Source organism: Penicillium samsonianum (genome assembly GCF_028829775.1).
Source record: "Penicillium samsonianum strain IBT 33392 chromosome Unknown utg000005l_segment0_segment0, whole genome shotgun sequence".
In the NCBI taxonomy this organism is placed as follows: Eukaryota; Fungi; Ascomycota; class Eurotiomycetes; order Eurotiales; family Aspergillaceae; genus Penicillium; species Penicillium samsonianum.
Window position 1 is genome coordinate 1,163,033 of NW_026643263.1, and position 1,058,191 is coordinate 2,221,223.

General features: G+C 47.1%; 382 protein-coding genes across 382 annotated transcripts in view; 194 read left to right on the plus strand and 188 right to left on the minus strand.

The window, feature by feature from the left end:
• Nucleotides 1-10,717: 10,717 nt before the first annotated feature.
• Nucleotides 10,718-12,514, minus strand: N7471_009358 (beta-N-acetylhexosaminidase; the record flags this gene model as incomplete). The annotated part of the gene is made up of 1 exon (XM_057282077.1): nucleotides 10,718-12,514. The coding sequence occupies one exon, from the start codon at nucleotides 12,512-12,514 to the stop codon at nucleotides 10,718-10,720; it is 1,797 nt and encodes a 598-aa protein (XP_057132960.1).
• A 440-nt stretch (nucleotides 12,515-12,954) lies between these two features.
• N7471_009359 (dihydrodipicolinate synthase family protein) lies at nucleotides 12,955-13,893 on the minus strand (the record flags this gene model as incomplete). Its single annotated transcript, XM_057282078.1, has 1 exon — nucleotides 12,955-13,893. The coding sequence occupies one exon, from the start codon at nucleotides 13,891-13,893 to the stop codon at nucleotides 12,955-12,957; it is 939 nt and encodes a 312-aa protein (XP_057132961.1).
• A 1,018-nt stretch (nucleotides 13,894-14,911) lies between these two features.
• On the plus strand, nucleotides 14,912-16,887 carry N7471_009360 (acetyltransferase SAS4-like domain-containing protein; the record flags this gene model as incomplete). The annotated part of the gene is made up of 2 exons (XM_057282079.1): nucleotides 14,912-15,641; nucleotides 15,701-16,887. 2 exons carry the CDS (start codon nucleotides 14,912-14,914, stop codon nucleotides 16,885-16,887), a joined length of 1,917 nt encoding a protein of 638 aa, XP_057132962.1.
• Nucleotides 16,888-19,227: 2,340 nt separating this feature from the next.
• Nucleotides 19,228-19,557, plus strand: N7471_009361 (uncharacterized protein; the record flags this gene model as incomplete). The annotated part of the gene is made up of 1 exon (XM_057282080.1): nucleotides 19,228-19,557. One exon carries the CDS (start codon nucleotides 19,228-19,230, stop codon nucleotides 19,555-19,557), a length of 330 nt encoding a protein of 109 aa, XP_057132963.1.
• A 1,759-nt stretch (nucleotides 19,558-21,316) lies between these two features.
• N7471_009362 (neutral amino acid permease) lies at nucleotides 21,317-22,909 on the plus strand (the record flags this gene model as incomplete). Its single annotated transcript, XM_057282081.1, has 5 exons — nucleotides 21,317-21,489; nucleotides 21,549-21,562; nucleotides 21,616-21,688; nucleotides 21,743-22,074; nucleotides 22,128-22,909. The coding sequence occupies 5 exons, from the start codon at nucleotides 21,317-21,319 to the stop codon at nucleotides 22,907-22,909; spliced, it is 1,374 nt and encodes a 457-aa protein (XP_057132964.1).
• An 870-nt stretch (nucleotides 22,910-23,779) lies between these two features.
• On the plus strand, nucleotides 23,780-24,214 carry N7471_009363 (uncharacterized protein; the record flags this gene model as incomplete). The annotated part of the gene is made up of 1 exon (XM_057282082.1): nucleotides 23,780-24,214. One exon carries the CDS (start codon nucleotides 23,780-23,782, stop codon nucleotides 24,212-24,214), a length of 435 nt encoding a protein of 144 aa, XP_057132965.1.
• A 49-nt stretch (nucleotides 24,215-24,263) lies between these two features.
• N7471_009364 (uncharacterized protein) lies at nucleotides 24,264-25,337 on the minus strand (the record flags this gene model as incomplete). Its single annotated transcript, XM_057282083.1, has 1 exon — nucleotides 24,264-25,337. One exon carries the CDS (start codon nucleotides 25,335-25,337, stop codon nucleotides 24,264-24,266), a length of 1,074 nt encoding a protein of 357 aa, XP_057132966.1.
• A 1,415-nt stretch (nucleotides 25,338-26,752) lies between these two features.
• On the minus strand, nucleotides 26,753-27,316 carry N7471_009365 (DUF3807 domain-containing protein; the record flags this gene model as incomplete). Its single annotated transcript, XM_057282084.1, has 2 exons — nucleotides 26,753-27,235; nucleotides 27,293-27,316. The coding sequence occupies 2 exons, from the start codon at nucleotides 27,314-27,316 to the stop codon at nucleotides 26,753-26,755; spliced, it is 507 nt and encodes a 168-aa protein (XP_057132967.1).
• A 503-nt stretch (nucleotides 27,317-27,819) lies between these two features.
• Nucleotides 27,820-28,834, minus strand: N7471_009366 (HVSL domain-containing protein; the record flags this gene model as incomplete). The annotated part of the gene is made up of 2 exons (XM_057282085.1): nucleotides 28,566-28,834; nucleotides 27,820-28,511 (listed from the first exon to the last, which is right to left on the minus strand). The coding sequence occupies exons 1-2, from the start codon at nucleotides 28,810-28,812 to the stop codon at nucleotides 27,820-27,822; spliced, it is 939 nt and encodes a 312-aa protein (XP_057132968.1). The 5' UTR covers nucleotides 28,813-28,834.
• A 2,148-nt stretch (nucleotides 28,835-30,982) lies between these two features.
• Nucleotides 30,983-31,781, plus strand: N7471_009367 (uncharacterized protein; the record flags this gene model as incomplete). Its single annotated transcript, XM_057282086.1, has 2 exons — nucleotides 30,983-31,609; nucleotides 31,662-31,781. The coding sequence occupies 2 exons, from the start codon at nucleotides 30,983-30,985 to the stop codon at nucleotides 31,779-31,781; spliced, it is 747 nt and encodes a 248-aa protein (XP_057132969.1).
• Nucleotides 31,782-34,246: 2,465 nt separating this feature from the next.
• cpdS (uncharacterized protein) lies at nucleotides 34,247-36,100 on the plus strand (the record flags this gene model as incomplete). Its single annotated transcript, XM_057282087.1, has 4 exons — nucleotides 34,247-34,409; nucleotides 34,473-34,642; nucleotides 34,693-35,113; nucleotides 35,167-36,100. The coding sequence occupies 4 exons, from the start codon at nucleotides 34,247-34,249 to the stop codon at nucleotides 35,988-35,990; spliced, it is 1,578 nt and encodes a 525-aa protein (XP_057132970.1). The 3' UTR covers nucleotides 35,991-36,100.
• A 598-nt stretch (nucleotides 36,101-36,698) lies between these two features.
• Nucleotides 36,699-37,827, minus strand: N7471_009369 (uncharacterized protein; the record flags this gene model as incomplete). Its single annotated transcript, XM_057282088.1, has 2 exons — nucleotides 36,699-37,675; nucleotides 37,728-37,827. 2 exons carry the CDS (start codon nucleotides 37,825-37,827, stop codon nucleotides 36,699-36,701), a joined length of 1,077 nt encoding a protein of 358 aa, XP_057132971.1.
• Nucleotides 37,828-38,362: 535 nt separating this feature from the next.
• N7471_009370 (uncharacterized protein) lies at nucleotides 38,363-39,094 on the minus strand (the record flags this gene model as incomplete). Its single annotated transcript, XM_057282089.1, has 1 exon — nucleotides 38,363-39,094. The coding sequence occupies one exon, from the start codon at nucleotides 39,092-39,094 to the stop codon at nucleotides 38,363-38,365; it is 732 nt and encodes a 243-aa protein (XP_057132972.1).
• An 842-nt stretch (nucleotides 39,095-39,936) lies between these two features.
• On the minus strand, nucleotides 39,937-41,372 carry N7471_009371 (uncharacterized protein; the record flags this gene model as incomplete). The annotated part of the gene is made up of 3 exons (XM_057282090.1): nucleotides 39,937-40,989; nucleotides 41,041-41,138; nucleotides 41,189-41,372. 3 exons carry the CDS (start codon nucleotides 41,370-41,372, stop codon nucleotides 39,937-39,939), a joined length of 1,335 nt encoding a protein of 444 aa, XP_057132973.1.
• A 1,252-nt stretch (nucleotides 41,373-42,624) lies between these two features.
• Nucleotides 42,625-43,601, minus strand: N7471_009372 (uncharacterized protein; the record flags this gene model as incomplete). The annotated part of the gene is made up of 2 exons (XM_057282091.1): nucleotides 42,625-43,332; nucleotides 43,389-43,601. The coding sequence occupies 2 exons, from the start codon at nucleotides 43,599-43,601 to the stop codon at nucleotides 42,625-42,627; spliced, it is 921 nt and encodes a 306-aa protein (XP_057132974.1).
• Nucleotides 43,602-44,661: 1,060 nt separating this feature from the next.
• N7471_009373 (uncharacterized protein) lies at nucleotides 44,662-44,861 on the minus strand (the record flags this gene model as incomplete). Its single annotated transcript, XM_057282092.1, has 2 exons — nucleotides 44,662-44,694; nucleotides 44,724-44,861. 2 exons carry the CDS (start codon nucleotides 44,859-44,861, stop codon nucleotides 44,662-44,664), a joined length of 171 nt encoding a protein of 56 aa, XP_057132975.1.
• Nucleotides 44,862-45,330: 469 nt separating this feature from the next.
• On the minus strand, nucleotides 45,331-47,662 carry N7471_009374 (beta-glucosidase; the record flags this gene model as incomplete). The annotated part of the gene is made up of 4 exons (XM_057282093.1): nucleotides 45,331-46,150; nucleotides 46,207-46,361; nucleotides 46,423-47,393; nucleotides 47,488-47,662. The coding sequence occupies 4 exons, from the start codon at nucleotides 47,660-47,662 to the stop codon at nucleotides 45,331-45,333; spliced, it is 2,121 nt and encodes a 706-aa protein (XP_057132976.1).
• Nucleotides 47,663-48,698: 1,036 nt separating this feature from the next.
• Nucleotides 48,699-50,875, plus strand: N7471_009375 (uncharacterized protein; the record flags this gene model as incomplete). Its single annotated transcript, XM_057282094.1, has 6 exons — nucleotides 48,699-48,745; nucleotides 48,827-48,916; nucleotides 48,970-49,824; nucleotides 49,874-49,945; nucleotides 49,994-50,290; nucleotides 50,683-50,875. 6 exons carry the CDS (start codon nucleotides 48,699-48,701, stop codon nucleotides 50,873-50,875), a joined length of 1,554 nt encoding a protein of 517 aa, XP_057132977.1.
• Nucleotides 50,876-51,397: 522 nt separating this feature from the next.
• On the minus strand, nucleotides 51,398-52,768 carry N7471_009376 (transaldolase; the record flags this gene model as incomplete). The annotated part of the gene is made up of 6 exons (XM_057282095.1): nucleotides 51,398-51,806; nucleotides 51,861-51,955; nucleotides 52,009-52,067; nucleotides 52,123-52,432; nucleotides 52,488-52,606; nucleotides 52,663-52,768. 6 exons carry the CDS (start codon nucleotides 52,766-52,768, stop codon nucleotides 51,398-51,400), a joined length of 1,098 nt encoding a protein of 365 aa, XP_057132978.1.
• Nucleotides 52,769-53,380: 612 nt separating this feature from the next.
• Nucleotides 53,381-54,485, plus strand: N7471_009377 (uncharacterized protein; the record flags this gene model as incomplete). The annotated part of the gene is made up of 4 exons (XM_057282096.1): nucleotides 53,381-53,477; nucleotides 53,613-53,723; nucleotides 53,789-54,114; nucleotides 54,165-54,485. 4 exons carry the CDS (start codon nucleotides 53,381-53,383, stop codon nucleotides 54,483-54,485), a joined length of 855 nt encoding a protein of 284 aa, XP_057132979.1.
• Nucleotides 54,486-55,454: 969 nt separating this feature from the next.
• Nucleotides 55,455-56,119, plus strand: N7471_009378 (translationally-controlled tumor protein; the record flags this gene model as incomplete). Its single annotated transcript, XM_057282097.1, has 3 exons — nucleotides 55,455-55,469; nucleotides 55,531-55,690; nucleotides 55,947-56,119. 3 exons carry the CDS (start codon nucleotides 55,455-55,457, stop codon nucleotides 56,117-56,119), a joined length of 348 nt encoding a protein of 115 aa, XP_057132980.1.
• A 1,265-nt stretch (nucleotides 56,120-57,384) lies between these two features.
• Nucleotides 57,385-58,505, plus strand: N7471_009379 (alpha/beta fold hydrolase; the record flags this gene model as incomplete). Its single annotated transcript, XM_057282098.1, has 2 exons — nucleotides 57,385-57,561; nucleotides 57,669-58,505. The coding sequence occupies 2 exons, from the start codon at nucleotides 57,385-57,387 to the stop codon at nucleotides 58,503-58,505; spliced, it is 1,014 nt and encodes a 337-aa protein (XP_057132981.1).
• A 2,033-nt stretch (nucleotides 58,506-60,538) lies between these two features.
• On the plus strand, nucleotides 60,539-61,696 carry N7471_009380 (hydroxymethylglutaryl-coenzyme A reductase family protein; the record flags this gene model as incomplete). The annotated part of the gene is made up of 1 exon (XM_057282099.1): nucleotides 60,539-61,696. The coding sequence occupies one exon, from the start codon at nucleotides 60,539-60,541 to the stop codon at nucleotides 61,694-61,696; it is 1,158 nt and encodes a 385-aa protein (XP_057132982.1).
• A 2,437-nt stretch (nucleotides 61,697-64,133) lies between these two features.
• On the minus strand, nucleotides 64,134-64,601 carry N7471_009381 (uncharacterized protein; the record flags this gene model as incomplete). Its single annotated transcript, XM_057282100.1, has 1 exon — nucleotides 64,134-64,601. The coding sequence occupies one exon, from the start codon at nucleotides 64,599-64,601 to the stop codon at nucleotides 64,134-64,136; it is 468 nt and encodes a 155-aa protein (XP_057132983.1).
• Nucleotides 64,602-65,029: 428 nt separating this feature from the next.
• On the plus strand, nucleotides 65,030-65,806 carry N7471_009382 (uncharacterized protein; the record flags this gene model as incomplete). Its single annotated transcript, XM_057282101.1, has 1 exon — nucleotides 65,030-65,806. One exon carries the CDS (start codon nucleotides 65,030-65,032, stop codon nucleotides 65,804-65,806), a length of 777 nt encoding a protein of 258 aa, XP_057132984.1.
• A 2,304-nt stretch (nucleotides 65,807-68,110) lies between these two features.
• On the plus strand, nucleotides 68,111-68,606 carry N7471_009383 (RNA recognition motif domain-containing protein; the record flags this gene model as incomplete). The annotated part of the gene is made up of 4 exons (XM_057282102.1): nucleotides 68,111-68,130; nucleotides 68,193-68,265; nucleotides 68,336-68,442; nucleotides 68,501-68,606. The coding sequence occupies 4 exons, from the start codon at nucleotides 68,111-68,113 to the stop codon at nucleotides 68,604-68,606; spliced, it is 306 nt and encodes a 101-aa protein (XP_057132985.1).
• A 928-nt stretch (nucleotides 68,607-69,534) lies between these two features.
• On the plus strand, nucleotides 69,535-70,713 carry N7471_009384 (gelsolin/scinderin family protein; the record flags this gene model as incomplete). Its single annotated transcript, XM_057282103.1, has 1 exon — nucleotides 69,535-70,713. The coding sequence occupies one exon, from the start codon at nucleotides 69,535-69,537 to the stop codon at nucleotides 70,711-70,713; it is 1,179 nt and encodes a 392-aa protein (XP_057132986.1).
• Nucleotides 70,714-70,837: 124 nt separating this feature from the next.
• Nucleotides 70,838-71,516, minus strand: N7471_009385 (uncharacterized protein; the record flags this gene model as incomplete). Its single annotated transcript, XM_057282104.1, has 3 exons — nucleotides 70,838-70,995; nucleotides 71,092-71,169; nucleotides 71,240-71,516. 3 exons carry the CDS (start codon nucleotides 71,514-71,516, stop codon nucleotides 70,838-70,840), a joined length of 513 nt encoding a protein of 170 aa, XP_057132987.1.
• A 605-nt stretch (nucleotides 71,517-72,121) lies between these two features.
• On the plus strand, nucleotides 72,122-72,448 carry N7471_009386 (uncharacterized protein; the record flags this gene model as incomplete). The annotated part of the gene is made up of 1 exon (XM_057282105.1): nucleotides 72,122-72,448. The coding sequence occupies one exon, from the start codon at nucleotides 72,122-72,124 to the stop codon at nucleotides 72,446-72,448; it is 327 nt and encodes a 108-aa protein (XP_057132988.1).
• A 588-nt stretch (nucleotides 72,449-73,036) lies between these two features.
• On the minus strand, nucleotides 73,037-74,178 carry N7471_009387 (SGNH/GDSL hydrolase family protein; the record flags this gene model as incomplete). The annotated part of the gene is made up of 4 exons (XM_057282106.1): nucleotides 73,037-73,062; nucleotides 73,116-73,654; nucleotides 73,715-73,806; nucleotides 73,873-74,178. 4 exons carry the CDS (start codon nucleotides 74,176-74,178, stop codon nucleotides 73,037-73,039), a joined length of 963 nt encoding a protein of 320 aa, XP_057132989.1.
• A 2,602-nt stretch (nucleotides 74,179-76,780) lies between these two features.
• On the minus strand, nucleotides 76,781-80,911 carry N7471_009388 (NACHT nucleoside triphosphatase; the record flags this gene model as incomplete). The annotated part of the gene is made up of 3 exons (XM_057282107.1): nucleotides 76,781-78,799; nucleotides 79,254-80,439; nucleotides 80,493-80,911. The coding sequence occupies 3 exons, from the start codon at nucleotides 80,909-80,911 to the stop codon at nucleotides 76,781-76,783; spliced, it is 3,624 nt and encodes a 1,207-aa protein (XP_057132990.1).
• A 3,478-nt stretch (nucleotides 80,912-84,389) lies between these two features.
• N7471_009389 (class I SAM-dependent methyltransferase) lies at nucleotides 84,390-85,976 on the plus strand (the record flags this gene model as incomplete). Its single annotated transcript, XM_057282108.1, has 11 exons — nucleotides 84,390-84,410; nucleotides 84,458-84,510; nucleotides 84,560-84,616; nucleotides 84,673-84,702; nucleotides 84,755-84,796; nucleotides 84,862-84,937; nucleotides 84,993-85,033; nucleotides 85,085-85,110; nucleotides 85,164-85,350; nucleotides 85,419-85,847; nucleotides 85,901-85,976. 11 exons carry the CDS (start codon nucleotides 84,390-84,392, stop codon nucleotides 85,974-85,976), a joined length of 1,038 nt encoding a protein of 345 aa, XP_057132991.1.
• Nucleotides 85,977-86,168: 192 nt separating this feature from the next.
• N7471_009390 (succinate--CoA ligase subunit beta) lies at nucleotides 86,169-87,753 on the minus strand (the record flags this gene model as incomplete). Its single annotated transcript, XM_057282109.1, has 7 exons — nucleotides 86,169-86,264; nucleotides 86,314-86,435; nucleotides 86,486-87,240; nucleotides 87,313-87,412; nucleotides 87,469-87,541; nucleotides 87,590-87,664; nucleotides 87,715-87,753. 7 exons carry the CDS (start codon nucleotides 87,751-87,753, stop codon nucleotides 86,169-86,171), a joined length of 1,260 nt encoding a protein of 419 aa, XP_057132992.1.
• Nucleotides 87,754-88,127: 374 nt separating this feature from the next.
• N7471_009391 (PAS-associated C-terminal) lies at nucleotides 88,128-90,707 on the minus strand. The gene is made up of 5 exons (XM_057282110.1): nucleotides 90,012-90,707; nucleotides 89,276-89,964; nucleotides 89,069-89,219; nucleotides 88,586-89,018; nucleotides 88,128-88,523 (listed from the first exon to the last, which is right to left on the minus strand). Exons 1-5 carry the CDS (start codon nucleotides 90,518-90,520, stop codon nucleotides 88,191-88,193), a joined length of 2,115 nt encoding a protein of 704 aa, XP_057132993.1. The 5' UTR covers nucleotides 90,521-90,707; the 3' UTR covers nucleotides 88,128-88,190.
• Nucleotides 90,708-91,389: 682 nt separating this feature from the next.
• Nucleotides 91,390-91,752, minus strand: N7471_009392 (uncharacterized protein; the record flags this gene model as incomplete). The annotated part of the gene is made up of 1 exon (XM_057282111.1): nucleotides 91,390-91,752. The coding sequence occupies one exon, from the start codon at nucleotides 91,750-91,752 to the stop codon at nucleotides 91,390-91,392; it is 363 nt and encodes a 120-aa protein (XP_057132994.1).
• A 941-nt stretch (nucleotides 91,753-92,693) lies between these two features.
• Nucleotides 92,694-92,981, plus strand: N7471_009393 (uncharacterized protein; the record flags this gene model as incomplete). The annotated part of the gene is made up of 1 exon (XM_057282112.1): nucleotides 92,694-92,981. One exon carries the CDS (start codon nucleotides 92,694-92,696, stop codon nucleotides 92,979-92,981), a length of 288 nt encoding a protein of 95 aa, XP_057132995.1.
• Nucleotides 92,982-93,042: 61 nt separating this feature from the next.
• N7471_009394 (uncharacterized protein) lies at nucleotides 93,043-95,308 on the plus strand (the record flags this gene model as incomplete). Its single annotated transcript, XM_057282113.1, has 12 exons — nucleotides 93,043-93,209; nucleotides 93,262-93,342; nucleotides 93,392-93,442; nucleotides 93,498-93,674; nucleotides 93,726-93,914; nucleotides 93,963-94,150; nucleotides 94,209-94,232; nucleotides 94,294-94,321; nucleotides 94,381-94,593; nucleotides 94,647-94,836; nucleotides 94,896-95,080; nucleotides 95,145-95,308. Exons 1-12 carry the CDS (start codon nucleotides 93,095-93,097, stop codon nucleotides 95,306-95,308), a joined length of 1,605 nt encoding a protein of 534 aa, XP_057132996.1. The 5' UTR covers nucleotides 93,043-93,094.
• Nucleotides 95,309-95,473: 165 nt separating this feature from the next.
• On the plus strand, nucleotides 95,474-96,160 carry N7471_009395 (Amino acid/polyamine transporter I; the record flags this gene model as incomplete). The annotated part of the gene is made up of 1 exon (XM_057282114.1): nucleotides 95,474-96,160. The coding sequence occupies one exon, from the start codon at nucleotides 95,474-95,476 to the stop codon at nucleotides 96,158-96,160; it is 687 nt and encodes a 228-aa protein (XP_057132997.1).
• Nucleotides 96,161-96,467: 307 nt separating this feature from the next.
• On the minus strand, nucleotides 96,468-97,168 carry N7471_009396 (GNAT family N-acetyltransferase; the record flags this gene model as incomplete). The annotated part of the gene is made up of 2 exons (XM_057282115.1): nucleotides 96,468-96,522; nucleotides 96,582-97,168. 2 exons carry the CDS (start codon nucleotides 97,166-97,168, stop codon nucleotides 96,468-96,470), a joined length of 642 nt encoding a protein of 213 aa, XP_057132998.1.
• Nucleotides 97,169-97,602: 434 nt separating this feature from the next.
• On the plus strand, nucleotides 97,603-98,365 carry N7471_009397 (uncharacterized protein; the record flags this gene model as incomplete). Its single annotated transcript, XM_057282116.1, has 2 exons — nucleotides 97,603-98,028; nucleotides 98,084-98,365. The coding sequence occupies 2 exons, from the start codon at nucleotides 97,603-97,605 to the stop codon at nucleotides 98,363-98,365; spliced, it is 708 nt and encodes a 235-aa protein (XP_057132999.1).
• A 1,556-nt stretch (nucleotides 98,366-99,921) lies between these two features.
• Nucleotides 99,922-101,559, plus strand: ergS (the record flags this gene model as incomplete). Its single annotated transcript, XM_057282117.1, has 1 exon — nucleotides 99,922-101,559. One exon carries the CDS (start codon nucleotides 99,922-99,924, stop codon nucleotides 101,557-101,559), a length of 1,638 nt encoding a protein of 545 aa, XP_057133000.1.
• Nucleotides 101,560-102,025: 466 nt separating this feature from the next.
• N7471_009399 (PX domain-containing protein YPT35) lies at nucleotides 102,026-103,064 on the minus strand (the record flags this gene model as incomplete). Its single annotated transcript, XM_057282118.1, has 5 exons — nucleotides 102,026-102,098; nucleotides 102,170-102,227; nucleotides 102,297-102,391; nucleotides 102,518-102,543; nucleotides 102,615-103,064. The coding sequence occupies 5 exons, from the start codon at nucleotides 103,062-103,064 to the stop codon at nucleotides 102,026-102,028; spliced, it is 702 nt and encodes a 233-aa protein (XP_057133001.1).
• A 1,109-nt stretch (nucleotides 103,065-104,173) lies between these two features.
• On the plus strand, nucleotides 104,174-105,433 carry N7471_009400 (uncharacterized protein). Its single transcript, XM_057282119.1, has 4 exons — nucleotides 104,174-104,320; nucleotides 104,476-104,623; nucleotides 104,693-104,787; nucleotides 104,856-105,433. The coding sequence occupies exons 2-4, from the start codon at nucleotides 104,533-104,535 to the stop codon at nucleotides 105,222-105,224; spliced, it is 555 nt and encodes a 184-aa protein (XP_057133002.1). The 5' UTR covers nucleotides 104,174-104,320; nucleotides 104,476-104,532; the 3' UTR covers nucleotides 105,225-105,433.
• A 220-nt stretch (nucleotides 105,434-105,653) lies between these two features.
• N7471_009401 (Short-chain dehydrogenase/reductase SDR) lies at nucleotides 105,654-106,885 on the minus strand (the record flags this gene model as incomplete). Its single annotated transcript, XM_057282120.1, has 5 exons — nucleotides 105,654-105,899; nucleotides 105,971-106,042; nucleotides 106,115-106,212; nucleotides 106,301-106,729; nucleotides 106,792-106,885. 5 exons carry the CDS (start codon nucleotides 106,883-106,885, stop codon nucleotides 105,654-105,656), a joined length of 939 nt encoding a protein of 312 aa, XP_057133003.1.
• An 871-nt stretch (nucleotides 106,886-107,756) lies between these two features.
• Nucleotides 107,757-109,385, plus strand: N7471_009402 (COP9 signalosome complex subunit 1; the record flags this gene model as incomplete). Its single annotated transcript, XM_057282121.1, has 4 exons — nucleotides 107,757-107,874; nucleotides 107,954-107,998; nucleotides 108,052-108,332; nucleotides 108,384-109,385. The coding sequence occupies 4 exons, from the start codon at nucleotides 107,757-107,759 to the stop codon at nucleotides 109,383-109,385; spliced, it is 1,446 nt and encodes a 481-aa protein (XP_057133004.1).
• A 1,636-nt stretch (nucleotides 109,386-111,021) lies between these two features.
• Nucleotides 111,022-112,816, plus strand: N7471_009403 (class I SAM-dependent methyltransferase; the record flags this gene model as incomplete). Its single annotated transcript, XM_057282122.1, has 2 exons — nucleotides 111,022-112,461; nucleotides 112,556-112,816. 2 exons carry the CDS (start codon nucleotides 111,022-111,024, stop codon nucleotides 112,814-112,816), a joined length of 1,701 nt encoding a protein of 566 aa, XP_057133005.1.
• Nucleotides 112,817-113,183: 367 nt separating this feature from the next.
• Nucleotides 113,184-115,184, plus strand: N7471_009404 (cytochrome P450; the record flags this gene model as incomplete). The annotated part of the gene is made up of 5 exons (XM_057282123.1): nucleotides 113,184-113,237; nucleotides 113,431-114,290; nucleotides 114,393-114,669; nucleotides 114,732-114,901; nucleotides 114,977-115,184. 5 exons carry the CDS (start codon nucleotides 113,184-113,186, stop codon nucleotides 115,182-115,184), a joined length of 1,569 nt encoding a protein of 522 aa, XP_057133006.1.
• A 1,349-nt stretch (nucleotides 115,185-116,533) lies between these two features.
• On the minus strand, nucleotides 116,534-117,382 carry N7471_009405 (MgtC/SapB family protein; the record flags this gene model as incomplete). The annotated part of the gene is made up of 1 exon (XM_057282124.1): nucleotides 116,534-117,382. The coding sequence occupies one exon, from the start codon at nucleotides 117,380-117,382 to the stop codon at nucleotides 116,534-116,536; it is 849 nt and encodes a 282-aa protein (XP_057133007.1).
• A 559-nt stretch (nucleotides 117,383-117,941) lies between these two features.
• Nucleotides 117,942-119,021, minus strand: N7471_009406 (uncharacterized protein). Its single transcript, XM_057282125.1, has 3 exons — nucleotides 118,824-119,021; nucleotides 118,234-118,771; nucleotides 117,942-118,172 (listed from the first exon to the last, which is right to left on the minus strand). The coding sequence occupies exons 1-3, from the start codon at nucleotides 118,855-118,857 to the stop codon at nucleotides 118,001-118,003; spliced, it is 744 nt and encodes a 247-aa protein (XP_057133008.1). The 5' UTR covers nucleotides 118,858-119,021; the 3' UTR covers nucleotides 117,942-118,000.
• Nucleotides 119,022-119,708: 687 nt separating this feature from the next.
• Nucleotides 119,709-120,972, minus strand: N7471_009407 (uncharacterized protein; the record flags this gene model as incomplete). Its single annotated transcript, XM_057282126.1, has 3 exons — nucleotides 119,709-119,941; nucleotides 119,992-120,300; nucleotides 120,367-120,972. The coding sequence occupies 3 exons, from the start codon at nucleotides 120,970-120,972 to the stop codon at nucleotides 119,771-119,773; spliced, it is 1,086 nt and encodes a 361-aa protein (XP_057133009.1). The 3' UTR covers nucleotides 119,709-119,770.
• Nucleotides 120,973-120,975: 3 nt separating this feature from the next.
• N7471_009408 (uncharacterized protein) lies at nucleotides 120,976-125,192 on the minus strand (the record flags this gene model as incomplete). The annotated part of the gene is made up of 7 exons (XM_057282127.1): nucleotides 120,976-121,243; nucleotides 121,304-121,431; nucleotides 121,458-121,920; nucleotides 121,977-122,324; nucleotides 122,377-124,037; nucleotides 124,095-124,959; nucleotides 125,023-125,192. The coding sequence occupies 7 exons, from the start codon at nucleotides 125,190-125,192 to the stop codon at nucleotides 120,976-120,978; spliced, it is 3,903 nt and encodes a 1,300-aa protein (XP_057133010.1).
• A 1,656-nt stretch (nucleotides 125,193-126,848) lies between these two features.
• N7471_009409 (alpha/beta hydrolase) lies at nucleotides 126,849-127,694 on the minus strand (the record flags this gene model as incomplete). Its single annotated transcript, XM_057282128.1, has 1 exon — nucleotides 126,849-127,694. The coding sequence occupies one exon, from the start codon at nucleotides 127,692-127,694 to the stop codon at nucleotides 126,849-126,851; it is 846 nt and encodes a 281-aa protein (XP_057133011.1).
• Nucleotides 127,695-128,954: 1,260 nt separating this feature from the next.
• N7471_009410 (tyrosinase family protein) lies at nucleotides 128,955-130,584 on the plus strand (the record flags this gene model as incomplete). Its single annotated transcript, XM_057282129.1, has 2 exons — nucleotides 128,955-130,127; nucleotides 130,186-130,584. 2 exons carry the CDS (start codon nucleotides 128,955-128,957, stop codon nucleotides 130,582-130,584), a joined length of 1,572 nt encoding a protein of 523 aa, XP_057133012.1.
• Nucleotides 130,585-131,251: 667 nt separating this feature from the next.
• On the minus strand, nucleotides 131,252-132,085 carry N7471_009411 (putative GPI anchored glycoprotein; the record flags this gene model as incomplete). Its single annotated transcript, XM_057282130.1, has 3 exons — nucleotides 131,252-131,711; nucleotides 131,768-131,895; nucleotides 131,966-132,085. 3 exons carry the CDS (start codon nucleotides 132,083-132,085, stop codon nucleotides 131,252-131,254), a joined length of 708 nt encoding a protein of 235 aa, XP_057133013.1.
• Nucleotides 132,086-133,008: 923 nt separating this feature from the next.
• On the minus strand, nucleotides 133,009-135,049 carry N7471_009412 (putative MFS transporter). The gene is made up of 2 exons (XM_057282131.1): nucleotides 134,691-135,049; nucleotides 133,009-134,631 (listed from the first exon to the last, which is right to left on the minus strand). The coding sequence occupies exons 1-2, from the start codon at nucleotides 134,940-134,942 to the stop codon at nucleotides 133,192-133,194; spliced, it is 1,692 nt and encodes a 563-aa protein (XP_057133014.1). The 5' UTR covers nucleotides 134,943-135,049; the 3' UTR covers nucleotides 133,009-133,191.
• A 427-nt stretch (nucleotides 135,050-135,476) lies between these two features.
• On the plus strand, nucleotides 135,477-137,982 carry hrdA (E3 ubiquitin-protein ligase HRD1; the record flags this gene model as incomplete). The annotated part of the gene is made up of 4 exons (XM_057282132.1): nucleotides 135,477-135,500; nucleotides 135,562-135,666; nucleotides 135,734-137,149; nucleotides 137,209-137,982. The coding sequence occupies 4 exons, from the start codon at nucleotides 135,477-135,479 to the stop codon at nucleotides 137,980-137,982; spliced, it is 2,319 nt and encodes a 772-aa protein (XP_057133015.1).
• Nucleotides 137,983-138,845: 863 nt separating this feature from the next.
• N7471_009414 (DUF3431 domain-containing protein) lies at nucleotides 138,846-140,072 on the plus strand (the record flags this gene model as incomplete). The annotated part of the gene is made up of 1 exon (XM_057282133.1): nucleotides 138,846-140,072. One exon carries the CDS (start codon nucleotides 138,846-138,848, stop codon nucleotides 140,070-140,072), a length of 1,227 nt encoding a protein of 408 aa, XP_057133016.1.
• Nucleotides 140,073-141,001: 929 nt separating this feature from the next.
• N7471_009415 (uncharacterized protein) lies at nucleotides 141,002-143,066 on the plus strand (the record flags this gene model as incomplete). The annotated part of the gene is made up of 2 exons (XM_057282134.1): nucleotides 141,002-142,485; nucleotides 142,547-143,066. The coding sequence occupies 2 exons, from the start codon at nucleotides 141,002-141,004 to the stop codon at nucleotides 143,064-143,066; spliced, it is 2,004 nt and encodes a 667-aa protein (XP_057133017.1).
• Nucleotides 143,067-144,654: 1,588 nt separating this feature from the next.
• N7471_009416 (Tim17/Tim22/Tim23/Pmp24 family protein) lies at nucleotides 144,655-145,688 on the minus strand (the record flags this gene model as incomplete). The annotated part of the gene is made up of 6 exons (XM_057282135.1): nucleotides 144,655-144,712; nucleotides 144,811-145,034; nucleotides 145,130-145,340; nucleotides 145,406-145,432; nucleotides 145,502-145,617; nucleotides 145,674-145,688. 6 exons carry the CDS (start codon nucleotides 145,686-145,688, stop codon nucleotides 144,655-144,657), a joined length of 651 nt encoding a protein of 216 aa, XP_057133018.1.
• Nucleotides 145,689-146,106: 418 nt separating this feature from the next.
• On the minus strand, nucleotides 146,107-147,444 carry N7471_009417 (rRNA-binding ribosome biosynthesis protein RPF2; the record flags this gene model as incomplete). The annotated part of the gene is made up of 2 exons (XM_057282136.1): nucleotides 146,107-147,203; nucleotides 147,260-147,444. Coding segments are annotated over 2 exons (1,194 nt in total), but the record flags the coding sequence as incomplete, so codon positions are not given.
• A 528-nt stretch (nucleotides 147,445-147,972) lies between these two features.
• Nucleotides 147,973-150,212, plus strand: N7471_009418 (uncharacterized protein; the record flags this gene model as incomplete). The annotated part of the gene is made up of 2 exons (XM_057282137.1): nucleotides 147,973-148,329; nucleotides 148,389-150,212. The coding sequence occupies 2 exons, from the start codon at nucleotides 147,973-147,975 to the stop codon at nucleotides 150,210-150,212; spliced, it is 2,181 nt and encodes a 726-aa protein (XP_057133020.1).
• Nucleotides 150,213-150,440: 228 nt separating this feature from the next.
• N7471_009419 (MDR family MFS transporter) lies at nucleotides 150,441-152,332 on the minus strand (the record flags this gene model as incomplete). The annotated part of the gene is made up of 3 exons (XM_057282138.1): nucleotides 150,441-150,820; nucleotides 150,939-151,312; nucleotides 151,371-152,332. 3 exons carry the CDS (start codon nucleotides 152,330-152,332, stop codon nucleotides 150,441-150,443), a joined length of 1,716 nt encoding a protein of 571 aa, XP_057133021.1.
• Nucleotides 152,333-153,006: 674 nt separating this feature from the next.
• On the minus strand, nucleotides 153,007-157,355 carry N7471_009420 (ABC transporter ATP-binding protein; the record flags this gene model as incomplete). Its single annotated transcript, XM_057282139.1, has 9 exons — nucleotides 153,007-153,033; nucleotides 153,085-154,590; nucleotides 154,644-154,816; nucleotides 154,876-155,449; nucleotides 155,514-156,114; nucleotides 156,171-156,752; nucleotides 156,930-157,045; nucleotides 157,099-157,179; nucleotides 157,239-157,355. 9 exons carry the CDS (start codon nucleotides 157,353-157,355, stop codon nucleotides 153,007-153,009), a joined length of 3,777 nt encoding a protein of 1,258 aa, XP_057133022.1.
• An 826-nt stretch (nucleotides 157,356-158,181) lies between these two features.
• On the plus strand, nucleotides 158,182-160,399 carry N7471_009421 (Transcription factor). Its single transcript, XM_057282140.1, has 3 exons — nucleotides 158,182-159,077; nucleotides 159,132-159,424; nucleotides 159,480-160,399. Exons 1-3 carry the CDS (start codon nucleotides 158,220-158,222, stop codon nucleotides 160,009-160,011), a joined length of 1,683 nt encoding a protein of 560 aa, XP_057133023.1. The 5' UTR covers nucleotides 158,182-158,219; the 3' UTR covers nucleotides 160,012-160,399.
• Nucleotides 160,400-160,916: 517 nt separating this feature from the next.
• N7471_009422 (MFS transporter) lies at nucleotides 160,917-162,915 on the plus strand (the record flags this gene model as incomplete). Its single annotated transcript, XM_057282141.1, has 8 exons — nucleotides 160,917-161,083; nucleotides 161,148-161,222; nucleotides 161,279-161,332; nucleotides 161,391-161,461; nucleotides 161,530-161,741; nucleotides 161,792-161,898; nucleotides 161,952-162,216; nucleotides 162,307-162,915. The coding sequence occupies 8 exons, from the start codon at nucleotides 160,917-160,919 to the stop codon at nucleotides 162,913-162,915; spliced, it is 1,560 nt and encodes a 519-aa protein (XP_057133024.1).
• A 5,589-nt stretch (nucleotides 162,916-168,504) lies between these two features.
• On the plus strand, nucleotides 168,505-168,987 carry N7471_009423 (uncharacterized protein; the record flags this gene model as incomplete). The annotated part of the gene is made up of 1 exon (XM_057282142.1): nucleotides 168,505-168,987. The coding sequence occupies one exon, from the start codon at nucleotides 168,505-168,507 to the stop codon at nucleotides 168,985-168,987; it is 483 nt and encodes a 160-aa protein (XP_057133025.1).
• A 2,226-nt stretch (nucleotides 168,988-171,213) lies between these two features.
• Nucleotides 171,214-174,153, plus strand: N7471_009424 (glutamine-hydrolyzing GMP synthase; the record flags this gene model as incomplete). The annotated part of the gene is made up of 22 exons (XM_057282143.1): nucleotides 171,214-171,258; nucleotides 171,410-171,433; nucleotides 171,503-171,626; nucleotides 171,683-171,715; nucleotides 171,772-171,811; nucleotides 171,871-171,879; nucleotides 171,933-171,997; nucleotides 172,057-172,181; nucleotides 172,232-172,304; nucleotides 172,369-172,397; nucleotides 172,454-172,841; nucleotides 172,897-172,928; nucleotides 172,982-173,058; nucleotides 173,109-173,152; nucleotides 173,201-173,229; nucleotides 173,280-173,294; nucleotides 173,354-173,365; nucleotides 173,423-173,464; nucleotides 173,524-173,697; nucleotides 173,760-173,912; nucleotides 173,999-174,057; nucleotides 174,117-174,153. 22 exons carry the CDS (start codon nucleotides 171,214-171,216, stop codon nucleotides 174,151-174,153), a joined length of 1,629 nt encoding a protein of 542 aa, XP_057133026.1.
• A 924-nt stretch (nucleotides 174,154-175,077) lies between these two features.
• On the plus strand, nucleotides 175,078-176,967 carry N7471_009425 (ankyrin repeat domain-containing protein; the record flags this gene model as incomplete). Its single annotated transcript, XM_057282144.1, is given in 4 exon segments — nucleotides 175,078-175,831; nucleotides 175,869-175,909; nucleotides 175,927-176,181; nucleotides 176,215-176,967. 4 exon segments carry the CDS (start codon nucleotides 175,078-175,080, stop codon nucleotides 176,965-176,967), a joined length of 1,803 nt encoding a protein of 600 aa, XP_057133027.1.
• Nucleotides 176,968-178,313: 1,346 nt separating this feature from the next.
• N7471_009426 (uncharacterized protein) lies at nucleotides 178,314-178,634 on the plus strand (the record flags this gene model as incomplete). The annotated part of the gene is made up of 1 exon (XM_057282145.1): nucleotides 178,314-178,634. The coding sequence occupies one exon, from the start codon at nucleotides 178,314-178,316 to the stop codon at nucleotides 178,632-178,634; it is 321 nt and encodes a 106-aa protein (XP_057133028.1).
• Nucleotides 178,635-178,937: 303 nt separating this feature from the next.
• On the plus strand, nucleotides 178,938-179,276 carry N7471_009427 (uncharacterized protein; the record flags this gene model as incomplete). Its single annotated transcript, XM_057282146.1, has 1 exon — nucleotides 178,938-179,276. The coding sequence occupies one exon, from the start codon at nucleotides 178,938-178,940 to the stop codon at nucleotides 179,274-179,276; it is 339 nt and encodes a 112-aa protein (XP_057133029.1).
• Nucleotides 179,277-182,385: 3,109 nt separating this feature from the next.
• Nucleotides 182,386-183,047, plus strand: N7471_009428 (uncharacterized protein; the record flags this gene model as incomplete). Its single annotated transcript, XM_057282147.1, has 2 exons — nucleotides 182,386-182,846; nucleotides 182,912-183,047. The coding sequence occupies 2 exons, from the start codon at nucleotides 182,386-182,388 to the stop codon at nucleotides 183,045-183,047; spliced, it is 597 nt and encodes a 198-aa protein (XP_057133030.1).
• A 2,124-nt stretch (nucleotides 183,048-185,171) lies between these two features.
• On the minus strand, nucleotides 185,172-186,470 carry N7471_009429 (S1/P1 nuclease). The gene is made up of 2 exons (XM_057282148.1): nucleotides 186,212-186,470; nucleotides 185,172-186,156 (listed from the first exon to the last, which is right to left on the minus strand). The coding sequence occupies exons 1-2, from the start codon at nucleotides 186,340-186,342 to the stop codon at nucleotides 185,253-185,255; spliced, it is 1,035 nt and encodes a 344-aa protein (XP_057133031.1). The 5' UTR covers nucleotides 186,343-186,470; the 3' UTR covers nucleotides 185,172-185,252.
• A 939-nt stretch (nucleotides 186,471-187,409) lies between these two features.
• On the minus strand, nucleotides 187,410-188,126 carry N7471_009430 (hemolysin III family protein; the record flags this gene model as incomplete). Its single annotated transcript, XM_057282149.1, has 1 exon — nucleotides 187,410-188,126. One exon carries the CDS (start codon nucleotides 188,124-188,126, stop codon nucleotides 187,410-187,412), a length of 717 nt encoding a protein of 238 aa, XP_057133032.1.
• A 2,961-nt stretch (nucleotides 188,127-191,087) lies between these two features.
• Nucleotides 191,088-191,738, minus strand: N7471_009431 (glutathione S-transferase family protein; the record flags this gene model as incomplete). The annotated part of the gene is made up of 1 exon (XM_057282150.1): nucleotides 191,088-191,738. The coding sequence occupies one exon, from the start codon at nucleotides 191,736-191,738 to the stop codon at nucleotides 191,088-191,090; it is 651 nt and encodes a 216-aa protein (XP_057133033.1).
• Nucleotides 191,739-194,210: 2,472 nt separating this feature from the next.
• On the plus strand, nucleotides 194,211-194,444 carry N7471_009432 (uncharacterized protein; the record flags this gene model as incomplete). The annotated part of the gene is made up of 1 exon (XM_057282151.1): nucleotides 194,211-194,444. The coding sequence occupies one exon, from the start codon at nucleotides 194,211-194,213 to the stop codon at nucleotides 194,442-194,444; it is 234 nt and encodes a 77-aa protein (XP_057133034.1).
• Nucleotides 194,445-195,037: 593 nt separating this feature from the next.
• N7471_009433 (putative sister chromatid cohesion factor (Chl12)) lies at nucleotides 195,038-198,308 on the minus strand (the record flags this gene model as incomplete). Its single annotated transcript, XM_057282152.1, has 3 exons — nucleotides 195,038-195,452; nucleotides 195,510-196,446; nucleotides 196,529-198,308. The coding sequence occupies 3 exons, from the start codon at nucleotides 198,306-198,308 to the stop codon at nucleotides 195,038-195,040; spliced, it is 3,132 nt and encodes a 1,043-aa protein (XP_057133035.1).
• Nucleotides 198,309-198,547: 239 nt separating this feature from the next.
• On the minus strand, nucleotides 198,548-199,987 carry N7471_009434 (electron transfer flavoprotein subunit alpha/FixB family protein). Its single transcript, XM_057282153.1, has 3 exons — nucleotides 199,592-199,987; nucleotides 199,346-199,514; nucleotides 198,548-199,286 (listed from the first exon to the last, which is right to left on the minus strand). Exons 1-3 carry the CDS (start codon nucleotides 199,895-199,897, stop codon nucleotides 198,709-198,711), a joined length of 1,053 nt encoding a protein of 350 aa, XP_057133036.1. The 5' UTR covers nucleotides 199,898-199,987; the 3' UTR covers nucleotides 198,548-198,708.
• A 280-nt stretch (nucleotides 199,988-200,267) lies between these two features.
• Nucleotides 200,268-201,520, minus strand: N7471_009435 (uncharacterized protein; the record flags this gene model as incomplete). The annotated part of the gene is made up of 2 exons (XM_057282154.1): nucleotides 200,268-201,389; nucleotides 201,449-201,520. The coding sequence occupies 2 exons, from the start codon at nucleotides 201,518-201,520 to the stop codon at nucleotides 200,268-200,270; spliced, it is 1,194 nt and encodes a 397-aa protein (XP_057133037.1).
• A 3,930-nt stretch (nucleotides 201,521-205,450) lies between these two features.
• Nucleotides 205,451-206,815, plus strand: sun1 (SUN family protein UTH1; the record flags this gene model as incomplete). Its single annotated transcript, XM_057282155.1, has 2 exons — nucleotides 205,451-206,707; nucleotides 206,771-206,815. 2 exons carry the CDS (start codon nucleotides 205,451-205,453, stop codon nucleotides 206,813-206,815), a joined length of 1,302 nt encoding a protein of 433 aa, XP_057133038.1.
• Nucleotides 206,816-210,654: 3,839 nt separating this feature from the next.
• Nucleotides 210,655-212,267, plus strand: fhdA (putative transcription factor Tos4; the record flags this gene model as incomplete). Its single annotated transcript, XM_057282156.1, has 2 exons — nucleotides 210,655-212,175; nucleotides 212,241-212,267. The coding sequence occupies 2 exons, from the start codon at nucleotides 210,655-210,657 to the stop codon at nucleotides 212,265-212,267; spliced, it is 1,548 nt and encodes a 515-aa protein (XP_057133039.1).
• Nucleotides 212,268-213,546: 1,279 nt separating this feature from the next.
• Nucleotides 213,547-213,831, plus strand: N7471_009438 (uncharacterized protein; the record flags this gene model as incomplete). Its single annotated transcript, XM_057282157.1, has 1 exon — nucleotides 213,547-213,831. One exon carries the CDS (start codon nucleotides 213,547-213,549, stop codon nucleotides 213,829-213,831), a length of 285 nt encoding a protein of 94 aa, XP_057133040.1.
• Nucleotides 213,832-214,340: 509 nt separating this feature from the next.
• On the plus strand, nucleotides 214,341-218,111 carry N7471_009439 (regulator of nonsense transcripts 2; the record flags this gene model as incomplete). The annotated part of the gene is made up of 6 exons (XM_057282158.1): nucleotides 214,341-214,359; nucleotides 214,421-214,465; nucleotides 214,546-217,373; nucleotides 217,434-217,751; nucleotides 217,806-217,947; nucleotides 218,002-218,111. 6 exons carry the CDS (start codon nucleotides 214,341-214,343, stop codon nucleotides 218,109-218,111), a joined length of 3,462 nt encoding a protein of 1,153 aa, XP_057133041.1.
• A 619-nt stretch (nucleotides 218,112-218,730) lies between these two features.
• On the minus strand, nucleotides 218,731-221,129 carry N7471_009440 (uncharacterized protein; the record flags this gene model as incomplete). Its single annotated transcript, XM_057282159.1, has 10 exons — nucleotides 218,731-218,909; nucleotides 218,974-219,064; nucleotides 219,151-219,370; nucleotides 219,451-220,136; nucleotides 220,189-220,409; nucleotides 220,478-220,576; nucleotides 220,637-220,691; nucleotides 220,747-220,784; nucleotides 220,837-220,950; nucleotides 221,001-221,129. The coding sequence occupies 10 exons, from the start codon at nucleotides 221,127-221,129 to the stop codon at nucleotides 218,856-218,858; spliced, it is 1,707 nt and encodes a 568-aa protein (XP_057133042.1). The 3' UTR covers nucleotides 218,731-218,855.
• Nucleotides 221,130-221,406: 277 nt separating this feature from the next.
• N7471_009441 (SDR family oxidoreductase) lies at nucleotides 221,407-222,403 on the plus strand (the record flags this gene model as incomplete). The annotated part of the gene is made up of 3 exons (XM_057282160.1): nucleotides 221,407-221,454; nucleotides 221,519-222,120; nucleotides 222,181-222,403. The coding sequence occupies 3 exons, from the start codon at nucleotides 221,407-221,409 to the stop codon at nucleotides 222,401-222,403; spliced, it is 873 nt and encodes a 290-aa protein (XP_057133043.1).
• A 955-nt stretch (nucleotides 222,404-223,358) lies between these two features.
• On the minus strand, nucleotides 223,359-224,504 carry N7471_009442 (uncharacterized protein; the record flags this gene model as incomplete). The annotated part of the gene is made up of 3 exons (XM_057282161.1): nucleotides 223,359-223,744; nucleotides 223,936-224,406; nucleotides 224,474-224,504. 3 exons carry the CDS (start codon nucleotides 224,502-224,504, stop codon nucleotides 223,359-223,361), a joined length of 888 nt encoding a protein of 295 aa, XP_057133044.1.
• A 1,005-nt stretch (nucleotides 224,505-225,509) lies between these two features.
• On the plus strand, nucleotides 225,510-226,914 carry N7471_009443 (uncharacterized protein; the record flags this gene model as incomplete). Its single annotated transcript, XM_057282162.1, has 6 exons — nucleotides 225,510-225,653; nucleotides 225,709-225,748; nucleotides 225,803-225,974; nucleotides 226,038-226,084; nucleotides 226,227-226,281; nucleotides 226,338-226,914. 6 exons carry the CDS (start codon nucleotides 225,510-225,512, stop codon nucleotides 226,912-226,914), a joined length of 1,035 nt encoding a protein of 344 aa, XP_057133045.1.
• A 727-nt stretch (nucleotides 226,915-227,641) lies between these two features.
• On the minus strand, nucleotides 227,642-228,437 carry N7471_009444 (uncharacterized protein; the record flags this gene model as incomplete). Its single annotated transcript, XM_057282163.1, has 3 exons — nucleotides 227,642-227,863; nucleotides 227,912-228,390; nucleotides 228,434-228,437. 3 exons carry the CDS (start codon nucleotides 228,435-228,437, stop codon nucleotides 227,642-227,644), a joined length of 705 nt encoding a protein of 234 aa, XP_057133046.1.
• Nucleotides 228,438-229,910: 1,473 nt separating this feature from the next.
• N7471_009445 (chitin binding peritrophin-A domain-containing protein) lies at nucleotides 229,911-230,171 on the minus strand (the record flags this gene model as incomplete). Its single annotated transcript, XM_057282164.1, has 1 exon — nucleotides 229,911-230,171. One exon carries the CDS (start codon nucleotides 230,169-230,171, stop codon nucleotides 229,911-229,913), a length of 261 nt encoding a protein of 86 aa, XP_057133047.1.
• Nucleotides 230,172-231,400: 1,229 nt separating this feature from the next.
• N7471_009446 (TNT domain-containing protein) lies at nucleotides 231,401-232,187 on the plus strand (the record flags this gene model as incomplete). The annotated part of the gene is made up of 2 exons (XM_057282165.1): nucleotides 231,401-231,496; nucleotides 231,567-232,187. The coding sequence occupies 2 exons, from the start codon at nucleotides 231,401-231,403 to the stop codon at nucleotides 232,185-232,187; spliced, it is 717 nt and encodes a 238-aa protein (XP_057133048.1).
• Nucleotides 232,188-234,578: 2,391 nt separating this feature from the next.
• Nucleotides 234,579-235,549, minus strand: N7471_009447 (alpha/beta hydrolase; the record flags this gene model as incomplete). Its single annotated transcript, XM_057282166.1, has 2 exons — nucleotides 234,579-235,373; nucleotides 235,439-235,549. The coding sequence occupies 2 exons, from the start codon at nucleotides 235,547-235,549 to the stop codon at nucleotides 234,579-234,581; spliced, it is 906 nt and encodes a 301-aa protein (XP_057133049.1).
• Nucleotides 235,550-236,352: 803 nt separating this feature from the next.
• N7471_009448 (uncharacterized protein) lies at nucleotides 236,353-237,654 on the plus strand (the record flags this gene model as incomplete). The annotated part of the gene is made up of 4 exons (XM_057282167.1): nucleotides 236,353-236,712; nucleotides 236,746-237,215; nucleotides 237,284-237,501; nucleotides 237,605-237,654. The coding sequence occupies 4 exons, from the start codon at nucleotides 236,353-236,355 to the stop codon at nucleotides 237,652-237,654; spliced, it is 1,098 nt and encodes a 365-aa protein (XP_057133050.1).
• An 859-nt stretch (nucleotides 237,655-238,513) lies between these two features.
• Nucleotides 238,514-239,332, minus strand: N7471_009449 (alpha/beta fold hydrolase; the record flags this gene model as incomplete). The annotated part of the gene is made up of 1 exon (XM_057282168.1): nucleotides 238,514-239,332. The coding sequence occupies one exon, from the start codon at nucleotides 239,330-239,332 to the stop codon at nucleotides 238,514-238,516; it is 819 nt and encodes a 272-aa protein (XP_057133051.1).
• Nucleotides 239,333-241,491: 2,159 nt separating this feature from the next.
• Nucleotides 241,492-243,755, minus strand: N7471_009450 (uncharacterized protein; the record flags this gene model as incomplete). The annotated part of the gene is made up of 2 exons (XM_057282169.1): nucleotides 241,492-243,357; nucleotides 243,408-243,755. The coding sequence occupies 2 exons, from the start codon at nucleotides 243,753-243,755 to the stop codon at nucleotides 241,492-241,494; spliced, it is 2,214 nt and encodes a 737-aa protein (XP_057133052.1).
• An 897-nt stretch (nucleotides 243,756-244,652) lies between these two features.
• N7471_009451 (MDR family MFS transporter) lies at nucleotides 244,653-246,663 on the plus strand (the record flags this gene model as incomplete). The annotated part of the gene is made up of 6 exons (XM_057282170.1): nucleotides 244,653-244,868; nucleotides 244,921-245,020; nucleotides 245,135-245,451; nucleotides 245,502-245,813; nucleotides 245,874-246,291; nucleotides 246,347-246,663. 6 exons carry the CDS (start codon nucleotides 244,653-244,655, stop codon nucleotides 246,661-246,663), a joined length of 1,680 nt encoding a protein of 559 aa, XP_057133053.1.
• An 895-nt stretch (nucleotides 246,664-247,558) lies between these two features.
• N7471_009452 (uncharacterized protein) lies at nucleotides 247,559-249,081 on the plus strand (the record flags this gene model as incomplete). The annotated part of the gene is made up of 2 exons (XM_057282171.1): nucleotides 247,559-248,303; nucleotides 248,357-249,081. 2 exons carry the CDS (start codon nucleotides 247,559-247,561, stop codon nucleotides 249,079-249,081), a joined length of 1,470 nt encoding a protein of 489 aa, XP_057133054.1.
• Nucleotides 249,082-249,641: 560 nt separating this feature from the next.
• N7471_009453 (uncharacterized protein) lies at nucleotides 249,642-253,989 on the minus strand (the record flags this gene model as incomplete). The annotated part of the gene is made up of 2 exons (XM_057282172.1): nucleotides 249,642-249,797; nucleotides 249,919-253,989. The coding sequence occupies 2 exons, from the start codon at nucleotides 253,987-253,989 to the stop codon at nucleotides 249,642-249,644; spliced, it is 4,227 nt and encodes a 1,408-aa protein (XP_057133055.1).
• Nucleotides 253,990-255,848: 1,859 nt separating this feature from the next.
• On the minus strand, nucleotides 255,849-257,249 carry N7471_009454 (uncharacterized protein; the record flags this gene model as incomplete). The annotated part of the gene is made up of 6 exons (XM_057282173.1): nucleotides 255,849-256,152; nucleotides 256,206-256,236; nucleotides 256,303-256,370; nucleotides 256,435-256,552; nucleotides 256,619-257,003; nucleotides 257,076-257,249. The coding sequence occupies 6 exons, from the start codon at nucleotides 257,247-257,249 to the stop codon at nucleotides 255,849-255,851; spliced, it is 1,080 nt and encodes a 359-aa protein (XP_057133056.1).
• Nucleotides 257,250-257,969: 720 nt separating this feature from the next.
• N7471_009455 (O-methyltransferase family 2) lies at nucleotides 257,970-259,494 on the plus strand (the record flags this gene model as incomplete). Its single annotated transcript, XM_057282174.1, has 5 exons — nucleotides 257,970-258,221; nucleotides 258,291-258,417; nucleotides 258,468-258,591; nucleotides 258,657-259,123; nucleotides 259,181-259,494. The coding sequence occupies 5 exons, from the start codon at nucleotides 257,970-257,972 to the stop codon at nucleotides 259,492-259,494; spliced, it is 1,284 nt and encodes a 427-aa protein (XP_057133057.1).
• A 2,603-nt stretch (nucleotides 259,495-262,097) lies between these two features.
• On the minus strand, nucleotides 262,098-263,144 carry N7471_009456 (coiled-coil-helix-coiled-coil-helix domain-containing protein; the record flags this gene model as incomplete). The annotated part of the gene is made up of 3 exons (XM_057282175.1): nucleotides 262,098-262,422; nucleotides 262,478-262,814; nucleotides 262,952-263,144. 3 exons carry the CDS (start codon nucleotides 263,142-263,144, stop codon nucleotides 262,098-262,100), a joined length of 855 nt encoding a protein of 284 aa, XP_057133058.1.
• Nucleotides 263,145-263,413: 269 nt separating this feature from the next.
• On the plus strand, nucleotides 263,414-264,567 carry N7471_009457 (thiamine diphosphokinase; the record flags this gene model as incomplete). The annotated part of the gene is made up of 3 exons (XM_057282176.1): nucleotides 263,414-263,528; nucleotides 263,595-263,665; nucleotides 263,773-264,567. 3 exons carry the CDS (start codon nucleotides 263,414-263,416, stop codon nucleotides 264,565-264,567), a joined length of 981 nt encoding a protein of 326 aa, XP_057133059.1.
• Nucleotides 264,568-265,020: 453 nt separating this feature from the next.
• N7471_009458 (uncharacterized protein) lies at nucleotides 265,021-266,205 on the minus strand (the record flags this gene model as incomplete). The annotated part of the gene is made up of 3 exons (XM_057282177.1): nucleotides 265,021-265,804; nucleotides 265,861-266,082; nucleotides 266,132-266,205. 3 exons carry the CDS (start codon nucleotides 266,203-266,205, stop codon nucleotides 265,021-265,023), a joined length of 1,080 nt encoding a protein of 359 aa, XP_057133060.1.
• Nucleotides 266,206-266,789: 584 nt separating this feature from the next.
• N7471_009459 (putative mitochondrial carrier protein) lies at nucleotides 266,790-268,103 on the minus strand (the record flags this gene model as incomplete). Its single annotated transcript, XM_057282178.1, has 2 exons — nucleotides 266,790-267,842; nucleotides 267,906-268,103. 2 exons carry the CDS (start codon nucleotides 268,101-268,103, stop codon nucleotides 266,790-266,792), a joined length of 1,251 nt encoding a protein of 416 aa, XP_057133061.1.
• A 563-nt stretch (nucleotides 268,104-268,666) lies between these two features.
• N7471_009460 (uncharacterized protein) lies at nucleotides 268,667-270,305 on the minus strand. The gene is made up of 4 exons (XM_057282179.1): nucleotides 270,003-270,305; nucleotides 269,911-269,928; nucleotides 269,623-269,843; nucleotides 268,667-269,570 (listed from the first exon to the last, which is right to left on the minus strand). Exons 1-4 carry the CDS (start codon nucleotides 270,074-270,076, stop codon nucleotides 269,017-269,019), a joined length of 867 nt encoding a protein of 288 aa, XP_057133062.1. The 5' UTR covers nucleotides 270,077-270,305; the 3' UTR covers nucleotides 268,667-269,016.
• A 1,581-nt stretch (nucleotides 270,306-271,886) lies between these two features.
• Nucleotides 271,887-272,710, plus strand: N7471_009461 (uncharacterized protein; the record flags this gene model as incomplete). Its single annotated transcript, XM_057282180.1, has 2 exons — nucleotides 271,887-272,327; nucleotides 272,402-272,710. 2 exons carry the CDS (start codon nucleotides 271,887-271,889, stop codon nucleotides 272,708-272,710), a joined length of 750 nt encoding a protein of 249 aa, XP_057133063.1.
• Nucleotides 272,711-276,023: 3,313 nt separating this feature from the next.
• gprM lies at nucleotides 276,024-277,729 on the minus strand (the record flags this gene model as incomplete). The annotated part of the gene is made up of 3 exons (XM_057282181.1): nucleotides 276,024-277,301; nucleotides 277,355-277,509; nucleotides 277,561-277,729. 3 exons carry the CDS (start codon nucleotides 277,727-277,729, stop codon nucleotides 276,024-276,026), a joined length of 1,602 nt encoding a protein of 533 aa, XP_057133064.1.
• A 3,174-nt stretch (nucleotides 277,730-280,903) lies between these two features.
• On the minus strand, nucleotides 280,904-283,450 carry N7471_009463 (uncharacterized protein; the record flags this gene model as incomplete). The annotated part of the gene is made up of 6 exons (XM_057282182.1): nucleotides 280,904-281,727; nucleotides 281,783-282,438; nucleotides 282,494-283,028; nucleotides 283,099-283,299; nucleotides 283,354-283,382; nucleotides 283,431-283,450. 6 exons carry the CDS (start codon nucleotides 283,448-283,450, stop codon nucleotides 280,904-280,906), a joined length of 2,265 nt encoding a protein of 754 aa, XP_057133065.1.
• Nucleotides 283,451-284,076: 626 nt separating this feature from the next.
• Nucleotides 284,077-287,730, minus strand: N7471_009464 (uncharacterized protein; the record flags this gene model as incomplete). Its single annotated transcript, XM_057282183.1, has 2 exons — nucleotides 284,077-284,312; nucleotides 284,367-287,730. The coding sequence occupies 2 exons, from the start codon at nucleotides 287,728-287,730 to the stop codon at nucleotides 284,077-284,079; spliced, it is 3,600 nt and encodes a 1,199-aa protein (XP_057133066.1).
• Nucleotides 287,731-289,362: 1,632 nt separating this feature from the next.
• On the plus strand, nucleotides 289,363-291,673 carry N7471_009465 (FACT complex subunit POB3; the record flags this gene model as incomplete). Its single annotated transcript, XM_057282184.1, has 9 exons — nucleotides 289,363-289,424; nucleotides 289,477-289,590; nucleotides 289,640-289,862; nucleotides 289,918-290,586; nucleotides 290,616-290,692; nucleotides 290,742-290,873; nucleotides 290,930-291,163; nucleotides 291,223-291,295; nucleotides 291,355-291,673. 9 exons carry the CDS (start codon nucleotides 289,363-289,365, stop codon nucleotides 291,622-291,624), a joined length of 1,854 nt encoding a protein of 617 aa, XP_057133067.1. The 3' UTR covers nucleotides 291,625-291,673.
• An 803-nt stretch (nucleotides 291,674-292,476) lies between these two features.
• On the plus strand, nucleotides 292,477-294,063 carry aspB (septin AspB; the record flags this gene model as incomplete). The annotated part of the gene is made up of 4 exons (XM_057282185.1): nucleotides 292,477-292,480; nucleotides 292,562-292,852; nucleotides 292,903-293,369; nucleotides 293,428-294,063. 4 exons carry the CDS (start codon nucleotides 292,477-292,479, stop codon nucleotides 294,061-294,063), a joined length of 1,398 nt encoding a protein of 465 aa, XP_057133068.1.
• Nucleotides 294,064-296,251: 2,188 nt separating this feature from the next.
• N7471_009467 (splicing factor u2af large subunit) lies at nucleotides 296,252-298,564 on the minus strand (the record flags this gene model as incomplete). The annotated part of the gene is made up of 4 exons (XM_057282186.1): nucleotides 296,252-297,109; nucleotides 297,162-298,409; nucleotides 298,463-298,488; nucleotides 298,537-298,564. The coding sequence occupies 4 exons, from the start codon at nucleotides 298,562-298,564 to the stop codon at nucleotides 296,627-296,629; spliced, it is 1,785 nt and encodes a 594-aa protein (XP_057133069.1). The 3' UTR covers nucleotides 296,252-296,626.
• A 173-nt stretch (nucleotides 298,565-298,737) lies between these two features.
• On the plus strand, nucleotides 298,738-300,102 carry N7471_009468 (8-oxoguanine glycosylase OGG1; the record flags this gene model as incomplete). The annotated part of the gene is made up of 3 exons (XM_057282187.1): nucleotides 298,738-298,832; nucleotides 298,885-299,627; nucleotides 299,678-300,102. 3 exons carry the CDS (start codon nucleotides 298,738-298,740, stop codon nucleotides 300,100-300,102), a joined length of 1,263 nt encoding a protein of 420 aa, XP_057133070.1.
• A 717-nt stretch (nucleotides 300,103-300,819) lies between these two features.
• N7471_009469 (40S ribosomal protein uS15) lies at nucleotides 300,820-301,636 on the plus strand (the record flags this gene model as incomplete). The annotated part of the gene is made up of 4 exons (XM_057282188.1): nucleotides 300,820-301,021; nucleotides 301,093-301,125; nucleotides 301,340-301,386; nucleotides 301,463-301,636. The coding sequence occupies 4 exons, from the start codon at nucleotides 300,820-300,822 to the stop codon at nucleotides 301,634-301,636; spliced, it is 456 nt and encodes a 151-aa protein (XP_057133071.1).
• A 383-nt stretch (nucleotides 301,637-302,019) lies between these two features.
• N7471_009470 (fanconi-associated nuclease 1) lies at nucleotides 302,020-304,441 on the minus strand (the record flags this gene model as incomplete). Its single annotated transcript, XM_057282189.1, has 3 exons — nucleotides 302,020-302,538; nucleotides 302,611-303,946; nucleotides 304,005-304,441. The coding sequence occupies 3 exons, from the start codon at nucleotides 304,439-304,441 to the stop codon at nucleotides 302,020-302,022; spliced, it is 2,292 nt and encodes a 763-aa protein (XP_057133072.1).
• Nucleotides 304,442-304,717: 276 nt separating this feature from the next.
• On the plus strand, nucleotides 304,718-305,296 carry N7471_009471 (DPY30/SDC1 family protein; the record flags this gene model as incomplete). Its single annotated transcript, XM_057282190.1, has 3 exons — nucleotides 304,718-304,729; nucleotides 304,874-305,118; nucleotides 305,209-305,296. 3 exons carry the CDS (start codon nucleotides 304,718-304,720, stop codon nucleotides 305,294-305,296), a joined length of 345 nt encoding a protein of 114 aa, XP_057133073.1.
• A 1,260-nt stretch (nucleotides 305,297-306,556) lies between these two features.
• Nucleotides 306,557-307,807, minus strand: N7471_009472 (RNA recognition motif domain-containing protein; the record flags this gene model as incomplete). Its single annotated transcript, XM_057282191.1, has 4 exons — nucleotides 306,557-307,146; nucleotides 307,210-307,556; nucleotides 307,609-307,714; nucleotides 307,771-307,807. The coding sequence occupies 4 exons, from the start codon at nucleotides 307,805-307,807 to the stop codon at nucleotides 306,557-306,559; spliced, it is 1,080 nt and encodes a 359-aa protein (XP_057133074.1).
• A 374-nt stretch (nucleotides 307,808-308,181) lies between these two features.
• N7471_009473 (putative PHD finger domain protein) lies at nucleotides 308,182-311,486 on the minus strand (the record flags this gene model as incomplete). The annotated part of the gene is made up of 3 exons (XM_057282192.1): nucleotides 308,182-308,888; nucleotides 308,918-309,021; nucleotides 309,073-311,486. The coding sequence occupies 3 exons, from the start codon at nucleotides 311,484-311,486 to the stop codon at nucleotides 308,182-308,184; spliced, it is 3,225 nt and encodes a 1,074-aa protein (XP_057133075.1).
• A 412-nt stretch (nucleotides 311,487-311,898) lies between these two features.
• Nucleotides 311,899-312,519, plus strand: N7471_009474 (uncharacterized protein; the record flags this gene model as incomplete). The annotated part of the gene is made up of 5 exons (XM_057282193.1): nucleotides 311,899-311,921; nucleotides 311,986-312,164; nucleotides 312,222-312,233; nucleotides 312,293-312,370; nucleotides 312,428-312,519. The coding sequence occupies 5 exons, from the start codon at nucleotides 311,899-311,901 to the stop codon at nucleotides 312,517-312,519; spliced, it is 384 nt and encodes a 127-aa protein (XP_057133076.1).
• A 350-nt stretch (nucleotides 312,520-312,869) lies between these two features.
• Nucleotides 312,870-314,287, minus strand: N7471_009475 (N(6)-L-threonylcarbamoyladenine synthase family protein; the record flags this gene model as incomplete). Its single annotated transcript, XM_057282194.1, has 2 exons — nucleotides 312,870-314,115; nucleotides 314,178-314,287. The coding sequence occupies 2 exons, from the start codon at nucleotides 314,285-314,287 to the stop codon at nucleotides 312,870-312,872; spliced, it is 1,356 nt and encodes a 451-aa protein (XP_057133077.1).
• Nucleotides 314,288-314,988: 701 nt separating this feature from the next.
• Nucleotides 314,989-315,372, minus strand: N7471_009476 (uncharacterized protein; the record flags this gene model as incomplete). The annotated part of the gene is made up of 1 exon (XM_057282195.1): nucleotides 314,989-315,372. One exon carries the CDS (start codon nucleotides 315,370-315,372, stop codon nucleotides 314,989-314,991), a length of 384 nt encoding a protein of 127 aa, XP_057133078.1.
• Nucleotides 315,373-319,081: 3,709 nt separating this feature from the next.
• Nucleotides 319,082-321,231, plus strand: N7471_009477 (citrin; the record flags this gene model as incomplete). The annotated part of the gene is made up of 2 exons (XM_057282196.1): nucleotides 319,082-319,258; nucleotides 319,330-321,231. The coding sequence occupies 2 exons, from the start codon at nucleotides 319,082-319,084 to the stop codon at nucleotides 321,229-321,231; spliced, it is 2,079 nt and encodes a 692-aa protein (XP_057133079.1).
• A 541-nt stretch (nucleotides 321,232-321,772) lies between these two features.
• Nucleotides 321,773-322,784, minus strand: N7471_009478 (DUF5321 domain-containing protein; the record flags this gene model as incomplete). The annotated part of the gene is made up of 2 exons (XM_057282197.1): nucleotides 321,773-322,263; nucleotides 322,325-322,784. Coding segments are annotated over 2 exons (639 nt in total), but the record flags the coding sequence as incomplete, so codon positions are not given.
• A 207-nt stretch (nucleotides 322,785-322,991) lies between these two features.
• N7471_009479 (C50 family peptidase) lies at nucleotides 322,992-329,242 on the plus strand (the record flags this gene model as incomplete). Its single annotated transcript, XM_057282198.1, has 2 exons — nucleotides 322,992-327,609; nucleotides 327,663-329,242. The coding sequence occupies 2 exons, from the start codon at nucleotides 322,992-322,994 to the stop codon at nucleotides 329,240-329,242; spliced, it is 6,198 nt and encodes a 2,065-aa protein (XP_057133081.1).
• Nucleotides 329,243-329,652: 410 nt separating this feature from the next.
• N7471_009480 (S-formylglutathione hydrolase) lies at nucleotides 329,653-330,874 on the plus strand (the record flags this gene model as incomplete). The annotated part of the gene is made up of 4 exons (XM_057282199.1): nucleotides 329,653-329,908; nucleotides 330,044-330,264; nucleotides 330,386-330,580; nucleotides 330,689-330,874. 4 exons carry the CDS (start codon nucleotides 329,653-329,655, stop codon nucleotides 330,872-330,874), a joined length of 858 nt encoding a protein of 285 aa, XP_057133082.1.
• Nucleotides 330,875-331,789: 915 nt separating this feature from the next.
• N7471_009481 (uncharacterized protein) lies at nucleotides 331,790-332,169 on the minus strand (the record flags this gene model as incomplete). The annotated part of the gene is made up of 2 exons (XM_057282200.1): nucleotides 331,790-331,902; nucleotides 331,980-332,169. 2 exons carry the CDS (start codon nucleotides 332,167-332,169, stop codon nucleotides 331,790-331,792), a joined length of 303 nt encoding a protein of 100 aa, XP_057133083.1.
• Nucleotides 332,170-334,244: 2,075 nt separating this feature from the next.
• On the plus strand, nucleotides 334,245-335,383 carry N7471_009482 (uncharacterized protein; the record flags this gene model as incomplete). The annotated part of the gene is made up of 5 exons (XM_057282201.1): nucleotides 334,245-334,428; nucleotides 334,480-334,499; nucleotides 334,566-334,602; nucleotides 334,658-334,725; nucleotides 334,784-335,383. 5 exons carry the CDS (start codon nucleotides 334,245-334,247, stop codon nucleotides 335,381-335,383), a joined length of 909 nt encoding a protein of 302 aa, XP_057133084.1.
• A 387-nt stretch (nucleotides 335,384-335,770) lies between these two features.
• On the minus strand, nucleotides 335,771-337,628 carry N7471_009483 (sugar porter family MFS transporter). The gene is made up of 4 exons (XM_057282202.1): nucleotides 337,488-337,628; nucleotides 337,104-337,429; nucleotides 336,266-337,049; nucleotides 335,771-336,215 (listed from the first exon to the last, which is right to left on the minus strand). Exons 1-4 carry the CDS (start codon nucleotides 337,583-337,585, stop codon nucleotides 335,828-335,830), a joined length of 1,596 nt encoding a protein of 531 aa, XP_057133085.1. The 5' UTR covers nucleotides 337,586-337,628; the 3' UTR covers nucleotides 335,771-335,827.
• A 1,477-nt stretch (nucleotides 337,629-339,105) lies between these two features.
• N7471_009484 (glycoside hydrolase family 32 protein) lies at nucleotides 339,106-341,093 on the plus strand. The gene is made up of 2 exons (XM_057282203.1): nucleotides 339,106-339,688; nucleotides 339,754-341,093. Exons 1-2 carry the CDS (start codon nucleotides 339,167-339,169, stop codon nucleotides 340,972-340,974), a joined length of 1,743 nt encoding a protein of 580 aa, XP_057133086.1. The 5' UTR covers nucleotides 339,106-339,166; the 3' UTR covers nucleotides 340,975-341,093.
• Nucleotides 341,094-341,443: 350 nt separating this feature from the next.
• N7471_009485 (uncharacterized protein) lies at nucleotides 341,444-342,013 on the minus strand (the record flags this gene model as incomplete). The annotated part of the gene is made up of 1 exon (XM_057282204.1): nucleotides 341,444-342,013. The coding sequence occupies one exon, from the start codon at nucleotides 342,011-342,013 to the stop codon at nucleotides 341,444-341,446; it is 570 nt and encodes a 189-aa protein (XP_057133087.1).
• Nucleotides 342,014-344,906: 2,893 nt separating this feature from the next.
• Nucleotides 344,907-346,107, plus strand: N7471_009486 (F-box domain protein; the record flags this gene model as incomplete). The annotated part of the gene is made up of 2 exons (XM_057282205.1): nucleotides 344,907-345,929; nucleotides 346,075-346,107. The coding sequence occupies 2 exons, from the start codon at nucleotides 344,907-344,909 to the stop codon at nucleotides 346,105-346,107; spliced, it is 1,056 nt and encodes a 351-aa protein (XP_057133088.1).
• Nucleotides 346,108-346,615: 508 nt separating this feature from the next.
• N7471_009487 (GFA family protein) lies at nucleotides 346,616-347,128 on the minus strand (the record flags this gene model as incomplete). Its single annotated transcript, XM_057282206.1, has 2 exons — nucleotides 346,616-346,975; nucleotides 347,042-347,128. The coding sequence occupies 2 exons, from the start codon at nucleotides 347,126-347,128 to the stop codon at nucleotides 346,616-346,618; spliced, it is 447 nt and encodes a 148-aa protein (XP_057133089.1).
• A 2,956-nt stretch (nucleotides 347,129-350,084) lies between these two features.
• On the plus strand, nucleotides 350,085-350,843 carry N7471_009488 (uncharacterized protein; the record flags this gene model as incomplete). Its single annotated transcript, XM_057282207.1, has 1 exon — nucleotides 350,085-350,843. The coding sequence occupies one exon, from the start codon at nucleotides 350,085-350,087 to the stop codon at nucleotides 350,841-350,843; it is 759 nt and encodes a 252-aa protein (XP_057133090.1).
• An 832-nt stretch (nucleotides 350,844-351,675) lies between these two features.
• Nucleotides 351,676-352,284, minus strand: N7471_009489 (uncharacterized protein; the record flags this gene model as incomplete). The annotated part of the gene is made up of 1 exon (XM_057282208.1): nucleotides 351,676-352,284. The coding sequence occupies one exon, from the start codon at nucleotides 352,282-352,284 to the stop codon at nucleotides 351,676-351,678; it is 609 nt and encodes a 202-aa protein (XP_057133091.1).
• Nucleotides 352,285-354,524: 2,240 nt separating this feature from the next.
• N7471_009490 (Ran GTPase-binding protein LOS1) lies at nucleotides 354,525-357,843 on the minus strand (the record flags this gene model as incomplete). Its single annotated transcript, XM_057282209.1, has 3 exons — nucleotides 354,525-354,551; nucleotides 354,646-357,687; nucleotides 357,832-357,843. The coding sequence occupies 3 exons, from the start codon at nucleotides 357,841-357,843 to the stop codon at nucleotides 354,525-354,527; spliced, it is 3,081 nt and encodes a 1,026-aa protein (XP_057133092.1).
• A 378-nt stretch (nucleotides 357,844-358,221) lies between these two features.
• N7471_009491 (xylulokinase) lies at nucleotides 358,222-360,242 on the minus strand. Its single transcript, XM_057282210.1, has 2 exons — nucleotides 359,563-360,242; nucleotides 358,222-359,503 (listed from the first exon to the last, which is right to left on the minus strand). The coding sequence occupies exons 1-2, from the start codon at nucleotides 360,061-360,063 to the stop codon at nucleotides 358,268-358,270; spliced, it is 1,737 nt and encodes a 578-aa protein (XP_057133093.1). The 5' UTR covers nucleotides 360,064-360,242; the 3' UTR covers nucleotides 358,222-358,267.
• Nucleotides 360,243-360,512: 270 nt separating this feature from the next.
• N7471_009492 (cation diffusion facilitator family transporter) lies at nucleotides 360,513-362,054 on the minus strand. Its single transcript, XM_057282211.1, has 2 exons — nucleotides 361,255-362,054; nucleotides 360,513-361,190 (listed from the first exon to the last, which is right to left on the minus strand). The coding sequence occupies exons 1-2, from the start codon at nucleotides 361,970-361,972 to the stop codon at nucleotides 360,613-360,615; spliced, it is 1,296 nt and encodes a 431-aa protein (XP_057133094.1). The 5' UTR covers nucleotides 361,973-362,054; the 3' UTR covers nucleotides 360,513-360,612.
• Nucleotides 362,055-362,406: 352 nt separating this feature from the next.
• Nucleotides 362,407-363,546, plus strand: N7471_009493 (putative SIR2 family histone deacetylase; the record flags this gene model as incomplete). The annotated part of the gene is made up of 1 exon (XM_057282212.1): nucleotides 362,407-363,546. The coding sequence occupies one exon, from the start codon at nucleotides 362,407-362,409 to the stop codon at nucleotides 363,544-363,546; it is 1,140 nt and encodes a 379-aa protein (XP_057133095.1).
• A 173-nt stretch (nucleotides 363,547-363,719) lies between these two features.
• On the plus strand, nucleotides 363,720-365,297 carry N7471_009494 (cyclin-dependent serine/threonine-protein kinase phoA). The gene is made up of 3 exons (XM_057282213.1): nucleotides 363,720-363,901; nucleotides 363,963-363,986; nucleotides 364,085-365,297. The coding sequence occupies exons 1-3, from the start codon at nucleotides 363,731-363,733 to the stop codon at nucleotides 364,988-364,990; spliced, it is 1,101 nt and encodes a 366-aa protein (XP_057133096.1). The 5' UTR covers nucleotides 363,720-363,730; the 3' UTR covers nucleotides 364,991-365,297.
• Nucleotides 365,298-366,473: 1,176 nt separating this feature from the next.
• Nucleotides 366,474-367,664, plus strand: N7471_009495 (putative cAMP receptor-like protein; the record flags this gene model as incomplete). Its single annotated transcript, XM_057282214.1, has 3 exons — nucleotides 366,474-366,730; nucleotides 366,791-366,992; nucleotides 367,056-367,664. The coding sequence occupies 3 exons, from the start codon at nucleotides 366,474-366,476 to the stop codon at nucleotides 367,662-367,664; spliced, it is 1,068 nt and encodes a 355-aa protein (XP_057133097.1).
• A 634-nt stretch (nucleotides 367,665-368,298) lies between these two features.
• Nucleotides 368,299-369,068, plus strand: N7471_009496 (PMF1/NNF1 family protein; the record flags this gene model as incomplete). The annotated part of the gene is made up of 2 exons (XM_057282215.1): nucleotides 368,299-368,687; nucleotides 368,774-369,068. The coding sequence occupies 2 exons, from the start codon at nucleotides 368,299-368,301 to the stop codon at nucleotides 369,066-369,068; spliced, it is 684 nt and encodes a 227-aa protein (XP_057133098.1).
• A 31-nt stretch (nucleotides 369,069-369,099) lies between these two features.
• N7471_009497 (uncharacterized protein) lies at nucleotides 369,100-370,838 on the minus strand (the record flags this gene model as incomplete). The annotated part of the gene is made up of 4 exons (XM_057282216.1): nucleotides 369,100-370,363; nucleotides 370,477-370,618; nucleotides 370,681-370,711; nucleotides 370,776-370,838. The coding sequence occupies 4 exons, from the start codon at nucleotides 370,836-370,838 to the stop codon at nucleotides 369,100-369,102; spliced, it is 1,500 nt and encodes a 499-aa protein (XP_057133099.1).
• An 868-nt stretch (nucleotides 370,839-371,706) lies between these two features.
• Nucleotides 371,707-372,822, plus strand: N7471_009498 (uncharacterized protein). The gene is made up of 3 exons (XM_057282217.1): nucleotides 371,707-371,821; nucleotides 371,896-372,044; nucleotides 372,147-372,822. The coding sequence occupies exons 2-3, from the start codon at nucleotides 371,994-371,996 to the stop codon at nucleotides 372,456-372,458; spliced, it is 363 nt and encodes a 120-aa protein (XP_057133100.1). The 5' UTR covers nucleotides 371,707-371,821; nucleotides 371,896-371,993; the 3' UTR covers nucleotides 372,459-372,822.
• Nucleotides 372,823-373,501: 679 nt separating this feature from the next.
• Nucleotides 373,502-375,130, plus strand: N7471_009499 (NTF2 and RRM domain protein; the record flags this gene model as incomplete). Its single annotated transcript, XM_057282218.1, has 2 exons — nucleotides 373,502-373,822; nucleotides 373,883-375,130. The coding sequence occupies 2 exons, from the start codon at nucleotides 373,502-373,504 to the stop codon at nucleotides 375,128-375,130; spliced, it is 1,569 nt and encodes a 522-aa protein (XP_057133101.1).
• Nucleotides 375,131-376,377: 1,247 nt separating this feature from the next.
• Nucleotides 376,378-378,561, plus strand: hsp90 (chaperone Hsp90; the record flags this gene model as incomplete). Its single annotated transcript, XM_057282219.1, has 2 exons — nucleotides 376,378-376,635; nucleotides 376,726-378,561. 2 exons carry the CDS (start codon nucleotides 376,378-376,380, stop codon nucleotides 378,559-378,561), a joined length of 2,094 nt encoding a protein of 697 aa, XP_057133102.1.
• Nucleotides 378,562-380,904: 2,343 nt separating this feature from the next.
• Nucleotides 380,905-381,336, minus strand: N7471_009501 (uncharacterized protein; the record flags this gene model as incomplete). The annotated part of the gene is made up of 1 exon (XM_057282220.1): nucleotides 380,905-381,336. One exon carries the CDS (start codon nucleotides 381,334-381,336, stop codon nucleotides 380,905-380,907), a length of 432 nt encoding a protein of 143 aa, XP_057133103.1.
• A 775-nt stretch (nucleotides 381,337-382,111) lies between these two features.
• Nucleotides 382,112-383,328, plus strand: N7471_009502 (uncharacterized protein; the record flags this gene model as incomplete). Its single annotated transcript, XM_057282221.1, has 4 exons — nucleotides 382,112-382,194; nucleotides 382,239-382,698; nucleotides 382,774-382,968; nucleotides 383,035-383,328. The coding sequence occupies 4 exons, from the start codon at nucleotides 382,112-382,114 to the stop codon at nucleotides 383,326-383,328; spliced, it is 1,032 nt and encodes a 343-aa protein (XP_057133104.1).
• A 1,122-nt stretch (nucleotides 383,329-384,450) lies between these two features.
• Nucleotides 384,451-385,235, plus strand: N7471_009503 (uncharacterized protein; the record flags this gene model as incomplete). Its single annotated transcript, XM_057282222.1, has 3 exons — nucleotides 384,451-384,588; nucleotides 384,638-384,882; nucleotides 384,941-385,235. The coding sequence occupies 3 exons, from the start codon at nucleotides 384,451-384,453 to the stop codon at nucleotides 385,233-385,235; spliced, it is 678 nt and encodes a 225-aa protein (XP_057133105.1).
• Nucleotides 385,236-386,652: 1,417 nt separating this feature from the next.
• On the plus strand, nucleotides 386,653-387,970 carry N7471_009504 (SDR family oxidoreductase; the record flags this gene model as incomplete). Its single annotated transcript, XM_057282223.1, has 2 exons — nucleotides 386,653-386,683; nucleotides 386,736-387,970. The coding sequence occupies 2 exons, from the start codon at nucleotides 386,653-386,655 to the stop codon at nucleotides 387,968-387,970; spliced, it is 1,266 nt and encodes a 421-aa protein (XP_057133106.1).
• Nucleotides 387,971-388,779: 809 nt separating this feature from the next.
• On the plus strand, nucleotides 388,780-389,756 carry N7471_009505 (NAD dependent epimerase/dehydratase; the record flags this gene model as incomplete). Its single annotated transcript, XM_057282224.1, has 3 exons — nucleotides 388,780-388,802; nucleotides 388,856-389,333; nucleotides 389,427-389,756. The coding sequence occupies 3 exons, from the start codon at nucleotides 388,780-388,782 to the stop codon at nucleotides 389,754-389,756; spliced, it is 831 nt and encodes a 276-aa protein (XP_057133107.1).
• A 1,215-nt stretch (nucleotides 389,757-390,971) lies between these two features.
• Nucleotides 390,972-392,560, minus strand: N7471_009506 (bZIP transcription factor; the record flags this gene model as incomplete). Its single annotated transcript, XM_057282225.1, has 3 exons — nucleotides 390,972-391,686; nucleotides 391,739-392,449; nucleotides 392,508-392,560. The coding sequence occupies 3 exons, from the start codon at nucleotides 392,558-392,560 to the stop codon at nucleotides 390,972-390,974; spliced, it is 1,479 nt and encodes a 492-aa protein (XP_057133108.1).
• Nucleotides 392,561-392,965: 405 nt separating this feature from the next.
• Nucleotides 392,966-394,309, minus strand: N7471_009507 (putative aminotransferase; the record flags this gene model as incomplete). Its single annotated transcript, XM_057282226.1, has 3 exons — nucleotides 392,966-393,689; nucleotides 393,752-394,218; nucleotides 394,277-394,309. The coding sequence occupies 3 exons, from the start codon at nucleotides 394,307-394,309 to the stop codon at nucleotides 392,966-392,968; spliced, it is 1,224 nt and encodes a 407-aa protein (XP_057133109.1).
• A 494-nt stretch (nucleotides 394,310-394,803) lies between these two features.
• On the plus strand, nucleotides 394,804-396,434 carry N7471_009508 (uncharacterized protein; the record flags this gene model as incomplete). Its single annotated transcript, XM_057282227.1, has 2 exons — nucleotides 394,804-395,080; nucleotides 395,134-396,434. 2 exons carry the CDS (start codon nucleotides 394,804-394,806, stop codon nucleotides 396,432-396,434), a joined length of 1,578 nt encoding a protein of 525 aa, XP_057133110.1.
• A 2,623-nt stretch (nucleotides 396,435-399,057) lies between these two features.
• On the minus strand, nucleotides 399,058-400,174 carry N7471_009509 (lovastatin nonaketide synthase; the record flags this gene model as incomplete). The annotated part of the gene is made up of 2 exons (XM_057282228.1): nucleotides 399,058-399,506; nucleotides 399,553-400,174. 2 exons carry the CDS (start codon nucleotides 400,172-400,174, stop codon nucleotides 399,058-399,060), a joined length of 1,071 nt encoding a protein of 356 aa, XP_057133111.1.
• Nucleotides 400,175-400,466: 292 nt separating this feature from the next.
• Nucleotides 400,467-401,827, minus strand: N7471_009510 (lovastatin nonaketide synthase; the record flags this gene model as incomplete). The annotated part of the gene is made up of 2 exons (XM_057282229.1): nucleotides 401,168-401,827; nucleotides 400,467-400,927 (listed from the first exon to the last, which is right to left on the minus strand). Exons 1-2 carry the CDS (start codon nucleotides 401,238-401,240, stop codon nucleotides 400,467-400,469), a joined length of 534 nt encoding a protein of 177 aa, XP_057133112.1. The 5' UTR covers nucleotides 401,241-401,827.
• Nucleotides 401,828-406,929: 5,102 nt separating this feature from the next.
• On the minus strand, nucleotides 406,930-407,634 carry N7471_009511 (uncharacterized protein; the record flags this gene model as incomplete). The annotated part of the gene is made up of 1 exon (XM_057282230.1): nucleotides 406,930-407,634. The coding sequence occupies one exon, from the start codon at nucleotides 407,632-407,634 to the stop codon at nucleotides 406,930-406,932; it is 705 nt and encodes a 234-aa protein (XP_057133113.1).
• On the minus strand, nucleotides 407,577-408,473 carry N7471_009512 (uncharacterized protein; the record flags this gene model as incomplete). The annotated part of the gene is made up of 1 exon (XM_057282231.1): nucleotides 407,577-408,473. The coding sequence occupies one exon, from the start codon at nucleotides 408,471-408,473 to the stop codon at nucleotides 407,577-407,579; it is 897 nt and encodes a 298-aa protein (XP_057133114.1).
• Nucleotides 408,474-408,834: 361 nt separating this feature from the next.
• Nucleotides 408,835-409,798, plus strand: N7471_009513 (uncharacterized protein; the record flags this gene model as incomplete). Its single annotated transcript, XM_057282232.1, has 2 exons — nucleotides 408,835-409,089; nucleotides 409,139-409,798. 2 exons carry the CDS (start codon nucleotides 408,835-408,837, stop codon nucleotides 409,796-409,798), a joined length of 915 nt encoding a protein of 304 aa, XP_057133115.1.
• A 505-nt stretch (nucleotides 409,799-410,303) lies between these two features.
• On the plus strand, nucleotides 410,304-410,875 carry N7471_009514 (uncharacterized protein; the record flags this gene model as incomplete). Its single annotated transcript, XM_057282233.1, has 3 exons — nucleotides 410,304-410,322; nucleotides 410,411-410,677; nucleotides 410,724-410,875. 3 exons carry the CDS (start codon nucleotides 410,304-410,306, stop codon nucleotides 410,873-410,875), a joined length of 438 nt encoding a protein of 145 aa, XP_057133116.1.
• A 479-nt stretch (nucleotides 410,876-411,354) lies between these two features.
• N7471_009515 (LURP-one-related/scramblase family protein) lies at nucleotides 411,355-412,344 on the plus strand. Its single transcript, XM_057282234.1, has 2 exons — nucleotides 411,355-411,754; nucleotides 411,833-412,344. Exons 1-2 carry the CDS (start codon nucleotides 411,424-411,426, stop codon nucleotides 412,108-412,110), a joined length of 609 nt encoding a protein of 202 aa, XP_057133117.1. The 5' UTR covers nucleotides 411,355-411,423; the 3' UTR covers nucleotides 412,111-412,344.
• Nucleotides 412,345-413,392: 1,048 nt separating this feature from the next.
• Nucleotides 413,393-414,142, plus strand: N7471_009516 (uncharacterized protein; the record flags this gene model as incomplete). Its single annotated transcript, XM_057282235.1, has 1 exon — nucleotides 413,393-414,142. The coding sequence occupies one exon, from the start codon at nucleotides 413,393-413,395 to the stop codon at nucleotides 414,140-414,142; it is 750 nt and encodes a 249-aa protein (XP_057133118.1).
• Nucleotides 414,143-414,715: 573 nt separating this feature from the next.
• Nucleotides 414,716-415,858, minus strand: N7471_009517 (uncharacterized protein; the record flags this gene model as incomplete). The annotated part of the gene is made up of 2 exons (XM_057282236.1): nucleotides 414,716-415,698; nucleotides 415,774-415,858. 2 exons carry the CDS (start codon nucleotides 415,856-415,858, stop codon nucleotides 414,716-414,718), a joined length of 1,068 nt encoding a protein of 355 aa, XP_057133119.1.
• Nucleotides 415,859-416,776: 918 nt separating this feature from the next.
• N7471_009518 (putative sensor histidine kinase/response regulator) lies at nucleotides 416,777-421,137 on the minus strand. Its single transcript, XM_057282237.1, has 3 exons — nucleotides 421,027-421,137; nucleotides 417,305-420,960; nucleotides 416,777-417,256 (listed from the first exon to the last, which is right to left on the minus strand). Exons 1-3 carry the CDS (start codon nucleotides 421,095-421,097, stop codon nucleotides 416,985-416,987), a joined length of 3,999 nt encoding a protein of 1,332 aa, XP_057133120.1. The 5' UTR covers nucleotides 421,098-421,137; the 3' UTR covers nucleotides 416,777-416,984.
• Nucleotides 421,138-421,275: 138 nt separating this feature from the next.
• On the plus strand, nucleotides 421,276-421,719 carry N7471_009519 (uncharacterized protein; the record flags this gene model as incomplete). Its single annotated transcript, XM_057282238.1, has 3 exons — nucleotides 421,276-421,383; nucleotides 421,534-421,647; nucleotides 421,699-421,719. The coding sequence occupies 3 exons, from the start codon at nucleotides 421,276-421,278 to the stop codon at nucleotides 421,717-421,719; spliced, it is 243 nt and encodes an 80-aa protein (XP_057133121.1).
• A 401-nt stretch (nucleotides 421,720-422,120) lies between these two features.
• N7471_009520 (putative amino acid permease) lies at nucleotides 422,121-424,111 on the minus strand (the record flags this gene model as incomplete). The annotated part of the gene is made up of 7 exons (XM_057282239.1): nucleotides 422,121-422,558; nucleotides 422,614-422,939; nucleotides 422,998-423,021; nucleotides 423,081-423,544; nucleotides 423,607-423,720; nucleotides 423,809-423,879; nucleotides 423,971-424,111. 7 exons carry the CDS (start codon nucleotides 424,109-424,111, stop codon nucleotides 422,121-422,123), a joined length of 1,578 nt encoding a protein of 525 aa, XP_057133122.1.
• A 1,287-nt stretch (nucleotides 424,112-425,398) lies between these two features.
• Nucleotides 425,399-426,895, plus strand: N7471_009521 (uncharacterized protein; the record flags this gene model as incomplete). Its single annotated transcript, XM_057282240.1, has 5 exons — nucleotides 425,399-425,656; nucleotides 425,775-425,879; nucleotides 425,982-426,203; nucleotides 426,254-426,396; nucleotides 426,475-426,895. Exons 1-5 carry the CDS (start codon nucleotides 425,483-425,485, stop codon nucleotides 426,893-426,895), a joined length of 1,065 nt encoding a protein of 354 aa, XP_057133123.1. The 5' UTR covers nucleotides 425,399-425,482.
• Nucleotides 426,896-427,050: 155 nt separating this feature from the next.
• N7471_009522 (ABC transporter integral membrane type 1) lies at nucleotides 427,051-427,305 on the minus strand (the record flags this gene model as incomplete). The annotated part of the gene is made up of 1 exon (XM_057282241.1): nucleotides 427,051-427,305. One exon carries the CDS (start codon nucleotides 427,303-427,305, stop codon nucleotides 427,051-427,053), a length of 255 nt encoding a protein of 84 aa, XP_057133124.1.
• A 298-nt stretch (nucleotides 427,306-427,603) lies between these two features.
• N7471_009523 (uncharacterized protein) lies at nucleotides 427,604-427,922 on the minus strand (the record flags this gene model as incomplete). Its single annotated transcript, XM_057282242.1, has 2 exons — nucleotides 427,604-427,878; nucleotides 427,901-427,922. 2 exons carry the CDS (start codon nucleotides 427,920-427,922, stop codon nucleotides 427,604-427,606), a joined length of 297 nt encoding a protein of 98 aa, XP_057133125.1.
• A 1,075-nt stretch (nucleotides 427,923-428,997) lies between these two features.
• On the minus strand, nucleotides 428,998-431,325 carry N7471_009524 (uncharacterized protein; the record flags this gene model as incomplete). The annotated part of the gene is made up of 4 exons (XM_057282243.1): nucleotides 428,998-429,390; nucleotides 429,457-429,748; nucleotides 429,813-430,236; nucleotides 430,296-431,325. 4 exons carry the CDS (start codon nucleotides 431,323-431,325, stop codon nucleotides 428,998-429,000), a joined length of 2,139 nt encoding a protein of 712 aa, XP_057133126.1.
• Nucleotides 431,326-435,635: 4,310 nt separating this feature from the next.
• On the plus strand, nucleotides 435,636-436,017 carry N7471_009525 (uncharacterized protein; the record flags this gene model as incomplete). Its single annotated transcript, XM_057282244.1, has 3 exons — nucleotides 435,636-435,692; nucleotides 435,717-435,805; nucleotides 435,939-436,017. 3 exons carry the CDS (start codon nucleotides 435,636-435,638, stop codon nucleotides 436,015-436,017), a joined length of 225 nt encoding a protein of 74 aa, XP_057133127.1.
• A 3-nt stretch (nucleotides 436,018-436,020) lies between these two features.
• On the plus strand, nucleotides 436,021-436,449 carry N7471_009526 (uncharacterized protein; the record flags this gene model as incomplete). Its single annotated transcript, XM_057282245.1, has 2 exons — nucleotides 436,021-436,218; nucleotides 436,267-436,449. 2 exons carry the CDS (start codon nucleotides 436,021-436,023, stop codon nucleotides 436,447-436,449), a joined length of 381 nt encoding a protein of 126 aa, XP_057133128.1.
• Nucleotides 436,450-437,975: 1,526 nt separating this feature from the next.
• Nucleotides 437,976-440,275, minus strand: N7471_009527 (putative AMP-binding enzyme; the record flags this gene model as incomplete). The annotated part of the gene is made up of 4 exons (XM_057282246.1): nucleotides 437,976-438,081; nucleotides 438,142-439,732; nucleotides 439,796-440,051; nucleotides 440,105-440,275. 4 exons carry the CDS (start codon nucleotides 440,273-440,275, stop codon nucleotides 437,976-437,978), a joined length of 2,124 nt encoding a protein of 707 aa, XP_057133129.1.
• A 402-nt stretch (nucleotides 440,276-440,677) lies between these two features.
• N7471_009528 (putative arginine transporter) lies at nucleotides 440,678-442,681 on the minus strand. The gene is made up of 2 exons (XM_057282247.1): nucleotides 442,354-442,681; nucleotides 440,678-442,290 (listed from the first exon to the last, which is right to left on the minus strand). Exons 1-2 carry the CDS (start codon nucleotides 442,526-442,528, stop codon nucleotides 440,795-440,797), a joined length of 1,671 nt encoding a protein of 556 aa, XP_057133130.1. The 5' UTR covers nucleotides 442,529-442,681; the 3' UTR covers nucleotides 440,678-440,794.
• A 601-nt stretch (nucleotides 442,682-443,282) lies between these two features.
• N7471_009529 (MARVEL domain-containing protein) lies at nucleotides 443,283-444,272 on the minus strand. Its single transcript, XM_057282248.1, has 3 exons — nucleotides 444,009-444,272; nucleotides 443,667-443,952; nucleotides 443,283-443,582 (listed from the first exon to the last, which is right to left on the minus strand). The coding sequence occupies exons 1-3, from the start codon at nucleotides 444,085-444,087 to the stop codon at nucleotides 443,480-443,482; spliced, it is 468 nt and encodes a 155-aa protein (XP_057133131.1). The 5' UTR covers nucleotides 444,088-444,272; the 3' UTR covers nucleotides 443,283-443,479.
• Nucleotides 444,273-445,192: 920 nt separating this feature from the next.
• On the minus strand, nucleotides 445,193-447,315 carry N7471_009530 (uncharacterized protein; the record flags this gene model as incomplete). Its single annotated transcript, XM_057282249.1, has 4 exons — nucleotides 445,193-446,203; nucleotides 446,264-447,106; nucleotides 447,194-447,250; nucleotides 447,304-447,315. The coding sequence occupies 4 exons, from the start codon at nucleotides 447,313-447,315 to the stop codon at nucleotides 445,193-445,195; spliced, it is 1,923 nt and encodes a 640-aa protein (XP_057133132.1).
• Nucleotides 447,316-447,910: 595 nt separating this feature from the next.
• On the plus strand, nucleotides 447,911-449,497 carry N7471_009531 (ubiquinol--cytochrome-c reductase subunit 2; the record flags this gene model as incomplete). The annotated part of the gene is made up of 4 exons (XM_057282250.1): nucleotides 447,911-448,150; nucleotides 448,222-448,396; nucleotides 448,486-449,345; nucleotides 449,402-449,497. 4 exons carry the CDS (start codon nucleotides 447,911-447,913, stop codon nucleotides 449,495-449,497), a joined length of 1,371 nt encoding a protein of 456 aa, XP_057133133.1.
• Nucleotides 449,498-450,695: 1,198 nt separating this feature from the next.
• N7471_009532 (uncharacterized protein) lies at nucleotides 450,696-453,369 on the minus strand. Its single transcript, XM_057282251.1, has 3 exons — nucleotides 452,560-453,369; nucleotides 452,061-452,501; nucleotides 450,696-451,986 (listed from the first exon to the last, which is right to left on the minus strand). The coding sequence occupies exons 1-3, from the start codon at nucleotides 453,251-453,253 to the stop codon at nucleotides 450,971-450,973; spliced, it is 2,151 nt and encodes a 716-aa protein (XP_057133134.1). The 5' UTR covers nucleotides 453,254-453,369; the 3' UTR covers nucleotides 450,696-450,970.
• Nucleotides 453,370-454,017: 648 nt separating this feature from the next.
• On the plus strand, nucleotides 454,018-455,140 carry N7471_009533 (uncharacterized protein; the record flags this gene model as incomplete). The annotated part of the gene is made up of 2 exons (XM_057282252.1): nucleotides 454,018-454,527; nucleotides 454,577-455,140. The coding sequence occupies 2 exons, from the start codon at nucleotides 454,018-454,020 to the stop codon at nucleotides 455,138-455,140; spliced, it is 1,074 nt and encodes a 357-aa protein (XP_057133135.1).
• Nucleotides 455,141-455,180: 40 nt separating this feature from the next.
• Nucleotides 455,181-456,178, plus strand: N7471_009534 (basic helix-loop-helix domain-containing protein; the record flags this gene model as incomplete). The annotated part of the gene is made up of 2 exons (XM_057282253.1): nucleotides 455,181-455,610; nucleotides 455,664-456,178. The coding sequence occupies 2 exons, from the start codon at nucleotides 455,181-455,183 to the stop codon at nucleotides 456,176-456,178; spliced, it is 945 nt and encodes a 314-aa protein (XP_057133136.1).
• An 808-nt stretch (nucleotides 456,179-456,986) lies between these two features.
• Nucleotides 456,987-459,053, minus strand: N7471_009535 (putative MFS maltose transporter). Its single transcript, XM_057282254.1, has 5 exons — nucleotides 458,824-459,053; nucleotides 458,456-458,713; nucleotides 458,157-458,405; nucleotides 457,798-458,104; nucleotides 456,987-457,727 (listed from the first exon to the last, which is right to left on the minus strand). The coding sequence occupies exons 1-5, from the start codon at nucleotides 459,016-459,018 to the stop codon at nucleotides 457,147-457,149; spliced, it is 1,590 nt and encodes a 529-aa protein (XP_057133137.1). The 5' UTR covers nucleotides 459,019-459,053; the 3' UTR covers nucleotides 456,987-457,146.
• A 5,123-nt stretch (nucleotides 459,054-464,176) lies between these two features.
• Nucleotides 464,177-465,017, minus strand: N7471_009536 (uncharacterized protein; the record flags this gene model as incomplete). The annotated part of the gene is made up of 2 exons (XM_057282255.1): nucleotides 464,177-464,762; nucleotides 465,001-465,017. 2 exons carry the CDS (start codon nucleotides 465,015-465,017, stop codon nucleotides 464,177-464,179), a joined length of 603 nt encoding a protein of 200 aa, XP_057133138.1.
• A 1,911-nt stretch (nucleotides 465,018-466,928) lies between these two features.
• Nucleotides 466,929-467,658, plus strand: N7471_009537 (uncharacterized protein; the record flags this gene model as incomplete). The annotated part of the gene is made up of 2 exons (XM_057282256.1): nucleotides 466,929-467,291; nucleotides 467,383-467,658. 2 exons carry the CDS (start codon nucleotides 466,929-466,931, stop codon nucleotides 467,656-467,658), a joined length of 639 nt encoding a protein of 212 aa, XP_057133139.1.
• Nucleotides 467,659-467,851: 193 nt separating this feature from the next.
• N7471_009538 (uncharacterized protein) lies at nucleotides 467,852-471,208 on the plus strand (the record flags this gene model as incomplete). The annotated part of the gene is made up of 1 exon (XM_057282257.1): nucleotides 467,852-471,208. One exon carries the CDS (start codon nucleotides 467,852-467,854, stop codon nucleotides 471,206-471,208), a length of 3,357 nt encoding a protein of 1,118 aa, XP_057133140.1.
• A 1,914-nt stretch (nucleotides 471,209-473,122) lies between these two features.
• On the plus strand, nucleotides 473,123-474,709 carry N7471_009539 (HNH endonuclease signature motif containing protein; the record flags this gene model as incomplete). The annotated part of the gene is made up of 3 exons (XM_057282258.1): nucleotides 473,123-473,441; nucleotides 473,504-473,616; nucleotides 473,675-474,709. The coding sequence occupies 3 exons, from the start codon at nucleotides 473,123-473,125 to the stop codon at nucleotides 474,707-474,709; spliced, it is 1,467 nt and encodes a 488-aa protein (XP_057133141.1).
• Nucleotides 474,710-478,149: 3,440 nt separating this feature from the next.
• N7471_009540 (putative mitochondrial DNA replication protein (Yhm2)) lies at nucleotides 478,150-479,398 on the minus strand (the record flags this gene model as incomplete). Its single annotated transcript, XM_057282259.1, has 4 exons — nucleotides 478,150-478,204; nucleotides 478,326-478,998; nucleotides 479,130-479,226; nucleotides 479,282-479,398. The coding sequence occupies 4 exons, from the start codon at nucleotides 479,396-479,398 to the stop codon at nucleotides 478,150-478,152; spliced, it is 942 nt and encodes a 313-aa protein (XP_057133142.1).
• A 641-nt stretch (nucleotides 479,399-480,039) lies between these two features.
• On the minus strand, nucleotides 480,040-481,994 carry cit1 (citrate (Si)-synthase CIT1). Its single transcript, XM_057282260.1, has 5 exons — nucleotides 481,809-481,994; nucleotides 481,678-481,742; nucleotides 481,529-481,613; nucleotides 481,417-481,464; nucleotides 480,040-481,362 (listed from the first exon to the last, which is right to left on the minus strand). Exons 1-5 carry the CDS (start codon nucleotides 481,917-481,919, stop codon nucleotides 480,256-480,258), a joined length of 1,416 nt encoding a protein of 471 aa, XP_057133143.1. The 5' UTR covers nucleotides 481,920-481,994; the 3' UTR covers nucleotides 480,040-480,255.
• Nucleotides 481,995-483,173: 1,179 nt separating this feature from the next.
• N7471_009542 (Nrd1 complex RNA-binding subunit) lies at nucleotides 483,174-486,537 on the plus strand. The gene is made up of 5 exons (XM_057282261.1): nucleotides 483,174-483,846; nucleotides 483,925-484,170; nucleotides 484,348-484,444; nucleotides 484,496-485,688; nucleotides 485,781-486,537. The coding sequence occupies exons 1-5, from the start codon at nucleotides 483,727-483,729 to the stop codon at nucleotides 486,288-486,290; spliced, it is 2,166 nt and encodes a 721-aa protein (XP_057133144.1). The 5' UTR covers nucleotides 483,174-483,726; the 3' UTR covers nucleotides 486,291-486,537.
• Nucleotides 486,538-487,051: 514 nt separating this feature from the next.
• On the minus strand, nucleotides 487,052-488,525 carry N7471_009543 (O-acetylhomoserine aminocarboxypropyltransferase/cysteine synthase family protein; the record flags this gene model as incomplete). Its single annotated transcript, XM_057282262.1, has 4 exons — nucleotides 487,052-487,250; nucleotides 487,306-487,874; nucleotides 487,932-488,430; nucleotides 488,482-488,525. The coding sequence occupies 4 exons, from the start codon at nucleotides 488,523-488,525 to the stop codon at nucleotides 487,052-487,054; spliced, it is 1,311 nt and encodes a 436-aa protein (XP_057133145.1).
• A 1,486-nt stretch (nucleotides 488,526-490,011) lies between these two features.
• N7471_009544 (uncharacterized protein) lies at nucleotides 490,012-490,376 on the minus strand (the record flags this gene model as incomplete). Its single annotated transcript, XM_057282263.1, has 2 exons — nucleotides 490,012-490,196; nucleotides 490,244-490,376. 2 exons carry the CDS (start codon nucleotides 490,374-490,376, stop codon nucleotides 490,012-490,014), a joined length of 318 nt encoding a protein of 105 aa, XP_057133146.1.
• A 3,009-nt stretch (nucleotides 490,377-493,385) lies between these two features.
• hem13 (coproporphyrinogen oxidase) lies at nucleotides 493,386-494,755 on the minus strand (the record flags this gene model as incomplete). Its single annotated transcript, XM_057282264.1, has 2 exons — nucleotides 493,386-494,492; nucleotides 494,546-494,755. The coding sequence occupies 2 exons, from the start codon at nucleotides 494,753-494,755 to the stop codon at nucleotides 493,386-493,388; spliced, it is 1,317 nt and encodes a 438-aa protein (XP_057133147.1).
• A 677-nt stretch (nucleotides 494,756-495,432) lies between these two features.
• Nucleotides 495,433-495,955, plus strand: N7471_009546 (autophagy-related protein 8; the record flags this gene model as incomplete). Its single annotated transcript, XM_057282265.1, has 3 exons — nucleotides 495,433-495,522; nucleotides 495,631-495,863; nucleotides 495,922-495,955. The coding sequence occupies 3 exons, from the start codon at nucleotides 495,433-495,435 to the stop codon at nucleotides 495,953-495,955; spliced, it is 357 nt and encodes a 118-aa protein (XP_057133148.1).
• A 1,008-nt stretch (nucleotides 495,956-496,963) lies between these two features.
• Nucleotides 496,964-498,440, plus strand: N7471_009547 (putative mitochondrial GTP/GDP transporter Ggc1). Its single transcript, XM_057282266.1, has 7 exons — nucleotides 496,964-497,093; nucleotides 497,150-497,187; nucleotides 497,244-497,285; nucleotides 497,345-497,458; nucleotides 497,520-497,653; nucleotides 497,709-497,886; nucleotides 497,941-498,440. The coding sequence occupies exons 1-7, from the start codon at nucleotides 497,009-497,011 to the stop codon at nucleotides 498,274-498,276; spliced, it is 927 nt and encodes a 308-aa protein (XP_057133149.1). The 5' UTR covers nucleotides 496,964-497,008; the 3' UTR covers nucleotides 498,277-498,440.
• Nucleotides 498,441-498,838: 398 nt separating this feature from the next.
• N7471_009548 (putative microtubule binding protein HOOK3) lies at nucleotides 498,839-501,507 on the minus strand (the record flags this gene model as incomplete). Its single annotated transcript, XM_057282267.1, has 7 exons — nucleotides 498,839-499,030; nucleotides 499,109-499,204; nucleotides 499,279-499,661; nucleotides 499,725-499,837; nucleotides 499,893-499,969; nucleotides 500,023-500,080; nucleotides 500,132-501,507. 7 exons carry the CDS (start codon nucleotides 501,505-501,507, stop codon nucleotides 498,839-498,841), a joined length of 2,295 nt encoding a protein of 764 aa, XP_057133150.1.
• A 536-nt stretch (nucleotides 501,508-502,043) lies between these two features.
• N7471_009549 (uncharacterized protein) lies at nucleotides 502,044-502,509 on the minus strand (the record flags this gene model as incomplete). The annotated part of the gene is made up of 4 exons (XM_057282268.1): nucleotides 502,044-502,170; nucleotides 502,226-502,235; nucleotides 502,292-502,316; nucleotides 502,375-502,509. 4 exons carry the CDS (start codon nucleotides 502,507-502,509, stop codon nucleotides 502,044-502,046), a joined length of 297 nt encoding a protein of 98 aa, XP_057133151.1.
• Nucleotides 502,510-502,686: 177 nt separating this feature from the next.
• On the plus strand, nucleotides 502,687-505,526 carry N7471_009550 (putative mRNA cleavage factor complex component Pcf11). Its single transcript, XM_057282269.1, has 5 exons — nucleotides 502,687-503,500; nucleotides 503,561-503,989; nucleotides 504,043-504,936; nucleotides 504,986-505,336; nucleotides 505,391-505,526. The coding sequence occupies exons 1-5, from the start codon at nucleotides 503,336-503,338 to the stop codon at nucleotides 505,436-505,438; spliced, it is 1,887 nt and encodes a 628-aa protein (XP_057133152.1). The 5' UTR covers nucleotides 502,687-503,335; the 3' UTR covers nucleotides 505,439-505,526.
• Nucleotides 505,527-505,639: 113 nt separating this feature from the next.
• N7471_009551 (Gfo/Idh/MocA family protein) lies at nucleotides 505,640-507,225 on the plus strand. Its single transcript, XM_057282270.1, has 4 exons — nucleotides 505,640-505,741; nucleotides 505,813-505,833; nucleotides 505,905-506,435; nucleotides 506,520-507,225. The coding sequence occupies exons 1-4, from the start codon at nucleotides 505,708-505,710 to the stop codon at nucleotides 507,089-507,091; spliced, it is 1,158 nt and encodes a 385-aa protein (XP_057133153.1). The 5' UTR covers nucleotides 505,640-505,707; the 3' UTR covers nucleotides 507,092-507,225.
• Nucleotides 507,226-507,482: 257 nt separating this feature from the next.
• On the minus strand, nucleotides 507,483-508,451 carry adk1 (adenylate kinase ADK1; the record flags this gene model as incomplete). The annotated part of the gene is made up of 4 exons (XM_057282271.1): nucleotides 507,483-507,888; nucleotides 507,966-508,120; nucleotides 508,182-508,234; nucleotides 508,292-508,451. 4 exons carry the CDS (start codon nucleotides 508,449-508,451, stop codon nucleotides 507,483-507,485), a joined length of 774 nt encoding a protein of 257 aa, XP_057133154.1.
• A 523-nt stretch (nucleotides 508,452-508,974) lies between these two features.
• rpn8 (proteasome regulatory particle lid subunit RPN8) lies at nucleotides 508,975-510,182 on the plus strand (the record flags this gene model as incomplete). The annotated part of the gene is made up of 3 exons (XM_057282272.1): nucleotides 508,975-509,158; nucleotides 509,229-509,500; nucleotides 509,580-510,182. The coding sequence occupies 3 exons, from the start codon at nucleotides 508,975-508,977 to the stop codon at nucleotides 510,180-510,182; spliced, it is 1,059 nt and encodes a 352-aa protein (XP_057133155.1).
• Nucleotides 510,183-510,677: 495 nt separating this feature from the next.
• N7471_009554 (uncharacterized protein) lies at nucleotides 510,678-511,265 on the minus strand (the record flags this gene model as incomplete). The annotated part of the gene is made up of 1 exon (XM_057282273.1): nucleotides 510,678-511,265. One exon carries the CDS (start codon nucleotides 511,263-511,265, stop codon nucleotides 510,678-510,680), a length of 588 nt encoding a protein of 195 aa, XP_057133156.1.
• Nucleotides 511,266-511,363: 98 nt separating this feature from the next.
• N7471_009555 (ubiquitin carboxyl-terminal hydrolase) lies at nucleotides 511,364-513,293 on the minus strand (the record flags this gene model as incomplete). The annotated part of the gene is made up of 3 exons (XM_057282274.1): nucleotides 511,364-512,612; nucleotides 512,645-513,051; nucleotides 513,102-513,293. The coding sequence occupies 3 exons, from the start codon at nucleotides 513,291-513,293 to the stop codon at nucleotides 511,364-511,366; spliced, it is 1,848 nt and encodes a 615-aa protein (XP_057133157.1).
• A 3,797-nt stretch (nucleotides 513,294-517,090) lies between these two features.
• N7471_009556 (MYB DNA-binding domain protein) lies at nucleotides 517,091-518,040 on the plus strand (the record flags this gene model as incomplete). The annotated part of the gene is made up of 2 exons (XM_057282275.1): nucleotides 517,091-517,551; nucleotides 517,626-518,040. 2 exons carry the CDS (start codon nucleotides 517,091-517,093, stop codon nucleotides 518,038-518,040), a joined length of 876 nt encoding a protein of 291 aa, XP_057133158.1.
• A 280-nt stretch (nucleotides 518,041-518,320) lies between these two features.
• Nucleotides 518,321-519,189, minus strand: N7471_009557 (tRNA (carboxymethyluridine(34)-5-O)-methyltransferase; the record flags this gene model as incomplete). Its single annotated transcript, XM_057282276.1, has 3 exons — nucleotides 518,321-518,786; nucleotides 518,916-519,040; nucleotides 519,094-519,189. The coding sequence occupies 3 exons, from the start codon at nucleotides 519,187-519,189 to the stop codon at nucleotides 518,321-518,323; spliced, it is 687 nt and encodes a 228-aa protein (XP_057133159.1).
• A 1,206-nt stretch (nucleotides 519,190-520,395) lies between these two features.
• N7471_009558 (TBCB family protein) lies at nucleotides 520,396-521,458 on the plus strand (the record flags this gene model as incomplete). The annotated part of the gene is made up of 3 exons (XM_057282277.1): nucleotides 520,396-520,671; nucleotides 520,827-521,046; nucleotides 521,118-521,458. The coding sequence occupies 3 exons, from the start codon at nucleotides 520,396-520,398 to the stop codon at nucleotides 521,456-521,458; spliced, it is 837 nt and encodes a 278-aa protein (XP_057133160.1).
• Nucleotides 521,459-521,516: 58 nt separating this feature from the next.
• N7471_009559 (Cupin domain protein) lies at nucleotides 521,517-523,910 on the minus strand (the record flags this gene model as incomplete). The annotated part of the gene is made up of 5 exons (XM_057282278.1): nucleotides 521,517-522,014; nucleotides 522,078-522,326; nucleotides 522,384-523,561; nucleotides 523,650-523,787; nucleotides 523,849-523,910. 5 exons carry the CDS (start codon nucleotides 523,908-523,910, stop codon nucleotides 521,788-521,790), a joined length of 1,854 nt encoding a protein of 617 aa, XP_057133161.1. The 3' UTR covers nucleotides 521,517-521,787.
• A 253-nt stretch (nucleotides 523,911-524,163) lies between these two features.
• N7471_009560 (ribonuclease H2 catalytic subunit RNH201) lies at nucleotides 524,164-525,204 on the plus strand (the record flags this gene model as incomplete). The annotated part of the gene is made up of 1 exon (XM_057282279.1): nucleotides 524,164-525,204. The coding sequence occupies one exon, from the start codon at nucleotides 524,164-524,166 to the stop codon at nucleotides 525,202-525,204; it is 1,041 nt and encodes a 346-aa protein (XP_057133162.1).
• A 186-nt stretch (nucleotides 525,205-525,390) lies between these two features.
• Nucleotides 525,391-526,722, minus strand: N7471_009561 (peroxisomal membrane protein PEX16; the record flags this gene model as incomplete). Its single annotated transcript, XM_057282280.1, has 4 exons — nucleotides 525,391-525,514; nucleotides 525,577-526,417; nucleotides 526,471-526,506; nucleotides 526,569-526,722. The coding sequence occupies 4 exons, from the start codon at nucleotides 526,720-526,722 to the stop codon at nucleotides 525,391-525,393; spliced, it is 1,155 nt and encodes a 384-aa protein (XP_057133163.1).
• Nucleotides 526,723-526,996: 274 nt separating this feature from the next.
• N7471_009562 (SAE2 C-terminal domain-containing protein) lies at nucleotides 526,997-529,045 on the minus strand (the record flags this gene model as incomplete). Its single annotated transcript, XM_057282281.1, has 1 exon — nucleotides 526,997-529,045. The coding sequence occupies one exon, from the start codon at nucleotides 529,043-529,045 to the stop codon at nucleotides 526,997-526,999; it is 2,049 nt and encodes a 682-aa protein (XP_057133164.1).
• A 296-nt stretch (nucleotides 529,046-529,341) lies between these two features.
• N7471_009563 (WD domain protein) lies at nucleotides 529,342-531,033 on the plus strand (the record flags this gene model as incomplete). Its single annotated transcript, XM_057282282.1, has 2 exons — nucleotides 529,342-529,502; nucleotides 529,569-531,033. The coding sequence occupies 2 exons, from the start codon at nucleotides 529,342-529,344 to the stop codon at nucleotides 531,031-531,033; spliced, it is 1,626 nt and encodes a 541-aa protein (XP_057133165.1).
• A 582-nt stretch (nucleotides 531,034-531,615) lies between these two features.
• Nucleotides 531,616-532,729, plus strand: N7471_009564 (uncharacterized protein; the record flags this gene model as incomplete). The annotated part of the gene is made up of 7 exons (XM_057282283.1): nucleotides 531,616-531,655; nucleotides 531,864-531,883; nucleotides 531,968-532,002; nucleotides 532,067-532,080; nucleotides 532,163-532,177; nucleotides 532,235-532,561; nucleotides 532,620-532,729. The coding sequence occupies 7 exons, from the start codon at nucleotides 531,616-531,618 to the stop codon at nucleotides 532,727-532,729; spliced, it is 561 nt and encodes a 186-aa protein (XP_057133166.1).
• A 426-nt stretch (nucleotides 532,730-533,155) lies between these two features.
• On the minus strand, nucleotides 533,156-535,375 carry N7471_009565 (uncharacterized protein; the record flags this gene model as incomplete). Its single annotated transcript, XM_057282284.1, has 6 exons — nucleotides 533,156-533,356; nucleotides 533,411-534,516; nucleotides 534,578-534,728; nucleotides 534,790-534,820; nucleotides 534,873-534,882; nucleotides 534,937-535,375. 6 exons carry the CDS (start codon nucleotides 535,373-535,375, stop codon nucleotides 533,156-533,158), a joined length of 1,938 nt encoding a protein of 645 aa, XP_057133167.1.
• Nucleotides 535,376-535,605: 230 nt separating this feature from the next.
• On the plus strand, nucleotides 535,606-536,641 carry N7471_009566 (aldo/keto reductase; the record flags this gene model as incomplete). Its single annotated transcript, XM_057282285.1, has 3 exons — nucleotides 535,606-535,668; nucleotides 535,747-536,027; nucleotides 536,095-536,641. 3 exons carry the CDS (start codon nucleotides 535,606-535,608, stop codon nucleotides 536,639-536,641), a joined length of 891 nt encoding a protein of 296 aa, XP_057133168.1.
• A 973-nt stretch (nucleotides 536,642-537,614) lies between these two features.
• Nucleotides 537,615-539,528, plus strand: N7471_009567 (uncharacterized protein; the record flags this gene model as incomplete). Its single annotated transcript, XM_057282286.1, has 1 exon — nucleotides 537,615-539,528. The coding sequence occupies one exon, from the start codon at nucleotides 537,615-537,617 to the stop codon at nucleotides 539,526-539,528; it is 1,914 nt and encodes a 637-aa protein (XP_057133169.1).
• A 422-nt stretch (nucleotides 539,529-539,950) lies between these two features.
• N7471_009568 (uncharacterized protein) lies at nucleotides 539,951-542,259 on the minus strand (the record flags this gene model as incomplete). The annotated part of the gene is made up of 2 exons (XM_057282287.1): nucleotides 539,951-542,187; nucleotides 542,247-542,259. The coding sequence occupies 2 exons, from the start codon at nucleotides 542,257-542,259 to the stop codon at nucleotides 539,951-539,953; spliced, it is 2,250 nt and encodes a 749-aa protein (XP_057133170.1).
• A 365-nt stretch (nucleotides 542,260-542,624) lies between these two features.
• On the plus strand, nucleotides 542,625-543,495 carry N7471_009569 (Rab family GTPase; the record flags this gene model as incomplete). The annotated part of the gene is made up of 2 exons (XM_057282288.1): nucleotides 542,625-542,693; nucleotides 542,743-543,495. 2 exons carry the CDS (start codon nucleotides 542,625-542,627, stop codon nucleotides 543,493-543,495), a joined length of 822 nt encoding a protein of 273 aa, XP_057133171.1.
• Nucleotides 543,496-543,775: 280 nt separating this feature from the next.
• pmt2 (uncharacterized protein) lies at nucleotides 543,776-546,211 on the minus strand (the record flags this gene model as incomplete). The annotated part of the gene is made up of 4 exons (XM_057282289.1): nucleotides 543,776-544,425; nucleotides 544,494-545,253; nucleotides 545,331-546,014; nucleotides 546,071-546,211. The coding sequence occupies 4 exons, from the start codon at nucleotides 546,209-546,211 to the stop codon at nucleotides 543,776-543,778; spliced, it is 2,235 nt and encodes a 744-aa protein (XP_057133172.1).
• Nucleotides 546,212-547,030: 819 nt separating this feature from the next.
• Nucleotides 547,031-549,184, minus strand: N7471_009571 (putative MFS monosaccharide transporter; the record flags this gene model as incomplete). The annotated part of the gene is made up of 7 exons (XM_057282290.1): nucleotides 547,031-547,425; nucleotides 547,484-547,925; nucleotides 548,029-548,299; nucleotides 548,355-548,548; nucleotides 548,637-548,925; nucleotides 548,990-549,067; nucleotides 549,126-549,184. The coding sequence occupies 7 exons, from the start codon at nucleotides 549,182-549,184 to the stop codon at nucleotides 547,031-547,033; spliced, it is 1,728 nt and encodes a 575-aa protein (XP_057133173.1).
• Nucleotides 549,185-550,667: 1,483 nt separating this feature from the next.
• On the minus strand, nucleotides 550,668-552,060 carry N7471_009572 (putative mitochondrial carrier protein; the record flags this gene model as incomplete). The annotated part of the gene is made up of 4 exons (XM_057282291.1): nucleotides 550,668-551,526; nucleotides 551,587-551,735; nucleotides 551,813-551,819; nucleotides 551,873-552,060. 4 exons carry the CDS (start codon nucleotides 552,058-552,060, stop codon nucleotides 550,668-550,670), a joined length of 1,203 nt encoding a protein of 400 aa, XP_057133174.1.
• Nucleotides 552,061-552,668: 608 nt separating this feature from the next.
• Nucleotides 552,669-556,058, plus strand: spt16 (chromatin-remodeling protein SPT16; the record flags this gene model as incomplete). Its single annotated transcript, XM_057282292.1, has 6 exons — nucleotides 552,669-552,848; nucleotides 552,937-553,021; nucleotides 553,080-553,201; nucleotides 553,266-553,418; nucleotides 553,477-555,507; nucleotides 555,564-556,058. The coding sequence occupies 6 exons, from the start codon at nucleotides 552,669-552,671 to the stop codon at nucleotides 556,056-556,058; spliced, it is 3,066 nt and encodes a 1,021-aa protein (XP_057133175.1).
• Nucleotides 556,059-556,421: 363 nt separating this feature from the next.
• N7471_009574 (zinc metalloprotease) lies at nucleotides 556,422-557,472 on the minus strand (the record flags this gene model as incomplete). The annotated part of the gene is made up of 3 exons (XM_057282293.1): nucleotides 556,422-556,451; nucleotides 556,516-557,145; nucleotides 557,200-557,472. 3 exons carry the CDS (start codon nucleotides 557,470-557,472, stop codon nucleotides 556,422-556,424), a joined length of 933 nt encoding a protein of 310 aa, XP_057133176.1.
• A 240-nt stretch (nucleotides 557,473-557,712) lies between these two features.
• N7471_009575 (CDC50/LEM3 family protein) lies at nucleotides 557,713-559,372 on the minus strand. The gene is made up of 6 exons (XM_057282294.1): nucleotides 559,197-559,372; nucleotides 559,106-559,142; nucleotides 558,954-559,050; nucleotides 558,167-558,890; nucleotides 557,957-558,119; nucleotides 557,713-557,900 (listed from the first exon to the last, which is right to left on the minus strand). The coding sequence occupies exons 1-6, from the start codon at nucleotides 559,288-559,290 to the stop codon at nucleotides 557,816-557,818; spliced, it is 1,200 nt and encodes a 399-aa protein (XP_057133177.1). The 5' UTR covers nucleotides 559,291-559,372; the 3' UTR covers nucleotides 557,713-557,815.
• Nucleotides 559,373-560,110: 738 nt separating this feature from the next.
• N7471_009576 (SWIRM domain-containing protein) lies at nucleotides 560,111-561,356 on the minus strand (the record flags this gene model as incomplete). Its single annotated transcript, XM_057282295.1, has 3 exons — nucleotides 560,111-560,191; nucleotides 560,245-561,024; nucleotides 561,126-561,356. The coding sequence occupies 3 exons, from the start codon at nucleotides 561,354-561,356 to the stop codon at nucleotides 560,111-560,113; spliced, it is 1,092 nt and encodes a 363-aa protein (XP_057133178.1).
• Nucleotides 561,357-641,762: 80,406 nt separating this feature from the next.
• On the minus strand, nucleotides 641,763-643,193 carry N7471_009577 (ribonuclease III). Its single transcript, XM_057282296.1, has 2 exons — nucleotides 643,035-643,193; nucleotides 641,763-642,958 (listed from the first exon to the last, which is right to left on the minus strand). Exons 1-2 carry the CDS (start codon nucleotides 643,152-643,154, stop codon nucleotides 641,951-641,953), a joined length of 1,128 nt encoding a protein of 375 aa, XP_057133179.1. The 5' UTR covers nucleotides 643,155-643,193; the 3' UTR covers nucleotides 641,763-641,950.
• A 188-nt stretch (nucleotides 643,194-643,381) lies between these two features.
• N7471_009578 (mitochondrial 37S ribosomal protein mS33) lies at nucleotides 643,382-643,873 on the plus strand (the record flags this gene model as incomplete). The annotated part of the gene is made up of 4 exons (XM_057282297.1): nucleotides 643,382-643,414; nucleotides 643,473-643,681; nucleotides 643,736-643,785; nucleotides 643,845-643,873. The coding sequence occupies 4 exons, from the start codon at nucleotides 643,382-643,384 to the stop codon at nucleotides 643,871-643,873; spliced, it is 321 nt and encodes a 106-aa protein (XP_057133180.1).
• A 540-nt stretch (nucleotides 643,874-644,413) lies between these two features.
• N7471_009579 (U2 snRNP complex subunit CUS1) lies at nucleotides 644,414-646,460 on the plus strand. The gene is made up of 2 exons (XM_057282298.1): nucleotides 644,414-644,625; nucleotides 644,690-646,460. The coding sequence occupies exons 1-2, from the start codon at nucleotides 644,569-644,571 to the stop codon at nucleotides 646,310-646,312; spliced, it is 1,680 nt and encodes a 559-aa protein (XP_057133181.1). The 5' UTR covers nucleotides 644,414-644,568; the 3' UTR covers nucleotides 646,313-646,460.
• A 2,405-nt stretch (nucleotides 646,461-648,865) lies between these two features.
• N7471_009580 (uncharacterized protein) lies at nucleotides 648,866-650,376 on the plus strand (the record flags this gene model as incomplete). The annotated part of the gene is made up of 2 exons (XM_057282299.1): nucleotides 648,866-649,311; nucleotides 649,338-650,376. 2 exons carry the CDS (start codon nucleotides 648,866-648,868, stop codon nucleotides 650,374-650,376), a joined length of 1,485 nt encoding a protein of 494 aa, XP_057133182.1.
• A 785-nt stretch (nucleotides 650,377-651,161) lies between these two features.
• N7471_009581 (uncharacterized protein) lies at nucleotides 651,162-652,106 on the plus strand (the record flags this gene model as incomplete). Its single annotated transcript, XM_057282300.1, has 6 exons — nucleotides 651,162-651,183; nucleotides 651,234-651,292; nucleotides 651,349-651,415; nucleotides 651,475-651,680; nucleotides 651,733-651,995; nucleotides 652,070-652,106. The coding sequence occupies 6 exons, from the start codon at nucleotides 651,162-651,164 to the stop codon at nucleotides 652,104-652,106; spliced, it is 654 nt and encodes a 217-aa protein (XP_057133183.1).
• A 734-nt stretch (nucleotides 652,107-652,840) lies between these two features.
• Nucleotides 652,841-654,331, minus strand: N7471_009582 (integrase zinc binding domain-containing protein; the record flags this gene model as incomplete). Its single annotated transcript, XM_057282301.1, has 5 exons — nucleotides 652,841-653,288; nucleotides 653,361-653,500; nucleotides 653,570-653,615; nucleotides 653,667-653,789; nucleotides 653,844-654,331. 5 exons carry the CDS (start codon nucleotides 654,329-654,331, stop codon nucleotides 652,841-652,843), a joined length of 1,245 nt encoding a protein of 414 aa, XP_057133184.1.
• Nucleotides 654,332-656,352: 2,021 nt separating this feature from the next.
• Nucleotides 656,353-659,320, minus strand: N7471_009583 (putative cytokinesis regulator (Byr4); the record flags this gene model as incomplete). Its single annotated transcript, XM_057282302.1, has 2 exons — nucleotides 656,353-656,873; nucleotides 656,935-659,320. The coding sequence occupies 2 exons, from the start codon at nucleotides 659,318-659,320 to the stop codon at nucleotides 656,353-656,355; spliced, it is 2,907 nt and encodes a 968-aa protein (XP_057133185.1).
• Nucleotides 659,321-660,407: 1,087 nt separating this feature from the next.
• On the plus strand, nucleotides 660,408-661,670 carry N7471_009584 (uncharacterized protein; the record flags this gene model as incomplete). Its single annotated transcript, XM_057282303.1, has 4 exons — nucleotides 660,408-660,564; nucleotides 660,615-660,832; nucleotides 660,891-661,197; nucleotides 661,252-661,670. The coding sequence occupies 4 exons, from the start codon at nucleotides 660,408-660,410 to the stop codon at nucleotides 661,668-661,670; spliced, it is 1,101 nt and encodes a 366-aa protein (XP_057133186.1).
• A 313-nt stretch (nucleotides 661,671-661,983) lies between these two features.
• Nucleotides 661,984-664,897, minus strand: N7471_009585 (putative NADH-ubiquinone oxidoreductase, subunit G). Its single transcript, XM_057282304.1, has 7 exons — nucleotides 664,699-664,897; nucleotides 664,613-664,636; nucleotides 664,505-664,556; nucleotides 664,438-664,452; nucleotides 664,359-664,381; nucleotides 662,414-664,295; nucleotides 661,984-662,354 (listed from the first exon to the last, which is right to left on the minus strand). The coding sequence occupies exons 1-7, from the start codon at nucleotides 664,811-664,813 to the stop codon at nucleotides 662,252-662,254; spliced, it is 2,214 nt and encodes a 737-aa protein (XP_057133187.1). The 5' UTR covers nucleotides 664,814-664,897; the 3' UTR covers nucleotides 661,984-662,251.
• A 640-nt stretch (nucleotides 664,898-665,537) lies between these two features.
• On the minus strand, nucleotides 665,538-667,280 carry N7471_009586 (putative ER to Golgi transport protein (Sly41); the record flags this gene model as incomplete). Its single annotated transcript, XM_057282305.1, has 2 exons — nucleotides 665,538-666,806; nucleotides 666,888-667,280. 2 exons carry the CDS (start codon nucleotides 667,278-667,280, stop codon nucleotides 665,538-665,540), a joined length of 1,662 nt encoding a protein of 553 aa, XP_057133188.1.
• Nucleotides 667,281-668,756: 1,476 nt separating this feature from the next.
• Nucleotides 668,757-671,618, plus strand: N7471_009587 (Pumilio-family RNA binding repeat-containing protein; the record flags this gene model as incomplete). The annotated part of the gene is made up of 7 exons (XM_057282306.1): nucleotides 668,757-668,867; nucleotides 668,933-669,043; nucleotides 669,100-670,128; nucleotides 670,177-670,803; nucleotides 670,917-671,196; nucleotides 671,247-671,337; nucleotides 671,402-671,618. 7 exons carry the CDS (start codon nucleotides 668,757-668,759, stop codon nucleotides 671,616-671,618), a joined length of 2,466 nt encoding a protein of 821 aa, XP_057133189.1.
• A 445-nt stretch (nucleotides 671,619-672,063) lies between these two features.
• Nucleotides 672,064-672,648, minus strand: N7471_009588 (DUF5572 domain-containing protein; the record flags this gene model as incomplete). Its single annotated transcript, XM_057282307.1, has 2 exons — nucleotides 672,064-672,415; nucleotides 672,467-672,648. 2 exons carry the CDS (start codon nucleotides 672,646-672,648, stop codon nucleotides 672,064-672,066), a joined length of 534 nt encoding a protein of 177 aa, XP_057133190.1.
• A 310-nt stretch (nucleotides 672,649-672,958) lies between these two features.
• On the minus strand, nucleotides 672,959-674,428 carry N7471_009589 (TFIIH/NER complex subunit SSL1; the record flags this gene model as incomplete). Its single annotated transcript, XM_057282308.1, has 3 exons — nucleotides 672,959-673,754; nucleotides 673,821-674,156; nucleotides 674,217-674,428. 3 exons carry the CDS (start codon nucleotides 674,426-674,428, stop codon nucleotides 672,959-672,961), a joined length of 1,344 nt encoding a protein of 447 aa, XP_057133191.1.
• A 216-nt stretch (nucleotides 674,429-674,644) lies between these two features.
• Nucleotides 674,645-678,177, plus strand: N7471_009590 (M1 family metallopeptidase; the record flags this gene model as incomplete). Its single annotated transcript, XM_057282309.1, has 11 exons — nucleotides 674,645-674,886; nucleotides 675,003-675,172; nucleotides 675,243-675,889; nucleotides 675,954-676,071; nucleotides 676,146-676,262; nucleotides 676,322-676,347; nucleotides 676,406-676,616; nucleotides 676,668-676,738; nucleotides 676,804-677,246; nucleotides 677,303-677,515; nucleotides 677,583-678,177. The coding sequence occupies 11 exons, from the start codon at nucleotides 674,645-674,647 to the stop codon at nucleotides 678,175-678,177; spliced, it is 2,853 nt and encodes a 950-aa protein (XP_057133192.1).
• Nucleotides 678,178-678,686: 509 nt separating this feature from the next.
• On the plus strand, nucleotides 678,687-679,687 carry N7471_009591 (Rab family GTPase YPT1; the record flags this gene model as incomplete). The annotated part of the gene is made up of 5 exons (XM_057282310.1): nucleotides 678,687-678,697; nucleotides 678,905-679,028; nucleotides 679,094-679,141; nucleotides 679,196-679,423; nucleotides 679,493-679,687. The coding sequence occupies 5 exons, from the start codon at nucleotides 678,687-678,689 to the stop codon at nucleotides 679,685-679,687; spliced, it is 606 nt and encodes a 201-aa protein (XP_057133193.1).
• A 132-nt stretch (nucleotides 679,688-679,819) lies between these two features.
• N7471_009592 (uncharacterized protein) lies at nucleotides 679,820-680,152 on the plus strand (the record flags this gene model as incomplete). Its single annotated transcript, XM_057282311.1, has 2 exons — nucleotides 679,820-680,087; nucleotides 680,124-680,152. 2 exons carry the CDS (start codon nucleotides 679,820-679,822, stop codon nucleotides 680,150-680,152), a joined length of 297 nt encoding a protein of 98 aa, XP_057133194.1.
• A 584-nt stretch (nucleotides 680,153-680,736) lies between these two features.
• On the plus strand, nucleotides 680,737-681,805 carry pmp47 (putative peroxisomal membrane protein Pmp47; the record flags this gene model as incomplete). The annotated part of the gene is made up of 3 exons (XM_057282312.1): nucleotides 680,737-680,852; nucleotides 680,907-681,631; nucleotides 681,690-681,805. 3 exons carry the CDS (start codon nucleotides 680,737-680,739, stop codon nucleotides 681,803-681,805), a joined length of 957 nt encoding a protein of 318 aa, XP_057133195.1.
• A 1,038-nt stretch (nucleotides 681,806-682,843) lies between these two features.
• Nucleotides 682,844-685,720, plus strand: N7471_009594 (WD repeat protein; the record flags this gene model as incomplete). Its single annotated transcript, XM_057282313.1, has 1 exon — nucleotides 682,844-685,720. One exon carries the CDS (start codon nucleotides 682,844-682,846, stop codon nucleotides 685,718-685,720), a length of 2,877 nt encoding a protein of 958 aa, XP_057133196.1.
• Nucleotides 685,721-686,195: 475 nt separating this feature from the next.
• Nucleotides 686,196-687,201, plus strand: N7471_009595 (WW domain-containing protein; the record flags this gene model as incomplete). The annotated part of the gene is made up of 2 exons (XM_057282314.1): nucleotides 686,196-686,281; nucleotides 686,331-687,201. 2 exons carry the CDS (start codon nucleotides 686,196-686,198, stop codon nucleotides 687,199-687,201), a joined length of 957 nt encoding a protein of 318 aa, XP_057133197.1.
• A 296-nt stretch (nucleotides 687,202-687,497) lies between these two features.
• N7471_009596 (uncharacterized protein) lies at nucleotides 687,498-688,457 on the minus strand (the record flags this gene model as incomplete). Its single annotated transcript, XM_057282315.1, has 3 exons — nucleotides 687,498-687,709; nucleotides 687,768-687,860; nucleotides 687,941-688,457. 3 exons carry the CDS (start codon nucleotides 688,455-688,457, stop codon nucleotides 687,498-687,500), a joined length of 822 nt encoding a protein of 273 aa, XP_057133198.1.
• Nucleotides 688,458-688,541: 84 nt separating this feature from the next.
• Nucleotides 688,542-689,008, plus strand: N7471_009597 (Non-classical export protein 1). The gene is made up of 2 exons (XM_057282316.1): nucleotides 688,542-688,611; nucleotides 688,682-689,008. The coding sequence occupies exons 1-2, from the start codon at nucleotides 688,589-688,591 to the stop codon at nucleotides 688,857-688,859; spliced, it is 201 nt and encodes a 66-aa protein (XP_057133199.1). The 5' UTR covers nucleotides 688,542-688,588; the 3' UTR covers nucleotides 688,860-689,008.
• A 348-nt stretch (nucleotides 689,009-689,356) lies between these two features.
• On the minus strand, nucleotides 689,357-691,267 carry hsp70 (molecular chaperone Hsp70; the record flags this gene model as incomplete). Its single annotated transcript, XM_057282317.1, has 1 exon — nucleotides 689,357-691,267. The coding sequence occupies one exon, from the start codon at nucleotides 691,265-691,267 to the stop codon at nucleotides 689,357-689,359; it is 1,911 nt and encodes a 636-aa protein (XP_057133200.1).
• A 1,418-nt stretch (nucleotides 691,268-692,685) lies between these two features.
• On the plus strand, nucleotides 692,686-695,058 carry N7471_009599 (OPT family oligopeptide transporter; the record flags this gene model as incomplete). The annotated part of the gene is made up of 1 exon (XM_057282318.1): nucleotides 692,686-695,058. The coding sequence occupies one exon, from the start codon at nucleotides 692,686-692,688 to the stop codon at nucleotides 695,056-695,058; it is 2,373 nt and encodes a 790-aa protein (XP_057133201.1).
• A 435-nt stretch (nucleotides 695,059-695,493) lies between these two features.
• Nucleotides 695,494-695,993, plus strand: N7471_009600 (histone H2A.Z-specific chaperone CHZ1; the record flags this gene model as incomplete). The annotated part of the gene is made up of 3 exons (XM_057282319.1): nucleotides 695,494-695,619; nucleotides 695,682-695,691; nucleotides 695,791-695,993. The coding sequence occupies 3 exons, from the start codon at nucleotides 695,494-695,496 to the stop codon at nucleotides 695,991-695,993; spliced, it is 339 nt and encodes a 112-aa protein (XP_057133202.1).
• Nucleotides 695,994-696,459: 466 nt separating this feature from the next.
• On the plus strand, nucleotides 696,460-697,778 carry N7471_009601 (SNARE domain- containing protein). The gene is made up of 4 exons (XM_057282320.1): nucleotides 696,460-696,599; nucleotides 696,676-696,873; nucleotides 696,961-697,054; nucleotides 697,141-697,778. The coding sequence occupies exons 1-4, from the start codon at nucleotides 696,589-696,591 to the stop codon at nucleotides 697,342-697,344; spliced, it is 507 nt and encodes a 168-aa protein (XP_057133203.1). The 5' UTR covers nucleotides 696,460-696,588; the 3' UTR covers nucleotides 697,345-697,778.
• Nucleotides 697,779-698,031: 253 nt separating this feature from the next.
• Nucleotides 698,032-699,213, minus strand: N7471_009602 (uncharacterized protein; the record flags this gene model as incomplete). Its single annotated transcript, XM_057282321.1, has 2 exons — nucleotides 698,032-699,114; nucleotides 699,181-699,213. 2 exons carry the CDS (start codon nucleotides 699,211-699,213, stop codon nucleotides 698,032-698,034), a joined length of 1,116 nt encoding a protein of 371 aa, XP_057133204.1.
• Nucleotides 699,214-702,280: 3,067 nt separating this feature from the next.
• On the plus strand, nucleotides 702,281-709,379 carry N7471_009603 (glutamate synthase (NADH)). Its single transcript, XM_057282322.1, is given in 6 exon segments — nucleotides 702,281-702,521; nucleotides 702,596-702,636; nucleotides 702,704-706,050; nucleotides 706,113-707,786; nucleotides 707,804-708,774; nucleotides 708,828-709,379. 6 exon segments carry the CDS (start codon nucleotides 702,346-702,348, stop codon nucleotides 708,967-708,969), a joined length of 6,351 nt encoding a protein of 2,116 aa, XP_057133205.1. The 5' UTR covers nucleotides 702,281-702,345; the 3' UTR covers nucleotides 708,970-709,379.
• Nucleotides 709,380-709,557: 178 nt separating this feature from the next.
• Nucleotides 709,558-710,109, plus strand: N7471_009604 (uncharacterized protein; the record flags this gene model as incomplete). Its single annotated transcript, XM_057282323.1, has 1 exon — nucleotides 709,558-710,109. The coding sequence occupies one exon, from the start codon at nucleotides 709,558-709,560 to the stop codon at nucleotides 710,107-710,109; it is 552 nt and encodes a 183-aa protein (XP_057133206.1).
• A 660-nt stretch (nucleotides 710,110-710,769) lies between these two features.
• On the minus strand, nucleotides 710,770-711,402 carry N7471_009605 (EMI1 family protein; the record flags this gene model as incomplete). The annotated part of the gene is made up of 1 exon (XM_057282324.1): nucleotides 710,770-711,402. One exon carries the CDS (start codon nucleotides 711,400-711,402, stop codon nucleotides 710,770-710,772), a length of 633 nt encoding a protein of 210 aa, XP_057133207.1.
• Nucleotides 711,403-711,608: 206 nt separating this feature from the next.
• Nucleotides 711,609-714,200, plus strand: yme2 (uncharacterized protein; the record flags this gene model as incomplete). The annotated part of the gene is made up of 3 exons (XM_057282325.1): nucleotides 711,609-711,795; nucleotides 711,848-713,593; nucleotides 713,644-714,200. The coding sequence occupies 3 exons, from the start codon at nucleotides 711,609-711,611 to the stop codon at nucleotides 714,198-714,200; spliced, it is 2,490 nt and encodes an 829-aa protein (XP_057133208.1).
• Nucleotides 714,201-715,013: 813 nt separating this feature from the next.
• Nucleotides 715,014-716,474, plus strand: N7471_009607 (uncharacterized protein; the record flags this gene model as incomplete). Its single annotated transcript, XM_057282326.1, has 1 exon — nucleotides 715,014-716,474. The coding sequence occupies one exon, from the start codon at nucleotides 715,014-715,016 to the stop codon at nucleotides 716,472-716,474; it is 1,461 nt and encodes a 486-aa protein (XP_057133209.1).
• A 229-nt stretch (nucleotides 716,475-716,703) lies between these two features.
• ilv3C (putative dihydroxy-acid dehydratase) lies at nucleotides 716,704-718,636 on the plus strand (the record flags this gene model as incomplete). Its single annotated transcript, XM_057282327.1, has 3 exons — nucleotides 716,704-717,112; nucleotides 717,182-717,393; nucleotides 717,464-718,636. The coding sequence occupies 3 exons, from the start codon at nucleotides 716,704-716,706 to the stop codon at nucleotides 718,634-718,636; spliced, it is 1,794 nt and encodes a 597-aa protein (XP_057133210.1).
• Nucleotides 718,637-718,912: 276 nt separating this feature from the next.
• Nucleotides 718,913-721,819, plus strand: N7471_009609 (Mcl1 family WD40 repeat domain-containing protein; the record flags this gene model as incomplete). Its single annotated transcript, XM_057282328.1, has 8 exons — nucleotides 718,913-718,952; nucleotides 719,015-719,172; nucleotides 719,227-719,378; nucleotides 719,437-720,389; nucleotides 720,439-720,573; nucleotides 720,631-720,762; nucleotides 720,819-721,114; nucleotides 721,166-721,819. 8 exons carry the CDS (start codon nucleotides 718,913-718,915, stop codon nucleotides 721,817-721,819), a joined length of 2,520 nt encoding a protein of 839 aa, XP_057133211.1.
• Nucleotides 721,820-722,017: 198 nt separating this feature from the next.
• On the plus strand, nucleotides 722,018-723,118 carry N7471_009610 (uncharacterized protein; the record flags this gene model as incomplete). Its single annotated transcript, XM_057282329.1, has 2 exons — nucleotides 722,018-722,325; nucleotides 722,385-723,118. The coding sequence occupies exons 1-2, from the start codon at nucleotides 722,061-722,063 to the stop codon at nucleotides 723,116-723,118; spliced, it is 999 nt and encodes a 332-aa protein (XP_057133212.1). The 5' UTR covers nucleotides 722,018-722,060.
• A 657-nt stretch (nucleotides 723,119-723,775) lies between these two features.
• On the minus strand, nucleotides 723,776-725,200 carry N7471_009611 (putative tetracycline transporter; the record flags this gene model as incomplete). Its single annotated transcript, XM_057282330.1, has 2 exons — nucleotides 723,776-725,068; nucleotides 725,132-725,200. 2 exons carry the CDS (start codon nucleotides 725,198-725,200, stop codon nucleotides 723,776-723,778), a joined length of 1,362 nt encoding a protein of 453 aa, XP_057133213.1.
• A 554-nt stretch (nucleotides 725,201-725,754) lies between these two features.
• Nucleotides 725,755-727,847, minus strand: N7471_009612 (uncharacterized protein). Its single transcript, XM_057282331.1, has 4 exons — nucleotides 727,592-727,847; nucleotides 727,481-727,508; nucleotides 726,890-727,403; nucleotides 725,755-726,803 (listed from the first exon to the last, which is right to left on the minus strand). Exons 1-4 carry the CDS (start codon nucleotides 727,723-727,725, stop codon nucleotides 726,160-726,162), a joined length of 1,320 nt encoding a protein of 439 aa, XP_057133214.1. The 5' UTR covers nucleotides 727,726-727,847; the 3' UTR covers nucleotides 725,755-726,159.
• A 317-nt stretch (nucleotides 727,848-728,164) lies between these two features.
• On the minus strand, nucleotides 728,165-728,647 carry N7471_009613 (uncharacterized protein; the record flags this gene model as incomplete). The annotated part of the gene is made up of 4 exons (XM_057282332.1): nucleotides 728,165-728,191; nucleotides 728,272-728,353; nucleotides 728,459-728,490; nucleotides 728,552-728,647. 4 exons carry the CDS (start codon nucleotides 728,645-728,647, stop codon nucleotides 728,165-728,167), a joined length of 237 nt encoding a protein of 78 aa, XP_057133215.1.
• A 225-nt stretch (nucleotides 728,648-728,872) lies between these two features.
• On the minus strand, nucleotides 728,873-730,248 carry N7471_009614 (NUDIX hydrolase; the record flags this gene model as incomplete). Its single annotated transcript, XM_057282333.1, has 2 exons — nucleotides 728,873-729,716; nucleotides 729,773-730,248. 2 exons carry the CDS (start codon nucleotides 730,246-730,248, stop codon nucleotides 728,873-728,875), a joined length of 1,320 nt encoding a protein of 439 aa, XP_057133216.1.
• A 509-nt stretch (nucleotides 730,249-730,757) lies between these two features.
• On the plus strand, nucleotides 730,758-733,195 carry N7471_009615 (SPX domain protein; the record flags this gene model as incomplete). Its single annotated transcript, XM_057282334.1, has 2 exons — nucleotides 730,758-733,004; nucleotides 733,061-733,195. The coding sequence occupies 2 exons, from the start codon at nucleotides 730,758-730,760 to the stop codon at nucleotides 733,193-733,195; spliced, it is 2,382 nt and encodes a 793-aa protein (XP_057133217.1).
• A 423-nt stretch (nucleotides 733,196-733,618) lies between these two features.
• On the plus strand, nucleotides 733,619-734,408 carry N7471_009616 (DsbA family oxidoreductase; the record flags this gene model as incomplete). The annotated part of the gene is made up of 2 exons (XM_057282335.1): nucleotides 733,619-733,663; nucleotides 733,746-734,408. The coding sequence occupies 2 exons, from the start codon at nucleotides 733,619-733,621 to the stop codon at nucleotides 734,406-734,408; spliced, it is 708 nt and encodes a 235-aa protein (XP_057133218.1).
• Nucleotides 734,409-734,985: 577 nt separating this feature from the next.
• N7471_009617 (6-phosphofructo-2-kinase PFK26) lies at nucleotides 734,986-737,304 on the minus strand (the record flags this gene model as incomplete). Its single annotated transcript, XM_057282336.1, has 2 exons — nucleotides 734,986-736,819; nucleotides 737,063-737,304. The coding sequence occupies 2 exons, from the start codon at nucleotides 737,302-737,304 to the stop codon at nucleotides 734,986-734,988; spliced, it is 2,076 nt and encodes a 691-aa protein (XP_057133219.1).
• An 862-nt stretch (nucleotides 737,305-738,166) lies between these two features.
• Nucleotides 738,167-739,250, minus strand: N7471_009618 (uncharacterized protein). The gene is made up of 2 exons (XM_057282337.1): nucleotides 739,071-739,250; nucleotides 738,167-738,968 (listed from the first exon to the last, which is right to left on the minus strand). The coding sequence occupies exons 1-2, from the start codon at nucleotides 739,077-739,079 to the stop codon at nucleotides 738,567-738,569; spliced, it is 411 nt and encodes a 136-aa protein (XP_057133220.1). The 5' UTR covers nucleotides 739,080-739,250; the 3' UTR covers nucleotides 738,167-738,566.
• Nucleotides 739,251-739,585: 335 nt separating this feature from the next.
• Nucleotides 739,586-741,314, plus strand: N7471_009619 (FMN-dependent alpha-hydroxy acid dehydrogenase; the record flags this gene model as incomplete). The annotated part of the gene is made up of 5 exons (XM_057282338.1): nucleotides 739,586-739,613; nucleotides 739,682-739,740; nucleotides 739,811-741,053; nucleotides 741,103-741,176; nucleotides 741,228-741,314. The coding sequence occupies 5 exons, from the start codon at nucleotides 739,586-739,588 to the stop codon at nucleotides 741,312-741,314; spliced, it is 1,491 nt and encodes a 496-aa protein (XP_057133221.1).
• Nucleotides 741,315-742,425: 1,111 nt separating this feature from the next.
• On the plus strand, nucleotides 742,426-743,683 carry N7471_009620 (nitronate monooxygenase; the record flags this gene model as incomplete). The annotated part of the gene is made up of 5 exons (XM_057282339.1): nucleotides 742,426-742,546; nucleotides 742,596-743,126; nucleotides 743,173-743,201; nucleotides 743,249-743,511; nucleotides 743,575-743,683. 5 exons carry the CDS (start codon nucleotides 742,426-742,428, stop codon nucleotides 743,681-743,683), a joined length of 1,053 nt encoding a protein of 350 aa, XP_057133222.1.
• Nucleotides 743,684-744,281: 598 nt separating this feature from the next.
• N7471_009621 (RNA-DNA hybrid ribonuclease) lies at nucleotides 744,282-745,620 on the plus strand (the record flags this gene model as incomplete). The annotated part of the gene is made up of 3 exons (XM_057282340.1): nucleotides 744,282-744,483; nucleotides 744,559-745,126; nucleotides 745,191-745,620. The coding sequence occupies 3 exons, from the start codon at nucleotides 744,282-744,284 to the stop codon at nucleotides 745,618-745,620; spliced, it is 1,200 nt and encodes a 399-aa protein (XP_057133223.1).
• A 453-nt stretch (nucleotides 745,621-746,073) lies between these two features.
• On the plus strand, nucleotides 746,074-747,933 carry N7471_009622 (putative Na/H antiporter; the record flags this gene model as incomplete). Its single annotated transcript, XM_057282341.1, has 5 exons — nucleotides 746,074-746,191; nucleotides 746,242-746,915; nucleotides 746,969-747,051; nucleotides 747,102-747,510; nucleotides 747,580-747,933. 5 exons carry the CDS (start codon nucleotides 746,074-746,076, stop codon nucleotides 747,931-747,933), a joined length of 1,638 nt encoding a protein of 545 aa, XP_057133224.1.
• Nucleotides 747,934-749,367: 1,434 nt separating this feature from the next.
• Nucleotides 749,368-753,998, minus strand: N7471_009623 (uncharacterized protein; the record flags this gene model as incomplete). Its single annotated transcript, XM_057282342.1, has 3 exons — nucleotides 749,368-749,532; nucleotides 749,593-749,781; nucleotides 749,838-753,998. 3 exons carry the CDS (start codon nucleotides 753,996-753,998, stop codon nucleotides 749,368-749,370), a joined length of 4,515 nt encoding a protein of 1,504 aa, XP_057133225.1.
• A 476-nt stretch (nucleotides 753,999-754,474) lies between these two features.
• On the plus strand, nucleotides 754,475-755,043 carry N7471_009624 (uncharacterized protein; the record flags this gene model as incomplete). The annotated part of the gene is made up of 3 exons (XM_057282343.1): nucleotides 754,475-754,491; nucleotides 754,574-754,663; nucleotides 754,782-755,043. 3 exons carry the CDS (start codon nucleotides 754,475-754,477, stop codon nucleotides 755,041-755,043), a joined length of 369 nt encoding a protein of 122 aa, XP_057133226.1.
• A 1,850-nt stretch (nucleotides 755,044-756,893) lies between these two features.
• Nucleotides 756,894-758,173, minus strand: N7471_009625 (chitin synthase export chaperone; the record flags this gene model as incomplete). Its single annotated transcript, XM_057282344.1, has 7 exons — nucleotides 756,894-757,108; nucleotides 757,162-757,495; nucleotides 757,547-757,640; nucleotides 757,697-757,784; nucleotides 757,868-757,958; nucleotides 758,034-758,069; nucleotides 758,144-758,173. 7 exons carry the CDS (start codon nucleotides 758,171-758,173, stop codon nucleotides 756,894-756,896), a joined length of 888 nt encoding a protein of 295 aa, XP_057133227.1.
• Nucleotides 758,174-759,153: 980 nt separating this feature from the next.
• On the minus strand, nucleotides 759,154-760,365 carry N7471_009626 (dienelactone hydrolase family protein; the record flags this gene model as incomplete). The annotated part of the gene is made up of 6 exons (XM_057282345.1): nucleotides 759,154-759,308; nucleotides 759,372-759,483; nucleotides 759,549-759,800; nucleotides 759,913-760,064; nucleotides 760,121-760,204; nucleotides 760,305-760,365. 6 exons carry the CDS (start codon nucleotides 760,363-760,365, stop codon nucleotides 759,154-759,156), a joined length of 816 nt encoding a protein of 271 aa, XP_057133228.1.
• Nucleotides 760,366-760,893: 528 nt separating this feature from the next.
• Nucleotides 760,894-762,838, minus strand: erg4 (c-24(28) sterol reductase; the record flags this gene model as incomplete). Its single annotated transcript, XM_057282346.1, has 5 exons — nucleotides 760,894-760,905; nucleotides 760,965-761,182; nucleotides 761,239-761,570; nucleotides 761,621-762,658; nucleotides 762,801-762,838. 5 exons carry the CDS (start codon nucleotides 762,836-762,838, stop codon nucleotides 760,894-760,896), a joined length of 1,638 nt encoding a protein of 545 aa, XP_057133229.1.
• Nucleotides 762,839-764,627: 1,789 nt separating this feature from the next.
• Nucleotides 764,628-767,208, minus strand: N7471_009628 (mRNA-binding ubiquitin-specific protease UBP3; the record flags this gene model as incomplete). Its single annotated transcript, XM_057282347.1, has 2 exons — nucleotides 764,628-766,637; nucleotides 766,696-767,208. 2 exons carry the CDS (start codon nucleotides 767,206-767,208, stop codon nucleotides 764,628-764,630), a joined length of 2,523 nt encoding a protein of 840 aa, XP_057133230.1.
• Nucleotides 767,209-768,298: 1,090 nt separating this feature from the next.
• On the plus strand, nucleotides 768,299-770,146 carry N7471_009629 (RING-type E3 ubiquitin transferase MAG2; the record flags this gene model as incomplete). The annotated part of the gene is made up of 1 exon (XM_057282348.1): nucleotides 768,299-770,146. One exon carries the CDS (start codon nucleotides 768,299-768,301, stop codon nucleotides 770,144-770,146), a length of 1,848 nt encoding a protein of 615 aa, XP_057133231.1.
• Nucleotides 770,147-770,939: 793 nt separating this feature from the next.
• On the plus strand, nucleotides 770,940-772,093 carry N7471_009630 (sodium:calcium antiporter; the record flags this gene model as incomplete). Its single annotated transcript, XM_057282349.1, has 2 exons — nucleotides 770,940-771,107; nucleotides 771,161-772,093. 2 exons carry the CDS (start codon nucleotides 770,940-770,942, stop codon nucleotides 772,091-772,093), a joined length of 1,101 nt encoding a protein of 366 aa, XP_057133232.1.
• Nucleotides 772,094-772,279: 186 nt separating this feature from the next.
• Nucleotides 772,280-774,215, minus strand: N7471_009631 (putative tRNA-specific adenosine-34 deaminase subunit Tad3; the record flags this gene model as incomplete). Its single annotated transcript, XM_057282350.1, has 3 exons — nucleotides 773,965-774,215; nucleotides 773,858-773,909; nucleotides 772,280-773,795 (listed from the first exon to the last, which is right to left on the minus strand). Exons 1-3 carry the CDS (start codon nucleotides 774,059-774,061, stop codon nucleotides 772,280-772,282), a joined length of 1,665 nt encoding a protein of 554 aa, XP_057133233.1. The 5' UTR covers nucleotides 774,062-774,215.
• Nucleotides 774,216-775,022: 807 nt separating this feature from the next.
• phoB (regulatory cyclin phoB) lies at nucleotides 775,023-776,120 on the minus strand (the record flags this gene model as incomplete). The annotated part of the gene is made up of 1 exon (XM_057282351.1): nucleotides 775,023-776,120. The coding sequence occupies one exon, from the start codon at nucleotides 776,118-776,120 to the stop codon at nucleotides 775,023-775,025; it is 1,098 nt and encodes a 365-aa protein (XP_057133234.1).
• Nucleotides 776,121-777,360: 1,240 nt separating this feature from the next.
• Nucleotides 777,361-780,464, plus strand: N7471_009633 (armadillo repeat protein; the record flags this gene model as incomplete). Its single annotated transcript, XM_057282352.1, has 3 exons — nucleotides 777,361-777,664; nucleotides 777,719-779,418; nucleotides 779,475-780,464. The coding sequence occupies 3 exons, from the start codon at nucleotides 777,361-777,363 to the stop codon at nucleotides 780,462-780,464; spliced, it is 2,994 nt and encodes a 997-aa protein (XP_057133235.1).
• A 337-nt stretch (nucleotides 780,465-780,801) lies between these two features.
• Nucleotides 780,802-781,909, plus strand: N7471_009634 (putative fructosamine-3-kinase; the record flags this gene model as incomplete). The annotated part of the gene is made up of 2 exons (XM_057282353.1): nucleotides 780,802-781,742; nucleotides 781,810-781,909. 2 exons carry the CDS (start codon nucleotides 780,802-780,804, stop codon nucleotides 781,907-781,909), a joined length of 1,041 nt encoding a protein of 346 aa, XP_057133236.1.
• Nucleotides 781,910-782,116: 207 nt separating this feature from the next.
• Nucleotides 782,117-783,069, plus strand: N7471_009635 (uncharacterized protein; the record flags this gene model as incomplete). The annotated part of the gene is made up of 3 exons (XM_057282354.1): nucleotides 782,117-782,232; nucleotides 782,288-782,292; nucleotides 782,342-783,069. The coding sequence occupies 3 exons, from the start codon at nucleotides 782,117-782,119 to the stop codon at nucleotides 783,067-783,069; spliced, it is 849 nt and encodes a 282-aa protein (XP_057133237.1).
• A 285-nt stretch (nucleotides 783,070-783,354) lies between these two features.
• Nucleotides 783,355-784,719, plus strand: N7471_009636 (putative cyclin; the record flags this gene model as incomplete). The annotated part of the gene is made up of 5 exons (XM_057282355.1): nucleotides 783,355-783,581; nucleotides 783,634-783,715; nucleotides 783,767-783,895; nucleotides 783,948-784,275; nucleotides 784,337-784,719. The coding sequence occupies 5 exons, from the start codon at nucleotides 783,355-783,357 to the stop codon at nucleotides 784,717-784,719; spliced, it is 1,149 nt and encodes a 382-aa protein (XP_057133238.1).
• A 1,272-nt stretch (nucleotides 784,720-785,991) lies between these two features.
• Nucleotides 785,992-787,503, minus strand: cds1 (phosphatidate cytidylyltransferase; the record flags this gene model as incomplete). Its single annotated transcript, XM_057282356.1, has 4 exons — nucleotides 785,992-786,030; nucleotides 786,081-786,871; nucleotides 786,921-787,284; nucleotides 787,351-787,503. The coding sequence occupies 4 exons, from the start codon at nucleotides 787,501-787,503 to the stop codon at nucleotides 785,992-785,994; spliced, it is 1,347 nt and encodes a 448-aa protein (XP_057133239.1).
• A 429-nt stretch (nucleotides 787,504-787,932) lies between these two features.
• Nucleotides 787,933-790,191, plus strand: N7471_009638 (uncharacterized protein; the record flags this gene model as incomplete). The annotated part of the gene is made up of 2 exons (XM_057282357.1): nucleotides 787,933-788,364; nucleotides 788,413-790,191. The coding sequence occupies 2 exons, from the start codon at nucleotides 787,933-787,935 to the stop codon at nucleotides 790,189-790,191; spliced, it is 2,211 nt and encodes a 736-aa protein (XP_057133240.1).
• A 1,047-nt stretch (nucleotides 790,192-791,238) lies between these two features.
• On the plus strand, nucleotides 791,239-793,039 carry N7471_009639 (mitochondrial 37S ribosomal protein uS4m). Its single transcript, XM_057282358.1, has 3 exons — nucleotides 791,239-791,301; nucleotides 791,364-791,795; nucleotides 791,857-793,039. The coding sequence occupies exons 1-3, from the start codon at nucleotides 791,266-791,268 to the stop codon at nucleotides 792,760-792,762; spliced, it is 1,374 nt and encodes a 457-aa protein (XP_057133241.1). The 5' UTR covers nucleotides 791,239-791,265; the 3' UTR covers nucleotides 792,763-793,039.
• A 613-nt stretch (nucleotides 793,040-793,652) lies between these two features.
• N7471_009640 (uncharacterized protein) lies at nucleotides 793,653-795,146 on the plus strand (the record flags this gene model as incomplete). Its single annotated transcript, XM_057282359.1, has 1 exon — nucleotides 793,653-795,146. The coding sequence occupies one exon, from the start codon at nucleotides 793,653-793,655 to the stop codon at nucleotides 795,144-795,146; it is 1,494 nt and encodes a 497-aa protein (XP_057133242.1).
• A 422-nt stretch (nucleotides 795,147-795,568) lies between these two features.
• On the minus strand, nucleotides 795,569-797,011 carry N7471_009641 (pyruvate dehydrogenase (acetyl-transferring) subunit E1 alpha; the record flags this gene model as incomplete). Its single annotated transcript, XM_057282360.1, has 4 exons — nucleotides 795,569-796,074; nucleotides 796,146-796,600; nucleotides 796,664-796,797; nucleotides 796,889-797,011. The coding sequence occupies 4 exons, from the start codon at nucleotides 797,009-797,011 to the stop codon at nucleotides 795,569-795,571; spliced, it is 1,218 nt and encodes a 405-aa protein (XP_057133243.1).
• Nucleotides 797,012-798,053: 1,042 nt separating this feature from the next.
• Nucleotides 798,054-798,731, plus strand: N7471_009642 (uncharacterized protein; the record flags this gene model as incomplete). The annotated part of the gene is made up of 1 exon (XM_057282361.1): nucleotides 798,054-798,731. One exon carries the CDS (start codon nucleotides 798,054-798,056, stop codon nucleotides 798,729-798,731), a length of 678 nt encoding a protein of 225 aa, XP_057133244.1.
• Nucleotides 798,732-803,037: 4,306 nt separating this feature from the next.
• On the plus strand, nucleotides 803,038-806,838 carry N7471_009643 (VWA and PH domain-containing RING finger protein; the record flags this gene model as incomplete). Its single annotated transcript, XM_057282362.1, has 3 exons — nucleotides 803,038-803,184; nucleotides 803,435-803,923; nucleotides 803,981-806,838. Exons 1-3 carry the CDS (start codon nucleotides 803,082-803,084, stop codon nucleotides 806,836-806,838), a joined length of 3,450 nt encoding a protein of 1,149 aa, XP_057133245.1. The 5' UTR covers nucleotides 803,038-803,081.
• An 813-nt stretch (nucleotides 806,839-807,651) lies between these two features.
• On the plus strand, nucleotides 807,652-809,234 carry N7471_009644 (M48 family metallopeptidase; the record flags this gene model as incomplete). The annotated part of the gene is made up of 8 exons (XM_057282363.1): nucleotides 807,652-808,319; nucleotides 808,398-808,638; nucleotides 808,695-808,719; nucleotides 808,779-808,824; nucleotides 808,880-808,943; nucleotides 808,992-809,023; nucleotides 809,076-809,134; nucleotides 809,185-809,234. 8 exons carry the CDS (start codon nucleotides 807,652-807,654, stop codon nucleotides 809,232-809,234), a joined length of 1,185 nt encoding a protein of 394 aa, XP_057133246.1.
• Nucleotides 809,235-809,562: 328 nt separating this feature from the next.
• On the plus strand, nucleotides 809,563-811,462 carry N7471_009645 (chaperonin-containing T-complex subunit CCT8; the record flags this gene model as incomplete). Its single annotated transcript, XM_057282364.1, has 3 exons — nucleotides 809,563-809,621; nucleotides 809,738-810,108; nucleotides 810,177-811,462. 3 exons carry the CDS (start codon nucleotides 809,563-809,565, stop codon nucleotides 811,460-811,462), a joined length of 1,716 nt encoding a protein of 571 aa, XP_057133247.1.
• Nucleotides 811,463-811,867: 405 nt separating this feature from the next.
• On the plus strand, nucleotides 811,868-812,587 carry N7471_009646 (mitochondrial 54S ribosomal protein bL12m; the record flags this gene model as incomplete). Its single annotated transcript, XM_057282365.1, has 2 exons — nucleotides 811,868-812,116; nucleotides 812,258-812,587. The coding sequence occupies 2 exons, from the start codon at nucleotides 811,868-811,870 to the stop codon at nucleotides 812,585-812,587; spliced, it is 579 nt and encodes a 192-aa protein (XP_057133248.1).
• A 428-nt stretch (nucleotides 812,588-813,015) lies between these two features.
• N7471_009647 (uncharacterized protein) lies at nucleotides 813,016-814,595 on the plus strand (the record flags this gene model as incomplete). The annotated part of the gene is made up of 2 exons (XM_057282366.1): nucleotides 813,016-813,505; nucleotides 813,586-814,595. 2 exons carry the CDS (start codon nucleotides 813,016-813,018, stop codon nucleotides 814,593-814,595), a joined length of 1,500 nt encoding a protein of 499 aa, XP_057133249.1.
• A 395-nt stretch (nucleotides 814,596-814,990) lies between these two features.
• Nucleotides 814,991-816,636, minus strand: N7471_009648 (velvet factor family protein; the record flags this gene model as incomplete). Its single annotated transcript, XM_057282367.1, has 2 exons — nucleotides 814,991-816,011; nucleotides 816,209-816,636. The coding sequence occupies 2 exons, from the start codon at nucleotides 816,634-816,636 to the stop codon at nucleotides 814,991-814,993; spliced, it is 1,449 nt and encodes a 482-aa protein (XP_057133250.1).
• Nucleotides 816,637-819,341: 2,705 nt separating this feature from the next.
• Nucleotides 819,342-820,688, minus strand: N7471_009649 (uncharacterized protein; the record flags this gene model as incomplete). The annotated part of the gene is made up of 1 exon (XM_057282368.1): nucleotides 819,342-820,688. The coding sequence occupies one exon, from the start codon at nucleotides 820,686-820,688 to the stop codon at nucleotides 819,342-819,344; it is 1,347 nt and encodes a 448-aa protein (XP_057133251.1).
• An 856-nt stretch (nucleotides 820,689-821,544) lies between these two features.
• N7471_009650 (pre-mRNA-splicing factor SYF2) lies at nucleotides 821,545-822,574 on the plus strand (the record flags this gene model as incomplete). The annotated part of the gene is made up of 3 exons (XM_057282369.1): nucleotides 821,545-821,751; nucleotides 821,834-822,472; nucleotides 822,527-822,574. The coding sequence occupies 3 exons, from the start codon at nucleotides 821,545-821,547 to the stop codon at nucleotides 822,572-822,574; spliced, it is 894 nt and encodes a 297-aa protein (XP_057133252.1).
• A 166-nt stretch (nucleotides 822,575-822,740) lies between these two features.
• Nucleotides 822,741-823,775, minus strand: horA (ubiquinone biosynthesis protein COQ11; the record flags this gene model as incomplete). Its single annotated transcript, XM_057282370.1, has 4 exons — nucleotides 822,741-823,162; nucleotides 823,217-823,557; nucleotides 823,616-823,670; nucleotides 823,730-823,775. 4 exons carry the CDS (start codon nucleotides 823,773-823,775, stop codon nucleotides 822,741-822,743), a joined length of 864 nt encoding a protein of 287 aa, XP_057133253.1.
• A 298-nt stretch (nucleotides 823,776-824,073) lies between these two features.
• yaf9 (YEATS domain-containing protein YAF9) lies at nucleotides 824,074-824,920 on the plus strand (the record flags this gene model as incomplete). Its single annotated transcript, XM_057282371.1, has 3 exons — nucleotides 824,074-824,106; nucleotides 824,157-824,181; nucleotides 824,235-824,920. 3 exons carry the CDS (start codon nucleotides 824,074-824,076, stop codon nucleotides 824,918-824,920), a joined length of 744 nt encoding a protein of 247 aa, XP_057133254.1.
• Nucleotides 824,921-825,590: 670 nt separating this feature from the next.
• On the minus strand, nucleotides 825,591-827,008 carry N7471_009653 (indoleamine 2,3-dioxygenase; the record flags this gene model as incomplete). The annotated part of the gene is made up of 2 exons (XM_057282372.1): nucleotides 825,591-825,953; nucleotides 826,034-827,008. 2 exons carry the CDS (start codon nucleotides 827,006-827,008, stop codon nucleotides 825,591-825,593), a joined length of 1,338 nt encoding a protein of 445 aa, XP_057133255.1.
• Nucleotides 827,009-828,002: 994 nt separating this feature from the next.
• N7471_009654 (uncharacterized protein) lies at nucleotides 828,003-829,614 on the plus strand (the record flags this gene model as incomplete). The annotated part of the gene is made up of 4 exons (XM_057282373.1): nucleotides 828,003-828,162; nucleotides 828,230-828,567; nucleotides 828,657-829,134; nucleotides 829,196-829,614. 4 exons carry the CDS (start codon nucleotides 828,003-828,005, stop codon nucleotides 829,612-829,614), a joined length of 1,395 nt encoding a protein of 464 aa, XP_057133256.1.
• Nucleotides 829,615-829,774: 160 nt separating this feature from the next.
• N7471_009655 (uncharacterized protein) lies at nucleotides 829,775-832,473 on the minus strand (the record flags this gene model as incomplete). The annotated part of the gene is made up of 7 exons (XM_057282374.1): nucleotides 829,775-830,227; nucleotides 830,299-831,191; nucleotides 831,244-831,635; nucleotides 831,694-831,749; nucleotides 831,819-831,972; nucleotides 832,025-832,182; nucleotides 832,321-832,473. The coding sequence occupies 7 exons, from the start codon at nucleotides 832,471-832,473 to the stop codon at nucleotides 829,775-829,777; spliced, it is 2,259 nt and encodes a 752-aa protein (XP_057133257.1).
• Nucleotides 832,474-833,398: 925 nt separating this feature from the next.
• N7471_009656 (cytochrome c oxidase subunit 7) lies at nucleotides 833,399-834,037 on the minus strand (the record flags this gene model as incomplete). Its single annotated transcript, XM_057282375.1, has 5 exons — nucleotides 833,399-833,419; nucleotides 833,513-833,544; nucleotides 833,606-833,666; nucleotides 833,750-833,828; nucleotides 834,006-834,037. 5 exons carry the CDS (start codon nucleotides 834,035-834,037, stop codon nucleotides 833,399-833,401), a joined length of 225 nt encoding a protein of 74 aa, XP_057133258.1.
• Nucleotides 834,038-834,333: 296 nt separating this feature from the next.
• On the plus strand, nucleotides 834,334-836,841 carry N7471_009657 (uncharacterized protein; the record flags this gene model as incomplete). The annotated part of the gene is made up of 1 exon (XM_057282376.1): nucleotides 834,334-836,841. The coding sequence occupies one exon, from the start codon at nucleotides 834,334-834,336 to the stop codon at nucleotides 836,839-836,841; it is 2,508 nt and encodes an 835-aa protein (XP_057133259.1).
• Nucleotides 836,842-837,240: 399 nt separating this feature from the next.
• Nucleotides 837,241-838,436, plus strand: N7471_009658 (uncharacterized protein; the record flags this gene model as incomplete). The annotated part of the gene is made up of 2 exons (XM_057282377.1): nucleotides 837,241-837,610; nucleotides 837,667-838,436. The coding sequence occupies 2 exons, from the start codon at nucleotides 837,241-837,243 to the stop codon at nucleotides 838,434-838,436; spliced, it is 1,140 nt and encodes a 379-aa protein (XP_057133260.1).
• Nucleotides 838,437-838,745: 309 nt separating this feature from the next.
• Nucleotides 838,746-839,471, minus strand: N7471_009659 (thiamine-binding protein; the record flags this gene model as incomplete). The annotated part of the gene is made up of 4 exons (XM_057282378.1): nucleotides 838,746-838,809; nucleotides 838,888-838,990; nucleotides 839,248-839,353; nucleotides 839,418-839,471. The coding sequence occupies 4 exons, from the start codon at nucleotides 839,469-839,471 to the stop codon at nucleotides 838,746-838,748; spliced, it is 327 nt and encodes a 108-aa protein (XP_057133261.1).
• Nucleotides 839,472-839,659: 188 nt separating this feature from the next.
• On the plus strand, nucleotides 839,660-841,723 carry N7471_009660 (inositol-pentakisphosphate 2-kinase). Its single transcript, XM_057282379.1, has 2 exons — nucleotides 839,660-841,254; nucleotides 841,353-841,723. The coding sequence occupies exons 1-2, from the start codon at nucleotides 840,412-840,414 to the stop codon at nucleotides 841,557-841,559; spliced, it is 1,050 nt and encodes a 349-aa protein (XP_057133262.1). The 5' UTR covers nucleotides 839,660-840,411; the 3' UTR covers nucleotides 841,560-841,723.
• Nucleotides 841,724-842,395: 672 nt separating this feature from the next.
• Nucleotides 842,396-843,304, minus strand: N7471_009661 (uncharacterized protein; the record flags this gene model as incomplete). Its single annotated transcript, XM_057282380.1, has 1 exon — nucleotides 842,396-843,304. One exon carries the CDS (start codon nucleotides 843,302-843,304, stop codon nucleotides 842,396-842,398), a length of 909 nt encoding a protein of 302 aa, XP_057133263.1.
• A 512-nt stretch (nucleotides 843,305-843,816) lies between these two features.
• On the plus strand, nucleotides 843,817-844,494 carry N7471_009662 (uncharacterized protein; the record flags this gene model as incomplete). Its single annotated transcript, XM_057282381.1, has 1 exon — nucleotides 843,817-844,494. One exon carries the CDS (start codon nucleotides 843,817-843,819, stop codon nucleotides 844,492-844,494), a length of 678 nt encoding a protein of 225 aa, XP_057133264.1.
• Nucleotides 844,495-844,990: 496 nt separating this feature from the next.
• N7471_009663 (uncharacterized protein) lies at nucleotides 844,991-845,311 on the minus strand (the record flags this gene model as incomplete). Its single annotated transcript, XM_057282382.1, has 1 exon — nucleotides 844,991-845,311. One exon carries the CDS (start codon nucleotides 845,309-845,311, stop codon nucleotides 844,991-844,993), a length of 321 nt encoding a protein of 106 aa, XP_057133265.1.
• Nucleotides 845,312-846,081: 770 nt separating this feature from the next.
• N7471_009664 (nucleotide triphosphate diphosphatase NUDT15) lies at nucleotides 846,082-846,770 on the plus strand (the record flags this gene model as incomplete). Its single annotated transcript, XM_057282383.1, has 3 exons — nucleotides 846,082-846,169; nucleotides 846,254-846,456; nucleotides 846,609-846,770. 3 exons carry the CDS (start codon nucleotides 846,082-846,084, stop codon nucleotides 846,768-846,770), a joined length of 453 nt encoding a protein of 150 aa, XP_057133266.1.
• A 426-nt stretch (nucleotides 846,771-847,196) lies between these two features.
• On the minus strand, nucleotides 847,197-848,210 carry N7471_009665 (uncharacterized protein; the record flags this gene model as incomplete). The annotated part of the gene is made up of 2 exons (XM_057282384.1): nucleotides 847,197-847,491; nucleotides 847,555-848,210. 2 exons carry the CDS (start codon nucleotides 848,208-848,210, stop codon nucleotides 847,197-847,199), a joined length of 951 nt encoding a protein of 316 aa, XP_057133267.1.
• Nucleotides 848,211-849,944: 1,734 nt separating this feature from the next.
• Nucleotides 849,945-851,375, minus strand: N7471_009666 (uncharacterized protein). The gene is made up of 2 exons (XM_057282385.1): nucleotides 850,267-851,375; nucleotides 849,945-850,209 (listed from the first exon to the last, which is right to left on the minus strand). The coding sequence occupies exons 1-2, from the start codon at nucleotides 850,912-850,914 to the stop codon at nucleotides 850,159-850,161; spliced, it is 699 nt and encodes a 232-aa protein (XP_057133268.1). The 5' UTR covers nucleotides 850,915-851,375; the 3' UTR covers nucleotides 849,945-850,158.
• Nucleotides 851,376-851,458: 83 nt separating this feature from the next.
• N7471_009667 (VOC family protein) lies at nucleotides 851,459-852,051 on the plus strand (the record flags this gene model as incomplete). The annotated part of the gene is made up of 4 exons (XM_057282386.1): nucleotides 851,459-851,601; nucleotides 851,668-851,830; nucleotides 851,888-851,979; nucleotides 852,033-852,051. The coding sequence occupies 4 exons, from the start codon at nucleotides 851,459-851,461 to the stop codon at nucleotides 852,049-852,051; spliced, it is 417 nt and encodes a 138-aa protein (XP_057133269.1).
• An 813-nt stretch (nucleotides 852,052-852,864) lies between these two features.
• N7471_009668 (Major facilitator superfamily domain general substrate transporter) lies at nucleotides 852,865-854,121 on the minus strand (the record flags this gene model as incomplete). The annotated part of the gene is made up of 1 exon (XM_057282387.1): nucleotides 852,865-854,121. The coding sequence occupies one exon, from the start codon at nucleotides 854,119-854,121 to the stop codon at nucleotides 852,865-852,867; it is 1,257 nt and encodes a 418-aa protein (XP_057133270.1).
• A 2,238-nt stretch (nucleotides 854,122-856,359) lies between these two features.
• Nucleotides 856,360-857,404, plus strand: N7471_009669 (nitroreductase family protein). The gene is made up of 3 exons (XM_057282388.1): nucleotides 856,360-856,850; nucleotides 856,946-857,060; nucleotides 857,123-857,404. Exons 1-3 carry the CDS (start codon nucleotides 856,374-856,376, stop codon nucleotides 857,326-857,328), a joined length of 798 nt encoding a protein of 265 aa, XP_057133271.1. The 5' UTR covers nucleotides 856,360-856,373; the 3' UTR covers nucleotides 857,329-857,404.
• A 126-nt stretch (nucleotides 857,405-857,530) lies between these two features.
• On the minus strand, nucleotides 857,531-858,944 carry N7471_009670 (SNF2-like protein; the record flags this gene model as incomplete). The annotated part of the gene is made up of 2 exons (XM_057282389.1): nucleotides 857,531-858,808; nucleotides 858,867-858,944. 2 exons carry the CDS (start codon nucleotides 858,942-858,944, stop codon nucleotides 857,531-857,533), a joined length of 1,356 nt encoding a protein of 451 aa, XP_057133272.1.
• A 2,033-nt stretch (nucleotides 858,945-860,977) lies between these two features.
• On the minus strand, nucleotides 860,978-861,604 carry N7471_009671 (uncharacterized protein; the record flags this gene model as incomplete). The annotated part of the gene is made up of 1 exon (XM_057282390.1): nucleotides 860,978-861,604. One exon carries the CDS (start codon nucleotides 861,602-861,604, stop codon nucleotides 860,978-860,980), a length of 627 nt encoding a protein of 208 aa, XP_057133273.1.
• A 144-nt stretch (nucleotides 861,605-861,748) lies between these two features.
• Nucleotides 861,749-861,949, minus strand: N7471_009672 (uncharacterized protein; the record flags this gene model as incomplete). The annotated part of the gene is made up of 1 exon (XM_057282391.1): nucleotides 861,749-861,949. One exon carries the CDS (start codon nucleotides 861,947-861,949, stop codon nucleotides 861,749-861,751), a length of 201 nt encoding a protein of 66 aa, XP_057133274.1.
• A 1,739-nt stretch (nucleotides 861,950-863,688) lies between these two features.
• On the minus strand, nucleotides 863,689-863,958 carry N7471_009673 (SNF2-like protein; the record flags this gene model as incomplete). Its single annotated transcript, XM_057282392.1, has 1 exon — nucleotides 863,689-863,958. One exon carries the CDS (start codon nucleotides 863,956-863,958, stop codon nucleotides 863,689-863,691), a length of 270 nt encoding a protein of 89 aa, XP_057133275.1.
• Nucleotides 863,959-864,909: 951 nt separating this feature from the next.
• N7471_009674 (uncharacterized protein) lies at nucleotides 864,910-865,228 on the plus strand (the record flags this gene model as incomplete). The annotated part of the gene is made up of 2 exons (XM_057282393.1): nucleotides 864,910-865,087; nucleotides 865,137-865,228. The coding sequence occupies 2 exons, from the start codon at nucleotides 864,910-864,912 to the stop codon at nucleotides 865,226-865,228; spliced, it is 270 nt and encodes an 89-aa protein (XP_057133276.1).
• A 77-nt stretch (nucleotides 865,229-865,305) lies between these two features.
• Nucleotides 865,306-865,983, minus strand: N7471_009675 (uncharacterized protein; the record flags this gene model as incomplete). Its single annotated transcript, XM_057282394.1, has 2 exons — nucleotides 865,306-865,567; nucleotides 865,601-865,983. 2 exons carry the CDS (start codon nucleotides 865,981-865,983, stop codon nucleotides 865,306-865,308), a joined length of 645 nt encoding a protein of 214 aa, XP_057133277.1.
• Nucleotides 865,984-866,521: 538 nt separating this feature from the next.
• N7471_009676 (uncharacterized protein) lies at nucleotides 866,522-868,327 on the minus strand (the record flags this gene model as incomplete). Its single annotated transcript, XM_057282395.1, has 1 exon — nucleotides 866,522-868,327. One exon carries the CDS (start codon nucleotides 868,325-868,327, stop codon nucleotides 866,522-866,524), a length of 1,806 nt encoding a protein of 601 aa, XP_057133278.1.
• A 1,253-nt stretch (nucleotides 868,328-869,580) lies between these two features.
• Nucleotides 869,581-870,788, plus strand: N7471_009677 (nucleotide-diphospho-sugar transferase; the record flags this gene model as incomplete). Its single annotated transcript, XM_057282396.1, has 4 exons — nucleotides 869,581-869,965; nucleotides 870,057-870,151; nucleotides 870,202-870,567; nucleotides 870,636-870,788. 4 exons carry the CDS (start codon nucleotides 869,581-869,583, stop codon nucleotides 870,786-870,788), a joined length of 999 nt encoding a protein of 332 aa, XP_057133279.1.
• Nucleotides 870,789-875,494: 4,706 nt separating this feature from the next.
• On the plus strand, nucleotides 875,495-876,907 carry N7471_009678 (DUF2252 domain-containing protein; the record flags this gene model as incomplete). Its single annotated transcript, XM_057282397.1, has 1 exon — nucleotides 875,495-876,907. One exon carries the CDS (start codon nucleotides 875,495-875,497, stop codon nucleotides 876,905-876,907), a length of 1,413 nt encoding a protein of 470 aa, XP_057133280.1.
• Nucleotides 876,908-879,259: 2,352 nt separating this feature from the next.
• Nucleotides 879,260-880,288, plus strand: N7471_009679 (DUF3632 domain-containing protein; the record flags this gene model as incomplete). The annotated part of the gene is made up of 1 exon (XM_057282398.1): nucleotides 879,260-880,288. One exon carries the CDS (start codon nucleotides 879,260-879,262, stop codon nucleotides 880,286-880,288), a length of 1,029 nt encoding a protein of 342 aa, XP_057133281.1.
• Nucleotides 880,289-880,516: 228 nt separating this feature from the next.
• N7471_009680 (uncharacterized protein) lies at nucleotides 880,517-881,426 on the plus strand (the record flags this gene model as incomplete). Its single annotated transcript, XM_057282399.1, has 2 exons — nucleotides 880,517-880,846; nucleotides 880,896-881,426. 2 exons carry the CDS (start codon nucleotides 880,517-880,519, stop codon nucleotides 881,424-881,426), a joined length of 861 nt encoding a protein of 286 aa, XP_057133282.1.
• An 860-nt stretch (nucleotides 881,427-882,286) lies between these two features.
• N7471_009681 (uncharacterized protein) lies at nucleotides 882,287-884,777 on the plus strand (the record flags this gene model as incomplete). The annotated part of the gene is made up of 3 exons (XM_057282400.1): nucleotides 882,287-882,461; nucleotides 883,387-883,828; nucleotides 883,880-884,777. 3 exons carry the CDS (start codon nucleotides 882,287-882,289, stop codon nucleotides 884,775-884,777), a joined length of 1,515 nt encoding a protein of 504 aa, XP_057133283.1.
• Nucleotides 884,778-885,365: 588 nt separating this feature from the next.
• Nucleotides 885,366-887,185, minus strand: N7471_009682 (MDM34 family protein; the record flags this gene model as incomplete). The annotated part of the gene is given in 3 exon segments (XM_057282401.1): nucleotides 885,366-885,793; nucleotides 885,810-886,714; nucleotides 886,792-887,185. The coding sequence occupies 3 exon segments, from the start codon at nucleotides 887,124-887,126 to the stop codon at nucleotides 885,366-885,368; spliced, it is 1,668 nt and encodes a 555-aa protein (XP_057133284.1). The 5' UTR covers nucleotides 887,127-887,185.
• A 1,025-nt stretch (nucleotides 887,186-888,210) lies between these two features.
• On the plus strand, nucleotides 888,211-890,251 carry N7471_009683 (uncharacterized protein; the record flags this gene model as incomplete). The annotated part of the gene is made up of 2 exons (XM_057282402.1): nucleotides 888,211-889,742; nucleotides 889,804-890,251. 2 exons carry the CDS (start codon nucleotides 888,211-888,213, stop codon nucleotides 890,249-890,251), a joined length of 1,980 nt encoding a protein of 659 aa, XP_057133285.1.
• A 631-nt stretch (nucleotides 890,252-890,882) lies between these two features.
• N7471_009684 (cytochrome P450) lies at nucleotides 890,883-892,769 on the minus strand (the record flags this gene model as incomplete). Its single annotated transcript, XM_057282403.1, has 4 exons — nucleotides 890,883-891,051; nucleotides 891,142-891,311; nucleotides 891,499-892,614; nucleotides 892,680-892,769. 4 exons carry the CDS (start codon nucleotides 892,767-892,769, stop codon nucleotides 890,883-890,885), a joined length of 1,545 nt encoding a protein of 514 aa, XP_057133286.1.
• A 506-nt stretch (nucleotides 892,770-893,275) lies between these two features.
• Nucleotides 893,276-894,728, minus strand: N7471_009685 (nucleoside transmembrane transporter FUN26; the record flags this gene model as incomplete). The annotated part of the gene is made up of 2 exons (XM_057282404.1): nucleotides 893,276-894,470; nucleotides 894,556-894,728. The coding sequence occupies 2 exons, from the start codon at nucleotides 894,726-894,728 to the stop codon at nucleotides 893,276-893,278; spliced, it is 1,368 nt and encodes a 455-aa protein (XP_057133287.1).
• A 606-nt stretch (nucleotides 894,729-895,334) lies between these two features.
• Nucleotides 895,335-897,793, minus strand: mdr2 (ATP-binding cassette permease mdr2; the record flags this gene model as incomplete). Its single annotated transcript, XM_057282405.1, has 3 exons — nucleotides 895,335-895,829; nucleotides 895,882-896,517; nucleotides 896,579-897,793. 3 exons carry the CDS (start codon nucleotides 897,791-897,793, stop codon nucleotides 895,335-895,337), a joined length of 2,346 nt encoding a protein of 781 aa, XP_057133288.1.
• A 482-nt stretch (nucleotides 897,794-898,275) lies between these two features.
• On the plus strand, nucleotides 898,276-899,786 carry N7471_009687 (Hsp90 co-chaperone CDC37; the record flags this gene model as incomplete). Its single annotated transcript, XM_057282406.1, has 2 exons — nucleotides 898,276-899,234; nucleotides 899,297-899,786. The coding sequence occupies 2 exons, from the start codon at nucleotides 898,276-898,278 to the stop codon at nucleotides 899,784-899,786; spliced, it is 1,449 nt and encodes a 482-aa protein (XP_057133289.1).
• Nucleotides 899,787-900,211: 425 nt separating this feature from the next.
• Nucleotides 900,212-901,363, minus strand: N7471_009688 (clathrin light chain CLC1; the record flags this gene model as incomplete). Its single annotated transcript, XM_057282407.1, has 4 exons — nucleotides 900,212-900,563; nucleotides 900,672-900,772; nucleotides 900,842-901,074; nucleotides 901,135-901,363. The coding sequence occupies 4 exons, from the start codon at nucleotides 901,361-901,363 to the stop codon at nucleotides 900,212-900,214; spliced, it is 915 nt and encodes a 304-aa protein (XP_057133290.1).
• A 50-nt stretch (nucleotides 901,364-901,413) lies between these two features.
• N7471_009689 (CTD-interacting domain-containing protein) lies at nucleotides 901,414-903,276 on the plus strand. The gene is made up of 5 exons (XM_057282408.1): nucleotides 901,414-901,734; nucleotides 901,794-901,885; nucleotides 901,941-901,999; nucleotides 902,051-902,192; nucleotides 902,247-903,276. The coding sequence occupies exons 1-5, from the start codon at nucleotides 901,637-901,639 to the stop codon at nucleotides 903,113-903,115; spliced, it is 1,260 nt and encodes a 419-aa protein (XP_057133291.1). The 5' UTR covers nucleotides 901,414-901,636; the 3' UTR covers nucleotides 903,116-903,276.
• Nucleotides 903,277-903,804: 528 nt separating this feature from the next.
• On the minus strand, nucleotides 903,805-905,258 carry N7471_009690 (t-SNARE syntaxin TLG2; the record flags this gene model as incomplete). Its single annotated transcript, XM_057282409.1, has 4 exons — nucleotides 903,805-904,047; nucleotides 904,121-904,464; nucleotides 904,585-905,090; nucleotides 905,236-905,258. The coding sequence occupies 4 exons, from the start codon at nucleotides 905,256-905,258 to the stop codon at nucleotides 903,805-903,807; spliced, it is 1,116 nt and encodes a 371-aa protein (XP_057133292.1).
• A 1,021-nt stretch (nucleotides 905,259-906,279) lies between these two features.
• N7471_009691 (calmodulin) lies at nucleotides 906,280-907,144 on the plus strand (the record flags this gene model as incomplete). The annotated part of the gene is made up of 6 exons (XM_057282410.1): nucleotides 906,280-906,282; nucleotides 906,390-906,446; nucleotides 906,524-906,539; nucleotides 906,642-906,767; nucleotides 906,823-907,035; nucleotides 907,110-907,144. 6 exons carry the CDS (start codon nucleotides 906,280-906,282, stop codon nucleotides 907,142-907,144), a joined length of 450 nt encoding a protein of 149 aa, XP_057133293.1.
• Nucleotides 907,145-907,509: 365 nt separating this feature from the next.
• N7471_009692 (uncharacterized protein) lies at nucleotides 907,510-908,541 on the minus strand (the record flags this gene model as incomplete). Its single annotated transcript, XM_057282411.1, has 2 exons — nucleotides 907,510-908,476; nucleotides 908,528-908,541. 2 exons carry the CDS (start codon nucleotides 908,539-908,541, stop codon nucleotides 907,510-907,512), a joined length of 981 nt encoding a protein of 326 aa, XP_057133294.1.
• An 847-nt stretch (nucleotides 908,542-909,388) lies between these two features.
• Nucleotides 909,389-911,601, minus strand: N7471_009693 (Major facilitator superfamily domain general substrate transporter; the record flags this gene model as incomplete). Its single annotated transcript, XM_057282412.1, has 9 exons — nucleotides 909,389-909,430; nucleotides 909,486-909,543; nucleotides 909,601-909,811; nucleotides 909,863-909,971; nucleotides 910,187-910,835; nucleotides 910,895-911,152; nucleotides 911,218-911,270; nucleotides 911,350-911,430; nucleotides 911,488-911,601. 9 exons carry the CDS (start codon nucleotides 911,599-911,601, stop codon nucleotides 909,389-909,391), a joined length of 1,575 nt encoding a protein of 524 aa, XP_057133295.1.
• A 1,056-nt stretch (nucleotides 911,602-912,657) lies between these two features.
• Nucleotides 912,658-913,182, plus strand: N7471_009694 (uncharacterized protein; the record flags this gene model as incomplete). The annotated part of the gene is made up of 1 exon (XM_057282413.1): nucleotides 912,658-913,182. One exon carries the CDS (start codon nucleotides 912,658-912,660, stop codon nucleotides 913,180-913,182), a length of 525 nt encoding a protein of 174 aa, XP_057133296.1.
• Nucleotides 913,183-914,266: 1,084 nt separating this feature from the next.
• N7471_009695 (glycoside hydrolase family 47 protein) lies at nucleotides 914,267-916,220 on the plus strand (the record flags this gene model as incomplete). Its single annotated transcript, XM_057282414.1, has 4 exons — nucleotides 914,267-914,967; nucleotides 915,023-915,808; nucleotides 915,864-916,121; nucleotides 916,181-916,220. 4 exons carry the CDS (start codon nucleotides 914,267-914,269, stop codon nucleotides 916,218-916,220), a joined length of 1,785 nt encoding a protein of 594 aa, XP_057133297.1.
• Nucleotides 916,221-916,422: 202 nt separating this feature from the next.
• On the minus strand, nucleotides 916,423-918,229 carry N7471_009696 (uncharacterized protein; the record flags this gene model as incomplete). Its single annotated transcript, XM_057282415.1, has 6 exons — nucleotides 916,423-916,964; nucleotides 917,045-917,271; nucleotides 917,331-917,473; nucleotides 917,542-917,766; nucleotides 917,831-917,935; nucleotides 918,035-918,229. 6 exons carry the CDS (start codon nucleotides 918,227-918,229, stop codon nucleotides 916,423-916,425), a joined length of 1,437 nt encoding a protein of 478 aa, XP_057133298.1.
• A 1,663-nt stretch (nucleotides 918,230-919,892) lies between these two features.
• Nucleotides 919,893-921,857, plus strand: N7471_009697 (putative GABA permease; the record flags this gene model as incomplete). The annotated part of the gene is made up of 7 exons (XM_057282416.1): nucleotides 919,893-920,051; nucleotides 920,108-920,178; nucleotides 920,234-920,347; nucleotides 920,407-920,489; nucleotides 920,541-920,942; nucleotides 921,002-921,327; nucleotides 921,417-921,857. The coding sequence occupies 7 exons, from the start codon at nucleotides 919,893-919,895 to the stop codon at nucleotides 921,855-921,857; spliced, it is 1,596 nt and encodes a 531-aa protein (XP_057133299.1).
• A 1,875-nt stretch (nucleotides 921,858-923,732) lies between these two features.
• Nucleotides 923,733-925,787, plus strand: N7471_009698 (FAD binding domain protein; the record flags this gene model as incomplete). Its single annotated transcript, XM_057282417.1, has 3 exons — nucleotides 923,733-923,736; nucleotides 923,798-925,722; nucleotides 925,776-925,787. The coding sequence occupies 3 exons, from the start codon at nucleotides 923,733-923,735 to the stop codon at nucleotides 925,785-925,787; spliced, it is 1,941 nt and encodes a 646-aa protein (XP_057133300.1).
• A 2,335-nt stretch (nucleotides 925,788-928,122) lies between these two features.
• Nucleotides 928,123-928,722, minus strand: N7471_009699 (uncharacterized protein; the record flags this gene model as incomplete). The annotated part of the gene is made up of 1 exon (XM_057282418.1): nucleotides 928,123-928,722. One exon carries the CDS (start codon nucleotides 928,720-928,722, stop codon nucleotides 928,123-928,125), a length of 600 nt encoding a protein of 199 aa, XP_057133301.1.
• Nucleotides 928,723-930,478: 1,756 nt separating this feature from the next.
• Nucleotides 930,479-930,769, plus strand: N7471_009700 (uncharacterized protein; the record flags this gene model as incomplete). The annotated part of the gene is made up of 1 exon (XM_057282419.1): nucleotides 930,479-930,769. One exon carries the CDS (start codon nucleotides 930,479-930,481, stop codon nucleotides 930,767-930,769), a length of 291 nt encoding a protein of 96 aa, XP_057133302.1.
• Nucleotides 930,770-936,169: 5,400 nt separating this feature from the next.
• Nucleotides 936,170-937,273, plus strand: N7471_009701 (homeobox domain-containing protein; the record flags this gene model as incomplete). Its single annotated transcript, XM_057282420.1, has 3 exons — nucleotides 936,170-936,274; nucleotides 936,339-937,049; nucleotides 937,127-937,273. The coding sequence occupies 3 exons, from the start codon at nucleotides 936,170-936,172 to the stop codon at nucleotides 937,271-937,273; spliced, it is 963 nt and encodes a 320-aa protein (XP_057133303.1).
• Nucleotides 937,274-943,915: 6,642 nt separating this feature from the next.
• On the minus strand, nucleotides 943,916-944,107 carry N7471_009702 (uncharacterized protein; the record flags this gene model as incomplete). The annotated part of the gene is made up of 1 exon (XM_057282421.1): nucleotides 943,916-944,107. The coding sequence occupies one exon, from the start codon at nucleotides 944,105-944,107 to the stop codon at nucleotides 943,916-943,918; it is 192 nt and encodes a 63-aa protein (XP_057133304.1).
• Nucleotides 944,108-944,331: 224 nt separating this feature from the next.
• Nucleotides 944,332-949,876, plus strand: N7471_009703 (Urea carboxylase; the record flags this gene model as incomplete). Its single annotated transcript, XM_057282422.1, has 2 exons — nucleotides 944,332-949,695; nucleotides 949,751-949,876. 2 exons carry the CDS (start codon nucleotides 944,332-944,334, stop codon nucleotides 949,874-949,876), a joined length of 5,490 nt encoding a protein of 1,829 aa, XP_057133305.1.
• A 160-nt stretch (nucleotides 949,877-950,036) lies between these two features.
• N7471_009704 (uncharacterized protein) lies at nucleotides 950,037-951,863 on the minus strand (the record flags this gene model as incomplete). The annotated part of the gene is made up of 2 exons (XM_057282423.1): nucleotides 950,037-951,618; nucleotides 951,667-951,863. The coding sequence occupies 2 exons, from the start codon at nucleotides 951,861-951,863 to the stop codon at nucleotides 950,037-950,039; spliced, it is 1,779 nt and encodes a 592-aa protein (XP_057133306.1).
• A 3,459-nt stretch (nucleotides 951,864-955,322) lies between these two features.
• On the plus strand, nucleotides 955,323-957,515 carry N7471_009705 (transcriptional regulator family TF; the record flags this gene model as incomplete). Its single annotated transcript, XM_057282424.1, has 5 exons — nucleotides 955,323-955,540; nucleotides 955,641-956,033; nucleotides 956,087-956,500; nucleotides 956,555-956,784; nucleotides 956,857-957,515. The coding sequence occupies 5 exons, from the start codon at nucleotides 955,323-955,325 to the stop codon at nucleotides 957,513-957,515; spliced, it is 1,914 nt and encodes a 637-aa protein (XP_057133307.1).
• A 1,972-nt stretch (nucleotides 957,516-959,487) lies between these two features.
• On the minus strand, nucleotides 959,488-960,200 carry N7471_009706 (uncharacterized protein). Its single transcript, XM_057282425.1, has 2 exons — nucleotides 959,958-960,200; nucleotides 959,488-959,883 (listed from the first exon to the last, which is right to left on the minus strand). Exons 1-2 carry the CDS (start codon nucleotides 960,145-960,147, stop codon nucleotides 959,726-959,728), a joined length of 348 nt encoding a protein of 115 aa, XP_057133308.1. The 5' UTR covers nucleotides 960,148-960,200; the 3' UTR covers nucleotides 959,488-959,725.
• Nucleotides 960,201-961,678: 1,478 nt separating this feature from the next.
• On the plus strand, nucleotides 961,679-962,002 carry N7471_009707 (thioredoxin family protein; the record flags this gene model as incomplete). The annotated part of the gene is made up of 1 exon (XM_057282426.1): nucleotides 961,679-962,002. The coding sequence occupies one exon, from the start codon at nucleotides 961,679-961,681 to the stop codon at nucleotides 962,000-962,002; it is 324 nt and encodes a 107-aa protein (XP_057133309.1).
• A 232-nt stretch (nucleotides 962,003-962,234) lies between these two features.
• Nucleotides 962,235-964,263, minus strand: N7471_009708 (alpha-amylase; the record flags this gene model as incomplete). Its single annotated transcript, XM_057282427.1, has 9 exons — nucleotides 962,235-962,519; nucleotides 962,597-962,837; nucleotides 962,920-963,066; nucleotides 963,133-963,295; nucleotides 963,370-963,598; nucleotides 963,662-963,770; nucleotides 963,834-963,949; nucleotides 964,001-964,039; nucleotides 964,105-964,263. The coding sequence occupies 9 exons, from the start codon at nucleotides 964,261-964,263 to the stop codon at nucleotides 962,235-962,237; spliced, it is 1,488 nt and encodes a 495-aa protein (XP_057133310.1).
• A 948-nt stretch (nucleotides 964,264-965,211) lies between these two features.
• Nucleotides 965,212-968,814, minus strand: N7471_009709 (glycoside hydrolase family 31 protein). Its single transcript, XM_057282428.1, has 4 exons — nucleotides 967,931-968,814; nucleotides 967,447-967,854; nucleotides 967,222-967,392; nucleotides 965,212-967,171 (listed from the first exon to the last, which is right to left on the minus strand). Exons 1-4 carry the CDS (start codon nucleotides 968,659-968,661, stop codon nucleotides 965,488-965,490), a joined length of 2,994 nt encoding a protein of 997 aa, XP_057133311.1. The 5' UTR covers nucleotides 968,662-968,814; the 3' UTR covers nucleotides 965,212-965,487.
• Nucleotides 968,815-970,457: 1,643 nt separating this feature from the next.
• Nucleotides 970,458-972,392, plus strand: N7471_009710 (putative C6 transcription factor (AmyR); the record flags this gene model as incomplete). The annotated part of the gene is made up of 3 exons (XM_057282429.1): nucleotides 970,458-971,419; nucleotides 971,480-971,930; nucleotides 971,985-972,392. 3 exons carry the CDS (start codon nucleotides 970,458-970,460, stop codon nucleotides 972,390-972,392), a joined length of 1,821 nt encoding a protein of 606 aa, XP_057133312.1.
• A 475-nt stretch (nucleotides 972,393-972,867) lies between these two features.
• On the plus strand, nucleotides 972,868-973,929 carry N7471_009711 (3-demethylubiquinone-9 3-methyltransferase; the record flags this gene model as incomplete). Its single annotated transcript, XM_057282430.1, has 1 exon — nucleotides 972,868-973,929. The coding sequence occupies one exon, from the start codon at nucleotides 972,868-972,870 to the stop codon at nucleotides 973,927-973,929; it is 1,062 nt and encodes a 353-aa protein (XP_057133313.1).
• A 312-nt stretch (nucleotides 973,930-974,241) lies between these two features.
• Nucleotides 974,242-976,434, minus strand: N7471_009712 (putative RING and UBP finger domain protein; the record flags this gene model as incomplete). The annotated part of the gene is made up of 1 exon (XM_057282431.1): nucleotides 974,242-976,434. The coding sequence occupies one exon, from the start codon at nucleotides 976,432-976,434 to the stop codon at nucleotides 974,242-974,244; it is 2,193 nt and encodes a 730-aa protein (XP_057133314.1).
• A 3,075-nt stretch (nucleotides 976,435-979,509) lies between these two features.
• On the minus strand, nucleotides 979,510-981,952 carry N7471_009713 (Zn(II)2Cys6 transcription factor domain-containing protein; the record flags this gene model as incomplete). The annotated part of the gene is made up of 2 exons (XM_057282432.1): nucleotides 979,510-979,610; nucleotides 979,672-981,952. The coding sequence occupies 2 exons, from the start codon at nucleotides 981,950-981,952 to the stop codon at nucleotides 979,510-979,512; spliced, it is 2,382 nt and encodes a 793-aa protein (XP_057133315.1).
• A 1,520-nt stretch (nucleotides 981,953-983,472) lies between these two features.
• Nucleotides 983,473-985,425, plus strand: N7471_009714 (CAAX farnesyltransferase subunit beta RAM1; the record flags this gene model as incomplete). Its single annotated transcript, XM_057282433.1, has 7 exons — nucleotides 983,473-983,828; nucleotides 984,070-984,225; nucleotides 984,304-984,378; nucleotides 984,469-984,596; nucleotides 984,658-984,775; nucleotides 984,839-985,108; nucleotides 985,167-985,425. 7 exons carry the CDS (start codon nucleotides 983,473-983,475, stop codon nucleotides 985,423-985,425), a joined length of 1,362 nt encoding a protein of 453 aa, XP_057133316.1.
• Nucleotides 985,426-987,070: 1,645 nt separating this feature from the next.
• N7471_009715 (uncharacterized protein) lies at nucleotides 987,071-988,303 on the plus strand (the record flags this gene model as incomplete). The annotated part of the gene is made up of 2 exons (XM_057282434.1): nucleotides 987,071-987,668; nucleotides 987,888-988,303. Exons 1-2 carry the CDS (start codon nucleotides 987,644-987,646, stop codon nucleotides 988,301-988,303), a joined length of 441 nt encoding a protein of 146 aa, XP_057133317.1. The 5' UTR covers nucleotides 987,071-987,643.
• Nucleotides 988,304-992,607: 4,304 nt separating this feature from the next.
• N7471_009716 (uncharacterized protein) lies at nucleotides 992,608-993,467 on the minus strand. The gene is made up of 3 exons (XM_057282435.1): nucleotides 993,241-993,467; nucleotides 992,988-993,161; nucleotides 992,608-992,916 (listed from the first exon to the last, which is right to left on the minus strand). The coding sequence occupies exons 1-2, from the start codon at nucleotides 993,364-993,366 to the stop codon at nucleotides 992,994-992,996; spliced, it is 294 nt and encodes a 97-aa protein (XP_057133318.1). The 5' UTR covers nucleotides 993,367-993,467; the 3' UTR covers nucleotides 992,608-992,916; nucleotides 992,988-992,993.
• Nucleotides 993,468-995,012: 1,545 nt separating this feature from the next.
• Nucleotides 995,013-995,347, plus strand: N7471_009717 (Glucose-repressible protein Grg1; the record flags this gene model as incomplete). The annotated part of the gene is made up of 3 exons (XM_057282436.1): nucleotides 995,013-995,027; nucleotides 995,089-995,272; nucleotides 995,331-995,347. The coding sequence occupies 3 exons, from the start codon at nucleotides 995,013-995,015 to the stop codon at nucleotides 995,345-995,347; spliced, it is 216 nt and encodes a 71-aa protein (XP_057133319.1).
• An 836-nt stretch (nucleotides 995,348-996,183) lies between these two features.
• Nucleotides 996,184-996,551, plus strand: N7471_009718 (uncharacterized protein; the record flags this gene model as incomplete). Its single annotated transcript, XM_057282437.1, has 2 exons — nucleotides 996,184-996,385; nucleotides 996,445-996,551. The coding sequence occupies 2 exons, from the start codon at nucleotides 996,184-996,186 to the stop codon at nucleotides 996,549-996,551; spliced, it is 309 nt and encodes a 102-aa protein (XP_057133320.1).
• A 265-nt stretch (nucleotides 996,552-996,816) lies between these two features.
• Nucleotides 996,817-997,725, plus strand: N7471_009719 (uncharacterized protein; the record flags this gene model as incomplete). The annotated part of the gene is made up of 4 exons (XM_057282438.1): nucleotides 996,817-997,056; nucleotides 997,131-997,330; nucleotides 997,388-997,465; nucleotides 997,524-997,725. 4 exons carry the CDS (start codon nucleotides 996,817-996,819, stop codon nucleotides 997,723-997,725), a joined length of 720 nt encoding a protein of 239 aa, XP_057133321.1.
• Nucleotides 997,726-998,256: 531 nt separating this feature from the next.
• On the minus strand, nucleotides 998,257-999,489 carry N7471_009720 (protein tyrosine phosphatase-like domain-containing protein; the record flags this gene model as incomplete). Its single annotated transcript, XM_057282439.1, has 4 exons — nucleotides 998,257-998,584; nucleotides 998,640-998,779; nucleotides 998,855-999,409; nucleotides 999,482-999,489. 4 exons carry the CDS (start codon nucleotides 999,487-999,489, stop codon nucleotides 998,511-998,513), a joined length of 777 nt encoding a protein of 258 aa, XP_057133322.1. The 3' UTR covers nucleotides 998,257-998,510.
• Nucleotides 999,490-1,003,228: 3,739 nt separating this feature from the next.
• On the plus strand, nucleotides 1,003,229-1,003,952 carry N7471_009721 (Hpt domain-containing protein; the record flags this gene model as incomplete). Its single annotated transcript, XM_057282440.1, has 3 exons — nucleotides 1,003,229-1,003,261; nucleotides 1,003,317-1,003,489; nucleotides 1,003,559-1,003,952. 3 exons carry the CDS (start codon nucleotides 1,003,229-1,003,231, stop codon nucleotides 1,003,950-1,003,952), a joined length of 600 nt encoding a protein of 199 aa, XP_057133323.1.
• Nucleotides 1,003,953-1,007,459: 3,507 nt separating this feature from the next.
• On the plus strand, nucleotides 1,007,460-1,008,175 carry N7471_009722 (uncharacterized protein; the record flags this gene model as incomplete). Its single annotated transcript, XM_057282441.1, has 4 exons — nucleotides 1,007,460-1,007,558; nucleotides 1,007,686-1,007,945; nucleotides 1,007,966-1,008,006; nucleotides 1,008,102-1,008,175. The coding sequence occupies 4 exons, from the start codon at nucleotides 1,007,460-1,007,462 to the stop codon at nucleotides 1,008,173-1,008,175; spliced, it is 474 nt and encodes a 157-aa protein (XP_057133324.1).
• A 170-nt stretch (nucleotides 1,008,176-1,008,345) lies between these two features.
• On the minus strand, nucleotides 1,008,346-1,010,083 carry N7471_009723 (uncharacterized protein; the record flags this gene model as incomplete). The annotated part of the gene is made up of 3 exons (XM_057282442.1): nucleotides 1,008,346-1,009,409; nucleotides 1,009,473-1,009,553; nucleotides 1,009,609-1,010,083. The coding sequence occupies 3 exons, from the start codon at nucleotides 1,010,081-1,010,083 to the stop codon at nucleotides 1,008,346-1,008,348; spliced, it is 1,620 nt and encodes a 539-aa protein (XP_057133325.1).
• A 450-nt stretch (nucleotides 1,010,084-1,010,533) lies between these two features.
• N7471_009724 (adaptin-binding domain-containing protein) lies at nucleotides 1,010,534-1,011,960 on the minus strand (the record flags this gene model as incomplete). Its single annotated transcript, XM_057282443.1, has 3 exons — nucleotides 1,010,534-1,010,622; nucleotides 1,010,682-1,011,008; nucleotides 1,011,090-1,011,960. 3 exons carry the CDS (start codon nucleotides 1,011,958-1,011,960, stop codon nucleotides 1,010,543-1,010,545), a joined length of 1,278 nt encoding a protein of 425 aa, XP_057133326.1. The 3' UTR covers nucleotides 1,010,534-1,010,542.
• A 2,554-nt stretch (nucleotides 1,011,961-1,014,514) lies between these two features.
• On the plus strand, nucleotides 1,014,515-1,016,056 carry N7471_009725 (glycoside hydrolase family 18 protein; the record flags this gene model as incomplete). The annotated part of the gene is made up of 7 exons (XM_057282444.1): nucleotides 1,014,515-1,014,658; nucleotides 1,014,751-1,015,092; nucleotides 1,015,140-1,015,199; nucleotides 1,015,252-1,015,321; nucleotides 1,015,371-1,015,567; nucleotides 1,015,709-1,015,906; nucleotides 1,015,958-1,016,056. The coding sequence occupies 7 exons, from the start codon at nucleotides 1,014,515-1,014,517 to the stop codon at nucleotides 1,016,054-1,016,056; spliced, it is 1,110 nt and encodes a 369-aa protein (XP_057133327.1).
• A 7,260-nt stretch (nucleotides 1,016,057-1,023,316) lies between these two features.
• On the plus strand, nucleotides 1,023,317-1,025,400 carry N7471_009726 (uncharacterized protein; the record flags this gene model as incomplete). The annotated part of the gene is made up of 7 exons (XM_057282445.1): nucleotides 1,023,317-1,023,364; nucleotides 1,023,419-1,023,518; nucleotides 1,023,868-1,023,968; nucleotides 1,024,082-1,024,176; nucleotides 1,024,585-1,024,660; nucleotides 1,024,703-1,024,741; nucleotides 1,024,789-1,025,400. The coding sequence occupies 7 exons, from the start codon at nucleotides 1,023,317-1,023,319 to the stop codon at nucleotides 1,025,398-1,025,400; spliced, it is 1,071 nt and encodes a 356-aa protein (XP_057133328.1).
• A 5,146-nt stretch (nucleotides 1,025,401-1,030,546) lies between these two features.
• On the minus strand, nucleotides 1,030,547-1,031,539 carry N7471_009727 (uncharacterized protein; the record flags this gene model as incomplete). The annotated part of the gene is made up of 1 exon (XM_057282446.1): nucleotides 1,030,547-1,031,539. One exon carries the CDS (start codon nucleotides 1,031,537-1,031,539, stop codon nucleotides 1,030,547-1,030,549), a length of 993 nt encoding a protein of 330 aa, XP_057133329.1.
• A 2,277-nt stretch (nucleotides 1,031,540-1,033,816) lies between these two features.
• N7471_009728 (zinc finger protein) lies at nucleotides 1,033,817-1,034,527 on the minus strand (the record flags this gene model as incomplete). Its single annotated transcript, XM_057282447.1, has 1 exon — nucleotides 1,033,817-1,034,527. The coding sequence occupies one exon, from the start codon at nucleotides 1,034,525-1,034,527 to the stop codon at nucleotides 1,033,817-1,033,819; it is 711 nt and encodes a 236-aa protein (XP_057133330.1).
• A 587-nt stretch (nucleotides 1,034,528-1,035,114) lies between these two features.
• N7471_009729 (uncharacterized protein) lies at nucleotides 1,035,115-1,035,504 on the minus strand (the record flags this gene model as incomplete). Its single annotated transcript, XM_057282448.1, has 1 exon — nucleotides 1,035,115-1,035,504. One exon carries the CDS (start codon nucleotides 1,035,502-1,035,504, stop codon nucleotides 1,035,115-1,035,117), a length of 390 nt encoding a protein of 129 aa, XP_057133331.1.
• A 1,528-nt stretch (nucleotides 1,035,505-1,037,032) lies between these two features.
• Nucleotides 1,037,033-1,037,779, minus strand: N7471_009730 (DJ-1/PfpI family protein; the record flags this gene model as incomplete). The annotated part of the gene is made up of 1 exon (XM_057282449.1): nucleotides 1,037,033-1,037,779. One exon carries the CDS (start codon nucleotides 1,037,777-1,037,779, stop codon nucleotides 1,037,033-1,037,035), a length of 747 nt encoding a protein of 248 aa, XP_057133332.1.
• A 3,354-nt stretch (nucleotides 1,037,780-1,041,133) lies between these two features.
• Nucleotides 1,041,134-1,042,903, minus strand: N7471_009731 (uncharacterized protein; the record flags this gene model as incomplete). The annotated part of the gene is made up of 2 exons (XM_057282450.1): nucleotides 1,041,134-1,042,844; nucleotides 1,042,899-1,042,903. The coding sequence occupies 2 exons, from the start codon at nucleotides 1,042,901-1,042,903 to the stop codon at nucleotides 1,041,134-1,041,136; spliced, it is 1,716 nt and encodes a 571-aa protein (XP_057133333.1).
• A 723-nt stretch (nucleotides 1,042,904-1,043,626) lies between these two features.
• N7471_009732 (uncharacterized protein) lies at nucleotides 1,043,627-1,044,649 on the plus strand (the record flags this gene model as incomplete). The annotated part of the gene is made up of 1 exon (XM_057282451.1): nucleotides 1,043,627-1,044,649. The coding sequence occupies one exon, from the start codon at nucleotides 1,043,627-1,043,629 to the stop codon at nucleotides 1,044,647-1,044,649; it is 1,023 nt and encodes a 340-aa protein (XP_057133334.1).
• A 749-nt stretch (nucleotides 1,044,650-1,045,398) lies between these two features.
• On the minus strand, nucleotides 1,045,399-1,046,253 carry N7471_009733 (MBL fold metallo-hydrolase; the record flags this gene model as incomplete). The annotated part of the gene is made up of 1 exon (XM_057282452.1): nucleotides 1,045,399-1,046,253. One exon carries the CDS (start codon nucleotides 1,046,251-1,046,253, stop codon nucleotides 1,045,399-1,045,401), a length of 855 nt encoding a protein of 284 aa, XP_057133335.1.
• Nucleotides 1,046,254-1,046,955: 702 nt separating this feature from the next.
• N7471_009734 (MFS transporter) lies at nucleotides 1,046,956-1,048,550 on the minus strand (the record flags this gene model as incomplete). Its single annotated transcript, XM_057282453.1, has 2 exons — nucleotides 1,046,956-1,047,601; nucleotides 1,047,652-1,048,550. 2 exons carry the CDS (start codon nucleotides 1,048,548-1,048,550, stop codon nucleotides 1,046,956-1,046,958), a joined length of 1,545 nt encoding a protein of 514 aa, XP_057133336.1.
• Nucleotides 1,048,551-1,049,790: 1,240 nt separating this feature from the next.
• Nucleotides 1,049,791-1,050,237, plus strand: N7471_009735 (uncharacterized protein; the record flags this gene model as incomplete). The annotated part of the gene is made up of 1 exon (XM_057282454.1): nucleotides 1,049,791-1,050,237. One exon carries the CDS (start codon nucleotides 1,049,791-1,049,793, stop codon nucleotides 1,050,235-1,050,237), a length of 447 nt encoding a protein of 148 aa, XP_057133337.1.
• A 621-nt stretch (nucleotides 1,050,238-1,050,858) lies between these two features.
• Nucleotides 1,050,859-1,051,458, plus strand: N7471_009736 (cysteine hydrolase family protein; the record flags this gene model as incomplete). Its single annotated transcript, XM_057282455.1, has 1 exon — nucleotides 1,050,859-1,051,458. The coding sequence occupies one exon, from the start codon at nucleotides 1,050,859-1,050,861 to the stop codon at nucleotides 1,051,456-1,051,458; it is 600 nt and encodes a 199-aa protein (XP_057133338.1).
• Nucleotides 1,051,459-1,054,095: 2,637 nt separating this feature from the next.
• On the minus strand, nucleotides 1,054,096-1,054,769 carry N7471_009737 (uncharacterized protein; the record flags this gene model as incomplete). The annotated part of the gene is made up of 2 exons (XM_057282456.1): nucleotides 1,054,096-1,054,469; nucleotides 1,054,508-1,054,769. The coding sequence occupies 2 exons, from the start codon at nucleotides 1,054,767-1,054,769 to the stop codon at nucleotides 1,054,096-1,054,098; spliced, it is 636 nt and encodes a 211-aa protein (XP_057133339.1).
• A 767-nt stretch (nucleotides 1,054,770-1,055,536) lies between these two features.
• Nucleotides 1,055,537-1,056,192, minus strand: N7471_009738 (uncharacterized protein; the record flags this gene model as incomplete). The annotated part of the gene is made up of 2 exons (XM_057282457.1): nucleotides 1,055,537-1,055,561; nucleotides 1,055,648-1,056,192. The coding sequence occupies 2 exons, from the start codon at nucleotides 1,056,190-1,056,192 to the stop codon at nucleotides 1,055,537-1,055,539; spliced, it is 570 nt and encodes a 189-aa protein (XP_057133340.1).
• Nucleotides 1,056,193-1,057,086: 894 nt separating this feature from the next.
• N7471_009739 (ankyrin repeat domain-containing protein) overlaps nucleotides 1,057,087-1,058,191 on the minus strand; it is a gene marked incomplete at both ends in the record, with an annotated part of 1,281 nt that continues 176 nt past the window's right edge. Inside the window, one exon of the mRNA XM_057282458.1 lies at nucleotides 1,057,087-1,058,191. This exon is cut by the window's right edge and continues 101 nt beyond it. Within this exon, the coding sequence (XP_057133341.1) occupies nucleotides 1,057,087-1,058,191 (1,105 nt within the window).

Sequence of the window (1,058,191 nt, forward strand, 5' to 3'; positions counted from 1 at the left end):
GCATATTCAGATGAAAAGCAATTATAGTGCAAAGTTGCTATGTTGTAGTCCTTTTGCTTCGAACCCCCTGCAACACAAATTAAATTTTTGACGGGGATCAGGAGAAGCCTCCTGTCAGAATGTCGACCGTTGCACGAGAATGAATTCCATATATATGATTAATTGCTATTTTTCCTTGTCGTCATCGGCACCTCCGTTCTGCATGGTAGGGGATCTCTCCCGTGGGCTTGGCGCCATGGCCCCTTTTCCCCCAGAAAGACTTTTTTAGCCTCGTCTCCTCGGCATGCATATACACATATACGCATATACTTGTGAACTGGCCCAGCAAGGTATACAACAATGGAACTCAACATCTCAGGCGAAGATGTCTATCTTATACTCTTCAAAAATGGTCTATCCCGCCAGTCCGGATCAGACTATTCCGTATCCGTCTAACTCTCTTTGTACCAAACTATGGTGAGAGGATGAGCGGACTACGGAATAGTATGCAGGCATAAAGTAAGACAGGGAGAAAGTAATAGACCCAGATCAGAGGATGTGCCCTTTTCCTGGGACAACTAGGAAGCCAGAAAAGGAAAGGGGCAAGTACCAACAAGGAATGAAGACAAAAAAGGACACAGTACGCAGTACAGATTACTCCGTACATATAAACACACAAATACAAATCGAAATTCCATGAGTTCGGTCGATCCGTGACGGGACCCCATCCATTTAGCATCCCCTCCATAATTCGGCAGGCCAACCGCGTGCCCGGAAGGACGATTGGCCCATGTGTCACAGCCAAATGAGAAATGAAATGAGGGACTACTAGCTCTCTCCAATCAGGGCCTGAAAGCCCTTCCGAGGGCTCGGTGGGCATTCCTTAGGGCGGTCGGTTGGGTGGGTTCGTGTCTGTTTCGCCCGCTATTCCTTCTTGGTACCTATGACAGACGATCATTACAGCATGTTGTATCAAGATGTTTTTCTGATGTCCTCCTCAGATTTCCTCGGCTGCCGTGCAGGAGCCGCATTCTTTTCGGTGATCGTGATTTTGCCTACTTCTCTTGGTTGCCTTTTGCGCCATTTCCTAACTGGGAAATCAGAGAAGCAGTTCTCCCCTTGTTGAATTTATAATCCACGAGGTACTGTTCCTCCATCCACGACATATGTTGTATGTCATGAAATAAATGATACACCCCTTGATCACTGGGGGTTGCTTATCCGAAGAAAACCCATGGTGGGTCTACCCAAAATGGATAGATTGATGTCAATCTATTTTTTCCCGGATGCACGGTGATAAAGTGACATTTCTCATTTTTAAGTCAGAGATTCGATTGCAGATTACTCCGTAATATAGTTTGAATATTACGATCTCATCCGTTAATGTCTTTTATATTCCATAAACAAAACAGGACCTTGGTGATTAAATATCAGGAAAATAAACAAGAACCAGTCTCGGCCCCCTGGACCCTCCGCATTTCCCATTGACCACATTCATTTAGATCATCTAGATTATTATATGCACTAATTACGCCATATAGCCCTAGCCGGTACAGGGGGATAGCAGTGCGAGCTGTCACTCGGAGTGTCCGTGTTTGGGGGCCGATGCACCAAAATACAACCAGCGCCACATATGCCTAAGCCACAACAGACCCACGTCGGTCTGTCCCAATCATAAGCGAAAGAAGGCGTTCTTGGAATTCGTCACATAGCCCAAATAACATACAACATAGGGAATGGTTGGTCCACATCCCTGAAATCTTGGCGCAGCTGGATAAATTACACCGCTGACTGGGGAGTTCGTATTCATCGGCGATCCCGGTGGTAAAACCTCATTGAATGATGGGTCTATCCCAATACTAGTTCACAGTCATGTATGCACATGCACAGTCTATATTTTAGATTGTGCTAAACTGGGGGAATGAGGTCATATCCGGCCCGTGTGTTGGGTTTGACCGATTCTTTTGCCCTGGTTTTGCGGGTCTGATGGCCTTGGCCTAGTTAAACTAGCGGTCGGCATGCGGGCATTTTCTTTTCGCCCAGGTTTGACATATGTACCTACCCGGGCAATGGGTTAAAAATTGCAGCCGACGCTTACCTCCGTTAGCCACAACTACCCTGATGGTGAATGGCTACAAAGATATGCATATGTAACATATAACTGTTGGACTGGTGATTTCTAACGTCCACGTCAAGCATACGCTCAGAACGTCCTCAAGCGCATTAGCCAGTCAGCACCGAGAAGTGGTCGTTGATTGAGACTACCGGTCCTTCACACGTGTGATAGAGGCATCCTACTTGACCCAATCGCTCGCTGAGTTTCTGTCCTGCTTTTGGCCCCCAACTTGTTGAATATTTCCTCTAAAACGCTGAAACACACGTAAAGCATTTGAATCTGACATTCCAGGCTCTTCTTTTATTTTGAGGATGATTAGGGTAGCCAAGAGCTCTCCACTCCAGCCGTCACCACGGCATCGGGACGGCCGTATACCCGCCCGCGTAAAGATTTTGGATGGACATTGGCCCTACGATGGAGATAACATCTACGCTAAATGGAAGGCTGGCCCGGCGACGCCGAAGTCTTTCCCTTTAGGCCCACCATAAAATTAAAAATATGGCGATCAAAGAGGCTCTTAATAAGCCTTGATGCTACCCCTCCAAGATTGGTGGAAAGAGATACCCGATGCTGGCTTTTCGGAAATGAGGTGGGTGAAGCAAAACAATAATATCTAGTCTGGGTACAGCCGGTCCATGGTTCATTTGAACCGAACCATGGAAATCCCAACTTTTATCTACAACTTTATACTGGACTTCCAACTTCAATATTTACTTTGATGTCGTTCGTGCTCGGATCACCCTGGGACCAGAGATGGTCTCCAGAGTGGCAAATATTATCCCCAGACCTTGGTAATCCCCCTGTTTTGCAGTTTATTACCAAAAACCAAAACAAGTCCAAGAATAAACCAACCTTAAGAGGAAGCCGCAAGACATCCCACGTGCAGTAAAAGCCCGAAAAATCCCCATCCAGGTTCTGACTCAAGTCATCGCTGACGCTGCACCTACTCGAATAACTGCCGATCCCAACAGTTGAGCCCCTTGTGCTATTCGTAGCAGGACATACCAACTGCGGCCCTAAGCCCTACAGGAGTAGCGGGCAAAATGGGGGTGGGGGGAGGGGAAGGTTTAATCCCTGTCCACCCGCGTGGTGTTTCTAAAAACAGAAGTGAAACAACCCAGTATGAAACAGCCGAAGGAGGAGAAGATCACCCGATTGTATATGCATAGACAACCCAGTCTGGTCTGGGGATTCCGGATAGGGCAGGTGTGTTTTTTTTGGAACACATGCAAGTGCATGGCATGAAAAACTAAACTAATTAGATGCATGTTTATTATTCTTATCCATGCGGTTACATCTCTGGAGTTGGTAACGTGATCGGTGAAGGCATGGTTCATGCTTCCTTTAGTCCCCGCTGATGGAGAGTCGTACAAACTTTGAACTTGCCATACCACATGCACGCTTATTCCCATCCAGTCCTTCCTCGGTTGGTTTAGAATGTTTTATTGTTTTGATGTAAACGTTTCAGACCCCAAATCTTGGTCATGTGTGTGGACAGGGTTGGCGGCCCCCATGGACGCCGGTGGTATTCTCTTTAGGGATTGTAATTAGCGCTTCACAGGGATTCTTATTGTTGTGTCTTCTTCCAACAACCGTCTCCCAACTTACACAAAGAGCCCAATCTAGCATTTAGCGCTGTTGTTTTACGGCGATTCAAGACAGAAATCCCTGCAGATCGTCCAGTGCACGGTTAACATTTGCAATTTCCAACAAATACCAACTTGTTGAAATTTCCAAGCATTGACTTAGTATCAGTCTGGTCGGCTCGGGCCTTATTTGGCCGGAGCTTAAGGGGTGTTTCAAGAAGCGATATTTGTGTTTCTCAACCACGTGCCACAAAATGACCAGAATTATTATATACAGGGTTATTCCCTGTCAAAACAACAAAAGCCTTCTAGAATAGCACCAGGAATCCCTTCTAAGTTGCACAACGGGATGGCCTCGACTGCGCCCTGTCAGATCATAACGATATCTCACAACACGCTTGATTTCTCAACATTTTCAAATCTAATACCCATGGATATTCCCCACGATTATTCATCCATTCTATCCGCCCTAGATCCTACAGTTCGAAAGATCCTCATCCTAAATAAGAATTCTCTTTAAAAAAAAAAAACCACAACAATGTAAGCAGTAGATGTAGCTACCAACAGCGACTCCGACGATCCTATGATCTAGACCTGCGTGCACGCATCTTCTTCGGATCCTTCGACCCAACAGTGGGCTCAAAATCTGTCATCTCCACATCCTCGTTCACCCGGTGCTCAAATTGCAGCCACAACAACACCAACATCCTCCAATATGCAAACTAACGGCCTCCCCGGGCCCGAATCGCTATAATGCCAACACTAACATCACCCCGGCTTTGTCCCTAAGCTGAGTGGAGATATCTAAGTGGAGGCCCAAGGCACAGTGAGCCTCATTTTCCCTGGCATTGTCCCGCGTTCTTCGGTCCTCTTGTCAAATAAGGAAGCGGGGCCGCTCCCAAGCCTCGTATAGTTACATACATAGCCCAGTCTAGCCGACTTTGGTGCTTGACGGGCTGTGACTGGCTAGAGCCCCACACTTGACAACAATGTGCTACGACGGGTACAAAGTACTATAATGCACGATTGAAGTGCTCGGCAGTTAATTCCCTGGGATTTGACTTGACTTTCCCAAGCGGAAACGGACCGGAGGGTGGAGCGTGTCCACGCTCTCCACCGGGGCGGATACATACATGTATCGTTCACGTGGCAAGGCGAGGATATGAGGATATCTGTGCTATCGCTAGTTTTGTATTTAGTTTGAACTATACAATATAGGGAAATTAATCATTAGACTGCAGTCTCCACAGAGTAAGATATTATGCCGAGATGTTATTCAGAAAGGGTGTACCTACCAAGTACGGGTTTGGTGTGTAGACTAGTTACACTATTGATCATTGCGAGATTACAGGTCATACCGATGCTAGTGTGTTTGCCAGGGCGAACGGAACCTAAGCTTATATACTCCGTACTCGAGCACCATTTACTCCGGCGATCATAATTTTGGTTTAGCCAATGTCATCGTGGTACCTGCCCAGGTGGTCTGCGTAGTAGATCTCTGTCAGGGGCTTCAGAATGAAGAAATGGCACATTAGCATACCAACCTCATATAAGCCCTACTAATACTGTATGTAAATCCTAACTCTCCCTGACGCAAGAACTTGCTTGTCAATTTCCTATCTGATGATAATCTACCTATCAGCGCCCCTGCAAATAGGGGCGTCAGGGGTCACACGGGCGACATCCCTGCATAGGGACTTGGGAACTAGTGACATTGGTGACATTCGCATTCAGCGTATCTACTCCGTACACCCGCAGACTAAAACCACTCCGTAACACAGTATGTACATATCTTATCTTCTATTGACCAGGGATCTCCCTGCCTGTCTCACCACCGCAGGACGCACCTGAAATCCCGATATTCAGACTATGCTATTGGTCCCATCGACAGGCAAGGTGAGCTGCCGTGCTGTGGGCACGGTCCGATCCTCTCGCTCCACGGTTCCATATGGTTGGGACAGGATTGTCAGTCTATGTGGGACTGCAGCATTAGGTTTTAGGAAGCGAAGGACAAATACCTACATAGACTTGAGCATGTACTCCGTAGGTAGTTTACCCAAGGTATATATGTTCTCGATCAAGATATTTGGTTAAATTTATTGCAAAACAAGGTTAAATGCGGGTAGGATAAGGATGTTGATCCTCTTAATCTCAATAACTGCATCGCGAGGTGAGTTCCTTGATCCAAGACAGTTCCCTACGTAATAGTTCGGCTCTTGCTCTTTGCGTTGGAGTTCATTCGTCCTACGTCTGTCCTATTCCTAATTCCTTGCTCCTCGTTTCCAGACGCCACCACCTTAGTGGTAGAGTCACCCGTGTTTTGATCTACGTGTTCGTGGGTTTGGGGGTGTTCGCCCGAGAGGGGTAAAACACATCCAATCACCCGCCTCGTGACGTCCACTGACGACACAATCTATGCAAGATTAACTTTGAGAAAGGGGGCCAAGCTATTAATCCCAGTAGAATGTAAAGTCAGTCACCCACCGGCCAAACATGGCCCTGATTCTCTGCCTGGGAGCTAGTTTCTGGTATTTCTTAACGTAGATCAAACAATCTAGCCTTTCGCTATTTTTGCATTTGGAATTGTGTGTACGGAATTGTGTGTACGGAGTACATCATACGGAGTAGCCTAATCACTTCTCGGTGGTCATACGGTATCCGTCACGCCCCTCGGTTTCAATTTCCCCCAGTTCACAGGACGATATAATGTACCCACAGACTCAAATATGGGGTCGTTCTTTAGATTAGAGCTAGGATCTAATCATCTGATCTCTAATATCTGAGAAGTGTATCACAGCCGACAAAAGAGGGAAATGCCGTGGATACCCTCCAACCCCATGATAAGCTCGAGGGAAGGCGTCACACTGTGCCACCTGTGGCCGAGGCAGATGCGTTTTGAGAAGTGTAGGCAGGTTCGAGGGTAGGTAGATTGATAGCACATCCCGCGTATCGTGTCCTAAAGCTTACGAGGGAGGTCCCCGAGGTGATATTTCCTGCAGGTCGGACATGTGCTGTTCATTGCCTGTACCTAGTATCACTCCATACTCCTGTTTTGAGCATCGCGGGTAGATAAACAATATATTGTATACAAAGTATGATGAAAGCAAAACCTGAAATGACTAGTCAAGCCATAGTACGCCAATCAAGTCCCCGCTGTCAAATTTGACATGGACACAACAGGAAAGAGGGTCTTGCTGCACATGCAGGATCGAGATCGAGTATACCTGTGCATTTTCGAATCATTTCTGATATTTCCCTATACGTCCATAAGGATCGACAGCACCGCACGGGATCTCGGGAACTAGATTGTGACAATTCCGGATACACATGCCAAATCCTTGATCCGGGTGATAATATCTTGATTGGATATATCACACATCCACCCATTTCGATCTGTCACCTTGGATCTGACTTGGCATGCCGATCCCGAACAAAGGCGAAGCGAACTGCGATTTGACGTAAAATTCATGCAGAACCTTCACTAGCGACAATTGTGCGGATCACATCTCCACTACGGAGTACTCCATACAAAGATACAGGTTTATCCCACTTATCCCTTTACATATCTTTACATGTCTTTACATTACAGAACTTGACTGTGCCACAGCGAAAGAAGCAAAAAGAAGCCAAAAGAAGAGAAACAGCAATCCACATCTGGCACTAACCTTCCCCACCTCACCAGCCACTCTTCTTAGCCTATGGGGGAGCGCTTTCGCTCTCCCCGAGATGACGCAACGATCCTGAACTCCACTCATTGAGGCGGTGTTACGATCCATTTTCTCACGGAGCCATGAGTTGGGTAACACGGCATAAGGATGCCACCCGCAGTCCACGATTAATTTCTGATTTGATGTGGATATGGAAGTCGGGCGCTCCGATGCAACTGGCAGGAAAATTATCTTGAGCCTTTGCATTTGTCTTTTCGCATCCCCGCGTGTGGATCTGCATCTGCATCTGCATTGCCAGCAAAAAGAAAGAAGAAAAAAAAACAGGGCGCGACAGACAGAAACCCGGGTTCAATTGGTCTGAGCGCACAGGACAGAGCACGCGGAAGGTGTGGGTGTGGTAGGACTGATTTTCTCTAGTGGGCGATCTGGTAAGGTTAGACCTACCACCCGGGTATACATAGTGCATTGTATACTGTCGATCAGGTTTTTGGTTGTGATTAGGTTCTATAGTTTGGCGATCAGATAGCTAGGCAGATAACAGATGCACCTGGGTTGATGGTGCGGTGCTGCGGGTTCTGGCGCTTTACTTTTGCCCGATAGACTGGCTAAGTAAGAGCGCCGCAAGGGAGTATGTGTACGCGGTCAGACACCTACCTGGGATTGAGACTTGTGGCGTACATCGAGCAGGTACGTCTACTCTGGGCATAAGGCGTGGGATGGTTTGTGGGGGATCTTCACTGTCTGAGCTCGGTCCGCTGCTTATGTTTGGTTTTGTACGATGTATACCCGGGCATCCCACAGGCATCGCCCATGCTCCTCGGGCTCATGATAAGCAGGTTGGATATTGAGGATCAACGGGATTTGGTGCGTAGTGGTGAAACAGGTCTCTACCTTCCCTTTGGGCTTGTGCCTTGTCTCGAGCCGGGGACCCGATTTGGTATCTCGAACACATCTGCGATATATGCAGACTCGAAGTCGCGAGATGTCATTCGACAAGACTCGATATAGACATGCCTAGAACACATGTACGTCCACCGATAAGGTTGACTTCTAGAAGGACTTCCATGCAATGTTGACATAGCCCCTGCGAGCCTTACCAGTAATACATACGAACGCACGTCAGAATCGACCGGGATATATCATGAAACACCACCCACACATACCAGGGGATGACCATGTAGACACACACAAAATGCCGCAAATTCTCCGCAGTCCCGTCGAAAAGACAGCTCCAGATTTGTCGCCCTAACCAACACGAGACCTTCTATTTGGTCGTGGCCCACAGTCTGCGATCAGATACCTGGGTCTTGGGGTTAACGCTGTGTAACGAGTAATCAAGGCGAGATGAGATAGGAGTGAGAGTAAGAATAAGACCTATTGACAATTTGTAATGGCTGTCAACGAATGAATTTCTAGTTTGACTATATCGATATATATTTTCAGCCATTTCGGTTTGATATATGTTGCAAAGGAGTAACCTCAAACCAAGCCCCATCTCAACGCCCGAGCCACTCACACTATATTATATGCCAGAAATGCATTATACGAACCCGCACAACCGCATGAAACATAAGCCAAGGGGATATAGCAGGAAAAGGACCCCGATCCACGTTGAAACACGACTGTGATACAGAAACCTATTTCACCTCAATCCACGCCAGGTAAGACGTAAACCATAACCAAAGACAAAGGCAGGAAATATATTTACCAAATACTCCTATTTTCAAAATATCACGCAGCCTAGAAAATAAGTACATACTAGACCAAACCAAACCAAGCACCCATTCCCAGGATAGAAGGTTACTTCCCCAAACCGTCTATATTAGCCGAACACTAACACAGTACTAAAACCCAAACTAATAATATAAACACGCTATTACGCAGAATGACCGTGTGCTTGTACTCCACTCCATATACAAATATGCGAGATCAGTTCCCGATCTACTCGCCTATGGGAACCAGAAATGGAAGCGTTGGTACTTATTTGTATGGACACATGATATGTGGAAGCTAGGATTGGGTTGTACCCGAATACCTCCGAGGGAAAGGAAGGTGTAAATCAGAAGTGAGTGTATTCCATTCATCTTTGAATACCCCATTTACCATCCCCTCTTAAACCTGAATATTAAATCAAACATGGACCTCACCAGTGAGGAATTCCACAAATCTCACAAATTTCCACGTGTACAACGAACCCAGCCAGAATAAAGATAAAACACACCTAAGAGAATTAACATCCAACCACTCGCCTGTTTCTCCTCAATCCGTCAATTTGTCATTGCCCAGCGCCCATCCTGTGCAACATATGTCCTTATGCATGTACGTGTACACGTGAGCAACACCCCAAACCCCACCCCACTCAGCCCGGTCTGAATCCATATGCTAGGTTTCGAGTTTGGATTTCGAACATGGATGTCTGATTGGGCTGGTTTGCTCCGAGGGGGCGGGATTGGTCTTGTATATTTGCATTCACAGATTTAGTAACTATACATTTACCTTATATCTATATGTACATGTCAATACAACGCATGTCTAAATTCATTCTATGTACTATGTACTACTATGTACTATGCACCGAATACACCGCAGGTACTCCGTACATATCAATGCTAATGGCATGATGCAATATCCATCCGACCTGCATGGAACACTATGTACAGCGTTGCGTACTCGAACATGTGTACATAGTACATAAGTAGTACATACTTCTACTTATACTTACATACATATATCTCCTAACATGTATACGGAGTACCCCGTACTGCATGCATACTACATACAGCAAGCCCGTCCCGAAGCCCATGTAAAGTCCGGGACGGGGCCGAAGGGTGAGTTCCAAGACGGAGGGTTGCACGGCAGTTTTGATTTTGGGGGTTTGGTTTGTTGTGGAGGTTGCCTGGGTGGGTTGGGAAGAAGGGAGGGTCTGTGGGGGTTTGGGTGTGGATTGTCTTGTTATCTTTTGGTTGGATTGAGATAATTTGGGATTATGGTTTGTCTGACTTAAGGTGGATTTTGTATTGGGGCGACGGTTATGTGTGGATGGATATATGGAGAGGGAGAGCGACAGGGGAGAGGTCGGGTTTGAATTTTGATTTGGGCTGGGGGACGGGGTTTGGTGCCTGATTGAGATTGGGTATGGGTATGGAGTAGATATATGTACATGGAAGTGTTGGTGGCTGGCTGGTGTAGGCAGATAATTATATTGGATTAACTACTGTTGTAGATTGAATGTGGACATGAAGTAGTATACTGATTAGGACAGGTAAGCCGGAAGAAATTCCAATGGTATTGGGTATCGAAGGTAGACTAAATATATACAGACGAGTAGAAAATCAAGAGGTTCACTGAAAGGCCAGCTTAAACCACAATCAAGAGATTATGGTCTGGTTTTTGTAGAAGTCGCAAGCATGAGGGTGCTGCAGACAATACTTGGGCACAAGAACAGTAGCCATCACACCATTGGCAACGAGGTATTCACGGAAGTTCAGAATACGCTGAGTGAGGTTGGTGGTACGCTTTCTGCCCGCCGCGTCACGGTTACCAGACCAGACGAGCTCACCCAGCGCAGCAGCGCGAGGCCAGAACGCGCTGGAGATGGTTATATCATCGATCTGCTCCGACCACAAGGGAGCCTCGGCGCCGATGACGTGTTTCGCCTCGGAGGCAGTGAGGTTCGTGAGGAAGTCGTAGTCATAAATACGCTGCCAGGTCTTGTAGGGGCCGCACCAGGAGCCACCGTTGCCGCCGTAGTTGAAGGTCACGCCGCCGGCGGTGTTGCTTTGCTCGTTGTAGCGGGGGTCGTTGGTGATAGCACCCCCGTGGCCGCAGTCGAGGTAGAGGAAATCAGAGGTCGAAACGACGACGTCGTAGCCGGCCGAGGTGAGCTTCTTGATGTTACCATCGCCGGCGTTCCAGGTCTGCATGATAATGTCTTTGGAAACATTGTGGGCACTTTCGGTCGCGATTGTCACGTCCTCCCACATCATGAGGCGGCGGTGGTCGCCGACACTACGGAAGATAGGCATGGCGTGGTCAACCCAGTACTGAGTGAGGTCCCTGTAGGTGCGCGAGGGATCCTCGGCAAACCACTTAGTGACATGGGTGCTGAAGTTGTAGCAGTTGATCTGGATCTCGTCGCCACCGACGTGGAAGACGTTGTCGCTGAAGATGCGAGACAGTTCTTGGTAGACATTCTTAACCACTTCGTAGGTCTTGGGGTAGATGATATCGAGCTGGCCAGGGTTCGGCTCGACCGCGGTGTGCTCCGCCCACACGTCGTTCGACCACCAGGTATTGGCACAAGCCACAATCTCCGGGTCGACCTGCTGCCAGCCCGAGGCAGAGTGGCCGGGCATGTCGACCTCGGGGATGACGCGAACACCTCGCGCGCGGGCGTAGGCAATCACACTGCGCATGTCCTTCTCGGTGTAGATTTCGCGAGGCGAGTAGGCATCTTTAGTCATCTCGGGGTAGGAACTCATTTGCATGGGCCACGACTGAGCATCGTCCAAGTGCCAGTGGAGAACATTGAGCTTGGACAGGGCCATACCATCGATCTGCTCGAAGATCTTGCGAACGGTGATGAAGTTGCGACCAGTGTCCATCATGATCCCACGGTAGGGGTACAGCGGGGCATCCTTAATCTTGACGGGCTGTTCAATAATCAAGCCGCTCTTGCCATCCGAGATGATAATCTGCTGCAGGGTGGTGAAGGCGTGCAACACACCCCAGACCGTCTGAGCATTGATCCGGATGCCGCCATTGGCCACCACCAGTGTATAGGATTCATCCACGCCATGTTGGAGATCTGCATCGTTGTCCACCACATGGACATCGACGTTGTGGATTGCCGAGGGCGCGCGCTTGGCCTTGGAGGCAGGGGTCGAGGAGGGCGATACAGGAGTCGCGGTGGGGAAGGCTGGGTAAGAGGCGATAGGGGCTTCAACAGCAGCAGGAACCCATTGCAGGGTGGTGATAGTTTTCCATGCTCGCTCCCAAGCTTGAGTGACGACCGCAGAGTTACGACCGTTCAATCTCAAGTGGCTGACTTGGATTGGACCGGAGGATCCCCAGGTGATGTTACGGGGGGCGGGAAGTGGATTCACCTGGACGGCGGATACAGCCGTCAGGGCCCCGACCACACTGAGGACTGAGGCGAACTTCATGTTGATGAGTTGAGTGATGATGAGAAAGAGAAGAACCGAGGCCAGGAGATAGCCAGAACTATTTATGTTCAGCTGCATTGCCGATCTCAAGGAATGCCGAGTGTTTTGGATGCAACCTGGGGGAAGTTCGAGATCGGAAAAACAAACAGCTCTCCCTTGTTACATTGCATCTGCCACTTAACTAATAAAGTCAATCTGTTTCCAATGATTAAGAGAAATTAAGGAAGAAGAGAAAGTGCAACCTCTACATGCAACTTCAACTTCCCCAGATAACACGAGGACATATTAAAAGAGGGGGGGAGCAGGAAAATGACACAGTCACACTGTGGTCACGTCGATCTATCAACAAAGCAACCTTGAAAACACTTGGAAAACACTTCGAAAGGAACAGAGACCTCCACATGAGATCTCAGGTATCATTTAATCTACTTCAATATCCATTAGACTGTCTCCAACGACTTTTCCAACTCCATCCCCTCCCGGAACTCCTCCTGGATGGCTGCCGCAGCCTTCGCAGAGGGCACGACACAAGGCCGCCGAGGAAGACCACCGTATCCACGGTAGGATTGCAAGCCAGTCTTAACAGCGATAAAGCCACCATGGATAGCAGCCCAGTCGGCGCGCGCAACAACAGCCTGCACCTTTTGCGCCTCCTGAACCTTGCCCGCACGATACAACTCCATAACACGCACACACGAGCGAGGAATCATATTGGCAACGCCACCAATAATGCCCGCCCCTCCAACAATAAGCGTCTGCAGCGTGAAATCGGCCGAGCCACCAAAAGTCAAGAAATCAGGCTTCGCCGCCGCAACACGGGCAAGCTTACCCGTGTTACCGCACGTGAGCTTGCACCCGATGATATTGGGGTGTTCTGCAAGAGTCAAGATATCTTCTGAGCTGAGATCGAGACCGGACTGCACGCCGGGGAAGTTGTAGATGAGAACGGGGACGGGCGAGGCATCGGCCACGGCCCGGAAGTGGGCGTGCATGGACTCGGCGCTCACGAGCGCCTTGTAGTAGCTGGGTGGGAGCACGAGGACTGCGTCGGCGCCTGCTGCGCCGGAGTCCTGGCAGAGCTGGATGGTCTCACGAGTTGAGGCGGCACCGGTGCCGGCGATCACTGGCATGCTGGTGTAGCCGGCTGCGTCGACGGCGCGACGTGTGGCGGCTGTGATTGCCTTGCGCTCTTCGCGATCTAGGTGCACGGCTTCGCCATTGCTGCCCTGAGTTACTAGGCCGGTTACCCCGCTGCGGGCGAGATAGACGGCGTGCTTCTCGACTGTTGCGAGATCGACTTCTTCGTCGGGCTTGAAGAATGCTACGGTGGGGACGTAAACACCGTGGGGGAGGGGATTTCGCTTGGTTCCGTTGGTCATTTTGGAGGAGAGGAGGTCAATCTATTGGTCTGTTAGTATCTGCTGTGAGTTGCTTGGACTCATTCTCTTCATACCAAATATCACTGGAGGGGAAATGAGGGGGATCAATATTGGCGGACCTACAGCTATTTAGCTAGGCATTTCCCCCACGTCCACCCCACTGATTTCTGATTTAACCGAATGATTTTGCCAAACTTGGCGAATCTGCCCGGAGGCGATGCTTTTGGTCTCGGACATCATTTTCCCCCTCCCCCACGCTTTATGCGGGGTTGACTCGGGTATGATGCCTGGTATACTATGTATACTATGTATACTGTTGCTATACTTATTTACTTGGGAGTATTCTAGTATTCTCTTTCTCTTGGGAGCACAAAATCGGAGAGATCTTCCTGTGTTAGGTCTTGTGCTACGATCTGGATATACTCTTGAATCTGCTCAGGGCTATATGGCTGTCTATTACTGCGCAGCCGTTACCGTCTATTACCCGATATACCCTGTCGAATATCCAATGAAGCTCTTAGAGTCCTCAGCCCCCTCATATGTGGGAATTTATTGGAATTTATTAGAATTCCGACCTGGCAATGGTTGAATTGCCGTCCCCCACACTGCCGTGGGGGTATGTCCTTTCCCGAGATATTGGGGAGATATTGGGGATATTAGGGATATTTAGTATAATGTTTTCTTTTATATTGGAGCATGTTTAATGAAAGGAATCCTTTATCAGAATTGAAATGTGTAGATTCAAGAGTGAAGGTTTTTGCCTGTATTATACTAGGTAGGCCGTTGCCTATATGTCTCAACAGGAATTCATATATTAATTCTGAATAGAACAAAACAAAGCATTGTGTATGAATAATATCATAAAACCAATAGATACTTGATGCCTTCCAGGGAATATAAACCACCTTAACCTCCATCGGCATCCGCCAAGAACTTCTCGCATGCCCATATCTCATCCCTAAGTCCCTGTAAAACCTTGGAAAGGGAATCCCCCACAATGAACTGATCTCCTTCAACGATGGCCATCCTGTCGCGGTCCTCACTCCGCTCTGTGCGACGGGCGCCCGAAGAACCTGCCGACGGTCTGGCACCGCCGAAGAAACCGCGCATCGATGCCTCCGACCGCAAGAGCTCCCCCGATTGTCTCGATGATCCTACCGCAAAATCTCGTACCAACCCCTTGAAACCCTCGCGACCGCGCACCTCAAATCGCACTCGTCGCGACTCCCTTTCATCCGTTGACACAGTCGCCTCCGTCGGGCGATTGGCGACTCCGGCGACACGTACAAATGGAAATGGGACCTTAAAGACCCCACGCGCCCGCCGTGACCAAGGTACTCCCTCCGGCGCGGATTTGCTGCGCGGCGTCCATGAGTCGCCAGACCCATTAGACACGATCTCTCCAGCGCCGTCGGTCGCGAAGCAGCGCACCGTTACCCCGGCGAATGCGGACTCGAAAGTCAAGCCGCCCACTTCGCCTGTGACCCGCTCGACTCGTCGCAATGACAATCGATCGCTGGCCGACGCCGACGAGAACGCGATCAAGGAAGAGGGTGCTTTGGAGGGCGCGACTCCGACGCGACATAGCAAGATCGAGGCGCCTGACAACGAGCAGCCTGCATCGACTGACACACGGTCGGGGAGACGGTCGTTGCGGTCGACCGATACCGGGTCGCGTTGCAAGAGCGAGCTTGCGCAGTATTTCCACAACTATGAACAGATTATCAGCTTGGAGGTCCCCGAACCTGGTATGTCACTCGACCCTGGGAGTGCATTGAGCTCATGGCTGACATTGGATGCTATATAGAATTCCTCGCCGCCAAAACAACCATCACTCTCGTGGACGACCTACCGCGACCACTACCTTTCTGCTCCAACCCCGAGCCTACACCCTTCGGTAACCCGCTACTCAAGCTCTACGACTGTGAGAAGATCACCCTCCACAAACCCGCATCAAACACCCCCGCAATCGACCCACTGAGCGAAGAGACCTATTTCCGTGCGCACCGCAAGTTCGAACGACAAGAGAAACAACTCCGCAACATTGAACGCAACCGCGCCCAACATGAACAGCAAGTCATAGAGCGTCTCCTGGACGAGCTACGCGGCCATGACTGGCTACGCATGATGGGCCTGACGGGAGTCCACGAAAGCGACAAGAAGCTCTACGAGCCGAAGCGCGATATCCTAATCCAAGAGCTAGTCACTCTGGTCAACAAGTTCCAAGCATGGAAAGATGAAGAGCGTCGACGCAAGCTGGAAAAGGAAAAAGCTCTCCCGGTGCCAGGTACCGAGGCAGCACCCAATGTCCAGTCCCGACAGCACTCGCGCAAACGATCCCGTCCCGCTGAAGACGTGGACAGCTCCCCGGCACCGAGGACTGATCTACACAGCACGCCAGACGTAGACGCAGAGCCAGACCCGGACCCAAGCGACGTAGACGCCTTGGCTGCGCGTCAGCTTCATCAAGAAGCTCGCTCAGCAAGCGCTGCTAAACCGCGTAAGACAGCACCTGCTGCTCGGAAGTCGATCTCCAAACCCGCTCCCAACACCAACACTGCCACCACCAACACTAACATGACCAATACCACCATCACCAAAACCAACGACACTGAACCAAAACCCAGCCCCAAACGCAAAAAACCCAACCCAACACCCACCAAACCTCACCCACAACCCCCAGTCCCAACCAAAACTCAAAAACCCGCCCCACGACCCCTGCAACAAGCCTCCCTCTCCCACTTCTGGAACCCGGCCCCACGACCCGGCCCATTCACATCCTTCTTCCGCCAACGACATGTCCGTGAAGCAGCCATCGCCGCAACGAAAGGTATGCGCCGCGGCGGGTCCCGCTCAACCCTCGCATTCGGATACCCGGTCCCTGACCTGACAGAGCAGGACTTTGAGCTGCCGCCGGAGATTCTGAACGAGGATTCTATTCAGCAGTCGCAGAGGAAGAGGCGGAGACTTAAGAGGCGGAGTTTGGGGGGATGATTAGGTGTAGTTGGGGGTATTCTACAATGGTGCATGAAAGATGAATGGTTGGTTGGTTGGTGGGGTTTTTTTTTGTATGATAGCATTTTCACTAGCATGGTGTTCTGCGTTTTGCTTTTTATGTTGAAATTTTCGGACTGGAAAGTCCGCTGGCGTTGGTGTTGGTGTTGATGGGATTTATTCCTGGCTGAGGCCCACATTTTTTTATTTTTGTACAAATACTTTAGTTAGTTCATGGTCGATCTTAGCGATTGAATAGATACTATTATCTTGACATCGTATTACCAGTGGAAGTACTTATGTTGTATGCAGGTAGGGATATCACTACCGCCGTTGGTGTCAAGGATGCATGAACTCGCATACGACTATACGAAGATGGTGCATCTGCAGAACCGCCGAGATGATCCTTCGCTGCACTAGCAGTGACAGCATCTGTACGATGTGCATATGTATTCCAAACGCAAGTCGAGACTGTATTGGTTTGGTCTGGGTATGGCAAGTTACGAGCTTGTTTTGGTTGGTGAGTTTGCGCCAATCCCGCTATATCGGGTCATCTCTGCTTTGAGACTAGGACGGCCTAGTTTCCTGTCAGCGGCAGGAGAACTTCTCCGAAGATAGGTGTGTGTGTGTCTTAGGATTGATATCTTGCTCCAGTAAAATAGGTCTTGAGTTTGCAGCTTGGCTAGACGATGAGGTTTATGAGGAAGGAGGCTTGATAGAAGATACAAGCTTAGATGGCGAAACAATTGGGTTTACTCCACTATGACTTAAAGATCGAGGTATATACAATATGTAACAACCATGGGGAGTTTCATTCTGTACTGCATTGAAAATTCCCTCCAAGTGGATGGTTTGCCTGAGTCGGAAAGTATTCGTATTCGGCCCGGATATCGCCCTACGGGGTGACTGCAGTGAATGAGGTGATTGAGATGTTGCTGAGGTGAATTGTGTATCACTAAGCGTTGGACATCGCTATAAAGTGACTAGTGTAACCGCGGTGTATGAAACAAGCTGTGGAAGTGTTGCGGAGGTGAAGTCGCTGAGGTGGCCAAGGGGACTTCCGGGGAAACCGTATTGGGGACTAAGAGTACGAGACATAGATAGCTCTCTGTATGAGGTATCCGTAGCTCGCAATTTGTCGTGTTCACCCATGGTCTTGCGAATGTGATCAAGCTGGGAGAAGACGGAAAACCCCCTCCCATCATCTAGATATCGCACAACCTTCTATGGCAGCCATTTCGAAGGACGGCTTTTCTCGCTACAGCCAGTGTAGAAGAATTGCAGTTTCGACCGTCGTTTCCTGCGTGCCGAAATCGTCTAAGGATTTCGTATGAAGACGGTTTGGTGTGGAAAACCTTTGTAGCCATCCATGCTAGCAAAGACTTCGTTGGGATGCGCGAATTGTTAAATTGGTGATCGTCATCCTAGTCTTCGTTGGGGGTATCGAAACATCACCACCGTGTTCCTCGCAACGAAGTGGACCATCCATGTAGTCCAAATAGGAGATAAAGAATGTTGGGCGGTATGACCTCTTGTTCTAGCTGGTCTTTGAGACTCCAGGTAGGAGGGTGATCCTTGCTCCTCAGCACGTTTGGTAGTGATTTCCTCTCGCTTTAACTGCCCTTTCTAGGGCAGATTTAAGGGTAGGGGCTTTGGATGGCAAGGTCGGTGAGGTGGGTGAGATAAGAGTTCGACACGTAGCAGATGGCATAGGGTTTGGATGCCATAGTGTTGGAACTCAATTTGATGCCGTAGAAACGGCCTGTTGAAAGCAATCTGAGTGGGATAGCAGAAAAGAAAAAAATGACAAGTTGGTTGCCTGAGAGATGTTAACGGGCAAGGAAGGAGAGCCCGAGAGATATGAGGGACTCTGAAATACTGTGGTTTCCTAGGATACCGCCAGATGTCAGTCCTTTGATATAGTTCGGATTCTTGGTTGTTCCTACCCCGTACTACATGTATCATCTTTGACAAAGAACTTCCCACTATATAAGGAGACAACTCCCTACCAGAATCATCCATCACTTACTCTTCCTTATATCTCGGTTCTCCTTATATCTTACTTTCCCTCATCCCACTATTCCTTATATCGCTCTTTTCTTATATATCACTTTTCTTATCTCCCACTTGCCCGTCCTAGACCACGTCCGTGATGTGGATAATTGGGTAGACCCGGCCAGAGGCAATGTGAGAATCGCACTGGCCATGAAAATCAATCGCAGAATACCCATGTTGAAGCTGGAAAAATACGGATGAAATCCGCCAACGCCAGGATCATTGCGTGCCAGGTGTTACCCTCAGCTACTGCGACTATATCGTGACCATGAACAAACAGGCTCAATGGGTGCTCGCGAATACGAGACCCTAACTAACTTGCTGTACTATGACACGATCAGCTACAACGACCAAGGTGAATTCGTCCCGTTGCCGGCAGACGTCCGACTGTCCGATCCACTCATTTTGATCATCGCGCATAACGTCACCCCCGAGAAGAAACGAAACACCAGGTGGCCGTACGATTTCAACACCGACGGGAACATCTATCCTGAGAGTTGGCCGATGGGCGATCCTGTCGTATCGTCACGAAGAAAAGTGAACCCGATCAAGTCACAATTTCCGACTCCCCCCAAATCATCCCGTTCGATATTCTTTTTCAGAAGAGCAACCTGACTGGTTGAAACCGACATCAGAATCGATGAAGCTCCATGGGAATTTGCAGACAAATCGTACGCTCAGGAGTTACGCTCAGGAGTTTGAGTAAAGATGGCTTTCGCTTGTCCTTTACCATTTCTTTCCCCTCACCCCTAATATGGGTCGAGACATGGGAAATCGGGCCGAACAATGCCCGCAACAGAAACCTAGAGGGTAAGCGCTGAGTGGCCGATGCACAACGATAAGAAGCAGTAAGTTCTACAATATACTGAGATAGAGCGTGACACTAATGAAAATAAAAAAAGGCCGGCATTGCTCAACGTCGTCGTGAGACCCAAGCCGAGGTTGCCAGCATGAGGGTTTTGACCCTGAGATTCTGGGCCATGGTTCCTATGACCTTCACATCTTGCACTTCATTGTTCCACCCTCAGGACTCTCCTTTGTCTTCCATTTGGCAGGTTGTTTATTACACCGTGCTACATCCTGGAACTCATCGCAATCTCATGCAAAAGTGCCGTCTCGTGCTAGTAGGACCCTTGCATCCGACCTGCTTTATAACGCCCGAATATCGCGTAAGCCGCACCCCTATACGTATTAGCGAGGCACTTACAGAACTATTATAGAAGCGGTGGGCGTTACCAAAGTCGAGCTTCGCCGTGTTAGACTATAGGAGAACTGATACCTACGCCCTCGTGAACGTGGTGCTACTATTCGCCTAGCATAAGTGTGTCCCTTCCGATGGCAATTGAGGATATAGACAAGGCACGCGCGAGTGTCGCTCACAATCTGTGGAGGAAACGGTCTTTTCAGATGGCGTCCCGCAAGCTCAAAGAGTAGAATCGGCAACACGCCGCTCCATGAATATGCCTCTCGGGGTAGAACGGTCAACTTATCCTGGGGTCTGCGCGAGACCGGATTTAAGGGAACTTGTTACAAACAAAATCCCACCTCCATGGGATGACCAAAGATACCTGCTTCGATGGAGGGGATATCGTATCGTTGAGAGAATGGGGTTATACTATGTAGTTGACGAAAAGGGGAAAGAGGTCATATGACAAGCTCACTTGAAAGGCCTATAGCTATATCCAATGAGAAATCAAAGCAGAGTTAAAGCTATCCATATGAGATCATATAATTCATTAACAGAAACCGGACCTAGCGACCCAACTCCGAACTGATTGATCTACATCCGAACGCCTCGTACAACTTAGGGCAAAAATGCAAGCACGACATCCTGCAAGGCCATTTAATAGGCTAGACTGAAAGAAATAAGCTCATGAGTTAAAGTTCCCGTAAATCTGCACGCGGGCCGAAATATTCGCCTCCGATCTTTTAAATCTCTTATGAAAATTTTCATCATCCCGGACTTGAACTCCTCTAGAACAGTCAGGTTCCAGCCTCTATATAAGGGGCCGGCATCGGAGCGAAGTTTTCCTTTTCCCCAGTTTTGACCAGCAGAATTGCCCATTTGGATACAGCGGACCAAGTCCCTTTCGGCCTTTCTATTACGTCCCGACGAGGTGATTCGTCGATTCGGTCCGCTGGTCGGCGATCCACATCTGTTTCGGGTGGCGGACTCTTTATTCTTCAATTTACTGAGTTGGTGGGTGCTTTTTTTTTGTGAATTCGAGTTTTTAATACTATTTTCCTTTAAGATCTCTGTCTCTCTTTCAATTTGTTGTATCAAGCGATTCGCTTTTGTTCTCCGCTTTTTCGTTCGATTCCCGACGTGATATCTACTTCCCGGGTATACGCCGCTGGTGTTGATATCTTCGCGATGAGCTCCTCACCTGCTGGTTTGGATTTTAATTCCAACGAGAAGAGCACCTATATCAATCCCGCCGACCTGCAGTCTGATCCGGAGAAGTTTGTTGACGTTCCGAAAGTCAGACAGGATGCATTTGGTGACGAGGAGTTCGCTGAAGTCAAGTACAAAGTACTTAAGTGGTGGTATGTTTACATAGCTCGAAAAATGCAATAGCTCTGTGACTAACATATATCTTGTTTAGGCAATGTGGTCTTCGTATGTGATAACATGCTATATCAAAACCAACCTCCGATCTAACATTCTATTAGTGATGGTCGCCGAAACAGTATCACTGGGTGTGCTATCACTGCCCGCCGCCGTGGCAGGTCTTGGACTGGTCCCGTAAGCTTACCTTCTGACCCATAGTGCCGGAATTGGAGCTAATCATATCCTCAGCGCTATCCTCGTCTTGATCTTCCTAGGCTCACTGGCCACATACACCGGCTACGTGATCGGACAGATGAAATGGAGGTATCCACACATCTCCACGATGGCAGATGCCGGTGAAGTGATCGCAGGGAAATGGGGACGGGAATTCCTCGGCGCTGCACAGATCGTCTTCTTCATCTTCATCATGGCCAGCCACCTGTTGACCTTCACCGTTGCCATGAACACCATCACAAACCACGGCACCTGTTCCATCGTCTTCGGCATCGTCGGCATGATCATCTCCTTCATCTGCTCATTACCTCGGACTCTAGAAAAGATGTCATGGCTATCTATAGTTTGTACGTTTCCATCCACACCCAATCCCGAGCAACCACCCACTAACCAACCCCAGCATTCGGAAGCATCATGACATCAGTCATAATCGTCATGATCGGCGTCGGCATCACAAAACCCGGACTAGACGTTGTCGCAGTCGTCAACACAGACCTGTTCCACGGCTTCTCGGCGGTCTGCAACATCGTCTTCGCCTTCTGCGGCCACGCCGCCTTCTTCGGCCTAATGGCCGAACTCAAGAACCCAAAGGACTTCACAAAATCCCTCCTTCTCCTGCAGGGCATCGATATGGGCCTATACATCACCGCCGCGCTAGTGATCTACCGGTACGCCGGCAGCGGCGTGACATCTCCAGCGCTGGGCTCCGCCTCGCCGATGGTCGCGAAAGTCGCATACGGCATCTCCCTGCCGACTATCATCATCGCCGGTGTGATCAACGGCCATGTCGCGTTCAAGTACGTCTACTTGCGTATTTTCCAGGGTACAGACCGCCTGCACAAGCGCGACTGGATCGCCACGGGATCGTGGATCGGTATTGCGCTCGCGCTGTGGATCATGGCGTGGATTATTTCCGCTGCGATTCCGGTGTTCAGTAACCTGCTCAGCTTGATTACCGCGCTCTTTGCTAGTTGGTTCACCTACGGCTTGAGTGGGATCTTTTGGTTGTTTATGAATAAGGGTCTGTGGTTCTCGTCGCCGAGGAAGATTGCGCTCACTTTGCTGAACTTCCTTGTTATCTCTGTTGGTGCTGCGCTGTGCGGTCTTGGTCTTTGGGTCTCGGGAAAAGCTCTTCATGATAACCCCAGCAGTGCGAGCTTTTCTTGTGCGAATAATGCTTAGCTGCATCTGCGTTTTTGCATTTCTGTTGCTGGGTTAGCCTGGCTTGTATAAAACTGTATCTGGGAAAGGGTTTCTGGCGTTCTGGTTTCGCATTTGGGGCATTTGTTTTGATATTTTGGATACCTCTTTCGATCTCGAGTTGCTGCTTGAGTTGGCTTTGCGTTGCATACTTGCCTCTTGCATATACACCGGATTTTAGGCCGGGCAAGTTGGATTTCCCTTTCCGTTTTAGTCCTCACCCCTTGCCGCCGTTTGCTCACTGAGTAAAACTGAGCACGCCCCTGAGTATTACGTAATCATTAGACCCGCTCAATGAGCATCACATGATTATTACATAAGCTAGATAACTCTCTCACTGAGCGTCACCTGAGCAGCCTAATCCCACTCACTGAGCGTGACCTGACCTGATTATTACATAAGCTTAAGGACTTGCTCTGGGCGTCACCTGAGCAGCCTGAGCAAAGTGGGAGAGCAGCTAAGTCAGCAGGTCACCTCAATAAAATGTACCACGCTAGCCCTATCCAAATGCAGTCGTTTACCCGGCACTCTTGACCGTTGTCCCCTTAACGAAAGGCTAGTGTTATCAATTTAGCGGTCGATCCTAGTTGTTACGCCTCTACCTAGAAGGCAAATATATAGTAGGGCTACATTATTAGCTTTACTATTCTACGCCTATACTACTATTCAACCTAGACCTCATTAAAAACATTTAGAGGGCCCGATTGGGATAAGGTCAACTGGGCACTCATCGGCGAGGGTGAGGACCTCCACGTCTTCAGCACCGAGATTGACAAGTCTGGCTTCAAGGGCGATGTAAACAACCCAAAAATCTTCAAGGGTTGGGGACCACCAGACACTTTCGCACATGTCATGACCGAGGCGGAGACTATTGGCACGAGCGCCATAGACAAGCTCAACGCTAAAGCCAAGGAGGAGGGGAAGCCTCTGGATAAATACCGCGTCGATAGAATGTTAGCCGCGCTCAAGACCCATGCCGACGCCCGGCGCTACGATCAAGCAGAGAAGATCGCTACCGATTTCAAGAAGGAGTTGGCGACGAAGGGGTACACTGCCGCGTACACGGATCCCATAGAGAGGCCGCCAGTGCCGGGTTACAGGAAAATTGACGCGGACCAGACCATCAGCGATAACAAGGACGCAGCGGGGTTTAACGAGGGGATAGAGCAGTGGGTGAGGAAATATGTCGCCGTGTCCAATGCCGCGAGACAATCACCAAGCCATATCCAGGCTATTTACAAGGCAGACGATGTACATAAACATATTGCTGAGGCTTGCAGCGCGTGACGCACTGTTGTGTTATTTTTCAAAAAAGAATCTGCATTGGTATTTACTATTATTTATCAAACGCAAAGCCTTTGGGAAGTCGCTCCTTTATGTAACACTGATTGGTACAATATCGCACCATGATCCGCAGTCGCAGCTTGGGTGCAGTCTGCCTAGCATGTTTCACCCACGGGTGCTGCTTATTGGGCAAATACTGGTCCATATAGATGTACTCTTGCTCCGACAGTTGAGGCAGCCAAGCGGAGCCCGGGTTGGTCCCAAGAATGTTGAGATTTCTGTCTCGAGCCGACTGCCACATGTATGCGAGGATAGTCCATTCAGCTTTTCTTTTCCATATTTCCACGGCCGTTTTGAATAGAGAACTGGTAAATGTTTCGAAAAGCGTTTGCACGACCGGTTCCTTTTCCAATGCGTGTTCCCGGTATAGTGCTTGGAATTCCCTCAACCGAGCCTCATCGTCAACATCGACCATCTGAACAGGCGCATCGCCCAGCGGCCCGAATAGACCAGACCTCAGAGCAACTTCCCTGGTGATGTGCAGAGAAACCCCCGCCATGGCTATGTCTAGCCTGCTGCGTTGACCTTTCGCCCAAGGTGGGATATCGACCATTTGGCGCACGTCATCAGCTCCTTCTCCTCTGCAGTGATAAAGAATTTTCGCGATGTCCGATATGCCGAAATGAAAAGGGTTATGGGTGCCAAGCGCATCGGCATCGCCAGCGCAATCCAACACTGCCTTCAAGCTAAAAACGTGAATAAGATCTGCCGCGACAGAAGGCCGCATCCCAAGTTCCTTCGCTTGCAATAGAAACTCGTCGACCCAGCCTGGAGCGTCGGAATCAACTCCCCAGGAAGCATAGGTCAATCGCGTCCAGTTAAGATGCAGCAAATCTCGATGCGGCTGCACCCATAGCGACTCCATGGTTCTCACATCAGCCGGCTCCAATAGGCGTCCTTGCCCCAATGCAACTTGCCGAGACTCGCTGTTGATGTATGCAATGGCCGGCAGCTGCGCGTTTTGGAGTGTCATGCGTCGGTTCCAGCAGACGTGTTTGGATTGGTAGCCGTCGAAAAAGCTGTCAGGGGTATCTTCTTCTGCTATTCGATGCGGTAGACAGTGCATCCAGATCATACAGCGTAGCTCTAGAGGCAGCTTGGAAAAGTAGTGGAATGCGTCGTTGCTCATCTTGTGCGCTCCGAACGCTTTGTAATTTCTGTCGTTGTGGGGTGGGAGCTGAGCCACACTGCGGTTGTTGAAGGGGTAAATTATGGGAGGGTGTATGTGTTGTAGGAGCCTGGGATGGACTTTGGTTTTCGGGTTGTTTGTGATACTTCGGGATGCCGGCTCAGATTGGGGGCAAGTTGGATAAAGAGAGGATTACAGATGTGGGATATGCTCTGTTCGTCTTCTCTGCTGGGGGTTCAGTGGGCGTGCCTGGTCTCTGATCGGGGGTATCTCTACACCAGTCCAATTGTCAAGGGTCGGAAGGTTCAGCATGGGATCTTGTCAGGTGCGAGGTTCGTCTGGCTGGAGGCGAGAAACGCGATTAGTGACGAGATGGTGGCTTTGGCGAACCTACTTTGTAGTTTGATCCCTGGGGTGGAGCCATGGCCGCGAGCGTGCTCGGCCAACAATACTACATTGGGAAATTTGCTTAAAAGATGGTATCTCAATCAAAATTGTATTTAATGAACCTGGTCTTGAAAATCGGATAAGCCGAAGACCGGGGGTTGTGCTCATTGCTAACAGTCTGCCAATTCAAGGCACCGTGAGCACATACGCTCAAGTCTGCTCATTGGGACGACACCAACGGTTTTGATATCGAGCTTCAACGATTATGAAAGAGAGCCCGCGAGGCCCGATGATCGGATCTCGGATGTCAGGTATTCCACTTTGTCAACTTTGTCGACCTTCGCGACCGGCGAACTTTGGATGTGGGTTAGCTGTACCGGTGAATTCATCAACTGACGAGGATGGCCAGTCGCTCTTCTTTTGGATAGAATCGTGGAGACCAAACAAGTGCTTTCGTCAAACGATCTAATAGCTCCAGGGCCAGCAGAATCCAGCTCATCGTTATGTCGCTCGGGACATCCAGGGATAGGAGGGGATTATTGAGAGCTTTTGTGGGAGTGGTGGGCTGGCGGTTCTTTGCACGGATGCGAAAAGTGACATGCTTTCGTCAAAAGAAGCGGACGTAAAGTAACGAAATCTGATAAGCTGTTAGAATCGCTACTTAACATGTGTGAATGTGATTGAAATGTATGAAGAAGCCCTCAGAGAGAAGATTAAGGTCGTCAATGCCTCACACATCCGCAGATGGTATGGCTTTCCGGCTAAGGATGATACGATGTATTCATCATAAACGGGCAAGGGTACAGTGGGATAGAATGTGGATGACTTACCGCTTTGTCAATTTGGCGATGAGTGTAGGCCATGCTGTTGTCCATTGGATGAAATATAGGGGCTTCTGACCAGATACTCAACCTGGAGGTGGGGAAACTGACTCGAACATCGCCACATAGTTCAGGTAGATTAGATCAGTCATCGTAGGAAATAATCCTGCGCCCTTGGTAGGGCATTTGGGACACAGGTGGCCTTGCCATTTTTGTTTGATCAGAGTCGTCCCCGTAGTCCAGGAGCTTTGAAGACTTCTCCTCCGGAGTGTGTTTCTTAGACACCTTCCGTGACTGCAACCGCTTCTGATCCCCGCCTTGCATCTGAGACTCAGAGTCTAGCGGTCGCTTCTCCGGCGCAGCGTCTGGTTTACCCCCGGATCCATCGTCTAGAGATGTTTGCATCCGAGCTTGGTATTGCTCCTCATCAGCCTGGAGCTGCCTCTCTCGTAGCAGGGCATGGATTTCGCTATGTCTGAAGATCCGAATCTGCTCATCTGTGAGTGTGCGCTTCACTCCGTCTGGGTAATATCCGAGATCCTCGTCTGTGGGCTGGTCATTTTCTTGGGGAAACACAGCCAGCTGTTGGCCAGGGAAATGCTGAGATTGGAAGGCTTGGAGGTCATTCTGGATTAGATAGACAGGTTAGAAAATATCATGATTACTGATAATGGAGAGACTCACCAGAGTTACCTTTGGGACCTGCATGGTGGCCCGGTGTTGATGGAGAAAGATGGGAGTGGTCGCGGGAAGACGCGATCATGCGGGTAATATTACCGTAATTACCGATACCAAGTTGAAGGAGGCAAAGGTCTATTGCCTGGGCGGGGGCAGCACTACGACTTTGCTTCGCTTTCAACGACTTATGAGAGGACAAGTAGTCCCGAAGCACCGCAAGTGAGGTGGATGAGAAGAGTACGGATATATTAGCCAGTTAACTACGATATATAGTGAACATTGTGCTATAAGCATTTAACGCCGCACTCCACACGGCGGCAGGTGGGCGCTCGTTTGTTTTTTTGGGGGGGGCGAAAAAGCCTATAGGGGGGGGCGTAAGAAGCTAGGAGTTAGGAGGTAAATAGAAGTTTATATGGTTGAATGTGAATATAACGACGGCGAGGTGTATCAACACCAAAATTTGTACGATTATCAACCTATAATTATGAATAACCTCTGAAAAGAAGCACCCAGAAAATAGTAAAGATGCAATCTCATGAGCTTTTTCCTAATGGTATACTACCGACAATATTTCCAATCTTTGCTTTGACACTATGGAATCCAACCTGGATTTCCCGCAAAGCTCGCAGATCTACCCCAGCAATCCGTTCACGCTCCTTTAGGCTGGGCTCTGACAGACTCCAAGCGAGTGAGATATGGAAGCACCCCGAGAAATCCTCGCCGCTCAGACTGCTGCTCCTATCACGGAGGGATACACTGGTCTGCTGTCCTTGAGTCGAAGAGGCTGCATAAAGTGGTGGCTGGCCAAATCGAGCAAGAGTGTCATTTGACAGCTTCAAGAGGCGGTTCAGACCATCATGGCTCGGTCTCTGCACGCCCAAGACGAGAAACCACCGTGTCTTTTCATAGTTAGATGACCAATATAACGTATTTGGTTGGACAGAAAATCTAGTTCGAGCATTAGACGATGGTGAAGAGATTCGTAAATTTGCCACATACGATAGAACATGTGAGTCGTGGATAGCTTTTTGCAGCGCCTCAGTGAACAAGGCACGCTGCTCGGTGCGAAGAATCACTGACCGAGACAGGCTGATATGGAGTGGTAGCTGGGCACCGAGATCGCTATGTAGAAGACTGTGCACTACGGGCGCTTTTTCATCTGGCACATTCCCAGACTGAGATATGACATCTGCAAGGAGTGAGAGCTCGTCTTTCCCCGGGTACCCTGTCAAAGTTAGCTCCCTGTACGAGTAAAATGACACCAGGGCCCGGCACTCACATTCAAGGTAAAGATGTGTTGGCCAGTTTCCTTCCACGTGAGGAATTACGCGTGTTCGGCCACCATGGAGGCTCGGGTTATCTTGCACGCTCACACGTGTGCTCGAGGCATAGAGGTTGTGGAATGATGCAGGTAAGGGCGGCAGCGATGGCCCTGGAATGATGCTGTGGCGAGGTTTCTTGGCTGGGTGGAGGGAAGATCTAGATTCTGAGTCGGATTCCGAATCAGAATATTGTACTAGGGGCATCTCATCCGATGTGACAGGGGAGTTGTTGTGTTGATGGAGGTTTGGTTTCTCAGATGTGGAGCAAGGTAAAGTCAGGAACCAATCATCGTTTTCAATTTCATCTATAAATTTATCTAGGTAGGTTTTGATATTGGTACTTCTCCCATGTCGACAATGTCTCCAGTTCCCTTGTACAGTCATACGTTCTTTCTTGTCTACTCTTACATTGCGTCACAGGCCCTAGGCTATTGACACGGCAAGTCAAGAGGAGAATGCACAATCTTTAGAGAAGCCAAGAATCCGATATACGATAAACGCTTCATCCTAAATTTGAAATACCTTTAAAGCCAATCTACTGCTAGTCAACTAGGTTACACATACGGTAAGACTCACCCTCCACAAGTCTTATATATAGACTGACTCACACAGAATTGTGATTATTTTGCAAGCAAAGATGAAAATCAAAACCCCTCTCACAGTGTTGAGCACCGCTCTTACCACAGTACCTGCTCCTGACCCACAAAGTGAGCGTGACTTCAACCCATGGATCTCTAATTTAGTGGGAAATATTGAACATTGGCCTAATACTATACTCACGACAGAGTTTTGTTGTGTGAGAATCTCGCCTGGTCTGGCGGATGAGCTGTATAAGACGGCCCCGCTGTGTGAGAATGTTGATCGTTCATATAAACATGAGGTTGAACCGATCAATATCCCAGATATTGTTATTGTATTCCACCTTCGCTGCAGATCCAACTTGGAGTGGTGGCAATCCTACGGCGGACCGTATTCCTCCTCTTCTCTGTGGCGTTGTATAGCCCCTTCACATGCAATTTTGAATTCATCAATTACATATCGCAAACTGTTCTAGTTCCGTATAACTGCGATGAATTATTTTGTGCACCGCTCTATAGCTCCATAGGGACAAAAATAATTATCCGTGGTTGATCGGGAGAGTTACCCTACTATCAGCATCAACCACGCCGATTTTGTTGTGAGATGAGAAATGGTATTGATTTATTGCTCCACAGAAAAACGAATGTGAAGCACACCAAAAGTTTCAATTAGCTATATTGTATACATGTGTAGCTATGCTGAGACATCTGTTGCAGATTATATGTGTGTAGGATGAGAGAAAATATACGTAAATAGGAACAAGGAGCAAAAAGCGGTGAAAAGATAATACATAAAGAATTTGAGAATTTCCAAGGGAATTTAGGTAGAGTCGAGATCTAGACCAGGCCAGGGGTAGCATAGCTTGCCAAGGGCAATGAGACCGCTATTCCCCCTAGCGATAAGCTTAATCCATGAACGAGTCATCGCCCGGAAACTCCGGGAATAGATATCCGGCGTTTTTTTAGCTTATTAAGTAAACTTTTCTTTCAGGTGTACCTAGGTATGGGTTGCTGGGAGGATGACGATTGAAAATAGCAAAGAACCAGAAAAAAAAACTGTATATGTGGAGGCACTTCAGGTAGGGATATCGTCATAGGAGTCGATCAGTGCGCGGACTGCGTGGAAGTCTCGGATGTTGGATGCAACATGGGCCTTGCATAGATTTAGTCTTCATGAATGGTGAATCATGGGACTTATTTTCAAGCAAAATAACTATAGAATTCTAGTCCAGTCCAATTCTTTTGTCTGTAATCGGGAAAGTAGAGGAAGTTATTGAGTGGTACCTGTGTACCTACCATATCCCATGATATCACCAACTCCATTCTTCGTCGACGTTCCGGGAGTCGGCAGCCTCAAGTACTAAGCCCAACATATTGACCCACATGATCGTTTATTCTAAACGATAATTGGTACATGCAGTTACTGAAAATGCTAATGCAGTACTAAACCCACCTTAGAAGCTACTAATCCATGTATAGCCACGAGGATCATTAAGCGTGGGCTACATCGCAAGTCATCACGTCACGTCCGCGGCTTCCCTCTGATATAAGCTCCTGGGCTCTCCTTGAGTCACTCGTAATTCTCCCATCTACATCTACCCATCTTCATCTATTTGTTTCTTCTTCTCTTACAGGCAACATCCTCAGCTGCTGTACGAGCTACCCTGCATCACTGCTCAGCCTCACTTGTTCTAAATAAAGTACTCATACTTATAATACCCGGGTAATCTTCGCGCCTTGCGCCTTTCACCCTGGATATCTTATCATTGTACAAGAACACTTCAAACGACATCGAAATGGCAGTCGACTGCATCCCCATGGCCTCTGGCCACCATCCCCACCATCCCTTCAACCAACTCAGTCAAGATCGACACCAAAACGTGGGGACACGCATGGGCGGCAACAACCCATATGCGTGCTATATTTCACCAGCACCCTCAGCCTACTCTCTACGGTCGCGTTCTGAGTCTGTGAACTCCGCGCCTTCCATTTGGTATTCCGGCACACCCGAACATTATCCGGTAGAGCCGAGACGCAAACGCGAGTACTCTACTTCCCATCGCCGCCGCACCAACAAGTACCCCCGACACTCACAGCTTGTGCAACCCGATATCATCGACAGGCTGGATGATGTCACCGATTTCACCTATCACCACGAGGGCCCGTACGACGCGGTCCGCCCTGAACGAAACCGCTTTAGTCAGTCCAGCCCGCTGGAAGCTGTCAAGGAGTCAAATGCCGAGGCCCTACGGGCTACTCCCCACCACAAGATCGCCGACGCCCTAAACAGTCACCGCCCACTGGATGGCGTTGCCTTTTATCCTCCTGGAACCACGGATCGCAACGGCCAGGAGTACTCTTACGAAGAGGGTTCGAATATGATGAACGACTTTTCTGGTAACTTTATGCGCCTTCCTGGCACGGTATATCTTTCTTTCCATCCTATTTGTGTCACGATTACTAACTCTGTTCCAGAAATTCACCGACGAGGACTTCAAAAACGATCCATTCTACAACCGTCCCCTGGTGAACCCGTTCTCTGAACTACGAAAGAAAATCAGTCTTCGACTCAAGAAACGACGCAACACTCATTAAACGGGTATCCCAACTTCGACAACTTCACGACCCTGACGAAAGGCTACTTGATGATTACTATGGAATGATACCTGGATGGACTGTTTGGGATTCGGGGTTTGGGCTTTGGTTGGGTTTCAATTTTGGGATATGGAAACGGTCATGTGTTATCCTTTTTGTATTCGGGAGTTTATGGTTATATGTTTCGAGAGGCTTTCGACTTTTGGTTTGTTTGTTTAATGGGTATATGGATAATTGTCCTGTATATCGATAAATTATGTACGTACTTCAACAAATGAAAGGCCGAAGGCCCATTTCAAATTTCAAATTCTTCCCTCGTGTTCGTGTTGGTCAACGTGACCAGTAGCCAACCAAGCTCCTCCTCTACCTTGGTATTTCAATATTTCAATAGAATGATTCCACCTGCCGCACTAGATAGTAGTTGTTGTATGTGCTCTAGCTCTATGAACTACGATTTTGTGACCCCGATCTCACAGCGAGCGTGCAACATAGATTTATCTACTCCGTAAAAATCACCAAGATACCTAACCCCACTGTCGATCGAGGAATGTCAGCTGTTGCGCAGTGCTGATCGCGCACACGCCGTATCCGCCCCTCGCAGATGCCGCTAGATGCAGATCACGAATTCCCCATTCCATCCCCAGACACCGACAATAATGACAGCTTAGGTTTCCGATCTCAAAAATAGCTGCGGAATGGGTTCGCTACCTCATCATAGCATCAGCATGAGCTTAATACGTAATAATATTCCCGACCCCGAATTGTTTTTCAAACAGGTAATCACCTCTCTCTACTCCGTACATGTACTACGAAAAAGCAACTCTGATCCCACTGCCGTTACCCCGCAATAATATGCAATAGAACATGCATCTACAAAATATTAAAACTGCCTTTTCGACATGTAAATCCTTGGCAACGCGATGCTGAAACATGTAGTAGGTGAGCGCTGTTCACACGAGATTCAATTCACTTTCGAAATCAAAATACATGTTTGTATTTTAAAGGCTGCCCAAAAGCCGCGGAAAAAATATACCGCATTGGCTATAGGATAGATCGGGCGCCGAGAACACTTTGGGCATGAAGATGCGTTGACTATGCATATATTACGAGCGATGTTTATGCAGCGTGATATAGATGCGGGGTTAGATCTTGTTAGGCAATGAAAGTTAGTCTTTCTCAGAGGGGTGAGAGGAGATAGATCTAGAAGAGGACTAAATAGCACGATCTGGAAATATATCGAGTGTATTAAGCAGAGAAAAACTATCTGTCGTGGAACTGGAACAAATAGCAGAGGTCACATGATTTCTCAACAAGGGGCAAGATAATTATCTTTAGTAAAATCACCTTGTGCATTTTATTTTCAGCTCAATGTTAGATTATATCTCTGTCTTTTGTGATTGAGCGCTGATCTTGTTCACTTTGGGGACATCCAAGGGTCTTTGTATCAGCGTTATCGCACCAGATACACAGGGAGCCAGATAAGTATATGCGGCGTATGCGTATGCTATCACACGGTTCGATATAGGATGGCGAAATGCAGCTGATCTAGAAAAGGGGTATATATCATGGGCTATATTGAAAAAAAGAGCAGCGTGTGTTGTACATGCACAACTTGGAGAAGCCACACATTTGATGTGTTGGATGCATCGCTGCCTGAGGCCTATTAATCACCAAATCCTTTCAGCCTTGGAACCTTCGAAAAGTCTCTATACATCTAGCTACCCTTGCGCGATATTTTCTCCCCAGCATCGGCATGTCGATTTAATTCCACATATTCATGTTCAATTCTCCCCTGACCGAGATCCTTGAAGATCACCAGATATCCAACAGGGTTATCCATGCGATGGGAACACAGATGGGAACACACGTCGATGGTATCTACCTAGGTAGACCTCTTCAGGATGTGTCATGATCCACATTTCTCGGGTGGTATCAAATTGATTTGATCCGATTTGGGATCCTGCAGGTACATGGTACAGGCAGCAGGATAAATACCGCACATTCTGACCCTACAAAGTGCATTCACTAAGATCAACACCTCGACATCAAGGTCTTGCCCCACCGCGACCGTACCTGTTCAATAAATATGGAATTCATATGCATCGATATCTCTTCAAATGGACAGATGACCGACGCTACGACTGCATCATGTGCTCGGTACCGGACTCCGTCGGAGTAAAAGGACGGGTAATCAAATCGCCATGCCGGCTGTTCCTGACGACGTTGCAACCACTGCAGATCCCGCTTGCTAGCAGCCAATGTCTACCACATAGCGGGTCTCGCCCCAACTAGCAACGATCTCTATTGGCAAAGCTTAGTAGTGTGTTAATATCCACGCCTGCAAAACGCGAATCGCTCCGATTATCGCGCCTCGCTGAGAGAAAGACAATGGGATTATAAAAGCGGACCTCCGTGCTCCTCGGCCCCAACTCGGGTTCTCCAAGCTCGCGGAGGATTATCACACAATGTTGGTTTTGGCACCGTTTACTTTCTTGGTGGCCGCGGTTGCGGCGGTACAAAATCCCCATCGCAAGGCTGCATCTTTCAAACAGCCTGCAAGTGGTCTGCGTAAAAGAGAGGTATCCGCTGCTCCGACTGAGCATCAGTATCTGAACAAGAAGACCCAAAGTAAGTGTGGAACTTTGTCTTGGGGGAATATAAGACTTTTTACTTACAAATAACTTCTGCTAGAATTCCAAGTGAACGGAACCCACTTCCCACAAGTTCCTTTTGACATCGGCGAGAGCTATGCCGGTCTTCTGTCGAATAAGCCTCATGGAAAATCGTCGGGTAAGCACCAGGGAGAATCGAGCTTGTTCTTCTGGTTCTTCCCATCTACCAACCCAGCTGCGGAAAAAGAGGTACGTCGATTTCAATTTGTGCGCAGAGTTCCATCTAATTTCCTCTAAAGATTACCATCTGGCTGAATGGAGGCCCCGGATGCAGTTCGCTTGACGGTCTGCTGCAAGAGAACGGCCCCTTCTTGTGGCAATCTGGAGTGTACGAGCCTGTGCGCAACCCCTACTCATGGACCCACTTGACAAACCTGGTCTACATCGACCAGCCTGCCAGCACTGGCTTTTCTCCGGGACCATCCACTGTTGAAAATGAGATCGATATCTCAAATCAATTCAATGATTTCTGGGTGCGCTTCATTGAGACCTTCAGTATGCAGGGCTACAAGATTTATCTCACCGGAGAGAGTTATGCTGGCCAATACATTCCGTATCTGGCAGACGGGATGTTAAACCGCAACGACACCACGCATTTCAACGTCAAGGGCATCCAGATTAACGACCCGTCCATTAACGAGGATGATGTTATGATCTATGGTCAGTTGTCGCTCTACCCGATGAAAATCCCTCATACTAACGGAATTCGATAGCCCCGGCCGTGGCAGCGCTGAACCACTACTCCTCCGTTTTCGCCCTGAACGACACCTTCATGACAGAAATCAACCAGCGTGACGCCAAATGCGGCTACACCAAATTCCTTAACGAAGCCTTAACTTACCCCCCACCAAAGAATTTCCCGAGAGCACCAGACCCCAACCAGCCCGGATGCGACGTCTGGGACGAAATCGTCAAGGCAGCAACCTACGTCAACCCCTGTTTCAACATGTATCACCTAACAGACTTCTGCCCCTTCCTCTGGGACGAAATGGGCTTCCCCTCACTAGCCGGCGGACCCAACGACTACTTCAACAGCTCCGCCGTCCAAAAAGCCCTCAACGTCCCGCCAACGCACTACGAAGTCTGCGGCGGCGACATCTTCACCCACGGCGATGGTTCCGTGCCCAGCGCGCTCGGCCCGCTCCCCAGCGTCATCGAGCGCACAAACAACGTCCTGATCGGCCATGGTTGGTACGATTACCTCCTCTTCGCCAATGGAACCCTCGCTACGATCCAGAATATGACTTGGAATGGAGCGCAGGGTTTCCAGAAGCCACCTACCGAACCCCTGTTTGTGCCGTATACGACTGCTCTCGATGCTCTTGCTAATGGGAAGACCTCTACTCCTTGGAATGCTGATTCTGGCGGCGGTATCCTTGGAACTGCGCATACTGAGCGTGGTCTTACTTTCAGCTCGGTCTATACTGCTGGTCATGAGATTCCGCAGTATACTCCCGGTGCGGGTTATAGGCACTTGGAGTTCTTGCTTGGAAGGATCAAGAACCTTCAGCAGACGGGGTCTTTCACGACTGCGTAAATATCATCCCGGGGCTTTCTTTCCTGTAACTGTATATGAACCACTAGTTCTTCATGTAGAAACCAGGTACCTTTTGTATGGATGTGCAGTACAAAAGGTACCTGGTTTCTATTCAATATAAAATCGTACATATGTACATACTAAGATTACTGATCTTTCGGGCAATAAGCCGTATTTTCGTGAGCTGGGGATATAAAGACAACTCAACTGTATAATCGCAACATCAGAAAGGCTACTATACTTGACTAAAAACAACCAGAAAGTCACATTCGTCAACCAGGAAGTGTGGCAGCGCAAACTACAAGCAGTAACGCTCTCTGGAACACAAACGGAAATCACCCACCCCTCCCAACCCTCTAAGATAAACAGGTAGAGCATTCTGGGTTGTATTTTGTATCACTCCGTCTGTCGCTCAGGGATGAGTGTGTTCAGCGGTGAACAATGGGGTTACAAGAGACAAGATTCCCCTCACGCAGAATTGACAAAACAATGAGTTGCACCTTCCTTGCTTTTCCTTTGCACCTTCCCTGTTTTACCGGTTTTTATATTGGAAATACTACTATGGCCTTGGCCAATTATCGGCAGTTGAGATGGAGATAAAATGATCTATCTATCCCATGGTATCAAATCTTTAATATGATCTACAATATAGAGCAGGGTCCTTAGTATATTTCCAACCTAATTTACCGACCTTGGGCTATATAGAATTCAGCACTCAAGTCTCAACGTCTCCTTTCCCCTATCTCTCCTAGCACAATTACTATTTGCCACAACAATACTCTCAAAGGCCCACCACCACCTCTCGAACAACAACTGTCCTATCTCCCATTCCTGCGGTTCGAATGGATCCTGTCCATTCACCTTCAGTCCCTCGCCGCTCGAATCCTCCATATCATACACCAGCCGCACAACGCCCATAGGATCCCGCGCGGTTTGCGGGCGTAGATTGACAGGGAGGTTGAACACTTGAATGAGTTTGTCCCGCGTACTTGGCCAAGGAAGCAGATCTAGAACGGGATGGTGTGGGATCAAACGCTGAGTAGGAGTTGGCTGGAGATGGGAAGGCAGTTTGTCGAAGACAGTCATATAGGATGGAGATCTTGTTGATGAAGGCCCTGACACTGATGCCGACGAAGAATTCAAAGAAGGCGGGTCTGTCATCAATGTCTGCGATGAATCGCCTTGGAAGAAGGGGCTGACTGCTGACATGTCCCATATTAGATCTGTAATGTTTAATCGTTGGGCGATTTTCATGGCGGCGTTCAGGAGTGTTAGGGATGGAACTTCGAGGATGCGATCGTCTGGGAAGCTGAAAGCGGAGGTGTCATAATTTTGCAGTTCTGCAGTAATATTGCTGGGGAAATCCAAAATGTCTGGTGATTGGTTCGCAACCAGATCTTCATGCTCGTTGAAATCGAATGACGGGGTATTCACCTCGGGCCATTCTCCTGTTGGGGACCACGGGAAGCTCCATGCTAATAGGGATAAGCCATGTGGTAATGACTGTGTGGGTTCAGATCTCAATACTGAGAATGGTTCTCTCGGAGAAATTGTATGAGTGGCTAATGATTCATGCGCGGTGGGTAGCGTGCAAGGTGCCTGGTTGGGGGGAGGGATTGCATCTGACGACTCGTTTCCTTCGGCTCGAGCTAGTAACGCTTGAATTCTGTCTTTGTTTCTTTTGCCTGGTAATTGGTATCAGCACGATGCTTCTTCGTTGGAAAGGGGAAGACTCGCGGTATCTTCGTTGGGCTAGAACGTTGAGTACGCGCTTCCGCTCCAGCGCATCCTCGTCCAACGTGGGGGGCACCACGTCCTTTTTCGTAGCTCTCGGCATATGCAATCAAGGATGTTGAGGAATGTGAAAGAGCGGTGATATCTTAGCAATAATTTGCAACAATATCCAAGGAGCAAAAGACGATGTTACAGATCAGGAAGATAGAAGCCACGCAGTCTCCCGACCTCGTATTCGGAGTCATAATCACATATAGCGGGGTTCTGAATGCATTAGTGACCAAATCAGAGATTTTGACTATAATACCAATGGGGAAATCCGAAATTTGTAGCCGTAGTCCTTTTTATGGTCGTTAGCATCGAATATTTGACGGTCTATTTCGAGAACAAATGAGCCTTGCATGACTCCAACACTATCCCGAGCTCTCTCTATTAATTTAATTAAAATTAGATCTAAAATAATGCAGTATCATCGACACATTCCCAATTAATTCATTAATTATCTCATATATTCCAGTCCTGCTCTATTTAACAGCGATATTCCTCCTCTTAAATTGACCAAAATTATTACACAATCGTATACTTTGAAGCATCCCTCAAGTTAGACGCTTATATGTCATCATTCGGAAATTGACCTCTTAGTGCTTCTTGAAAGCAGCAGAGCTGCTCGCGGCACCGGAAGAGGGGGAGGGAGTAGCATCCAAGGGGCCGATTCTCAGCGGGCCACAAGGGCTAGTGGGGGCAGTGAGACAGCCACCAAGGAACTGGCCGAGGCTACCAGTCTGGTTGCGAGTGGACAATACCTGAACGGGGCCGTAAGCTGCCACAAGTGAAGTATGGTTCTGGGCAAAGAAGGTCGAGTTCACGCGGCTACCAATAAAGGCAGCGTGGGCGCTGTGCTCGGCAGCCAAACGAGCCATGAGGAAGGAGACCTCGGGGGACTCGGTAAAGCCGGCGAGACCGATGAAGGCACCAGTGGCGGTATCCTCGAAGCGGGAGGCCCACTGGGCCCAGGCCTGGGTGCTGTTGACCTCGGGGAACTTGTAGTCGCACTTGGGCGCGGAGAAGCCGGGGGCTTGGGCGCCAACTTTCTCGATGGCCTCGCTTGATAGAGTGTTGTCATTTTCGAGGCCGAAGAGGATCTTCTGGTACGCTTGGATGGTGGCGTTGGTGGAGCTTCCGAAGGTACTGTTCACGGTGGAGTTGTAGAAGCCGCCAACGAAGTTGGAGACACCCAGGGCGAATTCGAGGACCTTTGCATCAGCAGATGAGGGCAAACAGGTTGAGGCTGAGCCTGCGGGGGTGGTGGTGGTGGCTGCGGAGGTGGCAGTAACTCCGGCCAGGAGGAGGCTGACGATGTTGAAACGCATAGCTCTTGGAGTGATCTCTAAAGAGTTATCGTATAGGAAAATTGAGTGAGATTGTGTAAAGATACAGAGGAATTGCTACGCCCACAGGTATTTGGATACCTTTTAAACCCATAAAACCGCATAATCATCCAAGTCATCTCGAGTGATCATCACTCTAGCGATGCATGCGGTAGTCTTCGAGTACGTTATACTAAGTAGACTTTCTAAATAACCGGTAGTCTCCTGTACATTGGCGTCATGGACCACAATATAAACCTTTGAGCGTAGAGTGTCGTGGAATCAATATTGCCATGTTCTCTTGGAATGACGTCGACCACTTGTCCACTCCAAGCTGGAGGCACGTAGATTTGATATAAAAATCTGTCGAAATTTAAGCTTCGAAAAGATCCAAGATTAAGTGGGTTCGGGATCGTCGGGAGAGCCGGTGACTTGGATCATCGCGTCGTGGATGTGAAAATTCTACTTAAATGTTGCATAGAAAATAAATCTTAACATTATTGGTTTTAAAGGGCTTCTGGATTTGCGACGTACTGCTACTCAATCTCTGAATATTTGAAGTAAAATGTGGAAGTGGTGATGGTAGCGAGTAGGATAATATATTTCCGTGCACTCGGATGCTGACGGATCGCCGACAAAAACTAATACTAGTCTCTAAAGGATTTTCTACTAAATCAAATCTCCCAAAAATAATTGGGGACTTAAATATAGAGTATGCTCGAAGGGACGGAAATAATTGGTAGACTGGGAAGTATGAGCCCATCAATTTGAAAAAGGTATCAACCCTCTTTATCCCACAAAAAAGCAGACGTTCATGCTCAGCATAAATGTGCAACGAGACTCGCCTATATACATTTCATATAATGCGCGACTATACATACTCCGCTCAACAAGCAACTAATCCCCGTACACAAGATGATAACCCCATATCCACTGCCATAGCCCGCTGCAGCAGAGTCCTTCCACGGGTCTACATCAAGTATAGCCTCACTTAATGGACCGCTAACGACATTTCCAATTCCTCGCCCAAAGGCAATAACCGCGAAGATGATAGTTGCGTCGGCAGACGGATCGACTCGTCGGACCTCGTGAGTTATCCCCGACCACGTCGCCGAGTAACACCCTGCAAATAATCCGTATGCGACAGAAAAAACAAGTAATGTGGGCAATGTTGATGCAAACCCCCAGAGGAAAAACACAGACAGAGTACTCCCGACAGTCGAGATGGTAATGCAGGTGATAGCATGATATCGATCTGCCAGATGTCCCATAGTGACGCTCCCAAAAACCGACGCCAGATTCAAAAGCGTGATGGTCAACGAGGAGAGAAAATCCGTAGCGCCAATGCTGCGGGCATAAGTCGGTAGATAAATACCGGGCAAGAAGAACCCCAGTGCTTCTATAATGTTGCCGAGTTGATAGACGCAAAATATCCTGGTTGTAAGGAAGCGGAAGTTCAGACGTTGATAGTCGACTGTTTTCCTGACTGGAAGCCGGGGTTTGTGGAAGTAGATGAAAGGCGCAGCGAGAACGAACACCACCACGGATATGACCCTGAGAGTAGTTTCGAATCCGAAGCGATTCAATAGCTTCTCTAGGCCAATCGGGAATATTATGCCGGATACACCTGATCCAGCCCAGGTTATGCCGAACGCGAGACCTCGTCTGTGGACGAACCACTCGTCCATATACAGGATGGATGGACTGTATGCTATACAGCCGCCGATTCCGAAGCCGACTCCTTGGGAGAGGACGAGATGAGTGACATTGGAAGAAAATGAGCCCAATGCCAGGGAAAGACACATTATAATCACCCCTACAGATGAGAACCAGCGTCCCCATTGAGGAAGGAGGATCATAGCAACAATGACCAGTGGACAGCTCAAATAGGATATTCCCTGTCGATGGTGTTAGCAATAGACCGTTGTAAGTGAAGCTGGTGGTCTCACTGTAGCACATGTTCCAATAACAGCTACCATATTAGAGTCCTGGAAGGCTTCATGGGCGTGGTAGTATTTTTGGAAGACTCCGAATGCAAAAGCAAATCCTGCTCATAGTTAGCCTCGGGGTTGCCATCTCTTTGGAGTCTCGACTTACCCCATATCAAAGCCTCGAGCATTACACAAGCTGCCAGAAACATCCATGCCTGGAACCCTCCGTCAACGGGTGGTAACTTCTGTCCATCATCGGTGGACGATTCATCGAACTTTTCAGGGCACAATCGTATCTGAGCTTCACTGCTAGGTAGTGAGTTGCTGCAAGAAGGGCGTCTTCTATCCATATTGGTGATGTTGAATTCTGTGGGTCTGAGTAGACAGGGACATTAGAGACCAAAAGCAAGTTCTAACGGTGAATGTGCCCATTTTAACGGCATCTATATTAAGCAATAAGAAATTTTGGTCACATTGTTTGATCATGTCAAGGAGGTCTAGCGTTCGAAGGGATGGCAAGAACCCTTGGTAAAGATCAGCCAGGTGACGGAAGGAATTTCTGTACGTAGACCATTAAGGCTGGCATGCAACTTCAACGGCCGAGCGGGATATTATACACTTGCGTATCTACCCCAAACACGAGTGGTAGCGCAATATCGCTGATTTCGCAATCAGGGTGGGAATCTGATGATTCCGATGTGGATATATGTAAATTGGCGAGACCACTTTGATGAATGTGTTGTGCTGGGGTATGATATTGAGCCCCTGCTTTGAAGCTTCGAAGAAAACAACGTTTTTAAAAGGCTGAAACTGACGTGATTTGCGTGGGGAATAGAGAGCTACCTCGGTCTACGACGGAGGATTGTAAGCTGGGGCAGCATAAAACACGGTTAGGGACGGACGTGCGAAGGGATTGGAATGTAGAGTATGATCATCGCCAAATGAGGTTAAAGAAGTCGGAGACTTGTGCCGGTGTATGCCCTATGATATCACCCATAAAGCTCCGAGCTGCAGATCACTAAACAGCCCCTTGCTCGGTACAACTCCGCCTAGTGCCACGTTAGACTGAGGATCAACTAGCAGGCTTGGACCTTATAATCAAGGGGCTATAAAAGCGCCAATCATCTCGTGTTTGGTGTGACATAGCACCCAAGATGGCGTAGATAACGGCATGCCAATATATGATGCCTGTGAGCCCTTCATATGGTCCATGGCAATATTGCATCGTTTTAAGTTCGCTGTGGTCACACTCCTAGCAGATCGTGAGACTATGTTTGGCTGGCGCAGGATTCTAAATGACATGTGGTATTCACAGCATGGAGCTGAATACAAGTTTCCGAAAACTCTGAGTTGAATTTTCATGTGACAGAGGAGCAAGTTGTGCTGAAGGCCAGCAGAATGGTTTTTAAGGGAGTTGTTGATTCACCATCCTGAGTCTGTGGGCACGATTTTCAATTGTTCCCACCTACATGTCCCAGCAGGCGAAAGAGCTAGTTATCGTGCACTCAATACATTGCGGATATGGGCCCGTATATTTAACTCCAAAGATTATGCATAAAAATATGAGTGGAAGATCAGTTCCTTACCCCAGGTGATGCCCCTTCAGTTGGCGAGCCAAATATTCTGATCTGTGCCATATCCAAACGGAATCCAAGAGTCATTGAAGTACCTCTGTAACACAGTTTGCATGTAGTCCATATCATCAACACAGTATCCACCACCACCAGGACCGATATGCGAACAATGCACGTCGGGCCGGTACTGCACCATATGCTCGTGAACCTCGCGACACAGCAGTGTGTTACGACCCAACTCGTGTGCTTTTCCAAATCGTAGAGTCTTAGTCAAAAAGTCATAACAACTTGCGGTGTCTGTATATTGCTGGTTCGAACCCGTACAATACTGTTCGTGTGTATCACAGATCGTCGTGGCCAGCAAATCAGCAACATAGGCGACAGCCTGGTCGGGCGAAGTAGCGTTTATTTTTGTTGCGACTCCTTGGACAAGGAAGTCCAGCAAATATTCGAACCAGCGGAATGTCGCGTCGTACTGTGCGATCTTGCCGTCTGCGTTGAACTCGATCCATGTGTCGATCGTCACTGGGATGAGGACGCCGAAACTAGTTGCATTAAAGGTGACCACCGTTGTCGCAGAAGCGATGTTGTCGTTGGCAGTAAATTGAGTGATGTTATATGCGATCGGGATACCGACGAGACTGACGTGATCTGGATCTGCGAATAGGCCGAATATGTATTCGCGGTTTAGCTCGTCGCCATCGAAGGTGCGGGTGATGTCGACACGGCCTTGCACCTGTATTGTGTTAGACTATTGAAACCAGAACACCGCAAAGACTGGGATAAACTGACATCTGATGCGAAAATAGTCGATGCATTGCCTTGCGTTTGTTGAAGATTTGCAGGGTAGAGAAAGGAATCCCAAAAGCCCTTTTCGAGTTTCCAGAGCTGGTCAAATGTGAAGGTTGATTTTGGATGCTCCGGATCCTTAGATTCGGCAGAAGCAAACAAACTTGCTAATATAATTGCAAGCAAGAAGCTCCATTGTCCAGATTGGAAACGCATGTCAATCCTTTCAGGGTAGCCTGTGATGATTCTGAGTTGGCTTGGACTCACACAGGGACGGCTTGGTCCTTGTATGTGAAGGACATCGTTGTTATGAGGAATTTCACTAATTACATTCCACTTTTGATGAGAGGCATTTCAAATTGGATATGAGTGGGAACATCGCGCCGAATATCGGCTGGCTAGACTGAGAAAAAAATAACCGTCCATGACATTGCTGAGAGCCTTAGGTATTGGCAGGTAAGTTTTGACTGACGACACGTTCGAAATCACTATATCGCGGTATAGTAAAATTGTATCAAACTTTTGAAGTCAAATCTAAATTATGTAGCTTCAGGCGTTTCGCTGTCGCATATTTGTAGTGGGCTGGTTGATAACCCAGCCACTCCCAGCCTCCTTGCACATAGTTTAGGCGAACAACCTCTCATTCCAAGCTTTAAATGAGGACGAAAATAAAACTCGAAAAAGACAAGCCAAATTGTTTAAGCACGCCGTAAGTATCGTTTAGTATGTAGTCACAAGAAACGCAACCTGGAAATAATTAAATAGTGATATGGAACTCTTTTCCGACCGGAAAAAGGTCGAGGTAAGCTGAAATTACAGACCATTATATATATGAGGCTAGTAAAAATCTCAATAGCAAGCAGATATGAAGTCATCCATGCTGGGTCGTGTGGAAAAATGGTGAGGTCGTCTCCGATATTCAGCTGACGGCACGAACCAATTCTTACTCTGCTTTAATTCTACTGGTATCATTTTAAATATTTCTTTACTTGTTAGGTATAGATAAGTAGTCCAAAATGACCAAAACCAAGCGTACTGCAGATACATCTTTTGAATGGCATGAGAACGAACCAATAAATACTAGAACTATAGAGAATCCAGTATATCCTGAAGCTGCCATGCAACAGAAACCTCACTCTGCGGATCATGTATTAGAGTTCTACTCAGCTCAATCAAAGTCCTCTCGATAAAATCACAAAGTCTCGGGAAAGTAGTCCGGAAGAAACCAGGGCGTTTACGAGTGACGAATGGATTATCCGGAAAATATACGGAGATATCATTCGCCAGCATTGTGACTTTCCGCAAGGATCTAGCAGTCATGGTCAGTCTCTGGCTCACTATGTGTTGATGGCCCGGGTGGTTGGCCAGTATCTCAATCTCACCCTCGAGTTCTAGTCGGAACCTGTAGATCTCTTGTTCGTAGGTTGGCATGAGATTGTAGACCCAGCCGGGTGTAGAGCTGTCCCACCAAGCCATTGTTCTTGAGAAATGAATGAATGAGTAGTTGGGATAAAGTGGGAGAGGTGGATCTGTATATGTTAGTCGCTGAAGATAGATCGAGAACTAGGTATAGTTTGCTACTTGGAGAAGGAAACGGACTGGCTTATGATATTTATACTTGTGAGCTACTATATACATTTGAATAAGATAGTTAATACTATGCCCATTGGCAATAAAAGGAACAGTAGTTACAAAGCCCATTTTTTGTGTTCTTTATTGCTTTACCGCCTCTTCTCTTGGGTGCAAATAATCCGAGGGCACCGTGTCTTAGGGATAAGGTCCTTTGTGGATAAAGACACGAATCTTAACAAAGGAAGTCTGGACCTAGAAACTGTCGGTAAATTGAGTCGTGAATTTAGTTGCCATATTTTCAAACCCAAAAATCCATCATGAGACAAGTCGTTTCCAAACAACAGATATGTACAAGTCAAAATATAAAAATATACTACTGAGTGACAGTGAACGTTCCATCCTCGCGAATATCCCGACTGGAACTTCCAACATAGACAGTGAAGGTACCACTAGGCACAACCCACTTCTGTGACTGCACGTCCCAGTAGCTCAAGTCACGCCGGGTGAGCTCGAAAGTAGCCGTCCCTGGGGCGCCCGGTTGGAGATTCAACTTCTGGAATCCTCGCAGCTGCTTGGGTGGGGTACTTGGAGCAGAATCCGGAAGACCAAGATACAGCTGAGCAATCTCAGCACCAGCTACCTCGCCAGTGTTCTGGACAATGACCGAGATAGTGCCGACCGATTTGAAAAGGTCCTCCGGCCCGCCAGGGATAATTTGTCCATTTGATGCTCCAGCTGTGGCAGAAATGCTAACCGCAAGTCCACTGTAGTTGAAGGTCGTATACGACAAGCCATAACCAAACTCGTAGCGCGGGGCGATGCCATTCTTGTCGAAGTGGCGGTAGTCAATAAACAAACCTTCAACGAAATTGTCGTCTAGCGCACTGTTCCAGCTGGCCCCGTAGTCTGAGGGCTGCTTGGCGATGGTGTATGGGAGCTTGCCGCTTGGAGAGGTGCCGCCATATAGCACGTCAACCAGGGCGTTTCCGCTTTCCTGGCCCGGTAGTCCGGCCCAGACAATTGCCTTCACTGAGGGCTGTGCTAGGATAGTCTCTAGGGTAATGGCCCCAACACTGTGCACGACTACGATGACATTTTTGTTCACTGCTGCCACGGACTTGACAAGCTCGTTTCCATTGTGCCAGGGATCGAGATTATTTCTGTCGCCAACGTTGCCCTCCACTGTAATATAACTAGGCACTGTGTTAGTGGTTGCAAATACATCCTAACTGACACAAGTCCAACTCACCCTTCGCCACCGTCTGCGTTAATGAAGACTACGGCAGTTTCCGCCGCTGCGGCAGCGGAGGCAGCAGCCGTAGTGCTGTCGGTCGTACTCTGGATAATTTCGGTACCGTCCTTTTTGGCCTGGACTTGGATTGCATCAAGAGGAGCAACGAGGTACTAGAGCGGTATTGTCAGCTTATCGGATTTGCGGTTGATGTGCTGGCACTGGCTTGCTTACAGGGAACTCGGATGTGCCACTGCCCCACCCCATAGCGAGCGTGCCGGTGTTGCAGCCGCGGTCCGCACATGAATTGGGACCATTGGGGTTGACGATAGCATCCTGTCCAATAATGGCCAGGCTCTTAGGTTGCCGAAGAGGCAGAGCATGTTTCTCATTCTTCAATAGGACAATGGAATCGCGGGCAACGGTGCGGACGACAGTCGCATGGTCTGCTGTGACGTCGACACTCGCTTTGCCGCCATTCCAAGAGCTGAAAGTCACCTCAGGGTAGCCTTTATCCTGATCAAGAAGATACCAAGCTGCCAGGATACGCGTTGCCATGTCATCCAGACGCGCTTGTGGCACAGAGCCATTAGCAACAGCCTGCACGAGATTTGGTCCCCAGAATTTGCTACCGGGGGGTTTATTGAAGTCACTACCAGGCATCGTCATGTCAAGTCCAGCCAGGGCACTGTTGACACCAGTGTGCTGCGCGTTCCAGTCGGTCACAATGTAGCCAGGGAAGCCTAGCTCCTCCTTCATCAGATCGTTCAAGAGAGCGTCACTCTCACAGGCCCAAGTCTCGTTCAATTTGTTATAGGAGCACATGACAGATGCGACATTGGCCCTGACGGCGTTCATGAACGGCCATACATACAACTCATGCGTCGCACGGTCGCCGATGTTAGAGCTCATGGTTTCACGATTGTGCTCTTGCTCGTTCCCGAGCCAGTGCTTGGCGCAGGCCTGAACGCCCGAATCTTGCATACCCTGGATAGTTTCTTCCATAGCAACTCCACTGAGATACGGGTCGACCGAGAATCCTTCCCAGTTTCTACCACCATCGGGATTCTTTCCTAGAGGTCCAGCGACTGGTCCTAGCTGGACGTGGACACCTAGCCCTTTGGCTTCCTTTCCCATTGCAGCGCCACGCGCATGCAAGAGACTACGATCCCAAGTGGCTCCGGCATTGATACCCGCCGGGAAAGCTGTGACAGGATTGGCAAAACGGATCCCCAAGGGCGAGTCCTGTAGGCATAAGGAGGGATATCCAATTGAGCTGGCAGCATAGGTGTTGCCCACGCAGGGGCCCTCCTTCCCAACCGAGGCCAGTGGCAAGGCCGACTTTTTCGGTCTGGTTTAGCTTGAGAAGGGCTGCTTGGGCCTTTGAGTAAGCCGCATTCCAGCCGGCAGCCCCTGAGCCATATGCATCAGCCGCGACACTAAATGCCAAAGCAGAGAGAAGAAGGTTCTGCATAATACCGTTTGCCGGGGATGGTCATTTAATAAATTTCCCCCTGGTCTGGCGGCGCAGGTGTACTCTTTATAAACCCCTGCGCATGGGATAATTGGACTTAAATTCCCATAGCCTGGAATTCCCCCCTCGTCCCAGACGCCGGCCTAGGTGCAGATTTGAAACCCATGACCAGAATGAAGGGATTTTCCCTGGCCAAGAAATCATAATGTGAGCTCCGCATGTACGGCGACACACGAGTGGTTGTACTGTTACAGTGAAACCTGCAAGTGAATAGGGTTAGTCCACCGATGGCCTCGGACCTCCGGGGAACCTCCCTTTGATTGGCGAGTGAGACACGGAATGCGGAAGGACAGGCAGACTAGGCACATAATTTGGAAGCCTTCCCCCGCAGATCTGTGCTGTCTGGGGGAATTTCCGATAATACTCCGTTACTGCGGGTTGCCGGACGCTTCCCCGTGTATGTACTCGTACGGGGTAGGCAGTAGCCCCGTGGATCCTACCATCTTTTGGAGCGAGATCACGGTAGCTTAGAAATCGAGCCAGAAGAGTCAATCATTATTTTGTATTAAACTCGATAGGAATGAGAAGGATAAGACAAGCTTGGGAGAGCCAAGATACCTTCCGACCCCTGGAAATGTAAACAGAACTCATTGTATCGGTGGGAAGCAAAAACAAAAAAGGGGATGAGATAAGCATTATGAATAGGACTCGTGGGTTGACTTGGATCTAGATGAATTCGACAAAAGGGAATCAATCCTTCACCTCGCTCACCTCTTGGTATTTCCGACATTATTTTTTTGGAATGAATTCTGCGATTTTGGTGTGGTGATCAGCTCGTTTCCAACTTCCAAGGTTGGTCTGGCTTGCTGATTACGTTATCTTCGACTTTAATGGCCCTGGCCCTGGATGTACCATTTACCGCAGGCTACCCCACCACACATGAACTGGCTGTCATTCAGTTCGAAATATATCCATATTGAGCTGGATATTCTGACGCAACAACTATTCGCACTTTGCTATTCCAGTCGTGGTCGAAATGCCTCGTAAACGGGCGGCCATTGCGTGCAAGTTCTGTCGGACCAGGTATGTGTAGCTTAAGCAATATTAGCTATAGTTCCGGCCAATTGCGCCCGAGGCACTTTAGATCTAATAATATACTCATAGGAAGCGAAAGTGTGATGGTAAACTACCAAGATGTACCAACTGTGAAAATATGCTGGTCGAATGCACCTATCAAGAGCAAGCTCAACCAAGGTATGCTTTGCCACAAGCTTTATACAGATACCCTCGGCTTAACAATGCGATAGGGTTGATCAAACAAAACGACTGGAAAGAATTGAGGCATTACTTCAAGCACATTCTGACGCCATTGCAGACCTGTCCAAAAACCGGCAACTTGAAGGAGCTGATATCATGTCTGATAGGGTAGATTCCAGCGAGCATGGAAGTTTGCCATCATCAAAGCACGATACGAACTCTGATGAGCAACCTACTCCTGCACTCTCAGAATTCTTGTTGCATAGGGAAGCAGAGCCTAGACCCACTCTCGACGACAGTCTCACTCTTCCTCTATTCACTATTCCTTTCGGTCACCAAACAACCACGAGCAGCCTTCTTGTCCTCCCACAGGTGCGTGAACTAGCAGGAAACTTTCCGCATGATATTTTCTTCCAAATCGAGGCTGGTCGGTCATTTCTGGGAGATATGCTGTTCTCGATGGGGTCATCAACCCGATATGAATTACCATTTCTTGATCACGCAATCACAGACAGACTTCTGGAACAATATTTTAAATTGGTCCATACATACCACCCGCTTTTTGAGCGAGATGTGCTTATCGATCAATATCATAATGCTTTAGACCGAGGTCTTCAACTAAATGAAGAGTCTGCGTTGTGTCTAGTTGCATTGGCGCTTGGGGCCATCGCCTCAGAGCCTAGGCAACAGGATGGAGAGGTCGAACGTGAAACGCCAGGTTTTATATACTTTCAACCCGCTCTTAACATCTTCTTCGCAACATGGGCGAACTCCTTCGGCAATAATATTGTGTTGGCCCAGGGGCTGGTGCTGTCTGCTTTGTACCTTCTTTATTTGATGAGACCGCTACAAGGATGGCGTCTCATCCACATGGCTTCAACGAACATCCAGCAGACTTTAATTCGGTATATCTTACAATCTAACATTAACTTCAGCGCTGACCAAATGATATAGATCAGAACAGCTAAGTAAATCCCAGCGGGAAAGCATCATTCGAATTTGTTGGTCCTGCTTTCTTGTCGAATGGTGTGATTGCCCAATCATCCATATTTATCAAAACTAATCGAGTACTAGTGACAACTTGGCAGAGTTTGATCACCCAAGGAGCGGAATTGAGCCACTGGTAGACAACATGCCATTCCCCAGCTGTGGCAACCCACCGGACCAAAATGTGCAGCACTACCTGGCAAACCTCTCAGCACGATGTCTGCTGAATCGCATTCATCATTCGATCTACTTCACTAGTGATGTACCGACTAAGCATCCCAATCATTCATCAATGGCGCTCGACGCTGCCTTCTCGTTACCACGACTACCGAGCAGCTCTCTTATTAGAGTATGCACTGAACTTGACCATCAGTTACAAACGTGGTACGATATGTTACCAGGTAATATCAGACCACAATTGGATCTGAGTGCAAAGAGTGATCCACCTACATGTTTGCTCCGACTTCGATATTGGTCGGCAAGACATATCATTTACCGGCCCTTCGTGATATATGCAATTACGATGACTGCCGATCAAGACCAATCACCAGTAATTCTTGATAATTGCCAAGCATGTCTCTCGAGTTGTCGCGCCTATTTACATGCCATGGCTGATCTTCTGTCAACGCCTTCACCATATGCGTATCTCGCTAGCCAATGGTCAGTCATTTATTTCCTGGTTTTGCAGCTTCTTCATAGCTACTATGGAGGCGGAAATTGGTTTACTTTGCCTACCGTTAAACTCGTTCATCTTACTAACTTTACCTCCTATACAGCTGCCTCGCCTCTATTTTAGTCCTCACTTTAGCGCGACACTCCTCTTTGTTGGAACATTTAGTTCCAGACATCGATAATCTTCAGAATATTGCCATCGAAACACTGAAGTTATGGAGCAACTCTGGATCTAGCATTGAGCGTGCGCATGAGATTGCCATTTCCATCCGCGCGAAGCAGCTATTTAATGCTTAATGCTCCGGAGTTGATAGATAGGACCATATAACGGGATTGTACTTAGCATGAAAATCAATAGACTTCCAATTTCAAACGGTGCCGCATATTCCACTTCGCGAGTATGATGAAAGTTGCCACTACGCCTCATGATGGATTGAGTCGTAGTTGCCATCGAAAATGGATGTGTTTGTGTATTGACGACAAGGACCGGGGCTGGAGTTATCCGACTCTTGCGAAAAAGGGATGGGCATACAAGATCTGAAGGGACTTTGTAAGTGGATTTGTATCCACGTTGCTAGGCCAGCACTAAGCCTTAGCTTGGAGACCTAGCTGACGACCGCATTTATGACAGCACAAAATTAACATGTCCAAGGTCTCTGTGATATTTACCGATTTATAAACTTTACGCAATCCATCGCTTAGCAACTCGCTGCTTAGCGTCAATCTCTCTTAAGCAAGCAAGAAATAAATAAATATCGTAACATTCATTACGATGCTAGCGAACAGCTCGATCTAGCTACAAAGAGATCAAAGATGCTCTTACTGTGCACTGGCAGACTCCTTCCTCATGGAAATCTCCCTTTCGATCGCATGCTTTGCCTTTTCTTCAGCTTCAATGAACCAATCCATCGCATCCTTAATTCCCTTCGCTACAAACCCATCTGCTTGTATAGCTTCGTCTAGGGCACACCCATTGTTTGTGAGATAATCGGTTGATCCCGACGCCAATATGTCACTCCAGCCCGCTGGTGAAAGTGAGTCGACGTGCGACAAACACTTCAATCTCGCGGGTGTGATGAGATGCGCATATGGATGGGTAGGTTTTGGGACGGTAACCGGCGAGAGGTTGTCAGGAGTCTGTAGAAGGGCTTTCATATTCCCCCCTGTGACCGTGACATGCTGACAGCCAAGCTCAGCCATGGCCATGACCTCAGTAGCGTTCAGGTGGCTGTGAAAGAAAGGTTATCAGCGAGGTCCTTCCGGATGGCTCTTTGGAACCTACCTTGCAATCACCATTATTGGCTGCTCGTTGCCTGTTTCACTGTAGGATTTGGCGTACGCCTCAAGAATGTGAATCACCCGAGCCGACATGGGATGCTTATATTCTGGTAAGTTCCTTGACGTTGATTTCTTCTTTCATTTTAACTTACCTCCAGCGCTGGATCGGGGGTGTTTGTCCACAATGACAAGTTTGAGTATGCAGCAATTTCTGAAGTGCAGCGAGTCGTTAGATAGACCTTCTTACTTTGATGACTACGACTTACCGTTATAGTACGGGCTGATGAACAGACAGCCCGACTGGCTCGCAGCGATGGCTTGCTCCAGCCCAAAAACCGAGGTTGCAAGAGTGCGTATGCCCTCACTGTTCAGTTCCGCAGCAGCGCACGCAGCAGCACCTGTGAATGGAAGCTTGATGGCAAATCGAGCTTTTGGAATATTTGCATCATCGAAATACTTTGCGAGTCGGCGGCAGTGCTGAATTATGGCAGGTTTGTTATTAATATGCCGAGGAGAAATCTGTAGCAGAACGCGGCCCGTTATGTACTCGAGGTTATTTTTGACGAGTTGTACTGCCTGAAACAAAACGGTCAGACTTCCTGAAACTGATTACTGGAGTTTAAGACCGAACCATTCTGTCAAATACAACCTCCCAGCCCTGGCTGCCGTACATGTCAACCATATTCGTAAGCAACTCGCGGTTTGAGTCGGCAAGCATCGTGTTGCAGATCACTTGTTGATTTGAGGTGACTGGTGGCAAAAAGTTAGCTTGACAGTTAGCTAGAAAACCCCCAAAACGGACTGACGGTTGTGAGGTTTGAAGGGCAAAGAAGCGATAAGCCCGGTGTCAACATCGTCGACATCGACATTGCAAAGCTTCTCGAGTCTCTCGAGCAAGTTACGCTCGGACATATTTGGATGTTGGCGGGTTTTCGGACTATTGGACTTTTGCTTTCAAACTTGCAGTGCTTGTCAAAAGAAAAATAGGGGAAAGGCGGTTGCATGTCAGCTTTATAAATCTATTCTTCAAGTACGTAATCCGATAGCGGCGACATATGTTGGGGTTCAGGTTGGTAGATTTTCGACACCAAGTATTTGCGGGCCGCACATCCCGCTGGGAGTGGGGAATTGTGCTTGTGTAGAAACGCCAAGTAACAAATGAGGCGGGCAGCTCGTCCCGAAGTAGAGAAAAGTGCATCCTCATGTAGACACATCCACTAGTTGATAATGCGGGCCGCCGGTCCCGCTAGGAATGAATTGGAAACGCGTCAGTCGGCAAAGACCAGGCAGGGTTAAGTTCTTTACCAAGCCATCCAACAGGATATAAGTTCCTATCTTGCCAACCTCATTTCGACAGTCAATCAACAGTGTGATTCTCATTTCATAAATGCGCCATTGTTGAACTTTTCGCTTTTATCAGTTATTCCCACACCTTCTTACTTCTTTTTCCTTCAAGGCCTTTTTTGATACTCATTCGAAGCCTTGTCCTTCCCTACGTTACGATTACCGAGATCGAATCCCAGAATGGGCGAATACCTCGAGAACCGAGAAGTCGGCCTTCGACCGTCGCCGAAGTCGCACACGCGTGATTTATTTAGTCTAGAGAAGCGAACATACATCGGTACGTTTACACTAGTTCATTAGTTTTGATTCATTTCACACCAAAGAAGATCCCTCGTCTTGTCAACGGCATCTGCCTATTTCACTCCGCTTCTTCCTCTAACCTCTAGAACCTTGAATAACCTTTAGAGTATAGTTACCGGTGGTATCGGTAGTTTGGGACAAGAAATCGCAACTGGTATCATGCAATCTGGTGGAGATGTCATCTGCATCGACTCTGTGGAGATCCCGCCTATGGAACAATGGGGTAAGTACCGAGAATAATGAAATTTCCAGCAATAATTCTAACAAGACCACAATTTTCTATCACAGAAGATCTGCAAATCTTAGCGAAAGCATGTAGTGCAAAACTGTGGTACTATAAGTGCGACATCACAAACATTGACACTACTCGATCACTGTTTCGGGAGGCCGTTACAGCGGCTCGCTTCCCCCTAAGAGGCCTTGTGACCTGCGCCGGAATATCCAGCATTGGCCGATCCATTGACTTCTCGATTGACGAAATGAGACGTATAATCGATGTCAACCTGACGGGCACCTTTATTTGCGCGCAGTCTGCAGCACGGGAGATTTTCGAGCAAGGCTTCCCTGCCAGCATTGTATTTATTGCCAGTATGAGTGGTCATGTGGTGAACAAGGTGAGGATGTTCTTGGACAAAATGATTGGCCGAAACTGATATAGCTATAGGGATTTGACACTGCAGCTTATAGTTGTTCCAAGTCAGGAGTCCATCAGCTCACGCGGAACCTAGCTTCTGAATGGGGTAGTCCGAAAACTTGTCCTCTCATTCGCGTTAATTCGCTGAGCCCTGGATATATCCGCACACGCATGACCGAAGATTTGCTAAAGGATCCGATCCAAGAGGGCTTGATGTCTAAAGGTAGTATGCTTAACCGTATCTCTACACCGGATGAGTATAGGGGACCGGTTGTATTTTTGTTATCAGATGCAAGTAGCTATGTGACTGGTGCGGATTTGTTGGTGGATGGAGGCCACACGGGATGGTAATTTGCCCTAGAAGATGGTAGTTGAATCTCAGATAGATAAACAATCAATAACCGTCACTGCACCATCACAGACTAAAATTATACTAATTTTGAGCAAGTTGTTAAGACCGTAGTAACGTGACCATGTTTGCTAGCCTGGGACTATAGAGGCTCCCTCTCGGGTGGGACCGGTATAAACCGATCTCTACACTAATTATTTCCCCTTCTATGCTTGCAATTATGTATTGAACGTGTTTGAATAAGTGCCTAGTAGATATCACGAGCCTATTACACTGTGGGGTCATCACTCTTTTCCGAGAGAATCTGGCTAGTAACAATAATTAAGTGATGGAGGCACACTACGAAGCAGGAGAGGAAGATCCAAGAACTGCTGGATCTACCTACTGCCATAAAGCCATTTATATACTTCATGGAGACAAATGGAAGTCTGACTATCGAAGATTTAGATTATTGACAATTTATTCCTAGTGACATTATTTCATTTGGCGAGCCGTCTAGCACAGAGCCTGGAAAGCGGCTTCTTCGACGCCCCGTGTCCACATTAGAAGCAACGGACGCACTTGCAACCGATTAAGTTTCTTGGTAGACTCCATAATGACGTGCTTTCAGCTCGTGAGCATAGTAGCCGTCTCTATGTTGTACATTACACTAAATTATAGACCCACTTTATCTTTTCTCTAATCGAATTATGAGTGACGAGAATGCACACCGCTATTGATCGTCAAATCGTGGAATATCCACAATTATAACTTCTAGCTGAAGCTCGCTAAAAATTATGTGGAAATAGTGCGTTGACTTATGCATCATGCGTAAGTATGCGATTATAGTGCGGAAAAATCAAAGGATACTGGGAGGATGTAGGCTCTTACGTGGGGATAAGTCAGTCTCCCCCTCCATGTTCTCTTTTCTTTCTAATAGGCTCCGCCTCTATTTTCCCTTAAGTGTTCTTTCGTGTTACCAAGCCATCAACATGGTTGTTTACAAGGTATGACTTTTTATATAATCGATTCTTCCACCCATATGCAGCGCTTGCTATGAGCACACAGCCCCGTGATCGCTATATGTATTCAGAGACTTACTCCATGGGTACTATAATTACCAACGACAAGTTGCTCTCAGACTCATACAACCTTATAGAGGTCAGTGGGGTCGCCTACGAAGTCGACTGCACTATTATAGGTTTAACCGAGGGCGGTGTTGAAATTGGTTTGTAATTTCTATCTTCTGATATATACCAGTAAGATGACTGAAAAGCTGGTTCTAGAAATCTCCGCGGCTCAAAATACGGACATTAATGTTGTGCATGCCTTCCGTCACCAGCTTAATAACAATTGGTGAAAAAAAGGCTACTTTCGCTACCTTTCAAGTATGCGCTCGTACCTAACCCTTTTTTCCTTACTACTTAGTTGTGGCTGCCACTATTGTGCTAGAACTTATAATATTCTATTTTTATTTTGAATAGGCTATTTCAAGGTTCTTACTGGCAAACTCAAGGAGACGGGCTGGTCTGAAGAGGGGATACAACAGTTTGTCAGCGGAGCCGCCAGCTACTCGAAGGACAAGGTCTATCCTGGTTTCAAGAATTATCAGTCCTACACTGGCGAGAGTGGGGATATGAACGGCATGCGCGTATAATATTAATATCCCTGAACATGCGGTGGCATTGGTTGCGTGGTGTTGCAGCACTAACAAACTAGCAGGGTTGTCTTGCACGACGTCCGTGAGGACGGAGACACCCAATATCTTACTTTCTAGAAACACGGTCTTGATGAGATGGAGGAATAGGTCGAAGCCGGTTTTCGTTTCCGAAGGTAGTCGAGGATATATCCGCAGGTAGTCGGGCAATGGATGTTCAGCGTTAGCATACACGGAACCTATTCAAGATAAGTTAGGGCCAAATACGCTTGACCCCGTTGCCCACGAAGGATTCCAGGGTTTGATCTTGTGTATGTGCCTAAGGTCAAAACCATAAAAGGGTGTCACATCGCGCTTGTCGGAATCCAGCTTTAAGAGTATCATCCGATACGGTGAATGCGAACCACTCACCATATTCTTTTAACGGCTATGTCTCTGAACCCGGGAATTTTCAATGGACACATTTCTTTTGGGCCGTATGAGCCAGTAGCCATATTGGAAGCCGTCACATCCAGTCCAGAAGTGTGAGACGGGAGAACATTGATGTTGGTAAGTGGATATGGTGTGCTGAATTCATACAGAAATAATTAAAACATATTGTCAACTTTCATAGTCTAGCTTCTTGGTTTTCTCAACTATTCAGTCATCTTTTCACATTCCACCATGCACCTAGCTGTCTCTGTAGACCTCTCTCCTAACACATATACCCGGGTACATTACTATTTTCTGCTAGGCAAAAAGCCGGTTGACCCAATGGTCCCTAACAACCCTCGTAAACATGGAATGAATTGAACGTAATATATAGATGCCCCGTCGGATCAACGGAGTGGCAGAGATAATGTACAAAAATACCGTTTTAGGCTGATTCACGATACCCAGTGAAAAGTTTTCATTTGAAGATACGAGGACATAGAATTGGTAGTGGAAGGTACTCAAGACAAGGTATCGACAGTAAAGTCAATAAAATACAATAAAACTTCGTGAGTGGTCTATTGGCTGTCGTATTCACTGGGGATGGTTGCCCATGGACAAGGCGCGAGGTCTGATTATGCTTTTAGGCTTTTAAATCTCGGACTTTCGCGCTTCAAAATCCCGAGTTTTTCGGATTATGAAGCCGGACTTCACAATTGCCCGAACGCAAAATTAACGTCATGGGCTAAATGACATAAAAGTAAATGTAACCAACGATTAGGAAATATTAAATCCGTTTTTCGTCTGCTACTGTATCACTAAAATCTTCATTTTGAACAGTGTTCAGGGAGAAAATGCGTTTTCTTGTTCTTTCAATCGTCCAGCTTATCAGCGTCTGCGTCGCCGACGTTCCTTCCTGGGACTCTTGGCCTCATCAACGCATCAGAGTAAATAAAGACGTTAGCATTCACCTGCGCTATTACGGCACTGGACCCCCCGTCCTCCTAATCCATGGAAACCCTCAACATAGTGTGAGTTACGACCCTATGGTATCCCAACTTTGGTGTTGCCGGCACCATGGCTTTAACACATCCTTCTGGACAATGCTTGTGCATGCTAACTTTCCGCTCTCTTCCAGCTCTCCTACTCTACCATCGCCCCCATTCTTGCACAGAATTACACCGTAATTACCACCGACAATCGTGGCGCCGGCGACTCTTCAATTCCAGCGGACGACGACTATACTGCCTCCACCCATGCAGATGACTTCAAAGCGATACTGGACTTCTTGCACATCAACGAAACCTACGTTTTCTCGCACGATAAGGGCTCTGGAATTGCAGCGGCGCTAGCGGCAAAGTATCCATCCTACGTGAAGAGAATTGGATTCTCCGAGTATGCCTTTCCTGGCTTCGGATATGAGAATTTCTGGACCCCCAGCTCCGGCGGTGGCACTGGCTGGGACTTGTACAAGAATTGGCAGCTCGGCTTTTTTAGTGTCCCGGACGCAGCACAATATTTTATCCAAGGCCGCGAGAAGGAGATGCTGGCTTGGTACTTCTGGCACAGCTCGTATTCCGGCAACGAAGCCATTAGTGAGGACCACTTGACTCGCTACGCAACATCAATATCGAAACCGGGATTTCTGCGGAGCATGCTGAACATATTTTCGGTTTCGACCGTGACCGAAGACGCTTCGTTCTTCAACGCATCATTTAGTGGCAATCCGTTGCCAATGCCGGTGTTGGCTCTTGGAGGCGAGGCTAGCTTTGCGCCGGGGTCTGTGTTGCAACAAATCTTTGGGCCGGTGAGCAGTGACCTTCAAGTTGATGTGGTCCCAAAGGCTGGCCATTGGGTGTTGGATGAAAGTCCTGTATGGGTTGCCGATCGGCTGTTGAGGTTCTTTGGAGAGGATCCCGATGGTATATCGAGCGTGGATTTGTCGTATTTGACGAACCAGGTAACATTGGTTTGAATATTTTCGGGGTTCTTACCATTGGGAGGTGTCGAGCTGAGAATTCTAAATATCTTAAAGCTTGATGTATCTATTTTTCTAAGGCTCGAATGTTATTTAGAACGCCATTCTAGGTCATGTGCTCAGGATTTTAGAATTATAAAATGATGTCAAAATTGTAGCATAAACTCAGTTTGTCTTTTTCAGGAAGCCTTCATTCCCGCTATTCAATTACTACCTTGCCCTTAAGACCGAGCCACGATTGCGATGGCCGATATCACTGAACTTGTTTGCATGCCTTAAGATAGCCTGGTTCGCACTTTGACCATCATAAGTTTCCAGTAGCAACAACCATTTTAATGGGCCAATAGAGGCTAGATGTTCCACGCATAGCGATGGGATTCTCATTAAAATTGTCTACAGAAATCACCATTTAACGACCAAGTAGCCATGCCTGATCTGAATTTTGCTTTCTGGTACTTTCTGAAGTCTGCCTCAATAAAGAGAAGAATATGGGACATTGATGAAAAGCGAGAGTCCGGATTGTAAAGCATATTTAGACCTCATAGCTCGTCCATGGGTAGTCATTTATTCCCGTCGGAAAATAGTCGAAGAAACGGTATAATCTGTACGCATGCAAATCCTTAGAAGATCGGATTCTAAGAATCACTTGGGACATCCGAAAAGCAATTCCCCCTACTATTCCTTGTTAGTTAGCCTGTTCTGTAAGATTGCTAATTTTCCATAGATATTTAACGAATTTGATGTCACCAATCTGGTTCCCATACAATGCTAGTCAGTTACTTTTATCAAAAGCTCTGGATATCGAAAAAGTCTTAAATTTAATAAAACCGGCGTAGAGAGGTGGTTCGCGGACTATATCCGGGTTGTCACTAACAATCGATTTTGCCACGAAGATAGCTATAGTTTTGATGATACCGGATCTCAAAATTAGCCTCCGACGAGATCAATATATCATAACTTGAAAATCAAAGAAGAAAGTATTGAATAGTTATGTTATAAACCGCGAATCTACAACAGTTGTCGAAGCAGTTTCCGCCGGTTGTTTTATTTACCACTCATTATTTTAAGTGTAAAACAAGTGTTATTACGTCTGTTCGAACCTATAAAAAAGGATAAATATATTGCCGTTACCGAGACCTGTTTTGGCTTTGGATGTTGCTTTAATGTACAGAGGGACTACAGTGTATCTTTTCGGGAGTTTTGTTGTAATCGGAGATGCATTACGCGATGTTAGTATGCTATTATTTATTTGTGCGGAACGCTAATCGGATCGTCGTTACCACAGACGTCACAGTGGGTGTCAAGATCAGCGGTGAGCACGTGTATGCGCCATTCGGATGGGGTGTATGGCCAGGAGCCTTGATGTGAACGGGAATTAAGTTTTGACGCCATGTGAAGATCGGCAGGTTCATAACCTTATCTGCTGCAGAACGCCCTAGCATTTTTATTTCCGAAGTCCTCAGGTATAAAAGAGCAGGTGGACAATCCAGAGAATTGCCATATGCTGTCATGAAATAATCCTTATTGTTTCAACCCAAATCTTCATTGAGTTCTCTACTCATTCACAAACTCTAGGACAGATATAAAGTTAAAAAATCATGTATAGAGTTCCATCGTCCAGGGGGTGTAAAGATAATATTTCAAACGAGTGGGTCAAATTACTCGATTCTGTGGATACGTTTATGGATATAACTTCCTCTGGAATCCACATATAGTACCTGAATGTGGATTAGTTCGTGAACGCCAAAACTGGTAAATGCTATGTTGCGCTGCAGATCACATTGCAAACCAATGAAAGGCTATGCTTGTGCTCGAAATACAAAGTTTACTCAGTAAAACCAAACTTGGAAGTCAAATGTTCCGTTATTTCCTCGCTAAATCTGAGCTAGCTAGCTACCATTCATGTGGGTCATTCCCGCGTTTTGGAAACATACTTAAAGTCTTGCCTTCTTCACTCTTCGAACCTCGTCTCCAGTCAATTCGGGGTCTATCCAAATCTTCATCACCATCATTCGTGATCAAACGTTATTATGCCTACATCATCTAGTCTGAACATCGGTGGACTGAGCGCCATCAAGTCAAGTCTCAAATACATGACCGAGGATGAAAACACGGCTAAAAATGCAAAGATTGAAAATTGCATCGGCTCTGTCAAAGTCCCTGTCGGTATCGCCGGTCCTCTGGCCGTCAAGGGCTCCGATGGAACGGATGGTATTTATCATGCCCCATTGGCAACAGTCGAACCCACATTAGTGGCAAGTTGCGCCCGCGGATGCAAGGTCTTCAACTCCAGCGGTGGAGTTCAGTTTAAACTCCTCCGAGACAATATGACACGAGCTCCTGTCTTTTGGTTTTCCTGTCCAGAAGACGCCGCAGCATTTTACGACGTCGTTCCTGGTCTCTTGTCTGAATTTCGAGAAATTGCAGAGTCTACCAGCAACTATGCCCGGCTTGTGAGAATCGACCCTCAAATTATTGGAAGCACTGTGCACATTCTGTTTGAATACTACACAGGAAATGCTGCCGGGCAGAATATGGTCACATTTGCGACGCAGAAGGTGTGTGATCTCTTTGCAGAGTCAAATACGGCCCTGGTGATGAAAGTCAAAAACATCACTGTTGAGGGACAGAGAGTCGCAGAGAAAAGCCTATCTTGGGGAAATATACTACACTCGCGCGGTGTTGGTGTCATGGCGTGGGGAACCGTCACCCAGCACGCTTGCCAAAGCATTCTTGGCTGTTCTACTTGGGATGCGTACCAAGTTATACAGAATACCAAAGAGGGAGGGACAAGAAATGGGCAGATTGGCTACAGCGCCAACCAAGCCAACGTTGTGGCAGCAATGTTCATTGCCTGCGGGCAAGATGCTGCGAGTGTGTCTGAATCATCCTGGAGCCACCTGACTGCTGAATTCGATCGTGAAACCGAGGAAATCACTCTCTCTACATATCTGCCGAGTCTCCCAGTTGGAACCGTTGTGGGTGGTTCTGCTTTGGAAACACAACGAGAAGCGTTGGAACTTCTGGGATGTACCGGTCCAGGGTCCAAAGGTCGCCTGGCTGGCTTGATTGCATCCTTTGCCCTTGCTCTGGATGTGAGTACAGTTGCAGCGATAACTAACAAGACTTTTGCGGCTAGTCATCGCAAATTCGCAAGATCTACTGGTGGCACACAAGCGAAGCTTTGATAACAATGTTTTAATTAGCTGAGGTTCAGTCTCATCGGCCAGGAAGGCATTGGATGTTTATTGTAAATATCTGTACCAAGCTGAATACATCATGTCTCGACTTTCCTAGGGTTGAGTTATCGTTACATTTGACATCTGATTTGAAGCATGCGTCGAATATTGTCCAAATCTGGACGGCTAGTTCACCTGAACCACGGGGAAAGTAAGCATTTATCCACTCCGCGCCACTTCAAGATTAGTAAAAACCTTCATTAAACTAGAATGATATTTGATAAAAACAAATCTCTTCCTCTCGCCAAGTTCAAGGTATCAACTGATATCGAGCACGCGTGCAGACTGTGATCAGCTGCTGCCGTCCTCGCCCCACTCTCTCGACCTACTTAGTAACAGGGCACCAGTCATAGTTTCCATCCGCGTTATTGCCCCATCATGTTGGGAAAGGGTGTAGGGGTCCACCAACTCCGAGAATAGCAAATGAAAGGATGAACATGACAGTCAGAGCAGCGCCATCAAAGGCCACCGTGACCAGGCAGGAATAATATTTGAAAATCCGCGGCTTGTAGTTCCGAAGATGGTACTGAACGTAGAACCCGGCGATGATTTGGCTGGCATTAACCTGTAAGGTATAAGAGACCCATCAGCAGCCCGAGGTACATGTCTCACCAGGGAGTGCATAGGAAAACCCCTTCCTAGTTGCCACATCTGTTATAGGACACTCTAGCATCAGAAATGATTTGATTGTTTCGTCCACCCCAATAGATTCGACTTGTAGAATGAGGGCGTGAATTGTTTGTCGAAAACCTATGCGCTGTTCATTTTCTTCGGGTTGACCTCTTTGAATGATCACTGCTTCGTCGTACTCATCGATGTTTTGTCCAGTAGATCCCTCCACGACGACGTGGATATAATATTGGGGCTGATTGTACAAGTTGACGATGTAACGAACTTTATCGACAATATGATAGTCCGATAGTCAACGCTCCTTCCCATACACGTACCTTCCCAAGTTAGGATCAGCTGCCCCTGCCTTCGTATACTTTTTCGCCCTCTTTTTCATTTCCTCTTCTTTTTCTTTTTCTTCTCTTCGAGTTTTCAGACAACACGAAGATAGTGGCCCCTTTCTTCTTTTTCTTTCTCAACCATGCAGACTGAAACTGTTATTTACATTATCTGTGCTTTCACCTTCGGACTGAACGTTGGCACATGCCTCCCCTCTGTCAAGGAGTGGCTACGCAACCCTACCCCTGGCTGTGTCCGCCGTCAGCCAGGAATGACGAGTCTGCTCTAGCCAATTCTGAGCCAACCAGGAGCGACGGTGCTGAGAACACCGTTGACACTCACTCACACTGAGTTGGAGCAGTTGATCAAGGCACACGCCCCTTCGATCTATATTGAATGGCAGGTAAGGCAGCTCGCGGGAGAAATCTCTATCGAGAGAATCGAAACCCCCGATCCTGTGCTACTATCTAGTCATTAGATAGTAGTAGGGCTGCCTTATTGACCGTTCAAAATGGGGTTGGCGATGAAGAATTGGCGCAAGGCTTGCTAGCCGGCTGAATCACTGTCTGCGGACAGTCGATATCAGTCAGTTGGCTTTTGGTTCAGTTCGATGCCCCACCCCTACACCCGGGAGGTTGGCCGAGGGAATGGTGTACGAGCTCTCCGTCTTTCGAGGCGGCTCGGGTGGTGGGGCCACCAGCAAAGGGCTCGCACTTCTTAGCAGTGCTGGTGACTAGTAACCTTCGGGTGAAGCTAAGACGAGCCCATATGTAAATAGTTCGATGTTCGTTCTATTTGTATTAATGGATAATGCATCCTGTTTCATGATGATTGGGTACATCTCTAAAATATGAAACTTCCAAAACGAGAAAAAAAGTGTCAGGAGGTCTGCCGTGAAGTAAGTAGATGAATCACGATGTATGTAGGAATAAAAACACATGGGGGATGCTCGAGCCACACAGACTCAACATATCTCACGAGTACTGCTCTACATTGGGAGAATGGGCCCGTAATCTCCTGAAGGGATACAGCGTTGAATACTCTAAAAAATGAAGAATTCCCAACGAAGATGACCCCCTGTATCGAGGAAGCTGCTATACTTGCAAATCGGGTTTCCAGCAAAGACTGTATCGGTGCATTGCTTTAGGGCTTGCAGCTGAGTTGAGCGTGTCACTCGGCCGATGAGTGACCATCTTGACGGTTGTGGAACTGGCAAGAGAGAGATAAACGGAGACCTTTTACCCTGTTTATTAGTCGTACTGGGACTAAAACCAAGGGACTTATCAACAGTATCCATGTGCTACTCCTCGGAGATTAAGTGGGAGAACGAATTGAGGGGAACGGACTTCGAGGACTCTCAATAGAAAGTCCCTCGGCCGCCGAGCCGGTGATGAGTAGCGAGATTATTGACACTAACGACGGCAAGGAAATGGTAGTACTAGGAGAAGCTCCAAATAGCAGGGGTGACACCTGCGTCGGTGAAACCGGAAGTAAGCGTCATGCCACTTTTGAACGAGCCTTCGATTGTATCTAGTGCGAAGCAATTGGGGAACTGTGCGTAGCCCTTGTTGAAAGAGTTGTTTGTGAAAGTGTTATGGAGGCTTTGGTCCGCGGCATAAGCGCTGGCTGCGACGTCAATGTATGACTTGAGTGGGCCGTCGACGGCGAGGTTGCGGGATAGAGTATCTGCGCGAGACTGGCCCCCTTTTTGAGGAAGTATCGACTGCGTGTGGCTTAACAGTTGTTGGCTGGATGTACTCGCCGGTGAGTAGCTCGAGAGGCTGAGCGTCACCCATGCCGACGGTTCACTTGAGCCTGGCGCACCACGAGAGAAGATCAGCCTTGTGGATGTGGTAGGGACGAGCTTTGAAAGGGCTGGCGAGGCGAGGCCGGAAGTGGAGGGCATCCTAGAAATGGAATGGTAAGAAAACGAGGAAGGCAAATGACTGAAAATTGTTCAGCGGGATGTCCATGACTCGGCGAGTGTAGGACGTTGCTACTCTAAGGTTGATCTCTGTTCCTCTCGCTCTTTCTCCAGCTTATTTCAGTCCATGGTCTCATTTCCATTCATTTTCTCTATATACATTCTAGTTTACCTGGGCAGGTTAGTGCGGTCGCATCCTACTCACACTATCTATAATTCTCCCATCACCCAATCGCGTACAGTCCATGTTCCTCTCCCAGACCGATGTAAACCGACGGGATATTACGACACAGTACAGTCATAATGAGGTAGCTTTCTTGTTAATGCCTTAAAAGATGATTTCTTGCCAGTTCTATAAACCACATTATCCTCAAGCTTTATATCAGCCGAGCTCTTCTCTAAAAACAAAGATGTTCGAGTTTAATGATAGCGCCCTCGAACATGGCCGGCAGGATATCGAAGGATTATCTCCTTCGGTCAAAGCATATCGCTACAGTGGTATGGACGATTTCTGCAGGATCATCTCACTTGAGCATGATCGTCTCTATCGTTCTTTCCGCATTGGACGAAAGGCAAAAGCGCGGGCAAGTGGTGCAAGTTGGGAAGGGCGGAAAGACCATTCGATCACGCTGCCACAGGCGGAAGACACCCTTCAATTCGGCTCGGCGCAAAAGCCAATGCCCATTCGCACTTTCCACGGCAGTAGCCTTGTAGATGACTGTAATCGTCAGAATATCCCTGGTGAGAGAGACAACACTAAGGATACGCCAGACGAAGATTATAGCCTCGAGAAAGAAGACCACAGCGAACACCTTATCTTCTATATTGAACCTACGACTTTCGAGCACGACTTCATCAACTCGGATCCTCCTGTTCGTACCAATACATTCTTCAATCCGAAAACAAAGATCCTTATCGTCAAAATGCTCGGCCCGGCGCACGAACAAGCCGCGATGGCTTTCAACGACATGCTTATACTGGCCCTTGAGCCAATGGGCCTGCATAAAGCAATTCACTCATGGGGAAAAACAGTGATGCTTGCCATAGATGGCACAAGGAAGCAGGCAGATGGGGGTGGGGTCCACGAAGACCCCTCCCCAACGCTCCTAAGAGACCCACGGCTATTTTGGAGGTCGCCAATTCGGAGACTTACGCCAAGCTCCGCCGTGATGCTCAGTACTGGATAGATCCAGAAACACAGGATGCCAATGTGGGTATCGGAGTTAATCTCCATACAAAAAGGCCCGAAATCACGATCGACCAGTGGGAATGGAGCTCCCAAACCTCCCACCCTATCAACAGGGCTCACTTAACCATCGGTAGGAAATCCGATGGTGCACTCTACTTTGATCCCCATCATCCTCTACCTCAGCTCGTGATCCCTTTTGAATCTCTTTTTCGACGCCCCGCACAAATCAACAGAGAACGTGATATAGTCATTGGGACACAAGAACTCGTCGAGTTCGCATCCATGGTGTGGGAGGTGCAATTCGAACAAGATCAAAAATGAAACACTTCTTGTTTCACTGTATAGCGGGTGGTTTTTTTTCTTCTTTTCCTGTCAATTTCAATTTCGTATTGCTATTCATCGGTACTAGTTAGGGTACGGCAGTATATGCTGTTTATGGATAACAATCCACCTTTTTTCACCGACAGAAATGAGTTGAAAGGGCTTATTCCACTATATTAAAATCACCATAATTAGCTCTGAGAAGATTCGTAGAGGCACAGTGGAAATAAGTTCAGACTGAGCGGCTCATTCATCCTTACGTAGGCCCATGCTCATGCTTAATGTTCTCTAACCTTTAAAAAAGCTGGTTGTTGGCCTCGATTAGGCCTTGGGCTATGTATGTAGCACCCTAACCGAGAAATATATAATAGATGTAAACCTCGCCCCAATTTCCAGAGACTTTCCCTCGCTACAAGCCTTAATTGGCTACGTTTACCCATGACACCAATTGCACTAACAAATTCCACTTGAACAACTACCTACATATTTCGACATCTATGTTGTTTATTTCACTATTCGTTCCTCCATTGTTAGCCTTCCCTTCGCCTAACCGCTTTTGTGTAAGAGTACGGTTGGAAGACTTTAGTGGTAAGCAATCATCACGCAGCCCTGGAGTATAGTTATGTTCTCTGTCGAGGCTATCACCATCGATCCTACCTGATGCCCTCAAATTAACCAAGGTGGTGTAATGATAGCACGCCTGCGTTGCCGATCCTCGTATGGGGAGCCCTTCCGGGCCCAGCAGTGATCCAGGTTCGTCCTGGCCTTGGCCGTTGTCCTTTCTTTCTCTCTCTCGCTTTTTATAACTATCTCAGCCCCTCTAGACCCATACAACCTCGTTTCTAAGGATAGTTTATAATGACAATTATATCTACGATCTATATATATTTCATTAGATATTTTCACCTATAATGCCTAGTGATGGACACCACGGCATATTCCATTTTTCGGTCACCGTGCTCTAGCTAGGAATAGAGATAGGTAATTAAGCACCTCTAGAAATAGAGACAGTGCGGTAATCAAGGGCCATCAAAAAGTAGATAGATCAATAATCAGTGTTATGGGGAACATATACTACCCAGGGGTAGACTAGAAGCCTACATATGTAGGTGATCAATATTAGGTACAACAGTAGAGTGATTCTCACCCTATCTATAGCCCGCTCACCCTCCCATCCCATCCCATCACTCAGTCACTCACTACCACCCAGCCTCTTGTATCCTATAATCCTTTTCCAAACATAACCTGATACATACGACCATAGGGTGTGGAAAACAGGGCTTCCCGTCCGCTCAGCCGTACTTAAGCCACACGCCGGTGAGTTAGTAGTTGGGTGGGTGACCACCAGCGAATCCTCACTGTTGTATGTTTTTTTTTGCTGTTTTTATCTAGATATAGATAAACGCTCTAGAATTGCTGGGTTATTTTTATGCATGCAGGTGTATCTTCAAATGGAAGTCGTATGCAATATTGACTTGGACCATATCCACTACTGCCACTCTGTACCTCTCCATATCCCACCTTAGCCTATGCAGTGGCGCTGTGGCTCCATTACTGCTCATATGCATGATCCGCCTGGAGACCTATAGATCATGGTAGTCTGTTGGACCATACAGCAGCCAAGGCCATAGTTCTGTTGGGTTCCAGATACAGTCAGGCCATCGTTTGTCGCTACAGAATATTCTGCCGTTGCGTCAGAGAAGACCAGATCCCCTGTGGCCACCTATGTGGCGGAAATTTCATTGACGAATAGTAATTTGAAAGAATCCTTAGAATCCTTACAATCTAGAAAATGGGATTGAATAAACGTGGTCCATCACGGTAGAGTTTGCTCTTTCGCCTCCTTCAAATACGTGCTCGGATTTTATGCGGGGCGAATGAATTTTGCCTCTCACCGCCACGAAGGCCCTATATCTCCTCAGATGCCCCGCATCTTTTAATTCTCTTCATCAACACCTCGTGACTCCCACTTTCTTTCAAAATGTCTAAGATCTACGTCGGGTATGTCAAAAACCATCCAATTTAGACGATGAATGAACGCTTTATACTGACAATCTTCCTAGAAACCTTTCATGGCACACCACCACTGAGTCGCTCAGCGCGGCTTTCAGCCAGTACGGCAACATTGTCGACTCTGTACGTGAAAATTCCAAAAATGTCACATTTTCGCTTGGAACAAAGACACTAATCTTTTCATCTCTTCTAGATCGTCATGACTGACCGTGAGACTGGTCGCTCCCGTGGATTCGGCTTCGTCACCTTCTCTTCCGAGGAGGAGGCCAACGCCGCCATCGATGCTCTTAACGAGCAGGAGTATGTTTTCACCCCTCCCTACCGAATACCACAAACACAATTGCTGACCCTAATCTAGCCTTGATGGTCGTCGCATCCGCGTCAACCTCGCCAACGCCCGCCCCAGCGGTGGCGGTGGCTTCGGTGGTGGTGCTGGCGGCGGTGCCGGCGGTGGCCGCTGGTAAACGTGATCAGTGACATGGAAAAGTGCGCGATGGTTATGCAGAACGAGAAAAACGTGAGATATTGACGCTTAGCGTTGGTGACGGTGCTTTGTGCGCCCCTGAGAAATCAGTCACAAGGCAGTTACTAGAGTTACTCAAGAAGTAGATAGTATTTCCCTCGGTGTTTCATATACCACAAGGACATTTGGAATTTCATTTCGGAGCCGATCGATTCGTGCACTGATTTACACACCATTTTGGTTTTTATTTTTTTTTCTGCTGTAAATTTTTTAAAATTTTGTGTGCCCAACTTGACGCAAAGCTGCCATGAGGCTGGATTTGTATTAAATTATTGGTCGCAATGTAGCATCTTGTACATATATCACAAGTGGTGTCACCCAACCTAGCAATTGTAAATAGAATATTGGTGGTGGGAATGCACATTGTTGTGTGTCCTCTTGCGCACAAAAATCTCTGCTCCGCTCTGAAAATTTCGTCAGGGCATGACATGTTAATATCGTTGACTTCCTTGAAGCTTGTCCACTCAACTAAACCTTCGCTGTTTGATATATGAGGTCTTCTTCATATCCAGTCCATAGCCAGTGCTTTCTATCGTAAAATGAGGCTCAAATGAAGCCACAATATGAGAAAAATATGTATTTTTGACATGCCACCATGGTCCTTCGAAGGCCTATTGCGCGAACCCTTTCTCCTGATCCTCTCCCACAACTTTCAGCCTCATATAAACATAGAATAAAGCCCTGTTGCACTGACTAAAAATAGTATCTTGAACATTACCGACGTCATTGGCCAATTGCTCCCAAAAAAGGATGCCCCGCGGCTCAGCCACATGGACCCACCGCCACATTGTCCTTCACTTTATCAACATCAACACCTTCTACTTTGTATTATACGCAGCACACACCTCACAACATACCAATCCGCAAACATGGCACCCCACGAAGGCCTCGTCCACCCAAAAGAATACGACATCAAAGACAGCAACGTGGAGCTAATCGGCAGCGACCTCGACCACCGCGTGAAGTACAACTCGGCCCTCACCGAGCCCGCCTGGCAAAACATCGGCCAAGAGCCCGGCCTCACGATCTGGCGCATCGAAAACTTCCAAGTAATCCCCTGGCCGAAAGAAAAGACCGGCCAATTCTACGACGGCGACAGCTTCATCGTGCTACACACCTACAAAGTCGGCGACGACAAGCTCGGCCACGACATCTTCTTCTGGCTCGGCAGCAAAACAACCCAGGACGAAGCCGGCGTCGCAGCTTACAAGACCGTCGAGCTGGACGAGTTTCTGCACGGCGCCGCAACACAACACCGCGAGGTCCAGCAACACCCCTCGGACGAGTTCCTTGCGTTGTTCCGAAACTACGCGATCCGGTCTGGGGGTGTGCGCTCGGGCTTCACGCATGTTGAGCCCGAGGCGCGGGAGGAGGTGCTTACACTACTGCGTGTTTTCAAACATCCCGGTATTGCGCGTCTTGACTCGCTGATCGTGCATGAGGTCGAGCCTACGTGGAAGAGTCTTGATGAGAATGATGTCTTTGTTTTGGATAAGGGGAATAAGATTTGGGTTTGGCAGGGGAAGAAGTGTAGCCCGATGGAGAAGGCTAAGGCGGCGCAGGTGGTTAATGATATGACACAGGCGAAGCATGTTGATGTTGAGGTTCTGTCACAACTTGAGTCCAGGTCGAAGATCTTCGTTGACTTGCTAGGTGGGAGGGATGCCGCCCCGTCTACCCTGGAAGCGCCTAGACCTGGGCGGTTTGCGAAGAAGGGTGTTGATGAGAGTGCTCGCTCGCGCAAGCTTTTCAGACTCAGCGATGCGTCTGGAAACTTGTCCTTTGATCTTGTTAAGGATGGAGGCCCGGTTGATCGGTCCGACTTGGATGGTAACGATGTCTTCCTTTATGATTCTGGGAACAGACTCTGGGTTTGGCAGGGGTCTGGAGCTAGTGCGAGTGAGAAGGCGATGTGGCTCAAGGTTGCCCAATTCTATGTTCGGAAGATTCAGGAGAGCCAAGAATCTTCTGAGGCGTATCTCACGCCGATTTCGAAGGTTGCGCAAGGCCATGAGAGCCCTGCATTCTTGAAGGCTTTGGAGGTCTAAACTTGTATAAATAACATTACTGCGACATATAAATGAAATAAATGAAATAAATGAAATAATTGACATCATCATCTTACAAGTAGTCCATTTTGCACCTAAGGATCTAATAGCTATGTTTATTATCTCAGATCAAACCGGTATCATTGCTCCCCTTATCCAAAGCATCGGCTTGTTTCCGCAGCACATGAGCCCGGAATCTCCTAAAAGCAGTTTCAATTCTCTTCTTGCTCTCCGGATCCGCATTGATACTGCTTGTCCCTCTCGCCATACCACCAGCAAAGCCTACACAACGAAAAGGTTAGCACAGTTGTCCCATCACCCAACAATCACAACGTAAAATATAATCTTACCAAGCTCTCCCCCCCAAAAACAACCCACCGGCCGTCGCAAAGAAATAAGTCGCAACATCACCCAAAGTAGTGGGCTTCAACAGCGGCGTAAGGTCCGGAATAGACTCTAAACACACAAATTAACCACACCATTCTTTTTCCCTAAATACCTCTAGGGTCACAAAGAAATAACATACCAGTCCTCCCATCTTCAAAAATAACCTTCGTAGGCCTCTCCTGCGCGCGAATGGCAGAGAAGAACGCCTTGCGCGTACTGCGCAGTCGGATTGCGGCTAGAAGACCAAGACTCACACCGACCGCAGAGCCAACTGTTGTCCACAGGGAGATTGAAGATGCGGCTGCATTGAGCTTGTCACGGTCTCCGGAGTTGAGGTCATGTTGGAGGTGCTCGTCGGCGAGCTTGGCTAGCTCGTCGGAGCGGCGTTGGCGGAGGATGGCGAAGGATTCGGACATTTTGGATTGTGATGGTTCAAAGAAGATTGAGGGTTTTAGAGACCTATAACAAGGAGGTTGTCAAGAAGTAAACAGGTGTAGCAGAGCTTGGAATACCCAGGTCTTGGAGCTTCCAGGTAGCTCATGTGGTGACGTCATGGTGTGTCCCAGCTCGGAAACCAGCTTGGAACTTCAATTTATTTGGAGAAAGGAGAGAACTTTTATTGGAATTCAACTCCGCCGCTCCAGTAGTACTCAGCGCCACAACCCTCCATCAAAGGGTTAACCCACATTTGGATGCCCCGGGGTTGACCCATTGTTGTCACTCACATCTCGGCCTCTGGAAGTCAGAATATATACAAGTGCGTTGGCACACGCATTTTATGTAAAAAAATCCGACTTGAGCTAGACATGAAGTTCATGTGCGATTAACGCGACTAGATACATATTCATGCAAGAACAGTTACACACCTAACCAACCAGGACCCTTTCCCCAGCTGACGTCAGATTCGGCCACAACCTTCGATATATCTAGAAGCCCTGCACATCCATCCCCCTAAACCAAGAAGCCAACCATCCCACGAACCGCAAATTATCCACCCCCACAGAAACCAGAAACCCCCAAGATGGTCCGCTTCCTCAGCGACAAGCGCGTAGCCCCAACCCCAAACTCCAACCCCGAATCCAAACAAAAGCTCCTCGTAATCGGCGCCGGTCTTCCCCGCACAGCAACATCCTCTCTCCAAGCTGCGCTAGAAGAACTAAACCTAACACCATGCCTCCACATGGCACAAATAATCCCACACACCTCCCGACAAGAACTCCTCATCGCAGCCACACACTCCAAAGACACGGCCACGCGGCAAAAACAAATCCACACGCTAATCTCCGGCTACGCCGCAGTATGCGATATGCCAGCTATATTCTTCCTCTCTGATTTGATGGACATGTAACCCGACGCACGGGTGATCCTGACGACACGGCCTAGCGCGGAGACGTGGGCAGAGAGTTCTCGTGAGAGTCTGGGGTTCTTTTTCACGAGGTGGTTTGCGGTTCTTGGGTTTCTTTGGGGGACGGAGAGGTTGTGGTTTAGGCTTAATATGAGGATTCTAGAGTGGTGTGGGGAGAGGTTTGGGGAGGAGGATATCTTTTCTGCGGATATTTATGATAGGTATAATGATTTTGTGAGGGGTGTTGTTAGAGAGCGTGGGAGGGAGGTTTTGGAGTTTAAGGCTGAGGATGGGTGGGGGCCGCTTTGTGCTTTTCTTGGGAGGGATGTTCCTGCGGTTGCTTTTCCGAGGGTTAATGAGAGGAAGACTTTTGCTTTTATTAAATGGGTTTTGGTTGTGAAGGGCGTGGTTAGTTGGATGGCGCTTGGGGGGTTGGTTTGGTTGGGGTTGAGGTATGGCATGGCCTTGTTTGTATACCTAGGTACCTACCTAGGTGGCATTTAGTATGACTGTTGGGGTTTGGGATAAGATGGTTTAGTAAGTTTTGAATTGTTTTTGATTATTTTTGATGTTTTGTTCTTAAGGTTCCCGTCATATACAAGAGAAACCAATGCACACTGGATAGAGTTAGTCTTGCCCAAGACGTACAAGGGAGAAACAGGGAACGTACTCATAATCATCTGGAATGCAACAGCCCAGATATGCCACTGCCGGGACCGAGACGACCCGTTACTAATTTTCGTAGGCTGGGGCGGGGCCGTGTATGCAGGCAGACTCGGATCACCAGTGCTATCATCGAGTTCCTTTTCCCGCGCCTTGCTGATAGTACCACTACTTATAGAGGTGGACTCTGGCGCGCTGAGGAAGCCTTCTTTCTCGGCTTGTTGAATGGCCGCCCACCACACCGATGCCATTTCCTCGTAGCCAGCGTCTGTCGGATGAATCTTATCCACGAGTTGCTTCCACTTAATGAAGGTGCTCATATCAGCTACGACGAGCCTTTCCTTTCGCGCTCGGCGTTTCGCTGCAAGTTCCAGGTATTGCGTGCTGATGTCTGTGGCCAATTGGGGTTTCTTTCCATTGTATGTGAGGGTTGATAGGATGATGGTTGTGTTGGGGATGTTGTCGAAGAGGTATGTTAGGAGAGAGTCCATCCGCTTTCCTGCGGTCTTTATTTTGTAATCTTGAAGAGCATCGTTTGTACCAGCACTGTGGCGGATATGTTAGCATGCGAAGAGGAGATGTTTGTACCAGCACTTGGAGACCCACTTGAGAAGGATTAGATTAGGTTGTTGTGGGATGATCTGCTTGGCATGAGATGCTATTTGATCAATTCTCCAGCCTATGTGCCCATCGTGGTCCTAGGAAGAGTCAAAATATATTCTTTTAAAAACAAGACAAAGCATAATAACAGCCGGGTAACTTACATTATCATGCATGGTACCATTCTTCATGGTGCCAATCATGTCAACCTCCCACCCAGCATAGCGCAATTGCTGTCGAAGCCATTTCCGATATCCATTTCCATCTTTCGATTTATACCCCATGGTAATAGAAGCACCGAGCGGCAGAATTCGAAGCGGAAACGGTTTTGTGTCACGGGCCTGAAGCGCAGAGACATCGGAGTCCGAAGACACAAGATTATCAGGAGAAATGGCAGGTGATGCCGATACCAATGTCAGCCATATTAGGCAAGCCTGGACAACCCAGAGAATGGGCGTCGACTGCCTCATGGTGACTGGTAACTGTGTAGAGGGAGTTTTGCAGGAACATCAACCGGGAATCCCCATTTTCTTATATTTACCCGACCAAATTTTAACGTCAGATCCGAGCTATTAGATGTGCTTTCTAAGCGTCTTGATTTGCCAGTAGGTTTTGCCTGAGCTAATTTAGGTCCACTGGGGGGTGGCTGGGCACATTCAGGGGGCGATCTCACTATCTAAGCCTCACACTGATAAGCCAAAACCTACTAACCTTGGAAGTACCCCTGGCGATCTCTGAGACGAGTCAATTGTTCGACGTTCAGTCGCTAGCGCTGACTTGTAATTAACTTCATTAAAAGGCTTGAATTAGGCAGATATGTTGTAGGCAGATGTTATTGGAGGCTGATGACACATAAATACTAATCCCGTTTGGGCATAGCCTAGGAAACCATCAACGTTTTCCCTCTGAAACCTTTTTCAGGGTCCTCCCAAGGTTTTTTCCCACATGTTTCCACGTTGCGATTGCCATAATTTCCACATTTGCCGCGCATGCCAATCCAATCCCCCGACACGCCAACGTGGTTAAACCTTATCAACCACCCCCTACATATATGTATCCTTCGATTGCATCCATGGATGTCTACTCCGTAGAAGCCAAGGCTTTATGTCCTTAAGGGCTCGTATAGTCCTTCCTCTCGCGAATCAACACTAACGGCTCATTCCGGTTATCCGCTTGGGCGCCCGTGGAAATTGCACCTGCTGCACCAGGGCCTCGACCCATGACACAAATTGATCCAAGCGAAGCCGGATATAGCCCATTCTCCGGTGGCTCAGGCGTACTTCGTGCATGTCGTCGGGTATTATTGCTGCACAAATCTGTAGCGCGAGGGTATTCAACGCATGTCTCATACCATGGGGGATAAGATGCGCCCCATGCGCCCCATGCGACCCATCGCTTAGGGGAGTTGAAGGGCTTGTCATAAGAGTCTTCGCCTACCTAGGAGGCACGGAGGCTCAAACAAAGGAAGCGGGGGCTAATTTCTCCGAAAAGAATCATAGAGTAGTGCCCGTGAAATACTACCCAAACGATCTTGGCAGTGTTTTTGGATGCTTCAGTCAGATGATCCATTTACACGGACTGACTAGCTTGACTAATTTGACAGTTGAGATGATGTATGCCTGTTGCTCGGTCGAGGTTACATTTGGGTTCATATGGTGAGGTATTAGAGCCTGCAGCCACCCGGAGGTAATGGACACCGCCATGATGGACTATCTTTCGATAGATACAGTATTTGCGGGCCTACCAAAAAAAAAAAAACCACTGTAAGAAAATAATCAATTTATCTAACGACTTCTCGTTGCCCTGTCTGAGAAGCATATCCCTATTGGCCCCGCCACGATGCATTGGGCACCTGCGGCCAGAACAGATGCGACAGCTCTACCAAGCATGTGTCACACCCATCGTAGACTATGCATCGACGGTCTGGCATGACCCGCTCCGGGACAAAGTTCACCTCCGCCACTTGAACACAGTTCAGAGAACCGTGTTGATCAGGATCCTATCAGCGTTCAGAACGGTAGCAACCACAACACTGGAGGTCGAAGCCCACATACTCCCCACGCATCTCCGTCTTCGCTACCGAGCGCAGCGCACCATAGCGAGACTACACACCCTACCTCGTGACCATCCCATTTGGAGTGCCCTATCAAGAGCCCAGAATCGTAGAAACAATGTGGGATCATACGCCCGCTTTCCCCCTAGCGGAAGCCTTGAAGACCATGGACGCCGACAGGCTCAACGAACTGGAAACGATTGACCCACGCCCGTTGCCTTTGTGGCGTACAGACGCCTTTACGGTGATCGAGCTTGAGCGTGACCGAGAAACAGCGAGAGAATGAGCAAAGTCTGCGAGGGACACATCGGATATTGTCGTCTACTCGGACGCCTCCGGGAGCGAGGGTCATCTGGGGACTACCATTGTCGCACTTAACGCTGACGATGAGGTGACGGAGTCTCAGCAGATCCAGGTGGGGCCGATGGACCGTTGGTCGGTTTATGTAGCGGAACTCATTGGCGTCTTCTACGCGGTCAACATAGTGTTCAAGTTAGCTCACCAACGCTCAATCGTGGGAAACAGTAGGCACACAACCGCAACAATACTCTGTGATAGCAGATCGGCTCTGCAAGCAATTCAAAACGCAAGAAATAAATCGGGCCAGCGAATCGTCCTTGCAACCCTCCATGCAGCCACCGAGGTCCAGGCAGCACACATAACGCTCCGCCTCCAGTGGATGCCGGGACACTGTGAAAACACCGGAAACGATGCAGCGGATCGACGCGCTAAGGAAGCTGCGCAACCGGGCAAGACCCATCCCTCTGGCCGCTGCTGTCGAGGGAGAACGCATTTATCCGCGATAGGATCCAAGCTCAATGGGGGCAAGAATGGAAGTCGACTACCAAAGGCTGGTACCTACGAAAAATTGACGACACCCTACCGGCGCGGTACACCAGAAAGCTATACGGGAACTTACCCAGGAACCGGGCGTATCTGCTGACAAAACTACGCACATGTCACAACTGGCTATCCAGCTATTTAAAAAAAAGAAGAAAAAAAAATCCCATTGATGCATACTATAAATTGAATTCTATTATTGAAATCCGCCCTGATTCATGTCCGAGGACAAGCGTTTTGTCTTTGACCATCGAACAGGTGGGCCGAAAGTCAGGAGGAAGCCAGAGTGCCTTTATGCCTCGGAGTGTTATCCACTGAAGTCCCTGTATAAATATCTGGGCATTTGTGGGAAGCGGCTTGGAGATGTGATCCACACATCTAGACTGGACACTGATACATCCGAGATTGGTTATCAGGTATGTTCCATCATCTGAAAATTGTAGCTCAACAACTGTTCCCTCAACATTCACAGTCTCACGCAGGGCGCCTGTGGCGATATCCCAGAGCCGGATTGTCTTATCATCTGAGCCGGACGCGAGGATATAACTGTTGGCGGAGAAAGCAACAGACCGAACCCAGCCTGAATGACCCTCAAGAGTCTGCCGTAGGGCTCCGGTAGCAGCATTCCAGAGCCGAACTGTCTTATCATCCGAGCCGGACGCTATTATATGACCGTTGGCGGAGAAGGCAACAGCCCACACCCAACCAGAATGACCCCCGATAGTCCGTGTCAGACCGCCCGATGCAACATCCCAAATTCGGACCATCTTGTCACAGGAACCAGATGCCAGGAGTCGGCCGTCGGCAGAGAACGCAATGCTCCGAAAGTCGCCTAATTCGCTCTTGAGAGTCTGATGTAGATCGCCTGTTGCTACATCCCAGACCCTAATTGTCTCGTTCGAGCAGGATGCGAGAAGACGGCCATCTGGCGAGAATACCACCGACAAAATCCAATGTAAATGGCCCCGAAGAGTTTGTATTGTGGTCTCTGTGGATATATCCCGAAGCCTGACTATCGTATCGTCTGAGCCGAGTGCCAGAAGACGGCCATCAGGGGAGAGTGTCATAGACCGAATCCGATCTGAAGGACTTTGAAGTGCCTCGTGTGGAGTCTCCGTGGCTGTATCCCAAAGCCTGACTGTCCCATCTTGGGAACCAGATGCTAAGAGATGGCTGTCGGGTGAGAATGCCACAGAACGAACCACCACTGTATCGCCCGTTAGAGTACGTTGCAAGCCGCCTGTGGTGGTATCCCAAAGCTGAATTTTCTTATCCAGGGAGCCAGATACCAATGTACGGTCGTCGGATGAAAAAGCCACAGACTGAAACCCATCTTGGCCATTCAGGACTTGCTGTATAATTCCTGTGGTGGTATCCCAGAGTTTGATTGTCTTATCCCAGGAGCCGGAAGCCAACAGACGACCATTGGTGGAGAATGCCAGAGAACATACCCAACCTGAATGACCCTCTAGAGTCTGCTGCAGGACGCCTGTAGTAGGCTCCCAGATCTTTATTGTCTCATCCTCGGAGCCAGACGCCAGAAGATGGCCGTCAGGCGAGAATTTCACCGAGTAGACCGCACCACGATGACCATGAAGGCTCATCTGTAAGGCTGCTGTGGTTGAATTCCAGAGCCTAACTGTTTTATCCTCGGATCCAGATACTAGGAGCCGGCCATCAGGCGAGAATGCCACAGACTTACATGCATCCGAGTGTCCTTCGAAAATCTGCCTTAAAGCACCAGTGGCGGTATCCCACAGTCTAATTGTCTTATCACAGGACCCGGATGCCAGCTGACGGCCGTCAGGCGAGAAAACGACTGACCTGCATGAGTCTGAGTGGCCCTCGAGAGTCTGCTGTAAAGAGCCAGTGGTAGTATCCCATAGTTTGATTGTCTTATCCAAGGAGCCGGAAGCCAACAGACGACTGTCGAGTGAAAATGCCACCGTGTAAACCGCACCCATATGGCCCTCGAGAGTCTGCAATTCTGCACTCCAGGTTTTTGCGACGTCTGGAAACTTACAGATCCAACTAGGGAGCGCTTTGTCGAAATTTTGCCGAATTATTGCACTTTTTGGTGCAAACACAAGTCCAGCGCAATACAACTGGAGAGGCATCTCATCAGCTATTTGCCAATTTTTCAGAAAAAAACGCTTTGCATCGTGCAAAAAGTCCAATATTTCATGAGACTTTGCCCCCTATATCAATTAGCATAGGCAGTATTTTATGAAGTTCGGAGTAGCGCACATATACGGCTGACTGCAGCAAATTAATTGTTCCCAAAACTTCGGAAATTAGACCTAGTATGCTCATTGCTTCCATCCAGTGCAAAAGGTGGCGCTGGAGAAAGGCGTAAGCTTCGTCGAAAACAGCACCTAGGTCTTTACTTTTCACTAGGTGATGTGCCCAATAGCGACAGGAATATTGCAACTCTGGAGAGAGGTAATGGTTGACTGTCTGAAGATCGATATCTGCACGCAGAATTCCGTCATTTTGCAATCCACATATGTTCCTTCTCAGACCGTAACATAGAAAGAGGCATCTTGTGGCCAATAAGTGTTGTATGTCTTTCCTATTTACCCAGAAAGGGATCTTTTTGCTGGTTTCGGGATCTAGAAGAAAATCTCGAAATGATAAGTGAAAGAGCCGTACCGGTAATGCCTCATCTTCTGGTACACTCAAAACCGATTGTAATGGGCTCAGCCGTAGATAAACCAGCCTCTCGGGGAGACCAATAAGCCTTGAAAGTGTGTTGACTGAGAGTGGGGTCTCGAGCATCATGATTGTTCCAACTACCTCTCGGAACTCTTGAACCAGCTGCTTTTCCTGCTTCTTACTTTGTTTCTGCAGAAGCCGATTGAGGATAGGCACGTACATCCCTTCTAGCTTAGATCCCTCATTTCGATATCCAAGGATGTCAGCCAGGCTGTTCACTGGATCCCAATGAGGGTCCTGAAATAAACGGCAGGCAGTAGCGGCGAAAATGAACAATGGGACCGATAAAGTCACCAGATTATGAAAATCGGTACTTGTCGGCCAGTCGACAGGCATAGAGCGCTCCGCCTTAATCTCTGCAAGCCGGTGCTGTAAAAATAAAGATATGTCGCTCTTTATCTCACTGTCAGGAACCTCATGGAGAACCAGAACTTCATAATTATAGTTCGCAATCCTTGAAAACCCCTGACGTATTGGTAGATCAGGCCTACTAGTTATAAAAAGCCGCAAACATATAGTGCTCGATTTCTGTAGAAGCGGAAGCAGTTGAAGAATAAGCGTCATGTCGTTTTCCACTTCACACTCGTCTAGTGCATCAATCACTATCACCGCAGTTAGGATTGGGAGGATGGATACGTTCAAGCTGAGTAGTGGCTTAAGGAGTAATTTATCAAATTGCTCCTTTAATCCTTTTGTTGAGATTTCAGAGTCGTCATGAATTGCCTTTTGGATACCGGGTATCAGTTGAGGAATGTTCCTCGCCAACTGTCTTGCAATTGTTGGAAAAAGCTTCGCCGCATGACCTCGGTCCGCTTCACCCCTTTTAAAGAAGAAGCTTGCACCAAGTAAATTCGATTTGCTGAAAGCCTTTGTTACCGTTCGTGCGATAGTCGACTTTCCGGTCCCAGCTCTACCGTTCAACCAAAAAATGCATTTTCCTTGCGGCGATGTAGCCCATTCCTCAACTTGGCGGAGCATGTGTCCTCTTGTGCCTGGAAGACAATCATCTTCATACTGGTTCGCGTTCGAGTCGAATACAGCATTGTGTGCAACTGACAACTGCTTTAGGTCCATGTTGCAATGTAGGCGGTCGGTGGTTTGGTTTATATCAGCGAGGAGGGCTCTAAGTAGAAATGAGCTAGCCGCCAATAACTAAACACATCTTGGAAGACGAACGTTTGATCAATCGCCAAGGACAAGGTGAAAGACGACTTATATCTTTCAAGATCCTCGATAATTTCTTTCACCTCTATGCGATCAAGTGGCCACTTCCATGCTCGAAACCCCAATTTCTTCATCACTCTCTTACCCTTACCTGGATCTACCGTCGCTTCCAAGGATGTGAGGGTTAAATGGCATTTAGTAAAAGGATCATTCAGGGTGTGAGAGCTGGAGAGCTTCGCGCCATTAGGACCTTGAAGGAGTACTTTCAGTTCCTGGAGAACTCCTGCAAGGTCTGTAACAGTCCGCTGTAGCTCGAAAATTTCATCTCGAGCATCCTTTACCTCCTGAATGTAGCCCCCGCAGAACTTCACAATACTGCCCGCGAGTTGAATGATCGCAATCACGCTAGCTGCAGACGACAATCCATCCATTTAGCGAGAAGATGAGGAGGTTCCGTGAAGCTCTTTTCAGTTGTAGTGATTTCGTTGCAACGGTGGACAGTGGTGCAAGGTCGAACTCCCTTTAAAGGCCCACTCGAGAGGGGAAGGCGCGAGGGGTGTGATACGGACGCAGGTTTAGCGGCGCTAATAGGACCAATCATTCATCGCCCTCGTCATGCACCGCGAAGATCGGAATCAAGACACGCTCGTCTCAAAATTCAAGAAGCAATTTAGAACTCAAATCAACTTCCAAAAAATTTCGGCTCGGGGACACTTATGTCAGGCCAGAGCAAGCACACGAGGGTTGAAAGCCTGGGAAGAAGAAGGGGCAATGAGGTAGCTCGTGTCTAGTACATTCTTTGACATTATTGGATTGGCCATTAAACTGCATAGACATACAAGCTGAGAGCCAAGAAAGGCCCAAAATCCGCCGAGAAAATATGTACCTGGCCCGTCTCACGGGGACGTATGCCCAGATATCTATCTGCATCGCACATTTTACTGTATTCGTATGACTTTGTCATCAGAGTTGATTTATGACGACAACACTGTTTCTGGCGCTTTTGGTTTCTTGCTCGGACCAAGTCGACTCGATCGGTTGTGTGGTGAAGCAATCATTTCTAAGCAGCCACTTCCGAACAAGTGAAGCCGAGAAGAAATAAAACAAGGGGACTCACTTGCTAAGTATTCTCAATCTTGCTGTGCATTAGGAATTGCTTGTGCTTGCATCAGGCCACGGCTTCACTAACCGTGCTCCAAGGCGAGAGTAGAATACTGCTATGTTGGAAACTCTCATCCTCTTTGGGCCAGAATTATTGAAAATAAAGTGCGGTTTCAACGCCCGCCGTTCTCTTCCGTTGCCCGCATTGCAGCCATATGTCAACGGTCATTTAGGTCTTGACCTGCAACTAAGGGCAGGGAAAAGGACTGTGATCAACTAACGGTCAATTCCGCGTCAAATACGGTACTCTGTGTAACGATACCGTTATGTAATGAACTATCTTATTCTTAGAAGAGAGCGATCTACCCTAAGCCAATTGCAGAATTCTAGAATCATGGCACGGGCCTTAGCGGGATCTTTTCCCTAAAAATTTCAGACAGTTTCATGCATATGATTGAGGCTCTTAAAAATTCTGTGCTGGCAGCGCCATGGCCCCAATGCGGGCAATCGCACGCATTATACGCCGGACCCCGTGGGCTCGTGCAACTTGGTCGCGTGATGATCATGTACCTTTGCAAAGACCAAAAGTCGGGGTTGCCCGAGAAGTAGCCGAGCAAACGGCACAATCTAAAACCACTAGTTTTACCAAGGCAGTACTTTGAGCGACTAAAAATATAGTGATGCTGGTTGGAAAGGAAGCTATGTCCCACGAAAGTTAGACATGTAGCACAAGTTTAGTAAGATGGTAAGGCTGTGCTGAAAATGCTGAAACAGAAACCATTTATCATGAAGCAACATTCTGCGCTGAGCAGAATAAAATATCTCACTCTCGCTTTGTCGGAACTTGTGATGAAAACACAATCGATGCGCTAGGGTGTTATCAGTGTTATCACCAACAATGTGATGTGTGCGGCAGTTAGCCCGTGCAATCACAAGAGGAATCCTAGAGTTCACTTGAACAATCTTGCCGCATTCTTGAAATCCATATGGGCACTTTATCAAGTGGAATTCAAGGAAGTGTGCTCTTCGAACTATGGGCCCCTACCGTGATGGGGAACCATGATGCCTCCGCACAGGATTACAGTTGCTACACTTCGATGAACATAATAAAAACAAACCTGCATTTTGTTCATAAAAGATCGCCAATCTTGCTGGTTCCTATGTTCTTTTAGCCTCTTGTCCTAATGTCGCTTGAAAGATAGTACAGGCACTGGAACCAAAAGAATAACAGCAATGATACCAAGGGCGGGTATAGCTGGGCCGCGCTTCCTAGATGTTTGAATCACATCTAAATCCCATATTGTCCAAGAGCGTGATGAACATAGTTGGACTCCATCAATCTTGAGATACAATAGCGACACGCCCGCCCTCGCGACCAATCACAGTCAACTGTTAGCAACAAGACTTATGCGGCCGAACAGGGTGAGCTTGGGGCTAGGCTACTGCGGCGGCTCACGATGCTCTGCCATCCCACAAAGATCCTGTTCTCGCTCGTACCTGCAAATTTCCATTTACTTGGGATATCATTAAAACAAAAACGACAAAGTTGAGAGATAGCACTACTCAAACGGTTGTCGCCTGCCGAGCGGACGCTGATGATGAAGTTCCTCCGTGGTATAGCCATAACCAGTACATTCTGACCCGTCATAGGCCAGTGACACCATCAACCTCTCTGTGTCTGAAGAGCCTACTGTACCTTCACAACGAAACTGAATGTTTATCCCTATCTAGTCCCGGCCGTTATAGCATTGTTGGACAATGGAGTCCTCTATCTTTATTTCTCGATATCTTTCCCGGAGGCTACCTGGGCTGATCAGCTTGTTTTTCATATCTACTTGACAACTTCGGTGATTTATTTCGGTATTTCGTCTGCATATCATACTTTCCATTGTCATTCCGCCCATTTCACCGATCTATGGGGTCGCTTGGACTATGTTACTATTGTATTTCACATTCTTAGTTCGTTCATTTCAGAGATATATATTGGATTATACTGTGAACCACTGCTACAAAAGCTTTATTGGTCGATGGTTCGCTACAATTCTTTCACTATTCCATCGCGTCATCAAACTAACATTATTAGATTGGCACTCTGGGCTTCATGAGTGGATTTGTCGTGGTGCATTCCCGCCTTCAAAGCCAAAAGTGGAGACTATTGCGATTAGCAACGTTTTTGACGACAGGGTTTTCGGCATTTGCTCCTATCATCCAGGCTGCGAGCATCCTCCCTTATAAGCAGCTAGATCAACAAGCAGGATTGCGATATTACTATCTTGAAGGATTCGTCATCGTGATTGGAGTCTTATTTTACGCGGTGCGTTATTTTCCCAGAACGAGCTGACACTGGATCATACTGATTGGTGGCAGACACATTTCCCGGAGTCGTGTAGACCCGGAAGCTTTGACGTTTGGGGTCATCTTGCCAGATATTCCACATCTCAGTGGTAATTGGTGCGACGGTCCATTTGTACGGAATCTCGGTTGCTTTTCAGTGGAATTATGAGAATCAACGATGCAATCGATATCTCTTTACCAGGTACAGTACATAACTTGCACCTTCAACCTTCCAAGGTTGATAGGGGATCATCCGACACCTGACACGGCCCTCGGCCCACACCCAGCTACCAAATATAGAAGGAGATGCGCTATAATATACATGAAATGTACATAATATCCATAACCCTAACATAAGTACACCGTTGAAACTATATGTCTTATGTAGCTTGGCCGGATGCACCCGACATCCCCCCGCCCCTTGTCATTTCCACTTGCCACGTTTTTTCTCTTTCTAGTCCAAAACCCAAAAAGATGGCGGAAAAGATTGTTGTTGTGAGTTATTAAGTTATAGTTGCTAATATCATAGCTAACATTGCCAGGATTCCAATTACTACACTCTGACCCAAGAGTGGGAGCCCGAAGACTTCCAGTCGTGAGTACCAAAACGATTTCCACGGCGTTTTGCCTTTTAACCGTCTCAGGGAAACTACATCTATCGCCTCGTCTATTGCGAAGGGTCGGTTAGAAAATGGCAGACGGTGATTGAACCAACAGAAGCAGTGCAGGCATGCGCCCTTGCTAATAGTACGAGCAGATATCAGGCTATGAAGGAAGATGACTATTGGTCGGTCGCAATGCTTCAATGTGGGAGACTCAAGGCTAATCATATCATACAGGAGTCCTTCCGATGAACAGCAATTCGAGGCTTTCGAAATTGGGTAAATACTCGTTTTCTTCTTGTCTTTCCGTCTGGTCCAAGCAACAGCTTATGGGTGATATTCAGTCATATGATGTTTCTGGTGTTAGACCATGAACGAGAAAACCCTCTTCACCACGCTCCCATCGGCAAATCTCCTCAGGTGAGAGAGCCATCTAGACTTTGGATACGCACCCCTTGCTGAGAATAAATTCCAGCATATTCTGGATATTGGGACTGGTAAAGGAACATGGGCTGTGTAAGTTCCCGACCCATTGTCCTCGGTGGAATCTCGCTTACATTCACCCAGTGATATGGCAGATATGTATTCATCTGGTACATACCCTTTCTTTCCGTTTCTCCTATTGTGACAGTCTAACAAGTGTCAGCAACTGTCCGTGGCGTCGACATATTTCCCCCTCCCGTGACATGGATGCCACCCAACTGCCTACTCGAAGTAGACGATGTCCTCCGTGAGTGGACCTGGAGAGAGCCATTCGATTTTATCCACATGCGTCTAATGCTGGGAGCATTCACACCCGAGGGATGGGATCAATTATACAAGCAGTGCTATGAGTGGGTCCCTTATCCACACTTTTCCCTTTACCTACCGAACACCTGTATCTAACCACTATGATATCCAGCGCTCTGACCCCAGGCGGCTGGATCGAACAGATCGAATTAGATGTGCGAGTATACAGCGATGACGGCACCCTGCAAGAAGGCGGTACTCTAGCCACATGGGGAGATAATTTCATTGGCTGCTCCGAGAGAGCCGGCCGCTCCCTCCTAACGCAGGAGACAATGCGAGGCGCAATGGAAAAGGCTGGTTTTGTCGATGTACACGAAAAGCTATACAAGGTTCCTTTGGGGCCGTGGCCGAAAGATAAGATTCTCAAGGAGGTTGGTCAGCTTCAATACGCCCACTGGGTTGCTGCGTTGGAGGGCTGGGCTATGTGGCTGCTCACCAAGTTCGGTGCACCCACTCCTTGGACTAAAGAGGAGGTCCAGGTGTATTTGGCCAAGGTTCGGGCTGAGTTGAGGAATCCTCGTACACATGCTTATGAATATGCGTGAGTTGATCATATGAGTACCCTGGGAGGTTATATTTGCTGATCGTGTTTAGTCGCCGAGTCTGGGCTAGGAAGCCTACGGTGGAGGAAGAAATGGCCAAGTTGGCAATTAAGACCCCTGAGATTTAAACCAGCCATGCTGCCTTGCATTGGAATACTGCTAATTTCTGCTTTGATGGGTCCTTTTTTCCGATAGCGAGTTTCCACTTTGGATGATGATTTATTTGCATTTATTTGTTTTTAGTCCTGTTAATACGACATGATTTCACACGTATATAGTAACAGAATCTGTGGCTATTTTGCGATTTATGAATCAATTTGTTACGATTCAACCCCGGGTGTTAGCTTCACAATCATCTGAGCAGCTTCCTCAAACTCGGGTTCTACAACCACGTTATCCAACCCAGACTCTTCGATCTATAATGGGAATTAGCGAATACTACAACAACTCGACAGCTTTACTGACCAGCTTCAACCCCTTTTCGGAATTAGTACCCTGTAACCGAACCACAACAGGACATTTAAAACCACCCATCTCAGCAGCAGCGGCAATAATCGCCTCGGCAATCATATCACATCGCACAATTCCTATCACCGATCAGCTATTCCATTTTCCCACCGTTTACATGAATACTCACCACCATAGATATTGATCAAAATCCCCTTAACCCTGGGATCATTCTTCAAAACCCCAAAAGCCTTTGACAAAGCCTCCTTCGTCGCCGCACCGCCAACATCCAAAAAGTTAGCACATTTTCCACCTAACAAACCAATAAGATCATTAGTCGCCATCGCCAACCCAGCCCCATTAACAATATTCCCAATATTCCCATCAAGCCGCACATAATTAAGCCCCAATTTTGCCAACTGATGTTCCTCCTCCTGTTCTGGCGACCTCTCCTCCAACGCAAAAATCCCCTGCTGTCTATACCGCGCCGCATTATCAAACCCAAACTTAGCATCCAGACAAACAAATTCCCCTTCCTCCGTGCGCACCAGCGGATTCAACTCAAGCAGCGTGGCATCTTTCTGCTTGAACAACTTAACCATCTGCACCAGGATCCGGTGTATATCCTTCATCTCGACATCCGAGAATCCAAGCTCGGCTTGGATATACGCGTGGATCTCGTCGGTGATGCCGGTCGACAGTCCGAACCAGATTTTGTGCAGGCTGTCTACGTTCGACTCGATGTTGGTTCCACCCGATGAGGAGACTAGTAGCACGGGTGAGCTGCGTTGTCGGTCGAATGTCATTGCGAAATAGAATTCCTGTGCGATGGATACGGCTTTGTAGATGTAGAGCGAGTCGACGCGGAGTCCATCTTTAGGGGTTTGTGCTGTGGTTAGGTAGTATCCGAGCATGTTGGTGGCGCTTTGGAAGGCTTCGCTTGGCCTGGGTGAGTTAGATTTGGGCTCGGTGATCATTTGGGATTGGGATGGGACTTGGTTTGGCGGGAGGACTCACGAGTCGACTAGTCGGACGCCGCTTTTCCCGTCGCTGTTGAATTTGCCTTTACCACGCCCGCCTGCGAGGACTTGGGCTTTTATCATTGAGGGTCCATATGCTGGGATGTTAGGTTTCGGTAGAACAGAGAACTTGGAGGGGATGGTTTTGACTTACTCATCTCGGAGACAACATCCTTGGCTTGCTCTGGGGTTGTAACTAGGAATCCCAGTGGAACTGGTAGTTTGAACTGGGCTGTATAAGCTTTGAAGCTGCCTTGCATGAAGGGATATCTTACTTCTTTGAGTAGTTTGTGGGAATGATGTTCAAGCAGACTCAGCTGCCGTACTTGGGCTCTGAGCGGCGCATGGTGCTGCAATATGGTTAATATGTTTCAGATCAACTCTGGGGGATTGTACAAACCCTTTGGAACGTGCGGGCGATCGAACGCCAGGTAATCATCGTGAGTTATATATTTTTCATGCTAGGATGTCAACCCCGAAGGAGAGTGTGAGGTTAGATACATATTTGTTGGATTGTTTGGGCGATGACATCAACATATCTGGGGTTGGGTTTCCGAAAGTTTATTTGATATGAGCATCACTTGACCTCGTCCGTTTTCGGTGGAAGCAGGACCTAGGAACTTCAAATGCAATGAACCAAATCACTATGATATGCGCCAAGTCAATTGGTCCAGCTTTAGAAAGTGCATCTCGAGCCTAGAGACACCTTCCGCCCAATTGGGAAACCAACCAGGCCATTTAAGCTACGCACTAATCCATATAAAGGCTAGCGCATTCCAAACCCAGGTGGAACTCAAATAAATTGGCATCGCCACGAAATCCAGATTTATGCAGATAAAATATAGAATACATATACAAATGCTTTGACAGGACCATCTAATAAGTAGTCGGCCAATTACCCTGCCATCTAACCGAATGTTCCTCATCATCATCAATAACAATAACCATCCACACACCGATCTGCCCGTTATTCGCCAGCAAGGGCGTACAGTGGATCCAGCGATGACGGCCCTGGTCGTTGAACTTTGTCATCCACTTGATGCGCGCCGTGACGCTTCGCCCGGCCATCATGGCGTTGATGATATTATCGCGTTTCGTGCCGGTCTCGCCTATGCGGTTTAGGAATGAGGATTGGAGCATGCCTGGGATTTGGAGGGAGGGGGAGGTGAAGAGGATGCGGAGGGAAGGGTACGGGCGGACGAGGAGGTACTAGTAGGACTTCTGTTAGTTTTCTGGAACATATCCAGGTATGGGAGAAATGAGGAACATACGTGTCTGTAGACACCAGTCAAGGACGGACTAGGAGCCGGGCCCGGTGTGGGGTTGGGGTTCGGTGGTCCTTGGGATGGGGTGTGTATCTCGCTCTCGGTGTCGGAGTCTTGTAGGAATAGACGGTGGTTGGCATCTTCGTTGACGATCGGCTGGAAAAGGTTTCCGCCGTGCTCGCGCACGTTCTGCAGCTCGCGGGGACTGAGCAGTTCGCCAAGTTCTTGGAACTCGCTCTTTGATTCTTTAGTTATTTGGCCGCCTGTCTCTGGGTTTTCCTTCTGCGCTTTGATATTTTGGAGGGATTCCATTTGTGCACCTTCCATTGCGAGTCCGGAGACGTCGATCTGAGCGCCTATAAAGTAGCGGATGTTGCCGCGGCTGTCGCATAGCGGAGCCATTTGAAGAAGGTTCATAAACGGTGAGCCATCGCGGCGACTGTTTTTCCGGATTAGCTTTGCAGAGTCAAAAAGGTTAAAGGCACTTACTAGTTTAGGAAAAGCTCGGAGTGGTGTCGCCCAGCTTTGAGCGCTTCGCGGATTCGTCGAACACTGTTGGGATTCGTCTTTGGTCCTTGCAAGAATCGACAGTTTCGCCCTAGGACGTAGTCCATGCCATATTGTGTGGTGCGGTGGAATTCTAGATACCGCATTAGCCAATTTTGTATGCACAGTGTGGAGTAACCACAGACATACCCCCAGAAGCAAAGATAATAGGATTGTCTGGCCTCGATGGATCAGTCAGACAGAATACCTCAGCCAGTGCATCTGCCGTTCCCTGGAACTTATCGGGCAAGGTTCCGCGCACGCGCTCCTCGACTACCTTGCCGGTAATGTTGATACAGGTCGAGGTAATGAAAGCAGGTAATTCCTCGGCCGTCAAAGCATTCAGGGCTGCCTGCACGCGCTGTTCAAGGGCGATATTTACAGTCGGGCCAATGGGGTGCTCTGCAGTTTCAATACCGGATGTAGGCACATCGACAGACAAACGCACGAGCGCATTAGCATACTGAATTGCTTTGAGAGATTTAGAAGCATTCAGATAATAAGTCAGGGTCGAAAATGACCGTGGACGCTCCTGGGCGAGAAACTCGCGGAAGCGCGCGAGGTAGCGCGGATTGCTCAGAATCGCTAGCATATGGTCCGAGCAGAACATGAGGTCCGCTTGTCGCTCCAGAGTATGTAGTGGGGCTGCATCGTCCTCGTATGGAGCGACCAGATCAAAAGATGCTTCCTCATTTTCTTCAATGATGGGGTTGAATTGCTCAGAGCCCTCATTGGGATTCGTCTGCTGAAGAACCGGGAGTTCGTTGGCAATAAAGTTGCGTTGTAGGGACCTGTTTGAGGCAGACGAGTGGACATCGCGAGTGGGGGAAGTCGGTGATCTGCATCATTAGCAAAGAATTTGGGGATTGGAACTCTTTGGTCTTACGAGAGATAGCCACCCGGTGGCCCACCTATAGAATGGTGGCCTAGCGATTGGTTTCCGACAGACTGTTGATCCAAAGAGAGGGCGCTGAGAGATCGCTGGTCAAAGCTTTGATTGCCTGTTGAGGTTGAGGAGTGTTTCTCGTTCCGTCGTGGTGGCTGGCCGATAGCGTGATAGCCCAGATCTAGGGTCGCAACTGAATCTGCGACTGATTCCTGGTCGATGGAGGGTTTGCGTGAAGGTTTCTCGCCATTATAATTGCCATTAGAGCAACCATTGGTATTGAATCCAGGCATCGATCTCTCTTGCGATCCCACGGGCGGTCTCCCGATGGCCGGCTGGCCAAACGCTAGCGGTTCATATGCTTGTGCTGGGGAATGCGAGCGTGAGTAATTATGGGCCGAGGTTTTGAAATGCGCGTTAAAGTCGCCCGGCTCAACAATAGTGGGCGTAGAAGACATGGCGGAATGTCTCTTGTGAGGACGATTATCTGGGATTGATGGCGGTTCCATGGCCTGACGTGACTATTTGAAGCGAGGGATCGAAATCGAGATCGGGTTTGTGCTCAGGCCTCAGGTCTTTTAAAAAGAACAATGAGATCATTCATGATTAGATCGCGAGCCCACGAGGCTGATCGGCAGTTTTCTATTTTTTCGGTAGTCGCCCATAATTCTGGTGAAACGAGGACGAATGAATCCCATCTTTTAAGCGCAAATTGCCCTGGATGCCCCAAGCTGTTGGGAAATGATCGGCAACCTTACAATTTCCAGGCTCGATCTGATCGATCGGTCGATCTTCAGGTCCCGAAATACGTTCTGCATCACAAAGTCAAACAGCTCAATGATGTAACAGCTCCAATAATCCATGGATGGTCTTGGCATTTGAGTTCCATTCTTGGAGATCTGCACATTCATAGTTTATCGTTTAAGGGGCTCGTCTTTGACTTTTTTTTTTGGAGGGGCTCTGAAGAATTATGGGGCAATGTATTTCATCTTGATCTCGCCAATCAGCACATTGTAATTGGTTTTATCTCCGAGGAATCACCAGAAACAACCACAGGGAAGTATAATTCTTGAAATAGTATAAGACAACCCTTCACGGAACTGTCATGTGTCTCCTTTTTGCTTTTCTTTCTAGAGGTTGCACTACCCTTAAGTTATTTGTCGGTCTCGCAGCCGATTAGGGCACATCCAATTCTAGATGCGCTTTTAATATCTTCTGAGATGTTGTAATGTCGGAGGAACTGGTGCTTCCATTGGGTAGCGCGGTGAGGATCAACCAAGTCCACATCGGTAATAGCGGTAATATCATGTCAAGGATAATATTTCCGCCGTGCACGGCTATATTGCGTTCCGATCGGTCGTATAGGATGTGGGCCCACTCATCTAGGATAGCCCCACGGGTGAGTGTTGTGATGGTGACTGGCTCGGACGAAGTTCTTTTGCTGATTTAGATGTGTCTGGATTTCTGCTACTTGACGATCTTGTCGCAGAGTCAGATCCTTAAGTGCCCGTAGTTCCCTAACCATTTCGAGGCCGCCATCGTTGCCGACAACGTCAATGCCGACGGGAACCGGCGTGAGAAGCTCGGACCGCATATTATGGATGGAAGATGTTTTCGTAAGTTCCTTAGTCACGACGCCCTGGAAACAGACTTGTGGGGCAATACGATGGTTTGCGGAGGGCGTGGTAAGAAGAGATTGTACGATGGCCGACAGTGGCGTCACTCTGACCGTGATATCCATCGTTGTGTACTCTTGGGGACCTGAGTCGAAGTGCTTATTTAATCAATCATTACACTAACCATGGATGATAAGTTAGAACTTCAAGTTGATGGGCGATTTTCTGCTGGCAATAAAGGCGAATAGGACCAACGACCCTAGAGGTCGCTATGCAGTCCGACAGAGAGGGGACAAGGGGAGAATCCATGCTGAGAGAACCAGAGGTCGTCCTGAGGCATAAACAAGCCTCAAAAGCTACATGTACGTGTAAAATGGTAGTTATCTTTCATGTCCTCGGTACTCAGGGATTGTGTTCTAAATACGTCATACATCATTTATTGTTGTATAGGTGTGCTATATTTATCAGGTCATAGACAAAATTTGTCGTTTACTTTCTTCTTCTGCAAAATATGGGGATTAATTTTGCATGGCATTTCGTGCTACCAGACCTTCCCATATACTCTCAATACATGGGATTCTTATCACGTATTCGCATGATACAATTGTAGTTCCTATAGTTGTGGTGTCCGAGTGCAGTGCAAGCAAATCAGCCCTAGGCTAGTAAATTCTATCTGAACCATGGATGGAACATTCGCATACCATGGAATCACATATACATATGTCCCTAGGTACCTTTAGGGTTTTTGGGCTGGTGACTCTGGAACAAACTACGCCCTTACTTATATGAGGTACTCGTCTTTCAGGTGATAGGGTCGCTAAAAGGAGATAACGTGGTTCATCCACCTGCAGGAAAAACTGCGCGCTTAGTCGTCGCCAAGGGCCTCCAGGGCTAGAGTTGGGACCACATGATCATGGTCGCTTATGTCGTTAAGGTCGTAAACCGCACAATTAGTCGTCGGTAATGCTTTGATTATGTCGTCGCAACCTTCCTTGTGCAATCCTTCCGGAAGTCCAAGCCGGGCACAATCTCCAAACATGAATTAGACAACCCATCCAACACAAGCATGTCACCTCAAAGCCTTAGCGCAAGCTTATACTTTGCCAAGGCTAAATGGGGTTACAACGACATGTGCATAAAGCAGACACGAGAGCGGATTCCCGCCATCCCCACGTTTTGCACCGGCGAAGAGCTCGGGATCGCCGGCGGGGCGCACCGCGTCTTGGCGCAATTCCTCGCGCTGATACGTCGCCTTCTCCCCGGCTATCCTGTCGGGTCACTGTCGGTGAACCCGGTGATTCCTTTCAGGTTTCCCGGACACGATAAGAGCTGTAGGATCATCACGCGGAGGTAACATGATCGTACTTAAGTCGTCGCGCAGAATTTGTTCTTCACGTTCACCCCTTTTTTCTTGTTTTTGTTGACACCCACCTCCTACCGTGAGCGACATACGATTCTGCGTCCATTATGAGCGGCCCTGAGATTATATCTGCCTCTGCGCCGGTCGGAAGCCTTGGAGATCGAAAAGGGACCGAGGTTATGAGGGTGCAGAATGAGGACGAGCTGCGGTTGGCCCAAATGGGTAGGTTTCCAATTCCGTGCGATTGAGAGGTATGATATTGACCGCAATGCAGGGCATAAACAGGAGTTGGAGCGACATTTCTCACTTTGGAGTTTGATTGGACTGGCGGCGAATTGTACAATTTCATGGACAGGTTAGTTGGGTTCATGCAATCGCTCAACATTTCACTCACATGATAATAGGCCTCGGCTTGGGTTTAATGACTGCGATCAATGCAGGTGGTCCTGGCGCCCGTGAGTCTCCATTCCATATCGATCGCAAGGAAGCCAGTAATTGACCGGGCTCTAGTGATATATGGTTTCATCCTCGTTTTTATCCTCCAATCATTCGTCGGGGCTTCACTGGCAGAATTTGTATCAGCGTACCCCACGGAAGGAGGAATGTACCATTGGATCGCCGCGATTGCTCCCAAACGATATAATAGCTTGCTCAGCTTTGCCACTGGGTGGTGCACTGTATTTGGGTGTGAGTTGGCCCCAAAATCAAAAGTCTTGGCATGCAGCTGATGACTCCTAGGGATCTTTACAACTGCATCGACCAATTTGATTTATGCCACAACGGCCATGGCACTGATTGCGCTTTACCATGATGGCCTGGTGGTTCAACCGTGGATGACTTTTGTCGCCTACCAAATCCTCAATATCCTGACTGCCGGAGTGGTCATGTTCGGGAATCGGTTTATTCCGACAATCAACAAGTTTTCATGTAAGTCGGCTCTTCTTCCTGCATGGTTCAATCACTAATGAGTGTCAGTGGTCTACCTGCAATTGGCCTGGTTTATTACCATGGTTGTCGTGGCCGCCAAAGCGCCACTTCATAATGACAGCAAGTTCGTGTTTCGCACCTGGATCAACGAAACCGGCTGGGACAACAATGTTATCTGCTTCATCACCGGACTAGTCAATCCAATGTACTCACTTGGAGGTCTGGATGGGATCTCGGTAAGTTGTACCTATTCTCAAGGTGCCCAGTTGAACGCAGCTGCTGACGGTACCATAGCACATCACAGAAGAAATGCCCAATGTAAGTTGGTGTAGATCAGACACACAAAATCTTGTGTATTGTACTAACCAGTGTTTTATAGCCCGGGAGGAATGCCCCTTTGGGTCTAGGTTAGTTCTGTGATACGGTTGCTTGCATCGAAAGTCTGGCTAACTGTATGCATCGATAGCCATCACCCTAACAATTGCATTCGTGACTGGACTATCATATCTGCTCAGCTTAATGTTTTCAGTTCAAAATTATGGCAGCTTGGCTGACACACATACTGGACTTCCTCTTGCCGAGCTCTTTTGGCAGGCAACCTCTACAAGAGGTGGAGCATTCGGGCTTGTGTTCATGGTGTGGATTGCTCTCGGACCCTGTGTCATCGGTTCGCAGTTGAGTGAGTAGTGCTTGTTCATTCATCAAAGACTACCCCCCTTCTGACTTTGATAGGTACTGGGCGAGTATTCTGGGCCTTTGCCCGCGACGAGGGTTTGCCTTTGTCGAATATATGGGCCCGCGTCAACAACAAGCTAGGCGCGCCATTCAATGCGCAGCTCTGCGTTACCGTGATTGTTGCCCTTCTTGGCTGCATATATCTGGGATCAACCACGGCGTTCAACTCAATGATGAGCTCTGCGGTGTAGGTTTTCCGCGTACTACAAAGCAGTTAGCAAGGGCTTGGTACTAACATGGATATAGGACAATCAACAATCTGGCCTACCTTGTGCCTATCCTGACGAATGTTCTCCTATTCCGCCGGACTATGCACCGTGGGCCATTCTTCATGGGCCAGACGGTAGGAATGACCGTGAACATCATCTCTGTGGCGTGGCTAGTGTTTGCCATTGTCTTTTTCTCGTTCCCGTACCAGATGCCGGTAACTGGTATGTGCTGCAATTTTCCATCTACCTAGTATTTTGCCCAAGCTATGTGCTAACAACCACGCAGTATCAAACATGAACTATACCTGCGTTGTTGTAGGCGGCTTCTTGAGCATTGAGCTTGCTTGGTGGTTCATTGCCGGAAAGAGGTATTCTGCGACGGTACAGCGAGCCAGAGAGGAAGGAACGAGTGAGACAGTGGTTATTGCAAATGGGAAATCTGATGAGTGAAGCTTGGAGGTCCCAAGCGAGTATAGCTTCGTCTTCTAATACATCACGTTACTGACAACCACAATCACCCTCTCCCTCTCCCATCATTATTCTCCTTTCTCGTACCTTTCCTTTCATCTGCATCAACCTCCTTTCATCCACATTCCATCATTTTTCTCTCTCATCATGTCTTCCACTCAAGCCATCAGTCCGATGGAACGTTCCACCCCTAACCGAACCCAAGCAGACGACCTGCCACCATTCGAAGAAATCACCATCCCAAACATCAAGAAGCTGTCCAAGATCTGGGACTTCAAGTACTGGCAAACCGATGTCCAGCTCGCCCTTGGAAGCCTCAACCTTTTGGCTGTCATTAGCCAATATCTTCCCAAACCCACCGTCGGCCACATCTACTATGCGAACTGGCTGAAATGGTCCCGGCTCGTCACTAAGTGGCTGGTACTTAATGTGGAAGAGGAGTATGCTGCTATCATCCAATCTATCCGCCCTCGCCTTGAGCTGGCTGACGAAACCTACCTCGCTATCACCAAATCGCAGTCGACTGACGAAAACAACATGTGGTCCAAGGAATTCACCAAGCTGTGGTCCCTGCGACGCCACCAGTTCCACTCGATTGGTACCTATGTTACCGCCTGGCATGCTCAAGTTCTTATCTGCGATCAACTGAACCCCGGTGTCAGCTGGTATGCTGCTACTAAGTTGATGCTTGACGACCTTAAGGAAGAGATGCCTGACCTGTACCACTACATCAACGGCCAGATTGACTCTGGCAGTATGGCCTACAAGGAGTTCCACATTATTGTCGACGGTATCCTTGATGCTTTCAACAAGGGCCACCAATCATCCTTCTAGGAAGTAGATGGGTACGTTCTTCTCTGTTCTCAGCCTCTGGGTGCTTACTAATTGATCACTTTAAGTTCTACAGTGTTGGACCTACGAGATTTGGTGCCGTTTGAGTGCTCTCGCGGGTTCCGAGCTGGGTGTGGTTCATGAGGGTGACATGGAAGTAATATGGGGGAACTACGCCGGCCATTTTCCATCCATTGGTGATATCTGAGCAATCTGACTAGCCTAGTTTTTGAATGTGAATGTTCACTCCCGTCTCTGCCTAAGCCGTTTTGTTTGTCCATTGAGTCAGATAATGTTCGCTGACTCCAAGTCAATCACTATCCGTTTGCTCTGGCATTGTCCATTGAAGATAGACAGTATCAATCCTAGAAAACGCTATCAGCTGGTCAAATCCATCAGTCCAACGATGTAATAAACGACTCACCAATGACCCATCTTTCGTCCAACGTTCTCCAATTGCCCTTTCTCGATAAATCCCCATTTCATGTACCATTTCCTCAGCCTCTCCCCATCAATTGGATCCTCAGTGTCATACGGTACGATGGCAATGATATTCTGAACAAGAGAAGTCTTCATGACACCCATAGAGGTACCAAACCCAATTCGTGGAATATCGCCCACTCTTTCCTCGCAGCGGTGCTCAACTTCACCCTCCTGCACCAATCGCAATAGCTTTCTAAGAATAATTGTTCCATAGCCATATTGCTGCTGATCATAGCGCATGAAGATGGACATCTCAACGGTCGGTGCATAGGACAGCAAATGACCACGGAAAGGAGACAAGTAAGCGTAGCCAAGAATTAAATCTGCTCCGTCTGGTGTCTTCCGCGTGTCAGATACGACGACATAAAATGGCAGGTTTCTTCTCATCAGATCCCGAAGGATGTCCTCATAGTGGGATATCGGTGGTGGGGTAGTCGCAAAAGTGGAACAGCTGTTAACAATGTACCAGTGGTTGATATCGCGAACTTGGGGGATATCAGCCAGAGTAGCGGGGCGATTTGTGATCATTTTGTGTTTTAGTGTAAAAATACAAGAATATAAACAGTGAAGGTGAATGTTCGAAAGAAGGGACGTCTGACAAGAGTGAGTGGGCAGACATGATGTCGAAACCAATGCGGGATGTCAACTTCCTAATTGGGATTAGTGTAAACGCTGCTACGCTAACCGTTCCAGGACTGGCGTGCATATTAGCCAGCCAACCAGGAGTATAGAAACAAAGAGAGGGAAACATGGTCTTGCGACAGCGATAGCGACACGTTTTAGTCTTATAAATAACGGAGAAAGGGTAGACTGCGATCAAAATGCGACCCTTCGGTCTCGGCGCCCAACGGTGCTTGCCTCATTTGATCGGGTCCCCGTATTTTCACGTTATTCTTTACTTGCCAATTCTTATTCCTCACTCACTTTCAACCAGTGATTTCCTCCTGTTGCTGCATATCATCATGGCTGCTAGACCTGCCACGACCGCGCCTGGCAGCAATGGCCACGATGGTGACAAAGAAACTCAAGATCAAAGCCCTCACTTCACTCCTCTGGAGACCCTGGCTGCCGCTGCCGCGGCTTCCGCGGGTCCCGCTACCGCACCCGCCGTGACCACCGAGCCCCCCGCCGACCCGCCCACTAGGGAGACCGAACAACCCACTGTGGAGACTATTGAGGATATAGGTAACAACACAGGCAACAACGCCCGTGAGACCTCCCGGCCTACCCGTCCCCACGCCTCGGCTTCACGAAATGACCAAGGATGCAGCTCGGCATCTGCCTACCACCGTCGTGACTGTATTGTGCACCGTACCGTGAATCGCTACCCGCCGTACCTGCCGGAGACTCCAGACCCCGTTCTTGGACAATTGTGGATTGACCACATTGTCAGTACTGAACGTTTGTTTTTTTGGATACTGATATACTAATTGAGATATTTAGGATTCCCTGCTGGGCGTGCGAACTGAGAGTCAGAGAGAAGAGATGCGGTATTGCATTGAGCAGACTGACAGGGTCCTTCATTTGGCCAACAACATCTTGAGGCAGCAGAGGGAACTTTTGGCAGATCTGAGACAGATTTCTACTGAAGAATATCACAGTGGTGATTCTTCTAGCGAGCTCAGTGAGGTTATTGAGTTCGGCGATGAGGTTGAGGGTAACGGTGAGGGTGACGGTGATGGTTACGAGCCTCCGGCCAATGGATGCGGTACTGCGGATGAGTAGTCATCTTCTTTGCCCCCTGCTGTCTTTCTCTGGCAGGTTTTCTCATTCTCGTGATTTGGACATTGAATGCGTGTGCTGATCAAGACATACGTTGCGCTTTTATGTACGGCCCATTTCAAGCGGTCTTGAACTTGACGATACCCCGTCTCTTGCATTTGTCTATGAATTTATTTCTTAATTCCCATCTTTCTTATGACGCAGCAACCAACCTAGGCACGCTTAGCTAACTTCCATTGTTTGTATATTGGCTAGACCGCTAAACTTGTTTAGGTCGATATATTGATATTCAAAACTAGGGTAGTCAACCTGCTCAGACATTACAAATGAATTGCCCATAGTTGGCATAGTTCCCCTACATCACCTTCATATCACTTTAGTTCCCCTATATCCCTCTGCCTAGCTCGGAACAAATGATGTAAGGCAAATACAATGGAGATAGGGACTACACCTAGATGAAAGAACTGGGTCTATAGCATCAAGTACGTGCGAAATCAGACCAATGTACATATGTAGGTATGGATTAGAGTAAGAAGAACTCAAGATGCCGGGCTCGGGACGAAGGGTACTCCGGGTACCAACCCGTACAGGCCACAAAGGTAGTGCCGGGAAAAGATTGCACATGTGAGGACTCAGGTGCCCGGGTGCCGGGGTGCGAGGGTCCCGGGGGTGGATTTTACCTATCTAGGCCCACGGGTCACCGGTCGTTATTTTTACGAAAGAAATAAGACTGGGCCCACAGAGCGGAGGATGATGAAATTGCTTGACTAGATAAGGGATGCTTACAGAAGAAGAATATTGACTGGGTGCTCTTTATAGATAACCCTCAGACCGCCTTTAATTATGCCACATTATTCATGGATGGAGTGATGAATCCGTACCTCCAGCGGTCCACGGGTAGCAGACCTCAGACACGTAATCGTCCCTTAGTAAGCCCACGGGACCCGACGGGCCCGTCAGGCCCGTTGAGCCTGTGATGCTGACAGGGCTGTTCTTTCGCATGGCAAGGTTGAAGGTCCAACACAAATAAGATGAAGGGCACATAAGATGTGAGAGGCAGGTACGCTTGTCACGTAAGGGCGGAGACAGAACAATATTAGAGTATCATACTTTTATATGTAGCTCTTCTCTTTGGATACGTTAATTTTGCGCTTTATCCAAGCTTTTCCTCGTATTATTATGATAGGACGAACCAAAGACCCACAAGGCTGGTACCAGTCGATCCCCCCATTGGTGAATAATGATTGGTGAAGTTGAGCAATACCCCTAATTAAGTGTCTTCGAAGATGGTAACACTGGAGCCTATCCGTGAAAATGCCTCTGCCTAGTGAAAATCAGGGTCTAAGGGTCTACTGTATCCATTGGATGTCCCGACTGACGTCTAGGCAAGTGCGGTCCATGCCATACTTAGTTCTCGCCGCTTTGACTTCCCCGAAGCCTCTGACCTCATTTTTGATTTTTCTTATTCTGTGTTTTCATTTTGATTCTTGTTTCTCATCTATCCTACTCTTCCATTCTCAGCCTAAGTCTCCGACGCTGAAAGCGTCCTAGTCATCATAATGGCCGCACCTGCGGAATCCCACGAGACAACCACAACCAAGAAGAAGCGATCACGTCGCGAACGCAAAGGGAACACTCCGGGTCCTGTCACAATGAAACCGAAAAAGACCTTGTTTGCGGATGAGATCGGAGATTTCTTGGCTGATCAGCTCTACGAGACACCCGAACGCAACGATGATCATGATAATATTGGTGACTCGTCGATTTCCCTCATGGATCACTTGCGCAGCAACATCGCAGCACCTTCCGCAGTCTCTTCCTATTCCAGTTCTGCAAGCTTCCACACGATAACCGATTCCAGCCCGGCGACGAGTGTGAACAGTCATGAACCCGCAATCACTCGCTCACAACTATCAACCAAGGTCGATGTCCTGCACTCAACTACTGATTCCTTTCACGCGAAAACAGAAGACCGAGACCAAGATGCCGTATTCGGGCTCGACGATTTCGAAACCATGACAGCCATCCAACGGATAGCTGCACTACATGGCAGAGTGGCACACATGGGAATCCTCGATCGCAGCTACCGATTCTTCGTCAACAAATCAAGAACAGCAGCATTGTCATTTAAGATCCAGAACGGGGTGGCAGTCATCGGCGGAGATCCATTATGCAACAAAGACGAAGTCCCCGAGCTCCTTTCCGAATTTGCAGCCTACCGACAGCGACATCACTGGAGCATAGCATTTATGGGCGCCAGCGAGACATTCCTGACAGACCACGCCAAACCAAACGGCTGGACAACGATCCGCTTCGCCACAGAGCGCGTACTCAACCCCCAGACAAACGAAGTGATTCTCGAGACTAGCGGAAAACGCATCTTGACCAAGAGCCGTCAGCTCACGAACAAGAGCAAAGGCGGCATCACCATGGGCGTGTACGCCCCTGCCGTTCACGGCATAAACCAGGAACTACAAACCAAACTAATTACCATCTACGATGCTTGGCGCGCCGAGCGCAACACCTCTACCAGCCCGCAAGCCTTCATAACCGTCTACGACCCATTTGCTGTCCCCTCCCTAATGACATTCATCTACATCCGCACCCCTGACGGAACAATCAACGGGTTCGCCGCTCTTCGACGCCTCGGCTCCGGCGGCTACCATGTCGACCCTTGCATCGCAGCCCCAGGCAGCGTAAATGGAATCAGCGACCTTCTCCTCATCATGGCAATGGCACTCCTCCGACGCGCCGGCGTCACATACCTCGGGCTCGGCGTCGAACCACTCCAATCACTCACCAGCGAAGATGTCAGCGGCATGCCGTGGCCCTGTAAGAAGTTTACACGCGGCTTGTACGGTCATGCATTCCACCGTCTGCCCATCGGCGGCAAGAAGGCATACCATGACAAATTCCGCCCGGATCCCACTCAGGACGCGGATATTTATCTTGTTTTCCCATCTGGCATGCCTAGACCCCGACATGTGCTCGCTATGACTCACATGGCTAATATAAGTTTGCGGAAGATATTCCGGGCGGATGTTGCCGCTTTTCCGTTGACTCGCAAGTTGAAGGCTGGTGGTGAGGTTGTGATGTCGCTTGGTGGTAAAAAGGACGATTCTGCCGAACAGCCCGATAAGGGTAAGGATTTTGAGGAGGATGAGGTTCTTGTATTCTATTCGCCCTGTGTGCGTTAAACTTAATCTTTTTCTTTTGTGGCTATGTCAGCGATCCTGGACACTACATCATACTCAAGGCGTTCTGTTCTAATTGCTTGGCCGGGTGTTCTTGCTGGGATCTTTGTACCTTAGTGGCGTCATTGTGCGGTTTTCTTGAAAAGTTTCTTGACCGATTATATATGTACCTTTCTACTTTCTGTCTATGTATTAAACCGCTCCCTCCTATCTGGCGTTTACTTGGTGGGCTGCCATGGTTATGTAGATTTTGTTCTTTTCTGTATAGCAAAGTGTCACATCGTGAATTGGATTTGTCGAATGAGACATATTAATGAGATATTTGAGCAATTCATACTCGAGCTTGTTTTCGATGCCAGTATCAGCTCGAAGTGTGAATTATGATGTACAATACAATGCAAAATGCGATTCCTAAACGCCCAGCCACGTAACCTATCCCGCATCACCCAGTGAAGACAAGATGATTCAATTAACAGATACGACCGAAGAGGAAGTCCTTGACAATAGGGGAGCCCGAGAACTCCGGGTTCAAAAGGATACAGCTAGAAGGGTGTGAGAAATAGGTCTAGACAATGAATGCATGGTAATCATGGGGATGCGACGAGATACTGACTTGAGAAAATACTCCAGGCCCACGCGCCTTGATTCCAGGAATTGGGGTCGGAATTTATCTTTCATAATAATGGATATTAGCTAATTCGATGGAAATATAAAAGGGAACGGGGAGCACGGATACATACAGATAACGCTCTTCGGCGGCAATGCAGGCAATGCACTCCTTGCATGCGGGAAAGAATCAACCAGCCTCTGGCGCAGGTCATCGAACTCGGAGTATCTGTAGCAAATCCAAGTATCAGCTGAACATCCTCTCAACCCGGACAGAAACGGAAAAAGACGGAGGGGGATAAGCAACAAGACGGAGGGGGATAAGCAACAAGACGGAGGGGGATAAGCAACACACCTCATCCGAACAACAATCGGACCACCCTATACCAGGAAGCATCAAAATTAGAAAACCATTCCAACAGCATTCCCTTTCCACAAGATCCAAAACTCACATCAAGTGTCTGAATTGTACAATTCCACACAACATACGACCCAACCCCAGTCATACCGCGCACGACAACATGATCATCAATAGCAACGCTACTGGCCCAGAGCCCACGACTCGTCTCCGAGTTCGGGTCGGCAGTATGATCTTCGAGGGTGATGTGAGCCGCGCCACTCAGCGACGACTGCGAGACTTGCGAGATATTACGCTCATGTCGGCACCAGTAGGGTGGTACTACGGCTGAGAGGGGACGGGATGTTGCGGAGGCTGAGGATGCGGAGCTCTGGGGCGGGCCATTTTGGCTGTGGCTGTTTGTCGCGGTGGGATTGTCATGGGGGGTATCGGTATCGGTATCGGTCTCAGGTCGGAGTGCGGGGGCGGGCTGGATATCTGGGTGTGGGGAGGAGGGGTGGTGCGGCTTAGATGCCGGTCCGGTCTCCTCGGTTGCTGGCTCCATCCATTAGATGCTGCAAGGGATAGGATGGTGTTAGCCTGTTTGGTGGAAATGATGTTTGTTAGCTTTGCTTGAGGTTCAATGCATGTGCATTTGGAGTGGGTGTGGGCTCGGTTCGGGGATGGTTCCGACCTCGGGAGGAGGTGGTCTTGGTCTTCCCCCCATCATGCGGGGTGGCAAGTATAAAGTGCTGGGGGGGAACGGGCTAATTTTGGACATTGGGGTTGATGCAAGGATGGGCTGGACTTGGGCGGAGTTGTACAAGCGATCCGAGGTGAGACAGACTAACCTTCGCGAACTGTGGTGGCAAGAGAGTAAGAGTGTAAAGTGTGTAGACAAGTGTTAAGACTTGATTGGGAAATTCAATTGGAGTCGATTTGAGACAACGGCGGTCACGGGCCATGGCTGGTTCGGGGTTAGTGGCTTAGCTAAGGCTATCTGGGCAGATATGGATATGCCGGGGAAATGCCCAATTGCCTTTTGATTGACATTTTTGATTGTATCTCCTCTCTGAAGATCTCAGATACGACGATGATTTCAAACCTGTCTGCTTTTGAACTTTTAACTTAACACTCTCAGGAATTTCATCAGACTACTTAAAGCCAAGCTGCATACTAATCCCAATCTGGTAAGCGTTGATTGATCGCCGTCCTCTAATCTTTAATTCTGGCAAGTCAGACTGAGACATGCCACTTTCCTATCTTTGAAAGGCACAGTGATGTCTCTGTAGTGGAGAGCGGGGACCGGATGACAGATGTGACACACAGTGAGCTGTCCACCTGGGACAAACGTCGCTGCAATCCGAGATCATCGAGATATCCCCGGATTGACACATCTCAAGGGCAAACCCCTATAGCGGACCCTTCGTCAATAAATCCACACCTCACTTCCAAAGCAATGGGTCTCACTACTGAATTCACTTGGCAGGGAACACCTTGGCCGTGCCCAAAAAAAAAGAATAAAAAAACATTCGATGCGGTAAAACCGCGAGGGTGGCACTAGTGCGTGCCACCATGCAAACTAACTAGTACATTCTATACATAGTCACTTATAGTCCTGTGATTGCTTTTTTTTCCTTTATGAGCTCCCCACTCCTCCCTTGCTGGCTACTTTTTTTTTCTCCTCGAGCTACTTGCATCCCTTCACGTTTACATCTTTGAAAAACAGCCTCTTGCTATTGGCTTTAGATCACCATCTAACATCTCCATCCCTCCTCATTCCTCGCCTTGTTCTGGAAAGAGTCTAGGAATTCAAAATCAGTAGGTTCCAAGACATCTCCTACTTCCATTACACCTTCTCCCCTTCATTCCATCTACCCTTGGTAGCTATCGCTAGGTCTATATCTGGGCTCTATGGCGTGTCAGACTGTCACGGCATTGTTGAAGACAAAAAGGCTAACACTAAAATTCAATAGCTGCCCAGTGCCAAATTATAATCTCTTCCTGAATTATCACCAAGCTCAACCGACATTATGCTGTCCAAGACCTTGTTCATCCTCGCCTCGGCTGCCACTCTAGTCAACAGCCAATTCGACCCGACATCAGTTCCCTATGCTACAAGAGGTCAGTTGATGCTCTATATACCTCCCCCTATATATAAACTATCATACTAACTTGTCTTCCTTCCCTCAGAGGCCTGGTGTAACTCCCAAACATCCGCCTGTCCCCTCCTCTGTCTACAACTACCAGGAGCCTCGGGCTCACCAACATCAAACACCTGCTCACCCGTAAGTCATTCACATACCAAGCATTCCTTTAGGGAAAAACAAAGTTCCAACTAACCCCAAATCCCCAGGACACACTACTCTACTACTGCCTATGCAGCAACAATGTCACCCCCAATGCCACCGAATATTCCCAGACAATCCCCTACTACACCTGCACGGAAACCAACAACCAATGTGTCCTCAAATGCAATGGGGACTCCACTTGCCAAAATGACTGCAGAGTAAAGAACCCCTGTGGAGCCCAGGATCCAAAGCGTGTTAATGTGACTACTACCGCCAAAGCCGCTACCCCCACTGCATCCGAGACCCCTGTCAATACCCTTATTAATGGAGCTACTGGCGCTGCTCCCCGCATGGCCTCTGTTGATATGAGTCATGTCTATGGGCTTTGTGTCTTGGTTGGTGGGTTTTTTGCCGGCTTTGCTACTCTCTTGTAGAGTGTAAGGGTCTAGGTCTTGATTAGCTCCCCCTGGGGGGGTATGATTCAAGAGTCCAGTTGGTTATTTGGATAATGAAACTTGGAGTTGTGGTTGTGCTTGCTCGAGACTTTACTAATATTGGCTAGTGTTTTGTTGCTTTTTGGGTTTGCATTTTCCGGCTGCATTAGCATTGAGCGTCTGTTTTTTTTTTTTTTTTTTTCTTTCTTGCTTGTGAATTTATGGAGTAATCTATTGCTGGCCGTTCGTTCATTACATCTTGTTTTAACATTGCCTACATTGGTAGTGTATCTTGTTATAGAACACCATTCAGCCTATTTAATGCATACATGGGTTATTGACATTCTCGAGTTTCCAAGTACTATATCAAACCGTATATCTGGGTTTGACTGAGCGACAAGCTCAATTGACCTCTGATCCTCATCAAACCTATATCTTCGCCCGCACCTTGGTGCTATCCATTCGCTGTCCTTCATCATCTTGCTCTGCGACCTCCAGGACTGGGAACTTGTCCGGCATAATCCGCCGCGGTGTTGATCCTGGGATAACAGAATATTTGGAAAAGTCAGAGACTCCACATTTCTCCCGGAGGAAGTCCTCATCTGTGTCCAGGAGCCCGTTCACTATTTTATGTGGGGCACGGAGCATAGCCAGAACAGCATCTGAGAATATTGTCTGTTGCAGCGTGTCAGTATTGAAAAAACCAGAAAAGGTGTATAGTATAACATGTTCAGAAATGGACATACGGGCTTTCTCAAATCCTTTTTGTAGGATGTGTCGGATCCCTTATTATGCTCTGTAGCTGCTGATTCAATCGACTGGAAAGTAATGCAGTCAGCGATCCCCTCACATATACCGGCTCAGGATAAAATCAAGATCAAGACACATACCGATGCAGGCCAGATACTCGTCACCGCCATTTCATTTCGGCCTTGACGCACAAAGTCCATGGCCAGACCTTTGACCAAGACACTCATTCCGACTTTGCCTACATCCAACACATCACATATCAGCACATCGTCAAGCACACTTGTCGATTCCGGCCTCCAAAAGCCACGGATAAAAGGCAAACTCACCCATCGCATAAGCAGTCTTCCCTCTAAAGAACCTCGAATAAATAGGCGGCGAAACAACAACAATGCGCCCTTTCCAGCCTCCCTTCTCAAAGAAAGGCAAAGCAGCCTGAACAGTCGCATACAGCCCCTCGGGGTTCACCTGCTGCATAAGCTTAAACCGCTTGAGAGGCGTATTCTCCACAGCCGACCACCAGATTGCGCCGGAGTTGTACACAAGTACATCGAGTTTCCCAAAGACGCGCACGGTCTCCTCGACAGCATGCTGGATCTGCGTGGCGTCGCGCACGTCAACGGCGACCGTTGCCGCGTGTCCGCCCGCTTCGCGGATCTCGCGCTCTACTGTGTTGATGGTGGACAGCGATGAGTTCGGGTCTGGTGGGAATGGGGTCACTGCTGATGCGTCGGAGGTTGTTTTCGCGCATAGCATTACTAGGTTTCGGGGTTAGTTTAGATGATTTTGATGGTCTATTTGGGATTGCATGTGGCTGTACCGGCGTAGCCGTTCTTTGCTAGATCGATGGCGATCTGGCGCCCGATGCCGCGTGATGCGCCTATGATCAGAGCGACTTGCTGTGTTTGGGACATTTCGAGGGCTTTGGCGAGTTTGTGGTTCGGTTATGGTGCTAGATGTCGAGTGGGGGTTCGATTGACGTCGTGGAGTAGGCTCGTTATATATATACTTCGGTCGCTGTGATTTCTGATTGCCGAGCTTAGTCGATTATATATCTGTTTATGCTGTCGGCAAACACAAGGATTATAATCAATATATTCGGGTCCCGAGCCGCTTTTATACTGGCGAATGATTGACTTGATGCTTAATTTCCTGATTACTCAAGTTCCGAGGTACATACCTGGTGCAGATCCACTCCACGGGGTTCAAGGATCTTTGGTGCCTCAGGCACGGTAATTAATTTCTACGCCCGAAGACCTATATGTAGTCGTCAATGGCTCGGTACTTCCATTACATGCTTCCTGATGATCAAAAGCCTCTTCTGGTATCATGTCCATGCAACCAACCTGCCCTATGGACATATACTGTTACGATTTGTGCGGCAGCTCCAGTTTTCCAGATTGTCCTTTGGCCTCTTGGTTCTTTTTATACTATGCGACAAGATACTGCAGACAAAAGTCTTAGTTTCTCTCAGATAATCACGGGTTCTTTGCCCTATCTCTATGTAGGTAGATCTTCATCTACGTCCACCGTTCATCAAAGGACCTCTGGATGGCGGTGTATTAGGCGGTCAAATTCTGCCATATAATCAAACACCCATCACAATGATCGACCGGATGACTTGTCACCCACCTCTCTTATTCTCTGCTCTAAACAGCGTATTGTTCTTAGCGTTCAAATTAGTTGCTATCGTCCTTTGCAAAAAAACTAGCTTGTCAATCAAGCTCCAGTTCCTCAGGATTATTTGCCAGTGCTACTTCAGCCCGCAACGCATAGACCGGCAAGATGGACACCACGCTTCCAGATGCCTCTGGTCCGTCTCGGGCAGATATGGATGCTGCCGCTTTGGAGGCTACCACAGCTACTACTACCCCCCGAGCAAAGGTACTAGTGAAAGTGGAAGGTATGTTAACCCCCGCGCGGGGCCATCTCCGCGATGATGTTGCTGTGCCCAGATAACACTGACATGCATAATTTGGCAGAGGCCCCCAAATTCGATCTTGATACTTACATTGCAAACTACACTGGTGAGTAACCCTTCTTGTTCCTAGGCGGACTTCCCATTCTAATGCATCGCCAGGCCGCACCCGCTACGACCGTCTTTACCTCATCGGCACATGCTCCACATTGCTCTCGACCGACGCCCTCAAGGCAGCCATCACCGAAGCTAGAACCAGCAAAGACGTTTCCAGATACGAGAGGGCGGTCCGCGCGCTTGCGGAAGTAGCTCCGAACGATCCTGACGCTTCTCTTGACGCCGCCTGGGTCCAGGAAACCAATCGATACGTACAGACACAGACAGAGCGATTGGAACACGAGCTGCGGGGATACAAGAACAATTTGATTAAAGAGAGCATCCGGGTAAGAAGTGGAAATATTGTGTTGGGAGATGCGTGACACTAACCTCTGTAGATGGGTCATGAGGATTTGGGCAACCATCATTACGAGACTGGTGACCTGCCTGCTGCCTCCAAGGCTTACTCTCGCATGAGAGATTACTGCACCACCCCGAACCACATCACTTCTATGCTCTTCAAGATGGTCAACGTCGCTACTGAACGCGGTGACTGGATGTCTGTGCAGTCAAACGTGCACCGACTGCGCAACTCTCAGTCAAAGCCCGATGACGCAGCCAAAAACCTATCTAAAATCACGGCCGCTTCCGCTCTGTCACAGATGCACCAAGGCTCATACCTCGAAGCAGCAAACTCTTTCTTGTCCATCCCGCCCGACCTGGGCGACACCTACAATGAAATCATCACCCCCAACGATGTCGCCGTCTACGGTGGTCTGTGTGCTCTCGCCTCTATGAACCGCGACGATCTGCAGAAAAACGTGCTCGACAGTCAGACTTTCCGCAACTTCCTCGAACTCGAGCCTCATATCCGCCGCGCCATCACTTTCTTCTGCAACTTTAAGTTCCGCCAATGCCTTGACATTCTCGAAGCTTATCGCCCTGACTACCTACTCGACATTCACCTTCAGCGTCACATTCCCCAATTGTACAAACGCATCCGCACCAAATCCATCGAGCAGTACATGATTCCTTTCAGCCGAGTCACACTCGACTCGATGGCGAAGATCTTTGCCCCTACGGTCGTTGGCAGCGAAGCGCGTCCCACGGACATCTCCTCGCCGTTTGTGCAAGAACTGGTCGGACTCATTCAGGATGGTGTGCTGAACGCTCGCATCGACCTTGAGAAGGGGTTGCTGGTGTCGAACCAGATCGACCTGCGAGCAGAGGTGCAGCGTACCACGCTGGAGAGCCTACGTGAATTCAACGAGGAGGCCCATTGGCGGATTCTACATGCCGCTGTTCTCCAAGCAGGACTAGAGGTCAAGCCTGAAAAGGGAGAGGTATCTGCACCAGGAAAGGGTTCCCGGTTTCCTTCTCGAGGCCCAGGTAGGGATTAATTGATGGAGACAGGACCGACCCCTCGACTCCAGGTGACCCGGGCGCATGAATGATGACGAATGAGATAATACCCCGATGCTCCAGCTGCGATTGCAACGCAATGCAGACACTGTATGGCTTACAGAAATCAATTCAACTCTCAGTGAGGTATTCCTGCACGTAGATGATGTCTACTTTTAAACAACCAATAATAGTAAACCTCATAAGCAACATGAAACATCGCACGAACTGTGCTCTTTGGAAGGGTCACCAGGTAGCTGAAAACATCTTATTCTCACCTTGTCCGACCCTCGACAGGATATCAATCCCACCGATCCAATCCGATTATTAGTCCTCCGTGCAACACGATGACCCGCAAGTGTCACGCTTCGATGGGAAATAGACAGAGCAGTTATACTAAGAAGCCATCTAAAATACTACAGAATTTCCATAGAGGCAAACGCATTCCGAAAAATATTTAAAGATCAACTAGGGTTCGGCCTTCTGCATAGATAATCTCCCTAATGGGAAATAATATTACCGCCTTTTCTACCGCCTTGCGATATAGAATGGGCTCTTTGTTTGTCTTTGTCTCTTTCGCCTACAAATAGTCATTTTCCATACGATATCAACCATATTCTCTCCATCTCTCAGTTCATCATCATTGGGCCATCGAGCTGCCCTATATATATTCGTTATCGACGACTGACGTTGCCTAAGGAGTTGCCCAACCTTAGACAAAGCAGCCAGCATTCCGGCTTGGACAATAGCACCTTCCAAGCGAGTTCGCTGGAATGTTCCAACGGCATTGTCTTGTAACCTACCGTTCGGGTTAGCTATGAGCATCCTGTTGTCCTCATCGCTACCATCAATTTCCCCGTTGGAATCATGGGAACATGAGCTCCAATACTGCTGGGACAATGGAAAAACTGTCCGGCGATGTATCCCCTCATGAGGAGGGAAGCAGGTACCATCACCAGAGTGTTTGCATGATTTTACTGCTCAAAGATGCGAACCAATATCTAACATTCAGCTAGGCCTAGCTCGGTTGTTGGATGGATGTATACCACATTGTATACAGTGCCGATTCCCGAGCCACCGGAGTTATAACTGTTGCACGGCTCCTCCATGCCCAGTCACCACACGTTCCTTAGCATTGACTGTTGGGGAAATACGCGCTCTGTCCCATGACTGCAGTTGCATCCACATACAAATCTCAAGGCCATGCGTGGGTGGGTATGTGCTTCTTCCTTTCCGGTAGGGTATCAGACTGTAACAAGCTCTTGAATCAGTTAAATAAATGCCTTTGCTTTTTTCTCCTTCTGACAAGCAAAAGTGTGGATTACTTCAAGATTTACAAATTTACATATTAGCCTTAATTTTCTGCTGGCAAAAAGCCCGATTGTCGTAATATGTCGCAAACCCCTGTAGATATTGAAATTGGCCATATACTCCGGCACTTTTCCTTTTTTGATATTCCTTGTGATACATTGGGAAAAGGGACAATTCCATGAGAACTTGACTTCTTTTGCTTAAATCAGCTTGCTCACTATTTAGTCTTTTCGTTCCCAGTACCATCCTAAGTAGTCCATTGCTTACTGTGGTCAAATATCGTTTACTGTATAGGTTGGCTCCCTAGGGCTACCTCTTCCCGATATGATTGACTTCCTTTGTATTTACCCCGTGTGCTTGGACGACCGCCGACGCAACACGAGAATTAAACTGGGTACCGATCTATTATCCTCTCACACATACCCAGCCTTGACAGGGAATCCTGATTCTTCGCAAGCCTTGTCGAAGTCGGACGACGTGCCAAATTCCACCAAAATGACGCCAGATATTCCAGGTCCGGAGGCTTGGCCAGTGCCTGTCCCTTGCATTCCGTTGAAACGGACTTTCGACCAAATGGAGTCGGCAATGGAAGAAGCTTCCGAGTTTACTAGGCGATTGTCGCCCACTTCTTCAATTTCAGCGCCAACAATCCGTGCATCTGGCTTGCCGGATATACCTGAACTCCCATTGCTGGACTCTGCGGTTGAATCTGATATCGACCATCGCAAAGAGAGCATTCTCCCATCGCCTGGACTGGCCCCAATTCCGGAGGAAAGCTCCGAGGACAGTGACGGCGAGGGCCTAAACCCGTTGGTACCTGTATCAATCTCCTCGTCCACTGAGATTGAATCATCGACTTTAACGTGGGACCTGTCAACACCACATTCTTTACCGGCTCCAATGAACCCAACAACAATGTCCGTTCCTGAAGTGGGTCACGATGGTTCTGACCTCGCTCCATCACCCACGCCATCTCTACCTGTAAACTCTTTATCACCAGACAACAACGATGATAATGGAGACACATCATCTGCAGCATCAACAGCTGGTGATTCAGACTCAGTTTTCGATGATGGACAATCAGACAACACATCCAGCTACACAGCGTCATTGCTATCCGATGTGAAAAACTACGCTTACGAAAATGGAAGACGTTATCACTCATACCGAGAAGGCCACTACGTCCTTCCCAACGACGAACCAGAACAAGATCGACAAGATCTACTCCATCACGTCCGGAACCTCGTGCTAAACGGCCGGCTCTTCCGAGCCCCACTGGACAGTAACATCCAACGCGCTCTCGACATTGGCACCGGAACCGGAATTTGGGCAATCGACTTCGCAGACAGCTTCCCCAGTGCCGAGGTAACAGGAACCGATCTAAGTCCCATCCAACCATCATGGGTCCCACCAAACCTTCGCTTTGTGGTGGACGACGCCGAATCGCAATGGCTGTATAGCCCAAGCCGGCCCTTTGATTTCATCCATGCCCGTGATCTGGGCGGTGCTATCGCCGACTGGCCGCGGTTGATGCGCCAGAGCTACGAGCATCTGCGTCCCGGTGGATGGGTTGAGTTACAGGAGTTTGAGGTTATGCTCAAGTCGGACGATGATTCGATCCGTCTTGCGCCGGCGTTGTGCGAGTTTCTTGATCGACTGACTCAGGCGAGTGAGGCATTTCACCGACCTATGAATATCGCTGAAGGTCACCGGCAGCGGCTGGTTGAGGCTGGTTTTGAAGATGTTCGAGATGAGGTGTACAAGGTGCGACTCTCCCCTTCCCCCGGTCTTCTTTCTGATTGGGCTTTTCTTTTTGTTTGCCTCCTTCGTCATGACTGACCTGTGTTCCTTTCTCTAGGTTCCATCGAGTGTATGGGCTAGGGATCCCGTGCAAAAGGAGATTGGTCGGTACAACCAATGCTCCCTTCTCATGGCGGTTGAATCCTACTCGCTAGCTCTTTTCACTCGTGTGCTGGGATGGTCGAATAATGATACTCAGGTTTTCCTGGCGGGGGTGCGGAAAGATCTCAAGAATCCCGCGGTGCATACGTACTGCAAGCTGCATGTTGTTTACGGTCGGAAGCCGTCTCAGTCCCAGTCGAATCGGCAATTTGACTAGGGATTCTCCCGAGGATGTTCGGAGTCAAAAGGATATTGTAGATAGATTTGATACGGCTCTATGTCTCTGGATGCGGGAGTAATGACCTATCCTGTTCGTACTCCCTCACTACTCCTTCCGCCTGGCCCCGATTTACCTGCACGTCTGCCACTAACCGCATTCGATTGGTACAACTCAGCCTTTCTGTGCTCTTTTCTCATTTTTTGGTCTCAGTTCAGTGTCCAATCACTTTTTGAAATCTGAAGCCTGGAAAAAAGAGAAACATTTACCATATCACATTCCTATCCAGAGAAAAAACCAGCCAAATGACCCCGAACTAAATATGGCTTCAGGGCAGTGGATGACCTCTTTTACTTCAAATTTCACAATGTTTTGGGCTACCTCAGGTCCTGGCTTCTGGGGCGCGGCTGCAGGATGCCTGGTAAGTTGTATTACCCGTACTCCCAACCCTCGTTTGTTTCATGCAGGAAAAAAAACCCTACAGTAGAGCTAGTCCCCTCCAAGATATCTCCCTGGGGAAACACAGCAGCTCTGAGCAATGCAATCGAACTAGTCCTTTCCCTCTGACAGGTCTTTGCAGAGAGCCCCGCGCTAATCAGCATTCAATCAAACAGTTCTTACTCTGGGTCACCTACAGCATCATCTACGCGTTTTGCTGGTCTCCTCTGCGCCACTTCCCCGGTCCAAAGCTATGGGCAATATCTCGCATCCCGTCTAATCTTTCCGTCCTCCGTGGCCATAACCACTTGGACATTCTGGCGCTGCACAAGCAGTACGGTCCCATCTTGCGCCTTGGACCCAATGAGCTGGCCTTCAACACACCACAGGCCTTTCGCGATATCTACGGTGCCAGATCTGGCGGTTGCTTCCCAAAAGATCGGAGCCAATATGTAGCCCCAGCGAATGGGGTTGATCATTTGGTCTGTGCGGTTGATAATGCGACCCACGCAAGACAGAGACGGCTGCTATCCCATGCTTTCTCTGAGAAGGCTTTAAGAGATCAAGAAGGCCTTATCACAGCTTACGTTGATACCTTGATTACCAAACTACGGTCTCAAGTTCGGCAGGGGACGTCCATCGTCGATATAATAAGTTGGATGAACTTTACCACCTTTGATATCACCGGCGATCTGATGTTCGGCGAGTCCTTCGACTGCCTGAAGGACAGCCAGCTTCACCCGTGGATTAAGTTGATCTTCAGCTCCATGAAGGCCATTGCCTTTATTGGAGCTGCGAATCAGTTCCCTATGCTCAAGGGCCTCCTAGACTTATTCATCCCACGAGAAGTCAAGCGCGTCGGCCAGGAACACTTTGAGCTGAGTGCACAGAAGGTCGATCGACGCTTGGAGTGGAATATGACTCGTCCGGACTTTATGTCTGCTATTCTCCAGCATGGACTTAGCGAGGAGAAGGGCCAGTATCGCGAAAGCGAGCGTATTATGACACGGGCTGAGATTCATTCTAATGGTTTTATGTGTGTGGTTTTCGTTGCTTTCAAATACTTCCCCCTTTTCCTTTTCTCTTGTTTTGCTCTTCCAAGCAGTTGATATACCATGCTAATGCCAATCAATAACAGTCTAATCGTGGCAGGTAGCGAAACATCCGCAACGCTACTATCCGGCTGTATCTTCTATTTGTGTACAGCCCCACATGTCATGAGCCGCCTCGTCGCCGAGATCCGCTCGACTTTCAAACAGGACAGTGACATGACCTTCCGCGCCGTAGAGGAACTCAAGTACATGAATGCTGTCATCGAGGAGTCGTTGCGTATCTACCCGCCCTTCGTGACGAGTCTGTCGCGCATTGTACCGCAAGGCGGAGCAGTTGTGAACGGCCATTTTCTCCCTGAGGATGTACGAATATACGTTTCACTTCAATATGTCATAATTGTAATCTGCGTACTAATCCTAACCAGACAGCTGTGGCATGTCACCACTACGCCTCCTATCACTCCGAGTCCAACTTCGCCTTCCCGGATGAGTTCATGCCAGAGCGCTGGCTGGGCTCCGACCCGGTCTTTGAGAATGATAAGAAAGATGTCCTGCAGCCATTCAGTCTCGGTCCACGCGTCTGCCTTGGAAAACAGTGCGTTCTTTACCATTCCTCTCTTTATCTACATTGCACCACAACCAATACTAACATATTCTCTCCCCCTAATAGCCTAGCAAATTGCGAAATCCGCCTCATCCTCTGCAAACTCCTCTACCACTTTGACGTAGCTCTACGCCCAGAGAGCACCAACTGGGCCGACCAGAAAGCCTATTTCCTTTGGGAGAAGCCGGCTCTTATGGTCACCCTGAAAGACCGATTTCCAGACACCGGTGTATCGGGATCTCAGGAGGCCATGACTATGTTCTCAAAATCATAGGGATGCGGTAGGATTTGAGGTTCGCAAATGACTTGCCTCCGCGTTCCGGTCGTACAATAGGTACAGACAAGGTTTTTCGGGGTGGGACTTATGAAAACTCTTTCGTCGGGTCATTCCTCTCCGCGCTTCCTCTGCGGCAGATTAATTTCCGCTATATTGCTCCTGGAATTCGGGTACAGTCTGTTGATGAATTGAAAGCCCAACCCTTTGGAGCTCAAAGTGGGTCTGGGCCGGAAGATGATGAAGATGATAGTGATGACGAAGAAATGCCATTCCTCCTATTCCGAGCTGATGGGTCCAATCTATCACCTTGGGGCCGCCCTTTCGGTAATATTGATATCCGTGCTGGTTTATACATGGAAGAAACCAACAAAAGCAGAGTATAAGACTTTGGAAATATGTCTAGGTTGCTTCTTCCCTTTGGTGTCGGGTCTAAAGAATACGCTCGAGATAGTACTGGGAGGTAGATTGGATTGTATGCCAGTCCGACACCTATAAATTATCCTCATGAACTTTATCAAGTCTGTGGTTGGAATGGAATTTTGGAAACCCATGGTGTCCAGCTTCACAAGGTGCTATTGAATTGGGCGGACAGGGTTGAAATGGGCGATTGGGAAGTGGATGAGAATGGGGTTGCTGGTGGAATTGAGAAGTTCAAGGACGCTGGTACGCCTGGTAATTGGGAGAAGTATCAGATCCCGCTGTCTTGGTGAGACGATTTATTACACCTATATCAACTCAAGTACTAAGGATTCAAGTACAGTGCTTCCGGAAATCGGAGTCACCACCTACACTCTTTCATTGTTTTTCAAACCCTAGTGCCAATGAACCCCAGGCTACTTTCAGAATAGGTTTAGAACACCCCCAGTTTCTTTCCTACCTCGGTGCCCCACGTCCAACATTCCCATCCCCGTGTTCCTTGAGAACTGACCACACTGGTGGCACAATGAACCATTACATTATCGAATAACCTAGCACCCCTATAATCTCAAGAAGGAAACTTCAACCTGCTCACTAGTAATGGGGTGAGTAGGGATGAGCACGGTGCGGCCCTGATGTCATAATCTGTTTGGTAGCCAAGTTGCCTAAGGCTTCACTCCATGATGTCTTCGTCTCTCTTTTCCTTCCCCACTGAGCGATGGAGTGGTTACTGTATTGATCCGTATATAAAATTTAAGTTTTAGTTGTTTTGCAGCTCAGAATTACTGACAATTTATTCCTCAGGGGACAAAAACTGTTGCAGGCACAGCAGTTCTCCAGCTATCAGGAACAAGCAGGTGAACACCGTCCCTGACAGCCCTCCGTAGCCCCCTTCTTCCTATGGATGGTTGAAAACCGTATCCCTGGATTCAGACTGCCACATGCTCTTCTTGTACTGCATACATCTGATCATCGGCAATAGATATAGAAATGACACAGTCCAATTGGGAAAGAGCATGCATTAAGTCATTCGCTGTCCTGAGGCCATTTACTGTGAGGTGGACATCAAAGATTCGGCTTTGCTTTCCAACATCTATTTGTAGTCCCATTTGTGATCTTCTCAGACTCGACACAGATTGTGATTGATCCTTTGCGGCTGATGAGGGACTCCCCGCCTGATCCGTCGCCACCTCTTCTAGCCGTGTCACCGATCGCAAGTAGAAGCCAGTTCCCATCAGAGTTTGCAGAATAGCTTGTAGGCCATCGTCTCTGGCGCGGTAGCGGACCACAGCAGAAACTTCCATGGCAGTTTGCAGATGGAAGCGTCGTTGCAGAAAATGCCAGAATGTCGGATAGATATAAACCGTGATAAAATATAGCAGAGTAGAGACGGATGCTAGCCTGAGGAGTCCGGCACCACATGCGGCTCCCACTGCTGCGCTTAGCCAGACTGCGGCTGCTGTGGTGAGGCCCCGGACCTCGTTCCGATGCTTGAAGATGAGCCCACCACCGATGAACCCAATTCCAGACACAATCTGGGCTGCAATCCGCGATGGGTCTAGTACAACCAAATCACTTAGAACATCAAGGGTGCCAAATTTCGATATCAACATAAAAAGAGCGGCGCCTATCCCAACAAGGGTGTTAGTACGCAACCCAGCGCTCTTATGCTGCAATTCTCGTTCGATGCCGATTGCGGCGGAGAGCCCGGCAGCTACCAGCAACTGACCGAACTGCGCCCAAGATTGCCCTTGGCTCTGATCAAATTGGTTAGACATTTTTAATATTATTGCTGCGGGGGAATGAGATGAAGAGGGCGAGGGCAGGGCTGCGCTGCGCGACCTATATAGTCGATCTGACGGATTTGCTGGGATGCTATTTTTAATGACATCACTGTTTTCCTGCAGGACCTAACAGACATAAGTGGACCGGAAGATTAGATAATCCGATTGTGTAATGATGTGTACTGCATAAACCTCGCAACAAATGCACCCAGATCACCTTCACGGAACCTGAGCGTTTCACAAAGCATGTCTAAGCCCTGGGTGGAGAAAGACGGGCCATTATGTCGGATATCTTAACTATGTAGTGGATTTGCATCTTTATCTACCATAGGCGATTGCAATTTGTGATGTATACATATTCTAGACAGGGAAATTATTTGACACCTCAATCAATGTATTCAAAGTCTGTTCCATCATCCCTTGACGATATGAGCGCCAGAGTAACTAGCTTTAGAATAAGTTTAATTGGCACCAGAACTTCATGGTGGTCATACTGACTGTAGTAATCGGAAAGGATGAAATAGGGAGTGCTTCCACTTTCTAGTCGTGCGTTGTGTATTCTATACTATGTGGATGTTTCTATATCACTTTGCCCACCTCCGACTTGTATACCTACCAGCTGGGGGTGGTGCCGTCAGAGCTCCAGAACTCTCCCGCACCGTTTTCTTTGGTCAAACCATCGATTTTGGTGACAATTGCATTCACGCTAACCTCAATCTCTAGCAAAGCACCGGGGAATCCCATCGATTGGGCAGCGTTGTCTCCAGCATCTGTCTTGACCGAACTACAGGAAAATATTAGTCAACACCTCAAGCAAGACAAAGAGTCAAAAGATAGCTCCATACCCAGGATCGATAGCCAAGGTAGCAATATCATCATGTTCATAGTTAATTTTCCGGACAAAGAAGTTCGCCGCAGCCTTGCTAGCGCCGTATGGCGCAATCTTGAGCGGAATATCTTGCATCCCTCCAATCGTTGACAAAAGAGTGCTAATGAGGACGAAGCGAGCAGATGACGACTTCTGAAGGAGAGGGAGAGTAGCTTGGAAGAGACGGACAGGTCCAAAAGTGTTCACATCTATATGGGCTTGAATCTGGGCAATGCTAGACTCAGCAACGGTGGTGAAAGCGGTTGTGTCGAAGACTCCCGCATTGGCGATGACGATGTCCAAAGCCGATACGCCATGGCTAGACAATGACTCCACTGCTGTTTTGGCGTCGGTGTCGGAGCTGGCGTCGATCTTAACAAGAATTATCCGACTGCTCTCCCCCTTGGGAAGGTCGGAGAGAGATGTTGCCTCCGATGAGCTTGGGTTGCGAACAGCTGCGATTACGGTCACATTATCGCGAGCCAGATACTTGCTAACCAGAGCACGGCCAATTCCTGGAATTGTTAAATTTAAACGAAAGGGGCTAAAAGTTCAAATATGGCTTACCTTTGTTGGCACCGGAAATCAAGATGGTAGACATGATGTTACGCGTTACGTTTTTGGCCTTTGGTATATTTCGTGTGCTTATGTTGAGACCACGTTGGGATCAAAGGTAGGAGGAAGAGAGTATTGGGAAAAAAGCAAACTTGGGGGCCGCCCCCAACTTTCTTGCTATCTAATTTAGCCTGAAGCACGCCACCTTCTAAGGCTAGACGTCCGTCAACCCAGGTCTCACAGAATCATACTACTGTAGCCTAGTTTTGCAGGAAATTACCATTTGCTAAACTCGTAAAGATCAGTCTTTTTTTACGGTTGAACCGCAGCTATAAGCGTTTCGACCGCGACCTCGGCTGCCCCCTTACCCGTCGCCCCACATGAACCATGCCCCGAACTGTTTGTTTGACCTGTTTAAGCCAAAAATTGCCTGGACGAACCTTCTTATACCGTACTAGTAGTAGTAGTAGTAGTAGATTTCATTTACCCCGACCCCTCGCAGAGTTGATTTCCCAACTAGACTGAAATACGAATCCGTACCCAGCCTAGTGGGTTGTGGTTTATAATCCAACTCGCGAGCGGTCAGGGTAAATGAATTTACTTCTACTACTACTACTACTACTGCTGCTGCTGCTACTACTACTACTGCTGCTACTACTACTACTGCTGCTGCTGCTGCTGCTGCTGCTGTGATTTTGAGGCTAGCAGCGACTCTCCAGCGACTCTCCCTAACCGAATTTTTGTTTCATACTCTGGTTGTCGATCTCATTGAAGATACGATGGCCGCCGCTATGGTCGTTTAATTTGTTACCGCTCATGCCGAACATTCAACAAACTGGAAAAGGCGGTACTTCACAAGGCTTAGTAGCCTACGGTGAAGAGCTTTTACAGAATAAGGGGTTGAGGTTCGTAACCCACACACGAAAGAGACGAAAAGAAATCCTCTAAAGTTGGCCCCACTAGCCAGGAACGACTGACCAAGTTTCGCCAGTAAAAACCAGTCCCCCATCTAGCTTTAGCTGTTCCGGGTCGAGATACACACTCATTCCAACATTATTCCCCCGAATATCAAACACACGGAAAACCAAATACACCTCTGAATAGTCATCCTTGTTGTGGATAACTCTCATCTAGATTCGGTCAACATTTATGTTCTGTTGGTGATGATCAATGCACTCACTCTCTCATACTGATTCTTGCTCATAAAGAAGGGGTGACCCATAGGCCCTGTCGTTGCCTTGACTTCAATGAAATATTTCGGACGCTTGTCGGCCCATTCCTCGACATCAAGGTACCCACGATCAATAAGCAAGGCTGTAAATTCACCCGCTCTATCTTCATAAGTAATGTCGGCCGTCTCCCTCCCGTACCAGGGCCCCATGTCGGCATAGTCTGGATGAACCGTGACATATCGGCGAATTGTGCTTTGCCAGTTTCGCTCACTCCAGTCCGTTAATGGTGGGTTCAGTCTAGCGAGAAGCTCAAATACCTGCACGAAAATTAGTCTGATTTTGGGCATGAAATGGAATGAGAAGCTAAAAAAAATGCAGCATACATAAAGCTCTCCCGCAGCCCCAATCTTCCGGTCTCTTTCAATCTGGCTATCTGAGCGGAATGCACCCCTCACTCCAATACCATCGAAGCCCTCGAATTGATGGCGGCCTTCCTCTGCTGGTAGAGCTTCATTTAGCTCGCTCATATTGAATGTCCCACTTGAGGGAAACATGGCTCTTCGTGCAGCCACTAGCACGTTATCGATAAGTCTCCGATACTGCATACTGTCTTCGGAAATATTGGGTGAGTACATGGGTGTTGGCCGACTGTGACTAGGGGTGGGCGAATGGGGCGTCATTTCAGTTTGGTGAATGGTTACTTGCTCTGGAGTATTCCTCCGGGATATGGAATCCTGAATGTAGGAAGGCGTGACAAAATCCCTTGACTGTGTGAGATCTTCACCGGTTGTTGTACGAGGACTCTGTGGGCTTTCGAGAGGTATTTCGGCGTCGAAGTTGGAATCTTCGTTCGGTATGTCAACTTCGATGATACCCTGACGTTCCAGAACCAGATCGGTAGCAGATGGATGGATGCTCAGGATCATGGACATCACATTTATTGCATCACTTTCGACCTTGTCAAGTATTTGTGTTATGGGATCCCGCATGAGTCAGTCGACAAGCTGCCTGGGTAGAAGGTCGCAAAAGCAAAGCTCCTGCGCTTTCCTATCCCTGGGGACGTAGATAGAGAGACGAGACGCTTCTTCGCTGATGTGTAGTTTCCCAATCAACTCTTCCACGTCGGCCACTTTGCCATCTTGAGAGATGCGCAGGATCGAGACAATGCCATCTGTTGTTTCGACACTAGCTGTCTGAAGTAACTTATAAAGCTCTAGGGGGCCGGCTTGATACCTCGGGCTATTAAATGTACCTGCGATACTGAGCAAGAATGCCAACACATAAGCAATATTCGCCATGTCAGTAGATAAATGCACTCACCGGAGAATAGAATGTGCCTTTCGTTTCAAATCTCGATTGGGCCATGGGTTGAGCCGTGTTGTCTCGCCCGAGAAGGATGTCAATTCCTTGACGGCAACAGAAAGGTAGCGGTGGGAGAGACTGGCCCACTCAAAAAGGTCTTCAGTTGGCGAACTTCTTCTTGGCTAAAGTCAAGAATCTTGATTTTTCCTCGAAATCGTGATGCCAAGTGCTCTCGATCCGTAATGGCGAACTGGGTATCCTCTGACCTAAGAGCCTTTGTGCCGTCAGAGTAGACAACGGGGAAAATCGGTCTTTTCAACAATGGCTTCGGATCAAGATTAACATAATCCTCCTCTGCGTCAAGAAGTGCATTAAGAGACCATATCTTGGATTTTGTATCGTTCAGTGTTGCGTGCGCACTTGTCTCCAGCAGGTCGTCATAGACCATCTGAAGGGTTAGCGTTTTGACCCCCAAAGTGTCAATGAAGAAATCTTTGAGGTCCTCATAATGGTCATTGAGCGTGACCTTTCCACGTATCTCTGTAGTGCTTGACCACAAGCATTCACTTGCCCGGTACCAACCAGACTGGGCTTCCCTAGTCACAAAAATCAAGGGTTCGACTTCAAATGCGTGCCTGGCGCCAGCTGATTAGTCTTCAGCATCTATGGAGTGTAAAAATGACCAACTTACCGTATATCATCAACAAAGACAAGATCTTTCATGTCAGTGAGATAGTTGTAAAAATCAAAAATTGGAGTGAATTGCTGGAAACCTTCATCCCTTCGAGCTGCCAATTCAGCCGTCACATCAGACCAAGAAGCCGCCGTGATGCCTAAAGCTTGCTTGAAAAAGGTTGAAAGCTGAAGTAGCTGATCTCTAGGAACAAATTGTCCATAGAGATGCTGAAGTGGAAATTTGGTAATCATGTTTAACGGCCCCTCCCATAAACATCGCTCGGGACTAGCCCAGACGGCGAAATCGTCATCGTCCTCATCAAGCTTGGGAACGTAAATGTATTTTCCGTCCTCAAAAGTGGTCCTAGATTTGATTCTTAATATCAATAATGTATCGGACTGTCATAGGCGCTCACTTTATGTAGTTCCTCATGACCAGCTGACTTTCGCTACCAAGATATTTGGCATTGATTGCACCGTAAAGTCTGCAGATGCGTTCATAGTCTTCAATGGAAGTGGCATAAGGGTTCGTTTCTTTGAGCCATCTCAGGATGTCGAGTAAAAATTCGACATTATCATCTTGTTTGACACAAAGCTCTGTATGAAGAAAAATCCATTTTGAACTTAGCTGCTCCACAGACAACGTTCCCTCGAGCTCCAAGAATGGAAACCTCTCATTTGATTTTAAGAACCGCGAACGCTGCTCAAGAAGGTTGGGTAATGGGAGGTATGTCTGATCAAGCTGGCATTGTCCTGGAAGTTTCATGCCACAGAGCCGCTTTGCGTCCGTTTCTCGAATAAGCTGTTTCAAGTCATCATTTTTGCGTAAGGTTCCTCCTTCAGAGCTCCAAAGGTGTTGCAGGAGCCCGAGGAGCTTCTCTGGTCGGAATTTAGCCACATAGTCCCAGGCAAGGGAGAGACTTTTTCCGTCTCTGGCGATGAGTCTCAGTTTGTTCCTTATCCCGAGATTGTCTTGTAGCCATTTATTCCATGAGAGATGACCTGAGTTTGGCGCTTCCGGGACTTCCTGGAGTGAGGTCGGGTGGATGAAAGATACGCTGAGGCCTGGCAAGTTATCCGTCGCCTCTAGGAGGGCTTCTGGTCCGTAGGGATGGTCTGATGATAGATAACAGTCCACTTGGTGTGGTCTTATCGGAGAGCCAGAATGCGAGTAGATGCAAATATGTCTCAGCTCATCTTTATTCTGCTTGAACTGGTGGGTCAGGTACAAGAAGTGCAAGTGCGCCCTTGATTCGTCCATGCTTGGATACGCAGCAGCGGAGCAACTCTTCCTCAGAATTGAATTCCGCACTTGTATGACCGATGGCTCGGTAACCCCCAAAAGAATAAAAAGGGATCGGCGGTTTTCATTCGCTGCCGCATTTGGATCCAAAACACGAAGATCTAAGCCTGGAGGAATGGAAATGCCGTCTATTGTTGGAAAAAAAACAGAGCCGGAATCGGCCGTAACCCAGGGACCGCTTCGTAGAGGAAGGAGTTCCAATGATACTAGACTGTCCTTGTGCGTTTCCGCAACTACAGATAGGAGCTTTGCGACGCGGCTGTGGCTATCCTCACTCGTGGACATTGATTGAATCCGGGACGCAGCGCTTTCAAGATCTTTGTACAGCATGCAGAAAAGTAAATCATAACTCATGGTTTCCAGACCATAATGACGAAGGGCTTTCTGAGATGCATACGGGTAATGACTGGAGAGAAAAGGGTCGATATCTGAGTCGTCCAGCAGGGGATTTCCATCGCTATCCATGAAATCTGTTGCCAGAACCTTCACATCTTTTATCTTCCGAGGGGAGCCATGTCGAGACCTGACACCAGGCTGTATATCTAGTCTCTCCGCAATTGTTGAATGAAGATGCGCCCAAAAAGTACCAACTGCGTCGTCTGGCGACGGAAGATACATTGGCCACGTATAGCCTAGGTCAGGGTCATACCAGAACCCCCGGATCGCCTGCACAAATGCTAAGGCAATGTGGTTCACAAGTTCGATGTTTCGTCTCGATGTTGCGGAGATATCTTGCCGACTGGCAGTTGTGTCAAAGTCTGATTGTATCAAAAACTACATATGAATTAGCAAAAGCATGAAATTGCCCCGTGATCTAGTTTTGCTGCTCACCTTGAAGTTGGTTTCTCTGACAGGTAAAAAAGCAAAAACTGATTGTTGTTCAAGAAGTGGCTTTCTATCATCCGTCAGGGGGAATGCGAGCACGATTTCGGCCTTGGAAGAGCTTCGCCTCGCTTCAGGGGTGTCCGAGAGTTCACGATTGTCGCTTCTCGGGAGACCAGTTGCCATGTAACGAGTGACAAAATAGCCCTTTTTCTCAATAAAACTGTTGCCATTCATATCAATTGACTCAGTCTTGAGAAAAACATCACGCTGAGAATTGTTCTCCAAGTAGAACTTTTTGGAGTTCTGCAATTCATCAACTCCATCGTAGAAGGACACCCGTATCTCCTTCAAATTCCTCAGAAAGAGAAGACATGTCTGCTCCAAGTCATTGAGCTGTTTGAATATGGTTCTATGAAGATGTTCGATATCTTCTGTCTCCCCGTTCTGGTGAAGGTGAAGGGTTATGCGAGTCAACGGATCTGGCAATATCTCATCGGAATCTTGCCACACTGGTAAGACCATTCCAAGACCAGGATCACCCTTCTCATGCTTGAAATAAAAAGTATAATTGCCAGATTGAATATCAACTTTCCAAGCCGCGATGAACACTGATTTGAATCCGATGCCCTTCGCTCCAATGTAGCCGTGCGATGCCGCTTTGGTGCTCTCACCAACCGAGCAAATAGCTGACAGATTCTCCTTTGTAAACCCATCTTCATTGCACTCAAGGACAATTCTGTCGGGATACACGTTGAAAGCAATGAAAGGTAGTTCATTTCTCCCAGCCGCTCTTGTGAATCGATTATCATCCGCGTTCTGAAGGAGTTCGAAGACGAAACGAGCGTTGCTGCTGTAGATATTTTTGGCGAGTCTAGAGATCTCAAATTAGTGAGATTTCTTCTTGAAAGTTGCTGGTCTGTTCAAAAAGGCATACGTTTGAATGGAATGCCCAATTTTCTTGTCCTTAGCTAACATGCTCTCTTCGATCTCGCGCCGAAGCTCTGGTTTTATTCGTCCAATCTCGTCAAGGGAGCTAGGTTGGATGAATCCGTATTCCTTCGCAATCCCGATAACCGCATTTTTCGCTGCATGTCTGCTGGTCATGATTTTTATTTATGATGTTTTTGTTTTCTTTTGAATGATGCGCGATGGGGAAATTATGGAAGAAAAGCGAGCCCCTCAATATGAGGAAATGATGGTCTTCGGTTTTCGGCCCCCAAGGCTAGGGCGCTTAGAGAACGTGTCATGCAGATTTGTTGGATCGATCCCTATAGGCTGCCCGAGTGCAATTTGCCTTGGTTTCAGGTTACAGTATGTTGGCGCAGTTTTGCGGGGGTGACCTTTGATTCAACAAGGCCACGCGTGGAGGATTGTTTGGTGGCCTTGGAAGCCCTTGAGAGATTGATAAACTTTGACTTGCACTGCTAACTTTATTTGTCGCTGTAAGTATTTATCTTTGAAATCTGCCTTCAAGAGAGAAAAGATTGGGCTCAAATCCGAGGCTGCTCCCACAAACACCCCTGGTTCTACTCGCGCATTGGGGATGTGATTGCCTCGCGCTAGTATCATATGGTCACAAATGGCGCGTCATCTTGCAGCGAATGATACTTCTTGTATGTCTGGACAGCCCCGCCTTATGTGCTAATGAATATGAGCGTGCCTGGTACCTTCTCCAAGGATCCCGGATTCGTTGATCACAGAAATATTCTCTCACCCGCGAACATCAAGGCATTGGCGGATAGTTTTCATTAGAAGCAACTATATCTGCCCAGCCATAAAGCTTATTTCGAGAGCCGCAAAATATTGGAAATGTTATTTTCCGGAAAATACTTGGGCCGGGTCGCTTGATCAGCTGATGCTAGCCAATTGGATCCAACGCTGATCGTGCTTCCGATCTGTTTGTTTGGCGTTGTTTAAGCCAAAGTTGCCCGGTTGAACGTTTTTATAATTTTGAGTCTAGCAGCAATTCTCGCCAGTCTATCATTTTGGTCCATACTCTAGTTGGCGGTGTCGATGATTCAGCCAGCCCCGATGTTGAAATAGTACACTGAGGAACTATACAGCATGTAAAATGAAGGGAGTATCTCTTGCAAAGTAATACTTGGAAGTATCAAAAATAATTGTAAAACTGTCTGATTTCTTCATACATAGAAAGAAGCCCATATTTATAGGCTTCTCCTTCTCTCCCCCTGGAATCTCTCAATTGATCAATTTGTAATGGAAACAGAGTGGTAAATCAGAAAGAAAGAGCTGAATGAGCGGTGATAGCACTGAGTGCTGGATTGTCCCAGGTTCCATTGACTGAATGCAGCCTGAATTGAAATGGCTTCCTGTGCTACAACAAACTGGCGGTTGTATACAGGAATTGGTGGTGTAGACGGCAAACTGCATCGACGGCGCTAATCTCGATTCCGTAGGACTTCGAAGCTCTTGGCATGCGAGAAAGGCATGGTGATTCGTAATGCATAAAGCATGCCGAATCAGGGTTAGCGTTGAAAGCTCCATGTTAATTACTGAGAATTAAGCTGGATTCTCAACACCCGATGCTCATTCATATTCAAGTCATATTCAAGAAACCTCAGCAACAACGCGGTGAATGTTCTAGGGTCTTGTAGAAATCTGATAAGGACGTAAGCATGTAAGCCATTCTGGCATACGAAAAGTACTTACGCGAAGTGGCTGACGCTGGGTAAAAGGGCCAAACCCGAACCAGGGATCTGAGACCAAGATCTGATCAGCACGATGACATCTCCAAGGCCCCTACGTTTTATGATTTCTTACCCAGTCACGAAGGACGGCAGGTACGGTCCGATTCACCACTTCTTCGTTGTCTCCATCCACGATCCATACCAGAGGAGCCGACTGGTCTGCATATAGCGTCGGTATCTGGCCAAACGATTCTTGATCCCAGACCGGCAGGGTAGACCACATTTCGTTTATCTGGTCGGACAGTTTCGGCCAGCGTTTCGGATTTGGATTGAGACGCTTATACTCCCGCTCCGTGCGCCGGAGATAGTCGTTGAAAATTGGGTTAGTGTTGAGCGTCGTGTTTCCGTTTGAGAAATCATAGCTTCCGGCAAAGGAGAATAATCGATCCAGACGGGAGGAGTGGTTCATGGCGATATCAAAGCCAATGATCGAGCCGTCCGACCAGCCAACCAAGGCGACTTTGGGGATCTGAAAATGATCCAGTACCGCGAGGACATCGTCCGCCATCCGATCGTATGTGATCGGCCCCGGTCCGTCCGTGGACCGCCCCTGGCCTCGAGAATCGATCGCCATCAGGGTGAAGGGCAAGTCGATGAGTGCCTTGATCTGATGGCCAAAATAATCGGAGTTGGCGAAACCGCCGTGCAGGAACAACACCGGTATCTGCCTGCAATCCAGTGTGTGGGAGAGCTGTTGCCCGTAGAAACCGTACCAGATGGCCGTCTCATTGCTGACGTTAACGTGGCCGCTCTCTATCGCCGTTGGCAGGGTGGGAGTATCCGGCAGGGTCGCCCATGGGGGGACATACGGTTTCGTGAGAAGTTTAGGGTCTTTAAACTGATCTCCCACGCAAATGCCGAGCAAAAAGGCAAGGACGCCGATCCGAAAAATCCGCATTTTCGGGGTCAGATACTTGCCACAATATCGTAGATTAAAAACGATTAAGCCAAAGGATGCTGTTAGGCTTTTGCAGTGGCTACCTAACCTAACCCTTACATTATCAGTATTGGAGACGTGCGCTTCGTGGCCTGAAACAAAATCGAGTGGAAAATGATGCAGAGTTGAGAGATAAATAGGAAAATTCGAGCGCTTGGTTTGGATCTCGCTGTTTTGGCAACTTTGTCGCTCACAGACAAGGCAAAATAACCGCTAGACCAAAAATGCACCATGGGCAACATTCTTAGTTTATACCATCATTTTCCAACTCGACAATCTTTTTACTGAGAGGTTCGATCATAATTACATAACTTACCGAATCTTGCTAAACTGAGTTTGAAAGGGAAACAATCCAATCAAATAACTACTCTGAGCTTCACCACAAACAGAGTTTTTTTTTATCTCTCGAGATGAATAGCTTGTGGTCTAACACAAGGCGAGGGTTCCCAGATCACTCATGGAAATTACATCTATAAACTTAAAAAGAAGTCTGAGGATGGGAGAATTGATGTACTTCGGGTACCGCGCTGATCATCCTCCCGGAGGTCTATCTGGAACCATGGTACTGTCACAATTAGAGTTACTATCCCCGAGAAGCATCACTGCTGCGGTCAATTTGTCATTTCTAGATGTGCTGAGATGGCTGCCACTTCATATAGAAAATGAAACCCACTGCATTGACCATGTCACCCGCTCTCCCCCCCCCATGCATATCGTCGCACAGCGAGGATTTCCCTATTAGTATATCGATATTCTAGACGACGTTCTATGACATCATCTGTGAGATGATATCACTGTTGTTCTAGCCGATGTTCTATGAACGTCAACATCGGCTAGAACATCAATGTCATACTCTGTATGATGGGTTTGTCTGATCTCAGCATGGACAGCCCATAGGAATGAAGCCTTTTCATGGCTGTTTCCGGTGCAGCAAGGTTATGGCTTCCGCTTGCATCAGTCCAGCTGGAGGTTCAGCTTACAAATCGGCCACATGAGTATCTCAGTCGTGTGATCTTTCTCGCAATTACCTTGGGGCCTAGACTCAGGAAATGGGATGCTGGGTGAAATACGAGAAGAATGGGTATAAGAAGGACCCGTTTGTACGGCTAATACATATCATGTCCAGCTTCCACAAACATAAACTCAATCAAGCCAGAGTGGAACCCCAACAGGCTTAAGTCAATCAATTTGTCAGCATTATCTCCATTGCCTCGAAGAACAATGGCTGGTCCTCGTGTTCGTCGCAATTTTCGGGACCTCCAAGATGAATATGACAAAGGTAACAAGAAGCCCTTGGAGACCCTGATCCGCGCCTTTAAAGGGATCCAAGAGCTCCCTCCCCATGATCAAAATTCCTTCTTCTACCTTGCTGGCTTGCACGGGGAGCCCTTCCGCGGTGCCGGCTGGGGAAACGCCAGCTGGTGGGGAGGATACTGCAATCATGGTAATGTCTTGTTTCCTACGTGGCATCGGGCCTATTGTTTCGCCCTTGAATCGGCTCTTCAAAGCATCCCTGGCTGCGAGGATGTCACTTTGCCCTACTGGAACGAGATCGAAGAAAATACCCTGGAACGCGGGATTCCTGAGACCTTCCTTAAAAAGAAATGGACACTTGAGGATGGTGGCGTGATCGATAACCCACTGTACTCCTACAAGTTCCAACAGAAAATTACGGATAATCTGAATCCGTTCCCTGATGCGGATTATAGCAAAGGCTATGGGTATAAGACCTGCCGCTACCCTTACTCTGGTCTCGTTGGGCCTGCAGATATAAAGAAAACCGAGGAACACAACGCAAAGATTAACGCGTTGGGGCATGATAAGGTTGATAAAATTCTCAACGAGAACGTACAATCCTGGCTCCTTCACACAGATGTTGACGGTGTGAAGGGGAGAGGTGGTGTTCTTCAGAAATACTTCAATTGCTTGAAGGCTCCAAACTATACAGTTTTCTCAAACACGACTTCCGCCACTCAGTGGAACGAGGACCACTTTAATGAAGGCTTACCTGCGCCGGCTACTGTTTCTCCGCATGTGGTTCCCCTCGAGAGTCCTCATAACGATATCCATCTCGCCGTCGGCGGATATGAGATCGGCGACGCCAATTTTGACGGGGAATACCCCGGTGCCAATGGCGACATGGGTGAGAATGACACGGCGGGATTTGATCCCATCTTTTATTTCCATCACTGCTTTATCGATGCCATGTTTTGGGAGTGGCAGAAGAAGCATGGGAAAGGAAAGCAGCTCAATATCATCCCTCAGTATCCCGGGACCAACAGCGTTGACAATCAAGGTCCCACGCCGGGAACACCTGGGGGTGCGTGGTTGACCTTGGATACGCCGTTAGACCCATTCAAGCTTCCTGGCACAAACAAGTCCATGACATCGAAGGTAAGATAATAAAGACCAGCCGAAAACGGGGCACGCTGATTCTCAAACCTTTTTTCAGGATGTGATCGACACCGAGACCCAACTTGGCTACACTTACTCACCTATTAAAGGTATTTCCCACAAGCTTGCCGATGCACCGCCTACAGCCTATGTAGCGCGTATCTCAGGTGTCAACCGCGGAATTATTCCCGGCTCATTCATACTGTCAACCTGGACGACTGAAAACGGTAAAGAAAGACTGATTGGTTTCCATTCTACGCTCAGTAGATGGCATGTGCAGGGCTGCGCGAATTGCCAGAGTCATCTGCTTGTCACAGCGTTTGTGCCGCTGTATGGACTGAGCAAGGACCAAGCAAGTAAGGTAAAGGTCAAATTGCACACGAGAGATAATCGCAAGGGAAGCACAGGTCTGAAGGGACAGAAACCGATTCACCATGTTGTGGGCCATCTTTTATGAAAGGATTGAGCGAGTTTTAGTTGTTTAATGGGTTATTTCCATTTACCAAGCTCTGTGGCCAGATTGTGAGATAAGTCAAATTGAATATAATTAGGGTTGGTAAAATTTTTAGGGCTACTAAGCTTTGTCATGGAGGTATTATATTACTATAATATTTTTTTACATGTTCTCTTCTGGAAAATGTACATGTGCTCTACGTTATGATAAATATATAGTGGATATATGGGGGTGAGATTCCTGTATTCACCTGGTAAAGGGGCATGGACTGTGGTCGGTGGAGCACACCAATGCATATCCAAAAATGAGACAGATTGAGGCGCATGTGGATATCTTTCATGAGTGGATACAATCTACAGGGCTGCTGTCAAGTCCGGGGTGTAAAACAAACAACAAAAAAAATATCAAAACGTCAAGGGGCGGGAAAAGGTATATTCAATAGCTGAAGATACAAGTGTATAAAATAGACGCTAGATCGTAGTCTGTCGTGGAGAAAGGTATCAAAACATTAAAGAATAATAGATGGACACATGTGGAGTTATACATGAATACATCCGTAAGAAGCAACGTCAGAAACCCCGGAATTATTAAATCGACAAGCACGAAGCTCATCCCTTCCACAACTAAACAGCCGCGCAAGACAGATACGTATATAGATCACTCGTCAAGCTTACGCGAAAGCGCAGGCCAGAGCCAGGAAGGCTCCACCAACAGTCCACACGCTGCCTGTCATCTGGCCGGCGGCGTTGAACGCAGTCGAGGAAGCGGCAGGCGCACCGGTTGAGATGATAGCAGAGCTGGTGGGCGCCGCCACAAGAGGGGTGGAGGAGGCCACAGCGGTGGACGAGATGAAAGCCGAGGAGGACTTCTTGGGGGTCGAGATGACGAGGGTCGACGAGGAAGTAATCTTCGGGGTGGAGGTGGAGGTCACCTCGGTCGTGCTGGTGCTGGTGCTGGTGGGGGTCTGGGTTGGGGTAGGGGTCGACGTCGGGGTCGGGGTGGCGGAGATAGTCACGGGCATCCAGTTCAGATCACCTTGGGCCAGGGTGCCCGACGGGGTCACGGTGCCAGCAGAGGCCTGGCAGGAGGCGTAAGTGGTGCCGGCAATGTTGCAGGAAACAGTTCCAGTGCTGGTGTTTGATATCAGAATGTGGTTCGTATGAGGAAAGTCTGCGCTGGTACTTACGTTCCCTGGAGGTTGATGTTCTGCAGCTGCATGGAGGTCGGGGCAGCAATTGCGGTCATGCCCTCGCCGGCAATACCGCAAGCATTAGCGGTCTTGCAGGTGACCTTGTAGGTAGTCGCATCTCCATTCTGTGGATTGTTAGTCAAACGTGCTCGGACGAAAGAGCGCGTTGATCGCGCAACTGAATCTAGTACGTACGGTTTCGATAACGCTAGCCTGGAGATCCTGGCCCTTAAAGCCGGGCAGGAGGAGGGTTGCGGTGTTACCGGCAGCGGCGGCGGTAGCGCCAGTCAACAGAGCGACGGTGTAGAAACGCATGTTGGAAATAGATTGGTGGTTGAGCGGTATTTATATCGAAAAATTGGTGATAATCAAGATGTTGGAATGGCACAAAGAATGAGAGTACACAGTACTTGAAGTAGAATCAACAATTGCTCAAAACGAAGGACTGGATTTAACGAAAGACTGTCGAACGACGAAAGAGTGAATGACGGACTGCTTGAGCCTGAAGGTGTGAAGAAGAAGAAGTATCAGAGAGAGACATTCTGGGGGTTAGGCGCATAATATTGACTTGGCATAGTGTTGTCCCGTGGGTAGTCGCCAAGACGAGTTTGGCAAAGTGGGATTGGCCCATATTGGGGTCCAAGCGGATCTGTCTAGGGCCGACACGATAATCCAGGAACAGGGCCCCAGGGGTTCGAGGGGTGGTTCGTGATTTGAAAAGGGGGCATTTACCGTATCCAAATCCGAGTGCCTTGGCGGGGGAACAATATTAGGGGCGCTTTAGTGGAAGTTTCCAGTGGAACTAGGCTGATCCGGGCCTAGGGGCCGAACCGACCCCTGGGTCAGCTTCCTGTTTTGGAAGGTTGTTTGATGCTCCTCATATTACCTGGGAGACTAGCGAGATGAGATCAACAGAGTGAGTTGGGAGATATCAAGGTCTAGAATATAAACAAAAAAACTCAATTACTTTGGAGTACAGAATAGTACACATGTTTACTGTTCAAAATGTATATATACTTGTCGCCATTATCATCTTTTTGTTGCCGTAATTTCCCCAGGTCAGCCACCGACCCCTGCCGAGAGGACTAGCGTCCACGAGCTCGTGCACGATTCAAATTACGCCCGGTGAAAAAGCCCGTGCCTGATTTCATGAGAGCGCAACGCCGTGGATGCCAAATTACCTAATTAATCTTATGAACCATTTTTTCATTCAAATAGTTTAATTTGCTTTTACCCACTTTCACCTGCAAACCGCGTGTACTTAGATTGCAATGGACCTACCAGCCGAGCAATGCCGATAATTCAACTTTGGGCCGTTTTCCATGCTGAGGATGAAATTATATTTGCAGCCACTCCAACAAGATCCTGCACCATCATGACAATTCTTTATGAAATTAAACCCAGATTAAAACCGAAATTCATCACCAAGTTCTTCCGGGGGAGGATCCGAAGTGGTTGATGCACCCACACACTATCCCTATGACAAGTAGCACGCCATTAAAGCCCGCCATGATATAGAATGGTGTGCCCGCTGACAGGACGTCAAATAGCAGTCCACCCACTTTAGTTAACAACAGGATGCCTGCTCCGCCATATAATGAATAGACTCCTGCGATGGAGCCTTTGAGATGGGACAAATGCTCCAATCTCTGGTTGACCGATCCAGCAAGAAGAGACTGGCCCTCGTCAGGCTCTGTGTCATTCTCGTCCCCACGGACGCGGCGCTCCTCGTATATCTTTCTTAATGTTTCATTGTCGATGCTGACCCGCAAGATACCGTTGCTCAGCACAGCCAAGCTACAGACAATTGCCCCGATCTGGCTGATTCCAAGCAGAGCCATCACAACAAACACCCCCGGATTGCCGTCGGGTCTTTCGAATAATGGGTTTGGGAGCATGGCAAAGATAATATAGCCGATGATCCCCACCAATGCGGCGAAAAGAAGTGGGAAATTGTATCGTCGTGATTTGTCTGTCAGGTACCCAAATGCTGGAGCTGCAATCAATGCCACCAATTGGGATACCCCGGTCAGTATGGATGCGACGATGTATGCACGTGGGCATGCTTTCTTAATATCCCCTAATCCCGACCCAGGAACCGGTTCATGTTCCTCATTGCAGAGGCCCGATGCGCGGTAGTAGTGATTGACGGCGAGGGGAATGAACAATGAGATTCCCACAGAAGAGGCTCGGGCCACAAAGCCTCCAACATAGCCTAGTCCAATGCTACGGTTTCGGAATCCCAGTGTAAGGGCAGTTGTCAACTGCTTCCAGTATGGCAATCTTGGGCCATGGATATATAGATCATCGTCGTCGTCGTCATCTTCGTCATCACACAAATGATGAGACGTTTTCCACAGTGCGCTCCAACTTTTGCCCTTTTCTCCTGGGAGATCACGGAGACCAATAAAGCATACAAGGCAGATAACAAGGGATACGAGAGCAACCAGATAATAACTGCGTTGAATCGCCTGTGATGGCGACAATCCCATCTTCTCAAACCGGGCTGCAAGCGGCAGGAAAACAACCAGTGCCACGAGCGCGCCACACCCAGCGCACATGCCAACAAAACCGGAGAGTCGCGCAGACGGCGATGCCCTGGAAGCACCAATGTCAATGGAATGACCATTCCTGGCACGCTCCGGTGTGATGGTCAACTCTGAAGACACAGATGCGCGATATGCCTGGGCATTAAAGGCTGTACCGGTAACAGTTGGCAAAACTGCAGTGACCATGGTCGATACCGCTGAACCACCGATGCTGAAAAGCAACCTTCCCAAGAGAAGATGGGGGTAGACATTCGTGGCTTGCACAAAAACGACTAGCGCGAGTGCTACAATAGCATAGCCTGCAGTACATACCTATTTAACGTCAATATCATTGAATTCGTTACTCAAATATGGGCCAGTAGCAAGCTTACATGGCGGACTCCGATTCGGTCCGAGAGAACACCCCAAAGTGGACAGGCAACTAGGGCAAGGAGTTCGTCCGCGAATCCCAGAGTGCCCACTGCATCTCCCACTCCATCTTGGAGGCCAATCAAGTCCGTTACGACGAAGGAGATGGATGAATTGATGTAGACTAGGAAGGCGATGGAGAAGGGGCACACCGCCAAGAGGTAAGTTAGTGTCTGGCTGCGCGAGGCAGTAAACAATGCCGGTGATGAAGCCATCACCGGAGATGATTCATTGCTTTTGAATTGCAAGTATGAGTGCAGAATTCAGAGGTGATGATATCCCTCAGATCGATGCAAATTGGTGAGGAAATGATCTCTGGACGGTGTCACAATGGTTGCTTCTTCCAAGGCGGGCAATGTGGGACGTCACATGACGGAGATGATCAGATAAACACCGAAGATCGACGGGCATGTCCTGACGTTAAGTTGGTCTAAGGGGTTGAATCAAAAAAAAATTATACTAGATTATACACGATTCACAAATATTATGCTTTACTACAGTGAAATTAAAACTCTCCATGTATTAAGTAGGCTGGTATAGATCTGGGTGGCGGCACGTGCCGGTAGCTGACGTAAGATGCGGAGAGGCGCCTACGGGTTATTCTGGAAAGCTGTCCAGATCAAGCTACTTACTCCTCCCAAGTAAACGGCATTCACTTTATTTCTCCGCCAAATGCGACCTTGAGACGCCCGCCTTTTTGTCCTTCCTTCGGTCTATGACCTTCGGCTTGTCCGATTCAGCCGATAGCCATGAGACTGGCCGCGTATACTGGGGTAAGTAGTACCGCAGCCGATGGGGGGAGACAACCCGCTAACCTTGGAACCCCGTTTGCAGGCCTCAGTGGTCCTAGCCACTGGTGTTTTTCTAAAAGCTCTTCATCAGAGGTCCAATTTCTATTCGGCATGCGTCTATCTCTCTCAGAGTAGTGCGAATCTTATGGTGAGTTGTCCAGTTTGGGTTATCGCGCTTGGTCATCATAGTCCCTAACTCATTACTCCATCTCCAGATCCTCACGAATTTATGCCTTCTCGTCACCGGCTTTGTACTATTCTGGCTCCAACGACTTCTTTATGGACCCTTGCGACCAATCGAGACCGAGCAACTATACGAGCGGGCCTGGTTCGCCGTCACGGAGACATGTTTGGCCATGACCATCTTCCGAGGCGAACTTGGAGGCTGGTTTCTGGTCATGTTCATTTCGCTACTAGTCGGCAAAGTCTGGGGCTGGATTGGCGAAGGTCGCGTTGAGTTCTTAGAGCAACAGCCGCCGGCTAATCCCCGGTTATTCCATACTCGACTGGCGATATCTCTCGTGCTGACGGTGGCATTTGACTCATTCATGCTGCGGTACTGTGTGCACACCGTAATTACGCTGGCACGGCCGGATATGATGGTGATGTTTGGATTCGAATTCGCCATCTTGACGATCCTCTCGACCTCCACCCTCCTGCGATACGTTATCGCGTTGACCGAGATCTCCATAACCCGCCAGCAGATAAAGGCCAAGATGCAGGAACGTCGGGATGAGATCCGTGTTGCACGTGTCGAGGCGATTCGAGAACATGCCCTCGCGGGAGCTACCTCACCTCCTGACAATCTCCCTGACGAAAACGATGTCAATGAGATGGACATTGACGTGCCCGGGTGGGAGGAGAAGGGTCGTTGGGTCTTCTACTTGGATCTTTTGACCGATTTGTTGAAACTGGTGATTTACTTGAGCTTCTTTGGTATTCTGCTCACTTTCTATGGCCTCCCCATCCACATTCTGCGGGACGTTGTTGTGACCATCCGCTCATTTGCCCGTCGCATTATGGACTTCATGCGCTACCGAAATGCGACAAGGGATATGAACCAGAGGTATCCGGATGCAACGGCAGAGGAAGTCTCCCGGGAAGATGTCTGTATCATCTGCCGTGAGGAAATGATTCCAGTTCAACCGGCGCAGCCACAACCAGCGGCTAATGCTGCTGGAGAGCCTGCACCACAGCCGGCCGCTGGAACACAGCGTGTTCCTGACCGTCTGCGTCCAAAGAAGCTCCCATGTGGTCATATCTTGCACTTTTCGTGCCTCCGAAGCTGGCTTGAGAGGCAACAAAACTGCCCGACATGCCGACGTCCTGTCATCATGCCCCAGCGAACTCGTGGAGCTGCCGGGGTTGGAGACAACGCTCGCGGAGGTCAGAATGGTGGTATCCAACCGGGCCAACAAGGTGCAGATGCACAGCCACGTGCTCGGGTCTATCAGTTTGGGCCCTTCCGTATCGGCTTTGGAGCTGTGCGTGGAGATTTATTCAACAATCTTCACCCACAAGGTCACCAAGGTAACGTGCCACAGCCTGGGGCAAACCCGCCTGCGAATGCGCCTGGAGGACAAATTGGGTTTGGCTTTGGGTTCGGGCGCCGTCCCCAAGCCCCCACCCCTGCTCCCCCCCACAAGCTGCGGCTCCCGGGGGATCTATCACTGCTGAAATCAATAATCAGTTGCTGCAGATTGAGCAACGACTCAATCAAGAGATTGCTACTCTTCGAGCTGCCACGGAGCATCTAAATCACGTGCGCCAGCTTCGGGTGGAACTAGAGCGATTGCTTGCTCAAGCGAGGGCTGTTAACCAACAGGCTGCCGGTCAACCAGGCCCGCTTCCCAACGTGACCCTAGGATCTTCGGTCTTCACAACGGTCGACCAATATGGCGCAAACCCGGGCACTGATGTTCTAAACGCTGGAGACCCTCGTCTACCGGAAGGGCTTACTCTTCCCCCTGGTTGGACCCTCCTCCCTCTGCAACGCGTGGATAATAGCACCAGCGGTGTTGAACAGACAGTACAGCCTACGTCTACCACTACAGAGACAACCCCAGCTGCGCCAGCTGTGGCCAGTGCTGTAACTTCTCATGCCCCCACATTCCCCGTGCCTGTTCAGGATCAAACAAGCGGGAACGTCGGGCTAAATGCACGCGGCACCACCAATGCTGAAACCACTCCCATAAATGGGGCGCCTAGTCTACCGGTATTGCAACCCACGCCCACCGTCCCTTCTGCGGATCATCGTGCAGAATCGCCGTCTCAAGAATGGACCGACGTTGGCCCTAGAGGGTCCTTCGAGGCCAGGCCAGCTTCCTCCATTCCTACTACATGGGGTAGCAATGGGGAATCTTCAAATGGTGCTTCTGGTCAAGCTGAGACTCATCCCGAGTCTGCATCCAACGGCAAAAGCCGGACCGCATCAGTTGAAGAAACGCCCGATGAAGAAGCCTGATCCCAGACTCCTCTTTTGGTAACCTCCTCCCTGTGTATTTTTTTTTTCTTCTCCGGTGTCTGCTCAGCCCATTCCGTTCCCCAGTTATTTACACCAGCGTTTCTGCATGGCGTTGTTCGCGAGCAAAAGATCATACCCAAATTTCTTTTCACGATTTGTATACCACGGTTGAATCTCATGGTATTTGCTCTACCTTGGTCAAATGAAAATGTGTATATGCAATTGATGAGTGTAAAATTTCGATTAGGAGAGTATAACGTAGAGAGGTACCTACATGTATGTTGTACGTAGACCTCGGGATCTACCTATGGGGGTGTGGCCCATGGCATGGCTGAGACATGCCGCGTGGCTGAATTCTTGGGGGGATCTACATACAGCCTCCCGTGTTAGTTAGATGATTTAATACGAATAATATTTTATGATATTTGTATTGCTTCATTTTGGACTAATATTTACTGTATTAGTTGATCAATGATCTCTTATGCAGCCTATATAAAGTTCTTTCTGCAGCGCAGAGTGATACCGTCGCATTTAAAGAAGCTTCGTCATGACGGCACAGCCCCGACTCCACTTGCATCTGATTTGTTCTGGGCAAGGTTCACCCTGCCCAGGTGGTCCCTTGAATCTAGATCGGGTTTATTTTCCTTCACCCCCTTACACTCTCGGGGCAATGTTATCCTAAGCTATGTAAGACATTGTGTCCCCTCCATTGCTCAATTCCAAGCTTGCTGCACTCCGGACCTTGCGATCTCCGTACTTTCACCTGTGCACGCGACACTGTGGCATACAGTGTGACATTGCAGCTAACCAGCATATCGTGTGACAGATAATAATCCCGTGTACGATTCTCCAACCCTCCGTCCATGCTTCTCCCACGTCGAGCGGTCATCTTCCTCGGCGTCTGCTTCTTCCTCGTCTTCCTCTTCACATCCCGGAGCCTCTCACGACCATGGCGTGACGTACCCCAAGTCATCGGCCTGGGCGACCTGGTCTCCTCGTCATCCAACACAACGGGAGTCTGGAATACGACCCGCGGCCACACAAACAACGACCTCTATGCCCCGCCCCCGGACTTCGTCCCCGGCACCCCCAAACCCCCGGGCTACAAATACTCCAAGGTGATGGTCGTGACCCGAACCAAGGAGGAAGACACCAGCTGGATCGCCGAGGAATTGCCAGATTGGGACCATGCTATCTACGTCGCAGACGACCCCACAGCGCCGCTCCACCCACCGAAGAACAAAGGCCACGAGGTCATGATCTACCTCACCTACATCGTTGACCACTACGACCAGCTTCCGGACGTGGCGGTGTTCATGCACTCGCACCAATTCGCCTGGCACAACGATAACCTCTTCGCCGGAGACGCGGCGCAGCTGCTCCGCCGCCTCAATTTGAACCGTGTCATCCGCGAGGGCTACATGAATACTCGCTGCGGGTTCGGCCCGGGCTGTCCAGCCTGGATGCATCCCGGTGCTCTCGAGGAAGACGAGTCGAAGCAGGAGGAGATCATGCTGGCTCGCGCGTGGGGGGAGCTATTCCCCGACCGGGAGATCCCGTCTGTCCTGTCGCAGCCGTGCTGTGCGCAATTCGCCCTGTCTCGTGATCGCATTCGTTCCATTCCGCGGACCCGGTTTGTCTTTTATCGGGATTGGCTGCTGTCGACGGATCTCAGTGATTATATCACTGGTCGCATCTGGGAGTATCTGTGGCAGTATATCTTCACCGGGGAGGCTGTTCTCTGCGTTGATGAGAATGTATGTCTGTGTGACGGGTACGGGTTTTGTTTTGGCGGAAACGAGGAATATGATAATTACCGGGAAGCTGAAACGAAGAAGAATGAGATCCAGCAGGAATTAGATAATTGGATGTGGTTGTCCGACCTTGGGTTTGGTGACCCTGCTGAATCGGATAACCCGGATGAATCGGATGACCCTGAGGGTGACAAGGGCAATGACCTTATCAACCGACTTCAGGAGAAGCAGCAGGAGCTCGTTGAGACTCTGCAGGCTGCTATGGAGCGTGGCAAGAACCCCCAGTACCGTGCCCAGGAGGCCGGTCGTCCTTGGAAAGAGGGTGATGGGTTCTGAGCTGCCTTGGCTGGATCAAGTGCTGCTTTCTCGGATTCATCTTCTTTTTATCCTGCCACTGCAAAAGTTTATGTGGGCCAATAATCTATATGCCATCTATTTACCATTTCCTCGTGACGTAGGGGGCCTGCTTTTGGACACATGTTTCGCCATCTGTCAATACTCTCACACTTTTAATTGACAGGGCCATGTATTTTGGGATGGTTACTTCCACCGTTTCTAATGTCTGTCTTCTTTGGTGACTGATTTCTTGATTTGGATGTACTAGTGGGGTTTGCTTTTGCGACTCGGGCTTCTTACAATAGGATTATATCGAAAATAGAAATGGATAGAAATGATCATTAAACATTCAAATTTGCGCTCATGAGATTCGATAATCAAATGCAAGTCAGACATGTAATATAAATTCTGTATAAAAAGATACTAACTATCCATGGATGCTATGCTATTACACATGTGAAAGTCAAGATCACGTGACACCCTCGAAGTTTTCAGTTTGCACTGTCTGCTGTTCCTTCAAACTGCACAAACATCATTCCAACCGTCGCGCCTCTTATCAGCCAAGTCCAACTAAAGCTGTCGAAGCTTTTTTTTTTTATTCTTTTACCTTGGCCTTATTTCCGCTGTGACACGCTTCTCACCCTATTGGGTGTGGCGCGCTGGGACAACTGTGCTCTGATCAAGCTACATTGCCAATGGGTGAAGCTATTCATTAGGCTCTCTACAACAGCTGGATAAGAGCTTCAACTTGGAAGACATACCCTTCTGAAGATAAATTGAGTTCTTGAACGCGGTTTGATTCTTCTCTCATATTTGCTCTTGTCGAGAAAAATCTTCTGTCACTCCTTTTTATCTCAATCTCACAACTTTGCGACACTATCAGCTTATCGAACTGAGTGTCTCGAAGCACCTAGCCCTCAATCGACACCATGAGCTCCTCCACCAACCAACATCTCCCCACAACCTCCTCAGATCTACCCTCCCAGCAAACAGCGACTGCCCCCCACCTTGACCCGAATGCGCAACTGGCCAACAACGGATATGCACCCAATGACAACCAGCTCGCGGGATTAGTCGAGGCAGCCACAGCCGCCGCAGACCAAGATGTCTCGCAATGGGCTGCTGCTGCCGCAGTCGCTGCAGCAGCCGGTGCAGCCGGCCATCACCACCAGCTGGATTCATACACAGACATGGATCTCTCCGAGAACGGGTTCGGCGACGCGAACTTCGGAACTGGCATGAGCAGTGGAAGACACATGAGAGTACCTAGTCACACCGACCATTCCCAATCCTCGGGGCTCACACGAACGGCGACGAAAAAGCGCAAGCGAAATGACGATAATCTCGACCCAGCCTTGGCTGGCGCGGGTCTCTCTGCCGCGCAGCATCAGTCGCATTCCGCACAGCAAACGCCCCATGGCTATACCGGAGACGGTATGGACATTCGCCCCGAGCAGCAGCAGTCCCTGTCAGATGCTCGTGCGGTGGGTATTCATTCTGCGGCGGCGCTGTTCCGCCAGCCTTCTGGCAATAAGAAGTACACCCGGCCTCCCATCTCAAAGATGTTTTCGTCCCTTGAGATCTCCCCGGAGAACTTTTTGCATCTCCAGGCTGCTGCCAAGAATTACATGCTGAACGATGAACACCCTGAAAGGCGGGATTGTGTTGGTCAGCGTGGAAAGGGAGATACGGAAATGGTCAAGCTTCGCCTTTGGAACTGTGTTCGTCAATTCCTCGAAGCCGAGGGAAATGGTGAACGGTTTTTCGGGGAGAATGTCGTTAATGAGGGCATGGGCCCGAGAGCCTACATCTGGCCGCGTGACCAACACAAGATCATCTCATTGGTCATTCCTTTGCTCAGACGGATGGTCACCAACGAAAGGCAACGCCAATACGCAATTGAGACCCGCAAAGGAGGTGGTGCTGAAGAACGCCGCCGCCGTAAAACGGAAGATTTCTCGAATCTGAATAGCCCGCGCTTCTCTCCAGAACAGCATCTCCAAATTCAAAATCAGACGTCCCATCGCGATGATCTGTCACAGTCAATGCCCCCTCCTCCACAGCCGATGCAGCAATCAGCAATGGATCCGTCCCAGCCTGTGGACATCGGTCTGACCGACCTCCTCCTAGATGGATACACAGTCGACTGGGAAGAGATCGGCCGATGCTATGATACGTACAATGAGAACTTCGAGCTCGATAACCTATGGTCCCTCTCCGGTCTCCAGCAACCCGATTGGCGTGGACTCGTCGCCGCAGTCGACAGCCATTACCAAGTCGTCCACAACGGAAACTCCGACTGCCCACCGGGCTGTGAAGACCACAATATCAACCGCATCATCCATGCGGACACCGCCTCAGGTCTCCAATGGCGCATTGGCGGAGGCCGCAACCTCCCAGCCCGAGACGAATTGTAAGCCACCCATCCTTCCCAAACGTGTGGAATACTGGAATACCAACTAACAAACCCATAGCGCAAGCAGCATCACCCGCGACGTGTCTCGCATTATCCGCGAGAACATCGCCTCCCGACAAGGCCATCCTGCCCAAGCACCCGACCCCCACTTCCACCAACCCTTCACTCCTCTCCCAGAATCTACGCCAACGGCCAACACAACCACCCCCTGTCAGAGCCAAGGCCAAACCTCCCTCCGCGTCAATATCCTGCAAAACGGAAAGCGCATCCTCCCCAGATTCGACCTGCCGGCGGGCCAGTGCCCCAACATCGACACGGTCAAGCAGGCAATTCTCCGTCGATACCCGGGCCAAATCCCCGGTTTGCAGACATTCCCGGGCGCCAACGCTACTGCGCATGAAGCTCGCGAGTCTGCTGTTGTGGATGGGTGGAAGGTCAAGGTCTGGTTGCCGGATGGACTGCTACCTGTGCAGAGCCAGAAGGATTGGACTATTGCTGTGCTTTCGGCTGATGCTGTTGATTGGATGGATGGGGAGTTGAAGATTCTTGTTGAGGTTGATGAAGGGGATGGGCAGTAGAGTTGTTCAGTGTGATTTTTTGCCTTTTTTTTCCTGCTCTTATATCCCTGTTGCTTCTATGTTGGATAATTTGTATCGTTATACCCTCAATTTTAAAAATTGATTACAATTTATCTACAATAAATATGTACAATGTATACCTACACTGTCGATCTATCAAGCCCAGACGCGTATCGTCAACGCCTTTGTTTCCTTCCGATATTGTATACTCCGATTTATGTTGGGCGCTAAGCACCACGTGCGCTATATATCAGTACCCGGATACCGGATTTTTAACAATACTGTTCCTCCAAAAACTACTGTAATAAGTGAGAAGCAAGTAGCTACCTGATACTGTAATATAATGATAGTACGACCGTATTTTGGTTTTATGTCTTTCCTGCATGGGTATCCCCGGTCAACACCTGGGCATAACCTTCGTTACCGTTCCAAGGTTGCACATATGAATCGTAAAAAGTGGAGCCAGAATTAAAAGTGGGACCGCACTAGTCCTAATTGGGAACAATATATTCCTATAAATTTAAGAATCCGGGAACGTATATCAAACCTCGCCCAGGTAGCCTAGCGGGAACCGCATAAGACCTTGTGCCTGTAATCGACCGTTTCGGCGGGACTATTACCGTGCAGGGAACCGGAGGCCTGTGGTTCAACCCTCGCTTTTGAACTTGATCCACTTAATTGCGAGACACGATCATGGCTTCGGCCGTGGTCAGGGCTGATTGTAAGTCATTGGCCGATTGGACCGCCCATCATACCCCGTCGGCAGCAGATCCCCCAGGTTGTAGAGGTGCCCCTCTTTGGAGCCTTTTTTTTGGTTTCTTTTGATCTTTATACATGTCACTTGTTGATGGTTATCTGGCGGTTTGGCGTGGGGTCACATGCACTACCATGTTACCTAACACCTTCTCTGTTACCACTTTTAGATAAGTTATTCTTCTAAGATCTTCATCTTTTATCTCTTTGAGGCATGATGAAGCTCTTTCTGGGCCACGGTGACCATTTGCCTGCCACACTTCTGCTGCCTCCTCCCCTGAAATGAGATAGCAACCCTCCAACGTTCACCACAATAGCCTAAGCAAGATACCAAATTCTTAGTAAATACCACCATACTCAGCAAGAGCCAAACGAGCTGAGAGCCTCACTCATGGGAGGACCGAGTTGGTATACATACTCTAGCTTCCCACAGATTCAATACTATATTTAACCTGATAGGTCACATCATTGCAACAGGATGCTGAATAGCCCATTAAAAGTGAAACATATGCTTCAAGAAGGATAGTGTAAATTCCAAAAGACTCTATGCCCAATCATCCATTCAAGCAAGTTCAGTCATGTTTGAGTTGTCAAGTCTATCATATTGCCAAGTACGAAAGTCTCCACAAAGTAAAGTCTGTAAAAGTTTACATTGTAATCCAAAATATGCAATAAGAAATCCCATGCCTCATAATACAGGATGGAAAGGTAATGATGAGCAGGGCCTGGAATGATGCACATCTTGAATGCGTCTTACAAAAACACCAACAAAATAACAACCGCTCTATACGCCGTAACGCACCCCAAAGCTAAAAGAACCGGTCCCACCGAGAGCTCATTTGTTGTGTAAAAGCAGAGTGCGGAGGGAATCCCAATGGTCTGAGTCGCCATAACTGTGGTTGAGATGAAGATTAGCATTGGAAAAGCAACACCGAGCTTCCGAATTACAGGAAGCGAGGCGGGAGTCATATATGGTGGAAACAAAACATACATATACACCATGCTACTCCGCAGGCTCGACGCCAGCGTCTCCGGGTGCCACCGGAAAATGTACATGACCATCGCCCAGGTCATACCGGCAAAAACAGGGTAGGCATTATCCGTGATCTTAGTGCGTGCATCGGAGGTGATGAGGGAGGAGAGGGGGTGCATGTTGGGTTGGACGGAGAGCTTGGCGAGAGCAAGCATCACACGCGCGAAGACATAAATAACGATCTAGATTCGAGTTAGCTCTGCAGAAAAGACGGAGTATATCCAGGAGTCGAAGACTGAATTGTTTCCACAATCAGGGAAAAGTTCAAATCACGTACCTGCTGGCTAATACTGCCTGGCTGTCGTCCGAAAACTGCATACCCGCCCAGCAGGCCTGCAAAGAAAGTATCAAATCGGCCCTCTTTTCCAGCACCACCTGGTATATTCCGGAGAACGATCATCGAGGCCTTATAGATGATTGCGAATGTGGCGAGGTTCCGCGCATGCTGGCGGGTTGCTTTCAAAACGAGCTTCGTCTTTTCGCGTATTCTAGATAATGAAACGGTCAGTTTCGTGCTGCGGAGAGGTAACGTCGGGCGTGGGGAGTGACATACGTTCCAGATCTGAACAAAAATATCATTCTAGAAGCAGTCAGTATCGGTCAGCTATGCCTTGTAGCGGGGTTTCTGGCTGTCCGAGGTCCAACATACACCAGCGCATGCGGAAAGCGGACTTTCGATCCGTAGACGATTCCATTCCGTGCACCCTTCACTAATGACAGTAGCGGCGCGAGTTCGGGTTTTAGGACGAGCGCGTCAAGTTGGGACTGCGGAAAGAAGTGTCAATACTGTTATGTATGGTCGGAGGCGCTGCGGAACTCACGAGCAGCGTATCCATGGCGTCTATGGGCCTCGGCAAGAGGTCAGACTCGTTTCGGGGTGGTTTATAGAGGCGATGGACAACGAGAAGAGACCAGGAGACCGTCACGTATCATGAGGAGGAAATAGAGTAAAAATAATGGTTCCTTGCGGCGGGAGATGTTGGGGGAGGGGGACGGCACTTTAATCGGTTCCCGCATCGAGAAGGGCCTCGGCATGTGAGAATACAGCAGACGTCATGGTCACGTGGCAGTATAAAAGACCTTCGCTACGATTTCGCAAGTGATGATATTGAGGCCCGCATGTCGACGCTGCACACGCTGATGCGCACTGTTATTACGAGCATACTGGCGAATTTTGTTGAGTCTAGTGCAAAGTAATGGATGGAGGAAATGTCTCTATTAGATGTAGAGGTTTTTAAAAATAACTTTTCATATGCCGTAAGACTGCTCATACAGGCGCAGAAAACGAAATCCCGTCCGGCCCAAACTCCTTAGCAAAAGAAATCATGCAAATCGATCGATCTTAGTTTTTCCGTGCCTTCTTGTGGGTCTCCTGCTCCTCCACCTCCTCATCAGAAGAGACCTCATCCACCTCCATCATCTCCGCAGATGGCTCCTCCTCCTCGTCGGATGATTCCATACCCGCCCGACGCTTGAGACCCTTCATCTTACGGGTCTGCATGTCAGACAGATCCTGCTTGCCGAGGTGAACACGACCAATCTTATCACCCATGGAGTCCATGATGATGTTCTTCTTGGTGCGGGCTTCTTCATTGGGACGCTTGCCCTGCTTCATGGACTCCTTCTGCACCTCAGGGGCAGCCTGGCGTGTGCGACCGACCTTGAAGTCGAACTTAGGGCCGACCTCCTGCAACTCAACGCGGGGCAGCTTGTGACCGCTGCGCTTGGTGACAACTCTGTACCAGCGCATGTGGATGACGGGCGAGAGACCATCCTGGGGCTCCTCTGCACCAACCATCATCACGTACTGCAGACCCTCGACGTCGACCTGGGTCGTCTCCTCGCCCTTGAACATGTCGAGGAGAGTGCTCTTGAGGATGGTGTGCGAAATAGATGTGGGATCGTCCCAGGGGGAACCAGAGAACAGCATCATAGGTCGCAGGCCGAGACCGACGTCCATGACAAGTTCGTTGATGGGCGGGATGATCTCGCCATCTCTCGGGGGGAGCAGCATCAGCTCGACGAGATCGAGCAACTCTGAGTTGTAGACCCGAGCCAGTGTAACACAGTTGGGTCGCTTCTTGTTGTGGCTTCCGAATGCTACGAGTCCACACTCGTTCTTGTTCGCCAAGAATTCCAGACTCTCCGAGTTCTCATATGGATGCAAGTTCTCGTTCTTCTTGTGGAAAAGAATGTTGTGAGGCTTCGTCAAAGCGTGGAAGGTCTTCAGCACGGTGTCCAGTGTTTGAGGGCATTTTGCGCCGTGGAAAATCAGGGTCTTCTTGGGGGGTTCGACGAGTTGCGGCTCCCGCGCTTTCAGGATACGCGCAGTGCGCGGGTTCTTGGCTTTCCTGTAGGGAAGAGAATTAGATTTGGATGACAATCTCGATGAATATCCATAACTTACACTTCTCTCAACATTTTGTAGTGAATGATCGGCAGAATGGCTTGGGGTAAAAATATCAAATGAGCGGAAAAGTTTTGGGTTGCTGATGGCTTGGCACTCTTATCGATAAGCCAGGTACGGATGTGGTCACGTGCTTTAGTTGTCAAATCTCGTCTGATTGGCCACTTGATACTACATCCACCTGCCTACCTACCTAGGTATGTATGTAACTAGGTAGTATATATGTCTCACAGTCAAAGTTGTCTAAAAGTATCGTTCGTTCAAAAGTCAAATTCAAAGGCTGAGGGGTCTATCTTAAGCGATTCGATTTCTGTTCTAAATATATTCTACAATATATATATCACCTTTCATCCAACACATCATTGTGGACACCGTACACTACCTTGATTCTTAAATTTAATTTTTGGAAGGCTTAAAAATTACAGCCACATAGACTTCATTATATGTACGTAGGACGTTGAAGCAAAACAAAAACATACAACAGTGAGGATTCGCTGGTATAGTCGTAGCCCTCTACTGTGCCAAAAGTACCTTCTTTCTTTTATTAGTTATTGCTTACGGCAGTTGCGCTATCTCTGGCTGTGATTGGGATGAATAATGCTAGAGTAATCTCATCCCCTCTTCACCCACCATGCAACGTTAGTAGTTAGTTATCCTTTCCCACCGCTTCCACGACATGACACATTCCCATCTCCATCTCCGTCTCATCTACCATGTCTGTTCCGCATGTTGCACCGTCGCATGACGCCTACGGGCAAACCAAACGGAGAAAGGTGCGCAAAGGCACCCACAGTTGCTGGGAATGCAAGCGCCGGAAGATGAAATGTAGATTCGATCCGCGCATTGCGAGTACCTCCTGCAACGGCTGTCGACGGCGCGGCTCCCCCTGTATCAGCCAGGAATTTCCCGAGGACCTCGAACATGTCCTCATGAGCATTGAAACCACCAGTGGTGATGGCACTTCCTTTGACGGCAGAACTCGCCTTGCCATACCCAGTGCAAGGACAGACCGTATTCTCACACCGATGTCAACGATCATGGAGACTTCACCATACCATAAATTTCCTGAGGTCTGCCTCTTCCCGCTCTTCTTTCCAATATTCTATGATTGTTACTGACGCCTTTCCAGCAATATCTCCCGACCACCAGGAATGATACCTCACAACGTAAATATGAGAGGCTCTCTCAGTTCCTATATGAATTACTCCCGTCGGGCGCAGATACCGAGAATATCTGCAAATTCAGTCGCCACTCTTCCATCCTCTCCCACGAATTGTTGACGACGCCATACACCACCCTCTACCAGAACGGCCTCCAAACGCCTGAGAGTTTACTGATGACCCCGCAACCAAATATGCATCCTGTTTTGATCGCGAGATACATGTTCCAGCTCGCCCTTTTCCTACAGCATCTTTCCCCGGATCTTCACAAGGAGATTAAAGGCCTGTCGAAACCACCCCGCGTCATCATGGAACGCTTAGCAGATGCCGCCAACTACCACGTCACGACAAATGAGGCACTGATCGGCAGCATCGAGAGCCTCGAGTGCATCATGCTCGAGAGCCTATACCAGGTGAACATTGGGAACCTTCGACGAAGTTGGGTCGCGGGCCGCAGAGCAATGAGTCTCGCCCAGTTGATGGGGTTTCATCGACCAGATAACCAGACCCTATACCAGGCGCTCGACCCTAAAATGAAATACGATACACGGATCATGTGGCTCCGCATCATCACCCTGGACCGCCAGCTCTGCCTCCTCCTCGGTCTGCCCGAAGGCTGCATCGACCATAGCATGGCCTCGAAGACCTACATCGCCAACGACTGCCCCATGGGCCGTCTCGAGCAGCTGCACTGTGTCGCCATGTCCCGAATTCTCGAACGGAACGCGTCCAAGCCGAGCGGCCGAGACCTCGTCGCCACGCGCGCCATCGACCTGGAGCTGCAGAAAGCCGCGGGCAGCCTCCCGAGCAAGTGGTGGCTAACCCCCAAACTCGACAGTGCCTCCACCGACCTGCAAGCCGTGTTCTGGGATATGCGCCGCCTGGTCCTGCAGATTTGTCACTACAACCTTCTCAACCAGCTGCATCTGCCGTACATGCTGCGCCCCTCGTCCGCGGAGAACAAAAACGAGTATTCGCGGATCACCTGCGTCACCGCGTCGCGGGAGGTTCTCTCGCGCTACAACTCGCTCCGCAGCTTCAACCGCATCGCCTACAGCTGTCGCACGGTCGACTTCCTCGCTCTCATGGCGGCCATGGCCCTCCTTCTCGCACACTTGGATGGCCATTGCGACGGGGCGGAAAATCTACTCGCGAACCAGTATTTGAGCGATCGCGGGATGATCGAACAGATGCAGGAACACATGATCGAGATCAACCGGCTGAATTCGGACGAATTGAGCGCGCAAAGTGCAGATTTGCTAAAGGCGTTGTTGGCGATTGACCTGGAGAAAGGGCACGGGCGGGTGAGTGTTCGGGAGGCGGGGAGTGAGGGTATCTTGCCGCAGGATGGGATGGGCTCGGAGGAAGAGAGCGTGGTGCGGGTGCATATTCCGTATTTTGGAATTATCCGGATTGCACGCGAGAAACAGCAAGCTGCGACGACGGGAACCAGCAGCAGTAGCAGCTCCGAAGCCCAACTCCGCCTCTCCTCCTTGACACACCCCAGTGCTCCCCTCTCCACTGGTTCCCTCTCTACTAACAACACTCCCAACCCACTCTCCTTCCCCTTCACCGACACAGCTGCTCCCCTTGAATTTACCGCCACTTTCGCGCACCAACAGCAGCAACAATATCAGACCACGTTCTCCGACCCCGGTCTTTATCTAACGCCATCCCCGCTAACGCAGGGCGGACATCCCGGACTCGCTGCTGGCGGCGAAGACTGGGCGTTTCAGGGGGTGGATATATCGTTTTTCGAGAGCGTAATGAGGAATTTTGGGGGCGATGTTTGACCCCTGCCTGCGCTTGGGGCGGTTGGATACACTCCCGACCAATCGATCAACAAAGACCAGAAATCCAGTATATTAAATAATGTATGTATGTAATAAGATATCCTAAATCTGACATTTCATTTTAGAAATGAACATGTTGGTTTTTTCCCCCACCCCGCCGAAGCTCACTCGCCTGTAAGGTAGTCCGCCGTCTGCCATATCAGGTAGCAGCGCTAACCTAACCAACCTCTAAGATTGATTCTCTTTCTGCCCATCGACAGTCCCCTCCGCCTTCTTATTCTCCTCCGCTGCAGCCTCCTCTGTCGCTGGCTTGTCCTTCTTCCCATGATCTGGCAGCCTCTTAAATGGAATAATCAGTGACAGGAGGACCGCAAACGCCGCACACGCCAGCGAAAAAGCAAACACATCCTTGATACCGACCATATACGCGGCGATCACCTCCTTAAGATCATCCCCGCTGAACACGTCCTGGAGTTCGGAGGCGCCGGTGCCCAGGACCAGGGTGGCATCGAGGTGAGCTGCACTGGAGAGAACTGTCTGGAGCATCCGGTTGGCGAAGAGGGATTGCGCGATGGCGACAAAGTAGGCGCCGCTGAGGGTTTGGCACACTGGTTGGTGGGGTTCGGTGTTAGTGCCCATATATACAAGCATACATGAGTAGTTACCCGAGTAGGTGCTCGGATGCGCATTACTTATATTGCGTAGGGAGTGGGAGGAAATACTTACTAACCATGATTCCAGTCGCACTGGAAACGTCTTCAGGCTTCGAGAAGCCCTGCACGGCCGTCATGGGAATCTGGTTGCAGATCCCAACGCCAAATCCAAAAAGCACCTCGGCACCGACGTACATAGCCTTAGAGGAGTCAACGTCCAGGATATAGATCAGGGACACGCCGGCGGTCATGATGAGGGCACCGAGGAGCTCGTAGGGTTGTGTGTAGCGGGTCTTTCCGATGACGCCGCCGCTGACGATGGCTCCAAGGGCGAAGAAGGCGAGGAACGGGAGGGTGTTCACGCCGCTTATGATGGCTGATTGGCCGTGGATGGATTGGAAGTAGATGGGAAGGTAGAACAAGACTTGGTAGAGGGCGGCGTAGGAACTAGAGTGGGTTAGTCATGAGTGGGAGATGGATAGATGTATAGCGAGGAAGAACTTACATGAGGCAGAATAGGGCATTACTCCATGTCATGCGCATGTTCAGAATGCTAAAGGGAACCATGGCGCGTTGGCCCTGGAACCATTCAGTGATGAAGAAGCCAATGCTGAGGACAATCCACATGACCAAAGTCGCGATAACTGAGCCATCATTCCACGCTTTGGTCTGTCCACCCCATTGCAATGCCAGCGTCAAACAGAGGAGAGACACGAGTAGCAAGCAGAAGCCTGGGAGATCCAGGGCGAGGATGATCTCCTGCCACGTCGCTGGGACCTTCTTGATGTGCTTGGGGATGCGCAGGAAAAACAGTAACAGCACGATTATGGGCCCACCAACGGGCAGGTTAATCCAGAAACACCATCTCCAGGTAACTCCGCTCGTGAATGCGCCGCCAATCACCGGTCCCAGAATGGTCGACACCATGAATATTGCCATCCAGGTGCCGATGAGAAGTGGATGGTTTCTCGGCGGGGCGACGTAGTTGATGACGATAAGGGTGCCTGCGAGGACACCAGAGGCTCCCCAACCTTGAATGGCACGTCCAATGATGACGGACACGCTATTCGGAGCTGCTGCGGCCACAATACTGCCCACCAAAAAGATAACGACCGCGCTGAGATAAACCCACTTCACATTGAGGTACTTGAACAGCTTTCCCCACAGTGGCGAGGCCGAGGCCGCGAGGATGAACGTCGCGCATCCATACCAGCCCACATCGTCGAGTTTGTGGAAATCGTTGGTGATGCCGGGAATTGCGGTTGCGATGATACCAATCTCCAGGGAGACAAGGATGGTGCTCACGAAGATCGTGAACATGATGAGGACGAGTCGGACGCCAGTCGCATAGTCGGGAGGGATCTCGTCAAGGTCTTCTTGCTCTTGGGGACCATCACTAGTCGAGCCGGGCTGGCTTCTGTCCAGCTCGGCTTTGTTGCTCTTCTCGAGGTCTGAACCGTCTACCATCATTCAAGTTGTTGGATATTCTGCACCACAGCAGCCCGTCAAAGAGTACGGAAATTGCAACTTGTAGTCTTGAGCTCTCAGAGATATATGTTGAAGCCACCTCGATGACAAAAAATCACGTAAGGTAGCCTGTGATTGACACGGTCGAACGAGAGAACGAGACATTTCGACCGCCGTGTTTTGTATATAAATCTTGGCAATGGAGCTAGTACGGTCGAATCAAACCCTAAAATTGCCAAGATATGTAGCAGCATTCGTCCGCCGTGTCCCGCCCCACGAGGGCTGAGAAAACGGTACCACTAGCTGATAATAACATTAATAATGCTCCTTTTGCACCCTCGACCGGCAGGTCTTCGGGTGGTTCGACCGTTAGCCTGTAGGATTACATACGTAGCATGCTTACCACAGTCGATAGAAGTAAGTTCGCCAAAATTAGTAAACAGGAAAATGAGCGGCCGTAAACAGCCGGGATTACAGTTATTTATCGTTAAGAGTTCAGTATAATGAGATATCGTTAATTGAAAACTCGATATTTCCTTGGAAGATAAAATAGTAATTAGTTATAGTGCATATCCAGGTAGGGTTGTCGTATTATGCGCTAGCCTTTAATATACAGAAATATGAGATAGGAGTGGAGAATTAATAAAAGAGCGTTGCTTGAAAGGTCCATCCTATCACCGGTCTAGAGCTTGCGCTTGACACTATGATCACGTTAGTTATAAGAAGTAGATGTGGCTCAGCGGGAAACATACCATCTGCCAATAAGCCCCTTTTCTGCGCAACAATTCATGATGCGTTCCGGACTCAAGTACCCTCGATCCCTGCCCCGACGCGCCTTCTCCAAAGACGAAAATTGCATCGGCTTTCTGAATCGTTGCTAGTCTGTGAGCGACCGCAATGATAGTCATGTTTCGCTTGCTTGCTAATCTCTCCATAGCACTTTGTACAAGACTTTCCGACTGAGAGTCCAAACTGGATGTAGCCTCATCAAGAAGGAGAAGTAGCGGTTTTCGGATTAGGGCTCGCGCAATACAAAGACGCTGTTTTTGCCCACCACTCAGCGAGGCCTGGGCGTTGACGCCAAGTTCTGTCAAGAAGCCATCTGGCAGGGATACTATGAAGTCATAGATTTCGGCGTCCTTGCATGCTTGAATCATTTGGTCTTCGGTATACGGGTTATTGGGGGCTTCCAGACCGAGCAGGAGATTTTCGCGGATGGTGCCTTCGAAGAGTTTCGGCTCCTGGGGGACGAGCGACAAAGCACTTCTGTAAGAGGATAGCTCAATGGAACGAATGTCTCGGCCACCGAATAGGATGCTTCCCTGAGTGCAGTCATAGAAGCGCTCGAGTAGCGAGACAAGCGTGGATTTTCCGCAGCCCGAAGGTCCGACAAATGCTACGAATTGACCACTCTCAATAGCAAGGTTCAGATTAGTAAACGTTGGTACCTCCCGAGAAGAATACTGAAAAGAGACATTCTGTAGATCAACAGAGGGACTCGGGGTGTACTCCGAAGTAGAGAGCGGCCCTACCGGAACATGCTGAAGCTGTCCCGCGGGAGGTAGCCGTGCAGCCAATATGCGATTGGCAGAGGCCTTAGCCTGCGCAATATTTGGACCAAAACTGAAGAACTGCCCAGCCGATTGGCCGCCTTGAATAATGGCAATATAGACCACGAAAAATGCAACTGGGTCATATTCGTGGGACGCGAGGAGCTGGCCGCCGTACCAGAAGGCGAGCGCCATGGCACATAGCTCAACACTGTCGGAAAACGCAAAGACCAACGTTGCGTACCACGCCTTCCGGGTGGCCTTTTGGCGCTGATCTTTTAGCAATCTTGAATATCTTTCCAAAATTGAATCTTCCATGGTTAGAGCAGTGACCGTTCTGAAGGCCCGGACCGCCTCTGTTGCGAACTTGGAGCTATCGGCATAAACTTCGGCATTTAGGCTCTCGAATTTGATCTCATACCGAATGCGCATGAAGGCAGAGAGAAATAAGAATGGCATGGCGGCAAAAAAGGTGACAGCTGCCAGCTTCCATCCAAAGGCAAAGGAGATTGCAACACATCCAACGATATTGAAGATTGAGATGAGAGGGAAAACACCAGTGGGACCAAACATCTCCTGCAACTGTTTTGAATCAGTAGAGAGCCTGGAAATCAGACTACCTGAGGAATTCTCCTCGCGATCGTAGTATGATACCGGTTTGGACAATAGGTTGTAAAAATAGTCCATCCGAGCATTGGACACGACGAACTGAACAGTTAGCCTTGCTTGAAGTCCGTGGATATAGGTAAGTCTAGACTCACCATGGAGATCGAATTCGACGAAAATCCTAGCATGAAATAGAAGGTCGCCATGGCAAGGGCGAGGACGAAAAACATCAATGCCCAGAAGTTCGCAGCGTTCACTAGCTTCTCGCCAGTGAACTGGAAAACCTGCACAAGTCTGGCAAAAAGCCAACTTTGTAAAGAGAATCCGGCTATTTGACCCTGTTAGCTTATATCTGGAAATGTGCGGGAGAGCATGCTGAATACTTACAACCTGCCCCTACAGCCCCAATCAGCGTCAGTGCATATAACACCCAATGGCTACGGTTTTCATAAATGAGCACACCAAAGCTGTGGAAAAAGCCAAAGTCTTTTTCAGACTCGGGACTATCCTGGCAGTTTTGATCGCCCCCTTCTTTGGTGGTGAAATCTTGAGGGCCGACTTCTTCTTTCTGCAAAGCAATCGAGTCCGGCACGTCGACATCCATCAAATTTGTCAGTGGCTCCAGCTGTTGTGCATGGACCAAGCTATGGTATATCCCTTCCTTGAGTATCAACTCTTCGTGAGAACCTTCTTCAAAATTTTGGCCGTCTTTCATGACGATGATTTTGTCCGCGCGGCGGACGGTGGACAAGCGATGAGCGATCATGATTGTAGTGCGATCTTTGGACACACGATCTAGGGCTGCTTGCACAATCTTTTCTCCTTGAATATCGATCGAGCTGGTCGCTTCATCAAGAATGAGAATTTGGGGTTGGTTGACGATGCTTCGCGCGATTGCAATTCTTTGGCGCTGTCCGCCACTCAATGTGATTCCACCTTCCCCAACAGTGGTCGAGTAACCCTAGAGATGGAACAATCAGATAAATGAAAATGAAAGGAATGCAGCGAAAAAGGAGTAATAATACCATGGGAAGGCGGTCGATAAATTCATCTGCAAAGGCTTGCTTGCAAGCCGCGGTGATGAGTTCCATCTTCTCAGCCTCTGTATCATTCTCCCACTGCGATCCGATCAGACCAAAAGCAACGTTGTTGTATATTGTATCATTGAACAAGAACGGCTCTTGCTGAACAAGTCCAATCTGCGACCGCCACCACTTCACATCCAAGTCATTGATGTTGTGACCTCCCACATGGATATAACCCGACGTGGTCTCTTTTTCTTCCTCGGGCTGTAGTTGATACCATCGCTCAATCATAGCGACAATGGTGCTTTTCCCCGAACCGGAGGGTCCGACCAGAGCCGTGGTTTTATTTCGCTCAAATCGTGCATGAAATCCCTTAAGCACGGTCATTTCTGTTCGTGTTGGATAGGCAAATGTCACGTTCTCAAACACGATATCATCATGGCTGGATACCTCCGGCTCTCGAATTCCAGGTGGATTATCCCGCTTGGAATCAATAACACCAAAAAAGGCACCTGATGCACTTATGGCCTTAGAGATAGCCATCAATGGCCCCGCAATGCCTCCCAAAATAGTGACGACGAGGAGCACGGAAAAGAATACCCTAATTAATTGTCAGAAAACGGCATCAAGATTATTCAAAAGACGGGGTAATCCTACGTGATCACGGTGTTAATATTAGCAATGTGACCTTCACGATACAGCTTCAACCCAAACCAGAAGGCCAGAGAGAAGCTGACATACATGGCAAAGAAGAGCATTGCAAGGTGAATTCCACTGACCAAAGACATACGCAGGCCACGTTTTCGTGCTTCCTCGACCCACCGTGTATACTTTTTGAAGAGTGGTTGCTCGGCACCTAGGGCGAACACTGTCCGAATAGAGCCGAATACTTCAGCGGCGAGGGCTGCATGCTTCTCATCCGCTTTGTCCACACTCTGCTGCCCCTTCACCAAAAATGGCACCGTCAGGCTAAAACCAAGGACCACAAATACAATGGCCGAACTGACAACAAGCGTCAGTGCCCAGGAATAACGGAATGCGATTGCGTAAGCCGCAATGAGTAAAGCGAGTGACTGGAACAGAATGGCGAGTCGATCGGAAACACTTTGCTGGATCGTATTTGATAGTGCCGTAATCGCATGTGTGACAGTTCCGACTGACATCTCGTCTATCTTGCTTACAGGAAGTGAAAAAAGAGCCTGGGTATACTCCAAGCGTAAGGCCCCTGAGGCGCGCAGGCTGGTCAATCGAAAACAAATCTGTCTCGTATGAGTAACAACGGAGCTATGGAGGTGGAAAATCACAGTACCATGGATATATAAGTCAGACAGAATTTTCCGATAAACAAATACACAATATACAAGCTAGAAGGAGAGGGTAAGTTCGCTGATGAGCAATCAAGTGCGAAATATTTACCTGTTTTGGTTGACCGAGGACTTGAATTCTTGTTCTGTGATACCCGACCCCGGAATAAAGTACTCATTGAACTTGCCGACCAGCTGGCCAAAGACAATGTTCATCAACGGAAGAGCCTGTAATTTCATTAGTTGATCTTCAGTACAGCTCGAAGTTTACTCTGACATACAACTCCCGAAGCCATGGCACAAATCAGCCCTAAAATCATAATATAAATACCCCCATGAGAGGCACCATATGATAGAATCCTCTGCAGGAGGCGTCAGCGATAGTAGACAAAGCCAGGTCCATCAATATATTAAAACCTACCGCATAGCTACCGAGACTTGCTGGTTTGGCTGTCTCGTCATTTGACTTCTCTGAACGAGCGACCATATCTGGACTGGTGATAGAGTTATATTCTGGCGATGTCGGTATGTCCTGCATTTCGACAAGATGCGGGGAAGCTGACGGAGAATGCATTTTCACCCCGTCAACACAGCGTTCCGATGAAAGAAAATTCTTTGTTTGTCGACGGAGGACTTCTGCACCATCTCGGGGTTCTAGTTTCGTGTGTAACTGTGAAATTGAATATTCGTGTTCGGAATCCCCTGAGTCATCTTTTCAGGCGGCAAGAATCCTTAGCGCTCAGATACCAAGACGCGACCCACTCAAGGCTGTTACAGATCCTGAAGCAAGAATTAGGCAGACATTGGCCAAGATGGTATTGATGTCAAGGTGTCGATTAAGGTGTTGGGGTGATGGTGATGTGGCATGGCACTAACCCCAAATAGGAAGTAATGTGGTGTTACTGCTGCCTCAAGCAGAATTGTGTTGACAGTGAGATAGTGGCGAGTCAAGGACTGATGAACAAGACCAGTCAAAAGTGTCTTGCATGTTACTAGTTTAGCACACAAATTGCCCGTCTTCTTTCAGTGAGGTCAAAATCCGAACGACTTATGAAGGTCATACTATGTATAAAATACAAGAATAGTCACCTATGCGACCTTGGTCTTTTTTGGTAGATATTTTCTCCCTTATTGTCGTTGTGGCTTGAGTTTAGGCGGTAAAAACAGCTTGCGGGACTTTTCCATGTATAAGCAGGGATATAGTCCACGGGTGTTGTAGCCTGCATATTCTAATCGGGCCTAGCCGGGCCCGTGACAGTGCCCAGGTGGACGAGACCTGGCGGCTGACTCACCCTCACTCATCTCCACAAGATGCATCGGACTAGCTCCGAGGTATTTACTAATGGCACAGGCCCTAGAGAGATTGGAGCTGTACCTTGACTTCGAGCCCATCGCATGTACGATGAATCGCCAATCAGCATCCCGAGCCTCTCTAGCGTGTTGGCCATGCCGGACTCAGCATCTCAAATGCGACGCGGCACTCCCTATATGTGCACGATGTCAAACCCTGCTGAAAGCGTGCTCATACCCCGAATCACGACGTAGCGGTAGATACAAGGCCGCGAACTCCAGGAGAAAGCAGCATAAAATATCATGCCTTGCCTCTCATGTGCTGACACCGTCCGATACACATACCTCCGTGCTCGGAGGAGAAGATCACGATCACTCGTCAGTCTCCACCTCATCCCAGATACCACTGGCCTCGGCCATCGAAGTCGAGAACAGTATGGGCGCGAACAATACCCTGTTGGATTTATACTACGAATACTTTCATCGCAGCCATCCATTTGTCCTGCCGAGGCCCAATCTTAAAGCCAAACTAGCGTCTGAATGGTCCAGCCTACGGGCGCTGCTCGCCGTCATGCAATATATTGGTTCATCTTACGGGGAGGGGGACTCTTCCTCGAGAAGAGAGCGCATGCCAGACGAGCAAAGTATTGACGTGGTGGACGGATTCGTAGTTCAAACGACGCTATTATTAGCACTAGCCAAGAGCATGTGTGCTGAGCGGGCTGCCTCCGAAGTGCTTCTGGCAAAATCCATCGAGCAAGCCAGGCTGATCGGCATGCACACCAGGGCTTTTGCCGATGTGGCGGCCGAAAACGACCCTGTGCTCGCCGAGAGCTGGAGGCGGACATGGTGGATGCTTTACTTGGCTGACCTGAACTTTTCCGTTATCCGCTACGACTTCATTACATCGATCCATGACACGGATCACGATGTCGACCTACCTTGTGATGACCTCGACTACTGCGCCACGGTAATACTGTTTCCGTGTGATATATCCTTGGATTACTGATCAGTAGAGCCCTAGGATATCCCACGAACCAGAGCCTCCTCCATCGATTACCGAAACCGAGAGTACGCGCTGGCGACCACGCGCTTCTCATCATTTGCCTATCTTATCGATGCAACGCGCATTTTTGTCTGCTCATTGAGAGTGGCAACTCAATACGAAAACCCACCGAAGGCGGAACTCCTCTGTAGCGACTTGGAGGCTTCTATCGTTGGTTGGTTTGTCATGCTTCCGCCCGACAAATGGGAGCTTGCCGTACAGCCTGATCTCCTAGATCAACTCATCTTCCAAGCTCACATGATGATGTACACGTATGCATCCCTACAAGAAACAATGCTAGAATCGATGCTTATACTAACAAAATAGAGCTCTGGCATATATCCATCGGCCATTGTCGAACCTTCAATACGATCCCGCGGAAGACTTGTCAAGCTGTGGCACACCTCCACGACCTCTAGTCTCCAGCACGATAACTACGGGCGCGTTCAATCATCGAACGCACTCGGACAAGTTATTCCAAGCCGTCCGCAATCAAAACCAGTGCTTGATCCTGCTGCCTTTAGGTGCCGCCCAGCTTTCACCCTTTCTCATTTGCATGATAGCGTGCTGCACGATTGCCTACCTGGTCGCCTGCAAGTCGGGATTGACACCGGATGAGGTCGAGGTGGCGCGGTCGCGCATACGAGTCTGCCTGGGTACGCTCAAGCATTACGAAAATATTTGGCCCAGAGCCAAGAATATCCTGCATGAACTGCGAGTTATAGCCAATGCTCTTATGCGAGCGGATTCGGTCCCTCGAGCTCCAAGTACCGGGTTTGACCTGCTCGCTGAACAGGATGCCATGGTTGCCAATATATTCGACGGAGAGTGGCTTCATGCACTAGGAAGCATGACCTGAGGCAATTCCATTGGCACATTTCGGTCAGGGCATCATGTGCCTGCACCTCCATCTATAAACGAACGACGATACAAAACGCATTTTCAATTGAAAAGAAAAAAGCATAGTCGGCCGCGTCGTTGAGAATGGCATGACCCAGTTGGCTCGATGGTAGTTTTTAGATGTCTTTCTTTTAGATGGCTTCCTTAAGCTTTCTAGGTAGAGAGTGTGAAAATGAGTTTTCTACATATAACAGATCTCAACATTGGCTGCCTGCGGCATGATATTGAGATGTAGCACCGACCCCAGACCATCCTTCGACTCACATTACCTCTACCTGCACTCACTGATGGTATAGGTATGTAGATTAAGAAGGTATTAGTTCACGGTGCGAGGTGGAAAAGATCCGAACTTAGACTGTATTAGTTGATAAAGGTTATTTTTCGGGACACCCATAGTCACATCAAAGTAGGAAGCATAATATTCAGTAGTGCAAGTCTACATACATTATGTATGTAGCTGTCGCACTTTAAAAACGTGCCCTAAGCCCCTCGGCGTAGTTCAGCTCCCGCCGCCTGAACCACGACGCAAACTTGGAAACTAATGCCGGTGTAGAATAATGTCGCAAAGTAGACAAGGCTGGCCCCCGTATTTCTGTGCATGAATAATGGAGCTTTGCTGGGTTCCGGGGTGCTCTGGCGGTGTAATCATGTCCTGGGTGGGCGTGATAATCCCGAATAGCCTAACGGTGGGTCATTCGAACTCCGATGTTGAGATGATCCCGAATTGCCTAACCGGAGATTGCTTCTTCTAGTAAAATTAAGGAGAGAGAAAATTTTCTCTTATTTAATGGCGTAGCATGCAAGCTTGTGTCAATTTAATTATCACATTCATTCGCGCAGTCGATACATACAGAGAGAAAGGACATGGCGCATCTCTTTCGGACAACAGCACTCGGTGTATTTGCACGACTAGTTACTGGGAACAAGGTCCTGGCATTTTCAAGCGAAAATCATAAGTACTGCACCAGTGAGAACCCCAGCTTCGCTGAGAACAAGGAGGAAAATGAGCAACCTTTGATTCCAGTGACATGGTAAGCGACCTTTCATCCGTCTTATTTATTGGCGCTGTGACGTGCATGCTTACATGGCAGATAGGGTCTCCGATGAGGATGCAGAGAATCCTTACAACTGGTCAGCAACAAGAAAGGTGGCAGTGACGACTCTTATTTGGTGAGATAGATACACAGCCCATTCGACTGTCAGACTGCTAATCAACGTGTTGGTAGTATCTACACGTTCACAGTGTACTGTGGATCATCAATATACGTCCCAAGCGAAGAGTACGTGAGCAAACACTTATGATGTGGACGAAAGACTTGTGTTGTTGACTTGATACAGGCAGGTAATGGAAGAATTTGGCGTTTCCGAGGTCGTCGCCTCCCTAGGTCTAGCTCTCTACGTCCTCGGCTGTGAGTGTTCTCAATATATCTTTAAACGGACTGAAGGCACTTGGTCAAGTACTAACCTAAGGTTTTAGATGGCATCGGACCCCTCCTCTTCTCTCCGCTGAGTGAGATCCCGCATATCGGCCGGAACCCGGTCTACATCAGTACATTTGCCATCTTCATCGTCCTGTCGGCCATAGCCGGGGTATGCAAAAGCTTTGCGGGGTTCCTCGTCGTGCGTTTTTTACAGGGCTTCTTCGGAAGTCCCTGTTTGGCGACTGGGGCAGCGTCCCTGAGTGACATGGTATGCTCGACGGCCCCCATAACTATACCATGGCTAACCTAAAACTGTAGTTTTCCGTCATATACATGCCATACACCCTGGTGGGTTGGTCTGGTGCCATGTACTGCGGCCCTGCGCTTGGTCCGTTGCTGTCTGGATTCTCCGTATCTGTCAAAGGGTAAGACTCTCTTATATCTAGCTGTCAGAAGATACTAACAGGGAGGTTGTTAGTTGGCGCTGGTCCATGTGGGAGATAGTCTGGCTCGCAGGCTTTGTCTTCGTCTTGCTTGTGTTGTTTCTTCCCGAGACATCGGCGCCGACACTGCTGTTCTACAAAGCCAAACGTCTCCGACAAGAGACGGGTTCGGACCGATTCGTCACCATTGATTCCATACGGTCTGAGGGGCTCTCGCGCAGCCAACTGGTAAAGCTTGCGCTTATCAAGCCATTTGAGATCACCCTCAAGGACCCTGCCATTGCGTTTACGAATCTTTATGTAGGTTCTACTTGTTTCACCTCATTGCTTGGGCTGTCCTGAATATTGCGATTCCTGGATATTGCGATGATTTACTGACGGGATATTTAGACCTCTCTTACATACGGAATCTACTACTCATTCTTCGAAGTCATCCCTATGGTATATCCCAAAGAATACGGCTTCAGTCTTGGCGAGACAGGCGCTGTCTTTGTCTGCGTCCTCATCGCATGCATCATCGGCGCAGTTTGGTATTGCACCTGGTACCGTGTCTTCGTCCAGCGCCGCTTCCAGCGTCTCGGCACTTTCGACGTCCAGGAGACCTTTCTGCGCCCCGGCCTTATTGGTGTGCTGGGCGTTCCACTCGGCATGTTTCTCTTCGGATGGGCGGCGCGTGCGTCGGTCCCCTGGCCTGTGCCGACACTCGGCGTCGTCTTGTTTTGCGGGTGCTCATTTGTTGTTGGACTGGGCATCTTTATACACCTCCCCTTGAGCTATCCGGAGTACGCAGCGAGCCTGTTTGCGGCCAATGATGCGCTGCGAAGCTCGTTTGCAGCGGGTGCGGTGCTTTTTGGGCGGCCTCTATATTTGAACTTAGGGGTGGGGAAGGGTTGTACATTGCTTGGGGGGTTAAGCATACCCCTGGTGGTAGGCTTTTGGTATTTGTTCATGTATGGGGACAAGTTGAGGAAGAAGAGCAAGTTTACTGTTCATGCGTAGATGGACGGACATATTCCGATAATTTATTGCATATACAGACCTGAAGCTATGACACACCGTTATTTTAATAGTGAATGTGTGCCCGGTTAGGAACCTTTACGCAGTCTTATAGCGCTCAGTGCTCACCCCCTAACAGGTCGCAAGTCAGCCGGTTCCTGCTGAGAGTTCAGTAGGAACCAGTGGACTGTGCTCAGTGTTACATTTTGCAACCCTGCAACGCCAGCAGCATGCAGATGTCCCAGATAAACAGTACCATTACTGGAGAAATCCCAATTCCAAACGGTACCCCCATTAAAATGCATTATTTTGAATTATATTTTGTCCATAATAGGCAGACCCTAAGGTATAGGATGTTTAAACCAGAATATTCAACTTCCGTTAGTGAATTGACAAGACTCTACCATTAGCTATTGAACTCATCCCATGGTTTATTAGTAGTAAGTCGCTTTTTTAATTTTGCGGCAATATTCTTATTAATATGCCATAAGCAAAGTAAGTGCGAGTAATCTATAAAATCATTAGAAAGTGCACCTAATAGAGAAAGATCCCGATCAGGACAAAGAATCGGAGATTGTATAGGGATATCAAGCCATGAAAAGAAAGACTTTAATGCCCACCTACATGATTATTCCTGTTCTTTTTGCATAAAGAAATACACCACAATGTCAAATCAAGATGAAAATGTCGTAAGAAGCGGGATTTCTTCCGGATTTTCCAAGGGGGTAGGGAGCAAGATCTTACACAAAATACAATTAGATCTTCTTTTAGACCTGGGGGTATTTACCCTTTAGATCCAGTGATTATTCTTGGTCCTTTACGTCAAAGAGAGCTTGCAGCTGAAGCTCCTCTTCGCATTTTTACAACCCCCCTTTTTTTTCTCTTTGACTTTACAAACTCAGTCACCAATTCTCCACCAGATACAATTGAGCGGGTTGTTAAGCTTAATGCTAAGCTTATCAATGATCTGGAGCAAACTCAGCACCTGTCTAAGAGCGTACAAAGGTATATTTAACGGAGTATAGATGCAAATTCGCTTTTATCCCAGCAGCTTGATCTGGTTAAAGCGTGTTTAAAGAGCTCTCAGTCCCACAAGGCAGATGCAAATAAGCCAAGAAATAGGAAATCGATTATTGGTACTAGGGGCTCAACGCTATTACCTATATGTGCAAATATGATGATGGCAGAAAGGCAGGATGGTTGAAGCGATTGCAAGCGAAGCATGGCAAGATTGGAAGCTGAGCAGCGAGCTCAGGCAGGAAGAGATTTAGCTGAAGCTTAACATGAAGCTTCAATGGCGGCAAAGAGATAGTATAGGAGGAAATTGGTATATAGATACTACTGGTGGTTACCTGTAAATATGATTTCCATAGGTTGACAAATTGAAAATATGATATCCGGTGGGGCGCACTAATACAGTGTACATGCGTTGGTGCGCTTGGCATGGTTAGTATTTACCTATGTTTAATAAATTGGGAAGTAAAGGGCCATTTAGCCAGTAGATTGCCTTACAACATTTTCTAAGGAGAAAGAAACCGGAAAAAGAAATTTTTAACTGCACCATAGGACTGAGCATGTCCGTGCTTCGCAACAGACATTTGCAGCATATTGAAGGAGTCGAATCATTGCCAACCATTACCGAGCTTGACATTTCATGCCATACTTGGGTAGCTGAAAACATCTTTGGAATGCGGAAAGTCTAGAAGCAGGAAAGGGCTTGTAAGAAAGAAGGCAACCCAATCACCTGCTAAAATGCTAGCAAAAAAGTGGGGAACTATCCGCCAATTCCGGGAATTGCGTACTCGGCGTACCCTGTCAATTCCAAGGTTTTAGTCGCGTATTTTGTGTAGCATTATAGCCTTATTAAGCCTTAGAAATCTTTGATTAAATATGAAGAAATTACAGAAACTACTATATCAAGCTTAGAGAGCCTTAGATGCACAGCCATGAAACCGCGTTAGAAGGCAAAAGAAAAAGGTTTGCGACTTGGGTGTGCTATTTGATAAAGAACAAATTTCACATAAAGTTTTAGAGAGCAAGAACTGTTGGAATCGACGCTTGTTGTACAATCAATAAACCTTTGAGCTCAGCTGCTTTTGTCTCGGTAAAATCCTCGGAATAATTTTTACTATCACCCAGCTCATTCAAGCTAACGAATCAAGTATTATAGAAGCGGGCCTCTACGATGGATGACTTGATAGATGAAGCATATATTTTCGTCCCCGGAAGATACGAGTTCTTTTCTACTTCTGTTGATCAACACACCGATCTGTCTCTTGGGCAATTTTATTACTTATTTCATATTCTAGAAACTTGAGGTGGTTGTTATTTGGGTGATATTTTGGATATTACTATCTGTTTTCATTGCTTTTTTTATACAATAGCGTCCCTCCTAGGCCATCTAACTCGCGTGTACTATAATATAGTATTCGTAGGAAGAGAGGGAAGCCTACTCACCCCCTCTCCTTCCACAAAAAAAAAGTCCTTCCTCAGGGCACGTATATCATAAAACTGGTGGAAGCTAGTGAGAGATCTAGTTAAAAGCAGGGGCCATTTAGTAAGAAATGGCGTAAACCACATAAATTCTATACTAAAGAATTCGAACGAGGTGGAAGGATAAGTAATCAATAGGAGAGGAATTAGGAGAATAGAAATATATAAATAAAAATAGGATAAGGGAACAGATCAAAATTACGAGAGCGTCCTATCAGCATTTAAGTCTAACATTCGCTACAACGCCGGGTTGTCCTACTTCTTAACCCTATCTATTTCTAGGGCGACAAATCATGTTGACCTCGACGTTTAAGACAAACTCAAATATATTAGTGTAATATAGGCAAAACATATGCAAGTAGTGCGAAGTATGTAGTTATGTCTGCTAGGGATTGAAGTCAGCTCTCTGATTGGCGGCTGATTTTTCCACCCCTTAACAACATTCTATTGGACAAATGTAACCTGCCAAATGCCCTTGTGGTATCCGATCAAGGTTGACCGCGTCCAGATTTGAATTGATAAATCTGAAACACAGCCAATCAAATTAACCACTATCTTTTGGATAATAGGCTCAGATATGACACTCTACGAGCGGGAAAAGATCATCGCATTCCTACGGCAATAGCTCCAACATCACCCAATTTTGCTATAGCTAAACTAGGGACTACACCTTTATGGTATGGCAAGAGTAAACAGAGGGGGCTTGAGAACATAAATAACCTTAGCACATAGAGTTATCTATCGTGGAATTTATCTTGTTGATCCTCTTGCCATGCAGATCTATACGTAAGGTTTTAGAATCCAATTATATAATGTTGAAGCTTGCCAGAAACTTTCCATGATTAATTTTCACCATTGTCATCCCGCTCCCAAGGGGCGAGACTTCCACTTTCCTACCCAATGGCTCTAGATCTATTTGTTCGTTTGATTTCAACTGCTAAGCATCTAACTTTTCGGAGACGACAGAAGAATTCGCATGCTCTATCAAAAGTACCTTTCACCGCATCCCTTGTTTTCAAGAGAATCACTTTCTTACCGCTTTGCAGGTCAAACTCAAAAGAAGCGCAAACTTCAAGCGACGGAGAGATTCCTCGTTAACGTCCGCACCATACAGCTTGGATCCAACAGAGTTCACAATGTATACCGACCAAGAATGGAGAGTTGATACTTCTATTACGAGCCCACATGTTCAGATCGAAAGTCGCAATGGATCTTGTACATCTTCGTTTCTAGAAGACCAAGTCGGCAATTCGATAACCTACTCAACCTCGAGTCATCCTAAGATCGGACAAAGTCTACTGCCTCCTTCAGCTCTACCTGAACTTCCACTAGTTCTCAATGGACCTACAGAGCCGACGGATATCAAAGGTCCCCAGGGAATCGAGCCCGACTTTACTAAGAGGACTCAGCGTGCATCCAGGTGGCGCCGGAAAATAAAATCGGCTATTTCACAAAAGTAGATCCTGCGTGTTGGTTAACGGAGATGCACTAATCGCGTGAAAAACTGAGTTGGCGGGAATGAAGCTCTATTGTAACTTTGCAATAATTACTGCAAAATCTGAGAATCAACGAAGTCAAGCCCAGTTCCGATGTCTCTATAGAGATTTGAGTCTTGCAAATCTTGTAATATACTATCCTCAGCGTTTGTTCTGTGCTTTGGACTATCATCTGGGACACGACAGGTGCCATTTCATATGTTGACGGGTTCATTCGGTTCATTCATCTGCTCGAGTATATCAGCTACCTTCACTGTTTGGTTCTATGTTATAGGTCTCTAATCTTGGAATACGGATAATTATAAGTGTGAAGTAGTTTTCTACTAGTTTGAGGGCTGAGAAAATGTATGTTATGCCTACGGGGTGCCTAAGTACCTTTTGTATAGGTAAGTCATACAAAAGATACCTAATTTCTAGATTTTGCATCTGGTGAAAATCTTGCATCTGCTGGGGCGCACCAATACCCGGCAGGTGTATTGGGCGCTTGGCACGGTTAATACCTTGTTTCCACCATGTATTCGATCTTAGTATTCGACAATTTCGCAATGCTAGGTTGATGGGTTGATGCTCCGGAAACACTGCCTAAATCCGGGGACTACGCGATGGTTTAAGCTATTTAAGGGACGGTATGAAGTCAGCTATACAGGACGGACAAGCCGCAAATAAGCCTAATAGAATATTAGGAATCAACTGAGCATATCAAGGCGTAATTTCACCCGTTTTCGTAATCATGCTAAGACTAGAAAACAAAGAAGCGCTAATTATAAGAAGTATTGTTCGGCGGGTAATACTCAAGGATGAAATTTCTGCGCCAACGGAAACCTCTACTAGAGAAGATGCGCGAACAACCACCCAGTGAGTTAATTCTCCCCATGGTTAAAATATGCCTTAACGAATACATTACAGCGCACTCGGACTAGGCATTGATGTAGCTGGTCCTATGCTAGTGGTATTGCTGTTTGTAGCTAGGTCGGAATCTTATCTGCTTCTATGTTTAACCATGGAGAAAATCAAATTTATATTCAGCTTCTTATGACGTGTTTCGGACTCCAGCTCGACCCAAGATGGAACCATCAGGGGATAGTAACTTTGAAGAATGAGATTCGTATACTGTGGCAACCTTGGAAACATAAAGTTGTAAGTTATTGATAGCGAAGCTGAATACAGAAAGGATGCAGGTTCTCACAAAATGATGATATTCATATGATGGAGGAAGAAAGAGAGAAGAAGCTAAACTACTGGAACTACTCCCTACCCGTGGTGGGGAAAGGCAATAGTTGTGGGGCCGCAAACCTTAAATATTACTAAGATATTTCAATTCACTTTGTCTTATAATTAGATTTCTCTATGATTTCTAGTTTATATTGTTCCCTAGATATAAATATCTTGAAATAAGCTACTAAAATAAGTATAAGAATGTCCATCAAAGAACATAGTTTTTACTATAAATAAGTAATATACAATTCTGACGCTTCCATGGTTGAGTCCTGAGTCCCTGGTGTAACAGAAGACATGGGTAGGGCTGTTTCCCGGAACAAGTCATTTAAGTACACGGCTCTAGGGCATGATCTCAGCGTTATCTTTGATCACCCAATCTTCTATCATGGCAGACGAACAACCTCAACTCGTTCTACTCCCCGAGGGATTGTGGATACTTGATGATACTGGGAAAAATCTCATATTCCTGTCCGAAGAAGAGCTCGACCGAAATGCTATCGAACCCACTGATAATACAATACCTAGAGATCCACCCGCAGAGGTCATCACCAAATACCTCTCCATCCTAACTCCCCCTCAGAAGAAGATGCAAGATGAGCTCCGCGACTTGGGCTGGAATGATGCTGCCATTCACAACTTGCTCACTATCCTTGAAGATGCGCAGCGGTACAACTGCGCAAAGCTACGCCAGAAGGGATACACTGAAGGTGAAATCCAAAGGCTCGATGCGCTCGGCAATAAAAATGTAATGGATCTCTCGCATCCCAAACGTGGACTTGCCAGCACAGTTGATGAAGATTATCAACTGCAGCTGTACTTGCTGGATGAGGTAAATCAAAGACGTCTGGTTATGCTTGGAGAGGAATAAGAATAGCGGGAAGGGCATGTGGTCAACGTTGAGAATGACAAGCAGGAAGATGGGGGTTGCAAAGGACATATGTTTCAAGTGCAATTTTCACAGTGTCAAATTTGGTGAACAACTTCAATACTATCTTTATCCCACAATCAATTACCATCTAAGCCACATCGGTATCTTGATCCAACACTAGGGATGGGGTTTGAAACCGAATTGATATTCACTATAAAAAAATTGCATGTAGGCGTAGATCTACTCATCTCGGCGATCGTAAGTACCAAGAATTTCAACCCACATCTGAGAAATCCTTCCAAGGTTGACAAATTAATTTTCAGTGACTCATTCTGGAATTAGGCTAAGGAAGATGATTTGAATATATATACACTTCCCTGTCCTTACATTATGTATTTCATAAACCGTTTGCCTCCCAATGTTGATACTCAGAGCGACTCATGATGGTATTCAAGGAGTTGCGGTTGTTGCAGCTGCCGCATATATGAACGATTCACAAAACGCCTATCTCTACCGATATCGGTCTATTTGTTCAAGTATGTATATCAAAGCAAAATGTGGCATTATCCGAGACAGTTTGGACAATCCTACTGCGATCCCGACCGTCGCTGTCCTTGGCCCTGACGATCACGGCTGGGACGGTTTCCCAACCATTATTGGCTTTTATATCCGGTTTCTAGGACAGCCTAGAACAGAATCAGCGCATTCACACGAGGGAAAATCACTTCTAGAATGTAAGGTGATCGCGGCTATATACAGCTCCTGTAAAAATAGGGTTTGCGGTTAACAGACGTAGGAATCAAAACCTCTATACTTGACACCTAGCTCACCTACCGCCTGCGGGACTGGGTGAATCCCATTATCAACTCATCCCATGCTAAAGAAATGGCCAAACATTGCAGAGACGAGAATTCAAGGCAATTTATTGATGGTTATTCGAGCCCCGAAAGATATTACGGGGTGCTAGACATTGGCGTTGAGTCTGAATTTCAACGTCGAGGGGTTGCGCGACTTTTGATAGAAGATGGCTTGAAGCCAGCAGAGAGCCAAAGCTTGCCGGTACGATTATCTGCCACCCCAGCTGGAGTGCCGCTATATCGGAGCCTTAGATTTCGAAATATTGGGCAATGGACCTGGCGGCCGAGGCAAGAACTCCCGTGGGAAATAATGCAGTGGAATCCCTGTCAAGTTCCACAGCTCACAATGAAACATCTGGATCAAGGCCTTGGCACAGCTGCTGAACTTAGCCTGAATAATGCATTTCTTTCCCTGAAATCGGAATTGAACCAGTTTATCCAAACTCACTTAACTGAATAATCTCCTAAAGTAATCCCCTAAAGTTCTTTTAGATGGGTATAAAGTTGATATGCAGTTTGTTGGACTGATCGATATGTTAATTCAAATAACGATCAATATGGCATGGACTCTAAATGACACTAATTAAAGCCGAGATGAAGATTTGTACACTATTCATGAAAAGCTATTCTACATGATCCAATTCTATGTCATAAAATACAGGCGGAATACGCATACATTGAGCGAATTTTGTTGAGACTACAAGCAAAGGCCTATGGGGAGAGAGAGAAGAGGAATCGAATCATGATCTATTCTGTATATCAAAAGTAGGGTATTTATACCCTGAAACCAACAAAGAAACGCTCGGTCTGCAAACAAATGGAGGCATTAATGAGATGACTAGACAAAGGCATTAAAGAGATGACCGACATTGTCCAACAGATTTCTATATTTACCTTTCTTATAGACATAGGCACATGGGCCATGGCGAGGTCTACCCTTGGGTCGAACGCTGATTCTTTGTCGGCACAGCCTTTACCACCTCAACAGAGAGCGATATCTGGGGTAATAGTAACTCACCTGGGCACCCCCTTTGACAAATAAAAGTCGAGACAATCACAGGCCAATCAGGCGAGGCTCAAAGGTCGTTCAGGGCTTGGTACAAAGTACTTCAGTGACCAATAGGAGCACAAGACTAGACAAGGGAACCCTTTTACACCCGTGCCAGACCGCCCTCAAAGGACCCCACTGTCATTGAGGGGTAAGGGGAGTACTGCCGCACTAAAAATTGTTTCTCGAGTCACGACTCACCATTTCAAAGGCGGTGTCCCATTTAGGAGGCGGCTCCTGTACCAACCAATTTTTTTTCATCTCTGACTCTGCGATCCCCACCAATCCTCTCGATATCGATACGCCGATACCACGATCATAATGGCTCCCACTATCGAGGCCGAAGAGCCTCACAACAACTTTGACGTACGTACCGTCAATATCCTACGGAGGGCTGGAATGGCGAGCCTGGAAACTCATTTGTCCTCGCTCTCCGCAACTTGCGATCGATCACCGTGCAGGCGCAGTTGGTTTACAAACGTATAAAGAATGGATTGGCTAACACTTTACTTTCTAGACTATACTCGTTCTCGATTTTGGCGTATGTATTGGGAGCTCCCTTGCCCTCTTTCGGCCTCTAAATGGCAAATTCTGACTCACGTTGTTGAAGTCTCAAACGAGCCATCTTATCCTGCGTCGGCTTCGGGCTATCGGCGTCTTCGCTGAGCTGCTTCCGTGTACCACTAAGATCGCTGATCTGACATGGAAGCCTAAAGGAATTGTTTTCTCTGGAGGTATGAAGTCTAATGATTAATGTATGGTTTGTGCCGAGGTCTGACTGAGTCACTAGGTCCTTCTTCTGTCTACGATGACGGCTCGCCCCGTAAAGTTTTCGTCCCTCGAACGTCATGTTGCCTATACTTATATTCATACGTGTAGATGTTGACCCCGCTGTTTTTGATCTTGATGTGCCTATTCTGTGAGTGTGCTTTCTGCCGATTCCTTCGATTTGAACCTGGACTAACACGGGAGGTATAGGGGTATTTGGTATGGCTTGCTTTAGTATCGATACCGGTATAACACTAATACTTTTCACCTAGCTATGGCTGCCAGGAGATCGCATGGCGAATCGACTCAACGAATGTTGCCCGCGGAGAGGCACGAGGTTTGCAACCTTTGGAACACGAACACTATCTGAAATTAATTCTGACACTTTCCTCGCAGAGTATGGCCACGCCGACGTTAAAATAACTAAGGTTAATAGTAATGTCGACCGGCTTTTCGCTGGTTTGGGGGATGAAATTCCTGTGTTCATGTCCCACTTCGACAAGCTAGTTAGCCTGCCTACGGTGAGTGTAATGAGTTCGTATTTCCGGAGCACTATTATTGACTCTAATAGGATTTTGTGGTCATTGGTGCCACCAAGAACTCCGAGTACGCCGGCATCGCCCACGTGCAGAAGCCTATCTTTGGTTTGTCTTCCTCTAACCTGCCTTTGTGGCCTAGTAAGGGAATATGCTAATGCAAGGTGACTAGGCGTCCAGTTCCACCCTGAGCTCGAACACGTTTGTCACCAAGACCCCAAGGCATTCCACTAGAACTCTCTAATAATCGGATATAGACTCCCCGCGGAACCGAAATCCTCCACAACTTCAGTGTTGACATCTGCGGAGCTCAACCGAATTGGAAAATGGGCGACTTCGCCCAGCTTGAGATCGCTCGTATCCGCGATCTTGTTGGTGACCGAGCACTTGTCCTTGGGGCCGTGAGCGGTGGTGTTGATAGCACTGTGGGAGCGGCCCTAATGCGTGATGCTATCGGGGACCGCTTCAAAGCCATCCTCGTCGACACTGGATGTATGCGTCTTAATGAGTGCGAGGAGGTCAAGGAGACGCTCGGAAAACACCTTGGCATTAATCTCACAGTTGTTGAGGCTGGCGAGCTGTTCTTGAGTCGTCTTGCGGGTGTTTCTGATCCCGAAAAGAAGCGGAAGATCATTGGGTCGACTTGTGCGTACTTCAAGATCTCTGATTGGTTGTTGACAGGGTACTGATGGTATCGAAGTTATCGATCTGTTCGAGAAAGAGGCTATTAGGGTACGCTCGACCTTCTCTAATATTCCTTCTTGCTGGCTAACAGGACTCCCAAGATCGAGAAGGAGGCAGAGAACACCCCTAACTCCGGGAAGGTGGAATTCTTCCTACAAGGGACATTGTACCCCGACGTGTAAGTTGTTTTGACTAATTGCTAAGTCCAACAAACTAATAGTATTTTAGTATCGAATCTTTAAGCTTCCGCGGGCCTTCGGCCACTATCAAGAGTAAGCGAGTCAACGAGGTGAAGTAGACAAAGCTGACATTAGAGATAGCTCACCACAACGTTGGCGGTCTGCCTGAGGTAAGCAATACCACCGTCCCTAACGAAAGCCTTAACTAATCAGCACATAGCGGATGATGAACGGCGTAAGTCGAAGTAGCCTGGTATCGTTTGATTTACTTACTGACCAACATGGCTCGTTTAGCAAGGCTTGCGTGTAAGTCTCCTTTTTATCTCTTCATCAACGCAGAGAAGGCTAACAAGACATCTATAGCTGATTGAGCCGCTCAGACTTTTATTCAAAGATGAAGTGAGGGTACGTTAATCCTGATAGGGTGTATTCTATCTTCAATTATACTAACCTGAATTGTATAGGCAATTGGTCGACAGCTCGGCATACACGAGTCGCTAGTAAACCGGCACCCCTTCCCGGGCCCTGGCATTGCTATTCGCATCCTCGGTGACGTTACCAAGGAGCGAGTGGAGATTGCCCGTAAGGCCGACCACATCTTCATCACCATGATCAAGGAGGCTGGCCTTTACGACCAGGTAAGTCGGGTCATAAAGCGAAGACAGCCGAGGTGTAAGCTAATTCTTTTCTTCTCTCCCAGATATCTCAAGCCTTCGCGGGTCTCGATACTAATCGCAGTGTTGGTGTTTTTGGTGACCAGCGAGTTTGGGGTTACATCGTGATTCTCCGTGCTGTTGGTACCAAGGATTTCATGAGCGCAGACGTCTTTGACTTCGAGAACTCCTTCCTTAAGGTGAGCCACTCCCCCCCCCCCCCCCAAAAAATCCCAATACCCTTCTAAGGTTTTTTTCCCTACACTTTCTAACCTGTCTACCCCAGGATGTATCGCGCACTATTTGCAATCAGGTAGAGGGCGTGTCCCGTGTTGTCTATGATTTGTAAGTAGAAGTCTTCGCCTCTATTGGTCTCGCGCCTTAAGCTAACATCGTCTTTCTAGAACCTCAAAGCCCCCTGGCACCATTGAGCTGGAATAAGCGATATAGTATAGGGAAGGCAGACAGAAGATAGATCACTTACCTTACGGAGAAGGCAAGGGAACGAAAATCAGATGATCTGATTGAGACCAAAATGGTGATATGATCGAGGAGGAAAGAAAAAGGAAGGGAAGCGCTGTAAACACATCAGGGCACGGACCACAATCAGTCATGTCGATAGAAATTGAATTTATGGCATTTAGAGACTACCAGAAAGGCATATAGAACACTTTCTTCTTCCTTCCTCTTCACCACGAGAAGATTTTCACTGTGACCGGCGTCGGTGATGAGTGGGAAATGGTCAACTAAACTTGGCTTGATGGTCGTTTCGATTCAGTTATACGCATTCTTTCTCAGTCAATACATCGTTTCTGAGTCCTTTTTATGAGTATATTAACCGTAAGTCATGGAAGACAGCGATCTGCGCGGCTGAGATGAAGCGGCTCGCCGATTTATACAACGCGATTCCAAAACGAGTTAGTCCTCAGTCGATCGATGTGGACATCGAGATCTGGCTTTTTAATTTCCGACTTCACCTACAACTGTCTGAACAAGATGACGATTTTACGCCTTCCAAACGAGATTCTAGGTCACATAACCCTTTCCCTTGATTATGATTCCGAAATTTCCGCTTTGTCACAAACCTGCAAAGCTCTTTATCCCATTGCAGATCATATCTTGGCACCCCGAAAACCGACAGACCCTCAGTCAAGCCATTATCTCAGCAGGTTGAAATATCTGGTGGCGAAAGGCGACGTTGATAGATTGCACTGTCTTTTAACGCGAACCATCAGGCTTCCACAAGATCAAAATATTCTTGACGCTGTCTTTATTTTTGCCGTGAAAAAGGATTACCACCAAGTGCTAGGGTTCTTTGCCCACAATTATCCCTGTTTGAAAGCAACAAGTCATAGGCGTAGTATCATGCAGATCGCGCTTCAATATCAGCACACAAAAGTCCGCAAGTTTTTCATCTCGCGGGGTTTTCTGGATCCAGACCCTCAACATGGGCACATTTTTGAGGCGCTGCGGGAAGGATCACTATGCAAGCTCCGACATGCCATTGAAAAGCTACAATATCCTATTGATTCTCCAACTCAATGGAGGGGTGATTCATTTTTGACCCCCATCGGTGGGCGATGTTTTGCTACCTGTACTCCGGTGTGGGTTGCCGCTCTGAAGGGCCAACTGGACATCGTCAAGTACCTCGTTAACAACGGTGCTGACACAAGCGCTCAATCAGATCTTGTGCCGCCTGTCTTTGCGGCTGCATCAGCAAATCAGTGGAAGATTGTGACCTTCTTGTCAGCATCAGGCGCGCATCCAGATCTTGAGAAAATTAGCCTTTTGGCGTGGAACTGGCTTGTAGCATTCAAAAATAAATCTACGGCTTTATTGATTGAAAAGCTTGATTTTAACGCTTTCGTAATCCATATTCTCAATTCAGTCGATTCCGCTGATTCAAGAGTTGCCTCCTTCACGGCTATCAGCCTTGTGGAATTTGCAATGAAAAGTGGCAAGAAAGAGTTCATGACACCGTTGTTTCAAGGGAATCACTCATCAACCATTTGCAATAGCATAACTAGTTATGACCTATTGGCGAATCGGCTATTGGTGGACCTAGTAAGGAACGGCTATATCGAAGAAGCCGACTTAATCGTGGCTTCCATGGCCATGCGTAAGTCTCCATCTTGTTTGTTTCGCAATCTATCTAGCGCTATATGCTGGTCGTTCTCTAAGTACGGGTCCTCTGGCGGTACGTTTCTTCTTAAGTGCTTCTATGAGAGGCTTCGGGATATTCTCCATACGCCAGGTGACGGATTGGAGACTGCGAACTCTCCGAATATTGAACCCAGCTGTTCTCAGGAGCTACCTCAAAGCACTATCAAGCAGTCGACTGTATTCAAAGAATCCTGGATGAAGTTAATCAATGAACATTCAATGCGGGAGGGTGCACTGCAAGGATTTATCGATCTAGGCTGTCTTCAATGCCTGGACAGCAAAGATGTCAAACGCATATTTCAAATGGTATGCATGCATGGAGACAGGATTTGTTTTCAGGTCTGGTTCGGTGTGCTGGACCAGTTTGGCTTGACCCTGCATTCCCCCTCTGACCCAGACCCAGAGAGACCCTTGAGAACTGCATGGAGATATGGACCAGCTCGATACTCGACAGGCCCTCAACTCCAGACTCTCTTTGAATATGCCCTTTATGGTTGTCCGCCTGCAAGCTTTCGCTCGCTAGTTGCCAGGCCAGATGTGGATCTAGCTCCGACCAATGAGACTTGTCTAAAGCTCTTTGAGCTAGCCATATGCAACTGCAGAACGGAAACAATTCTTTGGTTCCTCAACAATGGCTTTCAAGCAGACACAAAATTTGGGGAGAGCAAAACGCCACCACTTTGTCTGTTGGCTCAATCGAGGTACAATGAGACTACTGCGGTGAATCTACTTCTTGAACGAGGTGCTTCAGTCCACGCAGCAGATAAATACAACAGGTCCGCTTTGTTTTATGCTGCGATTTACACAAAAACGCGCCTTGTGCGAAGCTTGCTTGCGCGCGGTGCCGACCCCCTCCAAACCTCTTTAGATAGGGAGAAAAGACAAAATACTCCACTTGGAAAGGCAGTTTGGCATGGCAGAGTCGAAATTGTGGAGATGTTTTTGGAAGCCTTAAATGTTCGGCGTGTCAGAGTCGATTGGCTTATAACTTATGTGTTAAATTCGCGTGGAGGCAACTATTTGAAGGTTGACAAGGCTTTAAGGCGGACTCATTGGCGCATGGTATACCCTGTTCCAGAGTTAGAAGTGTGAACAATAGTGCGATATTATCCCACTGAAGAGCCGAAGTCTTAAAGATTTCATTTCTTTTTATTCAATTTCAAATTTGATAGCTATAAAATGCATTCTAAAATCAAATATTTAGCCATTTATCTTTCAGCAAAGCCCAAGTAGACAATCTATGTTCTGCTTTCGATTTCGAGAATTGGCCGAATGAACTAGTGTTAGGGATCTACTATCTAGATACCAAAGGAGAGAGTTGATTCCTATGGGAAGGCGACCTTCCGACTATTTATCTAGCTAACTAGCAAACTGATGTGATTGATCTGAGGCATCCACTGCAGCCTAAGGCCACCACACCACAACAACTAGGAACAGAGGAAAAACACATATCTTTGCGCGAATCTAATTTTTGAAATTGCATCACAACGCCGCGGGTTAGTTACAGCTCCCATTTTAATTGCAAGTTAAATCTAACTTCCTACTCCATCTCCTGATCCCAATTTTATATTGGTGGAAGGTATGGTGGCGCTAGGGAGCCAGTGGCCCCCCTTTCAGGAGGCCACGAAAATTCTGCACGAAACACCGAGGAGCGTATATTGGATGCCAACTACGACGTACGCTAGTTGCTGAATCATATCAGTAGTAACAACTCTGTAAAAGTCCCGAGACCGGTATTAGACTATCTCAAATCTATCTAGGAACTTACCACAGACCTGATTAAGAACCCAATTAGCTAGGACTAGAAGTAGCAATTCGAACAGCTACGCTAGGAGACTAGCCAGATTAAATAAGACATTTATACGGTAAGGATTGCGTCTTCAGCTGCTAATACGCTAAATAGAGTTCGATCGTATGTCGATACCGTTAAGAATGCACCGCCGCCGACACATTTTCTTTCGAGGTATAGATCGGCGTCGACTAGCCCCGTAACGCATTCCGATCTCCTCTAGGACCGCTAGATTATCGTCAAACTAGGTGATTCCGACGGCGTTTAGCGCTTCCGGACGCAAACCCCTACTAAAATCACGAAGCTAGTCGAGAGGGCTCGAGTGAAAGCTATAAAAGCCACTAATAGGCCAACGGTAGTATCGGCTAAGTTTATCGTAGCTAGACAACTAAAATTAGGGGATATCTCGCTTAGCCTCCGTACTATAAAGGAAGCGGAGATAATACGATACCACCGCTAGTGCTAGGTGAAATATTTGTAGAAGGGATCGGAAGTGCGTCTACCGAGCTAGATAGCTGTCATACGGGATATTAACGTACGGTTTCTTAGGATACAAACTATAGCGGATATTAGGGATCGGAAGCAAGGAATTATAAAGGTATTCTCTTTATAAGGATCTTTATCCGTTACAATAACGCAAAGCGCTTTCATGATAATTGAATTGCCCCCGCATGATCTGCTGGGCCGACGGACTTCGGACTTCTCGCCTCTGACGCCAACGTGGGAACACATCATCCGCATCCGCGAGCTGTCTTCGGTGCGCGAACACACCGGGAAATCGAGCCTCATCTTCCCAGGAGCAAATTACTCATGCATGGCCACTGAAATGATGCTCCAGCTGGTGTTGTCCGAACCTGTCCAGTCGGATCCCGTGGTCAGTTACCAGCTGGAGATAATCGATATCCAGCGTTCGCTAGTTCTGGAAGAGAATGAAGATAGTATAGAGGCATGGATATCCCTGCTCCCGTGAACTGACCGCATCAGCCAAGAGCAGGAATCGCACGACTTCCACGTGCAATCGTTACACCCGAAGGCGAGCATGTAGAAACCACATTGTGAAGGCCGTATTGCGAAACACGTATCAATCACAGATAGAAGTGTGTTTGAGTTCTCCCGTAGAACCATGTCTCCACGTGAATGCGCGTGGGATTCTGCTTGTTGTGCCGATTGTTCTCTCATCCCATGAGCAATGTGGAGCGAGCATTTGGCAAAGTTCAAAAGGGGGAGCGCATGAGGAAGATTGCATTCAAGACCGCAGAGAATGATGTTGTGAATGGAAGAGTTCTTTCGAGTCCTGCCGGGAACCGCCAATGACCTCGGCGCGCTCAAGGTCGTGGGGCTCCTGGCCGAGAAGGAGAACGCGGCGGTGGCTCGTCGACTACAGTTGATTGGATTGCGTCCTCTCGAGGAGGAAGAGGTGCTCCGGCTGGTGGAGTTCGCTATTCAGCGACCCCTCCGAGAGCCTTCAGCCAGCCAGATCATCACCGGGATTCCGCTTGAGTTTCTACGTTCTTCGTCATCGGCCACCTTCTGGAACAGTTCGACGCGCTTCGTCGACCTTGAGGGCGCGAGTCTGGCCCTCCAAATGACCGTTAATAGTGTCCACCCATAACTGGTATTCTGGAACACCCACGGGTGCAGCTAGACAGCTCTCAAAGCAGGTGTGATGCCGTTGCGGAGATTACTACCGTACTTGTCACAAAGCTGGTGGCCGAATTTGGACGGGCGGAGGGGGATATCGACACATCGCTGAGATTGACAGGTATTGGTGTCGATTGACTGCGGCGGAGCCCGAGTGCCTCGCTGACTGTTTTCGTCGGTGATCTGGCTAGCAAGAGTCGACTGGTTTGAGCGGAGGTTAATGGTATGAAGTATTGTTGTGATTGCTCTAGATCACAACGCTCATCTCTCAATCAAAATTCATAGGCGTTTGCCTATTGAGAGGCTGGATTTCTACACCGCCATCTCGTGTCCGATTCCCCGGCTAGCCCCAGAGAGCCTGGAGAGGTCTGAGAGATGAACTCTAAAGCCCAACTCGGATTTGCAACAGTAGAATTTCCACACCTTTGTTTTCTCTCGGCAAGAAGTGTGTAGAGGGCATTGTCTGCCACGTGGGGAGTTTACATTTTTTCAAAATCTCGTTTTGTCGTCACCAGATGGTTGGTTCATTCCTAAGCAGGCCACGGTAGCACGAGACTGAAGGTATTGGCGAATCGGCAAATAGAGAATTAAAAAAGCAAATACTCGGTACCCTAGGATTTTCGTAGCACCCACCTCTATAGGCGTAGCGATAGCATACATAAATCGTAAGTAATCCCTTGATCATGCCAAGAGGTCGATGCCAAAAGTACAAGAAAAAAGTCAGGGGAACCGCCACTGACAGACCCACAAAAGACTCAGGACGTTTCGGATTTTCAAGGTGAGAGCTTGAATTATGCATACAATAGTGTACGGGGAAATTGCAGAACAGAGAAAAACGAACGAAAAACCGTCTAGGAAAACTAAAACTCAAAAGCTTGGACTAATTTGCTGTCTCACCGGACTACCCCCGTACGAAATAGTATACCGTTATCTTTACCCTTGATGTTCAATGGGTTCTTTTTGGCTCCCAAATAACATTCAAGTATGAGAAACTGTTCGCATTTTGTCTTATCGCAATTTCATTAAAAGAAAAGTCAAGCTCGATCGTAGAGGAATTCTATAGTCACATGGATTATGATACAATTATCGACTTTCTTTTGAAACACTACCTGTGCATAATCTCTTTGAAGAAAAGGGTCGAGAATAGAACCATTACGTAGTGAAATTCTCTATTGTATAGGGCTTCTAACAACTGCAATCGAGATAGACCCACTCATGGCTCTCTGCTCTCATTAGCGGCAGAGATGGTCTCCACGACCGAGGATTACACTTTTGTCCACTTGCATTACGGGAGACTGTCTCGGGAGCACCCCACAACGTTCCAGATCTCGCTCACTAAATCCCAATGGATACAACCTAAATACAAGCAGCTCTCAATGCGGGAAGCGCATAAATGCGCCGACTGTATTGCAATGCCACTAGAACAAAATAGACGTGAGATCGACACCTTCTATGTATCGACCCGAGCGACCGGTGCACGTATTTGTCTACAGAACCTCACACCGCGACGATCCGTTACTAGGGAATTCCAACTTTCTGAAATACACATTAATCCCGGCGTATCCGGTGCCTGAGTCGATCCCAAATGGACTCCGGGCAAGGGCCTTCTTCCCTTGGCTTTCTGTACATTTCATTTGGGATGGGGAATTTACTGCCTACATATACACAATATCTTACGGGGCTTGGTCAGATTAGTCAACAATTTGCGATGCCCAGGCGAAGAACGTGTGTATGTAAGGTACGATATTAAAAAAATGTATTTTCTTTTTAAAAGAGATATTTGCCACTTTCAAGGTCGAAACGGTCCGCGACCATGTGGTGGATCCGCCCAATACTGGCTATACAGCTATGTCCCCATCGCACTACTCGCGCTACTGTAGGTACACGGCTGCGAGGCGAAAGCCAAGACCGTGCTAGGTTATTTGGTCATGTATATTGGAAGCAATGACGCCCATACATGGAGACGGGAAACCCCATTGAAACCCCACCGCAGTTGTATTATTGGATGAATAGTAGGTTGTGAGTTCGCTTTGAAAAATTACTCCACAATCTCCGAGAGTCTCGTCTCTTGCCGGTGTCGAGTTGACAAGTCGATCCCCTAACTTGCCCAGCCCGAAATGTACGGACGTCAGGCAAATAATGATAACCATCTTGAGTATTTGCAATATGCTGACTATTATTTTTATCTTCTTAAAGCTCCAAGCTCGAATATAGAGACTTGAGTCAAGGAAGTCTATAGCTACATGTATTAAAATATAAACTTATGAACATTACTTTTTGAAACACTACCAACTTGTGCGTACAATATAGTCTCAAAGGAGAAAATGGGCCTAGTATACTCCGTACAACTACTACCTAGCGATGAGGGTTATCTCCTTTAAGTCTAACACTATAGAAGAAGAATTAAACCTGATAGAGCCCGAACCCGCGACTATCCAAAGAGATCGAAGGTCCATTCTAGAACCAGCACATAAAGCCGGAATCGAAATCAAGACGGGCCGGTGCGCATCCACATGATCTCGTGAGGAGAGATCCCTTTTTTCGTTCCTGTGGCTGTTTTCCCTTCCCGACTCCACTTATGCACAAAGGTTGGATGATTTGGCTCCTTGAAAGAGGCGATCTTTATCGATTAATCACCGAGGGAGTCGACGATTTATATCGTGATTGGGCGGAATTGGGAAACATATATCCACCTGGCACACCCGAAGGTCAGGTCCGTTCTTTTGCCCACGGACACGATCGCATGGCAGCCACTATGGGATTGGCTAGAGGCCAATCACCGTGTACTGTCAATTCGTCTATTACATCTGGCCCGGATCTCCAGAATTTTTCTGGATCAACTAACTTACCTGGCTCGACATGTACAACGTCAGGTACCCCCATTATGATCATCCTGTGTATTTGATGTGATGTGATTTTATTTTTAATTTCTTTGATTTATCCCGCCATGAAACAGAAGTATGGGCAAGTCCCCTATAAAGACGAGGGTTAACCCCGGGGACAATTGCGAGTCCACATCAGTGACAGCCTTTTCTACACGACTTCACTTCCCCTCTGCATTGCTGGTGACACATCTTACCATGTCGCAGTCACACAACTACAGCTGGGTCGACCCGAACCTGCATGACGGGAATCGGCTCTGTGCTCTTCGTGGCCACCGCCCATGTACCTGTGCAGGGCTTTATCTAGAGCCCACACGTCACTTTGCAAACAGCAGCATCATGAATCAGTCTTCCACATATCACCAACCCACTATCGCTCCATGGTACAACTCGAACTGGTGTCAATCGGATTCTTTGGCTCAAGTTCCAATTCCCAGTTCCTCCCAATGGAATCCATCTGTGGGGTACAACCCCGCCGACCCCCTGAATATGAGCATTTTCGGTACCGGTCACAGTCCCATGCATGACAAATCCAACCTCGTTGCTGCCATCCAATCTTCGCCTGTGCAAGTGTACGCACCCCTAGGCAACACTGGTTACGCCCAGTCAGAGGAACAATCTATCTATTACGGGAGCCCGGCAGAGCAACACGTCGCGCAGTGAGTTCCCTGACACCATATCTTTATCGCGAAAGTGGTTCATCTCTTATTAACCCTTACTGCAGGGATCCTCAATTCCCTCTGCCGTGTTACTGGGGTGGCCCCAAACACGGCTTGTTCCCCAACTTTGAATCGCTCATCAATCATCTGAAAACGGACCATATTGATCCGCAATACCAGGCACAGCCAAACCAGGCGTAAGATATCCAATGCCATCTTTCATCATCTGGTTCATGTGTTAACGCCATCTCCGCTGTCCTAGGTGCAGCGAGATAAAATGCCACTGGGAGGAGTGTACATCGTCATTCAGTGGAAAGGAGTCTTTGGAGCGCCACGTCAGATGGCTTCATGTCAACCCGGGGTCCTTTTTTTGTCCATTTTGCGACAAGATTTGCAACCGCGATGATAACTTGAACGACCATATCAGCAAGTACCATCGAATCTCAACTTGGTGGAGACGATGCAAAGGGGAGTGTTATCGCACTTGAAAGGGGCTTTCTGTCAGCCTTTGAGATGAATGAGTATGGTTTATGAATCGGTAATAGGTCATGTGAAAGGGGCGTCATATATAAGGCACATTGGGTGGGCATATACATAGGAAAAAATGGGATTAGAATACTTTTGCTTATTTTCGATTCTTCGGAGTGGGTGATATATTTTCCTTGACCCAGTAGTATTATAGTGAGAAGATAGACTATTATTAGATCTGTTAAATACTGCCCGCGGCTGACGTGACGACGGCTCGTACCGTCCCCGGATCAGTGCACTAGTAATTTTTAGACTTCATTTGAGATTTCATTGTTTCGACATCAGTCAGAATATAATTTAATATAATATCTCCAAAGTTACAGCAGATGAACTGCAAAGAAGTAGATAAAATCAAGCAGAAGAGCCAGTAGGTACAAAATAAAAGTCAAGACGGCAAGGTCCGTGGAAGTGGAAGTAACTTGGATAGGTAGATCAGTCACATTGTCGATCGAACGTGCGTTACAAGTGATCACTGAAGACTTGGATTCAAAATACGGAGTACGGAGTACGGCTGGGTCTTGTGGGAAGGCCTCGGCCGACTCCACCCCCATTCTTTTCTAATTCTGGCTCTAGTCACCCGAGTATAATCGGAGCGGAGCTAGCTGTTAATAATGCGACAGATCGGGGTCTTGGTCCTTGTCAGCTGTATGTGTCTGTCAAGCCATGTATCGATTGCGGTACCTACCTAAGTAAGCATGCGTGGAAATAGTGATTCCGCAACCCTGTCCCTGGCAATCACGTCATTGGTTGGTGATGCAACGGATCGTCTGTACACGACTCGCGCGAGTTGGGGGAAAAAAATAAGAAAAGAAGCGAACGAGATATTTTTCTCTGGATCTGAACTGTACCCTAGAGCAAACGGTGAAGCATTAGAAGCCTCTGGGTTGGGCTGGATTCCAATCCATAGAGTCGAACGTCACAAGCCTCCTTTATTAAATAAGGTGGGTATCTTGGATTGTGAAGCAGAAAACTCGCGACATGCCCATTATGGCATGAAATTATAGATTAAATGTATATAATGACTTTTTCCCCCAGAGATTAAGACTAAAATAATTGTACATTGTGTCTAAGAGGTGGAAACAGCTCGTATTGAAAGTGTTCCACTAAAACGATATTAGGGGCCAATTTGGTAGAAGAGGAGGGAGGTTTTGAGCCGTAATTGATGATCTACCACTAGAAAAATAGAAACGTTGGCAGAAATTCGACAACCGGTCTATCAGGTTTAAACTCGCAGGTACCATACTATCCTTAAGTTTATGGATAAACAATAAAAAAGCAAATACATACAACAGTGAGGATTCGCTGGTGGTCACCCACCCAACTACTAACTCACCGGCGTGTGGCTTAAGTACGGCTGAGCGGACGGGAAGCCCTGTTTTCCACACCCTATGGTCGTATGTATGAGGTTACTTGCGGGAAAGAATGATAGACTGCACGAGGTTGGATGATATAGTTAGGTAGGAGAGAATCCTAGTGAGAAATCACCTGTTCGACCGAATCGCTGGAACCGCCAAAAGGTACAATCCGGTTCTCACATTTCTCACCTGAGTCGTGCGACGATAAAGCCGCTCTCGCCTTATACTCACCCGGGCAACCCCCATCAGACTACTGGCTGTGCATAAGCTATACGCTGGTGAGTTAAGTTGGGTGGGTGACTACCAGCGAATCCTCACTGTTGTATATTTTTTTTATATTGTTATTGTTATAATTGCAGATGAAAGACTGATGGAGAGAAAGAGCTAGTAGTTATAATTTGTAGCCAAGAAGGTTGTAAGAAGGAAGGATGTATGTATGTATGTAATAGTCCCTGAACAAAAATATGGCTGGTCTTAAGCGTCTAGATCCACAACATTTGTTTTCTCCACAAATTCAATCGGATCAATGGCTATGCTCACGCCCTTCTGAGGTGCAGCAAGATCCTCCCATAGCAGCTCTAGCCAGATTTGAGCGACTCATTTGACGAGGCTCACGAAGAGACACGCGGACAAACTCGGGTTCAGGAGCTACCTCTCGGAGCCCTTTTCCTGACTTCCCTAATCGATGCTTAGCAGTATTTTGCTCGTAGATCAGGTTAAGCCAGTTAGCTAGTCGGTAACCGCCTTTAGCAATCTGCAGCTCGATCGTGCTGATGGCAGAGTTGTAGTATGTCGGGTAGAGATCACCAGTCTGCAAGGCAGCAGCTCCATCCGGCATAACAACAGTACAAATAAAGGAATTGGCATCCGACGCCCATCGAGTAGCAGTGGTGACTGTATCACCGATAGTATCGCCTTTGATCCAGCTCTTAGCTTGGTTCTTGTAGGTGCCGGAATTAATCTCATCGACCAGACTGTCGGCCCATCCTTGCGCATCGGAGAGCGAATCGCCGCCAATCAGCTTTCCGGGCATGTATGTATCCCAATCCGCGTGGAGGTTGTCACTGTAGCCGTTAAAAGTGACTTTGATACCATTTCCGCCAACCTCATAGTTTTCGTCATGCAGTGGCTGCGTGAGATCACCAATGATGTGCACGAGGAACCTGAGAGCTTCGGCGGTATTGGCAGTGCTAAGTCTGCTATTGCCTGCGCGCAGGGTGTAATTGGCAATGGCAGAAATTGAACAACCTTCAGCTCCACAGTCGCGCTCGTAGTCCACGTTGCAGCTTGTTGGGGGACTGTCCATGGCATCAATGTAGTGCAATGGGGCTGACCATTTGCCGGCATCTGTGAGGCGATATTTGTCTGCCCAAGAAGCAATGTTTGCTAGGTATGAGCTAGAAGTGTCGTTGAGAATTTCTTGTGCCCTTGAAATACATTAACATTGAATATTACCGTTTTTTGGAGTTTTTTAGGACTTACCATGATGCGGCTTCAGAAGAAATATAATGTTGGGCAACATAGGCAACAGTTGCGTGGCCCAATGCACCCCACGCATTTGCCCCATGAATGACCCCGAAGGTGACGAAAGCAATCCTGGATAGAGACACCATTCTTGGGGAAAAAAAGGAGGGAGTCACAGTCTAAAGTGGTTGGGGTGTTTATTCATAAATGTCAGCGAAAACCCAAGGACATTATATATGTAGTCTTCAGCGGTTTCCACTTGATGCAAATCACATTACCATGAGGCCAGCCGATGTTGCAGCAAAAAAAAGAGACTTATGCAAGGGCTCGTCAGGAGATAAGGACACGGTGATTCCCTACGTGGTCTGATTCGCGCACTAAATTGCGGGGTCAGCACGAAACATTCCAGGGCCACCGGAGACCACCGGCGCTGAAGAAGCGGCCCAGCTATCTCAGTTTCATGTGATCTCTAATCTGCAATTAATAAGATATGAAATAATATATTGAGATTGTCTGTGATAGATGAAGGGGCAGACAAACAATTAAGCGTATGGAAGTAAGAGTAGCGAATTATTGAAGATCCAAACAAGTACAGGTTTACAAGCAGTGGATATCTTAATAAAGACCGATGCGAAATTGACAGCCAACTCTACGCCGATCTTACCTAATGTAGTCTGCCTGTTAAATAAAAGAGAACCCAGCAATAGTAAAAAGAAATGATTATTCAATACTACTAAGGACTCCCCGCATTCAAAGCAATTATTCTCATTTTCTTTTGCAAGCGAAGCGAAGCCTTGGAAAAGTCGTCTTGCACATTTCAAGCCGTGTTTGCCGCCTATATTGGAGAAGTATCTAAACAAAACACATCTAAAAGGAATATCTGAGCTGAGAAGGCTTCCAAAAAAAATTGTGAAGAAAACTACCAAAAAGATGCCGCAAGGCCGCATAAGCGGCCCACTATTCTTCTATAATATATCTCAAAACCAAGCACATTAGCATTACATCGATGGATTTTAGTGATAATATCAGGAGAGACTGGAGCTTCTTTCGGTGCATACCCGTTAGCTAAGGCTAACCCCTTCCAAGTTTTTCTTATGTCTTTGTACATCTAAGCGAAGCTTGAAACCTTCCAACTAGATTATACTATGCTGGTAGCCTTTGGTCATTTGCTTCGAGTACCGGGCAGGGGTCAAATAAGACTGCGCTGCAAAGTAACTCAACAGATCTTGTGCATCCGACGGTAGTCGTACGCAGCCACCAAAGCAACAATATGGAAAGCGCCCCCAAGCACAGCAAATGTATGCCAAAGCTGATGTGAATGACCCCAAATGTCAAAGGTCCCTGGGCTCAGTCTCTCCGGAAATCGACAGACGAAAACGCTCACTCCGGTCAAGAGGGAGAGTGCTTCTGCGAGATACCACCCAGCCCCAATTTCATTACTCGCATGAGTCCAGCCCAACTCAATCACGCTTTGGAGGATAGGCAGCATGGCAGAGATAGCGAGCAAAGAGAAGACACCTCCTCGCAGAGTTCTCATTTTGTTGCCTCCACCGCCGGTATCAAACAAAGTAATGGCAGCGCCAATCGCAGAGAAGAGATTGAGTCCCCAATACGCCCGCTGGATGAAGGGTCTGCAATAAAATGCGTAATATGTCATAGAGGTACCAGCTCCAAGGGCGAGGAAACAGATGCCCAGAATATCCATTTTGCCCCAGAGATGGTGGATATTGTAAGAGTGGCTTCTTAGGGTGTGGAATCCAGCGCTGAGGCCAAAGCAGATGGTTGCCGAGACCAAGAAGGACCCGAAAGCAAATACATCGCCGCAGGTGAAATTCAAGTCTTTTGAGATCGAGACAGAATGGTTCAGGGCGAAACCAACAACAATAAAGGCTACCGAGCCCAGAAGATGGGTCCAGATATTCATTGTTTCCATATGTAAACAGCGCCACAGACGCAAAGATCGTTTGTAAGAATATGTGGGCATCGGATGGCCTTCCAAAATATAGTCATTATCACGTAGCCATCCTGGAATTTGCTCTTTTCTTCCAATAGTTGGCCAGTACGACTGATTATCTGGCTTGGACGTGGCTGCCGATCTCTCGGTCAACAATTGGGAGTCTTCGATCCGGGATGTCACGCGTCGGGTCATCCTTGCTGTCTTCCAGGCATATAAACGCGTTGAGCACTGCAAAAAATGTGAATTGGAGGAGCTGCAAAAAAAGTCCTGAATATATTTTGAGCGGTAAAGCGATCTTGGTGCATATTTTTCTCTCACATGTCTAAGCGCCCTCTTTTCGCGCGCGACACGCGATCCTCCCAATTGTTGTTTGACGTGATATTTTGGCCCAATTAAATGCTCTTATGTAAATTACTCAAAGCAGCGAGAAAGATGAGCACAAAATAATATGCAGATAGGACTATTTTGACCTCGGCCAATACGAGTTTCCAGATCTTCTGGAGCTAAAAACCAGAAACACTGTCACCACGAGGAGTACATAAAAAGAATAAAGAAATTCCCATGGGATCCGCAGTCCAAAATAGGCTGCGGGATCCAAAAGCCTGCTTTAAAACTATAAAAGCATCAAGGCGCTGGTATCAGGTCATGCGACCAGTTGATGCTGTCTAGACTTTCCATATAATCACGACAATATTGTTCTTCTTCTTCCATCGATACATGGTACATGGTACATACAGATACATCCATGGATAATAGTGAGTCAAATTCACCTGCAGATAACTGCGTAGGTTACCTCATCTTGTACTTAGCCCGATTAAGTAGAGGTCGATAACAAATTAGACTCGGAAGTTCCGAGCAATTGAATATTAACTGCTTTTTAAACTAGACTGTCTCCTCCTTCCCTCTTCTCTTTCACAACTTCTTGAATCTATCTCACTCAACCTTACTCTTAATCAACACTGCCCAAACAACATTATAATGCCGTTCGCTTCAATCGCTTCAATCCGCCAGCCGCTAAAAAAGGGCTTGGTGTTTTTAGCCACAAACACACGCCTCCACGTCAATCTTACATTATGGTGTCTTCTCGCAAAAGCTTATGAGGATGGAAAATATTCGTTATCCTTAGGGAGAAGGATATTATACTTAGAGGAAAATGCTATCATGTCCTCAAAACGAGAGGAAACCAACTCAAAGCTACTTGGGACGGATAAGGATTGAGATGACCAGAGAACAGCCGAGGCGAGCTTGGATGGAGAATCTGGGGGGCTTTTTTTTGCTTTCTCTTTTATCAAACAACAGTCGAAGTCGGGGCCCGATTTAACTTGCTTTGCGGACTGTATATTTTAGCACCCGGCTCAAAAGTTTTATTGGAATTTTATCTTCTTCATGGTGTTAATTGTCAAATCGAGTTTTATCAAAGTTTTCATCTCAGTGGAGGTTCTTCCCACATAGTATGTAGCCTGTTACGGCCAAGTAGCTCCGATGAAAGGCATAGATGGGAAATATTCTCTAAAATACATGTTTCATCATCATGCAGTTTAATGGGGTGGTATGTTTGTACAATATGGGATCGCCTGAGTTTGATGGGACGTATGAGGTGGATGACCGGGGAATCTTGTAAACGCGAATGATAGTTCTGAAATTATCATGGGGTGTTCTTGACGAACAGCCGTCAAGAACCCTGACGGGTATGTACCAAAATTATTCCTACCCCATTCTCGAACTAACTCATCAGAAGAACCAACTATGGAAATACCAACTTGTGATGGCGAAGAGTTGAGGGGGGTTCCTGTTCTCCGATGTCGAGAAAAGGGCAAAGCCGTTCATCCCAGGCCTGCAGTGGGGTCTGACTCCATATTGGATGTGAAAACTAGCTTTCAACCTCGATGGTCCAAATTGCATCGCGGAGCTAATCTTTCTGACACACCATAATAATAATCGGATGTGAACAAATTCGTTCATGATACTGCAGATTGGATGTCTAACCTAGCCTTAGAGTGTCTTAATGAGATGGTCAGCAGGTAGAACAGTGAATCTGGGCACGTTGCAGATATCTAGAATGAGATGCGCATGGCAAGCTTCTGCTTTCTATGTCGGCAAATGCCATGGCGTCATGATCATCGTTGAAGAATTATAGGTGGCCTTCTTGGTGGTGCTCTTTTATCTCGCTTGTCATCAGACACTTGCCAACGAAAGGCCTGTTCTGCAGCGAGAGACCTCCAAGCCGTTTGTTGTGGCCCGATATCGTTCGTCTCCCGCGCAGCGTGTAGGCTGTCTGAGGCGCCGGTAGCGGTGAGTTGTTAATCCCATGATACTATGGCTTGTTGGTAAAAGCCCACTCACTCGATTATCCGAAGTCGCCGGAAGCACTAACCTTCAAGATATCAACAAGATATGATTTCGTCCTTGGCCCAACCCAGCCATGTACACCACGTTTGTTTCAACTGAACGGTGGGCGATGATTCGTTGTACTCGTGATGCCAACCACGTGGACTGGGTTCATGAACGGCGAGCGATGATTCGTTGCACTCATGATGCTACCACAGGTCAGTAAATGCCAACTCACGCAACCATTCGAAGTCGCCAGAAACACTTACCTTCAGAATACCAGCAAGATATGATGGTCCTAGGCAAGTCTTGGTATGCAGAACGGGGCATTTTCTTCGGAAATTAGAGGCGAATGAGAGCTTCACGGGAGGGCGTAGGAAGCAGCAAGATCCGCTGGACTTGGAGAGATAACCAGTTTTAGTATCCTCTGGGAATCATGACAAGTTCTGTCGCCACCACATCCAACCCTGTGGACCTGTTTTTTGTTTTTTTTTTTGGTATAATTAGAGCATGCGGGACCTATCAGTCAGAAAAATCCAAATAAAGGCATAATAGTTTTTCGTTTCATTATTTTCTATCCACTACTAAAGATTCTCATATGAAATCCGTCTAATGCTGCGCAGAAGCCTCAGCCCGATCCTGAACCGACTTAGCAATAGCAGGACGTTCCTGCACCAGCTTCAACCAAGCATGGACAGTGGGGAACTCCTTCTCCAGATCAATCGCAAACATGCCAGTAACCAGATACCAAGGAACGAAAGCAGCGTCGGCATATGAGAACTTGTCACCGACGAGATACTGCTTTCCCTGAAGGGCGCGGCTGAGCACGCCAGAAACGCGGCGGATTTCGTTGATGTAGCGGTCGATTGCGCTTTGCACCTTCTCTGGGTGGTAGCGGCTGAACCAAACAGCCTGGCCGAAGTATGGGCCTTGACCAGAGACCTGGAAGTGGAGCCATTGCTTGGCGAGGTAGTAGTCCTTGGAGCCGGCGGCAAAGCTGATGGTGTTTTGCTTGTCGTATGTGTCAACCAGGTATTCGACAATCGCGCCGGATTCCCAGAGGAGGGTATCGGTGTTGGGGTCTTGGATTGCGGGGACGCGGCCGTTGGGGTTGATGGACTCGTATGGCTCTTTCTTCATGTCTGGGAAGTCGATGATCTTGTGGATATAGGGGATATTCAGCTCTTCCAGGATCATGATCACCTTCCATGGATTGGGGCCTGGGCCATGGCCATAGACGGTGATAGGCTTGAGAGACATTGTTTTGGTGAGGTGGTTGTTTTGGATCGAAGGTGGGAAAGAAAAAAGACTGGGTGAAAGGGGCATACCAAATCAGGACTGGAGCTCTTTTAAATCAAGCTTCCAACCCCTCAGAACCCCACAATTCTTGTCGGTTATTCATCCTGAACCTTCAAGCTCCTAAGCAAGGAGTTTCCCACATACTGTGGAACCTGAAGCTGACAAATGGACCCTGCGGAAACTTCCAGAGCGCGGAATTGGATTGCTCCACGTTATTGCTAAGCAGTTGCAATGCTTCGTGTTTACCGACAAAGACTGGGGTCGCTGCCAAGCCGAACTGCCGGGTGTGTCTGCCATGGCCCCGGGCCCTTATGAAATGATTACTAAACTGTTGATCTTCTAACCTTGGAGCCTTGGAGCCTTGGAAGGTTGAATGGCCATGTCAAAGCTGATAGCAATAAGAGACCCTAAAACAGTTCGGAGAAGAAGCACATCAACATAGTTGAGAGTTTTCTGCCTCATGACTCAGAACATTCAAGTATTCCAAGATGGGCTCCTTCATCGCAACTGTCTGAAATCAGATGTTGGATTATAGCGAAAACATAACGATTGACTCTTTCTGTCATTTGGAAGAAAAGCTGACGCATCACTCAATGATGACTCTGCAACCTTGCCCGGGAGCCTCGAAATCGAGTCGATTGCACCATGCTCGTAATAGTGGGAAACCTGTGGATATGTACTGCTGCCAAGACCGCAGGGCGTGTTAGTTAGAATATCAAAAGAGACAACGAAGATCATGGAGATAATCAATGATTCCTGGCTTTAATCGAGTCATTTGAAAAGTCAAGAATGTAGCGGAGTAAAAACAAGGTTAACAAGCCTCATCGATCGGACAGGACCGACACTATCGGACCAACACCCCTGCACCAAATGTACTTTTGTCCGATGGTTGCATGGCCTTGCAGAATTACCTAGGTAGATATCTATCCGAGCACATAAGTACGTATGTAGTATTTCGAATCTAAAATAGCATTTCACTTGTGATTGTAGATTGAAAATCAATTAGCGTCATCGGGAATTTGAAAATATACGATCGGAGTAAAAATCTACATTTCGGACTAACATCGGACTACCCTAAAACCAGCACATCCCTGTCCTACTATATCGTACTAACTTCTTAGACTAAAGGCTGCCTATCGGTCAGAACCTTTCCGAATCATCTCATTTTATCCTTTGTGCTTTGATTTCAAATTTTCAAAGGCCTCATGCTTTTAATCTTTGTTGTGAAGTCGCCAACAACCCCGCTCTTTGAGTCATCATAAGCCACTTCGTAAATCGTAATGCGCTGAGCATCCAAACATTGGACGTTTAGAGTGCTTGGAAATCAAGCGCGATATCAGATCATCCTCGAGATTTAATTACCCATTCAATTTTTAGAACAAAAATGTTTCACCATTAATACCAGTAGCTCCAAAGCAGGCCGTTGTTAACCGACACGGAAGACTATCCTTGCACATTACGGAGTACACTCTGTGTAGTGTATAGCTAAAAAAATATGTAGCCCTGTGGGCCCAGATCGCCATCTAGAATTCATTGAAAATCCTTCGGACAAGATCCAGACCTCAACTCCGAAAATGAAAGACATCTGTAGCTGCATTAGTGTCAGCCTCAAAAGGCTCGGTCTAACACGTGCATAGTAAAATGCAAAGCCACACAACTAAGAATTAACTGCGCCCTTTCGCAAGATATTTCTGAACGTGGAAGTCTTTACGAGTTTCATATCAAAGGGCGTGCAAATAAATTACCGAATCAGGAACCCGCACTGGTCGGTGTCATAATTTAGGTTAGAGGATGGATACATATGCCATAGAGTAAGCAGTTTGTACAGTTCGTATTTCATTGACTTTCGACGTGCACACATTCCATTGGATAATTCTAAGAAACTTAGCCGATATTTTTGGTTTTCCACAGCCTCTAACCTCGTGTGGTCCCCTCGCCAGTAAAACTTCAACTCCGATCCTTACTCCGACAGTTAGCGGCCCCACACGTAAGGCGGCTGTGACTACTGACGTCGTTCTTGGGCTGTCCCGTGTGAGTTTTACAGTGCAAAGCTTCTAGACTCAATGTATACTATGACTGAGGCGGTGGGGCATTGGCGTTAGCGTTTTGAGATTTTCTGTCTCTCGGAGTGCCAGCCTAGTACGGAGTAAATTCTATGTGTGGTGATCACCCAACATCTCTATATAAAGACCCCATGATAACCCCGTAGAAAGAAACATTCCAATCCAATCCATTGCAAAGCATCAGATCCCAAGATCTAAAGTGACATCTTTCTTACACCTTACTTCCGAACTATAACCGCCAAAACAACTCATACTTCGTCTACTTTTCGTTCACATCTATACCTCCAGTATCAACGAACACTCCAAAATCCTCAAGCGACCCTCCAAAATCTCCCAAACCACACGCTCAAAGCTTCAAATACCACACAAGATGTTCAGCAACTCCTCCAACGCGTCTTCAAAGACCACATCGAGCGCAGCCTCAACCCACTCCACCGTCTCCACAGCGACAACCCTCAATACACCCGACGGGTCAATCAAGAACCACAAGTGGTACTCGCTCGGCTCGAAGTCCTTGAGCTCCGATTCCAAGAATACTGCCACAGACATTCAGCAGAAGAAGCTGCACAACGAGGCTCTTGCTAGCTACTTCAGCCTGCGCTAAGTGGTTTCGAAACAATGGATGGATGCATCTACTTCTGTGTCGATTGCCATTACATCCACTCGATCGACTCGCTATACCGGGATTAGATGCTTCGGCGCTCTTTTCTTTTCTTGTCTGTTTTTCTGCTTGATTGAATTTTTTTTTCGATGCTATGCGCTACTGCGTCGATTTCTGGGTGCATGTCTTCGCCCTTTCGCTTTCGCTTCAACGATGGAATGATTTGGATACCACATACTGTGTTTAATAATTTGTGATTTGCTTTTATGTCTTGCGTTTGTCTTTGTGGCGATTTTCAACGGTCATAATGTGGGCTGTTTGGCTGGTTTACTTGTTGGTGTTCAAATATGTCTTAGAGAAATAGAGGAATATGTCTTTATGTTTTAAGTTCTTTTTAAAAATTTGATTTTTACTTAAATGAATTTCTCATCTCCCTTTTCAATATTGATCAAGTAATGTAGGAGTGTCTGGTATTCAATAGTTCGTAGAAAGCAGTGATCATTATGGAAAGGTATGCAACAAATGTATGAAAAGCGAAAACTCCAGCACACCATGACAAACGCTCAAAGGAGGCAACTTGGAACTCAATGCATATATTACAACCCAGCCATCAACTCTCCCATAGATATCGGTTTCCGGACCGCATTCGAGAAGCCTTCGTGGAAAGTAACCCAGACTTTCCGTCCAGCCTTAGACGACTCATCAACAAAGCCATCTACGCTGTTTGGATCATTAGGCTGTGGCGCAGGTTGCTCAACCAGCCGACCAAAGAAATCGCGTTTGACAGCCGCTTCCCTGATTGCTTTGGCTGCGGCCGTCTCGTCGGTATATCTGGGGCCCTTGGCGCCGAGTCTAGATGCGCTCATGGCATCAGACTGTTTGCGCGTCGTTGCCTTGCGATACTCTTGGTCTAGCACCTGGCGGACGGCATACCGCACCGGCGCTGTACCGCCAGAAGCCTCGATGGTGCTACCTTTGATCTTCGAGAAGACCACAAGCGAATCAATTGGTCTGTTTGAGGGTATATTAGCTTTGTATGCCTCACGGAAAATTTGGATTCCCACTCACGGTTCCATTCTATACGCCCATCCACCGTGGTTTCCTTCATGTTCCACTCGGACTCTTTCAAAAGTCACGCCCATCCCGGTCATAACACGCACGGTAGACTGGACAAGCGCACGTTCAGACTCTTTACGAACGGTGGCGGTGCTTCTCTGCTCTCCGTTTCCACGGATGATGACCGGCTTGACATCTGGTGATAGCATGCGGATCAAGTAAGGGACTAGATCTGTGATTATACTTTCATTCGACCGGAAAATGCGAGCCATAGGTGCCGAAAAGGAGGCGTGGAATGCAGTCATGGCCGCGCGGTTCTGCTTTTGTGCTTCGAAGGCAGCAAAGTCGGCTTTGGGTCCTGAGAAAGGGTGGGGCTCTTCGGCTTCCTCGTCATCATCGTTCTTGTCATCATCGGTGGTTCTGCCCATAGCTGTAGCAAATAGATGATGGAATGCGACAACCGACTGGCTGAGGTATGGAATCAGTTCCCACTCTTGGGAGGAATGGACTTTCGAACTGATTGAGTCATGGAAATGAAGCCAGTCGTGGGCGGCATTGGGTTTGGAGAAATAATTATCATCCTGGTATTGCTGGATGGGATATGAAGCGAAACAGTCAGATACACAGCGGTCATGATCACCGCTGGAATCAACCATTTCCCGCAATCGGTTGATTGCGTGTCGCTTGCGCAGATCCGCCACGCCGACAGGAACACGGCTGTTGGTGGTATCAAAGCGATCTTGGAAACTCATGCCAACAGGAGCATCTGAGAAGCCAGCTCCTTCTGTGAACACGCGGTTCACAATTTCACGAACACCCCCACGACTTAACTCTTTGAAGAACGCGCTACCCTCGGCCGATGCATTGAGGACTCGAGTCTCCAGCCAGTTCCTTGTCAGTCTGAGCGAGGATGGCAACGACTCGTTTCGAAGCTTGTGCGCCACAAATTCTGCGGCAACAAGCACGCTACGAATATCGCCCTCGGCGGACCCTTGAGTTTTGCCACTGCGCTTTTTTTCTGGTCGCCATACCCCAGGCTGCTTCACAGAGCCTTCGAGCCCCATCACTGTCGCAGGGGATGCCTTCGCGGCCGAATATAACCTTGACTCGTTGAACAACATTCTCCAATGGTGCTTGGCGGACATTGATCATCTCTGCAATGGATGATGCCCTGAGAGGTCGGAGACTGCTGTGATAGAGGTCATTGCAGACCAAAATTAACGGCCGCATGAATCGGAAGTTGTCACCCTTGCGCTTCTTGCCATTATTGCCCTCGGAGGACCATTTCGCGTTCCGTTGGTCGAGCAAAACAAGGTCAATGAGGGCCTTCATGAAACCGCCCTCACCACCACTTCCAGAACCACCAGTGACACCGTCGACTTCGTCCACCACGACACATACGGGTTTACCGGCACGGCGGACCTTTTTATCACCAACCTCCACATTCATACCTTTGACATTCTCGGTTCCCAGCGCATCACGAATGCGGCCTTTGACCACATCCCTGCTGCGGTCATCACTTGCATTGATCTCAAGCACTTCGAAGCCAGCCTGTTTAGCACATACATGCGCTAATGTCGTCTTTCCAAGTCCGGGAGGGCCACTCAATAAGAGTACCTTTCGATGGATGTACTCTTCTTCATCCTCCTGGGCAGGCTTCTTCGGTCGAGACTTGGCTAGACCAGGGAATACAATTGACTCCCACCCCTTGAGCCAGCGTAGAACTGATCGATGGGTGCGTTCATCGCCAATGAGATCGGTGAATTTACGAGCACGGTATTTCTCTGTCCACATTGCAGAGTCTATCTTCTTCTGCTTTGAGCTCACGTTGTTCGTTTCGATCGTTTGCTGGACTTGGGGTTGAGGGACTGTGCTCGCGGGCTTTTTGTCCTTGGCGGCATCATCCAGCAATTTGTGGATGTCGATACCGTAATAGCTCTTCGTCGCCTTTCCAGGTTCTGTCTCGGACCGATTGGCGATCATTTGTTTATAGGAAACGGGGGCCTGGGCCTTCCTTTGCGGGACATTATGGGTCTTGCCTGCACAAGTCTTGATCTGGAACCTCTTGGGAGCCGTTGGAGCGGGCCGAGGTGTCAGTTGTAATAGTGTTCTAGAGGAGCTAGGTGTAGCATTGGTCGTCCCGTTCAATTTCGTAGATGCCGGCGGCGGTGCCAGTATACTAGGGAGTGCCGCCGGAGGCTCCTGGAAGAAGTGCCCGGGCAGGTCATATTGATTCTTCAGCTGCTCGTCCCGGAAAGCAGCCAGGTCGTCTTCGTCATCATCGTCATCATCATCAACGAAGCCTCCAACCATGCGCTGGCGCTTCGGCTCCGTCGGCTGCGCGCCTCCCTCCGCATTTGTGACTTTCCTCTTCTGCGAATCGTTGGTCGCATTGCCAGATGTGGGGGCAAGCGCGCCCGGAGACGCTATAAACGGCATTCTCGAAACGGGCGGCGAGGATGGCATGAAAGAGAGGTTTCGAGCAGGAGTGGGAGAAAATGCTCTCGGGGTCGTAACGTTCTTCGTCGGCGTATCTACTATATGGTTGTCAGTGCCACTACTCCAGGCAATGTGGGCTTGAGATCGCGGACCAGATCGTATGTCGTCTTCGCTGCGAAACACATCAGACAGATCCCACGCTCGATGTTGAATCACGACTCGGTTGCGGGTTTGTTCGCGGCGGTGCAAATGGATTGCCTCGAGATCGTCGTCGAACGATTCGGACGGTGGGTTTGTGTTGCCAGGACCTTCGGAGTGGAGGTGAAGGGCGGGGTCAAACGAAGATAGGAATGATGGTGAGGAAGGAAGCATTCAAGCGTTCAGACATCTCATGTCATTGAATTGTCTCCGATGTAAGTCCCCTCTGATAGACGCGCGACGCGTGCAGAACGCGCTAGTCCCGTTTTGGCCGCATAGTCCTTTTTACAGGTTCTTCTTCAAAGATGTGTCTACGAATGTACTCAAGAAGAGTTTTATTTGTAGACTAGATTCTTTTGAAAGTACAGTATTTATGAAGTTTAAGCATTGGATTATTTCCAAGGATATTAAAATCAGATAAAAAAAGTGATGGACATTTGGTATTGTAGACCAAACCAATATTGGTTCTAGTCCTCTAGTCAATGGTATACTGTACGGTTCATTTAACAGACAAAATGGTATCAACCTGCTCGATAGGTCATGATACAAAAGAGAAACTATTCGTGCAACCAATTTAGGCGTTCTTGATCTTCTCGGTCAGCTCGGGCACCTTGTCAAACAGGTCACCGACGAGGCCAACATCAGCAATCTGGAAGATGGGAGCCTCTGGATCCTTGTTGATGGCAGCAATCACCTTGCTGTCCTTCATACCAGCCAAGTGCTGGATAGCACCGGAGATACCGGCACAGAGGTAAAGCTGAGGAGCAACGTTCTTACCAGTCTGGCCAACCTGCAGACTGTTATCGGCGAAGCCACTGTCAACAGCGGCACGCGAAGCACCAATAGCAGCGCCGAGGGAATCCGCCAGCGGAAGCATGATGCGGTCGAACTCCTCCTTCGACTTCAAGCCACGGCCTCCAGACACAACACGGGTGGCTGTGGCGAGTTCCGGGCGCTCGGATTTAGCCAATTCCTCGGACACCCACTCGGTCAGTGCGGGAGCGTTGGGGTCCGCTCCGTCGACGACCTCGGCAGAGCCGCCCTCGGTCTCAACGTCCTGGAAGGCGGTGCCTCGCACTGTGATCACCTTGATGTTGTCGGTTGACTGGACGGTCAGAATCGCGTTACCGGCGTAAATGGGGCGGACGAAAGCTGCATTATGGTCAGTGGCCGGATCACATGTCAAACTTCTTTCTCGGCTTTTCACATACTGTCCTCGCTCTCGATGGCGGTAATGTCCGAGATTTGCTGCACATCCAAGAGAGCAGCCACGCGGGGTAGCAGGCTCTTTCCGAAGGCAGAGTGGCCTGCAACGACGTGGGTGAATTCGCCCTTCTTAATGTTTTCGACGAGAAGAGGGGCATAGTTTTCGGAGAGGCCCTATCGTGGAAGAAACCCAATTGTTAGTTAAAGCTCCTTCTACAGAAATTGATTTCGGAGGATTCTGGGGTATATACCTTCTCGTATGCGTCATTATCCACGGCCAACACCCTCTCAACACCCTTGATCTTAGCAGCCTCGGCAGCGGCGGTGCCCTTGACACCGGAGCCAGCAATGAACCCCGTTACTGAGCCACCGAGCTTCTGTGCAGCCGCAATCGCGGACAAAGACGAAGATTCCAGCTTGCCATTGCGCTGCTCGAGAACCGCGAGAGTCGAGAGAAGGCGGGCGAGCGCCGAAGAAGCGGGCTGGCTCAACTTCCGGGTGGGTTGGAGCTGAGAGCGGGCAGCCCGCAGGACAGAGTGCCTAGCGATCGGGATCATAATGACAACTTGGTGGAATGATTTGGCGTTGTTCTTCCAGGCGTGGGGAGAAGAGCAAGATTAAAGCTCGGCGATTCACGGTGATGTGACTTTGGGTGGCTATCGTCGGGATGCCAAGACTGGCTCCCGAGGTCGGACTCGGTTAATGCGGCGATCATATAGCCTGATCAATCTTCGAAATGACGCATGCGACGGCGATGGAAAAGACTTATTCTATTACTCAATTATGTTATATCTCGATGCTTTAGTTTGTCTACCGTTAGATTGATTTCAATTACTGGCACAATATAAATTGTCGGAACAATAGACACGTGATATTTTGTACGCCAGAAATACCTTTACATGCAGAAAACATTAAGAGCTATAACCATCATGAAGTCGCCTTCTTCTTCTTCTTGCCGCCAATCTTCGTTGCGACGGGCTTGCTTGTGTCACCATCCTCAAGAGCCTGAGCCTTGAGCTGCTGGAGCTTCTCTTTCCGCGCGGCCACGGATGCAGCCTCCTCCTCATCCTCTGCGGACTTGGTCTTCTTGGTCTTCTTCTCCTCGAGCAGCTTGCTGTCTCCAGCGGACTTGCGCTTCTTGGAGTCCTTGATAGCTTCGGTCTCAGGGGCAGCTTCCAGCACGTTGGCATCCTCCACCCACAACTCATCAGCGAGCCAAATAGGCAGGGCCATGGTGTTGGCACCCTTGATGTGAAGAGCCTTGATGTTTCTCCAGCCCTTTGCGACGAACTTATCAGTCAGACCGTTGACAACAGCGGCAATATTCTCAGACAGCTGCTCGGCTGTGAACTTGGACGAACCGACCCGGACGGCAGCGGTGGTGGATGGTGCGAGCTGCACGGCGGCGCAGTTCAGGGTACGCTCGATCTCCTTGGCGACAATAAGAGGAGAGGCGAAAGAGGCGTTCTTCTCTTCCTTGGAGGAAGAGTTGACCGTCTTGGTGTCCTTCTTGACCCGCTTGCCATCCACCTTCTCAATCTCGGCGATACGGATGGGAATTGGGCGCTTGCTAGACTTGTAGAAGATCTTTCCGAGGGTCTGCACCAGGCGCATGGCGACACGGTCATCAGCCAGGAAGACATCGTGCTCGGCGAACAATTGGCGACGGCTCTCGAAGCTCTGGTAGCGGGCCTTAAGTTTAGAGAAGCCAATGACCTTCTCAATGCGGGAGGAAAGGCCCTGGGGGAAGGATGGGTCGGCAATGATATCTTTGACGCCACGCTGGGGGTCGGCAGTGATCAAACAGATACTGAGAGAGGGAGATGTGTTGAGAGAGTGAGGGATGCTAATTTTGCCGGGCTTCAGGCGGTTCTTGTCCACCACATGCTGCTTGGTGGTGAGAACGAGCCAGATGGCTTCGTTCTTGGTGGCGCTTTCCTCGTCATCGGAGTCATCGTCGCCAATCAGAGTCTTCTTGGTGTTGGTCTTCTCCTGTTCCTGCTGGGTAGACTTGATGTGCTTCAACAGCGCGGTGGAAGCTTTGAGGGCCTAATGGAAGTAAGATAAGTACTTTGCGAAATCGGATCTGGGGAGTCATTGGTACTGACCTGGGGCTGGTCAAGCTGGTAAGGGGAGCCCGAGGTCACCTTCGAGGTGAGTTGAGTAGTAGAGGAGCCCATTTTAGTAAGTTGTACACTCGATGAACATCTCCAATTTTTTTGCAATCATATCGGGACTCAAAAAAATTCGGAAGGCGGTGGCAGTTCATCCGTGCTTGGCAGTCCAGACCCCAGTTGGTGCCTGAGGCCTTTATCGCACCGTTATCAAGCAGGGCTATTTGCATCGGATTTTGATGGGCTCAAAAATTAAGCCTAGCAAAATCTATCTAACGTGTTTTATCACTAAGTTGAATCGAGATGTGTCAGGCTAAGTATGATGCTAGATAAACGGCTTTGTACCCATGTTGTACCTCCCAAGTGCGAATCCCGATCGGCATATCGATCGAGGACAGATTGATCTTGTTGGCGTGTGCGGTGTGTATGGATATCTCATATCAAAATCGTAATAGTATATCCTAGAGGCTTACAGGTTACAGGGCTCGTAAGAAAACTTCATGTCTAAGGGAAACCAAAAAAAAGGCAACATCGCGGTGGAACGATACCGTGACCATGGGCAAGATATGTATTCTACGCCTAAAGCAAAAATGAGCTGGAGTCCGCCGATGTACTATCCGCCGACTCGAGCTCATTATCCATTACACTTTGGTGTGAACGATAAAGGTACGTATGACATATCAGTCTGCAACATCTACCACACCAACCAAAGTACTCTGAGAACTCAAGCGTGATTTTCAGTCCAATCTTACTACAATTATACCAGTACTCCATACAGAGGGCGGGTTGGATCATCCATGGGACTAATTACAAGGGAGTGGTAACAACATGTGAAAAACGGCGCGACTTATACATCATATAGGTACAGTCAAGATCTAGAGAAGGTGATAAGGAGGATCTCCAGCCGTAGCTTACATGTATACAGTGGTCATCTTGTGCACTGTGTCTCTGAATATGAATGACAGGTTGGATCCCTATTGGTAGTAGCTTTTATTGTATGCAAGGGTACGAAGTAACTCTGAAGTGGCTGATGAACGTGCTTTCAAGTAACCAGATGCGTTAGGGGAAACTATGCGGCTGAAATAAGCTCGAGAATCACCACAGTTTTAGGCTGTTTCGGATTATCTAAAAATACATATGCACCATGAAATACTCCCTCGCTTCTCCAGAAAAAAGCATATCGCGAAAATTGATCGCCACCTTGTAGAGTGCCAAGTCCATCGCGGCTTGGGAAACTATTTATAGATACCTGGGTTGGATCTCTGTGTAGATCAAACCGTTATTGTAATATATGTTGATAGGTATCTCAACCCATTTTCATAGGAAATGCCGCGTTTAAACTAGTCAGATATTTTGAATTTCATTTTAGCGATGTCGAGGTGACTGAGCGTGGGAAATTGCATGCCGCACGTCGCAAGACACTATAGCGAAAATCCACATCCACAATATATTATATATTGTAAGACCAAGCTTCAGATTGACCGTGGGATGCCAGGTTACCGAGGTTGGTACTTGGATGCTAACTATACATTAACCAACTATATGTTGTACAACACATATTTTGACAACCCACACAACTAAGACCGAATACAATACTAGGTACCCTTGATAGTCTATCTATCGCAGGTGCGCACATTTGTATTTTGCAAGTACTCCATAAGCCGCAATGAAATCGGAAACGGAACATTGAACCCATGCCAAAAATTAAATTAATTCACATGATACGAACGGTGGTCCCCGAGAAGCCGAACTGTGTAATGTCTCCAGTTTTAATATATAAAATGAATGAACGTTACGCAGAACAGAGCATGATATATATCGAAATAGTTATACTATTATCCACCCGCGTAAACACCTCCCCATGCTATATAACGTAAGTGTTTCTAAGCGATACCTGAATCTTCTTTAAAGCACTAAGCAGAGATAAGGAGTCGGGTCGACAGGTGTAACAATCGTTGCAGCAGGCACCAGCTAAAACAAACTTGAAAGAATCGGAATGATTGGAGGATTGTGGAGCTGAATACTCGTACCCGAAAAGGCAGGATTAATGCCTGGGAGTTGGCTTTGATTGTTTGCCTGAATATACACGTAGCAACTGTGGTTTGAGCAGCATTGCACGTCAAGACAAAAGTATGTCTTAATCAGATATCCACCCGCTTGGGCCGAATTTCGTTATTTTATGGAGAAAGAGAAGAACGTGGGCGATACTGTCGGATGTTTCATTTTTCCGCGTAGTTATTGATACAATATTACATTTAATGTACTCCGTAATTTTAGTGTAATTCTAGAGGTCTGCTATGAGCGTGCCATGACGCGGACAAGGCCGTGCGGTCCAAACAGTAGGATTAAGATTGCTGTGGATCGACAAGTCCGTCGGCTTCTAGCTCGCCTATGATTGTTCCACTGGCTGGCCGATTATCGAAAATGTGGATGGGCGGAGCAACCCTCGGCTGCTAGAGAGGAGTATGGAGATTATGGAGAAGTGCGTGAATTAGAAATTTAAAGCGCGGAGTCGTCATCACTGCGGGTGTGATTATGGCTCAAAGTCTACCCTACGATGTAGGTACCCCGTACCGAGTACTCCGTACCTCCTAGCTATATGGGGGGATTTATATGTTATATAGTACTTACTTCGGGCTGATATTTAATTTTATTTGCGACGCCATGGGCAGGTCAGATCCGGGATATTGTTGAACTTGGTATTGGTAGGCTAGAATTTGAGTCCAGTTAAAATGGAATACGAACCGGACTAGGGACTGAGCGCTAGCCCTGTCAGGGGAAATCCCTTGCTGGCTACGTATGTTGTATGTTGTACACCGCACTGCAAGTCTTGGAAAGGCTGGGCAGGTACGGAAGTAGATCGGTCAAGTTATCAGGCCAGGCTGTCAGGGGGTAAAAGTCTTATACTTAAGCGTCTCCCTACAAAGTACAATTATGACCCCTGGCGGGATTGTTATGGGCCCGCAACAGCAGTCAGTTAACAACGTAAGGTTATATGAATTGTAACATTATAAGGGGGGAAGTAACTTCAATAGTGCGCTTTAATAAATTGCTGTATGGAGGATTCAAGTAGGAATTGAACAAAGCAGGCATAATAATAACTTGGAATTGATAATATAAATAATCAAAAATGCTTCTGGTACCCATGGATACGCAAGGAATTTCGGCAGGCCAAGTGAGTGCTGATTGGTGTACCTGGATTCTGGAGCCCAAAGAAGTGCAATCCTTGCCTCTGATTGGCTCCCCCTGGCAGTTTTAATCTCGTTTTGACGCCAAGCCGCAGGGACCAAAAGTAAACAGAAAAAGGGAACTGCCTCGCCCATGAATCACGCCGTTATAGAACTGCCAAGGTGAGGTAAAGAAAGAGAGAGAGACTCCATGTACAAAGTACATAGTTTGAACTCTAGGAAAGATTATATTGTACATGCCAAGCAAGCAAGTAGCATCCAGGCTCTGCCCAGGGTCCACTACCAAGGTAGGCAGTGTAAGACAGCTTGTATCTCGAAGCTGTATCCCGTACTCCGTACCTGCCCCTTTTTCCGTGACTATCACGCTAACGCTATTGGGGCATAAACCGAATCGCCCCCCCTCCTTTTTGTCTCCTCTCCCTGACTTCTCCTTCCCCAGTCTTTCCAACAGCTCTCCTTTTTTGAAGTTTTCCCACACCAGAGGGATTCGTTCTCTCTACATTCATTTGAAAACCGCTGTCCTTTACTCGACTCTCTACGACAATCGCGCGACTACCCTTGAATGTATGTGCTATCTCCCGTTTATCTCTACATATTGAAATAGCAAGTCGCGACGTGGTGTGGTGTGGATTGTTGTGTGTCGGGGAACTATACAGATGATTGTGCACCGCAACAAACGCGATATATGTTTGCAAAGACTCAATCGCGTCCAAGCTGCTTTACACGATGGAGAAACATTGGACGAGAAGAACTATACATGGATTTGACGCAACTAACACATGGTAATCAACAGTTTCGCACCACTACGATGAAGTTCCAGAACACCGTTGCCGCGCTAGCGACGACTGGCCTCGCGACCGCTCACGGCCATGGCCACGCTCATGCCCACAAGCGCGCTACTGAGATCGAGACGGTTTCGGTCCCCGGCTCAGTTGTGTATGATTTCGTCGTAATGGACCCGTCTAAGCCCGGCGGCCCTCAGTCGATCAGCATCAAGGAAGCCTGCGAGGGCCTCGCCAACCATGAGTTTGAGTGGCTGGACGCTGCCGTTGCTGCTGCTTGCCCGTCTAGCAGCTCGAGCACTGCCGCACCCACGTCGACTTCCACGTCCGTCCCAACAACAACCGCTACCGTTGCACCTGCCATCCTCCAGGAGACCTCGGCTGTTATTACCCCCGCCAGCTCGACAAGCACAGCCGAGCCCACCTCTAGCTCCACCACAGCCGCTGCTGCTACCAGCAAGTCTTCCAGCTCGGGCAGCTCCGGTGCCACCGGTCTCACGGCCGACTTCCCCGATGGAGAGATTGATTGTGGTCACTTCCCTTCGGATTACGGTGCTATCGCCCTTGACTACCTTGGTTTTGGTGGTTACTCCGGTATCCAGTACGTCACCGTCCTCGATGACCTGATTAGCAACATTGTGACCGCCGTTACTGGTGATGAGTGCCACCACGGTGCCATGTGCTCCTACGCTTGCCCACCTGGATACCAAAAGTCCCAGTGGCCTGAAACCCAGGGTAGCAAAGGCGAGTCCGTTGGTGGTCTCGAATGTAAGACTGACAACAAGCTCTACCTCACCAACAAGAACCACAAGCAGCTTTGTATTCCCGGTGTTGGCGGCGTTCACGTCAAGAACAAGATGTCCGACCATGTTGCCGTTTGCCGTACTGATTACCCCGGTACCGAGGCTGAGACCGTTCCTCTCGCCGCCTCCCCCGGTGCTATTCACGACCTGACTTGCCCCGATGGTGACGACTACTTCATGTGGGGGGGCAAGGTCACCTCCGCCCAGTACTACGTTAACCCCAAGGGTGTGTCCACTGAGAAGGGTTGCCAGTGGGGTGACGGCAGCGAGCCCATTGGTAACTGGGCTCCCATTAACCTTGGTGTCGGTTACACCAAGTCCGGAAAGTTCCTGTCCATCTTCCCCAACACCCCGACCACCACCAAGCCTCTCGACTTCAACGTTAAGCTCGAGGGTGACAACCTCAGCGATGAGTGCCGTTACGAGGGTGGCAAGTTCTACGACTCCAAAGGTCCCATCAGCGACAACAGCGGCTGCACAGTAAGTTTTTCATCCCAAGCCACCCAGTTTGCAAATTCTTGTACTAACAATATCTCTCACCAGGTCGGTGTCACCTCCGGCAAGGCCTACTACGTCTTCTACGACTAAATATCGCAACCGCTTTTTGGTCGGCGGTAGTCCTTACACTGCCAAGCGAAATTCGATGAGCTTCCCATGCACTAGGGCGAGCAGAGCTACCGCTCTCATCTCACTTCCCTATGTGTATTTGTCTATATTCACGGTTTCTTATTCGAAGGATCATTATTCTTTTCTGTGTATCTTAAGTTCTATTTTGTTTTATGTGTGACTGGGCCCGAAATCCAATCCTCGTTGCATCTTTTTTGTTTTATTTCTTATGACCACATTTACCCCCTGGTCAGGCACGTTGATGGGAGCGACATCTTTTTTTATTTGACGGTTAGATTTACCTTCTTTATCTTCAAGTACCAATCAGTTCTTGATTTCAAATCTATCCCTCGTTCCCTTCCCTTGCATCTTTGTCCTGGTGACTGGAGGTTGGATCTCTCTACCCGATGTTTTTCTTTGGACTCTTGGTGACTTGTTTCATCCTGTGCCTCGCTCGAAGTGAAAAGTTCGAGTCTATGGGTTGATTCAACAGGGGGGATCCTGGCACACAGCTGGTTCTGTAACAGTCGGTCATCGGCTGGCCGCTCTTGAGTGATCTAGTCCAGCAGATATGCATTGTCTTAAGTCAGCTATCTTCTTTACCTAGGTATCCTTCGAATGATATTCCGCAACTTTCTTTCATCTTTTCTCTCCCATGATAAAGTAGGCACCAAAGCTAGCTACCTATTCCAGCGGCAGTCAATGCAGGGCTCCTCTGTTAAGGCACACGTTGCATAACCTGCCGTTGTATTTGAGCTACCTACAGTTCCACACAATGTGAGGGACCAGCTAATTATTACTCCGTAGTGTGGCGGCAAGCGCTTGGAGTATGTGACACGTCCCGTACATGATGAAACGCTAGATGCATGACCCCACCCGGTAGCTATAGCATGCATGGTTGCGTCATTGCTTCTGTGTTTATTGGCAACCGAAACAGTCCACTTAGTCATGTACATCGCAACCTGCTTGAAAGGAACTTGCCTAAGTTAAATGAAACTTTGTGATTCCTGCTAATCACGTGCCGATATATATAGGAGCAAAGCCCTAATAAATCGTGACAACTAAGGTTCGAGGCCTTTTTTTTTGTAGATATACAGTACCGCACAGCAGCTGCTGAGGGAGAAGTCCCAACTTGATACTTTGTGGGAACATCAATATACATTATTGGGTCTGAAAACCTACTCATCTGACGACATGCGTGGAATCGTTGTCGTTCATGCAAACAAGCCTCACTCCGCGCCACACAGACGGTAACCTACAACACACGCTGCGCCCGACCGCTTAAACCCCTTTCTTCTGATTTGCGACCGGGAGATATCAGGCGTCAATGACTCGTCTTTTCCTACTCACACCTTTCTCTCGAGTTTCAAACAAACCCAAAACCTTGACAGGGAATCTGCACCTGCCTCGTCATCTGTGTGCTTGACGATGGGTGATGCGCTGCACCCAAGTAACAATACATTTATTTAGCAAGATCCTCGAGACAATCTCAAGACACGGTCTTCCTCTTTGAATACCGCGAGCGAAGGTCACCCACTCCCCCGGCAGCCATAGACCTGGGACCTCTCGTCAGCTAGACACCGCCTTTTCTCGATGATGGCATTACTTCTGATGAGATATATTGATTTGTTTGCGACGCATCGGAGCCAACGCAGCGGAGGAACAAGCTTCTTTTGAATTGCGCGTCGTGGAAAACCCCGAAAGGAATTTGTGAGCTGCTGCCTAAGGTGCTACCCAAGCAACTCAAATTAGGAGCCTGCAGTCGATCAAGTGTGATATTGTGAGGACTCCCCTTTATTAGAGTCACCCGTCGTCCAGAGACTCTCGGGTTACGGCTATGGAAATTATCTGTCAGTTCTTTACTTTACATGCTATATACTATCTGCGTGCTGGGTGGAGTTGCTTGGTTGTTCACTCGGCCACCAATATCATATGGGTTATACTGCAGAGGAGGGTGTATCATATGCGCGGTCCGACAGCCGACCTTTGATTCTAGTTGACATCCGCGGTGATGCGTATAAAAAAAATAGTTGCTGGTGGGGTGATCTATATCCCGTTTATATCGAGAAGAAGAGCACTCTGCCTCCCGCTACCAAAACAAGCGTCACCAGCCGAGCTAATAGTAGGGGGGGGGGGGGGGAAAGGTTACGGCAGGGGTATTTGTATATTTGAGATCGATGGGGTATCCTCAACGAAAGACCTATATATCAACATTCATTGGTTGGTCGGAGACTCTGGAGAAGAGCCTGTAGAGGTAGAATCGGAGGTGGAACGGCACTGGAATCCAAAGAAACGGCATGTTGAAAGCTAGCTTGAGGTTATCGAGTAGCAGTTTTGTGGTCACTATCGAGGTCAAAATGAGTGGGTTGGAATAAAATGGCCGATAAGAATATACAGCAGGCCCAAGAAGGTAATACGAAACCAATCATTGACGGAGTATTCCTGCAGCCCAGGGAGGGAAGGGAGCCTAAACTTCAATCTAATGAGCAAAAATACACTATAGAGCTTGAGTAGGAAATGGTCATTGCTCAATTACGTCGATTTTTTTGTATTACCTCTCGTTATCGATTAATATAATTTTTACTGTATACCGTTTTAATATATGTTGTAACCGTCCGTTAGACCACATGCGTTAGACCCATATATTAGGCAAGGGGATTGGTTTTGCGAGAGGCAGAACTCCACAGCTGATATGGAATCATTCCGACACGTAAATTATCCAAGAAGATTCTTTGCTAAGGGAGTTTTTCAGAAGACCGGTGAGGTGAGCTATACCGAAAAACATACCAAAAAATCAAACTACCCGAGGCCCCACTAGCACTTGTCAACAAAAGGCCCAGTGCAGAAACTAGGGCGTTTTGTAGAATTTTTTTCATATTTGGTCTGGAATTTCGTTCATATGCCCTTGGAAAGAAAGCCTTTTGATTTGACCAAAGCTCGAACCAAAATGATATCAAGGTGGTCGGGCAAATGGCTGGGAGACGCGACGAGGTGACCGGTGATCAATTTCGTGACAGTAAGTGGGGGGTTAGGTGGTTAGGGGGCTTGCATTTTCTGCTGGGAATTGTATGGATTGTATGAATTGTATACCCTAGTACTTCGTACTTCGTACTAGAGTATTAGCTATGTACGAGTTTGGAGAAACCGCCTAAATTTCACCATTGGCTCTTGATATTTGAATAGGCCGACAATTTAGCAGGGAATATATGGTGCACTCACTTGTTTGAAATCATCGTAGGGGCTACAGGCTAAATACCATCAATTATGAAGTCATGAATACCATTCCTGACACAACCTTAACCCGGTTTACTGTCTCGCGTGTGGTCACGTGCTTTGAGACGCGGACGCGCCGCAGTGTATAGAGTTGACAGCACATATTAAGAAGAAACAAACCTTTAATTCGCGCCTTTTCACGTTTTTGTCTCTCAATTTACAAGTTACTATTTGTACAATACCTAGAGGCAGCAATTGAAATCGCGAACCTGCAGTGGAGCGTGGTTGGCGTCTATCGAACGCGTCTCGGGCTGTAAGCGTGCATTTCCGCGCAGGGTGGACGAGACCCTCCGCCCCAAGGCATTCCACCACCACACACCCTTCGACCTTTTTCTTCAATGCTTCTCCTCCTTACTCCTTGACCAATTTCTTTCCTCCAACCACACCTTTTTCTCTAAGGGAGGCCTTGACGTCTTTCTCGTCTTTAAAATTCTCTAGGCTCTTCTCTGTGTTCGTATAACACGCGGAGACGCGGGTCCTCGACCTCGACTCAGGTTTTTCTTTTCGTGAGTAGGAGTGCTCGTTCGACTTCGTCCCACCTTTTTACTATGGAGTCCTCTCCGTTGAAGAGCCGAGTTGGCTCGATCTTGGGCGTGAAACGTCCTGCAGCCCTACTGCCTGCCTTTGAGCCGAGCTCGTCGCCCTCCCTTCCTCGGCCTCAAAAGCGTGTAGCACGCGAACCAGATGTCTCGACGTATCCTACCCCGGTCCCGACCTCGTCGACCCATATCATGTCCTCTTCGCCTCCTCCTGGCGTCGCTGCCTCCCGACCCTCCCTCCCTCGGTCCTTCTCTGCTGCCCTCGAACGCGCGCCCTTGTCTGCCGTGCCCGCGATAATGTTGTCGGAGAATGGGGAGCCTACTCTGATGGGCAGATCCAGTGTCTCATGCCATCACCAGCTCGCTGCTAGCCGCATGATCTCTCGTGTTCATGTCAAGGCTACATATAAGCCGGCTCCAAACCCATTCGATCGGGATAGGGTTGAAATTGTGTGCATGGGATGGAATGGGATAAAGATTCACTGCCAAGGGAGGAAATATGACTTGGCCAAAGGCAAGACCTTTACATCGGATATCAAAGATGCAGATATCATGATCGATGTCCATGAGGCTCGTGTTCTGGTTCAATGGCCTCGCAGCGAACGAAGGGACTGCCCTTCTACCGACTCGGAACAGACCAGTGACGAAGCAACACCAACTCAGCGACGCCAATCCCGACGAGAGCTACAGGAAAGTCCGCTCCTGGATCGCCAGCGTCTGGCATCGCCTGTCTCCCCTTCGCCTGCTCTTCAGCATGTCATCCCCCCATCCTCGCCAATTTTCACACCTTCTCGTTCTCGTGCTGCAGTAGTGGTGTTTGAGGATGAGCCCTCTCCATTGAAGCGTCACAACACCGTCACTGGTGTGATCTCCCAGAGTGCCCGTCGTGCTACTGCTATGCTTCACACCTCGCGGGCGAGCGAGTTGAGTGACCTGAATAGATCTGAAGAGTTCTCCGACAATGACGAAGAGAATGATCCTATCATTCACTCCTTTGGACCATTCGGAGAGAACCTTCTTCCTCGTATGGCTTCTTTCCGGGCTGGTGATTCCCCCGTCCAGACTGCTCGTTCTCCTCGCAGCCTGCTGCCCGCCCAACCTCTCCAGCCTACCCGGTCTCCTAGACAGCCAGCCACCGTCCACGAGGACAGGGAATTCGAGGTCACCGAGGCCAAGCCCCAGTATACTGACGAACGGTCCGAGAGAGTCCGCAACCACGCTGCCAATCAACTCGCCTTCTCCCGACTGTCCTCCACGCCCTTCTCCACCATCTTGAACAATCTCCCTCCCGCATACTGGAAGTCCGGCCACGAGTACCCCACCGGCCTCTCTAGGTCTGATATCCGCCATATTCTCGAATCGACCAAGTTTATTGGCAGAGTTGCTCGTGAAGGCAAGGATGCCGCCGGCAAACCACTCGAGAGTGAATATTACTATGTTCCCGATGAGGATGACGATGTTATGCGGCGGTCTGCTGTAGTGGATGATCTTCGGAAGCCTGGCCTGCGCAACTGTCGGAAGCAGCATAAGGTTAGTACCTCCATGTCCCCTATACATCCATTGATGTACCCGAACCCCCACTAACTTGTTTCCAGCAATACTTCTGGCGCAAGCCCAAATGAATCATTGACCGAAAAAGTTCCTATGTCTTTCCGCCGTCGGATGGACTTTCTCAGTACATATTTCCAGTGATTCTTAGTTTCCCTGGCTGCTAGGGAGACTCGCATAGCGTGGCGTGAGGCATACCCTGATTTTAATTCATTATTATCAACATCCTTGTTTTTTCTGTTTGTGTTTTGTTTCTGCCTGTTTCTTATTTCCTCGTTATAGCATCGACGTGTACGATTATTGGTCTCCAAAAAGCGCGTGTGTATCGTTTTGGTCGGGCCTTGGATATCCCGAAGTTGGTTTCCAACGCGTCATGCTTTCTTTGGTTTCTTCAATGTTTGGCCATCATTGGCCGTTTTGTTTGCCCTAGAGATCAGTTATTCTGATACCGGCTCTCATGTGTTGCGGGTGTCTCTTTGGAGAGGCGCTTCGCCAGCTTGATTCCTCAGTGTCTCCTGACACTGTTCAAGTCACGCGTCCTTCACGGACTATATGTATCCTACTTCTGCTTTTGCCTCGTTGGGTTTGCCATCTTTGTCAGTCTGCTTTCCAATGGTTGAACGCACTCACGACTTGTATGTTAGCTAGTCAATTTCAATATATCTGTTTGAGCACTTTGTTACCTTCATAGTGTATGGGATGCAATGGTGTAGTACTTAGATGCCATGTGCCTTACTAGCTAGCAGGAGCGTAATCGGATTAAGGATTCCGCATTGCAATCAGTATAGAATAGTGAAGTCATTTAGCCACAAATCATTTGACTGGCCCGAATCCAAGGTGATACAGCAGCAGATACATACTTGCTGCAGGGTTTGTGCCATTGCTGTCTCGATATCTCATGTTCATATACAAACACAACCCTTGTCAAGCTCTATAATGCTAGGTATATTGTCATTGTGCTAGAAGGAATTGATGATGCTTCTTTGTACCTTTACCATATCAGTTGTTCTACTTCTAGAGATAACCTGATGTCTTCGCCACCCGCACGTCATATCCACCACCTCCGCATAAATACTGATAAAATACTTCCTTACGCCTTGTGAGAGGTTCTCTTCACATGTATCATCTTTGGAAAACCCACTAGGATCAATCTCATTTATTGCCATACCACACAATCAGGTTTCAAATACCCCGCACCGAAGAGGTATAAAAGGACAGCAGACGAGCTGTGAACACAACCCTGAAGACTCCCAACATCTTTTCTACATCAACATAAGCTAGCTCCAAACTAGTAGCTGGCAATCATCTTACGTCCTAGTCTCGACCTTACTCTATCTATCCACATCACTCAAAATGTCATCAAACAACTACAATGATAACCACGGCCAAATCCCGGATACCGGCAAAGAACACACCGTCATTCTCCCCTTCGCTCAGAATCCTAATCTCTCAAACGAAACCACTGGGTCATCGGGTCCCAACCGAAAGGACACATCTTCGGAGAAGTCGTGGAAGCCGACTTTTGATCGCCGACAAAGCTGGAGTAACGAGGACCGCAAGCACCAGCTGCAAGAACGACTGTACGGGTCGGAAAAGGGAAGAGAGATGGGGTTCACAGAGGCGCATAGTGGGGATTAGAATGGTTCGAAACAGCATTTAGTGCTACGATGATCGTCCTTTGATGCAGGGTTATATAACACATGGTGGGACCTTGGGAAGTGGGGGGTTTGGGGACAATGAATGATGGACTTTTAAATTGAGAATCACAAAAAGGGGTTGAAGTTGAAGTTGGAATTGAAATTGAAATTGAAATTGGAATTGAAAGAACGAAAATGAGAAAGGGATTCTCAATACGGAGTAGATGAAAGTAAGTGAAGTAGTGAAGTAAAGTGAAGTAGGAGTTCACGCACAAGTGTCGGGTGGATAAATCGATAAGCAAATAAAAGTCCGCCTTCACCTCCGCTCCGCCTTGGACCTTTGGACCTTTGGACCTTCCGACTCTCCTAGCTTCTCTTCGCTTCAAAGCTTTGAGCTTTGTGCTGTTCTCTTATCTATTCTTTTCCCCCAATGTGGCATTCACGTCACTTATGCGCTTTCCTCTCGGACATTCAGAAAGGACCCCACGATTGAGCCTGTGACACACAGCCATGGAACGCCAACGTAAAAGTACCGTCTACCGCACCTTATCTTGGAGATATTGACTGACATTTGGCCTTTTTTATCACAGGGGAGCTTCGCGACCTGAATGAGCGAGCCTGGGCAGGCGAATCTGGTAAAATCTCACTGACTCCCTTTATGACGAAATGTCATTGCAGCCCACCTTTGAGGCGATTCTAACGACTTTGCAACCAGATGTATTCTCCACTAGCAAGTCCCTTGACTCAGCGCTCAAGAAGAACACCGCCTTCATCAAACGTCTACGCACCGGCATTAGTGCCTCCGCCCTTTCCACTTTCCTCGCTGACATCGGCACCCTTTCGCTCCACAAGTACCTTTCCGAGATCATTTCCGCCTGCTACGAAGGCCTCTGCAAACTCAAATCCCCCGGCGAAATTGCGGCTGGAGTGGAGGTCGTGAGTGCGCTGCACCAGCGATTCGGGCCCTGGGAATTTACACGACAGATCGGCTGGCTGCTCGGCCGGGGACTGAGCACACCGGATAAAGCGCAGCTCAAGGCGCTCAGCCAAGAGATCCGCGAACGCGAAGAGAAAGACCGTCTATCTCGACACCGCGTTCTTCTCCGCGTTGTTACAGAGCTTTGGCTGGTCAATGTGCTGAAGACTCTCGATGACGTCGAGCGACCTGAGGAACTGGGCGCGAAGGGCAAAGAAGGAGCAGTTGGTATTGGGAACAAGCCGTCTGATACGCCACTGAAAGCCAAAACTCCCGCTGCAGGTGCGAAGGACCAGGACAAGCAGGCTGATCCGTTCCCATTGGAGGTTCTGAAGGAATTGCTCGGCCATGACCGTGATCATACGAACCTGCCCCTTGCAGTCTTGTTTGTGAAGAGTTTCAGCTGGGATATCGTCGGATCGAAGCTTGCCGAAGATAGCAGGAAAACCGTTGAGGCAGATGGCGCTACTACGACTTCTGCCGCGGACGCGCAGACTACGGAGACCAATGGGGATGCCCACGCCGAGACCGATTTGCCCCTGATCCCAGAGAAAACTCAGCAGCGATTTAGAAATATCTTGAACCGGTATCTTGAGGATGTCAAGGCTCACGTGGTTCGCGACCAGAGAGCGCTGGCACAGCAAAACCGCCGTAATGCTGAAGCATACGTGAAGAGTGGTGAGATCTTCGAGGACCGCCAGGCCAATTTCGAGAAGCAGTCAAAGGTCCTGGAGAAGCTCGTCGCCAATACCCAGGTGTTGTGCGAGGCTTTGGGAACCGACATGCCCGATCTAGCCGAGAAGGAACCCACCGATGCTTCTGCCAGTGGTGGTATTGGCCTTGTGAAGACCACTGATTACCTACGAGGCCAAGGCGAAGGTGCCGGGATTTGGGAAGACGAGGAGGAAAGACGCTTCTATGAGAATCTGGTCGATCTGAAGGGCAAGGTGCCTGCGGTCTTGCTCGAGGATGGCAAAAAGAAGAAGAGCGAAGGCGAGGAATCGGGTAAAAAGAAGCCAGATGGTGAAACCGCTGACTCTGCCGAGCCTTCCGACGACAAGTCTGCTGCGGAGGCTGATGATCAGTCAACTGCCATTGCCAGCAAGACTGTGGGTGCGCAGGTTGACTCCCTTCTCGCCAAGCTTCCCGAGTTGCAAACCAAAGATCAGGTCGACCAGTTTGCTCTGGATTTCTGCTGGGTCAACTCGAAAGCATCACGAAACAGGCTAGTCAAAGCTGTGTCAGACATCCCCAAGGGTCGCATTGATCTTTTGCCTCTGTATTCTCGCTTGGTGGCAACACTTGGACAGTACCTGCCAGATATTCCACAGGGACTGACTACGTACCTCGATGAAGAGTTCCGAAGTCTGCAGCGGCGCAAGTCCAAGGAATTCCTTGGTCAAGTACGAATGAGCAATGTTCGCTACCTAGCTGAATTGACCAAGTTTGGTGTCGTTCCGGAGCATATCATCTTCCACTGTTTCAAGGTTTCGCTTGACGAATTTTCGCGCATGAACATTGAAATTATCGGCCATTTGCTGGAGAATTGCGGCCGTTACCTTCTGCGCAACCCCGAATCGTCACCTCGGATGGCTTCTTTCCTCGAGACCTTGAGTCGCAAGAAGACCGTGCAACATCTTGCCCAGCAGGAGCGGATGGTTATCGAAAATGCCATCTATTATGTTGACCCGCCACCACGTCCAGCAATCCAACAGAAGGAACGTACACCCATGGAGCAGTATATCCGCCGGCTAATCTACCTGGATATGAACAAGCGGAATTACACCAAGATCTTGAAATCCATCCGCAAACTTCACTGGGAGGAACGAGAGGTTGTCGAGATTCTGGAACGTGTGTTCAGCAAACCGGTCAAGGTGAAATATGGTAGTATTCATCTTTTGGCAATTCTTGTCAGTGCTTTGTACCGGTACCATCAGGATTTCGTGATTGGCATCGTCGACAACGTCCTGGAGCAGGTTACGCTTGGCCTTGAGCAGAACGACTTCAAGTTTAATCAGAAGCGCATTGCGGAAATCAAATATCTAGGTGAGCTCTACAACTACAAGATGATTGATTCCCCCGTGATCTTCGATACATTGTACCGTATCATCACCTTTGGCCATGAAGGTGGTACCCCGGCCCCTGGAAAGATCAGTATGCTGGACTTGCCAGACGACTACTTCCGCTTGCGCTTGGCATGCACTCTTCTTGATACGTGTGGCCACTGCTTCGACCGTGGCTCCGCCAAGAAGAAACTCGACTTCTTCCTTGCCTTCTTCCAGTACTACTTATTTACCAAGGATCCATTGCCCATGGATGTCGACTTCCTTGTCCAGGATACGTACCACTCTATTCGCCCGCAGTGGAAGCTCGCTACCGAGGGTGAAGAAGCGACCCGGATTTTCAGCGAAGCTGTTGCCCTGAACTACAATGTGCAGGATTCCGAGAGACCCGTTGAGGCCGAAGCCGACGAAGAAGATGTGGAAAGTAGCTCTTCTGACGAGGACCTTGAGGAGGATGCTATTCCTGAAATAGACGAAGACCAGGAATCCAGCGATGAGGCCGAAGTAGGTCCCCCATCTCGTCTGCATGAAGTACGACCCATTAACCCGTTTAACCCGTCGAAGGCATCTGGACCCAATCAAGAGGCAAATGACGACAGCGATAGCGAGTCTGAGGACGAACAAATCGTCGTTACCAGACAGGAAGAGGAGCGAGACCCAGTAACCGAGGCTGAATTTGATCGAGAATTCGAGAAGATGATGGCTGAGAGCATGGACTCGAGACGGTTTGAACGCAAGACCGTCTTTGATATCCCTCTTCCTATGAAACGCCCCCGCGAAAACATGCCCAGCGATTCCAGCCCCGAGCCAATCCCGGCAGAACCAGTTGCGCCTAAGACAATGGCTTTCTCCCTGATGACAAAGAAGGGAAACAAGCAACAGGTAGAATTTTGCATCCACATCCGCAATATTTTGCAAATTGCTAATCATATCTAGACCCGCACCATCGATCTCCCGTCGGACTCGACCTTTGCCATTGCCATGCGGAGCCAGCAACAAGCCGACCGGGAAGAACAGCAGCGCATCAAGAACCTGGTCCTGAACTACGAGGCGTCGACCGAACCCGAACCGACCGAGAGTGAGCAATATCCCCTACTTAACCGAAAGAATTTCCAACTGAGAGATCCCAAAGCAGCAACCCAAGAAAAGCGCACCCCCACCGGCCAGCGGATGGACAAAGCCGGCGCGAACCGGTCCGCCTTCCGTTCTCGCAAACTCCAGCTCAGCGACGTCAATTGGTAATGAATGCTACCACTATATGGACTGAGGTCCATATCCCATATTTTCACTTGACACAGCAGCCAGCGCCTTTCCCTCGTGGAAAATTGCCATCCCACCATGGACCAATTCTCTCGTCTCTGCACTGCCCAGTGTGAAAAACCTCTTGGTTCAACCCAATCAGCTTATCTATGGTATACGTCGCACACAACGCGAGTATGCAATGCCGTATGAGTATGACCAGAAATCCGTTCTTGCTAATGGAATCTACCCCGTCGCGAATGCCATCGAAATGGATGCACTCCTGTTGCTGCCCGGGATCCTTTTTTTATCACTTTCCCATCCTGACTGGGGTTCTTGAGCTGGATGGAAAGCTCGATGTTACTCCAGCATACAGAATCCCGAATCCCGATATGGTCGCCAATCATCAATTACCTGGCGAAAGACATCACCACTTTGCTGCCCTCTTGTGAAGATCGTACATTGTTCGATCTAGGGGTGATGGGGGTCAAATGGCTTGGAGAATTAGAGATTCAATCAGACTGGATGGATACACAAATATGAATGTTATGCCGTGGATGTATCTCTTAGCTATGATCTCTATTGTCTAGCAGTAGTAATCAATGTAACGGATTTATTTGCACAAAGACATGATAAGAGCGTATAAGTCTGCCGTATTACCTCGTCTAACTCGTTTTGCTAAAAGGCAATTTTTTTCACCAGCATGTTAGCACAGCATGGAAATAACCGCTGCTCACACAATCAAATCTAATGATACTTGTTTCGGTCCGATAAATCTGTGTTCTCAAGGTACACTTCGATCTGAAGGAAGAAGCCCATTAGTCTCACGATGGTAGATCACTAAATCGAAAAGAATGTCACGCACCTTGTTGGTCATCTTTGAATCGACATCCTTGCAGAACAGACAAGCGGCAAGACCCAAGATCCCAAAGGCCATCGATACCATAGCCACCACACTAGAAGACATTATTAGGAGCCGCTTCTTTTGCCCTTGTTTCCCCCGGAGAGCGCGGGTAAGAGCTGTGTTATTATGTGTGCTTACAAGATCGCTTTGCAGTAGGCTTGGCTCAGAGCCGCCTCTGCTGCTGCCACCACCACAGGACTATATGATTTCATTGCAGTGGCACCTTGAGATACCACAGCCATTAGGTCTGCGACCTTGGACTCCGGGAGTCCCGCAGAGATGGCAGCGGAGGGGACATATATAGCCGTGTATTTGGCCAGTGTGTTACCGTAGACTGTTTGGTAGATTGAAGACGCAACTAAGGGTGAGAATTAGCATGATCCAAAACAACAGAACAGTATGAGTAGGAAAACCGAGGAATAAAAACAAAAAACATACCAGCTCCAGCAGCAAAGCGAATGCACCCCGAGATCCCACCACTAACACCGAGGTTCTTATGCTCAACACCCATCTGCGTAATAGCAATGCTCAAATAAATAGCCCACCCAAACCCGGCCTGAGAGAGAAAGACGAAAGCAATCATAGTCCCCTTATTAGTCGGCGTAACAATACCAAGCAACGAGCCAAAAACAACCATAACAAACACAGACCCAGTAAGCTGCCAGTGCCAATGCCGTAGCTTACTACCAAAGCAAGTGAGAAGCATAGCACCGAAGAAAATAGCGAATCCCTGCGGCAACGACAGAATAACAGAGTACTTCCAGTCCGCGCCGCCGTTCGTATAGAACACCGTGATCATCTGCGGCCACAGGATGCTAGACGAGTAGTAGAACATATTGACAACGCCGAGCGCAATGACAGGGGCTGTGAAGTCGCGACCCCAGGAGCTGGCGAAGATATAGGTGGGCGTCAGCGGGTATTTCAGCTTTCCGAAGGATTCCCACAGCGCGAAGCAGATGAGCACGGCCGTGCCGACGACTAGCGGGGCGACGACATGCACGTCGTTTGAGTCGTACACGCCCGCCCAGACAATGCCCATTAGGAAGGGGACTGCGCCGCCGATGAAGAGGAAGGCGCCGAGGTAGTCTATGGACTTGAAGGCTTCTTTGTACGGGATGCCGAGGCTGGGATATACGGTTAGCTTAGTTGGTTTCACCGGTGGGATTCGGGGCTTACGGGTGCTTGGGTGGGTGGTAGAGGAATAACAGGCCGAAGAATGATAATCCTTGGAAGATGGCCACGCCCCAGAAGTTCCAGGCCCAGGTTCCGAGCTCGTAACCGTAGCGGGCTGTCACTGGTGCGACAATGACGGCTATGTAGACTGTGAAATCGGCGATCACGACTCCGATGTGGCGCCATTTATTTGGGAGGAGTTCTGGTAGGGCGAATGCAGCCATCTATATTGTGAATGGTCTTTTAGCTGGATCACTTGAGAAGAGATGGGTATGGATAGCAGGGCTCATACCTGACAGTTTGCACCGCCAAAACCGGATATAACGAGCCCGGCAATCACTTGGTTGGTGCTCTTGGCTGATGCTACTACAATATGACCGATGAAGCATACCTAGAGAAATGTTAAGAGGCGTTGTATACCGGAATGTAGTGATAAGCCGATAAGCCTTACCAGATTGCCCAAAACCAAGAACCAGCGTCGACCTAGAAGATCGGTGTTTGGGCCACTGTGATGTTTCATGAGCATTGGATTGTGAAGATATCAGTGTTTCAGAAACGTACAAGATCAAGAAAGCGCAGGTGATTGAGATAGTCCAAGCCTATTATTTGATTAGTTCTTTCCATTGAATCTTTTAAGTAATCTTTACGTACTGGAACAAACCAAATATATCCAGTCGGATCACCCATATCAGCAGAGATCATGGTGCCAATTGCCGACACAACGGGAATAGGCCAGAAAGAGAGGCCATAACCACAAGAAAGAATCTATGTGCACGATTAGCATGCGCAACATAGTTGACCTGTCACATACATACCGCAGAGACAATCCATGTCTTCAAATTGATGACCGGCTCTGTTGTTTCATCGGCATCAGTTGAAGGCGAGCTTGGTGTCTCCGTTGGAGAACCAGCCTGCACTGAATTCTTTTCTGTGTCCACAGCCATGCTGCAATACAAGAATGCAATGGATAAAAAAGGGGAAATGGAAAGAGAAACAATTTTGACAATAAACTTCTACTATAATTCAATCATAAGAAGAGAGGGGCGTTTATTTTCCAATGGCTCAGGATCGTCTCGCGCTAACATCCACTACAATATGAGGACAAAAGCCCCGGGAATTGAGTCGCACACTATGATCCGGTAGACTTCTGTTTCTTTTTCTCGATCGAAGTGGTTCTTTCCCCATTAACTATCAAACACTATCGCATTCTCAACTTATATGATGGGCTCACAAATTGAAATCCGGGTGGCTATCGTCGCAGGGGCCACTGTCAGTACAATGAAACCGACTACACAGGCCCCGCTATCAGTCACTGACCAGAGATCCATTACAGTCTGGCATGGGGATTGACCTCGCCAAGAACCTCTGCGCAAAAGGATGGAAGGTCGCTTGTGTAGGTCGGCGCCAGGAGGCCGGCGAAGCGCTCCTGAGAGACCTGCCACAGGACAGCGCGCACTTCTTTGCCGCAGATGTCTCCAACTACGAAGAGTACGCGAGTGTATTCAGCAAAGTACATCAGCTATGGGGACGTATTGATGCGTTATGCGCCAATGCCGGTATTGTCGATACGTCATCCATCTACATTTACGATTCGAAGAACAACAGCGTCGACAACATCCCACCGCCACCGGATCTGTCCGTCGTGGACATCAACTACAAGGGCGTTGTATACGGCACCCAACTGGCAATCCATTTCATGCGCCATAACCCGCAGCCTGGTGGTCGCATTGTCGTCACAGGTAGTATTGGCGCGATTTTCCCCCACGAGTCGTATCCGGTATATTGTGGCACCAAGGCTGCAGTGAACCACTTCATACGGGGCGTTGCCCCGTTGCTGAAGCAAAAGGAGAATATTTTCATCAATTGTGTCATGCCGGGGATTGTGAGCACGCCCATTGTGCCACCCGAGATGATTGCCGCTGTCACAGCTGAATGGTAAGGTTTTGTTTTGCCTTCAAGCACCAATGCAGAATACTGACATCACTTTGAACTTAGTCTCACCCCTGTGCAGACTATCCTCAAAGGCTATGAAACCTTTTTAGAAGACTCGACGGGCATGGCGGGTGAGCTATTAGAGTGCTCAGCCGACAAGCTGATCTACTACCCGATGCCCAAACCGGGAAATGGCGACATAACCAAGCGGGCTGTCACGGTCTGGGAGCCACTGTTCCGCATCATGCACGGCGAAGACTCTGGGCTGCCGGACGCCATCCCGTGAGCATATTGGGGGAGTGTGAAGTCTAAACCGAGACTACGGAGTGCTGTTACCCTAACTGGCTTAGTGTTATAAAAAAGTACAGATTGGCTCCACCACTAGCACGGTCTGCGACGATCTTCACCCTCGAGCTCATGTCATTGTGTGTTAAATAATCTCAAGCGAGCCAATAATAGTTTTGTTTCTGTCGTCGCATTAGTCTTGTTCGCGGCGACAGGGTTGTTCTCTTCCGCGTGGGTCTCCAACGGCGTAAAATGTGAGCAATCATCTGTCATATGGTCTGTTTCGTTTCTCGTTAATTGCGCCGCCGCTTATTCCCTAAGACATCATGTCGCGTTGGAATCCACTATTCTCGGTACTGGCCCGTGTCTTTCCCACTTCAACGCTCCGCTCGTGACTTGGCGCTCGTATAACGGTGATATGCGAGTGACTCCACAAGGAAGTGCTCGTCCCGGACGGCCCCGTCACTGTTATGTATGGGTACAATGTACAAACCGGCCGAGAGTGGATATGTCGAGTTCAATATCGCTTCACTATAGATGGGCATCGCCATGAGCCAGAGCAGAAAATAAATCCGCAAAAGATCCTGCAACTAAAAAGTGGAGTAGATTCTCGTAGATTTGCTTTTATTCGTGTTTCTCGTGGGGGCCATCTCTGCACGGAGAAACTTCCGTTCTGCAGTTTCCCTTTTCTCTGACGATATTTCACCGAAGTTTGCCCTATTTATTCCCATCAGGCACCTCCGGACGATCTCTAATACAACATAATGAGATCTCAAATAGAAGGTTCATGCCAAGCTAAAAAGAAAGAATGCAGAGTCCGAAGAAACTCTAAAGATCGCAGAATCATTAACTATTGCAGAGACCGAAACACTTCGACAATAAGGCTAACCACTTCTACAAGTGACTTTGATGATCTTACGAGATATAATATCTTCAAACGGGACCGATCCCGCTATCTAACCATTAAGAACGGCACCCACCTGATTCTCCACCACTGTCGCCTCCATAACCTCACGCATACCCTTATCACAAAAAGCATGCTGATCCCGGAAATAAAATCCGCTATCCGAAATCTCCACTGCAACTCCGTATAGCTCCTCCAGGGGCAAGTGCGTGCCAGTCGTATCCGTCAATCCCCGGCCCGCGGGTTCACCACCATCGACGAGCTGGAGCACAAGCTGAGCGATCGTTTCCACATCGATAAACCGGCCCGGTGGGAAACTGTCCCAGCCCGTCGAGTCGACAAGATTGGTGCGCACAATTCCTGGGCAGATGGCGTTTACGCGGATCCCGCTTGCGTGGAAGTGTTGCGATATCGATCGCATGAATCCTATTACGCCGACTGGGTTATGTTAGTCTTGGTCGTTTAAGCAAAACGAAAAGTGACATCGTAGTTGATATGTGGTATGCAGTATGCAGTATGCAGTATGCGATCGTGATCGATAGATCACATCAATATCATATGATGGCACAATAGTACGCGGGGGTACAGGGAATGCTGTATAAGGGGATTTGGTGAGGGGTGGGACTCACATTTGGCTGCAGAGTACAGCGGCGAATAGAAAGACGGATACAACCCACCACAGCTAGCAGTCATAACCAAACTCGAGCCTTGGCCCCTGTGAGGCGAGTGATGGAAATAATGCTGGGCCAGGTAAGCCGTAAAGATGACGCCCTTCAAGTCCGCATCGATCGAGAGCAGGTCCGGCTCCGGCGGTGGACATACATCCGTGCCGTTCTCTGCTTGTGGTGTGGAGTAGAAATTGGTGCGCTCGATGACACCTGCGTTTGCGAATACAAAGTCCAGCTTGTTATGCTGCTGGAACATGCTCTGAAATGCGGCTGCAAGGTCACTATATTTGGTCACATTGGCGTGGTGGAATGTCGTCCGGGGTAGTTCTTTTTCTGTATGGACTCCGCGCTCTGAGTTAATGTCGAGGATGTGGATTTCCCAGTCTTTTTGTAAGGATAGGGCGTTGGCTACGGCCAGGCCCATTCCGCTGGCTGTGAATTGGTTGGTTTCAGTTTCTTTTTTTATGTATGCATAGGTTCTATGCGGGGTTCATCACACCTCCTCCTGTGATTAATGCGACTTTGGTCATTTTTCAGGAATTTTGATGCTGTCCAGGTTGGGGTATCATGCATTGTAAACCAGGCTGCTTGGAAGAACTCTTATATTATTCGTAGGTTTTTTAGATGGCCGTGTAGCGATGAATCCGTACCGGGCTATGATTGTCTTCTTTACCACTAAGATCCCCACAGCTGTGTCACTCCTTTCTTGGACTGGCAATTCATAATGTGGTCAGTCCGGACGATCTCGGCTCCTGAAATGGCTAGGTCTGTTATTTCTTAAGTAACATTCTCTTTCTGACAGATCCACTGCTCGGATTCGTCATCTTTGACAGGTGAGGTCGCAGAGACTGTTTAATGCTTTATGGACTTGATAGTCACGATTTAAGAGCAGAGATCCAAAAGGATAGCTATGCATCTGATGCATAATCTGGCTTTTCAGTTGAGAACTAAAAGCCCTTTAAGCTCCACATATTAATCCTTCGTCGTGGGGCAATAAGCCCCCGTCGAAATCCTGCAGCCAAATTGGGGAAATTCTAGACAGGGGTATTGTCGTCAGAAAGAATTTGAATCCTTGTACAAAGTATAAATCTTGTCAAGTCCATTTCGGGAATGTGTTCCGTTGATCCCTGTGGATAATATCCGTATATTGCAGTACCCAATGTGCCTAATCATGACGATCGTATATCATAGTGGGTTACAAGCAACGAAAATATCGATCGCTCATCGACAGTACCTTATGCCAGCGACAAGTTCGGGTCTAGTAGACTGAACAACATACCGACCCTACAGCGGATCTATCTCCTATACCTTTAGTCTGGCTTGGAGCAGATCGGGGCGAAGATACTTAGCGAGGTTCATGTTGTAGCAAGAAGCTTAAGGTGATAGATCCAGTTGATCGCACTGCTGCTTGTGGTTGATTGATATTGATACCGGGAGATCCTTTCTCCTTAGCGTCTCTCCAAGATATCTTATTGTCAATCCATCCAAGGTTGCTTTTGCACGAGTGGACGTTGTCATTGTTCTCAATATTCACCATGTCCGCCAAAGCCTTGACAATCGAAACTTTCACTGAATATGGAATTGGAATGATCTTCCTTTTAGTCCGACTATATGCCCGACTGCACATAGGAGGTCTTCGCGGGCTCCGGCTGGATGATGTTTTTGCTGTTTCTGGCATGGTATGTTCGGTTTATCCAAGATTTGCTGGATTTGTTTTTGACAACGCCATGACAGATATTTTGGTCCATGCAGACTGCTATCATCCATCTTCTGGGTAGATACCAACGGCTGATGCTTCCCTCTTACAACCCAGCTAACATTGATTTAGGGGTATATGGCAACAACATTGGATTAGACGAGCAAACAGCTATGCTTGTCCCAGACAGCAAAATCCCTGATATGATCCTTGGATCGAAGCTGGCTTTCATGAACTGGATATGGTACATCTGCTATATTTGGTGTCTAAAGGGTGTTCTTCTTTGCCTTTACTGGAAACTCACGTACGTCAACGCGCCACCCATCAACGGTCTATGTCGGTATTGAGCATATCTAAAATTTCACAGAGAAGGAACCTGGCACCGTCACCTAGTTACAGCAGCTGCATCATTCTGTGTGGTTACCTGGCTCATTTGCCTATTGACACACATCTGCCTCTGCAGCCCAGTTGAGCAAAATTGGCAGATCAAGCCCTACGCAGGAGGCAAGTCTCGACAGTCCTATTCACCCGACAATCCCCCAGCTAACCGAAACAGATAACTGCACTCTCCGGGGACCTCTTTACATTGTCATCGCCGTCTTCAACGTAATGTAAGTTACCCAAGAGGCGCAAATCCCATGACCCCTCCTAACACCACGATAAACAGATCCGACGCCTGCATAATCCTAATCCCAATCCCAATCCTCGCCAAACTCCAAATCCCACTCCAGCGAAAGGTAATCCTGGTAGTGATGTTTTCCTCAGGGTTCTTCATCATGATCTGCACAATCCTGCGCGCCTACTACTCACTCTCATCAATCACAAACCTCGGCACAGCACTCGGCTGGGCAGATCGCGAATGCTTCGTCGCAGCCATCGTGGTCTCCCTACCCGGAATCAAACCGCTCTTCCGGAACACGCGCTGGCTGGGATCAACGAACCGCAAGAACTCCAAGGGCCCGTACTACAACAGCGATGGGTACAATGGGGCTGGGTCAAACTCCGGAAAGACGAAGACCTTTGTTTCGTCGCGGGCTCGGAAGAGTGGCGGGTTTGAGCTCGACAGTGTGCTGCATACAAATAAGGGGAGTCGGATTTCGGAGGCCGGGAGTGAGGAGTATATTCTTGAGGGAAACCAAAACGTGCCGGCTGGTGCTGGGCAGCGGGATCCTATGGCTATTCGGGTTACGACGGAGTATACTCTTGAACGTGAGCAGGGGAGGTCTGATCAGCTGAGGTCTTGAAATTGTAAACTAATGGTGTTTGTATAAAAACTTTGGGATAAGAGATTGGAAATTGTCTAGTTGGTAAGAGTCGCTGATCAAACCGACCTGTTAGAAAGTTGACCAATATTGTAAATACTAGACTTCCCCATATTCGTTTGGGAGGCCGAGAATTTATTTTAGGAACTCGGATTGACTCTACCAATTTGGTGAACATTGCGCCTAGGAGATCAAAGACAAGCAGAAGGTGGTCAACAGCGTGCTAAGGAGCTACGAGATGACAGGCCTTACCAGGTAAGACTTAAAGTTTACTGTTCAGGAAGCTTGAAACAATCTCACTCGGAGAAAGTAGAGAGCGAAGCTATGAAGGAACCAAGCACTCATCAAGCACTACCGACTTTCGCCAAAGACCTAGGAATTCTTGTCGACGGTAGCCAGGGTCTATCAAAGATACTGAGAGTAGATGGTAGTACTAGGATTGGAACTTGAAAGCCCAAGTACAATTCCAGAAATAAGGCGAAGAAAGCTGCTGTCCGCGCAGACTGTACTTAGATGCAGTAGAAAATTCAGCCATTCCTGCTTATGCCACAGTAGGTCTCGCAACTGGTGTTACTATTTAGACCCTTTGATTGTTTATTAAACCAAACCAACAGGAATATTGTCTCTATCAGAATGAAACAACGGCGGTGAATGAGTGTGTCGAATCGGATAGTAGGAGATCACAATTATAAGAGAGTCAACCTAATTCTTAGTAGTAGAGCTCGATGAAGTCGCGAATCTGGTAACAAGATAGCCAGCCAATATCACTACTGGGAATGGTAACCAATATCTGCCTCATATAGTTAGGAGACAGCCAGGAGGGACCCTCTGCATTAGAGGTGACGCCTAGCGTGACAGTGTTCATGCCTGCAACGATGATCCCTGCTGGGATGTCGCAGACGTAGACCGTCATGTCGCCATGAGTCATTCGCTATATATTTAGGATATGATCATGTCTAACTGATAGAAGAATATGCACCTTTGTGATTCCACAACCGCCCGACCCATTCGGGTTCTCAAAATTCTCGCAAACGTAATCGTTCGCCTGCACAGTAGGCTCTCCATAGTAGAACGCGAGTGTGGTATCGATTCGAATTTTCGCCACGGCAGTGATCTCGTTGTCAAGGTCTAATTCAATCTCCCGGTTGTTGTTAATATCCTGGAAAATGGCCATTGCGAAGTCCCCGACAGAATTGGTCCCGACAATGAAAGTGGGCGTATCCCATGCGCCCATCCGATTATCAGAGACGTGCATGCGCTCTTGCTTATCTGCGTTGAGGAATCCAACAGGGCGCCCATTGTAGTCACCGATTTGGAAAATCTGGGTTCGGTCTTCCGTGATGATGGGATTTGATGCGGTGATTGTGGCAGTTGCTGTTGCTGTGGCTTTCACAGTGACGGTGACATTTCCAGCTAGCAGTTCGTCCTGATAGAAGGCCTGGGTATAGACTCCCGGGACTAGCGGTGGATACACGAATGAGCCGTCATCATCGGCATAGACCCATTGCTGATGGTCGCCATTGTACCACAGAACGAGCTTTCAAACAATCAGTCCCTTCTCCCTTGTAAACCTCTTTTGCTGTTATAGAACGTACAGATTCCAGAGTTCTTTCTCATAGGCCTTGCCTTTTCACATGGAATCCACGTATCATAGGGGGCTTGGAGGTACTCAAGGGTACATTCATGCGGCTCACGCGGCTGACTGCAAGGAAGAGATCGAGATGGCGATTATAAACAGTTCGATCTCTCGAGTGTCAGCGTAGTTGACATAATGTGGAGAATTGTAATTACCTCTAGTGCAATAATCCACGACTTGCCCAGCGTGTCTACGATGGCAACCACAAGTAAAAAAAAGTGCCATTACAGAGAGATAACAGGAGACGTACTGCAACTTAGCTCGGGCTAAAGTTGACTGTCCAACCATCCACCAAAACCATGCAGCTACACCAAGGTAGTCCACGAAGAGAATAAAGAGGCCACCCGGATGGATGGGGCTCAGTAGGAAGGTTCCAGCCAGAGAGAATGCTGCCTTTGCCAAGGCAGAAAGCACAGGGAAAGGAGGTTACAGGATGCGCAGTAACCGAGGAGTGTTTGTATTTTCGCGCTGCTGGAACCTCTCCACGTAATACGGCAACATCAATTTCAAAAGGTCAGGTTCACCTCCCCTTGTCCATCTAGGACTTATCATCGTAACAGGGCTTCTTAGCTCTCTTTCGCATATCAGCTTCTATTGTTAAGGCCCAGTAAAGGGTAACACATCATTGAAGGAAGTTGTTCATGCTGGAGAAAATATATTAAAGTGAAAGTTCGGCTGATGGCACTTAGTCGGGAATGCTCGGTAAATGTTTCTGAAGAGTGGGCAGTGTCATTGGGTGTGTTATTGACAAAGACTACGACAGTCTGGACTCCTATAAAAAGCTACGGAGCTAAAGAGTGACGTTAGGAATGTCCTGTTACAGACGACAGAAAAGGGAAAGATTCGAGAAAACTGAATACGGGTAGATTCCATAGATTGTTGCACAAAGGTTTATTGACTCGACAAAAGGAAACGTCTCATCCCACCACCTAGTTGATGAACCTGGATCGCAATATAATAGACATTCAAAAGTCTACTGTGCGGGTCATGCTTTCATATCTAGGTATAATATTAAGATACTGAAAGTGGGCTTGTATAATCAGTCACAAGGACTGTTAACTAACCACTTTGGTTTTTCTTGAGATGTCTGATTGTCCAGGCTTTAGACTATGGCTTTTTGCTGGCAGACTGAGCGTTGTTGAGATGATTTTTCAGGGTATAAATACCCTGCCAGTAGTAGATTGAACAGTTTTGTATTTGCGACCACTATTGGGATCCTCGAAACATCTTGGACTAACAAGAATGGTGGAAAAAAAGACAGTAATTGTTGGTCGGTTGAGCCCTCCCCCAGCACTCTCTTAGTCATACACTAAGCCAAACAAGTGATCCCGTCGCAATACTCTTAGTGATGCCGGCAGCTAGCCACCAGGTGCTCGTAGTCACAGATGCTATACTTCGCCTGAAAGGCGGTTCCGGGGCCACAGGTCTTCAAAACGGGCGTTCCGCCAGCAGGGCATTCGTAGAATCGGTGGCAGTTTGTAGGGTCGGCCCATGCCACAGCGCCGGCGGCGACATTGGTGACCTCGGTGGCCGGGGCAGCAGTAACCGAGTTGAAGAGCACGAAGGCTACAAGAGTGCTGATGGTTTGGTAGGTGAAATGCATACTGTCGGTTATATGAGTTAGCTAGAGTGTCAGACAATTGTTCAAAGGGTGTCTAAAACATACTTGACTTGGGGAAATAAAGAACGAATGTAAAGAGTGAGGGTAAGTGAGACTATAGAGTGCGCAATTCAAAGGCCTGTTGGTGGTAATGGAAAAAGATCCGCAGATAGTTAGGTTAGTCTTGGAATTTATAGGTTTGTCAAGAGTTCTCTATCGGCTATTTTTGCTAATTGTGAAGCTCTCGCGACTTGCTTCAATGAGTAATTTTTTTTGGAAAAGAGAGTTCAACCACAATTTTGATATTGTGACAAGGTTATTTTCCTGCCCTTGGTTAAGGGTGTATGCTATGCCCCTTAGGTATTGTGGGGAAGAAATGCATATTCAAGGGTATACATGCCCCAGCATACCTCGCCCTTTTACCAAAGAATTTAAATGCCGCTGTCACTCAGGGCTCCTTTTTCCTTTTGTTTTGATTAGCTGTTAAATGGTGGCGCTAAAATAAACCATCAATTGGCGGATATCGTGACCGAATAATGTTTCATCAGCAATTCGCGCCACAGATATTCCACTCTCCGCCAAACCACGCGTTATGTAACCTTAGAGCAATACTACCCAGGTAGGAATGAAGTCTAAGGCCCCTATATATGTTTCTATCTCTATCGTAGAGGGGGTTGAGCCTGAGGTAACCGTTTAGTTTTCATATCCCTTGTTACTTTGTTTCCGCCCTAAGATATTGTCTTATTGAGCTCTTCAAACAAATTGAACCTAAACTGGCTGTAATATGCATAAATGTACATGTAGTATATAAGGATGAGCCGGCACATTGGGAACACACACAGTTTTGGCACTCCGATGGCTCCGAAGAATGCAGGGGTTTACATTGAATTCTTTTTTTGCATTATATACCAGCTTCTCATTCTAAGAATAATTCCCACCTATCGTATGATTAGATTTACGCCACCGTCATTACCTGCGTTGTTTACTATGGCAGCCTTTGGAATTTGGTAGACAATGATAGATAAATTGAGCTAATAACTTTGCGGCAGAGAAAAATTGTCACATTACTATAGCCGTACAGAGTAAGAGTATTTAGACAGTCGCAAGAAAGGGAGCGACGTAGCCCTCGATATATAAACTAATTCAGGGTGTACTTCAAGGGCGACAGTGCCACCAATTCTATTGCACACAGTCTGGTACATTCTGGCTGCGGAGCCATCTCTTTCGTGAATATGTATTACCTGGACGTTCTTCGTTCTCTCTTGTTGCTTAGTGCAGCCTTTACCACTACTAATGCATTCCAAAAGGCTCATGATGGCGATGTCGAGGTAAATCATATACAAAATAATATATAAATATTGTGGGAGGTGCAAACAATCTAATTTGCGATGTCGATAGGAACCAGGATATCCTGCGCGATGCCAACCAGACCCCTGTGCCAACATCACCTTCACCAACGCATCCTACGTCTGCGGTGATGAGCGCCTAGGTCCGGTCAAGCTTCCTACGAGCTTCCCCCTTTCGACGGAACTTGCAACGTACGCACGGTTTGGTAATCTTTGCCCTTACGAATTCCTTGAGAAATGGACATGGCCGAACGGGTCGTACCATTATCCTTCCCAGGGTGGATTCGTGCTAGAGAGTGATGGGCAGCCAATCTTAGGCAATGTCACCCTTGAGGTTGGCCGCAAGATCGATCGTTTCGGTGGTGAAGGAGGTAATTACTTCAGCCCCTTGGGTGCGCCTTATATCGAACGGGCTTTGCCTCCTTCGAATTTGGACACTTTTGACGGCAAGTTTCCATACAACTATCATGTTTATGAAGTGATACAAGAGCTTGCCGTTACCCTTGGACCAGTTGCACCCTGGTTTGAACAACCTGGAATGGGGACACAATTCACCACTACCAGCAATGTCTCGGTGCTGTTGGATGGGAAATTCCTAAGACTCCTTGAGAGGTCGGAGTATGATGAAAAAGCAGAATTTGCGGACAATTATACGCCTGGACCAAACAACTGAACGCGCTGAGGGTATTATTATCTGTAATTGCTCAATATGTTTGTTAGGCGCCGATAGCGGTCGTGGAGCCATTGAGGAAGCTGGTTTAATCCGTTTACATTGCGGATAGATAGGAAATAAGTTAAAGGATACAATAACTCTAATGTGTAGGAATAATAATGCAGTCTTTTCCATTTCGTTTGAAGATTCTAGAAGTTAAATTCCATTCAAAAAATAACGTGAAATAAGAGCCGGCAGTTATTGTCTGTAATTCCCAATGGATTATGACAGAAATCTGACAGTACGACAATGTATAGGCAAAAACAGATATATTGGAACCTCTAATTAACTAATATGTACAGTTCAGTTCTAGATTAGATGTAAGCTGAGAAGTTCCCGCGAGCGTTAGTTGAGCGGAACAGGCACGTAAAGCTTATATTGTCAATATATTGCATATACATTAGCGCGGACACATATCATTGTAAACTTCTGGAAAAACGTGGAAGAACTCCGGGTCCATCGAAAACTTGTTGATGTCATATGCGTATGCGTTGAAAACTCGAGAAAAGCGAAGTTTTCCGCTACCAGCATCAGAAGCAAAAGCACATGATATGTCAAACGGCCAGTCGAAGCGAAAACACTTGGCAAAATAATACCAAAACCGACCATCCAGTCTAGGGGATTGGGTTGAAACTAGACGTTCACGAAATGCGGGCCTAAGAACGTGAGAAATGGAACCTGATAAGTATCGAAAATATGCCAATGATATGAAGAATATTTGATGCAAGGGCATCCGGACGTACAAAGCTTACCAGGTAAAATAGTCGATTACGAGGTCGTGTGCAAATGAAAGCTGAGGTGGCCTTCAAAAATTGTTAATTTTAAAGGTACGATACGACATAGACCAAGGCGTATTTCCACAAAAAGCATACCGAGGTAAATACCACACTGGCAGGTTGAAAATCTCTTTAGGTGAAACAAGAGACTAGGAAAGTTAGTAACATCCAATATCCAAGGAAGGAAAAATTGTACAAGGAGGTACAAATGCATGCCGCGCAGCATGCATAGCCGAGTTACAATTCCGCTGTGAATTGTTATGCTCAAATCAATTTGCTGGATAATGCGCCATAGTGGGCAAATCCAATCTTGATTTTGAAGATGTTCCCAACCATCAAGTACACCGCAAATCAACACATCCTGGTTCACATTCTCATCTAGGGAGATTTGCGAAGGTTGAAGCGTCAGTACCGCGGCCAATATGGTTGTTGCTATGCGTAGGTACCCCATGCCGTGCATGCTATCCATTTGAGTTCTCAATATGCGGCTGTGATTATCTGTGGCCGATTCGTCGATAGGATCATCTGTGGGGCTGAGATGGTCCAATTTCCTCGGACGAAGATTGAACTGCAGAGCTCCCAAGTGATTGTCCGAAACAGTAGTGAGGCAGGAGGGTTTGGCATAGTCTAAGACCCTTGGAAGGCAAGTCTCGGGGTCTATTGAAAGGTCGGTACACCCTAAGAGAAGATATCATCAGAATGGCGTATGAACTTGTGACAATGCGAGGTATGACATAATTCGCTATCTCCTGTATATGACTCACCTTTCAATGATAAATATCGTCGCTCGAGGTTGGTTATCCTCTCGTCTATAGTTCTTATGCGTGCCGTATGATGCTTCTGACGTTCACACTTAGATGCTCGATTCATTCTTCGCTTCCTTTCCCGTTGGACACTCGTCAAGACTCGCCCGGAAGACCAAGGTCTCGCAGAACGAGACGAGGGGCTTGTCCTGCTTTTTATCCCTTCTGCCCCTGAATAGGCCGCCATCACACTTATGACTTAGTCGCGGGGAGCCGGATGTAAAAAAAATGTAGATCTCTTCAGTCGGTGAATTCTGAGGCTTGCAGATTGCAAGACAGAACCACCGGGAGGATCCGAGAATGGGTCCGGAACGAATCAGCTGTACCTAGGTAAGACTTCAGATGACAAATAATCGAAGCTGGTTGTGATTTGGCATTTACAGTATACTGACGACAAGGCAAATGCAGATCTAGGTTTACACCCATAACAGGCCCAGCACGAATGAACGGTTTCAACTTGGATTAGGGATCAATGTAATGGAATAACAAGATATATTAAGAACTAAGAACTGGAGAAAAGGGAAGGGGAAACCAGGCCGGGTACTTATATTCCCGATTCTGCCCCACCCGTGAGGGGAGAAGGCTGATTTATTTCCCATGACCGTGGATTGCTTTACAGGGTAGCAAACGATGGGGAAAAAAAAAAGGCAGAACAATGGGATTTTCCAAAACTAACAAGTAAATTGACGAAACGTTTGCTCATCTACTCTTGTCCTCGCCAGTTGCCTTTTTAGGGGGTTTGCACACGCTCGGTGCCCTAGCGAGAATTCCGTCTATGCTGCAAAAGTAGTTTTGAGGAAGTCAAGTTGGACCTGGATGTTCTCCTCGAAGGCCGGTCCGAAGTAAATTTCAAAGTGTCCCACATCTTTGATAACATGGACACTCTTCGGTTTTTTGGCAAGTTCAAACGCCTCCAACTGCGACTCAGAAGATGTTGTTGTGTCGTGCTCTGCCACAACCATCAACAATGGCGTTGGGGAAATTTTATGCAAGAAGTATTTCGGCTCGAAATGCTTTATATTCAAGACGGTCTGCGCAGTTACCCATCGCTCCTGGGTGATCCCACGTCGTTTAGCCTCGTCGATGTAGGAAAAGACATTGGGATCTTGCATAATTGCGTTTGCATTTCCTTTCTTCGCTTCCTCGATGGTCTCTGGATACACCGGGAGCATCGTTGATTGTTGTCCAGCTCGCACAGCTGCACGGTTTTGGAACAGAGCCGGGACCAACGGTGCAGTCGCTGGATCGATTTGGACCTCAGCTGACACAAAGGGAGATTGGGCAATTACCCCAGAGATTCGCTTGTCGACACCAGCCGCTTGGATAGCCACACCTCCAGAGAGACTGCTACCCCAGTAGACGACTTTGGAAGAGTCCACATCAGGCAGAGAGGCAGCGTAATCAAAGGCATCATAATAGTCGTGGACCGATTGCAAGGGGTCTGTTTCATTTCTGATCTTGCCTTCACTTTCACCCCAGTTTCGATTGTCATACACAAGTGTGGTATAACCTGCCTTATGGAAACGAAGAGCGAAATCGAAAAGGAACTGCTCTTTTAGCCCAGAGAACTAGATAAATTTCTTGTCAGTGCTCGGTGAACACAAATACACATCATTAAAAATCGCGACCATACCCCAGGAGTCATGATAATGCATGGACGGTTCTCTCCCGCACTATACAGGCGACCATTCAAGGTCGTACCATCAATGGTTGGGAACTCAACGATGCGGCTTGAAGAAGACATGGTGAAGATTTCAGCAAGTTGGATTTGACGCAAAGGCATACAAAAGAACGAAAATTTAGTAAGAATAGTTCCAAATATATGCTTCTTGGAAGAGCATTCAATAAACGCACGTAATGCGATCTAATAATTGTGATCCCCGGAAACAGCATCAGAACATAACTGTGTGCAACCAATCGGATAAACAAAAGTCGCACACCCTGCAAATCATTGCAAACCAGAAGTGATGTACGGAGTACGAATACCGAGTACTCTGTAGATCAAAAGCAAAATGTGAACTTAATTCGAGCAAGTTACATTTAGATTGGAATTGAGATACCGTTTATATCGATGTATACGACTTCCCGTGTCCGGTTAACCATAAGGTTTAGAAGTGTGCGACTCTTGTTTATCCGATTGGTTTAGCGTACAAGGTTTTCGTATTGTGGGGTTCCCGAGGTCTTCTTTCGCCGATTCTAAAAAGGTAACTTACTTGCTTGAATTCGCATTTTGTTTTTGATCTACATGCCTTCCGATGTCCGGTTGACCATGGTTTTTAGGAGTGTGCGACTTGCCTTTATCCGATTGGCTCAGCGTAGAAGACTTTTTGTATTGCGGGTCTGTTCTATGGAAACCCTCACATCAACTGATTCCAGACTTCGACCGTACTATTCGAGAATGATGGCGGACAATGAAGAGTTATGTTAGTTGGTACATATCTAGCACATTTCTGCATCTCTTTTGAGCATATATTTATATCTAAGCTCGTCTGCAGTCTGCGGTCTTCCCTAAACATTTCAAGATTCGATATCCAGTGACTCGCAACGATGTCATCTATACTTCCCCGAGAAGGTCTTACACTTGAGGCTATCTGCTCTCCATTCTACCACACTCTCTTTCAACCATTGCTTACTGGACCACTCCTATATGGGCTTCTGAAGTACCCTGATTTGCTACAACAGTGGCCTGGTTTGACGAATCTGGTAAACCAGTCAGGTATTCAGAGCGTCGGGGTGCTTCTTGGCCTTGGAATTGTGAGTCGGGTGAACCGCTGGCTGTCTAGACTGGCCGTGAACAATTATTCCAACGACCCAACTTGGGACTGGAATAAGGAAGTCGTCCTTCTCACGGGAGGATCTAGGGGTATTGGTGCCAAGATTGCCGCTAAGCTTGCCCAGGGGGCGGTTGTCAAGTGATCATTCTTGACCTCACCCCTCCAGTATGGAGACTTCGTACGAATTGCCTTTTACACCTTTGAGGTCGACGAGTTACTAATATCGAATTTTTCGAATCCAGCGGAGAATGTTCATTTCTATGAGCTCGAAATCACGTCATCCCAAGCTGTTCAACAAGTTGCAGACCAGATAAGGCAGAAACACGGAGAACCGACAGTTTTGATCAACAATGCTGGTATTGGATCGGCTAAACCAATTCTCGAGGAACCGGAACAAACAACTCGCAAAATGTTTGACGTGAACATCATGTCTCATTTTGTCCTGGTGAAGCAGTTCTTACCGGCGATGATCACAAAGAACCATGGACATATTGTGACAATCGCTAGCATGGCTTCATTCGTTGTGCAGGGTCAAAACGTGGACTACGCTTGCACAAAGGCTGCTACATTGGCTTTCCACGAAGGCCTAAACCAAGAGCTCAAGTACTGGTACAATGCTCCGAAAGTTCGAACGACGTAAGTCAAATTGACTCGACCTACCCGCTTCAGATATTATTCCTTCAGTTGCTGATCCCTCTCAATAGAGTCGTACATCCAACTTGGATTCGAACCCCTCTGATTGACATGTTGACCAAATCTTCCAACTTTAAGGATTTCTGCCTTGAGCCGGAAACTGTTGCAGATGCTGTAGTCAACCAGCTTCACTCTGGTTATGGTGGTCAGCTCATTCTACCTGCTAGACTGAGCATAATGGCAGGCATTAAGGGCTTTCCTCTGTGGCTACAGGAATCAGTTCGCAATAGTATGTCGGCAACATTACTCAAAATGTATAAATCTTGAAGAGGAAGTTATGCAGATAGAGAGCAATACAGTGTATTGTACCATCTGGACTGACTGACTCGGAGGAAAAGAGGAGAAGGAATCAAGACGCGGACCTATCGACCGACCCCTTTAGGACTGATTCCTCACCCAACCCTCCCGAGGTCCCTTTTGTTTGATTATTTTATCTGCTTTACTGCGTGCCATATTTCTTACCTGCACTGTTTAAATATTGAATCAATTAAGTTCCTAACTCTACTTCCAACCTACCTATTCGCGACCGCGAACTGTAAAGATATACTGTTTCCAGGTGTAAGGGCCTGTCAACCGGGCCAGATATAATAAGTCGAAGGATGAGAACCCGGATCTAGTCTTGCATTCACATTTAGAGATCTAGTATCAAGACTGACAAGACAATGTACATCGAGGCCCAAAATCCAATCAGTTCCCAGAAACAACATAAAATTCATTGTGACCTTCAAGTCAAGATCCGGCGAACCATGTTCTTTTCAACAATCATTGGAGTCGGGCGTAAAGAGATGCATCTCGCAGAAACCCACGCATTGCCACCGTGCGACTTCTAGATTCGCTGCACAATGGATCTATGAACTGGGATAATGACCCACCTCTGTTTAATTTAAAAAAAAATCTTAAAACCCAATAATTGCTCAGATATATCAGAGATTTTCGAAGAAATAGGATATGCATAATCTTCAACTCGACTGATGGGGAGAATTCAAGTATGTTAGACCTAGGGTATCCTTTTATGTAGCTATCGGCTTCGAATGAGGTCTCAGCTCATAAGGAGACCAACAATGAGTCCGGATAAGCGGAAAAAATGACTGACTGTGTATTTTTATTCTATGCGGGCAAGTCCAAAATCCTAACACCAATACCAAGCCAACCTAACATAGGTAGACCATAGCAGTCGCCTATCTCCAAGTTATAAATTGTTTAGTATTGAAAGTAGATCTGAAAACTGCTCCGAAAAGGGTTTAGATACGGGGTAGGGCCGTTGTCATTTTTTCAAAAGCCCTGACCAGCTCCGAAGCAAAGATAGCCGGTTCCACTTCATATCCTAGGTGATGTCCAGGGAATAAGAAGCGAGGACAATTAAGAATCGCGGACTGGGGAACAGTGGTTCGCGCATAAAAGGCATCAGCACTTTTGACACCAGCTGCAACAGCAATAGAGACGTTATTATCAAGAATCTTCTTGAGGTCTGGACAGTAGATAGTGAACTGCAGAAACTCATTCTCCCAAAAGTTTTTGCCATCCTCTTGAGATGGCACCGAAAGTGGGGGGCTGCCCTCAAAGCCCTTCATTTCCGTGCGGAATGCTTCCCAGGCAGCTTCGACACCGTGCGCCCGATAAACATCAAGCAGCATAAATGCCCTGTCTAGATGATATGTCGCGTCATCGAGGAGGATAGTCGTGGGCGCTTCATGGACGATCACGCGATCAAGGAACTCGGGGTAGCTGACGGCGAACTGAAATGCGATGATTCCACCCCCGCTATTTGCAAATATCGACGTTTTCTCTCGGCCTAGAGACTTGCAGATGGCGATCACATCGCGTGCTTGCTGTGCCGGGTTGAGCAGCTTGTGTTTGGTGACCGTGCTGGAGTTTGTCTGTCGCCTGTCATATGTGCAGACGGTGAATTTGTTGTCTAGATGTTCGAACAAGGGGTTGAATTGACGCCCTATCCCACCTCCTCCGGGGATCAAAACAAGCAGTGGTCCTGTTCCTTGATACCAATAGTGCAAGTCGCAACCCTCCGTGAAGACCGAATCGAATATCGAGTTGAAAGGCATCGCGGAAGGAGATTTGTTTCTCTTGTGAGTGTATCACAGTCTTATGGACAGCCTATGTTTTGAAATAATAAAGATCATAATCTATATGCAAGGAGCAATCATGTAGTGACACTATATCATCTCGCATGCTCCGACCAAAAAATATTTTAGAGGTATGCGGCGTGATATGATCGTCAATATTAAGTAGTACTATTGGAATCCTCACGAAACTCTGTCGGCCCTTCCGCCAGAGGCGCTAGCTATTTTGCTAATAATAATTAGATATTAAGCAGATAAAAGAGAGACCCCTAGACACGGCTTATTTAAGAGGCGACAATCTATAATAAGTCCGTCCCTATTTTTTACTAATACTAGGTTACTAGAAATACCTTTCTCTTTTAGGATAGGGTGTCCTTTCCTACTTGCCTACCTTATATATAAATCGGGTGAATTAGGACAAAGTATCCACATTCCTAGTGAGCGACGAGACGTGTCCTAATTCCTTACGTATCGTGTCAGATTATAGACGCTACGCTAGATTGGGTTTTCCCTATATCACCCCAATTTTTCATACCTAGGCTAATAAGGTTTTGTCGCTGCTTTAAGGGGAAAGGCATATCGAATGATTGATTGAGTAGATATTGTGGCTTAAGTACTTCTGAGCGGACGGGAAGCCCTGTTTTCCACACCCTATGGTCGTATGTATCATGTAATGTGTGAGAGGATTATAGACTGAGTTTACCCATACATTGTTGTACCATCAGATTTCCGTCATCTTCGTATAGGCCATCGCGGCCAACTTAGCATGTCGCTACCGCTAACACTACACAAAGCACCGTGGGAATGCCCTCGTCCTATCCTCCTATCCTCATCGCTAACCCGCCCACTCCACTTTAGCACCTCCTGTACCATCTTGTCCCCCTCTTGTAATATGCCCCCGTATTGACGCAGGAATTACAGGGCCTCGACAAATTTTGTACGTCCGGCCCGATGGCCTCACCGATGATAGTTCTGCAGAAGAACGAGCACCCAGTCTTTGCCTTTCCCCACCAGTAGTGGTGGGAATGGCCACATAGGTAGTGCGCCGTACCTAGGATCTGTATGCACATAGCGGCCCTCGCGTTATATGTTTCACAAGGGCGGAGGCTGGCGGGGGTCTTGTAGCGGCACGAGGTGCGTATTGAGGTACTGGACCGATTATTGAATGACAGGCTTAGCGATAGATAATGGTAATGCGAGCGGCCCGGGTGGGCGTAAAGAACGGGCGAAGTTAACAAGATTCCCCGAGGGAGGACGGCCTTATATACTTTCATGCGACTAAGATACAAGGCTCATTTATGACCGAAATACATCACTGCGGCCAAGCGTGGCGATGAACCAGCCCATATACTTTTCAGCCTAACCGCCCACTCTTAGCACTGCCACTGTAAGGGTAAGGCCCTTATATTGATTGGTTTTTGAAGACACAACTGCTGAGCAGCGTAGAGCGACCTTCTTCGTATTCGGAGACGCGTCAGGAAGTCGCTTGAGACTACATAACAGGTGATTGAGAAAAGTGAGGCAAACTGGAAACTGGCCCTATTTAGTGCACATCCTCTATGCCAACATTGAATTAAGCAAGCGGAGAATGCAGCCTTGGTGTAAGCATTCAGCTTACCCCGCCCTTAAAGAAGACCCGCCGTTCATCAACCACATCTGCCTTAATACCACTAAAGCCGATTCATGACTTACGAACTGCGCGCTATATTAAGTCCCACGCCAATTTAACATAACTTGTTGCCTTATTCTTTCAATTGGCTCAGAATTAATGATGATCTTGCTAAGATGACAGCAGCAAGTATCCCGATTAGGCATGTGGGGCCCTTTTGATTGGCAGGTTGAACCCACGGAAAGCGACGGGAGCGCCGGGTTCGCCGAAGAGTCGACGAGTCACACGGAGTAGAAATGGGGACCACTCCACTCATCCTGATATGCCTGGCTCATTTGATCCCCATGTTCTCTGCTGGTGGTTATGGGTTGGGAGCATGGATTCTTAGAATATCACTTTAGGGATACGGGGCGATGTATATATTTGGGGGTTTGGCTAGGCTTTAGCCATTATTAAGACTCTCAGCATCAACACTCACGCCAAGCAAGTCAGGAAAGCTCCTGGGAGTCAACAAATCGTTAATTAGCATCGTTCATGGGGACATTGTAAAATTCCATCCTACAGTGTCAGTGCCGTTCAGCGGCTGCTCCCCAGCTCCGCTCATCAGCACATCAAAGAAGGCAGTGTCAAGGCCTTGGAAAAGCCATTCTTCCATGCCAGCAGAAGCATCAGGAAATGTCGCTTCTGGCAGTGTGAAGACATCTCCAGACGTGGCCTGGGAAACCTGTCGCCCGTGCTTCCGTGCTGATGATGGCCTCGCCACCTGCGCGGTTGCTCGTGAGGCTGCAGCATCGGGTGTGACCACATCAGTGCGATGGTCGGAGTCGGGTGGTGTTCTGACGTGGATAGATCCAAAGCCACCAATTGTCACACCCTCATGAGGAACTTGTTCCTGCTCCGTGTCGAAGGGCATAATAGAAAGACCGTCTCGCGCAATTTTTATGGTACCCACGTACGGCACCTTGACAACCAACATGTTTTGCTCGTGTTCTTGACCGCCATCCGAGTGCCTCTCAGCAGGCCCCGCCTCAATATCCAACAAATTCTTTAGAAGGGCAGCACATTTCGCTGTGAGGAAATCCTCATGCGGCTCCGACATGGATTCCATGCACTCAAGAGCCCGCTCCACCGTCGCCCGGTCTCCAACCCGCTGGTGTACGAGCAGGTTTTCCGTACCATTGTTAGAGTGGCTCAAGATGTGGGCCAGCATCAGTGTCATGCCCGCAATCAGAGCCACAAAATCGCCCATCCGACAGCCGGCCGTGATTGGGTTGAACGTACGGATCGCAATCTGTCGGATCAGAATCTCACGGCTGGCGCTTGCGCAGGCGATTCTCGAGTACTCCCTCTGCGAGATATGTCTTGGGTTTATCATATATGGCAGATGGAGCTGGTTCACTAAAGAGTAATAAAATATATGGTCCCAAGCTCGTCGAGTTTCCCAGAAGGCATCCGCTGAGTCTACTTCGAGACCTGCAAATTGCAATGGCCGCCAGAACGCAGGCGGCCATTGTTGAGTGACCCCCAAGAGCTCTTGATCAATCTCTTGAGTCATGTCAAGTGCTTCCTGGGGTGCGTGCATCTGATTCCGTTCGATAATCTTGCGTACCACATTCGGAATGAGTACAGGCAAGTTGCCGCTCTCAACACAAGCACTTGTTGCCCGGGGGATTGTAAAACTCGCACCGCTGGTGCTTGTGGGTAGACCTAGTAGTAAGCATAGAAATTGCTCCGTGGAAACCACACAGGCCCACATGACCGCAGGGTCAAGATCGTTCTGCTGGTTGACGACTTTGAAGCGATAGTGACCTGGTCGATGCAAGCCTAATAGCTGTGCAGTCATGACAGCACGGCGCATTGTAATCCAGGATCGTCGGATGTTGCCGCCATCTATGTGATAGATGCCTTCAAGGATGAGGTTCTCGAGAGCTTCCAACGTGCCCAGCAAGACGTCATTCGTATTCACCAGCTTGATGGCCGAGTCCGCTAGCTGCTCCATGATGACGCGATGGGGCTTAGTGAGGCCAGGTATTGCTTTTGTGGGAGACAGGTGTTGCAAACCTACTGCGAAAAGCAACATTTGTCTTGCCAACAAGACTGGGTGGCTTTCCGAATACAGGAGATTGGCTACTGGTAATTGTTCTTTAGCCATTTCGCTCGAGCTGCATAGCTTGAAACTGGATTTGTAGCAAAAGATGGACATTCTGCTGAGGTTTTCAAGCAGAATTTCAATGTCTTTCTGAGGAGGGAGAGAACTTCGTAGGGCTTGAGTGATATTCGGATATGCGGAAGCCTCCGAAATGGAACCATGACTGGACGCGGGCGTTGGTGGCAACTGAGGTGTCGCGAGTTGGCATGGTAATCCCTCAGTCCGTAGGCGACTCGACACATCATTTTGCTTTATTACATCATTAGTAAATAGCCGTGTATATGAAGATACTGACTAACTTTGCCATGCACTGATGATGCCGGTGTTGTATGTATTGCAAAGGGAGTCGGTGGTAAACAGCCAACAATAGCATCTGGTTGAGAACGGATACCACTATCGCCCACTAGCCGTGTATTGGTAGTAGCGTTTTGCTCAGTATCTCTTGTATCGCTCTCAGCCATTTCCGGTCCGTCCATTAGTTGACTGATGCATCTCGTGCCTCGACGATGGCAAGTGATGCAGATAGTATCATCCAGCGATGAAAAGGTACACTTGACTTTTCTCTGTCTGCACTCCCAGCAGCTGTGTGTACCTTTGCGAACCTTTCTGCGCTTCGCTAGGGGTTCGTCCGAGGGAATCCTCATCATTTGGTGGGCAGACTATCGCAAGCTACGACCACGGCAAGAGAGACTAGCCTTTGGCAGAGCGCAGAAATACACAGATACCCTATCAGGAAGTTTGGACCGAGATAATTAGTACTGGAGATTTCCGAGGCGCTTTTTTGTTGTGGTTGCAGATGACGAGGCCTCTAGATGTTGTCTCGGTCGCGCTAGGGCACGTTCATGCTGACCAATGGACGTTCGTCCGACCGACCTTTCGGACGATTCAGCCGAGATATGTACCACGCTCGGTGGCTCAAGGGAACGTTCAACTCGCAAGCAATGCAAATTTACTCTTCTGTTCACGGTATCTTAAAGATATGGTTCCTCTTCAAAGGTCTGGATTTTCCGTCCTTGAGACTAATACAATGTATTCACACTACTGATCAGATATCTCCTTATGAGCACAAGAATAGTCGCCCGCTTATGCGGCCGTGTCAGGTCTTTTTTTGGTAGTCTTTTATGGTAGTCTTCTCAAATGGTCTTTTAGATGTCTTTTTACATGTCTTTTTTGGTGGTCTTTTCGGATTCTTCTCAGTTAGTGTTTTCAGATGTCTGTTTTCATAGATATTGTCTCCCCCTTCTCAGTTTGTTAGCTAGACGGCAGAAAAAGGGAAACAAGGCATACTTTGTGCAGACGACTTTTCTATGTATAATCTTTGGTTATAGATGAAGATTGAATGGGGCCGAGCTTGATTCGGCCGAACTATACAAAGTAGTGACACCCCTTGTCTAGCCCGGAGATGTGACATGTCTGTCTGGGTTTGTTTGTTGCGGCTGGAGTTTGTCCGAAGCCAACATACATAAACAAGCTATGTATTTCGTGATGTGGAAAGGGTCAATCTTTAATCCTGTCATATCACCATTTTGCAAACTTGTTCAACAATGGACAAGCAAACCATGGACTCGGAGAAGCAGGCGACGGCCCAAGACCCTCCGTGGCGTTCGTCTACCCTTGCGTCAAGTTCAGAACAAGGCAGCATGGATGTAGCCAATGACGGCGCAAAATCTAGTGCTGCCGATGAATATCCGCATGGTGCCCGCCTGGCTGCTGTTGTGTGCTCACTCATGTTGGGCATGTTTTTGGTGGCACTTGACAACGTTAGTCCCCCGTTTCGCGATACACCACACAGCTGACCAACGCTATAACTAGACCATCATCGGCACGGCAATTCCCAAGATAACGGACGAATTCCATGACCTAAACAGAGTGTCGTGGTACGGGTCAGCCTATTTGATGACATATGGCGGTGGTTAGTTATATAGACACATTCGTTTCTGGATGGCATGTTAACCTTTCACGCAGAGCCGCTCCTTTCTTCCCATCTACGAATGCTTGGATATTACGAAATCGCTAATTGTTACAGGCTTCCAATCAACCTGGGGAAAGTTTTATAAGTACTTTCCGATCAAGCTTTGGTTTCTCGTTGCCATATTGATTTTTGAAGTGGGCAGTCTCATCTGCGCCGTGGCTCCAAACCCTACAACTCTCATAGTCGGCCGGGCTATCGCTGGCTTTGGCGGATCGGGAGTTGGCGTGGGGATTTTTACGATTATTGGGTTCGCTGCGCCTCCTGAGAACCGTCCACAGCTTTTGGGCTTTACCGGAGCAACCTATGGCGTGGCCGCGGTCTTGGGACCGCTCATTGGCGGCGCTTTCACTGACAAAGTGTCATGGCGCTGGGTAAGATGAGAGGCATTGAAATATTAGAGTTATCACTGACCACTGAATAGTGCTTCTACATCAATTTGCCTATCGGGGGACTAACCGCCGGGACGATCTTCTTGCTCTTTAAGCCCCCAATTAGCGCAGCCCCAGCAAAGGCTACACCTAAAGAGAAGTTCTTGCAAATGGACCTCGTCGGTGGGGCCCTTATGATGGGATTGATCACTTCATGTATCCTGGCGCTGCAGTATGGCGGCCAAACACATTCCTGGAGGAGCAGCGAGGTTATAGGACTGCTGGTCGGCTTTTGTGTGATCGTTGTGGTCTTTGTAGCTTGGGAGATCTACCAGAAGGAACGTGCAATGATTGTACCACGACTGGTAAGCCATGATGCAAGTCTCATCCTGCTCTGATATGAACTAATGGCGAAATGGCTGTAGTTCACGAAACGCTACATTTCCGTGGGCTCCGTATACATGTTCTTCTTCGGCGGCGCCTACTTCATCATCCTTTACTATCTTCCGATCTATTTCCAGAGCGTCTATAACAGCAGTCCAATCGGATCTGGTGTCAAAATGCTCGCACTCATCATCCCGCTAACCCTCGCTGCCATCGTGCAGGGGTTCGCGCTATCCAAAATCGGCATCGTACCTCTGTTCTGGACCATAGGTGGCGTTTTGGGAACCGTCGGCTGTGGCCTATTCTATACTTTTGGTACTGAAACATCTACTGCCAAGTGGATTGGGTATCAGATTCTTGTTGGTTTCAGCGCGGGCTGGACATTCCAGATTGCCATGTCAAATGCACAAGTCCATGCTTCACCAGAGGACATGTCGCAGGCCACAGCTATCGTCAATTGTGAGTCCTTAATTTACTGTAGCTTACACGAGATGTCTGCTAACAGTAGTTCCAGTCTTCACAACCGTTGGCGGAGCTTTCTTCCTCGCAGCAGCACAATGCGCCTTCAACAATCGGCTGCTTGAAACAATTGCCATAAAACTCCCCGAGATCGACCCGGCAGTAGTTATTGGGACCGGTGCAACGCAAATCCACGAAGCTTTTACGCCCGTGCAAGTTTCTATCGTCATCGATGCCTACATGGTTGGTCTGAAAGCTGCCTTTGCGATTACAATTGCGGCCTATGGTGTCGCCACTGTCAGTGGCTTCTTTGGCAGCTGGAAGAAGCTCCACAGTGACGAGCTGAAGAAGGCGGCTGGTGGCGCTGCGTAAACGCCTCCAGATGTGGCGTGTCTGACAGGAGCCAGCATATTGGTGGTGGATTTAGAATGATGAAGACCACCGGGGGTTGGGGGGCATTCCGCGACTCAGGTTGTCGGGTCTAGAGTTCCAGAGTTGCCGCTCGGTGTACAGACTTTTCTTTTTCACCGAGTGGGTGTATTAGATGTATTAGATAGAACTTTTAATAAAGCGCTGCCACGTACCTTCTTGACCAGAAGAGCAAGTATCCCCACAAATCTGAACCAATAAATTCCAATTCTGTTATATAATAGATTTCAAAACCAACGTACCTAGGTAGCTACCTAGTTAGCAAGGTGGTTAGAGACTTATTATGCTATGTGAAATCATTAGATTAATTATAATGACCATAAAACCAAGTGTAGTTCCTAAAGTTCCCTTTACTTCACGTTAAGTGATGTAATACGGTTCATAATGCATATCTACCTGTAGCCGGAACCTACAAACTACTCTAGAAGCGAGCGATATCGCTTGTTAGTGAAAGGTTAAAGAGTGTCTGAGGCAGCTTGACCTTGGTACGTACTAACGGGTGTAGCACTAGTCCTGAAACCCGCCTTAAGGAGTAATTGACAGTTATAAACAAAGGCCTTATGTGAATCACGGCGTTTGATGAGGTTTTGTTGTTTGACCCCCCTCCCCTTCCCTTTGACCTGAGCCTCTTCTTTGTGTGAAGGATCCCGTCGATGCCTCAGGTTTCAGACTTGCGTTACAGTAGATATATCTTGCTTCTCCCCTTTCTCTCTTTCTCTTCTCCCTCTCTCCTCCCAGTGGTGATAATCTAACACGATTCATTCTTCAGCTTTTACTTTCCTGGCTTACGACACCTTTTTCTCCAAGAGTTCCAGGAAGACCTTTTCCATACGAAAATATGGCCTTTTCACTTTTACCAGCCGAGCTGAAACTTATGATCTTCGAATACCTCATCGCTGGAGCGGACGTGGAAGAGAACTTCAAACTGACACCCTATGCTACCGTCAACCGCGAGTGGCAGGGGATATTCGAAGAACAGATTTTCGAACACATCCAAATTACCACGGGTAAGCGATTGGCTGATTTCAACCACCGATCGTGGGTGAGAACCAGAAGCCTGATTCGAAGTATTGCCTTGACTGTTGAGCTGGAGTCTTACTATGATCATGGCGACGCGCGCTGCCGCTACGAAAATGAAGACGAACAGAGACGCAATAGCGAGATCTTTACAGTCTCGATCCAGTCGCTTTTCAATACTCTAGCCAAATGGCCAAGAAGGGGAGATGAGGTCTTTACTCTTTTGATCGAGACGCAGTCCCCAGACGATAAAAGTGCCCAAACCCCCGAGGCTTGGGAGGAGCGGCGGTTGCGCGCGCGAGAGTCCCACGATTTTCTGGATAAGAGATTTGAGAGATCATGGCTCCGATTCGACGAGAAACTTGTTGGTGTTAGATGCGCATCTGTCCCTTTGGTCACTTGCCTTGTGGTCACAGGAGGCCAGATCAGAAGAGACAATTTGAGGAAAATCGAACCTGTTTCATGTTCTCTCATTATGGCGAAGTTGCCTCGACTCGACCATCTGACGCTCTATTTGGATGACCGTTGCACGTGGAATCCAGAACTCAGATATCGCCACCGGAAAGGTATGCTACATAAGGTTCGTACATGACAACGTACAAGCTAACCGCAAATCTAGACTTCGCAGACTCTATTCCCCTGTGGCCTCGCAGCTTAACGTACCTCATCCTTGACTTCCCCTTCAACGAACCTTCCGATGAGTTTTATCCTCCAGCAACCTCAACGGTGGAAGGAAACCCAGACCCGCTGAGCTCGCGCCTGCACGAACTTTCCCAACGACTGTACGGACTCCACGCGGACCGAGGTGTATTCGGAAGAGAAGTATTCTGGCCCCTGGTTGCACAGGATAACGCCGAGCTTCCCTCCTGGCCAGAGCTAAACAGGATGACCTTGAGCTATGTGCCCATAACACCAGGTGGGACTCGCATGTTCGAAAAGAATGAGCCAGAACAGATCCTGACGTTGGGTCATCATTCCACCATCGACCCGACAATCTATGAAGAAATGGATGACACTGATATCGATTGGGTTCCCCCTGAGCAGCGCAGGAACAGATGGTTTCGCAGAAAGCCCAATCACGAAATTTTCAATGAATATTTTCTAACAGCTGGCAAGGCTGCTCTTCGGATGCCCAAAATGATCATTATGAAAATCGAAGTGGTAGAAGGCGTAAATATGCTCGGGTTTCGGTACGAAGTCACAGACGGAGTTGCGAAGGTAACCTGGTTATGTGATTGGGATCTTCAAGCATTTGAAATAAGCAACGAGGTCTTGCAGATCTGGGAAAAGGTTGCTTACCAACACACTGGACGTGATCTTGAACTTGAGTTTGACAGATATTGAGTTAGAATTGCACTGAATTGCGGAAAGGGTCTCCATATCTTCATTGTCAATATCAGTTTATAGCATTGAGAACAAAGTACTAGTTAGAGAGCTGCAAGGCAACTGTAATAGTAATTCAGATATTTTAATTCTTCTATCTTAATTCAAGCCTGCAGGCCAAAACCAGGCATTAAGGCACCCATATTTACCAAAAATGGAGTTTTAGCGCCTGGCATATATACCGCTGCGTAGAAGGAAAAAAAAATATCTATGAAAACAGACTTCTGAAAAGTTTAACTGAGAAGACCAACTAGAAGACCACAAAACAGACATTTAAAAGACTACCTCAGAAGACTATCTGAGAAGACTACTAAAAAAATACATGACAAGGCCGCATAAGCGGCCGACTATTCTTATTTATTATGAGTCCAATCCTTATGTACATTTGCACTCCCAATATGTCTTTATGCCGTGTGGACCACTCCAAATGCTAAGACTCAAACCAATCACCACGTCAACTTCAACACAAATTTTATACTGCTGAGCTTCCCATTCCTATTTGCACGCCTTCTTCCTAACCATCACATCTCATATAGCTTCTTGAATATACTTTCAGACTGCGCCAACAGCTCTTGAGGCTTACCCGACTCCACCACGCGCCCCTCATAGAGCACAACTACGCGGTCGAAATCGACGATCGTGTTGAGACGATGCGCAACGGAGATTATAGTACAACCCTAGAATTCGTCTCGGATGATGGCCTGCATAGTCCTATCGGTTTGGATGTCGACACTGGTCCCATTGTTAGCTCCTGCAGTTTGGGGGCTAGAAACCGCACAAGACTCACCTCGAAGACACCTCATCCAACACCACAACCTTACTCTTTCGTAGGAGACTCCTTGCCAGGCAAAACAGCTGTCGCTGGCCATGACTCAAAAAGTCCCCAGCCATGATTGCACTCAGCCCGCCCTTCGCTTCGACCACAGACCAGATCTGACATTTTTCCAAGACTCGGATCAAGATCTCGTCATCTTGTGTCGTCGCACCCCACGGGTCGAGGTTAAATCGCACTGTTTCAGAGGTAACCCAGTACGGCTCCTGGGTAATGATGTTGATCCGCTGGCGCAAGGCTTCGCGGGAAAGAAGAGCCAGGTCCAAGCCATCTATGGTTATAGAGCCCTGACGGAATTCCAGGAGGTGAAAGAGCGAAGCAAGGAGCGAAGACTTGCCGCTACCGGTTCGGCCGCAGATGCCAATTTTCTGCCCAGGCTGTATCTTAAGAGAGACGTCTTGGAGGACGAGTGAAGAAGATTCACGGTATGAGGCGGCGAAGTTGTTGATATCAACTGCACCATGAGGAGGCCAAGTTGGTGCGGGAGAAACTGTCTCTAGAAGTTTGACTTCTGACTCGGTGGTATTGATAAACTCGCGTACGCGTGCGAGAGAACCGAGGGAAGTCTCCGTCATGCTCCAAAGTTGGACCAATTCGCAGAGGCTCTCATTGAAGCTCATGATATTCAGCAGGCCCAGGCCGACCAGGGCGGGATGAACAGTGTCGCGGAGGGAGACGATTGTGCCAATCAAAAGGGTTCCGAGTCCAGCGACCAAGAGATTCAGCACAAGTGCAAGCCAGACCTGGATTGTTTTCAGAAGATAAATGGGTCTCTGGCTATTGTCAAGTAGCTCAGAGTTTCGGGCGCAGAATGGCTCAATCCAGCCCAAGGCTCGGATGCTGACGAGGCCGGCGATGGTTTCTTGGAAGTGGGTGTACAGAGGTGCTTGTTGCTCCTGGCGCATGGCTCGGAGCTGACGAGAAGTCTGAAGATAGAATCTTTGGATGGAGATGAGGACCAGAACGAGAAATGGGATAGTCGCTAGCAGGTACGATGATGAAACTGCGATGAGACCAGCCCCGATCACAAAGATCGCTAACTGCAGCATAGTGCCAATCAGCACTCCTGGTAGTTCATTGTCGATAACGCCGAGGTCGTTGCTGAACCAGTTCAGCACTATGCCTGAATCAGTGGAGGTGAAAAACGACAAAGGGGCCAGCAATACGGTCTGCAAGAGCCGCTGGTGGAGGCCGTTCGATACTCGAGGGATGATGTTGAAGAACTGTCCCCAGACCAGCAGACTGAGTGAAAGCAGGGAAATTACGGCTGCCAACCCCAGAGACCCCAGGAACCATGAGGTAGATACAATCGTTGAGCGATCGACCGGACTGGCGAAATAGTTAAGAAGCAGCCCAGGAGCCTTGATTGCGGTGACGTAGATCAAACTATAAAGAGAAGCGAGTCCTATCGAGAATCGGCCTGCTGCAACGAAATAATGTGTGATCGCCTTCCAATCTTCAATGTTCGACACTGGAGACTTAGCCGAGATCTCATCTTCTTCCTCTTCATGCGTTATGTCAACTGCTGGCTGCTTTGTCAGTATTTCTACGCTGTCGGACTGAGAGCTAGCTTCCTCGGCATTCCTGGAATTGTCCTTGAAGCGAACAGAGAGACCAGCTACGTATCCTCCGGTCTGTTGAACAAGAGTCTCATAAGTTCCTTGCTCCGCAATTGTTCCATCTTTTGACAGTACGACGACCCAGTCAGCATGTGGCAAGCGGGCAACGGCATGGGTGACAAGAACAACACTGGTGTTCTGAGAGCGCAGGGGGCCTGACTGGGAGAAGAGCCTGCGAATGATCTCGTCTTCTGTATCCGCATCCAAGCCGCTGAAAATATCATCCAGAACCAAGAGTTCTTTCCGCGCAAATACCGCCCGGGCTAGGGCAAGACGGAGTTTTTGGCCGCCGCTGAGGGCGATTCCATTGGTTCCTACTATGGTTCGGTCTTTGTTCGGTAGGTTCCTCAGATCCGCTGAAAGGCCACAGCAGTGAATTACCTCCCCATAGAAAGGCTCATTTTCAGATGAACTCCCACATATACTAGCCTTGATTGTTGAATTGATAGTCCACGGTGTTTGGTCAGCAAATCCAACCGAGGGGGTCGACAGCCAAACGGTCCCAGACGACAAGGGAGTCTCACCAAGTATACCCTTCAGCAGGGTACTCTTTCCACAACCTGTCGGGCCGACTACCATGACCAAGGAGCCTCGTTTGACGCGGAGATTAAGATTGTGAAGCACCAGGCTTTCGTCCGCCCACCCAAAAGAGGAATTCTGAAGGACCAGGATATCGTCCGTTCTCTGACCAGTCAAATTCCCATCGACCTGCCTGGGGGGCTCCGGTTGCAAAATTCGACGCTCTTGTCGTGAAGGAGACAGAAGAAATTCTTGGATCCGGCTGAAGCATCCTAGAGAGGCCACTAGCTCAGGAAATGTTTGGACCAGCATCATCAGCGGTGGCTCCAGGAGCTGAAGAATCGAGAGGATAGCAAACGCGGTGGGAATGTCCAATCGCTGTCCCGTGCATCGTTCCTGGAGAATGTAGATCGCAAATGTGGAAACCGGCGCAGCGATGCTGGTGACATTTTGAAAGACCACTTGAACAACAATCAGCCAACGGATCTTGCGTGCGATGTGGTTTTCCTGCACCCGCAAGCGCTGCACCAGATCAGCAACAACGGAAGATAGCCCCAGAAGCTTGATGTTCCTGATTGCGCCCAGCATGGCTGCAGTAGAAGAGGTACGAGTTTGAATGGCTTCGATCCATATATCCTGATATTTGGGAAATAACCGTGTGCAGACGGCCATGGCGATGACTGCACAGCCGAAGAAAAACCCAGGGGCAATGAAGCCAGGGCCTAGCTGAGTGTATAGAAGGTATAAAGCGACCACCACCTCGATACTTGCTGCAGTGGTATCATGCAAAGTGCCGAAAGCCGTCGTGATTCGCTCAATGTTGGCGGAAATAAGGGTTAACGCAGCCTTCTCTTCCAGCTCGGTGATACTCAAATACACGCTTTTCTGATAGATCAAGGATATCAGTCCGCCTCGAATGCTGACAATGAATCGGTTTATCTGATGTTTGGCGGATGCACCAAGGACCGCGATACTGATATATACAAGAGCATATGTACTGACCAGGCGCCAACCAGAACCACCCTGATAACCGATCGGGTTGTTCACGAAATCCGTAGTATCCCGAATCAATTGTGGCTGGACGAACTTAACACCGATCAAAAGTAGCTGTGGTATACCTGAGGCCAGGATTTGCCATTTAAGGGCTGATAAAACCACTCGCAAAAGTCGGTTTGAACCCGCGTTGCGTTTTCGCTCCCATTCTCCCTGGAACTTAGCTTCGAGCTGCTGGGACGACAAGGCTGAATCTAGAGAATAAAGATTGCTGGGTGTGAGAGTGTTGAAAAAGCCGCGCCATAGGAGAGGGTTAATCCACCAGAGAAATATCTTGCTATATGGGCCGCTGGTGTCTGCAGGACTGAGATCACGGTGGCTAGCGAGCAAAAGGTGTCGTTTGGGCAGGGCTTCAATGACAAGCGCAATTGATTCTGCCACAACAAGGATGATGGAGATTGTTGGAATTGGGTCTATCGTTGTCTCCAAGGCCAGGCCACTAGATGGTTTATCGAGAGACAGCAGCGTCCTGGTCTGAGAGATGTCCAAAGGAAGAGTCACCCCAAGATAGAGGGCAATGAGATTTGAAGGCGCGACTGATCGATCATGCTCATAGCCTGACAGAACCAGCAGAGCAATTCCAGCCACGAATTCGGAACCTGTGACCCGGGCGGCAATACTCGAGGGCTTCAATGTCCATAGAACCAAAACAGACAGGCGCAAAGTGACCAAAATGGTAAGGACTATGAGCTTGCATCTTCGCAACCCGGATGGATTGACTTTGGTAGATTGGTACTTGAGGTGGGCGACTCGAACGCTGGCCGCGGCCAAGAAAAGACCGGCTGCTCCAGCCTGGACCACAGACTGGCCCCATGGCCAGTCAAGAAATGAAATAAGATTGGACATATAAAATTCTGGTTTCTATAAAGTTGATGATAGCAATGAAGTTCAGCGGCAGCTACATTTGATAACTACAAAAGGCTCTCCAGGCAGTCGCAATTACATAACCAAGCACGCAATGATGGCTTGTTGCTACTGGGATGCCTAGGATTAGGGCACTAGTCTTATGAAAACTAGGATGCCTATCTACTAGACAAAGCTGATGGGACGCTGCTCACGGATTGCAATCTGACTAGACCCGAAGTGGTGCAATCTCTTTTATTACAGTATATATCTCTTCCGTCTAAGGCTATCTAGATACCTAGGCAAAGGCTTAGCGACTACGTTAGTGATCTATTAAGCCAGACAGATAACGTATATACTTTCGCAAAAAGGGTTTATTACATTCCCGATGGATAAAGCCAAATTAAAAGTAAACAATACGATATCTGCCTGTATTCCTCCCATCTTGAAAATCAGAATGACAGAAAGAAGGAAGAGTAGAAATATAAGGTCTGCAGCAATAAAGTATAACTGGTATAACCATTGATCGTGCGTCCACGGGTCTATCCGTGGCTAGTTTTGATGGCCCCGTTAAGACGGGGAGGTGCCATGTCTTTACTACGAATCGACAGCCCCTATAGGTACACTTCTTCTGGCATACCAGGATAGTAGGCAAAGGCATTCGCGACAGACTGGTGCGCGCGGCCAGTGTGTAGATCAGCATGTGCCGACCACAGGGACACCACAGGGACACCACAGACCTTGATTGTTGACTCCTTGGAGATATAGTAGAATGGACAAACTTTCTTCGTGAGGGTTCAATATTCAAAGGCATTCTCACATAGAGTAGACCTGAGTGGAAAAATATGTTCAACAAGAGTCGACTTCACGTTAATACCCCTATAGCTTCGGGCCATAATGGCAATCTACTCCCACAAACCAACTGGTTACTTACGAAGACGAGGTCTACGAATGTTTATATCTCTTTCACTACACCCTCATACACTAGCGCCGCCGCAGATTTCTATCTACTGGTATATGTAGCTCTTGTTGTCCAATTAGAAAGTAAAACCACCTTCGACGGGAGTACATGGCTGTATTTGGAAAGCAAACATCTAGGAAATATCCAGGGTAATGGCGGGGGAATAGTATTTCGTAGATGATGAACAAGTAATAGTACTTCCAAGGTTGGTCATATTATAAAGAGATACTACTTTCCTCCTTTGCTTGTTTTCCCCTTAACCTTAAGTACCCATTCCCATATTGGTTGAATTCTTTGAATATTAGCATCCAGGGTTAGTCTTTCCGTGTATAATCCCACAAACCACTAATATGAACTACAAATGTGTGTTGGGTATCATTTCCGCTACGAAGGCTGTGGATGCTTGGAAATTGGCGACCGTGTACATTCCGTTCATCCTGGAGAGTCCCAAGATAACTCACAGTGCGTTTCACTACGCATCCGAATTATAAGCCGAAACACGAAGTATGAGTTGCACAGGTTGGAGACGCTATCGATTCCTACCCCTGAGTATAGGGTTCCTCTTCTCAAGGCAACCAAATCTCAACCTTGGTATGTCTCGGCCTTAGACTCGAGCTTGGCATCCCAACTTAGCTAGAACTAGTCGGCTCTGATGAGACATTGGCCGTGTGAGCGTTTGAGATTAGGGAATCCTTTTATTTTGTGGATTAATCAATTATTTTCCGGATGTTCACCATTTTCACCAATGATGACTTCAGAAACGTGATTGATTCTGAGAAAATATCTAAAAAAAGTCATCTAAAAAGACTACTTTTGTTTTCATGACCCAATTTTTAGATTATTTGATTATTTTGAATATTAAATTTTGGTAGTGAGTATGAAATATCTATTTTCGAGATGCCTATTTCGGTCGCTGCATCTCATATTCAACACAAACCTCATCCGTGCGCCGTATTTGGTATTGCTCTAAGTCATTAAGGATGCTTTCCTGACTCTCCTTTCTCCCCAATGGAGTTTGTCTTTCTTTTTTCGACACGTGAGCCCGGGAAGTGGATTGATTGTCGTATATCTTGTGCTGTGCATAAGATGATGGCTTGGAGTGACCCTTAGACGTCGAAACGAGTTTCAGTTTTCTCAGAATAAGTTCCAGCATCGGTTGTAATGTTGGTATACAGGCGGCAATGACAACGACATTGGCTTCGACACTTGAAGTTTGTTAGTATGATAGCAACATAGTCCAGAAGATGGGATGTCCTACTTTGTCCAAACCACAAGAGGTACAGTGCTATCTGATTCACGGAGCAGCGTTAGCATTTGGAAGCAAGTCGGGATCGAACTCAGAAAAGAGAACTAACAAGTTGGATCTGTCTGATCAGCTAAACCCTTGATCTGAGCACATTTGACCATTGCAGTTGCAGCCGCACTGGGATAGACCGTACTTGTTAGCTTTTGGGCACTTTAAGGGATCAATTGCCAGATTTCCATACATTGAACCCAGACCAAGCGCAGCAGTCAATGCAATCTTTTTGCGCAATGACATTTGCAGCTTGAACAGAACGACGCCGGGATAAACTGCGAGGAAAAGATCGACGAATGCGGAGAAAGCTGTTCACGCATGGCGTTAATCAGTCACTGTCATGGGAATCACGAGACCCATATAACACCGCTCACCTCCATTAAATGTAGCATAATTTATAAGAATCCAAACATCCCTACACGTCGCCTCCCCACTCAATACCATCGAAGTCTTCCAGAGTGCCTGTGGTGGATTGCACATGGTAACATAGATCAGGATGTTGATAAGAGCAATGACAGCAACCAGACAAACAAGACCCCACACTATGAGGCGCTGGATAAGATTTGGGTTCAGTATTCGGTGGAGTAGTGCGGCAACCGCGAGTTTCGGTAATGCGAATGATATAATTCCGAAAATGAACGAGATCATATTCCACATGAGAGCGAGCTCAGCGGTCTTAGGTCCAAGATTGCTCGTGTGTTGTCCATATCCATAAGTCACTGAGACTGTCGTGGTCGCAACGAAAATTAGACCGAAGATCTGGAGCAGTCGCAGACGTCAGAAATCGTGGACCAGTATGTTAAAGGAAAGCGAAGCAGATAGGGTAATCACCATAGATGCCCCGATCAACCAGTCATCGAACCCGAAGTTGCGCAACATTCGCTGTCGGACACATAAACGAGCGATAACGAGCAACGTGGCAAGAGTTGTCATTGACCACATTACCGCCATCATTTCTGGGCCTTTGTTGCCCGTTTTGGGGGCATCATTGATCGAACCCGCCATACCGGGCAGTGGTCTATCTCAAGATCGGAATCACCATTTACAATCGGAGTAACTAGAATCTTTATAAGATCCGAAGGAGTCGAGGAGCGTTTGAGCGGCAAAAAGAGAAAATAAAAACAGGGGGATTGTCTGATTCAGGGATCATTTCAAGGTTAGTATATTGTTCGTTAGAACGGGTCCACTTTTCTCCCTCAGAACTGACAGTATGAATATCTGGTTGGCCTGCTCTAGCGTACATAACGGGGCACAATGCATTAGTTATACGCATCACGATCCATCTCCGATGTAACCGCGTGTGGATTTAGCACGTTGATCCCGGCGTATTGTGTAGGTTTTTGTCTCTATAGTGTAGACCCGCATGCACTAATTAGTAGACACGGTCCGATCATCCCCGATCATCCACCAATAAGTGATTTAGTTGGATTGGATCCATTCTTTCGCCCCCGAACGGGACGGAATAGATAAAGAATGTAATAAACACATAACGCAATAACCTTTAATAGCATTAGTCTGCAACAGTTTGTCTCATTATTGCCTAGGCGTGAGATAATCTCATGATGTTTGTGCTCCATAGTGGAACCCAGACACGATTGCACTCGCTTAAGATGGATCGCAATGCCCCCTTATATAGCCAGATGTTGGAGATAGCCCATATTTCCGTTCTAGTTTTACAACTTTCTCTCCGTTCGAGGTGTTTCAAGTTCACAAACAACGCTCAAAATGGCAGTCATCGATGTATCAAACGGATCTGCAACTAATGGCCATGCGGGAGCCATTATTGATCCTCAAGTTGCCACTACGCCCAGCGCCCCGGAGAAACTTGCGCATTTGCAAAAGGAAATTGATTCTCATTCCCAGGCTTACACCAATGGCGACGCTGATGCGCGCCTGAAGCTCCTGGAGACAGCCCGGTCTCTCGTACAGGCAATGGAAACACCCCAGGAGACCATGCTGCGATACTGCTGGGCCCAGGTGCGTTAGAGCAAAGAAGATCTTAGTTCGGGAACCGAGAATGCTTATTTGGTTGTTTCTGTGTAATAGCCCACCGCGTTCGCCGGCATTGAGACCTGCATCGATCTGGGAATCTTCTTCATATTAGCGCAGACCGACAAGCCTAAAACGGTGGCAGAGCTCGCAGCAACAACAGGCGCGGAACCCGAACTTCTCGGTGAGTGATAATTTCCAAATCAGATAATTACGACGCTCATCATTGCGAAGGCCGTATCATGAAGCATCTCGCCACAATGGGGGTCTTTGTTGAGACTGGTATGGATGAGTATGGCCGCAACGGGCTAACTACCGCACTGGCTATTAAGCGGTACAACGATGCTTGGCCGTGCATGTAGGTCGCTCTATCCGTGGACGTTCTCCTCCGATTGATATACTGACTTAATCTTTCGCCGGTAGTACTGGATGCACCCTTCCAGCAATCAATGCGCTGCCCGCCTGGCTCAAGAAAAACGATTATCGAAGTCCCACCGAAGGAACGGACTGTCCGTTTACCCTAGGATTCAAGACCGACTATCCCTTCTTCGAATTCCTTAATGGCAAAAACCCCGACTATCCCGAACTCGGCGCTCAATTCAACAATCTCATGTCGGCCTACCACCAAGGCAGACCCAGCTGGATGGATGGGAACTTCTACCCGGTACAAACTCTCATCGAGGGAGCGAAGACCGGCGAAGAAGACGTGTTCATCGTGGACGTTGGCGGAAACAAAGGACACGATCTGGAGGAGTTCATATCGAAGTGGCCAAACACACCGGGCAAATTGATCCTGCAGGACCAGCCACACGTTTTGAAAGATATTCAGTCGTTGAATCCAGCAATTAAGCCCATGGTCCACGACTTCTACCAGGAACAGCCGATCAAGGGTGAGTGGATTGACACACGAACATTAACTGCCTAGGTAGTAGCTGACATATGTGTAGGTGCGCGAGTATATTTCTTGCACTCTGTCCTGCACGACTGGAATGACGAGACATGCCAGAAAATCCTGTCACAATTGGTCGCTGCAATGACACCCGGATACAGCAAGTTGCTGATCAATGAGAACGTCATTCCCAATACCGGCGCCCACTGGCAGGCTACTTCTCTGGACCTCATAATGATGGTGGATCTTGCTGCCAAGGAGCGGACTGAACAGCAGTGGCATCAAGTTATTGAGCCTGTTGGCCTCAAAATTACTAAAATCTGGACCCCACTGGATAGTGCTGAGAGTCTGATTGAATGCGAGTTGGCATGAATAAAGTTCACAGGAATACCTCGGGAGAACCTCGGGAAGATCAATAGATTACATATTTTTACGAATTAGGCAACTGCTGATTTCTTTACAGTAATGACGGGTTACCCACCTGGGAAAGGTGTTAATAAGCATGACAAATTAAATATGGCTTTGGGTCAAAAGAGCATGCTCTGAGAGGACTTTGTTCTATAGAATGCCCTTTCTGGAATTATTGGGAATCGCACTTTCTAGAATATCGAGGTCTCTTTCCCTTGAGTTACTAAGTTATTAGCAAGATATCCATGGGTACTTGAAACGATCGACCCTTCCAACCTGCTTTTAAAGTTTACCTTGCATTTGAACTAGGCGTACGGAGTAAATAGAGGCTACGTAGGGAACTAACTTATTATAAATTGCACTGTGTGGGTGGGTATGTATTCCAATTGGAAGGCTGGAGCACTCGAATGGCAAGATATAACCATAAAAGGTTTTACTTGAATGCCAAATGAAACTTATCAAAGCGTATATATCATTTTCACTGATTCGGCATAAAAAATAATGTGTTCATGCATTTGTTGCTCATGAAAGAGACACCGGGGGCCGGTGGGGCCGGGGATGAGGGGGGCTGGCAAAGTTAGCCCCCCCGGTCCACGGGTCCCACCTGAGCGGGCTAGCCTAAACTTTCCATCCGTTCCATCCGTCAAGCCCACTGATCGGCCAAGCAATATACGCGAATCCCACGGTCCCCCTGTTTGTCTCAACCCCAGAAACATTCCGTTATGGAAAAGTGGGTTGGGGGACATTCTCACATGGACAGCATTTCATTCGCAAGCTTTGGCTTGGTGGTGCTTGACGAGATTCGTTTTCCCAACCGGGAGCCTTTAACCAATGTACTAGGAGGGTCCGGAGCTTATGGTTAGTTTTGCCTGCACTACAAAGTATATCGAGCGAGAGAAGCGAGAGCAACCCGGTTTCTAACTGACATATTTCTTCCAGCGACTCTCGGTGCTCGGCTGTTTCTTCCCTCACCACTAAGCCGCTCCTTGGCCTGGCCGATCCATGTCGGAAATGACTTCCCAGACGCCATTGCAGAGCACTTACATAGCTGGGATATACGCCTGGTTATAGAAAAAGAATCAGACAGCCCCTCGACTCGAGGTTTACTGGAGTATCAAGATACTACATTCGGACGTGCGGAATTCCTTTTCATTTACCCTTCTATCCCCGATTGTTTCCACTTTTTGATTAATCGAAACTCTTACCATGCTCACGGAATGAGCACATAAGATACAAAAATGAGCTAACTTGTCTTCTAGCCAAGAATTTCAAGTACACCACGCCCGTTCTTACAGTTCAAGAAAGCAAGTTGCAGGGCACTATCTTGCTAACTTCGAAGGTGTATCATTATCTCGCTAGTCCCCAGGATATGAAAACACGCATATCAAATATCCTCGCCCTTCGAGAGAAGGGGGGTATACTAGATCGTCCATTGATTATCTGGGAACCGGCCCCTCTTTCATGCAAACCGGAAAACCTCGAAGCCTGTCTAGAAACCGCAGGTTTAGTCGACGTGTTTACTCCAAACCACTTGGAGCTGATGGGATTCTTTGGACAATCCCTGGTTGCATCTGATAGATATGAGATCGAAAGGTTGGGCTCGAAGTTCCTAGCTAGCGGAGTCGGCCCAGAAGGAAAAGGCGCGGTTGTTATCCGAGCTGGCGAAAATGGCTGCTTGGTTCAATCGCGTAACCTCACTTCTCAATGGTTACCTCCATTTTACAAAGCGGGTATGGGAGAAGAGCAGGCTGTCAAAGTGGTTGATCCGACTGGAGCTGGAAATACTTTTCTGGGAGGATTCGCTATTGGATACCTCCAAAGAAGGGGGAATATCCTTGAAGCGGCTTGTTATGGATCTGTTGCGGCTTCGTTTGCATTAGAGCAGGTAGGAATGCCGGAGAAGAGCAACGGAGGAGATGAAGAGTTATGGAATGGGGACAGTGTTATTCGAAGACTGCATCAATATAGGGCTAGGCACGAATTGTTGCAATAGGTGGTAATGGTTGTATAAAAGCCAATTGGCAAGACAGGAAACGTGAAGAAGGCCGAATCGGTCCAATGGACCTTACCTTCAGAGTTGAAGCAAGCGATGAAGCAAGCGATGAAAGAGAAAATAATGTCTATATTTGACAAGGGTTTCCATGGAAAACGGACCAAGAGCTCTTGTTCGAACTGGATATATGCCCTGCTCGTCTGGTCCTTCATGCAAGAGCTCTATACTGGATACCAGTCATGATGCAAGTCTATTCGATTTCCCCTCTTTCTTTTATTTGTCCAAGGGACAAGAGCGTGAAGCATATCAGTACACTAAGTTACACATTGACAGAGAGGAAGTATCAGGAAGAACACAGAGGAGCGCAGACCGGGGGAATGGATATGCTGAAAGATCACGGAGGGGAAAATGCATCTAAGGCAAAACGGGAGATGGAGAGATGGCAGAAAGGTCTATATAATACACAACTCCAATCCCAGTCCCTGATATGCATTACAGAAAAGAAATCAAGGAGTAGGCTTGTCTCTAGGGGAGGGAGGCGTCAAACAGGATGCAGGGATTCGGGAGCTCAGTTCTAAGCCTTGTTGGCCTGGTTCTTCTCCTCGGTGTCGTGCGCAGCCTTGGGGATGAGGGAGTCGCCCTCGGTGATCTCGCCTGCAGCAGCGGTCTCGGCCTTCACCTGGGCGTGGACGTCCTTGGCGCGGGTTTGCTTCTCAGTGGGGTGCGAAGACGCATCTACCTCAGTGGCGGTGGGGGGAACTTCGGAGGTAGCGGGAGCTTCGGAGGGAGCGGGAGCATCGGAGGGGGCGGGAGCATCGGACTGGGGTTGGGGCTCATCGTCGTCTTCGAGCTCGGCGCCGTAGACTTCGGGGTATTGCCGGAAGCAATCTTGCATTCCCCTGCAAAAATTGTTAGCACAGGGCCATCGTCCTGAAAAATGACAGGAAAACATACTTGAATTTCTCAACACAGTCGATACCCTTGGGCTCTTCCTCGGAGTAGACGAAGCAGCTGAACGCAGCCTTGAAGTCCTCTCCACATGGGCCGTGGGCCATGCCTCCAAGACACGGGCAGTCCCAGTTGATCTCGCCGGTCTCCGGGTTGAAGGCAGCCTCCTGGCCGGCCTCCTCCTCGAGCTCCTGGGCGTTCAGTCCACCTTCCAAAGCGGCAGACTCGCTCTTCCGGGACTGCGCGGCAGCTCGTTCTTGCCGAATCTTGGGAGTAATGGAGTCGAGGGTCTGAGTATTGGCATCGTCACCATTTTGTTTCCGGATCGAAGAAAGGATAGAGACTAAAGCCACACGGAAGCAGAGTTAGCGATTTGTGATTCCAGAACTCATTAACCTTGACGGTGGTGGGATTGTCGCGGCTTGCAACTTCGGAGATCGAGCAACAAGGGTAATCCCAACTCCAATCGGCGAGACGTACACTTCGGCTCCTCGGAGAAAACACTGCTCGTGTTGTAGTAGTAGATAGCACCACCAGCCAAGCCCAAACGCAAGAATGTGTTCTTCCAGCTTCTCGACTTGGTCGGACCGGTGCTTATCAATCGTCTGTTCGCTGGTGTACGGGCTGCGACAGTGGGCGCGCGGGCGAGCGCTCGAGCGGCGGGACGGAACATTATGTGTTAGAAGAGTGGGAATCAATCGAATTGACCGAGAGTTCCTCCAAGAAGGGATTGAGAGGAGGGAAGTCGAGGCACCGCGGGATGGAGAAGTTGGAAAGCGATGTGGATTTTGGCCTGAGGTTTGTTTGCCCGCGTCAGCCAGTCACGTTGCAGCTTGGGTCAAGATAATTATATCGTCACCACGCAACACTTTCGGGCTTTGATTTCTCTTTGTTTACATCTTTTAGACTAGTTTGGTTTGCTTTGTATTCATATCTCTTGCAATGGAGTGGGATCCCAGTCGATTCTTCCGTCCTGAGGGGAGTCCTTCGCCTTATGCTCTTCTCATCCTCAATCAGCCAATCAATGAGAAAGCTTTTGGAGTGTTGAGCAGATATGGTAAGTTTTTATATGAATTGTGTATACAGACAGTGTCTTGAATAAGAAATACTAATGCCCATGCAGCATCCTATATTATTTGCGCCGATGGAGGTGCCAATCGGCTTTTTGATATGCCGCAAGATAATGGAAAAGAAGTAAGCGACATATATGGACTATACTACTTGCACAGTCCTCCGGACTGTAGTTTGGGGAGAAAGACCTAAATTCAGCACAACAAAGATCAAGCTGACCAGAGATATAGCTTCCTGACTCCATTGTTGGCGACCTTGACTCTATCCGCCCCGCAGTGCGACAACATTATGAGAAACTCGGAGTACCCGTCCTCCAAGATCCAGACCAATACTCAACAGACTTCACAAAGTGTCTAAAATATCTCAATGCAAATGCCGCAGAGATCATAGCCTCTCCCCGAAAAGGAGCAAAGACTACCAAATCAGACACCCATGGCGCAAATGAAAGCACCTCAACCTCACCGTCTAATCAATCACCTCTGGAAATTGTGATTCTTGGAGGTCTAGGCGGCCGCGTGGATCAAGCCTTCTCCCAAGTACACCATTTGTACATGATGACGCAGACGCAGCGCGCAATCCGTGAAAATGAAACCAACACCTCAGGCTCTGGTGCCAGGCCAGCTGCAGGTGGTAATCTCTATCTCGTCTCTGAGGAGAGCATTACCTTCATTATCCAAACGGGGAAGAATACAATCCACACGCCCGCAACAAAAAGAGCAGACATCACGATAGCATCGGCGTCTGATGTAAGCGAGTCACCGAGAAAACGGAAGCGTGGGCAAGAGCAGGAGCAAGAACAAGAACCAGAACCAGAATACTTCTTTGAAGAAAATATCGGGATCATCCCCCTATCGTCACCTGCCAAGATTACAACCCATGGCTTTGAATGGGATGTGGAGAATTGGCACACCGAGATTGGAGGGCAGATATCCACGAGCAATCATATCCGCGCCGATAAGGTGGAGGTTGAGACCTCTGTGCCGGTTTTGTTCACAGTGGAGTTGGCGGAGCGGTTGAAGAGGTGACCATGGGCGTGGAGCGTGAAACGTGATATTGAGTACGGAGGTTAATAGGAACCACCACGACAGTATGTCCGGGACCTCTCGCGCCTCGCGGGCTATACTACTACACTCCGATGCCCCTGTTACAGACTGGAAAATAATAAAATTGGTCATTAGAAGAGAAAACAGGGAATAATCTCCCAAAAAGATAATCAGAACAAGAACCAGAATAAGAATCCCAAGGCGCCTTTTCTTGCTAGAACGAGAGACCAAGAAAGACAGGGGAAAGAGAAGGCAAGAAAAGAAACCCAATATCGCATATCGCATAATCCACATACCAGTGACTAAAACTTGAACCCATAAACAAACACAAAAAACAACCATGGAGACGAATGGGATAACAATCATCCAAAACCACTGAATAACCATTCCTCGCCAGATCATCTGTACATCCTCACGAAAGTCATACCCAGCCTCTTACGAGCGGTGCAGAATAGCCTCGTACAGAGAACTAACACCACCGATAGCAGATCCAGTCAAGATACCGATATCTCCACCAGGAACAGAGTCAACAACCTTCAAAATAGCATAGCGGCTATAGAGACCAAAGAAGTTGAAACCATTGCCAAAGACAACGTGCACCAGTAAGGCCTTGACGATATTGAAAGTCAACGGATCAAACTGGGCGAGATTAGACTCAGACCGGGTGCGACGCGCACTGCTAGAAGCCTTCCAGCTCAGGTTGATAAAGTAGGCCGAAACCAAAGGCAAGAACAGACAAGTAAGGAACCAAAGCGAAAACGGCGCCCAGAACGTTCCTTCCAGCAACACAAACAGATCAGGAACACGGATGGGAATCGCGGGGATATGCGCCGCTTCCACTGCAGGTGTAGTAGTAAGATAGCGTATCGGGATCAACTCTTTCGCAAGACTGCCACTCTCAAGAAGCAGCACGATGATCTCAACTGCCTTCACGCTGCTCAGCGATGCGCGCAGAGAATGCGCCCGATCGACCAGGCCTGACGCAGTCCATGCATCTTCGATGGTCTCGCGCAGCTTGAGCGTCTGCGCATCGATAGCTTCGGTGATGGCAGCTGGAGATGTGGGCAGTGATGGCTCTGCGTCTACGAGGGTTGCGAGAACTGCTTGGCCGGGTGTCTGGCGGGGTGTCTGGCGCGCAGATTGACGCACGCTCGTGCGCGCCGCGGCTGGTGTCGGGCTGACTACAGCCGGGCTGTGCGCGGGTTCCTCCTCATCCTCGCTGGCGCGTGGGTTAGTATGTGCGCGATAGCGATAGATGTAATGGCGCGTTCTTACTTAGCTTCCTCTTCCTTCACTTCCTTCTTCGTAGAGCGACGTGCTGGAGTCCGCGCGGGAGTTCGCGCGGTTTCGCGCTTCACGGGCGATCCTCTGCGGGGTGGAGAGTCCAGACGAGAGTAGTATTCAGAGAGGCTCTTGAGTCCGGAGAAGATAGAGCGGTTTTCGCGGAGATGTCTGTCCAAAACTACGACAAGATCATTCTTGTTATAGTCATCGTAGCTATAGATTCGATCAGCTCTGTCGATGCGACAATCGCATTCGTACTTACTGTGGCAAATCGGTCTGATCCGCAAACTCGGCCAACTCAGGCTTTTTCAGTGACTTGAGATAAGGAAGAGACATAATGTATCCGATATCAAGTGAAATTGGACCAATGTCAAATAAGAAAGTAAATACTGGGGGGGGGAAGAAGATGCAAGGGAGGGGAGTGGCCGGTAATTGTTTACATCCGCCGATCGCCAAAACAAAACACGGTTTAGCGCGTTCACTCCCTTTGTTCACTGTCATTCCGATTCTTTGATGGCCTTTTTTCCTTTCTTTTTTTATGTATTTGAATATGTAAAGGTTGTATAATAGAAAGGTTCAAATGTTTCTTTATGATATCTATATCATATAGTTTGCCGTTTTTGCTTCGATACTAGCAAAGATATCACATCTAAACAGAATATTGAACCTGGAATATGCCAAAATATGTCAAAATATGTATAATATGGAGTTGAAAAAAGGGTTTATGGTACAGGAGGCCGCAGCCAGTCTAATAATCCACCACAGAGTAGGGTACACAGTATACAAAAGTGCTCAAAGCACCCAGGGTCATAACATCCCAGATCGGGACAAAGGATCCAACGCCCCCATTTCCCAATGACAAAAAAAAAATGTAATAAAGAACAGCAACCTTGGAAATGCATGCAGTTAGATGAAAGGTCTTACAAAGACTCTTCCAGAATCTGGTGAGCCTCGAGTTGTTTGAGCAGGTACTGATACATAACCAGCATAGTCCCGCTTTGGATGCTAGTCCACACACCGCGTGGACCCACGCCGCGGAACCACCCCGCAATACCTTCTGTTCGGTAGATCATCTTCAACCCCGTGAACACGGAGGAAGTGTCAAGTCGGGGCGTACCGGGCGGTGGGATTGATGTGCTTGCCCCTGATGTGGAGATTGGTCGCGAGTGTGCCCGGGAAGGGTGGGAATGTGATGATGCCGGTGGGTGCGGCCGTGGACTTTCTTTCGGTACGTGTTCGACACAATGCTTAGCCCCCGAAGAACCGGATGGAGGCTCTAGGGGGTTTTGCTGTGTTTGGATGCGTGTTTTGACCACATCCATCGGACAGGTGATCACACCAGCCATACCGCCGGCGGTGGCGGCTGTCAAGATCTCCAAGCCCAGCCCAATGTCCCGTTTTCCAACCCAATGTTTAGCCATAGATTGCTCTTTCTCGTAGAATGCGAACTGGAGGGCCGAAAATGGGAGATCGCGGAAAATAGTGGCCTTGTAACCGTGGAATAATGCTGAAAATCCTTCCATGCGGACGATCTGGCGGAACCCATCTTGCATGTTGCGGTAGTTGTAGCCCGAGTTGAAGTGCGGGTTGTTGTATCGGCCCTGCAACTGAAGTCGCGTTTTCAGCACCTCGGATGGCACATAGACAACCGAGGCAGCCAAGTCGGCAAAGAAACCACCTGATAGATATGCGATGCTAGGGTTGATCCCCGAGTCGATCATCAAGCGCTTGGTATATTCGTACACGCCGAAAAAGATCACGGTGCCGGGAAACGAGCCGAGCAGGGCCGGCGTTACTCCTCCATATAATCCGCGACAGAATCCTTCTTGGCGGTAAATTGTTGAATAGGACTGGCCCATCGAAGTGTATTTAGGCGGAAAGGTCGGATCGCCTTGTTGTCGGGTCTTAACTGTGTCTAATGAGTGCATCAACATGTCGCCGCATGTTCCTCCGATACCACCGGCCAACATCGCCTATAATTTCAAATCAGGTCAGTCCTTGCGCAATGGTGTGATGTTCGCTAGAGACGAATGTACATGTAGGTATGGCGGCCGAGGCTCCTCGTCCTCCAACAGCGCGAGATCGCCATGTCGAACAGCGTGGATTGAATCATCGATTCCACTCATTGGAATCGGCTGTGCCCATGTCGAGGTATGTGAGTCCGCCGCAGGCGGTGCTGTTGAGTCCGAGGTCGCTGTCGTGAACAGGCCGAAGACCCGCGAGGTCAGGCTCATGGCAATATTATGCCAACTGAAACCCCGAGCGGTACTGGTCGGGACCAGACTGGGATTAGGGGGTGCTGAGAGATTGAACGGGAGAGTAGCACCCCTTGGAGGTAAGGATAGGAAGAAAGAGTGACAAGAGATCAAGAAAGGATTGATTAGTATTGCTTGCGAGATGATTGTTCCACCAGCCAAAATTCTGATCGGCTTCTTTTCGCCGCCAAGCCCGATAATGTCGCCTCAGGCATGAATCACGGGATTTCGTCATTGGAGCATTTTAATGTCTCCTGAGGATATGATTGTGAAAACAGCCTATTGTATGAGTGACTACGCATATTTAGTCCAAGAGGCTTTCTTCCAATCCGTGCAAGGACCTAATATGATTCGTTCTTATAAAATCCGCAAATGAGCTTCTTCCACAAAACTATACCCGTGCATGCTCATTCTTGACAAATTCGCGCATACATCTCGTCCAATCCTTTGAACGCCGCTTTCATGAGGGTGAGATTTCCCTTTCAGTTGTTGCATGTACTACATTTAGCGGACCTCTACGAACTTCGATTGAAACAATGAGATGAATCCGAAACAAGGTATGTTGACAAGAGGAAAGCAAATACAGAAACTATGCATCGCAATACTCTAGAAATAATAAACACAAGTCGTTGCGTATAGCATCATCATGGCGGGAATTCCTCCGCGTCCGCCTCTTTTCTACAGTCAGGACCTGGGCGTCCCATACTCCGACATCCTCCATGTTCTTCACTCAGGCGGGAACATGCCAATGGGAAAGATAAAGCTGTAATATTATGTCTTGCACCAGCCACCTTCGTTAAGCAATCTTGCAACCGGAGAACCCACGTTCTTTCCTAACGTCATGAGCTCCAGCTTGCAAAGCAAGGTGTCTGGCACATCACCATAGCGACATTTACTGCGGCTTCTTGGCAGCGGTAGGGCCAGAGATGTAGCGGCCAATATCGGTGGCCTCGTAGCCCTGGCGCACAATACCCTTGATGGCCTCCCAGCCCTGGCGAACCTGAGGAGGAGTGCTCTGGTGGGAGACGGTGGCATCGGCACGGGCGGTGAGCTGGCGGACAGCCTGCTGGACGAAGGAGCTCTGCGCGTAGCGGGCGCGGAAGAAAGACAGGTAGACGACCAGGAGCACCCAGCTACCCTTGGAGAAAGTGATAGCGGACAGAACAAGGCGGAACAGCAGGGCGATCTCGAGGGTAGCGACGACACCCATGCTGGCATCGTAGTATTGCTTGATGAACCGTCCAATGGTCTCGGCAAGGGGAGACTGCTTGGCAGCGGGCTTGGAGCTGGAGGAGGTGGGGGAGGTAGGGGTGGCCGGAGCAGCGGGCTGCAGAGTAGGGATCAAGTACATGCGGCTGTAGGTTGCGACGTGGAAGACCGAGTAGACGCTGAAAGGCAGAAGAGCCAGGATGAGCTGGCGCGAGTACAGCCAGACCAGAGCCATCCCTGGAATACGTGTAAGCTTGAATTTTGGACTGTCGCATCGCCAATCACTCACCAAGGTATTGCACATTCTCATCAGAGATGAGCTTCATCACAATTGCCAGAGGGCTGCCCTGGACACCCCGGGCGAAGTGGCCCTTGTACACGACGATTCCATAAGTCACGGCGGCCGAAATGAAAGTCAGACGGTAGGCAATCTGTGCCGAGGAGGAGTAATAATTAAAGAAGATGCAAGACAGGGAGTAGCGGAAGACGGAGAGCAAAAGTGTCACATGTCTAGAAATTGTTAGTGACCCTGAATTGAAATCCTTGTCGGTGTATGCGCTTTAGCAGATTGACCTACCCAACGAACCAGGCAAACCTACAACGTGGCATTTGGTTAGTATTGATAAACAAGGCAGTGAAGCATCACTTCAGCATTGGAGGGAAACGCACTGTAGGGTCTGGGCCAAGGCCTTGAGTCTCTCGACCAGAGGCATGGTTGCGGAGGGAGGAGGAGGAGGAGCCATATCTTATTCCACAGATGAAGAGGATGATAGAATTAAATCGAGATGAAGGAAGGGTAAAAGCAGAAAATGTGGAAAGCGACAGACAAGAAAGGTGGCTGGGAGCGGGGAGACCAAGTTCACACCCGTGGACGCACACTGAGCTTCCCTCTCTCCGCCTTCTGACGTGGTGACGTCGGGGATTCGGGAATGATGCAATCCCTTATATCTATAGAGCTTCTTTCGATTTCATATACTCTACTTCTGTTTTTGGTCTACCATTTGAACTTGTTTTATCTTTTCGTGTTCAACCTCGAGTCGAGTCGGTGTGACCGACCCACTTGAGGAGATTCGGTTTCAGCACTAACGTTCAGCCATTTGCATACACTTGCAGGATTCTCCAATAGTTTATGTATCAGTTATTTCTTGACAGATCAGACATTTTTCTTGAATAAATTTCAACATGAAGTGATTTTGACATGCCCAATATGTTTTTCAAGGTTAATCCGAGCTCTTCTAGGATATATGTATCCAGAACCGGCCAAGTATATACAATATAGGATCGGGTAGAAGAGCTATGCTCGGATCTCACAGCCTTAGGAATTGATTCGACTACCGACCAAACAGGATACGTAGAAGAGAATGATAAAATTACATACTTAACTTTGATCATTCATCCACGACCGTACGATTATAGGCCAGGAAAGCAAGAGGACTATATAAGTACTCACTATTCTAGACACGGTCAAGCAAAATTGCCAACCCTTGTTAGCCGACGCACATTACAGAAGCCAGAGGTCCTTTTTCGATGTTTACTCTTTATTTAGAATACTCCTAAGAGGCTGGATCTCTTCAATGCTATGTTTAGACCGACCTGAGCCAAGAAATAAGAAAATCATACGAGGTACGGAGTATAACTACTTTGCTATGAAGCAAATCGCAATTTTCTTATTATTCCTTAAGTCCGGTCCTTACTTAGTATGGATGTTCAGCTAAATAGCGACGTAATACTCCGTATACGAGTTGGCATTACCACATAACTAGGAGTTCCAATAGCCGACGCTGAACTTGCAGTAAGACTCGTCGCAAAACACGGATATACTTCTGTTGTTGAACCCTTCCCGCGCTCAGAACTTAGTATCACCCTATGTCCAAAGATGAAACGAGGTACATTTAGCAAACCCAATACCTAAATTTATCCCTATGGACCCTTCCCGTTATTTAGCTTTCCGGTGTAGTATGCAATAAATATGCCAGGAACATAACAGACGAATAAGTTGAAGTACACAAGCTGAATACGGGTGATCTGCACCAATTGACGCTAATATCCGGATAGCCCTGCTATTTTTAGGCGTGCATGTTGTGCCCTGACAGGTAAATCTTCAGGAACACGAGCGCCAAGCTTAACCGATGTTCAGATTAAGCTTAACAACATCGGACATTTCAATAACACGAGAACACCCTGTGGGAATTATACGAGATGGCCTTTCCGAATGTAGATTAATTACATTCACTCGATACAACCTCAACTCTGGATACGGGCTTTGTGGACAGAATCTACGAATACGAATCGAAGATCTCTTTACATTCACATCTTCTATACGAGCTTCGTGGGGTCCAAAGCAAGCAAGAATGGACAAAGTAGTTGTTTGGTGAAGTATACAGTCTTGAGGAATAAGGAGCCTAGGGATATAAAATGCTTGTTGCATCCCCTTCAAACTCTTCTATCCATCAGCTCACAACATCGCAACATCGGCTACTCTGCAAGCTCCATCAGCAATACCAGCTTCAACTTCACAACATACTTCAAGTCTCATTCCAAAATCCATTCAAAATGATGTTCACTCCCATCCTGGCACTCACATTTGCCGCCATCACACCAATCGTCAATGCCTATCCCATCACCGGCGACGTCGTCAACTGCCGCTCCGGCCCAGGAACCTCTTACTCTGTAGTCAAGAGCTACAAGAAGGGAGCGGATGTTGCAATCACCTGCCAGGCCGCCGGCACCACCATCAAGGGCAATGAAATCTGGGACAAGACCTCCGACGACTGCTATATTTCCGACTACTATATCCGGACCGGGAGCAGCAGCTATGTCACCAAGAAATGTGATGGAAGCAGTGGAGGCGGCAGCAGCGGTGGCAGCAGTGGAAACCTGCCCGGTCTCACATCCACTCAGTCCAAGCATGCAAAGGCCATCATCGGAGAAGCAAAGAAAGAAGATCTGGGTCGTCAGGGCTGTCTTGCTGGAATTGCAACCGGTCTTGTTGAGGTGAGTCCTAGCATACACATTCAATTCCAATATAACTATATAAGTACTCAGAACATTGCTGACACTATCTCAAGTCTAATATGCTTATTTACGCCAACAAGAAAGTCCCCGCTTCCCTCAAGTACCCGCATGATGCTGTGGGCTCGGACTACGACAGCGTGGGCATCTTCCAGCAACGCGCTGTTTACTACCCCAACATCGCTGCCGATATGGATGCTGCGAAGTCGGCGGCTCAGTTCTTTAAGGGCATGAAGAATATCAGTGGCTGGAAGACTATGGAGGTTGGCAAGCTTTGCCAGAAGGTGCAGGGCTCGGCGTATCCGACTCGCTATGCGGAACGTGTTGCTGAGGCTAAGAAGATTTGTGCTGCTGGTGGCTTGTAGATGGACATTATGTTTGAAATTTGCTTGGATCATGTTTACTAGACACTGTCATGTTTTTTGGACTTCTTATTTTGTTGGAATCTGAAGAATGCGTTTGTGACTCGCTTCATTATTGCTTATATATAGTATGAGAAATATACAGACGTTTGACATTGTGCTCTCCTTGGTGTTTCCAAAGGAATTACGGTTAATATTTACTCATCGCTCATGTCATGTATTTGACAGATCTAGAGTAGCAGGATGGGATGAGGGGGAATGAGAAATAGAGGCTAAGACGGTATTATTCTTCAATATAGGAGAGACGTTTAAAATAGATACGTACGTCGAAATGCATAGATAATTGCGGAAATTAAAAGAATATAGAGCTATCAAAGCTAGGAACCCTGAAAAACCGGGGAAATCTTAACAGAAACAATATCTCGCTTTCCTCTTGGTGTAGCAGTTCTGGGCAAGAACATCCTCCTAACCACCAAGGCAAGCCCTGTCGTTCTAAGATCACAGGTAAAATGCTAATATCTCCAGCAGTCCTATGCTGTTAGCGCACATTCTATCTCCTCCAGACTCTGCGACACTCATAGCCGAAAAGAGGGATGGAAGTGACATGCAAAAGTGGCGCCATGCTAATTTATCCGCCACACCTTTTTCCGGCTATCAAGCGCCATAGCCGAAAAGAGGGATAGCAGTGACGTGTAAACGCGGCATCAGGATGGTTTATCTGCCACACCTTCCTCCAGCTATCAAGCGACATACTCATCATCGATGAAGTAGAGACACCATGGATATCTTGGCTCTCCACAAGAACACGATCTTTCCATATCATGCACTGGTATTATTCATGAGAGAAGCCTTTGGGCTACGGGAGAGATAAGCGAAGTTTGCAAACAATCAAGACCTGCATTGTCTCCTTCGAGAGATCAAATGCATGGGAATTGGTGGCGTCTTGACTTTCAGGCCTAGTGTATAGATGGCTTTACTCAGCCTCCGGAATAACGTGAAGGTGGTATCTTAACCGCATTGGCATTGAGGCAGTGATTGTAGACATGTGTCCAAATTAGACATGCGGTATAGTATTACTAGTTACATACTTCTAGTTACTCCTAGTATAACAATCGTATAGGCAGCTTCCATCTGCCCGTACATCCTGCAGTTAGCCCAATACCGTGGTTCCCTGCACTCCGTGTTTCTTTCAGCTATATTCCCCAGAGAATGCTATAGAAGATCACCCCATACCCCATAAAACAAGAAATAAAGTTTCCCCGGAAGTCGAAAATCACATGGTAGACCTCGGATCTTCTGCATACTAGCGCCATTGGAATCCAACCATCTCCCCCGCGCACTCTCCATTTACGGCCCCATCTTCAAGTATCCTGAACTCTGTCTGCCCCGGATTATGCATATACTATCGTATGTAATGAACTCCCGTACGAAGCTATACGCCACCAAAAGCACGTGCCAACCCCACCCCATGTGCCCTAAATGCCGAAGTAACCGTTCTCCCGGCCTATGAACTGCCACAAACCCCAGACACTATACTCCATAGATTAGCTAGAGTCAGTGCTCATCCGGCTCCGTATATCGACTTCGTTAGTTCCCAATATCGAGTCCGGGGGGAAACACGCTACCTAGCTCGATTGCCCCCCGCACCCGGGAGTTCTCGCGAGATCACCGCGTACAACCTTGGAATGCACCTCGGTATTTAGTAAGATCCGCAGATCAACAGAACTAGAACAATCACAAGAAAGGTTTATCAGAGCATTGCGAGCAAGAAACATTAGATGGTTCGCCGGATAGATTTGCCGGAGTTGGGATGCGGGGTTCGTGAGCCGTGGATCCCTTTTTTTCCCTCACTCCCGAGGCCAGTTTGACCGCGCTGCACGGTGGAGAATGTATGAAACACAGATGTTTGACTGAAAATCAAGTTAATAACATTCCTCGGTTCGTGCCGTGTGGTGTTTAGATGAATGTTCACTAGAAACTCGACATATGTCATGCTAGTTTACTGACACTATATCGCTATGCTACTCCAACCCCTCGCTAACAACATACCCCTATCCAATACGGTGTATACGCAATTTAATTAACTTCCCGGATCCCGAACCCTGTCCTCTATACAGGTATACAGTGTCTCTAATGTAGTATAGTCACCTATACAAAATACCAAAAAATCCATTCAGCCCCATAATATAAAGAATGCCCTTATGTAGGTACAACCTTCCAAGGCTCCCTAGGTAGAATAAATGAATCTCACATAATCACTAATATTAATCCTGGAACCTCGGAGCAACTGCACACGCGAGGAGTTTCCACCCGATGCATGTAGCAACAATCTAGAAGGGTTCTCTGAAAGTCTAAGTCTAACAGGGATGTTACTCTAGTGTGTATAGCGTGCTGTAGGGTTTCGCTAGTAAGTCCAATAACCTTGGTGATCACATTTAACCGGCAGTAAAGGAAGTACTACTACTCCGTACATAGTACGATACACGAATTACAGACTGAAACTATATCAAAACACTAGCCCAAACGAGGTAAAACCGCCGTTCCTGCGTGCGGGAAACTTGGTGGAGTCCGTCGTAATCCCGACGTGCGCTAGGCAGGGGAATTAGTGTTGCCCCCCGGTATGGGGTGGTGTTACACTAATAGGTACGGAGTAAGTAGTAGCGATGGGGGGTTCGGTTCGCCTTTGTGGGACTATTTTATTTTTGGTCGGTATTTTAGCGTGTCCTCCGTACTCCGTAGTAATCTATGTATACGGTCGGTCAGGTCCAGAACTGCAGTTCTAGTCATGGAATTATATCTCTGCATTCATAGTCATACTTACGGGCATACTGATGCGTGGACCCGGTTGAATTGCTGTGGTTGAGGTTAAGATTGAGATTGGGATTGAGACGGGTGCAATGTGAATCGCTACCGAGAGCAAGATTGTATTGAGGACTAGACTCGTTTTTCGGTACATGTTCCATGGAAAGTGTAGTAGATGTGGAGCCAAATTAAATTAGAATAGAATTATAGTGTATACCAAGTGGAATCAAGTAAAATGAAATAGACATCATACATCATTGATACATAAACGTGGGAATTTCAAAAATCACGCCTAACCGAGAAATAGTGAGACATGTCCTGTAACACCGTGTCTCACGAGAACCCTAGAATATCCCCATTGTTTTTGCGTAGACCTTCCATCTTTAGAAACGGGAGTAGAGTATAGGCCAAAGTAAGGACAGATAAAATAAAAACCCCAGTAAATATTTTAGAACATTAAGAGAGAAAAAAAGAGGGGCAAAACATAAAAAAACGTATTTCGGTAACATTACACTCATTCTCGCCCGTAACCCGGCGCAAACGAAGACTGGGGATCCCACTCGCGGGCACTATGTAACGAGCTAGGTGGCCTAGGCCCGGAAAAGCTCAGGGAGGGGCGCACATAGCGGGCCTCACGCGCGACATGAGGATTGCGGTCGGAGCTTGGGCTGGGGCTGGTAATCGGACTGCGGCCGTATCCAGATATCTGCGTAGGGCTCGGTGAGGGTATGAAAGCGCTGCGGTCAGGCCCGCCCATTTGTGTAGGACTAGGTGAGCGCATGAAAGCGTTGCGGTCAGGCCCGCCTATTCGGGACGGGCTTGGCGAGCGCATGAAGGTATCGGGTGATTTCACAGATGTAGTCAGCATTTCGAAGCCCTTGTTGTCGGCGAAACGGGTGGTCGCATCTGCAGAGACGAACTCGTTGCGTTGGGCCACTGTGCGGCGGATTAGATCCAGCCAGCCGGCGAACATGGATGGACGAGCGAAGAGGATGAAGTTCCAAAAGCCGACGAGCGAGAGCAGAAACACGACTGCTAGGAGGGTTGCTTCGTTGGGGCCGATAGCTGCGGCATATTCGCGGCAGAGATTCTTGTCGCCAGTTTCGGCGAGGCACATTAGCCAGGGGCCTGCGGTTTTGACGTTTTCTGCTGTTGGTGCGACGGCGTTATCAAGGTTGATGAAGACGACGGCGAAGAAGATTACGTTTCCGAGGATGATGGATGTGAGGGCGATGCCGCGCCATTGGAGTTTAAGCACGCGGCGTACGCGCCGGTAGGCTTGTCGGGCTGTCACGGTGCCGATGCTGGATGTGTAGGAGGGGAGATTTGTGCCGGAGCTGCCTGATGTTGAGGCGGATTTGTCAAAGAGGGAGCGGAGGTAGATGTGGGTGCAATAGATCATTGTTGATAGTTGGAGGAAGAGGGCTGCAGCGGCGAAAATCATGACTGGGATCCAGTAGTCGTATAGTGCGTTGGTTACGTTGATATGGCAGATTTCGCCGAATCGGAATGACACTCCCGTCAGGATCAGCATAACTGTCATTCCGATTGCTGGGATTCCGAATCCGCAGACAAAGGCTGTCCACATGAACTTTGGCCCTAGGACTTTTTCCCAGCATACTTGTAGGTGGAAGGCCAGTGTGCGGATGAAACTCCATATGACCACTAGCCAGCCCCCGAATAACAATAAGGATCCAGAGAAGGCACATGAAAGATCTGAGCGCATGCCATTGGGGGTGATTGCATTGTGGCATTGGTCTGGTTTGGCACCGAGGGGGATGATGAAGGCGAGCTAGAGTAGAGTTAGCCATAAAGGTTCCCAGCGCACGCCAACATCCAACTTGCCTGCATGCAACAAATACCCAGCGTAAAGCAGATACTCAGATAATGACGGTGAGTCCATTTGACGGGTAGCACGGCGTAGGAAATCAGTAAGAAAATACAAAGAGGGAGAATGGCGACGCTGATCCAACTCGTGACACTGATTTTATCGCCCAAGGCTATATAAGCACGTTAGATTTTGGAACGAACCCAGAAATCACCCAACTCACCAGTATCATATCTCCACTCGGCGAGAGGACATGGCAAGCAACAGGAATAAGTGCTGTTGCCAAAGCTGATGTTTTTGCAATAGCGGCCATCGATAAATCCCCCGACGGCGGGGAATAGCGTCTCCTCCAGGAAGGGAGCCGGGCAATGTCCAGTTAGGGCGTGCACCATGATGGCGAGATATGCATATCCTGCGCGAATTCCTAACGCGCCAGCGCGATATCGCAAAGGAACAGTATGTATACGAGAGAAAGAGAAGGGATAGAGAAGTTAAGGGCAAACGGGGGTATACATCGTACTTTGTATGTACTCTCCGTACTCCATACGGAGTAACGGAGTAAGTGCAGGACTGGATAGTCTGGAAAGGCCCGTTCTTTTGCCCCACTGGTACACACGAGGCAAATACCCACGGGCCTCCAGAACTCAATTCGGCCTTGGCAAAGTATACAGTGTTTAGCGGGGATAAAATACAGTACACGGAGTACGGAGTACAATACACAGTCACACAGATCTTCTGAAAATGACATGAACGTCCCACGGGTATGTAGACCCCAGGCCATAGGTCATAAACAAGCTTAGGTGATAAATCGGGATAATCCATGGATATACCTCGCTTCTAAATGCTGATGTCCAAGTACGGAGTACATATGTAGATCTCATTGTAATACTTTAGTGTACTACTAGTATAATATTACAATATTGTAGAATAATTAATCTAATTTACCACTCAGCCTCCTCCATACTTTGCCTTTCCCGTGGTTAGTGCTTTTTTTACTATTTTTCAGTCTACAATGAATACAATGCTAATGTTGATTCAATATTATGTACCCCATAAATGAGATTTAATAGATCTAAATAGTACAGAGTAATACTTATAAATTACACAGACAGGCACACCCCTCTGACTGGAGTGTCCCCAAGCTGACGGCAGTTCTGCCAAGCACTGGCCTCTCCGTCCTGATTCGATTGCATCTTTGCCCCTGGAGATCAAATTCTGTCGGTTGTAGCACAGAGGGGCCAGAGTGGCCGGTGTCACCTACAGCAGAATTTCCTCGCTAGAACCCACGCGTTAATCCACCCAATCATTACGACTAACCCATCACCCGCTGTGATCACCACCAGCATTCGTTGTTCATGAGTCCAATCGGATGGCTGACAGAGTTGTATATGATATATATCTGTACTCTGTATGCTGCTAGACGATCTATCACAGTGAAGTGGTTCAGATGATTTGAATGCATCTACTCTGTAAAAGTCCCGGAATCCTCATCCACGCCAATCTGTATCGGTCAGATCCTGATCCTCCTATTAGATCTCATTTATGGATAGATCAGCTGATCCATTCACTAGTTATATACCCGTGGACATGTTACCTGTCTTTGATGTTCTCCATAGATACGTCCTAGCTCTAAGCTTAAAGCTATCAATCTGACTCGCTACTCTTCCTATCCACATCAACCCACTAGCTTGTAGTCAATCAATCCTTCACCCTACAAGAAAAGACAGAAAAAGAAACGACAGGTCAGAACATGTCTTAAAGCTACAGAAACACCCCTCATTTGCCGACATACAAACAGCCCAGGCAACTGCTGCCATCAAAACCAAAGCAAGAAAGAAACGTCTCTCAACACTCCAGCCCCCCACTTCATTCGATTCCCAACCCAAGTACGGAGTAAACCACCCAATAATCACTCAACAGAAACACCAAACACACAAGCTCGATGTTATTCCCGTTAAATCAAAAGTTATATATAGAAAAGTCCGTTTTACGAATTAAGCCTCTTACCGCTCTTTTCTGCTCCCTCCTTAACAAACCGAGAAGGGAGAGAAAATATCTAGACATATCTAGACATCCAAAAAGACTAACTGAGAAGAAGAACTGAGAAGACTCTGACAGTACCACCAAAAAATGACATTTAAAAAGACATCTGAAAAGACTACTAAAAAGATTACTAAAAAATACTACTAAAAAATACTACTAAAAAACGACTTGACAAGGCCGCATAAGCGGCCGACTATTCTTGTGTGCACTTATATTCAGATATCAATACACTCAGATCGTGCTTAAATCCTAAATAATATAATTCACTCCCAGCTCACCACAAACCCAAATCCAAGCCCAAGCCCCTAATTAAAAATACCTAATGTTGAATGTCCAATCTCCAATCTCAAACTAAATCTCAAACTAAATCTATAATTTCCCCCACCACCGCGACCTAAATTCGGGTCCTATAAACCCCTCTTCCACCCTATTATGCACCTCCGCCAAACTTTCCATTCTCCATCCTCCCTTCCGGACCGATCCCCAGAATCCTACCCGAAATGAAATATGTCCGGAACAACCGGTACTAGTAACCCGAGATATTCTCGTCACCGCGTAGATCCTGAATAATCTCGGATATGGCGCATTATGGTTCGGATAACTTGCCCCCGCGGAACCCCAGAAGGGGTAAATCAGTGGGGGGAAGTGGATTCGGTGACACCATCAACGGAAAACCTGCAGCGTTGAGGGTTGCGGGTTTGGGTTTAGGGCTGGAGCGGTGGGTTTGTGGTCAATGTTAGAGATTAAAGAGGTAGAAATGAGGAAGAGGTTGGTGATATTTGGTGTTAGCGGGTGTTAGTGCTGCTTGTTATCTTTTGGCCCGGTGCTAAGTTTGTGTAGTTCTTTTTTTTTTTACTAAAATTGTTGTTGAAGAATAATCAAATAAGACATAATGATCGAATCAGCTTGGAAAGCTCGAATAAATACTGGAATATATCTGCATAATATGGATAATGTACGGAGTACAAGGTTCGGTGTCTCATGTGAAGAACTCAGAGGCAACTAAACCGAACCTGCAGAATCAAATGGGGAAAGGTTCTCGACACTAATTTTGATGATATTTCTTGTTTTATTCTTTAGAATCCATTTGCCCACTTTATGGTTATGGCTACCTATATTATACTTTGTACCGAGTACACTCGCACTATACTATGATTACTATAAGACGTCCACGGGTATCATGAACAACCATTACTCATGTCTCTGGCATTCTCACACCATGTGAGAGGCACATCATGAGAATTCCCAGTCCCTTGTCACTTAACAGGCCATTCTCAACATAGCATGGCGGGGTGACAGGACTGGAATGCATGGTCACAATTCGACACAAGCAAGCGCATTTCCCTGCAAATACGCCATTCACTCCAATACCCTCAGATGATTTCATCGGGCCCAATACAGGACCGACCAAGAGGGACCAGTTACTATACAATGAGGGTGGTTGCCGAGCCCGCGCCAACCCCTCAACTCTGGACGCTATACTTCCTAGGCTGAAGACCTTGTAAAAAACAAGGTACCTTCACTCAGGAACCAGGCGATAGGGTCGAACTCTCATTCCACCCCCACTCCTTCAGCAACTGCTGCACACGGTACTCAGTTGCCCAGCCCAGATCAGACTCGATACTCCTCAGTAGACGCACGGTAGTGCGGCGCTCACGCGGGTCCGTCAGACACTGCCCGCTAACAAAGAGCGGCTGCAGCGAGTTGATCCTGACGCTTCCGTCCGGGCGGGAGAGACCGATGCCCACGATCTCGCGGCTGTGGAATGCGATCTCGGACTCGATGGAGCGGTACGACTGAAGCCGAAGCGTAATGGTGCTCCGGCGGCTGGTGGACTCGTGCGGCTTGTTAATGAGCAGCAGGATGCGTGCCATGTGGTAGTGCTGCATGGCGGAGGCGCACATAGGCAGACTGTACCAGATTTCCTGGAGGGTGGAAATGTCTTCGTTTTCGTTGGGCGAGCGATGGTGTGTGAGATTTGATGGGTCCATTCGTGCGCAGGGCTGGAATGTCTCTGGGATCCCGGTGTACCATGCGTCGAGCTCGGATTCGAGCCTGTACCACCGCTCCAGCAGGACTTGTTGCGAGACGCCCAAGGGTCCTGGCACGGATCGGTGGTCGGTTAGGTGTACGTTGTCGCCGGAGCTTATGAAATTGACTATCTTGGACATTATCCAGACTAGTCCGTTGCTGATTAGGTCTTCTTTCATTACATCTTCGCCTTCTGGGTATCCTGCTGCGCCTGTGTTGCTGGCGCAGACAAAGCCTGCATTGTCGATGAGTAGACCTGCTTCGGTCCAGAGGACTGTGTCGTCTGTGTTCAGCCTTGTGTGGCATTCATTAATGACTTCTATTTGTCAGCGGGGTTTGGAGGGAACCATTGGTCGAGAGAAAACACTCACAGGCAGCTAAGTAGTCCTGCCGCGCAAAATTCCAAAACGTCGCCCTCCGAGCCTTGGAAAGACCCGACTTCTTAGGCGTCTGCGTCTGATATGAGTTCTCTCCCGGAGACTGACGCTGCTCAAGAGGCATCATGCCCACTTCAGCGACATCAAGCAATGACTTCACGCCACTCAAATGACGATTCCACGCAGGGCCAGCGGCATCGAGGAACTCATACACAGAGAGAATGGCCGTCGCCGCGAGCACCTCATCGGAATGAACTCCATGCGAGAGCCGACTATCAGAAACCCGTCTGCGGCGCTTACGTGGGTTATCCGAATCTACAGAAAGCTCGGCAGCCTGCCATTGGCCGAAAGCCTCGGGGGTGCTCAATGGAGGTGGACCCTCTGCGTCGGGTTGCAGCTCCTTCATTAACAGCTGGATGGCCTTTTCATAATATTTAGCCCCGTACCATGCAAAGTCAGGGTCTTTCTCGGGCCAGAGTTCCATTGCAGCTTGCTGGGTGCAGACTCCGCCTACCGATGCCTTGGCACCTTTGACTCGACCCAGCTGTTTGGCGGAATATGCGCAGGCGGCGAATTTCAAGAGCGGGTTGGTTCTTGCTCGCACTGGGACGTATGAAGCGAAATATGTCCCTAGGTCAAAGAGATCCATCCTGCAGATATCATCGTTACTCATGGTTCCACGTGAGCAGATGGGATAAATCATACCACAGTCCCGGTCCTTCGGAGTAATGTCGCAGAAGAAAAGCGGTCTCGAAATCAGTCTCTGCATTATCGTCTGTGTGATTCATGAGGCTCATGTGGCTCATGTGGCTTAAGCTTCTCTGTGAAGCTGCCGGTCTTGATGGAAGCGCAGTATTCCGGTCGGAGAGCTGCATACTTGGGTCGATGGAGGGGGACATCGAATGCGAGGGGTTGAGGAGGAAATTAATATTGGTATTGTTGCTGGTGGACGACAGCGACATGGAGGGCGAAGCCGGGGGTATAGCGGCACTCCGCCGTGTGTTTGGAGAGGTATATGAGGTACTATCGGAGACCGAATGGTCTAGGGAAGAATAAGGAAAGCGATCGTGCGTTGCGACTGCCGACAAGGCTTCCAATCCCTGTGTCTCGGCATCGCTCGGTCGAGAGCCTCCACTGCCCCATCTGTGATTTGGAGAGTTTATTTGCGCTGCGCTGCCTGGATCTAGCAATGAGGCCTCGATGTCGTCGGCGTATGGATCGGAGTTGTCGACGAAGATCACTGCAGAGGATATGAGCTACCGTCTAAAAAGAAATCCAGACCCAAACAATATGTCCCAGTGGTGCCGTACCATGTTTGGGAACATCCAGCCACACGCTATCCTTATCAAAGGTGTTCTTGTACGAATAGAACCCGTTGAGACTACCGCGACCATCTGGGGAGTTCCGGTTCATCGACGCGTTCTGCTGATGGCGGAAAACTACTCCTTCGCTCGGACGACATTCTCGGCCACCTTTGCGACATTGTGAACATTCGGGCTTTTCTTCATCACCTATGAATTATTTAGTCACGGGGCAATGAAACGGTTGAGAGAACAGATTCCTACATTTAAGCTTTCGTGTTCGACACGTTAAGCTGGGTCGTGTTAGCAATATACCACACCAGTTGGGTGCATGGACTTACCAGCCGGTTCGTGATCGCATACCGAAATGGCATGAATGCGATGCAGTGGCAACATCCGAAGTAACGAAAGTGGTCGGGGTTGGGGAAACGAAAACCTGGAGATCGACTTGCGGGGAGAGACCAGGTGACCTGGGGCCCCACACAAATAACCTGACTCAGGCTGTGTTTCCGAGGTCAGGTGGTCAGGGACGCGTATATTAAAGGCCTATGCTTTTGTTGTTCTAATTAGGTATTGCTAGTATAGTATAATACGTATTTGTTAAGAATATTTCCATCAGCAAAAGGGTATTGTATTAATTGTCGTGTCCACGAAGCGTGGCTATCTACATATCTCCAACCTCCCTAGCAACACACATCCACCCAAGAAATAAATCGCTGAAAAGCATATGGTACATCAACACAGAAGCATATTCACAATGGAGGTTTGAAAGATTGTATCGGCCACATGTGCCATGAGCCAGGAGCAAGGGGGGGAAAAAAGTCGAAGATAAATCGCGATATGGCAGGCGCGAAAACAAACACAGGCGAACAGAACAAAAGACATTAAAGATGGCTGGGTATAGCAACGTTGCTTATGATAAAACAAAACAAAAACGCCAGCCTCGAAGCAAATCAGAGGGGTAGCGTTTTTGGAGCGAGAGGGGCATTAAAGGGCCGGGGCACCAGGGTTAGGTTGATGCAGCGAGTTGAAGAGGTACTCGGGCGGCAGGCGCTGCATGTCGGATGGTCGATCGGTGCCGAAGGTCTGAGGGGCGGCTGCGTAGCCCTGGCGGCGGCGCTGTACCTTGTTCAGGATGACACCGGCTAGGACGATGAGGAAGACGCAGCCCAGAGCACAGCAGAAAGCTACCAAGACTGCAATGCCATTGGAGTGATGTTTTGCTAGGTCGACAAGTCAGTATTGATTCACATGAACGAAAGGTCAGGTAAACTCACAGTTGATGGTGTAAGGGTTTTTATTCTCGGAGATCAACTTCGACATGCTGCCCGGTTGGCCATCGGCTCGCTGGGAAAGGATAAATGGAGTGATATGAGTTCCGTTGTAGAGCGCCGCTGATGCATGTCCGAAGTCCGGGATCACAAGCGAACCCATAATCAACAACGTCTGCTCGTTACTCAACAGAGAGGCCGCGGAATGGTCGTGAAGGACAGGAAGAAGCTCTAGACCACGAATGACCGTGCCCTCGGAGAAAAGATTTCCGGGAGATTGGAACTTGGAACCGTCGTAGCTCAAGAAGAAGGCCGAGCCATTGGCTGCGGTACCTCCGATCCAGAACTTTGACAGATCTGTGCTAGCAGCAGTAAACGTAGTGACATTTCCGGGGATATCTGACTGGGATGCTCCAGAGAAAGATGACCATATTTCGGATTTCACGTTGTAGGTAGCAATTGAGGTCTTGTTGCCACCGACCCGAAGGTCGCCCACAGCCATCAGCGTATTTTGACTGGCCCAGTTAAGGTCAATCACGGTGCCACTTAGGGACGACCCAGGTTGATCCCATTCACCGGTGGTAGCATCCATATAGCAGACAGAGTTACATGGGAACTGCCCAACACCTTCGAAGTTTCCTCCAAAGTAGATATTAGACGAACCCGGTCGATTGACGACAGCATTGACTGAAACATCCGAGCCTGAGAAAGCCGGCTGAGTCTGTGAAAACTCATTCTTTTTCAGGTCGAAAACCACAAGACCGCTCAGATTGGTACGACCGATGCTTCCGGTGACATTTCCACCCGCATAGAGGGTGTCGTTGTACACAAGCATTGAAACAAATGTTGAGTTACTGTCGACGCCTTGCGGCAAACCTGAGATCTTCTGATCGGTACCGTTGAGGATGGCAATATTTTCAATGGTTGATCCATTGCTGCCAGCGGCAGCGAAATGCCCACCGTAGATAGTGAGATTGCGGCTCGAATCGGTATCATAGGCACCGGTGATCAAACCAGTGCTCGACTTTTGGTGGTTAACCTTCATCGACAGAGGAATGAGCTGCAAATCATCGGAATCTAGCAGGGACACCGCACCACCAGCGATGATACCATTGGTGGCAAGGTTACCTGCCAAAATGAGCGTATTGTTGTGCGAAGCAACACTTGAGAGTTGACCACCGAACTGCATCTGGGTAACATTAAGGTTCTGGATCCAGTCCTTGTGGGAGGGGACCCAGATGGCGAAACCAGCAACAGATACCGCGGGGTTTCCGTTGGAAGCAATGATCTGGTCGAAGTCGCCGCTCACGGCGAGAATGGTTTCGTTAATAGCAGTTGATGCATTCAATTCAACAGCCCAAATCGAGTTGACAGGGCCGTTCAGTCCTGCGCCCAGGGCCGACCACTCTTTAGAAGAGTATGAGTATGCCGCAACGTGCTGGAGGCCCTTTGAACCTGCGTCTGAGGTATCAGTGAAGCGACCTCCAACGTACAGGACATCGTCAAGGGTGGCCATTGCTAGTACTGGAGAGTTCAATCCAGAGCCGGGCATTGCTGTGACATTGCCATCCTTGATTGACATGATGTGGTGGATCTTGCTGTCGGAGAAGTTACCGGCGACATAGATCACATCGTCATGCTCCTTGATGATTGAGATTGTTGCATTATGGTCAAGTGAAATTCCCGCATTGTTAATGTCCGACTTTGTAAGATCCGAGGTTTCAGTCTTGGAAGTCGGATCATAATCGTATAGTCCATTGAGACCGCCAGTGCTGGAGAGTAGTTCAAATCGGACACGAGACGCTACAATGGTGATATCTCCTTGGCCGTCCTTGGCCCGCAGGGTAACTTTTGGTCGGAAGGAGTCACTGTTGGCGTCGACGTACCCAGTATAGAATGTGTCGTACTTGTCGTGGTGGTTGGTCTGGTAGAAATATGACGGATCGGGCTGGTCAGAGTCAGAGCCACTCGTAAGGGTAGCCGTGACATTAACAATGCCCCGTGAGCTGCAAGAGTTGTCCTGGCTGCAGCCGGGAGTATATAGCTTGATGGTATAGTTGCCGGATTTCTTCACGTCAGGCTCGAATGTTACGGATGTAGTCGAGGCATCAGAGTCGGTCACCTTTGCAGACACATACCCAGACTCGACAGTCCAAGAGCCAGTGCGCGTTGACTTGGCGGGGTATTCAATGCCTGAGCATGTCGGTTCGTTGTATTGGTCGACAGCGTATGTTAGGATTTGATCTTGGAAGACTTCAATGCCGTTCAGGCCAGCTCCTTGTCCGTACCAACTGAGAACCTCGATCTGAAGTCCCTGCATACCAACGGGATTAACCATGGTGAATTCACGGTACGTTTCACTCGTGTTGCTGGAAAGCGGGCAGGACGAGTCACAGCTGGTCTTTTTTCCTGACTCGTCGATGTAAGTCAGATTCATGATACCATTGTCGGGGAGCGCTCGAAGTAAAAAGTCCTTGGTGCCGCGTCCATCTAAATGAGTGTTGTAAAGGCGGATTTTAGTTGGGAAAAAGTCAAATCCGAGGTCTGCTCTCCAAAATCCCGGCGCATAGTCATGTAGAAGATAGGTCTTGCCTTTGGCAGCCTCCCCATTTGTCGAGCAAATGATGTTACGAGGATCGGAGTAGCCGTCCAAAGAAGAGTCCGCATCGGATGTGACGGTCGCATTTTGAAGGTTGAGGATTTGTCTTTCGTTTGAGGAGCTGGTGCTATTTCCCAGGGCGTCGAATGATCCTCCAAAGATGATATGGCCATTGTCAGCCTTCAAAATCGAGCTGACTGGGCCATTCAGACCATTGAACGGGAGATCAGTCCAGCCATCGTCAGGCGCCCACGCGAGTGCGTTAGTCGTGTTGTCGTGGCTGAATTTTCCTCCAACGTAGACGCGGTTAGTGTCCTGGTCGCAAGTCACGGCCGCTACCGAGCCTGAAAGGCCCGGTAAGGCAATAACTTTGCTGGTATTTGGGTTGAATAGAGCAGCACCGGGCGAATCGACTCCGCCCAGGCTGGTGAAGTTACCACCGACAAATATCCCTGCGAAAGTCCCATCCTTTTGAGTGAAGGGGCACATTGCCATGATTTGCGCATTGGCAGATGAAAGATTCGTGAGAATGCCGTTCGGTAGCGGGGTCAGAAGGGCTTGGGTGCCATCAGGAATTGATTCGGTCTGTTCCTTATATTGATAGAGGGAAACGCCATCAAAATCACCGGTGATTGATACCCGTCCCAGCGAGGTCAGGTCCAGTTCCGGAACGGAGACTGACTCGAATGACAGGGCATTGAGAGTTGGTAAAAGCGAGAGGAGCGAGGGCCAGCCGGCCGCCGCGGGCCCAAACAATGAAGAGATCCTCATTGTCGTGGGAGCGACGACGGGCAAGAGAAGTGTAGTTGACCAGTTGAAATGGCTGCAATAGCTGAAGCGAGTGTGGGAAGACTAGACAGGGTTGTGCTGTCCAAGGAATTCAGGGAGGCCGTCAGGCCGCAACGCGTGGAGAAAAGAACGTGATAAAGAATGTGGCATAAAAAAAAGAGAACTTAAAAGCGAAGGAATGTAAATGAATGAATCATGCTCGAGACCGAAGCCTCACTGCATTTGAGTATCAACGAATGACTGAATGTGAAGTTGAAGGGAACCCAGGGGAAGACCCAGTTTGCTTGTTTTTCAAAATTGAAACGGCAATACATCAAATTACACTTCTCAAATTAAAATTACGAGGGCCACCACGCTAATGCACTTCACAACTCACAGACCACCAATGAGGTGGGCTATTACCAGCCTCCCGTTTAAATAGTGGGGACCTATGGGCCGTGGATGTCCACGGGTGGGATATCAAAGGTCTTGGATGCTGTTGACAAGCATAGTATTATGAGCTGGTGGAAAAAGAAAAGGTGTCTGCAGTTGATACTATTAAATATGTATCAATTTGAGAATCTGTTTGACAAACAACAGATCTCTATCCACAATTACTAGGGAAAGGGGGACTCGGTAGAATGAGGATCTACCGTCGTACGACTAATTTGCCGGTAATGACCATGATGTACAAGATATTCAGCACTGCCCTTATCTCCTGTGAAGTCATGGATCCCCTTGGAATCCCTTTTGATATCAATTATGATTTTTGATGTCATTTATTTCAATGTCTGTCTACAATGTACTTACCTATCCATATTGTATCTGTGGGTCGATATGTATTAATATAGCCTCGGAATCCTATCGTACACCAAAATTGAGCTAAATCACCAAGTGGATCCCGATGTTTTGTCGCAGAAATGATCCAGAGCCCCGCGATGTTTCGCTTAATATAGAATCGGGCTCCACGATCTGGTTTGGTCTGCGTATACCAACACACGTACGCCTCTGGGGCATACGTTGTAGATGTTTGGTTCCTTTGGAATCCACATAATTACCTCTGTATACCAGGCAGTGTAATATGTCTACCTACAACATACGAGGTAGGTAACTGGTCCATAGGTCCATAGAGTTTATGCTATAATAGAAGTACTAGTAAGGATGATATATGTATACATGTACCTAGGTATGATAGAAAAGGGAAGAATATTGCGCTTGTTTCATCGGATCTGACACCTGGAAGATCTAGAATATTTCCTGTTCGATACATAGTATACCTTATTCCACTACAGTCAACACCTATAGACAACCTTATGAGAGTCAGCTAGGCGCCTAACAGACGAAATGATCTGGGTTGCAATTGAATATGAATTGGTCATCTAGCAACCACCAATGCGACGGCCAGTTGAGTGATGATTTGACTTGAACAATTGTGTCTTAACAAACCGGGTTTCTACATAACCTGAGTCTTTATCTCTTCAATGACCAATGTACTTCAAAATACATGACCAACTCAACTATTCTAATATTCAAATGAAGCTTATTAATCTAAATAAACAAATTCAGGACTAATTTTCAGAAATTGAACTTGAATGATCCCTCCAGCTGCCCAAAAAGAAAGAATAGATGCTCAACATGCTCTTGATCGCCTCAGGCATCAACGCTAAACGCTTTTTGGCTGAAGTGGCCTCCCTACGGCGCGCCGCAACGCGAACTCCAGAAACCGAAATCTTAAAGCTTTCAACCCAGCTCGCCCTCATCCCTCAACTACCTTTCTTATCTGTTTTCTCGCCACTTTAACTCTCTTTCTTCTACACCATATCCCTTCAACTGCCGCAATTTTACATCTACAAGCTCCATCATGTAAGATTTTTCGCAGTGGTTCTCATGCCTGGCACTGACCATCCTACAGGGAGAGCTTCGACAACATCTACCTAGACCTCTCAAAGCAGCCTGGAAAATGCAAGCTTGCCGAAAGTGGTCTGGGCTGGCGCCCATCCGGCGGTGGCGATACTTTCACGCTCGACAGCAGTAACATCGGCGCAGCCCACTGGAGTCGCGCTGCGAAAGGCTTTGAGCTGAAGATCCTATCGCGATCGTCTGGAGTGATCCAACTGGATGGATTCGATCAAGAGGTATACTCCACCGAACATTTTGCGACCATTGACCTACAGACTGACAACTCAAAAGGACCTTGAGCGACTGAGCAAAGCATTCAAGATTTGGTACGGCATTAACGTGGAGACCCGCGAGCACGCTCTGCGAGGATGGAACTGGGGCAAGGCGGAATTCACAAAAGCAGAGCTGGCCTTTAACGTCCAAAACCGACCCGCCTTCGAGGTTCCTTATTCCGAAATCTCAAATACCAACCTGGCTGGAAGAAACGAGGTCGCCGTTGAGTTTGCCCTCCCCGCTGGCGACGGAAACGATGCCGTGACAAAGCCCGGAAGCACAAAGAACCGAGGCCGCAAGGCTGCTGCAGGCCCCGACGAGCTGGTCGAAATGCGATTCTACATTCCCGGAACGGCCGTGAAGAAGGAGAAGACGGAAGGCGCCGACGGCGCTGAGGGCAAGGAGGAAGACAACGAGGAAGACAACGAGGAAGAGGTTGAGGAGCAGAATGCTGCCAATCTCTTCTACGAGACGCTTATGGACAAGGCCGAGATTGGAGATGTCGCTGGCGATACCTTTGCCACTTTCCTGGATGTTCTTCACCTTACGCCCAGAGGTCGCTTCGATATTGATATGTACGAATCGTCCTTCCGGTTGCGCGGAAAGACATACGACTACAAGATTCAATATTCGGCCATTAAGAAATTCTTCCTTCTTCCCAAGAATGACGATACCCACACTCTTATTGTGCTTGGTCTTGATCCCCCCTGCGACAGGGTCAGACCCGTTATCCTTTCCTGGTTATGCAGCTGAAGCTGGACGAGGAGATTAGCCTCGAGATGAACATGACAGAGTCAGTTTCCCCGCGCCTGTGTTTACTTCACCCACTAACAACCTTTTAGGGATATTTTGAACAGTCAGTACAAGGACAGGTTGCAGCCGCACTATGAAGAGCCCATCCACCAAGTCGTCACCAAGGTCTTCCGTGGCCTATCTGGAAAGAAGGTCATTATGCCTTCCAAGGATTTCTCCAGGTCAGTAACTGCCCTATCTTTGCTACATCCCGAGGCCGTTGCTAACATGCCTATAGCCACCACGGTCACCAAGGCGTCAAGTGCTCAATCAAGGCCAACGAGGGTCTCCTGTACTTCTTGGATAAGAGCCTCATGTTCGTTCCCAAGCCCGCGACCTACATTCAAATGGAGAACATCGCGATTGTCACAATGTCGCGTGTCGGAGGTGCTGTCTCTGCCAGCCGAACCTTTGACATCACTGTTAGCCTAAAGGGTGGCTTGGGTGAGCACCAATTTAGCAACATCAACCGGTAAGTACCCCGATGTTTTTTGTTGTTTTTTTTTTCCGGGAATATTCTAACATGAACAGCGAGGAGCAAAAATCCCTCGAGGACTTCTTCAAGGCTAAGAACATCCGCATCAAGAACGAGATGGCCGAAGAGGTATGTGAACTCTGTTTCCCTAGTATGTTGATATCAATACTAATCATCTCCTCTCCTAGGCTGCTGGACTTATTGCTGCTGCTCTTGACAACGATGCCATGGGCTCCAGCGACGACGAAGTACGACCTGACCGCGGATCAGCAGATGAGGATGAGTCGTCAGTTGACGAAGACTTTGCTGGTTCTTCGGAATCTGATGTGGCCGAGGAGTTCGACTCGGATCACGAGAGTAGTGGTGATAGCGATGAGGAGATGGGCGATGCCTCCGATGGAGGAGGCGACAAGCAGGAGGATGAGCGTCCCAAGAAGAAGACCAAGACGGCTATTTAGGTGTACAGCTAGTTTTCAAAATATCCAAGTCTCTTCTAGTAATACATATATTTTATAGTCCATTTTATAGTCTCAATGTTATGTTCCTGATATAGTGGAGCTCACGTGAGTTGGTGATTGGCGGGACCAATTCTGGGGCTTTCTTTAACCCCTGACCTCAGGAGAAGAGATACCTGGCAAGTACACAAGTACACATGCATGTATACGAGAGTAGCTTACGAGCAACCCCCATTACCAATAGAAATATCTCACAATCCTAGCTAGAAATAGAACTGCAGTCCTATTTCTTAGCACCATGCGAGCTGCAATCAGCAATTTGCGGGTTTTTACGGTGTACAAAGTAAATAGAGTAGAAAAGACCCGAAATATAGATAAAATAGGAGCAATTAAAGCACATAAATAGAAGAAATAAAAAAAATAATCAATATATATTAGAGATACGACAAGTCCAAAGCCAGAATTGTATAGTTATTGAACACATCAGGTGTTTCTACGCGGGTCGATCCAAACCAACTCCAGAATAGCTGGGCCCCCGACAACCTCTCTCCTCCCCCCTTTCTTTCCCAGACTGGCAGAGTCAACCTCCTTCTCTCCATCCTTCTCATCTTTCGTTTTTTCTTCCTTCTCCTCTTCTTTTCTTTTCCTCGTCTCTCGCTTCTGGTCAATTTATTCCAGCCCCCCCTTTTATTTTGGAAACAACTCCAGGTACATCCCCCCCCTACTCCCCGAATTTTTTTTCCCCTATCGCGACAATTCGACCCCACTGATGATTAGGAAAGGCAACTGACGACATTCATCATCCAGGGGATCTTAATTCACAGTTTTACATATCCTAAACCCCCGGCTTTCGCAATGTGTAAGCTATCCCACCCATGATCAGGAGACAAACAATCTCGAGGCCCTTCCCCAGACAAGATATGCTGATAGGTTTTTGAAGCTTCACCACCTGCGAGCAGCTCCCCCGTCGCGTCTCCCGTCGCGTCCCGGGACTCTGCCACTCCCAACAATGGCCTGGAGTCGCCTTTCGTCGAGCGCAGCAACCCCATGGGCTCCGGTATCGCCCAGACCGTCACCTCCCGCGACCCCAAGGCCGCAGCTCAGGCCGCCACCGACATGAAGAATGTCGTCCGCCGCAAGCTGACTGGCTATGTCGGTTTCGCCAACCTGCCCAACCAGTGGCACCGCAAGAGTGTCCGCAAGGGCTTCAACTTCAATGTCATGGTTGTCGGTAAGTTAGACAGTTGATAACACTCCATGGACCAAGCTCATATCCACCAGGTGAATCTGGTCTCGGAAAGTCCACCCTCGTGAACACCCTGTTCAACACCTCGCTCTACCCCCCGAAGGAGCGCACCGGTCCTAATGCCGATATCATCCCCAAGACCGTGTCTATCCAGTCGACCAGTGCCGACATTGAGGAGAACGGCGTGCGTCTCCGCCTGAGCGTGATTGATACCCCCGGCTTCGGTGACTTTGTCAACAACGATGACTCCTGGCGCCCGATTGTCGAGAACATCGAGCAGCGCTACGACACCTACCTGGAGGCCGAGAACAAGGTCAACCGCAGCAACATTGTCGACAACCGCATCCACGCCTGTGTCTACTTCATCCAGCCTACCGGCCACTCCCTGAAGCCCCTGGACATCGAGGTGATGCGCCGCCTTCACACCAAGGTCAACCTGATCCCCGTCATTGCCAAGGCTGATACCTTGACCGACGAGGAGGTTACCCTTTTCAAGCAGCGTGTATGTTTTTGGAATCCCTTTTTGATTCGGTTGAAACTGTGGATACTGACTCTTCTAGATCCTTGCCGATATCGAACAACACTCCCTCCAGATCTTCGAAGGCCCCCGCTACGAGCTTGACGATGAGGAGACCATTGCTGAGAACCAGGAGATCATGTCCAAGGTTCCCTTCGCCGTTGTTGGTGCCAACTCCGAGGTGACCACTGCTGACGGTCGTCGCGTCCGTGGCCGTAGCTACCCCTGGGGTATCATCGAGGTCGACAACGAGGAGCACTGCGACTTTGTCAAGCTGCGCCAGATGCTGATCCGCACCCACATGGAGGAGCTCAAGGAGCACACCAACAACTTCCTGTACGAGAACTACCGTTCCGACAAGCTCACCCTGATGGGTGTTGCCCAGGACCCCAGTGTCTTCAAGGAGGTCAACCCTGCCGTCAAGCAGGAGGAGGAGCGCGCCCTGCACGAGCAGAAGCTCGCCAAGATGGAAGCCGAAATGAAGATGGTCTTCCAGCAGAAGGTTGCCGAAAAAGAAAGCAAGCTCAAACAGAGCGAAGACGAGCTCTATGCCAGACATCGCGAGATGAAGGATCAGCTAGATCGCCAGCGTGGAGAACTCGAGGAGAAGAAGGGTCGCCTCGAGACAGGACGCCCCGTCGAAGAGAAGGGCAAGCGAAAGGGCTTCTCTCTTCGCTAATGTCCATGTCTCTGCCGTTACTTTTTTACCCTCTGCCTATACTTCCGGCAACTAACTGATCCCACTCTCATTCCCTTTTTTTCCTTACACTTGTCACCCATCACACTCCCTTACCATCCCATAACGCAACTGCTTTCTCACTGGATGGGCCCACGCACCGAAAAAAGAATGGGGTTTTTTTTTCTTACCTATTGATTGATAATACGATCCTGCGAGGGTCAGCCTGGGACCTTTCACTTCTTGTGATGTACTTTTTGCTACGCCATATCTTGTCTTGCCGCTTTTCTGTGTGCCCTATTACCCGCTCATTTCGTTATTTTCTTAGTGTTTGGGACATTTGGTTGTTCGCCGCCTGTCCGTGTGTTAGTCAATTCAGCGCTTCAGCTTTAGATTTTGCAGTTCAAGTAAGGGGTAGACAATATGCAATAGTTTTCAGATGTATACGATAGCTTGCATAAGCAACAGACATCACCTGCACCCAGGTCTACAAGTCGCGGGTACTCTTTTTACTTAGTGTTTACCCATACATGTATTGATTGAATCAACAGCGATAGCATCAAGCTTGATGTGTAACCAATTGAGAAAGGGGAGAGAAGCAAGGGAAGATAGGGCAACTATCCACATTATATATATTGTAGCACGATGGGTTATAGGCACATTGAGGTATATATTGTATAAACCCGAGAGCCTGGGGCTATTGAGATTATATAACGTAGTGGTTTTTAGAATGCTATGTGACAATGTATACTATATAGCAGAGCGTTAGTACTATCATTAAGTGTATCTTATAAAAGAGGCATGCTATATTATATATGACCGGAACACCCCCGTCCGGAGCCTGATCTTCTCGATAGAAGACGGGATTGAAGAAAAATAAGAGAAGAGCGTAAATGAGATTATAGGCAAACATATATATTGGTCCGGGCTATATATGGAAAAGCCGTCTTGCACATTTTAAGCCACTTTCGCTGCCTATATTCTAGCTACAATACCAAAAAGGGAGAAGATATCTACTAAAAAGACTACCAAAAAGACCACCAAAAAATACCTCACAAGGCCGCATATGCGGCTATTCTTGTCTACTATATTTCGACTCCTAACTTGATTGTTAGCAAGTTGTTCTGCCCACAGGGTATATCATATGACTTAGCCCCTCCTGTTTTATTGCACCTGTTTGACCGCGTGTCTTCGATACCGATGGCGTGTGAACTACTTTGGGTTAATATTTGAGATAGAAAAGGCAAGAAAGCGAAGCATGGAAATACATTTTCTCGTGTTCACCTATACACTTACCATCCATGGGTATCCGGAGACAATTGGCTATAGGGATAAGCTTCAACTTTAAAGACAGTAAGCCATCGAGGATTTTAACGGTCAAAGAGCACAAAGAAAGTATCCCTAGAAGGCTCGATATTCTGGATGTGGAGAGATAGAAAGAAGGACAGTACATATCTACTAGCCTATATCGTATCTACGGGAGAAAGTTCCTCACGATCCCCCACACCCCCAAGAATAGATCTCGGTTTCTTCAAGCGGTGATCACGGAACATCGTTTTAATAGCCATCCCCAACACTATGTAGAGGATGAATGTACATATGTGGTCACATCATTATTTGACAGCCGGCTGAGGGCCGAGGACCATGCGATAATGGGAATGCATCCTGCACGATTAAAGACACCCAGCTCGAGTGTAACACCTGTAGTAAATATAGGGCAAAGTAATTACGTGTACGGTGTTTGAATATGTTGCTGGCTAGCAAATGAGATCATGAAGTATGAAGTACAATATGTTGATATTGTAGAGTAGTGAGAGTAGTGGAGTATGTATGATGGAGGAAAGAGAGACCGTAAGAGTCTACATTCCAGAGAGAGAGAGGTCATGAATCGAGAGATTCAAACAGAATAGCTTGGGCAACATTAAATAGCTCATCGTGTTGGGATGTTAAAGGGCTATATAGGTCACGTGGGTTAAATATGACACCACTGTTCTATATGCCACCCAGCAGATATGGCTGAGCGGTAAACGCCGAGCGATATCTCACTCATCTGGGGGCGCGAGATCCCTTTTAGGCTACCCGAAGTGGTTGCGAGGCTAATCTACGGAGGACTACTGTCATGTTGGAGACTGCTTGTGCCCTCGAAAGTGACTCCGACTTGTCTTTCTTTTAGTCATTAAGGGTGATATTATGCATTCATTGGAGTGGTTATCCTACAGTGTGTTGCAAAACAGAGAAAAACACAACCACCATGGTTATTGAGGTCGGAGAAGACACTGTAGACACCCTATAACAGATCAACTAGAACAGCTTCTACGGACATTCGTCTCATCCATTTTCATCCAACCCTTATTCCAACCCTCTGGGAACCAGAGCTGTACGGCAAAGGAACTAAAACCTTAGTTGAGCATTTCAATCAACCGATGATGATGTGAGCATTTTTTGTTATGGTACACATTTGGGACCTACCTGCTCCAAAAGCGACTGGTCCCGAGAAAAAAGAAAGAAAAAACACGCCTGCATCAAGGGAAATAGGGAACGAAAAATGAACAGTATCAACCCGGGTTTACCAGGCCTCGGTGTCGAAGTTCTCAACCCCGAAGTATGAGGCAACGACTGTACGGTCAGAGAACTTGCGACCCGCCAGCGCCTTGAGAGCGGTGGTGGCAGACTCAGCAGTATCATACTTAATGAAGATTTTACCGGCGCCGTGTCCGCGGCGGGGGATCTTCATTCCGATGATCTTTCCGAACTTGGAGCATTCCTCGCCAACATCCTCCATGATTTCTTCGTAATCTTCGTCATTGAGGAGCTCGTCAAGAGTGACCATGTTGAGAAGCTGCAGGACCTGAGTGGTCTCGAGATCCTGGGAGGTGGTCTTGGCGAACATCTGCATGGCATTCACGCCCATGTCGAGGCCAGAGGCTTGTGTAGTTCCAATGCTGGCGCGAACAAACTTGAGGTGGCGATCGACAAGTTCCATGCCGTTCAAACCTTCAACGGCCAGAGCAGTGTTGTTCGGGTCGACGTATTCATAAAAGGCAATTCCCTGGAGAGGTTAGTCGCAAAACATTGAACGGTAGGGATATATCTAAACTTACCCGAGACTCTTCTGTAGCAGCATCCTTGACCAAAACAAACGACTTGAGGTCGCCGAATGACTTTAGCAGCATGATGATAGCTTCCTCATTGATATAGGTGGGAATATTAGAGATGCAGATCTTGTTGGGTGAGTCAGGCACCTCGTTCAGAACAACGCCGGGTTGAACTGGCTGGGCTGCGCTGCCGTCGGGAACAATGTAGTCCTTTGGTCGTCGCACTTCAAGTCCCTTGTCTCCACTCTCCGCCATGGTAATTCCATCAAAAGCCAATGCAACTGTGGCGTCATTTGGATCCTTGAACTCCAGAAGCGCGAATGATTTATCTTCAGAAACTTGGGCCGAGATGCAAGGGTCGACACTGTGAATAACGTTAAGACCATTCAACTGCAGATTGAAGAAGGCAATAACGGCATCGCCCGAGACACCGGGCGGGATGTTGTAAACGAAAAGGCGCTTTGATTGGCGAGAGTTGGAAGGCTTGAGGGCTGCGTTGTCGCTATCTCCAGTAGGGGGGTTCAGGAAGTCCTTCATGCGGCTTGGATCCATCGGCTGCTGACGAGGAGCTCCGGGAAGAGGGAACATCCCTGAGATCTTTGCCTGTTCAGCCGTAACATTCTCATAACCAGGAGGTTTCATATCCCATTGAGTCAGACGACGTTTGCGAGTCAACACCGAGGGCACATCTGTCAGATCGGGAGTAGGCTCCTTGCGGCGCGGGGGTGTGGCGCTTCGCTTGCGCTCTCTTCGCTCACGGTCTCCACGATCACCACGGTCTCCACCACCACGGTCTCCGCCACCACGTCCGCCGCCGCCGCGTCGGTCGTCAAACAGGTCGCGACGGGGTCTGTCGTCAAAGTCACGTCGGCGACGATCGCCCCGGTCACCACCACCGCGGTCACCACCCCCACGTTCACCACCTCCACGCTCAGTGCGGTCACCTCGCTCGGCACGGTCGCCACGGTCCCACTCTCGGTCATCACGGCGGCCAGAGTAGCGGTCTTCGCGCTCACGGGCGCGGTAGTCACGGCTGGTTGAGTATGAGTTCACTTCGCGCTCCCGACGAGAGTCCGCTCGGGATCCATGATGAGGCGAACGCGATCGGCGTCGTTCACCGCGATCACTCCGGTCGCCCCGTTCAGATCCACGCTCGGTTCCTCGTTCGGAACCACGTTCAGCACCTCGGTCGGCAGCTCGGTCAGCTCCGCGTTCGGGTCTGTCACCCCGGTCTCGATCACGTCGCTCGTCGCGCTAGAATTGGGGTTAATCGCCGCGGTTGCGACCAAAGATTTGCGGGTACTTACGAAGTAATCGCGGGAACGTCCAGTATCTAAGAGATATTAGCAGTTGATTCAGATGTAATTGTAAGGATACTTACCCCTGGATGAGTAGGTGTCGCCGTTCATGTTGAAGTTGGTTGAGGAAATGAAGCTGTCGCCAGTGAAGGGGAAAACTCATGACCCGGAGCTGCAGGCGGTGATGTTCTCACCGCCCGAACGTCGATTGAGATTACGGCAGAAAAGACAAACATGAAGACAGCGACTCCGCAGTCTCGAATCACTAATTTTGTGTTTCAAAGATGTCTGCAGGTGCTTTGTCGGAATGGCGGAAGCTGCCTTTGAGCTTGAGCGAGCTTTGCATCAATACTACCCTCAGATGCGGCCAGTCTTTCAGGTTTGTCAACCAAGTTTGGGGATCGCAGTTCAAACGACTGACCCTTTTTCAGATGGCAGAACTTCCCAGAGAGTCAGGAATGGCGATGTGTTCTCTATGGCCACCTTCTCTCACTGAAGCAAGACTCAAATTTCTTGTACTATAGATCTGTGCAACCTCCTTCCCATACATTCACACCAACAACCTCCGACCATGACCATCTCATCCACATTATCAAACATTACTTCAACCTGACGCCGAATTTGACCGAACTCTACTCCCAATGGTCATCACAAGACCCCAACTTCAAGAAAAAGGCTGCCCAATTCACCGGGATTAGGATCCTTCGTCAAGATGCGTGGGAAGCACTGGTATCATTTATCTGCAGCAGCAACAATAATATTGCACGAATCTCACAAATGGTGGAGAAATTATGCATACATTATGGAAATCCTGTGACCACAATTGAAGGGCGTGCATACCATGACTTTCCTCCCCCAGGCGCACTAACTGGCACGGACGTGGAAAACAATCTGCGCAAGTTGGGATTTGGATACCGGGCTAAATACATATACCAAACTGCGGTTATGGTATCCAACCGAGACAAGGGCTGGTTAGACAGTCTGAGCAACCCCGAGTGTCCAGCATTTGGCGTGGATCCTAAACCCAGTGGTGAAATGAAACCAGAAGGCCGAGAGGGATATCGTGAAGCCCATGAAAAGCTTCTTGAGTTACAGGGAGTTGGACCCAAAGTGTCAGACTGTGTCAGTTTAATGGGATTAGGCTGGGGAGAGTCTGTGCCGGTTGACACTCATGGTGAGTTCTCTTGATGATATTTCTGGTTTGTTTCTAACCCTTTACGACAGTGTGGCAAATCGCACAGCGAGACTACCGATTTGGAAAAAGCTCCAATAAGAACTTGAACAAGACGACTTATGATGCTGTTGCCAACCACTTCCGCAAGCTTTGGGGCAAGGAAGCTGGATGGGCTCATAGTGTGCTTTTCACTGCGGACCTACGGACCTTTGCAGACAAACTTGCTGCAACCAAGAAGGTTGATGTGAAAGTGAAAGACGAAGAGCCTGATATCAAGGTCGAGACGAAAGTGACAACTGCTCTCTCTGAGAGAATTCCTAAGGAGGAAGACGTCGACGTGAAAGTCAAGGTCGAGGACATAGATGATGCCAAGAAGCCTAGCAAGAAGCGAAAGGAAGCCGAGAACATTATTCCTGCTGCTCAAACGACAGAGACACGGCGAATGTCCAAGCGACTAAGGCGCGGAGACTGCTAGAGATAAGAACTATTGTGGCTACTATCTCTATTGCACAAAATATCTGTACATCTTGTACTAAATACAACGTTGCAAAGCAATTAAGTCATGTGCGAGAGGCACGAATATACGATGGAGGCATGGGTCTAGTTCGATAAACATATGTATTTGTATTGAGTAATCTTAGCTATATCACCGATCAATGCCTATAACCGTAGTTAGTAAAACGGTCGAGCAACTCATAACAAAGGTCTTGAAGTTGAAAGAGGTAGATCAGAAGTCCAGGTAGATCATCGAGCTAGCATCCGAAAACACTAGCTCTGACATAAGAGGTACCAGAAAATAAAGTAATAACAAATGCGTTGTATCATCATGTGGGTAGGTTGGAAATTGAGTAAAAAGAGCTGGAACTGACCTGATATTGACGGTGGCGATGGGATGAAAGGCGTGTCGAGTGTATACAATACAACTTGCACTCAAGTTGAACCAGAAAACATTAATTCCAGTCGACTCAAGTGCGAAACTGAGATTGTTGGTTGTTGAAGTTGGAACAAAATCAGAAGAGAAACGAAGTGAAGTTTTGTCGAGGAAAAGAAATAAGCGAAGCCAATCACGTGACCCCACACAGGACCCATCTTTCCCGTCCACACTCACACTCTCTCACTTCTCGATTTTCGATCTTTCATCCACGCCGACAACCGACCAGATTTCCTCCGCCGGACACATCACCAATCCAAAATGGGTCGTCTTCACAGCAAGGGCAAGGGCATTGCCTCTTCCGCCATCCCCTACTCCCGCGCCGCCCCCGCGTGGCTCAAGACCACCCCCGACCAGGTTGTCGACCACATCTGCAAGCTGGCCAAGAAGGGTGCCACTCCTTCCCAGATCGGTGTTGTCCTCCGTGACTCCCACGGTGTTGCCCAGGTCAAGATTGTTACTGGTATGGAAATCCGGAGAAACGCGACCCCAGGAATTCGAGGATCGAAATTTTTCTAACATTTTCTTGCGCAGGTAACAAGATCCTCCGTATCTTGAAGTCCAGCGGTACGACTCCCTCCGCCCGCATAATTACATCCGTCGGGTGAAGAGAGCGAACAATTTGTGTGGACAAACTTTTCTGGTTCGGTAAAAGAACCCGTTGGTTTCGAAGCGCAAAATGCTCGTCTCTCTCCCCGACACTGGTCGCAGAAATGCACCAGCAATTAAGCCTCTGCTTGGTCAAGAATATCTAGACTGACAGAGAGATTTTGGAATACAGGCCTCGCTCCCGAACTCCCCGAGGACCTTTACTTCCTGATCAAGAAGGTAAAAACTTTTTTCGCCCTCTTTTTCCCCCTTATCACTCTACCCATGCACATTATGCTAACCTCGAATCATCCAGGCCGTCGCCGTCCGCAAGCACCTTGAGCGTAACCGCAAGGACAAGGACTCCAAGTTCCGCCTGATTCTGATCGAGTCCCGCATCCACCGTCTGTCTCGTTACTACAAGACCGTCAGTGTCCTGCCCCCCACCTGGCGCTACGAGAGCGCCACTGCCTCCACCCTTGTCGCATAAGCGCATTTTGGGAGGATGAGTGGTTGACGGAGGGAACCCATCGGATCGTCGTGATCGTCGTATCTGGAGGGTCTATCTTCTGCTAGGTACAACAAAAAAGATTACGATTATTTGATACCCTGTTCATGAATGCTTTAGACTTGTTTGGTAGTTGTAGGTTCGGCTAGTAGATGCCCATGTTAGTAATTTTATAGCATTCTCCCGATCGCTAGTCTGTCAATATAGACTGGGTACTCAAGCAGTATATTGAATTTGGTCTGGAACATTAACATACTACCTACTATTTGACCTATGTGGTTAGGAGCGCAAGCAAATAAGGCTATGATATGTTGTACGACTCCAAGCAGACATATTTTCAAGAAAAATACATGTATAGGCGCTTCTTACATATCACATTCAGTTCTAACCTCCCTCGCCACAGCATTACAAAGCTCAACTTTAACACCAGCTCCCACTAAAATATGGATCCAAAGGCGCTGAGTATCACTCAGTCGATCATTCTCCGACTTAACCTCAGCGAACATCACCATCCTCGTCTCATGATTCCAGAGGAACAAGTCCGGGATTCCCCCACCGCGCTGCTGGTACTCTTGCGCCATAACCTTGCAGATCGTAGCAAGCGCCTCTCCCCGGAAACACTGCACAATTTGAACCAAGTCATTTAGATCGAAAGACCAGTCAAGCCCAACAGCGCAGGGCTGCGCCTCCGCCTCACGAGCATGGATCTCACGGACGATCCGCTCCGCGTCCCCATTCGTGATCTCAACAAGCCGGTGGTTGATCTCCGATGCACGAGACGGGTAGAAGACATCGGTGTGGAGATCGAGTGGACACGTCTGGAATGCAGTTTGGAAGACATTCGGTACGTATGTGAACAGGATATCGTAGAAGAGGTAGCCGAACTGTGATCAAGATCAGAGTCAGCTCGATTTTCGGGGATATTCCAATGCTGCTTTGTATGGGGTGAGACTCACCAGCGTCCGCACAATTCCCCCCTCAGAGTGATACCCCTTCCATCCATGATCGCGGTACCAACTCAGACACATGCTCTCCACCCTACACTCGCCGCCCTCTCTCTCATCAACCCAAACAGTCGCTTTCCCCTTCCGCGGACCATCACCCGTATCAATGCGGATACCCTCAATCGTCCGCTCAGCCGGCTTACCTAGCATGACATGTCCGAAATCATGCTGCTCGCGCTTCACCACCCGCAGCGCCTTCTCCAGCTTCGTGATCCGCTTCTGCAAATCATAATGAAAGATCAGATGACACAGCGGGTCTTCCAGTCCAGCCTCGCACGTCCGCAGCGCAAGTCTCTTCCAATGCTTGCGCTGGGCTTCTTCGCTGCGCCCATCTGCAGGCGTAAGAGCCCACATGTAGTGTTCTTCCAGCAATGCCTTGCGCTGATACCACGCGCCGCGCCGCGCAGCGTGGAAGAGACGCTGGGCGAGAAGTTCCTCTAGCACCTCGTGCTCGCGTTTATGCTCCTTGAACCGCCCGAGCGGGTGCAGACTCTTGTGGATTATTCTTGTGAGCACCCATGCTGGCGAAAACCGGCGGAGATAGGCGCCTTCGCCGCTTTCGTAGATGCTGTCTTCTTTCTTTTGCTCTTGCTCGACGAGCTCTTTCCATCGGGGATGGGAGTTGTTCGCAAGGTCGATGATTTGTTGGAGGGAGTCGGTCGTGACTGGGCCGTTGGATTCGAGGATGCTGTCGATGGCGAATTGGGTTTGTATCGCTGATTCGAATTCCAGTAGCGCTTCTCGGGACGAGAAGATGGAATTCGAGCGGCAGACGATATATTCGGGGAAGTTTCTTTTGGTCATTTTGGATAGGATAATCGTTGTGAGGGACTTTTCGGTCCACTCCGTAGAACGATAGAACACCAGGTGCACTCGCTCGAAGAGAGCGCGAGGCACTGGCGAGATCCTGATACATCCACCCGTGTAGTCCAATATCTTCTGGGTGAAATGGCTGTCTCTGTTATTTGTGTCTTTGAGTCCTGTTTGAGTCTGGCTCGTTTCGCGAAGAGCCGCCAGCAGCTCTTTCTTGCTCTTGCCCTGGACCTTGGCCTCCTTGGCAAAGACCTTGAGTTCCTCTAGCAATAGAAGTGATGAAGCCTCTTCCAGCGTCGTGATCGCTTCTATGCCTTCTGCAAACCTGAACTTATCTCCGAGTTCTGAATCAGGCAGGCTCCGGTCCCGCTGTAGGTCCTCGGCAACAGAGAATAAATCCGAGATATCGGAGTAGTAATTCAACCGGTTGATACGGTGCCAGGCAGACGTCTTGCGCAGGAACAATCGAACATAGCTATGTAGTCAAACATTAATCTCAACCATATCTCATCACGTTCTACAGGAAGACATACAGATACTGGGATTCATAGGACAGTCCCCGCCACTGCGTAAATATTTCCATTTCGGCCTCGTTAAAGAGATGTGATTCCTCATCCAGCACAGTTTCCAGTGCCAGATTGAATGCATCCGCATAGATGGAGCTTTTGCCTTTCTGCCAGACACCATCTCGTAGCCTCACATGTAGTCCCATCTTAGTATCATTCTGTAACGCCTCATACTCCTCGATTGCGTCCTTGTCGGCCTTGATCGCAGGAAGGGAAGTCTCGAGTTCTGTCTGGCTGTTGGTAATAACCCCTAAATCGTCCGCTGCGGGGGTCTCCCCCGCCGTGACCGAAGGACTCGGACTCGGTGGTGGTTTAATCTCTGCGTCTGTACTAGAATCCTCTTTTTCAAAAGTCCGCCGACGTTTCGCGGGACGCTGCGTCTCCCAAAAGTTCAGCAAGGACATGATCTCCCGTGTCCATGGATGCAATCAGTCCCAACGACTTGAGTCTCCGAGTATAGGCAGACACGAACGTCGTGTCTCGCGAACAGGTTTCAAACACGCGATCACGTGTTCGATATAACTCCATTAGGCTGTTTGTCCTGTTTGCATATGACATATAGAGGCACAGTCAAACGCATAAGAAATGAACTAAACAAAGACAATCCGAAAGAGAAAAAGAAAGAAATGCCATCTGAATACCATTCGAAAAGTGCCTAAGTACAATCTCTAGATATAAAAATGGCCCTACCAGTAAGCCCCAACTCTCCCTCCCTGACAACGGATCGACACCTCCGAGCTCCACAGCTTCCGCTCCGCAAACATTCGCCGATTCCATTGCGACTCCCACTTCTTCCCAAAATATACACCTCCCACGCTCTCAATTAACCTGTGCAGCCTCCCACCCTCGCGATCTCAGATCCACCTGTCTCCTCAGCTCCGACACCCACCACAGCGCCCCAACCAAAACCCACATCCACAATGGGCGAAACAAACGGCGCTGGCTCCAACACGCCGCTTGGCGATTTGGGCAATATCTCTGCGGGCCAGGTTCGTCCCGGTGGCGCACCGGCGCGCGTCTATCTCAATGAGAAGGTCGTGCCGTATCTGCTTGATGGGATGAAGTCTGTTGCGCGCGAACAGTGAGTGGAGTACTATGGGCTAGCTGGCTTTTCTATACCGGTCTGCTGGATGGCTTTGCTAATCTCCTTGTCTTTTCCTTTTTGCGCTAGGCCTGCCAACCCTCTCCGTGTACTCGGCGAGTTCTTGCTTCAGAAGAGCAATGAAGTGGAGGGCGAGACTAAGAAGGAGTCAGAGTAGAGAGGAAAAGTGATAGGATTTCTTGGGCGTTTGGTGGTGCTTGATTGGCTGTTCTGGGATTGTTGGTCTTTTTTCTTGCTTTTTGTGAGGGCATTGATGACTTTGGTTTAAAAGCTTGTGAGTGGACTTTGATGTACACTACGACGTTCACCATTTGATACCCCGGTCAATGTCTCTACCTGTCTTGCTAGTAGGGTCTAAAGGACCAATAGCAGAAAAGAAGATTGTAAGAATCTTAAACTCGAAGTGGGTGATTATCTGCATGAGCGGCGACTATACTTGTAAAAGGATACATGGACTCTAGAGTACGGCTTATGGGAGGCTAAGGGACAGAAATACGCTAGTGGTTCGAGTATGTATTATTGTTTGTTGAAGACTTAAGTCTTATTGATCAAAGAAAATCCACACAACTCTGGATTCAAAGACACGGAGTGGCCTGGATAAGTGGCTACTCGAAGGGGGACATTGCGGACTCGCGATCTTCAGCAGAGTGCGCATCTCATGCTGGAGCTCCAGACGAAGTTAAGCTCTTGCAGGCGTATGGAACCGTCGGAGTATGGAAGCCGATATATATATATATATATATTCAAGTTTGGAAGCTTCATAGAGATTCCTAAATAGGATAAGTACAAGCATGTTCTACCCCGACCAAATATTCGGGGAAGAACAAGGGAATCCAAAAAAAAACCTAAATAGGTCAGCTTGTAAAACACATCTCACCTGTAATGGCATTGTCCAAATTAATGCCTGGAGGTTTAAAGGTTGAGACTACAAGCGCAAAGTCGACATCTTTGAAGGCGAATGGTTGATCATTCAGTTGTTTAGAGAAGTCGAATACAATCGAGCCGTTACTGGAGATGGTGTAGAGGTGAAGTTGTAGCTGTAGCTGTGTGACGAATTTGCTGACCATGAGATAACCGAATTACAGCGATAATTTTCTGTCCCTTTGCCGCTAGAAGTTTTTTTTTCCCGAAGTTGCGTCGCGAACAGACATAAAAGAGACACATCAAGCCGACCGAAGGATGAAGTTGCCGAGTCGTGACGCTCCGTTTTTTTCTTTTTTCAAAATCGTCGAGCCGAGAGCAACAAACAAAGACAGCGACGCCCCGTGGCCCGTCGCCCAAATCCCGCATTAAAACAATCCCAGAAACAAAGAAAAGGGGGGGAGGAAGTGGGCAAATTGGTGAAACATGGGAACCAGGAACCAGGAGACATCAAAGGCCAGTCTCTGTTCTGGTTAGAAAACAAGGGGGAGGCACTTTACCTACCAGCGTACCGATCCTCGCCGCCGCCGCCGCCGCCGCTGCCGCCGCCAGGAGCACCGCCGGTGCTGCTGCGTGCTTGGCCTTCGTAGGAACGTCCACCACCACCAGCGTAGGGGTCGCGAGCCTCACGGGGAGGGCCGGCAGCATCGAAGCTGGGAGGGTTGGCGTCACGATCGTAGTAGCCGCCGCCGCCGCCGCCACTGCCGCGAGATTCCTCACCACCTCCACGACGTTCATCACGGCTGTAACGATCATCACGGCCACCACCGCCGTAGCGGTCACCACCTCCACGGTAAGCGTAGTCGTCGCGCGATTCACGGCGACCACCATACTCACGGCCACCACCGCCGCCACCACCACCACCACCACCGTAGTCACGACGGCCATAGTCACGTCCGTAGTCACGGCCATACTCACGGCGATCGTTGTAAGAGTCGTAGCGACCGTAGCGGGAGTAGTCGTCGTCGCGACGACGCCAGCCGCCACCGGAGGGGCCACGACGATCATCGTAACGGTCACGGCGGGGACCACCTCCGCGACCACCACCACCACCACCAGGGCCACTTGGGGGACCACCTGGGCCATCTGAAGAAGGGAAGGGTAAGCTTATGCAAGGCGCAGGGGGAAGGGATGATGGATGTGACTTACCACGCTTGGGAGGACCGAAGTACTTTCCAGGAGTAGGGGTACGGGGACGGGCACGGCGAGCCTTCTCGATGCTCAGGGTGCGACCTTCAATGACTTCACCCTGGAGACCCTCCTTGGCGGCATCAGCCTGCTCGGCGGTGACCATGTTCACGAAACCGAATCCACGGGACTCCTTGGTGTGGGGGTCCAGCATGATAGAGCAGTTATCGACATCGCCGTACTTTTCGAACAGACGCGAAATATCGGACTCGGTCAGGCGCGGGTGAATACCAGTAACAAAGAGGTTGGAGCCAGAGTTGATGGCACCTTCATCGTCTTCCTCGAGAGGCTTGCGAGTCACAGGAGCTCTGTGGGTTTATTAGCTTCGGAATTGATATACCAGATCAGACAAATACATACCTGTCATCAGAGCGGCCGTTGGGAGAGCGGCTGCGAGCACGGTCGCGGTCGGCTCGAGGCTCATCGCGAGGAGAGGCGCTGCGCTCGCGATCATATCGGGGCTCGTCTATTGAAAAAGGGTAAATATTTTCAAGCGCATCGAAATAATTATAATAGACATACCCGCGTAACGGCTTGAATCGTTGTCGTAGTCCGCCATGATGAAAGGACCGAAGGTGTAGGTTGGAAGAAGGAAGAAAGAGAAGTTGGAAAGCTGATAAGAGAGCGGACACTAAGCACCGGGAACTACACACCCGAGGAATCAGGCAGAGAAACTGCGTGGATTTCAGTGAATTGGGAGGAATTAGAAGAAAAATCAGAGATTTCTTTTTTTTCTTATGTAAATGTGAGTTTATGCAGGGGGTTTATATTGACCATGACAAACGGCTGTGATGCCAAGACTGAAGAAATCGCCATATTAAAGCTTTATTAGCTATAGAACTAGTACAGATACTCATACAAAAACTAACTCCTAAAATTGAACTGCGCTAAAATCAATTCGTGAACCCCATATGCATCATGCTCAGAAAGTAATCATCGTGAGCCTCGCAAACGTCGAGTCCGACGGGTATTCTGTTGTGAAGCAGCCGGGGTGCTGGTGGTCTGGCCCTTCAGGTCTCCATCATCAACCAAGTCCTTCAACCCTTCGAGTTCATCCTCATCTAGTTCACTGAGTTCTTCACTCATCCCACGCATGACATCCCGTCCAGTCCACCGTTCCTCGTGAACAGTTGTACCGACAGGGTCAAATGGCTGCATGTACCATTGAATGCCACCCAAAGCCAAAGGCAGCTGCTGGTCTTGCTCGGTCAAGACAGGTGTTGGATGTCGATAGTAGGTGGGAACACCCTTCATAGGGTCTTCAGCAGGAGGTAGTTCTTCTGCTTCAGGGTGTTGCTCATCTATAGGCAGGGTTTCCGATGGAGCCTCTGTCGTAGGAAGTGCTTGTTCAACTCCTTCCATAGCATCAGGGTGACCAGAAAGCTCAGTATCACCTTCCGGCTCGACAGAATCACCACTGCGTGACATCACACTGTGGTCAAGAATTACATCCAGTTCCTTCAACTCCTTCTCGAATGGTTTGCGGTTGAGCTCGCTTTCTTTCCTGATGGCATCCTCGAGGGAAGGCTGGATGACTTTGATTATCCGTTTTGCCAATTTTCTCTTCTCGCGTTGCTCCAGGCTGAGCTCCGGGGCGCGACCACTGATCTGCGCTTGAGTTCCGCGGTGTCGCCAGCGGGCTCCACGCCAATTTCAGAGGTGAAAAGACTGGCCAAATCGGCAGAGAAGGCAGCAACAGACGGATAGAATCGTTCGTTGAGCCTTTGCCGGATTGACATCAAGCCTGCTGCAAACACACCCTTTCCATCGAGCCTGGAATAAAGTCAGTATGAGCGTTGACAGAGTAGGAGGAGTCTATCTTACAGTTGAGCCTTCTCAAAGATTGGCCACAGCAGTGGGAACGTAGGGAAGTAGACAAGATCGACGATGTTACGGAGCATCTCTGCATCCTTCAACTTCTCCCTCTCCCGTTTCTTCACTTCGTCGCATAGCATCCTCAATCGATCGAGATCCTTGTAAAGTCTCTCACCAAACTCAATGCGACGCTCCAGACGTTTGTGTCCGGGTACACCCATTGCCACGTAGTCTCTTCGTGTCATTTCCATAGATGAGAAGGTCTCCAACTGCAACTGCAGTCGCTTGAGCAATGCTGCTCCACGTCTCGCCTCTCGTTTCAATGTCCAATATTTGGATGCATCCTCGGCATATTGCTTCCTTTGGCGGACCGTAAATCGCCCAAGAGAAGCAATCACTGAGTTTAACACAACCTGGGGGATGACTGGGGCACCGGAGGGCAGCTTCCAGATTGTTCTGGGAACACGTTTCCGTTTATTGCTGCCAACTGTCAAGGTAATGCGAGGAGTGAGGGTACGATCCTCTCCTTCTCCATCATTAGGGTGCGCCGGGCCCATCGAGAGTGCCGCGGCTTGGCTGTCTCCCCAGCGTCTACCTTGCATGGTATTGCGGTAATATTCGATGGCATCGGCAGTTGCAGTATCAGTACCATGCTCCAATCGCCAGTCAGGAGGAACGTGCTTGTCGCAGAAAGCCTTGAGAAGGTGCGAGTCCATAAGACCATGGCCAATCTTCATCTTTAGATAAAGTTGAGCTCTGCGTGCACATGAAACATGGAAGGCAACAAAGCAGTTTTTGTTGCTGCATTGAATAGATGCACCCATCCGCTGTTTGCAAATGTAACAATTCAACTTCCAGCGGCTGCGTGGAACCTTTTCAACATCGGTCACCGGTTCCATAAGAGATGGATTACCAATAGAGACTTCAGGGATCCAGAAAGAGCAGAGTAGATGAGCCCATTTGGATGAGGTTGTTTGTTTAAATGCGCCCTCAGTGTTTGGGCAGAAAATACAATTGGTGGACCCTCTTCCCAGCAACTGGCACTTGCGGCAAAGCCACTGACCTTCTGGAATGAAAGGAACACCATAACACTCCTGATGCACTGCAAGGTCACAACCATCGCAGAAAACAATTGCATTCGAGTTTTCACAATCGCCATCATCACAGATAGCGCACTTGCTATCTTGTTCTTCGCCTGGTCCAACAGTCTCGCCATTGACTGCAGCTGCAGAGCTAGAGCGAAGACGTCCGGTTTGTGGGGGTTTGGGATTCGGCTTGGGGATGCGCTTCTCGAGGGCATGCCACTCCCTTTCGATTTTAGTCATGGTAATCTCAAACACAGCAGGCTTGATGGGTTCGAGCTGATCTTCACGGCGCTTGGCGTTGTATTCTTCCAACCATTTTTCATCCTGCTCATCCATGTCATATTCGACACGTCCAATGGTGGTGTTAACGTCTCCATCTGTCATGGCAGGTTGAATCACATCGAGGTCATCTTCTTGGGTGCCTTCAGTCATTCGAATAAATCGCCGGTCATGGCGGAGGAAAAGATCGCTTTCCTGGTATCCGACATTTGCCATAGTCCGGTCGACATAGTTTTGATGACCGACACCCTTCTTCTCATAGAATGTGAAAGGGTCACGCAGTCTGAACGACGGCTTGGGCAGTGTTAGTTTCTCTCGGGGGTTGGGGCCCGGGGGCGGTATAATCTTTTGTCCTTGCTGGGCAAGAAGGGCGTTAAGGATGGCCTCGGGACGACGAGGTGGACGGCCAGGCCTGCGTTTGATTGGGATTGGAGAAGCCATTTCGCCTGATATGATGACTGGTGATCCTGAAAGATCCGAGACTGTCGCACCAGCCAGTGACTCCAAGCTCAAGACAGGAGCAGAGTTATCCGGGGCATCAACCTCTTCGGACGTGAAGACAGCAATTTTGCCATCAATGTCCAAGTCAGGATGGAACTCTTCCCACCCGCGTTCTTCGCGTGGCTTGTACCCATCGCCTTGTTGGAGAGCAAGAGCGGCGGCCGTGGAGGAGGTGAACCGACCGCGGGTTTGGTTCTTATCGCGCCTTGGACGCGACATAGAGGGTGGAGTTGTGGGCATGATGGGAGGTGGTGGTGGAGGGGCTAAGAACGGTTGATCCATCTCACCGGGTGGACGGCTTCGAGCACTTGCGGAGTGGCGTCGGAGAGTGGTTTTCTTGGGAGTTTCTTGGGCGGCGGCGGCGGCGGCGGCTGCAGCTGCAGCGTCGAAGTCGATGAATCTTCCTCCTCCTCCAGGGCCACCTGGAACGTACTTTCGCTTTTTTGAAGCAGGGCCGTCAGGGGAATCGAAGGAGCCGCTGTTGGATGATTTAAGGGAAGGCCTAGGTTTACTGCGTGATGGACGACCAGAGATTGAATGTCGGACCGCCGGTGCCATAATTTAAGAACAAGCTTTCGGCTGTGTGTATGTCGCTCGTTGGGGATGGCGATTGTTGATCGGACGTCGTCAGGTCGCGTTCAGAGGCGGACTTAGGAGGGGCCTCGGGAAATATCAGAGTCGCAAGTCTCAAGTCATGCGACAGCAAACTAGAAACGAATGGACACAATGGACGCAAAGGACGCCAGAGCCCGTGGAAGCTGCAAGGCGCGATGAGGTGTTTAGTTATCTGGTCAAGGCGGAGACGCCCGAGCTGTCTGGGCCTGTTGGCCTGAGGCGCCAATCTGGACTTTAAGCACCTCCGCAGCTTGACATAGGGACATGACATCCACAGCTGTCCCTTGCGAGCCATTTACGACTTTATTCATTCGATCGAGCTTTGATTTTTTCCCTTTTTGCATAGGTTTACAACATGAGCGGTTCTAGCGACAATAGGTACGCGTTCTCTATCCCAGAACACCACGCGCTTCAGCTTCGCTAACTGTTACTGCCTTCCTAGATGGCGGGGTGGACCCAGTCGCCAGGCGTCGCAGCGCAACTCGAACAACCGTGATAAATCAGGAGGACAGGGAAGCGCACGCGATAACAATGCTGCTTGGGGCGCATCCAACCCTCCGCAGGAACAGCATGTCCCTGTACGGGGGTTCAACGCCGCAGAGGTTAAGAACGTTCTGAAACGTATGTATATGCACCTAATCTACAAGTACAATGGCTGACCAAGCTTTTGCGATACAGCAGGATCATATGGTACGCCTTATCGCTGCCTCCATATCTACTCAAGCCTAACCTGTGCTCCATTGATACAGAAACCAAGTTGTCGACGCCCTACAAATCTCATTCTAAAGACGGTCCTACCCAACGATCTACTGCCTGGGGTCCCAAGGGTACAGTCTCCCTTCGATCACAGCATACCCTTGAACAAGCAATAACCATATCTACAGCGCAAAACATGGCGAACGGGAAAGACTTCTTCCTGGAGCTTCGAAAACAGATTGCTTCGCTACAGCGAAGCGGTCCTCCTGTCGGCGGCTGATCACGACGGTTACAACTTGATTATCTCAAAGTACTTGCATTGCACAGTCGGCCGGTCGCGAGTTTGGTTCGTTTTCATGGGTTGCAACGGCGCATCTTCGATACCCTACTGTGGAGGATACATAGGTGATGAGTGGACTCGGAGGTTACATGGCATCGGCGTCTCTGATGATTCTAGGTCTTACATGTCCATAATGCACTATGACTCCTTTTATTCAAAATTTATTTATTACAATTCAGGTGCTGCATTAAGAGATCTATAGGGATGAGATTGCATTATGTTACACGCGCTATTATACATAGAGGGCTATTTCACTAATATACAAGCAGATATTTATCCAACTACAATAATCACTCTTTGATCCAGCCTCCTGGGCCAAGGATACCTCCGTCATCAGCCTTCGGGTCAAGGGTCCATTTCCGCAGAGGACGACAGCTGAGGTCAGATCGGAAGCCAGCCTCGAACATCTCAATTCCCGCCCACCCAATCATGGCCGCATTGTCTGTACACAAATATGGAGGCGGAGCAACGATCTTGATGTGGCCAAAGCCGCGCACTTCCAAAAAAGAAGTGAGCACTTTCATGAGGAACTGGTTAGCGGCAACACCACCACTGACAACGAGGGTTTTGATGTCATCCTTGCCATTATTGTGCGGCCGCAGAGTCTCCAGAGCGATAACGGTGCGCGAGGCAAGGTGCTCAAAACAGACGCGCATGGCTTCCCGACCTAGGTCGACACGCTCTGCATGCGATACCTCAATATTCGTACCGTTACTTTGAACGATCTTCCCGACCATGCTCGAAATCGAAGAAAAGCTGAACTGCATGATCCGCGTATTCGCAAATGGAGTAGTGAGAGACCAGCCCCATTCGCTTACGCGCTTGGTTATTTCTTTACCCCGAGATCCTGGTGGCGAGTAATCCTCGAAATCGGCCTTGCCATTCGGAAAGACGAATTGCTCCAGATTCTTGCCGTACATGGTACTTTTAGCTTCCTGAAGCAAAGAATCAGGTAGGATATCTCGTGCGGATTTATCGAGTGCCTCTCCAATAGCTATATCTTCGCTTGTAGCCAGAATTCTATGGTCTGTAAGGCCTTTGGATTGAACCAGAGTCGTATGGCCGCCAGAGACGAGAATGGACAGGAAAGGGAATTCAGGCGCTGTTGCGGGTGGGTCGGCCTTGGCTTCATTTTCCAGACATGATACGAGTCCCGGTGTCAAAAGATGTGCCTGCATGTGGTGCACTCCGACCATGGGGATCTGCCATGCAACCGACAGCGCTTTTCCAGTGTCGAGGCCTACAGACAGATTGGACCGCATTCCGGGGCCTCTTGTGGCGGATATGAAATCGGGGAGGCGGCGACGGGTCCCATCTACCAGTTTGAGTCCATCGCCTGTTTTTGACTCCGGTAGGTAATTAAGGGCTTTCTGTACAAGGTTCGCGAGGTTGTCTTGGTGGGATTCGAGGGCGATGATAGGGTGAATTCCGCGATGCGCGCGCGTGTCGGCTGTTACATTTTCAAGGAAATGGATTTTGGCTGCGCTTCCGGAGACTTTCTTTGTTTTCTCGACGATGGCTACTGATGTATCGTCACTGTTGGTGGCAATCAATTAGTTGAGTGGCTTGTTGTTCTTTGGGCGTTGATCTCCGCTTACCATGACGTTTCGATTGCCAACGTGAGCAAACCACGGCGGGAGGTCAAACATCTCCTCGCATTCAGCGCCGATCTGCGAAAAGTCGCAGCAGGAGCAACTGAGAATAACATTGGTAAGATGCTCGATGTTCGAGCGGCGACAGGGGCGAAAAAGATCGGACGCGCACGGGCCGGAGAAGCCCTCAAATGGAGCCCTAAAACAGGTACCAAAACAGCAATCTATAACTAGTGATCTACAGAGTACTCCATACTGTCGCAAAGAAAGCTATCTATGAATCTTGGGTTTACTTGCAATTGGAATTGAGAATGTCAATATAGGGTCGAGGACACCGTTATATTTGCAGTAACGAACGACTAGGTTAAAATATACTCAAAATCAAAATCATCAATCCAGGTCCCATCATAACGTCATAAATATATTGTTCCTCCAAAACACTGATACATTGTTTTCCTTTCAACAAAATGTGTGGTACGCATCAAAGGCCGAGGCAGCCCAGGTGAATAATACTGAGGAGTTCTGGGCCAGCAAAAAGCGCGAGAGGCAGCATAATCATCCAGAGAACCATAGGCTGGATGAACACATTAATGCGCCGTTCTGTCATTTCTAGGACTTCACCTTGCAGTTTGAGGATGTCGATTGTCGGGGGCGCAAGATGCTGTGCGGATAGAGGTGATCAACAAGAGGCCCGGGTACATGGCGCGGGATCATCGCAAAAGCAAGGCGTAAACCCCGAGTCATTCAGAAGCACCTGGTCGTTCCCCATTACTCCAGCCGTGGATGGTCATTAGTGATACAGATCTCGAGCTTGATCTCACTGTCGGACCGTCCATCGCCGTTCTTCTCGTGACATCTTCATGTGCTTGCCGTAATACTCGTCTGGATTCTCAATTGGCGTCACACAGTGGACAGTTGGTGTCACTTGGAATTGTATACGCTTGTCAACAGTGCCGGCGCGCGAGGACGACTGCTTCTTAAGGATGCTCTTCGATGAACAAGAGTTTGTGTATGCATAGCTTGGAACTTGCAATGAAGAGAATCTCATGCTGGTCGGGCTCGCCGCGGAGATTGGCGAGACAGGCGTGCGAGGAAGAGCACTTGGTGACTTGAGTGATAGCGATGGCCGAGGGGCATTCTGCACAGCAGAGATGCTCAAGGACAGCTTTGGCTTGACGACACGGGCAGTGGCTGTGTACATTATGACGGATGAAGAATCCACGATAGTTGAAGAAGTTTAAGACAACAATGTAGTTGATGTTATTTGGATTTGGTTTTCACAGGGAAACTTTGATCAACAAAGATATCCGAGTAGGCAAGGAGAGAAACAAATTATTGACGTAGATGTAGATAAGGAGTTGAAGAACTTGGGCCAGCCAAGACAAGACGTAAGACGAAAATAGAATGGGCGAAAATAGAAAAAAATAGGAAAATCTCAAACAATATGCAAAACGTAGTCTCCTGGGGGACAGATGAGGGCGGCTATATACACTTGAGTGGGAGAGGGGAACCCACCTTCTGCCTAAGCGCCCACCCCATGCACGACGGTGCACAAATCACCACCATCACACTTGAGTTTCTAACTTGGGAAAGCTTCCGTCCCATCCAACCAATTAAAATCCCCACAGATTGGAACCCCCGTCTAGTGTGATGTGACGGATTGTTAGGGTTCGACGGTGGGGGGTCCAATATGCTCTGCAGCCAACTGCACTTGGAACCACACCCTAGTCTTCCTGTCCATTTGATTCGAAACTCTCGACCGACTATCACTCAATAGGTGAGGAAGATCGCACTTCCATCAAGTGGATTCCTGCATTATTGGGTGATATCCCCGCATCATCACAGTGATTAGCAGTCACAGCGAAAGCTGATTGGTTTAAATATTGGCAGGATTGTTTCGACGTACTAAAATTAGATATCACATGGGTTTGATGCCGCTATCAACTATTTTTACTCTTCAATTGAGTGATGAATGACATCTATCCTTAATTAGAAGATACACAGTAAATGCAGTTGCAGTTGGTCACATTTGGTGTGGCTTTTTGGCCAATTGACCTCCAGTCCTTACAAGATAATGCTCATATATGTTGTATGTTACATTCTTCTTGCGTGATCATCCTAGTGACTTTATTCCTAATTCTTCAAACAGAGCACGTATGCTGTACGATGTGATGCTTGAGCATGTGTTCTATTTATAGAAAGTGCCTATAAGATCGACAACGCACAATTGACATACATACGGAGTACGGAGTTCTTACATACATTTACATGATTAGGACAACGCCAGGGGAGGAAGTGTTTGATTTTATGAGACGAGCGGCTAGCTCTATCCAAGTATATGGACCTATGACTGGACTCGGGATTGGACGGTAGGAATGACATCAAACGCAGACATGCAGGACAAGGACATGGAGCAATCATGCACAGAATACACAGAAAACTTGGAATAAACTTATTGACTCAAGCTCGTATGAGAATAGCGGAATCCGTAGCATCCTAGTTGGGGGCCTCGGAGCTCGGGTTGGGAGGTGGGGGCTTTCATAGCTAGTTGGTAGGATCTCCTGTTTGTCGTGGAAGTGACTGGGGCTTGAAGGGCTTTCAAATAGGCCGAGGATTGGTTAGCTTATTAGGCATTGTAAATATCGGAAGGGGGATAAATTCTTTGTTTGTATAGACTCTTGAGTTGGGATATTGAGCTGTGATGAGTTGTTATATGCTGTTATAAATGGGTGAAGATATTGTAGATCACTCTTCGAGATTATAGAGGACATACTATCTTTCTTCCCTCCCCCTGAATGAAAGAAATGACAATATATATTGTATAGAAGCTTTTTGTTCCATGTTCATCAACAAGGTGTACAAGTCCCACAAAGGACTCGGAGATGATTCAAGATTCTTTGTGTTCGCGCATTAATCGAAACAAACCAATGACACTTGGAGCTCTATTCTAGATGTATGACAGCGAGGCGAGGAAGGTGGAGTGTATGAGCAAAAACAATGTAGAGGTCGGAAAGAACAATGTATACATAATGTACGCAAGGGTATGATGGGATCTTCTTGAGTTCACCTATGAATAAATAGAAGAGCCCATCATCTCCTTTAAGCAGTTGTGACCCTTGACGAGTTCAATCATATGAGTTTAGTATGACCAGTTGGGACTTGGAAGGAGTATTATGTCCTCGGGCTCTGGGTTATAGAGTTCAAGGACAAGCAGGATGTACCTTCACGAAGAATCGCGTAAGCTCCACCACTCAAAGGGGATCAAATTTAACATGTAAATTTAGTAGCAGTGATAATATATCAATTTTTCTTATGCTCTTGTCATAGAGTTCTCATCGTTCTACTGTAGGAAAAAAGTACATATCTTCTTCCAATCACTCTCGAATTCTTCTGTTTCTCCTTTTATCTTTCGCTGAGTATCTGGCTTTTGTCTATATGAGTATGACATTGATTTTACCTTACGGCCCTCGGTGGTACTGCCAGGTGTAATGACACTTGCTAGGATAACTTTGTATTCCAACTCTGTACCTTGGATGTACATAGTTTGCAGTAGAGTAGAGATATACTATAGGCCGCATTGAAATTGGTGGTTTATTTTATCTCTCCCATAGAAACGATGGTTTTGCAACATACGGAAATATCGTGTGGAGTTACCCCAGCCCAAGGCAATGGCAGCAGGCTTGGCTCCCGGTGAATCACTTCTGGAGCTTTAAAGGCTCAAGCCCAAGAAAAGTACTTTTAGGGCTGGGAGTTGCGGTGGCGGGTGTTATAGCTACACCGCTACACCCCACTACGCACAATATATAACTTCTCCTAATGATCCCGATTTATATATGGAATAGCGTAGCTGTCGGATTTCAGAAAACTCTCCAACTCTAGTGCAATTGAGTTTTGTGAAAGCTGTGGAGAACCGGGCACTTTAGAAGAATATAGAGAAGTCATAGATATTTCGAATGAACATGAACTGCTATTATAGCAATTCTAGTCGGTTAAATGCAATATTCCATTGCATTATCTGATTGTAATAGAGTGCGGAGAAAAAGGGGGTATAACGGTACGGAGTCCTCCGTACATAAAATCCGGAGTTGAGCCGAGTCTGGAAGGCTTGGGAGGAGAGGAAGGAGAGGAAGGAGAGGGGAAGAGATGAAACTGACCAATAGAGAAGAAATTCTCCAACTTGTTCCCACTGAACTCCGCACCGAACTCGGAGACGCCTTTTCGTCTTTTCGTTAAGAGCTCACCGGTTCCGAAAGGGCCCATGTGACAGGTTCAACTCCCGGTTTCTTCCTGATCATTTTATTCGGTTTCTTTGAAAGTCGCCTGCTGACTGTGTTTTTCGTTTTGCCTCTGTCCCTGGGATGTGGCTGGTTCAGGTCCGTTTATCCCGTGGCTCGTGGTGGCAAACATTTGCCATTCCAAGAAATAACTGGATAAAAAGTTGTTTCTCGAACAATAAGAAAGTCCCATTGTTGAGGCTAATTAAGGGACCTATTTATATTATAGATATTTACTCCGTACGGAGTACATATGTAAGGCGAGAAATGCGGAGATCGGTGAAGGTGAGACTGTGATTCGGTCCGATCTGCCCGGGTAAATAACGCCATAATGAAAAAATAAACCAAGGGGTCGAAAAAAAAATTCAACGTGGCCACGGGTGTATGCGTGGGTTGTATTATTAGAGGAATAAAATATCAAATCTACCTGAGAATACATAATTATCTATTCTAATATAATCTTATGAAGAGAACAAGCCCAGAAACTTTACCAAGTGGGCTCCTTATATTATCATATTTCTATTGACTCAATCCTCCCCTTCTCCACATCCCTCGATCCCTCCCTTCCCCCAGTTTTCTCTTTTGTGCGGTGGATTTTTTTTTTCTGTTTAATACAAGTCAACTTGGATATACACAATGACCAGAGTAACGGAAGCCGTGAAGGAATCACTCCTGGGCAGCACAGAGGAGCCTCAGCTGTCCCACCACTCGCGCTCGAACTTTGTCCGCCACGCGCAAAAGGACGAGAATGGAGATCTCGTCATGAACCAGGAGAACTTCATTAATGCCGTGGCACCTAAGCAGGAGGACTATGTAAGTGTCACCAGGGACTGCAAAAGGGTACTGAAATCCTCGCAATTGCTAATCTGGTTTCCTCCCAACAGCACAAGATTAAGCGCGAACAATATGGCGTCCTTTTCAACGTCGCAGACCGACGGAGAGCTGGCAAGCTGAACATTAGCGACTGGGCCTCCTTCGAAAACCTCCTCGCGAAGCCCGACGCCGAGTACGAGATCGCCTTTCGTCTCTTCGACTTCGATGGAACCGGCAGTGTCAAGTTCGACACTATGCAGAGACTGTACAACATGAACAAGAGTGCTGACAGCATTCCCTTTGATTGGAACTCAGAATGGGCATCCCTGTACGGAGGCCGCTCCAAGTCTCGCCATGACATGACCTACCCCCAATTCGCCCAGATGCTGCGCGGTTTGCAGGGTGAGCGCATCCGCCAAGCTTTCCACATCTTCGACAAGGATGGTGATGGCTTTATCCAGCCCGAGGACTTCCAGCGCATTATTCTCGAGACCTCAAAACACAAACTGTCCGACCATGTCCTGGAGAACCTGCCCACCCTGTGCAATATCTCGACCAGCAACCGCATCTCCTACGCCAATGTCCGTGCTTTCCAGAATGTCATGCGCGAGATGGATATCATTGATTTGGTTGTCCGTGAAGCAACAAAGAAGAGCACCGATGGCAAGATCACTCGTGCCGACTTCCTGAACGAGGCCGCTCGCATCACCCGTTTCTCCCAGTTCACACCCATGGAGGCCGATATTCTGTTCCACTTCGCTGGACTGGATGCGCCTTCGGGACGTCTCTCCCAGAGAGACTTCGCCAAGGTTATCGATGCTTCATGGCGCATCCCCGTGATCGCTGTAGGCCAGGCCTTGACTGCTGGACAGGAAGTGGCCGAGAAGACCAAGACTGTGCTTCACAGCGTTCTCGAGTCTGCACACCACTTTGCTTTGGGTAGTATTGCTGGTGCTTTTGGTGCTTTCATGGTCTACCCCATTGATCTGGTCAAGACCCGCCTGCAGAACCAGCGTTCGTCTCGCCCCGGCGAGAGATTGTACAATAACTCCATCGATTGCGCTAGGAAGGTTATTCGCAACGAGGGTTTCACTGGTCTCTACTCTGGTGTCATTCCTCAGTTGATTGGTGTGGCGCCTGAAAAGGCTATTAAGCTGACTGTCAACGATCTCGTTCGTGGCTTCTTCACAGACAAGGAAACCAACAGGATCAAGTACGCTCAAGAGCTTCTGGCTGGTGGAACTGCCGGTGCTTGTCAAGTCGTCTTCACAAATCCCCTCGAGATTGTGAAGATCCGTCTGCAGGTCCAGGGTGAAATCGCAAAGAATGTCGAGGGTGCCCCTCGCCGCTCAGCCCTCTGGATTGTCAAGAACCTCGGTTTGGTGGGCCTGTACAAGGGAGCCAGTGCCTGTCTCCTTCGCGATGTCCCCTTCTCAGCCATCTACTTCCCTACATACGCACACTTGAAGTCCGACTTCTTCGGCGAAACCGCTACAAACAAACTGGGCGTTGTCCAGCTTCTCACCGCCGGTGCTATCGCCGGTATGCCCGCCGCCTACCTAACCACTCCCTGCGACGTCATCAAAACCCGTCTGCAGGTCGAAGCCCGCAAGGGTGACACCAAGTACCACGGTCTCCGCCACTGCGCTTCCACCGTTTGGAAAGAAGAGGGTCTCGCTGCCTTCTTCAAGGGTGGACCCGCCCGTATCATGCGTTCTTCACCTCAGTTCGGTTTCACCCTGGCCGCCTACGAGGTCCTGCAGAAAAACTTCCCCATGCCCGGTGAGGGCGAGGCCATTACACCCACTGGCCACGTCGAGCCTAGTGTCGGCGGACAGGGCGCCAAGGCGCCTCTGCCTTACCTCCGATCAAGGAACGCGCTCAAGCTCATCCTCGACCTGGATCAGAACATTGGCCGGGTGCAGGTCCCACTGCCTGAGAACTGGCCCAAGTTCCTGCAGGGCTCGAAGTAGAGAGGCTTGCTGTTATCTAGTGAACCTGTTATTTCTGCTCTTTGTTTCTTCATCTTTTCTTTACTAGCGACATGTTTCTCATTTCTCATTGGGTCAAGGCCTATCTTTCCCTCGATTTAGCATGAGATCTTTCTCACTTTTCTTTCGGATTCTTTTCCATGTCCGCCCTCTTCGTGGTTCAGTTGGGCTTGACCTGGGATGTGAACCCCCCCCTTTGCGTCATGATGTCTTCTCTTTCTTCGTTGGAGACCACCCGTGTTTGCATTGTACCAACAGCAGATAGATTTGGAAAGAAGGTGTGTGGGTTGTCTTAGAGGGCTCTGATTGTGGTGTTTCTATCAATCTAGATCTGATTTGGGTTGATATTCTTTTGTTCTTGATGTGAATGTAAGTGTAGACATGTGTAGTCATGGTTGATCCAAGTGGTGTCTAGAGAGCAGATAGATCCTATCCGGATCAAGGAAGTATTTGGGTGTATTTGATCTTGTGATCTGCAATGAACTTCATCATAAGTTCTGGGTTTTTGAATTGTTGATTGAAAGTTCGGGAAAATATGTACATGAAGCACGCAAGCTCGCAAAAGGGTATCGGAATCTACTCCTGAGGAAAGATTTCCTGTACAGGTGATGTTACATGTATATCCTCGAGGATATATCGGTCATGGACAGGGTCCATGTGTGTGGGCAATGCTTGACCCAATTGTCATGGATAGAAGGAAATCCTATCGTGATCTAGAAGACCAATTCGACATCATTGAGACGGCAGTGGCCCAATGTGATGGCGTATATCCCGCACATGACCGAGCCTCAAGACCAGAGGCTCGTTCTTGATGAAGATCAAATTGAGTCCCCATTCAATAGAATCTAAGCTTTCGTGTCGACTCTGTCTTAACAACCTCATCTGTGGCTTTTTCTTCCGAAGGCTGTGTGGGTTGCTTTTGTTCTTTCTCGGGCTCCTGGCGTTTCTCTGTTTGCGACTGGGCGGTCTTCTTCTCATGCCATAGGGAATCCTCGGCTTCAATCTCGCGCAGTACTAGATAGAAATAGTCAGACACCAGCCTTAGAACAGAACTGTCGGATATTGGTTAACACACCCTCATCCCACTCTCGTTCCTTCACCTCATCGCCCGTTCCAAGCAACTTCTCCACATCGACCTTCTCCCCATTCTTGACTCGTGTAATAATCTCCGCTAGAAGCTCGATCTTCGCATCCGTCGTCCGAGTATACGCCGCATAGCCGTTCTTCAAAGTGAGCATGCGAATGGCCTGCGAGCCGATCAGAGTGAACATGATGATGTAGAACGTCGCGGGGTTCCATTCTTTAGATTTCTCTTTCGCAGGATCCTTGCGCGCTCTACCACCCCGAAGAAATCGGGGAATCATTGCCGTCCATACTGACGTGTCTGCGATCTTCGGAAGGCGATCGGAGGTCGAATATGAGCGCCCAGCCGGAGCGCGGCATTGTCTGGTAGCGTTTAATGTAGAAGGAGCAGAAAATATCTGTCTGCTAAGCCCGAAGGGCCTGAATCTGAAAGCCATAGCTTTTGTTTGCGTCTAGCAGCAACCGTCGATCTTCAAAACGCGGGAAAAGTTGAGGTCGTGATTGCCTGAGGCGATAAGGCTATCAACGCCCAATAAGGTATAGCGCTGTTGTTGCTGCGACAACCCTCCGTTTAGAGTCCGGCCGATAGCGATTGCACATCGAAGGCTCGACGCGAGCGATGACCTCAGTACTGCAGCTTCGATAAAACGACCAAGAAAATGGCGGTCACCGTCTTACCGGCCAGCTCTCTAACAGAGTCCGTGAAACAGGCCCTCCGATCAACGACAACATGCTCCGACGCTACCGTGTTGTCCCTCCAAACACTCCTCCGCGGGTCGCCAAAGATGCCCGAGAAACCCACGAAACGCACAAAATCCACTAGAGAACCACCCGCGACACCGAGTCGAGCGAGAAATTCCCGCGCAACGAAGACGAAACCTGCGAATGATGCGGCGCTGCAATCATTGGCCGATCACGAGGCCGCGGCATTGTCGTGTCAGGAGAAGCTGGTCTTTGCTACGGAGGTATTCAATGCCACATTAAAGACCCTCACGGATGCAGCCAAGATATCTACAGCAAAGCGTCAGAATAATACACCCGATACTGCCCATGGCCCCGACGCGGGAATCGCCTCGGCTGCGGAGTGCGCCAGGCTTTCTTTGTCCACACTGCGCACTCTTAAAAATGACGCTGGGAATGACCAGTTCCCGAATATGCAGCTCGAGCAGGGGCTCTGTGTTCTTGCGGGAAAGCTTATCTCTCTGGGACTGAACGATGCGGCATACAAAGAGCTTCGACTTTTGAAGCGGAGAATCCAACAACATCTGGATGGCGGGAAGGCCGGGCAGAAGACTACAGAAGCGAAGGATGCGGCAGACGAAGAAGCTTCGAAAGAACGGATGTCGGATCTCTTGACGTTCGCTCACATCTCGAACGCGAAATCGCTGTATGGCTTGCTTGTTCCCTTTCACTCGAATGTGATGCGGCTATTTGCTGCTGATAGAAGAGCCTCCACAATCCAGAAGGTCTCCCCTTCTTTGCAACTTTCTGATTCGAGCAGCCCTGCTCAAGTCATTTTGGCTGCCCTGAAGGCGGGTCAACTATCGAATGACAAAGCTGCTCTACAACTCCAGCTATTATCGAATACAGTTCTATCGCTTTGCTCGGGGACGTCTTTCTCAAAGGATGAGGCCTCGAACAGTTTGAAGCCAACGACCTCCTTGGCCTTGCAACTACTTTCCCTCGAGGTTCGATGTTTGGGCTGGAAGCTGTCCGGTCATGTCTGTGACGAGAGCAAGGAAGTGTTCGATCCTTTGCTTCGCTATTTTGGTAATTTTTCTCACCGGAGCAAGGGTATTGAGAAAGCCGAGTTTGCTTCAATCTACAAAACGGTTACCCGGATGCAAACATCCATTGCAGAGGTCAAGAAGAAGTCCTCAGAAACACAAAACGCCAACCAGGCAGCCAAGCTCATGACTCTTCTCGGGCAGCTTGCTTTCGACGCGGGCTGTTTTGATGAATCTATGAAGCTGTTCACACAAGCCACCAACCCCCTCTCAAAAACCCAGTCTCTTTCGCTGGCAACAGTTCGGTGTAAAATTGCATCTGTTCATTTCCAGGCTTCAAAGACATCGAAAAAGTTCCTAGATGGAGCTTTGGATTCTGTGTCAGAGGCAACTCAATCCCTAGGGTTGCAATTAAGAGGAAGCGCAAACGACCTAGATGAACTGCTGGTGGAAGCTGCAAGACTCAAGAAGCTGGCTCTTGCTTGGTTCGGAGAGGCTATCACAAAAAGTTCCGAGACTGAAAGCGAGAAGAATGAAGTTGCTAGTCAGATCAGGGAATATCTACAAGCGTTCATCAGGTTCCTCAGACGCTATGTTGGACGCCAGCCAACAGAAGATGGCGATGAAAAGGAGCTCGAGATGTTCAACAAACGCATTTCAATTTCTAGGAGCATCATTCTAGCTGCCATTGATTCGACTGTCGCAATCGGGAAGCTTTCTATCATGTCTCACAGGCCACCTTGGGAAGACATGCTTCCAATTCTGACTGATTGCCATCGCCTGCTCTCGACTATCGAATCTCCCGATGAAAAAGACGCAGAGACAACAGAAAACCTTGGGATGGCACTTGTCAAGCTTTCAAACCTGTTCTGGTCTCGATACATCAAAGAAAAAGAGGCCGGACAGGGTTATCGGGAACTCATACCCCTTCTCAAACAATCTACCCAGCTGCTTTCAAGCTGCTCGCCTTCTCAACGCAACACCGCATTCGCAGCCCTCAAATTCGAGAGAATGGCTCATCTGTACATCGAAGGCAATATGTACATTGAATCAGAGCAGATGTTTCGACAATCGATTGCAGAATACATTCTCTCTGGTACTCTGGACCAGATCGTCAAGAGCAGCGGAGGAAGCAATCCAACTTTGGTCAACCAGGATCCCAAGAGTCCCGGGTTCATGCTTGGCCGTGTATTTTCCGCCCTTCTGAAGATGAAGCTGCGCAGGAAGGGATCTCACCCCTCTGTTGTCTATGATGATGCTGAACTAGCATTCGAACAGAGATGTCTTCTTCTCGAATGGCAGATGAGCTTGCTTGTTGACATGCATAGCTATTCTTCAAACGAAGAAGAGTTCCGCTTGATTCTCGGCTCGGCTGTTTCCTCCCTCCTCGACCTCTACCCCCCTCACGTCTACCCTATTCGCCACTCTCGTGTGATTATCTCTGCCTTGCGTCTTCTACTGGAGCAACCTACTGCCTTGGATTCGTCTTTGATTGAAACTCTGGTGGATGCAGGAACAAAGGCTTTGGATGACGGTTTGCAGGTCCGAGATGATGTTGATCTTGCTTCATTTGCAATCCATATTAGCAACTCATTGCGCATTATCATCGGTTTCCACCGCGGCAAGATTGACGCAAGCGAACTAGATGACACGCTTGCATCGTGGACTTCATTGACGCGCCAGTCCCATGACTGGAAAACACTGCTGCTCTGCATCAATGACACGGATTACTGGGTCTTGCAGTTGAAGGCCCTGGTTGATTATACCGAAATCCACGGGCTTTGGAAGGCTCAACTATGCACCCTGGAACTGATATTGCGTGCCGCGGAGCTCCAGCAATCAGGGGATTTGTCAGACGCCATCATCATTCTGTCGCGCTTGGTACTGCAGAATTGCCGCCTGGGCTACTGCCAAAAGGCAGGTGAACTCCTCTCGCGTGGTGAGCAGTATCTTGCTCAAACCAAGGTTTCTTCTCTTGCTATCATTTCCTACAAAGTTGCACGGGTGGAATATCTTCTGGAGACCGGAGAGCCCGAGAAAGCCGCCGCCGTTCTTTCAGCAGCGCGCGCACTCTATGAAAAGTGCCAGAAGTCAGAACTAAGCAACTTGACTGTCCTATCGAAGATCTCATGGGAAAGACTGGTAGCAGATGCCGCCTTTGTTCAGTCCAGATTGTTCTCCGCACAAGGCTCAGCAACCCAGGCTCTGTACTTCGCAAAGTTGTCTGTAAGGCTCAACTGCCGCATATGGGCCAAGGTTGAGAGGCTAGCCCAAAGAAAGCAAGACAAGATGTTGCCTGCTGCAGGAAGCTCTGATGTTGAGGCTGTTGCTGATGGTATCGCAAAGCTTGATTTGTCTCAGAACGGGTCTTCCCCGGATGTGTCTGCCAGCTACATCCAAGGTGCGCCTTTCTGGCCGCATCTGGGTTCCCACCATACCTGCTTGTTGAACCTCGCAACATTATCTGCCCATCATGGCTTGTTCCAGGATGCTATCTATTATGGCGAGCAAGCGCTGAAAATTGACAAGACCCTTGATGCCAATGCACGGCTACTGGCGGCGCAGACCCAGCTTGGTTGCCATTGGATTCTTAGTGGCCACATGAATGAGGGACAAGATCATCTCTCTGCAGCGGCCGAGTCGTCTAAACGAACCCAGCAAAGTATTGAAACCGTGTCTTTTCAAATGGCGCTTGCGTCTCTGTACAAGACCCAGGGCGCACATGACAAGGCACTCCGTGTTCTCCTTGAAGCAGATAAAATCATCACAGCGGTCACCTCGGCTGATATGCCTGCCAATCTGGAGGCAGCAGGCATGGCAGAAATCGAAGAAAAGATGGACAAGTTACGGGTTAGAACAAGCAGCCGGCGAACCCCAACACCTCGGACCCCAACACCTACTACGACTACCACCACCACTCGGCGGACCCGTGCAACCAGTTCCGCCCCTACCAAAACCACAAAGAAAGCCACAGCTCCAAAACTTACTCTCCCCGAAGTCCAATCTAAATCCCTATTACAGCTCAAAGGCAACATCCTCAGACAGCAAGCTGATTGCCTGCGGGAATTGCGCGACTTTGAGCGATCTGCCCAAACACTTGCAGAAGCCAGACAATTTGCCGTGGCTCGAGAAAGCAAGATCACTCTGGAGATCGGTGAAAGCGAGCATCTGTTGGCCGATGCAATTCGCCGTTTTGCCAGCCATGCCGTGTACTGTGTCTTACCTGAATCTACAATTTCGCTCCCGTCACTCAAAACACCAAGCAAGACGGCAGATGAGCCTAGTTTACCCCCGACAAAGCCGACAAGGAAAACGAGGGCTCCAGCCAAAACAACGCGCACCAAGGCTCAACGAGCCAGTGATGACTTTTCGGTTATGTTGTCCAAAGCGAGCGATTGTCTTGCCAGTGTCTTCTCTGATGCCACAATTCTAGGCTCAACGCTTGATAGCCATGCGGCATCTCGCTTGATGAGTCGGATCTCTATGCTATCGCATGCGACTTCTCCCGGGATCCCAGCGACTCTGGCTCAGTCGCCCGCAAATATGAATGGTAAGTTTTGCGAGGTCCTTTCGATTTGACGTATATCTGACTTTTTCAATTAGAGATCGGACGTGTTGGCGCATTTGCCCGGGAGCGTATGGCGATTGATATCGATCGACAGCTGGCTGATTTTGCCGACCCCTTGTTTTGGCCAACCTCGTTCCCCTCAGCTGTCGAGCTGGACAATGATCTTTGCTCCAACTTCACACAGGATTACGTCGACATTCTGCCCGAAACTTGGAATGTTCTCTCTTTGTCATTGAGTGCAGACCATACTGAATTTGTGGTTTCACGACTCCAAAAAGACCGCTCGCCGTTCCTTCTGCGTCTTCCCCTCCACCGCGGGAACTCAGAAGATGACGATGAAGAGCAGTTCACTTTCGAGGATGGAAAAGAGGAAATGCAAGAACTCATCAAGCTCGCCAACGAAAGTGCACATGCAGCCAAGGCCCAGACGGACAAGTTGTCGAAGAAGGAATGGTGGAAGACCCGCGAAGCGCTCGACCGTAGGATGGAAAGTGTGCTTCAAAACATTGAGAACATATGGTTTGGAGGGTTCCGCGGTGTGTTCTCACCGCTGTCGCGGGAGACTACCGCGCTGGCCCGGTTCGCGAGTACTTTCCAAAGCATCCTTGACAAGCATCTTCCTTCTCGGCAGAAGGGTGGCAAGGCTGCCGGGCCCCGGCTCACGCTACACCAGAATGTAGTGGACTTGTTCATCGGGCTTCGCGATCTTGAAGAGCAAGAAGAGCCCGAAGACACGCTGATGGATCTTCTTTACTTTGTCGTGGATATTCTACAATTCCAGGGCGAGCGCAATGCCTATGACGAGATTGACTTCGACATGATGGTCGTAGATACCCTCGATGCCTTGCGAGGCTACCACGAAGCTGCGCGTGATGAACTTGCATCACGGCCGCCGAGACATACAATCCTCGTGCTCGATAAAGCTCTCCACCTGTTCCCGTGGGAATCACTTCCCTGTCTCCAAGGATATCCTGTTTGTCGCGTCCCATCCCTCGAATGCCTCCGGGACCGAGTCCTCCAATTCCGCAAGGCATCCTCCGGAGCCATCGTTGACCGCAACTCTGGCGCATTTGTCCTCAACCCAACAGGCGACCTACGCACAACGCAAACAACTTTCGAACAAGACCTTTCCAAGTTCAAATCCTGGACTGCAGTCGTACAGCGCGAACCAACCGAAGACGAATTCCGCGACGCGCTGGAAAAGAAGGGTCTATTCCTGTACTTCGGCCACGGCAGCGGCGCGCAGTATATCCGCGGCCGTACAGTCAAGCGACTCACGCAATGCGCTGTTACTTTCCTCATGGGATGTAGTAGCGGCACTTTGACCGAAGCCGGCGAGTATGAGCCCTACGGCACGCCGATGAATTATCTCCATGCAGGCAGCCCCGCGCTTGTGGCTACGCTGTGGGATGTCACGGATCGGGACATTGACCGGTTTACCACGACTGCCTTTGACGCGTGGGGTCTGGTTGAGAAGAAGGATAAGAAGGATAAGAGCCGAGGGCAGGATGTTGGGCTTGACACAGCAATTGCGCGGTCCAGGGGTGCATGTGTGTTGAGGTATCTGAACGGTGCAGCGCCTGTGGTTTATGGAGTTCCGGTGTTTTTAGAGTGAATCTGAGGTCATGTTTCCCTCTTATTGTGTATATATACCTTGGCGTTTTCCCCACTGTGGGCAGCAATCTGATTTGGCTCTTCATACTTCCTCGGTCAGCTACTGGAGAGGTAGAAGTTTAATAGACTCAACAATGTCTACTTGTTATGTTATATCCTAAGGTGCAATTAATAGACTCAAGAATGTCTAGTGCAGTATCTCCAAGCTTTAATATCAAATATCACCTACATACATAGACCATCTATATAATCCTATAACATCCGAAATAGGAAGAATAATCCTATCAAGGTGGACCTTTTCCCCTCATGCGGGACAAACTCCCCCCACCATAAAAACGTCAACGTCTCCCCGTTCTTAGCTTCCTGTTTTCTTCTCTTCCTCTAACATTAGAAGATAACTATATTCTCAAAATGTCCGTCACCACAAACGCAACCATCGCCTCCTTCGGCGGCAAGCTCCTAAAGCTCAGCCATGCCGCCACAACCACAAAATGCGAGATGAAATTCAACCTCTTCTTGCCCCCGCAGGCCCAGACACAGAAAGTCCCCGTACTGATCTACCTCTCCGGTCTGACTTGCACCGCCGAGAACTGCTCCGAGAAGGGCTTTTTCCAGCACAATGCCAGCAAGAAGGGAATTGCCGTGCTGTATCCTGATACCAGCCCACGTATGTGTCTACCTTATCTTTTATTGCATCAATTGGCTACATATTTCCATCAACCCAAGTGACCCGTTGCAAAGTAAAATAAACAAGCAAACAAACAACCAACCAACCAACATAATTAACATACCCATCTTCTAGGCGGCCTCAACATCCAAGGCGAGGACGACGCATACGACTTCGGCTCCGGCGCCGGCTTCTACGTCGACGCCACTAAAGCCCCCTACAACGCCGGCTATAACATGTACAGCTATGTCACCGACGAGCTGCCACAGACCGTCTTTGCTGCGTTCCCGCAGTTGGATGCCAGTCGTGTTAGTATCACCGGCCACAGTATGGGTGGGCACGGTGCTCTCACTTTGGTAAGTTATACACTGTCTGTTATATTCAGGTGTTCGCTATGGCATGTTCGCTATATGGGACAGGAACTAGAAAAACAATACATATCTTGTTGGGGTGACATTTATCTAACAAATCAATCAGTTCCTCCGCAACCCAGGCAAGTACAAGTCCGTCTCTGCGTTCGCGCCGATCACGAACCCGATCAACTGTCCCTGGGGCCAGAAGGCGTTCGAGGGCTACTTCGGCGATGATCAGCAGGATAAGTGGAAGGAGCACGATGCTACTGAGTTGATTAAGAAGTGGAGTGGGGGTCCGCTGGATATTCTGATTGATGTGGTGAGTTGTGTTTTATTTGATTCTTCTTCTCCTTTCTTTGCTGTATTCTGTTTCTTCCACTCTCTTCCATCCATTCTATACCTCATACAACGTCTAATCCATATCCAGGGCACCGGCGACAACTTCTACAAACAAGGCCAACTCCTACCAGAGAACTTCGAAGCCGCAGCCCGTGACGCCGGCATCGCCGGCTTGAATATTCGCTACCAGCCTGACTATGACCATTCCTATTATACCATGGCTACCTTTGCGGATGACCATGTCGAGCATGCGGCCAAGTATCTCTTTGCATAGTGTGTGCTCTCTTCTTAACTCCTAATCTCAAAACTACGATGTTTTACTTCTTACCTTGCGTATATCCTTTGTAAACTGGATCTGATTGGTTCTTTTTCTTAGCTCAAGTGAGCGCCAGGCTGTTAGGTCGATGATTTAAATGGGTCTTGGATATTGAATGACAAGGCATGTCCTAGTTCTGATCGAATCTAATTGGCGTGCAAATGCCATGAGTCTTTATAAAATAAAAAGGAAAGGGGTTCGTTTTTGATTGCATCGTATGATAAGCTCTGTAATTGACATGGCATGGCAAAATCCTCCGTGTTCACTACACATCTTGTAGTATGAGCGTCCTCATTCTCACCAAGATCTGATGGATTCTGGCGGCATCATGCTTCACCGACAACGCCTCAGTTGTGGCTCCAAAGTCCCTTCATCAGATCCTGCCGGCATTGTAAAGAGACGGGTTTCCTGCCCAATGGCTACGATGCCATAAAGCTTTCACGGATGTTGGTAACCACGATGTTGCTTCGAGATAATATCGATGGAGGGTTTAAGAGGTGTATGCTTCTCGCTCTAGACCATAGCTTTGACGGAGTGGAAGATTACATGCACGCTTGACTTTTTGGATGTAAAGATCGGTGATTTCAATGGGCCTGGGGTTTTGAATGACAAAGCAAAGCTGATGCTACATAGGTACCCTAGGTAGGAAGATGCTGCCACATCTGGTAAGCAGAAGTATTCCTTGTTATACATAGAAAGGTGCTCTGTGCGGTTTGCACTTTTTAATAACTTCGTATACATAAAAAGACACCTAAAAAGACACCTGAGAGGAATCTGAGAGCAATCTGAGAGCAATCTGAGAAGAAAGTCTGACATGAAAAGACCACCCACTGGAAAGACTACCAAACGATTATATTTTTCCGACCCAACAACCTAGTTGGTATTATCTCTTTGCTCCTGGCTAGGTTGCTCCTTTGTCTCGGGTTTGTTTCCTCGGTGGGGTACCCAGTCCCAATGGCGACGTTGCTTCGGTTGGGCAGCATCATCTGTATGAGACCTTGTTAGTATATACCAAACGGAGAAATCCAAAAAGAAACCCAGACGAGGGAAAGTGAGATCGTACCAGTTGCTGTACCAGCAAAAGTATCCTTGTCGTGAGAGTCAGTCGGAGCAGACTGGGACTTTTGATTGAGTGGCTCTTCCTTGGGAGGCTTTGCTGCGTCGGGGGACTTGGGTGCGTCGGTTGAGTCGCTTGAGTCTTGACGCTGGCGATGGTGTAACGCGTCGGACGCTCTGCGGAGTAAGTTCGACATGGTGGAACAAATATGTTTCCAATAAATCGACTGAAGTGTTTCGAGTATATTTGGTGATGTTCTCGGAAAACTAACTTCGACAATACCTTTTGCTCGAAAGCCCTCTATATATATTAGACTCAAAACAAGGTGAATGACATCACATGGCCCGATTGGTACTATGTTCTCGTGCTAACCCCTCTTATCCCATATGGTACAGATGAATAAGAGGATCGCCACTACGACCAGTATATTATCGATCACTTTGGGAGCAGCAGGATGAACATAATATGTGGCGAACATCGTGGAAGACACGCAAGTTGGTCCAGGACGCCCGGGTCTGACGTCTCCGAAAGCATATAGCCATGCGCTCTTCCCAGGAATGCTATGGGATTCGGGATCTCTGTCAGGGATATACATGAAGCATGCAGGATGAGTGGAGATATGATCTGGGTTTCCCTGAACGCGAGGGAAGCCTCTCTCTTTTGCTTCCTCTCGCTACGTCTTGTATCTGTTGACTGTAGACTAGTTTTTGGCAGGCTTGTGATTTCTGCTCTTTTTTTTGGGTTGGCTGGACAATACCCATATTCACTATATTCCATGACTTTCAAAGCCATGGAAACAAAATACGCCATTACGTCATTACGTCACTGGCACACGTAGGAATACATAGTTACATACTATCGGGTCAAATGCGGTGTATATGAATATTCATGAATAATTGCGAATATGAATACAAGGGTTATTCATATTCATATTGCTGACTTATCACAGCGTGTGTGTAATGCAAATACGCACCCCTTGGGTATGTGGGACAACAGGTATTTCACCCATCTAAGCTACCAAGATATCGAGACAAAATGAGCTGTCTGCAGATGGTCAGACATATTATTGTATGAACTAAGCCACCAATGAAAGGAGGAGCCATAAATTGTCTCGCAACAGCAAGTGAAGCCTCTTTGTCCCATAAATCCCATGATTCTTTATCATAATGCCCCTTCAGCAACATAAGCCTGCGCATGGTCTCCGCGTTCATGCGATGCCTCCAAAGGCCCAGAAGATCCCTGGCATCGCTAAACACCCGCTCAACTCCGACCTCAGCGGATGGAACAGGCAAATAGTCACGAACAGCCAACGCCATAAGCGGAAACTCAGATGTGTTCATTTTCCACCATTTTAAACACCCATCCCGAGTCCCATCTTCGATCAAGCTCCATATGGGCGGCGGCCATAATTTCTTAGTAGACCCTATAATTCTCTGATGGTTACTGAAAACAACTATGCTAAAAAAAACCCCCGATTCTTGGGGAAGCTTACTCCAAAGGTGTTTACTCAGGTGGGGCTCAATGGTACAATTGCCCGCACAGTGGATGTTGACATGAGGGTAATTCGAGGAATTGGATTGGTCACTGAAGAAGCAATGTAGGTCAGGTACGTGGAAAACCATGATGTAGGGGTCAAGAATGTAACAAAGTGGCAAGCTTCTCATTACAGTACCCCGTCCAACTCATGGCGTCCCTAACGGTTACAAACCATGTCTTCCAATATAGCCAAATGTACTTTCGCTCCAGTTCATTCGACATGCTAAGCAGTGGTGAATTAACCACCTCGATAGCCGAAGCTGCTGGCTTGATGCCACTATGTTATTAGTCTTCTCTTTTAGATACGCATTTATTGGTGACCTTTTGATGACGTATTATGCTTGTCTGAAGGCAGGTGATATAATCACCTTATTTCTCCGTCATGTGACCGGAGGAGTTCCTCATTTCTTCGTGCTAATCCATTCCGTCAATTTTCATCAGTTTCTTCTTATATTCCACCGGTTTCTAGTGATCGAATCCACTCTAGAAGTATCTCGGTTTCCTCGCTTCCGAGAATTGATGAATCGAGAGGTGGATTTAGTGGTGTATGCAGATTGGGTGAATTGCAATCGCCAATTGCATTGCCAGAATCCGACCCTCCCTTTTCACTGTCCTGCCTTACCCTAAAAGCAGTCTGCCTCTAGCGCTCCTCTAGGCCGAATGTTAAACAATTGTTTTGGGAAAATCCTTCCCTTCCATTAACTTTCGGGGCAACATGATATCTCGACTATTCTCATGTCGCAAGAGCCAGCTGCTCCGCCACCGCCAGGTGTTATACCGGATTTCAGTAATCCATCAGGGGGCCTTCACTTCTGGTTGATCGTGACACAATGTATTTGCATCCCTGTTGTCACATGCGTTGTTATAACGAGGCTGTATACCAAGCTATTCGTACAGCATTTGTTTTATGTTGAGGACTGTAAGCACCTACCCGGACTGCGTGACATTTTATCTATGCTAATTGGATGAGGGATGTGTGTAATATCTTGGGTACGAGGACTTGACTCATATAAGTAGTGGATTATTGAAGTTATCATGCTGACTGCAATACTTCAGATCCTAGCAACGATCTGGTTCTCACTTCATCTAGTGTGTACGTTTCCGAACATATTTCTTTGTATAATGAAAATTGACCTTTGTTTCTTCAGCCGCATCTGGAGGTGGGGGATACCATCAATGGGATATCCCGAAGGATAACACGTTTCTTTTTTTTAAGGTAGGTGAAATACCTAAATATGCAGACAATTTGCGTTTACTTACATTCTTGTGCAAAGACCAATTATATAATAAATATCCTATACGGCCCAGTTATTTTGACGGTCAAATTGTCGATTCTATTTATGATCGCACGATTATTCGCAGCATATCGAAGATGGGTTGCTTTTATACACATGTTCAGTGCGGTACTAGTGGCATATACTGTCTCAACATTTGTTGTGAAAATCCGCATTTGCAATCCTATTGATACCTATTGGCTCGGTCCCGAAGCTACTAATGGGACGTGTCTCAATGTGCTGCTGGTCTTCCTTGCCGACACCACTTTCAGTGTTGTCACTGATTTGGTTATCATCGCTCTGCCGATAACACTGATTTCATTGCTCCACCTCTCCCTTATGAAAAAGCTGAGAGTTATTTTTCTTCTGGCGGCAGGTGGTCTAGTGTGTATTGTGACCATTGTCCGGCTGGTATGGGTGATTATATATCAAGACTCAGTTGATAGGACATGGACAACCACGCGCACTGATCTTGTTACCTGTGCGGAAATTGCAGTTGGGATTATCGGTGCCTGCGTTCCAAGTATTTACTTCCTTGTCAACCAGCGCTGCCAGCGCTGCTCTCTTTCCTCCCTAGGAGACAGGGAGGGTGGAACGTGACCCTCGGGTGTCTGCAAATCTACACTCGAATTTTCTTCAATATTTGGCTACTTGTAAATCTAACCCCTGAGTTTTCTCTGAAATTGCCTCTAGACTATGGCCAATTTTGGATGTAATGCTACCGATAATTGACTCGGTGGAACAGACAATAGATATTCAATGAATTCTTAATCAAATCGAAAAGTAAAAGCCACACAAGGAAATCTTAACGATGTTCTCGAGTTCAAAATATTCAGTCGATGTACGTAGCTCGGTCAGCCAGCCCTGAGTAGCCACGAGTACCTCTTCATCCGTCGCCGCCATGAACCACGGATCCTTTTGTGCATTTGAACCTGCGTGCCAACGTCGCTACATTCATGATCTGGCATTTTCTCCAATTCACGACTTCATGTATCTTGTTTTACAAAGATCCATCTGACAGTTCCAACGGTGCGGTCGTGCGGCCTAAGCTTTCTCTTCCGCGACATGCTCATCATGGTGGCTCTGGCTGACCGATCCTCGCTTTTGGTTCACAATCTGCGTGAAGGTGACAGTTGGCTTCCAGCCAACTGATTTCCGCGCGTTGCTGACTTCAGAGTACAGCTCATCCACTTGCTCTAAAGACAGTCCCTTGGTCTCGTAGATCATGAAGTAAACGAAAGCAATGCAAAGGAAGCAGCATCCGAACCAGATGAAGAAGATCTTCGACTGCAGATTGGCATTGCCCGAGCCATAATTCACCAGGTACGGGGTAGAGTAAGCGATGGCCCAGTTGAGCAGCCAATTAGTGGCGGTGGTTATGGATAGACTCTTAGCACGAATCTTCAAAGGGAAAATTTCACCAGTAACAACCCTACTCTCATATTAGATATCTTAGAGGTCAAAGAACCGGTGATGACTTACCAAGCAATAGGTCCCCAGGATGCAGCGAAGAAGAAGATGAAGATGCAGATGAACGCTATCGCAGCTTTCTGCGCCGCTGCGTTGTGCACAATAACGTTGCCAGCGGCGTCCTGGCCAGTGGTCGTCGTTCCCAGGACAGCGACCAGAAGCTGAGAGATACACATGCCGATGGCACCCAGTAGGAGAACGGGTCGGCGACCCCACTTATCAATAGCGTAAAGACCGGGAATGGTAGAAACCACGTTGACACAGTTTGTGATAAGGCTGATGATGAACTCGTTCTTGAATCCGGAGTTTTTGAAGAACTGCGTGCCATAATAAAAGATAAAGTTGATGCCGGTCAACTGTTGTAGGGCTTGAAGACCGCAACCAGTCAATAGCCGCTTTCCCAAATTACCTTGGAAGCATTCGAGATAACTGGGCTCGCCTAGGCTCATTTCATAATCGTGATTTGCTTGAATCTCAGCAATCTCTTCTTTGACCGCGATATGATCTTCAGGTAGACGTCGAAGCTTCGCAAGGTTCTTAGTGGCTCTCTCATGGTTGTCCTTTTTGATAAGGTACCGGGGGGTCTCGGGTAGGACAAGCATTCCAATTATCAGCACGATAGCCCATGCAAACTGGACAGCGATTGGGATGCGGTAAGAACCGGTGTCATTCCGACTGTGAGTTGAATTGTTGACCACTGAGGCCAACAGTAGACCAATGGTGATGGCTAGCTGGTAAGAACCAACGATGAATCCACGAATCCACTTTGGTGCCGTTTCAGACTGGTATAGAGGAACTGATATACTAATTAGTGAGAAAGATCATGACCTAACAAATGTGGGGTATGTACTCAGCGCGGAAATCAAGCCCACACCAAATCCAGCAAAGAATCTACCCGCAAGGAATAGCGGAATGGAAGTAGCAGCTGTTTGTAAAATCACGCCGAAGTTGAATACCCAGCTGGAGGCGATCAAGCCCCATCGACGACCGATGGAGTCTCCCAGGGGAGCCGCACAGAGAGCACCAAAGAAGGTTCCGGCCGATAGAATGGAGACAATAGCAGACGACTGGCTAGAAGTAATGTTGAGGTGTCCGGTGGCATCTCTATAGCCGGTTGAAAAACTATCTTGCCAGTACGGCATAGCAATGATGCCACTGATGGTGCCTGTATCATATCTTGTGAGGGAGAAGTTAGGTACATCCAAAATTCATCCTGTGGGAATGATGAGCCTACCCAAACAAGATACCTCCGAAGGCGACGAAGCTGGAGATAGCAATGGCTGGCCATGATGCTCCGGGTACATCCTCGGGTTTCTTTAGCCAAACCCCCATAGTGTTGGTAGAGTAGAGTAGATCAGAGGTGTGTAAGACGTAAATATCATTCAGTAGCGCCTTCTGGGGGAGGCCAAATGTTGTATCTTATACCTTTGTGAATTAGGAGACCAATGATTGTTCGATTGCACGTCTCGAAGTTTAATAGATTGCCACATTCTGTTGCTTTGGGGGTCTGAGCAGCAAAGAAAGTTTTCGGGACGAATTTGAGGCACTAAAGCCGACAAACTAAACCGTCTGAGCCCTCCGTAATGCTTAATATCTGCGGGGTTTCGCCGACGTACACTTTCAAATTGCCTATTTAGCCAATCAGCTTCAATCGGCGTGTTGGAAGTTTTCCTAAAGAGCTGGCAGGTCGGATCAGCCACTTCCGAGGGCGACCTCCCTGTTTTGCATACTCCCGAGGTCATCATGAGTGTAGAAAGCGGAGATGCGGGCTCAAATCATCGGCCTCGGCCATCTCTCATCCGCGGGCTGTGTGGGTCAAACACGAGACCGGGGTTATCTACATGATCTTTCGGTCTGGCAGAAGATCTCTGAGCGAAACCTGGATAACCTGGATACAGTTGGAGTCGAAAGCATATTCCCCTCTGGACATACAGTACCTGGAACCACACTAGTTCCCGGTTATTTTGTAAACAACCCGTGTAGTGCAGGCACCATAGAAGAAGAAAGGATTAGAATAAGCAACTCTACTCCGTATGCTAATTATGCATGTCAGAAAAGAGGTTTATTACGCGAATTTTATAGTTTGCCAACATCATGGGACCGTGGATTCCCTCCAAAAGTGCATATTATTCTTTGTTAGCATACCCAAATTGTCAGTTCATTTTAAAGAAGATATAAGTGGAACATTGCCAGATCCCTGATTTCTGTCAATTCTACATAAGGTCCTTACACAGTTCTAGATAATCCAGAATTTCGAGTATCCCGAGAAGTCCGAAGAAGCCGAGACGCAGATCCACCGGGTTCCCCACGGGGTAGCGTCAACATTTGGCCTTACACCGAACGCGGGATATCTCTCATCTCTCCGAATGGACACACCACCCGAAGATAGCCCGAAGTTTCTCCACGCTCGGCGAATTAGCAGCAGTTCCAGCAAAAAGAACCAGGCACCTCGGCGACAATGGAGTTATCATGTGGGCCGAGAAACGCCCAGACGTTTTGACCCCATGGGGAGACACACCAGTATACAAAGTTATAGCCTGGTATTTCTCAGCCCCTTTGAGTGGTCGAAGCATTCTTGTGGCAGAGTAATTAGTGTGCTACAGGATGCCGAGCCAACGCGAAAATTAGATCTTTTCTTAGAGTAGTGCCTTTTCTCGAGACACGAACCCACATGGCTCTAAGAAGTCCCAAGAACGCCCCGAACGCCCCAATTACTAGTTCATTTGGCCCCATGCATATCATGCCGCCGTTGGTCGATTTGCGGGGTGAGAGTTTGAGTTTCTCCGAAGAAACTCACCGGTGCTACGATGTAGGTGCCGCTAAATTCACCTACTGTCGAAGCCTACCGTCTATGGAGCACGTCCTCTAAATGGAGAATGAATAGAGAGTATTATGTGCTGGTAGAATATCCAGATGCACTTGGGCCATTGCCGGAGGACTCAGGGCAACTGGCTCACATATATATATGGCCGTGTCGTGCCACCACGTCACAAACATTATTCTTCCACAGCGGCAAATACTCATCCCTTCACAATGGTTCATCTCACGAAGGCCCTTGCGGCGGGTCTTTTAGCAGGCATTGCCGGCATGGCAAACGCCTTCAACTACGACCAGCCCTACCGTGGCCAATACCATTTCTCGCCCCAGGAGCATTGGATGAATGACCCCAATGGTCTCTTGTATCATAATGGGATATACCATCTGTTCTACCAGTATAACCCTGGCGGTATCCAGTGGGGGAACATGTCCTGGGGCCATGCCACCAGTAACGATTTGACCCACTGGGAGGAGAAGCCCATCGCCCTTCTTGCCCGGGGATATGGCGGCGAAGTCACCGAGATGTACTTCAGCGGAAGTGCGGTCGTTGATGTGAACAACACCAGTGGCTTTGGGAAGGACGGGAAGCCCCCCATGGTCGCCATGTACACTTCTGCCGTAAGCTCACCCACCAGCAAATAGATACCCGTGGTGGAAATATATAACTCACTCCCTTTCCACAGTACCCCGTTGCGCAGACCCTGCCGAGTGGAAAGACCATCCGGGAGAACCAGCAATCCCAGTCCATCGCCTACAGTGTTGACGATGGTCTAACCTGGACCACGTACGATGCCGCCAACCCGGTCATCTACAACCCTCCATCCCCGTACGAAGACCAGTACCAAAACTTCCGTGATCCCTTTGTTTTCTGGCACGAGGAGTCTCACAAGTGGGTTGTCGTCACTTCTCTAGCCACATTGTACAAGCTCGCCATTTACACTTCCGACAACCTAAAGGACTGGACGCTGGCGAGTGAGTTCGGTCCTTACAACGCCCAAGGCGGAGTTTGGGAGTGCCCCAGTCTTTTCAAGTTGCCCCTTGATGGAGGGAAGTCCACAAAATGGGTCATCGTGAGCGGACTCAACCCCGGCGGGCCCCCCGGCACAGTGGGCTCTGGAACCCAGTACTTCGTGGGTATGTTCGATGGCACCACCTTCACTCCCGACGCCGATTCTGTGTATCCCGGAAGCGCGACCGCCAACTGGATGGACTGGGGCCCAGACTTCTATGCCTCGGCTGGCTTTAATGGCCTCTCCCCTGACACCTTCACCCAGATCGCGTGGATGAACAACTGGCAATATGGCCCGAACATTCCCACCAGCCCATGGCGGAGCGCCATGTCTATTCCTCGACATCTATCTCTTAAGACTATCGGGGATAAGGCGACTCTCGTTCAGCAGCCCCAGGAAGCATGGTCTTCTATCGTCAGCAAGCAGCCAGTTTATTCACACACCTACAATTCTGTTCGCCAAGGCTCCGTTTATGTGGGTACCAATAGAGACACGATCAAGATCGACTTGAGCTTCTCTGCTACGTCGACGGCTTCGGAGTTTGCCATCGCTATTCGGGCCTCCGCCGACTCCACTGAGCAGACCCTTATCGGTTATGACTTCGTCAACAAGCAAGTCTTCATTGACCGCACCAAGTCTGGAGATGTGTCATTCGACAACACTTTCGCGAGCATATACCGCGGGCCCCTTGCATCGGCTGTCAATGGCAAAATAAATCTGACCATCTTCGTCGATCGGTCTAGCGTTGAAGTTTTCGGGGGCCAGGGGGAGACTACTCTCACAGCTCAAATTTTCCCGAGCAGCGACGCGATTCACACCCACCTGGTATCCACTGGAGGAGCCACTAAAAACGTCAAACTCAGCATTTACGCTATCGCCTCAACTTGGGCCTGATATCGCTGGCTATCCCAAATATAGTGACTTGTCAACAAGAAAGCATGATGTATACCCTTTCGAGACTTAGAAGGATCCTATACCGTTGATAGATACTGTAATTGACAGATCTCAAAGCGTTGCTTTGTATTTTCTTTATTAAAGGGTACACAAGAAGTACTTGGAGCTAGCTAATCAAAAATAAAATCATAGAGCCCTTCGTCTATCTACATATGCCTATATAAAATAGACGCCATCGACAACATCTGCCCGAGTCCTTGGATAACGTGCTGTGGTATCGAATGCGAGAGTTGTTTCAGGCCTTGCCGCTTTTTACTCCTCCTTCATGGGTGCTCCAGGGAATTGGAAGGTTTGCGAAATCAAACTGCCTTTCCAATTAAGACCATCTGATAGCACGAGCCTCTGGTCTCCATCTTGCTCGTTGAATTGCAGCATCTGATTCGCCGTTTGCGACCAATGTCTCCGGTATTCATACGTCAACATTGACTTCTGGCATTGGTAGTCCAGCGGCTTGAATCCGAATTCGAACTTCCGTTCTCAGAGCTTGCCAGGCTGAGGTAGTATTCTTGGACTCCTCCCACAGCGGACGTATCTCCTTGTCATAAAAGTACTGCTGGGAACTAGAAAGCGCGGCGGATGCCTTTTCCACGGTCTTGAAAGGGCCAATTCTTCGATGATTGAAAACAAAATAATACACAATGGGCCCGATCCCACCGTGAGGTGCTGTCGAGGGTAAGGCCATGCCAAATATCGGGCCCGAAAGCGCATTGTACCTGTCTTGCAGGTCGTACCACGCTAGGGTATAGTCTTTGAAGCACTGCTGTATGTGTGCGTGCAGACTCAGCAACTCGCCAGGCTCATTAAATACCGCCAAGCGCTCCTGCAGGATGGCGCACCGTAGGGTCCCTGCCAGAATGTACGCCTGCAGGCCAGGCCAGCGAAGCCTTGCGAGCGTGGCGAGCAGGTCGAGCGAGTCACTGGTCGCTCTGTATAGCCTGTCCAAGCTCGTGGACGGCGCGTTGTTATACTCGGTATACATTCAGCTGCAGGCTGCGTAGTTTGTCCATCGCCTCTTGCAATTGCGCTGCGGCTATAGTCTGCGCGAAGATCATTGCCAGTTGCTGTATTGACTCTTCCGACAGCGTGACTGACTTATCACCCCACCCTACGAAAATTGAGTCCATGGCTTTGGACCCGAGCCACGATAGCACGCCTGCAGCAACTGCGGCAGCTGCCCATGCCAAGGTGAACGGTTCGACAAAGGTTTGAGAGTTGCCGGGGTCGTGGGAAGGTTCGGTTTTAGGTGATTCTTGCCTGTGGGCATTTTTAGCGACCTGTGAAAAGTCACGTCCACTATAGTTATGCACTATCGCGACTGGGACCTCGTTATGGATCTGGGATAAGGTCGCCTTATCTAGGCTCCTGACCTCGTCTAGGCTCCTGACCTCGTCTAACGCTCTAACGACGAATAGATGTTCTTTGTCGAGTAATAGCTGGATTGTCTGTTCTCCTATAAGGAAGCGGTTAGGCTTAATAGAGGTGGTAGCGGCGATCGTAGTCTGGACGGAACGAGAAAACGTATCGATATTTTTGTGAAACGTGATTGTGATATCGTGTAACGTGTACGTTGGTATTGCTAAGTGTCGCTGGTCTAATCGAGCTAATAGATGCGGTGAAATTTTGAACTCGTATAAATACGGGCTTGTCTAGGTAACGAACGGGAGCGATCGAAGAATCTCCTAACTGAAGTCGCTGTGGATGTATATAGAGGTATTTTGAGACACTTCATCTAGGAATTTCAAATTCAAGTCGGCTAAGGTCTGCTTTTGTGATCGTGAAAGCGGGCTAGCTGTCTATATTAATAGGTAGCTTGATTTAGAAACATCTGTAAAATGAGGTAGCTGAGTTCTAAGCTCTAAAGCCTGATCTATTGGGTCGAGATAGTTTCTATTGATTATAATTGGTGCTATGGTGGTAAATAGGGCTGTATAAATTTGTATGCCGATAGATTGTTGATACTGTAGGGTGAGAAAAGTAGAAAAGTAGGTTGTTACTGCCCTTAAATATAGCACCTAATCAATATAGCTTAGCTGAAGCTTTAGTAAAGTTCTATTATAAAATTCTCGCCACCCGTCCGTTATAGATATAAACTGATATAATTTCGATCGAGGTCTAGACAAGTATCTGAAATAACTTCCGGCTTGATTTTCGGAAATAGACCTGGCCTTTATGAGGCCTGATTGGGTATTGTCCCTGAAACTATGATTGAATGTCTACGCTGGTCTAGGGGCCAAAACTTGAGCAATTTTCAACATACAATACCACCTAAGTCATATATTTCTAGACATTTCTAATTAGAGAGGTAGAATCAGAAGTGCCGATTCTGTGAGTCTCGAGACTCCGATTATCATACAAATTTTAGGTGTTCCTTGTTCTAGTCTAGGTTTCCCTTATGGCGTTGGATTACCGGGAGTGATAATAGCTCGCGCGAAACACGAACGTATGAGACGGATAATGATTGTGAGATCCTCAGATTTGTATTGCGCTTATAACTGGGTAGTATCCCACGACTGTACTGTTTTTAGTACTTGAACGAAAATAATCAGGATTTGGGGAGTCCTTGTGGATCAGCTATTTGCCCTTGGCCTCCTTGGATGGTAAGATACCGAGTATGTGAGTTTGAGCCATATAATATAATTACTCTTCTTACGCTGGACTCATCGGCTATAGTATATTCGACCCGAAGCGGGGCCTAGCTGTTAGTCGTGGCTCCAAATTCCCTTTATTAGATCCTGCGGGCATTATAAAGAAACGGGCTTCCTGCCTAATTGCTACGATGCCATAAAGTTTTCACGGATGTTGGTAACCACGACGTTACTTCGAGGGAACGGAGGCGTAAGCTTCTCGCTCTATACTATAGCTTTGCTGGAGCGGGAAATAAAAGCGTAGAATCAGGGTGCACAGATGGTCGGTTTTATCTTCTTTATATCCACGCTTGACTTTTTGGATGTAAAGGTCGATGATTTCAATGGGCCTGGCCCGGGGGGATTTTGAATTATAAAGCAAATCTGATGCTAGGGAGAAGCTGCTATATCTGGTAAATATAAGGATCCCTGGTTATATATGGAAAGGTACTGTGTGGTATACACTTTTTATCGCCTTCGTATACATATAAAAAGACACCTAAAAAGATAACTGAGAGGAAACTGAGAAGACTATCTAAGATATAAAGACTACCTACTGGATAGGCTACCAAAAACATATGACCAGGCCGGTTTGTCGAGTCTAAAGAGCGCCTGAACCACCTATGGAATCCGACTAATCGTATCATCCATCCATAGATAGATGTGTTTCTAACCCTCTTCTGCTATCGTGAATATAGACTGAGGTCATGATGATCCCTCTACACATTAGAATATCCATAGATATATGCCCCCAAATCTTTTTAATATCAGATTCTCGTATCTAGTTTTCAATTTATAAGTTTCTAGCTAGATGAGCCTAGTTATGGAGACTGATTATTCTTATCACTGTATATCTTGTGGATCAGCCATTTGCTATAAACCTCCTTGGATGGCAAGGTACCAAGTATGTGAGTTTGATCCCTATAATATAATAACTCTTCTTACACCGGACTCATCGGCCATAGTATATTCGACCCGAAGCGGAACCCAGCTGTCAGATGTTTATGCAACCGAGTTTGACTGGGCGATTGAAGAAGGATTCGGTGATCCTAAAAAGCTTGACCATTGGTATTTCATGCACAAGAAAAAGCCCCCCACAGCTTTCTTAATCCATGAGATCTGCTGGTTCCTCTTGATCCAGCAATTTGAAGGGGAGGAGATCGATTTGGAGAGGCTTTTTGAACTCTGTAGAGACATTCCTCCTCCAGGAAGACCAGACTATGATAGTAAGGGGACATGACAATATCGATGCCAACTTACTTAACAGATCTAGTGGGATATGGCCCCGAGCTCCAAACGCAGCAACGATTTTACCCTTTAAAACGACCCATTGTCAAGGGGCTTCGAGAAGCCGCGAAACAATTCCCAAAGACGCCCAATACAGCAAATCGCTCTGGTCCTGAGAATAGTATTGTGCTTCACTCTGGCTGCTTTGGAATCTTCCCTATCGAGACACGGGTTCAAATCGCAACTTACCTTTCTACCGTCGACTTCCTAAGTCTACGACAGTCATCCCGAGCAATGGTAGTTGTCTTTGGAATGCAATCATTCTGGAAGTCAAGATTCTTAGCGAATGGAGACCGTGGGTTTCTGAACTGTCGAGCAGCAGATCCCAGAAACTATGATAGCAAGGACTGGCGACTCATATACCGCTGTACAGCAAAGATTGATCGGTCTCATGAGCACCTCTGGGCGGCACGGCGACAGTGGAGAAATAACCGATGGCTAAGAGAAAGATATTCAATGATCAGAGCCTCGGACGAGCACATTATCTCCAGCCAGAGATTACTTGGTGAATTATGCTGGAAAGAGGTTTCTACTGGACTTCGATGCGATAGAGATGGCAAACAAGGGAAAGATTGGAGGAAATGTCGCACTTGTCGGGCGAAGCATACCTTCTTTTCTCAAGTCGCTCTATTAGAAAGCTCTATCACCGGCTTAGCTGTGTCCATCCTGCGCGAGGGGACAGAGACCTATATTACTGGTTTCGACCTGCTGAATGCAGATCCGGAAAGGCCAAACACAATTTTTGGGTATCGGCTACCAGGTGAATTCGTGACAATAAATCTTTACGGTGAGCAACTGATAGGATTTACGGTGATTAACGGCGAAGCTGGAATACATGCAATACGCCCCATTTTCAATAAGACCACCACCACCACCACCACCACCACCACTAGCTGGGTAGGACTACCAGAGGGTAACGGGATCTGCAATTCAACGGAACTAGTCCTTGAGCGAGAGATTAAAGCTATTTCGGGGAAGTTCGATGTAAGTCACTTATTCCCCAGCGAATGTGTAGCACAAGGTAACCTTGACCCAGTATTGCAAGATGATTGGACTATCTATAGCATAGAGAGAATTTAGGCACGAAAAGACTTTCGCTACAGTTGTTCATTATCTAGAAATGCCACAGTTTGTGACCATCTTCAGGGCTGCCTCCCAGTGAATATTACCTATTAGCACACTTGGGCAAGAAGAGTGGCTTGTGCGACCTCTGTCCTTGACGAGGGGGCTAGACAAGGGTTCAAATCCATGTAGACACCACCCCGCAGAGGGGGTTTCTTTTTGTATAATGATACCGAGCGTAAGATCAGTTACACGCCTACAGATACCCCAGGGTATACGGAGCAGTTGAGTTGGTTGATGTGGCAGATGGGAGGATTAGGTCCCATGCAAGGTATGTCGTCCATGAATGCCATAATAATATTGCTTGCCTGCTCTCGCACACTTCTCCGAAAAAGGAAACGAAAAGAAGAAGAAGTTAATCACAACCCCAAAAATAGGCTAAGCTCACCACTTCACCGGCTTCGCCCCCGTCCATTCCGATTGGGGTATCCAGCGTTACGTCGACGAAACCAAGAGACTCTATGCGGTGCTGAATACGCACCTCGGGGAATCACCCTATCTCGCGGCCGAGAAATTCACATGTGTACCCAAGAGATTTAAATTTCTCTCTAACCGCCCATGCTACCATTAATCCTCTGAACGTCCTCATTTCCCATTTCGTCCACCCATTTATCCTTCCGATGATAGTAGATTTCCGTTGCCAATTTCGCACAATTCAGTCGATGTTCTTCATCGAGTGTCCCAGACTTCACCGCGACGACTTCTTGATCATCGCCTGATCGTGAGGTAAATGGCGTACCGCAATCAGGACAGAACTCGCGCAATACCTGCCCGCCCTTATCGCTTCGATCCGAATACAACTTGGGCGACCCCTTGACGTACTCGAAACTAGATTGTGGCACGATGATATTGGCGGAAAAGCTGGAGCCGGTATAGCGTTTGCAATTGGTGCAGTGGCAGATAACCACCTGGCAACATTGTCAATAAACGATTAGGATTTTCCGATTGGGCAGTTGGAGATAAGCAATAGGTACCTTGGGGAATGATTCTGACGTGGGCAACGTAATTTGGTATACTATGTTCTTGCAGAGGCAAGCGCCGGTCAAGCAATTCTGAGCCATTGTGAATTTTGTGGGATTGGTTATCGGAACTTCAGTGTATCTCTCGAAGAGTTTAATCTTGAATGTAAATGTCGAAAGGCAAGATAGGATTGTTTTGCCAGATTACTGGACGGTTCTTGACACACCGGCGATTGCACTAGCACGATAGCTGATGCTATTTTTATCCCAATGATTAATAATGTACTGGCACACCGCCAAGGGTAAGAGAGATTGTACAGTACGGAGTAATCCCAATAGATATAGGGCAATTCAAAGCAGAGTTCAATAATTGAGGAAGAAAGCTTCTATCTTCTCGAATTAGAAACTACAAGAGTAGTCGGCCGCATAAGGGGCCTTGTCATGTCTTCCAAGGTTTTTAGTAGTCTTTTTAGTAGTTCATATTATTTTCGAGTAGAAGGCCAAAGGGAACTAGAAAAATCTTCTTCCTTATAGTACTGGGAAAGGACCATACCGAGGACACTATTTAAGGTAGACTTCCGTAAAGCCCAACTTCTCGAGCTCGGCCCGGACCCCGGCTCGTAGGGGGGCGCTCGACGAGCCCAAAACGATTCTTCTCTTTAAATAAGATCGAAGTATTAAAAAAAGGAAAAGGACGATAAGCTTAATAATATTAAAATTTATTTAATTTAAAGTGAACGATATAATCGAAATACTTAAATTTATTAGGAATTTTTATATTATTTATATAGTCACGAGAAATTAGTATATTTACACTATTTAGTCGTAGGGGGGGGCTCGTCCCCCCCACCCCCCCCTAACTCTTTTCGAGCTATAGGCCTAAACTAAAAGCCCGAAGCCCGCTATAAGCTTTAGAAATAGGCTCGAAACCCGACCCTTTTAAGGGTCGGGTCGGGTCGAGTTTCGGGCTTTACGAGCTTTACGGAAGTCTAAATATGCGCCACCTCCCCGCCTATCCACCACACTAAAGCTTGGTCACCTGGTCCTTTTTGTCCGGCGAGTTACGACAGTCTTGAAGGATCGGTCCAACGCATCTTAAAGATGAAGTCATAGGAAGTCATATTTCACAGGCAATCTCTAATCGATATACTACTATATCATTGGTGATGTCATTCCATTCAGTCCCCGAATTCAGGCGCCTCAGCGACGGAAGTATCACACCATAGACCTTAAGAGGCATTTCATAGCTACTCAACTGAGCTGCCTAGGTTAACTTGACTTTTTTGCGATATTAATGTCTTTAAACTCCAACCAATCGACCTTAATCGAAAAGTTCTCTAGTCCATCTGGACCATTGAGGCCGATTGTCTCCATAATATCGTCACCCAGTGACTTCAGTGCATTGGTTGTATCCTTCTTAGACAGATGTCGCTCCAGGAGCCGCGCTGTTCGAGACCTTATAATACCTTCAATGCAATCAAAATATGGGTACAATTTCTCCGCATCATTTACCTGGTAGCAAATTACAACACCCATTGTTAAATTTCCATCTAGGAGCGGATGATCCCTTCTGGCTACCTCGATCAGATCTCTCATAGTAACTCTCTTCAATTTAGAAGAGAAAGGACCGGCATAGATGGGAGTTCCAGGTCCAACGGGTCGTGAAACCTTGCCAAATTTCAATATCAGTCCCATCTGACCCTCGTTGACATATTTCCATGGCCATTGAATAGGCCAAATTGTGGCCAGGAATTCTGATGTGACCCTTCTATTAGCTCTGGGCTATGGACAGATAATCCTAATTTATGGAATACTCACTGGAAAAGCTGTCGGTTTTCTTGCCCATTATTATAGATTAAAGCTCGAAGCTCAAAGTGGGAGACAAAAATGCGTCGATGTGAATTTGAACTTCAGCGATTGTAGTTGACTTTATAGCAAGACAAATTCTACAGCATCCAAGTCAGCTGCAGCTGGATATTGAAATGACACCCTCACAGCAGATGGGTCCAGGCGAGTCCATGGTCTAATTATTTGGTCATAACTGTTTGCTGTGCCGCAGACTAGAACCACTTGCCATATCGCAAAATCTAGTGGTTTGAGGATACCAATTATCAGGTGCTAATGTCAAATTCAAAGCACGAACAGTCTGGGTCTCAGACGACGTCAGCAGATGCCATTTGCGGAAGCACTTATATCACGGGAAACTTCCACGCAGCCACTATCCCCGAAAGATCTCTTATCGGTTTCCAATCACTCCAGTGTAGGCTTTCAACTTCAAAGTCTGGTAACAAATGGCTGTCAATATATGTAGTTTGAGTAGGACGTGAAATACCTCAATTTTGGATTTCAAATGTACAATATTCCTTAAAATTTAAGATTGTGTCATTGACGTATTTACCGAGTTCTTTATCTTTTAGTGTGCAAATCGCCATAGGGTACGAAAGTTCGATATTTCATTTTCCATTTCATTCCTACTCCCAAATTTCTGAAAACCAAGCAGACTATGGCGCCGTTAAACTGCAATCTAGCAAACCCTGACCTCACGCATCTGGATGACATTACAAAGAATCTCTTCGGAGGAATCACACCGTGAGTCTACTCAAACAGCACTCCATTGTCCAGGCTAATCACCGTAGCTTTTTCGCGCTACTTGGACAACAATTTACCAATACTTACCTGTCACAGTCAATCAGCATCTGTGACTGGATAGTGTTTGCATCCGTGCCAACAGGGGTCCCATTCGCTCTGACTGCTATTATCAGAGTTTCTAAGAGAAACAATGTTCTTAGAAGCCTCTCTGTCCACCCTGAAGAGGAAAATAAGTACATTGAAAGGGACCTCTTATCATCCACCTCAGAAGAAGTGTGTGAAATATGGAATGGCCGTGGAGCGACAAGGAAACTTGCACCTTTGTCACAACTACCAATCACGGAATGGATCTTTGACGGCACGCTCATGTCGTCGAAACAAGCGAAAACCCACGTGCTAATAAAGAAAGGTATACCACAACCTCGAGTAGGGTCATATTTTCGCCCCTTTAGGTATAGTGACAACTGACATGGTTGCGCTCCTGTCAGCAGCAAAACATGAAAAAAGTGGTCTCGACGAATGGGAGGACAAGGCTGAGACCGAGCTCCCACCCAATCTTATAATGAACCTAGGACCATACAACAGGGTCTGGAAATTACTCCTCCTGACGGTTGTTGGCAGCTTGCTTCAGTCCAGCATAGTGATACTCACTGCACTTACCGCTTTCTACTGTCCAGTGAGACAGCATTTCTTTGCTCGTGCGAAATCTGCTTACGGCATAGCAGCTCCTACACTTGTATGGGCTGGGACGTTGTTCCTGACTTGTGGTCTCATATACACCGCAAAAACGATCGACACATCGGCTCGGGTTGACATCTGGAAACCGACTAAAGAAGGCGTAATGGTGATCTGGAAACAAGACAAGAAGGACTTCGAGGAAATACACACTGAGCGTTACGTAATTGGGAAGGTGATCAAGAAGGAGCTTATTTCGACCCATCGACGCCTTCGAACCCGTCCATCGACCTCTCATCCAGTTTTAGTGGCATTTGTTCTTACCATCGGCTTCGTATCACAAAGTGTTGGAATTTTTTTGATGCATTGGCCGCTCCAGGCTCTCCAACTTTTATCGATGATTATCATGTTTCTCGGTCGCTGCTACGTTCGTAGCCAAGAGCCACCTGACTTTGTTCAGAAACTCGATCATGATATTTCCCACAGGGATTTGCTTGAACTTGCGCAAAAATGGCGCCGCCAGAGACTCCGTTCGGAACACGAAAGAAATTGATTTGAAGCTTTCCCTAATTGCGTTTTAACCAGATGTCCACAGGTAGCCGTCTTCCCATGACTAACCCACTTCCGTGAGTTTGTTTCGCCAAATCCAATTTTTATCCAATTTCCAGATTTAAAATTAACCCTTAAATACAATAACCTCATTCAATAACGCAGCAAAGCCCTTCACCCCCGGAAGATACCATTTTCTATCGCATTCCCAAAAAGGATATATCACAAACTGATAGAATGAATTCGGTTATCAGCGTCGTATGGCTAGCGATTCCCCCTAGAATAGAGCTGTACCTTCCATTGAACCTGTATCATGTTTGAGCCGTCGAAAATGTTGTGATGCTTATGGTCTCATATGACAGTGTTCACCTGCAAGCCTCCCGATCTTTGTGTCTAGTTATATATTGAAAAGGCATCTGCACATTTACGCCCTTTCCCGCCTTTTGCCTGCCGTCTTGCCCTAGAACCGGGAAGGGGGTAAAAATACATAAAAAAGAGACTACTAAAAAGACTACTAAAAAGACTACTAAAAAGGCCTCTAGTGTTACGTGCCAGGTCAATCAACAAGAAAGAGTGCATTCAAACTAGAAAAGCAAAGATGGGGAAGGAGAGAGAGAGCAAGTGGTGAATCCCAGGGATCTTATAGCAGAGCTATCCCACAATGCAAACAAACCCCTTTCCCAATTAGGAATAGTAGCACTTCGAAGAACAAAGGAAATAAAGCAAACAAACGATCTCTGGTATGTGATAACATGCAGATCGTGACATCTAGCGCGCAACAGAGATAGTAAGGCCGGGAATTCCAGTGTTGTAGATTGATGGAACATCTTGTTAACTTAGATATCGTTATTGCCACCGGAAAGACAGCGAACGAAGCTTAATTCCGGACCGCAGTAGGCGCCGTCGTTGAAAGAATTGACCGGGCCGAGCTTCAACCATCCATCCCAGGTACCGCCATGGTCCATACGAAGACAGTGGGTGCCGCAGATTTTGTCGTGCTCCACGTTGGTCATGTACTTCTTGATGGCGCCAGCAATGGTTGCCTGCTGTGCTGTAGTATCGCAGTTCCGGCCGGAAGAGTGGTATGACCACCTGAGGCCCTCGTAGCTGCCACGCATCATGTTGCAGGTTCCTTTGTTGGAGAGCTCCTTGATTGTGGTTCCCAGTGACTTGCACATTGTAATGGCAAAGTTTGTGATCACAACGCAGGCAGCGGTCGTGGCAACGATACGCTCGCAGACTTGGATGGGAGTTCGCTTCACGAGAGCATTGTCGGTGTCCCTCGTGCTGAGACTGGTGTTCCCGGAAATGGTTTCATTGAGAGAGATTTGGTGCCACTTGTCTGGCAGTGACTGCCCTTGGATAGATGAAGGCAAGGTAGAGGCCAGCGACAAAGTTGAAAGACAGCAAAGTGCTGTAATCAGCATTCTCTTCGGAAATAACATAGCGATAGAGGCCGTTGCAAATGATGAGACCAAACAGACAACAGTAACGAGCGAGTTCGAATGTGCGATCAACCAAAGTAGGCATTGCTTGAATATTCTTGGAGAAGACGGAAATTTCTGTTGATTTTATACTGAGGAATTTCGAGTTTGGATTTCTCGAGAGATGAAGAGGTGGATAGATAGGAAAGATGGCCCCCGGTGGGTCCAGGATGGATATATATTAGTTTACCTCCAGAGCTGTCCACGGATGTTTGCGGGATTTGTGTTAGCTGCATAAAATATTGGGCTTGGGATATATGTTGTAGGGCATACATACATGGAATGGATATGGTCTCAGGTTAGTTCACGGCTTCTCGAGTGATGTTGGTAGTTTCTACTTTCTATTTACCTAGGTAGTCATAGATACACAGATCAACTCATCTATGTCTATATCTCTGATCCTTTAAGAATTCCAGTTAATACTCAGTAATTATACCACAGAATTGCAGTTTATACGCTAACCTGGACATCCCACGGATGCAAAGATTAGTGCTGCCGAGAGACTCCACTTCTTTTCAAACCGCCCCCGAGTCTCAGACATCCAAGTTTTAAACTGGGGCATCTTCTAAATCACAAAACTACGCATCACAGTACAACATACATGATACACAAGTTCTGGATCAAATACTGCTTTTAATGCGGATCCTTGTAGTAAACCGCAAGGCTCAGACTGCCTTCTAAGGCAATACGAGATAAGCTTCGAATTTGGCGTCTGGGCATTAACTCCGGCGTATTAACGGTCCAGCGGCTCCTGCCGGAAAATCCCTCAGACCCAGTGCGAACCATACGGAGATGCACCCAGATACAGCATAGAGCCATTACTGCGTATAAGGGACATATCTCACCAATCAGATCAAATACTATTACCCTAGCCTTGTGGATATTCCTGTCTATACCAAGAAACTTGCCCTAAAGCGCCATCCACTATAAGGGACTAACTTCCCATATCACGTTGGAGCATTATTTGCTTGAATAAGCAGACTTTTGGCCCCCGAGCTAGTAGCTAACACTGAAAGAAGGGTTACATCTGGTACTAGCGAGTGGATGTCGTTAGTGTGACACTTGATCCTCGGAACATCGTGGGAATGCCCATCCAATTTGATGCGTTTCTGATGAGACGACAGATGGAGGAAAATCAGTCATGTGTATATGACTATGGGAAGAAACTATCTCTGGAAGCTACATAGTAACTAGTTAGTTAAGTCAACAACACCTAGGTGGTGACCTGAACCCTGAGGCTCTCTCGACAGTTTCCATTGCGGATCAGCTAAATGCACCAACAGAGGAGATCGTCGGTGCGGGGCCTTTGATTATTTGGAGCAGTCAGCGGGATTTACTTGCAGAGCCATCGGGTTGGATTGGGTGTTTAGTATGTGCTCTCATTGCATTAGATTCAGGGTTGGGAAGGTAATTATATGCTATATGGTATGATGGTTTCCATCGCAAGAGGTGGTCCTGGTGTTGTGCTTCCAGAAGGAAGTGGGGATGTTGGTAGCATTGCATCAGCCGATAAACCGGGATTCACGACCGAATGGCGACTTGGTTGGAAACAGATCAGATTACTAGAGTCCTACGTCGAGCCCTGGAGAGGTTTTCAAGTTCAGAGACCACCCAACTATTCCAAGGGCCTTGCAATCGTTATTTAATAATTCGATTGCACCTATGTACATATACTCTGCCGAACTTAGGGTAACTCTACCACTTCATTTTTTAAATGATCTACCACCTCCAGTTCAGACCCATTGAAGTTAAAAGAAACTCAACGCAGCACGATAAAAATAATAATTCCCTTTCGGTCTTATCCTATAAAACCGACAAGAGAGAAGGAGAAGGGGAAAGGATACGTCGTGGAGTGGTGGGCGGGGGATACGAATGAACACCACAATGCGAATGCACCATGAGCAGAATTGATCAACGAGAAGGAAGAAGCTATATACTCGGAAGTTTTTGAAAATCAGGTAAATTCTTTTTGTTCTTTCTGATTTGCCCCCGAGAGTTTGATCCAGCACTATTGTTGGGGTTCAAGTTGGGCAAGTATGGTATCGGAATCGGGATACTTGGATGAGATGAAGTAGGTGGTATAGAAGATGGCGAAGTCACAGGGCGACATGAGGAGAGACGTCACCTCGTCGCATCAAAACGTAAATATGGAAAATGGATGGGGGAATCTAGAAAGCAGATAGAGAGGAGAAAAGGAAACTTCATGCGCTCAATCGTTGGATGAATGACTGTTGGAGGTTGCAATGTTAGTTGGATGCCACGTAGATCGAAAGCGTTAAGAGGGGGGGGGGGGGGGGGGGGGTATAAGGCAGTAGCACATACCGGGAAGAATTGCCGGAACCCTTTCACGTCCAGCTGGCTCATTGCGGTCAGGAACTCTTCAATGAGATCGGCTCCCATGCCCATGCCGGGCAGTTCCTGGCTGCGCAAGTATTCCGCATATTCCATGCCTGTCTTACAGTAGATAGTGCGTTGCAAAGCGCCAGCCTCGGCAAGGACTTGTTTAGCTTGTGCATCTTTGGAGTTGAAGGATGGTGTCGTGGGGAGTGCCCAGCACAAAGGCGAGAACCGGGTGATCATGAATCCACCAAAACCGGGGAGTGCAGCTTGGGTAGGTGCGGCGCCATTAGCAGTGGCAGGGGCGATGTCAGGTCCGCCCCAGCAGCTTGCCATACGGCCCAAGACGGAGAAAGCCATCTTGGCCGTTGTGAAGTCCTCGATATCTTTGGCGAAGTGTTCGATGGTGGTGATCACAGTCTCGAAGATGGACTGGTTCCTCTCGCTAATGATGACATTTCCCAAATCATTGTTCAGCACAGCCAGCAAGAAGTTCAGGTATTCTCGCTTCAACTCGGCAAGCTGGATCTCATCATCAGTGCCGGTTGTCGGATCGGCAATGCCAGAGAAGACTCGCTGCAAGAAAGGAGTCAGGAGCGTGTCGAGGATGTTATAGATCTCACCCTTGAACCCAAAGATAACCTGGTCCAAAAGGCGGAGGAACAGCGCCATCTCGTCGCGCGACGAAGTCTGAGTCAAGAGCCCATCAATCCATCGGGGCAGTTGCGGGAGAATCTGCGCGCCCAGAACACCAATGAGCCGCGAGAACGCAAAGCGAGCAGCAGTCCGGATATTGAATGAGGAACTGAGAGACTCGAGCGCAACCAGGGTCGCTTCAGCCACCTGGGTAAAAGCCGCCGAGACCTCTGGCGCCGGGAGAGCAGAGGGTGAGCTGGTGCCCGGCTGCCAATCAGAGTAACCACGAGCAAGGGTTCCTAGAGCCATGATGTCGTGGTGAATCTGCAGCAGTGCGCGTTCGTCGTTGGCCTTGGCGGCTTCAAGGTTACGTTCCATGTCGCCGAAGACAGGATTCATCACCGACTGGGCGTAAAGAACCTGCTTGTCTGCACCGATACTTGGAGTTGAGGAAATGATTCCAACGGACTCGAAAAGGTACAGCTGACTGTTGAAAACGGCGTCCGCAGAACCCTCGTGGTCCTCGGAAGACATCTCATCACCGTCATCGCCCTCCGAAGGCAGCTCAGCCTGGATAACCAACAAGTCACTCAATGCCTCCACAACAGTCTGTGCCACGTTGCCAATTTGGCTGCGCAGCTGTCTAGCTAGCCGCTGGAACAGATACCACGAACGAGTCTTGACTTTTCGAACAGGGTGATGCACAAGCTGGAGGAAGCTCTCCAGAGCTCCGGGGATGAGATGAGAGTGGTGAGTAAAGAATGAGCTATAACGAACACATATTTCCATGTACTGAAGTTGGGTCGCGGGGTGGGTGAATGATCGGATATCGGACTCTACCATTGCAAGCATCATCTCGATGAGACGGTTCGCAGCCATGTTAGTAGGGGCGCCCTTCAGATAGAGACTGCCGCCCCTGACGGCCAGATCGCCAAACAAGAACATCTCGTGCAGAGCAAGATCTAGGTCACGCCAGTCGAGCTGCCCACCGGATGCTCGCAGCTTTTGGAAAGTTGTTCCCACCACCTCTGAGATTGCATCGATGAAAAGCTGCTCATCGGCCGAGGCGATGATTTGCTGCAAAACACCCAGTCTCTTACGCAGGTCTTGAAACTCTGCCTCATCCGTTTGCTCGTCCTCCTCGCCCCAGTTTGAGGTCTCGTCGTACCGCATTTTCGCAATAATGGCCTTCAAAATCGGAAGCAGGATGGACTTGTTTCGCTCCTCGAAGGATGGGTTCGCCTTGGCGAGTTTCCGGATGTAGGTGAGCATGTCGTTGACGCAAGGAATAACAGTCGAGCAGACTTCGTCGTACTCGTCTGAGAAGAATCGCAGAACGTGCGGCAGGAAGACCTGCAAAAGGTTCTCTGCCTGCTCCTTGACGGGACCAGCATCGTTATCCAATACCCGCACAATATCCATGACTGTGTTGTTGACAAGCTTGGCAACCGTCTCTGCCAAATCAGTATCGTACTTGAATGTGAATCGGCTCTCCCGTAGTGGAGGGCTGTTAGACAGCTGCGTGATGATGGAGTCGAGGTTCAAGAAAGCGATCATCTCAATTTTGTCCGAGGGCTTCATCTTCTTGCCAATAATCTCGGTGAAGACATCCACGGCCGCATCGCGCACCCGCTGTTCTCCCTCCCGAAGCTCCTGTTTCTCGGCCCGTCCAAGCTGCTGGAAGAGCAGGTCCAACATGGTCTGGTTCACAACAAGACCAATATCGATCCAGCTGACCCAGCTACCAACCGCCTTCAAGCACATCTCGACAATAATATCATCACCTTCGCGCCACACCGCCAAAATCTCCTGCCAGGAGCTGGCAATTTTCTGCATGTCCCTCTCACGGATCAGGTCCTTCAGCGCATTCGCCTTATCCTGTTCCCCGCGAGATCTTGAAACCAGCACATCACCAATCTCATCATGAATCGAGCTCAGCACACGCAAGTAAAAAACAACACCGATTTGGCTATCCCGGCCCGCGGATTTGTAGGTCAGGTTCAGTAGATCGTCGATGCAAGTCTCCCAGCCGTTCGCGTAGAGGGAGGAGAAGAGGAAAGTAACGGTCTGTGCAATTTTATTCTGGATATAAGGAGCATCGGGGGTGGCAGTGGCCTCTGGGCCGTAGGTCTGGCGAATGTAGGCAAGCACACTATCTCGAACAACGCCGAGCGAGGCTGGATCGATCAAGCCGACCTGGGCGGCACTATTGACAATCTCCAGACTGACATGCCGTACGACTTCAGGCTGTTGTGGGGTTTTGGTGAAGAGAGAGAGGCAAACCTGCCATCCGGAGGGGTCGGAGCGGAGTTGGTTGAGGTATTCGAAGGCTTGCGATTTTAGGGTTTGCTCGGAGGATGGATTCCAGGCGATCTCAATTGCATTTGCTACCTAGGATGTGTCAATCATATTGTGTCTTAAGGTGAGGAGAAGGTATCGGAGGGGTTGTTTGAAACGGCGGGGGAGGGGCGGTGTTTGGGGTATTGGAATTTTTTTTTGTTTCGAGGGTGTGCTGAACAGAATTGGAAGACTGACCTGTTCTTCCATCTTCCAGTCTCCCTTCGAGGTGTGGGAAGGAGAGAGGGAAATGAAAAGGGGAGGTGTGTGTTGTTTTAAAATTGTTTTTCGGTGGAGGAGATATCACCGGGCATTCAAACTGGATATCGTAATCGGTCCCGTGCACCAGGTTCCGCCTTCGCTTGCCAAGAGAGTGTCAAGTCTACAAATCAAGTATCTAAAATATCTCCAGTAGAGATATGGAGCAGAGTTCGATTGAAATGCGATGTTCTTTGTGTTTTCCTAAATAGGGCAAGGGGCTTGCACACACTTGTTTTTGGGAGCTTTATTGTTGGAACGTCATACTATCTATATGTACTAAACTTGCTATTCTCATTGCTATATAAAGCTTTAAAATAGCTAAAATGATGCTAAAATAATTTTAATCCGATCTTTTTTTATGACAATATTATTTTCAGTTTCCATCTCCATTGGCCTTGTCAGCCTCTTGCTGCAAAACCTGCAGTTCCATCTTCTCAAAGCCCTCGACGGCCTGACCATACTGTTCAAACACCCCCTTTTGGTACCCGTCCGCAATTTTCTCAATGAACTCGTCCTCGTTCCACCGCTGCCCGATCAGGTTCTCAAACGTTTGACCGGGCTGTCGTTCGAGACCCCAAACGGCCTTGTATGCGGCACCTAGGGCGCAAGCATTGTCGCCAACATCGAGCGAATATACACCCTCGACACCGCCGAGGATCTCGCCAGCAATTTTGGCAATTGCCTTGTTCTTAGATCCTCCGCCAACGAGATAAACTCGGCGTGGCTGCGAAGGAAGTCCATTTCCAGGGCTCTGGGTAAGGTCTCGAGACCGCAACCGACATGAAAGCAACTGGCTCTCGACGATGGCGCGGGCTTCGTCCTGTGGTGAGTTCCATCCATCGGTCGTCTCCTGTAGACTTCCGGTGTGGGCATCGTATGTAAAGCGCCATTGGCCCTTACTAATGTTTGGCACGATCTCATGTCGCGGGAAGAACAGACCCATCTTCATCGGGCCCGTTCCGTTTTGTTGGCCCAACGGAGCAGTCTGCAGCGCAACCTTGTCAAAGTTGGCCCAGGGATGCGCAGGGGTATCCTTCAGGCTCTCATTGATAGCGTCTCGGACGAGCTCACGGGCCAGGCCACCGTTCTTATAGCACAGCATGAACATGTACAATCCGGGGGTAGTAGGGTGGTTGAAAAAGTGTGTGGCCGGATCGGGTTTGTAGCTGGGGGTGGACATGAGGAAGGTAGTAGAGGTGCCAAGCGAAACCATTGCATCTGATGGCAGCAGCGGCAGCGCAAGAATGGTCGCCGGGTTGTCGCCAGTTGCTGGAATAACCGTACAATCGGGGCTAAAGCCAAAACGCTCCACGAAGTATGGATGAACGGGGCCTAGGTGCAGGCCTCCATCTTCCGGTACCTCGCCGAGCTTCTGCTTGAGATCCTCAACTCCAAAAACACCCGAGCAGAGCTGAATCAGGCGCTCATCGTACGCCTCTTTCTTGATGTTCCACAAGTTCATCCCGCACACGTCGGAGATGTCCAATGGGGCTACATGGCCGAGGAAAAGCGAGGCCAGGAAAGATGACACCAATGAGATTCTCGAGGTCTTCTCATAAATCTCGGGGTGTTTCCTTGTGAATCGGAGGATTTGAGGACCTGTGAATCTCTAATAACAGTGTCAGCACGCTTGCCCCGCTTATACTTAAGACTTCGAGGGCTTCTTACGTGGTGTGCTTTGCTTCCAGTGGCCTGCGCCAAATCTTCGGGTTTGCCGAGAGCTGCATCAAACTCGTCACATTCGTTCTGAGTGCTCGAGTCTTGCCAATTGGGACTGTATGGGTGGGAGAAAGCGCCTTCCAGCTGTGCCTCGAGGGACTTGCTGGAATCTAAATTGCGGAGAAGCGACTCCGCATTCTGTCCCCAGTATACACTTCCGTGCTGCTGTCCCGCACCACTAATTCCTTTCACGCGGCGGAAATCGAGACCCTGCTTGCGCAGGCTTTCTAGCACACCGTCCAATGCCTGCAGCCACAAAGCGACCGGGGCAAACACTTCATGTTCGGCTTCATTATTCAGAACGCCTTTTTGAATCGGGAACCCTTGCGAGTCAGCATCGAAGTCGAACTTGGCAACATGGACGACTTTAAGATCGGAGTTGACGACTAATCCCTTCAATTGCTGCGTTGAGAGATCAAATCCAATGTAGAGGGGGGTATCTGACGCCATGATGGAAGAGATACAATTCCAAGCAGTAGAGCAACGGAAAAGATAAAGTAAACCTAGTTGGATTCTTCCAGATTTAGGCAAAAATAGTCAAAAGTTCAAGGGATGAATCCGGGAAAAGAAGTGTAAGAAGTGCAAGCGGCAAGATTCCCAGGTGGGATGAACCGATGATGTAAAGGGACTATAACCGGTCTCGGGTCCTATAGTGGGCTTTATGCCATCTACATCCTCTTATGATTCTTTTATAAGTATAGCGGAGTACGGTTGAAAAAGTGGAAAGTGAACACCGAGAACCAATTAGGGTAAGCTTTTAATTCTCCCAGGAATGTCAAGTCAATCCCGAGATGGTTTTGGCCGGGTAAATGGCTTTTTTTTTAGCTGTTGCTCTGCTAAATTCTCGGTAGAATAGAACTGCCCCACTATATACTCTGTGCTATAACTATTCAATGAAATTATGTTGTATGTTATATCCGGTTATATTGTAGACTTGTTTTATATTCAATCTATGCACATAGATCACGCATCCAAGGGTATCATCGCAGAATTCTATCCCTATTGCTTCTTCCGAGTATCTTGGGGTGTCTCTGGGTCACCACTAACATCCCGTGCAACGAATTCATCCGAGAACGTGAGGTCCTGATGCTCCGCCGGAATAAAGCGGACCTTGATGCGCTTCACACCACGAACTCCAGCTCCAACAGCCTGGCGAACGGCCTCTTCGATGTGTCGCGACCGACTAATAGCCCAGGCACCCGGCACAGCCAACTCAATGTCCATTAGGTAGTTTTGACCGGATTTCATGCCCTGCACGTCACGGACAATGACTTCGTGTCCATCCTCAAGATCCTTCAAGGCCTTGGAGGCAGCATCCTCCACAGAGTGTCGGACTTCCTCGTCAACCGTAGTATCCGCCAACTCCAAAAGAGAGATACATGTGTTGCCCCAACCGGCTTTGATGACCATCAAGGAGATCAGGACTCCACCAACTGGATCCAGCCAGGTGGCGTCTTGGAAGACATAGCTTCCTCCAATTGTGAAAAGCGCGACGATACTCGTCAGGGAGTCGATGCGGTGGTGAATGGCGTTGGATGCAAGCACGGAGGACTTGCGCTCTTCGGCAACCTTCATGGCTAGAATATAAAGTTAGTCACCTGATAGATATAAACACCCAGATCCCTGTATCTCTTCACTTACTGGCACGGTAAAGCCACTCCTTGACCACAATCGAGCCTAACGCAATCCACGCCGCGTGGATGCTAGGACCAATGGGCCCATGACTGTGCGAATGACCATGTCCCAAAATCCCGGAGTGAGCTACTGTTTCAGCCACGTCGGGGTAAAACTGAGCCAGCAGGATCTGTCCCGCGTTGAGACCCATGAACACTCCTCCGCAGAGCAGGAGCCCACTAACTCCCAGCGCACCGATGCTCTCGATTTTTCCATATCCATTGGGGAATCGTTCGCTAGGGGGTTTCAGGGACCAGGCGACAGTTCCCAGTGTCAAAAAGTCGGAGACGAGATCGGTGAGCGCGTGGTAGGCGTCGGCGATGAGGGATTGAGAGTTAAAGACATAACCGCCAATGAATTTACCAATTGCCATACACAAGTTTGAGACGAGACCAATCCTTGTAATGCGAACACCAGCGTCGCGTTTGTTTGTGGAGGTTAAATAGGTATTGTCGTGGTGATGGTGGTGACCGTGGCCGTGGCTATGGCCATGATCCCTTGTTTGTGTCATAGCGAAAGATGTTGCCGAACGTGGGATGGAACGAGGTCTGGAGTGAAAAATAAAGGAAGAAGCGTCTTTTAAGAAAGGAGTGGAAGTAAGTATACGCCGCTGGGCAGTAAGAGATCTGAGACTGGAGCGTAAGTGGAGAGGGCGAAGCCTGCATAGGGGCTGCGTCAGCGGCATCGCGTCGAGGGCACGCGAGCACAGAAGGATTGGACAGAATTGGACAGGGTGTTCTTTTCAGGGTCTTTGTGTTGTAAAGACAGGGATTTTTAGTTTTAGTTACATCTAATTCTGAAAGATGAGATGTCTAGACGGTGGGATGTTCATGTCATCCGGCAATTCCCTTGATTTTCCGTTTCCAATCCAATCTGAACGCTTGCATTTCTCTCATGACCATCTCCATGACTCCTATTGATCCCCTTGGAATCGGACAACCCCCCGGAGCCTATCACAGTCCTTCTTTATTAATCCATCATATTACTTTATAATCTTTGATCTTGAATCCTGGATATCTTCTTACGCAGTATCCGCCAAGCCTCCAACTACGCAATCGTTGGAGAACCTCCACTCCCGTTCCGCCAAGACACCCTTGGACGTATGATGGTGCGTCTTCAATGACGACGCCTGCCATTCGGATTCCCTTCACGGGACCATTGCCGCCTGCTATTATAATCCCTCCGGCCGCAACAACACTTGCAGGGGCAATTGATGCTATCAGCACTTTCCTCACTGCGCCACCGTCCTTTAATCTCCGCGGCGTCGATGTGGGGAGACATTCCCAGACGGTACTACTGACTGGCGCAGGTATCTCCGTCGCGTCTGGTCTATCAGATTATCGAGGCGACCAGGGTACCTACCGGCTCAACAAATCCTACCGTCCGATTTACTACCACGAGTTCATCGCCCACCATGAGTCGCGCAAGCGGTATTGGGCACGCAGCTTCGTCGGATGGCCCGGACTCCTGAAAGCAAAGCCGAACTCGACTCATTGGGCAATAAAAGGTCTCCGTGAGAAAGGGTATATCAGTTCCGTGGTGACACAGAATGTCGACTCGTTCCATTCCCTCGCGCATCCCGAATTGCCTACCCTCGAACTACACGGATATCTGCGATCGGTCGTCTGCACTAGCTGTCGAAACCAACTTCCCCGCGCTGACTTTCAAGCGTCGCTGGAGAAACTCAACCCAGCCTGGGCTGAGTTTTTGGCTCGTATAGTTGCAGAGGGCGCGCTTGATACCGATAATCCGGAGGAGCAACGGCGGAAAGGCTTAAAGCTCAACCCGGATGGTGACGTTGATCTCACTGGAGCACAATATTCCACTTTCCGTTATCCTTCATGTCCGACCTGCTTGGAGAACCCTCCCACGCTGAGCGATGGCACGAAGGCGATTGTAGAGGCAGAGAGCGACGGTGCATTATCGCCGGCTTCGAACGCTGGCATTTTGAAGCCGGCAGTGATCATGTTTGGTGAAAATATCGATCCACTGGTGAAGACTGCGGCTGAAGAGGCGATCGATGATGCTGGGCGGCTACTCATCCTGGGTACCAGTCTGGCGACTTTCTCGGCGTGGCGCCTAGTGGAACGAGCACACAAACGAGGCATGCCTATTGGTGTTGTCAATGTTGGTGGCGTGAGGAATGAAGCCGTGCTTTTTGGAGATATTGGACATGAACCCACTGCTCATGTCCGGTGTAGCCATCCATCCCAGTTAGTCCTTCCGACCGTTGTATCCCAACTTCCAGTCAATCTATAGATTTATGAAAATTAAAATGAAAATATACTAGATCGTTATAAAAGAATATACCAATTATAGCAAAATAAAAATAGAAATAAGAGTAGAGAGAATAAGCGCCTGCTACCTCAGGCCAAAAAAAAAAAAGGCTAAGTCTGATAAGTCCCGGGCCGCTCAGCGCGGGGCTCCTCCCTCACGTCTCAGCATGGAGCACTTTAGGGATCCTGCCCACCCTTTGAAGATCGCCTCAAATCTGGTCTCTCCTGGTCACTTCCTCTTCCATACTAAACCAAAACCATCGGGGCCACCGGCTTCCAAAATTCCACAGAAAATGGACAAATCTCAGCAGCCCAGTTCCTTCCAGCAGCTGGAAAAGGTATGCCTTTCTACTTATCGGGTCTTGGATCTTCACTAACTGGTATTCGTCTTATTTCTAGCTCGGTGAAGGCACTTACGCTACAGTATGTCTCGATCTCTCTCGATCTCTCTCCGCTTCTCTCCCCCGCTCCTAGCCTGGTCGCCACTCTCCCCCGTTCACCGCTGATGCAGAATACTATAGGTCTTTAAAGGGCGCAATCGCCAAACCGGTGAAATGGTGGCGCTGAAGGAAATTCACTTAGATTCGGAGGAGGGGACACCATCGACTGCAATCCGTGAGATCTCGCTCATGAAGGAGCTGAAGCATGAGAGTATTGTCTCGCTCTACGATGTCATCCACACGGAAAACAAACTCATGCTTGTTTTTGAGTTTATGGACAGAGATTTGAAGAAATATATGGACACTCGCGGTGATCGTGGACAGCTGGATCCTGCCACGGTCAAGTCCTTCATGCACCAGCTACTCAAGGGTATCGCCTTCTGCCATGACAACCGAGTCCTCCACCGCGATCTGAAGCCACAGAACCTCCTGATCAACAAGAAGGGTCAGCTCAAGCTGGGTGACTTTGGACTGGCTCGCGCATTCGGCATCCCAGTTAATACCTTCTCCAACGAAGTCGTCACTCTATGGTACCGCGCACCGGACGTCCTCCTCGGGAGTCGCACCTACAACACCAGCATTGACATCTGGTCCGCTGGCTGCATCATGGCAGAGATGTACACGGGTCGTCCGCTTTTCCCCGGAACAACCAACGAGGATCAATTGATCAAGATCTTCCGTTTGATGGGCACACCATCCGAACGTACATGGCCCGGCATCTCGCAGCTACCAGAATACAAGTCCGACTTCCAGATCTACGCCACACAGGATCTGTCGCTGATCATCCCGCAAATGGATGCTATCGGGATGGATCTGTTGAACCGTATGCTCCAACTCCGTCCGGAGATGCGCATCAGCGCCAACGAGGCCCTGCAGCACCCGTGGTTCCATGATCTGCCTCAGATCCAGGCTAAATTGCAGCAGCAACACCAGCAGCAGCAGATGGCTGGATATGGAGGCATGGTCCCCCCGCAGCCCGCTTATTAGCGATCTAGACTGCACATGACGAGATGACGAGCTCGATTAGACAATTGGACATGGGAGAATTCGGCGTTATACCCGATGATGAATATTTTTGCTTCCCCCTTTTTTTTCCTTCTTTAAACTTGATATTGCGAATATTGGGCCAGTTTTGTCAATGATGAGGAGCATCTAGCCTGCTAGGAGATGGATTGACTTGGGAACATTGTTCTGTTGTCTCGATGCTCTGGAGCAGCGCTCCAGATGTTATCAGCCTTCTGCCTGTCTTTTAAATAGCTATTTCTCGAGAAATTCATTCTGTGATCCACCTCAAGCTGTATTTATTAACACACGGAGCAAGACATGTGCAACACGCGCTTGGGCCTTGTTCAAATGTCCCCGTTGGAACTGCAATCCTCGGGAATATCTTGGCTTGTTGCTGCAACTGGTTCTTTGTTTACCGGCCAAGGATTTTCGGGACGAATAAGCTCATAGCTGCTGCACTGCGCGTTATTCTTAAGTACCCAACTGTAAGCACTTGGAGCAACCCTTTCGAGCAGGCATTCCGTTGGCGTTTGAATGTATTCATACTTGCCTGTTCGGAGAAATCTTTCAAACATGCAATTACCCGTATTTCAATCTGGTCTTCTGCAACGACTAATGAGCTGTGAAAACATCGGGGGAAACAGTTGTGCCAGTGTCACACACGGGCGAACTAACTTTAGGATTTCACAAGGCCACTACAATATTGTCACCATTGTACCCTTGGCATATTCAGGTTACTTCGCCCGCAAGCACTGTTAGACCCTAACAGCTGTAGGGGATAAAGACTGCACGCCTAAACAATGACTCTAATCATTAGTGCAACCCAAGGGCTATGCCTCTGAGGCTTGTCTATACAGACCAGCACTGCCAATCCCCTACCTATTTCGCAAATTCCGGGAGATTGCACGTTGTGGTACCACCCAAACTGGAATCGTTCGCATGTCTTTCCCTGGGAGAACCGGTTTGAGCCCTGACCCATGCGGTGTTTGAGAAGAGGAAATCATTTAAAAGATATCCTGCTTGCCTCTTACTCTTGTTCTTGGCAGTTGTTGAACCTAATACTGTTGGGGCCGCGCCCTTTGTCGCATGGCCCGGCATAAGGCTGGCATCTTCCTAGCTATAAGCCGATGCGAATAACAGCAATATGCTGATTGGGCTAGTCTTGCCTTATTTGTCATTTGGCTTTTTTTCTCTCTCTTTGTTGCCTATTGCGGATAATAAACAGGTGGTATTGTGCTTTGGTCATATCTACTCAAACTGTTTGCCTGTTTTGAGAGTGAACCATAACCCAAAAAAAGTCCCTCGCTGGTAGATCTACGATCATCTGGATCCTCGATCGGTCACAAGCTAACTTAGCTTTGTTGAACCACGAGAATCGTCTCGGTTCATATCTGCCGTTGGATATAACCTTCAGGAGCTGGAAGCCTTCCCCCCTCGCGGCGACTAGGTCATAGATCATGATACCATGGCGCTGTCAGAACAACAAATATTGGCCATCTCGGCCACAGAGCGTGTTTGCTCGACTATCTCCCTGGTTGGAACTTTTGTTATAGTCGCTACTTTTATCTGGTCCCCCACGTTCCGTAAACCCATCAACCGCTTGGTGTTCTATGCATCATGGGGTAACATCATGGCTAGTATAGCCACCATCATATCCGCAGACGGGATTCATTCTGGGGTTGATAGTTCCCTGTGCCAGTTCCAGGGGTTTTTGATCCAATGGTTCGTATCAAATCGGTAACTAAACACCCTTAGCAGACGACCACTAATAACCAAGGATAGGTTCATGCCCGCAGATGCACTATGGACATTCGCAATGGCATGCAATGTCTACCTAACATTCTTCCACAAATACGACTCCGATCAACTACGCCGGCTCGAATGGAAATACGTGCTCTGCTGCTACGGTGTTCCATTCGTCCCAGCATTCGCATACTTCTTCATCCAGACCCAAGCCCGAGGCCGGATATATGGCTCCGCCATCGTAAGCAGAAACTAAAAGCCTTCCCTTCCACCAGCTTATGCTAATCAAATCACACCCCGACAGCTCTGGTGCTGGATCTCTGTACAGTGGTCCTTCCTCCGCATCGCCATCTTCTACGGACCAGTCTGGCTCATTATCTCATTGACCTTCGCCATATACCTACGAGCAGGGACGGTGATTTACCAGAAACGGCGCCAGCTTCGGAACCTTGGCGGCATCGACTCAGATCTTGTCCCAGAATCTCCCTTTGCTATGTTGACCGGCATCCAAGTTACCAGGGAGATTGCCTGTTCTACCCCAGAGCGTCGGTCCTTGTCGGAGGGCAACACGCGCGGGTTGCCGTCTAATGCGTTCAGAGCATACTCCGTCACGATCGAGGGCGGGAGTACAGGCAATACACTCCAAGCCTCCAGCTCAAAAGTTGGTCTCAGTCCTCTTCAGCAGGAGCATTCTGCCAAGACCGTACGGCCGGATGGAGTGGACTCACGGCGGAGGTCGACGTCCACGGAAGCTAGTTCGGCTACGTGGGCGTATACGAAATACGCTATGCTGTTTTTCATCGCATTGCTTGTTACATGGGTAGGTCTAGTCAAAGCCCGTCATAGTCTGAAAACTGCTGTCGGTTCTTTTCAGGTGTTGATTGTTCGACATTGCAGGTCCCCTCGACGATAAACAGAGTCTATTCCCTGGCTCGTCCTAATGACTTTAATTTCAGTCTCAACTATGCATCTAGCTTCGTCCTTCCGCTGCAGGGCTTTTGGAACAGCCTTATATACGTCTCTATTTCATGGCCCGCATTCAAATTACTTTGGTCCGACCTCCATAGCCGCGTATCCTCGTGGCGCATACCCCGTCCGGTGACAAATATACAATCCTTTCATATACGGAATGGCTCTCAAAGCGCGAGTCCTGCTCCTTTGGTGAAAACCGAGAATGAGGAGAACAGACGCCGGAGTTGGCTGGGCTTAGATCCATCAGGTTAGGGCTAAGACTTGGTTGACAGCTGAATGCCTCGTTTCCATTGCAATACACCATTCATGTAATTGACATGCTCGTATTAGCACTATCTAGCATTTAACAGAGTATGAAAATCAAAAATATTTAAATATCAACGTAATGTACTACCCCCATCAATTCAATCTATAGAAGCACGTGACCGGCGCGTCGCGTTGAATAGAGTCCAACACCCCAGATCCAAATTCCTAAAGAACCACAAACAGCCCTCTACACGCCACTCTCGCCATACCCGCATGCTCTTCGTTGCTTCCCACTCTCCGACTCCATCCCGACAGCAGAGACATCCACCATGGCTGAATCAAATTCCCACCAACCGCCCGCCGCGTCGCCGTCCCCTCCCCCGCCAGCTCCAATCTCCCAATCCCCGGGCCCGCGCGCCTCACGTCTAAACCAAGTTTTCGAGCAGGCTCTGGCACGCACGCTCCGTGCAAACTCGTATGCGAACTTTGCAGGCTGTTTCCCGACACCTGCGCGCCACGTTCCTGCCAGCTTGGAGGGTGTCTGGCGGCAGCTGAACGCGAAGCTGGAAGCGAATGCTAAGGCTGAGTTTGATGATATTGTCGCGGAAAGGGATGCGGTGCCGCATTTGAATGAGCTTGATCGGCTTGTTGGGGATGCGAGGGCTAGGAAGGAGAAGGAGCAGGAGGGGGAGAATGCAGAGGGACAAGAAAGAACAGTGTATGTTGAATGGATTTAGTCGTTTATTCGGACTATGCTTGTTTTTGTGTTTTTGGATCTGATTTCTAACTTTGTTTACTATACAGCGCGCATACACTCGGCGCCGAAGATCTGTACAAGGCGCATCTTACGCCCTATCTGCAGGAGGCGCAGTCGACCCTCAACGCCAGACTCGAGGCTACTCATGCGGAAAACGCGGAGCTTGCGCAGACTGTGCAGGCGCAGAGGCTGGAAATTGAGCGGCTATTGTCGCATCTTGGATTGGTTGTATCGGATATTGAGGGTGCTGCTACAGCGGCCACGCAATTCAGCAGACAACATCACATTCGCCAAGACGCGATCCAAATGGATGAGGAGACGAAAGCCCGTCCGGGTCTGTGAGCGTGTTGCGGAAATTGTTTCTCTATCCGATTCATGGTGAAATCAGGGCACTCAATTCCCTGCCGTCAACCATTCCGTCTTCCACCATATCCTGCGCCACGACTATCACCTGTTGGAGGTCCGTTGACTTTAGCTGCTCGAGCTTTGTGTTCTGGCCTTCGATCGCTGCCGCAATCGCCTCCTTGCAAGTTCCGTCGCGTTCTTCCTCGGCCGCTCCGTCGCGGCGGGCCAGAGCTGTTGCTCCGCGGTAGTATGTCTGAGCGTTGCGCAGGAGCATAGCTCCGTTCTGGTTCGCCATGGCGTGGTTCCAGGGCGCTCGTCCAAGGCGCCATCTGTGCATCTCCGCGTCTCCGCGACCGAGGTGGATCTTGGGCAGGTTTTCGGCATCTGGGAGCTTGGTAGCAGCCGTCAATGCGTCCAGGGCGGTTGAAAGCGACTTCCAACGCAATGCTACAGCGTTCTCAAAGGCCTCGTCATCCTCCGATGGGGGGATGTCCGAAAGCGCCTGGTTCAACGACGTGAGCGCATCTGCTTTCCCACACAGTCCTTCAGGATCCGCGGATACATCCAGCTCTGGACCAAAAACCTGCCAAACCTCCTGCTGGTAGGTTTGGATATCGGTATGTCCACCTCGGTAGAGCAAATCGTTCAAGGCACAGATAAACTTGGCGCGCGCCAAGGCCGCCTCATACTGTCTGTCCGAACCTTCGGCATAAGCAGGCAGTCGCGAATGCACTAGCTCCGACGAGTACTCTTGCACCCAACCAACACCGCCCGCACCGGGGTTAGAAGTCAACAAGTTGCACAGAGTAGTCAAAGTCTCTAGCTGCGCCACCGCTGTGTCCACGAGTGTATTTTTCGTGACGGGCTCCACAATCATCGCCCACTGTTCTTGCTCCTCGCCTGCGGACTCGGCTTGAGGCTGTCCTGCAGCCTGTGGTACAACCTCCGGCTCCGGTGGCACATCCCCGGATTCCATGAGTTCGATCTCCTCTTGCATTTCTGTATACTTCATCTCCTGTATTATCAAGCACCGCTGGAACAGCTCAACCGCCTCTTGCAGGTAGGTGCCTGCTTGCATCTGCTGCTCCTCGTCGGGATGCTTCAGGTTGGACATCAACTCCGCTAGACTGGTCAGCACCTGGCCCGAATTGAACAACACGTCAGCATTGTCCTGTTCCAAGGACAGCGCATCCCGGTGTGACTGCAGCGCAACCTGCAAGATCTCCCCCTGTGGTGCTGGCAACTGGGCCGCTAGTTTGGGGTGCTGGGTGATTTCATATTGGACTCGTGCTCTGGATGGTATGTTAGTAAAAGGTAAACCCAAACCAATACCTCTCAATCATGGATGAAATTAAAAAAATGCAAAACATTGGCTTGTTTCGATATCGGTGTCGACTATACATACTTGTTGTAAGCTAGATCAAATGTGCCGGGATGTTTCTGTAGTCCTTCGTCATAGTTGGCGATGGCCCGCATAAAGAAGCGCATGGACTTGGCCGCGTCTCCGGCCCGCCATTTCTCGCCGGCTTCTTCTAGCTCGACGCCGGCTGGGGAGGTAATTAGTTTTTAGACTGTTGGTATTATTGGCTTATTGGGTTCAAATACGCACCTGCAAGAAAATCATCTGCGGTTACAGGTACCTATATCAAAATGTATGAGATCATGACCAAGTTGTTCTGTGCGGGGTATATTGCTACCGCATACCTGTTTTGAGGCAGCCTTCTTCTTCGTCTTTGTCTCCCTGAGGAAGGATTTTGGCTTCGGCATATCTGCGGGAATGCTGTTGATTAAATTGAATGATGATTGACAGAGATGGCTGTGCACCTTGAAATTGAAGTAAATCCGGCAGAATCTGCGCGGTGTGTGACGCAGTATACTCTATGTTCCAGGGTTGCTTTCACCTCGACTACATCTAGCAATGATAATGATAGTCATTGTTCTAGTGGGTCTGAGACTTAATACTCTTAGTTTAGTGCTAGTGTGAGATTTCTTGAACTATAGAATGTATGGATGAAAGACTCTCAAAGCAGCCTGGTCCTTGGATCTGAATGGATACCAAGACTAGATAACAGTTGGTGTAAGGAAGCAGGTTTGTTTCATGTTGTCTCGAAGGCCATGCCCTGGTGATAATGTTGGGACCTTGTGTTGCAAACGGGGGTCGGGTCTGTATTGCCAGCTCGTTTGTGTAAAAACGATACATATTTAGTCCGAGATACTGTCCCTTGCTGCTATAGTAGCTATAATATAAATGGCAGGTAATCTAACCAAGATGTATCCTCACCTCATTATTACAATATACAAAATGAATACAATAGAGTCTGTAAATTAAAGTATCTGATAGTAGTACATAATCCCCTATATGAAGTACCTAAGTACTTGCCGAGATGATCGGCTCGCGTGGCAGCACGTGGCAAATATATTTCCCGGTTAAAGCTTTCGGTTGACATCAGAGAAGGGAGTTTGGACCCGAGGTTATCATTGATCTGTGATTTTTAATTTGTGTAGAATCATAATACATATCCACCTCGAAGTTTCATTGCAGACTTTCTCTTTAATGCGCATCTTACGATTACGTCGATCTTTCCATAAAAAACCCTTCCACCCCTTTACCGCCACACATTGTGTCTTTCCCCACCACTTTGACCCACCCCGTTTCGTCTTCTCCTTTCTGTGACTCTATTTCTACTCCTGCACTGCATTGGTACCTTTGCGCCTGATTCCAATACATCCCCTTCGACGCAGTACCCAGAGTATGTATCCCTTGGAAGTTCAAGATCGCCAGCCACTAGGCGATAATACACCCGCTAACAGGCCAATTCTGCAGGCTGCATTCCATTCCAGGCCTTCTTATACCTACAATTTGAAACCCTGCCCCTCTTTCGGCGCAAATCCTCCTCTTTATAACCATACCACCTCCCAGAAATGGCCCGTCAACCCTCTCTCGACTCTGAGCGTCCCATCATGGCTCAATCGGTAGGAATTCCTCCCCTTCCCCTCCACCTACTATGCCCACTCTAGGGCCTTTGTATACACATTATTGAGAACCGCGCAAGTCTAACCTGTAACCTGTTACAGAACCGAAACTCAAAGCGATTCTCCACCGTCAGTGGAAGCCCATCGCTGGCTGCCTCCGATCGCACCAACGGCACTCTCCCCAGTGGCGACCCCAGAATCGCCGATATCTTCCAGCTCCACGATGGCTTCGAGCGCCTCGAGAGCAAGCCTCTCAACAAGCAGCGATTTGTCCCCACAGAGGAGAAGTCAAACAACCTGAACAAACTCGCTCTCGGGGCTAAGGTCGAGCGCGCTCTCGGCAGGAGGATGACTGGCCAAGACGCTGTCATGCGCAAGCCTCTCTCCGAGAAGACCGAGGCGCGAACTGACTAGCCCTAATCGTGACGATATATCTAGGAGACAAATGACTTGCCATGTGCTTTGTTCGTTGCATGGTTGACCGTCTCTGATCGTTCGCTTGTTTCTTGTTCCCAATCTCTGCTTTTTTCGTCTCAACATCCGAGCCTCTATCGACACGGCTCTTATGATTGCTGTCTTTTGTTACAGTCACCCTTTCATGTCCTATCATACCCCTCTTTTTTTTTTTTTTTTTCGGATCAGTTTGTGGCGTTTTGACTTGATGAGATTCCCATTATTTCCTTGAGTATGAACTCCCGGATCTGGTATTTTCTCTTTTTTTTTCGTTTCTCTTATTTTTCTTGTCTGACTGTCACGTACCTTGAATTATTATGAAAACTTTCCTCAACTTGATCTATGTTTATCTATATTGATAGAATTCCTAATACTATATCCTATAGTACTAAGTTGTATGAATTCTGCCGGGCGGTGGCCATCCGCCAAGCCCACGCGAAACCCGCACGGAGTCAAAGAGAAGGAAGTTCTTTTCTTCGAAGGCGAATTCCCACAGCTTCATTCCATCTCTTTTTTTGTTTCCCATTTTCTACCTGCTCACCCGCCTCTGTCCATCTTCCAGACCCACATTTTCTCGATTCTCATCTTTCTCTCAAACCCTCCACATCTCCCTCCCCGATCGGAAGAACTCTTCCCTCACTTCAGCTATACTTCCGCTTTTCCGCAATCTCAAAGCGCCTCTCTTCTTTCTATTTCTTTTCTTGCTTTCCTTTTATCCTCTTCAATTGCTTGCATTGGTGCTTGGTCCATTTCGCATCGTGAGTTCCGATCTACCATGTCCAATTTGACCACATGGTCAAGACCTCAAAACTAATGAGCATCAAGTGAAGCGAGGGAAACACGAACAATCTCATTTTTAGACCGTTCATCACTTGCTTGTGTTTTTTTTTTTAAAAAAAAGTCTTTCGGCCGTTATAGTCTCGGTCATCATTTTCGCCGCGCTCGGTTACTTTTAATCTCATTTTCCACCCGAAACCGAAGATAAAACCCCTCAATCCTACACCATGGCCGACATGACCCAGGTTCCCATCAATGGCAACTACGCTGCCCAGCATGGTTACCCCGAATCCTACAACCATGCATCTGTCACCATGAACACTGCTGCCAGCTTCCAGCCTGCGCAGTCCTCCACCCCGACTACAGTCACTCCCACCGACCAGCAGAAGAATGAGATCTCCAAGGATGAGGTGGGCTGGTATTTCGTCGAGCAGTACTACACCACCATGAGCCGCAACCCTGACAAGCTTCACCTGTTCTACTCTCGCCGCTCTCAGCTGGTCTTCGGCACTGAGGCCGAGTCGGTTCCCGTCACCGTTGGTACTAAGGTAAGTTGATTCGATCCCTCAATGTGAATATTGTCTAACCAAGCACCCCCACTTCCATAGGCCATCAACGAGAAGCTTAACTCCTTGAAGTTCCAGGAGTGCAAAGTGCGCGTCCTGAATGTCGATTCTCAGGCGTCTTTCGACAACATCCTGGTCTCAGTCATTGGTGAGATCTCTAACAACTCCGAGCCGTCCCGCAAGTTCGTGCAGACTTTCGTTCTCGCCGAGCAGCCCAATGGCTACTACGTTCTTAACGATATCTTCCGATACATGGCCGAAGAGCCAGAAGAAGAACCCGAGCAGGCCGCCCCTGCTGCGCCTGCTGCTGAGGCCCCTGAGGCCGTTGCCGAGGTTCCCGCTGAGGAGCCCCAGGTGGCTGATGAAGTCGCTGTCTCCCATGTTGATGAGAAGCTTGAGGAGGTCGAGGCCAACGGTGAGGTTGAGGAGCCCAAGGAGGCCGCTCCCCAGACCAACAGCGTCCCCGTTGAGGAGGAGACCCCCGCTCCGGTTCCTGCCGTCGAGGCTGAAATTGTGAAGGAGGAGCCCGCCACCCCTGAGCCCTCTCCCGTTCCCGAGAAGGAGGAGGTTCCTGAGAAGGAGACCTCAGCCACTCCCGCTGCCCCTAAGACCTGGGCTAGCATTGCGACTACCTCTTTTGCTGCTAAGGCTGCTGCTGCCGCCAAGGCTTCGGCCGCCCAGGCTGCTCCTGCTGCTCAGGCTACTCCTGCTGCTCCTAAGGCTGCTGCTCCCGCTGCTCAGGCTGCCCCTACCGCTCAGCCCGCTGCTGCCACCCCCGCTCCCGCGGAGGCTGCCCGTTCCCAGGAGGCCCCTTCCACCGAAGCCGGATGGCAGACCGCCGGCGACGGCCACAAGAAGTCGCAGCCCCGTGTTGAGGAGACCGTCCTCGCCTATATCAAGAACGTCAACGACAAGGTCGATGCCAGCCTGCTTAAGCAGACTCTGGCTCGTTTCGGCAAGCTGAAGTACTTCGATGTCAGCCGCCCCAAAAACTGCGCCTTTGTTGAATTCAACGAGCCCTCCGGTTACACCGCTGCCGTTGCCGCCAACCCCCACCAGATTGGCAGCGAGCAGATCCTCGTTGAGGAGCGCCGCCCCCGTGGCAACGCCTACGGCAGCAGCGCCTTCCCCGCCGGCCGTGGTGGTGGTGCAGGTCGTGGTCGCGGTGACCGCGCTGGCAGCCAGGGCCGTGGTGGCTTCCAGCGTGAGGGCCGTGGCAGCTTCACTCCTCGTGGCCGCGGTGGCAATGTTGCCGCCAAGGGTCGCCCCAGCCAGCCCCAAGCTGCTTAAACACTTGACGTGATTTTGATGATCCTCTACGTTCTTCTTCCCCGTCGGTATTACATCTCTCGCAATTCCTGTGAGCATTCCTCCGGCGGATGATCTTCTCAGGATCTGTATTACTCTGATTTTGATTCTCTTTTTTCTTTTGCCCCGTCTCTTCCTAATGACATGTGTTACGTGACTATTGCCTCCCCCCTTTTTTCTGTCACAGTGCATATTAGCGGTTGGTCCGGGTTGGCTGGAAAAGTTGCGTCTCTTTCCTTCCCTCTGGGCACTTGTGTTTTAACCTGACCTTTTTTTTTCTATTTTTTTTCCTGGGATCGGGTCTTGTCTTTGACATTCACGATTCTCTTTTTTTTTGCACCATATTTCTTTCTTTCAGTGTCTTCTGCCATGATCTGTTCCTTGCTCCTTTTTTGCAAGACGTTATATCGCATCTTTCTTTAACTAGCATAGCAAACTCCAGGGTTTTACGGTGGTGCGCCATCCCGGTCTTTCTTGTATTTTGCTTTTTTGATTTTCTTGGCTATGAGGATCCGTTCTCTTTGTGATGTGTAAATGAGATATTCTCAGGGGGAATTACAACTGTATCATGGGATGATGAGCCTACCAAATATGGATTAGAGAATAATGAATCTCCAAGTTGCTATATATCGAATTGCTACTCCATACATATGCCCACTGCCAAGATTGATACTCGGGAACCCTTGGGGCTTACCTAATGTGATTCGAGTCGACGAGTCATCTGGGGAAGATTCTAGATATTGGATGCCTGAGGCACCCACAGCTTGGCCACTTCAAATATAGAGAAAGAGAGAGGTAAGAGCTACAAACTGGGGAAATTAGAGTAAATAGTTTAAAATAACAAAAAAAAGTAAAAGCAGAAGAATCTAGAATATAATACCAAGAAAGCTGCAGGGTTGCCTGAACGACGTGGAAGTTGCTGGATCACCGTAGAAACTCTCCACCAGAAATTTTTGGAAACACAAAAGGAACTGGCCCGCCTCTTCGACTCTTTCTCTTCATCTCTCCCCTTTGCTTTGGTTCCTCCCCCCACCCAGAGCTTCTTTCTTTTTAATTACTTTGCTTTATTGTAAGATATCCCCTTTCCCATTTCTCTCGTCACCGCTTCCAACTTCAACCCCCACCCCCCACCGCTTGATCAGACTCTGCATCTGCACCTCTCTGCATATCCGTCAATTGCTATAAATTCATCATTTTCTAACTGTCTTTCAGAATCACAATCCGCCATCATGTCTGAGACCTTCGAGTTCCAGGCTGAGATCTCTCAGCTGCTCTCGCTGATCATTAACACCGTCTACTCTAACAAGGAAATTTTCCTTCGTGAGTTGATCTCCAACGCCTCCGATGCTCTCGACAAGATCCGCTACGAGGCTCTCTCCGACCCCTCTAAGCTCGATTCCAACAAGGATCTGCGCATCGACATCATCCCCGACTTGGTGAACAAGACCCTCACCATCCGCGATACCGGTATTGGTATGACCAAGGCTGTAAGTTTCTGCCCTGCCCTGAGAGTTGCCTCAAATCACACTCTCTCCCATCTCTATTTGACCACCAATACTCATATTCATCTCTTATAGGACCTGATCAACAACCTCGGAACAATTGCCCGCTCCGGTACCAAGCAGTTCATGGAGGCTCTGTCCGCCGGTGCTGATATTTCCATGATCGGCCAGTTCGGTGTCGGTTTCTACTCTGCCTACCTGGTTGCTGACCGTGTCACCTTTGTGTCCAAGCACAACGATGACGAGCAGTACATCTGGGAGTCCGCCGCCGGTGGCACTTTCACCCTTAAGGAGGACACCGAGGGCGAGCAGCTCGGCCGCGGTTCCAAGATCATCCTTCACCTGAAGGATGAGCAGATGGACTACCTCAACGAGGCCCGCATCAAGGAGGTTGTTCGCAAGCACTCCGAGTTCATCTCCTACCCCATCTACCTTCACGTCCTGAAGGAGACCGAGACCGAGGTCCCCGATGAGGAGGCTGAGGAGGCCAAGGAGGAGGATGATGAGAAGAAGCCCAAGGTCGAGGAGGTCGATGAGGAGGAGGAGAAGAAGGAGAAGAAGACCAAGACCGTCAAGGAGTCCAAGATCGAGGAGGAGGAGCTTAACAAGACCAAGCCCATCTGGACCCGCAACCCCGCCGACATCACCACTGAGGAGTACGCCTCCTTCTACAAGTCCCTCTCCAACGACTGGGAGGACCACCTCGGTGTCAAGCACTTCTCCGTTGAGGGTCAGCTTGAGTTCCGCGCTATTCTCTTCGTTCCCAAGCGCGCTCCCTTCGACCTCTTCGAGACCAAGAAGACCAAGAACAACATCAAGCTCTACGTTCGCCGTGTCTTCATCACTGATGATGCTACCGATCTCATCCCCGAGTGGCTCAGCTTCGTCAAGGGTGTCGTCGACTCCGAGGACCTTCCCCTCAACCTTTCCCGTGAGACTCTCCAGCAGAACAAGATCATGAAGGTCATCAAGAAGAACATCGTCAAGAAGACCCTTGAGCTCTTCGTCGAGATCTCCGAGGACCGTGAGCAGTTCGACAAGTTCTACCAGGCCTTCAGCAAGAACATCAAGCTCGGTATCCACGAGGACGCCCAGAACCGCCCCACTCTGGCCAAGCTCCTCCGCTACCAGTCCACCAAGTCCGGTGACGAGCAGACCTCGCTCGCTGACTACATCACCCGCATGCCCGAGCACCAGAAGAACATGTACTACATCACCGGCGAGTCCATCAAGGCCGTTGCCAACTCTCCCTTCCTGGACACCCTCAAGCAGAAGAACTTCGAGGTTTTGTTCCTGGTTGACCCCATTGATGAGTACGCCTTCACCCAGCTGAAGGAGTACGACGGCAAGAAGCTCGTCGACATCACCAAGGACTTCGAGCTCGAGGAGACCGATGAGGAGAAGACCGAGCGCGAGACTGAGGAGAAGGAGTTCGAGGAGCTTGCCAAGGCCCTCAAGAACGTTCTCGGCGACAAGGTCGAGAAGGTTGTTGTCTCCTCCAAGCTGGTTGGCTCCCCCTGCGCCATCCGTACCGGCCAGTTCGGTTGGTCTGCCAACATGGAGCGTATCATGAAGGCCCAGGCCCTCCGTGACACCTCCATGTCCTCTTACATGTCTTCCAAGAAGACCTTCGAGATCTCCCCCAAGTCTCCCATCATCAAGGAGCTTAAGAAGAAGGTTGAGGCCGATGGCGAGAACGACCGCACCGTCAAGTCCATCACCCAGCTGCTCTTCGAGACCTCCCTGCTGGTCTCTGGCTTCACCATCGAGGAGCCCGCCAGCTTCTCCGAGCGCATCCACAAGCTCGTCTCCCTCGGCCTGAACATCGACGAGGACGAGGTCGCTCCCGCCACTGAGGCCGCTGCTCCCGCCGAGGCTACCGGCGAGAGCACCATGGAGGAGGTTGATTAGATGAATTCAGTCGACTCTTTCGTTTTTGCTAATTTTTAAGTCTTACGGGAAATGGGAAACGGGATACGACCCTCTGTGATGTTTTTTATCTTTTCATTTTATGTGTTCTACAATAAGAACCGGCATCTTTTTATATTTCTATTCAGTATTCAAGACGAAGTAAACTGTAGTGTAGTGTCTTATTGTAGTTGAGGCCATGGTAGACTTTGATCGTACCCCCGAGACACCTGAGCACTCGATCTCAATACATGCAATCATAGATGACATCTCAGCTCTCAACTCTTACCTTCCAATTTACAAACTTCATCTCATTATCACCCATCTCCCTCTCTAAATCCTCTTGTGTCACTGCCCATTTTAGCAAACGATACCTTTACCTCGCGCAATACTCCGAGTTTCCAAGGTCGCTGTTTACAATGACTCAGCTAAGCAAAAAAACCTTGGAAACAAATTTCCAACCCCAACTCCGTCAGACCAAACCCAGTGAACACTGATCCTCCTGGATACATACTTCGTTCCAAATGCAGCCTATAATCTTCCCCGCTATGTATCTTGGAACCCCTCATAATAGCATCAATTGGGCGCGTAACTCAGTTGGTAGAGTGTTCGCTTTGCATGCGAAAAGTCCAGCGTTCGAATCGCTGCCCGTCCATTTCTTTTTTTTCTTTTTCATTTTTTGATCCTAGAGCCCAACACGAAATCGATAATTTTGCTTATGACCACTATTCTATCTATTTATTTTGGGTCAATTACATAGTTTCTATGCTTTTTTTTTAGGGGGTGAGCCCTGGGATTTAAATTGATCCGATTATTTACTAGGAATCGGGAAATCGGGATTGACAACCCTGCTGAGATATATATATCAGACATGGGAATCATGTTAAATAGTACAGCGAGAACTAGCCTGCGCAACAAAGTGGAATTAAGGAATCTTCTGCAAAGAAATGAAATTGAAATGACTCCCTGCGATAACATGATACAAGTTATACAGAAACTAGTGATGTAGATGTTAAACTGCATCGACAACGCTAATCTCGATTTCGTAGGAGATTGGGATCCTTGACATGCAAGAATTGCATACAAGCATAATGACTCATAGTGTATAAAGCACATTGAAGTAGGGTTAGCGTTGGAATCCCAATTCCATGTTAATTACTGAGAATTAACTAGGATTCTCAAAAAATCAACCACTTCGAAAAGATGTGATAGAGCCGTGTCCGAGAAGCATGTCCTTTTACTAAGTTATCTGGTACCAGCAGGCCGTACTTTATACCCTCAACAATGTAACCATTACCATTATAAATGACCGTTAAGAGTATTCTCATCCTCCCCAAGCATCTCCTTCACACACACACACAACCTTGCTATCCTCGTAGGCTGAGTCGTAGCATTCCCCCCCCCCCCCCAGCTCTCTATCTCCCTCTCCTCACGTGCATCTCGTATAGAATCCCATATATCCCTAAGAAGTTGAAACCGGCTTAATATCCTCAGGCCGATAGTCGGGGTCTTCTGCGTAGGTCCACGCAGGCATGAAGTGCACGGATCCACATCCTCCGCTCATAGGATGGCCGAAGATTTCGGTTTGCTGTCGAAGTTTCGTATACCCAGGTGCAGGTGTCCTTGAACTTATCTCCAAGGAAAGTAGTGTATCACACCTCTCCCTACCATACTCGCTTACCACCAACCATTCACAGTCTATCATTCTTCCTCATACACAATATAAGACATACGACCATAGGGTGTGGAAAACAGGGCTTCCCGTCCGCTCAGCCGTACTTAAGCCACACGCCGGTGAGTTAGTAGTTGGGTGGGTGACCACCAGCGAATCCTCACTGTTGTATGTTTTTGCTTTTTTTTGCCACATGCTTTCTCTCCCTCTCTCTCTCTCTGCACGACAATTCTCAATATGCACGCCGTCAGCACTTAAGCGGCATTTTAGGGTGAGTGCGGGCTAGGCGAAAGTTTGGACCGGCCCGATGATCTTCACCGAGAATGATAAGGATCATTGACAGCTAATGTCTGTTCCCAAGTATTAATGTCCTTGCATTCGACCTTGCCGTGATCTGCACTAAGAACGGTCTTCGTAGGGTCGGACTTGCTGCTATTGAAGGCTATGACCTAGTAGACCTATAGATATCGCACAGGTGTCAGTGCGAGGAAACTTCATTATGGACAGCCTTTAATATGAACTCGCCAAGCAAGTCTCCTATAGAGTCCCTGGATACTTCTCGGCCGTCGTGGATGTGTCGCACTATTGAAGATTCGTCAATATCTATAGTGCTATTGTTAGGCGACAAACGTGGACCCCGTTATAGAATATCACATACCCCGTTCGCAATGGTTTCAAATTGGTTCATGCAAAAGGTCCGTATCACGGAGGCCGTTTCCTCTAGGTGGCCAGGTCTCCATCCCCGTGCAAGACCCACTGGCAGAGTTGGCGCCAAGCCATAGCTTGTCCGTGCCACCGTTAATATCATAGCTCCCACTTATCCCGAGAGCCTTGCCCCTGCCATCTTTAGTCTGTATAGTGCCTGTGCTGATAAGACTAGTGAGTACCGTATTGTAGAGCTTCGAATTACTGCAGAATTCCTTGATCTTTGCATCTGCGTCGGACACAGAGAAGGCCAATACACCACCTGGGGCTGAATCTTCCGATTTGGCGCACATGGGATCCGGGGTATGGAGGTATTTGCTCCAGACTCGCATTTGGCTGTTGAATGTGTCAGGGTAATCGGGCTCAGGTGTAATCTTGTCATCGTCGGAGTATTCAAGCATGATGACTTCGTCATCATCGACATCATAGGCTGTGTAGCTTCCATCGTCACTTGTGTTAAATCCGTCTGCAGATAGTGCAGCTGCATTGACTCCAAATCCTCCGCTCTTATCGTAGACTAAGAGAGCTTCGTTTTTCTTCCAATTCACTACTTCCCTATCAGCTAGGGGCAACCACGAATACTGGTTATTTAGCTTTTTCTGGATATATTTTGGTAGCACGATTAAAGATGAGAAAGGAAGAGGTCGAAGCAGCTTATGGATGACTCAAACAAGGGAGCTAATTTTCTTGGGACTTTGCCCATTAGAAATTGAGATGGGGGTGTTATTTAAAAGCCAGAAGAGGTGGAATACGGATCGGCCATGCAACATTTACTGCCGAAGTGAAGGCCTTGAAGCGAGGAGCAGATATGAGTCTGCATTCGTTAGTTGGGGTAGCTAGCCTATTTCATTGTATACTCTTTCTTATACCAACTAACCAGCCAACACCGTTCATTAACAATGGATATAGGTATTAAAAATAGTAAAAAAAGATCCAACAGTGATTCGCTGGTAGTCACCCACCCAACTAGTTTAGTCGATCTAACGAAAGATCTGCGTCGGTCAAACCGAAGAAGGCTAATATTTTGCCGAAATAACCCCGATTAGCTGCACACTTACTACATCGTCAGAGGACATCACGTGGAGGTAGAGAAAAAAATTAGGCAGCGCAAGGGGATAGAAATAAAATCCATATTTCCACTTTTAATGCTTTAATGAGACAACAGAAAAGCCACATATGTATAGACCGACCTCGAGAAATGAATGGTGGCTGTGTATCGTGTTGTTCACGCAGGCTATCTTGACCATTGCCCTTGAGATGTACGCTCTCCCTATCCTCGTCTGAGCTACCCTAACCAGAACAGCTATATACTCGTGGAATGGCAGCTATGGGTTACTCCCACCATTGTCCAGGTGCCAGTCTCCTACATGATCCCAATCAATCTAGGGATTTTAATATTCGCCGCGGTCTACGAGTTCATCCTTGCCCTGGATGCGATCCATCACAAGAATAATGTTCTTCTTTTTTCAATCTGCATCTGCAATGTCTGCAGTTTTGTGTACTCTGTTATGCAGTACACTTCGATGAAAGAAACCACCACGAGGTTGTATGACCAGCGTCATGGGTTTCCGACTCTGGTAGATCCCACTCACAACGTTTGGCCCCAGATCAAGCCAGCGGAGATCCTAGTGTCAATTATTACAGGATTGTGCACTCTACTTCTATCTTCGTTTGTATACTTTTTGCATAGGGAGTATTCATGGGTCATCTACAAGTCTGTTCATGGCAGCTCGAAAACACGAATGCGTTATCTGTTCTACGAGGTAATATCTACCACCTACGGCTCCACTAGCCTTTAACAAATCTTGAGTATACGTGCTAACAAAAGACGAGCACAGATCTTCCTGGTCCTGATAAAACTTCTCTTTTATTTCCTATTGGGTTTCATCATCCAATACAACCTGGTGTATGTCCACTTTGCTGAACCGGAGTACACTCTCACAATGCTCCTCATTCCGGTCGCTTTCATCATTATGCTACTTGGTATTTGGGTTGTCCAACACGAACGAATCATTGGTGTGGTTGGTATCATTGTGAGTTTTCTTGCTTCCTCCCTGCCTGTCAGACCCCAAGGAGAACTACTACTGACCCTTTGCAAGATATGCTACCTCGGTCTACTCGCATATCTCATCAGCCGCATCATTTTCCTCGGTGGGGCTCGCACCTCTGGGAAGGACATGATGTTGTTCTTTGCCTCGGTATCTGTGGTGCTGACTTCTGCAACGATTTTCTGCGCCATTATTTGCGTCAAAAACTTTGATCGAGGCTTTAAAGTCATCAATCAATCGAAGAACGGCCATGCACAAGAGTCATATTCCACACCCACCGGATATTCCCTAGCAGAGCCGTCTCGTTCCCTTTCGCGTCCTTCCTCACGGCTCACACTTGATTAATATTACGTTTCAAAATTAGCTGATTTAGCAAAGCGATACAACCAAATACCAAGAGATTCCCCCACAGGTTACTCCCTCCGCTCCTGCAACAGTCACACAATGGGTCCACGGCCACCCTTCTTGACATAGAACACACTGAACCTCTAACATCACAGTCTGTTGAATGACTGAGGAATCAGACACCACATGGGACAGATCCCGTTTGTATTAGATAGCTAGATAGATATGTCTTTCCCCCCTCTCATCTTCTTCTCTCGGTACCTTTGCCCCCATTCGATTCATACCGCATTGTTTCTCCATTTCGGATCTCGACTGTAGTAGATTCTCATCACAGTCCCGACTACCTGTATTATAGCGGCCTCGATATTTTTAGTTCGGTCTGATATCATGCCGTCCTCGGTAGAATTAGTCCAATGGCGATGTGAACGCTAGGACGGCTCCCACTGTGAGGCAAGGGTAGACCGAAAGAAGTGGATCACCCAGACACAAGGCACGAGGACCATGAGCGATGAAGTGAGTCATATATCCGCTAGTTCTCACTGCAGGTCTATTTGCTGTTAGAGACGATGTTGAGGGGGTTTTGAAGAAACATGATAAGTTTGGTCCTCTTGGGAGCTTGGTAGATTCTCCTGAAATTCCTGCGAAAAAAAGGTTCAAGACTCATTCGCTGAAGGGGGGTTGAATAACCCTTTAACTGAATTGGAAATAGAGGATGATGATAGATGGGAATTCGCCTGAGAATTGGGTTATGGAAAGTTATCAGTCATCCTTTGAGGAGGTTGATTGTTGATAGATTTCTTCGTTCTTGGTTATCGTGTTTTTGTTTTTGGTCTGAACGACGTTGTCTCCCTGGGTAACCTAAAGATAACCTAAACAAGCGTTGTTAACTAATTGAAACCAGCCTATTAAAAGTCTGTAGCTAACTAAATCCCTCCAGGCAGACTAATTATACAAGGCAGCAGGCTTGTTCCCCCCCCTCCCCCCCTCTATTTCGGGCTTGGCAGAGCCGTCAAAGCACCGGCTTAATAAAGACCTTGGCTTCTGCATCCCCACAAACCTCATATTTAATTTTTATACTATAAAGCCAAGAAAAGAAACATCAAAGTGAAAATGTGCCAAAGAATGTGTTCCGCCAACACACACCCGCTCTCTAGAGCTCGCAAGACACAGGCCCTTATCTCGGTGATTTCGTGGCCGTGCGCTCTCGCCGCCGTCTTTACGAGTCGCCAGGGCCCTCACGCATGGATTCAGCTCGTTATAGTGAGTCCTCCTCTCTTACTATGATAGAAGACTATCTAACAATTCGAAGATCACGGTTTCTAGCACCATGTCTATATTCATGCTCTCCAGGTATCGCAAATCCTCAAGCCAATCTTATTCGCTCCTCGAAATCGCTATTGATGGCTTGGTCGCCTTACTCCTGGTCGGGGTATACATTTTCGGAATGATCCTCCTTTCTACTCAACATATTAGCGAATGGGAGTCTCCCTGGGACTACAAGCTTGCCCGTGGTATTCCCCAGATTTACTCTAACCTCTCATGTATCATCCTCGGGTAAGTCGGTCAAGCAATTAAATATCACCTAGTCTTTCAAATATACTAATACCCCTAGTCTGTTATATTTGCGCACCTTTTCTCGAGGGTTCTTCCACAAATTTATCATACCTATGCTCAAGGCCCGCTGTCTTAACTACACCCTTTGCCCAGCCTGTGACCGATCTGTGGATGCTCCAATTACCAAGAGTCAGGATATGACCGCGAGCGCGGCGGGACAGGAAAGACCCTTTGTCTCGACTGATTGTCTTCGGGGTTTTTACACTGATGATGTTGAGTCCCAGCTGTTACTACCCGAGAGCTCCTTAGTCGTGATGGGTAATCAGACTACTGGCATTGTGACCAATGACTGAAGCTTTTGGGATGCCAAGAACAAAGCTCTAATATGGATGCAAGGGTCGGTTTGTACGACCTTGCAAGGGCCCAATCTTTGACTTGATGCAGTTTTTCTAATGTTTCGGTCAATAAGATTGAAGATAGCGATTATGTGACAGAGAATCGTCAAAGATTGCCAAGAAAGTTGTTGGGGATTGATGCCTGGATGCGTGGATTGACAGGCCTCACCTAGCTATTTAGTTAGCTAGCTTCCTGTTTGTGTGTAGAGAATGAATCCTTCTTCTCTCCCCTCTCGGCTCCTAGCAACCAGGTCAAAAGTACAAACAGCCTCATTGCCTAAATCTTGGGGCTCTTAGTTGGCCCCTGGTTTTCGCTTAAAAATGATCAGTAGCACCCTTATGATGAGCTTTTTCACGGAAACGCCTCCCCAATAACGCGTTTGGTCATGTCTAGGACAGGCGTTCAATTCTATATATTTGCTTAGGACGGGCTAAGTGAGTTAGCCACTATCACCCCTAGGTGAGAATTGTCACCCTATTCTCACCTCTCTCACCCCGGTCTCTAGGCTTCTCACCTATATTCCCGCACTCACCCTAGAGTACCGCTTAGTTACTAAGGGCGCATTGAGTATTGACCGTGCAGAATAATAGGCTTATATACAGTTATTAGTCGGGTGGGTGTCGCCTAGGTGAGAAATGGGTGAGCGCCGCTTTACGGTCGCGCGACTAGGGGTGAGAAGGGTGAGTGCGCTATAGATAGGGTGAGAATTAGGGTGAGAACTACCCGGGTTGGTCAAAATTACCTGTCGCGAGAGCAGCTCCAGATGTCTTCAAATGGCAGTCCAAAGGCGAAATCGCGCACGCGTGGTTCTCCAAGAAATTCCCGAGCTTCAGTTGCCCCACAAGACCCATCGTTGGACTGCAAATTCCCCGGTCGGTTCCGCCACCAAAGTCATGGTTTGTAGAATACTCTCCTGCTGTCTATTGGTCAAGGATGCCTTAGCCCGGTGCAGCTTGAATGCCTAGCACGTTCGGGGGTTCATTGTTATGACAATGTGCACCGGCATCGCACCTCAAATACTGCATTATCATGTACATTAGCTCTAGGCTTCTTAAGATCAGGCCATGCTAGAGAGATTCACGTTTATTTGTGCTTGCCACAACTTTACTTTCTGTTGCTTTTGCTATCATCGACTGAAATTGCCGCGGGAAAGATGAAGAGAACAGTTAATTTGGAATCTTGGGACAGCACGCTACACGTGGGACAAAGACGTATGCCGTTAAAATATAATCATTACGTCAAAACTCTGCTGTCCTCTTAATTCTATTAAGATACAACGGTGACGTAGGGCACCGACAGCAACCTATAAAAGACATCCTCCTGCCTAAATATTCCAGGAGCATCAAGCTCCAGAATCCTCCAATTTCATTGACAATGTCTTCTGCTTTGGTTACGGGCGCCACTGGTATCTCTTGCGTCTTTTGAAATTGAATCTGCGAAACTAACAATATAAACAGGCATCACCGGAAGCGCCATTATTCACCGTCTCATCAAAGATTCTTCTTATAACAAAATCTACTCATTCTCTCGGCGCAATCCTGGTTACCAGCACCCCAAGGTTCAACATGTTACCATGGACCTTCAGGGCTCTGTGGAGGACATGGCACCCAACCTCAGTGGAGTCTCTGCGGAATATATCTACTTCTGTGCTTATCTGGTCCCTGAGAATCCGGCAGAATTGTTGCGTGTAAACGTGACGCTCCTGAGAAACTTTATTCAAGCCCTCAAAACTACTGGAGCCGACAAAAAGATCAAGCGCTTTATTCTCACTTGTGGCACCAAGCAGTACGGCGTCCACCTCGGACAGGGCAAACAGCCTTTCCTGGAAGATGACCCCCTGTTGGAGAATATAGGAGGGGTCAGTTGGCCTCCCATCTTCTACTATGATCAACAAAGAGCCCTTGCTGAAGCCGCTGCCGAAGGCGGCTGGGAATGGATCGCCACGCTTCCCCAGGACGTGCTCGGGTATGCACGGGGAAACTTCATGAACGAGGCCACCTCTCTTGGGCTATACTGCGCTGTGTGCAAAGCTCTGCCAGGGTCTGAGTTGCCTTTCCCAGGCAGTAAGTCCAATTACTTGACATTCAACTGCTGGACATCGGCAAATCTACACGCCAATTTCTGCCTATGGGCCGCGAGGGCCCCGGGCGCAGGCAACAACATCTTCAACGTGGTGAACGGCGACACAGAATCCTTTCATAATCTGTGGCCTCGTCTGGCTGCCCGATTTGGTTGCAAGATCCCGGATCCAATGTTCCCTAATGGTGGCATACCGAATACCAAGGGGTACCAGACATACGAGTCGTTGACGATCCCACTACAGAACAGGCCGCCTCTCCAGGCGGTCGCATCATCTCTGGGTCTTTCGTCAGATACTTTGGTGAAAGACTCTCCCAAACTCTTCCTTCAGGTGGATCCTGAAAAGTGGGCGCGTCGAGCGGATGTGAATGAGGCCTGGGCCGGGCTGAGAGAAAAGTATCATCTTGACCAACAGGCCTGGGACAAGGCAACCTGGGATTTTTTAGTTTTGACCATGGGCCGGGACTGGAGCTGTGTAGCGAGTATGAGTAAGGCGCGGAAGCTGGGATGGACGGGGTATGCGGATACGTGGGAAGAGCTGGAAGAAACCTTCCGAGTACTGGAAGAAGGTGGGGTATTACCGCCAGTGGATCAGCTCCGTCGGGACTTTTAGTTCGTTTTCTATAGCTTTCTTCGTCGTCCAAAAAAAGAAAATTTGTACTTTCTTTGATTGTCCATCTCAAGCCAAAAATTTAGCAATCTCATCAATAATACCAGTATTACACCAATAAATGACAAGTTGCATAGGATCATGCCTCCTGATCAACACGATATTACCTATAGGTAGTTTTGTACGGATCGCGGCGCAACCAATAACATTAGAAGCCGAAGTGCTTGATGTAATGCCAGCATAATCCACTTATTCTTGATCGATCGACTCCCGACACATTTCCGCTGGCCAGAGCGTCTTCGAACAAATAAACGCGTCATTTGCCGACCGTTAAGTCCCCCGATGATTTTGTTGTTATATATACGGAGCCATAATCCAATCCCTAAGCATAAGGGGTAATGATTTGGTGAAACGTTCTCAACAATCTTCATTTATCTGCTACTCGCAATGTCAAGTGCTGAAAAGAGCCCACACGTCTTACTGACGGGAGCCAATGGCTTCGTAGCCTCTCACATCTTGGCTATCCTGATAAATGTGGGCTAATTTCGTCCATTTTCCTGGATACCGACTGGGGACTGATCATCCAGTAGCGCGGATACGCCGTGACTGCGACAGTGCGCTCCCAAGAAAAAGCGGATGATATTATCAAAACACATCCAGATTGGAAAAGCAAGGTGGTATTTGCAATCGTCGCTGATTTTACTTCGGCAAAACCTTTCGACCATCTCTTCGAGAGCCCAAAGACGCCTTTTACTTATGTGATCCACACGGCATCACCTGTGACATTTCAAGTGTCTGATATCCAAAAAGAGATGATCGAGCCTGCAGAAAAGGGGTAAGATGGCCGTCAGCATGTTCCAATATGAGTTGCAGCTCACACAATTCAAGAACCACCGAGATCCTGAAGGCTGCTCATCAGCACGGTGGTACCGCGTTAAAGCGTTTCGTTCTCCTCGGAAGTGCCGTATCCGTGCTTAACTCATTCGAGGATATGTCCAGGGAAGGCAATCCGTACACAGAGAAAGATTGGAACCCGGTAAAGATTGCTAGCGTCTACTCTATTGATATACTCTTTTTATCTGACATGGCAAAGGTGACGGCTGAGCAAGCCATTGACAGAAATGATCCCGTTTTGGGATATAACGTGTCCAAGACAAGGGCCGAGGCTGCTGCGTGGGGTTTTATGAAGCAGAATGCAACCTCCTTTGATCTGGCCGTAATCAACCCGGACATCATCATTGGTCCAATGACCCAACCAATCTCAGGCCCTAAGTCTATCAATGAGACCAATCATTTTGCCATAGCGAGCTTTATTGATGGAACTCACAATGATATTGACGGCGTCACCTTCCCTTTCTACCATTTCGTAAGTTGTCCGCCAGGGCTTACGTTCTAGCCGGCTGGCAAGATGCAACCTGAAAACCGAGAGAAGTCGGCTCATTTGCTTACTTATATTCAGGTGGATGTTCGAGACGTGGCCCGGAGTCATGTAGATGCGCTAGAAAACCCCTCAGCGGCAAACCAGCGGGTTCTCCTCATCTCAGGTCTCATATCACCCCAACTGGTGGTCAACATCATCCGCAAGAATTTCCCTGGCCTTGCTAACCGGGTCCCCAAGGGCAATCCCTCTCAGGTCTTACCTCCTGGAGTTCATCCCACGGGATGGGATATGCGCGTGAGTCTGGGGATCCTCGCCGACGGTACCAAGGAGGGCAAGTGGGAGTACATTGACCTGGAAACTAGTGTCATTGATACTGTTGAGTCGATGATGAAGAAAAATGTCCTTTAGTAATTCTGTATTGGCGTTGATTATGCAATCTACCGGCCTGAGAAATCGGAACATGAAAACAAGTACATGTGAACGCGTCTAAGACTACTGGTCCGAGCGGCGGGGGTTACAGTTATAGAGAATGTCAATGTGAAACTACGTAACTTATAGTAAAACAACAGCTTCGCCTATACTATGGTTAGATGGGAGAGATCGTCAAGCTCGCAGTACAGTTGGATGATAAATATATCGTTGATCTCATTCAGTCCGACCCCTCTTGTCCATCGCTCGCGACATACAATGCTAGAATCTTCCAAGGAATTGTAGTGTAACCCTTCTCAATTTGCCATTGCTGATAGTGGTGCTGATGACTTGAACTAGCAGCGGGATAATGGTTAAATTCCTGCCAAGCTCTAGAGAGACTTTTCCTAGACCTAGTCTGCATTATTCGGGTACAAATCTGCGATATTTGCTGGGTAATAGTAGGCAAGGAAAAGTTGACAAAAGAAGATATAGTGTAGCTGGGGCAAGTCATCGTATTTTAAGCTGTCTGCAAGAGCGGTAACGAGATATGTTCTAGATGACCCTTGCTTGAGTGAGTAATTATCACACGACAATAGTCATTACGTTGTGACTGTGCGTGAGAAAATCGTCCTTAACCGAGTATCACCCGCACTCACCCTAAAGTGCCGCTTAGCTGACGGCATATTGAGAATTGTCGTGCAGAGGGAGAGAAAGCATGTGGCAAAAAAAGCAAAAACATACAACAGTGAGGATTCGCTGGTGGTCACCCACCCAACTACTAACTCACCGGCGTGTGGCTTAAGTACGGCTGAGCGGACGGGAAGCCCTGTTTTCCACACCCTATGGTCGTATGTACTTTGCTGTGCTATAACGCCAATCATATCCCATGTTAGCTTTTCGCTGCCGTACCATTCTCATTCTAGCGATTCAACTAGCTTCTTTTAGTTTACCAACAGGATCTAGTGACCCGTCTGGTATATGGAATTCCCCAATGACCGTGGTGGGATGGTTAGTCAACTAACTATGGACCTTACTATGACCCGAATGAAAACTACAACGATTGGCCACGAACAATCTGATAGAACGTTTCCTTGCACGCAAGTTCCCATTCCCTTTCGTCTCACTATGTATCATAAAGCCCTAGTCGATTGGATTCCGCATTATCGTTACCCAGCACACAGACCGAATTTATTCGATTACCCCAAGGCCCAGTCAAGAAGGCGCGAGAGTATGAAATGCCATAAAGCTCCGGTACGTCTGGAAGGTCAAGTCATCCAAACGACTTGGACAGGGCAAGCGTGTTTGACTATTTGGCCTTATAGACACACCCTTTGCTGCAATATCATTCTCAGGGTCGAACAGTTCAGGATAAGTCCCAAAGAACGATGGGTCGAGCTTATATTGAGAAACCCCGTGGTCCATATTCAAAAGTTTGAATACCGCTTGAGCACACTCAGGGACAGAGAACAGAAATGCCATATCTGCAGCTGGAAGTACGGTGGATGGGTCGACATTTTTATTGCCCATAACAGCTGCTCCTTCGGCAATATCAGTCACCCGTACATACACGTTTGTTGGAGGGGCGCCGAAGACCAAATCTGCCAGACAGGCTTCTACCACATAGCTGCTCACGATATCCACGAATATTTGGTCGATTTGGGGGTTTGCAGCGTGCAGTCGAATTAATCGATCCCTTAGCGCTGGGAATGGGGCCCAGTCGATAATACTCGGATACTGGTGCTGTAACTGTAGCATTGTTGGTTTATATTGTGTGTGTACCTTTGACAGCATTTCTGGGCATGGGTTAAGCTGCCAAACGGTCAAATCGACGATGTGGTAGAATTTCGTTTTCGCATACCACGCCATGGCTGCTGGGCGCGTGAGGCTGTTAAAGAGTGCAAGTACTCCCAAAACTTGTCGATACGGTCTGCTAGATTATTAGAGATCATCTCAGGAATCGTACTTTTTGGAGAAATTACCTTTCTTGCTGTTCGGATTGCATCTCGGTCTGGCCAATACTTGTTCTCATCAAGTCGCGGAGTGTTGATATGTGATCCGAAAATGGAGAATTCGTTTCAACCCAAGGCTTGCCCAATATAAGGCTCGAAGTTGCACTATGGGATAGAGCTTTCATGTATGGCTGGAGGCCCATCTGGTACTCATGGCTCCAGATATGTGGTATCTGAGGTACTATGCAGTTGATGTCACCGGGAAGGGTTTGCCAGTCAAACGCTTCGCACGGCGCTTCCAAGTGAGGAGGAGGTTGATATACTTGCGAGGCAGAGCCAGTGGGTATCAGTGTATCAAGTGTTGATAGCTGCTCAGGTACCTCAGATAAGGAGCAAACCGCAGAATCCAGCAGTTCGGCCTCGAGAAACGTATCTTGGGATAAGCCCCCTTTCAAGCCTTCCAATGATTCAAATCCAGCCTCGCTCTCAGGGCCTGCAGTTGAAGGTTTATGCAAAACGTTTGAAACCGAGCCAGTCAAGGATTGCAACGTTTCTGTGAGCTTAGTCAATGTCGATTGTACATCGACAAGCTGCTTGCGAAGATGATAATTTTCGTTACGTATCCTTTCAAATGCTTCGTTTTGTGTTACACTTCCTGCTTCAGCAGATCTTTGAAGTTCCCTCACTTTTTCAGATTGCCTGAGACGGTATGTCCGTTGTGATAACCGATTTCTAGCTCTTCTATTAGATGGTCAGCGAATGGTGGGTGGCCTGCATATCAGTCAAAGCTTGGAATTACCTCTTAACCGGATCTTCGCCACGTGTGTTTCGTCCATTATTGCCGCTTATCATGGTCGAAGCGTTCAGTTTCCATAGACCATTGCAGAACTAGAGTCTGCCGTGGGCGGATGTCAAAGAGTCAGGAGACGAGCCAGGTTGCGTGATTAAGGTTTGACATCTCGGGTTCTGATTGGCCCATTCCAGCATCGGTGCGCCCTTGGGCAATTTATCTGTACCATGGTATTGTCGTATTTCTGATACTCAGGATATCTCCGACAATGACTATTCACTATTGAAACTATAACTTATTTCACAATCATATAGCTGATAATAGCGCCGTGCTTTAAGAGAAACTCTCAAGGAGTTTGAAAAGCCGGGTTCCGAAAATATCAAGTCACGGTAGGCCTGGAGTTGTCCATGTAAACGCAGTTGAATAGTTACAAGTGTATGCTATAAATAGGAACAAAAGCTAGGTGTCTATTGTTGAGTGTATAGAGGGACATCTCTATAATCACTTTCAAGGAAACCTTGCATAGCCTCCAGGCCAGCTTCCAGCTGCCTTGTATCACCTCCAAAGCCAAGACGAACGTAACCAGGAAAATTAACATCATCTCCGAAGCATTTCTGCCCGGGTACAAGAAGAACTCCTTTCTTTTCCAGGAGTTTATTGCAAAAATCCAGATCATCAACGGGTTGAGCGGATCTTGTGAACTTGATGAATCCTATCGGCGCTCCCGTGGGCTTGACCCATTCACAGATTGTGCTATTCCTGTCAATAAAGGTCTGAACAATGTCAACGTTGCGTTTTGCCAGGGAGCGATTCTTATCTATCAATCTGTCTGCATAAAGAGGGTTCAGTATAAAAGACGCAAAATGTTCGTCGATCTGGCTAGCAGTGATGAGGGCATATGAGCGTGCATTGACACATAAATCGATGATTTCGTGGTTATGGGACGCGATCCATCCAATGCGCAGCCCGGCTACAGAATATGCTTTGGATAGGGAGCTCGTGGCGATTACGTTTTCGTAACCCATTGATAAGATCGAGGGTGGGTATTCCGGATCTGCTGGGGAGATCGAGTGGAAAAGTGGGCGGTAGACTTCGTCGCTGAAGAGAATTATAGAATGACTTCTTGCAATTTGCACAATCTCTTCGAGTTTTTGTTTTCCGATGATTGCACCTGTCGGGTTTTGTGGATTGCTAGCGATATCAGCTTAGTATTAGGCTGTATTTGAAAAAAGGGTAAATCATAATCGACTCACCTGATGATGATCATTTTCGTATTCGGTCGAATCAAGCTCTTAAGATCAGGCAAATCAAGTCTCCAGTCATCATCCTCTTTTGATTTCCAAAAGCTCAGATCCGCCCCGAAGGATTTCGGGAGGGAGTATAGTTGTTGATATGTAGGGTATTGCACGATGGCATGATCGCCTGGGCCTAGCAAAGAAAACAAAACAAGAAAGTTTGCCAATGATGCGCCAGGTGTAGTGACAATATTTTCCATCGCCAGTTGACCAAATGATTCACTCGAGTAAAAATGCGAGATCTTTGATCGTAAATCTTCACATCCTTTCATAGGGCCATAGTCCAATGATTTTGAGAGAATAGGAGACAAGATGTCCACGTCTGTATTAGAGTTGAATTCATCCCGTATACCATCGATTGATCTAGGAAGACAGTAGGAATGTGCAAGGTTGTGCTCGACAGCTGTGCTGCGAGTTAAGATCCACTACGACAGATTCGATCAGTATAGAGCTGGTAGACTCAGTGTAGGGGATGATACGAACATGATCAACTTCAAACTTTTCGATCTTCACCATTGTGGTTGATGTGGTTTTTAATGGTGAAGAATTTACCTACGTACTTCCAAGGTTGTCATTCAGTTTATATAGATTATAGGAAATGAGTCATATCGGCAGCTCCAAACCTTGCAATAGTTTCAGAGTTAGTTTGGATCTGTTGGTCAGTTACGTGAAATCTAATTATGTGAGCGGTTATGTGAGCGAACGGTTACATCAGCGAAAAGTAGCGGGGCGGGCGTAACTTGTCCACTTGAAAGCTTTGGTTATTGCAGTTAATTGGGAGCCGAAGGTAAGGTTTGCGGACTTAAACTCCTTACCCCCGAATATATCTCCGATTTTGAACATCAGAATACTTAGGTATTTGTATGAATTCCGGACGTCTAGGGTGTTGGTCTATGTTGGTTGGTGTATATAAGTCACAAGTATTTTCGCTACACCCTCTCATTGAAAATTTAGCACAAGCAACTTCTCCTGAAGTGCCAACATCCCAACCTACTATCACCGCCGCTATCATGGTTAAGCCCTTGAAACTTCTCCGAGGAGGGACCGTGCTCATCCCTGTAGAGAGTGACAGTGATCATATATCTCCTCGAGTTGCCGATATACTGATTGATGGAGACCGCATTTCCAAGATTGAGAGCACCATCCCACCACCCACTGGATGCGACATCATAGACTGCATGGACAAGATTATCTCGCCTGGCTTTATTGATACCCACCACCACGTGTGGCAGTCACCGCTCAAGGGATTTTTCGGAAATACAGCCCTCTTCCCGTACTTGGCTATCGGTTAGTAAATCTAGCCACTTAATATGAGGCAGATGTTGACTTACACCTCATAGTGCAGGCAGCGGGATTGAAGCTCACGGCTGAAGATATGTTCTGGGCTAACTTGGCTGGAAGTATGGAGGCTATCGATGCTGGAACAACCACTACTTTGGATCATGCTCACATGAACTGGTCAAAAGAGCATAGTAAGTTCAAAATCCTGCTTAGCAGTCGATACAGTTTGGAAGTCCAAACTGACAGCCATAACTTAGGTCAATTTGCGATTGCAGGCACTATATCTTCGGGTATACGATCGATATTTGGGTATACACCTGTGTCGCTTGTGAAAAGTACCGATCCAAAAATCGAATTTGAAGCCGAGCCTCTACCAGCCTGGGTTATGGAGACCTTCGAGAAGCTTGCTACCTCATACCCACTGAATGACTCCGAATCTCGTGTTCAGCTAGGCTTTGGCTTTGATTTCTACCACCTTCCTAAGAATATCGTTCTAGACGTGTTTGAAAAGGTCAAGTCCCTAGGTGTGAAGGTCGTCACGTCGCATTTTATTCAAAATTTTGTCCGCGGTGCCGAAAGCCTTCCTGTGTTGTTGAAGTCATACGGCCTTTTGCAAAAAGGAATAGTTCTTTCCCACGCAGGTGGCGCGACCGCCCAGGACGTCAGACTGATCCACGACGCAAACTGCTTTGTCTCCGCCACACCGAATACGGAACTTGCCATGGCCGTGGGGCCACCCGTCTGTTTTCGGCCCGACCTTCCTGGAATTGATCAAGTTTGCTCCCTCGGAGTTGATTGTCATTCTGCTACAAGTGGTAGCATGGTAAATGAGATGCGCATGGCTCTGCAAACTAGTCGAGGTAAGGAAAGCGAGACTCACGTGCGGAATGGTTACTGGCCAAGAGGTGTCTCGTACACGACTGCCAATGCATTCAAGATGGGTACCATTCAAGGCGCTCGTGCACTCGGTATGGAGAAGGATATTGGGAGCATTCAGGTGGGCAAAAAGGCAGACCTGGTTGTGTTTGATGCTCTCAGTCCGGCTATGGCGTGTGTGGCCCAACACGATCCAGTCATGGCTATTGTTCTGCACTCGACCATCCGGGATATTGAGACTGTGCTTGTGGATGGTGAGGTGAGGAAGCAACATAGCAAGCTATGTCCGGTTAGTGCAACTCAGTGGCATGGCGTGGAGGGGTTTTCGAAAACGGGGAATATTGTGCATTGGCGAGAAGTGGCAGAGAATATCCTTGATATACAAAGGAAGCTTGAGTCCAGCATGCCACATCCGCTGCTGCTAAAGCTCGAGGATCATGTTCGTGTGTTGTTCGGTCATGAAAAGACTCCTACCAAGTTGTAGTAATACCTAGGTAGTAAATCAAGATTGATGTATTTTCTTTCAGAATCACCAGTCATCCTTACCAAATATGTTTCTAGGTTTTCCGGAACAAAAAAACAAACCGCTACCTATAATAAAAAAATATGACCTTTGAAACTGCGTGGCTGGAAAAAGCCGATTTAAAGGCAATACCTGGGTACTTAGGTATATTGAGAGTCAGGTTCAAGTATATACCTAGGTATGGGCCACTGTATCCGGCACTCCTTGGAAGCTCAAACTGTCCTCGCCCGGGGGGCTTAAAATCAACATGAGGACTAATATGGTAATTGCTAACGCAGTGAGCAATTACCTCAACTTTTTTCCATCTTTTACTATGTGTTAACTCTGGTCCCAGTGCCTAGACCCTCTTTGCATCCATCTACTATCGTCCGGCGTTGGGCGGTAGTGCTCTCTTGTTTAGGGCTATATAATTTTTGTCACGTCAGGTGAAGCACATACTAGCGTAGAGTGCGAAAAGTTTGTCTTCTCTTCTTTTCAGCTAGTCTCTAAAGAGACTGAGGCGTAGTAATCATTTCATTCAGATAGATACATTGTCGCTTCCTAAAGCCTCTCTGCCCACCGTTCTAGCAAATCATCCCGTATCCTTGTGCATTTTTTAGTCGTAATTTTAAGTATTTACTTTGCAACTAAAGCCTTTATTAAATCGAATTTTGTTTAGTAAGAGGGTAAAAGAAAAACGTTTATTAGTAATTTATATACTAGTTAATGGTATTTAAATATATCATCTTCCCGGCTCTTACGTGTCCGCCCTAATACCTATATCTATATATAGTTTAGTAGCAATAATAGTGAGTCTAGACTATTATATTTAGTAGTAGGTAAGGAAGCCTCTAGTTTATCCCCTAGTTTATCCCCCTACTCCTGTATATCACTAATTAGATTGATATTAACCTTATTAAGCTTCTCTTCCCTCTCTTCGTAGTATTCTGGATTATCGGTCGTCGCACGATAAAGGAAACAATACTCCCGAGAATGGATAGGATATATGACAAGGTCCAATGTGTCGAAATATATTTACTGATCAAAGTAAGAAAGGAAACATATTAGGAGACATTACCTCGAGAAATCATATGATCTATATAGATGTTAAATTGAATAGAATACTACTACCACCAGACCTCCAGGTCTCCTAGACAGGATGTACCTCACTCGAGCCAACCTTGACCAGATATCAGGATCCACGCTCTAGATATTGCAAAGAATAGCCAGATTCGGGGGTTGAGCCTGATAATCCAGCACGATACAAACCTTGGAATTGGTTTACGAGAGCGAACAGAATCTGCGGATGTTCAAAGATGGTGTCTTCTGTTACCAACAAGACTAATTCTTGAAAGAATTACTGGAGACTGGATATTGCTCAGTCTTTATCCCTTTACATGATGGCATGATAAGTAGTGTATCTATAGGGACATTCATTGTTCCTGATCCCATGATGACCTCAAGGGAATCCTTTCCCCTTTATTTTTGAGTCCGCGATATGAATGAGCAAATAGAGACAGTGCCAAACAAAAAGAACAAAACAAAAAACATACAACAGTGAGGATTCGCTGGTGGTCACCCACCCAACTACTAACTCACCGGCGTGTGGCTTAAGTACGGCTGAGCGGACGGGAAGCCCTGTTTTCCACACCCTATGGTCGTATGTACGATGTTAGGTCTGGGAGGCAATTATAGACCGTAAGGCCGGGGTGGTGAGTAAGTGGTGGGATAGTAAGAGCTGCTTCAGCGTCGACTAAGGCGAGCACAGTGCGTAAAATTATAGGTTCGTGGACTATTGGCTTATAGTTACTGCATAATGGTGGAACCGTACACAATTAGTCGAACAGTTTATTTTTTTTTTTTTTCTTGCAGATTCATTCAAATGCTAATTAAAACCTTGGAAAGATGCGAACGAAGTACGGAGTAGAGTTGACCAAATTGAGCCTATAATTAACTTATTTATTCTACTGATCTAACCCCTTTGGGAAAAGCCTACCGAGAATGCCTTTTATGTCCGTCGACCACTGGATTACCAAGTATAAGGGGTGGTCCCATCGAGGCGCTCGCCCTACATATGTATATCCTGGACGAGCAAGGAATGGCAAGTAAGTCCGGCTGAATCCACAAATGAAAGTTCCTTGGTGCTGCTTTATGGAATAGGGTGGTATTATACCGACTACGTTGGATGTGTCTGTAATAGAAGTTTTAAGTGTCCTTGAGTGTCTTACATGAATGTTCATAGGTGCCCATGGTTTCCCCTTCGGGACCCCGGGAGTACTAAGTAAAAGTTTCTCGGGTGTCAACACCTGGAAGCTTCTGCTAATCAATCCCTGGTTGTACATAGAAAAGTCGTCTGCACAAAGTATACTTTTTACCGCCTTCGTATATACCTAAGAAGACATCAAAAAAAGACATCAAAAAAAGCATATCAGAGGGTTCTTACATATAACATCCCTAATACCATCTTGGTCCAAATAGATCAGATCAGTAAAGTCCTAGGTCGTCAAGGATAGAGGCTGCATAAGTGACTGAATATTCCTGTTCTCTTGATCAAAAACCAATTATGAAATTATTATACAGTGACGTACACTAATTAACATAAACATCACCTCCTCTGTACAATCGGCAAGCTGCTCTCCCCTGTCAAGTCAAAATTCTGCGCCAACAACATATAGGGGAACCCAATTTTCTTCGCCCTACCGATCCACTCTGTCGCATTGAGTGTCTCCGTCATCTCTACTTGAGATAGCTCGTCTTGGTGCTCCACGAAATACGCCTCCCATTCGTCCAACTGCAATTTCATATCAGCATGATGGTTCAGGTATCGCACCAAAGCGGACCGCCCATCCGCGTGCTCGGGCTCTTTCCCGGTGCTCCTGATGATACAGTCGCTTAGCACATCAGCCAGCCCCGTTAGTTCAAGAAGGTCAATCTCCCCCTTGATGTTGCCTTTGGGGATATGGACTCGAAGTTCGTGGGCAACACGCATGAACTCGGCAAATACAGTGTCCTTCGAGAGGCGGCCCTGCTGCTGTACTTGTTCCCGTACTGGCCCTGGACGGTGAATGTATATAGGCAGTCCAAAAGTGACTCGATGCACTTTCGAAGAGCTTCTCTGCCGCCCACTTCGAGGCTAGATAGCCGTCTTTGCCGTCCGCTGGTGGGGGGTATGTTGCTCGGGCCTCGGGATAGTCTTCCTTGCCGCTAAAGAGATGAACAGCGGCAGAGGACATGAAGTGGATGGGGACCTTTCGGGGGGTGGCCAGGTTGATACGCGTGTGCGCTGACGATACGTTGGCCGGTCTCATAACCTGGTGGTTGTCCCAGAAAGAGCGGTTTGCGGCGGCATGGAAGATGACGTCTATATCGCTGGCGAGGAAATTGAATTGCTCTTCTGGCAAGCCGAGTCGCTCCTCGAGGAGGTCTCCTGGGAACCGGATGATCTTCTCCGATGCATTTGACACTTTGTTCGTAGATCGAATAGCGATGCAGTAGATCTTGGAGATCCGCTCATCGTTTACCAATTTCTCCAAAACATACCTCGCTGAGTGGCCTGTGGCCCCGGTGTAGAGAACACGGAGATCCTTGCCGTATATCCTCTCTGGAGTGATGGCCCCTTCATCGCTTTGTGTAGACGGTACTAGGCTCTCGGGGTGGAAAGCTGTCTCAGCTTCCCAGTCGATCAACTTTTCAGACGCAGTCTGCTCTATGCGAGCCGCCATTTTCCGAATAGTATGTGCCTCTGCAAAGTCCACCATGGCCAAAGATGCATGGAAATTGTCCTTGATCATATACTGTAGAGGAATGAGAAGCAAGGAGTTGCCTCCCACGTGAAAGAAGCTCAAGTCAGGCGATGAAACCGTGCCCAAGTCTTTGGAGATCACCATCTCCCAGACCCCCACAGTGCCGATTCCAGGTGCGTTAATTGTGATGCAGCCTCAATCCTGCGACCGAGATCCGTCGTCGGCAGAGGCATGGCCGCGATGGCCGTGCGATCTATCTTGATGTGGCTGGTCAAAGGCATGCAATCGATGGTATAATTATCGCGGGGACCATGTATTGCGGGAGGGGTAGCTTGTTCAAGAGCTGGATAAGATAGCCATGTCGGTATTCACCGACAATGCCATGGTCTTGGTGTTGAGACAAGACCGCATGGGCAACCAGAAACTCCTCGGAACCATCGCCTTCACCTCGCACGGAGACCACGACCTCATCAATCGCAGGCGCGGCAGCTTTCAGGATGGCGTGTTCCACCTCACCGAGTTCGATCCGTAGACCGCGTACCTTGATCTGCGTACTACCCTCCATTCGCCCATCGAATAGAAAAGCACCGTCCGACGCTCGGAGTCTGCCACGATCGCCAGTAAGATACATCCGGTTCCAGCCCTTGGTAACCCAGTCAGAGGGTGCAAAGGGGTTCGGCACGAATTGCTCTTTCGTTAGGGCATTGCAGAATAACGATCGGATTTCATAATCTATTTCTTTTTAGTGCTAGAAAAACGGCGATACATCCTTGCAAATGATATCCACGACCAAAATCTAAATAATTTTGATCTATGTGCACACTGTTTAGTCCGAGAATCCAGGGTTTGAGAAGCGGGGCTAAGGATGTTTGGTAGCTGATTGATGTTTTTGAACTGGTCGCACTGGCTTCTTGGTTGTCTATGTTAGCGTATCTAAGCTAGACATTACAAAATGGAGAGGCATTGACTCACCTTGGGCTCTGATTTGACAAGTGCCCGGCATCGGAAGCCACTTGGAGACTTCTTGACGGAGAATATATCCCATCTGACAAGGAATGTGAAGGTGGATGTTGCTTTCTTATCCGTTGAACGTCATTAACGAATGATAAAACACCCTCCGAAAGCATTTCACGGGCGTGATGAATGGTAGAATCCAATTCAGTTGGCCTCGGTGGGTATTTCAACACGTTGTGATTTCGAAGGACTGCTGTACGGATATTTTCGGGGATGTTGAGTTCATGGGGAGAGTCGATGGATATGTAAGTGCTCATCATAGTTTCCCACTGTTTTCCTAAGTGCCTTGTGTTCGGTGTCATCTTTTGCTCCCTAATAGAGGGCTCCGAGGCAAGATAAGATCCACTGTAATATTTGGCTTCGGATAGAAAGTCAAGTGTTTCTATGCAATGATTGTGCGACAGAAATTCGACCAGTGACTCAAAATCATAGGGTGCGACCGCAAAACCAGAGATGATTTTTTCGAAGCTAGGTCGTAAGATTGAAGAAAACCGCCCTGTTGGAGGCTGTATGGTGGTCTGATACTCCGCTGTCGACGCATCAGTCATTGTGCGATCGGTCTTTTCAGTCTAGTGTATGTTCTCGAACACAAATATCTCGTGGGGAGGTGGTTTGGTAGAAGCGTGGCATAGTAGTTGAAAGGATGTAGTATTCAGTCAAATTGTTCTCTTTTAACGACGTATTCGCCCCACCATACAATGGTTAAAAGTCAAAAGTCTTCCTTGCATGTTTGATGGCTGAGAATATATATCCTATCAAGAGCTTTCTGTATCCACGGTATGTCTAAAGTAACTCATACGTCATACAGAATTTGATTGGTTAATCAGGCCATGGTTGAACATTTCCACAATTGTACAATTGTATCAACCTATAAATTTCCGCAATAGCGAGTTAATCCAAAAATCATCTCCTGAAGATTAGGACAATGGTGAATGATATCGAATGTTTCTGAGTCTCCAGATTAAGGCTTCCGCACATAAGATCATTTAGATGAGCTGGGTGTGATATCAGTTTCTTAAAAATCCCCTCTCGGTGTCTGAAATGAAGCGCTAGATGGCGTGGCTTGTTTGAACCACCGCATCGACAGGCATATCACCATTATTATCGGACTAGGGCGCAAGGAGCAAGGCAGATTTTGCTCTCGCTGGGTTCCTAACATTATTCTTTGTAGCACTCGATATCTGAAGGCATCTTTTCCCAGTCTACCTCATAAACACCGACTTTTGTGACATTTTCTGGATGCGAAGTTTGAGGGCACGAATTCATTGAATTCATATTAAGGGACTATATCTTTCTAACGCTCTTCCTGCGGCTAGTCAGATCCTGTGAAGATGGAAAGGAGCTGACATCATCGTTATCGTGGGCGATGGAAGGCAGTTCCTGGTTAAGATTGAACGAGCCTCTCGCAACCGACACCAATTTCCCTAGGATGGCGTACTCCAACTTCAACTTGATACTGTACGCGACGGGCTTGAACATCACCTGCACAGCGTAGTATCCTATGTACTCGATAACGACGACCGCGACGTCTAAGATGAGAATTACTATGTTGATTATGAGGAGTTGGCTTAAGATCCCCTGTGGTCGACCTTGGGGCCGGAGTCGGAGCAGTTTGATTGTTTCCCAAACGTAGATGCCCGATATCACTAGCTCCTGGATGCAGAAGCCGATGACCTGGATGCGTTCCATGATATTATAGCCGCGGGCAAAGACGCTAGTGGGAACTGCCACTGTGCCGTATAAGAGGACTGTCGTTGGGATGTGGAATAGCACGGCGTCAATGATGATCATCCATAACACCGCCCATAGCAATTTGGTGTTATTTAGAACTAGGTGCAGCCGCGACCATAGAACTAACGACTGGCCTGTGACCATTCCATACCAGCTGAATAGAATGAGAGTCACGCATACATAGGGCGTAACTCCGGTCGGGAAGAAGAGGAGGATAAAGCCTAGACAGTGGGTGATGATACAAGCCGAGGAAATCAGCAAGCTCCAGAAGTAGCAGCCGTGCCAGCGCCTAAAGGAGACCAAGCATAAGATAACGAGCTCGATCGCGTTGTACCAAGCGATAGCGGAGAATGTGGCGAAGACGATGGTTCGCACTACGTTGTCCGATGAGTAGTGGATCAACGCAGTCGCAATACTCGAGGGGGTATTATTCGCCATAGAAAGAGTAGAGCTATTGCTCGATGCGCGGTCAGAGCATCAGCATATATGAGCGCTGGAAGACGAGAATAAGCGCAGAAGAGCTTTTTTTTTGCTTCGTGACAGCTCAGATGTCTTCCCTGGTACTGTCAGGCTAGGGCCAGCGCCAGTGCTCTTCCGGGGTTTCGTGCCATGGATCGCCGAACTTTATATGCGCTAGTGAAGTTATGGACCAATCATATAGCAATGCCAAAACTTTCTTCCAAGGTTGCTTATGACCAGTGGGAATTAAGGTTGATACACTTAACTCTATCTCCGGTGTCTTACGCACTGGTCTCATGAGAAACAATTCGTGTCCTAGGTTGTAAGTGACTTTGGACAGCGAGAGAAACGCGTTTTTACATGTCAATTATCACCGTTGTATCGAATGTGAAAATTGAAATACATCGGGCGAGAATCAGAGAAGTTATGGTGGTCGATTTAGTTGCATTAGCAAAGAGGTAGAGAGACGATCTGTAGATATTAATAATTTCAGATGCGGAAGGGAGATATATGAAACCATGCACGGGTACGCACAAAGACGCGTCGGGCCAATTCAGGGCATCCAAGATTTCGCCAATTCTCACATCCAATGTCCAAAATGGTGTACGTGGCAGTGATGATGGAAGGGCCACGATATGGAAAAATCGTGGTGTTCTTACCTAGGCATTGACCCGCGGGTTAGAACACGGGTTTTGCACTAAATGCGGACTTCCACTCTACCCGACGGTATTTTTCTTCCTAGCAACTTGACTGTGCTAATTGTGAACAGCAGCAAGTTTGTCATGAAGTTCTGCTTAGGATTGTATGTAGAAGATGGTGACGTTAGTATCAAACTGCATCAACCGCGCTAGTTTCGATTTCGTAGGAGTTCGGGGTTGTTAGCATGATAGAAATGCATACTCCGTAGAGGGTCATGGTGCCACGTTAGGATCAGCTTTGAAGCGGATCCCTAATCCCGTATTAATTACTAATGATTTAACTGGAACTCTCAACACGCATTAGGGTAGACACCTGGCAGGGATATATCCCCGCTAGTGCACCGGACAAGTGTTGGACTTTTGGCCCGACTCCGATACCAGTTGCAGCCAGGGGTCGATAACCCTTGGAATCGCCCTTCACTGAACAGCCTGCGGAAATGTACTGCCTGATTTTCTTCCCCGACCACACAGGAGAGCAGCATAGATCAGCAGGAGCCACACTCGGCCCAAGAGCGAGATGAATCAAGCAAACCCCGAAACCAAGACAGCCAACAAAGCGAAGGGAGCGATGCGGAGAAATCACAAAAATTACAACAGGGCCAAAGAAGCTTGGGGAGCGAGGAAAGCCAGGATCCCTCTGGGCTTCGCGCAGCCACAGCCATCTCCCCTCTACGGCTTAACATTATAGTCTTTGGGTACGTATTCACTTTGTTTCAGGTAGACGGCTCAGTTTACTCATTCTTCGCAGCCTCTGAATTTCACTCTTTCTCGCGGCACTGGACAGCACGATTATCTCGACTGCGCTCTTTAATATTTCCAACAGCTTTAACAGCACCAGTCAGTCAGCCTGGATTGTGACATCGTATCTGTTAACGTATAATAGTAACAGCCCCACTATCTACAACTTAAGAACACATTCTTGACTCTCGCTACAGCGTTCGTTCTCCTCCTCGCAAAGCTTAGCGATCTCGTGGAACTCAAGCCTCTCCTCCTCATTTCGAATGTCATTTTTCTCGTCTTTTCCATTACTTGTGGTGTATCCAGGAGCATAGAGCAACTGTGAGAACCCCCGCGTGCCTTGGTCGTTTTGCGAATCTAGCTGACTAGCAGCAAAAGAATCATCTTTCGCGCTTTCCAGGGTATAGGAGCATCGGGTCTTTACTGCCTAGTTTTTGTCGCGATCCTACGATTGATCTCCCTCGAAAAGGCCGGTCTATACTCCGGTGCTATAAGCTCAGTCTTCGCGCTGTCCAACCTCTTAGGCCCGATACTGGGAGGTGTGATCGTGGACAATACAACGTGGCGGTGGATATTCTATATCAAGTACGTACCTAACGTAGTCACATATGGAGAAACCCACACCAGCTGATCAAGACAGTATCCCCCTCGCGTCCATTGCGGCATTGATCTTAGCATGCGCGATTCCCGCGTCGAACGATAGCAAGTTCAACCGTCAAATCTTCAAGAAACTTTGTACATTTTCGCCTGGATGAACAATGAGACGAATTGGCATCTTTCAGACCTTGCATCCATTATTTTTCTTTGCGCGAAAGAGTGATTCTCGCTGTTACTTGGCTTCTCCCCAGCATGCTACACATTCGCCTCTCTCGCCCATATATCATTCATTGCACCCATAATACTAAAATGTGTTGCCATGGTATCATTCTTTCCCGCACGTAACCTGATACATACGACCATAGGGTGTGGAAAACAGGGCTTCCCGTCCGCTCAGCCGTACTTAAGCCACACGCCGGTGAGTTAGTAGTTGGGTGGGTGACCACCAGCGAATCCTCACTGTTGTATGTTTTTGCTTTTTTCTCCTTAGATATCAAGGCCGATAATATCATGTGTATCAATCAATAACTAATGGGCCGATTATTCAGTCTTTGGTAGTTAAGGTTTGGAGGCTATTTAACTGTATTTTTTCTCCACCCTCAGTTTTATAGCTAGACTGCAGAAAAAGGCAAGAAAGGCTTAAAATTTGCAGCCGACTTTTCAATATATAATCAAGGCAAAGACTAAGTCAAGCCTCCGTAAAAACTTTGACCTAGAGGATCGTAAACCTTGCCCCATTGCATCGGGGCTCCGCCATGGTGCGCCCATACGCTGGGTTACCCTTCATCAAATACTAGTAATTACCTACATCTAGACTTCCGCAAAGCCCACAAATGGGCCCCCACCCCAGGCCCAAAGCCCAACCCGCACTGGGCTTTGGGCCCTACCTTCAAAACCCAACCCATTTGCGGGTTGGGTTGGGTTGGGCTCTGGGCTTTATGGGCCGGTGCGTAAGTCTACCTACATCCCACACGTCTCTGCTTTCTGTTGAGACATACTCGACCACGCCCCCCAAATGGAATTGCCAGAAGGGGTGTTATTGAAACAGAGGAAATACTGCTAGCTCAGCTAGGCGAGTTAAACGACACTAAATAAGGGAACTTGATAACTAGCGTTCTTGTGTAGAAACTAATTCTTGGCGAAGGGAACTTCTCAGTGGGAAATACATGTTACTTCATCCCCGAACTGAGCATGTAATAGTCATAGTTCTTCAGGGCTATCCTACTTCCGAGACCCTTTCTACCTAGTAAATAAGGAAACTAAGGTAATTACGTATATAAACCTTCAAAGCAACAACGGGTTCCTGAGGGATAACCGCCCGAGAGCCTCAGGTTGTCAAGGATAAAACACATAATCTATCTACATGATAGGCACATATGTAGGCTTTGTGGAGCAATTGCTGGATTTTAAATGAGTCGCCTAGAGTTTAGGAGTACCTCAATAGCTCCGGCTTTAATTTTTAATTTAGCTATGTTAAACCCTTGCGAATGATATTTTTCATAGTTCATTTATGTCTTGATAGGGCCAGATTCCCTGAAGCCATGCAAGAGTGGATGGATTTCTGTATGATTCGGAAACATCCATCTGTCTTTCCAGTTTCCCCTCTCGTAGCAGATCAGCACGCTGGATCAGCCCAAGCAAAGGCGTTTCGAGTTCACCAGCAGTGCCGAGGAGACATTGTCTCCACAGGGAAGTTGTTCTGGTCACCACCTCACAAGCACGATCTGTTTCAGGACTTGGTGGGCGAGCGCGTAACTCGTCGAGGATGTAAGAAATGGTCTCCTTTTGCTTGTAACTGCTACAGAGCCAGCTCCATTGTGCGGTAACATAATTGGTCTGTAGGAAATGTGCGAATTCGACAAGTTCAACGGCAGTGAGAAACACCAAGTCCATGTATTGTGATTGCTGCTCACCTGAGCCTGAGGATGAATGTTGTGAATGTGTCGAGACCCATGATTTCGATAGGTGAAGGCGAGTGATTGTGGCCAATACCCAATGCATTGGAATTCCCAGGTTGAAATGGTTGAGATATTGTTCGTGGAGAGCTTTCCCCACGAACTTGATCCGATTCTCGCGGTCTTCTAACGAGGTGGCTGGATCCAGGAGCTGTGGCGATAATTGCACTTCATTGATCATGAGACTTGTTATAATGCAAGGAGTGATGTCTGTGAAGCCATTTTTCTCAGGCGGAAGCTCGGGCATGAGCGGTTCAAGCTCGTCTGCGACTGTGCAAGACGGATGACTACGGCAGACTCGGCCCAAACAAGCCTTGTATCTCCATCTACGCGTGCGCAGAGGAGATAGAGCACAGAAGCTTGGAGGGTCAATATCCTAGGAGATTTGACAAAGTCGGCGCGGCTCAGCGCTTGGTCTAACGCGATCTCGTAGGCTTGTTTTGCCTTGTGGTATTCCAGACCCAACTCTGACTGAAGTTGATCTGAATCTAGACTAACCACGGCAGCAAAACAGACAGAGAGCAAAAGTGCTTCGCTAGCAGGACCAATGTCTAGGCCTTTTGACGCATCCTGCACAATTCGGGCCGGGGTGTCCAGATGAAGAACTGCAATCAAAGGCGCAACACGTTTACAATATACACGCCATAGAGCCTCGATCTGCAACGGCTGAAGATAGTATTGTCGAAATGAATCATCGGACCACGAGAGATTGTTGTGCCCAAGGAATCCTCCCCTTGGTAAATCAAAGGGACCTGGGTCAATTTGTGACAAAAGAACATTTCGAGTATCCCTCAAACTGGATGGATTGCTGGACTGCTCTTCATCTTCATCCGATCCATGATGCTTTGGCCGAAGCTGTTGGACTTCTGCCTCAAGATCCGTCAAACGTGCAAGCAGTTCGCTTACCGGGGGTCGATTAATGATCCGGGGCGCGCGTCTAGGGCCTGGAAAGATACACAGATCTCCTGCCTTGACGCATGCAGCACAAGGGCTGTTTCGATCGCATCGTGCCTTTCTCTTATTGCATCGTTTGCAGCTTCGTTTGTTGCGCGTGACTGCAGATTTCGTTTGGATTCCGTCTGCCATAGCGGAAACATGGCTCAAGCACGGAGCCAATCTGAGACCAGGCGCTTATTACCAAATATTGCCATCGAAAAACAGAAGATGCGAGAAACGTGAGGTGAGGTCACCATTGTAGTAGTGGCGGACCAATCATTGTGGTTGATGTGGAGAGCGCGGGATTGATATGAACGCCGATGCTTAACTGTGATCGCATCGATTATCAATCTCCGAAGAACATTGTCTGGAGCTTATCTCACTTGAATCAGTATTAAATAACTGATCATATCTCCAAATAGTTTTCGTAAAAGTACTCTACCTTTGCGGATTAACCTGACGTTGCAAATATCTTCGCTACCAACGATATATATTGCTTCAACATAGCGACATGTCGAGAACCGTTCTGATCACTGGTGCGACCGGCAAGCAAGGTGGAAGTGTTGTCGCAGCTCTTCTCAAAGCAAAGTCAGACTTCGAAATCCTTGCCGTCACTCGCGACGCGTCCTCTGGTGGAGCGCAGAAACTCCAAGCAAAGTCCTCGAACATCAAACTAGTCGAAGGTAATTTAGATGAGCCCGAGAAGATCTTCGACAATGCCCACAAGGCCACTTCTCAGCCTATTTGGGGCGTTTACAGCGTCCAAGTGAGTTGTTAGCGACTAAATTTGTGCATCAGAGCTAATCACATCTTAGGTCCCGGTCGCTGGTGGATCAAACCAGGAAGCCGAAGAGAGACAGGGCAAGGGTCTTGTCGACGCAGCTCTAAAGAACAATGTCAAGCACTTCGTCTATTCATCCGTTGATCGCGGTGGCGACGCTTCCTTTGATAGTCCGACGCCTATCCCCCATTTCATCAGCAAGCATAAGATCGAGCACCATTTGGTCGAAAAGGCCAAAGGCACCGAAATGACCTGGACCATCCTACGCCCTGTTGCATTCCTCGAGAACTTCACCCCTGATTTCTTCGGCAAGGTTTTCGCCACCTGCTGGAAGAACACGGTTAAGGACAAGCCGCTCCAACTTATCTCGGTCGGCGACATCGGCTTCTTCGGAGCGCAGGCCTTCATATACCCTAATCAGTACCAAAACAGAGGCATCTCTCTGGCTGGTGATGAGCTCACCTATGATGAGATGACTGAAATATTCAAGAACAAGACTGGAAAGTCTGTCCCAACTACATTCGGGTTTGTTGCTAAGGGTCTAATGGCAATGATGAAGGACTTGGGCTGCATGTTCCAGTGGTTCTATGATGTGGGTTATGGAGCAAATATTCCGGAGCTGAGAAAGGTGCATCCTGAGTTGAAGGATTTTGGCACTTGGCTTGAGAATGATAGCGGGTTTGACAAGAAATAAGGGCTGGGTCTCTCAAATTGTACACTAATTATTATCCGTCGACTTTTTGCGCTTCGTGTATAGGGTCATTAGTAGTTTGATAGCAAATGGGCAAATTGATGTTACATTAGTCCAAGGAGAACACTAAATGTAATTGCAACAAGAATAGGGTGAATCATAGGACACCTCAGGAAGAGGATGGTGCCTGAGGTAGGTATCAACGTGCACTAGCCCATTCTAGATATATGCTTTTCTCCTGCTCCTTCGCTTTCTTCTCTTTTTCTCTTCATTTCTTCCCCTGTCAACACAACATCGAGGACCCCATCGGTATGTCTTCCTCTACCACCAACTGAATGAGGGACAAGCACTAGCTCCAGCTCCAGAACCTCTCCGCCAGACCTCACGAAGTCCACAAGCTGAGTCACAGATATCCACGATGTGAAGACCATCGGGATTTGCTTTGGTGTGGTCTTGATATAGACCACTACCCTGGTTTTCATAGAATAGGACAAGTCCTGGGCAAATAATGGTCTGGAGAAAGCCAGGTAAGATTGAATCATTCCCTGCAGGAGGAGTCGTAGAATACTACTCATCAGTCCTTGGATATCAGACGGATACTAACATATACTATAGGCGCCGCGGGTCCTGCCCCAAATGTGGCCTCAAGAAACATGCTGCTTGAGGATGCTGAGAAGAAGCTCGAGGCCACTAAGAAAGAACTCGAGGAGGCAAAAAAGCGCGCCGGTAAAGGAAAAGAACACGCCTACCAAGCTGGAAAAGGTGCTTGGGGCATTGCAGAAGCCCAAGCCAAGAATGCCCTCGAGTTGCCTTCGGGCGAACACTTGCCGTCCACTGCCTCTGCCTCTACTTCAACCTCCCACAAGCCCTCAATCCACCAGTGTCCAAAAAGATCTTCCTCTACCATTGCTTCCTCACTGCGAAACAGGGTTCAGCCATTGGCCACAAGGTGTGGAAATCCTCCAGGGGCCCTATAACGGGAAATCCAAGGCACGAGAACAGAAGCAGCTCGGAATTTCGGCTGCTACTCAACATTTGCTCCGCCCTCATGCTCTTCCTCGCGCAGGCCGTCACCACTGAGCGCACGCTACCCCGGGGTATGTCCGGGATGGGCTGTCAACAATTTCATGTCAGGTTGTCCTGATCTACTTTCTATCCATGATTGTATTGATGCATCATGTCGTTTTGACTATTACCTACATGTTTCTACTTATGAAGCCCTATAAGGCATGTGTGCAAAGAAGTACAACGTGTTTTTGAGGTTAAGTCTGAATGTTAGCTTTTCTCCCATGAGCTTCGCCATCATCCTTGTTTCAGCCTCCAAGAATATTCCTACAACTGCATACATTCACGCTGCAAATCAATTTCGTATCTTAATTACATCCTTGATTGGACGCATTCCATTCTACGTTAACAACATGTAAAAAACAGTTATCCAGAACAACAATAAACCTGGATGATGAGGCCAGATGACGCCATGGGTTGCAAGTGAGCGTCACGTGATAATATCGCAGACCGATAAGCGGCTTCAGCCTGACCCCGCGCTCCTCTGGTCGATATTTGATATCCATGTGATGAGTGTTTAATCTTTATCCTTCGAAAATATTTAATTGAATCCACCTGTCGCCATGGGTATCCTGGGCCACCACAATCTCGACCCTGTCGCCGAGCCTATCGCCATATTTGAACAATTTGTCGCGAAGGAGCCGCAGACATTAGTCCTAAGAGAAAAGGTGCTCTCCGTCTCTGGGGATAGCTTCGAAATCAAACTAGCAAATGGTGAGACATTTCTAAAAGTGCAAGGAGCCTGGGTATCACTTTCTGGTCGCAAGAAGGTCGAGGATGCCCATGGCAAGCACCTGTTTGATATTGTCAAGGAGCTTTTACATATCCATTCGACCTACGCAATCGAAGACACCCATCACAAGAAGATTTGTGAGGTCAAGAGTAATCTCAGATGTAAGTACCGTCTTTTAGGACCCAAGACCATTCAGCAAAGTAGACTCCATATGTTATACACATTACTAACTGCACTAGTGCTCGGCTCCAAAGCCACTGCCAGTTTCACTGATAGTAACGGCAAGGCAGTGACTCTCAGTATGAAAGGAGGCTGGTTCGATCGTACTGCCGATATTGTCGACAATAAAAGCGGCCAAACTGTGGCTCGCATTGACCGGAAGCTGCTTAGCGGCCGCGACCTTGTGTTTGGCCAGCAGACCTACGCCGTTGTTGTGGCACCTGGTGTGGACGCAGCACTGATCGCCGCCTTGTGTATTTGTTTTGATGAGAAGAACAATGAGGAACGAGGCGAATAGTAACACTGGCATCCGGTCAAAGGGTTATACCTGAGGCATTAGAATATGGCCTAAGGCACCCACGGAGTTAGTTAACTGTCATTTTCCTGAATCCTGAACTAAAAGGTTGAGCTGCCTGATTGTAAAAGAGGTATTACCTTGATCGAAAAAATATATATTCCAATTTGAAAAAAATCGTATCGACACTCAAGTTCAAGCGAGATTTCAATGAAGTCGACATGGACGAGATTTCTGCGGCTCTTTACTCGTCCTGGTGCACCCATGTAATCTGGAGTCTTCTTTTACTCAGCTGCGTATACTTTCAAAGTGAAGAATGTGGTATGAGAGACCCCTGCATTTGGTTCTCAACTGAAAAGGGACGTGGAATACGCTGGATTAATTATGCGTTGAAATTTTGGTATCAATGGTGGAATATAGTTGATTTGAAAACTTTTGAGCATTCCACATGCTATGATCTTGTGTACTGTTTCTTCACTGCATGCATGATGAATTATTTCTAGTCGTTGTATCTCCACAAATTCAATATCATAGTAATGCAGTGTCTTCATGCTCTTCTACTACCGTTTATCTTTTGGATGATGCAATTTTTCTAGGTATGGATTTAACCCGCCTACTTAGCTCAGCATACAGCATCAATGCGAAAATCTATACCCGCGTAAAACACTTTTGCGTAGTCGGAATCTCCAGTATAGCATCCACGGAACTGGTTATTGCTCATCGAAGATTGTCGCGGATCAGTGAAGCAACACTCCACATGTTGAATCTCTTCTGTGCCATGCATCTGTTTTCTCTCCGGGGGTGGCAGAGCTGTATATGAAGCACATGAAGGTAATATGCAGGCAGTTGCTTCCCGAGGTCAGACAGTGCAGTTACTTATACACCGAGAATGTAGATCTACCCATGGACTCTCCCCCGGCCTCGGGCACCACTTTTTGGTCAGCTTTCAACTACAACAATGAGACTAGTATCCACACCTTGTGGTCCTCGTTGTTCAGTACTGTTGAATGTTTTTTTTGGCTCTTTGATTTTGTCAGCACACCAGTCAGCACACCAGTCAGCACACAATTTCACATTTTTGCTATTGGTCTATTCAGAGTTAATAGTGTAGATACGTTTCTTTGTCTGATAGGAAGCTGCAAGCCCCTTACCTCTGACCGCCCCCAAAGCCGTGTATAAGTGAATAAAACCCCGTTTCGAAGATTCAGCCATCTTCATCTTCATCTTCAGCCAATTCTTTTGAATAGACTCTTCTCTTAGCTATCGTTTTGTTTCCCTCTCAAGAATGGCATCCGTTTCATCTTTCCGGTACTCAACTGGCGAGATCGCCACCGCCGAGGCGGCTAAGTCCTTTTCATGGGAGGCACCTGTACCGGTGAATAGTTTCTGGGACAGTTTCAGTTACCCCACTGCCCGAAACTTCCTGGGCAACTTTTCAGATCCCGAACTGGAACAGCTCGCCATCGACTCGGTGGGAATAGACCCCAATAACACCGCAGACCAGCAAACAAAGCTTCAGCTTCTCCTTCAACTACTCCGGAACAAGTTAGCAAAAGAAGAAGCGGCCACTTCGCCACCTCAGTCACTCCATGAAGTCGATTACAAGCGGTGGAATGGACTGTGGCAGGGAATATATACCCTGGAGAATGAGTTAGGCCTCCCGCAGGCCGAGGAAACTGTCCGCATGCTAGTGGAGAAAAGGCCGGACGAGTCGAACGTTGTCCCTCCCCACATGCTAGCGGAGCACCTCGTTAAGGTTGGCAAATATAAGGAAGCGGAGGAAATTGCGCGGCCGGTTTGCGAGTGGATGGATGCTCGTCCACACCTTGGTAAGGCCTCTCCGCAAGCTCTCAGCGCTCGCAGGATTATCGCAAGAGCTTTATGGGGCCAGGGTCCTTCACGACGATCCGAGGCTGAAGCTTTAGTTGCTGAGATTGGTGAACTTGTTGCTGGAATGGGTGGAAGCAGGTTTGACATTTACCAAGAAGAGGAGGCGAGGCTTAAGAAGGAATTGGTGGCTGATCTCCAGGGCTGAAGCTCGAGATTTAGCTTCATCGTTGTCTGAATCTCACAAGCTAGGAACTGCTTGTTTGCTTGCGGGGTTCCCCCTCTCTCACTTTATTCCATCTATAGTTGTCTGTTAGCTTGCAATATTATTGATGAAATTGATGAAATTGATGAAATGTTGATGGTGACGCCGACTGAATGCCCTGTAGCACCTCGATTTGAGGATTTTGAGCCGCATTTTCCACGTCAAACAGCCCCATTTTTAACGACTGACCCACCCAGATCCTCGGTTGAACCCTCCGAATTCAAGTCAAGGCTAACGACTTGACTAACTTAACCCGCTCGCCATTGTTCGATGATTCAAATGGTCTATATTCAGTCCGTTTGGTATTGAACTGGCAATGTGATACGAGAGTTGCCTATTTTATGAACTAGACTCAGTCAACTATTTGACATTGCACTGCTTAAGCTTTTATCGTTGATCTATTTCATTTATATAGTTTAAAGTTAAAATAAACCCAAATCAAAATATCATTGTTTTTTATTCCTAGAAAGGCTCATCTTAAATTATGAACATTGTATGTATCGGCTCAACCCATCATTAATCAGGCATATAATCCCCCTCCTCGCCGTTGCTACTACCGCTAATTCCTATGGCTGCATTCAGGTCCGCACCCTCTCGCACTAGCAACCGTATCACTGGCTCACACTCGGCATCAGCCGCAGCATGTAATGGGCTCCTACCCTCATTATCACGAGCTTCTAGGTCCGCGCCCGCTACAAGTAACTCTGCAGCGATATTGATGTGTGCACCGCGTGCTGCATAGTGTAGTGCCGTGCGCCCCGAGTCATCCCTCCGATTGACGTCGACCCCGTAGAGCAGCAAGAAACGCACGATTCCCACATTGCCACGCTCGACGCTGATGTGTAGTGCTGTTTTCCCTTCGTGTTCGGCGATATAAACGCTTCGCGGGCTCTCAGGGATTCCCAGTGGCGGCGTCGGCGACCGTATAGTGGACACATTGGTCGCCGTGATCCTTTCAGTGGATAAAGCCATCACTGCGAGAGAGTTTTGGGTCACAGTGGATTTCTGCTGCTGAAACTGGCTGGAATGTTGCAGATTCTCCTCTGGCGCCTCTTCTTGGTGTGTCTCTAGATCATTGGAGGCTCTGAGGGGAGCAGGCAAAGAGCAAATCCCGGGCTCCGGGTCCAGTACAAAGTTCGGCATTTCTTCCATCATGGCATCAAAGAAATTGAGATTATTTAGTTTCGGGATGGAACTTGTAATGCCAGTACCCTCCTTTTGGTTTGTCAACTCCTTGGGCTGGATGGCAACGTAGCGCCCGTAATCCACAGCTTCAGATTGGGATATGTCTGATTCAAAACAGGCAGGAGCTGGTATATTCCCCTCGAACTGGGAGCTTTCCGGTTTATTCGGTGCATTATCCGAGTTTCGCGTCTGGGAATCGTGGTAATCACCATCAGAAGGCGCACAGGCATTGCCATTTCTTTGCTGCTGGCTTCCCTTCATTTGTTTTTCTAGCTCTTCCAGTCGCTGTCGCTGAAGCTCTGCTTGCCATTTGCCTTAGAGTGCATAGCATTAGGGAAGCCGAGATCACACGGGTGAGTACCTGAAAGGTAGGGATCTTGATGACTTACGACGGTTTCTCTGAGCAATGCGGTTTTGAAGTCTTCTTCGCTGTAAGGCTTCAATGGCAGCCTGGGCATCTTGCTGAGTATCCATTATCTCTGGCCTGAAGGCAAGACAGGAGTAGCGCTATTCAAGCTGTGACTCTCATATTGTGATAAAACGAGAATGTTAGCGCCATGAACCAGTTAGGAGAAGATCGCATGTGCACAAATAATGTGTAAATAGCACTCAAAATGAGAGAAAGGAAAAGAGGGAAAAGGAGCCCGCAGTAGGCTTATCAACTGTTGACCGAATAGCACAGACCCTTGCTAGTGGTACATGGATATTTCCGGGGATAGCATTCCAGATAGGCTACCATGACAAATAAGCACCCAACAGAAGCCTAACAACGGACATAACCCTGAATATATCGGTGGTCGAATAAGTCATAATGAATACCCGAAAGTCAAGGGTCCACGACTGATATTATATATGGCTAGCCTCTCCAGCCATGGCCCCAGGTTAAATAGGAGGTCTGACTAGATCATGAGGCTCGAATGGTGAGGGAGGGCATGCCGTAGCTAAACAAGGCTTAGGGTCAAGGTTGACCAATCTGCTGGGTCAAAGCAGACTCCCAAGCCTAACATCAATCATTATAGTTAGCGATGGTGTAATACTCTAGCCATATCCTATCTAGCGCCAGGGACTACTGATTGGCCAAGTTCTACACTCGCAACAGGAAGAGTAAAATGCGAGAAAGAGGGCATCTCTCAACCTGGCCCCAAAATGGTCCGATTCCAGTCCCAACGTTTGTAACTGCAAGTTAGAACCTGAGTTCAACACAAATATTAACGGGGAGAAAGAGAGAAAGAGAGGATATAGGCGGTGAAACAACAGAGGTCGTCAAATCCGCGAAATCTCGCCCTAAGGTCCGACGGATTTCCGGAGTCCAGGGTTTCCGATTGGTGACGTCCTTGCCCTCGTTCTCTGCTGTCTTCTCGGGCCTATGTTGTAGACGCCTTCAAAAATATCGGGAAATATCGGGAAACTCTGATGTTTTTGTCTTGCTTCATGGCAAGGTGCGCCGGACTTTTGCGGCCGGCATGGTTCTTAGTCTCAGTCCGCGTACAAGGGTAAAATTGAAACCAAAAATAAACACAAACACAAAACAAGTAAAATCGTATATATATACTTGTCAACAAAAAATACATCATGACAGCCATTATTGTGTTATATCATATCATTGAGAGGGTTTCTTGACCTCGCCTAGGCTTCTCTCATTCAATACCGCGAATAATTCTTTTCGTCGGATCGGTTTCGATAAAAAGAGGTCCATTCCTGACCCATAAGCTTCGTTTTGGGCACTAGCACTGGCAAGGCCGGTCATAGCGACAATAGTCGCAGGTTTGAATGATTCTTTCGCTGAAATATCGAGCGTGTTCTGATATTCTCGCTCGGCCTTGCGAATAAGCCGAGTAGATTCGAACCCATTCATTATAGGCATGGAGATATCTGTACTTGTCAGAATAGTGCTTCATATACAAGAAGCAGGGAACTTACCCATCAGGACCACTCCGAACTTTCTAGGGTGGGCCTTGAAGGTGTTGAAAGCCTCCAAACCATCGCGGGCAATCGTGTACCTGTATCCTTCTTTCTTCATATGTGCAACCAATATCTGCAAATTAATATCATTGTCTTCAACCAACAAGACTGTGAGCGTCGGCTCCTCTGTCTTGGGCAATCCTTCTCGGATTGGCAAAGTAATGGCATCACTTTCAGTTTGAGAAACATAAGTGTCCTCAGGTTGTCGTGAGTCTTCCATTTCGTCCAACTTGCGATATTCATCATCTATCGCCTTTTTTCCTGCTTTGTGTTTTTGGAAATCAATCTCATCGTCTTCACGTTGTGTTCCGATATCCTCCTTGGAAACCGGAGATGAGTTCGTCAACTGGAACGCTTTCTTTCCCCGAGGTTGATGAATATTAGAGTCACCTCCAGTCGGAGGTTCCTGACCTTGTTGTCGCTTGATGCAAATGTCAAATGCTTTGGCCAACTTGCGCGGGCCACATGGCTGGCTGATAAATTCGACAACAGCCTCTTGGTTCGATTGATTTGCTGCAACAAACATAAGATGTGCTGCCTCTGGCGACCGACAAATCACCACAATCGGAATTCTTCGATTCCTGACATTGCCATGGGAATGGTTCTGGGTTTTTGACAACCACGATTCCCAAGTGTTCACTGAATCGGCATCAGTCTGCACTGCAACATAAAAATCGCATGAGGGGGAAGAAGCGTCCGTTGGAGTCAGGATATGTACATCCATGTCAAACCAGTTCTTGCACAATTTCTCCAAAGAGGTACAGAGAATTGCATCGCGATCGGATATGTCAGGTGATCCCAGCTCCAAGAGTCCCAGGGTCGCGCCATGTGTAATGTGTTTCATTTTCAAAATGGGCTCTGGTTCGGAGGGACTCAATTTGGCACTTTGAGCGGGCACGTGGGTAAGAGTAACTTCAATAGAGACTTCAGTACCACGACCCCGGAGTGAACTGACTTCGATATGACCACCCATGGACAAAACCGCATGGTGAACAATGCTGAACCCGAGTCCGTTTCCAGGGGCAAGGGGGTCTTCTTGTGTGAATGGAGTGAACAAACTATTCTGCAGATACTCCATGCTCATCCCGATACCCGTGTCCTTGACCGTCAGGGTCACCTTGAAATCAGAAGGACCTCCGGGCACGGCGTCTTTGGTAGGAGTGACGGGTGATGCCGTTAACTTCACTAAGATAAAGCCAGTGTTGGTGTACTTTAGGGCGTTGCCGAAAATGTTCATCATGATGCGGCGCCAGGCACCTATTTGGGTGGAGAATCTCCACTCCGCAGCTTCGTCGATATCCAGGATGATGCTGACCTGACTCGGTTGCTGGACAGTCCCCAATACGTCGAGTGCCATGGGGTTCGGACGGTCTATCGTCATTGATCTTTGTGGGGTGTGGTAGAAACTATAGCCCGCAAAGACACTTTCCATTACCTCTTCCAGAACGGCATCCAGCTGAATATCAGACTTCAGACTAATCATCCCACTATGCCGTGTCCGTCGTGAAGGCTTCATACTATGAGGTGATGGGTCCGTGGTTTTGTGTCGTCTTGTAGGGATTTTCCGTTTTTGGATGCCTTTGTTGCCTCCTTCCTTTCGGAAATTGTTTATCTTCGAAAAGTCCAGCAAATGGTTGATCGTATCCAACAATGTCCGCCCACACGATTCAATAGTGTGTACCAATCCGTGTTGAAGTGCGTTCATCGCCGTGTCTCGAAGTATTTCTGACGTGCCAAGAATGCCATGGAGAGGACTTCGTAACTCGTGCGAGATGCTGCTGACCAGATTTGTTTTCGCATTTTCCGACATCTCGACATCCAGACGATGCACCTCCGCCATGATACTATTTCCAAAGGCCGACAGGTACGTGAGCTCAGTCTCGGACGTGAAGACGCGTCGAGGTGTGTTTGTCCATACTAGAGCGCCTGAGAACCATCGAGCTCGGTGGGAATCCCACATCGGCAGGAGAGCGATACTGCGAGCTCCCGGGAAGAGTCGAATGAGGATATTTCCATCCTCTTTGAGCGTGGCGCTGCGCGTCTTTTTCCGGCTTCCTCTTGTTCTTTTACCAATGAGGTCGGCGTTGACAATATTTGAACCCTCACGGTCTAACGAGCTATTCCAGGGTCCATCACTGCTTTCATCCGAGGACATCGATCCCTCTTCACTGAAGTTGAAAATCTTGCCCTGTGGATAACGCCGCAGAAGCGTCTTCAACAATACTTCCCGGAGGGCAAGTCTTCCTTTTGATTCATCATTGATACTGGATGTGGCCGAAGTCGAGAAGCCTAAGATTTCACACAAGGTTGTATTCTCTGGGATAGTGTCCTTCCCGGATGATGCGGTAGAGCTTTTCTGAGAATCAGATCCGGTGCTATCGTCGCTGCTGCCCATGGAGCTTTCCAAAGTACCGCTATCTGAGGCTGGGCCCTTTCGCTTCGTGTCGCTGACGAGACCACCATAAGACCCGATGCTCGCGTCGAAGAACGCGACACCTTCGACTTCTATCGACTCCCGGATGATGTTAGCTGCTCGCGAAAAGACTTGTCGAACTCCGGTAGACAGCATGTCGTCTTGTAGATTTTCGGTCGATGCCGTGCTTCGGATGGAGAAACTAGTTTGTGTTTCGGCTTTGTTGAGATTTGATATCTGATCGATACTGGCGTCTGAACCCTTGTCGGACTGGGTTGTTGACGAGGAAAATGGTCCCGGGGAGAGGCTCGGCGAGGGTACACTAGACAAGTCGGGGGATACCAATTGCTCAGAACCATTTCGTGGAGATGCTTGTGACTGCAGCGGCGGGGATGACGGGCGAGTATGGACAGTTGTGAGCAGACCGGATTTGATTTGTGCATTTTGCTGCAGGATATTCAGATGGCCTTCGTCATGTTGCTGACCATTCAGGTGTAGTCCAGTGTCCTGTACCCATTCCTTGCGAAGCGTAGCCTTACCCTCCACAAAACTTCCGAACCCCACAATCATTCTCTCCGCACGATGATGTTCCGCTTTGCATCGGGCCATCTCCAAGTGCGTCATGACAGTCGATGCCATATTTTGCAGGAACTTTATCGACGGGGCGTCCAATCCGGATCGTGGCTCGTCATCGATAATGCAGTAGGATCCGATGGTGATCCCTTTGGGACTGATGATGGGGGCGCCTGCGTAGAACCTTGCTTTGGGAGACCCGGTGACCATATTCAACTGGTTAAACCGATCATACTGGCGCAGATCGGGTACCATGTATATGCCGCCTTCCACCACATGTTTGTCTTCCTCTGATTTCGATCGCGGTAGGGAAGCGACTTGTTGACATATTCCATCCCCCGAGGGGACAGCGCAGCAACCCAACCATAAGGCATCTCGATCATTCTCCACCGTATGATCTTGAAGACTGAGTGTTTGAGTGGCCTCTGCCAGGACATAATGTTGGTCCCGACCGAAGAGCGAAATCAAGGCACGTTGAGCCTTCAACCTTAGAACCCCTAACTGGGCGAAGGCTGTCAAGGCGGTATCTGGCGAGCATCGGGGAACATAGGCAGTATGTTGATTCTGTGCATCCTCAGGTGTTGGGACGCTTGGGCCAGGTTGAAAAACTTCGTTGGGGTTAAGATATCTTTTTTTAATCAAAGGGTTTTAGTTTGCATTCAAGTTGGGGAATAGTGGAACCCCACACACATACTTGTATAGTTCCCTCTCTTGTGCTAGTTTGAACTTGGGTGGTCCGTCTTGTGCTGGCTCTGACGATGACATGAGATGTATGTAGTGAGTTCTTCCTGATGATGATGTTCACCTGGACAGGACAGCTTAGTTGTTAGAAGAGGGCTGTGGCAGAAAACAAGGAAATGCTAAATTTCAAGGTGGGTACGGAGGTTCCAAAAGGTTAGTCCATATCGAGATAGGCCAATATGAATGGGCCGATCGCACAATCATGTTGCTCTCTGGTTGTTCCCAGTTGGCTCGATCAGGAGAGTGGGGGGGTCATGTTCACACCGCCTACGTCTACGACCACCAATTGCGCCACTTCATAGCCCGGGAGGTATTTTCCCCGTCAATTTTGACCGCCCGGCTCACCGGCTTTTTATCAATGTCTATCCGTCTACGGAGTAGTTAACTATATAATAAACTATGAAGCTTTATAGCATAGAGTACTTTATAGCATAGAGTATCTAAAGTATGCGTAATTCAGATATTGGGAATTAACTGCACCTCCATATCACACCACTACACCTTCTTATTCTCCGCCTACTTCTCCTGGTTTAGCTCGGAGCGTCTGCATTCTCGTGGACATACCAAGACCAAGGTACGAAAATCAGGTGCTGTGTCTTTCTAAACTGATTCTAACGAGATGTAGGGCCATGGTTCGATAAAATGATACCTACAAATAGTAGCTCACTAAATTATGTCACGTGTGACTGGGATGATAAAGGTTACTGGGGCATTTGTCATTTTGGTTGTGATCGATAAGGGTTGGAAACTACAAGCAGGATTTAATATAGTATAATCCTAGATCATCAGGCAGGTCTATATCGAGCACTCGAGTCAATGTGATACTTTTTTTATAGGGCAGACCCGTGGGAACCTCCCAAGGTCAGCCGAAATATTACAGGAATTTTATTGAGTAGTAGGGCATGCGTGAATCTCACGGAGCCCGTAGTTTGCACGCATTATATGAACAAGTCTCCCGATGGAAGTCTATTTGGTTATTGTAAAATGAGATCAATAATATACAAGACTTTTAGCCCCTGCTAGCTAGCCAGATGGTGCCTCCATTAATCATTGCTGCATCATTTTTACCCGCATCACTGGACCCTTGTAGACTCTCCGGGCATAAATCGCATAATAACTGAGTGAAACCATAACAACGCCCCCAAAGATAGCAACACTCCAATTCATGGTAGTCGGGTCCACCTCCTTGGTCAGAGGGAAGAAGCTAAAGATCCATATCACCAGCAAAACCATAATGGAAATGGTGTCACAGATGGGGGTGAACTTCCCCATGCTCCAACGTGCCGGTGGCAGGGGCTGATTGCGCCAGCGTCGAAGACGAACGCAGGTGATAGAAATGATGTAGGAAGACAGAAGGGCGGCTGTACCGAGGGACATAATGGCATTGAAAGCCACAGAAGACCCAATGTTGATTAGGGAGAGGAGAGAGACGATAACGAGACTGACGCAAAGAGCATTCAGTGGAACGGTGAAGGTTGGGTTAACCTGTTTTTCCCCATTTTAGTCAGAGAGATGGATGGGGGCGTGTTGAAGAACTCACCTGTGCCAAGAAATTGGAAAAAGGAAGACCCTTATCTCGGGCAAAAGAGTAGATCTGACGGGAGGTTGTGGCAACGTTACTGATTGCCGCGCAAAATTGCATGATCATAATCACAACTGTCATGCCTGTCGTGGCGCTGACTGATCCCGTGGCATTGAGGAAGACCTGAATGAATGGGAAACCTGTTTCAGACTTGAGCACTTCATCAATGTCGCCCACACAGAACGCAAAAGTGATTATCATGACCAAGCCGGTGGAGCCGTTGAGGATCAGTGTCCACACCATGCCCATGGGGAGCACCCGGGATGCGTCTCGAATTTCCTCCGCTGTATTACGGTATTAGTCATTTCCCCTACATATATCGGGGAGGAACAGGATACATACCCATATGAACCGCTGAGTCAGGGCCTTTTCCGGATATATTGTTAGCAACGGCCAAAATAAGATCCATCAACGCAGGGACATACCAATCAATGCATAGATGGGTCCAACCAGCCCAGCCATACACGAGAGTCCATTGTTACCCCAACCACCTCGGTCCTCGATTGAACCAAATACCTCGGAAGCAGGAACCTTGGGGGACAACACCCAAAGAGGAATCAAAATTCCAAAGAAACCGAAGCAGTGCACAATCAAGATAATACCTTCGATCAAGGGGAGCTTCTGGGCCAGGAATGTGTTAAACATCAAGGCTACCAGGGCCACCGCAATGACGAGCAGTGTAACGTGCCATGCCTTATAGACATACGTGTCAGGGTAGTTTATGGCAATCACGCCAACCATCATGTTAGCGACGGTATAGCAGCATCCTGCGATACCGGTGTGCCAGCCCAACACGCAAATCCATCCAGTGATGTAACTCAATAGGGCCTGGGAACTGGGGGGTGCAAACTCCGACACCCAATGATACTGGCCACCGGACAACGGGGCCCTAGAAATATCGGAAAATAAGAATCAGCGATCTCATCATCGAGACATGTGAACTGTGCTTACATAGAAGCCATCTCAGCCATTGACAGGATCACAAAGCTGAACCCTGCCAGGCCTCCCAGGTAAGTATAGATCATACCTCCCTTGCCACCATTAGTCAATCCATAAGATGAACCACTAATGCAATAGTTCAGCGCACGATTCAATATAATATAATGAAGTCGATTATCTTGGTGGATATATCGACCAATTTACTTAGACTTACAAGAGAACTGCTTCCCATGTGCACATAAGCACAGCCGTAAACCCAAGAACGGAAAGAAACCGAAAGTTTCTCTGCAAGGGGTGTCATTTTTTGTTTCTTCATTTCTTTTTGTGGCTTTGGTGATTTGGAAGGGGGACAGAAGAGTTGAATAGAGTTGCGTACGTTTAGTTCCTGATCTCGTCCGGCACGCCACATATCCTGCTTGTCCTGCGCCGTCCCCGCCTTTTGGGAGGGGACATCCAAGGAGGATGTCTCCGGCGTGGAGTGTTGAACGTTCAACATGATTCCGTCCTCGCGCCCCATGGTGAATAATGATCACTTCAATTTCAGTGATCGGGGAGATAAATGAACAAGGTCTGAAGAGAAAACCAGTGAAAGGAAGGAAAGAAAGAGCAGGCAGCAAGTAGATAATAAAAATTGAGAATATGAACTCAATGATAGTGCAACTGCATTCGGCTAGAAAATTACAACGGAGGCGCAGGGGTAGATACCGTGACGATAAAAACCAGGGTGGTAATAATATATTTTATATATCTTGTGAACCCCTGTCAGAAAGCAAAGGTTGTGGTTGGCAGCGGCCAAAGTACGATGCATTAGGGCACCAAGAGGAGCGCGCCGCTCGTGAGAAATAAACACTACAGTACATATGTACATACTCCATCCGGACACAAGCCGAGTGGTTTTTTTACTAGGGGTTCTCCGTACACTAGGCTCTTTTGCGTGATTTATTATTATTCAAGGAGGCAAGAACTCTTCCTTCGGGCGTGGGTGGAATTTTTTCAAACACAAATGCCATCCTGTGGTCTGTCTTTAGGTATCCCACCGAAGTCTGGCCCCATTCAGGATCCAAATCCCAGCTATGTTGTATGTACACACTTTATTAGGATCATCCGATTGGATGAAATGTTAAATTGATCCGCAATTCCTCCGGGATTAGCTTTGTACTCCGTACATATTCCGACCTCCGTGCTCTAGTTATACATATGCGTAGCCAACTCTGGAGATCCCGCCCCCACGATTCGCTACCCACATACAACATTGTCCGCCATCCAGAGCTTGTATTTTGTATTGTATGTAACAAGATTATATATATGGGGCCGCCAAGCCCATGCTAATTTTCGCATGGTCCGGGACATACAATGTAACATGTACTAGTTAACTAACTAGTTAGTACTCCGAACTCCGTGCTAAATACATAATTTTTATTACCGAGGCAATTTAGATCTTTTATGTTATACCAGTTTTTCCTAAATTCGGATTAACCCATAAAGCCATTGTTATCTCCTTTGCATCCTAACCTCACTAACAGAGCAATAATTACTTGTAATCAGTCCGTTCTATTTGAGAATTGAGGTTGATCCAAAAAAGAGAGGTTTATAGAGGTTCCTATAATTGATTAATCTGGTGTGAACAGCTCTCTAAAAATAAAATACTTCTATAAAATGATCTGTAGGGCCCACATACGTGCATCGTACACAAACTTCTTACGGCAGATACTACCGTCGCATGCATAATATATCGAGTCTAGCAGAACCCCTGTCATTCATCTGATCCTTCGATTCATGCATTCGCCGCAAATATGGCCCCAGTATTTCTCAAATGTTATAACCATGATCCATCGCGAAATCTCTGCTTTCGAGTCCCCGTCGCATCTCGCCTGCCTCGACTCCCCTCATGGAGTCCGTCTCCCCTTATGCGGTCTCTGCGACGAATCGAAGTGGCTTGATTGTCATCGTTGAAACCCTGTTTATGACGTGGATGATCATAGTGGGTTTGATTCGGCTGTACATGCGTCTGGCGATCAATGGGCCAGTCAAGCTTGATGATGTGGTAGTGTTTACTGGCAGTGTAAGTTCCTATTTGTTATGATTCCCCTCCGCCAACCTTCCCTCTTTTTCCCCCTAATCCCATCACCCCTTGGATGTTATCAACGTATCTCTAATATTGATCGGGTTGGACTTGCTAGGCAATGGCCATCGCCCATGTCGGAACAATCATGGATGCAATTTCCCATGGTCTGGGCCGATCAGAGGACGAAAGCTCGCTGCCGAACTTAATACGCGCTGCAAAGGTCGCCTTCCATCCCCCCGAACCCCCGAAACCGGCCTTCAATGCCACTTGAAGAAAAGGAAGAGAAAACCTAAGAAAACGGAACTGACGGATGTTGATTCAGGGCGTCTATGCAGCAAACCTCTTATTCCTAGCTGGACACGGCGCGGCCAAGATTTCCATATGCTTGCTTCTCAAACAACTAGGCCGGCAAAAAGGCTACTTACTCTGTGCCAAAGTTCTTCTGGGCATAGTCATGGCATGGACGTTTGCTTCGATTATTGCGGTTGCCCTTAGTTGCTTCCCACAAAACCAATTTACCATGGCCCAGCATTGTGGTAATATTGTGCGTTATACTTACTCACATGGAGTGGCCCAACTGACAAGAGAGAGCAGGGTATTGCCTGGAAAATGATCACTGCGTTTGATGTGATTACGGATGTCCTGACCTTTGGACTGTGTATTTTACTGGTCTGGGGGGTTCAGATGGGGTGGAAGCAAAAGTCGGCAGTAGTTTTTGCGTTTGGAACGAGGGCTCCGTGAGTGTCTGATATCGCAAAGATGAAGGTAATCAAGAACAAGAACTGCAATGGCTAATCAGTTTCTGCGATATTTAGGGTTGTCATCTTAATTATACTTCGCCAGACCTATCTGAACCACTCGCTTTTCCATCCCGACGCACCTCTGCATCTGTCGAATTCAATGGTCGTTACCGCCATTCTCCTCCACTGCAGCATTATGGTATCAACCGTGCCATGTCTGAAGCCGTTTGTCATTTCATTCAACACAGGATGGGGGCAGGGCGTCACAAACAGCAACGGCCAAAATTCATATTTCACACCTACTGGGAAGAGCGCATCGACCAACCAATCTCACGTCTACTCAATGAACAGAGGAGAGGGGGACGAGGTTGATCTGACTGCTTCCCGGCAGTCGCAGGATAGCCAGCACTCGCAACGTCTGATTATTCACCAGACGCGGGAGTGGAAGGTGGAGGAGGAGGAGTATGAGATGCACTCTATACAAGATCGAATTTAGGCTATAATGTGGATAGCCTCTTTAGAAAAACGCACCTGATTGGGATATGTAAAATACCACATTTCATTTGTAGGGAATGATAATTTAATATTCTGTCGAGCCCTTGCTGTGAAAAAAGTTTCTCAGTGGTTGCTCTTGGGATATATCTGTCAAATTTAGATAAGGAAACTCTTTCCCAGTGAGATTACGAGGGGTATAAAGCAGGCGACACCGATCTCGCGCTCCAGTAACCAAATTGCAATCCCCAACTCTATGATAGATGCCCATGCCTCATGCAGGTTCTTCAAATTAGCCACTATTCGTTCCACGTCAGTTCCCATTAATGTGGTAGCCGCGGAATCAGCGAGATCAGCCGCAGTCATGCCGATAGTCTGGTCATAGATCATAGAGATCAGACCAGACCGCATCATGGTGAGTAGACGATATGTTTGACGCCAGTATACGGCTTGGGAAACCTTTTGCAGTCGTTAGAAACATGCTGTGTTGGCAATACTGAATGAATACCTACCGCCAACCCAAGATATACCAGAACATATGCGCCAATGAGTCCAGTTCCATAATTCTTAAGCTCTGACTCTGATGAGCCTGCGATATAATTCAAAGTTGCTGTAATCAGAAAAGGCTGTACGAAGGTAAAGCAACTGTAGGCCAGGCGTGGGGGGATCGCGGAGACACAAGCCCATCCGTATGCACGAAACACAGCTTTGATTAAGCGATGATGACCGTGTGTGCTTGCAGAATTCCACGACTTTCGAAGCTTGCCGCCCGAGCATTGTCCTTGAAGATTCGTGTCAACCTCCGGAACATCCTCGACCTCCAGAGCTTCCCGATACCCTGTCTGTAGGGATGGCAATACCCAGATAAAAAGGCTTCGGCTCCAAAGACCGCTCTTTCCATCCGTAGCACCACAATAGTGATAGTGCAGAATCTTGGTTTTGGAACCGACTCAAGGGCCATAATTGCTACCGTCAAAAGGAAGCTAGCTAGCGAGAGATATCGACATACTCCAACGGATGGGATTAGCCATAGTGAGCGCAGCTGAGGCAGTCTGCAAAGGCTAGACGCTGAGAAATAGAGGATGAGGAGATCGGAGGGTTTCACAGATCGCTGGTCCTCCACCAACGAGGCGTATGATGCTGCAAAGGTTGCTATGATGTTGAGTATGGCTGCAGGCAAGGAAGCTCGCGTACGAAGGGCGGATTCCCTGGCTTGAAATGCCACAAAAAGAACTTGGAGAGCAAATAACACGGGGAGAAGGCACTTCTTGAGATCAGCCACAGTCGGGGGAGGTATAAGTCGGGACGTTTACTAGCTTGCAGACCACTAATCTGTGTGAATTGACTTTCACCGGCTCGTGACGGAGATAACAAAACCTTATAGGTAAAATCAATAAAAAAGCTGCGGCCGGCAGGGATGTGAAAAATATATCCTCAAATAAAAGAGTAAAGTCAAAGGCACGACATTCGATGTGGACACGAGGGCCGAAGCGATTGTCGTTCCAGTGACCAGCACAAGCTGGTTGCCATTGGTAGATACTTTGCGAGGTATACTAAATTTCAAAGGAAATTGGGTTGCATATAAAGATAGTGGCTTAATTCCATGCGATACTGCGTTGAATTATCTATCCCAAGATATAAAGCTACCTCGAGGGCTAACTCGGAGCAACCGCGACCTATTGCCTATTTAGGAAATACCAATTGTTGAACTCCGAAGATGCATAGTCTCTTCGTTCCGATCAAATATTTGTATCCATGTATTCATAGCCGCCCTTCTGCCATATGCAGCTATGTACATAATGCTCAAGCAGTTCGAGAAAGTGCACCCGTTATATACAGGATTATCCCCCCACGAAATCCGCACGAATAGCAGTCAATCGTTACACATAGAAAAGTCGTCGGCACAATTTATGCTTTTCATCGGCTTCGTGTACACCTTCTCAGTACACCCGAGAAGACATCAGAAATGACATATAAAAAGAACACCCAAACAACCCATCGGAGGGTTCTTACATATAACATCCCTAATTCTGACGTGCGACATCTATTCGAACAAGGTCGGCCCTTTGTACTGCATCTCAGAGGTATATACTGGATGTAATGAATTCAGGTGAAGTTTAACAAAGGGTCCTGCGTCCAGTGGATGTTGTCAAACCACGCCATAAGATCAAGATTACCGTTCAAATCACAACTGTCGAGCCAATTTTCAGACATATCAAGATCTGGAGTCAACGGAGCCAGTTGGGGAGATTCAGGTGAGAGAATTCGATCGAGCACCCGACGAATAAATCTCGCCCCTTGTTGAGCAATCTCATAACTCCCTTCGTGCGGCCGTACCAGGTATATCAGATGAAAGACAAAAGTATTGAGCTTTTGGATAGTAAGTGAACGAAAGTTGGCAGGTAGTGGCGCTGGTGACGGGTTCGATATCTGAGAGTTATGCTCCGATAGCAGTTTCGATGTCAGGATGCCTGCAGCAGGAAGACCAATATGGCATAACTAGAAGACGATGGGCTTATGAGAGAATTTCCATGGAGGTTTTGATGGGGGCCAGAGCAGTCTTACATCCCATGACATATTCGCCACTGAGTGAGCAGACTGGGTCAGCATGACAATAATGTCTAATAGCGTGGTAACTATTTCCAAGGAGCTTTCAATGAGACCTTGTGAGTTTATCCCAAGGCGCTTCAGCAAGATCCGATGTAGCAGAAACTCTTGGTACGTAAATTCCATGTGAGTGAAGGCGCGGCCCTCGTCTCGTGCAGATCTGTAAGTACCCGCTGCAGCTTGCTCGAGAGACCAGTGTAAGAACGACGGAAGGTCTTGTTGCGTCCGGCGAGATTCCTGGATCAACATTCTGTACAGTTTATTCGGGTCAGTCCCCGATATCAACATAATGTGAATCCATAATGGGCACGAACTCAACTCTGGCTGGAATATTCTCAGTTGTAGGGCTCAAAGACAATTCTAGGATACTTTCTCGCAACAAGCTCGTCAGTAGCACGACGCGAAGCCTGACTCCAACGGTCAGATTTCCTTCGGTGTTCCAACCATTTGCGTCGAGATTCTGCAGTGCCTTCTCTCCTTCGCTTCGTGAGAGAACCATCTTCTCACAACTTATATCCAAGGGAAGCGGAATAGTACAGTATCGGGAGCAGATCCGTGGCGGACGCCCCAGAGAGGTCGCTATCTGCTTATCTATTGCGTATGCACACACCATGGCTCGCTTTCGTACCTCCACCAAGAAGAACGGAAGGTTTTCTTCGATGTCTTCGCCGGATTGATGCAAGCCAAATGCGTAAACAATAGTAGATAGATCTCCGAGCTTTTGCCAGACCCTATAGTCTATGCGAACTTCAGCCATTTTCACTCTTTTCCAGTGGGTAATATTAAAGGGTGGTTACCGCTATTGCCAAACGTGGAAGTCAATACAACCAACTGCTGGGTTGTGAGCCAGCAAAAAGGATCACTAGTCGTTCCAGCGCCATTACAAAATTGGCAGCAAATATCCCCAATAGTGATGGCGATATTTCTGAGCTGGCTCTTTTCAAGTTTCCATGGGTTGCGGTGTGTGAATATCGGGTCATCGTCGGGTGTATGGAATAATGCTGTCCCCAACAGCGCGAAGAAAAGTCCAATTGTCTCCCATCTTGCCGTTATTGAATCAAAATACTCAGATAAACTCATTGTTGGATGCGTCCGGATATCTTTGGATGTGTTGACAAATATTTGACGGGACAAGCTGGCTAGTGTTGCATGGGTATCCTGAGAGTTGCGGACTGCACAATCATACATTTGCTCCATAGAATTGCACAAGGCGCGAGTCACGGGAGGACCCAAAAACCATCCTGGGAATATCTTGTTCTTCAATTCAATGATCTCATGGAACCAGCGGATCTTCTGCAGATGTGATAGGATCTGGGCCCCTAGCAACACCTGGTTGGAGTCGCTCGGTAAATAAGTTGTTGTAGGTACTGTCCCTGTTGGTAGGCTACCTGGTTCTTCGACCCGCAGGGTATCTTCATACTCACTGAAAATATCTTTGGGGTAGACCAGTCCTAGAAGTCCTGGTGCCAGAGTCCGTTTCTCCTTCGCAGTCCATCGCGCGATATGCTGGTCGCATAATGTATTTCCCTCATCTGTAACCAGTGGTAAACCTGACGAAGGACTGGGCGTGACTGTGCTGGAGATTCCGTGATCCAAACGAAAAACTAACTGATTGTCCGGGCGTTGCTGCCTCCTGGGTCTCCGCGATATCACCCTGGAGGCGCGTGCGCGCGGCTGGGTTAGTGGAGCAGGATGGTAGAAACAGCGTTCAGTCTGCCCGCTACTGAGACATCGACCGCAGATGGGACTTTGGTGGTCACATCGTAGTTTGGACTTCCGGCAAGGCTCGCACGATGACAGCTGTCCATTTCGACGAGGGGTTGTCATTTTCACCGAATCTATTGAGAGCAGGGAATTTGATCTTATCCGGTGTCGTGATACTGAGAAGAAACAATCAACCATGGAAGGCTTCGAGGTCAAGAGGTGAAATGCCTACTAAATATGGCCTCAGCATCGGACCTCGGCATCGGATCTCATTAAATTTCCTATTCGGGGAATTCCAGCACGAACTCCGAATGGACTGTAAAACAGCACTAGTGTTAGCGGTCATGGATCACTAAGCCCTGCAAATCAGCAACACCAACATTACCATTACTTCACAGATCAAAGTCTACTAGTAGCCTTGACAACTACGTAGTCTCGTACTCATCTTGTGTATTAACCTCGAATTTCTAGTACTTATCCTTCTCATCTCATGCAGCGGATGGGAAGCCCTGTTTTCCAGGCCCTATGGTCGTATGTGCTTGATGTTTAATATGACCCTATGTGATTATGCAAGCCCTCTTCCCCTGCATATCCCGCCTATGCCAATAAACTATATCTAAATATTATAAGTTACCCGGGCAAGAAATAGGCATCACTACTACAGTAGCTCTTCATATCATGCATATTTTCGTAGGGGTGGATATGAATTCGTACCTCCAAATATTTCTATATATTGCCCCGGCCGCTTCAGACCATACACATTTCGTAGGAACAGACGTGAATTGCACCTAAAAATGTCTATGGGTTGCCCGGGCAAGATATGTCCGCCAGTACTACAATACCGGTCCAAATAATGCGTATAATGGACATGAATTGCCCCCAAATATTTCTATGAGTTGCCCGAGCAAGTCACATATATCCCTGCTGCAGTGGCACTTTAGGTTACGCGTGTTATCTTTTTGTGGGGGACATAAATTGTCCTGGTGCTTCTGTTCAAGAAACTTCATTTTTCCTACCACAAATCTACCTTAGTATGGGCTCGGAAGTATGTTCAAGGGTCGGCTTTTCTTTGCTCAACTAACCAAGGGTAGATAGATCAAGGTATACGCTCAAGTCTTTTTAACATTAGTCGACTGGTCCGCGAAGCTGGCGATACAGTGAGGTCCTCTCATGACATGTCCTCAGATCTGATACTAAAAGTCCTGGGAAATTCCACATCTCATTAACAGCATTATAAAATCCCCCGATCAAATTGATGCTCTCCGTGAAGCATTTAGCAGCAAGTTAAAGCGCACGAGGAAAAGATCAGATTCTGAACTGGTCTTGAACGAACGTCGAAATCAAGCGGTCTGTCTTAAAAATTGGGTTTCCTTGGACGCATGAGCCCGGCCGATGAGCGGAGCACCTCCACGTGCGACGAAAACAAATGGAATTTCGTGTATGCCAAAGGCGCTGGGTCTTCGGGGTTCCAGCTCGGAGGTGTCCATTACTGTCGAAATCCACGGGGAACTTCTTAGCTGCTGCACTAAGATGCTTGGATGCCATGTAGGCGTTTTCATAGAGCTTTGTTCCATTTGGAGGACCCAGTTGCCATTATCCGTAAACCAGTCAGAGCAAACGTGGGCAAATGACAAATGGATTGTCGCAAAGCTTGGTTATAGCGACATTTTCAACGCTTATTACTGCCAAAGCCAAGAATCCCAAACTAATCCCATCATTTTCCCCTTTTACATCATTTGGTTACTATAGCATCAAGCATAGCAACAAATAAACATTGTCACCTCACCTACCTCTCACTTTCACACCTATTTAACAAATTCACGCACTCACACTTTTCTTCCTTTTACAACCACTCAATCATCCCAACTTTTGCAACACACCTGACTTCTCTTTCACAACGCACCTAACTTCATTCTTTACTACTACGCATACTACAAGCGAGAGGAACGTTAAATGGGAAAGCGCATCACAAAGAATTGGGATTGAGTCCCCCCCTTCTCTTCCTTCTCTTCCTCGGTCCCCAGTTCTATTTGAACCGATACTACTCCACCATAGCAGAGTAAGATGTTACTCCTTATCCACTTATAAAGGAGTTATACTAACGATTCCAGCAATCGCCTAATTCCAACCCCCTAAATTCGACGCGGGGCCACCCAACTTCCCCTAGGGCACTGGGCCCGGCTTGCCCGCACTCCCCCGTGGCCCGTTGCTTATCGCGGAGATCTCATTTTGTCGCCACTACTCTAACTTTTTGACCAACAGCCCGTCCGCCGGGAGTTGGTGATCCGCGAAAACCTCGACTAGACTGGTATGGACATAACTAAGAGCATTGCGGCTTCGCAGGGTTGGAGCTGTTTTTATTTTTACGATAGGGGATATTTGCCTTGTCCGATACACCTACTGCCTGTAAGGGAGCGGCCCGTTCCCTTTCTGCATCGTTAATCGGCAACCCGGCGCACGCCCGGACTGCAGTAACTGTTGGTGGGCCTACGGGCGTAACCGCCAATGCTCACTTACTCGGCGAGGGGCATATACGTATGCGGCCTAGGTGGTGCCTCGTGGCCTGACCCCAGCTACCCGTGAGAATAACGACCAACTAGGCCCAATCAACCAGCAGCTTGAGGCCCCACGGGTGTTTAGCTAGGAAGGGCTAGCACCCATTCGGGAGAATTTCAAGGCTCTTAAGGGGGTTATCGAGTCCCTGACACGGGAGATCGGCTTAGCTGAGAAAGACACACAATGCGTATTCTATCTCCCCCCCATGTGGGAGCTACATGGATTATGCCGGGACTTTTTGCCCAAAGGAGCACTTGAGCCGAACATAACAAATGAAGAACTTCCATCAATCATTTTAAGGATTCCCGAGATAGATGTAAATATAGTCTAAACCCGCCAACGCTTATAGAAGACTCGCGAAAAGGCGCGTTCCAAGAGAAGAATATGAGGTGGGTTACCATCGGATTGAGGCTTACATCTCCACGCTCCAGCTCCCATGGCTGTATAGGTGGAAATTCGGCTTGGTTTTCGTGCTCTCGCATATAGCAATTCAACGCTAACCCTAACTTGGGCTTCCGGACACAAACATGGATTCAAGGTATTCCAATTTAGGCCAATCCATTTATAATACCTTCTCGAGGAAAATACGCTTATTTGAATATGAATGCCAGTTTGTCTTCTTTCTCTAAGATGTAACGCAATTGAAGGGTTGGAAAGTGGGCCCATGAATATGGACTTAGACGGTTACATTTCATACACCTGTTTCTATTACTTCCACGATATTATTAGCATCTAGAATTAGTTTCCGTTCATGTAGCCATATTCTCATTCATCCTCCATCGTTCTTGGTAAGATGGCCGAGTTGGTCTAAGGCGCCAGGTTAAGGTATACCTTGACTCCATAACTAGAAATAGTTTCCTGGTCTCGCAAGAGGCGTGGGTTCGAATCCCACTCTTATCATAACTTTTTGCTTTTTCTCAGCCCATCTCAATACAAGGCTTTTTCTTAACTCACTTGGGTGATTTTTTGATGTTTGGGTGGAAGTGGGTGGTGGATTGAAATTTTCGAGGTTGTGCTGTAGATCTTGAGATCGGAGTCTACGAACTTGGTTCTGTCTGTAAGTTGGCCATAAGTGAAATTTTTTTTTTATAGATCCCACCTATATTTTGTCTACTATCTCACACTGGCTCTCACTTATAATTTTACATTTGTTCTCCTTCTGGTTTATTCTGTCCGTTATATATTATATGTTGTTTGATTTTTATAGATACAGCACTCTACTCGAAGAGGTGATATATCTTGTTTGACTACCACGACTGTGACTGACCCGACTGACCACTGGACTAAAACCAAAAAAAATGGAAGCCATGTAAATCTAGTATGGCCTGGAAAAAAAAGCAAAAAAGATATGATAAGAGTGGGATTTGAACCCACGCCTCTTGCGAGACACGGAGACAGTTGTGTACCATCGGGATCAGGTGGACCTGAACCGTGCGCCTTAGACCAACTCGGCCATCTTACCAATCGATAGAAGATCGATTAGATTCTGGCTGCATGAAGGGAAATTATTCTACGCATAAGCTTTGTGCTTTTCGAGTCCATAATGTTGTCGAGGCTTAGACCTCGGCATATAATAAGGCGGCTCATATAATCAATTATTAGTTAAGGAGCGATGAAATCACTCTAACGTAGTATATAAGATAGCAGACTATGATCAATTATTCTATATATAGCATTTTCATCAAGCATCTGCAGGGTACTTGTTCGTATAGAGCCTCCCCGGGGCCCGCCTTTAAATTCATCAACATTCCAACATCAGCCTTTTCAGTAGTCTCTCACTTTCTACGCAATATATGTGTATTACGCCCGGTTCTCGATCGTTTACTTTGTGTCGCATTTTACCTTCTTGATTTTTGATCACAATACAGCAGGAATAAATGGCCGCCCAACCCGAACCCGATATCGTTTTGTACGACTTGGCCTGCACCAATAACGTCAGCTTCTCACCCGTTGTCTAGCGCATTCGCCTCATGCTCAACTATAGGAATATCCCTTACAAGGCCGTCTTCCTCGGGGTTCCAGATATTGAGCCCACGCCAAAAGTACTGTGTGTTACATTTACTTTCTTTTTCATTTCCTTCTTTACATCTATTCTCCTTGGCTTCCTTTTCCTTCATTTCTATATCTAGACACGCAGCTTCAACACCTTATATCACACATGCTAACCCTGGATCCTCAAGTGGCCTAGTCCCGGGGCAATCCGCATCAGGATCCAAATACACTGTCCCCGCAGTCCATCATGTGCCAACCAACACATAAATTATGGACTCACTCCCGATCGCGCAGTTCCCAGAGTCAACCTACCCAGACCCACCCGTACCACTAACATCGGAACTTAGTCGCGAGATCGAGACCAAGGCACGCAGTGTGCTCGGCAAGGCCATCTACTCCTCAGCGATGCCACACAAAATCCGCATCTTGTCGCCGCGCTCGCAGGAGTATTTCCGGTGCATGCGCCAAGTCTCCCTTAGACATCGTCTTGGGTATCTGCTTGATGGGGACAAATAGGACCAGGTCTGGAACGATGTTAGCGACGTTATGGGCGTTGTTGGTGAGCTAGTGCGGACGCACAAGGCAGAGGGACCGTTTGCGCTTAGTTCCCGGCCAAGCCACACTGATTTCTTCATTTCCGGGTCCCTTCATTCTACTAGAGTGGCTGATGAGGGGGTGTTTCAGATGATGATCAGATAATGCCACTCCTGGGTTTGGTTATATATATTGGTCTTACCACACGACAGTCCCTCGACTTACGTATATCGTGTTGAAAATCCAGGTTAACCCTCAGTAATTAACATGAAGATGTCAACTCTAACCCCAATTCAATGTGCTTTATGCACTACGAACCACTATGTAATTCTCGTATACCAAGGATTTCAAACTCCTATAGAATCGAGCTTAGCGCCGGCGATGTAGTTTGCCATCTACAACACCAATTCCTGTATACAACCACCGTTCCGTTATATTATAGGAAGTCATTCCAATTCAGGCCACGTTTAATCAATAGAACCCGGGAGAATCTAGCACTCAGTGCTATCACCCACTTATTTAGCTCTTTCTTTTTAATTCCACCACTCTATTTCTATCATAAATTCATCAATTAAGGGATTCTAGGGGAAAGAAGGAGAAGAAGCAGCCTATAAATGTAGGATTCTTTCTATATATAAAGAGATTAGACGGTTTTATAATTCCTTTTTTTTTTTTTAATACTTCCTAGTATTACACTTTATAAGAGGTACTCCTTTTTCTACATGCTATATGTTTCCTCTATAATCTATCTTAATAGGTTATAAGCCTAGTCTAGCTCTATCAGCCGGGATTTTTGTAACGAATAAGATCCTTACAAATGGAATACCCAAGAACAGGTGATATGGGTGGTCCATTGGTGGATCGATATCGATGATTTCCTGAATATGTACGCTGCCAACTGATTTTCTGATACAGACCTTGATAAGTGCTTCCCATTATTATATGCACATGGACCCGCAAGTTAAGGAGTAGGAGTGGCAGCATGATCTGGTACGGAAAGCCCTAATTTGGGTTTCCCTTCGTGTAGCCATATTCTCATCGGTCTTCCATCGATTGGTAAGATGGCCGAGTTGGTCTAAGGCGCACGGTTCAGGTCCACCTGATCCCGATGGTATACAACTGTCTCCGTGTCTCGCAAGAGGCGTGGGTTCAAATCCCACTCTTATCATATCTTTTTACTTTTTTTCGTTCCTAACTCACAATAATAATGGAACGGAGATGCTATGTTGTGGGTATTCTTTTTGTTGGATATGTAGGTATAGTAGTGTGATTGATGTACGGACGCAGAGCAACAACACAATGCAAATGGATGCAGAATACACTAATAACCTTGGAAAATTAAATATGAAAGGAGGACTGTAAGCAGGTAAGAGAGGAAGAAAAAGAAAGCGAAAAGCAGTGTATGAAAAATGAAATAGCTAATTGAGTATATATGCACATCTATAGTCTAGTCCTGCAAGGAAGACGCGAGGAAGATGCGAGGAAGAAAACCAGAACAAGAGAGCCCCTCCCCAAGCCATGAATGACCCAAAGGTAGTAGCACACCAGAAATCAATCAGAATGTTCAATATACTACAATGTACAGACTGGTTCTATGTACAGTTCCTGAACCGAGCCCGCGAAGAGTTGCCAAATGCCAGAGTGAGAACACGATAGAAAACAAGAATGAATAAGAATAAGTGTTGGAGCCACTACAGCTTAGCCTTGGGAGCAGACTGCTCCTCGACGGCCTGCTCGTAGAGCTGATCCAAAAGGGAACGGTAGAGCTTGACGGCGGGGGGACGCTTGAGCTTGAGACTATAGAAGGGAGAGAATGTTAGCAATGCAGCGATTACGGAGGTGGAAATAGAAACTTACGTCGGGGTCAGCAAGTTGTTCTCAACGGTGAACGGCTCCACCTTGAGAGAGACATTGCGGACTCTCTCATAGCCAGCAAACTTGTGCTTCTTAGCCACGCGCTCGAGGTCACGGAGTACAGCACGACGGATCTTGTCATCGCCCAGAGACTCCTTGACCGCTTCGAGGTCCGTCGGGGCAATGGTCCTGCCCAGAACCTTGCTGGCAAACGGAGCGAAGAGGTCAGGCGCGACACCGAAGATGCCAACCAGGAAGGTCTGCATGCTATCGCCGTGGATATAAGCTTGGGCGATGTAGCCGAGCTCGGCAAGGACAACACCCTCCAGACGCTCGGGGGAGATGTACTCGCCCTGGGCGAGCTTGAGCACGTTCTTGCGGCGGTCGATGATGATGAAGCGGCCTTTTTCATCGATTGTGCAGACATCGCCGGTGCGGAACCAGCCATCCTCGGTGATGGCATTGCGGGTCTCTTCCTCGTTCTTGTAGTACTCGCGGAACATGTTGTTGCCGCGCAGCAAGAGCTCACCACGGGGGAACGGCTTGTCATCCACAGAGTACTCCATGTCTGGCAGGGAGATCAGGCATGCCTCGGTACAGGGTGCGAGGCTACCGCAATTGCCGGCGGTCAGATCGTAAGTCGGCTGGGCGGTGGCTGAGGCGTAGGACTCGGTCAAGCCGTAACCCTGAAGGATGTCCATGCCGGTAGCAACACGCAGGAAGTTGTGTAGGGTCGGGTCCAAGGGCGCGGAGCCAGACACCATGTATCTGGCTCGCTCCAAACCAAGAGCGGCAGTCACCTTCTTAGCCCAGAGGCGATCGTATACAGCGTGCCTGACTGTCGCCTTGGAGGGATCGGGGTTCTTCATGTTCGCGGTTTTGGTCGCAATGATGTGTCGCGAAAGAGCGCCCTTGAAGCCAGGCTGCTCGACTGTCGCGGAACGGATTGCGCTACCAAATCGACTGTAAAGACGAGGAACGGACATGAAACCAGTGGGCTTCAGCAACTTCAAATCGTCGACCAACTCTACGATGTTTCCGTGGAAATAACCAATCCGTGCACCACCCCAGAAAGCAGTGTGCTCTGCCAGACGGGCATAGATATGGGCCAGTGGCAGATAAGAGGCTGCCGTATCACCTCGGGCTTGGCCGATAGTGATCAGACCGCAGGATGTGGCGGCCACAGCATTGCCGTGCGTCAGAACGACACCCTTGGGGGGACCGGTCGTTCCGGAAGTGTAGTTGATAGTTACAATGTCCGAAGCAGAAGGAGGATTGTATCCGCGCTTCGAGGCCAAGCCCAGCTCCTCAACCTGATCGATAGTGTAGATCGCCAGGCCCTGACCGGCGGCCATGGACTCGAGAATGGCACGCTTGGAGTGACCGTCCTGCTCACCACCATCCAACGGGTCCAAACTGATGATGATCTTCAGGTTTGGGAGAGAAGGCTTGAGCTTGAGCAGAGTTGGGATATGGGGTAGAGAGGTGACAACACAGCTTAGCTCAGCGTGGTTGATAATATATTCGGTAGCGTCTGGGGACAGGACATCGTAGATCGAGACGGAGTAAAGAGATTGGGACACGCAAGCCAGATCTGTACATAGTTTCGAGTTAGCGTCTTATCTTTCAAATTCTTCGCCCTCACGACCTAACTCACCAGTGATCTGCCATTCTGGCCGGTTCTGGGACCAGAGACCGACACCATACTGGCCAGAGCGATGGCAGTCGTGCTTGTGGTGGAGCTCTACCAGACCAGCACCGAATGCGGCGCGTCTCTTCTGCACAGTCTCGTAAGTGAGCCACTGGTATTCATCGAAGGACTTGGTCGTGGAGTTATACGGACGCCAACCAAGGCAGTGGTTCTTGGGCTGGCGGTTGGCGGTCGACTCGAACATATCATGGGCCGTGGTGACCTAAATTCAGTAAGTATTAATATATTTTGGTATTCGCGCGCGAGCCTCTGTACCTGGGGGTCCAGTGTCGTCAAAAGTTCCTTCTGCGCATTCCATGCTCGGTATACCCGACTGCGGCCGGGCTGTTCAGTGCCGGGAATGGCGACAGAGTAAGCTACACCCTTTGGAGGTGCTTGCTTGAGCTCCTCGGCCTTAGCCAAATGGGGAGGTTGTGAGAAGAACATGTCTGTAGGGATAGCGATCTATGGGTCAGCGAGGGAATGAGAATAAACAATAGGACGACGAACCAGAATCTATATGAATAAGAAAAAAGAAAGAGAAAGACAGGCCCGAGTGATCCGGATATTAAAGGGGGGACAAAGTGTGGGGGAGAAAACTGGAGTTGCATGAAAACCGGAGCAACCGACTCTTTTCGGACACGAAAGACATGAGCCGACAGGGGGACCTCGGCTGTTTTGGGGGTACTTGCCACAGAGTGGTGTCTCACATACTGGCTCAGGTACCGGTAATTGTGGAGCCTGCTTACATATCCCACGTCATTTGCTGGACAACTCACATGCACTAATTTATTTTCACATGGACCGAGATACATATACATACATGAAATGCGTTGGGATTTAATAAGATATATAAGATATATAAGAAATATATTGTAGAAGTATATATGCGTTAGAAAAAAAAGATAACACCTATAGCATATGCAAAGAAAATAAAATATATACAGTGAGATCGGCAGTCTCTAATTACCCGCAAATCCACTTCCATGCCTTGCCATACCATGTAGTTGGCTCAATGGTCTCCCATGTCTCGTTATCAGCAGTGGTACGGCCGGTATCCAGGTCGGCCTCAATGGGCTTGACAAAGGCGGGGCGGTAGATGATCTTGTGTCCCGCATATAACACCACGAACAAAATCAAGCTCAGGTAGTTGATGAAGAACTCCTTGACTTGGAAGTGCGGGATGAAGGCAGTGAATCCCTGGGTGAGGATGATCAGACAATTGAAAAACAGACCATACCACGAGAACCAGGGCTGCCAGAGGGCTTTGTAGGGCAGGATATCCCGAGAGATGTTGCGAGCCCTAAGCGCCCGCTGGAAGGCAAGGTGACAGGCGTTCAGCGAACACCAGGTGATGAAACCAGCCACACCCGAGATCTGGAGCAACCAAGTGAACACCGTGCTGCCTGCATCAGAGACGTTCAAGAATCCGAGCAGACCAAAGGCCGCCGTGAAGAGCACACTGTAATAAGGGACACCACGCTTGCTGGTAATCTTGAACCAATGAGGAGCGAAACCTTCCTGGGCCAGACCGACCAGGATACGGCTCCCGCTGTAGACGTTGGAGTTGGCAGCCGAAAGCACAACGGTCAGAAGAACGGCGTTGATGATACCGGGGAGAGCTGTGACGCCGGCACGGTTGGCGGCAATAACGAACGGCGAAGCGTTGGCGTTCTGGGCAGAAGCACCACCTCCCTGACTAGCCAATAGACCGGGGTCATCGGAGGGCACGACAATTCCGAGGAAGAAGATGGTCAAAATGAAGAAGAAGACGATACGGAAAAATGTTTTGCGGATTGCAGATGGGACGGTCTTGCGGGGGTTCTCGGTCTCACCGGCCGCAATACCAACCAGTTCGGTTCCTTGGTAGGAAAATCCGGCCTGAATGAGCGTCGACCAGAATCCAACAAACTTGGCCAACGAATCGTTGCCTTTAATCAAGTAAGGGAAGAACGGACCAGGGTCCACCCAGTACCGGAAACCGATATAGCCTTCCTTACCGACGCCGGCATTCATACAAATCGAGAAGATCATGAAGCCAATCACGGTAATAACCTTGATACTCGCAAACCAAAACTCGATTTCACCGTAGAAGCCAACGGGCATCATATTGAAAAGGATAATCACGACCCAGAACACGGCGATAAAGATAGCGATGGGGATATTGCTGTCCCAGAACTGGATGATCAACCCGGTTGCGGTCAACTCTAGCGCAAATGTTGATGCCCATGAGAACCAATAGATCCAACCCATAGCAAAGCCCAAACTAGGGTCAATCAGGCGAGCAGCATATGAGGTGAAGGCGCCAGGAATCGGAATATATGTTGCGATCTCTCCGAGAGCGGTCATGACCGAGTACACGATCGTTCCAACGAAGATATAAGCGATGAGAGCACCCACGGGGCCTCCGTGAGCAATAGCGGTGCCGCTACCAATGAATAAACCGGTACCTATTGTGCCACCTTCCAAGACTGTTAGTTCAAATATTCTGATAAGATTCTGCTGAACAATATCATCCAACTCACCAATGGCAATCATCTGTAGATGTCTGCTCTTCAGCTTCCGCTTGAGATCCGGCAGCGGATTCGCCTCGCGCTGGGCTCCATGCTTCTCATAGTCGATCTCATAGTCCGGGATCTGTGCTTGGACTTGCACCGGCATTTCGGCGCTCGTCTTTCCCTCTGACTTGTCCGGTGCCATGTTTGCTGGGCAAGGGGAGCTTCAAGATGGGGGGATAAAAGAGGAGAAAGAAAGGATGAGACGAGTATCCACTCAATTAAGCCAACTCCGAAGACAGGCTTTTCCTCGGTGGAGACACGCGAGACTACCACCTTGAGGGGAAATAGATGTTATGTAAAGGAAAAGAAGAAATTGAGGGGAAGAAGATGGGGTTGGATTCTACATATTATATTTATCTAGATTAATTCTATTATTATTCTATTCCATTATTCTAATCTTTATCTTGAAAATATCAAATTTTCCTCTTTTTTTCTCCAACACCCGGAGTGGGCCATTTTGCCGGGAAAGAGTTTTCCTTGGTGGCAACTCTCTTCGCCCCCATAGTATAACATTTATTTTACTTTGTATAAAGTATTTTATATATTTTATTTGATATTCCGTTCTCAATCTAGACTTTATTGTATGATTTATTATATGAATGATGCTTATCATCCATGGGTGGATAGCTGTAGCTCAATGAGGACGAAAACCCTACGTCCACGGGCGTGTTGTATATAGACTACATGTATATAGTACATTTTATTCCATCCTATATATCTAGTTCTCCTGTCTATTACACCTCTATCTTTTCAACGCATCATGGCTGAAATAAGAATCTAGTAATTAACTATGTTGTAGCCACATACTTGGCAGTGGGTCTGGCGGAGTCTGATGCCGTTTGCGGAGATAACCAGATAACCTTGCTAGTCATAAGAATGACATTAGACCTTATGATCTTGAAATTATTGAAATTTGATTTGGAGAAGAATAACATAGGCTACTAAAACAAGAAGAATGCCATAAGTCGCTATCAAAGGGTATCGCATCCTAACACCATCACGAACTACAAGAACTATGATAATATTCAAAACATCAACAAATATTCAATCCAATGGTATCGAATGCTTTCAGGATGATCATAAAGCAAGCACTTCAAACTCCCATTTGCACATTCGAATGTGTTTTCGCTTCTCCACCGCGGCGGTGGTGCATAAGATCGAGAACACCGAAATAGCTGGTGACTGCAAAAAGCAACCTATACACCACACAGATCACAGTTAGCCCTCTGTCGATGTACAATGTCCTAAAACCAAAACTAAGAGAGGCACAAAATTCTCACCATTCAAAAGCCGCAAATACCGTTGCTGCCTGGAGCGAGCTGCATACACTCCCATGACACCACCTCGGTGGGGGCAACATTGCTCCCATAGCGATAAACCCGGCAAACCAGAAGATCATGGTAACCACTTCAACCGCAGGAATCACATAGTGGTGCGCAAGACGCGGGAACCATATTGGTGAAATGGCCAGGTAGGGCACTGCTACAAAGGCAGTCCAGCAACCGAGGAAGAGGAGGAAGTTGACGGTATCCGAGTATGACCATCCATAATAAAAGGTTGAAACCACTAGAGTTCTTGTCAGTTTTCATGGATTTTTGAGAATTTGTTCTGAAGCGACAGACCATATCCTGTCAAGCCGATCACAATCACGCCAAAGAGTGCTTGCACGACTCGGACGGGGTATATCCACGGGAGGGTCATCTTCGATAAGATGAAGATATCGATGTTGATGTAGATGTAGATAAGATGTAGGTGTGAAGGTGTGAATATTAATGCAAAATATGTAAATTTATCTGCAGGTTTGCGTCAGAAAAGACATTTTGTAGGAACCTCAAGCAAGGTATGACAAGGTATAAAAAGGTGCAGGGCATGGGTCAGCCACCGGCGTCGCGCCAGCGTCATTAAAATATTTGCAGACTTGGCGGTTTTGACAATAGGGCTGACGTAGGGGCTTATTTCTACCTTGAATAAATGACACTTCCGGTTTCTCCTGCTTTCTTTGACTGGCTATTGTTGATTGTTTGGTTAATTTATACTGTCTAACACGCCTTTTGATGTCCTTAAATTACTGCCTAGACACTGCATCGTCTTGTCTCTATTTATACATTCTGCCTTGCTTTCCCTTTTTTTGCTGCCTATAGCAAAGTATTCAACGCTAGTCTCGTGTGTTCTTGGCTAAAATGATGCACGTGAAAGCCATATGACGCCAGGCTGCCGATCATTGTGGAACTTGGAAGTTATACATTTACGGAGGACATCTTATAACATTTGATTTAATTCCACTTGTCTATCCTATCAATCCTATTAAGAATGATGGCTGACCAAAGGATAAAAAGATAGAACAAAAAACAAAAATAAAACATTATGAAAATGCACACAAAAGGAGCCTTACAAAAGATACGAAAGATGGCGTAAAATTGAACAAATGCGAGATGTTCCATCTCATATCTAGTGTTATATAGAGACAAAGACGAAGACACTGTTTATTGCATCTGGGACTTGTATTCATTCCTATTGTGGCTGTGTGAGATTTTGAAGGCCAAGCTTATGCTGGTTTGTCCTCACAGACCCCACCCATGGATGAGCAAGGTAAGCGGTTAGCTATCTACAGCCCCAGAAACCACCGAAGAATTGACAAAGGAGCATCTACAGCCCTAAAGGGAGCAAACATTGCTACGTATCATATGTCTAAAGACTCGCAAAACGAGCATGTAGGTGTCATTTGTATCAATTCGTCGCTCATGCGCCTGTACAGATTTATGCAACCCCAATTACTTCCCAACCTCCATAATATGAACAAAGCAAATCAATAATCACGGAAAACCGCAACCATGTCATCTAATCGAGATACCTCCGCCAGCAGCAAGGCTTCCCTGGCCTTCCAGTTGCGAAGGTGTTCTAATTCAGCTTCCGAGAGGAATTCTTCCTCATGGCCCTTGACGTCAGTCCGTTCTGTCTTCTCGAGGAAATCTCTCTCACGGCCACGTTCAAATTTGATGCGTTGCAGGCATCGTGACATAGCTTTGTATGTATCCTCCAGAATGCTGCTGCACACACGATCCGGATCGTAGTACCACAGGTAGATTGTCTTAGAAGGCTGACGCTGCGCATCACGCGGCACTTCCTGCAAGTCTACAAACCCTCCAGTTTGCATGCTAGCAAGCGTCTGGCGTAGGTCTTTGAAGGGCAAGAGACTGATTTCCTGGAGTCGTTTCTCGTCAAGCTTGCCCTTGGCATGCAGGACGCGGACCACCCGCAGTGCCACGTCTCCGTATCGCGATTCAATCATGCGCTCTAGTTCTAAATGGCGAAGCTTGCGGGACAGGCCTCGGAATGCAACTCGCCACGTAGGGAGACCGGAGATGACGTGTTTTGTGGTAAGGTTCAAGGGAGGTTGTGAGAGAATACTAAGGTGCTGATCGATCTCGTAGGCGCGGGTCTGCCCGCTCGGTTCGTCTTCATGCTCCTCACCATTCACGCCATTCGTGTCATCATCCAACGGTCGTTTTCCGCGTCGGTTTAACACTGTCGTGGGCTCCATCGGGCCAATACATCCTGCAAGATCCAGATGCGGGTCGACATCTTCCACGATTGCGCTCAGTTGGATTGGAGCAGAGTATTGTTCGCCTTCTTCTCCTTCGCGAGGAATCTCATAAGAGTCTCGGCAGCGGGCTGTTTGGTATTCAATGCGCTGAAGCAGACAGTCGTAGATCTCGACTGAGGCGGAAGATGCGTCTTGCTCAGCAAGCTCAAGGAACCGCGTGTTTCGAAGCGCCACGTCGAGTTTCTCGTAGTTCACCCGAACGATAAGGTTAGACTGTGGTAAATGTTAGCGGCTAATTCGAAGCCGCGGTAAGGAAAAACGAAACGAGCTTACATCCATTGGGATTGAATCAACGCCATCTTCATCTTCGGACCAATCATTATCCTCTTCCCTCTCGTCTTCTACATGGTCCCCGTTGACACCGTTGGCGCCATTCGGCTGAGTATTGGACTCCGAGTTGCCGTTATCGCGTTTTCTTTTGGCGCCTTGAGGGAGGCCGTTGTATATTAGGCCCCGGCTCAGATCTCCTTCGGTTCTTTCCTTGACCATGTCCTTCGCCTTCTCCTCAATCTCTGTCGCTTGCTGTTTGCCCTTCATTTGTTTGACATCTGGCCTTGATGCGACGATTCGGGAAGCATCTAGCCAGTTATCGTTTGGGCTTTGGAAGTGTGCCTCTCGAAGGCGATGGATGTATCCGTGGGAGGCAAGACTCTTCAAGGTGGGGTGAAGACGTGGCGGTTTCTCGCTCACAACATGATCGCCGTTAGGAGCAGCGGAATCCTCTTCTTTTTCCTCATCTTCCTCGACCTTAGTTTCATCGTGGCTGACCCCATTCGGAATGCGCTGCCTCTTGGATTGAAGTTCGGGAAGCGTCTCGAGGTGAGCGATCGAGGAGTGACCGAGGGTCATGATTGCTTCCAATACCTGGGCCGCGTATTCTCCCAGTCGAGTTTCAACAAGCTGGAGAATCTTTCCAGATCGCACGAGGGAGTATGCGGCTTGTGGATTAGCTTCGTAGTAGGTATTGCCGTCATCGAGGGAAGTGAAATGATAGATCAAGTGGTGTTGGATCATAGCGGAGAGGCCATGGTGCAATTGGCGATCAGTCAGGCGAGCATAGAATCTTAACCGAGGGAGAGTCAGTCTTTCGTAACGTTGAAGGACGGTAAAGATGCGCTGCGAAAAGTTGACTAGTTAGTCCGGTTCCTTCCCCGCTGTCGCAAAGAACCACGACAGCCCTAGAGTCTGCACAAGATAACTCACGGCAAAGAGCTCTCCAAAATTGTCTTCGATCAAGAGCATACAGAGCTCTGCAGAGCACTAAGTTCATGTCAGTATGTAGCTCTCTCGAGGTTAGCGGGACAGTCGCATACCTGGGACATCATGATGGGCTAAAGATATAAAAAGATTCACCACCAAACCTCGAGAGGGGCACTTTAGGGTCACCGAGTGTTCATGAAGATTTACAAGCTAGCAGAGATCTGCAAATCCAAAAATCTAATGCGCGATGAGATGCAGGTCTTCAATGTTCTTTTGTTCTTTTTTTGCTTATCGGGTATATTCACGTGACGTGGCCAATCAGGTGATCCAAATGCCTCATTCGGAGGAAACGTGTTCAGGTAGAGACAATGAGAACAATAGAGATGTTGAAGATAATCCAATGGTTGAATAGCAGTAATTGATTATTCAAATATACTCAATTAGACTATAATAACAATTAATACAAAGACAATAGACCCCCTTCTATATACTCGCAACAAAAGTAACTCCGGTTCCGTCCGCGCTTTTGATTACTTGACCGCTGATTGGCTGGAGTGACGAGTCGGGATCTTGAAGCTTTTCGTGACCTCCCAAACTGCCTCTTCCCTCTTGCTCTCTCCGCATCCCACCTCCTTCCCCGCCTCATTTGCGCCTCTTTACAAACCCAATTCGGGTTTCTATCTCTTCTTCTTCTCTCATATATTCTCGGCACAGGCGACGATGCTGTCGCGGTCTTCCCTCAGCCGAAATGCGCCGCGTGCGTTCGCCGCCGGCCGTCGGTCCATGGCCTCCGCTGCCAACCCGGCCTTCCAGTACGATGTCTCCGAAGCTTCCGGCGTGAAGGTCGCCAACCGTGAAGTTGAGGGTCCTACTGGTACCCTGGCCCTGGTTGCAAAGGCTGGCTCCCGTTACCAGCCCTTCCCTGGTTTCTCCGATGCTCTCGACCGATTCGCTTTCAAGGTCGGTTCCATGGCATCAATTGATGCATCTCAGGTATATTCAGTAATACTAATCATTCATTTCTTCGACAGACTACCCTCAAGCGGTCCGCACTGCGGATCACCCGGGAGACTGAGCTGCTGGGCGGTGAAATCTCGTCGACACACTCGCGCGAAAACATTGTCCTCCGCACCAAGTTCCTCTCCAAGGATCTCCCCTACTTCACAGAGTTGCTGGCCGAGGTTGCTACCCAGACCAAGTTCGCAGGTGAGTCCGTCCCTTTTGATGAATGGTGGTTGGTGGAGCGCAATTATATGAGCATCCTTTGCTGACTCGAACCCCCTCGATGATATCAGATCACGAATTGAACGAGGTTGTCAGCAAGCTCCTCAAGTTCAAGCAGCAGGCCGTCCACTCCAACCCGGAGACCGTTGCTGTCGATGCCGCCCACGGTGTTGCTTTCCACCGCGGTCTGGGCGCCTCCATCACCCCCTCCCAGACTTCCCCTTACGAGAAGTACGTCTCCGGCGATGCCATTGCCGAGTTCGCCCAGAGCGCCTACTCCAAGTCCAACATTGCTCTTGTTGCCAGCGGCCCCAACTCTGCTGAGCTCTCCAAGTGGGTTGGCCAGTTCTTCAAGGACACCCCCTCCGGCAACGCCTCCAGCAAATACAACGTTCTGCCCTCCGTCGCCTCCAAGTACTACGGTGGTGAGCAGCGCATTGCCTCCAAGATTGGCAACGCTGTTGTGATCGCCTTCCCCGGTTCCAGCGCTTTCGGCACCGCAGGCTACAAGGCCGAGGCTTCCGTTCTCGCTGCTCTTCTGGGCGGCGAGTCCACCATCAAGTGGACCCCCGGCTTCTCCCTTCTGTCCCAGGCCACCAAGGGCTTCAACCAGCTCCGCGTTTCCACCCAGAACAATGCCTACTCCGATGCCGGTCTTTTCACCGTCACCCTGTCCGGCCAAGCCGACCAGGTCGGTGCCGCCAGCAAGAACGTCGTCGACGCCCTCAAGAAGGCCGCCGCCGGTGAGGTCGCCTCCGAGGACATTAAGAAGGCTATTGCCCTCGCCAAGTTCCGCGCTCTGGAGTCCGTCCAGACCCTCGAGACCGGTCTTGAGGCTACCGGCTCCGGTCTCGTCCACGGCAACAAGCCCTACCAGATCAACGAGATTGCCCAGGCTCTCGAGAAGGTCTCTGAGCAGCAGGTCAAGGAGGTATGTTATTTCTATCTCCGCATTGTTGATGTCATGATGCTAACAGTTTCCTGTAGGTCGCCAAGACCTTCCTGACTGGCAAGGCCACCCTTGTCAGCGTTGGTGATATCCACCAGCTCCCCTTCGCCGAGGACCTCGGTCTGACCGTTTAAAATCCCTGTATACATTACACCGTAGAGAGGGAAAAGCTTGTTCCCTTCATTTTGGATTTGATGTGACCACTTGTGCCTAGATTCATTGCCGATATCTCCTTTGTTCTTTTAAGGGTGTAGTTGACTGTAATACAATTGTACCTTATCCTTTGTTTCCTTTCTCTTCGGTAGACTTATGGGTTTCCTTGGCTTGTGATGGTCATGATCCTGGGATGAGGTATAATTTCATGGCAAGGATCGATCATTATTGCATGCTCCATGTATCTATACCCTTTCATTGGTTTCCCTGCGCTTCCATTTTTCATAGCAAAATACCTGGGTTTTGACCGTATAACTCGACGGAATGAGATGAAGATCTAGGTTTGTTATTGTTATATATATTCGTCCAAGCTCACTATCAGCATACCATTTTTGGTAATTCTCTCACATGTAGAGGAGATTTATTCACCAAATGGCCGAGGCTAAGATTTGACATTGAGTTGATCATGCTCACGCCTATGGATCGTGCCATCCGCAACACAAATACATTATTCTACATACTGTATACATGGATCATTCCTAGGATTGTCTATAAAAAGAGCCGATCCAGCAAAACGAGTCCTGGAATTCGGCAGGCCAATTGTAGATTTGATTGATATAGATAGAAGTTTATTGGGGCTACATCCTACTTTGACCACATACTTCACTTGTATCAATGTAAACCAACAAAAGCAACAACCACAGTTCCACCAATCACATTATTATTGTGACTTAGGAACCAAATAATAAAAAGCAAAAAGATATGATAAGAGTGGGATTTGAACCCACGCCTCTTGCGAGACACGGAGACAGTTGTATACCATCGGGATCAGGTGGACCTGAACCGTGCGCCTTAGACCAACTCGGCCATCTTACCAATCGATGAAGGAAGCACGAGAGTATGGATTTATGAAGCCAAACAAAGGTCGCTGGATAACTACAACCACAGATGTGGAAGGTAGACCGGCATAAAGGCTAATGTCAGAGCTTGTTTTTTGTTTTAAAAATAGAAAAAAAGTTTAAATCATTGTGTTATATGATATGTATAAGGATCCTGTCCGATTTCAATGTTTAACTGTTGGTTAGCTGCTATAGTATCTGGGAATGGCCGGAAGAGAAATAATGTAGAAATTGAGCTAAGAGAATAAAAGGATTGGAGAGAAAAGGCAAGATAAATCACTTATCATAAAAATCAAATTTATCATCTTCATGAAAGTTATCCCTGTACGACTATGCTACGTGTCCCAAAACTGCACAGAGAATAGTCCCAGAGCCGGAAGACACCGAAAGAAGATGAGCAATGATCTCCCGGAGGATCAAGAACACAAAAGCAGAAAGACAAACCCATCCCGTAGGAACGCTGCAGACAAACTACATATGTAGAAAACCATAACTCCATAAAGCCCATATCACATATTCATCCCCTCATTATCATACCGGAGTCATCTCATCGACCTACCGTTCCATAGTTCCACACCAGTACTCAACCCGCAAATCCGAAAGACTGCGCGTGGGCAAACCCCATGTGCGCGCAAGCCATAGCGCCAAGCCACCAACAATCCCTACACTCCCAACAATCTGAACAAGCATCCAGCTCCGGTGTCCGAGGTCGTCAATCCAGCCAACCACGCCGAGCGGGTCATGTGGACTAAAAGTCGCGAAGCGATACGCTCCGGAACCGGCATGTGAGCGCATGACCTGGAACCCGCCAGGGTTCTTCTCGCCGATGGCGCCATGCAGCCCACAAAACCCAGGCGTCTGCGAAAGAGGCACCAGTGAGCCGTCGACAACACACTCGCCCAGCCGCTCGGTGAGCCATACAGCGCGCTCACCGCGAGCCAGCGAGGTGTATCTATCGCGCTCGTTCTGCAAGCTGCGCTGCAGATCTGTCGCCCACTGGGCAAGGCGGACCTGCGCCATGCGCTCCTCGTGTCGGGTGTAGTCTGCGATGCGGGCCATGGCATAGCCGGGTGGGGAGACGGAACGCCAGCTGCTAGATGCAGATGCGGACCCACTTGCGGTAGGACCCGGCTGCACACTAGGTAATGGCATTGAGGGTGGGAGTGAATATGAGTCCGTGCGTTGCTGGAGGAGTTTCTTTGCAGCGGAATGGCGCATCCAGGCTAGATTGTCGCGATCGAACATTTTGTTGACTAGGGCGTCTAGTTCGGAGGGCACGAGTGGTTGAACGTAGTCTGGACTCATTAGGGTGCTTGCATCCATTGTTTCAGTGTCGACTGTTTTTTCGGAGGAGACCGCATATGGGGGTTGGGATTCGAGCCCGTCTAGACCGTTCGGCGGGTCACCGAATAGGAATGGTTTGATTCCGGCCTCGCGCGCTTGTTCGTGGAAGCGAAGTTTTAACTCGGTAATTTGAGCTGGGCTGAGGGTGTCTGCTTTGGATATTATTGGGATTACATTGCTTAGCTCGCAGAGCTTGCGGATGGATTCCACGTCTGCTGAGAGGGTGTCTATACGCAGAAGGTTAGCGACCGGGGGTAAATTTTGGAGGTACCCCTCGGAGACAGAATAGAGAAAAGCCTACCATTAGAAATCAAATATAAGATTGCATCCACCTGGGATCCACCATTCCCGGCTAGGAGGTTTTGAAAATCAACACTAGACCCACTGAGCGCATTGGTAGCACGGAAGAACTGTTGTCTCATATACTGCCCGATAGCGTCGCTTTGACCTGCCCGGCTTAAATTTGTTGCGAGTGTATCCACGAAACAGATATTCCTCTCTAGCACACTTTCCCCGACGCTTTTCCGGCGCTGGAGCACGCGCGAATCTTCCAGATCAGACCACCATGGAGGATAAGGTTTGGTGCTAGCATAAATTTCCGTGGTGGCAGTCAATGTCCCCCGAAATCGGGGCCGGGAAGGTCTGCGTCGTCCCAAAGAGGTCACTTGTGGAATGGTGTCGACATGTACGATATCGTCGCATGTCTGAACAATAGACTTGATCAACGAGGTTTTACCAGAACCTAATTTTTTAGACAGTCAGCTGCTTGTGTAATTCCCCCTGAAACAGTTGAAACCTACCAGGAGCACCAGCTAGAAGAACCTTGAATCGACCCATGGCTTTTCCTCGCTCAGTGAACGGTCGCCGACTAGGCATTTTGATACTTGGCATGATAAGCTGGGAGGCCCCACCTGGGGCGAAAAATGGAGACCCATGGGACATTTCGTCCTCATCTCCAGATCCGACAGCCTGACTATTGATTTCATCCGTAATAGAGATATCATCGAGCGGCCGCAAGGACTGGTTGGATATAGATTTAGGGCTGCTGGGCAGCGAGGATGGGTCATCGGGGATGCCCAACGTAAGCGGAGTTAAGGGCCGAGACATTGCGTGAATGGCAGATGCATGTTCAGAGGGTTCCTCGGTGTCTGAGTTTAGCGGCTTCAGTGTTGACCGGCGTTGGGCGAGGTGCGATTCTAAATCGTCGGTTGCCTGCTTCAGGTTGTCTGCGGAGTGATCGCGGGGCCAGGATGTGAATTCTGATTGGGACAGAGAGGCATCTAGGCTTTGTACTCCATACATATTCTCTTTGACATCCTCGGGGCTATCTAACGATATACTGGAATCCTGATCCGCGACATGTGGACTGCGCGATAAGAAGAAGGTCGCGGGGGTTGTAGTGCGGGGATCGAGGGATGGAGATGGGGGGTGGTCGGAGAGTTTGCGAGAGAATGCGAGGTCTGGAATAGGTCTCATTATGAAGGCATTTCTCATATGAGAGGAACTGAACAAGCTTGGAGGTCAACAAAGTCACAAAGCCAGGGCAAGTCTAAAGTGATCATGTCATAACATTGCTCAGGTAAGCCATCACGAGGTGATAAACCCGTGATAAACCCCTCTTGATTTCTGCCTGAGGTACCCATGCATGCATTTACATTTACATATACACATGGGAAACCTTGGGAGTTGCTTATATTTAATTGATATTCGAGTAAGTATTACTTATTACGTATTACCTATTGCTTCAAAATAAAATATAATATCATATAAATCTCCGGAACTTGGTACGTACTTTGTATCTCCACTGTGGGTTAATCGGGAGAAAGAGAAATGGACGGAATACCTATACGGAGTACTCCGTAGTAAGCTAGTACTTTTTTTTTTACAAGGTTCTTTCTGCATCTATAGGCACACGCGCATCTAGCGCAGAAATAAGACTAAAAAGACTAAAAAGGTGCAAAAAAAAGCAGACCACCGTAGTCCTCACATCCAACACAGTGGCAAGGTCCCATTGCCGACCACGGAGTGCCGTCTCCGCCCCGTTGATTCTCCACTTCGTCTTTCTTCATTTGATTTTCCCCCGAGTGCCCTGATTCTCCCTTTCTCCGATCTGCCTAGATATCTTCTCTGAATGTTGGATGTTTCTACTTCAACACCTAGTTCTATCTTGGCCTGATTGGCCCACCGCAATATCTCGCAATATCTCTTCTCTCTCGACCTGATAGGCTCTACTGAACATCTGTTATTACGAAAAAATAATGGAACAACCAGCCATGTCGTGGCCGGAGCAACTCCATGAGAATAATCTCATCACTGCGCCTGGTGAAGAAGAATTCTCCAACTTGTTCGAGTTCAACATACCTTTTCCCGAAATCGAGCACGGACCAGGGGCAGGGAATATGCAACATTCCCATTCTCTACCAACCACCACCGGCCCGGACTCGGATATGGCTCACCTACGATCGCATGCCGTGCAATACTCGGGCCAGATGGAGGGACTCATGGATTTCAATGATAACACACAGTCGCACACACACCACGGCCACCCAATGCCTTACTCGACTCCCCATATGACGCCAGGCTATTGCGCACAGCAACCATCGCCCATGTCGCAACCGCCTACCCACCAACATTACATGCAGGGCCACAACATGATCCCCCCCACCCCGAACAGTATCGAGATGCATGGCAATACCGCCCGATACCCCCAGCGCGTGGACGAAACCCCGGATATGTACGACGGATATTCGCGCATCAATGAGGAACAGGTTAGTTCAGACACAAATCCCAGATGAATCTGCTAGCTAACGATTTAAGGCTCTTTACACTCCTCTTATCTCACCGGCTATGACGCCCCTGGAGAACCAATTTCGACTCCCCGAATACACAATCCCCGGCGAATACTTCACACCTCTCACCTCTCCCGCGCTAGAGGCCCAAAACGCCGAATCCAGCAGTTACCAGTACCATGCAACACAGGTATCGGATATGGGCTTCGTTCCCACTACTGCGGAGGTGAACCCCCTTCCCGGGTCCTCGGCTCCACCTTCTCCTAGTATCATTCGGAAGCCCAACACTCGCCAGCGGCCATCAACGACCGCTAACCGGCTCAATAACACACGGAAAGTCAAGCAATCACCCATTATTCGGGCGCAGCGCAAACGCAGCACCTTGGCTACCAATTCGGAGGAGTTCTACAATAGCCTGACCCAAGAGATGAACTCCACGAGGCCGCAAAATCAGGACATCCGCTCACTCCAGCTCAGCAGCAATGAGGGCTCTGGCCAGGACTCGGTATCCCCCGAGCCATTATCAGAACCGATGATGCCCCCCGGCTCTTCCTCCCCCTCGGATGTCTCCTGCAATTGCCCCCCATGTTAAAGCCTCTTCGCCCGGCACTGCTGCCACCCCTGCGCTCTTGATGCGCATCCAGCGGAACCAGCATTCGCAAGACCCGGCAGGCCAGTTCCGCGGTCAAGCGCAACTCGCAGAGCCTGAGTTCCCAGATGATATAATGGAGGATATATCACTTCCAGAGGCGGCCGCTCCTTCACAGCTGCGTCCGAAACCCAACCGCATCGATACCGCTGTACGGACTCCGTCGATCTCCACGAATGGGACACCTTTCTTGGATCCTTCGTCTGCGACGTACGATAAACCTCGCAGTGCCTCCCTTGCTCCCAGTCCACGCACAGCTGCAATGCCATCCCCCAGTGGACCAGTCCCTCGAAAATCAGATCCCAGGGCTGCGTCTAATCGGAAACGACCCAGTTTGAGTTCCACCCAGGCCAGCCCACAGTTGCGGCCCAAGATTAGTCCCAGCATCCAGCCACTTATGAAAGGCAACGAGGGTGAGTCTTAACCCGAATTGAATTTCATAGCTGTTATACTAACTATATCCTAGGCATGTCACAAGATGCGCTTTACCTTGCATCAAAGTCCAACTACCAACACATTCTCGACGGCACTCTGCCATCGGGTGTGAGCTATCCAGAGGCTCTGGCAGAGAATTTGAGCTCCAAACGCACGAATCACAAGCTCGCAGAGCAGGGACGCCGGAATCGAATCAACAATGCGCTCAAGGAGATTGAGCTCCTCATACCGCAGGAGTTCATTGATGTCCGCAACGCCAAGGAAGCCGCAGAATCCGGAGGCAAGGTCAACGAGAAGGAAAAAGAGAAAGAAAAGGCCAACCAGGCCATCAGCAAGGCCACCGCCGTGGAGATGGCCATTGATTACATCAAGGCCCTGAAGATGACCCTGGACGCAACCACTGCCAAGTTGGCTGCCGCCGAGGCCAAGCTGTCGGGCGAGCCCTCCAAGGAGAGCTGCAAGGAGAGCTCAACCTCAACTTCCACTGCTCAATCTGAGAAGACCCCGAACGGTATTGCCAAATCGGAGACGAAGAGCTTGGCATGATCAGACTGTATTACCTTAATATGACCAGGTCTTCTACTTGCCTCCATAGTGACGCAATCTATGGAACGATGGAAGATTAGAAAACGGGATATTCCCTAACCGCGGGTGGAGGTTTCGCGCAATTGTGTTATGGATCTATGATATATGTTTTATTTTTTAATGCGATTTGATAGCGCCGGAGTTGAACTACGAGGGTGGCTCATTTTTGCTTGTACTATTTCTACTATTTCTACCTACTTGATAACCACTGCCATTTCTTCGATTTTCTCTTTGTGCTCAGACTTCGTATTTTTTTAAGTAGAGCTAAGCATCTCTACCTCAATCAGCACGCTAGCTTCATCCACGTGTAACCCTGCGCTGTACCCCTCTAGATTGTTTCTGCCCCTAAATGTACTGATCTCGATGTGACTGTTCATATAATATATTTGCTACTTTATAGCTACATGGCAAATACACAAGCGAACCTACTATAATTAACCCAATCAATGTTAGCCTTCAATATATATGTACCCTTGGACCTCTAAGGCTAAACTCTTAGGTACCCGCCAAACTGAATATGAAGCCACATATGTAGCTCATAAGTAGAAGCGCATTGCTGCAATCTTTGAAGACACATACTAGGGCCTAGCTCGCGGTTATCGAAAATATGGTAAAAATGTGACCTGGAGGGAATACAAGGCGTTAGAATTGAATCGAATATCAGAATTGTGTTTCCTGTTTCATCTGTTTAACATTGGGTTCATATATATTTTACATTATGATAAAGCCTCCCTAGTGGTAGACTTGCTAGTATCCCTCGTGGTACCGTGTATAATAGCGACAGTAACTATATGTTACGTACATGCACTCAGTGGAAAGCTTGCAACGTGTACTCGAGGACTTAATAGTCTCCAAAAATCATTTATTCTGAGTTATCACGCTACAGAAGCTCTCACAAGCATATCTCGTTCTATTCATATCGCCATTCCCTACTCGTTCTCCCGAACATCAATAACGGTCGACTTGAACTTCCGAGCAGAAATCTTGCGATTGAACAAGATATCACTTTCACGGTAAGAGCGGCCCTTGAGCTCAGGAAGGAAGAAGTATGCCGACACGAAGCAGACACAAGCAGTGCCTCCCCAGACGTAACCACACTTTCCAGCAAGATTCCATCCAGTAGGGTTGAGCATCTGCGAAGCGAGGTAGATCATGGGGATCTCGGCGACATAGTACGCGGCACGACCGACACCGGTGCTCAAAGCGCGAAGACGAACAGAGGAGGTCTCGGCAATGATGGTGTATGAGATGGGTCCGAGACTACCGGCAAAGACGAAGGAGATGAGAATTCCCAGAATGGCTTGGGCGTAGTTGGTCGCCTTGTTCTGGTGGATAGAGGCGCACACGCCGAGGAGCATGAGGAGAATCACGTTGGTGACTGTGCCGCAGAGATAGATGGTTCGGCGACCGAATGAGGAGGCCAGGGGCAAAGAGATTATGTTGGCAACCAATTGGAGACAAGAGTTGATTAGATTGAGCTGGAATGAACGGTCAGGTCCCATGCCAGCCTCTAAGTGGGGAGTCAGTTATGTGTTCCAAGCGGTTTATAATTTAGCCAGAGAGGGGATGAAGCTACTCACGCTCAAAGAAATAAGTTGCCTGGTTGGCAATCAAGTTACCGGCGAAGTTCTGCGACGCGTAGATCAAGCAGGTGATGATTGTTCGTCTTAAATCGGTTCCCTTGAGGAGGTCGAGGAGAGTTGGAGAACCGCCCATTTGAGCTTCGATCTCGACGGTTCGCTCGATCATGGCAAGTTTCTGCTGAGCTTGCTCGCGGGAGTCACTACCAAGACGCTCGATAGAGCGAAGGGCCTCTTCTTTGCGTCCGCGGCGAATCAGCCACCAAGGTGATTCGGGGGCGAAGAACAGGAGGATCAAGAGGGGAGTCTAGAAAGAGTCAGCGCCTGTAAATGAAATGTTTCAAAGGACAAGGACTCACAGGGAAGATCCACTGCAAGGCAAGAGGCACTCTCCAAGCCCACTGATCGTCGCGCTTATTGTAGCCGTAGGTTGCGGCGGCGACAATGATTGAACCGATGGACCAACTCATTTGCAGAGTAGCTGTGCAGGCACCTCTCAGGGAGAGAGGAACAATCTCACTGGCATAGGCGGGGGAGTTTGCAATGAAGAATCCCCAAGGGACACCTTCTAAGGCTTGACCGACCACAAGGAGGGTGAGTGAGTTGGCCTAAGTGGGGTTAGAGAATAGGCTCAAGGCTTGACGGGTGGCTTGCTCACAAAGAAGGAAACAAAAATCGTGGCGTTCATTAAAATCAGCGCGAAGATCGTTGTAAGGCGGTACCCGTACCGGTTGGTAATGGGACCAGCCAAGAAAACTCCGACGAAAGCGCCACATTGACCGGCCTGGAAGAGGGAACTTTGCCATTTGGTTGGAATAGTCCAACCGTGTCCCTCGACCCAAACACCATACTCCTGTTTAAAAGCACCAAGCGCGACAAAGTTACCATTCAGGAACATATCGAACGACTCCATGACCTGATTGGGTATATGTATCAGCTGATATGATCTCGAGATTCGGGGGAACTGGGGAACTGGGGTGATGAACCCGAAATGCGGGGGAAAATAAATAAATAATATAAACTCACAATAGTGAAGCACATGGTGAATCCCCATAAGCAAGCCCAGGGGTGGCTCTTAATGGCCATCCATGTAGACATCTCATGTTCGCGGTTCTCGCCATCGAAGGCATCGTTCATGAGATCCGAATTGACCAAGACCTCGGATTGCTCAATGCCGGCCTTCTCGCCATGCAAGTCATCATTTTTGTCGATTGACGACATTTTTGGAAATCCTCGTTATTTCCAGGTCAAAAAGGGAATGAGAATCAAAAGTCCGGGGGAAAAAAACGGGCGAGCTGGGGGTCTTATATCCTTTGGCCCCATATGCGCGTGTCCAGAGCTGAACGGTATCCGCGTGATACGTGGATTAATTCTGCCATCCGAGAGCTGGTTAAACAAGTTAGCGATGGGCAAGCAGGGGTTTTACCCTGTCCCGCCGGGGTTTTACCCATTTCCCGAAACTACGGTTACAAGAGACAATTTACCCGAAGCTGGGCAGGCGCCGAAGCTAATGGGCTGGAGGCTTAGTTGCGACTATAAAAGGTTAGCCACCGCTGGGGCCATTGGGAATCGGCTGACCAGAGGATTGGTGGCGTTTCCGAGTAACCGGCTTGGGAGCGAAGGCCGGGGGAGGGGAGTTTAAATTGCAGTCTGGGCATCCAACTGGTTAGGGATATGTGGATCATGTGACTATGGGGATTCCCCCATGAAATCTGGATGCGGGGCCCCAGACCAGAAGGGGAAATAAGAGAAAACACAAGTTCATTGAAGTGATTGGTTCATTGAGAAAACCACACCGGGGGGCGGATACGACATGGCAAAAGAATGCAAACGACCTCGTCTTATGAACTATCCCGCTTATAGACTAACGTTAACGCCACAGTCTGATCGGTTAAATGACTGCATATGGTTGCATGCGGTGTTATTATTCCAGTAAGATCATCCCATGGCCGGTCAGAGCCCATTATCACCTGCACATTTTCTTGGATGGCACTACTTCTCTCACTAGTGGGATGATCAAGATTTGCGGTTTGCTGTTTGGGTTATTGTGAGATGTTGAGAGCAGATCGGAGATCTGCAAATCTCGAGAAGCTTGGACACACCGGGAAAAGCATATCCCCTTACTGCCGAAACTCAAAGAAACTACTAGTAGTGATATGAAAGCAGATGGATCACAACGATGGATACGCATTTGCGCCCTGTGGTTCGGTTTTTGAATTTACAAAACAACAAAAAAAAGTTGGGCTTGATATGAAAACATCAGTGAAATACTCAAAACCCAAATTCGGCAGCAAATGTCGAGTACCTTTCCTAGCCATGGGCTGGTAGGGGTGATTGCTTCATCATACACTCATATCTTGCTCTGGTATTGGATTTGACCTGATAAACCACGAGAAGATCATCTCAAAAAACACTCCAGATTCATGAGTGATAGTAGCCTCTCTCGTTCTCTGAGTAGTTGCGCTCACTATTAAAGACTGTAAAGATCACAGGCGTTTTGCTCGCCAGGTCACCAGGTCACCAGTTGGTGGTACTTACTTCACTAGTAATGACTAGTAAATTTTAGAGAATACTAGGTAGATCAATTCACGTGATAATTTCGATAGATGTACCTTTGACCTCACCAGGTCACCAGGTCATGGTAACCCCCATACCCTACTAGAAATCACTGGTAAATCCTTACTAGTAACTCACGACCTGGTGACCTGTTGACCTGGCGAACTCCCTATTCAAAGATCACGCAGATTACCCGATCTGGCATGGTGGCCAACGTCAAAGTAACAGCAGCCACCTCGAGGGAGCACAGAAAATGAAATTGTTGATCCTATCACTAAGCTGATCACCTGTAATTTTTCGACTAGGAATGTGTCTATTTGCCTTGATTTGCTCACAACATCGAACGACTTCAATGCATTAGAAATCTTGTTCCCAATAATATTCCCCCGGAATGGACTTCACGTGTTACTCAGCCCCGTCCCGAATCTCAAAATATATAGTTGGACATATATCACATCAAGTAATTTAGGTAGATAGGCCCGTGGATCAGCTTCGAAACCGATGCGATGCACTTCACGTCCACCAAGAATCAGATACCAATCTCCTATATCTTAGTATATATCTTAGTAGCTGCCGCACTCAACCTATCAGTGAATAAGCTCGTCTACGTTGGGGACGAACAATTTGGCTTCTCATTCGACTACCGTAATTACCTCTCTGCTATCGAATCGAGGACGCATAGGGGAGTAACTAAACAAGGTTGCGGATAAGCTACCAGATCCGGGCTTGAAGCGTGTCAATAACAGCGCTGCGGGATGAAAAGCATTATGCACGTCGGTTTTTACTAGAACATGGCAAGGGTTATCGGGCATATCTTTGTTACTATTTACGCCATCGAGAAAAATGGCTACCTCTAGGGCACGCCATGCCCTACCAACCGTATTCAGAGAGAACGGCCAAGCCGTGTTTAAGTTCTATTAATCAAGCATAGGGCTGTGGTGGATCACAGTCAAGCTTTGCAATTCCCGATGGGGACTGCCACTTCTGCGATGCAGATTTGATGTGTATGGTTATTGAACGCCTCCATTATGAAGAGGCCGTGGTCAAGATTGAATCTAACAATTAGGCGAAGAAGCCATTGGAAATATTGTAGCTGAGCTCGTATTCATTGATTATGAATATGTTTTCGGTCTTAGACTTCTTATACTGCTTCACTGCCTTAGTGATATGGCGGTATTTCTAGTTAGCTCTTCACTGATCTATTTAGTTTCCTGCTTGAGATCTAGAGTTCTCTTAGGACCTAGCTACTATAACCCTCCGATCACATTCGTAGTCACTATACATCCATAATATATTTACCGGCTTCCAACCGAAATCAAAGATGTTAATTCATTTAACCAGGCATTATTAAGAGTATAAAGAAGACATTTTCAGGGATTAATGTAGATAAAGTTCAAGATAACTGTGTATATTGGTGTTTCTATTGAAAGAAAGGCTTTATTGTACCTGAATATTTTGACGAAGCCAGGGCCTGTTCCAAGAGCCAAGAAAAGTGATAACATACCAAGTGGCAAGGTGCTCTCCATGTTGTAGCTGTACAAAGTAGAGCGGTAGGGCTCAAGCCCCACACGTGATCCACTTCGATAAACCGATTTTGACTTGACTTCATTTTTTCCTCCTCCAAGATGACTCCTTAAATAATGAATGTCTGGAGTCCTTCGCATTCCTCAATCATCAGACTGATACAGTTTGATTGGAGAAGATGATAGTCCTGGCACTTGTACATACAAAACCAGGTGGAACCCCCCAAGCTGAGACTTGGGGTTTGGGACTAGGGTAGATGAGTATAGAAACTTATAATGTGGGGAGTCCTCGACGGATTTGCGACATAGGACCTGTGGCCCAATGGTAAAGGCGCCGAGCTTATGTAAACATCCCGCCGGGGAGTTTTCATGCCCATTCCTCGGAGATTCGTGGTTCAATCCCGCGCAGGTCCACTTTTTTTCTCCAAGGAGATATATATGGAGCAAGTTTAATAAACTAAAATATAACGATGAATGGAAGATGGGATCTTTTATGATTTTACAAAAACATTCCTCTTGATAAGTTCTATTTACTTCAATGTTGGTGAAAAAAAAGGCAAAGTCATACAAGTAACCAACACACCTTTCGTGGTGCTTGCCCCACTCAACAATAAACTTGAAATTAGGTACCTTTTGTATGGCATTCCCATACAAAAGTACAAAGAATACAAATCACGACATCTCTTCTTCTCGACCCCCTACATAGGCAGAGAAATCATAGCCCTGGAGGTCTATACATGGCACATAAAATTTTAGCTATGTAATTTGAGGTTGGAAATTGATAAAAAAATACTAAGTATACTCAAAGTAATAGAACATTCAAGTTCTACATGCAATCTAGACTCAGGAGAGGGACACAGAAAACGATTGAAGTTCATCCAGGGGCCAATCCACATGTACAGCTCCAAGCTCCAGAGGCTCTTAGATCTCCTGGGGCTTGAAGCATCATTGGTAACAGTTTTTTCGATTATGTAGTATTCTTCAATCGTTCAAGTTCCTCTTTATATTATGGTCCCAGCTCCGCTGCCATTTCTTGTATGTGCCCGGTGCTTCCACCCGATGTGTACCTGGGGCCTCGGCCAACTGGGCCCCTCAGGCCTCGACTGGCAAACCGTGCTGATATGCCATCAACGTTTGACACAGCACCGGCTATATGACTATTAAAAAACCAGCGACTCATATGGGGATGAGAATGGGCTTGGCTCACTTTGCGCTAGCGGGAAATCAAAAAATTGAGCTTGAAGCCGGGGTAGGTATTGTCAGGTTACTTTCCATATTTCCACTGGTCTCTGTCAGCTGTGTTCGTAGCCTTAGATATGCGCTAGCTAATCTCAATTGCTCTGCCTCTGGCAGTCTATCTTTGTTTGTCATTCGTATCTATCGTAATAAAACTCCAAATTGCACATTAATTCTCGTACTGGTGTGTTGTATCAGCGCCCCAAAGCGTAGTAGAGCCATCGCTATTCGTCGATGCCAGCATAGTACCATCAGGCGAGAAGGCCATAGATCGGATCCGATCATTGTGTACAATCGCCGAGAGTTTCTTTGTTGCTTCGATGTTCCACAAGCTGAGATTTCCACTAGATAAAGATGGACCGAGAGATACGGCAAGTAGTTTGCTGTTAGGAGAGAAGGTTAAGCACGTGGGGTTCCGCATGTCGGTCTCGATCTTCAGCACAACACGTCTGGTAGAAAGCTACAGAATACAGATCTGTGCTCTGTTTCTATTGTCTAGATATGCCAAATACTTCCATCTATGGGGAGACCTATGGTTTTGCTCCCAATAGGTAGGTTGAAAGTACGACCGGTGAGGCCCTGGCCAATACCCAGCATCCGGAATTTGTCCAAACAAGCAAACCAGATAGACTTCGAATCAGGAGAGAAGCTGAGATGACTTGATAAATCTTTATCTCGAAAATCATGGTTGCAGGTGGCCTTGCGACGTTTCGATCCCCCAGGGGCGTCTTGGACAATCACTTTATGATTGAACGCATAGGCGATCATTGTGCTGCCTGGAGAGAACACGGCAGTATGGGGGTAGTCAGAGAGGTTGGTGTTCCCGACTTGTGGGTGACGGCATCCCACAGCTGCAAGTAGCTGAAAGTACCACATGATGCGATATATTTTCCGTCCGGCGAGAAGGCAATACACTGTTTCCCTTTTAACCCTGGTAGCTGGGAATATGATGAGGTATTCCGGAGTCTGATGATCTCCTTATTCCCGGCCATGGCTAACACTCTGCTGTCGGCTGAAAATGCAACTTTCCCTGTGCAGCCTCGGTGAATAAACGTATTCAACGGTCAGACCACGCCGCCGCAAGCACTGATTGTCTGACAGTGCACTGCAACATCCAAAATTTCCGTAGATAGAGCACCCCGCTGGCCATTAGGCTTTTGGTGGAGGGAGTCACCCAGCGTAAGCAAAGGTTCTGTATCCCACGACCTGAATTCCGACACAAATTCTTCAGTCATTGGATCAATTGGCGACTGAGAGCTCGCCTGTGTAGAGTTAGACATCTGCCAGCTCGGGGCGTGATTGGGAATTGGTCTGAGCCATTCATGCAAGATTGCGATCTCAGTCGGGGGCCTGTCCCATGGGATAGTACGCATCAACGAGGAGATAAACTCAATGCTGAGATGAGTTGCGCCAACATCAACAAGCGGCCTATTTGGGAAATGCTCGATGTTTGGTGCATATTCGGAAAGCTGTTCGAAGCTCTCGAAGACAGGCCTCTTGACAAGCATGAAAAACAGTGTCGCGCCAACGGCCCAAATATCACGAGCATAAGGAGTTCCCCACTCGGTGAGTCCATAGAGCTCGGGAGCTATATACTCAGGTATACCCTTTAACAGAGTAGACGCTCCCGATGCTTCTTCAACACGCTTACTTAACCCAAAGTCCGACAATTTGACCCATCACATATTTGGTGGGTGTGACTTGATCAGGATATTCTAGGGTGGACGTTAGAAGAAAATAGGGGGGAAGGCTTTTCTTCTAGAGATGGTCATTAACTGACGTTTGGCTTCAAGTCTCCATGAACAAATTCATTCCCATGCATCATAGTCAGTCCTTCCAAAATCTGAAAGGTAGTCGTTTTTGCTTCGGTTAATGTAGACTTACCCACAACCCACTTTTTTTCATTGGTTCTAGGTAGTATGTATGTCAGACTACATGTATGATCATTCCCTAGGCGCTGTTTAGGGTAACTACAGCATGTACTAGAGCATTTTGAATTGATGCATTTCGACGTCTCGCACTCAGTAGACCTCCCCTGACAGGCTATGGATTATCGGGATCTATTCAACCTTCCTCTTTACATTAAGTTTAACCTCTAAGCACCTCCCTCTTCGAAGTGCCATCTTCGACTTCGGAGCGCCTCTCTCGTCGACGCCCCAACCGGCCAGGCTACCACCTAGGCAGTTCATACTTGCAAACGGCTCAACTACGTGCCCCTTTCCTTCGACGGTCACTATCTCACCTACACGCAGATCTTTCACACTCGTCACGCGCTACAGCAACAATTTGCCCCTGTCCTTCGATGGCCACTCATAACTTCGTGCCTATCCTTTGACGCACACCACGGCTTCAGTAACCCACTTCTCAGCGCGGTCACCTCAACGATCCGCTTCCTTATGCGGTCAAACCCCCTTACCCTTTTTAAAGCGATTATCCCGCTTCATACGTGGCAATATGCGTTCTTCTTCTACCGGCTTCGTAGAGCTCGAATCCTCACCGGCGAAAGCACACCACACTTAAGTGCGCTCTCGACACTCGCGACCCTCACCTTTTCGAGCTCCTTGCCGTTAAATACGCCTAACCAGCTTCCGAAAACGCAACAGCTCCCGAGTGGACTCGCAAGTCTGGTCGCCTCCTTTCGCACCTTCACGCTGCAATTCACACGTCTCTTGAGCCCTGTATCAACACTGTTTATACCTCAGAACAGGCTAACGCCGCCAGCACGGCTAACGCAAACACCGTTATCACCAGCTACCCCATCGTCAGATACAATGACCTGTTCAACAACAAAGGCTTCAATTCGTGGGGAAATGAACAGCGTCAAACTCTATGGTTTCATGTTTGCGGGGGTGTCAAATCCTATTCTATAGCCTATGTAGTCAGCTTTCTCAGCTCTTCAAGTAACTTAGATTTTGCACCATGCACTTCGGCGTCCCACTCGCAGTAGACCTCTCCTGACAGAAGCCCAGTTGCAAGACAAGATCGAGTTCCTCTAGAAACTGGCTCGTGAGATTGAGCAAAAGCTTCAGTTTTTCAATATGATTGTCCATGGCTAGTTTCCAACGTTTAAATTTAATAAAAGTAATGGTGCTCGGATATTGAGAGCGTTATTTGTCATATATTTAGTAGACGGTTTGAGTCAAACAAATTGTGCCTACTATAAATACTTCCTGCCCCGTCTCCTCCATCTTTCTTTCTCTCCTCTTCACCCTCCCCAATCTCACGCTTGCGCAAGATTGTTCATTGTCACAAGGGTCATTCTTCAGTACCTTTGCATGCCTATGGTAGCAGCGACCTCAAGAGGCTATACGCTAGGATACTAATGTACAGCCAACTAGCCTCACTTTGATCATTTTTCATCGCACCTGCTACTTGTTGCCTCAGGTTTTGTTTACTATAAAAGCCCACCCTTTACACCCCGATCCCCTTTCCCTCTTCAACCTCTCTCTCTCTCTCTCTCTCCCACTCTCTTCAACCTCGTTTATCTTTTTCTTTACCACCCCAACACACGCTGAGGTTCGTGTGATCTGTTACCTTTCACCCTTCAATATTCACGTGTCTCCACACGTCAAAGTAACCTCTTCACGAAAAAGGGTTGAGTCCCCTCATGTAGCACACTTTCCTTTTCTTTTGACGTGTCTAATAAGTCACAGTGCAACAATTCCTCTCATCCGGCTCTTCTTCTTGCCACACCTATTTTCACACATCTCAAGGTTTGTTTGATCCCTCATATATCGAGCTTCTCTTCAAGTTGATGTCTCTAATAAGTGCCAGTCAAGGGTCCATCCCTCCTTTCAAGCTTTGACATCCTTCATCATGGAGTCTAAGCCTGAATCAGAGGGTAAACGGAAGCCCCGCATCGATCGCAACAGGAACCCCATAGACGCTGAAGTCGAGACTGGTGGTCTTCCCGAGAAGAAGATTTGCAGATACATTCAATGTGTGCTCCTTAACGCCCAGAATCAGCAACTAGGCGTGTGGACTGGTCTTGTCCAGTGTATCAAGCTTGATTTCCTCTTGATCATGGATCCACAGAAGCCGCAAATTGATGTTCGCATCAGCATAAAATGGACTGATGAGGAAAACCAGCACTCCGACGGCCCTACGAATCTCAAGTTCCACATTCCAGCCGATCAGATCAAGAATATCAAGTGTTGGGCCATCGTTGCTCCAAATGAGGTACGCTCATACCTTTTGGTTCTTGATTGTCTTCTTTGTTTTCTATTTCTTGCCTTTTGTGGACACAAGCTAACTATTGAAAAACACACAGAATCAGAATACCGATCCAATGCCTTTTGAGATCGCTGCAAACACTGCCAGCGAAAAGAATGGGATTGTTGCTTTTAAAGAGTTTCTGCAGATGGACTTTGGACCTCAGGAGAACAACAATGTTTATTCCCTCATTCAAGCAAAGAAGCTCCATGTTCTCACTGTCGAGATGCATTCCAGCGACTATTATGATGAAAGAGATGATCGGATTAGCACTGGCCTCTTCAACGACACCGTCATACGGGGATCAGACCGAGACGTTCCGACAAATCCGTGACATCTTTTATTCGCACCCTGAGTTTTACTTCATTGCGAAGAAAGCAGACATCACAAAGCTCCTTGATGAGTGGTGGGATCTCAAAAAAAATGCACCAGAGTATCCATCTCTTGATAAAGAGCTCTTCCCTGCCCATCCCGAACATCCATATTTGCAAAAGGGCCAATACCTCACGCAAGATCTCCGTCCCCAAATGAGGTCTCGGGTCCAATGGTCTTTCAGAGACGCTTACGAATACAACGTGTGTGTCGGATACGGTGCAATTATTCAACACGAGCTCGAACACAACATGAAGATGGATGGAAAATGGTTTCATGCGGAGATCAAGGTTGTTCCCATTCCTGGGATTGAGAACCGCTACATGGGATTCTTGAGAATACCCGCAGATATCGCGAGATTGCAACCGGGGAGCCTTGTATTTCTGCGCTTTCACTCTGCCTCTACTGAGAACGGTGCCGAGGATACCGCTGAAGGTCCTGCTGAGGAACCTGCTGAGGAACCTGCTGAGGAACATGTTGAGGATCGACCCTACGGTGTCGAACGCCAGCCCAAGCAAAAGAACGCAGTGTCTATGGACAGATGGGTTGGTCATGTCGTCTCTCCAGGTCCAAGCGCTCCTCTGGACTGTGCCACTATGATTATAGACCCACCACACAACGTGTCTGATGGTGCAAGACAACCAAAATTGATTCACATACCGAGTGCAGATACGGACCGTGTCGGGATCGAGATGGCTGCATTTGAAACTGTCCAATGCCAGATACCCGTCAGCCACAAGCAATTTGACCAATTTCTGAGTTGCAACCAAGATCTTCAGCACTGGTCAAATGAGGAGATTTGGATCGCTCTTATGGCAACAGATATGATGCTTCTCCCGTTGATCGACTTTCTGCAAGGTATTGATCAGGACACCATCAACATGGTGACAGCTCTTGCAAGAGATGAGATGGACGTTCAGAAATTTGTGCATTATCTTCGCAACAACCATCGGGGTCGCATCTTCGCCATTGAAGGCCCCCCTGGAACTGGCAAATCGTACTTCATGATGCTGTTCACGCTAATGCATATCCTTGGCAATGAGTTCATTTACCCCGTGCACCCAGACAATCCTAGAGACAACGATGGAAAGTGGGTGTCGACGTTCAGAAATCTCGACAAGTCAAGTTCTGGAGAGACGAAGGACTCCGATCAGAAGAAATTGAAGAAGCGTCAAGTGGTGTTGATTGCTCCCACCAATGACGTGTGCGATCACAATGCACAAACCTTCGACAAATTTGCCAAAGATGCCGTTCCTGATCGTAACGTGATGGTTGTTCGTGTTCATCCTGTGTCCACCGAGAAGGCCATTGTGGAACGCAGATACACGGTTCAAAATTCCACATCCCTTCAGTCTAAGGATCTCGCGCCTACCCTTGCTACTGAACCTAGTACAGTTTCCAGTCCTGCTCTGGTTGAACATTCCGATCCTGTTATTGAATCGGCCACTGTTGATGAATCTGGGCAAAAGGACACCGCAACAGTGGAAGAGGAAGAGTCTACCGCCATCAATGCTCTCACTGATGCTATTCACCTGCGCAGTATCCGTGGACACTACGATCGAATGGAGCCGAGCACGAGATCTGCAAAACAGGGGATCCGAGATTCGCGCCTTCGACTTTTTGAGTTTTCTCTTGGCTACCGAATGCTGGAGGTTGCCGGGATGATTCCTGGAAGCCCATTCGCCAAGCCTGCTGGCACTTATTCTCGCTTTGAGGATCTTTGGGAGCAACACTTGCGGAATGACATACCCCTTAATTCCGACGATGAAAAGGCATTCAGAGCTGACTGCCGAAAGCTAATGCGAGAGACCCTTGACATGGCGGATGTCGTTTGCGGAACGCCACATGTGATTGGAACCTCAAAGATTTATCACTTTTTGCATCCCTCGTTTGTCGGTATTGACGAGGCAGCCATGTGCAAAGAGACTGATCTACATCCCGCATTGGCTTATTTGTTCCCCATTTGCTTCGGACTGTTCGGTGATGAGCGGCAGCTTGGTCCAACTGTCACAGGAACTACTGCTGATAACACCTTCCTTCGGCAAGTAAAATTGCCGCTGTTCACTCGCATGTTGAAGGCAGGGGTATCAGCCGGGAGACTCAAAACTCAGCAGCGACTGACTGATGACATACATACGTTCATCAAGCACATTTTCTACGAAGGCCAGCTGAAATATGGGTCTGCACAGCTCACAGACCCTGATCGTGTTGCTGAAAGGGTAGGCAACTTCAATCGTCGGCATTACAGGATCAACAGGAACGTCATCTGTTTGAACCATGAACACGGCAATGAAGAGTACTTCGCCAACTCCACTTCTATCTTCAACAATGCCCACATCGTTACCGGTATCAATCTCGTCCGTCAGCTTCTTGCAGAGAGGATTGTGCAGCCTACAGAAATAGCGATTATCACAGGATACGAGGCTCAGTACAGAGCCTATCTCGCAGCTGCGGCCCGTTGCCACGAGCATGATGCACCAGGAAGCGAGAACTGGTTAAATGTCCGTGTGCACAAGATCGATTCATTCCAAGGCATGGAGGCAAGCATCGCTGTAGTTGACCTAGTTCGCACCAACGGTCTTGGATTCATGCGCGAATATCAGCGACTCAACGTGGCTTGTAGCCGAGGTCGCTTTGGTTTGTACATTCTGTACAACCAAACAGGCATGAAAAATTCCTTGGATAGCAGGCCAAGCTTTTTCGTCAACAATATGCTTCACTACATCGATGAAAATGAACTGTCTTACCCAGTCCAGGGGACGGATTATGAGTCTGAACTTTTGACTTTGGCAGTTCCGCATCTGAAGGAAGCGCAGACAACTGCCGATGAACAATCTGAATCTGCCACCAATGCACAAGACCGGGAGACCTCGAGTGGTGCCAACGAAGAGTGTGAAGATCTTACGTTTGCAGAGCGTCGAGCTGCTCGGCGTCGCGATAAGCCACATTATCAGAGCTTGTGCCACAAACGGAATCGTCGGGTTGCTGGTTGGGATGATCCTGCAATTTCTCATGCTCAGGATACCCGCGAGATCTATGAAAGTCCAACTACAACAGAGGAAGCTGCCGAACTAAAGCACAAAGGGAAGGAACGTGCTCTCGATATCCCTGTGTCGTCTTCTGTCGCAATGCAGCATCAGCACACCCCCGAAATGACTCCAGAGGATTCACAGTTTGATGAAGATACCCAGCTGGCGATGCAGATATCCTTCCTGACAAAGCCTGTCCATCATTGTGAGACTGGCGAGAGCTCAGCAAGTGCAGAGAAGCAACGTATTCCTGAATTGGAGGTGGTTACTCAAATTGCCAAGATGGAATCGCTCTTGGTAGTGATGACAACGCAGCTTGCAAAGATGAAAGCTGATATCGCTGTCAATACAATTAAACCCGTTGATCCAACGCTTAATACCTCAAATCTTGCACTTGATCCGGATGCTCCTACGACTACAACCATGGCCGAATGTGACGACTTGGCGGATGATGAGGATATGGAATCAATCAAGAGCTGGTGATGACATCACGAAAAGCAATCTGCAGCAAATGGGAAGAAATCGTGCCTAAGGACTGTTTTGAGTATGGGAATTTTCCGAACCGATGAGGACGTGATGCGTTGAGAAAACGGAAAAACACAAAAAAAAGATAATACTAGTTAAAACCAATTAAAAAAAAAGGTGAAGTCTACACTTTGTGTGGATGGATCCAAAAAAATTCAAAAGTTCATTGTAGACCTTAGGCTTTTTAGATATTTGGAATAATTGGCCTCAAACTGTAGAATACGATTGAAACCACATTCCTACAAAACGACTTTCTGTATATCTGCTGTAATAACAAACCGCCGGAGGAGAGGTCTACGTGGACGTCGAGATGCATGGTGCAATGTGATGACTGAATGGTTGAAGAAGCTAAGCTATGAGACTAAGAAAGTTGACAGGATAATTCAAAATATCACTGTAGACGTTATAATTAAGACTCCGCCACAATATCTTTTGGGGATTGATAGTTATGTAATCCTAAAAATCTAGGTTTCATAGACCGCCTTCCTCACGCCTTCCTATTTTATACACCGCCTTCGTGTCAAGCTACACATACAATAGTAGCAAGACGGCTGGTACCTGCAATTTGTATGTAAACCTTATACAAAATTAAGTCACTTTTATCAACATAACACTCCGTAACTATATAGGATCAAACAAATTGATACTCCAATTCTGGTTTACATACATTAACCTGCCTTCTTCCTACTCATTTTCTCATCACTTTCTTTATCAGTTTCATCAATATCTTCATTGAATTCATCATCTCGACCATCGAATTCATCGCCACTATCGTCAATATGGCCTCCTAAGGTTATTCCCGAGTCCCCACCTGCCAAGCACCTTGCCAAGCACCGAGATAGGCACCCAGTAAAGCACCCAGCAAAGCACCCGGTCTTCCCCCGATCTGCTCAATCAGGATCGATCTACCTAGCGAGACCCCTTAGGATTCAAACATATGCTCTCTCAGGACGGGGACGGGGACGTGGCACCGAAGCTGCTAATACTGAAGCTGCCAATACTGGAGGACGTGGACGTGGACGTGGAGGAAAAACGCGCGGGGAGGTGCCTAAGAAATAGGATGATCACTATGTAGAGTATCAAGGTAGTAATCAGACAGAAATGTACGATTTTTTACTATGTAAACCAGAATTACATGGTGGTGGCAGAATTCAGTGTCGCATCCGATCAGGAAGGCGGTGATTGGATTTTGAATAGTCAAGGGGGTACATATATCAATCCACTATCTTTTTTAATGTTTGGTCTTGTATTAGACATAAAGCCGGTGAAAAGCACATTCCTACAAAACGACTTCCTGTATACCATTTATCAATTAATTATCACGCAATCATAACCGAGAAAATTACGTAGATGTCAGTTACTTGCTCATTATGAAATCGCGATGATGGACAAGGGAAAGGTTATACCTAGCATCGGGGTCTCTCCTCTCTCCTCTCCTCTATCCCCTCCCCACCCTTAGTTCAGGCAACACCAAGTATTGCTTTACACATGGCGTTTCCTGAATTGAGATCTCGATCTTCCGCTACATTGAAGCTCATGCACCGCAGCGGCTTCAATTAGCGAATGACCAAAGTACCAATGTACGGTCAATTACCTTTGATTCTGATAACTTTAACTTTCACTTTCCATTTGCTCAATAACCATTCTCATTTTTCTTCTTTTCATTATTCAGCGCAATGTTTCGTTTGCCTCGTCTTGAGTTTTCGAGGTGACGCCAGCATTACGTCTTACATTGTCCCTGATAGGTAAAGTCAAGTGAGTCACGCACCTTCCAGTCCTGGAGACATGGAACGAACCTATGTACTTTTCTGACTCCATCACAACAGCTCGCTTCATCCACCACCTCCACTATTCTTCGTCTCAGTATATCCGATGGATTCTCCAGGGCCTGTCGACTCCGAGGGAGCGTCTGCGGTCCAAATTTCCATTGTACTGGATTCCAAACCTCTACAGACTTCCTCACCCCTCGATCCTCTGCCAGAGTCTGCCGACAACGAGAGAAGAGAGTTGATCAAAAAGGTTGGTCAAAAAACAAAGCACGATAAAGTTCCTGCAGCCTACTGGGCATGTCTCTGGCTTGCGGATATTGAGTCACTTCGAGGGCTTGTCCAAATGGCGTCCAATACGATCGGAAGCTCGGCTCTCACCGTAACACAAACGTCTAATATGATTCCCTACTCCTTAAGGGCATGTAAGCCACCCACTCCTTCTACTCCCTATTTACAAGTTAAACGCTAATTCCGGGTCCCTTAGGGCAAGCGAGGACAAGGACTTTTACAAATCCCGAAACAACGACTACGATCCCGAGCAAGCGGAAGGTGTCTGATGAGAAGCAAACTACACGGGACTGGAACGCCAAGAAGGCTGTAAGTTGTTTGATTTGAGTCAAGCGACAGATGAGTCGTTTACTAAAACCTTGAATAGTGCATGCAGCGTGATGGTGCTCGTTGCGTTATCACTGGAAAACAGAGAATTTCGGTCGCTCATATTGTCCCATTCGCCCTTCACAAGCATGCACAAACCGAAAAGTCAAAGGAGTTCTGGCAGGTGCTTGGCATGTTTTGGACCGAGTCAAAGGTTAAAAGATGGATGGATACAGTATCGAGTGCAAAGGGCACAGAGATCTGCGAAAATTTGATCTGCTTGAGTCCCGATATCCACCTGGCGTGGGGATATAATGACTTTGCACTTGAGCCAATCGATATCGTTGACGAAGGCCATACATTTATCACGAGATTTTACTGGCTACCGAAAAACGAACCAGGCCATGTTTTGATCAATTCCCCGCCGATTATCAAGCTTTCCCGGCCCGATCATACTGATCCGATCCTGTTCGAGAACCCCGATATGTCCGTGCACAAGATGCAATCCGGTGATCAAGTCCTTTTCCATACCGCAGATCCTATGACTCACCCCTTGCCATCATGGGATCTTATGTCAATGCAATGGGTTTTACACAGAATTTGTGCACTAAGTGGCGCAGCTGAGACCACGGATGACAACAGCGAACCGGATTCAGACGATGACCTTGCTTCCGAAATCGACACTGACGAAGAGATGGACGTCTCCGACATGGAGTCTGAGTCTGAGTCTCACGACAACGATTTCGAGTCGCCTCTGGCGTTCCAGGGTAGAAACCCCATGAATATACCCCGTCCAGTACCCAAACCCAGCACAACAGAAGATTCCCCCGCCCGCCGGTCCTTCTCTGAAGTGAGCGTCAACGCATCTATCTCCCGCCAAAGCTCACCTGCCCGTGATAAGACAGGACAGAACATCGCATTGCTCCCTTCTGTTCCGAGTCCCAGAGGCAGAGAGAACATCTTACCTTTTCGCCCAACGCTTACGAGAGACCGTACATTGCTGTCCCCAGAAACAAAGTCTGGTGTCTCCGAATCGTCCGTCGACAGCAATTCCGCGAGCTTTTTGACAGAAGCACAAGATCACATAGAGTTTTGATACTACTATGTCCCCACTGTTATCTCCTCATCTTGCTGCCCATAATTACAACCTTTTTCAATTCACGATCTGTCTTAGGGGTGTTATTATTACGTTGCTAGGTACGGTCCCTATGACGAGATGACTGAGTCTCATGGTTTATTCTTATTATTGTGGACCGCACGCCCCTTTGCTTTATTTTGACAGCCAGTTGTATTTTACAAGGAGTGGGTTTGCTTGAATTGAACAGAATTGCTTTCTTTTTCGGGAAGTATGCTGTAGAGCGGCGTAGCATGGGGCATACGGTCCCAAGCATAGGCTTCAACCCATTTTCTTTTACATCTTCTCCCTTTTCTCTCTTTCTTCTACGAAATTCCAATCCCATCTCTTGATTTCGATCATTCGGCTACTCTAAAAGGCTACCTTTCTTTCCGAGCTTATTCCTGGTCAGGTAGTCTACACAATTCCAACCATAGGCCACTACCTCACACCCTTCGAGTATAAATGGCGCACGTATATGCTCTGGGATACTGGAAGTACGTCAATTCTCCTTTTTGGACAACTGATCCTTGTTCTAAACGCATTCAGTGGGATGCTTTCGGTACCCAAATTGGTTAGCATACTTTTATACCTCAGATACATCTGTCTTGTTCTTCCATAACTGCACCTGGGATGAGAAATTTACACAACGAAGCCTCGCTCTTCGTTTGCTGTACTAAAAGCTCCGGGGAGTTCAAATGCTACACCTTGGGTCTTCGATCTATATCAGCTATTCCGACCTCTCTCCTTTCTAACAGCGGAAAATCGACGAGATAATGGAAAACCCGATGGACCAGAAGTCCGAGAAAGTTTTTGAGTCATGAGTGATGGTGTTTTCCATGGATGGTAACTGGGAGCACGGCAAAAAAAATGAAAATGACAAAAAGAACAAAGGAAATAACTGGATGGAGTTTAATGCCGTCGATTCAATTCAATTCAACCAATTTAAGTTTTCTTCCTTTTTATTTTCTTTGCTAGCCATAATATACAAAAGCAAGGCAGGGGACGAAACCACCAAACTGGGCTGGAAGGGAAGCGACAGATCTTGTCACTGGGCTAGTGGGCTGCCAAATTACTTCCTCCCACAGTTCAACGTGCACGGAATAATTAGGCGATCTCTGGATATCGAACAGAAGAATGACCTTCGAAAAGCAGCTGCAATCAAAGCACTCAGAGTGATGAAGGAAGTGGTTGTCCTAGACCGTGATCATAGAGGAACGCGCTGCGGCTTCGAGAATGATAAAGTGCATCTTCCCTCAAATTTGTGCTAACCGATTGATCGTATCTTCTTGAATGAATACCCACTGAGAGGCCTTTTCCCCAGACGGCAATCGCACCACGTGGCTCTCACTAATACGACTTTGGACGTCTTCTTTACGGATGCGGACTATCTATATACTAATGGTAGAACAGATAGGGCCCCTAACAATATCAGCTTGCCCAGGTTGCCAGAGATAGTCGAATTTCGGGTGAGGCATTTGCTCTCTCCTGCATGTTCAGATATACTCTTTCCAGTTGGGAGAATACTATAGGTTCTTCCGGAGGTCGGAAAGCGATTCTGAGTGACCGGCTTCAACAACAAAAGATAGCTAGACGCTTTTCGCTAGAGGGCGGTTTTGGAGAGAGAGAGAGAAGGGGGGTGTTCATGACCGGTACGATGGAATAATCCCGTTCTTTACTACAAAAACGTCCTTTGATATAGGCGCTGCCGCGAGTTTTTTCACAGAAGCACAAGATGACATAGAGTTCCGATACTACTATATCCCCACTGTTATCTCTTCATCTTGCTACTCATAATTACAAACCCTTTCAATTCACGGTTTGTCTAAGAGGTGAATTAATTACGTTGCTAAGTACAGACCCTATGACGAGATGACTTTGAGTCTCATGCTCTATTCTTATCCCCTTTGCTTTATTTTGACAGCCAGTTGTATCTTACAAGGAGTGGGTTTGCTTGAATTGGACAGAATTGCTTTCTTTTTTGAGAAGTATGCTTTAGAGCGGCGTAGTATGGGGCATACTGTCCTAAACATAGGCTTCAACACGGTTCTGTATCGATTTTACTTAACGTTAACCTGGCGAACAAAACCCTAGTCAAAGGCTAACTATATATAGAAAGGTCGGCTGCATAAAGTATGCTTTTTACCGCCTTCGTATACACCTAAGAAGACATCAAAAAAGACAAAGGTATCTAAAAGAACATCTAAAAACCTCATCGGAGGGTTCTTATATACTGCTAATACCATCTTGGTCCAACCTTGGAAGTCGATCAGATTATTAAAATCTTAGGTCATCAAGGACAGAGGCCGCATAAGCCGGCCGAATATTCTAGTTTGATATACTTAAGATCTGCAAACGCACAACCTCAAAAATTCCAACCAACACACCAATAATAACCCAATTGAGCTAAGAAAAGCTATATATTAAGGGTGGAATAAGCAAAAACAAAAAGAACATGATAAGAGTGGGATTCGAACCCACGCCTCTTGCGAGACCAGGAAACTATTTCTAGTTATGGAGTCAAGGTATACCTTAACCTGGCGCCTTAGACCAACTCGGCCATCTTACCAACGATGAATGACGGACGAGAATATGGCTACATGAACGGAACGGAAATAACCAGACCGTGTACTATCACAGGTATCTCCAATCGAGTCTCTCAAAAGCATGTGAACTTTGGGCCGACACCCGGAATCCCGACAATTTGGCCATATGATAATATCACAGGCCCCCAATCTATATTGTCTACGGAGTAACCGACGGATAGACGGGATTCCAGCCGTGCTTCTGATTGCCGTAAGCCGAGGTCAAAGCCCGCCGTTGGACCGCTACACGGAGTTAACTACATACCGTAAATGCTATGCAAGAGTGGCATTGATTCATTATCTAGCGCAAACTCTGCGAAAGATCTAACGGAAGTCATGACAGGCATTGGATCCTTTCTGTTTGCCGTCATTAGTATCGACGGTCGTCGGGCTGAAGGGTTACAATGGCCGATTCGCGCACCGAACATCGGATGATGATTTATCTGGGGTTTGATGATGTTCACCAAACCGGGGTTCGTCGGCTGTCGGAATGAAAGTTTCGGAGAATTAAATTCATGTTTAGAATAAGATATCATTACATTGGCTATTGCTCATGTATATCGGGATTGTAGTTCCGGTCTTCAACTGGGATTCAAAGCCTTGGACTTGACAAATGAGATAAAGGATGAGAGCGGACACCGATACATTTCAAGAAAGTGGGGAAAAAAAATCCGAGTAAAAGATTGCTGAGGAAAACCGCAAATGTATTCAATGGGTATTGGGTCTGTCCATAGGACCAGACTAATTATGAAGTTATATGAGCAAATGAATCTAGACTAAAAACAAAACTTCCATTCCGAAAACCACTGCACGGCAGAAGGGTATCTCAAACCTTCTCTAGTGCTTCGCGGTGACACTGTCGCCGGTCAGTTTTTCGACTGCTTCTTTGGCCCTGTTCGGTGAAAAGGAGATCTGGTTAGCCCGAGGTTTCACATGAAAAATGAAAGGTGGATCGCAATGACGACGGAATCACGGGAAAAGTCTGGAGAATTGAGGGGAAGTGGAACACTTACATGTCACCAAGAGCAACCATGCAGACGGTCTGCCAGATGCCTAGACCGATACGGGGAGCCACACCACGGTAGAGCCCACGGATGCCGTTGCTGTCGTAGATGTACTTGAAAGTCTTGCCGACAGTCAAGTTCTTGGGGCGGTTAGGGTCAGGGGTCTTGCTCTGCATCTCGACACGGATGACCTCAATAGGCTGGTTCCAGGCGGACAGACCACCACCGAGACTGGAAGCCAAGATCTTTTCCCCGGCAGACAGCTTGGCGCCTTCCTCCTTGTTGGCAGCCTTGCGGATAGCCGACTCGGCGAGACGGGACAGGCCGAAGCGGGAACCCCAGTTGGTAGTCTGGCGAATGGCGACGGCGTTGACACCACGGTTGATACCGCGGATACCCTCCTTGCGGTAGATATCCATGAAGGTCGCGAAGGTGCCGGGAGGCTTAACGCCAGTAGCGGCCATCTTGTGCTTGGTAATCTCGACGGTCTTCATGCAGGTACAGAAACCCATAGTAGCATAGGCCTGAGCGACACCGCCAGCCATACCACCGCTGATACCGGAGACGAAGTCATTGGCACCGAAGGAGCGGGCGTGGTATTCGGCCTCGGAGGCGACGAAGAGGAGAACCGCACCCTTGGTGGATGCCTCAATCCAGGCCCACGGAATGAGTCCCTGGTAGTCTAAACATCGGATCTCGCAATTAGTTTTAGTTCAGTCCGGGCACCCCCCCAACTCGCTAGCTAGGGAGGTCGGGGGAAATTGGAAGCGGGTATTGAGAGGATGTAGAAGCGGGTATTGAATGGACACTTACAACCGAAAATGCCGCCACGGCCCCAAATCCGACCCATAGCGCCCGCGAAGCTATCGCCCCGGTTTGCGGCCATGGTTGTCTTGATCACCTCCAGCGGCTTTGGGGATGGTTAGTTGCATTGTTTACTAGATGATGATTGAAGTATGCCATACCTGTCCCAATGATGTAACCTCAAACAAGTTCAATCCTGCGCCCAGCAACAAATTGCTGAACTTGACGGGCTTCTTCTCGAGCTTAGGGGCCGAGGCCGCGGATGTAGTTGTAGACATTCTGGGATGATGGATGCGCTGAAAGGGGCCCTGACCAAGGGATATAGGGGGCTTCGTGCGTTTAAGAAGGGGGAGGAGGACTAAGAAAGTCGAAAGAGGATGGATTGCAAGTGTGTAGGAAGTTGAATGGAAAAGAGGAGAAGAGTGAGGAAAGAATGTCTTATAGGGTCGGGGAAATCAAAGGTTTGGGAGAGTAAGCTGGGGGGACAACTGGTACCTGGTACATCCGATCTGCAGAGTTTCCACTCATACTATTGGGTACTCGGTACCTCCCATACCAGCGGAATCCACCGCATTTCGGAGTCCGCAAAGTACGGAGTACGGACTATATTTATTTATTTATATATTTATTTTATAAATTGGACCTTATATTTAATTTTACAATATATAATATAGCATACATATATCATATTAACATACAATTATCTAGTCTAGTTATCTATTCTATTGTACTTTTGTGTTGACATGTGGAGACGTTGAGTTGTCCCAACAATACCCGCATGTGATCGATTCAACACAGGTAGCCGTCAGACCGTGTGATATCCTACGCTGTACCTTTAGTCCCGTCCGAATTTAGCAGGTTTGGCTTTTGACCGATATACATGTACGGAGTACTATGCATACAATTACGGAATATATCGTGTTTTTGTTTTAAAATAAATTGGAGATCATAAATGATTTGACATGGAAGTTCTGTTACAAGGCCCGCTCGAACCGATCAAGTCCCTATCATACAACATGAAAATAACCAAAGACTCTCTCGGTCAAACAAAGGAGATAATACAAATGTCTAACCCAGGTTTTCAACGGGCCCCGAGGGTGATATTAAAAAAAAAGAGATGGGAAAATTCATGAGCTTAAAGCTTAGCACCAACCAACTTGGCGTAGGCCTCGGTGCTGAAAGACTTGGGGCGCTCAATGGGCATACCAAGAGCACGGTCGATGATCAGCTGGGGCAGGACACCAATGGCACGGGACACACCGAACAGGACGGTGTAGTAGTTAGCCTCGGTCAAACCGTAGTACTGGAGGAGGACTCCAGAGTGGGCATCGACGTTGGGGTAGGGGTTCTTGGTCTTGCCGTGCTCGGTCAGAACGCCGGGGGCGATCTTGTAGACCTGGCTGACCAGCTTGAACAGAGGGTCATCGGGAAGCTTGCGGAGAGCAAACTCGCGCTGGGAGACGTAACGGGGGTCAGTCTTGCGCAGAACGGCGTGGCCGTAACCGGGGACGACCTGGCCGCTGTTAAGGGTGGCCCAGAGGTAGTCCTTGATGGACTGGTCACTGATGTCGCTGCCGACGGACTCCTTCATCTTGGTGATCCAGTTCAGGACCTCCTGGTTAGCGAGACCGTGAAGGGGACCGGCAAGACCCTGGAGACCAGCGGACAGAGAGAGCATGGGGGAGCTCAGAGCACTGCCAACCAAGTGGGTGGTGTGGGCGCTGACGTTACCACCCTCGTGGTCGGAGTGGATGGTCAGGTACAGACGCATCAGCTCAACAAAGTCCTTGTTGCCGCCGAAGCCAAGCTGGTTGGCCAAGTTGAAGGAGTAATCCTTGTCCTTCTGGACAGGGGCGACCTTGCCATCTTTGAAGACGTTGCGGTAGATGCGGGAAGCAATGGTGGGCAGCTTGGCGATGAGGTCCATGGAGTCCTCGAAGGTGTAGGTCCAGTACTCCTTCTTGTTGACACCCTTGGCGTAGGCCTTGGCGAAGGCAGACTCGTGCTCGAGAGCGGTCACGGCCAGAGAGAACTGGGCCATGGGGTGGAGGGTGTTGGGGCAACGATCGATGAGCTCCTCAATGAACTTGGGGACATCGGAGCGGGCAGCCCACTCGGCAGACAGGTTACGGACCTGCTGCTCGGAGGGGATCTCGCCGGTCAACAGAAGCCAGAAGAGACCCTCAGGCAGGGGCTCCTCACCACCGGGAGCCTTGGGCAGGAGCTTTTGGCACTCGGGGATCTAGAAATAACAATGAGCAAAGCGGAAAAGATATCCGAGTCAATGAAGACCTACAGTGTAGCCACGGAAACGGATACCCTCCTCAGAGTCGAGGACGGAACCCTAGAAAAAAAAAACCGAGGTTAGCGTTGTCATTTGCCAGGGGCTGTGAAATTTCTCAACTTACCTCCCAAACGAGGGACTTGATGCCACGGGCACCACCGTAGGCCTGGTCGAGGGTAACCTCACCAATGACCTTGCTGCCGTGCTCCCTGAAACAATTGAATACCATGATCAGCTGTTGTTTGATTTCGAATAAAAGGGCGCGTCACATACTTGCGGAGCTTCTTGACCTTCTCGATCTCGGCGGGCAGGTTGTCGGCGAAGGTGTCCTTGAGGGACTAGACAATTAAACTAGGTTAGCATTCTGTTGAAGCTTAGTTAAGACCGAAGGATGAGCATCATACCTTAACCTTAGCGGAAGAGTAGCAGCGCACGCCATTGAAGGCAGCGGACTGCACCGGCTTCGCGATGGAAGACCGGAGAGCGGTAGAACCGATTCTGAGGGAAGAAGCCATGTCTAATCAGACAGGATATATGGGATGGGTAATATGGAGGAGATGGAGAAGTGGTCACAAAGCCTGGGGGAGAAGAAGAAGAAAGGAAAGAATTCGGGGACCGACCTCTTTTGCGCCTGGAATTTTCTCGGTTTTTTTCCCATTTGGCCGTATTACAGCCGGTACCGTCGGTACGGTAACTGGACCACCTTCGGGACGCCGTGGAAGCTCAGTCAGCTATAGACAGCTCTCTCTATGGCGGTAATTTTCCCCCAACGGTACGGAAGAGCACGGGCTCGGGCTGCCGGCAGATCAACTACGGTGATGTTCACTACTTACTTTGGGATATGTGTTCTTTTCTGTTATACTATAGTAACGCTACATCTCTAGCTCTATGAGATTATGTATCTATATAAGATCGGTATATCAAGAGAATATATTAATTTAGTAATAATTCCAATATACGTAATTAAATCCTCCCACATCCTGCCCCGGTTCTAATGTTTCCAAATTTCGCGGTACTGCAAATACAGTCCACTCCTGAGCGGCAGGTAATGACGTCGGAAAGTCGCCATTTTCTTCCGCCATCCGTCCGATATGGAAACCCTCGGTCGGAGCTTATCAGATGGATATCAGTACATGTGTACCTAGGTATACATATATGTCCTAGTATATTTGATACCATGACCTCAAACAGACAGTTGTAGATCCCAAATTCCAGGGTTATCGTTGTACAAGATACGCATGTTGTACAATGGCCTTTCTGAAATGGTTCACCGAGGTCGGGAGCTATAGGGCGGCAGCCAGGGGCAGAAATGTATTGGTACAAAGGGATGGGACGTCTATGGGTCCCTCGGCTCAACGATCAGCTGTAATCAGCTGTAATGTAAGATGTTATGCTTCATTATTGTTTGATGAATCTTTCATTGGAATCAAAATATCTTCAATTTATGTTCTTTAGCTGGCTTTCTTCATTAGTTCAATAATATAGACTTCATGATCAGTCCTCTAGGCTGTATACTATGTAACCACTAACTGAATAACTATGATACAAAAAAAGACAGTAAAAACAAATATAGGACCTCATTCAAGGTCAATATTTGAAACCTCAATGTTTATTGACACGAGCCTTGCGGTTTTTAGGGTTTGACGACAGTCACCTCGGCCTCTCTTTTAGCCGCCTAGGTCTTCAACTTCGGATATAAGATCAAAGCCTTCGGTTGCGGATAAAAACCAAAGACGCAAGTTGCAATCAGCACGTGATTTATCCATGATAGGATTAGCGCCAGTCGCAGAGTCTGCTTCTCTCCTTTGATGATCCTTCCATTAATCTTCATCTTCATCTCCCCATCTCAGCATCCTTCTTCCTTTCGATTTCATCAGTTTCTCGACCTCAGTTCATCCGCTGACTGCGCTGGACTTCACTGGATCCTCTTGGACTCCGTAAACCCTGATCTGGTTTTTTTTTCTCTGGGATCTCACTGCAAAGACGCTCTAGGCTGTACATCTCCCGTACTCCCCGTACTCTCGTACTCGGCGCCAGGCAGCCCTTCCTGGACACAATATCGCTAGGCTGTATTCCAGCTGTAGGCGGCTATTCTCTGGTCAACAGTGAATGCGCTCGTGGAGTCTGTAGTGAAGAATCGCCAGGGACTCGATTAAACATATTCTTTCCATACCGAGGGATTGTCCGTCGCGTCACGAAACGCAGTAGCCCGGAACTCTCGATTGCTTCCTCCCATCTGCATAAAGCCTTGACGGGGAACTCTTTTCTTTCTTTCTTTTGCGACTCCCCTTACACGTGGACTTCACGGTAGTATTTCCCGCCATGTCTTCCGCAGTAGCTGAACTGGAGAATCTTCTCCAATCCATGCTGGCTCTTAAGCCGCCTGGCGTATCCGGCTCAAAGATTGGTGGCATCACAAACTTGTGCAATGCCAACGTGCAGGTACGCTTGTCCCCTTTGGTCGATTGATTCATCTCATTGGTCCCGCCGTGATCGATGATATGCTAACCCTGCCCGCAGAATGAATCAGTTCTCATCCAGAAAATTTACACTCACTTCAAGAAGGCCCCGGGCTCCCACAAGCTGGGTGTGCTCTATGTGGTAGACTCAGTAACTCGACAATGGGTAGAGGCCGCGCGCAAGGCCGGCCAGGTTCCTGGCGGCGATGCGCCTGATGGAACTTTCGCCGCCGGTGTCAAGCGTGTCACTGATCTCTTGCCTGTCCTGATGACAGACATCATCAATAACGCTCCCCATGACCAAAAGGTACGCAATAGGACTCACCTGTATCATGATAAACCTCATACCCCGGCATCGCAGCCTTGGCGATGGCCAAGCCTTGCATATTGTATCCTTGCCCCGATGTACTTCGATCCGAAGATCATGCCGCCTTGACCAGACCGTTTCGAACATGTAACTCACATATACCCTGTCGCAATTTAGGACAAGATCAAGAAGCTGGTCGACATCTGGGAACGCGGTGCGACTTTCCCGTCCCCGATGCTCAATTTGTTCAAAGAGAAACTGAACACTGCTCAAAGTAAGTCCTCAAGGATGTCAATATACGCCGCCAATACTCACAATTCATTAGATGTCGAATCGAACACCCCCGAAGGATCTCCTGCACCGAACACCAACCCGATCGGAATCCCGCAACAGTCGGCAGCGCCCGATACCTCGAGCATCCTGAAAGCTTTGGCCGACATGGCCAAGCAGAACACTACCGCGCCTGCTGCACCTTCCGCTCTTGCGCCGGCCAACCCTCTGGGTGGTTTCAACTCAGCCTCTGTGACCCCTGCCAATGATCCGAGTTCGCATATGGCTGCTGCCATGAATGCACTTGGCGCCGGTGGACCTGTCGCGCCTCCCTTCGCAGGCATGGCCGGCATGGGTCAGAACCCTGCTCTTCAGCCGCAGAGTCAAAGTGGAACTCCGATCTCGATGCCCGCTGCAAACCCGTTGAACGCGATGCTTCCTCAGGCTGCGCAGCCTGCCGCACCCGACTCGAACGCCATGGCACAGCAGCTCCAGCTACTTCAGATGCTCGCTGCTCAGGGTATCCCTCAGGATCAGTGGGGAACTGCCTTGCAGCTCTTCAGCATGACCAACAATGGTGGCATGGGCGGTATGCCGGGTATGCCTGGAATGCCTGGTATGCCTGCGATGCCTGGAGGCCCGATGGCTGGATTCAACCCGATGCAAGGACAGAACATTGGTGGATGGGGCAACCCGGACCCGCAGAATAATGATGACCGTGGCCGTGAATACCCTCGCTCGCCGCCCACTGGATATCGTCGTCGTTCTCGCTCTCCAGGCTGGGATAGACGCCGTACTGCTTCGCCCCCTCGCCGTCGTGACAGCCCTGTTTATGGAGAGTATGGTGAATCGCCTGGTCGTCGTGGAGACCCGCGTGATGCACGTGGCCGTCGTGGTAATGAATATCGTCAACGTAGCCCCCCTGGTGGCCGTGGTGGTAGACGTCGCTCGCCTTCGCCTGCTCGCAACAAGGATCCTAACCTGCCTCCCCCTGGACCCAAGTTCATTGAATGGGACTATTCGATTGGCCAGGGTATGATCAAAGTCTTGAGTCGAACTCTTTTCGTTGGTGGTGTCACCTCCTCTGAGGCTCACCTGCGTCAGCTCTTTGGTCAGTTTGGTATTGTTCAAACTTGCATTGTCAACGTGGACAAGCGCCACGCTTTTATCAAGATGGTTAGCCGTACCGATGCCATGCAGGCACGTGATGGAATGGAATCTTACCGTACCGGCGAGATGCAACTCAGGGTAAGTCTTTTGCTTCTTTTTTTCTTTCTGGTTATCCCTCCGTGGGTGATTGGCCGTTATCTTGGATCTTATCACTGACCTTATCACTATAGACCCGTTGGGGTGTTGGCTTTGGCCCCCGTGACTGCAGCGACTACCAAACTGGAGTTAGCATTATTCCGATTGAGCGACTGACCGAGGCTGATCGCAAGTGGATGCTTTCCGCGGAGTATGGTGGAACTGGTGGACGTCCGATTGAATCTGGAATGATTGTTGAGGAGCCCGACATTGAAATCGGCGCAGGTGTTTCCTCCAAGGCTATCAGCCGTCGCATCGCCACTGACACTGGCGGCAAGCGGGGCCCAATTTCCACTCGTACCAACCCTAACCCCCAGGATGCTCGTTTCGGCGGTCGTCGTCCTGAGCGTGATGGATATGGTGGCGGTCCCCAGACGGGTGGTGAACTTGACATGCCTAACATGAACAACCAGGGAGCCGCACCTGCCGTTCCTTCGTATGGTTTCAACTTTGCCAGCATGCCCATGCTCCCTCCCGGATTCATGATGGGTGGTCAGCCCGGTATGCCTGGTGCTCAGCCTCCTTCCGGTGGTCAGGGCAACTGATTTTTCTTGATTCCTCATTGATGCGTGCATATGGTCCAAAATAGGTTGCGCGCACCGCGCATGGCAAAGGCGTTGGGGGATTGGACTCTTTTTTTTATCTTGAGGCATATCATTCGGCGGGGGGAGGTTTTCGTTCTTTCTACTTCTCTTATCTTTTTAATTCCCACAGTTGTGCATGAGGTCTCGCCAATGATGGCTGAATCAGGTGGACACATTCGGATGAAACAAATTTTACCAGAGAAATTCAAATAGCTCATTCACATGACCTCATGGTTCCCTTGTAATTGTAAGAACAAGAATAGTCGGCCGCTTATGCGGCCGTGTCAAGTCTTTTTTGGTACTCTTTATTATAGTCTTCTCAGATGATCTTTTAAATGTTTTTTTAGATATCTTTTTAGATATCTTTTTAGTGGTCATTTTTTGAGGTCTTCTCAGATTCTTCTCAGTTGGTCTTCTCAGTTGGTCTTTTTAGATGTCTGTTTTCATAGATATTTTCTCCCCCTTCTCAATCTTTTAGCTAGACGGTAGAAAAAAATACTTTGTGCAAGAGACTTTCTATGTATAACCTTGGATTTTTAGGCTCAGCCTTGTGATTTCCCTATGGAAAATCTACGGACATGCCTTACTTGTAGTATGCGTCTTGTAAAAGTGTTCATTGATATCGTATCGAGGTCATCACTAAGTTTACCAGATCGCTATGTAGTGTCCTTTCTGGTGTATTTCATTTTCATGCACGAGGGCATCCACATGTGTCAGAACCTTTAGGCAGTACGGTCCGGCAGAGCCTTTGATGCCTGGAACGACTGCTCAAAGTCAGCAATGATATCGTCAATGTACTCCGTGCCAACCGAAATGCGGATTCCATCCTCCAGGACACCGGAGTCACGACGCTCCTGCTCCGTGAGCTGTTCATGGGTGGTGGACCAAGGGTGGATGGCCAGGGTCTTGGAATCGCCGACACTGCAGTGTATTAGTAAAAGCGTTTCAAATGAGCGCGAATAGGAATGAATCATACTTGGCAAGGTTCGAGATCAACTTGAAGTTGTCAACGACCTGAGCACCAGCGGCAGCGCCACCCTTGATACCCACAGACAGCACACCACCAAAGCCGCGGGGCAGGTACTTCTTTGCGAGATCGTGACTAGGGTGATCCTCCAGACCGGGGTATGACACCCAGCTCACATTCTCATTCTTCTGCAACCATTTAGCGAGGGCGATAGAATTAGTTGCGTGTCGCTCGCAGCGCAGACTCAGAGTCTCGAGGCCGAGGATCAACTGCTGGGCACCGAAGGGGTTCAGGGCAGAACCGAGGTCGCGCAGGATCTCAACGCGCACTCGGATAGCAAAAGTAAGCGAGCCGAAGGTCTCCCAGAACTTCAAACCGTGGTAACCCTCGGATGGCTCGACGAATTGGGGGAACCGGGCAGCGTTCTTGCCCCAGTCAAACTTTCCACTGTCAACCACGACTCCGCCAATGGTGGTACCATGGCCACCGATCCACTTAGTAGCACTGTGCACGACAATATCGGCACCGTGGTCAATTGGGCGAACGAAGTAGCCACCTGCGCCGAAGGTGTTATCAACCTAAAAGTAGATTCGTAAGCTTTGCAACCTCGCACGCTTTTCAAACAAAGAACATACCACAAGTGGGACACCCTTTTCGTGTGCAATCTTCGCAATGGCCTCGAAGTCCGGAACATTGTAGCGGGGGTTACCAATAGACTCAAGGTAGACAGCCTTGGTACGGTCATCAATGGCCGCAGCAATATCCTCAGGCTTATCACCCTGGACAAACTTGGTAGTAATTCCCATGCGCGGGAACATAACCTTGAACTGGTTGTAGGTGCCGCCGTACAGGTTGGTTGTGGAGACGATGTTGTCTCCGGCATGGGCGAGGGCCGAGATGGCCATGAATTGGGCTGCCTGGCCAGAGGAGGCGGCAACAGCGGCAACACCACCTTCTAGAGCTGCAATGCGCTTCTCGAAGACGTCGACTGTCGGGTTCATGATTCGGCTGTAGATGTTGCCGAACTCCTTGAGGCCGAAGAGCCTCGCGCCGTGGGCTGAGTCATTGAACACATAAGAGCTGGTTGCGTAAATTGGGACAGCGCGTGAGTTTGTGGCTGGATCAGGCTCTTGACTTGAGGTCTGGGTTAGATTTATTCTTTGAATTGGGAGCAATTGGACTTACCCAGCATGAAGCTGTAGAGTGTCAAAGTGGAGATTCTCGGACATGGTTCAGGAATGCGGGGAAGTTCCAAGGTCAGAATGGATTTGGGAAAGACAAGAAACTGCCAAACAGTGTGGGATTCTTAAGATTCTTGAGATTCTCGAGACTCTTAAGATCAAATTGAAGAAAACAAAGAAAACAAAAAAAGTTCAAGTAGAAGAGGGAAGAAAGAGGGACGATCTAAGATGGCGGGGTGCAGATGGCGTGATTTGGTTATACCTAGGTACATACTCCGCCGTGTTCCTGCATTCATACATAGTACATAACTATAACTAACTAACTAGGTACTATGTAGGTACATTATGTATATAGGTGTGCATTAGTTAGTCTGCTTTTGACTGATTATTCCAATTCTCTATAGTCTGATTTTCAATTCCATGACTGGATTCGAATATGTTACTGTTGAAGTAGTGCATACAAAAAAAGCAAAAAAACCTACAGTGAGGAGACGCTGGTCACCCAATAACCCCCCGTGTGGCTTATGTGTGGCCAATAGTCGGGTGTCGCCCAGGTGAGTTTACGAGAATCACCGCAAGTCGCGCGACAAGCGCAGAAAAAGTCCAATTCTGCTGGATAAAGAAGAGAGAAGCTATCTAAAACAGCTGATTGTACTCCGTATGCGGGAAAAGACTAGATAAAAATCAATTCTTCTAGCTTGTCCTTGATCCTCGATCCGAGAAACCCGTTTATCCTTCTCCTGTCAGGTGCAATCATTACCTCGGATGTCTCTTTACTTTGCCTGATCCCCGGGGTATAATATAAGCTTGGCAAATGCTCATAAACTAGATGGAGATTGCCCCGGATGAATGTTTCAAATCTGACCTTTTCCGGGGATGTCTCCTTGTCGACTAACTTTCTAGAAGCCTCTGCACGAGCCATAGCAGTTAAGAAAGCCTTGGATCTAGAACATCTTCTCTGCTTGTTCTACTGTAGTCTTTCTTGGCAGGCCATTTTCTGATCCCATTATAAGCCTCCTATATAAATATAGCAGCAAGTGCGAATGGCTCGATATAATGAGAGAATCCACCATTGATGATCCAGCCAGTGCCTGTGCATCTCGAATTACCCAGATTGCCTGGAAAGAAAGGCACTCGATGGTTGGTAACCCAGGACTACTCTGTAGCAGAGCAACCTCCATCTGCTTTAAAAGAGCGGCTTGCTCTTGGGATTTGGATGAGATGGTGATAATATTCGGTATCAGCTTGAGGCCTGGTGGGACAATTTCCAACCGTGCGGCAATGCTATTCCAGACCTTCTCAGTGTGATAGTGTCTCCAGGTAGATGAGTTCAGTTCGAAAAGCGCGTTGAGAGTAACAGAGCTAATACGTGATACAGGGATGTCAACTATTGACGTTTCGGTTGTTGAACTTCCTGGAGCTGCCTGAACTGATTGGATGGCAGCATGAACTACTTGAACCCAGAAATAGGCTTGTGTTTCGGAATAGGGGGAAACGAACTAGTTTGTCGTTCTAAGGCGTATTGTCGTCATCTTTAGCGAATAAAGTGCTTCTTTGACAACTTGGCCGCGGCGAGAGCCTGAAGCGAGAGCATGTTGAACAACTGCAAAGGTGTATTGGAGGAGCTGATCCGGGCTGTTGACTTGCCCAGAAGGAGAATCATGATTTGAAACTGATAGCCCAAGGGTTGTAGGTCAGGAAGTGACCACGACTCCCGTGCTGTTTCAGAGAACATATGCTCTTTGGTTAGTATAGTCTCCACAGACCAGTGTTCATGAGTGATGGTGTGTAGAGGAGCACTTGTTGAAAGTCAATCCAACATGGGAATTCTTCTTTCTTTGTGTAGAGTTTGTATCTTAAAATAGCATTCTGCAATTGCACGAGCCAGAATATTGTCATTGTTCTTTGATAATTTCTGCATAAGTCCCTTGAAAAGGATCATCGATTTGGTAAGGCTTCTTACCGATGTTCTGTATTTCGAAAATGAGGGTTTCGTCGTTCTCAGTCTCTTTAAATGCCCAAGGAAAGCTTCCACCAATAACTTGGTTCTTTTACTCCGCACCGGTACAAGTGGCGCGAAAATAAGGTCATCCAAGGGTCGGAATCTGTCAAGATTTGAATCTCTTCTATCTACCGTATCGACAATCTGACACTATCTCCGCCGTTATAGGCAAAACAGATAATGCAGAGTCAAGTGTGCCCAGATGTTATACTTCACAATCGAATCAACGGCCCGTGGACCGAGTCTCTAGAAAAATTCCCCAATGGGGTGACATACTGCTCTCCAAGTATCCATGGATGACATTGCTCCTCAGATACTCGAACAATTTTAGTTATAGACTGGTTTATCAAGTTTTCAATCATGCAATGTGCATTAGAAACCGTTCCGCTTTATCCTACCATTTGCCACAAATATTTCTCGTGCCCTAATTGCCTATTTGGGGGATAATCTGCAGAGGCCTAGAACGAGAATATTTTATCGATTCCTCAGTGCCTTGATACATCCATGGATATTACATGTATATCTAAACCTGGTCTATAGCGATAAAGAGCGATAAAGAGAGTTTCCAGTTCCGCTTCTTTAATGTAGCCATATTATCGTCCGTCATTCATCGTTGGTAAGATGGCCGAGTTGGTCTAAGGCGCCAGGTTAAGGTATACCTTGACTCCATAACTAGAAATAGTTTCCTGGTCTCGCAAGAGGCGTGGGTTCGAATCCCACTCTTATCATAAGTTTTTGCTTTTTGTTCATATCACTTACTTTTTGGTGTAATTGGTGAAGCTTTGTAGTCGAGAATGGTGTGGTGTGGCGGCTGGTTCGGTAAAAGAAAATTCTTCATTCTTGTGCGGCCGGTATACGTCGTCGGCAAGTGCCTCACTTTAACCTGCAATCATATACCTGGCTAGTATAGATACAACAAGACAATTCTTTTATATTCTAGTTGAGATAGTACATTAATTCAGCCATGGTGAGCAAACAGTACTCACATATTGAACTCAAAACTTTCAAGTCCTAATGCATTTTATTACCTATAGCATATGTCCGGGTGCATGATTTGGAACAAGGAAAGAAGGAGGAACAAAATCCAACAGAAAAGCACGCAGTTTAGTGCTTGATGTATAGATGCTAGGTAATAGAAACCGCTTTATATACTAGTGGCTGTTAGGGCAAGACTTTCAGAGCATATTCTTCTTTGAACCTCCTCAATGCAATGTTTTATCATGTTCACTGAAGGTCGCCGGGTCTATATCGGGTCTATATATATCGTGATATTAATATAAAAGCATATTAAAACTGCAATCAATGCTCTCCGTGAGATGTGCAATCGTCCTAAGTAGCTTGGTGGTGAGTGGTGAATGTGATAGCATCCTGAGCCTGACTATTGACTGCCACTGGTATCATGGCCTAGAAATAGACTGGCTTTTCGAACAGAGCCCGCTAAACAGGCCAGGGTGTAACATCCGAGGAATGTATAAGATGTATAGCTATTATGGTAGAATGCAAATATTGATTTATTAATAAACATTCAGGTCTTGAGATATAACCAATGTTGAAGAGCGTTAGGAGCTAGCAATATAATAGCGTAGCACCGACGACAAGAGCCCTCTGTAGTTTATCATTGAACTACCTGGTCACGAAAATCTTGGATATCTAAGTAGGAACTTTATACTTTATATTTACTTACCAGAGGTATCAGGCTACATAGGTATAATAGAAAAGGATCCCGACATCTATAGCACCATGCCAGTATTTTTCATAGCTGATCTCGTTTAGATAGGTTTCAAGATCAGATGATTGCTCTGTAGTGTGATTGATATCTTCTCCTTGCCACCATGGCCGGTGATAAGGCGGCCGGGAAAAAAAAGGGCTATTAGTTTGTCTTACAGTATGTATCTACTTGCGTAAGATTGCCACCTCTTCCTAGGGCAAAGAACCTAGTCATTAGTAGAAAATGACGTCTAACATCGAAAAGATCAAAGGTTACATATAGAAACTTCTACCCTTTTCTGCCGTCTACATAACAAACTAAGAAGGGGAAGAAAATATTTATAAAAACTGGTATCTAAAAAGACTACCTGAGGAGACTACCAAAAAAGAGACAAAAAAAGAACATCCAAAAAACACATCGGAGGCTTCTTAAATATAACATCCCTAATACCATCTTGGTTCAAATAGATCAGATTATTGAAGTCTTAGGTCGTCAAGGACGTAGGCCGTATAAGCGGCCAACTATTCTCGTATAGCATCTGTATAAATTTCACTTATGGTCAACTTGACGAATAAGACCCAAGGTTGATAGATAGACTCGAGATCTGCACATGCACAGCCTCAACCAATCAGGCACCCACTTCTACACTAGCACATCAAAAATACCCCAATTGAGCCAAGAAGCCTTATATTGAGGCGGAATGAGCAAAAACAAAAAGAACATGATAAGAGTGGGATTCGAACCCACGCCTCTTGCGAGACCAGGAAACTATTGCTAGTTATGGAGTCAAGGTATACCTTAACCTGGCGCCTTAGACCAACTCGGCCATCTTACCAAGAATGATGAAATGACGAGAATATGGCTACATGGACGGGAAGCAATGCCAATATCTCCTCCGTACGGTCAGCGTGTGTTCAACTGGCAAGCTAACAATATAGCACTGAAGCACATCCAAGTCAATCGAGAATAAAAATTCCTTTACGTAATCAGCTATCGGCCTCCAATGTTGGAACGTTGGAAGGTTTGTGCCTCAACATTGAATCCTAAGTGTCTCTTGCTCAGGACTTGTGGACATGACTATAGAGATATCTAGCTCCATAATCACATTTAGTCTACAATGTTTGTTAAATAGTATACATATATAAATCAAGAAAACACCATACACCATACCATATACCGAACATGACAGATGAATCAATCATGCCCACTGTCGGGGGTGGCACAGCACATCCATAATCTCCTTCTCCTTGGTCTTATCCTCTGTCAGATCATCTTCATCCACAGACATGTTCTCCGTCCTTGTGCCAGAGACAGGGTCCATGTAAGCCCAGCTAGCGGTACGTGGGAGACTCATCAAGATACTTTCAACGCGCGCATTGGGTGTGCGCAAGCCAAAGCTAGTTCCACGATCATAGACAAGGTTGAACTCCACATAGCGGCCCCGACGAAGCTGCTGCCACTCCTTTTGTTCTGGGGTGTACAGCATGTCTTTGCGGCGCTCAATGATGGGCACATAGGAAGGAAGGAAAGACGCCAGACTGTCTGAAACGAAGGAGAACAGTGTCTCCTGCGGGTTGGAGGAGGAGCCGGCGGAGGTTTGAAGGAAGTTGGCGTCGAGGTCATCGAAGAAGATACCTCCAACGCCACGGCATTCGCCACGGTGGGGGATGTAGAAGTACTTGTCACACCAGGCCTTGAACTTGGGGTAGTATGTAGCATCGTGACGATCGCACGTATCCTTAATAGTCTTGTGGAAGTGCTGAGCATCCTCCGGGAAGAGGTAAGTCGGGGTCAGATCCGTGCCACCTCCGAACCACCAGTTCTTGTCCCCATTAATAGGGTCCTTGGGATCCGACGTTTCGAAGTAGCGGTAGTTGAGATGCACCGTCGGGGCCATGGGATTGTGTGGGTGCAAGACCAGCGAGAGGCCGGCGGCGAAGAAATCCAGCGAGTCCACCTCTGAGCCAACAAAGGACTTGTGATCGGCACGCATCTTCTCAATGGCCGGCCTGGGCAATTTGCCGTACACCACGGATACGTTGACACCCGCCTTCTCGAAGACGTTTCCGTCCTGCAGCACACACGAAATGCCGCCGCCGCCATTGGGGCGCGACCAGGTATCGGTCTTAAATTGTTGCCCATCGATTCTGCCTAGTTCCTCGATAATCTTCTGCTGATGTTGCTTGATGAGCTTTTCCATCCGTAACCGCATCGGCGAGGACTCGTTGATTTTCGATGATTGTTTTAGGGCCTCATCCACTTCAACCATGGACGGAGCGTCGAGTTCCGTGACTTCTTCTGTCATCTGGAATAAATGAGCAAATTGATTTCCTCGCAGTTTGGAGTGCCGTGTCATACCATTGAGTATATAATCCCGCCGATGAAAGGCACGCCAAAGGCGAGGCGCAAGTATGGCCTCCAGACAGTGAATGGCTTCGGTTCACGCGGGTTCTGCTCAGTGGAATATCCGCGGAACGAGGGCCCAGCGCGACGGCCAGCAATGCGAGTGCTTCGAGCAGACAACTGCCCCAGTGACCTCCGCAGAGGCGTGTATGATCGGGTGGCCATTTTTGGAATAGGATTGGTTGCGCGAATGGCTGCCAGTACAAAGTATCAAAAGGTCAATGGCCGAACCCGAGAGAGTGATAACCCAAATCTGTACAAAGAATGATTTGAGGAAGAAGTTGAATTGAGTCAATAATTCAGCAAAACACCACGCAACCTCGGTCTCAAATCGTACGACTTTCTTAAAGCTGAGTTTGATCTGTTTGACTGGATGAGATAAGCACGATAAGCGGTTCCCCCCGGGTTGAAATAGGCAGCACTGGGGCAATACGTGTAAGCCCCGGTATTGGTGAGATTGCTTTCATTTAGATATTCAAGGTCTGATTAGTATATTGAAAGGTAATTTTCTTAAATCCACTGATATAGTATGTAAATAATATATGTCTTTGCTATCCACGTGAGCAGAACCCCTCGAGACATATGATTTCTGCCGCGTGACTGTTGACTCACCGCCCATGGATCCCGTGATGGTATTACCGTAACGTCAGCGGGGGAGTCGCCTTGTCATCCTCTATCACCCCTCTTCATCTCTCTCTTTCTACTTTCTGCAAGATACTTCACATCCAGAGCTTTCCATCAAGAAAGCTACTACTGCTACCAACTTCGCACCAGAGCTTCCTGGTGTTTTGATCTTACTCTCCACCCGACCCGCTCTCACTTATCGACCCTTATCAGTCACCATGCGATCCAAGTTCAAGGACGAGCACCCCTTCGAGAAGCGAAAGGCTGAGGCCGAGCGCATCCGCCAGAAATATGCTGACCGAATTCCCGTGAGTATCTTTTGATTCCAGAGGATTTCCCCAAAGGAGGTGGTTGCTCAAACCAACCTCTCAGACCCTCACCGCTTGTTCGGTAGCTAACGGACTTTCAACCTACAGGTCATCTGCGAGAAGGTCGAGAAGTCGGATATTGCCACCATCGACAAGAAGAAGTATTTAGTGCCGGCCGACCTCACCGTGGGACAGTTTGTCTATGTGATCCGCAAGCGCATAAAGCTCTCCCCCGAGAAGGCTATCTTCATCTTCGTTGATGAGGTCCTCCCTCCAACTGCTGCACTCATGAGCAGTATCTACGAAGAGCACAAGGACGAAGATGGCTTCTTGTATATCACGTATGTTTTCCCTTTTTTTTGGTTAAAATAAATGAACTCGCATTGACATAACGGTTAGATACTCGGGCGAGAACACTTTCGGTGACCTGTAGAGGTTGTCTAGTCTCTCTCATTTGCTTTGCTGTTCAGTCACTCTAACCTGCACGAGTGAATCAATGAAGGATGAACGGGCAGGCGAGAAGGCTTCTGCGACCTTGGGATACTGGTTTTGGGTCACTGGCGTTTCATTCGGTGTTGTGCGCATTTCCTTTCTAGCTTTACTTGGCAACTATGCTCTTTAGCTGCAACTACAATCATTATGAGCTCTCTCTGGTTGTGGTAATATTCTGGGATTCTTCTGACAAATTTCTTTTTTATGTTTTGGTTGCTTCGTCGAGCGATGGAGCACCGACCTGGAAACAAACCACAAATCAGGCTAGATAAAGTGTTTACACCTAAGAGCAATATGAGTTCTTTAGCCATGATCTAAGTAATGAGTAAACAAAAAAATCAAGTATATCACGCCCTGCATATGTACTTTATAGGGAAGTACTTAGATCCGACGTCTTTACTGTATTATGTGCATACATGTCGGTATACTCGAAAGCAGTTAATCCTTTGTAGTTACCATGGAATGTTCCAAAACGCTAACCCTAAATAGTTCCTCACCCCACAGCCCTGGCTCCGGGGAGATACAAGATATTAGCACTGCTCAGGTGCCGATGCAGGTTGACGTTTCTTACCTAGGTATGTATGCTATTTACTGCATACAGTCAGCATCATGTAGTATTGCAGGAATCCATTTCAGTCACTTTCAACCGACGGATTCCGATGCGGGTTTGATTCCACCTAGTTTTGTAGACCTGTGGGGTTGTTTAGGTTATTTAGAGGGGTGGAAAAGGAGTCTATAAATATGGAGTTATATTCTAGAAATTAAGAGATTATACAGTTACAATTTACTTCTGGATATCTCTTAAGTATCATAGATCTAATACATATACATAAGTATAGTACTTTTCAACAACTCCTTGGCTCTCCGATGGCGGCTCCAAAACGGGACTAGTGCCAAATCTGCCTCGATAAAATTTAACTCCGAGCACATGTTCCTGAATCCATCGGCGTTCTCATTCAGCTCTTTTTTTGGGATTTCTTTACAATTGGAAAATATGTCTCCCGTTATTGCCCCCGGTGCTCACGCTGCCGCTAAGGATGTCAAGAAGGAGTCTGCCACTGCCCGTCTCCTTGGTTCCGGTAAGTCGTCAGATGTTTCAAAACATGAACCCATTACTGACCTGTGACTCTTCTAGGCTCTGCCGGTATTGCTGAGTTGATGATTTTCCACCCCGTACGACCTTTTCCGACTCGAGAGCCATTGTGACTAGACACTGACGTCCTCCATAGGTTGACACCACCGCCAAGCGATTGATGAGCAATCAGACCCGGGTGAGATTCGGATTGTTTACAAATGAAGGTGTCTCTAGTGCTGACTGAACCCTTGACAGATTTCCAACGCTGCCGCTTTCAAGGAGGTTGTCTTCAGGGAGCACGTCAATGCCACAATTGGTCGCAAATTCACCTCTCTGTTCCCCGGTCTAGGATACGCTGCTGGTTACAAGGTTCGTGACTCACAGCAGAAGAATGGGAGAATAACCAGCTCATACCATTTCAAATCCATAGGTCCTCCAGCGCATCTACAAGTACGGCGGTCAGCCTTTCGCACGCGATTACCTCGCTCAGCACCACGGTGCCGACTTCGATAAGGCATTTGGCAACGGTACCGGAAAGGCTATTATGCACGCCACTGCTGGAAGGTAAGAACAATTGAACAATTGGGTGCGAGAATTTATCTGACTCGAAACCTTTTAGTTTGATCGGCATTGGAGAGATCGTTCTGCTCCCTCTGGATGTTCTTAAGATTAAGCGCCAGACTAACCCCGAGGCCTTCCGTGGCCGTGGCCTTTTCAAGATTGTTGCCGATGAGGGTATGGGTCTGTACCGTGGTGCTGGCTGGACTGCCGCCCGTAACGCCCCTGGCTCCTTCGCTGTATGCTTTTCCCCCGGTCTGCTATCACTGAACTACCACTAACCTCTGTTACAGCTCTTCGGTGGATCCGCTTTCGCCAAGGAAAAGATTTACAAGCTGACCGACTACAACACTGCCACCTGGGGCCAGAACTTCGTCGCCTCAGTCTGCGGTGCTAGCGCCTCCCTGGTCGTTTCCGCTCCCCTCGATGTCATCAAGACCCGTATCCAGAACCGCAACTTCGAGAACCCCGAGTCTGGCTTCAGGATCGTCTCCACGATGCTCAAGAACGAGGGCCCTACCAGCTTCTTCAAGGGTCTGACCCCCAAGCTGCTGATGACAGGTCCCAAGCTGGTCTTCAGCTTCTGGCTGGCACAGACTTTGATTCCCGCTTTCGGTCAGGTTGTATAGAGACCTCTTTTTTATAATTGTTGCATTTCCCCTTTTATTTCCCCTTTCTTGGGCTAGGTTAATTACCTAGACTTTGTATTTTCATAGACACCTTTTATTTCTTACGGGGATCTACTTAGGTAGCTTACATTTTCCGAATGCGACGAACTCACTCTACTTTAACACGGATTCATGTGACATTATCAAGACAAGAATAGTTGGCCGCTTAGCGGCCTCCGTCCTTGACGTCGTAAGACTTTAATAAACTGATATATTTGGACCACGGTTGTATTAGGGATGTTATATGTAAGCACGCTGTGTTGTGCTTTTTGAATGTCTTTTTTGATGTCTTCTTAGGTGTATACGATGGCGATAAAAAGCATAAACTGTGTAGAGGACTTTTCTATGTATAACCTTTGACTCTGGAGCTCTTTAAATAACAACTTCTATTTGGATGACATGGATTCTATTGCTATAGAAATAACAAGAATAAGACGGGATGTATAGTGGGAATATCAACATCCAAACAAACGAAAAAATAAGACACATGTAAAAAGGAAATGGCACAGACTTGATTCATAAGTCATTCTACTAACCAGTAACAGCGCTTCTTTGCTTTGCTAGCCAGCCCTTGGAATCTCCCTGTGCTGGCTCCATGTCGATATCGTGATACCGTCATGTTGTTGTTCTGCCACCGGCTCTGAAGGTGATACCAAGCCGAGCCCACAAGGTTGAGTTCTCGGGCCTGGCTGTCGATAATAGTCTGAAGCTCAAGCTAAAAATGTCATCAGCATACTGCTAAAACCCAACAGACTCAAGGTATGAAGCATAAACCGCTCCATGTTTGACTTACCTCTCGCTCCTTGGAAATACCATCGTCCAGGTTTTCTTCGTAGTTCTTCATACGCTCACGAAGTGATTTGACTAGCTCATTTTGCTGCTGGATGTACTGTAGAACCAAGCTAGTATTAGCAAACACAACCCAAATAAGGTGCAGCGAGGATCTTTTGTGGGAAAACTGACCTCCGCACGCTGAGCGAGTCGTTCAACGTTCTTCTCCAGAACTCCCGCACACTGTTTCAAGAGCTCGAAGCTCGATTTCTGGGGTACTTCGCCGCCCTCGGTATTGTGGGTTTCAAACTCGCCTAGGAGCATCTGCATCTCGTTCATCACTTCCTGATCTTCGGAGCTGATCTCGCTTTGCTTGTTGTCGAGCATCTTGCGCAGTTCCTCTCGTTCCGCACAGACTTCGCGCACCAGCGTCTGGCTGGCATCAACTTCGGCCTCCAGGTGATGGACGTTCTGTGTGAGGCTTTCCCAGTCATCCCGGATTTTTGTTAACTCAGCCGAGTTATGCGCTTCGAGTCCTTGGAGCATCTCAACCTGTTCCGCATTGACAAGGCCAACTTCAAGATTGTAAGTCACATGTTTTTCTTAGATGTGTAGAACCAGAGCAATAAAAGACTTACATTCAGCTTGTGTATCAGACAGGTCCCTTTTGGCTGTTTCCAAAGTGTCCTGGACCTCTGCAATCTTCTTGAGAGCTCCGGTATAGTTCTCGTATAGTTTCCAGTAGTCGTCACTGTGAAGCATATTAGATATTCTGTTCATTGAAACGAAATGTCGGGCAATCAAACCTTTGGGTGGAACCAGAGCGTGCCAGGTGCACGGATGCAGCAAAGTTTTCAGAGAAGCCTCCAGTATGAGAGGCTGGCTGCTAGTTGTCAGTATCAATATGAGCTTGTAGAGAACAGATGGTGCACATACAGCTGAAGGTGCTTTAACTGACTCCATTTCCCGCTTCAAGTCATCATTCTCAGATTTACTGTCAATAGTTAGCATCCAATAAGACCGCGAAGGTAAAATGTATACATACAGTTGAGACTCTTTCACACCGAGTGCCTCAAAGTCCTTGTGCAATGTCCCTTGCATCTTTGGCGTCTCAGAGCCAGGCGACGCGCTGCCCGGCAAGCCGTCCATTTCCCCGAGGCGTTCACGTAGTTCGCTGATCAAAGCATCATCTCTCTCGTGTTGTTCATTCGCACTTTCCAATCGCTCGGTCAGCGCATGGTTATTGAACTCAAGTTGTTTCTTCAAGTTCTGGATCTCATTGCATTCCTGCTCAACCTGTGGCAGAAGCTTGCGATATTCTTCCAGTTCCACATCGCGCTCCGAAGACCACCGCTGCTGCGAGTCTGACTCTTTGAGCTGTTGCTGGATATCTTTGATTTGGTTCTTGAGGGTCTGGTTCTCTTTCTCAAAGTCTTGGCTGGCTTGCAGCTTTTGGCGGTATTTCTCGGCCGCGTTTGCCTTGCGCGCGAGTTGATCCTTTTCGGTACGGAGCTCATCATAGTCATCCTGCAACTTCTGATAGCGCTGGTTCTTGACCCGCAAGGACTCGACTGTCATCCGAAGGCTGTCGATTTCGTCCTGGGTCGCGGTCAACTTCGCTTCTTGGGAGGCAATTAGATCGTCCTGTTGACGGGTCTTGCTTTCCAACGCCTTTGCATTGTGACCGATATCACCCTTTCCAGATTTCAGTGTAACCAGTCGGTCCTCGGTGGAGGCGAGACGGTTTTGCAGGGTGTCATTGTTCTCCTGGAGACGAGCCAGGCGATTGTGCAAGTCCTCCAATGCCTTTTCCAATTCCTTTTTCTCGTGTGTTAAACGGTCGTTCTCCGCGAGCACCTTTCCGACGCGTTCTTCGAACTGCAGTTCCAGGTCCACAGGGCGATCGTGCTTGGCTAGGTCTTCCCTGAGCTCGTCCGCAGCGTCCATCGGCTCGTATTGGCCATTGTGTGCCTCCTCAATAATATCCCTGAGCCCCTCTTGTGTCGAGGTGCTTAGTTCCTGGAGTGTTTGTACGTATGTCCCGGCGTTGGGGGAGCTGATGGCCGCGATCAGGAGAAGCTTCAGCAGCTTGTTCGATTCCTTGGTAGAAGCTTTTTCGGCAATAGATTCGAGATCAGGCGAGGGATCGAGACCGGAGGGTAAGATGTCATCGTTTTGGTGTCGAATGTAGTTGAGCAGTAGTTTGTGGATGTGCTTCAGGTTCTGCCACTTGGCCACCCAATGGTCGGAGGAGTTGCGCTCTGGGATTTCCTCAAGGAAATACTGAGGGTCAATATCCTGGAGAATCTCCCACAAAATAATCCCATCGGTCAATTCATCAGTGGCTCGGAGGGTTTTGCCCAAGGAGAAGCTGTTGATCCATTCCAACAGAACCTTGGTCACCGTGTGTTCCGACGCCATTTTGGTGACGCGTTTTAATCGAATGTCAAAGAAACCTGTAATTCCAGCAATTCCAGCATTTCCAAGACTCCAAAGCGAGGGATTACAACGCGAAATGCCTCGGTGGCTCTCGAGGGAGTTTCAGATCCACGCGCCTTCGGAGCCAGGACGGGAATCAACTAGCGGGGGGAAGAAGGATGATCGGCCCTATGTTGTCTATGCTCTTTGATTTGCTACGAAGTACTCCGTACTTACCTCAGTTCTTGAATTGTAAATCATATATTGTGGTAATGAATACATTGCATGTTTTTTTAAGTAGATCATAAGAAACCAGTAAACCTATATGCTTCCCCCCTGAAGCCCTTAGCTGAAGCATAAGGGCTCAACCATTTACTCCACATTGTATACATCCAAACGCCGAGGTATTAAATCATCCAAATCTTTCTGAGAGTGTAATTCTGATTGGTTCATCCCAACATGAGTTTTCCTCCGGACGTCATGATATGCTCAGAGCTGTGAGATTCACAACACCCGGGTATCTCATTCGAGAGAGCATATTAGACTGCAGCCGCATAGTCTCCGTACGCACTGACAACCTTATCTTCTTCGATATTTGGTTTGTATTGGGCATCCTGGGTGGAGAGAGTCTGGAGAGCGCTCACAGGAGCCTCGGCAGCGAAGCCACTAAAGCCATAGTTAGAAAGGTTTATAAGACAAAAAATGTCAGTTGAAACCGTACTTGATCAAATCTGCATAAGAAATGTATGTTAGCATCGACGTTGGCAAGGTAGAACGTATAACTTACGGTACTCATGCGTGATGACGCCACCCTAAAAGTGTCAGTTCAGAGTCATAACAGCTTCATGGCAACAAAGAAGCACTGCGTACTGATGCCACCAGGGAGATTTTGGCCTGGTTAACCACCGAGTCAGGCGTTCCCTTGGGGAAAGTAACGATGACGGACTTGAGCGATCCGGCCAGTGCCAGTGGTAGAACTAGCAGGGCAGCAAATGTAAGCTTCATATTGAATAATGCAATAATATCTCTTTCAAATTGTTGAATGTACGAAGTAAAGTAGGTAAGTTAGGTACGTTAGTCCAAGTCCAACAAGGAGAAGTTGAATGCGTCATTCCACGATCACATGACTATCTGACAATCCCTTTCTCTTTGCCGCTTCCACCTCACCTCAACACTTCACCTTAACACTTCACCACTTCACCACTTCGCTTCTCTCTTTTTTTTCTTTTTCTTGTCAACCTTGAACTTCATTGCTTCACCATCCCACAGCGCTGTTTTCTTGCATTTACCCAGTATTGGTAGTCTCTTTTGTTCATTTTCCACTCCCCGCATCTGCTTGGTTTTTTTTCGCGGGACGCGGCATTTCTTCCCTTCCATCACCATCTCTCGGCGATTATTTGACTGGAAGGTAGATACACAAGGGCACTGGAAGGTCACGGGCTGGGTTGGACTGAGAGCAAGCGTTTGAATACTATTGTTTTCTCAATTCTCGCAAAGATAGCTAGCAAGCATTTACAAGTTCCGACTATTTCTCCATCTTTGCGCTGATCCAAGAGAATTTGTTCCTTGGAACAAGGACAAGGATTAAGAAAAGAAGACAGTCTTGATAGTCACAGGGAAAAGGATAGGCAGAAGCTATCTCAAAGGAAGTGAAGAAGAAGGAGAAGAAGAAGAGAAGAAAGGAGCAATCAAACTCAGACACAAGACCAGAGAACAAAGAAAAAGAGCAAGAAAAAAAAACAAGACCACGTGCTGAACTTCGCCTTGATATTGGTTTCTGCTCTCGACATCTCTGATAAATCCAGATCCCGACTCATCCCACATCGCCATAATGTCCGGCCTCGTTTCCGACGAAATTGCGGAGGACTACAAGAGCTCCTTGGAGGATCTAACTACCAATGATGGAATCCAGATCCGCACTCTGACCGTCATCGCCAAAGAGAATACCGAACACGCAATGGCTATCTCCCGGGTCCTGGAGAACCACATTCGATCAGTAGGTGCTCCTGATTTTTTTTTCTGGCGTAGTACAGGATGAGTACTAACCACTATGTAGACACCACCCCTGCAGAAGCTTCCAGCCCTCTATGTAGCCGATTCCATCGTCAAGAACGTTGGAAGCCCCTACACCCTCTTCCTTGGCCGGAATATGTACCAGACATTCATGAATGTTTATACTCTGGTTGATGGAAATACCCGAAGGAAGCTGGATGAGATGCTCAATACATGGAAGCAGCCGGCCCCTGGCTCACTCGACACGCGCCCAGTCTTCCCTCCCGACATCACACGAAACATCGAGAGTGCTCTCATCAAAGCACGCACTGCGGCCTTGCAACAACAACAGGCCAGGGCCCAACCGGACATCCTCGGCCGTAGTCGTGGAAATGGGACTCCGACTGGGTGGACCAACAGCTCTACACCACCTCAGAACATGTCTCGGCCTTCACAAAACCACCAATATACCAATAATGGTCATTCCAATTCGGTAAGTCTACTTTCGTCTGTGTGTCACATTGAAAGCTAATTTGGATCTCACAGACACCTCCCCAGACTCATCGACAGGATATCGATTTGAGCTACCTCAATCGAGACGTGGATGCCCTGATCGCTTCTGCAAAGATTGACTTTGCTAACAGTCCTTTTAACCCCGTCTCTCAACAACGCTTGAAAGCGTTGGTGGATCTTCAAGCCATTCTACAGAAACAACAGCTCTCTCCAGATCAGTTGAAACTTGTCCGCGATCAGGTCTCTGCCCTTGCCGCCACAAGACCGCCGTCGGTTGCCCCTAATGCCGCTACGAATGGCCCGGTAGTGTCCGCTCCTCCACAAATCCCCACACCACCAGCGCAACCAGTCTCGCAGCCCCTTCAGCAACTATTAAACCATAACACTCTCGCCGAGCTGATCAAAGCTACCGCTTCGCGTCAACAATCTACCCCACCACCTCAAATCCCGGCAGCGCTGCCTCAGATGCCCCAGTATCCTCACCAAAGCGGCCCTCCACAGCCAGCGCCGGAGAACCCTCTTATTGCGGCCTTGAGGGCACGTGGACTTCTACCTGGTGGACCGACACCCTCATCTCTTACGCCTTCGACTTCGACACCGGTTTCTGGTAGATCTAATATGCCGTTCATCTTGCCCCATGGAATGCAACCTACCACCCCAGCTCCGTTACAAACTCCAACTCCCTCCAATGGATCATCTGGAGTCCCCATGAGCACCGCGTCTATGAAGATTCCTCGATTCGGACTTATTGTCTCTCTATATGATTCCCGACCGAACCGATGTGGAACTTGCGGCCGTCGCTTCTTGACCACGGATGAAGGGAAGGAAATGAAGGCCCGGCATCTGGACTGGCATTTCAAGACCAATCAGCGCATGACCGAGTCCTCCCGGCGGGCTCAGAATCGCAGCTGGTATGTTGACGAAAGGGTATGTTCATCTCGTCTATTTTTTCAACGTTCATTTCTAACTCCAATAGGACTGGATCAAATCTCGAGAGGCTGGCGACGAGAACGGTGCTGCGGATCCCCAAACCACCGCTGAAGGAGCTTCAGGCGTGGATGGCAATACCAAGCAAGAGCCGCCAAAGCCGTGGATTCGAGCTCCGAACGACGCCACTCTCCGTAACACCCCATGCCCTATCTGCCAGGAGAAGTTTGAATCGACCTGGTCTGAGGATGTCCAGGACTGGATCTGGCAAGACGCAACCAAGGTCGGAAGTCGTGTGTATCATGCTAGCTGCTATTCCGAAGTGACTAAGGGCCCTGCACCCACACGCCAGACACGGACCAGCACGCCCGACTCTGTTCTTGGCAAGCGGAAAGCTGAAGTGAGTTCCTTTGAGAGTGTTTTTCTGGATGTTCAGAAAGCTAACTATACATAGGGAACTGAATCTCCGAGTCAGAAGACGCGCATCAAGACCGAGATCTGACCTTTTTGTACCATACTTCAACGCGATTATTCTTGCATTGCATAGGGAATATCTCCCTGGCGTTAGTTAGCGAATTGAGTCCTTCTACTTCTACTTCACAATATCGTATAATGTTGCATCGTAGAATCATCCACCTACCCTGCCCCGCTCGGCCCATCCCCGCCTAATTTCCCCATAAAATAAATTCCCTCGACGTAAACTGTCTTTTCTTTAATCCGATCTTCAACTATTGTACCTTTCACTTGACTCTACTCATCAAGTTTACTATCATGGCGCCACACATTGTTCGATGGGGTATCATGGGTATGAGATCCTGTTATCATGAAATGAAAAAAAGAAAGAAAAACAGAAAAACAAAGCTAACTGACTGATAGCCACTGGCTGGATCGCTGAGAGTAAGATCTCACTTCTACGATACCTGGGCGTATAAGACAAAGAACCCATGAAATAACCTATCCCCCAATAGCATTCACAAATGACCTTCTTATCGACCCTAATGTCCGCGATGCCTCTGACGTAGCCCACCAAGTCGTGGCCGTCGCCTCGTCCTCGTCCAAGGACAAGGCTGAGCAATTCATCTCGGCTCGAGGAATCACAACCCCCTGCTCCGCATACGGTGACTACGAGACTCTCGTGGCCGACCCCAATGTCGATGTCATCTACGTCGCGACCCCGCACTCCCACCACTACCAGAACGTCAGACTCGCGCTGGAGGGAGGCAAGAATGTTCTCTGCGAGAAAGCCTTCACCGTCAACGCTGCTCAGACTAAGATCCTCATCGAGATTGCCCGCAAGAAGAATCTCTTCCTTATGGAAGCTGTCTGGACTCGTTACTTCCCCCTCAGCATTCAGATCCGCGAGCTTATCCAGAAGGGTGAGATCGGTGAGGTCCTCCGAGTCGTGGCTGATACAAGCTTCGGTGATGATGTTGAGACGAAATGGGGTACCACTCACCGCATGGTGAACCCCGATTTGGCCGGTGGTGCTCTCTTGGATTGTAGGTGTTCTGGGATTTTTGTTAATTGATTGTCCCCCAGAGGACAGAAAGAGAAAGAAAACCTTGACTGATTTGCTCTTCTAGTGGGTATCTACTCCCTGACCTGGGTATTTCAGACTCTATACCACACCCTGCCCCGAGACCAGAGGAAACCACCCACTGTCTCCTCGCAGATGACTCCTTATCACCTCACCGGTGCAGACGAGTCCACAACCATGCTCCTGAGCTTCCCCACGAGTACTCCATCCAATGGCCCGCACCCGCAACAATCGCACGGTGTAGCCATGACCAACATTCGTGTCTCTGCTGATCCGGATGAGAAGGGCTCGGCTGGTCCTCCCATCCGTATTCAGGGCACTAAAGGCGAGATCCAGGTGTATGGTCAGCCGTTCCGGCCAGAGAGCTACCGTATCATTCCCAAGAAGGGTGCTGGTGAGATTCGTGAGGTTCAGTGCCCGTTCCCTGGTAATGGTAAGGGTATGTATTGGGAGGCTGATGAGGTTGCTCGTTGTCTCCGCGATGGCAAGCTCGAGAGTGAGGGCTTGCCATTGGAAGAGAGTATCGTGATAATGGAGGTCATGGATGAGGTGCGAAAGCAGGGTGGTTTGACCTATCCTCAGAAGATTGAGTCGACTGAGTACCCTCTGCAACTTTAGGTGAGAGGTACTACCTTAGGTAGGTATATGGCAAGTGTAAATAATATTGGTATGAGGTGAATACACACCACATCTACCCATGTGTTGCCTTGTTAAACCCCGAATGGAAATAGACTAAAGACTACAAGATTTACCAAAAGATCCAATTGAATGCATACCGGTCTTGAGTGTATTCGGTACTCTCAGAGGTACGCACATACTACTATACATGGCGGTCAAGGGGATAAACCCACGTCTATATGTGGACGAAAACACCAGCCATGCTTCCGGTGTGCCCAATTAAGAAAAACAAAGGAAAAAAAGGTAAGCATCACGGAGCCTGGACTGGTAAATTGTCCCAAATTACCCCCCAAATTCCCGTTTTAGAATGCAATCAACCCAACAGAATCGCTTACTGGCGGAAGACTCCAAGAATGCTCTTCCAGACCTGGCCAGGCTCCTGGCTGGCATCAATGCCGCGCCAGATACCGGTCTTCTTGTAGTAGTCGACAACGGGGGTGGTCTGGGCGTGATAAGTAGCCAAACGCTTGGTGAGGGTCTCGGCATTGTCATCGGAACGCTGGATCAGCGGCTCTCCGGAGATGTCGTCCTTCATGTCGGCCTTGGGCGGGTTGAAGATCTTGTGGTACGAGCGGCCAGAGGCAGGGTGGACCAGGCGGCCGGTGATACGAGCCACCAGCAGGGAGTCGTCAATCTGCAGCTCAACGGCGTGCTGAAGCTTCTGCTCACGGGCGATGAGCATGTCATCGAGACGCTCGGCCTGCGCAACCGTCCGGGGGAAACCATCCAGAATGAAACTGTCCACCTCTCGTGTTAATTTCTGGCCGGACCTCGGAAGAAAATAAATTGGGGAGGGGAATGTAGATGTACGCACCCGTTCTTGCACTCTGCGTTGTTGTCTAGCTCGCTCTTGATCATGTTGATCATGATCTCGTCGCTGACGAGACCACCCTGGTCCATGATCTTCTTGGCTTCCTTTCCAAGATCGGTCTTCTTCGCGACCTGGGACCGCAGCATGTCTCCGGTGGCCTATTCAGGAAATATATCAGCGGGAAGAGCTTATGCTGTACCCAGGCAAACTTCTACTTACCAGGTGGCACGCGCAGAACTTTTCCTTAAGGTTCGGGGCTTGAGTACCCTTGCCTGATTGAAACTGTTAAAATCCATTGCCTTTTTCCCAATTATAGTTCAATTGCATACCTGCACCAGGAGGGCCCATCAGGATGATGCGCATCTGCTCGGCGGAGGACTTGGGCTTGCCGCCATTGGCGAGACGGCTCTCAAGCTCGGACACCTTGGCCTCCAGCTGGTAGATGGTGTTCTTCAGACCGGAGACGGCCTCTTCAGTGACGGGAGCCATTGTGAATTGTAAGAGGGGAGAGGTTTGAAGAAGAGAAAGACTGTCGACGGGGAAACGGAGAAATGGGGAAAGGGAAGATTCGCAAGGAACTTAGCGCCCGAGGTTCGGATCGGAGAGCACGGGCTTCACGGGCTTCACGGTCTTCATGGGCATAGTACATTTTGTAGAGGCGATGTATACAAGTTACATGATACAATTTAGGTTTAGTATCTATCTATATTCTATCTATATTCTATATTTTATGTTCTATATAATTATTTATTCATGTACATCCATCGATATTCCAAGCTTCCTTCTATTCACTGGGAAAAGTGCAAGGTGGCTGCTTACTAAGTTCTCCAGCCTCAAGATGGCGCAGCCATGTGGCGGAGAGCTCTCAAGAGCACCTGTGCATCATCGCTCTCCATCCACCGCATTCTCCTGTCTCGCGTTGATTTGCTGTTTCATTGGATTTTATTTGATCTACGAGCTTTAATCCTCCCTTATAGCTCTCGATTTCTTTTCACCTTTTCTCCCTTTCACGATGCCTGCCACCACGGCGGACACGCTATCCCTCGTCAACCGCTCCGTGACGGTTGCCCCGTTAGTCCTCCTCTCCGTCGCAGATCACTATGGGAGAACGGCAAAGGGTACCCGGAAACGTGTTGTAGGTGTGCTGCTGGGTGAGAACTCGGGCGATAATGTCCGGGTATCAAACAGTTTTGCTGGTGAGTGCAAGCTTCGGTGAATCAAACCCATACAACAGATGAGCTGACATCTGTGTGTCTATCTCTCTAGTCCCGTTCGAGGAGGATGAAAAAGACCCATCGGTGTGGTTCTTGGATCACAACTTCGTCGAATCGATGAGGGATATGTTCAAGAAAATCAATGCTCGCGAGAAGCTAGTCGGCTGGTACCACTCGGGTCCTAAGCTGCGCGCTTCGGATTTGGAGATCAATGAGCTCTTCAAGAAATACACGCCCAACCCCTTGCTGGTTATTGTCGATGTACAACCGAAGGAAGTCGGTGTGCCTACAGATGCTTACTTCGCTGTGGATGAAATTAAGGATGTGAGTTTGCATTGAATCCGAGGAAGCACCCATCAGGCCATCGGGGCTAACCAGGGCTATTTTTTTTTCCCACTTGCAGGATGGAACAACAACCTCCCGGACATTTGTGCACACCCCGTCGATAATCGAGGCAGAAGAAGCAGAGGAGATTGGCGTGGAGCACCTCCTCCGAGACATCAGGGACGTCGCAGTCGGCACACTTTCCACCCGTATCACGTCGCAGCTGCAGTCGCTGCAAGGATTGCATCTGCGGCTACGCGATATCGGCCAATACCTCCAGAAAGTTCTCGACAAGGAACTTCCCGTCAATCACGCCATTCTGGGCAACCTTCAGGATGTTTTCAACCTCCTTCCCAATCTGTCCACCCCACCGGCGACGCAGCGGACCAGCGGCCAGGAGCCGCAGATCGAGAACAGCGAGTTGGCGCGGGCCATGAGTGTCAAGACTAATGACCAATTGATGGCTATCTACATCAGCAGCTTGATCCGTGCTATCACGGCTTTCCACGACTTAATCGATAACAAGATCCAGAACCGACAGCAGCAAGAGGAGAGTGACACCAAGCGGGACCAGGAGGCCAATGGAACTAAGGGAGACAAGGATGCCAAGAAGGCCGGTTCGCCAAATGGCGAGCAGAAGGAAGAGCAGGATAGCTCCGACAAGAACAAGAAGAAGAACTAAGGAACTTTTCTTAATTTATTCACTTCCGGAAAGAATTCTCAATCCAACGAGTGAAGTATATGACATTTCAACCAGTTTTTTCTTGTATCTCGCTGTATATCGGATAGACAAGGTCAATATCCTATTAGCAGCCCAAGTCTGTCCATTTCGCACAGCGAACAAAGACCTTGGTTTTCTCTGTAATCTGTATATTTAAGTACATCTAAAGTAATAAGACTGCCATTGGCGTGTCTATCATGCAATCATCCCGCAATCTTGGGGGCTCCGGGACAAATCCCCATTCGTGGCCCTTCTCATGCGTTGTTCAACGATTTGATTGCCCGGACACGAGCAGGTGGTTCATGTGGAATGGACAAGGGTGCATAGAACTTGTTGTGATCTGCAGATACCTGGGATGGTTCTCATATGGTCGCTTCAGCAGCTGCCACTCTTTGCCCCAAGTGCATAATATTCATCATACATCAATTTGCGTTGACATGTCAAGAGCCAAGCAAATCAACCACCCCAACCAGCACACCAGCCTGCCAATTCCTCCTTGGAAACGGCGAATTTGCCATCCCGGTCAACGCCGAACAGCTCAGGGCACCGTGCATGCAGAATACAGGCTAGGATATGTTTGCAGGTAGGAGGCGACACCCGAGCGGTACCACGAGCTAACGTTCCGCCAAATGAGTAGGCCTGGTTCTGTTCGTTTGTCGGATGATTCGCCGGAAGTTGGGAGTCTCGGTATGCAGACAGGGTAAATGTAGGACAGCTGCAATTCCAGGCACGCAACCGAACCTCGTAGCCCTTTTCTTGGGAAAGGGTTAATGAACCCGGGAGTGAAGGCGGTACCGAGGCAGATATAACAATGAAAATATCCTCTTGGGCTGTCTCTGGGGATGTGGGACATCGATCTGAGCGCACAATTGGACGTACTAATTTGCGGTCGAGGATATCAAGAGCTGGGAGGAAGTCATTTGGGAATAGACAGTGCAATGTTAACATCAGTGGTTTTAGGGTCTTTGAATGTCCACCAGCTGGCTGTCCTGCCAATTCTGTGATCAAACGATCGATGAAAATGTGAGGAGAATTAGAATCCATTTAGTGGGAGATGTGGAAGATGTGGAAAGAGGAAAAATTAAAAAAAAAAAATGAAATGAAACTGAAAACAACTCCGAGATATATCAACTTCTCAACTTCTACTTCTTCTTCCCCTTCCCCTTCCCCTTCCCATTTCCATATTCCTTCGCTTTGCCTGTAACCTTTCTAAACAGTTTGTTATATGTCTTCTCTTTTCCATCTTCCTCCTCTTCTGCCCTCTCTCCCTTCTTCCTCTTGAGTCGATTGTAGTGCATTCCTTGAACTTCAAGATCCAAAAGTCTTGACCCTTTCCCCGCATCTGCAGTCAAAGTTATCTCAAGTCGTCCTCGTTGCTTGGTCCAGTCGACTATATCCCCATTGGAACCAGTGCCAATATCAGAACCAATAGCAGATCCAATGGCAGATCCAATGGCAGAAGTCTTCGCTTTGACTGTTCCGCTCTTCTTCTCCCATTCATTCGCCCATTTCTCGAATTCCTTGCGTCTCGCATCTGCCGAGCGAGCTATATAGCTATCGACAACCTTGGGAATCATCACATCCAGGAACTTCCCCAATGCCTTGAGATCATTCCCCAAGATTGGGACAGAGCCCTCAGGCACCGAGGGTAATCCTGGTCCAGAATCAAAATCCGCAAACACACCCCCGTCGTCCCACCCTGGACCGGAGTCGATTTCCATGGCATCGTGGTCTGCGGTTCTCTCTGTGGCTGTCTGTACTTTGTCATTCGTGGGTAACCGGCGGTATGCAAAGAGATAACCGGTAGCGAGATGGACCGGGTTGCCTCCCGGCCCTTCGGGGTCCCAGTCCAAGGTTTGCGTGTCATTCGCTTTGGTCCATTCGTCTCCTTTACCTTTGACACCGATACTGTAATGACCTCGTGTTACATCCTGGCCATGATGCAAGACCACCGAGCTCAATTTATACTGGATGACTTTTCGTTCGTTGCCCCAGCGTTCATCGATGAACCGTGTCTCGATATTCAACTTATCGCTCAGATATACTTCAGTGTCGATCTTCTGGCCCTCCTGGTTGGTGCGGTTGAGTTGGACCAAGAGAATCTCAGGAAAACTTCCAATTTGTTCTCTGAATGTCTTGTTGCCTCCACAATGCGCACACACAACGAAATCGTCTTTATGGTCAAAGTGATGTTCGATTATATCGCTCAAAGTAGGTTTCTCGGGGAGTTCATCGCCCTCCTCCCCAGAGAAGTGGATCATCATGAACCGTTGGGGGCTTCTCATGTATTTTGGTTGACAAGGGTTTTCCCCAGCGCATCTTGTCACCGTGATGATGTCGACCTGGAAGATATCTTCCAAGTCTCCTTGCCTGGTGTCTATAGTCAAACTTCTGTGTGAGGGGATATGGAGAGAATAACATACATCATAGGCTTGGTGCTATCTTTGATCGCGTTGTAAAGCACTTCAAAGTACTCTGCCGGGTCTTGTTCCGAGTCTACCCCGGCTGGTTTCCAACCATACAAGAGCGAGTGTGTTAGGGATTTAAAGGTAGGCATCCAACTTTCAGTTTCACCTGCCCAGTAACCTTCAAAGATCTCAGCAAGTTGACAAACTTGACATTCGCTGGGACCTTCTTCAGATGAACCCAGTTTGCAAACGTGACCCTTAGGGGCATGGTGCTCCTTGTACCAGGTGAGCCAATTGTAGAAAATTGGCATATGTAGAATCATTTGGAAGACGGCATTTCGATAGCAGTCAACTCCGCCATTTGGAAAGCCCACGGTGGTTTTATTGGGCAAGTCTGGATGCCAATATTTGGGGATGCCAGTCTATATCTCTCTTGTTAGAGTGTTCATATTGAAGAGGTGGCTACACTTACTCTCCATGTCATTTTCTCTTCTGGTGACTTCTCTCTTGGCTCTGTTGTGTCTTTCACTTCCATCTCTGCCTGTTTGACTTCTTCTTCGACTGCCTCTTCCTCTTCGACTTCCTCTTCAACTTCCTCTTCTTCTTCAACTGCCTCCTCCTCTTTCTCCGGGACTTCCTCCGGGACTTTTTTACCTTTGGTCATGATAGAATACGAAGTGAATAGATGTGGCATGAAGCTATTGCTCACTTGAGGGGTTCGCAGTTTAATTTATCTTGTATTGCAACCGATTTTCATTGTTTCCATCTCCCCAAAAGATATATGGCTTCGAGTCGAATTCATTGAATTCACGATGAAACCAACGAATCAACGATATGAAGACAGTGATCAAAGAAAGTCAAGAAATCCATCAAGTCAATCCCAGAGGCACTCATTAAGATTTCATTGAAATTTCATTTTGCTTATTTCGTTCTTTCACGGATTTCCAGCCGTTCCACAATTTTACATCTGATTCGAAGTCGACTTATATCCAAACAAAGAAACTTCCTTTGAGAAGGAATATCTCAATTTCTGTAAATAGAACCTGTTAAACCTGTTCACTCACATATTCAAAGAGAAAACGAAGTGAAAATGAAACCTATGACTCGGGCATCCCTGAGGTCAACATCCCGGGGACAATCTCAGTCAAATTTCAGTCAGATTTCAGTCAAATTCCAGGGCCTAGTGGGACTCTAAATGGGTTGGAATCAGCCAATTTCCTTTAAACCGTGTTCCCCCGGTTTTTCGCATTGTAAGAATGTTCGAGACCAGTCTGTCAAGATAATCTTAACTCTACTACGGAGTAAGTTGTAGAAGTAGAAATGAACCAGTTCCACCTAAAGTGTCTACGTGTAGAGTGTCTAGAACTTGACCTCCACAAGACAGCTGTTTCAGATGTGGAGCCAAATGAAATAGGAATCTGAAGGCTGATGATTGGCTGGAAAATATCCAGAGATCCGGCCGAAAGCCATACCCGTACTCCTTATCCTTCTATGTCGGGATTTGTCGTCTCTGTTACGGAGTACTCCGTCCTCCGTACTTTGTGCATGTTAGTATATATATGTATATATTTGGGATACATCCACTCCCGGAACAGATATGACCCCGATGATCCATAGCACTATTGTATAGGTATTGACAGCAGGGTTCCTCGCATCTACCGAAGATCCACCGTTGCGCGCACTGCCCCAAATCCAAACGGTCGAGCGCCACTTCAGCTGAAGCAGATGATCTCAATGATCTAAGTGGAACCCAAATTCTCCGTTCACGGTGCATATGTGGCTAGTGGTAGGTACATACATAGTGAAGGTAGAACGAACCTATAAGACCCAAGAGAAACCCCCTAAAATCAATCCCGGAAATGATAGAAATGATAGAAATGACGGCAAAAATCATGAGCTTCGAATCAAAGGCCACCAAAAAAACCGGGTCTAACGGGTGCATGTGGGATATTTAGGGCGATCGCGACAATAAATAGAAAAGAGAAACACTCCGCGCAGCGCCACCAGCTCTTCGCTACCACTTAAGTCATAGTTATGATGATCCGACGTTTGCCCCTCCTTGAAACTCCACACCGTTATTTCTTTGGCTGAGCTGTCCAGGTCTTCTTCCCCCCTCAGCTGTACATACGGTGTGGTGAGAGGACATCCTGCGCGTATCATCACACCTGTGGCTGCTTCATCTTTCGTCTCAGGTCTCGAGGCATGACCTGCAGTCTCACTTAACTCTTTATATTCCCAATTCTACCTGTCATCCCTTCGGACATGACCCGGGCATTGGTCTACGGATTGCCCCCGTTACTCCAAGCGGATCATAAGTTCGATGAAGCCGTAGCTGCCGAACGGGTCATGTCTGTGCTGGCTTCGAACGAAGCCAAGGGAGGCAACGATCGCCTCGCGAACGTTGTGCATGATCCACTTACACGTTCGACTTTCTTTGGCTTTTTTTTTTTTTTTTTCCCCCTTTGCCTTTTTGTTGCCTGACGGGTTGGAAAGTTGATAGACGAGATTCGAGGCCCGGAGGTAACAGGAAGAGGGATAGCTTGCTGATCCTCGGTGCATTGACTGAACGGACGTTTCAGGAAAACTGATCGTCGGAGATACAGCGGAGAAGTATTGAAAGGGGACATATAAGGGATATCCATACTCCGTACCTCGGGAGGGATTAATGTAAATACTATAATTATAAGAGAAGAGAATAATAGAATAATATAAGGATCCAAGGATCCAACCTGGGAAGGCCAGGAACTCGTGTTCGGCCCAAGCATATATGCCCGGTTTCTGGGTCTAACGGGCATGACGTGCCCTAGGTACCTAAGAATTGCATTGTACGGGAAATTGGTCTGGAAATTGTGGAAATGAGGAAATTGACAGGGCTATTAATCAACGGAAATTGAATATGACCCACCAGTCCCTTAATCTTGGAAATGCGTGAACGCGTGCCCCGTCGTTCACAAGTTCTGAGACCCTACCCTGAACAAATTACTTCTAATCTTAAATCTACTTTGTATATATTGAATGTAGAGAATAGGACTCTGGACCCGATCCAATTTCAGGACCGATTCATATAAAAAAAAAAAAAAGAAAGAAAAAAGTAAGAGAAAGATGTTACAGCTTTCTTTAAAGACAACCCTTTATATTATCTCTTTTATATAATGTATATAGAAAATGAAGAAAACACACACCCGAGAGTCAGGAACCCGGAAAAGCCCCACAGAAGAGAAGAGCAAGGGGAGAAACCTTGGAAAGTGAAGAGAAAAATCCCCGACTGGTTCCAAGGATTTGACATATCCTAGTAAATGTCCGTGAACATACGGAGTATAGGTATAAAATGATTTCAACCTTGGTAAGTTCCATAAAAGCCGTTAAACGATCTGGAACTTTGAGTTGGCTCTGGACCGGAAAAGACCGTTCTCATTTAACTAAAGGGTGATGCGGGTCCCCGGTTTTTATTTTATTATTACTTTTATTATTTTATTTATTTACCTTTTTTAACAGATTTTTTAATTTTATATAATTTATTATATAATTTAATTTCTCATTTATCATTTATCATTTTTGAGTTTTGAATATAAATTAAAATCAAAAATATACCCAATTAGGATGAATTAGTAGAATTAGTAGAATTAGTAGCCACTGGGAGAGTTAAACATAATTTATTTATACTATATGGTTATGGTACTAAGGGCCAAGTACACCGTTTGAATTCCAAGGTTGCCCCTCTTCCTTTTCTAGGTTAGTATGAAACTCTGCAGGTCATATCAAACATTTTACGGTATACATATATACTTTTTTGTAGCTCAAAAGTCCATAGTCTAGAGATTCTTCAAATTCGACTATATTTATATACATTTATATACATTTCCATTTCTAAGGTATATATATACACTTAAACTCTGAAGACCTACAGACTGAAAAAAAGAGTTAACAGACCTAACCCGAAGATCACCAAAGTAGAACAGGGGAACTGACCGCATCTTTAATTAAAACCAGTGGATATTGAAGTATTTTTTACTCTGTAACAGCCGTTACCCTTAATAGTCCACCCCCCAACGGTCTAAGACTCTTCTTTTTTTCTCCTCTCTTCTCTTCAAGATAGGTTTAGATCAGCTGTCACTTCTGGAGTCGTTTCACCTTGGATGCTTCATATCGTCCTTTTCCTTCTTCTCCCTTTTAATGAATTCTACAATCCTTGACTCTTCCTTAGCAACATTCCACCATACTTCCATACTTCCTTCCCCTCATTTCTGTTCTCTGATATCCCGGAGATTTTCAAATCCAATTCATTTCCAAACTTTGAAGATTCGTTAGTTCGGGTTTGATCGTTCTGTCGTCATATTTGGGACAAGACTTGGGATCACGAGCACCTTCCGTCTTTTTCCCTTTTTCCCCCCTTCCCCCTCCAGTCGGGGATCTTCCTGCTGCTTTGTTTTCTATTCTATTCACCGGTGCTCATCCGCGCATATGATTGCGTTACAAAATCGGCCTATATTGCCTCCTGTCAAAGTGGATATCTCACTGCTACTCAAGCCCCAAGATGAGGAAGAAGCCGCCCCGGGCAGGAACACCGGGTACCCGCCCAGAACGATAGGGCCGCCACTGGGCTTGGGTCCCATGATGACGATGCCGGGCCCGGCTACCATGGCCATGCCACCCTTGACCAAGACCGGCCCGTCGGGTGCTGCCAAGCGCCTGCAGCCCTCACATACCTCCGAATCTCCAGCAAAGAAGCAGTCCAAGTGGTCGCCAGATGAGGACGCCTTGATCATCGAACTGCGTGGCAGTGGGATGAAGTGGGAGGATATCAGCAAACGACTCCCCGGCCGGAGTGCCATCAGTTGCCGTCTTCATTATCAGAACTACCTGGAACGCCGAAGTGAATGGGATGAAGATAAGAAGAACAAACTAGCCCGTTTATATGAGAGGTAGGTTTTGGGGAAGAGATGGCTTCTCAAAAAAAAAGAAAACAAATCCACTAATCTCGCAACTCATCTGGTAGATTCAAAGCCGAAATGTGGTCCAAGGTAGCGGAGGAAATGGCTATCCCATGGCGTGCAGCAGAGGCCATGCACTGGCAGCTGGGAGAGCAGGAGATGGCTCGACGCGCGGGCGTAGTGCCATTCTCTCTCTCAAGTGCGGCCATCGATCCCCCAACCACCAGAACACGCCGCGCCAGCACCTCACTATCCCGGCCGAGAAAGGGATCTTCCTCACGCGCAATCCCAGGTCATCTGCCAGGCCTTCCACCTCAACTTCCCTCCCTCGAAGAGCTCACTGCAGGCGTTCCTGCATACGCACCCGCTCCACCTCCCCCGAGAGAGTTCTATGGGATGGGACGACCGCCAGAGATGGGGATTCCCCCGCCAGGTCTCATGGGCCCTCACCCTGGTATGCCCCCTCGGACCATGCCTTAGGATGAGATGACGATGAAGATGACGCCTACACGTCTTTCCTTGAGTTTTCCCCTCTTGCTTTTTTTTTTTCCTTGTTTCTTTTGTGATTTTCTGTTACGAATTGCATAGCGCCGGTTGGAGGTATATCGTGATTTGTGGGGATAGTGAATCGTATAGATGATTTCTACCCCTCGGTGTTTGTTCTTTTCCTTTTCCAGAAATTCTGGCGGGGCCAGCAAGTGCGAATTGATGTGTTTTCCCCATGACTCCGAGGCTGGCTCTCGGAGCGCATACCACATTTTCAAACGTCAGCCGTTTTGGGGGTTGCGATCGCCCACCAGTTATCTTTCTCGTACCCGGATTCTAGCACACGACCGCCAGCATTGCCGATGTCGCGCTCCAGCTCGCCTTCTGCGTATAGGTGGTAGTAGCGATGGAAAGTCTGGGGTTGATCACCCTTACGAACCCAGGGAACCATTCGATCTTGCTCGTCACCCTTGTCCCAACCTCTACGGCTGTTCTTTTGCTCGAGGGCCCAGGCATAGATCAGGATCTTCCCGCCCTCCTGCGTCTCTGAACCATGCTTCACAGTTCGCATGATCTCGGCAACAGCTTGGACTCGCCGAGCCGGAGTGGAAAGATGGTGCACCACCGCGATTGAAATCGCAAAGTCAAAGCTTGCATCCCGGTGTGGGAGCTCAAGAATATCGGCCACCACGGTCGAATGCGGCTGGTGCTGCAGGGCAATCCGAGCCAGGTTCTCAGATCTGCCACCGGATTAGCCCAGACCAAGCTAAAGGGATACATTAGACAAGCGGGATGATATCCCAAGGAAATAAAGCAGTCTATAGAAAATCCAAAAATCCAAAAATTCAATACTTCATATCAAAACATACCTATCTGAAGCGATGATAAAAACATCTCGATTGACCATCAAGTTTTTGCCATTACCACATCCTACATCTATACCCACTGCACCTGGTGCCAGGCTTGTGAGGAATCGCTCGACTATAGGCCATGGCTGAAAATGTGGTTAGAACGGAGTTTTGCGGGAGCCAGTCGCTTAAAACACACCTTGTAGCGGGTGGCGGAGAAATGCTGAGCAATCTCTTGGTACACTTCATGGACATTTTGCTGTTCATAGGCTTCGCCTGTCTGTTGGGACGCCATGATGCTCTCGTCGTGAATAATGTGGGAGCTCTTGAAGAGTTGAAAAGTCAAGCGAAGATGGATATCACGTGGCTCGCGATTTGTAACGGGCATAATATCTACATCATATTCGCGATGTTGAATTTTATAGATGTAGATATTCAGAAAGCATAAAGTATAAAGTATCAAGCTTGAATTATGTCAAGTTTAACTGTACTGTCTATTTTTAATTGGAAATTGATCAAGTGCTGTAGAGTCATATAGAAAGGGTTATCAGTCGTGAAGTATAAACGCTGCTCCTATGATAATACAAGCTACTATGGCATAGTATATGATATACTGCACAATGCGCTGGAGTATAGCCAGGATTATGATAGGCCTGGTTTCAATAATAGGGCTATACTTGAATTGTTCTATGACAATAATTAGATGTGTATTCATAACACGGCCCACGTAGTAAATTGGAATTTCACAGGATTCCACGGCGGTACTAATCAAACACATATATTTATATGTATTTATATATGTCTTTATTGTAGATATTGTAAATAGGTAACCTTAATCAACCATAATAAGCTATGACTCTTTTTTATATCAATTTTTTTTTACAGAATGTTGACTTACTTCGACATCCTACTTTGACATCCCGTTCAGGCAATTGTTTATCTACATAACCTGCACCAAAACAGGGGTTTCCTTTAGTTTCACCTTGTCCTCCGTAAAGCTCATATATCATTTGCCAATTCCATTCTCAACTGCGTGTAGCATCAAGCGGTGCCTGTTCCTGGCGGAGACCGCTTACTAATAATCGCTTCTTCGAGATCGGGCGATATTCCTTTTCCTGTCAATCACAGGGGAACACAAAATCAATTGTAAGTACTATCTACCTCGTTCAAGGATTGTCCTTTTTGTCTAGAATAGGCTGTGCTCTTGTCATCAAATGCCACAAAGTTGCCCTGGCAAGTGCAGGCAGCTTCTTGTGAGCCCCCTCAGGGGAATTTGATATCAGCAATTCAGCATGCACTGGTGCCGAATGCATAGTCTGTTCTCGTTTTTTTGTCACTCTAAGGATCATGGAATCTTGAATCTAGTTGTCTCATTTCGCCTTTTTTTTATTTTATTAATACCTCACACCCTACCACCAAGTACTTGCATTCATTCACACAGCCCATTCTAACACTTCTTTCTAGAAACACGAAAAGACAAACCAAGTGATACAGAGACAAAATGGCGTTCCAGCCTACCCCGATGGATATCTCCGTCATCATCACCAACGCGGCTTTAGCCAAGCCCGGGAATTCGGAGCCTCGATTCCTGACTGAACGCCGCATCACCCCAACCTGGACGGTGATGCAAGTTAAGGCAAAGCTGGAGACTATGACGGGAATCCCGCCAGGATGCCAGCGCCTGCGGGTGAAAGTCCCCGGTCGACCTGATCAATGGGCCGATGGGGACGACCGCCTGATTGGGGATTGGGGGTTGGTGAAGGGGTCGGAGATCGAGGTTGGTTCTCCCTTTTTTTTCTATGCTTTGCTATTTATTTGACCCTGATCTGGCTGCTTTGCCGGACCCAAAACGCCATGTCCTCTAATTGGAGTTGCCGGGGCAAGATATTTTGCTGCGAATTCTGAATATTTGCTGATTTGTATCCTCACCAGGTCAATGATAGCCGCCCACAAACCATGCGGGCTAACTTCACCGACTTGTCATCAGTCGAGAAATATGTGCTGCCAACTGAGACATACGAGGCCCGTTCGGACTCTGTATTGGCTTGGAAGAAGAACCAGAAGCTGGGCCGGTTTGATCCTAACGCTCTATCGCCCGAAGAGGCCCTGCGCCATCAAGTTGAGAAAGACCGGACCGAGGTTCAAGCGAGAGGTTCGTTGAAACAACCATCTCAAGTGTCAATGCGCTTTCTTTTCTTCATTGACCTAATGACATCTTGGCAGGAATCACTGTTGCTAAACGAGCTATCGTTCTGCCATCATCTCCGCCACATATTCGACGCGGCACGGTCCGCTTCGTTGGACCTGTACCGACTATTCCTATTACCGGTCCAGGTCGCGAGCTGCAACAGGATGCAGAACTTCCGGCAGATCTCCAGCCAATCTGGGTCGGGATTGAGCTTGACGAGCCGATGGGGAAGAACGACGGTAGTGTGGGCGGACAGCGCTACTTCGAGTGCTTAGGCAACAGGGGCGTCTTTGTGAAGCCCGAGAAGGTCGAGGTCGGAGAGTTCCCCCCGTTGGATCTAGATGACGACCTAGATGACCTAATGGAAGAGATTTGATACTCTGGGTATGTATACTTTGAATGAATACATTTCGATATTTTCGAATAAATGAGGTTCTGATTCCCGGCTTCTCTCAGTCGGCTCTTCCATCACCAATTATCACCAATAGATACTGCATAATTAACTGGAGAAACAGGCGGAAAAAAACGCCATATTCCCTGGTAATCGTATGAAACAAATCGCTGAAGAACGAATAACAATAAAAGACATTTAGACGCCCACAAAATAAGATTTCAGGGTATCCACATAGAAGACAGGTATCATGGCGCGTTGTCAATGCCTACAAACATGAGAACAGGAGTGGAGGGCAGAGCTAATGGAAGAGATCATTTGCCAGTCTTCTTCTGTTTACCCTTGGGGCGACCCTTGGCTTTCTTAGCAGGGGCGTGAACAGGAGCGGTGGGAGTGTCGGCTTCAAATTCGCTCTCAGGACCGGCATCATGAGACATCTGGGGTGTATCGTCTTCGTTCTCGTTCTCATCGGGGACACAGCCTTGCGTGAAGAAAAGTCGAGCCTCTTTTTGATGGGTGTTTGCAAAGCTGTAATAGTTACCTGGAGATGGGATGTGTCAATTAACTGATACGAATCAAGAAGCCAGAGGAAAATGAGACTCACCACGAGGAACTTGGAAAACACAACCCTTTCCGGCACTAAACTGGACACCTGAGATATCCACTTGAACACGCCCGTGACAGACATAAAAGACCATATGCATTTTCTTGGAGTTCTTGGGTTTCTTGACTCCATCAGGTGGGAGCTCCACAACTCCAGATCCGATGAAAGACGAGCTAAGCAGCTTCGCAAATCGGAATGTTGAGTCTTTGACTTCTCTGGTTTCAATTCCGGAGGGAGCATATGCAATGTCTGTATCAAGATAGACTTAGTAAAGGAACCAACTACGAAGGGGTTGGGGGTTCATACCTAGCACTTCCTCCTCCTTCGAACTCGTCTGTGTTTTCCCGTCCCATTTGAGGGTGTAGCCATGAAGAACACCGCCTTCCTTCTCCCAGAGATCAACATCCTCATCCTCGTCTGAAGTGTCATCCTTTTGTTTCTTAGACTTAGACTTGTGGGACGTTGAGCGTTTCCCCTTCTTCTTCTTCTTTTCAGGCTCTTGCTCCTCGGTGCGAATGACTTCTTTGATGGTTGAAAGAGGATATCGATGTCCCTCGGCTGCCTCCCCATCACCGAAGACGCACCGTTCATTGCGCCAGTATGCTAGTGGTCGGACCGAAACTCGCCCAGATCGAGTGTGAGTCGCGCTGTTGTCGGTAGGATTTTCACGTTTGAGGATATACAAACTTCGGCCTTTCAAAGGCCCTGTGCGGTTGGCGTAATTCTCAACCACTCGATCCAATTCCGGTTCCAAAGGTTCACGCACCGGTGGGGATTCTTTGGTTGTGTTCCGCTTTTTGGTTGGCCTGGGGTCGACATCTTCTTCGATGTTACGGCGCTGAGACTTTGGACGTCCGCGCGGCGCAGGGGGTTTTGCCTGATTCTTGTCTGCCTTGGCGGTCTTTGGCGCGGCCTTCTTTGTTGACTTGGAGGCCATAACGGGTTCTTCCCGAGGCGGAGTCGTGTCAGCCGTAGATGAATTGTCGTCATGATCGTGTTGGTCCTGCCCGGGAGAATCGGGTAGTTCCTCTGCAGCAACTGAATCAGAATCGACATTCAGACTGTCACCGAAATCTTGTTGTACTGCGGCGAATGAATTCGCGTTTTCGTCGCCGTCGCCGTCGGAATAGTCGGAAAAGTCATGTATGCCTGCGGGCTCAAATTCTGCTGCTAGCTGTGCTTTTGTCGCGGGTTTTTGTCGTGTGCCATTCCTCTGGTTCGGGCGTCCCACATTCACCGAGCGAGTGGAAAGAGGAGATGCATCTTGACGCGGTTCTCCCTGTGCGCCCGCGAAACCTTTGCCGTCAGACGGACTAGACGACTCGAGAAGATCTTGCGGGTCTGGAGTGGATTGCAACGCTGGAGTCCTCCGCGGAGACCCAGTGAGGCCAGTCTTCATCGGCGACCGCGCGGCAGGAGGGGGAGAAAAGAGGTACGTGAGCCATTCGTGCCCTTGAGGAAGTCCATGGGATCTGGCGCATTGCCTATAGAATTTGCATCAGCACACAATGAGTCGGTAATATAAGGCGACACTAAATTAGCCCACCTTCATCCATTGACATGCCCTCGGACCCAACTGAAGAGTCATTTTCCACGTCTTCAAACCCATTCAACTCCACAGGCGACTTTTCAGGAGATGAGAAGAGACCGTCAACTTCTTCCATTCCATGTTCGTCGCGTCTACCCTCCTTTAGAGATATGCCAGTGCGCCTAGACGTATTCAGTATAGAGGTTCCTAGTAAGTAGAATTGACTATGACAAATCGACTCACCTTCCCTTGGTTCCCACATTGGAGTAGTCGAAGTCGCGGGCCTTTCCGGGCCCTCGTGCCATATTGAAAGTTTAGCACCAGGATAGAATAGAAATTCAAAAGGTAAGGAGAGATTCAAGAAAAGCAGTCAAAGAGAGACACAAGGTGGAGGGGAGGAATGCGGAATTTAGGCGGGAAGAGCAAGACGCGCCCCCCGCTAATCCCGAATGGTCGACGCGTTGTGCACTCGGGGAGATCTTTTGCATTTCTTTATACTCCATACCCTCAAGACTTTCTTTTTTCTTCGTTTTTAAAACGAACTTTTCAATCTTCTATATGCCTATTATGACAAATGATACTCCCCCCGTCAATCCTCCCAAGGAATCCTCCACCTTTATTCCTCCTAGTGTGATTTCAGAACCCCTTCTCTGCGGCGAGTCCTACGCATACTACACCCCATGCCCAAATGCAATCACGCCCCAAGAGACCTCACCCACGATTCATGATACAGTTGAGAGTACACCATGTGTCTTGGGTGTTGATGAAGCCGGCCGTGGTCCTGTCCTGGGGCCAATGGTCTACGGTGCCTTCTATCTCCCTCTTGATCTCCATCACTCGCTTTTGACCGAAAAACACAGCTTTGATGACAGCAAAGTGCTTACACCAGCCGTGCGAGCGAACCTGATGCATTTATTGAATACACCAGGAGATTCGTTGTTCGAGTCCTGCGGATATGCGGTCAAAGTCCTTTCGGCACGCGACATCTCTTCTGGCATGATGAGATCACCCACCGCAGTATACAATCTGAACGCCCAGGCCATGGATGCCACAGTGGAGCTTATTCGAGGGGTGGTTGAAGACCGTGGAGTGGATGTGCGAGAGGTATACATTGACACGATCGGGAACCCCGCTACATACCAGCAAAAATTGGAGCGAATCTTCCCATCTCTCAAAATCACAGTGGCAAAGAAGGCCGATTCCTTGTATCCCTGTGTCAGCGCCGCCAGTGTGGCAGCCAAGGTGACGCGGGACGTTGCACTGGAAGTCATGTACGAGGCCGTGCTTCGGGCTGAGCAGTCACTTACCACAACCCCCGAGACTTGGGGAAGTGGTTATCCCTCGGACTCCAAGTGTGTCGGATGGCTTCGACGCAACATGGACCCTGTATTTGGATGGGGCAACGAGTGTCGATTCAGCTGGGGCACTGCGAAGGAGATGCTTGAAATGAAAGGAGGAGCACGAGTCGACTGGCCCGACGAAGAGGAGGAAGGAGCACCTCGGCTGGATGAGTTCTTACTATCATCAGCCCCCGGGAAAAGCACGGGCAAGGTTGGATTACGAGATTGGTATGGCCACAGACAAACCGAGGTTCTCTGAATGCGAATGCTCCGTGTAATGTGATTAGACGTGAAACTTAATAAAACATTAATGATACCCCTTGCGCTTGCTTGACAAAGCACAGCAAGAGTGAGAACAAATGAAAGATGAAATAGCATGAAAAGACTCGTACATAGAAATAATGGGTATCATGGGTGAAAAAGATCTGGGCTCATCTGTGGAAATTCACAGCGTAGCAGTCGAGAAGTAGAAGTTGTCCCAAAGGTATTCATAGTCCTCCACAACACTGCCCACCAAGTCCAACAATGGCTTGCCTTTCATCTTTCCAGTTAAACTGTATAGCCAAGGCCTGTTTCACAATGTCAGTATTCAAACAGAAACCCAGAGACAGAACAGAGTCGGGGTTCTTACTTGGTGATATTTTCATAAAATGCGCCTCGCATCATCCACCAGCCCATTGACCATCCACGCTTCTTCAGTTCCTCTCGCTCAAGTCCTGTAAGTCCTCGAAGACCGCCAGCGACCCGTTCACGGAAGTCCCGCTTTGCGAGCTGGCGGCAGCCATACTCCATCCCAAATCCAATAAGCCATGGCCGCCAGCTTCGCTTATCACCACTCCACTTTTGCATCGCCATTGCGTAGACGAGGGGCCGAAGGATGTATAGGACTTCAGCCAGTTGTCCTTGTCCTGTAGCCCGGTGGAGGAGGGCCTTCGGGGGTTTGATGTCATCTGCCGTAAGCACTTTGGAGATGAGATAGTTCGACACATCGTTTACGTCGGGCAGAGACGGAAGGGAAAGTCCCGTGCGAGGCATCGTCCAACTCAAGTCTGAAGACAGCTCGCTGACCGGACTGTCCATTCCGTTCCAGTCACTCTGCGGTTCCTCTTCTTCCGTCGTTCTTGGATCTACCTCGCGCTCTGGAAGTGGAGGACTGACGAGCGGTCTAGAGTTGGTCAATCGCAGAAGAAGCAAGCGGCAAACTGCCTTTGCGAATTCAATAAAGATAACCACGCGCCAACGGGTTTTCTGACCGCGCCGCCGCGCCGCCATCTCCCAGAGAAGCTCGGTATACTGGAGCATTTGTAGCGCAAGCGCCACCTGGCGATACAGCGAGGAGCGAGAGATCCAGTATTTTGTATACCGGGAGTGGGGAGTGGGCGGCGGCCGGCGGACAGTCGATGGAAGCCGATCAACAACTCGCGAAACAAGAGAGTCATGGTATAACGATAACAACTGGACACCGGAGTGTACTGCAGGGGGTATCAGCAGGCGCACCCAAAGGCAAGTACAATGGTACACTAACCACATTCTGAGGGTATCTCTGATTCGCGGTATCGCCCTGGTAGGATATATTTGTTAGATTCTTGTACAGCTGCATGGTCAAACCGAACGAGGACTCACCTGGGATGATATAAGTCAAAGATCTCAGCGCTGACTCGACTTGACCAACCGAGCTGGCATTCTTGGTCACAAAGTCTTCATAGATAGAAAGCCATTTGGAGGGTTGCAAGAGCACCGGGGGTATTGGATTCTGAAAGTTTCGAACGGTTTCCATCTTTAAGCATCAAGCATGTTGAGATAGCTGTGACGGAGGAGATGAGATCCGGGGGAGGGTCACCTCGGGAGGTTACAGGGGCACGTGGTCCCGCGTCTGCCAAGATGCCTTGGGCCGAGGTTGATGCTTTTGGCCTTTTCATACTTTACATATACCTACTTAGATCTAACTAACTAGTTATGCATTGCAAATGAACCGATGGTGTCAGGTATCTTTTATGATGTGTTTTTAGCCATAGAGTAAAGTTTGAATAGGTCGTAGATATATGTTTGTCTTATTCATCCGCCCATGTCCATAACCCCCCAGGACGCATAGCCTCTCGATATCGCTCTTCCACTTTCTGACGCTCCAACCTCTTGGCAGCTTCAAGGTCGTCTTCCTCCTCCTGTGTATCTGGCATATCAGTCCGCCAGAAGCCAGGAGGGGATTGAGCCCGCTGGTGAGTATGCCGATGTCGTCCATATTGGTTGGCCAGTGCCCTGGCTCTCGCTTCCACCAGGAGATTTTCACGCTCTTTGCCGCTCATGTTTCGAAGCAATTGTGTATCTTCTCCCACGAACTCTTGTAGAATTGCCTGATCTTCTTCCTCTTGTTCTGCTTCAGATTTACCGGGGAGACCCCCAAGGCGAGCCATGGCCCGGAACCGATCCCCGCAACATCCTGGGCGAGTACAGCCTGATATGCATTTGCGGTCATCCTTCTTTCGGACAACTGCACCATATGCGTAATCAAGCCCTTGGTTCCTAGCCGGATTGATTTTGAAATGGGCCAACCCAAGACGACGAAGAGGTCTTGCCCTAAATGGTTCATCATCGGGGTCTATATCTGGGGCCATTTGACTCGCCATCTTGGGTGCTGTTTGATCACTGTGGGATGTATCGTTCGCCCTTGTTGAATCTGGACTGGAGACTTTGCTCGCCAAATGAAGGGGTGATTTGGAGGGTACCGATCGTTCTAGAAGATTTTCTAGACGTCTCTGTGCAAATCCACCACTTGTCTTTGCTTCCGAAAGTCCAAGATTGACACCGGAGCCAATCTTCGGAGACGTCCGTAAGGATATCGCATCATCACCGTCTTCTGCCAGAGCTGGGATTGCGCGTCGCTCCAGGTCTTGAAGGCGTTTCGTGGCAGACCCCTGTGCAGAGAATGTGGCCTTGCGTGCGTTGCCGTCAACTTGTCGGAGTACAGATGACAGTTGCGATATTTCCTGGCCTGGTGGAATTTGCTTTGAGTGATGTGCGGTATTTGTATTGTTCTCTGAATTCCAAGCATCTGCGATATTGACATCCCGGTAGGCTTTCCGTTTGATTGGTGTCCGTATCGTGTCCCCTATCTCATCGAGATCTTGCGTGCTCACAAATGGCTGTTCACTGTTGTGCATTGAACCTCGGGTTGGACTCGAGGACAAGATCTCATTTTTGACAACTGCAGGGCGCTCCGAGTTCATGACGGCCCGCTGGGTATGCATGAGATGCCTGTCAGGAAGCGTTGGTGAAAGCCTCTGCCGGGTCTGCTGCCGGTGGACATTGGGTATTGTATCAGAAGATTCCGAGGGTTCCATATCGGGTCTAGGAGAGCTAGACTGAGTGGAGGCCGACCCTGATGTTAAGCCATGCATTACTCTTTGGTTATCATCTTCAACTTTTATATCTGCATGCATATCATCTGCACGGGGCCTTCTTTGTGACAACTTGATGGCCTTGGCAGGAAGATCTGAATGCTCTTCTCTTGGACGTTTCTTCGAGGAGCCTTGGGCCTCCGAGTGTTCTTCGTCGACATCCTCGGGGGTGGGACTTTCCACTCTGCGGAATGTGACAGGTTGACCATTGAGAACAAGCGAGAATTCTCCACGCTCTAGTTGCTGATCCCATCGCCGTAGCTTCTTTTTATGCTGCAACACCCGGGATTTGAGACCACTCCAAGTTTGGATGAATGTCTGTAAATTTGTATAAAGCGCGGTGTATTTGGCCTCGACTCTTTTCTGAGATTTTCGAGACTTGCGATGATCAACCTCCTCCAGATCATCCCCCCACAGATTTTTCGGGTCAAATTCGGTCTCTAGATTGGCATATTCCCCGGGAAGTTCAAGATCCCGTGGATCAACTTCATATTGCTGCAGCTCACTCCGGAGTACCGTGATATCATGCTCAAGCTCTCGGATTCTGGTCTCTGATCGTCGCTGGGCTTGGCTGGCCATTGATTCTTTAATTTCTGCCTCTTTGGCATGTGCATCAATATGGGATTTCATGTGCTTATAGGCATTATCGAAGGAGGCCTCACAGGCATTTGCCACAGCAGCGTGGAGCTCCTTGACAACTTCCATTGTGAGATTTCCAGTGTAGCATCGAGGGACATGACATGGATCAGAAGGAAAGGGAGAAAATAAAAAAGCAAGTTGTAAATGTCCTGTCAGGCCGCACGATATACCTAGGTAAACGCGACGCGTCGAGGCCAAATGGGCGCACGCACGTGAGCTTATCACTCACCGATAAGATTCCCCCGGTGGCTCGGAGCTCCACCTGCAATTGTCCCTCCACTTTCAACTGTGTTCCTCCGAGCGGAATGATTTCTCTGATTCATTCTACTGGTCTCACAAGTTTTTCTTTAGCCTGAGACAGGATGTCCAAACGGTGCAGAGACTGGGACTCCGATCTACCGCAAAAGCGGACCCGTACTCGGAACGATATTGGGCCTGTTGATCGTCTGTCTCGTCTGAGCAATGAGTTGCTGCTCCATATCCTTTCATTTTTACCAGTATCATCCCTTAATGTGTGTCAAAGGTATTTCATCTTCCCATTGTCGTCGGTTGTTCTCGGGAGGTTTCGCTGACTTGCTAACTCAACCAGGTTATCACATCGCTTCCATGCTCTTGGTGGGGACTCCGAGATATGGAAAAGGCAATACTACTCGCAATGGGTGCGACCCCGGGCCCGCCGCCTCGCAAATATTAGACGCACAACCCTTCCAGCCAAGACGGATTATTCGCCCAAGGTCGCAACATGGTTCGATCATGGGCACTTGGCACAGGAGGGCAATTGGAAACGGCAGTATCGGCTCCGGCATAATTGGTCTAAAGGGCTATGTCGGGTTACTGAGGTAGAGTTTCCTCAGCCACCATGCCCTCCTACGCTGGTCAGGTTTTGTGCTGGGATTGTCTTCACGGCAGACTCAGCGCACGGGCTCCGGGCTTGGACTGCAAGAGATTCAGCATGTTGTCTTGCAAGAATCCCTTTGTCAGTTCCATCGAAATCGCCATCTACAATCCCAACTGCCTTGGCAGTAAGCCAAGTCCAAGATAAGATCGAGATCTCAGTCGGACTGGAAAATGGTCACTTCAGCCTCTTCGTCTTGAATCTTCAAACGTCCCAGCTAGACTTGCAGTCTTCTCATGTCGGCTGCAGCGATGCTGCTATAACAGCAATGGCCCTCTCGTCGCCGTATTTAATGGTAGTATCCCAGCACAAAGATTTGACCTTGTACAATCTACGACCTGGCAGCCATCTAACAGGGGCAACTGCCGAGGCCTCGCAGCCCCGCCAGGTTGCCTCCCTCAAGGCAGATAACATTGTTGCACCCATGACACTGTCTCTTAGAATCTCGTCTTTTGAAATTGTCGCTACTATTGTGTATAGTTTCTTCCATATTGGCTGTGGGTGGTCTCTTGGGATTCAAGAATTGCGTCTAGGCAAGGATGGGCAACAACTTGATTCCCGACTGGCTACTACAGTGGATTCCCAATATGGATTGAGGCCACTTCAATCCAGAAAGAGGCGACACTCTGCCGAATCGGCCGACAATCAACCTCGCATGGACCCTGGGGCACCGTCTATCATACATCAACAGCCGCCAACCTCCATGTCCTATTCACATCCATATTTGCTGACCTCTCATGCGGACAACACGTTGACTATGTACCTTGTGGTATCTACATCGGAATCTTTGTTCGTTCAAGGCGGCCGGCGACTTTGGGGCCATACCTCTTCGGTATCTGCAGTTCAAGTGACCAACCGCGGGAAAGCTGTCTCTGTAAGCTCTCGAGGGGATGAGATTCGAATATGGGAGTTAGAGATGGCGATATCATCCCTGGGCAGCCGCAAATTCTTCGAGGAGAACGGTGTTCAGCTCAATACTGGAAACAAGGATGGGGAGCCCGAACCAGAGCCGGGACTAGGAACTGTTTATCACAATTTGGGCAATGTAAATGTGGAATCCCAAGAACTGACCCTACCTATCGGATTTGACGAAGAACGGGTCCTTCTCCTTCGAGAAAAGACCGGAACACAGTTACTTGAGTGTTACGACTTCACCTAACACAAGTATATATGGATATGTATATATATATTTATGTATGTGTGTGTGTCAAGGTATGCAAAGACAAGAAAGAACCCCTGTGACGTGTGTAGCACAAGGTACTCAACCTGGACTGGGGACCCTGGCAGGACAGGGGTTGTTCATATAAAAAGTCGCCCCAAATTTTGTTCGACCTTTTTTGTCCCCATTTTCCATTCTCCGGTCTCAGGTCTTGGGGACCTGAGACCTCCCATTTTCCATAAAAAGTCAAATGGATAAGAGGGGACAGGCAGACAGGCAGACAGGCATTCTCTAAATCCATGACTTCCATTATATACACTGATGATCGGGAGGAAACAGAGAAGAACAGAATATAAAACAGAAAATCCAAAAGGGAAAAAAAGAGCCAAAAGAGCTAAAAGAGCTAAAAGAGCTAAACTTCCCAAATCAAGAGAATCCATCTGTCTCTTCAGGGCGGTCAGCTTTGGAAGAAATCATTTCTCCCCCGCACAATATTATATTTTTCCCAGAGCAGACTCTTCAACTTCTTCATTCTTACCTTTACTTTTTTCTCTCTTATAAAACTACCCCCTCTATTCAATAATGGATTTCCCTCCTGCCGGACGTGGTGGCTGCTTCAACTGTATGTTCTTTTTTCCCCTGCAACCTGGACTAGGAGACAAGCATTAGTTTGGTTAAATCCCTGTGAAATACGTCATATTCACTTGGAGCTGTGCTTGTACTCGAATTGGATCCGAGCTCTATTGCGACACATCTCTATTGCGCAGATTGATACTTGATTTGGTTTTTTTTTATTTTATTTTATTTTTACTAACACTCTTCCTTCATAGGCGGCGAGGCCTCTCACCAGGTAATTACAACCTTTGCCTGATTCCCTCTGAAAATTTTGAATCACAACATTTTAAGAGACTTGAAGCTTATCTGCTCTTTCTAGGCCAAGGACTGCCCTAAGAAGGGAAACCCTACCTGGTAATTCCCCTTTTGTGATCTGTCAATTTAAAAAGCTAAAAAGCTAACCCTACTCCTCCAATAGCTACAACTGCAACGGTATGCTCATCTCAAAATTGTTCCGTCCATTGAACATCTGGACTGGTTATTAGAACGTTGCTAATCAATTTCACAATTACAGGCCAAGGTCACTTGAGTAAGTTGAAAGTTGAATATCGCAGATTCTGTTTGGACTTGACTAACATTTCGAAAGGCCGTGAATGCCAGGAGCCTGCCAAGGAGAAGTCGTGCTACCGTTGCGGCCAGACCGGACATCTTTCTCGCGAATGCCCCCAGGGTGGTGACAGCAACTACAGCGGTGGTGGCTCCCAGGAGTGCTACAAGTGCGGACAGGTCGGCCACATTGCGCGCAACTGCTCTCAGGGTGGTAACTACGGCGGTGGTTACAGCGCGGGTGGTGGCTACGGTGGTGGTTTCGGTGGTCCCGGTGGTGCCGGTGGTCGCCAACAGACCTGCTACTCATGCGGTGGCTTCGGCCACATGGCCCGTGACTGCACCCAGGGTCAGAAGTGCTACAACTGTCAGTTATCTCGGGCTTTTCTCACTTTCTCTAGAATCTGCTACTAACCCATTATTAGGCGGCGAAGTCGGCCACGTCTCTCGTGACTGCCCCACTGAGGCCAAGGGTGAGCGCATGTGCTACAAGTGCAAGCAGCCCGGCCACGTTCAGTCCGCTTGCCCTAACTAAGGTGTCCATTGCTTGCATTGCTCTTTTGGTCAACATCTTTCTTCAGTTTCCATGGGATTGGACGACATTTTTCATGCATGCACGAAACGAATTTCTCTTTTTTTCCCCCTGAAAATGTATGATTAGAGATCAACACCTGATAAGGTTGACATGATCTAACTTTTGATGCCTCCTACCTAGGTTGTTTGGTAATTCCCGGGTTTTATGATAACACGTATAAAATGTGAAGTAGGGAGCCTGGCAAATACTCGTATTTGCACCTTTTAATTCTCTAAGTTTATCTGGATTGGGAGTCGACGCATTTGCTATGTAGCTCAAATCGGTTCTGATTCCTTTTTTTAAAAAAAAAAAGTATAAAAAAAAGGAACTGTCATACATACACTCGCCTCCCAGAGAGTTGGGATCCCCATGGCGCTCATGGCTTAATTACGAGCTGCAACTGCACATCATAGCCCTCTTGTACTTGGGGACATCCCCACAGAAACGTTCTTCCTCTTCCTTGTGAAGATTCCATTCATCGTTGAACGGGTGCAAAGACATCTGCATGATCCGGCCTAGAATATCTCGGTCTCCTTTGCGCTCCACACGCTCGATGACCTCGTCGAGAATCCACCCTCGAGGCACGAACTATCAGTGGGTTAGTCACCGGTCTTCGAAAGGAAGATTTCAATAGGTACTTACATTCGGGTTGACAGATTTCATGGCCTTTTGTCTTTCCTCGTCGTTTGCGGGGCCCCAGTCCTCTAGGACGCGAAGCCGCCAACTATCCAGCCATTTCGCAATGCGATCTCTAGCTGTAGTCTCGGTGTATCCGATCCCACCGAAACCTTCAGCGTGGAAGAAGACCGAGGCTGCTTCCCTTCGGCCTTCTTCGGTCTCCAGATTGGATAGTGGCAGTCCTGAGAGTCGGCGGAAGAAGTGGTTGAAGTCCAGTTCGAGTGCTTCTAGGGTGTCTAGCATCTCCGAAAAAAGATTCTGAAAGTCCGATTCGGCCTGTGTTTTGAGTCCTAGCCTCTGGCCCATCAAGCGCTTGTATTCGTTTAGGAATACTGCTTTGAACTCCTCGCCCACACGCTCAATAATTTTCTCCGCACGTTTGATGAGTTCCGGTTCAAACTCCTCCGTCACCCCATCATTGACGAAGCTTTCATCGTCAACCCGGTTTCCGGCCCCAATCAACTCACCTAATGACTCTCCGAGTCGGACCAGATTCCACCAGATAATGCTGGGTTGGTTGCGATAGGCGTATCGCAACATATGGTCATCATGGTTCGGGGTGTACTGGGGATCAAAGTTGTCCATAAACGCAAAGGGGCCGTAGTCCAGCGACAAGCCGTAGATGGATGTGTTGTCGGTATTCAGCACGCCATTCATGAACCCGTAGGCCTGCCACGCGGCCACCGTCTTAGCATTGCGGCGAGCGATTTCTCGATACAGTCTAGCAAATCGATTTTCTTGTACATCCTGGTGTTCTTGTACTTGGTCACCGGGGATACCCCTTTGGGGATTATCGATTTGCGTGGAAGACTGCTGGTCATGTAGCGATACAATGGCGGGAAGGGATTCCCACCCGCTAAAAACGTCTTCTCCAACATATATCGCAAGCTTCCTGATCAGCTCACGATCTCCGCGAACGCGAAGAAGATCAAAGGTGCCGATTCTTAGCCAACTCTCAGCAAACCGAGCAACAATTGCTCCTGGTTCAAGACGTTCTCGCAATACCTTAACATTGGGGACCAAGGTGAGTGAGAGTGCCCGAGTGGTTGGTATACCGAGGGCAGAAAGAGCTGGTAATATTTCAGTGGTCTGTCCTCAGGTTTGATGCAGGTTTGATACAGGTTTGCTTACCTTCTGAGACCACGTATTCACGGATACTTGACCGGAGGACAGCTTTGCCATCTGCGAAACGCGAATAGGGTGTTTTGCCTGCTCCTTTCAGTTGCAGCTCATACCGCGTATTTGTCTGCGGGTTGGTGCATTCGAAGAGACTGATTGCACGCTAATTTCGTCGGTAATTAGTATCTCTAGTGAACCGAGGACTCGGTTTCATATTAACTTACCCCGTCTCCAAGTTGTCCAGCCCATGAACCGCTACATGTTGTCAGCTGCTAACGTTACATTTCGAGCTTCTTCCGTAGCTTACAATTGCCACCCTGCGCAGGTTAGTCTCTTTTGGGTTCCTCATGCATGACAACGTGGATACTGACCTCCATAACACTGTGCCCATGGGTAGATTCCACCCTGTTCCTCGTTCCACCAAATCTCATTCCCGGCGACCAGCGCCTTGAATGGTGACGTTTGTTCCTCACCTGGTTTCAATCCCAAATCTTTCATCGCCTTCGAACTGACTCCCAGTAGTTCTGGCTCATCGGTCTGCTCTGGGCGAATATATGTGAACAAAGCTCCTTTGACCATGCGAGGCCCCAAAGTTTCCCTTGGGGCCTTATGCGATGATTCCGGTGTATCAAAAGCCGGATCAGGAGGTAATTTAGAGGTGAAAACATTTGATTTCGGTAACTCAGCCAGGGAAACCCCGGCAGTCGAAATATGTGATACCATTTGGTTTAAACGATTTCGAACCGGTGGCCGAAAGCTGCGTGGAAACATATACCAATTCCTTGAACACGCAAGTACGCAGAAGTTCATAGAGAGAATTTAAGTAATTGCTCAAGGATATGAAACCAAGTGAAGGTAGTTGAAGTATGGAGAGGGAGCTTTCGCCCGGGAGTCAGAAATGACATAATTGGCATTATTAATCATTGCCCAGGTCCAGCCCTGGAGGTCTACCGTGGATGGGCTCCCGAAGTCATCCACTTACAACACCTTTCCACCTTTCATCATCCTCCAGGGCTATATTGCCCTTTTTATAAGAAATCATGGCAAATACTATTTCGTCTATTCCTACATTGGACCTCAATGACGGTACCTCGGTCCCTATCGTGGGTAATCCATCATACCCCACATCCATGCATAAACATGGGCAATGTTCAATGTTCAATATTATCTAACAAATACAGATTGGATATGGCACTGGCACCGCGTGGTTTAAGAGGTCCGGGGACACCGGTATCAATCATGAATTGGTTGAATCAATCAAGACGGCAAAGAAGCTAGGATACCACCACCTCGATGGAGCTGAAATATACCAAACCGAGGAGGAACTGGGACAGGCAATCAAAGAGAGCGGGGTATCACGAGAGAAACTCATCGTGACGACTAAGGTCATCACCAATATCGCCGATATTCCTCAGGCCATTGACACTAGTCTCAAGAAGCTCCAGCTTGACTATGTGGACCTGTAAGTGAATTCCAATGTGGTGTGAGTAATTGGCTCGCCCGGGAACCACTTTTAATAATTAAAGCAGGTACTTGATCCACGCCCCGTACTTTGCAAAGTCCAAGGGAGAGCTTCAAGCTGCCTGGGCTGCCATGGAGCAAGTAAAGGCATCTGGAAAAGCCCGGTCCATTGGCGTGTCAAATTTCCTACAAAGCGACTTGGAGACCATTCTAAAAACCGCTAAAGTGGTACCATCTGTGAATCAGATTGAGTTCCATCCTTACCTTCAACATGGCAATCTTGTTCCCTACCAAGAGAGTAAAGGTATCAAGACTGTTAGTTATGGGGGCCTCACCCCTGCCACCCGGGCTCAGGGCGGCCCATTGGACCCTCTGCTCTCTTCCTTGGCCACCAAATATGCAGTCAGCCAGTCTGAGATCCTGTTACGCTGGATTATCGACCGTGGCTGTGTGGCTATCACCACCAGTGGCAAGGAATCCCGCCTGAGCAGCTATTTGCGCACATTTACATTCAAATTGACTCCTCAAGAGGTTGAGGAGATCTCCAAGATAGGCGAGCAGAAACATTACCGTGCATTCTGGCGTGAGAAGTTTGCAGAAGATGATCGTTCCTGAACGAGGCTTCAGGAACAAACCTAGCATAAGGATTTTTATAGATCCATTCCCTGCATCTTGTCAAGACGACAAGGTACATACCTCCTACATATCCACATATTCATGTACATATGTATGTAGATATTCGGATTGATTTCTTCAATATTTGAATAGTTACATAGATGGACCTTCAATGTTGTACTGTATGTAATGAAATTGTACGGTAACGATAAGCCGATAAGCAACACCGTAACCGACCTTAACGTAACCTTCTCCAATTCATCTGTCTCTTTCATTCTATCCGGGGACATTTCCCATCTCTCGCTCCTTCATGGAAAGAGGTCACCCTCTCATTGTGACACACCCCACTTTTTCTTTGTTACTTCGCCTGTGTTTATTTCTCCCCAATTGCGCGGCTTCGAAATCCCAGGGTTATGGGAACATCCCCCACGCGCGATAGTGATAGGATGCCCTGATTATTCGGCACCTGAATAAGGTCGGATCTTCTACATCCACTATCCTTCCCTTGACTCAATGCGTTGACTATCACCAGGCAACTCGCCATACCGACTCGAGAGGTCTCGGTGATAGACTTCGGCCCAAATTGTGCTTGAAGCGCGTATGATACAAGCATCTCTTGTGGAACAAATCGCGAAACCCTGCGCACTGCGATGTCGGTGAACGAGAAACGCCATTCTCAAACCACTACAACCCCCCGAGCTGCGAGTTCCTCCACGTCGGACCGTGAAGTGCTTGACCAACGATTGCAGCGCCTCTCCGACGAAGTCCTCCCCCCGTTCCATATTTACTCACATTTCCGACCAAAACGCCCTTTAACCTGGGGAACCGGTCCGCCAACAATTGGGCTGTAGGGCATGACAGACCCTTCAGCTTGGAGGAGCAGCAACTACAATATACGACCTTCTTGACGCACCACGATACAGACTCATTGCTTCTTGCTGTCGGGGACTGGTCAGACGAAACGGGGCGCATTATGGCCGATCGATCAACAGCCCCAAGCGCTGGAGAAAGTTCGAGAGAAACCGTGGCCAAAAAGAAGATTAGTCTCAAGGACTACAAGACTCAGAAGACCAGTGGCGCTGTCGCATCCCCCCTTGGCCTCGAAGCGGGTAGCCGAGGCGCATCAAGCTCCACCAAGTCCGAGGAAAGACGACAAACTATATCTTCGGAACCCGTCAAGAATAACGAGATGACTAAAATGCCTAGAATGCCGCCGAAGTCACATGCGCGTCTCTCTCCCGAAAGACCAGGCCAGAAAAGGCCATCTGGGTCGGAATTTGAATTCACTAACCCCTCGGCGACTAAGAAATCCGAAGCACATCCTACAAAGAAACTGCGACTCTCTCCCGAGAAAGAGACACACCGAGAGCCCAGCCCTGCCAAATCGCACTCCCCCAAGCTGCCCGCACTTCTTTCGCCTACCCTCCCACCGACATCGGGTGGCCCCAGACTTCCGCGCTTACTATCTCCTACCCTCCCCCCAGACATCGAAAAGGAGTTGGCCCGCCTTGAGGACCGTTCACCGTCTCGCAATAGTCGGGCAGGAAAAGGATTGCCTGCCAAAGAACCCAGTACCCATGAACATACAAGAGACCACGCCCGTGCCGACCCACAAAAGACGCAGCTTCTTGCCAAACTGCGGTACGGAAGATCGAATCGAAAGCGTGTCGAAGCTCTTCTTAAATTTTCTGGTAAAAGGAAAGCCCATCTGTCAGATTCACCGGTCAGCCAGGATACCGATCGTGATGATGTCTCCCATCGCAGGAAGAAGGGAGGGGATACTGGTTCGTCTCGTGGACACACATTCGGGAATCCGAAAAGCAAGAAGCATGAGACTGATGAAGCCCTTGGCCCTCAAGATGGTCGCTCAAAGGAGCCAAAGACCTTCCCCGAAAAGCCTCGAACGCCGGTTCCTCAGCCACACTTGACCTCTCATTCAATCGCTCATGACAAAACCAAAACAGCTTCCATCACGCCGGTGAAAGACCTAAAACCTCCTACCTCTCGTCGAAACGATCTCGGAGAGACCGATGCCAAAACTCCCTCTTATCCCGCCAACAAACGTCATTCCGTTGATCCCGGGTCAATCATGAAAGCTTCCCCGACACAGGCAGATGGACGTACGCGCAATGAGCGGCAGGTATGGTGGGATGAGTGGCAAAAGTTTGCGAGCATCGGTCGTGAATTGAAACATGCCGCAGAGCGGCATACCTCTAAAACCGGGACCTCGGCCACTGACGAAAAGCTAGCCGTTGTGACTGCAATCGAAGCGTTGTTGTCCTTTATTTTGGCATTTGTAGCGAATGACCAGGCCAAGGCTTCATCACGCCAGGTCGGCGATTCCTCAACATGGCTGTCTATTGTGCCATACTGGCGTGTGGTCAGGAAGAACAGTGTACCCTATCCGGCATTGAACAGTCTCTGCTTGCTCCTTGGGGCTGTGTCCTTCACTGCCATTCACACCCTCGACCTTGAACGCCTCGCGATAAGCCCAGTTCCCGGAGAGCACACTCCGGTTCCCACGCCTGGGAGTGACGGAAACGCAGCCCTGTCGGATGAGAACAGGAAAAGCAGGAAGGAATTTTCAGAACTGAAGGCTCGTCTTCCTGAGTGCTACAGGGATTCCCAGAGGCTATGGATAGAGGGCACCCGGGGTCTTTCTGAAGATGTCCTTGGCCGTGAGTTCCCCACGATCTGGTCCCAGCGATCTCGAAATTATTCGGAGCGAGGCCGGTCATCTTTGAAGGCTGGCGACTATGCTGGAAGCTATTTCCTACCACTTGGTGGCACCACCCCGCCCATCGAAGTGGTTCGGTTTGGCTGGTCCCTGCTGAAGGAATGGTGCTCGAAAGAACGAGTGGAATGGAATGGACGTCTTGGTCTCTAAATTCATGTTTCATACTTGTCTCCTTTTTTTCCCCGTCGCTCGGAATATGCTTCATATGCTTCATATGGCGTCTCAGGGGAGGCCTCGTTATTTCTTTTTCGCACAGGTCATTGCCTTTTTCCTTTATATTTTCTCATGATACCACGAGCCCTGGATTTTCATGTAGCTATTTGCAATTCGAATATACCATGGGGGATGCAAAAGAATACATTATTTTCTCAGAGAGCTGCTTTGGCATCGCGTGCAACCGAGAAGTAAATGCAGAATGTATTTGCTGGTCAAAGTCTTCCAAAAATGAAATCTACTTGAAAGTCAAGAATTTCGCTAAAGCATATGAAAATATTATAACCGCTCAATCGTACAAAGATGGCGCATGCGTTAGGGACTTATAAGATGAAGAAAGAAAGGCCAAAACAGCCGACCTAGACCTCTTGATATTCAGGTCCGAAGCGATTCTGCGAGTCACCAAAGAGCCAACCAGCCTCGCGGCAATACCGGGCTTCTCTGCCGTAAATGCCGACTTCGCTTGCCCAGCATATCACCGCTGCATCTACAATATCTGCGATCACACCTTCCATTGCACCCAGTGTGGTCCAGCCAATTGTTCCAGCAATAAGACCGACGACGTAGGCATAAAGACTGCCACGAATGGTGCCACCGGACGCAGAGGTTGTCAGGCTCCGAGCAGTGGTCACCCAACCACCGAACCCCAAGGCCAAGGACATCATGAAGCGCGCAGCGTAGAGGATCAATTTAGACAGCTTGTATGAGAGTAGAGACCCCGAGCTCCCGGGGGACCGAGAATAGGAACGGGGATGTAAAGACGTTGAGGCCGCTGATGGAGCAAGGACAGTCATTTGGCTCAAACCCCGGGAAGAAGCGGCAAGAGGCTGCGAATGAATCGCTGCATATGTAAGAGAAAGAGGATTGGTCAAGTAAGTAATGGGGGTGGGGACGAGTGAATAGGCGAACAGACTGAGCAACGAGGAGATGCGACCTGGTAGCAAAAGAAGAGGAAGTCGAACCAACAGTCCTAGTAGTCTGGACAAAGAGATCGTGCCGAAGAGAGTTGTGGCGGCGTGAACGACGGCTGCCTGAACAATTTGCCTCGAGGTGGGTGCCGGTGTGGCCAAACGGTGGAAATACCACTGGCTCACTGTTGCAGCGGTGACAGCACGCTGGATGCCTGCGATGACGCCAATCGACCACAGATAAACGACAACGAAATAGATACCGAGCCACCAGCTACCCACGTCAATGATGAACGATTTCGAGCTAACAAGATGACCGCCCAAGAAGACGCGAGTGAACATGAGCATCCAGATCCACGTCCAGGAAACAACGCAGACCAAGGCACCTATACCAAGAGCAAGCAGCTCGGGATTGGCGGCCAAGATTCGACAGGCAAATTCAAGAATGCCTATGGCCTTCCCTATAGACTGACGGCCACGCACAACATTGTAGATCCACATGGTAGCTATGAGAAACGGGACAGCAGAGCCCCATCTCATCGCCTTGTCTTGGATACTCGTCCCATGCCATGGTCCCTTGAAACTTGAGATGAAAGAATATAAAGAGAAAGAATATAAGATAGTGGGAACAGCGACTAGGATCACATGGACCAGAAGTCGCACATAGGATCGTAGTAAGGCCAACCAAAGAAGGGACACAAGAACAGATACAATAGTATATATCCCGAGAAGGAAGAACGATCCATGGACAGTCATGTATATTGTATCGCCCCATCTTGATTTGTCTCCAGATGGGGTAGATGTGTGAAGGTACACGAGAAATGCAGAAGCAAACAATCCGGCGAGAGATATCAAAAACAACTGGCCCCAAAAGGCATCGTGCACTGTGTTTTCTGAGGCAAGTGGTGATACCGATGTTGGAAATGAGCTTGCCGAGCTGGGTGGCCGTGGAGCGTCTTGCGATAAAAGCTCAGCCTGCTCTACAGTAGGCCCATGCTGGCTGGGACCAGCGGGCTCCTTCAATAGTTCTCGTTCTCGGAATCGCTGAACAGGTGGATCGTGGGCACCGGCACTGGATATAGCTTGATCATCGTCAAAATCGGCCCGTAACGAATCCTCCAGACCGACATCAACTAAATGGCCGCGAACTTTGCTACTGCTTGGGCTGGATCGAGATGCCGGTTCATGCTCTGGAGCTTCTGCCACAGATTCGATAGGAAAAGGACGAGCACCAAAAGCACCCTCTTCTCCCCGCCATGAGCTCTTGATGCCTTTGCTAGGGCGATCGTTGTATGGTGAGCTTTCCTCCTCGAAACCTGAACGTTCAGAATCCTCAAGTTCTGAGGATTCCTTCAAGTTGCTGTCGCCAAACTGCCGCCTTGATCGTTGGAGTGCATAGAAATCAGCGATTTCTCGCTCGCGTTCTGTTTCGTCATCTTCCTCTCGAAATTCATCAGTGGCACTGAAGAAAAGGGGAGCTTGTTGAACCGAGCTGCGGGGGGCAAAAGGAAATTGAGATGCCTGGGATGCACCCGGTCGATAAGGATCGGTAGGTCGTAAGAAGGAGCGAGATGAAGGGTGTCGAGGGTTGCCTTGATGCTGACCAGGGCGGCTACGACCCGTTCTTTGAACCTCATCTGGTCGTGAGGTTACTCGCGACTGTGACTGAGCAAGGAATCGTGAGGCATCTAAGGCGAAATGTTAGCCATATAGTCTTCTAATACTCAGGATCTTCCAGTTCTCCTACATTCAGAGAACATGGCCTTATCACAACAAAGGAAGTACGGTGAGTGGGACAGGATCACTGATAGATCACTAAAGGGAATATGCTGAGGAAGTCAAGTACGGTCGGATATTAGAGAGTAAAGGAAAGCGAGAGAGAGGAAAGACTTTGAATTTGTTTGAGATATGCCAAATCTAGGAGAGAGTGAGTGTGTGTGGTGCCTGGGGGATAAAGTGAAGGGCTATAGGGTCACGCAGCTGATGAAAGCGTCATACGGGCACGTCAGGCTTGATAGATGACTCAGCCGATAACCATGAGATCTCCAAACGTACCTACATCGTAGGTAAACTGACCTCCGCTTTCTTTCCCATATCTGATTCTGGTCTTTCCTCTACTCTCTCCATGTCACAGCCATGGGATTATATTGCTAAGCTTGTCTGCATTGGTGACTCTGGCACTGGCAAGTCCAGCGTAAGTGCTATCAGTCTTTGACCTTGTACATCCGCTAACCAAACAATAGCTCACCGTCCGACTTTGTGAAGGCCGCTTTTCCCCATCTCATGATGTGACCATTGGTGTCGAGTTTGGGTCGCGAATTGTGCCAGTTGGTCCTCCAGCTTCACTAGAGCTAGAACTTGATGAGCCTTCTCCCGGATCATCAGGTGATACATTTCCAGAAGCGTCTACCACCTCCGGCCTTCCTACCCCTCCACGAAAACCACAAGGTTCTCCCAATCAAAAACGCATGAAACTCTCCCTATGGGATACCGCTGGACAGGAGACATACAAGTCTATCACTCGCTCTTACTTCCGGGGTGCCTCTGGCGCTCTCCTAGTCTTTGATATATCCAGGTACTCGACCTTTATATCCTGCACCCAGTGGCTGCAGGATCTACGGCATATTGCAGAAGATGGCATCGTTGTCATCTTGGTCGGTAATAAGACTGATCTGACGGGGGCCAGTTCTGGATCAAATCAAAGGCAGGTCACCCAGGAGGAGGCGGAAGAATGGTGTCGCATGAACAATGTGGTTCGCTATGTTGAAACGAGCGCCAAATCTGGAGATGGTGTTGAACGAGCGTTCTTGGAAGTCGCTGAGAGAATCTATCGTAACATTGAAACGGGAAAATACGACCTCAATGATCGGCGGAGCGGCGTGAAAGGGTTCGGGGCCTCAGGAGGAGCAAACACGGGCGTGCCTAGAACTGTCACATTGGGAATGGATGATGCTATGCGCAAAGGTGGCAACGGTTGGACCGGGGGATGTTGCTAAATCCACGGGTAGTCCGTAATAATAAATAGTCCGCAACATATGGCCCCGGCACATTTTCATATTCAACTAAATTGTTACCAGACACCAAGCGTGACTATGACCATCGGAATGAGAACTCTAGTATCTCTAATAACATTGCATTTTTCTTTACAAATACAGAAAGTAAAGTCAAATTATTCGTGTTGATACAAGTACCCATGTAGGCATGTAAGGTCCAGTTTGAGGTGGTCAACACGAGGTAAGCAGAGAGGACGAGAACACGACATCAAGCGATCCATGATTAGTTCACATTCGCCATTTTCCATCCAGGTAGCCAGCGTAGGTGAGTCCATTGCTGGTTAGAACCCTCCATTCCAAACACGATGGCTCGGAAATGAATGAACAATCCGACAATAACCACGTAGAGGAAAGCATACACCGCTGCAGACAATTTGGGGTTCATCCTTCGTGTCACCCAATCAACGCAGAAGCCGAAGTTCAGGATGGCATAATACAGAGCCGGATAGTAATGGTGGACATAAGTCACGCGGGCCATGATGATAAAGGGAAGGTAGTGCAAGACCCATCCGATAACCGGGTACAAGCCAGAGTAGTGGATGTGACTAATTTCCTCGTTGCTGAGATCATTGTAACCCCTCTGCCAGCGCAGAAGGTACCAAAGGAATAGAAGACCAAATCCACCAAGAGCCGCAGTGCTTCCCCAGTAGACCAGGGGGTTTCCTAGGAGATAGTATTTGACAACACTATCATCCCAAGAGCACATGCGCAAGCCGACATTGAGAATCGGCCATTGCCAAAACTTGGAAGCCAAGTCATCTTGCTTGTCAGGATCAGGAACCAGAGCATTGTTAGAGGTCATCATGGCCACATTCAAGTGGATGAAGTCCTTCAAGAAGGGCGATTTATAGGAGCCAGGGTCACCAGGGGGCACTGTGAATAGGTCAATAAGTCTGATTGGGCTTATCAATATCAAGTTTTCCAGAAAGGTATAAGCTTACAGCGGTCGTTAGTATGAGACTCAACATTCCAGTGAGTGTACACATCGCCGGGTTTGTTTTCTTTGGTACACGTTGTTTCAATCTGCTTGAAGCCCCACTGAGGTAGATTGACATTTCCTGCCCGCAAATAGCAGCCTAGGACCGGATGACGGAGTCGGAATGCTGTTGTGAGTGTCCGGATCCTAGATCGGTCCCGAGATGCAACATCATCGACCACCTCCACTTTCCAGTGGTCTTTGTCGTCTCCAATGGTAATATTTCCGTAGGATGACACTTCGTGGTGTGATTTGGTGATTGGTGCTGGGATAGCATGGGAATGCAGGTTGCGACCTGTCTGTCCGTGAATCAGCCGAATGACATCGCCATCACCAACGAACCGCAGATCAGCAGTGGCATCGTAGTCCGGCTCCTGTCGGTTGGGGTAGATAAACCAGTCGTTGTTGGCATCTTTGTGGTGGTAGCAGGTGACCTGCTGCTGCATAGATCCCTCCGGGAAGGTTTGAACGTGGGAGTGCAGAAGCCCTCCTCCGTAGCCCATATTTTTGAGTGTAACACGCGACCCAAGTGCAAGCTCAAGCGGGCTGTCTCTACCAACCTCGGTACCTTGTAGATTGGCTTGGAAAAGCGAGCTCATCTGGGCATCACCTGGACCACTGTTCGCCAGCACCAAAAAGTGCAGATAAAAAGAAAACATGTAGACCAAGATTGGAATAACAATCAATCCCACAACACGAGCAACCAAGTGCTTTGCGAGTACAGCCTGTTCGAACGCATCTGTATTAGCCAGCTAATCGGTAATCGACTTTTAGGGAAAGGGGGCTGAAAGCAGGTACTCACCCGTGGCATCTTCAGGTCGCCAAATTTATTCCACAGGTCATCAATCGTGTAAAGACCGACAAGAGCAGTGCAGAAGAAACCGACCCATTTGACACTGCAGACACATCCAATGCTCAAGCCAGTCAAACAGAGCCAGGCATACCATTCCAGTGAAAAGCTATCACGCTGCAACCGGTGGAATCTTGCCCAGCACATTGTGGTGGTAAATGTGAAGCAGAGGAGCATCGAGTCAAGAAGTATAAACCGAGAAATTGTCGCGTAGGAGTTCTCACACAGCACCATCAGGCTGATCAACCAAACTGTGGCCCGACGGAAGTTCAACTCTCGCGCAGTGTAGTAGGCGAGGGGAATACAGACTATACCAAAGGCAGCATTGAACGCTCGCATAAAGGTATAGTTCACATCTTCTGGATACTTCTCGCCAGACTTGAATTCAAAAGACCCATTATAGCCAGCAAGATAGCCGGACAGGCCAACTAGCATCTTCCCCAAGGGCGGGTGGACATCGAAGTAGAACTCGCGTTTGAGGTAGTGGGAACCGAATTTACCGAAGTGGGCCTCGTCCCAGGTCACAATGTTAGATCGGCCGATCTGGTACAGGCGGGTGAAGAGGGCGAGGGCTGTCAAGATGATAGGAGCAATGATTGGCTCCCAGCTAGCTAGCGCATGGAGGAACGAGGGTGACTGCGCAGGGGAGGTTAGAAGGGCGTATACGATGATGTCGAAGAAGGGTATCTCACCTGTGGTCTAGCTTTCTTCACGTCTTCAGCATTTATCAGGGTTGAGTCCAGATGAGCTTTGCTAGTATCAGGGACATTTCTTCGACGGAGGTCGGATTCGTGTTTGGCGCCCGTGCTCACGGCAGTGTCTAGGCCCGCCATACTGTGTGCCTTGTGGTATTTTCAAAAGAAAATGTACCAACAGAATGGGAGAATAGTAGGAAGTTAAACTGGGGAATACCGAGGTAGACCGATAATAGAAGGGCGGATAGCTTAAGAGAACATAGCCATTCCCCTGGGCAAATAAGTGATAGAATGGGGCAAACCTAGCGGATATACCGGAAGCAATGCTAGGAGTAGATCGAAAAAGAAAAAGAAAAATAGAAAGAAATGAAATGAAATGAAGCGAAACAAGAGAGTGGGAGAGAATAAAGGAGAAAGTGAGCGTGGCCTCAAGGAGGATAAACAAGTCCACTTTTAGCGGGCCGTTTTCAGAACATGGCCCTTGTAATTCCGAGTCTCAACCTAACTAAGTACCTTTTGCACATACCTAGTACTATAAATATACTGATGTATCCGGTCATGGTTATGGTATTTTCAAACTTACTACAACATTTATATCTACATATGTACGTATGGATACTAGTAGTAGATATCATACATAATGAATATATGGTACATATAAGGTACTATGGACAGGTACAAATACAAAGTTATGTACATTATGTATGTACATTATGTATGTACCTTGTACTGTGTATAACAAGGAAATTCCAGGGATACAGCATCTATACCATTAATCAGACAATGCAAAGCCTCGTACAACAGAAAACCCGAGGATTTGGATATATACCGCGAACGTGAACACAAAGAAATCAAAGACATCGGTAAAATGGGGAAAGGAGATATATGACATCGAATTCTTTGGTCTTTTTCTTACTTCCTTTATTCAGTCCGAAGTCACAATTATCCGTAACCCTTTCATTGCTCGTCTCCTTCTCCTTGCTCCAAACGTCTATATTGACTGCTGGTAGCACCGGGGCCCGCTCCTCGGTTTCGACTGACCATGTTTGAGATCCAGCCACCAATTCCCTCGCCGCGAACGCTGCCCTGGTGAGAATCTGAGCGTCCGCGTTTGCTGGTCTCTTCATGGCTTGAAGTCGGCGGGTCAATATCTAGGCCAGGGATAGAATTCTCTGCCCCAAATTGGCCATACTGCCGACGCAGGTCGAGCGACGGGACGGGTGAACCAGCACCCATTAGCGATCCCCGTTCGCCTTGAGTGGCGGGTGTCGGCATGGCAGTGGAAGCATCGCCAAAAAGAACGTTCATATCTTCGAGGCGCACCCCACTCGTTTCGGGGTACAAAAAATAAACTGTGGTGATGGTCAGCATAGTGATCTCTAGTGGATGACCATGGATGAGGGATCCTACCAAGCACAAAACTGCATGCACAAAAGAATGCGTGGACCAGATATAGCCGCCACTTGATAACTTCCTGAAGAATAGGGGTCACCTCGCCCACGAGCCAATTGAATGCCCAATTTGAAGCGGTGCTCAAACTTGCACCTTTGGCACGAATACTCAAAGGCAAAATCTCCGGGGGGTATAACCATGGAATGGGCCCCCAAGATGCCCCGAAAGCTGCGTTATAGAGCATAACGAAGATGACCGTCAGGGTTGGGGTGGCGGGAATTTCAATGTAAATAAAGTAGGAGATAAGAGAAAGCGAAATGAGCATGGCAACGGCACCCGAAAGTAAGATCGGTCGCCGACCCCAGCCATCCACGAGATACCACGGTGGTATGGTAGACAGCAAGTATGAAATACCATTGATTCCAGTCATAAGGATGGCATCCCGTCCAGCCCAGCCGGCCTATATTGAAGATTGGTCAGCATAATCATGAATCGTTTTTGGATCTTGTTTGAATCCGACATGGCACTGTTTTTTTGGGGGGGGGGGGACTCTGGATTCATACCGATTCAAACACGAGAGGCGCGTAGTATGAGATCACGTTAATCCCGTTGAGCTGGGCTAGGGCCTGGGCTGACATGGCAATCAAAACACGTTTGCGATACCGGCGGAACATGTCTGAGTAGGATCGTTCGCCCTCCTGTCGCTGGACGAGGACGTTCATCTTGATCTCACGATATTCTTGGCGGGCCTTGTCATTGAGGAGATCGCCTTCACCATAAAGATTTGCGATCACCACCATGCCCTCCTCGTCGTGATCATTATCAAGAAGCCACCTAAGCAGGGACCTGGGAGTTAGCCTGGCAGACGATGGAGGAGATTTCTACTCACCTAGGTGATTCACAGATCATCAGACTGCCAACTCCAAGCAAGGCACCCATGATACACTGGAAAAGAAGTGGGAGGCGCCAGGAGTAGTCGTTATCGATAAAGCTACAGAAATAGTCTACCCACACACTAGTCGCATACCCAGCAATATTGCCGGTGAATTCGATGCATGCGAGCTTCCCACGGTTGTGGGGAGGCTTGAAATTCGTCAGCATACCCGACGAGAGAATAAGGAGGGAGGCAAACAAAAAGCCTCGAGGATTGATGGAGAAGGGGATTACAAACCGAGATTTCAGACTGGTAAACTGGCACAATGGTAGAGAGGGCACCAACGCCCAGACCAGCAATGACACGACCGACCATCATCATGGGAATACCTGTGGCAAATGTTTGAAGAGCACCGCCAATGAAGAACACGATGGAGCCATAGAGTATAGTCCTTCGGCGGCCGATCATATCACCAACACGTCCCACAAGGAGCGAGGATATGAATGCTCCAATTTCGAGAACTGCAACCACAGTACCAATTGTAGCCCGAGAAGGTTGGTTGAAGTAATCTTTGAAGTACCAGCCACTGCATCCGTTAGCCACATTCCAATTTCTATGGCGAGTCTATGCTCGAGGGACAAGACACGAACGTTATGATGCCAGACATTACACCCTGGTCATAGCCAAAAAGAAAGACACCCAGCGATACAAACACACTCGTGAAGTAACTATATGCAAACCCGAGTCAGTGGTAAAAACTACGGTATTGGCCTTTGAGACACTCACAGTAATGGCTTTCCGACTAAGCCGTGTATCTGGGTGTTTGGTCCATTTCTGGGTGTCATTATGGCGGCCAGAACGCGTTCAACTCTCGAAATATGCCGTGGGGGAGGGGCTGGTATTCTGATCTTTTCAATATCGACCCCAGAACGCTCGTTGCTCAAGTTTGAAGAATAGTGGGCGTGTTTGGGCTGCTTCCTTCGCTCTTTTCGACGCAAGAGCCGTCGGTCTGAGGAATTACGGAGGTGAATTTGCAGCGGATCTTCAGCCTCGGCGAACTGCTCGGCGAGGTCACCGGTATCTGACCAGATTGAGCAGTCAGACCCGACCGAGCGAGCAGACGAGTGGGAAGACCTTCGACTACCCTTCTCGCTGGACTCCAGTAACTTGGCCGAATGTGTCAAGCGGGAATCAGAGGGTATGGACTGGAGGGGTATGTTAGAGGCGCGTGAGGGAGAAGTCGGAGAAATGATGGCGGTATTGACGGGCTGTATCTCGCAGCCCTTTGTCCCGGAGAAAAGAATGCGGAGTCGATGGAATTAACGATATCGATAGAGAGGTTCTCCGCAAGGAGTCAGCAACCGTACCACCTGGGCACAACCTTGAAAGTCACTGTATTAGTCCGCGATAGGGCGCCACTCAGGCGATGTGGCCGCGGGCGACTAGCTACGTAAAGTCACACGCGACGCAGGATGACGAAGTACCGTCAAAATAAATGGGGTGATGGTCAGGCGGAGATTTGGAGAGAGGGGGTGCGTTTGGGCAAAAAGTAAGGGTCCCGAGCCAAGCAAGAGAGCATTACACAGCCAAAGAAAGTCAAATATAGAATAGGATAAGAGGGAGACAGATGATTTTCATCAAGTGTTTTCCGAGAAGCTAGGTTTAAATAGTATTTGGGGATCAAATAGAAGTACGAAATAGAGAAAAGAAGACCAAGTCGAATAATAGGGACATCCAATATGTAATGCCAAGTGGTATTTGATTTGTACGCATACGGAGTACGTACTAGTACTAATACGTACTAGATTGGATCATCTAATGCGGGATGGATCGACACATGGGTTACTATTTACGTACAATATACGGAGTACGAAGTACTCCAACCACTATTAATACATATCGTACATATAGTAGGTATAACATGAACAAAAATATATCTGTCAAATATTGTATGCAGACTCGGTCCAATTGGAAAATAAAAAGAAACTTCCTGTGGTTCTCGAATGTAGAACAAAAGCTTTTACTCTTATATAGGTGCCTGCAATAACCGACGTTTACATTTGAGTGACTATATTTTATTCTTACAGTGATCAAAGTTATCTTGTCACGTATTTATGGTAACTATATAGTTATGTAGGTACTTGAAGTAGGGTATCGCTTGTATATGTACATAAATGCATGCAGGTTTATGAAACAATATTCTATGCCTGTAACGCCCTCCCCAGAATGAACAATGGTCAAAAAAAGAAAGAGAAAGAGAGAGAGAGGCAAAGGGAGGACTTGAAGAACCATGACGAGAGGGGATAAGAAACCCGGTTATATAAACCCTTAAGTGAGAAGGATGTCATATCCATCACTCTGAATATGGACAGCGTCTGCGGGATTTGCGTACCGTCGGCGCACCAATTCAAAAATTATCAGACCGGCACTGGTGCTAGGTACTTGGCGAAGAGAGCTCCCAATAAACCCACGGAACAACCAGGAGCGCCAGCCCCCGGCCCGTGTAGCCTTCCGCTCGCACCTTTTGAAGGTCTCTTGATAGGCGTGGTAGTATAATCGTATCATCTTCTGTCGCGAGGGTATGAAACTGGCCTGGTGATCCAGATATTTGAGTCGACCCAGGTGAAGGTCTTGAATCCTACTTATAGGATGCTGAATTGTTTGCTGAGCGATCGATGCCACAACACCAGCCATCATCAGGAAACATGGCTCCAATGTATAGTGGGGCTTGATGAGTGGCACACCGCGATCACTAGACTCAGACGATGAAAGCATGCCCACATGATCGACCTGCAAAGAGCCATAGTACCAAGTGACGAAGGAATAGTAGGACTGTGACTTGATGTATTCGAACGAGGAGAAGAACACAGCATAACCGAGTGAATCCCGAATAAACGACAGGCTCCAGCCTGCAAAGATCCCGCGGAGACCAATCTGTTTGAGCTTATGGTGACCATAATGCCACATACTCCGGTACTGACCCTCCAGCATGTCACTGGTTTGAAAGCGAACCTGTAAAGCGTCCAGAGGGGCGGCTACAATCGACTGAATTGTGCCAGCAGTGAATCCAGCAGCAAATGTTGCAGAAGGAGGAGCCGGAGGCCATACTCGCTTGACCCCTTGGGACACAGGTTCGTGTAGGGATCCCAGAACCTGAAGATAGGACGTGTAGAGAACAGCACCAACCCTGGTATATATCGTTAGCGCTTTCAAATCACCTAGGGATTTATTTTCGGGAGTATCTCACCCTGCATTTGCCATCAAGGGTGGAAGCACTTGATTCGGGATGAACCGCCAGCCATATGTCCGAACGGCGTGGAGCAATAATCCCGGGGTCGTCGTATGCAGAGACCATTTGCCTTCGGCGACACGGGGGTTCACAGCTCTTGCAAATGCCTGTTTGAAATGATAAGTAACGAAGGCTGGCGATGAGTTGGTGTTTCTCATCTATTGTAGATGGTGGGAGGGTTTACCATATAACTAGGTGAAATATTGTCAATTCAAAGATCATTAGGTCCACAGATACTACATACTCGACACGCATACGAAAGAAAGCTTTGATCGGTGCTCTGAAATAGAAGGCCACCATCTGTGCACTGAGAGCGCGAACGCCTGCGGCAGATGCTCCGGTAGCTGCATCGTTGCGAGAAATCCTTCGCGAACTTCCTGGAAGTTCACCGAGATGGGGCTCGAGAAGGATGGGAGCTATCGGAGACTTCATTGCTTACGGACAACAAAAGGTCCACAGTGTACATCGTATGAAAGAGTGCTTGTGGGGTCTCAAAGAGAGACAGGCTCAATGTCGATAGTGAATTCCAAAGCGCAGGTGATGTAGGCGGGAAAAGAGGGCAGCATCACAGGGTGTGATTGTTATCCAATCAGATGACCAAGTGAAGGCTCACATATATCATGTTAACTTGAAAATTGGAAATAGAAAGAAAGTGAAGAGAGATATTCACAAAACATGTTCGGGTTCAACAAGAGAAGAGAGAGATGAAAATAGCGCTAGTACGAAAGTGGTAATACTTTGATACGGTAATCGAGAGAGACCCGGAATGCAAGAACGCGCTTTTCGCGTTCGCCTTCCCCTAAGCGTCCCTTTCTATCTTTGTCTTCTCTTCCACAACCCAGCTCTATCGGTGCCTTGTCTCTCATCATCGCAGCGATCGCATTGATGCTGCCTTCATTTTCCATCTACCTTCTTCTTCATCCTCAACAAATTTAACACTCGGATATACCTACAATAGCTCCTGCGCTTCTCCACCGAGCTTTCTTGCCATCAACTTAGTCTCTGACTGCGGCATACCTTGCTCGCATCAGGCCATCGCCATGGCTGAGGAGATCGCCATTGACAATAACAACTTTTTCAACCGCCTCTCTAGTTTCTATGCGTCATGGAAGGCGGACAAGCGCTCGGGCAATGCCCTCTTTGGCAATGCAGGGTCCATGGTCATTCTGATGGGGAAGACCGATGAGGAGAACTCATTCCAGAAGAATAATGCGATGCATGTATGTGAATCATCTTCAGAAGTCCTATCCTTGTCCCATAGAAGCCCATCGGCTTCATGACATCGTTACTAATTGAACTTGTGCTTAGTTCTGGCTTCTCGGGTATGAATTCCCAGCGACATTGTTTGTTCTCACGACTGAGGCGATTTACGTGGTCACCACGGCCAAAAAAGGTGATCATCAAGGCATGGAGTTTTGCGGACCACATAGCTGATTAAATCAAATTCAAAGCGAAACACCTCGAGCCGCTGAAAGAAGGAAAGATTCCCGTCGAGATTCTGGTCACTACCAAAGACCCAGAATCAAAGACCAAAGCATTTGAGAAATGCTTGGATGTTATCAAGGGCGCAGGGGTGAGCTAAAATGACCTTTGAATCACCGGTTTGATTTGCCTCACACTAACCACGACAACCGCAGAACAAAGTCGGTACTTTGCCCAAAAACACAGCTTCGGGACCCTTCGCAGATGAATGGAAACGCGCATTTGCGGAAATATCGAAAGAAGTGGAGGAAGTTGACATAGCACCTGCACTCTCAGCTGCTTTTGCGATCAAAGATTCTGATGAATTGGTTGGTTTATCTATGAGAGCGCGGTTAACAAGTGGTGTTTGCTAATACAGTCTCAAAGGTCTCAATCCGCAATGCTTCCAGAGCTTGCAGTGGCCTTATGTCAGAGTACTTCGTCGATGAGATGTCACGTTTACTCGACGAAGAAAAGAAGATGACCCATAAGGCCCTCGCCGCAAAGGTTGATGCAAAGATTGATGATGGGAAATTTTTCAACAAGCTGGCGCGGCTGCCATCAGAATTTGATTCTCAGCAAATCGACTGGGCCTACGGGCCTGTAATTCAAAGTGGAGGCGCCTACGATCTCAAGCTCACAGCGATTCCCGACAGTAAAAACCTCGAACCCGGCATCATTTTGTCCAGCTTTGGAATCAGATACAAGACTTACAGTTCCCTCATTGGGCGTACTTATCTGGTGGACCCGACCAAATCACAAGAAGCAAACTATGCCCTACTACTGAGCCTCCATGAAGCAACCATGAAAGAGGTTCGGGATGGTGTGGCCGCTAAGGATGTGTACAACAAGGCACTGAGCCTCGTCCGTTCTAAGAAGCCTGAGCTGGAGGGACACTTTGTCAAGAACGTTGGCGCAGGGATTGGAATCGAGCTCCGGGATGCCAATATGGTCCTCAATGCCAAGAACAACCGCGTCTTGAAAAACGGCATGACGCTGTCTATCACGATCGGGCTGACTGATGTAAAGGATCCAGACTCGAAGAATGCCAAGAATGGTGGCTATTCTATGGTCATCACCGATACAGTTCGTGTTGGGGAAAGTGGGCCTCACATTTTCACCAAAGACGCCGGTATTGACATGGACTCGATCTCGTTCTATTTCGGGGATGAGGAGGAGCCCGAAAAGCCTGTGAAGGAGAAAAAGGAGACGAAGTCTAGCGCCACTGCTGGCAGAAACGTCACAAGAACCAAACTTCGTGCTGAAAGACCCACTCAGGTCAATGAGGGAGCTGAAGCCCGTCGTCGAGAGCATCAGAAAGAGCTGGCTTTGAAGAAGACAAAGGAAGGCTTGGATCGGTTCACCGGCACTACGGGAGACGACAATGGGGTGGCACAAAAGAAGTTCAAGCGCTTTGAGTCTTACAAGCGAGACAACCAACTCCCTGCCAAGGTCAAAGACCTTACAGTTTATGTCGACCTGAAGACTTCAACTGTGATTGTACCTATCATGGGCCGACCAGTTCCCTTTCATATCAACACCATAAAGAACGCCAGCAAAAGCGACGAAGGAGAATACGCCTACCTACGAATCAACTTCCTGTCTCCAGGTCAGGGTGTGGGCCGAAAGGATGACCAGCCCTTTGAGGACTTGTCGGCTCATTTCGTTCGCAACCTCACTCTGCGGTCCAAGGATAACGACCGGCTAGCACGAGTCGCCCAGGATATCACCGAACTTCGCAAGACAGCCTTGAGACGAGAGCAGGAGAAGAAAGAATTGGAAGATGTTGTTGAGCAGGATAAACTGGTTGAAATTAGAAACCGACGTCCAGTGAAACTCCCCGACGTCTACCTCCGGCCTCCTTTGGATGGAAAGCGTGTTCCGGGAGAAGTCGAGATTCATCAGAATGGTCTTCGGTACCTATCGCCCTTCCGCAATGAGCATGTTGACGTACTCTTCAGCAATGTGAAGCATCTGTTCTTCCAACCATGTGCCCATGAATTGATCGTTCTCATCCATGTGCATCTCAAGACGCCTATCATGATCGGAAAGCGAAAGACAAAGGATATTCAATTCTATCGTGAGGCCACGGAAATGCAATTTGATGAAACTGGGAACCGTCGGCGCAAACACCGCTACGGAGATGAGGAAGAATTTGAGGCTGAACAGGAGGAAAGACGGCGGAGAGCTGCGTTGGACCGCGAGTTCAAGGCCTTTGCCGAGAAGGTTGCGGACGCTGGCAAGGACGAGGGTGTCGATGTCGATATCCCATTCAGGGAAATTGGCTTTACCGGCGTTCCAAATCGGTCCAATGTCTTGATTCAACCGACCACAGATGCCCTAGTTCAGCTCACTGAACCTCCTTTCACGACCGTCACGTTGAATGAAATCGAGATTGCCCATCTGGAGAGAGTTCAGGTAATGTTTTCCGCTTATTACTATGTTATGGGCCTGGTTTACTAATTCGCGCGCAGTTTGGACTCAAAAACTTCGACATGGTCTTTGTTTTCAAGGATTTCCGCCGGACTCCCGTTCATATCAACACGATTCCTGTCGAGGCACTTGAGGGTGTTAAGGACTGGCTTGATTCTGTTGATATTGCGTTCACCGAGGGTCCACTCAACCTGAATTGGACCACGATCATGAAAACAGTCGTCAGCGATCCGTATGGCTTCTTTGCTGATGGTGGGTGGTCTTTCTTATCGGCCGAGTCCGACTCTGAGAACGGTTCCGATGAGGAAGAGGAGTCCGCTTTCGAGTTGTCCGATTCGGAGCTTGCAGCTGGAGACGAGAGTTCTGAGGAAGACAGCGAATTTGATGATGACGCGAGTGCCGATGCTAGCGAGGAAGACTTCAGCGGCGACGATGAGAGTGGTGAGGACTGGGACGCGCTTGAGGAAAAGGCGAAACGTAAGGACAAGGAGACCGACCACGAAGACAATGACCGCGGGATCAAACGCAAGCGCTAATCCACCTTTCTGTTGCCGCTGGGGACATCAAATGGCTTTTTCTTACCTCCTTTCTTGCATTTTGTGTTTCAATCTATGGGCAAGTTAAGTTGGGCTACCTACGCCTTGCATCTCTTGATTGGCCTTCCAAGTGCTTGTACAATCTCACTGGGACCCACGGTGGATGGGAAATCAGAACAAGACACATTTCTGGAGTTAATCGGGAGGAAACTAGTCTTTTAACGTCTCTTAACTGTACTGTATCCAAATATTCATGCATGATATTCGTTCAACACGTCTTGAGACAGATAGTATTTCTAAATCGCAGCAACCAACTAGCATAGCCGGCTAGCCTGATTCTAACCTTGCGTCTCCTGCGGGTACCTATCGCTTCAAATGGACTCCATACAGAGCCTGTATTGGACTCGTTGCCAGTCACTGTCGCGCTATTTCCCTTCACGCATGGATATCCACATACTCCGCATGCGCTCTCCTTGTCCGGGTGTGAAGTTCTCATAGCATACATCAGATGAATAATCCATGAAGTCGTGGACGGCGTCCAGTCCGGGGAGTCCGGACACGAATCCTTCCGGTCAGGGCACCCATCTGTCGGGGTGGACTGCTGTGGCGTGTCACTTATGTGGTCACCAGGATTATCTACTGAGCAAGATTCCCCCTGGAATGTGTGCAAAAGGCCATTCCAGTGTCCAATCTCATGAATGGCAGTCCCACCTCGATTGTAGAGATCCAAGGAGCCACCGGGCATTGTTTTGGCCAAAACATTGCAGCCATCCTTGATATAGTGAGAAGCCGGGCTACTAGCATTGACACTCGGATCAGGCAGGGTGCAGAATCCCAGAACGCTCGATGCCAGGTCATTGTTGGTGACTGCACCCCTGTGTCCAAAAGCGCGTCCTGCTTGTCCAGGCGAGGCCTGGAGATCGGTTTGGAAGTAAACATTCAATGTTCGGTAGCTTCCTTTTCGAAGGGTCGTTTTCATTGCCGTATCATCCGCATTGCTTGCCCACTTATCATTGACATGACGAGTCACACCTTGCAATCGGTAGGAGATACCAGAATCTGCATAAGATTGTTGTAGAATAGAAAGCTGTAGGCAAAGTGAGTTAGCACTGAGATGCCAGTCGAAAAAGAAGCAACTGACTTGGGAATTGATCATGTCATCAGTGACCTGGGTGGACTCCGACTTGCTACTGATGATATGGAACCAGGTCTCGATCTCGATCGGAGCCGTCCTGGCCTGCGAACCAGCAGGATCGGCTTCATCCGATTGGAGGCGCCTTACTTCATGCAAGAAATCCGCATCGGGGTCTTCAGTAGCACAGGCGCCTCTTTTCTGGAGGGCAAAGGGGCTGCACCGAACCTGCAGGAAAAGGGTGACAAGGACGACAAGTTGGAAAAATGAGTGACGGACCATGGTGTTAGGAAGCCCTGGTTTTGAGTCCCCCTTCACACCTGTTTCAAACAAAAAAGGAGAGAAACAAAAGGAGTGGACGGAGAGTCAAAAAAGAACCATCAATCTCGAGATTGACCAGTATGGGGGGTATAATATAACCCATAACACCTGTCCGATTCCATAAGGAATGTTGCGTCATGCGGGAATGCATGTCTTGAGCAAGGGGTACGAGCATGTAAAGGATCGGAGAAGATAAAACGATTGGTATGTTAAAAATTGGAGGATGAGGTCATTGGAACACAGGTGTTATTTACAGGGCATATTGAAACAGAAAGGAAACGCCAAAAAAAGGAAAGGAAGAGATCTAAGGAGCATTATCCCGCCCCGTGGCGATGGCAGTGCTCGGTTGATTTGAATCCCAAGTAAGATAGGTATGATCGCCAAGTTTTCTAGTAAGGAGGTTAGTCGTTGGAAGTTTCTATTCACAAAGAAAAGGAGATCATACCTCGGACGCACCAAGTGCGCGACAGTAAACAAGGCCCCAAGAACAACGCAGATTCCACCAACAACCACATAGGCGATTCCCATGAAGGGATTCTTGCCTCCAAGCACTGTTCGAGTGGAGATCAAGATCGACTTGGTTCCGTCGTATTCGGTGACATTGAAACCTGAACAGTTTAGTAAAATGCAAACAAGAGGCAGTAATAACACATACGATCAATAATCTCGATGGAATATTTTGCAGCAGGCATGCCATGGGTATCGTTACGGCGGGAAAGCTTGCTGAACGATGGCAAACCAGCCGTTCTCATCCAAACCATGAAAGCTTCGTTTTCATGTAAATTGGGATCCTCTTTATAGACACCGTTCTCGCTGGCCCAGACCCAGTTTGGTGGTGGCAGTACTTCATCCATCTTGTACTTCGTATCTTTGATGAGTTCCTTGTCACTGTCCCACGCGATGCCTTTGGTGGTCATTTCGTAGTACTGTTTCTCGGATGCATTCGGATCCAGGATTTGGGGCATCCCAATCGTGTCATTGAAGAATGAGTTTGCAATCAGTCCACATGGATAGTATACCTTCTTAGCCGTGGTGTTAACTGCTAATGGGTCACATGCGCCACCCTTGATCGTATCGTAGGAAACGGCATCTCCTTTCAACTGATTCAAATCAAGCGACTGAACATATCGGCGGTGGTTTTGATAGAAGTTGGTGAGGCGGTAATACATGAAAACCGGTGCTGGAAGCTCGTTCGGAACCTCGAAAAGAAGAGTGCAAGTAACGGTGCCCGAGTCAGACTCATTGATGGACTTGCGCCAGGTGGGTGCCGATATGGCTTTGGAAGATTTGAAGGTCGCCGAATAATGAGGAACGGAAGCATAGCTGTCGGTCGGTGCCTGTCTGGAGCAGTCGGAGTAATCGATGGAAATTTCTTGGACCTAGAGCACATGACTCGTCAGGGTTGTTCTGTCAAGGACACAAAGATATGAAACGAGGCATACTAGAGAGCTGGCCCAGAGGAGAACACCACCAATCGGGGCAAAGATAACGCCAACGATGAAAAACAGAGGTAGAACGCTTTTAGGGGTTAAGATTGGTCTGGCAGGTTAGCACGGTGGTTCAGGGTGCAGATGTACAGGAATCTCAAACTCACTGCCACGCTTTCAATCTTTGCTGACGGAAAGCAGTATCTGGTATGAACAAGTTAGTTGTGGACAAAGGGTTGATGAGATCGCAGGACCTACTGGCTGGTCGGCGAGACTTTGGCTTCTTGTCGCCATCCTCCCTTGCACGCTCCTGTTCCTCGATGGACTCAGCACGAGTCACCTCCTGAGACATTGCTTTTGACCAAGATAATTTCAAAGAGGAAATTGGATGATCCAGATTGAAGTGAAGCGAAAGATGATACAAGGGATACGTCAAAAAAAGGTGGCGCCGGGCTGCCGGAGGATTACGATTGCGCCCCACCGCTTTATTTTGGAAACATCCATATATGTATCAATTTATATCCATCATATCAAATTGAACATATCAATTACAGATTATATATTAGTATATATATTATAATACGGATTATATTGTTATAGTGAATCATTTACATATTTAACTCAATTTCATATCAATTCATTGTGAGGTACGAAAATCATATCTGGTCAGGGTATCAAGCCTTATCCTATGTGCTATTGCCTTTCCGAAAAAGGAAAAGGAAAAGAAAAGAAGACGATTAAGCAGTAAAATTCAATCGCAATAGAGGAAAAGGAAAAAAAAAAAAACACCCGTGGCTAACCAAGCCTGCCATTCTAGACCAAAGCGAAACTGAAGTGAAGCACCCAAACGCCATAGCCAGCAACCAAAGTTGGAAAAAAAGGATCAAAGCCCATGGGGTCTGTATGCAAAACGAAAATAAAACCAATAAGGGGGGAATCTCAAAAGAAAAAGAATGTGTCATGATGAGTCGTAAAAAGCAAGATAGCAATTGAAAAGGAAGCCGAAAGGGCAAGAGGTAAGATGGGTCGATCTAGGGAACACCTAGACATTTGTCTTGATCAGGTGCGGATAGCTGAGAGCACTCAAATATGGATTAATAGTCGAGGGCTGTATTGCAGTGATAGACACTGAGGTAGAGGGGTCAGTTATTGGAAACAGTATCTTTGATGGCTCAGCCTGTGATGGGAGGCGACACACGGGCTGTGATAAACTGGGTGGCATCATTATCCACGGTACCATCAAACGCGTTAACCTGCAATATCATGCTAGGTATTGATGAAAATATTCAGCTTTAAACCAACCCACGCGTTCGTAAGCGGTCCAAAGTTTGCTAGCTTTATTGACATCGATCTTGCAAGCCTGCTGGGCATCCGTCTTGCGAAACTCTTTGCCAACAGCAAGAGCTCGAACTCGAGCTTCGAAGATTCGACGCTTGCTGCATAGATAGGTCGCACATGAAAGTCTTAGGGTGGAGGCGAGATTTAGCTCGGCGGGACTGAGAATATTTCTGTCTGGGTCATTGCTCAAATCCAACATCTGCCCCTTCCAATCGGCCTTCAATGCTTTGGCATTACTGCCAAGAGTTTCTGCCGGGGGCGAGTAGTCCTTCAGTGAGTGGTAATCGGTGTCATCGCGATTCGTACCCAAGGCACGCGGTTTGGTAAGTGGAGTTTTGGGGGGTTCAAAGTTGTCAAACACCTGTTGCTTGGGTGTGGATTTAGGGGTGCGTTTGACCCGGGTTCGCTGCACGCGAGGTTGAGTGCCTGATCTTTTCACCGGCGCAGGAGCAATCTTCTTCAACTTGGGTTCGTAATCTCCTGAGCGATAGCGGTTCATCATGGCCATTTGGCGCTCCAACGTCTCCCGTTCCTCTCGGGCCCAAGCAGCCGGATTGCGATTGTACTGGGTCGAAACAATAGGAACGCAGGAAAGCGCCAGGAGATATTCATCTCGTGTGGGTTTGTTCAACTTATTGCGAAAGATTGCCATATGAGAATTCATGTGCTCTTCCACAAGTGCCTCTGCAGATGGAGGGTGAACGGGGCCGAACAGCGGCTCATCCGTAGCAACGTCAGTAACGGAATCCTGGGGGGGAAAAGGACAGGGTCCCTGGGGGATCCCAAATCCCTTTCAATTTGGTCCGAGGCGTGGGAATTGGTCTTCTTGTTCCCCGTGTAGGGAGTCACGGGTGGCGATGGGAGGTCCATCTCTGACTGGGTCCGTTTTCGATCAGCTGAGATGGGTGGAAGCTGCATGTCACGAGTTGAAGAATCCCGAGGCTTTGCAAACGGTGAAAGCGAGACAGGAAAACTCTCGAGAGGCTTGGTCTCTGGGGGTGACATGAGGCTAGAAACGGATGGGAGACGGTGCATAGTGGTCGGCTGTTTGGCTGGCTGCCAGCCAGCAGACGAAGTCATTTCAGATTAAATACCGTTGAGCCAACGGTAATTGGCAATAAGAGGTTAAAGTAGTCAATGGTGTCCAGGGCTAGAGTTTCCGGAAAGAGAAGGGGGGAGGGGATGAATACACCAGGCAGAGTGGGAAGATGGATGGTGAAAGCTGATGAGTGAGTGTTTATGGAACTCAATGGAAGTTGAAATCACCAGGCGAAACAGGTGATTTGTCAGGTCTGCCTCTTTGTCTTGAGTGGCGATAAGCCAATATGACCTAAGTCTCGGCGTTAAGGCTCCAATGGCCGAATGAGTCAATTTGATGAAGAGGGTAATGGTCCATCGAGCGAGAATGGACCAAATGGGAAATGAAAAGGATAAAGTGAAAAGAAGAGAAGAAGAGAAGAGAAAAAGGAAGATTGAAGGGAATATTGAAAGTGAACTGTGAGTCAGTATGGGGCTGAGGGTGTGATGATAAACTGCGGGGTGGCGCTTAATGGAGATTCCGAGTTTCTCCAGGGCCTCATGAGACCGGTTAGTTGGGAGGACATCAGAGCGCAAAGGGGGGATCTGAGAGGGGGAAATGGTGTGTTTGGGCGTCATTTGGAAAGAACCAGCTGATCTCATCATTTTGGGTCCAAGGTTACTAGTACCTATGTAGTATATACTAGTATATACCTAGGTAATTAATACAAATAAAGGTATTTTTAGATTAGTACATATGTACATATATGTATCTGGTACATCATGTTGATATGTACATGTATGTAAATAGTTTAGTAGATATGCCCAATCTCTACTAGTACCCATAGTACCCAGATGTAAAGTTGTGGTAACTTTCAGACTTAATGTAACCTCTGAGCACTTTCCTCCTTTCCTACCTAAGTCTGCCACATGTGACAACATCCCATGCGGGCAATCACCTAATAGGATCAGCCGCAGGAAGAGGCAAGCCAATCATGTTATAGCATTGACCCCCTGTACCATGTGATCTATTGGTGTAGATCCTTATCTTTGATTTCTTGCTTTTTACTCTCTTGCTCTTACTTCTCTTGCTTTTGCTTTTCTGCTTCGCTTGACAAAATTTAGCTTCCTTTTTTTTTTGAAGGTTCTCAATTTTAATGGATATTCTAATCAAATATAAGTGATGAGGCTTCCAAGGTTACCTAGGTACGGTGACTTGGGTCTGACTCATCTGTATTCCTTCCAAGGTTGGAATTTTGAGTCATATTTGAATGGCTGCCTGCACTAGGCGCCTAAACTATTTCCATATAGGAGTGATGTCATCATATGCACCCACACAATCGCAGAGCCGCTCTTGTAATTTGCATCATCAGCCACACGTAGGCAGCCCTTCTGTGGGGAAACAAGGCGTCCATTCTCTCTTGGGGCCTCGAGTCACGAATCCCACTTGTTTGAATACAAGTGCTACTAGCTAGTAGAGGAGATCATAAAGTAATACAAGATATAGTATTGGAGAGTATGAATAACTATAAAAAATGCTGTATGGGTCTTTGATCGTAGGGGAGCCTGAATCTCTCTCCCCTACGATCATGTCATAATAATAAACACCGCCTTGAAACCTAAAAATTATCCCAGAAGTGAGGCTAAATTATCACTTATTGTTGAACGATGCGGACTCTGTGGTGAACTAATACTAGATCCTGACAGAGTGCAGATCAAAGGATAAAAGGAGTGTAATTGTTATGATACAGTCCACTCCTACTATTTGTCCGGTCACCGCGTCTACAATATACCTGCCAGATCGCGGAAATGTTCCAGCACCATGTCACGATCTAGAGTTGACAACTGTAGTTCTGCCGTTGCTGACCGCCTGTCGGGTTAAGACACTTGGAGGATGATGTGTATGGTTTGCACTAAGGCCCTATAAAGGACCTTGTGCCAACCAATCCTCTTATTCTTTTTTTTTTAACTCTCTATAATTAGTATTTTCGTTGAAATGTACTCTTTTATTTAAAGAACTGGCTGGTAATATAATACTAAGTATCACTTTTATTTCTAAATAAAGTAGCACGACCGCTAGGCTTCTCTAGAACCCAACTTGGGTTCAAACTTTGGACCTAAGACCTAACCTATATGGGTTTTGGGTCCGACTTCTATAACCCAACCTAACCTAAGACCTAATACTAGGTACCTATTAGGGCCCTAGGAAACCCCAATTTTGTATAAAATAGAGCTCTTAGCGTTTATAACCCTACGAAGTTATCGAAATAAAATACTATTTTTTACACTTATTCTAGTTTCCCTACTATATTCTTAATAACCTTACCTACTATAGTAGGAAATTTTAAGTAATCTCTATAAAATAGAAGTGAGAAAGGCTAGTTTTAAATTATTTACTTTGTAGAATTATAGATTTATTTCTTGTAGTACTATCTGCCTAAAATAGGAAAAATATTATTAGGAATAGACTGCGACATCGCCCGTCCATGGGCCCCTAGGAGGGGCCCAAGGCCCATCCACGGTGGGCCTTAGGCCTTTGACTCTTAGGGGGCCCGTCTAAAAGGCCTAAGGCCTATAGGCGCGCCTATATTAGGCATTACCTAAGTGCCTATATATATATAAAGTCACCTAAAATGGACGTATAACCTACTAATATAGCAGAATAAATTACTATTATTTATATACGTTTTACTAACTCTATAGAAAATGTCATTATTAGTATATAAAATATTTAAATCTAATCAAAATATTTTAATATTTAATAAATGGCTATACTAAATATACGAGTAAGATAAAAAAAACCCTTCTAATACTTATAATTAGTTAGTATTTTTATAAATCTATTAAATTATCCTATTATAGCTAGAATATATATTTAAGATATATAGTAACTCTACTAGTTAGTTTATATAAAATAGTAATTAGAGTAAGATTTTATATCTCGCGATTAATACGGAATCTATAATTATAATTTAAATTTCTATTAATATTAGTCGTATTTTATAAACTTATATCGCCTAAATTACTATATTATATTTAGATAATTACCCTTTACTATAGTCGTAAGTTCCTTTAGGTAGGTGAATAAGATCACACTCTCCCTATATTTCTATCGATCGTTATTAACTATATTATACCCTAGTGCCTATATCGCTAGGCCTTTATCGATTCCTATGAGCTCTTAACTAGACGTCTCCTACGCCGAAAACCCCTTCGATCCTAACCTTAATCTTAATCTTTTTAATAGCTAATAGATAGCTATATTAGTAGTAGAGTCTAACTTTATCGACCTCGCTATCGAACACTCCTCCCTCTAACGTATCGGCCCTAATTAGAGGAAGTATTTCGTTCTATTTAATATAATAAACGACGTGTCGAAGGCGAAATTTATTAAATAGTGGCGTATAACCGTACGTAGTAGCGAACTAGAAATATAACGTAAGATACGATAGGATATAAAATATATCTTAGATATCTAGGAAAGCTTCTAGTAAGTGGTATACTATACTATAGGCGAACCTCTAATTATATACCGCTCTTACAGAGTATCACTTCCGTATCTATATTTAAAATAGAGCGGTACTAATATAATAAAGCGCTATTTAAGTATAGGTAAATACTAGAAGGCTAGCCGAAACCTAGCGATATGTTACGCACTGCTAACTAGTCACAGTTAGGTTAGAAGGATTCGGTTATACTTGCCTTATGCTTCTTAGGTTTCTAACGTCAACGATCTGTTCTCTCAACCGTACTGTTGCCTAACAGGCCTTACTATAGGATGGGTCCTATTAAGGTATTAAGGAACGATACTAGGTAGAGCGCCGAGGAGATCTATACTAAAGTATTAGTCTACTCGTAGGTATTATCAAGTTATAATCAAGTAAAGAGTCACTAAAGTTTCTAAAGGTATATATAAGTAATAATATAGGATTAAAGACGAAGAACTAAACTAGATATATAAATAAGTGTCCTTATACATAGGGGTCAAAAAGTATTTACCCACCAGCCCACTTTGAAATCACCCCAACAACCACCCACCTTTTTTTTCTTCTTCCTGCACCACCCCTATGCCTCCCCCCGGCATAGAAAATAGCTCATTACGTAGAGCGAAAGGTGAGCTTTCAGCTGAGCAGCGCTTAGCTATTCTCTACGCCTATCAAGGTGGTGTCACGCAGTCAAAGCTAGCTATTGAATTTAGGTGCAGTCGCAAAACGATATTCAATACAATTCAGCGCGTTAAAGAGTATAACACTCTCGAATCCCTCCCTCGAAGCGGTCGTCCAAAGGTGTTTAGTGATCGAACTCGCCATTATATTTATCTCCAAGCTCGCCGGCATCCCTTTTATACCTATAAATAGCTAAGTGCACTCACACCTGGTAATCCCTCCCGGACGTTAATCATCTAAGTTTTAAAGGACTTCCGCCTTTTTAAATACCGATCGAAGCAGAAAATCCTAATTGGAAGGGTTTTAGCTCGGAAGAGATATAACTTTGCACGGCGTTAGCGTCAAAATTAGTCGGGAAATAGAGTTTAAAGTTGGATCTTCTTAGATGAGTGTTCCGTTTAACGAACCTCGAACTATAGACCCTAATGGTGCTGGCGTTTTTAGTCCGAGGCTCACCGAAAGGAACTAGTGAATGTTAAGGCATACCCGGTCCTTGCCAAGTAACCCTACCCCCTTCGGGTGTTGGGTTACCACACCGTAATGTAAACTCTTGCTCAATGTAAATTTTACACCACCCACCATTTTTACTACCATTTTACATCCTACCAACATGCCGGAAAAAAACCCAGATTTGGAGAATACCCTTGCAAATGCTCTCTCTGCATGGCATGCTCGAAAAAAACCAAAAATAGCCCCATTGGCGCGAGAATTCGGCGTTCCTTACAATCTGTTGTATAACCGGGTTCACGGTCGGGGATCTCGTTCGACGCGCCGTCCTACCAATTCGACATTAAATCCGGATCAAGAGCAAGCCCTAATTAGCTGGATCACTATATTAGATGATGCTTGCTCTCCACCAACTGCTAGAATGGTAGAAGGGTGCGCTAATTCAATGATTCAACGCGCCAATGCGGAAGAAAACACGTCGCGTCCGCCGGTTGATAAAAACTGGGTATACCGGTTTTTAAAACGTATCCCACCTACCCATAACCTTCAGTTTATAAAACAAAAACCAAAGGAAAAGAAGAGAATGGAGGCTGAAAATATTGGCTATCTTACTACTTGGTACCAGCGCTTAAACCAGTATATCGAAAGCAACAAATTAAGCTAGCGGGATATCTACAACTTCGACGAAACTGGCTTCCAAATTGGCTAAGGAAAGCCTCAAAAAGTCGTTTCAAAAAGCCAGACTCTATTTTCACTAAATGGAGGTATTGCTGAGGGTATTACCGGCATTAAATGTATTGCTGCCGATAGCTGGAAGATGGCACCTTGGTTCCTAGTTAGGGGTAAATTCTATATGGAGAATTGGTATAAAGATACCAACCTTCCGGAGGATTATACCCTAGTAACTACACCATATGGGTATACTATAGATCAAACTGTAGTTCAATGGCTTCGCGCTTTTCATCTAGCAACTAAGGATCGTACTACTCGGGGTAGTAAACGCCTTTTATTAATGGATAACCATAGATCCCACCGTACTCCAGAATTCATCAATTTTGCAGCGGAGAATAGCATTATCCCCTATTGCTTTATACCCCATACGATATATATCTGCCAGCCGCTAGATAGCAAGCCTTTTCTTGCTTTAAAGCATTGCTACCAGTCTAATAACAACGCTGTTATTTAATGGGGTGGATCGGTGGACCGAAAAGCGGATTTTTTTCGAGAAATTGTATCTGTTCGTAATACTCTCACCACCCGAGTAATTAAGTCGGGATTTGCTAATTGTGGCATTTCCCCATTTAACTATAAAAAGGTGCTTAATCCGCTTGAAAAAGTTATGGATTACGGGGATGATCTAGTTGTCTTTGGTGAAGACGACGGATCAGAGGTTGATTTTCCTAGCTCTATTACCAATTCACCACCCCGTGGAATCTCTCGTACAAACGAGAGTACGCGTAAATTGGAGGCAGATATCGAATTGCTAGATAGCGAGCTTTATGCATCTATTTAGCACCGAGCAAAGCTACTATGCCGGAGTGCGCGAATTTCAGCGGAGCTAGCTACGCAGCTTGCTAAGGACAATACCACCCTATTACGCCATAAAGTCCACCGAGATGCCCGTATTACCAAGCGCCAGATCAACCTAGGGGGCCCCCTTACTGCTGGTGATGCCAATCGAATTATCCGGGCGCGAGAATCGAAAGAGCAGGTGCAAGAAGAGAGGCGGTTGAAAAAGCGGATTTCGAAGCCATTAACTACGGAGGATACACTAACCCCAGCACCCCGTTTTATTCCATGGATTCCACCAATGGATGATATATCTACTATTTGAGTATTTGTTAGTATTTTTTTTAGATTTTTATAGGCGTTGTACGTTGAGAAAAATACAAAAATATTTCATGCGTTCTTTAAAATTTACATTGAGCAAGAGTTTACATTACGGTGTGGTAACCCAACACCCGAAGGGGGTAGGGTTACTTGGCAAGGACCGGGTATATTAAAGATATATCTCAAATGGTTTAGGGTGCTATTTGGTTTAGTGGCCGTTCAAATCTGGTTATAATGGAGCGGGAGAAGGATATTAACCCTAACTCTTTAAAAACTGGATATACCGCGGTATTATATATTAGCGCACTCGAGAAGGGCCTTATTCCAAATTACGAACCTGGTTTTATCTTCTAGCAAGATAATACTAGGATTCATACTACGAAGCTTATATAGGAGTGGTTTGAAACCTATAGGGTATACGTCGAGGGGTGGCCTACGCACTCCCCTGATTTAAACCCTATTGAACCTATTTGGCGGTGGTTGAAACTCAAGCTTTTTAAATTATATCCGGAGTTGATATATATGGGAAGGTCGAAGGAGGATTGGAAGGTTTTTAAAAGATATATACGGCATGCTTGGGACGCAATACCGCAGGATAAAATAGATAGATTGGTTTTGAGCATGGAGAGACGATGTAAGGCGGTACAGAGAGCTAAGGGATACTATACAAAATATTAAATGTTTTTTTCTAAGCGAGAGATTCATAGGGTTTAAACCTATTTTTTAAATGTCAATAGCATGAAAAATGGTGGTGCTACGTAGTAGTATGTAAAGATATATATTTCATGCGGGTGGGGTGAAAATGCGGGTGGGTAAATACTTAGTGGCAGGGTCTGTATATCCTTAGGTTCTTCCTATATAGATAAGTAGATTGTAGATAAGTAGAATTGCCTTAGCGGATTCTACTAGTCTACCGTCGACTATTTCTACTACTTATATAATTATATAACAGCTAACCGTAGTATCACTAAATAGAGTATACTTCGGGGCGGTTAGCGGGAGGCCGGTCCTAGCTTCCGTTAGTAGTAGAGGTTTGCTAGTCTATATAGGTATATATATATAGGATATCCTCTAGAAGTGGGTCCTACTTAGGGCTAATCATACTCTTACTCACTTAGCATAATCACGGTTTCTCTTTTCCCTAAACACCTAGGGGTCCTAAGGTATAGGATCTTACACGTGATCTGATGACAGATCGATTGGTTGGCTCTCGGTGGCCCATCAGTAGTTGCGGTCCCCACAACTGATTGGTGACTAGCATGTCCGTAACAACTTATTCTAGTTTCCCTACTATATTCTTAATGACCTCACCTACTATAGTAGGAAATTTCAAGTAATCTCTATAAAATAGAAGTGAGAAAGCCTAGTTTTAAATTGTTTACTTTATAGAATTATAGATTTATTTCTTATAGTACTATTTGCCTAAAATAGGAAAAATGTTATTAGGAATATAGAGAAATATATATTTGACTTATGTGATTCAGAAAGGATCGCATGGTTTTGTATTAGACTGGGAGTATCCGGCTGCTATATACAGGCGGATACGGGGGTCTATATAGGCCAAAGTGGCACCATGAGGATCCATACGGATCCTTATAGGGGTCTATAATGACCAGAGACGTAGCTCATATGCCCGAAATGAGTCCTACGGATCTTATCCTCCCCCACTAACCCGAAACTAGTCCTAAGTTTCTTCACGGCTAAGTATAAAAACTATCAAAAATCGTTCTATAAGGCCCCGAACGGCTCTAAATAGACCGAATATGCTACAATTTCCGTGCAATCGTAGTAGATAAAGGAGCTTCACTATAGCAAACCCGCTAAGAATAGTATAAAATAGCTAGAAATAGTATAAAACGTTGCCTATAAATAACTCTATAAGCCTTAGTAAGCATAAAGATATATAAAACGGTATAAAAAGTATCCTTCTTTATTTAAAATAAAGGAAATAAAGCTATAATAAAGGAAATAAAGCCGTAAAAATAGTAATAATGAGATTTTGAGGTGTTAATCCCTCCCCTAGCGCTTTATAAGGAGTAAAGTGAGGGTGTCTCGGACTAAACGGGTGGTAAATCCTATAGTAAAAGGCTATATTTATATCCGCGAGGGCTTCACTTCGTCGCGTTTACTTCTTATATAAGTAGTTAAATAACCCCGTTTTCTCACTTTCCTTCCTTCTCTCACCTATAACTTCTCGTCCTCCTACTTTTACTTTAATATAGTCGCTTTTTTATCGTTTTTTATTAATTTAATCTTATATAAGTTGTTTTTAAGGTGTATAGACACTAGTACGTGCTTTTTCCGCGTTTCTAAAGGCCCTATAGGGCGTTCTTAGCCTAGTCGCGACTATAAACTAACACTAGGTTCTCCGTATAGCAATTTTTCCTCCGCGCTAATCGTTCTATATACCGCCTAAGTCCGCCTATCGCCGTTTAGGTGATATTTACCTTATAATACCTCCTTACCTATAAGTTTCTTACTCCGTACTAGCCTTATAGGCCTAATACTAACGCGTTTTTAATAGTAGCACTCGTTCGCGCGCGCCCGTTTTAGCCCCTAATCCTACTTAGTCGGTTCCTACCGCGTCGCCTAGTGTACCTTTTCTTTATCCGTTTATAAATACTCCCTATCCTATATCCTAATACCCCGATTATAAAGTGCCTCCGCCTCCTTATAACTAGCTATTTCGGCGTCTTCTAGTGGCTCCTAGGAAACCGCCTATCGTGACTAATACTAACGAGCCCGTATATAGTGATAAATAACCCGCCTATAGTGCGTTTAATAAGGATTTTATAGTTCCGGCTAGTAGTAAGCCCGAAACGGAGGCGCCTAATACTATTATTATCTCGCTAGCCCTTTCTAAGCCCTATACAGAGGCTCTTAACGCTAATAGCGGTGCCGCTATAGGCGCTACTAGTGTCTAGGGCCCTATAGTAGTGGCGCCGTCTAGGAGGTTATAGGGGTTAGATGGTAGGAAAGAAAAACTAAAGATGAAAGGTAAGAAAGTAAAGAGATAAAAAGGTTGTATTTAGTTAATTGAAGTATATTCAATATAAAGAAGATTAAAACCATGTTATAAAAAAGATTATTATCTCGGTGGTTATAGTCTTATTTATCTCTTTTGAAAATAGATCTAGATAGATCTAATTAAATGTGTTATCGTCATAATGATGGATTTAAAATGCATTGTATTGTTATATTATGAAATCATTATTTTGTAATGTTGCATTTTAATAAATGCATTGTATGGTTATATTGTAATGTTGCATAATGCATTGTATGTTCATATTATATTTTACATTGTATGGTTATATTATTAAATCATTATTTGTAATGTTGCATTTTAGTTTAAAATGCATTGTATAGTTTAAATCACTTACATGTTATATTAATAGGATTATAATAAAATGCATTGTATAGTTTAAATCACTTACATGTTATATTAATAGGATTATAATAGTAGAAGTATTAACTTTTAAATATGATACGCCGCTTACGAACGTCCCTACTAATATAGCTACTCCTAATCTAATCGTTCTTACGCCTACCCCTATTCCTACTACTAGTAATAATAACCCTAGTCGTATAATAGCTATACGGACCGATACGGATTAGGCCGCGTATAAAGCTATATAAGTTCTTAATAGTATATAACTTTCGGGCCTATATTAGTTTCTATACTAACCCTTTTAGTAGTAAACCATTCTAATATAGATATAAACGGCCTACTATACCTCGGAAATATAAATAAGACCGGTTCCGATCCTTAGTTTACCTAGATAATTCCTCTATATACGGCTATTAACTAGCGCTCTACCTATACTAATATATAGCGTTCCGCCTATACGGGCATACCCCTACGGTCCGTGATTAGCTAATTATATAGCTATTAGGCTCTAGTTAGTTAGGAATATAATAGTTACGCTAAGGGAAATAGACTATTTATAAACTATCGCGTCCTTTTCTTTCCGGATCTAAAATAGCCTTCGGTCTAATAGTCCTAGGTATACGCGAGTTATAACTTTTCGAGCGGGGCTAATAAGTATTCCTTCTAGCTAGAGAATAATAACCCCCCTATATAGCTAATCGCTCTTATTAGGACCCTAAACCCTTCTAATAGTCTCTTAAAGTATCTATCTATCACTACTACGATTATAGCTATACCTAATCTTCCTAGTATAGGTGCGGCCGTTAAGGCCGGCCTAGTTACCCTAAAGAATAAGAAGGGTAAGGGACGAGCGGACGGTAAGGATCGGAATAAACTAGCTAGCGGCGGTAGCGGTAATACTAGAGAGGGTGCGTTTAATACTAGAAAGAAGTGTAAGAAGGGCGGCGATAAGGATAGTGGCGCTAGTGCTATTAAGAAGGCTAAGACTAGTAATAGATTAGGCGGTATAGGTGCCTCTAGCACTAAGAAGAAGAAGTACGACCCTATTCTATAACGAATTAACGCTACTCCTATTTATAGACCCCTATTTAATACCGTTTAGTACGAAACCCCCCTTATTTAGTTAAGTATTATATATATAACGGATACGTAAGGTGCCGTTCGTATATATATAGACCTAAAGGAGGTTTAGGAACGTATAGAATACGATCTTTATACCTTAAAAACTATCCTTTTAGCTAAGAATCTTATCGAAGAGTCGGAAGCGGAGGGGGATAGATCTAAGGTAGGCGATAATAGCTCTAAAAAAGGGAGCGCGATAAGTTCTAAGGGCGTTTTTACTAGGATCGAGTAATTTTCCTTAGTGCGTACTTTATAAGTATAGCGGGACAGAGTTTTTCGGTTCTTTTTATTTCTCGCTAGGCCTATACGGCCCTATTTTTATTATATTTTATCTTTTTATAAGTAGGATATATTACACCTACTCCTTTCCTACCTATATAGGCTAATAAACTCTATTAATATTAATTTCTCTATACTATAACTCTCTTTATAGCTACTAATAGTGGTAGAATAATAACTATAAAGGGGCGTATAGATCGATCTAAACCCGTTTATATAGGTTCTTAATAAGCGTCCTCTACCGATTCCTACCCTAAGGATACCACTAAATTAGTGTTATCCTTAGATTCGTAGTCGTTAGCCCCTAAATTCCACTTATCTATACCTAGTAGGCCTAATATAGGCGTATTCGTGCTATTTTCTTACCGATTTTTCTTCTAGCCCTATACCCGCGATTTAATAATTAGGTGCTTAATAATAGCTTCCTCCCCTATAACTTCCTAGCGCGCTCCGGCGCGCCTAAATTTATTCTATTTATCCCTTATAAAGGTCGAAAGATCCGCGTATATCGGCGGTAGGGGTTTAACCTTATTAAGAACTCGGCGGAGCTTTTCTAGGCGGTTAATTTTTATCCTAGCTCGGCGGAGGGCGGATCGTCCTATAGGCGAGGCCTAAAGACGGGGGTTATCGCCTACGTTCGCGTCTATAAGCCTCGCGCTATTAATAAAATTCCTTAGAATACGTCCCCTTAGTTCGGCTAGGGCGTATATCCCTAATAGGTGACTCTATACGACCCTATATAGCCCGAACTATATACTCTCGTATTTTTTTTTAGCTTTATTTCGTATTAGTACCTAATCCCTAGGCTAGAAGCTCGTTTTCGTAACCGCTATATTCCGAACTTATTACTTTTTAATAGCGTGGACTAGAAGTAACTCGTTCGCCTTTAATTAGGTATCTAAGAGGAGCCGTACTTACTCGTCTTAATCTGTATATAGATAAATATCTAGGGCTTCCCCTCCGTTAGATATAATTCGTAGGTACACCCTATATATAAGGTAGTATAGACTTCTTTCCGAGACTATATATTCCTATATATATACGGCGAATACCGCTTATATAAGATACTTATCCTATAGTCTTATAGGCTTTCCTATTAGGTATTTTATAAGTATACGTCCGACTAGGCCGTTAAAGTTTTCGACCTTACCGTTCGTTTATAGATAGTAGGGCGTTATAGTGCGATAATAGGCTTTAATTAATTTAATAAAGTGCCGAACGGCCCTAGAAAGTAGGTTTAGGCCGTTATCCGAGATTAATTCTATAAACGCGCTATAATATACGTAGATATCCTAGTATAGGAATTTAGCTAGCACTTCTTTAATTATATTAGGCACTACCTATATAATAGGCCACCCTATAGCGTAGTTAATAGCCGTGATAATCTATCTATTTCCGTTCGGAGTAGTAGGTAACCGGCTAATTAGGTCGATACCCTAGCATTTAAATAGACGCTCTCCTTTTATAACTATATATTACGCTTCTTCGCGCTCTAGGCTCTTTTATAAGCCTTATAAGACCTAATAATTTAGGTAGGTCTTTATAGCTTCTTTAATATTAGTGCGTATTAACGGCCACTATCTACGGGGCTATATAACCCCATATAATCCTAGGAAACCTAGATATCTAAACTCTTAGTATAAGTTATATATTAAATTAGTATAGAACGGAGCCTTAAGGTATAGGGATACCTCTCCGCTCTTATATATATAGATAAGCTAGCGGTTAATCTCTAGGGACGCCTATATATTAATTAGAATGTCCTAGAAACTTAGGGCTATAGTAAATTTCTTTATAGCCTAAGCGATCACGCGGTTATCCGATTCCGTTCTATCTTCTAGGAACCGGATAGTTACCGCTAGCTAGTCTTCTTTAGGGACGCTATATATAGCCTTCGCTATAGTAAGACGGGTATCCTAAACTATCCGTTCTTAGCTTATATTAGCGGGCACGTCTTCGACTAGGTCCGGTCGTTAACTAATTATATCCGTAATAATATTTTCGGAGCCTTTCCTATAACGGATAGCTAACCGATATTCCTAGAACTCGGCGACCTAACGTATAAGGCGCTTACTATACTCTTTTATAGTATTAAGATACTATAAGCTCGTGTTATCGGTAATAATCGTGGTTTCGAAACGATCACTATCGATATATTAATCCTATATACGAATCGCTTCCTTAATAGTAAGGAGCTCCTTCTCGTATACGGGATAATTTAGTTCTACGCTATAGAGTTTCCTCCTATTATAGGCGATTAGGTAGAGTATTCCTTTAATATCCTATTATATTAGGACTATATTAAGCGCCTATTCGGAGGCGTTAGTTTCGATTATATATAGTTTATCGCGGTTAGGTTACTTAAGGATTAGTATAGAGATTAGTAGTTCCTTAATTCTATAGAAAGCGCTTTTATAAGCCTCCGTCTATACGATTAGATAGAAGCGCTTCTTACGTAAGGTGCTATCGCTCTCTTTTAAGAGCTTATAGAGCGGGACGTAGATTTTTATAAAGTCTTTAATAAATCTATAGTAGTATATAGCCAATCCTACAAATTACTATACGTTATAGACGTTTTTCGGGCGGGGCTAGGTGTTTAGGACCTCGGTTTTAGCCGCTAGGGGCCGAATCGTCCTATTTCTAACGATATAGCTATAGAATTCTAATTAGTTCGTAGCGAATTAATATTTCGCGGGCGAGGCGTATAGTTCCTACTCCGATAGGAGTGAGAGGGCTCGTTCTAGATACTTATAGTGTTCTTCTATAGACGCTAAGAAGATAAGGATATTATCTAGATATACCACTACGTTCCGCCCTAATATAGGTTATAACGTGTTATTAATCACCGATTAGAATATAATAGGGGTATTATAGAGTCCGAACGGTATTATAAGCCATTTATATTTACCCTATATTATATTAAATATAGTCTTTTTAACCACTCCCTCCCCTATTTAGATCTACTAGTATCCTACCGTAAGGTCAATTTTAGATAGGAACTAAGCGTTACCGACGATATCTAAGAGCTCCTAGATCTATAGTAAGGGGTATCTATTCTTCTCTATAATCTAATTTAGTGCGCGGTAGTCGATATATATCCGCCACTTCCTATTCGGCTTTTTAACGAATACGACTAGGAATCCCTACGCACTATTAGAGTAGCGGATTAGACCCTTTCGGATTAACTCTTTAATCTATTTAGCTTATTCGTCGAGCTTTTTAGCGGAGAGGGCGTACGTATTAATATTAATAGGCCGCGTTATACCTATCTCTATCTCGTACGTAACGTTCCGCTCTAGCGGTAGTGCTATAGGTAGCTCGGCGCGGAATAAGCCTTTATATTTCTTTAAGATCGCCTATACTACTAGATTTTTATACTTTAGTAGTTCCGATTAGAGCGCGGTAGTGTCGTTAGGATTCGCTCGCACTATAAAGAGCCGCGTTTCTATATTTTTCTTCTATAGGACCTATATAATATACCTAGCGGAGATTAGGTTAGTATACGCCCCCCCCCCTTATAATTATATACGAACCGTTTATAGGGTGTATATCGTAGGTCTTATAGGTATAGTCTATAAGGGTTATAACGGACGTTTACTAGTTAATTCGTGGGTTTTCGGAATATAGGAAGTCGCGTCTAAGGATAACGTTATACTCCGTTTCTAGAATCTAGGCCTTAACGCGGCCTATCCACTCCCCTATTATAATAGGGAGTATAACGAAGCCGGCCGTTTCGAGGCGTTCACTATTAGCGATAGTGACTAAGAGCGGAATCTTAGGTTTTCGGATCTTTATAGCCTCGCCTAGCTTCCTAATAACGTGGGGTGAGACGAATATATTACTCGCACCGTTATTAAAGAGTATATAGGTTCGTATTAGCTCTATTAGTGCCGTGAAGACCTTTCCCTAGTAGAACGTTAACGAATCGCTTATAACGCTAAGGGATACTAATAAGTGTAGGGGCTTTTTCGGTTAATAGCGGGTAGCGTGTAAGGCGTTATAGCGCTACTAGTCCTTTTCCTATCTCCGAAGCTATAATAGGGACTCTAGCCGAGCCTATATAGGGTGTTACGGATCGAGATAATCTTCTATATTAAGTTACGGTTACTTAGGAGCCTATTAAAGGCGGCTAATAAGGGCTTCTATATTATACGGCTATACTAGTTTTCCGCCGGCTTATAATTATAGCGGAACGGAGCTTTCTATCTCCGTTTCGTTTCCTCTATCTTTAAGGCTAGGTATCCTAATACTAGATAGCCTAGTTTACTATAGTTATAGTACGTATAGGTTTCCCTAGCTAGCCGTGTAAGTAGTTACTATATAGCGATAGTTAAGAGATCTATCTCGTTAGGGCCTATAGCTATAGGCGGGCCACTATAATAGTGGCGCGCGATTATAAGGCCCTATTCGTATCCGATAAAGAGGGCGATAACCTCTAGTAATACTATAGGCTAGTTCCGTTCTATAGCCTACTTAGCCTAGTACTCGGTTTTTATACTAGAAATAAAGCGGTAGATTAGGAGTTACTTTAAAATACCTACTAGAGGTTTCTAGAGTAGGCGCTAATTAATATACGGCCCTATTTTAAGCTATCGAACCTTTCCTATAGCTTTTCTTAGCTAAGGTATTTAGAGAACTCGCTTTTAAGCTACATTTTAAAGTCCTCCTAGGACACGAACGTGCTAGAGCGCTAGTTTTCGTATACTTTCCTATAGTTTTCAAGGCGATCGAGCGTAGTTTTCACGAGCTTTCCGCTAGCGTGAATAATCCGTGCTTCTCTAGGCGTATTATATCCTATAATATTTATAAGCTATATAAAGTAACGATTATAGTCTATAACCTATTTTTAGGCTATATCGCCCTAGATTATACCGTTATAGTTATCGATCTTCCTAATATTATTAATAATCGACCTTTTAACGTCTTTATCTATATTACTTATACTAAATAGGTTTATAACGGACGTAATAGCTAGGGCCGCGGCGGATATTATCGCCCTAGCCGGCGTGGCTCCTATTCGTGATATAGAAGTCGCCTAAGGCGGTAGTGAAGTATTCGCTAATATCTCGCTAAGTCGAGCGATCTCGGCTTAGTGTATAAGTAGGTCCCTAGCTCGTTCTGCGGCTATATATAGCACCGGATAGACTATATCGTGGTCCTAAGTGTTATATATATAGAGGTAGAGTTCCCTTTCTCCCGCTATAAGGACGTCGAGGGCTTACTAGACCTCTACGGCTAGTCCCGTATAGACTTACTCGCTAGTTAGGGTAGGGGTTTCGGGGGTACTTATATTAATACGAATACTTCTTAATAATTTATAACGATAGTTTATACCTCTCGTTAGTATAGGGAGTCGGCCTACTTATACTAGCTTTAGCCGTCCCCCTAGACGCGGATCTAATTCTAACACGTTCGGGCGGGCGACGCTTCGTGAGGGGTATCTTATATATCGTAACGGGAGGGGATATAATCCTACGGATTAGTGGTCGGAGCCGTCCGGTTCCACTTTACCGCCGATCCGTCCTACGGCCGCGCCTTAGCGCGTCGTTAGCTAGTTAGATTTCCTTAACCGCTATTCCGTCTATTCTAGATCGTGTAATTCCCTTACGACCTCGCTCGAATATAGGTCCGCTAGATCGTGTGTTAGGCCTAGGTACGGAAACGGATAGATATATATACTCTAGAATATACCTATAGGGACCCTTTTTAGGCCCGTTACGGTCCTTCCGTACCCTTCCCTAGGCCTCTATAGAAGAAGGCTTAAACCGACATACTACTAGATATAATTCAGAAAGGATCGTATGGTTTTATATTAGACTAGGAGTATCCGGCTACTATATATAGGCGGATACGGGGGTCTATATAGGCCAAAGTGGCACCATAAGGATCCATACGGATCCTTACGGGGGTCTATAATGACCAGAGACGCAGCTCATATGCCCGAAATGAGTCCTGCGGATCTCACTTATATAGAAGTGGTATTTTTTTAATAAGAGGAAATATAAATATAAATATATTAATTTCTACTCTAAATTATTAATTTTCTATATAAAATGAAAGCTAGTCTTCTCTATTTGGGTATATTTATCTATTATAATAGCTATCTAGCTAACCTAGTAAGACTACTAAGATAAAGTATATCTTACTCTACCTATACGAAATATTTTTAAGGATCTCTAGAGGGAATTAGGGTGGGAATTAGGTTTTCTTAGGTATTTCCTAGGTTTTCTTAGGTTCTTTTAGATATTTATTAGGTTCTCTTAGGTTCTCTTAGGTTTTCTTAGGTTTTCTTAGGTATTTATTAGGTCCGATTAGGTTAGACCTATATAAATATTCGTAATCTAACTAATTAATAGCTATCTTAGTATATTTCTTTTAATCTATCTCCTTTTCTCTTCCACTTAGCAATTTTATCTAAGCTAGTCTATCTAATATTATAGGTATTCCCCCTCCCCCTTACCTTTTTTATATCTCCGATCCTATTAAAAGTCCTATTATATCTTAAAGCTAGCACTCTAACTTTCTATCCTTGATTTATAATAGAGATATAGGTAATTTATCCTACCTTACACTATCTAATTATCTAGTAACTCTATCTAGTAGCTAGGCCACACTACCTAACTTTCACTATAATTTTCTTCGACTAGATCACCCTCTACCTCTTCCTCCCTCTCTTACCCGTATTAGACCGGACCGGAGAAAAGCGTTTTTTTCTTTATAATATAGTAGAATATACTAAATAGGTTAAGTGGTAGCTATAAATTAATTATAGGAGGAAAAGTAAGATCTATTAGGATATAGCCCGCTAGTCTACTCTTTAGAGTAAGTTCCACTAAGTTACTTAGATTATAGATAGCGCACTAAAGGTTATATATAAGCGATACGAGAAGATTCTTAAACACCCTTATTCTATTAGACTAGGTTAAATAGGCTATTATAGTATATCGACTATAGTAAAGTATCTAAAATCTATAAGCTATTAAAGGTCTATTAGGCGGAAGGATATAGATATTATAGGTTTTCTAAAAAATGGAGTATATTCTCGGTAATCGCTTTATTCCTACTATAATCGGGTCGTCGAACGCGGCCACCAGGCGGTGTCCGGGTTCCCGGGCGTAATCTCAACCCGGGCGTAATCTCACTTTTCTCCATTCCACCAACTAATTCATTGAATTTAAATAGCACCACCTTCTAAATCAATATAATAAAGATCATCAATCCATTCCCGAGACCTCTCTTCATCATGATCAGACCCAATTTGCCCTGTATCCTCGATTTCTCCGTCGGCAATTGCTTTTAAAATTGCTGCATCCCACTAGGATTTCTTCGAACGATTGAATGATTGTAGCCTTTCTTTATCAACCCGATCATTTATATGCTTTTTACAATCCTTAACCAAACGAGGGCCTATTTCCGGAAGCCTTCGCTTAGTTTTAGCTGTATTAGACCGCTTCTTGCGCCGTAGAATTCGTATATTGTCTTCCGCAAACTGAGCCCCGACCTCAGCGAGAACGAGGCCACCCGCTAGTATCTGAGAGAGGCTTTATCGCACCTTCGGGGATATTATCGAGTCATTTTGAATATACTTTATGACCTTAGAGCTTGCCTTTCTCAATTTTTGTACTATCTCGGGCGGGGTATTAGGCAATGAGCTTGATAGTGGTGGTGGTGTAGTTCCGGAAGCAATATCATGAATAATAAAACCGGGCATCAGAGGCAGATTATCATCCTCGGTCGGAATACCAAGTTTTGTGAGGCCTTTATTAGAATCTATAGGCCAAATACTAGTTTCCCGGAATCCATATCGAATAGTGCGCGTTATTAATACCGACATCCGGATATCGTGGATTCCCGCGAAGAAATTAGCCTTTAACCGCGTGTCACCACCCCAAAAGGCTTCCTTATTATTATACTTCTTATAATAATGCTTTAGCACTTAAAAGGGTGTATCATCGAGCGGTTAGCAGCTATATATTATGTGTGGGATAAAACAATAGGGGATGATTCGTTTTCTCCAACAAAATTCAATGAAATCATAGGTTAAGTGTGAACCATGATTATCCATTAAAAGAAGACGATATTCCCCTTTTTTTATACGGAACGATGTGAATTCGTTAAAGACCTAAATCTAGGCAAAATTAATAATCTCATCGGTCCAGCCGTTCGGGGTTGGCCATATAGTATAGTCGTCGGGTAAGTTAGTGTCGATAAACCAACTCTCCATATAGAATTGACCCTTGACTAAAAACCACGGTGGTATAACCCAACTATCGGCGGAGACGCATTCGATACTAGTAAGGGATTCAGCTTATCCGCCGGTATTATTTTTAGAATTTCCCTAGGCTGAAATAACGTTCTAGGCCTTGCCTTCGCCAATTCGGAACCCAGTTTCGTCGAAATTATATAGATTCTTCGGGGTAATTCCATAGGTTTGAAGCGTAATTTGTAGGCGCTCGTACCAATAAATAAGATAACTAGGTTCACAGACTTCGTATCGTGCTTTTTCCATCGGCTTTTGCTTAATAGTCTCAAAGCGTGAAGGTAGACGGGCGATAAAGTCGTACGCCCAGTTTTTTCCGAGCGTGCGGGCGGGTTCATGACGTCGAACAATTTGTAGAGCAGTAGCCTGAATTTGCCCTACGGTCGGGGGAGAATAGGCCTGGTCTAAGGTATCAATCTATAGAATTAACGCCTTCTCTTGCTCGGGGTCTAGTGCTTTATTAGTTGGGATGCGATCGTGTCTAGTCTTATGACCTTTGAGGCGGCCCCTCAGTATGCTAGACGTAATGTCAAATTCCCGGGCGATCGCCGAAACGTTAGGTTTCTTGGTAGTAGAGCATGCTGCTAAGGCATTGGAGATGCGGTCTTCTAATTCTTGAGACATAATATAAAGAAATGGGGGTGTAGTGAATTAATGAAGAAGGTGGAATGGAGAAAAGTGAGATTACGCCCGGGTTGAGATTACGCCCGGGAACCCGGACACCGCCTGGTGGCCGCGTTCGACGACCCGATTACTAATATATCCTAATCTAAATAGTAATAAATACTAACTATCGTTCCTTTCTTATAACTAGAGTAGGAGGAAGAGATCTTATAGTTTCTTACCCTTAACTAGCTCCCCTTCTATCTTATTAAGTATCCGACCTTCTATAGTCTAATTTATAAGGCTCGCTCTATACCCTCCCCTCTAATAATCCTATCTATAAATATAATCTGTTAGCGACTATAAGGCCTAGTTATAGACCGCTAATAGGCTATCCTTTAGCTACTACCACTAAATTATAAGATTTCTATTACACTTAATTACTAGACTTCTCCATTTTTATAGATATTTATAGCTATAACTAGCTATTTTATTAATATAGACTAGGTTTATCGAGAAGTTCTTCTTAGTTTTAAGCCACTTTCCGGTTCGTATACTAGCTTAAATCTTAGTAATATCCTTCTTAATATATTACTTAAATATAAGATAGAAGATTAGATATTTAGATTAATAACTAATAATATATCTAATAATAAGATATTAGCTAATTCCCTCTAGTAAGCTTTACCTAATAATATAAATATTATCCGAACTCCTTACCTTACTTATATTATCTAGCTTAGTCTTAACTAGCTTCTAGATCGTCTTAAGGTAGTCCCTTTAAATGACACTACTTAGACTAAATAGACCGAAAGACAATTAATATTAGCCTAGGCTAATATAAAGCGGTAGAGTTATAAGATATCTTATACCTTAAATAAGGTCCGCTATCTCGCGATATATATCTATATAAGCCCTTAACGGCGTGAGATATTTAATAGCCTCTAAATAAAGGAGCCTAAAGTTATCCTAATATAAGATATAAGGACTCGGTGGAATTTAATATATCTAATACTTCGTCGAGTAAAACGACTCCATGCGGTCTTTCCACCCTTCTATACGATTAGTACTATACTAGCTCCTAATAATCGGTTCCAATTCTTCCTCTTAGATGATTAGGATAAGTTATAGCGGGATAAATACCGGAGCGCCTTCTAAGTAGCTCTCACTCCTTACTAAGAGTATCTATCGAATACTCTAAGCGCGATAGGCTCTTATACTATATTAAGGCTAAGTTCGAGGCTTAGTAAGATATTAAGTGGGTATAAATCATAGGTAAAGCTAGTCGGAGATAAAGCGACTTAATACCTTAATAGTGGTATATTTAAATTTAAATTATAATTTATCTATATTTAATACTAACTATACCTTAGATCCTATTAATATTAAGCCTCTTTAATTCTAGAAAGAGCACTAAGGTCGTTTTCCTACTATCGCTATACTTATACGAGATATTCTCTTAATTCTAGTAACTAGTGCTAGAGTTAAGCGACTTTTTAACACTACTTAGGATATCTGCTATTATCGCCGCGGTCGTATAAAGTCCGAAATAATCGAGGAGCTAATAATATTTCTTTATACTTTAAGGTTTAATATTAAAGAGTGGGAGGCAAAAGAGCTCGAAAGATTCCTTTCTCTTAACGAGATTAAAGTAGTAAAAGAAGAAAAGGAAGATAGGCCTAATAATATTAAGATAGATCTTATTAGTGATACTAAGGAGCCGGATAATAGGTCTTATAACCTAAAAGACGTTAATAAGGCCTAGGATAAGGAAGATAAGGATAGGCTAGCACTTCTAGAAACTAATACCTAAATCCGGGTCTAAGGGAGAAAGCGGAAATATAGGGAGGATAATATATTTAAGCATTATTAGGATTATTTATAAATAATCTATTCTTTAAGAAATTAGAGTGCGGATTATGGTTTTATATATGAATTTGAAATATAATATTATATTGATCTAGCTATAAGGTCGAAATTCGAGACAAAAGTTGAAAGTGAAATACACAAAATTATAGCTCTAAAATGCATAAGTTATATAGCTATAGGATCTTGGCATATTTATCATATTTGTTACCCAATTGGGTACCTAGGGGTTAGGTTGGGTTGGGTCCGGGTCCAATTGGGTTCTGGAGAAGTCTACGCGCCGCTAACGAGAAGTAGAAGCAAAAGCGTACTCGATCCTAATAGTAGATACTAGCTAAAGTAGGGCTCACAGTTTAAAAAGCTTCTTAATTAATTACTAAGCCGGTAGAAGCAGATAAAGCACCTCCCTCCCCTCTACAAAGAAGCCCTTCGCCGGCTTTATAACCGCGTACACGGGCGCTACTAAAGTGTAGTGGTTATGGAGAAATAGGGCATAAAATCAATAGATGCCCAGCTAGATAGATGATTTTAGTGTATTTAATTTAATGGAGTTTTGGTTGAGATATATGCATTTAAAATTAGTAGGTTGGGTTGGCTGATCCACTCGCATGTGAAATACGTTAGATAATATAAACTAGAGTAATAAGTATAGGGAAATACTTTATAAATTTATAAATCCTTATACCTAGCGATACTCCTATACTAAGTCTCTATAAGGCGAGTAACTACTATATGGTTATTCGACTAGTATTAGTGACTTTAATACTCTCCTCGATCTTATAGCGCCTTAGGTACACTCCGATATATCTAACTTAGATTATAAACTAATATAGTATCTTAAAAAATATATATTATATCTATAATAATATTATTCGCCTATACTAATATTATATATAGCTCGAAAAAAGGTCGGTCCTTTATAAATAATTCTAGAAGGAATATAAATATAAATTCCCTATCCTCTTAAGTATTACTTATAATATTCTCTCTATCCTAGTAATAGGCGTAGGAGTAGAGCGTTTATTTAATACTATTTAAGATATTTACTACTACCGCTATAAGTAGCTTAATCCGGAGATAATCTAAGATATTATAATATTTTAGTATAAGATACGGTTTAATATTAAACTTAAAGAGTTACTTTAGGAGGACCTTCGGCTAGATATAGTATAAGAGGCGGACGAGTAATAAGAGGCCGAGCTTATATTAAGCGTACCTAAAGCGATTAGCGAAGGAGAGGATTCTAATAAGAATAATAATAATAGGAATAACCCTATTACTTAGATTAAGGCGGAGTTTATACTTAAGAGTTAGCGTTAGCCTATAATTATAATTCTAAGTGCGGGTAAACGATAGAGAAGTCTCTTAGTTAATAGTAAGGATAAGATAAGCCCTTATCTACCTTTAACTATAGATAAAGGGGGTAGTTAGATACGCTCTAGACTAAGAGGTATAAGGAAGCGTAGTAAACCTAATAATAATAATTAATAGCTATAGTATTAAGGAATATATAAATAGAAATCAATAAATAGAGTGTTTTAAATAGCGGAAATAATATATTATTAAATGATCAAAATAAATACTATAAACCAAATACTTAAAAATACAGAGTCAAATAGCATAAATAATATAAGTCACGAGGTATACAAATTTTACTTACTAAAAAGGCCTATAGGCCCTAAGGGTAGGGCCCGTCTATAGGCACGCCCACGTTAGGCGCGCCCAATTACGTAAGGCCTATGGGCACTACCCACCGGCCCGTCCATAGGCGATGTCGCAGTCTAATTAGGAATATAGAGAAATATATATTTAACTTATATAGAAGTAGTAGTATTTTTTTAATAAGATAAAATATAAATTTAAATATATTAAGGGGAGGACTACAGTGGACCCCCCCCCCCCCCCCTCCCCCGGCGGTCTATATTGAACCCCCCTGCCTGAAAATTAAGTACCGCCTTCCCGATCGGGTGCGACACTAAATTCTGCCATACTTTACTACCACTATAGGGTTTTCTGCCATATATTCTGCCACCCCCATATAATTCTGGTTTATATAGTAAAAAACCTACATTTTAATGAGAAAACATCGTACATTTCTGCCTGATTACTACCTTGATACTCTATATATTGATTATCCTACTTCTTATACACCTCCCCGCGCGCGCTTTCGTCCCCGTCCACTTTCTCTAGTCTTAGTATCACTACTCTTAGTACTACTCTTAGCACCCGAAGTTATAGTTATACTAGCTCTACGTCTACGTCTATAACCGCGTCCCTATCTACCTCCCCCGGTATTTATAGCTTTAGTATTAGTAGGTTATTTTCTTGCCCTTAGAGGGCGGCCCTCTAAATATTTTGAGGGCCGACAAATAGGATAAATAGGGAAATCCCTAGAGTTATATAAAATATATATTTCTCGGCTATATTATTTAGTATTTGGTTTATAGCTTAGTATTATAGAAAATAAATATAACTAGGAGTACTTATTTAAACGGGCTAAATAATATCAAATCTTAATATAAATATCTTATTTTTTAAAGAACTAATATATATTATATAGCTTTAAGTTCTATAGCGTTTATCACTCTTAATTTTATAACTATTAAGTTTACTTAAGCGCTTCCGAACCCTCCCTAAATGCCGTTATATATAAGGTAACTTAGGCTTACTATCCGTATCCTCCTCCTACTCTTTAACCTCTTACTCTAATTAAGTACGCTACCTCTATTATAATTAGCCTTAATTAACTACCACTTAGATAGTACTATCCTTATCCTCTACGTCCTTATAAGTATTACTACCCTCGTTATTATCACTTATAGATTTATGTCGAATACTAAGATTGAATACATGGTGGAAACAGGGTAAAATACCCTGAATACCATGTGACACATGGTACCATCTATACCATACAAAAGTGCATATTATAGTTAGTCATCTATGTCCGCCCAGATTGTTGAAAACGCGGGTTTTGTCATTTTTAGTTAGTTAGAGATTCCAATATATCTGATTTTGTCCATACGTTGTCATACAGCCAGATTTCTGTCAATTTAAAATAATAAGTGTTAGTTATATCCCTCTCCTCTCAGTTAGCTTATATCTCTTTATATAAAAGATACTTATTAATTAAAGCTTAGTAGGTATCTTCGATCTTAAATTTTAATATATATATAAATATTATTAGATCTAAAACTATTAATACCTTTAGAGAGCCTCGTTAATAGTGATAGATATCCTAGGCGGAGTTAAAAAGGCGTTCTATACCCGCCCCTATAGCTAGTATTAAAAGTATATCGCGTATAAGGTTTATAGGAGTAGGGTACTAATACTAATACTCTTTCTAAAATATATAAATAGGCGTTCGTATAATACCTTAAATATAAGTTAATATAGGATAGATAATAAAAAGATATAACTTACCACTATTAAGGTATTCCTTAAGCTTATTATATTCACTTAATACTAAGGGCTAGGACTCTTCTACCTTATATTCTATTTTAAGCTTTAAAATCGCGATTATAGATAATCGAGCTCTAAATAATAATTATATATCTAAATAAAGTTTCTTATAGGACTAAAAGTATTCTTTAAGACTTACTCGATAGATTATACGCTAGTTATTAACCGGATTATCCTAGTCCTTTCCTTTGAAAAAGTTAAGCTTTTATTAGGGTAAGAGAATAGTGCTAATTACGTAAAGATTATTATTAATTTAATCGGTCTAGCTATAATATTATAAAAGCTTCTTCTCTACTACCTTAAGAGAAGTAAGTATAAGCTACTTCTATATAACCTTTTTCCGTTTTAAGGTAGTCTATAACTTTTTAACGTAGTTAAAGAGCTTACTATAGATATTAAAGATTAGGTGAATACTAATATCCTTAGTTTTAGAAAGAAGAGTGGTGAATTTAAAGAAAGGCTAGGTGATCTAAAGAAGATAGTTAATCTATCGCTACTCTTCTAGACTTAGTGTAAAATGTTCCTAGTTATACTAAGTGTAGAATTTATTAAAGGTTAATTAGAGCCGTTTAGTACGTCGGAGTATTAAAAATATCGAATTCTAGCGAGTTTAGATATCCTAGATCGGAATAAGCCTTAGCTCCTTAATTTAAAGGTTATAAAATAACTCTCTCTATTATAGACTTATATTAATATAGATAGTAAGGTTTCGGACCTATATAAGAATAGAAGGATTAGTATAATAAAAAAAGTAGGGTTATAGGGGTATACCTTATTAAGCGTATTAATAATTTCTCTTTTTTATTACCTTATATAAAGAGATCGAATATAGTCATTAGACTAGTCTATCTCCGCACTCTTATTCTTTAGAATTACCTTTATCTTCCTAAGAAGATTATTTAGACTAAGCTAGATAATATAGGTAATATAAGGAACCTAAACGATTATAGCACTATTATTTAGCTTAAGAGACTAGAGTGATTCTTAGAACTTACTATTATAGTATTATTATTTAATATATTATTAGTAGTGACTATAAGTACTCGATCTATAATCTTATACTAACAGAGGAGCTTTAAAACTATATCACTTAGGTTAATACCTAAGTGTGAGCTAGATAAAAGTTTAAATCTAAGAAGAACCTCTTAATACTCCTAATACTAGTCGAGGAAGTAGCTAGTAATAGCTATAAAGGCCTATCGAAATAGAGATATCTAGTAATCTAATATAATCGAAAGCTTTATATTAGGAGGAAGCTTATTAAGAATAGACTATTACTATTCCTAGATATACCGTTATAGTCGAGACTATATTATAACTATAGAAGGGATCTATAGTTATATTAAGGTAAGTCGGGTAAAGGTAATAACCTTATAAAACTCTAGGTATTTAATAAACTTAAAAGGGAGATAGGAGAGGGTAAGTAGTTATAAAAGCTTCTATTCCTATACCTCTTATATAAAAACTATTAACTTACTTAGTACGTTTTATACCTATTAATCTAGAGAGTTATTAGTAAATAATAATAGAAAAATTGTATAATATATATAGTATTTATAAGTAGTCCCTTAATATTACCCTTCTAGGTATTAGATTTATAATAAGTCGGTCTAGCTAAGTGTCGATAAAGTTTAGTTATTCTATACCGCCTATTTACTAGATAATTAGTGACTTTATAGTATTAACGATATATTACCCCTAGTTTACTAGTTTTTATATTAGTAACTTAATTAAATTAGTCCTAGTAAGCGGCTATCTAGTTACTATTCTAGTTTAGTCGTTTTTTTATCTTTCTAAACTTAGTCTCTAACTACTAGGAAATAAAATCATCTTTTAATATATCGGTATATAGAATAAACGCTATTAATCGACCTAGACTAATACGCTAAAGTGAAGAAGGAATTAAAGGTAGAGGAATTAGGGTAAGAAACCTAGAATTTAAGGTGGTATTAAATATCTACTAGCTTTTAGAAACCTTAAGGGTTAGGAATTACTTATTTAGAAAGTAGAGAAGAGGGTCGGTTAAATTTATAGGATTACCGTCGTAGATAGATAAAGAATAGATATCTAAGAACTAAGAAATTTAAGATATTATTAACTAAATAATCACTTATAGAGTATATTTTAAAAACGGGATAGGAATTAGAAGGTAGATATACTAAGAAAATTAATAAGTCCTAGTAAATAGAATTAATTAACCACCCTAAAGTTTAGCTCACTCGGTAAATAATAAATATATTATAATATAACCCACTTTAACTTAAGATAATCTCTATAATTAGCTAGATTTACTAGGCTAATTAAGGGCCGCCCTTAAACCGCCCTTAATTAGCCCTCATTTTTCTACTAAATTTAATAACCCCTAAATATAGTGGAAACTAGTAGTAAATATCTTATAACTTTAGAATATACGAACTCTAATAATATCTTATTTAAAATATTTCTAAGTAGAAGAATTAAAGCTCTTTTTATTAGTTTTACTAAAATATTAACATCCTATAGGGGAAATATGAAAGTTAAAAAAATTGGTATTTAGATAAGGAGTATACACTATCTAGCTATAGTTACAAATATATATTTCTATAACTCTATCGTCTAAAATTGACAACTTTTACAATTGATAACAACTAACACATTTAAAGATACTAGGAATATATAATATCATTATTACCTACTATGATTTATCGTAATACAACTCAATTTCATAGAGTTTCTTAACGCTAATAAAGAAATGGAGTGTAAATTTAATATATAAACCAGAACACTATTAAATAACCGTAATTTAAAGTGATGAGTTAGCACTTTTATATATCTCAACTAGGAAAGGTCAACTTTTTTTATATAAATGAGGGCCGATGAGGGCCGCTCGAGGGCGGAGGGCGGGAGATGCCGGCCCTCTAAATGTTTTTAATGAGGTCTACGCCCCCGTCCCTATTCCTATAATAGTATATATTTAAATCTAGAGGGGTCTCGCCGGGTTAATCGATCCTAAGTGAGAGGATCGGGGGAAGATTGGGTAGCTTACTAGGTACTTAGATTAAGAGTAAAGGATTAATTAGCGGAGCACTTCTAGAGCTATATAAGTGCTATTATTAATAGAAAAGTGAAGGTTTGAGACTCTTATTCTTATTATAATACTACTTAATTAAATAAATATATAGGAATCCTATCGTATCCTTTAAATTATAAGTGTAGGCTAGTAGAATTAGCGGGGTATCTTCTCTTTCTAGTAGATATCGTATATAGAGATCCTTTATATATTAAATCGCTCTATAGGATACTCGGCTATTAATTAGCTTATAGAGCGGAAGAACTTTAGTTAGCTAGCGTATCTTCTTACTTATAATATCTACTTAGGTCTTAGTAAATTAACGCTAAATAACCCGCTTAAAATACTAAAGAACGATAAGGAGGTTATGCGTTAAGATATGGAGATTATACTTTAGAAGCTAATAGGATCCCTCTACCTAAGAGGTTACTCTCTTATTAAAATAAAGGTATTACTTAGTATAAATATAGAGAAACCGCTCTAAGTAATTATTAAGCTATTTATATTCGAGATATTAAATAAGAGGCTAGAATATTAGATTATTATAATTCCCTTTAAAGTACTCCTACTATTAGTTTATTACTTCGGGTGTAGTGGCGTATATAATATAATTCTAGCGTTTAAGTATCTTCTTCTACCCCTTATTAACTTACTCCTAAACTTCGTTTAATATCTAGGCCTTTATCTTTTATCGTTGAAAGGGAGTAGCTTCGGAATTAGCCTACAAATTAGCCTATGAAATAGCCTATTAGATCTATTCTAAGAGGAGGGGATAGGCCTTCTTTATAATTATCATATTAAATAAATAAAAGTGGACTAATAGTTAAATTTAATGCTTCCACTATTATAATCCTATTAATATAACATATAAGTAATTTAAACTATACAATGCATTTTAAACTAAAATGCAACATTACAAATAATGATTTAACAAATATAAACCATATAATGAATTATTAAAATGCAACATTACAAAATAATGATTTAATAATATAACTATATAATGCATTTTAAATCTATCATTATGACAATAACATATTTAATTAGATCTATCTAGATCTGTTTTCAAAAGAGATAAATAAGACTATAACCACCGAGATAATAATCTTTTTTATAACATGGAAAATATCTTCTTTATATTGAATATACTTTAATTAACTAAATACAACCTTTTTATCTCTTTACTTTCTTACTTTTTATCTTTAGTTTTTCCTTCCTACTATCTAACCCTTATAACCTCCTAGAGGTTATAAGCCCGGCTCATTTTTTATACTAGTATTACTTTGTTAATCTAGTAACTTCTTATTTTTTATTATTTTACCCCTACTTATCTTTTTAACTTTTATATATAGAAAGATCCTTTTTTCTTTCTATATAAACCTTTCTCTATAAAAAATGAGCCGGGCTTATAACCTCTAGGAGGTTATAAGGGTTAGATAGTAGGAAGGAAAAACTAAAGATAAAAAGTAAGAAAGTAAAGAGATAAAAAGGTTGTATTTAGTTAATTAAAGTATATTCAATATAAAGAAGATATTTTCCATGTTATAAAAAAGATTATTATCTCGGTGGTTATAGTCTTATTTATCTCTTTTGAAAATAGATCTAGATAGATCTAATTAAATATGTTATTGTCATAATGATAGATTTAAAATGCATTATATAGTTATATTATTAAATCATTATTTTGTAATGTTGCATTTTAATAATGCATTGTATGGTTATATTATATTAAATCATTATTTGTAATGTTACATTTTTGTTTTAAAATGCATTGTATGGTTATATTTTAATAATGCATTGTTATATTGAATCATTATTTACAATGTTGCTTATTTTATTTAATATGATACTATCTATATACTTTAATAGTAAGATATATAGTATTATAGCCTCTCTTAAAAAAGTCTAAATTCTAACGTTACGTGGCTTAGAAAACTACTCTATCTAGTATATTAGAGTAAAAGCCATTTTAACTAAGGAAGATCTAGTAGGAGCTATTCGTTAAGCACCTACTATAAGTAATAAAAATAATAGAGCCCTCTCTATTATTTAATTACTCTATAATAACGGCCCGCTACTATATATTAAAGATATATTAGATATAAAAGAGGTATAGGATAAACTCGAAGATATTTATAATCCTAAGGGATTTACTACTAAGGTTTTAACCTTTAAAGAATTCTTTAACACTATATTAGATAATTTTCATACTATAGAAGAATATCTTAATAAAGTTAAAATCTTAGTAGATAATCTTATAAGTAAAGAAATTAATAGGTATTAAATAGTCTTAGTGAGGAATATAAAATATTAATATAATTAATTGTTTAATCCTTACGAAAAGATCTAAATTTATATACTATAGAAATACTTTTTTTAAGCCTAATTAATAAATTAAGAGGTATAAAATAAGTGAATAATAAGCTTATATTTATATAAAAAGCTAAAGCTAAGAATTTATAGAAGAAAAAACTATATAATATTCCCTATTATAAGTATTATAAGTTAACTATATATATAACGAGTAATTACTAGTTTTTATTTCTAGATAAAGCCCTATAAAGCTAGTAACCCCACCGTTAAAATAATATAAATAGTATAACTAATACTATAAAAAACTATAAGGTTGAAAAACCTAAGTTTTAAAGGGCTAAAAACCCTAAAAAACCAGAAAATGCCTTTATTTCTATAGTTAATTTAACTAAATCAACTAATACTATAGAAATTAAGTAAGATTAAATAATACTAGATTTTTTAACTATATCTAATAATAATTTTAACGTTACTAAAAATGAGGTATATAGCCTATTAATTTATAATAATGAATTAAAAACTAAATATAAACTAGATTATTTAAAAAGGGATATAACCTATAAGTAAGGTTTAATATTTAATTTCGTTATTAATACTACTACTATAATTTATATAATTTATAATTTAAGCTATTTCTACTAATATAAAATTATAAATATAAAGGTTAAATAGGGACAATCTAATACCTTAAATATAAAATATAAAGGAAATATAATATTAAAAATAAATATAGGACTTTAATATTTATTAGAAGAAGTATACTATATTCTAGAATTAGGAATAAATTTACTAAGTATAAATAAATTAAATAATATAAAGGCGATTTTTATAAAAGAAAAGGCTATATTATATAAAGAAGAAAAATTAATATCTATTAGAAAAAAAGATATAAAATCTATATATAACTAAAAATATATCCTCTAAACTAAAACTAAATAGATAAATCTTAATAACTAATAGAATTAAGAACTCTCTTATAAAATAATAGTATAAAAGATTAGGATATATTTCTTTTAAATCTTTATAGGCATTTATAAAGGTCTTAAATATCTCTATTATAAAAGTAAGTTATTTAGAATAAGTTAATAAATATAAAATATACCTACTATCTAAAAATAATAGATATATAAATAAAGAAAGTAATAACCTAATTAAATATAATTTAATTAAAAGAATATATAGTGATCTAGGTGGGCCTCTACCTACTATATATAATAAAAAGAAATACTATATAATATTTTTAGATAAAAAATCTAGATTTATATAGGTATTTCTACTATAGACGAAAGCTAAAGTATATAATACTTTTAAAAAATAAAAAGCTTAGATTAAAAATAATAAAAATAGACATATAAAAGAATTCTTTATAGATAATAGAAAAGAATACGTTAATAAGAATTTAAAATAGCTTTAATAAAATATAGTATATTATATAAATTAACGCCTACTTATATAAAAGAACTAAATAGTTTAATTAAAAGAATTAATCTAACACTTCTAAATAAAGTAAGAGCTATATTAATTTAATCTAGAGCACCTACCTATCTATAGGGTAAAGTATTAAAAGTATCCGTATATCTATATAATAGAACACTATATAAACTATATACTAGTGTAAAACTATATATTAAAAATATTAAAGTATAGGGATTAATAATATACTAGAACCTAGAAAGGATAAAGCTATTTTAATAGGTTTTAACGATACTAATTATTATAAAATATAGGATTTTAATAAAAATAAGATAATTTAGACTAGAGATATATCTATATACGAAAATAAATTTATAGTAAAAGATTTAAATATAACGAGCCTAATAATATAGATAATCTTATATTATATAAGGATTATAATATAATAGCTAGTAATCTAAATTATAAAATAGAAGTTTAAATTCTATATAAAGAAAATACGATTTTATATACTATAAAAGATACTAAATTAGAAAATTTAATTTAAAGTATTAATAATACTACTAGTTTTCTTCTAACTACTTTAACTCTATTAGAACCTAATACTTTTAAAGAAGTAATAGAGAGCCCTAAAAATAAAGAATAGTATAAGGCCTATTTAGAAGAGGTTAAAGAATTAGAAATTTAAGAAATATATAATAAAATTAATATACTATAAAATATAATACCTATTAAAGGAAGATAGGCTTTTAAGAAAAACCTAATTTCTAACCCTCTAAATATAAAAGATTTATATATTATAGATAAAGATTAGACTTATCGCTATAAGGCTTCCACTAAAGAATAGGTGTTAACTTTTTAGAAACCTTTGCTATAATATATAGAACGGAGATATAGTATATACTATTAATTATAGTACTAAATAAAGGATAGGCTATATTATAATATGATATTAAAAATATATTCGTATATACTAATATAGACACTAATATTTATACTATACTACTAATAGGTATTTATAGTGATAAATCCTAATATTACTATTTAAAGAACGTTATTTATAGTTTAAAATAAAGTCTAAGACTCTAGTATAAATATCTATTAAATACACTATTAAAATTCAATTTTAGAGTATTACCTTATAATAAAGGCATATATATAAATAATAACACTAAATATATCTTAATATATTGTATAGATAATATATTAGCTATATATAAAGATCCTATATATATACGTAACTTAATAATATAACTATGAGAATATATTAAAATTAAAGAAATAGGGCCAATATCTACATTCCTAGGAAATAAGATATAAATAAAAAATAAAACCCTATATATTATATAAACTAAATATATAGAGAAACTACTAACTAAATATTAAAGTAAGTAGGATCCTTACTATATCTAGTACTAAAAACTAGACTAGATATAATATTTATAACTATCTATTACTCTAGATTTATAAGTAATCCTAATAGGGACCACTTTAATACTCTATTAAAAATACTATATATAGATAAGCTAGGTTTAAATTATAATTACTCTAGTAGTGATTTAATACTAAAAGGATATTATAACGCTAACTAGGCAAATAATCTAAATGATAGAAAATCCACCCTAGGATATTTATTTAGCTTATTATATAATATTAGAATTAATAATCCTATATTATAGAATTTATAGTTATAAAAATTAGCTACTATTAGCACTTACGAAGCTAAATATATATCACTTAGGGAAGCTATAAAAGAAGCTATCTATCTAAGTAGTATTTTTAATTATATAAATATAAACCTATAACTAAAATATACCTATATAATTCCTAAAATATTACTAGATAGCCTTTCTATAAAAAGATTAGCTAAAAACCCTAAATTCTATAAAAGGATAAAATATATAGATCTAAATTTCCATTTTATAAGACAAGCTATACTAAATAAAAAGATAGCATTAATATATATCCCTACTAAATATCAATTAGCTGATTTTCTTACAAAAAACGTGCCTTTAAATCTACATAATAGCTTTATAGAACTAGCAAGATTAACAAACTAAAAAATATATATAAACCTAATCTATATAATAAATAATTATTATATACATTAAAGGGGGGGGGGATATCATATTAAATAAATAAAAATGGACTATAATACTATATATAGTTAAATAATCCTATTAATATAACATATAAGTAATTTAAACTATACAATGCATTTTAAAACTAAAATGCAACATTTCAGTATAACCATACAATGCATTTATAAAAATGCAACATTACAAATAATGATTTAACAAATATAAACCATATAATGAATTATTAAAATGCAACATTACAAAATAATGATTTAATAATATAACTATATAATGCATCTTAAATCTATGATTATGACGATACCACATTTATTTAGATCTATCTAGATCTATTTTCAAAAGAGATAAATAAGACTATAACCACCGAGATAATAATCTTTTTTATAACATGGAAAATATCTTATTTATATTGAATATACTTCAATTAACTAAATACAACCTTTTTATCTCTTTACTTTCTTATTTTTCATCTTTAGTTTTTCCTTCCTACCATCTAACCCCTATAACCTCTTAGAATAATATTTATATTAATATATTAGATATAAACTATAGACTTCGTTTTAGAAAAGACACTCTTAATTATAGCGATAAGACTATCTTCTTTATTAGTAAGAATCGTATAGGGGTATTTAAGACCAAGGGAATTATATACCTTAGTAAGATAACGGAAAATAACTTTATAGGTATCTTATTTCTCGTCCTAGATAAATATAAATCTAAGATATATAGTCGATTTAGTAGAGATAAAGGTTATAATATTAAGTAAGAGGAGTTTATATTAGTTTATCTTATAGGTATAGTCTATAGAGATAACCTAGGGATTCGTCTAAAGTATTATTATATAGGTTTTATATATATAAAAGAGGGTAACGTATTTCACATGCGAGCCGCCCACACAAGCGAGCCGCCCACCCAAACCAACCTACTAATTTCAAATGCATATATCTCAACCAAAACTCCATTAAATTAAATACACTAAAATCATCTATCTAGCTGAATATCTATTGATTTTATGCCCTATTTCTCCACAACCACTGCACTTTGGTGGCGCCCGTGTACGTGGTTGTAAAGCCGGCGAAGGGCTTCTTCGTGGAGGGGAGGGAGGTGCTTTATCTACTTCCACCGGCTTAGTAATCAATTGAGAAGCTTCTTGAACTGTGAGCCCTGCTTTAGCTGGTATCTACTATTGGGATCGAGTACGCTTTTACTTCTGCTTCTCGTTAGCGGCGCGTAATTCCTTATTTTCTTTCGCGAGTAAGATAGCACCTTACATTATAAGACGGAAGCCTTTTATAAGCTGGTTTAGTGCACGATCTAACGGGCTAGGTGGACTTCGAGATCTTATACGAAGTAAAGCTTTGATTGATAAAGCCTACTAACGTAGTTCTTTCTCTATAGCTAGCGTTTTTAGTGTAAAATTTCGACTTAATTCACTACCCCGGCTAGGAAGGGGGGTAGGCGTTCGAAGCCGGATATTAAGCTTTAAAATCACTTAATCTAGGTCAAATAGCACTAAACCGGTAGCTCGGAAGCTACTTTTAATTGTCTTTAATTTAAAAGCTTCAATTCGTGCCTTTAGGTATGCTTTAAGAAAGTCAAGTTTCTCAATATAGTTAATCCCGTCCTATATCTTCGTTTTAACCTCCTAACTATAAGACCGTTTTAAGACCGTAAAATAGCCGATATCGAGAGGTTATAAAAGATGGGATAAATAAGTAGGCATATAAATTAGTATCACCTTATTTTACTCGTAAATTTGATTAAATTTCGGCGTTAAATGACTTCTATATCCGTTAAGTATTAAAAGCCGATACCCCCCTTCGTACGTAAAGAAGTAGTAGGAATAAAGAGCTTTTCAAGCTAGCGAAGTCTAATTTCATCCGAAGTCTAACTATTAGGACTCACTTTAAAACGCTAATCGTTAGGAAGGCCTTTAAACTAGGATTTAAGGAAGACCTTTCCTTTAAAAATTATATATAGAGGAAGCACCTAGCTAGAAGCATTCGTATATTTAATTACCGTCACCCACTCTCGATTTCTAGGTTATTTAAGTGCTCTCCGCCTAGAGTATTCACTCCTTATAATAACCCTCGTAGTTATCGTAAATCCTAAAGTAAAACTAGTCTCGTTAAAGTTATAAACGTTATTAGGGTCGATTCCAAATTAAAGGATCGTTTTTTAAACTAAATCAAACCACTCCCTAATGATTTTCGGGTCTTCACATTTCGCGCGCTCGTAGTTATACCGTTTCGAGAATTAGGAGGAGAGGAGAGGGTGCCTTTTAATAAAATTCGTCACCTAGTTTTCGCCGACCGAAGTAACCGGGGTGGTTCTACGCTATACGAGAAGAAGATCTACCATTTCTCGAACTATAGAAGGCCGGGGGGCTAATCCACGAGAATCTATAGAGAGTATCCATTTTTAAAGTGATTCCTCTATAATTATAGTCAATTTATATAAATTAGCGCGTGTAGTACTTCGTTAAGTATAGCCGGAGAGGCGGTCGCGTAAAGTTGTACGCGGTATATTAAAAATGCGTGCCAGTTCACGAATTAAAGAGATTTCTTGATTCTTAAAAACCTAGATAGCTAGTAAGATCCTGCCCTCTTGCTCTATGGATTCTTTAGAGCTTTAGGAGCGAATTGGTGGCATGGTGGGTGGTTGAATTGACTAAGTGCTAATTCCTAGACGCGTTTTGGATGGGGCGGGCGGCTCGCTTGTGTGGGCGGCTCTATCATATTAAATAAAATAAGCAACATTGTAAATAATGTACAATGCATATTAAATAAAATAAGCAACATTGTAAATAATGTACAATGCATTTTAAAACAAAAATGTAACATTACAAATAATGATTTAATATAATATAACCATACAATGCATTATTAAAATGCAACATTACAATATAACCATACAATGCATTTATTAAAATGCAACATTACAAAATAATGATTTAATAATATAACTATACAATGCATTTTAAATCTATCATTATGACGATAAGACATTTAATTAGATCTATCTAGATCTATTTTCAAAAAGAGATAAATAAGACTATAACCACCGAGATAATAATCTTTTTTATAACACGGTTAATATCTTCTTTATATTGAATATATATACTTCAATTAACTAAATATTAGCTTTTTATCTCTTTACTTTCTTACCTTTCATCTTTAGTTTTTCCTTCCTACCATCTAACCCCTATAACCTCCTAGAGGCTCGCATGTGAATTACGTTAGTTATATATAGATAATTATTAAGTTCGTACTTAAATATCTAATTCCTATCCTTCGGAAGCTCCTATAGTAGTGCCTAGATTAGGGCATAGCTATTAAGGAAGTCCTAGTTTAGCTTTATCTACATGGTATTAATATCCTTAGGTAATATATATAAATCTAGGTCACATTTATAAAGGCTAGTAATAATTTAGCAGGTAGGTGTTACGGACATGCTAGTCACTAATCGATTATAGGGACCGCAACTACTGATAGGCCACTGTGAGCCAACCAATCGATCTGTTATCAGATCACGTGTAATATCCTATACCTTAGGATGCCTAGGTGTTTAGGGAAAAGAGAAACTGTGATTATACTTAGTAAGAGTATGATCAGCCCTAAGTAGGACCCACTCCCAGAGGTTATCCGGTATATATGCTATTCTAGGTACTAATAAACCTCTACTACCTAGGGAGCTAGAACCGGCCTCCCGCTAGCCGTCCCGAAGTATACTCTATAATATAAGAATTACTATTCTTTACTAACTATAGATATAACCCTATAGTTTTTAGATAACTAATTAGTAAAATAGCTATAGTAGAATTAGCGATGCTAAAGGCTAGTAGGCTAAAGTAGTTATATTTATAACTATCTGAAGATATTAACTTTATTAATGTATATATAAAAAAGTACTATAACTAATAATACTAAAAAGGACCTAATCTAAAAAGGGGGGAAAAGGTTTATCTTTTATACTATAATATTAAAATTAAGCGACCTAGTAATAAATTAGATTATCTATAATTAGGACTATTCGAAATTAAAGAAAAATTAGGACTAGTTAATTATCGCTTAAGGTTACTAGAAAGTATATAAAAACTCTATCTAGTATTTTATATCTTAGTATTTAAACCTATACTAAATAACGCTAAACTCGCAATAAATATAGAAATCGAAAAAGAAACTAGAAACGAATATAAGATTAAAGAAATTCTAGAAATAAAACGAATAAACGGAAAGCTTTACTACTTAATAAGATAGAAGGGGTATAATATCTTTAAGAATATATAGGAACCTATTAAGAATCTAAAGGGCTACGTAATATAAAAAAGATAGTTAATCTAACGCTATTTTTAAATATTTAGTACTATTTCCTTATAATTATAATTTATATAGAACGTGCTATAGAAATTATAATTATAAGGAAATAGAATATTAAAAATATTAAATTCTACTAAATCTATATATTTTAGATTAGTATAAGCCTCTACTTTAGCGGTTAGAGTTTTATAAACGTATTATAATATTAGAGGCTTACTTAAATATATACTACTAGATATTAGACCTTATTTAAAGTATAAGAAATTTCCTAGTTCTGAGTCTATATATTAGCCTTTACTAAAGCTAATTAATAGTTAGTCTATTAGTCTCTATCATATTATTAAATAGAACTACTTTAAAATAATTAAAAAGCTAGTTTAAATTAAGCTAAATAATATATATAAGATAGGGGGTTTAGATAATATTAATCTCTAAAGATAAAGCCTACTATAGCGAATTAACTAGTATCTTTCTAGGAGGTTATAGGGGTTAGATGGTACGAAGGAAAAAACCAAAGATAAAAGGTAAGAAAGTAAAGAGATAAAAAGGTTGTATTTAGTTAATTGAAGTATATTCAATATATAGAAGATATTAACCATGTTGTAAAAAAATTATTATCTCGGTGGTTATAGTCTTATTTATCTCTTTTGAAAATAGATCTAGATAGATCTAATTAAATGTGTTATCGTCATAATGATAGATTTAAAATGCATTGTATAGTTATATTATTAAATCATTATTTTGTAATGTTGCATTTTAATAAATGCATTGTATGGTTATATTGTAATGTTGTATAATGCATTGTATGTTTATATGTTGCATTTTAATAAATGCATTGTATGGTTATATTATTAAATCATTATTTGTAATGTTGCATTTTAGTTTAAACTGCATTGTATAGTTTAAAATCACTTAAATGTTATATTAATAGAGTAGAAGCATTAACTTTTAAATATGATAATCTTATTATTTAATATATTATCTATAGTTAATCCGAAGATTTGGTCCTAGATAATATAATCGATAAGGGTCTTTAGGAGAATACCGCTTATATTTACACCTATATAAGCACTATAGAGGGGTTTAAACCTAAGAAGAACCTTATAATATACCTAATTTATATTAATAAAATAGATAGTAATAGCTATAAATACCTACCTAAATAGAGATATTTAATAGTCTAAAGTAATTAATATCTTTAAGTTTACTAGAAGTATTTTAAATATAGATTATTATTACTTTTTAATTTAAACGGATAATTAATAATAAATAGTATCGGCTAATAGGAGGTTTAGATCGCTTAAGGCTAATTAGGCTTTTAAAATTAAGCGCTATATCATATTTAAAAGTTAATACTTCTACTATTATAATCCTATTAATATAACATGTAAGTGATTTAAACTATACAATGCATTTATTAAAATGCAACATTACAAATAATGATCTAATAAATATAAACCATATATGAATTTATTAAAATGCAACATTACATATGATTTAATAATATAACTATACAATGCATTTTAAATCTATCATTATGACGATAACACATTTAATTAGATCTATCTAGATCTATTTTCAAAAGAGATAAATAAGACTATAACCACCGAGATAATAATCTTTTTTACAACACGGTTAATATCTTCTTTATATTGAATATACTTCAATTAACTAAATACAACCTTTTATCTCTTTACTTTCTTACCTTTCATCTTTAATTTTTCTTTCCTACCATCTAACCCCTATAACCTCCTAGACGCTAAAAGGTATAATACTCAACTAAATAGAATAGAAGCTAATTAGAAGTAATAAACTAGAGAATACTATACTTCTAGTCTTTTTATATAAAGACTATATCGCTTAATATATCTTTAATTAATAAAAGTTAGTAATTCGAAGTTAAATATTAAATCTAAATAAATATACTATTTTTTAAATAAATTTTAATATCGCCTCTTTTTATTGATTTATACCTACTACCCTTATATAAAAAGAAGTCTTAAGATACCTTATTATAGTTATTATACTATAACGCCTATCTTTCCTATTAATATCCTTTTTAATAGTATAAAGGTATTTAAGGATAGCGGAATAACGCTTATATATAACTTTTATAGTACTTCTAAATATCCGAAAGGTAGTTTAAATCCTAACTAATCTTATTTTTAGATCTATAGCTAGTTTATAACTACTATTCTAACTAATTACAATAGCCTTCTCCTATTAAGTCTAATATATTTAAATACTAAAGGGGCTATAAAAGGAATAGATAATCAGAGAAATGAGTTTTTAAATATATTAAAAGTCTATTAGCTATTATAAAGGGTAATAAGGTAGGTAGTTAGGGTAAAATATACTAAAGTATTAAATTCTATATTATATAAAGATAATATAAACTCGGATTACTAACCTTAAGATATCGTGATATAAGTAAAAAGTACAATAATAAGGGATAAGAATAGAAGGATAAAAGGGGGATATATTATAAAGTATTAAAGCTTACTATAATAATATAATAGGTAGATAATAATTCTATATATTAAACGAAAATACTTACTAGTTTCTTATTAGATAAATAGTATAGATTAAATAGATATAGCCTATTGAAAGTCTATAAAGCCTATTAAAAGTCTATAGAGCCTATCAAGCCTATAAATAGCCTGTTTCTAGCCTATTCCTAGCCTATTCGATAGCGATTTTCTTAAAAGTATTTTATCTAGTCTAGTAAGGGATATTTATAAACGTTTATAATCCGCGTACTAGGCAGTTATTAGATATATTAAATAACGATAAAAGAAAAGAGAAAAGGGGCTTTCTTTTAATATTAATAATATAGAAAATAAAATAAGAATAAGATATTTTTATTTATATTTATATTTATTCTAGAGTATACTTTAGGATAGGTAGCGGGAGGCCAGTTCTAGCTCTTATATCGTAGGGCTATATTATTACGGATAATAATATATATAATGGAAAACCCCTACTAGGTAGATCTAATTAGGGCGGATTATACTCTTACTAAGTATAATCGCGGTTTCTCTTTTCCCTAAATACCTAGGAACGCTAGGGTATAGGATATTATATATAATCTAATAATAGATCGATTAGTTAGCTCTCGGTAGCCTATTAGTAGTTACGGTCCCTATAACTAATTAGTGACTAGTATATCCGTAATATATATATTATTACTTATATATACCTTTAGAACTTTAGTGACTCTTTACTTAATTATAACTTAATAATACTTATAAGTAGACTAATACTTTAGTATAGATCTACCTAGCGCTCTATCTAGTATTATTCTTTAATACCTTAATAGGACCTATCCTATAGTAAGGCCTATTAGATAATAGTATAGTTAAGAGAATAGATTATTAATATTAGAAGCCTAAGAGGTACAAGGTAAGTATAACCGAACTCTTCTAACCTAACTAAAACCAGTTTATAGTATATAATATATTAAAGACTATCTTAAATTAAGCTTTAAGTTATAATAAACTATATCTTAAATCGGTAGTAGAAAGAAGCTAGTAGTCGCGAGACTAGCTAATTTTTTTCTAATAATAAGAGAGATAGTAGGATTAAGAAACTAAATAAGTAAATTAAAGTCTTAACTAAAAGGCCTAATAAGCTTAATAAAGATATAGGAGCGAAGTTTACTAATATTAACGACTACCTAGAGTAAATTAAGGCTTAAGTTAATATATCTACCCTAGCTAGTGCTATATAAGTATCTTAATTACCTAAGTATAAGATTAGTTTAAACTATATATCTATAATTACTATAGAAAGAAACCTAAAGAATAGTCGGCCACTATAATAAGTATCTTTGGCTAGTGCTATAATATCTAAGAATATCTTAAGAATATATTCGGAGATATTAATAGGGGATTGATATATTTGCCCCCCCCCCCCCCCCCCCCCCCACCTAATTCTGCCTAGTTTCTACTATATACCCAAGGTATCAATTTATTCTGCCAGACTTTTTTCTACACTTTTAAATTCTAGTTCATATAGTAAAAAATGCACCTTTCTAGTTAGAAAAAAATGCTTATTTCTATATAATTAAAGCTTCTATTAGGCTGCGGCAACATCCTCAATATCCATGGATATCCGCATATCCTCTCCGCAAATTGCGGATATGGTAGGTCACCCAATATCCTCTGGATATTTGAGGATATCCAGTGGATATAAAATATACTAAACATGCCAAGCGTTGTGACCTTTTTGAACATGTATTATTTATGTAGATTCCTTTATATTTATCAAGTAACTATACTGTAATTGAAGATTTTAATTTATAGAACAAATTTTGTTATTTCCTAATATAGACTATTAAAGATTAATTTCGAATCTATTAGGTAACCTTGGTTGCTTCCGAATCCGCCCCGATCGTCCTTATATACCCTTATCTACTAGTATTTCTAGAAGGCTATCGTCTTCCTTATCGAAAGCCTTAGATAATCGTTTCTTTAATTGTTTACGTTATAGCTACCTACTTCGATCAGCTTTCCCACTCTAGGAGGTTATAGGGGTTAGATGGTAGGAAAGAAAAACTAAAGATGAAAGGTAAGAAAGTAAAGAGATAAAAAGTTGTATTTAGTTAATTGAAGTATATTCAATATAAAGAAGATATTAACCGTGTTGTAAAAAGATTATTATCTCGGTGGTTATAGTCTTATTTATCTCTTTTGAAAATAGATCTAGATAGATCTAATTAAATGTGTTATCGTCATAATGATAGATTTAAAATGCATTGTATAGTTATATTATTAAATCATATGTAATGTTGCATTTTAATAAATTCATATATGGTTTATATTTATTAAATCATTATTTGTAATGTTGCATTTTAATAAATGCATTGTATGGTTATATTGTAATGTTGCATAATGCATTGTATGTTCATATTATATTTTACATTGTATGGTTATATTATTAAATCATTATTTGTAATGTTGCATTTTTAAACTAAAATGCACTGTATAGTTTAAATCACTTACATGTTATATTAATAGGATTATAATAGTAGAAGTATTAACTTTTAAATATGATATCCTAGATATTAGATGTCTTTTTCCTATCCTAACGGATAGAGTTTTATATATTAGGCTTTAATCTAAACTCTATAGTTAACCACTACCTTATAAAGCTCTTATAGGATTTATCTATTTCGCTACTAGGCTTAGAGGAAAATAGGACCTAGTACTACTAAAGAGGAAGACTAATATAAGAAAGTGAGGAGGGTGTAATTAGAGATAAAACTTCTAATATAGATATTAATAGAGTTTAGCTACTAATAAGATCGGAGATATTATCTAAATAAAGTAGGTCGGTATTTAGACCTAGATCTAAATTAGCGTAAAAGGAGTACTAGGACTAAGATACCTATAAGTAAGATATATTACACTTAATCACGGGTTATATAGAAGTAGGGAGAGAAAAACGTATATATAGAACTAGCTAAGAATATTAGGGGTATAGTGGTCGCGACTCGCGGGCGCGTTTTCGATATATCTCTAACTTCTAATAGCGATAATTAGCTATTACTAACTACTAGTGCGGATATTTAAGGATAATTAAGGATATATTATAGATATCCGTATAGATATCCGCGGATATCCTTAATTATCCTTAAACATTAGTTTTAAAAGAAAACAAAATCACTAAGTCTATAATATCAGAACTTCTAACCGGGATTTCTATATAATATTATAAGAAAATATAGTCTAAAAACCTAAAATAATTTAAAGATAGGCTTAGACCATTTATTTTATATTAAATATATTAGATTTAACTAAGAAATAGCGATTTTAATCATATATATTTTATTTAGCTAAAATGCCCTATACTACTATATAGAGCTAATATATATTTCCATTATAATGTACTATAGAACGATAAAAACTTACCTATATCTTCTAATATATTCTAGAAAATAAAATCGACACTATAAAGAATAACCAAACGATAAATGTTATATATTATATGATTATTTCTTAATATTTTATTGAGGAATAGGGTAAATAAGGTCGTCAGTATGGTCAGGACCGAATATATATATCTTTTGTTTTGAAAAATAAATTAATAAGCTGTATAAGAGGTACATGACTACACCTAAGTAGATAATTAAGCGAGAGTTATACTAGTGCGGATATCCGCAAAATATCCTTATATCCTCATTGAGGATATGGTATTGGAATGATATCCAATATCCTCAATTTGCGGATATGGTATGTGACCCGATATCCAATGGAGAGGATATGCCGCAGTCTAGCTTCTATTCGTATATAACTACTTATTCTACTTATTCTATATCAAATCTCCGTAGTACCTCTAGCCTTAGCTTTAGTCTTAGCACCTTAGCGCTATAGCCACAAGTTATTTATACGCTACGGCTAGTAAGGAATAGACGACATATAAAGGAGAGAAGAAGTAGAAATTAATAGAGAGAAAGGTAGGTTAGAAGATATAAAATTGATTTTAAAATTAATTTGTATAAAGCTTTACTTTTTATAAGAGGTACTTATTTTTCTTAGGGGTTTATATAGTAATCGGATATACTATTAGTGTTACTATAATTAACTAGAGAAAGTAGTGGTTTTAAGATAAAAGCGGTAAGGAAAGCGGTTAGTAGATGCCTAAATATTCTGGTAAGGGGGGGGGGGGGGGGGGGGCAAATATATCAATCCCCTATTAATATAGTAAGAATAGCTAAGAAGAAGTTATAATAAATCTAATAGACTATATCTACTTCGAGCTATACCTCTAAGTTCCTATAGATTATCTCTTACCTAGATCTATCTAATAGAATATATATCCTATACTTTAAAGCTAGACTAAAGTCTAATATTAAAAATAAACTAACGCGAAGTAATCGACTAGAAACGCTAGATTAACTAGTTTATTAAGATTTTAGTTAAGATTAATAGCCGTAATAATAAACGATAATATAAACGTTAGGAAATAGACAATAGAAGAAGAGTAAAAGCTATAGATTTAATTAGTTTAGTAATAGGCGCTATAATAAGGGGCTATCTTAAGACCCTAATCTATATAGCCTAAAACTAATAGAATTAGACACTACTTAGAACGAATAAAATAAGCGTTATAAGAAGGATCTCTACTTTATATATAGGAAACTAGGACACTATATAAGGGAATATAAGTAGAAGAAATCGTATAAGAAACGGTACTATATATAAGCGATACGCGAAGAACTATATACGACTTAAGAATCTAGAAAGGACTACCTAGGGAAAGAATCCCTAGAAGATCTCTTAGTAAGATAGATAAACCTAAGCCTAAAAGAGATATTAGTAGATAATCTAGATATTAAAGGGTTAGCCGATAAGTAGACCTAGTAGTGACCCTCCGGGTAGTCTATAATCTTAGACCCTCTACCCGACCCTCTATAACCTTTTAGCGACCCTCGGATATATAAATTTATAGCGCTAAGCCTAATTAGGGTATATAAATCTACTTATATAGTTAAATATATATAATTATTTATATAAAAGTTATTTATATTATAAAATTTACTTATTTGTCTTATTTGACGACCCTTAGGGTTACCCGCGGGTAACCCTCCGAGGGTCCAATCTCTAGGTAGACTACCCTTAGGGTCGGAAGGTTAGACCCTCGAACCGCCCTAGTGGCGGGGCGGTCTAAGGGTCGTAAGGGTGGGTCACCTATAGGTCACTACTAGGTCTACTAATAAGTAATATATCGAGTATCTAAAGATCGATTAGGATACTATAGAGAGTTATAGATAGACCTAATATATCCCTTAGGAGCTAAACCGCTCCCTAGGATAGTCTAGTAACTCCTAGAAATAAGAAGTAGGGCTCCTAGGAACACTAACTATATTCCTTAGAACTACTATTAGTCTAAGAATACTAAATATATTACTAGAAAGTCCTAGGAACTATTATTAACTAAGTAATAATAAAGAAGCTAATAAGCTTATTAGTTATTTCCAGAATAAGATTTAGATTAGTAGGTTAGACTAATACCTTATTATAGTAATTAAAGAAGGCGATAACCTAATAGGATACCCTTATAAAGATTCTATTTACGCGTATAAAGGATATATACGATACCTAAGGTATAGTATAATAGCTAATATTATATACTATAATAAGATATATATAACTTATAGATATAGTAAGCTAGATTTTAGTATCGAACTTAGGCTAATATAGTAGATAACTATATAATTTTAAAAATCATTTAATAGTATAATTATCTAGGAGGTTATAGGGGTTAGATGGTAGGAAGGAAAAACTAAAGATGAAAGGTAAGAAAGTAAAGAGATAAAAAGCTAATATTTAGTTAATTGAAGTATATTCAATATAAAGAAGATATTAACCGTGTTATGCTAAAATATTATTATCTCGGTGGTTATAGTCTTATTTATCTCTTTTGAAAATAGATCTAGATAGATCTAATTAAATGTCTTATCGTCATGATGATAGATTTAAAATTGCATTGCATAGTTATATTATTAAATCATTATTTTGTAATGTTGCATTTTTATAAATGCATTGTATGGTTATTTGTAATGTTACATTTTAGAAATCACTTACATGGATTGGATTATAATAGTAGAAGCATTAAAATTAACTATAGTCCATTTTTTAAATATGATATACCCTAATAATATTTATAACTTTAACGAGACTAGTTTTACTATAGGAATTATAATAACTATAAGGGTTATTATAAGGAGTGAATACTCTAGGCGGAGAGTATTTAAATAACCTAGAAATCGAGAGTGGGTGATAGTGATTAAATATATAAATACTTCTAGCTAGATACTTCCTCTATATATGATTTTTAAAGGAAAGGTCTTCCTTAAATCCTAGTTTAAAGGCCTTCCTAACGATTAGCGTTTTAAAGTGAGTCCTAATAGTTAGACTTCGGATAAAATTAGACTTCGCTAGCTTAAAAAGCTCTTTATTCCTACTACTTCTTTATATATAAAGGGGGGGGTATCGGCTTTTAATATTTTATAGGAATAAATATAGGCTATTCTCCACTAGACCATAACAAAAACCTCGGTTCCTATTTATGGCCTAGGGGGGCCTTATTCTTAGTTCGACATATTTAATAGATATAGAAGTTATTTAATACCGAAATTTAATAAAATTTATAAATAAAATAAGGTAATACTAATTTATATACCTATTGTTACGGACATGCTAGTAACCAATCAATTATAGGGACCGCAACTACTAATGGGCCACCGAGAGCCAACCAATCGATCTGTCATCAGATCACGTGTAATATCCTATACTCTAGCATACCTGGGTATTTAGGGGAAAAGAGAAACCGTGATCATGCTTAGTGAGTAAGAGTATGATCAGCCCTAAGTAGGACCCACTTCTAAAGGTTATCCGGTATATATATTATTCTAGGTACTAATAAACCTCTACCACTAAGGGAGCTAGAACCGGCCTCCCGCTAGCCGTCCTAAAGTATACTCTATTAGGTGATACTACGGTTAGCTACTATATAACTATAACTCTAATAGTGACTCTAGGGGAGTCACCTAGGGAGAAGGTAATAAAGGATATATAAAGACACTCTCTTATATACTTAGTTTAGTTCTTTATCTTTAATTATATATTATTACTTATATATACCTTTAAAACTTTAGTAACTCTTTACTTAATTATAACTTAATAATACCTACGAGTAGACTAATACTTTAGTATAGATCTCCTTAGCGCTCTGCCTAGTATCATTCCTCGATACCTTAATAGGACCTATCCTATAGTAAGGCCTATAAGGTAATAGTACGGTTAAGAGAATAGATCGTTAATATTAGAAACCTAAGAAGTATAAGGTAAGTATAACTAAACCCTTCTAACCTAACTATAACTAGTTAGTAGTACGTAATATATTAAAGACCGTCTCGAATTAAGTTTCGAGTTATACTAAATTAATATATCTTAACTTAGAAAGAAGCTAGCGGCTAAGGCCACTAACGTCAACTCTAATAATAAATAAGATAATTAAATCGATATACTAAAGGAATAAGTGAAAGCTCTAATAAATAAGCTTTAGGAGTAGGAGAAGTATAATATAATAGTTAAGGACTATTTAATATAGATATATACTTAAGTCACTACTTTAGTACTAACTAGTACTATCTAAGGGCTAAGGATCCCTAAGGCTAAGTATCTTAAAGGAAACCGAACTAAGCTTTAAGGGTTCCTCACTTAAATAGATATATATATTAATATAAATAAGGCTCACCTCTAACCGAAGTAAGTAGGGTGATTTTTATATTAACCTACTTATATAGATAAGTATAGAATTAGCTTAAACTATATATTCGGGACTATTATAAGAAGCTACCTAGAGAATAGTCTATAACGACGATAAATATCTTTAGTAGCTATAATAGCTTCTAATAGCACCTTAAACGAACTTTCGGAGATATCGATATAACTAGAATAGCTAAATATAAGCTATAGAAAATTAGATAATAAACTAGCGCGTTAGTCTATACCTCTAAGTTCTAGTAAATTATATCCTATCTAGATCTACCCGATCGAGCGTATATTCTATATTTCGAGGTAGGACTTAAACTAGATATTAAAGATAAGTTAGTACGAATCGATAGGCTAGAAATCCTAGACTTATTATAATTATAGTTAAGATTAATAATCGTATTAACGAACGATAATATAAATATTAAGAGATAAACTAGTAGAAAAAGGGTAAAAGTTATAGATTTAACCGATTTAGTAATAGGCGCCGCGATAGAGTGCCTTAAGACCCTAATCTATATAGCCTAAAACTAATAGAGTTAGACGCTATTTAGGATAAGTAAAATAAGTGTCACTAAAAGAATCTCTACTTTATATATAGGAAACTAGGACACTATATAAGAGAATATAAGTAGAAGAAACTATATAAGAAACGGGAATATATATAAAGAATATATAAAGAACTATATATAATATAAGAATCTAGAAAGGACTACCTAAAAAAGGAAACCTTAGAAGATCTCTTAGTAAAATTAGAAAGCCTAAGCCTAGAAGAGATAATAATAGGTAACCTATATACTAAAGGGTTAGCTAATAAGTAGTATATTAATTATCTAGAGATCGATTAGGATATAGTAGAGAGTTAAGGATAGATATAATATATTCCTTAGAACTAGAGTTATAACTTAGTAGGTTATAAATCTTAGGAGGACGCTAGTTAGTAGCCCTAAGGCTTATTAGGACTATAGGCTATAGATATATAGCTAGATAGGACTTAAGACTACTATAGACTCTAGGAGTTAGATATAGGGCTTTTAAGAACACTAGTTATATTCTCTAGAACCACTATTAATTTAAGAACGCTAAACGCGCTCCTAGGTATAGATTAAGTAATCCTAGAAATACTACTAGAAAGTCCTAGGAACTATCGTTAACTAAGTAATAATAAAGAAGCTAATAAGCTTACTAGTTATCTTTAGAATAAGATTTAGACTAGTAGGTTAGACTAGCACCTTATTATAGTAATTAAGAAAGGTGATAACCTAATAGGATACCCTTATAAAGATTCCACTTATACGTATAAAGGATATATACGATACCTAGGATATAGTAGAATAGCTAGTATTATATACTATAACGAAACGTATATAGTCTATAGGTTAGTAAAGTTAGATTATAGTATCGAACTATAACCACTATAGTAGATAAAAAAGCTATAATAGAAATAAGGCTATTAAGGAATTTAGTATAACGGAAGATAACTATATAATTATAAAAATCGTCTAATAATATAATTAGCTATAACCTTACTAGAGACCTATATTAAATTATATATAATCCTACTTATAGGGAAGGTATAGGCCCTTATCGACTTAGGATCTATTAATAACTTTATAAACCTAAAGTTTTAGGTAAGTCGGTAGATCTTAATTAAGTTTAATATCTTAGAAATAGGAGGCTATAATATCATCTTAGGTATTCTATAGCTTAGAAAGTATAACCTAAGTATTAATTAGTAATAGGGATATATCTTATTCGATAGATATAAATATATAAGATAATATAATAACTATAAGATATATTAGAAGAAGTCTACCTAATAAACCGATAGTAGTAGTAACTAGTCTTATAAGAAGAGGACTAAGGTAATAGTTATAAATACCGCCCTAAATATAATAGAATAGTCACTAGATATATCCGACTATAAGTTAGCGGAATATATAATTATTATATATAAAAAGCTATATATAACTAGCGATAAACCTAGGATTCTAGATAAATATTAGAAGTTTTAGGATATCTTTATAATACTAGCCGATAGAATACTACTAGAATATAGAATCTTAATTATAAGATTAATATAATAGAGGGTATAGAACCTACTTTTAAACCTATCTATTAACTACCTTAAAAAGAATCTAAAGTATTTAAAGAGTATATTAATAAGAACCTATAGAAAGATTATATCCGCGCCTCTAAGTTACTAGCGGGATATCCGATTATCTTTATACTAAAGAAGGATAAGAGCCTTCGACTTTATATAGACTATCGATATCTAAATTTAATTACTATTAAAGATCGATACCTACTACCTTTAATTTATAGGATTTAGGATCGGATCTAAGGAGTAAAGTACTTTTTAAAGTATAATATTACTAATATATATTATTATATTCGGATTAAGCTAGACTATAAATAGAAAATAGTATTTAGAACTAAGTATAGGTATTATAAGTATATAGTTATACTATTTAGCCTTACTAATATATTAGCGACTTTTTAGCGCTTTATCTTTAGCGTATTAGAAGAGTATCTTAATATCTTTATTATCGCGTATTTAGATAATATTTTAGTATTCTCTAAAACGCTAGAAGATTATATTAAATATAATAAGCTAGGATTATATAAGTTAAGAGCCGCGAAGGTCACTTTTAAACTTAAGAAATATAAGTTTTATATCTAAGAAATAGGATTCCTTAGATATTATATTAGCCTAAATAGATTAGGTATAGAAGAGGATAAGATTAAAAGTATTATAGAATAGCCTATACCTAGAAATATTAAAGAAGTATAATAATTTTTTAGACTTATAAACTACTATTAAAAAATTATTAATAGGTATACTAGTATAGTAACCGGACTTTACCGATTTATTAAGAAAAGATAAGTATTTATATAGGACGATATAATAGAGATATTATTTTAGGAGCTAAAGAAACTCTTTAATAAGCGAACGATTATAGCTATCTTTAACTATAATTTATTAATTATATTAGAAACGGACGCTTTAGACTATACTTTTAGAGCTAGACTAACTTAAGAAGAAAATAGGACCTCCTAGCTAGTTATATTCTAGTCTAGGAAAATAATCCTTATAGAGCTTAATTATAATATATATAATAAGGAACTATTAGCTATAGTATTAGTATTTTAAGTCTAGAGAGTATATCTAAAAGGAGTAAAATATACTATAATAGTACGAACTAATTATAAGAACCTTATATTCTTTACTATAATAAAGGTTCTTATATAGCGATAAGCGCGCTAGGCTAAAACCCTTATATAATACGATTTTAGAATTATATATTATAAAGGGATAAAGAATAGCTAAGTAGACGCTTTAAGTAAATAACTAGATTATAAGCTTAGTACTAAGGTAGCGGAACCTACTATACTATAATAAAATTAAGATAGAACTATCTTATATAATAAATAAGTACTAGCTATAATAATCGAGATTAAAGATAATAACCTATTATAATAGATTAAAGATATATTAAAGGAAGATATAATTAAATATCTTACCGAAATAGGCGATAAACTTACCCTAGACGATAATAGATTATTCTATATATACGGAATAATATATATTCTAGTAAAGCTTAGGGACGAAGTGATTAAGAGATATTATAATAATATTATATATAAATATATAGAGATAAAGAAGATTATCGAATAGATTTTATAAAACTATTATTTTCTAAATATATACCGAAAGGTCCGATTCTATATTAGGGTATATAATATATACTAAAGAAATAAGCTAATATAATATACACCTTATAGGGAACTATAACTATCTAAAACACTATCTAATCTTTAGGAATAGATTACTATAGACTTTATTATAAAGCTACTAGTTTTAGAAGGGTATAATATAATTATAGTTATAATTAATAGGCTTATAAAATACGCCTATATAATTCTAACTATAGAAACTATTAACGCTAATTAGATAGCGAATATTATATTATAGTATATAATTATAAACTATAGAATACCGAGTAAAATTATATTAGATAGAGATAAGTTATTTATATTAAAGATATAGTAATTATTTATAGATTAGATAGGTATTAAGCTTAGACTCTCTACTATATACTATCTATAAACTAATAGATAAATAGAAAGAGTAAACTAGATATTAAAATAGTATCTATAATACTATATAAATTACTAGTAAAACGACTAGATAGGACTATTACTAATAGTATAACTAGTATATAATAATATAGTATACTCTATAATATAAGAATCACTATCCTTTATTAACTGTAGATATAACCCTATAATATTTAGAGAACTAATTAATAAGATAGCTATAGCGGAATTAGTAAGGCTAAAAGCTAGTAGGCTAAAATAGTTATATTTATAACTATCTAGAGATATTAACTTTATTAATTTATATATAAAGAAGTATTACGACTAATAATATTAGGAGGGACCTAATCTAAAGAGGGGGGAAAGGGTTTATCTTTTATATTATAATATTAAAACTAAGCGACCTAGTAATAAATTAGACTATCTATAATTAGGACTATTCGAAATTAAAGAAAAATTAGGACTAGTTAATTATCGCTTAAGGCTATTAGAAAGTATATAAAAACTCTACCTAGTGTTTTATATCTTATTACTTAAACTTATACTAAATAACGCTAACGCTAAACTTAAAATAAATAAGGAAATAAAGGAAGAAACTAAAAACGAATATAAGGTTAAAAAGATCTTAGAAATAAAATAAATAAGCGGAAACCCTTACTACCTAGTAAGATAGAAGGGGTATAACACCTCTAAAAATATATAGGAATCTATTAAGAACTTAAAGGGCTACCCCCTAACTAATTTAATAGTTCTACTAGGAGTATCGCCGACTAAGAAGGCTAAGTCTATCCCCTCTAGAATAGAAGGGGATAAGGGACTAAATATCTAGGTTAGAGTAGGATTATCTAATATAGTAGTAAGTATTTAAGTATTATACTCTTTAATAAGACGATCTAGCTTAATAAGATTCTTAATAGATAGAGGATCTTTAGTATCTAACTACTCTATAACTACTAAGTTATAATTTAATATCTAACTACTATAATCTTTAAGAAACTATTATTATTTCTAAAGGCGAAGTATTTTTAATATCGCCTAATTTATTCGCTAAGAATATTTAAGCTATTATTTTTAGGCTTACTCTAACTCTACCGCTACCTTCTAACGGTTATATTCTAACGATTCCTACTTATAATCGTTATAGAAACGCTTTATATATTTATAACTATAATAGGTATATTCTATATAATTCTAACTTTTTAAATCTATAATATAGTCGATAAAGTTATTTAAATAGTGTTTATATAGGGTATCGATAATTAAACCTACCGCTAAAATAGTGTTATATTAGTATAACCTATTTTTCTTATATACCTTATTAGAAACTAGTATAGTAAGGAGATAATATTAAGAATAAAGAAAAATATTACTAACCTAAAGAGGGACTATAGATTTATAAGTCTTAAAGATAATACTCTTAGGAGAGGGGGAGATAATATTATAGATATACTAGTCACTAATTAATTATTAGGACTATAACTACTAATATACTAAGGGCTAACTAATCGATCTATTATTAGATTATATATAATATCCTATACTCTAGAATACCTAGGTATTTAGGGAAAAGAGAAATTATAATTATACTTAGTGAGTAATGTCGAATACTAAGATTGAATACATGGTGGAAATAGGGTAAAATAACCTGAATATCATGTGACACATGGTACCATCCATACCATATAAAAGTGTATATTATAGTTAGTCATATATGTCCGCCTAGATTGTTGAAAACGCGGGTTTTGTCATTCTAGTTAGTTAGAGATTCTAATATATCTGATTTTGTCCATACGTTATAATATAGCCAGATTTCTATTAGTTATAAGCCTAGGATCGTTTAATAATATGATCTATATTTGTTAAGATTAATAAACCTCGCTATCGCCGGTTAATACTAAGTTGAAAGTTTAACTACCTACCGTCGAAGTAACCCCTAAATCGAAGAAAAACCGGATTTCTGTCTACGAAAAAGATAACGAATGGTAGATTATACTCTCTCCGCGGCCTCTACCTACATTATCCTATAAGATATAATAATATAGGAACTATAGCTAGCTAATATTAGAGGAATTACCGATCAATTTAACGTCTAGGAGCTATATAATCCTTTATAAGAAAAAGAGCTAGTTACTCTAATATAACCTTAATAACCTAATCTTAAAGAAGTTTAAAAGAAAGTAAAAGAATAAAATTAAAATTAGTATAAAACCTTAAAGGCGAAGTAGATAATTTAGCAGATCGACGATAATAAATATCTAAAGAAAAAGAGAGGATTAAGCACTATAGTAATAGCTATATAAAATAGTATTAACCTAAGCTTTTAAGCCTTTATTATCTCTTAGGATTTAGTATATAAATTACTCCGAAAACTAAGGATAAGATTTTTACCGGACTACGATCTAATATACCTTATAAAGCTTCGCCACTAATAGAGAAATCTAGACCGAGGGCTAGATAGAAATACCGATTCTAATATATAGCTATTAAATTAGGAAACCCTTTATACTCGCTATATAAAGGTAGGTATCACTAAAGTAAAGGATACTAACGTTTAATTCCTAGATACTATATTAGTTATATTACCTACTTTCTATAAAATATAGATATTAAGACTAGAAGATAGGAAGGTTAAATTTAGTGAGCTTATTACTCGGTATAAAGCTCACTAGTTAATCACCTATATAAAGCAAGTTTCGAAAAACAATATATCGAAAGCGGCTTTTTCAACCTAGTAAAACCATAAAGAAGTAAAGTAAGAATCGTTAAAGGCTAAGGAAGCTAGGTAGGAAGATATACTAATATTTAAAAGACGATACCTATATAGTAGAAACCTTAGTAGGCATCCTATATAGAGATACTAGGACGTCTATAAAGACGACCGGCCTTCTATATATAAGCTAAATATAAGTGCGAAGAAGAAGTATAACGCCGTTATTAATTCAAACCTAGCCTAGAAAGCCTTTATTAAAAAGAAAAGATAGGAGGAAGGAAAGTTAAAGTAAGTAAATATAACCTTCGAAAACGATAACTTTAGCTTCTTTATAATAGATACTATTCCTCCTAAAGATATATAAACTAAAGCTCTCTCCACCTAAGAAAACGGTATAAAGCTAGTAAAAGAAAGATAGGTTATTAACACTAGGTCGTAAGTGTATATATATAATGATCGTCGGTTATTTTAAACCTTCGTAAATATATAAAGTAGCGTCTAGGTGGGAGATATAGAGATGAAAATGGATAGCGTTAGCACTATAGTTATCTATAGAGTTAGCCTAGCTAATAGGAAACTAGTTAAAGTGGAGCTAAAGAATATAAGATACTCTCCCAATTTCTATAGTAATCTAATATCCTATAGATTGATAATAAAGGGGGGTATTAATAAATTTTAGGAGTAATTATATTAAGATAATTTGTCGAATACTAAGATTGAATACATGATGGAAACAGGGTAAAATACCCTGAATATCATGTGACACATGGTACCATCCATACCATACAAAAGTGCATATTACAGTTAGTCATCTATGTCCGCCCAGATTGTTGAAAACGCGGGTTTTGTCATTTTAGTTAGTTAGAGATTCCAATATATCTGATTTTGTCCATACGTTGTCATACAGCCAGATTTCTGTCAGTTATGAGCCCGGAATCGTTCAATAATATGATCTATATTTGTTAGGTCAATAACCTCGCTGTCGTCGGTCAATGCTGAGTTGAAAGTTCAACCACCCACCGCCGAAGCAACCCCTGAATCGAAGAAAAACCGGATTTCTGTCTACGAAAAAGACAACGAATGGCAGATTATACTCTCTCCGCGGCCTCTGCACGCGTCATCCTGCAAGACACAATAACATGGGAACCATGGCTTGCCAACATCAGAGGAATTGCCGACCAATTCAACGTCTGGGAGCTATGTGATCCTTCACAAGAAACAGAGCTAGCTGCTCTATTACAACCTAAACAACCTGATCTTGAAGAAGTTCAAAAGAAAGCATAAGAACAGAATCAAGATTGGTATAAAACCCTAAAGGCGAAGCAGATGATTTGGCAGAGCGAAGACGACAAATATCTGAAGAAAAAGAGAGGATTAAGCACTGTGGTAATAGCTATACGAAATAGCATTAACCCAAGTTTCCAAGCCTTCATTATCTCTCAGGATTCAGCATATGAATTGCTCCGAAAACTGAGGATGAGATTCTCACCAGACTGCGATCCAACATACCTTGCAAAGCTTCGCCACTAATGGAGAAATCTAGACCGAGGGCTAGATAGAAATACCGACATCAATATGTGGCTGTTAAACTAGGAAACCCTATATACTCGTTGTGCGAACGTAGGCATCACCGAAGCAAAGGATGCTAGCACTCAATTCCTAGATGCTATATCAGTTATGTCACCTGGCTTCTATGAAACATGGATATTGAGACTCGAAGACAAAGGGGCGATTGAATTTAGTGAGCTTATTACTCGGTATAAAGCTCACTAGTCGATCACCCATGTAAAGCAAGTTTCACAAAAGAACCTATCGAAAGCGGCATTTTCAACCTGGCAAAACCATGAAGAAGTAAAGCCTAAATTATTAGGAAAGCCAGAGAAGAAATCGTTAAACGAAGACATACTAATGTTCAAAAGACGATGCCTATATAGTAGAAATCTTGGTAGGCATCCTATATAGAGATGCTGGGACGTCTATAAAGACGACCGTCCTTTAACATATAAGCCAAACCTAGGTGCTAAGAAAAAGTATGACGCTGTCATCAATACAAACCCAGCCTGGAAAGCCTTTATTGAAAAGAAAAGATAGGAGGAAGGAAAGTTAAAGCATGCAAATGTAACCTTCGAAAACGATGATTTCAGCTTCTTTATAACAGATGCTATTCCTCCCAAGGATATACAAACCAAAGCTCTCTCCACCCAAGAAAACGGCATGAAGCCAGTAAAAGAAAGATGGGTTGTTGACACCGGCTCGCAAATGCATATATGTAACGATCGTCGGTTATTTCAAACCTTCGTAAGTGTATAAAGCAGCGTCCGGGTGGGAGACACAGAGACGAAAATAGACGGCGTTGGCACTGTAGTTATCTATGGAGTCAGCCTAGTCAACGGAAGATCAGTCAAATTGGAGCTTAAGAATGCCAGATATTCTCCCAATTTCCATAGTAATCTGATATCCTATGGATTGATGATGAAGGGGGGGGTATTGATAAATTTCAGGAGCAATTGCATTGAGACAATTGATGGTGGAAAGCCAGTATTCAGTATCTATCAAGATCAGCAACTACCCTGGCTTTCACAACCGGAATCACCCAAAGAAGTGGCTTTTGCCACTAAGAAATCGGAACAGGAGCCAAAAACAGAGGCTACTTTCGAAATATGGCATAAACGCCTAGGTCACATTGGACCAGAGCGTATTGCTAAATTGGCCGAGATGACAGAGGGCATAACTATAACTGGTAGCAACCCTAGCCCTAAGGGGCAGGTATATGAAGCTTGCCAGTTAGCAGATGCACCTAGACAGATATCTCGACGCAGAATTGGACAGATATATGGTGTATTTGGCAGAGTGCACTTCGATCTAGTTCAATTGAAACCAGCATATAACGGATATGTCTGGTTGACGCATTTTTACCTGGATGGTATTAGATGCCACTTTGTGTTCACTCACGTGAAGAAAAACGACTGTCAGATGGCAGTTAGGCGGTTCTTAGCATTAATCAAGAACTGGTTGAAGATTGAAATTAGGGTCTTCCACTATGACAACGAAAGAAGTGCTGGAAATGAAGTTGAATTCATGATCTAAGCCGAAGGATGCACTATTGAGCATTCACCACCAGGCTTACCAGAAATGAACGGTCCAGCCGAGAGATCTGGGAGCATAATAGTCAGGACGGCGAGAGTCTGGATCCAAGACACCAATCTTCCACCTGAATTGTGGCCGGAAGCTATGTATGCAGCGGTATATATGCTAAACCGAACGCCCACAAAGATGAATAACCAATGGATCATACCTTGGAAAGAGCTTATAAAGCATGCCGCGCCAGATGGAATTCAAACTGTCAATCTGTCAAATCTTAGGATGTATGGCAGCTTGGTATATTCAAGAATTATCAAGCGAGTGCAGTCAGATAAAATGGCAGCGAGAGTAGAGATCGGCTATCTTATAGGATATGTCTCGAAGAACCTATATAAAGTATGGTTCCCGCAGAAAGGAAGAGCAACCGGAATGGGAAGGATAGACGTCGTCAGAGATGCTATCGTTGATAAATCCCGCCGGTACTCACCTAGCAAGCCGATCCCTACAGAAGAAGACGCGGTCAGCACTCTTATTGATAGGATTGTCAATTGGCCTATGGTGCTCACTATGGAAGAAGCTCAGGCTGAACTGAGTACTCGGTTGAAGATGCCTATGTTAGTAGCGAGGATCGCACTCTCCGAGGATGCCAGAAATGTCGCCGGCGAGGTAGAAATAAATGGAAATGCAGAGTTGGTTGACGAAGAAAATGGAGATGCAGAAACCAGGGAGATAACGCCATTGGCGCCCTTTTCAAAAACAGATGCTGTTTTTCCTTTGACCCCACAGTTAATGTTAGGATCAACAAACAGAGAGCAAGCAAGCATAGATAGCCTACCAGGAAGCTTTCCAGCAGATATTCCATCTTCTCCACCTCTGCCACCAACCTCACCGTCGCCGAATTCATCAAATTTATCACCGTCGCCGTCGATTCCATCGAATACGACCCCGGTTCCATCTATATATACCCAAAACGAGCCTTCATCGTCGCCAGATCCGATCTCAGTGATACCGTCGATCGAAACTAGGGGGTGGAAGTGGAAGAGATAGATGAAGAAGAAGAGGAAGTGCAAAGACAGATCCAACGAGAACTATCATCCCAGCCGTCACCAAACAGAGAGCTGGAAGAAAGAGCACTAGCACCAAGAGACATATCTGGTGATGTCAATATGTCAAATGTCATGACCGGAAGAAGAAACAGGAAACCAAGGGTGGACCATAACTATGCAATATATCTATCTCTGGAAAACCACCAAGAAGAAGAGACACCTGGTATGCTCTATGCTTTTACAACAAGCATAGGAGCAAGATTCAGCCAGGCCAGGCTTCATAGAGATCAACTGCCACTAGAGCCAAAGAACTAGGCAGAATTGGAAGCCCATCCACATGGCAAGGAATTCAAAGTGGCAGCTAGCTTCGAAGTCGGGACACTAGACAAGAAGGGGACACTCAGTCATGTTCCAACGCCGAATACAAAAGGCATACAGGTATTGCCATTGAAGTGGGTATTTACCTACAAATTTGATGCCAATGGCTACCTAGAGAAACACAAAGCCAGAATCTGTGTGAGAGGAGATCTACAGTGGCTGTCTACAGAAGAAAAGAGAGCTGCTACCCTCGCCGTCAAAACTGCGAGAGCTGTATTTGCATTGGTGGCAGCATTTGATCTTGATATGGTGCAGAGAGATGTTGTTACTGCATTTCTGAATTCAGCATTACAAACTGAGGTTTATACTAAGTGCCCTCTAGGCTTTGAAAAACCAGGCTATTGCTGGCTGCTCTATAAAGCATTGTATGGCCTACGTCTGTCACCTAGACTATAGCAACAAGAAGCAATAAGGGTTCTAGTAAAACTAGGGCTTACTCCAGTCCTAGAAGATCCCTGCATTTTTACTGCCGATGGTATCATCGTCTTCTTTTATATGGACGATATTATTATGGCAAACCACCCAGATCTAGTCTATATAAAGAAGGCTGCTGATCTAGATCGAGAAATGAAAAAGTAGTGGGAATTGAGAGAGCTAGATGCTAGTTGGTTCCTGAATATACGCATTATTCGGGACCGGAAATAGAAGAAGCTCTGGTTATGCCAGGATTCATACATTGAAAGCATGGCAACTAGGTATAACCTGGTTATAGAAAGAAAAATAGGCTCACTAATGAGCAGCACTGAACCATTGCTACCCTTCGAAGGGGTGGCTTTAGTATATCAAATTCACCAATTTTAACAGAAGGTTGGTTCGGCATAGTACTCTACCACAACAACGAGAGCAGATGCCGCTAAAGCCACGTCGAAGGTAGCTGAATTTCTCACAAATCCTGGTCCGAAATATGTCGACGCTATCGACAGAATCATTTAGTATCTATACGAAACTAGGTTCTAGGCCATTGAATATGGAACTAGAGATAAAGATCAAGATTAAGATCAAAGACAAAAACATAATAAAAACCATGTAAACCACAGTTTATAACTGGCAGCGAAGTCAGTTGAATTCGTAAGCGATGCTTCCTTTGGAGACAACAAAGATAGGAAAAGCTCGGAGGGTTATATCTGCAAGTTGTATGGCGGTCCAATTGACTGGAAAGCGTCTAAACAGAAGACCGTCACAACATCAACCACTGAAGCTGAGCTCCTCGCACTTGCAGAAGCCGGTAAAACCGTATAATGGTGGCGCCGAGTACTAAATTCATTGGGATTTAAACCCGATCACCCCTTGTCTATTATGTGTGACAACTAGCAGACAGTCGATCTGCTCACAAAGGAAGGGGCGGGTATGCATACGAAGCTTCGATATGTGGATATCAATCGGTGCTGGATGAGATAGGAAGTCAGCGCTGGTCGAGTTCATATTGACTGGGTTCCTACTGTAGAGATGCCGGCAGATGGCCTCACGAAGCCACTACCGAAGCAGAAGTAGGCGATCTTCAGAGAGATGATCGGTATGCGAGAGATCAGTCATCTAATCAACAAGAAGAGAGATTGAAAGAAAGAGAGATCAGTCAACTGATCAACGAGAAAAGGGATTAGTCATCCCAGAAAACAGAGGCTGTTTTGAAGAAAGGCCAGAAATGAAGGAATTGGCAGCTCTTGGAGCAAGCTCCAAAAGCTGGGGGGTGTGTCGAATACTAAGATTGAATACATGATGGAAACAGGGTAAAATACCCTGAATATCATGTGACACATGGTACCATCCATACCATACAAAAGTGCATATTACAGTTAGTCATCTATGTCCGCCCAGATTGTTGAAAACGCGGGTTTTGTCATTTTAGTTAGTTAGAGATTCCAATATATCTGATTTTGTCCATACGTTGTCATACAGCCAGATTTCTGTCATAATTAATAGCGGAAAGCTAGTATTTAGAATCTACTAAGATTAGTAATTACTCTAGCTATTATATCCGGAAGAAGGGTTTTAACCACTAATCTTAAAGTAAGAAGAAGTGGCTTTTACCACTAAGAAATCGGAATAGGAGCTAAAAATAGAGGCTACTTTCGAAATATAGTATAAACGCCTAGGTTATATTAGACTAGAGCGTATTACTAAATTAGTAGAGATAATAGAGGGTATAACTATAACTAGTAGTAACCCTAGTAATAAAAGGTAGGTATATAAAGCTTGCTAGTTAGTAGATACACCTAGACAGATATCTTAACGCCGAATTGGATAGATATATAGTATATTCGGTAGAGTGTACTTCGATCTCGTTTAATTAAAACTAGTATATAACGGATATATCTAGTTAACGCATTTTTACCTAGATAGTATTAGATACCACTTTATATTTACTTACGTTAAGAAGAACGACTATTAGATAGTAGTTAGGCGGTTCTTAGTATTAATTAAGAACTAGCTAAAGATTAAGATTAGGGTCTTCCACTATAATAACGAACGAAGTGCTAGAAATAAAGTTAAATTTATAATCTAAGCTAAAGGATACACTATTAAGTATTCACCACTAGGCTTACTAGAAATAAACGGTCTAGCCGAGAGATCTAGGAGTATAATAGTTAGAACGGCGAGAGTCTAGATCTAAGACACTAATCTTCTACCTAAATTATAGCCGGAAGCTATATATATAGCGGTATATATACTAAACCGAACGCCTATAAAGATAAAAAACTAATAGATTATACCTTAGAAAGAGCTTATAAAGTATGCCACGCTAGATAGAATTTAAACCGTTAACTTATTAAATATTAGGATATACGGTAGCTTAGTATATTCACGAATTATTAAGCGAGTGTAGTTAGATAAAATAGCACTAAGAGTAGAGATCGGCTATCTTATAGGATATATCTCGAAGAACCTATATAAAGTATAGTTCCTATAGAAAGGAAGAGTAACCGGAATAGGAAGGATAGACGTTATTAGAGATACTATCGTTAATAAATCCCGCTAGTATTTATATACTAAGCCGGTCCCTATAGAAGAAAACGCTATTAGTATATTAATCGACTATTTAGTCGAAGGCTAAGATAATTAGCCGATAGTGCTTATAATAGAAGAAGTATAGGATAAACTAAGTACTAGGTTGAAGATACCTATATTAGTAGCGAGGATCGCACTAAACGAATAAACCGATTATATAAAGTAAGGATAGGTATCCGAAGATACTAGAAATAACGCCGGCGAGGTAGAGATAGTTAAAGAAAATAGAGATATAGAAACTAGGGAGATAACGCTATTAGCGCCCTTTTTAAAAATAGATACTATTTTTCCTTTAACCCTATAATCAATATTAGGATTAATAAATAGAGAGTAAGTAAGATAATTGCTAGGAAGCTTTCCTATAGATATTCTATCTTCTCCACCTCTACTACTAACCTTATAATCGCTACTAACCTTACCGTCGCCGAATTTATTAAATTTATCACTATCGCCGTCGATTCTATCGAATATAACCCCTACTCTACCTATATATACCCTAAACTAGCTGTTTCCTAACTAGAACGAGCCTTTATCGTCACTATATCCGATCTTAGTGATACCGTCGATTGAAACTAGGGGGTGGACTATGACTATATATTATATCTATCTCTAGTAGATATCTAAGAAAAAGATAATAAAGAAGAAAACTTATCTAGTATACTCTATACTTTATAATAAGTATTAGAATATGATTTAACTAGAATAATAAGCTTTATAGAGATTAACTACCACTAGAGCTAAAGTACTAGGTAGAATTAGAAGCCTATCTATATGGTAAGGAATTTAAAGTGGTAGCTAGCTTCGAAGTCGGGACACTAGATAAGAAGGGGACACTTAGTTATATTCTAACGCCGAATATAAAAGGTATATAGGTATTGCTATTAAAGTGGGTATTTACCTACAAATTTGATGCTAATAGCTACCTAGAGAAATATAAAGCTAGAATCTATATAAGAGGAGATCTATAGTGGCTATCTATAGAAGAAAAGAGAGCTACTACCCTCACCGTTAAAACTATAAGAGCTATATTTATATTAGTAGTAGTATTTAATCTTAATATAGTATAGAGAGATATTATTACTATATTTCTAAATTTAGTATTATAAACTAAGGTTTATACTAAATGCCCGCTAGGCTTTAAAAAACTAGGCTATTACTAGCTACTTTATAAAGTATTATACGGCCTACGTCTATTACCTAGACTATAGTAATAAGAAGTAATAAGGGTGCTAGTAAAGCTAGGCCTTACCTTAGTTCTAGAAGATCCCTACATTTTTACTACTAATAGTATTATCGTCTTCTTTTATATAGACGATATTATTATAGTAAACCACCTAGATCTAGTCTATATAAAGAAGGCTACTAATCTAGATCGATAAATAAAAAAGTAGTGGGAATTAAGAGAGCTAGATACTAGTTAGTTCCTAAATATACGTATAGTTTAGGACCGGAAATAGAAGAAGCTCTAGTTATACTAGGATTTATATATTAAGAGTATAGTAACTAGGTATAACCTAGTTATAGAGAGGAATATTAGCTCCCTAATATTAACTAAACTATTACTACCCTTCGAAGGGGTGGCTTTAGCATATTAAATTCACTAATTTTAATAGAAGGTTAGCTTTACTTAGTATAGTACGAGTATAACGAGAGTAGATACCGCGAAAGCTATATTAAAAGTGGCTAAATTTCTTATAAACCCTAATCCGAAATATATCGACGTTATTAATAGAATTATCTAATATCTATATAAAACTAGGTTCTAGGCTATTAAATATAGAACTAGAGATTAAGAATAAGAATATAATATAAACTATATAAATTATAGTTTATAACTAGTAGCGAAGTTAGTTAAATTCGTAAGCGATACTTCCTTTAGAGATAATAAAGATAGGAAAAGCTTAGAAGGTTATATCTATAAGTTATATAGCGGTCTAATTAATTAGAAAGCGTCTAAGTAAAAGACTATTATAATATTAACCACTAAAGCTAAACTTCTTACTCTCGCTAAGGGCGGTAAAACCGTATAATAGTGGCGCCGAGTACTAAATTCATTAGGATTTAAACCCGATCACCCCTTATCTATTATATATAATAACTAGCAGATAGTCGATCTACTTATAAAGGAAGGGGCGGGTATATATACGAAGCTTCGATATATAGATATTAATCGGTGCTAGATGAGATAGGAAGTTAGCGCTAGTCGAGTTTATATTAACTAGGTTCCTACTATAGAGATGCCGGTAGATAGCCTTACGAAGCCACTACTAAAGTAGAAGTAGGCGATCTTTAGAGAGATAATCGGTATACGAGAGATTAGTCATCTAATCATTAAGAAGAGAGATTGAAAGAGAGAGAGATTAGTCATCTCTAAAAAAATAGAGGCTGTTTTAAAAAGAGTGCAGAAATGAAGGAATTGGCAGCTCTTAGAGTAAGCTCTAAAAACTAGGGGGTGTGTCGAATACTAAGATTAAATATATGGTGGAAATAGGGTAAAATACCCTAAATATCATATGACACATGGTACCATCAATACCATATAAAAGTACATATTACAGTTAGTCATCTATGTCCGCCCAGATTGTTGAAAACGCGGGTTTTGTCATTTTAGTTAGTTAGAGATTCCAATATATCTGAAATTGTCCATACGTTGTAATACACCCAGATTTCTGTCAAGTAAGAGTATAATTAGCCCTAAGTAGGACCCACTTCTAAAGGTTATCCGGTACATATATTATTATATAGACTAATAAACCTCTACTACTAAGGGAGCTAGAACTAGCCTCCCGCTAGCCGTCCTAAAGTATACTCTATTAGGTGATACTACGGTTAGCTACTATATAACTATAACTCTAGTAGTGACTCTAGGGGAGTCACTTAGGGAGTAGGTAACGAAGGATATATAAGGAAGGACACTCTCTTATATACTTAGTTTAGTTCTTCATCTTTAATTATATATTATTACTTATATATACCTTTAGAACTTTAGTGACTCTTTACTTAATTATAACTTAATAATACCTATAAGTAGACTAATACTTTAGTATAGATCTGTAAAGGTATACTGTTTTCAGGTGTAAGGCCTGTCAACCGGGTAAGATACTATGACTGAGAGGGGAACACAATGTATTGTAGTGTGCCAAGACTAATTCTTGCCAGAAAGCAAAGGATCCTTGGGGGTCCTTGACTATAGGGAAACCAACATGATAGTGCTGACATTGATATCACCTGACGAACCCCTCTCGGATCGACATCGAATCGATGTCGATCTATTGATAGATCATTGATATGGCCCGCTCTGGGTATTCCAGTTGTAAGGATCTTTTATCCGTTACAAGATCTCTTTAGCGCTCTACCTAGTATCGTTCCTTAATACCTTAATAAGCCCTATCCTATAGTAAGGCCTATAAGGTAATAGTATAGTTAAGAGAATAGATCGTTAACGTTAGAAACCTAAGAAATATAAGGTAAGTATAACCGAACCCTTCTAACCTAACTATAACTAGTTAGCAGTGCGTAACACGGATGTAAAGTGGTAGTAGGCCTAATAGCTAATAAGCGGTCGCGAAAATAGAAGTAAAATACGGAATTATAAATATATATAATTAATATAACGACCTTAGATTCTACTATTACTAACCGTCTACCCTAAAGGGAAGTTAGATAAAAACCTCTAACTTATATTTATATGGTTTATATTAAGACCCTATAAAGGATCTTAGTTTGACTACTCCTTTCTTTCTTTCTCTTCTACTCCCCATACTTAGTATTCTAGTTAAAATACACTCTTTTATTTAAAGAACTAGATAGTAACACTATACTTATTTATATATTATAGGAAGATCGATATCCTTAGCGAGTAGTAGTTTACCGTTATATATAAATAGTATATTAATATTAACTTTAGTTATTAAAGATAATTTATCTATATTTAAATTATCTAGGATTCTAGCTATTAGATACTAGAGTACTACCTATAGAGGTACTACTTACTATATTTCTACTAGGTCCTATAGACCCTTATCCTCCCCCCTCTATTAGTTTATTAGTACCTAATTACTTCGCTTATACCCTTTTAGTTACCCTTCTCTCGATAGTAAGAAGCCTTTATATAGAATTATAGTATCGATTAGGGGGATGCTATTATTAGCTTAGTTAGAATGATATAGGGCTAGCGGTAGGGAAGGTTACTAAATATATAAAAGTGTATTAATTAGATATAGAGAAGAGGAAGTTAAGATAACCTCTCGGTTTAATAGCACGTCTAATCTAGTAGGTACTAGAGCGATCTTACGACTTAGTGATACTATAGCTTACTAAGTGGTAACTTAGTTAAACTTACTTTAGAGAGGCGTATTATATAATACTATAATTAGTTATTTATTAAATTAGTAAGGAGAAAGGATATTAACCGGCCCTTACATTTTTTACCAAAATTACAGACCCTCGTATAGCGAGGGTCCGCCAACAATATGTAATCTCCATCTAAAAGCAACGTTTCTTTTTAAATTTTACACTTCTTCCTTCTCCCTACCCACACCACCAAAAATGCCTAAAAATAATAGAGATTTAGAGAAACAGCTTCTTCTAGCTGTCGACTCTCTATCTGAATAGATAAAGCTAAATATTACGAAAACTACGCGAGAATTCGCGGTTCCTATATACCGACTACGCCGGCGATAGAAAGGTGGAAATCGCTTTTTTAACGATAATCTAATAGTAGGAAGCTTAATCCTATATAAGAGACGGCTTTATATAAATATATTAATTACTTTAATTCGGTCGGAGCGTCGATAAATCGTCGCTAAATTACTATTACTACTAATTTAATTCTTAAAGAAGCCCACTATAATAAAACTAAACCACCCCTATAAATTAGCGACTACTAGATAAACCGTTTCCTAGATCGGTATCCTAAATATTATATATGATACTAGCGAGCTCTTAACGTTAAGAGAGCTTCTATACTTAATAAAACTATAGTAGAAAGGTGGTTTTAAGACTATTAACGTATAGTAACTAAATATAGTATATACTAATAAGATATCTATAATTTTAATAAAACTAGCTTTTAAATTAATATTAGACGCGATTAATTTATTATTACTAGGTATCTAAAAAAGAAGCTATTTAATAGATCTATTACTAACTATAAATCTATTATAGTTTTAGAGGCTATTTTAGCCGATAGTTTTACCTACCTACTATTTATAATTCTAAGTGCTAAGTAGGTATTATTACGTTAGTTTAACGCGATTAAAGGTAATAAGTATATATCGGTAACTAATACTAGGTATATTAATAATACTCTAGTATATTAGTAGATTTAGCTCTTCTATAAATAGATAATTAGTTATATAATTAGTAGAAAGAGGCTTATTTTATACGACTATTTTAGATTATATTTAACGCGTTAATTCGTTAAATTTTATAAGAATAATAATATTATTTTATTCTTCTTACTCTGCTATACTAGCTATATACTATAGCCTCTTAATATTAGGGTGTTTAGCCTATATAAATACTAGTATAGTAAGGCTATTAAAGCGGCCACTATAACTAGATACTATAAATTCTTAAAGGATAAATTCCTATACTTAATTAGCGAAATTAGACGAAAAACCTTCTAGCTATATATAATTAAGCTTAGATTTAAATTAATAGGCCTCTAGCCTATTAATTCTAAGCTTATTACTAATAAATTAGAGTCGTACGATCTATATTATAATAATTTACCCTAGTAAGATACTCTATTAACTAGCTCTTAAAATACCGAATTTAGCACTCTAAAAATAGCTAAGAAAATTCGAAGAATTAGCTATCGTCTTAATTAATACGATCCTACCACTTAGCGTTTTAAAGATACCCTAGTAAAGCTTATAAAGGGTGCTAAAGTGTAGGCTATATTAGCTCTCTGGCTGTAGTAGGAATTCGATCCTACCTAGGCTATTATAGGGGCACGCTATACTAGATATAATAGTTCTCGCCGTCATATATAGATCACTAGTATTATCAATTCCACCTAGGTCAAAAAATATAAAGTATAAAGAATATAAATTAAGTGAAAAGGCCGATTAAGAAAAGACGAAGCGGAAGTGGAAGAAGGTGTTAATCGAAATCAGGAAGTATAGAAGAGCTAAAAAAACGCCGGGGAGGCTAAATTGTTTTTATATTATAGTAGTAAAATAGCTAATTGATTTATCTACTATTTTTAATTCATTAAATTACTATATTATAGGGTAGTAAATAGTGGTTGAAGAAAAATATATAAAAACGTTGCATTTAGATGGAGTATTACATATTATTAGCGGACCCTCGCTATACGAGGGTCTGTAATTTTGGTAAAAAATGTAAGGGCCGGTTAATACTTAGCTCTCTATTATATTAGAGGAGGAGTTTCTTCCCTAGTACTAAAGTATACTATCTCTCTAGCGATACTCTATTTAATTAAATTAGTATAATTATAGATATCTTATATACTAGCTTATATATTAGTTATCGCTATAGGTAGTTCTTATAGTGTCCTCTCGAAATTAGCCTTCTTATATACAAAACGTTAAGCGGTATTACTAGCTAGGTCTTTAAAGAAAAAAGTGCGTTTTATTTAGGATACTAAGTATAGAGAGGGAAGAGAAAGGAGGAAAGGGATTAATAGGACTAGAGTCTTTTATAGAACTCTAAATAAATAATATAAATAGAGTTTATAAGGACCTCTCTTAACTTTAAAAGCGGAGGGCGGTAAGAAATAGTAGAATCTAAGAACGGTATAGCTAGATTATAATATAACTAGGTACGAATATATTTAGTCCCTAAATACTAGTTTATTATTATTAGTATAATTATCTAAGAAGTTATCAATAATTACTACGCTACTTTAATCTATTCCTATAAATATAAAGGAAGACCTAGTTTTATTAATTATTAATTATACAGTTCCTAGATATTTTCTAGTATATATTTAAAATTACCTACTAGATACTATTATAAATTGACAGAAATCTGGCTGTATGACAACGTATGGACAATTTCAGATATATTGGAATCTCTAACTAACTAAAATGACAAAACCCGCGTTTTCAACAATCTGGGCGGACATAGATGACTAACTGTAATATGCACTTTTGTATGGTATGGATGGTACCATGTGTCACATGATATTCAGGGTATTTTACCCTGTTTCCACCATGTATTCAATCTTAGTATTCGACATAAATCTATATTATATCCTACCTATTATATTTAGTACTATAGCTTCTAGTAATAAAGTCTTATATTAAGTAACTTATTAACCTCCTGTTTATCTGCCTTACTAATTTTAACTAGTAGAGGAGGATTAATATATTATCCTAATAATAGCTTAGTTATTACCACTTTCTATAATTTATTTAGATAGAAAATAGGGTATACTCGGATTAAATCTAGTAGGTCGAGCTTATATAAGTTTTTAATCCTCTTAAAGTCCTTATATAGTCTATTAGCTAGATAAGCTACTAATCCTTTATTATAATAAAAATATAGTTATTTATATTAAAATCTTCTTATTAATACTTATTCGTTTATTACATTTATAATTATTAGGATTTAGTAATTTACTCCTTTATTTATATCTAGATATCTTATAGTCGCGATAATATTAAAAAGGACTTAATCTAAAGAGGGGGGAAAAGGTTTATCTTTTATACTATAATATTAAAAGTAAACGACCTAATAATAAATTAGAGTATTTATAATTAAGACTATTTAAAATTAAAGAAAAATTAGGACCGATTAACTATTAATTAAGGCTACTAGAAAGTATATAAAAACTCTATCTAGTATTTTATATCTTATTACTCGAACTTATATTAAATAACGCTAAACTCGCGATAAATATAAAAATTAAAGAAGAAACTAAAAACGAATATAAAGTTAAAGAAATTCTAGAAGTAAAGCGAATAAGTAGAAAGCCTTACTATTTAGTAAGATAAAAGGGGTACGATACCTCTAAGAATATATAGGAACCTATTAAGAGCCTAAAGGGCTACCTCTAGCTAGTTTAATAATTCTACTAGTAGAATCGCCGATTAAAAAGGCTAAGTCTATCCCCTCTAAAATAGAAGGGGATAAAAGACCGAATATCTATATTAGAGTAGGATTCTCTAATATAGCGGTAAGAATCTAAGTATTATACTCTTTAGCGAGATAATTTAGCTTAGCGAGTTCCTTAATAGACGGAGGATCCTTAGTATCTAACTACTCTATAACTACCGAGTTATAATTTAATATCTAACTACTCGGCCCTTCGCTTTCGCCCCTAACCCCTTTAGGGTTTAGGGCCGCACCACATAAAACATATTTTCATATAAACCATAATTTTTGAAGAGCTATATAATAAAACCTTTAATTTGAAGCTATTTACCTATAGTATCTATAATAAATTTATATTATATAGGTTCCTTAGCTTCCGCTTTACCCCCCTAGCTATTAACCTTATCTTCTTTATACTATTATATAGAGAGAGTAGCTCTAGTAGTTATAGTTATAATATACTATTTTCGAGCCTAGCGAATTATTCGGCGCCTTTTATCCTTATCCCTTATTTTTATATACCTTTTTAAATTATAAATAGATTAAGTACCCCCTATATTAACCTATCGCTTTAATCTTTTAGCTTCCTAGCGATTTTTATAGTCTAAAATTTTAATATTATTACTAGCCTACTAAGCGCCCGCTTCCGCTAGGGTAAGACTACCCTATAAAATAGGGTCTACCTAACGCTATATCTTTAAAAAGAATAACTTAATTTTAGGCCCTTTTATTTTAAATTTAACGATCTAAGATCGAAGCTTTTCTATAATTTTAATTAGCGAACTATATATTAAGCTTAATTAGGGAGGGGGACTATCGCTATCGAATATTTAAAGGACTAGATTAGTTAGAAGCTCTAATTCTTACCCTATTTTTATAAGGCCTTTTTTAAAATTAATAGGGTAGATTCTATATTTAATAAAGCTATATTTAGTAGATATTAGTAAAGAAATCGGACTTTGATTTAATAGAACCACCCTATTATACTATAGTATTATTATTCTTTTAAAAATAGTATTTTAAAACTTAGAAAGGGACGTTATTCAGCGGCTAGTATATATACGTTATATAGGGTATAAAATAATATAGAATTATTAAATTATCCTAGTGAAATTTAATAAATTTATATATTAAGTAAGACTTATAGTTATCTATTAAAAGTATCCGGAAATTACCCTTAATAACTTAGCTTTTAGTTAAAGCTTTAAAGGATTAAAGCTATTAAAAGGCACTAATATTAGTAATCTAGGTATTTAGTATAGGCACTACCTAGTAGTCGTCCGGAAGGTTAGTTTTATAATACTAATTCTTTATATAAATTATAGCCTTAACTAAAAACTAAGGTAGTATAGGATACCCTTATATAGATTCTACTTATACGTATAAAGAATATACGCGATATCTAAGATATAATAGAATAGCTAATATTATATACTATAATAAAATATATATAACTTATAAGTCTAATAAATTAGATTTTAATATTAAATTAAGACTACTATAGTAGGTAAAGAAGCTACCTAGATATAATAGAAGATAACTATATAATTATAAGAATCGTCTAATAGTATATATAGCTAACTATAATTTTACTAAAGATCTATATTAAATTATATATAATCCTATTTATAGAGAAGATATAGACCCTTATTAACTTAAGATCTACTAATAACTTTATAAATCTAAAATTTTAGGAAAGTCGGTAGGTCTTAACTAAGAAATTATTATAAGTAATACTAGTTATAAGATTTAATGGAGAAATCCTCTTTAAAGAAATTAGCGAAAAGAATATTACTCTACTTATATCTATTTATAGATATCTAGAATTAATTAAGTTTAATATCTTAGAAATAGGAGACTATAATATTATTTTAAATATTTTATAGTTTAGAAAGTATATCCTAAGTATTAATTAGTAAAAGGGATATATCTTATTTAATAGATATAAGTATATAAAATAATATAATAACTATAAAACGCGTTAAAAGAAGTCTATTTAATAAATCTAGGCTTCTATAAAATCTAACCGGACCTAAACCTAACCCGGATTTAATCTAGGTTTAGGTTAGATCTAGATCTAAAATCTTAACCTAGCGCTAGTCTCTAGGTTATTACCCTTAATCTAGATCTAATATAAACCTAAGCTAGGCCTCTAATTAGGTTATAAACAAGATAAATATACTAAGGAATCCTAACTATATAATTTATATAATCTCTTATTATAATTTTAGGTACTCCTTTTATATCCTATCTTTATTATAACTCTTATAGATATAATAGAATTTAAAGCTTATTAGAGTATAGATTTAAGGTATAAAGATACTATTTTAGCTAACTAGTAATACTAAAAATTATTATTATCTCGCTATTTATACTTCTATCCTAATAATCGTAGCTATATACTATTCTCTAGTAGTTTCGGCTTAATTATATTATCCTTAATATCCTTTATTATCTCGTTCTCCTTATCTCTTTTATCTAGCTCTTTAGTATTACTAATTAGCTCTATATTAATCTTATTAGGTCTTTTATCCTTCTTTTCTTTTACTACTTTAATCTTCTTATCTTATATAAAATACTCTTTATATTATTTTACCTCCTACTTTTTAAGATTAAATCTTAAAATATAAAGGAATATTATAAGCTTTTGGATTATTTTAGACTTTATTCTTCTCTAGTAGTAATAATAAATATTTTAAACGGTATTCAAGAGTCGTTTAATATTAGCGCCTATTACTAACATTAAGAGAATATCCCTTATAAGAGCTATAATAGCTAGGAAGCGGTATTAATTCTCTTTTTAAAAACTAAGAGGCCTAATTTTAATTATATCAACTAATTAGTAAAATATTAATATAATTTAAATTTAATATATTACTATCGAGATATTATATTATCTTATCTATAACTCCTATTATCTATTTTCTATTACTATTTAATATCTTATTAAGTTTAGAGCTTAGTTAAAAAATAAGAAAGTCGATCTTAATATAGTATAAGAGCCTTTTAGAAAGCCTTATAATATTTATTATACTACTCTTAATCCTAATTATTAGTTAGAAAGAATTAAATCTTATAGATATAAGTATTATATATATTATAAAGATATACCCTCGAATATTATTAGTCTAAAAGTAATATTTATTAAGTTTTAATTAACTAGATTTAAAAGTATTAAATATCTATATCTTTTATAGAATACACTTCTATCTAAGCTACTTTATTAACTATTTAAAATATTTAAAAAGCTAGTTATATATCTTAAAAATATAATATATAGTGATATCCTAAGTCTTTAAGAGTTATAGGGTATAATTAAAGAATAGCTCTATAATATAAAGAAGATAGTTAATTTAATATTACTCTTTAGTATCTAGCAGTAGATTAAAATAAGTATACTCTCTATAAAAAGGGCTAAAAATAGACTATAGTCTTTTTATATAATAAAGTATTAGGAATATTAAATTTTATTAGATTTATATATTTTAGATTAGAATAATCTTAATTTTTTAGGGCTAGAGATTATAAAAATTCTTTTAGCGCTAAGGACTAGTATTTATATAGATTATAAGATAGCGGATCTTATTTAGTATAAAACAAATCCCTTATTATTATCGCTATATATTCTATTACGCTATTTTATATTATTAATTAGTCTACTTTATCTTAATAGTCTTATTTTCTAGAACTACCTTAATATATCTAAAAAGCTAGTTAAAGCTAAGTTAGATAATATAGATAAGATAAGGAATTCGAATAATAATAATACTATCTAATAAAACTTATTAAAAGGATTCTATAAGAGTCTTATTATTTAATATTAGTATACTATTTACATTTATACTAGTATATACCTTATAAATAGGTTTAAAGTCGAGTAATACCTCCTAATATATCTAATTACTATAAATACCTATAAAAAGGGAGAAGTCTAGTAATTAAAGGCGATAGATATCTTTAAGTTAGATAAAAAATATTTAAAGTATACGCTTTTATCGAATCTTAACTATACTTAATAGCTAGCGATAAATTATATTAGTAGAGGGGATTAAAGGAGTAGATAGAGGGGTATAGGCTATTTATATTAAGCTCTAAAACTCAGGGTACTTAATAAGATAAAATAGAAGTCGATTAAGAGATAAAAAGGATAAAATATCTTCCTTCTAGGCCTTTTATAAGAAAGGAGCCTCGGTCGGAGTATTATCCTAAGGAAATTTAGTAAGGGATAATAAAACTTAAGTTATAATAGAATATATAGCTTTACTAAGGAATTTTATAATCTCTAACTTTAATCTACCTTTAGCTTTTCGATACCCCACGCTCTTAATATTATTAATATACTATAATATTATACTCTCTAGTCGCTTATCTAAGAGGTTATAGGGGTTAGATAGTAGGAAGGAAAAACCAAAGATAAAAGGTAAGAAAGTAAAGAGATAAAAAGGTTGTACTTTATTAATTAAAGTATATTTAATATAAAGAAGATATTATCTATATTATAAAACATTATTATCTTAGTAGTTATAGTCTTATTTATCTCTTTTAAAAATAGATATAGATAGATCTAATTAAAGATATTATCGTTATAATAATAGATTTAAAGTATATTATATAGTTTAAATCACTTACATATTATATTAATATGATTTATAGTAGTAGAAGTATTAAACTTAACTATATATAATATTATAATCTACTTTTATTTATTTAAATATAATAGCCTATCAGATAAGAATAGAGGGTATAAGGATACCTAAGAATCTAGCTATAGTTCTTATATATAACCTTTAGCGCCCTATCTATATAGTTTATAACCTAGTAAACTTACCCTAAATATTAGACTAGTGATTTAAGTCCTAATAGATCTTACTCTTCCTTCTAAATTAGTCTATAACCACTAGTCGACCTATTTAGTATAAGATATTTTATTATAAAGAATAAATACCTTTCTATAATTAGGACTAATAAGTATAAGTAAGGTAGAAGGTACTAAGGGAATAATCGGACGAAAGAATTTAGGGTTAATAAAATCGAGATCGAATATTTACTAGCTAGTATCTAGGAGGTTATAGGGGTTAGATGGTAGGAAGGAAAAACTAAAGATGAAAGGTAAGAAAGTAAGAGATAAAAAGGTTATATTTTAGTTAATTGAAGTATATTCAATATTCTAGGAGGTTATAGGGGTTAGATGGTAGGAAAGAAAAACTAAAGATGAAAGGTAAGAAAGTAAAGAGATAAAAAGTTGTATTTAGTTAATTGAAGTATATTCAATATAAAGAAGATATTAACCGTGTTGTAAAAAGATTATTATCTCGGTGGTTATAGTCTTATTTATCTCTTTTGAAAATAGATCTAGATAGATCTAATTAAATGTGTTATCGTCATAATGATAGATTTAAAATGCATTGTATAGTTATATTATTAAATCATATGTAATGTTGCATTTTAATAAATTCATATATGGTTTATATTTATTAAATCATTATTTGTAATGTTGCATTTTAATAAATGCATTGTATGGTTATATTGTAATGTTGCATAATGCATTGTATGTTCATATTATATTTTACATTGTATGGTTATATTATTAAATCATTATTTGTAATGTTGCATTTTTAAACTAAAATGCACTGTATAGTTTAAATCACTTACATGTTATATTAATAGGATTATAATAGTAGAAGTATTAACTTTTAAATATGATAAATATAAAGAAGATATTGACCATATTATAAAAAAGATTATTATCTCGGTGGTTATAGTCTTATTTATCTCTTTTTGAAAATAGATCTAGATAGATCTAATTAAATGTCTTATCGTCATAATGATAGATTTAAAATGCATTGTATAGTTAAATCATTATTTTGTAATGTTGCATTTTAATAATGCATTGTATGGTTATATTTTAATAATGCATTGTTATATTGAATCATTATTTATAATGTTGCTTATTTTATTTAATATGATATAGTAGATAGTTTAGGAGTGCTAAGTTAGTTCGAGGGGGTAAGATAACTAAGATTGTCTATATCTCTATTATAAATAGATAATATTAAATTAGATTACTAGCCTAGCTAAATGAACGACTTATTATTTATTAAAAGTAACTACTTCACTAGTATTTAATTAGTATATATTAACCGGCCCTTACATTTTTTACCAAAATTACAGACCCTCGCATAGCGAGGGTCCGCCATCCATACCGTACATCCCATCCATACCGTACATCCCATCCATACCGTACATCCCATCCATACCGTACATCCCATCCAAACCGTAGATTTTTTCTAAATCCCACCTTTTCACTTTGATCCTAAACCACCCCACCAACCATGCCTAAAAATAATAAAGATATAGAGAATCAGCTTCTTAAAGCTCTCGAATCTCTCACTGAGCAATCTAAACCTAATATCGCGAAGACTACGCGAGAATTCGCGGTTCCTATAAACCGACTACGCCACCGATGGAAAGGGGGAAAATCGCTTTTTTAACGATAACCTAATGGTAGGAAGCTCAATCCTATATAAGAGAAGGCTTTATAGAAATATATTGATTACTTTGACGCGGTCGGAGCGTCGATAAACCGTCGCCAAATCGCTATTACCGCTAATTCAATTCTTGAAGAATCCCACTATAACGAATCTATTCCACTACCAAAAATTGGCGACCACTAGCTATAACGTTTTATAAAACGGCATCCTGAGTACTATATACGACGCTAGCGAGCTCTTAACGTCGAGAGAGCTTCTACACTTGATAAAACTATAGTAGAAAGGTGGTTTTAAGACTATTAACGTGTGGTGACTAAGCATAGTATATACTAATAAGATATCTACAATTTTAACGAAACTAGCTTTCAAATTGGCGTCGGACGCGATCAATTTATTATTACTAGGCACCTAAAAAAGAAGCTATTTAATGGATCTGTCACTAATCGTGAATCTATCACAGTTTTAGAGGCTGTTTCGGCCGATAGTTTTACCTGCCCACCGCTTATAATTCTGAAAGTGCTAAGTAGGCATTACTACGCTAGTTTGACGCTATCAAAGGTGACGAGCATATATCTGTAACTAATACTAGGTATATTAATGATACTCTCGTATATTAGTGGATTCAGCTCTTCCAAGAATGGACAATTAGTCATATAATTAGTGGAAAAAGGCTTGTTTTATATGACCGTTTTAGATCACATTTAACGCGTTAATTCGTTAAATTTTGTGAAAAGAATAATATCATTTTATTCTTCTTACTCTCCCATACCAGCTATATACTATAGCCTCTTAATATTAGGGTGTTTAGCGTGTATAGGCACTAGCATAGTGAGGCTATTAAAGCGGCTACTATAACTAGATATCGCAAATTCTCGAAGGATAAATTCCTATACTCAATTGGCGAAATCAGACGAAAAACCTTCTAGCCGCATACAATTAAGCTTAGATTCAAATTAACTAGCCTCTGGCCTATTAATTCCAAGCTTATTACTAATGAATTAGAGTCGTACAATCTATATTATGATAACCGGCAAGATACTCCGTCAACTAGCTCTCAAAACACCGAATTTAGCACTCTAAAAATAGCTAAGAGAATTCGAAGAATCAGCTATCGTCTTAATTAATACGATCCTACCACTCAGCGTTTCAAAGATAGGCTAGCAAAGCTTGCAAAGGGTGCTAAAGCGTAGGCTATATTAGCTCTCTAGCTACAGCGGGAATTCGATTTAACACAAGCTGTTATAGGTGCTCGCCACGCCCGGTATAATGCTTCTCGACGCTATACGCAGATAACTAGCATTATCAGTTCATCCCAAGTCAAAGAAATGAAGCGAAAAGAATATAAATTGACTAAGAAAGCCGATCAAGAAAAAACGAAGCGGAAGTGGAAGAAGGTGTTGGTCGAAATTAGGAAGCATGGACGAGCGAAAAAACGCAGGGGAAATTGATCTAATTTTGTATACTAGTAGTAAATTGGTTGATTGATTTATTTACGATTTTTAATTAATTAATTTACTACGTGGTGGTATACTAAATGGTAGTCAAAGTAAAATGTATAAAAAAAATCTACGGTTTGGATGGGATGTACGGTATGGATGGCGGACCCTCGCTATGCGAGGGTCTGTAATTTTGGTAAAAAATGTAAGGGCCGGTTATAGGTTTAAGTGGGCTAGACCTAGTAAAACCTAATAATAACCTATTCCTACCCTAATTCTACTATAAAGGATCTTAAAGAAATTTTAACCTAGCTATTTAAGTATACGAAACGAATACTAATACCCTACCTAATAGGTATTAGATAATTATTTAATTAGAAAAGTAATAATAATAATAATATATAATGTATACTATATAATCCTATAGGGAAGTAATCAAACTATCTATATATTAACTAGTAGTGTAAGGTCTTATTCTTATATTTATAAACTCCTCTATTTAAAATATATTTCTATAATTTCGACTATATTAGTAAACCTAAACTATTAAATACCACTATAACTATAATTATCTCTAATTTTTATTAGTAATAAACTAATATCTAGCTAATATAAAATAACATAAGTAAAGGAGATATAGGAGTAGTTCGAAACGTATAGGATTTATATTAAGGATTAGCCTCTATACTTACCTAATTTAAACCTAATTAAACCGGTATAGCGGTAGTTGAAATTAATACTTTTTAGGCTCTTTCTAGAGCTTATTAAAATAGGAAGAAGCCTATATAATTAGTAGTATTTTAAAGAGTGCCTAGTTAAGGCCTAGGAGGCGATTCCGTAGGCGAAGATTAATAGATTAATATTAAGTATAGGGAGAAGTTTAGCAGCGGTACGTAAGGCGAGGGGGTATTATACAAAATATTAAGCAAAAAATCAATTGTGCGGTTATCAATTAGTAATATATATTTTACTAATCCTAATTAGCGTATTATATGGTTGTGTAGAGCTATACAAGGTAGATATATATATTTGATAGGGGTAGCCGAAAAAATGGAGCGGGAAGATACTTTTGACTAGTGTCTGTATATGGTTTATATCAAGACACCACAAAGGATCTTATTCCAACTCATCCTTTCTTTCTTTCTCTTTTACCCCTTATACTCAGTATTTAGTCGAAATGCACTCTTCCGCCTAAAGAACTGGCCGGTAACACCAATAGGGCAATTATATATAGGTCTGTAAAGTGCAAATTGAAATTGATGTGGAAATTGGTATATGAATATGGTAAAAATACAAGTTTTGAATATCATGGATCTACCATGTATTATGTAGGTAGATGTGCATGATAGATCTGGTGCTAATTTCTTCAATGGGAAATGCAATGTCGAGACCTAGTAACTTGGAGAACCCGACCTGATCGATCGCGAGATATGACCAAGGTTTTTTAAGAGTTAAGACTCCCATGATTCCTTTGCTGACATGATCTCAAGAACTAGAGGCGTATTCAGCAAGGCCCTTTTCGCTGCTTCGTCACCTGCAGCTGCTTTACTCAAACCCTGACCGGAACCTAGAAACCTCTTGTCCCATCCCCACCCAGTGAGATATAACGCGACGAAGAAAGTCTGTGTGCCACCCTTCTGCTGAATTGATGGACGCTCCTCAATGTATTCAAGCTTGACATTTTTCCCCATAATCTTCTTAGCAAGAGCCTCCTTGGAGCGTAACTCCCCCTTCTGATGCCCCAAGTTCTTGAGAATCGGCATCCATAAACCTGCTAGCCAATGTTCGGCTACTTCATAGCCGCAAACAGGATCAGATAGTATGACTGCCGCAACGTAGGCTTCGAAGACGTCGCCCTTTGTTTTGGTCCATCGCTTTGATGGGGTATTGTAGTTTGGTGGCACAGAAACCCTGCGGTCGAAACCAAAGTTTTCTGCGAAGCCCGAAAGTGTCTCATTCTTGACAAGAATTTCCCGAATCTGTGATATTCGACCTGCTGGTAAATCTGGAAATCTCTCCCAGACGAGTTTGGTTGCAATGAGCTCAATGTATGCATCGCCTAGAATCTCGAGTCGGTCGTAGGTCGTGTTGTTATTGTTGCTAAGAGCTGGGTGGGTAAAGACAGCAAGTTCCAGCTTGTCATCCATGATCGGTGGGAGCTTAGGGTCACACGATCCACTGACCAACCTGGAACTCTGATCTGAGTGTGATTTTGGGACCTCACCAGCTATCGAAGAATCTCTGGAAGACAATTGATTCTTTGTTTTATGAAATGTGTCATCCAGCCTCGAAATAGCGTCCACAATCTCTGAGTCAGCGCCAGCGAGATCAGAACCGGTTGAAATTTCTCGAACAAGGTGTTGTAGAAGAAGCAGACGAGAATTGTTGCTAGACTTGGCCATGCTGCGACTGACACCAATAGAGAACTTAGTGTCTGATGGCCGAATTGATTGTTGAACCTTCATCCAAATAGATGTTAGCAACTGGCTTGAACTAACGGGGATTCCCTCAGTGGGATGAGAACATGGTATTTACCTTGGGCCGCTTTTGTGAGTTTTGTGTGGCATCTGACCCAAAAACGGATGATGATCTTTTTAGATCTACCATTGGCCTTTTTAAGCCTACTGAATGTGCTACCTCCTTGTCTTGAGGCATGTCAATTGTTGTAGCCCTCGTTCAGTCAGTCCAGTTCTGCTCTTGTGCTTGGGGAGGAATTTCTTTTTTTTTTGAGGCGGTATACTTCGGGAGGTCACATGACTACCGGGCAAACTTCAGTTGGTATCTCCCCAAGTTTGATAACATCTGTCTACCGAGCTGCGGTGAACAGCTGCTTCACCCATTTCTTTTTGCATATGATTCCTTCGAACCTCTGAGAAAGGAAAATGGCGTCAAGTCGGATCTTGGATCTCGTTAAGGTTGAACCACCCTTTTCAATTGCGCTGTGCTGGCATTCACTAATAGGCAATTTTTTAGACCCAATGCCGCATATTCTCTCTTAATTTCAACCCACAACGGCTTCGGCTTGGAAACAAGGTCTTGAGACAGCGCTTGCGTGGGCCAGCACTTGCAGCCTGGTACCCAAAGCAGACAGTGTCTTTCCAAGATCTACAAAACACTTATAAGCCTCTTGGATTGACGACATTTGACGAAGCCGAAGATGACAGAGAAGAAGCTATTCAGATGTGAGAACTGTTCTCCCATATCACATACATGCCTACTAAACATCCCATTTATAGTGCCAAATTGCGAGGGAAGGGTCGACCGAAGAAGAAACGAACCGCTGCAGGTAATTTTCCTCTACACCTAATGGTTCCATACCAGGATCAAAATCTAAAACTCAAACAGAATCGAGGTCCGCAAAGAAGAAGAAATAGACTGTCTGCCTAACCTTACAGGCTTTGCTAAGCTCAACATTGCACCACTCACATCCACACCGGCACATTTTCTATATCCGGATTATCTCAAGATCTGGCTGGGCTAGTGAAATACAGCTTCGCAAAGTTGTTTAGATTTTTTGCTTCAGGTGCAAATTGCCTTGGGATTTCATTTGTTATCTTCGCTGATAGTCTCACCATCCGACACAGCTTGTTTTGTCTCACATTTTGTACAATAATACATTTTTCTTTCTCTTTTCCTTTTTTTTTGGCTCTCATGCCAGTAGTTCATTGGAGCAATACTGAAAATTCTACACAAATAAGTTAGACAAAATACGTATATAACAACGTACATCAGGTAGATCATTGCATGACAAATGACAAAACCTTCCAAGGTTCGCTTCCAAACCCTCGAGGTTGCTCGCATCTAACTACATATCATGTAACTAGGTGTGGCAAAATACAGGCGGTGAAGGCATTGTAGGTGGACGCACGTGATGACATTTGATATCCATATTCGGGTTTTAACCATGTCCGCCCACTCCATTGTCCTTTGACTCCATTGTCCTTTGCTACCTGAATCTATCATTGCACGCACCTGAACCAAGCTGCCAGTGCCCTATCTCTTTCCATTTCTGCAATATTCTCCACCTAGCACCGCGTTCGTTGACCAGCTGCCAAACCTTCCAGCGACCATGAAATTGAGCAAGAACCAGCTCAGAAGAGCCAAGAAAAAGGCCCAGAAAGCCGAGGTAAGGCAGATATATTCTCCAAAGTTTCTCAGCCTGCCTATTTAAAGCTGACACTGATACAAAGACTACGAGCTTTTCCACTGACAATACCATATCACGGGAACTGTCACCTCCGCCAGTGGCTACTGCTCAGGATGCACCGGCTGATACCAACACCGATCTGCTTCCCGAGCCAACCGATCCGCTATGGGAAATGTACAAAGATGTCGCTGGAAAATTTGACGAGACAGTGACCGAAAATTCATTGACGAAGGAGACTGATAAACCCGAGGTTTTCTTTGACGATGGTGATGAAATACCCGACGAAGAGCAAGAGAGCGAGCCCAAGATTTCAAAAAAGAAGCGGAAAGAAATGAACAAGCTATCCGTTGCTGAACTCAAAGCAATGGTACGAAAGCCTGAAATCGTTGAATGGACAGATACATCCGCCCCTGATCCTCGACTCCTCGTTCACATTAAAGCTCATCGCAATGTGGTCCCGGTCCCCTCTCACTGGTCGCTCAAACGAGAGTATCTCTCATCCAAACGGGGAGTGGAGAAGGCGCCATTTGCTCTCCCAAAATTTATACAGGAGACGGGAATATCTGAAATGCGCGACGCCGCTTTAGAGAAGCAGGAACAGTCAAGTTTGAAACAGAAGCAACGGGAAAGAGTGCAGCCAAAGATGGGCAAGTTGGACATTGATTACCAGAAGCTTTACGAGGCATTTTTCCGTTTCCAAACCAAGCCAGAGCTGACTCGCTACGGCGAGATCTACTATGAGGGCAAAGAATACGAGACCAATCTTAAACACCTCCGACCTGGCGAACTGAGCGATGAGTTAAGAGATGCTCTTGGTATGGCCCCAGGAGCCCCTCCCCCGTGGCTCGTCAACCAGCAGCGATATGGTCCCCCGTCTTCCTACCCTGCTTTGAAAGTGCCCGGCCTCAATGCGCCGCCTCCGCCCGGCGCGTCGTGGGGCTACCATCCTGGAGGGTATGGAAAGCCACCTGTCGATGAACACAACCGCCCATTATTCGGAGGCGATATCTTCGGCGTTTTACAACCCCAACAACATGCCCAACAAGGAGAGCCGATTGAAAAGGATCTTTGGGGAGAATTGCATGAATCAGAAGAGTCAGAAGAGGAGAGTGAGGCTGAGGAGGAAGATGATGAACAGGAAGAAGAAAGCGACGAAGATGGCGTGGGTGCAGGTGCTCATTCGCCCAGTGATATGGAAACCCCAAGTGGAATAGATTCAGCAGTACCATCTGAATTTGTTGGCGCTGAGAATGTTTCTGGGGAGTTTGATGTGCGCAAACACCATCGTGGTACTGACACAGAGGAATCCATTCACCCTCGGAGTGCTCATCAAGTCATTCCTGAGAGGCAAACGAACGTGGAAGGCTTTTTCGGGGGTGATAGGGCCTACGATCTCAGCGGATCAACAGGCAAGCCTCCTGTTCTTGGTGCAGATGACCAAAGCCGGAAACGCAAGAAGCCGGGGGATGTTGAAGTGTCTGTTAACCTGGATGCAATTCAATCCGGCGATGGTCTCAGCAAAGAGAACCTCCAGAGCATGTACGAGTCACAGAGGCAGCAGCAGAATCCACCGAACTGGGGGTTCCAGGAGGACTTGAGTGACATGATTGCACAGGAGCACCGCAAAAGATTCCGAAAGGAAGAGGAGAGACGAGGGAAGCATTAAAGATGCTCAATGTATTTTTCTATTTTCTATTTTCTGGGTTTCCCGTGCGTGCTTCTTTCATGATGAGCATTGGAGTTTGGCTGCTTTGATGTACACTCATAGGTTGCAAGAAAACTCTCTGGGCTGTAATGTATGGTTATGTTTGAAGAATCAAGTTTATTGAATAATCCATGAAACTTCAAGGGATGTACTCCGTAGATTTGTCCGTATAAATCTTCCAAATCAGCATATATTGGATCTTGTCTTGCCGCACAGTACTATACCCGGTCCTTGCCAAGTAACCCTACCCCCTTCGGGTGTTGGGTTACCACACCGTAATGTAAACTCTTGCTCAATGTAAATTTTAAAGAACGCATGAAATATTTTTGCATTTTTCTCAACGTACAACGCCTATAAAAATCTAAAAAAATCCTAGCAAATACTCAAATAGTAGATATATCATCCATTGGTGGAATCCATGGAATAAAACGGGGTGCTGGGGTTGGTGTATCCTCCGTAGTTAATGGCTTCGAAATCCGCTTTTTCAACCGCCTCTCTTCTTGCACCTACTCTTTCGATTCTCGCGCCCGGATAATTCGATTGGCATCACCAGTAGTAAGGGGGCCCCCTAGGTTGATCTGGCGCTTGGTAATACGGGCATCTCGGTGGACTTTATGGCGTAACAGGGTGGTATTGTCCTTAGCAAGCTACGTAGCTAGCTCCGCTGAAATTCGCGCACTCCGGCATAGTAGCTTTGCTCGGTGCTGAATAGATGCATAAAGCTCGCTATCTAGCAATTCGATATCTGCCTCCAATTTACGCGTACTCTCGTTTGTACGAGAGATTCCACGGGGTGGTGAATTGGTAATAGAGCTAGGAAAATCAACCTCTGATCCGTCGTCTTCACTAAAGACAACTAGATCATCCCCGTAATCTATAACTTTTTCAAGCGGATTAAGCACCTTTTCATAGTTAAATGGGGAAATGCCACAATTAGCAAATCCCGACTTAATTACTCGGGTGGTGAGAGCATTACGAATAGATATAATTTCTCGAAAAAAATCCGCTTTTCGGTCCACCGATCCACCCCATTGAATAATAGCGTTATTATTAGACTGGTAGCAATGCTTTAAAGCAAGAAAAGGCTTGCTATCTAGCGGCTAGCAGATATACGTCGTATAGGGTATAAAGCAATAGGGGATAATGCTATTCTCCGCTATAAAATTGATGAATTCTAGAGTACGGTGGGATCCATGGTTATCTATTAATAAAAGGCGTTTACTACCCCGAGTAGTACGATCCTTAGTTGCTAGATAAAAAGCGCGAAGCTATTGAACTACAGTTTGATCTATAGTATACCTATATGGTGTAGTTACTAGGGTATAATCCTCCGGAAGGTTGGTATCTTTATACCAATTCTCTATATGGAATTTACCCCTAACTAGGAACTAAGGTGCCATCTTCCAGCCATCGGCAGCAATATATTCAATGCCGGTAATACCCTTAGCAATACCTCCATTTAGTGAAAATAGAGTCTGGCTTTTTGAAACGACTTTTTAAGGCTTTCCTTAGCCAATTTGGAAGCCAGTTTCGTCGAAGTTGTAGATATCCCGCTGGCTTAATTTGTTGCTTTCGATATACTGGCTTAAGCGCTGGTACTAAGTAGTAAGATAGCCAATATTTTCAGCCTCCATTCTCTTCTTTTCCTTTGGTTTTTGTTTTATAAACTGAAGGTTATAGGTAGGTGGGATACGTTTTAAAAACCGGTATACCCAGTTTTTATCAACCGGCGGACGCGACGTGTTTTCTTCCGCATTGGCGCGTTGAATCATTGAATTAGCGCACCCTTCTACCATTCTAGCAGTTGGTGGAGAGCAAGCATCATCTAATATAGTGATCCAGCTAATTAGGGCTTGCTCTTGATCCGGATTTAATGTCGAATTGGTAGGACGGCGCGTCGAACGAGATCCCCGACCGTGAACCCGGTTATACAACAGATTGTAAGGAACGCCGAATTCTCGCGCCAATGGGGCTATTTTTGGTTTTTTTCGAGCATGCCATGCAGAGAGAGCGTTTGCAAGGGTATTCTCCAAATCTGGGTTTTTTTCCGGCATGTTGGTAGGATGTAAAATGGTAGTAAAAATGGTGGGTGGTGTAAAATTTACATTGAGCAAGAGTTTACATTACGGTGTGGTAACCCAACACCCGAAGGGGGTAGGGTTACTTGGCAAGGACCGGGTACATATGTACTTTGTATATCGCGGCCTACAGTCACGGGAATGTATTCCTAAAAGGGTTTAGCTCACTACTCTCATCTACCGCGTTTCGACCCTTCAATTCCTTGCACTTTGATCTACTTTCACCCTCTCTCCCTAGGAGACGGAGAAGTAGCACTGGGTAGCTGTGTGTTCCTGTGCTCTGCCTTCTATTTCTACCCAAGAGTACTTTGTACTTCACCCCATCTCCTCTCATATCCATATTCTCTGTGCCGTAATGGACTGGGATCGCAGAAGGTTTGTAGGCGCATCGAAATATTTGAAAGGAAGAAAGTTTCTAAATATTTCCCTAGATTTGATGAACGAAGAGGCGGAGAAAGTTATCGTCCAGCCGAGAGAAACGGTCGTTCCCCTTCTCGGGGGTATGAAATTCGTCACCGTCGTTCGCCACCACGAACCCGAAGCCCTCCTCGACCACGAGCCGACACGTGGGTACCGTCATCAAATAGAGGGTATGGGCGCCTACGAAGTCGGTCACCACCACCATACCGGCGCCGTTCACGTACTCCTCCGGGGAGAAACTTTGGTCCACCTCCCTATGAAAGACGACGATCCCCACCAAGAAGATTCTCGCCCAGAAGAGATGAAAGGGTCAGATCACCGCCCCAAAAATGGCGCTCGAAATCGCCCTACAGTGATGGCAGATCACGCAACGCATCCCGTGCTCGCAACAGCCCAAGACGAATACGCGATACAACTCCCAGCAGCCAAGCCTTCCGACCCGCGAGACGAGATGGCCCTGCTGTCTTGAATATTGACAAACCCCCCAGAGCTTCCTCGCCGAGAATACAGCCAGAAGTGGCGTTGCCACAGAGTCCAATTCATGCCTCACATCGAGGCCATCCTCGTGATGCGGCGAAACGAGATCGGACTTTGTCGCCATCAAGACATGTTTCACCTACACAAGCCTTGGCCTCACAACCCACCCTGATATCTCGACGTTCATCGCCAGTTGTAGAAAAGCCCGTTGTGGTTTCCCACAGAGCTCGTAGTCGGTCGCCGATTCGCTCTCCGGTACTCTTCCAAAGTTCGTCCAAACCCCCAGGTCGATCTCCTTACCGGGATCAGATCTACGATACGGAGCAACAGCGGCCAGATCATGAGGACCGAATATCGGTTGGCAATCATTCGCCTTTTTCGATTCCAGAGAGAGCACATTTGGAACCGCAGACAAGCGGGAGCAGGGTTGGTGGCAACATCCCAACTCAACCGAAAAACCACAGTGCAAGCCCACTTCCGCTGCCGCCATCAGGACCTTATCAGGGACCGAGGCCGCCATCTAATCAGCATCGCGGTCCTCCGCATGTCTCTTTACTATCAGCGCCGACTCGTCCTCGCCGCGGACCTGGCCCACGTGAGGCTTGGACGGGGTCTCCGACGGTACGCCGCGGGCCTGTTGCACCTTCGCAAACCCCACCAGCAGGTCCTCGCGCTTCTTTTTCATCTCCCGTACCAGGTGGCAGTTACCGACATCCGACTTCCCGGCAACCCAGCACTCCATCTGTAACTCAACCATTAGCTCAGAGGGGGATCAACCATCTTGCGGGGCTATGTACTATCATACCGGAAGGTCGGAGTCTTCCGTCGCTTCTAGATCCTGCCGTGGAGAAGCGATTGGCTCAGCTTGATGTCGACAAAGAAAAACTCCTCGAGCAGATCGCGGAGACACAGAGGTCTAAGCGAGCAGAACTTCGAGACTGGAATCGACTCGATCGCGAAAGCTCAATATGCGCTCTTAAGAGCGAGCTAGCTGAAGGCCATCTCCAGCGAATGGCCGATGAGAGCATTGGGGGCGGAAACTTGTTCTAGTGAGGCAAATGTACATGTTTGTCCTACAATGGCAATTGATCTCGGCGTTATATCTGGTCATGTGTCTGGTTATGTCAAGGTATTGGGCAGGTCTAGGTAGCGATTATGATTGTTTTCTTCCAAGGTTGTATCAATATGATGATTTGACGACATTATGCATTCCGGGGACGTATAAATACGTAGGGAAATATTCAATGTTGTGCTTTTAGTTGTATTGAGTACATACAAAGTAGATTATCTCTAGAATAGATGCAATCTTTATGATTCAATGTACACATGTATAGAAGTCACATGCCTGAGATTTAATGCAAGGTGCCTACTAGTAGGGGATCTTGTAGATGATTCAAAGTTGTTATACAGATAATTTACTTCTCGGAAAAGTACTACGTATTTTCGGTTTGTATAATACGCATATTCAATACTTTGCAAAAAGGTAGTTCTAGGTACATACCATATACGTTCATAGGCCATTCCATAACTATAGTACTCTTACTAGCACAATTTAAGGTATGTACATATGCACTACTAGTAGTATGTATGGATGTATGGGTGTATGTACGTGTACGGTACATATTGTGTACGGTACAAGTACTCAGTGTACCTGATCTGCAAGTAATTTAAGGTCCCCTTCCTTTTTTTTTGCCTTCGTGTCAACAACTCAGCTGTTTTGGTCTAAACTCCTACCAATTCTCAACATTTGAAACTTGTCCCTTCCCTCTCCTATCCTCCTTTTCTCTCTCTCCTGGCTTAGGTCACTATTCACACTGAAATCCGTCTCCGGCATAATGAATATCTTCAGGTTATTAGGTACATAAAACCAATGGAAACCAACGCGATATACTAACGCTCAATCGCAGCCGACTTCTCCCATCTGGCGTCGATCTTCATGCTTCTACAGAAGATGAAGACGTCAAGTGTATGTTCTCCTGTCCATACAGCCACATATGACTTGCAACTGATGGCAGATCGCAGAGTTGTTCCGGGTTGTCGTTCAAATCGCAGGTGCTATACCTTCTGGTTTTTGTCACTCGCTATCTCGGTAGGTTTCGACGTCAGCGTCGGCTTTGTGTTCATCACAATCGCTCATGCGCCTTCTAGATCTTTTCTGGACGTTCACCGACTCCCTGTACCTCACCACGTTCAAGCTACTGTTTATCGGTTCCTCGGCCTACGTCATCTACCTCATGCTCAACGACTACAAACCCACACATGACCCCAACATCGATACTTTCAAGGTTCAATACCTCCTCGGAATTAGCGCGGTGCTTGCGATTCTCTTTCCACGCGATTATCGCATCTCCGAGGTTGGCTTCACCCCGTCTATGGTGTGGAAAGATCGGGACTAACGTCATGTAGATACTCTGGACTTTTTCCATCTGGTTGGAGTCGGTTGCCATATTGCCACAACTATTCATGCTGCAACGAACCGGGGAGGCAGACACAATCACCACCCACTATCTGTTTGCTCTGGGACTCTATAGGGCACTCTACATCCCGAACTGGGTCTTCCGTTATTTCACCGAAGCCTCCTTCCAACGTTCCTTCCAGCCTGTGACCATTATCGCTGGAATCATCCAAACGTTACTTTACTCCGATTTCTTTTACATTTACTACAATAAGTAAGCCCAATCGGCTCCAAAAAAAAAGGCAGATGTATGGTGTGGACACTGACTTTCGCGCTTTTTTCTCCCAGGGTTTTGAAGGGCAAGAAGTTCTCGCTTCCTGTTTAGAATCCTTTCCACTTTTTGAATGAGTTCAGGAATTGATGATATCCTGGATCTTTTAAAGCTTCCGAGATGGAATTTTGAATCTGATGCATTCGTTCCTTTTATATTTGCCTTGGAACACCGTGATCGCCTATCTCACAAGTACCAGGTGCCTTGAACCCATGCATCACCCCCTCAAGCCCCGACGCCGGGAGTTGCTATGAATTAATGTTTCCATGTCGCCAATCTGTATGCATTTAGGAATGGTCACATGAGGCTCAAATAAACCCGCAATTGACCCAACACCGAATATCGAATACGATTACGGACTATGTGCATATCTGATTGTTGTATTCTATAGTGCCGATCAGAAAAGGGAAATCCTTGATTTTTGTCGAAATTTTTGTACTTTTGGGTTCATTGGTCTACCATTCAAACGTAGCCTATGTTGTATAATGCAAGATTCAAGATTCAATTATTGAATTATTCAGAGTATTTTTCGGGGGTTTTTTTTTCATGTTCTTTCCGTTTTTATTCAAATTCCTCCCTTCTCTTAGTACACCCAAAACCCCATAACGGATGGGAAATCAGCTTCTCGCCCTGTTCCCTGTTCGTGTATGTTACCCATCAGGCTTGGGGTTGACAAGGAAGCATAAAATGATCTAGAGGCTCCTGGCAAGGTATACTTTTGGAGAGCACACAGTGTACTCCGGTAATATCAAAAAGCAACATCCACACAAGTCGACCAGAAAAGACAATCAAAACTCTCGCTGAGGCGCAGCCCCATGTGTCGGGACATATCCCGTTGTATAGCTCAATTGGGACGGAGGGATGGATAAATCGGTCGAGAAGGGGTCCAAGGTGCCAGCAATTGAGTGTGAAAGATTGCCCATGGGACCCTGGAACGACCGAACTCCGTTGCCTAGATTTGAGCGGCTTTGCACATTTTGATGACTATCCAGCCAGCCACCGTGACCGTGTAAATGACCAAAGTAGTCTGCTTGCGTCCTGTCAAGGGGGATTTGACCACCAAACGTCGATTCTCGTCGCGAAATTGGCGGCGATGGGAGTTTGGGGGATCGAGAGACCATTTCCAGTCTGGGGGAGCTTCTTCGCGAATTAGGCGGCGTCAAGCGTGATCCCCCACGGCGCACCTGACAGGTCGGACAGATCTTAACGAACCGGGAGATTAGTTCCTTGGGAACCCTAATGAGACGGTTAGTGGCTATATATTAAACATGCCATATACGTATATAAATATGACTCGGATTTGCCCACCATGAATAGATCCGCCGGACCTGAGCAGATGTCTTATCTCGGCCACCATGCTGGCATTGCTGGTGGGCCTTGGTGAGAATTTTGAACAATTTTTCCCGAATTGCAACCGGCTTTCCCTCGTGACAGATCATCTTCCTATGCTTTATATCGTAACAAATCACCCTATCAGCATTGATTAAATCATATCCGTTGGGACAAGCCAGGCTTACATCCGATCCCACAGCTTGGAGCTTGAACATCTTTTTGACCCAAAACCTGATTTGTTTAGCAAGGCAGGCAATTGATTGAATCAAAGAGATCCCATACCGAAACTGAGCCGACTCCACCGCCGTGTCTTTAGGGTCAATTAACACAGTTCTAATGTTACCCGCTCTTTTGGCATAGATCAACGCTTTATCTTGCTTCTTGATGGACAGGTCCTCAACGTAGCTAAATGATGAGATATTAGCCTTAGGTCTATCTGGTTCATCACGGATTACTCACTTCTGCATCAGTTGATCAAACTCCTTTACATCAGGGAAGCCGCTAAGTGCGGGCACTACAGCCTCTGACAGCAATGTAGCCTCGTTGTGAGACTCCTGGCTTTCAATCTCTGTTTCACCCAGCGGATCGCGGGACAGATACCTTGGCCCTTGAAGGTAGCGTGATTGGGACATGAACTGCGGCGGATGGTGTAGTCTGGGGTCATCTGGGGTGGTCATCGATGGAACCGAATGTTCCGAGGTATATTGCAAATGCTGCAACCCTGGAGACAGACTCGACTGTGGGCCATAGGGCTGCCCAAACTGAGACCCGTATGGGTTGAAGGAATGCTGAGGGAAATGATATGCTCCAGATCCATGTGTGTTGAAGTCATGGCCTTCTTGCTTGAAGTCATGACTCTCTGCCTGACCGTACGAGCCAGGCACTGCCATTTGGTGATTCATGAGATACGCATCATTCCCTTCGTTGCGCCTTGCAAAGCTGCTCATAATTGATATCTGAGTTGGAATGTCACTTGATTATTGTTCAGCTCACGTCGATCTGTTTCAAACAGAGAGAAGAAGAAGAAGAGAGGGGAAAAAAAAGATGTATAGAAAAAAAAAAAAAAAAAGGGCAAGTATACAGCGAGTCTCCGAGGAAGGTAATGATAATAATGAAACGACGACTGGGCTAACTTGTTTGCATATAGTGAAGAATTGCCACAGTACCCAGGTACACCACAAGTATCACAAAAGAATTGAACTGTGTCTAGAAGATCACAGTGAGTGGGATATAGAAAGAGAGAAGGAATAATTCACAGAAAGCCCATCTGGAAACGGGGTAGCAATTCTATTAAAAAGACCCCAGATGGACAAACAGTGCAGGACTGACATGGCTGATGCCCAAGATGAAGTGCACGAGACCATGTTGCGACAGAGCAGAGACAACAGAGGGCATCCCTGGAAGACGAACAGCAAATATTCCACAGAGAAAAAGAAATGATGGAGCCAGGCGAGTCGAACAGAGCTCTGTAAGGTACGGAAGCATAGGTATTACCAAAGCTTGCAGGGAAGATAGCGGCATGGGTCTAACGTAAAAAAAGAAAAGAAAAGCAGCGAGAAAGGACTGGGGTTCGTGGTCAATTCTTTCCGACCCGCCGAAGAGGTAAAAAAAAGTGGAAGCAGGCTGATACGACAGCGCACAGAAGCAATGGTGATACGGATTCCTGCCTTTCCTGCCTTTCCTGCCTTTTTCCTTTGCCTTTCGATGCCCTAAGGTCAATCAGCGCCACCATTTGCCTCAAGAAGCCACGTTGAGGACATGGGAGATATGGGAGTGGACAGGGCTATTCGAGGCACCCTATCGGAGAGAGTAATGACTTTTGGGGGGAAACCCATTCGGCTCTCCTGATTTGACCGAAGTACAGCGGGGGGCGAAATCATCATCTCCCCGAATTTTTTTCCTATACTTAGACCTGCGGAACAACTCTACTCCCGTATGGGATCCCGACTCGAATCAGGAAAGGGGGGAAACTCTCTCTTTGTCTCTGTACGTTTGCTTCACGGTCAAACAAAGTCGGCAGGAGATTCCCCGGGCAAAAAGGGAGTTGTCCATGCAAGTAGCCGTGCAAATTGGTAAGGAACATGGATTTGGGAATCCCCACTCCTCTGGGGAGTTCTGCATCCTCAAGCTCCTCCCCGTTGGGCTCATCCGGTAAGAGGGGGAAGAAAAGATAGAGAGAACGGGGGGTCGTCAATAGAGTGTCGATGTATGAACTGCTCTGGAGCAATTGAGATGAATCCCTCGAGATTTGAAGTCTGGCCATCCTTGTCAATATTGTACTGTGTCTGGGCCATGCTGTCCCACATATAATATATTTTTATTTATTTCCCAGATGGGCAGAAATGCAAGTGAGCATCCGAGAAGATGTTTCGATTTGACGTGGCATTTACATATGCCAAGACTGGGACTTTTGCAGGGTGTCAAGGGTGTCAAGGTTGTCAGAAGGAAAAAAAGAAAGGATGAAGTACAGGGGAAGTACCCGGGACGACAGGATGACATACGTTTGGCTGAAAGGTGAGACACCTCGGACTTCAAGGTTCGGACCCTCGCAGATTTACACTTGCAGTCCAAAAACATATCTGGTGTTACATATTCTATTCTGCTGCTTCCCGATTTCTTTGTTTTTTTGTTTTTCTTTGGCTTTTTTACTTTCTTTCATCCCCGAGTCCGATATTCTCTAATAGTATAGACAGTTCAGAAGGACAATGGCCCAAAAAACATATTAAACACTGTGTACTCAAACAAAAGATATAGTTACATAGCATTCTGCCCCCCTTGGTCAGATATGCTTAGGAAAACAAAACAAAAAAAAGGAGACCATAAATTCATGATAGCCGAATCATCACGGCCAATGGGTCTTCACGTCGTAAGTTCGTGGGGATGTTGGATTAGTACAATGTACACATGCGGGTAAAAGAAGGCGACCCCTGTCCGGGAAAGTTGGATATGCAGACGTCAAATCTTGCTTCTATGCCGATCCCCGGTCAAAGGCCACTAAATCGCGGATGATCCATTTCCAATGATTTTCGTGGTCGCCTCGATCAAATACCCATTTGTCAACCTTGCGTCTCCACTTGTCTTCCTCAGCCCGCTGTCGTCGGATGAATTCTGGGCCGACATCAAATTCCTCTGTCATAGGTCCTTCATCTGAGGATTCATCAGCACTTGCATCGTCCCCAACTGCTGGGAATTGATCCTCAATCGCTCCAGAATTTCGTCCAACGGTGCTGGTGATTTTGTCATCCAAGTCGTCCAGGCCGGCAAACACGTCGTCTTCGTCGGCTCCAACAGACGCCCTGAGCCAACACATACGATGTGGATCGAACACCATTCCACCAACGGTCTGGACATTCTGCATCGCCCCAACGTTGGTGATGAGAGCCGGGGCAGGTTTGGGTGATTTGGGAGCAGTGGCATCAAATTCCTGAACCAGATTTTCGTTTCCTTCCCACCGGAAAATGGTAGGATTGTAACGCATACCCCTCACGGCTGAAAAACGGTTAATAAGATTGGGCAAATCATGTAAATAGAGATTGGAGGTCTTGCTTACATTTGGCATCCTGCACCCCAGATCCCATGGGTTTGATCAAGTGTGGCTTGGACGTTGATTTGGCATTCGGTTTACCTTTCCGGCTTCTGATCGTTGTAGAGGCCGGAGGAATCCTTGAGATAGGTTGGGACTTCCAGTTGGAGTTGAACGCCGAAAGAGGATTCGGTTCACGGCCTTTCGAGTTAATAGCCATGGATGCAATGCGTTGTTCCCTTGCATTTCTAGATGCATTGGTATCTCGCGCAAACCTAGGTGTCGGACTGCGCAATTTGGAAGTTGATGGGGACGTTAAAGATTGAGTAGGTGATTCATCATGTGGGGGATCAATCCGGCTCTGGCTGAGTCTGGCGCGGACCGACCTTGGAGCACCTCGACCGGTGGGGGTTTTGACGAACTTGCTCTCTGCGAAGACCGATGTAGATAGGTCATCAAACGATTCCAACTCTGTTCCATCCCCGAAATTGCGTCTTTTAGTGGGTCGTGTGATTGTACGTTTTGTAGAGGAACCGAGAGAGTCCGCGCTTGTGTCGCCAAACCCAGCACGGAACGGCTCATTGCGAGTTGGTCGGGAGAGTCGAGAGACTGTGCCCTGCGGACTAAGAAGCCCACCAGAGCTACCCGAATTTGTGCGACGTGACGAGCGATACCCTTTGACACTAGCATGGTGTGATTGGGATTCCGACACGCCAGCCGGCATAAATGGCACCTGTGGCCTGCGACCCAGCGACCTCGCATCAGTTGCGGGGAGATCCACCGGTGTTTTAGGTCTGGCAGAGGGAAGGCGGACTGGACGATCCACCGGTGGTCGCTGGGAAGCGGTCATTGAAGCGGTCGAGCTTAAGCCACGAATCGATGGCAGGGATCGCTTGGTCTTCAAACGCCTAACTGAAGGGTTGCCCTCGCCGGCCTGAGCAATGTCCCGGGAATTGCGAGACCCGAGAAGCCGTCGACCAGAGAGTGCAGGAGTCGGGGATGTGGGATTGGCGCTAGGAGCCGGGAGACTTGAAGTTGACGAGTGAGACGAATGCCCTAGACGCGATTGTGATGTTCGAAATTTGGAAAGAGGCGCACCACTTTCTGACACAGTTTCAAGGTGGGTTGAATGGGTCCGATCATGGCCAGACAAGCGTGGGATGCGAGTTCGTGGAGATCCTGTCGCACTGGTGAAGGTGAGTGTTGTTGCAGATCGACGGGTCGGGCTGGATGGCCGTTCTGTCTTGCACTTTATGTTGGGATTCAGAGCGGGTTTTCCAAAGGAGAAAGCCTTCTCGTTGTCGATATCAATGCCAGAAAAGAAGTCGTCAGCGTCAGAAGGAATACGATCCACCTGACTCTCTTCCGCTTCAACATTCTCAGCTTGGGCAGTCTGTCGTTTCTGCAGAGAAGCACTGAAATCAAGGGGGCCTTCGGGAATGACGATACCGTCGAGGCCATCGTCTTCACTTTCCGCGGTGAGACAGCTTGAAACGCTGGGGCTGGCGATAGAGATAGAGGAACTGGGAACTGAACGACCATCCCTTGTGGTACCACCAACTCGTACACCGATACTTCCTTCAGACCACTCAAGATCAAAGTCCTCCAAAGTGGGACTGGAAACGTAGAAATTCGCTTTTCGATGGGATAATTCAAGAGGCTGATGATTGGCAGGAAGTTCAAAATCCTGGTTGAAGTCGTCGTCTGCTTCCTGTTCAATACTGAAGCCGCTGCCAACATTGCGAATGCTCAATTCTTTTGGAGATCGAGGAGTTGGGGCTTTGAGGGTTGGGATATCTCGGGTTTCCAGACTATCGTTGTCGTCATGGAAGGCGTCAAATGGTCCCAAGGTAGATTGCAAATGTGTTGGGAATTCGTCATCCCAAGATGGCGAGGCCGTGGATTTCACTGGACTGGTAGCAGCGGAGCTCAAATGTCGAAGGGAGTCAGGAAACATGGTTTCCCGAGGAGTTTTGAGCTGTAACAGGGTTTCAGGACCCGGGAGCTCAACGTCTTCTGACCAGTCATCAACAAAAGTTTTTTTGGTCTTTCGAGTTGACAAGCGCTTGATCGTGCCTCCAATAAGAGCTGACTTGGGGATATCTGGAGGAATGGGAATGCCCGCAGTCTTGGCCGAAGCAATGGCATCTTCTTTTGCAAATTCATCGTTGTCATATAGCGGTACCTGCCAGTCTTCGTCGCCCGCATTGGAGTCAATATCTGAGCGAGCAGAGCGTCGAGAGGAGATAGAATCTCGGTGCCCTGAGGGCCGAAATGACGAGTTTGTTACGGACCCCGCGCTGGATGCGGTGCGAAAGTGAATATCCTCGTTGAACTGCAAGTCGTCGTCATCGTCCCAGCATTCAATCGACTCGTCGGTACCCGGTCGTAGGTGGATTGGTAAAGATTCCATGATCGGCGAAGCGAATTGGCTGAAGGCGTACAGAGAACACGGGGGTCATGGGATGATTACAGGCGTCCGGAAGCGGTTGTGATTAGGTGGCAGACTCAGTGCTTTGCGACACTGGTGATGATTCAGGGGGTGCGAACATGAGCGTCATTCCGTGTCGGTTGGTAGGGACGAAAGATAGGAGCAAGTGAGAGGCACGGCGGTTTCACTGTTGATCGTAGCGTGACAAGTGAGCTCGGATATCTCAAGGCGGGTGGTTGGAGGAATCAGCTCGATAAAGGCCGGCCTTGCTCTAGAGCCGATTTCGCCGAATAAGACCAAGCGGGTTCACTAGGCGACCTGATAAATGCTAGGTCCTCATCCATAAACATTCACTAGAGAAGGACACTCAAGCATTGGGGACACCCCAAGACACTTGATTCTGACCGCTGATATTCGGGGGAATTCAAGGAATCAAAGGAACTTAATTGCGAGAACGAAGAGGTAACAGGGGAAAAAAGGTGTGTCGGTTGTGGCTGGATCTCAGATTCCTCGTGGAGGAGAGGAAGAACGTGACGGGTCCCCGTACTGGTAATGTATCCAGGTAATCGGTTTACCTGGATATTCAGTGCAGACTGCATACTTCCAAGTGTGGAGTACGTGTATTATACGCAGTCATTACATGTAATTAAACGAACATTGATGTCCCCTCAGTTGTAGGGTACCTACTACAGGCTCATATTGAATGTCGAGCTGCAATGTACATATGTAGTTATAGCAATTATCTACAAGATACTTGTAGATTCATACAGATTTAGTGACAGCTATTGCCAGTGGTAATCAAAATTGGACCTATTAATGGGGTACATATGTAGCCAGTACATTTCGTTATTCTAATATGTGGAGACCTGATATCTGCTACCTTCCAGTCAAGACGGTACCTCCTTGTATGTTATATCCACTCGAGTTCTGTTGCCTTGATGACTTTGGTTACCTACCAAATATACATGTAGGCAATTTAATATCTCTCACTTCCCAATAACTACTACTCTCTTCTCTCTCTATAACTTTCTCCACTCCCGTCCTTCTCACCTGAGTCTTCATTCCAAATATGCCATCTCCTGTTTCAACAGACCCTCGAATCTTGCGGTTTCCCAGATCTGACGAGACTGGGTCTTATGTACTCGTCCATGTCTCATGTACCGGCCCTGCGCCGCTTGATCTGAGTCTGACGGCTACTGAGGGGGAATCGCCCTACGTTGGCTTGGGTGAGTCGTCGCAGAATGAAGTTTGGAAGTCATGAGCTCATGTCGCACAGTGAAACAAACACGCTTGAAAGACCTTCAAGCAAAGAATTACCAAGGATCCAATGATGAATGGGTTAAAACGGTCTCTCTCATTCTGGGACAATGTTCTGCTCCTCCTGACGAGCCCGATTGGGCCACTGGTCTCGAAGCTTCGGCCAGCATATCGGGTTCTGATGAAGACAATAAGGAAATTGTGATCACTATACGGAAGCGAGTGCAGACTATCACGGTTCGTGTTCCACGCCGGCGGGTTAGATGTATATATATCACTACTAACACTAATATAGCAACGCCTTGGTGCTTTTACCCTCAGGCAAGATGATGAACAAGCCGTCGAGCTTTTCGAATGGACAGGAATCACTGCGGCTAGAGCTAATATGCTAGAGCAACAAGTGTCCAGCCTCACTGGCCGTTATCGCCTCGCCGAAGACACCATACAGAGGTTGAATGAACAGCTTGAGGAGCTTATGCATGCGAAAACCGAGCATGAGAATCGACTGGTCGCCAATTTCGTACAGGTCTTGAACGAGAAAAAGCTTAAAATCCGCAACCAGCAACGTCTTCTGGCATCAGCTACGGTGGATGCCACCAAAGGTAGGTGGCACAAACAGACAAGCCTGGATATCTTGACTGACTAAATATCAACAGTCTCTGAGATACAAGCTAGCATTCCAGAGGAGTCACATAGCACCGCCGAGAAATATCATTCAGCGAAGAGAAGTGCTCGCAAGATGAGCGACACAGACGACTCTGATGGGTTCGAACAAATGGATATTGATCCAATAAAGGCTGATCGAGATGCCTCTGGTAATCAAGACACCGATGACGAAGAGCATTCCACCCCTCATCCTTTGGACGACGAACAAAATAATAGCACGACGGACGATGATTCGTCTCAAGATGAATCTGCCCAGCTGAAGCGAGTCTCCCCAGCGAGAGACACCGCGCCACCTCAGAGAGATTTGCCATTTGCTAAAAGGACCGGCGGACCTATCAAGACTGCTCCAACCCAGCCCAGTGAAGATGCCGAAGAAACTGCGGGAGAGACGGACGACGATGAGCTTTAAACTGGCCACTGGAACAAGTTAGATAAAGTAGTTCAACAGAGCGAAATATAGTTCCATCTTATGTGCAGAATAGCACCCAATCGACCTATGAGTTAAAAGTTCCTCTTGACTCCTTGATCTTGCAATACACCTATTGATGGATCTCTCTGGTTTTGTGTTTCATTCTTTCTCCCTGCCCTGTTCTTCTCGCTGGGATACTTCTTTTTCCCAAAAGTCATTTTTCCTGGGATAATTTCACTTCGTTTGCACCGTAGGAAGCCCTAACTGTACTTTTCCATTTAAAAGCTACTACGCATAAAATTTACGGAAGTAGCATAGATTCATCATCCCCGACGCCCATGGACTCGAAATTTTGGGGGTTCAGTCTTTTATGTACAAGGCAACCACTACCGATTAATCCCAGGCGACACCGGAGAATGGCGAAGAGGTCAACAGGAACCGGAAGGGTGTTCAAGATGATAGGGAAAAACACAGAGGATGGAAAGGAAACAGTACATCAAGAGGGAAATTTAAGATGTGGTACAATAAAAACGCCTGCAACCATTAGAGAAACACAGAATGAGGTCAAGACAGACCCCGATCTAACCATACAAAGCCTGAGGAGACATTTCTCCTGCGGCCATGAAGTTGGTCTCAGGGTTTCCAGTGGCCTTGGCAGCGGAGGCGCGGGCCATGGTGGGCGAACTAAAGCAGAATTAGCAATGCAAATCAATTAATGATAAATGACGGAACAGGGTACTCACCTTCTGGAGATAGCGTCAGTGAAGAAAAAGTCTTCGATCACCTTCTTGAAAGGAGCCCCAGTAGCTTGAGATCCCTTGTTCTGATCCACAAGTTGGACCTTGCTCAACGAGCCAACCGAGGTCGGCTCAACAACATCGTAGCGACGCATGACAGGGCTGATCTCCTCCATGCGGTCACGAAGAGCCTCAATATCATCATAAGGAAGAGGAGCACCGAGGAATTCGCTAGTGGCACGGATGATCTTCCAGTCATCACGAGCTGCACCGGGGAGAGAAGTAGCAGCACGGGTGACTTGCACACGACCTTCAGTGTTGATGTATGTACCTGACTTCTCGGTGTATGCAGCGCCGGGGAGAACGACATCGGCAAGTTGAGCACCGCGATCACCGTGGTGTCCCTGGTAGACGACAAACGCATCCTTCGGGATCTCGCTTTGGGCAATTTCATCTGCGCCCAAAAGCCACATCATCTTGGGGGTGGTTTGAGCAACCTGGGAAGATGGCGCAGTGAAGCCAACTTCATAGGCACCAGCACGAGACGCCGCACGCTGGAGGACATTGTAGCCCTGCCACTCCGGGGTAATGAAGTTGCTTGCATTCTTCTCAACGAAACCACCGACAGCCTCGAAGATTGCCTTGGCGTCAGGGTGCTCTGCAGCAGCGCTACCGACAATGATCATTGGCCGTTTGGCTCCGGCAAGCTTCTTGCCAAATTCTCCAGACAAAGCGGATTTCAAGGAAGAGACATCAGTGCCCAAATGGTTGAAGTCAAATGTGCTCTCAAACTCCTCGCCGACAAGTCCAACCTCAAGATCAGATCTAATATACTGCTTGCGAATACGGGCGTTCAGAACTGCGGCTTCGTGACGAGGGTTTGTTGCAACCAAAAGGATTGCATCTGCCTCCTCGATTCCATAGATCTTGGAATTGAATAGGTAATTGGAACGGACATCGATACCATGAGCAATGGGGGCACCACCTCCAGGTTGATCTAGGGCAAGGTTGTCAGAGCCAAGCTTGTTTGCCAAGTCCTTCATGGCAACGAGCGACTCGGTATCAACCAAGTGCCCAGCAACAGCCTTGAACTCATTGGCCTGTGGCTGCAGCTTCTCGTGAGCCGATGAGATCTCCGTTAGAGCCTGTTCCCAAGTGGCAGGAACGAATTTGCCCTCCCGACGAATGAGCGGCGTTGTGAGCCGTTGGGTCTTCAACCCATCGCATGCGAAGCGCGACTTGTCGTTGATCCATTCCTCGTTAATATCGTCATTCAATCGCGGGACAACCCGCATCACTTCCAGGCCTCTGCTATCAATCCGGATGTTAGAGCCAAGCGCGTCAAGGACATCGATCGATTCGGTGTGCTTGAGCTCCCATGGACGTGCGCGGAAAGCATAGGGCTTCGAAGTTAGTGCACCGACAGGGCAAAGGTCAATGACATTGCCTGAGAGTTCTGAGTTGAGGTTCTGCTCGAGGTAGGTTCCAATCTGCATGTCGTTTCCACGACCAGCAGTTCCTAATTCTGGGGCACCGGCGACGTCATTCATGAATCGGACACAACGAGTGCAGTGAATGCATCGATTCATTGAGGTCTTGACCAGTGGGCCGATGTTCTTATCCTCCACGGCACGCTTTCCACCAGTTTCATGGAAACGACCCCGATCGGCACCGTAACGCATCGACTGGTCTTGGAGATCACACTCTCCTCCTTGGTCGCAGACAGGACAATCGAGGGGATGGTTGGCGAGAAGGAACTCCATGACACCCTCTCTTGCCTTATGGACCAATGGTGAATTCGTCTTCACCACCATACCGGGTTGTACCGGCCAAGCACAGGAGGCCACCGGCTTTGGGGCACGTTCGACTTCGACGAGGCACATACGACCTATAGTTTCGGTAAGTACATATGCCTCAATGGCGTAGAACGAGGGATTATGGTTTCACGTACAGTTTCCTGCAACCAAAAGTTTTCTTTAGGGACTGGTGTTAGCAAAAACAATATGTGTGACTCGATCAAAGGCACATACTCGTGGTAACAATATCTAGTGTATGTTAGTATTGCAAGCAAATTGGATTGGTGGAGTCTTGTCATACCTGGGAACCGTTGCGCCTGCCTGCTCACAGGCCTGGATAAGAGCCGAGCCAGCTTTGGGGAGAGAATATGAGTGAAGGTTCAATGAGTTATCTCAAGGGAGTATTTACCTTCCACAGACACCTTTTTGCCATCTAGACAAACGAGCCATCAGTTATTGATCAATTTAGATGAACTAACCCAAGATTGGACTTACCAATGGTGAGTTCCACCTGTGCCGCGCGAGGGGCTGTCGTCGCGAAGGTCCGGGGAGTGACCTTAGGAACCCGGAGGGACCGGGCGGCCGCACGAAACAGCTGCGGCCGCATCATTGGAAGGAGAACAGAGATGTGAGGGTGGGAGATAAGGTGGAGGAGGGCGAGGGGGTGAGATCCTGGTGACGGGTTGGGAGTTCAGAGAGCACTTTGCATCGGAATCTGCGGTTCTAAGGTTACATAATAGGAGTGCTGACCATCACTTTGCTGACTAAGGGAAACGGCAAATGGGCTCACGGGGATTGGCTCGATTGACTCGGTTAGGCGGATAAACTTCCACTCCGGGTTTCCTTAAAAGCCACCGTTTCTCCCCCGATTTTCTCCTTTTCCTTTCTTCAATTAAATTGTTAAAGGGCATCATTTATTGTAGGAGGCAGGCAATTTCCCTGTTCCTATTTCCTCTACAGCATGTCCCAAGAGCAGAATTGCACCGTAGCTGGAGCTGTCAAGGGTTCGCCTAATGATGACTTTGTTCCTTACCAACGGTAGCTACATCATTCTCCTGATATATAGAATTTTTTTGTACATTTTCAATATAAACCCTTCTATTCATCCTATACATTCTGGGTTTTCCCATGATATTTCTAGATCACATCTTTCTAACTTCGGGTGACAATCTGGACTCTGGTGTATATCCCATACGCAGCCAAAGTACATCTTTATGCTCTGCGCGTCCTAGGCTGGATGCACACAACAAGGGGAAAGGATAGTAACGTAAAAGCTCTTCCGAGCAACACCTCGCTACCATGATATCATACACCAAACTAATAAAATACAAATGCTAGGCTGCAGCTTGAGAATCACTAACCTGCCAAGTGGATTCTTGTTTGGTGCCTGGTAACCAAGTACGAGACACACTGGCCCCTCTTGGTCGAAAATGCCCAGGCCCATCGTCTTCCTTCTTGGAGTTGTTTGCTGCAGCATGGGAGTTGTTGGGGGCACCTTCAAAGGCCCTCCCCGCGGGGAAGGCATAGCCATTAGAATCCCATGGCTTGCTTGGGTGCCGTACATTCATTGGAAGAATGGACTGTTCGGCACGGAAATGGTCCGTGTTTGCCCTTTGGTCAGCTACATCATCATGGCTATTGCGATCGTAAAGGTAGAGGCCAACGAAAGTGAGGCCAATGCCAAATGCTTGAATCGAGGTGGTCGAGCTCCCAAACCATATAATCGCTACCACGATCACAAACACACGCTTGACCAATGATGCAACCGAATAGGACACAGGAGAAACCATTGACAGCAACACAAAGGCTAGGATGTTTTGGGCAAAGTGTGAGACTCCGTTAAACACAAACTCAATGGAAAGAGCACCGTGGTCCAATGAGCCTTGCTTACCCGATAGCGATATCACACCATCATGAATGAAATCAGATACTAGTGGGTAACCCTCGGTGACAAACCAAATAGGCAGAGTGAGGAAAAAGGCCAGCCCGGAGCAATAGCAAAGCAAGTTGAGTTTGTCCAACTTCCGCCGCCCGGGGTTTTGCAGATCTGATTCTGCACGGTCTACCTCGTTGAACAGCTTCTTCGAGAATATGTTCTGTGAGACAAACACAAGTGCTGCACCGAATGCGCAGAAGATACCGAAGAAATTTGTAGACACTCCAGTCGAGCATGCAAGCATCACACCCAGAGTCAGAGGGATCAACGATAAATAGGTTGCCCGGGCATATCGAATGCGAAACAGGATTCGGTATGCTAGAACCGTGAAGAGAGGTGAAAGGCCCTTGATGGTGTGGACCAAAGATACGGGGATTTGTGCAGTGGCCATAGAGCTCAGAATGTGACCGGCCAATTGAAATACTGCCAAGGGTAAGGCTGTGGAAATCACGTCACGGGATGGGTAGCGAATTCCATGTTGAAGGATCGGGATACTTTGTCGCAACCGAGGTATAACTGTGGAGAGATACACTAATAGCAAACACCAAAAGGAGACAAATGCAAATTGTATCATCGTCAATGTGATTGGCATCGGAAGAGCGTTCAATATCGATTTTGAGGACGTGTTTGTGAGGGCAGAGGTCAGATACCAAACGAGACAGAGAGCCTTGAGACAGTGTGTTAGCGAGCGGCCTCATTGAGAGAGTTTCTTCTATTTGTGAATTCCTCAAAACGCGAATCAACATACAGTGAGTCGGTAAGAGACTGGGGCGCGAAGTGCTTCGGCCAATTCATGAGCATTGGCACTCATACTGCCATTGCGTGTTCTGATTGTCGTGATGGCTTCGCTGATGCTCTTTCGTGGGCGGTGTTTGGGATTTCGTAATGATCCGTTCCCATACTCTCGCGAGTACAAGCTTGCTTTTCGGGGTTCCCAGAGCTCGTTCGGGGCATATTTCACCGAGGCGCTTCGGTTTGGACGAGTTGACCCCGCGACGGCGTCGAGGGTGTCTTCGTAAGGCGGAAATTTGTCTATCGGGCTGCTCGTTGATTGAGGAACGGAGGATTTGGTGGGGATTTGCAATTCGGCCTGGCGCATGGAGGCGCGTCGCCCATGACCGGTTACTGTGGTTGTAGCCATCTTCCACGACCCGGAACGTCTAGACTATCTTCAGAGACGTCAATTCCCCGGACCTCCGAAAAGAACCCGCACTTGGGGTCACTTACCCGAGAAGGGCGAAGAAGCAGCTGCGGAGAGACAATCCGCTCAATGATTTCCCGTGAGGATATGTGTCCGCTTCACTAATTAATGGAGGAAAAAAGGCGGGTTGGTTCGCCGGTTTGTCGATGACGAATCTCCTTGGGCGAATGAGCGTCGAGTATAGAAACACACACGCTTTCGGCGAAGACAGATGAAATGATATGTGAATATATACCTAGTGTGTACCTAGGCATATATGTCAAACAAAGGAATTGTTGGGAAAATATAAGTTTGAGAGAGGTCCCCATAATAACTTGCAACGCGACCACGGATAGAGATGCAATTTGATTTCCACATGTACCGCCACTTACATTACGGCAGACAATGATAATGGCTGAAGTACATATGTACCTCCAGAGTATCCGCAAACGCAGATGTATGTGATTTCTTCTGTGTATTATTTTCTATTATTCCCCTTCCTTTTTCTATAATAAGAAAAAAAAATGTCCCTTGTTCCGTCTTCGTATGCTCTCTTCTCCATTACGCGTCATCTGGGTCACGTGGTATGGACCCTGATCTGCATGCAGTGTCTTGGCTTTGGGAGTTAGGGCAGGGAACATTTTAGTTCTAGTTAATAGATTATACATGTACTTATGCAACCGCTGTCCTCAAGGACGTATGACTATAATAATCTGATCTATTTGGCTTAAGATGATATTAGGAACGTTATATTTAAGAGATTTCAAGTGTAAAATGACTTTTCCATGTATATAACCTTCCAGTGATATGTAGATAAATCTTGGATCTATCATATCTAACCTTCAGGATAGGGTATTGTATATATGTTCATTAGATGGATTTGATATTGATATCTATACATACATATGCATGTACCTACATACCTAACCATCCACTTAGTTACTACTATACATACATATGTAGTAAGACCTATATGGTATTGTATGTATGAAATGAACAGGACCAACTATACCCGATTGAGTAGTCCACAGGAATATGTAGATGCTCCTTGTGGAAGGTTTTCTTCTGACTTCGCTCCTTCCCCAGTCTCTTGTTTTCTTGCCTCTGTTCACACACATACACACACACACTCTCTCTCTCTCTCTCTCCCTCTCTCTCTCCTCTTTCCATCTCGCCTCTTCTCCCATCCTCCAGTCCCAATCTCGTCTCTTCTCACCACTACTTCTTCATCTCCAAAAGTTCCCTTATGTTTACCGTCATCTCGCAAAAATCTGCTCGGAATCCTTTTCGTTGCATGTAAACTCACTTGGTTTCCAACGAGCCTCTTTGTCCCAACCTTCACGCAGCGACTTCATTGCTTTTTTTCGCCTTTCTTCTTTTCTGTCTCTATCTCTGGCCTTGTTTCTGTTTCACTTTTAATCTCTTCCAGTTGACAATATGTCTACCCTAAGCGGACCTTCTACACTTGGTCGAATGGGGAATGGAGGACGTTTTACCTCCAATGATGCCATTGATGTGCGAAATCTTTCTTTTGGACACGAATCCTCGGTATGATTCTCGGGAGACAGCCTTGAATCGAATTTCTAGCATACTAACCACATTGTTCGCGGCAGAGCCCTCAGAACTCAATTACCCATTACGGTTCTTCCGACGCGGCTGAAACATCCCGACATGGAAAGTTGCAGGCCTTGTCTGGTGAAGGGGCTGAGCACTCGGCGAGTAAGGTATGTGTTTCCTGTGATATTAATTCACGTGTGTGTATGTGTTTGTGATCTCACAGGCCCAGAAACAGAAGCTAGATCATATTAAAGTTGAACCTTTGAACGGACAAACATCGGATCTTGACAGAATACTGGCAAAGATTTCCCCCAAAACAATCGCCCTTCAACGTTCTGAAACCGATCGCTCTTCTGGTTCGTCTCAGATCACTCCAGCCACAACGGTGCCAGCTTTAACCCTCACTGAAACCACGAATCCTTACCCCCAGGAAGACAGAACGGTAGAGCTGCTTCGCCTTAAGCAGGAACTCCTTGCTGCAAATTCCAAGATTGCTCTACAGGAGCAAGAGCTTGCCCAAACCCGTGTGATAAAACATACCTTGGATCAAGCCCTTGGTCCGTCATCAGAGGCCGATTTCGGCAGCCGCGAAATTACAGAGCAGACCATTAGTCACCTACAGAATGCTTTTAACGCATCGAGCTCAGCATTTGCTCAGTTTCAAGATGCGTGGGGTGCCCAAGACGATTCGCAATCTGATGTCTCAGATCCATTGTCTACAGGAGCTTACAACAGATCTCGCGCGCTCTGGGCCCAAAATGAGACTCCCACAGACAGAGAATACGGAGAGAGCCTTTCAGGTACTAGCAGCTCCACAAGCCAGGACCCAAATCGGTTCTGGGGAGTGTCCAATGTGTATCCTCCGTTTGTCGGTCCATCGTCTCTGCAATCACAAAGACCACACTCAGGGTCCTCAGCTAGTTCATGTGGATTTTACTCACGTCCCATTGGTGAACAGATGTTGTACCCCCCAGGACCCATCACGGGGGCTCGTCGCTCCACCACTCAAAGCAGTAGGGGTGGATCTCTATTTTCAATCCAGTCTACTCCTTGGGGTGAATTTGCCTCTGGGACCTCCAGTGAGCAGACCACCAAGTCACCTGCTTCGCCGAAGAGACCTCCCAGCGCCTTTCAGCAGGTCGGGCTTTACTCTGTACCCTCTTACCCCCCTCGACCGATTGGCAGCCCCCTCTCACCTACTGCTACCGAGTTTACAGGTACCAGCACGAATGAAACCTCATGGACCAACTCAGTAAGAGATAATCATGTGGGTGTTTACATTTATTCTAACTCTTGTCAGATGAGCGGCAATTCCATCCAGACGTACGTGTCGCCACTCGAACCACTCAACTACCGACGCCTGCTCGACAAGAATGTGTCGTGTGATTGGAAGTACATTGTAGATAAGATCATCTGCAACAACGACCAACAAGCTTCAATTTTCTTACAACAAAAGCTCAAGGTCGGCACAACTGAGCAAAAATACGACATTATCGAGTCAATTGTGCATCAAGCCTACCCACTCATGGTCAACCGCTTTGGAAACTTTCTCATACAGCGCTGCTTCGAACATGGAACTCCGGAGCAAGTCGTCGCCATCGCCAAAGCTATCAGAGGCAACACGCTAAACCTCAGCATGGATGCGTTTGGCTGCCATGTGGTCCAAAAGGCGTTTGACTGCGTTTCAGAGGAACATAAAGCTATCATGGTACATGAACTTCTCCGCAGAATTCCGGAGACGGTGGTCCATCGATATGCCTGCCACGTTTGGCAGAAACTCTTTGAGCTCCGGTGGAGTGGTGAGCCTCCGCAGGTGATGGCCAAAGTAAATGAGGCATTACGTGGAATGTGGCATGAGGTTGCTCTTGGAGAGACAGGAAGCCTGGTCGTCCAAAACATCTTTGAGAATTGTGTGGAGGAGGAAAAGGTGAGATTCCTTGTCAACCGGACCCGCTACCATACGCATCAAACCCCCTTTCTTGCTGTCCTGCTTCTCTGTTGATCCTTTTTATTGACTATACAAGTACTAACATATTGAAGCGACCGGCAATTGAAGAAGTACTGGCGAATATTGATGTACTCGCTCATGGTCAATTCGGGAATTGGTGCATTCAACACATCTGCGAGCACGGTGCTCCCCACGACAAGAGCCGTGCTGTTGAGCATGTTCTTCGCTGGGCTGTGGATTACAGCATGGATCAGTTCGCATCTAAGATTGTGGAAAAATGCCTCAAGATTGGCGGCACGGAGTTCATGGATCATTATCTCTCTCGTGTCTGCACTGGCCGATCTGACCGACCTCGCATGCCGTTGATCGATAGTAAGTTGCCCAGGCTTTAACACCATGAGAAGATACTAATTTAATTTTAGTAGCGGGTGACCAGTATGGGAACTATCTCATCCAATGGATTTTGATGAACGCCGCGCCTCATCAACGAGAGCTCGTGGCCAGTCACATTCGGTACTACTCCCTGACACTTCATTTTCTACTTTGAGTGGTCTGTAGTCTAACCTGATTCAACTAGGAAACATATGGTCTCCCTTCGTGGCTCCAAATTTGGCTCTCGTGTGGCTATGCTTTGCTGCAACCCGTCTCACACTACACGCCCTGGTCCTGGGGCTGGAATGCAAATCAGCCGTTTCAACAATTTCAATGAAGAAAAATTTACCACCACGAGCCAGTCCGGTGGTCGCTTTGGCCGCGGACATCAATGGGGACCCCATTATGCGCCACTTCGTTGAGTCTGTCTCTTGATACTTCATATTCACTTTTATCACCATGCAAAAAGAGAAGAAAAAAGAGAACCCCCCCCCCCCCCCCCCCCCCCCTTTTTCCCAGAATCAACAAAGAAGAAAAAGCATTACTTGAGCATTTCACCTCCCCTGCTTCCAGGCAGACAGTCTGTCTTTTGCCAGTTTTTCTGACCGTGTCTTATCAATATCTGTTGACCCAGTTCCCAATTACCCGATCATTTCTGTGTTTTCAATATTGAAAGTTATCACTGCTTGCCGATTTATTCATTTGGCTTGCTATCCCCAGTGGCTATCATTTCATTCAATCATACAGATTGAAGTTTGGGGCGTGTCACGTTAAATTTTCTTTAAGAAAACCATATTGTTATTATCCAAATTCTATTCCATTCCAATATTTAATCCATCATGAACCTCATGTGGACACAACAGAATTTCAGGGACCAGCACTTGCAGTCTCATCGGAGGCAGTCACCACTTCATCCTTCTCCCATGGTTTCCGTCGCCGTGGTTTCTCACTGGAAATATCGTGGCCACTGAGCACCGTGTCTGGGATGTCCTGGATCCCAGGTATTGGTTGTCCCGTAGTGATGAGTTCCACAATATGCGCAAACGACGATGGGTAAGCAGGTTCAGGATGTGTTGAACTCCCAGGCCCAGATGTACTTGGGTCCGATGCTTCGGAGATTTGCAAGTCTGTATTGCCTCGCCCTTGGGGCTCCATTGTCCGCGATGCCAACCATGATTTGAAGGCAGCAAAGTCAATAGCCGGAATGAGTTTTTCTTTTCTGTACTCAGATTAGTAACTGAACTATTTTGTATAGGTATTCCCAGCATACCGCGAGAAAAAGAAACACTTTGCTTGCAGGACAAGGTCGTCATCCCGGTTCATCTCCACCTCGGTGGCGGGGGTGTCGGGGTGACCAAGTATTATTGAGAGGCCATTTGCAAACTCAGGATCCGATGTGAAGGAGTAAGATTGTAGCCTTTCAAAGACCTGAGCTTCTGAGGGCTGCGCCATTGTTGAAGAATACACAATACACACAAAGGTCTGGGATGCGGAGGATGCGGAGGATGCGTGGGGCAATCCTAAGCTAACTAGCCGAGGCTCATTCTGGTTCTCCAATTGTTTACTCTGCACCTTTGGACCCTCTGAGACCTTCTCTACTCCCCTTCTTTAGAAAAAATTGTGGCACTTGGGAGAAAAAATCGCATTTTGTATATACAGACGCCTTACCCACACCCACCATGCTACCTTTTGGCCGGTGAACAGAAAAATCCAGGGATATCTTGTGACGCCAAACCATGCAATATTGAGATAATTCCACGCCCTAGACCGTGATATCCATTCCACCTGACGTTAGATTGGCTGCCCCAGAATGCAGGGGTGTACTTTTACTTTGACAACCGGGACAGTTGTGCACGACCTCATGGGCAAAGAGATCGCAGTCGATACAAAAGTGGTTATGACATGCGGTACACTCGTAGCGACTGCTCACACTCATTCCCTTGGTCTGGTTCTCTGTCATTTGCCAGTGATCTTCCAAAGGCACAGACGGAAAAGAAAGACCACAGGCAAAGCAAGCAGAGCTTCGCGAAGCTCGACGCCACGGCACCTCGACCCAGTTGATCAAGGGAAATAGATGATGATACGATCGTGCCAGATGGGTTGAAAGGATCAATGTAAGCCCACAAGATGGGCATTCAGCAGGAAGACTACACACTTTGCTGTTGCATCTTGAGCAAAGATAGCCTCCTCGTGAGGGCTTTGAATGGCATGCGCAGAGCGAGGGACTGGACTCCACTGTACGAGAAGGGAACCCCATCATCAGCAATGAGCTTGCAGATTCTTTCTGTGAGTAGGCAGCTGGGGGTGTAGTCACGTCCATCATCAGCTCCCGAAAGTGCTGCTCATTCAGTGCTACTCCATAAGCTGTTTCATCACCACCGTTGGTTTTTGTACAAAGTTCCCGGCAAATTGCAACTTGGGCTGCGAGTCCCACGATACCAACCCGAATTTTGTCGCTAATCAGGGTATCTATCGTTTGGTGGATGTCACCAGGATCGGAAGAAAGGAGAGAACCATATATAAATAGGACTTCTCGAGTACCATGGCTAGGTGTATGGCTAAATTCATTGGTTAGTTTCATTCAAATTCCCCAGGCTACACATGCAGCTGGTGTAAAGACATACAAAAGAGCACCACGTGCCATCTCCAATCCATTCTGAAGACTAGGCAAACCTTTCGGATCTTGTGTTTTCAGGGCTTGGATGGCTGTGAGATGTTCTGTTGGATTGCCACTCATGTCACTGACTCGGAGCGCGAGACCATCTCTCAGGCCGAGGACACCAAGTTGGGAGATGGGATTTTGTTCAAAAAATTCTCTCACGAATTCCTGGGCATATCGGAGAGTCAACAAGTATCTCGTGGGTCGCAAGTCCTTCTCGGACATGGATTGTGAAAGATCCAGAATTAGGATGAGATGTCGAATGATACCGCGCTGTAGTGGTGTCGTATCTTTCAAGAGCCTGGAACGACCGATACAATTTAGTAAGAATAAATGGATGCTGTAAGGGGAATGGACTGACCTTTTTCGTTTTCCAGCCTCCAGCAGACCTTCGACGGTCGAGTTGATGGTACCATCTGCACCCTCCACCAGTGTCTCCCAGGTTCTGGATAGCTCCCATTCTGCGCCTCCACGCTGCTTTCTTTTGGCTCGCGGATTATCGCCCCGAGTCACCTGTAAATCATCTTCATCTTCTGTTACCTCCCCCACATATTCTTCGTCGGAGTCGGCCATGTTCGTAGGTAAGAGTGGAGAGAGAAAGAGAGAGAGAGAGAGGATCCAAGCGGAAGACCGAAAATGGTCCAAGCTTCCGACGGAGCTCCGTTGGAGAATATCCAGAATATCCTCCCTCCTCTTTCACCGAGTCTCAAGTTGCAATCTCTTCCAAACTAGGCTTTTTTTGAAATAAATCCGACGATAGCCGTAGACGGTTAAGCTAGAATCCCCCCGATGTGGGGAAGAAGATCCATTGCTGGCGTAGCAGTTCAAGTCCTCCGTCCAGTTACTGTCCGCCCTACCCCTCCTCTTCTTTCTCGCACACTACACAAACTTTCTCTTTCGCATTCTCCTCGACTGCGACCTCGACTGCCTACACCCGCTGCTACATTAGATCTGAGCTTCACTCCGATTAGGCATTGTTCCGCCGAAGTCCGCATGATGGTGTCTCAAGAGCGAGAGACACTTCCTGACGTGTGAGTGATGCCCCGCTTGGGTTATTCTGTTGCTTTTTCTTCTTCCTTTTTGTTTCCCACATTTGAGCCCTGGCTTTCTTTCTGGTTTACAGCATTGGAAACTGACATGACAATAGGGCTAAGCCTATCAACTACCATGTCTCTCTGTTCGACTTGCAGTTCGGTGGTTCATGGGAATACAAGGGCGCGTTGAAGATCGATCTCAAAGTCACCCGTGCTACCAGCGAGATCGTGTTGAACTCGAAGGAGATCGAGGTACGAAATGCTGAGATATTGGGCAAAGATGGTACGTGTGGGAGCATATCATTAGTGTGATATGGAGGGGGGAAAAACTAATACCGGCCTTCTTGTCATAGGAAGCCAATTGGCCAAAGCATCCAGAATCACCTACGACAAGCAATCCGAGCGAGTTTCCCTCGCTTTCTCGCAAGAGATTGCGCCGGCAGACGTTGTGCTTTCCATCAACTTTACGGGCACCATGAACAACGCCATGGCCGGCTTCTACCGCTCGAAGTATAAGCCCGTCGGAGAGCCATCTGCCGATACCCCCAAGGAGGATGACTTTTACTACATGCTCAGCACTCAATTTGAGTCCTGCGACGCACGAAGGGCTTTCCCTTGTTTCGATGAACCAAACCTGAAATCCACCTTCGATTTCGAGATTGAAGTCCCCAAGGGACAGACTGCACTGAGCAACATGCCCGTTCAATCCGAAAGAGACGGAAACAAGCCCGGTTTGAAGTTTGTCACGTTCGAGAAGACGCCGGTGATGAGCACCTATCTTCTGGCCTGGGCAGTTGGTGACTTCGAATACGTTGAGGCCATGACCGAGCGCAAATACCAGGGCAAGAGTATTCCCGTTCGAGTTTACACCACGCGAGGCCTTCAAGACCAGGCTCGCTTTGCACTAGAATGTGCTCACCGCACGGTTGACTATTTCTCAGAAGTCTTCGAAATTGAATACCCTCTCCCCAAGGCTGATCTCCTGGCTGTTCACGAATTTGTGAGTAACCATATATTCCTTACGAGTTCCAAGCTTTTCATTTGAACTAATTGCGGGTCTCTAGGCCATGGGTGCCATGGAGAACTGGGGTCTTGTGACCTATCGAACGACCGCTGTTCTCTTTGATGAAGGAAAGTCCGACAACCGCTACAAGAACCGCATTGCTTATGTTGTAGCTCACGGTGAGTCCCCACATTCATTCGATCTCTGAGTATCTAGGTGTCAAGATGGTTTTGATATATAACTCCATTTATAGAACTGGCTCACCAGTGGTTTGGCAACCTTGTCACCATGGACTGGTGGAATGAATTGTGGCTGAATGAGGGATTCGCCACCTGGGTCGGTTGGCTTGCCGTTGATCATTTCTATCCTGGTGAGCTTTATTCGCTTCTGGCCAATGAGCCTCCGACGCAGTATCTAATGTGCAAGCAGAGTGGAACGTCTGGTCTCAGTTTGTCGTACGGAATGCCCGAGGTAATATCCATCATGCCAAGACCAATATTGACGTTTTCCCAGGCTGAAGGTGTGCAACAAGCATTTCACCTCGACTCGCTCCGCGCTTCCCACCCTATCGAAGTTCCCGTTCGCAACGCCCTCGAAGTCGACCAAATTTTCGACCATATCAGCTACCTGAAGGGAAGCTCTGTTATTCGCATGCTGAGTGTTCACCTCGGTAGAGAGACTTTCTTGCGTGGAGTTGCGGACTATCTCAAATCTCATGCATATGGTAGGGCGTCAAGGAAGAAGATTATGAGGAACATCTGCTGAGTGGTTATAGGAAATGCAACCACAAATGACCTGTGGTCCGCCTTGAGCAAAGCCTCCGGTCAGGACGTGCATTCTTTCATGGTGAGTAAATACCAAACCCGTGGCTCTCTATTTGGTCGACTCGAGATCTAACTGATCTGCCCTAGGATCCCTGGATTCGCAAGATCGGTTTCCCGGTTGTTACCGTGACCGAGGAGCCCGGCCAGATCACCGTTAGCCAGAATCGATTCTTGTCTACCGGCGATGCGAAGCCAGAGGAGGACGAGACGAAATGGTGGATTCCTCTCGGCATCAAATCTGGATCGGAACTGGCTACTGTTGACACCCGTGCTCTGACCTCGAAATCTGACACCGTTGGAGGAATTGGGGAGGACTCCTTTTACAAGATCAACAAGGACCTGTCTGGGTTCTATCGAACCAACTATCCTCCCATGCATCTGGCAAAGCTGGGCCAGTCGCTTGATCTCCTGAGCACCGAGGACAAGATCGGTTTGCTGGGTGATGCAGCTGCCCTTGCAGTCTCTGGAGAGGGCACTACGCCCGCATTGTTGACTCTTCTGGAAGGATTCAAGGAGGAACAAAATTATCTGTGAGCAACATCTTCTTATGGTCCTTTGCTGTCATTCCTGACCTCTTATCTTGCAGTGTTTGGTCCCAAGTCTCTGCGTCTTTGGCGAACCTCCGATCGGTTTTCTCACAAAACGAGAAAGTGGCCGAGGGATTGAAGCAGTTTACCCTTAAACTGGCTTCCCCGGCCGCAGAACGGATTGGCTGGGAATTCAAGCCCGATGAGGACTATCTAATTGTGCAGCTTCGGAAGCTGCTCATTTCAATGGCCTGTAATGCGGGTCATGAAGGGTGAGCTCTTTTCCCTTATGTCCGAATGTTATTGAACACTCTCTAATACAGTCTCAATATTTTATAGATTTGTCTCGGAGGCCAAGCGCCGTTTTGATCTCTGGGCGACCGGAAAAGATACCAGTGCTATTCATACTAATCTGCGGTCAGTGATTTTCAGCATCAATGTGTCGGAGGGCGGCCGTAAGGAATACGATGCCGTTAAGGAAGAGTATATCCGAACCGACTCTGTGGATGGCAAAGAGATTTGCCTGTCTGCACTTGGACGCACGAAGGATGCTGCTCTGGTGAAGGACTACTTGGACTTCGTGTTTTCGGATAAGGTGGCTGTCCAGGACATCCACAGCGGTGCCGTATCTCTGGCCGCCAACTCGAAGGTCCGGCATTTGCTATGGCAGTACATCAAGGACAACTGGACTGCTGTTGAAACACGACTGTCATTCAACAACGTTGTGTTCGAGCGCTTTGTCCGTATGGGCCTATCAAAGTTTGCCGATCATCAGATCAGTGACGACATTGCGGCCTTCTTCAAGGACAAGGAAACCGGGGCCTATGACCGTGCACTCGTGATTGTCTCGGACAACATTCGAACCAATGCATCCTATAAGGAGCGTGAGGAGGCATTGGTTCTCGAATGGCTGCAGGCACACGGTTACGCATAAATGCGCATCTACGAACGTGGTGGCTTTATGATTTTCAACAATATATTTGTTCAACTGAACTCTTTCTGATACAATGTAAAAGGGGGATTCTGGAATTCTTTAGGTCATTGGTCCAGTACCCACGAGGCTGAGTTTATACACGGGATAACATCAGTTGAGCAGGTGATCTCGGAGATGTGGAATTAAGTATAGAATGATCCTTGTGATAGATATATCTGTAAAAAGGGAGAACTATAATCAAGAAGAAGGTATGTATATATAGAAAATATAGACACATCAAATACACCGAATCCGAGAAGTGGTTGTGACGTGAAACAAAGCTGCACATCAGGTGCATCTGCCTCCCTGCACCTCCTATCATTTCAGGCGACTGTTCCATCATTGTCCCCTCCCCCGACTTCTTAGGAACTTCGACTCCATCAACTTTTTTCCCCCCCTTATATTCCTCTAGACTTGTGTGTGCTCTATCTCTGTTTTCATTTCACCTTCTCCGCCTCCCAAGTCTCATCATGAATCCCGAGTGGTAAGCGTTCCCCATTTCCCATCCATCCCCCCAAATTCCCTTCTAATTATGCGCCCTACTTTGGTCGACTATACAAGTCTGCTTGTGTGTTGAATTTAACTGATGTGATGTTGATTTCCAGAGTATCGTCGCGTCGCTGATTTGACCGGCACACAACCCAAATTCCCAAAGTTGCCGATCTCCGTTGCCTAACCATCGAGATAGATACGATTACCTTTTCAAGCTGCTCCTCATCGGTGACTCCGGTGTTGGAAAGTCTTGCTTGCTGCTTCGTTTTGCCGATGATACCTACACCGAAAGCTACATCTCGACAATCGGCGTTGACTTCGTACGTCTCGGAAGCTGCAGGGTATTTGGCCGCAAGAGAATAGCGGTGCTGACAGGTCATTATAGAAAATCCGCACGATCGAACTCGATGGAAAGACCGTGAAACTTCAGATCGTACGGGCTATATTGAACACGAAGCATTTAAAGCAAAGCTAATAATGCATACAGTGGGACACCGCCGGCCAGGAGCGATTCCGTACCATCACATCTTCCTACTACCGGGGCGCTCATGGAATTTGTGTGGTTTACGATGTCACCGACATGGATTCCTTCAACAACGTGAAGCAGTGGCTCCAGGAGATTGACCGGTACGCTACCGAGGGTGTTAACAAGCTGCTCGTTGGAAACAAGAGCGATATGGAGGACAAGAAGGTCGTGGAATACACCGTTGCCAAGGTATGTTTAATGATCAGACCCAGGGCCGTTGGGGCAGACTATTAACATGTCTTGATTGCACTTTTACAGGAGTTCGCCGATAGCCTCGGAATTCCTTTCCTCGAGACTTCGGCCAAGAACGCGTCGAATGTTGAGCAGGCATTCTTGACGATGGCACGGCAGATCAAGGAACGCATGGGAACGGCCACTGTCAACAACAAGCCGACTGTGCAGGTTGGCCAGGGCCAGGGTGTCCAGTCTGGATCGGCAGGTGGCTGCTGCTAAACGACACGATGTTCTCTTTGTGTGGTGCGGTGCTTCACTTTGGCGCAATGTTACATCATGAATTGAGGGGTTTCAAGCGGCGTGGTATCTAATCGGCAGAAGTCAGACTTGTCAGGCCTTTGGAAACTCGGCATGTTCCTGACGGGCAAGGAGAAGCTGCTCTACGGGGCTGGCAATCGTTATGATGATGCCGTTGGGGGCTCTTTCTTGCCTTGGATTCGCTTTAGACAGCCTGCGTTCTATCCTCGTTACTGCGTTTGCTTATGCGATTACCGCCGGTTTCTGCGTTCTCATGATTTTCCTGGCCACGTCTCTGCTCTATTACCTTGGCCCATCATTCTCTCTGTGTCTTTTTTCCCCTTCACCTTTCTATTTTCTATTTTCGCCCTTTTTTTTTTCTGTAGGTTGGATTTCTCACTTGTGAATGGACTAATAGCGAGAACCTTGCGACTCCTCGAGGCATAGTGCCTCACATGGGGCCACTTTTTTTCTATTCTGTTCTGGTAAACCAGTGCGTTGTACTATGTAGATCTCTCCCCGAGGCAAATATAAACATATATTTGTATGCACTGTCAAGGCATCGATGAAGATATATAATCACATGCTAGTCACGGGCGCCGACTTCAAAATAATAGATCATTATTAGCAACATATAACCTTGGAAGATACCTAGGTAATCCGGGGATATTACCAATTCCGGTTTATTCGAACGTGACACATTCAACATTGCAGTCACTTGATTAGCATGCAGGTACCGAGGACACCAAGAAAACAAATCAAATCAAATCAAATCAAATCCATCAACTAAATAATCTTGTACAAGGTGAACCTGCGCTATGGGCGTTTCGGAATGCAGTGGAGTTGGGTAAGATGCCGAGGCACAGCGCTTCGGCAAAACGTCATGAACATCCCCCTTCAAGCCGACAACTCATTTCAATGGTCTTAAGTTCTAAAACGTTCTTCATCTCCTGACATATTTCATCTTCTTCCTCTCTTTACAGGTTATACATTACACCTCAACACAGTTCAATACTCCAGCTCTTCCCATCATGTCTCAACCAGGAGCCGAGCAGAGCAAGGCAGCATCTACTGCTGTTCAGCAGAGTGATAACATCGCGCATGCGCTGGCGGGTGCAGGAGGGGGCGTTCTCTCGATGGTCTTGACGTATGATTCCCCGCGTTTTCTCCATCGCTGCCGCTAACCCCATCCCCACACTAGATACCCTCTGATCACTTTGTCGACAAGAGCCCAAGTTGAGTCGAAGCGTGCGCACTCAACCACCCTTGATGCCGTACGCCGCATTGTACAGAGAGAAGGTATCTCGGGACTATACTCCGGCCTTGAATCAGCGTTGTTTGGAATCAGCGTCACCAATTTTGTGTATTACTATTGGTATGAATTCACGCGTTCGGCCTTTGAGAAGGCCGCCATCCAGGGAGGCCGGGCCTCGAAAAAGCTCACGACTGTGGAGTCTATGATTGCGGGCGCCATTGCAGGAAGCGCCACGGTGCTAATTACCAACCCGATCTGGGTCATCAACACTCGCATGACTGCCCGCAAATCTGAGGCGGAGGAAACCTTGCCTGGTGCCAAGAAGACGAAGGCATCCACCCTGAGCACCCTAATGGACCTGCTCCGACAGGATGGCCCCAAGGCCCTATTTGCCGGCGTCCTCCCGGCATTGATCCTGGTGATCAACCCAATTCTGCAATACACTATTTTCGAGCAATTGAAAAACATGGTGGAGCGCCGCCGGCGTATGACGCCGAAGGATGCGTTCTACTTGGGCGCACTAGGAAAAATCTTAGCCACCAGTCTCACCTACCCATATATCACCATCAAGAGCCGAGCACATGTGGCCAGCAGGGATGGCCCCAAGGAGAGCTTGAACGGAAGCCTGAAGAGAATCATCCAGGAAGAAGGCTGGAAGGGACTCTATAAGGGTAAGCAAATTTTTGGAAGTCATACCGGGTGACTGTTTACTGACATATTTTCAATAAGGTATTGGGCCGAAGGTCACCCAGAGCGCCATCACTGCTGCATTTCTTTTTGCATTCAAGGATGTGCTGTATGATATGATGGTGTCAGCCCGTAGAAAGGGCCGTATCGCTAAATAGATAGGAAATGGTTCAAGTCTACCAGACCTATGTGACAACTCATATGGTTACGCTTTCCGGAGAGATATGGTCCGGGCCCTCAATGTCCACCATGTATTCTTTGTTCGAGTGCGAGGAATGCGAGCGTACGGGTGTGCTGACTTTTCACTTCACTTTCCCACTATAAAGAATGACTTGGTGAAAGTTCTCGAAGTTCTTTGGAGCTCTCGGGGGCTTTTTTTTTTTTGAAAACGATACCCAGTTACTCTGCAAATATGTAGTTTTAGTTATTTACTTGAAAAATGCACTCTTATACTCTGATACTCTTTAAATCATAAATCTATACTTCAGACCTGACCGCCTTACCTGCGGTTCACCGCCCATCGCCGCTCAGACCCTCGTTATCGCGTTCTCGACGCGATTCTGCTCCATTTCTCCACACTTTCTCCTGTATCTTCTGCAATCTGAGCTTCTTTTTTTTCAGTTCTGGCATTGATTCCCTCTCTATATCTCAATCTCTCTTTGAACTTTTACCCGTATTTCTCCCGGGTATGCTTCTATCGGTCCTTTTAGGGAAAACTCCCAATCTTTAACAGCTCCAAGCTTGCCTCTCCATCGTCGCATCGTCGCATCGTCGCATCGTCGCATCGTCGCATCGTCGCATCGCCGAATCGCCTTTGTGACCCTCGTACTCCTGGCTTGGGAGATCAGCGCTCACTACAGATATTTTCTATCCTATCCATTTAGGAACAATATCTTGAGCGACTGTATTGCCTAAGATTCAGCTCTAATAGGGCTGTCGAGGCTATACCGGGTAACAGAAACATATTTGAGGGATCGGCGGGTTGGAAGGCAATAACGGAAACCTCAGGTTCAGTGTGAACTAATGAGAGCGGGGGGACCGATGTTATGTCTTTCTCACTTTGTCATCGTCCGACACCAGACGTGAGCAAGCCCATATTAATCAAGTCAATCAAGTGAGAGAGCTCTTCTTCCTTTTAACATTCATACCTGACTCTTTTCTTCTTTCTAGCTCACATCATCAGCGGTGTTACTAAGATGTCTAACGGTCTTAATGGCCAGGGTATATTCCCTGCATTCCCTGGCCTGTCAGCTCGAAGCATCCCGGAAAACCCAGATGTTCAACGGGAGACTCTTCGGTTGCTCGTGCAGTATTCTAGGGTCTCGTCTCTACCAGAGAACCCGTCAACTCCAGCCACCTCTGGCCATATAAGAGACGAGGTCCGAGATGTCTGGCAGACTCCACGGACTGAAGTCCAGCCCAGTGAGGCCTCACCTCTCCAAATATCTTCTCGACTCACGCGTTCATCAAGTGGCAGCCATGCCACTCAACCTTCTCCTTCCCGCTCTGTCGCTCCTTCCTCTGGCAGTCCAATCCGGGTTTCCCCTCGAACTTCATCGCGCGCTTCCTCACGCGCTCCTTCCCGACTCCCATCTCCTCAGTCTGTTGCTGTTTCTGTCTCTATCTCTTCCTCGCACGGCATCTCTCCCTGTCATCGTGAGCGCCAACGGACTCTTAGGGAAAGTGTGGCAATCTCAAATGCCAGTAGGAATGATGAGGTAGTTGCTCCTATGTTCAAGCAGCACTTCTCTTACCCACCGGATACCATGTCATCTGCCTCCAGAACCACTCAGTCCTCGCGGTCAATATCGCCGACCGCTGAGCAAAATTCCATTCGTCGCTCTAGTCGAAATAGAGTCAAACCAACCAACTATTACGCCAATCCTTGGGTCAATGTTCCCCTTGAATCTGAAGAACCAGACACAAATGTCGAAGCTATTCCGGACACAGTCACATCATCTCCACAGGAGCCGTGTCGCGTTGTGCCCCGTCGTGCAAATGTCCAAAAGCTGCTATACAGCCGTGAGCTTGGAGGAGGCGAAAATCATCGCCCCATTATCACCGATGTGGTCTCGGATCTGAGACCATGGAAATCATGGCAAGGCGCTTCGGGTGATCTGCTTGTTCTGGCTTGGTCGCCTGATGGCACTCAGTTTGCGGCAGGCGCCGCAGCTAAATCAGATGAACATAACATGCAGTACAACAAGGCAAACAATCTTCTTTTAGGCGATCTTCAGAGCAATCGTCTAAGGGAAATCCCGGACCATTGGATTCCACGACCAACAACGTCAACAGTTGATGACCCACGGCTTTTCATGAGCGTCAATAATATGCAGTGGATCGGTAACCGACTCTATACTGCTAGTTTTGACAAAACTGTCAAGATTTGGGACGTGGAATCAATCCGCAACGTATCCTGCACTCATACCTTGCAACATGAATCCCGAGTGGCAGTGATGTCTGTCTCGAAGTTCTATCCGTATCTATTGGCTACAGGGACAGAGTCAATCTTGGTCTGGGACACAGAAGATCCAGAAAACTTGACATCGACTCTCCTTCCCCTCGACCGCGATGCACGGTATAAGCCCAATATTGAGTTCTCATCAACGGCCCTCGCCTGGGGAAATACTCCGTCGACCAAGGAATACTTGGCCGGAGGTCTGGCTGAACCAGGGGAGGATCCAATATACAAAGGTCACCTAGGCTTATGGCGAGCCCACCAATCTTCAATTGAGACTATCAGGATGGCTTCCAACTCACAAAATGTCTTCGACATTAAGTGGCACTCTTCATTGCCCATGTTTGCAACGGCCAGTCCTGAGGATCCTCACAACGCACGCATTAAGGGTATCGGCATTACCACAAAATCCATTGTGAGAGTGTTTAGCCTCAATTGTGACCTCCAAAAGCGTGTGCCGTCCGTGATGGAATTTTCCTGTCCGGCATTGGATATCAATGAGGTCAGTTTCTGTCCAATGGATTCAAATGGCACGTATGTCTCCGCTAGTTGCACAGATGGCAAAACCTATGTTTGGGATAATCGGAAGGGTGATAGAGTTCTTCACGAACTGCGTCATAAGCCCCCCCTTAACCCAATTGATCACCAACGAAGCCGGGAAACGGCAGACGTGGGCGTCAGGGTAGCTCTGTGGGGTTCGTCGATGGACCAATTCTACACCGGTGCGTCCGATGGTGTTCTCAAACGATGGGATATCCGCCGGTCACCTGAAGATGTCCTCCTTGAGGACGTTGCATCTTTTGATGAGGAGATCATGTGCGCATCCTTCACCGATGACCAATCTCATCTCCTCGTCGGGGGTTCCGGGGGAGGCGTTCACGTCCTGTCATCGGGACCTTGTTCGAATCCGAACATCACAACTTTCGAGTTCGAACACGCCCCAGAGCCCGAAAAGCCTAGTGATAGTGGCGTCGTTGCGGGAAATCAGCTTATCTCATCCGGCCAGGTTGTTAAGCACGAAACATTTGGTATGGGCCAAGGGCCCTCTTACACGGGGCCTTTTGCCTTGTGGGCTAGGAACGTTAAACAAGGCATTTCTTCTGATAGAATTGGGGATCTCCCTTTGCTCACAAGATACCAAAGCCAACAGCTCGATGGACCGCCGTTAGAAGACCGTCCAGAACTCGATTTCAATCAGCGACGAGAGGTCAGAAGACAAATACAACTTGCCGAAATACGAAATCGAGGATTCCATAAGAGAAAACGCCAGGAGCATAATGATACTTCTACGTTGATCTTCCAGGGCCCCATATCTTTTTCTTCCCTTGGCTCTTCCCGGCCGGGGAAGAAGAGGAAGCAAAAAGCCGGGAAAACGGAAGTGAAACCGGAAAAGAAAAAGAGATCTCGGGCGGAAAAGAAGGCTCGCAAGGTTGCGCGTCGGATAATCAACAACACAGAAAATGTTGACCTTACTCTCCTGGACTCGGAGACAGAGATGGAGACGTCAAACCGACGTCGGTTTGACCTCGAGGAACTACTTGAAGTTCTTGAGGAAGATAACTGGTTCCCGGCTAGCGGAGAAATTGATCCGAACATCCAACAGGAGATCGTCTGATATGTCACCTGTCTTGATACTGTTGATGTGTTTTGCATAGCATTGAAGCGTGGAGTTCAGATTTGGGGGGTTTTTTTTTATAGAAATTCACGTTACAGCGAAAGAGCTATCAATGATGTTTGTGTATGTCCATTTGCAGGAGAATATGACCGATAGGCTGAAATCTTGAACGTGGTAGCCTGTGGTAGCCTGTGGTAGCCTGTACGGGGTATACGATGTTTCTGTATATATGTATGGCCCTTATATGGGTGACATCAGGGCACCACCTCGGGAGGCGCAGCCGATGTGCCTGAGGCCACAATTATCCGCTTACTTCCCGGTATATATCCATGGAAGAACCAAGAACTCCCATCTCTCACTCTCTCACTCTCACATACACACTGTCTCCTATCCTCTTTTAAACACCTTTTGATCATTGCCACAATTCAAGCTTTCAGCCTTGCAACCTACTCAAGCTAATCATACTTGTCACATCATGTCGTTCGCCCCGCCTTCCGGGCCTCCCCCGCCCTCAGTACCCGAGGGATGGAAAGCGCAGTATGACGATCGATACCACGCTTGGTATGTATTTATTCACTTAATAAAGACCAAAGTACTGACAATCAGCCAGGTTCTATGTGGACCTTGCCACGGGCAAATCGCAATGGGACCGCCCCGAAGCCCCCCCAACCCGCGGTGACGGCAATCTTCCAACCGATTCTCTCCCGCCATCATACAGCAATGTCGGGCCGGGCGACCCAGCAGCAATAGCTAGTGCGGGAGACCAGAAGCAACACATGGGATCAAACAACCCCTATAAACCTTCAACAAATACTGGCCCAGGCAACGCTAGCCCTCACAACATCGACGAAGACGCACGACTTGCCGCCAAGCTCCAAGCTGAGGAAGACGCCCGGGCTGGCACACGAGGAACCGGAGCCGGATCGGGAGATCGTGGCGCCTCATCAGACTACTACAACGATGCCTCGCGGCCGCAGTCCACCGGCCCAGGCGGATATGCGGCGGGCCCAGCGTCGCATAGCCCGATGCCCGAGCAGGAACAGAAGCGCAGCAAGGGTGGATTTTTGAGCAAGCTGATGGGCAAGAGCTCGAGCTCAAGCGGCAGGCCGCCTCGGCAGCAACAGTACGCCTCGTATGCTCAGCAAGGTCCTCCTCCTGGTGCATACTACGGTGGTGGTGGCTATCCTCCGCAGCATGGCCCCCAGGCTGGATACGGACCTCCCGGACCGGGATACGGAGGTGGATATGGAGGATACCCGCAGCAGGGTGGATATTACCAGCAGCAACCGCCTCGCAGGCAAGGTGGAGGAGGTATGGGAACGGCCGGTGCTGCTGCTCTGGGTGTTGGTGGTGGTTTACTTGGCGGTATGCTGATTGCTGATGCTATGGATGATCATCATGACAACGATGATTACGGCGGCGGCGGTGGTGATGATTATGGTGGTGGTGGTGGTGATGACTTCGGAGGAGGCGACTTCTAAGCTCGGTTGCATTTCGATTCTTTTGATTGCTCTGCTCTTTGCTTTGGTTTGTTACTAAGATGGACTTCGGGATAAGGGACAGCCCTCTGTACAGCTCGAGGGACTTCTAGGCGCTTTGACATCGGGATGGCTTTGGGAGGATTGCTTTTGTTTCGCTTAAACAGCTCTAGTCATTTATCGGCAATTGGCTCCAACTTTATGAGCAGCTTCAGTTAACTTTGTATCATACAATCAGCCACGAGACAATGACAAGATACCATGTCAAGAACGGTCAATATAATAAAGTAATGATCCTTCTATCCGCGCCTCCGGGCAGTACCACTGGTATCTCTACCAGTTGAGCCAGCCTGAGCCGCATCGTTGGCCGTGGGATTAGGGGCACCAGCACCAGTGCCTGCCATCCAGCTGGCCAGATCAAACCCGCCACCTGCCATGGCATTGGTAGTGGCACCGGTGATGGGCGAGGAGCGAGAATGCTGCTCAAATTCGGCGCGCATCTCAGGATCCACTAGACAACAGAGTTAGGCACCGAACATTTAATTAGGGTGAAGGGGGAATAGACATACTGTTATCCATGAGCTTCGGCATGACAAACATGAGACCCAGTGCGACAACTGCAAGCAAGACCATTGGGTTCTTGACAAGACTCAAGGGAGAGACTGCGATTCAATCCAAGGTTAGCACAACTATATACATTTACTGCAGGTTGTATCCGCGGGGGAAGAGGGGGCAAGCTCACATTGAGCACGCTGCTCGTAGAAGACCTTCCGCCCAAGAACCTTGGCCTCGACAACCACATCAACCTGCTTCTTTCCAGCAACATCCACAATATATTTCTCCGCACCACGGTTATCCCACGGATTCCCACGGAAAGTCTCCCAGATACCGAGAATGGATCCATCAGCCGCAACATCGACGCGGTAGGGGGCGAAGACGTAGTCACCAGCGGAGCGGATATCGAGCAAGTAGGACTCGGGCTGAGCATTCGGACCGGAGGATGGGAGATCATGGAATACAAATGTCGCCGAGCGGGTCAGCGATGCGGACAGGATGTGGTCTTTCCCACCAGAGGGAAGAGTGGTGAGAGTGGCATGGCTAGTTGCGGGGAGGACATGCGGATTTGGGAGGGGACTAGAGACGGGGATGGTGATTGTCAAAGAGCTGGCAGATACCAGGCTGCTGATCCCTAGCAGGAAAAGTGAGGAGAGCGAGAACTGCATGGCGGAGATGTGTTGCTGTGGAAGACGGAGGGCCATGAACCGATCAGCAAGCAGTGTCCGTATCACGTGATGCATATCTTCTCCAGCTCTTGGATGTACGACAAGCATCTCGACCAGAATCTCGAGTCACCGAAACCACCAGCTTTTTTTCCGAAACCCAGAGCATCATGCCTGCCTACCTTATCTCCAGGTACAAATACTTCCCAACAGTCCGGCTGTATCCGACCAGAGACCCATTATTCTAACGCCCATATGAATAGGATTGCGGATCCCCTCTTCGCCCTAGCCATGGGCGTCTCTGCTACCCTCACCCGCATTCGCCGTGACCAGCGCGAACAGCACCCCGAGCGCACATCAGAAATCACATACAGAAGCATCGTACAGACGAGCGGGCATCGGTTACAGCGGTGGTGGAACGGAGACTTCCAGGATGTTTAAATGGGAATTGGGATACATCATCAGTTTGGAGTTTTGGTTTGGGAGATTCTCGTAAAGAGAATTAATATTGATCGTCGAATCTTGTATTCTATTTGTACATATCTACATACACAAACTGGTCGTCCAATAGCATGGAAATGGAATGGTCACTCTCTACACTTGCGAGGTACGAGGATGTGATTCTTGTATAGCTTCATTTTCTAGTGTAAGTAAGTATGGAGGGAGGCCCGAATGAGGGCTGGGCTACTCGCAGTCCAAGAAGAACATACTCCAAAAAGAAGATACTGTGATTTACAATCTACTACAGGAAAGAGTGGTTTTGAATTAAAAAAGAATTTTGATTCACTAGGATTTTTTTCCCTAGAAAAGAGATAACCTTGTATCTATGCAATCATGCGCAAAAGGAAACCTTGATACCCCATAAGTTCGTAAAACAAGACGTGAAAGGAAACGAGTGCCAAATGGCAATTAAGAAAGAATCATTCAGAGCGAAACGTTTAGTCAAGCTCCTCGGGCTTCTCCTCGACCTCGTCAGCGGAGCGGGCACCACCCTCGGGGGCACCAGCGCCAGGGGGAGCCTGGCCGCCGTAGGCAGCGGAGATGATGGGGTTGGCAACAGCCTCAAGCTCCTTCTGCTGGGACTCGTACTCGTCCTTCTCAGCAGTCTGGTTGCTGTCGAGCCAGCCGATGACCTCGTTGATCTTGTCCTCGACCTTCTTCTTGTCATCCTCGGAGATCTGGAGCTTGCCCTCGGAGAGAGTGTTCTTGAGGGAGTAGGCGTAGGACTCAAGGCCGTTCTTGGCCTGAATGCGGGCAGACTCAAGCTCATCCTCCTCCTTGTACTTCTCAGCCTCGGACAGCATGCGCTCGATCTCCTCCTTGGAGAGACGGCCCTTGTCGTTGGTGATGGTAATCTTGTTGGACTTTCCGGTACCCTTCTCGAGAGCGGAGACGTTCATGATACCGTTGGCATCAACATCGAAGGTGACCTCAACCTGGGGAACACCACGGGGGGCGGGGGGAATGCCAGTGAGCTCGAACTTTCCGAGGAGGTTGTTGTCCTTGGTGCGAGCACGCTCACCCTCGAAGACCTGGATCAGGACACCGGGCTGGTTGTCGGAGTAGGTGGAGAAGGTCTCGGACTTCTTGGTAGGGATGGTGGTGTTGCGCTTAATCAAAGGAGTCATGACACCACCAGCGGTCTCAATACCGAGGGAAAGAGGAGCGACATCGAGAAGCAGGATCTCGTTGGTGGACTTGGAAGACTGGTCACCGGACAGGATAGCGGCCTGGACGGCGGCACCGTAGGCAACGGCCTCATCGGGGTTGATGGACTTGTTGGCGTCCTTGTTGAAGAAGTCGGAGACGAGCTTCTGGATCTTGGGGATACGGGTAGAACCACCGACCAGGACAATCTCGTGAACGGAGGACTTGTCAATCTTGGCGTCACGAAGGACACGCTCAACGGGCTCCATGGTGCCGCGGAAGAGGTCCTGGCAGAGCTCCTCGAAACGGGCACGGGTGATGGAGGTGTAGAAGTCAACACCCTCGAAGAGAGAGTCGATCTCGATGGAGGTCTGGGCAGCGGAAGAGAGGGTACGCTTGGCACGCTCGCAAGCGGTGCGGAGACGACGGAGAGCACGGGCGTTGGTGGTGAGATCCTTCTTGTGCTTGCGCTTGAACTCGTTGACGAAGTGGTTGACCAGACGGTTGTCGAAGTCCTCACCACCCAGGTGAGTGTCACCAGCAGTGGCCTTAACCTCGAAGATACCCTCCTCGATGGTCAGGAGAGAAACATCGAAAGTACCACCACCAAGATCGAAGATCAGAACGTTGCGCTCACCCTCGACCTTCTTGTCAAGACCGTAGGCAATGGCAGCGGCAGTGGGCTCGTTGATGATACGGAGGACGTTGAGACCGGCAATGAGACCGGCGTCCTTGGTAGCCTGACGCTGAGAGTCGTTGAAGTAGGCGGGGACAGTGATGACAGCGTTGTTGACAGTGCCACCGAGGTAAGCCTCGGCGGTCTCACGCATCTTGACGAGGATCATAGCGGAGATCTCCTCGGGGGTGAACTGCTTGGCCTCACCCTTGAACTCAACCTCGATGACGGGCTTGGTAGCCTTCTCGATGACCTTGAAAGGCCAGTGCTTCATATCAGCCTGGACCTCAGCGTCCTGAAAACGGCGACCAATGAGACGCTTGGCGTCGAAGACAGTGTGGTGGGGGTTCATGGCGACTTGGTTCTTGGCGGCATCACCGATGAGACGCTCGGTGTCGGTGAAACCGACGAACGAGGGGGTGGTGCGGTTACCCTGGTCGTTGGCAATGATTTCAATGCGGTCATCGCGGAAGACACCCACACAGGAGTAGGTGGTTCCCAGATCAATACCGACGGCGGGAGCCATGGTGAATGTGTATAATCGTTAAAAAAGTTTTAAAAAAAAGGGTAGAAAGAGATTCGTGGGTCAAGAGGGTAGGTAGTGTACAAAGGAGTAAAAGGGTATTTGATAGTGAGAGAAGGAAAGAAGAAGAGGAAAGGGACGAGCTGAGAAAAGCTCCTATATAGTGAGCGGTGTATTGCTCCAGAAGCTTCTAGAGGGAGCCTTCCATTGGGATCCACGGGATTCCACGAGCTTCGACGACCCAGCAACCACCTCATTACGTCTTCATTCAAACTCTAGTAGGTTCCAGTTGAGCCTAGTGGAGTCTTCAGGTCTACAAATTACTTGATTGTCTCTAACTTTATCGTCAACCATGTCAATTCCTATTTTTTTACTCTGTTCATGTTTTTTCTTTGACGTTCTCAGCTTTTTTTATGGCGGGGCTGTATGATGTAATAGTGGGATGACTCTTAAGGCGGTGTCAGAGTATGGTATTAATACAGGATAAATACACGTCGCCATGGGATACCGCTTTTAATTTGTGTGTCTTGAGTTGTCTTTTGTCTTTGGTGAGGGTATTATTAGTACTGGTATGGTAAATAATGGATGCGTCATGGTGAATTCATGACGATACCCATAAAAAATTATTTATAACATGTCGTATTTTCATGGGTAGCGGATTAACTGGTTTCTCCGTCCCAGGTGTCCCAGGCGGACAATATAGGCAGAAATGGATATATTATGTAACCCGTTCCTAGCCCCGACCTCGGGAGCCCCCTGGCCATTCCATCATATGTACAAGTGCTGCTAGTAATAATGAACATTGTGGCTTGAGGCATAAACTGAATTCCCATTCTACCTAAAATGCGCCGTCAACTCTTCACACTATCCTAGTCTGGTCTCATCACAGACGGTATTAACTCTTTGGATAATCTAATGGAAAAACCTATGTATAGGGATTATTTTCTCAGATAATAGCCTACATATGTATGTTATTCTTATATACTCCAAGAAAGTCAAGAACCTTGGAACCCTATAATTCCTATCATCCTACCGAGTACACCGGACTCCGTATAGTTTTTACTTAATTATATCTACAAAATCTAGACAAATCGGAGCCCGGAGAAACTAGAATCTTCTCTTATTTCTTATTCTTTTTAAGCCTCCGGAAAAGGCTGGGCCAAGAAGGCTTGCGCCATCCGCGCTAAGCAATTTTTTTTTCTTGTCTTTGCCCTTGTACTTTGTAGATGTAACATGGCATTAACCTGGACTCCTCCAATCGGAGGTTTCTTGTGGATTGCGAATATTTACCCCAGTCGCACATCATGAGACATTTTCAAATACTTACAGAGTACAACATATACTAGTATATGTAGTTTCCGCTTGAAAATATATTTCATTTTAGTCTCTTTCATCTGGATTCCTCTGGATTCCTCTTAACCATGTTCGCTGCACTGAAGCGTAAGAGACCTGGGGACCAAACCCCCGAGGTCAAAATAGAGCAAGATAGTATGGGTTCAGAAGGCTCAGAGCTCTCTTCTAAAAGCCCAAAGGCGGTAGAGACCGCAGTGGATGAAGAGAACCTCCATTTCAAGGGCGAAACAGCCGCCATTGAACAAGAGACACATGATAACCCTGAGATTGCTGCATTACCCTTGTCTGTGAGACATCTGATCAACTTGACCGATGACCCCAGCCTACCGACAATCACCTTCCGTTACTTTGTGCTCTCGATCATCTTTGTTATCCCTGGAGCCTTTCTGTCGCAGATGAGCAACTTCCGCACAACCAAGGCACCATACTCCATCTTCTTTGTTCAAATCGCCTGTCACTATGCCGGCCACTTTATGGCCAGAGTCCTTCCTGATTGGAAGATTGGACTACCCGGTACTCGCTTTTCTTTTAGCCTGAACCCGGCCCCATGGAGCATCAAGGAGCATGTATTGGTCACACTGACTGCAGCTTCTGGGGCTACGTACAACCTGGGATATGCTCCCATCGTCCTCGCAGAGCTTTGGTACGGCACACGAGTAAATCCGGCGGTTGCGATATTTTTCATGCTTTCAATCGTATGGATTGGCTACTCCTTTGCTGCTTTGGCTCGACAAATTCTTCTGCCTGACCCGGAATACATCTGGCCTAAAGCTTTGATGCAGACCACCTTGTTCGAAACTTTCCGCAAAACAGACAACTCATCGGCTCTCGCTCGGCGCCAGATGAAGGTGTTCTTCTTCGCGCTTCTAGGGATGACCATGTGGCAATTCCTTCCAGAGTATGTCTTTCCGTTCACCTCATCCCTCGCCTTCCTCTGCTGGGTGGCACCTCGAAATCCGGTGGCCAACTTCATTGGCTCAGGTATTGGTGGCATGGGCTTCCTCAATCTCTCGTTGGATTGGTCAAATGTGAACTGGAATGGATCCTCAATCATGGCGACCCCATACTGGACGCAGGTCATCTTGTTCTTGGCATTTGCTTTCAATTGTTGGGTCCTCCTTCCTGCAGCAAAGTGGGGGAATCTGGGTTCCTTCAAGCACGGACTCATGTCAAACAGCCTTTTCCTGGGCAATGGTACAACCTACCCAACCCTCGACGTACTCACCCCAGACTATCACCTGAACGTGACCGCTTATGAGGAGTATGGGCCGATGTATATGGGTTTGCAAAATGTGTGGGCGACATTTTTCGACTACGCCAAACTTCCAGCAGCGGTCACTTGGATCTTGACGTTTGGATACGCACAGGTTTCCGGGAATCTCCAAAGAATATGGTCATCTCGCAATGCCGAGAAATCCACCAAGAACGAAAGCATCCATCACCAGTATCATGACCGTCTCAACGTGATCCAAAGACAGTACAAAGAAATTCCATGGTGGTGGTATGCCGCTCTATTCTCCGTAGCCTTTGTCATCCTGATTATATTCCTCGCCCTCGGACATCTCTTCATCCCAATCTGGACTTTGTTTGTGGCACTTGCGAGTGCTGCCGTCCTGGTCATTCCGTTTGCTTGGCTTTACGCCATTTCCAACTACCAGCTTGAAACTGGCTCTTTCAACGAACTCATGTACGGCTACATGGTCCACACAAAAGCCGGCAAGGCCCACCAACACCCTTGTGGTCCTTCTGTCTATGGGTCTATCGCGGGTGACGCCTGGTATCGTGCACAGTATATGCTCCAGGACCAAAAGATTGGTCACTACATGCACATTCCACCCCGCGCGGTTTTCTTCTCTCAGGTTTTCGGCACTTGTATGGGTGTTCCAATCAACTATGCCGTCATTCGTTGGATCATGGACACCAAAGGAGATTATCTGACTGGCAAGAAAACGGACCCACTGAATCAATGGACAGGACAGGCCTTGCGAACTTCCAACACAATGGGAGTTCAGTACGCTGTGCTTGGTCCAAAGAGGCTTTTTGCTGAGACGGAAATGGCCGTGCTTCCCTGGTCATTCCTTATAGGGGCAGTGATTCCTCCTGTTCTCTTCTGTTTCCACCGGTTTTTCCCCCGGCTTCGAATTGACTTGTGGAACGTCAGTATCTTTTTTGGAGGATTAGCGATGTTCTATGGTAACATCAGTACTGGTTACACATCTGCCATTATTGGTGGATATGTTGTAATGTATTGGGCATACCGTCGCCATTTCGAGGTCTGGAAGCGGTATAATTACCTGCTTGCTGCTGCGTTTGATGCTGGATTTAACCTCAACATGTTGCTCGTCTTCTTCTTTTTCGGAGCAGGCAAGCAAATTTCGATGCCAAAATGGTGGGGCAATAATGCGACGTCTGTGGAAAGATGCTTCGCTCTCGACAGCTGATTTGCTTTCTTAATTCGGTAAAGGAATAGCTGATATCATGAATTCTACTATGAAATTTGCCTCCTTACACTTTACAAATGCAGACAAAAGAAGCGCCCTAGTATGTTGTAAGATCGTTGATGGCCTGGGGCTATCACCTGCCCATATGAACAAGTTAGATATGTTTATCTTGCTATGTAGGCAATTTCTAACAGCTTGCTTACTTTGCTCTTTCAATTCATTTTCAGTTGGTACTTGTACTTGATGCCTCAGGGCAAGATTTGTCACGGGGTTTGAGCACCCGTGGTAGCCAATCAGACGGCGAGATCGCCCTTACAGGTTGTTTTGGTTCGAGGGGGAGACCTTACTTTGCAGACCGTCTTTTAAATTCCACTTGCCCCCTTCCCACCAACCATCCTTCCTACAATTCTTCATCCACTCTAAATAAATCTCATTATGGCTGACCAGGCGACTATTTCCAACTCCAACCAGGAAGCCTTCGCCAAGGGCAAGGGCAAGGCTGACCCCACGCCAGATATGAGCATGGACGAGGAAAGCGAGTCTGAGAGCGAGAATGAGATCGTGAGTCTGCAATTTCCACGCCCAACTACTTCTTTTATGCTGACTTTCTTGCGTGTTACTAGGCCGACAATGGTATGTACCCCCACTATCACCCAAGCAACCCATGTCTGAATGACTACATGCGCCAGAACGACCATCAATTGCCTTCATACTGACCCTTTCTGTTCATAGACGAGGAGGATGACACACAAGACAACCTCAACGACCCCATCGATCAGAGCAATATCATCCAGGGTGGCCGCCGCACACGCGGCAAGGTCATCGACTACTCCAAGATTTCCACCGATGAGATGGAGGATGACGAGGATGATGATGAGGAATATGAGAGCCGCGAGGACAACCAGACCAACGATGATGATCAGATGCGCGACTAAGCTCGATGAATACAAAACTTCCGGGTGGCATGGAATTGCTTTGAACGATAGGCGCCACGGATCGGTCCACGGTGTTTTTTTTCGCGTGTGTCCATAACATGTCTCGCGGTTCTGTGATGACAATGAATCAATGAATATCTCTTCGGAGTTCTTTTTCCAACCCCGCTAATATACACTTAATCTATTGACTATGGGTTGGCCGATGTTCAGCCTATGATGATGTAATTTGTAGAACAAATGGATCCATATCTCTAGGGCTATAACTTGGAATGAGCAATGCTTTGCCCATTGTATCCCATCGTAATCAATCCCAAATGATTAAATTGACAATAAACAGATTCCCATATGAACCACAACTGCTGTGTATCTCGCGTGTCGATTTCCAGTACTTGGGCTATCACGTGCTGTTCGGCGAATGATAACGCTATGGCCACCTTGATGTTTTTATCTCCGCAAGCATCAACGACTCAAACAGTGATCGTCTTGGATTTTGACCTTTGCGAAATGCTCGATTACCGTTGAACAAATTATCTATCTGCAATTTATGTTCCTCCTCTTCCTTCGTCGCGAACTCTAGCTACATTCCGCGACCGTCATGGCTTCACGGTATAGTTCCACCATCAATCTCTCGGTTCATTATGGGCTGTTCTTCAGTCAGCTAATGCAGCAGTAATCTAAATAGATTTCCGCGTCAACGTGATCCCCGCGCCTCTTCGTCTCTCTTCGATCAATACGGTGGCGACTCTCGCCAAGCTAGCAGATCGCCTGCCCAACAACCAGGTGGATACGGGTACGGAGGCTACTCCAGTCCAGCACCTAATGGTCCTGCGAGTAGCGGTGCAGTTGGAGCGGGATATCAGAGTGCATCGCCCGACAAAAAGTGCGTTGAGTGGCTCATGATCTATTGAGATCGGCGGACGTTCTTCTGAGGATGTATGTATAGTTGCTAACCAAGGCTTTGCTATAGGGGACACTACTCCGATGCAGTTCTCTCATCTCTCGAGTCACAAAATGATGCTGAAGTTGAGGGTATCAGCGCCAAGGTAAAAATGTTGAAGAATGTAAGAAGCCTCGCGCCCATACCTCCAGACCCAGCAAAAGCAGGTGGTCATTTGAAATGACAACCGCTGACAGGAAAACCATCTAGATCACACTTGCAATTGGTGATGAAATCCGAGATACCGCACACATGACCGATCTCAACGATTCATTCGATAACACCCGAGTCCGACTCCGCGGGAATATGAACCGCATGCTTCGCATGGCCGAGAGCACCGGCGTCGGCTGGCGAGTCTGGCTCGGCTTCTTTTTCGCTGTCTTCCTCCTGTTCTTCTATGTGTGGATATTCTGAACGTATACCCTTGCTGTCTCTCTAAGATGTGCACTCGCGCTCTATACCATGTCGACCACGCCCAATTTCTCGTCTTTATCATCTTTAATCTCTCGTCTTACTTCTCGCAAAACCCAGCGACTTGCTCTTTTACTTGATCTCATATGGATCGAGCCACGCACATGACTTATCAATATCTTCAGCATGGGAATCTTGGCTTTGGCGCTACGAGGTGTTCTGGGACTATGGGTTCTTTGAGCTATGTATATGCAAACCCCTGCCATGGGCTCAGATGTCGGACATGTACCGATTTCTGGGTCGGCACGTTGTGGATCTGCCTGGTATTCATCTCCGGAGATAATTCAGGAAAATTGTCTAATGTGATCCGACGATGGTTAGGTTATTTCTGGCTTTGATTTTGGAAGATGTTTGAAGTAAACCGTACATAATGCATATAAAACAATATACAGGGATTGACCTAGTACAACAAACCATTCTAGTTGAACTTTACATATGTACTTTCTGGGACTGTGGATGTTTACTTCAGAACGCGTTTGAAGTCATGTTCATTGAATTTGCTAATAGAATAGGTATCATAAGCTGCCATCAAAACTCCCAAGGCAGACCCCCCGAGATCCATATTTTCATGCTGACACAAAACGCCGTAGAGGAAATTGAACAAGTATACCCTCATTTTGAATAGCCTTTCTAGTTCAGACTATCCCTAGGCCCACCGATGTGTCGCGGGAACCTTCTCGCAAACCCGCTTCGTCGGCTGCCCTGACTGGTTATGGATGCGCGCAGGTCTTCGTCGCTGTAAAGCATGTTGCTAGAATCAAACGCATCGCCACCACCGCTCCAGCGATTGAGGAAACGGCGCTGGGCTTCAGTCTCGGGCTCGCGGCGCAGAGTCGGAGGTGGAGGTAAGCCACCACGACTGTTTGGCGTGCTGGTGCGGAAGTTCTCGGCAAACCTGGTTTGAATGATACTGGGTTCGTTTTCCTCTTCCTCATCACTCAGGTCTTCTTCGCTGTCTGTGTGCTGCCATTCCCCTTCCTGCCCCGAGACTTGCTCTGCAGCATCGGGAATATCATCGTCGAGGTCGCGCGTCATGCCTTCACTCACACTCTCACCGTCGGCGGCAGGTATCTCCGCATCTAGATCAGGCTGATTATCGAAATTGTCCTCTTCGTCATCGTCATCATACAGGCCTGAGCCCTCATAGTCATCATCGGCGAACCCTTCAGGGATGTCATCATCCAAGTCACGCTCCATGTATTCTCCTTGATCGCTGATGTCATCTTCCTCAAGCCCTTCTTCGCCTTCCTCGATAAGACCTGAGGCCTCCTCCTCCGCGTTGGGGATATCGTCATCCAAATCGCGTTCCACGCCTTCGTCCTCTTCTACTTCCCCTCTCTGAATTCCCATGTCATCCTCCATGATTCCTTCTCCCTCTGCAGCTTCCATCTCAGCCGCAGCCGCCTGTAGTGCCTCTTCGCGCTCCGCTTCCTCCTCTTTCATACCGAGCATTGTTCTCGCACATCCCGCCGGCTTGATCCATGAGTATCCGAACGACGCGATGTTCATTTTTCGAGCGCGTAGCGAGCGTTCTTCTGCGGCTAATGTAGCGATTGTGTTGGCAGAAGAGCGGGATGGCATGAATGAGCGATTACTGCTGGACGTGCCGTTGGCATTGCGTCGGGCGAGGTGGTTTGCAGCGGAATTGTCGCCAGCTTGTTGATCGGAGGTGGAGCGATATGGTTGGGAAGATCCGAACCAAAGTTCGTGGGACTATCGAATTGTTAGTATCCTCCAGGGCTGTTTGAGAAGCTTGGATCGCCAGAGCCTGGCACTTACGTCGCGCGGGGTGATGGATGAAAGGGTGAACATCGTTGCAATGATTGTTTCAATGACAATGTCGGATTTGGGAATACCCTGGTGCCTCCAGGGCTATTCTGAGGTATCTCTGCTCATGGAGCTTTGTGGGGATGTCCTGCGACTTGCAAATACGGCGCTTTGTAGCAGTGCTTTTAAGTAGCGGTTCGTTTATGGTACGGCGAGTGGAGTGGCCACTGGTGCTAGGACTTCACGACGCGTGTGGGATTTAATGTTGGAAAGAAGAAGATATAGAGAAGCAATTGGAGATGTCAATATAGGCGGTATAATCAACCTTGGAAAGGTCCAACGGGGAAAGCGCGCAGAAAAGGCCAGAGCTCCACAGCCAATCAATTCAACTATGCGGGGAATATCCCAACCCTATATATACATACCTACTTTGTATGATGCTTCAATTTACTACATTCAGAGCTATAGTATATAAAGTATATAAAGTATATATCATCATATATCATCATATATATATATCCTCTAGCAAATTGAGCCTTATTATATTCCACATACTATCTCCTATTAACATTGAAAACATTTATAGCTTTAAATGACACTCTATACGGATCTAAGCATCAGTCTGAATTTTGTTTAAAATAAGGAAGTGTACTATGTAGTAGCTTCAGTCCAAGGCAAACTAGCAATCTCCTCCCCTAATTCAAGAACAAAACCCAGCCAATTATAATGCTGGCCGTTTATTAATCTGGGCCCTTAGCTACAGGCACTGCATATGTACTCCGTACTACGATGCATAAATCTAGGACCAGCCAGTGGAGATGTGAGCTCTCAGCCAAATGACTACTGGGACCTACCTGGTGCGAAATCCAACTCCCAAGACCTGAATACAGGAGGAAGTGAGATGGCGCTTCACCGATATTTCAATTGCGATGCCTAGAAACTTCGATGCGGTTCTAAAGTTGTACACTGTGAGAAGGAGGTGTTAGGGTGCATCCAAAATCAACTTAATATTAGTTTGAGTGATTAAGCTCTATCATAGTCAATAAATATATAAAGATTTCTGCCAATGTCTTAATATTTCTTTCCGGAATTACCCGATGCCAGCGGTCAACCCGGTGAACCTAAAGTGGACAAGAGGATATCCGGGAAAAGCCGGGTTAACACCTGCTGTAGCTTTCCCCGAAATCATGACGTTTGATGTTGTTTTCTTACTTTCATCCTGACGTTGATTGGCAGAGAAAAGGCGGGGATCATGTGATATCCACTCTGATCTGGTTCCGGGTCTGGTAGACCAGGTGAAATATTACGGTATACATTACATACATTGCATAGGGGCTTTGGACATAGTGATGTCCGATGTGAACTATAAGGTATTAGGATTATACTCGTCCTGTTTCACCCGATAATAGTGATGTACATCTGTATATTGTAATGGGCTGACACTATAGTAGACAGGCGAAAAAAGGAGAAGAGATCCTTTGAGAAATCAGAGTTATGTATTCTCATTATCATCATTTACCTTATCTACATATGTATAGATCTTCACATGTCTAGACGGGTCACTTTCCTCCGGACTCTATTTAACTCCAAGTTATACAATGGGGTAAAGCATAAATGAAATGTAAAACATGGGGAAGCATGCATTCCGATCAATCAACGGCTGAATCCCCATACATATGTAATCCTGAGGGTACTGGAGGCAATCCCAGCGAGTAAACGGGCAGGTAATTTGGACAGAACGATGATAAGCAGTTTAGATGACCTCAAAGAATGAGCCAGGGAAAATGGCCACCAATCCGCAAACGGTTCAGGGCCCGAAATCGGGCTATGCTGGCATCTACAAGCCAAGAAGATGATAGAGAGGGAAAACCCGGGACAGGGGACTTCCAAGGCCGTTGTCGGATGTGTATGGAGGAGTACCGTTACAGGTATTTATGCATCATCCATGGATGTCTTTTAAGGTGTCCAATTAATAATTTACTTGTTTTCCTTGACATACCTTTTTTTTTGTATCTTTTCTGTATCATCTTGAATATAAAGATGTCCTTCTTATTTAAATCGGTACTTTTGCTTGGGATGGTTTAGTACTTTTTCAAGTTCCCCCTCCTGCAGAAAGGTATGCAGACTAAATGCAAACCAGCGGCTCGAAACCAAATGGAATAAGCACTACATCTTTGCCCCACTGGGGAGTGCACCCCATGTACCCAGGACTCCCTCCAATATGTGAGGATTGCCTTATTTCTGGTACGGGAGTATGTACTTTATACCTCTGTTCGTATGTATATGTCCAATGAGCAGCTCTAATCTTTTTATGGGTCTACGGGCCTATGGGCCTATGGGGCCGCCCGGCCCACTAGACCTTGTTTGAGCTTTGGAGAGAATTAGAGAATAGAGAATAGGGTGGACATAAATATAACAAATAGATGTCTGAAGTAGTATAAGTATATAATATATAATATATAATATAACAATAAATATAGTATACTAGGTAATATAGTATATAGCATGTACTAAAGTTGGTTGACGTAGTAAGGAGCTAATCCTCGTAAAGTCTTTATTCTGATTGGTCGAGTGATGCTTATCTTGGGATGATTTGCACTCCGTAATCATAATGATTATCATTACTTCCCTGGAATGCTCTTCTGTTTCCGTCTACTAAGGTTATTTCCCATGTTCAAATGTCTGATGTTCACAGTAGAGAGCTTCCTAAGGTGGCATGTTGTAGCATTGTATGTAGCAGTGTAGCATGTTGCATGTTTCACTTATTCTTTCTCATATTTCTTGCACTTGACCTCCCCTTACCGTTCTCTTGGCTGCTTTCACCTATTTGCCACGGTAGACCTCCCCCACCATTGTAAATTTCCCTTTTTGGGTACATCGGGGCTTGCAATCCCCGGACCTGCTGTCCCGCCGTAATCGCCCATCCTTTTTTTTTTTCCCTCTCTCCCTCTCCCCCTCCTTTTATTCTCTAGTTCTCCTTTTACCTTTCCCCCCTCTTCTATCTTCAACTCTTTCGGAGAAGCTGGGTGATCATTGACACGTTTGTTCCTCCCTCACCCGCGCTGCGACACCCTGTGACGACATCGGCAACTGCCAACCCCCAAATCGGTGGGGTCTCTTCCTAGAAACCATTCCCTTCAGTTACCATTCCATTCTCTGTCGGCTCCCGGCGGAAGAATGGGTCTTAACTTGGAGGAGCTCTATGGCAAAGATATAAGTGAAGAACAGGCTCCTCATGAGTATTCTCAGTACCAACCCAAAAAGGGTTATGGCTGGGCCAATGCTCTGCCTGAGCGGCAAGGTCTGTACGACCCTGAATATGAGAAGGATGCCTGTGGTGTAGGCTTCGCCGCGTGAGTCAAATTCCCTAAGACTGGGCCCCCAATTGGAGACATGAGGACCAACCCAATTCTGACGGACAAATCAGTCACATCAAGGGCAAGCCAAGCCACAAGATTGTTAGCGATGGTAAGTGCCAGTTTTCTGTTCTTGGAGCTCAATGTCAGAACAAATGAAGCTGATAGGAATTGAACAGCCCGCAATCTGCTATGCAACATGACCCACAGAGGAGCCGTTGGCTCTGATGCGCGGGACGGTGACGGTGCTGGTGTAATGACCAGTATTCCACACAAGTTCTTCATTAAGAACTTCGCCCGTGAGGTGGGTGTGGATCTCCCCCCGTTGGGACAATATGCTGTCGGCAACTTGTTCTTTAAGCCCGATGAGGAGGCCCTCAAGCAGTCCATAGCAGGGTTTGAGGAACTGGCCACGACACTTGGCTTGCGCGTTCTTGGATGGCGTGAAGTGCCCCGGGATTCAACTATTCTTGGTCCTGCCGCACTCTCTCGAGAGCCCATTATTATGCAGCCATTTGTGGTCTTGAAATCGGCATATGGTGAAGGCAACAAGCCGGAGATCACTGACACTGAAAAGTTCGACGAGAGAACTTTTGAGCTTCAGCTGTACGTTCTACGAAAGCGTGCCACCCATGTGATAGGCCTCGGAAACTGGTTCTACCTCTGCTCTCTCAGCAACCGGAACATCGTCTACAAGGGTCAACTCTCTCCCGTTCAAGTGTACACGTACTACCACGATTTAGTGAACGTAGACTACGAGGGCCACTTTGCCCTAGTACACTCTCGGTTCTCTACCAACACATTCCCATCCTGGGATCGTGCCCAACCCCTACGATGGGCTGCCCATAACGGTGAAATCAACACCTTGCGAGGAAATAAAAACTGGATGCGCGCACGAGAGGGTGTCCTGCGGTCAGAGGTCTTCGGTGAGGAGCTTGACAAGCTTTACCCTATTGTTGAGGACGGTGGTTCCGACTCGGCTGCGTTTGATAACGTGCTTGAACTACTCATGATCAACGGCGTTCTGTCTCTTCCCGAGGCAGTGATGATTATGATCCCCGAGGCCTGGCAGGACAACCCAGCCATGGATCCAGCCAAGTCCGCTTTTTACGAGTGGGCTGCCTGTCAGATGGAACCTTGGGATGGCCCAGCTCTTTTCACTTTCTCCGATGGACGCTATTGCGGTGCTAATCTTGACCGTAACGGTCTCCGTCCCTGCCGTTTCTACGTAATGGACGATGACCGCATTGTCTGTGCTTCCGAGGTCGGTGCTATTGATATTGACCCCGAGAGAGTCGTTCAAAAGGGTCGCTTGCAGCCTGGAAAGATGCTTCTGGTTGATACCGTGGCTGGGCGGATCATTGATGACGCTGAGCTCAAGCAGACTGTTGCCCACCGCCATGACTTTGCCGGCTGGCTGGACAAGGGGCTTCTGAAACTCCCTGCTATCAATAAGATGCTTCTTGACTCCAACGTTGATCTTTCTTTTGCTCTGGATAACAACACCATTCAGAACGACCCTCGCCTCCGAGTATTCGGGTACTCCTTTGAACAAGTCAGCTTGATTCTTGGCCCTATGGCCGCAGACTCCAAGGAAGCTTTGGGTTCTATGGGCAATGATGCACCTCTCGCCTGTATTGCCCAACAGCCTCGCCTACTCTACGAGTACTTCCGCCAGCTCTTTGCTCAGGTCACAAACCCTCCCATTGACCCTATCAGAGAAGCTGTAGTTATGTCCCTCGAATGTTACGTCGGTCCTCAGGGAAACCTGCTTGAAATGGACCCTTCGCAATGTCACCGCCTGCGTCTTCCCTCTCCTATCCTGAGCATTCCCGAGTTCAATGCTTTGAAGAATGTCAACATAGCCCACAAGGATTGGACTGTGCGAACCATCGATATCACATTCGAGAAGAGCAAGGGCACTGCTGGTTATATTGAAGCACTCGATTCCATCTGCGATGGTGCCACTGAAGCTATCCAGAATGGCGACAAGGTCATCATTCTCTCCGACCGTGCTACATCCGCCGACCGCGTTCCAGTCTCTGCCTTGTTGGCTACCGGTCTGGTGCACCACCATCTCGTCCGAAACAAGTGGAGATCGCTTGCCGCCCTGGCAGTTGAAACTGCTGAGGCTCGCGAGGTCCACCACCACTGTGTTCTGCTAGGATATGGTGCCGATGCCATTAACCCTTACCTGGCGCTAGAATGTATTCTCAAGATGAACCGGGAGAAGTTGATCCGCAAGGACATCCCCGATGAGAAGGTTGTTCAGAACTACAAGTCATCCTGTGATGGTGGTATCCTCAAGGTCATGAGTAAGATGGGTATCTCTACTCTCCAGTCCTACAAAGGTGCCCAGATTTTCGAAGCCCTTGGCATCGACGACAGCGTTATCGATCGCTGCTTCTCTGGTACTGCTAGTCGCATCCGTGGTATCACATTTGATCTGATCGCCCAGGATGCTTTCGCCTTCCACGAGCGTGGGTACCCTTCGCGTCCAATTGTCGAAGTTCCCGGTCTGCCCGAATCCGGCGAGTACCACTGGCGTGATGGAGGAGAGGCCCATATCAACGATCCCACTAGCATTGCCAACGTGCAGGATGCCGTTCGCACCAAGAATGACAAGTCCTACGAGGCCTACGCCAAGTCCGCACATGAACAGATCAAGAACTGTACTTTGCGTGGAATGCTGGACTTCGATTTCGACCAGCGTACGCCTATTCCCATTGACCAAGTCGAGCCTTGGACCGAAATTGTCCGTCGCTTCGTGACCGGTGCCATGTCCTACGGATCCATCTCCATGGAATCCCACTCGACAATTGCCATTGCCATGAACCGCTTGGGCGGCAAGTCCAACACTGGCGAGGGTGGCGAAGATGCCGAGCGTAGCAAGAGAATGGAGAACGGCGACACGATGCGATCCGCCATCAAGCAGATTGCTTCTGGTCGATTCGGTGTGACATCCAACTACCTAGCCGACGCCGATGAACTGCAAATCAAGATGGCCCAGGGTGCCAAGCCCGGTGAGGGTGGTGAATTACCTGGCCACAAGGTCGTCGGCCCCATTGCTCGCACTCGGTTCTCCACACCGGGAGTCGGTCTTATCTCCCCGCCCCCGCACCACGATATCTACTCCATTGAAGATTTGAAGCAACTTATCTACGATCTCAAGTGCTCTAATCCTCGAGCTCGTGTCTCCGTCAAGCTCGTATCTGAGGTTGGTGTTGGTATTGTCGCCTCTGGTGTGGCCAAGGCCAAGGCTGATCACATCTTGATCTCTGGTCATGATGGTGGTACCGGTGCCTCGCGCTGGACCGGTATCAAGTATGCCGGTCTTCCATGGGAATTGGGTCTTGCAGAGACTCATCAAACTCTGGTTCTGAACGATCTTCGTGGTCGTGTTGTGGTCCAGACTGATGGCCAAATTCGTACCGGCCGTGACCTTGCTATCGCCTGTCTGCTTGGAGCGGAAGAATATGGGTTTGCCACAACTCCTTTGATCGCATTAGGATGCATTATGATGAGAGTGAGTACATTCAGTCTTTGATTTCTTGACGAGCGGCCTACTAACAAATATATTTCCCCTAGAAATGTCATTTGAATACCTGCCCTGTTGGTATCGCGACTCAGGATCCCGAACTGAGGCAGAAATTCAAGGGTACACCGGAGCATGTTATCAACTTCTTCTACTATGTCGCCAACGAGATGCGTGCTATCATGGCCAGGCTGGGTATTCGTTCAGTCAACGAGATGGTCGGTCGTGCTGAGCTGCTCAAGGTTCGGGACGATATTCGTAATGTCAAGCAGGAACGAATTGACCTGTCACTCATCCTGACACCCGCTCACTCACTTCGCCCTGGAGTCGCTACCTACAATGTTCGCAAGCAGGATCACCGCCTCCACACCCGCTTGGACAACAAGTTGATTGCTGAATCGGAGCTCGCTCTCGAGAAGGGTCTACCTTGTCGAATTGAATGTGATATCGTTAACACCGACCGTGCTTTGGGTGCTACTCTCTCCTATCAGATCAGCAGACGTTATGGCGAAGCTGGTCTTCCTCAAGATACCATCCACGCGAACATTAAGGGCTCTGCTGGTCAGTCCTTTGGTGCCTTCCTCGCCCCCGGTGTCACCCTTGAGCTTGAAGGTGATGCCAACGACTATGTCGGCAAGGGTCTCTCTGGTGGCCGTCTCATCGTCTACCCCCCGCGCGGAGCCGCTTTCAAGGCTGAAGAAAACGTCATCGTCGGTAATACCTGTCTTTACGGTGCCACCCGCGGAACTTGCTACTTCCGTGGTATGGCTGCTGAGCGTTTTGCTGTCCGTAACTCTGGTGCCACTGTCGTCGTTGAGGGTGTTGGTGACCACGGATGTGAGTACATGACTGGTGGTCGTGTACTCAACCTCGGACCCACTGGCCGCAACTTCGCTGCTGGTATGTCTGGTGGTATTGCCTACGTTCTGGATAAGAACCAGGACTTCCATTCCAAGGTCAACTTGGAGATGGTTGAGATCTCCAGTATCGAAGACCCATCGGAGATTGCCTTTGTTCGTGGTTTGGTTGAAGACCATCACCATTACACTGGCTCTGAGTTGGCTGCTCGCATCCTGCTCGACTTTACTCGTGCTCTCCCCCACTTCGTCAAGGTTCTGCCAACCGACTACAAGCGCGTCATGGAGGAAGAGGCTGCCAAGGCGGAGGCTGCGAAGAAGGCCGAATTCACTCTTCCTCAGCTTCCTAGCACTAAGGTCAAAGCCGAGAAGGCCAAGGCCGATGACTCCAAGAAGACTGACTTGCTGGATATTGAAGACAGCATTAGCGATTCGAAGACTGAGAAAAAGCGATCCGCATTGATCTTGGACAAAACAAGAGGTTTCATGAAGTACAGCCGCCGCAGTGAAAAGTACCGCAACGCAACAACCCGTACTCGCGACTGGGGCGAGATCTCCCACCGCCTCAGCGAGGACGAGCTCAAATACCAGTCGGCCCGTTGTATGGACTGTGGTGTTCCATTCTGCCAGTCCGACACTGGCTGTCCCATTTCCAACATCATTCCTAAATGGAACGAATTGGTGTTCCAAAATCAGTGGCAAGATGCTTTGAACCGTCTGCTCATGACCAACAACTTCCCCGAGTTCACTGGTCGTGTCTGCCCTGCACCCTGCGAAGGCTCCTGTGTTCTAGGCATCAACGAAGACCCCGTCGGTATCAAATCCATCGAGTGCGCGATCATTGACCGTGGATTCGAGATGGGCTGGATGGTTCCCTGCCCCCTAAGACCCGCTCTGGCAAGACCATTTCTATCATCGGCTCTGGGCCTGCTGGCTTGGCTGCTGCTGATCAGCTTAACCGCGCTGGTCACAGTGTCACCGTTTATGAGCGTGCCGACCGAATGGGTGGTCTTCTTATGTATGGTATCCCCAACATGAAACTTGACAAGAAGGTTGTCCAGCGCCGTATCGACCTCATGGCCGCCGAAGGTATCAAGTTCGTTGCAGGCACTGCTGTTGGCCCTGACTGCGAGGTTTCTCTGCAATCTCTCCGTGCCACAAACGATGCTGTCATTGTTGCCACTGGCGCCACTGTTGCGCGTGATCTCAAGGTCACTGGTCGTGAATTGGATGGTGTGCACTTTGCCATGCAGTTCTTGCATAAGAACACCAAGTCCCTCCTCGACTCTGGTCTTTCAGATGGCGAATACATCTCTGCTAAGGACAAGCATGTCGTCGTCATTGGTGGTGGTGATACCGGCAACGATTGTATTGGTACCTCTGTCCGCCATGGTGCCAAGTCGGTGACCAACTTCGAGTTGTTGCCCCAGCCTCCCCCAGAGCGTGCCCGTGACAATCCCTGGCCTCAGTGGCCCCGTATCTACCGTGTCGACTATGGTCACACCGAGGTCAAGACGCACATGGGCAAGGACCCACGTGAGTACTGTGTCATGTCGACCGAGTTCGTTGACGATGGCAACAACCGCGTCAAGGGCATCAACACTGTCCGGGTTGAGTGGGCCAAGAGCGCCACCGGCGGCTGGGACATGAAGACCGTCGAGGGCAGCGAGCAATTTTTCCCCGCTGACCTTGTCCTCCTATCTATGGGATTCTTGGGTCCCGAGGATCGTGTCTTTGGTGAAGATATTGAGCTTGATCCTCGCAAGAACATCAAGACTCCTCCCGGCCACTACTCGACGAACATTCCCGGTGTCTATGCGGCAGGTGACTGTCGCCGTGGACAGTCTTTGATTGTCTGGTGAGTTTTCGTCCAATTTTCTTATGACTAGCAATTTACTAATATAATTCCAGGGGTATCAACGAAGGTCGCCAGTGTGCTCGCGAAGTGGATTCTTTCCTCAGCGGAACCAGCTCCCAGCTCCCAGTCACCGGTGGTATCGTCCGTCGTCCTGCTATCGACTCTGTTCCCCAACCCACTGAGGTTGCTGCTTGAGTTAGCGGCGATGCGGGACATGTTTACGACTTTGACGGCCATTATCACAATAAAAGTTTCATTTCGATGCGGGAAAGTCCATCAAATGGGATAAACTTGAGGCATAGACTGGATTCCATGGTGTTGGTTCTCTGCGCGAATGAAAAAAAAGGCTTCAGTACTGCGCTTTCTTGAGTTTGGCTTTCTACGTTTTACTTTATTTTTTTTTTTTTTGCTTCAGCGTTTTTTTTTTCTTCCCCCAGGGTCTGCAAGGTGTTTAGAGCGTCTGCCATTCGGTGATCTCTCTATTTCTGCTGTACATAGCTTTTCTGCAAATCCGACTATGTTCCATCATTATTTCAAATTCGCCTACAAAGCTGGATGCCTCCTTTTCTTTGAGGCTCTCGATGTCTTTGTGAGAAAGAAGAGTCAACAATGTCTTTATGCTTCTTTCTTTGACAACTTCCCCTTGTTAAACTTGCATGGCTTTGATGGCTAAACTATATAACCGTCCTTATATCCCTTGCTTTTTCGGTCCATTCCATGCAATCATTTTAACTAATCCAGCTTACCTATTTCACAGATTCACAGGTCCTAGCCATCGCAACCATGGGCAACGAAGCCAACAAGACAACCGAGGCTGCGAGCGATCTCAATCCAAACGGCTTCATCACTGACCGCGAGGTCGACGGCGAGCGACGTTCCATCCGCCACTATAATGATGGTCGAGTATCGGGGCGCGGTAGGAGTGTCGAGGGTAGCCTACGAACAAAGATGCACAAGAACCCCACAGGGACCGGAGGTCGTGCCAGGCCTCTCACCTCCCATCCCGGGAACCTGGGCGGTCGATCTACTCCTGTTGCGTCCGGTTCATCTGATATCGCTGATATCACTGCCGCCATGGCCAAGCTCACTGTTGACCATCCCACTAGCCCTAAGGTAAAGAGACTCAGCAAAAAGTTGAACCTCGATGCCGATCCGAGGATTGAGACTGTAACTCTGCGAAAGGTCACTCCTTCATCTACGGCTAGTGTGGTCTCCTCTACGTGCAGCACGGGCAGCAATAGTTCTGTCAATGCTAGGATAGCGGAAATTGAAGATCGAGTAAGGAAGCACATTAAGACACGGCTCCAGTCTATAAAGGAGGAAGATGCACAGTAATAAAAGAACGAAGTTTGGATTGGGCAACTAGAGAATTGGAGAACATCACCTTGGTTACCTATCTTCCATTGAATTGCTGGATGCTAACTTGTCGAATTATTCTTAACAATAGGTCTTCCAAGCTTGCTCCACAGTTGAGCTTTTATATGCACGACGGCTACTCACAGCTACCCAGTCTATGCCCAATGCTATGAAAGAATATGAGGTAAGTATGGTTTGGGTTTCCTTTTTGATGTCCCGAGACATATCTATTGTGTCTACGGGCTAGTTATGAGCTCTTCGCTACCTCTTTCTTCTAATTTTTAGGTCATTCATTTATACGGCGTTTTTCAAGCATCCCTTGGGACGTTTTGACTCAATCAATCTACTTCAGCATTATTCAAATGTTCTCTCCCTTCAGTAATTTTATAGATCTTGGGGCATAGTTATAGAACCCACGTAAAGACATATCTGAGGAATTCCGAGCAGATAATACCATACAGTGTAACAAGAAACAGCTCTAAAGCGCTATATGCGGATCCGCAGGGTCCTCCATATGACCATCGAACAAACGCCGATACACAGAGGAAATGGAGAGTATCATATTATACATGAGTAAATGAAACAAAAGGGTGTATATCTACATATCGTAACAAGAAGAGAAGAGAGAAACAAGGGATATCATGAAACCGTCTGTTCCGCCTGTTGTTTCGCTGCTTCATCTTCAGCCTTCATCTCCTGCCACATTGCGGCAAAATCTCCCTTGAACGAGTCTTTGGCTGGGTCTAGCCGCACATCCCAGACATCCTCACTGCTGGGGCCTGTCTTGTACTTAATCGATTTCTTCCGGTTGTGGTCTCGGATCTCTCTCCTGCGCAAATCTTCCGGCCAAGTTCGTGTCTTCATACACAGCCATAGATTATCCCAGTGATCGCTGCATGACCGTAGTTCTCCATATCGATAAACATTCACAAATTGGCCTCCGAAAGACTGACAGAAGAAAGCGTAGTCGAAGGCATTGCGGCAGGACATGGTATCTTGGTAGAGGGACTCGGGAGAGATGGGTGATGAAGGTGTTTGCGATTCTGGCGATGGATTGCCATCGGGGGTAAGCCCAGTTCGTTTTGAGAGCGACGCATCCTCAGCTCTAAGATCGGCCAGGATTTGGTTGAATTCCAAGTCGGCTTGTTCGTCGGGAGTCAAGGTCTTCGGTGGTGCATTCTGTTTTGCTGGTTCTGTAGGAATTGTGGATGGAATATCCTTGGGAATATCCTTGGAAACATCCTTAGGACTTGATCCCCACAGCCAGCCCATTTTGTTTTGCGAAAGAAAAGAATTGGTGGATCTATCGCGACAACTTGAAATCGCGAGGTTATCTTTTTCGCGGTAATCAAGATGTCATGTGACTCAGATAACCAGTCACGGACCGACGTCATTAATTTGGCAAGTCGATTCACACTACTTGATCGCTCTTGCAAGCTTTTTTCTTCTTCTTTATTCGGTATGTCTCTGTGAGCAGAATGAGATCGACACCCTTATCAAAAGGTCCGTTGGCCCTTTGGTCTCCGACACGCTCTCATATTAGCGCCAGTGCGTCCCGGGGGTGGAGACCTCCGCCTTGGGGACGCTCGACGATACGATGCACATCTTCTATCAAGTCGGGGCATATTTCAGTAGGAGAAAACGAAGGGATTATCTATGTCAATAGTGAGCGCTGATTTATTGCAAACCATCATGTCTACCCTCTAACTAGCTCTAGATATATTTCCGCACCGATTACAATGGCTGCTGCGGGGACCCCTCAGCCATATCCAGCCTCTCGAGGGGTTTTTGGCACGAGTCAACAACCCAGGACTAGCGGCAGCTGACCCGACTCGTATTGTTCAACGAGCTTTGCCCAGAGACCTAGATCTGGAGATCAAAGATGTCGTAACAAGGTACAAAGAGGGAGGCGCATTCGTGAAGTATGCGCTCAAGTCAGACATCAGCAATGAAAGTATCCAAAATGCAATCAAGGAGCATTTGAAAACCAATCCCATTAAGCCTTGGTTCAATCCGATCCTCAAAGTCGATGCAGACCTTGTTCGCGGAACGCCGTGGATCGAAGACCTCTATCGAATCCCAAGCCAGACCCTAAAGGTGGAATTCTTGCCAACGTCCCCAGATAACTCAGCGGCCGAATTAACCCAAGAGTCCCTATACTCAATGTTTCGACCTTACGGCAAACTTCTGGACATCCAAACACAGCCCTCGGATTCGAAGGTCGAACCACGATATGCAGTTCTGCGATTCGAGCGCCCTCGGTTCGCCGTGATGGCAAGAAACTGCATGCACGGATTTATTGTCTCCGAAGAAGCAGGGGGTGGCAAGTCCGGTACAAGGTTCAAGATCAACTACGAGCGCAAGATCAAGCTGTTTATGATCAAGGATTGGATTTTGAACCATCCGAGACTGGTGATTCCTGCTATAGCTGCTCTGATAGCTACTATTACGGTTATCATATTCGATCCAATTCGCACGTTCTTCATCACGCTCAAAATCAAGTCGTCGCTCCAGAGTGAAGAGAATCCAGTGCTGCAGTGGGTTCGCAAACAAGCCAGCAAAGCGAGCATGTTCTCATTTGGGAAGCGAAAGTCGGACCCGCGAGGTCTAGCGGCTATCTGGGAAGATCGACAAACAGAGATTGCGCAATTGCGAGCCTGGTTAACGGAGACAGCCGAGACCTTCATTATTATCCATGGTCCCCGGGGCTCAGGGAAACGCGAGTTGGTTTTGGAACAAGCTCTGAAAGAGCACAAGTATAAGGTCATCATTGACTGCAAGCAAATTCAAGATGCTCGGGGTGATACATCCAAGATCTCACGAGCAGCCGCTCAGGTCGGCTACCGGCCGATCTTCTCTTGGATGAACAGCATCAGCAGCTTCATTGATCTTGCTGCACAGGGAATGATTGGCACCAAGGCTGGCTTCTCCGAGACACTAGATGCGCAGTTGAGCAAGATCTGGCAGAATACTGGTGTCGCTATGAAGCGAGTCGCCTTGGAAGGTAGACGAAAGGACGACAAGGACTTCAACATGTCCGAAGATGAATACCTGGAGGCTCATCCGGAGGTGAGACCTGTCGTTGTAATTGAAAATTTCCTCTATGACGCGGGCGACAGTGTCGTGCTCGACAAACTTACTGAATGGGCGGCTGGTCTGACATCCGCAAACATCGCCCATGTCATCTTCTTGACGACTGATGCCTCTTTTGCAAAGCCATTGAGCAAAGCCATGCCTAATCAAGTGTTCCGCACAATTGCTTTGGGTGACTGCTCGCTCGAAGTTGGTCGTCGTTTCGTGTTGAGCCATCTGAATGCAGAGGCAGGCGGTGGTGACGATGAACAGAATGCAAGGCGCAAAGAGACGCTTCGTGGCTTGGATTATTGTATCAAGGTGCTGGGTGGTCGAGTTACTGACTTGGAGTTCATGGCTCATCGAATTGAGGCCGGAGAGACCCCTGAAGGTAAGTCTATCTTTTATTCTACCTCGAGAATTTTATTCACTAGTGTATAGCTGCCGTGGACCGTATTATCGAACAGTCGGCGTCTGAAATTCTGAAGATCTTCATCATCGGAACAGATTCGATTGCACCTCAATGGACCCGTGAACAGGCGTGGCATCTGATCAAGTCTATAGCCCACTCCAAGGATGGAAGCCTGTTGTACAACAAAGTCCTCCTCGACGATATATTCAAGGACAACGGCGAGGCCACTCTCCGGGCACTAGAGCAAGCAGAGCTCGTCTCCATCGGAACCGACAAAGGATTCCCACGATACGTCAAGCCGGGCAAACCTGTGTATCACGCTGCTTTCCAACGTCTAGTTGCGAACAAGACCCTGCAGGGCCGCCTTGATCTGTTAATTCTCTCACAACTCATCGGCAACGAGAATTCAAGTATCACGAAGTATGAGGAGGAGCTGCAGGTTCTTGGATCGCTGCCAAAACACCCCTGGGAGCTAACATCGCGGATCGAGTGGCTTCTTCGCAAAGTTCACGGATCGCAATCGAAGATTCTCAAGTATGAGAGTGAAAGTGCTGCCTTGTCAAAGTTTTTGCAGAAGGAGAATTGAGCTTTTAGCCACTACTATATCAATCTCATCTCAATACCACTCCATTATTGATAACACTATGGTACTGGATCCAGTCCTTTCTTTGCTTGACTCTTGTTTTATGACTTCAAATTTATCCTGGGTATAGATCTGTTGTCGGTCTGAGAGAAGTATAAACGCGAACCAAGTAATATCAACATTGATCCGATTATTCACATTATAATCTGAGAATTTCCCATCATTATATAGAAAGAAATCAAAATCTGATTTGAAAATATTGAAAATCAATAAAAATCAACAAAAATAGAAACGACTTTGAGCTTAGTAAGCCAGAAAAAGACCCCGGCCTCCGCTTGCCATCGTGTCCCTTCACCCTTCATCTGGATATATTAATTGAAATTCTCTGGAATCAATTCAAATTGTCTGTCATACCCTATTATCTACCTCGAGCCCTTGAGTGGGTGCTGGCGCTGTAAAACCGTGTTATCTTGCATAGCAAGGTTTGTTTTGGGCATTGATTCGACCACAATGGAGAGGTACGAAACCTTGGGTCTTATACAGGCCATCCGTGAGAGATATTTCGGTGTAAATTGGTCAACGGTTTTTGCTGTTGTGGTGTTCGTATGCATCGCAACACGGATTATCTCGGGGCTTCAAAGTCGACGTGATCGAGACCCGTCAAAATCACAGGTGCGACTAGCACCTTATTGGTTTCCCTGGATTGGACATGGCCCTGCCTTCCTATGGAATCATGTTACCTTCTTTACAAGAACCCGGTTGGTCTTTCACTATATTGCCATCCTCCGCGCCTGCTAATGGGATTATAGAGAATCTATGAATGAGCCTGTCTTCGGCATTTACATTCGCGGTGTGAAGCATAATGCTGTAGCTTCTCCATCTATGATGAAGACTGTTTTCTCTGCCAAAGCTGCCACGTCACGCAACCAGGTGCTCGATCAGGCTCTGCAAAACGTCTTTGGCGACCGCAGCCTCATCCGCAATCTGGATTTAGATCGTAATCAAGGACTTAGCGACAAGGCTTCTACCATTCTCAACGAAGAGGTTTTTGTCACTGAATCTTCATCAACTATTATCCGTTTGGTGCAGCGCGACATGCCGAATCTGGTGAGCTTCTGCCGGAGCATTGTTGACCAATACCCCTGGGAGCGTGGAACCAGTGGAGTTGAACTTCCCGATGGAGGAGACCAGACAGTTTGCGAAGCCAATTTGTTTGCACTCGTGAGCAATTTCATTGGTCACGTCACTTCTACTTTCCTGATGGGTGAGGCATTCGTGGAGAATTTCCCTAATCTCTCAGAAGACCTTGGAAGAATCGACGATTGCTTTGTGACATTGTTCACTGGCACTCCTCGCTGGGCCCCTCATCCAGCGGCTTCAGCAGGGCATGCGGCGAGTGATCGGCTTCGCCATATTTTCTCGATCTTTCACCGAGCTTTTACTGCTTGGGACGATGGGATTGACGCCGGAATTGAACTGCGTGATCTTGACGATGTCTCTGAACTGGTCCAAGATAGGATGCGGACTTTCCGAAAATTGGAGCTATCTCCAGGCGCTAGTGCTGCAGGGCACTTGTCTCTGTATTATGATCTGATCGAACACACGACCAAGATCACTTTTTGGACAATTACTCATCTCTTTGCCGAACCTTCACTTCTCGATCAAGTCCGCAAAGAGATCGCCTCTTACGTGGTGGCTTCTAGACCAACTCGCGAGGAAACGGGTTTCCCCTTCGATGAACCTCCTCGTCTCTCTCTGAATATTGAAAAAGTGCTCACATCTTGCCCGCTGTTCAAAGCGTGTTACTACGAGACTGTGCGCCTTCATTCAGCAGGAATTTCATTCAAGAAGCTGGCGTCTGATGTGACACTTTCCGAGTCGACAGAAGAAGCCGCCTATGGTCTGACGGAGCCCCGTACATACAAGATTGCAAAGGGCGAAGATATCGTTGTGCCCCATGGTGCCTATCACCACGATGCTCGATACTTCTCAAACCCGGAGCAATATGATCCCCTACGATTTCTCGTGACTGATCCTGCAACGGGAAAACAACGGGCTGATCCAACCATCCTTGCTCCCTTTGCGGAGGGGTTGTATGGGTCGACAAACAATGGCTTCACCGAGCGAGCTATCTTGACTTTCACTGCTGGCATTGTGGCATTGTGGGATATTGAGCCCACAAGTGGTAAATTCCTCTCAGTTCCAGGACACAAGACTAGCTGGGGCGCTTTCCGACCGACTAAGGAGCTGCGGGTGAAGATGAAGTTGAGGGTATAGATTGCATTGGAGCATCGGATGGCATTTTATTATAGAGAGCCTTATAAAATTTACATTTACTCTAATTCTATATAAGACGACATATATACTCGGCTCGGATAAATATCCGGATCGGCCTTGCACCGATGACTCCATCCACTAAGGGGAGGGGGATATATAAGTCACCTAATTAAGGCTATACAAATTAGTTCTTCGATAGTTCCTAAATTCCTCTACTATTCAAATCGAAATGGACGAACAGGATCCCAACAAAGACTACGATCTCACAACCCCAATCACTTCCACATCTGGACTTCGCCAGGGTCTAACATCCTATGGAGATCCCCATTTCTCTCTCTTTCTCCGCAAAGTGTTTATCAAGGCACTAGGATATTCAGAAGATGCGCTTTCACGTCCAATCGTGGGTATTATCAACACTTTCTCGGGGTTCAATCCCTGCCATGCCAATGTGCCCCAGCTCATTGAGGCTGCCAAGCGCGGTGTGCAACTCAATGGGGGACTAGCAATAGAATTTCCTACCATTAGTGTTGCCGAATCATTCTCGCATCCGACCAGCATGTTCTTGCGCAATCTTATGAGCATGGATACCGAGGAGATGATCCGGGCCCAGCCGTTGGATGCTTGTATAATGATCGGGGGTGAGTTCCAATCGTTTTATTTTTGCATTGTTTTCCTGTTATGTGAGAATAGCCGCTAAACGAATTTAGGGTGTGATAAAACTGTTCCTGCTCAATTGATGGGTGGCATCTCTGCCAACAAGCCAATCCTACCACTGATTACCGGTCCAATGCTGCCAGGGAGCCACCGCGGCCAGCGTATTGGAGCCTGCACTGATTGCCGAAACAATTGGGCAGCTTTTCGAGCGGGTGAAATTGACGTGGAGGAAATCTCGGCCATCAACGAAGAGCTTGCTCCAACGGTATGTGTAGATGCCCTCCCATCAGATACAAGGCCATTTAGTTCGCTAATCACAATGGTTACTCGTTCAGATAGGAACATGCGGTGTCATGGGAACTGCTAGTACAATGGCTTGTGTGACTGCGGCGTTGGGAATGATGCCGCTCCGGGGCGCAACTGCACCAGCAGTATCGTCCGCGAGACTGCGAATTGCCGAGGAGACTGGCGCAAATGCAGTTGCAATTGCAAAGTCTAAGAGAAAGCCACAAGAAATCTTGACAAAGGAATCATTCTGGAATGCCATCACCGTGCTCCAGGCTATCGGGGGTTCAACAAATGCCGTCGTTCATCTGCTCGCCATTGCAAATAGGCATCCAGAACTGCAGGGAGTCATCACTCTAGATACTATTGAGGAGATTGGCCGCAAAACCCCACTGTTAATTGATCTCAAGCCGAGTGGAGATAACTATATGAATGATTTCCACAATGCAGGAGGCATGATGGCGCTGTTGCAGGTGCTTCGACCCCTGCTCCATTTATCTGCTATGACAGTTACTGGGCAAACGCTGGGTGAGGTTCTCGATGCGTCCCAATCCAAGCGACTTTCCTTTGCGCAACAGATTATTCGGCCAATGTCAGACCCCTTGTTCCCCGGGTCATCCCTGGCTGTTCTGCGTGGCAATCTTGCCCCAGACGGAGCGGTACTTAAAGCCTCGGCTTCAAAGTATCGGCACTTACTCTCTCACACTGGACCGGCTGTAGTATTTGAGAATTCGGCTGACCTTGCTCAGCGGATCGATGATCCAAACCTTTTTGTGACGAAGGATAGTGTGCTGGTCCTGAAAAACATTGGTCCGGTTGGCAATCCAGGTATGCCAGAGGCTGGTCTTATACCGATTCCAAAGAAGCTAGCAGAGGCGGGGGTTAAGGATATGCTACGACTTTCGGATGGTCGAATGTCAGGGACCGCGGGCGGAACCATTATCCTCCATATCTCGCCTGAAGCTGCGCTGCCAGAGTCACCATTTGGGGTGGTGGAGACCGGTGACTTGATTATTTGCGATATCGAGGCTAGGAAGTTGCACTTGGAAATTTCCGAGGCAGTATTGCAGACTCGAATCGAGAAACGCAGACATAGTCTTGTAGGAGAAACACAGGCAAGAAGGCAGAGGAGAGGCTACCGCGGGTTGTATGAGCGATCGGTGAATCAAGCACAAGAGGGAGCAGACTTTGATTTCTTAACGGCTGGAGGTGCCAGCACATAGAATTTATTTCATATACAAATTCAATATTCAACAATATGACCTTCGATCCATCGAACCTTGAAATGTCTGGAAGATATGGGGCCCTTACCCTGAGCCCTGAGCCCTATCATATTACCCAATCAGGTTAAATCAATTAAGGCGCGTACCTAGGTAGCGCGAACGCGTCTGACCTTGTAGATCCCTGGCCATTTGCGATCCACCAGATTAAGATTGAACGATGCTCCAGACTTTCTAATTGAAACTTGATTGAATTATCTACGTCAGGCCTCGTTTGCAATGAGTTTCGATCCTCTCCGCCCGCGGGGGCGCCCAGCCCGTAAGTCATGCTGATGACTTTGGGAAACTACAATAGTTACTGACAACGCGGCATTCACATAGACACACCTGGCGCAACGATACTGGCCTACACACCTGACGGACGACGGATTATTACTGGTGGCTCCAACTCGGCAATTCGTATCTATACGGTCGGCGAAGATGGAGAGCCCAAGACCATCGACGAAGGTGTTGACGCGCATTTCGGCATTGGTGCTACGGTATGTTGGAACAGAAGACCCAGGATCCGCCGAAGGAACTGACAGGATTGCTAGAATCGGTCTTTCATCATGGGTGCCGAGGATGGGACAGTCTGGAAGTACGACATTATGTCGGGCAAGATGCAAAACTTGCTTGTACGTTGTGCTTTGCCAGTCAGGGACATTGCAGTGACGAGAGACGGGGAATGGGTGGCGGTAGCAAGCGAGTAAGTCTTGCATGGATTGTGCCAGACAGGGGATTGGATGCTAACATTGGTGGGCTAGTGAACTCACAGTCAAGATTGTGAAAGTCGACGACATGACGCAAGTCAAATATCTTCGGGAACAGTCCAAGGGAACGAAGCATGTCACATTTGATCCCAGTGGCCGATATGCGACAGTATCCGGAACAGATGGAATTCTATATGTATACTCCATGCACGAAGAGGAGCCGGAGCTAGTCCGCAAACTCGATGGAGTGATTCGACGACTGGAGCCAGACGCCGAGGCGACATCGAGAGCAGTGTGGCATCCCGATGGTACTGCATTTGCTTCTGCGGAAGCGACCAGAGATATCTCTATTTACTCAACCTCGGAATGGAAGAAAGAGAAAACATTTACTGGCGGCCATACCGGCGACATCACGGCCTTGAGCTGGGCCCCGAACGGATCTCTTCTGGCGTCTACAGCGGCAGATGGATATATTGTGCTATGGGAGGCGAAGACACAAAAGATCTTGCAGCGATACGAGTTTGGAAATGTCGTGAACCTATCCTGGCACCCGACCAAGAACTCACTTTCATTCACGACTTCAGACGGAGAGCTTTTCATCTACGATAACTTTGTGCCGAAGGATCACGAGTCTCTGCTGCAGAAACCGCTGCAGGCTGCTCCCATCTTGCCCGGGCCTCTAGGTGAGATCTCCAACAATGTTGGGCGAACCACACTGGCGGAGCGTTCCAAAGAGGCCATCCAGCGAGCGGCGAGAAGAGGAACCCCAGACTCGCTGGATGATATCCTTGGTGGAGATGACCAGATGATGGATTTTGTTGAGGATGATGATGGGGCTGGCTATGCAGATGAAGAGTTAAATCTGTATGGCAAGCGGCCACACGATGATCTCGACGATGTCGGCGGCACTAGTAACAAGCGCCTTTACTCTGGCTCTGAGAAGCCCAAGGCCCATCCGCCTCTTCAACCCGGTAGCACGCCTTGGGCTGGAAGTAGGAGATATCTTTGTATGTTCTTGTTCCAACTTCATTGAACTGGATTTGCTAACTTGGCTAGGCCTGAACTTGACGGGAGCTGTCTGGACGGTGGACCAGGAGACACATCACACTGTTACTGTGGAATTCTATGACCGAGAAGCTCATCGAGATTTCCACTTCACTGATCCATATATGTACGACAAGGCTTGTCTGAGTGAGTTTTCCGCTTATCCTGTCTTTTTGTGTTGGAATTTTGCCTGATCTGGTATAGATGACAACGGAACACTTTTTGCCAATAATCCTTCGGATGGTAGTCCAGCCACTATTTTCTACCGGCCACACGAGACGTGGACTGCGCGAGCGGACTGGCGGACTGAATTGCCCGAGGGAGAACAAATTCGAGGTAAGACTTCAAAGGACTATACTCAATCTAATTATCCTACTGATGCTCGTTATCAGCTCTCGCACTCAGCGATTCATACATTGTCGCTGTGACATCAAAGGACTATGTTCGAGTGTACACTCTCTTTGGAACTCCTTTCAAGGTGTATCGACAGAAGAGCCAAGCCGTGACTTGCGCGGCCTGGCGCGACTACATTATGAGTATCGGAAACGGCCCTATAGGGATTGATGGCCACGCGACCTTACGATACACGGTGGAGAATGTCAAGCGCGACGAGATTTGCCAAAACGAAGACACTGTCGCCCTTCCGGAAGGGGCTTCACTACAGAGTGTTTTCTTCTCTGATAATGGGGTAAGCGCCATCAAACAGAAGGGTTGGCTATGGAATTAACCATGTTCTTAGGATCCTTGTATCTACGACTCGACTGGCGTCCTACTAGTTTTGCAACACTGGCGCATACCCGGCCAAGCCCGATGGGTACCACTTCTGGATACGAAGCAAATGGCACGTCTCGCAGGAGGGCGGAAAGAAGAAACATACTGGCCAGTGGCTGTTGCACAAGACAAGTTCCACTGTATCATTCTCAAGGGTGGCGACAAGAACCCTTACTTCCCACGGCCGCTGCTCAGTGAATTCGACTTCCAGATCCCGGTTGCCAGTGCTCTTCCGAAGGATTCAAACGAACCCGAAGACACGGCAGCCGAGGGTGCCCGTTTCGAGGAATCATTCGTACGTGGAAACGTACTTTTGTCCCTCTTCCGCGATCTTCTCTCGTCGACCAATGCGACGGCAAGCCAGCGCTCTGACTTGGCGCGGAGGGAGCTCGACTTGGATAAGAACTTGCTGCAAATGCTGGCCATTGAATGCAGAGAGGGCGAGGAGCGTGGTATGAAGGCGCTACAGCTGGTCGCCTTGATGACGGACCGCAACGGTAAAATGCTTGAGGCGGCCGCAAAGATTGCACAGCGTTATGGACGTGGTGTCCTAGAGGACAAGATCCGCGATCTGGCTGAACGACGTGTCATGGGAATGGGAGACGATGATGAACTGGCTTGAGGATGGGATTCTTAATAATACTTTTAACATACCGGAATTCAGACCTGTAGACCTGTAGACCTATTAAACTGTTAAACTGGCATAAATAATAAAATTGTATACCAGAGCATCGTGATTGGCTCCCGCAACGTCATTTTCCCCGTCCCCTGACTCCGCGACTCCGAGCCGAGTAACTTCAACCTTCAACTTATCTACATGGCTTGACAACATACTAAAAAACAGACTGCTTTTGAAATGCAGAATGCCGAAGCTGGTCTCTCTGCGCACGTCTCTTCCCGGTCAGCCGAAGAGCCCTGTCTCTGGCCGGCTTTTTGCTTCAGTTTCACGACAGCGACTGGCGCAACTTCGTCATGGCCTTCTCAATGAGCCCTGGCTACCCCCAGCTTCAGCTACACCTCTCCCAATCACATACTTCTCCCCGGCTTGGGTGCGGAGGGAACACGTGGAAGGCCCTCGGAGAACCGATCACAAACCGCCAGATGAAAGAACCTTGAAGCTCGGAAAGAGTGTGTACTCGCTATTCCCTCATTCATTTCCCAATAGGCCGTCTAACTAACGATTAAAGCTTTACGAACCCTCTCACCCCTCTTACCGACCATCTTGTACAACACCTTACCCACCGAAATTCTCGCCCCGAGTGTGAACCTTCACCTATTCCCATCCACACATCCACACCTCCCCACTGTCAAAGGACGCACACTCTATCGCGCAGCACTATGGACTGTCCCGGTAGCATGGAGTAGTGTACCATTAGTCGGCAATGTGAAATTGCAAATCCTCAGCGAAAGGATCGTACGCGCCGGGACGCTGCTCGACCCCACGCATCACGGCGCCCACCACGACTGCGGCGATGAACGCCTGCTGGTACGATGGAAAACCGAGCCACGAACAGACAGCCGCCCCTTCCATGGCCCAGCCTCTTCGAATACCAATTCTACAGACTCCTCGAAAACTGCCCTATCCTCACAAAATAGCCATCTTTCGGCTTCCACAAATGGGACCAACAAAGGCTTGAGCGTCCTTCTCGGTGGTGAAGAACCTATTTTCAAGCTGTCAAAAGAAGAGCAATTCACCGGTATCTTTATCTTCTCTTTCGATGAGGAGGGTCGCATCCTGACACATACTATCGAGCATGCCGATGAAGCAGACGGCTGGGACCGGACTGCTAAGTTCGTGACTCTCACTGACTGGCTCATTGGCAAAGCGCGTGGCTCGTTGGACCCGGCTATCAATACTGGACTTGCCATGGCGACTGGTCAAAATCATGGGTTTGCTTCTGGCAGTGGCCGGAGATCGTGACTGCACTCATATTCGATCATACCTCGAGCGGATCTCTCATTAAATGAAAAATCCCGAAGGTAATGAACTAACGTACAATGAGCGCTGTGTTCGTGTATTATTTTTCAACTTTCTGCTGTAATGTATTTTGTTTTTTTGTTTCAAACATCTTTTGATTCAAGGCGCAACGGCGTCTGGTTATGAGTGTCGAAGGATGGGCTGTTTTGACATTGAACTCCTCTCTTTCACCTGGCCTTTTCTGTTGGCATCCTTGAGACATACTATCACCACTCTTCTGTGTATTATACCTGTTACCAACTATAAAAAAAAACCAGGCAACAATGATGAAATCACTGTTATACATTGAAAAGTCGTTTTGTAGGAATTGTGCTTTCACCAGAGCCTACGGTCTGCTACTCATTATCCTTCTAACTATAACACCGAGAAGAAAATATACAAACTGAGTGAAGAACAGTAAGCCTAGAAGACAACGTAACTTGAAAGCAAAAACGATTGGCTTTTTAGAAAAAAAGAGGGAGATGGAGAGATATCTTAGGACTGATACATACTGTCCTCGCATAAGTTCGATATGAAAAAAAAGGAATAGTAAGACATTGGGACCATCTTTATATTAAGCATGCTTCCTACAATATTCCTCTATGTACCTATCCATGTACATTACTCCTTTTTTTTGTGCACAGCAGGCGACTTCAACAAGCTAAAAACCGCAACTGTAACGACACACATGGCTAACCCGCCAGCAGTATAAGCAGCCTCACGGCCAGCCCACCAAAATAGAGAGCAAAACACAATAGGACCAGTCGCCCTACCAGCCTGTCCCCACCCCCGCAAACGACCCATGACCGCGCCGCGATCCGCGTCCTGCGCCTCGAAGCTGCCCAGGCTGTTGAGTGACGTGACGACGGTAGCGGTCGTTACCGCCAAGAGAGCACCGGCAGCATAGAGACCCGAGGGCGAAGAAACGCGAGCAAGACAGAAGAATGAGATAGTACAGGCCACAACGCCAGCACGGAGGGTGATCAGTGGCGGGAGACGGCGCACCAGCGTTCCCTGAAGGAGGGAGGCCACCAAGCCCATCAGAGACAAGAGACGTCCGTTCAATGCGGCAGGGCTGGCGGTCGTGGCTGATCCTGCGTAGAGCGTTGTGGTCAAGAAGGGGAGGGAGAACTCCAGACCGGAGAAGGGAAGTAGGAAGAGGAAGTGGAGGGCATTGAGAAGTGCTGGGTTATTTGTATGGGTGCGCTTAGCGGGAGCACTGCTCTTCTCTACTGTCTTCTTGCTTGACGCATCATTCTTCTCGGCGGAGGTACTCTCGCCCTCCACCTGAAGAGTCGTCAAGCGGGGATGCGTCTCGGGCAAACAGGCCCAAAGATACACAGTTTCAATAAAGATCAAAGCAAACGACACAATTGCAGCGACAATGAACGGGTTCTCGGCAACCATATCGATACTGCTGAGTGCTGCACCTAGCGCCGGCCCAAATGTGAAAGCGACGCTGAAACAGGCCCCGATTAATGCCATAGAGGAGCCGCGACGCTCCTCGTCTGTGATATCCGCCACTATGGCGTTGGCCATTTGCACATTCGCCTCGCTCAGGCCCCCAACAATACGACTGGCAAGGAATGTGCGGAAGTCCGTGGCCGACACCCACAGCGCGACACTCAAGAGGTTGCCTAGCATGGATATGAGCAGGGCGCGACGGCGGCCATGGCGGTCAGATAGGCGGCCTATGACGGGTGCGGCGAAGGCTTGGAGGAGGGAGAACAAAGAGCCGAGGGCTCCACCGAGGAGCACGATGTCATAGCGCGAGTCAATGGGGCGCGCGAAGGAGTTTTTGTAGGCGTTTAGGTAGTGGAAGATGCGGTTGAGGAGGGAATCCGGGGATGGATCTTGCGCGCGATAAAACGATAGCAGAGAAGGGAAGAGGGGCAGAACGAATGTAAAGGATATCTGAAGGCAACGTTAGTTTGAGTAAATGTGATTGTTGGCTTTAGAAGGGTATCTTGATCTTACCAAATCTAACAACAACGAGAGTATCAACACCTTCAGCACCTCCTTGCGTTGGGCGCCAGCGATGGGCATTGTTGCTGGCGCCGTATATACAGAAGATGTAAGAAAGGAGGAAAGAAGCAAAAATGTGTAGAATGACAAATATCTCGAGAAGTTGACACTTGTGCAAGAGTAAGATCAATTTAATCAGATTGAATATACCGGGAGCTCCACTGGGCGCGTCGGTGCTCATTTCCTATCGTGGGTTAGCGCCCTGCGCTGAAAAAGGGTTTCATCCAAAAATGCGCTAGTAATAAAGGAATACGCGTTTCAAGTGCCTTTCAAGCGTATTCGGTTATTTTCATTAGGTCATGCATAATGGATTCGCACTTGATTCGGTCTTGTGTAATAGCATTACATTACACCACTGCACGCTAGGCTAGGAGATGTAACTCCGAGAAACCCTGTTTCCTCGCAGTGGGTACATCGGATCACGTGAATGTATACACCTTGGCTTGGACGGTCTCGTATACAATTGGTATACCTCCGTACATAGTATCCTCTGCCATTGACTAGTTACTGTCCACCTATTCTAGTAGTAGACCTAGTAGACCTTGTTCTGCCTAATGAACGCGGTCCATATTAAAAGATACTAGTATCTAGGCAAATCCTGGAAAGTAAGGGTGCACTCATTATGATCAATTTCGATCTATGCCCGACCTAAGCCTGTCCACCGGTCCGTTCAAAAGCGCCGATAAAACAATAGCCATAGAATACATATGTATGTCGTGAGAGAAGCTCCGAGGATCGGGAATATGCACGCTGAAAAAATTGCAGGACATAGTCAAGAAGACTTTGGCAAAGCCAGACGAAGAGATCAAAGTGACTCTCCGTGAAGAAAATTCGTTGCGTTCGTGAGCCATCACATCGGATCAGAAATTGCTGAGGCCAGTCCCGAGAAGACAGACCCAGGAATCCCTCGTTGGAACCCTAATTTCGGGACAAAATCCCAAAACCAGCAGGTTCCAACTGACATCCTAGGATTGCCACTCTTACTCGCTGGACGCAGGAGCTTCCGCCGAGCCAGAGGCAGGGCCGCTTGCACCGCCTCGACCACGTCCGCCACGACCGCCTCGTCGTCCACCACGTCCACGACCCTCACCAGCACGACCCTCACCTCCACGGCTTTCGCCACCACGGCCTTCTCCATCACGACCCTCACCAGCACGCTTAGCGTCATTCCGGCCTCGGCCACGGTGTCCCTGTCCGTGACGGCGGCGTCCACCAGACTTGGCACCGTTCTCGCCCTGAGTCGCAACATCAGCACCAACGGAACCGTTGTTCAAACCCGCATCAGCGCTAGCCGGAGTAGCCTGGAGGCCAGTGTCGGTCTCATCAGGGTTGCGAGGAAGCTTGACCCATTCGCTGCTCTCATCGGAAGTAGGGGCCCAGGTTTGCTCCGCAATGGAGTTTCCAGCATCAGAAACCAGAGTCTGCGCAGGAGGGGCCAACTGATCGGCTTCGGAAGCTGCAGGCTCAGCCTGAGCGCCGATAGAGGTATCCTGGAGCTCGGTCAGTCCAGCGTTAGCCACGGTAGGGTCGGTTATAGGGTCGGTGGCAGGGGTTGCCTCGGAGGCAACTTCGGGAGTCTCCTCGGGTGGAGCGAACTTGTCAGATGCTTGCTTCACGTCGCCATCTGAAAAGATCTAATGTTAGCAAGCACATTCAAGGATATTTGGTGGGGGTGCGGGTGGGGGTGGGGGTGCGGGATTCATTACTGACAGGTAAAATCAAGAGTGGTGCCCTCAACAGCATTGACCTTCTCATCGGCACCCTCAGCAATCTTAAGTAGCGAATTGACTGCAGACTGGTTGCCAGCATACACCTCGAACAGAACGCCCTCGAAAGCACGGCTCTCAGTGGTGACGGCATCCCCGTCGCGTCGAAGGATGGCCGCGGCGCACAAGAATTTAGTCACGGTATAGAACTGCTGGCGCAGTGCCTTCTTGGAGGCCTCAGTCGCATCAGCAATGGCGTTATTACGGACAGCTTCGAGCTCCGCCTCATGCGCCTTGACCAGCGCAGCCTTCTGAGCAGCCAGACGGTCCTCGTATTGGACAGCGAATTGCTTGTAGTGGCCAATCTGCTCCTCGGCCTGGGCAACGGTGGCCTGAAGGGAAGGCTTCTTAAGGACCTGGGCCTTCTGGTCGTTGTTGATCTTCTTCTCCTCAATCAGTTCATCAAGCGACTTGTCGGGGTTTTCGGCGATGATGGCGTCGACTTTGGCGAGGGAGTTCTGGTCAAAACAACAGCAACGTTAGAAAAATGCATCAAAAGAAACAATTGAAAAAGGAACATTCGATAATGACTCACCAACTTCTTCATGGCATTGCGAAGTGTCCTAAACAGGGCATACAGTTAGCTCACTTTCACTTGCGCATAGGTAATAACCATGCAACCAGGTTCATAAGATTCTAGACATACTTCTGTAGCTCCTTCAAGTAGGTACTCTCTTGACCATCAGAGCTGGGACTCTCGAGGTCCTTGGAGACGCTTGAAGCTCGGGAGTTACCCTTCTCCTCGTCCTTGAACTTCTGGGTAGCGGAAGCGGGAGGCATGATGGGAATGTGGGTAACACAGATATTAAAGTATCTCCGAAAAGCTTGTACTGGTCTTGAAGAGATTAAACGTGATAACGTTGAAGAAAAGACGGGTGTTATGAAGGAAGAATCAACATGCGGGTCGGGAAGTGTTTCTTGGTCAGTGTGGCCCACTGGCTTTGGGCAGACTCTCTCTTTACGCGTTAGCTCGCGAAGCAATTAAGCAATCACAGCACTGGCCTATGTCTACCTAGGTAAATGCACAATTTACTAACTAATTTGTTACCTGATCATTTCTTCCATTGTATTGCTCCAGGGTATCATATTCACATTCGCCCACAACGCCATAATATCACAAAATACAACCCAATCTTAGTACAGTACCTCCTCGCCTTTCATATTCATGTCGGGCAGGTCTTCGCCATAATGACAGATCGATATTATTTCCTGAGCTCGTCTATCCCTGGAACTTGCGCAGTGTTTTCTAAAGGAACCCAGACTTGTCAGCTGTATGTTCTCATGAGTCTTCCAGAAAAGCTCTTAGATCGACCTCAAACAACACACCTCAGTAACTTTGCGCACGGTATTTGCTGATATATTTTTCTCGCCAGCCTTTCGCGACCGAATCGATGCCTCGCGCATTAACCTGCAATGTGTTAGCCCATTGCCAGTTCAATCATGTCGGCAGCGAGAGCGCGAATCGGAGGGTTGGGACCGGTGGACCAAGCCACAGGGCTAGATGGAGACGCACTCTTGCATAAATAGCATGTAGTCCAAGAAGATCTATATAGCTAGGATTAGCAACTGGATAATAGAGAGGCTTCATATCGGGACGACCACGCACCAGGATGTCGGCATTCTTGCTTACACTCCGATTGGAGTGGGCTTTGACAATTCGCTTGACTGTTCCTCGTGGATAAAGCTTCTGAGCTGCCGCCATGACGAGTAGAATAGCGGAGATGGTGAGGTGGAAGACGGTGTTCAATGTTGAATGTTTAATGTTTACCCCCAAAAGGGTGTGGGGAGCTCCCCAATCTGACCGAATACCGTAACTAATGATCTGTTTCTTATGTAATTTGGTATTTGTAATTTCCGGCATGTCCGAAAGTAAATCTTTCATTATTATATACATCTTTATTGCAACTGTATATTGCTAATGTACACTTCAATGCAGTCGTCGAAGAATTCGCCAGGCTGAAACACCAGCAATTGAGCCAATGGCTACACGCCAGGCCAAGAAAACCCAGATTGCCAGGCGCAAGCGGTCATAGTACCCGCGGAGCATGATCCCAACAGCATAAGTCCCATCTGTTGCTTGGTCTGTCGGACCATAATATCTTCCTACTCCGAGACCACCGATACCCACTTCATTGTGATCATGTTCGGGAATCGTCTCCTGTGTGACTGCGAGTGCGGCGGTTTCGCTATCAGCGGCCGTGTTACTAGGACGAGCACCCGATCTCACATTGAGTGCATTACGCTTCCGCAGATTATAAGACACAATGCTTACAATCAGCCGCAGATCAGGCACAGTGAACGTTGGATATTTCCACAACTGCACAGCCTGGTGGGGAGGGAGCATATCCAAGAAGTCAGCCAGGATGCCGAGGGTGAGACCCCAAAGGAGCAGCGGACGGGCAGTGTCACTCGACTCCGCTTGCCCACTAAGACACCATCCCCTGAAGCGCTGGAGCAGGGAAGGTTTGAGTGTATTCTCTTCAGGAACAAATCCTGGAGTTGGAGTACATTGATGAGTTTCAGACGGCAGGAGCCTCACGGCCGAGAACTGCATCCAGCCCATCAGAGACCGGATTGCAAGACGGGTCAGAAACCCGCCTTGTCGAGCGAAGCGCTGCGACATATCCACATATTCCACGGTCCGCAGCGATGGTGATAGAAGGGCGCGCAGGGGAATCCAATGTATCGATGCTACCTCTGTGGGCTGCAATCTAAGGGTCGGGGAGTCGCTGCGAGTCGTGAGGAAGACGAAGGGACAAAGAACCATCAACCTGCCATTCAAGTCAGTAATCCGGTTCTCAGCGGCGAAAGTGAGTGGCATTCGTACGGTTCGGACCCCCAGCCGGTAGTGACCACCCGCTCAGGGAGGTTGCCCACGCTAATTGTATCCTCCGTTGTCAAATCCAGTCCGATTTCCTCTGAAGCTTCCCTAATAGCTGCAGCTTTATCATCTGCATCTTCCGGGTCCCGCTTTCCACCCGGTAGGGCAACATGGCCAGTCCATCGGTCCCCCACGCGCGAAGCACGCTTGATGAACAGAACCTCCGGTTCGCCATGCTGGACCCATGGCTGTGAAAAGAACTCGTCTAAACGTTGTTGGGCTGGCTGAGAAGCATCTTTTGTGGGGTTTGAGCTGGGCCAATGGTCGTAGGTTGGTCGTACCCGGATAATCAAGGCAACCGAGGCGCGTTTCTTGCAGGTTGGGGGGTTTGGGACGTAAGGATAAGGTTGACGATGGAGCTCGGTTAATACGCTATGCAGATGATGGGACAGGCCCGGGCTTTGCGTAGACTTGGGCTCCATCGTGTGTATCTAATACTTAAGATGTCAAAGATCCTTGGATGGAGGGATATCAGTATCGGAGATGTCCATGTGCACGTCCCTCTCTCTGGTCCCCACGGTGGCGATATCGGTCTAGCCCGTACTCCCGTATTATCCGTACTGTAAAATAATATACAATACTCGGAACATAGATTATCCGAATAGCTAGTCATCCTCCGGTTCATTACTGGACTCTGATTGGTCCCATCCAACGAGCACGTGCGTCTATCGCTGGCTACGAACGCTTTCAGTTCTGAAGCTGCGACATCGTTATCCATCGCTTAGTTTCAAGCTAATGAGCTATTTTTTTCGGCTTCAACTGAATATCAACTCTTACCTCGTTTTTTTTCCCCCTAACTGAAAATCAACCTGTCTCAATTCCTCTCTCTTATCTCTTCCTCCCTTCTGAATCCCCCAATCAGAGGTGCACACCACCCGGCCATCTCTGAGTAACAACTGCACCACGCAATTTACAATCGGACTGGCTCAAAATGCGGTTTGGGAAAACCCTCCGTACTGCAGTGTACCCTCCCTGGAAAGGGAAGTACATTGACTACACCAAGCTTAAGACCTTGCTGAGAGAGAATGATGTCACCCGAGACGGAGAAGAGGCCAGTGATTCCGATGACGATCAATGGACTGAGCAAGATGAGGAAGCATTTGTGCAGGAACTGCTCAATGTACAACTGGACAAGGTAAATTCTTTCCAAGCAGAGACATCGCAGCAACTCCGAGAACGGACAACAGCATGTGAAGTTAAACTACGACCTTTGGCATCTACTCCGGAGCAAGAAATGCCCGTTCTCGATGAACAGAAGAAAAGGGCTATTGCCTCAGAAGTTCTGCAGGAACTCGATAACATCACCAAGGAAGTCAGTGCCTTGGAAAAGTACAGCCGAATCAATTTCACTGGCTTCCTGAAGGCTGCAAAGAAGCATGACCGCAAACGAGGAGCCCGATACCGGGTGAAACCTTTGCTCCAAGTGCGACTGTCGCAACTACCGTTCAACTCAGAAGACTATTCGCCGTTGGTCCATCGGCTCTCGGTGATGTACTCCTTCGTTCGAGAGACCCTTAGCCATGACATCGTGCAACCAAGGGAGGCAGAGCATGGATTTGGCCGTGAGACCTATTCATCTTACAAATTCTGGGTTCACTCAGACAACGTTCTCGAGGTCAAGACTCACATTCTTCGTCGATTGCCGGTTCTTATCTACAGGCCGGGAACTTCCAAGGACCTCGATACCATCACTGAAGACCCCACCATTACTTCTCTCTATTTTGATACCCCTCAGTTTGATCTCTACAATCAAAAGGTCGCACGAGCACCCGAAGCTGGATCTTTGCGGCTGCGCTGGACGGGATCACTGAAAGACAAACCTGTTATCCAGTTAGAAAAGAAGATTGTCACCGACGACGACGAAGGTCGACAAGTTAAGGTACAGCTCAAAGACAAGCACATTAAGGAATTTTTGGACGGCGAGTACCGCTTCGATAAAAAGCTCCACCGCATGGAGGATTCGCATAATGGAGAGTCGGCGGCCGCCGAAGCCTTGAAAAAGGACGTGGATGAGCTGCAGTCATTCATCAAGGAGAATGACCTGCAACCCATGCTCCGGGCCAACTACACGCGCACCGCCTTCCAAATTCCTGGCAATGATCGCATTCGTATTTCTCTCGATACCAACCTTGCGCTCATTCGGGAAGATGCCCTCGACAGTGAACGTCCATGTCGCGATCCAGCTGAGTGGCACCGTACCGACTTGGACGATGCCGATATGACTTATCCCTTCAACGCTGTCAGGACTGGGGAGATCACTCGCTTCCCTCACGCTTTGCTCGAGATCCAGCTTCGAGGCAAGGCCCATAACACTGAATGGGTCAAGGACCTGATGGTCTCCCACCTTGTCAAGGATGCTCCCCGCTTCTCCAAGTTCGTCCACGGCGTTGCCTCGCTATTCGAAGACTATGTCAACAGTTTCCCCTTCTGGCTTAGTGAACTTGAAAGTGATATTCGCCGTGATCCCGAAACTGCATTCCATGAGGAACAAGAGCGACTGGCTCGACGAGCAGAGGAGAACATAGCAGTGGGCAGCTTCATGGGAGACGCGCGCAGCCCCGGTGTTCGTCCACAGGTCGGGTCACCTTATCACCAATACTCTAATGCAGGCTCTCCCTCGGCCATACGGAGATCCTCAGCAACCACCGAACCTGCAGCGCGGCACCCACGTCCCTCAATCCCAGAGCCCCAGCGCCGTGATACCGAACCCGCTCCTGAACCCGAGGAAGAACCCGAGCCGCCCACTCGCCTTGAATCCATCTTTCAATCCTTGGGGCTATCTCAGCAGCGCTGGCTTGGAACGGAATCTGTCTCTCTACCACCTGGCGTTCGACACCCCGGCGTCTGGATCAAAGATGCCGGGCCCGTTCGTGTGGAAAGTAAGGTCTACCTTGCCAACCAGCGAACATTTATCAAATGGCTTCACATCAGTATTCTCCTGTCAAGTTTATCATTGGGCCTCTATAATGCTGCCGGCAAACACAACCAGGTAGCCCAGGCACTGGCTGTCGTCTACACATTCTTTGCCATCTTCGCCGCAGTCTGGGGATGGTTCATATACGAGAGACGGGCCCGCCTCATCCGCCAGCGGAGTGGAAAGGACCTAGACAACATGTTCGGTCCTATCGTAGTCTGCATCGGTTTGGCAGTTGCCTTGGTCCTGAACTTTGTCTTCAAGGTTAGACTCCCCAGTCGTTTTGTTTCAACCCGGCCTTCTCGCTAACTCGTTAATAGTATTCCTCGGCACTAAATCAAGGCCGCAACCACGCGCTTCCTGATGTGCCTGTTCACTCTAACTCATCGGCTGCTTTTGACAGCAGCTCGGGAGGTTCGTGGAGTAACTTGAACCAGGCCCAGCAGGTTCTGTGATAGTCTTTCTGGGGGCTTTTTTATTTGAACATGTGGCCAATGAACCCCACGGCTGGCCTTCATCTGTGGAGCTTCAGTGTAATTGTTGAATAATAGCGTGTACTTCAAAATAACATCCTTCGAGGACACTTGTGATTTATAATCAATTATTTCTCTTGTATCTCCTTTATCCCAGCAAATACATGAGAATGAAACCTTTTAGAATATTCGAGATCCCAAAGACATAATAAGAGAGAAACTACCTGAAACCCCAACCCCGGGGGTCCCGAATATCACTGGGACGCTTACAAATCGACTGTCATCCCCGACATGCAGAGGGCAAATCTCCAAAAAAAAAAATATATACAAAGCAAAGATATCCTAAATTCAAACTCACACCTCTCTCCCTCACCCCTCTTCTCCTGACATCCCATCCTTGACACAATGACGAACTTCCAAATCCAAATAATCTCAGACACCGTCTGTCCCGTAAGTATTCCAACCATATACTCAGATCTATACCCATCCATCCCAAACCTCCAAATCTACATATTAACCATATAAAAAAAAGTGGTGCTACGTCGGTTACCGCCGCCTTTCACGAGCAATAACCACCCACCAAGCCACGTACCCAGCAGACACATTCAGCCTACACTGGAAGGCATTCTACCTCAACCCGGCATCAGCCGAGTATCCCGGCGTGAACAAAGCCGAGATGTACACCCGGAGATTCGGGGCTGAGCGCATGAGCGCGATCTTCGCTCGGCTATCTGCTGTGGGCAAGGATGAGGGGATCCAGTTTAGTTTCGGCGGGAATACTGGTCTCACGCGGGATTCGCATCGCTTGCTTTGGTTTGCTGGGCAACGGGAGGCCGAAGAGGTGGCTAAGAAGGAAGGTGCGAATGGTGGTGATGGTGTTGTTGGTGGGTTGCAGACGAGAGTTGCGGAGCAGCTGTTTCGGGCTTATTTCGAGGAGGAGAAGAACATTACTGATTTGAAGGTTCTTGTGGAGGCGGGTGTTGGGGCGGGATTGGATCGGGAGACTGTGAAGAAGATATTGGATGAGGATGTTGGTGCTCAGGAGGTTGATTTGGAGGCCAAGACGGCGGCCAGGAGGTTGGTTTCTGGTGTGCCGTACATCTCGGTGCAAGGGAAATATCATGTTGAAGGGGCTGATGAACCCGAGGCCTTTATGGAGATCTTTGAGAAGGTGAAGGCCGAGCAGAAGGAATAAAGAATGTCGTTAGGGTTCTAGTTCTCGCTCAGTCAGAATGTCCTGCTGATTCCTACGGTTATGTTGAATGATTTCAATGTTATTATGATCGTCTGTATAGTTAGTTCTATTGAAACGCCGAAGCAAGTAAAGCTATTCAGACTATCAAGCAAAAACGTAGCTGATTCTATCTTGGTGCATTTGTGTCAAAAAAGATATCTGCACGAAAATGGAAGGTCGAGGTAGAGACACTCTTAGTGACCTGTTACTTCCAGCCCATAAAGCTTTCGAGTATCCCAGGTCATGAAAGTACACAGATAACGCCTTGTCATGCAACGAGTGTCTGGGTTATCTGTAAAATAATAAAAAAAAATAAAAAAATAAACAGTGGAGGGGAGAAAGCATAAATAATACATGATCAAGATGCAAATAGGAAATAAAAATCATGGATACAGCCCAGTAAAGAGTAGAAAAGTGAAGGAGAATGTAAAATGACCAAAGCCTCAAATCCCGGGTCAAGTCATCCCACAAAAGAAGTCATGATAGATCGTAGCAAGTCATGGAATTTTGAAACTCCATGTTCAAATTCTAGGGGCATTTAGTGGGTCGTCTGTGCTTTGACCTGATGCAGTTCGTAATCGGGAAGGTAATCGAACCAGTCGGTCTCAGGATTGTAGCGGTATGCCTTGAACTCTACCCCATATGGCTTGGGCTCAAGCATGTACAGAACGCCCATCGGGACATCGAGGTCAGCAACCTCGTCACGCTTCAGACCACGGAAGTAGGCCAGGAGCACGCGGGCAACGGATCTATGCCCGACCAGGAGTACATGGTCTGTAGTGCGCTCTATCTCAACAATGACTGTGCGCGACCGATTGATGATATCGAGATAGCTTTCTCCGCCTGGTCCGGGGTATCGGTAGAAGAGTTTATCTTTCTTGCGGTGGGCGTACTCCTCGGGGAACTGCTGTTGGATCTCCTTGTATGTCATGCCTTCCATCTTGCCGGAATGGATTTCGTCCAGCATCCTCATCTGCTTAACATCGTACTCATCTTCGTTGAAGTATTCAGCGGTTTGAACGGAGCGTTGCATCATTGAGGACCAGACACAGAAGTTGCGTGGCCCTTCCTGAGGAAGATAAGATGGGTTGGGGGGTGTGATGTCACCGGCTCGAGGCGGGAAGTGCTTTAGAAGGACTTTCTGTCGCTGATATGCTTCCCACTGCTTCCGTTGGTGATCCACGAAGCGAGCCAACGCCTTGGCGTATCTTCTCCCGTTTTCGCTGAGGTCAGAGTCACCGCCGATGCGGCCTGCGGCATCGTCCATACTTTCGCCGTGCCGTGTGATCCAAATTTGGCGCGGAGAGAGATTGAAATTGAGCAAGTAGTAGACGACTTGAGAAGCAAGGAAACCATGGGTCTGGTGAGCGACGACTTTACGACCGACGTCGATCATCTGGATGAAAGCCATACGATGCTTCTCCTCGTATTCGCCGAGAGGAACGTAGGACTTTTCGTAGAGAGCAACACGCTTCTTGAAATCTTCCAGTGCCTCGGTTGGGTCCTGGCCTTTGTAGTCGGGACCAGAGAGTTTTAGGCGCATGTTAGCTTCAAGCAAATCCTGATCCACGCAGCTGCTTTCAAGGAACAGGATATTCAGCTCGGGACCAGCGCGATTGCGAATATGGTCGACAATCGCTTTGCGGCGTTCCATGGTGCTGTTGGTCGCATCGAGGATACCAATGCTGCCACCTTCCTCCAAAATATACTCAAGCAACTCGTCAAGAGTATCCAGCGCAACCTGCTCTCTCATCTTGACGGCACGCTGATTCTGGGGGTCAAAGAAGTTGGCAGTCTGGTCTATTGGCTCAGGGGAAGCTTCATGGATAGCTTCTTCATTCTCACGAGATTGTGCAGGGCCTGCGTCGATCGAGGGCACAACGGTACTTCCGTTTTGAGAAGCTTGTTCGGGCTCTTCTCCATTCACGAGAATTTTGGTTGGCACCACTGGAGGGGGAAGCGGTGCCTCGTTCTCTGGCGGGGAGACGGCCGATGGGTTCAAAGTAGTGCCAACGCTGACACTCAACCGGCGCACTGAGTCAACGAGATCCTTGTGGAAAGTACTTGGTTTCCGCTCCTGGCGATCATGCGGGGCAGGTGAGGGGGACTTTCCAGCGGCCACACGGCGGCGTTGTCCAACATTGAAGATTTCGGTGTCATGTTGGAGCCAGTTTAAGTAGCGGGCCAGCTTCTTGGTGATATAACTTTTGCCTCGGGCCGGGAGGCCGACCATGACAATGACAAGCTTTGCACCGACATCCCGCTGGGCAATGCGGCCATCTGGAGACACCTTGGACTTGGTCAATCCGGGGATATCGAGAGTAGTTGCTCGCACTCGACCGGGAGTACCAGGAGGGTGATAAAGGCCCGATCTGCAAGGATCATATTAGTCAATGTTTGCCAAGCGCATCCAAGGAGGTCCCGAGATAGCAAATGTAAAACAACGGGTTGGAGTCCGGGGTAAGGTAGATCAGCTCAGAATAAGGCTGCAAAGAGCCCCGGAACTGGACTGATCCCGAAGTGAGCCGATCAAGCCTCATTCTGATAGGCTCAAACATAGTAAAATCCAAAGGTTCTAGACAAAAAAAAAAAAAAAAAAGAGAAACAAGACTCACATCTGTGGAGACGGAGGTGCGGTAGAAACCGGAGTGTCTGTCAAAGCCACTCCGACTCCGCCCTTGGACGGCAGTGAAGATTTGTGGGAATCGGAATGCAGGTCGTTACCTAGCGCTCGGTTGACCACAGTTTTCGAAGGCATAAGAGCTCCTTCTTTTCCCGATCCCGAGCCATTAGACGTGCCGGTGGGTTTAATATTAATCCTCTGATCTCCCGTATCAGGCGAAGTGGCCGACGTCATGGCCGACCGGGCAATGCTAGAATGTTGCGCCATCCCACGGGGGGATGTTGTGTGTGTTTTATTAAGAAAGGTATTGCTGCTCTCTTCAGAGCTTTTTCACGGGATCTTCGAGTTGATAAGGACTTGTGTCACACCTGGACAACTCAACAAAAAAAAGTTGGTGAGAGAGGGGAGAGAAAATAAAGTGTGACGGAGGTTTGGATGAGTCAACCAACGGGAACACCGGGTCTGATATTGACCTGAGATATTCAAGGGGATTTGAGATATTCAAGGGGTTGAAAGAGGTTGGGAGTGTTTTTTTTTTTTGATCTAAGGTTCTTTTTGGCGCAAAGATATTTCTTTTGTGTTTTTTTTTTTCCCCCTCCAACATGTGGGAGTACAATATCACTCAAGGATAGGTGCCAAGGACGTCAAAGAGACCTTAAAGTCAGAAATGCTTTTGAAATGATGAAATCACGCAGCTGCAGGTTAGACTTAGTTCGTAAGGTGGATCGATGGCTTAAAGATCGCCCATATATGATGTCAAAGGAAGTGTATACAGCTTTTGAGGGGAAAGATATGGAGCAAGATATTCAGGTCTGATCCAGGATTAAACAGCTTTTATAGACTATGTATCACATTGATGGGAGGTCTCACAAAATCATGCAAGATGTATCGGTCCTATCTCTAATGGAGAATGCTTGGCTACAAAGGGCATATGGAGTACAGGTTCGAGGAAACACGCCGGTGGAGCGAACCATACTCAATCTCTCACCCCTGTGCACTTTGCCCAATATCCTCATAATCCACCGAAATGCTCATGGCCGTTTTCCCGTCTTGGTAGGGAGTGTCAGTGCACCCCCCTCCCCCCCCCCCCCCCCCAAATTGATTCCAGATATGCCCGGCTCAACAAAAGTACACATAAATACTCCATATTTAGAATTGAACTCAGCCTCCAGTGGATCAAACAATAATTATTGGAACACCTTGTGTGACCTGAGTCTCACCGCTCGGGCTGATCCATACTCGGCTTCCTTGGCGACCTTCGGTCCTCGACACAACAGATTGATCTCCGACCAACTGTATGCGTCCGTTGCTGCACATTGATCTCCGCTGCCGTAAGCCCCGAAAATGGTAACCCATATTCCCGTCAGGTGCGGAATCCTTGGCGCTTGGCGGTAACGCAGGGGGGTATCACAGATAGCATGCCTAGAAGATGGCCTCCAGGGATATTGGATACGGTGTGTGGATCGCGTGCAACCATCCGCGCAGAATGTTCCTTATCAGTTGCTCAAGTTCAAGGTCAAGCCAATCAAGCATGCGTATGCCGCAATACTCAGTGCTGTCAAGACCAAGACCGCATTTCCACTGGTACGGAATTTGTGCCGATGGATCCCATCCTCCCCTACTTCAGAGAAGAACTGTTTGTTTCCCTGCGAGCGGCGGAAAAGTCCGATGATGAGAACACCCGTACCGTATATCGCGAACAGAGCCCCAATACTGTAGAACTCGGCGGTGAAAATCTTGAGTACGACGAGGGCGAAGGAGAACTGAGAAAGAGCGGTTCGGACATAAGCCCCCTCGAAGGTGCGTTGGGCCGCACGCACCTCCACCATTTCATCTGAGGTCAGCACGGCCGAACGGGCTCGGTGCATTCGAAGGCGATAACGATCCCCTGCACGACGCTGAGATAGTCAGACTACGAGGTGAGGTAAGACAGGAGAGATGAGGAATATGGAGTAGACGGCTGAGATTTTAGGTAAAAACAGTAAACACAGTAAACACACCTCAAACATGGTCGCGGAAATCTCTAAAATCAAACAAAAGAGGTCAAGACTAAATGTATTGAAAGTGGAATGATATCCCCGGACTTCACAATTTCAAGGAAGTTGGGTTCCGCAGAAGTGAGAAGGGGGGGGGAAGAGATGCGGGTGACCTTGGCCCTCACGTGGACCTTTGGATTTGTATACCTACGATATCGCGTAGTATCATGAGTATTATACTACATATTGTATATGATACTCTATTTTCTCTTCTTAGTTGTTCTTTACATATAATTCACAACCAAATATTTTCCACCAATAATGTCAAGTCAAATTCCAATTTCCTTCTCGGCAATTGAAAATGCCCCAAGGGAAAAGCGGCCGACGTTCCCCACACTCTCCAGGGTCGAGATATGTCTTCTCCAATTTACTTCTCTCACCTTTTCCTCCTTCCCCCTTCCCATTTTCTCTCGAGAGAATACTCCGTGTCGACCTCCATAGTAACCATCACTCAATCCACCCCTCCGCCGTGATTGAGAATGGCGAAAGTATTCGATGCGACAGAAGGTATCGGTTCTCCGCACCGGTCCCTGGTGAACCCCCACGCGGGATGTCTTGACTGACTGAAGAAATAGTTGCAAAGCACAACACTCCTGAGAGTTGTTGGGTGGTTCTATACGGCAAAGTCTACGATGTACGCTTTCATGCTATAAGATCCTCATTGTGTATTGCACATTCCCCGGCCACGTCTGACTCTTATCTAGGTCACCGATTTCCTGGGCAGCCACCCCGGCGGTGCAAAGATCATTTTGAAACTCGCGGGCCAGGATGCCACCGAGGAGTATGATCCTATTCACCCGCCAGGTATCTTAGAAGAGGAGCTTAAGCCTGAGGCATGCTTGGGGACAATCGATGCTAGCACATTACCAAAGGAGCAGGCATCCTCTGAACCTCAAGAAAAGATTGAGGGTCCACCACCTATGGAGAATCTTCTCAATTTGGACGAGATTGAGGAGGTGGCTACTAAACAAGTGAGTAAGAAGGCTTGGGCGTACTATTACTCCGCATCCGACGACCAAATCAGCAAAAACTTCAATAATGAGGTTTACCGGTCCATTCTCTTGCGACCTAGAGTCTTTGTGGATTGCACAAAGTGTGAGGTGGACACAACCGTCCTCGACCATAAACTGAAAACGCCTATTTACGTGTCTCCTGCGGCGATGGCCCGTCTAGGTCACCCATCCGGTGAGGCCGGCATCGCAGAAGCATGCCGTAGTTTTGGAGCCATGCAAATTATTTCCAATAACGCTTCCATGACACCAGAGCAGATCGTCAAAGACGCTGCTCCCGATCAGATCTTTGGCTGGCAGCTTTATGTTCAGATTGACCGCAAAAAGAGCGAGACGATGCTTGCGCGCATCCAGAAGCTCAAGGCGATCAAGTTCATTGTTCTTACCCTCGACGCCCCAGTTCCAGGGAAACGCGAGGAGGATGAGCGAACCGGTATGACCGGACGGACGGCTGCCGTGCCCAGCGGCGTGAAAGCCGCCGAGCGCTCGTCAGACGATACCCCCAATCCAACCCAAGGATCTGGAGGTGTGGGCCAGCAATTGTTCGCAGGCACTGATCCTTCCTTGACATGGACGGATACTTTGGCTTGGCTTGCCACTCAGACGGATCTGCCTATTGTCTTGAAGGGGCTGCAGACTCACGAAGATGCATACCTTGCCTCACTCCACGCACCTCAAGTTAAAGGTATCATTCTCTCTAATCACGGAGGACGCGCCATGGACACTGCCCCTCCGGCGGTTCATACTCTCTTGGAGATTCGGAAATACTGCCCCGAGGTCTTTGACAAGATCGAGGTGTATGTGGACGGAGGTATTCGTCGTGGCACAGATGCCGTCAAGGCTCTCTGCCTAGGCGCGAAGGCAGTTGGCCTTGGTCGCCCGGCTCTGTGGGGCTTAGCGGCGGGTGGAGTCGATGGTGTTCGTCGAACATTGCAGAGTAAGTTGACTGGGTATTTGATCTGGTTCTATTTCTAACTCTGTAGTAGTTCTAAACGATGAAATCAAGACATGTATGCGGCTGCTTGGGGTGGAGCGGATTGATCAATTAGGGCTCCAACATGTAAGTGTCCTCTCGTCACTTCGTCTTTTGGTCTACTAACTCTTCTCTTAGATCAACACCCGCGTTACCGAGCAGCAGATCTACGATGGTCCTACTGCTCTCGAACCCTTACGGCGCGCATTCCGTGCGAGACTGTAGGGACCGCAACCAAACCTATATACTCCAAATGTAAATGTGTTTATCTTATAATTTGACTACTTAGATTCTTATTATCTTACACCCCATTCAACACCTACGGCACTTACAATATCCGATAATCTTTCTCGCTTGATTTTCTCCAAAAAGTATACCCCCGTTGGCCGTTGGCCCACTAATTCAACGCCACCCTCACTCATCTCCACCCCCAATCCACACACAACCAAAAAACTCTTCTCCAAAATAAAATAAAAAGCACAAAAAAATAGTTTCCCTGGGAATCGAACCCAGAACCTTTCCGGAACACTTGCTTAATAGCAATTGTTAACGGAAAATCATAACCGCTAGACCAGGAAACTGATTGATGTAGAATGTGGTCTCCTAACGCATCATGAGTGGGAAGGAACATCTTATTACTATATCTCCCCATATTGAATAAACTACCTACCTAGGTACATACCTAGGTAAGTAAATATCTTGTAATCAAGATTAATAATCGTCTGTTAAAAATTATTTAGAACTGGACTACGGTTAGTAATGTATCTACCTCCAGCCCTGGAGGGCTAGGTATATCCCGAGGTAGCCATACCGTTGAACGGGGCGCATCTCGACTTCTTGCAAACGGTTGCGGGGATCGATCGTCTAGACCTCCCCCACACGTCATTCTCAATGGATTTGTCCAATAAGACTGTCTATTCAGGTATTGATCTTCTCCATGTGTAGTACTCCGTATCCAGAACCCCATGATTGAGCTAGCGTCAAACATTGAAATCTAGATCGTCCGAAAGATCTCGCATGGACGCCTTTAGGGTTTGACAGCTCGGGCTTCATATTCAATCCACATATAGATTAGAGTGCTCGCGGATTAGGTTTGTTGATCTAGTGAATCGCCTTAGAGCTGGTGAAGTACTGAATCATGATAGGACCAAACGCCCAATTAATGGAGATGAGTAATCTTGGATCCGGCAGCTCGCAGCGCCAGAACCGTTAAAACGGCATTGCCTCGTAATCCGTGTGGTTTATATAACTTAGTAGCTAGCCCCAACGAAGGATCCAGACATATTATACATGTGTACCCCGCATCTCACTGTTCCCTTCATATCTCGATCTTACAATGGCTGCAAACATCCAACAATGGTTTCCTCATACAACCGCTCCATTCATTGCTAATGCACCAATGTTTGGATTTACCGATGCCAGCCTAGCAACTGCCGTCGCAAAGGCCGGAGGATTCGGTACAACAAACCGAACTGACTCTTAGACATTAGACTGACCATCATATAGGGTTTATTGGCGGAGGCTTTGATTTTCGATCTGAATCCACCCAGCTCCTGGGTCTGGATACTCAGTTGGCGAATGCCCGCTCTATCCTCGGTTTGACCGATGGTCAACCATTACCGCTTGGTGTCGGTTTCATTACTTTCCAGCCAGACGGGCTCGTTGAAAATGCCATTCCCATTCTCCAGAAGCATCGCGTAGCGGCAGTTTGGCTGTCCTTCCCCCGGGCTGACGCCGATCATCTTCCAATGATACAAGCCATTCGGAAGGCCCAGGAGAGTTCTGACTGGGATATCAAGATATTTGTCCAGATAGGAACCATCAAAGCTGCAGAAGAAGCACTTCAGCAGGGAGTGGATGTTCTGGTTGTTCAGGGAACCGATGCTGGAGGACATCAATGGGCCCAGGGTGCTAGTTTGATATCCCTCTTGCCTGAGGTGCGAGATCTTCTATCAAAAGCGCAGAATACAAGCACTGCTATCCTGGCAGCTGGTGGCATTGTGGATGGGAGGGGCTGCGTTGCTGCTCTTGGCCTAGGTAGGTTGTTCCGAACTTCATTGTTGCAGCTAATTGACAGAAATAGGTGCCGATGGGATCGTTATGGGTACAAGGGTACGTCTTACTTCTCGTAGACGTGGAACCTTGCTAATCGAGTCCAGTTTGTTGCGACCTCGGAATGCCCTGCGCCGTCTGCGATTAAACAGACCATCGTATCGAGGGGCGATGGTGGGGTCTCGACCATCAAGACCATCCTACATGATGTATTCCAATCAACCGATGTCTTTCCGAGACAGTATGATGGCAGGGCTATTATTGGTGTTAGTTACGAGGATTCTCAAAAGGGAGTCAGTAATGAGGAAATCATCCGACGATACAATGAGGCCAAAGAGGCTGGCGAACATCACCGGAGGACTGTATGGGCGTGAGTATTACAACTCTACACTGTATGTATCTCTTGGATTTTGTGTGTTAATGGTTTCAATAGGGGTGCGAGTATTGGAAGTATCAATGCGGTGGTCTCTGTTGAGCATGTTGTGCAGTCTACTCAGCAGGAGGTGAAAGTGGTATTGGAGCGGTTAAAGGCAGGGCTTTAGCTTCATATATGTAGTATCTTTTAATTCATATCTCTTATTTTTGGTATGAAATCAATATGTTGGCCCTATAGCTCTATACTTGCATTATATAGTGATCGGAAATATATATAGAATCAGCCCAAATCTACGCCATAAAGACAAGGGCCATCCAAATCCAATCAATTAGCAAAATAAACACAATCAATAATGTCCTTTTCCGTCAAAATTAGAAATTGGTGTCAAATCAAGATCGACAAGCATTGGCAACAGGCTGAATTGAGTATCCTCCCCCCTCCCCCTCCCCCCCCTCTTTATTCTCAATTCTCAATTCCTCGACCTTCCGAAGTGATCGTCTCTACCTCTCGGTGTTCTCTCCCACAATTACACACCTTTCAGGCAAATCAAGATTCACGGTCGTGTTTGGTCAGCCTTGAAGTTGGGACCTTGGTGTTCCCTTCTGAGCTGCCCGCGATTTATTCCTCGATTTATTCCTGTCCGCCCAGCCACGAATACAACGTTGAATCGTGAATTTCTAACTGGGACTTGCAAGAGCCTATTCCCTACTTTCCCCACTCTCACAATCCTCGACTCGACCCTCAGCGACGATCAATCCGCCGCGATGAATAAGACCACACCCTCGCCAAGCCCCGTCCCCAAAGCTTCACCAGGCTCGAAACCATCTCCCTCGCCGACCGCAGGCACAAAGCGCAAGAGAAATTCCCCGGCCAAATATTATGCCGTCAAGGCGGGTCACAAACCGGGTATCTACTATGGGTGGAATGACTGTCTGGCTCAAATAACGGGATTCAAGGGAGCAATTTGTGAGTGCGCTCTTCGCAGTGGTTCTTCCAATAGGTGCGCAAATTTGGCCAGAGACTGATACATAAGCTCTCTAGTCCAATCGTTTCCCTCACAAGAAGCAGCCAACGCGTTTCTGAACGGTACCAAGCTCCCAGCCGAATCGCAGAGCTCAGAGAACACACGATTCTATGGAATCCAAAGGGGCCGGGTTACTGGAGTATACACAGACTGGACAACGGCACAGGAGCAGATTCGTGGGTTTCCGCGACCTCGATATCGCAAGTTCTCCACCCGCGAAGAGGCAGAGGATTTTGTACGGGAAGGACAGACCCAGCCCCCCGTCGGGTTCGGCGTGGCAACTGGGCCTTCTGGGCCTCATGGGATAACGATAGAGAAACCAAAAGACGCAGAAGGGGTCGAGTTTGCGCCAGGTGATGGCCCATTGCCGACAGGAGCTGAGGATGGGTTTGACCCCAACGTCCTCTTAGACCCAGCCACTGGCAAGGTGGTGTACAAGACCGCCCCCCAAATGGCAGCGACAAAAACACAATCAACAGGTATCCCAGGGATGCTCCGGATATACACCGATGGGAGTTCATTACGGAATGGTACCCCATTAGCATCGGCCGGGGTAGGGGTATACTTCGGGCCTGGCGATTCAAGGTTCGTACATTCGCCCGTTGAGTTATTGTCCACCACGCCTTCTAACTTCCGTCACTTATCCCAGCAGAAACGTATCGGAGCCACTAAAAGGCAGTCGTCAAACGAACCAGCGCGCTGAATTGACCGCGATCCTTCGGGCGATTGATATTGCCCCCCGGCACCGAGATGTAACCATAATCACCGACAGCCGATATTCGATTGACTGTGTTACCGTATGGTTTATTAACTGGCGTCGTAACAATTGGATGACCCGGGACAAGAAGCCGGTTGAGAACAAGGATCTGGTTGAGTCGATTCTGATCAAAATCGAGGAACGCAATGACCTTAAGGTGAAGACCTTGTTTGAATGGGTTAAAGGTCATAATAAAGACCCCGGCAACGAAGAGGCCGATAAATTAGCCGTCAATGGAGCCCAAAGGGGGGTGTCTGCTAAGACAGATGCACTGCATGTGGCCCAAGAGGTGCCTGATGAATTGTTTGATGAAGATTTTTAGGCATTTTGCAGAATAAAGAGAACATCTTGCATCCCAATGGAATAATATTCAATAAGTAATTTCTACCTATGTACTCCGTACCCATGTAGATAATGTAGATCGCGTGTCAGATGCCAAGACCTGGGATGTTTTCGCACAACCACCGAGGTCTTCTTTCTCTTTTCTTCACATCTTCATTTCTTCACCTCCATAGCACCATACGAATGCTACCATTGTTTGCTTTGAAGCCATTTCAATACATCCAGATGATCTTTTCTACAATCACACAGGAAATTCAAACTATGATTCAATAACATTTGCTTGTACTCATTCAACATTGACATACAAAGACTCTAGATCTCACTGATCTGACTCTTTTGAATTCAACATACTCATTTAGTTGAAAAATCTGGGCCTTCATCGCCCTCAAATACAAACTCAGAACATTTCAAGCGGGATATAGTGTAGGTCAAAATGCCGACACTCGCCTTGATCAACTTCAACATCGTCTGCGCTACGCTCGGAGGTTTTATTTCCCTCTTCGGGCTAGTATCCTACCTTTGCAAGGAGAAGTTCTACCTATCAGAAGCATGTAAGTGCTAAGTGCTCGGTGATATCACCACATTTACTAACAGGAAATAGTAATCTCCCTGCTAGCCGGAGTGTTATTCTCTCCCCATGCAGCCAATTTCATCAGACCGGATGACTATGCACTCCACTCTGAAGAAAATCTGGAGGCAATCACTTTGCATTTTACCCGCCTAGTGCTAGGCGTGCAGCTAGTCCTAGCCGGAGTTCAACTCCCAAAGCGGTATCTGCAGATCGAATGGCGGAGCCTAGGGCTACTCCTTGGACCAGGCATGGCTGCCATGTGGATGTGCAGTAGCTTAGTGATCTGGGCCATGGTTCCAAACTTTAAGTTCCTCCATGCCCTGATTATCGGCGCATGCGTGACTCCAACCGACCCCGTTTTGTCCAACTCAATTGTCAAGGGCAAGTTTGCTGATAAACATGTCCCGCGTGAGCTGCAGAGGATTATTATCGCTGAATCTGGCGCTAATGATGGCCTTGGCTACCCATTCCTTTTCTTTGCGATCTATCTTCTCCAGTATACTGGAATGGGAAGCCAGAGCTATAGCGGTGGCGCTGGAAAGGCGATGGCGCTGTGGTTCTATGAGACTTGGGCATACACCATTCTGTTAAGTATGGTCTATGGAACTCTGGTTGGTTGGATTGCGAGGAAGTTGTTGCACTGGGCAGAGGAGAAGCGCTATGTTGACCGGGAGAGCTTCTTGGTGTTTGCCATTGCTCTTGCAGTGAGTTCACCTCAAAACACAAAAGAAAACGTGCTTTGCTGATCTCTCAATAGCTGTTCATTGTGGGAACCTGTGGTTTGATTGGGACAGATGATCTTCTTGCCTGTTTTATTGCTGGAAATGTATTCACCCAAGAGTAGGTCACCTCGACGCCGGCTATGATATCAGGAAGGCTAACAGAGACAGTGACTGGTTCCGCCTTGAGACCATGGACGATTCCCTCCAACCGACAATCGACATGCTTCTTAACCTGTCTGTCTTCATGTGGTTTGGAGCGGTCTGCCCATGGTCATCCTTCCTGAACAACAGCGTGATTCCAATCCATCGGCTCATCTTCCTGGGAATATTGATCCTCCTAGTCCGCCGCCTCCCGATCGTCTTCGCCATGCACAAATGGATCCCGCAAATCGACCTCTTCTCCCAGGCTGCATTTGTCGGCTTCTTCGGTCCCATCGGAGTGGGCGCCATCTTCTACCTGTCAATCAGCCTTGAATTCCTGCGCAAGATCCAAGTCGACGGCGAAGTCCCAGAGGACGTAAAGCAAGTCATGGAGACCGTCCAGGTTGTGGTCTGGTTCCTAGTAGTCTGCAGTATTGTGAGTCTTCTCCCCAAATAACCAAATCCCCACACCCACCTATCTTGTTCATCTTCTGACCAAACCCAGGTCGTGCATGGCCTCTCAGTCCCCATTGGAAAAGCCGGCTATAACCTGCCAGCAACCATCTCCAGCGTCATCAGCACCAGCACACACGAGGAGCGCGAACCGGTCCCCATATCAAACACTAGTCACACGCACAGCACGGCCACACCTCTCACAACGGGGGAGGATGCGAGTTACCGCAGCCGCAAGCGTGGTTTCCGGAGTGCAATCCCCCGCCCGCCATTCTTTGGGATTGGCGGTTCGGTGATCCGTCCTCGTTCACCGTCCCACCAGCCCGGCGTGGGTCAACCCGATGAGCCGGAGAGACCCGTCAACCTGGTTCTTCGTCAGAATAGTAGCGGGGATAACAAGCCCTAGCCCTAGTTGCACCTGGGGATTTGATAGATCCAGGCAGCTAACGCTTTGCTTTGATTGGATTCATCCAATTGCTTGATTAGCAGAGCGAAGTATTGCGTGGGTCATTATATCTCCTGCTTTGATTGCCCAGCATTTTAGACAGCATGCATAAGCATATTGTTTTCTGTGGTCCATTTCAACAGCATTATCGGGGTTTTGCCTATGGATCTGCATATTTAGCCGCCTCAATATGTCCTGGACTCAGCTTTGTTTATATGGTGGTTTTATTCAAACGTATACATAGTCAATAATCCCATTGGTAAAATCTCTACCCGGCTCCCTCGAATCATATTAATATTCTAAATTGCTTCACTGTCAAACTCAACCTCGCCCATTTTCTGTGCCAATATTACCACAGGCGACTAGTTGTAAATACAGCTCTTTGTATTTTGTGATAGTCGATAGAGGGCTCTTGCAGGTGACTTGGCAAGTTCGAAACCCAACTATATAAATGTATTAATAACTCCTTGATCACCATCTTGGGATAACAAAGTATCAAACCTATAGTCAAGATTGACCCTTCTGAATATTTCATTGATATTCCGCTCAAACTCTTCTGCTTTCGCACCCTTGATATGCTGATGTACCAAGTCAGCATCCTCCCATTGTAGATAACCTCCAAGTTCTAAAATGTGTTAGCCTCTATAGATCCATGGATACTTGTGAAAGTACCTAGGTATAGCTCGGGACTTACTTAATAGATGCTTGACATGACGGGACAATGATGATATATCATTTCCTCCCAAATTACTAGCCCACATTCTTAGGTGCCCACGTCATATTGACCATATAAAGACGAAGGCGGATCAACCAAAGAGTCTAGAAGCCCCAGCGTAACATTCACTCATGAGAAGTTGTCGAGCATTGCACCATTTGTCATTCCGGATGTTCCTGAATTTTAAGTGATTACATAGAGTCTCATAATAACGCCATGCCATAAATATGGGAAACCCAAGAGTACAAGAACTAGATAGATACAAGCAAGAGAGACGCAACGAAGCTTTACACAAGCCCTAGATAACCCACAGCGCCATGCCCAGACCATCATAGACGATTAGGAAGAATAGCAATACAAGTGAAGTGGTGTGCATTGGTATCAAATGTGCCCGGACATCCGTTTTTCATGCCCTAACTAAAGGAAACTTCATAACCTCGTCAAGGTGTTTGAACTGATAACCAAGATAACCGTTCCCTCCCGAAGGGTACCAGAGAGACCATATTCTCTGATCGAATGTGTTTTTTTTGGGAGTTTTGTTTTTGTCATTCCTTCGATATCGTTACACGTCATACTGAAAAGCAAAATGATAACGCCGTTGATGGGTCCGTATCGAGATCGTGAACTCATCGTGATTCCGAATTCATGAACTTGCAAAAAGGCGAGAGATAACACGCAATTTAAGACAAGCTGGCGTGCAGTTCGCGGGCACGGCGAGCGAGGGGTGAAATAAGTCGCAGGATTGGGTCGTGCGGGTTGCGCTCAACGACTGACATGTACAGGGTATTGAGGCGCTGGCTCATGATGTCTAGAATGCGAGGTGCGACTTCGCGGAGATCGGTGTCCTAAAAAGCCAGAGAGTTAGTGAACATGTTGCAAAGATTTGAGATAGAATAATGACATACCCTGGGGTTCACGTTTTGGAGAACCACCTCGAGCCAGTGGAGGCGCTGGCCAATGTTGGTCTGCATGGTAGTGGTGACAGCAACGGCCACGGAGAGCATGACGATCGCAGAAAGTCGGGACATGTAGGAGGGAGATATGTGGACGAAGAAGTTGTCAAACAGGTCAGCTTGCTGGTTCGATTGGAGCCACTAGGAAATTTAACGTTAGTAGGAACATAGGATATATGGAAGTGATCGAAACCAACCTTGATAGTGCCCTGCTCGTAGTGTCCAGTATTGATAAGCTGCACAATATCGCCCATTTCGACTTCTTCGGGGGATCGCGTGGCAGGGGAAGCGACAGGAACCGGAGCCGGGGCCTGGACCGGGATAGCCTGAGGCTGAAGCACAGGCTGAGACAACGGCTGCGGCATGCGCACGTGGTTCTCGCTTGGCTGTCTAGCCGAGGAGCGCTTGTTGACGTTCAAGATCTCGCGGTGGGGGATCTCGTGCTGCGGACTTTGGCTCTGCTGAATTTGATGGCCCTGGTTCGCAGCCAGCAAAGAAACGGTCTTGGACAAGCCACGCAGGACGGCCGACATCTCCTCAATCTTTGCGGTATCACTCTGGCGCTGGGCCTCGTAGTGGTTGATCTGCGCCTGGAAGTGGCGTTCCATATCCGACTCCACCTTCTTGGTGGTACGTGCCAAGCTCTCAATCATGGGGGCAATCGAAGATTGCATGACCCGGGTGACTTCCGCCTCAATGCGAGGTGCAAGCTTCTGCGCGACTGAATCGGAGACAGCCTTCACCACAGGTGCCTGCTGCATAGCGTTGATGACAGCCTTGGGAAGAACCTGTCGCAACTCCTCATTGAACGCGCCTCCAAGCTGTTGAGAGATAGCGCCATTCAGTTGCTTGTTGACCGCTGCAGAGGTGGCATCGGCGATGACAGGAATAACGTCGGTCTGGATACTGGCTGAAACAATACGCGTCAAATTCTTCTCGACGTTGTCGGAGAGCGTGCTTGAGACCAGGCGCAACACTTGGTCTTGCTTGGCTGACGAGGCAGCATCCCAGCTGCGACGTTCATCGTCAAAGCGACGATGGAGGTTCTCAAACTCATGGCCAAGACTCTTGTTGAACTCGCTTGAAACACTGCCCTGCAGGGTCTGAATGTGTTTGCTGAAAGCTTCACTTGAGAAACCGAAACCAGGCACTGGGTGTTCGGCAGCCTGAGTCGCACTCATCGCCGCAGTAGAAGACGCAAGGCTCTCGAATTCCTTGGCAGCGGCGGAGGGGACTGGCAGAGGCTCGACACCGGCAGTGACGGATGGCTCCTTTGCCTTGGCAGCTTCGGTGGCAGCAGTAGCCTTCTTCTTCTTCTTCTTTTCAGCCTTCTCAACCACGACAGGTGCCGCTGCTGGCTCAATAGGCTCTTCCTTCTTTTTGACCAACTTAGTAGGCGAAGTGTTACGCGAAGGAGCAACGCCAGAGGCCAATTCTCCAATATCTGGCTTTTTCGCCGATTCCTTGGGACCAACGCGAGACTGGATAGAGGCTGTGTCACCGTTGACAGATGGTTCATCGGTGGCGTATGTGGGGAAAGTTTGAAGATCGCTGATTTCAATCAAGCCGTGCTCCAATGCATCAATAGGGCGAATAACCTTATTATCCGCAGTCCATCCCAAATCCTCCTTCTTGATGTTCAAGCAGGTCACACCGCGCGAGTGCATAACGTAGAGCTCGAACAGGGGATTTTCCTCAATACCGCGCTTGTCAGTAGCGGACTTGGTGATAGGGAGAAGCTCCAAACTTCTCAGCTGGCCCTTGGAACCGAGAGAGATCTCCCGAATTCCACTCAAGCAAGCAGTAGACTCGGGCTTGGGTAGGGTGTTGTCCTTATCGTTGAGGTCTCGGATGTAGGCTGCCTGTGACATCTGAGGCAAATTGTACCGAGGAGCCGAAAGATGAGCAAAGTAGATAGAGTTACGCGTGGGATGTCCAACGACAATGACCCCCGATGATGGGTGATAAGCCACGCTGCAGATGGCATCGGACTCGTTCTCATGCGGGAACTTCAACTCCTGCACGGCCTTGCCCAGCCCAATATCCCAGAGCTGCAAGGTGTGGTTTTGCTTGAGTCCAACCAAAACATAACGGAGCGCCATAGATCGCGAATAAGCGCGAAGCTTATCGAGGAAGAGGACAGAAGTGGGCCAAGACTTTTCGGTTGGGGAGCCAGTGACAAAGGTAGTCAAGGGCACCCGGATCTCAGCAGGGGCGGGACCTTCCACAAAGCTCGCGTCGTTAAGCATATCATTTATATCCCAGAAGCGCAGTCGGCCAGTCTTGTCCAAAGAGGCGATGACGGAATCATCATCACTGAAAGCGAAGTCTTTGCCGGCTTTACCAGTGGAGATCTTCAATGCACGCTCCTTGAAGAATTTCTCAGTGTTAACTGTACGCTGAGTACCAGAAACGCCGTAGGTAGGGCTCATTGCTGCCTTTGGCGAAACAACGTAGATGTTCTTGCCCCGACCAATGGCAAACAGGTTGGTGTGACGAGTGCTCCGCTTGGCCCGCGTTTTCAGCTGGCCACCAGAGGTGTTCTCGTCTGAAGCCGGGAAAGGTGGGAAGATTAAGCTTTCGCTTTCCAAGGCATCCATATCAAAGAAATCCTTTCCAGAACGCGAGATCAAAGCCCAGTATACAGAGCCGCTGACTCCAATGCCGAGGATGGCCTGGACTTCGGAGTCACCAGCCGCAGAAGGAGCTGTGCACAGGGCAACGTTGAACACTCGATCACGGGTGGAACGGAACACCTGTCGGTCACTACCGTCGTCCTGTCGAATAATTCTGATTCCGCCAGTTTTAGCGAGCGCGTACACGATGTATTCGGATGTGGCCGCAGTCAACGAGCGGTCCAGCTGATCGAACTCCTTCTTCAAACGAGCAATATCCATGACATCGTCATCACGGAAGGTTGTAAGTTTTCCAGACATAGCTTTCACAGCAATGGAGATGAATGGCCTCATTGGGAAGTTGTGAACAGAGACAACTCGTTCTTCTTCCTTTTCAGCGCTGTCTTCGGCACTCTCCCAACTGTCAGCTAGAGCCTCGGTGTTCTCAGTCGCCTTCGGGGCAACGGGAACTGCGGAAGGTTCTCTCTCCTTCTCGAGCTCGTCAACCTGGGACAAGTCGGCTGCTTCTTTAGCCTCAGCAGCAGACTCGCGCAAACGACTAGCGATCGACGAAAGGACTGCTTCGGAGGATTCCTCTTGGACAGTAGAAACAGCAGCTCTGGCTTCCGTTGCAGCCTGAGGCTCATCGCTGCTGAGAGAGCGGCCAATCTCATCTACGAGACGACCAACGACCTCATGCACAGCCTCTCTTTGACCTTCATTCAAGATTGGTGACTGGGTCCTCTCCCTGGGGGCCCCAAGCTCGGGTGTCTGCGAAGGCTCCAGCTTAGCAGAAACATTGATCTTCTGCTTCTGCGTGACTTCAACAGCTGGGCTCTGGATGCCAGAGGTAGACTGGGGAGACTTGTTAACAGGAGAGATAGCGGCCAATTGGTCAAACGGATTGACATAGGTGAACATTGAGTCCTTCGAGTTAGGCGATACGACCGTTTCCGGGTTCGCAGGCGCCTTGGGACTCTCATCCACAACTTCCATGAAGACATTCTTGGCTGTCTGGTTCTGATGTTCATCGACGACAGCCTGCATATATGGTGCCTGCTGAGTTGAAGCCAGCGCCGGTGATTCGGCGACAGCAGGGCCCGGCTGAGAACGGTTGAGCAGGCGAAGTAACATATCCTGTGTGTTCTCATTAGGGCCCTCGGGCTGATCAGAGTGGAATGCCGGGTGAGGGCCAGCAGGCGCAGCCGCAGGGGCGGCAGGGGCCTGTTGACCGAACAAAGTAGCAACTAAGTCAGACGCGGAAATATTTCGTCCGTGCGACGCAGGAGCTCCCTGGGCCGGTGGGGACTGCAAGTGCTCGGAAGCTGCAGCTGGGGCCTGAGGCTGAGGGGAAGCACCGGGGCGCTGGCTGAATCTGAGAAGATTCAAAAGGTCCACAGAGCCTGGGTTGGTGTGCTGCGGTTGCGGCTGCTGGGGCCATTCGCCCCGAGGAGAAGGCATGTTAGGGCTCAAGATATCAGAGCCCTGGGGAGGGGGAGCATTCATTGGAGCAGGACTTTGGGTACTCGAGGATACCGATGGATGTTGGTAGCCATGCGACTGGGGATGAGGGTAGCTCTGGCCATCGTAAGGTTGCTGCTGCTGAGGGTGCGGCGGGAACAGACCGGCCTGGTAATACGATTGGCGCTGGGCTTGAGGGTTATCCTGGCCAGGAGTGTTCGAAGGAGAAGGACGCGGCCGGATACTGGCTAAGAGAGCCTGGAGATCGGTGGGGGTGGACATTTCTGCCGTTACGCCGTGGTTACAGGCGACCTCCGCCGATAGGATCCAAGCTTTGCAGAGCTCTCAGAAGCTCTCTTTCGAGAGGGACAGAGTATGAAATTGGGAATCACAAAGGCTAGAAAAGGCGACAAAAGAGCAAATCAGAGATAAGTACGAGAAAAGAGAGATGGAATTGAAGAACGTGGTGAAGTAGAAAGAAAGGGTGAAGGAGAGAAGAACTCTCGGTAATATTGTTCAAGCCGTGGGTGTGGCGAAGCCTGCCGAGTTGTGGCGGACTGTGGCTAGTGTTATTTCTTGCCCGACTCGCGTCATTAGTGAATCGGATTACTTTTACTTCTTCTAGCCCACTTTCACTTACTGAGTTCGAAGGTGGTGAGCTCACTGGACTATTAGGATATCTTAATTACGTCAAACGACGCTTTTGTCCATCTATCTGCATCCTTCCGCCAGAAGGCCAGCGCCCGCAAACCCACATCATGTTCTGTCTACGAAGGTAAGAGAAGCAACCAACCTTAGAACCAGCAGCCAGCAACAAAGCAGGTGATTGAGACTAACCCAGATGACCCATACTGCAGCTGGCTACCTCTCCTTTTCATCCCGACCAACGCCTCCCCCACTCTTCATAATATCGTTTGTTGCCTTGACATACATCATCCACCGGCCATGTATCTACTGCTCCGCTTTGCTCCTGATTTTATTCGTCTCGTCATGTCATTGGTCAGACCGATGCATCTTTGACCTACGGAGTAATTGGTTTGCACCACGCTATACCTCAGAACCTAGCGATTATGCTATCTCAGGCAACGCAACCTCCGAAGCAACAATGTCTGGCGAGGGTCTGACGGAATTTGTTTTCGATACTATGAACTCTACCGCCAAAGCCTTGGCTGGTGCTGCGTTGAAGGGCGTCCAGCAAGGACTTTCCCCCAATGGAATGGAGTCAAGGCCCAACGAGTGGACAGGAGTTGGGTTGGAGTGGATGCGCAGCCTCTTGGGGAGACGGGAGTGGACTCTTCCATGTGTCGATGTCAAAGTTCGACTATGAAGTGTGCAAAAGTTTTAATCAAGCATGGTTCCCCTGTTGATTTATTTAAATGGACTGTTGATTTCACCTACATTATTTACGACTCTTGTGTGTTTTCAGTTCATGTGCAGACCTTGATATCCTCCCTTGGACACTTATAAATAAACATTATACAAAACCCATTCTATACTAATCTGTCAATCATTGAATGACTTTCTGTTAGAGATATATATTCTTCTGCTATTGTAACTGAAGCTAAGTGGTGGTTACATATAACATAATGCGATACTTGTCTTGAAGGGGAGGACGTTGTCTAGCCTTGGCTTAGCCCTCACTTATATGTCCCTCATACCAAGTTAAACATCAAAGTCGATAAAGACGAGAAGAGCAGAAAGACAGGTAGCATTCCTACGGAAATGGGGCTGTCTGCTATATATGCATTGAGGACTGAAAGGCCCTGAACCATGACATGCAATGACAAGATCCCAACTATCATGCAGCTGAGGGCCGCATGGCGATTACTTGGAAGATGGCTCATTGCCTCCATTATTGTTCGAGGCCGGACAGATACCGAGTCCAATAAGCGCACTTTCAACCGCTGGAAAACAAGCAACACATGAGCAGATCTAGACTCGGATCTTAGTCATTGTCCCCAAAGCAAAGTCGACGAAGGCAAAAGAATATACTTGACTCATGGAAGTAGTTAAACACTTCTGCAGAGCAGCCGGATCACCATTAGTGATTGCATTACCAATGCACGTAAGCTGCGCCGACAAGTTGAGACAAGCAGCGAGACTACACGCCTGTGGGAGCTGCCGGACGATATCTAGATTCTGTTGCCGCACTATATGTATACTTTGCATTAGTATGCTAGCTTATCCAAATTATATTCGAAGAATTGAGCTTATAGAAAGGGATCTGTACACGAGGGTTGGACGTGGGTATTATTGGCCACAGGAGCTATTCCTGCCGCTGAGGTCAACCCTGAGGCGAGGACGAGAGCGGTGATATTGAAACGCATATTTGAAAGCTTTTGGAGAGAACTGAAAACAAAGAAACGAGAGGGATAGGTTCTAATTTGTATCTATTAGGTTATAAAGGGACGAGTTTACGCTGTTGTTGAATTAGATAGCTGCTTGTTATATACACCGAAGTTTTCGAGTCATTCGCAGCAAAAGAGATGGACAGTCAGCCCTCGGCATGAATGACACATTGGCGGCCAATTAGTAGATATGCATATAGAGGGATGTGCAAACTAGCATTCCCAGTTGGTCACACTGAGTCGCATTAAAAGGCTTGTCTTTCCCCAATGTCCGTATTGGGGTAGGTAGGTAGCATCAGATACTACCTACCCAATATAAGAGACTCGAGGGGCGTTTACACAAAAGCCTTCCCGTGAATAATTTGGTCTGGAGATGGGAATCAGCTGTTTCATTTAGGGTTGATGAACTCGGGAAAGGTGAGATAGCTAAAGTCGATTATTTGACATGTGTTACAACTAAGTACATGGCGAGGAGGTATCTGCCATAAAACAAAATAACGGATAAACGCCGACGAGGAAGTGGTCGACCAGTAGTTGGACTGGCAGATCGAAACTCCAGGTAAATTCATAAAACATAGATCGGCTGGAACGAGTCACAAAGCAAGGCATGATAACCACCGTAAAGGTAAGAGATGGCAGGTGAATCGTGAAACATGACTCAAGGAAATGGGGTATCACAACGTCGACAATCCCAGTTCAAGATCCAGACTCGTAAACAAGCGTGAAGAAAGTTATGTATGGCAGAAAAATAATTAGAGACGTTAGAATTTCGCACGCAAGAAACTGACGAAGCAAAGTCATAGATAATGCAAATGGCATAATTATCAGATCAGTTGTAACCACCGCCACCCACGGGCAGAGGCCAGTCATCTTCAGTGATACTGCTCCAGAAGGCCCAGACCCCGGAGACAGAAAGGAGGGTGAAGAGAGTTTCGAATAAAGCTCCATTGATCTTGCCGTCCGAGGCCTGGCACAGGTGGGTGCTGATCACATAATTGAAGACCTGACCAATTGCGAACAACAAGCCAGCACCGGTGAGATACACTGTTGCACCGTTAGCACCTGTTTTCATTTTGAGTCCAGTGTGGTGTACTTACACATTGGTCGGAACTCGCCCAGGACCCGGAGCACTAGTACGGCTTCCAGGAGGTAGAACAAGACAATGCAGACGAGCGGGAAGAGTTGGTACATAACATAGAGGGCGATGTTACGATTTGGTGTATCATAGCTTGACTGGAAACGGCCAGTCCAATCGAATCCGGTGTCCAAGGCAATATAGCCTGTCCCGATGAAGAGAGCTGCGGCAGATGCGCAGATGAGGCCGATGGAAGCTGCGGTGCCGTCGTCAAGCAATTGGAAGCCGACAAGTGCGTTCATGAGAAGGACCCAGCAAGTAGCTGTGATCGCGGCGATGTGTACTGCAGAAAACCCCTAGATGCTTTTGTCAGCCGAAGCCTCGGGTCTATCCTGTAGAAATCCTACCTTTCGGACTGCGTCGCTCAGCGGGAAGCCGCCCACTGTGAAGATCTCGCAGATCTCGATGATGATGAAACCGAGCAAAAACAATTGCATTTCCCTGCACACACCGGCATGTCAGTTGATAATCCCATAGCGAACAAAGATGTCCCATACCTTCGGCCGACGGCAGCGTGCTTTTTGTCCGATCTCCATATCATGCCCACGGTCAAGACAATGGCGATGAAAGCCAACAGAATCGAACCTATCAGAAATCAGCAATCGTGCTCATATCATGCTCATATCATTTGTCCCCAATCGCATCGGCCTCGGCTTCGCAGATCGTACCTAAATTCCGAAGGTGTCTATCCCCACTGAGAGGAATGCCGGTCAGATCGCATGCCCCGAAGGCATCAGCCGCAGTTTGATTGGTGAAAAGCTGTAAGCGACAAATGATATAGTCAGTTGACAATTCCAAGCCATCATAAGGGGTTTTCAAAAAGATCTCACTCACATTGCAGACTGGTAGGGTTGAGTCGCGACAGAAGTCCTGTGGTACCCATACGGGTGTGCGGTCAGTATCTGCCCATTGGAGGGTCAGTCTCCAGGTCGATCTGCACTTACGTGAAAGTTCCCGAATTGAGTGGACCCCATTGTGAATTGGGGGGTTCAAACGAGAGGTGAAAAAGACGTGAGGCAATGTTGACAGAAACTGTTGAGACTTGAGAGTTCAAGATTGGGGGGGGGGGGGGAAGCGTCTTGACCCGCGCGGAGGACCGGTCCAGATCGGTGGATCTCTAGTGAAACCAGGTTGAGGTTGGATTTGGAGTAGAAGTAGAAGTAGAAGTAGAGAAGTGAAACCGTGTAGCTGTGTAGCTGTGCAGTGTAGAGAATAGCGTACTATGAGGGGAAATAAGAAACGATTCAAGCTGATTCCCACGGGTTACTCGGGGGACTCACAGGGCTGGCGCTAGTGCTTAGAGTGAAAAAAAAGCCTGAACTTCCAAGTTTTCGCGAATTTCGATCCAAATCGACTGAAATCTGATTCAATCAAAACAATTCCCCTTGAAAAATGGAGTGTGGCAATGGTGAACCTTTGGGTCCAGTCACTAATAATAGTACAATGTTCCGCCGAACCATGGGAGTACGTAGTCCTGGTATTAAACAGTATAAAATTGCTGTAGAGAGTCTTTTTCTCTTTGATCTTCTAGATACTTGCAGATCTTCCTGGATCTAGTGTTGGTATTGTTTTCTTTTTTTCTTCTTCTTCTTATTGTGGATAAAAAGTGGTTACCTCGACCCTTGCCGGAGACAATAATATGGTCGCCAGGTCGACCAGAGATGGACTCAAGCCACAATTTAGTAAATGTACACATACGATCCTCTGAATTTTGCATCCATAGAATTCTGGACCATTGAGATATATATGCACCCAGTCATGTTTTGTGCCTGCAGTGCTCTACCGTTACGCTGTACCTCTACGGGGTATTCCCATAGTATTTACTATAAGTATACCCCTTAAGAACTCGATGTAGCCCCGTTGAAAATTAATTGATTCACGTCCAATCTTAGCGAATCAGCCCCTTCTTCTGTACAGTACTTCATGCAGTTTGACAAGTACTCGAACGCTCCTCTTAACACACATCCTCGATCACCAATTTTTGCCCATCATGATCGCCCAGATCCAGCTTCAAAGTGCGCCCAAACAGCTCAAGCAACATCTCGAAGCAGACCTTGGTAATAGCTGGATCATACCGACCCTTACTAAGCTCATCACGGATAAAGGCATCTGGATAAGTATACTTGTCAACATATTTGTGTTTGATGGTCCTGAGAGATGAGTTCAACTCACGCTGCGCCCAAGCGACTTCATAAAAGCCGAACAAGACACCCTTTTCATGCAGGGTCTTGCGGATGAGATCACGTCCCTCGGGTGGGACGTGGTTATCGTTTTTGCCGAAGATCTAGAGATTGTGTTTAGCAATTGACCCAAATGAAAAACAATAGAAAAAAAAAAATCAAGACATACCATTAGCATCTCACCCTTGATATCACCGGCTCTCTCCAAACTATCATCATTCTTGCCCAGGGCAAGGGTCTTGCTGTGGATATCCGTGGCAAAGTAGCACACGCTCGCCTTGACCCGGCTATCCAGCGCGCAACGATAGGCCAAATGGCCACCAAGACACATGCCTGTGGCACCAACTTGGCCATTGCAAGTGGGCAGCGAGAGCAGATAATCCACGCTGAGACTAGCGTCTTCATCATAAGCGGCAAGTTTCTGATAGATAGTTAGCACTGGAAACTAACTCGAAAAAAATAGTCTAGTAAAGAACAAGAATAGAAAAAGCAAGAAAAGCATGTATCCATGGAAGCTGTATTATTTCGCTTACCTTGCCAATCTTCCATGCATTCCCCTTGTCCGTGTCCTCTGCGTCATACTTCAGAGCTTCCGGACCAGTGAATTCATGGTAGCTTGAAGGAGCAGCACAGATGTAGCCCTGGCCTGCGATCTGGCGTGCAAAGCGTGCCACAGGGCCCGTTACTGCGGGTCTTTAGTTGAGGTGTTCGGACATGATCGCAATGCAAGGGGATACGAACCTTGATAGATCTCGCTGAAAACTACGACTCCGGGGAAGCGAGCTTTGGGGTAGCCCGGGATTGTTGGGTGGAAGACATAGATACCTGGTTAATCGTTAGAATTGACGATATGAAGGAGCAATGGCACCAATGGCTTTATAGAGGGGAGAAATGTGCTGTACGAGAAGAATCATAGTGTACATACGCATCGTCCCCTGACCATCCGCTTTGGTGGGGACATCATGATAAGATTCTTGGATCAGCATCGTGTTTTTCTTTTCTTTTCAAAGATAGAAATATATTGGAATAGAATCGAGAAACCAATTGAACGAATACAGACGATTAAGGCTCGGCGAAATCATTATCGATAACACATGCGGGGCAGAGTCATGTGCTGATACTAGCCAACATCCCAACCAACTCGGTTTTATGTAGATGTCTTTGATTTTGCCTTCAATGCAGGAATTGTGGATTGAATTGAATAGAATCTAATGTCTTCACATCTGAATCAACTTTGGAATCCGGGTGACTCGTCACAATCATACAAAAAAGTCATAAAAAGGTCATAGGCTGGATTCCAAAATAACTCAAGAGGCCACCATAGGGTAACCGGAACATCTTGCTTCATGATCGGTGCAGGTATTAATAATTTTATTTGACGTTTTGTTTTATACATATGTTACACCAAGGTTGTGTGGCTGAATGATGGTCTAGTCAGACCTAAATAAGAAAAATCTCTTGGGCTCCCAACTACGGAGCCCCCAATGAGTCAAAGGGAAAGCAGCGGGCTGCGATTAGAAGACATACTAAAGTATACAAGGTTAGCCACAGGCGCCGAGAAAGTATTCAAGATCAAGTTACTCACAGGAATGAACAGGTAAGGCACCTGGCGTTCGTATTCGAGCCAAGTCTCGCCGTACTTGGTGCGACACCGTTGGATATCACGAAGAGCACGGTGACTGATCATGCAAGCGAAGAAGACAGGGTAGAACCAAGGGAACGGGCTTGAGAAGCCGGTAATCAAGCCCCAGTTCAGAGCGAAGTAAAGATCGCAAGTGTAGTGGATCTTGCGGGCCTTGCCATCTATGCGGTTGTTAGTATCGGAGCTTGCAGATTTTTGATATTTGGCATGAACTTACACCAGCCATCCACAAGAATCTTTGAGCCATCGGCCGCAGTAAGAGTCTTGGGGTTCTCCACTGTCTGCCAAGGAAGCTGGGGGAAGGTGTTGCGGGACACCATGGTACCACGCTCCTGCTGACGGAAACGGTTCTTCTGGCTGTTGGTGGTATCCCACACCCAGTACACGAACAGGTATGCGACGAAGAGGAAGGCAAGGAAGTAGCGGTTCCAGCGGTATTCAGCGGGGTCGTGGTTGGCGAGGTAAATGGTGCAGTGGCAGTAGCTCAGAGGCACGCCGGCCAAGTTCCAGAAGATCAGCATAAAGCCCCACTTCTCGTAGTACATATCCCTGCAAAACGTTAGGAGATAATCTTGATTCTGGAGCAGAGATACCCTTACCAGGTGGAAACAATGCACTCCTCACCCTTGGAGCAGGCATTGGCGTAAAGGTAATGAGCCATGACAAGGAACATAACCTCGCCAGACACATAACCATACATCTCCCATTGGCGGGCAGCGGCACCCATAGACAGGCCGAGCAGGATATACCAGGGCAGGCGGACCTCGAAGAACATCTTGAAGTCGAGGATCTTGAACATGCGGGGGTTGAGCTCGGCACCCATGAAGAAGTCATAGATCGGGTAGCCAGTCATACGGTGCTCAGCGCCACGCGCCAAAGCCGAAAAGTAGGCAATAAAGGAGACGATGTATCCAGACAGGATGGCAACGGTGAGCAAGGGCCCAAACTCATCAATGATGGTGTACAGCTTGAAGACCCCAGTAACGTGCGCAATGAGTGCCAATCCAATGCTGGTGTAAAAAGACCACACACCAGAGCAGTAATATGGCAGCTGCTTGCCACCCATGTGTGGCAGGGGGCGACCCGAGACACTCACACCGGGAAGAAGCACATAACACGCACCCTCAAAGATGAAGAAAACCCAGTAGATAGTCCATGCCTTAACCGATGGGAAAGCACCGGTGTAGACTAGATTGACCAAGTGTGCGAAAAAGTCGCCGTAACTCTCGTTCTCCGCGGGGCGAGGGAACTTGCCGTCGTAATAGGTGGCACCAATCCACATGTAGTACATGAGAATAGGGAATCCGATCATCATGGAAAGAACACCCAACGAGCCACCGAATTCAAAGTGTCCGCTGTAATCCACCTTGGGATCGAGCCCTTCCTCCCAACCGTCCACCACGCGCGATGCGGACTTGGGCTTGGGGGTGGTAGTCTTGCCATTGGTTGTGACCTTCACCGGCGTATCATCCTCTTCAGTCTTGACTTTGGCTGAAGTACGACGACGGGAGGCGGATTTGGATCTCTCTAGGGAGGGAGAGTTGGAGGCCTCATTCTCGCTACCCTCAAAGACAGAACTGTTGCGGGTGGCACGACGGCCGCCGGGGGTCTCAATGAAGCCGGGGCGATCCATTTTTCTGGAGGAAGAAAGGATTCCAAATTAGCTTGACAAAAAGCCTACTATGTACAAGCCAAAAGATCCGGGGATGGGCAAGATATAACCCTGGAGGATTCAGGGTGTGGATACGTCGCAACTAAGATCCGGTGGAAACTACTCACTTAGGGGTCTTCCCCGTTTGAGAGCGGGTTAAAGTCATGGTCGCTTAATCGGAAGACCAAGGTTCCGACTGCAATTGAGGGTAAGGAGAGGAGTGGCTGAAGGTAAAAAGGAGCGAGGGTGAAAAAAACAGGAATGCCCTGAATGTTTACTTTGTCCGCGGGCCCCGGTACTTATTGCTTACATAATAAATGTTTTTAAAATCTGCCCAAATGGCTATAACCTTGGAAGACATCTGGGCAGCCAAATTGGATATATTGAAGTTTATAATGGGATAATTATGTCCTTTGATAGTAGTAGTAGTAGCTCTCCGTAGAACAGTGAAAGGTATTAGTAGTATGTCCAAAATCAGATAGAACTCGAGGTACATAGATTTCCCTTCATAGATACATAGTACTAAAAGGGGCTAAATACTTTTTTTTTCACTGTAATAATCCCCCCTCCCCCCACAACAAAAGGCAATTTACCATTTAGAGAGAATTGGTTGAGTGTGTCATTGTGGGGGGAACTCGTTGTCAACTGCCTATTTTGACTCAGTTCTTCAAACCCTAGATCTATGCAATTTACCCCTTATTATCAAATGTTATACATACAATTTAAATCTTTTCCCGCCTTTTGCCATCATCTAGCTAACAAACTGAGAAGGGTGAGAAAATGTCTATAAAAACAGACATTCAAAAACACTAGTTACCTGAGAAGACTACCAAAAAAGACCACTAAAAAGACATCTAAAGACTACATATCTAAGAAGACTACCAAAAAAATACTTGACAAGGCCGCATAAGCGGCCGACTATTCTTGTATAAAGTACATGAAGTAGTATGAGTAACTAACTAGTTAGTTAGTTATAGGCGGTGATACAAGCTACGGGACATACTATACTACACTGAGATAAATTGAAACTTCCTTTGAAATTTTTTTTTTGGTAAAAACAGGCTTTTTGACATACCACACCTGGTATTCTGCGTTCTCGCGCAATTCAGATATCCGACCTGTAGCCTCCACACCATTCACCTCCCTCCTCTTCCCAACAGCAAGAAACGCCCCCGACGCCCCAGGCTGAACAACCCCAGCCCTCTTCAACACCCTTCTATGCAGACAAAGCAATCAATATCAAGACAAGGAAATTCGTGACTTCGTCACAGGATCTCCTGTATCCACGCCAGATGTCGAATGACATGGCAAAGTACATAAAGATTTTGGTACGAACAGCTCATTGTGACCCATTCTTTTCGGCCTGATCGTGTGCGATAGGGCCAAGAGGGCTTCGAAGAATGCATCCATGAGAAAACGGAGAGGGGTATAAACCGAGGTCAATATCCCATAAGATACAGCCCAAAGGTAGATGGGAAAAAACAATTGGCTCAAAAGACAATGGGTTGTGGAGTAGCAAATGATTCGGGTTCATCACACTGAAAGCAAAGAGCAAAAGAAAAAGGTCAAAACGGAGGCTGAGTAAATGCTTTTGTGAAGCAAAAGTGAGATATGATGAAGAAGCCTTTGGGGAGAGAGGTAGAATGTCAAGGGACCGCCGTGCCCTAGATTGTGCTCCTCTCTCCAGATGGCTCCATTGTAAACAGTGTTTCATGTGCAGAGGCGAGCTGTAAACACAAAAATGGAACGAGCTCGCCGAGATTGATGGATGTTATGTATGACCTGTCGACACAGGCGGCAGATAATCCTCTGAAGCGAGGATCAAAATGCATGACTTTGTGGAAGACACAAAACTCGATGTGTTGCAGGATGTAGTGGGTATGATGTTTTTTTTTTCAATGCGTCGTTGAAGAACGGACGCCCAGCCTAATGGCGAAGCTTTGGGGTGAGAAACCTCAATCCATTCGCTGGTAGAACAATAGATAGGCAACTTTGTTGTCACGAGAGCCATAGCGGCCCAGGGGAGTTCGGGCCCCAGAGGGAGCGGCGGGAGGTGGAGTGACTCCGTTCACGGATTTCTTGCTTGCATGTCCGTTGGCACCATTGCCATTGACCTGGCTCCAGCCCTTGTCGCTGTCAGTCAAATCCATGTCATCCTGATCGATATGGTCGAAAATATTGCCGTTCGGGATCTTGCCGTGCTTGTGTTGCTCAAGAGCGGCAGCGAGAACCTTGGGGTCTTCCTCGCCACCAGCTTCCGCCACTTCCTCGCTGCGAACGCGACGGATAGCAGTGTCATCCATGCGGATCCATTCCAGGCCTTCCTGTCGCCGAACATCGACTGTGTAGTGACCACCGCTGGCGTTCTTCCCGTGGTGGTAAATGACACCCATAAGGCGATACTTCGGGGAACCTCCCTGGGATGCCATGGCGTTACGCCGATGAGCTGGGAAAACCTCCCGCGGAAGCTCCAGGTCTAGGGGATATCCAACCTTCTTCCAAATCTTCTGAGTGGCACCTGTAACACTGTCGTACTGGAAGCGCTTGAGATGAAGAATGAGGACAGGAGGCAAGGTCTCAATGAATATTTGTTTGGTAGCGGTAATGTTGGGTCCGCGCGAGGAGTTGAAATCACCCTGGATGCTTTCCGGCTTTGTCATTCCCTTGAGCGCATCGAGAATGTTGTGAACGTCATGCGATCCAATGTCGAGTTGCAAAGGTTGATAGGGTTCCAATGTGACAGAAGTCTTGTTGCCAGGCACCTTGAATTCTGACCGAAGCTTTCCCCCAAAGATTCTGGTGACAGGCGACTCGGCGGCAAGAGAGCCAGACAGTTGAGTGACCGCTGCCTTTTGCTTGTGGCCAACTTCCAACCAGCCATCGACAGAAGAATCGCCGCCTTCTTTCGCTGCAGTGTGCGCTTCAGCGCGAGCGCACTCCTCGTGCATCTCCTCGAGAAGGAAGCCCAAGAACTCTTGAGCATCCTGCTGATGTCCACGCCGCATGTCCCTGAATCGTGGCAGCTGTCGAACCATCTCATAAACAAATTCAGGAACGAAAGAGTCGCCATATTGCTCAAGCTCATTGGGCTTCAATCTGAGACGAAGTTGGTCTTCGGAAGTGGCCGCGTCAATAACACGGAATTCTTTCATGAACATGATCATCGCATCGATCAAAGGAAGATCACTGTGGAAGGTGTGCGGAGCACGTCGGCCAAGATGATCAAGGAACTGGTAGAACGGGGTACAAGAAACAAGAATTTGCAACACAGAGTTCATGTAGCACATGTTTCCAGTGTTGACCAGTCCTCGGGGCTCAAGGAAGGCAATCTTGTCGCTGTATTGAGTGACATCTTCTCCCAATTTGCTCAGGACATCTGCGAGGGACTTGTTTTTCTGAGTAGGCAATCCGTGTGGCTCAGCCAAAGCAGCCGCGGCGGCGGCGCTTGCTGCTTTTGCCGACTCCTTCGAACGGACCAAATCAGCCCAAGACTTGGGTGCAGCTGGCACAGGCGAGCTTGTATTGGTTTCAGTGGAAGGTGCTCCATCCGATTCTACCACTGGGGCAGGAGTAGCAGGTGCAGTCGATTTAGGAGTTCCAGATGCGACGCTGCCATCTTTGGCTTGGCGACGTGGGGTAGATGGCACATTGGGCACCACTGGAATAACCGGAGCTGGCTTTGAGCTTTTCCACTGTGGTTGTGATCTCGCAACTGACGAAGGAGTGGTAGGCTGTGTGGAGTCTGCATCTGACTGTTGGAATGCGGTGGTTGTTGGAGTTTGAGGCTCCGAAGATTCTCGAGTGGATGAAGAAGATGGCTGAGCCTCTTCGGTTTCATCTCCTTCGATGACCATGTGGGTGTCTTTGGTGGGAAGCTCGACTGATGATTGCATGACACGGCCCTTGCGACGTCTGCGCGGGATCCTGGCCGGGAAGGGCTGCTCAGGAACAGAGAGCCAAGGAATCTAGACTAACAGTTAGAAAAATATTCAAGTCTAATTCGAGGTGAGAGTAAACACTTACTGGTGGGGCAAAAGTGGGCTTCGGCGGCAAGTTTGACTGTGGCTCCCATCGCGGTGGCGGAGAAGCGATGGGATATCCCTGGGCTGAGTGCGGTAGAACAGAAGGGTAATCCTGCATTTCGGGCTGAATGGGCTGAATTGATGGGTGCATGACAGATGGAGACATTATCGGTTGCAGTGGAGTCGGAGTTCTTTGATGCATGGGCATCGAATGAGGAATATGCGTGGGCGCCATGACAGGCTGCGAGTGAGGATAAGAGGATACAATCATCGGTCCATAGGGCGCCTGGTATGGACGTGGAGGGCCCTGGATATGTCCATATGGTGGATACCAGTAAGGGTATTGCTGCGATGAGTATGGTTGATGAGGCATGTGGCCATTCATGTGAGGATATCCCATGTACTGTGGTGATCGCATGTGGGGAGGCGCGGCGTTGTAAGAGAAGTCTTGCTGGCGCCTTGAAGGAGGCATGGGCAGCTGCCCATGGGGCATGGCAGGAAGGTGGTGGTTCATCTTGAGCTAACTAGAGAAAGAAGTTGTCTTGACGTTCACGCGTTGCCTCAAATGAGTGCCATGCGCGATAGCAGTCAAGAGGAAAGGAAAATCTGGAGCTGCTGGCGCATTTAGGCAGCCATCGTGGCCTCTGGATGAGGTTTTTGATATGTTGGAAGGTGGGAGTGGAAGATGAGTTAACTGGGTCGAAAGAGCTGTTGGGGTTGCTGGGATTGGTGGAAGGAGACTGGCAAACCAGATCGGAGTGAGGAAGCAAGAGAAAGAAGCAGATCGCTGTACAAGAAACTCCCTAGACGAAGAGAGAGAGAGAGAGAGAGGGAGGGAGAGAGAGAGTCACAAGTGGGGGATGAGAAGCGAGTGAGCAGAATGAAAGAAACAAGGCCTCGATTCACCGTCAAACGAAATGAAGCTGAAGGGGACGACCGAGACCGAATTGGGTGTCGGGACTTGTTGGTTCACGTGACATTACGATTTGTAACCGGAGAGGGGCGAAATCGCACCTTCACGACATCAACTGGCACCCTGAGGGCCGTCCCTCGATCTTCACTACTATCCTTACATGGCCTTTAGGGCCATTCATTCTCATTCACCTCTTCTGGTCCAATCTGAGGCATCTGGTCGATCACTCGATCTACTGCCCGCTAGCTGATTGACATCTTATCAGTTGTTGGCTTTATCCAACCCCCCTCATCTCCCATTAAGCCAACTGGCTCGTTTCGTCTCTCTGTCTGGTTGGTTCCACTGTTGCAGGACAAATACCACATATCGCAGAGATATGTCATCCAATGCAGGACAGAACCCACCCCCTTCTAAAGCGGTAAACATTCCGACAGTCTCGTCTACTCCATTCCACTCAACAGCCCCAGCGGACAACAGCTCTCAAAGGCGCGTGGGAGGCTCTGGAAGCTCTCGGCTGGGGGTCTCGAAAACTTCAGCCACCCCAAGGAATAATCAAGCTCGGAAGAATCAACATAACAGTCAAAGAAAACCTCGGCTATTGGATGATGACGAGTACAACGAATCGGTGGGTTCACAGGTCTATCTTCCTCAAGAGCTGCCTGCTGACCCTGGAGCCGTTATATAGGCCGCCATGAAATCCACCACCAGCCGGAAGGGACAAACGTCCATCACTCACTTGATGAACTTCTCACTTCCACCTCGCCCGCAATACCAAGCACCTCCTCGCAACATTCGACGGTATACATCTTGGGGAGCGGGTGCAGTAGACAAATCGCGTTATGTTCATGCGAATTACCGGTTTATTGTGATGCCAAATCAAAATTTCCATGCTCAGGCAGCCAATGCCGATGTTCATATCGACTGGGCCTCAGTCCTCCAAGTGCTGGTGTCTGCTCAAACGCAGGCTGCTAGTTGTCCCATTTGTCTTTCTACTCCGGTTGCGCCGCGGATGGCACGGTGTGGTCACATATTCTGCCTCCCATGTCTTATCCGATACATGCACTCATCCGACGACGATAACACGGTCCCTGAAAAACGGCACCGTTGGAAGAAATGTCCTATCTGCTGGGACTCCGTGTATATCTCCGAGACTCGACCTGTCAGGTGGTTCCGTGGCCAAGAAGGCGATCTTCCCGTCGAAGGCGGTGATGTTGTGTTGAGACTTGTAAAGCGAGAGCCGGGCAGTACCCTTGCTCTGCCTCGTGATGGATCTAAGACACTTGGTCCAGGCGAGGATGTTCCGTGGTATCATGTGGCAGAAGTTGCCGACTATGCTCGAATCATGAAAGGTGGCGAAGAATATATGACCGCTCAGTATGATGCCGAGATCGAAGACCTCCGCAGACAGGAAGTCGAAGACGAGCTTCTCTTTGGTGATGAGAATACTTGGACCCGAAAAGCAATTGGTTCTATCATGGATGCCAAAGAGAAGCTGAAAGGCATTGGCAATCCGCCTGAGGTCCGGCCAGTTAAGGAACGCACTATTGCACCTACGCCATCCAGTAGCTCTTCTGCACACTCTACCGTGACGTCGGCTACATCAGATGAACCGGATCATCTCTCTAAAACCCTAGATGAAGTCCATCTTGATCCTGCATCCAGTGTCAATGCTAAAGAGAAAGGCCGCAGCAAGCAAACGCCAGTGTCTTCCGGGCTAGATCAACCATATCATTTTTATCAGGCCTTGCCTCAGTTCTACCTCTCATCCTTGGATATCCGCATCCTCAAGGCTGCATTTGGAGAATATTCTCTGTTCCCTGCAACTATCCTACCGCGAGTGGAGCATATATCAACAGGCCACATTGTGGATGACGAGCTTCGAAAGCGGGTGAAGTACCTCGGGCATCTTCCGCAGGGATGTGAGGTTAGCTTCCTGGAGTGCGACTGGAGAGATGTGGTTGTCCCCGAAATTTTGGGGCGTTTCCGCGCAGAGACTGATAGACGGCGAAAGCGTAACCGGGAAAAAGAAGCCCGGGAAGAAAAGGATCGCATTCGCGCAGAGAAGGAGGAGGACGACAAACGGTGGGCTGCTGCTCGGCGCAAGCGGCCAAGCATTGGAAGTGCTAGCGTTAGTGAAGCTCCATTCTCTGCTCATGACTTCCAACCACTTCCTCACAACGTGGATCCTACATTATTTGACGCCACCGCCTCCTCGGCCTCTCCTCCACCCTCGTCGTCTGGATTCGGGGCATTGGCTTCTCCTTCCACCAGTCCCCCAGGTATCCGCACTGTTTGGGGCACAACGGCAGTGGGCTCACTGTCACCAAGCCTTGAAGCTCAACGAGTTGTACACAGTGACGGGTGGCGGCAGGGCTGGGAGGATGAGCTCTTCGCCCAGCAAGAATCTGATCTTCTCGCTCAGACCGCATCTGGAGACCAAAATCCAGATCCTGGGCCATCTTCCAGTGGGGGTAAGAAAAAGAAAAAAAACAAAACCAAGATCACCTTGATGGCCACTAGCAGCCAGAGAGGGGCATAGGTCTGGACGAAGCCTTGTTTCAGTTTTCTCAATTCTCATTGACCTTGTACTGCATTATCATATATGATCCATTTGCCGATTCTTCGGGTTGTTGTCTTCTGTGGTTCTCGGCTGTGCCCGTATGCTGTTCTACTGGTACTGTTGGATTTTCTATAATATTCGAATGTAACGCACAATTACATATACAATTCAGTAATCTTATCCATTTGGCTTAAGATGATATAAGGGACGTTATATCTAAGATTCTTCTCCGAATGTTACGAATTATAGAAAACAAACAGCTTCAAAAGGTTGTCCGTGAGACCTCAAGTAGGAGTCAACAGGGAGAAGAATTAGAAATAAAACCAATTCAGACATAGTCAATATGTACCCTAGTTCTGCATTGAGGTACAACAAGAGTAGTCGGCCGCTTATGCGCCCTTGTCAAGTAATTTTTTGGTGGTCTGCTGAGGTAGTCTTTTCAAATGTCTGTTTTTATAGAAATTTTCTCCCCCTTCTCAGTTTGTTAGGTAGGGGGCACGAAAAGCCGGAAAAAGGCCGAAATCGTATATACTACAACCTTTGATATAACCTTTGATATAACCTTTGACATACGTACCTACATGCATGGATGTTAGTACATAGAAATCAGTGGTGCCTCTTACATTTCAATACATATATTACGGAATATATACATATGTCTTCCTATAGTGGCGTGTATTTTCCTGTACCTTTAATACACCTGACCTCGGGACCCGTACTGGGATAAGGCTTTGTAGAACTACCTACATGAACACATATCGATACCTATGCCATGGATTGGGACAGTCTCTTCTTTAACACGGCAGCGTTGATTGCCGGGGTTTTTGTCCTTGACTATGGGGCGGACAAATTCATTGATCACACTGTGATTGTAGGACACCGACTGGGCATCTCTCCGACTCTTATTGCCCTTTTGACTGCTGGAGCTGAATACGAAGAGGTACATTGGTTCGAGCTCCATCTAACTGGTCTATGCTGACAAGCTTTCCCTAGCTCGCTGTTGTTGTCGCTGCAATCCTACAAGGTCACACCCCTTTAGCCCTGGGCAATGTTATGGGATCTACAATTTCCAACATCCTCGGTGCCTTTTCGTTAGGGCTTTTGTGTCATTCGGATGGGAGCCCTTTTGATAGTAGTGCGAAGATATACTCCGTGCTCCAATTCTTCGTCACCACCATTTTCATCATCTTGGCATATTTTCAACAGCTGAATAAAGTTACCGGTGGGCTTCTCATCGCTCTCTTCGCACTTTATATCATCTCTATTGGCTTTGCCATCTATAGAGGTATCAGTGAACCGCCTCAGCTGTCGGACAGTGAAAGTGACGACGAATCAGTCAATGTTTGTGATGAAGAAACACCAGGGCAGAGTGCCAGGCAGTCAGCCTCGGAGGCTTCTCCTCTATTAGGAGATACGAATACGCCCCAGGAATTGATGAGTGCATCCGCGGACAAGGGCAAAAGGCCTCCCCGGCCGCTTTATCATCATATCCTCCAGCTTATTTTTGGGCTGCTAGCACTCTCCTTGTCGGGATATATCCTTGCCCACAGCGCAGGCACTATCGCCGATTCCCTCAATCTGTCAGGCACTGTCTTTGGGTTGACCGTGATCGCTTTTGTTACAACCCTGCCAGAGAAGTTGATTGCTATGCTTAGCGGCATTCGTGGACAGGGAGGCATAATTGTAGCAACCACAGCAGGGAGTAATATCTTCCTACTGACGCTATGTGTCGGGATTGTCGCGGTGGCGGGGAGCCCCCTCGATCAGTCAGATACCTTTGTTCTGTTTGATCTAGTGACAGTTTGGGTGTCCTCGCTGTCCCTTCTAGCGGTTGTCTTTCTGGGGCCTCACCGAATGGCTGGCCTAGTACTTCTCGCTGCCTACGTGGTTTTTCTAGTCATGGAATTCACCGTTTACAGACGTTAAATCAGGGCAGTCCTCTTCGACGCAACTATCACAAGCCCAACCCAGCACGAACACCCAAGTGTACATAGTTACATAGTTACATGTATTTTGTCATCCCGGACGTAGTTTTATTTATATGGCATGTAGGTTATACCCGATATAACATACAGTGAACAGAATAGTTACGACAGTGATGAATATATGCAATCAAGCATGGAAGACAGGCCTTCCAGCCTCGCTTTTCACTTCCACGTCCCCATCCTCCACAAACTCAAATCCAAGAGCCCTCCAGTTCAACTCCTTCCTCCAATGCAGCCCATAGTACCCCCTCTCGTCTTGCCCATCGACCGCAGAAACATCAGCCTCTGCAGCTCGATCAAGCTCATCGGCCACAGGGCCAACAACCGGCTCAGAAGACAGGCCACCACTCTCTAACCTCCCACGTCTGGGGAAGATGACAGACCGGAACCGGGAGAGAAGCATGCCCATAGAGCAGCACAGACAAGGCTCATGAGAAAGGTAGACGTCCAAGTCTGTGCAGAGGTAGCCACCCTGAGAGCGGGTGCGAATGCGCGGGGCTGCGGGTGTTGTAGCCGGGGTAGAAGAACCCGCAAGTACTACGGTAGATGGGGGAGGAGCGGGGAGAGGTGGATGATGGAGCTGGGCTTGGGAAGGGTCCGTAGAGGGGTCGATAGTCAAGTCGGATTCGGGGTTAGGGTCATCGTGCTTCCTCTTCAATGGGGAGGACGGAGACTGAGGTGAGTTTGAAATGTTGGTGGATGTACCGGGACGGTGGCGGTATAAGAAGTATGATTCGAAGGCGCTCAGCTCCGAGTGTTCTAGTTCTGGCTTTGGATCTGCAGTGGCCGTTGATGCAGGCACGCCGTTGAGACGATCGTGCTCTCGGCGCCAGCGAGCAATCAGCTCGACAGCACGCATCAGCGCGTGCAGTTCAGGCCCGCCCTCGACATCCGCGTTGTATGTCTTGCTCACTGGGTTCGGCGCTACTTCGGCGTGCAGCTGGGCCTGGGATGGCGCGCCAGCCTCGGAGCGGGAGTACCGCGCATCGCCAGCAACTGCGAGGACTGCTTCGTCCCATTCTGCTGTAGTGTCGTATCCGCCCTCATAGCCTGCCTCGGTTATTTCTTTTTCAATGGCAGGGTCGACTATCACTGCGCCTACGCCACGGCCTCGCCCGGATTGTTCTGCTTCCTCAGCTACTTTGCGCGCTAGGGATAGGTAGTACCCTGCCCGTGGTTCAATGGATTCTTGTGCGCATTTTAGGGTCTGAAGGGGCGGCATGACAGTTGAGCGGGGTGCGGCTGGGTTGAATGTGACTGGCCAAAGTGTCTTGGTCCATGTTTCGGCTTGAGTTGTGTTGAGTGGGGGACAGATGGGGATCTTGATGGGGTGAAGTTGAATAGTAGGTGATGGAGGATCGGAGTGTGAAGCTTCGTCTGGCGTTTCATTCGTAGCTGGAGGATCGTTTGTAGCGGCCGGTGCAGTGTCCGGCGCAAATGGAGCGAGCAGAGCCTTGAGTGTGGTGAGATCGGGCAATGGCGGTGATATGAGGACGAAGATGGTTTGTGTCGGGGTTGCTAGAGGAACGTTCTGGCTTTCAATCGCTGCCCTAAGCGGCGGTGGGAGTAACTCTCTTTTGGCGAAGCGACGGAGGTGGGATAGCGGAAGGGAAGCGTCTTTGGGAAAAGCCGTGTCGAGAGCCCTAATTAATTCCTTAATTAATTTGCTATTCGAACCGGCAAAGTGTGCGACTCTGTAGCTTACTTGATCACTTTGGATGCAGACTTCACATTGACTTCTGCGACAAAGGCATCGCCTATTTGTTGGTTAATCATGATGTCGCAAGAAAACGGTGATATTGTAGGTCATACTGAATTCTTCTTGGGGCCTTGTCTCTTGGACTGTTCGAATGGGTACCACTTGTCCACCAAGGGGCTTGAGGTCTCTGATGTTCTTTTCGACGTCCATTCTAGCTATCGCATATGGTACCCAGTCAGGCGCGGGGTGAAATAGAATGTGGCAAGATAGGTTGATGATGTACAAGCAATGTCATAGCATAAAAGCAGTTGTAAATAACAATGCTTTGGAATTGCACACTTCAATTACCAATGTCGACTTCATTAATCCAGCGAAAGATGAAGTATTCATATGAGGACTTGAAGAAAAGAAGAAAGCTATACAAAGTTGGCAAGCAAACAGTGCAAACCTTGTTCCACGGGTTTGCCGCTAGGCCGTTTTGGGTCTTTTTAGTCTGTATAGTTTCGGATTCTTCGAGGAGTTTACTCCCCGAACAGCCATTATTGATTAAATACATTAGGTGGGAATCTAGGCCGTGGAAAGGGCATGGGAATACATAGCAATGGTAGTTGCTCTCAATCTGTACTTCGTGCCCCCTCAGCCCTACAATGTATAGAATGCAAGAACCAATATCCAAGTAGTACCTATATAGAACGCAAAAGATCTACAATGGCAAGTGCTCGGATTATGAGTGGATATTTGAGATTTGTATGGTTCTAAATAAACATTGAAGACGATAGGTGATTTGATCTTGATCGTAGATATCACCTCATCATCCCGTGAGATATCAAACGCCGAATGCCCTGTGAAAAAAAAAATCGCTGAAAGGTAGGAACAAGGTACTGCCAATTGACCTTTTAGTATATGCTGAGATAGATCCCTGTTCTAAAGCGCCATGTCCGATGCCGGTGCTTCTCGATATTAAATCAAAAGCAATGGTGCATCGAGATCTGACACCATCACCCCCCTAATGCAAGTGGTATGTATTAAATCACACCGCCAGTGACTTGGCGGGTGACAGGCAGAAGAATCCACTCATCCATGGCTGACTCGAGACCGGCCCGAGTGGTCCAGGGCAGAACGTAATTCGTGCAGATTTCGCATCCGCTGTGTAATTGGGCGTGGTCCAGCTTTATGTTGGAACAGGACCGGCTGCTGGAGCAATACCCGTTACCCCGGCTTTCGCACTGCCATTCTGGCAGACGCCTTCAATTTCAAACCCATCGCATCGATCGACGAGACTCTGATAATAGTCCACCAGCACTTCCGGTTGGGGAACAATGCGCCATTCAACTCGGAACAAGAAGTCCAGTTCGAGCATAGCTAATTCCGTCATGCCGATTCCACCAACTCGAGAATACGTTTTGTTGGTCCAAAAACTGTCGCTGAGTCCCTTGCTGGCGACTGTGGCGCTGGTGATCAGGAACCGATGGATGGTGAGGCTGGAAACGGTGAAGGCGGGGTAAAGCGCGCAGAGTCGATCGATGTAGTAGACCATGCTAAGAAGAATAGGGGGTGAGAGAGTAGCGTGGGTCGTCAATCGCTGGAGGTAATCTTGCACGGAGATTCGGGGCGGGGAGCGCGAGTGGAAGCGAGTCAGACGACCCTGGTGTAGTGGGATCTTGTCGTTGAATCGGATCAGCTCCATGAGCATGCTGGAGATCAACACCACCATGTCACGGGGGTCGGCCAGTTCATATTGCGAGGGTAACATCTTGACATCTGGTTTGGAAGGTCGCAGGCGCTTGGACTGCGACCTCTCCAAATCTTCACCATCGTATTCCGCCGGCGTCGCATCCGATGGGTGATGGTCGCGTTGGCTGTTGCGCTTGTTGGAACCCGAGGTAGGAGCGGGCATTGAGAGGGCGGGGGAGGAAGTCGGGGGTGGATTTGTAGAGGTGGCAGTCGCCGGGGTGGTTGCAGTCACAGCGGAAGAAGCGGCTGATTGGAGTGTGGAAGCCAAGGCCGAGTTGGTGACTAGGGTCTTTAGTGTGTCGGATGTAGATGTGCGCCTGCGTTGAAGATCCCCTGAAGTTTCAGGAGAGGAGGGATCGACGGTATGCCGATTCAAGGCTGAGCGAAGTTCGTCAATGGCCAGACGCGAGGATCGAGGACTATTGGATTGTGGAGCGCCAGTCGGCTCATAGTGGAAATGGGAATGCGACCCCGAAGTTGAAGGAAGCGGGGAGCGTAACGCAGCCGTTGAAGGCGAGGGCGAAGACGCCAACATGGTTAGGGTGTGACTAGGTTATTAAGGAATGCTAGGAATCTGATCATTCACAGTGCAAGGTGAGACCACGTGGGCGCACAGTCAGGGCGCGCTGTGGATGGCGTGGGTGCACGGCCGGCCTCATCCTCAGAGGCGTAAGGGCTCAGAGAGAAAGCAAAAGGGATGCAAGGTTATAAGAGGCAAATATTGAAAGAGGAAAGAGGGGGTGTGGTCTGGGAATAATACTCCGAATGACCTTGGACAAGAAAACAGGAAGGGGGCGAAAGCCGGTCTTTGAAAATCTTGTTCTTTCAAAGTTCGTCAGTGAGGTAATTTAGATCTATTCTGTCAGTGGCTGGTTGCTTCCGGTGACTGTACCGATACTGTATGAGTATTTTTCTATTTCTTGGCTCTATTATTGTATTATATACATGTAATATATCTAGAGACACATTTCCTATGGGGGTTGATAGTGGTTAGAATGGTTAAATAAGAAGAGTAATATCTTCAGTCTGCTCAAACAACCCTAGATACTGTATAGGTGCTCTATATATCTTGCATATAATGTGAATGAATCTACTACCGAGACACGGGAAGCGGGGGTAAACTACAGTACCTAGCTAGATTAGGTTAGAGTGCCAAGACAATTCAAGTATGCAATTAGTGTGCATATTGGAGTTCTAGATGCAATATACAATATACATATGTAGGCTACTCCAGGGCTTAATATACATCTCAGTAATCCGTAGGCAAATATTGATTAAGATCCATACACCCCTGATACCCCTACGGACTTGAATATGCCCCTCTTTTTGTAGAGAGGCAAAAAGTCTTGGAAACCATGCCAATGCAATGTGTGGCGTTAGTCCAGATGCTGTCCCCGTCACACTCGCTTTCCTATGGCGGCAGATCTTATTATAGAAATAGTTGGCGTGTTCAAGTTCCGTAGCAAAGTACATACAAATATTTCTATAGCCATCTATGGCTCAGACCAGTGTAAGGCTGAGTGTCGCTCTTTCATTAATCCGGGGCCGCTTTTCGGAGACGGTGTGGTTCGGCAGAATCGAAGTGCGGAGTACCTCTAGGCCCGGCTCTACAGTTCCGGTCTGCCATCATATCTATGTTGTACATCCAAGTCTACACAATCTTCACATTGACGGAGATAATTTCCTCAATATCATTCTAATATCTCTACCAATTCCTTGATTTAACAAAGTGAAACGCCGGGAACGTCCCGCTGGGAGGGGGTGATCGCCAGATGATGACGCGAGCTGCCGCACCGCCGATTCTGCTGCAGCTACAGAGCGCCGAATCGGCCTCCTCTCAGATTACAGCTTTGCGCACTCTGAAGAATGAACTGATTGGCCATGACCAGCGCAAGGAAACCTACATTGGCGAGGGAATCATACCAGCTTTGGCACAGTTGCTAACCTCGAGATGGCCGGGAACGGCCGAGTTTAATGAATCGATATCGCACCAAGGCCGGTCCACGCCAACGCCAAAAGCCCCAGAAGATTACGAAGTATGCCTTCAAGCAACTTTAATTGTTGGGAGTCTGGCACAAGGTATGTGAAGACTGGATCCTTGTCGCCAAGACAGACATTAACTGTACTGAGCAGGTGGTCCAACGTTTCTCACCCCACTATTCGCCAGCAATATCCCCCAAACCTTACTTTCAATATTTTCATCCTCGGACTGCCCAGATTCATTATGTCTTCCCATTCTACGACTTCTGAACACAATCGCAGACCGGATACCGTTGCAAAGCCAGGAACAATGGCCTCGGGACACGCAGCTTGCGGATCTTGTTTTTGCTTCTGCAAATATTACCTCTCTCAGACGTATAATCTCGCAGGAGTACAAGAACCTGCGCAGCCAGGCCACGATAGAGCTAGCAGCCGCCCTGATCGGCAAACTATGCACAGAGGAAACCCATAAGACGGCACTAGCAGAATCCGGGGTGTTGGATGCTTTGGCGCTCAAGATTGCCTCCTTTGTTGTGGCCAAGGGATTCGTGTTGCCTGGCGCGGAGGATCGCCTTCAAGAACCTGGCGCATTGGAGGAGCTGCCGCTTCCGGCCCCCGAATCCGCCCAGCTAGCACCAATTTTGCGCGCAGTTGCTGTCATCATTGAACAGTCAAAATGGAGGGCGGAGCACTTCCTGTCATCACCTGGCATTGTGACGGTGTTTCCAAAACAAGTTGCTGGGTTCGCTCCAACAGACATCAAGAAAGGTCCGTGGGGATCCACATATCTGTCGGGCTCCGCAGTGCCCCGTCATCTTGGCTCCAATCCCATAGAACAGCTCTTGCCGTCGGTTCCTCTAGCCCATACAAAATCATCATCCAGTTCTGCTAATTTCCCACCTCTGGGGCATGGGGGCTCACAGCGCCGACACAGCCATTCTTACCCCACGCCTTTTTCACTGGCTGAGACGCCAGTCCCAGAAGACGACGAGAATTCGATTGTTCCATGGCTGCTCTGCATTCTCCGCTCAGAGAATGGCATGACACGGTTGATGTCCGGCCGTCTTGTCACGGCCCTCTTCCGGTTAGGATTGACGAAGAAACATCGCACTCCAATGTTCAGTTATTTGTTGATCCCCATCTTGATTCGTATGCTTGACAAGAACGTCCGACTGCCGGATGAAGAAGGCGCTATTCATGATGGGCTGCTCTCGTCGACCCTACGCTTAAAAGAAGAGGCGCCTGCCGTATTAGCCAATTTGGTCATGGACGACCCGGAGCTGCAGAGACACGCAGTAGAAGGCAATGCGCTTAAGCGACTTTCACAACTTCTCAAGGAGACTTACAACCCAATCACAGAGACATCCCGGCCGATGTGGCACGCAGAGGATGGGCCAGCCCGCGGGACCCTTGAGTCTCTTTCACAAGAGTGCCGGCTCGGACCTTCCGGTTACTCTCCGACCCTTTGCCATGTAATGCGTTACCGAGAGAACATTCTCAAGGCTTTAGCAGCACTCGTCCCATTCAAGGACGAGTACCGCAAGGCGATTTGCGAACATGGCGTAGTCCCTTACATCATTGACGCCCTCAAACCAAGGCCTAGTGATGCACTGGCCGATGCTGCGATGCCCAGAAATACTGCAGAGGATGGAAATCCGATTCCGACAATTTTGGCTGCATGTGGTACAGCCCGGATGCTGACCAGATCCGTGAGCGTGCTAAGAACTAGTCTTATTGATGCCGGCGTGGCTAAGCCACTGTTTGCCCTTCTTCGCCATTCTGACCTCGAGGTGCAAATTGCAGCAACAGCTGCGATTTGTAACCTGGCCTTAGACTTCAGTCCCATGAAAGAGGTTTGTCGATGTCTATATTTCGTTCATAAACTTTGCAGCTAACATGATTTTCCTAGGCAATCATTTCCCACAACATCATTCCTATCCTTTGCGAACACGCGCATTCATCCAACACCAAATTACAGATTGAATCGCTCTGGGCTCTCAAGCACATGGTTTATGACACCGCAAACGACATCAGAATGAACATCATCGAGACGTTGGGCCCTGAATGGATTATGGAGGTCATCTCCCAGGATCCGGTCCGCGCAGTGGCTCAGCGGGGGATAGAAGAGGAGACAGATCAAAGTCCCGGGTTTGCCATGGGTCGATCCAACTCGGCTGGCGAACAGGTCGATATTCTGAACCCTATGGATGATGCAGCGGAGTGGGACGAGGACCTCAAGATGACCGATACCATGCCTCCCTCCAAAATGAGTCTGGACATGTTCCTTCCTGATGCAAGACGCAGACGCAAACTCGTTCTGCATGGAACCCTGGCTCAAACCACACAGTCTCGACAAGACGATATTGCCGTCCAGGAGCAGACATTCGACTTACTGCGCAACATGATCTGTGGTCGGGATGCACCTGAGATGATTGAATATCTCTTCAGAGAGCTTGGTCAAAATGATTTCCTCGATACCATCGCAGATACACTGCGACCACGTACCATCCAACTGCCTCATCGCCAGGACTCCAGCAGCCAGTCCCTCCATGTTCCCAATGAGATCATCAACGCAGCCGCCGCTCTCATCATCCACTTGGCGGCCGGGCACCCACGCCACCGGCGTATCGTCACATTCCACCGTGACTTGCTGCGGTCTCTAGGGAATTATTTCAACCATTCTCACAAAGACATTCGGTCGAATTGTGTCTGGGTAGTGATCAACCTCATCTACGAAGAAGATCAGAGTGATCATGAAGGTTGTCGGGAGCGGGCAGTGAGACTTCGTTCTCTTGGTTTTGCAGAACGGCTGGCTAGCCTCGAGGATGACACGGAGCTAGACACGAGGGAGCGTACGAAGACTGCGCTGCATTTGTTGAACAAACTGTCTCCCGCATAGTTGATATCTTTGTTATTGTTAGAGTTACCCGTGCACGTTCTGGATGGATCGGAGTACTGTAGGAAAATGTGGACAATTCTTTTTTTTTCCCCTACTGTGGCGAGCTCATCTCATATCGTAACTGAATATAGTATCTATTTCAACTTGATGAATATGTGCCTGAAAGCTGTATGTTGTTGACATTTCATCGGCTTGGGTGATAAGAGCTCCATTATCAATGTGGAGACAAACGTCATAGCCCTTTGCAATTCGGTCTATTCACATCTCTGCATCTGCATCTAGTTAGATATCCGTTTAAAACAAGTCTACTCTTCCTTACACCAGAAATCTAACAGAAATGTCTCCAGTACCAGAACCCATTCTTGAAGCCCTCTCACTCCCATCCGAATCAAAAGTCAGCCTCTCTACATCCGGCCTAGGCTCTGGCTTCACAAGCACAGGCACCATCCACGCCCAGATCCCCGACAAAAATGGCACAGAAGAAGAGCGACGCTACTTCGTAAAAACTTCCTCAAATGGCAAAGATGCAGAAGAAATGTTCCAAGGAGAATCCGAGTCCCTCAACGCAATCGCAGCCTCAGTACCAGGGTTCTGTCCCCAAGCCCTAGCTCGGGGACCACTCGAGCAAGGGACAAAGGCCAAAACGCACTTCCTCGCAACAGAGTTCCTCCAGCTTGGCGGCAAGATGGGACGTAGCACGAGCGACGAAAACACGCTCGCCCACCGCCTCGGAAAACTGCATACCACGCCCGCACCCCCAGATCCGAACACCGGCCGACGCAGATTCGGATTCCCCGTACCAACCTTCTGCGGTGATACCAAGCAGCCAAACCGGTTCTGTGATAGCTGGGCTGAGTTCTACGCAAACGAACGGCTGCTCACAATCCTGGCGACATCTGAAGAACGCAATGGACCCGATGCTGGGCTCCGCGAGACGGTTGAGAAGACGGCGCATAAGGTTGTGCCTCGGCTGCTTGGGGATGGTCATTTAGGGTATAATTCCAGTAGTGACGGGGAGGAGATTGTGCCTGTTGTTGTTCATGGGGATTTGTGGAGTGGGAATGCTGATTGGGGTCGGATTGTTGGCTCGGGTCGCGATGAGACGCCTGGGGATGTGGTGTATGACCCATCGGCTTGCTATGGGCATAGTGAGTTTGATCTTGGGATTATGCATATGTTTGGTGGGTTTGGGGCTCGGTTCTTTGATCAGTATCATCGGATTGTGCCGAAGACTGAGCCTGTGGTCGAGTATGCTGATCGGGTGGAATTGTATGAATTGTGAGTGTTTTTTTTTTCTCTCTTTCTTCTCTTGCTGTTGGACAAGTTTACTGATATAATCAAAAAGGTATCATCATCTGAACCATCATGCTATTTTTGGTGGAGGGTATCGATCTGGTGCTATGTCGATTATGCAGAAGTTGATCAGGAAGTATGCAAAAGACTAGAGTTTTATAGTTTCTGCAAGACTTTCTATTTCTTTTGTTTTCAAAGGTCATAATTTCAAGCAATATCTCGGTAGGGACACTGCTCAATCACGAATATGCTTAGGAAATGATGTCACACTAGCCTTGGAATATCCACGACTTGTCCAGCACTAATATCTTCCTCCTTCCTCTCACTTCTTCCTTCGAAACATGAAATTACATTCTACAATGCCCGCTCATCCTGACTCAAACCTCTATCCCGAGGCCAGTGGCCCGGCCAAGGCGCTGGTCGATCAGCATCGCGCTGAACAGCCATTGAAGTTGTATGCGGGGTGGTTCTGTCCGTATGTCCACTACCCCTCTATACTTAAACCAAACAACTGCTTACCAGGTGCAAAGCTTTGGTGTGTCCCCAGCCACTGAACCATAAGTAGCAATATTAACAAAACAAAGTGCAACGAGTCTGGCTCGCCCTCGAAGAGAAAAAGATCCCATACGAATATATCGAGGTCAATCCATACAACAAGCCAGACTCACTACTCACATTGAATCCCCGAGGCCTAGTCCCTACACTCTCAACACCAGCAGACTCCCACCCACGGCCACTGTACGAATCCAATGTGATCCTTGAATATCTGGAAGAAGCATACCCAGACCATAAACCTCGCTTCCTGCCAGAGAACGCCTACGAGCGTGCCCGCGCACGAATCTGGATTGACTATGTGACATCTCGAATAGTCCCATCTTTCCACCGTTTCTTGCAGTACCAGCCTGCAGATGGCAGTGGGCAGAGCGCAGATGCGGGGTTGGATCAGTCTCGGCAAGAGTTTTTGAGTCACCTGAAAGCCTGGACCAAGGAGATGCACACTGAGGGACCTTTTTTCCTTGGTGAGGATATTAGTCTGCCGGATCTTGTGCTGGCTCCTTGGGCGGTACGACTGTGGGTGCTTGATGAGTTTAAAAGTGATGGGTTGGGGATTCCGAGGGAGGGGGAAGGAGGTTCGGATGAGGGGGTTTGGAGCCGGTGGAGGACTTGGCTGGCTGCTATTGATAGTAGACGGAGTATCAGGGAGACTACAAGCGATCTTGCCCATTACCTTCCCATCTACAAGAGATATGCGGACAATACAGCTCAAAGTGAGTTGGCTAAGGCGACACGGGCTGGTCGGGGGGTTCCTTGAGGGGTTTGTGAGACAGTATCCTTCTATTCATGTATCTCCAGTATAATCAATATGTTTGTAATTGCACATTCGTCGTCGGGAAACAGAGCATTATGATAGACACAGATATATACACTTCGGAATGCGGATAAATATACTTCCGGAAGACCTGCACGTGATTGGGAGGTCTTGGATTGACACGTGATCGAGATATCAATCCAGTCAGTTGTTGCGCGTCTTCATCTTGCAACTTTCCAAAGATATTGCTTGGTATTGCCATATTCCTAGGGAATCCAAGAAGCCGCCATGGCACGCAATATGAGGGAAGAGTCTCCCCGCGGGAGCTCAACACTGGAGTCCGGCCTGTCACCCCCGGCCATCCACCCGTCTTTTATACAGGTGGCCAATCCATACATATTCGAACAGACAATTGAAAACTGCATCGAGGCGATGAGCGTTAATCCCCTTCGCGAAACTTCATTGCGTCTTCAAGGCGTGGCGTGGATCGACAGCGTGCGGAGAGCCCTCAACCTGTAAGTTGACTTCAAGCCAGGCAAAATGCATCAGGACTGACTAAAAACCCAGTCCCATTCGCACTTTTGACACAGCAGTGGGATATTATCACCGATTTCGATTGGTGCACCCAGACAATGAGTATAATTTCACAGTGAGTTCTCTCGGAAATTCCTCAAGGAGATCAGCCTAACCCGGGATACAGGATGCTGCGGCTGCGGCTTTGTTCACAGCATGCAAGATCGAAGATACGCTCAAAAAGTCGCGAGACATCGTCTGCGCTGCGTACAACTTGAAATTGGCGCCCTCAGAGCACTTATCGGCTGATGATCCCGTAAGTCATGATCACAGACGAGACAAAACAGAGGATTAACACTTGTCACCAGATGTTTGAATCCAATGCGCGTGGTATCATCGGTCTCGAACGACTCATGTTAGAGGCCTCTGGTTTTGACTTTCGAACCCGGCATCCCCATAAGACCCTCATGAAGCTGAGTCGGCATTATGGACTACAACAAAACTCCGAAGTCTCCAATCTTGCCTACCGCATTTCGTCGGATCTTTACCGCACATTCGCACCCATCAAACAAAGCTCATCAACGATGGCCTTTAGCTGCCTTGAGCTTGCAGGACGACTCTTGGACCAACGTGTCGAACAAGTGGAGTCCGGACTAGACTATGCACAGTGGAGCACCAGCCGAGCAGAAATCATGGGTAAGTACTGTTGTTGCATTCATATTCACCTAGAAAACATCACATATTAACAACCACCCAGAAACTCTCTTCGACCTCTTAGAACTCTACACCCACCACCGCTCCCTAACTGCCGTCGGCTCGGAATTCCCAGCAGACCGGTTCCTAACAGTCCGCATCCCGCTCAACCAAGAAGCCAGCGAACACCACATCCCGCGCTACCAGCCGTGGATCGGCCAGCCAGGCAAACCATCCAACGGCACTGGCGCCAAAGACCAAGATACTCCGCGACCTGCTCATCCCTTAACACCAATTGCCGCGAACGGGGACCGCCAGAGGACAGGCGAGCGAGGCCGTGATGCTGCCGTGCGATTCATGCTCGATCCCGCATGTGCGGATACGGAAAGGCGACAGGTCGCGGCATACTTCAAGGTTGAAATGGAAGAATATGAAGTCGATTGGTAAGAGATAGTTCTTGCTATTTGCGTTCCTGGCACCTGGTGTGCCTCATGCAGCGAAGCGAAACTGAGAGAAGGCCTTGCTTTGTTTCCGTGGAACGGTAATACGCTTGCGGGTTTGGTGGTGAGCTGGGATGGGGGCCTCATATACTACACCCCATCTTGGTTTCGACCAAACAATGCTCCGGTTACGGTGACTCGCTATCGGCTGTCCGTCCTGATTCTTGTTGGGATAGGCCGGCATCCTTGCTAAGCTCCGATGAGGCCTTTGTCCGCACTTTTCTGGACAGATGGGCCAAAACAACTCAGACTCTTGCTCTACGGTTTCGGAACTGAGTTGTCTCGGACACGGGAGACTCACATTCTGGAAATTTCCCATATTGATCCATATTTCCCACGATTTACCGATACCCCAGACATCTATGACCAGCGACGAGATATCGATAGATACAATGAAAAGAACCATCAACTATCGATGACCGGTTTCTCATTGTAGGACAACACCGTGTTTGATATTTGCTGTACCTACGAGCCCATTCGCAAAGAACTGCATATGGAGTGAAACAAATCAGAAATCAGCTTCAAAATTTGAATTGAAAGCTATGTACAAATCTACAGCCCGTTCCCTTCACGCGTCCAAAAACAGCGAAGCTGGAGACAAGACTGCCAGAGCAAAACAGACAGATATGTCCCCTCATCCCCCTTCTTCTACCACTTCTGTAGAGGGATGTGTCCGTTCCACGAATCGGGAATATAGCAGAGCTCCAGGTCAAGATGGACCGAGCAACACAAGTCATCAAAGTTAGGTTCAGTCCAGGGCCCATCAATCAGAAAGAGAAGAGAAGAGAAGAGAAAAAAAGAGTACTAAACAAAAGTACAGGGAAACAGCCGTCAATGAAGAAGAAGAAAAGTTATCCCCGTGCCTCCGGCGTGGAAGATTTTCGCTCTTCACACCGGTTCATTAGAGAGAGCCCTTGCCACGGGCCATTTTGTTGGGTGTGCCGTGTTGAAAGGCGGGTGAGGCGAGCGGGGCGCATGTATGTACATATCATGCACGCACACATTAAGGCTTGCATGCATATTCGGTGAACCCAAAAGTCCCGAATGAAGCAAGAAGCAAGAAGAGCAGGTCGTCGGCACAGCAGAAGCAATTGGAGGAGAGTTGCAGGGGGTGAAGCGCGGGGTTGAAAGGTCGTCCTCGAAAGGTGGAAGTGAAAGTGAAATATGAGTGTCATAAATTTGGGTCGGTTTTTCAATCTGAATGCCGGACAATTTAAGTTCATCGACGCTTGAGCTCGGTGACAAGGCAATCCAGAATCTGAAAGAGGTTAGCAGGATGACCATGGTAATTGGTTCAAGGAAACATACCGATTCTGAGACTGCACCCTGATTGTACAAGTACTTGCCCAAGCCACGGACGACCTCGAGCTGCTCATCAACCGTAAGACCGTTGATGGCGGTCTCGATGATGTCGCCCACGCTGACCTTGTAGACAGCAATGAAGCTGTGGTAGTACATGAAAGAGAAGAAGCCCATGATGAACTGGCAGTCCATGCGGTCAGTGATACCACCGTGGCCAGGAATGGACTCGCCAAAGTCCTTGATCTTGAAAGTGCGCTTCAGACCGGAAGCAAAGAATCCACCGAACGGAGCGATCAGCGAAGCGAAAGTGGCGAAGGCCAAGATGTGGAACTGAATGGGTTCCACCCAGAAGGTCTTGTCCAGGCCAAAGATTTCAAGAGAGTAAGGTTGCGACGTGAAGACCGGGTTCGGAACACATTCCAGACCGGTCAGAATATTCGAGCCCAGGTCGTTGACAGGACAGATGAAGTACTTGTAACGGATCAGCAAGTTGGTCATGAAATAACCGAAGGCAACGGTGCAGGCCCATGCGCCAAGGAATCCCTCAACAGTCTTCTTCGGGGAGAGCTGAATAAGTTGTGTCCTTCCAAAGCTAATACCGCAGACATATGCGAAGATATCATTGGTGATGACCAGCGCAGCGGGGAGGAAGAACCAGATCATGCCCTCGAAAATGTTGTTCATGACAAAGTGAGCCTGGACAACAATCAAATACAAAGCCATATGGGTCCAAGCAAACTGGGTGAACTGGAATCGGTAGTGGCCCTTCTGCAAAGATCCGACAAAGAACACGAATCCTATCAACCGGGATTAGCGGAGTAAAAGGGGAACAGTCGAGAAACTTACCCATGACGTAAAGTGTGAAGCTGATGAAGCGGTGGTGGTTCGCCAATGGAAGCAACACCTTGTCAACAAGCAGGATGTGCTTGAAGTAGTAGATCACGCTCTCTCCGTATAGGAAATACATAGTAGTCGCCAGGAAGTACCAATTCAACGATTTGGTAAACCGCAAGTTCTTCTCCTTATTGGGGATACTGGCGATAGCGATGACTTCCTTGAACGAGATGATTTGGATGCCGGTGATTAGGACAATAATATAAATGTGACCGGAGAACAGGGCGACGAAGAAACCGGCGATCATCACAAAAGTCCATATCGTCCGGGTGATGAAGGTCTGCTTTTTCTTCTCATATTCGGACTGAGGGGGATTCTAGAAGTGAAGATCGTGTCAGACCTAGATTCCGAGGCCATACTCCATACTGCACTTAAAACTGACCTCTTCAGTTATTGTAGATGGTTTGGACCCGTTGCCATTTTTGCTGGGGCTAGTGGGTTCTGAGGGTGCATCGCTGACGTCGGAGGACACGCTGAGGCGTCGCTCATCATTTGACCGGTGTTGAAACCTAACATTACGGCGAGATTTCGACATGATGTAGAAAAGGGGGCCGGGAACAGAATCTAGGCGGTAGAAGTGGAGAGTGCAGAGAGCGAAAGAAGATCATCGGATTAGAACTTGATGAGCTCATGTGAAGTACCGAAAGCGGTCAGCTTCAGCTTCAGCCCCGTGTTTATTTTATTTTTTATTTTTTTCGTTGCTTGTATTTTTTATAATTGGTGTATTATTCGGGTTTATTAATTGAATCAATCATTATTTGACCTTCAAATATTACGTTCGTGACTAGAAATTGAAATTGGATGTGCAGGGGTTGTTATCCAGGTGCTTTAAACTGCCGTGCTCTCTCTCTCTCTCTCTTTTTTCTCTTCAACCTCGGAACGACTCGAACTCGAGAATGATCAAAAGCCCTCGGTGAACTTAGAACGCGTCAACTCCCTCTGGTAGTCCATTCATGGCGGGGGCATGGAAGACGACGACGACGACTACGGCTCCGACGAGTTCGACTCCCTGCCACCGGGGACGTTGTATGAGCTGGAACAGAATGCATTCCAAGCAACTCAGGCGTCAGCCTCTCAGTACCACCCAAACCCCATAAACAGCAACCCGGTGCTACGCACTCAAGCAGTGCCATTAAACAACAATGCTGGATCGCTGAGACCGCCGCCTCGCTTACACACCGGGTTAACGAACGACTACAATACACTGGAGGTGGGGGAATTGGAGGCCGAGGTGTACGATAATGTGGATAACCCGCATGTCATTCCGCATGGCCAACATGTACTCGCCACGGATCCTAGATTTGCAGTCAACGAGCAGCTGGGCGATGCCATGGATGTGGACGACTACTATGGGCAAGGGAACGTCGCCGCGGAGATCAATGCACGCCTGGTGCAGGTGGGTTAGATGAATGCTTCTTTGTATAAACCCTAACAACCTTTATAGATGGAGCAAGAGAGAGAACAAATGTTACAGGAGCTAGCCGAAGCGAAGATGCAAGTGGAAACGAAAGCCGGGGAAATATCGATCATTCGAAGAAAGCAGACAACGATGACACAAGACTATGATCGGCAAATAGCGGCTCTACGGAAATCCATGGCCGAGGAAATGGCGAAACACAAGCAAGAGGTTGAGGCGGCCATGTCCGAAGGCAAGGTATTAGCGACGGAGAATGTATTTCTTCAACAAGACCTCGTGGATGAAGCCTACCAGCTACGGAACTACAAATCCAAGCATCGCGAGATGGAAGCCCCAGTGACTCCTCGAAAGTCCCGGGTGCTTCCATTCCGCGATGGATTTGACGATGATGAAATCGCCATGATATCGCCTAGCAAGTCTGCAGCGCGTTCCAAGCGAGCCACGCCGACGGTTCCAGGAAAACGTAAACGGCAATCAAGCCAGGATGGCCCTGCGCCACTACAGCTGAATCCTGCTGGTGTGGAGCTTATTATGACGGATGCGACTGATACTCCGGCGGAAGTCGACGAGGTGAAGCGCAAGTCTGCAGAGGCGGGTCGCAATCAACGATTTATGATGCGACTTTTGAGCCACCGTACGCATCCCAACCAAGAAACTGATTTCGAAGCCATGGCCAGGCTTGCGTTTCCCTCGGAACCGCATCGACCCATGTCCAGCATTGTCATGGAGGTCATGGCTCGTGTCGACCCGAGCAGCTACGTATTAGAATATACGCAAACGATTGCCTCGCTCTGGCAGCGTGCCATCAATGAGAAGTTCTACGAGCCGATCCCCCGATTTGAAGCTATCACAAAATATAGTTTGATGTCGGATGACGTCCCACTCTCCGAACTGATCACGCCTCTAGTTGGAGTCTTGCAAGACACCGTGGAGGTGAATGCAGTTCCTCGCTTCAAGTACGCCCCGGCATCACGAGATAAACGAATTACTCGACAGACACCACAATCAGATCTGCAGCCCCTAGTCGACTCGACTGGGGCCATGCGTCTACTTTACCAAATCGCCTGCGGAGTATTGCACATCAAAAGTGCAATGGAGACATTCTGGCAAAACATCCGGATCTCGTTCATTCTCGTGATGCTGCACCCGTCACATCCACTGGGTGACATTGTGCTTTTGATGAACCTCCTGTCAACAAGTATTCGCGCAGACTCCTTTGGTCCAATCAGAACCTCTGACCAGGACCAATTGGACGTGCAAAAATGGATTGTGGATCGCCTCACGCACATGCTGAGCGAACCTGCGACACCGGACGAAGGTGTGGAGCCATACACCGCATACGACATTTGTGCGATGCGGCTCGAGGTCCTACTGCTGCTGGAGTCGCTGGCATTCAACCCTATGGCCTCGTCCCAAAAGCATGCCAGTACGATCCTCGCATTACACCCAAATGCACTCGCTCGTTTATTCCGGTCGATGCACGATGAGCTGGATGCACTTTACTCCTCCCCGCCAGAGTCAGACCTGCGTGTTGCGCTAGTCAATGGCCTTATGCGGCTGATTTTCGGGGTCATGCGGCAACATGGCCCCTTGATCAATATGCAGGAGAAGCTGGCGTGTGTGTCTGGCAGCAAACAGAAACATCTCGTTGTGTTAACTCGCTTGGCGTTTTGTGATGGGACCGTGCTGGAGGCGGGCATCGATGATGAAACCGTGGATATGGCGCACGAGCTACTGGAGGAATGGACTAATCCCCAAGAAGCAGAGTCATTAGCGGAGGCGTTCCCAAGTTCTAGGAGAGAGTGACACAGTGATGACAGGGGAGATGTTCAACGTTGTACGACTGGGACTTTTGTATGCATTTAACACGGCGTGATGTGTTCTCTGGAGTTACTAGCTTGTTTCTTTACAATATACCAAACAATTTCATTTTCATATTTTTCAAGCATCCAAGAGATTAAGGAAAAGCTACAGAGTACACGTAGCTCTACTCCGTAGTAAGAGAGGTTTTAAGACATCGAACAAATATGAGCGGCAACATTTGCAGGGGTAATGCATCTCCCAATGCTTCACCGGATTTTCATCTCTCAGCGGTTAAAAAAAGGGCTGCAAGGGACCAGGAAAGGCAGTAAGGTGATGGAGCAGTCATATCTAGGACAGGGGCTGGAGACATTGTGGTCACCGCACGACGCGTCAGACATTTCCTAGGGGAGCTTCTTGAGGGGGGTTCTATGCAGAGCGTGCTGCACAAGGTCAACAACATAGGGGACTATAATAATGGCAACATGTTTCACTAGAAAGGATTGATATTGAAGCCGAGGAAAGAACTAAGAAAGCTTAGGTGTGCTCACTTCTAAATCATACGTAAATATAACCGGGGTGACCTCTTCTCCAACCTCGTGCCACTGGCTCAAGAATTGATGAAAAGAAAATATTCCACGAATGGAGGTGCCAAAGAATACGCCTGTCAATGACACGGATGCCATTGAACAGACTGTTCCGCCGCGCTGTGCAATGCAGGGACCAGCCTGTGGTAACACGTCTTATTGATCACGGTCACCCAAACAAGGTAAGTATGAAGAAGAAAGAAAAAGGAGAGGAAGAGCCGGTGCAGAGGGACCTATATATACACCTCCCATAGGGCGGTGGCATAATTCAGACAGGGCGGTGGCATTAAGCGAGATTTGATTGACCAATCAGCAAGTGGTACCCCTTACATAGCATGCAAACGAGGCAAACATATACTCCCCCAGTAATTCCTTCCTTATGTTTGAGGCATCAATTTCCTGACAGTCACGTGCCCTGAAGTTTTGAGACTCGGCCAATTTGGACTGGATAACATATCATTTGCTACAGCATTGTGTCTACCGAGTCGCCATAATGAGAAACAGAGCAACCAACACGTTGTCGAAAGGCGTATGTCTCTTCTGCTAAACTTGATTTCCCCAATTCCAAAAGACTAACAAGACACCGTTCAGAAAATCCGTCAATCATGGAGCAAATACAACCTGTATAACATGCAACGATTCCGCAGCCCACCCACCGCCAATCGCACATTCTTCCAGCAGAAATGGTCTGCTAAGGCTGCCTCCCGTGCCTATCACGGCGAGCAAGTCCGCGAGGGACAGTGGAAACGCATGTTCAACCATCGCATCCGCAGTGTTATCCCCATGAATGCATCCGACTTGGCCGCCGATGACGGTTCCCTAGTCTCGTCCGGTCGAGGCTCAGGGCTTGATAAGGGTGGAAAACCCGCTTACCAGACGCGTCCTACACCTTACACCAACATGACCTTTGCGCCCCTGGAGCGCCGGTTAGATGTGGCCATCTTCCGAGCTCTGTTTGCTAGCAGTGCCAGGCAGGCGAGACAGTTCGTCATCCACGGAGCGGTCACTGTTAACGGGCAAAAGGTATGATGCGATGTGGGAAGCCACTGATTCGTTGGTTACTAACTCGCTTTTGTGTTACTAGATGAAACACCCCAGCTACCTCCTTAACCCCGGTGACCTCTTCCAGGTCGAGCCAGATCGCGTCTTGTACGCTACTGGTCACACGAAGACTGCGTACGAGCGACGTCACGGCCGATTGGGTCGGAGAAGGGCTAAGGCACAGAGGTTAGCGGAAGCCGAGGCAGCCGAGGCCGCACCGGAGGCTGAGGCGGAGTCGAAGGAGACCGCCAAAGAAGATACCAAGGAGACTGAAAAGGAAGATACCAAGGAGACTCTCAAGGCGCTTATGGCACAGGCCAAGGCTGTCATGTCTGCCGGCAAGCAAACACTCGCGCCCCAGCGCAAGCAGGAGCTCCGCGGCTTCCAACAAGCTGTCCGCCGCGTATTGTCCCGCTCCGAGTCCAGCACCATCCTCGCAGAGAGCCTGGAGGCCCAATTTTCCCAGCTGACCCTGCTGCTCAAGGCCAAGCGAGGCGAGAAGAAGCCAGAAAAGAAGGATGTGAAACCCCGTCCAGAAGACGCCTTCGCATCCGACAAGGGAGATAAGGAAGTGGCTTCCGTCAAGAGAGATTCAGAAGCCACAGCCAGCGACAAGCTCTCCGAGGCCTTCGCACAGGCAACGCTCGGTAATGATGTCGATGCCTCGGAGCTCAGCGACGAAGAGTTCGACACCCTCAAGCGCGCTCTTACTCAAATGCGCGACAACCCTCTCGACAACAGCAAGACCTACTCCACCCCCTGGCAACCACGCCAATACATGTCTGCCTTTGCCTTCATCCCGCGCTACCTTGAGGTCAACCAGAACATTTGTGCAGCCGTGTACCTGCGCCATCCCGTGGCCCGCCCCGGTGCCGCCGAGGTGCCCACTCCCTTCGGCGAGTCCATTGCCACTCCGGCTTATGGCTGGTACCTGAGGAGACGGTGGTAGAGGATACGATTTGGCCTGTCTTTCTCTGCCTAACCTGTCCCTTCCTCGTTTGTCTCTAATGTTCTACTATTTTCCCTCCCCTAAACTTCTCATCTGTGTATTAGTGGGCGCTTAGCTCTCCCTCCTCCCTTTCTGCATATTTCTGGATCATGTTGACCATGGTGTTGGTTCCTGTTTTGCTTTCTCTTTGGAGCTTTTTGTGTCAGCTCCGCCCCCTGTACCACCATAGCCATGATGTGTTGTAAATGGATATATTATTGATGCTATTGTTTCACGCTGTAGATTCCCTTGTCCTTTGTATAATCCTTGAGTAGACCAAGCTACTTTGCCTGCTTATTATGGGTGGATATTATGTCGAACAGGATGCTCTCGATGTACTGTTAGATTCTAGTTCCATGAGATACTAGAGCCTCACGAAGTTGTACGGACATGATAAAATTTGTGGAAATTACGTAGAGGTGGTCGAGACTCCGATATATACATCGCGAATATATAAATGTGCAGCCATTGAGTACATACTAAAAATCCCACGGAAAGTATATAATTCAGCGACTACATATAATTAGATAAAAACTAGACATCACTAATTTGTTAAATTGTCCAATTGAAGCTCATTCCCATACTCTACAAGACTAATAGATGCTTGGCGCACGGACCTCACGGAAAACCCTCAGGTGAAATCCATCGCAGCTTTATCTTTATCCCCACAGATCGACAAGGACAAGTCTGCATTGGTCTGCTTCACCATTTCAAGGTTGTCACCCTATTGATGACTACACTAAACCAAGGAGTCTACCTCCTGGACCCCATACACCACACAACTTGCACTGTTGATCTCCCACAGCGACTGCTCGGCTACTGCTATTGCTACTGCGCAAGCTGCTGTCCTCATGACGCGCATTCAACCACATGAATACAGCCGCTCTTCATATCACCCTCCTGCACAAAATTCCTTCGGAACAGTACCATCGGGCCTGCGCGCAGGGTTCAGCCCAGCTTCCCAGTCCGTGTCCGTGGTAGTGAGGAATCCACCTACAACCGATAACGCATCAGAGAGCAGCGAAGAGACACCTGGAGGGGCAAATATAACTGGAAGTGATTCACGCGAAGGAGACATCCTCGAAAGCGATCTATACTATGCGCCGATGCCGGTGGGCGTAGCTCAAACCAGCGAAGGAGATGGGTCAAGGCTGATGTCGGGATCAACCACTAACAGAGGCACGAAGCGCAATCACAACGGTGACGATGAGCTCGATGGCGACACTTCACGGCAGCATAGACGTCTTACGACCAAAGAAGAGGTAGCGCTCTTCGAGATCTGCAACCAAAACGCAGACACCTTCGGCAGCCGCAGTAATCTGTGCAAGTGGTGGATATCCATCGCCGCCGAGTTCAAGCGCACACATGAGGGCCGCTCATACTCGTGGCACTCGGTGCGGCGCAAAGTAGAAATGGTCACAAGACAGCGCATCAAGTACCTTGAGGACCAGCGACAGCGGGGCTCAAACGCACCCGGCTCAACGGCCGAGGAATTGATGAACCCGCAATGGCTCGCTGCCGTCGATGCCTGGCTTCCGACCTGGCAGCGGTGGGAAGAAGCCGAGAACCGGCGCATTGCAAAGCGGGATGAGCTTAAGAAGCGTAGACAGCCGCAGCCCTGGCGCCAGAATTCCAAAAACGGAGACCAGGATTCATGGCGGAGCCTGCCTGGGTCATCTGCCACTAGCCCGACTGATGTCAACGCCGCAATGATGGGTATGCTGCACCAGCCTGTCGCGAATACCATTGGTGATGCTACCCTCCCGGCTACCAGCCCTACGCCCTCTCCCTCAATTGCTGGTCCTGCACCACCCGCCCATTTCCTCGAATCACCTTCCACCCCCGTCTCTGCGGCCACCTCACTGAAACTACCACCAGGGTTTGAGAATATGTTCTCAACCCCACAACTCACATCACAAGTCGCACCTCTGCCCTCCATGTCCACACCACCAGTCCCACAATCCGATGGCCATATGGTCTCAGCCGTCCTCGAAACCCTGGGGAAACTCAACAAACACCTAGACGCCGCATCGGGTGGTGGTATAGACCCGAGTGCCGCCTCACCCGTGATCTCGGCTTTGGTGCAGGCTGCCTCGGAACCATCGGTTCTGGCTTCTCCCCGGCAATCACAGCACTCGCAAGTACAGCCCGCGTTACAGCAACAGCCTGCGCAAGGTCTCACTCACATTCAAATCGAGCAAATGAAGGAAGAGCTCCGGCAGGAGATGCAGGCCCAGTTTCGAGGTGAGCTGGAGCGCGAGCGTGTTGCCATGGAAGAAAAGCTGGACTCTGTGCAGCGGACCCAGGACTTGATTCTTGAGATGTTGAGACAGGAGCCTGCTTGATGCAGATGGAGTCTTAGTTTCGCACTTTTTCTCCAGACATGGCTTGTGTGGCCTTCTATTTTTTTTTTTCTATTTCTTTCTGATATGATACCCATTATCGACTGCGAAGGACGGCGTGCCTGCATATGTATCTACGAGAAGGCTGATATTTCTACCCAAGTCTTTACTTTCTTGATATTCTTGACGAAGACATTGCAAGATTACTTCCTAAAATTTGATGCACTGAACTTGAAAAGGACCCAGCCGATGGCAATTGCTCTCTACTCTAGAACAGAAACCAAGTAAACAAACATAAGAGAAAATAGTCATCGGGCTAAATTACAGATAAATGATAGAACGACTCAAGAATGCCTTCCCGAGCCTTCACACAACGATTAAAAGCTCTTCCATGATGCACAGAAGTGCCTATAGGGCAAAACAATCTAGTAGTAGAAAGTCTCATCGACGGTACGACCACGCATCCACTTGGGCTCAGAGCCACGGACGTAGATGTCCTCGAAGAGGTTGCGGGCAGTGTTTTCGGGGAAGGGCATCTTCTCAGCCTCGGCGACCTCGGCGTCGATGTTGGCACGGGCGGTCTTGTCGAGACCCTTGAGCTCCTCCTCGGAGGTGACGCCCCACTCGAGCATCTTCTGCTTGAGGCCAGCGATGGGATCGTTGGTGCTGCGCATACGCTGGATCTCCTCACGGCTGCGGTAGGTGGTACCGGGGTCGGACATGGAGTGACCACCGTAACGGTAGGTGACGTACTCTAGGACGAGGGGTCCGTTGCCGGTGATGGCGTAGTTCTTGCTGTACTGGACAGCAGCCTTGGTGGCAAGGACGTCCATGCCGTTGACCTTCAGACCGGGGATGTACTGGCCACGCTTGTAGTACTCGGTCAGAGCGGAGGAGCGCGAGGCGGAGGTACCCATGCCGTACTTGTTGTCTAGAGGAAACACAACGTTAGTACATCTGTCGGTTTTTGAGGCTGTAAAGACCTGGGAATAAACCACTTACTCTCACAACCGAAGAGAACGGGGAGGTTCCACAGCTTGGCCATGTTGAATGCCTCGAAGACCTGACCCTGGTTGGAGGCACCGTCACCGTAGAGAACGATGGAGGTGTTGGGCTGCTCGTTGTACTGCTGGGCGAAGGCCAGACCGGCGCCGACGGGCACCTGGGCACCGACGATACCGTTACCACCGTAGAAGTTCTCGGCGAACATGTGCATGGAACCACCCTTGCCGTACGCGATACCCTCACGGCGACCGAGAAGCTCACCAATGATGGACTTGACGGTACCACCACGCATCATGGCGAAACCGTGGCAACGGTAAGCGGTAATAATCTTGTCCATGCGGGTGATGGCGTGCTCAATTCCGACGGCGACGGCTTCCTGTCCGGTCGACAGATGGCAGAAACCCCGGATCTTCTTCTCCTTGTACAGACGATCGGCGGCCATCTCCATACGTCTGCAAAAGAACAAGCAGTCAGTCAGCAGCTAGTTCAAACCATCTGCCATCGTGCTATCGTACCTCATTGCGACCATGTCGTAGTACATCTGCTTGAGCTCCTTCTTGGAGGTCTCGAGAGTGTACGGGGGTGGGTCGAGCTCGTAAGTCTCGAAGCTCTCATCGGAGAGACGGACAGTGAATAGCTTATCATCCTCCTGTTCAAGCGCAAGCACAATCATTAGCAATTGAAACTCCGGAAACCTTCGGGCGAGGTTTTTCAGTGCTTCCGGATAGGGCTCAACAAACCTGCGGGATCGGGCTCTCGACGTTGGCGGAAGCGGCGTCGGTGGTAACAGTGCGACGGGCAAGAGGAGTGAAGGCACGGCGCCTCAAAGGCGCAGCCTGACGGACCGCGGCACGGAAGAGCATTTTGTGAGGGAATTGGAGATGGTACGTTGAAGGTGATAAGCACCTTTTTCCGTCCCAACAACTCTCTTCAATTTTGCCGTCTTAGTCAGCTTCCAGATCGGGGCCGCCCGGTGAGGAACGTCAGGCCGGGTCCGATGCTTGTACTTCACTACTTCACTCTTGAACATTGAACATGGATTTTGCTATATTTGCTTGCATGTTCTTGTATTCAGCAATTAACTCCCTTGAAATTATCAAAATGAACCATCCCGTCTAAAAACTGGCGTTACTGCTGTGCCCACCTGGAACTCTTTTCGGGTTTCGATATCCGTTCCGATCCCAACGGTTCGGTGCGCCTCTATATAAAATAGCAACTTCAACCCTTTGGTGATAGGAGGATCAAATCCAAGCTTTTCTAGAGAACTAATTACCTCTTCAATACGTATAGGTCATTTAACTGGCTTATAACAAGGTCAAGGTTAACAAACAATACTCTTGTAAAGCAGAATATATACAAGCCTGGGATATTATCAGTGAGTTAAAGGGCAGTACACTAACAACCTAACTGGGTAAATGATCATAATTGCATTAGCAGTGATGAGAACGGAATATCAGGCAACTAGACTTGCATATCCCAAAGCCCAAAGTATGTCTGTTTTGACTGTGAGGCAGAAAAAAGCCACTCCCAAATAGATATCAAAAGGTAATTGACACCAACCTCGGGACTATTGAGAGAGATAACTATTGAGAGGCTCAAAAGGCAACACGTCCTTGTCGCTAATCTTTTCCAGCAACTCCAGAATCCTTACTCCTAAGTGAATAAGACCCCAAGAGGATGATTTATTGACTATATTGACTTATTGACCTTCCAAATGGATGCGCAGTTTGTTCAGGCATTGCGTGTCGAACGCCGAGCCTCATTATTTAAGACGCTGCTTTTCCCCTCCATCATCCTCTCTTTCTCCGCATCAGCTTCTGAACCGGTGTGACCAAGGTATCGTTGTACTATGCCTCCATCTCAAGACAGGAATCTAACAAACCACCAGGCAGCACCAACCTCGATATGGCGGAATCCACTGCCAGAGCAAGCCCTCCGATGGCTCCTCTCACCGGCCCTCCCATTGGCCCTGCTCACGAACCTCTGGTTGTGTTCGTTGCCCGTGGAGCTCCCAATCCCACATACGTCGACCTTGGCCAGCTGAAGTACTATCTTCGTCCCGCCCTGATTGAGCTCCAGGAAACATTTGAGCGCAAGTATGGGAAGCTGGAAGACCGTTCCTACTGCTATTGCCCATTGATTCATAAATCCATCACCCCCCTTGAGCCAGATTCCGACTCATTCCAGTGCCTGACAGACATGCTCGTGTATGGTCGCACATACGGCCGCGACATCATGTTTGTCTTGAACCACTGGGACTCCATCACCTCTGACGGACCGACCTTTGCCAATATCTTCAAAAACTTCACCGACGTCAAAGTGACTATTCGCGTCTACGGCACGATTTCAGTTGACCACGTTTCCGAATTCCACGATCTCGACGCCCACAGAGTCAGCGCTCACTACCAGGGCCTAATCAGACTGGAAGAACAGTATGTTATTGATGATGCACTGCGTTTTGTGGTCAGAGTCGAAGAAGTCCGCGCAGTCAGAATCGGAGTAGAGGAGTCAGTTGGCCTGATGGTGCAATTGACAGGTCAACCTGAGAACGAGCTGCTAGAGAGAGTGCTGTGGATGCTTTGACGCAAGGAAACGAACTGAGGAATTGGGCACTTGGATATTCGTGGAGATGTAAGGAGATCTGGCGATGGAAGTTTTCCCTCCATGGGTTGAGACATTATTCTATGCCCAAGTTTCTTTGTCCGAGGGCTGAAGCACCGATGTACCTTACCAACAGCTTTGAGGAAGCCTAATTACAATACCCGAGAAAGCCTTGAATTCTGCTTGTCTTTGGGATCAAATGAAACAATTAATACATTCATATCTCATTACTTCCTGTAAAGGATTATCTCGAGCATCGCATCGGGTAGAACATGGGACCTGTTCGCCCTGCACGTGTCTTATATAATCACCCAAAGCTGAAATGAATTCCAAGATTCTATAGTTGGATATAAAAACCTGCAGCTATTGCTTAGACACGATGCCCCAGTGCCGCTAGAACCAGCCCGTTTTCGACAAATTCAATATTGACCGCGCTCGTGACTCTCTTAGAAGACACCACCATTCTGCACAACCACGTCTGAGCACATTGCAACCGCAGAGCTATATAAATTCTTAGGCAAGCCTATTAATGGAAACATGATACCTTGTCTAATGCCACCTCCTATATGCGAGACTAAGAGACCATCTAAACGGATTATTCTCATGATTCCAATCGACTGAAGCAATGAGATACTGTGCATTCATGCTGTTGGAGAATCTACTCATACTGACCAATAATGTAGGTATAAGCCAGACCTGATGAAGCGCTCTAGGCTAACACAATTCTGCCTACACACCAATCGGACAGCACCCGTACATCAAGCGTTGAGGCGCTGTTATGCCAATCATATGATCTCCATAGAAGCCTTGCATTGGGTATAGGGAGTTTATAACCGAGCCAATTGAGATACACAAAGCATCTAAAGTACGAACTCGACACATCATAACGGCACGATCAAAGCCGTTGAACAAAGACAAGAACAGATACGTCGTATTGACTCAACACTAAGAGAATACGTGTCAGAAATATCGATACACAAAGTACGGGGTAAATGATAGATACATAATATATCCGAAACTACCCCGCTGCAAATGTACAAAACTTCAAGTGATGATGGATCTGCAAACTGCTGAACGCCGTTAGCACTACGGATTATGCACCTAGGTATCAGGTTAAAGGCAGTTTTATACCACATCCATTAGGCCTGACGAATGACGCCACGTCTCCATCAGTTCGCGCATTGGCTCAAGTTTACCCATAATTTATATTAACTTATATTAACTTATATTACCATTTCGTGCTAATGGCCACGTTAAGCCCTACAGATGATAGACCTGAAACACTGAGTTGATTCGGCTGAGACAGCTGCGATCGGTTAACAGAGACTTCTAGTGGCCCGGGCTGATAAGATCCAAGACATCCTCGTGTAGGACCAAGAGATACGTACTTTGTGTGAGGTCTTATGGGTATGAGAATGTGTGAAGGAGCACTTCGAAGGATTCGAACCACCCACTTGCATGGACGATCTGTGTTGCATGTGTACACCGGATTATCCTTCTCGGAGACTAAGCGGGTTTATTGTCGAGCTATCTACGCCATCGGGCGCACCGTTGTCCTTAAAAGGCACATTGGCTTGTGACAAAAGTCAGTTCTGGGTTAGCTAACCCGAAAGGATATATATCCTCGTTCTTATGAAGCTGGGGCTGCAGTCTATTGCATCTATTGAACTTTGATCGCAAGTTCAAGGCCTCGAGTCTTTTATGCAGCTAGAGATGATCGGGTTTCGGGATCAGCCTGGCCAATGAGACCTACATGTAGAAATTCACTCAACCGCATTTCACCATTAAAAGTTTAAAGGGTTACATTTCTAAACTTACGATGTTTGTACAAAGTAGGAGAATGCTATATCGTAGCCCTGGAGGTATCATCGTGATTATGTCACTTCCAAAATGCAACAAGTCAATTATCTAGAAGCGACCAGTTCGCACTCTGAAACACTGGTTTGATGATGTGCTCTGCCACCGCAAAATTGAGAGGGAAAGGACCAAAAGGATCATCCTGCTGAAACGAGTTAGACTGTGTTTACATTATTTTCTCCGCTTTGGAAACTTTCAACGGTGATGATCATTGAGTGATCTATGCGCTTCAGTCTACATCGTACTTTGTATATTTGGAAGATTGCGGAAGAATAGCCGGATACGCTATTTTACGGCCCAGAGCCAAGGCAGCCGACAACTGAGCTGTCAGGTAGGGTTGCCACCCTGGGGATCTCTATATGCCTAGACTTGACAGCTTCAAGGACGGGCAGCAAGGAGTTGTTACCAGTCAACTCCGCTCTTGTCCGTTCTTTGTAATCTCGATTAACCCGCATGATAATTCTCCGACGTAGGATGACGTGCAGGCCAGCACAGGGGGCATACCTACTTACATAGTTTGTGATAGATCCAATATCAATCAAACCCCCACCTCAAAGGGGGAGGCGTTGTCAATCGTCATCTACTACGGAGTACTCCGTAGCTAACGTTGTGTTAAGACGGGCTGTTAGGATATGACAATTGATACGGAGTACCCATTGGTGATACCTTCCGCAAGCTAGCATTTTTGATACAATAGAGAAATACTTGGTAAAGTGAGCACAGACACTCTGCAGCATCCAAAAAACAGGAGTATGTCGATCACCGTGTAAACGACATTTGCACCCACCCCGGCAACGGTATGATCCATAAGCGGGGGAGTTACAGTCAATGATGTGCAAATCAATTTCTCCTACAACATAGCTTTGGCCTCTCCTATTCCTATGGTAGATGGTTAAGCGCTAATGAGTGGGACGAATACGATAGACCCGCCGGAGTCCAATGCAGGCGCGACGAGGGAGATCAGCAGTCCAAAGCGAAGCGAGCCATACCAATTGGACCAAGGGCCTTTTGGTTGACCCAGTTGTGGTATAAGCTCGGGAGGTGCCTACCATGTCGCTTATGTTGTAGGCATAAAATCTCCGTTGGAGGAGTGATCGTCAAAACTCCGCTGGTGCGTCTAGAGGCCACTCCGTTCAGGACATCCGAAACCGAGGACCAATTTTGGTTGATGATCCGGTGTTGATCACGGACGGCAGCGGTTAACAGACTTGGGTTTAGAACTGGGGTAAACCCTGGGATGGTTGAAGAGAAATTGCGTCATTGCAGAATGATTTGACAAAAGAAGAAGTCTCCGATGGTTTTCCAGAATTCTTCTCCAGAACCAAATCTTTTGACAGGGGGAAGCCGTTTGGAGGATCGACACAGAAATTTGCCACTGTTTCCAGGAGCGTGGTCTTTGGTCAATATTGAGTGGGTATACGGCCAGTGGATAAAGGAGCCGCCTGTAATCACGTGCCTTGTCCGCAATTAGTGTTAGCGGAGATTGAGTTCCTCCGACCCGAAGTAAACCCACCAGGCAACCTTGTTATCACCACTCACGGATCCAGATTTCTCTGGAACGTCGGGAGTAATTCCCAAGGTTGGTGGATTGGTGAATTTGCCGAAATATTTGAGTGTCGCGAGTCCATGGGAAAGAGGTGGATGGGAACCCAATCGGAAGAAGCAAGATTTAGAGTCATAGCTATAACCTTGGAAGTTACGGAGTACAGAAAAAGAGGTTCATAAGTCAAAAGGTTAATAAATAACATAATTTATGTCTCCGTACTTCGTACTCTATTGCTCCATAATAAATTAATTAATCCGATTTCAGGATCATATAGATCCCTTAATTGGATTGTAAAGCCGATCGGATATCCGTGTTCTGTCCGAGAGTACCACAATTGCATTGAAGTACCGAGGTTATAGTATATAAAGTAGATTCTACATACTATTTAGTACGTAATTCTCTGTACTCCATACTTCGTATAATAGTTAATAATAGATGGAATATAGTAAGATGTTTCGTAAAGGAGTGACACTAGTAGTTCACTATATACCTACAACATAAGGCGGATAATAAGGGGTGCAACGCTAACTTTGCCGTAAAAAAAATATATCAATTAATTCAGGGGATCTCCACCTTCAATTCCATGGTTGAAAGTGGAACTTATTGTACTAGTGAGATCTTGACCAATTCCATTTTTTTGACCATTTTTTTTCTTTTGTTTTACTTTTTTCTCTGCTTTAGTTCCCATGTGTGTCCACTCTAAACGTGTGTACAACATATACTCTACCCCCCTGTTCAGCTCCATCTTTCTCACCTAGGCTTCTTCTATACATTACCTCTTGAAATGCCTCGATTTAATTATTGTATTTGGATTTAATTGTTTTTATTAATTGTTTTTGTTTTGTTTTTACTTTTGGGATCTCCTTTTGCCTTGTTTTTTTTTTTTTTCCTTCTTTTTCCCCCCCACCTCTTTGTTTCCCATTGAGTCGATGTGGAAACGTTCACCTAGATCGGAGGACAACTCTGGGAACGACTCAACTCAACATCATCTATCTGAGCTGGGTTTCCTAGGTCGATCCAAAAAGTCCAAAAGTAAGTCTGTGTGTGTCTCTCTTCTATTCCCAGTCTTGGACCAAATGTCCTAGATCTGAGACCATTGTGGCCTGTTCTAGATGCCTCATGGGACTAGTCGGACTAAAATCACCCTCCCCTGACTGGTGTTTGCGCCTTTTCTCTCTCTTCTATCCACATCTTCGATCCCTGAGCTTCTGCAAAATAGCCCCAATCTGCTATTAGTCTTGAAGGGCCCCCACCTTGCTAACCAGGTATCTGTGCCGTACAGAATTTCAATCGCAGCCAGAATCATCCTCTCGTTCACCTCTCCGTTCATTTCGCTCATTCACTCGGGGCGTGATAGACAGACCTAGCAGCAGTCTTTCAAACCAGACCAATATTACCCGGCCAAGAGCACCCTCGACTGTCGCAGGATCGATTAATTCTGCTTACCCAGAACCCGCCGGTCAACCTGCGCATTCAAATCGCTCACGAGCATCATTTAATTCAAGATCGGGACGGACCACCGGCCCAATGGAGGTAGATCGCACCCACACACGGAGGGAGAGGACTTTTGTCGGGAGCGAATGCGCCGTCTGCGAGGAACCCTTGGAGCATACCCTACGCGGCGAGCGTGTTCTGCAGCTCTCGTGCTCCCATGTCTCCCACGAGGCCTGTTTCTATGAATTTCTGCGGGAATGCGATGGACAATACTGCCCAACCTGCAATGCGCCATTGGCCCTGGACACAAGTCGCGGTGGAAATGTCTTGGATATCGGTATGTCCCTCGTGCGGGGTTTAGAGGGGCCCAGATGGCTAATGTGATTTTCCCCAGAGAAAATCAGTAATATTGTTCGCTCAGTGACGTCGCATGATACCGCTACAGTACGCAGTGGCTTGACAACACCAACTCCATGGGAGCAGTCGAGTCGACGACCACCAAGTGATTCTGGCAGTCGCTACACCTCGGGTACCCGAGAGCCACCCCCTCACACCTCTTCAACGAGGGAGCCATCTTACAACCCTTCAGCAAAAGAACCATCCTACAACCCCTCGAGAGATTCATCCTATAATCGACGAGATAGCCGTGATACCAGCAGCCAGCGTGAGCGCGTAGAGCGATTGACTGTGGGCTCTAATCCTCGTCAACCCCACTCCCGGAATGGCAGCGCGGCCGGCTCATCGGGCGAATACAATGAAGGCCAACACAGCAGTGGGCGGCGCCATGATTACGATGTTCAAGCTATGGAGTCAGACATCAGTCCTCGCCCCAAGGTCGCCAAGAATCCCATTCCCGCGCCGATAGTCACTGTCCGAAGCGAGTTTCCGACTATGAACCGATCCCGCCAACAGCAGACCCTCACGTGTCTGATTACGGTCGAGGTGCCAGATGCCAATTGGCGTCCTGACTTGGATGATCTACGACATACACCTTCAGGACAGTCGCAGCCGGATGAGCCATACACGGGACGATTTGGTGCACAGGATGCGCGATCGATTCAGCATGAACCGACGGAGAATATGGAAGAAGTGGCCGAGGAATTGCGCAACCGGGTGGACAATTGGCACGGTCTTGAGTTCCAACGGTTTGGCAAGCTGCGCCTCCACGGACACATGCGCGTGGGCAAGGATCGGGATTCCTGGCAGGAGTTGGAATGCTATCTCTTCGGAGAGATGCTTATCTGTGTCAAGGAGAAGAAATCGGCCGACCCCCAATTTGATGCCAACGGGCGACGCAAGCCTGTTCGTTGCAGTCTCAAGGGCTCAATTTTGATTAAGAAGCATTTAAAGTCCATCGAGGTGTCGCCAGATGAACCTATTCTCTCCTTGAACCTTTCTGTCTCCGAGCTGCCTTGTTTCTTCCTTCGCTTCCAGAATCGCAACCAGCTTGAGACGTGGCGTCGGTCTTTGATCGATTTGCACCCGGAGGCCCTTTCACGCCACAATGACTATGACTATGACAACTCGGGAGCGGAGGAGGATGACTACCGTGGTAGCCGTGGAATCCAACGACAGGCTTCTATCAATTCGTCTTACGGCGCAGGAAAATCCATCAATACCGCTATTACAGACTACACCAACCCCGACTACGCCCACCCCGACGCAGAATTCCCTGCAATCAACACTGTTCATATTCCCCTCGATCTTGTTGTGGTCATTCCGGTATCCTCGTCTATGCAAGGCCTGAAGATTACTCTCCTGCGTGATGCCCTCAAATTCCTTGTACAGAATCTCGGCCCTCGGGACCGGATGGGTCTCGTGACTTTTGGCTCGAGTGGTGGAGGTGTGCCCCTGGTTGGTATGACCACCAAGTCTTGGGCTGGATGGCCCAAGATCCTCGAATCGATCCGGCCGGTTGGACAAAAGAGTCTCCGTGCGGACGTGGTTGAAGGTGCCAATGTCGCCATGGATCTTCTGATGCAGCGCAAATTCAACAACCCCGTCTCGACCATTCTTCTGATCAGCGACTCTTCTATCTCCGACCCCGAAAGCGTTGATTTTGTAGTCTCCCGCGCGGAAGCTGCCAAGGTCAGCATCCACTCGTTTGGTCTTGGATTGACCCACAAGCCCGATACTATGATTGAGTTGTCTACTCGTACTAAGGGATCTTACTCATATGTGAAAGATTGGATGATGTTGCGAGAATGTGTTGCTGGATGCCTGGGCGCGTTGCAGACAACTTCCCACCAAAACGTCAAGTTGAAGCTCCGCCTACCTGAAGGGTCACCCGCCAAGTTTGTTAAGATTAGCGGCGCTCTTCACACCACAAAGCGTGCAACTGGCAAAGATGCCGAAGCCGCACTGGGAGATCTCCGATTCGGTGACAAGCGCGACGTCTTGGTTCAACTTGTCATCCAGCCCGATAACGCCACGCAGGACAACATGCCGCAGGATCCATGGGAGAGCCTAGTCTCTGGATTGGAGGCTCTCGGCGGCGGTTCTGATGGCGATGAAAGCCGAGTTCTGAGTGTTGAAGAGGTCCCATTGATCCAGGCTGATCTAACCTACGGCGACCTGCTCCGTGATGGCCATCTCACCCACTCCCCCCGCCCTTCACTCCTGGCCATTACCATGTTGCCCCCTAATCCTCGGGCCAAGGGTCACCGATCCTCGACCCCTCCAATTCCTCCCCACCCCTCGATCGTGCAGCGCCGCATGGAGCTGCTCACTTCCGACATGTTGACCCGTGCTCTCACTCTGGTTTCTCGGGGTCAGCATGATCGCGCGATGCATCTCCTCAACGAAACCCGCAGCATCCTCAAAGGCCTGGGCAAGGGTGGCCTGCCACCTCTGCCCCAGGGTGCTTCCCGATCCGACGGCGATGCCGACAGCCGCGGTGACACCCCAGTCTCGGCCTCCTCTCCTAAATCGTCTACCTTTAGTGGAACCCATTCATCCGCTTCCGATACCAACACTATCACACCACCCTCTGCGGTCGATGCTCAGACGATGATTGCCCTGAACGCAGATCTAGAATCGTCCTTGGAGTGGATCAACCACCCGGCAGTCTTCGGGCGTGATTCACGCAAGGCAGTGCTACAGAGCATTGGTGTGATCTCCTCACAGCGCGCCTACACCTTCCGCACTCCATCCGAAGCTCACTGGGCCCAGCGCGTCTCCGGTGTGCGTCGTTTGACGGAGCGATCCCAAGACTGGCGCGAGACTGGCGACGATGCTTTGACGGAGGAGTAGGGAGTCAACCCTCTACAACTCAGCACGTCTTTTTCTTCGTCTTTCTTTGATTTTTGAAACGTTCTCCCTTGTCTCATATTCCCGACTTCTACATACATACCGAGTCGACGTATTATTTCCCCTCTGCTTTTTCCCCCTTTGCGATTACTTTTACCATCCCTATGATACCACTTTGTTCCCATGACTACGCAACATGATACCAGGGGCTTTGTTGTCGATGTGTTTCCGCTGTATTTGGACATAACATCTCTGTTTCTATGTAATTGCTCTGACGGTCTCGGCTATGGTGCGCGGGTGGGATGGGGTTCTGTCGGTTTTCTTTTTAATTGTTTGAACATGTGACGATTTACCGGACTTGTTTTTCTTTTTTTATACACATGTGCATCCAGCCTTACTAGTTTCTCTGAACCTATTAGTTGCCTGGGGATTAGTACATACACACCTCATTGAAACTGTTCTTTGCTTCCAGCCATATATCTCAAGTGGATTGACTCGTGGACCTAGTTATGTATGTATTGTGAGAATTTCTGTAGAGGAACGGTAAACGATGTCAAAAGATAGTGACTTCAATGTTAATTCGAAGAAGCAGCTAGGATATCCTCACAGTGGGGGATTTTGGAGACATGACGTTGCTCACAGGCCGGATGTCACGCGTGGACGAAGAATGGGGAAAGTGGCTTATCGCCGACTACTGATTCTCTCAGATCTTCAACTTGCAACTTCCCGCGGGGAAGGTCTGGTTTACCTAGATCATTGCAAATTGTCAAATTCTCTTCTTGACAACATTTCCATGAGCTAGACAGGCTCTCGACCATGCTCCGTCAATCTATGGCGCGCGCTTTCCGCAGCGCATGCGCATACCCTTTCTTATCGCCGAAGCCCTCCACCCACCTCAAGGCCGCCTCACTCGCAGCTCGAACATCACGCTCATACAATACCGCAGGGCCTCAATTCTTTACTAATCGGGCTACCTCTCTGCGCTCTCAGATTGCACCCCTACGACAGCCTCGACTCCAATCACAACTCTCATTTCACACACCTTCCCCAAGCAACCAGCGCACCTTCTCCTCAAGCCACCGATCCGCCTACCAACAAAGGCAGAACCAATACAACCGATTTCGAGGCAGCGCCCGCCAACCTATCGTTTTCCGCTTAGTGCAGAATGCAAAACCGCACCACTTTGTTGCGATTGGCGTGGGGATATCCGGACTTTATCTATACAACACGGAGATAGTGGAGATGACCGGTCGACGACGGTTCAACTGTATATCTTGTCACCAGGAGCTAAACATGGGCGAAGAGAGTTACCGCGAGGTTCTCAGTTCCGAGCGTGGGAAGATCCTACCCCAAAACCATCCTCTTACTCGTATGGTTGATGGTGTGCTGCAGCGCTTGATCCCGCAGGTGGATATTGAGGGCGCTGATTGGAAGGTTCATGTTATCAAGAATGATGGAATGGTTAATGCTTTTGTGCTTCCTGGGTAGGTTCTACTGGGTTTATGGTTGATGTTTCGGTCCTATCGTTGTGGACTTGGCTGACATTGCTTTGCTTCGCTTAGGGGAAAGGTATTCGTCTACACGGGTATCTTGCCCATTTGCAAAGATGAGGATGGCTTGGCTGCTGTACTGGGACATGAAATTGCTCATGTCGTGGCTCATCATCCTGCAGAGCGTATGAGCAACAGTTTCATTAAGCTGGGAGCTGTGTTCGCTATCTCTTTCTTGTTCGATGTCTCCGGGCAGTTTTCTTCTTTCCTTTTGAATCTCATGTATAGCTTGCCAAACTCGCGGACGCAAGAGGTATGTTTCGTTTTTGGTTTTTACTACATGGTCACTTGGCTAATCTCTATCTACAGGCTGAAGCAGACAATATTGGACTAAGTATGAACCCTTGAAACTATGGATCAACTTGCGATTATGCCACTAATGATTGTGATCAGTGATGATGTCCAAAGCCTGTTTCAACCCTGAGGCAGCTGTCAATCTGTGAGTCAATATGACAGAATATGTTAGCGACTTAGGCTTTGCTGATAATTGCTAGATGGGCTCGCATGCATGAGCAAGAGAAACAGGCCCCTCCACAGTTCATGTCCACTCACCCATCGGTAGGTTTGGAGAATTCATATAAAGGGATCAAAGCTAACTTACAGTAGAGCTACAACCGAATGGAAACCATTCAAGGATGGTATGACCGTGTCCCCGGCGTTGACTTATTTGTTACTAATTCGATCAAATAGGCTCGACAAGGCCGAAGCAATCTACCAGGAGAATGGGTGCGACTCTGTCAAAGGATATAGTAAGAGCTTTCTTTCTTTGTTCCATATACTAAATTGCTAACTTCTTTAGTGCCTGGTTTCCGAACCGCGTATAGTTCGCATGTCTCGTATTTGAGATGATCAACAGAGCATCCAAATCAATAGTGCATTGATGGTAACTGTGTATTAGTATTAGCCAATGTATTAATAAACATGAGAGCATCTCCCATTATAGACCTCATGAAACAATAAACAAAAACATACATAAAGGTAGGATATTAGAGATTGTAATGTTGCTGATCTATAGCAACGCCAAGCAACTGGGCAACTGGCGGGCTCCCCCTCGTGCAAACCGAGCAAACCCACCACCGCAGCTCCAAAAATTGCCCGGCACAACAGCTCCATCCACTCCTTCACATTCAACCCATTTGATATCCAGTCGCATCTCTTTCGGAAGCGACCTAATATCATGTCGCTATCAATCCCAGGTCCCTCCCAGGCGGGGCTCTTCAAACCCGGGTACCAGAGGTGAGTTCGAAAAGTCGGGGAGCCCGAAAACCCACCGCAATAGGGACCTCCTTATCTGCCGCCCCTCCAAAAAAAAGAAGCAAAGCAATTGACTGATTGTGTTTCTTGCTGTATAGCCACGATGCCGAAGATGGAGCCGTTATCCGTAACATCGAAGCCTGCCAGGCTATCTCAGGAACCGTCCAGACCTCCCTGGGTCCCTATGGCCGTAACAAGATCGTCATCAACCACCTGCAAAAGATGATTCTGACCTCCGACGCGGCTACGATCCTTCGTGAGTTGGATGTTGTTCACCCCGCTGCTAAGCTGCTTGTTATGGCGAGTCAGCAGCAGGATGCGGAGATGGGTGATGGTACCAACTTGGTTATTGTGTTGGCCGGTGAATTGTTGAAGAAGGCAGAGGAGTTGATCCGTATGGGTCTCAAGACGAGTGATATTGTTTCCGGATACGAGAAGGCTCAGAACTTTGCCTTGTCCGTTCTCGAGGGTATGTTTTCCTCCCCCATGATTGGTTTGTCGATATACAAATGAGGGAATGTTTCTGATTCCATCTAGAGCTCGAGGTCGACAGACTCCAGGATATGCGATCGGCAACAGAATTGAGCAAGGCTCTCCGCACAGTTGTGGCTGCTAAGCAGTCCGGTACGGAGGATGCTTTGGCTGCGTTGGTTGCGGAGGCGGTTCTGGCTGTGTTGCCCAAGAACCCCCTTAACTTCAACGTCGACAACGTGCGAGTCGTTAAGATCATGGGTGGTAGCTTGGAACAGTCGAAAGTGGTGAAGGGTATGGTCTTCCCCCGGGAGCCCGATGGAACTATCAAGAAGGCCAGCAAGGCCAAGGTCGGCGTTTTCAGCTGCCCCATCGATATCAGCCAGACCGAGACCAAGGGCACAGTTCTCTTGAAGAATGCTAAGGAGATGATGGACTTCACCGCGGGTGAGGAGGATCGTCTGGAGATTGCCATTAAGGAGCTATACGATTCTGGCCTCCGTGTGGTCGTTGCCGGCTCCACTGTCGGCGACTTGGCCATGCACTACCTCAACCGTTTCAATATCCTGGTCATTAAGATTCTGTCTAAGTTCGAGCTCCGCCGCTTGTGCCGCGTTGTCGGTGCCACACCTCTGGCTCGCCTGGGTGCCCCCATGCCCGATGAGATGGGCCAGATTGACGTTGTCGAGACGACCGAGATTGGCGGTGACCGAGTGACCGTCTTCCGCCAGGAGGATGCCAACGCCATCACCCGCACAGCAACCATTGTCCTGCGCGGTGCCACCCAGAACCACCTGGAGGACGTTGAGCGTGCCATCGACGACGGTGTTAACGTCGTCAAGGCCATCACCAAGGACCCCCGTCTCGTGCCCGGTGCCGGTGCCACGGAGATCCAGCTTGTCGAGCGCATCTCCAACTTCGCCGACCGAACCCCCGGTCTGCCCCAGTACGCCATCCGCAAGTTCGCCGAGGCCTTCGAGGTCGTCCCCCGCACACTCGCCGAGTCTGCCGGTCTCGATGCCACCGAGGTTCTCTCGCGTCTGTACACCGCACACCACCGCGCCGCTGCTCCTGGCGAGTCATCCGAAGAGGATGACGAGGAGGAGGGTAGCTCATCTGAAGAGGAGGAACCCTACTGGACTACGGGTGTGGACCTTGAGATTGGCGACTCCGACGGCACTCTGGACACTGTCGAGGAGGGTATTCTAGATCTTATGGCCACGAAGATGTCTGCGATCCGTCTGGCCAGTGAGTCTGCCCGGACGGTGCTGAGCGTCGACCAGATTATTGTCTCGAGACAGGCAGGAGGCCCCAAGCCTCCGCAGGGTGGCGGTGATTGGGACCAGGACTAAATGTTTAAAAAAATGAGCGATGAGGGTCTGGATGCTGTTTGATAATATGAGGCCTATAGATCTTCGTACGATGATACGCTTTTTGAGAACCATTGTAAATTGGACTATCTTTCTCTTCCAGTAATTTTTCTTTGCTCTCTTCGTATATACCTACTACAAATCTCTTTTATAATGAAAGAATTCAAAGGATATCAAAATTGAGTTGATCATACGTTTGGTGCTCCGGCTGTGTTTGCCTGATAGATACACAAGTATGCCTAAGGCATTATAAATCACGTGCCACTCCCAGATTTTCCTCGAGTGTTTCCTTTCGGTCTTGATATCAACGAGCCGCGATTCCAATCCCCATCACTTTCCTCTAATTTCCCTTTCTCTCGAGCTTCCCACCTCTTTCTCACCTCCGCCATGTCCTTCTCCACCCAGGCCGCAGCCCGCTGCGCCAGACAGCTCTCCGGCTCCGTCCGCCCGTCCTCCCTGCGCATTGCGACCTCCGCTACATACCTCACAGCCCGTCGCACACCCAGCAGCCGGCGATGCGAATCCACCCAGGCAGCCCCTGCTGCTGCCGCCACCAACCCCAAGATCTCCCAGATTGTCGACCAGATCAGCACATTGACGCTGCTCGAGACTGCCGACCTGGTGTCTAGCTTGAAGGTGTGTTTTTGACAATCTACACATAATGCATGGATTTCCAAAGAGGACATGCGGACATTGGATATATCTATCTATCTACATTATCCCTTTACTCAATTGAGGTATTTGTCCGAACCATTGCTAACCAAAACGTTTGCACAGACCCGCCTGAACATCCCCGACCTTCCCGTTGGCGGCTTCGCCATGGCCGGCGGTGGTGCCCCCGGTGCGGCCGCTGCCGTTGAGGAGGAGGAGGCTGCTCCCGCCGCTGCCGAGAAGACCCTGTTCAACCTGAAGCTCGAGTCTTTCGAGCCTACCTCCAAGCCCAAGGTCATCAAGGAGATCAAGACCATGCTCGGCCTGTCGCTGGTGGACAGCAAGAAGTTTGTCGAGTCCGCGCCCAAGATTCTCAAGGAGTCTGTGCCCAAGGAGGAGGCGGAGAAGCTCATTGAGACGTTCAAGGCGCTCGGTGCCAAGGCGACTATGGAGTAAAAGATGTGTTATTATTTAGGCACGGGGGAGTGGATAGATTGGGAAGAGAGTCGGGGAAGATGTTGTTGCTTTGGTCTTTCCCTCTCTTTTTCTCTCTTTGGATTCTTGCTTTTGAGAGATCTTGTTGAACATTTATTGTGTTTGGCCTGGCAGATCAAGGCAAAATGTACATTATACGCATTGTGTTCTGGGACCGTCTGGTACAGAGGTCTCGTTTGGTTAATTGATGCATTTAGCATATCGATGCTATTCGATTACTTTTAAAATCAGTAAATATATTTAAATGCTAACTTTGGCGTATAGTCAAGTTATTGGTAGATCTAAATATCGGAGTAGCTTCGCGAAGTTCCCGATCTCCAAAACTTCAACCAGAGAAAACCTCCCCCTCACCCTACCACCCCCACGATTTCCCCTCCGCACTCTTTTCCATGGCCAGACCATTGATTCTGCCGTTGCAATGGCCCCAATTACATCAAGCTCTCTCTCCAAAAGCGCACGCTTTACGTTACCACGGCGCGCAAGCTTGCACCGCTCGAGCTATCACCAATGGCAACACAACCACATTGAAACGACCCTTCCACACCACTCAAACACGATCAGCTCTCGGGCGTTCATCCCAAGCACCATCTATTCGAAAACAAGAGAGGAGGGGGACAAGAGTGGTACCCGAGAATGTGTTGGTAGCCCGAGGTGGAGTGAAACTAGACCGTGATGGGTTTTGGAATGGTTATTGTATTGCGCATGTTGAACCAACGTTGGCTGAGTTTAAGCAATTCACACGCCAACTTTATGAGACTTACTCTTTCATGTTACCGCCGGGTGTCAACTTGGCGACGTTCGGATCCGTGGGTGAACAGTTGATCAGGCTATCGCACTCGCAGCGCCCTTCCGCAAGTCTTGTTCGGAGTATCTCAATAGGTGAGTTTAAGTCTCCAATCTGCATAGAGCGGAAGGCTACGGATTGGATATTTTGATACTAACCATGCACTTTGTTATAGATGTCGATGCCATTTATCGAATCGCGCTCATTCTTGCCGAGCTTCAAAAAGGCCAGTTCATCTATCAATGGGCGTTGACCAGCTGCGCAAAAGCGCATTCGCGCCGAGCCCTTGTCGACCTCGTGAACCGGTATATCAGCACGGACGGTGTGGACATTTACCAGAACACCGAGTGCATAGCGCAGGTCAAAGACTTGGCTCTCAACGACGAATTCCCTCATGCGATTATGCTATATGCCAAACTGCTCATCTGGCGCGGTGAGAACGGACAAGCCGCCCGGCTTCTAGAACAGAAGATTCTACCATATTTGCAACCCACGACCAAACACCCTCCCCTTTGGGAGGATATAAGGTTATCGGACAACTTCGATTCTCCCTGGCGGATGTACGCTGTTGCTGTTGAGAAGGAACAGGGTCTAGAGGGCATCCAGAAGGCCACGCAGCGAGCAGCCCTGGAGTTCCACGACCCAGTCGCCTTGACTGACTTTGCCATCTCCGTGTTGGAAACTGAGGCCCCCAACAAATACGAGGCGTACGAGGCGTACATGGCTGCTGCTGCGTTGGCGGGACACGCTCCGGCCTGCTTTCACCTTGCCAATTTATATTACCGCACCTTTCAAGGCGAATTTACCACCGAAGCAGAGAGAGTCGCCAAGAAGAGGGAAGTGGCCAATGCCGCGCGCAGCGCCTGGTTGAGACGCTTCGAGCCTATAGCAAGTTGGGTTCATACGCTGTTCAACCAACCCATGGATCACAAGACATACCGCATGCTCGCGATGGATTGGTACGAGCTTGCTTTTGATCAGGGAAACAGTGAGGCTGGGTATATCCTGGCCATGCTCTTTCGAGAGGATGGCGATATGGAGAAAAGCCGTGAGGTGTACAAGATTACTGCTGAACAGGGTCTTCCGACCAATTTGTCAAAGAGAGGCCTGTTGGAGATGAGGGATAAATGGGAAGACCGGACCTTCAACCCTGGTCTGCCTCCTAAGCTTTTGAGGCTTGCTTAGATGGCTTTGGGCTGTTGTGTTTATATCTCTGCTGTACAATTTTTTTTTTTGCCTGTATCACTATGTATCATAGCAATGTTTCTTTTTGGGCCTTGATTGATACCTTTCCTTCTATATATTCCCCCGCTCCCAAGCATTCATGTCTCATCTCGCCTATTCCATGCTGAACTGACAGAAAGAGAAAGCAAAAGGTCAGAACTGTCGTTATGATTGAAGAAAAGAATCAAACGCCATTCCTGTTTCATCCCCGAATCTAATTTTCCTTTCTTCGTGCCAAACCCCACAAAGCCATTCACAGACTCCAAACCAACAACCAAGATATTCGAAGGATGATAATATCAACACAACAGAAGAAGAGAGAAGAACCCCCAAAAAACGACAAGAACCCCAACCAATCATCGCCTCTTCTTTCCCTTCCCCTTCCCATGCCCCCTCGTTTTCAACTCCACAAACCCAAGCTCCTTCAATCCCTCCGCAAGAATCGACGAATCCCTCATCCCAGGAAAATCCTTCGCAGGATAAACACGGAACGGATCAGACCACGCCTCCGCAAGAATCGGCATCGACTGCCCCGTATCCTCAACAGAGCCCCAATTCATCAATCGGAATTGGAGCCTGTAGAGACCCGCCGAGCGGATCGAGAGATCCGCGAAGATGAAAAAGGTAGCCGGTTGGTGGAGACGCGAGGCGGCGTGGTTGTAGACGTCGTGGGCGGTATTGTCGAGATGGGGATCGGTTATGGAGGATGGGTGTGCGGGAGCGGAGTTGGGATCTGGGTCGGCGTCGACGTAGAAGGGGGACATGAAGGCTTTGCCGGATAGTAATGGTGTTGAGAAGTTGTCGTCTGTGCGGGCGACGCCATCTGTTTCTCGTTCTCTCTCTCCTTCTCGTTCTCTATCGCGATTCCGGTCCCAGTCTTGATCTCGGTCGTGATCGCGCTCGCGCTCCCGCGGTTGTGTTTCTGTTGGTTCGGCCCATGGTAAGGAGGGCGAGACGGGGAATAGTAGACAGCCCACTGTGAAGCGGGGGTCCTGGAGGAGATCCCGGTCTTCTTGTGAATTTGAGTCGAAGTCGGTGAGGAGGATCTGGACGATTGGGGGTGGGTCGACGGGGCGGCGGTCTCTGTCGCCTGCGCCGCAGGCTCGTGCGGCGATGGGTTGTTGTCGGATGTGGAGATGGTATCGGGATTGGGTGGATGGTCGTCTGGGTGGTGGAGGGGGTGATGGTGATTGTGATTGTGGCTCTGGTTCATGGTGGAGGAGTTTGTCGAAGCCGTGTGGCATTCTGTAGTTCGCGTTTCGGGATTGCGGTTTCGGGTCTTGGTGGGTGCTGGGTAGTATAGGATTGAATGCGTGGGTTGCAGCGCTTTTATCCGACCAGACGGGGCTGGGCATGGCCGTGGAACTGCTGCTGTGTCTATATGAAATTTCGTGGTCAGAATGTGGTTCTTATTCGAATGTATCCCTGCGTTGTGTAACCTGTCACAGATGTGACATGAGAGGAGGAAGGAGGGATTGTGTTCGAAATTCTCAAGCCAAAGACATCGCATCAGGATGGACCACTGACAGATAGAAGTGGTTCAATCGACAGAAACGAAAAGAGAGGGACTTTACTGGGACTCCACGTCGTATGTCCAGCTCCGGTGACTATCATAGTCACGGGCATGGCTCGAGGTTGGGTATGTTCTCTCTTCGTATGGGTTGTAGTAACCACGGGCATCAGAGCTTCCCGGAGGTTGGTGATAGGATCGCAGATGGAGCGCTTGCGGCATAGGTTGTGTGTTCATGTAGGCATTGTCGGACGAGAGCATATATCGTGGATCTGCGCTTCTCTCCGGAACAACCAAGGCAGGAGGCCTTGGACCAAGGGACGCTCCGACCATAGGGTGCTCATAGCTCGTGCTCTGTATAATCTGTCGAGGCTCATGTCGGTACGGATAGGGCAAGGGTATCGGGCCGCGGTGTTGAGTGCGGGGGACCGAATCGATATATGGCCGTTCCGGCGTGGAATTCCCACATTGCTGTGGCGGTGGCCTCGACATCTATCGGAAACTTGCGCAAGTGCCGACAGGTGGTCCTTGTGTTATAGTTTAGATATTGCCGTATTCGGGTTGGTATCAGATCGAGGCATCGAATACAACCCAGCGGTCAGATAATCACGATCAGAACAGAGTCAAAGTCCCAGATAGTATTATATATGTTGGGGATGGGAAAGAGAAACATATCCGGTCAATGAGGGCATCTGATGGTCCGCATGTGAATGCAGCTGGTTAACAGCAATATCTCATGACACAATTTCGGTATCCTTTTTCTTCGCTGGCTCCGTGAAATTGGATCTATACTTCCTTCGGGGGGATTCGTTGGCCACCGATTTTCCTCAGGAACCGGGAACAAAACGTCCACGCACAGCAAAATTTAAACACCCCTGTCAAGTTTCCCCGGGCTATCCAATCACCCGAGGGCTGGGATATGACAGGAGCCAAGTGGGAATGGCGAATTGCATCAACAGTATGGATCCCTTTCTTTTTGTTTTAGTAGAAACTCATCCTTGATGCTCTACGATTGGCGTATCCACCGATGATGAGAAAGGGAAGAGCCGGGGGAACGGGCCGAGCGGGTTTTGCCACGAGAAGGGGAGACCAGTATTAAGTGGGCGTCAGTATTAAGTGGGCGTCTGTGGACATGGGCTGTGCCTCCATGGGAATGGTGCGTGGAGGAGGATTAACTGGGACTCTCCTGGCAGAAAATGATGTCCGGCCCGGTTCTCTGATCTCTGGAAAGACGGTCAGGCAATCGAATATAAGTGGAAGTCGTTCTGCATTGTGGAACTCGCGTGTACAACTGGGAAGCTTCTCTGTGAACTGGGTGCTCTGAAGTGTCTCGTGTCGCCGGTGTACAAGTCCGTTTTCGACCTATCGGGCTAGTGCGAATGGGGCCAAAAAAAGACAAAGTAACAGAGTCCTCGTGGAAAGATGCCTTTTTGCGAACCGGGGCTACAAACTTGTGGGCCACAGATTGGACCATAGGGGGTTATCGTGCCTTAGCCCGTCTCAAATGTGTAAACAGTACTCCGTACGGTGTACGGTGTAACAGGCTTGTGAGAAAACTCAGATCTCCGCTTTATAAAGTACTCCGTACAGAACAACAAATTTGCCGGATGCTGACCGACAAGCCTTCGGAGCAACGAGGTATCCAGTTCAAATCCCAAGTGGCTGGAGCTGCGAGCTGCCGTGAGGCGCGGTGATTGGCGTTCAACCGTTGCTTGGCAATCCTTCAGAAAAAGATCTGCCCCCCTACCCCCACAATGGGGAATCTGGAAGTGCTGGGATTCACCGTGATAGTGGGCCGATCTTGGGTGTACGATGTAGTCCCAGATACTTTCGAGGCAAGTAGTAACCCTTTCGGAGGGAAACCGAGAAGCATATAGATCGGCAAGTTCCTCAGATAGCTTTCCTGAAATTTAAAGTCAATTAACATTCCAGGACAACGCTCTTACCATTGCATTCTCCCCGCTCGTAGGTCTTCAAGTGGACATTGACACCAATTCCAATTGGGGATGGGGCAATTATCGTTTACTGTCAGATCGATCGGCGAGGCAGCTACAATTTGGCGAAGGCGAACGGCAGGTTAGACAAGTTCAAATGGGTCCAAGCGCTAGAGACAATCTATTGTAAGAATAACAGATCCGAGAATTGTGCCTACATCTTATGTGGCGTTTTGCCGATGCTGTGGGCCATTTTTGAGGATTTTGCAGCCCGATGTTGGAAGAATTGGTCTGTCATAGGATTGGAATTCTTCGTCCCGCAAATGCAGGAGTTCGTCAATGGCGACCATTCGAGCTCTAAACATCATCGGCAGATGTAGGGATTCAGATCCCGTGAGCTTCCACGTCAGTTCTCATGCGTCGAACTTAGACTAGGCGGAGATCAATGACCTCACTGCAGTTCTTTGTAAATGAGAATCGAACACCCTATGATGTAGGGCGACTGAGAACCGACACAAGTCAAAGTTTTTCGGTATGCACCCCCACATAGAGGTGTGGCTGCGTTTGGCTGTTCCTTGTAGTTCCCTACAATACCGAGATGACTGCCCCCTTGAGAGCCTTGCGGATCTGCGGTTGCTGCGTGCTGCAGGAATGAGTGCAATAGTCCGTGTCTCCATCTGTTCATCGTCACACAACCGGCCAGAATAGGAAGGGATATTCTGACAAACTACCATTCGTAGCCAGGCACATCCAAGATTTCGAAGGCTTCAATATGAAATGGGTGGCGTGCGATCCATCCTTACCGACGATCCTGATAGTGCAAATGGCGTGGGTGGCTTGACTCTCTGTGGTGTGGAAAATCCGCCTCAGTGCGTGTCACTGGTAAACTCATAACATCCCCGGAGACACCGAGACAATCCAAGCTGGGATCAGGATCCCTGTCAACTGTCGATTACAACTGTTGATTGGCAGGCATAGGATCATAGGGACACCTCCGTTGGATTTTAGACGAAGGAGTAAAATATCATAAAGCTTTTTATTGAGAATATGGGAGTGATATTGGAGATGGAAGTGTGGCTGAAAAGGATATGCCTGGCGACTACAACGTTGTGGTACATCTAGATTCTGCCGAAGCACATCACCGCTCAGTCATATCAACACCTGGCCCCGGGAGCATCCACCTGGGCATGATTCATCTCAGTGTCCAAATGACATTTTCATCGTTTCATGATTTCATGGGTATTTCACACTGTAGGGGAATACTCAATACTCTAGATCTGCACTTGGATCTACATCCAGATAGTAAGGCCCCCAGCAATTTCGAGAATGAGTGCGTATGCCAGTGGGATAAAATGTTGGTTGGTCAGGATTGGCTGAGAGCGTGAGATGCATCAAGGCACCAAGAGGGCCATCTGAAGGTGTTGGACCACAATCAATGACCCCGTTGTTCTGTCCGACATAAAGTCCGAGGAGTTCCCCGAAATGACGGTCCCAAACCACGATGTAGCCTGATGGCTGCCATGGTTGGTCTGGACTATACCGCATGTCCATGCAACCGAGTTGCATCAAATGTAAGTTATTGATTCCCATTTGTGGAACTCCATGAATGATCAAACGAGCCCGAATAAGGCCTAGGGTAGATGGGGGCATAGGCTCAGAGGAATCACGCAGTGCCGGAATTTGGGAGTTAGAAAATTCAATCGGTGAGTGTTCTGGTACCCATCGAAGTTCGAGCGATTCATATTTGGTGCGAAATTCATCAAGCCGTGCCGGATTGTAATCAAGATGAGTGACGATCTTTTGGGACTGTCCGTCGTGGTCATTCAACAGATCTACAACCCTGCCCAGTGCAGCCGGAGACTTGGAGCAGCCATGAACGCGAAGCTCTGTATACAACTGTCTTCCATGATCAGAGCCAACAGATTTGTTATCAATTTTGGGCAAAGGTTGATCATCAAATGTCTCGTAGACTGATTCTGAAGGGTCCAAAGCCGTACTGAAATGGGTTTGACTCTCAGGGCTCCATTGAACACCCATCCTTCGATCCATATCCTCAAGACAGAACCCAAGTAGTTCGAGGTAGTCCTCTCCCCTCACTAGGTCAGGTAGTGCCTCACCCACAATAAGGTCACTAAGGAGGAATCGAACATTCGGGAACTTCGCAATGAATGGCAGGTTATCACCGCAATGTTGTGAGATATCTTCCAACCATTTCACTGCTGTTTCAGACTGAACATTTTGGATCAGACCCAGCACTACCTCATAGGCAGCGATGCAGCTCTGATAGTTTTTAGGTTGAATGTTCTTCAAGAAATGAGACCAGCATCTGTGAAGCACTTCATCATTTCCAAGCCTAGCAAGTAGACAGATATAATCCTGGGCTTTGCTTTCATAATTGAATTGGTTGCCAATTTGATCAGTAGATTGCGTCCAGAACAAGGTATTATGCAAATTGTGATTTTGGGTCACGAGTTCTCCTTCGCCTGTAATCTCAGCAACGATGGGATTGGGGTCATAGTATGGGTCCTCAAAAGCTTTGCAGTCAAGTGCTTCAGAGCAAGATCGGACTATCTGCAAACTTTCATGGAGACTTAGGGCTGGAACGCCCATGTGGTGGTGGCAATCCAAGAAGTGCCTGAGATCTGAAGGCGAAAGATCAAGAGATGCAAAGCATAATGCTATAGTGTACATCCCAGGCTGGATAGGAAGCTGGAGACGCTTCAGTCTTGCAAACAAGTCACGTAGAACCGACAGGATTTCTGCCGATGTGTTGTTCCGTTGACAGCGCCGCAAAGCGTGATGTAACGGCAAACAGCTACGAGTCTGCAAGATCTCTGCTCCGTGTCTGTCATTGACATATCTATCAATTAAACTCCGCAAGGAAGCGACATCGGCGATGTCGCTATTGGCATCCCACAACAACTCTTGGTTCCGCGATGTAAGCCCCTTGAGGGAAGTCCATAACGGGGGAGGTGGAGTATTTAACTTCCATTCGGTGATAAAAAGTTCACGAAGGTACCCAGATAAGACCTCGTTAGCATTCGAGTCATGAATTGGCTCAGTTGAATCCGTCAGGGCGAATCGAAGCAGTTCAGATGGTGAAGGGTCATGGGGTCGTTTAATTGTTGCGTGATAAAGGCTGCGCACCAATTGCCGTGATAACACATTCCCAGTGCTAAGCCGTCGCCTTGGTTGCAGCAGCAGCAACCGAGTATGCAGCCCTCCCATGTCGACTAGAGTAAAGCTGATCTAACATGTGGAGAAGATAAACACGGGCTGATAAGGGGTGTAAGTCTGGGGTTTGGCCAGCAGATCAAGGGCGGTGTGGGAGGCGGTACTGGACCGCATTCGCGCTTTTATTTCATCTTCAAACAGCTTCCATTTATTATCAACCTAGCTGCCAACAGAACAATTACCGCTTCCTATCCACAGCTGCTGTTGATCTATTGATCAACCCAAGGAACTCATGGTTCGAACCAGAAATGCGGATAAATCCGCGAAGGACGAGGCGAGCCAGGAGCAGTCCATTGAGCAACCGACCGAGAACACGAGCGAGTCTCCTGTCGCAACTTCCGAAAGCAAGGCCGAATCTCAACCAGATGACACAAAGGATGACGGTGCATCCAAAGCGCGTGAGAGAATGAATAGGTTCAAAGCCCTACAGGCTCGAGCAGTAAGTGGTCTTCAAAAATGACTTGCACGGGTCAATAGGCTTGGCCAGTTCAACGCCCTCACATGACTGACACAACATATAGAAATCTGCAACGGAACGCAACTTAAAAGAGACTGCAGCCGAGTCCCAGCGTCTGACCACCGATCCGGCCCTGCTAAATACGTTGTCCCGCAAGCATGCATTCGCCTCCCACAACCTCCTCAAAGCGGACACGGAAGCCGAAGGAGAAGATTTTGAACGCAAGCGCGCATGGGACTGGACAGTGGATGAATCGGAGAAGTGGGATAGGCGCATGGAGAAGAAGCAACGTCACCGAGATGACGTAGCTTTCCAGGACTACACTCAAGATGCCCGGAAGATTTACAAGAGACAGTTGAGAGAGATGGCGCCGAACTTGGAGTCATACGAAAAAGACAAGCTCGCTGCGATCGAGAGAGCCGCGGCTAACGGCGATCTGGAGATTGTGGAGACCGAGGACGGTGAAATGATTGCAATCGATAAGAACGGTAGTTTCTATTCCACTGCGGACTCGACTGGATTTACGGAGAGCAAACCAGATCGGGCAGCTGTTGACAGACTGGTCAACGACATCCAGAAGGCAGAGGAGGTGCGCCTGAAGAAACGCAAGGAGCGCCGTGGTGGTGATGATGACGCGGATGTGACATACATCAACGAGAAGAATAGACAGTTCAACCAGAAACTCGCTCGCTTCTACAACAAGGTCAGTGTTCCCTTGCTCTGTTTCTGTGTGATCGTCTCGCTAACAGTTTTCTAGTACACCACCGAAATTCGGGACAGCTTCGAACGTGGTACTATGATTTAATTTGAATGTGAAATTGATTGCGATATTTTACATGAGTGGAAGTTCCGAGCTATACAGCTTTGCTTGGACAATACATCAATCAACAAGCAGAGATCCCACGCGTTTTCCCCTCTGCCAAAAAAACATTGTTATACAAACATACAAGTCACTTGGTCAGCCAACAGACCTAAAGCATCGTCTTTCGCCAGGCTTTTGTTGCAAGTGCCTCAATCTGTTTTGTTCCGACTGCACCCTTGATGGACTCATCCTCCAATGCCTCGACCACCGCTTCGCTCACAACATCGGCTTTGAGGGGCTTTTCGGCCATAGTACCAAGGAACCCAAGCTTATTCCCGAGGAATGTGTTTAACTCCGAGGCAACAAAGCCACCCATTGCAATTGGCAGCGTGAACTTCCGACTCGGGTCGTACATGAAGCCCGGGCGTATGAAGATGCTTCGCAGGTCCGGGAGGTTGGATGTGATAGCTGCCTCTGCTTCTCTTTTAGTACTGATGTACCTGGCCGGCAGAATCGGTGCCCCGGCCGCTGCAGATATGTAAACGAAGGTCGGAACATGCTCATTAGTGGACTCCTTAGCTAGTGCGATTGCTAAATCACACATGTATCAGCTTTCGAAACAGACTTTAGAACTCTTATACGCACCTGAATCTCGATTCATCAGCTCATAGGTCAGCTGCCTATCTTTCTCCTTTGGTTCCAAAGCCTCGCCCTCTTGTCTTGTTAGAGGGTTCTGGCTTCCAAGCTTAGATGTACTAAAAGCTCGTTGAAGACCACTGAGAATTGGTTCTCTCCCTTGCACAACGCCCTTGTAGTCGGCTTCCAAGAGAATGCCCATTGAGTGGACAACAGCAGAGGCACCATTCAAATGTGGCTTGTAGCTCTCTGGCTTGAGGATATCTGCCTTGGCCCATTCCACGGAGCCTGCCCAGCTGGGCCGTTCTCGAGAATCGGTGACTGTCTCCCACCGGGGTTCACCAGATCGACTAGACAAAGATCAGCATCGTGATCTTCCGTGGATCCATACATAGGCTGGAAAGCTACCTTAATGATGTAACTATCCATCCCCTTGCTGTTGCGGCTTTACAGATTCTGGATCCTGGAATAGCTGGTCAGTAAAATGATATTGATATTTTGCACTGGATGGGCACCACAAACCCAAAAAACCGCTTCCTCCAGCGACAACTAGTCTCTTGGTCGGCATGCTGTAGCTTTGGGATAGCTCCGGAGAATGATATCACTAAAGAATCGGAACAATGGATTTAGGCTCGCAATTGAGACTTTAGAGCTGATCGAGAAAGTATATACCGAGCTCTTCAATAAGCAAAAGAGTTAAATAGTTCAAGGTAATTGTCTCTTGGACTTTGAAGTTAGCGTTCGGCATCATTCGCCGTCGGGCCACTTGAGCCCCGGCGGATTATCTTTATTCCGCGACTTTCTTGCGCCCTTGCTCTGGACAATCCGTGCCCATCTGGTTCTACAATCTACAAGCAACGTACAAGATGGTATCTGCAACAGGAAACAAGCGCGTCAGGGTAAGCTTCAAATTACGGGAAATACCGAAATCAAACTAACACGCTCGCAGGGCGTCTCGGTGTTCCGACCATTTGGTATGTCTGCAAAGGGCGCATTATCGCCAACAGTCACAGGCTAATAAACACAGTATTTGGCAGTATAGCGCACCCCTTCGACCCCGAGAATAAGCCCCCAGGCTGTCCTCCAGACCACACACACAGGTGGGAGATATTCGTCCGGGGAGTCAACGGCGAGGACATCTCCTACTGGCTAAAGAAAGTCCAATTCAAGCTGCATGAGACATACGCCCATAATGTGCGCTCGATCGAGCAGCCCCCCTTCGAAGTTGTCGAAACTGGCTGGGGTGAATTCGAAATCCAGATCAAGCTCTACTTTGTGCCCGAGTCAAATGAGAAGCCCCAGACCCTGTGGCATAGCCTGAAGCTACACCCTTACGGCCCAGATGCGGAAGGAATGAAGGAACGTCGGGAAACCGTGATCAGCCAGAACTACGAAGAGATCATTTTCAATGAGCCCGTTGAACCGTTCTACGAGATCCTCACCGGAGGCTTTGCTGGTGGCCAGCCTGGCAAGAGCAAGGGAAAGAATACCAAGCTGATTGGACAGAGGACGGCGGATATTCCGATGAGTGATGCGCCCGGGAACCCATACAGTCGGGTGACCGAGAGGAAAGAGCTTGATCGCATGGCCGAGGCCACTCAGACAGTTGAGCAGATGATCAGGGAAGAGAAGGAGCGCCTGATCGAGAGGGAGAAGTATCTGGCTCAGCTGCGAGAGAGTGAGGGTGTGCCTGCCAACACGAAGAAGCGGTGATCGCTTCACACGCCTCTCTAAAGCCAAAAACCGAGGCCATCGCTGTGTGGTTGGCTTTTGAGCACCCCTTCAGAATGTGCCTGGCCAACAATCCTCATCATCCCGGTCCAAACATTCCTCAGCGCTGGGACCTTCTTGACTAGCTGTACTGCTCTGAACAGTCGAAGTTCGTGTCTACGCCTATGACAATCGCCTGGCCACACGATCCAGCCTGTCTGTTTCCACCGAATTCATCACGACTATTGCATTATGTGCCAGCTACGACCAACAGGCTCGAATATCTGCGTCATCGCAGGTTTTTCCCTAGGACTCACATGGGATCCTTTTCTCGTTATCTGCGAGGTGGAACATTGCAGACCGTGCTTTAGGGGGTCCTGGGAATGCATCAGGGATTTCATCCAAACCATATTCATACCAAGTTTGCAACAAGGTTGACTCGGGGGTCTGCTACTTACCTGGGAAAGGGGAAATCCCACAAGGATACAGTCCTCCCGTCGTTGATGCCAGATCTGGTGACGCATCCAATGCTAGTTCTTGATATGATTCTTTGTTTAGGAAGGTCATTTTGAACCATAGTACTGGTGGTAACCAACCAATATCAATTTACAATATTGAAAGACAAGTCTATATCACAAAATGTTCGTTTAATCATCCCATGTCCATCTGACACCTAGCACTTAGCATCTTGAACCGTATCTCTGGTTTTTTTCAGGAAGGGTATCAAGTCCGTGCCACCAGTCCCAGCAAGCTTGGTCTTCGCGCCCGCTTCCTTCATTCGAGAGCTGACCGTGGCTAGATTCATTTTGCCTTTTCCCTGTTCAGTGGGATTAGGCTGTCTCGACGCCATGACAATGTATCGAGTGACCATCTGGATGTGTGTATCGCGGAAAGCCTTGAGCTCGTTCACAGCTGCGTTGTATGCATCCTTGGGCGGTTGAACCGGCGAGTCCAGTATAAATGGACGAACACTAGCTCGAGTGGATAACTCTTCAAGGAAACGCCTATGCGGACCAGGCATGTAGTCTCGCATTTGCTGTCTTTGGCGTTAATATTTATTCACACATGTCTAGAGACAGAGAGACCCCGAAGACCAATATCCCGCGATGTTCTTACCTGAATAAAACTCGGACCACACACCTGCTTCCCATCCGTCGCAGAGTGCTTAATACCAAGGAAAATATCAAGTGCCTGGATCAGCGAGCTTTGTGCATTACTCCCACCACTCAACTGGAGCCAATTCTCTGGTCTTTCCACCCCATCACTATCACCAACATCATAGTACACACCCCTGGGAAGACCAGCATGACCCATATTCTTGCTGCCAGCCAGGAACGGCCGAAGCTGGTGGAAGAAGACAGCCGGCTTGTTGTGCTCGTACATCCTTTTCAGCGTCAATGTCAGGTCACATAAACCGTCCGCAAACGTGTACAAGAGGGCAGTGAGTAGGTCTGCGTCGTTGGCAGCAACTGCCTTGAAAGCGTCCCGCATCTGCGACATGAGCTTGATGCCTTTGGCTTCAACGGCGACGGAGATCACCATGAACCATTCCTCATCCTTTGTGCCGGTAAAGGAGGTCTGAACGTGGAGGTTGTCCGGGTCTGTGGTGTCTGCTTCTGGGTGGGAAGGTATGAAGTTCCATAGTGTGAGCCCGGCGTAGGTGGCGCATGCGGGAAGTTCAAGGTGTGCTGATATTTCAAGGAAAGGTTTTGAGATTGAGGGGGGCAGTCTCTGTTGTTTTGATGTTAGGGATTTCTTTGTTGGGATGGAAAGGAAAGGGTGGTAGGTGTTTACATCTTTTGGGATCTCTCCTCCCCAGATATAGGCATGAGCCAGATATCCCATGATAACACATGCTCGTCGCCATTCTGGTTCTGTCTGAAGGTGCTCAGTCGTGTAGACGGGCATGCTATCGATTCTCTCGCGGATTTGGCTAGTTTGGATGAGGTTCGGGAGTTGGCTGGCTATATCCTCCCAGGTCTCGTAATAGGGGTTTGAGATTCTGGCCAGCGGAAGGCCATCTGAGAGAAAGCCCTGCTCGGCATAACTTTCGAAAAGATCATTGAGAACAGCATCTGTTGATTGCAACATGGTGGATGATGATCGTCGTGGAGGTTTCGTGTTGTTCGGGAGAAAGAACACGCCTGGCGTGGTATAAAGAAAGGCAAAGGGGAAAGACTGCCTTTTAGGTTTATAGTAAGAGAATAGTTTGTGTACGATTTGGCCTCATTATTGAAATATCTTACTTCATCGGCTTGCATCGGGGCCATTTGTCAACTTATCTATACAATTCGGAAGATATACGGATCTATATCCGTCTTCCGCCTCTTCGCGGAGGGATACGAGAACCGTCCATACTGGATAGGCTTAGTTCTACCCACTTGGTTTAACCCTCAAGAATACAGAAGATATTTGAGATATAGACTAGTTGCCTGCTAAGTAGTAATACCCAAATAGGATAGGAAACAAGTGATTTTTGAGTTTGAGGGTCAAGACTTGAAGACCTGATACCCAATCCAACACAGGATCTTACGTTCTGTTGCTTGGTTGCTAATCAAATATGTTGATTGCTTTTTCTTTGCTGGTCTGCATGGTATGGTAGGCAAGCCATTTGCAGATATTCATGCGTTATGATGCATTTCATGCATGGTAGATAGTTGATAGCCTATGAGAAGGTGATGTATGTTTATGTTACATATGATACATCAACAAGATTAGTACCTAAGGTAGAATATCATTAAATGAAGTCTAATATTATACGGAGTACTCCGTACTAATATTATTATAATATCTATGATGTAACGATAGCCATGTGGTCAACCACTAATAAACCCGTGGACAGTATGGAGACGGATCGGGGAGACGGAAGCGGAACATGATCCGTATTTACTGCTGCAGCTCCTTTGGAGGTCCCTGGTCTCCGATTCGGTGTATTCGGTACTTGTCTTATAAAAAGCAACGACATTTCCGAGCATTAATCTTTCTCTTCCCCTCACTCCCACACAAGTCGGTTACAACTCAAATCCTCACCGCTTGACTTGCCACACTATATCCGACGCATTTCACGACAGCATTTATCGCCAATATGACGGGCACTAAAGTGTCTAAGTCAGTCTTCCCTGCAGAGGCAGCATCACAAGAGTATGCCACGTCTCTGGATGCAGCGGATCCTCTGCGTGAATTTCGCGACCAGTTTATTATTCCCTCCAAGGCGAATCTCGCTACGAAAAAGCTGGCAAAGCCAGGTAAGAACCATATCCCTGCAGAGACGCGAAATATAGTTTTATGATCATTGCTAACAAGCTCATGCAGGTCTCTCATCAGAGCCAAGCACGTACTTTTGCGGTAACTCACTGGGTATCCAGCCCAAGGCCGTGTCAAAGTACATGGAGGCTCAGTTGGATACTTGGTCGTCCATCGGTGTCTGTGGACACTTCACCGATCTTGAAGACTCACCGTTGAAACAATGGCAGCTACTGTCTGAACAGGCCGCTGCTTCAATGTCCCGCATTGTCGGGGCCGCGCCTGAGGAGGTCGCAGCCATGGGAACGTTGACTACGAACCTCCACCTGTTGCTTGCAAGCTTCTACAAGCCGACTGAGACCAAGCGGAAGATTCTCATGGATTGGAAGGCATTCCCCAGTGATCATGTGAGTGACAAGCCTACAATGAAAAATGATCCTGGTTCAACATTGTGATAATCTGCTGTCCCGATTACCCATCACTAACACGTTTATAGTATGCAATTGAATCACACATTGCCTGGCATGACCTAGATTCAAAGGAGAACATGATTCTCATTGGCCCAGATGAGGGACAATACGAAATCTCAACAGAGAAAATTCTGTCCTATATTGACGAGCATGCGGAAAGCGCAGCGCTGCTTCTTCTCCCCGGTATCCAATACTACACCGGACAGCTATTTGACATCCCCACAATCACCAAGTACGCCCAATCAAAGAACCTCGTCGTTGGATGGGATCTGGCGCACGCATATGGAAACGTGGAGCTGAAACTGCACGACTGGAACGTCGACTTTGCAGCTTGGTGCACGTACAAGTACGGCAATGCCGGGCCCGGCGCGATTGGTGGTCTTTTCGTGCACGAGAAACATGGCAAGGTTGATTATAGCGCTGGACCAGATGCTCCCCAGTTCCGTCACCGCTTGACAGGGTGGTATGGTGGTGACCGATCGGTGAGGTTCAAGATGGACAACAGTTAGTTTCTTCTTATTTGTGTCGCGCGATACATATTCTAGCATATGCTAACCACAAGCAGAGTTCAAGCCCATTCCCGGAGCTGGAGGTTTCCAGGTCTCCAACCCTTCAGTCATTGATCTGACCTGTCTTTGTGCGGCTTTGTCCGTTTTCGACCAGACCTCGATGGCTGATTTACGCCAAAAGTCATTGAAGCTGACTGCGTATCTGGAGTTCCTACTTCTGAAGGATACCGATGAGCAGACTCGTCTGTATGATATCATCACTCCATCGGATCCACATGCTCGAGGTGCTCAACTTAGTGTTCTACTCAAGCCTGGCTTGCTGCACAAGGTATCCGAACGCCTACAGAATGCGGGCATCATTTGTGACAAGCGGGAGCCGGGCGTTGTTCGTGTGGCACCAGTGCCGTTGTACAACACTTTCTCCGAGGTGTTCAACTTCGTCAAGGAATTCAAGGGCGCCTTGGCCTCTTCGTAGTTGATGATTAAAATGATGACAAGTTTATAAATGTCGAATATGATAATGCAATGCACTATGAATAATACGCCGTGGACCTTTTATAGCTATTCAATCTCAGGATTGAAGACAAGATAGAGAGATAAAGATACATAAGAGCCAAAGCCTGCTGTTGCAAGCCTTAGAAATTCCCAACACTTTCCCAGTTATCACCACTGCGCAGGAACTCTTGCCCCTGCGAAAAGAAATTGGTAGCAAGAATAGAGAACTCATCATTAGACATCGTCAAATGCTGCGACGAGAGTAAAGGGTTTGCTGGGTAGTCCTGGCTAGGAAAGGCGGTATTGGTACTGAACGAGTGAGACCGAATATTTGGTGTATCTTGTTCCTGGACAGTCAACCGGAACGGCGGAGGCAAAGGAGATGTCTGAGATACTTCTGCGCCCACCGAAGACGAACCGGAATACAGTGACTCCCCAAATAGACGCCGAGCAGAGTCTGTGTCGCTGTTGGATGAGTATTCGAGGATTTCCCAGAATCGGGATAGATCGATTAGGAGGCTTTGATTTTGCGCGCCTGGGTCTGATTGGTAGGTTGCCGAGACTGCGTCTTCTAGTCGCTGTAATCTATGTGCCTTGATATGACGAATGAAATGTTAGATGCTATTTTAACCCAGAGGAGGTCCGGGAGGATGGAGCTTCATACCAATCGAGCCATGTGCGGCCACCTTTCTCCTACGGTTTGCACAAATTTGACACACTTGGCGAATCTTTCCCGCTTATGTTCTCTAATAGTCAAATCGTCTGTGAAACTGAGTTGCAGCTCGATTGTAGCGACAACGGCGGCGCTGTAGCCTAGTAACGGATCTGATACTAGAAATGACTTCTCTTCAAAGCAGTTGATGAAGTGGATGATCCAAGTTGTATGTGAGGAGATCAAGTCCGAGGTGTGCTGTAAGAAGATCTCCGGGATAGTGCTCCGGAAATTCCGAAGGCTGAGCGAGAGAAGCAGGGGATGATTGAGTAGACACAGGCTGGTATGATACATGAATTGATTCAGAAACCACGGGCCCCAGTATTCACGATGAGTCTGTAATTCCTCGAGAGAGCGTTCACCGAGGTTGGCTGGCTTGAACCGATGAAGATACGGCATGCGAGTCTCGAGGTCCATTTGTAAAGCGAGAATTTTCGAGTATTCGGAATGAGGAGACCAAGGTGGGACATTGCTTGGGCGTCCGTGAAGGCGCACGTATCGTGCTGTCCTTGCGAATACTTCGCTCAGGACTACCACATATGCAATGATTCCTTCATCTTGCATGTCACTTTGCCGTGCTTCGACGGTTGACGGCCCCGGGGAGAGGAATCGTGCTGGTCGTGCCGGGCTTTGGGGATATGGAGGGCCTCCGGCCTGGGGTATATCTGGGATTGGGAAATCACCGCCGTGTAGTCGTTTGAGAAGACATATACTCCAGAAACAGCGCCTGCGTTCTTCGCGCACTATGGTGCTGCTCGACGAACGGGGCTCTTGTCCAAGATTGGCACATTGTGCAAGGTTCATTGCTAAGCTGCTGTGGATGCTGGAACGATGTGTATTGCCGTCTGGTAGATATTATTAGCTCAAGTTTAAATATTGGAAACGCTAGGCTCATACTCGTAAAGTCAACCAAGCTCAAGATACAGAGACATTGAAGCGTCGAAAGCTCCACTGGCCCTTCTGAGACTCTTTTCATAACGAGACCCCGAGCAACCTCAGCATAGCCATTTATCAGGCTGGTGGAATCGGCCCTGTTGGGGTGAGAGTATGAGAAGCGGAGGGCGAGTGCCAATATAGCAAAAAGAAGCTCTGCCTCGCGTGTTTGTAGACTGGAGAGAAAGCTATTCCTGTGGAAAAGAGGCAAAGGCTGAGAGTCACAATATAGCAAATATAGTTCCGCAATAGGAATAATCTCCTCCCACGGTGGTAAGGTAATAGATGAGCTTGGCATTGCCAATATCACAGACGGAACAAGAGATTCTGTGGGTATTTGCGGCTCACTCCTCGAGCTACAATATGTTCCTAAGAGTAAGCAATTGCTCAAATAGGGATCCTATATGTTCTTACCCAAGTACATCCAGGACCTCTCCTACTTTGCTTTCAAGGCTTCGCAATCTATCTTCCTATGGTAGAGTCAGTAACTGGATAAAAGTCCCGCGGGCTTGCATTGAGAGATAAAAAAAAATACTCACCAGAACATGAGATGTTCGAGAGTCTGAATCATTGAGCCTTGGACTCGTCTCGGGAAGTGGCCGACGCCTTTCATCGGCGTATAGACATTGTTGCCGTAGTCTGGCACATAGAGAACAGACCGGCTGCTCTCCGGGGCATTTAGCCTTCTTACGCCTGAGAAATTGGTTAACAGTCATCTTTTTAAACAATCCGATGGGTCTGGTACCTGCAAGGCTCACAGGCCTGACGAACCCGCTTAGCGGGTCTCTCTGAATAGGCGAAGCTCTCGTCTTCCATTATTATATTCGCAATATGCAATGCTTTCGATGAAGAGCAGTCATCATAGGAACTTGGACCGGGTACTTCAGGGCCCCAATTGACAGACTATATCCAGATAGAAATATGTTCAGTGCATGCTCTTTCTTCCAGGGATATACAGGTTCACACAAGCAAAGCCGTTGTATATTGTGGCGTACAAAGTAGAGCCGGAAGTAAAGCCGTGAAATTGACCAGTGGACCCACGGGCTGTGAAATAGCTGAGTAATCAACTGTAAAGTGGCCCCGGGGGCACCCGGGCGTGAACCCATCGAAGCCGGCCGAGGCGGCACCGGGGCCCTGGGGCTTGAATCCTGCGATGCCCACGTCTTCGGCACGTTTACGTCCAGCCTCATCCATTATGAGCTTTTCTTGCGCTCGATTAGTTCCATACTGACCAGATAGGACTGCAATACCTTGTACGTCCGGAACCGCGTGTTCCTAATGAACAAGATTATAGTAGAATAAACCATGCCTGTCAAGAGCTATCTTTTCGTCTCATATTGAACTACTTCTCTAACCTGTTTCGCACAAGCCCAATCTCCAAGCCTAACACATTTTCACATGTTCTAGATATTCAAATAAAGGCACCCATTTGAAACTGAAAATACGAACTTTCCCAGAATTGTGTTGACTGTAATGACTGCTATATTTGACTTTCGGAGTTCTTAAAGCTTGTCACAGGAGTATCAAACAATCGGACGCACGCACTATGTATACGGCTACCATAACTATAGGTTAAAGTACAATGTTCTTCAGAAGGGTATCGTCCGTCTCCTGTGTATGCCTGCCCAATAGCCCTGGAGCCCACCTGGGCAGGCAAGTCATGAGTCATCCATTTCGACCTCCAGGGCTTCGGGATAAGATACCTCTCCACTGTCGTACATATGAGCAATACTGTACTTAATGCGTACACAGTATGTCACCGCCATTTGGATGCTTAACAGGTCTAGTAAAGGCCAAAAATAGCTCGGCCTCCGCTTGTTGCGGGTCATAGCACGGCCATCTCTATTCTATCAAAAACAGGACCGCTCAACTTGGGGCGAAGGGTCCGAATGAATACTTCTGTGAGACCAGGGAAACGATATATGGCAGCATCTCTTGGATTGGCGCTTGAATTGATCATATGTACAGCTCCAAATCTGCGTGGCTGCCAACCCATCTAACCCCTTCTTGGAGTAGAAATACACCATACAAAAAACAACTGATGCCGCAGCTTGAATAACCAACGGAACTGAAAATGGCATCATTTATCTCTGCCAAACTAAGTCTTAAGACCTATAATTTAGATCCAAGTCTTGTGGCCCTGTAAAGAAGTCAGCATGTGAACGAATTAATTCGGTTACTCGTGCTTCTTGTCGGTCGGAGCATGACAAGTAGCGGGTTGGGTGGAACTAACGAGAACCATGCGGCACATGGCGTAGGTGGTAGCTATTGTTGATTAGTTTTCTATCCTCAACTGAATCTCATATCGGAAGACGGTTCCACTCACCAGCACCGAGGCCGTAGACCGAGAGGAGGTAGGGGTACATGAGGTAGCCGGAGCGGGAGGTCTGGGAGACAATTCCAATGTCAGTTTGTTGTTCTTCCTGAAGCTCAATTGAAGGCATATGTGCCCCTTCTGGAGTGTACTGACCTTCCACCATTGGCGCTTGCCATCGTGGTTCTGGAAGAGACGCTGGTAGTAGGGCACACGGTTCTCACGGAACACGAAGCTAAACAGAGCCAATCAGTCAGTATAACTTGCAAGAATATGGCGGAATAGCAGGTCCCCGCAGCCGCATCATTCGCAATTGGACTCCGAAGGTCGCGGGACGAAATTCGATGGTCGCACTCTGAAGATCGGGTGTGTGCGCGGGGGATGTGTGTGGCGATTCGAAGGGAGTACATACCCAGCCATGCGGGAGCTAGTAGCACGGAACATTTTCGCAGTTGGAAGCGAGGAAGGAGCGGGGATGTGAGGTACGACGTGGGCAAGATGGGGATGTGAAGTTGGTCCCGGAATGAGCTGGATATCGTGTCACGTGCCAAACATCACCTGATCGAATCAGACGTTGTATCTGGTCATCATCCAAAAAGGGAAAAGCGCCAGAAAAGTGTCCGGACGCGCATCAACTTTTGAATATTCGGCAACGAGACTTTTGGATTGACGTCGGGAGCTCGAAGAAGGATGTTTGGCGTCGAGAATTTGCTTTCCCGACCTTCCTTTCTTAACCACTCATGCGCCCGGCGCTTCTGCGACTGTTGAAGAGGCCGTCCGCCGTCTCGATTCTTGACACACTCACAGCAACACCGATCGGAATTGAGCAATTGGAGTCCAGGTACAGGTGTCTACGATGTCATTCGGGAAGCGCCAAACAAGAACCACTTGAGGAACCCGACAAGAACCCGACCCGGCATCAGCTTGAGGATTCATGCCGGGGGAAACGGCCGTTCAGCTTTCCCATCTACGACATTGAGGCCTCGAACGAACCAAATACTTTGGAACCCACGCCTCTCGTGGAGAGCCAAACGCAAAGTAACACGACACAATGCCCTACCAAACTTCTGTCTCTCCGACCGGACAAGCTTGAATTCGAATCGGACGTCGGACACCTCAACAACATTGGAACGCGATTAGTGGATAATCCGGAGCATCAAAACAATCTCGATCTGTGGGAGGAACTTCTTCGATACCGCCAGCGTCACTACGGCGACAATGGTACTCTAGAAATATGGGAAGGATTGAGGGTCCGAGTGGATGGTGTACGGCTCCCAGTTACAGGAGAGCAAGCGGACTTCTTTTGGCAGAGCTTTGTGGACATGGGATTGAGGCGAGAGCTTTTTCTTAAGGAAGTTCTTGACTATGCCGTCATTCTACGGAAGCAACAAGGCAACGGATGGCCACAGCTGTATGAGCGCGTGGTGGGTGGACTTCTTGATCAAGGCTTGACGAAACGTGCGGTCGAATGGCACAAGAAGCTCCAAAGCTCTCATTTAGCCAGTGCAAATGATGTGCTAAAAATCCTTCCCTCGGCGATCCGTTCTTCGTCTCTTCCGGCTGGCACGGAATTTGCGACTTCGGCTGATCTCGAGCGGTCGTCCTTGTCGCCGGGATTGCAGGCGTTCCAAGCCATATGCTCCACGACCCCTGACCATAATTTGTATGGCCCTATCATTGCGATGCTCATGCAGCAAGGCCACGGAGAGGCAGCGATCTCAATGCATCATTTCCTTGCTCGGCGTCAGGATCACCCACAGAGCCCTGACGAGATACAGCCATTGCTGGAATACGTTGAGAAATTCGGGCTACGGAAAGAATTCAATCGGCTCCGTGGCTATGTCAAAAAGCGATTTGATCCCGAAGCTTCGATTGATCAACCTGGCCCAATAGATACAGCGCCGAAATCTGAGCAGAAGGGGTCGCAAGACGAAAAACCCTTCAAAGATGACATTGGTGCTAAGCTGTTTGCCACTCGTGCTCTCAATTTCGATATGATTGTTGGTGGCCTGAAGATGCTCGGTGTATCAGAGATCGGCCACCGGACGTTGCGTGAACTAGCCACGAGAGCTCACGGCAACCAAGATCTTCTGGACAAACTTAAAATACTTAAGCAGTCTGGCATTTCTATAGGAAGCACTGTTTTCTCGCGCTTAGTTCAAAAACTTGCCGCCCAAAATCGAGACATCCTTCTCTCGGACATCCTCCGCAGCGATCAGCATCCTGATACCCTCGAAGACAAGCGTATGCAGGAGTCATTGTTGGTATCTTACTACATGGCCCGGGATTGGCGATTGTACAATATGACTCTAGCGGTATTGACGGAACTATACCCGGGTGTACCAGACCTCTACGACATCCATTTTCGAAAGCATATCGCGGCCTGGGAATTGAGTGCGGCGTCCAAGGTCGCCGACGAGCTAGCCCTCCGTGGCCGGACTTTGGGCGAAGACAGCGTGGATTTCATGGCCGAGCAGATTCTCACCCCTCGGCGAATGAATCATCGCCCGCCGCCAGGTCAACGCCTATCCGCCGTCGACGAAGTGATCTTCATCTTCAAGATTTTGAAGCGCGTGGTTCCCGCAGGAGGGTATGTCAGTGCTGCATTCTGGGTTGAGATGCTCAAGCGTCTCGGCATGGCAGATGCATGGGCAGACTGGGATAAACTCCGAGATTGCTGTCTGTGGCTCGTCCGCCAATATGCCGAAAGCCCTGAGCAGAAGAATTTTCCATCCTCCAAACTGTCCCTGGATCCCACCAAACAGGCCAACGGTCGCGATCGGCGGATGCTTGATCTAGTCTTTAACCCACAAATGCAAGCCGCCATCGTCTCCTGGGGCTTCACGTTCCGAGTATTGGACACCACCGCATCGAAATTTGCCATCGCCCCACCTAACTCCCAAACGGACGAAAAGCTCATTCCATGGGTACGGGGACTGATTCTACTTCGAGAGCTGGAACAATCCGGTCTTCGTCTTGACAAGCGATTGATCTCTCAGGCAGTTCGCCACCGGCTGGCTATGCTCTACAGCCACCATGTTCTGTCGGCGCGGCGCATGAACCGCATGCTGCGGCGGCGGAACCCGTATCCTCTACAGCAAGTGTTGAACGATGTGTTCCAGGCCTGGGGCGATCCATCTCTCTTTGATGGGATGGAACGGAACTTGGAGCAGTTGGTGAATCCGCCACGAGCGAGCAGAACGAAGCGACGCGCCCCGGGTATACGTCTGTCACTTAAAGGACTTTGATACTTTCACTCGGCGTCCATGTATATTAGCAAATATGTAAATAATTGATCATAATACCCATATTATTCGAGAATCAGTGTACACGTATGTTTTTCTGCGCCGTTGAGACATTGATCGTCAAGGATCAATAAGAAATTCGCACATAGAAATGGTATCTAATAGTTTATGCCTAGAAGACCGGGCTATGTCACAAGTCGAAGAGGTCGATTGGTGTAAATGGCCCAATGGCAGTGCAGTTCTCGATCCACCGATCTAAGAATAGTTGAGAGGGCAACGCGGCCTGGTAAACATTCTAATATTCTGTTTATTTGAGCTCTTGTGTCTCCTTTTCTTTTTCTTATTTATACCTGATCTTTCTAAAATATATTGTTACATCTTATACATCATTTGTGTACAGTTATGCGAGTATTCAACTTCCTGGCATTGTTGCCTGTTGTCCTTGCGAACCCTTTGGTCCAGACGAAGCGTACAACAGCATGCAACAACTCCCCCGATCTCTGCTCCAAGACCTATGGAGAAATCACACATCTCGGCGCCCACGACAGTCCCTTTGTCCGTGACTCTAATAGTGGCAACTCGATAGCTGCCAACCAGTACTACGACACTCCAACGCAACTATCAGCCGGTGTCCGATTAGTAACAGCCCAAGTCCACAAGAGCAACTCACAATGGCGTCTATGCCATTCCACCTGCGACCTGCTCGATGCGGGGTTGCTGAGCGACTGGCTGAAGGACATCAAGACGTGGCTGGATGACAATCCAAACGAGGGTGAGTTATTTCCGCGAGGATGTTTAGAAAGAAAACTAACAGACCGTCCCAAATAGTGGTCACAATCCTCCTAGTCAACTCCGACGATGCCACAGCCTCCGATCTCAACACCGAATTCACAACAGCCAACATCACCGACTACGCCTACGCGCCCACCTCCCCAGGCACCGCGCCAACCACCTGGCCCACCCTCCAAACCATGATCGACGACGGCAAGCGCCTCGTCGTCTTCGTGGCCTCTCTAGACACCAGCACCAGCTACCCCTACCTAATGGACGAATGGAGCTACATCTGGGAGAATCCATACGACGTAAGCTCCGCGTCGAACTTCACATGTGAGGTGGACCGACCGTCGGCATACAAAGACAACAGCGCATCGGCACTTGCAGCCAACCTCCTCCCGTTGATGAACCACTTCCTGTACTCGAGCAATCTCGCGATCATAGACGTCGAGTACCCGAACACCAGCTACGTGGGGACGACGAATGCCGCGTCCGGCGGAACAGGTAACCTGGGCACGGCCGCGACAAACTGCAAGAAGGCGTGGAATGGGCGACAGCCGAGCTATATCATGGTGGACTTCTTCAACCGCGGTCCGGCGATTGATACCGTCGATAACTTGAATAATGTTACCAATGCGGTTGGCCGCAAGTCTGTCTCGACTTCGGCGGATTCGACTAGCGATGCCTCGTCGACGAGTAATGTGTTCAAGGCGTTGGCTGAACTGGCGTCATCGGCTAGGTCGGGGACATCCGTGTCTATGGGGAATTGGATTTGGACTGGTGGGAACTGGGGGAATCTTCTCGGTGGGGGGATTTCCTTCTGAGCCGAGTGTGTTTGGCCTCGGTTTCTCTTGTTTTGCTTTTTACATTTGGAGCGTTTGGACGTTGTCTCTTGGGTATCTTTTGAGTCCTGCGGTATGGGGCTGTGCCCTGGTTGAACGGTGCATAGTGCAGGGATATAGGGTATTGTTTGCATGCAAGGACATGGCGTTTTGGATGGGACTGGAATGGAATGGCGGGTTTCAGCATTTTCCCCTATGGTCAGAATATTTAGTCATAGAGTTTCTACGAATGGAATGATTCAAAGTCAATTGTCCGTGTTTTCGTAGCACTTGTGGAGTTAAGCTCCTACTTTATTTTCCCAATAACTGCTGCACCTTGGCCACCTTATCTTCAAACGACTGCATTTTATCAGTCCTAATAGAGACAATTAGCAATGGGAAATGGATTACCCAAATAAGATAAGTAAGAAGCATAGAATAGATTAGAACCCACCTCGACCCGACGCGGATATCAGTGTGAATCCGAACAATCCCCTTCTGGTGAAGAAGCGTATGCGCCTGTCCGATAACCTGATGAACCCGGTCCCAGGATCCTTCTACAAAAGCAAAAAGGAGTCAGTAGATATAGAAATAGTGCCACACAGGCGTGTCAGCTCTCAGCTCCCAGCTCTCTCCTTCTCTCCTGTGATTTCAGTTCCATCTGCAGACAGATACAGCCGACAGTTGGAGATAAGAGGAACAAGTCCAAAGCTCCACACAATTAGGAACCGGAACTGCGGACGTGGCCGAGAGAATACTATAATACGTAGTATTATAGTATATTATAGCCCCAAGACATGTACTTCATACGTACCGAGGGTTGTGCCTGCAGAATGCATGACATATTTCAAGCCGGATGTTTCAATCATCCGATGAATGTCAGCGACTTCCTCTGAGACTGAGGGCGACGAGGTGCCGATCTGGGGTTATGCTGTTAGTTGGGGCTTGTAAGCGAATAGGGGGAACTTGTTTCAAGAGGCTTACGGGGACCAGACAAAAATCGGCGACACAGTGGGCGGGGGTTGCGATGGCGGCCATGTTGGATGTTGATGAAATGGCGGGGTAAAATAGAATGTTTGTTTTTATATTGGAGAGATTTAAGGAGACTGGGGAGATTAGTATAAGATGGACCCCGGAGATGAGATGAGGATGTGGTCAGTGTGACAGGCCATTATCCACAGGGCTGAACTTGGACATTTACGACATTTGCCACATTTACCACATTCACCACATTTATGACCATTTACGACCATTTACGACATATTTACTCACACCTTTTATACCAGCTACCATTCACACGGAACCCTCGAGCCTCTTTCCAAGGTTCATCTCACATCTGCACAGTCTCACTGCATCTCTACAGTTTGAGAGATCCGATTGCTGACCGCCATTGACACGATAAATGCTTCATCAGATTTTCTTTCTTGAATCTTGGGATTCCTAATTCTTTAACTTCATGGAGTACTTCTATTCTATGATTCCATGATTTTCCGGACTCCCCAGACTCTTTTAACTCCGGTATGATCGACTCCAGGGGTTACGCCACTCACTCTTATTGAGTCCCCACAACTTAAACCCTTGCCCGGATTTTCAACTGAATGTCGGGCTTCTTTGTCCGGAATCTCTCTTTTTCTCGAACTCTTCTCCTTTCGTGGTGAAGGAGCTTTGTGTGCTCTTAAGCGTACAACATACTTGCATTTTGCGCTTTCGTCGAAACTGATTGGATATCCCAACCTTGGAAGTGTGATCCGTCTAAACTTGGTTTAGCCCCTTTGGATCGGGTTTGAGCCTCTCATCACTGGATGCATATGCATAATCCACTGAAGAGGATCGTTTCACATACATTCTCAACATTTCGACCTTGGAAATCCATTCAATACATTATCATCTGTGGAGATAACGAAATTGTCTACTATCAGCCACGTCATGATCACAGACGTCATTTGGATTTCCAGCCCAACACCCATCCCTCTAACGGATGACCAAACCCAATCTACTTGAACTCCCCTTGGGAGTTCAGCTCGTCTACCTTGCCGAGGGAGGAGCAAATGTGATTTATCGATTTGTCGGAAAACCAGTACTCGCTAAAAAAGACCCCAAGAGGCCACTATCTCCACCTACACTCGACACGGATCACGGCAACATACCAACCAAACTCAAGGGGAAATTGCTGCGACTCCGCAAAGAAACCGCAGCCGACATCTCCTACACAGAGATCGCCCGAAACTTCGACACTATCATCCGACCGTTATTTAACCCCGAAGAACTAGTCGACCAAACCCTCATCAGACTCCCCGAAGGTCTCCTCTCCAGCTGCAACGAGCAACTCCGGACCGCCGAACGAAACGGCGCGCGTCCAACGAAGCGCCATGGCAGCTATCTCTGTCTGCATGAGCCATTCGGCCTTCTCATCACCGACATGACGACGGCCGGAGACCCGGGCGCCAGCCTAGCCGAGCTGAAACCCAAATGGCTCAACCAGTCACCATCAGCGCCGGCGACAGCACATAGGTGTCGGACCTGTGCGCTACGGGAGATGAAAAACCGCGAGTCGCAACTCTCAGGCCTGAAAGTGCAGCGGTCGTTCTGTCCGCTGGATCTGGTGTCGGAGCAGTATGAGGATGTGTTGCGGGCGACTGGGTTGATTAAGGGCTGCAAGGATCGATCGCGACTAGCTCGCATTTTGTATCGGAACCCGACGCTTCAAAGGCTGCAGTCGCTGCAGAAGACTGAGAGGGATGTCGGGCTGCATGGTCCGGCGGCGCAGTCTCAGGAGATGTCGCTTGCGATGACGCTGCGGGACTGTACGATGTTCATCAAGGTGAGTTCATGCTGCAAAGTAGGGTTTGTTGTTTTTTAGGCAATATCAACATCCTGTTGCGAAACATCATCCAGATTCGAATACTGACCTCGCCGCAGATCCCTCATGACGAAAAGTCACCTGTAGAAATCCGTCTTGGCGACCTCGATCTGAAGACAGGCGCCGGCGGGAAAGCTGGCTACTGGCGAGACCTGGAAACACGGCTGATTGATCAGGGCTGGTATCAGAGAAGCAATATCAGCCAAGATTCGGGCGAGTGCGGTTTGCATAGCCCGCGAAGACCCTCTCAGTCCTATTTAGCATGAGACTATATCAACGTCGTCTGGAATGGCGGTTCGAATTCTTGATGCATTGCGATTTCTTTGATGACTTGGACAGAGACAACGGATGCCTTGAGTGTGATTGGCATGGCTCGTTTGTTTGTATAGTAATTCCTTGGACTTTTATGATTTATTTTCGGGGGCTTTTTGGGACTTTATTGTTTTGTTAAATGCTTGAAATGCTAGTGCATCTAAATCCGCCTGTGCTGAACCAATCGTGGTTCCCCGTTCTTGATATAGCTAGTTAGAAAGACGGGAAGTCCAGCTTTTATACCAAACGTCCCATATGCTCGAGAACTTTAAACCGTCCGACGATCCGCTGGGCTAGCTTTTTTAGCAAGCTAGTTGGCTTAGATGTCGTATCCATGGCCTAGGCGGAGGTACACATAATCGCCAGGCTCAAACCACTTTCTGACAGCTTGCGGCTTGCACTATATCAGAATGTAGGGTGTGGTGTATCTCCGCGGAGGCGCCCAAATAGGTTGAACCTCAACTTATAAACTATGGTTGGGGTATGTGAAGTGATCTCACGATAATACGAAGAACATCGAACCCTAAATAATTAACGGTCTCGTGCTCTACGGGTGAAACTTTATATATATATATATAGCCACGCCTTAAGTAAAAGCTCTAAATGTCGGGAGATGTATTAATATACTTTCTATCCTTTGTATGAAAATGCTAGAGTTTATTTGAAGTAAGAAATGTTCCATTGGTAAAATCCGGTAGAAGGCGGAATCTCTTCCCGTTCCCAAGTTGATCAGGGCGATGGAGAGGTAAACCTGCCGGCTGGTAGATCTGGTAACTCCGCGCTCGTGTTTTTAAACAAGCATGCCGAAGATATCCCTGAATTCTTGAGACGCACATTTAGTAGCAGCTACTTTAGCATGCTGGTCCGCCTCTGTATTCCATTCTCTTGGGATACGCCAGAATTGAATACGCATTCCTTCCTCATCCCACCGTTCCACCTCCCCAAGTAAACACTGCCAAAGGTCCTTATTTTTGACTGGTTCTCCCACTCTCGTTGTCCAGTCATTGCGTATCCATCGTTTCACCCATTTCGTCATACCCTCCACCACGTATTCAGAATCAGTAGCAATGACTAGACAGCGACATCCTTCCCCAGTCCAGTATCGAAATCGAGAAGCTGCAATAACAGCGCGCAACTCAGCCCGGTTGCTCGTCTGCGGGTGCTCTATGCCAGTAGGACCTTGTTTCTCGAGCGGAAAGCTTGTATAGCCACTGACTTGAGGGCTTTGCGTGGAGTTTCGGTAAACAAAACAACAACCAGCTCTTGGATTTGCACCGCCGTTGTCTAAGCACGCGCCGTCCGTGTAAATCAAGAATTGGTTATTTTCGGCGCTGTGACGAATGAACCGATGTACAGCTGGCGCGGCGTTCTCAGTTCTGGTGAGTGGGAAAAGGGACTTGGGCGTGTCATTTGGATTTGGAGGATTGAAATTCGTTGGGAAGATGCGTCCCGTACCGACTCTGCGCTCTGCGCCAGGGATAACCACACTGAAAGGAGGCACAGGTTCATTGGGATTATCGGTGTCGTCATCGGTATGGTCGCTATGGTCTGAGGCTTCTGCGGCGTCGTCGTCGTCGTCTAATAACTCGTCCATGAAGCTGTAGTCCACGGTACAGTAGCCACAAACTACGAGTCTGTGTGGGCGACAGACTAGGCGACCATTGGGAAGTGTCACGGGGTCCTCTGGATGCCAGGCCATGTTGGATATGATATTTTGAAAAGCAGATTGGCTGAAAGACCTGAAAGACAAATTCGTAATCCTAGATATATGGTGTTAGTTGTAGATGTTGAGGTTTTAATGTGGACAAACCGACCAGGGAGAAGATGTAGGAAGTAGAATGATGAAGGGAAGAGTTGTCTATGGAACGGGAGGCAACTTTATACATGATGTGACACATTGGTAAATTAGGAAAATCTAGAATGTCATGGCGGTCAGCAGCGTTAGTTTTCTGTTTACAGTGTTTCTCGTAGTTTCACCCGACGGTATATTGCAGTACTCGATTTTCTACTTCTCAACCAACAGGCCTATTCTCACGCATTTCTGCCCAACTAGATACTTGAATTCCTCACTTCTTAGTTTTCCCCTTTACCCCGCCCCCAAGCACGTCTTGAGTGCTCACATATCCCAATCTGTTCAGTCACCTCGTCTCCATCAACAGAGGTTTAAAAACATCAGTATGGCCAGAAGCCCAATTTTTCCCTTGAGGAATCATGGAAGTCCCCTGGATTTTGTTCCGCACATCTTGCGATGGTGAGGGATGCGAGAAATGTGGCAAGGAAAAGCCAAGAACTCCTATCGACTCGTTTGATTTACCAAAGCATCAGCAATTCGATGATCACCTCGCATGGAAAAAGACACCAACGCTATTCATCAGCTTTTCCAACACCTGGACAAGAGCAATGCGATGGCGTGATTGGTTAGAGAAAGAGGGTCATACGGACATTAAAGTGGTTGCTCTGTGGGCGAAAGATATGGGCAACGTCTATGAGGCAATGCCAGTCGCTTTGAGTTTGATATACCCGAATACGGGCTCCGATCGTCGACGAAAGCTTCAAAATCATGAAAATGAATACCTCGTTGATACCGGTGTGAACTATGAGGATCGAATCTTGGCTGTGTTTCGAGGCGGTGCTGATCTTCGATATATTACCTTTGACGGTCCTTGCTACGAGATCACAGCGTCAGTTTCCAGTGATTACTTTCTTGGGCAAGGGAAGAATCCCCTGGAAGACTTGGAGGATGAGATATTCCGGCGTACCAGATTGCGTGATGATCTTTGGCTGGATCAGCTTGTGAAATTAATCAGCAATTGGACTTCACCAGTTGAAGTGCGGATAGATTACTCAAGGGTGACATTTTCTATGCAACCTGAGAGTGTCTATTACTAGTGACTTACTCTTATCTGGGTTTGTGAAGGCGTCTGTAGCGCGTGTTTTGCTTGACCTGAGCGGTGGGATTGGAATATTAGACTTGCTAGCTATCGGGTGAAACGAGATTGATATGACCAGTATGAGAAATACGATTTCTTCGGTCATTTCCCTCGGAAAGGACTGAATTCGAAATAGAATGATGGCTTTATTACTACATAATTACTATGAGAACTCTTGGAATGTGTCACCTATACTAATAATATTGGTACATATAGACATCGCGCCCCTTTGAAGATGAAATATTGCAATCAACACTTGTCTACTCGACAATGTCACAGCACAACCGAAAACCAACAAACAAGATACTGACATAATTAAACCCCTTTTCCTCTTTCGCTCTTCATTCAAGGAACCATCACAAGAGCACGATGCCTCAACTGACGATCCGTATGCAATAATATCTCCAACCTCTCATACCAGTCGCAGGGACTCCCAACTCAAGTCGAGGATGCATCTAAAGAGCCCCACCCAACACGCTACCCAGCGGCAAGCTATTCTGCAATCCAACAGAGCTAGCGCTAGCGCTTGGCACCGGGGTGGACAAGCTAGGTGTTTGGGAGGGGAATGCGGTTGGCGTGGCTTGCATCTTCATCAGGGTGGGGATGCGCGTGCTGGATGGACTTGGGATTTGGCTGGATGGGACCCCTTGATTGCCTAGTCCGCCGAGGCCATTGAGGCTATTAAGGCCATTGAGGCCGCCGAGGGGGAGTTGAGCTGCGGCGTTGCTGCTCAGAGCTGTCAGAGTGGACAGGGTGAGGAGGATGTTGAAGAGCATGTTGGTTGTTGAGATTGGAGATTATGTGGAGTGATGGTTGGTGAGTTTGAATTGTGGGAAAAGTGATTTCAACTGAGAACTGGAGTGTTTGTTTGATGGGAAAGACATGCTGGGAGTGTATGGGATAGTATATAAATATGGACGGGGGAGAGAGAGCAAGGAGGTGAACGGATTCGTATAGATCACATCGCCATATGATAGAGGCGGGAACTATATGAAGATCGTGATTCCTCTCATGAAGATCATTGAATATTGGTCTCAGGTCTGACATATCATGTCCTAGAGAGGCTGTGATAGGCTGCGACATTTGTTTTTCGTGCGATGGGATTCTTATAGTTCGACGTTGGTTCTGCAGGAACAAATCATAAATTGAAGATCGCTGGCTACATCCCTGGATTAAGCATATATTTTTCTTTTGGTCCCTTAAGCCACTGCATACCCAAGCGCAGTAAATAAGCATGTTAGATGAATGTGAAGCAGATCATGTTCGTTTCAGGATGTGACTGTTGTTGGTCACACTCTGGCGCTTTTTGCCGTTCAAGGTAAGAGATTAGCGCTGTACCCCTGAGGCATTTACAATATATGCGATTATCTATCACATTCTACATCGTAAAACCTACGATACTAATATCTACAATAGTGCAATATAGAGCACAGGATATCCATTACCCCCTGGAAGAGCCAAGAGGTAATCTCCCCACTTCCCGATAAGCGCGGGATCACACTTCATAAAGTTCTTCTCTCCAAAACACCCACTCGCACAACATAAAATGGATCCCAAAGTCGGAGTCGGCGTCTTCGTTTTCAATGCTGCAGGCAAATTCGTCATTGGCAAGCGAAAGGGAAGTCTTGGCGCCGGTATGTGCATCCAATACCCCCACACATGCAACAGACAAGCAATTATAAGCAATGATAAGCAAAGTTGACCATTTGTAATCAAAGGCACATGGGGATTGCCAGGCGGACACCTCGATTTTGGTGAATCCTTCGAGACCTGCGCGGCCCGCGAGACCCTCGAAGAAACAGGTCTGAAGATGCAGGATGTGCGATTCCTGAATGCCACGAATTCAATCATGAAAGCGGAGAATAAGCACTACATTACCATTTTCATGGGTGGTGTTTGTGAGGAGGGTGTTGATCCTCAGGTAAGTTGATTGATATTTGCTTTTTGTGTTTTTGTGGTTGTATTGAACTTGCTTTTTTTCGTGGCATCTTTCATTGCGTATCCCCATGTCGTGGCTGCGTACGGAGTACCCTATACGACCGGAACCAGGATATGCGGCTTACTTATTGGTAGGTACTTGAGCCGGAGAAGTGCGAAGGGTGGGAATGGATTTCGTGGGATGAGTTGCGGGTGTATGGGGAGGAGGAGATGAAGGCTGGTGCTGGGTTTGAGGGGAGGAGGTTGTTTTTGCCTCTTTTGGAATTGTTTAGACAGCGTCCGGATTTTCGGGTTTGAACTTTCCAACGGAATTAAGCATTCGTACGTAGAGGACCTAACATACAATATATCGGATTTTCGGAAACAAATACTCTGTACACGATTCAACTAAGGGATATAAGAATAGTCGGCCGATTATGCGGCCCCTGTCCTTGACGACCTAAGACTTTGATAATCTGATTTATTTGGACCAAGATGGTATTAGGGATGTTATATGTAAGCACCCTCTGATGTGCTTTTTGAATGTTCTTTTTATTTGTCTTCCTAGGTGTTACGAAGGCGATGAGAAGTATACATTTATACATTGTGCAGACGATTCTCTATGTATAACCTTTGAAAATAGGGCATAATTCATTATTTTACCCCTCTTACGAATGGAGATAGCCTTGAACGTTCGTTTCGATGTTTCCTTGACTGCAAAGTCGAGCCAAGATCCAAATCAAATTAAGGAACACACGAGCCAGGGTTTTTATCAGCGACCCGCTTAGTCCTCACTCGCAGGACAATTCTCGAAAAGTATGATCGTATTGCCTCTTGTAGCCATAGTGGCAAGGCCCTGAGCGACCCGATCACCGAGGAATGTCTAGGCACGATGCTTTGCCCACTCTTCCGAGTGACAATATGTTCCACCACTACCTGGGCAACGTTCTTTGGATCCAGGAGTGGTTGATTGAAATCAGCTTTATGTTTAGTGAAGCCTTCGATCATGGGCGTCTGAACCCAAAGGGGGTGAACGGTACTAGGTATTGTCAGCATAATCTCTTTTTGAAAAAAAAAAAAAAAAAAGCCTTCCTAAACTAACCTCGTCCGCACATTTGGAGCCTTGTACCAATATTTCAACTCTTGCCGAAGGCCTTCCTGGAAAGCGAGCGCGCCGGCCTTAGAACAAGCATAGTCCACCATCTCGCCTAGAGTAACAAAGCTCGCAATGCTCGCTACTGTAATGATATGGCCACGGTTCATACGGATCATAAATGGAAGGAATTCTTTCATGATGAGGAAATGAGAGATGATGTTGACATCGAATGTCTGACGCAATTTCTCCTCTGGCATTTCGAGAATAGTACCATGGTAGAAAACAGCAGCATTGTTCACAATGACAGTCGGCTCTCCGTGTGACTTTCGAATAGCAGCTCCCGTTTCGGAAAGAGATCGGGCCGATGTTATATCTGTTTGATAAAATGTGACGTTTTCTGGAAGCTCAAAGGTAGGCCGGTTGATATCGAGGATCACAACGCGTACTTTCTTGCGAGAAAGATCTTCCATTATTTGTCTGCCGATGCAACCACTGCCTCCGGTCAAGAGGACTAGCTCATTCTCTGGGATCCATGTCTCGCTGGCTTGGAAGTTGTTTAGAACTCGCTCTGAGATATTTGTGTTGAGGTAGTAAAGGACTAGAGAGCCGATCAAAGCACTCAGCAAAGATATCATAATCGGCGCATTCAGGAAGTTAAGCATGGTGCCAATGAAGAGCTCCGATAGTCACACAAAGTCTGAGTAGTCCTCGTGCAAATCCGGTTCGAGAAGGGGAAAGAAATAAAAGTTAACACCAGGGCAATGTGTTCGAATTCTGTAGCCGATGTGCTGGCCCAGTTGTAGTGGGACGTTATTTTATCCTTGTTAGAACCAGCTGTCATTCTGCGGAGAGCGTTGCATTGTACGTCCTTTTGTCACCGGCGGCACCGGCGTGGCTAGGCCAAGGGCCTTTTCAGCCGACCAATGCGAGTAACAAAGTAGCACTCAGCTGATAATCCCTGCATTATTGTCAATTCTTGGAGGCACAGACTCATTACTAGGTTCCGAGTCGACTAGAGTCTGAAACATTGATAATGAAGACCCGATACGGCATAGAGCCAAAGGAGGAAAGACCCATGCATGCCAAGCTATGAATAAAGAAGGAATAATAGTATCTATTTAACAGTAGAAGAGCAAGAACTGACTTGGAACTATATCGCCGCGCTCAGCTGCGACCTATTCGAGTAAAAACAACTGGATCCTTTGTCTTGAAGTTCTATGCCTCCCAGGGTTGATATGAAATTACAAGGCTAACTTGTGATGGCTTTCGTTTTTCGAGGGCCTACACAGCCTTTCTTACTGAGTTCTTGGAAATGTCTAGCGTCCGACTGGTCAAAAGATTATATTCTATAAAGATTATATTCTATTTCTTATGGAGGGTCACTTAAGTCGTCTCGGTATTCACTCCGAAACTCAATAGATCCACCCTTGAGATACTCTGCGAGGATACCCAGATAACAGAGTCCCACTATGTTATATTGATGAGGCCCAATAGAAGATTAAGACGCAAATATTATTTTGTTGAGAGAGAGGGGGGGTATGTCAGGGAAGAGAGCGAGAGACATTGAGATCATGGAGATCATGAGGCATCAAACAAAGGAAACAAACAACAAACAGGACCTGAGAGGCAAGGCTTCCACAGTCTTTCCACGAGGCCGACGACCTTCACTCCTGTCAGGACAAGACTGGGCATCGATACAAGATATCAAGAAGAAAATATTGGGGGTTTCCATAGTCTGCTTATAAGATAGGCGATAGACCATGCATCTTGATAAGAAGTCATGAATCTCTGGCGGTTCACTAGGTCCTCAAGGAGATCGAGAAAGAATTGTGCATTTGTCTTGACGGAGTCTATAGCAACAAAGGTAAGGTAGCTATAGAACTCGTCGTAGAATCGTTTAATATCATCGGGATCAATAGCTCCACGAATTTGTTCTCTTCGCGCACTGCGGGTTACCAGGGCTACCTAGGTAGGATTCATGTTCTGACAAAGGCCGGGTCGTCGTCAAACCACCCAGTGGATATCCCAGAAGCTTACGCCAAACCGCTTTAAACAATGGCCGCATACTTGCAATCTGACAGCTTTTTGCACGGTAAGGATACACCTCTCCTGGGAAGGGCAAGCGAAGTACGACCTTTCATGCTATACACATATGAGCTGACTACGGTGCCGACTCATAGTGTAGATAGCTTTTCGATGTCGCAGTACCGACTATCAGGATGAACATGGTGATATATGATGGTTTTCAAGCTTAGGTAGGTTCGCTTTTGCAGATTCTATGTAAGACCGAGGGACTCATAGGGATGCTGGTAGCTAATCAACAGCCAGAATATATAGCGGGTATAAGATATGTGTATAATAGACAGTAGTATAATAGCAGGAAGGTTCATGAGGGAGGGGTTTTCACTCTTTTATAGTCTGTGATACGTATGGTATTGTTTGCACAGCAAAGCAACGGAATGTACTAGAATATTGGGCTAAAATGAAGTTGATAGAGAAGATCAACTTCTCAGATACCCGCCAAGCCAGACACAAGAACTGGAAAGACCTTGGCAATTGCTTGATTTGCTTGATTTATACTTCAAAAAAAGTGAAGAACAAAAAGCTTAATCAACTCGAACCAAAAACCCAGTCGGATACAATAACAGCGATTGTCGCAACCTGTACAAATGTTAGTCATCTATACACCCCAAAAACCCTCAAGACTCGAATACTCACCAACGAAATATCCACTCCAGGCATTACAATGACATCCATAGCAGGTCGATACCCCTGCCTAGAGCCTCTCATCAAAGCCAGTTTCTCATTATGATGGATACTCTCTCGGACTTCAGCAACCTTCCTATCCCCATCAACAACATCAAAAAGCGCCAGCGCATTCCCATGCCGTTCAATATGCAAAGTAAGCATTTTCTCATCCCGGCGTTTTCCCCCAAAAGCAGCCGCATTCTCAAACGAAAGATCAAAATTCCCAAACGAAGTATTCCCCAGCGTCCATCGCGGGGCGCCAGTAGCTATCGTCGCAGTATCACACCCGGGCAAGCTAACCGACCAACTATTCGTCCATGACCATTTCCGATGCAGCTCGAAGAGAGGCAGACCCGAATCATCACGGAACTCCCGACAGGAGCGGTCAGTGTATTTGCGACCGGTCACCGTGAACTGTGGCGTTCCATCCTCTTCGGTGATCTTATATGCGACGGCGGAGTGGGGACTGCCGAATGGTCTGAGAACGAGGGTTGTTTTTGAGCGCGCTATGTACTGGTTGCGGAAGGCGATATCACGGTCTGGTGACCGGAGGGTTTTGCGGGGTTTGCAGGAGTATGAGTGCGATAGTCGGGCGTTGGAGTAGGAGATGGAGGACATGGTTGTTGGTATGCCGTGTTTATTCGTAAGATATACGCGCTGGGATTATGCGCGGTGCCTCTTTATACCTCCAGGGCTGGGTTGCAGAGTATCTTGCGCTACTTATCCTTGTTGCGGCATTTATCTCGTCCAATGCCGGATGATCTCACTGATTGCTGAGCCACAGGATGCCAAGAATATACATGAAGCTATCCCCCTCAGTGCTTCAGCGGGGTAAGTGAAATCATGACTTGTGGCTGCATTCTGTGTCGAATGGTTACATTCTGATTGATACCATGGATTCAGCCACCTCTCGTACCCCTCTCAAATGTCAATACCCCAATATTTGGAGAACTCCATAATTCCAAAAGTACACAGAAAACATCGGGTGTATTGCCCAAGTTAAGTACATAGCCGCCCCTGCCCAGGTGCCCACAGCACAGGGTGGAGCCCATATCTGCTGAGTCATGCTTCACGGCCCCCGCGGGCAGGGCTGACCTCTCTTAGGCAACCCTCTTTGAATCCCATCACATCTACGGAGTACTCCGTACAGAGTTACGCAAATATGGCTGGGAAATTCGCCGTCAAATCTCTAGACCACCTGGTTCTAACAGTCCGCAATATTCCCAAAACTGTGGCATTCTATACAACCTACCTCGGCATGCGGCATGAGATCTTTACCTCACCAACTAACCAATCCATTCAGAGGTAACCCCTCTTTTTTTTTTTTTTTTACAATCCTAGCGGATGTTTAAAATGTATTGACAATAATAGACATGCCCTCATCTTTGGCTCTCAAAAAATAAATCTCCACCAATCGGGCAAGGAATTCGAACCTAAGGCCCAGGATGTTATGCCAGGAAGTGCCGATTTATGCTTTTTGACAGATGAGAATGTGGAAAAGGTCTTGGAAGTATTTCAAGATGCAAGAGTTGAAGTATGAACATTCCATTTTTTTCTCGCAAATGGTGTAGATAGAGACTGATCTCTACAGATTCTGGAAGGCGCTAAGGTTGTAGAAAGAACTGGGGCCGTTGGGAAGATTCGCAGTGTATACGTGAGAGATCCTGATGGAAATCTTATTGAGTGAGTCTTTTTCCCTTCCTCTTGTAGTACAAGTTGACTAAGCCCAGCTGTAGATTGTCGAACTATGTTTGATGGGCCTATAGCCACAGACATTTTCTTTCTCTTTTCACCCTATACTTTTCTAAGCTCCTCCTATGAGGGGATTGGGTTGAATTTTGATTAGACCAACCTCGAATATCCCCAAGAATATATGTACGGAACTTGTCCTGCTTCTTGGGTGAAGCAAAAGACTCAACGGTGATATTGACAATGCACCAGATGAATCCAACTATCTCGAATATTAGCAAATTCTTCTTGCGTCGGGGGTTATAATATCCACTGGCTTCGGCCTTTTGCGATGTATCTTTCAATGACACCCTTAAACCCTTTAAACCTAGGGCCATAGGTCGAAAATTGGCCGCAAACCATCGCCCCCACGCATCTGGAGGTGCGGGGGCTCGGTTACTCGGGATATTCTTCCACTTCTAATGGAGGACTCGAGCGATCAAATATGCAGCTAAACAAAACTTCAACCGGGTAAGGTGCTCATACCCCGAGAGGAGATGGATCTAAAAGACTACTCAATAGATAGCAGGATCTGTAAACATCAACTGCATTGGGAGCAAACGGCAGAGGTCACGTAACCTCCCAACACTTATCATACATGGTCGATGGGGTGTGTTCGGATATCAATCACATGTCCCGAGATGAAATTCTTATCAGTGTCATGGAGCGAATGCTCAAAGTGTTTTTCTTTGTTCCTCATAGCTCGGACAGTCACCATGAGGCCGCGGTAAGCCGGAAGTGTACCTGAGTGAAGATTGAGTAATCTTAGAGGAGAAAAGACACAGTTTCCACGAAAAACGGAGTGTCAGAATCATCTTCGGATTGATGCAGACAGCTGGATCAGACTTTGGCCCTCATTTTTGATCCGGTTTTCATAACACGAGCAGCCACCAGAACCAACGCGCCCAGAAAGAAGGTCAACCCGCCCCATATCTGGGCTCCAATGTAGCCGTCGGCCCTAGCAATGAGAGCTCCACCGAGGGGTGGACCAGTCAGACAGGCAAAACTCACAATGGTAAAGCCCATGCCGATGCGGACTCCGGTTTTGCTTAGGTCGGGTGTAAGACTGGAGAGTGTCGATGGCCAGAGGCCCTGCACACCATTTGAAAACATGCCGTAGAGCACGGCAAAGACGTACAGGCCTGCAGTCGAATGTACAGCAGCCCAGCAAAACATCATTACACTTGCAGCCAGGGTCAGGGGAATGATGGTGTTGAGGGGTCCATACCTGAGATCGGCCAAATAGGCAGGGATAAGGCGACCGACGATTCCTGCTCCATTGGTTACAATGATCAAATTGCCCGAGTCCGAGTAGGTCAGGCCGAGAACGTCGCGGCCAAATGCACCAATGTAATAGAAGGCGAAGTATAGCCCCCAGAAGTTCAGAAACATGCCCAGACAGAAAAGCACATAGGTAGGTTCCTTGAACGCCGACCATTCAATGAGGGGGCCAGCCTTGCGCGGGGGTAGTCTAGTTTGCAATAGAAGAACAGCAGGGATACTCGTACCGAGCATGACAAACCCCAATACCCTAACCGTCCAACCGAATCCGATCGTCGGCAGGAGAGCCTTCACCAAGCCGGGAAGAAGCATGCCTCCAGTTCCACTCCCAACCAGACAAAACGCCAGGGCAAACACCCTCCGCTCAGAGAAGTAGGTAGCGACCAGTCCCATCACGGGGCAGAACTGCAGGCCACTGCCAAGGCCTGTGCAGATACCCTGAGCGAGGAATAGCTGCCAATAGCGCGTTGAGAGCGAAGTCATGAACACCCCGAGGAGCTGCAGAAGGACCCCGGCTCGAAAGACTGGCTGAAAGAAGCCCGCGTCCAGGGCTCGACCGGAGAATGCCCCGACAAAGAAAATGAGGAAAACCTGTACGGATCCAACCCATGAAATAGCTGATGGTGAAACGCCAAGCGTGGATTGATAGTAGGCCTGGAACATGCCGAAGGTGACAATGTACCCCCAGGTGTTAAACACCACTAGATGGCCCATAATGGCTTGTGTCCATGCCTTCACCCCTCCGTCGGGCGGGGGTTCAATGAGGGAAGATTGTCGGTCGTGCGAAGACTCGGGGTCTTTATCATTCAATGTCATGGTGGTGTGGGGTGCAATGCAATACGAATTATCCAATGTGGAAAATGGGTTAAGTTAAGATTATTGCCACTCTTTGTGTCCCAATTGCGTTGTTTTGAGGGGAGAAATATCACGAATGACTCAAAGTGTCGGAGTTAAGAAGCTGCGACAACCTGTGCTACCCGCCATACCCGCTATATCCACGGGCTTTTTTTTTGAAGGGCGCACTAGTGTTTGACGTTATATGTACACTAATATATTTCAGGATAGATGTAGGGTTCATGATTCTACACATTCGGGCTACTCCAGAGCTCCATCATACATACTAAGCACGGCTGATCGACAGGCTCCATTATTTACCCAATCCGGCTATGTATCTACAGGGCTAGGTATGGCTGTCGATCGTACTTTTGTTATGTCCCTTTGAACCCATTTTCTCGGTTCTCTGACCTTGCATGTGAGTATCTCCACGTGTGTTGTGAGGAATTGGGGGTTTAAGAATATAATGACTTTCAAGTATTAAGATACATCAGCTTCGCGACTTTGCAGAAGAAACTGAGAGCATTATTGGCCATTTCTACTCAGTAGGGGCAATTTCCTTATAGAAAGATGCATAATTACGCTCCCACCAGGGTATGTGGTAGCTATAGTAGTGGCTGGAGGACTACTCAACTGAATGAGATATAATTGTTGGTATTAGGTGCCCCATCTATAAAAACATCGTAGACATGCATTGACACACCATTAGAACACCAAAGGTCATCACTCAGTGATTATTGATCACCGTCAGCAAGTTTTCAACCACCAAAGAAGGATCTGAAGTGCGTCACTTTCACTGTTTGTGATAATTGGTTTGAAACTATCATTTTCAAAGCTATCGCAGATGGCTTATATTGTAGGATACACTTTCTCCATCGACTCAGCATGTTGCTGTATTGGCTGTGTTTCGTTATTTACTCTTGGAATTCATTGAGTAATCCAGGCTAAGCGTCTTCCAGGACTTCGTATATAGTATAAGGTTGACATCTTCTAGACCTACTGTAAGAAGACACTTGGTGCTTGGTGGAATCACAGAACTACGGAATTACGAGAACCCACCTTTTTACCTGACCAATTGGCTAATTTCAAACATTCTCCATAAATTATTTGTGGGTACAGGGACAGCATTTTAGAGAATGTCAATCTCAATATCAATGACGACATCGTGGATCAGCCCCGAACCAGATAGGGCCGCTGCCCTCTCTGCCCTCTCGCGTAAACAGATGACCCGTATAAAGTATCTGAAAGGGTTAATCATGATCCCTACAACCTCCAAGAAATAGCGCAAATCTCGCTGAATCCCCGAAAATGGGTTGGATTTGCGCAATTCGTCTCCAGGGTATCTCCCTTGATATGGGACGGTTTCTTGAAATATGAAATCTCGACAATATGCGTGAAAAAAGATTTACAACTTAAGTTTGTTTGCTCACATATACACAGCTTTGGGGACTCAATTGTTTTCTCCATATCAATATCAAAATCACCATCTATCAGGTCCAGGATAATTGTTCCGCGATGGTCCCCGTTCCTGGGTGGGACCGACTAGCTCAGGTACGCGATGCACTCCATTCTATTAATTCTACTTTTTTTCCTCCTTTTTTTTCTTTGGCACGCAATGATGATATTTTATCTGTGACTTACCTTTCATGGTGAAATTTGATACCTTATGTTTCAAGACGGGTCTCTGAGTGTGCCAATTTTACCTTGTGTTTTATATGCTGTGTCTTATTACGTGTCCATGCTAACTCAAGTGAAGTCTCTAGGTATCTTGTCGGAAATAATAGGGCTTGATCTTTTAATATCATTATAATGTTTACGACATTCAAAAAATACTATGGTGCTGGGGTAGATGTTTCCCACCTCTTTTAAGCATATGGTACTCTGGGTTCGGCGCCGTCTTCGCTAGATAGCTGCTGAATAACTTCATTTATAACCCATTTTTTGAATTTATATTTCTTCATGGTACTCCCGTATATCACCTGACAAAGTAATTAATTTGTTGATCAAACCAATTGCTGATTCACCCAACTGCTGATAAATGATTATTTAAATCCGTACTTAAATCCGTAATTCCGCGATATCACGATGGTCGGCCAAAATTACCCCTAGCTACCCGTGGGCGGATTACAAGCCACCGGATTAGCAATTGAGTGATAAGCAAGAGACTACATGTCTATATAAATGACAGATCCGCACCACAAAAGCCATCTGTACAATTAACTCGAACTCCCAAAATGACTGCTCCCCTCACTCAATCCCTGCACGCCATAAGCCGGGCAGCACTATCCAGAACCAGTCCAGCACGCCTGGTATCCACCTGTCAAACCAATCTATATCGAACCCAAACACAAACACCTCGCTCATTCTCCTCCTCAACCCGCAAACAAACCTCAACTCCAGCAGCAAACATGTCCAGCGCTTTAATAGACCTCGCCAAGAACAGGCGCACGATCTATCAACTCGGCAAGGAAAGTCCAGTCCCAGATTCCAAGATCGAAGAGCTTGTCAATGCCGCCATTCTGCATGTCCCCAGTGCATTCAATACTCAATCTACGCGGTTAGTCGTGCTCCTACACGATCAGCACGATAGGCTATGGGATATCGCCATCGAGGCCTTTGAGGTCCTTGTTAAGGCGGGTAAGATTCCGCAGGAGATCTGGGAGAAGCAAACATTGCCTAAGTTGCTTGGTTTTAAGGGGGCATATGGAACGGTACGTACTTTCACTTTTCCCTCCAGAGCTTTCGATCTTGGTTCTCTCTTGAAACTCGCGAGATCCAGTCTTGTCCATAGCTAATCAATACCCAGATCCTCTTCTACGAAGACCCATCACACATCAAACCGATGCAGGAGAAGTTCGCTACCTACAAGGATAATTTCCTGCCGTGGGCGGACCACACCAATGCTATGCATCAGTATTTCCGTATGTTCATTCTTTTCTTTTTCTTCATGTGTCACTTCATTCCTCGTTCTAACGGTTACCAGTCTGGACGGGTCTTGAAGCACTCGGCTTTGGCGCAAACTTGCAGCACTACAGCCCGCTCATTGACGCTGGTGTTGCGAAGCAGTGGGATCTTCCCAGTGAGTGGCGGAATGTTGCTCAGTTAGTCTTTGGGAGTCCTGAGGGTGCTGCTGGGGAGAAAGTGCACAAGCCTGTTGAGGAGAGAGTCAAGGTTTTTGGGAAGCTGTAGTTTAGATATAAATTTAGATGAGGCAGGGATTTGAGTATAGAGTTTGGTATAGATTGAATTAGAGCAGCTCCCTTGCAAAGAAATTCAAATGATTTGTAGATGCCAGTGAAAAGGCCAGTCAACCCCAACCATCGTGCCTTCCTCCCATCGTAGGGATTGTAAGATCCCCCTCCCGAGACTTTGGTCCGAAGAGACATACACATTATTGGATGTCTGCTGGAATGTGCGGGTCTTCGAAAATGTTTGCTATGGGGTCCTCAGTGTCGAATGGTTCAAGCTTTACCCATAGCGAGAAGTTGGAGTTTGTCTGCTTGGACATAAAGCCTCTCAAATTATCCCAAGAACCGCCCATTGCATCTTGATCAAAATCAATATCCTCCGCACTGTCATGGAATTTCAGTCTCAACCCCTGGAGGTTAAGTCCAAGCTCTCGGCAGCCCATGAAGCGTAGCAGCTTATCTCTGAAGTGATAACCACTGACGCACAGCCGCGGGTCCCATGGTAACTCCTGTTCAGTCGAGGGAATACCTATGCCTTTCAAGTCCGCTTGTTCAATAGCTTCTTCGGTTTCTTCATTTTGGCGAACCTTTGGACCCCGAATCCAGAGAAGCTTGACCTCGATGGGTGGAAGTTTGTCGGTCTCGAACGTTGAACCGATGGTCCCAAGGCCGGGCGGTACTTTTTCGCCTGCGGTTTGCATCCAAGCGGGAAAGTTCGACTGGTTGACTGTAGTTCCATTGTTCATTGCCTTGGAACTACCAAAGCGTTTTTTCCAGTTTGACCTGAAAAACCCAGATGAAATATATCGCTGTACCTCCCAGCAACGATTGAACACCTCCAGTTCTCCCTCCTTCGTATCTTTGAAGGGGCCGAGATAGGGAGAGGGGAATTCGACTGTTTCACTTGGGAAAGTGAGATTTAGCTTCTCAAATTCTGATGCGTGGCGCTCTAGAAACTTCGCCTGTTCAGATTTTGTCCGTCTGTTGTTTTCCTCTGCGGTGTTTGCATTGTAAACATGAACGTTAAACGCCATCTTAAATAGCGACCAGGCCACGATCCATTTCTTCTGAAAAGCCTTTCGTAATTCGCTGTCTGTATCCTTGTAAGGCCACGCGGTTTCTGGTTCCTCTACCCGTGCAAGTCTGTCCTTGTTCGCAGCCTTTGAAAGCAGTTGAAACGGTCCGATCTTCCTCAGTCCCCTGGCCGCCCCTCGAAAGTACTGTTCGGCTGCAAGGCACACCCATGAAATTGCAAATTTGCGTAAGTCAGAGGTGTTCTGAAAGCCAAGATATGCAGCCAGCATGGCCTCTTGGCCGTCGGCTTTCAGCCAATCTTTCCCCTCGAGATTCACCGGAACAAAAGAGGTGGCTTTGGTTTGTCGGGCGGCTTTGAGGCTCTTTGTCTTAAGCGAAGCTATCTCTGTCTCTGTCTCTGTCTCTGCGGCGGAGAGAATTTCACCATCCCAGGTATCTTCCTGAGTCTATATTTAAACCCGAGATTAGTCCAAGCTAAATTTGAGCTTGAGTTTCTGTTCTTACTGCCTTCTTGCTTGGGCCCGGAGACCCCGGTGCGGGCGAAGTTGCAGGGCGCTTCCCCTTTGCCTTTTCGGAAGACATTATGTCTCTCTGCTGACTGTCAATAACTCTGTGGCCAGTTGCTCTCTGATGATGAGATCAGGAAGTTTTGTCTTCATGGGAGACATGAACAGTGAAAAGTACTGCTTGGGGACGAGCTCACTGACAATGCCTCCAGAGTGAGAGCAAGCTCATGCGCGTTGCGCAAGGAAAGGATTGGGCCTGTGCTGTGGAGCAAAAGTGCTGATGCTCGAGGAGGATGAATAAAGTAGGTGAGGATGCGATGTAACCTTGGAACCTTGGAAGAAAGCAAGTGAGGTATGAGAAAGGCTGGATGTGAAGTCGATCAGTGTCAAAGGAGGATTGAGTCTCAGGGTAGACCTGGGAGACTTCCCCTAACATAAGGCACGTGGGCAGGAAGTCAGATCCAACGTGTAAGTGCTTCGGGTTTGGATTCACTGCAAACGTGTAGACACCGTTCTGACTAGCAAGTTACGTTGGTATGTTTGTCCACTTTAGCTGTCTCATCTTCCCGGTATTATTTATCATCTTGGTAATACCTATCGTCTTCAATCCCTAGGTATATAGCCGTAAGACTGTCGGTTGTCCTCGAACCCAACGTAGTAGAACTGTTGAAGAGATCCGCCCAGGGTATGATTCCACCGAATTCTACCTAGCGAGCCCATAGATAAAATGCTTACAGCTTTTTACTTAGAGCCTTACAATTAGGCTTTAGGTCAACCCCGATTTGGGAGCGGCTCTCATTAATGTCTCGTCGCATATACTCGTACATGATATTCGTAAGACTTTTATTTCATTTCCTTGCTTTCTATTTCTCTTCACTGCATTGATCTCGACATGAAATATCGGGGAGTGTACCGGGTGTTCAAAGGTGGGACGGGATTTAAGTCCGTTAAAAAATACACCAAATGAGGAGGACGTGCAGAATTCATACGTCGACTCAAAAATGGCAGAAACAGAAACCTCGATTTCGAGGTCCACGTCTTTGTGGACATCATGATGGCCGGATTTCATCTCCGATAAATTGTTCAACGGGAACAGTGCCTAAAAAATAAGGCTCGGGCGTTAGAGAAGATCGCAAATAAACATGAAGCACGATATGATGAGGAGCTTGCCAGCCTCTTACAAGAATATAGCAAGACGGAGTGGGATTTGTACCTCAAAGAATTAAAGCTTCCTGTTGGGTTTGTGAAAGGGTCTTACGATATCTTGCGACAAAATCCAACTTGGTATCTTCGGGAAGAACTAGTTGAAGACTGCGCGAGAAGGGGTGGCTGTTGCGGTCGAAACTGTGGGTGTTGTAAAACTCGCCAGTCAGCAACAAGACGAGCCAAGGGGATTGGACATTGTACTCCTTCGTGTGGGTGTTGTTCGAATGAACGAGGCTTCGAGTATACTGCGTACGAGAGGCAGAAAATGGCCACTGATCTTAAGAAGGCATTGAACGATAATAACCCAGCATATCTTGTCAAGATGGCAGAGGGTTATTTTCTGAAACCCCGGGGCGGAATATTGCAGTGGAACTGAATATTTAGAATGGTTTGAATACCAGGAAAATGTTGCTTACAGATTCAACACCTATACTACTAAGTAGTGACTATTGCTGCTAGAATACATTTAATTGCAAGGTCTAAGAAGCTATGCTCAGAAAAATAGCAGTGTATATGTAGCTTGTTGATATAGAAGCAAAAGATATACACTAAGTCGGCCTCAATCAATCACTGGATGATTACTAGAGGGCTTCAATAACTCAAATCTCTGCTCCCGTAGTAGCATCCCTCAACATATATAGATGTGCCATAAGAAGATGGTTTCTTCATAGGTGGAGTGGAACACCTATAGAACCCGCTGGTCGATCGTGTATTCCACGATTTGGCAGTCGGGGAAATCATGTACCGCCCTCTTCTAGGTATACCGAGTCACCTTTTTCGAAGAGCAATCTGGATGGCGGCAAAAGATTTCACCTTGGTAGATCATGGGATTTTCTACCACTAGGTTTCGTGTGGTTGACCTTCGCGATTCAAGGGTAAGACTAAAGATATGTTAGCTAAACATCACTCCATATTGGATGTAACATACGTGGTCAATAGAATTAAGGATGGCTGCTGTCCCCTCGGGATGACCATTCGTAAGTTGCCACAAACGCGTCTGTGCCGCTTCTGTGTGTAGAATTGACGTGTCATGATTGTGAACGATTTTGGTGCTAGGACGGGGCCAACGCGGAACTGGGGTTCGTCTTTCTTTATTGCGGCATCGGTTTTCAAAGATAGGTTTCCCAGCGTGGAGGCATGAAGGCTCTCTTCAGTACCTTCCATCATTGTCCTATGTTTGTGAGATCCAGTCATCATCCCACAGTGAACACAGGGCGACATCTCGTCGGCACCTTTGTTGAAGAACCCTTGTACCAAAGGGAACGCCAAGTTCAACCCCAAAGTGTCTTTCCCCCAAGGAATATCAATCCTCTCTCGGATCTCCTCAATAAATGACCAAACGCAAGGTCTGACAAACTTGTGAGAGAACATCGGCTTCTCCAGAGTCCCCAGCAAGATAATGAACAACCCTTCTAGAAGATTGAGATACCCTCCTTCGATAGGAGTATCGAAGGCCGCCAGAACCCGAGCATACGCTTTCTTCCTTGCCCAAGTTTCTTGTACAGCAGTGACCTCCGACTTCTTAACCATATTGCCGGTTGCCTGTGTGTTCCAATTCGAACCCGAATTTTCACACTCGATCCCACGTATATTGCGGTAATGACGTCACCTTCTCTGGTTTCCTCCTCCACCACAATAAACACATATATTCCCATCCAGCCTTCCATTTCCACATCAGGCAAGGCAAGCCAATCCATGGGACCTGCCGGTCAAAGCGTAACCTCCGCGAATGACGAAAATGAATGGCAACCCATGGGCGTAGGCGAGAGGTGCAGAGTCTTCTTGCGTCCGTCCGGCGCGCACGTGGCCATTTCGATCGAAATCCACAGGCCATCTTTTACTCCGTTCGACTGCGGTGACAGTTTTCATGGCCATGTAAACGTGTTCGTCAGAGAGTTTAACCCCATTGAAGGGGGGGGGGTGCGACCCAGATGTGGTGGTCCCCAAACCAATCCGAGCACACTAATGTAACATTTTCGCATCATCCTCCAGTGGAATATCTGAACGATTGCTTCATGCTCTTGGGGGTGTTGATGTTCAGCTTGGTTTTCAGTTGACTTTGACTTCACCCACGGCTTTGAGAGCAACTTGGACACCGCATGAGACCGTATCTGATGTCTTGTGGTAGCCAGTATCGGCTGATTTAAAACCAGCGAAGCGATTATCCACTATCTGTGCCCCTTAATCATAAGCAAATGCTTGGTTGGGCGTTTCAAAAGCTCTAATCAGTTCTTCGTTTGTGGATCGGCTATAATATGGCTATTGTAAGTAGGTATTCCATAATATCTAAGATAGAAATAGCATTCTTACCGCTTCTCTTTCTCTCGCCATATTAGCACGTAGCCCTTGATTGCCGCAAAGGCAACTAGGCCAACAACGAGGACCAGAACGGTCATAAATAGCCGAGTTCCAAAATATTCGCTATTGATTGTTTATCTTGAGAAAGATGAAGTACTGCTCATCTGCTGCAATGCCATAGACAGTTGAATTTGTCTTCTCAAGTTCTTTCCGTCTTTGATGTACACATCCTTTGACCAAGTTAGATTATGTACTCCAGACTTGGAAGTAAAGATAGTAGAAGCCACTTACCCACATATCCGAGTGCCTGAGATACTCTAATCAAAGGCCATGGTGGGTGTCAAGTGCCAAGTGATGTAGTGTTGTGAGAAAGAGAAAAGAAATTGTTGAACGATATGGATGGGAAATGGGAAGTAGGAAGGAAGTTGCGGCTTAGACTCTTGTTTATATATCTAAGTACTACACGGCAGTCACGTCAGCTCACTCTCATATTTTATTGATACATACATACATGTACATGTGCGTTGTTTTCATCTTACCATGCCTTATACTACCTTGTATCAATACGATCAGTAGTAGAAAAGGTGATGCACTTACTACATATGTATATATGTACGTGACTAGAACAAGAAGTGATCAACAGAAGTAATGATAAATTGCTGATGATAATCTAAGTACTGCCATGAAGCTCTCTAAATAGCTTTATGAAGACAAAGGGACAAAGTAACAAAGGCCTGAACCCCACAAAGGGGCAAAGAGAGGTCTGACAAGCTGCATGTAACTGTATCAAAAAGTACGTATGAAGTTATTTGACAATTTTCCTACTACGGATCACTTATATGTCCATTTTCATGAGTCCCAGATCTATTCACGTTGAAAGATCAGGTAGTCCACATTAACTGTGTATTCATCGGTCAGTTTTAAGCCGTTTCTACCACCTATAATCTAGCTACAACACCAATAAGGGGAGGAATATCTAAACAAAAGACAACTAAAAAGACGTGATAAGGCCGTATATGCGGCCGACTATTCTTGTTCTATATCCATGGTTAAGCGGGCAAGAAATTGTCCAATGAGACAAATACTCGCAATGGCTGATCTTTCCATGCGCCTGGCACTTTACGTGCTATAACTCAACAGACGATGGTATTCCAACATTATACACTATATCTACCACTTTGTTTGAGACAAAATCAAAAGCGCATTGAAAGATCAGTGAAGTTCAAATTTCTGATTTGTACATATGTGTGGATCGAGGACACAGTTGCCCATGTTCTATTTCCTTTCCCAAACCTCCTCATCCATCAGGTTCTCAATTATCTTCCCCCCTTGCTCAGGTGCAACCCCCGAGAACCGCGCAGCTTATTGTAAGCAACCTCGAAGAACAGAGGGTGCTTTGGATTCCGTAAATCATCAGGGCCCCAGACTTTCTCCGGTGGCAAAGTCAGCAAGACCATTTCGTAGCTGGTCTGGTCATCTGGCTGAGTTGCGTCGGCAAAATACTTCCACCTCATCCGCCGATCAAATTCCTCAGAGTCGGCTGTCCGGTGTGTGTTGGAGCTGGCTTTCGATTCGCGAAGACTCATCGAAAGATCGTCGTCTTAGGGTTCCTCTAGGTTTTGCTAGGCGCACTAGTATTGTAGCGCAATCTCGAGCGTCTGATTTGTATTTTTAGATTGACCGTCGGCCGGTTGTAGTAAGCCGTATGGTCTGCGAGGTGGTACCCTAATTTCCAGACGGGTGGGGCATTTCCTGATATACTGCTTGAGGAGTTTGGCTCCTTTGTAGAAACAGATTCTCTTGAGATGCCTGATTGTCCAGGCTTCAGACTATGGCTGTTTGCTGGCAGACTGAGTATTGTTGAGATGACGTTTTCAGGGTATAAATACCCTGCCATTGCTGGTTTGAATATATCATGATTCTTCCTCTTCTTTCTCTCCGGCCAGTAGTAGATTGAACATATCCCTTTCAAACGCTGCCAGCAGCGATTGTAGCCCTAATGTCTTCAGGGGTTCGGCTTGCTCGGACTATTCCGTTACGGTCAAAGTCGCCGGGGAACTTCTAGGCTCCTTTCCTGCTTTATCGTAGTCGTTGTCATTTTAGAATGCAGGCCGGTTTCGGGTTTAGTCTGATCGCGGAAGCGCCGTTTTAGATCCTCCAGGAATCGCCTCCAAGTCAACAATCTCTTTACCTACTTGTAAGATGTGTTGATCCAAATCCAAATGTTAGTAGGGCTATCCTTTCAAAGAGTACCCTTGACTAGAGAACATACTCGTAAACAACGACCAAATGACTGCGCTTCCTGGCTCCAACTCCATCCTAGAGCTGAGAGAATCACAAGGTCACAGGCTTCATGGAGATTGAGCCCCACTAAGCCGATGTCACACGTAATTACCGGGATTTTGAAGACCTCTTTACCAAGCCTTTCTCCACAGCTCATTGTTTTCTTTGTTTTGTCTTTAGTGAGAGGAAGACTGCAAGCTCTTCCTCGTATAGTGTATGTCATATATACATAGGATGCGGCGAAGTTTGTCCTCATGGCCAGCCCAGAACTGTCGCACTCCGGTTCTCAGCATGAGGAAGTGATCCCTGGCCCATGGCGTCTTAGCTTCGCCGATGATCTTGATGGCAGCACTAGCGTTCATGATAACAATGTCGGAACTCTTGCGTGTGCAGATCGTGCAGCTGAACTAGCCGCCTTGGAGTCCCCAGTTTGTAGGTTATGCCCTTGTGTTTGAAGGCATGCTGTGACTGTTTGTCCCAGGCGTTCGTTCAAGCGCCCTTGTAGCCCTGTCTCGTCTCCCACTACTAGCTGTTCTCGTGGGACAGAGTTGTCTGCACCCTGGCCACTCATAGTCACATCGAGGGTTCGCTTATCGAGCGCAGCTTTCTTTTGAAAGAAGTATTTTGCTTTATCGTTTTTCCAGAACGTGTCAACTGTAATGCTGGTCTGAAGAAAGCAAGAGTGCGGATCTGTCTGGGGATAGGGTCTGGTTCTCCTTTCCTTCCAGTGCCGTGGGAAGTTTGCCATCCTGTCTCTGGCCCTTGACCTTATTGGAGCTAGAATCGATGATTTCATTTACCTCCTGGTAAAAAGTCGCGATCGGGTCCTGAGTCAACTTCCCAAGTAGATCGAGTAGGTCAGGATGGTTCTCAACCTGTCCGTTTGTGACCTTTTTCCATCTCAATCGCTGGCTCTCGAGCATTGACTGCTAGCTGAAAACTGACCTTCTCGGCAATTCTTTCAAAGCAGAGGGAGATTCAGTCAGGCCGGTGGGCGATCCGCTCGAACCAGAGATTGATTCGCTTAGGCCAGTCATCGATTCGTTCAGGCCAGAGGTCGATTCCGTTGGGTCGGTCGCACATTCGTTCAGCGTAGAGGTAGAGCTGCCTAGAACGTTCGCAGTCTGGCCCGGGGCATCTACAGGGCCATGTCTCGAGTTTCGAAACTGGTCGTGCAACTCCGGGATCCATGGCGCCTGAGGTGAGTGGAAAATGCCATTGTGGAGCAAAACATCGATGCGACCCGTCTGCGCCCAGAATCTTACGCCATGGTTCTCGGTAGATTTGGCATTGCATCCTTCCGGCAGTTCTTGAAATGCAGTCAACATGAAGACGATCTTGTGAGTTCACCAAGGGCTTATAACATACTCTTCAATACGGCTGGGTCGATTTTGGTATTGCCCGCCCCGCATTCAAGGCCCTGGCAATACCACCCTGGGCAATTTTGGAACCCATCAGGATAGAACCAAACAGTAGCTTCCATGGGTCTATCATTCTGGAAGGATTTAAGAATACAACAGGACTCAGAAATGAGGCGCATAATTATTCAAGGTTAACACCGAATTTTGATGTGTACTGATATGCCTGTGGCTAAGATCTTGATTTGACACTTTAATGACTGTGACAAAATGTGATAAACTCTATTAGGGCGGGAATAACTAATTAAAGACCACGAGGAGTGACCGGATAGGAATTGGATATCGTTTGTTCACAAGCACTGCAATCGAGCCCTACTAATAACAAAAACACATGCGTCACGTACACGTACACACTAACGCAAAACCACAAGTGGAATATAGGGCATAACAGAGCTGCGAGAATATTTCAAGAAGTCTATATGTGCAAACCAGGGAAGTTGGACCGACATCACCGCGTCGAAAGTTCGTAAGGTCCTTGTCGGGAGACTTGCGAATGGTCCGTCGAATTTTGCGCGCCTTGTTCGGACTGAGAGGTCTGCTGGAAGCTTTGCTCGTATCCTGAGGTTTGTGTTGAGGTCTGTGGGAAGGCAAGGGCTCGGTCGTAGCCCAACTCATGCAATATGCTAGGTTTGGTGTCAGGAACTTCCACGGGTGCCGTGGTTATTATTGGGAGCGGGGGTTGCTGTAAAGACCCATCTGCCGTTGCACTGTCCTGACTTGCAGTTCGGTTATATTGTTGACGACGACGTAGGATAAACCAACAAGCAGCGGCAATGATCGCCAAAGCAGCAACACCACAGCCTGCGCCAATTCCTGCCTTGGCGCCGGTTGAGAGACCGGTGCTGCCGGTTGAGGCCGTCAAGTTGGTCGTGGAAGAATTTGTGGATGCAAGTGACGTCCAAGCGTTTTTCCAAGTAGGTTCCCAGCTATTCCCAGAGGCTGAGATGGTGGTGTCACTAGTGCTAATGTCGACAACATTCTCAATATAAGAGTAGTCTGGTCCGGGGGCTTGAGCCAAAAACCAGGATTTCTGGGACCAGTTGACGCCGACGAAAGCTGCCTGTAGAAAAGCACGACCAAGTGCTGGATTGGAGTCGGTGCCCATGCATGGAAAGTATTGCGTGGGGTTGGTCACTAGGGGGGCTTCCAGTGTAAGGTTTAGAAGAGCGAAAGGAACCTTTATGGTGATATCCGCAGTGTTAACACCATTCTTGGTGAAAGTAAAAGCCAAGTAGCTGGGCGAGGTCACAATTTTGGTATATTGCGAATTGGTTGTGTCCCAAAAGTAGAGGCCCAGAGCGGAATCGTAAGTGACAGGCAGTTTGGCGGCAATGGCGTCGCACGAACTTTGGGGTAGATAGATATATGGGTTTGCTGGGTCCACTGCTACCGTGAAACCAGACGTCAAAGAGGAATTGCTCTGTGCAAGCAACCCCGTCATATTAGAGGAATTCCAGGGCGAGCCCCCGTTTGCAACGCCGATACTTATGTCGAGCAATTCAATTGGAAGCTTCCCACTGTCGACTGGCTGCGCAGAAACATCCCCAAAGACTCGACTTTTGTCGTATCCCCCAAGCTTAAGAGAACCGGGAATGCCGAAGGAGGCAGAGCCAATATGCATTCCGTACGAATAGGACGGGATTTTTCCTTCTTCGTAGAGGTAACTGGGGACGAAAGTGCCATTGATAGCCGGGTATGGGTCGTTGGTGAATGTTTGGTTGATGTCCGTACATCCTAGGGAAAGGACACCCACTTCCAAGGGGTAGTTCTTTCCACCGGGATAGGTCTGGTACCCCTGTGAAATGGTAACCAAATCCACAGATTGCACAACCGTGCCTCCAATGTCTATGGAGTCTAGCGCTGATTGTTTCACAGCGTTGATAGGCACTGCGTTGGTATATCCGAGTTGCATACTGGACCAACCACCTTGATGTGGATCATAAATAGAGGTATCGTCATATTTAGATGAATCTGCGGTGTCGAAAAGACCAGCCTGATCCCCGTAGCAGATAGATGATATGTCCGTCGTGTTTTTGCAAAGTGTAGAGAGGAGAATTGTACTCGCCCAAGCTCCTCCGGGATACAACGCGATCTTTGTGTCGTTGCCGCCAATTCTCACGCTGACGGCTTGCCAAGGGCCATCAGGTCCAAATTGCTCAGAGGACCAAGTCATGCTCCAAGGACCTCGGGCAAGAGAACCATCGATGTACAAACCCCAAAGGAGGGCCACGGCCCAGAACAATGGATGCTTCATTTCTGATTAAAAAGGAGAGTTAGCCGAATCTCTACATGCTAAAATTCCGTCTCATAGAATATCAAAGTACGTGTGAATAAGTTTGAAGTAAACAAATGTGACTTACCTGTAGGGTTTGAAGGGAAGCTTGGAAGGGGAGAACAGGAACCACGGTTCGTTTAGGTGTATTCTGACGATCAGATGAGGGTTCGTTCGGCGTTTCGTCAGATTTATTTGACAGGAGATCTTCTGAGCAAGCACGCGAAATTCAACAGAAATAGAATCGACACGACTCGATGCCGGTAACAGGGTATTTTTTCAACAACCGCCGTGGACGGACGCATGAGAAAAACCGGGAAATTGGAGAGAGATTTTGGGCAGAGCACGCGTAGGACCCTATTGTGCATTGACTGTTTTAGCCGCATGGGCTCAACTCGTGGAAATTGGCTAAACACGCACTAATGCACAGTCTACTAAGTACAATATAGGGGCAGTAGGATGGCCTGATCGCCCTCCCCAGCATAGGTAACAATCCCACACAGATTTCGATTTGTCATCGATCGCCAAATAACGATCGGCTCTGACCATTGCTAAACAAAGCATAGCATTGCACTGATGATCCAGTTGACCTGCCTCTAAAAGACGGGAGATTTAACAAAGAGCAGGACTACATATACGTGGGTGGGTGGTAATATAATACCAATCGTATATGTCATAAGATCCCTAAATAAGGAATACTAATTTATAGACCTGGTTTCGGTTGTGGACAGAATTTGGTCGAAACCGGAAGCGGCAGACTATAGAGAATAAGCCTATTGTCCGATAGATCTTTATTAACAAGGCTCTACCCGCCGCCCAGACCTTTCCATTGTCGATCGCGGACCGGCCAGCTCAGTGATGGCGTACCGCCCCCAATCAGTGTACGCTAGCAAAGTTAGCGTGGTTTTAGGTCCTGAAATGAGGGGCGCTTGCCCAATCTACCCCACCCGTAGGGTGATTGCAATATTCCTATTGGTGTTTTTTGGTTCTTGCTAGCGCATAAACGAGTCATGGCTAAGACACTCGCTTCGATTACGGCACAGATTTTGGGTCCCCTGAGCCTCCTCGTGTGTTCTGGGTCATTATCCCAGCGGTTGGCTTGCTGTCATTTCTCTTCAATCTGGCTTGGAGGCTGACAGGCCCAAGAGAAAATATTCCTTCGATAACTCACTACAATCCATAAATCTAGGACATTGATGGCTTATCGCTAGATTTTGCAAGCGATCATGTTAATCATGTCCGCAAGGTCTCCCAAAACCTTCCGCGCTGTATTCGTCCTGATATCCGTCACATTGCTGGTGGTGACTTTTCTTCGAGTTCGGGGCTCCTCGAGCTATCTTAGCCCTCAACTTACCATTCATTTCGGGAAAGAAGTCGACTGGTCTCGCTTTGCATATACACAATATGTCACCGACACGAATTATCTGTGCAACTCGGTTATGCTATTTGAGGCCCTGCATCGTCTCGGCAGCAAACCCGATCGCTTAATGATGTACCCCGACTATTTCTCGGTCGCTGATGACGATGATTCAAGACAGGCGGAACTACTCCGCATCGCTCGGGATAAATACGGAGTCAAGCTTAAGCCCATTCAAGTGCAAAGCAGGAACGGGGGTGATCGTAAGTCATCCTTCCCCGCTGCGGAGTACACTATGATGACTTTGCGGGACCGCCTTTTTTTTATGTCCCTCTCAACTAATATCAGCCGCAGAAACATGGGCCGAGAGCTATACGAAGCTTCTCGCTTTCAATCAAACACAGTACGATCGTGTTCTTAGCTTAGACTCCGACTCCACTATTCTCCAGGTCTGTAAATCAAAAATATCATCTCATCGTTCCCACTAACCTACCTACAGGCTATGGATGAGCTGTTTCTGCTCCCTCCTTGCCCTGTCGCAATGCCGCGAGCCTACTGGCTTAATCCTGACGACCGAGTCCTAAGCTCCCAAGTGGTTCTCATCCAACCGTCCGAGTTTGAATTCATTCGCATCATGGAGGCAATTGGCAATGCAAGCTCGGGCGACTACGACATGGAGATTGTCAACGATTTGTACAAAGACAGCGCATTCGTTCTGCCACACCGTCGCTACGATCTTTTGACTGGAGAGTTCCGCGGCAAGGAACATGCGGGCTACCTTGGAAACCCATTGGAAGAATGGGATCCCTATGCGATTCTCAACGAGACTAAGTATCTCCATTTCTCCGACTGGCCTGTGCCTAAGGTTTGTGTCGAGATTCCAAATTTGCCTTCTAAATCGACCCAATGATGCTGACTCGCTGTGTTCGATAGCCATGGATCGATGCTCCCAAATATATCATCGATGAAAAGCAACCTACCTGTGATTTCAACCCTCTGACCCAACAAGAAGATGACTGTCGCGCTTTGAATATTTGGTTGGGCATATATGACGACTTTAAGTCACGACGGAAGGTAAGTCATTAGTTCTCGATTCATATCTATTGGTCTGTCTTTTTTTTAACGAAAAATAAAAATACAGAGTATATGTAATACCAACGCGGCGGAAGTGTAATTAATCCACGAGATGTCTTCACCTCCACGGCATAATGCCACTGCATACTTCATATGGGCCCGGTTTATTCCCATATCGTTGGATGCTACATTTCCATCCATTTTCCCTCTTATATCTCCATCGCGATGTACATACATTACTTTGTTTTGGGAGCCAGTCTTTTAAAGTATATATAGAAACTGGGCATACAGACATACTTACGGAAAAGGCAAGCGTTTCGTCATGGTTTTGAATCATCATCTGAAGACCTGTTGGATCAATAAGAAAACGCAACTAGATCAATAAGAAAACGCAACTAGTCCGTCAACCCTATGTACCCGCGGCCTCTAGCCAGATTGCCTTCCCTTCATGTGTGGCTGGTGCCTTCGTCCCTATTAGCCTACTGACCAGCCCTCCTCTCCTTCCTTCCACTGTTGTGCACCTCCACTCTTCTCCTAAGCTCTTGCTCGGTCTTGAGATAATTTCTGGGAAATACGCGCTTTAACTGCTAGATCACATTGTGTACTGCCATCGTACCGGCGAGCATTGGACTCTTGAAGCCACTCTGATTATCTAATTTCGCTCAGCGCCGAGAAGGTCCCGTTTTTTTGCTTTCCTCGCTTTACGACTCCTTGTATTCTGAATGTCCCTAACAATTTCTTGCCCCGTTGATTTGTTTTCTCTCATTGTAACTAATCGGACTTGGCAAGGCCTCGGCCCAGTACACCAGCGAGCTAAACCGTCATAGATTCACCCTCTGTAAACTGAATTACGCCGGCTCAGCCTCATTCACAGCGATAGGATTGACACCCTGGGGGAACTGATTGAATGAACATGCCTTGACGGGGTGCGGGGTTGTCGTGCCGCCAGCAGAATTACCAACTAGGCTATATGTTTACCATTTCCAAGAGCCAAGATATTGGACTTCTGGAAGATGGCGGTTTGCGCAGTTGGCGGTTCGCATCCCTGAGCAGCCACGGCGCGCCGTCTAATCAGCAAGCATCACTTGGTGAGCCAGGGTCGTGAAAAGCGGCACGCGCGGGGTAATTGTGCAGCAACCCGCTCAAGTACGGAGAGAGTAGTATTCTACACGATGGTAAGCAGGGGGACACAAACCGCTCCCATTGCCCCGTTTCTCCGCCCTCCTGCCCCTTCTGGCATGGCGCCCACTGCAGCCGCTTTTTGTTGCCCGATGCCTCCGTTCCTCCCTCTATAACTAAAAGACCGCTTGCCCTCTTGTCAAAACTTCCACGCACTTTCGCTCTTCTTGCCCAGCTGACCCCCTTTCTTCTCGCCCCCACCGACCTCCGACGCATTGGTCTCATCATCTTGACGCACTACCCCTTTCGTTTCACCGAAGATGCCGCTGCTTCCGACCCTCAGCCGTTCTGGCCAGTATGGGCGACGATGCGACCTCAACGCCCAGGGGCATCGGTTCCGAAATGATCAGTCCTCGGTGGCTTTCTGACTCGTACTCCTTCCAACAGAGTGGCAGGGGCTCCCTGCTACGAAAAACGATATGGCAATCTGGTCCAACGCGGAAAACTCGACATTGGCGCTGCAGAGTGGTAACTATGCTGCTTAGTCAGTCCTAACCGCAGCATCACCAAACGAGGTAAAGTAGTATCAGTTGGGATGATGAATTGGCGGCCGGAAGTGGCGCCTATGATCCGATATGTTGAGATACATATATATCGGATTTTAGTCGTACTCAGGGTGAATCATGCTCTTGCTCACTGAGCATGATCGCGGTTTCTCTTTTCCTGAATACCTGGGATGCCTGGGTACTAGGTGTCGCACGTGATCAGATGACAGATAGTTTGGTTGGCTCTCGGTGGTCGATCAGTTAGTTACGGCCCGCAACTGATTGGAGGTGGCGGCTCGGCCCGTTCCAGGAGATATCCCTAGCTATGATTCAGCTTGCTCCTTAAGAGACAGAACTCCAGTCCCTAGGTGGATATAGTTGCACTTTTCAATGATTATAGAAACGTTTTTCTATTGCTTAGTTGCCTATGCTAGCCGCTGGTGCGATGCTAGAACACTTTTTCGCTACCGAAGTTTTCTCTTTTATATCCGCTTTTTATACACTCTCTAATAATAAACCACCGAAATAAGTCAGCGACCGCCCTAGTATTTAATGACTTAGAATATCTGTATAAAAGTGATTATGACTCGCCTGGAGTCTCTGCATCCCCTATTTAGATGAAAAGAGTTAAACGAATGACCGTGTTTCTTCGCAAAGGTGCGTCATCCTCAATCGTACTTTGGGTAAACGGGAACCCACGAGCAGACTGAACCTCATCCAAGATATCCCTTCCCTTACTGTCAAACGCCCTCCCATATAAAAGCGCGTTCGGCTCGAACACCTCACGGATTCGGCGGGGTTTGGGCAATATGGACTACCACTGGTTCTGCTGCACCATATGTTAGTTCATGCCATGCCACGTCGGTACAGGTCAACCAACCGAGTTGTATATTCTCGCATCTTTGCTGAATGCCTCTGATTTGAAATATCTCACCAAGGATCATTCTATCGGGCTAGGATCTTTCTAACAGCTCGACCTGCCTTATCTCTTGCCCTAATGCATTCAGGGATGAGACTTCTTGAAATATGTTGGCAATATACTACGCCCTCATATCTGTCAACGTTAGAAAGCGGCATCAAGAAAATGAAAGGGCTCCTGCTTCCTACCGTGAGTCATTGGTCCCATGACCAGGCGGTGCAAATCGTCTTTATTGTTCTTTCTGGATCGAACCCAAATTTTCCTCCATTTCAGCAAAATTTGCAACAGTATGCTTGGTTCAAGTGCACGGAATGCTGTCGCAAAATAAGCTTGTATTTGAACAGTATCTTTGATGTCGATGGGATGAGGTTGAATCAAAGCTGACCGCTCATCCTCCATAGACAAAATCGCTTCAAGATTTGTGAGCATAATTTTGAGTTCGTCTAACCGAATGTCGTCATCGAATAAGGGCGACCTTTGAAGACGGCGAAGCATATCATTAACAAACCCAATGTCAAATAACCATGGATCGACCGACTGATAGTCACTGATATTGGCTATTCCCGAAATGCTGTAGCAAATGAGAGCTATGCTCGCTCTACTCCCGAAGGGCCTCCTAGAAGGATTCTGCCGCCTCCATACCATGAACCTGGAACTGGACGACTGAAGTGAGGCTTCGCCAAGAATGAAGAGCACATATCCGAGGTGGGCTTTCAAATCTTCCACTGAAAACGCACTAAGGGATCCCGCTTCTGTGAGAAGGTTTCGTGCCTTCATCCACCAACCCTCTACCTGCATGTGATTAGATCTCCCAGGCACGAAGCCGGCCTCCCATTCTTTAGACCAAACTTCACAGATAATGATCACTCATGTAGCATCCCAGAAATCTGCAAGAAGACCTCGGGGTTAGGAAAGGCCTCACCAACCATGATAATAGGAACCAGATTCTTTAGCTTGAGTGAGCCCTTAACCAGAACAATCGGCCAGCCGCATACTATTGGAACCGATTATCAACGGAAGGCCGATGCCTTGACATAAACATTCTTCTTGGTATCGTCTATATGTACAGTGAGATGGCGGCAGCATACGATTTTACCATTGGCTCCCTGCCTGTTTTCATAGTTTGGAGGCTTCAAATGAATCATGGAACGAAATTTGTTGTGTTAGCAATCTGGGACTTGCTTGCGTGTACGTATGGTTTACTTGCTCTCCTATTCTGGAGCTTATGCTAATAATAAGCAGAGCTAGCATGGCTGTCGTAATCTGCATCCCACTTTTGCGTTACGTGGGAGACCAGACTTCCGTGGATTAATTTCGTCGTCCAAATCCGTTATTCTTCTAATTCGTTCGTAGACGAAACCTAGAAGCCAGTCTATGCATCGCTGCCGGCAGTCTAATAATGGTTCGACCTTTGCCTCGAGTTTTCTAAGACCGACAGAGAAAGGAAAAGATGAGCTAGGCCACTGAACTATAGGTCTAGCAACCTCAAGCATCAATCATATGCAATGCCTCGACAGAAACGGGTGGACAGTGAGCTTAGACACTGTCAAGGCGAAATATATTCGTAATAAGTCTATGATTGGCCCCTCTAGATTTCAGCCAAGCTACCAAATTCGAGCTACATATGATCAGCCTGCTAGATTGATATATCATTATTGTTAAGCACGACATGAGATTATTCGTTATAGTGCATTGTCCTTTTCCTATATTTTATCCTAGTCACTACTTGGGTCTCACTTTTACGCGCATCAGCGCTAGCGAAGCATGCCCATCTATATTCTTCATCTCAAGCGAGCCCATTAGCAGTAAATGTCGGTGAGAAAGATAGTGTAATGCATCATGTAGCCATTAGTATAAGCACATCCTTTGACGTCAGAAGAGGCACAGACACCCTCGAATTTATGTTGTAGACCTGCAGATAAACATTATTGCTGCGTTGTGACAAACTCAAAACCCGCGCGGGCTAGTATTTGGCCAAGAAATTAGCGAAATGATATGAGTCTGCACTCCCATTGAGCGCCGTGTGTCCCACTTTTCTGGTGTTGTATAAAGCCTCTTCTCTTAAGTTACATTTCTGGCTCAATAACCTCTTTTTCGGTATCTTAACGAAAGAAAACTTTCAAAACTATCTCACAATGGCGGACTATCAACTCAGCATCGAGCAGCGTGGCGAGGAAATTCTCAATGTTTTTAACAAGACGTTTGGCGACCTTCTCGCCAGGGACCCTGCTGCATTCCAGGTCAAATTCCGCAAGATGGCTGCCTCGGCGTTTGCCTTCTATCGTGGTAGCGCTTGCCTCTTCTACCACAACCTCGACCTCGACCCGAAGCAGCATGTCAGCCCTTTCTTAGATGATAAAACAAAGCGAATCTGGATCCATGGCGATTTGCACGCAGAGAACTTCAGCACCTACATGGATTCTCAGGGTCGTTTAATCTTCAACGTCAACGATTTTGACGAGGCCTATGTTGGACCCTTCATCTGGGACATCAACCGCTTCGTAGCCTCAATTGCCCTAGTCGGTTACGCAAAAGCTCTCAGTGATAAGCAAATTACCCGACTCGTGAGGGTATACACTGCAGCGTACCGCGAGCGGATTCATACCCTAGCCACTTGCACAAATCAAGATGAGGTGCCACGCTTTACCCTAGACACCGCGAAGGGTCCGTTGCTGGACGCCTTACACTCAGCCCGTGCGCAGACACGTGTTGGATTACTCTGCTCGATGACAGAAATCCATGATTCCGAGCGGCGTTTCACTTTAGGTGGTGGCGCAATTAAGCTGGATTCTGCCACACGAGAGAAAGTCGAGGAGGCATTTAACCGCTATCTCGATACACTTCCCGGGTCAAGGGAGGACTGCGCCTGCATGTACCGCATCAAGGACGTGGTGGGTCGTCGGGGTGTGGGTATTGGCTCTGCGGGTCTCCCACCATACAACTTCCCGCTAGAAGGCAAGAGCGAGGCGCTGGAGAACGACGTAGTGATCTACATGAAGCAGTCCGTGGCTGCAGCGGTCTCCCGGCATGTCAAAAACAGCGCAGCCGACGCCTACTTCCATCACGAGGGTCACCGTACTGTCATCTCGCAGCGCGCTCTGCAGGCCCAAGCGGACGCATGTCTCGGCTGGACTGAAATAGATGGTGTAGGCCAGCTGGTCGCAGAGGTTTCCCCGTACGCGGTGGACCTGGACTGGTCAGATATCAACGACCTGAAGGAGATGGCGGCAGTGGTTGCCGACCTGGGTACGGCCACCGCCATGATGCACGGGGCCGGAGACGATGATTGCAGATACGGGAAATTGGTTCCATTTTGTCCCGAAGAAGTCATTGATGCAGCTATAATGGCCGATGAGGACGGCTTTGTGGATGTCCTTGTAGAATTTGCGCATAAGTACAGTGCCCAGACACGGCGAGACCATCATATCTTTGTGGATCTTTTAGAAAAACAGAATAAGAAAAACAGAAGGAAAAGAGAAAGAGAACAGAAGGAGGAAAAGATAACAGAAGAAGGAAACAGAAAAGAGAAATCAAAAGGAGTGTATTAGACCGCCACTGGTCGTGGGGGATGTGAAAAGGAAGGAGAGGAAAGGTGTGGGTTCCAAGGTTCCATTCGGTTGAAGGTAAGACTTGTGTAAGATCAATTTCCAGGACAGGTAGGACATTTACGGTGCCGGTAAGTTTAACTCCTTAGATAAATGGTTTGCCCCCGGGGGGGGGGGGGATCTAAAGCACCAGCAATCAGTATGAATTGACTCAATCAGGCCTGAACCAGCCTAGGAGGCTGCTGCAGGTCACCAGGAATAATAAATACGCATGGTAGCCATTTTTGAAACCCTGAGCCGTAGCTAGGATTGAAGATTGAGCAGTGGAGCTGAGTATGTGGACTGAGTAGGTGGAACTGAGCAATAAAGAGGAAAAAGGAGAGGGTGAGTAATGAAAATAAATAGGTTGTTATAGTGGGACCTAAGCTTATTTATGTAAGATCAATTCCAAGGGCAGATTGGACATTTACGCTGCCGCTAAGATGAACTCCTTATATAAATGATTGGAGGCAGGATCTATAGCACAAGCAATCAGTACAAATTGACTCAATTAGGCCTGAACGGGCCCAAAAGGCAGCTGCAGGCCACCAGGAATGATACATACGCATTGCAGTCATCTTGTATTGATAGTTGTAGACTGGTACTGATGGGATTGAATCATAAAGTCATAGGCTTCATGGAGGTTGAGCCCCACTGAGCCGATGTCATACGTGATTACCAGGACCTTGAGGTTTCTATTTGGCTTGTTGCAATTTTCAACAAGACACTTCCGCTCTTGCTCGTTTAATTTGGTATGAGAAAGCTGCAATCTTGAGACAACACTAATGCACGGGCGTACATTTCTAGCTTAGTGCGAGCGACGATCTCCCAGGATCCGGCCAACCGTCGGTCAAGCCCGTGCCGCAATCTTGAGACAACACTAATGTACGGGCATATATTACTAGCTTAGTTGTCCGCCAGTAAGATGTCAATAGGGGATATCCACTGAGACCATGTATTTTCCTTATTGGTACCCTTCTCCGTTGTGCGGCTGGGGAAAAGGAGCCAGCGGCTAGTCCACTGTGGAGTTCGCCCGTGGCCGTATACATACTAACAACATAGCCTTAAGCAATTGGTTGATGAAGCATATTCCTTCTTTGGAGGGACGCTTGGCATATTGGAATGGCCTAAATGTTCCCATGTACCTTACTATTGTTGCGAGTTTGCCAGGTACCCAGCCTTCAACGACCCGTAGACCTCCGACTATTGTCCTGTCTGAGAGCTCCCACTATGGGTTGAAATCGAGTCTATATAAGACGACTACAGACCCGATATACTGGAGGTTAGATGAAAACACAAATCCCTTTTCCAAAACACCAGTCCTGCTTCTTAAGTAACCAAAGGTGCACGCCTTCGTCATGAAAGCTTTTACCTTTATGCCTTTTGGACTTGCCCTCTCTGCTGCTCTGGGAGCATTAGCCAGCCCAGCGAGCCCTGGGTCTCCTACATCAAATGACTTGGATGTCAGAAACGAAAACAATCACCAGATTCAGTACCCAGGAGTAATTCTCTAAAGTTCATTGAGGTACGAGACGAAGGGCCTGATCTTTTCAAACTAGAAGCGCTATCCAGAAACCAATCAATGCCATTATGAGTCACAAAGTGGGCTGAAGGCTCTATGTCGTTGCGAGTTCAAAAAGGTAATTTGCCCTCGACCCCATTACTCCAGGAGTATGCTAACTTCTACGCACAGTGTACCGACGCAATTGAGAGTAAGGCATGTTATTTTGATTCTTTTAGTAGAAAGTGTATCTGTCAGGATGTCGTGACTCCCCAAGGCGGATAGTTCTGTGCTGCTACTAGGTTGATCGTGAAGCAGCTACTGTAGAGGAAGACACAAGTTTGCTGCATTTCAGTATATGTTGTCCTGTTTTCTACACTATACCAGCATTGAGTATGAACTGTTATCTCGACGTCTATAATTCGCGTCACTGTACTCCGTATTTTCAACTCTGCTGGATTCCCCTAGATAGTCAGCGTATCTAGCCCCAGATATCGAGTCATGGACACGCCTGCTGATCTTTTTCTGATCCCCAGTGGGTCTCCTACCCTAAACAGTGGCGTGTCACCAATTGTATATCACCAATGGTATGCCACCAATGGCATACGGGTCTGATTGGAAGCAAAAGATTGTTGCTGCCTGCCACAGAGACATCTCATTTTCTTTATCTACTCAGCCTTTTCTTATTTTATAAATAATATATTGTCTAATCCCATTGCATTCTATCTCTCCTACGTTCACCTCATTTCTAGAGATTCACCCTCTTGACTCATCGCCAATCGGTACTGCCAGCTCTTTACATTCCTGAACTTAGGATGCACGACTTACTAAGAGATTCACCGAGCTCAGCACCGCGAGGTAGCTCTGGCGGCTTCGCTGCATGCAACCGAGCGGATTGGGCGGACCTGGAGGAGGCTGCTCGAGCAGGGGATTTCGACGTCCTCCAATCGGTGGCATATAACAGAGCATGGATCACGGGCCAAAGCTATTGCCGGAGCCGGGCGTCAATTGATTCCTGCGAGCCGTATCTGCATTCTCTCTGGTGCGTCTATTATCAATGCGCCAGGCATGTCTCCCACGAAAGCTTTGAGCAAGACAGATGGGTCCTCGACATCCTCCGGACGCGGGGACGCGGGCCTCTAACCAGACCGGCACTGGGCGGTGGCATCGATATTGCTAGAACTCCCGATGGGACAGTCTGGAACGACCTGCCGTTCCTTGCGACGGTCATGACAGAGTGCTGGATCAACGACTGCGCGGAAATGGACTTAAAGCAGCGCCTTAATGCTGCGTCCTTCCTTGCGAAGCTTGCGTCCACGCGCATTACGAACGATAGGCTTTGCCAGATTGCTCTGGTCCTTTTTCGTGACACATTCGAGTCCGAGCGTCCCCTTGGAAGCTCTAATGAGCCAGATGACGAAAACGAAGACCATCGCCGAACAATGCCTGGACGTACTATTGCGTCGTTACTCCCATCTGCATGTGCCTGGATCCGAGAAGCCGGGCATAACATCATACTCTTATCCGATGTCTCATGGAATGATTGCTCCCACAGTACCATTGGGACAGGTGGCTTCACCTTTGTCCAGTCGGAGCTAGGTCAACGGGCACCTGGAGGATTTAGTCCCTGGAGATGGTTATACTGGCTTAAGCGGTTACATCAGATTGCCGATGAAGCATCAAAAGCAGATGAGATGCTTCTTGCAGAGCAGGCCGCGAAGGCAATTGACATTATGTTAAGTGACGTTAAGCAGAGGAACTCTCGGATTCTCAGGGTGTTTGAGGCAGCGGGTGATGCTGTGACCCAGGATAAGGATTTTATGGGTCTGAAGAGGGAATGGTAGATACAGCACAACCAGACTTGACGTGTGATCCTATGTCCAAGGACTACCGTGTTCTTCCTTTTCTTTCTTCTATGTCAATTTTATTGCGAATTGCTGTTCTCGTGTAGCATGTTTCTTCGCCCTAGAGGTCTCTTTGGGAGACGTTTTAATTTGATTTGGACATCATGAGTGCACGTTAACGGCCTGCGCCAAGAATTCAGTAGCCTCTGTGAACTTAAAGAGAACCACATGTACGATACGACATCGATCCAAGTCCCTACATCATTATGTGGGTATGAGGTTGATTCCCGAACCAAAAATCGGATCGAGGCGCTGGCCAAGCTCCTACATCAGCCAAAGGAGCGAGTTTTCCGAGTTCTACCTTGTGTAGGTTGGAAATACCTCCCAGATCAAAGCTCCATCGCATTTGTTTTCGAGGTACAACCAAAGCCCATCGGGGCGCCAGTGAGCCTGCAAAGACTACTTTTCAAGGACGACTTGCGTCCAGAGCTGGGAGACAAGTTTCATCTGGCTCTTGGTCTTTCGAAATGCATCGCCCAAATGCACATGGTTCAATGGGTACGTCCGATTACAAATCACTATTGACCAAGTAAATAACAGTTTCAAGCTACATGAGAGTTTTCGGAGCGACAACATACTCCTTCTTCCGCACAGTATCGAAGATGAACAACTGGGGACCCACGTTGCAGTCAATTACCCGGAGCCATGGGTTCTCGGCTTTGAGTTCAGTCGCCCAGAACCATTCTTCTCGATGGGGAGAGCTGATTTCGAGCCAGCGCGAGATATATATCGCCATCCAGACCGGCAGGGCCAGCCCACGGAGATGTTCAAGAAGATCCATGATATTTACGCGCTCGGTGTTGTGTTACTTGAGATTGGGCTTTGGGAACCGGCTGTTGAATTGGAGAAGAACATGTTCTCGCGTGCCAGAAACCCGCACGCAGTCCAGGCGCAGCTGATCAAACATGCACAAAGACGGCTTGAGTCTCACGTTGGACGGATGTATAAAGAAGTTCTTCTCAAGTGTCTTACGGGTGACTTTGGGATCGAAGATGATACGAAAGAGGATTTGAAACTTCAGCAGGCGTTTCGGTATCAAGTCGTTGATGTTATTGAGATGGCTGCGAATTACGTATAGAATTGGAACAAAAGGCATATCGTATTGACTAACTATATGAAGCTGTCAAGACATTATTTTTACCATCAATTCCATTAATATCGATGCTTCCTATAGTCCACTTCCAGATGATTCCCTCCCACCGTATACATCCATCCATTGTTTACTCTATATGGTAATCAATTTCTGCCCCTGTGAAAAAGCATCGTCCATATCATCCAATTATACAGTATTCGTGACAAATTTGTCCTATAATCTGATACATTTAGCTTAAGAGTATATTAGGGACATCAGACTCCATGTGTCTTTTCAGATGTCTTCTTTCCGGTATGTTATGAGCTGCAAGTAAGAATTCGCTTTAGATATTTGAACCTATGTATCAAGATGTCTAGAATACTCATATTACAGGCAAAATCTGGCAACAGACTGCTGTAGCTAACAATATGCATTGATGATGATCACAGTAGTCGCCAGTTCATATATGAAGATAGGCAGCCCAGGTTAATAACCTAGAATTACATTCGCCAGGCACTCATGTCTGCACAACGTTTTTGAGAAGAATAACGTATAGGTTCAAAAAAACCTAGGAGTTCTATACACAGACATCCCTTGGCCCAAGTACAAAGACCAAAAAGAACAATCACCCAGAACAACCAGGAAATAAAACATCACTCCAACCAACACCGACCACCTACCTCCCAGCACGAGACCAATACTCAGACGGATCACCAAGACACTCGCCAACAGTAACAGCTATAAGCGAAACCCGTTAGCCATAGCCCATAACCACTGACAAACAAAAAGAAAAGAAAAAAAGCCCTACCTCTCAACCCCCTCCGCTCAACATCAGCAAGCATATTATTCACCAAAATCTCAACCGTATGCTGATGCGAATCATGCGCCAACACAATCGTCCCACCAGCATCAACCTCCCTCTTGAACTTCTCAAAACTAATCCAGTTCGTATCAGCATTATCATTCTCATAATCCTTCGTGTCAACACTAGCCCCAATAACATGGTATCCCAGATCGGCCATGGCGCCGAGGACGATGGGCGTATGTCTGAGGAACGGAGGACGCATGTAGGTCGGGAAGAAGCCTAGGATGCGCAGAAAGGCTTCTTCGAGGGTTGTCATTTGGTGTACGATTTCTTCGTATGGAAGGGTGTCAAGGGAGGGGTGGTTCCATCTGGATGGTGACTTGGTTAGTGTATGTTGGTGTTTGAACTGGACTGGGCTGGGCTGAGCTGAGCTGGGGAATAGAGAGTGGGTGCGTGGGTGGTATCAACGAACGTATGAGACCCCAGCTGGTGTCCTTCCGCCAATGTACGCTGCACTATATCGGGTGATGCATCGATGTTTCCTCTGTTATGGCCATTGAGGAAGAAGGTTGCTCTTACGCCGTGTTTGGCGAGTGTATCCAGTATCTGGGATGTGTAGATGTACGGGCCATCGTCGAAAGTGAGGGCGATTGTGCCTGGGATGGTACAGTGGGTGATTACGGCTCCGACTGGTAATTTGGAGGCGTTGAGTTGAGTGGTGTTGGTTGTATTGGTGGTTGTATTGGTTTTGATATTGTTTCCTGTGGGAGCGGCTTGGGATAGGGTTATAGCCGAAAGGAGGAATGGAATTAGGGGGCCGAGGAAACGCATTGCGACGAATGAGCGAACCAGCATGGGATATATAAGGATAATTGGAATGACAGTGGATGCTGGATTGGAGTGAAGAGGTGAGGTTGAGATGTTGGCGAGGTGTGAGGCGGCAAGGCCATCTACTTCGCTGCTTCCTGGGATCCGAATCAGACACAGAGCTTAATGATCTGAACATAAAATCTGCATTTAATATAGCTAAACGTTGGTAGATTGCATCCCCAGTCTCATGGTAGATATTAATTATATCTTCCACAAATAAATATGAATACATCAAATTAGAAAGGTATCAAAAGGGTAGGATAAGACATTCAACCCGTATCTTTCCCACAGAAAGAAGCGAGAAGACAAGAATAAGAATCCTCCAGAACAAAGACACCCATCTAACCCTTCCGGGTGCTCTTCTTCGCCTGGCGTCTCTGTCCCTTCTGAGCCTCACGGTCAAGGAACTTGCGCTGCTCGTCGGCGCTCAATCCACGCAGGATGCGCTCACGCTCATCCTTCTTGATCTTCTCGGCGGCAATGCGGCGCTCCTCGGCCTTCTCTTCCTCGTCGACACGGCGCAGCTTCTTGATCTCCTCTTCGCGGACGTTACGGACCTTGCGCATGACTTCGCTACGGAAGTGGGCGGAGGCGACCAGTTTGTCGGACAAGCGCAGGAACTGGTTGAACAGAGGGAGAGTGGAGGCATAGCCGGACGCGGAGGAGGCGAGGTTAGCAGAGAGCTGGATACGCTTCTTGGGGATAGTCTCGTCGATCCTGGGAACACACATTTGTTAGCAATGGATCCGATTAAAGTCTCGTACTGAGGCTATTTACTTGGTAGGTCTGTCGATGGGCTGGTCCGTCACGATCAAGTACTCAAAGTCATTACCAGCCTGCTCAATGGCCTGGATCAACTCCGGGGTGAGGAGGGTATCGCTAATCTCGGCACTCTCGGTCATCACGGTGACCCACGAAGGGAGCTTGGGGTTGTCCTTAGAGAAAGTGATGGAGGCATCGTAGCGGTCGTTGCGGAACTTGCGCATGTGGCTCTTGTGAACAACAGCCCAGATGAAGCCGTCGTAAGTCGAACTAGGCACCTTAACGGGAGCAGTATCCTTGGCGAGAACGGGAACCAGGTCCTTCTCCTTACCATCGAAAGCATACAGCAGAGCCTCGTATTTCTCAACGGGGGGCTCCCAGCTCTCAAAGAAGAAGCTGAAAACATACTCCATGATGTAGGTGATGGGGTTGTATCGCTTGGGCATCTTGATGTTGACGTCGAGGAAGGCAACGTTCTGGCGGCCAGTCGCATACGCAGCGAACTCAGAGGCAGACCTCTCCTTCAGCAGCGACTCGGGGTTGGCGAGCTCCACGGTGATTGCCTCACCTTCCACGGCAGCCGGTCGAGCGATTCCATCGAATCCGACGACGGCAAACTCCTTCTGAAGATAAGGTCCGTGGGCCTGCGCCCAGTCCCTCGCCTTACGTCGGTTCTTGCGCGTTCCCCACAGATGGAAGAGGACAATCAAGAGGATGACGGGCATGATCATTGCCTCCTGCTTGAAGTCGCTCGGGGATGTCCTCTCCCATATCCGGTACCAGGCCGTGTAGGGGACGGCCTTGGCGGCCAGAGTGTTGGCAGCCGGGACGATGGTCGAGTCTGCGAGGAGGGAGGCAGGCGACGGGTTGGGAGCTTCCACGAAGTCGGCGAAGTCTACCAGAGTCAGCTCAGCAATTGAGATATATCAATTAACATACCATCATCGGGCTTAGCCTCCTGGGAGCCAAACATGTTCTTGAACATGCCCGCCATATTGGTGTTGGTATGATGGATGGAAGGGAAAGGAGTGGGAAGGAATCGAGAGATGTCCGGTGCGTGGTGCCCGGTGCGGAGCTAAGTTCCTCCCGGGTCTAGCGCTGTCTCCAGCTTTTTTACCCGCATCGGAGATATTTAGGCGATTTATGCGATTGGAGCGATTAGAGCATTTGGTAACAAAAGAGAAATATAATTTAAATCCCAAATATCCATTCGATCTTCACTAGGTACCCTTGACCCGCGCTAAAATAAAAAATACAAAAAAATAATGGCTAATGAGTGTGGTATCATGTAAAAATGAAACCCCCGAACAGAACTCAACGCCAGCTGTACCATGACAGAACCCAGTTTTGTACAATCCCGCTCCATAGAAATATCAGTTTAGCCCAAAAAAGGGAAGAACAAAAGAAGATCCAAGAAACGGTAAGAAATGAAAGGAAAAGTAAGGAAATCGTAACGGTCATGCTCGAGGGTTACTCAAGTGTAGAAAGAATATGGTGGAGGTGAGCGCTCAGTGGCCGTACGCCGGAGGAGGACTTTCTTCATGCTGGCGGCTCCAAAAGCCGCTGCATGCATTTGTCATAAGCTTGTCCTCGCGCATCCGACGAGCGATTTCACCGGCGAGTCTCTCAACCAGGACGGAATCGACGCTTTCGTTGTTGGCATTCTCATCTTTGGTGAACGGAAGAACAGTTGCAGGCAGCGGGGGTCGCTGATTGCTAGACGGTCCCGGCTCAGCCTTCTCTTGGGGATAACCACGCACAGTAGCACGAGGGGTGGCGTCCACGTCCGCTGCTTTGGGTCCACGGATAGTCTCATGGGAGTATGATAGGTCCCCGTCCCGGCGTGTTGAGCGGGAGAAGCTGGACAAATGCCTTTCGGGGATAATGGGCAAGTGGGAGTCGGCTTCGGGTGATAGAGGTGGTGTGACTGGGTCATCTGATGGCTCATTCACAATGGGAAGAGGCGCGGAGGCGATAGAGGGGGGGCCTGGACGACTCGGTCATGACACTCTCATCGCTGACGCTCATAGCGTCATCGGTAGTCTTGGGGCGGCGCAGATCCACAACACGCTTCTTACGTTTCCGAGCGTGGGCTTTGGAATGACGTCCAGCTCCCAGGCTCAGACCATAGGTACTAGTGCTGAATGAATGGCTGGACATAGAAGGTCGACTTTGCATCGAGACAGTGCTGGCGGTTTCGTGAAGGGAAGACATGCTTCCCATTTGGGAGTGTGTTCGCGAAAGGGTCGGGCTCAGTGGTGACATCACGCTCGAAGGGAATTCGCTAGTATCGGTTGGAGAAGTCCATGCTCGGTACACTACTTCCTGGATCGAGGGAGTGAACAAGGACAGGGTGCGTTGTGAATCTGTCAGAGCGGCCAAGCGAAGGAGGTTCTTTTGCGAGAAGAGGGAGTGGGTCTCGACCGATGAATCCAAAGAGAGCGATGCGATTTCGGACTCATTCAATGCATTTCCGAGGGAGTCGACGGGATCCTGTGGCGGGCTAGCTAGAGGATCTTGGCCGGGGCCTTCGCTTCTTGACTTGGCTGTGTTATCGGTTTCGTCATTCATCTCCTCCCCTGTGCGATATTCTGGAACCCATAACCGGAGCGACAGTCGATGGATGATGGCTGGGAGCTCGTCCATGAACAATATCCGGAGCTGAGCTTCGATTTCTTTTTGTAGGAAGTCGCGTACGAATGGGATCGAATCGAAGGTCGAGGAAACCTTGAGCGACTCAAGCGGATCATTACGGAACACGACTGTAATTCCTTTTTGTTTTGAGAAAACTAGTATGACGAATCCAGAGAGTTTAAAGTCGGAGAGGGTTATTTGTAGAGGTATGGTGAGCGGGGTACTAGAATCGCGACAGTGTCAGCAGATATATCGGATAGGTTGGAGTCAAAGGTAAGAGAAGTGAGACTGAAGACTTACGCTGCAGCAAGAGGTACTGGCGAGCCGAAAGTTGGTCGTGTGAGCAGGAAGGTATTGAGTGGATTTGCCTGAACTCGGGTCTTCAACGTGAGAAAGGCGTCGCCGGTATAGGACATCTTAAATATGCCTCGAAAGCGATCTTCGGCCAAGTCACCGATTTCCAAAATCTCGAGTTCGGGGGGGATGGATCCCAGGTTCAACTCGGTGACGTGAATATCGTCGACGATTATGGGGGGTTTTGGCGATTTATTAAGGGCGGCAGTGAGCAGATCTTGGGCGCGAGTATAAAAACTCGCGTCCGCCATCAAAGGCGACCAGTTGAAGTTGAACGCCATGCCCAAGCATCGAGAAAGTATTAAAAAGTATTACAAGGACATTAGATGAGATGTTGAAGAGAGAGAGAGGGAGAGGCGGGAGGCGGAAAACGAAAAACCAAGGAAAAAAATGGCAAAGCGCACACCCGAGGCGCGTGCTTCCGGGACTTTTTCTTTTTCTTTATTTTTATTTTTATTTCTTTTTCTTTTAGTGTTTCACTATTGAACTGTTTTTGAATTCGATGTATCATTTTGATAGTTATTTAATTTCATTTCATTTCATTTTTTTTTTTTGTGTTGATATTGTATTCCCTTCGACCCGATACTATAAGAATGGCAGGTACGTCACAATGTGACCTGCAGGAACCACTTCCGGTCAGCCCCGGCTTTGATGTCCACTGTGGATGGTACTGGGCCATTCACCGTTCAGGGCTATCCGGCTTGCATGTATCTAGACTCTTGGGCTATTGACTATTTTATGACTGTTTTTGGAATCTGGAGAAAAGGGGGAAAAACACGGGATATGTTTCTGAACTTTAAAGGTACACTATATACAACCTACAGAAACAGCCAGGGTGCAGATCTTCAAAGGTCAGAGTTCCACGTTCGTTTCGTGTGCCTTGTTACAAGAATAGTCGGCCGCTTATGCGGCCGTGTCAAATCTTTTATGATAATCTTCTTAGATGGTCTTTTAGATGTCTTTTTAGATGTCTTTTTAGATGTCTTTTTTGGTGGTCTTTTCGGATTCTTCTCAGCCTTTTCAGATGTCTGCATATGTATACCCTTTGATATCCCAAATATTTCCCCCGAAGTACAATCGCGTCAAGATTTCTTATGCATTTGATAGTTCATAAATCAAAGCAAGATCTATTCAAGTATTCCGTATATAACAGTACAATCTAAGTCCAGAGGCAAAAGGCAGAATGTTTTCACCGCAGCAACCCCACGCTAAGCCCGATTAGGCTAAACGTCAACACGATCCATCGCTTCTGACCCAAATCATCTTTCATGACCTCATTCTGTCGAACAGAACCATCCTAACCCCCCTAACATAGGTGTTCCACACCCGAAACTAATATACTGGGTGTATAAATCTCCCTCAACAATGTCAACCCGGTCACCCTCGCCAGTTTCAAGTCACGCGACACCAGTGGAGCCTAAACAAACCAAACCCAAGTCGGTGGCCCAGCGCAGAGTGTACGGGAAACGAAGAGCCAATGCCCCCCGCGCAGTATTTGATCAAGGAAGTCCGGCCAGAGAAACCAGATCCAAGACCCAACATGTCGACCCTGTGGAAAGCCTCCAAGCGAAACTAGCCCAAGTGACAATCGATGACGACTCGACCCCTCAACCACACGATCATGCAGAGCCTCCGAAGATTGAGAGCGAGCAGCAACACGGGTTGACGGAAGTCCCCTCTGATGAATCGAGTCCGTCCACGATAGAGGACACTTCGGACACCCCGACAACGCAATCCTCCGTCGAATCCTCCCCGGAAGAGTCGAAGTCAACATCAAAGCAATGCGAAACGATGGTGGAGGTCAGAATATGCCCGAAGGCTCCACAAAATCGCCCCCAAATCACATCAGACTCCCCAGCTACGACGTCAGGCTCCACAAGCGAGGATCGAGAAAAGCCAAGTACATCATCCGACAGAAGGAGAGCAGAAAGAAAGAAGGTTCCTGCACCCAGACGGTCATCTGGAGTTGTTCACGACAGCAAAGCCAGCGACTACGTTGGGCCAATTCTGAATGAGGCACTATCTCCAATTGCGGCACAGGGCATTCAGAAGTTCGGCTCATGGGCTTCGCGATCAGCAAACATGTTTGACGTCGCAAAGCTCGCAGAGGGATCCTACGGTGAAGTCTACAAACTCCACCTACGGGAAGAAGCTTGTCGGCCAGTGGTGTCAAAATCAAAGTTGGCTAAACTGAAATCATATGGCGATGGAGTCTTCAAGGTCGTGCCTCTGCGAGCAAAGAGTGGTCCTGGATCCAAAAAGTTCACCTCCATTGACGAGATTGTTTCTGAGGTCAAGATGCTCAAGTATCTGGACCCTATCCCTGGCTTTGCTCGCTTCAGAGAGATCCATGTTGTTCAAGGTCGTTTCCCAGAGTCGTTCCAGAATGCATGGGACCACTATAAAAAGACCAAAGACGACTGCATGAATCCCAACCCGTCCAACAAAAGAGCTTATCCAGATACCCAGCTATGGGCAATCGTGGAGATGGACGATGCGGGATGTGAACTGGAGAAGTTTGCTTGGTCATCGATTTTCCAGATCTATGATATTTTTTGGGGAGTTGCCATGGCCCTGGCCCGGGCAGAGGAGTATGCTATGTTCGAACATCGCGATCTTCATCTGGGAAATGTTTGTATACGTTCTACGCGGGAAGATGGCTGCATGGATCCCCCGACAGAACTCGATGTTGCACGACAGCCATCGTCTAGTGGATTTGGAATCAGCTCCCTTGAAACCACCATTATCGACTACTCGCTCTCTCGGGCGGATCTACTCCTGACCGATGATCCTGCCGGTCTCACTGAGGTTGCGTCATCAGATCTCGACAAGAAGCAATTGTTCGATGCTATTGGCCAAGATGAAGACGAAATCATGCAAAGAAACACCTACCGATAGTATGTTACCCCATGTCTGCGCATCCGCTTTCTTGAATAACTTGCTAACATTGAAAATTAGCATGCGCGCAACACTCTATACTGGTTGCCCCATAGAAACAGAAAAAGTGGCGGATATCCCTGGCATCTGGGCAGAATACTCCCCACGCACCAACTTGGTCTGGCTACTGTTCCTGCTTCAGAGTCTGTTCAAGAACCGCAAACCAGAAGAATCGCCTGCACAGCCAAAGCGAAAGGCTCTTGCATCTTGCTCGCCCAACAAAATTACACCGAAACCGGAGACAGCCAATGGGAAAAGCCAAAACATGGCCGTGTCCCTCGTCAAGGAGAGACAGGCCAAGGACGTGCAAGCTGGTATCTCGCGGCTCAAGCAAACACTAGAGAACAGGCTGAAAGCCGTCCTCGAACTTCTCGATTTGGAGCATGGACATGAAGACATGTGTTGCGCCGCGGATTTGGTGGCCTACGCCATGGACTCGCAATGGCTGGGTGAACAAGATTTTTTCTGAGGATCCTTTGGTATACGAAAAAGCATTAGCACACTGGGGAGTTATATGGATCTTGTAATTTGCATGATTAGGAGTTATCATTTGTTTACATATTGTGGGCTTGGGGCTGGGCGTTTCAATATAAGGTGCATTGCCTTGGATAGGTCACCAGCATAAGGGACTTGCATACACAATACCCTCACATTCTACATTTTTGCATGCGAAATACATGACTTTACCTACATTCACCTCAAATTATGGGAATAATCAAATTAAATCGTTTGTCGAGAACACGCCACAGCCATCATGAACCGTCTATCGGTTTCCGGCCAAGTGACTATGCCCTCTGACAGATGAGTATGTATTTGTTTTTCTATTCTAGCGGTAAAGTCCCACTTCCAAATGCCTCCAACCTTTTGTACCGGGCAATAAGCCCCAGTCGATTAGATGCATCCATATGTTATGTACTCACAGTCCCAGACAGGACGAAACAAACAGCCCAGCCGCAACCCCGAGACAAAAAGAAAGAAAACGCCGTTTCAAATTTTCGACAAACGCTTTTCGGACCCATGCTTTTCCACAGTCCAGACAACGATCTGTCCCAACCGGATGTGTAGTAAAAAAGAGATGTCGTCAGTTCGTTTCATAAATTCTACAGTGTAGATCCAGAACCGGCACGGAAGAGCTTAACCATCAACTCAGGACGGCTCCAGAGCGAGAAGGACTTCTGGTCAGTCCAGTTTAGAGACTCAGGGAGCAGCTCCAGGTCGAAGTTCCACAAGAGCTTAGCAAGCAGAAGACGCATCTCGGCGTTCGCGAGGCTGTAGTTGAAATGTTAGCAAACACTGCCAGGTACAGCTCAGGCGGAAACACGGAGGGAGTGAGTGGATAGTGATGGAAAGTGTGCTTACTGTTGGCCAAGACAGTTGCGTGGACCGTAGGAGTAGGGCTGGAAGGCCTCCTTCTTGTCGTTGCTGTACTCGTCAGACTCGTTCAACCAGCGCTCTGGGACGAATGCCTCGGGGTTCTTGAAGTGCGAGGCTGCGTGGAAGGCGGAGTACAGCGAGACCGAGACGGAGACCTGTTTGTATTCAAGTGTTATCAGTATTGAGGTATGAAATTGGAATTGTGTTTTGGGTTTTGTGTTTTGTGTTAAGATGGGAATAGCGAAGGTGGAACCGTCTTTTCTAGAACGAGCTCCATGTACTTCGTATATTGTTCACAAAACACCACACACACTAGCACTAGAAGTAGCGTGTTGTACTCACTTTTCCAGGGACGTATTGGTCGTTGATCATTGCTCCTCCTTCGGGAACAATGCGCGGAAGCATGGAAGGAATGGGCGGGTAGATGCGCATCGCCTCAGTCAGGACAGCATTCAGGTATGGGAGGTCCACGAGGGTGGACAGCTTGATGTCAGCGTCCCTGGCGAAAGCACCACGAATCTCCCGAATCAGGCGCTCGTACTTGTCACGGCAGCGCAGAAGGTAGTATGTCACACCAGAGAGCAGGGCAGCGGTAGTCTCGCTGCCGGCCAGGACGAAGACCGCGGAGTTTGCATCCATCTCCTCAGACGACATTCCCTTTCCATCTTTGGCGTGCTTAAGGATGTAAGAAGTGAAGTCGGGGCGAGTAGCACCCAGGGCGAGACGACGACGAACCTTCTCGACGCTCAGGTCGAAGCTGGCCTGGCGTTTCTGGAGAAGGTGCTTGGGAACCAGGACGCGGACAAGAGGAACGAGAAAAGGGTAGAACCAAAAGACCTTGAGGTAGGCACTTGCCTTGACGGCATCCAGAATAATTCGAACCCACCAGTGGTATGTGCTGGTTGACAAGCAGCCGAAGGGTTCTCCAAAAGCGAGGTCGCCAATGAGGTCGAAGGTGGTGAAGTTGAACCAGCAGGTGATATCGATGTTCTGGGACACAGCGTTGCCCATGAGACCCTTGAGCTTTTCGATGAACATGCTGGCGTACATCTGGAGAATTTCTTCCTGCTCGCGCAGGGCTTTGTTGGAGAAGGCGTGGGTCAGCAAACGGCGCATCCGGGAGTGGTCATCCTCATTGGCTGTAATGATTGCATTGACACCGTTGGGAGTGGGTGCATACAAGGCGGGATCCTTAACGAAGACCTTTTGTCCCTTCTTGCGGTGACCGTAGATGTCTTTCCAGGCGGGTGTGGCGCGGTAAACGAGGGCATTCGGGGAAATACGAACCACGTCTCCGTACTTGTCATGGAGACGCTTCATGGTAGAGTGCTGCTTACCCTGGATATCCCAGATGAGGTGGACCAAAGGAGTGATGGCAGCCAGCTTGGGTCCAGGGTAGCCACTCAGAGGGTGGAAGCAGAGAGTGTGGATGATCCAGCCCACATAGTAAACACACAGCTATGTTATTGATACAAATGAGACACACACTCCTTGGATATCTGGTCTTGTATATCAGTACTCACCAATGCAAGGAGTCCACTCAGTAGACCCCAGAATGAAGGGACGGCTAGGGCATGGCACCAGCCGCCCATAGCCAAGGAATCAAAAATCATCATGAACAACAACTAGAGACTGTAAGATATACGACCAAAGACATCCAAGGAGGTTGTTCTTACTGAAAGACAACTGAAAAACAAATATCAAAAGAGGGAATGGTGTGGGGAAGGGAAGAAGGGAAGGGAAGAGGGGAGAGGTGAAGGATGAAGGAACTGAGGGGACCGGGGGTGGGCAAACGGGAGATGGGATGACAGGAGACTTACAATAGGAGTTGACGGGGAGACGTACAATGGTGGGGGATTGCTTAGAGATCGTTTAGGTCCCAATTGACTTGTGTGTTTAACAGCGATTGAAAACGCGAAGGCGACAGCCGGCAAATTTCGACTTGGAGTCTCAAAGTAGGGCTTCTATCAAACGGAAAACAGGGGCTACATTAAAGGACTCAATGGGTCACGTAACAAAGGAGTACTCATGCTGAGATAAAGTAATGGAAGAATTTTCATGGCTCGTCATTCATTATATCTGGGTCTACTATATAAACACAAATTATATGGCACCAAAATCAACCACTGGCAACAGAGAAACTCAACAAGCTCCCAGCAGCCAATCCACCGACAAGAACAAGGCTCATAAATCCACCAGCAGCCGGCCTTTCATCGGCAACAACCCAGTGACTAGCGCCCATCATACAGCTTGTCCCCAGGTACCCATTGGTTGCACCAAAGAAGAACTGTACAAGGAAATAGAAAACGTCACTCTTGACGGCAGCTCCTTGGCCGTTGACGTTGCAGAGCTGGTACATGGGAATAAAGATAACACGGGCAATGGCCACAATGGCAGCCATCTGAGGATGCTTTCCCAAGGACACTCCTGGAATAGCCACACACATTCTCCCTGCCAAATCACCCAGATTCCAGAGCAAAAACGCCAAGGGAACAAAGACACTAGGATCGTACATCCGTGAACTGGCAGGGTCATTGACGGACTTGATTTCCGCCGTGTAGACTGGGAATACCATAGAAACCAAAAAGCAGACGAACACAGCGAACGCCAGGAACCGGAGCTTAACGAACAAAGTCCAGAGGCTGACAGTCTTGGAATGTTCGCGGTCATCCGTAATAGACTCATCATCATCTCTTGCCAACTTTTGCCCCGAAGATGGTTGTTGTCTCAGAAGATAGAGGAAAGCCAGCAAAGCAATGACTGAGACACCCGTAGACGTAAGGAAGTAAATAAACGCCGACGTCGACGCACTCGTCTGAGGCATGCTGGGGCCTTGATCTTGACCTTGGGCTCGGCCAACGCTATCCTCCTTCGGCGGCACAGCCAGCACAGAGAAGATCTGAACAATGCAGGGTAGCACACCGGCAACACCCTGTCCACCCATAATAGCCTGCGTATATTCCTCTCTCCCGAACCCGGAGACGAACGCAAAGACGCCATTCTGGTTGATACCAGTGGCCAGACTGGCGGCGAACACCATCACCATCAGGAAGCCAAAGTACGCCCGCGGCGAGGAATCGGTCATGACGACCGCCGAGAAGGCCAAGATAGTGAACACAATGGAGTTCATCAACAGCGAAAACGTTATACGCTGTGGATAGGAGGCATTCTTCTGTAGCTTTGCTAGGGCATAGGCGGCTCCGAGGTTGGTGACGGTTGACATGGACTGAATCGACGGTTGGTAGTGCAGTCTTGTCCAGTCGTCCGACTGGAACCGGCTGTAGAAATATGGTGCCGCGGCAAGGAACATGTTCCTGGATTGAGCTCCACGTTAGCTATGGTTGGCCCAACACATATAGTAGGTTCCTCCGGGTTCGGAGACTGTTGGGTTCCACTTACCAGGCCCACAGCATAGACACTCCGAGGAGGAAGAATATGCCATACTGTAATCGTGAGAAGGGAGACTGCTGCTGTCGCTGCGTGTATGTTGTGTCATCGGCGTCGTCTGCGGCGGAGTCCTGCAGTCGCTCATACGCCGCTGGACGGGCGATGAGACTACGTATGCGATTCATGGCTGTCTTTTCCAACCACTACTTCTTATGTATAAGTCAACGATTCTGTAAAAATAAGGAGATTATCTGACGGCAAAGAGCTGTAATGCGCTGTTGAGGTCGGCATATGACTGGTTACTAAGCAAGATATGTCGCGGGACCCCGGGACCCACACGGGACTCCGGGCCCCATCAGGCGATCTAGAAGTTCTCCCCTCAGGGCTCACCTGCAACTTGAAACTTAGCTGTTATGTAACTTTTCGAGGGCTGGCCTCACAAATTTTCGCATTTTGGTATCTTCAAAGTATCTTCAAGATATATTTTCGGTATTAATTCTTTTCATTTTTTATATCATGCTAGAACAGAGGTGACAAAAACCGAGCAACAAAAGTAGAACTTGAACAGTAATATTGATATCAGGATTTATACACAGTAATTGCTGACTTAGTATCTATCGCAAAATCTAACATGCAGAGTGTAGATGGGAGTATGAGAAGAGAGGACTGTGAGAGGTGAGAGTATATGAGAGAACATGTATTTCGACAAAAAAAAATCAACAAGAACCAGACGTCGTAATGAGATGGCAGTGTAAGGATAGGGTCGGGAGTGAACGAAGTGTGGAGTATGATTAGTCCTTTTTCGGCGAGGCTGTCTCCTCTACCTCCTCTATCTCATCTTCCTCCAGCCCAGGCTCCGATTCCTCCTTCTGGAGCTCCCAGAGCTGATCTGCCTCAATAGTCTTGGCTGGAGGTGGCGTTGTTTCGCCAGCACTCATTTGCCATTCCATGAGCTTCGTAAAGGCGCCATCCGGGTGAGAGCTGAGCTCATCGTAGGAGCCTTGCTCGGCGACCTTGCCGTTGGGGCCAAGGACAATGATCGTGTCGGAGCGCTTGATGGTAGAAAGACGATGGGCAATGCTAATTGTCGTGTTGTTGCCGCGAAGCAGAGCGGCCAACGCACTGTTGACGAGGGTCTCGGATTCGGCGTCGAGGGCGGAAGTGGCTTCATCCAGAATCAGAATATCAGGGTTCTTGATAAGGGCGCGCGCAATGGCAATGCGCTGTTTCTGACCACCGGACAACTGAGCCCCACGAGCTCCAACATGAGTATCAAGTCCATCAGGCTGTATTATGTTAGCTGGATTCATGAAAATAATAGCTGCTCGGCGGACTTACGAAGTCGCTGATGAATTGACAGTTGGCCTTGCGTGCAGCAGCAATGATCTCTGAGCGTGGTGCCCGAGGCATGCCGTAGGAGATGTTGTCGGCGATTGTTCCAGAGAAGAGCACAGGCTCCTGGGAAACCACGCCAATCTTTCTGCGAAGGGACTTGGCGTTCATTCCACTGATATCTTTGCCATTGATCAAGACTCGGCCCTCGGTGGGGCTATAGAACCGGAGCAAAATAGATGCAATAGTAGATTTGCCTCCACCAGATGGTCCAACGATAGCAACGTTAGTTCCTTGAGGGATCTCGAAGTTCAATTCCTGGAAGATCTTCACAGCGGGACGGGTAGGGTAGGAGAACGTGACATTCTCAAATCGGATTGGTCCACGTGCGGTCTCAACCTTGAGACCTTTGGTCGGGTGAATCGTGGGTTGACGATCTTGCAGTTCAAAGAGTCGACTAGCCGCACCCACACCTTTCATCAGCTCTGAATAGAAGCTGGAGAGGCCGAACATGCTGGAGCCTGCATAAGCAGTGTACATTAAAAACGAAGTCAATTCTCCAATGCTGATAGCACCTGACTGAACCATCCCACCACCAACATACAGCAAGGTCAGAATGGTCATATTGCCCATCAAGCCAGTCTAGTAAGAAGTCAGTCAAGGTCGCAAAAAAAGCCCAAAATAATCAAGACTGTCGACTCACCGAGCTGAAGAAGGTTGCGCTAATTAAAGACTCTTTTTTGCCAAGCTCGAAGATCTTGCGGACTTGTTTGTTGTACCGGTTGACTTCGATAACTTCACCGGCAAACGACTGACTGGTCTTGACGTTGCCCAGACGCTCTTCCGCAATCTTAGTCAATGATCCCAAGTTCTTTTGGATTTTGCGACTGAGATTCCTGATTGCTCGACCGTAAAAGAGAGCGCCGAGGCCAATTGGAGGAAGCAACACAAGCAAGATAGTGGACAGCTTTGCACTAGTATAGGCCATCAGACTGAACCCAGCTGCACCGCTAACAGCAGCTCTGAGACCATCAGACAAATTCTGCGTAATACTCTTGCCAACAATAATAGTGTCGGAGCTAAGGCGCGAGATCAGATCACCAACCCGGTTGGCATCAAAGAACTCGGCATCCTGCACGAAGGTTTGACGGAAAAGCTTGGAACGTAGCCTGGCAACAATTCGCTCACCAACAATTCGAAGAATGATGATGCGCCCATAGTTTGCACCAGCACCGAGAAGTAAGATTCCACCAAGAGCAGTGTAAAACATGGGCATGCTCATGCCCAACAATTCGCCGCCTCCTTCGGTTACGCCCTTGGTCGCAGCGTCCATGATTTTACCAATGGAGAACGGAACTGCCATTGTAATCGACGAGGAGATTAGGAGGAAAAAGAAGGCGAAACCGAGGGCCTTGGATTCGGGGCGCGCGATCTTCAAGAGCCGCCAGATTTCTGCGAATCCAGAATTCTTTCCTGATGCGCCTTCCTTGGCCAATCTGGCGCTCATGTTGACCTGCGCTGCCTGCGCTGCTCGCTCAGACAATTCAAAGCCCTTGTCTTCCTCCTCCTCTTCTTTCGGTTCTGGAGCGGACCGGGTGATTGGGTCTGTGGAGGCTGCGGGTGGTTTCGCTTGGAGGAATTGAGGAGTTGAACATAAAAGGCGTGCTTGGGAGACAATGCGAGACGTATAAGGGGTATATTTGAAGCTATTGTTTTGAAGCAAGAGTGGGTTGGCACCATCCCGGAGTGTACCCGAGGCGGTTGAGTAGAGACGGTTCAACCCATTGTGGTCGCCGGAAGAGACAATGGGCGATCTCGTTTTGGGAAGTAGATCGCGAGTAAAGGAGCTATATGGTCTCAAGGCCTGCCGTGGGCTGACGCCCAAGGCCAGAGACACAGGCAGTCGGGCACCGCGCATCTCGGAGTTGGATCGGACAAGGCTCGAAACGGAATGGAGTTACAATGATGTCACCGAATAAGACGTCGGCATGCCATATCTGAACGGAATATTATCAAGTTGAGCACATCACATGGCACACATTCAGCTCCTTGGAACGTGCGATGAATTAAGAGCGGATGTGTCTGGAGCTTCGTCGGACGACCACGGCCATCGGCAAAGCGGTTTTCGGGGGCCGATTTTGCCGTAGTCGACCGCTCGTAATTTTGCCTTGATCTACCGCCCGTGGAAGTCGGTCGAGAGCTCTGGATACTTCATCTGTTCTGGCGCCAGAAGCTTCATTTATTTCGAGTTTCACTGTGTCGAATCGCTTCAAAAATATATTCGTCAACTTGTTGCATCATTATTTGCATCAGGATCGTCAAAAACTTGTTTCTCACCTATTTCCTCTGCCGCTGATACGCCCACCCCACCTCAACTCTACACATTCACTGTCAGACAAGATGGTGCTTGACTACAGCAAATGGGACGCCTTGGAGCTGTCAGACGATTCAGACATTGAAGTTCATCCCAATGTCGATAAGCGCTCTTTCATCCGAGCAAAGCAGGCCCAGATTCACCAGCAACGAGAGCAGCGTCGTCATGAAATCAAAACCCTGAAGTACGAGCGCATTATCAATGATGGATTGCTGTCGCGCATCGATAAGCTTCTTGAGTCTCTCAAGAAGCACGAAGACTCGTCTGCTTCCCCCGATGAGTTCATTTTCACAACGATTATGGAGTTTGCAAGCAACCCCGCCGAAGACCAGGCCCCCACCCCGCCAGAGGGAGTATACACACACGAGCCAGAACAGCCCAAATTTTCCCAGATGATGAGCTCACTGGTGGATCAGGTGAAGAAGGAAATCGGCGATTCGAAGCCTGAGAACCTCTTCAAGGCATACATTCAGGGCGTGAATGGGCACTTGGAAAAGATTCAAGGACTCCAAAAGGAATTGTTTGCAAAGCTTGCGCAACTTGAGAAGGAGGAAGGCGCCAAGATCACCAGTGATAAGCTACATGAAGGGTTCAACCAATCACATGTGGCCAAGATTGCTGAGCAGGAGAAGGCGGCTACCAAAACAAAGGAGAGCTCTGTTGAGCTCCTGAACCCTGGTGTGGGGAGCTCCGCCGCCAATGCCGATGATGAAGGCGACGATGATGACCCTGCCGATATCGAGATTAGTCCGCTGGCAAAGAAGTTTGCTCAGCTCAAGCCTGGAGACTACAAGGCCTATCTGAACTTCATCTCAGCGAACCCTGACATTGTCGCCGAGAAAGAAACCGACGGTCTACTTGTTGAGGCATTCAACAGTCAACTCAAGGGCCAAGATGCTTATGCTCGCCAGTGCGTGCACCAAGGTCTGCTTCTGCAATACTGCCGCTCGCTCGGTCGTGACGGTATCCAGCTGTTCTTCACTCGGTATGTCAATCTCCAGCGTTTTTTTTTTTTTTTCAGTCAATGGCTAACATATACACTTCTAGCATCACCACCAAGGACCACCGCGCATCCACCCTGTTCCTTAATGATGTCAATGAAACTTACGCTCGTATCAAAACCCGCTCTGCTGAACTCAGCAAGGACGGCTCGGCATCCAACGATCCTGCGGGCGTAGAGCAAATCCAGCTGCATGCCGTTGACCCCAACACCAAGATCACCATCAACCTTCCCGCGGCTAACAGCCAAGACCCCACTGAGATTGAAGTGCGCAAGATCTTCGACGCTTTCCCTGAAGACCTGCAAAAGGCATTGGCAACTGAGTCCTTGGACGAAGTCAACAAGGTTCTCGGCAAGATGTCCGTCGAGGAGGCAGAAGTCGTTGTGGAGCAATTGGGCAATGGAGGCATGCTCAGCTTGGAGGAAGGGATCGTGGATGCCACGACAGCAGAGGGCCAGAAGAAACTGAAGGAGTTGGAGGAAGAGGGAAAGCAGGAAGTTGGTGAACCCGGTGGTGACGTTACTGAGCTTGACTAAGGATATGCAAAAAGCGATGATGATATGAACTGAGTATGCATTTATTTCTCTTGATCCGAGAACAGTTCACCAACTACTTCCAAGCTTGTTGTACATTTGTGACTGTCCATTCTACTATTAAGCGCATAATAATGATACCTAATCAGGGTTAATCAGTCGGAGAAGGAAATCCGTGGTATTAACGATGCTATCAATTTGAGTGAGATACTAATTTACAAACCCCCCTAGAGACTTCGCTGCGTGGAGTAAAATAAAATAAAGAGAAGAGACGTAGCTGCCAGATCACGGTCAGGCTACCGAATAATGCGGGGAGGGGAATGTAGAAAAAGCCATATCATATGAGTAAATGTGGGAAAACTTGTGAATACCACGTCTTAACCCCAGACTCCCGAATATTCTATCCCCCACGCGCCAAAGCAAACCGCCTAGATTCCGCTGGAGCCGGGAGCCTCCTGGTCTTTTCGGAGGTCGATCAACAATTCGCGGAAACGCTCCTTTCCGGAGCCGCTGGCACCGCCCGCGGAGCCCTTGCCCGATACATCAACCAGCTTAGCAATGCGCTCCCAGCTGGTACCACCGGCGGAGGTGTCCTCCCGGCTGGCGAGGAACTGTTCTGCCTCGGCGCGGGCGTGGGAGCGGTTCTTATCAGCCTTGTTGTTGTAGGAAACGTAGAAGTCGTCAATATCCTCCTGTGCCTTCTTGACGGTACTGTCCTTCTTTTCGGCGGAAACCTCTGCACGGCGGGCGATCTCAGCATCACGCTTCTCGCGCCATTCACTGATAATTGAAAGACAGACGTTAGCTTGGGGCTCCGAGCCGAAACAGGATGAATGCAGATCGTAAAGGCAATGCGCCCCATCATCCAGAATTTGAGATTCAACTCACCGAACAGCATCTCCCTCATCTTCGGGTTCCTGGGCGCTCTGATATCCGGTGCGGGGGAAGGGTGAGCCGGAGCCAGTGATTGTGCCACCGGGAGCAACGCGCTGCATAGATGTAACCCCTGGTCAGCATACTGAATGTTTACCACCATGTATCTAATAGCCAATTCATACCTCGTTCTGGTTCTGTGTCGCCACGGAGGGGAAAGATGATTCAAATTGGCCAATCTCCTCAACGGGCTCGTCACCTCCGCCCAGCAGGTCGTCATCCCCCGCGCCTAGATTCCCGCCGGCAACGTGGTCTTGAGAAGTAGCGAATTGCTCGGCGTCTTCACCGAGCGCGGCACGCTCACGGGCAAGGAAATCGTCATCGGTGGTAGCTTGGATGTCGGCTACTTCGGTTTGGCCTAAATGCGGGTCATGTTAGCTCTGGTGTAAGGAGAGCAAGTAAGGTGGGTTGAGCATACCCTCAGAGAAGTCCTCTAGGGAAGGGAAACGGTCAGCCATGCTGGGAATGGATTGTTTTTGACTGTTGTATGATTCAATAAAGTCGTTTGAATCAAGAAGATGGTCGTGAGGAGAAGTAATCAAAGGGTCAGGAAGTTGATTGTTATAGGAAGTAGTGTTGACAGGTGTGGCCGGGGCGGGCTCGGAGCCCCGTTGTTCTGCCGGTTCCGGGGCGGTAAGCTTATCCATGTTTCAAGCTTGGGGTACAAACTAAACCACTTCAACTTCACTTGTTATGAAGAAGGTTGAGAATTGAGATCTTCGTTTGATATTCCTTTGGCTTTGTTGCGGTGACTCTACTTGACTGCAACTTAACTGCGTTTCTAAATCTCACTAGTGGTCTTCAATTGCTCCTCGTTGCCTATTTGTCTTCCACGCGATTGCGACTTGCACTTCAGATCTGATAATCTCACTTCTCAAAAGCTCCCCATTCAATTCAAGTGTTTACTATTTTTTATCATCATGGCTTTCACTGATGACGCTGTTAAAGCAAAGCTATCAGCTCTGAACGACTCGCAGGAGAGCATTGTCACTGTTGCGCAATGGGTCATGTTCCACAGGTACAGACGCTTGCTCCAACCTCAAAGAGACCTTGCTAATTTTTTGTCTGTAACTATAGACGCCATGCTGAACGGACCGGACAAATTTGGCTTCAAAAGATTCGCGACTCGCCGCCTCCCAAGCGACTCAACCTGATCTACCTAGCCAATGGTACACATGTCCTCCCACACCTGAGCTCCGCCCCGCTTGCTAATTATATTTACAGAGGTTGCCCAGCAATCTAAAGTACGCGGAAAACATGATTTCCTCATTGCGCTATCCCCGGTTCGTCTCCCTACCAGCCCTCCATTGCAACTCAAACTAACAGAACAATAGATAATTGTCGATGCTACATCAGCGGCTTACAAGGGCTCGTCGAATGAATACCAACAAAGGATCCGCCGAGTCGTGGAGGTCTGGAGACAACGCAATGTATTCGACACAGCTATTTTGGATGCAGTGGAAGCTCGCATAGACGGTAGGTCGAATCAATGGGCACGAGGATGGACTAGCCAAACTGATCATATTGCAGAACTCGACAAAGCTCGTCCTACAAACAAGAAGCAAACCCTCGGAGGATCTTTCTTCAAGGACACTTCTTCGGGATCCACCCCGTCCGAACTACAGCCTCTCAACCCATTGCAGGTTGCTGTCAACAAGGCTGTCATCAACTCCAACAATTCCGCCACAACCGCTACTTCAGAGTTCGACAAGCTTCACGATCCCAAGACTCCAAAGCCTACACTGCCCGTTCACGCCGCACGTCTTAGTTCACTCTTGAAGACGCTCGCCAACGCAGAAAACTCCGTATCCGAGGTAATCAAGTCGCGCCGTGCCTTGATCGATGGGCTTGAGAAGATCCTTCAGACCAACCGTGCAGAGCTGTCGAAGGAGGAGACCCTTAGCAACGAGCTCTCACAGAAGAAAGCCTCAGTCGATAACGAGAAGCGCGAGGTCGAAGATGCGATTATGCGCGGTCTGCCCAGTGAAGAGTCTTCCACAAACCCCGGCGAACACAGCGGACATGATGACGTATCCGCCCGCCCAGAAGTCGAAGCTTTGACACCTCCCCCGGTGGAAGCTATTACACCAGTGGGGTCCCCACAGCCAGAAAAGCAGCAGCTCCGTCGCGGGCCTTTTACCGAAGATGCGGACGACGACACCTCGGAGTGGAACCCCATGAGCATCCCCAACATGCAGGAATCAGGCAACGGGACTGCCGTCGCTGATCAATCCACTACTGTTTCTCCAAACCACCATGGCAATGACTTCGATATCGCTACCGATGGCCATGCAAAGAGGCGCAAGATCTCGCATGGCGAGGAGGACTATGCGGCTTTTGCGGCCGGCGATCTAGATGCTGATGTGGCTGACCTGCTTGCCACTCAGGGTAAACATTAACTGAGCTAGAAGCATTATGGTCGAGGCCATATGTTACCTTGGTAATGTATGTGCTTCGATTGCCCTTGTTTGGTGTGATTTATTCATTTCACTTCTATTCTATTGACTGCCTCTTTGGGCATTCTAGTTTCGGTTTATGTTAGATATGATTTTTTTTTTCGTGTATGAAGTAACTAAATGTATGAGTTGGAGCGTGTATCATATGGCATTGATCACAGGCCTGCCTGTAGCCCGATATTCTCCGAATTTTCCCCGTGCAAGTGGCTTGCATGATGTCAGCTTCTCCATATACCTACTTAGGTACATCGTGTCTAGATGCCTATCAAAGGTTATACATAGAAAAGTCGTCTGCACATAGTATGCTTTCCCCCCCTTTTTCTGCCGTCTAGCTAAAAAACTGAGAAGGGGGAGACACTATCTATGAAAACAGACATCTGAAAAGACCACCAAAAATGACAACCAAAAAAGACATCTAAAAAGACATCTAAAAGACCATCTGAGAAGACTATTCCAAAAGACTACCAAAAAAGACTACCAAAAAAGACTTGACACGGCCGCATAAGCAGCCGACTATTCTTGTTTACTTACAAGTAAAACCAAGTAACTACAGCCACTATCGATATGCAAAGGGAATGTCTGTTCTTCTGGTCACATTAACTATGAACCAATGCTATTTGCAAAAAGAAACGTCATCGGAATATATCCGGATCCATCCACCGATCTCGCGCGAAGCGGTTCGACAACTGATGCCTTCGCCCCCTGTAAGCCAACACAGAGCGGATATTGTTTGAAGATTCGTCCTCTGGAGGTGGTGGCGGTGCTGAACTGCTTCCCTTTGGTTTCACAACCAGTACAATGATCATTCCCACCACGACCAGGAGGAGTAATAGCATGACCTTGCGCTTGGTGGTTCGTTGTTGATAACTCGTAGCCTATATGAGTCAGTTTCTCGTTAGCGACATCCAATAGAAGGCGGGAGGGGGAATAAAAGTTGCTGCAACATACCACTTTCAGTTCCTTGTCCGCAGCCTTGACCTCAGTGCCCATTCGCTCAACGTTGTAATCAATACGGTCCAGCATGGTTCCTTGGTCGATAATCATGCTTTGCAGTTCACGGAAAATATCCGACAGTTCAATAATTCCCTTTGCGATATCATTGATCTCGCGCTCCCGCTGCGCAATGGCAGCATCATTCTGACCAGTCTGCCGTTGTGAAGTCTGCTGCAACATGGTCTGCGAAAAGGACCTGTCGGCGTCTGACTCCATCATCGACGGATCCGTGTATGGGTTCTGGGCCTGCGTAGGCGTGCCATCGAACGGCGTCGCGATACCCTCGAGATCTCGCAATTCTGCACCGAAACAAATCAACACATTAGCATATTTGAACCGACCAATTCTGCCTCCACGGGAAGAGAACAAGAACAAGAACACAAAAAGAAAGAAGGGTCCCATACTCCGCAAATAAGTACTCTGCTTCTTCCTAAACCTGGCACTAGCCTCTTGCACCCTCGCAGCAAGCGAAATCTGAATATTCTTCGCCATAGTCTCCTCCCCACTCGTAACACCACCATGCGCCTTAGACTCGCCGACCATAGTCTCTATGCGCATGATAGCGCGCTGGCAATCATGAAAGGAGCGCGTGACATCCTGCGTCAAGCGCTCGATAACGCCCTCATCCTGCCTGCGCAGGTCCTCGTCGCCGAAGCCGGGGAGCAGGTGTTTCTGGTGTAGCTTATCGAGCTGGGCGGAGTTCTGGGCGATCTCGGATAACAGCTCGGAGACCTCTTCCTGCACGTCGACCCAGCGCGGCGGGAGGAGGTCCATCTCGATGACCATGTCGCCATCCTCGTCTGTTTCGGGTATTAGGCGCCTGTTTTCCTCCGGGTGGGAGGGTGTGTCGGAGAAGCCATTTGTTGGTGTGAAGTGTGGCTTTTTGGCTGGGTGGTGGATTAGGGATTGGCGGTAGGAGAGGTAGCTGGGTTTGGAGGTGGAGTGTTAGTTGTTGCTATGATTTGTAGGCTGGGTTTTATGAGTGGTGTTTCTTCTTTTCTTTTTTTTGGGCTCTTTCCGGCGCTGACGGGTTGCGCTTGGGGTAGGGTAGGGTATATGGGGTTGCATACAGGTTGGTTCGATCCCGCCACATTGTGAGGGCGTTCGGAGGATCGGGTTGTGTAGGTAGTTTATTGATTTGCTGAGGTTATAGGAATCATGATCAGGTGGGAGTGTTAGGCTGGGATTGAATGGTGGTTTGGGGTCTCGACGTAGCCGGAAGTGAATGATAGGAGCTCTCCACATGTCGGAAGGGGTCACGTACGCCCGGTATTCATCATGTAATCCTTGGTTTTGTCCACGTGGAGCGGGGTAATTTTGGTATGGCTGGGTAAGCTGAGAAGGCAGCTTGACCTCTACATATTCTCTACTAAAAAAGACAGTGATGTCTCTTGTGTCATCGTGTCAATTTCTGCAAATAGCTTACTATGGGTCGCACGCTCAATTGCAAGTGGCATCGACACCCCCGGATTTTTGAGCACAACATGGCCTAAATAGGTATATGGTGTTCTTATGATAGTGCAAAATCGAAGGCTACATATGTATGTAATAGACTAAAGAACAGCTAGATTCCATTATTACAGGCTACTATAAGATGTCTTCTAGTCTGTTTCGTTCTAGATCTATAAATCCAGGGCCCCGCAGTCAACACCACAAAGCACTAAAGATAAAGAAAACAAAACAAAGGCCAAGACCTTCCTAATGCAATTAGGCTCCAAGTCTATTCGGCATATTATCACGGTTAGCTCGCTCAGCGTAGCCCTGGGACGGGATCAAGCTTTCTTGTCCGGCGTTACATCCATATTATATTATACAAGATGTAAGCAGGTATTTATATTAGATAGTACCTTGAAAAGAGTTCTAGATATGGATATAAAATAATCCAAACATTTTAATAAAAAAGACCCAGAATACACATGCCCAGATGCCAAACTGTGGCAACATTCAGCCCCGGGAGGATCCCCACCGCCCTGAGATGAAACGACGCTGACTGGGCACCTCAGGCACGCTATTTTGGTAACTCTCGTAAGGCTGTTCCCCTTAACTCTCTTCTTCCTTTGATCCTCTTCATTTGACCCCTCCTTACTTTGTTGTATTTCCCATCAACATTCATCATGGTATGTCCCTGATCCCCTAACTTATCAGTTGTGTTGTCGAAAATGAAACCCCCACATTGCGGGGCATCCCTGTTCCTTTGAACCTCACTGACCATCGCATTCTCTAGGCTGATTCCCTCACCGAAGAGCAAGTGTCTGAGTACAAGGAGGCCTTCTCCCTGTTTGTGAGTGACCTCCGCGTACTATTGAAGACGTGGTAGTCGAAAACATGCTGACCGAAGTTTGTTTTATTGCGAAATAGGACAAGGATGGCGATGGTACGTGTGGTCGCGCCCGACAGCTTAGTCGAGCCCACAGCAGTGTTTTCTACGATCGAATTTCAAAAGAAAAAGTGTTCTAACATGCAATCCTACCAATAGGACAAATCACCACCAAGGAGCTTGGCACCGTCATGCGCTCGCTGGGCCAAAACCCCTCCGAGTCCGAATTGCAGGATATGATCAACGAGGTTGACGCCGACAACAACGGCACCATTGACTTCCCCGGTACTTGACCATAACCTACTGATATAAATGAGAGACGGCTACTGACGTGCGGTAGAATTCCTCACTATGATGGCTCGTAAGATGAAAGACACCGATTCCGAGGAGGAGATCCGCGAGGCATTCAAGGTCTTCGATCGCGATAACAACGGATTCATTTCCGCCGCCGAGCTTCGCCACGTCATGACTTCCATTGGTGAGAAGCTGACCGACGACGAGGTGGACGAGATGATCCGCGAGGCGGACCAGGATGGTGATGGCCGAATCGACTGTATGTTTTGCAAACAATCTTGGAGCCTACCGGCACTTGTCTGCCCAAATGCTAACCTCTCCCTCTCCATACAGACAACGAGTTCGTTCAGCTCATGATGCAAAAATAAACGACGCATTCCCACAATGCGCCTTTTTCCATGTTAGCTGACGTCGCGGTTTCTTAACGAGAATGTTTCTCTTCCATTTCAATTTTCCAATACGGATTTCCTGTAGTCTATGCTCACTAGGCTATACATCTTGGATGATTTATGATCAAGCGTGTGCTTTGAAATGCAGACGGAATGGACTGGGCGGTACTTTGGGTCAAGTGTTCATAATATAGGAATGATGACTCTCCCTATAACCCCGATGGTGCTGGGCTTGTTTCAAGGTAGCCACCTTGTTCCAACCAGCCAAGTCCACAAAACACCGTAGCAAGCGTATAAGAAGTAACCATTCATCCATACCAAAACGACACCAGTTGGGAATCCAGCTATCGATTAAACCTCAAAACCTCCATAAACTGCCTCGCAACATCCGCCCCAGACCACGGATCAGGATCTCCCTCGGCACGCTCACCGACCACAGAGCCAGCCCCGTCGACCCTAGTATCAACCGTAGCATCAAGCCCAGAACCAGCCTTCTTCCACCTCCTCAGCCGGTCCTTAACCTCCATCCCAACATTCGGAATAAGAATCGCCTCCCGAGCCTCAACGCCCAATCTCCCCCAAAACTCCCGAATCAGCGACGCAGTGGCCGCATACTCAGCATCGATATCGGACTCCTCAATCGCAGAGCTAGCGAGGTCGATACCAGCAGCTTCAACATCCACATCACCAACATCAGCACCAAACGACCCATCCTCCCGATCCACAGGAATGGCCTCCACAACTGACGGACCACGCCACTCGATCTCAACAACCGTACCACGCACCCGCGCTGTCGGGAACGTCTGCCGCACGTCACCAAGACGCACGCGGAAGTCACCAACCTCGTAGACGATCCCGTTCGGGACAGCGAGCGTGAGCCGATGGCTCCAGAAGGGCTGACAAGCGTAGGTGAAGTGCTGGAAGAGGGTTCCGTACGAGGAGGGGGGGATAGTTGTCATGACCATTGGTGGGGTGGGGGAGTGGTCCGGCGCAATGGCATTTACGGGGCCGGGCGCACCTTGATTTTGATTTTGGTTTGGTGCTGGGGCGGGTTTCTCGGGCTCCGAGGTGTAGATGAAGCCGTGGGTTGGGTAGTGGGTTAATGAGAGGAATTGCATGTAGCGTGGATTTGGGGGTTTTTTGTTTGAGTTTGAAGAGGGGAGTAGGCCTGGGGTGTCACGGAGGAGCTTTTGTTCGAGGCCCCAGCGGCCGATTGGGGTTAGTTCTTCATTTGGGAAGGCGGCGCGGAGGCGCTCTGTTATTATTTGGAGGGCTGTTGAGGCGTTTGGGTTTGAGGGGATGAAGTAGACGCTGTGTGGAGTTAGTTTGGGGGTTTGTGTTGGATTGGAAGAGGAGATTTACCCTGTGATAGGCATTTTTTATGTTTGTTCTCTTATATTCCGGGCAGGTGCTGAGGAAGAGATGGAATTGATGGTCACAGCAGTGTCGAGCTGAGGGATATCAATTGGAGAATTGATGGGTTGAGAAAATGGCGGTGATGAGTTCCCAGGTAGTCTTCAATCTAGCTGGAGGATTGATTTAGGGAATCTGTAGCAGGTAGCGATAGCGACCATGCAATATAGATAGGTATAGAGATCGATTAATAACAATGATGATCAAGTCCAGTGCCAGAGGAATGACAAAAGATAATTCCTAAACAGGGTGGCAGGTTTGCAATCTATATAGTCTGATTAGTATAAGCACTGACAATGAGAAGAATCCGGTACCTTTGGGCAATTTCTATGTATACGAGGTTGTTCTGGAGAATCAAGTGGTCCTGCAGATGAAAGCCTGGGCATGATATAACATCGGAGTGCAAACAGAGCAAACATCAATGTAAACACTTTAACTTCCATTGGACCAAACCCTTTTCTTTTGATGTAGATAATTGAGAACCTCAGTTCCTTTCGATTTGAATTCACCTTGGCCTTGACTGGAATAGAGGGACTTGGAAGAACGATCTTTCTGTTCAGACCCCCCATGGGGTCAGGTCCATGTCCCGTAAGCGAGAATTAGACAAGAGCCACTACTAATGGCCGACAGGAATGTGCCGGTATATCGCTCGACACACGAATCTATTTATTGATTCTCCTTTTTTATTTTGATCTCAAAATTACCCATTAATCACCTTAGAAATCCTGATGAATATGAAGAGAAAGACTGCATCGTAACCCAAGAGAAAAGAATCCTACCCCAGAAAGACTTTGAGGAAATTCAGATATCTCACGCACCGCCCGCAGCGGCCGAGACGTTGCACTTTTTATGCTGTAAATATCACTCAGTAAAAGGGGCTTCAATTCCAGCAGTCGATTCCACTTACCGACATAAAGACCGAGCATACCAAGCTGGCAGCAGCGGCGACATACACGCAGATGAAACTTTCCCCCGAAAATCAGTATTTCATCCACCTGAAAAAAGAAACAATGGCCACTTACATGTTGTGCCATGCAGACACGATAATGACAAGCGCTTGATCACGTAGCGTCTCAGGAAGTGACGGGAGCAGCTGGCCACTCGTTCCGGAGACGATCTGCCTAACTTGTGATTGCGGATAATCAGGGAGTAAGGTGAACAGGTCGTTCGACGCGATATTAACGAATATAGCGCCGCTGATAGATAGGCCTAGCGTCATGCCGCTTAGTTGGGCTGCATAGTCTGCGTTAGCTAGGAAGATGGTAGAGAAGCAAAGTAACGAACCGAGGAGCATGAGAGTCAGTCCATTGGGTGCCTCAGCCGGGGCTACCACAGCCTGAATGACCCCAAAGGATGCCTGGGTGTAGGCGCCAGCTCCGAGTCCTAGCACGATCTCAAGTCCATAGATCACACCTGATGGGGTGTTTACACTAACAATAGTAGCTGTTGGTCTGGGTATTAGCATATGATATGTGGAAAATACAGGGCATTTTACCACTAGACCATAACAAAAACCTCGGTTCCTGTTTACAGCCCAGTGGTGTCATATTCTAGTCTGATATAGGAGTATAAGAAAAGCGCACTCCGTCCCGACTTACACATCAAAACAGCCGGGATTAGGGCAATTATGCTGCCACATAGATACCAGGGCTTATAGTAGCCGACACGAGACATCATGACACCACTAGTCGGAATGGTAGTGATTAGCAGGAAGATGAAAGGGAGTAGGCGGACGGCAGATCTGATCGCGTTGTCTCCTTGGGTGAACTGGAAATAAATAGGGACGTAATAGACACTGATATAGGAGACAGCGCCTACTGCTGCACAGGTGATAAATAGTAAGACTGGCTCCTTCTGAGTAAATAGGTGAATTGGTAAAATGCGCCTGTCGGCCGAGGTCGCGATGTTGAAGCCCTGTTGGAGGCCAAAGATGATCCAGAGAGCGCCGGAGACAACAAACAGCGCAATCGTCTGCCCACTATTCCATGGGTAAAGGGTTCCACTGAAGTTGATGCCCATTACCAGAGTGGTAAATGCTCCGACACTAATTGCCGTGCCCACCCAGTCAAAGGTGGCTAGTTTCCGCCACCACGACATCCCAGGTAGTGGGTCGTTAGATGGGATGACGAATAGATAGATTGGCAGCAAGATGGCGCCGAACAGCAGGTTGATATAGAATGCCCAGCGCCAAGTATACAGCTCAAAGGCGCCGCCGACAACAGGACCTAGGACCGTCCCGAGACCCCAGACTAAACCGCTAGGAGGAATTCTTAGTATACGATTCGCCAACCTTTAGAAAAAGTAGGCTCGGCTCACCTCAAGCTTAGCCATTTTGGACGTTCTTGGCTGGAGGTGTTCATGGAAATCAGAGCAAGCAGACCGAAGTACATTCCATTACCGCCCGCACCAGCAAAGACTCGCCCGATGATCTCGGCGTCCATCGTGGGTGCCCCGCCACAGAGTGCAGAGGCTGCCATAAACACGACGGTGGATACAATGAATACCCACTTGGCATCAAAAAGTGCGTAGATCTTACCAAATGGTAGTATCATTGCCATTCCCCCAATCATGAACCTATATAAAGTTGTGTTTGTTAGCTAGCAACATCTCTCCAATGCTCACTCCTCTCATCTACGTACCCTACCGATAGCCATGGCAAATCTTCGACCGCGTTGAAATCGTTGACGATTTTCTAGTGAGACAAGATAGAAAACATTCGTCAGTATATACCTCTCTCGTAGACAGTTAAAATGGAGAGGTAGGGGGTGTACCGGAGCGATGTTGGCAACAATTGTATTGTCTAGAGAGTAGACGAAGATGGCCGTCAGGGTGCTGAAGAGAAATAAAAACCACTAACGCAGTCAGCAATCTCATTATCCAATCTCGGGGCTCGAAGCAAGCAAACTCACCTTGAAGCCAGTGATGTGCCGTTCTTCCTGCGAATCCAGCGACGAATCACTCTGAGATAGCTTTTCGGCATCGTGAAGTTGCTTGGGGCCAGACGAGGTAGATATTACGGTCATCACGATGAATTAAATTAAAGTGATCAAATCTGTAGGAACAAACCCATAATGCGATACAGCTGCAAACGATAAGTATATAACCACGTATATCAAAGCCCCGGAGCCTTTCAGCGGATAGGTTTGTCAACTCGGGTCAACTTCTTTCCACGAGAAAGGACACTATGACACCTGGGCACTTTCCATCGGGCCATGATTTGGTCAGCATTGCAGCGAAAGTTGCCGACTGTACTCCGGTCCGCTCCATGATTCGTCAATTCCCTTTTCCCATGTGTTCCCCTGTGGAGGCGGAGACTTTCATGGACCTTCGGCAGATCTACACGCCGGGGTACGATCCGCAGTGGAAACCATGAAAAGTCTCCGATTTCATTACTCCATGTTGCTATAAGTGATGATAACAGTGCCTGGGAATTTGATCTTATTCTCTGTGATCACGGTCGCTCCGGAGTTTGTCGCATAATCTTCGTAGGTGCGCAGTATGTCGCCGCCGCGGATGATAGCTAGAGCCTAATAAGTCTGCGAGACTCAGTGTCTTCGACGAAGCTAGCCATCACACTCGCCTCTTTGCTGTACCAGGTGTTGGTTATTTCAATGGAAACGGTCGACTTGCGGCAGTTGTTATAAAACCAGATCGGATCGCCGTGGAGTTTATATTGAATCTTGCCGCACAGGCAGGATCCGGTGACCCTGGTGAGTATGCTACCCTCGACGATTAAAAATTGACTCAGAGAGGAAGATAAAGATTGAAGCGCGTTGTGATGAGCTAAAGTCACCGAACTCATTAGTCTTATTATCCATACGTCGTCTATGGGCCGGAATACAATTGTAATATTCTAAGGCCTCTGCTCAAGAAACGCTGTATATATATATCTAACGGATGAGTCAAACCCAGGCTACTTCCAGATTCAGAGCAAATATACCAAGAAGGTGTTATACGCCAAGAAAGATGATGTTAGGCACATTCCATAGCACCTAGACTGGCCCAACCAGTGGTTCAAGATCGACCCTGGTAAGGTGGAACACGGGTCCCAGTTTCGACTTTGGGACCATGTCACCGATATGGTAGTGGTGTCGCGCCGAAAAGACGACTATCCCGATGACTTCAGGGCCAATGGAACGAAGTATCCTGATCAGTACTTCTTTTTCACGTTTGAGGACATGGCAATCATCAAGGTCGAGTACGATATCAGCAAGGGCGAAACTACGGTCGATAAACCGGTCACAACCGGTCAAGAATCAATGGGAAACGACAGCTCTTCCGAGATGACGAAGTATATCACCATAGCCAAAAAGTACACACAAACATCATCCTTTGACTACACTTCTGGCCTAAGCCTCATCACAATCGGAACGACCGCAACAGTGGGAGTTCCTGGGGTCGCGGAAGGGAAGGTCCAGTGCACAGGATCGACCACGCAGGAGATGAAATGGGGGAAACAGTATTCGGAGGGACGCGAAATTAAAGAGTCGTACGACATCAAAGTTCCTCCTCATTCTAAGAGCAGTGTGGCCCTTGCAGCGACTTTCTCAAACTTTCGAGGTACCTTGCACCGTGCACTCGCAGTGGAAGAAGACGGGCGTTGAAGCCGTGACTCATGCGATATTCCATGGTGTAGCTACTGGAACATCCATACCCACATCCATTGAGTTGGGACAGTAATTGTTCTTTCTAGATTACTCGATGGATACATATGTAGGCATTGCTTTCTTCACGTTCTCGACCTAACCTCGAATATCCTCTAAGAGACATCAAGCAATACCATTTTTTATTCCCCTTGTCGATGAGAAATTCCGGGCCTAGTCCTTGTAAACCTGATCAAGCTCACGCGTATCTTAAGGTAGAATAGAGAGCACTTTTAAAAAAAATAGAGGGATGGCCAGGGTCATGTGACAATAACACTGATAGATCACGTGATTTTCAGGGTCCACCTGGGCAGGGCTGAGTTTCATTCCAGAGGAAATATGGTAGAGTGACCTATGTATGTAGGATCAACTTCCCGATTAGCCCCCGGCTCCCTTTGACCACATATGTAGTCAGTCATGGTACATATGGACATTAAAGCACATCTTTCAGACTCACATGTTCTTATTGTCCGATCTTCCAGTCTAAAAATTGACAAGATCAACCCTTACTCCATCAGGGAGAGTCAGGGGCCGCAGTGGGGTAGGTGGCGCCCTCAGACTGAGCAGAGAGAGACAAAAGAGCCTATTGGCGCTTTTATCGCAAGTCTAGACTTGACCATTGACACTCTAATAATAACATTACAGGTTGGACCCTGCAGTCCCTTGTTGCGTGGCCAGGTGTGAAGGGGGTGACATTCTCGAATTGCGCTAATCATTATTCGACCCCTGCGACATCATGCCTCGTACTAACTTCCAAAAGCCACCAAGGACGATCAATGGAGCTCCAATAAACTCGGCCGCGTCTGATTCCTTCGCAGAGACCTCTCACAATCCATGACGTGCCACATTGTGTAAAAATGTGTCCATTTCCACCTTTGTTTGCTCCAACTGCCTGGGATCTTATTCTCTCTGAGACACCAATGCCGGCCTTTTTTGCTGGTCCCTACACTTGACTTGTACACCATTCCACTCCTTTTCTGGGCTTCCTATGACCGTTCCTTTGTTTCTTTGGTTATCTTGCAACACCCTACTCTATTCATTCATTATGTATAACAAGCGCAAAAACCGACCTTTATCAATAGCGTTATTTCTGATTGTCGCGACATACGTTTTCTTCTTTTGGCTCCCTAGTACAAAAACATACCGAGGTCGCCTACCAAAGCCAATATCCAGAAAAGACAGCACCGTTCGACATGATGCCATCCGTCTAGAGAAAGTCGCCGAGCGATTCCCCGTTACAGAGTACTTCCCACTGCCAACAAGCTCAGCGAAAATCCCCCGCATCCAGCATAACTTCCCGGAAGAAACCCGCAGCGAGCGCAAGGCCAGACTCAAGAAACGAGATGCTGTGAAGGAGGCGTTTCTTCATTCCTGGAATGGATATAAGGATTATGCGTGGATGCGAGACGAGGTGAAGCCCCGCACTGGGGGGTACCAGGATACCTTCAATGGCTGGGGTGCCACCCTTGTTGATTCGCTAGATGCGCTTGTGATTATGGGACTGGACGATGAGCTGCAGCTGGCTCTGGAGGCTCTAGAGGAAATCGACTTTACAACGACGAAGAGCAGACAAGTGCCTGTCTTTGAGATCATCATTCGCTATATGGGTGGGTTTATTGCTGCTCATGACCTGACTGAGGGCAAACATCCTATCCTGCTGAGAAAGGCTGTCGAACTGGGTGAGATGATCTTCAATGCGTTTGATACGCATAATCGCATGCCCCAAGTGCGCTGGGAGTGGACAAGGTATGCTAAAGTACATACAAATGTGCAACGAGAATTCGAGACTAACAATATCTAGATCCGCCCAAGGCAAAGAAATCTCACCATCATCACGCACGAGCTTAGCGGAGATGGGATCCTTGACAATGGAGTTCACTCGCCTGACCCAATTGACCGGTGATCCCAAGTACTACGATGCCGTGCAGCGAATTATGAACGAGCTCGAGATCGGACAAGACAAGACCCGGATGCCTGGCATGTGGCCGACATGGATTGACACCGACCGAATGACGTTCGACGACTCCGAATTCACCATTGGCGGATGTGCCGATTCCGCGTACGAGTACTTGCCCAAAGAACACATTCTGTTGGGCGCACAGACGGACAAATATCACCGAATGTACGAAAAGGCCATTAAAACATTCAGCGAGAATCTGCTGTTCAGAGGAATGACCCAGGACGAGGACCAGCACATTCTCTTCACGGCTAATGTCGTTGCAATGCGGGGTGACGCGAAGACCTTCCAGTACGAGCCTGACCACCTCAAGTGCTTCATGGGTGGCACCGTGGCTATTGGAGCCAAGGTTTTCAATCGGCCGGAGGATATGTATGTTGCCCGGGGGCTTACCGACGGCTGTGTCTGGGCATATGATGTTATGCCTACAGGGATTATGCCGGAGGTGTTCAAGGTCAGTCCTTGCGAGCACATTGATGAGTGTCCGTGGGATGAAGAACAGTGGATGTCAGATGTCATATCGCACTCTATCGATACCGAGGAAGACCGCGAGAAAGCGGAGAACCAAATTGAGGCTCAGCATCTACCACCTGGTGTGACTAGTATTCGAGACGCATCGTACAAGCTCAGGTACGGTTTCATCTCATTATTCGTGGTGCAGCTCACTAACATAGTACCCTTCTAGACCTGAAGCTCTCGAGTCCCTGTTCGTCATGTACCGGATTACCGGAGATAAGACTCTTCAGGACTCCGCGTGGCGCATGTTTAAGAACATTGATAAAGCAACTCGGACTAAATTTGGCCATTCGTCTATTAACGATGTGCGTCATTCGCATCCAAAACACGAGGACAAAATGGAGAGCTTTTGGCTTGCCGAGACTTTGAAGTACCTCTATCTCATCTTTTCTGAGCCGGATCTCATCAGTCTGGACGACTATGTGCTGTATGTTTGCTCCCAGCTATGTTTATTCTGTCTTCACGAGCTAATAATTCTCTTTTCAGGAGCACCGAAGCCCATCCTTTCAAGCGGCCAAACAACTGATGCGTTATAATACTGAGATTTTGTGTACAGCTTTCATCATCAGCAACATCTTGATTTGATCCAACAGGACCGGCGTTACAGGCATTGAGGCTTTCAATATCATACACAGCATCTACTTCGTCCACAGCCACCAGCCCCGATTTATCTATTCATAATATCCCACATTCACGCACCCTACAAGAAACCATAATATAGAATAAAATTATACATAAGCAGAAACATCAACAGAATTAATCTTCAAATCCTCCCGCCTCCTCACCTCCGCCTCATCCTCATATTGAATCGAGTACCGAATCTCCTTGTGAATAACCATCTTATCCGCCCCTTCCCCATCCTCTCGCTCACTCGCACTACTCGCATGCCGAGTATGCGACCTCGGCACAAGCTCAATCAAATCCGACTCCACCGTAAACGAACCCACAGACCCAGCTCTCACACCATTCTTCCCCTTTTCCGGCATCTGGAAGCTCAGCTTCTTGCGCGGCGCGCGGAGCGGGAACATCGACCGACTCGCTGGCGCACGCACCGTATCCGATCTACCACTATCCCCATCCCTTTGATTATTTCCAAGCGCTCCGTGCGCACGGGGACTGTTATCCAGACACAACGAAAGATGGCCCTGATTCTCTGACTGTTGCGACCCAGCACCAGCACCAGCACCAGAGCCAGAGCCAGAACCAGAACTAGAACCACCAACGGCCGGAGTACCCCCGGCAGCCTTGACCCTGTACCTGCTCTTTTCCTCTGCATGCGAGAATGCGATCTCGAAGCGGAATTCGAATTCGAGCCCGAGCCAGACCCAGTCTTCGAGCTTTCTTTCGTACCGTTTGATCTCGACGCACTACTTTCCAGCGTTGAGTCGCCCGCTGTACCGTAGTTCGTGCTGACGGCTGCCATGAATGGTCGGAGACAGAATACACTGCATGCGACTAGAGCGTAGTGGAGCTCGACTTGCATCCAGACTGTTGGTTTGACAGCGGCGAGGGTTGTGTCTTTGCTGTTTAAAGATGTTCGGAGGGTTGCGATGTGGATTAGGGAGAAGATTATGAGACTGGGTTGAGGCGGTTAGTCTTGGGTTTGAGATTGGGGATGGGAGCGGGTTATACTCACGGAAAGCGGAATATAAATGCGAAGCCGACGGCTAGTTTGCGGCGAACGGACATGAAGAGGCCTTTTAGGAGGATCACGGCTAGTAGGAAGAGGAGGAGCTCGGTTATAACGTCGACTGCTGCGATGAATTGCCATCGTATGTACTATTATTGCGAGATGAGAGACGGCTTCGGACAGTTGATGGGTGGTATATCACGGGGGTTTTACGTACCAAGTCGCTGCATTGGCCACCGTCACTCCGCCAAGGTGTGTTTAGCTCACAGTTGACTAGGACAATGAATATAGCTGGGATGACCCAGGCAGTGCACAGAGCTAGTGTCGCCCACGATGCGCGGTTATGTGGTTTCTGAGGCGTGAGGCGGAGGTAGATAGCCACGACGCAGCATTTGGAGAGGTAGATGATTATCAGCGCGACGATATCGCTTGTTGCAATTAACTTAGGTATCTGCTCAGTTTGGGTCCATTGATACAAAGCGACATAAAATCAAATGACAACTTACAGCTTGAATCTGATCGAGTCGACCATCCTTCAATAACGATATAGAAGTCCCGAATCCGCGCGAGCATGCATAAAAGATGAGACTGGATTGTACCACAGCAGTAGCCTGTACATCAATTGAAATAACAGATCAGTATTGTGCTCAGGTAGCCCATTCAACCTAAACCTGAGTAGACTCGACTGGAATCTTCATGCCCTAACTCACCGTAGCACCCAACAAAACCCAATCATCGCGCGCAAACGGCGGGATCAACATGAGCCGCACATACAGGCGAATCAAGAAACACACCAAGGACACAACCAGCCCCAGCGCAGCAGTAATGATTACCCACGCGCCATGGTGCAAGTCATCGACGACCTCGAAGGGCGGCGACTGGCCTGGTGGCACATATGGGCCCATGACAGGGGGGAGGGAGCAAGAGCCACCGTAAACGACGGAGTCTAGACAAGTACCCTTCTCGTTGTTCTCATGTATGTCATGTGGATGGATGGAAATACTGTGGTGTTGTGTGGAATGTATATATGGCCTGCGCTGATCAACACAGACACAGAAGCGACTGCGAAAGGCTGTCAGATCTGGGGGCCATGTGGGCTGGATGGCGTGACGGGAACAAATTAAAGAAGGGGTTGATTCCAGACGCTTGTATACGTTGTATAGAAAAGCCGAAGCAGGAGGTATGCGGGTGTCAAGACGAGGCGATAACGGTTGAGCTAGGTTCCGTTTCTCCTACGGTGCGCTTGCGATTGTGATTTTCTCTGCCTTGGGAGGTCATATGCCGACACCCGATAAAAAGATGGACTATCGAGTTTATGCATGTACATACGTAGGGCTGGTGGGATTCGCTCGATATCGGCGGATGCTGGAAGGGGGATTCGAATGTGCATGGCCGGTATATCCCTTTCTTCCGTTGGAGGGTATAAACGGTGGCAATTATTATCATTTTCGGTGTAAGTTCAGGTCATCTGGTTGGAATGGCGATTTGACTTCTCTCCCTCACGTCGAACTTCGATGTAGTACGGAGTACTGTGGGCACGCTGCTTTAGGGCACGGCGGCCCGCTGTAGGGTCGTCGATCAGCGTGCGCCCTTCAGAATTAGGCTGTGGGTCTTTAGGAGGTTGTAATCCGATAGGCCATGTGGTTTGCTCTTGGACAAATAAAGCGAGGGGTTCATGCATTCACCCGTTATTTGGTTCGAGGCAGGCATGGAATGGAGTGTGGCGGAATTATCTGGGGGATAAGCAACGAGGGGATGTGCGACAGGGATTAATTAACTAATGGGTTAGAGGGCTAGCGCGAGTGATGCATCAGAAATGTATCCGGTAGTGGTGCCGAGTCTGTTCAAGGGGTTGGGTTTGTTTATAGTTCGTACTTTGTTGTCGATCATTTTGGTGAGTGCGCTCTTAAAAGAGAGAAACAAGTCATAGTTATTTATGTGCAACTGCTATACTGCGTAGAATAGAAGGATTTAAAGTAGCGTTAAAACCCTGATTGTCAGTCTAAATTTCAATATCTCCCAGGTTTAAGGACGCTAAATGGACAACCCCCCCCTGTGGCATGCAAGGTCTCAATACGCCCCATTCCGTGCAAGAGACAAGGGATAGCAAACACCAAAACTGAGTTTTAACAGTCCCATTCCCAATTGGATTAGATACATCACCCTTGAGCAAAGAACGATGTATCATTCGGATCGCTGCTTGGGTGTTCCGAGGAGGTGTGCTTCCCACATGGCGCGCGAGAAATTTTCCCAAGCCATGCCTTGCTCCCACGTCAATACCACGCTTCAATCCCGGCAATTCAGTGTCCAACATGTCATGATTCCAGTCCTTTGGGTTTTCTCCTGATACCTGCTTCTTTTGGTTACAGCCTTTTTTGTTAGATTTATTAGAGGGTGCTTTGGTCTTTGGGCGCTTTTATACTTCGCATCCTAGATCCTTCGGGGCATCGAGTTGCCAGGAGATAGAGGCATTCGTTTTTATTCTCGCAATTCCCTATTTCCTTGTCAGGAATTTTCTTATCTCGCCTAGATAGATTCTTATTTAATCGTTCAGCTACGCGCGCGATCATGACGGTCTTCAGCAGATCCAGACCTGACTCGCAGCAAACGATGACTGGTCTCGACGACGAGGAGTATGCGCAGAAAGGCCTTGTTGAGCCTCGGTATATGGGCACGTTGGCAGATCGGCGTGATATGAATGCTCTTGGTCGAGTGCAGGTACTGCGAGTAAGTTGCTCCGCCCTGGTTGTTTCGGTTGTGTTGGCCTTGCTGACACCACGAAGAGAAATTTTCGGTTTATCTCGATTGTTGGATTTGGATGCACTTTGATCTGCACATGGGAAGTTATCTTGACGTACGTGCTAGTTCCTGCATATGGTGATTATGTAGACCACTGACTCCATTAATAGATTGCTGGCGGCTGGCTTGACCGACGGCGGTACAGCGGGCTTGATATGGGGGTTCATCGGCATCTCAATTGGGTTCACCCTTGTCTATGCCAGCATTGCTGAGATGGCCTCGATGTATGTGACTGACAACTTGCTCTTCCTGGCCAGATCGCTGCTAATCAATAGATAAATAGGGCCCCCACTGCTGGTGGACAGTATCATTGGGTGTCGGAGTTCGCACCAAAGAGAGAACAAAAGTACCTCAGCTATATCACAGGTAACACAGCTAGTCCTTGTGTGAGTCTAATTAGCTAACATATCATCTCAGGATGGCTTTCTGCAATGGGGTGGCAATGCGCCATTGTGTCCATCGCTTACCTCGCTGGCACAATCATTCAAGGCCTGATCGTCTTGAACCAGCCAGACTATGACTTCCAACAATGGCATGGTACCATGCTAGTAATTGCCATCTCAACCTTCTCAATTTTATTCAACACCTTCCTAGCTAAGAATCTTCCCTTCGTGGAAGGATTGATCTTGATCATCCATATTGTTGGCCTGTTCGCTATCATCATCCCGTTGTGGGTACTCGCACCACGCAACAATGTGCAGGCAGTCTTCACCACATTCAACAACGGGGGCGGCTGGGATAGCCCTGGGACGGCAACATTGGTCGGTTTATCTACTACCATAACATCCATGCTTGGTTATGATTGCTCGGTTCATATGTGTAAGAAAGAGCTCTACGGACGACCTCAGATCTGGTATATCGTGCTGACATTCAAAAAGCCGAAGAAATCAAAGACGCAGCAGAGACACTCCCAAAGGCAATGATGACATCTGTTGCCGTTAACGGCGTGTTGGGATTCATCATGCTGGTCACACTGTGCTTCACACTAGGCGAGGTCGACAGAATCCTCGATACCCCGACGAGATTCCCGTTTATCCAGATCTTCTACAACACCACGGGTAGCATCGCCGCGACAAACGCCATGACAGCCGTGCTGGTGGTAACGCTGACCGCCAGCACAATCACCGAGGTGGCGACGGCATCGCGCCAGCTCTGGTCGTTTGCCCGGGATGAGGGGCTGCCCTTTTCGTCCTTTTTCGCATATGTAAGCCACTTCTTCTCCCTATTCTGACCCCCTGTGTGGCACCAGAAACAAGAGTTGTAGATTCGGCTATATTAACACGTAACCACCAGGTCACACCAGGCTGGAACATTCCCCTCAACTCCGTTATGGTGTCTCTAGTCATCACAGTGTTACTATCGATGATCAACATCGGGTCGCAGGTCGCTCTGAACGCCGTCGTCTCGCTCACCATCACATCCCTGTTGTCGGCGTATATCATTTCGATTGGGTGCGTATTTCTAAAACGTGTTCGGGGCGAGCCGCTCCCACATCACCGGTGGTCACTTGGGAAATTTGGCATGGCGGTGAATGTTGGGGCGTTGGCGTTCCTCTGTCCGATTTTTGTCTTTGCGTTCTTTCCCCTGTCGACGGATGTTACGCTTGAAACGATGAACTGGAGCGTGGCGATGTATGTTGGCATCGTTGGATCTGCGACGATTTATTATTTGGTTCGGGGGAAACATCATTTCATTCCACCTGTGGCCTTGGTTCAGCGGGATGAGAATAGTTAAGATTGCGTTTGGTTGGGTTGGAGTGTTTGTCATTTTTCTTTTCTGACATTATTTTTCTGTCTACGTTTGGCTGCTAGAGGGATTGTGTATGTTGATGACGTGATGACGTGACGTACTCCGTATATAGGTACGATCTTGAGATTCTGCTGTTATTATTACCCCGGCTATCATTATTTCATTCATCTTGTTCAGACAGAATCGTACAGCAATGACGTGGCGCCTGCCCCTATCTGTGTTGATAGTTACTCGGTTTTGATGTCTCGGAGACTTCCAAGAGCAAGGGCTCGACCATTCAGCCGGTCATCGGCAATTGAAATTAAGTTATCAGATGGAACCCGTTAGCCCTTGTAAGGTTTCTTCCCCCTAAAACATACGCCACTAACACTTTAGAACCTTCAAGACTACTCTGTAATTTGTACGCAAACCCCAGCCTTCTTACCCGGCGTGACAAAGAATATGGAGTGGATCAATACAACAGCGCAAATGCAGGGCCACTAGTACATAGAATAGAGACTTAGTGACACACTAAAAGTCCCGGAGATGAGCTACAGTGCGGAAGAGTCAGCTCGAGATCTCCGTGGGGAGTGGTTTCAGGCTATGTGTTATTATTGAATCACTGAATTCAGGCTGAAAGTTCCAGGGGCGATCTGCTTTACTGTTTTTCTAGAACATCCCTAGCTCATTATTCAATCTGACCCACTGATTGATCTCGGCCTGGCATCCCCACTTTGGACCGGATGGTTGGGAAATTGGTTTCCCGAGGGTTAGGGACGTGTAAGCTAGGAGAGCTGTGATGGGCCAACGAAATACACGAGGCTTGGTCCGGCTGATCGGAAAGTGGGGGAGACTATAGAGAGAGATACATTTCGTACTTTGTAAGAATGGGGGCTTGAGGCTTGGGCCCAGGGGATTTTTATTGCAAAATAATAATATAATGTGCCCCTGTCTGGGATTGCCCCGGTTCGTACGGAGTAGATAACTAGAACACATGCTTACATGTGGAGTGTGGTAATACGGAGTCGGTTATCAGATGGGATTGATTACTCGAAGAGGCGGACAAATCCGCTCTTTGCTATCTGATTGATCTGATAACCGAGGTAATGTGTATGGTATTGTCATATTACATACAATACACATGTTCGAACATTTGAATTCAACATTTTCTGTCGGCCCACCTCGGAACTTACATTTTTTTCCAATTGCAATTTAAAATATCCCTGTAGAACCCCTGTCCAACGTAAGTTGTATATTGTAGGATAATTGCAATCATATGATATCTTACTATGGTCATTCCAGGTCGGTTAATAGCCGGGAGTTTCCTCGGCTGTTCTCAGCGCCACCGAATACATGTAAAGTACAGGTTCATCTTCATATGCACCGTCGATCTGGATGGATACGATGACCCCAAATGGAGCCGGTGCCATATCCAGTAGTCGAGTCCTTATTACTGCTGACATTCAAGATTAACGTTAGTCAAGATCCCATATTCTAGCTCTTATATAGTTGTAAAATATCAATGCCGGAACCAACCGCGTAACATACCCGGTGACGAAGAATGTGGCGAATCTGATAAATCCCTGTTCTGTTTCCGATCTTCAACGCTGTGAAACCCTGTATTTCTCAATCCCATACCGTCATTTTCATTTTCCCCGATTCTCTGTACGGAACTACCATCCCGACCATTCTTCGGGTCCGCTCTCTCTTCCCTCATCCCACTATTTTGTTCCCATGCTCTATTCATAGAAAGCAAAAAGGGGGTTCTACATACATCCCTTAACCAGCATCACGTCTCGACTCATATACCCCGGTCTTCCCTCGTTGCGCCGATTCTTGTGCAACTTTTCGGTAACTCCCAACACTCCTCTAAATTTCCTCATGGGTATGCGGAGAACACTCAACCCCAATCCAATCGAGACTCACATTTTAACCTATCGAATTAGTTCACGCCGTCCAATCCATCATGCCGTCGGCGACTTATGCTTCAACGGGGTCCCGCCCCCGCAGAGCCACTTATCAAGAAATCCCAGTGTCCTCGACCTCCCACCCAGATAACCCAATTCCGGAAGAGCCTCGAGGCGTGCGTTCGCTCTCAGTGACCGACACCAATTTCAACGTCATCTCCTCGGGCTCCTCCCAGGGCACTGTATCGAGCGGCTCAAATTCCCCCGACACCCCTCTGACACCACCCACCGAGTCCCAATCCGAGGAAGAAAATGCAGAGGGAAAGGTCGACGGTGGTCGGCAACGGCGACGAGCATCCACTGTTCTCATCTCACAGAACGCGGACGATATGCGAAGGGTATTGGAGAATGTGGGCACAGCAGGCACTCAGAAGCTTCAATCCCTCTGCTGTGGTGGGGGTTGTTGCCGGGGACAGGCATTGCGCCCTGTAGATGGACCGATCTCAGGCTTCAATTCCATCGTTGGACCTATCGGCAACAAGGCTTTTGATAGCCTCAAACTAAACCTCGATCTCCTCACCATGGACAGTGAGCTTTCCAACATTGCCCCGCTCCCAGAGAAGACCGTTTCGTTCAAGCCAGCCCCCGCATCGGCGGCCGATATGACCTTTGGCCCCGCAGACCACCCTCCGGAATTCGTGCAGCCGCACCCTCCTTACCAGGTCTACCGTGCGCCTCTGTTCCACACCCGTGAGTTGACAGGACCCGGAGCCGAGAAGCGTACCTACCACTTTGATATCGATGTCACCGACTACCCTGCCGAAAGCGGGATGGTCGACTTTGTAGTCGGCGGTGCAATTGGCGTGTGCCCCAAGAACAAAGACTCCGAAGTCGAAGAGGTCCTCAACCTCCTAGGTGTGCCAAATTCCATGCGCGACAAGAAAGTCCTCATGCGCACAACCAATGGCCGCTGGCCGACAATCTGGGGCGACGACAAGCCCCGCGAAATCATCACTACCCGTCGTGAAGTCCTAAGCTGGTGCTCGGACATCCAGAGTTACGCCCCAACAAAGCCACTCTTCCGCCTCCTCGCAGAGTACACAAGCGAGCCAAACGAGAAGAAAATCCTCGATTACCTCTCCTCAGCCCAAGGCCAAGGCGCCTTCTGCGACATACGCACAACCTCCTTCGTCTCCCTCACACAACTCCTCACAGCCTTCTCAAGCTCTCAACCACCCCTCGACCACCTCCTCTCCGTCCTCAACACCCTCATGCCCCGCTTCTACTCCCTCTCCCAAGACCCCCAGATATCCTGTCAGTACAAAGGCAGCGAATGCCGACGTCTAATCGAAGTCGCTGTCACAGTCGCCGAGTCCGATGACTGGCGCGGCGGGTCCCGCACAGGCGTAGGTTCCGGGTACCTGGAGTCCCTCGCGCAGCGAGCGATTGCCGCCGAAGCCTCCGGCGAGAAACTCAACCTCCATGTACCCATGTTCCGAGGACTGATGGCGAACCCGCTCGCGACGCGCTTTGCCTCTGACGGGCCGATGTTGCTCATCGGTGCAGGAGTTGGAATTGCGCCTTTCCGCGGCTTTGTGCAGCGCCGTCTGCAGTCTGCGAACTGCGCCAATAAGGTCTGGGTGCTGCAGGGTGTCCGTGACTCACTGCTCGACGAGCTTTACTCGGGCGAGTGGGGTGTGCATGAGGATAAGGTGCGCACTGTTGTGCAGAGCCGTAAGGGTGAGAGCCGCTATGTGCAGGAGGAGGTTAGACACCAGGCTGATCTTGTTTGGTTCGTTATCAACTCGCTTGATGGTCGAGTCTTTGTTTGTGGTTCGGGTAAGGGTATGGGTGAGGGCGTTGAGGCTGCTCTTGTTGAGGTTGCTATGGCCAAGGGTAATCTCAATGCCCAAGAGGCCGATATGTTCTGGCAGCGGAAGAAGGAGGCTGGACAGTATATTGCTGTAAGTTTTGATGTGTTTTGATGTTATGGGGGGCTATGCTGACTTTTTTCAAGGAAACTTGGTGATCGCTTCAATTCTAAGTGGTTGGCTCTCCCGCATTATGCCTTGATGGCCAAATGCTCATTGCAATCATGTGCAAAAGTTATTGGTCATTCGCCTGTACATATTTGTCCCGTCCTGCTTGCATATGCAGAAGCTCTGCGGTTGTTATTTCTTTTGCTTTGAGCTCATGGCTAGACACACACCGTCGACTGGCCTTGCATCATTTTGCTCTTTATCTGATTAATGTTTTTTTAGCGGGGTGGTTATCTGTTCTCTCTTGTCTTTTTTCTTCTTCTTTTGCATTCTTTCTTGGTATCCCGGGTTTTGTTCCCCAGGTTTATGGGTTGTGATATTTCTTCCAGTTTTAGTTGAACATACATAAATCAATATTTTTTTTCTATCTGATTCTTCGTCTATCTGATTCTTCACGCTCCGTCCTGTATTGCCACGGTCTATTTGCTGCTTATGTAGTGTTCATTACTTCAGGGCAGTCTCAGATCCCAGCCTGAATACCTAAATCACATAACAGACGACATAATACATTCTGAAATAGGACACCAGCTCATAATCACATATCTTTCTTTGATCTCTTACTTTGTTCTCACCGTCACGGCCACCCTCAAGTGACCCTCTGAACCAATTCATCCTTCTCATAGGTAGGTTTTCTGATTCCACTGCCGGTCAACAGACGGCGTCATAAGGTCTTGCCATAGTAAGTTGTGAGCTACCAACTGCGGGCGGGCACTGTGAGAGAGGATCTGTCCTTCATCAGGGAAGGTATTGCGGAACGTGCCATCCGCATACCGATGGGCTTGTGTGATACGGTTAGCCCGCTTTCTGATTTTCCCGGCGGCATTGTAGAATCAGTGTGCTGGGCCTTGGGGGCGTTGCTTAGGTACCCCTCTTAGGCTCGTTTCCCGGTGCCGCTTCCTTGTCTTTCGGGTTTGAGGTAGCCTAAAGCATGTTAGCTAGAACCAAATCGGCGATAACTGAGCTTCCTACCTTTTGGCCGCGATTGGCTCTGGGTCTGTTCTTCTTCGGCTTAACTCGTAACAGACTTTTGGGATCGTTGAATTCGCCCACTAGGGTATCACGCTTGCTTGGCTTAAGAGCCGCTTAAGAGCCGAATGATACGTTCGGGCGTCAATAAGAGCAGAACGCAGAACCACTTCCGCATACCATGCGTTTAGTGGACAGGAATCGACGATTAGAATCTGTCGAAATGGGATACCTAGGCCCTAAACAGGAACCGAGGTTTTTGTTATGGTCTAGTGGAAAAGTGGCTGTAGTATTTCCCACAGAATCTTTTGATGGTGGCCAAACTTGCTTTGGTCTACCTCTTGAAACACCTTTTGCTCCAGAAGCTGTTGGAAGAGAAGTCTTAGCCGTGGCGAGCGGCTGGCGCCTTTGATGGCCCATGCGGTCCCCACATTGTGCTGGAGGATCTTTTCCAGATATCGATTTGGAAAATTCGGGCGTTCGGGCAGAACCTCCTCAAACAAGAGTTTATAGCACTTCTTCCGTAGCTTCCACCGATTTTGGTAGTAGTAGTGATCCGGGTCTACCAGTTTCTTTAGTCCAGTTGAGAACTGGAATGTCTCATGGATCTGATCATCGGTAACTTTTGCTTCCCTTGGGGAAGCCTCGGGGCAAGCTGGCGATGAAGCCATGTTATTGTGGCTACTAGCGAAGGGGAGAGAGAGGAAGAAGAATCTCTGTGTATTCAATCTATGAAGAGCAGGGTATTTATACCCTGAATCTGGCTAACAAACTGAGAAGGGGGAGAAAATATCTATAAAAATATATATTTAAAAAACCTATCTGAGAAGACAAATGAGAAGGCTATCTAAGAAGACATATAAAAAGACTACCTAAGGAGACACTAAAAAGACCACCAAAAAGACATCTGAAAAGACATCTGAAAAGACTACAATAAAAAACCACCAAAAAAATACTTGACAAGGCCGTATAAGCGGCCGGCTATTCTTGTTATGGAGAGATCCAAAAACATAGGGTAATGGAGAACCCCGGCATTTTTCACGGGTTAAAATCCGACGCCTTCCTAGGTGTGGCTCAAAGTTCGTGTATTTACACAATAGCAGTACATCGCTCAGTATGGGATCAGTGTAAATAGAATCGTTCATTCATCCATCCATCCATCATCCACTGGATAAGAAAAGAAACTGTTCTTGACATAATCGTCAGGTCTACCGAAAAGGCTAGAACATAAAGCAAACATAACATGAGAATATACAATTTGCCACAAATTGTGTGCTTGGGCTAATTCATCAAAACACCCTTCAATCAACTTTCTCGTAACATAAGAACGGTGCATGCAAAGGGTCAACAAGCAAAGCACTAGAGCATAGCAGCGATCGCCACGACAGCAGCTGCCCCCATTGGCGCAGCAGTAACCATAGCTCCCCCATTAGGAGTCTTGGTTGCCTCGCTGGCAGTGAATGAAGCTGTTCCGGCTGTGACATCTATCCCGTAGGAGGTGTAGGACTTCGTTGGCAGGTTTTTGGTGGAGCTGGAGGTGGAGGTAGAATACGAAACGCCTGCAGTGGTGCCGGTGACCTTCACGCTAAACGAACAAGAAGGAGATTCGGTGGCCTTAGCGAAAGTGCAGTCAAATTTTTGGGTTCCAGTCACAGCATTGACCGTTCCTGAGCCCGACACGGTATATACACCTGTGAGACTGTAGGTTTTCGGGCCCTGAATCATGGTCCAGGGGGTAGCGATCTCGCAATCAGACTTGGGCGCACCGCTAAGACATCCGATTCTGTAGGTAGTGGCGACGGCATTGATCCCAGCGACGCTGGCAGCTGTGCTGGTCCATGGGTGGAGGTGGAGACTATGAGCCCATTGCATTCCACCTCCAAAATAGTTGATTCTGGTTGATTCGTCCGCAGTGACGAGGGCAGCTAGTGCCGTTGAGAGAAACCAAGTGATACGCATTATGTATTTCGTTTTTGTGAAAGGATTAACTGTTAAAGCAACTGATGAGTAGAGATTTCAGGAATCGAGAAAAAGAAAGAAAAGAAGTGGGAAAAGGTCTTCTTTAAGCCGCATTCCCCCAACTATTAGGGGGCTGGCCCCAGAAACTCAGCCCAGCAAATGAGCTGATACCCTGTCAGCCTAACCACCTGGGCATGCAGCTAAAAAGAAGCGAGGTAATCTTATTGGCTCAGCCATAAAGGAACTTGTGTAGGGCACCCGATCAGTGCCGGATCATCCGCTGTGGCTTAAGTGATAGTGATGGTGATGGTGCAGATGAGCTGGTCAACCCTCCGTTTGATGCGTATCTTTTGAACAAAAAGATGGGAAAACTGAATGCAAAACCAATGAAGTCTCTATGTTTTCTTTTTTCTTTTTCGCGGACGTGGTTAGAGGGTCGAGCCCCGTGGGGGCCGTTTCAACAAATCCACATCCCTGCATCAGACTGGCGCCCCAACCGGGCAGTGAAGCATAATACACCGATGACAGCACAGGGAATTTGCGCACTGATACTTTATATACTGATATGGAGTTCTCGATTGAAGAAGACAGGAATAGCAGCAATGATGATCTACGGCATGGATGGATGGATTTCTGTGGAGAGGAAGGTGGGAAACAGGCCATGGATTGAATTGAGCTAATAACCGGAAGAAAGAAAGAGAGGAAGACTAGTCTAGATGAGAATAAAGGTCCTATCCGCCTTAGGCAGGAGGTTGCCTTGACATCTTCGATATTTCTGTAATCTCCAGACCGCTAGAGAAAGGCACTGGACGTCGTGGTAACTGTTGAGATGGGTGCCTAGTCAGGCAGTGGAGACTGGGGTTGGTGCCTGATAATTCTGGCCAGTGGCCTAGGATAACTAGTTAACTAGTTCTATGAGCTCGTCTCCTTTCTCTGATGCAACTCTCTTCTCCTCTCTCTGCCTTTCGTCTCTTATAAACTTAACAGTAACATTCTACAATCTGTGTCTAGACGCAAGAGTCGCGGGATCTATTGGTGACACTTCTGCCAGGTCCGATGCCAATCGTTGGCGACATGGGTTTTCTAGGTCCATGAGAGAGTGAGACTTATGACCAATGGCGCACACAAATCGATACATCCGTTGCCAGGGTGGATAGTTGGTTGCGCGAGCTAGCAACTCATAGGGAGAGCGATGTCTTGCTCCGTGCCACAGTAGGAGCAGCTTCAAGCTTCGTCAATCTATCGCCTAGTACTCTCACTGCTGTGCTGGAATATGATTGATTGCCTTGTGCGGGAGTCAACGATTTGATAGAGGTATTCCATAAGATAATAAGACAATGGTCGGGTTGTTTCCTAGGTTGAATACCATTTTTACTAGTGCTCCATTAATGTAGAAAGCTCTTCCTTCATGCAATATAATAGTACAGCCTATTAAACGTCCGAGCAAATAGGTCCCATGTGTTACAGGTCCAGTGTCTGTGATATGGTGTTAGACATGTTCCCAGCATCTCCTAGACTCAAGAAATAGACTTAAGCATACAATGGTCCTCCGCAGGTGAACCAGGGTATCAACTATTCGCTGCCCATCTATTGGCTTCTATGACCAAGACCGGAATATACAAGGCGGTCATGGAAAGGCGGTATGTGAGCTATTCATAAAGGATGCAGCCCTAGACATATTCAGCGCTTCTAACAAGCAATCATCTTTCTTCAATGAATATCATCCACATTCCTTCCCTAACACCTTACTATCAAAATGTCACAACACGAAATAAACCCAGACCTCCTTCCCATCGCAATTTCTGCCAAAACTTTAACTCCAACGCCCAGTGCTTCAGGTTCTGATCTCCTCTACTCCACTATCGAAGCCATCATCCAAGATGTGCAAGCTCGATCCGATTTTAATCACCCAGACCTTCTTGTAATTACCGATATTACAATACAAGAGGGTGAAGAACTCTGGGACAGGCTTGACGAAAATTTCGAGTCGAGCGGGATCCGAAAGTCCCTCAATACGCGCGCTAGAACCTTGAGCATCAAGCTGTGAGTCCTAGGCAGATAAAATAGAAACACACCTATCGCTCTTCAACGAGGTATTTATCGCTATGGAAGGAAAGGCCGAATGTCCATATTCACGTTGCTGAGATCATGTGCTTGCTCCGGGTCAGGGATCAACCTCATTATATATTTGCTGTTTCTAAGCCGACAATAGGACCCCAGAATAGAAATTCAGTTGCTTCCTTATCCTTCAACCTCCCCTTTCCTGCCTCCGTCTTCGAAGCCGAAGAGACGTCCACGGTAATGATCTCCCTATACCTTATACGAACATCGACTGTCATACTTCTATATCATGGCAGGACGTCGGGGATGCGACAGTGCTTATTATCCTCCTTTAGCAGAGTGGAATTGCTGCTTGATAATCTGGGACTTTTACACCCTACAAAGACCTGGTGAAGCCAACATCTGCAGCGGTCACCGAACCAGTCATTTTCCTTCCTCATCCGGCTGCCCACGCCAGCCGAGAAGGAATACTGGTCGACACTCACTCTTTGTCTCGAAGTTGGCTACATCATGTTCATATCGATGGTACTACTGGATATACGCAAACTCTTGATCAGGTGGGCTTGATGATATCACCGATGAGCTTGATTAAACAAAGCACGAGGTATATCAGCCATGCGGCAGGGTTCAATGACTGCGCCCAATAACTAGAAGGGCAAAGAAACAAAACTGGGCAATATTCCGCCGATTATGTGCTGTTTGGTTACCCCCCGTAGGCTGGAGATTTCTCTCCGATGGGGATAGAAAGAAATTTTACCGCTGTGGAAGCAACGCCCTCGCAGAAAAAGGTTGCAGACACAAGAAAAGCTGGTCGAAGCTGTGGCAATGCTCAGAAATACCTGCTACGGTCTATTTACGTTGTCATTTGGCGTCTGATGCAAACATGAACAAGTTGACATGGCGATCTGCTTCCTTGAGCCATGATCCTTCGATGTCGGGAAGTTCAAAGAGAGCCTGCAATATTAAACCGTGAGCTTGGTACCATCCTTCGTGATGCAGTCAACACAATGAGGGTGCCAGGATGAGATGCAGTTCCACATTCGTGCACATTTGTGCTTCCTGTAGATAGGAAACAACCCAAGCACTTGAACCTGATTTATGGCTTCCTTGCGTTATTTGGAATGTAACCCGTTAGTTAAAACTTTCACTATATTACTCTTGGTAAAAAGTCTCCGAATCTGGGACATTGTGGATACATTTCAAGGGGATACTAAAAAACACCCCCAGGTGTGACTTGTTTAGCATATGTGATAAGTGGGCTATGTCTTCCTCGCTAGTCCGTACTCGTGCATGACCTTCCGGTTCGAAAATTGAGCGAGTGCCATTTAGGAGGAGGATATATGCTTGCTTATATCACCAGTGATATTGCATTAAGGAAGTAGCAGGAAGTGATACTTCTGACATCTCGCATAGAATCAAAAGTCTTTCCTAACCGAGCGAGGTAACGTTAGATGTCGGCTCTAAATTTAGCCGACAAGGATAGCCAAGCTCTAGCCGAGCAGAAAGCAGACAAAGAAACAAAGTACTATCGACACGGTCTCTAGCGCCGAGTCAGGCACTAACGCATAACCCACCGATCCATCACCCGAGCTCCCGTCGCTACACCTTTCACCATCCAACTAGTCATATCAGTCCATCGGGGCAGGAATTATATTCCCGGGCCCTGTCTAACTGCCTTACCCGTTCAAGAAAGAGACGTCTGACACCCACCCACGTCATTTAAAAAGACAAGGCCCCATGTAAAATTAATAAAGTATTGATCGGACCAATAGAGAAAAGAGCTTGTAATATCACCTTGCATGGCGATGAGGGATTGGTGGCCTTGTCACGAACTATACCCTTGGCATGCCTAAATCATGCATGAATACTCCTCCGGTGACACGAGCCTATGTTGTTTTGGGCAGCCAAATAAGCAAACAATTCGAATTGTCCAGATTTCAGCCAGGTACATGCTAGAAGAGATGCACCTATCAACGATCTAGACGTTTAATTCGGGGTTGGTTTTATGCAGAGGGCCCTTTTGGGATTTCTAAAGTTGCATTCTTGTGTTACTTTGGCCATGGAGTACTTGTACTATGTGCGCTATACCGCTACGGACCTCATTATTCCATTTTATTATATTCCCAATAGCAGTTCTTTTCTGGTATCCACATAGAAAGAAAAATAGAAGAATCACGCCTCGCTTTGACAGTTCATGAAAAGGAGACTATTGATTCTAGAAGGAATTCTTGGCAATTCAATATCTAGAATTTTTATACGGAGTATTAATAGATAAAATAGAAGCCCAAATGTCAAGAATAATGAAAATAAGGTTAAACACCCAAAATTGGACCTAAATAAAAATTTATAGAATATAAATATAAATACAAATACAAATACATAAATAATAAAAAATAAAAAATAAAAAATAAACCCCCGGTTGACCCAAGAACCGGGAAATGGAAATGACAAATACTGCATGCATCCATGGATTATGTGTTCCCACCGATCTGGAGTAATACCTCCGACGCTAGGGTACTACAGAAAAGTATATGCAAGAGAAAGGCATGTTATGTTTACCCCTCCCAGTTTCCCCTCTAATGGCTCTCAGAGCTTTAAGAGAGATCACCCGCATTTTAGACCAGTCATTTTACCAGGGACGACCCTGGTTGCCTGCGAGATCCGATGATCTGCATTCCTTCATGCACGATCTCTGATCTCGTAAATGGGGCCCAAGGGCATGGCAGGTATGATGATCGGTTGGAATTCCAATTTCTTTCTTTTCTTTCTTTTTCTTTTTTTCTTTGTTAGCTTATGAGTATGGAGTACGGAGGACCTCGGTTAGAGACTTTAATAAAACTTTGAATTTTCCGATTTTCCAAGACCTCTCTGGAACAGCGAATCAAATGAAATTCTCGGTAGATCCAGATCCAAAGCTTCGAGGCTGGATCCAATCCCGATCGGAAATAATTTTCGATTTTATTTATGTTGTATTTTGAAAAGGATCTTCCTTTTGATGGGTGGATCGAATCTTAGCTTGAATGCAATACGGGCCTAAAGGACATAGGACATACCTTAGGGCCCGAGGTGACCGCGGTCCACGGGGGTTAAGTTTGGTTATTAAACTTTGAAATAAATAGACTCGGGTGTCAGATGAAGACGGGATATTTATTATAGGGGTGATAGTATAGGGCTGTACAGGGGGAAGACAACATTGAACAATTCCAATATGATAGTATTCTGGCACTTATGTTATAGTACATTTTGCTACAGGATTCACCAGGAACTTATCCAATCACAAAAAAATCGAGAAAAAGGAACTCCATTGTTCCGATCTGATTGGCTGAGTAGCATTGGGCTGGATCACACTTAGCTTGCATTTAGTCCAGGGATCTCCAGACATGACAGACTTGCGCCATTATTGAGTTGTCAGAATGTGACTAGTTGCTAGAGCGGGTCTGTTAGTGCAATGTGTGTCGTGTCAAGCTGAGAAATTGCTCCAGAATATATTGGTTCAGATTACATTGTCTGGACGCGACACGCGAGGTAAAGATTCTAATTAGCGTAAATTGCTCAATTTACGATCGGTGATATCCTAAGCTAAATACCTAAAATGCAACACACCTAAGAGATATCATATGCGAGGGTATCTCCACTCCAATCATATCAACAGCCACCAAATCACCAGCTCACGAGTGCATAACGTCGCGAAAACAGTAAAATAAAGGGAAAGACCAAAGCGGGTTCTCCGGGTGATCCTTGATCTGACATACGGAGACAGGAAAAAAAATCTAAAGAAATCCAAAAAAAAAGCCCTCGACGCCACAAGCTCTCGAAGGAAGTGGGGATACAAATTGAAGAACCCCTAGGCGATCTATCCCTGTAAACCAATACCAGCCCCTCTCCCTTTCTGTTTGGTCGATCAGTCACCGTGCCCACCGATGAGAGGCTCTAGGCAATCTACGATCGATCCGAGGCGTCACCTCTGCGGTTCCTGATTCGCCCAACTGAAATCCAGAACCTTTCTCTCTTTTGTACCCACCATCCGGGTTAAGCTCTGCTCGGAACACGATCTTTTTGGAACCAGTGATAACTCTTTTTGGAAGCGGCGATCTTTTTCTGCGACTCGGTGTCTGGAATATCCACTTAGGACACTTTTTTGGTTTTTTTTTACCATACGGAGCGGTTCGGTCTATATCTTTGGACTGAACACTTCTGGGTGTCTTTTCCTCTCCCATGGGAGTGGATGTTTCTTCCCTTTTGCTTTCATTTTGTCACGAACTACTCCGTGCTCCGTCCCGAGTACTGCATCTCCCATAACCCCAGAAAAAAGCAATGTGGATGTGATTTGATTTAATATATATTTAATTACAGAAAACAAGTAATTAACTTCAGCCTGACTCAGGCACATTATGACAGAATCCCCCCCCCCTCCTTACTCCCGGGGCTGTCTGCCGGACATCCCCTCTTCCCCAACCTTTCCTACAACGTAACGTATATTTCTTTTAGTTGTATTTTTATACATTTGTACTTTCAAGTACGAAGTACACTGTTCTGTATTGTTCTAGTATGGTTTCAAAGGACCTTGGAAGATCTCTTTTTTAGGGCCAATATTGCTTATAAGCACTGGCATGAGATCCCCGAATTTGACGTACACTAGTGAACCGCACTTACTTTTTTTAAAAAAAAATATTATTCTAATTTCAAATATCCTTTAATACAATCCTTTACTCCGAAACATCCAATCAAAACCCTGGAACTCCTAAAATCCCTACAATATATGGAACCGGGGAGTAGTTCGTGAGATAGATCCTGACGCTAAGACTATTCCACCAGAGAAAGACTCTATCTGTCAACCTTAAGGAACCTTTCTCTGTATGCTTCTCCGCTCTGCATGCCCTTGACACGGAGCACTGGTGCTCCGACTCATGTACCCACCAAGCCCACGATCGTCATTTTTCGGCCCCCCTGTTCTTGCTTTTCCATGGACATGTAACAGCTGGATGTCTCTTTTTTAATTTTTAATTTTTAATTTACTTTAATGTAGATTTTGGGGCCACTTTTTTTTGGATTGAAATAATGTACGGGGCCCTGCATTATTTGGGAAACCGCATTTCCATCTTTGCCCTCATTCCCCAACCTTGCATATAATCTTGGCCTTTCTCTTTTTTATTTTACCATGTCAACGTAAAATCAGCCTGATTTCCTGGTGAGTGCTTCTTTGGATACTTTCACCCCTCCCTTCCCTCTTATACCTTTTTTCTGGAGAGTCTTGGTGTTTGAACTACGGACTCCTCGTCTGATATTCGATTCTGACTGTGTCGAGCATAGTTCTATTTTGTAATACATTGTGAAACTCTTTTCCTACGGACATTTCTATCCTTGTCCCTCCCCAAATACCTTGTCTATGTCACAGTCTCATGAGGTAGACGAAGATACCAATATGGCTATTTCGTATACAACCCAGTCGTCAACCGGACACCCTCACCAAACCCTCCCCTCATTCCGCGAGGTAAGATATAACCCTAAATCCTTTAAAGGAATACAACCTGAAATCAGTATCTAACATCTCCCAGCTCCTCCCCGCTCACCTCCACGATGAAATCGAATCAACCTCCCCATTCTACACCACCCCCCGCCACTCACAAGACCGCCCACCCTCAGGCCACGAAATGGCCGACCCCCGCTCAATCCCATACAGCAATCAATCCAACCAAGTTCCCTACGAATCCCACCGCGAATACACAGTCTCCCGCGGCGCAGACCACCAACCCCGCATGCCAGATCCAGGCCACCATCACATGCATCTAGCCGAAAACGCATCCCGTGGGCCCAGCCCAATTCTCCCTCCAATCCGCGACCTGGACTCCATTCCCGGCCGAACAATGAACCCGTCCAGCAGTGGGTATCCCGAGCGGCCCCCACGCTCCGACCCCTTCGTTGCGCAGGAATACCGCCAGCCCGCGCCGACGGCAGCAGCAATGTCCGCTGATCCGCGCGGCGAGCACTTTGCCCAGCCCATCATGCATCCCCAGTCGCCGTATGGACATCCTGGTGTCGGGTATGCCGATGAGCAGATGTCGCCGCAGATGATGGGGCATGGGCAGGGGAATTTCGGGATTATGGGGGATCCGATTGATCCTAAGACGAAGCGGAGACGGGGCAACTTGCCCAAGCCTGTTACGGATATCTTGCGGGCTTGGTTCCATGAGCATCTTGATCATCCTTATCCCAGTGAGGAGGATAAGCAGATGTTTATGACGAGGACGGGGCTTTCGATTAGTCAGGTACGCACTTTTACAACTACAGACTGGCAATTGGGTTGTCGTGGTTGGTTTGCTAATGCTTTATCTCTTTTATACAGATCAGTAACTGGTTTATCAATGCTCGGAGACGACAGCTTCCTGCGCTGCGGAACCAAATGCGCAGTGGTGCGGATACGGACTCTCAACGACAGTCGCCATTTAGTGATGTCGATGGATCGGAACACATGCCCTCTCCTCATCACTAGAGTGGCGATGAACCTGGACCTATGAGGTTCGGGTTTGATCACGGCCTTTTTTTTCTTCTATTTCTGTTCATTCTTCAACGTTACACGGCATTCGCAACGTCAGCCTTTTATTCACTTTACGACTGGGAAGCTTTTATATTGTTTCTCTCTACCATTTACGAGTCACGGGGTCGAGGATACGGCGAGCTTGATAGACTGGCCTCTTTTTCTTTCTTTTTCCTATGTTTTTTTTTTTTCCTTTCTCACCTTCCAGATCTCTGGAGCTCACTCTACATGTCGCATTGCCGTCCGGTACGGAGACCTTGGTCAGACATTATATTTTGATACCCTTTCTCTTTGGTCGCGTTTACCAAGCGGGAACTTATTTTGTTGGAAATCAATAGGCAAAAAGGGTATACGACAAACTATGGCATTGGGAATCCCATCGAATCATTTCTGTGATTTATTCTACGATTTACTCTACTTTGTGTTTTCCTTTTCTCTCCATGTTGCACCGCATTTCCATTGCATTGAATGCCCCTGGACAAAACCCGCGAAAATTGCATTACTAGGTGTTTAGAGGAACCCTCGACTTTCAAATCTACATGGCACATTTCTTTTCCATTTTATTCTCTGGTTCTGATAATTACCACTTCTACAAACGCCAATGCGGATCCGAAATGTCAAGCAATACGGAGATATGGAGTACCAAGCAGATCTCAGCTGCCCACCGCGCAGCCCGACCCGACTCCACTTTGTCTCCATCATCGATACTAACCCATCCATGTTCTTGCTCGCATCCCGCGTAAACATGGGTCTTACCTTACCGGCTCGCATCACCACTTTTTTTTCCCTTTCGGCGCAGATATCTCCCAGGTATTGTGAGCCTGTATGGACTGGATTGGATATGGTTTACTCTATTTACTCTATGCATGTCCATACAAAATAGATATTAAAGGTAATCCGGACCTCTATTCTCTGTTGTCCACCAAATTTTTCTTCTCTCGGCCCATTTCCCTAAAGTTACATACTCCGAAAATATTTTGCCATTGAAAAAGTGTGGTTTTCGGGCCGGGGCAAGGAGACTGACCCATGGTTTGCCGGTCATTAAATCACGAAATTCCAAATTTATAGACCCGTAAACTAGTGGATATTCTAATAATACTCCACCTCGGCATGTGTCAAGATCGACCCCATTTTGACTTTTTATTTTGTTCATGACGTCGAGTTACCAAACATCAACCTCGTCCCTACCACGGTCTATGTTCCTTTTGACTTTCTGACAGTTAGAGTTTTGTCCGGTGAGGACCTCGGTATGATCTGATCTGATCCGAAATTATAAGCATTGCATTGCATGGAATCTTATGTTTATAATAAAATGAAAGTATTAACTTTCCAGGTTTCGAATAAATTCCAAATGACGTGAACTCTGACAGCTGCATGGAGCCCAATAAACTTAAACTTCAGCTTTTCGGTCTCTCCGTTGGAGTCCACAAATTCACAAATCTCACAGGAACCACTTCAGACCATGGAACTTACTTTCACTTTGTGTCAGCCGCGTGAGTCCAGATTCGATTTTTTTTTTTTTGCCCTTGACAGTCCCGAAGCACTATATATTTAGCCGGAGTTAATTTCGATGTGGAGTTCAACATATTAATTAGCATTTACAATAATGGTCGGTGATATGCTAGACCGCATATAGCTTATTGTGGAATATTAACTATTATCTAACTCTTTGGGGAGTTCCTTTTGTTGCTTCTCAGCCCTCTCAGATCCTGTTCCGATTCCGAGACATATCTGAACTGACTGCGGTTGGGAACTGAGACAGGTGGAATTTTCTTTGAATCACATCACATTACTAACATATTGTACCTGCTGGTACTCCGTAGAGAGGTGCTATTTGTACTATTTATATTTTTTTATGCTTTTTCTGTGATTTTCCCGAGCTGCCCCGGGAAGACACAATTATGGGGTCCTGACATGACCCCGAAAAAACTTACTTGACTGCAGATCTTAGACTTCGGTCATCCTACCGAGTCCGGAGTATAATTGAATCTTTTTCAGTGGGTACAATACACGATGTAGGTTCTACCATACCATACCGCTTATTTGAGACCTCAGTGAGGGGACTGCAACCCACTTGGTTGAACTCATATTTGGAAAAGTGATATCAAACGCGCATCCAATGAACCAAAGAAAAAAAACTGGATTAGGGTTGCAGTTACATTTATCTACTCCGTACTCCGTACATTGTACTCCGTACGTTCTGCTGCAAAGAAGTAAATAGCAAAACCATGCATATCTAGAATGCACAATGTACCTCAACATCATAAAAAGAAAGACCAAAAAAAAAGCAAATACCTCATATCCATACCCGTACCTTAAGATACAACATACAGGATCTATACGAACAGGGGATGAACCCCGTAACCTAGTCCCGCATAGAGGGGGGCAGCGGATATGCAAGCCATCAGCGCAAACCCCGACATCCAGTGTCTCTGGGGTCCACGAATGGCCGATCTAAAAAGCAAAAATGCACCCGACAAAAGTCGTGCAGCGTGCATACAACCTACCACGGCTTTTCGTCGAGCTCAACCGAATCACAGTCCATGGAAACATCCATCCCCTCCCTTACCGTTGTACCTTCGCAACCCTGCCTCTCTCACTTGCCAACTAACCCAAGACAAAAGCCCAACCAAACCCCGGTTCTGCGCCTTACGCTTTCCCCTTTCAATTCCGTTTCCTTCCTCGCCAGTACGATGGAATCCCGATCGGTGTCTTATCTACCCCCACCCCCACTTAGCCATTCGGTTATCCAGATACGTGCATCCGACCCGTCATATAGCGGTGAAATCGGCGCCCGACACTTCGTTGCGTGCAAGTGCAAGGACGCACTTTTGGAGCTATGTTAGGCAAGTACTGTGCATGTGTTTCCATGCTCCATTCGTCGTACGTCGTATATACATATATGCTGGGTGCTACGTATGTGCGCGTCTTCCTTGTGCGCTGTCATGGGCGTTTGGCCTCGGTTGAGGACGTGCGTGTCGATCACAACGACATCCATGCTTGGTGAGGTGGGAGGAGTGTCCTTTCTGTTTCTATCGGAGATGTCAACTGTGCGATTTGTGAGCTGTCTCATGTCATGATTTGGGTTGAGATGATCGCGTGTAGATTGATGGGTGGGTTCGTGCGGGCGTGAGTCTCACCGTATACTCCGGAGGACTACTAGGACGATATCGGTGTCCTTATGTTGTACTCCGAGCGGAGTACATGTTTTTGGATAATGGGATCGGAGTACGGAGTACGCGGGGCAGTATAATATATGTGGTATGATCTAATCCGATATCATATTGGATTTCAGTCCTCGCGTTGAAGTGGGAATTGAAATTCGAACCCTTGATCTACCTTGAATCTAATGTCATTTTATTTGTTGATAATAATTAATTTTTAGATGTTCCTCGCTACGAGCCGACTGCCATGATCTGGGTTTGGTCCCGTTCAAGCTTCCCACACACTATTGAATCTTGTCGTATTGATGAATGATCGACAGACCCACCGTTCGACGCCTATTATGTACTAGGATCAATAGTGCCGCTTTGTCTGGTCGCAGTAGCATTTTTGACATTTGCGTTCTCACTTTTTAGGGATCTTCGCTCGGGGGTTTGTTTGATTGTGGACTAGCGTTATACTCTGTAGACGAGATAGCCGCTTTTGTACGGAGTATAGCAGCCACAATATATACAGACCGTCTTTTCAATGCTGTACGTAAGTGTGTGGGTTTGCGAGCCACAGGAGTGATTGTGGGTTCATAGAGAGTCTGTGCAGGTAGGATATTGTGTGCCTACCAGAAACAAGTTCAATGCTGCTTATTCGTTTGTAATCAGGGATAGCAAGGCTGACCACGTTCTAAAATGAGTTTTATTATCAGCATGTCTAGGTACATTCGTAGATATACTTCACGATTATGTTGCATGGCGCATACCACTACCAACAAAGTATCAACCAAGTGTTGATCTATTGATCGGCCAACCCCAACTAGGTAGCAGCGATATGCAGCTACGTAAATTATGTGCTCTTGAAAATGACATATCTATGGTATCAAGTCACACCTCCACCTCCATCTGTGTGTCACAGTCCTCGCCTGGCCATCACAGTTCTGCAAGGGTAGAAGCAAGCAGCCCGGAAATGCATGAGCTTGTCTTTGTGCTTTATGACCCAGACTACCGAGTTGTGGTTGTGCATGCTACACATGCAATGCCATAAAGGAAAATCAAAGGAGAATATATCAGATGTCAGACATCAGATATGTCCGTCAATGCATATAATTTCTCGGGTATCTAGGAGCTCGCGCGTCTCATTTAAACACGCTAATGCACACTTGATGTAACTGACGTTAGACTCCCCTGGTACGTAAGCATGGCATTTGACCTACATTCTAGTAGATGATTTTATTCTAGTGGATTGCCTATCTAGGTAACTCGGCCCGTAGGCGCGTTAGTCTAAGTAATTTCCGACGCTGGGATCCCTGCTGTAAACGGTTGCTAGTATAACTTGTGTCGAGACATAATTTGTAGTTATCTTTGCGCTTTGTGGTATAACCGTGATATCTTCTGTGTTTTGGAGTTCGGACTCGAATTTGGGTGGTCTTTCTTTTGGTCTTGCATTTGCTAATACAATGTCAATATTCAATATCTGAGATTATTATAAATTCTAACTCGAACACGCCACACATAATGTCTTCCATATATAGCTCCCACGTAGCCTTAGATAGTTCCAATTAACAACAATCCTCTTCACTCAATACATTGATCATATGCATGCCCTATCTAACCCCACACCGGTATTCCTCAACACCAGCACTATTTCAGTTTTGGTGCAGTCACTGACCTTGTTTCTGTATTATCATCACTAAGCTAGTCGAAATACATAACCAGATCAAGAGCCAACCAACCCAATTCACCATAAAGAAAAGATAAAACGAGCCCGGAATAGGCAGCTATATGGCCACAAGTAGAAATACCCAAACAGACGCAAAATATCGACTTTACAAGCCTTGAGTTGTTAAATTATACTTGCGACAGCTCCGATATCCCAAGTCACGTGTGAGATAAAACGGGTATATGCGGCTATAAGCACATCTAAGCGAGCTCCACCATGCTCTCACTTATAGCGCACATTTATACAAAATTGTATAATAACCACGGCCGGCTGGCCCAATGGCAAGGCGCTTGACTACGAATCAAGAGATTGCAGGTTCGATCCCTGCGTCGGTCACTTCTTTTTTATATTTCTTTCTTTTTGCTCTATAAAAGCCTAGAAATGTGTTTTTGGGGCTCGCAGAGTGGTGCGGAGTTGTTGGAGATACATATCTGCCAATGTCTGTGATACATACCACACGCATTGCCAGATAGAAAACCAAAAATGCAAGCAATGATGAGAGCAGAAAGAGAGAGAGACAAGACGTTCTTGGTGGCCCCACAGAGATGGGAGTCGTGCGCAGCAGGGTAGTTGAATGACGAAAAGCCTCACATATAAGGCGAATTGTAGGAAAAAATGGGTAGAAGCACGGCACCTAAGCAGTAGGAAACTAGTCCGAGCATGTGAAAGCAACGAGCATAAGCTAAGGGTGAATGACGAGTCTCTCAATTAATATTCCTCATCAGCTGCAGGTTATAGACATAATCTAACCGTCCCCCAAGCGCAATCTAACATGAAAGCACACACCTGCAGCTTCAGCATCCACATACCCTTGACATACATATTCAGAAACCTGATTTTCAAACGATGTCTTACCCTGCGGTAAGCCTGGAAACGCCACAGAACTTTCAGAGCTAGATGAAACGTTCCGGCTTTTGCAACACTGCATTGGTCGATAATAGGCACCGACGTTTCGGGTTCTCGGGATCCCGGGGGTCCTTTTGTCGATGTTAGCGAGGAAATACTGAACCGGAGACTGTGTCCGAGCTTAAATCTTATGCATGTCAAACAAGGCATATATGTCGGACCATATGGGAATGACATGTTAAACATAATAAGGCTTTATAGGATGATACATTTGGAGTGTAAATTGCCTTTTCGAGCAGTTCTGCCTTCTTAGGGTTAGCACCCCAATACGCCCTCACTTAACCTCTCTTTAATAATGGGCAAGTAAACTTGCAGACTTGCAGTTGGTTATTATAGAGGCGAGTCATTTTCGACATGTAGGTATAAAGATAGAGAATAAATGAGTAGAGTAGAAAGGAGTGACTGCAGTACTAAAATGCGATACATGCGATAAGCAACAGAGATCAGTTGCGTTGATTGATTTCTTAGGCGTCCATCTTGCTATAATATCACTATCTTAACAATTCTCGAGAATTTGCACAACATGGCGCCCGAACCATCCATGTCGAAGCTACGATCCATTCACACTCGGTGATTCAATACCAACTAGAAGTGGTAGATGGGGTGCATTCGCGTGAAGAGCGCCACAGCCACGGTAGATGTTGCATTGGATACATCTTGATAGCACCTAGCAAAATCTACAATAGCTGCATGTAGCTATACAGAGGATATGGGGAGTTATTCATCCATTAACCTCCTACTTCACCCCTTCCGATTGTATCGGCCTTATCTATTACCCACCGTCCACGCAGTGGTCATGGCGTGGGTTCTTCTGGGATACTATAGGAGCCAGTCATAGACACCAATCGAGGCAGCGGCAGCAACCGGAGGAGAAATCTCGAACCGTTTAATCGGCGTCCGGGGGTACATTGACATAATGTAAATTGTTAGCGGCGACGGCGCGCGACGGCGCGCGACGGCCAACTTTGTGGGCGCTCTTGGCTCGGAGCAGATAACGCGGCCCACCCTCATTTGCAATTTCAATGACGGGCGTAGATATCGATATCGGACAATTTTGGAAGGTGAATAGTCATAAAAGGGAGCATTTGTAGGCATATAGAAACCTCTTTATCCATGACATTGAGGTTAATAGAACACTTCACTCTATCTCACCTTCGTATCGCTGGTTAGTGTACTACTGAATCTTGATTCCTTACTTTGACTGACAAGATGTCAAGATTTTATAGAACATCCCAATGACTTCAAGATATTCTACTGGAAGTGAGGAACAGCCCCTAACAATTCCTCAATGGCGTGAATTACAAAAGACTGTTTCCGAGCCAACTCACATTTTGTCGCTGCTTGAACGAGCACAACCAAACACATCAAATGCGTGGATCTCATTAGCAACGCCCGAACAAATCATTACGCAATGGGAGGAAATCACAGCACTTCGAACCCAGGGGAAAGATCTTCCACTATTCGGCGTGCCATTTGCCGCTAAGGATAATATCGACGCCGCTGGGTTCTGCACAACGGCCGCATGCCCGTCATTTGGCACTGAGCCTGTCGCCACCGATTCAACAGTTGTGCAACGGCTGAAATTGCAGGGAGCTATTATCGTTGGCAAGACCAACCTTGACCAGTTTGCCACGGGTCTTGTCGGTACGCGTTCACCATATGGAGCCGTTGCCAATTCCTTCGACCCAAATCGAGTAAGCGGCGGTAGTAGCTCGGGGAGTAGCGTGGTCGTCGCTCAGGGACTGGTCCCTTTCTCTCTTGGCACAGATACAGCAGGTTCAGGTCGCATACCTGCTGGGTTCAATAATCTTGTTGGACTCAAACCCACACGGGGGGCTTTGAGTGCACAGGGCGTAGTACCAGCGTGCCGCTCACTTGATTGCGTTTCTATCTTCGCCCTGACACTGGAAGATGCCGACCTGGTCCTGGAACTAGCCGAGGGGTATGATGTTCAAGATGCATACTCGAGAGATCGTGCCAGCTGTGCGACTCCTAAGTGTCCTCGAGGAGCTCTGCCCTCACAGCCGACACTGGCTATATGCTCCAACCCTGAGTGGTTCGGCCGGACTGAGCAGGCTGCAGCATACCAGGGTGCATTGACCAAAGCCCAACAGTTGGGGTGGAAGCTAGAGTACGTTGACTTTACACCTCTCTTCTCTCTTGCCAGCCTCCTGTATGAAGGCCCATGGGTTGCCGAACGATATGCTGCTATCGAGAAGTTCATCTGCTCAGTGCCAGCCGAGGCCATGGATCCTGTTGTTCGGAGTATCTTCTTGAAAGCCGAGAAATTCTCTGCTGCAGAACTTTTTACGTGCGAGTACTACCGACGGGACCTGTCCTGTGAAATCGAGCAGATCTTCGGGCAATATGACGCGCTGCTAGTGCCCACGGCTCCCACATTCCCTTCGATGCAAGATCTCAAGGATGAGCCGGTTGTGGCAAACAGTCAACTGGGTACGTATACCAATTTCGTGAATTTCCTGGATTGGTCTGCTTTGGCAATTCCTGCTGGCTGGAGAGAAGACGGTCTTCCTTTTGGTGTCACACTGATAGGAGGGGCGTGGGAGGAGCCGCGATTATTGGAGCTCGCTCGGCGCTGGATGGCCGATTCCCCGCGCTTGCTGGGAGCGACTGGTGTGGAATATCAAGAGCTTTGCTCTGGGCCTACCGTCACCTTCAATTCGATGCAGTTGGCGGTGGTTGGTGCCCATCTTTCTGGCTTCCCTCTGAACAAGGATTTGGTCTCACGCGGCGCAACCTTGGTCACTGCTACAGCCACGGCCCCGTTTTATCAGCTATTTGCACTGCATACAACAGGACCAGTATCAAAACCTGGTCTGAAAAGGGTTGCTGATGGTGGAGAGTCAATCGAAGTGGAGGTTTGGAACATGCCGCTCGACAAGATGGGCAGCTTTCTCGGTACAGTTGCAGCGCCCTTAGGCATCGGATCGGTTGAGTTGCAAGACGGCCGGTGGGTTCACGGGTTCATCTGCGAGCCTATTGGCCTCGAGAATGCAAAAGACGTCACCAATTTTGGCGGATGGCGAGGATACACCCAGTCACTCGACACTTCTACCGCCGAATCATCACGCGCTGCATCTACTACGCCCGCAACCAGCATCAGTGAGAAGCGTATCAGGACGGTTCTGGTTGCCAACCGCGGTGAAATCGCACTGCGCATAATTCGGACCCTGCGTGAGATGAATATCTCGTCCGTGGCTATATATTCAAGTGCCGATGCTCGCGCACCACACGTTACCGCTGCGGATGTTGCACTTCCCCTGGACGGGAAAGCAGTATCTGACACCTATCTGAATGGCAAGCAGATCCTGGCTATGGCTATCAAAGCTGATGCCGATGCTGTCATCCCTGGATATGGTTTTCTTTCAGAAAATGCCGACTTTGCCGCCGCCGTCGAGGCTGCAGGTCTAGTTTGGATTGGCCCAACTCCGGAGCAAATGCGTGATTTGGGCTTGAAGCACCGTGCTCGTGATATCGCAATTACTTCCGGTATTCCTGTTGTCCCCGGAAGCAAGGGTTTAGTCACCAGTCTTGAAGATGCGGTGGTAGAAGCAGAGAAAATCGGTTATCCAGTGATGGTAAAAAGCACCGCTGGTGGAGGTGGAATCGGCCTTCAGCGGTGCGCCGATATTGATGCACTCCGAGAGGCGTTTGATGGTGTCCGTCGACTGGGACAAGCAAATTTTGGCGATGACGGGGTTTTCATCGAGCACTTCATCGACCGGGCACGACATATTGAGGTCCAGGTCCTTGGTGATGGCGCTGGTCGAGTCATTTGTGCTGGTGAGCGCGACTGTTCGCTGCAGCGTCGAAACCAGAAAGTTGTCGAAGAATCCCCTGCTGGATTTGTCCATGCCAAAGTCCGAGCTGGCATGCGTCGTGCTGCTGCTGCTTTGGTTGCTTCCTTGCAATATCGCAATGTAGGCACCGTTGAATTCATCTTCGACATCGACACCGAGAAATTCTACTTTCTGGAGATGAACACACGTCTCCAGGTGGAGCACCCAGTGACCGAGGCTGTAACAGGCCTTGATCTTGTCGAATGTATGATGCGCATTGCCATGGATGATTGCGCCACTCTTTTCCCTCAGCAGATAAATGAGATTCCGGTCTCCGGTGCAGCGATTGAAGCTCGCGTTTATGCCGAAAGCCCCCTTCAAGGATTTCGACCCTCTCCTGGGAAACTATTGAATGTTGAGTTTCCATCCGGTGTCCGCGTTGACACTTGGGTCAGTTCAGGCCAGGAATTATCGTCATCTTTTGATCCAATGGTTGCAAAGATCATCGCACACGGCGATGACCGTGCCGCAGCTCTTCGAAAGCTCTCAGATGCTCTGGAAAAGACAATAATTACTGGCGTGGAAACGAACTTGAGATATCTGCAGCAAATTGTTTCTTGGGAATTGTTCAACTCCGGAGCCTTCACGACAGGATCGCTCAATACTTTCCCATACGAAGCTCAAGTCTTCGAGGTCATTGATGCTGGGTCTGACACGGCTGTACAGGACTTCCCTGGCCGTCAAGGTCTTTGGCACATCGGTGTGCCGCCCTCCGGCCCAATGGATTCCTACTCGTTTCGTCTCGCCAACAAAATAGTCGGCAATGATGACCATGCTGCGGGACTCGAGTGCTCGATCCAAGGCCCGACACTGCTCTTCCACTCCCCAACCACTGTTGCTGTCGTTGGTGCCAGTGCCCCTATATCTGTGGATGGGGAAGAAAAAGAGCACGGCATGGCCATAAGCATTCAGGCTGGGCAGAAACTTTCCATCGGCACAGCCACCAATGGTTCCCGAGTTTATCTTGCCGTTCAAGGCGGTATTCAGGTCCCTGAAGTCCTAAGCAGCCGTTCGACATTTGCAACCGGTCACCTCGGAGGACACAATGGACGCAGCCTTCGCATTGGTGATCTTCTCCCATTAGCACCTGTTACAGAAGAGGAACTTCCATTGCTCAAGGCCCCAATCCTTTCCATGCCGACACCTGAGAACCGAGAATGGGTCGTTGGCGCTATCCCTGGGCCGCATGGTAGTCCGACTCATTTCACACAGGATGGGCTTCAGGAGCTGTTCAACAGCGAATGGACTGTCCACTACAACAGCAATCGGCTCGGAGTCCGTCTCACCGGGCCCCGTCCAGAATGGGCACGGCAAACCGGTGGTGATGCTGGCCTGCATCCCTCCAACATCCACGACAGTCCTTATTCAATCGGAAATGTGACCTTCACAGGCGACGAGGCAGTTGTCTTGACAGCAGATGGGCCAAGCCTAGGAGGCTTTGTTGCGTTTGCAACGGTCGCGGAGGCCGAGATGTGGAAGTTTGGTCAGATGCGGCCAGGCGATCGCCTTCGGCTGCACCCTATTTCTCTTGATGATGCGCAGACGCTTGCAATGGCTCTCGAGCATTCGATCGCTACTCTCAGCCCGCTGACCAACGGAGACTTGAGACAAACAAGTTCTATTGGTGTCTCTAGTCCGATCGTGAAGGAGATCTCCGAGGCCGGCCGTTTCATTCGATGCCGTCAGGCAGGTGAGCGAGCCTTGCTGCTCGACTTCGGTAATGAAGATAACTTCACACTACGGCAAACATTTCACATCATGAGCTTCATTGAGATGCACCGAATTTCCCCCATTCTAGGCGTTGAGGAGCTCACATCAGGGGTCCGAAGCCTCCATATTCGCGTGGAGGCAAACTTCCCACTGCCTCAAGTCGTTGATGCGCTGGTCGCGCACGAATTTTCTCTTGGAACAGAGCTTCCCTCCCGACTACCCTCGCGCATTGTGCATATGCCTCTCGTTTTTAACGATGAGAGGAGCCGCAAAGCCATTGCCCGCTATACATCGACTATTCGTTCCTCGGCACCGTATCTACCCAGCAACATTGAGTTCTTGCAGAAACTGAACGGACTTGATAGCCCAGATCGGGTGGAAAGCAATCTCTATGAAGGCGCATTCCTCGTATTGGGCCTTGGTGATGTGTACCAAGGGTCTCCCTGTGCTGTGCCATTGGATCCCCGCCATCGACTATTCGGAACGAAGTACAACCCATCCCGATCTTTCACTCCTCGTGGCGCTGTCGGTATTGCTGGTCAATACCTATGCATCTATGCAACCGACTCGCCTGGCGGGTATCAGCTCGTCGGTCGCACGGTCCCTATCTGGGATGAGTTCCACAAGCCCGGACTGGGCGATGAGGCCCCATGGACGTTCTCACTTTTGGACCAGATTCGTTTCTACCCTGTCACCGAAGAAGAACTTTCAGCAGCGGAAGCCGATGGAACCTCCAATGATCTCATCAAGATCTCTGACGCTGAGCTAGACCTCAATGAATATGAGAAGTGGCTGGGAGAGAACGAGGAGGATATCATTGCTGTTCGGGAGCAACGATCGAAGGCAATGCATGATGCGGACTTCTTCGACGATCTGCTCAAGCCATACGATCCAATCACAATGCGGCCAGGTCGGGGACAGGAAAGCGACGAAGCTATGACTGGAGAGCGGGTGAAGGCACTTTTGCCTGGGAAATGTTTCCGTTGCGCTATCGAGGAGGGAGAGGAGGTTCAAGCAGGAGACCCTCTGGTGAGTACAACGGACATCGACACCAATAGCCAAACACCGAGCTAATGATATTTAGATCTGGATTGAGTCCAACAAAATGGAGGTCAAGATTTGTGCACCAGTTAGTGGGAGATGTGTGAGATTGCTGGTCGCAGAGGGAAACATGCTGGAGCCCAGTGACGATGTTGCTATTATTCAGTAGGTGATGATGCCGCATGTACATATAAAAGGAGTAACACCATGAAATATTTCTATTTCATTTAATTCGCTATTCGTTATATGGCTGATAAGAAACCCCTTGGGGGAAGCGTGCTGTGGGCAACCTTTCTTATAGACCAGTAGAGTACAAGAGCACACGAGCGCTAGGAGTCTCGGAATGTGGCTGCCTTTACAGCAGCCAAATCACCGACCTCTTCATGAAGCATGCGAAGTGCCTCGCGAGCAAATGGAGCTGCGGATGCCCGTACCTGCAGGACCCAGCGAAGCCTTTCGAGCTGTTCAACGTACCCTGCTGCTTCATCCATTTGAGGACTCGTTGCCCACAAAAGACCAGCAAAGGCACCGACTAGAGCCACCTGGGCTGCTGCTGCAAAGCCCCAAAATGATTGAATATGTTCGGGTTGAAAAGATTCAATCAAGTTCATCGCTGACGTCAGTCGGGCGCGGGCAGCGGTTCGAATCGCTGAACGAAGAGATAGCGCGCTATCTGGGGTCAGAACACGGAGTAATGCGCGATGGATGGTCAGCTCTGCTGTCATATGTGAGAGATGCAAGGCGCCGTTTGCTGAGAGCCGCAATGAGGGTGTGGATTCCAGCTGGAGGCTGGCTGGCAGGGCCGCATGCCATTCGCGCAATTCCAGCGCTAGGGGCTTTGCCAGACTCATCGCACCTGACGGTCCGATACGCTCAAGTAGTCCGCCTTTTTTGGTTGCGCCGATTGAGCAAAACGTGGACACAATGCGACTGAAGATCTTAGTCAATTCAATAGATTGCAGGAATGCCGCCCGACCTGCGGCTCCGTCCACACCTCCATCCCCATTCTCCTCTTCGGTGGTCGCTTCTTCTGGAAAGTCGTTAAGTGTACACGGGATAACATCCCAGTCGCTTGTCCCATCGTCTTCGTCAATCTGAGCAGGAATGAGAGATGGCCGCCCATGCACAAGAACGCCCCACTTGTCCTGCATGTATAGCGCCCAAGCTAAACGTCGTCGTAAACCTTTCTCCCAGTCTGGGATTTTCCAACCCGTACAGTCGATATGAACTCCCAAAGTTTGCCCGAGTGATAGTAGTTGAGCCGGAAGAGTGCTATGGGAGGACCTCACTCTTTGCAATAACAACAGACCCGCCTGTAATGTGGAGAGCTTGGGCCGCTTTAGATCATCGGCCATGGCTCGCATTGCTAGATCCTCCAGAGCTTCAGCATCTGGTGTCCGAGGTGCAGTAGCGAGCGTTCGATCAAAGAGCTTCCAGTCTAGCGCGACAAGGTAAACTGCAGCAAGTAATGGTGGTGAGAACTCACGGTAGGACCGGGCATATTTCTCCAGGAACACGCCCTGATCCAGGATGGGGAATGTGCGGTGCATGATGCGAAAATAAAGATTTACCAAGGTTGGTCCCAGCGGACGTATCGATTCCTCGATGCGATCTAGATCAGTGATGCGCTGCATCTCAGAGGCCGAGTCCTTGTCAGGGTAGGTCATGAATGCGGCGGATTGATTCACACGTCGCGGATAACATCTCTCATGGCCAGAGAGAGACATAGCTGATGGCCGCAGATCAAGAAGTTCAGGTTCATGATAGCTGGCGGGGCCAATATACTCGGAATGCAGATGAAGCTCTAGACCTAATGTACCATCCAGTCGTGAATTGATTGGATCAGCCATAGTCTGTTCTTCAACAGAGCCAACAGTAGATGGGGTTAGAGAGCTGCAGCGTCTTTTTATCCTGTGATGGGGTTAGCTAAGAATACTCCCGCCGGATATTGAAACATACTTGGTTTCTGTTGTGCTCGGCGACTTCTTGGTCCTTTTCCGCGGTCGGGGACCATGAAGAAATGTACATTCAAGACCATTCAAGTTACAAAATGTGCAATTTTCTTTCTCTGGCTCCCGTATACATCGCGACTTGCGATGACGGCAGCGATCGCATGGGCGTCGCGTAGGGTGGTCCACCACTCCAGTCGGGGACATTTGATGCAGATTAACTTTTATGTTCTTCTTTTGGGTACAGATATCTTTGGATATGAGGTTATCCACTCATCTACCTAGGTAAAGGTGGGTCATCGAGATTGGTCGGAAATGACAATCTTTGTAGCTCATTGGGTGAGACGACGTTCCAGGTTGGCTTGCGCGCGTCCCATTTGGGTCGAAAATGAGTCTCACGTGACGGCATATGGTTTTGTTCGAGCAATTTATTCACAACATTGAGTTATTTTGAATTCTATGGAGTGAATAATATGAGGTCTTAGTCGTCCAACTAGTACCGCTCCAGATGATTTTGAATCTTTCGAGAAGTGGCCATCTATACGGGCAATTCAAAACAGTCATGGAATCGTGTGAGCCACCCGTGACAATATTCCCAAGATACTGCCCCCAGTGCATGTTCGCTAAAATATAGGACAATCTTAGAAATACATGAGTTGTATACTTGTTCACCACTGTGCCGTGCCTGAAAGCCGTTGAGATATATATAAGGCTGGTGCAGATCAGGAACCAATCCGCATTATCGGAAACCTTTGGTCTCTATTTCCTGAATCCACAATCCATCCCAAGTATCCACTTAGATCCTGCCTAAAGACCTTGTAGATAACTAACAGTGCTTGACGGGTGTAAAATAGTAGTGTCATAGGATGGTGGACGGTTGAAGGGCAGCTTAACGTCCAACCTTATGTTGTACTAGTTACAGGTGGAAAGTCGGCCATTTCTGGCGTCAAAAGCGGTCATTTTTGTCAATTTCACATGTCCTCAGATTCTACTTGTAAATCAAGCTATGATGCTTGTTAGTCTAGACACGGGCCGAGATATTTACATCACAAACATGTGTTCTCAGCCGATCTCTCCAAGATAGGGATACATATATCTAACAGTCAAAACGGTCCTTATCTCTGAAACATGCATGTACATGTTCCCTGCAAGTACTCCGTACGGAGTAACCCATATCGAGAACTATGTCTGCGCATCAAGTCGAAAGTCATCTAGCTTGCGAGCCACCCGGGAGGAGTCTTGGGCATTTGAGTTTAGACCCACGTCTTGTGGCTTCCTGGAATTTGTCCATTGGATTACCCATGGTCTGACGGCCCTGCAGGGAAGATGCAGAGAAGCAATAAGGAAAAGGGGGGGAAAACTCTTGGCTAGCCAATAAGACTTGTTTAGACGTGCAGCTTGATCTGACTGCATTGAGTTGTTGACCCCTCGTCCATGCATCACGCCTATCACAAGAGGGGTTGTGGCTTTCTGTTTCTACTTGCGTGCTGTGACTGAAGGCTTGCCAATGCATTACTGTGCCGTTGAGAAGCGGGCAATATACTTTCTCAGTATCATTATCCGAGACATATTAATGTGATCGGCGTGTTCTAGAAAGAGCTTCCTCTAAACTCTAGAGGGTTGCTTCTCCGAACCTGGAACAAACTGGAAAGATAACAATGAAAATGCATTAACTTGAAGATTATGTTTATTTGACAGTGGGTCCAACAGTTTGTTTGCCTAATAAAAGGCGTAAGAATAACTACAACTTATGCCCATGTACTCCGTACTCCGTAGGTGATTCCAACTATATTATATGTTCACATCCTTTGTTGAGGCGCCAAATCTCTCGGCATAGCTTGATTGGGCCGTTCCGCTACGCCAAAGCTCAAAATTTTACGCAATAATAAACTTAAGCGATCACAGCTCGCATAATGCAGCTTAATCAAGGGTCCCGATAACGAGTCACGCTGAGGTGAGCGTCGGCTAGTTCCCGAGGTCGGTTTCAATGGCTGTGGACCAGGGAGCCAACGGTCGATTACCCCAGAGTTCAAAAAGCCAAGCCAGCCCACTTCAGTATTTGACCAGGACCATACTAGTACGTATTCGTACAACATATATTAAATCATAATAATGATTGAAACTGACCGCCTCTTTATCCGAGGTTCCCGCGTCCAATACAGACAAAGAGCGCTAACACCCAGAGGGGTCGGCACTAATCCCTCTGCATGAAAGTTATATTGCATTTTGATAGAGTGGATCCTTCAGAAGAGAAAATACCTCGGGTGATTATTTCCGCGGGCGACTACTATATATTCTTCCGCATTGCCACTCAGGATTGCGCGATTAGCAATTTTAGGATAAATTGGAAGACTTGCTCAGGTTGCACACTGGGTTGATATTGAATTTGGTTATGGGAGGCCAACCAAGCTCAACGGTATTGGAAGATATTAGAAGATTTGAGGTCGATGCTTAATTCCAGTGCGATCGGCGGTGTCAATGATATGAATATGAATAATGAATAATTATCCGGCACCATCTACGCCTCTGGTTTGGCTTTAGCTAAGGCTAAGACATAATCAAAATGGGAAATGGAGCATAGGAGATTCAGCTATGAGATCCAATAAAAAGCAGCCAGAGGACACGGTTGAAAAATCCCGATATCTCCCCAAAGGATAAGAACAAATAAGGCTAAATAAGGACTAAGTAATAGAGGGGGCCACTAGGGCATTAAACGGCATGATACCCGTTGTTAAGCGGGCCTGGAAAGTTACAAGGTCACATTGCTACGATCTCCAACACTGATAGCCACCTTCCTTTTGAGACATTGCACATGCTAACCAATAATTACCGAGATATTGTTGTTTGCCTGTTATCCCTCTCCACTTGGATCCTGATCCTCTTCCCCCCACCCCACTTATCAATTTAACAAGAGGGATTGCCAAATCATACTACAGAGTCTGTAATTTTGACTCTGGACCCTTGTCTAGATCATACTTATGTCGGAAATCCCCGAGCAAAACAAAGGCGCAAAGAAGTGGTCGAATTAGATAGGGAACAAAAAGGGAAAAAGGACCTCACGATAACCTCGGACTTCCGTCAACTAAGATGAACGAGTCAGGAATCAAGAAAAGGACTCAAAAGGACGTATCTGGTATAGATTGTGCCACTCAGCCCCCTCAAACCCCTCTCCTACGGTTCTCGTCGGGGGGAAATTGGGTCAGGGTGATAGTTAATACGACATTATCAACCCCTCTTGAAAGCATGCACCGACAATCGCTGCCTTTCTAGAAGCTCGCGGGATGTTTTCGGATTGGTGGATGCCATATTCGATTACCCCAGGTCCGCCATGGTCCGCTATAATCCGCCATGAACGGGATGTACTTTGTACCTGCGCGGACTCTTTCGATATCGTCAGTAGTCGGTCTCTTGTCGCCATTGGTTAAAAGTCCACACCCAGCCTAATGGTCTACTGACCCGCTATTATAAGGCTTGGATCTCCCTGATAGACACGAGATGATCTTCACGTTTTTGATTTTGGGCTTTTGCTTAATGGTCTAATTGTTGATCAGCCTTTTCCTTTATACTCAGACTTCTCGTCTTTCTTTGTCGATCAGACATAGACGATCCCCTAAACAGTACCTCCATACCTCCAGTACTCACAGTAACCATTCAACATCCAATACAATGACGAGAACCGGCCCTACACATAATCCTATCTCGTGGGACACCAAGACTCTTATCCCAGATGATGGCAGCAGAATCGACTCGGTCGCATGTCAAGATGCGAGGCCAAAGGGGCGAATCCGACGATCAATGACTGCTTGTAATACATGTCGCAAGCTCAAGACTCGCTGTGATGTGGATCCCCGTGGTCATTCTTGTCGTCGCTGTTTGTCACTTAGGTATGTTTGGCTCTTTGATTCATGCTATGCTTAGCATATACCCGATTTTTGCTTTTTTTTAGTCTCTCGTTTCTCCACATGCTGACTATTGTCCTAATAGGCTTGATTGTGAGCTCCCCGAGACAACAGAGCGGTTCCAGGACAATGCATCAACCTGGTCTGACGCCACCGCTATACCATCGATCGAGGAACGGCTTGTCTCTCTCGAACGAGGCATGGGGGAGATGATACATCTGATGCGGCAGATGGTGAACCGCTCCCCCAGCATGCCCTGCAGCCCAACCTCACAAACTAGAAACCACAGCATGGATGCAGCATCTTCATGTGATAGCATGTCCTCATCGTTCTATCCGCTCAAGCCAGCACAGCTCATTCGAGACCTGCAAGCCGAATGCTTCGGCGAGAGAGATCACTTATCCGATGCTGACATCCTCGGAGACATCGTCACCCAGGGCATCGTAGATTCCAAGCTTTCCATGAAATTGATTGAACTGTGTGTCTGATTGTGTGTCTTTCACTGGACCTCCCTGCTAATGATCTCGCCAGTTTTGTCGAATATTTCGGCCACTGGGTCTCAATAAATCATTCGTCCAGCATTCAACGGTCAAATACACTGCTTTTCAACACTGCATGTCTCCTGGCCTCGCGCTATCTGCCTGGCCTACCACAACACACTGTCCGCGATATCTCACTCTATGTACAACATGCCGTGGCAAAGGTGTTGTGGAAGCCCCCTCCAATGACAAGCGATATGCTGCAGGCCTTGACATTGCTTTGTCTATACTCTACTTCCATTCATAAAGAAGGACTGATGGACGACTGGTTGCTGAGCGGGATCTCGATCAATCATGCCCTCATCTCATTCAACTTCCTCAACACCTTGCCAGGAGACAGTTTAAATCCAGACGAGCTCCTTGCTCAGTTGCGTTTGTGGAATACGCTCTGCGCAACCCAGCTACAGTATGTTCTGTCCAACAAAACCGTCAGATATACGATCTAACACCAACCCAATAGCTCTGCCCTCGCAAACGGCCGCACCGTCAACATTCAACAACAATACATCGACCAATGCCCCCGCATCCTAGAACATGCAGCCGCCACACCAGAAGACGGAAGAATCGTCGCAGAAATCCAACTATACCGCATCGCCCTCCGACTCCAACACAGCCAGCACCGCCTCCGATTCGCAGAACCCGAATACGAAGAACTGGAGCGCTGGAAAATGGAATGGTCACATCTCCTAAGTACATCAACCCTCCCCTATATACTCACTCACCCCAAACCCAAACCCAATCTAACAACCACACCCCGAATAGCCAGCAGCGAAGAGTCAACTCTCAACCTAAACCTCTGGTTCTGCCAACTCCTCCTGCACCGAACAGCGGCCCGCCTCCAACCGGACAGCGAGCGCCTCCTCCCCGAAATCTGCGGCACCGCCCGCCTAATAATAACCCAATTCCTCCAAACACGCTTCACCTCCGCGCCCGCACTAATCGACCACGTCTACTTCATCGTCGGCTATGCCGCGCTCACGCTCTGCGACTACACGCTCACTGACCCACTAATCAGCCAAGTCCGCGGCTTCCTACTGCACCTCGCGCCAGGGGGCGACAACCTCTCCTACCGGATTGCGTGTATTGTCGGCGAAGTGCAGCGGCGGTACTCGGAAGCGAATGCTGTCGTGGCTGCGGGGTCGCATTCGTCATCACCGGTCGAGGAGGTCAAGGGCATGCAGATGTTCGGTCAGCCGAGCCACCATCGTACCGGTATGGATATCTCGCAGCTCATGTCTAGCGCCGAGGGCTTGGATTCCCTTGTTGAGGGGTATAATTGTCTCGAGCAGATGATGCCTGGGTATACGGCTTCGCAGCCTGCGTTCGAGGCGCCGGATTTGTTTCATCATTCTCCTCCGACCGGTGCTACTGGTGGGGCTATGCCTATCGGTCTAGTGCCGAGGGCTTTGCATGATTGGTAATGGGGGTTGGGATTGTGGGGTTGGCTTTTTGGTTCTAGATTAATGGAGTTGGTGTTGAGTTGATACCGAGGTTGGATTTGTTGGGACTTGGTTGTTGTGTGGATTTCTTTTTCTGGCGGATCTCAATAGCAAAAGCACAAATGAAAATACTCATGATTTGTTCGACAGGCGTCTTTGTTTCGAGGACTTATTCATCAAAGTAGTAAATTTTACCTATAGCTAGATTCAAATCACATATTCAATTATATGACTTTCCACAGGTATTTACCTAGGTCGCTCTGCGTAACATATTCCTCTGCCGGGGTTGACGTTTTCGACCTTAAAAAACATAACCAAGACTAGGTTGGGTCTGGGTCTTAGTAGGTCGTGCGGAAGACTAGATGTGATACTCGAAAATAGTTGATGAGAATCCAGGAGAAGAGAGAGAGCAATACAACTGTATTGGAATTGCTAACTGCTAAGGGGAAAAGAAGGAGAGGAAGAGCGAGAGGAGACTATGTAGCTGGCAGTCCTGCAAACAGGGTCAGGTGACCACCAATCTCAACAATAGTCTTGATCTTAAGCAGGTGTATGATCCTGATCCTAATTTCTTCGTTGCAAAAGGAATCAAAATAGGTATCGTAGAGCATACGAGAAGTGGGTTCAGAACGTGAAGAACGCGATACCTGTTCTTAAAATTTATCTCTACAGGTCTTCATTTAGGCGTCAGTGCAATATACGGTGGTATGTTTGATAATTCCCATACAAAAAAAATGGAACCTCATTGTTGTCATAAAGAACCCACCGTGTCCCATTTCTGGTTAAATGTAAATAGCCGAAGACGCTAAATTTAGACTATTTTTCACATAGAATGATCCCTTAGGACAGTGTGACGGAAGAAGAATGATGGCGCCCAGTAGGTGTGCAGTGCCAGGTCCACTATACTCCCTTGATCCAAGCGAGCGCGCGAGCGGCAACCGACAGATTAGACGGTTGGAGAGAAGAGAGCGTGGGAATGGTAGATGTACCCGGCGAGGCGGGACCAGGAGTTGTTAGAAGACCATCCCATAGATGGCTGTTTGCTAGTAGACTGAGCGTTGTTGAGATGGTTTTCCAGGGTATAAATACCCTGGCATTTGCTAGTTGAATAGATCATGATTCTTCCTCTTCTTTCTCCCCTCCATCCCAGTAGAACAGGTTATGGCGATTTTGATGATGAAAAATGATGAATATGATGGGATCTAGATCGATGTCGACGATCCTGATGGTGTTGATGAAAGTATAGCACTTTGTAGTACTATCCTTTTGATAGAAATGATGGAATTTTTGATGGCTCAGTGGAAGAAAGAGGGCTTCATAACCTGTTCTACTGGCATAGAGAAGAGAAAGAAGGGGAAGAATCATGATCTATTCAACTAGCCAATGCCAGGGTATTTATACCTTGGAAAACCATCTCAACAACGCTCAGTCTGCTAGCAAACAGCCATATATGGGATGGTCTTCTAACAGGAGTAAATGACGTTCATTTTGGCTTTCCTTTACGATTATCGTTTGCATCCATGCATTTCCTTTGTATAGTAGGTATCGCACGCCAATTCGTGAGAGACATTAGCCACTAGGTTAAGTGTGTGAGGAATGTCTCGCCGGTCGACCAAGCTACGCAGGCCGCAGCTTAAACATATAGGCAGGCGTAAGAAGGCGTTAGTATAGACATAACTCCTTCAATGAATGATTAGGCTACAACTATAGGTACACAAACAGTAGAGCTAGCAGAGAATCGAAGCAATTTTGATACTATTGGTGTATATATAGTGCCACTGTAAGACCCAGCGCCATAACGTTTCAAGCCCCAGTAACTAGCCGTGAGTCCAATAACCACGCCAGCATGTCGGAAATGACCTAAAGCACTCTACTAACGAGATCCAGCAACCTCAATGCGCTACTCGAAACTTTGAGACCCTTATTCTGAGTCTTCTTCATACCGCACCCAGTTGCGTCTAATAAATGCTTTCATTCCGAGAGGAACTCGTCGATAGGATTTAAGTCAGGTAAGGTGGTAGGTACACTAGCTTTACTCCTGCTTCAGTGCACATTTACTCGATACGATCAGAAACGATAAAAAGACGCGTTGTCCATGACTAAAACGGACTTTGGCTTAGGCCATTTTCCACAATGCCGAAGAAGCCGATCGTATATCGCCATTTCCCCTAAAGCCACATGAATCAAAAGCTCTAAGAAACAACCTTCGGGTCTGTACAGAGAAGGTCATCATGGTTTAAGTCGTTCTCATTTTCGGCGATCGCAGCTTTGGGGCAGCACCGAGGTCGAGCAGTCTCGTTGACTTTGCGGCAGCCTTCCTCGAAGTCGGCTGTATTCTTTGTACTCGTAGCTGTTTGTTTAATATAGGTCAGCAAGAGTTGGTCCCTACCAAATATCTTTGTGGTGACTAGGGGGTTATCTTACCCTTCAAGCAGACGACGCCAGGTAAATGTTCTGCACTCCACGGCGTGTAAAAGCAGCATGCAGCAGTAGGCTCCCAAGGTGCGCCGAAGGTGGGACAGACACCTGAAGTGTCGTCGCGCTCGCTGAGGGAAGCAGGCTGGGCCAGGGCAAGGCCAGCGGAGGCGGCAAGAAGAAGAATAGAAGCCTTCATTTTGGAAAATTGGTTGTTATTGGAACGTGGATAGGTGTTTTGTTCAAACAGCAGGTGCGAGTTTAGGATATTTATACCTGAGATCGATCCCATGGGTCCACTACTATGGGTTATATCCTTTTCATCTCTTTCTTATTCAAACTTCTAGTCTGTAAATCATTTTCCCTTTTTTGCCGCACTATGCAATAACATTGTATAAATTGCTCCATGATTCTCCGCTCTATAACTCCGATCTGCAGGTGCGTAGTATAACACGAGCATTATGGACGGCTCGTAGTGGGGCAGCTCAGCTGAAGAACCCGGCGATCGCAATTCAGCTGCACCCAGAGAACTTTCGAGGCCCCGCCACCGTACACTTAATTAGGAAAGGGAGGCGCATATCAAAATACGGGTGTATCGGCCTCGCAGTTTGCCCATTACTGTTACCCACGGGTTGGTTAAGGGTACCTAGGTATTGGAAGTCAGAAAATGGGTGTCCGTTTGGGTAAACAACTGAAGTTATAGCCACATGACTTGCATATTTTATGCCAGTTTATGACCTCAAAGCAGGAGTACACTGCATCAATAGCATAAATGACCTGATCGAGTACCATGTCTGCAGGTTACAGTACTATTGACGATAGTTTCTCATAGTCTAAACTTGGAAGAGATCGGCCAAAACTACCGAAGGGCAGTGGGCGGGCACAAGTACTCCAGAGTCCTAGACCTCGGAAGTGCTAATCGGAGACCTAAAGAAAATTGGATGTAGCTATCCTACGTCAAGTGCTCTTTGCCCCTGAATCAAATCACCCTCAAGTGCTGTTTTTTACTGGCCTGTTAGTTATTGCTTTTGTTAAGCCCCGATCATAGGAGTTCGTCGGATCTCGGGACGCACGTACCTATCGAGATCCCAAAGTCAATTTCTTATAGATCTGTAATTAGCGTATTTAAGTATTTTATAACGTAATTGACAGGCTGGAATTCCACACATGATTAATCATTAGTTAATCATGTACTCCGTAGCTCAGCGCGACCATATACGTACCCATTTATCAACTGTCGCAGATATGACTCGAGGGAAAGGGTTGTTTCCATTGCTATTCTTGTTCATAGCAGCCTTCGTCCATATATTCAGCTAGTATAGAATAGTATCTATCAATACACTGCAGACCACAAGATTATTTCCAGTGCGTCAGTGGGATCCAAGACAAGGCCCTGAATAGGTGGTAGTGTAGACTCGAAAATACGGTGTGATGGTTGACTACATTAGCAATAGATCGACCAAAACAAGTTCAGCTGGACTTGACTAAATCATCAGACTACATAATAGGTAATGATATACGTGCCTGTGTGGGTCTTTAGAAGAGGGGAGAGCTGTACGTAACGGAAGAAACGGAGAAGAGAGTGAAAGAAATAAAAAGCTGAATCCGCCGCTCATTTTCGCATTGGTTCAGATTTATCGGCGAGAACTCATCCTTCGAATTTCAAGAAGACCATCACCTTCAAGCATCCTCTTATACATATCTGCCTACACTCCTAAACGCCGTCCACAATGGTTGTCATCGAAATAAAATCCAAAGCGCAGTTCAATGAACTTGTGAAGCGCGGTTCAGGCGTCGCTCTACAAGCCCACGCTGAATGGTGTGGCCCCTGCAAAGCCATCTCGCCTATCTTCAACAAGCACGCCCAGGTCTACGCCGATAAGCCCGTGGTTTTCGCCCGCTTTGACACAGACGATGTGCCCGAACTTGCAGAGCAGCTCGGCGTCCATAACATCCCCGCCTTCTACTTCTTTAAGCACGGCGAACTGTCGAACAACGTGCGAGGCGCCAACCCAGGGGCACTCAAGGAAGCTATCGAAAATTTGACTAGTTAAAAGATTATCCACGCGCCAGTTGTTCGGCCGTGCCTATGTGATTGATTATATATATACTCTTTCCTTTATCCTAATATTATCGTTTACTCCTACTATTTAGGATAGTTACTACCTGATTTCATAGGCCCCTATTTTCAACAAAGCAAAGGAAGAAAGATCTATTTATCAAGCCCCGAAAGAGCAAACAGGCAGTCTGGCCATGACCCGACCACCAATAACTCGAACCCGAAGTCTACGACGAGCACAGAGTCGAGCCCTCAAGCAAAGAGGTGGGTAGCAAAATCCTGGGCTCTCCACCAGCCATAGCAACAGACACCTCCCCTTTCTCACCGGCAGTAAGACTGGCGCAGGACACAACCTCCGTCAACTTCGCACCAGCCGCGAATCCAGTATCAGGAATTGAAACAGAGTACTGTTTACCTCCTGCACCGAGATTTGTCAGGACGGTGATTGTCTGCCCGCCGTCATAGCCCTTCCGCATGGCGATGGTGCTGTCGTCTTTGTAGATTGGGTAGTTCTGTGAAGATTGAGTTAATTTTTCTCCGTTCTTCTTTTCTTCCTTCTTTTGAGACAGAAAGAGAGACAAGCACATACCTGGTAAATAGTATAATTGGTACCCTTAGCAATCGCCTGGTTTCTAGCACCATTGGCCTTTGCAATGAGCTTGTATAACTCGCTGTCTGTGTTGAATCCGGACAACCACAGAGCCTCGCGATTAGCTGGGTCCTCACCACCACTATAGTGCTGCTCTTGTCCTGCGTAGACAATAGGAATGCCGTCTGCCATGATAGTGAATGTGGCTGCGTTCTTGGCGAGGGCCATGTCGCCCGTGACGCTGGGTTCCCGAGGGAGATATGTCAGCTTCTAGAGATACAGAATGGAATCATTCTCCATTTATTTGATGAATGTCCACTTACGAGGCAAATCGAGGGTTATCATGGTTCTCCAAGAAATTTCCGAGAAGGGTTGAGTCCTTGCAGGTCGATTTCACCGTGTTGATCATGTTGTATAGGTCAGTCATGCTTCCCGAGGTCGATTGGAAGGCTTTGAGAAGTGGGTAGTAACTATTTTCATGTATTAGTTCTGGCTCTCCCTGTGTATCTGGTAAATTCCATGGACAAGGGTCTCACATTGGGTAGTTGAGCACTCCGTCCATTACCTCCTGGTATGGACAGGTATAACCAACGTCGCCATCAAAGACCTCGCCTACACAGTAGACGCCCGCGGCTTTGTTGTAGCCGGGCCAGAAATCCTTCTGGACGTGTTTGACCGTGTCGACGCGGAGACCGTCGACTATGTCCTGGTTAGTTTCTGGATATGGTGATATGTTCTGCTGAAGCAGGGGAGTTTGAGAGAAAATAACTTACTCGAGTAGTTGGAGACCAAAGAACCAACCCAGTTATACCACATATCCTGCACCTCTGTGCTCTGTGTATTCAGATCCGGTAGCGAAACCTTGTCATCACCAAGCCAGCAGTTTTGCGCCATGGTGTCGTCGTTGTAATCGGTGATTGGGCAGTAGGAGTGGAAATACTTCGCATCGTTGAAGGGGTTGAATTTGGTGTAATCTACATCAGCACCTGCGCCATCGTAGCCCTTTTTATCCGATGCATGTCAGTCTCGGCCCGGATGTTTGGGGATGTGGATGATTTGACTCACCATGTGGTTTGCTACTACATCGACCATGAGATACATGTTGCGTTTATGCAAAGCTGCAGCGAGGGCTTTGAGGTCGTCTGCGGTTCCGTAGTTTGAGTTGAGAGCATAGCTTAGATTTGGTTAGTAAGGATGCAGGTTTTAAGGGCTGTCTTTTCTGCTTTGCGATACTCACATGTCCTGCTGCCAGTATCCGTGATAAGCATCTCCATACGGGGTGTCCTCAGTCAATTGACCGGTCACGGGAGTGATCCAAATGGCTGTGAAGCCCATTCCTTGGATGTAGTCCAGCTAAGAGATTGGTTAGTTGGATGATACAAGAAGGATTAGAGCGTTACTGACCTTATCAATGATTCCTTGCCAGGTTCCGCCACAGTATTTCTATCGAGTGAGTACAGTTAGCTCTATCTCAATGTCCCAAAGTCGATAGATAGATATAAACCTACTCTATCACCGGTATTACAGGCAGCTGTAGTCGAACCATCCGTGCGGGCAAAGCGATCAGTGAGCATGAAGTAGATCGACTGCGATCGCCATTCAGCCGGGGTCGCAGCGATAGCAGTGCTAACCAAGCCGGCAAGCCAGGCAAACCGTGCAAGAACCATCTTGTAGATATTTCAGCACCGAGAGCTCAGTAGTAAAAGAGAGCACAATCGTTCAGCAACGGGATATTCCAATAAAAAGCGCTGCAAGGGGCTTGATATAAATACCCCACCAAAAGCCATGCATACAATGGCAGACGAAAAGAAATAAAAGAGACCAATAGCCGTTGAAATCAGACTCCGGGAAGAAGTATGGCTTAAGCCAATAAACACCAAAAGCCCAGACGAAGATCTTCACACATGCATCTGCGTAAATGAAAAAGGATCCCCTTTAAATGCCCGTCCCCAGCCACAGCAGAGTTCAAGAGGAAACTACACTCCGTAGAAAATAGAGAGAGAGGTATGTATGGTCAGGAACTCCATAATTAATTAGCAGATCATCTCCCGAAAAAAAAATCTCACTATGATCCTTTACATCTAATTCGTCACATCCCGATTCGCCCTTCCAGCCCTGCCGAGAAAAAGCAAAGTCACAATAGTATAGATGCATGCATAACCTTGAAATGATTAGCCCAGGTTACAAGGTTAGCGCACGGCAATTACAAAATTAAATAATCCCTGCACAAGCCCCTGAGACGGGCTTTGGTCGAATCAGCGTGCGCGGAGACTCGTACCCCAAATTTGCAGGGACACGGGGATGAAGATGGGGTTGCAATGGCTCATTGGCTCGTTTGAGATGATGTCGATCTTTTGGAAATTGCGGGTTTTAGTCGGGGATGAGAAGATGCTAACGGTATTGGTAGATGCTACTAGGATGATTTAGGGTATGTACTCCGTATGTTATAGGGAAACGGCTATTAGTAGAGATATGGTGACGTGTGTTCGTGTGAAACGCAAAGACGAACTATATTTGGGGCTTCATAAGTCGGCCCGACATGGGAGATTGGAATCTGTGGATATTTGAATAGCCCATTTGTGAATGCGACCGTGGGGGTCGTGCGGCCTTCTCTACTCAGCTGAGGTGAGGTTATACGGAGTCGCAGGCACTTTAACAATGAGTGCTCGGTCTTTTAGATACAAGAAAGACGAAAACAGGACACTCAAAGATATCGCAAGAGGAAGAACAAAGTATATGCGAATAACAAGTCCAATATATAAGAATTGTCCAGCGTGCCGTTAATGAATAGAGATCAATCTGACTGCCATTGGGATAAACTATAGAGAAGACAGCAGATTTGCATGCCAAAAGACACAATTCCCAATTTTCTCCCCAAAACATTCCACAATCTACCACTTCAAAGTCCAGTTCTCACTGAAAGCGCCCTCCTTAGTCAACTTCTGCAAACCACCAACAGACAACACATGCGAGGTAGCATTATACTGCACCCCAGAAGCCGGCACAGGTCTACCATTAAGCGTCACGGCGCCAGGCTTCTTAGAGACACCAAGAACAGTAACAGTAGCGAGAGGATTCGACTCCTCCCAGTCACCCTTCACGCTGGCACTCAAGCTAGATCCCTTAACCCTGAAAGTAACATCAAGCGTCTCATCTGGAGCATTGCTCTCTCCATCATCAAGGTACAACTGCCCAGAGGCAGCTCCACTGCCGCCGAGCGCGACAAGCAAAGACCAGGGTGTGCCACGCGCCTCCTTGGTAGTCAAAGCCGGCTCCTGCATAGGCAAGACGCTGCCTCCACGCACGAAAACGGGGATATGACCGAGCGGGGCGGGGATAGTAGTGTTGACACCGGGCTTTGCGTCCACGGCTGTCTGGGTGTACCAGTCGTACCAGACCTCGCCGTGCTTAAGACCCGGGAAGACACCCTTGACGGAGGTGGCTTGGGGGGCGAGCACGGGGACGACCATGATTGAGGGACCGAGGAGGAACTGGGTGTCGACTGCGGCGAGGGAGGGGTCTGTGGGGAATTCCCAGGCCAGGGCGCGCATGACGGTGGATCCGGTTGTGTGGGCTTCGTGGAAGAGGGTGTAGAAGTAGGGGAGGATTGCGTAGCGGATCTTCATGGCGGATTTGGTGGCGGCTGTGACGGATTCCCAGACGTAGGGCTCTTGGGAGATTGCGGAGAGGACGTTATGATTGCGGTAGAAGGGGAAGAAGGCTGATAGTTGCATCCAGCGGTTGCATAGCTCTTCGTCGGTGTTGCCGTTGAAGCCGCAGGTGTCGACGCCGAACATGGGGATTCCGAAGAGGGAGAATGAGAGGGCTTGGGGGATGGAGAAAAACATGAATGCCCACCTAGAGGCATTGTCACCTCCCCAGTGGCCAGCCCATTTACCGGAGCCTGCGAATGTTGAGCGGCCGATGATGAAGGGACGCTTCTTTTCGTCGACCTTCAGCAGGCCATGGTATGTGGCGTTGAGGATTTGGTGGCCGAAGAGGTTGTGGACATCGTATTCTTGGACGCCATCGAAGTGAGTGGCGTTTGGGGACACGGCGTGCGTGCTGAGGTCGTGGCCATCCTGGTCATGGTTGATCACATATGGCGGGTAGTTGATGTTGCGTACTCCCGCAGTGGGTGTAGTCCGCAGATAAGAGGTTGATGAAGAGGCAGAGCCGCCAGTTGCGGCGGCAGCAGCCTGGCTGGACGCCGCTGCAGACGCAGATGCAGCCTCAGTCTTGTTGCTGAGCTCAAACCCTTCCGGATAGTCATAAATAACGTTGCCAGGCTCTCCGGGCAGGGCAAATGGAGGGTGGGCTGGGTTCATGCTAAGGTTTCCAGATCCACAGCTGCCAACGCAGAAGGAAGAAACCTCGTTCATATCAATCCAGATACCATCAATGGCTATTTTCTTGTGCCAGGTAACGATTTCGTTCGCCCAGAAATCGCCTGTCTTAGGATTGTGCCAGTCGGGGAAGACAGTGTAGCCGGGCCAGACGGCACCAATGTACTCGCTTCCATCGGGATTCTTCAGGAAGACGTCATCCTTGTGGCCGCGGGTATAGGTATCGTAGCTGAATAAAAATCAGCATTGCTTCTGCAGGACAGGCCCAGGGGAACTTACGCATCAGAGGCGTTGTTGGGGTTTGGAATGTAGATAGCCGCATCTATAATGGGGACATAATGACGGCCACTGCTGTGCAGCTTATCTAGGAACTTCTCACCCTCACTGTAGGGATAGCGGTGTTGATCATTGTCAAAGTCGCGGTAACCATGCATATAATCAATGTCCGTCCTAATCATGTTAGAACTTGCTTTAACCATCGAAAGGCGTAGTGAATCAATTTACCAGATAGTCTCGAGCGGGATTTCAAACTTCTCGAAATTGGAGACAACCTCTTCAAGCTGAGTCCAGTTATTGTAACCCCAGCGACACTGGTGGAAGCCAAAAGTAAAGTACTGTTGCAATGCTGGCAAGCCAATGGTGCTCAACTGGTAGTTCTTGGTCACATCCGCTTGGCTAGGACCCGAGTAGAAGGTGAGATCAATGCTACCTCCCAGGGTGCGCCACTTCAGGCCCTCGGGGTTCATGATGATCTCCTGACCGTGGGCATTTCTAGAGAAGACACCGTGCGAGAAGGAAACATAGTCTTTAGACTGATCGGCCTTGTCACTGGCAACGAGGGTATGATGACCCGTATGGTCAACCTCATAGTACCGGGTGTCCAGATAGAAAGGCTGGGAGCCGTAAAGATTGCTGGTAAACGTAGTCAACATCAAAAGAGCAGTACAATCGAGGGGACAAAAAAAAATGTTTGGGGAATGAAACTCACTCATCAATAGGGTCACCGATATCCGACGCATAGAGAGTCAAAGTGAGATTGTTCAAGAGGCGCAGCTGCTGGATGTGCTCTCCGATGCCATACAAGTTATAATCCTTGGGCAAGGAGGTAACAAACTCAACAAATTGGTTCTCAAACACCAAGACCGAACCAGTGGTATCAAAGATGGTATCACGGGTAGCCTTGCGGGTCACCTTGAAATGGAAAGAGGGCTCATTTGACCAGGTGATCTCAAGATCACTATGTGTCTTTGAAGCATCATGATCGGAAATGGGTCGGGGAACGACATGCTCATCCAACACGAACCAAGAAGAGTTTGAAGAATCGAGATAAGTCGGGACGATTTGAACATTGACGCGGTCATTAGCGAGGTACTCGATGGAGAAGTCCAATGAGTCTACATCGGTCCCGTAGACATTGCATGGCTTTCCGGCTAGTGTCAGAGTAGCGGTCACTCCACGCGAAGACTCCTTGACGTTCGATGCCTTGTACCCGGGACAAACCGACTGCGCGTCGACGGCTTCGGGGTCATCGATATTGGCGATCAGCTGTGCGCCAGCATCGGCATTAGCGGGAATGGTAAATTGAGTGTATTTTCCCGAAAATGTCGAAGAAGCAGCGGCAGATTGAGAGCCTGAGGCCGTAAAGGCGGATGTTGAGAAAGCACCATAGGCTGCTGGCAAGAGCCAAGCACCGCTAAGAAGGTTCTTCACACCAACCATAATGACCACTTCCCTATTTTGGTTGTAGATCCGGGGAGGATTTTCGTCTCAGATATTAATGTCCAAGCTCGTTCTTATAGGTTGCGTAACCGGTTATAGCACTTCGCGTGTACACAGGAACCCGAATATATGCCGTACCCGAGAGAGTTTCCGTTGATTCTCCGATGCAATCACATACTTTTCTGAGTGGATGCCTTTATGGGGTTGGTCAAGCTTCAAGCTAAAGAAGGCTGGGAGGCTGGGTAAAATGCGGAGAGGGGCCCCTTACGTCGACCCAACACCACTAATAGAGCTGTATAACCTACGATGTACACAAAAGAGGGGTAGGGGGTCCTTTTTAGATGTCCTTTAATATCCCATAAATTATAAAAGATGTCAATCCGGAGTCTGCTGGAAGAGGCAAATATCTCTTCAGACTCCCATACGTAAATACCGACAAGTGGTAGAGTTCGAAATAGTTCGTTCAATAAATAGTGTGAATGAAAATAGTGCAAATATGTAGCGTACTCCGTACGGAGTAGTATCAACCTAGTCCAGGAAGATAATTACCCCGACCTACAACTCATCTAAACTCACCGCCGATCATAATAGATCATGCCATTCCAGGCTGGTGATTGGCCAGTTGTCCGATAAATGCCCGTCTACAATAGTGCAAGGCTACAGAAACAAGACCCTGAAATTAATAGCATTATAAACCGAACCCCGCTTACACACTATAATGATGCCATTGTAATCTTATAATCCTCTATGTGGCAAGCTGCGGTGAGTCCTTTCTCTCTAGCGGAGAAATCTTATAACTACGGGATACCCGGACGCTCAGGGGATTTTAGTAATTCTGGGTCCTCGGGACTCTCAGGAACATCATTCAACTGGTCAAAGGACCTTGGGAGTAATTTTAGGACTCTCGCAGGAACATTGCTCAACTGGTGAACCGTCCCATTTCTACTAAACTATACAAACCATACAAACTATAGCAGGAAACAGTGCCCCCTTTTTCGCACTTTCGGGAAGCCGAGAAGGATACGAGAGCGAGCAATCTCGGTACTGGTGGGAGGGTTCTAGGTCCAAGCTATACCTACAACATAAATCAACGAAGCCGTGAAGGAAATTGATTGGATCGGATATCAAGATTCGAAGCGGAGATGGATACTCAGCGCAGCCTAGCGGTGCCCACTCTATACCAAAATGGTTAAACGGGATGAGAAATCCCGCATCTTTGATCTTAGTGCACATGTCATAAATATGTCAGGCATCAGAGCCGACTTGGCCCCGTAATGGCCCCGTAGGTAGTACTCCGTACCTGGCCAAAGGGATATATATGTACTTTGCTTACGGCCCGAGATTTGGGATCCATATTAATATTAGCAGAAGATCATAATAATAATATATAGAATGAGGTAGTCACTCAATGAGTCAACTTTCATGGTGGTCATGGTGATCTTATGTCTTGTATTCTTTATAGTTCGGAGGCTGAGGGGTACGTACGTAGACGTAGAGAGAAGTCGGGCCGAGAGGGAAACGCCCCTAATCCAGAAGAGCAGTAAGAATAGCAATATCCATAAGGATGCCAATGCGAATAAGATCAAAATATGAAGCACAATTCTAACGCAGGGGCCGTTGCGGGGGTTTCCCTTTTCCTTGCCCCCCGCTTCCCCAGGTTTGTGTTGTTTTTTTGTATTATAATGGGCGACGCCAAACTCCCCGGATGAAACCATCGCATCTTTTTTTATATCTTTCGACCCTAACATGAACGTCAATTCTACTGAGTCTAGTCAAGACTTAGCAACAATTCAACAATGTCCACCAAACAATCCAAGCCAAAACAAGCATGCGACAACTGTCGCCGCCGCAAAATAAAATGTTCCCGTGAACTACCATGCGACAAATGCCAACGGCTACTTCTCTCTTGCTCCTACAGCGACGTCCTCCGTCGCAAGGGCCCCAAATTCCGCACCCTGTATCCTCTAGCCCCGATCCACCCTTTTTCATCCCGACAAGACCCTCCAGAGAATATGTATCCCGAGGACGCCGGCACCGGCGAGATTTCGGACTACCAATTCAACTCGCCCATCTCGCCGGGATTTATAATCGCAGACTCGCAGTTCGCAGGCCAAGACTTCTCGGATACTTTTCCCCACCTGCCGCCCCCGGAACTCGTCTCGTCTCCGGGCTCCACAGACTCAACCGTCGAATCCGCCATTGGTTATGGCTATGGATATGCGAGGCCGGCCGCCCGCCGTCTCTCGCCGCAGATTCTGCTCGTCCATGTCAATATCTACCTCAAGTACTTGTTCCCGATTATGCCGGTGGTCCGCGCGGACCAGCTCCGGCTCGATTGCCATCAGCCCGGGCAACTGTCTGCGCAGCGGTATGCGCTTTTAGCATCACTGTGTGCGGCTACGCATATCCAGTTGAAGTTGGATGGGGCCACGCCTGTGCCGGATCCTGCGCGTTTGCAGAATTTTGGGGATGAACACTCCTTGATGTCTGGGGAAGAGCTCCTTTCGGAGGCCGTGCGGGCGCGGCGAGATTGTGATATTTTGGAAGAACTTAGTACGGAGTCGCTTTTGACTTCGTTCTTTTTGTTTGCCTCATATGGAAATCTTGATCGTCAGGATCAGGCTTGGTTCTTTTTGTGCCAGGCTACCTCGTTTGCATTTACGCTTGGGTTGCATCGCGAGTCAACGTATGCAGAGTATGAGGCTGAAGAAGCGGAGGAAAGACGGCGTGTGTTCTGGCTTTTGTTTATCACAGAGAGGTGAGTGGGCCAATTATGAAGGACCATGGTTTGGACTGGGGCTGACTTGTAAATCGGCAGAGGTTATTCTCTCCAGCAAGCGAAGCCGGTTATGCTGCGCAGCTCTATTCACAAGCCTCAGGTCCTTTCCTCGGAAGATCCTATCCTGGCTTATGGATTCATCAACCTGATCAACATCTTTGAGAATCTCACCCCGAACCTTTATGATTGGATTTCCGCCGGTGGCGGAGATGGTATCTTGGAAAGGCCACCAACCTCTGCCATCCAATCCAGCCTGTGCAAGGCTATTTCCCTAGAGGGAGTCCTTGAGATTCAGCAGGTTGATATATTGATCACGCAACAGTGGCTGCAGGCGATGATGTGGAAACTGTCTATGAGCCATGCCACACAACCCGGTTCGTGCGATGACGCAGTTTTGCCATTTCACCTACCAGTGGTGGTGGGTAAATCCGTGATGAGTGTGATTGGTGCTGCATCACAGGGGGCTGTTGATGCGCATGGGATTGGAATGGTAGGTCAATCCGAGATGAAGCTGTTTGTTTGCATACTGATTTGGATGCTATAGGAACAAAAACTCTTTGATCTAGGATCCTCCGTCGCCGATGTGACGAGATCTCTTGGACCAAAAGCCGTCCATAGACTGGCTGAGTCGACTATTGATCCGAACGAGTTACTGTGGGGTATACTTCACACGCTTTCTCAGATTCGTGGCTCGCCCTCGTACCTCTTCCCTACATTGCTGGATCGATGCAGAACCGTGCTTGGACTCGACTGCAATATCACCACGGGGAATTTCCTTCCTATACTCGGTGCTGCTGTGCCGGATCAGTTGGCTTCGTGGTCTGGCCAGCATGTCTGGGATTACGCTGCCAGTGCCGAGGATAATGAGCTCCATGATGTCGACCAAGCCGATTCAGCTCCTCATCCGAATGTGCCGCAGGAATTGGGCTTCGAAGATTGTCTCTTGGGATGATCGGCATCTGCCGACTGTATTGAATGTGTGATGCGAATTGTTTGTTTTGTGATACCAATGGAGTTTTATAGATGGTTGTTTATGATATGGAGGCACAACGAAATGATAGAACACGATCAATGCCTCAATGCATCCAATCCATAGCCATTGTAGTCGATGTGCATCGTAGTCGAGAAGGAAGCTCATACTGAAGGGCAGTCAAATTGTCTTGGCATGTTTGGCTCGGCATTGAATCTCCAATTCGGTGATCGGCTTCATGCGACTTTCCAAGGTTGTCTTCTCAATTGCTCAGGATATTCTTTACTGGTATGCTCTCTATTGCTTTCAATGCTCCGTGCAAGCCCCCAATTAACACTTCCTCACAGATACTCCTCGGGTCTCCGCATCAACCAAAGCTCACCAGAGCACCAAAACCCCGGAACTAATTTCCATTGAACTTCAAATCTCGCCCACAACCAATACCATTACCTACACAATGGCCTCCCTCCGACCCCGTGCCCTCCCTCTCTCAGTCCGAGCCCTCCGCTCAACCCTCCGCTCAACACGGCCCTCACCAAACCACTTCCCCTCCGCACCCGCATCCGCCCCATCAACCCGCGCGCACTCAACATCTTCCGTCTCCGCCGATGAACTCTCTCACTTCTCCGGCCTCGCCAGCTCCTGGTGGGACCCAATGGGCCCCTCCCGAATCCTGCACCTAATGAACCCCCTCCGCCACGAATTCATCGCCTCCTGCCTAGCAGAAGGAACCTCATCACCAGACCCGACCTCCTCCACCGCAACCCTCAACTACCTCGACGTAGGCTGCGGCGGCGGCATCTTCGCCGAGTCCCTGGCACGCACAATCCCCCTGGACCCAACCGGCCCAGCACCCACCCCAACCCTCGCCGCCTCAATGACCGCAATCGACCCCTCAACGGACCTAATCCAAATGGCGCGCGAGCACGCGCGCATGGATCCAACCGTCGACACGCACCTGCGCACAGGTCGCTTCAAGTACCTCAACACGACGCTGGAGGATGTACTTGCCGGCAACGCTGGCACTCCGACAAACCCAACACCAAACTCCAGCTCTCCCTCTACCGAACTCAAACTCACCCCCCAATACGATATCGTAACCCTATTCGAAGTGCTCGAACACATCGACCCGAAAACCTCAACACCGCTAAGCTTCCTGACAAACTGCCTGCGCGCGCTCAAGCCCGGCGGGTGGCTAATTGGGTCTACTATTTCGCGGACGCTGCCGTCGTTCATCCTGAACCAGGTTATTGCTGAAGCGCCGTGGCCGATTGGTGTTGTGCCGCGCGGGACGCATGAGTGGAGCAAGTTTGTCAACCCGGATGAGGTTAAGGGGTGGTTGCAGGAGGGGTTGATGAGGGCTGCTGATACGGGTGTTTCGAGAGGTGGGAGTGCGGTTGCGGAGGGGATGAGGTGGAAGTGTGTTGGTGCTATTTATGTTCCTGGGATTGGGTGGAAGATGGTGCCTGGGAGTGAGGATTGGGGGAATTATTTCTGGGCAGTTAGGAAGGAGATTTAGATGATTTTGTGGTAGGTGTGTATGTATAGTTGCATTGTTTTGAGCTATTTGTATATTATTTGATTGTTGTACTCATTGCATATCGATGTTTCATAACTTCATATTCATTGACTCGTTTCTAGTGTACTTAGTACATCTCGCTAAATGCATATAACCACCCAACCATATCCCTATTAGGGACATAGCAAAAGAGTACTCGTGGACAATCCTAAACCATTCACTCCAATCCCGAGCAAAAGTAAACGTAACCACCCAACCGCATACCTATCAGGGACAGCAAAAGTAAACGCAAAAACTTCCCCAACGCCCAAACTACCTCTTCCCTTTCCCCTTCCTCTTCTTCTTCGAAGCAGCCGGGGGCTCAGGCACAGAAACAGTCCCCTGCTCAACCTCCTCACCCTGCCCCTGCAACCTCTGCGTGCCACTAATAAAGAACGTCAAATCTCGATTCTGTTCCGCGAGATCCGCATTCGCAACCTTCAGCTCATCAACCTCTTTAGCAAGCCCATCCAACCTCAACAACATATTCCGATTCATAGCCTTCTCCTCCTGAAAGCCCTTCTCAAACGAGCGCGCCAGGGCCTCGAATTTCTCCGCTCTTTTCTCCGCGCGGGCGCGGTCATGTTCAAGCGCCGGCAGCGTCTCAATCGTCATGACATCGTACTTATCTTGTAATTCCTCGAGACGCGACGAGGCGCTGGAAGCATTAACTTCCGCCACAGCGGCGGCGGCACTTGCCTGCGAAGCTTTGTCAACGGCGCGTTCGACGACTTCTTCGAAGTACGCGCGCTGACTTTCAAGCTGGCTGGTGAGAAGGTGTGTGTATTCGATGCTCATGTTTTCTAGTTTCTCGCGGGGAACGGCGTCGCCCCAGTCTGGTGGGTCGAGGGCGCTGTGGTCTGCTGCGGGTAGCTCGAGGAGCTTGCCGTCTGTTTTGTTTTGGATGATGCGGTGGACGTAGGCGTCGCCTACGTAGTCCCATACGCGCTGGGAGGTGAGGTCCATGGAGAAGGCGTGGGCTGTTTCTTTCCAGTGGGCGAAGGCGTGAGCGTTGTCGTAGCGGCCGCAGCCGATCGTGCCGCAGATTAGACAGGCCCAGAGGTTTTCTTCTGAGTGGCAGATGCTGCATTCTTGGGGTTCTTCGTCTGGTTTGAGGGCTGCGTTGCTTTTGCGGTAGTCGTCTTGTGTGTATCGGCATACGGGGCAGCCGCTGCCTTTCCACTTTTGGAGACAGGTGCAGTGGAAGACATGTTGGCAGTTTATTGTTAGGAGCCCCGTGGTTTCGTCCATTCGCTCTAGGCAGACGGGACAGGTTGGTAGTTCGATTAGCGCAGGGGTAGGTGGCGCGAGAGGTTTGCCGGTGAGAGTTGCTTGTCCGGTAGAGGATACTGGGGGCCGAGAGGGGGTTGAGAGGTTAGAGGAGAGAGCGCCATGCTCAGCAGACGGTGATCCGGCATCCACGACTTGGATTTCGACCGTCTTCACAAACACCACATGGCAGGTCTCGGGCTCGATGCTATTGAACACATGCCCATTCCATTCCTTCTGCCATTCCTTCGCCTTCCGCCCACTCCGAAACTTCATCAAAACCATATACCGATTCGCACGCGCAGTCCTAATCATCCGGAAATGACTAACATCATCCATAGTCTTTTGCCCTATAAACCCCAAAAAGTCCGGCGGTGACAGATAAGACGGCACAGCGAGAATACATAGTGTCGTACAATCCTCATCAGGAGTTTGCGCAGAGGAAGAAGCTGTCTCAGGAAAAGGATATTCCGCAAGACCCGCCGCCCCGGATTGTGCCGCACCGGCCAGGCCCTGTCTCAACGTAGCCTGCTGCTCACCAGGCTGGCGGGCCGCAGCTGAGGAGCCCTTCAGGTAGGCGGGGTACTCGTCATCGTTTCCGAGGTAAGGCGTCTCCTGCAAGTCGCGGTACAGGTGTACAATTCCCCAGACGCTGTCGGCAAGCTCGTAGTCGAGTGGGATGTATCGGCCTTTTGTGCGGAGGCCTCCTAGAATGTCGGTGCCGATGCCTGCGGCGACGAGGTTCTCTGTCTCCGCGGTGGGTGGGGAGCCGCGCTTCGAGGTGCGTTTGGGCGGATGCTTTGGGGTGACCATGTCAATGCACTCGATGGAGACGGCGCCGAAGCGCTTGTCGTCTTCAAGTGGGGTAGTGCTGGTGAAGGAGCTACTGGAGGAGGTGTTCGAATCGTGAGAAGTGCTGGTGGCGGAGGGAATGGTTCGGGGTGGGGTGGGCGCAATATGAGTGGAGAGGGTGGAGATGGGTTTCTGGCGATGCGCCAAAGTGTGGTCTGGGGTTGGTGGGGTTTGATTATCTCCTGCGGGTGATAGGTGGTTGGAGGTTGAAGGCCGGCTTCGTTGGAATGGTTGGAGAGCTTCCCATGCGGATTGTAGCGCAAGTGAGGATCCCTGCTCGCTTGGCGCGTCGGATGGGCTGTGGGAGAGGAGTTGCAAGCTAAGGTGATAGAAGTAAGCGGGCATCCCGGATGATGGCTCGCATCCTCTGGAGCTTGCGATTTGTGGTTGGAACCTTGGAACTGTCAAAAGAGGAAGTCGTGTTATCACGATAAGGATATATGATTACTTAATATTTGATTCTCACCCGCTTCTGCGCCTTACGCCACAAGTGGTTCCTGGCACGCGAGAGTGGCAAAGAGGCGAAAAAGAATGGAGATTCTGAAGCGCGTTCTGGCTGAGAAGGTGAAGTGGCGAGAACTGGTGTGGTTGAACAGAATTGCCCAAATGAGCCACTTACTTGGGACTTGCAGATAAGTTTTTTAAGACATGTTCCCCCTTAGATATTGATGTTGGAGCAAGAATATAGGCGATGCAAATGGCTCAAAATGTGCAAAAGGATTTATCTATGTATGACCTTTGATTGATACACCTACAACTGCATTACAATGAAATGGTGTGCTAGGTAAAAACCAGCAAATATTGCTAGAGTGAATTGTAGAGAACTATCTATCACATATCGATGAGGATAATGTGAGCGAAGTAAAAGAGAGAAGCCGTCCTCAGGAAACACATTGCAAGAAAAGAAGCCTCAGCCTCGAAAACCGACCAAACGCCATGCAGGTCATGTAGGACCTATCGAAGTTGAGAAAAAGGATCGTAAATCAATTACTGGCCGCCACGCAGACGCAACACCAGGTGCAGGGTGCTTTCCTTCTGGATGTTGTAGTCCGAAAGAGTACGTCCGTCCTCCAGCTGCTTACCAGCGAAGATAAGACGCTGCTGGTCAGGAGGAATACCCTCCTTGTCCTGGATCTTGCTCTTGACGTTGTCAATGGTGTCTGAGCTCTCAACCTCCAGCGTGATAGTCTTTCCGGTCAAAGTCTTGACAAAGATTTGCATACCACCACGTAGACGGAGGACAAGGTGGAGTGTGGATTCCTTCTGGATGTTGTAATCGGAGAGTGTGCGGCCATCTTCAAGCTGCTTGCCTGCGAAGATGAGACGCTGCTGGTCGGGGGGAATGCCCTCCTTATCTTGAATCTTGGACTTCACATTATCGATAGTGTCGGATGACTCGACTTCAAGTGTAATAGTCTTGCCAGTGAGCGTCTTGACGAAAATCTGCATACCACCACGTAGACGGAGAACCAAGTGCAGAGTGGACTCTTTCTGGATATTGTAGTCGGACAGAGTACGACCGTCTTCCAGCTGCTTGCCGGCGAAAATGAGACGCTGCTGGTCGGGGGGATGCCCTCCTTGTCCTGGATCTTGGACTTAACGTTGTCGATGGTGTCAGATGACTCGACCTCGAGGGTGATGGTCTTTCCGGTCAGGGTCTTGACGACTGTGGCAAATGTTAGTCAAGAGAAAATGACTAAGAGCGTGAGAGTAAAAAACACTTACAAATCTGCATACCGCCACGGAGGCGAAGGACCAAGTGGAGAGTAGACTCCTTCTGGATGTTATAGTCGGACAGAGTGCGACCGTCCTCAAGCTGCTTGCCGGCAAAGATCAGACGCTGCTGGTCAGGAGGGATGCCCTCCTTATCCTGGATCTTCGACTTGACGTTGTCGATGGTATCGCTGGACTCAACCTCAAGGGTGATGGTCTTGCCAGTGACTAGAGACAAAGGAATGTTAGCAGGGATGCCCATGAGCTGAGTTGCAGGAGAGGGCCAGGCGGTCATCTCTCGGCCTTGAGGCCAGATAAGGGTTTGAACGTACGAGTCTTGACAAAGATCTGCATGATGGGCTTATTATTTGAGACGTTTGACGTTGATATGAAAGGATGCTCAAGTGTGAAGTGAGCTGTGGAGAATGGGGGATTGAAAGAAGGGAGAAGGCAGAAGAGGGGAAACAGTGTCCTTATGTAGGAAACTTTGGAAGGATGAGGGGGCGAAGGCGTCTTAGTCAGGTGCCGTGACGCCCGTGAAAATGCCAGAAGATGCCGGATGAGTCAAACGGGCGGTGCCTGAGAACAGCCCATTCACTTCATTTGACGCCACTTGGAAAATTCAAACCTGTATTCTATTGGATAAAGCCTACAAATAGCCTATTATTAACATATTTAAGATTCCATGATCTTCTACTGTTTTAGGTCACTTATATATCTCTCATAATCCCTCAAGTCCCCTTTGTCCTCCATCCCCAAGTGATGACGTTGACTTGCTTATCGCCAAAAGAGGGGGTGGACCTTAAAAATGGAGACGCTAGTGATCTGAAAGTACAGGGTACGGGGCTGTACGCGGCAACTGCTGCGGTCTCCCGGGTACCCAGTACCCGCTTCCAAACTTAGTATCAAAGCCGGATCCGGCTTCACCGTGTTTTCGTCTTTTTATAGTTCAATAGCTTATCAACAATGAGAAGAAAAATAAGAATTCAAGTTATAGAGTTAAAAAAACTATCGAGATATAGAGCATAAAGCCCATGTATAAGCAAAACGCTTTCGCAAATATCCCTCCGACGCCGTTTTCCCCGGCAAGATATGCGTCAACCACCACAAAGAATGTGACAGTTCGGGGATAAGACAGCCTGCACACCCTTTCTCAGGGCCTTGTTTTAACTTGAATTGTTGGCCTGTTCCGTGGCGGGTGCCAGATGCCACAAAAATGAAAACAAAACAATAGAAACACCTTCGGCCGTACACGGTCATGACATTCGTGATCCTCGTTCATCGCTGGAGACAAAGCTATGCGAAGAAAGGTATACACCAAAGACAAGAGCAAAAAAAAAATCAAGCAAGAAATATTCCAAAAAACAGACAAGTATCAAGGAAAAATGAAAAGGTAAATATGACAAAAGACAAGACCAAAAAAAAAAAAAAAACACGGGTCATAAAAAGCTAGATCAAAAGAAAGTCGGTTCGCTCGGAACAACAATACAAAAAAAGGGCAGAACCTCGCTAGGAGGGGGGACCCGTCGGATTCTTCGTTAAAGAGCGGAAATAGATGCGCTCGCACATCGTCACGATAATGGTTCGCATATTCTCAGTGTTAACATTTAGCATTCAAAACGCAATCGCGGAAATGTACTCGCTGCTGGAAACGGTAGTCGTGGTAAATATCATCATCATAATGCGTTTGCGCATCGGGGTCGTTGTCTAGTTGGCGCGAATGACCAGTCGCGACACAAATTTATTTGAAAGGCAGTCGAAGTCGCCACGGTTGAATTTCGTGCCGGTGCGGCTGCGAAGGTAGGTTTCTGCAAGATGGGGTTAGTTTCGGAGATCAAAGTGGAAGATGGGGAAGAGTTTATCTCTTACCATGTTGCTCGACATGTTGGCGGACTTCGGTCATGGTGTTGCAAACATCCGGGTTGGAGTACAACAGCTGGTGGTGCTTTTGTGAGTCCCACTCGGTGAACGGGGGCAGCTTCTGTGAGATGGCCTGGAACAGTCCGACGATGACGCCCACCGGGGTGGTTTCCATGTCGGTGCAGAACTTGTCAACGGCAGCCGCGTCTGGTGTCCGGTAGTGGCTGTCGAATTGCATCTCCTCCCATACGGCCAGCAGAATGGAGGCCAGGATGAAGATTGTTGGCCAGTTCTTCAGCTTGTCGCCGCTGTACACACTCGAGTAAAGTGCTGACAGCTCCTCCAGCACATCCTTTTGCAGCTCACGCCACATGCTAGCCATGGCACACTTAATCTGGAAGTTGATCATGACGGGGGCCATGGTCTTGCCGGAGAACTTGGAGCCCATGTTCTCGATCTTGCCGAGGAAGCCTTCTTCCTCGCCAATGCCTTCGACCATGGTGACATGCATGGTGAGGTTGTAGGCAACCACCAGCTTAAGTGCCTTGCGGATAACGGGCAGCTTAGTGCGGAAGTAGAAGCGGAAGGCGGTCTTCAGCATTTGCGTCAGGAAAGGAGTGCCCTCGAAGTAATCGTCGACAAACTTCTCAAAGGTGCCATTGCCGTCGATGTGGCGGTCAAGGTAATCCGACAGCATCGCGTGTGAGATGCCCTCCATACCAGCGGAGAGTTTGGCAGTCTCGACCTCGTATTGTGTTGGATCACGGTGCATCGACTCGATCCAGTCAACGGTGAAGCACTGCTCGTCCCGAACATAGACCTCGCGGGCGTTGATGGGCAGGATCTGTCCATAACCGTGAGTGATGAACAAAGTGCGTTCCTGGTCCGAGAATCCGGTAATGTTGCCGACAGAGAAGCCCATGGTGATGTGGCGCTCATAATCCGCCTTCCAGTCCTTCATGAAATACCCAATCTCCTTGATATCAATGCGAGTACATGGCACCTGCCATAACCGTGCGTGGGACGGTTGGCATCCTGCACAAGGCTCGCCCTTATCACACGTCTTCTTGAGGAACTTGCAACGCAGACACGCGCGCAACTTCCGGATCTCGCTGGCCTGTTTGCGCTGGTCGGGCTTGAGGGGTCCCTTTCTCTTGCCAACACGCTTCTCGGTCTCGGGTTTGCCGGTCTGGGATTGCTTGCGAACCTTGGTCTCGGCGGTCTTGGCGGCAATGGGGCTCTTGCGGGACGGTTTCCGGCTCGGTGGTGAGGTCGATGCCTGAGAAGACCCAGCTGATCGAGCAGGGGATGTTGACTTCTTGATCGGAACCGGGATCGGCCGCACCATTCCGATGGGGCTGACTGCGGAAGGCGAGCGAGAGCCTGGCGAAGATTGGTCACGAAGGACAATTGCGCTGCTTGTCGGGGAGGTACCGTGGATTCCAATGGAGCTGCTGTGACTGTGACTATGGCTGTGGTTGTGGCTGTGAGTATGGCTATGACTATGACTATGACTATGGCCGTGGCCATGGTGATTATAGCAAGGCAAATCCATATTGTTCTCGGAACCGGGAGAACCGATCGGATTCGTGATATCCACAAAGCTGCCGTATGAAGTCGAATATGAAGACTCTGAAAGGCTTCGGTCGTGCAGTGTCTGGGTGGGGTTGACAAAAACACCTTGTTCGGGATAACCAAAGTCGAGAGAGCGGCGATGATCGATAGTACTCCAACCGTTGTCGCTGCTGGACAAGGAACGGACCTCCAAATAAGTATCGGTGGGCGAGCTGCTTTCGAGAACGGGGTGCGGGGCATAAGAAACATCCGGAAGTCCGTTGGGGAACGTCATCAGATCCGCTTGGAAGTTCTGATACGTGAATGGCACCATGTCGACCGGTGCTGACATCGGCAGATAGGGACCATCGAGCAAGCCGGCGCTCATCTGGCCCTGGCCAGACATGAGATCGACCGGGGAAGACTGCATGGGCATGCCATAACTAGTGGTAAACTGGGGCGCTGACGAGGGGTCTTCGGAGGAATATGAGAGGTGGTGGTGATGATGAGGGGTGTGTAGTGGTTGAAAGTGCCAATCGACCATGAGATTTGGATCCTGGGTCACCGACTGTTCCAGAGGGTGACCGCCAGTTTGCAACGGGGAGAGACCATGGGCCTCTTCTGACCGTGGGGGCGCCTGATCTACCGCCACAGGCCATGATTGATGCTGAAGATAGCCTCTGGAGTCGTAATCGACGCCAATAAGGCCATCACTAGATATATCGACATTGGACATGACTTTTTTGGAGTCAAAACGATCACGGGAGAGTGAAATAGAAGGGAAGAAAAGGACCAGCCTGGATGAGAGGACCTTCTTCAGAAGGGTGACACAACCATGAAGAAGAGGGAAAGTGAGGCGGTGGGGGGGACAAAGCAGCGGTGAGCGAAGAAATGCGCTAGGGGAGTTGATTGTGGAGAGTGGAGAGGCTGGCTGATGGCGTGGACCGTTGATCCAGTCTTGAGCGATGAATTAATGCCACGGGAATTTAGTTTGCAGTAGTGTTGAACTCGGGATATGGACAGGAGGGGAGATACAGTACTCTGTATAGCCCTAGAGGTCCTATGGGGCCGGGAATCACGGAGTTCGCTGATCCCATGATCTCTATTTATTGAATTCTTTCCTAAATGGGAAAGGTTGCCTTGTTTTTTTGCCTTTTTTCCTTTTTTTTCTTATTTTCTCTCTATTTCATATACTATTTCATATCTACTTTGCTTTTTTCCTACCTCTCCTAGGTTCTGACTGAGATCCTTATGACCATTAGGAAATCATCGGACCGTGAGACCGAACCCGGAAGATCAGTGGGGAGAAAAAAAAAAAACTAAAGCCATTGTGTACAACTGCGTGGCAATATATATTGGCGAGATCTGACAGTCGGATCGTGTTATCCCAAAATTAGTAGTCTCTCCTAATCAGATCCAATCAGCTCCCTGTATGCCCACCACCATGCCCGTGATTCGTATCTCACGGTTCCCTGAATGCACCATACCTCAAAGGTACTTAGCGGGCCAGTTCAGGATGCTGATGCAGGAGTTCCCCCGAAAATAATAAATAATAAAACAGTTGAAATAGTAAATAGTAAAATAGTTAGTGCTAAGGTATATTGCACGGACTATGTGGAAAATCTTGTTGAGAGTGCCAAGTTAACATCGTGAACCCTGGCAAAACAAGAAATTTGACAGGTCTAGCTTTTTTTTAAAAAGAAATTCTTTCGCTCGGATACCTGGGGCATGGGCACATGCAGCAAGGGTGTCATGTAAGCCAACAATATACTTGCGCACCGTCGCGTGCATGGCGTCAGATCCATCACATATATATATTTTGGCTTCTGTGACATGCAGGAGCTCTTCAGGACGGAGTAATAGCACTCGATATACACATCTCCGGGCCACGAGAAAGCCTATTCTAGCTAAATCGAGATAATCGAGACGAAATATATGGAAATGGTCAAGTGAAACCTGGGCATGTTGTTGACCATCCATGGATGGTCGTCAAAGATAGGAATGACACCCGGTAGAGATCGAGTGGGGAACAAAGAATTCTAGACTTTTTTTACATTCACATTCACATCGACAGAACAATAGTAAGAAAGTTCAATCTACATTTCTTTGAGCTTCAAATCTCCAAAATATCTCACATCCCTCAAAATAACCCCCCATTGATGCCGCTCATCGGGAAACCTCGAAAAGTTCGATTTCCGAACGCACAAAAAACCCAAGAACCGCCCAACCTCAACATTAATTCCAGCCAGGACAACCATGACTACAGCTATGAATACATCTGACTCCAACCAACCGCGCCCGGGGATCCCGGCCTTGTTCACGCAGCCGCCGCCCATCCGTGACCCGCTCATCACTGAGACCATCGATCTGCAGAACGCGACCCTGGAAAAATGCCTACCATTTCTGAAAGGCATCCACAGCAGCCAGAAAGATTTCAACGACCATGGCGTGCCTGCCCTGCAACGTGATCTCCACACTATCTTCCTCTATGACGCCCTCGAGGATTATCCCGAGGGGTTCGTCGCGATGGATGCCAGCCGCCCGTGGATTGTGTACTGGGCGTTGGCGGGACTTGCCATGCTGGGAGAAGAGACGACTCGATTTCGCGAACGGTGCGTGCATGCTTTTACATCCTTGATTTCTTTTATATATTTTATTATTTCTATAATTTCTTGCCCTTTCCCCGCCTCGTTCTCCCCCAATTTGCTTTTTCCTATCTGTCATATATCCACAGAATGGAGACAGAGCCTCTGGAGATATACCCTGATTGGAAAAGATCATCTCATCTGTACAACGTGAAACATGGAAAAAAAAGCCATACCATTCTAAAACCTTCCTCTTCTTCTATTTTAGTGTGATCACTACGCTTCGGCCGATGCAGAACCCCACAGGTGGCTTTGGCGGCGGCCACGGCCAGACATCCCATCTGGCCGGCAGTTATGCAGCCGTACTGTCGCTGGCTATGGTTGGAGGCGAGGAGGCCTTTGGATTGGTGGATCGACACGCGATGTGAGTTGTCACCGGCAGCTTTCTGCATGTGCGTCTTGTGTGATCCTGTGCGTCTAACCCAGTTTTTGCCCTTCCCAGGTGGCAATGGATTGGAAGATTGAAGCAGCCCGATGGGGGATTCCGTGTTTGCGAGGGCGGGGAGGAAGATGTGCGGTAAGTGAAACCCCAGGGCTGGAGCAGGTGCTTGCTCGTCAATCCCGCGTCCCCTTCCCCATTGCAAGATCTGACATGTCATTAATGCAGTGGCGCATACTGCGCTATGACTCTTATCTCGCTACTTGACCTGCCGCTGACGCTTGCTCCCGGCTCTCAAGCGCGGGAGGCGGGATTGGAGAGTCTGACGAGTGGTCTTCCTGAATATCTCTCACGATGTATGAGTTACTGGTGGCTTGGTTTATAGAAGGCTTGAGATGTGCTGACACTCGCCCTTAGGTCAAACGTTTGAAGGAGGTATCTCCGGTAGCCCTGGGTCGGAGGCCCATGGGGCATACGCATTTTGCGCCCTGGCATGTCTGTCTATCTTGGGACCTCCCGAGGAGATCTTCAACAGGTGCGAGACTATTCTAGCCCGGAATGCTCTGTCTAATTCTCGTATGCTAATGGTTCCTGGCAGACACATGGACATTCCTATGTTAGTGTCGTGGTTGTCCGCACGCCAGTCCGCTCCAGAAGGTGGTCTTTCCGGACGAACAAATAAGCTGGTGGATGGATGCTACAGCCATTGGGTTGGTGGATGCTGGCCATTGCTTGAATCTTCTCTGGAAGGAAAGCCGGATAACACCGAGCCACCAGCCAACAGTCTTTTCAGTCGTGAAGGTCTAACCCGATACATCCTTGGATGTTGTCAAGGGAACGACGGTGGTCTTCGTGACAAACCGGGCAAGTATGTTCACTCCTGTCTGTGACAGTTCTTTTTGCACATGTAGCTGACCAAGCCCCAGGCACGTCGATTCATACCACACCTGCTACGTTATGGCAGGATTGAGCGCGACTCAAAACCATCATTACCGGACAGACTCGAGTGTCGCAAGCAACAACTTCTCATCCTCATTTTCCTGGAAGTCTTCACCGAGCCGCGATCAGGCCAATGTGTTTTCAAGGGGTGATCGGCTAGAGCCAATGCACCCTTTGTATGTGATCCCACACAAAGCCGCGGAGCAAATGCGGCTCTGGTCCGAAGCCCAGCCCCTCACTATCTAACCGGGAGGGACGTGAGCCGACGCTATATCAGAAAGAAGACACGGGACAACGCGCCACGACGGATGAGATTTCCTTCAAAAAGTCTCTCGAGAACATTGTAAATTGAAACAGGGTGTCATTGGTAACGAAGGACTCCGAGCGAGTGCATTATGCATGATTAGTCTTGGATGCTTGAGACTGCAAGCCCCGCGGTCATAGCAGCGGCCATGGCATGGGAGCCACGAGGATGATTTTTCGACCAAGCCAAGGAGGATGCTGTGAATGAGACCGAGACGCAAGGGGTTGGGTTCGGGGGCCGAGTATGACTCTACAACATAGGTCATAGCACATAGCACCAATTCCTTCTGTTTTTTTTCTTTGTGCTGGCACTTTCACCGATTTTCCGAAGTTTACAAAAATGGTTCCTTTAGCGCGAGAGTGAAGATTTTACTTTTCCCACCATTCTCGCCGATCAATATGACAATGCTCCTACGATGTACATCATAATGTGTTTGCCACCAAAGACAACAACCTGCACGAGGCCCAAGAGGGCAAAAGTAATCATCAGTACCAGAATATGCAGATAAATCCAACGCCTTTCCCCACTGCAATGCCAGCTCATCATTGCGTCCGATGCCTGTCGAGTAACTGAAGTTCCTCGGGGGGTGCATGCATTTTCCCATTCTCCGATATTGGATGTTCAAACCCAATTACCCACTTTGATCCTCTCTACTTTGATTATTTAATTGACTCATAGCCCTTTCACAAGCAATTGACCCCTCTTCAAACGCGTTCCGCACAACATGAACGGCCCCTCCTTGGCGCCAATCACCATTCGCAGACCTGCGCGTCTCGACAATCCATAAAGGCGGCAAATTAATTGTACTTTCTCTGATGCGTCTGCGGGGCCAAAAGTGAAATGAAGAGATCATTCCGAGAAACCAAAGTCAACCCAAAAAAAATAACCCGTGTACGGAAGGGAGTATAGTATAGCACCAATATTCCATTCAAATCACTCCGGAATACTGGGATCCATAATCTTCAGGTATTACCTTCTGCAAGCAGGTTGCAAGGTCTTCCTTAGTCTCCGCGAATGTTTATGTTTCGATCGGCGAATTGCAGGGGGCATAACCAGACAGCTCACGGTGACTCCCGGTGCCTCAGACTCGGTTCAATTCTACTGGCAAAGAGATATGCCAGCGCATCAGTAAACCCGCCGAGAAAACGGCACACTAAATACGTCGAACACGAGTTACTGTTACCTTTTCTTTTGGGGCCTTTTCCGAGGTCCAATGCGAGTCTGGCGTTTGCGTGTATCTATCGTCTTCTGTTCTCTTCTCTTGTACTTTGTTTACTCAGTGGAGGTAGTCTATACCCGGATTCCAGATCCATGTCCTACGATCTCTTTTGAGGTTTGATTGTTTACTATTACTGCATACTATTATTGTTTACTGTATACTTGTCTTTTCTTTTTTATTACCTTCAATCTTTCAACGGTGAGTATTAGAATCTTAGTAGTTTGACTTTTTGGTATAATACCTTTTTCTTCTTCAGGTCATCTGCATTGACACCAAATGTCTCCTTTTTTCTTTGTGCGCTGTCGCAATTGCAACCGTTTCCCTTCTCTATTGGTACTGTGTACACCGGCCAGCTCACGGTATGACTTGGGAAGGGTATCAATGCAAAAGCCCCACCTGTTTTCCAGAAGTAATCAAGTATATGGCAAGCAGCAGCTCTTTTCCCCTCATTAATTTGTTTTTCTTTTTTTTCCTGTTGTACGGAGGGGGAGACTCAGTTCTGGGAAATTGTATATCTGTATATGGGTGTGGCATCTTTCCAATCTTTCCTTCGAATTTTGGATTTAGTTCTCATTCCCTCTCTCTGTTCTCACCCTCGTGCCTTTCATTCCACTCTTGTTTGAATTAGACCTTGGCCTTTACTAGTATTATAATCGTGCTTTTGTTTGGAACGCCAGCACATCCTCCCCGCTGCTAGCGAAGCAAACGCGGTCCCGCCAGCCGTTGGGCATCACAATCCGCATATTCTTTTGACTGCACACCACCTGACAGCTCAGCCTCAGCCCTAAGCCTGTCTTACTGCAAGCCAAATCCGTCCAATGCGTTCCGAGTAACCGTCGCAATTCGTTGCAGTTGGACAAGTGGCAACGCTGCCATCCGTCGCCTGTCTCCAGTTTTCCCGTCTCTCTCGCTCCCGGCTTGCGTCTAGTCCAAATCCCAAGATGTACTATATCCTTTACCTGACCAGTATGTCATCAATCTCCCCACCAGCACCCCTCCTGCCCGAGCTGTGTATGTCATGCATCATTGCCAACACAAACCAATCCCCAAACCTGGTTCATGAATATGCCACTCCCAAACATACACCCAATGCAGACAAGCAAACCCAAGCCCTACTCCGTCTCCCCCCACACACCCAATCAACCCCACCCTCCCAAAGCCCAAGCTAATCAAATCCAAAACCAGGCCTCTGCCGCCGCCGCAACTGGCCCGAACCAATCTACAACGCCTACACTAGTAGCAGCGGATACACATGCACCGTGCGTGTCAATAATCGCGAGTACCGAACAGACAGTACCTGCAGCAACGAGACGCTTGCGCGCGAGAGCGCCGCCATGTGCGCCTACCTCATCTGCCGCAATTTCTCCGTCAACGACGGCATGTACCCTGCAGGGCATGACCACGGCGGCGCTGTGCAGGGCATGCGTGTTGCCATTGGCGCGGGACGGAAGCCTGCTCGTGAGGATGATGTGCTTTCTTTGGGGTCTGTGAGTGGGAGTGGGAGTGATAGTTCGCGGGGTGGGAGTTGGAGTGGGGGGAGTAGTCCCGTTAGGGTTGGAATTGAGGGAGATGGGAGGGGTGGGTTTGGGGGCAGGGTTTGATTTGGGCTTTTGTTTTGGGGGAGGGAAGAGGGGGGTTACGATTTTATGATATTATGGATGATTATGACTACGCCTTTTTTGGTATGATGGTGGATTCTTTTAGAGGGAAAAGCTGTGGGATATTGAATGACTGATTTGTGGTTCTTGATGGCTATGGTTTGGTTGGATTAATGATGCTTTTATCTAGATGGTGGATTTATTTCTATTTGTGAGTGGTGGTTAGCGATGAATTCTGTCATGGGGTTGTTTGGTTCTGATAGCTGTTGAATTTATAGCGTATAGGACTCGCCAACTTGTGGATAACTGGTGTACACTGGTAGAGTGCTTAGACGTGGCTGTTAGTGATACTCATCAAACCTTTGTTTTAGATATCTACTGAGGAAACTTCTATTCCTCTTGCTGAACTTGTACCATTATTTGCCTCCAACTCTAAGTATGTTAGCCCAGTGCCTGGACTGCTTTCAAAGGCCGCAGGTAAGATGGGAAATCCGCTGGCAGAGAAAGCTCAGTATCTAGAGGATTATATATTTAAATTTAAGACACTAGAGGAGAAGGGAGGTGTAAAGTCTGGGATTCTCGATGAACGTCAAAAATGCAATATATCTGGAAAAGCGCATAAATCAAGCAAGAATAATCTCACCTCTATACCTTTAGCATCGTGTTCGATTGCACCGCATTCTTTCTCTCCATAGAGATCCATCAATCAGTAGCATCCGTGAGAAAGCCCCACTCCGGCAAGATGTGCAACCACGTAGGATCGTTAGCTCGCTTATATAGGATAAGATCATATAGACGTAAACCAAGCTCATCTTCATCTGGTATATGATCCCTCACAGCCACTGGGACGTGCCAAATCTGATAGTGGAGCTCTAGTAGAAGTTCTGCCTTCGCAGATCTAAAGAATCTGCTAGGGGCGTATCTATCAAAAACGTAATTGTTGTGGATAGGGGCGTAGACTCGCTGGACAATCTCTAAGATGCAAGCCTGATCGTCGGGTCGGTTGAGGATACTAAGTGCTTTCCATGCCTGTCTCTCATTTTCGATAACTCTCCGTGGAGGTGCCGGTATGTTGGAAGATGGTTAGAGTAAAGAAGGTAAATAAAGATTATCTGTTGAAGTATTAATGGTTGGGCTGTTAGTTAGAATGGTGCTTAATGCTAAATATCGGGAGTTGACGTGGAACTTGTCGATCATTTAAACCTCTGGTACTCGATTAGCTTTTTCCACTCTAACAAAATGATATAATAGGGCTTTCAACCCCGAAATTTTTATTGTATTGTTTGTATCTGTGTATTAATTCCTTATAATACCTAAGGAGATTCGAGGAAGTCAAAACCCTTGTTTAGGATAAAGTAATGCGTCGATAATTAAAGCCTGAGAAGCTCTTTGTTAATAATATAAGTTTGACTAGGGGGAAAGAGGTAGGGCATTTAGAAGAAATAACAAGAGCTTACTCTAGTTGATATAAAGAGATGACCTATGAATAGTAAAGATAATAAGAGGTGGCTCCGGTTCGTTCCCCCGCTATGTGGAATCTTCTAGCTTGACCCCCTCCTCGAATGTGAAACCTATAGCTAAAGTATTGCATCCGAAGATTAAATCACTAGTTGCTCTTAATTCGCCTAGGCTATACTCGCTCGTTCTCGACCGGTGTTAAGAATACGTTCAAGCACCTAGGTAGGTGCTTGCGCTGAATAATCTGAAGATCCCCCGTGGTAGTAATGTGCGGAATCACCTAAGCATCCAATATGATATGCCTCTCACTTTTTAGGACTCTAGGGGCATACCATTATATCTGGACTATCGGGGCTTTCACATGTCTATATAACCTAGACGCTAAAACCAGCCCTGGAGGCCGCTACACCTTATTGATTGCATAAGGGCATTCAACGGCTAGGTTAAAAGATCATAACAATAATCGGAACATCTGATTAGCGTAGCATTATATATATTAGACCCTAGTTTCCGCTAGAGACCACTGTCATCCACTATACCAGTCACGTGGGCGAAGCGCTAATGAGGCTGACTGTACTGCGGCTCAAGCAGGCGGGAGGTGCCCCCTAGATCCACCGGGGGTACGTCTTAGGCTCTAAGGTCACCTACCGCAGTTTCAAAATCGTAAAAATATATTTTCCATCCTAGCTCGTCAATATATCGTAACACCGAAGCAACCTTAGAACCTACAGCGGGGCTTCCACTACTATACCGTGCTACCGAAAATGGAATCGCACGAATCGCAGTTCCATAGTCTCGCGTGGGAGGAAGAGCGCTTCGGTTTCGAGCCCCGATAGACTCTTGAACCTGAAATTGGGGCTATAAAGCAGACAGTACAGTCACTTCGGCCATTAAGTATAGTCGAAGTGACTTTCCTCACCTAGGGCGGATTCAACAAGATCTACAACGTTAGTATAGATGATAAGATATTTATCATACGAATCGTATTGCCCGTCGATCCACGTTATAAAACCATAAGTGAAGTTGCAACCATAGATTGGATACGCCGTATCACAAACCTCCCAATTCCTAGAATTATCGCCTATAAATCTTCTCGAGACAATCTGATTGGATTTGAATAGATACTCATGACCAAAATGCCTAGAAAGCCCTTCGCTAAGATTTGCCGCTCTCTTCCCTTCGCTGCGAAAGCACGCCTAATTAGGAAGCTTGCGGGGGTATCGGCTTACCTTTTTTGAAATCAACTACGCGGAATTGGGAATATCTATAGGGAATCCTCCGTCGGTGAACAATCAACATTAAGCGAGCAAATACCCCCCCTTAGAGAGCTGGCCGATACCAAAATATCAGTTTCGGCAAAGAAATCCGGCTCAGTTGATGGTAGCGCACCCACGAGAAAGAACTCGGGAGTTCCTCTATTTAATCTGCCTAATAGGGTTTCTTCAGAAGGAACTTTACCTAATATAGGCCGGATTGTTTCTATACAGTTTTTTTGGGATTCAAACCTCCACCAAGATGTCTACCGAGGCCCATTCCGCTCAAGTAAGGACTAGATCACAGCTCGCCTTTTATTGGACGAAAATGACTGTCATTCGGCCATAAATAAACATTCAGCTGGAGACCTTGATAGTGATGCTAAAGATGAAGTGGAGGACGCTACAAGGACGCTACAAATAATTGAAAAGCTCAGATCCCTTCTTCCGCTGGTTTTTCCAACGGATGGGGATGTTCAGAACCATCAATGATATTCCACCATGACCTCTCACGACACAATATCCTCGTTGACGACAACGGGGAGCTGACTGGCCTCCTAGACTGGGAGTGTGTTTCAGCGGTGCCTTTATGGAATGCCTGCACCTACCCTACGCTTTTAAAACGGCGACCACGTCAAGAGCCTAATCCTGGAAGCTATACACCCGAAGCTAATGGGGAACCCAGCGAATTGTACTTTGAGGACCTATGGGAGCATGAGGCCACTGTCTTGCGTGATGTATTCATGGATGAGATGAGAAGACTAGACGCAGGATAGATCGAAGTTTTTGATAAGAGCCAGGTCAAAAGAGACTTTGACTGTGCAGTGCAAGAATGTGACATGGTCTTCTCTGCCAGGGATATCAATGCATGGATCGAAGATATCACTGCTGGTATAAGCAATCCGCGCACCTTGGGCCATAGGATGTATTGTTTAGACAGTCTTCCTAACTACTGCGTATAGGACCTCTGCTCCTTACCAGGATTGATATTCCTTCCTCTCTCGCTCTCAGCGAATAGCTCAATTCAATCCTAGTTTAGTTTTCTTTCCCATTTGCCTTCTCTACATGTATTCAATAACCGGTCCCTAGACAGCACCAGTGCAATAATGACTGCGTCCTCAAGGGTGATGGCTGCACTCTCTCAAGAACCTATGTACCCTGTCAATGTCCATAACCAAAAATGATATCTTCGCAATTACTCACCGACAAAACTACACCAAGTTTTTGGGTCGAGGAAGTATAGTCCGTTTAGATACAGCCGAAATGTAGCTATCATATACACAAGGAAGACAGCAAGGTTTTGCATCCCTCGACCTCGTGATCTAAATGGCCTTAGTTCAAAAGTCGTGTTATATAACAGGTTCCTATGATTTGAAAATATCCTCATAATTTGCCCACTATCTCTTTTGCTTTGCCTTCTAGAGAGGAATGTTATTTATCGAGCCTTTCGGTTTGGTTTTCCTTCATCCTTGATTTAGTCATGTTTGTTTGATCTGGTTTTTTTACAACTTTATTTAAAGAGATATGGATACTAGTCAGGATAGTTGCTCATCGACCACGAAGAATGTGACTACGTAAGAGGGAGCATATACAGTGGGTAAACATACTAAATCAAATTCGAACCCAAAACAATACTCAAAAGGAAAGAAGTAGATACAGTGTGTGCGCGACCTCTTTAGCCCCTTGATGGGGTGAAACTCGATCCCATATCTGCAGGTATTTAGTACATGGTCTTGTGATAATTCTTCGTCCCGATTTTGAAATCCTTGCGGCTTTCATGACATGAGCAGTCCTCCGCAAAATTCGTTTTAGACACGGAAGGCTTCGGAACACCAATCGACAAAGTTTCGATGTCATAGCTATAAAGTATCGACACACTATCTGCCGTACAAGGCATACAAAGAGCTACTTTGCATATAGATAGTTAGCTGAAATTCATACCAGAATGTAGAATCACAAAGTGAGGGATCATTTACACTCTTTCACATGATTGCACTTGATAGAAGCGCCTGCCGGACCTGCTGGGGACTCCATGACACATCGGTGGGTACCAGTGCCTTTGTCAAATTAATTTTCGGTTCCTTTCTCAGCGCCGAGCTGATGTTCGCTTGGATGTAAATGTCATGGCATCCGGGATCGCTAGTCGTTGGCTATGAACAGTATAATGTTAACTCTGCATATTTCAGGATACACTTCAAGGCAAGAAGAGAGAGGGATCGGTAGCCGTACTCCCTCATGGAACAAAGTGAAGTTCGTGTCTTTGTACAGTACGTAATTCAGATCTTCGAAGCCCGATAACTTCTCATCTGGAATATCGGCGATGAAAGTTTTGAGAGCGTTGTTGATCCTCCCCATTGTAAACGTATGTACTGATAAGCTAGGCTTGAATGAGCTGTAAAGAAAATTGACGACGTTAGAAACCGTGTGAAGTGAAATGGGTCCTTAATTGAGATAATTTGAAAAAGGTGCTGTCCCTTCAAGGCTCTTATATTAGCACACTGGAATATACAAATACTCTAGCTCTTTATCTCTTTATGGGGCTGGCGGTAACTGAAACTGCAACTATGGTGCTAAATAACTCACTAGGAGGTTCAATATTTGCGGAGTACTCCACAGCCGCCAATGACTCGGGCCGTGCCACCGCGCGGCTAGATTTGGGAGTTATCGATAGGCCACGAATTCAACCTGGATTTTAAAAAGGAGGCTAAGACAAGCCTAGGTACATCCATGGATAATAAACTGTAAATATAGACATTTTTTCATCCTTGCCGAGATATCATCCCTTGACTAAAATTCCGTACTAATGCGGAGCATTACCTGCATTGCTATACGCGCCAGCCCCCGCATCTTGGAAACCTATCAGACTCAATGACTACGACAATGAGATGTGATGGAAATGCATATTATCCCTATTTTGGGTTCCCCTGCATCCTACTCGCAAATACCCTTCTGGATCTTCCGAATAGATATTATTTTAGCAACTCGAAACAACCCCCTCCAGAAATCTTTGGAGTGGCGCCCCCGAAGCGCCTATGCACATCTATCAAGTTCCAAAGAAGGCAAAACGCACTAGTATGATAGTGAACCAATTTGCTTCCAAGGTTGAGAAGATCTTTTCCAAACTTAGGACAATATGCAGTCTAAAGCGGTTGCAAGACCCGAACATGGCTAAGATTGATTCAATCGTCACTTCTTTTTGGAAATACTATGACATAAACGAAATTATTGATAGCTGCCCTCAAAAGCGGATGGCAACTATTCCCTCCCCGTTCACAATAACAACGGAAAGGAAGGCTACAAAATACGTTTATTATCTCTATATACGACCAACTATAGTGAGTTATATACTCCCATTAAAGGCAGAAATTAGATTTCAATAGTATTTACATTGAATCGAAACTCGTGGAATACTCAAGGTTATGATTGATCTGCCAATACAAGAGACTACTTACTGGGTGATGCCTCGAGTTAGAACTCTCGCTATGTCCATCAGACTGCTATAGCCGAGGTTCTCAAACATATGGATTGACTAATTACAACATAGTGAGGTCGATACCTGCCCTGTGCGCATTATGGAATACCTGTATTTCATGGCAAGATAACAAAGTTCCTGTTTTTTAATATGCATCATAGGGGAGGAGTGCAAACTAATCTGTTCCCCCACAATTTCAAGGAAGCGGCCTGCAATGTACCCCAAGCTGAATTACGTTGCTATTGTACAATATAGAACAAAATAATAAGTGGACTTTTTCATCATCATACATTGTAAGAACAAGTAAACTGCCCTTTTGTTACATCACCAAGCTGGCTAGTCGTCGGTTGATTCTTGTTTGTCGGATGACGTCAGGAACTAAACCCTGCTACCAAACGCCACTCCATTTACTATAAGAAGCCCCTTCTGCCTCTGCCATTCACTTCATACATCACAATACTCAAGCCTTCAAATCAATAAACAACTGAAACTTTCAAACCCATTCCAACAATCTCCCAACAACATCATCATGGAGACCGTCAAGGTTCGCATCGTCATGTCTCTTGAGTAACATGTTTGTCTTCAGTACTAATATCTGACCTTAGAACGCCGCCAACTACGCCAAGGAGACCGTCCAGGGTGGTGGTGCAGAGGCATCAAAGGAGACCAACAAGAATGTCGCCAAGGACTCTGATGCCAGCTTGGGCAGCCGAGCCAGCGCCGCAAAGGACGCCGTTGTCGACAAGAAGGACGAGACGTCTCACAACACCAAGGCCGATGTCCACAAGGGTAAGATTATCGAAATCAAACAATGTTGTGTCGTGGAATAAATGCTAATGATATGCAGAGGCCACTAAGCACTAAACGGGTGCTCATGGAGATTGGACTGCTGTGGAATAATGAGATACCATTTTTGCTAGCACTCAGGTGGTAAAAGACACAGCTCTCCACCTGTACGATATTTGCAGATGACCTTATGCCAATGAATACTTCATAACTTTCAATGTATCCTGAAACTTGGGCGCGATGTGCAAACCAACTTCCTCTCGCTTTTGTCTTAAATTACTATTATCTCCGTGATGAATCATTTATTTGACTTATATCAATCACTTCAAAGAACCAAACGCTACGTCTTAAAAAAGTATTAGTAGCAAGATGTATAACCATCATTGAGTCTAGAAAGCAACGATGGCTGGACTTTGGAAATCTGGGGATTGACTATCTCTGATCGGATCCACATATGACGTCACATGGGGTTCCAAGGTCATCTACAACGTACCTAGGTAGGAAGGTCCTAGATATTATTCACCCTCTACTCTAGGATATCATTCTGCTAATCTCAGTTGAATGAATTCATTTTCTTATTTTATTTTACTTTCAAACCTGCACATGTGTGGTCCAATTCGTGTGAGTCACGTCATCAGTGATCAGAAGATCACCAAACCGGGGATAGAGAGGCAAAAACAAGGACTCGAAACAAACAATTTCGCCCAATCCTGCTGTGTGCCAGTATATTCACTAAAACACTATTATGCACACATACTTCGTCATCGGACCTGAGGTTATGCTTTTGTACAAATACCTGGTCTACCCTCCCCTCTAAATTCGAAGCCTCCTCTTATTTTGAAGATACCTGCAAAACACTACTGTTACTCTCGCAATTCTCTCAGAAAAAGCTCCCAGAGCTAATCTCAGCAACAATGACATCAATTATAACCTCCGTCAAGGACCTCATTGCCTCTGTATTTGAGGTGATATTCTCTGTGGTTAAGAACACGCTGGATACGGCGTATCAGCTACTCATGGCCTTTGTCGACTTCTTCGTCGGTATTCCCAAGATGCTGGAGCATACGGTGAAGGGTAGCTTGGAAGCTGTGGGCGGAGTTGGGACATTTATTGCCAGTGAGTTTCTTATGTCTGATGATTCAGAAAAAGATCAAGCTAATGGTTCCTGGAAAAAGGTAACATCGTCGTTATAGCTATCATCGCTCTTGGCGGTTATGGCTATTTGGCATATCTACGTCGTGATGGCCGCCCAGTACAGGCTGGAGTGAAGAAGTCGAATTAGGGACGAATTGGCGATTGATATTTCAGTTTCAGTGGGATGATGATACATTACATCTCGACGAATCTTCAAGGCAAGACAATATGGCTGCGTGAGGCCAGAATGTTATATCAGCAAGGGGATGAGGTCATGTCACCGAACTATGTTTAATTAGTGGCCTAAGGCCAGCAGAGTTAAATTCAAGAGCTCTTTTCATCACCATCACTTCTTCGGCCTTGATCTTCTTTCTTACGCTACTCCAACACCGATTTTGACCCTTTTTATGAAAATGGCTTCCCTAGGGTGTTTCGAATCATTTCCTGGCACTGTTATCATACTCCCAGCCACTGATACCACGCCCTTCCAACAATGGACTATCGGCGAACAGCTATCGGAAGATATGCACCAGCAGACCAAGAGTGCTGTTGAGAAGGGTATGGGTCCTTCCTACGCTGCAGCCAAGTTTTACTGCCATAGTATCGACCGCGATGAGAAAGCTATGATGCGCATTCATCTTCAAGTTCCAAACGTCAGTACAGAGCTCTCTAGCTCTGCAACCCGTGCTTGTCAGGCTGTTTCGGCCCCTGAATTTTGCGAGATCAGCGCGTTCAAGGCACTGAGGTGGCTCCGAAACTACTTGCTCTTCACGAAGGAAAGCAGGATAAGGACGGCGTTATTTCCGGGGGCTTTGTGAACTATCTCACTGGGAGATTGTGCCAGGCAAACCCTTCATCGAGGAAAGCTTATGGGCTCTCAGTTATGACACTCGCAACGTCATCCGTATTCAGCTTCGGACTCTATCAGTATGGTTATGATTGTACCCTTTAATGGAAAGAGTTAATCTAACCGTAGAAAACTAGCAAGCTCTTACAATGCGGAATTGACCTCTACCCACCTCATCTCCACAAGATCATCTATGACGATCAAACATCAACGATGTATGTATATTATACTTATCTGTTACACATTATAGGAAACAAACTGATTTACACATAGGCACCTTGGAGGCCGAAGAGGAGCATTGAAGGCGGATCCAGACGAGGAGTCGACCGAGGGTAACTATATGAGCTTTGGGTTGCTCAAGCTGTCCCAAAATGTGGACTGGACTCGAGATCTCAGTGTCTGGGAATGGTGTAGAATTGATGGCGAAGCAGCATGGGAGAAAAGTCATCAATGTATGCCTACCAGGTGCCCATAGGCGTCCACCGGGGGTTGGAAAATCGAGGCTGTTTCAGATGCCATCTCGAACATAGGAGACACCACGACGAAGCTCAACTACTGATGGGACCCAACGGTGCTGCTAGAAGGCGAGCTAGTTGATGTGCATTCAGTCGGGGCAATCAGGAAACACGTGGAATACCCGGACAATGTATAACAAGAAGAGTCACACATCTCGTTATATGCATAATTCACTCAAGCCAACGACATCCCAAATTAATAGGAATATAGCTGCCCATTATCTGCCCAGCATAGGCTGGAAAAGCGTTCGTCTCCTGCATCATGAAAAATGCCACACCACGGATAGTCTACCGTTGATGTAACTTATTAAAATTCTAACTTAATTTGTCGGTTTATTATTGATCGTATTAAATATTAAACGTGCTTGGTAAAATCTAACGTGAGAGGAATGGATATCACCTCGTTTTGATAGAGGTGGAATGAACTAGCATTGAGCTAGAAAGAAATTCCTGTTTTCTCCAATATTCCTAGATCTCTGCTGATCCAGTCCAGTTGAGCAAAGCGAAGTTGTTAATTATTGTTAAAATTAGGAATCATCTATACCCCTCGTTGCCAGAAGTTGAGTCTAGTCAATATTGAACACGGAAGTAAAATCATGTCCACACCCTCGGATATCCCGGGGTCTTAAAAATGACGGACCCTACATTATTCTTTGAGCATCAGGCTGGCTATAAATCAGGGTCGTTTTTTTTCTTCCCACTCGATTTATTCAAATTTATGTTGTGCGGTGTGTGGCTGAGCTGTCTAATCAGCTCTCTTCTTGCCGCGCATGATCTTGCGTCTTTGGGCAATCATGTGCGTGTACAGGACATAAGATCCTGGTGGGTTGTTAGTAGCCGATACTATGAACACTTTACAAGGTGAACAACATACCAGGCACATAGATCACGAGAATCGCAATCAAAAGATAACGGAAAAGCGGGTTCAGTTCGCCAGCAGGACCAAGGGCCTGGAAGATAAGCGTGCACTCGCTGGAGATACCAATGGGGTAGAAAATGTAGAAAGTGTTGTATCTAGTCAACGTGAAGCTCATCAGCCAATTGAACACGGTAGCCACGCAGAAGAAAAGGAAGAAGACCAAGACTTACCGTAACCAAGTCCACCAGCTCGGAACCGAGTTCCCAGACAAGGTAATCGCGAAGAACCCATAGCGGATAACCTCCGTAATGCCCCAAGCAAAAACACACCCCAGATACGCATAATCACCCAGCTGGGTATTCCGCCCAGCACCAACAATCTCCCCACCAAACTGCGCCATAATCCCCCACACCAGCAGCAGCCGGCTAGAAACCTGCATGGCAGTTGTCATGAACGGCGCGCGCACAAGGCCCACAATGCTGTGCACGACTTCCAACAGGGCGAGGGACTGCGTGGCCAGCAGTAGCGGGGAGAAAGTCTGGCCGAAGACCTTCGGGAGGGTTTTGGTCGAGACATGGGCTGGGAGGAGGGAGGCCGTGTAGACGACACAGGTGCCCCAGGCGAGGAGATTGAGGGTGTTGTAGGTGAAGAGGTAGGCCTTTGTTAGGCCCGAAGAGCCGGAGCGCGGGGCGCTTGATGTTTTGGTTGAAGCCATTTTTGACCAGAATTGTTTCTCGTCGGTCTCGTGGGCGCAATTGGTGATGATGTTGCCCTGGATGGAGGAGCTGGAAATGTTGATTTGGTTGGGAAGATCGCGATCAACAAAAAAAAAAGGGACCGAGGTCAAGATTCCTTACATAAGCATTCTGGAAGATCTCGGGAGCCCTGGAGCCCGCGAAGAAGCTGTGGAGAAAAAGCGTGTTTGGGATCTGGGGTATAACACATCTTTATTTTATTGTCTATTGAGTTTCTTGGACGATTTATGCTTATTTTTATTGAGGGTATATAAGTATCACTATAACTTTGATATTACCAGCAGTCGGGTGCTACATGCTATTTAGCCAATCACCCTTTCAAGAAATCAGCCATGCAGTCTCTTTGCTCTTCACCCCAAATATAATCCATAACCGAGCTGTCGTATCCGGATATATCTTCTCTGCAAGTTTGGACTATGTGAACAATTTTCAGAAGCTCTCTGCCGAGGAATAGGCTTGATGTGATTCGCTCCAGGAAATCGAGTGCATGTGTCGGCAGCCAAACGGATGGCTTCCAATGAAGGCGCGCTATTGGCGGCCAGGGATATGTAGCTGACCCCGCGGTGTAAAACTGCATGATCTAGTCCAGACTACTGCAAGAGCCTGGCTGCCATCTCGTATTGCCGGCAGCAAACATGCGTACAACATAGTTTGGCTTATTTTGGACTTGACTGGTTTGGGCGGTATGTCCGAAAGGCCTAAGGTGGGCCGATGGGAAGATATCGGAGGGATTATTATTATTTGATGTGATCGCTCTGATTTAAGATGATAGCGGTTAATTTACATAGTTCCTCGGTGAATTTAGCGCTAAGTCACCCCGCGTGAACCAGAAAGTTCTTCAATTTATAGTCCAGTTGATTCTCCGGTGTTATCTACCAGAGACTGATGTACCTTAATTACCGAAGGCGACGAACTGAATAAAATTTGCGTCTGCAATTGTAATCAGTACTACAACAGTCATTCTCATCTCATGTTGTACGCAACCCAGCAGTTCACGGGTGTATGCGAACTGACATCATGGGGTCGCTTTGCATAGGCCTTAAGCCTTTTGAGGAGTAGATCAAGCTCTGTCAGCGAGGGAGTTAGGAGTATACAATCTTCTCCAGGGCTATACATTGCGCATGACAGGAGAGACCTTGCACAATGGAAGTATTAGGGTACACAAGTGGAAAGTAAACAGTCCAGGGGTTCAGGTTGTATGTACTATGTATGTAATTTGTGTAATTTGACGTAATTGACGTAATTTGCCGTGACGCTGAAATGACATCAGCGGCTGGTGTGGGCTGAACTACTGCCCCATCATATGATGTCATAGCAGCCATCGCAGCTTCTCATTGGTGGGTAAGTGTTAGAGCCAACCAGTTCGTGCAAAAACCAGGGGAAAAGAGATGCACAAATGCCCCCATTCCTCTATATAAACAAAGATGGCTGCGGTTCGCGAGTGTGGCCTTATTCGACCTCATTTGACATTTAACGAGCCTCTACGCCAGTCCTTCTATAGGACACCCGAACCGTGAAGCCAGTCCAGGAAAAAAAAAAACAAGAATGAAAGGAACAGCAAAACACCCCATCGTCATCGGTGACAGCATAATCCATCGTGTCTTAGCCCAGCAATATTACCCCCCTTTCTTCCCCCTCTGAGAGAATAAAAAAGAGCCGTGGAGCCATGGGCTCACACATTGGTCGTTCAACTCACTGTCACCGAGTACGTCAGATGGGAAATCCATGCAACATACAATCAGAACGAGCGCGTTCCGAGTTACTGGACACGGTCCTTGAGGGTCCAGACCAACCGAATCAGGTTCTATCTGCGCACTTGGCCCAAGTCGATCGTGCTTCCCTGCTGTGTGAGCCGGGATTTATTACGTCTTACCCTTTTTTATCCCTTCGCGGCTAAAAAGTCTGCTAGGACACTAGGTGTTTTTTCGGTTTTTCTGGTTTCAACCAGTACTGACCGAGTCACGAAAAGTTGTGGTCCTCTTACCAGAATGGCCCCCAGGGACAAAAAAGAGAAAGGTCGCCATTCACAGTTCCCCAAATGTTTCCGCGTGTGACCATCCAAACTTCGCTTGGGAAAAGACCAAATGACGTTCCCTGCTGGGATCGGCGGTCCGATGATGTCGTCCTGCCGGCCCCTACTCCGTACCGCTGCCAGATGGGTATAGCAGCGGTCTTTGCGGTCAGAAAACGTGTCGTTTTTTTGATCGTTTTTTTTAACCCTATCAGTCCCCACTAAACCTTGTACTATTCAGTACACTTACAGCAGGTCACCGAGGGGTTATCCCGTTGACTTCGTGCATTTTCTTTCCGGTGGACCCATTAGTTGAAAGCTGTTGTCACGGTTGTACTCCACTATGCTCATGAACAGAGCCCAGAGGAGTTTGATCCAGAGATGTCTGAAAAATCAAGATGATAATGTACTATCTAACCAAAAAAAAAGCAAGAAAGTCTACTCCGTACGAAGTACAAGATTGTGCTAATCGTGTCGGACGTCTCGAATTGCTTTTTTTGGAGACCTTGGCCACGGAAAAAGAATAAAATCACGTTTTCAGAACATCGAGTCCAATTAGAAACCATTGTATAGATTGTAGCTAATAATATAACATACTAGTTCCAGTGCAATCATGTTTTCACCCGATTCAATGCCAAGACGATGACAGGAATGTAAAATAATACCAATATTACTTATTTTATATATTGGGGATACAATATTCAAGTGAATATGGAAATGAACTCTTAATTTATTTTTCACAATTTTTTCCAATTTTCTATATCTTTTTTTTCTCCTTCAAATCAGTCAAAGCAGTCAAATCAGTACCAACATCCTCTTGGTTCCTTCGGGTTACCTACCCACCTCCTTCCCTTTCTCTTTCTCCGCCCCTCCGATTTCCTCTCTTTCCCCCCCCTCGTCTTCTTTGACTTCCTCCTTTCTCCTATTCCGTGTCTTTTTCTTTTACCTTTCCTTTTTCTTTTTCTCTTTGGGGTCTATTGTATACCCTTCCCTTTTCACGGGACTTGGTCATCTCCAAAACTGAGAAAAAAAAAAATTATTATAGGTGGGATGGACTTTCCTATTTGCCCCTCTCTCTTTGAATATCTTCCTTTTCTTCCCTGTCTTGAATTCCCTGTCAAGTGGAGACCCTGGCTTTGGGGCTGCAGCTTATGCGATGCGCTAGTCCTTGTTTACAAGGCTGTGACTGGATCACCGTTCGAGTATATGCGCTGAATGGCCCTGTTTGTTCCCTCTACCACATATACGACCTCCACATCTGGTTCCTTTAATTCTTTTCCCAACCCCTGCTTATTGTGTATCGCGCTACCCCTCTATCCCCCTCAACTCCCGGGGTCTTGGTTTTCCCACCTCTCACTACCCAGCCCTGGTCACTATCTTGGTCACTCAATCTGGTGGCTGTATTCTCGGTTCCAGCCTCTTCACCTTGGCCTTAGACCCCGGAGCCGCTCATCATTGTCCCCGTTAACAGCTCCCTTGCTACCTTGGTGCCTGGATCCGTAACACCTGCTGGCTTTGTAAGACGACATATGCGTTGTGTGCAGATCTTGCGATTCTGACGTCCTTGTTGTATCATCGTTGATCTTTACATTCGAGAGTCGTTTCATTGATTTGCCACATTGTTTTGCTCATTCAAGATCTGGATCTGTTGGATGAATTTGAGCTGACTGGGATTTGCAAGCAGAGCCCCTCGTATTCTATCTGGATTGGCTGGGTATCAGACCGGAGAAATAAACCCCATTTCCATCCAACGATTGTGACGATCCGCGCATTGCACTAGGTTGCTCCCACCTACTTCTTTAAGCATCTGCTCCACACACACACACACATACAAAACCATGGCACCAACCGATACCAAAAAGGCCGAGCCGGTAAGTGCTTCTTACCCCATGGTCGAAAGTTCCTCGGCCTGATATCCGAGTCTAGGTCAAGCAGGGCCCACCCAAGCTTTCTGATTATAAGGAAATCCTCGACGAGAGCACATTCGAACAGATCCTTGAGATGGATGATGACGAGGAGGATCGCGACTTCAGCAAGAGCATTGTGTACGGTTTCTTTGACCAGGCCGAGAACACCTACAAGAAGATCCAGAAGGAAATGTGAGTGGTGTCTCATTCCCTGCAGGTGGAGTTTTAGAGATTGTCCTTTTGCTCATCATCGCGCAACAGAGATGACAAGAACCTCGATGAACTTTCTGCTCTCGGGCACTTCCTTAAGGGCTCGTCCGCCACACTGGGCCTTATCAAGGTCAAGGACGGCTGCGAGAAGATCCAAAACTTTGGCGCCCACAAGGAAGAAACAGGTCTCATTGACGAACCGGACACAGAGGTCTGCCTCAAGGCCATCAAAAAGACTCTGGATGAAGTCAAGGTCGAATATCGCAAGGTCGAGAAGCTCCTCCGCCGATACTACGGTGAGGAGGTGAAGGACGAAGAAGAGAAGCCAGAAGAGAAGGAGGTTAAGGAGGAGAAGAAAAAGGAAGAAAAGCCCAAGGAAGAGCCCAAGAAGGAGGCCACCGAGTCCAAGGAGACTAAGGAGCCCACCAAGGAAGTCTCGAAATAAGCGGTCATGTGGGCTGGTTGATATCCCTCTCTCCCCTTTTTCTTTTTAGCGACGGATGGAGCATGGCAAATGGCTTTTTCTTTTTCATTTCCCCTTTGCCCTTTTTCACTCACTTTCTCTTATCCCATCACTTCCGGTCCTGGCTTTTCTGACTTTCTTGACACGTACATAACAACCTCCCCCATATCTCCCCTTCCCGTCCGGACACTGGCGTGGAAACGGATATTCCTAGTCTGTCACCTAGGTGCAGGCGCGAGAAATGTGACGATTCCGAGGAGTTTTGAACAATAGCGACATATGGAAATCCGAGTGCCTCTGTCAGGCCCTGTTTTCTTGATCTTAACCTACACGTTTTGTTTGGATCGTCGTATGGTAGGCATTGCGTAAGCATTGAGTGACGGGGCGTATAACGCGAGAAGTAACCTATGATATATATGGATGTCAAAGTGTAGCCAAAGTAGTCAACAAAAGTACCTAAATATTGGGGTTGAGCAAGCTTACATATTTCTAGAGATAGCCATTGAGAGAACTTTCCCTGATAAATCAAATAACCCACGAAGGATCCAAGCCGAAAAGTGGCGCTCTAAGAAGCTTTTTACCTTCAGCCACTTGCGTGGGCCTCTGGGGTCCCCGGATAACCTTGGAAGCTTGACTCAACCTTGGGAAGTTTATACTTTTCCCGATGCGGGATGGTCGACGGTTGGCATCTGTTCAACAATATGGAAAAACCATTGACTAGCGAAATTCGATTTAATAGGAAGTTATGACTTGTGTGTGTGTGTGTGTGTGTGTATGTATGTGTGTGTGTGTGCTTCACAGGCCCCGATCCCCGAATGCTGCACTTCATGAGATTAATGTGCTCAAAACAACAGATCCCATCCTCCACCATCTACTACAACTGACGGCAAATTCTGCTGTATCTATGTCTACATCCGCTCTTGCATGGCCAGTAGCGAATGATAAACGAGTACCGGGGACCTGCAGTATGGAGATGGTGCAACGCCGGCGACATTCAACGGCATGCTCACATATTGCCCAAGCTGAGATTTGGCCGGTGTGGCTAGCTACAATTATTTGGGGGCGTTATGGGCTTTTGATTATACAAAGCGCCTCTAGAGAACGCTCTTCCTATCCCAATTCATGATTCAGTATGGCAGATGCAGACGCAGATACTCCTCATATCTCCTTGGCCTGGCCATCCCAACCAAAGCTCGATCTCTCAACAGTCTGTGTTAGTCTGCAATGCAGCGTCGGGATTATGCAGTGCCATTCAAATCGCGGTGCGCAGATGATCCGCCTTGACTGGCCCTCGTTTTGTGTACAATGTGACATCCGTTCTTTAATCGCAGCGCCAACGAGGAAAAGCTCCGTTGAGCGGGAGATTGGACGGTAGGACCTCCTGTCAAGAATTATATATCTTTCTGCTCTGGTCGGCATCTGGTAGTTGCCAAACTAGCTTTCGGCACGTATAGCAGCCGCAACGGTATTTTCAACTCTATCGAGTTATAAAGGCACTCTGTCGCTCGGAGTCCGCCCAAAACGATAGACTCAATGCTTTTTGCCACGTTGCTCGTCGCATTCAACCAACCATTCTCCCATTGCATATGCACCCATCACAAACGAGAAAATTGAAATCGAGTCAAGCTACTTCCCAACCGGATCCCCTTTGCCCGCAACGGGACGCAAGTACGCGCTCACCATAAAAAATGCAAAGGCCGGCGCAGATGCAAGCAACAGCACCGATTCAGGGTTTCGGTCTGTCGGATTTCTGCTCAATTGCATCCTGGCCTGGACTCCCGCCGGCTAGATCACACGACATAGCCAACGAGCGTTGTTTTTTCTGCAGGATGCCCGCAAGCCGTCGGGTAGGCACATGTGCCTTATTTGGCTTTATTTCCCGCTAGCAAAGGTGGCTGAATGTTTTACTTGCTGCTGGGTTGGGTTTCAGTGGGCCTCGATGCCGAGTTCGGGAAAATGTGGCTTTCCATCTTTTCCGTTAAGCTACTCCGTCTGTGTCAATTTTCTTCAGTGCGGATGCGTACAGGTGCATGGCAACGAGATTAACATGACAGGAATACTAGCTTTCCCTGCCAAATACCTACCTGTTGCCAGTTCGGATGGGGATCTCAACGCGGATAGCATCCGGTAGTATGTACTCCGGACAATATGCAATATACAAATTGACCTCGAAAACACACCCCTTTCTCATGCATGCAAGCATACATATATCTCCTACCCGTCTGTCTCGGATAGCAGACCTGAGCTCAGTAAGTCACCCTCGACATTCCAGAACGCATTTAGCCTGCCATCCTCGCTCAGTCCTCGACTCCGAGTGCTGGGTCTACGATGACTCTGTTTGCAGTTGTCTCGCTTTATTCGACTTGTCACCCTGGCCTGCAATATGTTTTTTTTTCGAGGGGGCGAGCGAGAGGTAGAGAAAGGAATAGGAGGATTGTGCTACCTCCTTTTCCATTTCTTCTTTCCTTCACTTCTCGCCTCTGATGTGAACCTCACACGCGCTCGTTTGCCCTATCGGAATTTCATGCCCCCAGCCTACTTCCCACCGAGAAAGATTGTACCACAACGCCGTTGCCCTATTCCCTAGCTTCCACCAGCCCCCAACGGTTTACTTACCCTGCACACGCTAAACCAATAAAAGCGAACACACTCCAGCCCGGATCGCAGCTTGAAGTAGTCCGGGGTTGTATATCAACGGGTGTGCAGTGATCACCCACACACACAGATTGTACATGTACCACCCTGACTCCACGAATCCTGCAAGAAGTACAGTTGCGTCTAATCCTGGAGAGAAAAATATAAGCGCCAGGACAGACAAAAACCCCGGAATATTCAAAAAATACCTCAACTGCAACACTGGACTCGTGCCCTCCATCTTTGTCTTCCCCTCTTTCTTAGTGTATGCATGCACGACAAAAGAAACAATAATAATCTTTATCATTTTTATTTGTAGGGGCGAGGTAAGAGGTATTGTCTTAGCCTCGAAGCACATCCCTTAGATCCCTGTCCTCTGCTCCGGATCCTTGTGCTTGTGTTATATCGATCTGATTGTGGGTTTGTCCTCTGCCCCATTTCCCCATTTCCCCGCTTGGTCTGATTGCGTCTGTTTCTGTCTCTTGTCTCGCGCTGTCCGTTCGCTCTGCTTCGTTCCGGTATAGGCGTCTCTGATTGTATCGGCACGGCGGCTTCGGCGCCGTGCAATTCGAAGCCGCCGTGCAATTTACAGCCAACGGCCGTTAGATGGGGTTCCGCGCCGTTGAGATCTGTTTGAATGAGAGGGGGAGAGGGATATAAAGTCTGGCTTTGATGTGGACTGTGAGTTCGATTCTTTAGTTTTGAATTCACATTCATATTCATATTCGTTGATCCTTTTTTCTTTCTTGGATTTTGATCTCACGGCTGATATACAAGCTCGGTTTCTACTCTTCGATCACGGCAAACACAGCACCCTATCCAATACACTCGATCCAATCGAGGAATCCAATAAAAATGCCCGTCGGACCTCGAGTATCCAAAGAAGAATTCATGCATGCATTGGGTCTAAACCCACAAGACCCGCATCATGAGCAATACTACCGCGCCATGCGAGTAAGTATACCAGCCGGACCTTTAACACTTACCTACTTCTTCCCTCTTTCCTTCTCCCTCTCCAATCTCCATATATCCCCCCCACACAATATATATTCCAAGAACCCCCTAACAAACCCCACCCCAGGACGAAGCAATCATTGTCTACAACCGCATGAACCTCGACACCTCCAACCTCCTCGACAACGTGCGCGCCGACCCAGCAACCCGCCCCCCTTCTTCTGGCACCACATCCGCCCGGACTGCCAGCGCTGGGCGATCCTCGAGATCTGCCACAATGCGCCGCCGCTCGTGCGCGGCTTGTTCGAGCGCGGGGCGACGAATGGCGAATACGGCCCGAATTGGGTCGCGGGTTGGTTGTTGTATAGTGTTTTTCGGTCGCGGGATGTGAGGAATAATCGGAATAGGAGGAAGGGGGAGGTTGGGGGTTCTGCGGGTTCGGAGTCTGGTAAGTATTATGCTTTTCTTTTCTGGTCTGGTTGGCGATGGGATGGCGTGTGCTTTATTGGTGAGGGTGATGCTGATGGATGTTTACATATAAAGATAAACGTACGAGGCAGGAGGAGACGACACAGCCGAAGAAATACTATGATCCTGTGCGGAATGGGACGCTGTGATCTTTTGGGGTTGAGGTTGTCTTCTTCAGATTTTGTTTTTTTTTTTCGCTTCATATCCAGTGCTTTCACTAGTAATATCTATCTTGTATAAGTGAAGTATGAAACTTGAAGACCATCTATGTAATGCAAAGTACATACGCTTGGAGATAATGGCAAGTAGATCGAAACAATCAATCATCGTCTTCATCCTTCTTATCATCCGAATCCCTCTTCTTCTCATGCTTCTGTTGACGATCTGACTTCAAGACCTCCGTCACACGCTTATCTTGCTCATCAGCCCGCTCATTCCACTCAGCATCATACTCAGCGGCGATATTCTTAATCTCCCCACGAAGCGAGTTCCCCTCATCAATCAAAGACTCCCAAAGCTGCAAATCAACATTATGCAACTGATAAAGCTTCTTCTGTCTCGCACTGATGGTAAAATCCAACGCAGACTTGTAAGAAATCTCCCGATTGTGATACAAAAACCACAAATAACCCCCCATCAACGTAGACAAACTGACCAAGTAAGTCACAGGCTCCATAGTATCCCACCCGAGATCAGTCTCGAAGGTCAACCTGTAAACCGTAAGCCACCAAATGGAAAGAATTCCAAACCCGCCAATCGCAACCCGCTGCGCACCTCGATGCGCCAGCTCATCACACTCCTCCTTCACATCCGCCATAGTTTGGATGCGTCGCGAGAGCTTGCGCAGCCGCAAGCGGAGGTAATACGTGCGCTCGTTGAACGACGGCACCGTGATGCGGATCTGGCTCAGCCCGGACGGCGCGCCTTCGATCGACACGATGAACTCGCCCGCGCGCGCAGCATCCCGGATGAAGTCGCCTATTTCTGTGGCTTGTGACCAGCGCACAAAGCGCTCGGGTTCGCCGTCTTGAGGCGGGGTGCCGTTCGTTTTGCGGGGGTAGCTGTAGGTTTCGACATCTTCTTCTCGGGACCGGCGGTGCTGGGTGGGTGATCGACCTTTGAGGGGTTTGCTGCCGCCAACGCCGTCATTTCCGGGGACGAAGTCTGTTTCTTTGGTTTGGTTTGCGTCCAGGTCGATCTCGTCTTCGATTCGCTTTTTGGGCTTGATGGCGTTGTCATCTTGCTGGAGCGCGATGAAGGATATAGCTGGTGGGCGGAGCTTGTCGGTGTTTCCTTTGATTGGGGGTAACTCTGACTGGATCAGGCACTCTAGGTATGATAGTGGTTGTTGGGGGTGGACTAGGATAGCTATAGGTTCGATTTCTGATTGGGGTGTTAGCATGATGACCAAGTGGTGTCCGAAGAATATGCTGAAGATTGACATACCTTTATCATGGCCTTCATGGCCGATGGTCGTTAAAGGAATGATCAATTTGAAAAGCCGCGATGGCGTCGTCAACATTTTACCTATTCCCAAAAGTCAGCATTGATCCTTAAAACAATCATAGCAGCACCTTCTTACCTTTGGTCATCCTCTCAGGCCACTTTTCTCCTTCCATTGGAGACTTTCCGCTTTCGCTATCCTCCCTATGGACTGTCTGCTGAGGCCGAGCTTCTTGATTGCCCTCTTGAACTTCGAACTTCTCCAAAAGCTCTTCAGTCTTCTGCTTATCGCTTGAGACTTGTGTATGATCTGCTTTGCTGAATTTCCTGGTCTGAATCCATGCAAGATGATCTCGTGGAACTGCAGCCAGCCCAGCACATCCCGGATTCGTTACCGGGGATGCACCAGAGGCTCTGAGACCAATCCCCCTGCCGAGACACCTCCCTGAGAATGAGCGGATATGTGTAGATGAAATGACAAAGCCATTCCCAACGCAGCCATCTAGCCCCGCCGAGCCAATCTTCCCTAACGAGCCGTACGGGGCACCGCGTTGTGATATCCTCCCCGTCGCCGCCGACACGATAGGCGCGCAATTCCGTGCCGGGAAATGCATTTTGAAAAAAGAAGATCTTTTTGTCCTTCCAATTGGTTATTGTGTATGTTCACGTCGCGTATAAAATGAGAGAGAATATGTTGTAGACTGTAGGAATTGAATATGGTTATGTTCGCGTCGGAGACTCAAGGCATGACGAAGCGGCGTTTTGGAGTACACGTGTGGATAATGGGGAAGATGATGTAGGTAGCCAAGAGTCACTCAAGCAATAAGCTAGCCAGGATGATCTATGCACAAAACACAGCTCATTTTGTCAAGTTGGCTTCGTGCCTTGGAATACTCTGACGTCAGAGATGTGCACGGATCGAATTGGTCTCGGCACTTTGGGGCGGTGTGGCTCTGTTTGGGCAGTGCTGGATCTATATCCTTGTCCACATACGAAGTAGTATATTCCAAGGTCGGAATGGAACATGATTATTCAATATTTAGATTAGGATCTATGTATAATAACCAGCAATCTCAGAGCTCGCGCATAATGTCCTGCACAGCCTTCGCAGCAAATCGTTTCCGTTCGCCCTCCGGCAGCTCGGAGCTCATATCTAATAGCCAAGTCAGTACACCGCAATGTTTACTATAGAGAGATCAACAGAGTCATTACCTTTGATTGCCTGCATGCGCATCATCAATGCCTCCATGCTCTCGACATCAATCTCATCCTCACCATCATCATGATCGGAGTCATCTCTCTCATCACCATCACCACCTCCACGCTCAATTGCCATACGCAAACCGAACATTTCGCGCTCTAATTCATGAACCTCATCACCAAACCCACGAGAGCCACCCATACCTAATAGTTGGTCTTGAAGATCATCATCGGAATCCATGTCAGGATCATTATCTTCGTCAAAGCCAGCGTCACCTCCAACCATAGACCAGTCATGAGTCTCAAGGACCTCTTTGATACGAGGCATACCCTCCCGTTCTAGTAATAGTATGAAGTCAGCTAAACTTAAAAACCTTGTCACACAGCCCAATAAACAAAACCTAGTTTCAGAAAACTCACCCCCATACTGATTCCTCGTCTCAACCTCCGAAACCTCCTTAGGATCCCACTCAACAACCTCCCACCCCAACAACCCCATATCAAACAACTGATCCTCCCACCACCCAACCGAAAATGGCACCGTCTCCCCACCACCTAAATCCCCATCATCAACACCAAGCCCCAGCTCCGCATCGGGATCCTTGGATCCCTGCTGACCCGCATCCACACCTGCAGCACTTTTCCTCCCTCCAATTAACACAAACACGCCAGGAACATCACCGAGCCCGCCGCGCTCCTCGTCAATGCGCTCCTTGACAGCGCCAACTCCGCGCATCAGGTCACACAATGCGCGCACGTCGGGCCGCTCGGCGGGGTCTGCATTTGCACTAGAACCCGGTAAAGGTGTCGCATCGCTAGGAGTATGCGCGCAAACAACCAGAGCCCCAACAGCCTCGCGCACGATCTCGGCTTCTGTGCTTAGGAAGTCGTTTTTCCATTGCTCGGCTGTTAGTGTTGGTGTGGGAGTGGTTTGTGCATCGGTGTCGTGGATCGCGAGTGGGATCTCGTCGACCCAGACGGGGACTTCCGTTGTGTAGTATTTTGTTTCGAGGCTGAGAGGGCTGTGGGTTGTGTAGCCGGCGAAGGTGCTTGTTGGTGGCGGGGGTGTTGAGCTTGAGGATGGCTGTGGTGGGGCTGTGGTTGATGAAGGGGCGGGCTGTTGTGGCGGGTCGAGGACGGGCACGCCGGTTAGGGAGTGCAGGAGTGGGGGGATTATTGTGAGGGATTGGGAGGTTGGTGTGAGGATTAGGAGGCGGCGCGGGTTGGAGATATTCTTCACTTTGGGCTTCGCGGATGTTGCAGGATTGAATGCGGGCGCTGAATAGGTCATGATGGCGGTTTCTTTTGGGTGCAATTGGGGGTTTGAGATGTCTCTTAGAGGATTTGAGTCAGAGAGTTCCCGGTTCAGTCCATTAGCAGTGTTGGAGAATGTGGTGTGTTGAGAAGGTTAGCTGTCCCCCGCATCAACAAAAAACAGTGGAGTGGATAATATGGCCGGATAATGTCTGGCTCGAAACCTTTACCTTTCCATTTTAGTGTTCACATCTTGCCGCTTTTGGGTCTCAGTAAAATTGAGCACGCCCGATTCGATCACGTGATATTATAGGTTATATGATCTTTACATAGACAAATACTTTCCTTCAATTTATCCTGCAGCTTCTTATACTGCGCATAGTGGCCCACTCCCTGGGGGAAATGGTGTCGGAGATCAAGATGCGGTAGGATAGCGTTTGTAGGTATTGAATTGTATCGTTGACCATTTTCCTACTAATTTTCATATTGCTTGGGGGTCTCTTTCGATGCACCAGTTGTGAGCGGCCCGGTATTTGAGAGGTGGAGTATGAATGTCGGTGTCGCTTTCGTGGGAGGGTTGAGGATTCAGCTGCTCTCTTTTTCGCGTTCAGAGGGGGCAGATCTTGGCTTTCAGCCTCTGTGACGCTTAGAGGCAACGTAGAGGCCCCTGAGCTAGCAAGAGAGGTAGCGACGGAAGTAACTACCTCTGTAGCTATAGAGCCAGTGGACAGGTCAACAGACGGCTGTAAAACCTTGCTTGTGTGACCGCGATTCCCGTGGATGAATTGGCCAACCACCTGAGGGAAGTTTACAGCTGATTCATTGCCTTCATGAAATAGATTTCTTAGCCGGTGGATTCCTGGAGAAGGGGATTTAAAATAACGATACCAGTTTGCCATGTACGTCCATTGTGACCTTCTGTGTCTGGGATATTGGACCTCTTTGGTACCTGTGACAATTTGCGATCCATTATTGCTTGGCCTCGCTAGTGATGGTGTTGTACTGGAAAGTTGTTGGAGCAAACGAGAGCATCGACCATGAGGACAGTCGGGACCTTTTAATTCTTTGGGGCTGAAGCGGTCATGTCCACCATGAGGGATATATCCACAGTCAATATTTTGCGGGCTACCATTGTCAGCATCGGCTCCTAGGAGGACTAAAGATGCCAATATGTTGCCTCCATAGTGGTACGTATACTAACGACCGAATGACGGATGTTTCAATCTAGTTACCGTATCCACATGATGCCCGAGCCACCAATTGATTTGAAGCACATTCCAGGAGCAACATGGCTGCTAGATCAAATTTGGTCATGAATAGAAACGTGTGGAAGGGAATTGCATCTCTGACGCCTTGGGGGTTGTTACTATATGCTGAGTGGGCCTCTCACATCGCCAAAGAAGAACCCGTCATGTAATGCCCTCTTGGAGCCGGTTAAGTATTCTGGGTCGCCAGAGTCATCCGGTGATCGCTTTCATTCGTGTGATTGAAAATTAAGGGCTACAGCGAAAACTCTCGGTTGCTGGTTTGTTTGGGTGCTCAGCGCCCTAGATATTGAGGCTGGCTAAAGCAGCGGCCTTGGCCGGCTTCGTATATTGTCCGATTGAACAAAATGCTTTGACGAGAATGAATACGTTGTTCGATCAGTACAATGTGATAACTTTAACCATGAGTAATTGATGGGTGTGAAATTGATAGGTGGGTAAATGCTCCCATCCCAGCAGGAAAAAGCTAGAGCCAACCACCACGTAAATGATGGCAGGCTCGAACTGAAGTGGAGTGCTTAATCAAGTTCAGGTAATCAATTATCAATCAAAAAGTTTCTAATATTATCTAAACCATATTTCTTTCCGAAGCCGGCCTGACTCTCCTACGTGGTTGACCACCGGTTGCCCTAGCAGTTTAATCGGATCACGCAGGTAGTCCCGATTTGGGATTTCTATAGCCTAACCACGTCCTTTCATTCAAGGAATTCTAGACATGAGCGTATAGGTCATTTAATATGAGACGTGTATAGTAAAGGAACAGGGATCTGAGGCAAAATAAAGTTTGATTAAAGGCCAAGGATAAGATTCTGTTCTGTAAGAGCGAGAAATATAACCTGACCAGACAAACAAGCGACCGCCGAATTTGTTGCCGACATAGCAAACACTGGGAATGAGTTGGTCGATATTCGGAGGGCAACCAAAAGAGGTTGACCTCATTTATAAGATTATCTAGGAATGGTCATCATTCAAACCATACCCGGATTGTTCTGGCAATGTCGAACAGTGAGGGGTGGGCGTAAAAGTTTTAGTGAATCCTGTATCAAATGTACTGTACTAATTAATGTGTGTAGATGATTGAAATTGACTTCTCGCAGCAATCTCCACCGGAGAAGCCAAGCAAAGCTGCGGTCGATAGTAGTTTCATCAGGGTCACGCCTGAGATCTTATTGATGGGTTGGTTGCCCTATTGGGGGCCATAATAATCAGTGGGATTGTTCACCGACTATAGATAGTATGTATTTCCCTTCCTCCTTGACAGTTCCTCTTCTCAAAGCTCGTTGGGCCGGACAGTCTCATCAGATACAACCTTGCCACTCTCTGGCGATGCATTTTTTCCTCCCTTTTATGTTGAGCCTGGTGTGGCTGGCCAACGCTACCTATATTCCCCCTTTGACGAAGGCCAATGCGGCTAATATTGCCACTCGTGATGTTGACGGATATCGTTCCGTGGCATACTTTGTGAACTGGGTATGAGTTTGATTCATATATACTCCTCCACTGAATCAAAGTAGCTTACCAAAGTCCATCAGGGCATCTATGCTCGCAACTTTCAACCTTAGGATATCCCCGCCGAGAAACTAACCCATATTCTCTACGCATTTGCCAATGTCCAAGCCTCTGGTGAGGTGATCCTGTCGGACCCTTGGTCGGACACTAACAAGCACTACTCCACTGATTCCTGGGCCGATACCGGCAACAATGTCTATGGCTGTATCAAGGAGCTTTTCCTACTCAAAAAGAAAAACCGCCAACTTAAGGTTCTTCTGTCGATTGGGGGCTGGACGTATTCTTCTAACCTCAGACTGGCCTTTAAGACTGAGGAGGGACGCCAGAAGTTTGCTGACAGTTCTGTCGAGCTACTGAAGAACTTAGGCTTTGACGGTATTAATGTTGATTTTGAAGTGAGTTTGTTATCTCCTTCACGGTGTTTGATGCTGACATCAGATAGTATCCTGGCAATTACATCGAAGCGGACCAATTTGTTGATACCCTACGCCGTCTTCGTGAGGTATTTTCATGCTTCTTTTATTGATAGCTCTGCCAACACTAATCCCTTTCAGGCCTTGGATTCGTACAGCTCGGCTAACGTAGGCGGCTATCATTTTTTGCTTACCACTGCATCCCCTGTTGGTCCGTATCATTCGTTCAAACTTCTTAACAAAGCTAACCTAAATTATAGGCCCTGCCAACTACCTGAAAGAGCATCTTGCCCGGATGGATCAGTACCTGGACTTTTGGAACCTAATGGCCTATGATTACGCCGGAAACTGGGACAACGTTGCCAGCCACGACGCCAACCTTCACGCATCTAACAGCAACCCAGCTAGCACTCCCTTCAATACGGACCAAGCAATCGAATACTACACCTCGCACGGAGTGGCCTCTTAAAATATTGTCCTGGGTATGCCTCTGTACGGCCGGTCCTTTACTGAAACCAACGGTTCTGGCCAACCTTATAACGGTGTTGGTGTTGGTAGCTGGGAGAATGGTGTGTGGGACTATAAGGCTCTGCCTCAGACCGGCTGTACGGTCACAAATCTGGACCATGAAGCTGCTAGCTACTGCTACAACTCGGAGTCCCGTTTGTTAATCAGCTATGATACCCCTGAGATTGCGCGTAAGAAAGGTGAGTACATCAAGTCCAGGGAGCTTGGCGGTGGTATGTGGTGGGAGCTTAGCGGTGATAAGCAAGGTGGTGACAGTTTGATCACTACGGTATGTTTCATATTCCACATTTGATTATCTTACTTACTTTGAACTTTGCAGGTTGTGAATACCCTTGGAGGCACTGGCGCTCTGGACAAGAGCGAGAATCAGTTGAACTATCCCATTTCCAAATACGACAATTTGAAGGCTTGCTTCTGATCTTTTTAAATTTTCTCCTGGATATGATATAAGTCCGCTAGCTGGTGGAGTGGGCCTTTGTACCACTTATACTGTGTGGGCTACCTATCGACGTATTAGAGCTAGTCAAACGCTCGTCTTGCATTGACTACAAAATTTTATTGGTGCATGAAACGCCGATATGGCAGACGTTGTAGTTGGCTGGTGCTATCTTGCTTAGTTGTTGATAGCAGGCATTTTTAACAGCTCTTAATTGTCAAGTGTACGATTGAGTCGAAAGCTGTAAGTAACGATACCGTGTTGGACTTCAAAGAAAGATTGATCGTTGTACTAGAGGGAATTACTGAGGCTACGAATACAACGAGAGGATCAAGATGATTGGAAATCAACTTGGTTCTTCGTATAGACCATGCGAGAATTAGTTCCTGTGGTGCGGCTTGACTCCTGATCTGTACTAGCCTTATATCACAACAGTACGGTTTAACATATTTTGTCCAATTACGGGCGGGCAAGCGTAAATTCCGTCCAAGCATTGCTTTCACCCGCGCAATTTGGTGTTTCCCAGGGATTGGGTGGTTGCGGAGCAAAGGATTGCCGGGGCAGTTTAGCAAACTTTAACGCATGGAGTTGTAGAGAAATTACGGTATCCCCTCGTGTATGGTAGGATCTGAAATGGAACACCCCATATCGTAACGCTAAAAGGTATCGTCATCACAAATATTACAGTGGACATGGGAATAGTCCTAGAACAAATTAAGCGTGAGAGATCTAAGTAGTCTACGTGTGCGCTGTAGGTGCTTGTCATCACTGTTTCCACACAGTAGGACTCGCCTCTATGTTGGGCGGTATGAAGATGCTCCGTCTGTCCACGTGCAGCGGAAATAAAGTTGGATCTACATTGTCGTTTTTGGAATCTTGTGAAGGTCATTTGGCGTTAATAGTATTATTTACGACGCAAGGCCTCTAACACTGTATAGGGTTGGAGAACAAATATATGGCGCAGAGTCATGTCCCGACACCTTGTACACAGAGAGTCTTTCTCCAACCCCCTTTGCAAACACGCCATGCCTACTACAATTACTATACCCCTAAATACTTTTCTTGGCGGTATTCTAGTATAGATGTAAATAGCAGCCCAAAATTTGCTTTCGTACTCACCTTGTATGGCTTCGAGCTTCTAGAATGTTGGTCCTGCAAACAAGGCAGACAAGGCAAACAAAAGGGTTACTTGAGAGAGGGAGTCTTGGCGCTATATTGCGAAGAGAAGTCTAGACGCCGATAGAGGAGAGCTTTGGTAGGGGCGGTGATCGATCGCCGAGGGTGGACCATGTACATGACTTGGCCAACTGAAAATTTCAGGAAATAAAAACTTGCCCAGCAATAGATGCGGCCCTGGCCCTTAGCGCAAACAGTGGTGATAAAAACGAAGGTATGGGTTTCAACAGGCCTCAATTAGTTTAGGCACCTGTCTCCTTCGTTTCTGCTACTAACCAGACTCGCAAGTGACGGGATAAGCCAGGATGACTATAAGTATCTCGACCCCCTACGCCTTTGCTTCATATGATAGTTTTCTACCACTCAATAATCGAGCAGGCCTTGCGTTCTAGGCGACTTGATATTTTCTTCCTCTTTATTAAAGTCCATTTTTCTCAACTTTTGCGAGCTTTCCATTGGCCCTTGACTAGGTCCGTACGAGGTCTCTTTTACATCTTCTCGAGCTCTATACCTCTATGCCCGATTGCCTCGATGAGGATGAAACCCACCCCTAGCTGCTCAGATATTGGCCCCGAGTTTGACCGTCTGAAAACCATCAAGGAGATTTCCCTTAATGCTGAACTTGTGGCGTTTGTCGAAAAAGCTCATTCGTCGCTTCAGTCACGAGGACGTTCCAAGCAACGGGATTGTTATAAGAGATCTCTCCTTCATTACGTTGCCATGGGGAACTGTACAAACCTCCTTCGATATCTCCTGCAAAGCAAGCCAAATGTTGATTCTCGTGACCAGTGGGGGCGGACACCACTCTCCTGGGCTGCTGAGTACGGCTCATTGGCTGTTGCGAGAATTCTACTGGAGCAAGGAGCCAACGTTAATGCATTGGATTATGAGGGCGGCACGCCGTTGACATGGCTGACACACGCCGGCAACCGTATAATAACAAGCCTAGTGGCTACTGAGGCTTACCTCAGAAAGAGGGGCGCAAAAGAAGTCAAATTGAAAGGCATCAAATGGGCCTGGATTTGGGTTTTGACTTATTCTCGCTTACTCCGATACATTCGCCCGCGTATCTAAGGCTCCCGATGACATGCAGAAAGCTTATTATATACTATACCAATACGTATATCAGACGAAGGTTATAATTGGGGCAGCTGCAAAACACTGCGGCGAGAGGTTAGGTCGTCTGATTTCACACAGACACTCTTGTTTTCTTTCTTTCGTGTGAATTAGTTTTGTTGAAGTAGAAGTGAAAAGCAAACAAATTGATTTGAGCACAATGAATATGCGGATATATTTTATTAGTAAAAACCCGAGTCTTGCTTGGCGATCCAAGACTGTAAGCTAGGGGATACACGTAACACGTACTCGTTTCCACTTTAACCCGTAAAGAGGCTGGTCCATTTGACCCCGAACTGTCTACTAGAAGGCTTTGAGTTTATGATTCTTTGCACTGACCATATTCTTGAGCATATCAAGTAGCACTAGGCCTTGGAAACTTTATTCAGTATGACAAAGGCCCTGGGCGATGCTTGGAAGCAGAAGCTTGTTTAGCGACCCTTTTTTTAAGCTTTTCCTAGACCCACTTGCCGATGTCACCCCCGCAAAATCTGCAGGCGAGGATTCACCAATCGGATCTGACAACCCTCCGAAGATTAATCGACTTGACCGACGATCACCAGCATAGCTGACACCAATACCTAGTCTGGGGATAAGAACCCTACACATACCCAGTTCCTATCATCGACATCGAATCCCACTAATCCCACTAATACGGATTCTTCTTGTTTCTGACGGGCTAAGAAGCAAAGTGTGTGTGTGTGTCCAAGAAGTAAACTGTTTCTAATTTCTACTACACTAGTGGGGTTTGAAAACAGAGGTTACGCTGTGGTTCGGGACCGGGCGCTTGCGAATTGATCACTGTGTGAATCTGTCACTATGCTAAGCTGTTATCCCAGATTTCGAAATTTTTATTTGACTCGTCAATTTAGCGTGCCTATTTCGATATTTTGTCTCGTACGCTGGCCTGTGATTATAAAGAAGGCATCAGTTACCTTCGCATTTTCCCATTCCGTAGTTAACTGTCTGATACCAAGTCAATATAACCATTTTTTATTCAAATCCTATATAAAGAAATCGGCGCTGTTTAGTCTGGCTGGCCGGTCCGCCTCACCGTGGGGCCCAGACCTTGTCTTCTAAAGACGCCCACGGGGTTTGCTGGCTGTTAGGGGAATCGGAGTTGTCTTCGATATTTATTACATTCGTAGACCTGGGTTGTTCCACAATCTATGGCAGGTAAAGGGCGATGTATTGTGGCATGCCGTACTCCCGTTCACCGCGTAGTAGCTGCGCCAAAAGTTCGTGCATGACGAACTATTTCGGGATAGGTGATCTTTGTCAGAGTACTAGGTGGCATAGTCATTAGTCACGGAGAGATCTAGTTGCTCCTGACCACTAAGGGTGCGGTTCAACCGGAAACTGCGGGAAATAAAAACATTCGACAAATTGAGTGAAAGAACAGAATTTTTGAATTTAGTGATGCCAGCACCAGCTCCTTGACAGTTCAGTCCGTCCCCGGTCTCGATTTTAAGCGGAGAGGAAAGCTTCTAGAAGAATTTTGGAAAGATCTAAATATCGTGGCATTATAATATACATTACGTCTATTGTAGTCTGGGTGGTTTGGGTTGACGCCGATGGCGTAATTGCTCCTGCAGCGCCTAGGAGAACGGTAATGATTGCCGATTTCATAAGGAATGGAATAATGATATATAAAATGAAATAATTCACCTCGAAGTAAAGTTCGAAAGGGCGGTAGTGCTGCCGTTGTGCTTTATATAAAGGGAGGTTTTCGGAATAATACAAAGTTCGTTCATTTCTCTTATGAAGAAGTCCGTTTATCCCTATTTGTTACGTTCTAGGCTTCGATTTTAGCGTCCTCAACTATTCGTACTTATTCCTGAGGCTGACAATATGGGACCTCTAGGTCCTCAGATGCTTGCCCAGCCTTGTCCTGTAGGGGATTTAAAAGGGCGTAGCAAGCTCGTAAGTATACGTTCTCTCCTTGCTGCCCGCCAATCTGTCGAACACTATCGGCGATTTCTTCCATGGTGCTCTGCTGACTCTTCTGCTGATGTGGAAAGACAGCTATCCTTTGCACGACCGTAATAATATTATAGTGTGAGCCGTCCCGGCTATATGCTGGAGATGCAGGTCTCGGATAGCGATAGGAGGCCAAGGAAGAAGAACCCATCATGTAATGCCCTCTTAGAGCCGGTTGAGAATTATGGGTCACTAGAGCCATCCAGTGTTTGCTTTCATTCGTGTGATTGAAAGCTAAGGGCTATAGCGAAAGCTCTCGGTTGCTGGTTCCCTTGGGTGCTCAGCCCCCTAGATATTGAGGGTGGCTAAAGCGGCGGTTTTGGCCGGCTTCGTATATTGTCCAATTAAACGAACTGCTTAGACTAGAATAAATACATGGTTCTATCAGTTGAATTTGATGGCTTTAACCATGAGTAATTGATGGGTATGAAATTTATAGGTGGGTAAATACTCCCATCCCAGCAGGGAAAAGCTAGAGCCAACCACCTCGTAAATGATGGCAGGCTCGAGCTGTGGAAGTGAAGTGCTTAACCAAGTTCGGGTAATCAATTATCAAACACAATATTTCTAATATTAGCTTAAACCATGTGCCATGTGTCTTTCCGAAGCCGGCCTGCCCTTTGAGCTGTTGATGAACAACCGTTCCAAATTTGTGGTGGAACCGTTTACCACCTGGATTTAACCACCCTCTCTAAATACCCTCTCTAAACCACCATGTTGGCCATCACAGTTGACCGTTGTATATACTTGGACAGAATTCGTGGATTGGATTCCGATAGTGGACACACACCTAAAATTGTTCAATTCCACCAAGTGAATGTGACTAGTCGCTTTACCTTCTCCATTCATGATTCTCAATTAAATAGCCCGCCTACCCTATGATAATATCTGGAATTAAAATGGATTCCTTTCAGCGTCAGCCCTCTCGACCTCCTACTGTGTGGTGTGACGGAACACCCGATTGGACCACTTTCAAGAGACCAACCCATCCATCTGCACCGTCTTCCAGGTCCTAGTCCGATCCAGCGATAACCCCTTCTGCCCAACCGATCAACGACCCAAGTGCAATGGCTGGTCCTCAAGCTCACACTCTGCGCGACTGTGCAATCCTCGCCATAATTAGCACCTTCGGCCTTTCTTACTTTTACCTCTTTGTGATTCATTTCTTTCTCTTCCACTTCCCCTCGTCCCCGGGAGGGATTCTTGACTCACTGTCGGTGCTTGTCTTTTGTGTAGGCGTCATCCTCTGGTGCTTGTCCAGCCTGGTATATCGTATCCTAAACGCATCCTATGGCAGTGATGCGGCAGAGTGGCAAAAGCTAGAGCTTGGAGGTGTTCTGGTCCTAATCTGGACGACTACTATTCCTTCCGTGGTTTTGCTGTTCCGTACCTAGCCTTCCCTCCAGCTCGGATACCTAGCGGCCTTCACCGTCGTTGCTGTCGGGACTCTGGTGGATTTCCTCGTCTGGGATCCCAGTATCTGTGCAGCGCGGTACCGTTTCCCGTACAGTTGTGTCTCGTTGGGCTTACTTTCGCTGATACCAACTATCCACGCCCTGACCGGGACGTTCCAAGGCCCCCCATTATTGGCAGTACACTTCGGCCGAGTCGCCATCTGGAATTCTCTTGGAGCTGTCTTTTATCTGCTTCGGCCGTTGGAGAGGATGGGCGTGGTGAATGGTTGGCGGCCCAGTCTCTATGTGATGCACCTGATCCTGGCCTATAGCGCCGTGACTCATTCGAGGGTTATCCTGCATACGGTGCTTGAGTATGCAGCTTAGACTCTATTCATCCCTCGTGGAGATGGGACAGACTCCGAAGTAGGACGATACTCGCCTACTTAGAGGCTAGGGGTGGACTAGTCGGTTGTTGATGTAAGCAGAATAGTTGATATTTACTTATGGGTCTAGTTAATGTATTTACCTTCGACACAACCATGGCTTTGAACACAGAATATCCCTGATCAGTAGAATAGAACACCCTTGGTATATTTGTAATGTCCGTGATGCAGGGGTTGATTACTGGCATTAGCGGGCGGGAGTATTCTTATCGCTCGCTCTTATTTGGCGATAACGAATGCATCTTGCGCGAAGAGACGTGAGCTGTTTGCCAGACCAACCGACCCGCCTTTGCCAAGGATAGATAGTCTACCACTGGGTGCCTTGGTTCCCCGTTAAAATATTGTGCAATCTCAGTGCGCCTTCGAGACTGACATATAGTACTAGTATTGCTCTCAACAGACGCGAGGGCGGTCTATTTTCTGAAAGCAAACGGCCTAATGTCCGGAGATCTTTCCAAGGCTGAACGTCCCGGACCCTAGGTCTCGCGGGACCATACTACTATAGCCCATTTTGTAGGATTTTGCCATTTGCTTAAGTAGAAGTCAAATATCGTTTATATTTTACAGTTGAACAGCGCTCCTTATCCATTTCGACCGCGACCTTAGCTATGTATGCACGATTACCTATTGCCCTATATGAACCGTAGGCCATGTTAGTTTGGCCTGTTTAAGCCATTGGTTGCTTGGTTGAACGTTTTATTATTTTGAATTTGACAACGGTTGTCCCCCAATTTATTATCTTATTCCACACACTGGTTAACGATATAAGTGAGGACACTATGGCTACACTGTGGTCACTGCGTCTTGATGCCGCTCATGCCGAATAGCCCACCAAACTAGAACCGAGACAACTCACGAGATGCGCTCTATAACAAATTATTCCTTGTGGTCAAAAGCGGTTACCGAATAAGGCACTGAGCCTGGTCATTTGGGACCGGATGGGCTAGCTTGTCTTCTAGCGCGATGTGCGATATGTCTTCCGCGGATACTAACTAAATATATTTTCTTTGTTTAAGTGTCTGGGGTTAAATTGACTAGGCGCTCCAAGTCTCGGCAAACCCCTGCTTCTTAAGTCGCTTATTGTCCAGATTGCATTGATGCAGTGAATAGATGTCATATCTCCTAGTACAATGCTGGAGACGTTACCGTGTGAGATCCTGATGCTGATCGCGGACTGGGTAAGTCCTGGCGTGTTTGTTTTGCTTGATTCACGTCCTCTGACTGCCTGCTAGCTGCCACCCGCCCACCTGCGCGCTCTCAGCCGAGTCTCGTCGAGATTATATTCAGTTTTGGTTCCTTATATCTACCGTACCATTGCATTTCACGCAGTAAGTGAGTGGGCGCTGAACGTTTTGGATGTCGACTCCTTCTTTCTCCACCTCGGTCAATCCCGGTCCGTGGGCTATCTTCAGCACGTGAGGAACCTGCAAATCTAGGCTCCATTCTATCTCGTCCGGTTTAATTGATGTGCATATTACAACATCTTTCGCGCGGCGGGGCTGCCGGAGTCTCCGACTATATTGGGAGCTTCGGACGAGGCGACGGCACATTAGCAATTTTTGGACGACGTGAAGGATCAATTGTAGCTGGTATTCACCCATTTGAAGCCCAATAGCCTGAGCACTTTCGAGTCCGTATGCGCTGGTGCCTATTCTCGGGATCTGTGACTGACTAGCAATAGATGGCGGCTTGGGACATGTGTCCCGATGGGAGTTCTCGATTAGGGAGGCTATCTCAGCCGGTATCAACAGCGCCTCTCCCGTCTCTCACTCGTCACGGACGGTACCTGTCCTCAGATATGGCACCGTCTGGAAGGGCTGTCCGAATTATCGAGTCTGACGGCCTTCGAGTGGGAAGGAATCTAGTATCAGACCGAGGTTGATTTGCTGCGACAGTGCATCCGTCATAATTGGAGCCATCTCGATCACCTATCCATCGGCTTTGTTTATTCCGCTTCCGCCCGTGCTCTGTGCTGGGAGAGTCTTGGACTGTAAGGGCCGGAGCTCGGGGTCGGGGATATAAGAGTCGAGAAGCCGACAGCTGTTCCGACCTTGTCCTCCCTAGCACTGTCAAGGGTGACCCTTCCCCCAAATCTCTTATCAGAGGACAGTTCGATATTTTGTTCCCTGCGAGCGCTTACCCTCCGGGACTGCCCGAATTAGCTGCGTCTCTTGTAGTTGCTGTCGCGGTTATAAAAGCCACTGCAACTGGAGCATTTTGAAACTTCTTTGGATCTCCTGCTGCACGAACCGGGCGACGGGCGTACCCTATCTGCGGTTGTGCGGTTCCTGCGTTCGTTTCGTGGGCTGTAGCATCTGCATCTGCGGTTGTCCAATTTTCCGGCGTCGGAGTCCCGTATCTAGGACGCCATAAAACACCACTAAACCACGTTGAAAAGCCTTGTCTACCATGAGCGCAAACTCGCCCCCATCGGCGAGGATGGCTTGTTTGAGGACGATCGGGATGTGTCGCCCGTGTGGATTGCAAATTTGTCAACCATTGTGGACCTGGGCTAGGTGACTGCTTTGGCACTGTGTGCAAGACCATCTGCCGCTGTAAGTCTTTGTTAGCCTAGCGAACGTGTGCATGCTAATCAAGACAGCGGCGGTGCCTTCGACCCACGGCAAAGCATTCCCAGCTTCGGCTTTTACATTTGCGGTTCAGCGGTCCCGAGCGAATCCATCGAGATGTCCAACGAGAGATTATCACCTTCCTCCATGAGACACGCAAACCGTATTCACAGGACCCTCGTTCGCGCAGGGGTCTTGTGGACGAGGATATCTCTAGTGATAATAATGACTACGATCGTATTCTCAACGCGTACTACGATAGGTCGCCCTTCGAGTGTATGGATTTTCAGGAGGTAGTGCTCGAGTCGTCCGCAGCAATAGCAGAGGCCGAGGATTTTGTGTCATTTGCCGAATGGGCATTTGGCCCCGGTGGACTGCCGGCTCTACAGGTCCTTGCGTTCGGCGACTTCTCCCACGGTGATCGGTATAGGGGGCAGCAGTTTTTGATGCGTCGCGCCTATCCTGGATGGGATAGTGACGGCAAGGGACTCGCCGGCCTCACGTGCGACGATACGACGCGGCTACCTTTCCGTCCGGCAGATATGGCTGATCCTTCGATTTGGGATGGTGTTTCGGTGGACGGAGCTCGGTTTCTGTCCGCATGTCCAGGAGGCGGATTGATGGAGTCACCGTATGAGCCGTAGGCCTGTTTGTCCGTTCTTGGGTCTTTTCGCTGTTCTTCGCGGCAGACTGCCTCGCGACGCAAATATTTCAAGTACCGAACTTGGGTAAATAGCTCAGCCAAATATCATTATTATCTCTTACTAGCTTTGATATCTAGAATTCATATCTTTGAAGTCGGACCGTGATTGTGTAGCCTGCCGTCAGCCAAACCACGCATAAACATATTAGGTGCATCTAGACAATTTTCCAAGCAAATCCAACAGAGATGATTTTTGATTGGTCATTTCGCAGCCACGAAGTCGACTTTTTTTCCATTTACTTATACATTCTTCACGGCTTTGTCTCTAACCCGTACAATTGAGCCGGTCCAGCGAAATGTTTACCGGTGCCTGCGCGCGCCCGCAGTTTCTTGCCGGCCCTCAGTTAGATGAGCACGACCAGGTGTAACCGGCAGTTCAAACAGCTTTGCCCTCAGTATACATCCTTCACTTGAGTCTAGTGCAAAATTAGAACAGTTCAATGCGGGTTTGTTTATCGTGATTCTAGTCGCATGGTTAAAGACAGCTGTTTCTGCGATTACCAATGGCTCTCCCTAAGAAAAAGCCAATCTAGCGTGATGCGGTAGATTGGCATATAATATAAAAGAATCTATTTGCTCGACTTACATTGGCGATCTTCAACTCTCTATCCTTCTACCTGAATATAGAGGAACACTGAATCCTTCGAGCCCAATGGACTCTCCTACTTCCCACTCTCCTTCGGGTCGGACCAACAAAAGAAAGCGAGGAGCACCAGATCCATATGAGAAGCCAGTTGGGACGCCAGGCAGCACCAAGCAAGTGACAAAGGTCAGATTTCACTGAGTCCGTATTTGATCGGCTCTAACCAAAAAAACAGACAACCTCGATGGGTGCGGCCTGTTCCCTAACCAGTGATTTGACCCAAATCCTGCAAAAGAAACCCGCTTTAGCATCTTCCGCTATTGACCTCCTGGACCTCTATTTGTGCCTGTGGGAGTGTTACATGATCAAGTCCGCCGGCAAAATACGCTTGGAAGAGGAACGTCGCTTCCTACAAGGCTCCAACGAATGGCTGGTGGGGGAGAATGAAAAGCTCCAAGAATGCTGTGATAACCAGGAGCTGCTGCTGTGAGATCGTCGTCAGGCCTTTGACTCTATACATCAGGGTATTCTCGGAACATTGCAGAATAGTGATAGACGTTATTGTCATATAAATGAGTTATAGTGAGTCTTCGCTCAAGCGAAATGAGATCGGCACGCTTGACCTGGCTATGGCTGGTATTGTACTGGTAGGCAACAGAGTGATAAACTGGTCTCGTGGTTCTTGCGTTGAACAGAAAAGGCAGGCAATGAACGGGTCGGAAAGGATAGTTCAACGGGGTGGAGTATGGGTGGGGCGTTCCATAGGTGGTATCCTACTACCAATGAATGTACTTTCAACGCAAAATACAAATCGATCACCGTCTGCATCTGCGTGAATCAAGAACAACCAATCACTGGCACACAGGGACTTTTGTTGAATATGGCCAAATATATGGTTTTTGTTTGGTTTTTTTCCTGTGCTTATAAACGCCTTACCACCCCTTCAGTACTAAAGCTCTGCGCTAAACTTTTGACTTGCTTGCTGTCATTCTGGCCTATACATATAAATCTCTAATGAAACCACAGAGATTCTCTCACTCTTCAAGCCTACCTTTTCTTCGCAAACCGCCTTTTGTTGTGCAATCTGCACATGCTGCACAGAAAGAATGGGACAAATTGATCGGCTTGGTTGGTTGGATCATATTCGATGACTAGTGTTGGCGCTGACAAAACCCTTCAGACTTCGATTTGGATCTAGATCTTGAGTCAATCTGGAGAGAATCACCCAATATACCGACACCACCACCTTGTCTCGCAGCCAATCGCAGCACTCTCAGTTCAATCCAACCTATTAGCATATCACAGTATGCAAAATATGGGGCCGAAAGGCCTCGCGTTATCGACTGCATTTTCTACCCTAACCATGAGAGCGAGAGCGCGTTTAGCTGGACGTGTCCAGATCCGTTATCCCCAGACACCTGCGCCGATGATATTTTCCTCTACGTGTCGGCATTCTTTCTTTTTGAACGGGTGCACTGGATAGAAATCCGGCTCAGCAAGTTTAGCCCGGGGACCGAAGAGGTTGTGGAAGAGTATCCGTTCTTTCTTCCACGGGTTGAATCGATGTTAGGAAATCTACGCAGAGCGCGTGGTCAGATACGTGATATCATCTCGCGGAATGGCTACATGGGACGTGCTGGGGAAACCCGTTTTCAATTGTCATTGCGGCCGCAGACGGAGACCGCAGCAGATCCTCTCATGCGGAGAGCGATTCCTCTATCTTGCATCCATCCTTCTATGCCCGTACCATCATTTGATCCGCAATTCTTTGTGCAGAATATTGTAGGAAACTGGGGAATATGAGTGCTCCAGCTCTTGGATAGCCTGTTATCATAGTGGGGTCTGTTTTGATCCTTCGGTGGCTTTGTCGAATTAAGACGAAGGGGCAATTCAGAGTTGCAGATCTTTGAATAATAATCTCTATAGACCAAAATGTGGATGACCATCGCGTTCACTGGATGATATTTATTATTTTTCGTGGTTATTTTTTCATTTGTGGGCATTCCTGGGTTTCCCACAACCGGTGATATCTAAATGGAGGTGTGTTTATGACATGTAGTGCTTCCATGATAGGTTCTCCAAAAGTTACTACAGCACGAAATTACTACAGCATGAAATTTCGCAAGTCAAAGTCCGAGTGGTTGTAGTCCATAGATAGATCCAGCTACTCCTGGTCCAACCATGTACGATTGAGTTGGAGACTGTGGGAAATCAACGCGTTGGAGATATTCCGTGCCAGAACCGATTCGGCGAAATGTGACATTGAATCTCTGGTACAGTTGGGCTTTCCCTAGGCAATGAGTTAAAGCGGAGCAGAGAGCATCTAAAGCTCGCCAGTTAAAGCACTCGAAATTATTGTTGAATCGACTACGTTTACGGTAGATTGGGTGTTGGGAGCTGGCCTCGGCGCCGCCGCTACGGCGGTGACCAGGGCCATAGCGATCATCAGTGCGAGTCTGTTCATAAATTGCATGGTCAATAAAGGAGCAGAGTTCGAATGGACCCCATCAGAGGTCTAGCCGATTTTATATCTGGGCTTCGACGTCGCCAAACACGTTGGTAATTTCAATGACTGGTCGGTCTACACAGGGATCATAAACTCCCTCAAAGATATGAACCGTCTCCCCTTCCTCGGGCCGAGAATATGAAGGCCAACGGTGTAGTTTTTTATTGATGTCTGGTCAGGTCGATTTTTCAAAAATTGCGGTATAATCCCGGTTCCCGCCTATATTTTCTTTTCGATTCTTTTTTACTTTTGTGGCATCATTTTAACGAAAAGGTTGACCTTGGGGGCGGCAATGACGCGGGAGCCTTCAAGTCACAGAAGAAAACGAATTATACGAGCGGGCAAGGGATTCGGAGACAGAGTCCCTGGTCATACTTCTGGTCATTCTAAGGAATGACCCAGCGCACTGCATTGGAACTTACTCTCGACATTAGCTACAGGTGGCATCCGATGAGAAAATGGAATATTGCGTTTTATCGCCAGCGATTTATCATCCTGTCAAAAAGGGGCGGGAACTTAGGGCAGTTGAACGGGTTTATTCTACGAGCTACGTAACACACAAAAATTGAGTGAAATGCCTTTTTTTTGTTGTTGTTTTTCTGCCATTAAGTTAGGCATGTACAGGGGGTGATTTATGACCTATGAGCCTGGTTACGCGTTTATTGTATCTGGAAGATCCATCATAAAATATGGATGTTTAAGTAACCAAACCACCGAAGCGGTGGTCATTCGGATCACCACCCAAGCCAGTTTACATCTCAAAAATCAACAGTTCCTTGAGCACGTGTCGTTACCTTGATCCAGCAGTTAACTAAGGATACATTTCCCCAGGCGGCATAATTCCTGCGCTCTTGCTTGTTGACGGATGGAATGTTTCCCGTGTATTGATTACAATTGTCTTCGCCATATTAATTGCCGTAGTCGTCACGGCAATCGCAACTGCGGCTGGACAAGATGTCAGTACTGGCTTTCTTAGCGCTCGTCTTAGATATAATGAGAAAAGCAGGGTTATTAGGACAGTTTTTCTTGTAATACATCGATGAAGGGTTTCATTGTCATTGTTCGCTGGCGATCTGTCGAGGTTCTTTGCTTAGTGTTGGATATAGAGGTGTGCAGAATACTCCACTTCATATGAATTCACATCATTATTTGGAATACTAATTTTAAAGAAAAGAATTAGTTAGGTGAAACGTTTTCAATGTTGCCAATTGTTAGTTATTAATCCAATTGTTTAAGCCGGCTAAATATAGAATAACCCTTTTATGCTACCGGCAGTATCCTTAGGTGGACATAAGTGGCCTTTCCCGGGGCCCTGTAAGCCCACAAGACCCTTAGGCGCGATGGCCCGACACATTTCTGCCTAGATATGGGCGCGCCATGACCAAGCTAATACCTCCACTCAAGGGCTTTATAGATAGCTCCCCACTGTAGATCATGTCATAGATAAGGAACTATGCTGCCTACCATCAGGCAGACAGACACCGCCCCGTCTGTGGATTGCTCATAGAAGGTCGGCGAGGGGTCCATTTCAACGATTGGAAAATTACACCAAGAGGGAGAAATGAGTAGAGGAACTCGGTCGAGGGAACTAGGAAGCGGTGTTTATTCGCGACTACGCATTTGCCCTACTTTCGAGGGATATTGTGAGATGCTACCACTTTAACTTTCCCTCATTTGGTCAAATAAAGAGCCTAAATGATGAATGGAGAACGCACCAAGTAAACCGGGCAAGGATTCCTAACAATATGCGACAATGTATTTAGGGAGTGCACTCTACGTCTACATGCTATATAATCTCTGGTAGCCCGTTTATCGCCTTATGATACGCCAGAATAAATGAATTAGAAACACTGGACGAGAACTAATCACAGTCCCGGCCACATGTTTTCAACATACATGCTATGTCTGAGATGCATTTAGTGTACAATCAAGCTCCCATTCCATGCATTTTATTAATCAATATCTATAAACTCAACAACCTGTGAGAGAGTTAGATGTTTACATTTGATACGCATCCTGCGCGTAAGGAATGCGATACATGAACTTGAAATAGTTCAAATACGCAATTCCCGTATATGTGACGGGAATATATCTGGCCCCTCGTCGGATCCACCACATTGCACACTTGGCTGCCCAGTCTGCAGAAAATACAGCAGTTCCCATGGATGAGTGAAATGAGGATGGAACGATATGGCGGTAAATTATATCAGGGTCATCAAAAAAGGAACGAGCGTGCGGCAGGAACGTTCGTTTTGACTGAGAGTAGCGTTGTAGTCGTAGATTTCCCCAGGATGGATGGAACTCAATCTCGCTGCCAACGTACCAAACTTCCGGAAGCGCCGGGCAGGCGGGGTTGGTCGCTCTGTGCTGCTTGAATAATTTGACAAGTCGGGTAGCTGAATCGCAGTTTGATGCAACTGCGTCCTCGCCATTGGAGCCGTGAGCCAGTATTAAAACGTCGGAGTTAGAAAGCACCGGGAGCGCTTTTTCAAAATGATGATGATCCCAATCAGTACCAAATTTCAATTTGCGAATACAGGCTACCCCTTCTTCACGCTCGAGCTCTTTCACAATTGCACGGCCAAATGCTCCGCTTCCCCCGGTGATCGCAAAGCGCTTGCGTCTGAAGGAGTAGGCAGTACCCCAAATCCAGTCGAAGACTTTAATGAACGAACCGATGTAACGATCCGGGAAGACATGATGGAGTGCGTGGAACTCTGGGCCCACGAATATCCAATTGGGGTCCTTCGGGGCGATTTTGTAGATGAGATGGTTTGAGTCGCGGCCACATGTGAGGATGACAAAAGTAGTCCTTAGGGTTTGAAAGCCAATTGTGGACAAAAGGTGGTTTCTTGTAGACCACACATGGCCATTAGGCGTCATAAAACTGGCAAAGATATACCCCAGTACGGTCCCAGCGATTTGAAGTGCTAGCTCAAGCGGCAAGGCTTGAAATCGATTCTGCTGAAGATACCTTTCGTCGAAATTCATGTGCCGTGTGAAGTATAGGTGGTGGAAATGGTGGGCACGTGCTAGGCGTTGAAAAAGAGGGTGGGATGATTTGTTGCAACGGTGGAGCATATGATGAATAACGTCAAAAAACAGAGAGCCTGTGCAAAGCAGGTAGAACAAAGATAGTAAAGATGGAGTAATATCATGCCTCAAAAGACGGAGGTAATAAACTATTAGATCTGCAAATCCATCAAGCGAGCGCACGTCGACAGGGTTGTTCATCTCTAAGGCGGTGTTCAAAATGGAAATGGAAATGTAAAGAAGGATTGAGTGCTAGGCAGTATTGATCGCAGGGCTCAAGTGATGCAAGATTGTCCTCATGTCTTCAGAGCACACACGGTTTGTCTTTATATGAGCATGCCCGTTTGGCTCATGACGACATATACAGAGCATTTTTGTACCATTTTCGTTTATAAATAACCCGCAAGATGGCGATTACCCACGTATGATTTGACACCATTTGCTATGTCTTAAACTCAACCCATCCTGGTGTTTCAAGCAGACGAACTGGCATTCTGATCTACCCACATCTAAACAAATGTGCTCCATGTGGGCTGGAGAAAGTTCGGAAAAATGTGAACTAGGCGGCGACTTATTCCTCCAGTATTACGACGACAGTACTATCAAAGTCCACTATAAAACTAATATTATTTTCCACGGCCGGAGACAAGTAGGCGAAATGGAGATATGTCGGGAACAAATTCTGACACGAAATGAAACATGCTCTTTTGCAGAACCTACTGATAGGATCAACACTGTTGGAAACGGGGCCTAGCCAACTTCTGACTCATGTTTGATCAAGACTTGCTGGGTGGTAAAACCAACCAAAGTAACTCATGACAAACTTCAAATTTCTACGGAATGCTATCAGCCTGTGCCCGGGGAGGAGACTTGATAGCACTTCACGATTTGTACATAATGGAGCATTTCAAAGCCGATCGCGTCGTTGTTAGCTTCGAGTCCGATATTCACATATCACACTACAACTTATGAAGGTTGTAGATGTATATTTGGATAAGAATAGCACAGAGGATGCATTTCGTTAGCACCCCGATTTTTTTGGGCAATGATTTTGCGAGAGCTTGATCCGCTGTGGCGCTCCTTGTGCGGTATTTTATCTTAGAACGGCTAGATTCTCCGCCAAGCCTTTTACTTGTGAAACCGAGATTTGCGATACTTTATCTTAGAACTGCTGGATCCTCCGCCAAGCTTTGTGCTATAAACGATTCCGAAATATAAAGCCCTGGTGGCACAAAGCCCGGTTTTTTCGGACTCTCCTATAGAGATCAAGTTAACATATTAGGGCGCATCGCATAGATGCCATGATAGGTCTTTGAGAGGGAAGCAAAAAGAGAGAGAGAGAGAGAGAGAGAGAGAGAGAGAGAGAGAGAGAGAGAGAGAGAGAGAGAGAGAGAGAGAGACAGAGAAATACGATTGTATTGAACTAACTGGACTGACTGAGTGGGGGAAAGGAGAATAACGGAAAGAATCCAGCTCACCCCTATCAAATGGCATAAAAGCCCTACAGGCATGCCCACTTTCCAGCCTGAAAATAAAAGCAGAAAAGAACGGTTTAATCACGCAATGTGCGGATCATTTATTAGCCATCTATTCTGTGATGCTAGCGCCAGCAACTAAAAATCCATCCAACATTGACCATCATTTTTGTTGATTGCCCCTGCCTTAGGAAAACTGTTTGCTCATTAGACCTGTGAGAAATGATAAAGTGTGAAAATAATCAGCTTGTGCCTTTTGCCTAATCCCGGCTATAGCTAGGATGATTTTCATAAGGTACTTAACGTCCAGCCGAGCTATAGATATAATGATTCATGGATAGTCAATTCCCAACACTTCATAACAGGTTCGCAGCTCACTATCTCTTTTTCATTCTCTTTTATATCCATCCTAAGGTCGACGTGAAGAAACTGGATTCCAACCGGAAGACCACCGAGAGGATGATGCCACACGCGATAAGTATAAACGTACTGATTATTCCAATGCTCTTCACCAGAAGTACGTCGATCTAAGCAGCCTTGCAATGATCTAATACCGTTCGCCATGTCTTAAACTCAACCTATCTTGGTTTTTCAGGCAGACAAACCATCCTCCTGATCTTAATCAAGTGTGCCCTAATAGACTAGAGAGTTTTGGAAAAATTATGACATAGGCAGCAACTTGTTTCTCTAGTATTACAGCGATAGCCCTGTCAAAGGCTACTACAGGAATGATCTGCAGGGACAAAGATGGTATGACCCGTCATCTAACTTTAATTCGATCCCCAACATCTGCCAAAATAGCTGGGCTATAGGTAGTCTCGGTCGTCGTGGGGGCTATGTAGGGTTGGTGACGGCCGAGATAGATATAGGTAAGACAGTCCCGATTAGTGTCTTCAGCCGCTGCAGTGAGTTGCGATGACCCGGGACAATAGGCATCGATGAGAGCTTGTCGAGCAAGCTTAGGCAGTGGAAGTATCCTTTCGGTGATCAAGGCCATTGCAGACATAGGGAAAGGGGGATGTGATCCATGAAAAAGGTTCACATGGGAGTCCCACCATTTATCGTTGGTTTTTGTGACGTATGCGAAAAATTGGGGAATGCCTACTTTGACGGACTGCTGGTTTCTAAATGCTTGATAAATTGCCAAGTGTGCTTGAAAGTCTGCCCAAAGGGCGTTTTCGAATGCCGGGCGAGCGATTTTGACTACGTATGCTCGACCGGGCCGTTCGAAGACCATTCCACATTGGCCAAAGCCAATAGTACGGAAGCAAACTGAGGACCCCTGTTTTGCGGTGTTCAGTAATGCGGATGAGGACGCTGTTGAAGTAACGGAACTCGATAAGACCCGACTCTGGGCTTCACGCGGGTCGGGAGGAAGTTGCAACTCCGAGGTAAGCTCTTCATTTCGTGCAGCATCAGGTAAGGCGGATAATTTGCTGGTAAGCTCGATGCTCACTTGTTTGCGATCCATGTTGGGGATAAGTAAAGTTGAAATGCTGAAATGGTCAAATGAGCGAATACTTGGGACGGCAGTTGCTGCCTGGCTCACCACTCTGGAGCTTCCACACATCCAAATTTCACGCTGTTACTACGTAATTGCCCTATTTCTGTATAATAGGCTATAAATTTTAATATCCAAATATCCAAGATAAAGAGCTACGGCATAGAGAAGAGGAATACTCGCTTATACAACCTTGATATGTCTTTTTTGATATTCCTTTTCCTTGTCTTTTGGTGGTCGTTTCTACATAGTGACATGCAGCCATATGGATAAGCTTGGGCACAATGTTAACAAGGGAAGATATAAATGCGACGGGCAGATGCGTCCATCCAGGTAAGTCCTCAGCATCAGCCCTGGCCGCATAGCCAAGTCACCAAATGCCCATTCGACTTGACTAAAACTAGCAAACTGAGAGATGCAGGAAGATGAATATCCATGCACACAGAAAACAGGAAGAAGAGGGAGAGGGGTGATAAACCGAGAGTACCTACAGCTAGGAGCTATCTAACCTAAGCATAGTCATTATGGAATTTGGAAGTATGTTGCGTTTCCAAGGTTTATATTTGCATTAAGCCATCAAATACAAGAGCTCTGGCAGACTTCAGGCCCTTTTGATCGAGTTGCTCAACGATTCCCTCAAGGTAGGCAATGTCAGCCTGCTGCCCAGAGCCAAGTGACTTGTATACTTGATATGCTATCCGGAGTGGGAAAATGGTAGATGTCGGCCCAAAAAGTCCCATCTCCTCTTGTAGGAGGTAGACCATACTCAGAGATATATTTTTCGCAAATGCGACGATCTGGGCCTGAATATCATCGTAGTTTATATCAAGCTGCCCGATCCAGATTGGCTGTTCTTGGCCATGGCTAGGAAGATGCGTAATGAATCTCTTGAGTTCGGAGAGGCAGACAATTCGGAAGGCCCATATGTGGGTAAACGCGTTGGCCATGGTGACGTTGGGGTACCAAAAAAGAGGTAGATGTGTATCGTCAAAGGTCCTTGATTCTACTTCCTGTGACACATAACCGCATCGCCAATAACAAGGTTGGTCTCCTTTCTGCAACGCCATTTCCCATTTATCAAGGCAAATGAGAACGTTGATAAACGAACCGGGTATCTTGTTGATATCGGACAAGTCGCCCTGGGCCAAGCTTCCTAGGACGCAATCGCTTTGGTGGAGTAGGGCGGGAAGGATGACAACTTCATTAAGGAGGCTTTGAATGAGTGATGGGCAGAAATGAGAGAACGGGGTGTCAATCCATGGTTGCGATGCTAAAAATGTAGGCTGGCGGCTTCGTAACGCCTGCATTATCTATATCCAAGCTCAACAGCCATACGCCATAAAGATCAGAGTGGCAGAGAACGAACCAGAAGAGGTCGAAAACCGACGAATAGCTTATGTAGTAATCCGAAACTACACATGTCCGCCCCGTGGGCATGTAACAACAGGCCTACAGCCTGGATATGCGATGCTATAGCGGCGACGGAATCTGGAATCATAAGCTTCGACCAGTTAGCGAGCGCGTAGATAAATGTCGGACTGGGAGAATAGTACCTCCACTAGCGTAAGACACATAATAGCTGGTATCTGTTCAGTGCTAAGGGAACGGGGATTCAAGCCAAAGCTTTGTCGGAGTGTGTGAATTGCCATGTCATAGGTTTGAGAGCAAGTTATGTTGGATTCGCTTGACTGAGATAGTAGTGAAGCTCCCAATGCTGCGACCGCCCTCGGAAGAACCAGACTGGGAGTGTTCAGGTATGGAAGGCTCGACAGCACTTCAACCCAAGAACCGCAAATTCGAGGCTCCATATAGTCCGAGTTGCACGTTTGTATAATCCCTTCGTTTTGGGGAACAAAACTTTTCGTTATTAACTCTGTGAAATTACATACGATGAGAGGGTTCAGATAGAGCTGAAGAGGTATAGGTCCGGTTGGCGAGTCTTGTTGATCGGCACCTAATAATGTCTCTTGGCCCTCGTTTCGAACAAGTGCAGTTTGGTTGTTTTGCTCTGAAGTAGACGAGTTCATCGGAGTGTGTGATATAAATTTCCAATCTGTTCGATAGCCGTCGCACTTGTGACCCGAAAGGACACATTGGCTGCATCCTGGACGCTTCCCATCGCACTAAAATCATAAGAACATCAGTGGTCCAATCCCAATGTGGCAAATGATGTGAGCACATACCCCTAGCTTCCGGGTTCTACAATTCTGACAAACAGATTTCTGCTTGACTTTCATTGTATTTGGGGTGATGAAATATTGAAAATCCCCCAAGCCCTGGAGGTCTAGAAGGACCGTACCCGTGGACCGTACCGAAATTCTATGACGTAAGAAGTCTTGGCGGAATATATATCCAAATCGGGGTTCGGCCCCACTTTTCCTTTTTGGCTACATATGGACCTACATATGGGTTTCAGGGTATACATAGTTGAAGAAATGACAACGTTGGGATTTCTCAGATGTACTTTGAGTGTAGTCAGTTGATTCTTTGAAATTCAGCATCGACAATCGAATGATAGAAAAATTCATGGGTGCTGATCTGCTTTCCGCTCTCGTCGTATCTCCTAGGAATCACAAGTGAGACACCATCGATGCCTCGAGGCTCGTAGTCCAGATTCCGGGCAGCACATATAAGAATCTCCGGTCCGAATTGCTCCTTGAGCCAACAGGCAACCATGTCCATTCCCGCAACAGCACCAGCTCCAGTCCAGATATTCTCGTCGACAACCCATTTCTTTTCCTTAGTCCAGTTGACGGCAGGATAATTCTCTGTCGCCCATTTATACCCGGCATGGTTGATAGTTGCGTTCTTTCCATCTAGAAGCCCCGTAGATGCAAGTACAGCTGAGCCAGTGCAAGTCGTGAAAAGCAACTTTCCTGCATTGATATGTTGACGGATGAAATCAACATATTTTGGGTGCAGTTTGAAGCCTTCGGGATTCGGACCCCCTAGCAAGATAATATCGAGCTCGGGACACTCATCCACCGTGGTAGTTGGGGTGAGGGTAATGGCACTAGTGAATAGGTGGAAGGGCTCTTTCGTGATGCCAACATGATGAAAAACAAAGTCTGGCGCCTGAGAGATGGCATCGTCATTGATGGGGCCAAACATTTTGGACACTTCCAAGAACGCAGAATTGGCGGAGTGAAGGAGATCGACTGGGCCGACAACATCAATCGCCTGGTAGTCATAGACCAAAATACCGAGGTGAATAGGCGCCATTGCAAGCACAAACAGGATGCGAGTTCTAATAAACTAAAAAGAACAGTGTCTTGATGAATGATCATATGCTTGCTCGTCTTATATATATTCAAGGCATTTGTTACACCGTTAAGTACTACTAGTAGTACACTTGGCGGGAAGCGTCGGATATCGAGTACGTTTAACGGCAGAGTACGGAGTAGCGCATATCTCGATTTTGCAAATAAAAAGGCTTGGCGGGGAATCTAGCCGTTCTAGGATAAAATACCGCGCAAAGAGCGCTAGAGCGGTTCCTCTTGTAAATCATTTCCCAAAATAATCAGGGGTGCTAACGAAATGTGAATGACATGCCTCTAATAGTCAATCCTTCCAACTACAACCTGCCTAATTTGTAATATTAGTTATACCTTCTTACTTCCAAACTAACAACGACGCAATAGGCTTTAAAAATATTTATTAGGTACAAAATCGGGAAGTGTTATCATGTCTCCTTCTCGTGCGTCGGGCACGGGCTAATAGAACTCTGCAAGGTAGAAATTTCAAGCTTTTCGGTTCTACTGGGTGATGAGTTAATTTAGTTGGTTTTAGCACCTACCAGAGGTACAAAGACCTACACTTGGCTATAAATAAATGATTGCTGAGACAATAAATAATCTAGTAACGTCGGCAGGTTGGATATTGTGAGTATATGTCGGTAGTAGCTTGGCATAATTGGACTGAGTGAGTTCAAGGAGTCATCGCCAGTCTAGAGTTTGATAGTAGTAGTTTTAGGGCTCGAGTATAGTCTTCTATAACTCGTATGGCAGTTTATTTTGGTGGACCTTCTGTATTCCGGAGTCGTGTATATAGGAGGAGTTACCGAGAGGTTTGATGGCATTAGTGGTGCATCCGTTGATTATCATTGTAGGCCCGGACAACCGTTCGGCGAGGGGAAAATTGTTTGGATAGCTGAGTCGATACTAGATAGACAGCGAAGACAACGAGAGAGCAGCGAGCTTTCTTATTCTCTTTTCTAAGAAGGCTACTATGGTGGTTTATCTGGAGATGAGATGCCGTAAGTTTGACGATGACGGGACATCAATTAACTGATTATTTTGGAAAGATTGCTGAAGCATACGGAGACGCCGGGGGGCTGAGCGGCACGCCCTGCTCAATTGGCTAGGCTCCATTTCCAATAATGCTCATCCTATTAGGAATTTCCATTAAGGAGGATCTTTCATCCCTTGCCAGAATTTGTTCCCGATATGTCCATTTCGCCTACTTGTCCCCGGCCGTGGAAATGAATATTAGTCTTGTAGTGGCCTTTGATAGTACTGTCATCGCAATGCTGGAACAATAAGTCGCTGCCTATTTTATATTTGTCCGAACTTTCCCCAGCCTACGTGGGGCACATTTTTTTGAGTGAGTGTAGACTACAATGCAGGCAGTCTGCTTTGAACATCAGAATTGGTTGAGTTCAACACATAGCGAATGGTATCGAACCATACGTGGGTTGTCGCCATCTTGCGGATTATTTATAGATAAAAGATGTTACAGAAATCCACCGTATACGTCGTAATGGCCAAATGGGCATGCTCATATAGAGACGAACCGTGTGCTCTAAAGATATAAAGGGCAATGTTGCATCGCTTGAACCTACAAATACTGCCTAGTAATCCTCTTTCTTCTTTATATGTTCATTCAAAATATTACCTCAGAGATGAGCAACCCAGTCGGCGTGCACTCTATTGATGGAATTGCCGATTTGGTAGTTTATTACCTCCATATTTTGAGGCATGATATTACTACATCTTTACTGTCTTTATTGTACCTGCTTTGCACAGGTTCTGTGTTTTTCGATGTCGTTCACTATATGCTCCACCGTTGCACCAAATCGTCTCACCCTCTTTTTCAACGCCTAGCACGTGCGCACTATTTCCACCACCTCTACTTCACACGGCACATAAATTTTGACAAAAGATATCTTCAGCAGAATCGATTTCAAGCCTTGCCGCTTGAACTAGCACTCCAAGTCGTTGGAAGCACGCTAGGGTATCTCTTTTCCAGTTTTGTGATTCCTAACAGCCTCGTGTGGTTTACAAGAAACCACCTTTTGTCCACATTGAGTTCCATATACCCTGGAGAAATGCACGACTACAACGTGACTCTCCGTTCAAAAGAAGGACGTTCCTGCCACAGGTTCGTTCCTTTTTTGATGACCCTGATATAATCTACCGCCATATCGTTCTACCCTCGTTTCTCTCATCTATGAGAAATGCTGTACTCTCTGCAGACTGGGCGACTAGGTGTGCAATGTGGTGGATTCGACGAGGTGTAAGATATATTACCGTCACATATACGGGAATTGCGTGGTTGGACTATTTCAAGTTTATATATCGTATTCTTATGCGAATGATGCGGATCAAATGTGAATATCGAACTCTCTCAGTCTGTTGAATGTACAGATATTGGTCAATAAAGTGTATGGATGGGAGCTTGATTTCAGTCTAACTGTATCTTGAATATAGCATGTGTAAATAGCAGACGCCATTTTCAAGGAAAGCCTTCTTTTAGGAACTAATTATATCTGCCAGAAGTGCTAACAATGAGAATCCCATTTTTGAGTATAAATTATTTCTTGTTCACCATGTCTTACCGATAATCTAAATTGTTAGATTTCTGGGAACAGCGAACCAAAATAGCCTGAAAAACAGTGGCATATGTTATTTAGAGGAGATCGGGTTGAGAAGAAACTAGCTTTCTTAAACTCGCTGTCTTTTTGCATCATCCATCCAGAAGTAGTTGTTGGAAGGCAAGCATCTTCTTGAGATCCTCCACCTCCTCTTCGATGATTTCAGGAACACCTTGGAACAATTTCTCCCTTAAGTGACTGGTTGGTGGCTCCGAGGGCTTGCTCCCGCCCTGTAGGTTTCTACCGGCCCTTCTGTCCTATTCTAGCGGAATATTTAAGGTGCACCTACTTCACTTGGTTGATAGACCCCAAAATAATTCATTGGAAAAGGACAATGGAGGCAGACCTTTATATTAAAGTAGTTGGTTGGCAGTCTATCTGCTTATTTTGCATGCCGTTGCAGTGTCGACGCGAATCACTGACTGTTGCGATTTTTGTAAGATATAATGTACTAATATACAACCAAAGCACTCGAAGGTCATTTGATGAGGGCTTAAGTCCTAGCATTGTAAGCCATATTTTATTGTCGTTCTAAAAAACGGCTCGACCTCTTGTAACACATTGCCCGAATGTATCAGGGTCTGACTGCTATGGAACAGGGGAAGAGAGAAAGAAGAAGAAACTAGCCAATATAGCTAGATGAAGACTCACAAACAAGGCAAACACTGTCCCTCAGACCACTGAAAATTGGTTAATCACGTTAATCATGAGCAACATCCACCTTCATCCTTTGCTACCGTGGACGTTCGGCAGAAGCACGAAACGTTCACTGGAATGTCAGCAGATGCCACAGCAATGTCCCGTGCAGGTTGAATGAAAGCAGCCTCTTGGACTTTTCCAAGGCGAGTGAAGCATTCGTATAAGCCATGCAACCCCCAAACATTGTTGAGCTTTGCCTTACGCCGAGGATAGTCTATAGCAAAGCCAAGATCCTCCTTGAACAGCGTTTCTGCTTCTTCAACACGTCCTTGCTCAAGGAGCAAGCCACCGAGCGCATGGCGAACTGGCTGCATCCAGGGAGGAGGATCAGAGTACGCGAGTTCATCCTCGAGCACAATGGCTTCCCGAAGGTAATTGAAGCCCGTCTCGATATTTCCCTTTCGATATTCTAATTCACCAGCAAGCATAAAAGTGGCCACTGCGAGAACATCTTCCTCCCTGCATGGAATACTGTTGAGTCGGGAACTAGGAACGGCCTTACGCGCCGTTTCGAACTCCTTTTGAGCGGCTTCGGCTTCTGCAATCCGCCCAAGTGCGCTAAACGCAAGCCCACGGGTGTAATGGATGGTGGCTGTAGTTACACAGTATGTATCGCGATCGGCGGGAAGCTTGAGATCAAGAATCTCCACCCAGCGACCAAAGCGCACCAACACGTGCGCCTTACTTGGCAGAAAGCTCTCGATAAAGTCTGCCACTGGGGGGCTTTTGACAGACAGGAGATTCGCATCAATGACCTGCTCGAGTTTTTCTGCAGCGGACATCGCGTCTGTGAATCGGCCAGCCATCATAGCGGAATACAATTTTGCACAAATGTAATGCACCCGGTAGGCTGTGTACTGTACTGTACCCGTCTCTCGAGCAAAATAGACGTCGTCCGCAAGGATAGCTTCGTGGTTGGAATCAACACCATGGCGATAGTCTCCAACGGCAGCATCAATATGCGTCGGCATATGTAACAGATGCGAAGCGTGCGGAACCAGGCCACGTAGTCGATCCGCAGCCGGTAGAGCCAATTCAGGAAATGGCGACATCTCCATAACGTGTATGTGCAAGTGGCAGATCGCTGGATGATTGCGGCCACTAGGTTGCTTCAGTTGCAGCTCAATCACTTCACGAGCCTCGACTGTGTGATCCCCGGTTGGTTTACCGGTGTTCAAGTCCCACAGCCCGCGCGGAGTGATACATATCAGTGCTTCCGCGAACAGCACAGCCACATCCACATCATTGCTGAAATTGTGATACACAGAGCGCATTGCGTTTGCATACGCGCGGTCGAAGGGGCCAAGATCCTCGGGGATGTCATCAATTGGTGGGAAGCGAGTGCCAATTGCCCCGATCAACGCTTGTTCGACTGGCGTGGCCTGGCTCGCTAGTTTGGACGCTTGGGCAAGGATATCGTTCGCCTTCCTGATAGAAGTCTGACGATCTTCTGGATCAAAATATCTCCATGCTTTGTTGTAGTTGGGCCCAGTGGCATAAGCAATTCCCCATATCGCCATAGCGCAATTGGGATCACTTTCGGCAGCTCGTTCGAAGCACCGAACTGCCTCGCTATGGTTGAAAGAATAAGCCCATATCAGTCCCCGATCGAACCATAACTGGGCTTCTGCTGACGAGGTGGTCACTGGTCGACGATACGACCCAAGGTCGTAATAGGCCTCTTGCTCAGCTTTGACGGTGTGATCGGATTGATCCCTAATTGGATGTTAGAGGACAGATAATATTACTAATTGTGTTCAAGAGACTGACCGCATATTAGAAGTAGCGAGGTTAGCAGGTTAGTTGTAATCCTAGTGTCAGAAGAGTAATAGTTGCGAAGATGGGGGTCACTTTATATCTCTAAGATATCTAAGAAGATTGGTCAATGATTTCATCAGCCACATATGATAAAATCATCATCCCCAAGTGATTTCTAAGAGAAGAACACCCCAGGATGCACGCCACTACATTACTTCGGGCGGGATACCGACGCAATTGGTGATTATTTAAGCTTTCGAAGTTTCCAAGGTCTCTGAGTGGTGCTCGCCAGTCCCCGCCTTGTCCCAGAATGGTTAGATTACCCGCCAAGACTCGATAAGTGGAACGGAACGTCCGGATAATGCTTTGTCTTTGATCAACTCCGATCAAGCTCTTCTTCGCCGAAGGTAGGACCCGCTGGCAGAATGAAGAGGATTGCCAATCGTATTTTCTGTCGGTTAGCTGGGTTCCCTTTTCTCTTCCGAATTTGGGAGTGATAAGACCGCGGGGGCTCACCGCAGCAGTTGAATCCAGAGTCAATATTTTACCAGAGTATTTCCTGGCCGACGATGTTTACCCATTGATCGATATGTATCTTCCAACAGAAATAATTGACCTTGTATGATTTGTACCAGTCCAGCCCTGCGCCAATACTAATCTTTTGGCAGATTACATTTTATGTCGAGATCAACACTTCGCAATCTTCTTCAATGACATCGACTGTTCGCCCATTTCGAATAATGAATGACAGCAACCGGACGGATTTGGCCAATCTCCGCTTTGTAAATAGAAGCCTTTGTCGTAGTGCCTCGGCTCGTCTTTTCCGACACATCATAGCTGTTGCCCATTCATCGTACCACAATACGCAGTTGCCATCTTTGGGAAGGCTGTTGAACCTTTCCAACAGCCCATATGCGCAATATGTGCGCCAAGTCGACATTGGATACTGTTCCTTCCCATGTTCGATGCAGGAGGTTATATTATACACGGAAGACTTTGCCGCCTTGCTGTCGCCATGCTTGCGCCAGTTTCCCAATCTCAAAGCTCTTGACTTCCGTGGTCCGCCATTGGCATGCTTGCCCCATGATAAGATAAAAGCATCAATTGACTCGATGCTCATGTCGTTATGCTACGTGCCTCTGCCCAACTTGACTGAACTTGAACTTCAATTACCAATGACGAATGACTTTGCTCCATTATTTGCCGAGAATATCAGCGCATTGCGAATACCGATTGAGCAGACTCTCAATCGCCTTCACCATATTGGCTTGCATGTCTATGCGCAAACAAACCAGCAGTCCTACGTGGCCTACTTGTTGAGAATCGTGGAACTTTCAACAAACCTGACTTCTCTTTCGCTTAGTAGCACAAACTACTTAAGCATTGATCGTCTGAAGCTCGGCTCAACGGTTCGCCTGCGGTGCTTGTCCTTGCGCAAAGTGAAAATCTCATCTCGAAATCTCATCAATATTATTGAGCAATGTAACGAATCGTTGCAGTATATCGAGTTTCGACACGTGAAGATCGAGTCTGGCACATGGAGAGAGATTTTGCCCGCAATGGATAGTTTACTCTATTTGTATGACTTCGACATATCTATTGGTGAAACTCCCGCAAGAAGCGCACGGATATATTCAACTCGGGCGCCGTTCGTTACTGAAGAGAATGTACAAGACCATTCTTGGCTTGATCATGTTGCATTTCAAAACTTCAAGCAAAGGGTGAAATTGAAACGTGCCGTGGCTCGGCATTTTAGCTGTTGAATCAGGCCCTTTTCTGTACTACGGCTGAAGATCTAACTTGGAGATTGAAAGATATCTTGTCCTTGGTGGATGCTTTTCTCTATGTATATGTATGACGTTGATACATTTGTTGGAGAGTTTCTCACGAGACTTTGAGATTTCATCCGGCTCTAAAACTGTGGTTTCCAGCTTGGAAACTCTGTCTAATACGTACTTATTCTTCCTCGTTAATCTTTGGCGGTTATTGGATATTTCCTGCTGGTAAGGGCTGAAGCGCTTCTTCCATGGTTTTGATTTCATGAATTGTAGCCAAACCTTACACGGGAAACAGAATGAGAAGAGGCTGAGGCTACGCTATCGCCTGTGGCACTAATTCCGTTTAACCTTTACCCGAAAACTATAGGATTTCAGTGCGTCAAAGGCATAGTCGATGCTCGTTCATAATTGCCTAGTGAGTCCTCCGGCACTATCAATTACCAGAGTCGGCATGACTCTTCGTCAAGAGGTCTCCAAGATACTAAACCTTTCAAGTACGATATAAATCCCAGATCTACGGAGAAGACTATTTTTCCTTCTCATGATACGCTCCTCTTGGGTAAATACAAATTGGATTGGTGAACGTAAAATCTTCGCTTTTGAATCTGAGGACTGTCTAAATCAACTTATGAGTAGAACGATCTGCCTGACGACATAAGAGGAAAACAGACAAGATAAACTAAAACATGAAGTAAAAAGATGGCCATAGGGCAACAATATCGAAAGATTCGCAATCAGAAAACAACCTTGGGAACCCCAGGAACTGTCCAGCACACTTTGTCCAAAAATCCCTCCTGGGTGAAAACCTCCAGCAACTCCTCCCGGCCCTCCTTGAAATGTTCCCACGATTCAAAATGAATTGGGACCATGACATCGGCACCGATATCACGAGCAAGCTGAACAGCTTGCTTACCGTCCATTGTAATCTGAATAGGGCCGGTTGGGAACTCAAAGGTGGCATTGCCCAAGTTGAAGATGGCTGCAGTAATGTGCCAATTCTTTCCAATTTCCCGTAGCTCATCAATATAGACGGTGTCTCCAGAGAAATAGATTGCATTGGGCTTGCCAGACGGATCAACACCAAAGGAATCGGTCTCTAGGATGAAGCCCGTAACTTCTCCAATTGGGAAGTGCTTACAAGGCGTACCGGTGATTCGGTACATTTTTCCTCCAATGCAAGACGTCACAGTCTCCCAGGGGCGAAGGCCAACGACTCCCGGGCGTGGACGCAGGTTATTGGCACCATCCATAGTGGTAAACACCTTTCGACCATCCAGCAGCTTACGACCTTCTGGGTCCAAATTGTCGAGGTGATCCTCATGACTGAGAAGTACAGCATCAATAGGCGGCAGCTCATTGAGCTGAAGTGCTGGACCTTGCTTGTTGACAAGGTGCGGTGGCGGCGGAATCCTGTCGAAACCGAACAGTTTCAGGTCCACTTGTTCCCAGACTGCGGTTGAATCATATTCTGTCCCTTCGATGGCCCCAAAGAAGGGATCAGTCAGGAAGTTGACCCCATCAATGTTGAGAATGGCAGTTGCAGTGGTGATGTGTGTGATTGTAAGGGTGGGTTTGGATGTTGCTGCCATGGCTGCGGTAAGGGCGGAAGTCGAGAATGGGAGTTTTTGATGCTGCGGATCTGATCAATGAAATGGAATATTGAGATACTCTATTTAAGAGAATCAGAGGTTTAAATATGTTGCCATTTTGTAAGATATTAGAAATTCCGTTTCATTCTATTGATGATGTAAGTTCGGCTTATCCCACCTCGACACATAAAGTTCCATTTTGCCACAAAATATCACAGAAATTTATAATACCTGCTGGATATTTATTCAGCAATTCGGCAATCGCCACTTCCAGGGTTGCACACAAAAAGCTTGGCGGGGAATCTAACCGTTTCGGGGTTAACGTCGTGGGGATAATCCAAGCTCAATAGGGGGAACACCGAAAATGATTCCTTATGTTAAATTCCGATATTTTCGTGCTAGAAGATACGGTTAAGGGCATATGATCTTTATAACAACAGCGATCCGCTGTACTATTAAGCGTATTCCGACTAAATTTATTCTATTATGGGTATCATGCTGCAACTACGTTGCAAAACAGTAACCTACTCTTAAATTTATATTTCCAGATGTACCTTGGTCTTTGGTCACGACAAATTATTCTATAGGATTGCCACAAGTCCACATATTTATATATATATTTTGGAATGTCGTTGTATAGGCATCAATTTGTTCTTTCGACAAAGAAAAAGGATGTATTATATTTTGCTAAGGGGAGGTTTCTCAAGCTACCTGCATCTTGTCTATCTCTTTGATAAAGGGACTCGCCTTCCGAATCCTGTGCCCGTAAAAATAGAAGACAATAGGTATCAAGATACACACTGCCTCCACAATTCCTAGGATTGTACTTGCCCAGTTCAAGCCCAGAGCCTTATACATTGATGGACCTGCAAGCGGGAGGAATGCTCCCATTATACTGCGAGTGAGCATATTTCCTGCGAGCGCGGATGCAGCATAAATTCCATATGACCGGGCAATGTAGTTTGAGGCGTAAATGAAGACGCATGCATTGCCCACTCCAAAGGGAACACCAGCTAGAATGGGGACGATCCAGTGAACGTTTGGGGTACAAGTCCAGGAGAACCACAGCTGACCAATGGCTAGAAGGGTAGCACCGAAGAAGACGATGCTGACCATAGCCTCTGGTTGTACCATGCCGGTTTCTGGATCCTTGCGGTGAAGATTGATCACCTTACGAAATAGAGGTTCGCATGCAATGGCAATAAAGACACCAACACCTATACCGACGAACGAAAGACCACCAATACCGGGCGACCACCCGCGTTCTTGTTGGAAAGCGATTGGATACGCGACGAAACATAGGTAGAGGACGCCATAAACAATCGCAACGTAGCCGTCCCAAAACATACTGCGAGAATGTTAGACTTGGCTTTGTAGGATAATAGGGGAACGGCTTACCATATCGGCTCTCTTAAGAGCATCACGAAAGGTCTCTTGAGATTGATTCTTAGTGAAGATACAAAACTGACGCCATCATCATAGCGTGTCCACCATTTTGGGTTCTGTGTCTCCTTTCGTTTTCTCGCAGCGCGTCTTTTCAAGATCACGGGCGCATATGTTTCCTTGACAGAGGCTACCAGGACCAGGACCACACCCCCAATGATGAGAACAATCCAATTTGTCCACCTCCAGCCAAGATATTGGAACACAAACCCGCCTATGATCGGGCCATATACAGGGCCGTTGGTGGGGCCAATAGACCAGAAGCCGAATGCTAAAGCACGGTGCTTATCCGAGACGATATCATTCACAGATGCGGGCGAGTTCGACATCAATGCACTTCCAAAGAAACCTCCAAAGAATCTGCTCACGAGGATTGAAGCAATGTTTTGAGCTAAAGCACTCGGCAACAATAAAAGCAAAAATATTATCATTGAGACAATATAGACTGGCCGCCGTCCCACAAGCTCGCTAAGTGGAGCAAAAATGATGCTGCCTATCCCCATTCCAAGAAGGTAAGTGGTGACACCAAGGAGAGCCATGATCTTCGAAACGCCAAAATCTTCTTGTAGTCCTGGAATACCAGATGTGTACAATGTGCTGGAGAGACTGACAACTGTAGCACCAAGACTCATAGCAGCGACAGTGAGGCCTTTGTACCAAAGCGGCCACAGGCGCGGATTTTCGGGGTCGTCAGAGTCCCAGTAAACTTCGAATTCCGGAGGTACATGTATGCTGGCTAATTTGGAAATTGCTGGCTCGAGATGTGAGGCGAAGTAGGTTTCGGTACCGACATCGAGGCTGTCGGTTTGTTCAGGGCCGTTGCGCAATGTTCCAGGGTGATAGAGGTTGGGCATTGTGGTGCAATCCAATTGAGATCCACTGAACCGCCAAGATATCTTTCCAATGTAGTGGAGGTAGTAAAAGGAGTAACTCCATTTCGAAGGTTTGCACATTTATATATATACACTTGGATAGTCGGCCTATCCCACTTGCCGGTTTATCCACGGATATTTATTTAGTTAGTGCCACCTGTGGAGATATTCATCAAGTGGGATGACCGGTGGAACTTCATTGGTGGCTTTCCTCGGGGCCCCACCGGAGCTCCCAGTCATTACCTTCTCTTCTCCCTTTTTGCCTCCTTCACTTTTGCCATTTCACAAAGTTTTGAAATCTAAAGGTTTGCAAAAATTCTGCATAATGCCACCTCCTGCCGATATTGTCCCCTTGAGGTTCCAATGTGACTATCCAGATTGCAATGCCAAATATCGGCGTAAAGAGCACCTGAATCGACATCGTAACCATCATGATAAGGAAATCAATCTTGCCTGTCCTTATTGTGAGAGCGTCCTGACCAGGAAGTAAGTAGTTTCTTCGATCCCGTGGGAAGGCTTTCAACTCAGAGAGTAATCAGTGACCTGTTGCGACGCCATATCCGGACTTACCATCCGCAGAGAGAACCGCCGCCGTCTCGAAAATTTAGGGCATGTAGTACATGTCATGCACGGAAAGTCCGTTGTGAAGGTGTATTACCATGCCATGCCTGTCAACATCGCGGCGTCTTCTGTGTGCCTAGTGGGGGTGAAACCATAAGCGAACAACAATTTTCGATCGATGATCTCTGCCCTTTGCCGCCTGTTTCCACGATTAATGATTCTGTTTCTGACGCTCCCCGGTGGATTGCTCATGACTATATTGATATTTACTTTAATACTTTCCATCCAAGATGGCCGTTTCTCCATCGAAGTACATTTGACTTCGCCAAGGAACCTTGTGTACTTGTTCAATCCGTTGTCGCAATCGGACTTTGGGTGAAAGGGACTCAGGAGGCACGAGACGCATCAATACGTCTACATAATAAACTATGTTCCGCATTTTACGCTCAAATGGTGAGAAGAAGAAGCATTATAACATTAACTGCATATAGAATTGTGTGTTGATATCATCCTTTTGCTCTAGGACCAATGGTGCATCTCCAACTCGAGTCCACGCCAACACACAAATACCTCGTGGCCTATAACATCATTTCAAAGCGTGCTCTTGAATATCATCCTTTCTCTTTTCATTGCAAGAGAGAATGCTAGTACAGATTTGAGCATGCGATGCCGATTACCAGACGACAAATACGACCTCTTGGCTGCGCTTGTTCAAAGCTGTCGACGGTGGGGTATTTTATACTACCCTAACATGCTTCTGCAACACGATGCCGATGCACCACTCGCGCTTGTATATGTGAGCGTTGAAGAGATCAAGAGATTTGGACTAGCCCTCTATAAGGTGTGCCGATTGTCCACTCCCACTTCCTTTGGCTTGAGCGGAGAATGTTCCAATGGTGGCAGAAATGATCTTCTGACCCTGGCCGACTTGTCCTTTTGCATGCCAGACAGTGATGAGCTGTGGAATGCTCCATTGGGCGGGGAGTCCGAGTTGTTAAACAAGTCCGATTCATCCGCAGTCGGACGGGATAATGGAGATGCGAAAAACTGGATATCTCAAGCATCTGCTCTTCTACATGACGCACGAGTTCGCTTTGATTGGATATAGCAGAAACTATTATAGAAGATGCGGCTTATTAGCCACAAATAAAAATGCAGGCTATAAAGGCAACAATCGAACATATTCTCTTACTGTTTTCTTTCATATTAGAATGACAAAGTCTTGATAAATGTGAAGAAACAGGAATGTTACATTGGTTACCCGGTCTTTTACCGGAAACCTATGTACTACATATATATTTTTGCTCTCTAATCGGCCGTACAAATTTTCAATTCAGAACCAGTCATTTTAAGAGACTTCTATGCCATTTGAGTTTGACAAATACCTTTGTAATATTTTTCTGATGTAGCCGCATTGGACCCGCACCTTCGAAACCCCGAGGTCCACAACCACCGGTTAGGAAGTTGCGTATTTTGACATTGACCCTTAGATCCATGCCCAGGTGGGATGGCCGTGAAGTGATCGCCCCAGCCTGTCCAGGTGGGATGGCCGACCCGGTCCATGATTATTTGTCCCCCACAAAACCTATGGGATTTCTAAGCAAAGCGTACTTAAATACAACGTACCTCCATATAAACACATATAAAACTCACTCTTCTTTTTAATATCGAAAGTATCTACTGCAACGCAATCCAAGCTTTCATTTTCCAAAAATCTCTCTACTCTACAATGTCTTCTACCGCTCAATCCTTCCGTAAGATCGTCGGGATTCCCCGCTCCTCAGCTTCCCCGCAGGACTCAACCCTCATCATTATCGACGCCCAGAACGAATACGTCACAGGCGCTCTCAAGACCGAAAACGTTACAGAAACCCGCAAATCCATTGCCAAACTACTGGAACGTTACCGTCAAGCCGGTAACGGCAAAAACATCGTGCACGTCGTCCATGAGGTGCCCGAAGGCGCACCCGTCTTCACGCCAAACACCCCCTTAGCGCAAGAGTTTGAGGAACTCACCCCTAAAGATGACGAGAAAGTGGTCACCAAGAACTTTCCTAGCTCGTTCGCAAAGACCGATCTGCATGCCTATCTGCAAGGTCTAGGCGATGTAGGAAAGAAAGTCGTGTTGGTTGGCTATATGGCGCATGTCTGTGTCTCCACCACTACCCGAGCGGCTGCTGAGCTTGGATATGATGTGCTCGTCGTGAGGGATGCAGTTGGTGACAGGGATATCCCTGGTGTCAAGGCCGAGAATCTGGTGTCTGTTGTGTTGAGTGAGCTGGCGGATGGTTTCGGGACTGTCGTTTCCGAGGAAGATATTCGTGCATAGGCAGCCGATGCAACCTCAAGCCACAAGGTCTGTTGGATCATATTTACCTCGAAGGCTTACTGTATGAAGGACCGTTCAGCAAGTACACAGCATTGCTCTTATTGGCGCCACTTGGACGCCAAACGATGCGGTTAGGCATGGCTTGGAAATAAACGAACGCTGTTCAACGGTGTCCATATCTACATGGTAGTAAATGAGATCATAATTAGGTACCTACCTAGCAGAACTAGATAGCCCATTCAGAAAGATCAATCCATATGACAGATAGCAGCCTGCTACTGTATGGAAAGGAGAATTTGATTTATGTGTTCAGTAATGCTAGTGATTTTCACTCGACTGTGACGGAGCCTCTGGTCATGGCGACGTGACAGTTATTCCTATGGTCTTTGTCTTTGGTTTTGTGTCAAGGGGGATGTATATAATTTTAATGCTCATTGGGGGCCACCGAGTCAAAGAAAGTAAGTTCACATATAGGACGAGCATCTAGGCCCGTAAAAGAATGATAATTGTGCGGCTAGGGGACGATCTGCTTTGTCTTCAACAATACGAAACACTAATTCCCTCCAATGACTGCTTGCCCATCTATTACATTACCACAGAATTACGGAACTCGGCAGAAAAATTGTCTAACCAAGAAAAAAAGCTCACTTAGTTTGGGTGAATCTCTTATCTACCGATTGCCCTAGCCGGCAACTCTAAAATCAAGCAAGGTTCTTTCTCAGTGCGTGCGTACCCTCAAGCTGCTTTCAAGCTATACTGAGAATTCCATGAACTCATGTTTATGATCTGGCTTTAAACTAATGTATTTCCTTTATTAAGTGGAATGGTCAAGGGTGACGCTGGACTATTTCCATGTAAAAAAAGAAACCGACAACCTATATAGCAGGTAAACCACAAAGTGGACTATGATTATTTCTTTAATTCGTATCAGGAGCTTAAAAATATAGATAAATCTTCTTGATCATCTTCTAAAATATGGTATCAGAGCAGCGTCTTTGGGACCTTGGGGTTAGACACCCTTTTATCTTGGCAAAAGACCCGTTCACGGGTGACGTCTACTTCTTGATTCCTCAAGAATTAGTCTGTCCAATACAGGAGACTTGCTATTCCTAACTCAACCAGAGTTGTTACCTGATGAATCTCATTCACCACCGTATGTGTGGGACGGTTTGTAATTAAATATGAATCAATAATATTCCTATACTATTCTGTATATGGTCTAGTCTCCCCTGGCGTTGACTTCAAATATGGACATCGGACTGATTGAGCCGCTGATTGTAACCGATTGGCAAGCATCGCAGGTTATTCTACAGGTAGCAGCATAGTAAATGTCTTCCTGAAAGATATGTAAGATCCAGTACCATACGTAGTGCACATTACGGTGTTCCTCAATTTAATGTGGCCCGCTCGATTATAGATATGCGCTAGGCCTTGGCGATAGGACCAGAGAAGAGATATTATGGTAAGACCGACTGCGAGAATGTCTACCTGGGCTTCGATGTTCCCAAACGCGTTGATAATTGAATGACCGGTCGGTCTGCACAGCATAAACTCCCTCAAAAATATGCACCGTCTCCACTTTTTCGGACGTCAGAATCTGAGGGTCAACGGTGAAGGGTTTTTTATTGATGCCTGATCACGAAATTGCTTTGAGTCGATTTTTCAAAAAGTGCGGTGTAATCCCGGTCCGAGCCCAAGATTATTGAACGACCGACCTACTATAGAGAACAGAGGTTGTTTATGTTTATGTTTACATCATGGTCAAACGTTTAAGTCCGTTCCTTGACCATGTATGTTCGGTGCCACAAGGTCATTTCAGCGAGCAATATTCTCTAGACTTGACGGAAATAGACTTATTGAGGATCAGATATTTGAATTATTGAAAAGGCCAAATCAAAAATGCCTCAATGGGATAAAATAACGTTGTGCATCTCTTATCCCTACGGCCTACTCAACTATTTTCAGTACCCACGCGCACAAATATGAGCTGGTTCTTTGGTACTAAGTTGTGGGCGCATGCCAAGTGTGTCAGAGTTTGATGATCCATGTGCATTTTCGGATAATACTGATATGCTGAGCAATAGGGCCAAGAGATCTTTTCGTCCATTGAAGTCGCCTCTAAGCAAGGACCGTCCACCAACTCACATAGTGCGCAATAGGCCAACAGGAAGAAACGCGGACAACGACCTACCAGAAATCAGGCCGCAGATTGGCTTTCTTCGGTGCCAGCTTTGCCACGGTCGCCGATCACCATTGTATCATAACAACAACTCAAAATATCCAGAAGCATTTCCTCCGGAAGGGATCTGCTCGCGAAGGCGAACCAAATGTGCGGCGAACAAGGCCAGGCCCCAAGCTTCTCATGGGATGCTCCCTGTGATATATAAACTGCCAGCGGATGAAATGGTCAACTAGGTGGTGAGTTTGCCAATGAGCTCCGCGAAGTCAGCCAGCCAACAACCAAGCTAACATTGCGCCGCCCGTAGGAGTACTCTAATTGAAGGCACGCGGAGCGTATCCGAACATTAATGCGCATAAGTGAAGCGCACTGAGTTCGAGATCAGGGGGGATTTTTGCGCGCTAAATAAAGCTAGAAGTTGGTCATTCGGCAGTTGTGACGGTGGGCTTTCTGCACCCCTAGGCCAATTTATTTACAATCCACTTCGAGTGGTTGCTCATCTGAACACTTCCGGTTTGCGTATTTACTTCCTCGGACAATGACGATTGTGGCCCCTTTCTGTCCGCGCAAAACCGTCGTACTTGGTCAATTTGCTTATCCTCTCCCGTAACTGTTGGTGGTGGATCCTGGCGGTCCCCAATTGTAGACTGGATGCTGTCGGGCAAATCTTCGTCTCCACCCCGTGCATGAAATGTATCGGGATCGAAAATCATCAGTTGGAGATTTCTTCCCGCGCGGGGTTGAACAGTCTTCGTGACAGCCTCACGTATTGAGGGACTCGCACACACTGCACAAGAGCTTGTCAGCACCATAACGGCCTTCCGCTTCCAACCTATAATAGTAAATGAGATCGGAATCGGTGACACTCACCCGCCACGGCCACAGCTCCGCATTGGTTATTGATAAGCCGCGCAACTTCTTCTACAATATTAATCGAGCCATAAAAGTACCAGAGCCGCTCACCCTTTTGGTAGGAAATATTTTCTTCGGGGCCTGATTGGGTACGTGGGCAGTAGATGCTGAATTGCAAAATCTGGAGCTTGGTCAGATTACGTCGCCCAGGATGAGTTGTGCTCGCAGACAACTTACACAAAACCCTTTCCGATCGAGATGGAATAGCTGTTCTATCCATTTGTTCACCCACTTTGGATACCCTGCGTGCACTATGTTAGCAAAGGCGATCCCTAGGCTCCGAACCACGGGCCAAACGCAGGGACATACCATCTGTGCCAACTCGGCGCTTCCAGAGAACCTCCAGCTTCCGCACCATTACTTCTCGCTTATGACTGGCTTGTACTAGCATCTCAATGTACGACAGCGCTCGAAAAAACCCAATGTCCTCCACCACGAAGAGGATTGTACCGAACCGATAGAAATTGAGAGGGTGTCCGTAGGGTCCGAGTACGATAACCGGCTGCCTACTCGGGAATTCCAGTGCATCGTGGTATAGCTTTCGCGTAAGCCCAAGTTGAGGCTCAGCTACCATGCGGACTGTTCGTTGCGTCGGTCCGTCTTCCCAAAATGCAACATAGAAAAGAGGAAGCTGAAAACAAGCGCGGAAGCTGGCCCGTGGCATCCAGAGCTGCACGTACTGGCCAGGGTGGATCGGTCGGTTGAGGGGTAGTGTGATGTCAAGCCAGAGGAACTGGCTCACAGAGTTCATGATCACCTCATTTCGGGAAGATTTCCAAGGCTTCTGGTTCCATACGGCCATCATGCAGACAACGGCGCTGATGGATAACCACAGGCAAATAGCGCCTACCAAGTACCACCGATACAGTGACTGTCGCTCCACGAGGTGGTATATAAGCGCGCAGATCGCGGTTACCGCAAGAATATAGTGGCATTTCATCGCAAACTGCATGTGACGCCGTTGGACCGCCGCGCAAGTCACTGGTATCACGAGAACGAGAGCAGATCCTGCCTACATTGAGTTAGCTGTAGCCACCTGTGCAACTCATAAATATAGCTCCGCAGAAATTAATACGTACCGCTATTGGAACAATGTACCGTGGATTTGCAAGGGTCGTGGTTCTGGCGACGCTGACGAGCAGCGAACAGTGCAACAGAGAATGGAGCACACATATACGACCTACCCAGCGATGGAACCACGCGAGCATGTGACGGTCCACGTGCAGCAGATCTGCCGGAAAACCAAAACTCACACCGGTGCATAAGGGGATGAGGTTGATGACAGCCAAAGAGCCAGCTCTTTTCTGTGCTTCCCTCCAGGAATGGGTTCGCAACCGAAGGCCAACAATATTTGCTGCAAGCATGACAGCCAGCACTAGTGCTTGCCGGTACTGGGAGATGTCCAGCCAGCTCATGCCCTTCGGCAGGTAGACGTAGGCAAACTGCCGCCAAGGGCCTAACATTTTCAATTGGAAGGGGCGACAAAAGCCCACATGGCGTCTCCCCCACGCCCAGCGCCACACACCTCGTCCAAACCAATAAATCAACCATATTGACAGGACAGCTGCAGCGCTGATGGCATACAAGTTAGGGAGAGAGTTGCCAGCAACCCATCGATACAAGTCTGACCCAATCGGGGGCATTCTGTTTGGTTGTCAACAACTCAGAGGGATAGACGATTACCTATATAGAGGCGGCTAAGCTTTGGTTTTCATATTGTCAATTTCCTGAGGGCAGAAAGAGCTTTCTCTCGTGGTTTTAGGTAATAAGCTCCATCCCTTTGCAGTCTGTTTGTTGCGGTCATTTAGAGTAATGCTCTGCCTATCTTTTACATAACGCCGTGCTAGAACGGTCGCCGCAACAAAATGATCGTCCGCATATCCTAATACACGTCGCTAGCCTGTTCACCCAGCAAAATGCTAGAATGATCCGGAGTGAATCTCGATTTTTTTTTTTTAAAGAATGAGACATAAATGACAGCCAGAGAGTATTCTTATTTGATAAAGGTTATTAGATGTAGGCATACCTCACATGTCTTGTGAACAGCCGATCTTGGCTTGGATAACAGGTGTCCCGTCTTTTCCGCTTTATCTCATCTTTAATGAGCTCCTCCACAGCATCATTTTTGCGGGATTTAGCAAGGAGAGCTGGAACTTCCAGGTTTGAAACACGTTTCGAGTCCTGGAGCAGCCTTTTGACTATTTTTACGTCTCCTGCTTTGACTGCCAACCCCAGCGCGGTTTCGCCCCAACGATTGGTCAAATTGAGGTTTATGTCAGGATGCTGAAGCAAGATGTCCAGAATATTTAAGCTTTGATTACGGACAGCCACGCAAAGTGCACTCTCCTCATCAATGCTGTTCAGCTGGTTGATCTTCAATCGACCACCTTGTTCCACCAATACTTTCACCGCATTAACATCGCCTCTTTCGGTAGCTAAACAGAGCGGGGAATCTTCATGTGTGTGTCGAGCATTGATTTCAAGCTCTTTGTGAGTAAGAAGCAATCTCACAACCGCAATGTTACCCTCCGTTATAGCTAGGCGGAGAGGTGATCGACAGCCCACGCAGATATTTGGGTCCAGAGTCGGTCTTGCAAGGAACCATCGTAGAACAACTGTGTCCATTCTTCTTGCCAGATGGTATAGTGAAGTAGAGGGCTCATCATATCTCCCCCTCCTCCGACTGTATTGATATCCACGTCATTTTCGGTCAGAAGTCTCTCTGTGACATCGTCGCGATGACTAGAAGTCGAATACCACAGCGGGGTATTTCCATAATTGTCCTTGCAGTTTACGGGAGCATTTTGACGTAGCAACAAATCTACCACTGCGAGATGTCCACCCATCGCAGCTGCGTGGAGCGGCGTGCCGTTTCTTTGATCCAGCGCAGCCAGATCAATGGATTTTTGGTTGAGTAGTAGCTCGGCAGCCTCTCGGTGCCCATTACTCGCTGCAAGATGCAAGGCTGTTTTTCTTTGGCCGTCCACTGCATTAACGTCTCCTCCGCGGCGGAGCAGCTTTCGCAACACGCCAGAGTCTCCTTTGCTTGCGGCACCATGAATCGTTTCTGGCATGCTACTGCAGATCTTGCTCTTCGATTCGGGGCGCAAAGTTTCAAAATGTTCCAGGATCACATCTACCATGGGTGCCCTGTTAAAGGCTGCCATCCATGGCGAAACACCGTCCCGATCCTTCGTGTAGGGATCAGCGCCTTTTGAGAGCAGCAAGCGCACCAATTTTTCGTTTTTTTGAAAGATGGCAAGCCAGAGCGCAGTTTGTCCCTCATGATCCAAAAGATCGATTTCGATATCAGGGCATTGGAGGAGCCTCTTCACGATAGAATATGACCCTTTTTCCACGCTGTACCACAGGGTACTTCTTCCAGCCGCATTCCTGAGGTTGATGATTGTTTTTGAATTTTTTAGAAAAAGTTTCACCGTCGACTTGGACCCGTAACGTACGGCTGTCATCAACGGGGAGCAATCATCAACCAATGCGTTAACGTTGGCCCGGTAGGAGAGCAAGGTCTTTGCAAAGTCGGTACTGTTGGATTTCGCAGCCCAATGAAGCGCAGAGCTATTCTGATGTCTGACGTTGTATTTTATTAGGGCTAACCGGAGCTTGGGATAGAGTATTCGGCTG

Coding starts and splice junctions, on each gene's coding strand:
- N7471_009391 (XM_057282110.1), bottom strand. CDS start 90,520: ATGGAACCGCCATCAATCCCAGATAATCGTCCTCACAAGAGACATTCC. Junction 89,965..90,011: donor CCACCGGGTGGCTATCTCTC/GTAAGACCAAAG, acceptor CTAATGATGCAG/ATCACCGACTTCCCCCACTC. Junction 89,019..89,068: donor TCCGAGCTTTTCCTAAACTA/GTAAGTGCCTTT, acceptor CCGGAAAAACAG/TCGCCGCGATGGCTCACCGT.
- N7471_009400 (XM_057282119.1), top strand. CDS start 104,533: ATGCTGTCCAAGACCTTGTTCATCCTCGCCTCGGCTGCCACTCTAGTC. Junction 104,624..104,692: donor AGTTCCCTATGCTACAAGAG/GTCAGTTGATGC, acceptor TCCTTCCCTCAG/AGGCCTGGTGTAACTCCCAA. Junction 104,788..104,855: donor CATCAAACACCTGCTCACCC/GTAAGTCATTCA, acceptor CCAAATCCCCAG/GACACACTACTCTACTACTG.
- N7471_009406 (XM_057282125.1), bottom strand. CDS start 118,857: ATGTCTACCATCTTGATTTCCGGTGCCAACAAAG. Junction 118,772..118,823: donor GATTTCCGGTGCCAACAAAG/GTAAGCCATATT, acceptor TAACAATTCCAG/GAATTGGCCGTGCTCTGGTT. Junction 118,173..118,233: donor ACCTTGGCTATCGATCCTGG/GTATGGAGCTAT, acceptor ATTTTCCTGTAG/TTCGGTCAAGACAGATGCTG.
- N7471_009412 (XM_057282131.1), bottom strand. CDS start 134,942: ATGGCTTCATCACCGGCATTGTTTACTGCCTCGCGCAGCCAGACACTA. Junction 134,632..134,690: donor ACCGAATCGGAGTCCGCCAT/GTAAGCTTGCTA, acceptor GACGTTAAATAG/GTATGTACTGCAGGCTATGC.
- N7471_009421 (XM_057282140.1), top strand. CDS start 158,220: ATGAATCGCCAATCAGCATCCCGAGCCTCTCTAGCGTGTTGGCCATGC. Junction 159,078..159,131: donor ACCTCGACTACTGCGCCACG/GTAATACTGTTT, acceptor GTAGAGCCCTAG/GATATCCCACGAACCAGAGC. Junction 159,425..159,479: donor GCTCACATGATGATGTACAC/GTATGCATCCCT, acceptor CTAACAAAATAG/AGCTCTGGCATATATCCATC.
- N7471_009429 (XM_057282148.1), bottom strand. CDS start 186,342: ATGGTGTCTCTATCCAGGATTGCTTTCGTCACCTTCGGGGTCATTCAT. Junction 186,157..186,211: donor TCTTCTGAAGCCGCATCATG/GTAAGTCCTAAA, acceptor ATGTATTTCAAG/GGCACAAGAAATTCTCAACG.
- N7471_009434 (XM_057282153.1), bottom strand. CDS start 199,897: ATGATCCCGATCGCTAGGCACTCTGTCCTGCGGGCTGCCCGCTCTCAG. Junction 199,515..199,591: donor ATAATGACGCATACGAGAAG/GTATATACCCCA, acceptor CTTCCACGATAG/GGCCTCTCCGAAAACTATGC. Junction 199,287..199,345: donor CGCCATCGAGAGCGAGGACA/GTATGTGAAAAG, acceptor ACCATAATGCAG/CTTTCGTCCGCCCCATTTAC.
- N7471_009460 (XM_057282179.1), bottom strand. CDS start 270,076: ATGGCTCCTCCTCCTCCTCCCTCCGCAACCATGCCTCTGGTCGAGAGA. Junction 269,571..269,622: donor TGAGAATGTGCAATACCTTG/GTGAGTGATTGG, acceptor CACGTATTCCAG/GGATGGCTCTGGTCTGGCTG.
- N7471_009483 (XM_057282202.1), bottom strand. CDS start 337,585: ATGGGGGTTTGGCTAAAGAAACCCGAGGATGTACCCGGAGCATCATGG. Junction 337,430..337,487: donor TTCGGAGGTATCTTGTTTGG/GTAGGCTCATCA, acceptor CTCCCTCACAAG/ATATGATACAGGCACCATCA. Junction 337,050..337,103: donor GGGCTTGATTTCCGCGCTGA/GTACATACCCCA, acceptor TTAGTATATCAG/TTCCTCTATACCAGTCTGAA.
- N7471_009484 (XM_057282203.1), top strand. CDS start 339,167: ATGCACTTGGGCCATTGCCGGAGGACTCAGGGCAACTGGCTCACATAT. Junction 339,689..339,753: donor TCGCCATGTACACTTCTGCC/GTAAGCTCACCC, acceptor CCCTTTCCACAG/TACCCCGTTGCGCAGACCCT.
- N7471_009491 (XM_057282210.1), bottom strand. CDS start 360,063: ATGGCGTCAGATACCCCCCTCTACATTGGATTTGATCTCTCAACGCAG. Junction 359,504..359,562: donor CTGGAAGCAAAGCACACCAC/GTAAGAAGCCCT, acceptor CACTGTTATTAG/AGATTCACAGGTCCTCAAAT.
- N7471_009492 (XM_057282211.1), bottom strand. CDS start 361,972: ATGCCGCTGACGCAGCCCCTATGCAGGCTTCGCCCTCTCCACTTACGC. Junction 361,191..361,254: donor GGAGTGGCTTTACCGTGCCA/GTAAGTGAAGAG, acceptor TTTATATTCTAG/CCATGAAGGTTGCCGAAGAG.
- N7471_009494 (XM_057282213.1), top strand. CDS start 363,731: ATGGAGCACTTTAGGGATCCTGCCCACCCTTTGAAGATCGCCTCAAAT. Junction 363,902..363,962: donor CCTTCCAGCAGCTGGAAAAG/GTATGCCTTTCT, acceptor TCTTATTTCTAG/CTCGGTGAAGGCACTTACGC. Junction 363,987..364,084: donor GTGAAGGCACTTACGCTACA/GTATGTCTCGAT, acceptor AGAATACTATAG/GTCTTTAAAGGGCGCAATCG.
- N7471_009498 (XM_057282217.1), top strand. CDS start 371,994: ATGGCCCGTCAACCCTCTCTCGACTCTGAGCGTCCCATCATGGCTCAA. Junction 372,045..372,146: donor GTCCCATCATGGCTCAATCG/GTAGGAATTCCT, acceptor AACCTGTTACAG/AACCGAAACTCAAAGCGATT.
- N7471_009515 (XM_057282234.1), top strand. CDS start 411,424: ATGGGTATCCTGGGCCACCACAATCTCGACCCTGTCGCCGAGCCTATC. Junction 411,755..411,832: donor GGTCAAGAGTAATCTCAGAT/GTAAGTACCGTC, acceptor TAACTGCACTAG/TGCTCGGCTCCAAAGCCACT.
- N7471_009518 (XM_057282237.1), bottom strand. CDS start 421,097: ATGTCATCGTCAGAGCCAGCACAAGACGGACCACCCAAGTTCAAACTA. Junction 420,961..421,026: donor CAAGAGAGGGAACTATACAA/GTATGTGTGTGG, acceptor GATTAAAAAAAG/ATATCTTAACCCCAACGAAG. Junction 417,257..417,304: donor GTTCGGAGTGGTCCTGATGG/GTAAGTTCCCTG, acceptor TGACAAGTACAG/ATATCTCCATGCCTATAATG.
- N7471_009528 (XM_057282247.1), bottom strand. CDS start 442,528: ATGGCACCGGACAAGTCAGAGGGAAAGACGAGCGCCGAAATGCCGGTG. Junction 442,291..442,353: donor TCTACAGATGATTGCCATTG/GTGAGTTGGATG, acceptor CAGTCTTGGAAG/GTGGCACAATAGGTACCGGT.
- N7471_009529 (XM_057282248.1), bottom strand. CDS start 444,087: ATGACCCTCCCGTGGATATACCCCGTCCGAGTCGTGCAAGCACTCTTT. Junction 443,953..444,008: donor GATCGGCTTGACAGGATATG/GTCTGTCGCTTC, acceptor CAAGAACTCTAG/TGGTTTCAACCTTTTATTAT. Junction 443,583..443,666: donor GTATTTGCGGCTTTTGAATG/GTGAGAATTTTG, acceptor TGTGGTGTATAG/GTTGCTTTTTGCAGTCACCA.
- N7471_009532 (XM_057282251.1), bottom strand. CDS start 453,253: ATGAGAAATGCCTTCATAATGAGACCTATTCCAGACCTCGCATTCTCT. Junction 452,502..452,559: donor TCTTCTAGCTGGTGCTCCTG/GTAGGTTTCAAC, acceptor CTAAAAAATTAG/GTTCTGGTAAAACCTCGTTG. Junction 451,987..452,060: donor CTTATATTTGATTTCTAATG/GTAGGCTTTTCT, acceptor TTCTGCGTATAG/ACACCCTCTCAGCAGACGTG.
- N7471_009535 (XM_057282254.1), bottom strand. CDS start 459,018: ATGTCGTCAATCGACAAAAATGATGACTTGCATGGCGAGAAGGCCGGC. Junction 458,714..458,823: donor TCACCATGTGCTTCACTATT/GTGAGTTTATAT, acceptor ATACCCAATCAG/GTCATGGAGTCGTTCGATAT. Junction 457,728..457,797: donor GGCAACTTATTTCTTTGAGC/GTGAGTAGCTTC, acceptor CTCCCCACTTAG/AGGCTGGCATGGGACCTGAC.
- cit1 (XM_057282260.1), bottom strand. CDS start 481,919: ATGGCTTCTTCCCTCAGAATCGGTTCTACCGCTCTCCGGTCTTCCATC. Junction 481,465..481,528: donor TCAAGTCCCTCGTTTGGGAG/GTAAGTTGAGAA, acceptor TTTTTTTTCTAG/GGTTCCGTCCTCGACTCTGA. Junction 481,363..481,416: donor TCCGTTTCCGTGGCTACACT/GTAGGTCTTCAT, acceptor TGTTATTTCTAG/ATCCCCGAGTGCCAAAAGCT.
- N7471_009542 (XM_057282261.1), top strand. CDS start 483,727: ATGTCTTCCGCAGTAGCTGAACTGGAGAATCTTCTCCAATCCATGCTG. Junction 484,171..484,347: donor ACGCTCCCCATGACCAAAAG/GTACGCAATAGG, acceptor GTCGCAATTTAG/GACAAGATCAAGAAGCTGGT. Junction 485,689..485,780: donor CCGGCGAGATGCAACTCAGG/GTAAGTCTTTTG, acceptor TTATCACTATAG/ACCCGTTGGGGTGTTGGCTT.
- N7471_009547 (XM_057282266.1), top strand. CDS start 497,009: ATGTCTCCCGTTATTGCCCCCGGTGCTCACGCTGCCGCTAAGGATGTC. Junction 497,094..497,149: donor TGCCCGTCTCCTTGGTTCCG/GTAAGTCGTCAG, acceptor TGACTCTTCTAG/GCTCTGCCGGTATTGCTGAG. Junction 497,887..497,940: donor ACGCCCCTGGCTCCTTCGCT/GTATGCTTTTCC, acceptor CCTCTGTTACAG/CTCTTCGGTGGATCCGCTTT.
- N7471_009550 (XM_057282269.1), top strand. CDS start 503,336: ATGTCCGGCCTCGTTTCCGACGAAATTGCGGAGGACTACAAGAGCTCC. Junction 504,937..504,985: donor GCTGGTATGTTGACGAAAGG/GTATGTTCATCT, acceptor TAACTCCAATAG/GACTGGATCAAATCTCGAGA. Junction 505,337..505,390: donor TTGGCAAGCGGAAAGCTGAA/GTGAGTTCCTTT, acceptor AACTATACATAG/GGAACTGAATCTCCGAGTCA.
- N7471_009551 (XM_057282270.1), top strand. CDS start 505,708: ATGGCGCCACACATTGTTCGATGGGGTATCATGG. Junction 505,834..505,904: donor CACTGGCTGGATCGCTGAGA/GTAAGATCTCAC, acceptor ATCCCCCAATAG/CATTCACAAATGACCTTCTT. Junction 506,436..506,519: donor CGGTGGTGCTCTCTTGGATT/GTAGGTGTTCTG, acceptor TTGCTCTTCTAG/TGGGTATCTACTCCCTGACC.
- N7471_009575 (XM_057282294.1), bottom strand. CDS start 559,290: ATGTCTCAGGAGGTGACTCGTGCTGAGTCCATCGAGGAACAGGAGCGT. Junction 559,051..559,105: donor CAAAGATTGAAAGCGTGGCA/GTGAGTTTGAGA, acceptor CTAACCTGCCAG/ACCAATCTTAACCCCTAAAA. Junction 558,120..558,166: donor TTCCATCGAGATTATTGATC/GTATGTGTTATT, acceptor TAAACTGTTCAG/GTTTCAATGTCACCGAATAC.
- N7471_009577 (XM_057282296.1), bottom strand. CDS start 643,154: ATGCCTCAAGACAAGGAGGTAGCACATTCAGTAGGCTTAAAAAGGCCA. Junction 642,959..643,034: donor ACTCACAAAAGCGGCCCAAG/GTAAATACCATG, acceptor ATTTGGATGAAG/GTTCAACAATCAATTCGGCC.
- N7471_009579 (XM_057282298.1), top strand. CDS start 644,569: ATGAAATTGAGCAAGAACCAGCTCAGAAGAGCCAAGAAAAAGGCCCAG. Junction 644,626..644,689: donor AAAAGGCCCAGAAAGCCGAG/GTAAGGCAGATA, acceptor ACTGATACAAAG/ACTACGAGCTTTTCCACTGA.
- N7471_009585 (XM_057282304.1), bottom strand. CDS start 664,813: ATGATGCGGCCGCAGCTGTTTCGTGCGGCCGCCCGGTCCCTCCGGGTT. Junction 664,637..664,698: donor ACAGGTGGAACTCACCATTG/GTAAGTCCAATC, acceptor TCGTTTGTCTAG/ATGGCAAAAAGGTGTCTGTG. Junction 664,296..664,358: donor ACTTTTGGTTGCAGGAAACT/GTACGTGAAACC, acceptor CCGAAACTATAG/GTCGTATGTGCCTCGTCGAA.
- N7471_009597 (XM_057282316.1), top strand. CDS start 688,589: ATGCCTGCCTACCTTATCTCCAG. Junction 688,612..688,681: donor CCTGCCTACCTTATCTCCAG/GTACAAATACTT, acceptor CCATATGAATAG/GATTGCGGATCCCCTCTTCG.
- N7471_009601 (XM_057282320.1), top strand. Junction 696,874..696,960: donor AGTGCATCGCCCGACAAAAA/GTGCGTTGAGTG, acceptor GCTTTGCTATAG/GGGACACTACTCCGATGCAG. Junction 697,055..697,140: donor AGGTAAAAATGTTGAAGAAT/GTAAGAAGCCTC, acceptor AAAACCATCTAG/ATCACACTTGCAATTGGTGA.
- N7471_009603 (XM_057282322.1), top strand. CDS start 702,346: ATGGGTCTTAACTTGGAGGAGCTCTATGGCAAAGATATAAGTGAAGAA. Junction 702,522..702,595: donor TGTGGTGTAGGCTTCGCCGC/GTGAGTCAAATT, acceptor CGGACAAATCAG/TCACATCAAGGGCAAGCCAA. Junction 702,637..702,703: donor CCACAAGATTGTTAGCGATG/GTAAGTGCCAGT, acceptor GGAATTGAACAG/CCCGCAATCTGCTATGCAAC.
- N7471_009612 (XM_057282331.1), bottom strand. CDS start 727,725: ATGCCTCCCGCTTCCGCTACCCAGAAGTTCAAGGACGAGGAGAAGGGT. Junction 727,509..727,591: donor TACTTGAAGGAGCTACAGAA/GTATGTCTAGAA, acceptor TGCCCTGTTTAG/GACACTTCGCAATGCCATGA. Junction 727,404..727,480: donor GCAATGCCATGAAGAAGTTG/GTGAGTCATTAT, acceptor TGTTTTGACCAG/AACTCCCTCGCCAAAGTCGA.
- N7471_009639 (XM_057282358.1), top strand. CDS start 791,266: ATGAGAAACAGAGCAACCAACACGTTGTCGAAAGGC. Junction 791,302..791,363: donor CCAACACGTTGTCGAAAGGC/GTATGTCTCTTC, acceptor GACACCGTTCAG/AAAATCCGTCAATCATGGAG. Junction 791,796..791,856: donor TCACTGTTAACGGGCAAAAG/GTATGATGCGAT, acceptor TTGTGTTACTAG/ATGAAACACCCCAGCTACCT.
- N7471_009660 (XM_057282379.1), top strand. CDS start 840,412: ATGACCAAACCCAATCTACTTGAACTCCCCTTGGGAGTTCAGCTCGTC. Junction 841,255..841,352: donor ACTGTACGATGTTCATCAAG/GTGAGTTCATGC, acceptor ACCTCGCCGCAG/ATCCCTCATGACGAAAAGTC.
- N7471_009666 (XM_057282385.1), bottom strand. CDS start 850,914: ATGTCCTCCATCTCCTACTCCAACGCCCGACTATCGCACTCATACTCC. Junction 850,210..850,266: donor CTGGAGTGGATATTTCGTTG/GTGAGTATTCGA, acceptor ACATTTGTACAG/GTTGCGACAATCGCTGTTAT.
- N7471_009669 (XM_057282388.1), top strand. CDS start 856,374: ATGACTGCTCCCCTCACTCAATCCCTGCACGCCATAAGCCGGGCAGCA. Junction 856,851..856,945: donor TTAAGGGGGCATATGGAACG/GTACGTACTTTC, acceptor ATCAATACCCAG/ATCCTCTTCTACGAAGACCC. Junction 857,061..857,122: donor TGCTATGCATCAGTATTTCC/GTATGTTCATTC, acceptor AACGGTTACCAG/TCTGGACGGGTCTTGAAGCA.
- N7471_009689 (XM_057282408.1), top strand. CDS start 901,637: ATGGCTTTCACTGATGACGCTGTTAAAGCAAAGCTATCAGCTCTGAAC. Junction 901,735..901,793: donor CAATGGGTCATGTTCCACAG/GTACAGACGCTT, acceptor CTGTAACTATAG/ACGCCATGCTGAACGGACCG. Junction 902,193..902,246: donor AGTGGAAGCTCGCATAGACG/GTAGGTCGAATC, acceptor ATCATATTGCAG/AACTCGACAAAGCTCGTCCT.
- N7471_009706 (XM_057282425.1), bottom strand. CDS start 960,147: ATGAAGGCTTCTATTCTTCTTCTTGCCGCCTCCGCTGGCCTTGCCCTG. Junction 959,884..959,957: donor TGGCGTCGTCTGCTTGAAGG/GTAAGATAACCC, acceptor TTAAACAAACAG/CTACGAGTACAAAGAATACA.
- N7471_009709 (XM_057282428.1), bottom strand. CDS start 968,661: ATGGTTGGTGTGAAGAACCTTCTTAGCGGTGCTTGGCTCTTGCCAGCA. Junction 967,855..967,930: donor ATCGGTGACCCTATTGATGA/GTGAGTTTCATT, acceptor TACGTTTACCAG/CAATCTTTACGGCTCCCAGC. Junction 967,172..967,221: donor CCCAACAACGCCTCTGATGC/GTAAGTTCCCCT, acceptor ATTTTTATTCAG/CTACGATACCTATACCCGCG.
- N7471_009716 (XM_057282435.1), bottom strand. CDS start 993,366: ATGGGGAGGATCAACAACGCTCTCAAAACTTTCATCGCCGATATTCCA. Junction 993,162..993,240: donor TCACTTTGTTCCATGAGGGA/GTACGGCTACCG, acceptor TACTGTTCATAG/CCAACGACTAGCGATCCCGG.